General features: G+C 48.9%; 12 protein-coding genes, 1 long non-coding RNA gene and 2 other non-coding genes across 29 annotated transcripts; 5 read left to right on the forward strand and 10 right to left on the reverse strand.

The window, feature by feature from the left end:
• Positions 1–15,265: 15,265 nt before the first annotated feature.
• On the forward strand, positions 15,266–71,890 carry NIBAN2 (niban apoptosis regulator 2). 2 transcript variants are annotated; one of them, XM_060014119.1, is made up of 14 exons: positions 15,266–15,491; positions 46,432–46,562; positions 51,654–51,782; positions 53,480–53,585; positions 54,772–54,939; positions 59,432–59,547; positions 60,292–60,396; positions 60,487–60,649; positions 61,709–61,896; positions 62,495–62,650; positions 63,096–63,212; positions 63,334–63,441; positions 69,381–69,492; positions 69,947–71,890. In XM_060014119.1, exons 1-14 carry the CDS (start codon positions 15,437–15,439, stop codon positions 70,537–70,539), a joined length of 2,247 nt encoding a protein of 748 aa, XP_059870102.1. In that variant the 5' UTR covers positions 15,266–15,436; the 3' UTR covers positions 70,540–71,890. The 2 variants fall into 2 exon arrangements, with proteins under 2 accessions (XP_059870102.1, XP_059870103.1); XM_060014120.2 differs by lacking the exon at positions 15,266–15,491 and adding an exon at positions 35,375–35,403.
• A 1,709-nt stretch (positions 71,891–73,599) lies between these two features.
• Positions 73,600–117,489, reverse strand: LRSAM1 (leucine rich repeat and sterile alpha motif containing 1). 4 transcript variants are annotated; one of them, XM_060014121.1, is made up of 26 exons: positions 117,395–117,488; positions 116,860–117,091; positions 115,120–115,223; positions 114,764–114,820; positions 114,211–114,255; positions 112,719–112,796; positions 111,505–111,573; positions 109,645–109,729; positions 108,524–108,645; positions 107,512–107,602; positions 100,858–100,988; positions 96,634–96,663; positions 96,093–96,215; positions 95,590–95,729; positions 94,689–94,733; positions 92,784–92,854; positions 87,011–87,110; positions 85,551–85,638; positions 84,483–84,557; positions 82,862–82,942; positions 81,240–81,335; positions 79,218–79,316; positions 78,192–78,323; positions 77,040–77,121; positions 75,385–75,518; positions 73,600–74,316 (listed from the first exon to the last, which is right to left on the reverse strand). In XM_060014121.1, the coding sequence occupies exons 3-26, from the start codon at positions 115,189–115,191 to the stop codon at positions 74,191–74,193; spliced, it is 2,172 nt and encodes a 723-aa protein (XP_059870104.1). In that variant the 5' UTR covers positions 115,192–115,223; positions 116,860–117,091; positions 117,395–117,488; the 3' UTR covers positions 73,600–74,190. The 4 variants fall into 4 exon arrangements, with proteins under 4 accessions (XP_059870104.1, XP_059870105.1, XP_059870106.1 ...); XM_060014122.1 differs by having other exon boundaries at positions 116,860–117,069; positions 117,395–117,417; XM_060014123.1 differs by lacking the exon at positions 82,862–82,942 and having other exon boundaries at positions 117,395–117,489.
• Positions 117,490–117,513: 24 nt separating this feature from the next.
• On the forward strand, positions 117,514–121,713 carry RPL12 (ribosomal protein L12). Of its 2 annotated transcripts, XM_060014129.1 has the most exons (7): positions 117,514–117,672; positions 118,472–118,545; positions 119,574–119,672; positions 120,016–120,097; positions 120,700–120,786; positions 121,122–121,234; positions 121,404–121,713. In XM_060014129.1, the coding sequence occupies exons 1-7, from the start codon at positions 117,636–117,638 to the stop codon at positions 121,407–121,409; spliced, it is 498 nt and encodes a 165-aa protein (XP_059870112.1). In that variant the 5' UTR covers positions 117,514–117,635; the 3' UTR covers positions 121,410–121,713. The 2 variants fall into 2 exon arrangements, with proteins under 2 accessions (XP_059870112.1, XP_059870113.1); XM_060014130.1 differs by lacking the exons at positions 117,514–117,672; positions 118,472–118,545 and adding an exon at positions 117,703–117,931.
• LOC132427761 (small nucleolar RNA SNORA65) lies at positions 120,487–120,616 on the forward strand. Its single transcript, XR_009519969.1, has one exon. It is a non-coding gene; the product is annotated as a small nucleolar RNA SNORA65 (small nucleolar RNA).
• Positions 121,714–121,841: 128 nt separating the features above from the next.
• ZNF79 (zinc finger protein 79) lies at positions 121,842–135,825 on the reverse strand. The gene is made up of 5 exons (XM_060014125.1): positions 135,509–135,825; positions 131,674–131,762; positions 129,577–129,703; positions 128,938–129,033; positions 121,842–124,468 (listed from the first exon to the last, which is right to left on the reverse strand). The coding sequence occupies exons 1-5, from the start codon at positions 135,522–135,524 to the stop codon at positions 123,297–123,299; spliced, it is 1,500 nt and encodes a 499-aa protein (XP_059870108.1). The 5' UTR covers positions 135,525–135,825; the 3' UTR covers positions 121,842–123,296.
• Positions 135,826–138,171: 2,346 nt separating this feature from the next.
• Positions 138,172–147,309, reverse strand: SLC2A8 (solute carrier family 2 member 8). 3 transcript variants are annotated; one of them, XM_060014131.1, is made up of 10 exons: positions 147,176–147,309; positions 146,922–147,087; positions 146,466–146,672; positions 144,920–145,019; positions 143,295–143,494; positions 142,419–142,562; positions 142,211–142,319; positions 141,299–141,472; positions 140,780–140,925; positions 138,172–139,244 (listed from the first exon to the last, which is right to left on the reverse strand). In XM_060014131.1, the coding sequence occupies exons 1-10, from the start codon at positions 147,229–147,231 to the stop codon at positions 139,107–139,109; spliced, it is 1,440 nt and encodes a 479-aa protein (XP_059870114.1). In that variant the 5' UTR covers positions 147,232–147,309; the 3' UTR covers positions 138,172–139,106. The 3 variants fall into 3 exon arrangements, with proteins under 3 accessions (XP_059870114.1, XP_059870115.1, XP_059870116.1); XM_060014132.1 differs by having other exon boundaries at positions 146,922–147,084; positions 147,176–147,302; XM_060014133.1 differs by lacking the exon at positions 146,922–147,087 and having other exon boundaries at positions 147,176–147,229.
• Positions 147,310–150,382: 3,073 nt separating this feature from the next.
• GARNL3 (GTPase activating Rap/RanGAP domain like 3) lies at positions 150,383–302,875 on the reverse strand. The gene is made up of 30 exons (XM_060013298.1): positions 302,848–302,875; positions 278,373–278,543; positions 258,383–258,452; positions 232,075–232,149; positions 222,020–222,119; positions 220,050–220,168; positions 208,380–208,444; positions 205,686–205,749; positions 203,841–203,867; positions 197,887–197,962; positions 197,112–197,210; positions 195,951–196,054; positions 189,234–189,342; positions 187,419–187,464; positions 186,284–186,390; positions 185,115–185,230; positions 183,138–183,242; positions 181,391–181,465; positions 178,110–178,221; positions 173,092–173,190; positions 172,615–172,731; positions 171,882–172,057; positions 169,282–169,440; positions 163,874–163,940; positions 158,669–158,776; positions 157,152–157,270; positions 154,723–154,861; positions 153,750–153,971; positions 152,380–152,506; positions 150,383–150,849 (listed from the first exon to the last, which is right to left on the reverse strand). Exons 2-30 carry the CDS (start codon positions 278,513–278,515, stop codon positions 150,672–150,674), a joined length of 3,123 nt encoding a protein of 1,040 aa, XP_059869281.1. The 5' UTR covers positions 278,516–278,543; positions 302,848–302,875; the 3' UTR covers positions 150,383–150,671.
• On the forward strand, positions 238,056–238,162 carry LOC132427809 (U6 spliceosomal RNA). The gene has a single exon (XR_009520014.1). It is a non-coding gene; the product is annotated as a U6 spliceosomal RNA (small nuclear RNA).
• Positions 302,876–304,956: 2,081 nt separating the features above from the next.
• RALGPS1 (Ral GEF with PH domain and SH3 binding motif 1) lies at positions 304,957–634,687 on the reverse strand. 2 transcript variants are annotated; one of them, XM_060014138.1, is made up of 21 exons: positions 634,630–634,687; positions 552,374–552,495; positions 549,079–549,186; positions 534,471–534,521; positions 494,004–494,087; positions 480,574–480,663; positions 477,819–477,911; positions 454,130–454,256; positions 358,291–358,428; positions 355,813–355,906; positions 351,161–351,228; positions 333,293–333,419; positions 331,713–331,870; positions 329,438–329,489; positions 318,876–318,959; positions 317,384–317,489; positions 315,565–315,657; positions 315,285–315,390; positions 313,415–313,506; positions 312,803–312,868; positions 304,957–309,544 (listed from the first exon to the last, which is right to left on the reverse strand). In XM_060014138.1, exons 2-21 carry the CDS (start codon positions 552,428–552,430, stop codon positions 309,515–309,517), a joined length of 1,824 nt encoding a protein of 607 aa, XP_059870121.1. In that variant the 5' UTR covers positions 552,431–552,495; positions 634,630–634,687; the 3' UTR covers positions 304,957–309,514. The 2 variants fall into 2 exon arrangements, with proteins under 2 accessions (XP_059870121.1, XP_059870120.1); XM_060014137.1 differs by lacking the exon at positions 634,630–634,687 and adding an exon at positions 595,516–595,692.
• LOC132426509 (uncharacterized) lies at positions 398,435–399,442 on the reverse strand. The gene is made up of 3 exons (XR_009519715.1): positions 399,274–399,442; positions 398,760–398,842; positions 398,435–398,499 (listed from the first exon to the last, which is right to left on the reverse strand). It is a non-coding gene; the product is annotated as an uncharacterized lncRNA (long non-coding RNA).
• ANGPTL2 (angiopoietin like 2) lies at positions 402,013–435,859 on the forward strand. Of its 2 annotated transcripts, XM_060014135.1 has the most exons (6): positions 402,013–402,430; positions 415,291–416,156; positions 429,761–429,954; positions 431,539–431,809; positions 434,063–434,220; positions 435,337–435,859. In XM_060014135.1, exons 2-6 carry the CDS (start codon positions 415,340–415,342, stop codon positions 435,346–435,348), a joined length of 1,452 nt encoding a protein of 483 aa, XP_059870118.1. In that variant the 5' UTR covers positions 402,013–402,430; positions 415,291–415,339; the 3' UTR covers positions 435,349–435,859. The 2 variants fall into 2 exon arrangements, with proteins under 2 accessions (XP_059870118.1, XP_059870117.1); XM_060014134.1 differs by having other exon boundaries at positions 434,063–435,859.
• On the reverse strand, positions 609,930–635,227 carry ZBTB34 (zinc finger and BTB domain containing 34). Of its 3 annotated transcripts, none has more exons than XM_060014141.1 (2): positions 635,192–635,227; positions 609,930–616,417 (listed from the first exon to the last, which is right to left on the reverse strand). In XM_060014141.1, the coding sequence occupies exon 2, from the start codon at positions 616,405–616,407 to the stop codon at positions 614,893–614,895; it is 1,515 nt and encodes a 504-aa protein (XP_059870124.1). In that variant the 5' UTR covers positions 616,408–616,417; positions 635,192–635,227; the 3' UTR covers positions 609,930–614,892. The 3 variants fall into 3 exon arrangements, with proteins under 3 accessions (XP_059870124.1, XP_059870122.1, XP_059870123.1); XM_060014139.1 differs by lacking the exon at positions 635,192–635,227 and adding an exon at positions 634,630–634,689; XM_060014140.1 differs by lacking the exon at positions 635,192–635,227 and adding an exon at positions 616,528–616,985.
• Positions 635,228–653,539: 18,312 nt separating this feature from the next.
• On the reverse strand, positions 653,540–677,073 carry ZBTB43 (zinc finger and BTB domain containing 43). 2 transcript variants are annotated; one of them, XM_060014142.1, is made up of 3 exons: positions 676,969–677,056; positions 673,145–673,268; positions 653,540–658,987 (listed from the first exon to the last, which is right to left on the reverse strand). In XM_060014142.1, the coding sequence occupies exon 3, from the start codon at positions 658,962–658,964 to the stop codon at positions 657,561–657,563; it is 1,404 nt and encodes a 467-aa protein (XP_059870125.1). In that variant the 5' UTR covers positions 658,965–658,987; positions 673,145–673,268; positions 676,969–677,056; the 3' UTR covers positions 653,540–657,560. The 2 variants fall into 2 exon arrangements, with proteins under 2 accessions (XP_059870125.1, XP_059870126.1); XM_060014143.1 differs by lacking the exon at positions 673,145–673,268 and having other exon boundaries at positions 676,969–677,073.
• Positions 677,074–767,121: 90,048 nt separating this feature from the next.
• LMX1B (LIM homeobox transcription factor 1 beta) lies at positions 767,122–846,482 on the reverse strand. Of its 2 annotated transcripts, none has more exons than XM_060013301.1 (8): positions 846,344–846,482; positions 845,309–845,495; positions 772,695–772,927; positions 770,240–770,421; positions 769,971–770,048; positions 769,768–769,834; positions 767,620–767,763; positions 767,122–767,279 (listed from the first exon to the last, which is right to left on the reverse strand). In XM_060013301.1, the coding sequence occupies exons 1-8, from the start codon at positions 846,480–846,482 to the stop codon at positions 767,122–767,124; spliced, it is 1,188 nt and encodes a 395-aa protein (XP_059869284.1). The 2 variants fall into 2 exon arrangements, with proteins under 2 accessions (XP_059869284.1, XP_059869283.1); XM_060013300.1 differs by having other exon boundaries at positions 767,599–767,763.
• A 94,664-nt stretch (positions 846,483–941,146) lies between these two features.
• MVB12B (multivesicular body subunit 12B) lies at positions 941,147–1,117,332 on the reverse strand. 2 transcript variants are annotated; one of them, XM_069540748.1, is made up of 10 exons: positions 1,117,175–1,117,332; positions 1,103,913–1,104,035; positions 1,062,193–1,062,300; positions 1,057,290–1,057,386; positions 1,049,281–1,049,410; positions 1,046,438–1,046,560; positions 1,018,917–1,019,011; positions 967,407–967,462; positions 964,814–964,873; positions 941,147–941,626 (listed from the first exon to the last, which is right to left on the reverse strand). In XM_069540748.1, the coding sequence occupies exons 1-10, from the start codon at positions 1,117,253–1,117,255 to the stop codon at positions 941,540–941,542; spliced, it is 960 nt and encodes a 319-aa protein (XP_069396849.1). In that variant the 5' UTR covers positions 1,117,256–1,117,332; the 3' UTR covers positions 941,147–941,539. The 2 variants fall into 2 exon arrangements, with proteins under 2 accessions (XP_069396849.1, XP_059870127.1); XM_060014144.1 differs by lacking the exon at positions 1,117,175–1,117,332 and adding an exon at positions 1,104,360–1,104,520.
• Between the last annotated feature and the right edge of the window lie 36,101 nt (positions 1,117,333–1,153,433).

The raw sequence follows: 1,153,433 nt of genomic DNA on the forward strand, positions 1-1,153,433 counted from the left end.
TGAGGGATCCAGAGCAGGCAGCAAATCACCTGGAATCAAGGGACAGATATTTTAATCATTAATGCTTTCTATCAAAAGATTTGTGATCAAAATGGGAAACGATGGGGAAATTTTTCACATGTTGAGGTATAGGGAAGTCATTTTGGCTTATACATGGTTCACTCTGAACTTTGTGTGAACTAAAACAGCTTGACTCATGGCCTGTCAAATGCAAACAGCACATCTACTTCAACAATTAAGGCAAAGAATGTCCCTTTCAAAGATAAGGATAAATAACTCCCTTTCTATGGCATGCATGTTAACATTCCCTTGAAGATAAAGTTCCTTTCCCAGACATCCGGGTCCTACTGTCTCACTGTATACATACTAAATCTTTCTCTTTTGAAAACTTGAAGGAATGTCCTGTCAATTTGATGTATGTTCTTTTTTTCTGGTGAGGCAGGAGACTGTGCTGGAAACCATGCTTCGATGGAGCAGTCCTCAGAGCTACTGAGAGGCTCCTCCTGGGTTATTTGTCCTCAGCTTGGCTCAACTCAAACTCTTTTCTATATTATTGATTATTTCCATTGACAATTGCAAAAGACTCCAGGTCAGTAGAGGACAAACTAACATTAGTGCCTCCTAAGAAGATGCAATGGGAAATAGACAACATCAGCTATGTAGTGTTATAGCCCAAAATGTTCAACCTAAATCCAGTCATGAAGAAACAGACAGACAAATCGAGATGGTGGGACATTCTGCAAGAAAATTGATCTGGACTCTTAAAAAAAAATCAAAGTCATGAAACGGAAAAATAAAAGGCAAAACTGTTCTAGGGTAAAAGACAAAAGAGATATGACAACCAAATGCACTGGGGGGTCTTTGATTAGATCCTGGAGTTTAAAAAAAGCCAGTTAAAAGAACACTATTTGGACAGTTTCAGAAATCTGAATATAGGAAGTATACTAGATAATATTATTATATCTAGTTCCTGTTGGGTGGGAAAATGAAATTTTCTTGGTTAGGATAATGGAATTTTGTTTATGTAGGTAAATGTCCTAAATCTTAGGAGATACTTTTTTTTTTTTTTTTTTTTTTTTTTGCAGTATGCGGGCCTCTCACTGTTGTGGCCTCTCCCATTGCAGAGCACAGGCTCCGGACGCGCAGGCTCAGCGGCCATGGCTCACGGGCCCAGCCGCTCTGCGGCATGTGGGATCTTCCCGGACCGGGGCACGAACCCATGTCCCCTGCATCGGCAGGCGGACTCTCAACCACTGCACCACCAGGGAAGCCCTGTACTACTTTTATTCTTGCAAACTTTCTGTACGTTTGAAATTATTTCCAAATAAAAGGTTTCAAAAATTGTTCATAAACACGGTGGAATACTGCCCACCATAGAAAGGAAACTTGTAGATACACACAACACCTCGGAGTGTGTGCTGAGTGTGATAGGCGGGATGCAAGAGTGCACATTATATGACAATTCCATTTCTTTGCAGCTTAACAACAGGCCACAAGGATCTTTGGTGACAGAGATTAGAATAATGCTTACCTTTGGCGGAAGGGGGAACTAGGTGGGTTTCTTGGTCTGGAAATGTTCTGTATCTTGATCTGGGTGGGTGTCATGTGGGTGACTACATATATAAAAAGTAACAAGCTGTACATTTAAGATTGTGCAACTTACTGTATATAACTTCTACTTAAAGAAATATATAAATAGTAATAATAAAAGATCACTCTAGCTCCTGTGTAGAGACTACCATAGTGGTCCAGACAGCAGAGAAACTATTTGGGAGGCTGTGTCAAAGACGGGGGTGACGGGGAGGGAGGATCAGCCTGGGGGAGCCACAGGTGGATTGAAATGAGAGAAAGAGGGGTCTTGAGGGTGAGCTCTGGTGGACCGACTGGGCGGTGGCACCAGTGACAGACATGAGAGGTCTGGGAGAGGGGCGGGACCGCTGGAGCCCTGCCCAGTCTGCATTTCCTGGGGTCCTGCAGAAGTTGGATTTCCCTTCACAGTGGCATCCTGGTCACCACCAGGGGGCAATGGGTTCCTTTGTGACCGGCACGGCAGCCTGAATCCTGGAGAAGAACTGTCTGCCCCTGGGAGCAGCTGTGGAACATGGTGCCCGGATGGCCTCCAAGCCACCAGGACACTGTTCCCCTTGCAAAAGAATCTTGAAGGATGGGGAGGGAAGGAAATTAAATCCTAAAACCCTAGAATCTGAAAACTGTGACTCCAGCCCTTCCGTGGTCCTCATGTGTCAGTGGAGCCAGGCTCCTTAAGACAGTCACAAGGTCTTGCTGCCCGTGCTGCCCCTCCAACTCGCCTGCCTCGACTCAACCCCAGCCCCTCCTCGGGGAAGAGAGGGGCTTCCTGCAGTGCACCCTCTCCCACACATGCTGTTTCTGCACCCTCTCTCCTCTGGGCATCCTACACGTCCCTCAGGGATCATTTCTTCCAGGAGTCTTTTCTGACCCAAAATCTGGGTTTGGCTTGCCCCCTCTACTTCTCCCATCATACCCCTTTCTCCCTAGATTTTATTAGTCAATCTACCTGTCTGACTCCTCAGCTCATCTGTGGCTCGAAAGCAGGGCAGGGCCTGGAACGGGCTTCCAGAGTATACGTTGGATGAATGAAAGAATGTATGAGTGGGTGAATCTAAGGTGGTAAGACAATAGCATCTCCATTCATCCATCTGGTGTTTTAAATGTGAATTCAAGTATGGGCACTTCCACTTATGAGCTGTGTGACCTTGGCAACCATCTTAAACTCTCTGGGCTCTAGTCTCCTCACCCAGTTATCACAGTTATTGAACAGATTCAGTGATAGGATGTATGTCAGTCCCTTAGCTTAAAATCTGCACATAGTATACACTCAATAAAAACAAGACGATTTTTGTGTGTGGTTTAAAAATGTAAGTACACGCACCCGTGTGTATTTAATTATATCTTTTTGAGATAGGCTATATCATAAATTGTGAGCTAATGCCAGGAGTGAAAATGGGAGAACAAGGTAAAATTTTTTCATTTTGTACTTAATATGTTTCTGTAGTTGAATGTTACATTAAACATGTTACAAAATTTAAATGAAAAATAAAATCCAATAAACATATGAAAGAATACTCAACATCATTACTTATTAGTCATAAGGGAGATGCAAAACAAAACCACCATGAGCTAACCCTACTCACTACCAGAAAGGCTAAATTAAAAGGCTTGACCACACCAAATGTTGGCAAGAATGTGGAGCAACTGGAACTCTCATACATTGTTGGTAGCGGTGTAAATGGTACAGCCATTCTGAAAAAATGTTTGACAGTTTCTAGTAATAGGCATACTTACCCTATAAACCAGAAATTCGACTCCTGGCTATCCAGTCAGCAGGAGAAAAATATATGTCCACAAAAAGACTTGTATGCAAGTGTTCACAGCATTTTTATTTATAATAGCCGAAACCTGGAAGCAATCCAAATGTCCATCAACAGGAGGATGGGTAAACACTTTGTGGTGTATTCATACAGGGGAATACCACACAGCAATAAAGGAATGAACTACTGATAGAAATAACAATATGGATTAATCTCGGAAACATAATGTTGAACAAAAGAAGCCAGATGCAAAAGAAGATGTGTTGCATTGTTGTTTAATTCCGTTTACGTGAAGTTCTAGGATAAACAAAACTGACTTATGGTGATAGAAGTCAAAATAGTGGTTACCTTTGGAGGAATGTGGACTGGCACAAGAGAACATTCTGGGGTACCGGAAATATTTCGTACATTGATCTGGGTGACGGTTATACCCATGTATACGTGAATAAAAATTCTTCAAGCTGTGCACAGATGTTCACAGCAGCTTTAACTGGAAACAACTCAAATGGCCATCAATAGGTAAATGGATAAAAAACTATGGTACATCCACACAGTGCAATACAAGACAGCAATAAAAAGGAATGACTATTAATACACTCAACACCATGGATGAATCTCAAAATAATGAAGCTGAGTTTTTTAAAAAGTCAGACAGAAAAGAGTAAACTGTATGATTCCATTTATATATAAAATTCTAGAAAATGCAAACTAATCTATAGTGATGGAAATCATATCAGTGGTTGTCTGGATGCCTGGCAGGTGGGAGAGGGAGGGAGGAATTACAAAGGGACAGAAGGAAACTTTTGCGGTTGATGGGTATGTTTCTTATCTTTATTTTAGTGATGGTTATACAGACGTATGCAAACTCATTGGGAATTGTGCATCTGACATATGTAAATTAGGTTTCAAGAAATAAAAAAGAGCTGCTTCCCTGGTGGCACAGTGGTTGAGAGTCCGCCTGCTGATGCAGGGGACATGGGTTCGTGCCCAGTCTGGGAAGATCCCACATGCCGCGGAGTGGCTGGGCCCGTGAGCCATGGCCGCTGAGCCTGCGTGCCCGGGGCCTGTGCTCCGCAACGGGAGAGGCCACAACAGTGAGAGGCCCGCATACCGCAAAAAAAAAAAAAAAAAAAAGAAAAGAAACTGTACTTCTGACCCTCTTTCCCAGATTGGCACTTCCAGCCTCATCTGCGTCCCACGGGATCCTTCTTTCTCACCTGAAGAAACCCCCAGAGAATTTCAACAAATCAGCGCTCTGCAGCTCAGCTGGTGCCCTTGGGATGCATGGCTCTTTACAGCAAATCTGTTCCATCCCTCACAGCCCAGCTCAAACCTTACCTCCTCCACCAGGAAGCCCTCCTGCCTTGTGCCACAACCTCCCAGTTCAGGGCTTCCCAGACCTTTGGCTCAAAGCTCTATCACGTTACCTGCTACTGTCCACCTCGTAACAACAGAATTAGAATCCAGTGTAGACCACCTGTCTTCCACACGAGATGCTGACAGTCATCTAGAGCAGCTACCATTTGATGGGTATGCCAGGCCCTGGACCAAGCACTGTATGTACATTGTTGATCTCATTGCTTCCCTACAACAATCCCTACAATGATAGGGATTATTAGCTCCATTTCACAAAAACTGAGGCCCGGGATGGTGAGAGCCAGTTGGAGCCAGTCCTCATGGCCATCGGAAGGTTGAAGAATATCTAGACTCCACTCCTGCTCCCCTTGAGGGCAGCCACGGGCTTTCTTGGTGGGCAGAGAGGAAAGATTTGGCATCTTGGAAGTTCTTCAAAGTGACAGGAAGACAGCTGAGAGGGAGAAAGTCTCCCTGTACTTTATATTTATTTATTTACTTTTTTAAAGGAAGACTTTATTTAAGACTATTGCAATAGGAGTTATGACTATTGCAATAGGGGAGAGAGATTGGGCTCAATTCCTGCAGGTTACTTCATTTAAAAAAATTTTTTTTGCTGGGGGGGCTTCCCTGGTGGCGCAGTGGTTGAGAGTCCACCTGCCGATGCAGGGGACACGGGTTCGTGCCCCGGTCCGGGAGGATCCCGCATGCCGCGGAGCGGCTGGGCCCGTGAGCCATGGCCGCTGAGCCCGCACGTCCGGAGGCTGTGCTCCGCAATGGGAGAGGCCACAACAGTGAGAGGCCCGCGTACCGCAAAAAAAAAAAATTTTTTTAATAATTTTTAATTTTTCTTTATTTTTAATTTTCTTTCTTTCTTTATTTAATTTCCCTGCAGGTTACTTTAGGCCTTTTACCTTAAAGTTTTCCAGAGCAGGAAATCCTTGGAAAAAGTAGGCAGCATGGGTAGAGAGCAGGCACAGGAAGGCCTTTTCCAGGGGCTTTGTGTTCTTATTAAACTGCCTCACGTTTATAGTCATGGGCCTTTGGCAGAGGGCTGGAGCAGGAAGGCTCCTGATTAAGGGGCTCAGACACCTTGGTTCTGCCTGGCTTTGCCAGTGGCTAGTTGGGAAGCAGTGAAAATTTCTATGTGTCAGCTTACCCATCTGTCAAATGGACCCAGTTTTGTCCTACCAGTGGGGAGTAGGGCTTTGGGGTGAAGGAGACCTGAACTGGAAAGCTGGCTTCCCGACTTCTCACCCTTGTGACTGACCTCAACTCTTTGAGCCTGCGTTTCTTCATCTGCAAAATGGGGATAATATTAGTGCAGCCCTCGTGGGACTGTCAAGAAGATAACACATCCAAAGTCCTGGCCCCTTGCCTGGCACGTAGGGGTCACTTGGTGTCATGCCGATGTCATTACCATCATTATTACTAGGTATCAGTGCTAACGTCAGCTTCACTCCCTCGCCAGGGAAGGTTCGAGCCTAGTTAGTGAGATAATGTATCTTAAAACCACCTCGAAAACTGGTCGGTACTTCTGCAGTCAGCAGGATCCTCTCCACAACCATCTGGGCAGCAGAGGGGTCTCAGCCCCAGATTTGGGGGCAGGGGAGGATTTTGCTCCTGTGTAGGACTGGCCATCTCAGTGGAATGCTTGGCATCCCTGACCTTCAGGTATTAAATGTCAGTAGACCTCCTCCCACACCTCCACGGACACCAGACATAGTAATAATGAACAACACCCCCTTACACATATTTCCAAATGCCCCTGGGAGGAGGGGGCTGCCTCCTCGCCCAGAGCTCCCTGCACGAGTGCGCAGGTCAAAGCTTTTATAAAGGTGTCTGGTGGATGGGGTGATGCAGCCTGTATCCAGCCCATGCTGCACTTGCCAAGCCAGCTAGGGCCCTGGCACGAGACTGCCCTGGCCTGTTGTCACTGGACTTTGCTAATTCTCACAGAGGTGCCGAATGGGGTAGGATGGCGCAGTCCTGAAAGCTCCCTGCCCCTGGGTCCCTGACCAGTCCTTACTCATGCGTGCATTGGCAGGGCCCACACAAAAGCCCAGCTCTGGGCTCTCCCCATTAAAGCTGTCTCCCCCTCCTCCACCCACCCTCCTCTTGGGCCTCCTCTGTTCCTCCCTGTGCAATGGCTTCTGTCCTCCAGGCTGTGCCCCCCAGGCTGTGCCCCCCATGAGGACGTCTCAGTCAGCCCTGACATATTCAGGCACTCAGAACCCAGGATTATTCTCATTCTATCTAGAAGACCCAGAGGACAAAAATCAGCAAGACTTAAGGGAGAAGGGAAGGAGGGCCAGACTGGGGTGGAGGCGGCCCCACCCCGAGAAGCCCCGCCCAGCCTCACCACGAGCTTAATCCCTCAGAGGGCTGGGGAGGCACGGCCAACACTGCCATCCAGGCCAGGCTCTGAGTCACCAGTTGGTGAGAGGCAGCTTTGGCCCAGCAGGAAACCAAGCTTGACATGGAGGGGGTTGGGCGGAGGCTGGTGGAGCCTGAAACCCCTCCTGGCTGATCCTGGAGGAACTGGGGGTGACTGTCAATGATGGCTCAGCAGCCAACATCTCTCCAGGGCCTGCCAGGAAGTCAGGAGCTGGCCAGGCTCGGGGTCCCTGTGCTTGGAGGCTCTCACCCTGGAGGGTGGGGTGAGATGGGAGTGTAGATTTGTGCACAAGTCACCACGACACAAGGGGTTCCTGACAAGGGACACATGACAGGCACGTGGCGAGTGTCAGGGGGTTGCTGGCTGCTACAATCATTTCATCAGGGCAATTCGTCACCATGTGTCAAAAGCCTCAAAAGGAGGTTTATACCAGCCATTTCACTTCTAGAAATATATCCTCAAAAGGTGATTAAGAAAATGTGTCCAGGGCTTCCCTGGTGGCACAGTGGTTGAGAGTCCGCCTGCCAATGCAGGGGACGCGGGTTTGTGCCCTGGTCCGGGAAGATCCCACATGCCGTGGAGCGGCTGGGCCCGTGAGCCATGGCCGCTGAGCCTGCGCGTCCGGAGCCTGTGCTCCGCAAGGGGAGAGGCCACAGCAGTGAGAGGCCCGCGTGCCACAAAAAAAAAAAAAAAAAAAAAAAAAGAAAATGTGTCCAGTCATAGGTAAATAGTTTTTTGAGTCCTACAATGGAATATTAATTATACGGCCATTAAAATTAGTAGGATAAACAATTTATTCTTCAATTTATTTATTTATTCAATTCTTTTTAAATTAATTAATTTATTATTATTATTTTTTGGCTGCATTGGGTCTTCAGTGCTGTGCGCAGGCTTTCTCTAGTTGCAGCTAGCGAGGGCTACTCTTCGTTGCGGTGCGCAGGCTTCTCATTGCGGTGGCTTCTCTTGTTACAGAGCACGGGCTCTAGGCACGCGGGCTTCAATAGTTGTGGCACGTGGGCTCAGTAGTTGTGGCTCACGGGCTCTAGAGTGCAGGCTCAGTAGTTATGGCGCATGGGCTTAGTTGCTCCGCAGCATGTGGGATCTTCCCGGACCAGGGCTCGAACCCGTATCCCCTGCATTGGCAGGTGGATTCTTAACCACTGCGCCACCAGGGAAGTCCCTCACGTGACATTCTTAAGTGAAAAACAAGTGGGTGAGTAAATAGTGGGCATAGTGTCTGAGAACTAGATGAACACATAGGAATGGGTTTGGAGGGATGGTAGTGTTTAACACGGTGTGTGATCGTTCTGACACTGGCAGAGCCGTGTGTGGGCCCTATCTTTGCCTCTTACTTGTTGTGTGACCTTGGATAGCTCACTTCACCTCACTGAGACTGAATTCTCTTTCCTTTAAGATGAGCGTCCCCTCCAAGGGCCTCCTTCACAGAACTGTAGTGAAGGTTCAATGAGGCAGAGGGTATAAAGCCCAGAGCTGGGTGCCTGCAATGAATGGGAGCTTTTGTGGTCTTCATCATCTAGTTATTATTTCTCACTCCCTGCCTATTTGCTGGCACTTCAACACCCCCTTATCCGACTTTGGTGCTGTTGGGTCCAACTGGGAGTCATGACCGGTGGAGGTGGTAAGCACCCGTTTCTGGAGGAAGGCAAGCAGAGACTCTGTAGAAAGAACCAGGCTATCAAATGGGGAGTGAAGTGGGTGTGGCCACGGCAGGCATGCGCATAGGCAAGTCTATGAACAAGCCTGCTGAGTCCCAGGGACCAGGTGGGTGCCCACCGTCACATTCCCCTCCAGTGCCCACGACTCACCCAAGCTACCATTATGTCTGACACTAGGGATGTTGTGTTGAACGAGGACATTCCCTGTCCTCAAAGAGGAAGAGCTATTTAAATGAGTAATCACACACAAAATCATCATGAATGTGCTGACTGTGACTGTGACGGAGGGAATATGGGGCAGTGGGAGAGGTGGGGAGCTCAAGGGTCGTTTTAGCTGAGGTCTGAAGAATGAACGGTGCAGGGTGGGGCAAAACGGGGAAAGGGAATCAGTGTGTGTGGAAGCTGTGACGTAGGATAGACCATGGCTAGTTTGAGGATGTGAAAAGTCAGTACAGCAAGAGGAGGGCGGAGAGACAGAAGAGATGCTGGCAGGAGCCCTAAATGCCATGGTTAGGGTTTGACTTTATCTCCAGGACAGTGGGAGCCACAGGTTTTATTTTTGGCCGCGCGGCTTGCAGGAGCGGGATCTCAGTTCCCCGAACGGGGATCAAACCTGCGCCCCTTCCAGTGGAAGCGTGGAGTCTTAGCCACTGGACCGCCAGGGAAGTCCCAGACACAAAAGGTCTGAAGCAGGGGAATGGCATGGTCATCTTTGTGTTTTCGAATCCAGCTAGCTGCCCAGCAAGGAACAAATGGGAGGGTGGAGGCAAGGAGGCCGAAAGGGCTGGGCATTCAACCAGGTTGGTAGTCATGGGGGCCTGGACTTGGGTGTGGCGGAGGAGCTGACCACCAGAGGAGCAAGAAAGGACTTTAGCTGCCGGAGGCCAGGTGACAGATGGAACGGACTGCGAGCTGCATCTCCTTCCATCACCCAACAGTTAATAAAGAGGGGAGGTCTGGGCGGGGTGCCAGGGTCCCTTCCGAACAACGAACAACGGGCCATGCCAACTGGATAAACAGTGGTGGACACATGATATTCCTTAAAAACAAGATCCTGATTCACTCACACTCCCTGTTGTTTACCAGAGGTGTTTGTTTTTTTTTCTCCTGGGCTATTTCAGGTCCGACAGGTTTGTGGGGAGGGAAGAGTTGGGGCTCAGAGCCAGCTGGGAGGGAGAGGGACTAACAGGGCAAGGAAGGGACCTCCCCCTTCTTACAAGACCAGGAAGGAGCCTGGCCTGGGCCCAGCTATATGTTCTGGGGCAAATCCCTTCCCTTCTCCAGGCCTTTGTCCAAACTCTGGCTCTGATCTTCTGGACTCTCCCTTTCAAAGCAAAGTATTCTTATTCTTCACCTTTGGGTTCTTGTTTCTAAATGTGCTTTAGGATGGGATGGGGTGGGGCAGCCCTGCAGGGAGGCAGCTTGGCGGAAGCCACTTCCTGAAGGACTGATGAATCAGGGTCTGTAGGTGGCATCCTTGGCCTGGCGGGGGGTGGGGGTGGGGGTTGTGGGGGGTGGGGGCGGCGTGGGGGGGGGAGGCAGGCCCAGCATGTTGGCCGGGGTGGGGGTGGGGTGGGGGGGAACTTTCCCTCTCTGCTCCAGATCTGGACCATTCCTATCCTTTGTCCACATGCCTGTTATCTTCCACCAGGCTCTGGGGCCTGGGCCAAAGAAAGGGTGTGGGAGAGCCTGGTGGATAGAGATGGCACCCAGAGCCCTAGAAAAAGAGCAGAGACACCGCCCCCCCCCACAACCTGCCCCTGCCTTGCAGAGTTGAGAAATCCTTCCTATAGAAAGAGCTCTTAAAAGTTAATAAGAAAAAAGATAGACCTTCCAATAGAAAAGCAGAGGATATGAATAATAATAACCACCCACAAATAGCCAAAGAATGTATGAAAAGATCCTTTATTCAAAACTAAAAACTGAACACTGAAACAGCCTCAAGTGTAAGGGCGGGTGTTCCCAACCTTTTAGAGTTGAGAAACTCTCCTGATGTCTAACTTCCTGGGACCCTTTCCTCTTCCTCATATGGTGCTGATGACTATAATCATTTTTCTTTCCTTTAAAAAAGAAATAATTCTTCCCCCACCCAAAGATCATAACTGGCCTGGTCTGATTTATTACCTTATAGTGGAGAGTTGAGAACTTTTTTTTTTTTTTTTTGCGGTATGCGGGCCTCTCACTGTTGTGGCCTCTCCCGTTGCGGAGCACAGGCTCCGGACGCGCAGGCTCAGCGGCCATGGCTCACGGACCCAGCCGCTCTGCGGCATGTGGGATCTTCCCGGACCGGGGCACGAACCCATGTCCCCTGCATAGGCAGGTGGACTCTCAACCACTGCTCCACCAGGGAAGCCCCGAGTTGAGAACTGTTAAAGAATTTTACGATCTTCCCAGAATAAAGTTAAAAACCCCATGTTCTGGATGCTTGGGGAGACTCCCATCTCGTCCCACCCATCCACGGCAGAGGACCCTCTCTCTTCTTCCCTGCAGGAGTCTGGGAATAGCCCTCAGGCCCTGGGGCCCATAAGGACTCGTCACCCTTGCCTTTTCTCACACTGTCACCTTTACCTGGCATGACCTCTCCATGCCCACCTATCTATCTAGTGTTTAAATAAGGATTGCTAAGTGCATACAATGGAATACCATCTTTTAAAAATCCTCACAGTTGGCGATTCTTCCAACAAAGTAGTTGCGAGGACCCTGTGAGATGAGGTGGGGAACGTCTGGTGTGATACCTGGATGTGGTACCCACTCCATAAATGGTAGCTATACCTGGGTCTTCACGGAGCAGACTTCTTGCCAATCAGGTCTCAAAGTGTCACCTCCTCCGAGAGGCCCTCCCAGATCACCTTCCTAGGTGGCACCCCCCACACCTGTCACTCCATCCCCTGGTCCTATTATATCATCTTAATGCTTAGCACTCCCTGAAGCCATCTTATTTGTTTATTATCTTTCTCCCTCCAGCTCTGTGAGCACAGGGATCTTAACTATCTTGTTTACTGATGTACCCCCAACACCTACAATAGCGCCTGACGTAGCAGGTGCTCCGTATATTTGTTTTTCATTTTTATTTTTAAAATTTATTTAATTTTTTTGGCCCTGCTGTGCGGCTTGCGGGATCTCAGTTCCTCGACCAGGGCCACAGGCAGTGAAAGCCCGGAATCCTAACCACTAGGGCACCAGGGAACTCCGTTTTTCATTTTTATGTTTTTATTATTTTTAAAAAATTTTATTTATTTATGTTTTGGCTGCGTTGGGTCTTTGTTGCTGTGTGCGGGCTTTCTCTAGTTGCAGCGAGCGGGGGCTACTCTTCGGTGCGGTGCGCAGGCTTCTCCTGTTGTGGAGCACGGGCTCTAGGCGCGCGGGCTTCAGTAGTTGTGGTGCACGGGCTTAGTTGCTCTGTGGCATGTGGGACCTTCCTGGACCAGGGCTTGTACCCATGTCCCCTGCATTGGCAGGCGGACTCCCAACCACTGCATCACCAGGGAAGTCCCTGTTTTTCTTTCTTTTTTTTTTTAAAGAAGATGTTGGGGGTAGGAGTTTATTAATTAATTTATTTATTTTTGGCTGTGTTGGGTCTTCGTTTCTGTGCGAGGGCTTTCCCTAGTTGTGGCAAGCAGGGTCCACTCTTCATCGCCGTGCGCGGGCCTCTCACTATCGCGGCCTCGCGGCCTCTCTTGTGGAGCACAAGCTCCAGACGCGCAGGCTCAGTAATTGTGGCTCACGGGCCTAGTTGCTCCGCGGCATGTGGGATCTTCCCAGACCAGGGCTCGAACCCATGTCCCCTGCATTGGCAGGCAGATTCTCAACCACTGTGCCACCAGGGAAGCCCCCGTTTTTCATTTTTAAATCAACTTTATTGAAGTAGAATTTACATACAATCAAATGCACCCCCTTTAAGTTGTATAGTTTGATGAGTTTTGACAAATATGTACACCTGTGTAACCGTCAAGGCAAAGACCATTTCCATTCATTTCAAAATTTTGGCCCTGAGTTTTTTTGCGGTCAATTCCCCTCTACCCTGCTACATTTTTATGTGTGTGAATTGAACTAATCTTGAATTAGAGAGGACTGGCCCTAAGGTCTGGGGAGAGCTATTCACATGTTTACAATGCCTTTCCACTACTATGATCTTGTTTGTCTCACATGTGAGGCCATGGGTGCTCAGAAAGGCTAGGTGGTGACATGTGACAGAGGGTCTTCAAAGCCAAGAGGGAGAGCCCTCTGGGCTAGGGGCCTGGCACGCTGGGAAGTGTGTGGGTGCTCCAGGCTCACAGGCCTGTGTGCACCAGGGAGCCTGGCAAAAGGCTCGCTTGTGGCCCCACCTCTACCCCAAATGGCCCAGGCCTCCAGGCCAGCTGAGGCGATGCCCTGCGGTGTTCAGATGTCAGCTACCTCCATCTACCCACCTCCCAGAGCAGAGCAGGCCTTTCCAGTCCCTATAGTTTGGGCCATGGGAAAAAGGAAATAAGGTTAGCGGCACCACTGGTGGCTCAAAGAGAACCAGACGCTGGGTGTCAGCTGACTTGGCCTCTGGCTGGGTTCTGCCTCCACCTTGCTGTGTGACCTTGGCAAGTCACTTTCCCTCTCTGGGCCTCAGTTTCTGTCTGTAGAAGGAAACTAATAATCTCTGCCAGCTGGACTTCAACTCCACCTGATAGTTCTCTGCTGCGTGAACACATTCTGCTCTTCAAAGCCTGTGCCTCTGCCTGTGCTTTCCCCACTCCCTGGAATGCTGTTCCTCAGTATCTGCTGTCAAAATTCTGGTTTTTCCAACTTGTAGTTCTGGCACTACTCCTTCTGTGATTTTCCTCAAGACAGAATGTTCTGTTCCTTCCTCCAGTTTCTCTATGCTCTCGAGGGCAGGGACTGTAATGAATAGTAGAATGGTGGGTTCTGTCTACTGAGATGACCCATCGTGTGCCAGGTGCTGTGCTAATCACTCTGCTATCTCATTTAATCCTCACAACAAAGCATCATTATCCTCAGTTGACGGATGAGGAAACTGAGGTTCACAATAATGCCACTTGTCCTGGGTCCCAGAGCAGGTAGGACAACTTGCATCCTCTCTTTTCATCCCCAGCGTCTTGCAGAGGGCCTAGCGAGCAGGCATGTATCACTGAACACATGAACAGTGCCTAGATCAGCGGTCCCCAACATTTTTGGCACCGGGGACCGGTTTCATGGAAGACAATTTTTCCACGGACTTGGCAGGGTGGTGCGATGGTTCAGGTGGTAATGGCAGTGATGGTTCAGGAAGTAATGCGAGTGACGGGGAGCAGCAGATGAAGCTTCGTTCGCTCCCCCGCCCCTCACGTCCTGCTGTGTGGCCCGGTTCCTAACAGGCCACTGGCCTGGATCACATTAGTCAACTTCAAACTTACCTTCTGTGGCGTTGACAGGACTGAAGCACCCGTGCTCAGTAAAGTTAATTTTTATTACCATCATTTTCTGCCTATGTCACACTTACAATAAGAGCTGTCCAATTACAGGGTGGGGCACGCTGACAAGTTAAGTACTGAGTCACTGGAGTAAGCAAGCAGAAACTGGGTCACTCTTGCTATGCAGTACAGGAGGTCTGAGCATCAGCGGCCAAAGGATGACCTCTGCTACCCCAGTCCATGATTTGGGGATCCCAGGGGTTAACCTGTCTCCCCTACCGGCTTGGGGGATAGTGTGGGTAGAATTGAAACACATTCCCCTGCTACACGTGACCCAATCAATGCCCAGCCCCGCAGGCCCGGTACCCAAAGTCCATGCTGGTCCGTGGGTTTTGAATCTGAGTCTTTTACAAACTGTAAAGTACTTTTTTTTTTCTATTTCTGACTTGCCCTGTCTCACAAACCACTTCCCAACTGAAGTACCCATATGCCGAGCCTGAAGAATGTCCGCCTGGCACCGGGACCAGGGGTGCCTTTGGGCCGGAGCCTTGCCTGCCACCTCCCTTTTCCCTGCACTATTGTGCAAGACAGGAGGGCACACCTTCTGGGGCAGGTCGGATCAAGGCCAGGGAACTTCCTGAGGGCTGGCGGCGGCGGGCGGGGCTGGGGGCAGGGGAGCAGGGGCGGGAGGAGTGCGCCTAGGCGTCGCCTACCGGTCCCCTACGTCCTCCTCGGCGAGATTCTCTTCCCAAGCGGGTCGGGGAGGGGGTGACACTCAGGCTGGAGCCCCCCCAGACACTCCCGTTCTTTCCGATGCCCCCACCAGCCCCATCTCTTTCTTCGTTTTGATCACGGTCCGGTGCGCCTCCCTCTGCGTCTCTCCTCGCTCTCCCTTTCTCCGACCTTCTCTTTGTTTCCGTCTTGCGGGCGGTCCCGGCATCCCCGGCCCCCTGCCCCGCCCGCCAGCCAGCCCGCCAGCCCTCCAGCCCGCCAGCCTGCCAGCCACCGATGAGGGGGCGGGGCTCAGCTCCGGGGGCGTGGCCTGGCGGGGCGGGGCGGGCGCGGTAGGGCTGCTGGGCCACGGGCTGGGGCGCGAGGCGGAGGCGGTCCGCGGACTGACGCTGCTAGAGCCGAAGCGCGAGCCGGGCGAGGCCGCAGCCAGGGGCGGCAGGAGCGGCGGGAGCAGGGCTGGTCGGCTCCATGGCGCCAGTGGCGCCCGTCTGAGCAGCGCGGGCAGCGGCAGGCGGCGGCCGGATCGGGCCGCGGCTTTTACTCACCATGGGGGACGTGCTGTCCACGCACCTGGACGACGCCAGGCGCCAGCACATCGCAGGTGAGTCCCGCGCAGCGCGCGCAGGGGGTCCGGCGGGGAGCCCCCGGCCACGCCCCCATCCCGGCCAGCCTGCTGGGGTCTCGGGAGAGTCAGGCCCCGGGCAGGGCGGGAGTGGCTGGGGGACCAAGACTGTTGTCCAAGCTTGTTTCTTGTACGTCTGAGCGCCCCTTCCCGGCCCCTTCTGAGGCCGCCCTTCCCCCTCCCGGGGGGACTCGAACTCCCACCCACCCCTTGGAGCCGGGTCTCGTCGGATCCACCAACACACTACCGCAGTCGAACTATGGGAGGGGTCGCAGCCTCCCCTTAACCTTGGGTATCCCCGCCCGGAAGCGGTCCAGGCCCACTCGGCCAGCGTGTCCTGACCTTCCCTAGCTGTCCCAGTCCCCCACTCGCCCTGGCCCCAGCCCCAGTACACGTGGCCGAGGCTTCTAGGGGATTGGCCCATCAAGGCCTGAGACTGAGCCTGGGGAGTGGGCTTAGGATAAATGGGATACACAGGAGCGGTGGGTCAGAATCCCTGTCCTCGGACTCCGGCACAGCAGGGTGCTTCTGCTGCCAGCTTGTTTAGGGGGCTGGTCAGGGCCGGAGCCCAGCCTCCTCAGCCCCCTCCTTCAGCCGTCTCTGCACAGTGGCCACTTCTCAGAAGGGCAGCTGCGCCCTCCCCCCTCCCTGGGGAAGCCCAGGGACTGCAGCAGGGTCCTGGGTTCCTCCTCCCCAAAACTCAGAGAGTGGAGAGAGAGGGTGAGACCCTCTGGCTGCCTGGGAAACTCAGTTCTGCGTGAGGCTGCCTGGGTGGAACCCCAGCATCTGTTTCCCAGCCATGAGATCTTGGACAAGTCTCCTAATGTCCTGGCCCCTCACAGTTTTCTTCTCTTCGAAATGGGGTGAATGATTTCTTCCTTATTAATAGACTTAAGTGAGCTAATTCACATAGCTTGCTTAGCACAGCCTGGCATAGAGGAGACCCCAGTGCATGGGGTGCTGGTCCATGTAGGATGGAGGGGGAAGCCTATGGAAAGAGGAGGCCGTTCCTCTTGGTTGAATCTGCCTTTCTCTGTCTGGTGGACCCAGAGCACAGTGTCCGCCTACACTTATCATGATGTGTCCTGCAGTTCTCTAGAGTTTCAGAAGCTGAGTTCTGCCACTCAGACCCCTGGAGAACAGAAACCAGGGGTCCCTTAACGCCGGGTTCCCACCCCAGCTGGGCACAAAGGTTTGTCCTGTGACTGTGGTTCTGGGCTCACGACCTGAAATTCCCCTTTGTGCCAGGCCTGGGCCCGGGGCCAGTGGTGAGGGTGATGAAGAAATGAGTCAGACCCTCTCCAGCGTCAGACCAGCAGGGGGTTAAGTCCTGGAATACTTGCTTGTAGGACAGGCCTGGACTCTGGGAGGAGGAAGGCCTAGGCGGAGTCTTCCTGTCCCCTCCCTGTTGGTGGCAGCCTCCTGGGCCTCTGTAACAGTCCATCCATTCACGACCTCCTGTTGGGGCCCCTCACCCGGCCTGGTTGGGGTGTGCTGCGCCTTCTTTGGTGGGGTTTCTCCTCCCTCCACACCCAGCTCCGGCTCTCCCCCTCTTCCCACCTCCTGGGCTGAGAACTGCCACTTCACAGGAGAGGAGACTGAGGCCACAGAAGGTGAAGTGTCCTCTCCTGGACAGGGCTGGGTTTGTTTTGTGGATGCCAAGTTGGTGGAAGAGGGCTGTGCGCACTCAGAGCCTGCTGGCCTCTTTCTTCTCAACACTTCAGTGCTATTAATAACCCTCCTTAAATGCCTCAAATTCCTGGTCCAGACTCACCTGAGGGGGCTCCTGCAGTGCCGAGTGGGAGGGGAGGAAACCAGCGAGCCTCCAGCCCCTCCCGCGGGAGGGAGCTGCCTTGGATATCTCTGTTGTGGGGAATGGGGGCGTGCTTTGCCCCCTCAGCGATCCTCGCATTGTCCTCACCCCACCCACGGAGCAGCCAGCGCAGCGAGCACTTGCCCGCAGGACAATTAAAATTCCAGAGCCCTTCCGACCCCGGGACCCAGGGCCGCCCCACAGCGAAGTCAGCTGTGCTCTGAGCTCCGAGGCCTGTTCCTGGTTGGGTTCTGTGGCTTGGCCAGTGGCTTCCCGGGATTTGCACCCGCCTTGAGGAGGTGAGCAGGTGAGTGCCAGCCTGCAAGTCCTGGCAGGGGTCAGGCGCGCTCCTGCCACGGCGCTGCTTTGCCATCACGGCGTCTTTCATCCTGAGATTTCAAAGCTCCCGGCAAGCAGGGGCTTGTTCTCACACCAGCGGCCCCGTGGGGCTAGTGGCAGGATGATTCTCTTCCTTCTTTCATGAGGGAGTTTGTGTGGAGGAAGAACCCTGGCCTGGGAGCCAGGAGGCCTGCGTAACCTAAGGCAGCCGCTTACTTAACTCTCTTCAGTCTGTTTCTCACTGTGACTGAAAGGGTGTCTTCCCTGTGGGCCATAGTCCCTTCCAGCTCTGAGGGCCTAACCATCCCAAAGTTTCCCCACAAATCTCCTCAGATTTGAGCCCCTCAAGGTCCCAACACTGACTCCACAGCAAGTTAACTGGCATGACCTTGGGCCAGCATCTGAATCTCAAGTGTTCTTATCTGTAGAATGGGAATAATGAAACCTGGCCCAGTGCTTGGGGCATAGTAAGTACTTAGCAAACAACTGCCATTATTATTGAGATTGTTCTTTACTCTCTGTTCTTGAGAGTGGCCAGGTGTTTGGAGTTTGAAGCAAGCAACTGTAGCTGTGGTTTAGGTCCTGTTTCTCTGAGGTTTGTCCAGTCCCTGGGGTCAGGGTTGATGCTGGGATGCAAGAATCCACCTGGGTTTTTAGAAACCTTGATTACCTTCTGTGTTGGCATATGTGTGAGATGGCTGTGGGCTATCTGGAGTGGGTCCAGAGAGCAGTGAGGGGAGGACCCATATGACAAGGAAAGAACTAAGACGTGGAGAGGTGGGGGGTAGGGTTAGGCCAACTCACACCTTCTACCTGGCACAGAGGCCAGGACAAGAACAAGAGTGGAAGCGTCCACTGGCTTCTATCAGTGCTGTAAGAGGGGTTCTTTGCATATGGTCTGAGCCACGTAAACCAAGATGGAGCAGGTGAGGGAGTGAGCTCACTGTTGCTCGAGGTATGCAAGTAGGGGCTGGGTGCCGTGCCCTTAGCAGGAAACCTGGCCCTGCTTGGTGTGGGTCAGGGGGATGGGGGCTCTGCCTCAAGGACGGACTTGAAAGACTGAATCATTGCTCCAGAAATTCTGTTGATCAAGATGAAATTGTGGGGGCCAAGGAACCGCCCCCCCCCCGGCACACACACATACACACAGTGCCCTTAAGGTTTATTACCCGAGAGCGCTAGCACAGAAGTTTGCCAGGGCCTGTGCTCCTCCCTTCTGCCGGCCTCACCTTTCCCCTTGCTAATTCTTTTTTTAAATACCAGCTTTATTGAAATGCAATTCACCTGCCAGCCAATTCACCCACTTAAAGTGTTACCATTCAATGGTTTTTTTGTATATTCACACAGTTGTGCAACCTTCCCCACAATCGATTTTAGAACATTACGTCACCCATCAGAGAAACTCTCCACCCATTAGTAGTCACCCCCCGCTTCCCCCTCAGTCCTTCCCAACTCTAGGCAACACTGCTAATGTCGTCTGATTGCAAAAGTAACACACACGCAAGCAATGTGGGAGTGGAAAATGAAAAAAGCAGAGCTCTTCCATCTTCCCTCCCTTCAATCCCACTGCCCAGAAGAAATCCCTCAAGATTGGTGTGTCACTGTTTCCAAACGCCCATCTGTGTACATATACATTTAACTCTGTTTATAAAAAGAGGTGCAATTATATGTTTCTGTGGTTTGACTTGTTTCACTCAGTATATTGTAGATACCCTTCCATGTCAGAACACGTGAGTCTGCCTTCTTCTGTGGGTGTTTCTTTCTGTGCGTGGCAAGGTTTATTTACCCAGACCCCTGTTAACCGACGTTGGGTTGTTTCCAGTGTTTTGCTAGTAATCACGGTGCTGCCTGAACCTCCTTGCACATATCCTGCACCAGGTTCCGGTGTCAGAGCGGCCTCAAAATGGAACTCCTGGGTCACGTTTTGATGTGTTGACACAGAGCCTCTGAAAAGGCTGTAAACATTTGACACTCCCTCCTGACAGCATGTGGTACTTCAGTACCAAGTATTATCACCCCTTTTGACAATCAGATATGAAAAAGGGGGTATCTTTTTAATTTATTGAACAGAATAATTAATATCTTTCCTCCAAGTTGATTTTAAAAAACTGCCTTTCCTCATTCGGGCAGTGGTTGAAGGTCCCAGGAGTTTAGGGGTGGAGGGTCTGCCTTTGGCCACCCCCCCACCCAGGTGCGTGGCTTCCTGGATGCAGCCGTGGGCTTTTCAGGGAGCCCAGGCTGGCCGGAAGCAGTGCTCCACCACCACCCCCTTCGCTGCTGCCCTTAGCCAAGGTCTGGGTCAGCCCCTGGGGGTAAAGCGTCTGGGGATTCTGCCCTGCTCTTGTGTCGTCTTACATAACGTGCTTTTGTTGGCGTTGACCCTGCCCTCCCCCTCCATCCAGCCTCCACTTGTCTGTTCCTTTCCCACCGCTGGGGCCTGAGCGCCGGCCTCGCCTGCTCAGAGCTGCCTCCCATCTCACCCCTCCATCCTTCCCACACACGCTGCCAAAGAGACCTTTCTAAACCCAAACTGGGCCATGGGCCTCCCTTCCTGCCACCTGAGGAGCGAGGGTTAGGAGTCACTCACCACCATCCTGCAATAACTTTATTCTTTCGTGGTATTTCCCTTCTGTGTTTTACACGTCGCTGAGGCCATGACTCAGTTTGTGCCTCGCTCCTTGCACTAAACGATTCATAGTAAACACCGCTCCCAGGTCATCAGACCCTCCCTGGAAGCGTCCTCCAAAGCTACATCTGTTCCACCTGAGGCCGTCCATGCAGACATTTTTCTTAGCCTTTCCCCTAATGTAGGACGTTGCCATGCTCCACTGTGACCAAAGAGGTGGTTTTCAGGGGCAAACTGAGTCACTGTGTTTGTTTCCTTTCCCGCTCTCGTCAGCTTCCCTGCTGAAGACAGACTCATCCTCTTGCCCTACGCCCCCTCCCCACCCCCCAGCCTACTTCCACCAACCTGGGCATTTCAAGGAAGGCCCGTCCTGGGAGGCCCGGACACCTCTGAGCATCTTTCTTTGGGAGCCTGCTCAAAGGAGCTGCCGGTGAGCTGGGGACACGGACTGATGCCCGTGGCGTCTGGGTGTGACCACGTAGGTCCTGCCGCTTCCCCAGCCTGCAGCCTGCAGGGAGTCCACTGATTTGTCTCCTGCCTGAGGATGGTAGTTGATGGACTGCACTGCTCCCGGCTCTGAACCTGTAAGATTAGCCATCGCTTAACGGAGCACTTACTCTGTGCCAAGCCTTCCTTTGTTTCTCTGCATCTGCACCCTCCGCCTCCCTCCCCAGCATTTTACAGGCCAGTGGTTAGGGGTGCGGGGGCCGAGCAGGTTAGTGGCAGGGGCCGAGTGGGAAGAGCGGCATGTGTCAGAGACTGGGTTGCACACATCTGTCCTCCCGTCTTTACTCGGCTGGACTCAAGTCTGCCTTTGGCCAGTCCTGCCCTCCTGCCGGCGCCCCGTCCTCCTCCGCAGGCAGAGCTCGTGACTCACTCCAGCCCCGGTCTCCTCGTAGCATCCTCCTGCGGTCGGTCACAGAAATTCCTGAGCTGCTTTTCCTTCCCCTGCCCCACCCCCACCGACTTCCCTCCCTGAGGAAGAAGGGTTTTCTGTCGAAGGTGCTGGGCAGAGTTTGAAGGAAACATGAAGGCAGATGCCTAAGTTTAAAACCCTCGAGGGTGGAGCAGAGCCATGCCCCTCTTCTGATAGAATCTTAGGGCCTGAGTCATGGAACACTGCAATCTTCTGATCTCCCAGATTTTAAAACTGGAAGAACAGGAAGTGCCCATCTCTCCAGGGCAGCTGGTTCCACCCCTGGGAACCATCTCGGTTTGGAGATGTGCTACCTCTGGCCCACAGAGGTGAAGGGACCAGCCTGGTGACACAGTGGATGGTAAGTTAGAAGGAAGCAGGGAGTCCAGAGGTCTGGGCGAGGCTGTGCGCTCAGACTGCTTGGGTGTGAGTCCGAGCTTTGCCACTCGACGGTGTTTGAGGACAGGTTGGCCACCCTCTCTGAGCCTCAGTGTCTTCCTTCCGTTAAAGAGGATGAGAGTGCTGGCTTCTCAGGGCGTAGAATCAGGAGTGACAGCCCCTGCGCGGTGCAGCACGGGGCTGGTGAGTGGTGAGAGCACAGCGCGTGGTAGCTCCAGGACACCACCTGGAGGGAGATGGGCCAGGTCTGTCCTGTAGCCTCAGGCACCCAGACCCCTGCCATGTGTTCCAGGAAGTTGGCATGCCCCAGGTTGAGGAGCACCAGCCTGTGGCCCTGGACATCTGCAGCGGTCAGCAGGCACCTGGAGGGTGGTGAGACGGGCTGTGGTCACACAGGAGAGTCAGTCAACGGCATTACCTACTCTGTGTCCGATGTTGGGCAGGGCCCAGGAATGAAGGGGCAAAAGACAGATAGGAACACACCCCCCCTTGCCTGGCCACGTGTCCAGAATTATTTGCTTGATCTGGGTCTCGAGCCTGGTCCTGTTGACTTTTTGCTGTGTGACTCTGAACCAATGGCTATGCCTCTCCGTGCCTTTTCTTCCCATCTGTGACCCCCTAAGACCAGTATCTACTTATGGGAGTTCTCTGTCTCTGAAAACCTTTTCCTAGTGGTCTTAGGTACCTTCTAAAGGCAGGGCTGGGTGGGTTTGGATGTAAGAAGTTGAGGGAGAGGGTCGCCATCTGCATGCCTGTGAGAGCCCACAGGCATGTGATGAGCTCTTGCCCCAGACACACTTGGTCATCCTTTTATTCATTCAGTCAGTGGTTACTGAGCTCCTACTGTGTGCCAGGCACTGTGCTAGACACCAGGGACACACTGATACCCGAACTCTGACGCAGCCCCTGCCATGTGGCGCTGCCTGGCTGGCTGTCCCTCTTCAGGGTGAGGAGTGTTCTCGAGGCGGGGGGCGGGAGGGGGGATCTTCACCAGGAAAGTGTGAGAGGGGAACTGGCCCAGTGGCTGGGGGGGGGGGATGGGGTGAAGAGGAGAGAGCCACATAGGCTGGCCCTAGAGAAGAGGGGACTTTGTCCTGAGTGTCCTGGGGAGGCCTAGGAGGGTGGGTGAGAGGGGAGCCCCGTGGTGAGAGGGGCCCAAACCAGTGCGGATGGGGTACAGTCAGGGGACGTGTGTGTGTGTGTGTGTGTGTGTGTGTGTGTGTAGGGGTGATGGAGCAACCAGGCCTTGGTGATGGTGATGTGTGAGGTTGGGAAGATCTGGTGCCTGTTCTTGGCCCTGCAGGATTGATGGACCCCCCATAGGCTGTTTTATTGAGGTAGCCAGGGGTCCTAGCTCCCCCTGCTCCCATTCCTTTGATGACTCACTCCCTACCACAGCAGCTCTTGGTATGAGGACCTTTGCTTCCAGGGGCAGAGTGGAAAGAGGGCGGGCCTGGATTCTGGGGACCCGGCTTCGAGATCTTGTCTCAACTGCCCCTTCCCCTGGCCTCGGGTTCCTCATCTGTAAAGTGGGCCTAAGGTAGCCCAGATGCGCTCGGTTATTGTGAGGGATCAGCGAGATGATGTGGGAAGTGCTGGCTCCTGTGATGACCAGTCATTACTGTTGCACATCACCCTTGATAGGACACTGGCCGAGGGAGTCCTTCCTCTCAGGGGAACGAAAGTGCAGGGCATGGGCCAGGGTGCAGGGCCCACCTGCAGGGCCAGGGACTCCAGTGGGTAACCAGGCACCCAGGAGGGGCAGAGGAAAAATGAATTGTGGTTTGGAAACTGCGAACCCCACTTTCCCACCCACACATCTGTGGCCAAGCCAGCCGCAGCTGCTGTCCTTCCTCCCCACGCCCGACAGAGCTGTTTGTGTCCAGCCAAGTTTGTGAAGCCAGAATCTTCTAGAAGAGGAGTCCCTTGGGCAGGAAGCTACTCACCCTCTTGTGCTTTATTTACGTGCCTCTAATCCTTCCCACCTGCCGGGAGCCATTTATGGGTGCAGCCTGGGAGGCAAGAGTCTCAGGGCTGGTGCCAGGCGACCTCTGGCAAGCCCTTCTTCCTCTCTGGCCCTGTTTTGCCAATCTGTGCAATGGGGCACTAACACAATCTCTAGTACCCTCCTGGCTCTGACCTCTTGGGAGCCTGTAGGCTTTGGGCTGTGTTGAAAGCACAGAGCAGGTGCCCAGCAATTATTTGTTTATTTATTTTGTGGTACGCGGGCCTCTCACTGCTGTGGCCTCTCCCGTTGTGGAGCACAGGCTCCAGATGCGCAGGCTCAGCGGCCATGGGCCACGGGCCCAGCCGCTCCGCGGCATGTGGGATCTTCCCGGACCGGGGCACGAACCCGTGTCCCCTGCATCGGCAGGCGGACTCTCAATCACTGCACCACCAGGGAAGCCCCAGCAATTATTTATTGTGTGATGCCATCTTGTTGTGGAGGGAAAGAGCCCACTCTGAAAACTGTCTTGTGCTGGGCCTGAGCTGGGTGGTGGGGATGAAGCAGTGACGCGAGCCCTGATCTCACGGGACTCATGCCATCCAAGACGCTTCCATGAAGCTGAACGCAATGTGGTTTGTGTTACAAAGACAGTGGATCTTTATGTTTTCTGAAGTGCACATTGGTTTTAAATCTGGTCAGCCCAACTCAAGGGGCAGCATGTCTGGCCTTGACCAGGAGGCAACTGGCTTCTGCCTGCAAAGGCCCCGTGGCCTTGGGCAAGTTACTCTCCGCCTTCAGTAAAACGGGAAGGTGATCCCTGCCTCTGGGGCATGTGAAGATTCTGGGAGGCAGTTGCTCCTGGCACATGGAACCCGCTGGGTAAGTGGCAGTTCCATTTAGCTGAGTCCTTGGGGGAGCAGTGAGTCCTTGGGGGAGTCCTTGGGGGAGCAGTGTCATTTGCCCACCAGGGATTTTAGGAGCGATGGGACCTCCAGAGGGGAGTGGGCTGACAATTGCAGTTCTGTTTTTTTTTTTTTTTTTTGCAGTTCTGTTTTTGTTTTTTGTTTGTTTTTTTGGAAGTGTTCGCTGGAGAGGAGTGGGAAGGGGAGAAAAGAGAACAGGGCTGAAGCTTTGGGGAGTCTGGGCCCCGCTGGGCTGCGGTTAGCATGGAAGGTTTGCTCGCGGCCTGGCCTGCTCAGGCCGCAGATCCCCCTTGCCCTGAGTTTGGAGCTCGCTGATGGGCCATGGCTGCTTTCCTTTTCTGGCCCAGACCTCCCTGCTCGCCAGGAAGGACCCTTCGCAGTCATCTGACCAATCCCCTCCTCCATTTCATAAGTGAGTAAACTGAGGCCCAGAAAGAGGAAAGGACATTCCCAGGGTCTCAGAGGCTGCAGACCTGGGACGGGAACCCGGGGCCCTTTCCATTCCTGGACACCCCAGACAGCGAAGCCTGGTCAGGAAGGAGGGATGGGCCCGGGTGGGGCTGTGAAGGTTATAATTTTGAAAACTGAGTAAACAAACAAGCCCTCTTATGAGAGAAGCGGCCCTGTGCTGGCCTCACAGACAGGCCTGTGTCTGAGGAGACAGCCCAGTCCTGTCCACATGCAGACAGCTAGGTGTTGTGGAGGATTAAAAAAAAAGCGAAGCGACCTTCCCCTCCACCCCCACTGCCATATTTCAGGCTGCCAGGAAAAGGAGCGGGGAGAGGCCTGATCCCCCAGGACGACCACTGCTCAGCCCGGCCGAGGGCAGCCCTCCGGGCTCTGCTCAGCACAGTCACGGCTCACTGTGGGGCTTTGGGCAGGGGGCTTCCCCTCTCTGAACCTCAGTTCCCCCGTCTCGAAAATGGGGGCGATTCCATCTCTCAAGGAGGGTGGCCGGGGGGCACGGGGTGGGACACGATTTGGGCTGAGTGGCTGAGCACAACGAGCCCTTTCTCTCACGCTGACCTGAGTCTTTGTGGCCAGAGGTGAGGCCCCTTTCTCGGGGCAGAAGTGTTACTTTCTCAGGCCTGCCTGCTCCTGGGAGACAAACCTCCACTCCGAGTCGGGCTGTAGCAGGCCACCCAGCTCAGCTTTCCCGTTTTCCTGTTGAAATTGTGGCAGAATCTGAGAGGAGGTGCTTCTGGGGCCTGCCCTGCAGGCTGGGGGCCGGGCCGCAGTCAGGCCTGGAGCCCCCCAGGGTGGGGCTCAGCAGACTTCCTGTGTGATTAGGGGCAGAGCCCCGCGACTCCCCTCCCCTCTTCCCGAGTGCCCCTTGTGGCTTCAGAGAGTCCAGTGCCGTGGCGGGGAGCTCGGCCTAGCCTCCACGCTGGGCCTCATTTTCCACCGGGGTTCAATGAAAGATTTGGGCGAGAGCCTCTTGGGGGTCCTCTGGGCCAAGTTCTAGGCCCCGAGAGGCCTTGCAGGACCCACGGACTAAGCCTGCAGCCAGGAGTGCTGTTCCCTGGACCCACTCGTGGCAGGCTGGGTTGGGGCCTCCTCCAGGTGCCTCATGTGGCTGTGGTCCTAGGTTCTTGTCCGTGATATGAGCAGTACGAGGCAGACAGTGTGGCCTCGAGGGACAGAGCTGGCTCCACTGGCTACTAGCCAGGTGCCCCAGGACAGTTACTGTGGTTCTTGAGGCCTTGGTTTCACCAGCTGTAAAATGGGTATGATAACAATACTACTTCCCTCATTACATGGGATATGCTTTTAATGTAAAGGTTAAATCGCATTATGTGCGTTTATCAGTTACATTTATGCACATTTAACACAGTGCCGGGCATAGTAAATGCTCAATAATCAATAGCTATAATTAAAATTTGTTACTTTAAATTAATTCCTTAGCAGTGAATGAATGATTAAATGTCCTGCAAGGTTTCCATCTCGCAGCACAGGGACCTGAAGCTATTTGGATGCAGGGTCTGGTGGGTGCAGAGAGGGCGCTGGGGGGTATGGAGGGGTGGGGCAGACGTGGGCAGGGGCACGGCCCTGGCTGGTTCTGACTTCCCCTCTGCCCGTCTGGAAGGAGTGTTTGCCCCCCACCTTGGTCTGAGACCACAGGCCTGGCGTGCGTGCAGCCGCGCACACGCAGCTTCCTCTCTCCTGGCGTGTATTCCTCTCAGTCTGACTCACTGGCTTTGAGTCTTTTGTTCTTGTCCTTGAGCCCCAAGGGTGAGGCTGGGAGAGGCAGGGCCCAGGGACTTGATCTTGGGTGGGCTGACCCTCCCCCTGGCTCCCGACCTCTCTGGGCGCTGGGCCTCTGGGACTAAGCCCTGGTGTGACAGGCTGGGGATGGGACACCTGGGTCCTGGCACCTCGACTGACTCCCTGTGCATCCGGCGCAGGGGCACACCTTGACTGAGCGCCCACTGTGAGCGTGGCACCCAAACCAAGCTGGCCCAGGCCCTGCCCATGTAGAGCTCAAGGTTTGGCTGGAGGGATGCGCTGAACAAGTGGTTCCGGCCAACCATTAATTAACTAATTATCAGAGGGCACATCGTGATGAAATGACCTCGCTCCGAGAGAGCTCGCCCATGTGGGCCCTGCACCAGGCCCGGGAGGAGCTCGGCCGCCCGATCTCTCAGCGATGCCTGTTATTTGCCCTCCTGTCACATGAGGAAACGGGCTCCTGGTGGCCCAGGGACTCTCCCAGAGTCCTCCAAGTGGCCCAAGTCCCTTCCCCTCTTGGTGTCTCAGTTCCTGGTCAGGAAAACGGGTCCGTCCAGGAGGGGTGCTGTGACAGGCCAGGGTCCTGTTGCTGGGCCCTCCCAGGGCTTGGGATGTCATCTGGCTTTTAGGACAGTGACCACCAGCCTTGGGGACTGCATAGCCATTGAAAGTGAAGATGTGCTGTACGTCGGCAAGTATGTATGTCTGTGCAGGTGTAGAAAAAATATAGAAGGAAATGGATCAACATGTCAGTAGAGATTTTGCCGGGGGGTGGGTGGATGGATGGGACTCGGGGGGTTCACACCGGGAAGTGGGGGATTGCTTCTCCAGCGTGGAGTCTCTCTGCGCCAGGCAGTGCAGGTGGGCGTGGTGGGAACAGTGGGGCGAGAGGAGCGTGCTGTTCTCATCCAGCCGGGCGGGTCTGTGACCCACCAGTCCTCCAGCCCTTAGACACCCCACTCACTGCTCCGGCCAGGACGTGGCCCAGGCCCCCGTGTGATGCGCAGGCCCGCTGGGTGCTTAGAGCTGGACGTCGGCTGCTGAAGGCGTGTGAGGCGGAAGGCTGGGCTCGGGGCCCCCTTTCTGCAGTGCTCAGGGCTCCCCCTCTGCCTTGTGGCCTCAGCTCTCTGTGTCTCTGTTTCCCCACGTGTAAAGTGGGGACGGCGCAACTGCCTCGCAGTGTTGTGAGCTTCATGACGGAAGCCATGCCTGGCGCCTGGCACGAAGTGAACCCTCAGAGCTGAGAGTTTCTGCCCTTGGGGTCCGGCGCCCCCGCCAAGGTCAGGGCTTCCCTCCCAGAGGAGCCCTGGCAGGCTGGACTCGAGCGACAGGATGCTATTAAGTCAGGTCTTGGTAGTGAGCTCTGACCTCCCCCTCAGACCCACAATGGCTCCCACCTGCCAGCATCCAACAAAGGTCACCTCCTCAGGCCCTGGAGGCTGCACCTTTCAACTCTGAGCTTCCTCAGAGCCCCCCCTTTTATGGTTGTTGTCATTACACAAGCAATATCTAATACCAAAGAAAAACTAGAAAGTAAAGAGAAGTAACAGGAAGAAGATGAAAATCGGCAGCGGGCTGTGGGCATCTGCATCCTGGTCGTCCCCCTGAAGCATGTAGAATGGCTGCAGAATATTCCATCATGGCCGCAGTAGCCTGCCTTTTAACTTGCTCAGCCCAACGCCTATCGCTGGGCACTTGGGTTGTCTCTGTTTTTCGTTGTTGCAGGCAGTGCTCGGTTGGACAGCCTTAATCACTTCCATGGGATTAATCCATCGATCCCAGCATTGTTTGAGAGCCTGCTCAGTGCCAGGTTGTGTGTGGGGCTGGGGGTGCCGGATGGGGAGGCAACCATGGTCCTCATCCTCCCAAGGACCCCTTTCTGGGAGGAAGGACCCAGCATGGAACATCCGCCGAGGTGGGGAGCGAGGGCGTCTCTGGGAGCCAAGGGAGCGGCAGTGACCCAGACTTGGAGGGTCAGGGAAGGCTTGTTGGGGAAGGGGATGTCTAGGTGAGACCCAAGGCATGAAGAAAGAAGAGCCATAGGTAGAGGGGCAGCTCTGCAGAGCCCCAGAGCCGAGAGAGCGCAGGTATCTGGGGGAACCAGAATTGCCCAGAAATTGGTTTTGCCGTGGTACTTGCTGGCCATGGCCGCAGTGCCCCTCGTGTGCAACTACCCTTTGGTGGTTGTTTTTCAAAGTGCTGGTACATCTGTCCCCCACCCCGCCGTGGGGCTGGGATCTTCCTCTAATGGGGGACACAGAAGCAGGGTGACCTGCCGGCCCCAGGTGAGAGTCCCGCAGACACACCCGCCTCCGTCCCTTCACCTCACCCCAGGCTCAAGTGCAGGCCCGGCTCAGCTCCAGTTTCCCAGGCCCTTTGCAGGTGCTGTATCATTTGACAGAATCTGCCAGAAGAGGAAACTGAGGATCCGAGCTTAGGTGACAGCTCGGTTTGCCTGACGGGGTAGTGACCTTTTCTGCTGCTGAGGTGTGACCTTGGGCTGGCCTGGCCGGCTCCAGGTGTGAGGCCCCACCTGTATAGGAAGCGCTCTACTGGGATTGGAGAGCCCCTGGCAAACACTGCCTCAGGCTGGGAAGGGTCTGTCCCCAGGCCTGAGCTGGCTTTTCTGGAAAACCCCAGCCTTTTCCTGTGTCGTAAGATGCCTGGGAGACCGAGTCGAGGGCTCTGGTGTAATCTCACAGCCAGGGACAGGTTTTATGTTCTCGTGCTGTGCTTGGTGCTGGGGATAGGTCATGAGTGAGACAGACGGGGTCCCTGTCCTCGTGGGGGAAACAGACACCAGTTAATTGTGAAAGCAAAGTTATGCTGATGACTAACGGGGTTCTGCCCTGAATGGGGGTGTGTGGCTGTCAGGGACAGTCACAGTCTGAGGAAGGGCTTGAGGGTCCAGCCCAATGGAGTCCAGCCCCTTCACTGGACAGACGTGCTGGAGAGCCTGAGAGAGTGAGGAACTTGCCCAGGGTCACCCAGTCACGGTCAGGTGCCCGGACTCAGGCCCCAGGGCTTTTTTTTTTTTTAAATCTTTTGGCCGCACCACGTGGCATGTGGGATCTTAGTTCCCCAACCAGGGATTGAACCCATTCCCCCTGCGTTGGCAGCGCAGTGCCTTAACCACTGGACCGCCAGGGAAATCCCAGGCCCCAGCACTCTTAACCCTGCATCACCGCCTGGAAATCTGGGCTTGGAATCTGTTACCACTGCCAGGGGAGACGGTGAGCCCGTCCCCACTCGCCCTCAACTGACCCCCGGAGAAGCAGACACAGAACGTGGGCCTGTTGGCCGAGAGCAGAGTTTCCCATGATGCACAGGTGGGGGGCATGCAGGCACCTGGAACAAGGAATGTGAAGCTGGCAGGGCCTCCCAGGGGATTTGCCCTTGTACCCTCCCTTCTGGGCCTGCTGGAGCCCGAGGAGACACGCAGCTGGTGACCCCGGGGTGGGGCAGGGCCTGTGTCCTTTGCTGGCTCAGGAGGGCAGCCCGCTGGAGTCTTGTTATTTGGATAAACTTTCCATCTTCTATCTGCATGAAGCCTCTCCGTGCCGAGGGTCCCTGGCATTCCAGCCTGGGATTGGGTTTCCTTTTGGCCCAGCAGCAAGCACATGAGTGAATTTTCATCGTGGCTCATCTTCCTTCTCCCTCCCTTCCTGGGCTGGTCTCCTTCTGCTGCTCCCTCCCTGCCTTGAGCCCTCTCCCTGCTCCCACCCCACTTCCCTCTGGACCCAGGGAGCCAGGTGTGTGTGTGAGAGAGAGAGAGAGAGAGAGAGAGAGAGAAAGAGAAAGAGAGAGGGAGGGAGGGAGGGAGGGAGGGATAGAGCGATAGATAGGAAGATAGATAGATAGATGGGCAGGGGGATGGACGGGGGAGGCAGCAGCTTGGGAAGGAGGCTGACTTGGACTTAGTGAAAAGGATGGTGTCAGAGGACATTCGGCTAATGAAATGTGCGGGATTTGTGTGTCTGTGTTTAGCCTTTTTTCTTTTTTTTTTTATATTTATTTATTTTATTTTATTTATTTTTGGCTACGTTGGGTCTTTGTTGTGGAGCACAGGCTTTCTCTAGTTGGGTGAGCCCCCGCTGGGCTTCTCGTTGTGGTGGCTTCTCCCGCTATGGAGCACGGGCTCTAGGTGCTCCGGCTCAGTAGTTGTGGCGCACGGGCTTATTTGCTCCGCGGCATGTGGGATCTTCCCAGGCAAGGGCTCGAACCTATGTCCCCTGCATGGGCAGGCAGATTCCTAGCCGCTGCGCCACCAGGGGGGCCCCCAGCCTTTTTTCCATTAGGCTTTGGCCAGAGTAACTGGCACTAGTGATTGATTCTTATTAGAATGGCAGCTGACGTTATCGGGCGCTTACCGACAGTCAGGCAGAGCGCCAGACACTCCTCACACGTTCTCTTATTCGGTCCTCACAACAACTCTTTGAGGTGTATGCTATTTTTACCCCCATTTTATGTATAAAGAAATTGAGGCTTGGGAAGTTCATGGTCAGTAGCAGAGCTGGGTCTGTCTGTGTTTTATCTTTTTTTTTTTTTTTTTGGCCCAGCCTCGTGGCATGCGGGATCTTGGTTCCCCGACCAGGGATCAAACCTGTGCCCCCTGCAGTGGAAGTGTGGAGTCTCCCATCACTGGACCTCCAGGGAAGTCCCTGTCTGTTTGTGTTGTTACTGCTAACCTCTCTCCTGGGACAGAATCTTCTCCATAGCCTCCTTGCCAATTGGCCATCCAGCGTCTGCTTGTTTACCTCCAGTGACAGGGAGCTCCCTACTCTATAGGGGCCACCTGTCCCACCACTGGGCACCTGAGATGGAAAGCCCCTTCTGGAGTCCTGTCTGCCGTGGGTGGGTCACTCGAGAACAGGCTCCATTTCGGCCGGAGTCTGGCTATGGCTGGCTTTCCACGGCATCTCTTTTCCTGAGAATTATCCAACTCTTTTGTTTTGGGAGTTGAGCTAGCTCCTCCCTTTTTCCCCTTAACAGTTCTTACCTGGTACTCAGCCCTTTACAGCATCATTCGTCACATACTGAGCAAGCCTGAGCAAACTTGATGTTGAAACCATAGAGGTATTTTCATTAGCATTGATCTGGACGTCTTAGTCAATTCAATAAGACAAGAAAAAAAAGAGAGATATAAACACAAGATACCAGGAAAGCAAGACACTGTGGTCCCGCCCTGGTGGAGTTCAAAGCACTTTCCCATCTAGCCTCGCCCTTGGCCTTGTCCACCCTGTGAGGCTACCTGTGGGAAGTGCAGGTTCAGAGAGACAAGGAGTTTGCCCAGCTGCAGGGCCGTGGAGCGGAGGGAGCTGTGGTCCACCGAGGTCTGGTGGCTTATGGTTTGTTGGGTGTTTGCTTTCTGAATCTTCGTTGATGTTTCTCCGTCCACTTCTCCTTTCTGAATAGTTAACCTCTGAGGGACAAGGGCCCAGGAAGACCGGACCCCAAGCGTGTTGCCTTCCCGTCCTCTGCATGGCCTGCAGAGCGACCGGGTAGCTGCTGCTTTGATTCCGCTTTTCTGGTCCCCATTTCATGGCACGAAACACACCACAGAAAATTGCCAGTAGCACGGGTAGACACACTGTGGGACCCCTGAGCTTGTGAAAGACCCCACTGCCCACCTGGCAACTCATCCCCCGGCCACTGACACTCGGGCAGGTGGAACTGCTTTCAGTTACTCAGGCATCATCATTGATGATACAAGCCCCCATCTGCTTGGGCTCTGTGGCTTTACTCGTTTCATTGAATCCTTATGACACCCCGATGCGGTGGGGCGGGTACCACTGTTACTCCCATTTTTACGGCCCAGGAAACTGAAGTTCAGAGAGAATTAAGCCACATGTCCAGAGTCCTACGGTCAGTGAGCAGTGGGGTTAGTATTTGAACTGAGATCAAATTCTAGAACCTTGACACTACACTGTTCTGTGGAAGTGCCCTTCTCGACACAGGAAGGTACTCAGATGTTTGTGGAACAGATGAATATTTTCTCGCCTGTCTGAATCTGTGCATTTCCTGTGTCTTCTGCTTGGCATGCTCTCCCTGCCCAAACCTCCTCCTTCACCTTGCCAGCACCCCTTCATGTCTCGGGTGCCGCCTCCTTCTGGAAGCCTTCCCCGACGCTGCAGGCGGGGTTAGCTGCCCCTCCTCTGGGTTCTTCTGCTGCTCCCAGCCCCATTGTAGGTTTTGTTGACAGTCTGTCTCCCTCATTAGACAACAGGGAGTGGGTTTGTCTAACTCACTCCTGAATGCCCAGTGCCCCGTGGTTGATGAATGAATGAATGAATGAGGGCAACACGAAACCTTTCTCGGCCAGCACGGTGGAGCCCCGGAGACCCTCGCTTGTCCTTGGTGCTGCCCCCAGCTCCCATTTTGGTTGATCCTGAGCTGACTGACGTGGATTTCAGGCTGTCCCCAGCGCCCTACCTCTTGGTGGCTGGTGGGAGGGGCTGGGTGGTGATGCTGGCTGTCAGGCTGGTCGTGGAGGAGGGGCTCAGGCAGCGAGTAGTTCTGCCTGGGATCTCAGGGTCTACCTCTAGTCTGGGTGCTACGGGGAAAGTTGGTGGTGGGTTCTCAAACAGGGGTCCGGGCCTGTGGTGGGCACCCGCCAGCGTGAGGGTGCCGTGGCAGAGTGCCCTAGGCGCCCGGTCCAGCCTCAGCGCTCTGCACTGTGGGCGGAGAGCAGGCGTGTGTTGAGGGGCACCACGGCCTGGGGGCAGTTTTGACAGATGGCCAGGCCCCAGGCTAAGAGGACTGATCTCCAGTGGGCGTGGCAAGGAAGAAAAGAAGAGCACGCAGGTGAGGGTTGTTGCTGAGAAGTCAGTAGGCACGGGGGTTGGGTGTGAGCGGGATGGAGGTTGGTGTTTACAAAATCACCGTCACAGGTCAGCCGCCTCTGTGCCCGGCGTGAGGGAGAAGCTGGTTATCCCCAGTGCACGGAGGAGAATACGGAGTGAGGCACCGGACCACGGAGCTGGGGTTTGTCCTGTGTCTGTCTGGCTCCCAAGCCAGGGCTCTCTGGGGCAGGAGGACGGGCGAAGTGGAGCCGGTGAGCAGTCTAAGGAGGCTGGTCCTTCCTTTCCATCCTGCATGGCTCTGTTGGCCTGGGGTGTGGCCTTGGCCGTGGAAGGGCCTGGTGCAGGACGCCAGCCTCTGGAGACCAATGAGAGTGGAAGTGGCGCAGGGCAGGTGTGGGTGGGCCGGTCCCCCTGCAGGGGGGCCTTGGCACCCCTTCTCCACCTGCCCCAGCTTGGGTCTGTGTTCCCAGAGAGCAGGCACTCCTGGGTCTGGGCTCCCAGAACAAGCCACCAACTGTCGGGTGCCCACAGCCGACACTGGGCTCTGCCAGGCGGGGAGGGAGGGGCTGGAGGGGATGAGAGGGCCTTTGTTTCCTTCTGTTTGTGTCAAGATGGGAATCGACTTCCTCCCACTAAGGCGGCCTCCTCGAGGTGTAAGGGAAGGGCAGCCCCTGGCGGGTGCGGGTCTGCGGTCTGCCTTTGGAGGGTGGGGCATTTCCCTGGGCCTCCACTTTGCCCCCCCTTCCATCCCCCTCCTTCCTCTGAGCATGCTCTCCCACCAGACCTGGGTCGCTGAGCCGTGGTTAAATATTTGCTAACCGAGAAGAGCTTTAAAGGCAGCTTTGTAAGGGATCCTGGCCGGCCCCTCCTGGTCCCACTGCCTTGCCCCAAAGCTGCCTTCGTGCTGGGAGACCCGGCTAGCCTCTACCCTGCTCAGCCTCCCTCCCAGGCCTCCGGGGCCGCCATTTTGGCATCCGAAACTGGGTGACCTTCCACCGCGGGTGGTTTATTCAGCACTCGTTTGTCGAGCACCCGTCTGGGCCAGACGTGAGCCTGGCGCTGGGTCTCTGTGTCACCACCGCCCCCCTGCCCCCCACAGACGGTCACGGTGGTTGCAAAAACCACCAAGGCTGTGGTGGTGGAGACTTCGGGGCACTGGACCTGTCCTGGCGGGGGTGGTCCTGAGGAGGTGACGTCCAAGCCAGGGGGAGGAGATGGCCAGGCGGAGAGGGTGGGCTCAGGGAGAGGGTTCCAGGCCAGAAACCCCAAGACCAGAGGCAGTTTTTCTCACTGGGTGCTGAAGCCCCAGACTCCTCTCCCCAGGCTGCTCTCAGGAGGAGCTGGGCCACTGACAAGGCTGGGGGGCCCTGGCTGCCTCTTCCCCACTCCCCCAGCCTTGGTTTCCCCATCTGTCCAATGGAGAGCTTGGACTTGATCTCAGAGGGCCCTTCCCAGGTCCGGTGGCCTGTTTTCAGCGTATGTGCCTGGCCCGTTAATGAGGGAACGCGCTAGGGCAGGGGTTCCGCAGGTGCTGAAGGTTAAGATCACAGCCACGAACCTTCACAAGGCTCACGTGGCCCTTCGTTAGCAGCAAAACCAACATCTCCTGAGGGCGCTTTGACTGTTAACAACAGAAGCTAACATCTCCCGAGGACCCCTAGTCACTGAGTGAGGAGGGAGGGGGAAACTATCACCTTATGCCCGTTTTACAGACGAGGAAACTAAGGCCCAGAGAGGCCACTCTGAGCTCCGGGCTTGCTTCTTGCCTCGAGCTTGGCCCCAGAACACACCTGCCTCTGTGAGAAACCCACTCTCCTCTCCCAAGGCTGGTGCCGCGCTGAGCTCCTGGGATACAGACGTGACCGAGATGCCACCCTGACCTGGGGAGCTACCAGGCGAGTGGGGAAATGTTGCCAGAGAGTCAACAGGGACTCCTGACTTGCACAGTTCTAGGTACTGGGGTAGGGTGGTGAACAGAGGCTGGCTCGGCTTCACGTCCCGGTTTTGCTCTTGCCTGTGTGATGTTGGGGAAATCACGTTTCTGAGCCTCCGTTTCCTCATCTATAAATGGGTTTAACAATAAATCTGGGTGAGGGTTGAATGAAATAATGTTGACGATAATTGCTAACGTAGATGGGAGCTGCCTTTGTGGCTGGCATTGGGCTAAATGTTACATGCATTAGCTCATGCCCCACTTATTATTATAATTACGTGCAAATGGGAAACTGCAAAGCATTGTGATGGAGGAGATGATGTCTGAGTAGGGCCCTGAAGTGTGGCTAAGAGTCTGACCTGTGGAAAAGAGGGGGAAGGGAGCTTCAGGCAGAGGGCACAGCACAAGTGAAAGCGTGGAGGTGGGAAGGTGGGACATTGGGGAGGGAGGGAGGACTGCGATCCTGAAACTGATTTGGCGCCATGTGTGCGGGCGGCCGTGTGCCAGGCCCCGTGGCGGGTGCTGAGAATGCGGCGATGGAGGAGCCCTGGTCTCTGGGGTCCGGCGAGAGCCTTGACAGAGTGCTTCGCGTGAGTGTCTCCGGTACGTTTCCACCGCCGGAGAGCCTGGGTTCGAGTCCCAGCTTGGATTTGGGGTTCTCCACTTGACAGCTGGCTGGCCTTGGACAAGCCACTGGGCCTTGCAGCCTCTGTGTCCTCAGTGGGGGTAATACCTGTACCCACCTTCTAGGGCTGTTGCCGGGGCTCAGAGTGTGGCAGATCCCCCTGCGGGGTGCTGGGCGCCAGCAGCCGGCATTGTGCTTCACCAGCTGTGTGAGGCCGGGTGGGCTCCTCGGCTGCCCCGTGCTTCCGTGTCCCGCTCTGTCCTCGGGGGTGATGAGGACCCTCCTTCTCGGGGCTGTCTTGATGTCCCACGTGAAGCACGGAGCCGGCGCACTGTCAGGTGTCCATTGTTACCGGGCCTTGGCAGGCTGGGGGCGCTGGATTACGGAGTGAGGCTTTTCCTTCTTCATAACTGGCCCCAGGGAAGGGGTGGCCCAGCAGAGGGTCCCTGCGGGGCACCTGAGGCTGGCAGGGAGGAAGCCTCGAGGGTGGCAGCCACCTTCCCCAGGAGGAAGGACAGCACGGTGCACGTTCTCATGGCCCCGGGACCCAGCCGCGGCCCCGGGTCGGGCATCCCATTCTGTGCTGAGGAACCTCTGGGGCGGGTGTGGAGCTGCGCTGCTCACTGTGGGCGGTGGCTCCCCACCGGGGCGGGGCGGGGGCCCTGGCTCAGGACCTCTGCCTCTGGCCTCTCACTCGGGGCTTCCTTCCTGTTCCTCCTTTGTGCCAGGTCCTGTCCCAGATGTGGTGGCTACTGCCTGGGGGTATGAGACAGGGCACAGGCCTTACCCACTGTGCAATCGGGAGAGGGGGGAGGTCCCACCCACCCTGGGGACATCCCGGGGGAAGGGATGGTGCAGTGGAGAGTGAGAAGGGAGGGGTGTCCCTGACCCGGAGGGACCCCACGGGGAGGAAGGGCAGCCAGGGGTCTGCAGGCACGCCGAGGAGCTTGATCTTTGTCATAAAGGCAGTGGGAACTGTGGACATTTTTGAGCAGGGGAGATTCGGGGTGAGAGCTGTAACAAAAAGATCCCCGTGGTTCCTGTGTGTGGGAAGGATCAGAGGGAAACGGGAAGCTGAGGGGGTAGAAATTTGGAGGCCGTGGCAGGGGTACGATGGGAGGGGCCTGGTGTGGAGGTGGGCTGAGCTATACTGGCCTCTCGACCAGCCCGTGGGCAGCTGGGACGCCCACCTCACCCTGATGGCCTTGCGCTGGAGGCTGGGGTGGGAATCCTCTTGGCTCCAGAAGTCGGTTGACCCTGGATCAGTCCCTCGCCCTCGCTGGGTGCTGTCGCCCTTATGGACAAGGACTGGCCTGGCCGGGGGCACCCAGCTGTCCTATCCCCTCCTGGCTCTGGCTCTGGCTCTGCAGGCTTCCAGCTGCTGGTTCAGGCTCTTCTCACGGGTGGGCTGCCAGCCCTCCTCTCCTGCTGGCCGATGGAGCCTGTCGTCACCCGCCTTCCGCCAGCTTCGCCCCCTGATTACAGGAGCCCCGTCGGCCGCCCACAGGGCCAGCGCTGTGGGGCACCCCAGGGGCTGGCAGTCTGGAAGGTGGGGGTGAGATGCGTTTGCCCAAACTTTTGTTCCCTGTTAACACTCAGACTGTTCTGGGTCCATATAATTTATAAGCTGTGTGTCCTTGGAGGAAACACTTACACTCTCTGAATTTCAGTTTTCTACTATGTGAAGTGGGGACAGCACATAGAGCAACTCGTGTAATTGTAGCGCCATCCTGGGTCCAGAGGAGCTGCTGAGTGAGCGGCTGTTGCTGTTATGCGTTAGTAATAATAATAGGGGGTGTTGAGCAGAAAGGCCCCGGGCCGGGCACTGAGGGCTGGCATACCGACCCAGCTCTGTCAGGACATGCTGTGTGACCCTGGGAGAGTGTCTCCACTGCTCTGGACCTCAGGCTTCCCTGGCTGTGCCAGGCAGATGATGGAGATGGTGGTACTTCGGACAACTCTGTGACACAGGGAAGCTCAGTCCCTGCCCCCACTCTGCCTCTGCTGTCCCTTTGGCTCTGGGGTGGGTGGGGTTGGTATCCCCAGTTGCCTCCCCCACCTTCCCACCCCGGGCCTGATCCCCTGGGCTCTGGGAACCAGGCAGGCAGGTTGTGGCCCTGCCCCACCCTACAGGGTGCTGCCCTCCTGGTTTCAGTCGGCAAATATCTCAGCCCTGGTACAGGGCTGGGCTCTTGGGTGAGGTGTGTCCCTGGAGCCCACTGGAGGGACCGGCTGAGCCAGGGATGGGTCTGGCACAGTGCCCTCAGCTTGGGCCAATCCAGGGCTGGGACCGGCCTGAAGCCCCCATGCTTGGCACAGGGCGGATGTGGTCTTGGCTGGAGAGCGTCCTCTCCGTCGTGGTGTCTTGTCAATGTAGAGGGGGTCCCGGACCTGCGCTCATATCCTGCCTCCGCTGCTTCCCGGCTGAGGGACTTGGCCGTTCTCTGGGGCTCCGTCTCCTCACCTTAAACATTCCTGCAGTTCAGACACCACCTGCCCCAGGGCTGAGTTGAGGATTGGGGGGGATGATCGAGGTAAGAGGCTTTAGTGCAGGTATGGCGTGAGCTGGGCTTGGGAGGGCCACGAGAAGGCAAAGCATCTCCTTAGCTTGGCACTGGAGGCTCTTGGAAGGTACCTTTCTGGGCCCTCTCTCTGAGGACCTCTGTACTCCTTCCTCCCATCCTGAGCTCAGCAAGCCCCTTCTCTCTGAGTACAGTGGCCCCCAGAGTAACCAGGGAACTTCAGGCCACCTTGGGGCCTCCCCAGTTCTGGCCCAGCCCCCGCTCTCTGAGTGCAGGAAGTAGTGTGATCCTTAACTTGTCAGTTTGGAGGATCAGAGATTAACATTCCTCTGGCTGCCTTGCCTGCTGGTGGTGCTGGTCCTGGGGTTGGGCCGGGACAGGCCAGGGTTTGCTCCGCCTGTGTCAAGGGCCTCTCCCTGGGTTAGAGGAACCTTAGACAAGAGGCACCTTACAGGAGCCCCCACTAGCAGCGTGCCTCCTCCTTGCCAGGGTGAAGTGCATTATGCTCTTAGCCCATTGATCTTATAACCTGATCAGGCAGATACTGTTGTGCTGTTTTGCAGAGGGGGAAACAGAGGCTCAGAGAGGGGAAGTACCTTGGCCAAGGTCACACAGCTAGTTGGTAGCAGAGCTGGAACTTGAGCCCAGAGCCTGAATGCCCAGTGGAGACGGTGCCGTGTTTGCAAGTTGGGGTGATGCTGGGTCCTGCTGCACCGCCCGCCCCCAGTTCTTCTGTCCAGCCCGAGGCGGGCTGTGGTCAGCTTCCACTCAGAGCTGACTCACCAGCAGCTCAGAAATGGTGCTGAGGGCTTCCCTGGTGGCACAGTGGTTGAGAATCCGCCTGCCAATGCAGAGGACACGGGTTCAAGCCCTGGTCCAGGAAGATCCCACATGACGCGGAGCAACTAAGCCCATGCCTTACAACTGCTGAGCCCGCGTGCCGCAACTACTGAAGCCCGTGCGCCTAGAGCCCGTGCTCCACAACGAGAGAAACCACCGCAATGAGAAGCCTGCACACTGCAACGAAGGGTAGCGCCCGCTCGCCACAACTAGAGAAAGCCTGCGTGCAGCAACAAAGACCCAACATGGCCAAAAATAAATAAATAAAATAAATAAATTTATAAAAAAAGAAATGGTGCTGAGGCCAGCATCCCAGTCAGCTCCTGGGGTGAGCCCAGCACTGATTAGATAATCTTTGAGATTTTAGATCAGCTGAGCCAATAGGGACCCACCCACACATTTTGCAAGTAGAAGATTGAGGTCCACAGAAGATTGACAAATGAGGACCCAGTAGGAGTGAAGTTTCCCTGCCAGCTCCGACCAGGTAGGGGCTGGAGAGCCCAGACTTCAGTCTAGGCTCTTAGTCACCAGCTGTGTGACCTTGGGAAAGTCATTTTGCCTTTCTGAACCTCGGTTTCCTCATCTGTAGAATGGGGATTGTAACGCCTGTGTTGCCTGCCTCTAGGGAACAGGCAGAGATCCAGCAAGAAAGTGTAGGGCAGGGCCTTGGAAATTGTGTTGGGAATGAAGAGGCTTCAAGAGGTGGGGGAGTGCGTAGGCTGTGACGTGAGACTGGGTTTGAAACGCACCTGTTTCCCCTTTTATGCCAAGTGTCTTTTTTTTTTTTTTTTCCGGCTGTGCTGCACTTATGGGATTTTAGTTCCCCAACTAGGGATTGAAGCGGGGCTCTCAGCAGTGAGAGTGTGGAGTCCTAACCACTGGACCGCCAGGGAATTCCCTAGGCTAAGTGTCTTTCAGAAGGTCTCCAAGTCACCCTGAGCCTCAGTTTCCTTACCTACAAAGTGGGGGTGACAATCTATCAGCATTACCTGAGCTCTTGAACAGACACAAGTCCTCAGTGGAAAGAAAGGCACCCCAGTCAACTCTGGGAGTTAGTTCTGGGGGCAGAGTCAGGAAGACTGGCTGGTAAGGAGGCCCTTCTGGGTCACCCTCGATGGTCCCAAAGAGTACAGGCTTTGGAGACATGGTTCCGGTCATCTGGGGGGCAGAGCCATCCTAAGAACCAGAGATACAGATGTAAGATCCCTTATTAAACCAGCTCGCCAAAAGATGCCAAAAGAGCCCCTGGGGCGGCGGGCAGGGGGAGAGAGGTTGAGAGAGCCAGAGAGAGTGAGAGAGAATGAGTGTGTGTGTGTGTGTGTGTGTGTGTGTGTGTGTGTGTGTGTGTGTGTGTATTTCTCCCTGGCCTCCGTGTCCTGGGCGTGTGTGTGTGTGTGTGTCTGCGTGTATTTCTCCCTGGCCTCCGTGTCCTGGGCGTGTGTGTGTGTCTGCGTGTATGTCTCCCTGGCTTCCATGGCCTGGGCGTGTGTGTGTGTGTGTGTGTGTCTGCCTGCGTGTATGTCTCCCTGGCCTCCGTGTCCTGGGCGTGTGTGTGTGTGTGTGTCTGCCTGCGTGTATGTCTCCCTGGCCTCTGTGTCCTGGGCGTGTGTGTGTGTGTGTGTGTGTGTGTGTGTGTCTGTCTCTGCGTCTGCGTGTATGTCTCCCTGGCCTCCGTGTCCTGGGCGTGTGTGTGTGTGTGTGTGTCTGCGTGTATTTCTCCCTGGCCTCCATGGCCTGGGCGTGTGTGTGTGTGTGTGTCTGCGTGTATGTCTCCCTGGCCTCCGTGTCCTGGGCAGTGGCCTCTTCAAGTCTGAGTGGAGCCGCTGCCTTCGTGCTGTGGATGTGGCGTGGAGGTGGAGGCCTGGGTGGGCAGTGGCTCCCTGAGGTCGCAGAGCACAGTGGTGGCCACACCCACACTCCCAGAATTCACGTGCCGTCCTCTTGGTTTCCTAAGGGTATCAGGACCCCCGCAGGCAGTCCCATGACAGCCCCACGTAGGTGCTCAGGCGCTTTTGTTGACTGATGAGTGAGATGACCTTTCCTGAGCCATTAATCTTTCTGGACCTTGGCTTATACACCTGTAAATGGAGGGTTTATTTACCTGTGTTCACCTCGGGGCCATTTGAAGACTCTGCGTGTGTCTGTGTGTCGGGCCCTGCGTCTGAGTGGGATGAGCTTACGTCCTAATTCTGCAGGTTATGCTGGCAAAGGGGCACAAGAGGGCCCAGTGATTGGTTCTGGGCTCTCGCAGAGGCTGAAGATTATGCCAAGGGAGCCCACCAGGGTCAGGTGGGAACCTGGGTTCCTGCATGGTCCTTGCACCTGACCAGGTGTTCCCACCCCCTTACCCTTGCCTGTGCAGTTCCTTCCTCCTAGGGAGCGCTCCCTTTTTCAGGTCTTTGTTGAAGACCTGCCGATCTTTATCATCATTATTATTTTGCGATTCTCTTCCTGCTTCTTTTTTTAAAAAGTCTTTATTGGATTTTTTCAAACTATGAAAGTTATGCCTGTTAATAAAACTTTCAAACAGTCCTTACTGTTGTTACGAGCTGAGCACGATGGTTATGATTAGTAGTAACATTTATGGAGGTCCTGAACTGGACCCATCTGTTATGCCCATTTTACAGATCGGGAACTTGAGGTTCTGAGAGAGCTAGGCAGCTTGTGGGGCTGGGTCTTCAGAACTGGGATTCTGAACTCACAGGGCCTGGGGCTAGAGGGCATGCTCCATCAGTACCCCCCTACCTTCTTATCCTAGAGCATCTGGGTCTGAGTGCAGGAAAGGAGGGAGGATGTGTGAGAAAGTGTGGAGGGTGGGTGAGGCCGGCACTCGTCCTCAGGCTGCTCCAGCCCAGCCCCTCTCCGTAGCTCCCAGCAGCAACTGCATCGCTACAACTAGCCAGGGCCTCCCAGTTCCCAGGCCAGGGACCCCTGCAGTCGGCCCTGCCTCTGGAGAGGGGCCACAACCTACTTCTCTGCCCGCTGTGAGGAGGGATGCCCTGTGGGGCCCTGTGGACAGTGGTCAGAGCCGGGACCAGGAGGGGGTCAGCAGGCTGTGGCTAGAACCCTGACTGCCTCGGTCTGGCTCTGCGGCCTCAGGTGAGCCCCTCACCCTCTCTGGCTCACAGTCCCCTTTGGGCTGATGAGGCCCCGAATCCCTGGCATGTGGTGTCTCCCGAAGCTTGGGAAGAGGCAGGAAGAGCTGGTACAGGTAGGTGTGGAGGAGAGAGGGGCGCCTGAGTCCTCGGGGACCACCCGTGGACACCCAGGCAGGGACGCGTGGTGGGATTCGAGTCATTAAACCCCTCTGGCAGCTCCAGGGAGATCGCCGCTGCAGGGTGGCGAGGAGGGAGAGAGTGGGATGCTGAGCAGGCCTTGCAGGGAGGGGGCTGCCTGGGCCGTGGCCCCCGAGCTCAGCAGGCAGGAGGTGCCTCTCCAGGGCTGCAGTGCCGCCTGCAGCCTCCTCCGCAGCGTCCGGCCAGAGAGGCTGCTGGGGGACCCTTCGGGGCTCCTCCTCTGGGAGCCCTTTGTTCCTGGAGGGGACTGGACCCCCTCCCCTCCCTGCCTCTCTGAGGTCTCTCCAGCCCTGACACCTAGGCCCCCCTGCGCAGCCCCCCGAGTCCTCATCCTCTGCCTTCCTGTGGCACCTCCTCTGTACCAGCACGTGGCAGTTCCTCCCAAGTTGTCTTAGGACATCTCTCAAGAATGTGCTCCTGGCTGCCAAGAAGCCATCCCGCGGCCCTCTTCCGTCACGGTCTTCCCTTTCCAGCGCTCCCTCTGTTGCCAAACCCGAGCTGAGCTACCCAGTTCCCTGGCGCTGCCGGGACCCTCCTCCTGTGGCCCCTAACCTCTCACCCAGCGGGCGGGTGGCGGCGTCCGCAGCCCCTGGGGCGTGGCGTGGGGTGGGCACTCAGTCCTTAGGGACCAGCCTCCCTCCCTATCCCAATCCATTCGGCTCCCAGCTTGGAGAGCAGATTGGGGTACTGAGAGACCCCACACTGTCTGATCTGTTTGGTTCTGGAATCTCCGGTAGCAAAGAGTTTATCTGAAAGCAGGTCCAGGTCTAGACGGTTCTCGAGTTTGGGTAGCAAGGCATGCCTGTGGTGGCGCTTGGGTGAGATCAGGGCTGCTGCAGCCTGTTTGGGGGCGCAGCGCCCATGGGGCTGTCTTCTCATTTCCTACTCCTTTGAGCGAGGCAACCCATATTTCTGTCCCCTGTCCCCTCTCCCCTCTCCCCCCTCTGCCGGGTGACTTCTCCTCTCCCACTCCTCGTGCCCTCTACTCCTGGACCCTGGTCCCACAGCATCACTTGGATAAACTCTTCTGCGTCCCAACGTGAGAGGCCAAGAATGAATTTCCTTCTTGCCTCCTACTCTGCCCCTGTCAGCCTGGATGCATCAGGCCTGTCAGTCTCACCTTCGTTTTCTGTCTCCGTCTGGGTCACCTCGTTCTCTTTTTCACTTCCTCGGCCTCCCCTGGCTTCCTCTTCAACCCACAGTCCCACCCAACGTGGGCCTCGGTGTGCCCCTCGATGGGGCGATGCCTGGGCCTTCTGGCTGGGCCCTTCCCTGCCAGGACGTGATGCCTGGGCTTAGCTGACCCGGCAGCTGAGAACATGCTGGGAGTCAGACAGACCTGGGTTTGAGTCCCGACACAGGATGGCGGCTTCCTCCTGGGCCTGGCTTCCCACGCATCAGGGCACATTCTAGCCCTTCTGGAAATAATGCTGTGTCTGAGGCTGGGTGCATCAGGGCCGAGTCAGGCATCCTAGAGCTGTTGCTGAAGGACCCTTGAGATCCGAGGGCCAAGCCTACCCATGCTGCGTGCTGGGAGAGTGCCCATTGGCTGTCCGGCTGTTTGAGGCAGAGCTGGGGCAAAACCCTGGGCTGGAGGCTGAGAACCTGGCTCTCCAGTGCTGGGTCTGCAAGCCTCCTCATCCTTAACGTGGGAAAACAGTAACACTGACTCCCTAGGGTTTTTGTGAAGATTCTTTGAGATCCTGCGTGTGAAACTTGCCCACCCACTGGCTTGGGGTAGCACTCAATAAAAGGGAGCGATTATGATGACGATGACATGTTTTATCAGTACTGTTGTTGTCTACGGTCCTGTTTTCTCTGTTTGGCTCCAGTGCGTTACCTCGTCTTCCCCCACCCCCAGCCCGCCTCATCATTTTTCAAAACAATTCCCGTGGTGTTTGAGAGAGTTCTGGTTGTTTATAGTTTTTAAAAAATAGGCATTCAAAGCAAATTCCTCATTTGTTCTCCTCCCCCCCAGACAGAATCTGAACAGACACGAGCTCATTCCAGGAAAGGGGAGCACAGGCCTGTGGAGACGGACCCATGGGCTGAGCTGCCTCTGGAAGGAGTGGAGGGAGTGGGCCTGCCCGAGACCCTAGGTGTGGGATGTGGCACCTGCTCTCAGGCTTCCTCCCCAGCCACCACCTCCTGCCTGGGCCCCAGGACTGCATTCCAGTTATGCCACTCGCTAGCTGTGTGACCTTGTGCCAGTGACATAACCTCTCTGAGCCTCGGTGTCCTCTGTAACTGGGGATAACACCAGCCGTACCCCGTAGAGCTATTGAGAGGATTAAGTGAAATGCTGTCCTAGCTGGGTGCCCTCGGTATCCAGAGGCCAGCCATGGGAGGGACGGCGTCACTTCAGCCCCTTCTCCTCTGAGAAAGGAACAGGTCTTTGGAACCTGGAATCCAAGACTGTCCGAGGTGGTAGGGCCTGTCCATTATTGAGTCTGGTCCTCACGGTGTGCAGGGGGAAACTGAGGCCCAGAGAGGGGGAGCCGCACAGTGGGTCAGCACGAACCCCGGGGCAGGACTCGAGCTGCAGCTACTCAGGACCGGGAAGCCTTGCCCAAGGAGGAGGCGCCCTCGGCATGGGTTACTGCCCTCTCTGGACCTCAGTTTCTTCGTCTGTGAATGGGGACACCCAGGCAGCATGTGCTGGGCTTGCTCTGGTGCCCCAGTACTCTCCTTCTCCGTTCAGAAACTGCTTTAGCCGAAGAGAAAAGCAAAGAGCCAGTGAAAGCAAAGGGGTTGTTAACTTGGTAGATGAGTTGATTTTAGAATGTTTATTTTTTTATTGTGGAAAGAATCATGCTCATAAAATAGTTCAAATGCTATACAAGTGAATAAAGCAGAAACTGAAATTTGCTCTCTGCTTCTCATTCCCACACCCAGGTGCGCCACCCTTAACAGCCCGGAGTGCTGCCTTCCGGACCTCTTTCTGGAGGTCTCCAAGCATAAATAACTCATAGGCATATGCAGGAATAATTTTAAATGAGATGATATGCAGTGTGGGATTCCGTAGCACTGTTTCCTTTACGTGGCCGAGTACGGACACCTTCCCTTTGTTGGTACCTGTACCCAGGTCCCCTGAATCTTCTGACCGTCCTGGGTGAACTGCTAGGTATTGAATCATTCCCCACGTGCACAATTGGCTTGTTTGTGGTGATTTCTGGTGCGTAGATGCCTGCTGTCCTTGTGTGAATTCTGTGGGCTGGATTCCTACAGGAGCAAGTACAGCATCAAAGGGCACCCATGCACCCTTGGAACTGCATGCAGCTGTGGTCCCCCTCCAAAAAGGCCGTCCCAACTTCCTACTCCCCCGGTTCTGGTTAAGGTGCCTGTTCTCGTCCCGGCTGGTCCTGGCTGGTCTGACAGGGGAAAACGGAATCTTGGTTCCGCTTGCGTTTGTTCGCTGGCTGGTGAGGCCGAGCGTCTTTTCACGTGTCTGTTGGTTTCTCGTGTCTTTGGTGGTTTCTCTGTCAGGGTCATTGCCCTTTTCCCCGCCCAGAGGCGCACCCACGTGTGTGTGGGAAATGCACCACCCCTACCAGGAATGCAGTGCAGATGCAAACACGAGCACGGAGCTCGTGCGGACAATTTTATGAACTGGGATTTGGGGCAAGGCGGGTGCCCCTCCCTGGGGCAGGGTTGCTGCCCGGAAACAACTGCACCAACCTCATGGCCCCTTTGTCCCTCCCTTGCAGAGAAAACCGGGAAGATCCTGACGGAGTTCCTCCGCTTCTACGAGGACCAGTATGGTGTGGCTCTCTTCAACAGCATGCGACACGAGATCGAGGGCACCGGGGCGCCACAGGCCCAGCTGCTCTGGCGCAAGGTGAGAGGCGCTGGGCCAGGGGCAGGGCGGCCTCCATGGCCTCTGTTTCCCATTGTTGCTGGATGGTCTCTAAGGGCCGCACCCGGCTTCTGAATAGGCAGGTGACCTGGTGGTGGTGTCGAGGTCCTTTTAGCACCGTGGGCGACTCCCCCGGGCCAGCCCCTTCGTCAGCAGAGCTGGGGCTCTGAGTCATCTTGACAGGCCTGGTCCAAGCCCAGCTCCTTCTCTTACACTCTGTGTGCCCGCGAGCTATTACCTCACCTGTGGAGCCTCATGTGCTCATCTGTAAACCCGGACGAGCACACCTCCCGAACCTGGTGGCTGTGAGGCTTAGAGATTTGTCGGCTGGGCGCCTGGGGCTGGGCGGGTGCTGGCTGACACTGTCATCATCCCTGGCCTTGTCATTATCCCATTATCAGTGGTAGGATTATGTTTGCACAGTCAATATTTGTCCAGTGAGGACTGGAAGCTGCCTGGCTCCAGCCTGGGCGTCAGCATGGGCGGACGAGGTGGAGAGCCTCCTGGGGAGGGGGATCCTGTGGTCGGCCCTGGCACGGGGCCGGGGATGGGAATGGCGCCGAGGAAGTGAGGGGATAGCCGGGGCACTGGTGGGGCTCTGGGTTCCCGGCTGGAAGCCGCCAGGCCTGGGTCTGAGCACTTGGGGTGAGAGGCCAACCCTTGCTCCTCTGGGGGTGCTGCAGGGGCCCTGTGTCAGCCCAGGGAAGTCCTGTTTGAGGGCACTGCACGTCCCATTACTTGGGTCATTCCCTCTCAGTGACCTTCACCCTCTGCCCACTGGATGGCCGGGCAGGTGGCAGAGGGAGGGGTGATGAGAAGGAAGGGTGCCAGCCCCCCTCCTCTGCAGGTGTACCGGCCCTGGAGTGGCTGAGTGGCAGCCCAGAGGCTACTTATTCCTGGCTGGTGGCCCCTGGCAGAGCGCCCAGCGGCTTCTCTCTGGGGATCAGACTGGTCGACCAGCCAACCCCAGTGCCTGGGGCTCGGGGCATTCGTGGCTGACTTCCATGGTTGGCGGGCTGTGAAGTCGCCCTTGCTTGCCTCGCCACAGCTTCAGCCCCCAGTCCTGTCGCCTTCTTCGGGGCTGCCCGGGTCATCCTGCGCTCAGGCTTCGAGGGGCCGGGGGCAGTGCTGTAGCTGAGGGATGGAGGCTGGAACCCTGTGGTCTGGTGGGAAAGAACTCGGGGGGGCCTTGGGTTCAAATCCTTTTATTAACTGGTGGCCGGGGCCATTGATGTAAGCTTCAAGGCTGTTTCCTCATCTGCCAGATGGGTACCTCCTGCGTAGAGGAGGATGCGGATTCAGTGAGAGGAGAAATGGGGGTGGGAGTCCCCACTTGCTGGGTAACCTTGCTGAGCCTGTTCTTCTGTCTGTGAAATGGTGCCCAGAGGGAAGAGTCATGGGCCAGAGGAGAGCAGCTTTGTGGAGGGGGTGAGCATCGCATGGCGCTCTGAAGGCTAGGTGGGATTCGGATTATTGGGAAGGCGTCTCTGGAAGGGGGAACGGTGTGGGCAGGGGCGTGGGCATAGCGGGGTGCGCAGGGGGCGACAGGAGGGGGCAGAGCAGAAGGAAGAGCCCGCAAAGGCCCCGCACTGGGAGTTGTTTCATTCCACTCCCCGCCCTCCCCTAAAACCAAGTGCCTAAAGACATGCCTGTTTATCATGAGACCAAAGGGGTGGGGGCTGGCATCACTTGACCAGGCTTTGAGGATTTGTCACCTTTTGGTGTCATCTCAGCAGGAGGAATGGCTGGAGGCGTCAAGTCAGTGGAGTGGGAGAGCTGCCACTGAGACTAAAGGATTCCGCGGAGAGACAGGCCCCCTACTCGGGACACACACTGACTGTGACGGGTCAGGTGCTGCGGCCACACTGCCCTTGCTGCCCCCAGACACTCAGGGAGACAGTAAACAGCCCTTTACATGATAAAGTGGGCGCTGTGAAGGAGATGACAGGGTGGACTCAGACAGTGGGGCCTGACTTGTCTGGGTGGCCCAAGAGGGCTTCCTGGAAGAAGAGCCATCTCAGTGGAAGACCTGATGGGAGAAGGAATATCAGACCACGGGAATGGCAGGTGCAGAGGCCCGAAGCTGAGCCTTTAAATGGCTGGCCCAGGGTGGTGGAAGCAGGATTCAAGCCAGGTTCCAGATTCCTGACCAAAGTCTCTTTCTGTCTTGACCCCCAGCCTGCCTGGGGTGGAGGGGAGGTCAGGGCTGTGTGTCAGAGCCTCTCAGAGCATCACACCTCCCTTTGATTTGGGGCCCAGAAAAGACTGTCTGGTCTCCTGATGTGACGGCAACCTCCTGACCCTGTGGCAGCAGATGTGGCCTGGCCTGGGTATCTGGCAGGAGCACACCTGTGTAATAGGAAAGATGGCCTTGGACCCAGCCCAGGTGAGCTGCTTCCAGTGGGCAGAACTGGAATGGCTCTCCTATTTGGAAGGAAATGTCACAGGCAACCTGGGTCCCAATAACCTAAGACAGAAATGGGGTTCCCTGACGCGCTAAGCATTTATTCTGCATGAGAAATGCCTTTAACACCCACAAGGTTGAGTATTTGTGGTAAGAAAACAGGAGTAACATGTAAGCAGGAAGAGTAAGATGAAATCACCCACAATCCCTGAAAAGGAGGAATCTTTGGTCCCATTTTGTCATTCAGTAAAGTGAGGCTAAGTCATGATAACAATATAATACTAGAAATCATCATCATCATCACATAAATTGTTTTTGGTAGAAATAATAATACAGGGACACTTCCCTGGCGGTGCAGTTGTTAAGACCCTGTGCTCCCAATGCAGGGGACATGGGTTCGATCCCTGGCCAGGGAAGTAAGATCCCACATGCTGCAAGATGTGGCAAATAAATAAATCAATAAGAAAGTAAATAAATGATATTTCCTCTTAAAACAAAAAAGAAAGAATAATACAATAAATAACAATACAGTTAATAATAACACAAGTAATGGTAGTAATAAAAACAGCAGTCCTTTGTGTGGGCGCTGCTCATGCAGCCGGTACGACACTGCTCGGAGGGACTGAGATTTAGTCCCATCCCCATCCCAGATGTGGGCACTGAGGCTTGGACAGGTGGAGTCACCTGTCTGGGCTCCCGTGCTGTGGGCCGTGGAGCCGGGACTGGAACTCGGGCTGTCGGAGCCTGGGGACTGTGCTCTAGCCATTCACCATTTACCGCAGATGCCCATCGTGGCATCGGAGAGCTTTGCAGAGTCCAAAATATTTGGCCTGGGCTGTCGGGTTCCGTTTCCTGCAGACCTCCCTGTGGACACGTGACTCTGCCATTGGAAAGTCTTAAAAATAAAACCCAAACCCACACCACCTACCCATTACGGACTGTCCCAGGATCTAGGGGTGGACTTGGGGGCGCTGCTGAGCCCCACTCGCCCGGGCAGGCCCGCCTGGGTGGTGAGCTTATGCCCTCAGCCTCCCACTGCCCAAGCCTGGGCTCCGGCTCTAAGCAGAGAGGAGGACTGCAGACCAGGGGCCTGGGGGTGGGAGTGAGGGTCTGAGCAGGGTGTCGGGAGAGCTCTGTGTGCTCTTTCCTTTCTAGGAGAGATGGGGATTCAAGAGCTGGGTTGAAGTAGGCCCCAGTCTAAATATAGACCACTGAGCCCAGCTCTGTGACTTGGGCAAAGCCCACTCTGTGTGTGTGTGGGGGGAGGTGCGTGGTAGGGGGAACCGTTTTCTTTTCCTGTAAATATTTTTATCCCTGGGTAGGAAGCAGTCTTCGGGGGCCTATTGTTTGAGCACAATAGGCCCTCATTTTCCAAGAATGTTTTGGCATTTCCCCTTGAGGAGTTGCTGGGGAGAGGAGGCTGCATGTGAAGGGAGAGGGCTGGGGGGTGAGGATGCCTGGGGAGGGGCCGCTCACCTCTGACTCCAGCTGCGGGGCAGACCCAGAAGCAGAGCGAGGAAGCTAGGAAGGGTTAGGCACCGTTAGGACAATAGCAATACTTTCTCCCTTTATTACACACGATGCATGATTCCTTTTGCAGAAGGCACCGTATTTGTTGTAGAACAGCTAGAAGCTGCTGAGAAACAGGAACACTTAACTCCCTGAGCTCCTCCCATCCAGGAGGAGGGCTGCTCCCTTGTGGCCTGTCTCTCCTTTCCTGAAGCTTCCCCGTGCGGGTCTGCTCAGGAAGCACTCGCTCTGGGACGGCCACCCCTCCCCCTCCCCAAATAAGTCAGCCCGAGGAGCTGGAGAATGACACTGACAGTAACCCCAATAGTGGTCATGGTGGCTTCGCGTATCGTACTGCCTGCCAGGTGCCGACTGCCTGCGTGATCTTTGCACAGAATCCTCGAGATACCTTGGTGAAGTCGGTGCTGTCACTGTCCCATTTGACAGATGAGGAAACTGAGGCTCAGGGAAGTGATGTGACAGGGCTGAAGTCACACTGAGTCAGCGGTCGAGTCAAAGCTAGGGCTTTGCAGGAAGGTCTGGGCGTTTCTGCTGCCCACACTGGCCACTAGTCCGCCAGGATGCTGGTCAGACGGGAACCCTCCAGGCTGAGGTCCCCTCCTCTCCCACCCAGATTCATGGAGACTATCTTGTCAGCCGTCGGAACTGGGGAGGCTCTATGGAGCCACCGTGGTCAGGTTTTTGTTGCCCCAAGGGGAAACAGGCCCAGAACTGGAAAGAGATTGCCCAGGTGCTGGGGCCTTACCAGTGCTGGCCGGTGGGCACGTCCCCTCCGGCTGGAGTGACTGTCGCGCACCCACGCTGCAGTGGGGGTGGATGGGGAAGCAGCCTGCTTCGTGCTCTAGAGACCTGTCCCGAGGCAGCTGTGTCTGCCTAGGGCCAGGATGGGGTGGGATTCTGTCTGGGTCCGGTATTGTGGTGCCTGGCCTGGGTTCAAGTCCTGGCGTCACCTCTGATCCTCCTGGACCCCAGTGGGGTCCCCTTCACTGCCCTGAGCCTCACTTTTCTCATCTGCCAAATGTGTGACATGCGGCCCTGCCTCGGGGGCCTTGGTGAGGTCAGGATGGAGGACGTGCTCACCTTCTTGGAGGACCCCATTCCCAGGCTGGGTCTCACTCCCTGCCCTTTCCCTCCCATAGGTGCCCTTGGATGAGCGCATCATCTTCTCGGGGAACCTCTTCCAGTACCAGGAGGACAGCAAGAAGTGGAGGAACCGCTTCAGCCTCGTGCCGCACAACTATGGGCTGGTGCTCTACGAGAACAAAGTGGTGAGGCCCCCAGCGCATCCCAGCTTCTCCCAGGCCTGGCCAGGCCGCTTCTTCCCCTTCTCCGCAGCCTCCCCTGGCTTGCTGTCTTCTACACTAGTTGATGCTGCACGGCCCCCATTCCTAAGCCTGAGACTCCGTACCTCCACCCGCATCCCTCCCCTCCTCCCCGCACTGGCTGTTGCCAGGGCCACAGCAGAACCTCAGCAGCCTCCCCCCATCCCTTCCGGCCTCCCCATACCTTGCTGTGCTGCCTGCCCTCTCTAAGTGGCATTTCATCCATCCAGGCACCCAGCTCTCTGGGGTCCCCTTTCACTCTGCCTCTCCCCCCATTGGCCACGCGTTGCTGGCTCCTGCCCACCCCCGAGGCCCTCCGAATCTCTCCATTTCCAGCGCCCTCCTCGCCCTCAGCCACCTTCCCGCCTGGGCTTCCTGCTGCTCCCCAGCCCCTCCCTTCCTTGCTCTTCAACAGCGGCAGCTAACTGGCCGTTCCCTGCCTCAGAGGACCCCTGGGTGGTGGTCCTATCTGTTTCCTTCCTGATGCCCCCCTTGCAACTCTGTGCCCTGCAGTGGGGGGATGGGTGTCCTTCGATTGTTCCTTTGCTTTGGGCCCTTGGAAGCCCCACCTGGTTGAGCCACAGGCCCTTCTACCAGACATTTCTGCCGAACAGCCGAAGGACAGGCTTGAGCGCCCTCTGTTTTGAGGGATGCACCAGACTCACCAGGAGGACTTGTTAAAAAACAGGTTGCTGGGCCTACCCTGAATTCGGGTCTGGAGGGAGCCCAAGAATATGCATTTCTGACAAGTTCCCGGGTGACACTGATGCTGCTAATCAGGGACCACGCTTTGAAAATCATTGCCCTGGAGGTTCCAGCCACTCTTAAGGAATGTGTTGAGTGGTGACACCTAGTGGCGGAGTGCAGCATGGCACCCCTGCTGTATGAGCTCCTACATCAGGACTATTTTTTCTCCCCAGGGGTGTAAGAAAGCAGCGGCCAGTCCTCATTCTCCTCCCAAGGGGACTTAGGAAGGTAGTGGATAGTTCAGGGAAATGGTCCAAGACCCTGGGCTCTAGGGGCTGACAGACCAGGTTCGCGTGCAGGTCGGCTGCCTTACCAGCGGTGTGAACTTGGGGTTAATAATGGTACTCACCTCTGGCTTGTGAGAATTCTGTGAAATGAAGCATGCAGAGACCGGAGCACAGTGCCTGACATGTAATGAACACTCGGCTAGTGGTAGCTGCCGCCCGTAGAGACCGTAGGTGCAGTGGTGATAATAGCAGTCGCCTCAGCAGTGCTCCCTGACCCTCGCTGTGCCAGGCACAGTGCTATGCATTAAGTGGATTAGCTCACTGGGCCCTTGTGCAGCCCTGTGAGGTAGGAACTGTTATGACACTGGTTTTATAGATGAGGAAACTAGAGCAAAGGAGGTGCTTATCCTTGGCCTCACACAGACGGAACTCAGTGGAGTCAGGATTTGAGCCCAGACCCTGGGTCCGGGTCACTACACCATGTTGCCTCTAGTCATGGTGGTGGTCAAAGTCCTCTCTCCCCCTCCTCCCCTTCTTCCTTCTCCTCCTCCTCTTCCCTGACTGGGGCAGGCAACACTGAGTGGGGCCCTGGAGCCAGGGATGGAGACGGGGTTTGGGCTTGGCCATACACGTAACCCCCAGGGACCATCTCTCTCGCCCCCTCCTCAGGCTTATGAGCGGCAGGTCCCACCCCGAGCTGTCATCAACAGTGCGGGCTACAAAATTCTCACTTCCTTGGACCAGTACCTGGAGCTTGTTGGCAACTCCTTACCAGGTAAAGGACCACCCATCCCAGGCGAAGCACCCAGGGATTTGTCCAGGGGAGAGGGCGCCCCTGCTCCTGGAGCTCCAGGCTCCACGCCTGCAGGAAAACCAGCTGGGCCTAGAGCCAGCCGCAGGCGCCCGGCACAACCTGAGCCTCCAAAGGGAGGCCTGAGAGGGGTTCTCCTGTGGCCACATAGTGCGTTGGGGTTGCCCCACCCGAGCCCCTGCTTCCTGAGCCGGGCGGTCACAGCCGTGCAGGGGGACCTCTCTCCACCCCGCCTCTTCCCTGGGTCCCTGAGAGGCTTCCAGGAGAAGGTGATCCAGGTGCCCCAATTTGTAAACTGCTGAGTCAATACCGCATTTGTAAGGAGCTATCCTAGGCGACCCCACCCCATCAGAGACACCCAGAAAACTTGTGGGGTGACATCTGCCTCTCAGACGATCCCAGGGAGCCCAAGGGGTGAGGGAGGTGCTGGCCCTGTGGGGGCAGCTTTTACCCTTGTGTGGGACTTGGTGGCTGAGGGCTCAGCTGGAGTCTGGCTTTCCTGGATTCCAGCCCCTGCCCTGAGAGGGCTGACCTTGGGGTGTTATGTAGACCCCACGAGGTGCTGTGTGTGCTGAGCTGAGCGCAGGGACCCAGAGCCAGGGCCCAGAGAAGAACTGCCATTGTCCTGTTATTAACAGGAGTGGCAAGGTCACAGCCCAGGACCACTTATCTCGCTGGATCTCGAATATCCATGTGGACCAAACAGAGAGAGAAAAATCCCCTTTTATTTATTCTCTATCTCCCACATCCATACCTCCCTCCCCCCTTGGACATTTAAGCCACACTTTGGCCTCTGCTGCTGAAATTTGAAGGGAAACCCAAGAAGGTAATGCTTGGCCTTTGACCCTGAGGGCTCTGACCCTGTGTTATTTGTGCCTCCTGCACAGAGTTTAGAACCTGACCCCAGGGAGGTGCCTGCGTTACCAGCTCTGAGAAACGGTGCTGGGGGAGTCTGACATTCCTTTAGCCGGGCTGTGGAGCAAGAGAGAAGGACGTGGCCTCCCCACTGACGCTCTGGTCACCCCGGGACAGGCCAGCTCTCTCTGGACCTGAGCCTGCCCCTCATGGCAGGGCGAGGGGTCAGCTGCTGGCGTCCTCTGGCCGAGGGAAGCCACAGAGGGCAGCTGTTCAGAGGGCACTGTCTCCACAGGGACCACATCAAAATCGGGCACTGCCCCCGTCCTCAAGTGCCCCACGCAGTTCCCGCTCATCCTCTGGCATCCTTCTGCGCGTCACTACTACTTCTGCATGATGACGGAAGCTGAGCAGGACAAGTGGCAGGCTGTCCTGCAGGACTGCGTCCGCCACTGCAACAACGGTGAGCCGCCTTTAGGCACCAGGAGCTGGGAGCGGGGTTACGTGGATTATGTGCTGAGTGGCGACACCTAGTGGCTGAGTGCGGTGTGGCCACCCTGCTCTATGAGCTGTTCTGCGTTTCCTTCTGGGGCTGTTCGAAACCACTGTCATGCTGCCCTTCACCGTCTTCCTTGATGAAAACAGTTCTGTGATGCTCTTAAACAGAATTTGGGTTATTGTTCTCAGAGGGATGCAGTTGTTGAGCCCTTGGGTCACAAGATAAAAATCCTGATTCTGCCACTTTCCAGCAACAGGACCTTAGGAGACCAACTTACCTTCTGAAGCCTCTGTAAAATGGGGCTAATAATCTCTCCTGTGTCTCAGAGGGTTTGTGAACAGTGAGCATCCACTCAACGCTTGGTAAAGATTTTTTTATGCTACCGTTGCTTTCTTCTCAGGGACCTGGACCCGGGTCTGGGAAGTTCCCTTCCTCCCTCAGGGTCTCATTGTCCCCGTCTGCAAAGTTACAAGGTCTCCCCCAGGTCACTCATTCACTTAACAAACCTTTTAATGTCTCTGAGCCAGACCCAGGGCTGGGCACTGAGGATGGCCCCTGTCCCCGTGCTGCCGGCAGCCTGGTGGGGAGACAGATGTTAAACAGATGAGGACACCAGGCGGTGATGAGTCACAGCTGTGCCGGGTGCCGGGTGGGAGCCACCTGGGGAACCTGGAGTGTGTGTATGTACTGGGGGGTGCGGATCCTGTGTGTGGGGAGGGGTAGATCGGGGGGCTTCCTTGAGGAGGCCGGGGTTCAGCTGAGACCTGGAGGATGCATAGTTCTAGAGCAGAGGGAGGTGAGTTCCAGACGGAGGTCGCAGCAAGCATGAAGAGAGGCCCAGGGGTGTGGGCAGTTTAGAGGAGGATACACAAGACCCTGAAGTGGGGAGGGGGTGCCTGGAAATGGGCCTGGAGGGGGCGCTGGGGTCAGGTCTGGAGGGCCTTGTGGGGCTTTAAGGAGTTTGATCAAAAAGGCTTGTGACTGTCTCTCAGCCGGAGGGGTGGGGCATGAGGGGCTTCCTGCCCTTATGGGAGGAGCAACCCCATCCTGGACCCTGAAATTCCTTCCCGGTGACCTGGCCTCTGGGCAGCAGAGGGAGGCCGCTGCTCCCGCCCTGCCCTTGCCTCTGCCCTACTCTCCCCGCCTGGCATGCCTGGGGCGCAGCTCCACCCGCTGGATGGACAGTGGGCACCCACGCCTGGAGGCGGCTGTGCGGTGACTCGGCTCACCCCACCTGTCCCCTGTCCTCTCCGCTCTCCAGGGCTGCCTCTGCCCCGGCTGGAATCTGCCGGGCGGCAGGAACCAGGTCTTTAGTCAGGCCAGCCCCTGCCGCCGACAAAGAGCCTCCTGTTCCCAGGTCCCCGGGGGCTGAGGGGCCAGGACCGGCCGAGGCGATCTGGGCTCTGGCTGCCTGGCCTGGGGCACCGTCCCTCCTCCTCCCCCCTCCCTGGCCCAGCTCCTCCCTCTGAAGGTTTCCAAGGCTAATGGCAGACCTGGCCAGGTGACCCCAGGCCAGGCCGGGTGGGGACAGACCAGGTGTGGAAGAGCCGCCGTTTGGTTCCCCGTGCGCACAATGGCAGTTGTGATAAGCTTTGCTGGATCGTGGGGAGGAATACATGAGCTGGGTGGGGTAGAGCTCTTGGCCCCGTGCCTAGCACATAGCGAGCGCTCAGCCAGGAGGCTGAGGGGTATGGGTGTGGGTCCTGTGGGCAGGAGGGGAGGCCGGGGAGAGCTGCTGGGGTGGGGGGAGAGGCGTCCTGCGGCCGCAAGGTGTTGGGAGCTGACAGGGTGTTTTTAGAGGAGCCTTTCCTCCACCCTGAGGACTGTGGGAAAGTTCTCGGCTTCCTCGGGGGCTGGGCCTGGAATTTGCAGGGCCTGGAATTGCTCACTCCAGGGGCTGCCAGGAAGTGGGGGGTGGCTGGGTGGACACAGTTCGTCTGGCCCCCGCCCACATCCTGCATTCCCGGAGCAGCTGGGGCAGCAAGAGGCAGCGGGGCACGGAGCTGCCCCCTCGGGCTGGGCCTGGGGTGCAGAGGTCAAGGCCTCTTCCTGTCTGCCTGCTGCCCGGGCCTGAGGAATGTAGCTTCCTTTCTCAGCCTGACCCTGAGGACCCCACAGGCAGGAAGTCTCCAGGTCTCGCTAGAGTCGGCCAGTCTGGGTTCAGGCCCTGGGGCTGCCGTTCCCTAGCGGTGTGGCCTCGAGCCAGTGACTTTGCCTCCCTGAGCCCGTTTCCTCATGGGGAGAGTGGGGCTGAGAACAGCTGTCCCTCTGGGAGCTGTTTGGGGAGTTAGGTGAGGGAATGCGTGTGCGGTCTCAGCCTTAGTCTGCCGTAACACGGGACCAGAGACTGGGCGGCTTAAACGACAGAAATTTATTTTTGCACAATTCTGGAGGCTGGAAGCCCGAGATCCAGGTGTCAGCAGGTCTGTTTTCTTCCGAGGTGTCTCTCCCTGGCCAGCAGGAAGCTGCCGTCTCCCTGTGTCCTCACACAGTCCCCGCTCTGTGTGCGCAATTTGTCCAGATTTCTTCTTCTGAGGACACCAGCCATACATATGGGATCAAGGCCGAGCCTGAGCCCCTCGTTTTAACTTAATTTCCTCTCTAGTCCCTGTCTGCAGTCAGTCACATTCTGAGGGCGCTGGGGGTCAGGACTTCAACATAGGACTTTGAAGGGACACAGTTCAGCCCCTCACAGCCAGGCTCAGGGGAAGAGCTCGGGAGGGGTCACCCGCCCTTTTGATTCAGCCACTCGGCGAGCAGAGTAGGGACGTCCTGAGGGTCTGAGGCGGCATCGGCGGCCTCCTTCCTGCTGCCCAGCCCTCTGGCTCAGCGTCCTGCCACCTGGAGAGCGACCCTGCCGGGCACACCCGGCTTGCCGTCTGCAGACTGTAAATGCCCCAATGTGAGAAAGGCTGCATATAGCGCATGGCTGGATTGTTCTAGGCAAAACCTGGTCTCCGGGAGACGGTGCCCCTCCTTAAGCCTGAGGGGCTTCCTCCCCTGGCCCAGCTGGGCAGCACCCACCCCAGGGCTCTGCGCGGCACCCCAGCTGGGACACCCCTGCTCTGCCCCTGTCACTCCCTCCTCATCTCAGGTCCCTGAAATGCAGGGTGAGACGCCCCTCACGCCCCCATCCTGGTCCACGGAGCTGCCACTGCAGGGCTGGGGCTGGGCCTCAGTTTCCCCACCTCTGAGCTCTCTTCCAGCCCCACCAGGCAGGGTGATTCCTGGGTCAGCGGATGTGGAGGGGGAGGGGTTCTCCCCACGCCAGAGAGGGGCCTCTTTTCTGGGGGGGTGACTCAGCCCGCGGTCACTGCCGTGGAGGTCGGGGTTTCGGAGGCACTGGCTGCCAGTCCCCCTTCCCTTGGCTCTGGGGACGCAGTGGTCACAGGCTCGTGGCCAGGGTAGCCGCCAGCTGGCCGGCTGCGAGGTGTTTAACCACGTTCGTCCCGAAGTCAGATGTTGCGACTTCCTGCAGCCTGCCTCCCCAGCACCCAGTCTGAGGCCCATGCCTTGTTCACTGACCCCCTCGCCAGCACGGGGGAGGTGGGCAAACTCATCTGGGCCACCACCGCCACCATCATTGACAGGAGTGAGAAGTGGTATTTCCAGCCCCCTGGATGCACGGCGGTGAGCAAGGCGGGCCCAGGGCAGCAGGAGCCATTCGTGGCTGCAGTTACTAATAAAGTGCGACGTGGTGCCCGCTGGGCCCGCCCCCAGGCCCTGCCTCTGCAGTCCACACTGTGGTCGCGGCAGCCCCACAGTGGGTGTGTGAGGCCAGGCTGGTCATTGTTCCCACAATTCAGAAGGGAGAACTGAGGTCCCTTAGGGTTCAATGACCTGCAGCGAGGCTACGAGGCAAATTGGGCTCATCGCCTATTTTAATAAATCCAGTTTTATCGGCTCGTTTGTTCACACACCGCCTGCGGCTGCTTTCCTGCTACAACGGCAGGTTGAGTGGCTGGGACGGAGATCGTCTGGCCCACAAAGCTGAGACTGTTTACTGTCCTGCCCTTTGCGGGGGAGGTTGGCAGCCCCCTGGTGGAGGGAGGGTCTCTGCGCCTCTGGTATGCCGTCTGCCGTGCTGGGTGGCCTCTCCTTGGTGGTGGTGGTGGCTTCTGGTCCTGGCTCTGCTGCTCACTGGCCTTGGACCCTCGGCAGTGGCCTGACCTCGGAGCCTGTTTCTTCATCTGGAAAAGCAGAGGAAACGACAGTGCCCACAGCTCGGGCTGGTTGGGAGGATTGAAGGAGATGAGGATACAGAGCAGGGCTGTCTTACTGTCCACTGCTGCTGGTGGGTTCTCATCGTTACTGTCACTGCAACAACTACTGATGCTGTTACTACAAGAGCCGTGGGGGTCAGAGGTGGGGGGAGTTTGGGCAGTCAACCCATTGGTCTCGGTGGAGGGCACGGGCCATCCTACCGACCTCCTCTCTACATCCCTCTCCCGGGCAGGGATCCCCGAGGACTCCAAGGTGGAGGGCCCCGCGTTCACGGACGCCATCCGCATGTACCGCCAGTCCAAGGAGCTGTACGGCACCTGGGAGATGCTGTGTGGGAACGAGCTGCAGGTGAGGCCATGGAGGCTGGCGGGGAGGCTGCGCAAGTCAGCACGGGGCCCAGGCAAGGGCTCTGGAGCCTGGCTGCAGGTTCGGGCGGGTAGAGGCTGAGGTGATCCCGCAGCGGGGGCTGCTTGTTATTTTGTTCAGTCATTAACTGAGCACCGACCCTGGACTAGGTGCTGGGGGGCACTGTAAGAGGGACGCAGTCCTGGCCCTCAGGGAGCTGCCTAGAAGGAGAAACAGACGTGTGACAAGTAAACGCACACACTTGCATGTGCAGGCAAGGGGGGAAGGGTGTGGTATTCCAGACAGGGTGGCAGCATGTGCAATGGTCCTGAGGTGGGGCCCCTACAGGATCCTACAGGACACCCAAGCAGGTGAGCTGGGACCTGTGGGAATGATGCTTAGGAGGGAGGGCAATGGAGACGTGGAGCAAAGAGCAGCTGCTTTTTTTTTTTTGCGGTACGCAGGCCTCTCACTGTTGTGGCCTCTCCCGTGGCGGAGCACAGGCTCCGGACGCGCAGGCTCAGCGACCATGGCTCACGGGCCCAGCCGCTCCGCGGCACGCGGGATCTTCCCGGACCGGGGCACGAACCCGTGTCCCCTGCATCGGCAGGCAGACTCTCAAGCACTGCGCCACCAGGGAAGCCCAGAGCAGCTTTTTGAGGGGGGTTTGAGTGGCCGGGCTTGCCGGAATGTGGAGGGGCTGGGCATGCTCCGACCCCTGCCCCGGCCTGTGCCTCCCGGTCCTAGATCCTGAGCAACCTGGTGATGGAGGAGCTGGGCCCTGAGCTGAAGGCAGAGCTCGCCCCCCGGCTGAAGGGGAAACCGCAGGAGCGACAGCGGCAGTGGATCCAGGTGGGCAGGCCTGGGCTTGGGAGTAGGGGTGGGGGCCTGCAGCCGCCTGGCACCCTCGGCCTGGCGCTGACACCTCCGCCCTGCCCACAGATCTCAGACACCGTGTACCGCATGGTGTATGAACAGGCCAAGGCACGCTTGGAGGCCGTGCTGTCCAAGCTGCAGCTGGCCCGGCCGGCCATGGAGGCGGTCATCCGCACCGACATGGACCAGATCATCACCTCCAAGGAGCATCTGGCCAGCAAGATCCGAGGTAGGAGGGCCACCTGCTATGGCTGTCATCACCTGGTGGACGTGCTGGGACCACCCGCCTTCCGGGGTCAGGGGGTCCCTCCTGCCTGTTCAGGGATCCGTTTGCATTTCACAGGAAGGACTTGATTCATTGATTACTTTTAAAACACCAGAATCAAACCTGAGGCATTGTTCTTCCAGCCCCTGTGAGTTGTTTGTCAGCTGTTATTTCTATAGACTCAGATCTTGGTGACCTAAATGACGCTGAGGAGGTTCAAGCCTTCTCTTCGTCTTTGTCATCAGATCTACCATGTGTCATTTTAGCGACATCAGCTTGACTTCGGTGATTCACATTCAGCCAGCCTTTCTGGTCAGCTGATGCTCCTTTCTGTTCCGAGCCTGATGGGATCTCTTCACTCACTTGTCATCCGTCACACGCTGGCCACAGTTGTGACTGTTGTCAGTTGCCCGAGGTTATTCTCTAACCGCTGTGCTCACTGTGAGCTGGGGAGGACCCCGAGAGTTGACATTTATTGTGTGGAACAAATAACGTTAGCTGGGCAGGGGAGAAGGAGGGACGTCAAAACACCCCCTGGCTAAAAAATGCCTTGGTCAGAATGTCTTGGAGACGGTCCCTGCCCACAGGGAAGCAGCCTTTTCCATAGGTGGGCTGAGTCAGGCCACACCATTCCAGGGCAGAATCGGGGTTTGCAAAACTCAGAGGCTCATTGAAGCCACTGAAGTGTTTTCCATTTTTTTTTTAAACGAAGGAGCAAGACCCCCAAAGGTGAGTTCTCTTCCTCCAGCTAAACAGAAAAACTGCCAACCTAGAGACCTTCACACTAGCCGTTTTCTTAGCTTCTTGCCGTCACAGTGTCAGGAACATCAGGGTCCAGTCTCGGAACTCCCTGTTATTTGTGCTGCATTATCAGCCGTTCCTCAAGAATCCTTCAGTTTGCTAATGTTGTCACCAGTGGTTTTCTTTAAAGAATAATACGACCGCCTGCCTCTAGCCTGGGGGTCTGGGATGGTGGGAGTTGCTACCGGGGATGCCATCCGCTAACCAGCTCCCTCTGCGCAGCCTCCATCCTCCCCAAGGCGGAGGTGTGTGTCCGGAATCATGTCCAGCCCTATATCCCGTCCATCCTGGAGGCCCTGATGGTGCCCACCAGCCAGGGCTTCACCGAAGTGCGGGACGTCTTCTTCAAGGAGGTCACCGACATGAACCTGAACGTCATCAATGAGGGCGGCATCGACAAGCTGGGCGAGGTGAGCCAGGCATGGCCCCGGGTTTGGGTTTGGTCTGGCCCCCGTCAGGCCCTCACTGTGATCAGGGCTGGCCGCTCCCCTCCGGGGCATAACCTGTGAACGGAGGGTCTGCGTGCACCCCACAAATGCAGCCAGCCTCTCTCACTTCTGAGTGCTCTGGTTCTCGGGGTGAACGGTCTTCCACAGACCCCACATTGGGGTAGTCGGCTGCCTGGAACCCCACATAGTTGTCAGGTGTAGACAGAATTGGTCCTGTAATCTCAGCGTCTTCTACACCCCAAACTGAGGAGTCCATTGACAATAATAATCATAGAATTTGAGAGCCATAGAAGACCTTAGAGATCATGAAAAACCAGCTCGTGACTTGGAGGCTAAGAGAAGGTGAGCGATTTGCCCAAGGTCACCCAGCGCCCGGGCTGGCCTCTCCCCACACGCTGTGCTGCCGGACCCCACTCCTCCTGCCTTCAGATCCTCATGCTTCCTGTCCCGGGTCCTCCAGCGCTTGCCCTTGTGACCGCCACCCCCGGATGGCCTTCCCGGCTGCCTGGCTCCTCTGGCGGCCCCAGCTCAGGTCCCGCGTGTCTCTGCGTCCCTGCAGTACATGGAGAAGCTGTCCCAGCTGGCGTACCACCCCCTCAAGATGCAGAGCTGCTATGAGAAGATGGAGCCGCTGCGGCTCGATGGGCTGCAGCAGCGTTTTGACGTGTCCAGCACGTCTGTGTTCAAGCAGCGAGCCCAGATCCTCATGCGTGAGGTGAGCCCAGGGTGCTACCCCAGCTGCCCCCGCCGTCCCCAGGTCCCCGTCTCCTGGGGAAGAGGCTGCCTCTGTGGCCTTCCTTCCCAGCCCCCTCCTCGTCGTCCCCACGGGCCTCACTGCAGCCACACTCGGCCCCCGCGTGCTCTCCGCTACTCTGCTCTCTGGTCTGTTTGGACCCTGTCCCTCGCCCCCCCTGGCTAATTCAGACTCATCTTTTGGGTCTCAGAGACCCCTTCCTCCGGGGTCTTGCTCCCTAAGCCCCTTCCCACAGGGCCCAGGGCCTCTGTTTCCCTGAGGCAGGGAGTGGCCCCGGTGCCCGGCCCTGAGCCAGCACACCAGACAGTACAGGAGTGAGTGAGTGAACGGGCAGCTGAGCACACAGGCGCCCCCTCCTCCCGGCGGGCACCCCTTTCACGTGCCCCGTGGTGTGCCCCGCCGGCAGCAAATGGACAACGCCGTGTACACCTTCGAGACCCTCCTGCACCAGGAGCTGGGGAAGGGGCCCACCAAGGAGGAGCTATGCAAGTCCATCCAGCGCATCCTGGAGCGGGTGCTGAAGGTGAGCCGCCCGGCCAGGCCCCGCCCCTCCACCCAGGGGGGCGCTGGGGCTCGGCTCAGACCGGGACCGGTGGCGCTCCCTGACCCAGAGCCTCCTGTGCCCTGGCCGCTCTTCCTGGCAGAAATACGACTATGACAGCAGCACCGTGCGGAAGCGCTTTTTCCGGGAGGCTCTGCTGCAGATCACCATCCCGTTCCTGCTCAAGAAGCTGGCGCCCACCTGCAAGTCGGTGAGTGCGCTCCCCCTCCCCACTCCTCTCCCTCCCCTCCCCACCCCTCTTCTCCCCTCCCCTCACTCCACTCCTCTCCCCTCTCCTCCTCTCCTCACTCTCCCCACTCCCCACTCTCCCCTCTCCCCACTCTCCCCTCTCCTCACTCTCCCCACTCCCCACTCTCCCCTCTCCTCACTCTCCCCACTCTCCTCTCTCCTCACTCTCCCCACTCCCCCCTCTCCCCACTCCCCCCTCTCCTCACTCTCCCCACTCTCCCCTCTCCTCACTCTCCCCTCCTCACTCGCCCCTCTCCCCTCCTCACTCGCCCCTCTCCCCTCCTCACTCGCCCCTCTCCCCTCCTCACTCGCCCCTCTCCCCTCCTCACTCGCCCCTCTCCCCACTCGCCCCTCTCCTCCCTCTCCTCACTCGCCCCACTCGCCCCTCTCCTCCCTCTCCCCTCTCCCCCACTCTCCCCTCTCCCCCACTCTCCCCCCTCTCCCCTCTCCCCACTCTCCCCACTCTCCCCTCTCCTCCCTCTCCCCCCTCCCCACTCTCCCCTCTCCCCCCTCTCCCCACTCTCCCCACTCCTCACTCTCCCCACTCTCCCCTCTCCCCACTCGCCACTCTCCCCTCTCCTCCCTCTCCTCCCTCTCCCCACTCTCCCCTCTCCTCACTCTCCCCTCTCTCCCCTCTCCTCACTCTCCCCACTCCTCACTCTCCCCACTCCCCACTCTCTCCCCTCTCCCCCCTCCCCACTCTCCCCTCTCCTCACTCTCCCCTCTCCTCACTCTCCCCTCTCCTCACTCTCCCCACTCTCCCCACTCCCCCCTCTCCCCACTCCCCCCTCTCCTCACTCTCCCCTCTCTCCCCTCTCCTCACTCTCCCCACTCCCCACTCTCTCCCCTCTCCCCACTCTCCCCTCTCCTCACTCTCCCCACTCCCTCCACTCCCCCCTCTCCCCACTCCCCCCCTCTCCCCACTCTCCCCACTCTCCTCTCCTCACTCTCCCCACTCCCCCCTCTCCTCACTCTCCCCTCTCCTCACTCTCCCCTCTCCTCTCCCCTCTCCTCACTCTCCCCACTCTCCCCACTCCCCCCTCTCCTCACTCTCCCCTCTCTCCCCTCTCCTCACTCTCCCCACTCTCCCCTCTCCTCACTCTCCCCACTCTCCCCACTCCCCCCTCTCCCCACTCCCCCCTCTCCTCACTCTCCCCTCTCCTCACTCTCCCCACTCTCCCCTCTCCTCACTCTCCCCACTCTCCCCTCTCCTCACTCTCCCCTCTCCCCCCCTCCCCACTCCCCCCTCTCCCCACTCCCCCCCCTCCCCACTCCCCCCCCCTCCTCACTCTCCCCACTCCCCTCTCCCCTCTCTCCCCACTCGCCACTCTCCTCACTCCCCCCCTCCTCACTCTCCCCACTCTCCCCTCTCCCCACTCACCCCTCTCCTCACTCTCCCCACTCACCCCTCTCCTCACTCTCCCCTCTCCTCACTCTCCCCACTCTCTCCCCACTCCCCTTACTCTCCCCTCTCCTCACTCTCCCCACTCTCTCCCCTCTCTCCCCTCTCCCCACTCGCCACTCTCCTCACTTGCCCCTCTCCCCACTCTCCCCACTCCCCCCTCCTCACTCTCCCCCCACTCTCCCCACTCCTCACTCACCCCTCTCCTCACTCTCCCCACTCCCCACTGTCCTCACTCTCCCCACTCCCCCACTGTCCTCACTCTCCCCACTCCCCACTGTCCTCACTCTCCCCACTCTCTCCCCACTCTCTCCCCACTCCCCACTGTCCTCACTCTCCCCACTCTCCCCACTCCCCACTCTCTCCACTCCCCACTCTCTCCCCTCTCCCCACTCTCCCCTCTCCCCACTCTCCCCTCTCCCCTCTCTCCCCACTCTCCCCTCTCCCCTCTCTCCCCACTCTCCCCTCTCCCCTCTCCTCACTCTCCCCACTTTCCCCTCTCCCCTCTCCTCACTCTCACCCACTCTCCCCTCTCCCCACTCTCCCCACTCTCCCCACTCCCTCCACTCCCCCCTCTCCCCACTCCCCCCTCTCCTCACTCTCCCCTCTCCTCACTCTCCCCTCTCGCCACTCTCCTCACTCCCCCTCCTCACTCTCCCCTCTCCCCACTCACCCCTCTCCTCACTCTCCCCACTCTCTCCCCTCTCTCCCCTCTCCCCACTCGCCACTCTCCTCACTTGCCCCTCTCCCCACTCTCCCCTCCTCAACTCTCCCCACTCTCCCCACTCTCTCCCCCTCTCTCCCCTCTCCCCACTCGCCACTCTCCTCACTTGCCCCTCTCCCCACTCTCCCCTCCTCACTCTCCCCACTCTCCCCACTCCCCACTGTCCTCACTCTCCCCACTCTCCTCACTCTCCCCACTCTCTCCCCACTCCCCACACTCTCCCCACTCCCCACTGTCCTCACTCTCCCCCCTCTCTCCACTCCCCCCTCTCTCCCCTCTCTCCACTCCCCACTCTCCCCCCTCTCTCCCCTCTCTCCACTCTCCCCTCTCCCCACTCTCCCCTCTCCCCACTCTCCCCTCTCTCCCCTCTCCTCCCTCTCCTCACTCTCCCCTCTCTCCCCTCTCCTCACTCTCCCCACTCCTCACTCTCCCCACTCCTCACTCTCCCCACTCCCCACTCTCTCCCCTCTCCCCACTCTCCTCACTCCCCCCTCCTCACTCTCCCCACTCTCCCCTCTCCCCACTCACCCCTCTCCTCACTCTCCCCACTCACCCCTCTCCTCACTCTCCCCTCTCCTCACTCTCCCCACTCTCTCCCCACTCCCCTTACTCTCCCCTCTCCTCACTCTCCCCACTCTCTCCCCTCTCTCCCCTCTCCCCACTCGCCACTCTCCTCACTTGCCCCTCTCCCCACTCTCCCCACTCCCCCCTCCTCACTCTCCCCCCACTCTCCCCACTCCTCACTCACCCCTCTCCTCACTCTCCCCACTCCACTGTCCTCACTCTCCCCACTCCCCACTGTCCTCACTCTCCCCACTCTCTCCCCACTCCCCACTGTCCTCACTCTCCCCACTCTCTCCCCTCTCCCCTCTCTCCCCTCTCCCCACTCTCCCCTCTCTCCCCTCTCCCCACTCTCCCCTCTCTCCCCACTCTCCCCTCTCTCCCCACTCTCCCCTCTCCTCACTCTCCCCACTCTCCCCTCTCCCCACTCTCCCCTCTCCCCACTCTCCCCACTCCCTCCACTCCCCCCTCTCCCCACTCCCCCCTCTCCTCACTCTCCCCTCTCCTCACTCTCCCCTCTCCTCACTCTCCCCACTCGCCACTCTCCTCACTCCCCCCTCCTCACTCTCCCCACTCGCCACTCTCCTCACTTGCCCCTCTCCCCACTCTCCCCTCCTCACTCTCCCCACTCTCCCCCCCACTGTCCTCACTCTCCCCACTCCCCACTGTCCTCACTCTCCCCACTCTCTCCACTCCCCACTCTCTCCACTCCCCACTCTCCCCCCTCTCTCCACTCCCCACTCTCCCCCCTCTCTCCCCACTCTCCCCTCTCCCCACTCTCCCCTCTCTCCCCTCTCCTCCCTCTCCCCTCTCCCCCCCCTCCCCACTCCCCCCTCTCCTCCCTCTCCCCTCTCCCCCCACTCCCCCCTCTCCCCACTCCCCCCACTCCCCTCTCCCCCCCTCCCCACTCCCCCCTCTCCTCACTCTCCCCCTCTCCCCCCACTCCCCCCTCTCCCCTCTCCCCCCACTCCCCCCTCTCCCCACTCCCCCCTCTCCCCACTCCCCCCTCTCCTCACTCTCCCCACTCCCCCTCTCCCCACTCCCCCCTCTCCTCACTCTCCCCACTCTCCTCTCCTCACTCCCCCCTCTCCCCACTCTCCCCACTCCCCCCTCTCCTCACTCTCCCCTCTCCTCACTCTCCCCACTCCCCTCTCCCCTCTCTCCCCACTCGCCACTCTCCTCACTCCCCCCTCCTCACTCTCCCCACTCTCCCCACTCTCCCCTCCTCACTCTCCCCACTCTCCCCACTCCCCACTGTCCTCACTCTCCCCACTCTCCTCACTCTCCCCACTCTCCTCACTCTCTCCCCACTCCCCACACTCTCCCCACTCCCCACTGTCCTCACTCTCCCCCCTCTCTCCACTCCCCACTCTCCCCCCCTCTCCCCTCTCTCCACTCTCCCCACTCTCCCCTCTCTCCCCTCTCCTCCCTCTCCCCTCTCTCCCCTCTCTCCCCTCTCCCCACTCTCCCCTCTCTCCCCTCTCCCCACTCTCCCCTCTCTCCCCCCACTCCTCACTCTCCCCACTCCTCACTCTCCCCACTCCCCCCTCTCCCCCCCTCCCCACTCCCCCCTCTCCTCACTCTCCCCTCTCCTCACTCTCCCCACTCCCCCCTCTCCCCACTCTCCCCTCTCCCCCCTCTCCCCCCTCTCCCCTCTCCTCACTCTCCCCTCTCCTCACTCTCCCCACTCCCCTCTCCCCTCTCCCCACTCGCCACTCGCCACTCTCCTCACTCTCCCCTCTCCTCACTCTCCCCTCTCCTCACTCTCCCCACTCCCCTCTCCCCTCTCCCCACTCGCCACTCTCCTCACTCTCCCCACTCTCCCCTCTCCTCACTCTCCCCTCTCCTCACTCTCCCCTCTCCTCACTCTCCCCTCTCCTCACTCTCCCCACTCTCTCCCCACTCCCCTTACTCTCCCCTCTCCTCACTCTCCCCACTCTCTCCCCTCTCTCCCCTCGCCACTCTCCTCACTTGCCCCTCTCCCCACTCTCCCCACTCCCCCCTCTCCCCACTCTCCCCTCTCTCCCCCCACTCTCCCCTCTCCCCACTGTCCTCACTCTCCCCACTCCCCACTGTCCTCACTCTCCCCACTCTCTCCCCACTCTCTCCCCACTCCCCTCTCTCCCCTCTCCCCACTCTCCCCACTCCCCTCTCCCCACTCTCCCCTCTCCTCACTCTCCCCTCTCTCCCCTCTCCTCACTCTCCCCACTCTCCCCTCTCCTCACTCTCCCCTCTCCTCACTCTCCCCTCTCCTCACTCTCCCCTCTCCTCACTCTCCCCACTCTCCCCTCTCCCCACTCTCCCCTCTCCCCACTCTCCCCACTCTCCCCACTCTCCCCACTCTCCCCACTCTCCCCTCTCCCCACTCTCCCCTCTCCCCACTCTCCCCACTCCCCACTCTCCCCTCTCCCCACTCTCCCCACTCTCCCCACTCCCCACTCTCCCCACTCTCCCCTCTCCCCACTCCCCACTCTCCCCACTCTCCCCTCTCCCCACTCTCCCCACTCTCCCCACTCCCCACTCTCCCCACTCTCCCCTCTCCCCACTCCCCACTCTCCCCTCTCCCCACTCTCCCCACTCTCCCCTCTCCCCACTCTCCCCTCTCCTCACTCTCCCCTCTCCTCACTCTCCCCACTCTCCCCTCTCCTCACTCTCCCCACTCTCCCCTCTCCCCACTCTCCCCTCTCCTCACTCTCCCCACTCTCCCCACTCTCCCCACTCTCCCCACTCTCCCCACTCTCCCCTCTCCTCACTCTCCCCTCTCCTCACTCTCCCCTCTCCTCACTCTCCCCACTCTCCCCTCTCCTCACTCTCCCCACTCTCCCCTCTCCTCACTCTCCCCTCTCCTCACTCTCCCCACTCTCCCCTCTCCTCACTCTCCCCTCCTCCTCCCGTCTCCCCCCTCCCCTCCCCCCTCCCCCCTCCCCTCCCCCCTCTCTTCTCCCCTCCCCCCTCTCTTCTCCCCTCCCCCCTCTCTTCTCCCCTCCCCCCTCTCTTCTCCCCTCCCCCCTCTCTTCTCCCCTCCCCCCTCTCTTCTCCCCTCCCCCCCTCCCCCCTCTCTTCTCCCCTCCCCCCCCTCCTCTCCTCCCCCCCTCCCCCCTCCTCTCCTCTCTCCCCCCTTTTCCCCTCCCCTCCCCCGCTAGCCCCAGTCCTGGGCCTGACCAACAGCCCTGGCCTCCCCTCTCTCTGCCCCACCCCCACCCCCACCCGGCAGGAGCTGTCCCGGTTCCAGGAGCTGATATTCGAGGACTTTGCCAGGTTCATCCTGGTGGAGAACACGTATGAGGAGGTGGTGTTGCAGACGGTCATGAAGGACATCCTGCAGGGTGCGTGCCTCCCGGCCCCCGGGGGCTGACTGCAGAGCTGGGGGGTGGTGCTGCTGTTGGGACCCTTACTGCCTGGAGGGTGGTGGAGGTGGCCGCCCAGAGGTCTTCCTGGTGGGGTCAGCTAAGCTACAAAGAAAAGAGGACTTATGCCGTGGGCTGGGGTGGGCGCACTACCAGCGGTGTGGCCCCAGCAGGGTAGCATCGCATCCCTGTGCCTTAGTTTGTTTGTGGGTCCTTGACATTTTGGGAGCATCAGGTGAGTGACAGGGTGTAGGGTCACAGCCCCTGCTTCCCAGCATTGAGGCCTGAAATAAGCCTCGTCCCAGTCACAGCACCCACTTAGGCCGAGGGGGGCCTCTGGGGGCTGATGCAGGTCACAGCTGGGCAGTGTAGGGTGTGCTGGCGGCCGTCAGCCCCGTGGTCAATGTCCCGACACCGCCCTCCTGTCCTGTAGCTGTGAAGGAGGCCGCCGTGCAGAGGAAGCACAACCTGTACCGGGACAGCGTGGTCATGCACAACAGCGACCCCAACCTGCACCTGCTGGCCGAGGGCTTGCCCATCGACTGGGGCGAGGAGTACAGCGGCAGCAGTGACAGTGGTGGGGACCCCGGCAGCCCTGGCATCCCGGAAGCAGCCACCCTCTCGGAAAAGCGCCGGCGTGCCAAGCAGGTGGTGTCCGTGGTCCAGGACGAGGAGGTGGGGCTGCCCTTCGAGGCTGTCCCTGAGTCCCTACCACCTGCGTCCGCAGACAGCATCACCGAGCTCCGTGGTCTGCTGGCCCGGGATCTGCAGGCTGAGAGCCCCCCGCTGGCCGGCCCCCTGCTCAATGGGGCCCCCGCCCAGGAGAGCCCCCAGCCCGGGGCAGCCCCTGAGGCCGCCTCACCGCCTGCCTCACCCCTCCGGCAGCTCCCGCCTGGAAAGGCCTCGGACCTCGAGCCTCCCAAGCCCAGTGACCAGGAGACCGGGGAGCAGGTGTCCGGCCCTGGCGGCCGCCCCCCAATCCATACCACCACCGAGGACGGTGCAGGGGTGCAGACTGAGTTCTAGGCCAGTCGCCCCCGAGCTTCTGTTGGACATGGCGCACGGGCCACTCCCTGAGGCACTGGAAGGCTCGGCTCTGGTCGGGGAGCGCTGGATCTCTGCCTTCCAGGTGGGGATGGGGCCAGGCTGGTGTGGCACCTCTGGGGCGGAGACGGGCCCACCTGAGTCACTTTATTGGGTTTGGTCACACTTGGTCGGTCTGTTTTCTCTTATGTGGGATGATCTCGGCTTTCCTCCTCCTGCCGGGGGCAGAGCACAGCGGAGGGGGCTGGGAGCGCGCGGTGGCCCTGGGTCCCTGAGTCCTGCGTCCCTGCTCTGCCTCTGTGGCCCGTTTCCCTCGTGGGTCTTGCCGTCCTTGGGAAGAGGGCGGGAAGAGTAGCATCTGCTGTGACACAGAGCCCATGGATCCTCTGCTCGCACCAAGGGGCTCGCTGGAACCAGGAAGACGGAGCGCTGAGGCCGGTCTCGGCCCGCTCCTCCCTCCTCCCGGCTGGGCCCCAGAGGCCAGTTTTGGAGTGGATACTGGCCTTGCTGTCCTGCCCCGGGTGAGGGGATGTGCAAGGAGGGGCCTTCAGGCTGGGGGAGAGCTGCCTCGCGGAGGGGGATGGGGCCGTGGGCCTGAGGAGAGAACAAGAAAGGCCTGGAATGGGCTGGTCTGGGGAGAGGAGGGAGAGGGCGTGTCTGAGGGAAGGAGGGCGTGACCTCTGCAGAGGTACTGCTGGGAGGGTGGGCGCGGTGGCAGATGGAGGGCTGCTGGAAGCTGGGCTGTTGCCTCCCCCTCCACTTGCTGGGGTCCAGTCTCCGGAGTTCTTCTGTCCCCGTGCTGGGCTCGGGGGGTGGGGGGCGGTGGCATGTTGCTCAGTGGCAGGGCCGGGTGGGTGTGGACTCTGCAGGCCACTTCCAAGGTACGCGTTGTCCTCCCAGGGAGCTGCGGGGCTCGTGAGGGGCAGGAGGATGGGCCGAGGCACCCCAGGGCACCACTGAGCTCTTGCGTCAGGCTGGGGCTCGGCCCCTTGTGCTCTGAGTTTCTGGTCACCCCATCCTGAAAACTCCAGGACTCTTCAAATGTCCTGAGTCACGTGGGGGCCCAGCCATCCCCCTTCCTGGGGTGAGGTTCAAGCCGAGACCATCCCCAGGGGCTGGGGCCTCCTGGCCTTCCCACACCCCCTCCCCTGCTGCTTGGAGGGGAGGGGAGGGTGGGCAGGGCAGAAACCGAGTCCTTCAGGGTCGTCAACGCCATCCCAGCCCTGCCTCCTCCATCCCCTCATCTCCTTCCTGGACCGGGCCCTGGGACCCACAGGACGTGAAGCACTGGCTGGTGCTCAGGGACCCCCGCCCCCCCCAGTCCCCCAAGCCCTAAACTCAACGCCTCACTAACCTCTTTTACCAACACGTTCCGTCTGAAGATGCTCTCCTTTGGTGCCTTCTTTTGTGGTTTTCCAAATCATCCTCAAATCTTGTATTGGAAATATTATGCAAACTGTTTAAGCTTCTACTAATCAATAAATGCTTTATTTAAAGCCAGTGGCCCACGTGTGGTCCCAGCAGGGTGAGACCTTTGCTGGAGACGGACTAGGAGCACCTGTGTACCTCGACTTTCTGGGATGGCCGCTTGACCGAGTGCTTACAGGTGCATGGCCAGAGTTCTATTATCCCATTTTACAGAGGAGAAAACTGAGGCTTGGAGAGAAGGGACACAGCAGGTAGGTGACCCGCCTGCTGGCAGCTCAGACGGCTTCCTCAGCCAGATCCATGCAGGGTGCCCCTCTGGCCGTCTCGGGCAATGCTGAGGGCAGGAGCGTAGCTACTTTATGGCCACGTGGCCCTGGGTGCCCATGGCGGGTGGGCCCGAGGCTCACACTAGATCCAAACAGTGATGCCAGTGTGTAAGACTCCTGCTCACACAGCTAGTACTTACTGTGGGCCGTGCACGTTACTTGCAAGACTAGGAGCCTCACGGCAGCTCCAGGCGGCGGGCACCATTGTCACATTTCACCGATGTGTAAACTGAGGTCCAGGAAGGCGGGGAACCTGGGCTGAGGCTATGGGGCCCCCATCACCTTGGGGGACGGTGGCCAGTGGCTGAAGGCTTGTTAAGGGCTGAGGTGAGGAAGCAGGGGCTCAGCTGCAGTCTTGCTGTTGACCTTGGCAAGGCACTGAACTCAACCTCAGGCTCCTCGTCTATAAAAGGGGGGGCCTATTGAGGGTTCAAGGAGACCCGCCAAACACTGTGCTCTGCGAGGTGGCCCTGCCCACCTCAGGCCTCAGTCTCCCCTCTTAGCTTAGCAGAGCCCAGCAGGGTGTGTGGGGAGGGAAACCATCAGAGGTCCCCCGGGTACCTGGAAAGCAGGACTCACACCACATGGGCCTTTCATCCGTCCTGTTTCAGCCCGCAGGACTGTCACAACAAGGCAGGGAGAGTGAGGGCCTGTCCCCTGCATCCCGCCGGCTCTTACGCTGTGCCTGCGATGAGCAGTCAGGGCTCCCTGGTGGCCGCCGGCCTACGTCAGGGCTCCATCGTGTCCCTTGCTGACCAGATGGGGAACTAGGATGTGGAAGGTTGGCCAGAGTCAGAGTTAGCTGGAGGCAGAGTCCAGGCGCCCCGAGCAGACCTGCCTGTAGCCCAAAGGAAAAGCTGCCCCTGGCTCAGAACTGTCTGCCAGAAGGCGCACGACAGAGGCGCAGCTCTACGGCGAGTACCAGGAGCACGGCTCCCGCAACTGTGCGGTGAACAACCGCGCGGCTGCACGGGTTCAGGGCTCAAGATGCTTCTAGACTCCAGAGCCAGCGCCACCACGTTCCTGTCGCAGGGCCCGGGACATCCAGCCCCCTGGTCTGGGGTAACGATAACAGAGCACGTAGCACAGCCTACACGGCACCACGAGCTCTGCAGACTTTCTGAGCCCTTCTCTTAGAGCCCTGGTCTCTCCACCTGCAACAAGGGAGGTTTGGATAACTTCACCTTTGGGAACACCGCACCTCCCCCCTTCCCTTCTGACTCAGCTGTGACCCCCTCCCCCTCCCCGGGCTCCATCAGGACCCAGTGATGACTCTGGAGGAGGCGGCTGGAGATGGGTTTATTGACGTTACTGCTTTGGGTCTGCAAAGCTCAGTACCTGCCCTGGAGCTGCGCGGGGTGAGGAGGTGCAGAGCTGGAGAGAGGAGGGGCCCAGCGTGCGGGGAGAGCAGAGGGAGGCGAGGAGGGGCCGACGTCGCTGTGGCACCAGGCCCGCCCTGAACACACTCTGGCCAGTCAGTCCGAGGACACGGTGGCCTCTCCACCTCTCCCCTCGGCCAGGGCCCTCCTGCACCCCCACCACCCTGCCCAACGGGACAGCACTGCCCGGGCTCCCCTGAGGAGGCTCCTGGGTGGGGGGGCGTGACTGCCAGAGGCAGCTGAGACACTCAGGCCTGTGCTCAGATGGAGGCATGCTGGTACCCCACCCCCCAGACCCTGTCCTCGTGCGGCGAGGGGTCCTCTCTCCTCCACGGTATTCACGCTGGCTCTGTCCTTGGTCAGGAACACTCCTGTCTCCGCCTGGGCCAGGACAGAGGGGCCCGTACTAGTCCATGGAGAACAGAGCGGGAGCTGGAGCCCTGGGCCCGCAGGTAGCAGAGGTGGGGCTGGAGGTGTCAGGCCCGGGCGGCGGCCGGCGCTCAGCGGCTGTGGTAGATGCGGAGGCGCTGGGCGATGTCCTGGCGGCACAGCGGGCAAGTGCGCAGGGGCTGGCAGCACTGCTGGCAGCAGCAGACGTGGCCGCAGTTGAGGAAGATCATCTGGGCCTGAGGAGAGAGTGCGGGAGTGTCTGGGAACCAGCCCGGCCTGATTCCCCGGGGATGGGGCAAGTGAGGCCCCCGGCCCCCAAAGATCTGACAGCACGGTCGTCACGCTCCACCGCCCGTATGGTCTGTCTGCCCCTCTCTAACAGCCGCGCGGTTCACAGCCCCGCCCTATCACCAGCCCAGCTGCTGCATGTGCACGGTGTTCCCAATTTTTGGATTTTCTGTGCACTTTGCCGGCCCCCTCGGTCTCAAAACCACCCCAGCATTATGGATTAAAAGCCATGGAAGTGTGTCTATTCTTTGCTTTAGCATTTCCTCTTTTTAGTAAGTTATCCTAAGTAAAGAACCAAGGATGTGCTCCAAATTCTGTTCAAGGCTGTTCAGTATAGCACTGTTGGTAATAACAAGAGCTAGGAAGCCACCTCCAGGGCCCAGAGCAGGGGTTTGGTTAAATTTATAACCACCAAGGCCCCCTGTATCACCGCATTCCCTGAGCCCAGCAAAAACCACAGGGTAGGGCTTCCCTAGTGGCGCAGTGGTTGGGAGTCCGCCTGCCGATGCAGGGGACACGGGTTCGTGCCCCGGTCCGGGAGGATCCCACATGCCGCGGAGCGGCTGAGCCCGTGAGCCATGGCCGCTGGGCCTGCGTGTCTGGAGCCTGTGCTCCACAGCAGTGAGAGGCCCGCTACCGCAAAACAAACAAACAAACAAACCATAGGGTAATCAAACTGCTCACGTGGCAACCTTTCTAAGCAGGATCACACTCGGGGGAGGGGGAGTATTTTACGTGCTACATTGCTGAATTTTTATAATAGGCGTCAATTTTGTTAGTTTTAAAAACAGGTTTTAAAGTCTCTTCAGAGAAAATTGTGTTGTTGATATTTAATGACTTAATACATATACGAAGGGAAACTTCCTAAGTGGGAGAAAAAACTCTTGAAGAAAAAGGCCCAGAAAACATAGCATTACTCATGTTTGGGTAATGGGATCATGGGTCATTTTAATTTCCTGTTTTTTTGCCCGGGAGGCTCCGGACGGCAGGCACTGGGCCTGTTGCCCCAGACTTACCTCCCGTTCCAGGCACACAACACATTCCGAGGTCTGGGCCTCCAGCTCCGCGCAGGGGGCCGATGGTCTTACTGCCTCGGGAAGCTCCTCAGGGGCCGTGGGGAGGACCTCGCCCTGGGGTGGTTTCGGCAGCTCTGTGGGGACAGAGAGGCTGAGGCTGGGTCACGCCCACCTGACCCCGATCCCTGGGGCCTCCCCCGGCCCCGCCTGCCCCAAGTGGCAGGGAGCCGGAGCGGGATGGGATCCGACCAGGACCCTGCCTTCCTACACATGCTCTTATTTCTCTTTGCTGAGCCTCATTCCCCCACCTGTAAAACGGGACAGCTGGGGCACCGGTTAATTGGGGCCTCTTGCCCCTAACACACTCTGAATCCTTCACAGCCACCCTGCAAGTAGGGCTCATCACTGTCAGAGATGAGAAATCAGGAGGCTCAGAGGGGGAAGCCACTTGCCCGAGGCCACAGGGCCATCTGGTGGTAGAGCTGCCCCGCAGCAGCCCTGGCTAGGACCGGACCTCGCTCGCAGATTCTCCACCCAGGGGCCCAGGCGCAGGTGGCCCAGAGGGGCAGGGAGAGGAGTGAGCAGCTCTCAAGGCTGCTCCCCCTGTCTCCTGGCAGAGGCCCCAGCATGTCCCCTGCCTGGGTCCCAACCGCCGCGAAGGAGGACATCAGAATCGGTCTCTCTCATTATCACACCACGTGCACCAGCGACACCCTCAAGTCTCTCTCCATCCCTGATCCCCACCCCCTCAGTTCATGTTTTTCATTTATTCTACGGGTTAAATTACAAGTAGCATTTTTTATAATTGTAAAAAACCTGAAGTTTTCTTTTTAAAAAGCCTATCGCAACCACTCTAGACCCTCTAGGGGTACATGGTGTCCCCCCCAAACCATCACTGTAAGGGGCAATTCTATATTTAATGTAACACATATTGAGTCCTGGGGTCAGAAAGAGAACTGTTGGGAAAACTCCTGAGGCTCTCCTGCCCTCTGGAGCTCAGGAGCCTTCCAGCCCAGCCCCTCCCTGCAGGGCGGCCACAATCAGGAAGAAGCCCTAAGGGTTAGGGTTAGGGTTAACCTGTCTCTGCCTCAGTTTCCTCATCCCTCAGATGCGGGTAACAATGGTGCCCACCTCACGGGGCTGCAGCAAAGGTGACCTGACATGGTGGTCGTCAAATGCCTGATACCCATCCTGCTCGGCACACAGGAGACCTTCCCCTGGGTCAGCCACAGCACCTGCCCTCTCCCGGGCCTCCGGATGAGGGCAGGGCACCTCCTTCACAACCATCACAACCACCTTTCTACGTCCAAACCACAGGCCTGGCCTGGGGCGCAGTGCTGGGCATGGGGTGGGTGCTGGGTCTGGCTGATTTCTCCCTCTACTCCAGGGATCCTGAGTGTGTGGCTCCCGACGTCTAGTAGGGTGGGTTTAGGGAAGCCAGAAGGGGCCTGAAACTGCTATAGGAAAAGTTCTTTTTTTCCATTTTTGGAGCCTGCTTTTCCCATTTATAAATTGTTCCTTTAGGAGGGAAGCTTAAGGGCTGGCCAGGGTTAGAAGTGGCCCTATAGGACTTGTCCTGAACTGTAAACAGGGGACGCCCCCAACCGCAGCCCACACGTAAGGGCTCTGCTCAGGAGAGGGCTCCGCATCGGTACCTGGCCGGGCCCTGGTCGCGTCCAGCAGCTCCTGGGCTCTGCGCAGGATCTGGTGCCGCAGGCCGGCTTCCGAGACGCCCACCTGCTTGGACCAAGGAGGGCAGGTCATGGCCTGGGCTGGGCAAGGGACCTACGATGCAGCACGGTCAGAGCCACTACCTCCTCCCTGGCTTCCAGCACCCTCAGCTGGAAAGGTGGAGGCCTACGAGGGCCCGACAATCCCTACAGCAGAGGGAGACACTGAGGCCCAGAGGGAAACCAACACCCGTAACAGCTACAGTTTAGCAAGTGCGAAGCCCGCACAGGGGCTGTGCTGACAGCTTCAGCCCATGACCTCCCATCACCCCCGTGACGACCAGGAGTCAGGACCCTCTGTCACAGTTTGCACAGTCAGGTGGTTCACACCGAGGCTGAGCTGCTGAGAAGGGGCCGTGCCAGAATCACACAGTCCCTCAGCCTCCAGAGAGAGTGCTCCTGAGCGTGGGTGACACAGTCGTGTCGCCCTTCTGAGCCCCGGTGCCTGCGTCTGCCGAGGGCCGGGCAGTACAGCAGAGCGGTCAACAGCATGGACCCCGGCACCAGTCCTGGCTCTGCTGTGCGACCTCGGGCCAAATGCTACCTTGCTGTGTCTCAGCCTCCTTATCCGAAAGGTGATGACAGTGTCAGCACGTGCCCGCCCAGGTTGTTGGGAAGATTCAATGAATCCACATATAACACATGCTTAGAACAGCGCCCGGCACTGTCAGGTATTTGCCGGCATCGGTACTTGTCTCTCTTGAAGGGTAAATGAATTGGTGCAGCATGTACCAGGCTCGGGCAGCGCTGCTGCTGTGATAACTAAATCCATGGGGTGGGGAGGGGGCTGGTCCAGATGAGCTCCAAGGTCCTGGCTGTCCAGCCCTACGCGGTGAAGATCCAATCTGAACGGGTGGGGGGGGGACACGGGGGGCACCAATCTGGGGTCAGCAGCACCCATAAGCCCTGGCTTTTGCAGCCACATGACGGGGGGCAGGTGGGGCACACGTTCTGGCCCTCTGACAGCTGATGACACGGGCCTCACCAAGAACTGCATGAAGAGCAAGCGGCCTGGCTGGGTCGGGCCAGCGCCCTGCCCGCCGCCCTCGACCCCCCCGAGGCGCAGCTGCTGCCCACCTTGGCCAGGTCCCCAGGGCCCATCCGGCTCAGCATGTCCAGTGAGATGCGGTGGTGGGCGAAGATGGGAAGGTAGTGCTCGGCCGACAGCTCCACCAGGAGGGCCACCAGCTGGCGCTCCAGGCCTTCTTCCTACAGGAGAGACGCAAGGGAGAAGCCAAGCGCACCACGGATGGGGAAAAAAACCAAGAAGCCATTACTTACAACAGCAAACGAAGAGTTCAAATACATACAACATAATATGTAAAACGTATTCTTGGAACTTTTCCTACAAAAATGGATATGTAAGGGCATAGAGATAGACGCACGAGGAAGTTAGTTCACTGCCACTCTGTAAACTTGACAACGTAAGCAACTTAAGTACCCATCAAGAGGGGACTGTTTAAACAAGTGAGGGCTCATGCAGTCGTCTGGGAACAACAAGGAGATCTACGCACACGGGCCTGGACAACAGCCTGTCACTACTGTTGGGGGGAAAAAGGAAGTTGCCAGAATTGCCTTATAGAAGGACTCCTGTTTGTTTTTTTGGTCGTGCCACGTAGCTTGTGGGATCTTAGCTCCCCGACCAGGGATCGAACCTGTGCCTGCTGCAGTGGAAGCGCAGAGTCTTAACCACTGGACCACCAGGGAATTCCCAAGAAAGACTCCATTTTTATTAAAAAAAAAAAAAAAAGGGTGTGTGTGTGTGCATGTGTGTGAGGGGGAAAGGGAGGGGAGGGGGAGAGGGGGAGGGGGAGAGGGGGTGGGGGAGAGGGGGTGGGGGAGGTGGGGGAGACTGGGGACCACGTCTGTCCCATCCGCAGCCCCTGCGCTGGTGAGCGCACAGCGGGCTGTGGGTCTCTGCTCTGCCCAGAAGTGACTGAAAAGTCACCAGAACCAATGCTCCTCCCTGTCGTTTCTGTCCCTGCCCGGGGGACCTGGTGCACTTAGTCACAGAAATATGAATAGAATTAAACTGGACAGGTCAGGAAGCCGGGCACCGCTGAGGCCAGAGGCTCCTGCAGGGTGGGCGCCAGCAATCCTCACCTGCAGCTTCAAGGACAAGGGTTTCTGGTTCAAGAGCCGCTGATACTGAATCAGCCAGTAATTCTCCTGCTTAGTTTCACTTTTGGCTTCTAACTCCGTCTGCCAAGAAGGAAGCAGACACTGTTAGTTACAAGTCAGTGAATAGAAACAATGACAGTGACACCTGTGAACTCTGCTCCTCTGAGCACGTGGATAACTTGGTATTTTACAAAGAACGTGCCTACCCACTGTTGCCTCACCCTTTAAACTGCTGAGCCCGGAAAGGCAGGAAGCATCACTACCCCCACTTTACTGCTGAGAACGATCTCAGACACAGCATACCTGGTGGGGGGACTGGAACCTGGGCTGCTGACACCTGGTGCCCACCCCCCTTCCCCAGCCATCATGACTTGGAGGGGGACACCTTCTCATCTGCTTATGGGAAGAGCAAAGCACTAGGCAGCCGTCTCCTTCCCCCAAGAAGGCTTAGTGTGTCCTCTGGGTGCCAGGCAGGGAGAGAAATAAGATGCTAAGGACACCTTCGGCTTCTGGAGTGGGCTTCACCTGACGAAGCCGGAGAATTATAAACATGCCATTCAAGCCGATTCCTCCATCACTCACACATTCCTGAGCGTTGTTCTGGGTGCTGAGGACACAGCAGTGAACACACGATACTAACAGCAGCAGCAGCAACGTCAGGGCACTTCGTGCCAGACCGTGCTGTGCACTGGGAGATGCCCTTGTACTTAATTCTCACGATTCTGTGAAGTAGTTTCTACTTCACAGGTGAAGAAACGGAGTGATTAGTTCAGAGCGAATACCAGCCAGCCCAAGGTCAAAGAGCTGCCCGTGTCGTGGCCAGGATTCAGAGCCAGGTCTGTCTTGCTCGGAGCCTGTGCTCTCAACCACCAAGCCACCCACCCAGGACTGCAGCCGCGCTCGGGGTCGATGTGATGTGGGCGGCAGGATTACACTGCAGGCATCTCCCCAGCTCCCCCTAGTGGTCCCTCCTGTACCTTGCCGAGCTGGCTCCCCTTTTCCGGCCTGGCCCTCTCTGGGCTGCGGGCACACCTCTCTTTGGGAGCCCATGACCCTGATGGCCATGTCCTGATGAGGTGCACAGTGAGTCCCCAAGGCCCCTTGAGGGCGGGAGCACACGGCCACGGCATGGCTGCCCCTTATGCAGCACTCAGGGAGCAGGTCACACATGAATGCAATTTGGAGGTGATGGCCGTGAGGCACCGTGAGGAACAGGCAGCTTCTGACTGGCACAAACACACCATCTGGGCTCGTGCAGGGCTCGTGCAGGGCTCGGGCAGAAGCTGGTCTCGCTCCTTTCCATCCCCGGCACAGGGCCTGGCCCACAGTGGAGCTCAGAGGACGTCTGGGGCGGTAACAAGGCCACAGGAAAGACTGGGTCCTGACCACTCAGGTGCACTTGGGCTCTGGAGGAAGTGACCCTGACCTGCCCCCTAACGGGGGCTCTGCCACCCTGATGATGCGCCAGAGTCAAACCCATCTGGGTCGAGGGGGCAGCTGGGCAACTCCTGTCGAAGGCTTACTAAACGGTCTGCCCTGGACACACCAAGTACCCTCCTGCGCATCTGTCCTGAGCAAATACCCGTGGCTGTTCTCAGATACTGAGCTGCTGAGACAGCCTTGCTTATTAAGAGTAAAAAACGGGAAGTATGCTCGACAATAGGCCAAACAAGGGCCCATCTCAATGCAGCCACGGAAGGAACGCAGAGGACGCGAAAGACAGGAAAGAGCAGGTGCGATCGAGCTGGTTGGAAACGGGGGCGCAGTTCGGTGTTACAGGCACGTGCACACACCGCGATAAACATGCATCCCGATGTTTGGAAAACATACCTCAAAATATTAGCAACAGACAACTCTCAGGAGTGAGATTCTTTTCCTTTGTACTTTCCATTTTTTCTCTGATGAACAACTATTACTAGACTAATGAAAGTGTTCCTAAGAACGGCAAGAGCATTTAGGGGAAGCAAACCCATGAGCGACTCTGGACGCGGAAGCCAGACGCACCAGGATCTCCCGGAGCTCCTCCTCTCGCTGTGTCTTCTCTTTGAGCAGCTGCTGGAGCAGGGAGCTCAGGACCCAGCGCTGCTCCGAGATCATCTCCTGCAACACAAGACCACGCCCAGCGCTGGGAAACTCGCAGTACCGCGGCCCAAGAAGTCCCCGCAGCGCGGCAGCAGGATCCCCCTCACTCAGTTCTCAGCTGGCAGCCGGGGGCCACAGTGGGTCCGACTCCATTCAAGGCTCTGTCCCTGATCTCAGGCTGAGAGTTGGGGAACAGAGCAGAGGGGCCTCTCTGCCCCAGCATCCCCTCCCCACCTTCTCACCAGCCTGTACCTCCCTTCCCCAAGGGGTAAGGCCAGGCACGGGATCTAGTGACCGAACACAGTGCAGTGGTAAGAAACATCAAACAAAGGGAATGACAAGCAGCAGGTACCTGACTCCAGTCTCACTGACTACGGAGCACGTGGGCAGAAGCAAACAGCGGGAGGGAGGGTGGGTGAGGGACCCACGCCAGCCAGGAAGGCTCTACGCAGACGGAGTGATGTGCAAACCCGAGAAAGCCCCATTTGTGTCTGCGTTCCACTCTTCTCCTCCTCTTGGAAACCCCATGGAGACCCCGAAAACAGGAGCCCCACAGTTCTAATAGGCAGGATGCATGGGCACCCACCAAGCACGGTGGTTGCATCTTCTTTCAGAGCTCCACCAACCCCGCAAGGCTGAGGCCTTTCCATTTGCTAGCCCACTCCTCTCTGATGGCCCTGAGACACAGGCTGGGCCTGGAAGACTACTTCCTTTATGCAGGGGAGACATGGAGGCCCAGGGAGGGGAAGTAACCTGCCTAAAGTCATACGGTGACAGACCCGTGGGACTCCAGACCTCAGCGTTCTTCTCCTGCATTGAGAAGCCCATGAGACAAATGAAGACTGCTCCACTGAGGACAGACACAGGGACGGTGACAGACAGAAGGCTCTGCTCAAAAGCCTGGTACGGGGCACATGTCCTCACACATCATTGACCCGACCCTTCTGCGTACAGCTGGGGAGACTAAGGTACAGAGAAGGGAAAGGGCTGCCCCTCCCTCCCTCCCCAGCCAGGTCACACGGCAAGACTGTGCGAGGACAACCCGGGTCCCAGATTTGCAGCCCAGAACGCTGTCTGCTAGTCTCTGCAGCCTCCACATCTGTGTGAGCAGGACACCCAGGCTGGAGTTCACAGAGCCACAGCTGGACCCTCTCCTCAGACATCCTCGGAACACCAAGACAGCTCCTTCCCCAGAGGATGTCAGCCGTGAGAACCAGCGCCCCAGAAGCATGACTGAGAGAGACAGGGAGCTCAGGAGCAACCCAGCCCCAAAACAAAGAAAACACGGAGATGGAGATGCGCCTGGGTGAGCCTTGGCAATGAAAGCCTCCTTCCTCTGACCCTCCTGCCTGGCGACGGGCTGATCCCAGCCCTAACCTTCGCCTGCGCTGCGCTCGGGCCCCAGACCGGGCTCCCACGAGCCTCCTGGGGCCAGGGCCTCCTCCAGCATCACTGCCTTGTCTGCCGGAGAGCAGCTGAGAGGAGGTGGGTGCATTCGTTGGGGGTGGGGTGGGGGACAGGGCAGGCTAGGGAGCCCTACATACCTGTAGTGCCTCTGTGTCCAGGGATTTCCTCTTTAACTCCAGCTGTGTCAGCTGCAATAACTCAGTTTCTATTAACTTAATCTAAACAGAAGACGAGACAGGGGTGTTTTAATTCACATTAACCACGGTTTAATCCTGTGCCGCTGCTCTTGGATGGCCAAGTGGATCTAAGAATCCTTTCTTAGGGGCGCTCTGCAATGAAGGGGACCTGTGTACCTTGGGAACCTCATCAGCGGGGGTTTAAAAAGAGTTCGTTATTTCACGGCCCTGAATCCTCCGCGGCGTGGACCCTCTTGTCCTGGACAGTACTGCTGATCAGAAGCCGGGCACAGGGCCAGCCCAGAATGGGCGCTGATCAAGGTGTGGAATGAAGGGGCTTTCCTTCAAGGTGAGGACCAGAGTGAAGAACAGACACGGAATTCTCAATGAGCCTCTTCCCAGTCCAGTTCTCTTGCTTCCTCTAAACAGCTGTCAGAGGAGTGCAGAGGGCAATGGAGGGGACTGAGTAATAATAACAATAATAGTAGTAGCTGATATTTATTGAGATTCCACATGCTAGGACTGTGCTGTGCAATTTATTTGCATCATTTCATCAATACCTATTAGGAGGTATTATTGCCTCCATTTTACAGACAAGGAAACCGAGGCTCAGAGAGGTTAAGTAACTTGCCCAAGGACACACAGCGGGTGAGTGAGCGTGCCCTTTCCTTGGGATGTCCCTGCTTGTCTGAAGGGGAAGAGCTGGCCTGGTGGGTCAAAACCACCCATAATGAGAATGTCTGGGAGTCACCACATACCTTCAGGGTGTGACTGGGGGCTTTTAGCCCTCGGGGTCAGACCCCATGGGCAGTGACTTCTCTACCCTGTGCCTATGACCTTTGTCCCTATGTTCTTATGACCCCACCAACCCCTGGTCAGAGGAATGAGATTCATGTCTGGCAATGTGGGATTGAAATTAAAGGGGGAAATAAAAAGGTAAGTTGGTTTTGGCAAAAAAGAAAAAGAAAAAAACAACCATGCAAAATGTGAAATTCAAAGTGTGCTGAATACGAGGTGACATGCGTCCCGTAGCCTGAAAGCTCGCTCTGTCTGCCGCCACCCAGGCCTCGCGCTCTGGGAGCCCAGCGAGCCAGACACAGCCCTGCTGGAAGCGGGTGGCCAAGAGGCCCAGCGTGGCGTTCGCCCAAGGCTGCCCGCAGGTCAGCAGCGGAGCCCGGACAAGAGCACAGCCCCTCCCCTCCAGGCCCAGGCCACTCCTCAGCCGACACCAGGCCCTGCCTGCTCGCTCAGGCGGGGGTCAGCCTGTCCCAGCTCCTCAATCTGGGCCGACGGGGACACTGGGGTCTGAGCCGGTGGAGGAGCCCTGCCTGTGGCCGCCAAGCGGTCGAGGCCTCCTGTCCCTCAGCCCTGGGCATCACGAGCAGCAGCAGGCACAGGTCTCACCTGCTGGCATGCACAGTGCTGCCCAGGCACCTCCTGACACCCTGAGTAGGTTCCACGAGGCTCAGTGAGGGGAGGGAGGTGCCGGGGAGACCTCTTGTAGGGCTGGCCTGGAGCCCCCTCCTCACGCCTCTGAAAGCCCACAGGGTGGGTCTGGGGGGAGGCCGCAGCCTGCGCTCACCTGCTTCCGGATCTGCCGATGCATCAGGTCCTTCTTCACCTGGAGAGCCTCGAAGGCCGCCTTCTGCATGGCGCTCTGCAACAGAGAGCACGGCCACTCAGGGGGCCCGCAGGGAAAACAAAATCTGTGTCAGACACCTTAATGTGTGCCTTTTCTGTTTCTTAGACAACTTTTCAGGTTACCTGTTTAATTTTTTAAAATAATACTTATGAAACGCTTACTACGTGCTGGACACCGTGCTCAGGGCTCTTCCCACGCTGCACATGGAAGAGGCGACGACGAGAGTACCTTCACTGCCCCATTTCACAGATGAGGAAAGTGAGGTTCAGAGAAGTGAACCGGCTGGCACTAGCGTGCAAGTCTGTCCAGCTCTCAGCCTCACCTTAACCATGAGGCCTGACATGCCCTCTAAGAAACAGAGCAGTTTCCTCAGACAATCTCACAAATACTAAGTCAAAGCGTTTTGGAAGACGAGAGAGATAGGAGTTGGGGAGAAAGGAGAGAGGAAACGATGAATCAGGGAGTGGCAGGACAACATCACAGAGGAAGAAAGGAGGGAGGGGATGCGAGGGTCGGGAAATGAGACTCCAACAGGGCCTGTGGGGAAAGCTGGGACTGAACAATTTGGACACAGGAGGGAGGAAATCACAGGGGTCCTTCCTGGTCCCGTCCACTCAGGAGCACCTGCTATGCGCCCGCTAAGCCGGCGGGAGAGCAGATGGAGGTGCGGCGGGATTGGAAGGGAGGAGTCTGGGGGCTCACTCCATGGGGTGGGTACCACCGTCTTCTGCCCATCATGTCCTCATGATGGAGCCCACGCAGCATGGGGAGCGGCTGCCTGGGGAGGGCGCTTCTCTAGACTTCAGGGAGCGGAAACGACCACCCAGAGAGGCCTCTCCCTGCCCCTCATCCTCACGGTCAGTACGCTTCTCAGCTCCCTAAGCATCTTGGTTCTTACACACTGTCCAGGAGTCCAGGACAGCGCCTCCACGTGGAGTTCTGCCGCTCTGCTCCGGGCTCCCCGCGTCCCTCCTGCCCCCTTCCTGAGCCCCTGCCCCCAGGGCTCACCTCCTGCAGGATCTGGCAAATGGCTTTGTTCTGATCCATCTGTTGCCAGGACAGGATCTGCTGGAACCGCTCATCCATTTCAGCCATGCTGCCAGAAACACAGCAAATTCATGAACATTTCCTGAGCACCTGCTACGTGCCAGGCACCTTGGAGGAGACGGAGATAAACCATTTATTCATTCAACAATACTCATGGAGCGCCTGCTGGGGGCCACATCCTGGGCTTGGGGGGGGCGGGGTGGACATGGAGCTTTGTCTGAATCCCATGGCCCTGGATGGAGGGTGACGGAGTCTCTGTCTCCAGAGCTGGGGAGATGATCTCCCGGGCCCCGTCATCCACCCCTCCACTGGAATCCTTCCTACGATGCCCCCCCGTGAAGTGGCTGCCTGGCCTCTGCCCACCCACCTCCACCAACAGGGAGCTCATGACCTCCCAGGTGAGCCACTCAGGCTGAGAGAAAGCTGTCCTTCCCGGGCACTAACGTCTCACCCTCCACCCCAGTGTCTCTCACCCTGGCCGTGGACCTGCTCTCGTCGCCCTAGAGCAAGTCTAGTGACTTTGGCACAAAAATCCAAACTGCAAACCTAATATGTCCATACTTTGGTACAATCTTGGTTTTAAGGTTGTCTGTTTCATAATAGTAGCTGTTATTTATTGGACCCTTATGTGGCAGACAGTGTGATCATTAATGCCCATTAAATCCTCCAACAACTCTAGGAGTAGGTACTGTGATTTATCCCCTTTTTTCTGATAAGAAAATTGAGGCTCAGGGAGGGAAAATAACTTGCCTAAGACTTCACAGTTAGTTTTAAGAAGTGGGATGTGAATCCACGACTGTCTGGCCCTAGTGCCCACGCTCCTAAAAACAAGGTCACACCAGCAGGAAGGAGGGAGACCCCTGCATCTGCTGGGACACGGGGAGGCTGGCGTGCTCCAGGTGCCCGGGGGCGGGGAGGAGGTGGCACCTGCGCTGGAGCCACCCAGGTGGGAGGAGAAACACAAGGGCAGCCAGGGCTGTTGGTCTGTCCCTGTCTGGGCCTGCTAAGCATCGAAGGAGCTTTTCTCAACTGGCTCTGCCGGGCACTGCAGGTCCTTCAACAAAGCCACGGTGCTGGGGTGAACTTGGAAGGCCAGACCCAAAATGGCTGTCAGCATGAAGGCAGCCCCATCACCATCCCCCCTCCAGTGCACCCCACCCATGACCCCCGGAGATTTATAAGTACACCATAGTCAAGAGCACAGCCTGGGTCAAACCCGAGCTCTGTCATCGGCTAGTTGTGCTTCCTTAGGGTCCAGCTAGAAAAATCACTTAGACCAGCGGTAACTTGCTCCTGACATCATGGCCCAGGGTGGGGTGGCCCGAGGCAGGAGATTCCAGTGCCAGCTCTCACCCTACGGTCCTGGGCCCTGAGGCAGCTCCCCAGAGTCCCTCACTCGGGAAGCCTCTTCCTTACCTTACCTGGAACAGGCCTGCTGGACCAGGTTCTGCCTCTGAGACTCGTAGGCCATCTGGATGAGCCGGCTGTTACAGCTCTCGGTCAGCATCTGCTGCATGGCCGCTGCAGAAACATGGGGGTGGGGTGGGGACAGGGCTGAGCAGCCACTCCTGGGGAGCCTCATGGGCGTTACCTGGGCGTCCACCTGACAGTCCCCTCACAAAAAAGTCTCTCTTTTTTAAAATACAGAAGTAACTTCAGCTTGGAAGTCTGATTAGTTGTAAAACACTGAACAACATACACATAATCTTCTATAGTCTCGTCACCCAGAAGTATTATTACATTTTGATATATGTTCTTCTAGTTAATTTTTAATGCATATTGATGGATTTTTTAAAAGTTAACTGAAAGAATTAAAAGCAGGGACTTGAACAGATATTTGTGTACCCATGTTCGTAGCAACATTATCCACAATAGGCAAAAAAAGGTGGAAACAACCCAAGTGCCTATTGATGGACAAATGGGTAAACAGAAGTGGTCTTATCCATGCAACGGAATATTAATCAGTCTTAAAAAGGAAGGAAATTCTGACATAAGCTACAACGTGGATGAACCCTGAAGACATTACGCTGTGTGAAAGAAGCCAGGCACAAAAGGACAAATACTGTACGATTCCACTTAAACGAAGTACCTAGAGCAGTCAGGCTCATAGAGACAGAAAGCAGAATGCTGGTCCTACAGGGTCCGGGGGAGGGGGCCGTGGGGAGTCCCTGTTTAGCGGGTACAGAGTTTCACTTTGGGAAGATGAAAGAGTTCTGGAGGTGGATGGCGGTGACGGCTGCACAACAAGGTGATGTACTTAACGCCACAGAACTGTACACTTACAAGTGGTTAAAATGGTAAATTTTACGCTTTGTATATTTCACCATAATAAAAGAAAATTAAACTGTTATCACACTAAATATACCACTTTCTCACCTTTTATGAATGCATCCCTGTGTCAACATGCTGACGTGATGTTAATAGCTACAGAATACTACAGTGCCTGGATTACCAAAGTTTACGATGATCCTCCGTTTCAGAGCATTCGGAGTCTTTCTGCGATTATTAAATGATACTGCTATAAATATCCTTGCTCAGATATCTTCGTGCACATCTATTTGATTATTTCCTAGACTAATTCTTAGAAGTACACAGTTTTAAGGTCGTGGATGATGTATGCAAGTTACCCTTTCTGCCCTCCAGGAAGAGCCTGCTGATTCCTACTCCCTTTGGCAGCAGCACACAGGACAGCCTGCTACCATACGCCCTCTACAACTCTGGGTTACTACCCTTTCTTGCCTTTTTGTTATTTTTATTGAAATTTTTCAGTTATAAAAATAATACATGCTCAGTTTCTAAAATAGCTAATAGGGAAGTTTGAAAAGGTAGAAAGGAAAAGATCCCTAACACTGAGCCTATTTCCAATTAGTTAATTTGATAAACATCCTTCCAGAAATGCAAACACAATCTTTCTCTTTATAAATGGTGGATGATGGTGACCTTTAAAATAGGGACATTGGAGACCTTCAAGATGGTGGAGGAGTAAGACGTGGAGATCACCTTTCTCCCCACACATACGTCAGAAATACTTCTACACGTGGAACAAATCCTACAGAACACCTACTGAACGCTGGCAGAAGACCTCAGACTTCCCAAAAGGCAAGAAACTCCCCACATGCCTGGCCGTGTGGCCGACAGGGTCTTGGTGCTCCTGCTGGGTGTCAAGCCTGTGCCTCTGAGATGGGAGAGCCGAGTTCAGGACATTGGTCCACCAGAGACCTCCCAGCTCCACGTAATACCAAACGGCGAAAGCTCTCCCAGAGATCTCCATCTCAATGCTAAGAACCAGCTTCACTCAACACCAGCAAACGACAGTGCTGGACGCTCTATGCCAAACAACTAGCAAGACAGGAACACAACCCCACCCATTAGCAGAGAGGCTGTCTAAAATCATAAGGTCACACATACCCAAAACACACCACCGGATGCAGTCCTGCCCACCAGAAAGGCAAGATCCAGCCTCATCCACCAGAACACAGGCACTAGTCCCCTCTACCAGGAAGCCTATACACAACCCACGGAACCAACCTTAGCCACTGGGGGCAGACACCAAAAACAACGGGAACTAGGAACCTGCAGCCTGCGAAAAGGAGACCCCAAACACAGTAAGTTTAGCAAAATGAGAAGACAGAGAAGCACACAGTAGATGAAGGAGCAAGGTAAAAACCCACCAGACCAAACAAATGAAGAGGAAATAGGCAGTCTACCTGAAAAAGAATTCAGAGTAATGATAGTAAAGATGATCCAAAATCTTGGAAACAAAATGGAGAAAATACAAGAAATGTTTAACAAGGACCTAGAAGAACTAAAGAGCAAACAAACAATGATGAACAACACAATAAATGAAATTAAAAATTCTCTAGAAGGAATCAATAGCAGAATAACTGAGGCAGAAGAACGGATAAGTGACCTGAAAGATAAAATAGTGGAAATAACTACTGCAGAGCAGAATAAAGAAAAAAGAATGAAAAGAATTGAGGACAATCTTAGAGAACTCTGGGACAACATTAAACGCACCAACATTCGAATTATAGGGGTCCCAGAAGAAGAAGAGAAAAAGGGACTGAGAAAATATCCAAAGAGATTATAGTTGAAAACTTCCCTAATGTGGGGAAGGAAATAGTCAATCAAGTCCAGGAAGCACAGAGAGTCCCATACAGGATAAGTCCAAGGAGAAACACACCAAGACACATACTAATTAAACTATCAAAAATTAACTACAAAGAAAAAATATTAAAAGCAGCATTTAAGAATTGTAAAAAATACAAGCACATGGAGGCTAAACAATACACTACTTAATAACCAAGAGATCACTGAAGAAATCAAAAATTGCCTAGAAACAAACGACAATGAAAACACGATGACCCAAAACCTATGGGATGCAGCAAAAGCAGTTCTAAAAGGGAAGTTTATAGCAATACAATCCTACCTCAAGAAACAACACCTCAAACAAACAACCTAACCTTACACCTAAAGCAATTAGAGAAAGAAGAACAAAAAAACCCCAAGTTAGCAGGAGGAAAGAAAGCATAAAGATCAGATCAGAAATAAATGGAAAAGAAATGAAGGAAACGATAGCAAAGATCAATAAAACTAAAAGCTGGTTCTTTGAGAAGATAAACACAGTTGGTAAACCATTAGCCAGACTCATCAAGAAAAAAATGGAGAAGACTCAAATCAATAGAATTAGAAAAAAAAGAAGTAACAACTGACACTGAAGAAATACAAAGGATCATGAGAGATTACTACAAGCAACTATATGCCAATAAAATGGACAACCTGGAACAAATGGACAAATTCTTAGAAAAGCACAATCTTCTGAGACTGAACCAGGAAGAAACAGATAATACAAACAGACCAATCACAAGCACTGAAATTGAGACTGTGATTAAAAATCTTCCAACAAACAAAAGCCCAGGACCAGATGGCTTCACAGGCAAATTCTATCAAACATTTAGAGAAGAGCTAACACCTATCCTTCTCAAACTCTTCCAAAATATAGCAGAGGGAGGAACACTTCCAAACTCATTCTACAAGGCCACCATCACCCTGATACCAAAACCAGACAGATGTCACAAAGAAAGAAAACTACAGGCCAATATCACTGTTGAACATAGATGCAAAAATCCTCAACAAAATACTAGCAAACAGAATCCAACAGCACGTTAAAAGGATCATACACTATGATCAAGTGGGGTTTATCCCAGGAATGCAAGGATTCTTCAGTATATGCAAATCAATCAATGTGATAAACCATATTAACAAACTGAAGGAGAAAAACCATATGATCATCTCAATAGATGCAGAAAAAGCTTTCAACAAAATTCAACACCCATTTATGATAAAAACCCTCCAGAAAGTAGGCATAGAGGGAACTTACCTCAACATAATAAAGGCCATATATGACAAACCCACAGCCAACATCATTCTCAATGGTGAAAAACTGAAACCATTTCCACTAAGATCAGGAAAAAGACAAGGTTGTCCACTCTCACCACTATTATTCAACATAGTTTTGGAAGTTTTAGCCACAGCAGTCAGAGAAGAAAAATAAAAGGAATCCAAATTGGAAAAGAAGTAAAGCTGTCACTGTTTGCAGATGACATGATACTATACATAGAGAATCCCAAAGATGCTACAGGAAAACTACTAGAGCTAATCAATGAGGCTGGTGAGGTTGCAGGATACAAAATTAATGCACAGAAATCTCTGGCATTCCTATACACCAACAACAAAAAATCAGAAAGAGAAATTAAGGAAACACTCCCATTTACCATTGCAACAAAAAGAATAAAATACCTAGGAATAAACCTACCTAAGGAGAAAAAAGACCTGTATGCAGAAACTATAAGACACTGATGAAAGAAATTAAAGATGATACAAACAGATGGAGAGATATACCATGTTCTTGGATTGGAAGAATCAACATTGTGAAAATAACTAAACTTTTTGTTTTGCGGTATGCGGGCCTCTCACTGTTGTGGCCTCTCCCGTTGCGGAGCACAGGTTCCGGACGCGCAGGCTCAGCGGCCATGGCTCATGGGCCCAGCCGCTCCGCGGCATGTGGGATCTTCCCGGACTGGGGCACGAACCCGTGCCCACTGCATCGGCAGGCGGACTCTCAACCACTGCACCACCAGGGAAGCCCTGGAAGCTACTTTCTAACAATTTGCCATGTAACCCAGATTCCTATAACCTGGCCTGTAACTTTGTTTTAGCTCATGTGGGAGCTTTCTTTTCAAAGTATGTTTAAATCCTCCTGATTTTTTTCCACCCCTGCACTAATCCTTTAAGGGAGATCAGCTCGGTGCTTTGTGACCACCTAGAGGTGGTGGGATAGGGAGGGTGGGAGGGAGACGCAAGAGGGAGGAGATATGGGGATATATGTATAGCTGATTCACTTTGTTATAAAGCAGAAACTAACACCATTGTAAAGCAATTATACTCCAATAAAGATGTTAAAAAAATAATAAAATAGGGACATTAATGATATGATACCTCATCAGGAGGTAGTAGGATGAAATGGTGTATGGAAGGTGCTGGACCACTGCCTGGTACACAGTGAACCTCGGCTAAAGGTGCACACAATACCCCATTCTATCACTCAGGCTCTGAAGAATGGGGTGATCCAAAAAGAATCATTCCTTATTTTAAATAACAACGAGGAACTGCCTCCTTGCCTTCCCTGCCACGTGGCTTGATGTTCTCAGGATCAGATGGGGAGACCTCCCTCTTGTTTGTGCGGACAGTGTGGTGCCCCAGGACCACTCAGGGAGCGACAGGAAGGCGAGTTCCCAGGGGCTCGAGAGGCCACCGCAGCCCTTGAGGAGAGCAGCCCTAACAGCCAAGCTTTGTGAACAGCTCACTTTGCGCCAGCGTGATCTTATTGACCCTCATAATGACCCCACGAGGCAGATAATTACCTTTCTCCCCATTTTACAGACATGAAAACTGAGAGGGACCAGTAATGCCCCTTAGGTCATACGGCTTGTGCCTGAGCTGGGATTCTGAATCCAAGTTCAGCTGACCTCAGAGCCCATGCTCCATGACGGGACTTGACCACCCCTCTTGAGGGGTAACACTCAGCGCCCTCTATATGTGACCAAAAGGGGGATGGCTATCCCCTCCTGCCCCTCAGTTGGCCACGCTCTCCTCCCAGGACCCTGCCCTGCCCTACCCCACCCTGAGACTCACAGGCAATCTCACGGCGCCGCAGGTTCTCCGTCTCCTCCTGGGTTATAGACATCAACTGTTCCATTCTTATTCTAGAAAAAGATCGATCCATCAGCAAATGTATCAGTAACATTTCCAACAGGGAATCCCATCAGATGAACACCACCTCCTTCAAGAAGTCCTCCCAGATGTGAGAACTTAGGCATACTCTGAATGCCCACGGCATCATGTGCCTCCACTGGGGCCCTGTTAACTTTAAGAGTTTCTTGCATAAAAAGATAAACATTCCCTTAGAAAAATGGGCCAAGGATACAAACAGCCAATTCACTGATGCTTAAATAAAAGTGACCAAAGAACGTACGGAAAGATTCTTAACATCACTGATAATGAAAGAAGTAAAATCTTTTCACCTATCGGGTTGGCTGAGATTAAAAAAACCGATAACCACTGGTGATGGCAGTGAAGGTGGAGAAGTGGGTGCTTCATATACCGCCGAGAGGAGTGTAAACTGGTAAAATGTTCTTGGAAGGCAGTCTGGCAATGCTATCAAAGTGTTCTTCGAATATTTCCTTCAAAAACATTCACATAAGTGCGTAAGGGTATATCTAGAAGATGTTTATAGTAATATATATTGTTTGTAATTATGAAACGCCAGAAACCGCTTAAGTGTTCAGAGGGCTAATTACGTAAATTATGATATAATGATATAGTGGAACTCGCTACAGCTAGTACAAATAATGAGGTTTTGGGCATGGAAATACATCTGTGATATAAGTGAAAATTTAAAAAGTAATGGCATGTATGCATGTGCATGTTGCTTGTGTGTACACTTTTTGCCCCCCACACCACACTGGCACAGTAGCTGGGAGGGGGACAGCATCCTTTAATGTTTCTCGCAGGGTCTGACTTTATTGGAAGCAGCCATGTACCGTCTGAGCACTCCTGCCTCCTGCCCAGGCCCACAGGCTGCTCAGGGGAAGGCCGTATCTGGTACGCATCCCTGGACCCTAGGCATAGCCCAGGCCTAGCCCAGAGAGGGCACTCAGCCAGCGTGCTGAATAAGCGATGCCACCGGCCACAGCTCAGCTCGGCCTAGGCCAGCCTGGCTGCCACCGCTCCCGGCTGAAGTGGACAGGGTGGTGGGGTTACACTGCAACTCCATGGGAGTCCCCTGCAGGAGGCCTGCACAGGCAGCCAGGAGCCAGGAAGGCTGGGCCCACGGGGAGGGGAGGCTCCCGCAGAGCACAGCAGCCAGGTCCACACTGATAGTCTGGGGTCCCTGAGAACCAGGAGGGATTCATATTAATACCCAGGGAATGGGGGGTAGGGGCTGTCCCTCCATTTCTAATCACTAAGGTGGGCACCTCAGTGCAGTCGATTTGAAATATGCAGAAAACACAAAGGGGAAAAAACAAGGTCACCACCTCCAATTCCTGCCTCTCAAAAATGTTCAATATCCTTTTGCTTTCTGAGCACAGATACAGGCAGAGTGTCTTTAAGAAATGATATAGTGTAGACACCACTTTTCCACTTAGCAATATGGTGTATTTCCCTTAATAAGGAATGTTCTTCTATAAGATATTTAATGGCTACAGATTATTCCTCTGTACATAATTCACGTAACCAAGTTTTTCTTCCCAGAAATGTGGACTTTTTTCTATTTTTTTATTCTAAAAACATAGTAGGACATTATATATACATTCTTATTCACGTCTCTGAATTTTTCTCAGGAGTGTCTATGTATTTTAACAAACTTGAAGGCAGCGATTCTAATTCAATTCTTCCTGAGGAGGTGAATCTCCTCCTAGCTTTAGGAAAACTTTCTGGCATAATCCTTGAGAATCACAAGACCTTCTCTCCCCAGAACCATGCATCCCCAGGAAGGAAGGCAGCGCCCAAAAAACCCCACTAGAGCAGAACACTTACCTTTCATTTTCCAGCGACTTCAGAATCTCAGAACTTTTCTTTTGCCTGTGGAGGAAACCATGAAAAGCCTGTGGTCACCAGCGGGCCCATTTCCAAAAGAATGGCTCAGGGGGGCTTAGGCCCCGACCACTTAGGGCCTCTGTGTTCTCAGGCTAATTCCTCAACCACTCCAAACCCCAGCTCCTCATCTGTGAAATGGGAATAATAATTTTTTAAAACTTCATGGACTGTTGGTAACGAGTGAATGAGAAAATAAAAAGTGCCTGGCATGTAACAAGCCCTCAACAGATGGCAGCTTTCACGGGCGCCCTTGGTGGTGAGCGCACTGTGCACGGCAGGCTGGCCGGCTCCCTCCGGCTCTGCATAACTGCGGGCGAGGGAGGAGAAAGAGACTCAGAGGATAGTGGAAAGGGAGGCTGGAAGCAATGGGGGGTGGTGGTGGTGGAAGCCTGTTTCTGAAGTCTTTCCCCAAGAGACCCCCAACTAACCCTTCTCGGGCTCCGTGCAACCTCTATCTGACCTGCTCCCTGCAGCTCTTGCCTTGGGCAGGATCTGTGTTAAAGCCAATCTCCCTATAGGGCAAATGGCTGTCCTCAGTGTGACTGGTGACCTGGAACCCGAAATGTTGGCACAGGACGTGATTTTGACTTGTTAAACCTACCCATTTTACAGATAGGAAACTTGGGAGGCAAAGCTCCAATCAGTAGCAGCCCCAAAACAAGAGGCAAACCTGGTCATGCCCAGATCACCTTCTTTTTAAGCTGGTGTGAATTGCAGCACCGAGACCTTGGGCAGAATCAGAGACCGTGAGGGAGAAATGCACCTCTATCCTGAGCTCCTCAAAGGGTATCAGGTGGGGGAAGGTCTCTGGGCCTGGGGGCCGGGTGGATGGGAGCCAGACCTCTGATTCTCCTGCAGGAGCTTCTGGATCCGGTTGGAGATGTTCTGCTCTGTCTGCTTCAGCTGCTCCTGCAGCCGCTGCCGCTCTGCGTCCAGGTAGCGCTGGCGCTCGCTCAGGCCCTGCTCCAGCCGGGACTGCTCCTGCGGCAGGACAGGCAGAGGTCCCGAGTCAGTGGGGGGACCACCTACCCACCCCCAGACGCCACAGGGCAGCCAGGGGCCCTGGCCTGGGATGCGGAGACTAGGTTTCCTGTCTCTGTCCCGCCAGCCCTTTCCACATGACCTTGGACCAGATGTGTCTCTAGGCCTCAGGGTGTCCAGGCACCGGAGCAGGCTGGATGAGATAATCTGTATGGACAACCCCCCCACCACCCCATGTCCTGGAGGGGGAAGTGAGAGAGCTCACTCCCACTGCCTTCCCACATCAGAGGGACCTCAGCCTGAGTCAGGAGGCCCCTGGCAGAGGGAGCAGACAGGCCTGACTCCACTTAGCCGCTCACGAACCTCCTTGACCGTCTGAAGGATCTCATCCTTCTGGCTGTTGCTCTGCTGAAGGAGCTGGGCGTGCTCTCGCTGCCCGAGTTCCAGGCGCCGTTCGAACTCGAGTTTCTCCAGCATCTTTTGTTCCTGGAAGAACGTACATCCTGGTGAGTATTGGCACAGGCTCTGTGGGTGTTAGGACATGACAGCAGGGGGAATCCACCCCCCAACTCTGAACGGTACAGGCGACAGGTCTGAACACTGAGCCTCGCCCCCGCAGGGCCCGACTGTAATAAAATGGGCTCTTCACTGGCACGGGCTAGTGGTTTAGAGCCTGGGGTTGGGCTCAACCTCTCCAAGCCTCAGTCTTCTCATCTGTCAAGTGGAGACACCCTCCCAGCCACCGAGGCTGCGTGAGACTGTGGTGAGGCAACGTATGTAAGGGGTAACAGTTACTTTACTCTCTAATTTAGAGCCAGGAAGAACTTGTTTCCTCAAATCTTTTATAATAGTGGAGATGTTTAATGAGAAGAAAAGTGACAGAGGACAAAAGGCATTTTCTTACCTTCCTCTTCTCATAGTCTGAGAACCTATTCTGGGAGGAAAAAAAGAGTGGGGTCAAGAGAAGGTGGACAGCAGCGGTTCTCGCTGGACAGAGTCCCCGGGGCAGCCTGACACCACTCAGATTTGCAGGCACATCCAGACGACTGCATCAGAGGGCTGGGGTGGGTGGGATGAGGGGGAGGGTTGTTTGATAAAGGGTTCCAGATGGTTTTGGTGGACACGAGGGTTGAGAACCACTGGGCTTGGCCCACTGTAGGAAGGTGTTCAAGGCAGTTCTGTTGATGCAGCACTGAGAAGGCATAGTGCTCCGAAAAAAAGACCAAGAATGGGTATCTGATTCCCTTGTATGTCTGCACAACACACCTGCAAGTACCCAGCTCCAGCCACCAAAACACTTACAAATGCCCAGAGGCATGTGCTCAAGTTCCTGTGGAATTGTTCAAAGAGTGAAAGCACTGAAAATAACTCAAATGTCCATCAAAATGCGATTACTTCAATAAGTCGTGGTTCATCCACACAATGATTACACAACTGTCAAACGATGGGGCGAATGAGGGTGCAGCTAGAGCAGGATGTCTGCCATCTTTCACTGTGTGGGCAGCATGGTTCCACTCTTGTAAAAACACCACCGTCAAGACTCCAGTCTGAGCTTTGTGGTTGTTGAGACAAAAGCTACAAAGGAGGTTCATTAATCAGCTCGTGGCGACTCCTCCAGTGGGTGGGACTGCAGGGTAGGAGGGGCGACATTCACTTCATCTATTTCTGTATTGTTTAGATTTACAACAAGGAGTGTGAACTAGTTTTGTAATCAAACGTCAGCATGCGCACATTTTTTTTTTTTTTAAGAGGCCCTTCTATTTAGTCATCTGGCTCTGAGACCAGGATCAGCGTCTGTCTGAGCTGTAAAAGCAGCATCCTATAAAGAAATAAAAAATTTTCCTCCTATCTCAGCACAGGAAAAAGCTTAAGTTAATCTTTAATTATACAAATAACATCTGAATATATTCTCCTTGTAAAAAGCCCATGCATATAAAAGTACCCATTGGGACTTCCCGGTGGTGCAGTGGTTAAGAATCCGCCTGCCAAGGCAGGGGACACGGGTTCGAGGTCTGGTTCGGGAAGATCCCACAGGCCACGGAACAACTAAACCTGTGAGCCACAACTACTGAGCCTGCGCTCTACAGCCCGCAAGCCACAGCTACCGAAGCCCGCACACCTAGAGCCCGTGCTCCACAACAAGAGAAGCCCCTGCAATGAGAAGCCTGCACACTGCAACGAAGGGTAGCCCCCGCTCGTGTCAACTAGGGAAAGCCCGCGAACAGCAACGAAGACCCAACGCAGCCAAAATAAATAAATAAATTTATAAAAAATAAAAAAATAAGAAGTGCCCATTGACCACTCCTGGGCCTAATCCTGATTCCCGCCCAACCCCCGCTCCATGCTCCCCATCCCCCGCCCCCACGTAAACATTATCAGACCCAACCCCATGCAGCTACTTACGTACAACTTGTGTCTTTGGAAAAATACATATATTTGTATGTGTGTGCATATATATATAAACATTTTTTAATGAAGATATAATTTACATACTGTAAAATCCATCCTTTGGAAGAAATGTACAGTTCTATGAGTTTTGACAATTGCATACAGTATCGTAATCATCACTACCATCAAGATGTAGACCAGTCCCATAACCCCCTAAATTCCCTTGTGCCCCTGTCATCAAACCCTCCTCTTATTCCCAGTCACCGGCAATTACTGATCTGTTTTCTTATGTATTTGAACCTCCTTTTAAAACATAAAAATGGAAATATATTATTGAATATTTTCATTGTGTTCAAGTTGTCCTTTTCACTTGTCCACCTGTCCTGTGACACAAGTCTGAACAGATCCTTCTCACCGTATGAATAGGACATGTCAGTTCAGCCTCTTCCCACTGATGGACATCTCGGGGGCGGCCAATACTTCACCACCATAAGTAAGGCTGCAACAAACATCCCTCCGAGTGTCTCTTTGTGCAAGTGTTTCTCTGGGGTATATACTGAGAAATGGAACTTTGGATTGTGGGCTGTGCCCATCTGAAGTGTTGACATATTGTGTCAAGTTATCTTCAACAGTGGGGAGACTGATTTCCATTCCCAAGACCAATTTATGGGGTCACTGCTTCCCCACACTCTGGCTAACAGAAATTATCATAGCAAAATCTGTGCCAGTCTGAGGAGGAAAACGGCATTTCATTGTTTTAATTTACCTGTTCCTAACTACTAGTGAAGCTGGGCATTTTTTTCATACTTATTGATCATTTGTACTATTTTATTCTGTAAAGTACCTATTGATATATCTTCGGTCTATTTTTTCTCTTAGGATGGTTTTCTGTTTCATATTGATTCCAGAGTTCTTTGTATGTTCAGTCTGCTAATCCTTCATCAGAAATATACGTTGTAAATACTTTGAGAGCATAAATTGACACAATTTTCCTGGACAGTAATCTCCTCCCTCTCGAATTCTCACTGAGCTGTCAGAGGAAACGTAACCCTACGAAAGCCTTCACAGCAGTTCTGGAATACGGGGGAGGGTGGCATCAGGGAACCAGAGAATAATAAAAAAAAAAAAAAATCAGTGGAAGATATGAAGCCAAACTGGCTACAGCTGGTGCTCCCCTTCCCAGCCATCGGAGGCCCAGGTTTTTGGGCCTCCGGGAGTGGGGGGGAGCAGACAGGTGGGGGGCAGAGGCAGTTTCTGAGCTTCCTCCTCCATTCCTGACCTACGCTAGTTCAGCTAGTTCACCCCCAGGGACCCGGGAGGGCCACTGTCCCGAAGCTCCATCCAGCAGGGAGACACACAATAAACAAATCCTCTTCCATGTAATTCTCCTTGTAATTTAGAGCTGTGATTGTAAGGCAGCAGGGCCCTAGGCTACCTTCCCAGGACAGATTCTGCCCCCCCCACCCCACCCCCCATAATGTCCTCCACCTGTCACTTGTCTGTAGAGAAACTTTAGCCAAAGAAGAAACTTAACCAGAGAAATGAGAAATTACAGAAGCAAAGGAAAACAGTCAGCAAGGCAAAATAATAGTTTAGCCATTAAACAAAGTCAAGGACCTTTAGCTCCTCCTCAAGGGCGATAGATAACATTCTGAGCCTCCTCCTTTGAGCTGTTTTGCAGATACTGAAACCGCCACAGGTGGAAGAAATTAACTACATGATGACCAGACTGTAGCCATAACAAATTGCTCCATCTCACACAATTCCAAGAATCAATCCCAAGGAAATGGAAACAAACTGACCCTGGAGTTAAAGATTAACTGTACCTAAAACAATCTCTTTGATGTGGTTCAGGCCACCACCTAACCAACTTCAAGATGACTGTCAGGGGCTTCCCTGGTGGCACAGTGGTTGAGAGTCCGCCTGCCCATGCAGGGGATGCGGGTTCGTGCCCCGGTCTGGGAGGATCCCACATGCTGCGGAGCGGCTGGGCCCCAGAGCCACGGCCGCTGAGCCTGCACGTCTGGAGCCTGTGCTCCGCAATGGGAGAGGCCCACGTACCGCCAAAAAAAAAAAGAAAAGAAAGATGACCGTCAGAGCTGACAATGCTGTTCTGCACTTAGCCCCCTCCTTCTGCCTATACACCCCTGAAACTCCCCTTTAAAAGCTCTTGCCCCCTGACAGTGGAGAGTTGGTTCCTTGGGACATGAATCCACCTTCCTCCCAGGACTGCCACCTTCCCCAATACAGCTATCTTTCCTTTTACCCAACACCTGTCTCTCAGTATTGGATTCCTGAACAACGAGCAGCTGAACCTGAGTTCAGCAACACATGCCCCCAAGGAAATGCACGGGGCATTCTGAGAACATGCACAGAACTAAACTGGGCTGCTATGTCAGGGACGGCTTACTCAGAGGACGTGCTGTTTCAACTAGGAACTGAAGGAGGGGACTGAGTTATTGGGAGAAGGTGAGTGGGGAGAATTCCAGCAGAGGGGTTCCACGGCCCCGAGGAGTTCAGGGACAGAGAGGAGCACAGCAAGGCTGTTGCTGGTGAGCTAGTGGGGTGAGGCCACCTAGGAAGCCTTGCGAAAGCTTCTAAGCACACGGGTTTGAAGGGAGGTGAGTTCTAATTTGATAGAAGACTCTGGGGGCTGACGCTCTGAACATCTCCCCTGGGCCCAGAGGGCCTGCGTACTCCCTGCCCCAACGCCACACGCCAGCACTTAGGTGCGCCTTACCTGCCAGTCTATTTCCTCGCTAGAGAACCTGTCCGTGGGCCCACTGGGGCTGTCCCGGGAGTTCTCGGCTCCATCTTGCTCCAGGACTGGCAGCAGGTACTGAGAAGGGGGGTAGTATTCCAGCCCGGACGCTGCAAGAGACGGACACCAGCTGACCAGCAGGGAGGAGACAACCTCGGAACCCAGGACAGTCCGCTCCTGCCGCTCTCACCCACCACCCGACCCCTGCCAGCATCCTGTCCCACTCCTACCTCAGTCCACTGCGCCTCTCTGCTAGACGCTGAGCCCTCCAATGCTGCTCACAGGCCTGACGCTTGGGCCTTAAATGTGGCAAGAGCTCAATAAGCATCAGCTGAGTGAATAAATGCCGCCCCTCCCCCCACCTGCCTCGTTACCATCCAAGTGAGAATGAGGTGATGGAAAAAGCCTGAACTCAATAAAGAAGCCTGGGTCCAAGACCCAGCTTCACCCATAATTTCTTGTGTATGGGCAAGATGCTTGCCTTCTCTGGCCCTGTGTAGTGTCCTCCTGCGTCATCTGAAAGGATTCATAATCTCTGCCCTTTCTGCCTAAATCTTGCTGATTTGTAGGTGCTCTTTTCATACTGTAGTTAATAACCTTGGGTCTATAATATATGCTGCAACTATCTTCTTCCAGTTGGTAACTTGTCTTTTAACTTTGATGATAGTATCCTTTTGAGGTAAAGTTGTTTAGATTTTAATGTAGTCAAAGTCACCTTTTTTCCCCTACCAAAGGATATAAATAGGCAATTCACAAGAAATACAAAAAATGGGCAGTAGACATGTGAAAGAAAATTCAAATAATCAAGGAAATTACATTAAAATAATAATAGGCTCTCTTGTTTACCCATCAGATTAGAAGACTTAAAGATCTCACCAAGCATTAGCCAGGTTGTGGGGAAGAAGAGTCGTCTCAGATACTCCTCATGGAATGTAAACTGATGTAACCTCTTCAGAGGCAACATAGAGTTGTGATTGTAACGCAGCAGGGCCCTAGGGTACCTTCCCAGGTACCCTTGTCCCGCCTTCACCTACCAACCCTACTATTGCCTGCCAGGGAGGTGTGGGGTAAAACATTCATTCCAGGGGAAAACTCGAAATAACTTCCATACATAAGTGATGGGGCTCCGCCATGTGAAACACTCGACAGCAGTTTACAGCAAGGCAGATCCACACATTCTGGGATGGGAAAAGGCCCAAGACCTATTCTTGAGTGAAAAAAGCAGGGCATAGAATCACCTAGTATGACACCTTCTGTGGGGTTTTTTCTTTTATGTTTTTAAAAGAGTGAAACCAACAATTTTACGTGCATACGTACACCTGCTACACAGTTTAAATAAGTTGAAGGATTTTTTTTTTTTTCGGTTGCACTGCTTGGCTTGTGGGATCTTGGTTCCCCGAGCAGGGAATGAACCCAGGCCCCAGCAGTGAAAGCACCAAGTCCTAACCACTGGACCGCCAGGGAAGTCCCCGGGCTATTTTTTAAACTGTATAGTCGGTATACATATGTTCACTCCTTTATTCCTTACGTCTTTTGTACACCTACTATTGCATAACTTTAAAAGCTTTTAAAATAAATGGTTTGGTCTAGCTCGACCATTGGCCGGGGTACCCATTACAATCACCTGCTGCTCAAAGATTAATTGGGTAGATACGTGGCCTGATTAGCTGTAGTGGGATGCATGTGTAACTTCTCCTTCCTTTTTAACTGCAGTATAACATACACACAGAAAAGAACACAAAATCTTCATGAACAGCTTGATGAATGTTTAAAAGTGAACACACTCTCAGAAGCAGGAATCAGGGTTGGTTCAGAGCTCAGGTGCTGATAAAAGTGCATGTTCCTTTGTGTCTGGCTTCTCTCACTCCCCGTGTGTCCGTGAGCTCAGCCAGCTTGTTGAGCACAGCTGCAGCTTGTTCTTTCTGGTTGCTGTGTGGTGCTCATTTGTGAGTATAAAACAGCTTACCACTCTGCTACGTTACGAATAGTCCTGCTATGAGTGTTTCCATACCTAGCTTTGGGCATTTGTTCACACGCATTTCTCTCTTGGGCACCTACCGAGGTGTGGAGCCAATGGGTCATAGGGTATTTGAACGTTAAGCCTGAGTAGATACTGACAATAACTTTCTGAAGTCTTTTCGGGTTCATGCTCCCACCGGCAGAGCATGGAAGCTCCAGCTGCTCCGCATCTTCCCAATTCTTGGTATTGACAGATTAACTTTGGCCATGTTAGCGGGTGTTTTAGGGTTTAAGTATTTCTTTGCAGTCTTTTTAAAAAATATTTATTTATTTATTTTTGGCTGCATTGGGTCTTCGTTGCTGCATGTGGGCTTTCTCTCGTTGCAGTGAGTGGGGGCTACTCTTTGTTGTGGTGCGTGGGCTTCTTATTGCGGTGGCTTCTCTTGTTGTGCAACATGGGTTCTAGGCACAGGGGCTTTAGTAGCTGTGGCATCTGGGCTCTGTAGTTGTGGCTCACGGGCTCTAGAGCGCAGGCTCAGTAGTTGTGGTGCACGGGCTTCGTTGCTCCATGGCATGTGGGATCTTCCCAGACCAGGGCTCGAACCCATGTCCCCTGCCTCGGCAGATGGATTCTTAACCACTGTGCCACCAGCGAAGTCCTTCTTTGCAGTCTTAATTTGCATTTTTTAAAATAGATCTTTATTGGAGTATAATTGCTTCACAATACAGTGCTAGTTTCTGTTTTACAACAAAGTGAATCAGCCATATGCATACACATGTCCCCCTATCCCCTCCCTCTTGAGCCTCCTTCCCATCCTTCTGATCCCACCCCTCTAGGCCATCACAAAGCACCAAGCCGATCTCCCTGTGCTACGCTGCTGCTTCCCACCAGCCAACTATTTTACATTCGGTAGTGTATATATGTTGATGCTACTCTCACTTCGTCCCAGCTTCACCCTCCCAACCCATGTCATCAAGTCCATTCTCTATGGCTACCTCTTTATTCCTGCCCTGCAACAAATAGGTTCATCAGTACCATTTTTTTTTAGATTCCATATATATGCGTTAGCATACGGTATTTGTTTTTCTCTTTCTGACTTACTTCACGCTGTATGACAGACTCTACTCCATCCACCTCACTACAAATAACTCAATTTTGTTTCTTTTTATGGCTGAGAAATATTCCATTGTATATATGTGCCACATCTTCCTTATCCATTCATCTGTTGATGGACATTTAGGTTGGTTCCATGTCCTGGATATTGTAAACAGTGCTGCAATGAACATTGTGGTGCATGTCTTTTTTGTGTGTGTGTGGTATGCGGGCCTCTCACGGTTGTGGCCTCTCCCGTTATGGAGATGCGCAGGCTCAGCGGCCATGGCTCACAGGCCCAGCCACTCTGCGGCATGTGGGATCTTCCTGGACCGGGGCACGAACCCTTGTCTCCTGCATCGGCAGGCAGACTCTCAACCACTGCACCACCAGGGAAGCCTGCATGTCTCTTTTTGAATTATGGTTTTCTCAGGGTATATGCCCAGTAGTGGGATTGCTGGGTCGTATGGTAGTTCTACTTTTAGTTTTTTAAGGAAACTCCATACTGTTTTCCATAGTGGTTGTATCAGTTTACATTCCCACCAACAGTGTAGGAGGGTTCCCTTTTCACCACACCCTTTCCAGCATTTATTGATTCTAGCTTTTTTGATAATGGCCATTCTGACCGGCATGAGGTGATACCTCATTGCAGTTTTGACTTGCATTTCTCTAACAATTAGTGATGTTGAGCATCTTTTCATGTGCCTCTTGGCCATCTGTATGTCTTCCTTGGTGAAATGTCTATTTAGGTCTTCCACCCATTTTTTTTTTTTACATCTTTATTGGAGTATAATTGCTTTACAGTGGTGTGTTAGTTTCTGCTGTATAACAAAGTGAATCAGCTATACATATACATACATCCCCATATCCCCTCCCTCTTGTTCTGCCCATTTTTTAACTGGATTGTTTGCTTTCTTGATATTGAGCTTCACAAGCTGTTTGTATATTTTGGAGATTAATCCTTTGTCTGTTGTTTCATTGGCAAATATTTTCTCCCATTCTGAGGGTTGTCTTTTTGTCTTGTTTATGGTTTCCTTTGCTGTGCAAAAGCTTTTAAGTTTAATTAAGTCCAATTTGTTTGTTTTTGTTTTTATTTCTGTTACTCTAGGAGGTGGGTCAAAAAAGACCTTGCTGTGGTTTATGTAAAGAGTGTTTTTCCTATGTTTTCCTCTAAGAGTTTTATAGAGTCTGGTCTTATATTTAAGTCTTTAATCCATTTGGAGTTTATTTTCATGTACAGTGTTAGGTAGTGTTCTAATTTCATTCTTTTACATGTAAGCTGTCCAGTTCTCCCAGCACCACTTATTGAAGAGGCTGTCTTTTCTCCATTGTATGCTCTTGCCTCCTTTGTCATAAATTAGGTGCCCATATGTGTGTGGGTTTATCTCTGGGCATTCTATCCTGTACCATTGATCTATATTTCTGTTTTTGTGCCAGTACCATACTGTCTTGATTACTGTAGCTTTGTGGTATAGTCTGAAGTTGGGGGCCTGATTCCTCCAACTCCGTTTTTCTTTCTCAAGATTGCTTTGGCTATTCGGAGTCTTTTGTGTTTCCATACGAGTTGTAAGATTTTTTGTTCTAATTCTGTGAAGAATGCCATTGGTAGTTTGATAGGGATTTCACTGAATCTGTAGATTGCTTTGGGTAGTATAGTTATTTTCACAATGTTGATTCTTCCAATCCAAGAACATGGTATATTTCTCCATTTGTTCATGTCATCTTTGACTTCTTTCATCAGTGTTTTATAGTTTTCTGAGTACAAGTCTTTCGCCTCCTTAGGCAGGTTTATTCCTAGGTATTTTATTCTTTTTGTTGCAGTGGTAAATGGGAGTGTTTCCTTAATTTCTCTTTCTGATTTTTCGTTGTTGGTGTATAGGGATGCCAGAGATTTCTGTGCATTAATTTTGTATCCTGCAACCTCACCAAACTCATTGATTAGTTCTAGTAGTTTTCTGGTGGCATTTTTAGGATTCTCTATGTATAGTATCATGTCATCTGCAAACAGTGACAGTTTTACTTCTTCTTTTCCAATTTGGATTCCTTTTATTTCTTTTCCTTCTCTGACTGCTGTGGCTAGGACTTCCAAAACTATGTTGAATAAGAGTGGTGAGAGTGGACATCCTTGTCCTGTTCCTGATCTGAGTGGAAATGCTTTCAGTTTTTCACCATTGAGTATGATGCTTGTGGGTTTGTCATATATGGCCTTTATTATGTTGAGATAGGTTCCCTCTATGCCCATTTTCTGGAGAGTTTTTATCATAAATGGGTGTTGAATTTTGTCAAAAGCTTTTTCTGTATCTATTGAGATGATCATATGGTTTTTATTCCTTAATTTGTTAATGTGGTGTATCACATTGATTGATCTGAGTATACTGAAGAATCCTTGCATCCCTGGGTTAATTTGCATTTTTTAAATTGACTAAAACGATGTTGAGCACTTTTTTCAGATACTATTGGCCCTCTGGATATTCTCTTCTATAAAATTCCGATTCAAGTCTTTTGACAACAGCTTTTCCTTATTGATCTGTAGGAGTTCTTTTTATCTGCTAGGAGTAAGTCCTTTGTTGGATATGTATGCATTGCAGATATCAACTTCAACTTTATGGCTTGCCTTTTCTTTCCCCATATGGTGTTTTTTGAAGAGGAGAAGTTTTTGATTTAATGAAATCTAATCTATCAGTCTTTTATGGTTAGTGCTGCCTGTCTAAGGAAGAGGTTAGGTTAATGTTCTTTTTTTTCCCCACCTGAATATCCAATTGATTCAGAATTGTTTATTGAAAAGACCTTTGCTTTTCTTTGTCATTGCTTTGCAATGGCACCTCTGTCATAAATCAGATGACCATATGTATGCAAGTCTTGGCCATGTTCTAAAATTTCCACAGGTGGACAAGAGCCCCTAATTAAGAACATCCAGGCTGACAGGAGGTAACTGGGTGTACTGCTTTCCCCTCCTGGCACCCAGTCCAGGGGTGGCCCTGGGTTCTAGCCACTCCTCCAAGTCCAACCCATGGTGGCCTCTCTCCTGGACGACCCCAATGACTTCCTAACTGGTCCCCGTCCTTGCTTCCTCCAATCCCTCCTCTTTACTGCAGCTGGAGTGGTCTTTGTAAAAAGCAAATCTGATCAAATCCCTCTCCTGTTTGATACCGGCCGGGTACCCTCTCCAGCCTCATCTGTTCCTCTCGCCTCTACTTTTGCACCCAGCCACTTGGCCTTCTCTCCATCATGCTTCCCACTCCCCCGCCCCTCCAGGCCCTTCAACATGCACCTCCTTCTGCCAGGAACATCCTTCTCTCTTTTCTAATCATCCCTCAGGTTTCAGTCGAGCCACTTTCTTGCAAAGACCTTCCCCGAGGGCCCAGCCTAAACCAGATGCCCGATTCTACTCTCTTGTAGCCACAATCGGTAATCGTACTTCCTTGTGTGACGATCTGCTTTGCCTGTTTCTCCTGCCAGATCTGGAGAGCTCTGAGCAGGCAGGGACCGTGGCCTCCCCCAGCCACCTGGTTGGCGCAGAGCAGTCCCAGGGGTCACATCTGGTGCTCACTGAGTGAAGGAGGCAGGCTGCCTGGCTTTACCTTTGCAGAGGAACTGTTGAATGGCCTCGGTGCCGGCGCCGCACACCTCCTGTGGGGGGTAGACCATGGATGACGCGTCCAGGCTCAGAGTCTGCAGACACAAGGGGACCCCTCTTTATATGTCATTCACCTCACTGCTCAACGCGATCAAGATGTAAGGTCTTTAAAGAGGTAATCAAGTTTGAAACAAAGTCACCTGTCTGGGCCCTAATCCAGTATCAACTGGTGTCCTTAAAAGATGAAATTAGGACACAGACACATACTGAGGGAGGATGATGTGAGGACACAGGGAGAAGACAGCCGTCCACAAGCCAAGGAGAGAGGCCTCAGAAGAAACCAACCCTGCCGAGACCTTGATCTTGGACTTCCAACCTCCAGGAACGTGAGAGAAGAAGTCTATTGTTTAAGCTCCCCAGCCTGGGGTGCTTCGCTAGGGTAGCCCTGGGAGACTAACACAGTGTCCCCGGTGCTCACCTTCCCCTGCCCACTACCCCCTGCTCTGATGGATCTCAGTTTCTGCAGCTCCAAGCTGAGGCCACTCCCTCCCTGACGGCGCCCGGGCTCTTTATGCCCTGGACCCTCCAGGCACAGCAACTTCCAAACACATCAGCTTCCCCGCTCTTCCCTTAACGTGTCCTGGGCTTTCCCACCTCCTGCCTTTTCCCGAACTGTTTCCTCCACCTGGAATGCTCCCGTTACCTGTGTCTACTTCCCCAAAGCTTTTTCCTCTTTCAAGGTCTGGCTCAAATACCATGTCTTTCATAGAATGTTAATTAACCCCATCAGGACTTGGCATTATCTCTTCACTCCAGAAATCTGTTTTCCTGCCTCCATCATGGCAGCAAAAGTCACATAATTACAACGGTTCACACTTCAGGCTCTGTGAGGCCCTGAGGACGTTGAGACCTCTGTGATCCCAGCACCCTGTGTCCAGGGCAGGCCTCCAAGAATGTGGGAAGGCAGCGGTGGGAAGGCCAGGTAGGACCCCAGGTGAGAACATCTCCCCACCTACCTCCAGGGTTCGAACGTGCGCCAGCATCTGCGGCAACCTCTGAATCTCGCTTTCACTGATGTCGAGAGTACGCAGGCTCCGAAGCTCCCCCAAGGTGTCTGGAAGCTCCTTCAGCCTGTTGTCTGGAGGGATCCCAATGGCACAGCTCAGCACCCCAAAACCCCTTCACCATCTTCCTGCCTGAATCCCGCGAGGACCCAGGGAGGAGGGTGCCCCCCTCTGAGCCTGGGGCACGTGCCAGGGCCTGGAACCTGAGGCTCCATAAGGAAAAACATGGCAGTGGAGTTTCAGTGACCTGGGTTCAAGTTCCCATTCCACCACTTAATCAGCTGAGTGACTGTGGAAAACTGGTGACCTCCCTGGACCACAGTTTCCTCATCTGTAAAATGCGGATGATAATACTATTTGGCCTCATAGGAATATTGAGGGATTCAATGAGATTATGCATATGAGGTGCTCAGCACAGTGCCTATCACATAGTAAGTGATTAGTAAGTTGCGTACCGTTATTTTTATCATTATTTATATGTTACAAACAGGTAAACTGGGGCATTCTGTACAGAAAGTGCTTAAGGCCAAAAAGAAATGAAAGAGCTGGGGGCGGCACGCATTAGAATCTCGGCCGTGTCACTATCGCACTGGGTGGTCTGGAGCAAGACACTGCTCTCTGAGCCTCGTTTCCCTCATGTGTAAATTGGGGATAAGATCTCTGTCCTCTCCCTACCTCAGGGACTTGTCATGAGGCTCATGGCACCGCTGAATTTGGAGGTGGCGGGAAGCGCTTCAGTGGCGGGAAGCGCTATTCAGAACCACTCTCGCCCAGTCAGTCCACCACATTCTAAACACCAGTGACTGGGCCTTGGGGGGCCTAGCTGTCAACATCGTCTGCCCTCCTCCCTGTGAGGCCCTGGCTCGGAGGAGTCACAGGAACCCTCCAGATGCCCTGTCTCTGGTTACCATGAAGACAGATGGACTAAACAGGAAGTCAGACAGTTTAGAGTGACACCTGGGGGCTGGCTGCCCTCGTGCTCAATGGTTCTCAGGAGGAGCACCCTGTGGATGCCGGTTGGGTCAGCCCAGAGCTGACCAAGGGTCACACGGACAGGGCTTCCTGGCCCCTACCTTTCACGTTGAGGGTCTGGAGCTGGATCAGGTTCCCAATGGAACGCGGGAGATACGTCAGTTGGTTCCTTTCCACATTCAAGACCTAAGAAAGAGGGGAAAATGGCGTGAGAACGCGCACACACAGACAACAGTGTCTACCCTGCTTCAGGCCGGGCATCATCTGGGCACCACACACACCTCTTTATCTCCTGACAGCCCTGTGAGGAAGATAAAGATTGTTATGATCAAATTTGAGAGATGGGAAAACTGAGGCTCAGGGCGGTGAAGTCATGTGTCCAGGAGGGCAAAGCCAGACTTTGAACCTAGTTCTTGCTGAGGTTGTATCATTTATATTGACCACAAAATAGCCAACAATGGTCCCACAATCAGGGCGGGAGGAAGAAGGGGACGAGCAGATTCAGGGATCCAGGTGAGGCAGCGTGTGTTGAGGCCTAGTTATCCCAGTGTTAGCAGAAGGAAGCTGAGCTGCATAAAGGCAATGGGGTCTGGCCAAGGCTTCAAGGCCGGCAGCTGGTGGTGCCAGGATTGAAACCCGGGCTCGCTGGATCCCGAAGGGCACACTCCCTCCAGGATGTGGCATCATGAGATGAGCGAGGCTGACAGGATGACACACGAGGAAGCCATTAAAAATAGATACGATGGAAAGGGAAGCACGTTAAAAATAATGTGGCAGATGAATATTTGATGAACCAAAGGATGGTTACGAGTTATTATCAGGTATCCAAAGGTTACAAAACAGTGAATGCAGCAATTCTACAAAAATACATACGTAAACAATTCCCCAAAGATCCTGCACCCTGGTATTCATCGTGGCTCTCTCAGTGGGGCAGTTACTACTATTGAGCCACACGTTCTCCACGTGACCCTGGGCAAGTTACAGTCGTCCCTCTGGACCCGTTCTCTCTTCTGTAAAAGTGATAACAGCACCCACCTCGCAGGGTAGTTCATTCAAGTCATCTTGAGTTTCCTCCACGTGGGAGGCAGTGCGCTAGGTGAGGACGCTGCCCGCACAGAGACGACAGTTCGGGAGGGGAGCCAGCTGAGCATAACTAGTGATTACAGACTGCAATCAGTGCTCTCAGGGAAATACGCGGGTTGAGACAGGCGAACAAGATGGATCTACCTGGATGGGGGGGGTCGGGGAGGATTCGCAGGGACATTTGGGTTGAGACGGAGGAAGAGCTACTCGGGCAGGAGGAAGAGCCTTGTGGAAAGGCCCTGCCGGGGGTGGGGCGCAGAGGGCCGGAGGGTTTTAGGAGTTGAGTGCAGACAGTGGAGGGGAGAGAGAAGGAAAGGAGGCTGGGAAGACAGGAGGGCCCAGCGTACAGGGTCTGATGGGGCACAGTGAAGAGAAGGGATTTTAATCTGAGTGTGAAGGACGGCGCGGCTTCCTCTGTGAACCGGGGATGATGCTAACACCTGCCTCGCAGAGTGGCTGTGAGGAATCAATCAGCCAACAGCGCAAGCGCAACGCTTAGCTTGGTGCTGGCATGCAGGGAACGCTCCGTAAATGCAGGGGCTGCCGCTGACAAGGAGCAGAAGTGAGGCGGTGAGTCAGAGTGCTGAACTCATCATCTGGAAAAGGTAGACTCTCTGGGCGCTCTTTTTCTTTAAAGTTGCGGAAGCTCATGATGAAATCCCAAAAGCACATGCCAAAAACATGGTGGAGAGATGCCCACAGCCCAGACTGCTATGTTGACGCCATCACTGGGCATCTCAAGGGCAAAGGGGGAGGAGCCGGTGGCACCAAGTGCAGCCCTGGCTAGAAAGAGTGCGACCAGAACATTCCAGGTCTGTGTGGCTGCCATTTCTTACTTAGGTGGTCAGAGGTGGGTTTTCTGTTTCCTGAAGCCATACCTGGAGGGCTGTCAGCTGCCCTATATCATCAGGAAGGGCTGTCAGCTGATTATCATGAAGATCCAGAACCTGCGGAAGGGGAACAAGTTTAACACCTAGAAGTCACCAGCTGAGAAAGGCCCTCTGATTTCAGGCTCCGGAGAGACAAGGGTGAGGTTGGGCAGGGGTGCCCCACGCCTCTGGTGTTGAAAGCAGGAGCACCGACCCTTCCTCCCCAACTAAATGATCATTCCATCTCATTTCCTTTCTAAAAGTATCATACCACTTCATTCTCTTATTTATCAAATATTTATTTTTACTGTTGAGTGAAAAAAGCTAGCTATGAAAGAGTATGCATAGATATTCACGTTAAAAACGCCTCATGGTATAAATACATATTTGCATAGTAAAATACTACCAAATATGCAATAAAATATTGATAGTAGTTCCCTAGAGTGTGAAATTGTATGTTTTTCCTTATGCTTAACTGTATTCCCTAATGTTTTTAACAATGAAAATGAGCAAAAAATAGGATATATAGATATGTCTGTGCGTGCACATACGTACTATAAAATGCATATATATGAAATATATACATAAACATAAATGTTTTTTAATGTTTTTTCTGATTATAAAAATAATGCACGTTGGACCAGAAAAATGAAGAGAAGTAAAAACGACCCCTAATCCCTGCACACCATCAAGAGCCATAGAAACCACCTTGATGCCTGTGCCGCCAGTCTCTTCTCCCAGTGTGTATACCCACTGCCACAGCTTATGTTCCTGTGGAACCACCCTGGGGTCTCACCTCACATATACTGTGGCTATATCCCAGTCCTTGTCCTGCGGGAGCTGACGGTCAGGAGGGAGGTGCCCCAGCTCACCAAGCTTTCACGCACTGACCACACAACACCTGGTGTCTCTCCTATTCCTTCCTGTTTGGGCCCATTGGTCTCCCTGCTCTCTGCCAGCTCACTTGCTATGAGCTTATGGTTTGCCTTTCCACCTAGCTCCCTAAGGGCAGGGCCTGGGGCTGCTTCTCTTTGCAAGTGCACCCCACACAAAGCACAGACAAGGTGCCCGATAAACCATGCTGACTAAACCCCAGAGTCCCCGTGACACTAGGCATGTCTGGCATAAACTCTGACAGAGGACGCGTGAAGGGAGCGGGGATGCTGGCTACCACCTGGAACACCACGCAGAGTCCCTGACGCCTGGGAGAAGGGCCCCAGTACCTTGATGGTGGCGAGACTCAGGAGGCTGCAGGATTTAGGAAGCAGGGAAGTGAGGTGATTCGTGTGGACAATCAACACCTGTGTGGAAAAGATTTTTGACATGTTAGGCTGAAGAAGAGCAGCAGGGAGGGAGGCTGGAGGCGGGGCAGCCAGCTCAGCTCAGGCTGCCAGCGGCCCCGCCCTGCCTGGTTCTCTGCTCTTGCAGATGTCACAAGGGATGTCTCCAAAAGTGGAACCAGATGACCTTAAAATCTGGAGTTTCCAGGGTGAAAGGGACCTTAGAGGTCTAATTCTACCTTCCATCCCGGGAAGGGATCCCCGTGCAGCTGACCTGATCTTAACCTCCCTCAGCTTCAGTATCTTCTTGTGGAAAACAGAGAATCATAAATTCCTGTCTGAGGGCTGCCATTGATGATTAACAAGCTAACAGACAAAAACCACTTAGCCCAGGGCTGGCACGTGGTCCAATCCGAGTCATCTATTGCTGTTTTTGTTAGGCGGCAACCCCTGCGTGGACACTGCCGGTGTCGAGGAGCTCACTACTCTTGGTATGGAACACATTTGACCCACCTTCACTTAGATACTTCATTCAGAATACTCTTACCTACCTGCATTCAAGTCTGCAATGCCTTTCTGAAAAATCATTCATTCCACTCTTAATCTCCCCTGGGTGACCAGAATGAAATGAGTGTAGTTTTTATTATTATTATTTAAATACATAAATAAATTTATTTATTTATTTATTTTTGGTCACATTGGGTCTTCGTTGCTACACGTGGGCTTTCTCTAGTTGTGTCAAGCGGGGGCTACTCTTCGTTGAGGTGCGTAGGCTTCTCATTGCGGTGGCTTCTCTTGCTACAGAGCATGGGCTCTAGGCACGTGGGCTTCAGTAGTTGTGGCTCGCCGACTCAGTAGTTATGGCTCACGGGCTCTAGAGCGCAGGCGCAGTAGTTGTGGTGCACGGGCTTAGGTGCTCCGCAGCATGTAGGATCTTCCCCGACCAGGGCCCGAACCCATGTCCCCTGCATTGGCAGGTGGATTCTTAACCACTGCGCCACCAGGGAAGTCCCGTAGTTTTTATTATTAATAACAATGCGGTTACTCAGTGTCTACTATGTGGCAGGCATTATACTTAGGGCATTTATCTCTCTTTCTACCTGCCTACATACCTCACTTGTAATTCTAATAAAAGCTCTGCGAGAGTAGAACTACGAATGTCTTCATTTCAGATGTCTTCTCAGATGAAGAAACTGAGATGTAAGAGCCTAAGGAAGTTGCCCAATTCAGGAGGGGCAAAGCCAGGACTACAAAGCCAGGGCTGCCTGATGCCAAAGCCTGCTCTCCTGTGAACACACCTGCTGCAGACTGAAAGGGTGCGATTCAGAGAGAAGGGGGATATCTGTGCAAGGAAGACAACTCCTAGAATTCCCACCTGATTTCAAACAAGCAAACAAGCAATAAATAATTCTCTGAAAATGAAGATCTGTCTCACCTTCTTCTGCAGAACTTTGCATGTTGCAAAAGCCCCAAATGGAATCTAAGATAAGATAAAGAAGGATCAGTGCCTCCCCTCCTGCCAGTTTTTAACTTGTGTTCTGAGTGGCACACGCGTTGGGGAGAGATGGGGCAGGAGGTGAATAAGTCTAAGCCTGGGGAAAGCTGGGAGGAACGCTGCTCGGGTGGTCAGCCCTCCCTTGCAATCAGCTATCGGGTGACTACCTGCCCACCCACCCACCTCACCCCCAACAGGAACGCTATGAGAGGCAAAAGAAAGATCTCTGGTGCTTGGCAGAGAATCCCAGGCTCTCCCAGTGCCCTAGGAATCCACGAGTACATTTTCTAGACTCTGTGACTCTTAAAGACTATGCTGAAGCCAGAAGATCATCTCAATTCTCTCGGACAAGAACAAAACCTAAGGAAACACCTCTTGACAGCAGCTTCTGGCCTTTTAAAAGCCTCAGTCCACATCTAGCTTTCCTAGGGACACGTGATCTAAGAAAGAAGGGCAGACAAAAATTCACAGGCAAACCACCACCCCAGTTTACCTCTGAGAGCTCACATTTAGAGATGTCAAGAATGTCATCTGCCCCAGCTTCTTTTGCCTAGGGATAAAAACAGTTAAAAAAAGAGGGTCCATCCTTCCAGAGTGGACAAATCAGGCAAAGAGACATAGGATTAAGGGGCTTCAAGAGATCACAGACACCATCCGGTTCCACGAGTCCATTTTGAAGGTGGACCAATGATCTCTGCTTTAATGGGGCTTGAGGTCCAGCAGGGAAGAGCGTGAGCGAGTAATGAGAAGTGTGATCGGCTTATGGAGGGCAACTGCAGTGTGGAGCCCTGTTGCATGGGGCAGAGGTGGTGATGGGGATGGGCTCAGAGGAAATCCATTTTCCCTCACCAGACACATCTGGTACTCCAGCCGTTTCCGAGCCTCCTCACTGGGTTTCCGCTTCCGGAAGAAGAGTGGCATCCTTCCTTTTTCCTAGAGCGATCTTCACAACACTAGGGCACAGGAGAGAAGTTAGGGCCTGGGGACTCTGTCACAGGTCCCCAACACCCAGGACAGGTAGCACAGTAACACAGAGCATGTAGCTGATCTGCGGGACTGTAAGTTCCTTGTGGGCAGGGGCTGTGTCCATCTTGACCATCAGTCCATGCCTTGAGCCTGGCACAGTAGGTGCTCAACACTCTGTTCTTTGTTGGCTAAAAATAAGCAGCAGTATGTGGAAAGAGCGCAACAGCAAGCCAGATGACCTGGGTTTGAGCCCACATTTGCCCCTGACCCACTGTGAGACCCTGGCATACCCTTTCCCCATTCTGGGCCCCCATCTCTCCTCCACGTTAGACAAGGGGGTTGACTTGGAGAAGTTTCCTCAGGTCCTTCCCAAGGATGCTCCTTGAGGACTCTAACAGACTTGGCTGATGAATCCCTTGTAGGCCCTGAAAGACTATCAGAGTGGCATCAGCAAACCAAACACTGCATGGCTTTAGCCAGCCCTGACCTTGACCCTGGGGAACTCAACTACATCATGACCAAAGAGATTTTGGAGCTAAATAAAAGCTCAACAGCAATCCTCAGGCATCTTGCCACTCTCACAGTTATTATTCCATTTGATTCTCACCACAGCCCTCTTTCTAGTAACAAAACGGATGCTCATCAAGTTCAGCGATCGGGTCATACAGCCTGGATCGCAGCAAAACCAGCCTGGAACTCTGCTCTTTCAAGTCCCGATCCTGTGGTGTCTGCCCAACTCCGTGGTGCTTCAGTAACTTAGCACACATTAAGTATACCGTCCTGAACTCAGAAGCCAGGTGCTCACTGCCTGCCTGGTACCAGAAAATACCAGATTTGATATGGGACAGCGATGGGCCAGGAAGTAACCATACAGGGAAGCTTATGGTTAACAGCATGGGCTTTGGGATGAAATAGAATCTTTTTTCTTTTTTTGTTTTTTCTTTGTTTAACTGGTTTTGAATCCCAGATCTGTCACCCATCAACCGTGTCCCCTTGGTTCACCTCTCTGAGCCTCAGTCTCCTCATCTGTAAAGTGTGAGTAATGTTACCAACACCTGGTTCTATTTGGATCCAGTGATTTCCATATTTGCAAAGCCCATAGCACAGTACCTGGCACATGATGAGTGCCCAATAAATGTTAACCACGTAGCACCACACATCTAACAAACATTTATTCAGGGCCTACTACAGCTGAAGGATCTAGGGAGAAAGGGGCCAGGGAGAAGATGCAGTTGAAGAAGACACACACCCATTCCTCAAGGGGTGGCGTAGAGATCACAGGTCCCTGCCTATAGAGGTGAAGGCTGTCTGGGGAGCTGGCCAAGCCTGCAGAGCTGGCTCAGCCTCCTCTTGTCACCCCACCTGTCTGCAGGGATGGGGAACGATCTAAAAACAGCCCTCTCCATCTCTCCCTGATGACCAGCTCTTATCCGCCTGCTCCCCAATGACTAACTTTCCCTCACCTCCTCCCCAACGGCCACCTCTCCTCCATTCCTCCTAGAAGATCAGCTCTTCCCGACCTGCTCCCGGATGTCCACGCCTCATCCATCCCCTCCCCCGACGTCCAGCCCAGATAGGAAGAGCCACACCCTCCTCCCCTGGCTGGGGTGGGCAGTGCCCAACCTTGCTTTGCGGATACACAGGTCTCCGACGTTCGTTCCCTCTGGTGGACCTCAAGGCAGGCCGATCACTCGCAGGTCTTGGTCATGGACGCCGGGTGACAGACCACCCGGCACGGGCCCGGCGGAGCCACAGTCTGCTCTCCTCCAAACGCAGGAACTGGGGACCAAAACTCAGAATCTCCGAAAGTCATGCAGACCAGGATGACGAAGTCTGAGACCGAAGACCGCAGAATCTTAGAATTAAGAGTTGGACCGGATTTAGACTCTAATAAAATTGTTTTAATAGCTAAAATGCCCACATCACGAGGGAATTAGAAGGGGGTAGGGGATTGCCGTGGCCGTGGGGTCTCGGAACGCTGGTGCGGAACCGCAGGAGAGGGGCGGGGTTCTGGGATAGAGTGACAGGGACTATAGCGTGACCCTCAGGGAGAATGGGCAGCAACGGAGCCTGAGATCTCGGGAGCAGCGATCTGTTGTCTGCCTCCCCCGGGAGAACTGCCCCGAACCCCGCTTCAGAACCCCTAGCTGCAGCTCACCGCGGTGCCTCCTTCTCCAGCCTTCAGCCTTAGGTGCCTGCCCACAAGCAATATGGCACCAAGGGCGTCGCTGCAAGATGGGGCGGAGACGGCAGTTCTCGCGAGAGCCGCGCTTTCAGGACTTTAACCGGCGCAAGTGCCCCATCTTCCGGTCTTTCGGTTTTCGGCTCGGAGGAGGCTAAGGTGCAACTTTCTTCGGTCGTCCCGAATCCGGGTTCATCCGACACCAGCCGCCTCCACCATGCCGCCTAAGTTCGACCCCAACGAGATCAAAGTCGGTGCGTGCTTTAGATGTGGCCGGGGCTTCGGGATGGCGCATCCCTCCCCGCGTTCCGTCCGGCTTGCGGCCTCCGCCGCAATTGCCTTTCCCACGGCGGGTTTTAGAGCCGCTGCTCCCTAGAGGCTGGCCCTCTGGTGCTGCGTTCGGGGCGCTGTGTGGTCCTGGCCGACCCGCTTTCTGGGCCTCAGCTTCCCTACGTGTAGATGGGGGGGCAGGACCGGACGACCTGTGGAGGCTTTGCAGCCCCCACCCTTAGGGTAAGGTTTGTCTCCGGGCACGTCCCCCTAGGCTGCGTTGGTCGGCGTCCGGGGCTTCCTCCACGCCGGTGCGGTGTGGGCCTCTGCAGCGGTAGCCAAGCGGAAGGCCGCTGTCCCACGTGGCGCTTGGAGCGGTCCACGCCTTGCGGGGAGGGGTGTCCTGCCTCGCTCCCCCCGAGGTTCTTGGGGCTGTGTTTTTTTTTTCTTTTAATTTTTTTTTTTTTTTTTTGCCGTACGCGGGCCTCCCACCGTTGTGGCCTCTCTCGTTGCGGAGAACAGGCTCCAGACGCGCAGGCTCGGCAGCCATGACTCACGGGCCCAGCCGCTCTGCGGCATGTGGGATCTTCCCGGACCGGGGCACGAACCCATGTCCCTTGCATCGGCAGGCGGACTCTCAACCACTGCGCCACCAGGGAAGCCCTCTTGGGGCTGTTTTGAAAAGAGGCAGAAGGTGGTGTGGCCAGGCCCGGAAAGATGCGTTGGGAGGGCTGTGACTTGGGGGCTCCCCTTGCGGAGGCACTGATCCTTTATTTCTCCCAGTGTACCTGAGGTGCACCGGTGGGGAAGTCGGTGCCACGTCTGCCCTGGCCCCCAAGATCGGCCCCCTGGGTCTGGTAAGTCATTCTTGTGGAGGGGCGCTTTTTGTATGCGGAGAGCAGAGTTCGACTCTGGCTTGTGCAAACACGATTGTGTCTGAGGTGCCCCTGACAGTGAGCGATTGCCATCCCCAGCTAGGCCTGAACTGGCACTAGCCGTCACAGAAAGGTTGTAGGTAAAGATGGAACCTGGTACCTTGAACCTGTAACTTTCCAGTGCCTCTTAGCTGCTGCTCTTTGTGTCCCTGAGAGACGGGATAGAGGTTTTTGAAGTCAAGAGTGGCTTAGTGACACTGCATTGCCTACTTGGCCTGTTTCCTAGGGAGATGGGCATATGGCTGCTGGGAAGATAAAATGGGGTGTGACATGAAGATCTCGGTGAATGTTACAGTAGCTTGTATAAACAGCTCTGCTCTGAACCTACTGGTTAATATGATTAGCTTTACCTAGGATCAGACTTATTTACCTGCTTTTTCCTCCATTTTACACTCTTTACTGAACTTCCTTTTTCATGAATATAATCAGGCCTTTATTCCTTGAGCAGTGGTCTCCTGTCTGAAAAGCTCTCCCACCATGGTTTTGCTTAAGCAGTGTCATCATTACTCTTCCTTGTCCCTTAGCTCAGCCGGCACTCACTGGACATCTCTCCTGTTTAGGGAATTGTAAAGGGGCAAATGCCCAGACCTCATCCCCACAGACTGACTAGGGTTGGTCAGACACAAGGACCTGGTGTCTTTAAAGAGACCCCCCGGTGATTCAGATATAAGAGAGTTGAAAATTACCACATAGGTCCTTAGGAGAGGGTAGGTAGATAAGGGCCCTGGTCCCATTGTGGCCTTGAACCTCCAGTTTACAGCCCTGGACCAACTAAACCTGCAGCCTCAGTTTTCCAGTTTAGTATGGTGATAGCCGTGCCTCGATTGGGCAGGCAAAGTTAAACGTGTTTCAAACAGCTTGCTTGTGCTGCCAAGTGAGGAGGACCGGGCAGATTTCCAGACTGCTTCCATGTGGGGCCTGGTGTGATCATATACCTTTTATTTCTGCAGTCTCCAAAAAAAGTTGGTGATGACATCGCCAAGGCAACTGGTGATTGGAAGGGTCTGAGGATTACAGTGAAACTGACCATTCAGAACCGACAGGCCCAGGTACTTGGTTTGAGGGAGGGCAGAGGTAGGGATTGCTGGGAGGAAGGTTTTTTGCTCACATGGTCACCTGCCACCAGTGGTGAGGTAAGAGCAATTTTATCTGTGGGGAAGGCTTTTGAGAGCATGGGTCAGATATTAACTCTTCTCACTTTTGAGACAGTGGGTAAATCACTTATGTTTGCTGGGGTAGGACGTGTTTCAGGTTGGAAAATTAACCTGAATGTACAGTAAATGTGGCATCTGGCCCCATGGATTCTGAGAGCCAAGGTGCATGGTAGTATTAGTTGTTCTCATTGGAGGGTGGGGTAGGGTATATTATTCCCATTGAGAATCTCTTCTGCAGATTGAGGTGGTACCTTCTGCCTCTGCCCTGATCATCAAAGCCCTCAAGGAACCGCCAAGAGACCGAAAGAAGCAGAAAAACAGTGAGTGGCTTTTTCCCTGGTAGTATGTGAGTGGTATTGTGTGCCCAGTGTTTGATACACAGCTGCACGTGCTCCCTTTAATGAAACCTAGGGATGGCACAGGTATTTGTTAAGCTGTTACAGAGCTAGGCACTGCCAAGAAGTGCCATGTGGCTCTCCCCAATCCCTGGTGTGGAACAGATCCCACTCAATGCTTGCAGGAGGGACATGTTCAGGCAGGGTGAAGAAACTTACGATAACCAGTAATCAAGAAAGAGCAGCTTCTTAGCTGGATGACAGACCCTATGGACAGCTTTAATCAACCTCAGTCACTTCAGCATGTTTTTTCTCCTCTTCAAAACAGTCCCTTCCACTTAAGGTTAGCAAAGACTTGACTTTGTCCCTAGCCACCCGCCACTGCACCTGACCAGTTTTCTGTTGGCTGGTGCAATCCAGTGGTGAGCTGATACTAAACCCCAGCTTAGGAAACAGGGTTGTTCTTCATGTGGATGACTCTGTGCCGAAAGCATGGGAACAGGTTAGAAATGGATGAGGGAGGACTGACTAGTCTGCTCTGCTCTGGCCTGAGGTGGTAAAAAGCTTTTGCTGTTTATTTTCTGCAGTTAAGCACAGTGGAAACATCACTTTTGATGAGATTGTCAGCATTGCCCGGCAGATGCGGCATCGATCTTTAGCTAGAGAACTCTCTGGTAAGAACAAAACAGTATGGGGCCACCTTAATTGTCACGCAGAATGTATTCACTTAGTGGCATTTTCCCACTTAGAGGGGACTTTATTCTGTAAGACCTGAAATTGGGGTGTGGTGTCTTTCTGGGTTTGAAAGAATCTGGGTATCATACGACCTGTGGGCATTTTTGCATTCAGAGCTTTTAAATATATGGAGCTATGAATTTTGGATTAGGGGAGCAGTGATGATTATTCCTGTATTCCATAAAAGTTTTTCCTCTCCTTGCCTGTATTTCCCCACTGGTATCTGAGGATTGTGAGGGACGACAGGCCCTCTGATTCTACCTTTTAATTATAGGAACCATTAAAGAGATCCTGGGGACCGCCCAGTCTGTGGGCTGCAATGTTGATGGCCGCCACCCTCACGACATCATAGATGACATCAACAGTGGTGCAGTGGAATGTCCAGCTGTAAGTGACTTATGCATTGATTTGCTTAAAATTAGGGTGAAAACTGGAGGGGAAGCTAATGTATCCTTGGGGAAAAGGTGGAAAATTCTGTAAGTGCTCAATAGTGGGGTTGGGAGATAAGGTTTTTTTGTCCTATTACTGAGAGGGTTTTTTTTTTTCTTTTCCACAGAGTTAAGAACTGCAAAGAAAAATAATAAAGGGTTATTTGACAAGCAGTGGACTTTCTGATGTGGCCTCTTCCTTGGGGGAGCCTAGGCTTTGTGGTCAAATGGTGGTCATTGAGGCCAGGGTGACAGAATCTGGGGATGAAGCAGCAATCTGTGGACAACACATTTCTGTCCTGTATGGGACTAGCTCAGAAGATACCTAGAAAGGAAGTCTGCTTTTTGGAGACACATTCATGGAGCTCCTCAAGAAAAAGTTCTTGGTCAGAAAGAAAACTTGGGGAATTAAACATAATAAACACCCAGGGAAGCAGCTCTTCCTCCCAAACCAGTTTAATCATTTGGTGGGTTCTGGGCCCAGGGCCCATGATTCAAGGCTTTACTCTCCATTCCAGTGTACAGCTGTGGTTCAGAACCACTGATGGGACAACCAAAGAACCTGACCTTTATGAGTCCTCTTCTGTAGTTAATTAGCAGCTCCTAGACCTACCCTGGTTTGCTTTAAACCAGTCACAGACTATTTTCTAATGAACGCTTTCACCTTTCCTAAGCCTCTCCCTTGTCTTTTTCTTAGTTCTGTTCCTTTTGAGTTTCTAGAGCTCATCACTCACTTTCACCTTATTTGATATGCAATGAATGAACCTCAAACACCTGGACACTGAGACAAAGCTACCCGAGCAGCCTGAAGTACCACCTGGAAGGGGCTTCTGGGGACTAGCCTAAAGGGAGTTGGGAATGATGGCACCAAGAACTTCGTTTCCCTGCCATTAGTCACTTGGCTGTCCCATTTGGTCATGGTGGTTTAGGTGGTTTTTAATCACAGGTGCAAGCAGGGGTGGAAAACTGCTTTAGTGGAAAGGACTGCCTGAGATTGCTGGAGTGAGGAACATTCCAGGGCACGTGGCAAGTCATCAAGGAATCAAAGCTAGAGGCCTTGGGTGATGGCTGAGGGTATAACCAGCTTACCTTACAGTAGACCAGTAATGGGGAGTCTCAAATCAGGCTTACCTAACCAAAAACCAAGTAAGCTCACAGCAGTTTATAAGTGCTGAGATGAGATCTACACCAGTTGGGTGCAAGGGAGAAAGCAGGCCAACAGGCTAAAGAGCTTAATTTAAAAGATACTCAACTGTCAGGAAGAGGGGAAAGTAAAAATGACTCGCCTGCCTCTGAGCCAGGGAAAGCAAAGCACAATGTGCTGCCGTCACGTTGCCCCAGGTTTGTTAGCCTTCCCTCCCTTAGGAACTCCGTTTAAAGGTATGTGCCTTGCTGAGGGATTTCATTAGCTTCTTCCTGCACCCTCAACCTCACTGTCCTTCCTCGGTCTTTTCTTGACAGCAGTAACTAGAATAGAGCACTTGAGCAGCTCAGAAAGTGCAGGTTGTGTGCAGCTGTGTCTAGATTCAGCATCCCTCCCCCAGCCCCATTCTAGTAACAGCTGGCTCTAGAATCCCCTTCCTCACTTGAATTCACTCCCCCAAATCTTAAACCTCAGTGGCCCCACTATGGGGAATACTCGTTCCCGGCTAATGTTCTTGATTCTCCTGTTGCAACAGCCCTCATTCAAGCAGAGACTACTACGACCACACCACTGCCAAAATACCTGGCCTTATAAGTAGGAACGAAGTCTTTCACTCATTCTTTATACATCGTTTCTGGAGTGCTTTTACCACTGAATTAAAGGTAAATCTTTAAAGCAGTGTAATTGGGGTTGGGTTGTCTAAGAAGATGTTGAGAAAGAAGAGAGCACCTGAGACCTTCCAGAAGCAACATGTAAAATAGTGACTATTTATTAAAGGTGCTTTTGCATGTGGCTCTGAGCTAGACTTAAAGTCAGATGTCCCCAGATGCCTTCAAATTACCTGTCAGGTCCCCATCCACTTTGGTTATGTTCCCAGTTACTCTCCAGCATGGAGTCTCTGATGTCTAACGAAAGCTGAACTACACCTGAAGGCCTTCCCACACTCACTACATTCATAAGGTTTCACACCAGTGTGAATTTTCTGATGCTGACTAAGGGATGAGCTCTGGTTAAATGCCTTTCCACACTCATTGCACTCATAGGGTTTTTCTCCTGTGTGAATTATATGATGTCGAATAAGGGCTGAGCTCTCACTGAAGAATTTCCCACATTCATTACATTTATAAGGCTTCTCCCCAGTGTGGGTCTTTTGGTGGATTATAAGGTTTGTGCTTTGGCTGAAGGCCTTCCCGCACTCACTGCACTTGTAGGGTTTCTCTCCAGTGTGAGTCCTCTGGTGGTTTGTGAGGTTTGCACTCTGGCTGAAGGCCTTCCCACATGCATTACATTTGTAGGGTTTCTCCCCTGTATGGATTCTCTGGTGCTGAATAAATGCCGCACAGTAGCTGAAGGCTTTCCCACATTCGCTGCACTTGTAGGGCTTCTCCCCTGTATGAGTCCGCTGGTGGTTTGTAAGATTTGCACTGTGGCGGAAGGCCTTCCCACAGTCACTGCATTCATAAGGCTTCTCTCCAGTGTGAATTCTCTGATGCTGAACAAGGGCTGAACAGTCACTGAAGGCTTTCTCACACTCACTACATTTGTAAGGCTTTTCTCCGGTATGAGTTCGCTGGTGTTTTGTAAGGTTTGCATTCTGGCTGAAGGCTCTTCCACATTCACTGCATTTATAAGGTTTCTCTCCGGTGTGAATCCTCTGGTGCTGAGTAAGAGATGAGCTCTGGCTGAAGGCCTTCCTGCATTCATTGCACTCATATGGCTTCTCCCCAGTGTGGCTCTTCTGGTGCTGAGAAAGGGAAGAACAGTAACTGAAGGCTTTGCCACATTCATTACATATGTACGGCTTCGCTCTGTGAGGTTTAATTATATCTGAATTCTTCCTGAAGCTCTCTGTGTGTGTTTCACATTTATGGGGTCTCACTTCTGTAGGAACTCTCTGCTGTGGAGAAAGAACTGGTCTCAGATTGAAGCTCTTCCCCAGTTCACTGTTCCTGTGATCTGACTCCCCAGAGGGCATCTCTACACTTGGGTCTTGGAATGATTCTTCAGAAATGTCTTGTTCAGGTGGTGATTCAGATACAATCTTCCAATCTGAAGAATATTTACAAAAGCAATTTTAAAGATTCTTTTGGTGAAAGAAAGACAAAAGGCTGAAGGAGTCTGGCTGAGCTCTTATGTGGGACAGGTTCGATGCTTCCACCCCCTTCCACCCAGGATGTTTCTGTTATAACCACAATGATCAGAAAGCTTTTCAGAGACATGAGCACTCTTTGCTCCCTTTCCTAAACAGCAGAAGTTTATCCTGAACCTGCCTCAGGTGCACTCCTCTCCTTTCTTTCTGACACTCCTCTCCTGTGCTTTTGCCAAGTACTGGGTTGTCTTAAGCTGTCTTCTTAGTCACAATTCTTGGTGTGGTTTTGGGCAACCTGCTATTACCAGGTTTGAACAATTCACTTAAAAAAGCTGATGACTGATGCCAGCAGGATGAATGTTTTCACCTATCATATCAGCAAGATTTCAAAAAAAAAAAAGGTTAATTCTAGAGTGTTGTTAAGAGTGCAGCATTTGGGATATCTCACACACTGGTGCGGCTGCATAAATGGACAGGCTTTCTGGAGAGTAATCTGGCTGCATGTGTCAAGAGTCCTTAAAATGCTGACACAGAATTCCACTTCACCTGCATTAACATCAGTTGTCAACACTGCATCATTTGTCAAATGAAAAGCAAATACCTAAATGTTTAATAACGAGGAATGACTATAGTATAGCCAATCAAGGGACACTGTTCAGCAGTTATAAGTCATGTTTGAAATCTGTACATTATAATTCCTTTTGTAGAAAGGTATTTATTGAAAAAACACTGGCAAGTTATACAATGTGAAGATAAGCTGTGTTGTCTTTGGCTTGTGGGATTAGGCAGGGGTAGTTTTTATTTTCTTCAATGCTTATCTGTATTTTCTGATGTTCTCCAGTGACTATTATTTTTATAATAAAAGTTATAAAAACCTTGCTTTCAAGGACTAAGCAGTGATAAAAATAAACAACATGCTGTTAGGTGAAAGAAGAAATATGTAAAATTACATACTGTTAATTTTAGAAAATGCTGCTTTTTGTAATACGAAGATTGAAGGTAATACCTCTGTGTGGTGGGATGACAGGAGATCTTGATTTTCTTTTTTATTTTCTAAACTTCAAATGAACTTATTTTTATTAGAAAAAAAGTTATTTTAAAAAGAATAACATTGCTTTTATAATATGGATGGGGGTGGGTGATATTTTTAAAAAGAGTTACTGATTCTTAATCCCCTTTGGGACCTCATTCATTTTAAGAGAAAACCTTAAAGTGTGAATTAATGTATAATATTTGCAAAGTATTAAAACTAAGTGAACCCAATGGTCCCAGACATCTCTCTCTGTCTCCTTCATAGAGGCTTATAGCTAAGGGAGTGAAGTTTTAGAGAAGGCTATGGAGCTTCTTTTCACAAGGGTCAATTTTCCTGAAAAGATTCTTCCTGTTTCTACCTTATTTAGGAAAACAGCAGGTTAGTTTTAGGTATGCTTTATTTGAATTTCTATACAGAATCTTGACCCAGACTGCCTGGTTTCAAATCTGGGTTCAACCTCTTACTAGCTGTGTGACTCTGGGCAAATTACTATGCCTTGGATTTATTATTTGTGAATGTAGCTCTCTTCCAGAATTACTAAGAGGACTAAATGAGCTAAAACACAAAGGACCCAGAATGATACCTGAGGAATAGCAAGTGTTATATGAGTGCTTGTTATTATCTTGGACCTTTTCCTTGTAAATCATATTAAATGGTTTCCCATTAAGCAGGTTTCCCTCTAAGTTGCACATGCATTCAAAGCCCAGTCTACTAAGAGCACCGAAGTCCCTGTTTCGGGTTGAGGGTATCTCTATGTTACTTGGTATTTGGTCTTACAGCTCTCAAAAACTGACCATCTATCTGAGTAAAAGATGGAAAGGAGAAGAAAAGCGACAACAAAAGAAGCAGTGGGAGAAAAAAGCAATTAAGAAGACTATGCGGGGAATTCCCTGGTGGTCCAGTGGTTAGGACTCTACGCTTCCACTACAGGGGGCATGGGTGCTGGCTCCTGTATAAGACGGTCTAATTATGTTCGAAACTGAATATACCCAAAACAGAACCGCTGATTTTCCCTTTCAAGCCAGTGTCTTTGTCAGTCTTCCCATTTACCCAACTGCTCAGGCCAGGGTCATCCTTAATGTCTCTTTGCCTCACATCCAGTCCACTAGCAAGTCATGCTGGCTTTAACACCCAAGTATGTCCTGAATCCTCCTCCTCAGCCGCCACCATCCTCTCACTGGAATGTCCTAACTGATCTCCCTGCTTCTAGTCTTGAACACTGAAAGTCTAGTCTCCACACATGTTATCTTTTCAAACACAAATATTATCCCTTCCCTGCTCAAAACCCTCAATGGCTTCCTATCTTCCTATTTGAATAAAACCTGAACGCCTCCCATGGCCTCTAAGCCTTACATGATCTGACCCCTGCCCAGCACCTTCCCTCTTGTTTACTGAGTCCTAGGCTCTTCTCATCCTAACACAAGTCTAACTTATTCCCAACTCAAAGCCTCAACACGTGGTGTGGCCCAGAATGTTCCTCCTCCGGATACTTACACGGCTGGCTCATTCTTTTCCTTCAGATCTCAGCTCCAGTGTCACCTCCTCAAAGTGGTCTTCCCTGTCCATCCGATCTAGGAGAGCCCCCACCCCACCCATATTCCCCTTTCTTACAGTACTCATCACCATCCAATATTGTATCGGTTATTTTGTTTACTTGCTTTATCTACGTTCCTCACTAGGATGTAAGCAGGGCCTACATCTTGTTCTCTGTTGCACCTCCAGTAGCTAAAACAACGCCAGGCATGTACCACGCAGTGAGGCAAAGGCAGGTCGAAGACCTGGGTCTGTCACGGTGGGAGGGGTGGGATAGAATAGCTCTGAAACCAGCCCAGGAGGCACAGCGATGCCCAGGATGCTCGGTGGGTCTCAGAGCAGAGGTGCGACATCACAGGAGCAGTGTTTTAGTTACTCTAATAGCCAGATTTAAAACTTTCCTCCAGCTACTTCACTATTACAGAATTAATACCGCCCTACATTGTCAACAACTTTTTTTCAAATAAGTTTGTCAAAGAGTGAGACAGGTTTTATTATCTACATTTTTTCAGATATAGAAACAGACGACCACAATTTAGTGGTTTACTGTGAATCCATGTAGTTAATATGTAGCAAGCCAGGACCTGGATGCGTCTTTCATGGGTCCACATCCAAAGCTGCTTCCACCCTAATACTCTACGCTAAGACCTCAGGGCACAGATCCTTTGTGGTAACACCTTTTCCCAACTTCTGTTTCTAGTGACATGGTGATTTGAATCTTTTTCAGTAACCTTTATAGGATCCTGAACCCCCCTGAGACTGTGATGAAATCTTTTCCCAGAAAGATGCAGTTATTGCCACAGAACACTCTATTCAATTCCCAAGGTTCCACACAGGGTTCTCTCGATTCAGGTTAAAGGTCCTGCATAACAAGTATGCTGTGCTGGGAAGCAGGGGGTTTGGGAGAAGGAAGCAGCAGGCAGTGAGGCTCCTGGTAAAGGGAAGTATTTCAGCAAGTGTGAGTGGTGCCCAGAGTTACAAGGGCTGAGGTGACATGTGATAGGCTGCTTAGAAAGAGGATAAAATGTGAAGAGAGTTCAGATGAACCGTGCACAAAGTAAGCCAGAGGCTTTGTTTTCATTGTCCTACAGCAACCGTAAAAGATATAAAGCATTAGACCGCATTTTTAGAAAAATTTAAAATTTTGTCACTTTAAAGTTGTTAAGTTCATTGTACCTCTGATGCTTTAAGTTTCAAAATATCAGAAGTGGCTGGAACCACAGGCCCTGCCAGAGGTCAGACATTTGCAAGGGCTGAAATATGAAGGTGGGGGTGGAGTGAGCAGCCTTAGATGAGTAGCAAGAGATAAAGGCAGAAACTATGGTTTCTCTTGCTCGTTTTCCCTAAGTTTCTTAGTATCAGCCCTTCAGAAAATTCCAGCATGGCCATGAAAAGGGAGAGAAAGGGTGTGGGTGCAGAATCCAATAAAGGGTTAGTCAGAGAGGGGAGCAGCAGTAGGTGTCACAGCTGAAGCACGGCTAAAGGTGGGTGCTTGAGATCCTCAGTGAGGTGAACCCGAAGCAGGGAATGTGCTAGGCCAGCAAAGATGACTCTCATTTCCCAGAGGCCAGCAATACCACCAGTGCTCCCAAATGCCTCCCAGCCTGGGAGGCTGAGTAGACAGCGTGGAATAGAGGGCTTTGGAGTCTGACTGTTGTTGCTTCAAACCCCAGCCTCGCCGCTTTCTAGCTGTGAGGCTCTGAACCAGTGAGTTAGCCTTTCTCAGTTTTATTTTCCTCATCTATAAAACAGGGATAATAATAGCTACCTCACCAGTCGTTAAAATACTCAAATGCACTAACGCATGTTTCAAAGGGGCTTTTGCTCCCGAGACTCTGACTGGCTTAGTGCTTGCTCACTTACCTGAACAGGTACTCCTTAGGCCTTCTCTCTCTAGCATCCATGAACCTTCCCTTTGTTCCAACTGGGAGTTCATACCAGGCTGGGAGACTGAAAGTCCTATTTAAGGGGGAAAAAAGTGGGGTTTAGAGATCTGTACTAAGTATAAATAGCCTCCCAGAACTGAGGGGAGTGGAAATGGGTCATTCACTTCATTCATTCAACAAATATTTATTGAGCACTGACTTGGTACCAGGCACTAGGGGACACAGCAGTAAATAAGATAGATACGGTGCCAAGGTCTTAGTAGAGCATTTCTGAAAAGAGCTAAAGTAACAGCCTCAAGGAGGGGTCAAGCCAGGGAGCTAAGCAAGCCCATAAAGCCAGATACTTAAGAAGTTGGGAACTTAGTGACTATGGAGGAACTGGCCTGAAGGCTACCCCACCCTTCCTGGGAAATAAGAAAACGGGGAGGTGCAGCCTCGGGGGGAACAAAATGAAACTGCCTATTTCCCAAACCAGAATGCAGAGATCTTTCACTAGGGAATGAGGAGGAACAAACACTATCCCTCTGGTGCAGCAGAGCCACTCAGGATCACTCGACACTGGAAGTAAAACATTTTCAGAACTGAACAAATTCTGCATTTTAAATGGTTTCCTTACCCAGTAGGACCAGGTTTCTGGACTTTTCTGGCATCCCTTTCTTGAACCTGTCCCTCGGAGTAGGGGCCAACTGCCTCCATCCCTTCTGGGTAAAAGCTACAGTCACACTGTTGAAAGGTGTGGATCCCTGAAACAACAAGCATATTCCTTCTTGCCCAGTGGCCTTAGAATACGAGGGGGTGGGGAGGTTGGCAGCTTTGGGTGTGTTGGTTAGCGGGCCTACAAAGGGTCTTTGAAAAGACTCAGGGTAGTTCCAGAAAAGCATTTATTGATCACTTCTTATGTGCCTAACACTATATTGGATATTGATGCACAAAAATAAATAAAATACAGTCTCTCTTGTCTTCACATGTTTTATAACTCTAGTAGACTTTATACATAAATAGAAGAAACTATGTATATATATGAGCAGTAATTGGGCAGAACTAACAGGTGCTTGGGAATTAAAAGCGCCAATAGAGAAAAAACAAAATTAGAATGTGTGAGTTTATGCAACAAGGAATCAGCTGCAAATTAGCAAAGAAATGTGAATGATTAATGTTTTCAGAACATTTAATAAATATTCCTGCTTACTCAGACATCACACAGTACAGCAGGAGAGCCAGCACGTATGCAACCACCTGTAATAATGTGTCAAAGAGATGGACAGATTAGTTGCTAGGATAACAGAGGAGGAATCATAGATGGAGGGCAACCTGGCCTTCAAGGAGCAGGTTCCTCAGATGGAGAAAGAGAAGGATGTCCAAGGCAACGGAGGCATCAGGAACAAAGGCATGGAGGCAAGGGGGTCTTTTCCTATTTTCAGCTTAGGAAATGGTACCTCCAGTCACCTAGTTGGCCATGTCAGACAACTGGGTGCTATCTTCCCCTTTCTTGCAGCTCCCCACATGTCAACTGCATATTCATTCTTCCTCCTCAATATCATGAGAATTCATGCATTTCTCTCCATGCCCCTGCCACTGCCTTGCTTTAAGCCACCATCGTTTCCCAATTCATAACTAGTTTCCTGATTTCTAATTTTACCTGTCCTTCCAATACATCCTTCACACTAAGAAATGCACTAAACGGGACAAAGAGGGTCATTTTAAAAAACGATGGAATATTTAAAACATTTGGGTCATTTTATAATAATCAAGAGAGTAAAATCCATTATGAAGATGTAAGGGTCATGAACCAAATAACAAATATATAATTCATAAAGAAAAAACTGTAGGAAGTACAAGGAGAAATTTAAAATATAGCTACAAGAGATGTTAAACAACTTAGTTGTTAACAGAGTTAATACAAAATAAACCAAAAAATAAAGGTATGGAAGAAATGAGTAATTTAATAAGGTTGAGCCATAAATCCTACAGCTGCAATCACACTATACCTGGATGTTTTGTGTGGAGAAGAGACAAACTTTGCCTGCATGGAGCACAGCCCAGCTAAATGTGCAGACAAGAAACCAAAGTCACAATTTTGGCATCTCTAAAAAAATAAAGACCCACCACCAAAAATATTCAACATATATGAACAAAACAGGAAGAAAATGAATTAGGGGATTCAACTCAAGAGATTTTGAAAAGTGAATTTTAAAATAAATCTAAGGAAAGCAGAAGCAAAAAAACTAACACAGAAAATTTTGTTAATAAAGAGTAGAACTGATGAGGAAATCCAAGAGCAGGCATTCTAAAAATGAAAACAGACCAATTCCTAGCCTAGTCAAGAAAAAGAAAGGGAGAAGACAGTTCTTACTCTCACAGAAGGACTATGAAATGGAATTTATTAGAAATAATTCTGTAGAATACTCTTAATGAAATTGGGGAAATATTAATCAAATTCTACTAAGTGTAAATGAAAAGAAGGTTACAAATCAGGACAAACCCATTTGGGGAAAACAGAAAAAAAAGAATATGACTAAAAGGACACAAATCAAAATGTTAAGTGTTATTTCTTCGTAGGATTAAGTGTAATTTTGGGGGGGTATGTTGTCTACACTTTTCAGGTTTTCTACAAAGAACATGAATTCCTTTTGTAATTAAAAACCAAAAACACCCTTAATATTAAAAAAAAAAAAAAAAAGAGGCTGCCTTTCAGAGTAAATTTCCAACTTACTTGGGGCCCAGCTGTGAGGAGACCACCTGCCATTCCTTCCTCTTCTGTGCCTTCCTCTTGGGGAAGGGCAGGATCTGGAGAAGGTGGCTCTGGAGGAAGAGAAAGAAAGCAATGAGGCATAAAATTTACATCTCACCAAGCTAGAAAGTCTCAAATTTTCACTCTGAAGAGAGTGTTCAAATGATATTATAGGTCCCAGGGCTCACTGAGGCTGAATTTGCAGACCTGCAATGGGACAGAAATTTTCCAATTTCCCTTCCTACCTCAGAAGTTCCATCAATTGACTCAAACATAGGGAGGCATTAGAGTGTAACAGACTCTCAAGTATTCCAGATCTACCACTTACCAGCAGTGTACAAATCATGTAACCTAAGTCTCATTTTTCTCATCTGTAAAATGAGGATAATATCCCATGTAAAGTTGCTGTGAAGATTTAAATGCAGACAAAGCAGCTGACACAATGCTTAGCATGTAAATATACAGCTTACAACTATTACCAATTAAGTTCCTTGGAGAAAGTGGCTCTGCAAATTTAAGACATTTGCTTAAACAAAAAAAGAGGTAATGACCAAGTGGGATTCATCCCAGGAATGCAAGGTTGGTTCAACAAATGAAAATCAATCTGTATAACACACTATATTAATATAAAGGGGAAAAAAACCCATATGATCATCTCAGTGAACTCCAAGAAGGCCATTTTACAGAATCTGATACCTTTCATGATAAAACACATCCAATAAACTAGGAACAGAAGGGAACTTCCTCAACTTGATAAAGAGGCATTTACAAAAAACCCAGAGCTAAAGACTGATGCTTTTCCCCTAAGATCAAGAACAAGACAAGGATGTCTGCTTTTGCCACTTCTAACCAGTATTATACTGGAAGTTCTAGCCAGAGCAATTAGGCAAAAACAAGCAAACAAGCAAACCAAAGGCATACAGATTGGAAAGGAAGAATTTAAACTACCTGTATTTGTGAATGGCATGATTTTGTATACAGAAAATCCTAAGGAATCCACAGAAAACTATCACAGCTAAACAAGTTCAGCAAGGTTGCAGGATACAACATGAATATACAATAAAAAAACAACTCAATTAAAAATGGGCAAAGGATTGAATAAATAGTTCTCCAACTGTACCTCTATACACTAGTAATGAACAATCCAAAAATGAAATTTTAAATTCCATTTACAAGAGCATTAAAAGAACAAAACACCTAGGAATAAACTGAACAAAATAACTGCAAGAGTTTGATTACTGATGTTATAAGCAAAAAAGTATAAATAACATAGGTAGGATACTTATTTTGGTATGGATTAATTTACTTTACTGTCTTAGCCATATCTACCTCTAATCTCTTGCCACTAGTATTCTTCTTAAAGTTGTTTTTTCAAAATGTTATTATTTTTTAATTTTTAAAATTAAATTTCACACATCATCCTCAACACTGCATTTTATATGTAATAGATTTAAAATTTTTGACACCTCTAGTTGACCTTTCTCTGTAGACCATAAAGTCTTTAATTGAGAAAATCATTCCCTACAGACACTGAGGTATCTGTTAAGCTCAGAGCAATTTCTCATAAATGGATGTTATTCTCAATCCTAATTCTTTGTTTTTTTAATGTGTAAATATTTCAGAACAAATATTTTTATGGATACTGTTACTTTTGCTTCCATTTAGATACTTTTCTTTAATAAAAAATCATCAAATCTCAAAAAAAAAGAAAAAAAAGTGAAAGACATTACATTGAAAATTACCAAACATTGTTCAAGGAAATTACAGAAGATCTAAACTTTCTACAAAGCAACAGTAATTAAAATAGTGTGGAACTGATATAAGGATAGACATATAGATCAATGGAGAAGAACTGAGAGTCTAGAAATAAATCCATACATTTATAGACAACTGATTTTCAACAAGAGTGCCAAGAAATTAAATTTCTTTTCAAAAAAATAGAGATGGGACAACTGGATATCTACATGCAAAAGAATGAAGCTGGACTCCTACCTCACACCATATATAAAAACCCAAAATGGATCAAAGACCTAAATGTAAAAGCTAAAACTTCTAGAAGAAAATACAGATATAAATCTTTATGACCTCTGATTAGGCAATGGGTTTCTTAGACATGATACCAAAAGCACATGCAACAGAAGAAAAGCTAAACTGGATTTCATAAAAATTAAAAACTCTGTGCTTTAAAGGACACTGTCAAGAAAGTGAAAAGATCTGCAAATCATATATCTTCTAACGGTCTAGTATCCAAAATATAAAAAGAATTCTTTATATTAAAAACTCAACAAAGAAAGACAAATAACCCAACTTAAAAATGGGCAATGGATTTGAATAGGTATTTCTCTAAGTAAGATACAAACAGCTATTAAGTATATGAAAAGATGCTCAACATCATCAGTCATTGGAGAAATGCATATCAAACCATTATGAGATACCACTTCACACCAAGATGGCTAAAATTAAAAAGATGGAAAAAAAACAAGTGTTGATGAGTATGTAGAAAAACTGAAATCCTCATACATTACTACTGGGAATGTAAAATGGTGCAGCCACTGTGGAACACAAGTCTGGCAGTTCCTGAGAAAGTTAAACAGAGTTACCAAAGTTACCAGAGTTATACAATAATTCCTCCCCTAAGTATATATAAACCCTAGAAAAATGGAAACACATCCACACAAAAACTTGTGCATGCATGTTTATGGGATTATTCATAATAGCCCAAACTGGAAACCACCCAAATGTCCAACAACTGAGGAAGAGATAAATGTAACATGGTATAATCCATGTAATGGACTATTATTCAGCCATAAAACGTAGATTCCTTCATGTTACAACATGGATGAACCTTGAAACGTTATGCTAAGTGAAAGAAGCCAGACACAAATGCTGTATGATTCTATTTTCCTGAAATGTCCAGAATAGGCAAATTCATGAGGACAGAAAGTACTGAATAGATTAATGGTTGCCAGGAACTAGGAGGAAGGGAAAATGTGGAGTAATACCAGTTTCTTTCTGGGGTGATGAAAATGTTCTGGAATTAAATAATGGTGATGGACTTCCCCGGTGGTCTAGTGGTTAAGACCCGTGCAGGGGGCATGGGTTGGACCCCTGGTTGGGGAACTAAGATCCTGCATGCCGCAGCCAAAAAAAAAAAGGTGATGGTTGCATAACTTTGTGAATATACTAAAAGCTACTTAATTGTACACTTTAAAAGTGAATGCATGTAAATGATATCTCAGTTTAAAAAGGTGCTTTCAAAAGCGTCATTTTAGTTGATGCTTACAGTTCTTAGAGGTGAACGAGGTAGTTAACGTTATTTTACCTTTTCCTCCATGAAGAAACACAGGCTAAGAAAGCTGGCTGGTACCCCAGAGCTTAAACAGGAATCCTAGCCTTCTGATTCTAAATCTCCAGTATCCTCCACGATTTCACAATCCAACTGGGTTGAACCCATCCTCAATATGAGGTGAAGCCAACGGGCGCCCATTCCGAACATCCCTGATGCTTCAAGAGGGCTGGAAGATCAGAAGCAATAGAGGAGGCCCTGAGTTAGTCCCATTTTCTTTCCCAGGGCCCATTTCTCTCTACTTTCTAATGCCATGGGTCCATCAACAGATCGGAGTAAGGGACAGGACACTCAGAAATGATCCAGGGCTGAGCTCCTCAAACTTTTCTGACCCCGGAATTCTTTATTCCACAAAAAGGATCGTCCCCCAACCACTTGTGGAAAGGATGACCGCCGAATTCTGACCTGGGTCACACAGCACTGTTAGCGGACAAGCTAGAAGCCACAAACCGCTCCACCACTCCGTCTCACCTCCTTCCTCCAGCATTTGGGTCCCACCTCGCGCCACCGCCTCCCAGCAGTTTTCTGAGCGCCAGCCCCGCTCTGGGCTCTTCTCTCAGGCCTGTCCCCTTAAAGGCCGGGTCTGAGCCTGCGGTGCTGAGCCCGGTCCGGCCTGTCCAGCCGGGTCTTTCACTGTCTCCCCAGCCACAGCCAGGCCTCGGCTGGGGAGCCCGTGGCGCACCTGCCTCGGTCTCAGGCAGAACACCACGTGAAAAAGCCGCTGCCAGCTACGCGAGCAAGCTCCCGGCTCCCGCCACCAGCGTGAGCTCAGAAACTGCGGCCGCAGACCCGCCTCTCGCTCCAAAGGGGACGGCGCCTGAATAGCGCCACTTCCGGTCATGCGCACATGCCTCCCTGCCCCACCGGACTCCATTTCCCAGAAATCTCCGGGCTCGTTACTGGCCAAAGCCTTTTCTTGTCTCTCGGTGCCAGGTTGTGACCCGCACACCCTCGTGGACCGTATTTCCTAGCGAGGCTTCCGCCTGTTCTTGCTTCCAGAATCTATTTCCCATCACGCTTTGTTGCACATGCCTTTCAGGTCCACTGAATACAATGACTGGGGCCTTTTGGACAGGAAGAGACTTGGCCGCGAAGGCTCACGGGAGCAGTGCTTTTAGCGCAGGCGCAGATCTGCACTAGGGCTAGGCGCCTGGTTTCTGCTCAGGGATTTGACGTGCCCGGGGCCCGGCTCCACGAGGTCCTCTCCCTCGTCAGTCAGCTCAGGGCCCAACCCCAGCCACCTTCACGGTCCTCTTGCGCCCTTCTGATAGTTTGGGAGGGGTAAAGGAAGTGAGGGCCCCTCAGTGTGAACGGGGCAGCCGCAGGTTGGCCTGGAACGGTCAAAGTATAAAAGCTTATCAGCAGGAAGACGTCTTCAGTAATCTCAGGGGCAGAAGCACACTTTAACAGTGTTCAGTTAGAAGTGTTGGGAGGCGAGATTCCTGAATATTCTGTCCTTGGGGGCTTCCGTGCTGCCCCAGGGGATATTTCAGTGGGCTTCCTCAGAGCGTTGATGGAATTTCCGCACAAGCCTGTTGATCTTCACTAATCAAGCAATTTTCTGATGAGCAATTTACTTTCAGAGGCATTTTGACGTTAAGGAGATGAGAATGTGTTACCTGGGAAGCAGAAATGAGTTTGGGGGTCCTAAGCCTCTTTTCATTTTGTACTGTCTCTCTCCCTTTCAATCATAGCTGGTAGTGTTTTTCCCCGATATGATTCTACATTTGTGGGTCTTCTAAGAATCTCATTGGGATTCACTCCGTTAAGCAAGTCACACCCACAGATCTCTTTGAGATAAGCTCTTCTTTACCTTGGGCTTGTGTAATTTTTAGGCTTACAACTTTGGAGGTCAGAAGTCTGAAGTGGACCTCACTGGGCTAAAGTCAAGGTGTCTTCAGGGCTACTTTCCTTCTGGAGGCTCCAGGGGGAGAATCTCTTTCCTTGCTTTTTCTAGCTTCCAGAGGCTGCCTACATTCCTTGGCTAGTGGGCTGTTCCAGCTGGTGTGTTCTGCCTGTGCCACAGGCCCAGCAGGTGCTAAACCCATAATAGCCACTAGGAGGTAGGCAAGGGTTTTCTTGCCTTAGTCTTGCAAACCCACCTATGGCCACTGGGGGGTAGCAGAGTGGTTCACGCCACAGTTGATTCCGCCCGTGTCCACTGGGTGATGTTAGGGAATTTCTTGCCTCGTTCTCAGAAGCCAGGATTCTCCTGGAAGTTGTTCTGGGGGTGGGAGTGGGAAATGGGGTGGATGTCGGCTGGCAATGCACATTTCTATCCTAGGCTGGGTAAAGCGCAGCTTCTGCTGCACCTGTCTTCTGGAGATGTTTCATCCTGCCCCACTTCTTCATGGACCTGTGCCTGATGGTGCTGGACTGGGCTCCTGTGGTAGATACAGGGGTATCAGCTGGGGCTGGCTCTTAGTCCCTGAAGCACCTTGTGCTCTGATGGGAAGGCCTTAAAGGAGTGTACGGGGACCTCTGAAAAGTGTGTGTGTCCACAGTCCTTGGTACCTATAAGTAGGTGCTGGTAGCAATCACAGGTTGCTGAGGCGGTAGGGTAGGAGATAGAGAAACACTTGTAAAGATTTCAAATATCCCCTTATGAAGCACCCCTAGAGCCTCACATGCAGCCTCACAACTAGTCTTGCATGCAGCTCCCCGTCTCCACCACAGCCTCCCAACCTCACCTGCACAGCCTTACCACCACCAGCAGCTAAACTGATTGAGCACTTATTCAGTGCCATCCTCAGATCTAAGTGCTTTACATGATCATCTCCTTTCATCCTCATGACAACCCCACGAGGGAGATAACATCATTATGCCCATTTTACAGATGAATGAACTGAGGCTTAGGGAAGTTAAGCAACTTGTTCTGCTTTGTCCCCCACCGCTCTGCCCTGGACCACTCCACACTTCCATTCCCCTTGTCTCCGGTCTCATTCGGTCTCCTTACAAAGCTTAATACAAGATGTCAAGGTGGGCACATGCTGGGCTGCACAGCCTGAGAAGTGAATAAAAACAGGTTACAGAATGGGAAGTAGGGCGTCCCACTTCTGTGTAGTGATGCTGGGAAGCATGTATTTGGGGGAGAGATCTTTTAAGACAGAACGAAATTCTCTGGTAAGGTGCAGGTGTGAATATTTTATTATTTATCTAAATAAAGGAGTTAATATTTGTAAAGTACTTAGGATAGTGCCTAGCAGATGGTTAACTGCCATAAAAAATAATTATATTACATAAATCTGTGTTTTCCAGTTTTCCTGCAATAAACACGTATTACTTATACAGTAGACAATAAAAGTAATTTGTAAAAGACTTCTGGCTCCATTAAAGTTAATATGAAGAGAGGCTTCTTTTTTGCAGGAGGAACTCAAGATTTGATGACTAATGATTCAGGGGACTGAACCCAAGGAAAGAGTCAGAAATGACCTCCAAGTGCCAAAGGCAAGCCCAGCTGACCGTGAGAAAGCAGATCCACAGATGTTCTTGGCAAGACAGTCTGTGGGAGCCTAGCTTTATGGAAGGAACAGGAAAATGCCCTTCTGGACTGCAGCCCACACAAAGAGGTCATGACCTGATTTTCCGAGTCCAATATTTATTTGGCAAAGTTCCTTCCTGATAATGCAGCCACGTGAGAGGAGTAACCATGGCCATCACCCAGCCTCCAAAAGCATCTTCTCCAGAAAACGAGGAACCAAGAGTCCCCCTTCTCCGCGGTCACTTTTGTGTCGCGATGGAGATGGCACGTGGAGGACTGACCACAGCACAACAAAGCGTCTCCGAGATGTTCCCTCCACACGAGTCACAGGGCAGCAGTGGAAACTGGACCCAGGGGCTGGGAACCTTGTCCCCGTGCTTCACTGGGCTGTAGAGAGCTGGGCAGGAAGGTGGGGCCCCAGAGGACAAAGCTCCAAGGGGCTACAGTCCTGGCTCCTGACTCCCTGGGGGCAGGTGGGGCGTCCAGGCTCCAGCTGAGGCTCAGTTTGGAGTCACAGGCAGGCACCATCCCCTCCGAGGCCCAAAGCTGGTCCAGCTAGGAGGGGCAGCCACTCACGGGAAGGGGCTGTCATCGCCCCTCAAAATGGGCTGTGATTTGCTCCAAGGTCTTTCCTTTGGTTTCAGGGACACAGGCCAGAGTGAAAAGGACACTGAAGATGCAGAAGGCAGCGGCCAGCCAGAAGGCACCGTAGGGCCTGAGCACCTCCTGCAAAGAGAGTGGAGAGGCCATGCATGGACGCGGCAGGTCAGGAGCGCTCATGCCCCAGCCGACAAGCCTAGGCCCCAGTCGGGGCCCACCCCGCCCAGGCTCAGGGGAGTGGAGGGGGTTCTGTGGTCCACCATCCAGAAGCCTGAGCTGAGCACTGTCCAAGGTGTGGAAGTTGTGTGGCGGGGACACTGAGGCTCACTGTGACGAAGTGACTGCCCCCAGGTCAGAGACCTGCTATCCAGTGACAGCTGGGCTTCCTCCCCCAGTGCCTGACCTCAGGGCCCACAGACCTCCGCTCTACACTCAGCTTTGGCCCTGCCCTCTGTGGGCCCTGCCGCCGTAGGAGTCTCTTCTTGGTGCGGGAGGAAATGGGGGAGCTATCGGCAGGTGGCGATGGGGGCGTGTGCACACACGGGGACACTCAGGGCCCATGTGTGGAGCGGGGAGGGAGCGGTGACTTTCGGTCAGAGTCAGTCCACTCTCCCAGCCCAGCCCCAGTGACCTCCCAGGTGCCAGAACCAAAGGCCGCCCCCTTTCAGCGCCTCTTCCTCTGGGACATGGTGACCCCAGCCCCCGCTCCTTGAAGCCTTTCTCTTGGCCTCTCAGCACTGTACACCCCCAGGTCCTCTTAGGTCCTTTGGTGCCATGCCCCTCCTTTACTGTCTGTCCCCTCCAAGCTGCCGGCAAGTAATTTCCGCCCCCAGGCCTCTGCTCTGGTCTTCCTGACATGCTCCCCAGGGCAGCACAGGCTCTACAGAGTCCGGTCCAGCCCCAAACATCCACTCCTCTCATGACCTGCCTCCCCTCGCCCCAGCCCGGCCTCCTGGTGCTTCACCCTCCCACCACTGTCCACTTCATGCCAGTCCTTGTCATAAAGGGGACCCTGTCCATCCCATTCACTGCTGTTCTGGCACCCTGAACAGGACAGGACATGGTAGGTACCAGGAGACCTGGGGGGGGACGAATGACTGAACAAATGGCTTGACTGTCTGCGCCAGAGTGGTCCCCTCTATTGGATGGGAGGCCCTGAGGCAGGGACCATGTCTGTGTCAGTCCATCCGTGAGAAGGCGGCAAAATGTTGAACTGAACTGACGCTCCCATCAACCCTAAGAGGAAGGTACGCTACCCTTCTCCATTTCTAGTCCGGGAAGCTGGTTCAGAGAAAGGTGAACAGCACACCCAACGCCACCCAGCAGGGAGGCGGCCAAGATGGGAACGGAGCCCAGGCCTGTTGACTCCAGAGCCGGAGTTTCTCTCACAGCCCTGCTTCCCAGCCCGTGTCCCCAGAGTCCAGTGGAGGACGAGGTCAGCTCTGCTGTCCTTCCACCTGGACAGCCTGGGGGTTCCTGAGTGGCCACAGCCCGGCCCTTCTGCTCCCCCTCACCCCTGACCAAGATGGTGTCGCAAGATGCTGGGGCCTCAGCCTGCGTGCAGAGCCACGGACCCCAAGTCTCTCGCAACAAGAGCAATTCTGAAAAGCGCTTCTCTGCCGACTACTGCGTGAGGGGGAGGCCCCGGGGCCCGCACTCACCATGAGGCTGCTGAACTCTTTTGTCACGAGAAAGGCCATGAACCAGTTGGTGAGGACGCAGATGCCTGTGGCCACGCCCTTGACGTGCAGAGGGAAGATCTCAGACATGAGGAGCCAGGGGATGGGTCCCCAGCCCATAGCAAAGCCTGCGGGAGCAAGACAGGCGTCAGGGCCCACGGGGCTGGACCCTTGGCTCGCCGCAGACCACCTGGGCTGAAGCCTTGCGGGGCTGCCCAGCTGTGGCCTGAGGGGGCCTGGATCCCACCCTGGAGTCTTAGGCCACTGTCCTCACTTCTTATGCATCAGGCCTTTGCTACGGAACGGGACAAGGAGGGGCCTGCATGGAGGGCTGTCGTGGTAGTCGTGTGAGAGGAGCAGAGACGGGCTCAGCCTGGTGCCTGGTACACGGTCAGAGCTGCAGACGCAGAGGTGAGGGTGGGTAGGCCTGGCCTCGCTGGGAGCCACAGGAACCCGGGGGCGGCAGGGCGGCTCCCTCAGCCCCCCAGCCCCCCCACTCACCGGCGATGAAGAGGCACATGCTGCCCACCGCCAGCCAGGCCAGCCCCACACTGCCACTGGTGGGCTCCATGGAGACGGGCGCCAAGAGGTCCACGTGCGAGGAGTTGCTAGGGCCGCCCTGGGTCAGCTTGAAGTAGGCGCCAAAGGCGCTGGTGCTGAACACCATGACCACACCTGCAGGTGGAGCGCGGCAGTGGGTGGGACAGGGCAGGGGGAGGCGGCCCGCGGCCTGGGCGCGTGGCACTGGGGGGCGGGAGTCTCAGTGCACTGTGGGCCACAGCAACATGGCCCGGATGCCTCTGAGACGGGCAGTGAGCAGAGCCCTGCCTGGCTGCACTCACCCCAGCCCGGCCCTGCCAGCCCCGGCTTGGACCTTGCACCTCAGCAAACTCCAAGGAGCTCCTGGAAGCAGACCCTCCCTGGCCTGAGGAAGCAGGAGCGGCCACAGAGGCCAGACCTGCTTCCCCAGCAGCACCAAGTGCTCGGTAGGGCTCAGAACACGAGGAGCCTCACTCGGACCATCTCCTGAGCCTCACAATGGCCCACAGCTACCCCGTTCCACAGAGGGAAATACAGGCTCAGGTAAAGTCACTTGCCCAGAAAGACCACAAGCTTCTGAGCCGCTTCAGCCTGGCCCTCAGTTTCCTCATCGTACACTGGGCCCTGATGGCGCTTTCTTGTAGGTTCACTGTGAAGGTTAAGGTGTGATGCAGCGATGCGGCTAGCACGGGCCTGGTCTCAAACATGTGCTTAGTGAGAGCTCTCCTGAAGTCTGGCCTTTTCTCAGGGACACTCAGCCGTTGTCCTCCTCCCTCAACGTGGTGACCTCAGAAAAGACCCTCCAGCCTGTGGTGGGAGGCTGGCCTGGGCCACCCGCCTGCAGAGGGCTGAGCCATCACCCTTGGGCCTCACCTGACAAGGCCAGGAGCAGCCTGCGCCCGGCTCTGTCCATGACGAGGGCCGCTACGGCCGTGAACAGCACCTGGATGATCCCCACGATGACCGAGGCCAGGCTGCTGTCCTGAGGAGACGGGCCGAGGCGGGTCAGGCGAAGACCCCGGAACTAGGTCCCACCCATATGGCATCCAGGTGAGGCAGGCCGGGGCAGAGGCCTCTTTACCTTGAACTTGGCCTCCTCAAAGATGGTCTCTGCATAGAACATGACAGCGTTGATGCCCGACAGCTGCTGGAAGGCCATCAGTGAAATGCCGATGATGAAGGGCTTGTAGACGCCAGGACGCCGCAGCTGGGCCAAGTGGAAGCCCTGCTCAGACGGAGACCGGGCATCAGTGCTTCTCTCTACCCTGTCCCGAGGGCACCCCAGCTTTGAGCCCACCGTCCTGAGGCCTGGCGGAGTAAGGGAGCCTCTGCTCCTTGTCCCGGCCCCACGTGAAGCCTCTACTTCAGGTCCCTGCATCACTTTAGCCTCCGATTTGTAAGGTGACAAGATCCTCACCTCCCCACGTCCCTTCCTGATTTGTTGGGGGATCCACAAAGATGTTGTATGAGCAAAGAGCGCAGGGTTCCCGAATCCCACCAGCCTTGGGTCTGGGCCTGGGCCAAGCGCCTCCCCACGCCCCACTGATTCTCACCACCACTGCCAGACACGTGCTATGACTCCCACTTTACAGATGAAGAAACTAGGGCTAAAGATGGGAAGGTCACACAGCAGGTAAGGGGCAGAGACTCAGTCTTCTCCCCTGCCTGACAACTCCCTGTTTAAAAAACCTAAGTCCTCAAATCTGCACCTGCATTTTCCTCTGATGTGGCCCGGCCTTTCTCTTCCTGGGACAGGAAGGTCAAGGCTCAGGCTTTCCCAGGGATGTCCAAGGTTGGGGCCCAGCCAAGCAGCGGGGCTCGAGCAGGACAACACCCCTCATCCCACCCGCCACTGTGTGTGTACAGCCTTTGCAACAAACTGTGCTGACCTCCCCTGGCTGCAAAGGGGTGATACCTCATGGCCCCCTCCCCCCAGCTCTGGCTCCCAGCCCCTCACCTCGTGCTCAGCCCCGACAGGGGGCTCTTCCCAGCCCTGCTCGGAGCCCCACAGGAACTGCATGGCAGCCACGGCTTCCTGGCGCTTGTGCTGAGTCAGCAAGTAGCGGGGGGTCTCAGGCATGCAGCACATGAGCAGCAGCATGAAGGAGGGGGGCACACAGCCCAGCACAGCCAGCCAGCGCCACTTGAGGACCCAGCCTGGGTGGGGCGGGGTGGGTCAGACATCAGAGCTGGGGTGAGCCAGCCTGGACCTTCTCTGGGAGTGCCTGCCCCCTCGCCAACCCCAGGGACTCAGCTTAAGGGGTGGGGACCTCACTACCTTTGCATGGCTACCCTCAGGTTTGTTGTTGATATTGTCATTGTTATTGCTAAATGTTGCGGAAACGATGGGGGGTGTATCAGTGAAGATTGACGCAGCCATTAAACAAAGGCGCTCGCTATGTATTGACGTGGTATACGGCACCATTTGTCTAAAAGGCAGGAGCAGGAGAATAAATACGCATAGTCCTCCTACATGCAGACTCTCAGGAAGGCTGCCGAGAAGCAGGCAAGGCTGGCGCCTCCGCAGAGGAAGAGGGACAGAGCTGGGGGAGACTTTTCACTGAAAAGCAGTCAATCAAAACTCACAGAAATTGATCAATGAAAGTGCAGATTATGATGACCTGGAGGAAATTCTACGGGTGTGACCCACATGTCTGTCCCGAACGTCGGTGTCTGTGCAGGGGCTTTGGCATACTGCTGGCCCCGCAAGGCAGCTAGGCTGCTGGCAGGACTCTGAATGAGACTCAGGATGGTTAAGCGGGTAAAAATGAAAGACCACAGACCCGCATGTCAGCTACTCTGAAGAACCAGAGGGCACGTGCCCCAGGCCCTGCCACGGCCCGTCAGGCCCGAAACCCCCACCCCCCCAGCGGTTCTCAGGCCATTCCTTGACAATTCTCATTTGGGGCCTGCTGCCAGGCACTTTTCACAGTGTCACTTAATCCCTCAACAGCCTCGGACTAGGTAGGATTATCTCCACTTAAAGACAGGGAAATTGAGGCTCCCAGGGGTGGTATGACTAGGCCAAGGTCACACAGCTAGTAACTGGCAGATTCCCCTAACCTGGGACTGTCAGATATGAAGCCTGCCCTCCTTCTATCCCAGCTCAGTTCCAGTCTGCCTCTGGAAGCTTCCTCATGCTGGCCCCAGCTCTGACCCTCGGGTCCCCTGGAACCTGCCTCCTTCAGGCTGCAAATTCAGTACTGATTCTGAGGGAGACAGGCTTGGGTCCTCCGAGCTCTTAGGCTAAAGACTCTGGAGTGCCCCCTCCACCCCCAGGACCCTAGTTTGTCACCACACAGCGGGGTACTGACCTAACCAGTCAGCCCTCCCCCCACTCCTGGAATGGGCTTCTGCTCTGGGAAGATGAGGACATCACCTTCTCCAGCTCTCCCCAGAACTTTGTCCCAAGACCCACGTGACCCAGGGTCTCAGGGAGGTGGTCTGGGAACCTGGCATCTTGGGCAGTGGCTGTGTGACCTCAGGCAAATCCCTTGACCTTTCTGAACTTCAGTTTCTATATCTGTAAAATAGCCACGGAGCCATTAACAGTTATCAAGAGAGATGACACGAAAACTCTACCTGCCAGATAGGCTAGGAGGATGCCTATGACGACCATGAGCTGCACACAGGAGCCGAGCAGCCCCCGTACTTCGGGGTAGGCAATTTCGGAGATATATACCTGTTGGTAATTAAGATGGGATTTTACTTGGTGTCGAAGAGTTCTTAAAACTGAAAAGTCTCAACCATTCAGAGCTGAGGAGAGCCTTGGCTGGGGCAGCTGCAGGCCCAGTGGGCTCCTAACTGCAGGTCCTGGTCAGCAGAGCCCTCCGCATACCTCCCTGCCCCCACCAAGTGATCTGCAGCAGGTGTTTAAAGGGTATAGAAGTGGCTGCTATGTGTGTGGGGCGGGGGCGAGAAGGGCTTTTCAACCTTTCATTTATTGTATGTATACCCTTGAAAAAATGCAAATTCTGATGCAATAGGTGTGCGGTGGTCCAAGATTCTGCCTTTCTAACCAACTCCAGGTGACACCCAGGCTGCTGGTCCAAGGACCATACTTTGAGTGGTGCTCCTGGAGTGAAAGCAGGAACTCTTCACCTCAGTTGCTACCAGTGACTGCCACGGCATCCTCTGGGCTCGGGAGCCAGAAAGCCCTTGCCTATGCTTCTAGGTTATTCCATACCTTATGCCCATATCTAAGACAAGTGTGCTTTTGCCCAGTAAAAAAAACCTCCAAAATATAAAATCCAACCTAGCTGCTGCTGTTACCCAGCAAATGCAGCTGAAATGAGTGGTAGGTGCAAAGGGATCGATTCTGAGCTACTGCTCTCAGTCTTGACCAGGTTAGGGTGTGGGTGGTTGATCATCCAAACTCATGACCAGCGGCAGTTCACGGGTCACCCCACAACCCCAGCTGCCAGGGTCCAAAGTCCTTCCACAGGCCATGCGAGGGCCAGGGCTGTATGTGCAGGGTCTCACTGAAGCCTCGCAACCACAGCACAAGGTAATGCCATTATTCCCATTTTATAGGCGCAGAGAGGTGCTCTGCCCTGGTAAGTGGCAGAGCCGGGATTTCACCCAGATGTCCAGCTCCAAAGGCAGCCTGGGAAGTGCTGGGTCAGGAGGTGGTGAGAGAGAAGCAGGGGAAGTGGCTGGAGGACCCGTTCCTGAGCAATGAAGGGGAGGGCAGGTCCCAGCAGCCTTTGCCCCTGGGGACAAACCAGAACAGGATTTTCCTGCTTAACTGTAGTCACTGGTATGAATGACAAGGGTGGGGGGGATCTGAGCCATACTGTGAGGCTTCTGTTGACCATCTACAGATGCCATCTTATTTGTAGAGCAAAAGAGAGAGCCTGTTAAGTGGCACCATCCTGGGCTCCAGAAATAGCTTCACCACTGACTAGCTGTGCCTAAACAAAGGACTTCAGGTTTCTTAAGCTCACTTCATCTGTAACCAAGGACAATAACAGCGGCTATTTCCAAGGCCCGTTGGAGTGTAAGGAAGACGAAGCAGGGAAGGGGCATGGTGCCAGGCAGGCAGGAGGCCGCAGCCAGGGAGAAACAAGGCCCCCAGGTCTGCTCCTTCTCCCCGGTCCCAGGGCGCCAGGCTGGGGGACACACTCACCGGGGCCACTAGCGAGGCAATGCCGCAGGCCAGGCCGGTGAGGAGGCGGCCTCCGAGCAGCATCCACACGTTCTGAGCCGCTGTGATGACGGTGAAGCCGGCCACGAAGGGCACGGCGCAAAGCAGGAGGCTCAACTTGCGCCCAGCGCGGTCCACGAGCCAGCCGCCCAGCACGCCCCCCGCCGCGGCGCCCAGGGTCACGATGGCCTGGGGGCGGGGCGACCGCCGGCTGAGGAGGGGGCGCCGGTGGTGCCGCGGCCCAACCTCGCCCTCTACCCCACCCTCAACGGCCTTGGGGAAAAGGGATGGGCGACCCCTGGCAGGGGAGCCGGGACGTACTCGGCGGAGGGTCTCAGTGCCCGCCCGAAGCCAGGCAGGGGGAGGGTCCTAGCGCCCATCTTAAGGGTGGGCGAAGGAGGGTCCCAGGAGGGCTGGAGGGTGAGCCCAAGGCCTCACCCCGAACCAGGAGGCGGCGGCATCGTCGAGGCGCAGGGCCGGGGGCGCGGCGCGCCGCAGGCTCGGGATGGCCGGGGAGCTGTAGCCGAGCGCGAAGCCGAAGCTGAGTGGGCCCAGAGCAGCGGCGAAGGCGGCGAGGAAGACGCGGCGGCCGCGGGGAGCGCTGCTGGGACGGGGAGGTCGGTGAGCGGGGCCTGGCGCAGAGGGAGGGGCGAGGCAGCGCCCCCGGGGCTCGGGTTCCCCTGTCCGCTCACCTGCCGCCCGGCAGCCGCAGGAGCGGCTGGGTCTCCTCCTGGTCCCCAGGTGTCATGTCCGCCGCCAACGCTTGCCCGGTCCTCTCCGACGCCTGAACTGCTGCGGGTCCAGCGAGTGTGGCCTGCACCGGCCTGTCAGGCCAGAGCCAGCCAATGAACGGTGAGTGGTGGCTCTGGGGCGGGGTCGGAACGGCAGCTGGTATGGGAGCAACCAATGGAAACACAAGGCGGTGTTCGCCTCTGCGCTAGGGGCCGCCCTTGACGTCAAAACGGACCAATGGAAGCAAAGAGCCGGTAGGCGACGAGCGCTGGAACCACCCCTAGGACAGAGCTGTCCAGTGTATAGGTGGGGCGGAGTTTGTAGCTGGGCCGGAGCACACAGCCACCCAATAGGAGTGTGATGCGAGCTCGGAGGCGGGGTCATATAGATGCCTCACACCGAACCGGCCAATGAGGGTAGAGGGCGGGGATTGCACGTGTGCCTGGATCCGCCTCTCAATCTAGCTTCAACCAATGGGGCTAGGAGCTGGACGAAGGCGGAGCACGTGGGCCGCTCCCAGAACTTCCCGCCCCAACTCTGGGCAGCAGCAACTCCCCTCCGTGGTCTGGTCTGCGGTTCCTGTTCGGCGTTAACCGCTGCCCTGGTGCCTGGGCACTTCTGCCCACGTAGAGCCGCAGGGCGGAAAGTCTCCAAACAACAGTTCTGGCCCAGTCTCTCGGATGCCGAGCCTGGCGCTCCAGCTTCGTTGCCGGGGCAGAGGCGTGGCCCTTGGCGCCACAGCCCACCTCCGTGCTCGTCACGACTCGGGGTTGGGGTGGGGCGGGGGGAGGTCCAGGTTGCCGACGATGACCAGGACCTTCGGGTGCTGAGGTCCTGTGTTGGGCGGGGTCCCTCATGCCTCATAGCTATGACTGATCTGGGCTTAAATCAGTGAGCTCTACTCTTCTTGTTAAATTCCACTCACTTCATAGGTAACCCTGACTTTGGAATCTTCATCTTAATATCTCCCAATTTTGAGTCCCCTGCGGATGTTAATAGCCAGCCTCTCTATGTGCGTGCACCCAGGTCACTGCTGGAGGTGAGTACGATGAAGTCAGTGCGCTGTAGAATCTCGCCGTTTGTATGCCGCACTCTCTGGGTGCGGGCAACTGCGGTGGAGTGCTGTGTATTTCCGGCAAGAACCAGGGCTAAGAGAGTGATAGGCTTAGCTTCTAATCCCTCTCTGGCCCTCTGTTTCCTCATCTCTTAGTGGAGATGACAGTTAACTATCTTGCAGGAGGGTTTTGAGTAGGGGCAATATATAAAAAGACCAAGCACATGCCAGGTACTCAAATGCTAGCCTGTATGAATAGTGCAGTCACCTGATAGTACTGTCTTTCAAGACAGGCAACCGCCCCTCTGTGCTTCCTCAGCATCTGTGCTCCAGTCACAAATGTTTAGTACTTATCATTGCTTGTGATCACCTGTTTACTTCTCTCCCTCCCCCGATGGACATGATCTCCTGCTCCAGACAGTGGGTACTTGATGTTTGCAGAGAGGAGGGATGCCTCAGACTTCAAGGGCAAACGCTGCACTTAGACGGTTTACTTTGCAATTCAGCCTGAGGGCTATTGAGAGAGGCTTCTGTAAACAGGGTGATCCGCCAGCGCAGCTAAGGCCAGCCAGCCCTCTGAGCCACGGATCCCTGCAAACCTACTCCCGCCCTCTGGCTGGTCATCTCCCTCCCCGTGAGTGTGCAGTGTTCACTTCTCGGCCTTTGCAAGCAGACACTGCTGCCAGGTCAGCCTCCCGCGCCCCCTTTGTAAGCTAAGCACCATCAGTCTGTTTAGTAGGGCCCACCTCTTGCCGTTTCTACATCCACTCCTCAGATCTGTGACTCTTGTCAAATCGTGGGGTGCCACTTGCTGCCAATCTCTTTGAAAGAATGGGCTAAATAGCCCTTGGTTTTTCTATTCCAGGCTGAGAAGTAAGAAACTTCAGAAAAAGAAAAATGACAGGAAAGACACACATACAAGCTCATGAAGCTTACAGAGTGTTTTAACACGAAAAACACCAGCCAGATTCAACTGATACAAGGCTCTCAGCCTGGCTCTGTATGGTGGACAGGGAGAGAGAGAGAGCACAGCTCTGGGATCAGAGAACTCACAGGTTCAAATCACTGCCCCTTTCTGAGCCTCAGTTTCCTTACTTGAAAAGCAAGAATAATAAAATCTAATGCACAAAACTTTAGGTGAGGTTGAGATACAGTATGTAGTTGATCTTGTTGCCTTCTGCTGAAGGGGACCAGGCAGCCTTCAGCTCGGATGCTTCATGTTGGACCGTCTGTGCCACAGGCAGAGAGGGGAGCTCTCCCCACAGTGTGCAAGGCCCAGAAGGAGATAGGGTCCAGAACTTGTGTGAAATCTATCAGATCAAGGTCATGTCAAGTGCAGGCCTCTGCACCTAGTGAGAAGACCTGCAGAAGAGCTCCTCAGAGCCACTTTAACAGGCAAATGATCTCAGGTTTCTTTTGATGGGTAATATAGGCAAGACGAGACAATAAAATGGAATCCATCAGACTAAAGCCAAAAGTAAATTATCTTCTTCACACCGCTTAAAATTGTTACAATATCAGTGAAACTAGGTTTCCCTCCTTTGATTTCCCCTGGCTAGAGGCTGACATCTCACTGTTTCATTCCCACCTGGCCAAACTCACATCTTCTTCTCACTTTAAGGAGGGAGCAACGGAAGGCAGATACATGATAAGAGGAAGGATAATCATTTGGTTCATGTGAGAGAGCAAAGCAGACTGGCACAAGAGGAGGGAATTTGAGAATGATAATTTTGATGATGGAGAGTAACTGTTTCTTGGTTATATGATTTCACAATAACAATAACCCCCCCCCAAAAAATCTTAAGACGCTTTAACAGGCTCCTATACCTTACTATTTTTTGTGAGACACAAAGAGAAAGAAGCAGGAGTTTCGAAAATCTAAAAATTCAGCTTTTCTCAAAAGTCTGTAGGCAGAAACACAGCTGGTTCCAATCACAGTGAACTGAAACAGCAACAGGGGCCAAAGGTGCAGAAAGAAAACTTATTTATAATAAATTTTCAAAGCAATGGCTTTTCTTTATAAAAGAAACACAGTATGTGACAAAACAAAACTGTAATGAAAAAATAACTTTTCCATCTAAGTATATAAAATATAAGAGAAGGTTGCAGTAAATAAGAATGAACATTTTTGATTTATTCAAAGTTTCAATCTAAAACCTCAATGAAATCTACCACCTTTAATTACAAGGGTACTGATGGTTCCTGAACAGAAAGAAACAAAGGTTAAGATGGCACCGGACATTGGAGAGTGACCCAAACTGGCCGAGGGTGCAGAAGGTTTGGTCCAATAGACCACGGACAGGCTAAAAGCCACATTTTCTTGAGAACTGATGTCGGAACTGGTTAAAGAGTATAAACGTCCATAAGAAAATTAAAGATGGCAAACTCGACTGGGACTCTGTTTACTTCAAGTCAATAATGTCTTCGTCCGAGGAAGCTGTGAGCTGAAAGGGGCTGCTGCCCCAGACAGGGCTGCCTTCTCTCTCAGCCACAGGGTCCGGGTCGGAGCTTGTTGACTGGTAACGCCCCTCGGGATTGGCTTCGGAAGTGGAAGGACTTTCCAAGGAGCTCGACGTGATCCTAGGGGAGAAAGGTCACTGTGAACGGATCCTGGGGCACCGCTGAGCTGGCTGCTCTGTTTCCTGTTCCCCTAAACTCGGGAGCCCCCTGCCATTATGGGGGAGAGGTGGGGAAGTGCAGGAGTGACCCCCACCCCAGCAGAGCTGGTGTTCTGCAGGCAGACAGCCTGATCTCATGGGTGGTTATGGGTTTTAAAGGCCAGTGGTGACACACAGGTGTTTGTGTGGAAAATCAGGATAATGTCGGGATAATGTCACTCTGTCTAAAACCCTCCCCTGGCTCCCCACGGCCTGACCCCTCCAGCCTCCTCCCAGCCCACCCCCGCCCTCTCTATTTTCTCCTGCATTCAGGACACTCATTCTCTTGATACCTGCTTTTGACCTTGCATCCTTGTCTGTGCTCAAGCTGACCCACTCTCTTCTCTCTCTCTCTCTCTTTGGGGCCTTTACCCCTGCTATTCCTGCTGTCAGAGAGGCTGTTCCCCCAGCTCCTTCTCATTCAAAGCTCAGCTCAATGCCACTTCTTCCAAGAAGCCTTCCTTGACTCCCAGCCCCCACCTCAAGTAGACCTTCTATCTGCCCCACCCCCATCACTACCTTCTTATAGATTTCCTTGCAGTGCTTGTCACTAATGGAAATGATAGCATTTGCTTATTTGTTCACAGGTTTATTATCTGTTTCTCCACACTAGAATGTAAAGTCCACGAGGGCAGGGGCCTGGTCACACAGTAGGGGCTCAATGAAAGTGCATCGGATTAAAGCGTGAGTGAGTACTGCCCCTCTCTGGGCCAGGCTAATGCTTGCTTGATTTATGAGACCCGGCTCAGCCTTTCCTGATGTTTGGGACCCGCCACCCCCGGCCCAGGTGTGGTGTGATGGCATCCCTCATTCTTCTGCACCACCTGCCACCCTGGAATGCTGTAATTCCTAGAATGTCTTTGTTGGCCTTTCCCACCAGCCTGTGAACCCCTGAAGTTCAGCTCCATATCCCCAGCTCAGTGCCAGGTGCTCCAAGAATGTGTGTCGAATGACTCAATGGAGCCTGGACACGTGCCCCCTTGCCCTCCACACAGGAGCAGGCAAGATGTTATCAAGGGACACAGAGAACCTCAGGGGACAAATCAGTGGGATTCAACAAATATTCATGGACACGTGATACTGAACGGCCATCCAGAAAGGCTGTACCTGTTTCCACGCCCACCACAAGTACTGGAGAGCACCTGTCACTCCTACTGAGCATTCTTGTTTTAAAAAATCCCTGTCAATCTGGCGAGCAAAAAAAGTCTCAGTGTACTTTAATGTGCATTTGTTGGATTGCTAGTGAGGTCACCCGTTTGTCTGGGCCCCTCCCTGGCAGGCAGTGTTCTCTGGGGATCCTCAGGGAGGAGCTGGCTGCTAACCCTCTGCTGTGGCTGGCCGAAGGGGCCGGCACATGGCATCCTCAGTCAGCAGGAAGGGCCCTGTGGCTGTCCTGTGACTTCAGGGGCCGCCATCCTGAGAAGGGGCTGCTGGGGGCTGCGTCCCTCTTTACCTTTCGCTGCTAGTTGACCTCACTGTCCCTGGTTTAGGGCCTCCTTGGTTTTCTTCCACCCGCTTCCGGGCTTTTGACTTGGGCTTTGGTGCTCCTTCTGCCCTGGGTCCACCTTCATCGGAGAGGCCTGGATTGCAGGGGAGAATCACAGGTCAGAGGTCATTACCACAGGGCTGCCACAGAGACAGAAAATGCCCTTTTCCTCTTGGTTGGGTACTGGTACATTATTGGGATCGAGGCAGGAAGAATGATGATAAAGTCTATATTTTTAAATGGTTTTCTCGTTGTCTTGTTGGTAGAAGGTCTTTTTTCTTCTGATTAGAACGAATGTATGTATTGGGAAAAGAAGAGTCAGAGGAGTTTAATGAAGGAGAGAAAATCTACAGTCCTACCATTGGAAACTGTAATTCTCCAGCTCAGAGATGCAATTTCTGAAAAGCACAGTGGTTTATATAATAGTAGTTGGCAGATCAAGCTTTCTGAGGGTATAGTGGGTTAAAAATAGCAACGCATATGTTTAAAAAGTGCCGTGGAAGGCACCAGCGTCTAAAACCAGCTGCCTTTGCCAATGTCAAGGCCTGCCCTGTCAGGTGGTCCGAATCCCCTTCTCCAGTTGGTCAGGAGACATTACTGCAGGACAGGCATGTGCCAAGGCCAGCTGTCCTTGCAGTTTTATGCCGGGCAGACGCCAATTCAAGTTTTCAAACCAGTTCTTACTGGTTTGACATAACATTTCCATTTTTCCTCATTTTGTTTTCAAAATTCTGAACAAAAATCTTTATAACAGTCTAGCGTTTCCACAATCATCATGGTGCTTTATGCGTCTCTGGTCTGGTCTCCCACCTGTAAACTGAGAGAGGAGGGCACAGCAAAGATCTTACATCTCTACCATCCCCATAGAACTGGCCCACAGTCCAGGGGCTTTGAGAAGGATAACTGAACTGCACCACAGACGTGTAAGAAAACAAAGCATATGGGGAAAACACCAAGTAAATTAAAATTCTGGATACACGAATGTGAAACGTTATCTGAGGACTTCAGGATATAAACCCTTCTGGACACTTTCCTAGGAAATTAGACATAGGTAGATACTTATGTTTAAAAAAGTCATATCAGACTAGACCTGCTGTTTTACAAACTGCCCTTCCCCCCGAACATGGTTTGGGCACGTTCCACATCAATAAATACAGACTGACACATCACTGTCATTGGGTAAATGAGGTATCGAATTCCTCGGTGCAGGTGCACTATGATTTCTTTATAAATCCCTTATGAAAGTGCTCATTGTTTTTGAGGACAGTTAATATCCACAGATAAAACCAGCGGCTATCTTTACAAACAGTGCAAACACAAGAATCGAGAGCCATTACCCAGCAGCTCCCTGCGGGTCCTGCTTGCTATCTCTTTGATCTCCATGCGGGACAGGGACAAGGAGTGAGTGACAGGAATGGCCGCGATGCCGATGCCGATGCCGATGGAGGTGGGCGGGGTGATGACCTTGGAGACTAAGGGCGATTTCAGAGGCCGCTCGATGCTTCTGCCCACCAGGTTTCTGAGTGGAATCTTGTACAGATTTTTGGACTGAATCTCACCTGAAATAAGAGTTCGAAAAGAACATCAGAACTTTAAGAAGAGTTCATGTTATTCACAAGAGGATAATTCCTGGGTCCTCAACATAGATAGCATGAAGGAAGAGTTTATGTTGCAGGCTGACCTCCCAAGTCTCATTGGGGGCAATAAAGTGAGGGTGCCTGACGGCTCTGTTATCTAAGGGCATCGTGTTCATGGGTAAATGGGGAAAAATGCACCCACTCTTGGTTACAGGAGAAAGGAGTCGACAAGAAAAGCACAGCTGTCCTGCTCGGGAGCTTCAAGCTCTCGTGACAACGAGCCATAGTGACGACTTATGTGGTGAGAAGTTAGGAAAAGCACGAGGCAGTAACCACAACAAAGGCCTGCGGGCAGGGTTCAAGGGTGAAGCCAGGCAGAGTGAAAGCTGGGTGCTGAGTAATGTCTGTGTATGACTATGTCCTTTAAGCTATAAAAACCTACTATATTGTTAACATCCCTGAAGGAAAGATAACTTGCTGGGGCAAGTTGGAATCTCTCTAGCCCTCAGCTCCCTTCTCCCCATTGCAACAACTGTTTTCATAATGGGATTTTTGGTGGGGGGGGGGCATTATCACAAGGTTTCTTAAGAATGCAACCACACTGCAAGTTTTTTTATGGCTTCAAATAGTGAGTTCCTTCGGCAGTAGTCACATGTCAGTATTTGACAATGAACTAGAGAAATCAGAATGGATCAAAACTATCTATCATAAGACAGTAAAAATTGGACTTCACCTTCCCCCAGGGAAGAAGGAAACACTGGAGTATCTCTGCCCGGGGGTGTCTGAGGAGAATTGTGGGCACTGGCCCCCTTGGAGCTGCCTCCGGATGAGACCTCGTTCACAGATGCGGTTGCTGTGAAGTATATATCCGACTAGAGAGAAAGAGAAGGCGTTACTGAGCCACCTGCTGTTACAGGCCCTGCACCCACCGGCCCTTCTGTCATCACTGCAGGGTCCCCAACTGCCCCCCCCTCACTCGGGGACTGTGGTGCAGGAACGAGCCGGGGAAGCGGCTTCCAGCTCTGCACTCAGACGTTTCCTGAGCGCTCACCTCACCCACTTATCTGTTTGCTGATACACAATAGAAAAGAGTCAATTTCCCACACACCTGCTGCAAACACAGACACAACACACTCCCCCGACATGGATCTCGGGCACCTGGAGGTTAGAACTGGAGAGGGTCTGGGATTCAGTCAGACCATGTCACAGGTGGGGAGATGGGTTCTCATGATTCAGCAAATACTCAAGCACACCCTCGATGCACTGGTTTTGGGGTAACGGCGGTGGTATGTGGACTCAGGGACACTGAGTTTCAGGGATTTTGCAAGCCGGCTGCTAAACACAGCCATTATTAAACTTAAATTATATTAAAAAACAAAGGAACTGAATATCAAAATTCAGCCATTCCTAATTATTTTACTACCTTGAGTATTCTCCAAGCTCTTGAGGTAATTTACATGAACACTGTCTTGTGCGGGTGGGGCGATGCTGTGTAACAGCGGCTCCTAACGCTGTGTTCCATCGTGTCACATGGGAAGCTTGAGATCAGTCATGGTGGGACTGTTTACACCATGGAAATCGGCAAATGCTACAAATCAGAGCTTGATTTGTTGTTTTGTTGATTGTCTAGACTTACAGTGATGAAGAAAATGTTAATAATGAAGATTAAAATTAAAAGTGTGTTGAATCTAATGCTAAAATTGAGAGAAGTTTTGGTTTAATGATTTTTACAAGAGTGAAAAATAGTTTAATAGATCACATATCAGATTTTTTTAAAATAAAAAATTTACTTATTTATTTATTTTTGGCTATGTTGGGTCTTCGTTGCTGTGCGTGGGCTTTTCTCTAGTTGCAGTGAGCGGGGGCTACTCTTCGTTGCGGCGCACAGGCTTCTCATTGCAGTGGCTTCTCTTGTTGCGGAGCAGGGCTCTGGGTGCACGGGCTTCAGTAGTTGTGGCACGTGGGCTCAGTAGTTGTGGCTCGCGGGCTCTAGAGCGCAGGCTCAATAGTTGTGGCGCACAGGCTTAATTGCTCTGTGGCATGTGGGATCTTCCCGGGCCAGGGCTCGAACCCGTGTCCCCTGCATTGGCAGGCAGATTCTTAACCACTGCGCCACCAGGGAAGCCCCACACATCAGATTTAATGACAAGAAACTTGGAAAAAGAAGAACGGATGGAGATATAATTCCAACCATAAAATTGTGGTCGATCTGCAGCATTAGTTTGGCTACGGAGAAAGGAATTCAGCCAAAATTAACAAAAGCATTTTGTGAGAGCCAGTTGGCTAAATGGACTTTTAAGATAAAAGCATTGTATATTTTATTATTTGTAAATTGTAAGCTATTTACATTTTATAATCTGTAAAATTTGTAATCAACTGATGTCCATATATGTGTGTGTATACATACACACACCCATTTTCCAGAGGGCTGGTGGTAGTTACACACTTACCAGCACCCCACTGGCGCTACGTTAGTGAATAAGATGCTCAGTCTCTGCTCTCACAGAACTGTCAGTGCAGTGGGGAAAGTACGCAGTCACCCACCACCAAATGTGATGCAGGTCAGGATGGAAACGTGCTCCAGGCGTGCAGCAGGCACCAGCCTGGCCTGGCAAGCCAGGGAGAGGGTGTGGGGCTGACTGGGGGGAGGGGACTAGAACAAGACCTGCTGGATTACGCGCCAGGAGTAGAAGACAGCTTGGAAGATCGTCGTTCCTGCATCCTTCGGTTTTGGTCACATTCTGTTACCAGACGTGAATTAGTCTGTCAGCCATAGTTTGTGGGACACAAATTCAAACTGAGGACAGACAGTGGCAAAGGAAGAAAGGAACATTGCAAGCTCTTACTTTTCTAGACTTGGCCTCTTCTTCAGGGCAATAGTGACCCAGGCTTTGATGGGGGGGGTCTCTCTTTTCAGCTGGGCGTTCCCCAACTGCCACCAGCACCGACGAGTCTCTTAACACTAAGGAGGCCGTTTTGAAGCCCAAGGGAACTCGCACAGGAAAACCCAACCCATGAGCCTGTTTTCAGCTTTCTCATCTCAACACTCACGAGGTGTTGGCATGTCAGCCTCACCATGAACATGTCTGCGCCCGCCTGAAACCTCACGGTGCTGGGGTGCCCAGAGCCCCTCACACAGAAATAAAACCCAGTTCTACTCACCCTGGAGGCCACGAGCTGCAGCTGAGGCACGACGGCCGTGTGGACCAGGTTCCCGTTCACCACCAGGCGGATCTCCATGGAGTCGGTGGTGAAGGCCAGCAGGTAGGGGAATGCACAGACTGCAAGGCAATGTGGCGTCAGCTCCCAGCCTGTGCCTGTGGCTGTGGAGCTGCCAGGACCCTCTCACATCCCCCTTGCTTCTCCGGCAACTCCCATCTCTCCCCTTCCTCTGGCTGCTTCTCTTCTTCCTTCACGGGTGCATATCCCCCAATTCCAGGAAAGCCTGCCTTAGCTGCCAAGCTTCTGCCCAGTGACGTGTGCACTGTCCCAGCTTCTCCCTGTGCCCTTCTCCTGCTGCAGTCCTGTACCCGATCTTCCGGGGTCGCACCGCCCACCCAGGTCCTGGAGACCTTCCCCCTATGGTCCGGACTGCAGGTTGACATGGCCTTCGCACATGCCTTCCACCCGGGAACCTAGCCTTTACTCCTTCTTCATTCCCTGTCTCTGGGTCACCCTCCCCTATGCTCCTCCTGTCTGTGTGTCTGGGCAGGGACTGCCCCTCACAGTGTCCCTCGGGTTCAGTGGGTTTGCTGAGTTATTTGTGAAACGTTGGCCTCTCTTCTTGAGATCTTTTCAATGACTTCCAGGTGCCATAGCTGCCCCAGTGGCCCTGTGAGCCCACCTTTGTCTTTTTTACCGGCCACTTCGCACTCTCTCCTTCACGCTGGCCCGCTCCCTCTGCCCTCTCTCCTTGGCGACTCATCCGTTCTCTTGGCTTCACCTTGACTCTTCCTGCCACACCCACGCCTCTAGCCTTGATCTCTCAAGTGGGCCCCCGGTGCAGTGCCGTGGCTCAGACCTGAGAGCCGTTTCCAACCCTTCCCTCCCTTTTTTACCATAACTAATCTGCATCTGAGCCGACCCCATCCTCCGAGTGTCTGGATCCATTCCTCTGCTCTCCTCTCAAGACTCTATCATGTTTACCTATCAACAAAGCCTTCTACTCTGAGGAAAACAGTGCTAAGATTCTTGGCTCTGATCTGACGCTCCCCAGGCAGAGGCCCAGCTGTGGGTCTTGAATCACAGAAACGAAGCACCACCACTCACGTCCTGAGTTTTCAGTGGCAGGCAAGGTGCCTGAGTTTCTGTAATTCTAGACTTTCAAGCTTCAAAATGTATAAAAAGGACGCCAAGTGCACCGTGCTCCTCCCCCAAGTTTGTCAGAGTTTTAAGGCTGGAGATCTTGTTCAAGATCTACTGAAACTGATATATAATTGCTCTCAAATGCTCACATGCTCAGGCACTGAGAAGACCTGGGAGGAACAGTGGAAGACAATAGTCCCCAAAGGGGAACAAAATGAAAAACAATTAAAGAAGAAGAAGGCTTTGAGTACTCACTATACTCACATAATTCGTAGCAATTTAGCGGTAAGCCAGTGAGTTTGCCTACATAGGATGGAACAGTTCAGATATGTCTACTGAGCAGGAAAGAACATGATGATAAAGGGTTTCCTTACCAATCGCACAGGGAGCCTGGTTCCAACAGAACTGGAAATCTGATGCAGAGGGTTGAACCAAAAAAGAGCCACCATTAAACGGGCAAACCTTTTTATAGATGCAACTGTCTGCAACGAAACAAGAGCGACTCATTTTTGTTAGAGGCAACACTCAGGTAGCCATAATTAGATACATGAGAAACAGGCCACAAGAATAGCATCCTATCTGCTCGTTCTTTATGAAAGCCAGGACGAATATCGCCATGATGCCAGATTCTCAGGCGCAGGAGGCAGTCTGAGCCAGAGTAATGTTTCTGCTACAAGTCATCATAGCTGCCGTTTTTGGAGAATTTACTATCAGCCAGGCACCGAGCTTCAAAACATTCTTCCGTTTAATCTGTACAAACTTATGAAGTAGATGCTATTATTACACTCATTTTACAGATGAGAAAATTGAGGCAAAGAGCAGCGAAGTAGCTTGTCCACAGCCTCACAAGTGCTACTTGGGAGAGAACCAGGTTGGCTTGACTGCAGAGAAGAAGGGACACTTGAAGGCAGCCCCTGGATGGAGGAAGGCCTCCTGCAAGGGGATCACGCTCTGAGCCTCACTCAGCAGGACGTGTGTGATGGGAGCTGTACACCACTCCCCCAACATTTTATTATGAACATTTGAAGCCATGTGCCTGTATCACCTTGGTGAATCTGAGCCAGCATTAGATTAAGGCCAGGTTAATTCAGTTACCCAGTTCCTGGCTTGCTCCGAGCTCTAAACACAAGTCCAGGTGGTTCAGACCCTCTTCGAGTGAGAAAGGTCACATAGAAACAAAGGCCCCTTTTATTCCAGAAGCCCATCACGTTTTAGCCGTACAATCTTATTTTTAAAAACAGCCTTACTGAGATGTAATTTATATACCATAAAATTCATCCATTTTAAGCATTCAAGTCAATGAACTGTAGTATGTTTATAGAGGTGTACAACATCACAATCTGATTTTATAACATTTTCATCACCCTAATAAGAAACATCACACCCATGAAGCAGTCTCTTGCCATTCCTAGTGTGAGAATCGACAGCTGTGGCCCTTCTGTGAGAGGGCAGAGGTCATGGAGCCAGAGCTGCTGCCGCTGCCCACTGCGATGTGGGGCTAGGCTGGGGATGACCACCGCTGGCCCACCTGAAGCTTGTCTCCTTTGATGTGACCACTGTGCCTTGTCAAGCAGTTAACTTATACTGTCTCATCACTGTTCTTCTAACAGAGTGAGTTATCGGGACAGAAAAACTCACCAGAGTCAGTTCTGTTTTTGCTACAGTGGACTCACTAGGGGAGAAAAAGCATCCTCATTCTCAGCTAAAGACCTCGCTCCCTGAGAAAATGAGCGCTCAGGAAGGACACCCGGATCTCCCAGCAGCGGCTCCCCCAGCTGCTGTGTCCTGCCCACAACTCGGGATGCCGTGGGGTGCAGCTCAGCCCCTCTCCACTCTGGCCCGCGGCTTTTGCCCCCTCAGGGACTTCTCCCCTCTGTCCTGCACCGCAGTTTCCCCTTCTCCATCGGATCTTTCCCGACAGCCTTACACATGCTGTTTATTCCACCTTTAAGAAAACAAAATCCTTGGCCTCTCTTCCTCCTCTAGCTGTTACACTCTTCCTTATTCTTCTTCCCTTAAAGCAAAATTCTTTGGAAGACTTGTCTGGACTCCCTGGCTCTACTTCCTCTTTCCCAATCTCTCCTGACCTGTGCAGTCAGGCTTTTGTCCCCACTTCTTCCCCAGAGACACCTGCTCTTGTCAAGTTTCCTAGTGGCCTTGTAAAGCCAAGCGCCACCTCAGACCCGCTCTGCCAGAGGCAGACGGCACAGCGGGTCACCATCCCTTCAACACTGCCTCTCAGGGCCTCACCCCACTTTCTCCTGTCCTTCCAGCCACTCCTCAGTCTACTTTGCTGGTTCCTCGTGTCTCTCCCCGCTTCCCAGTGGGTGATCTCTTTAGTCTCAGGACCGTAAAGGTCACTTGCCTGCTAATGACCCCCAGGGAGCCCTCTCCGGAGCCCGCACTTGAACCAGGTGATCGCTCACTGTCTGCACTGGGATATCTCAGAGGTGCGGATGGGTCATAATCGGACTTTTGATCTTTCTCCCCAGACTTGCTCTTCTAAAAGCCTCCCTCATCTCCGTAAATGGCATTCTCTGTTCTCCCAGCTGCTCACGTCCCCAGACTGCAGTCCTCCTTTTCTCTTCCCCTCACAGCCACACTTTATTCACCGCACGTTATCTTGGTTCTCACGTGCAAAGCACATCTAGGACCTGACCACTGCTCAGCGCCTCCCCTGCGGCGGTCCTGGCCCAAGGCCCTGGCGTGCTCGTCAGATGAGCGCAGTCCCCGCCCTTCCCGCTTCCACACCACGGCGGGGGTGGAGCCGCTTTCCTCTTACAGACCCTGTCGCCCCTCTGCTCAAAAGCCTCCAGTTGCTCACCAGGGTGCAACGCAAAGACCTTTCACCTACCAGGCCCTGCTGGAGTCTGGTCCTCTTTGCCGATGTCATTTTTATCCACTCGCACCCTCGCTCACTCTGTTATGAGTCATCTTGAGGTCATCACGGGTCATCTTGGGGTCACCTTGACTGTACTGGAGTGTTCCTCCTCAAGGTCTTTACACCTGCCCTCGTCCCTGCCTGAAACACTCACCCTGATACCTTCATGTTCAACACTCAGTCCTGATACCTGGACTCCGTTTGGGTCTTCGGTCCTCGCCCCTCTCCCAGCGAGGCCTGCCTTCCTCACCCCCTGTAACTGGTGACCGGTGACCCGCACACCCCACTCCTGCCCAGTCCGGCCCCTCTTCCGGCCCCTCTTCCCCCTTCATTTCCCCTTAGCACCATTTAACAGACTGCATGTGTTTCTTATTTATCTTGTTAATTGTCTACCTGCTCTCTTTAAAATGTAAACTCCACCTGATGGCTGGATTTGTGCTTATATTCACTGCTGAAACCCCTAGATATCGGAAGCGCTGGGTAAAGATTTGCTGAATGAATGAACGACTCAGGAAGGACACAGCAGCCTTGTGTTTCTAAAGGCCCAGGTCCCTTACACACATCCCCTCTCCTCTCCCCTGTCCCACCTCTACTCCCACTAGGGGAGAGCAACCTGCTGGGGGCTTTGAGGGGCTGGGCTGGAGGAGACACTGGCCCCTGAGCACAGAGCCTCCTGGACAGGTCGGGTGGCTGTGTTGTGCCTGGGAGCCAGACCCGGCCTCCGCCTGCCTCAGAGGGGGTCACGCGGGCCTGGAGGAGGCGACCGGACTGCAGTCCATAGGCGTCCCCCGCCGGCCCCCCGTGCTTTCCAATGGATAAGCCCCAGGGAAGCAGAGGGCGCTCCCTTCCAATAACCAGTGCTGGTGGTCTCTGCACCCGAGGGGAGGGGCCTCCAAATTAGACTGAACTGATTCAGAAAAGGAAGCGAAGCTGATTCTCGAACCCCAGAGCTGTGCAGCCTGTTCACACCCATGAACTGGCGCCCATGCCTGCTGTTCCCTGAAGCGTGAGCTCACTGTGTCCCTGGCAGGGCCTTTCACTGTTGTGTCTCGAGAGCCCGACACGGGCCTGGCACAGAGAGGGCCGTCCCTTGTGGTTAAAAAGAGCCGCCTGAACGGGGGCTGGTGCGGGGGCAGGAGTCTAAGAAAGTCACTGCCTGGGAAGCAGTTCAGAATCTATGACTTCCCTCCTTTGACTTTCCCCATCCAGCTGGTGGGGAACAGTGTATAGGTTCTAATTTTAAAACAAATTTCTCTGAAGAAAAGTCCCTTTCTGCATGTAGAAAAGTTTTTAACTTATCTGAGATAAAAATTTCTCTATAGAAAACTCTGGAAGTTATATTTTAGAAAGGAGCAGACATATGATAAAAATCAGCTTCAAATTTGAGAAAGGTTTAGACAGATCTGTGGATAAAATATCCTAAAAGAGTGAGTTATTGGTGAAGATCTTTCCTTGTGACTACCTTCTCCTGATTCCCCATAAATCTCGAATTTTGAAAGAGGATGTTTATCAAACAAATTTCTCTACTGAAAATTACCATACTTACTAATCAAAGATTAATTAATCAAAATATCTGCCCCATGTGATATAACCAGCATCACCACTCTAAATCGATACAATTCTAGGCTGAAAAAAAAATTTTATTGTTTTAGTTAGACTGGGCAGGCTTATATTATCCGGAAAATATCTTACTACCTTTGCCTTAAAAAGATCCTTTTGGGCTTCCCTGGTGGTGCAGTGGTTGAGAATCTGCCTGCTAATGCAGGGGACACGGGTTCGAGCCCTGGTCTAGGAAGATCCCTACATGCCGCAGAGCAACTAGGCCCGTGAGCCACAACTACTCAGCCTGCGCGTCTGGAGACTGTATTCTGCGACAAGAGAGGTGTGATAGTGAGAGGCCCGCGCACCGCAATGAAGAGTGGCCCCCACTTGCCACAACTAGAGAAGGCCCTCGCACAGAAACAAAGACCCAACACAGCAAAAATAAATAAATTAATTAATAAACTCCTACCCTCCTACATCTAAAAAAAGGAAAAAAAAAGATCCTTTTTATTGTAGTATCACATTAGCTTTTGAAATGCTGAAAATCCTTGAAGACCCTATTTGATATCTTTGGTCTGCCTGAAACCCACCTGCCACCTGACCCAAACTAACCCAGCTGAGGCCGGGTACGCCAGGTTGAGGCTGATTTCATTAACACCCGAGAAATACCAAAAAGGGCAAGAGTAACTGTGGTTAAAATTTGGGGCACTGGAGTCAAGAGGGCCCCAAATGTGAACCTGGTCTCTGCCATTTGTAGCTACACAATCTTGAGAAAGTCCGTTCACCGCTCCAGGCCTCAGGAGACCTATCTCCCTCCAGATGACAGATAGCAACAGAAAAGGTCAATGGAACGGTGACTGAGGTGGGTGAAGCACAGCGCGTGGCACACAGTAAGGGCTGCCTAGATGGAAGCCACTGCTATCACTCCCACGTCCCGGAGACACCCCCAGGCGGCCCCTGCACCGTCTTACCAGGAGGTCTGGCGTATTGGGAGATCCAGGCAGGAAGGCAATTTTTAGATATGCCCTGGAGTGGAATTAAGGACCCAGGAACGATACATCAGGTAAATCTAAAGCTAAGTCCCTTTAAATTGTCCAGAAAAAAAAAAAAACAGTTGATTTTAGCAAATAGAAATCAAAACACATCCTTTACTTACAGTTGTAACACAGGAGCAGACCGGCTTCCCCGTCTTCGTACACATCAATAGCTGCAACGAAATTAACCTGCAATGAGAATGGGCAATGGTAGTGGGCAGGCTGGACACTGACACTATGAAAAGACTTTCTCAAGTTATGGCTTTCTGTAAACTCAGGCACTGGGGGGCGTTCCCACCTCACCAGCACCCACAATGCCACATGGGTGGCCACGACTGCGGTCCACGGGGACTTTCGCACCCTCTTTTCCCACGCTTTGAGAAGCTCTGTAGGCGGACATCTCCACTCTCTATTGACAGGCCTCTTATTTATACAGTGGGCTCAGTCCACAAAAGCTTTTCACATGGGTTATTTGTTTCACTCTCACATCAACCCCTAAAGTACGTGGCATTGCTCCCATTTTACAGAAGAGGAAAGTGAGGCTCAGAGAGGTGCAGTCGCTCTAGTGCCTCAGGTAGAAGGGTGCTCCAGCCAAGATCTGAACCGGGTCCCCGGTTCTTTTCCAAGCTTAACACCCCTGCACTTCGGCCACTTCCTCCTGCTTCAAACACAATCTCTGAATCTCAGGATCACAGTGTCTGCACTTCTCTTCTCTCTCCTTCACTTCCAGGGAGGCGGCATGACACGATGCAGAGAGTGTCGGAAGCCCTAGCTCTGTGGCCTGGGCGAGCTCTTCTTCTCCGGCCTCCGTTTCTGCTTTTGAGAAGACCGTTCTCAACCTGATAGCATCCTTGGCCCCTCTTGAGCTTCAAAACTCTGACCCTGTAAAAATCTCCTGCTTCTTTCATTGCCTCAGTTGTCTTCTCAGCCCTTGTAGTCTGTCCTCCTGCACCACCAGGGACACTGCCCTCTTGAGCACCATGAAGATTTCCTTCTCCCCAGCCTGGAGGTCTTTGGCCATGGCTCATCTCTCCATCCAGAGATCCGCAGCCTCTGACACGGGACGTCTCCTCCCTCCCGCCCTCTCTCCCACTTCAGATTATTCTTCCATTTCTTGGCTCTTCTCTCATTTAGAAAAATCCCCACATTTATAGCTTCAGATTTTACTCTGCTCAAAATCTCTAGATCTACAACCTCAGGCACACATTCTCCTCAGAGCTCCAGCCCATATTCCTAAGTCTTTTCTCTCAAACGCAACAGGTTCCATACCCAGGAACGCAGGAGGCAGCGTAGGGGAACAGATGGGAGCATGACGCTGGTCAGACAGCCCCGAGCTGCAATCCTGCCTGTACCACTCGCTGCCTCTGTGGCTTGTCGCAAGTGGCTTAACTTCTGGCCCCAGGTCTTCACCTGTGAACCGCTGTAACGGTAGTCCTGACTCTGCTGGATCATCATGAGAATTCCATGAAACAAGGCACACGTTTTTGCCAGGGCCTGATACACAATCAGCACTCCACGGAGGCTACTATCTTTATGTCGCACGTGACTAGCTGCCTTCTAAGCCTCCTCCTTGCTGTTAGCAGAGCTAGCCCCAAAGCCTGGGCGGCTCCCGTTCTCACCCAAGTCCAGCAGCATCCTCTTCTGTGTCTCACCCCCTGCTGCGCCCCAGGCTAGGCCTGACCTCTCCAGCAGGGGCGCGTGTCCTTGTCTCCCTCTGGCCCAGCTCTCTCCAGCCCCTTCCAGTCTCTGAGCTGCCCAGCACTGCACCGGGGCCCCTCCGCACCCCAGGCCCTCCTCCTCACTGCTCTCTCCCAAATGCAGCCTTCTCCTCTAAACGGTCTCACGACTGTGCTGAAGCCCCGCTGGCCACCCTCAGCCAGGGCCTCTGCCTTGTGTCTGGCAAGTCCCTGCAATGGAAACCCGGCCCATCTCCCACCCGGTATCACCCACCCTCAGCCAGGGCCTCTGCCTTGTGTCTGGCAAGTCCCTGCAATGGAAACCCGGCCCATCTCCCACCCGGTATCACCCACCCTCAGCCAGGGCCTCTGCCTTGTGTCTGGCAAGTCCCTGCAATGGAACCCCGGCCCATCTCCCACCTGGTATCACCTGGCATTGTACTAGATGCCATCAAGCACACAGACATGAAAGGGCGGGTCTCAGCCCTTAAGAAAAAGTCAGAAAAGCATACAGGCACGCAAAGCATGTTGTAATGGGGCCAAGGCCAGAACCAAGAGTTGTGGGGCTCCGTGGGGGTGGGAGATGGCGAGGCTCCGAGGTCAAGGTGCTGATTCTGGGATCAGAGCGACCTGGGGGAAAATCCCAAATACTTCCTCTGCTGCTGTAGGTCGCAGCCCTCGTTGTTAATTATCTGCATGACGTGCGCTGCTGCCCGGTGTCCCCTGCTTGTTGGTTCGTTTGCTGGCACTCTCCTCCCCACCGGATCTCAGCGCCAGGAAGCAGAGGCCTTGCCGACCCGCTCACGTGACACCCTCAGCACCTGGATCAGGGCCTGTCGAGTGGCCCGAGCAGAGTACATACTTCTCGAACGCACGACCGGGTCAATGAAATCCCAACTCTGCCACTTGAGGGGAGTGCGTACCTAGGTCAGTGGTTGAACCTCTCGGAAGCTCAGCGTCTTCATGTGTAAAATGGGAGATACTGGAACATCCACTCCTGTAGGGGCTGGGGATTCCGTGAGGTCATGCAGGGCCTGGTACTTGGTAAACGCTCTATAATGTCAGCTGGTGGCACTATTTAGCTATGGAACCAGCACCAGTGGGGTACGTCACGGGAGGGAACAGCCCTTGAGCCCCCTCGGCCCTGGAGGGAACCCTCCCATCCCCAGCACTTTGACTTAAGAGTCACTTCCTCCTCAGGTGTCCCCGTACTTGTCAGTTAGATGACACTTATCTCAGCTAGAGGCTTCGAGCCCTAGCGGGTGTGGCTGTCTGCTCTGCCAGGCTGTGCACTTCCTGAGGGGAGTGGCCAAGGGCTGCCAGCTTTGCAGCCTGGACCTGCTCTCCCCATCACGCTCTGTGACGAGGCTGTGGATGCCACAGGCTGGGTTTAAGGGCACGGCCTTGGGAGCAGGCAGCCTGGGTTCAAGTCCTGCCCCTGCTACTTACTAGCTGTGTGGTTTGGGGTTAATGTGGCTCCTCCTTTCGGAGCCTCAGTTTCCTTTTCTGCAGAAACGGGGAAGTGAACAGCACATTCCTGTCAAGGCTACGGGGCCAAAATTCAGGGACAGAGACCACAGCATGGACTCAACCACTCCTTCCTCAGGTCCCCCATTGCATTTCGTCAGACTTTATTAACACTTAGCAAGGTGAGGCCAGGTTCGCGTGTGCGTGTTCCATATGCATACAGATGTTGATACACGTGTCAGCTCCCAGGACAGGGGGCGGGGGTGGGCGCTGGCAGGAGTCATTCCTGCAGCAGTTTCTTGACCAGGCGAGGACCTGAGAATTAACTAGGGAGCTTTTAAAAGATACGTATTCTGGGTTCTCGCTCCTAGACATCTAGATATAGTAGGTCTAGGGTAGGACACAGGCACTGGCTTTTTATTTTTTCCTTGATTAAAAATAGTTCATTTGGGCTTCCCTGGTGGCGCAGTGGTTGCGCACTGTAGTAGGAGGGACTAAGCACACTGACCCACTCAGATCGAGGGGACATGCTTAACAACAAAAATATGTTTTTGAACGTTTTCTCTTAGAGAAAAGTTTTGTATCTTTGCTTTAAAAAGCATATCGAAGAAAGGACAGAAAAATTTAGGACTGTTTCTCACAGCTTTCAGAGAAACAAACACAGAAGTCATCAAAGAAAACTTTAACACATTTTTTCCTGGGCCTTCATGAATCTTAAGAGACTAGTTGCCAGGGAAGGATTGATTCAACAAAGACCTGCTAGACCTGCCTTTTTCTGTCTCTTTTGTCTGGTTGTACAGAGTTTTGAAAAGCAAGAAGGGGCAAGAACTTTCAAAGGCCAGATTGGACCCTTCCTCCTCAGAAGTCAGCAGCTGGAAGAGATTATAGGTTCCCGGCTGCTGGGATGGACGGGAGTTCTGGCTTTAAGTTAGGGAGAGTTTCAGGATGGATTCCTTCTCCTCGGTCTCTATTAGGATCACCTTGGGGAGACTCAAGACCAATTGATTCCCATAGCATACACCCAGGAATTCTCGTTTAACTGATCTGGGTGTATCAGAGCACTGATGTGTTTAAAGCTTTCCAGGCAATTATAGCCAGAGTTGAGAAGCAGCGTGTACCAGTGGTTCCCAAACTTTCCCACATCACCTGGGGATCATCTGAAAATTCTAAAGCCCACGCCACATCCAAGGCCGATGAAATCTCTGTGGGTGGGACACGGGCATCGGTAGCATTTGAAGCTCCCCGATGACTCCAACTGCAGACTAGTTTGGGTGCCACCAGTATATATACGTGAAAGGACAGACTAAGCTGTAACTGACAACAGCTGAAGATAAGGAGCCCTAACTATATCTAGATGCTTCTTTTTCTGACTTTTCTATTTTTTAAGATCTTCCTTTCATTAGATGTTAAGTCTTCTTCGTACAGTAATTAGCAATTTTAGTGCATATTTAGGTAGGGCTTGTCCAAATATAAATTGTATTTTTTAATTTCTGATAAAGTATAATTAAATCCCTCAGTCTCTTTGACAGATCTGAACAGGACTGGGGGAAGCCTGTGGGTTTGGAAACTCTCATCAGGCACAACGTTCTCCCTGGAGACAACGTCCTTGTTCTGCTGTGTCCTCGAACCTAAGCCAGAGCGCTGGCCCTGCACCATGCAGTCCTCAAGTGGCTCAAGTGTTATCAGGCCTTGAGCTGCTTCATGGAGATACGTGGGCTGAAGAGCTCTGTGACCTGCTTGTCTGTGTGGAGCAGCTCAGTGACAGGCACTCCCGGGTGCTGATGCTCGAAACCCATGAAGTCCTCTTTCGTGCTTCAGTGCAGTTTCGGGTGGGCCCTAGATTTTGTCCAAATCCAGGACATCGTTGTTCTCTGTGCAGCTCAGGCCAGGAGGTAAGGACCCCCAGTGCTGATCTGCTTTTTCTCTCTCTCCTAATGGTGTTTCATCCCTTCTTCTTTTCCTAACAGCCTCTAAGGGGATGGAGACGTGGGCTGTACCCTCCCCTGCCACCCAGGCCCCACGCTGTGGGTCTGCAGGTCCTCTGAGAGCGACCTTACTCTCCAAAGGCCCTTCCAGTACGAATTACCAAACAAATGTCCTCATTTACTCAGTTCTTTACATTTAGCTTTTTGACTCTTCATTCCTCTTTCATTGGGAAGGATGGAATGGCAGGGGGAGGCCTGGAGAAGCTGACAGGGCAATGGGCAGTTACATTATACTGAACCATTTGGACCTACAAAGATGGCAGCCTAAATAGTACATCGCATGATACTGATATGATAAATAATACACAGTTTTAAAGAAATCCTCATCACGGCATGACAAAGTTAGAAGACACAACTCCTAGCCTTCTAGGTTCCCACTTGCCCCCGTATCTGTCAACTGACCCTGTTGGCCTCCACATGGTGCAGCCTGAAGGCCTCCCCCGTGCTCTCGTTCACCACGTCGAATTGGTGCCGGTAAGCCACGCAGATGAGGTTGTCACTCTCTTCCGATGGCCCATCTACCAAGGTCATCACCGAGGGAGAGTCGGACAGACAGATCTCCTGTGTGGTGGACAAGGATGGAGGAGAAAGGGATGAGGACAGAGCAGCCACCTTCGTATCAACCCCCCACTGCCCGCCCCCGTGCAGAAGAGTCCCCCCGCCAGGCCCCTGCAGAGCGCTGTGCTTGCAGGGGAGGCAGAGGCGGGAAAGGACGGGAGGAATGGTGCCAGACTTCTCCTACAGCCTGTCCTCGAGGCTCAGCCCTCTGTCCACTGCAGAGGGGAGAGGCCAGGAAACAATTTTACAAAAGCAATTCAACAGTGTGGCCTGTGTCAGCCTTCAGACTGTCTGGTCCCGTCCTGTCATTTAATAATAATAATAATAACAGCTAATGTTAACAGCTCCAGGCACTGCTCTCACTGAATCCTCATAACAACCTAATGAAGTAGGTAAGGCTGTTATTCTGTGTTACAGGTGAGGAGACTGAGGCTCAAAGGTCACATGACTTGCCTACGGTCACATAGTTTATATGTGGCAGAGCCAAGATTTGAACTCAAGAAACCTGACTTCAGAGCTTATACTCCATATAAATGCACATGCTCGGCATAAATACTCATTGAGACGGCTAAGCGCTGTATGAGAAGACTAACACCTATTTAAAGCAAGACTGTAACTTGCTTTAGCTGTTTTGCTATTCTGTCCCCTGGAATTGCATATTAGCAGAAACTGAAACACATAATTCAGGCAGCTTTAAGTCTAGGCAAAAATGACTTCTCAGCTCACTTATGGGCCTACTCCGCCTTAGTGGCCAATGGTTGACATATTTGACACCTTAATATACCATGGTTTTTATTATTATTTTTTAACATGTTTTACTTATTTGGCTGCTCTGGGTCTTAGTTGTGGCACGCGGGATCTTCATTGCGGCATGCGGGATCTTTAGTTGTGGCATGTGGCATCTAGTTCCCTGACTGGGAATCGAACCCGGGCCCCCTCCATTGGGAGCACGGAGTCTTAACCGCTGGACCACCAGGGAAGTTCCTGTACCATAGCTTTTAAAAAAGCTAGAATGGTAAGATCGGGAAGGGCCTTGACGCTCCAGGAGGCTTCTCTCACAGGCTCCACGCTCAGCCCAGTAGCAAATCCTACTGACTCAGGCAAAGGGGCAGCTTTGTCCACCACACCTTTCCACCTGCCAAGGACCAAAGCTGACCTCGTCTCCTGCCAGGGCCCTGCATCAGCCTCTTAGCTGGACTCCTTATTCCACTCTTGGCCCCCTACTCTCTCCTCTGTCCAGTAGCCAGCATGGCCTTTTTAAAACCTGCCACTTCTCTGCTTCAGACCTTCACAGGGCTCCCCCTTTTGCTCGGTGTCAAAGCCAACGTCCTTGCAATGGCCTTCAGGGCCCAAGAGAACCTGGTCCCCATACACTGACCCCTGTCTGTCCCCTCGGCTGTAGCCGCCCAGCCTCTTGGCTGTGCCTTGAGCCGGGCCACTGGGCCCTCGCTGGCCGCTCCCCTTCTGCCCGGAGACCCTTTCCCCAGAGACCCTCATCACTCGGTCCCGTCTTTCATCTGGATCTCCCCTCAAAGGTAATCTTTTCTGAGAGGGTTTCTGAGATACCCTTTCTAAAAGAGATCCCCTACCTCCCCGATTCATGATGCTCTGTCTCCTTACCCTACTTTACTGTTATCCTCAGGACTCATAGACTTATTGGCCTCTTTCTGTTGTCCTGCAACTAGAAAGCAATCTTCACAAGAAAGACACTTTTTTCTTGTTGTTCATTACTGTATCCCCAGGGCCTAGAACAGCATCCTTTTTTTCCTCCTTCCAGTTTTATTGAGATATAATTGACATACAGCATTGTTTAAATTCAAGGTGTACAATAATGATTTGACTTTACAGACATCATAAAATGATCACCACAGTAGGTTAGTGAATATTCATCACCTCATATAAATACAAAATAAAAGAAAAAGAAAACAGAATTTTTTCCCTTGTGATGAGAACTCTTAACTTCCATATATAACATACAGCAGTGTTATTATATTTCTCGTGTTGTACATTACCCCCCTTGTACTTATTTGTCTTACAATGGGAAGTTTTTACCTTCTGACCACCTTCCTCCACTTCCTCCTCCCCCCACCCCCTGCCTCTGGTAACCATGAATCTGGTCTCTTTTTCCATGAGTTTGTTTTTGAAGTATAATTGACTTTAAAACTGTGTTAGTTTCTGGTGCCCAACATAATGATTCTAAATTTCTATACATTTCAAAATGATCTCCACTAGGGCAGCATCTCTGGGTGCTCACTGGTACGAATGAGCTGGATGGAGTCGGAAAAGCCCTGTTCACCTTAGTCTTCTGGGGAAGCCAGGGCAACAGGCGAGGGCTTCCCCAGTCAGTTCCTGAACGCCAGTGGATGGCAGACTCTGGGTGGAAGGAGGGAGTCTGCCTCGTGACACCTTGGCCAGGAGCCAAGCGATCTGATGAGAAAACCTACCCTGATGTACTGGAATTCTTCAACAGGTGACTCGGGCAGGGGAGATAACAGTGACGTGCCGGTCACCCCGCTTGGCTTGCTGTGTTTCCTCGTGACCAGAAGCAGTTTATTCCGAATGGCAACCACAATCCTCAGCTCTCTGCTATGGTGAGTGTTCATGGCATACAAGTGGCAGCCTGGGAAGAGAAATCAATGATGCTGAACACACTACCAGAGGTGGGAAGCCCCCAAGCTTTGACAATTTGGTAATACCTAAGAACCCCGGAAATTAAGCATAACCCAGTGAAATGACTAAGAAACGTTCCCGCCAGTAGGCAAAGTGGGGACTTGAAATAGAAATTAGGTTGAATTACAGGACAATTAAGGAAGTCATGTTCCCTCTCGATTAGAGTTTGTGGACTTAGCTTCACACCCATTACATGATATGAACTAAAGTGAAGGGTGGTCAGAGTTCCGGGAATCAAAGTCTAAAAGTCTCTTTTCACAGGTTTGCTCATAGAGCTTAACTCATTCCCAAACTTGTCAAACCAGACCTAGAATTTCCTTGAGTCCTCAACCTGCTTTTCTATCGCTCAAGCTGTCTTAGGGAAGCAGTGACGCTACCTTTGTGATGTTTCCAAGTGAAAACAAATAAAATCAAACTCCCACTCATTTTTCTTTTCAGTAAAATCTGGGCAGTCTGAGAAAAAGATTAATTGGATGGAAACCACCAAAATATGAAGAATCGAGTCACCTTTGGTTTTCTCCAGCTTGTTTTCTCTGCAGTCATATTTGCCCTTCACGGCCTGCTTGCCCTCAATGCCCCTCTGCACAGCGCTCAGCCTGAAGACAAAGAGGCGGGCGTCTTTCCCTGGTGGGATAAAGCAGACAGAGGAGATGGATGGAAAAGTAAGGCGACCTGGAAGAACTGAAAGGGTGGATTGTATAGGAAAACCACTGCTCGAGGAATCAGAATTTGAGGTGTTCCAGAATCCAGGAGCAACCCGGCATCGCCTTTATGTAATGATGCAATCAAGGATGCCCCCCCCTTCTCTCCCTCACCATCCGCTCCTCAGAGGACATATGGGCCCCCAAGGCCCCTGAGCCCTGGGCACCAGGAGAAGAAACAGCTGGCACCACTGATGCAGCCAGAGCCCCACGACCCTTGTGTCGGCTGCAGGCTACACTTTTCCCTTCCTCCCAGAAAACGTCACCTGGAGAGGAGTACCACCTTTGTCTGCTCTGAAAATCAGAAGGTCCAGAGTCTCCAGCACATGCATCTGCTTCACGGGCAGAGTTTTGTCAAACACTGGCACTGATGGAAGGTCATCTGGAAGAGGAAACCTGGTTACCCGATGCTGCAACCCAGCCCACACTTTCTAGAACCTACAAAACGTGCCTGTGGGTAGTTTTGGACCCCGGTTCTCCCTAGGTGAGGAAGGAGGACAGTTTCTAGAGCTTTCATAAGGGCTACCCAGAAAGTTCAAGCACTAGTCTCCTCTTAGCTCAGGGAGAAGGCCTGGAATTTCTTTCCCAAAGGCATTCACAACTCCATACAGGGCCCCTAAGCTGTATTCTTCTCCTCAATGTTCATCAAAGAAAAAGCAGCATCTCCCAATTCCAATTTTTGCTGGGATTGTTCCAAAGAACTGAATACCAAGTTTTAAAAAATGCTAATAAGCTTAGCCATTTCTCTTGAGCATTTTCTGACTTTTTGTCATGTTTGAAATCACAGCACATCTTAGGTTATCTTGCATATTTCTCAAGAAAGCAAAGTTAGAATTTCCTTTTGTATATAAAATAAAAACAAACTTCGTATTGCAACATGCCCTATGTCCGCGTCAATAGTAATTTACCTATAAATTTTCAGTATTTCTCCATATAGGAATATGAAATCTCCTTTTTAGACAAAAATAAAAGAAGAGAGAAATATCAATTACGTTTCCCAAATAACAGGAAAAAACGAATTTTAGTGGAAACGTTTGGGAAGACGTCAGGTAAACCGATGATTAAAGACACTGCAATTATACATAGGATTTGTTTTTACGCTTACTTACTGGGATCTTAAATTGCTAGCCATTACTTTGCTCCTGGGGGTCCCTTGGACAAAGAGGGCTAAAAGAATTAAGGCTGTTCCATAAGCAAAGGGTCTGTTCTGAGCTTGACACAGACTCAGGGCAAGGCAACGATGTCCCAGGATGGTGTAGATGTATTAGGCAGAACTGTCTAGCTGACTCTTTACCTGCACTTTGAAGACAGTTAGGTCTTCAAGTGTTCGGCTGTGGGTGTGGGTGTTTCCTTCATTGTAATTTAGGTGTGAGAGGCCCTGAGGATCTTGGCTGTCTGGGAGTTCGTCCCTCCCTGGATGGTGCCCAGGAGGGAGCAGAGCTTTTATCATCCCACTCCTGCAGGCCTGTGAGAGCACTGTCTTTGTCAGAGCACAGAGCCTGCTAGGCTCTTACTAGACGGAGGGCTTGGCTCTAGTTGCGCTTCATGATCGGGGCTAATGTAAGTTCTGTGACAGCCCATCAAACACTTTCCTGCTCCTCTAGCCCAGGCCTTCCCAAGAGGACTGATTCTCAGGCTCTTTGTGCGTCTGCGGGGGCAGACTCAGTATTTCTAACCATGAGATGATCATTCCAGTACCCATCTCTATGTTTGACTAAGTGACTATGCTTGTTTCATTTTGTGAATAACAGTTCACATACACTGAGGGCTTCCTACATGCCAGGCCTTAATGCTAAGTGTTTCAGGTGTCATTTAATGTAGATTTCCCAATGACCCTACTAGGTAGGAACTTCTAATACTCCCATTTAACAAATAAAGAACCTGAGGCTCAGAGGTGATAGAAAATTGTCTAAGCTCACGTCTTGAGCTTGCGGAACCCAAGTCTGTGCAAGGACAAAGTCTGGGCTCTTAGCCAGTGTTGTAGCCTAGAAACAGCACTGCATCCCTGTGGATTGATGGGGTGAGCACGGGAAAACTGTGCCGTAAGGAATTAATGTGACAGAAGCACTTCATTTTACAGTTAAAACAGAGGGATACCGTCTGGCTGCCTGACTATGTACAGAGTAAATTAGCATTTATTCTCCAGTCTTTCTCAGGTGGCTAAACAGGTTTATATACAGCACAGGAAGGAAGGGAAGGAAAGGATATGAGAAAGTGACGTGGATTCAATGACTATTTCATAACATGGTTTCCTTCTTGTAATCTCTTTACGAAGAAACTATCTTTTAGAGCTGGCTTTTCTATTACTGCAAAACCAAAACAAATGGTGATAGCATATTTAATCAGTATTTAGTCTCCCTTCAGAGTAGGTTTTGCTACACTTAGAATGCAAAGAATCTTGATGTTTAATAGTGACCTTGAAAGGAGCAGACTCTCAAGGGGGTAAGTCTAATGAAATTAAGCAGAGGCTAATGGGATAGAGTAGAACTTGGCTTGAAACGAAATGGAGAGATTCACTCACAGAGATAATTCATAATACAATTAAGTGTAGACAAGAAAAAGGTAAACAAAGAAATAACAGGAGAATTATGGCTTAAAAGCAGAACAAGGAATACAAAGAAAGCCTTAAGGGTTATTCTCTTTTTAGCAAAGGCAAACAGGGATGCATTACTGCATAACTAGGACATGAAAGTAATAATGTGAGTAATACCTCTAAGCTGGTGGTGGGTGTATATGGCTACCACCTGTGTTAAGACAACGTCCCTCAAGTTTGAAAGAAAAGAATTTCCTGGCGGTCACAATAATCCTTATATCTGACACTTCCATTACATTTTGGATACGTAAAGGTGAAAATTGCAGAAAGGGACTTGGTAATCTTGGTTTGGATTTTACATTTACATAGAAGCAACTCAAACAGAATTTTTTTTCTGTTTTTAGTCAAGCCTTACAAATAGTCATTATGAAACATACTTTCTCTTTCCTGAAAAGGCAAACAGGTAGAATTTGACATTCTTTTCATCACAAAAATTTTCATAATTATTTGCCCAGGAGTATAGTCTTGGAAACCTGCTTCAAGGTAAAGACAGTGACATTGGTAGAGTTTAATTTAATTTTAATAAAATGTAGTTGGTTTAGTGGAGAGAGCACTGGACAAGGAATCACCTCTGGGTTCTGGTTCCAGATGTGCCACTAACCAGCTGTATGGTCTTGGGCAAGTCACATCATTTCTTTAGGCCTCCGTTTCTTCATCTGTAAAACTAAGAGACTAGACTAAACCCCTAAGGTTTGTTTTTTTTAATAAATTCTTTTATCTGGTTGCACTTTGAGCAAAATCTATAGATTTTGTTACCTTCTGGCAAGTTCATAGGGATAGAGTAATGATGACAGCGACTGTTTGGTAAGTTACTGCTGTGTGCCAGACGCCGCTTCAAGCACTTCCAGGTAAGTAAGTAACTTCGTGTAACGTCCGCATCTCCTCCCTGGCGGTTAGGATCATCATCCTTATTTTGTTTAGTTCATCATTTCCCATCATTATAAACTATTTTTTAGCTACTTAAAAAATTACCCCCACTTTAGAGAAACCTGAAGCTCAGAGAGGTTTTCTTCAAGATCACAAAGATTTTCTAATTGTTTTATAAAAGTTTCTAAAATGAAATACTTAAATTCTGAATTTATGAATTTTAAGTTATCTGGCTTTTAGTAAATTAGTTATATACACAATTATATATGTGTATATATGTGAATTTAAAAAATTATGTTATGGATACAACATTTAAAGATATAGCAAAAATAACAGATAAGGTCAGAAATAAGTCCATTATAAAGTCTTGTCCACCTCTCATCGTCCTACAGGAGGCACCTAGCACGGGGCCGGAATACGTGCTGAGTCAGGGACTGAGGAGGGAGTAAAGGTTGAGGCCAAGGATGGGAAGATGCTGCAGTTTTAGGCCGTTACGTTACTCTCACAGGAGGTGGCCTTCAGGATGCTCATAAAGCATCACTATGGTAACCAGAGACCGGGCAGCCTGCTCCTGGGCACGGAGGATGTGCCCTTGGAAGATGCTGTCTCTACACCTACGGCTCCCTCTGAAGCCCCAGGACATGACTTGCTACTAGTGTTTAGCTCCTTTATCATTCATTAGGAGTCTGGAAGAATCCAAGGGGCCTCCTGCTGGAAAGGACCACACGGTCCTTGAGGCTAAATTAAATCCCCACTCGAAGTTGAATGCCCTCTACGGCATCCTGGCCAAGGTCATGTCTGATTGGTGACTGATCTGAGGTGACAGGGAGCTGACCGCCTCCCTGGGGGCAGGCTGACCCATCCGGCTGTGTAAAGTTTGGTTTTATATTGAGATGAGATCTGTCTTCCTGTCAAAATCTTTGTTTCTCTATCCACCAAATACAGGTTATCTAAGATTCTTATTGTTTGTTTTGGATACTGAGTACTTTTCGAATTAGAAATCTTAAAAGAAAAAAAAAAAGCACTTCAAGAGAGAGCATATCGGGCTTCCCTGGTGGCGCAGTGGTTGAGAGTCCGCCTGCCGATGCAGGGGACACGGGTTCGTGCCCCGGTCCGGGAGGATCCCACATGCCGCGGAGCGGCTGGGCCCGTGAGCCATGGCCGCTGAGCCTGCGCGTCCGGAGCCTGTGCTCCGCAACGGGAGAGGCCACAACAGTGAGAGGCCCGCTTACAGCAAAAAAAAAAAAAAAAAGAGAGAGAGCATATCCCTGAGACAGCGGCTCTAAATAACAACCTGCCCTTGTCAATTTTTTTTTTTTTTTTTTTTTTTGCAGTACATGGGCCTCTCACTGTTGTGGCCTGTCCCGTTGCGGAGCACAGGCTCCGGACGCGCAGGCTCAGCGGCCATGGCTCACGGGCCCAGCCGCTCCGCGGCATGTGGGATCCTCCCGGACCGGGGCACGAACCCGTGTTCCCTGCATTGGCAGGCGGACTCTCAACCACTGCGCCACCAGGGAAGCCCTGCCCTTGTCAATTTAAAGTAAAATTTTGGACTCATGATAAGTATTTGCCGCAAAGGAGATTTTCCTTGCAGGTTATTTGATATCCACAGACTAATCGGAAGGGATGAAACTGTCATGCATGCCCGCGCCCACCCCCCACCCCCCACGGCCCTGGCTTGCCTGTTGAAAACAAGGGAGTAATTTTTAAGGAAATAAAGCTCTGCTAAGGATACTGCTGAGGACCCATTTATCTAAAGGGAGCTGATCGGTGGTCACCCATCTTAGAAGCACTACAAGTTATACAAAGAGAGACATTTGAAGGAGCAGCTACTCACTAACCATCCACTAGCAAGACGCCAGCATCAGTGGAAACCAGCAAGGCCTGGCCCCAGGGATCTGCACACACGGCTTCGTGAGGGAAATTACTGCAGAAACACTGGGGCTCCCAAGGCTGCGAGGCAACCAAGCATCAGAAGGTAAGTGCACCAGAAAGAACACACAGGCCCATCAGGTGGAAACGCACAGCACACCACCACCCAAAACAGCAACACAGATGCCCTCAGACCCTGGGAGCTAGAAGGGCTCTGACTCAGTTACCTTCCTTAAGAAGAAAAGTCTCCTTCCAGAAACGCACGCAATAGGAAAAGGCTGGAGTCCCATGTTTCTGGCACCGTGACCAGAGTCTATATCGTAATGACACCCCACAGGGGCAATCGGAGGATTGGTAACGTTTTCTAAGCAAACGTTTCTCTTTATTGTAAGAGGAAGTCCCACCCAACTCTCTAAACAAAGTCAGATTCCTGTGTTGCTGATTCGGCAAAATTATTAAACCGTACACAATGCAAGAAGTTGACATCGTCTTAACATGAAAATGCTTACTGACCCACTTAAGGCTACAAATCTTCAAGACAAAAATAACACCTGTTTGTAGGAACATGGCGAGGGCTGTTGATGAAACCCACTCGTGTTCCCCCATGTGACACATTCATATCATGGAACTCGCATCCTTAGTTTCATTCCATGTCGGGCAGGAAGAGTCAGCACCCCCTCACTGCTGCCTCGGAGCTGCGGCCGATGCCTGGAGTCTGCAGGCGCTGTTCGTGGCTTCTGAGCCACACCAGAATCAGGGACATTCTCAACCAAACCATTAATTTCCCTCCAAAGCATGTGGCTTGCCCTCAAGGGACAAGGAAGTCTGTGGAGATTCTCAGGGACGAATTGAAGTCCCACGTCTTCACTTTTACCTGGGGCTGTACAAGAGCCCGTGTGCACGCGTAGGTGTGTTTGCATGGGCCGGGTAAGCACACGCTCGCACACTCAAAGTAGAAGCGATGGCTCCGAGGTCACCTGCAAGGGTGTCATTTGGGATGAGGGTAAACACTGTGTGCATTATTGCTGTCTTAGAGATGTATGCTTTCCCTTTATAAAACCCAACAGCCGCAAAATGAATATTCTAATTGCTAAGATGAGGCTCAGGCTGTGGTGAAAAGATCACACAAAGAATGTGAAGATATTTTATAAACTGAAAGAGGGCTGCACAAGTGGAGGGCTGCACAATTGGAATGGCAATTATAAACTGAAAGAGGGCTGCACAAGTGCAGGTCATTACTTGGAATGGCAATTCCCTAAGATTTCCGGAAATTCTGAGTTTGTGACTTAGAGCAGGAGGATATTCAAAAGCAAAGCCAATGTAAATGCCAACTGGGCGACAGACACAGACGCTAGAGCATTAGACACCAAGGTGGAAAGCCAACTCCAAATAACAGAATGTTCTCTGCGTGCAGGACACAAGATCAGAACACTTCTGCAGAACTGGGGTTTTTAACCCAGAAGATCTAGGGGCCCTGAAGGATCCAAGGGGGCTTAGGGAGGTCTGTGAAGCCCTGAAACTGTGTTCAACGTGCTGTATAGGTGCCATTCGTAATTTTAATGGGCTGGAGTGTGTGTGTTGGGGGCAGGGGGGTCCACTGGCTTCATGGGCCCTCCAAGTGGCTGGGGACTGCAAGAGTCTGAGGCCAGCACGTAGGAGGTGTCAGCGATGAGAACTCAGCCCCAGACCCACAGACGCTCTGGTCTGAGGCCTGATGGCATTTATCATGACAATGGACTCCCCGCTGCCACATGACGGGCCTGGTGCAGATTCTGAGGGCAATGGTGTGGTCTTTGGGCCTTCCTGCCCAAGCCCAGAACTCTTTCCTGGCTCCCTGCTAAGGACATTAACACAGCTCATGAAATGATGGATGCCTAGGAGGCTGGCAATGCCCATGCTCTGCAAGTGGAGCACTCTCGGGAGCAGCATGTGGGACTCTGGCCTCTGCAGAGCCAACTGCACCACAGTCCATGAGGGCCTGTCGAGTAGTGCTTCTTCAAGGATGGCCCGTGGCCCACGGGTAGGTCATGCACTGATCCAAAACATGGAAGCTCTTTCTTTGTCGTTTACCGGTGAACAAGTTACTTTCATTTTTATGTACACCTAAGAACTTCTTATTAAGAAGGTTACTAAGTCTTACTGGAATTTGTTATCTATAAAGGGCTTGACAACACGGCAAATTCTACTATTCATAGGAACAAGCAGATAGTGGGAATTTTTGCAACCTTTGGAACCTTTGGAAAAGATGCTTTGCCATCGGTCTTGTCTGAAATTGGCTGTGGTTTTCCCGCATCAGTTGTATTTTGAGCTCATCATTTTCTTGAAACCAGACTTTAAAGTTTGTAGGCTCTGCAATTCAGATACAGGTCGTCCATGCCTTTATTGCGAAAGTAGAGGTATTCGTAATTCTTTTGCTTTTACGATGGCCATTTCTCCAGTGATGCAATGTCTGTGGATTTGTTCCATTTAACTACCTTTTACCTATTCTGAACATAGACATATTTCAGCATGTAGGGCATGGGCTTTACAGTACAAAATCATGCGAACAGTAAGTTTGTACTGCGACTTGTTTTCATTGTTTTCTCTCGTATGCTTGACGACCACCTAGTTCTTTTTCCACAGAAAGTGGAAATGAGAAGTAGATATTCAGGCCACAGAATTATTGGTTTGGCTGAATGAACTGTAGAGGAAGCAGTGGTTGCTCAGCTGTGGTCCTCTGACCAACACCATCAGCATCAACTTGTTAGAAATGCACATTCTCAGGGCCCACTCAGACGGACGGAATCAGAAACTCTGGGGGTGATTCTAACACACACTAAGGCTTGAGAAATACTGTCCTAGAGCCTTGCCATTTAGTGTGTCCACGGTCAGCAGCACAGGCACCACTTGAGATCCTGTTAGAACTGTAGCATCTTGGCCCTGCCACGCAGAGCTGTTGATGAGAACGTGCACTTGGTCAGGAAGTCCAGGTGGTCTGTAGGCACACAGGGCTTGAGGAGCACTGCTGAGCCCAGTCTGCTTGCCCAGGTCCAGTCTAGCAGCCCTGCTCCTTCAAGCAAAGGCACAGGCACGATACGGAAACAGGGAGGCTCTCACTAGATGCTGCCCAGCTTTAACTGGGGCTTCCCCTGCGGGCTCTGCTGTAGACAAGCTGTTCCTCTCCTGCCCCACAAACCTTTCTAAGAATCTCAATAACTTCACTGAGGACAAAGGACATTCACAGCTGAACTCGAAAGCGTCATCGACTCACCTCTTTTTTACAGATCCCCGCTGCCACCAAGCTTGATGGGGCATCCCCTCTCACGATGGATTTCAGTTTTAGCGCCTGACAGAACAGAGATCTCTTTCAGTTTATCGGGCAGGAAAACAACAGCAGGATCAACAAGTATGATTTGAAAAAAATTTTTTTAATGAAACAGGAGTAATTTCAGGCTAAAGTTTCAGGTTCCCATGCTGCCCTATCATTGAAGATAAGGAACGGAGTCAGCTGGACCTGGTGAAGCCCTCATGGCTCCAAATGTTTTCTGTCATTTCAACTAATCAGTATATCAGTACAGTGATTTCCAAACCATCATCGGAAATGATGGTATTGGAAAAAATCCCCAGGCCCCTCCTCAAACTTGATGAATCAGAATCTCTGAAAGTAGAGTCAGGGTATCTTTTCTTTTGTTTTTTAAAATATTTATTTATTTGGCTGCACCGGGTCTTAGTTGTGGCATGTGGGATCTAGTTCCCTGACCAGGGATCGAACCCGAGCCCCCTGCATTGGGAGCATGGAGTCTTAACCACTGGACCACCAGGGAAGTCCCGAGTCAGGGTATCTTTAAACATGGACCAAAGTTGGAGGGCCCCAGTAACAGTGCACCTGCTTTGGGAAAAGGTTATCTTTGCCGTTAAGCTTTCCTGATCACCTTGCTATTGGCTTCGACTTTCGGGTCAGAACCTTGTCTGCAGCTGGCAGCTCTCCTCCTCCCTCTTGTGACATGGGACCAAGGCAGAAAGCTGTGTCACCTCCAGAACTGAGAAATACTAATGTCACGTAGGAGCAAGGCAAAGGGGGAATGGTTTCCTCCAAAATCTGGAATAAGGTGATGCCTGGGAGCCGCCTCACTGTGACGACTACTTCCGAGCGGTAGGGGGAGTCCAGGTCTCCTGCGAGGACACCCCCTATGTGCTGACTCCTGCCAGGGAGGAGTTCAAGGTGCTTTCCCTAAATTGGCTCCCCACACTTCAGAAAATTCCCGGGAGGCAGGCAAATGATACATGCTCCCTTATCAAGAGGGAGCCCAGCCTGGGCCCTGTGGCCTCTTGCTCCCAGCCAGTGTCACCCCGCTTCAGCAGAGGGCTTTCCTCTCACTCACGCCTGCAGAGAGCTACACCTACATGGTTATCAAAAATCTCCTTCGTCTAGGGACTTCCCTGGTGGTTAAGAATCTGCCAGCCAATGCAGGGGACACGGATTCGAGCCCTGGTCTGGGTAGATCCCACAGGCCGCGGAGCAACTAAGCCCGTGCGCCGCAACTACTGAGCCTGTGCTCTAGAGCCTGTGAGCCACAACTACTGAGCCTGCGCGCCTAGAGCCCATGCTCCGCAACAAAGAGTAGCCCCCGCTCGCCACAACTAGAGAAAGCCTGTGCGCAGCAACGAAGACCCAACACAGCCAAAAAAAAAAAAAAAAAAAAAAAATCTTCGTATAAACAACAAGGTCCTACTGTATAGCACAGGGAACTACATTCAATATCCTGTGATAAACCATAATGAAAAAGAATATGAAAAAGAATATACATGTATAACTGAATCACGTTGCTGTACAGCAGAAATGAACACATTGTAAATCAGTTATACTTCAATAAAATTAAAAAAAATTCTCACTCGTTCCACAATAATCCTAAGAGAAGTGACAGAGCTCTTCCAGGAGTATGCAAACATAACATTCTTTGCAGGCGGGCCATCTGGTTTGGATGTCAGAATAAAACAGGTGTCAGAATAAAACCCACCTGCCCTATTCTAACGAACTCTGCCTGGCGGGCCTCCTCTTTCTTCCGTGCTGACTTGGGCGACTCTGGTAAGACATCACTGAAAGATCGTCTATTAAGCATGTTCTGAAAAAGAAAGACAAGTTATGAATTCCAAAGATGGTTGTCAAATCTCATCCTTCGGCTTCTCTTAGTGCACAAACCTATTTGTCCAAATGGTCCTACTTCTGCCTTCTCTATTCGTTCTCTCAATAAGCATCTATGAGGCACCACTTAAGTGCCCGCCAGGTCTGTGCTAGACGCGAGGGATTAAGGAGCAATAGGGGGAGAGCCCGCCCCGTGGAGGCTGAGAGCACGGGCTCTGGAATCAAGCAAACCAGCATCCCCCCTCCTACTAGCTGCCTAACAGCGTGGTCGGCCACCACGCTGCACAGCCCCAAGGACGCCATTCTCAGAGAGGGGCACCCCTGGAACACGACGTACAAAATTCTGTGTGAACGGTGCTCCCTGGAGTTGTGCAGCTCTGTGGCCTTCTGGGTAACTTCGGGCGAGGGAGTTAATTTCTGAGTCTCAGTGTCTTTGTGTGGCTAATACCGGTCCCTGAGGTGTGTTACGAGGACTAAGTGAGGAAATGCATGGAAGGTGCTTGGGCACATACTCAGTACATGTTAGTTTTCTTCCAAACTGCCGAGAACTGGGTGCACGCGTGCAATTAGCAAGTATTAGCTGAGCATCTACTGCTCTGCCGGATTTGGGGGATGTGAGGCACATGGTCTGTGTCCTGGTGGAGCAGAGTCTACGGGGGAGACAGATTAAGTAGCTGGTTGCATGACTGGCACATGGGATAACGTCTGTGAAGGGGCGGTCCATAAAGCGTGTGGAGGCACTTAACAGGGGCACGTGGCTTCAGCTGGGGGCTGGGGAAGGCTGCTAAGGCAGTGATGTTTCCGGTGAGACCTGAAGGACATCACATATTCCTCTTGGTACCCTCTCTTCAGCGTTTCCTGACTTTAAGGAAAAAAGGGCATGGGCAGATTGCCAATTATGGCTGGCTCTTTAGGGCCCTGGGGGTGGTCTGGACCAATCCCTGTGAGTAGTTGGTGTATCGACCAGCCAGAAATCAAGGGCACCTGCAAGATGGTGGTGGTCACTGTGCTGAAGGGAAAGGACTGCACGAGCAGCAGCTCGTTTCGATGTTCGTCATCCCTCCGGGCGGCCACCTGAGACCGGACGCTGCATTTATGTTCACACATCAGTAGCAACTCCTTTTGCCGGAGTTTGTAGTTGTACCAATTCTAGGGAGGTCTCCCCCCTTGTTCTGCGCTTCCTTGTTAAATTCGGGAAATGCTTCTAAACAACGATGATTTCATTTTGCATTAACACTCGTTAACCACTCTGACATGTGGCGATCTCGCACTGAGTCTAGAGGCCTCCAAAAAGCATGGGTGCCCCTCGAGGCGCTGGGTTCCTCAGGGAGGTACTGGGTCCCATCAGTGTGGACACACCTTCAGCCTAGGAAGTATCTGGCACAAAGTGGATTTTCAGTGAATGTACATGCTTATTTCAGTGCCTGAATATGGGGCTCACCAGTAAACCTCCAGAAAACCTTATAGAGCCCCCAGCCTCTGCCCCAAATCCCCACTTTGCCTGTCTATCAGCTCCATGGCACGGGTAATGCCGAGCAGTACCCCCAAAGACAGATACCCCAAAAGTACTCTCAAATGCTCCAGGGACTGCTGACTGACATGCACGCCCTCAGCCTGCATCTCGACTTCCACAGGCCTTGGCTTTATGAAAATCACACTCCTGTATATGGACATTCAACATCCCTTCTTCCCGTGACAACCATGAGAGAACATGAGCCCCTGGAGGCCACAGTCCAGTGTCGACAGCAGGATCAGGCGACTCTATGCTTTTCTAACCAGGACTCATCGCTAGGACTTGTGTTCTCAACTCAGACCCCGTGAGAAGGAAAGAACACCACGGACCCAGGGTTACCTTATGCAAATCTGGCATCAAATCCTGGTATAAAGATCGAATCAACATATCCAGAGTTCGTCGACGTTTCTGGGCGAACGTTGGGGTTTCCAGAGTGGCTTTTTCACCATTAATTACTAAAATAAATCAAGTTATAAAGGGAGTTACAAATATTAACAGGCTATTGGAGAATGCCCTTCTCAAGGAAACTCCTCACAGTAAATGCCACCCACTTTCCTAATACTGGTATAACTCTTCTTTCATGGAAGAATGCTTAAAAACTCTATAATTTTCTCTGTACAAACCCATAGTCCATAGGTATGTCTCTCTTACCCTTCTTGTTGGATTACAAGCTTCCTGAGCAGAGGGTACATCTAGTTACTTGAAGACCTAGCACACACCCAACGTGCCCTCATCCACAATTCCACCCACCCGCCCACCCATCCACCCATCCATCCATCCGTCTATCCCACCCACCCATCCATCCAACCATCCCACTCATCCATCCATCCACCAACCCACCCATCCACCCACTCATCCAACACATGGGCAAAAACACCAGGATGCCATTCAATGGGATTAAATATATACTTGCTGCATTTTGTTAGAAAAAATAACAATTGCCTAAGCAGAGTACTGGGATTCTTAGCTCAATGAAAGTTTCTTCTGGAAGAAAAAGCCGGTGGTTTAGTGGACAACAGACACTGAGAGTCAATAAAGTGGAACAGCACAGAATAGAAAGTGTGCAGTACAGTTAGGAGCTTGAGGTCAAGATAGTTACAGGTTTGAATCCCAGCTATGCTGTTATTTGTGCATTTTTAAGCAAATTATTTAGATTCTTGGGGTCTCAATTTTCTAGCTTGTAAAATGGATATAACCATATTTCCTTATAGGGTTGTTGTAAGAATGTAAGTCACATAATACGTATAAAAGAACACAGAGCTAGGCATATCAAACTGAATAAATATTAGCTATTTGGTGGGTAGGATGGTAGGTATAGATGAGAACCCAGGAGAGACCTTTGCAACACTGTCAGAAAACTAAATACGCTTCTCGTGAAGAATTAACAGAACATGGAATGCAATCAATGCTTAAACAATGATGTCTTCTTTACAGCATCCTGGGTGAACTGGAAGAAATGTATTCTGATGTAGAACAAGTTGCAAAAACATTTCAAAATAGAAACTTACATTTCACTAGCAAAAAGTCCCTGAATTCCTGATGGTCTGTAAACACTGGTGGGGAGGGCAAGGGTGGGCCAAAGAGTGGTACGCTTTCCTCTGAAAATATTTTCAGCCTGTGTAGAGAACATTGCAGAATTACTCGGTTTTTCTTCAAAGATCACCGATATTTGGATCTTAAATTTGTTCAGTTGCCTATGTGATTTGTTAGGAATGCTCCTTCCATAGGAGGAGGGCCTTCTCTGGGCTGCCAGAGCCTTGGCCACCATGCAGCAATCCTATGTGCTTTAGGGCAAAGACCAAGTCTTACTGGATCCTTCGTGGTCCAACCCACCAAGCCGCAGGCAAGATCAGGCACCCCAGGAACAATAGCAAAGACCACCACTGAGCACCCACTGCACACCAGGCAGCATACTTGGTCTTTTAAGACATAGCATCAGCTAATTCTCACCAACCTGTCCAGGTAGAATCATTACCTTCACTCCACAGACGAGGCTTGAGGCTCCAAGAAGATAAACACCTTTTTTTTCAAAGCCTCAAAGTTAATAAGTGATAGAGCTGGGATTCTAACCCAGATCTATTTGGCTCAAAGTTCATGCTCTTTTCAGAACATCACGATACCTTTTAACAGATTAATTTTTGAGAACGGGATTAATTTTTGAGAAGGATAAACGGGCAAGAATGTAGCCTAGGAAGGAGGGTACTCTGGTCAAGATCAAATATATCACACTTGTGCCCTCTGTGGAGCACAGTAACATTCCTGACCCTGACCCTTGGGTCTACTGCATGGAGCAACACTATATGAAACAAGCTTTTCCTGAAGACACGGTGGCTTTCAAATCAATCAAAAAATATGTATATCAAGAGTCTTAGGACTTCCCTGGTGGCATAGTGGTTAAGACTCCGAGCTCCCGATGCAGGGGGCCTGGGTTCGATCCCTGATCAGCGAAGTAGATCTCACATGCATGCTGCAACTGAGAGTTCGCATGCCATGACTAAGGAGCCGGCAAGCCACAACTAAGGAGCCTGCTTGCTGCAACTAAGACCCGGCGTGACCAAAAAAAAAAAAGTCTTAAAATGAATGCCAAATTGACATGTAAACATGAGAATTAGAACAAGCAATCGAGATAAAGTTGTTACCAACCTGTAATTGTCCTTTTGCTGATCATACCTCACTAAGGCAAAAATATCTGTGGTGATGGTTAAGGAAATTAATCAACGACCCCAACTCACACAGTCAACGGCTTGTGCTTTGCAAACCCTGTGTGCAGAATCATCCTGGACCTGCACTCCTGGGGTCAGGGCTCCTGTCACCCATAGGCTGAGATGGAACCTTGACTTCTGTTAAAGACACAGCCCGGGAAGACACAGGTTCAACCTCTGCGTGCTCATCCTTTCGGAAAAGGGCTACTTCTCCAAATCCTTCAGAAAAGCAATATAAATAATGCTATTAAGCAACTAAAACAAAGCAAAAAGATCAGTTCCCTTGCCTGAAAGTATAAACAAGGTCCCAAAATGAAATGAGTCATATATTTCATCTCACACATTTTGAAAAGAAAAGAAATTTAAATGTTTCCACTGTACACCTTCCTTCTCTCTCCTTCTGGCTTCGGTAGACAAAACAAACCAAAACAAACCAGTGTAGCTGGCGGCAGCCTCTCAGTAGAATCTGCTTTGCTTGTGTCGGGCGAGTTGAGTCTGAAATAGTACCACCTCCACCAGCTTTTCTTTCCTTCTTCCATTCCTCCTCCTCCCCCACCATCTCCCAGCCCCGGCTTTCCTTAGCTAGGGCTAAAAACCATCCTCAGTCCCTCAGTTTCCACTCCTAGACTCAGTGGAAAGAATTTGCATTAATTATTGGCTTGTCCCTTTCCAGAAACAAATATGCCAAGCCTCAAATCTAAAACTCATAACAAAAGGAAATTCTAAAAATAATGATGATCTCTCTGTCATTCTGATCACTTCCCTCCCCCTCCTGGAGAAGTTTTCTTTCTGTTCTACAAGAAGAACCGCTGCAGGAAGAGGGAAATATTAGTCCTACATCAGTGAACAGAGCAAGATATCACTTATTATTAATGTGTACGTGCATATCTGCTTTCTTCCCTGCCCTCATGGCAATTTTGTGAGGCTACATTGAACAAGTCAAAGGATGCAGAGCAATCCACTTGCAGATGCAATGAGTCACCACGGTTCTATCTCCCAACACTTTCACTGGAGTTTCCAAGGAACATGAACAACTAGACAGAATTTATTCTGAAAAATGCCTATTAGTTGCCTTTTACTTATTATGTACAACCTGTAGGCACTACCACTGGGTCTCACTGTCATGGCCGGCAGCCCAGGACAACGGGGCCAAGGCTGGGGATGTGTTGGGCTGACCGTGCTCATGTGCCAGGCCTGTGTGACTGAGCTGAGCTTGGACATTACCGGGGACTTCAGCAGGGCTTTGGCAGCAATATGAGCTAAAGAGGGATGAGAGGAAGTAGAGGGAAAGCAAATAAAAATAGGATTAATTCTATCATATCTCAAATGTCAAGAGATGGTAATGTAGCAGTCATTCCTAGGGCTTAGAATCAACAAAGACACAGTATTTTGGCTTTTTATCTTAACTTGCAAGTTTTTATACCTAAAGCAAATTTCTCAGAGGATTCACTAACTATAATTCTTCTAATTCCTTTATTATCAATGGGTGGTAGGAAGTTTCCCTCATTTCATAGACTACCTGAGGAAAGGGAAGATAGTTCCAAAGTCAAGAATTCTCTGAGAATGCGTCCATCCAATACTGCAATGGATGGAGAGAGAAGAGGGAAAAATATAACACAGTGGGTCTAAGAATCTAGCAACGCAAAACAACCACAACATGCCAGTCAACCGTAACATTTGGTTTGAGGGTCATTTTAAGTCCAGTGAGGCTGACCAACAGCTTGCTAGTGGGAGGGTTCACACAGGCTCAGGATACGTGTAAAGTGGGAGCGGATCATGGAAGGCTTGAAGGCAGGAGAAGGCTCCTCCCCTTCCTGGAACACGATGGTGACGATGTCATTTCCAATGTGGCGCTTCCTTTCTACCTGGACGCAAACATACAACACGTCCCTTGAGAAGTTTGCTCACACACGATATATTCACAGAGTTAAAGCACTAACTCGGCACGACAAACCCCAACGCTCACAGAGCCCGGAGCTTCAGTATCTTTGTCTCCTTGCCTCCCAAATTTCACCAGCTCATCTCCTGGCTTCCCTAGCCATCTCCTCCCCTCCTCTCCCAATTCAGGCCTGCATTTCCTCTTGACTACCCTCCCTCAGGAGCCTCCTTAACAGCCTCCTCGCCTCCGTTCTCTCCCACTTTACTGCTCTGATTGGGTTCACCTTCACTCCTGCCTCATCTCCTTAGTCTGACATTCAAGGCCACCAGACCAGAGGCATTGCATCAGAATTCCCTAGGGACGGGGCTCAAACATGTATATTTAAAAATATAAATAAATGCCTTCGCTAGTTCTGAAGCATATACTTGGTGAGAACAATGGCCCTACCTAATCTGATCCCAGCTGACCTTTCCAAAATGATCTCCTAGACCTGTGGTCAGTGAATCTTTTCTGTACAGGCCCAGACAGTAAATATTTTTGGGTTTGTAGATCGTACTGTCTCTTTACAACCATGTAGCTGTGCTGTCGTGACAGAAAAGCAGCTATAGACAATATATAAATCAGCAGGCATGGCTGTGTTCCAGTAACACTTTATTTAACAAGCAGTACACTGCATCCGGCCCATGGGCCATAGTTTGCCAACCCCTGTCCAAGACCTTTGCCTAACCGGCCAAACAGAATGAGTCACTGTACTCCATGGATCCCTTGTGTGTCCCCTATTCTATACAGTAAGCTCCCGAGAACAGGATCCCTATCTGATTCATATTAGATATTATTCTCATTTTGCAAATAAGGAAACTAAGGTTTAGAGATGTTCTAACAATTTCAATTCAATTCAGTTCAAAAAGATTTTTGGCAATTGTTTCTTTGATATGACACAAAAAGCACAGCCAATGAAAGAAAAAAATACACAAATTCGACTACATCAAAATTTAAAACTTTTGTACACTAAAGGATGCTATCAACAAAGTGAAAAGGCAGCCCAAAGAATGGGAGAAATATTTGCAAATCATATATCCAATAACATATATAAAGAGCTCCTACAACTCAACAACAAAAATACAAATAATGTGATTAAAAAATAGGCACAGTACTTGAATACACAATTCTTTAAAGAAGATATACAGATGTATAATAAACATACAAAAAGATGCTCAATATATTAATTATTAGGGAAGTGCAAATCAAAAGCACAGTTAGATACCGCTTCACACCCATTAGGATAGCTATTTTAAAAAAAGAAAATAACAAGTGTTGTTACAAATGTGGAAAAATTGGAACTTATGCATTGCTGGTGGGAAAGTAAAATATAGCCACTGCTGTGGAAAATGTTATGGTGGTTCCTCAAAAAACTAAACATAGAATTACCATGTGATCCAGCAATTCTACTTCTGGGTATATACTCCAAAAATTGAAAGCAGGGACTCAAATAAATATTTGTACACCAATGTTCTTAGTGGAAGTATTCATAATAGCCAAAAGGTGGAAATAACCCGAACATCCACCAGTGGATGAATGGATAAAGAAAATGTGGTATAAACATACAATGGAATATTATTCAACCTTAAAAAGGAAGGAAATTCTGACACATGGTACAACATGGATGAGCCTTGAGGACACTGTGCTCAGTGAAATAAGCCAGACACAAAGGGAAATGTTGTTTGATTCCACTTATATGAGATTCCTAGAATGGTCAAATTCATAAAGACAGAGAGGAGGATGGTGGTTGCCAGGGGCTGGGGGAGGGAGAAATGTAGATTTATTGATTAATGGGTACAGAGTTTCAGTTTGGGAAGATGATAAAGTTCTGGAGATGGATGGTGGTGATGACTGCACAACACTGTACTTAATGTAATTAATGCCACTTTTAACACTTAAAAGTGGTTAAAATTGTAAATTTTATGTTAAAATAAAAATAAGTAATTTTTGATGTATCAACTGATGAGTGGATAAACAAAATGTGGTAGGTATCTAAAAAATGGGAAATTATTCAGCAATAAAAAGAGATGAGATACAGATACAGGCTACAGCATGGATGAAACTTGAAAACATGCTAAGTGCAAGAAGCTAGTTACAAAAGACCACATATTATGTGATTTCATTTATACGAAGTGTCCAGAATAAGCAAATCAAGAGAGAAAGCAGACTGATAGTTACCAGAGACTGGGCAGTGGTGGAGTGGGGAGTGATGGCTAAGAGAGGGGTTTCTCTTTGGGGTAAGAAAATATTCTAGAATTGACCCTGGTGATAGTTGAATAACCTTGTGAACATACTGAAGTGGGCAAATTGTATGGTATATGAATACTATCTCAATAAAGCTTATATATATATATATTTTATTATTTTTTTAAGATTAATTAATTAATTTTTATACAGCAGGTTCTCATTAGTTATCTATTTTATACATATTAGTGTATATATGTCAATCCCAATCTCGCAATTCATCCCACCACCGCCCCCCCGCCTTCCCCGCTTTCTCCCCATGGTGTCCGTACGTTTGTTTTCTACATCTGTGTCTCTATTTCTGCCTTGCAAACTGGTTCATCTGTACCATTTTTCTAGATTCCACATATATGCATTAATATACAATATTTGTTTTTCTCTTTCTGACTTACTTCCCTCTGTATGACAGTCTCTAGGTCCATCCACATCTCTACAAATGATCCAGTTTCATTCCTTTTTATGGCTGAGTAATATTCCATTGAATATACGTACCACATCTTCTTTATCCATTAGTTATAGTAAATATAACAAACAAGTGTACTAAATAATACACATAACGTTAGGCGGTAACACGTGCAATGGAGGAAAGAGAGCCACGCAGGGGCCTGGGGGCGCTGGGAGAGGGTGGGTTGCAGCTTTAAATTCAGCCAGGGGTTCAGTTTAACAGCTGACATTTGGGTAGATCTGGGGGCAGTGAGTGAGTCAGCCACAGTATACCTGGTAGGAGAGAGTTCTAGGCAGAAAGAAGGGCAACGCCAAGACCATGACATGGGACAGTATCTGGTGACCCTGGGGAACAGGAAAGGAAGCCAATATGACTGGGAGGGAGGAAATAAGAAGAGTAGTGGGCGATGGGACCAGAGAAGGAACAGAGGTCACGCAGAGCCTTGCAGGCCACTCTAAGGATATGGCTTTGACTCTGAGTGAAGCAGGAGCCACTGTTTAGGAAGAGACTGACGTGCATTTTAAAGGATCACTCTGGCTGGAGGACTGAGAAACAGTCTATCAGGCACCAGGGTAAAAGCAGGGAGGCCAGAGAGGAAGCTACTGCAATAATCCAACAAGAGGTGATGGGACTCAGAGCTGTGTGGTAACAGAATTGTGAGGAGAGGTTAGGTGTCAGCTGAAGGTCGAGCCAACAGGATTTCCTGACAGATTGAAAATGGGATGAGACAGAGAGGGGTCAAGAATGACTCCAGAGTCATTTTGCCCCAGAAACTGGAAGAACAGAATAGCCATCAACAGAGATAAGAAAGACTGCAGGAGGAACAGGTCTGGAGGAGAGTTGGAGTTCAGCTTTGGAAAGACTAGGTCTGAGATGTTGAGCCCAGGGGAGGTGTCGAGAACGCTGCATATCTGGTCTGGAGTTCCCGCGAGGGTTGGCTGGAGCTGTAAGTTTGAGTGTCAGTGGCATATAAAAGCTATTCAGAACCATAAGACTGGAGGAGATCATAAAGGGACGAATGAGTGTAGAAAGAGAAGGGAGCCGAGAACCGAGCCCTGGGGCTGGCGGCACACACGGGGTGTCCAAGATCATAGAGCTAGCTCGTGGCGGAGCTAGGGCTTGGCCCAGATCCGGCTGATCACAGAGCCTGTGCTTTCATCTGGTCCTAGGTGCTGCTGTCGGGGTCTGGAATGCTGGGAGACTGGATGTTAGGGGTGCAGACATCACGGGACGTTAGGGAGAAGATGAGTCTCAGAGAGCCAAATAACTACACCCCCTCCTCTGCCTGCATTGTGGTTTGGTCTGGTGATGGAGGAGAGAGATGAAGGAGTTAATTGTAATACCAGAACCTACAAAATCTTTGTGAAAGCTTGTTTCTTTACATCAGATTTGGGAATGTGGCTTGGACTGTTCCACTAGCATTCTAGATGCTAGGAGGTCAAAAAGCCACCAAGATTATATGAGCCACATTGGCCTCTGACTTTTTTTTTTTTTTTTTTTTTTTTTTTGCGGTATGCGGGCCTCTCACCGTTGTGGCCTGTCCCGTTGCGGAGCACAGGCTCCGGACGCGCAGGCTCAGTGGCCATGGCTCACGGGCCCAGCCGCTCCGCGGCATGTGGGATCTTCCCGGACCGGGGCACGAACCCGTGTCCCCTGCATCGGCAGGCGGACTCTCAACCACTGCGCCACCAGGGAAGCCCTGGCCTCTGACTTTTGACCATTACCCTAGGCCCCCAAGACACCATGACAGGTTCAGAAGGAGGCTTGCAGTTAGTGGTCCTTCTCTGCTCTCCCACAATCAGGCACCAATAAGGTTCACTGTCACTGTGCATTTCTTTGACTCTTCCCACCTGCTTTATCTTCCTGGTAATAGAGACAAGTTTTCTACTTGTGATTTTCTTCATATCTACTGATGCTGGGCAAGTGGAGGACACTAGCACTACCCATGGAGCTGGCCAGGATGTTGAGCACACCAGAGTCCATCTGGGAATATTTCAGTTCTCCTGGTAAATGCGTTACGTCTTAATATGCTAACAGCCCCCTCAAAAAGATAAGATTAACGACTTAGGACTTCCCTGGTGGTGCAATGCTTAAGAATCTGCCTGCCAGTGCAGGGGACACGGGTTTGAGCCCTGGCCTGGGAAGATCCCACATGCAGCAGAGCAACAAAGCCCATGCGCCACAACTACTGAGCCTGCGCTCTAGAGCCTGTGAGCCACAACTACCAAGCCAGCGTGCCACAACTACTGAAGGCTGCGCGCCTATAGCCTGTGCTCCGCAACAAGAGAAGCCACTGCAATGAGAAGCCCACATGCCGCAACGAAAAGTAGGCCCAGCTCGCCGCAACTAGAGAAAGCCCGTGCACAGCAACGAGGACCCAACACAGCCAAAAACAAATTAAATTAAAAGAAAAAAGATTAAAGACTTGGGTTGGGTGAAGGTTGAACTGTCACATTGCTTCCTCCTGTCTCTGGCTAATGCCCTTATCTGTCACAGGACGTGGGCAATGTTGGTGAATGTACAGGGCTGAAAATGTCGGACAGAGTTGGGGGAGGAGGAGGATTGTAAAATACTTCAGTGGAAGTTTTTCGCTATTATTGTTGAGATGTAAGAGGTCAACACAATTCATGACGATTGGGAAGGCCAGCTTGGTTTCTCTTCTCCATGTGATCCCAAGATCCTAAGAGCTTCAGCTCCTAAGAGGTAGAGACAGCCTGGTAGCACTAACATAGGTCACCTCAACCACACGAGGAAAGACGCCTTGCAGAAAGTAACTCTTAGCCACTTAAGCAGGTTTCCTGGGCTGAGGCACTTCCTGCTTCCGCCTGTCCTTTACAAGTTAGCCTTCTAAAATCAGAACAAGCTTAAAACCCCCAATGGGTCTCCACTGCCTGTAAGACAATTCACCAGCTCCTTATTCCAGGCCCCAAACCACCAGACAGAACGAGCTCTTCCTGACCTCCCCTCACCCCCCACTATGTCCCCAAAGCACCGCTATGTTTCAAGACAACACCGCCGTGTTTTAGCCCAATGATCTGCATTGTGTCTTTCCCCCTCACTGAAGTCTTACTGAAATATGGATTATAAGTGTTCAGAAAAAAGCCCCTTTAGCCCATCACATACCCTCTCTAGGTTCGTATTTTTCACAAATCTTTGCTGAATAACTGTCCATTCATGTTGGTGATATTTACTTATACAGATGCCTTCAGTGTGTAAAAAAAGGGACAAGAATCTAATAAAAAGGTAAATGGAACCCCCCAAATCCTTCAAAAACCAGCAGCATGTATCACTGTTATATCTAGATTTCATCGAACTGGCAAGTTTTCTCCTGGAAGTGGCTAATCTCTGGGGTGGGTGAGGAGTGTTCTCAGGTAGCTTTTTCCCCGACAGGGCACAGGCCATGTAGATGCTCAGTGTTAACCTCCTGCACTAACCTGAAAAAACACTTGCAACCATTCCTCAGGAAACATAGTGTTACATCTTGGAAAAATCTCATTCTGACAAGACACAAGGCACATGGACAGAAGTCACAGAGAAGAGGCCACATATATGCAAGATAGTCCCTCAGGAGTGTAGAAAACCACACTCACACAAAGGCGCACACGCACACACACACACACACACATCCACACAGACGTGTACATGCACCACTGCCTCTGATCCTTTATTTCCTGATCAGTGAGGGTAGTTCTTCCTACAGCTTGTTGAAAGTTCAAATAAACAGACTGTAACAACATCCCCAAAACTGGTGCCTGAAGTTCAGCTCATGTATTAACATCCGTAGTCTCTAATTCTATGAAGTCATAGCTATGCTTTCTCCACACTGAGGTCACTGACTATTGAATGGTTTGCGTGTTCACACGTACCTGCTGTTTGTTCTCTTTGGAATATGGCAACATGGTGGAAACATGAAACATGATCTCATGCCCTTGGTAGATGGTATAAACAGAATGCATCCCTGTGGTGTCATCTGTAAAATACAATATACATTAGTGAGCACAGAGAATTCTGAGGCCATAAGGAAACAGTCTTTACTTGCAGACTAGAGGAATACAGCACAGTTAGTACATCCCAAAGACCCTATGATTATCCACCTGAGTGGAAGCAACAGTATGGAACCCCCTCCAACTGATGCAAGGCTCCTGCCCACACGGGGGGGACCTCTTCACCCCCGTCTAAGCTCGCTTGCTGTCTGATTCATGCCTTGCCTTGGAGCAGAGGAGATCATGAGAAGTCTGGGCTCAAAAGGAGAGTATGTTACAATTCCTTGCCTTCTAGTACTGCTGGTGTTCAGGACAAAATGAACACAAGATGACATACACACAGCTATCATGTCCATAAAACAAAAGGAACTATATCCCTGGCAGCATTGTATAGTGATTCAAAGCATGTGCTTTGGAATTAGACTTGGGTTCGAGTTCTCATTAGCTATGTTCCTTTTGACACATTACCTTGCCTTCGCTGAGCCTCAGTTTCTTAATTTGAAAATGGGGATGAAAACAGTGTCTAACTGCTAGGGATGTCTATCAGATCACACTGGGAAAGGGCAGTGAGGATGATGGACTTGCAGGTACTCCAGGAGTCACCACAGGCACACAGAGCTTGTCAGGGGGGCAGGAGCAAGGAGGAGCTGAGGCCTGACAACTGGGACCGAATACTTCATCCCTGCATCTGCCAGTTAAGTTACTCACAGGGCAGCTCTCACAAATCGCCTAACCTTTCTGTATTCAGAATCGGTGACACGACTCCAACGTGGGCGAGATGGGGCCCCCAGAGGGTCAGGGTACCTGATTTGAAGCCTATCGAATTTAGGCTAAATGAGCCTCATGTCACCTGCCTGGCTTACATCAAGGACTGGCCGTGAAGAGCAAATAAAATGACAGAAGTAAAAGTACAGGAAAAAAACTAGAAATGCTGTACAGTTATGAGATAGCGTACCCCACCTTGGGTATAAATTCAAATTCAGATGAGGCTGACTAACAAATGTTATACAAATCACAGCAGAATGGATCAGGAGGCAACCTTACTTTTGGTGTCCAGACCTCCACGGTAGCCTGTCCAGCCCTTGAGAGTGATTGTGTCACCCAGGAGATTTAAAAATTTTTGAAAAGCGTCACTTCCGATTTCTGTAAGAAGAGGTCAAATGTGAAGAAAGTACAGTGTCCACAAGTCCCCGTTTTCTAACTATGCAGTGAAATCCCTTGAAAATTAACTAGGCTCCGCCGACATGTGCAGCAGGCAAACAGAATGAGAAGTCGTGCTTCCCTCTTCTCGGAGACTGTACAGGAGGGTCACAGTTCCCAGAATCCGAGGAAAGGAAAACTACAGAATTAGACTAACCAAGCTGAGCGCTGCCAGACTGGGGTCACAAGGGTCTAGTGTTGCAAAATGAAAACATCCTTACTGCTCCCATTGATAAGAAACAGGTCCTTAATATGAAAAGTGTGAAATAACAGGAAATAGGACCATTTTGTAATTCTCTCAAGCATAAAAATCCCAGAGAAAAGTCGCCTCTTTGCTCCTGAGATTATGTAGAATGAAATTCTTCAAATCCCCATGTAATTTTCTAGTTAGACTGTATCCCTGGTGCCAGTAATTCGGTGACCAATAAATATTTGCCAGATGAAGGAAACTGGGCAACTTCTTTCCTATAAAATTTACCCTGAAAATTCACCCTTCAACTTCATAAAACTACTGGCTGTTTCTTTGCATTAAAAACTCCAACGCAACAGGCAAGTTCAGCTGGGATCATCTAAATTGCAATGAGGCGGGGCCGGGTGTCAGAAGAAAGGAGACACTCACCATTGCTGAACATGTCATCATCTGTGAGCTGCCCATCTTTGGCAAAAAGAACCCCAAACTTGAAATTCACAGAGCCCTTACAATGAAACAACAAAAGGTGCTGAATTTAGTTTTCTCATCAAAGCATACACAGTTAAGAGACGTGCTAGTCGTTATTCAGGAATACTACAGTGACCTGAATGACTACTTGGTGGATTACTTCCTCCCCTCCACCTCAATTTTGACCAATATTAACAACAATCATTCCTTGATTTTTATAGCTTACAGAGGAAACTGTGCTTTTCTGTGAGTTCATTTGAAATGTCACTACTAATAGCGTCTGCAGGATGCCAGGTCCATTGTGCAGCAAAACAGTGCTCAAAATAAATAGCCCACAGGAACTCACAGGACTGGCACCATCCTCTGATCAGCCCAGCAGCAGCAGTCTGGAACCTGGAGAGCTCAGTGTAATTCAAAATTTAACACAACAATCTGAGGCTGATATCTCGAGGACTCCTTTAGAAATAGAAACGGAAACTGTAGGCAACGTATTCTAAAAGCTCAGTTGCCCCAATTCCTAAAGCTATTTAATCTCAAGAAGTCATAAAACAGATGTGGGGAGAAAAAGGCAATCAAGAAGTAGTTAGTACAAATGTTCAGTCTACTATCCTCAACTTTAAATGCTGGGTTAAAATCAGACTCTGTGGGAATGATAAATACCAAATGCAAGATAACAGCTTCCACAGGGAAGAGAGAGGAATGGGATCAGGGAGCTCAACTGTATTTTTAATATATATATTTTTTCTTAAATTGGGTAATAGGGTTATAGGTCTTCATTATATTGTTGTCTATACATTTTTGTGTTCCTGAAGTATTTCATAATTTTAAAAAATCTGAGGTTGGAAAAGAATCAACCCTTGCAAGGCTGTTTGATGGGGGAATTCTCAGGGGTCAGTTAAGGGGCAAAGAACAAAGGTGATTAAAACATTGCCAGTGGGTCAGAGTGGGGAATCAAGGCAGAATGCCTGAATTCAGGACAGCTGGATCTGGGAGAATTAAGACTGAAAATCCAAAGGTCTACGGCTATACTTCTAAACATTCTTCTGCCCCCGATACACCTGAGGGACAGATGCATACCCATCAGTAGTAGTAATTTTCTATCTGGTGGTTTCCTCTACGGAGTGAGGAAGAGGGAGGCGGCTCCCAGGCTGTTCCCTCCACCCGGGGCTCCTCCACAGCTCCTTCTACAGAAGCTCTTGCCCACCATGCGGGTCTCAACTCAAACGTCAATTTCCAGAGAGGCCTTCCCTGATCTCCCAACACACTCCCGCATTGTTATTCTCCGTCCCGGCAGCTTATTTATTTTCTTAATAGCACTATTCACACTCTGTAATTCTTTTTATTGAGCTTGCATATTTGTCCGTTTCTCCCACTAGAACTTAAGTCCTGTGAAGGAGGGAAGGTACACATCTTATTTTCCGTGGAATCTCCAGGACCCACCACTGTGCTGGGTATATTGGAGAGGGTTAATAAATATTCATGGCATAATTGTATGCGTAATAAATGAGAAAAGAAACACAAGTGGTCAGATACAACTTATTTTTCACAAGCTGCTTCCAAATGATCACCTCTTCATCACAAACACGTTTTTGGTAAATTTCTTGGGATTTTGTCAAGGATTTCTGTCCACTTCAGGGTTCTATGATTTTTGTAGCTCTTCTTTCTCTCCCTTGGGAATGTGACAGCAATCACATGTCTCTGAGACTCTGGCACCGCTTCCACTCTCAGTGGTCCCTTAACAAGCACCTACAGTAGTCTGGGGTCTGACAGATGACCCTCTTAGAATAACAGTGCAGAGACTAAAGCAGTGGTTCTCAAACTTGACCAGGCATCAGTATCACCTGGAAGGCTTGTTAAACTAAAGATTGCTGGCCCCATTCCCAGGGTCTCCAATTCCACAGGTCTGGGGTAGGGTCCAAGAATTTGTATTTCTGAAAAGTCCACAGGTGACATTTATGCTGCTGGCCCAGGGGCCCCACTTTGAGAACCACAGGACTAGAGGAACCAGCCAGCAGACAGTCAGGAGGCCCAGGATCAGGTCCAGCTGAGCTGACAGCTAGCAAGCCAAGGGCAGAAAGACTGGGTCAGTGACTGGAGCGATGAGCCATGAGCCATGAACTAACAGCCTGTTCGAACCAGAAGGGACCCTCTGGTCCACTGAATCCATAGCTTTCATTTTACAGAAAGGACAACTGAAGCCCAGGGAAGACGAGACTTGCTCAAGGCTGGTACTAAGTGGATGGCAGGACTGGGGCTGGAAGTCGGGTCTCCTGACTTTCAGTCCAGTGCTCTTTCCAACGCAGTGGCAGAGTCTTCTCAGGATGGTTTTGAGTTGAGTGAAGCTAAGAGTTACAAGCAGAAATGGGACCCTCTGCTGCCTGATCACTGGCTGAAGCTTTAAAAAGCTTTGTTGGGGCAGCTCTATGACTGGCATCAGTACCCTTGCTGAGGGTACTCACCCACTTCAGGGGGAGGCTCCAGAAAGACTGGTGTGGCAAGGCCTTGATAAGTACTTGAAATTCCTTACGGGGTCTCATTTTGGTAATTTTGTTTCCCAGGCTTCCCAAATGATGTCAATGAATAACAGAGTTTTCTCCTATCTCCAGAAATCAGGGCATCGCTGAACAGATGCATTATAAGTTTTGAGGAGATAGTTTTTAGGAGGGGCTATTTGAGGAGGGCATCATTTGATTTGGGGCTACCTGACCACCACGGGTCATATTTTAACGAAGTGTTGAGCCTAACGTCACCAGTGCTTCATGAGGCTGGCTGCCACTTGGGGGATGGGAGGGAGTGCTCAAAGTCCCGACCACACCTGGGCCCCTGGAGGGAGGTGACTGGTGGAGGGAATCTGTGGGAACTGGTTTTCTTGGAACTTCAGTCCTGCTCAGACACTCACCATAGAGATGAGGTCATATTTGTAATGCCTACTTGTATGGGACTTAAAATTTTTAAGTTCTAAATTTCCTGAGACAAAACTCAACATGATTATAACCAACATATAGTCACATTCTTGGGAATTAATAGTATGCGAGGAATTATATTTCTTCTGAAGAAAGTGAAGTATACGGGGGAGACTAACGTCCCATTGATTCCAGAAGACTCTTTTGGAATCAAGAAATGATGTCCTGATTCAAAACTGGACACCCCCGGTTCCTTGTTACTCTTATTTAGGCAATGTCTCCATATTTCTGTGATTCACATGTTCCTACACATCTGTCACCCTCTCCACGTGTGTTTACTTGGGATGCCATGTTCTCTCCTGGCAGGGGCAGGGGGCGCTCTCTACACAGTGGACAAATAAAACTTGGGTTTCAGGACACCAAACAACACTTTACCAAATAGCTAACCTTTCAGAAACATCACTAGTATTGTTTACTAATTTTTTCCCTGCCCATCTTTGCAGCTGATTATCGCTATAATTGGGTGGAATTGAGATAAAGTCAAGAAGCTGGCAGGATTAGAGAAGAGTGCATTGGCCACACAGCTCTCACAGAAGCTCTGAAGGATGCTGGCCACTGCTCACACCTCTTCAGGTACATTGTCATGAGTGCTCTTGTTGCTTCTAGCAAATATCCCCTTAGTAAGGAAATAAAATTGAGAAATAAAGAGATCAGCTACTCCTTTTTCAAAATTTGGGAGATCCAAAGAAAAGTGTGAGAGGATATACACCAAACAGCAAACAGTGGTTCTTCAAGGGAGGGTGGAAGTGGCGAAGTGGGGGAGCTTTCATGTTTTCCATTGATAAATTTCTGTACTGTTTGTCACAACGGGCAGGTGCATGCACTCTTGGGCGCTCAATAAATATTTGTGAATTAGCGAGTACAGTCATTTTGAGACATAAAAACTATATATAGTATAATCCTAATTTTATATAAAATATAACAAACATATATCAAAATGTGATACTATACGAATACTAGTTTCCTCTGTGATTGTAGGTGATATTTTCTTTATGCCTTTCGTGCATTTCCGTATTCTTCAAATGTTTGTCAGAAATGTGTATGACTTTTATTTTTTGCCTTTTACAAACTACACGTGGAGTTCATGGATTCTTTAGCAAAAAGCATGATTCATACATGGTGAATATGTAGATTAAAATGTAGATGTCTCCTTCTGCCCGCTCTCTGCCTCATCCCACCTTACACTTCCACAAACCTGCCCAAAGCAACTCCTGCCAACAGTCGGCAGTGAAACCTCTCAGCCTGCTTCCTTGCATTTACATCACCATGTTCAGGAATCAGCTGAGATGCCGTTACCTCAGAGAAACCCTCCCTGTTTGGTTAATGTATAAAACCTACCCCTGACCCCACATCACCTACCTTGTTTACTTTCCCCACAGCTATTGGGGCTGTCAACAGTACCGTGTTTATGTTTGCTTATTTACTTCCTTAGTTGGTCTTAGCCCACCAGATTGTAAACTCCATGAAGAAGGGACCTCGTCTTGTTCAGCAATCCCCAATGCCTCAAGTAGTACACGGTTCACCCACAGTCAGAGTTCAGTAAACATTTGTTGAATCAATGAATGAAGGAGAGGAATGAATGAATGAATACACATAGAAATCTGTGTTTATAAAAACAACTGGGATTATACTGTAAGTATTGCCCTGTGAATTACTTTTTTCTCAGTAAATACTATGTCGTGGAAATGTTTCCATGCCAGTAATGAGGTCTACCTCATTCTTTTTAATGGCATCATAGTATTTCATAGTTCATTCAATCAATACATAATTCACTTATTCAACCAACAAATATTTACTTTGTGTCCTCTATCTGCACAGTTCTAGGCTCTGAAGATACAGCAGTGAACAAAATTGAATAAGTCCCTGCTCTCATGGTGCTTACATTCTAATGGGGGCAACAGATAAAAACTGAATAAATGAAATCCATGTGTTAAGAAGATAAGCAAAGCAGTAAGAAGGGCAGTGGGTGAGAGGCAGGGTGTGCTATCTTAAACAGGTGACCAGGGAAGGCCTTGCTGAGCAGAGATACTAATCAAGTGAGGGTGTGACCCATGAGACACCTGGGAGGAGCATCCCTGCGGTGGGAAGAGCAGACTTCCTGAGGAGGTGGAAGAAGACGGAAGTCAGTGTGGTTAGTGCAGAGCAGAGGATGGAGAGGTGGCACCAGCCATACCACGCAGGCCCTCGTAGGGAGGACCTGGCCTGGCATGTTTGGATACTCTGTGAAAACTAGAAGAGAGGGCAAGAGAGGAAGCAGGGAAAAGAGCTGGAGAGCTGCAGAGTCCAGGCAGGAGACGGTGGGGCTGGTGTCGAGGGGCTCGAGCGGTGGTGGTGGAGGCATTGAGACGTGTCCATGGAATGTGCTGATGGATTAGATGGGGGGTGTGACAGAAGGAGAGGTGTCAAGGATGTTCCCGAGTTTGGCCTGAGCAACTGGACGAATGATACTGCCATTTACCGAGAGGCACAGTGTACACACACTCCACTCATTTACTCAACTGTCGATAGATAATATTTCGGATACTTCTCTATGTTAGTTATGGACTTGGAAGACCCAGCATATTTTTTTTTAAAGTGGGACAACAGGAAGTGGAAACATGCCAATAATATGGCATCTGTAAGTCGAGTGTGCTAATGAAGTACACTAGCTTTAACTGAATGAAAACAAAACCCTAATTCCTTACCCTGATCATGAGGTTAACATTCGAATATTTCCAAGCAGATTTAAGCAACTTGATTGTTTTTCTATCTTTATGGCTAGCTGCATAGAAAATTCTGAAATACACCCGAGAAAACATGTCAGTGGAGTCTTTCAGTGAAAAGAGATTCTCGCTGTGCAAATCCACAGAGAGGTGTGCCTGGGATAAAGGGCTGTGTTCCTGGTGAAGGGGAAGCTCATTTACAAATACGGAGGCGGAGCGGCACAACCAGGCATCTCGCGAGACTACTTACCTCTTGTTCTTCAAGAACCAGCAAGTCCTGTCAAATGAAGTTCGAAAAGTTATGTCCATGCTGAATGGTGGTCATTTTATGTTGACTTTCTGTGAAAGCCAAGCTTCAGTCTACTGACATTGACACCACTTTTCTCCCCTTCGAAGTGCTTAAAATATTCAAATTTAGCCCTACAGATTTTTATACAATACCTGGTCATTTAGGAAAGGCATATTATACCACAACTATCGGGAAACAAAGATGATGCACAGCAGTGGGAAGAAACACACAGATACCGAGGTTTCTCTAACCACTTAAAGCTAGCTTATCATATGCCGCTTCTGGGAAGATTTCGCCCGAGAAAAATGTTACACAGAAGGGCAGCAGAAACAGACAAATAATATTTTAAAACAGCATCAGCCACCTTCCCACTTTTGGTGGAAAGATGCCTTCTTTAGAGTGCAGGTGGTTTATTTTCTGTTTACCTTTTGGATCCAGTGTTTTGTAAGAGCTCTTTTCCCTACACCGGAAGCCTGTTGCTCAAGCCTTCCTAAGGGAGATCTACAGACACCTGATGACAGCAGGGGAACTCCTGCTGGTAAGTTGCACACACACACACAGACACACACACACACACACGGATGCTCACACCCACAGAGGATGGAGGGAAAGCTCATGAATGAAAGGGAGAGTGTGAAAGTGTCTTTTATTTGGTGAAAAACAGGCATAGAGTTATGATATAAATAGGCAGAAGGTTGCTGTATCTCGTTTTCTTGTCCTGTCTCATTTTGTGGGAGAGAGAAAGCAGATAAGGATGGCCAGGCAGGGGTGACCTCTCTGGGCAGAGGGATCTGCTCAGCAGCAAGACGCAGAAGGAAGCATCCAAAAGCCTCGTGGGTTTAGGCGCCAGTGTCTGGGGGTCCAGGCTCCAAGGAGGAAGGGATTGAGTATGATAACTGGTACAAATTAAGTAATAAGGGCACACTGGTACTGAATTTATAATTCTAATTTGTTTTTAAGGTGGCTATAAGGAACTACCATTAAGCACATTATGGCTTAAAGTTGCTTAAAGTTTAACCTAACACATCCATTTTTGCCTCAGTTCCTTCTGGGGTTGAGTCAGGGTACAAATACTATTTTAAAAATTAAATTAGAACAAAAGACATGGGAATTCACAATTCTATACATTTCTGGTAAGCTAAGTTGAGAGCCAGGAACTTATTATAAAAGCTAACTGTATCGTGAAGGTATGTACACAAAGATCGCTCACGCTTCCATCCATCCTTCTCATACTGCCTGAATTATTTCCCTGAAAAGCGGATTTAAGCATGATGCTCCTTTGCTTAAAGATTCTACTGGCTCCCCGCTGTCTCCTGGATAGAGTCCAACCTGCCTCTCCAGCCTCTTCCTGTGTCACCCCACCTGGCATGCCAACTCCTCGAAGCTCAGCTCTAACACACAACTGTCACACCATTAGTGATGGCTGTGTTTATGCGTTTCAAGGGGATGATTTCAAAGCGAAATTGATTGCAACTGCAAGACAAAAGTTTGGCTGACATTTTTCTGATGGACTGTTACCTAGTTTATGACTCTAAATTTTTTTTCTCCCAAGGCGGACTGCTTTCCCTTAACAGTAAGTCCTAGGACAGCTTTCGGGACATCTTCTATCCTCTGCATTTCTGAAAATGACAGACTCCCAGCCTCTATCTTAGACTGACTGCATCAGAATGTCGGGTGGGAGGTTCGCCATGATGAGAACCGCTGGTGATTCTGGTTGGGATCCTAGGCTAAGAATCACTGATGATTTGTCAGTTCTAACACTGTGATCAAATTTATACAATTATGAAGCACAAAATTCTCTGTTACCTTTTGTATCTCAGGATGAAAAATTTCCCTGGGGCCTTTCTCGAATTTGTCCAGATTCATGGCACTGAAATAGAATGGACAGAGTGAGCCGCAGTGTGGTGGAGACTTAATAATGTGGAGCCAGTCTCAGGTCTTCAGGAAAGCTAAGTATCATCTCCTAGAAAATCACAGCTGGATTCCCTGAAGGGCCACAGGAGGTGCAAACCAACAAGGAGTGATCAATGAAGGAACATATGCGAGTAGCCAACCGCAGTGACTGCACCCTGAGCACACTCACAGAGTAAGAGAGGGAGGGGGGAATTGAGAGCATCTGTTTCAGGCAACCTTGACTAATCGCCACGATGCTTACTTTTATTTACTAAAAAAGTGATTCACTGACATTTACACAGCAATTAATGATGAAATGTAACTAAGATGACCTGACGTGTCTTTCTTCCTTTGGCAATTCCTCTCCCATTTAGGGCAAAAGGCTGTCCTTAGCAGGATTGTTCTTTTATGTTTTGCTTTGGACAAGCAACGTGAATTTCCTTGAGCTAAGTTCCCCTAGAGGTAAAACAAGGAAATTGGACTAGACGTTGTCTAAGGCCTCTTTCAGCAAGAATCCTCATATTTGTAAATGAAAGGTAAAGATAATAGCTAATATTTACAGAGTATTTACTATATGCCAGGCATCCTGCTAAATGCTTTACATGGATTATCTCATTTAATCTCTATGAGGCAAGTACTATTTTATCCCCATTTTAAGGATGAGTAAATTGAGGCTCAGAAGTTAAAGAAATAGTCCAGGATAACAACGCTGTGAAGTAGTGGAGCCATGATGTGAACTCAGGCTTATCTGACTCCATAGTATTTATATTTTAATTTCCTTTTCAGTTTCCAAGTTCATGATTGTAACAAACAGACATAAAGTATCTTCTTCTGGGCTTCCCTGGTGGCGCAGTGGTTGAGAATCCACCTGCCGATGCAGGGGACACGGGTTCGTGCCCCAGTCTGGGAAGATCCCACATGCCGCGGAGCGGCTGGGCCCGTGAGCCATGGCCGCTGAGCCTACGCGTCCAGAGCCTGTGCTCCGCAACAGGAGAGGCCACAACAGCGAGAGGCCCGCATACCGCCAAAAAAAAAAAATATATATATATATATATATATGGGTTTTTTTTTTCTTCTATTGGCAGCAACTGTAGACGTTTTAATCTTCGCATCTTTAAAAATACTCTCTTGCTGCAGCTTCCTCTGGCTATAAGTGGAGGACTGAAAAGTGAAGGCCTACTCAGACAATTAAATGAAATTACAACTCAGTGAAATCCCTGGTCTTTAAATATACAGAAGAAAGGAGCTGGAGAAACTTCATTTTAGAAGAAGAAGAAGAAAAAAGGATTCACAGAAATTTAAGCCCATATAATTCAAACTATTGCTCTCAAAGCAAGTTAAGATTTAGAAGCAGCAAGATACTTCTGTGCTCAAGAAAAAGGTTAACCTCTGCACTGATGCCCTCTTAGCTCGGGCTTCAGACTGGCCAGGAGAAAGATCATGGGGCCTGGGGAGAAGGTCTGCAATCTGAAGACGAAGTCAAGCTTGAACGTGAGATATGAAATGTTTTACTTCTTAATCCTTGGACCCTTTCATCAGCCAATTGCAATCCCTAACTGACAGTCAAGTTTGTCACTCTAACAGACATTCTGGCAAGTACGAGTCGTGGGTGGGAACATCAAAAACACCACCTCCTGCCACCACCTAGTTGCAGATAAATAAAGACTAAATCACCAGGCCACCAGGATAAGGTCTCAGACTCACACAGGATGGCATTAGTGATTGACAGCCCAAGCCCTGGCATCACACGAACCCAGGTTTAATTCCCAGCTCTGTGGTTTACCAGCTGTGAGATCTTTGTCAAATCTCTTCAGCTCTCTGAGGCTCCGACTCCTCCTATGCGGAGTGGTGGTGGTAATAGATCTACTTTATGGAGCTGATTTAAAGATTCCCCAAGAGAATGCTTGTCACGCGTTTAGCACAGCACCTAACGAACAGAAGCTACTGTTACTATGATGTAACATCTTAGCTGGTGACAGAGCAACAGGCCGACCGACCTGCGTGGGGGCATTCCCGAGGGGAGGCTGCCACCCGACATGGGGGAGAGATGAGAGGGAGGTGGAAAGATGGGAGCACGAGAGGCAGCTGAGCACCAAGCAGCGAGCGGTTCGTTCCATTCATTTAACTTTCTGTTGGTTAAGAATAAGCACGTTCTTCTCAGAGAAGCATTTGCTGACATCTGAGTTCTATTTCAAACCAGAAAAATGAAAGGAAAAAAATTTCTTGATTTTCTTTACGAAACCAAAATATTTGCCTGCGTGCCGGAAAAAAGAAGCAGGTGACGCATGCAGAACACAAATGCTTGAGAGCAAAGCTCGGAACCAGCCGGACCTGGACTTGCGCCTCAGTCCTACTATACACAAGCAGTGTGATCTTGGCTTTGTCCTTCCGGGCCCCTATTTCCTCATCCATAAAATGGGGACAATAACACTATCTGTCCTATAGGGCTGCTGTGAAGATTCAGTGAGGTAATGCATGTCGAGAGCTTAGCAAAATGTTGAGTATAACGCCAAGGTCCAAGGAAATAGCAAGCTGACATCAGAATGATCACAGGAAAAAACTCATTTATGGGTGCCACGTGTTGGGTTTCTGCTCATTCGTACTCACCTTAAGATGGACTTCACAGAGAGCGTTTTTGTGGGGCTGTAGGGAAGGCATATTTTCTGGGTACCCTGGAAAGTCAAAACAGCAAACCAGTGAGAAGTCTGGCAATTTCCATCTCTGAGAGAGTCTTACCTGGTCATTTAAAAGAAACCCATATCCAGTCTTTCTCATTTTTCTTCATATATATAAATACATTTTATGTTAGAAAAACTCTTACTGAGGTTCGACAGCATCTTCCACCATTCCCCCCTACGTGGCATCTACGCTTTTCTTTTCTCTTTTTTTTTTTGCATTGGGTCTTCGTTGCTGTGCATGGGCTTTTCTCTAGTTGCGGTGAGCGGGGGCTACTCTTCGTTGCTGTGTGCAGACTTTTCATTGTGGTGGCTTCTCTTGTTATGGAGCACAGGTTCTAGGTGCGTGGGCTTCAGTAGTTGTGGCATGCAGGCTCAGTAGTTGTGGCACACGGGCTTAGTTACTCCTTGGCATGTGGGATCTTCCCGGACCAGGGATCGAACCCTTGTCCCCTGCATTGGCAGGCGGACTCTTAACCACTGTGCCACCAGAGAAGTCCCGGCATTTACGCTTTAAGCATTATTCTTCAGCGTCTGGACTGCTGGGTCCGCGCTGTCTCAGGTGCTGTGATGAGCAGATGAGCCGTCTGAACCAGAGGAGAAGGGGGTTTGGTCTCTGAGCCAAGAATTGGATCAGCCTCAAAGATCAGAAGAAGAAAACTGTCTCCACACATTCAACGGGACCCAAATGTGATTCCTCCAGGTCAAAGAGTTTTTAAACTAGAAATCACCCGATTCTTTCAGAGAAGTTTTCATAATGTGTACTTTTATATTTGTCTGTGTTTACTTATTTAAAGTCTGTCTCTTCCTCTCTGCATGAGTACCCATTGTGACCAACTCATAGGAAGTACTCAATCAATACTGGCTGAACGAAAGGGAATGAAGGAAGGATTGCCTGATGGCTCAGTCCCACGCCTGAGCACCCAGGAGAGACGAGGGCTAGTCTCTTTTACAATCTCCAAGAAAGAGACAATACAGATTTATAATTCACAAAGGATTTATACTACATACTTATTTAGCAAAAGAGATTATGATGCAGTCCACGTATAAAATTCCCTTTCTAACTATGACTAATAATAACATCGGCAGCACAAACAGCTAGAAAAGGGAAAGGACATTCCTTGTAGGAATCAGGCAAGTTTGTTCGTGTTTTCGGGACACATCTGCAAACTCATGTGTCTGAGCCCTGACCAATGGCACGGAGTGGAGTTCCCCAAACTTTTCAAGCCCGTGATCTCTTTTGGCAAACTAAACTTTCACACCCAGGGCCCTGGAGAACTGGGTATTCTCACCCCTGCTCCAGGCTGGGGATGAGTATGTCTTCCCAGTTATGTGTCAGAAGTTGCACTAGGTAGAGCCCTTCTTTTGGATTCTCTACTAGCCAAGGAAATTAGGTTGAGCTTTTTCTTTTTCTTTTTTTTTTGTAGTTTGCATTAAGTAGATTAAAAAAAATTTCTACATATAAATATTATGATAGGAATATGCATTTTCAAATTCCACATGACCCACCCACTGAAACCTGAGTTAGTCCTGTGGCCTTGCTTTTTCACCAGCCCCAGCTTACCTCATACTGTGGTCACCTGTGTGGGATGCCAACCCATCTAGAACAGGGTCTTGAAACTGACCTTCTTGCTTGTCTACCTTTTCTTCTCACCAAACACACCAAAGGCAGCTTTTAAGAGAAGACCGGGGCAGCTTTGGGGGGAATGTATGGAATGCGCGAGCGAGGATCAGCCCTGCCTGGGTGCTGGTATCATCGTCACAAGCTGCTGAAATGAATGTGAAACCCAGGGCTCTTGGGATTGTGGATCTGTATTTTTCACTATAAAGGGGTAAAGCTCTTCCTCCCCGTCATTTTTTTTTTTGTGGCTTTCCAGGGTTGCTGTTCTAGAAAAAACACCTTCCAGTTCTCTGTTTTCAGTGGAACCAAAAAACGCACAGGGAGAGTCAAGTACACGTGCATATCAAGCAACACTAGGTGAGCAGAGCAGGACACAGAAGTGCACGTCCACATTACCCCATTTAGCGCGCGCGCGCGCGCGCGCGCGCGCGTGTGTGTTTACAGACAGATGTCGAGAAGGACACTGCAGTGATTATCACTGGGTAGTTGGATTTTTTTTTTTTTTTTGATCCTCTTCTTTTTCACTTGCTGTATTGTCTGGATGGAATTTTTACAAGTGTGAGTCATTTTTCTCTTTGGGTTTAGAAGGAACACAGCCAGAGATGTGCAAGACAGTTTCTAGCAGGGTTTATACGTTTAGCTGTGTTTCTGTTTAATGAGAGAATGTGAGCTCACGGGCGGAGGGAGGGAGCGCTGAGTCACCTGCATTGTTGGATTCCCCACAGCCTCCAGCGCTGGCTTTGGGCCAACAGGGGCTCAATAACTGACCCTGACGCCGATGATCTGCTTTGATGTGTTCATCTCCTCACTGCCCTTCAGTGGGCAGCAAACACCTGCCCAGCCCTGCACATAATTTAGGGCCAAGAGAAGAGGCTCTGGATTTGGGCATTGGCACTTCTCAGAAGAAGGGGATTAATGCTCCTTCTGCCCACCTCATGCTGCCTCCACGGTGGTCCTGGGTCTCAATCCCACCTCCCTGACTTCTCTCACCATCCAAGAGTCATCCCCAGAAGGCTCCTGTTTCTCTTGTATTTCCTGTTCCTTCTGTCTGGAACGTCCCCCCACCCCTCCCCCTACTCTCTATGTGGCTGGTTCCCTTTCATCCTGTGGGTCTTTTTCAATGTCACCTCCTCAGGAAGCGTTCCCTGGACGATCTCACTTTGGCAGGCCTCCGTATCGTTAGTTCTCTGTCTTTGTTTCCTCCAGAGTGCTCATCACAATTTATAACGTAATACAGACAATATCTTTGGAAATTAAAATAAGTAAAACTTCCCCTTGCCTTTGCCTCACTCTTCCTGCCCCAGTACCTGGCAACTGTCCCAGGTGAGGAGGTGAAGTGACTGTTTTCTGAAGGAAGAAGATAGGACTGAGAAAATCTCTTCCAGAGGGAGGTAGCAGAAGTGCGACACGGACCCTTGCCTCGGTGGAAGGAAGGAAGAGGAAGACAGGGAAGCTAAGGGGTTAGGTGCTGGGGCCCTTGACGCCTCCGTTCCGAGGGCAGCCCTTGATAGGGGTAGGGGTGGGGAAGCACATCAAGGTAAGACCTGGAGGCACCTGGACTAGAGGCTCACTTCCCAGGCATGGCCTTCCAGAGGAGTCCTGAAGTCCAGGTAAAGCCTGTCTGAACACAGTGAGGGGCAGTAACTCAGTAGCTTCCAGCAAGGATGGCCAGCAAGATTAGAGACCCGAGCCTAAGGCGACGCTCCCACCTCCTCCCGTCTGACCCAAGGCTGAGAGAGTGCAGCACTTCCGAGAGGCTCGGTAACCGGCAGAGACCTGGGATCAGGTGAGAGCGTTCACATGTGCAGTGACTTCACTACACGGAGCAAACGGCTGGGACACGGACTTCAGGGACAGGTGCTCTTCAGTGACCCCCCCAAAAGCCGGAGGAGACCAGTTACACCTCAGTGGTTGCTTCTCCACAGCAGAAACCAGAAAGAACCCAGAGGGCCCCGTGTGGATCCCAGGTCCTCCTCTCCCACCACCATGAGGCCTCAGAGACCCTCTCTTCACATACCCAAACATTTACTTCAGGAGAAACAGGGCTAGGGAACTGAAATCGGAAAGGCTGATTATTTGTCCAAAAGAGACAGAGTCATCCGAAGAGAATATTTAAGCCAGAAGAGACTGGAATACTGTAATAGGCAAACATAAGAAAAATAAGTAAAAAAAAATGGAGGGGGCCAGAAAACAGCCTTCCTGGTGCAGAAGGTAAGAGGCTTTGGACGAAGGCACCAGCCCTTCTCAGTAGGTGACTAAGGAGAAGAGATGATCATGCACTTGGGGAAAACTGGCACCCGTTCTCCAGCGTTACCTTCTAAAACTGACGCTTAAACTTGCTTCAAGGACAGCCATGCTGATGGCAAGACTGACCCCAACTGCAGTGGCATGCGGAGAGGGGTAAGGCCAAAACTTGTCTGCAGGAAATAATTCACGAGTAAGACCTAACTATTTTAGATCAGATTTTTACCTTAAACCTGCTTAAAGAAAGAAAAATTTCTGAAACATAACATAGAAGTTTATATAAATAGAGGTAGCAGAGCACACTGGTTAAGTTGGACTTCAATTCATTAATTATTAATCATTTCATGAATTCATTCAACAGATATTTATCGAGCTCCTTCTATGTCCCAGGCACTGGGCTTGCTGGTGGGGATACTGAGGACAAAGCAGTTATGTCCCCTCCTTTCATGGAGCTCACAGGAAAGGGAGAGTGAAAGCATGGGTCAAAGAATTACATATAGAATTAGTTATGTACAGTGGTGACAGCTCAGCATGCAGTCCTGGGTTCTGCCTGGTCTGCCATCTCCCTCAGTCATGTCATTTAAGTTCCCTAAACTATAATAACACCTAAGCATTTGGAGGACTTACCTGGCATACAGTAAGTGCTCAATAAATGTTAGATTTTATTGTTATTACTAGCACTAGTTTTAATCATCACAAAAAGTTCCTAGCCACAGTTTATTCTGTAGTGGTTCCTGGAAATTCTTTCTGGGCTTTTTGAAGTTGCTACTTTATTGCTATATAGGTATGCATGCATGCAAATGTGTGTGTATGTATGTGTGTATAAAAAATTACTGTTCCTTATGGGGATATATGTATATGTATAGCTGATTCACTTTGTTATAAAGCAGAAACTAACATACCATTATAAAGTAATTATACTCCAATAAAGATGTTTAAAATTAAAAAAATTAAAAAAAATTTTTTTAAATTATTGTTCTTTTAAGTTTCTGCTAATTTCTTTTCCAAAAAGAGCTACATAGCAATTTTTTCCTTTTTTTTTTTTTACTGTACGCGAGCCTCTCACTGCTGTGGCCTCTCCTGTTGTGGAGCACAGTCTCCGGACGCGCAGGCTCAGCGGTCACGGCCCACGGGCCCTGCCGCTCCGCAGCACGTGGGATCTTCCCAGACCGGGACATGAACCCGCGTCCCCTGCGGGACATGAACCCGCGTCCCCTGCGGGACATGAACCCGCGTCCCCTGCGGGACATGAACCCGCGTCCCCTGCGGGACATGAACCCGCGTCCCCTGCGGGACATGAACCCGCGTCCCCTGCGGGTTCATGTCCCGGTCTGGGAAGATCCCACGTGCTGCGGAGCGGCAGGGCCCGTGGGCCGTGACCGCTGAGCCTGCGCGTCCGGAGACTGTGCTCCACAACAGGAGAGGCCACAGCAGTGAGAGGCCCACATGCCGCAAAAAAAAAAAACAGCATGCAGAGAGGGCAGACAGCAGAAGCAAGAAGAACTACAATCCTGCAGGCTGTGGAACAAAAACCACATTCACAGAAAGATAGACAAGATGAAAAGGCAGAGGGCTATGTACCAGATGAAGTAACAAGATAAAACCCCAGAAAAACAACTAAATGAAGTGGAGATAGGCAACCTTCCAGAAAAGGAATTCAGAATAATGATAGTGAAGATGATCCAGGACCTTGGAAAAAGAATGGAGGCAAAGGTCGAGAGATGCAAGAAATGTTTAACAAAGACCTAGCAGAAGTAAAGAACAAACAAACAGAGATGAACAATACAATAACTGAAATGAAAACTACACTAGAAAGAATCAGTAGCAGAATAACTGAGGCAGAAGAACGCATAAGTGACCTGGAAGACAGAATGGTGGAATTCACTGCTGCGGAACAGAATAAAGAAAAAGGAATGAAAAGAAACGAATACAGCCTAAGAGACCTCTGGGACAACATTAAACGGAACAACATTCACATTATAGGGGTCCCAGAAGGAGAAGAGAGAGAGAAAGGACCTGAGAAAATACTTGAAGAGATTATAGTCAAAAACTTCCCTAACATGGGAAAGGAAATAGCCACCCAAGTCCAGGAAGCGCAGCAAATCCCATACAGGATAAACCCAAGGAGAAACATGCCAAGACACAAAGTAATCAAACTGACAAAAATTAAAGACAAAGAAAAATTATTGAAAGCAGCAAGGGAAAAACGACAAATAACATACAAGGGAACTCCCATAAGGTTAACAGCCAATTTCTCAGCAGAAACTCTACAAGCCAGAAGGGAGTGGCATGATATACTTAAAGTGATGAAAGGGAAGAACCTACAACCAAGATTACTCTACCCGGCAAGGATCTCATTCAGATTCGATGGAGAAATCAAAAGCTTTACAGACAAGCAAAAGCTCAGAGAATTCAGCACCACCAAACCAGCTCTACAACAAATGCTAAAGGAACTTCTCTAAGTGGGAAACACAAGAGAAGAAAAGGACCTACAAAAACAAACCCAAAACAATTAAGAAAATGGTCACAGGAACATACATATCAATAACTACCTTAAACGTGAATGGATTAAATGCTCCAACCAAAAGACACAGGCTTGCTGAATGGATACAAAAACAAGACCCATATATATACTGTCTACAAGAGACCCACTTCAGACCTAGGGACATGTATGTAACTGAAAGGACTGAAAGTGAGGGGATGGAAAAAGATATCCCATGCAAATGGAAATCAAAAGAAAGCTGGAGTAGCCATACTCATATCAGATAAAATAGACTTTAAAATAAAGAATGTTACAAGAGACAAGGAAGACACTACATAATGATCAAGGGATCAATCCAAGAAGAAGATGTAACAATTATAAATATATATGCACCCAACATAGGAGCACCTCAATACATAAGGCAACTGCTAACAGCTATAAAAGAGGAAATTGACAGAAACACAATAATAGTGGGGGACTTTAACACCTCACTTACACCAATGGACAGATCATCCAAAATGAAATTAAATAGGGAAACAGAAGCTTTAAATGACACAACAGACCAGATAGATTTAATTGATATTTATAGGACATTCCATCCAAAAACAGCAGATTACACTTTCTTCTCAAGTGCACATGGAACATTCTCCAGGACAGATCACATCTTGGGTCACAAATCAAGCCTCAGTAAATTTAAGAAAATTGAAATTATATCAAGCATCTTTTCTGACCACAACGCTATAAGATTAGAAATGAATTACAGGGGAAAAAAACGTAAAAAACACAAACACATGGAAGCTAAACAATACGTTACTAAGTAACCAAGAGATCACTGAAGAAATCAAAGAGGAAATCAAAAAATACCTAGAGACAAATGACAATGAAAACACGATGATCCAAAACCTACGGGATGTAGCAAAAGCAGTTCTAAGAGGGAAGTTTATAGCTATACAAGCCTACCTCAAGAAACAAGAAAAATCTCAAATAAACAATCTAACCTTACACCTAAAGGAATTAGAGAAAGAAGAATAAACAAAACCCAAAGTTAGCAGAAGGAAAGAAATCAAAGAAACAGAGCAGAAATAAATGAAATAGAAACAAAGAAAACAAGGCAAAGATCAATAAAATTAAAAGCTGGTTCTTTGAGAAGATAAACAAAACTGATAAACCATTAGCCAGACTCATCAAGAAAAAGAGGGAGAGGACTCACTCAGATCAATAAAATTAGAAATGAAAAAGGGGAAGTTACAACAGACATCGCAGAAATACAAAGCATCCTAAGAGACTACTACAAGCAACTCTATGCCAATAAAATGGACAACCTGGAAGAAATGGACAAATTCTTAGAAAGGTATAACCTTCCAAGACTGAACCAGGAAGAAAAAGAAAATATGAACAGACCAATCACAAGTAATGAAATTGAAACTGTGATTAAAAATCTTCCAACAAACAAAAGTCCAGGACCAGGTGGCTTCACAGGTGAATTCTATCAAACATTTAGAGAAGAGCTAACACCCATCCTTCTCAAACTCGTCCAAAAAATTGTGGAGGAAAGAACACTACCAAACTCATTCTATGAGGCCACCATCACCCTGATACCAAAATCAGACAAAGATACTACAAAAAAACAAAATTACAGACCAATATTACTGATGAATATAGATGCAAAAATCCTCAACAAAACACTAGCAAACAGAATGCAACAACACATTAAAAGGATCATACACCATGATCAAGTGGGATTTATCCCAGGGATGCAAGGATTCTTCAATATATGCAAATCAATCAATGTGATGCACCATATTAACAAATTGAAGAATAAAAACCATACGATCAGTTAAATAGATGCAGAAAGAGCTTTTGACAAAATTCAACACCAATTTATGATAAAAACTCTCCAGAAAGTGGGCACAGAGGGAACCTACCTCAACATAATAAAGGCCATATACGACAAACCCACAGCAAACATCATTCTCAATGGTGAAAAACTTAAAGCATTTCCTCTAAGATCAGGAAAAAGACAAAGGTGTCCACTCTCACCACTATTATTCAACATAGTTTTGGAAGTCCTAGCCATGGCAATCAGAGAAGAAAAAGAAATAAAAGCAATACAAATTGAAATAGAAGAAGTAAAACTCACTGTTTGGAGATGACATGATTCTATACATAGAGAATACTAAAGATGCCACCAGAAAACTACTAGAGCTAATCAATGAATTTGGTAAAGTTGCAGGATACAGAATTAATGCACAGAAATCTCTTGCATTCCTATACACTAATGATGAAAAATCTGAAAGAGAAATTAAGGAAACACTCCCAGTTACCATTGCAATGAAAAGAATAGAATATCTAGGGATAAACCTACCTAGGGAGACAAAAGACCTGTATGCAGAAAACTATAAGACATGGGTGAAAGAAATTAAAGATGATACCAACAGATGGAGAGATATACCATGTTCTTGGATTGGAAGAATCAATATTGTGAAAATGACTATACTACCCAAAGCAATCTACAGATTCAGTGCAATCCCTATCAAATTACCAATGGCATTTTTTATGGAACTAGAACAGAAAATCTTAAAATTTGTATGGAGAAACAAAAGACCCCGAATAGCCAAAGCAGTCTTGAGGGAAAAAAACGGAGCTGGAGGAATCAGACTCCCTGTCTTCAGACTATATCACAAAGCTACAGTAATCAAGACAACATGGTACTGGCACAAAAAGAGAAACATAGATCAGTGGAACAAGATAGAAAGCCCAGAGATAAATCCACGCACCTATGGTCAACTAATCTACGACAAAGGAGGCAAGGATATACCATGGAGAAAAGACAGTCTCTTCAATAAGTGGTGCTGGGAAAACTGGACAGCTACATGTAAAAGAATGAAATTAGAACACTCCCTAACACCATACAAAAAAATAAACTCAAAATGGATTAGAGACCTAAACGTAAGACTGGACACTATAAAACTCTTAGAGGAAAACATAGGAAGAACACTCTTTGACATAAATCACAGCAAGATCTTTTTTGATCCACCTCCTAGAGTAATGGAAATAAAAACAAAAATAATGAAATGAAAATGAAAAATGGGACCTAATGAAACTTCAAAGCTTTTGCACAGCAAAGAAAACCATAAACAAGACGTAAAGACAACCCTCAGAATGGGAGAAAATATTTGCAAAGGAATCAACGGACAAAGGATTAATCTCTAAAATATATAAACAGCTCATGCAGCTCAATATTAAAAAAATAAACAACCCAATCCAAAAATGGGCAGAAGACCTAAACAGACATTTCTCCAAAGAAGACATACAGATGGCCAAGAAGCACATGAAAAGCTGCTCAACATCACTAATTATTAGAGAAATGCAAATCAAAACTACAACGAGGTATCACCTCACACCAGTTAGAATGGGCATCATCAGAAAATCTACAAACAACAAATGCTGGAGAGGGTGTGGAGAAAAGAGAACCCTCTTGCATTGTTGGTGGGAATGTAAATTGATACAGCCACTATGGAGAACAGTATGGAGGTTCCTTAAAAAACTAGAAATAGAATTACCATATGATCCAGCAATCTCACTACTGGGCATATACCCTGAGAAAACCATAATTCAAAAAGAGTCATGTACCACAATGTTCATTGCAGCACTGTTTACAATAGCCAGGTCACGGAAGCAACCTAAATGCCCATCGACAGATGAATGGATAAAGAAGATGTGGTACATATATACAATGGAATATTACTCAGCCATAAAAAGGAACGAAATTGGGTCATTTGTTTAGACGTGGATGGATCTAGAGACTGTCATACAGAGTGAAGTAAGTCAGAAAGAGAACAACAATTATCGTATATTAACGCATATAGGTGGAACCTAGAAAAATGGTACAGATGAACCGGTTTGCAGGGCAGAAATTGAGACACAGGTGTAGAGAACAAATGTATGGACACCAAGTGGGGAAAGTGGCGGGGGTGGTGGTGGTGGTGGTATGATGAATTGGGAGATTGGGATTGACATGTATACACTGATGTGTATAAAATTGATGACTAATAAGAACCTGCTGTATATATATATATATATATATATATATATATATATAGAATCAGCATGCAATTATTTAAATACTGGATTTCAACAAATGTACCCATCAGGTGGGACCACTAAATAATAGAACTAACATTTTCTAAGTGTGGTTTATTTTATCGCTTTTTAAATTATACACTGTACTCACCAATTCAAGAATAAGATGTTTTACCCTTTAGGCAGCTAACCAGTTTTAAGATTTGACGATTTGGGACACTGGGACACTGGGTAAATTTTCAAGCAAGATCTCACTTCAGGCAGTCTTGTTAGTGCTCATCACAGGGCACTAACAAGTGAGCCACAGCCCAGAACTTTCCCCATTTTACAAAGAAGAAAATGGAGGTTCAGACGGCATGAGCAAATTTCTCAAATTCACACAAAATGAGCTTGTTATTGAGGTGATTTGACCCTAGTTTGCTTAACTCCAAACCCTTTGCTCTTTCTAGTGTTGATATGGTCTCTAAAAAATTCTCTAAGAAGCAAAGCAAAAAAGAAACAAGAGAAGAAGATAATGAGAAAAGGTAAAAGATGAAAGACAGAGGTCGAATATAAGAATTAATAGAAAAAATTCAGAACAGGAAAAGAAGCAACACCAATGAACATAAAAAAACTTTCCTGAGCTAAAGAAAGACCTGCGTCCTGGAGTTGAAAGGGCTTGCTTTCAACCCGCTGTCCCCAGCTCAGTGTCCAGAGCCCACTGTGGGCAGGAGGTACTTGTTAGATCTAGGGTTGCTTTTCCACACCATGAAATTGATGAAAGGAGCTAAGCCTCAAAGAAATCCTAGAAGCACAGCTGATTCAGCAGTTGACCAACTGACTCATGGAAACAGGAGCCCCAGGGGCCGTGCCCATGTAACAGTATTATATTCCTCCACTAAATCTTGTTTCTTTTGGTTGAAGGTGTGCCAGCTCATCACTTTCAGTATCAGTAACAGCGATAATAACATAGTCGTGTATTCCGAGAGGGCAGAGATTGAGGGGAATGAACATGTCTACTTAGTGGCTTATACAGGAAAAATTGCTCTTAAACTCAGAGTGTGAAGGTCTCCCCTGTGAATAGGATAATCCTCAGTAGCCAAACTCAAAAACCCTTGTAGAAAAAGGCTGACAATGACACTGATTAAACTCTGGAGTGGTGCTGAAACTCCAGGTGCGGGTCTGATACTCACTGTTTTCCTCCAAAGGATTGCACGGTATTGAGGGACACGCTGATTGTTTTGGTCAGAGAGGGTCACCGACAGGAAGAAGGGGCTCTTCTCCGCATCATTTCCAATGTAGTTCTGATGGACTGGAAAAGAGGCAGGTTCAGAACAGTGAAGATGCAGCCGGCTCCTCCAGGCACTGGGAGCAGTGTGCACGGCAGGTGGCAGCCAGCCCTTCCCACAGGATCAGGGAACAGTAATCTCCAGCCCAGCTCAGGACAGAATCTGGTGACTCTATCCTAATCATGCTCTCCTGTTCCCCTTGCCAGGGATGGGCTCAGGAATGAACATGTGACCCAATTCTGGCAAATGAGACAGGAGGAAAAGTGTGTCAAGGGGTTTCTGGAAGGGCCTCCTCACTCCTGAAGATGGCCTTCTTTTCCCCTGGACACGGTGGTGTCTAGAAGTGATGCCTGGAATTGCTGCAACCATCTTGTGACCCTGAGGAAGGCCAGCATGGATGACATCACCAAGCCTCTGACTCCACCAACCCCAGAGCTTGCCCTACCTCTGGGTCTCTTGTTGTCTCCCTTATTGTTTAAGCCCGTTGAGGCAGCTGAAGGCATCCAAACTGACGGCACCACTTTTCTCTGAAGTCATAAGTACTCCAGGCACTATGCTTTCAAGCATTTGGGAAGATAGCAACTTTCCCCCAATTTTTTTTTTTTTTGTGGTACGCGGGCCTCTCACTGTTGTGGCCTCTCCCGTTGCGGAGCACAGGCTCTGGACGCGCAGGCTCAGCGGCCATGGCTCACGGGCCCAGCCGCTCCGCGGCATGTGGGATCTTCCCGGACCAGGGCACGAACCCGTGTTCCCTGCATCAGCAGGCAGACTCTCAACCACTGCGCCACCAGGGAAGCCCCCCAATTTCTTTCTTTATAAAGAGATATGTCTTGCCAAATAAGTGAACTTCTTGGAATAATACAGTATCCGATATTTAAAAAGACATCATTTGGGTCTGCTCACTCTCATTTTATAGCTCAAGTATCACATCTTCTACAAATAAATAAATGCATTAGCCTGATAAGCAATTTATCTAACCCATTTCTAATCCTGCCATAGTGATTATATTTCCATTCCCATTGCCTTCTGTCGCTAACCACGCTCCTGTTTCCCACCTTTCCATATATGTTCACACGAGCCCTTCACTTCAAATGTACATCACTATTCATGACAGAGCTCTTGGTATGTGCCAGGCGCCAGGCTTAATGTGCCTCACTGACACTTCTGTTCAAACCTCCTAGGTATGTACTAGTAATACCCCCACTTTACAGATAAGGAATTAAGACTCAGAGAAGTGGGAGGAACTAGTGTTAAGGTCCTATGTTGATAACGGCAGAACCAGGATTCAAACAGTCTATAGTCTCCACGAGGGCAGGGATCACAGCTGCCTTTGCAAGAGCACATTGCCTGGTACATGGTAGGTGATAAACAAATCCTGGTCACCAGAGCCTACAGCGTAATGCCTCTCTGTTCTGCATTGGCCCTGGAGCTCAGGGAATCGTTTCTCCCCCTCACTGCCTTGAACTAAGTGTTCAAGGCCCACTATAGACCGGGTACATGCCTTGTTAAGTCTAAAATTGTTTTGTGCCCTGCAAATTCTTCTCATCTTGCAAATCACTCATTCATACTATCTAATCCTCTTTCACTCCCCAGGGACAAAAACAACTAGCAAAAACTAACTAAATAAAAAATTTTAAGATAAAAATATAAAATAAAATATAAACAACAAATTTAAAACGGAGGAAAACCTACTAGGGCTGAATCTTCAAAGCTTACAAATCTACAAAGTTTACAACTGACCTTGAAATGAAATGCCCTGACCTCAGTGTCCCTAAACTGATAAGTTTCACACATATAGGGTACCAGAAATTATACCAACACTAATTTTCATTCTGAATATCCTTTCTTCCCAACCACTGTAATGACATAATTACCTTGTCCTAAAAAATACTTGAAATACCATCTGGTGTGGTATTCTGGGTTCTCTAAGTGCACGTCTGTCCTTCGCCAAGTGCCTGGCAGAGCAGTTGCATTCTGTAATGGAACAAAGTTATGCCATTAAGAGGCTTATTTAGAAAGTAAACAAGGTAGCAATGAACCGGATGCCAAAGAACCAGAAAAGTCACTGTTAAAAGTGTACAAACAGGGCTGTAACCACATGTTCTCATTAGAAAAGACACCTGTCTAAATCCACATCATAGAAACATGCTGAAGGTCCTTGGGGTGTAGGAAGAAGCACCAGGTGAACCAGTAAGTTAAGCGATTTCTAACTTGAGTGTAACTTGAGTTTAAAGTTTTTCTCCGTTCTGGGCTGAAGTTTCCACAACATTTGGGAGTTGGTGCCCGCAGAGGCACGCCCTTCTGTTTGTTACCCTGTAACAGGCACATTTCACCTGAAACACATCTCGGCAGCATCTTATTTGAATTCATATTCTTTGTAGAATTTTAAAAATTTACTGTAACTCAATTAATGTGGAAAACATGGATAAACATAACGAATAATCCGAATCCTCTATCCAAAGATATAATCATTATTAATGATTTGATATGGTTTCCTCAAATTTTCCCCCTACATGTACACATGTACTTTTCTTACCAAAATGGAATCTTACTGAATATACAGTTGGAAACTCCATTGACATCTACATTGTGCCCTGTGTGTAAGACAGACTGCTGGAACATTCTTTTCTCATTCTGACATGGCGCTAGTGATTTACTGGATGCCTGTGGTCAGTTTCTGTATCATGTTGAAGAAGTTCCCTTCAATTCCAAGTTTATAAAGCAGTTTTCTCAGAAATGAATATTGAATTTTACTGAAAGCTTTTTTTTTTTGGCAACTATTTAGCGAATAGGTTAAATGGTGAAAATCATAGTCATGTAATAAATTATACCATTGGCTCTTCTTACACTGAGTGGTTCTTAGATTTCTGGAAGACACCCTTATAGGTATTCTGTGGATATACTGTATTGCTGGCTTTAAAAAAATGACTTATGTATCATATTTGTTGGTGAGATGAATCTGTAGGTTTCTTTTCAGTATATATTTCTGTCATGCTTTCAGGGTTATATTACTTTATAAAGTGAATTAAGATGCTTTCTGTCTTTCTCATTGCTCTGGAAATAATGATGTTCACGGAAAGAGCTCTAAGTGCCAAGTATTAGGCCGCACACTCTACATGAATTATCTCTGTGGTATCTCCACCAACTCATGAGACAGAGTCGATTTTATCCCCTTACTTTCAGATGAGGAAATTGATGCTTAGATAATTTAAGTATGTTGCCTAAGGTTGCAGAAATATAAGCAGTGGAGCTAAAACAAATCAGTTCCAATGTCAGAGTGTTTTTTTTTCTTTTTTAAAATCTTAACCTTACATCATCTTCTGAGTCTTTTATTTAATGTTATGCCTTTTTAATCTATCAAGGGGTAAAAAGTAGGTTAAAATTCTTAGTATTATTGTGGCTTTATTGAATTTTCTTGACTTTAAAAAAATCAGCGAGATATATATATATATATATCCCTATGCACCCACACCCATTTATCTAAATTTTTATTTGGCAGTGATTTTAAACTTACATAAAAGTTGCAAGAATAAGAGGAGTGCAAAAAGCATCTGTATGCCCTTTACCAGATTCACCTACTGCTAACATTTTATCCCATTATTCACTTGTTCACTATTCTCTATCCCTCTACACACACACACACACACACACACACACACACTTTCTCCCGAATCATTTAAGACTACATTGCATAAATAATAGCCCTTTATTCCTAAATACTTCAATGTGTATTTCCCAAGAATAAGTATCTTCTTACATAACCACCATAAATCCTAACTATTTTAAGTATGGCCTACTTTATAGAGGATTTCAAAGATACAGAAACTTCCTATAGCATTTTAAGGTGACAGTTACACAGGAACACAGTATTTACTTGACATCAACAAGAATGTTAGGAGGAAATATTCTGATGAGCACATTTTCCAGACAATCAAAGTTTAACATTGCAAACACCCATACTAATTTTATCCCTTTTAGATAATCATTTGCTCAAAGGTATTATGCAGTAATGAACTCAAATTCTTCTATGCTGCAGATGTGCCTGAACATGCCCACAGGGTTGAATGAGTCTTGAGACTGAGAAATCCTGAATCATTTCTGCATCAAATTCCAAAGCCCACAAAAGCTCCTTGTCGCTTTCCTTGTTTTGTTTTGTTTAACCACATTTATACTTGTGGGATGTGAAGGATGAAGACTGTATATGGCCAGGATATTGTGAAGAGAATTTAATCAAAATCCATGTATAACACCCCCATTTTATCTGAATGTTCTCTAATATTTGACTTTAAGCAGGGAGTCCACACAACACAAGCACTCAGACTACAAACGAGATCCATAGTTTTATATAATGCTTGTGATTTTTCAGAGTCTCTTCCAGAGTGAGTTTAATTAACGAATGAATGCTTTTCAACTGACTTTCCTTCACTTTCTAGGTGAAATTGCTGAAAGAACACTGACAATAAAGAAGATGGATTCAAAAAAAAAAACTAAAAAATTTTGAATTGCAAATATAAATATAAGCTGGTTGAAAAAAGTTAAATCATACAAAAATTAAAATGCTTTTCCCCCCCCAACCCCCATGTCCTAATCTACTTCCTTGCCATATAATAACCATGTTACCAGATTGGTTTGGATAGTCCCAGGTCTTTTTATGCATTTACAAAAATGTGTCTATACATATGTATACACATTCACATACATATACATATATTTATGTATATATATGTATATATACATATGTATACATATATGTATATATGTGTATACATATGTATACATGTATATGTATATATGTATATATACACACATAATCTGTTTTCATAAATGGGATAGTTTTATAGGTATTACACTGAAACTTATTTTTTCACTAAAAAAAGAAATCTTAGAAATATTTCTATTAGTACTTACAGATCTACCTTGTTCCTTTTAACAACTACATAGTTTTTTAAAAAAATTAAACACTTCAGTTGAGTATAGATGTGTAAAATATGTAAACATAAAAGGGTAGAAAGTTAAGGTCCTCTAACTTCTTTCCTGACCTCCCATTTCCACTCCAGAAGCAATTACTATTAAATTCTTAGGTAACCTTTTGGAAATTTTCTTGAATATTGACAAGCAAGTTTATCTTTTTTGTTGTTTTTAAGGAAATGGGATGATATCATGCGAGTCATTCCGGAACTTGCTTTTATGTCTAGCACTGTATGGTAAACGTTTTTCTATGGTATTACATTTACCTGTACCTCATTCTTCCTAACAGCTACTAAGCATTCCAGTGTCTAAATCATAATTTTCAAAATCATTCCTCTACTGATGGAAACTGATGTTGTTTCCAAGTGTTTGTATTTTTTTATTTTAAAATAACGCTACAATACACATCCCAGCAGTAGAACTGCTGGCCAAATGGTATACACATTTTTAATGACTGCTAATTGCCTTCCCCAAACTCATTTACATGTCCCCCAACCGTGTGTAAGAGAATCCTCCCCATGCTAAGGAAGAGATCTATAAAAAGCTGAAAGATCGTCCCCTCTGCTCCGCCATATACTAATTATACATACAAGTAAGCTGTAAGGGAGGTTTCCAGGGATCTACCCGAGGGTCACAGTCATTTTAATTAATAATCTGAATGAGCACACAGATGGCAGGATAAGCACATCTGAAGGTAATATAAAGATTCTCACTGGGTTAGCTAATAGGACAGGTGACAGAATCAAGATGTCAAAAAACCTCTTGACAATTAGCAATTACAGGACACTCTAACGAGATTAAATTCAGTGTGGACACTGCAGAATCCTACATTTAGGTACAAATACAAATTGTACAAGTAAAGGGTGGAGAAGGCCAGGTGCTACAAAGTAGGAATTCTCTCTCTTTTTTACCCAGTAGGAGATCGAGGCTCCGTGACATTGAGTCATAAACTGGTAAGTGGTAGGGCTGAGGTCTGAACCCAGGTTTGCTTGACTCCAAAACTGTCTCCACTATACCATGATGTTGCCTCACAGCTGAATAACAGCATATGTGAAAAAGACTGGAGTCGGGGGTAGCACATCGTGTGTTCGTAATGAGTCCTCGGGCTTCATGAAAAGAGGAGCGTGTGCACAGCAAGGAAGGGGATGAGCCGGCCTCACTCTGTGGCCGTGAGGCGCACCTGGAGCCAGATGTTCACTTCCGAGCACTTCCACCTAAAAGGTCCATTAACCGCCTCACATGTGTCTAAGGAGCAGCAGGGAGTGTGATGATCAGTGGAACTGAGTCCATGTCTTAGGAGAAAAACAGCAGATGTCTTGGAATGCTTAAAGGCCTACCATGCTGAAGAAGGCTCAGCCTTACGCTATGGGCTCCAGAAACCATAAATAGAAACTCTGAGTGGAAAATATAGACAGATGAGTTCTGTTCAATAAAAAGAACTTTCTAGCAATGAGAGATGCCGAAAAATGGAAGTAACTTTAGGGCTGTGGTATAATGGGAAATTTATATTTCAGCTTTGTCTCTGGCTCCTGGCACAGAACTCCTAAAACCCCTGGCATTTCCTGAGACATAAGGGTGACAGGAGCATCTTTTGCTCCAATGAGGCAACTCTTGGTGGGCCCCTAGCTAGCTTCAGGATGGGGCCGGTAGCTAGAAAGACCAAGCTTGATTACAAGCTTGGCACTTTCAACCCCACCCTGCAACCTTACCCATGTGAGCTTCTGGGTTGGTGACTATATCAAGGTGCTGGGAGGGTGGTGCACCCAAAGAGGGCAGGGGAGCTCTGTGCCCCCATCCCCCATCCCTTGCCCTCTGCACCTCTTCCATTTGGCTGTTCCCAAGTTGTATCCTTTGTAATAAATGGGTATGGTAAGTAAAGTGCTTTCCAGAGTTCTGTGAGTCATTTCAGTGAATTACTGAACCCGAGGAGGGGGGTTATGGGAACCCCTAACTTTGTAGCCCAGTTAGACAGATGTGTGGGTACCCTGGGGACCTGACACTTGCCACCGGTGTCTGAAGTGAGGGTAGCGTGTGGAACTGAGCCTGAAACCAGTGGAGTCTGACGCTACCTCCAGGTGGTTACAGTCAGGATTGAACGGAATTGTAGGGGACTTAGTTGGTGATGGAATTGGTTGGTGTCCCGAGGAAAAAACCTATCAAGGGGGGAGCAAGTTTCCCTTCACTGGAAATATATTCAGGCAGGGACAGAGGAGCTAACTGTTGGCAAAGTTGTTGCAGGGGTTCATGCCTTGGGTGGAGGACGGGCCTAGATGAACTCTGCGGCAGGAAGGTGTGGTCCATGGATGGAGGATGGGCCTAGATGAACTCTACGGCAGGAAGGTGTGGTCCACAGATGGGTGCTGATCTGCCAACAGTCTGTGATGAAGTAGACAGCAGTGGAGAGCAAGTCTTAGGGGATTAGCTTCCCTAAACAGAACCCAGACCAATCCAGATGTTACTGATTTTGGTAGTGAGTTGTATGAGGGGGTGCTGCAAACTGGTCATACGTAGTAGGACCACAGAGAGTTCTGCAACAGATTGGAAATAAAAAAGCAAGCCCTTCACCACACACAGGCTGAGAAGCACTGCTCGGAGCCTGGGCCTCACCGTGACGTCCTTATGACACGCCCCCTGTGTGTTTTCTCCACAGGAGTTACCAAAATTTGCAATCATCCTATGTATCTGTGTTATTTATTGACCACTCTCCTGCCCGTCTGTGAGCCCACGGGGGCAGGGACCTTAGCAGTCAGCAGTCTTATTCATTCCCGCATCACCAGCGCTCAGCCTGTCTGGCACCGAGAAGTGATCCTGAGTGTGGGTTGAATGAATGACTTGATGTATTATAGGAACAGCACTCCTGATATAACTTATGTTTTTGGTAATGGTGAGCTAGGCTATTCGACCAAACCTCCCACTGAAGAAACTAAAAGCATTAGACAAATATTAAAGTCATCTCCTTAAAAGCACTGGAGAGCTTACAAGATAGTAAGGAATTACCAGTCAAAACAAAGGCAAGTGGGAATCCGGAGAGGTAAGTGGAGCATGGAAATTCTCTTTAGCTTGAAGATATCTATCGATCCTGGCAAAATTACTCTTGGGTTTTGGTGACCTCAAGAGGCAAGAGGGCAAAGAATCAAACCCCCAGGATCCAGTGAAGTAGGTAGGTCTATAGGAGACTCACCCCACATTAAGCTGGGACCCCAAAGGGTTACACATTCAAGAAAAGAGTGAACAGGAAGAAACCACCTCTACCCCAAAGGCTCCAAGGAAGCCTGCCACAGTGCTGAGTGGAGAAGTGGCTCTGAGGTGCTGTGACCACAAGCCAGCCTCATGTAAAGCTGCAGCTCCAGCCTGTATCTTGGCTTAAAGGGTTTAAAAAGCTTCAAGCTGGAACTTTAGTTTAAAGGTGTCTGGCAAAAGCAAATGCAAACCCTCTGATTCTGACACCAATTCTAATATGTGGTTTCCCCCCACACCACCAAGCAATTCTCTGACACCAGCTGGGTGTCCTGTTATTCAACTCAATCCTGACACTGGAGACAGTGTCGGATGCCACAGGTTAAGGGCTCAGTCCTACAAGACTGCTTCTGACGTCTGCAACTTCCGCGGCGAACTGCAATTCCTGGTGATTACCTGTGCTTCTGATCAACTGGCTATAGATTGAAGGTTCCCATGACCCTCTCCTTGGGTTTGATTAATTTGGTAGAGCATAGACCTCAGAGAAACACTTCACTACTTATATTACTAGTTTATTATAAAAGGATATAACTCAGGAACAGCCAGATGGAAGAGATGCATGGGGCAAGGTACGTGGACATGGGAGGGGGTGTGGAGCGCCCATGCTCTCCGAGCTGGCCGCTCTTCTGGAATCTCCAGGTGTTCACCCATCTGTAAGCTCTCTAAACGCTGCCCTCTCAAGTTCTTATGGAGGCTGCATCCCATAGGCACGACTGATTAAATCATTGGCCTTTGGGGATTGAACTCATTCTCCAGCCCCTCTCCCCTCCCAGGAGGCTGGGGCTGGACTGAAGCGCTAACCCTCTAATCACATGGTTGGTTCCTCTGGTGACCAGCCCCCATCCTTAGGAAACATAGGGGCTTTCCAGAAGTCACTCATTAACATAACAAAAGACACCATGATCACTCTCATTACTTAGAAAATTCCAAGGGTTTTAGGAGCTCTGTGCCAGGAAGAGGTACGAAGACCAAATATGTATTTCTTATTATAAATCACAGGATCACACTCTGTACCAAAAGGCAACGCATCCTAAGCCTTATGTTATTCCTAAAACAGTCATCTTCAAGAACAACAAACAGCACACAATCAGGCAGCCAAGCACACAGAGGAGCAGAGTACACCATGAGAATATGCAGGAGAAAAATCTAACAGACAGAGGGCCACAAAAACCCTCACATATTGGAATTATCAGTCACAGATAATAAAACCATTATACTGGCTATGTTTAAAGAAATAAAAGACAAATTTGACATTATCCGAAGGGAAGAGTAAACTCTAAAAAGTGACCAAGCAACCCTGGGTTAGGCAATGGTTTCTTAGATACGCTAGGAGAAGCACAAGCAACAGAAGACAAGATAGATGAACTAGATGTTAGCAAATTAAGAAACTTTTTTGCTTCAAGGGACACAATCAAGAAAGTGAGAACACAACCTAGGGAATGGGAGAAAATTTTGGCAAATTATGTATCTGATAAGGGTCTAGTATCCATACTGTATCAATGCAACGATAAAAGGAAAAATAACTCAGTAGTGAAACTGCTTTGCAATTTGTTCATGGGTTTGAAAAACTTCAAGCAGCGTGTTGAGCCGTCTAATGCACTAACTGCTTTAACAAACTCAGAGCAAGCCAGGTTTTTTTCCTCTGAGTCTCACGTTCCTCCACCGTCTTATACCAGGCTGGGCGCTGGCACTGGCCAGAGCTTTTAACTGAAGACCATGGATATAAAACCCAGCCAAGGTGTTCCAATGGAGCACTCATGCTCGGTGGCTTTGGTGGAAACAAAATTTAAAACAGTATTTGAGCCCACAGAAGCAATCTGAGACAGGACTGTGTTTTGAATGCAACAGACCACAAGGATTTGCTAAATCAGTAACTCCGCCAAATGGTTCTAAAGGCGTTAAGTGAACTGCCCATGGCCACACTGTTGGTGAGTTGTGGGGCCATGATTTGAACCCCAGCAGCCTGACTCTGGAGCCACTGTTGCCCATGATCCTCCACAGGTGATTTCTAGTCCCTGACCTTGTCCTCTGGCATGTGGCATGGCCAGGTGACAGGGCCAGGCAGGAGTGTTTGATAACCAAAGTGTGTGGTGATCCTAGGACTGCATGAAGGCTCCATTTATGTTTTTCTGGGGAGCTGTGGATTTCCTCTAGACACTGGTCTTGGCAGGGGCCAGAGTTGTGCTTATGTGGGGTGGGGAAAGCCAGTACAGTTTGTTCATTTCGGGCTGGGCTGAAGTTCTGTAAAATTTTGGTAGCAGAAAGATGTGTTGAGGTACAGCAACCTCTGGTATCTTCGGTACTTAGGTGCTCAAAGTAGATACTCGGCCTGGCGGCTGCTAGCTTTCTGAGCACTGGAGAATGAGGACTCGATGCTTCTGCTCCTGACTTAGCTCCTGGGACACCCTTGGCTGCCTGAGTCTGTGAGGATAAGCCTGTCTTGTCTCAGGAGCAGGACCATTTGGGGAGGGCTGTTTCCAAGCTTCAGAAGCCAATTTCCCTGGGAGTTCTTTCTTCTATGAAGGTCAGTTGACATCATTCTGGATAAGACGTATGTGGGCACCTATTCAGGGGTCCAGCCCAAGGTGAGACTCTGCCCCCTTTGCCTCACAGCAATGGTGAGGGTACTACGTCTGGGTGAAGGGCTTTGCTAAGTTAAGGCAAAGGTGAAGATGAGCAACAACTTCCTGAATGCTGTGGCTTTCAAGTTAAATCCATAGCCCATCACCAAGAACGTGATTAAGGAAGTGGTCAGGAGGGCAAGGCTGGCCATACAGCACCACTTATGGGAACAACAACAACCATGATTACTATTACAGCTCTCGCTCACTGAACTCTCACTATACACTGGGCAGAGCGCTAATAGCTTTAAAAGCTTAGCTCACTGAATCCTCTCGATAATCCCAAGACCGTTTCCTCCTTACAGACGAAGAACCTGGGCTTCAGAAAGGCTGATTACTTGCCGAGGGTCGCACAGCTAGGAGGTGGGGGAGCTGGAACTTGAACCCAGGCTTGCCTGATGCCACAGCTGGGTGTGCTGAAGCACTGCAGTGGGCTGCCTCTCAGAGAAGCAGCAAAGAAGAAAAAACTGGGGGGGCTTAGATAGCACTCAGCAGTTCTGGGGGTAGACTCCAAGGGCTGGAGCGGGCAGCGGAAGTTTTAACAAAGAAAGGCCAGCAAGGCGAGTCCCTGTGGCCTATGGCGAGGATGACCAGCAGAGCCCAGAAAGAGGGCTTGGGCCCAAGCAGTGGCAGACAGGAATGGCCTCCTTTCTTGGTGTCTTCTCTGAATAAAGACGACATTTTATAATCAAAGTAATTTTTTGCATCTCTCTCCTGGACCCTGACATTGCTCACATGGCAGTTCCAAGCCTACAAGCCTGGCAAAGGGTAAGAGCTAGGGTTCCAGGGGCCATTCACAAAGGGTGCTGTGGCTGTGAATCTGTCTTCGGTCCCGTTGCTGGCAGACCACCTTCACGTGTCTACCTGGCTTTATTACAGATCTTTCAAAGGGTGCGCGTCACTCTATCAACAGCACCTTCCATACAGAGAACGACGGCACTTTCCCTTCCTGCTCGCTTCAAGCAAAACTCTGAAGAGCCCTTCTGACCCCTTCCTGGGCTCCACTTAGGCAGGTCTTCTGTGGCAAAGAGGGGCACAAGCTGCTCACGGCTGTATCACAGGCACCGTGATTGTGGGCTTGGTGCTGATACAGACTTCCTTACCTCATCTGAAGAGCCGTTTTCCACTCTGAACCTTCCAGCCCTTTGGATGGCTCCATCGGCATCACTAGAGATAAGCTGGGGGACAAAAGAGCACTCAGTTAGGAAGCTGGGTCACCATTTGCAACGCCCCTTCCATCTGTCCGTATCTGCCTATGAGTAAGTCAAATCCAGTGAGAGCTGGAGGGCCCAGCCTAGAGCTCACAGTCTTGGAAGCTCTATCAGCCACGCCCTCGTACAGGTGGGCCCTACAGTCTTTAGGAAGCTGAAGGGTGAGGAACACCTAACCCATAAGAGTGGAAAACAAGAGCCTCAAATCTAAATGTGAACATATTCCAATAGTGAAGCATTGAGGTGATGCTCCCTACAAGCTTAACCCACGTCACACGCGGACAAGCGTAGCTCACAGATGGCAACACCGAAAGCCAAGTCTCAAGTTCAGCTGCCTTCACAGGAAAGCCTAAAACACAATTAATGGCTGGCAAAAACTCAAGCCTCTACTAACATCACAGAAAGCTCCTGTACTTCGTTCAGTTTCAAACAGTTTCCAAAAGGCCAATTAGTCCCTTCCAAGGCTGCCTGACTGCATTTTAGCTCCAGCAATGCAATGCTTGCAAATAGGCAGTCTCCATTCAAGGAGCTCGGTGCTAAAAAGAGATGAGTTAAAAAGAAATCAGTGCTGGTGCATCAGTCCTAAAATCACCGACTCAAGGTTTAACTTACTTTCTCCTAAATCTTCTAGATTTCTCAGTAGCAACTTAGGAAAATGACATGTCTTTTTTTAACCTTTTAAATCTGCCCACAAATTTGCAGCAAAGATCTGCCAACAATTTCCAGATCCCAGAAATCCCATTAGAACACACTTGCCCAGAGGGGCACTTCTCAAGTCTTACCCAGTAAAATGATACACAATTTCTTAAGAAAGATTATCTCGTATTTTTACTCGTATTTCAGAGATATGAAAGTGTGAAAATAAATGGAAAAATTTCAGGGAAAAACTCTACAACTTTTCCTAAGGAAAATTGTTTGAAAAAGATTGATAAACTTTTCCCATGATAAACACAAAAATAATTGTATCTAATATTTATCGAGAGCTGCTACATGCCATGTACTCCTCTGGCCTTAACATGTGTTATCTCATTTAATTCTCATAAAAACAACACAAAGTAGGTACTATCATTATTCTCATTTATGAGTGAGGAAACTGAGGCAGAGAAAGGTTAAAATAACTAGGTAAGGTTACATCTAAGTCAGTGGTGGGCCTGGGATGTGAACACAGGCAGTCAGATTCCGGAAGCCTGTTATCCTCATCTGACCACTACCCTACTTAACCCTCCTCCATGGAGTGTCCATGATAAGGTTCTAACTTATATGTATACCTAACCTATATCCTGCAAAATAATTTCTAAAAACAATTACGAAGAAGATTTTTATGTATATATTTAGCTTTTATATCATCAGATCATTACACTGTTGATAGACTGAAGATGGGCAATAGAGGCTACATAGCAAAGAATTTAATTTGCCCAAAGAGAGGTCTGACCTTTGCTCTCAGCTCCTGCTAGGTGATCTCTAAGCCCTGGGAATGTCCTGCATGAGTGTCTGTTTGCTTGGGGACTTTGAGCCACATGGCAGAGTATGGTGGGCGCTTTGGGTCACACGGTATCAGATCTACCTCTAGACACCAAGACTGAGAAGGGTTTCCCTGGTTGGCAGTACTCCGTGTGTACTGTCACACGTTGTTGCCAGGAGCCGCAATCAATTACTAATGTCTGCCATAGGCATAGAAAGAGAGAGGGTGACACACACATCCCTATATTAGAGGTTGGTAGATATAGTCCTCACTACAGCCAGTCTCATCCAGGACTCAAAGGCTTGGGAGAAGAGCTGACCATCATTCACTGATTCAGTCATTCATTCACATAACAAGTATAAATAGTGGTGGACTATATTCCAGACACTGCTAGGCACAGGCTATGATTCCCTTTTCCTTTGCTGAGATTAGAATAAGAAGTTTATCGCTTATCTTGATTGAAAGGATCAAGAAGAAGAAAGGAAGGACATGTTTAACGATTTGATGGTTAGAAAGAATTTAGCTCCCTCTGAACTATAATCACAAAATCCATGAAGACCCTGAACTCCTGCCTTAGTCTAACATGTTTAACTCTATCACCGTCACCATCGCCACCACCACCATCTCCATCAGGTCACTGTCATCTCTCCCCTGGGTGACTGCAACCATCTCCTAACTGGCCTGTGCATCCACCCACCATCGCTTCTCTCCAAACCACTCTTCACATCAAAGCGCACGGGATTTTGGCAACTGCGAATCTGATGGTCCCATGATCCCATCTCTATCCTGGCATCCCCCTCCTTCCCACCAGAGGACGTGCACGCACGGGACCCCCTCACCTGGAAGGTCTTCCTCTCCCCGCTTCCCCTCGTGAACTCCTTATCATTCAATTTCACCACAGCCGCCATTGCTCAGACACCTTCCTTGACCTCACTGCCTGGGAAAAGCTCCCACTGCAAGTCTCAGAGAGGGCCTCAGGGTCCTGATTGCCATTCCTTTGTGCCATCACCTGATTGATGCCCGTCTCTCCTCACGCACCCCCTCCACTCTCACTGAGAAGCTCCAGGAAGACGACGGTTTTCTCACCACTGCATCCCCAGAGCTATGCTCACTGCCTGACATAGTATTGATACTCACTAAATATTTATTACACAAGAAATCCATGAACAGATGAATGCCAAATCCCTGTGGAAATGACCAAAGGGATATAAGACTGGGGGAAAGATCTACTCTAGCCCCAGAAACCAAGAAGGTTCATTACTCACCCAAGAAATTTCAAAGAGATTCTACCAGGTCTATGACGAAAGAAAGACCAAGGTGAAGGACAGACCAAATCACTTGAATCACCACTTGCAAGGGAAAGGCAGCCTGAGTAGTAACTTAGTCTGAGCATGCTGAGCTCATGCTGGCAGGGCCTGTCTGAGGTGGGGGGCGGTATTCGGGCAGTAGGTGGGAAGGAGACCTACCAGTCACACTGGGGAAGTGACTCTCGCTGGCAAGTGGAATGGCAGCCCCAGAGCTCCCCTGCCCCGCACCCCCCCCAACCCCCAGCTGGCTCGAGCAGCTGGCTAAATAAACCAGAGGGTGCCGTGGAGGCTGGCGCTGATGAGGACTGGTACACCACCTGATGTGAAAGGGGACAGTGCTCCAGCGAATGAGGGGCTGAAAAAAATAACACTCCAGGAAAAAAATATCCTTTTAACACAGCAGAGAAGCTGTTTCTATCAGTAGTTTTCTTTCTATTATTCCTCATAAGCCTTTGATCTGGCTAATTAAAACTATTAAAAATATATAAACTCTTCCCTTTGTTGGAAGGAGATTTGACTCAGGAATGACACAATGTCTACTAGAACCCATCTAAATGTCCAGTACTGCACAACCAAGAAGCCCTCTCCTTTGACTCTTTCCACGTGGTACAGAGTTCTGGTTGCCGCCAAAATCCGTCCTCACCATCTTCCACGGTAATGGAATTGTAGCCGGACACATGGCTAGACCACAGTTCCCTCAAGGTGGCCATTTGACTTCATCTCCCCACTTGCAGATGGGTCAAAGTCCCAGTGGCATGTAGGGATCCCAGCCCTTTAGAGAGGGGAGGTGCCCCCGCACGTGCTCTTTCCCTCCACTGGTTAAACCTCAATGACCAGAGAGACCTCGAAGTCTATATTGAAGACAGTGGGTTCATCCCAAGCCTGAATGTGTGGGGCACAGCCACCCAACAACTTAAAATGCTTGGCTCAATGTGACAGAGAAATACACTCGTTTTTAACTGCATTTTGATGTTCTAAGCCAACTATATACCCTATAACATACCCTACAAGGAAGAACAAAGAAAAAATCATTAAACCTATGACAAGTCCATAATTTAAAATGTGGAAACTGACTTGAGGTATATGAGCAAATGTTCTAGGAAATATAATTTACTACAAAAAGCACAAGGAAATTTTAGGCCATCATTAATTGTAATAATTTGGGAGGATACTTGATCTATGAATATGGAACAATCTGTGATCAGCTTTCTGATGTAAAAGCATGGTTTCTGAATTCTGAAATGTAGACCACATTTCACAGTGATCATAGTGAATTCAAAATTAGCCAGTGAGAAGAAAATACCCCCAAGAGAGTAGATTAGAATATCAGTTTGAGATAAATAGAGGGAAATGATTATCAAAAACACAGAGAACATGCCTGAGAAAAATGCAAGGAATAATGGACTGGGGTGTTAAGATGGTCTTTGGGCAGAGAACCCAAGGCCAACCAAATCATTCCGTAGACCAACTACCCGCTGATAAGGTCCCCTACTAATGAGCTAGACCACAACTAGAGAATGCCTTTATTTACTGCAGACCAGCCCGAAAGGTTTAGAAACAAAGTAGAGAGCAAGGCAATCTGAGATCTCACCCCTCCAAAGCCAGCAGAGAGGAGGGAGTCAGGCAGTCTCCTCACACAGGAGTATACCTGGCCCTTTGTTATTCTTCAGGAGAAATGTCCAAAAAGGACATTCCCACATGTGCTCTGACCTTTGCAAGTGCTCTGCCTACCCAGGAGTTCAGTGATCAGTAAGATATTTTTTATCTGATCAGTCCAGATCTGTACTCCTAAAGGATGGAGTGAGGGAGAGGGGTAGAATGAGGAAGTGGATAATGGGGAGTCTGGAACACCTCCTAGAGGTCACTGGAGAGAACAGCCCAGATAATTACAATAAATATCAATGGGCTACACTCCTCTATTAAAGGAAGAAAGACTCAAGGATTGGAAATACAAATGAAATCTAACTAGCTGCAAGAGATAATAAAATAAAACAATACAATAAATACAATAAGATAATCCTGAAAAAGAAAGGCCAAGTAAAAAATATTCATGGTAAGTTGGGGAGAAAATGGTGAGGGAATAATAAAATCAGATGTAGAACTTAGGGAAAAAATATCATTAAAAAAGTTACAGGGGCTTCCCTGGTGGCGCAGTGGTTGAGAGTCCGCCTGCCGATGCAGGGGACACAGGTTCGTGCCCCGGTTCGGGAGGATCCCACATGCCGCGGAGCGGCTGGGGCCGTGAGCCATGGCCGCTGAGCCTGCGCGTCTGGAGCCTGTGCTCCGCAATGGGAGAGGCCACAGCAGTGAGGGGCCCGCGTACCGCAAAAAAAAAAAAAAAAAAAAAAGTTATGGTACATGGATAGATAGATCTACTCACTCCCAAAATATAATAATTATAGGCACTCATTATAAAACAAAACTCTTATAAATAGATGGAGTTTCTAAAATTATAATTATAATGGGGGATTTTAGTATATTTCTCTCTGATAGGTCAAGGCAAGAAATAGTAAGGAATTATAGAGGAATCAAATAATAAAATTAATAAGCATGATTTAATAGACATATACTGAATTTGTCAAGGTACAGAGAATACATACCTTTTAAGAAAATCTATTAAAGTTTAAAAAGCTGATCAAATATTGGATAAAAGCAAGCATGAATAAATTCTGCAAAACAGAAACTATACAGATGCTTTTTTTTAGTATAGTGCAACTGAATGAGAAATTAGTGTCAAAAGGACAAAAAAGTGGGAAATTTTAAAATATACATCTGCAAAAACTCTTGGGTCAAGTAGGAAAACTAAAATTGGACACTATCCAGACATCAACAAGAACAGTACCTATCAAAACAGATAATGCAATAGATGCTGTATTTACAGGAAAATTCATATCCTTAAATGATTTCGTCATTAAATAAGAAAGAATAAAAACAATGAACTAAAGCATTAACTGCTAGAAGGTACAAAAAGAACAATGAAATACACCCAAGGAAAGCAGGGGGGAGGAATCAATAAAAGATCAGAGCAGAAATTACAGATTTAGAAAGGCAGTAGAATTGACATCCAAGAGATGGCCAGCAAGTCTGATTCTAAAAAGCAAAGAGTGCTAGCTTTGGCAGCATGTATACTAAAATTAGAATGATTCAGAGAAGATTAGCGTGGCCCCTAAGCAAGGATGACATGCAAATTTGTGAAGCATTCCACATTTTTATAAATTGGGAGTTTGGGATTAACAGATACACACTACTACGTATAAAATAGGTAAACAACAAGGACTTACTGTATAGCACAGGGAACTATATTCAATATCTCGTAGTAACTTATAATGAAAAAGAATCTGAAAAATATATATATACCTGTATATACATAAATGTGTATATATACACATATATATAACTGAATCACTTTGCTGTACACCTGACACTAACACAATAACGTAAATCAACTATATTTCTATAAAATAAAGAAATAAATAAAAATCAAAGACAAACACAAATACACAAGAGTGATAATAAAGAAAATATAGTTGCTAAGAAGAAAAGAGATTTTTAAAAGTGTGAGAGAATACCATGTGAGACTATGCGACTATTACCAAAAACTTCAGTGAAACGGAAATTTTCTAGGAAAATATACATAATGAAGATTCTTTTAAGGAGAGGAAGAAACCTGAATACACCAATAACTGTAGAACTGGAGAGGTTGTCAGAACAACACCCCACAGAGACAGTCCTGGCTCAGAGGGTCTTCAAGGAGGGGAAGGGCCCCATTTCCACCTGCCAGCCACACCCTCACTCACCAGGAACACAGGGGAGAGTTTCCCTACAGAAGATACAAATAGCAGAATTCTTCTGAGTTTGTTTTGGTGCAGAAGTTCAGGGGAAGGGAATTAACATATATTTAACATCAGTAATGCTAAGAAAAAAGGACATGATTTTTACGTTATTTTATTTTGTCTAACGTTTCTAACCTGGTCATACACCAAAGGATCGGTACTGAGGAGGACTGCGCCCAAGAGAGAAAAGGGAAAAGCAAATCAAATCATCACTTGGTTAGGATCTGCCTGGTCCTGTGAGGAATTCCTTTAGAGTTCCTGCATTGGTCAATCCTGGAGCCACTAGCCCCATTTAAATCTAATTTTAAGTTAATTGAGATAAAATAAAAAACACTCAGTTCCTCTGTTGCGCTGTCTGTATTTTAAGTGTTCAGTAGCCACAGGTGATGGCTACACTGGACAGAGCAAATGACAAATTTCCACAGTCACGGAAAGTTCTATTGGACAGGACTGTCACATGCTGGACCTTGATGCAACTCTGTGTGACCAAGATCCATTAAGTTTCTCAGGCTGAAACACCTTCAGTTGGTTAAATACACTAAAAACGGTGGAAATTCATGTAATTTAATATCTGGAGCAGAGGCTTTCTAATTTCAGCCAAACTGTAACTGATTCATTTAACACTAAACAGTGTTCAATGTCTTAGATGTTTTATTTCTGGGAAAAAGTAATATCTAAGCAATAATATCCATCTGTATGATTTAACAAATTAATGTAAAAGAAAAAATTAAAAAAGGAAGAATAAAGTGTTATTCATTAACTACTGTAAATAAAAGTATTATTAGTTTAATATTAGAGGCAATTAGATGAGAATATTTCCTAAATTAATACAAATACATAAATTTTCAAAAACAAAAGCCTCTTTCCTCTCTACTGAATCGCTTTGTTTCTTTGGGCTGGTGTCTGTTTCCATACCTTAAGCAGCACTAGGATCCCTGCGATCTCTGCTTATCATGCACTGGGTACTTGGCATTCAGGTATATATAAGTCACAGAAACAGTATTTTAACTTAGGAAAAAAATCTTTTAAAATTTGTGTAAATTATATCTTTAAAAATAATATTTCAGATTTCCATCCCCTGCCCCTATCTCCTCTCTTTAAAATGAGTGGTTACAAGTGTGGGTTTTGGCACCCAACTGATCAGGTTCAAATCTCAGTTCCACACTTACTAGCTGTGTGACCTTGGGCAAATCACTTAATTTTTCCTCTCTAAATTTCATTTTCCCTATCTCTAAAATGAGGAAAATGATTGTAGCCACTTTTAGGCTTGTGGAGAGGATTCAGTAATATAAAACAAGGGCTTCCCTGGTGGCGCAGTGGTTGAGAGTCCGTCTGCCGATGCAGGGGACACGGGTTCGTGCCCCGGTCCGGGAAGATCCCACATGCCACGGAGCGGCTGGGCCCGTGAGCCATGGCCGCTGAGCCTGCGCGTCCGGAGCCTGTGCTCCACAACGGGAGAGGCCACAACAGTGAGAGGCCCACGTACCGCAAAAAAAAAAAAAAAGTGATAAAATAATATAAAACATGGAATGAGCCTAGAATAGTTTCTGGACATAGGAAGTGCTCAATCATGTTATAACAATATGTATTTTAATAATAATATGATAATGATTAATATAAAATGCCGTGACTATTGTTAGTATGATTAAACCATTTCAGTGCTGCATTTACGCTCTTGGAAGGTCTGTTTAAACATTTGTCACTCTTCCGATATTATTGAGAACTAATTTCTCAGGGTCTGTACTAACTGCTGGAATTAAAAAGACAAATGCAACATGATCCCTACCCTGGAGGAGCACAGATCCTACTGGGAGAGAGACACACACACATGTAAACAGATAAATCACACATAACCTGGTTAAATGCCACAGCACAGAAGTAAGGATGGGGCACTGGGGGCGGTCAGAGGCTGGAGGGACAACTCTGCCTTGGGGAGCAAAGGTTTTGTCGCTATAATGCAATTTATTCTGGAAGATGTACAGGACCTTTGAGAAATGATTTCCAACATAAGTAGACTTTTAAAACTACAAATACTGGTCAAGGAGACCATCTGCATACGCAAATCACAGACATGTAGACACCCTGACACACATCCATACCCCTGACTTAGAAAGTATGGCTCAGAAGAGAAGAAAGAAAGTTAAAATGTTTCCATCAAAAAAAGGTGGGGAGATACAGCCTGAACATGGGTGGAATAAGCCATCCCCTGACTGGCAAGTACTGCTCCCGGGCCCCTGGTTCACTTCTCCTGGTCAGTCTGGTTCACTTCCGCTGTCTGCAGCGAGAGGCAAGGGAGTGGAGACGGGGACCAGAGGAGATGTTTTCTTCCTCCCACTCTTCACCTCCATCCTCTTCTGCCTGTGCCATGGGGTGGAGAAAAGATTTGAGAGGTTGGGTAGCTGGAGTGCTGAGCGCCAGGGCACATGTCAGAGAACCTGAATTGGTTAGAAGATTCTCCAGCTAGGAAGATAATTGTTGGCTAAAGAACAACCAAGGCCTCGGATCTGGGCTCAGACTTATCATCCACATCTCTGGCCAACATCCTCAGCAAACTCAACGTCCATCACAATGATTTATCTGATGTCTTGAGCTCACGCCCTTCAGCTGTCTCAAATCTAATGACCTCACTTAACTCCATGGCTTTGTCATCCACTACTAAGACCCCAAACCTGCTCTCACCCGCACTGGTATAGATTTGTCATCACAGTACCTGACTTATAACCCACGCTGGCTCTTTCCGGTACACATTCTAGCTGGGAATCTGTGGTTAATCACACCAACCCTGCACTTACTAACACATAGACCTTCGTACTGCTGAGTTCTACTCAAGCCCACCAAGTCAAGTCCCAGTTTTCAATCACCTCCTACCAAGTAAACGCTCACGCTTCCCTTCTGTGTTCAAAGAGACATGTTTCCATATGACTAGGCCTACGCCAAGCTCATGCTTCTTGACCATGGCTAGATCTTCACTACCACTCCCCAGTTCTTTTATCCATTCCTTTTTCACTTCCCATTACATCTCCCATCTTGGCCCTGACTCGTCAATCACCAAATCGCCACTCCAGAAACACCTTTTCTTCCAAGCAATGACTTCTCCACCTATTCTACTGAGAAATCTGAGGCAAGTCAGGATGAGTACTGTCATCTAACCCTCCATCTCAAATGCTATCCATCTTGGTTTCTTCATTAAAATATCTGACTAGTCCCTGATACTCAAATTCCCAGTAAAATATTTGTGAAGATTCAGCACAAAAGATGACAATTCATGAGTCTGAAGACTGATTGTCCACCCAATGGCCAAAACATCAGGACATTTTCTACTTACTGTATGGCCAATGGAGAAAAGAAATGGGAAACATATTCGGTCACTGACTTTGTTGCCCAAAACAGAGCAAATCTGTGGTCATTACAGAAAGCTGGATGGCAGTTTATTTTCTTCTTCACCACCTCCTTTGGGCTAAGAAACACTGGGTCTATATGAAGAATAACAATAAAACATCGGGCATCATCCTTTTACTGCACAGGTACTGCATTTTAAGGTAGCCCCAGCCATTCCAGCACCTCTTCTTCTCTCCAAGAACACATTGGGCAAGATGTGGGGAGGGAGGGAGACAAAGTCCACGTTAGAAAATGCAGTCTTCATAAGCAACGTGCCATAGGTAGGGAGACAGACCGGAAGGGTCCTGGTAGCAGAGCACCCTGGGGAACATGGTTTTGTCAATATGCCAAGCTGCTGGGCGCACCAAAGTGTGGTTGGGATGGGGGGAGATATAACCTTCTTAATCTGAATCCTGTTCTTTAATCTACACAGATGGTATTTTCCCAAGCTTATGTAAAGAGCTAAGCAAACATTACTTTAATACTCCTCTTCCAACCAGACTGCTACCTGGAGCCCCCTAAGTCCTGGCTATATGTATAAATTCTAGAGCTACTCATTCAGAGCAGCAAAAAGCCAAGCACAGAGAACATCCTATCTCATTCCAGCAGAGCTTTACAAGATAAATGCCAGCTAGATTCTGGATATTGATCAGGGAGCTTTGCACAACCACTGGCCATCCAGATGTTTGGTTCAGAGAAGCTGCAGTACCCAAAAGGACAATGAGGGCTCAGGCCATTGTACATTCTGTCTGTTGAAAATACAAGGTCTGAATAGCTCTTTGTTTGTGTTTGAAGATTCTGTAAAAAGGAAAAAAAAATATCACCAACATGGGAGTTATGAAAAAAAAAAATGCTACATATGATCCTGAAAACTAAAAAAGGAAGCTCATCATTTTTTACTATGAAACCAAAATAAAAGTTTAGAAAAGCAGTTGTCCTCAATAAGACAGAAGACAATTTTTGCAACAAGCGTATAAAGCTTGTGGAAGCGGGCAAGATAAAAGAGGACAAAATATGCAAATGTAGGATTAAAATCCTCATTGGAGGAGGAAAGCAAAACATTTACTGTAGAAAACAGAGACAGTAGGATGTTTATCATTTGAGATGCCTTTCCAAAATGAAGAGGCACAAAACAAAATGAAAATAATGAGAAAGAAAAGACAGCTACAGAGGACAGAAAAAAGATCTTCCTTATCGTTTCAAGGGGAAAAAATGAGCAATAATCAAAGATCTATCTGAAGAAAATATTCACCCGTGACGTAAGACCTGGGTCCAAGATTTGCAAAGATGCAATATTTTGGGAAAACTTGGTGAGAAGAGAAAGACACAGAGAAACTATGGGAAACATTTTTAAAATAAAAGAATAAAGATGAAGGTTTGAGAAAGATCCAGGCAGGAAAGGTTTCCGAAAAAGAAAATAAACTAAACTGTCTCAGGTTTCTTTCTGAACACTAAAGGGCAGAAAGTAACTGTACTGGTTTGAATGGTGTTCCCCGCCCCCTACCGCCACTTTACATCCACCTGGAACCTCAGAATGCGCTCTTATTTGCAAAGAGGACCTTTGTAGATGTAATTAAATAAGTTAAGATGAGGTCACTGAATTAGGGTGGGACCTAAGTCCAATGGCTGGTGTCTTTATAAGAGAAAAGAGGGAGACACAGTTACAGAAATGCAGGTCAGGAGGCCATGTGAAGCAGAGATTGGAGTGATGCAGCTACAAGCCAAAGGATGTCAGGGATTGCTGGTAACCATGGAAGCTGGAAGAGGCAAGGGAGGATTTCTCCCTCGAACCTTCAGAGGGAGTGTGGCCCTGCCAACATCTTGACTTCAGACTTCTAGCCTCCAGAACTACGAGAGAATAAATTTCTGTTGTTTTAAGCCATTCAGTTTGTGGTAATTTGTTATGGCAGGCCTAGGAAAGCAATACAGTAACAGATCAAAATTTGTGATTTTTTTTTGAAAAATAAATTTATTTATTTTCGGCTGCGTTGGGTCTTCGTTGCTGCGCGCGGGCTTTCTCTAGTTGCGGCGAGTGGGGGCTACTCTTCGTCGTGGTGCGCAGGCTTCTCATTGCACTGGCTTCTCTTGTTGTGGAGCACGGGCTCTAGGCGCGTGGGCTTCAGTAGTTGTGTCACGCAGGCTCAGTAGATGTGGCTTTCAGGCTCTACAGCACAGGCTCAGTAATTGTGGGACGTGGGTTTAGTTGCTCCACAGCACGTGGGATCTTCCCGGACCAGGGATCAAACCTGTGTCCCCTGCACTGGCAGGCGGATTCGTAACCACTGTGCCACCAGGGAAGTCCCCAACATGTGAATTTTTAAGAGAGAAAGGTGATGACTCAGAAATTAAAAACCAACCAAGCTGCTCTTATGGAAGGCATAGCTCAAGACGTTCTCAGACACACAATGATTGAGAAAAGATAACCCTCACATACTGCCTAAAAAACTTACTTGGAATTGCAGGAGAAGGATGCCTGCAACCATGATATTTACTATGGTTCTGGAGTCCTAGCCAGTGTGTAGCCAATCAGACATACAGAAGAAATAAGAGATTTAGATGGAAGGAAGACAAAGTTGTTTGCGGAAGAGTATCTATGTCTTCAAAAAGAGACTACTTTGTTTTTAAGTAAAGAAGCACAAAAAATTTATAAAACTGTTCTGTATATAAATTTAATTACTAAAGGGACACACTAAATCTTAATAGTGATTATCCATAGGTGGTAGGATTACAGACTAATTTAATTTTCCAGTGCTTTTTCACTATATTTCAAATTTTCTATAATGAGTATGTATTCCTTTTAAAATCAGAAAAGTATGTTTAAAAGTATATCGGCATGCATGTGCACACACACAGAGACTGGAAAGTAATCTAAAAATTTAAGAAAAGAAAAAAATTGATCAGACACCAGATTTTTAGCAAAACTGATCTTTTAGCTAATACATAGACATTTGGCAGTGAGCTAGATGCCACTGGGGATACAACAAAGAAGAACCATGAGTTCTGCCCACTGAAAAGGTATAAGAAATGCACACAAATAATTTCAGTGTAAAATATGACAGGTGCCATAGAGAAATGCAAAGAATTGCAGGGTTCTAAAGAGTGAAAGATGATTTTCCCATAGGGGAATCGGGTAAGGCTACATGGAAAACAGCCCTGGTAGAGGCGTATTTCAACAAGGCACTTTAGAAGGACTGAGAGGCATAAAAAAGCCCCAGAGGCCTGGGTGACGGTGAGTAAAGGCCTATTTGGCTGGATCATGGGCCAGGGGCGTGAAGGCTCCAAAGATTGGTTGGAGGCATTTTTGGAAAGCTAAAAGCTCTATTCCATAAGCAAGGGAGAGATGTGAAGGTTTTGGCTTTTTGTTGTTGTTTTGTTGTTGTTGTTATTTGTTTGAAAGCATAAGTATGATGCTGACAGAGTGGGACATTTGGGCAAGTACTCTTTGTAGCATTAAGGAAATCATCCCCCAGAATCAGGTTAACTACAGCTGAGAATTCTGACAAACTGGATGTTCTTATCAAAACTTGTTGAATGGAATCTTTGAGAAGTCAGGGAGACCAAGAAAAACTGCCGGAAGCTCGGAGAAGGAGGAAATGACACAAATGTCACTCCAAAAAGGGAGTTCATAGAAGCAAACACGCCTGTCCTTTTCCTATTCCTATCTCCTTAAGAGATCAAATGAGAAACATATAAGGAATTAAAAGTCACTTTCACAATGGAAGCTTGTAAAAGAAATGCACACTATTTGGTTCACTCCAGACATGTCAAATCAGAGCCTGAATGTTAAACAAATTCCTCAAGTGATTTTTATGCGCCGTAAGGTATGAGGGGCATTGGAGCGCAGCCTATAACAATGGGGAGATCACAGAACTTTTAAATAACTACAACCTACTGTGCATAAGACAGGGGGACAAGCTCTGCAACTTACTAGTTGTGTGACTTTGGACAAGTTAATCTCTTTGAACTTCAGTTACCTCATCTATAAAATGAGGGTAACAAAAGTATCTATACCCCATCAGGTAGTTGTGAAATTTACATTAGTACATATACATAATACCTATTTCCATGCATACATATATATACGTATATATGTCTATCTATCTATCTATCTATCTGTCTATCATCTCCTCAAAAGACTGTCTGGCATTGTGAGTGCACATCCATGTGAATAAGAGCAACTTACCCATGAAATCTGTTGAGAACATATAACCAACAGGATTTGGTAAGAGACTGGATGTGGGCTATGGGTGAGCTCCTGGTTTCTGATATTAGCAACGGAAGGAAAGGTAGAGCCATTTACCCAGTGGGGTGGGTGGGCAAAGAGCAGCGACGGTGAGTTCTGTAGTGGGCGTTTTAAGGTTCAACTGCCCATGGCAATGTCCAGTGGACATTTGGGCAGGTGGTCCTATATGCTGTGGACAGAGACCTGGGAAGAATATACGGATCTGTGAGTCACCAGCCTAAAGACAGTACCTGAAGCCATGGGGATAGGAAAGATGACGAGGGAGAGCAGACAGAGTGAGAAGAGAACCCTGAGGAGCAACCAAATTCAAGGGCCAGGCAGACGAGAAGAGCTCCCTAAAAGAAGCTGAGACGGTGCCGTAGGGAGGTAGAAAGAGAAGTACGGGAGAGCAGAGGCGCAGAAGCCGAGGGAGGGGAAAGTTTTAACAGGGCGCATGTGCAGAGTGAGCTAAAGACTAAACGCGTCACCTGGATTTGGTAGCAGAAAGGTCTCTGGTGACTTTGGCAAGAGTAGGCTCAGTGGGAACAAGAAGGGGAAGCATCCAAAGGCGAATTTGCAAGGGAATTTGTGGAACTATCGCGGGGATCAAAAGGAAAATTTAGAGTGGCTGAAATGTACTCCCAATGTAATTAAAAAGTCTTCACATCTATTAAGCAAACACAGCCTGAGATTATATTTTAAAAGACTGCAACACAGCGATAACTGCGAAAGACCAATTAAAAAGCTGAGGCCAAAAAGCATACAATCCTTTTCTTACATATAAAGGAGCCCAAAGTAACTGCTTTAATTAAATATGTAAAATAGTTCAATATAAAAATAAGAATATTCGTTGTGGCATGAAACTGGGAGCCCTTTTTGGTAAGTCAGTCACAGCAGAGGCTACACTGGATTTGGGCGTGACTTTCCCTAACTTCACCCAGTGGGGGAAAAAAAGGGAGCAAATTTTAAAATCACAGATATTCTCCTCTCCTACAAAGAGGGTGAAGTTGCTCCAACCCACGGAATGGATGTGCACCCCAACAAAATAGGGACTTGCCCCGAGACAGGAGAAAGCCGAAGACAAGGGTCTCAGCTTAGGGGTGCTGAGACAGACCCGAAAGAAGCCTCAAATGCTCTGGGTCCCATACCCCCGGGGAAATTTGTCCCAAGTTGCCTACCGGGGGGCAGCTAATAAGTTAAAAGCATTAGACTTGGTTCTGAGGGTCTAACAAAGAGCTATGACTGTTCAGAGCCCACATGGTGAAAGGCTGGCAAAAAAGTAAGATTCATTTTCAAGGTAACAGCACTAAAAGAAGTAAAAGGGTGTTTTTCAAATTCTTGGGTCTGTGTTCATGGCTGTTAAGTACTACCTTTTTGATGGTAGGCCTGCCTGAATTCAGAAGTAAACACAGGTTCTTAAAAATACCTTTCAGAAAACTGAAAGTATTTTGTATTCATAAGAGCAGTATACAAAGGTATATAACATTATATATATATTTTTAAATAAATTTATTTATTTATTTATGGCTGCATAGGGTCTTTGTTGCTGCAAGCAGGCTTTCTCTAGTTGCGGAAAGCGGGGGCTACTCTTCATCGCGGTGCGCAGGCTTCTCGTTGTGGTGGCTTCTCTTGTTGCACAGCATGGGCTCTAGGCATGCGGGCTTTGGTAGTTGTGGCATGCAGCCTCAGTAGCTGTGGCGCACGGGCTTAGTTGCTCCGCGGCACATGGGATCTTCCCAGACGAGGGCTCGAACCCATGTCCCCAGCATTGGCAGGCAGATTCTTAACCACTGCGCCACTAGGGAAGTCCCAACACTATATATATATATATATATATATATATATATATTTGTTTGTTTTGTCGTACGCGGGCCTCTCACTGTTGTGGCCTCTCCCGTTGTGGAGCACAGGCTCCGGACGCGCAGGCTCAGCGGCCATGGCTCACGGGCCTAGCCGCTCCACAGCATGTGGGATCTTCCCGGACCGGGGCACGAACCCGTGTCCCTGCAGCGGCAGGTGGATTCTCAACCACTGCGCCACCAGGGAAGTCCCCAACATTATATATTTTTGATCAAGCTTAAAATTTATTTTTGCTACAACTGACGATACATACCGCTGAGCCTGGTCTGTCTTACTAAAAGTTGAGCTGGGCACGTGACAGGACCTGGTGTAGGGCAGAGGTCACTTTGGCACAAGCAAGTTGTGAGAGGCAACAGATATTATCAAGCAGACACTTAAAGAAAGACTGGGTGTTTGAGACACACTTGAGAATTTTACCTCCAGAGTATACAAGAGACCACAATCAAGATAGAAAACTAGGTTTGCTGTGAAGAATTAACCAATAAACAATATGTTAACAGTTTGTAGCTCTGGGTAAACAAAATATAAACTGTTGTACATTGATCAAAATTTGAAAGTTTTTTTTTTTCCGGTACGCGGGCCTCTCATTGTTGTGGCCTCTACCGTTGCGGAGCACAGGCTCCGGACGCGCAGGCTCAGCGGCCATGGCTCACGGGCCCAGCCGCTCCACGGCATGTGGGATCTTCCCGGACCGGGGCACAAACCCGTGTCCCCTGCATCGGCAGGTGGACTCCCAACCTCTGCGCCACCAGGGAAGCCCAAAATTTGAAAGTATTTTTATAGTCCAGCAGAGTGCTATATCCCACCAGGTGAAGACCACTGGAGTCACAAAACAAAGACCCCAGGGTTCCAGCAGCAGGTGTAGGAGCCAGAGGTCATGAGCTGAGCTGAGGGCGCCGCGGCAGCAGAGAGGGTCACCCGGAGGAGGACGTGGGGCCGCACAGGAATGGGAGACTTGTGCGGCCACGAGGAACCCAGCGTGAGCTACCCAGGCCCGCCGCTACCCAGGAGGAAGTGGAGCGTCTGCAGTCCTAGTTTTGAAACTAGAGAGCATGCTGGTGCCAAATATCATTGAAATGGCTGTTTCCAGAGTTGATTTTGCCTGGAAAAGTTGGAGGACTTGTCTGGTATTCTGATTACAGTGTGTGTTTAGCTAGCTGATTTGGAAGACTTTTGGACCCCAATTATCCAGACCATTAACACAGGGCTCAGTGCTCTAGGTGGTCACCAAACGGCTGGGCAGGTGATGCTAATTCTCCCCAGGTGTTGTTGATCCTAGGAAAATAGTTCATGAAAGCACTAAGCAAAAAGTAGGGTAGGGAGGAGACAAGGGTCAAAACCATTCTATAAACTAAGCTACCATCAATGGGGGACAGAGGATATGCTGTTAAGGGCTAGAAGCTGAACACAGATTTTTTTTTTAATTTATGCTCTACCTTATTTTTTAGAAGAGATTTAAAGCAGCTTACTGAAATGTATCTCACTCAAAGAAGAAAATTAGATACAGAACAAATTCAGAACAAGGGAAAATTAGATGTGGGCAAATAACCTGGAAACAAGAGAATAAGTTTAGGCTGCATGTTATAAAGTCCTTTAAGGCTGTTAGAAGCAAGCCATAAATAGGGTCCTGAGCTTCCTAGAGGCCAATGCAAAGAGGAAAAAACCCAGCCAGCCATTTAGAGGATTCCTACTGCCTATAAGGTTAACAACAAAGCTGCTTTTTGGTCCCGGGAAAACTTTTCTCACAGGCCCTCTTAAAGGAGACACTGTGGGACAGACAGTGAAAAATCCTTGAGAAAAATCCTCAAGACCTTCCTGCAAGAGACGCACCATCCAGATCCATATGGCTTTTTCCTGCTCTGTCCATCGGTGCAAGTTAAAGGCGTAACACCAAGGCACAGATCAAGAAAAGCAAGACTAAGAGGGGCCAAGAAGGGCAGGCCAAGTGTTTGCAGCTACCTTATGGTTGGGCCTAATCCAGAAATTACATTTAAACCATTTATGGCATGGACATCTCTTAGGTGATTCTTGATGAACATTCTTCTTAAAATCAAGCTTTTATTAAGATTTGGACCTAAGAGAGTTCGAAATTATGTATTTGAGCTAAAACCTCAAGCAGAGCTACTCCATGCTGTTGATTAAGGGCAGAGATGTTTGCTCTAACAATCAATCCAATTGCCTTAGGAAACAGCCTATACGTGGCAGAGCTATGACAGCACAGGCTCGTAGACTGAGAGATTTAGCACAGGGGCTCTTGGAGTCAGACAGACCTGGGCTTAAGTGTCACCTCTACACTCACTAGCCGTGGGATCTCTGAGATCGTCTGATAAACGGGAATCCATTCAATGTCCACAAATGTCTTCTGAGCATCCACAGGGTGTGGAGCAATCCAATAACACCTACTGCCTATAGTCGTTTGCGAGGATTAAATAGGTAAATGCGTCTAAAGTACTTAGCCCAGTCACTGGTACACAGTAAGCATTCAGTAAACAGCAAAACTAATGATAATAATAAAATAATAATCATAATAAAAGATTTCTGGTTCCATTCTCATGCATAAATAATTATCTGAGTGAGGTCTTAAAGTTCCACATTACCGAAAATGGTTGCAATAATTTTAGCCTGGAAACTGTTCCATGTCGGCATTACTGATCATCCACAAAGGCATCAAAAATATTAACAAGAGCACCAGAGTTTTCAACCACCTTAACTCACCGATTACTCCAGACGAATGTTATCCCTTGCAGTACCTACATGAGTCAACCAGCTATCAAAGCCTTCAATATAAGACAGTTAAATACCAGAGAACATCTGCCAAAATTATGATTCTAGTTGTAGAATGTAGAAGTCTTGATGTTTTGATGTTCCTAAGGGAAATATGCTGGTACCGTCACTCATCTCTCAATTTAGTGATACTACATAGAATATAATTCTCCCATAAAATGCCTCTGAAAACAAAAAGCCTACTCAACCCTGTAGAATATTAGGGATGCTGGGCAGGCAGCTAGCTAAATCACTCATTAGCCAAGAGTCGTGTTTCTGCACAATAGTCCCACGGGCGTAATTCAAGTTTGTGCCTGAGCAAAAATACAAATTACTACACATCAGACTTCAAAGATCTTCACATAGTCAAAACCTCCAATGTTAAGATCTGCAGATGCCAACCAAGTTCATGATAAACCTCTCTTTGGGCTGTGCTCAGTACAGCCAGACATCCTTTGAGGCCACCCTGAGTTCATAACAACAAACCCATGCTATCCTCACAGAGTCGCATTTATATGTGTCTCTCTGATATACCAGGGGAACATGCAGCTGATCCAAATGCAGGCTTGAGTCATTAGGGTACAAGTTTTAAAAGGAATGGACAATATAGCACCCTGTTTCATCCAGACCTTCCCCAGAAGTATCCAGATGTGGGGTTATATAAGGCTCAGCAGCTGGGCTGGGCAGTGGAGAGGTCCATATGGCGCCCATAGCAGTTTCTTACCCATTGAGTCAAAGGCCAAGGAAAGATCAGTAAAAACTACAAACAATCTTATCCTGACAGATTTCGATATAAAGTAAAGAAGAATGGTCGATGGGGAAATAGCTGTGCCTTGCTTAGAATGCTGCCACGACAGACCAGACTTTCAATTCATCAAGAAGAAAAAACGGCGTATGTTTCAGATGGAATGCACTGCAAGCTGATGAGTCTATACTGGGGAGGGGGGAATCAAAGAAGCTCGTTTTTCCTTCTTTATTTTTGACGGGTTAGGCTACTCTCTAATTCCAACCAAACTGAACCATTCATTCATTCAATTAATATTTACTAAGTTACTAATGCTAAGCATTGTGGTTGGTATGAGGGACACAGTGGTAAATGAAGAGCCATGATTCCTATTTTTAGAGAGTTTATAATCCATGTCATTGTTTATGGGATTAAAAAAAGTGTCAGGGATAATAGTCCACTGGCAGAGGATGACATTTTAGCCAGGTGCTTTTAGTTTGAGCTTTTAAATCATCTACTATAAGAGGAAATATTGCAGACACATTTGAGGCCTCCTTCCCAGCTCATGCTCTTTGAAACTGATTTTTCTCTATATCCTTTTCAGAGAGAATCTGCCCTATCCACAAACTTTCCTGAGGATGTGGGTCTAGGAGGCCACGTTTATACCACATGATCCCACTACCCTGAACCCAACTGTTTGAATCAGGGATAGATACCTGAATCCAAGAAATTAGGGTCCAAGAATGAACCCTTCACCCTATGACTATGAGGGGCGAAAGGGTTGCAAGACCAGGGGATTGGGGGACTAGAAATCAATTTAGTAATAAAAAACAGTGAATAAGAACTTTGTATGTGCCAGGGCCTTGCCAGGGCCTAGAAATCCAACAATGAACAAGGTAGACATGGTTCCCACCCTCACCTCTAGTGGATGAGAGAGTAGTTAGTAAACAAATAAATATCAATTGTGGGAATTCCCTGGTGGTCCAGTGGTTAAGACTCCGCTCTTCCAATGCAGGGGGCCCAAGTTCGATCCCTGGTCAGGGAACTAGATCCCACATGCAGCAACTAAAGATCCTGCATGCCGTAACTAAAAAAATCTCGCATGCTGCAACAAAGATTCCGCGTGGCACAACTGAGACCCGGTACAGCCAAATAAATATTAAAAAAAAATCAATTGTGATAAACACCATTGAGAAAATAAAGAGGATGCTGAGTTAGAGAACAGCTCAAAGAGAGAATAGTAAGTGCAAAGAACAGGGAGGAATTCAAATTGTTCTAGAGACCAAAATCAGGCCACTGAAGCACGGTGAGTAGCATGAGAGACGGTGGGAGAGGAAGGTAGAACAGGGATCACGCAGGATCTTGTAGGGCTTTGTAAAAGGTCTGGGCTTGCAGTGCAATGGGCCACAGAAGGGATTTAAGAAAGAAAAGACATTGTATTGTCAACATTTTAAAACATCACTCTGGCATAAGGACAGACATATAAATCAATGAAACAGAAGAGAAATCCTAGAAATTAACCCTTGTATACATAATCAATTGATTTTCGACAAGGATGCCAAGACCATTCACTGGGAAAAGGACAGTCCTTTCAACAAATAATGCTGGGAAAACTGAACATCCACATGCAAAAGAATGAAGTTGGACCCTTACCTTATAACATATACAAAAATTAACTCAAAGTGGATCAAAGACATAAATGTAAAAGCTACAACTATAAAACTCTTAGAAGAAAACATAGGGGGAAATCTTCATGACATCGGATTTGGCAATGATTTCTTGGATACAAACACCAAAAGCACAGGCCACAAGAGAAACAAATAGATAAACTGGACTTCATGAAAATTTAAAAACTTTCGTGCATCAAAGGGCATTGTCAACAGAATAAAAGTACAGCCCACATAATAGGTGAAAATATTTGCAAATCATATATATCTGATAAAGGATTAATATCCAGACTATATTAAGAACTCCTAAAACTCGACAACAACAAAACAAACAACCCAATTTAAAAATGGGCAAAGGACTTGAATACCATTTCTCCAAAGAAGATATACAAATGGCCAATAAGCACATGAAAAGATGTTCAACATTATTAATCATTAGTGAAAGGCAAATCAAAACAACAATGAGATACTACTTCATACCTGTTAGGATGGTTATTTAAAAAAAAGGAAAATAACAAGTGTTGGTGAGAACGTGGAGGAACTGAAGCCCAGGGGCACTGCTGTGGGAATGATGTAAAGTGGTGCAGCCACTCTGAGACTAGTTTGAGAGTGCCTCAAAAAGTGAAAAATAGAATCACCACAAGATCCAGCAATTCCACTCCTAGTTAACATACCCAAAAGAATTAAAAGCAGGGACTCAAGCACATACTTGTGTAACAATGTTCACAATAACATTATCCACAATAGCTAAAAAGTAGAAACAACCCAAGCATCCGTCAATAGGTGAATAAACAAAATGCGGTATATACACATGATGAAACATTATTCAGCCATAAAAAGGAATGAAATTCTGATACATGCTACAACATGGATGAACCTTGAAAATATTACACCAAGTGAAATAAATCATAAATCAAAAGGACAAAAATTGTATAATTCCACTTACATGTATATGCAGAATAGGCAAATTCACAGAGACAGAAGATAGAACAGAGGTTGCGAGGGGCTGGGAGCGGGGGGAATGGGGAGTCATTGTTTAATGGGTACGGTGTCTATCTGGGATGATGAAAAATGTTCTGAAAGTGGGTAGTGGTGATGGTTGCATAACCCTGTGGATGTACATAATGGCCCTGAATTGTACACTTAAAAATGGTAAATTTTATGTTGTGTATATTTTACCATGACAAAAAGAAGTATTAAAAAAAAACCCACCGCTGCTTGGAAAAAATGGACTGGAGAGAGGCAACTGTGCTTTCGGGGAAGCTGGTGTGCAGAGAGGAGATTGGTATCGGCACGCAGAGAAGAGTGAAGCTGAGAAATCACAGGGACTGGAGAGTAACGAGAATAGCTGCTTGATGGCTTCCCAGTCACATGGGGTCCAGCTGTGCTTCCTGCACTGCATTCTGGGGAGATTCACCCACACCCTTTCCATGCATTACTTTATACCTGAGCTGGACCCAGTGGATCTCCCTTCTTTGCGAGGAAACCATCCCTGATTAAGGCAGGGAACACAGCTGGGGGCAGCGAAGACACACATGGCCTGGAGACTCAAAGTTTGAGGCCGTTGGTTTCTAAAGCTAGGCTATCTCCAGCTCCAGGAGAGCAGAACAACTGGTTTTTTCCTTCTCCCGCAGTGCCCGGCACCGTGCCTGCCCCATGGCGGGAGACTTCAACACACAGCTGTTGAATCAGGGCTGAGAAACTCTCCTGTGAGTCAGTAGAGATCTGAGCTCCACAGTCTCTCACCACATGTATACCCAGTTGAAACCTAGGAACCAAGCCCCTGCATCTGCCCTCACTGCTGATTTGAATGGCCGATATCCTTCTTCACAAGGACTTCTACCCAATTTCCTGAAGGTCAGAAGAAGTTCATGCTAAAATTTCAATTTTACAGAATCCTAAGGACCTCTTTACAAAGTCTGAGTTCCAGGACACCCAAGATCGATTGGGTTCCCAACAATATTCATCAAACCAGGTGTAAGAAAAATTAAACTCGCCTTCTCGTGAACTTAGGACGCATAAAATGTTTTGTTTTTTTTTTTTGCGGTACGCGGGCCTCTCACCGCTGCAGCCTCTCCCGCTGCGGAGCACAGGCTCCGGACACGCAGGCTCAGCGGCCATGGCCCACGGGCCCAGCCGCTCCGCGGCATGCGGGATCCTCCCAGACCGGGGCACGAACCCACGTACCCCACAACGGCAGGCGGACCCTCCACCACTGCGCCACCAGGGAAGCCCCAATAAAATGGTTTTTAATTTAATAATACTCTGCCGTTCATAGGCGAGAGAAAATGTCTCCTCCCTAAAACACCGGAGTCAGAATTTCAAGAGATCCTCAGATGGCAAAACTGGAACTTGCTCATTGCATCTTTCCGAACCATTGCAGCCTCTAGCGCATGTCATTTCTAACGTGGGAAAACTAGAAACAACCTGATTCTACAAAAGGAAGGAAACTGTTCCACAGATAATTGTTTATCACCTTGTTGGGCTATCATGCACCGATTAAAATGGTAACTTCAAAGACTACATGACAAGAAGACAGTTACAAAATACAGTTAAATGAAAAAAGAGGAATGCGAAAGTAAATGTATAATTTGATTACAGCCATGTAGAAATGGCTTTGGAGCTATAAAAATTGGAAGGTACCAAAGGAGATGAAAATACTTGATTCAAGGTGGTGAAATTACACATGGAATTTTAAAATGTATTTAAAAGTTACTTTATAATATTTAAAAAGTTATAAACACATACACACACACACACACACACACACACACACACAAAATCATGGCTCTAGAGTAAAAACCTGAACAGATGGATTGAAGAACTTTTGCTCAATGAGCTGCCTCATCAGGCTGGGGATAACTGATGCCTAGTCTAGGATTCAGTAAGGCAGGGTTTCTTCAAGGGTGGTCCTGCCACCAGCGGCATCAACATCATCTGGGAGCTTGTTAGAAGTGCAAAATCTAGGTTAACCCCAACCTACTGAACTTGAAACTCTGGGGGTGGGATCCAGCAATTTGTTTTAATAAACTCTCCAGGTGATTCTGATGCCTGTTCAAGCTTGAAACTGCTGCTCTGAAGTACGTTCCCAGTCTGATATTCTGTGATTTCCACAAGTCTATAAAGGGTCCATTCTACACACCTACGTTGTCTCCCCCAGACACCACTCTCATTGTTTACAGAGCTCCATACTCATTAGATCACGTTCAAGTCTTTACCTAAGAGTCAAGGTCCTACTTTTGCTACCAAATTTCATCTTTGTTGCTATAGCTAGTTAACAGGGACTGTGCTTACGTGCATCATCTCATATAATCCTCCTGACAACCCTATAAGGTAGATAATATTAATAAACCCCATTTCATAGATGAGAAAACTGAGGCTCAAAGAAGTTCCAGATCATACAACTAGTAAATGATGAAACAAGAATGAATTCAGAGCACAAGCTCTTAGGCACCCCTGGGGTTCAGAGATGTTTACAAAGATAATAAGTGATGGAACTGGTATGTGAATGCAGGCCTGTTTGAGTCCAAAGCCTAGCTGTTGTGTAACCACTATGCTCTGCTGCCCTACACTCTCTGCTTGGGCAGGACCATTTGCTTGCTGCCCTTCGAATCATCACTGCCAAGAATCTTGCAGTGTGCAAATATCTACTGTCTGTCTTCCTTGCCACCAACCCACATCCCACAGCCCCCATAAGGCCTTCCAGGCTGCTTCCCCGAGATGCCTGGCTAGAATGGGTTGCTCCCTCCTTTTCCCAACCCCCACCAGGCCCTATCTGTGTGCTTCTCACAATATTTACCAATTCCCACTCTGAATTATAATTACACACATGCTCTTTCAGGAGAGGTGGTGGTCTGAGTTGGCATGGTGTCACCAGTGACTCACACAGAACAGGCATTGATTGAATCAACCAGTGCATCTTTCACGTGACTAAATTCATTCTTTAGATATATTATGTATATCTTATCTGCCCAGCTGGAGGACAGTAAGCACCCCAAGAACAAGGACCAAATCTTTTACTTAACGCATATTTTCAGGAATATACCTGGGGCAGGTACACAGTCAAACCTGTAATGTATGCTTGAATTCAAGTAGAATGCTACTGGTACATGATTCTGGCATAATTTTTTTTTACTTTTTAAACCCTGCAAGAATGCAGCTTATATTAATCGGGGATAACTGGGTACTATACAAATGGATCCCATCAACTCAGTTTTTGTAAATAGACAGAAATAATAAATTTAATGTTTTAATAACCAAGAGAATCTTATGAGCACATTTTCCTGAAAATTTGTTCAAATTTCCATGCAATTTGTTCTTTTCTTGTGGGAAAAGAACTCACAATTCTGTCTTTTAAAAAACTGAGGCTATGATATGCCTTCATTATGCCTCTTTTAAAATGAAAGCATACAATTAAAAAAATCATAACACAATCCCCAATCTCTCTCATTAAAGAAAATATGGATATTTTCATTCCAGATATCTATTACCTATCACAGTCATTTATCTAGCCCAACACATATACTTTTAACAGGAAAAAAAAGAGCTCATAAATATTCTAACTCCTATCACATACCCAGAGAGCAAAGGTACAGAAAAATCAGAATATGTATTACAATAATATTTAAACCTCAAAAACTAGATTTAGAAACTTTTAGGAACAAGATAACATAAAAACAAATGCTACCTTTCTTAATTCATAAATGATTTTATTTAATTATATAACACCATTAACAGAGAAAAATACCAAGCCACATGTTTTAACACACTGAAAGACACAGATTAAAAGTACGTAACAGTAAAAACACACAGATAAAGATGATCAAATTATTATAGCCCTTCAATAGTCATTCATTCCCATCCAGTCCTTATACTGTACTCACATGGTCTAACAGTAAATATACAACAAAAGATCTGAAGAGCTTGGCGATCCTCTCTAAATCAAAATCAATGTTCTACCACTGAACAGACAGTGTAAACTTACCAGCTCCACAGATCCATAATGTTTCCTACTGAAATCCCCACGTCTACAGCCTAGGTCTTCCGAGACAGAGCTGGAACAAAAATGCTTCATCAGTATTATACATAGCGATCTGGCCACAAACCTTCTGCAAAAATCCACTACCATTTGCAAAAAGGGCTGCTATGGAACAGGCTTGCCCAGCTCCTCACTGCAGGGGAGCCTCCTTGCAACAGACACAGTCCTCAGCAGCCATTGCAGAGCCGGGCGTGCATGGAGCCCTCAGTAAGAAGAAAAACACCCGAGTCATCCCTGGAAGTACAGGCAATGATTGAATTAAATATTTAGTCATTTGGAATCGATTGACATCTCCCAGGCTACTGGTGGTTTATAATTTCATTTTGTATAACCAACGAGGAGAGAAAACCTGCAGTAAACTTGAGGCAAGGGACAAAGCTTGCAATTATCTTTCATTTAAGAGAGGCTCTTTGTCCCAAATATTCAGCATAAAAATAACCAGCATTATGGGATGCTATACAGGAGACATAAACTTTAAATAGGAGGAAAAAAAAAAACTTCAAAATCCTGGTAGGCCCCACGCCCTCCCCTTTAATTTATGACAACATGACAATATGGAAACAGACTAGGACTAACAGAAAAATGTAAAATTCCAACTTCCAAGTATATTTAGTTTTTTTTACATGGCAGTAGCTAATACTTTCCTACCCCCTCCCCTCAAAAAAGGCTTAAGTCAGATAAGAAAAATCACATGCATTGTTGAGGAAGAGTAATTAAAACAAGGGCAAAACTGTTACTGCATTTGCATCTTGAATGCATAGTTACACACTCAAAAGACACATCTTATTGAATAGTTGGCATATATAGGACCTCAAGCAGTACTCATGAAACCACCGGAGATCCACAAATACAAACAGTTTTAATAAGTTGGTTCTAATATGTCATGCAAATACTCTAATAAAACAGAAAATAAAATTCCCCAGGAATTACGTGTTTAATATATCCCAAATATTTGGGATCTAACATGCAAAGAAAGGTGCATTTAGTACCTTTTCATCCTTCCTTAAAAGGTAGGCTACATTTTCTAAATTACAGCCCTGTTGGCACGTTCAGAAAGAGACTGACTCTGATGTTTCACGTCCACAGAACTGACTCTCTGCCAGGTCACTATTTGATAGGCTCCAAGAAGGACAGCAAGAGAGAAATGAGATTAGAGAGTCTAATGGTATTCCGCTTCCTCCATTTCACAGGGATGGCTGAGTTCATCGTATTGGAGAGATTTAACCTTTTGTAGTCCTCACTGCCTTAGCTGAAACCATGTGACAAATTAATGAATGCAGCTTGGAAGGGTGTCCTAGATATTTACCCAGGCTACCTTCCTGCTTCTAGTGACATGATTTTCTACCGAAAAATCTCTGAAAGAGATGTAAAAACTTCCCTCCGTGGCCTGCTCCAGTGTTAGCCATGTCCTCTATGCCCATTTTCTTAGCCCTTTTTGAAAACGCTCCTGGAGGATACTTCCATTGCCTTACATAACAGTTTCAAGATCCTTCCCCAGTGCCCCGAGTTACCGAGAGGGAGTGGGCTCCGGGGAGGGAAGTGTCCACGGGCTTGGACAGAGGTCGGGCACAGAGCCGATGCTCAATGGCTGTTGACTGAGCGCTGTCTGCCCAGACCTCAGCCCACCTCATCAGTTACGCCAGGCCCATGACGCAGTCACCAACCGCAGCAACAGTGGCTTCTAACCCAAATGGCCAACAACATGAAAAAAGCAAGGATGCCGGGCTCTGGGTCCCTCCCTGTGCCGTCCTCAGCACCACAGAGGGGGGTCCAAGACACAGTGCCAGCTCCCTAACTTTGCCAACAGCCAGAAACAAACACAAAAAAAGGTGACGACCCTACATCCTGGAGCAGCCACCTCCTTAGAAGCCTCATAGAGGGAAAACAATGTCCTAGGAAAACAACCAAGAGAGAGATAAACAGATCAGCCATCGGCTGCCCTTTTCCCCTCTAATCACATTTCATCCAATACACTGCAGAGACAGCGCTTGCTAATGGTGGCTGGCAGGCTGAACTACACAGGATGCATTTCTAGGGCGGCAGGAGGCACTCAAACCAGCCATGTTAAAAAACCCGCCCCACTCCCCTCCTCTGTCCCCAGGCTCTCTGGCCCCTTGGCACCCAGCAGCACAAGGGTCGTGTTTAGGGGGATCACCCCGAGCTCCAAGGGGAGTTTTGTTCTCCTCCAGGTCCCCAGAGTCTGGCCCACTGCTGGGCACAGGGTGGACATGCAGTAAAAGTTTGTTGCGTCTGTGAAGATATTTGCACATCTTTCAGATCTCACTAGCTGCTGCCTGATAACGTCCCTCGTGAGCACCTAGGCAGGCCACCTGTTGACCTTCTTCCTGATAAGCCCCCGGACGGTACTCCATCAGTCCAGACAGTCCTGGCCCAAGAGGCAGATATGCCTACGTGCACACCAAAACCTACTTCCTGTTCCTCTGGGGCTTGTCACTAGACTACATTTCCTAGCCCTTCTTGCAGTGACTGTGACCATATGGCTGATTTCTGGCCAAGAAAATACAGACCAAAGTGATGTGCCTGTGGGATGCCATGGGAAGTGCCTGCCCTCTTTCCCTGCGGCCAGCAGGGTGGAGAGGACCATGAGGACCCAGAGGAAGGCAGAGCTCCAAGAAGGAAAAACCCAAGTGGAAGGTCATACCTTTAAGAACATCTGTATTAGAATATGCTGTGAGCAAGAAATAAACATTTAGTTGTGTTAATCACGTAGAGTTTGGGTTTACCTGTGAAAGCCGCTGTGCTACCTGAACTAGCACAGAAGTCGGTATCTTGCAGTGGGGTGCTACTACCATGGCAACACCTAAAATACGTGGCACAGGCTTCACAGGCAGGCAGCAGCCAGGGAGGAAATGCATCTCAGAGGCTGGAGACACAGAGATCTAGGTTGTAGAGTAGCAACTGGTGATAAAACTTGCACCTACAGTAACTGAGGAGGTGGACCTGTGCCTTCCGAGCCTGCAGCTCCAAGGAACGTGGCTGGACAGGTCAGAGTGAACCCGTGGGCTGGCTCCTACTGGCTGACCTTAGCAAGGTTTTTTCAAGGAAGAGATGAGCCCGGGCTAGAACTGGATGGATTTCAAGCAAAGACAGAAGGGACTAGAGAGAGTCTCGAGACCAAGGGCCTCACAGGCTTGAGAAATCACTGTTTCTGGACCCCAAACAATAAGAATTCTGGCCAGTGAAATGTGGGTAGAAATGATGGGTACCTCTTCCAGACGACGCCCATACAAATTTCCCATGAATAATCCTTGCTTTCTTTCCTCATCGGCTGGCTGTGAGGACCAAGAGGGGTGAAGCCGCACCACGAAGGAGTCCTGGTCCCTAAATGACCACACAGAATATCCTAAGTAGGCACACCCTCACTGGACTGTGAGATGAGAGAGAAAGAACTTTGATTGCTTGAAGCCACTAAGATTCAAGGTTTATCTGTTACAACAGGTGATTTTAATTTCATGGGTACAGCTCTCTGTAGGTAACAGAAAGTAGTGTGAGAATAAGCCCCACACAAAAGGGGCTGTCAGAGGGCTGGTGGGCCAGGATGCCTATGGGGGTCAGCAAGCTCTGGCCTCTCACTGCCTGTTTTTGAATACTAAGTTTTATTGGGATACAGCCACGCGCTTTGGTGATAGGCTGTCTGTGGCTGCTTTTGGGTTTCAATGGCAGAGTCGAGGAGTTGCAACAGAGACCTGTAGGGCCTGCAAAGCCCAAACTATTTACTCTCTGGCCCTTTATAGAAAGACTGCCCAACCCCTGCCCTAGAGCCTCACCAATCCCTTTTGCTGGTTTCAGGCCTACCCATAAGCTGTGATTAGTATGCCAATGAAAATAGCAGTGTTTATTAGAGTCCATCAGAATCCCCGGGGGTGGGGGGGGGAGCTTTCTAAAAATGCAGATTCCCTGGCCCTATTCCCAGAGGTTGTGATTCAGCCTGACTGCGATTTTTTTTTTTTTTTACTCTAATGAGAAGTCAATTTTATTTTATTTTTTATTTTTTTAAACATCTTTATTGGGGTACAATTGCTTTACAATGGTGTGTTAGTTTCTGCTTTATAACAAAGTGAATCAGTTATACATATACATATGTTCCCATATCTCTTCCCTCTTGGTCTCCCTCCCTCCCACCCTCCCTATCCCACCCCTCCAGGCTGTCACAAAGCACCGAGCCAATATCCCTGTGCCATGCGGCTGCTTCCCACTAGCTATCTACCTTACTACGTTTGTTAGTGTGTATATATGTCCATGACTCTCTCTCGCCCTGTCACAGCTCACCCTTCCCCCTCCCCATAACCTCAAGTCCGTTCTCTAGGAGGTCTGCGTCTTTATTCCTGCCTTACCCCTAGGTTCTTCATGACATTTTTTTTTCCTTAAATTCCATATATATGTGTTAGCATACGGTATTTGTCTTTTTCTTTCTGACTTACTTCACTCTGTATGACAGACTCTAGGTCTATCCACCTCATTACAAATAGCTCAATTTCGTTTCTTTTTATGGCTGAGTAATATTCCATTGTATATATGTGCCACATCTTCTTTTTTTTTTTTTTCCTGACTGCGATTTTAATAAGCAGTGGTGGGAATTCTGATGCACGGGGTTCACAGACAATGTTTTGAAAAATACTGCTCTTCCAGATGACTCTGGAATCCCTGGGAAACCTGTTAGCCATTCTGCGGCACTTTTATAAGGAAGAACAAGGCCTTGATCAAGTTTTCCATGAATGGGAGGAGGTGTCATATAGTCCCTAAGGGCAAGTGCTTCAGTCACAGATGTGGGTTCTTAATCTCCCTGGGCATTAGTTCCCACATGTATAAAATGTGGTTGATAGTATCACCTACTTAATAGGGTTATAAAGAATAAACTAAAAAGAGCAGATAAAAATTTATTCTAAGCATAACGTCTATTACATGAAAACTACTCAATAAATGTTAGCTATTATTATCGCTCTTTTTATTAGTATGAATTCTTCTCTGGTTGTTAGAGAGAGCCCTGGGAAGGGGCGTGCAGCATACATGATTACCAACTTTTTAAAGAATTTTAAATAAGATGACTTTTTTTTAAAAAACATCTTTATTGGAGTATAATTGCTTTACAACGCAGACGTAGAGAATGGACTTGAGGACATGGGGAGGGGGAAGGGTAAGCTGGGACAAAGTGAGAGAGTGGCATGGACTCATATATACTACCAAATGTAAGATGCCTTTTTTCCCCCTGTGGTGGAAAGGGAGACCTGGAGCCAAGCAGCCTCCTAGGGTGGGGCTAAGGGCAGCATCACAGCTCAGCACGACATCCCCTCCCTAAAAGTGTTGGCAGTGTGACCTCACCTAGAAAATACTTGGGACCCAACAGCATGTCACCAGAACAAGGCAGGTGCAAAAAAGAATCAGAGGGTTCAAGTTCCTCACAGGGACTGTGGTCTAGGCTCTAAATAGAAACTCTTTCTGTTTTAGTAAATTAACGTGAGAGGATGCTGGATCACGAGCATGAACAGAGCTGAGGGCCATCATGTTAAATCTCTAAAGAAGGCCCGGATGAGAGCAAAGATTTCCAGCTCCACACAGAGGCTAGAAAAATTACCATTATGTAAGTCAGGGACCTGGAAAGCAGGACAACCCCCTACAAAGAGGCGAAGTTATGGAAACTGAAAAAGGGGAAAAAAAGGAAGCTGAAATTCAGCGATACACGTCCTTACTCAAGTGGCCCAGAGATTAGTGACTGACCCTAACAACTGGCCAGACTCCCCTATTCCAGGCCTCAGTCAACTCCAGCCCTGCTGGAAGAGTTAAAGCCAATGGAAGAACGGGACTCCTCCTGGATCAGCAGAGAGAATTTGTGAAAAGCAACAGGCTTACCGACAGCAGAGCTCAATGTCAGGAGCGCCGGGACAACACCTCCACCCCCTGGATAAGCAGTTTGTAATAGACAGATGGATGGGATCCCCCTATTTGAGGGACAGAGAAGCTGAAAAACGTGCCAGACTACAGATTTAGGCTTGGAAGTAGCCCCGGGCCTCCTAACAGCAGGTACGAGAATAGCTTATTGCACATAAGGGAGCAGTTGTCTCTCCTTCCGAAGATAAGTGACACAAAAAAGCAGAGCTGCAATTATACATTAACTTCTAATGACGAAATGGAAGAATCCTGTCCTCTTTTGAAGAGATTTCAGACACTAGGAAGTAGGAAGTAAGCAAGAGGATTTCTAGAGTGTAAGGGTCCCAGGAAATCCGAGCCCCTGGAGTCTGGCTCCAGACGGCATCTTGTTCCCCAACTGTGCTTATGGGGTCACAGTACCAGGTGCTCCTGTACCAGGATCTTAAGTTTACCATCCCTTAGCAAGTTCCACCAACCATAAGGTGGTCAGACATGCCTGGCTTTGAATGTCAGCTCCATGGCACTCTAGCTCTGTGGCCCCAGGCAAGTTACTTATCCTCTCTGAGCTTGTTTCCTCATCTGTAACATGGGCTTAAAATAACATCTGTCTCTGTGGGAGGATTAAAAGATATCATAGGTGCTTAGCACAACACCTGACACATAAATAAATGCTGGTTATTCTAACTGTCAGGGACCTTACCAACCTCGGTCATGACCATGTCCCACGTGTCTCAGAATGCCTGGCTCATAGCAGGCTGCTCCATGAATATTTGTTGAATTAACGAGTCATGAATTAATGATAACCTCTGCTGGCCTTTGCTCTACTTGAACGCAGGTGGGTTCCTGCCCCCTTTTCTCCTTTCCCTCCTCCACCCCCTATCTGCCGTTAGATATTCTGACATACCTTTGGGTATATTTGATGTTACCTCCCACCATTAGTCAGTCATCTTTCTCATTCTAATCCTCACTTCTCTAACATTCTAGAATGCATTCCTCCTACAGTATTTATGTATCTACTAAGTTTCTGGACAAAGACAGAACTTACCAGGTTCTCTGCTATTACTAAAGTCTTGTGGTAATTCACTGCAAGCCTCCTTTCAATAATGATCTGTACCAGTGCCCTTGGAATTCTATCTCTAAATAAAAAACAGCAACCATACCAAACTTTGGCGAAGACATGGAGCAACTGGACCACTTATAGACTGTGGGTGGGGGCTTCCCCGGTGGTGCAGTGGTTAAGAATCCGCCTGCCAATGCAGGGGACACAGGTTCGAGCCCTGGTCCGGGAAGATCCCACATGCCGCAGAGCAACTAAGCCCATGCGCCACAACTACTGAGCCTGTGCTCTAGAGTCCGCGAGCCACAACTACTGAGCCCACGCGCCACAACTACTGAAGCCCGCGTGCCCAGAGCCCGTGCTCTGCAACAAGAGAAGCCACTGCAATGAGAAGCCAGTGCACCACAACGAAGAGTAGCCCCCGCTCGCCACAACTAGAGAAAGCCTGCGCACAGCAACGAAGACCCAATACAGCCAAAAATAAAAATAAATAAAATAAATAAATTTATTTTAAATATATATATATATATATATATATATATAGACTGTGGGTGGGAATGTGCAAGGTAAGCCAAGCCTCTTTGGAAACCAGTTGGCAGTTTCTTATAAAATTAAATATGCAGTTACCATATGACCCAGCACTTGCACTCTTGGGCATTTATCCCAGAAAAATGAAAAAATATATTCACAAGTACCTATACACAAATGTTGGTATCAGCTTTATTCATAATAGCCCCAAGCTAGAAAAAGCCTAGAAATCTTTGGAAGGGTGAATGGATAAACGAACTGTGGTGCATGCCCACCACGGAATATCCCTCAGCCAGGAAAAGGAACACACTACTGACAGATACAACAACTTGGATGAAAGTCCAGGGAATTGTGTGGAGTGGAAAAGGCCAACCATAAAAGCTTACTTACTGTGTGATTCTATTATGCAACATTCTTGAAATGACAAAATTATAGAGCGAGGTAGGTGTGGTCATAAAAGGGCAGCATAAGGGACTCTGTGGTGATGGAGCCATGTCTGTGTCTTATCTGTGGTGGTGGAGAAATGAACCTACACATATGATAAGACTGCATGTGACACTGGGGAAATCTAAGGCCAATGGATTGTATCACTGACCATTTCCTGGCTGTGACTGATACTTTACTATAGTTATGCCAGATGTTACCATTGGGGGAAACTGGGTAAAGGGTACCTGGGATCTCTCTGTGTTACTTCTTCTAACTGCATATGAATCTATTATGCTCTCAAAATAAAAAGGTTAATTTAAAAAAGACCTGTATCTGAGTTGAAATTCATTCACTCATTCCATAAACAGTTCCTGAGCACCTGTGAGGTCCCAGGTGCTGGGCCAGGTGCTAAACCTGAGACGTGTGCTCTCTGCTGTCATAGCACTTATGGCGCAGTGGGAAAATATACAGGACATCGGACTTCACAGGAACAAAAACTTTGTGCAAGCACGTCACACCTGTGTATAGCAAATCTGGTAAACTGTACAACAGCCTCTTTTGTCTCCTTCTTGAGTAGCTGATGCCATCTTGGGATATGAGAGGCCTGTCACTCTGCTCAGTTCAAGACCCACCATCCAGAAACCTGGGAGCTGCTACCTAGAAAATGATTCCTACAAAGTGTAATGTCCGCACATCTGCTCCCTCCCACCCTAATCTTTAGCGACCTTGGCTTCTCCTTTCCTATAATGTCAAGACTGAAGGGATTTCTAGCTCAGAGTACATTTGGTTTGGGAAACACTGCTCCACAGGATACCTGCACATGCATGACCACGAAGTGTTAAACAGAAACGTATTTAAGGAAAAAGAATCAGCAGACAACATATGTTGCTGCGTACCTCCCTGGATCGCCTGTCGATTTAACTTCTTTGGAGAAATCTCTCCAAAGTGTGCCTTCCCAAGTTCTCAAAGCTTCTCTCCCGAGATTCCCAGACTGCCCCCAACTGTACCCAGACCCTGAAGGGAGGCATGCTGTCCAGAGTGGGCACTTCCGAACAGTCCTGTCGGCAGGGAGAATCCTAGGGAACACCAAGGTCATTCCGACCCTCGCTACTCAGAGTGGTCCTTTTCCCTCAGCTGATTAGAAATGCAGACCCTCAGGCCCCACCCCAGACCTAATGAGACAGAATCAGCATTTTAACAAGATCCCCTGAGGATTCAAATGCACACTGAACTTTGAGAAGCACTGACTCTGGTTCTCAAAACCTACCTATATGTAAGAATCACCTGGATTTCTTCTCTAATTTGTCTTATTTCTTCAAGATGCAGAAAAATAAAGAATAATATAATGAACATTATAGATACAGTTGAAACCCCTGTGTACCTCTCCTTGATCTCATTTTCATCTCTCTCTCCCTTGAAACAATCACTAAATAATTTGGTTCACACTCCCTGCTTATTTTTTATATTTGTACTACATAGTCGTAAACCATATGCAGTACTGTTTAGCATGATCTTAAATTTTACACAAATGTATACCATACCGTGACTATCTCCCTGCAACTAGCTTCTCTGAACAATTGGCGTTTGAGATTTGTACACATTGATACCTGTATCACTGACAGTGCTGTGTAGTCCCCTGCTATATCACTATCCCACTGCTTCTCCATTCCCCCATGGTTGGACATTTCCTCAGTGATCATCTCCCATATTTAGCCAGCTTAGTCCTTCATCTCACGGGTCCTCACTATTTGATACCCAGATCCCTACAATAGCCTGGTCAGTCTTCCTGCCACCTCAGCATAGGATCTTAGGGTAGAAGAGACTTCCAGAGATGTCCAGAGACTTCCAGGTCCAGAGACTTAAGGGTCATTTGGTGTCCAATCTGGTATCTGTGATAGTGTATTCTTTACCAGATACTTGAAATATAGCCAGCAAGTCTCTACTTACAAACTATTAGTGATAAAGAAACAGTATGCCGCAGAGCACTCCATTCTTCCTGTCAAACAGTTTTTTTCTACATTGAACTGAAATCCATCACACTTTAATTTCCACCAGCTGGTCCTACATCTTCACCCTTTCACTTCTTCTGAATTTCCTTACCATCACTTCCACACCCCCAGCCAGCTGTCCTGTCTGGCCCGCTCGCCCTGTCTCAGCACTGCAGCCACAGTGCCCTTCTTCATTTCCTTCAACTTGCTGAGCATCTTCTCGTCTTAGGACCTGGAATGAGCTCTCCAAACTCCTTCTTCTTCCTGACCCCACCTCCACCCCCAGATTAGAAATTACAAAGAGGGTATTGGATTAACATCTGCCTCCCCTACTAAAATATAAGCTTCACAGTGGCAGGTTCTCTGTTGGTTTTGTTCAATGCAAAATCCTTAGCTTGTAACATAATACCTGGTACAGAGTTAGCTATTAGTGGAGTTTTATTTAATAATGAGTGAATGAATGAATGAAAGCAAGCCAGCCAGCCAACTCTTTGGGGCCATATAAAACAAGATCACCTCTATAGGAAAGCCCTTCAAATGTCTGAGGAGAGCCACCATGTCCCCCAGGGTTTTTCTTCTTTACCAGGGGCCAGGAGTGACATAGGAGGGTGAGGCCAGCCATACTAGATAGGTACCTAGAGAAGGGGCAGGGCAAACACAGGGACCACTTCATAACTTTCTCTAGGATCAGGCCTGGAGAGACACCCCCAGGTACTCACAAGTCCACTGTCAGCTGCTGCTGGAAGTGAACTGCATTACACAGCATATTCATGAAATTTGTTTTTGAGTCAGACATGAAAATACTATAAATGTTGCATCAGGTTAATCTCAAAAAATTCACTTCAGAGGTTAATACAATGCCAGTAATATGAGCAAACAAAGAAAATGCCGTGGGGGCCATCACAATGAAACACATTGTGACATCATTCACCAGCCATTAGCTCATGATGAGGCTGGCATTCCCTATGTCTAGAGATTGGCACCTTTCAATAAATAGGCAATACAATTAAGTGCAATGGATCAACACTGTAACATTAAAAAGTGAAACATCTGCAAGTGTCAAACTCATCCAACTGTGAACTTAAGATTCTTGCATTTTATTGCCTGTAAATTATAGTACAATAAAAATTTACTTTAGAATGTCATACAGAAAAAAAAAAACTCTGATCCTAAACTTAAATAAACTAACATCTATATGCATAGAGAAATTACATGTACATAAGTGTTGCCTGATATTTACTCAACTCTGTCTAACCCACCACTAATTCACGGCCTGATTTTAGGCAAGAAACAGCCTTTCGTGGGCTCTCAGTTCTACAACTGTAAAATGGGGCTTGATTAATGAATTAATTCAACAAATACTGATAACCATGGGACAATCCTCATAGGGCTGTTGCATTTACTGAGAAAATACATATGAAGCACTTAGCAGGTGAATAGTCTGAGCACAGTTACTATTTGAAGAAACAGAGGTTATGCATCATTAGGAAGGTGTGTGCACGTGAAGAACAACACAAAGAAGAAAAAGTCTCTTTGTGGAAATCTAGAGATAAGCTAGATTCTCCTGTAATCTAAAATGCTCTCACTTTAGGAAGTAGCTGTTAGGGAGGAAAAACTTTCCCTTTACCCTCTTATGTTCTGTAACTGGTACCTGTGAATTAAGCTGACAAAAGACAGATTAACAGGAGAAAAGGCATACAAATTTTATTTCTAACTTTACATGCACAAGGCCTGCACAGAAAAGAAAACCCAAAGTAGCAGTTAGACTCAGAGGTTTATATACTATTTTAACAAAGGGCAATAAATTGTGGAGAGGTCACAAGACAAAAGAAAAGGGATTTGGGGCTTCTAGGAGTGGTAAATCACGGGAAGACAGATATATGGGGGAAAGCAATGGTAGATAGGGTTATTTAGTAAGGTTTGTTTATGTAGACTCATCTTGGTGTCTTCTCTGTCTCTGGTGATAAGGACTGTTCTCCTTCTCTTGGTAGAGAGAGGAGAGGGGGCACTTTTACAAAGAGAAATTTATGCCCTGCTTTTAGGCAGATCGGGGGAGGGCAGAGAGTTCTTCCTGTGTCTGCTTTTCCTCAATTGCCTTCAGCTCAAAATAATCCTTATGCCAAAGTGGCATATTTTGGGGTGGTATATTTTGATCCCCTTTATAGCCAATACCAGTATGTGAAAAATTCTTAGTCTTAAGCATAAAAGTATATAAATGCTGTGGAATTGACTGAATTTTGTCTTGAGGTAACCTAGGAGAGGGGGGAAGGCCCTGGCTGCTTTTTAAATGGCCTCTGTATTGTATTCTAATTTTCTGGACCAATTTATATCCACTTCATCCTTCTCTGTGTTGTTTTTTTCTCCAGGTACATTCAGACCACGTAATGGAAGAAAAGCAGCTTACTCTGTGCTTTTAAGGTCAAACTATATTTGTGAAAGATTTTCTAAAATGTTTATTTCACCAAGGTAGTCTGATCCTGAGACAGTCTATAAAAATGAGGCTTTGAGACCAAGGATGAGGGAGAGTGTTGACGGACGTGGAGAACATTCTTCAAAGAAAGCAAAAGACTAGATCAGCCAAACTCACAGAAGTATAGGAGGCAAAAGCATTTTAACTAAGAACACTTCTTACTATAGAAGATGACAGGAAAGCAACCAGCCTGCATTCAAAGCCAAATGCGATTTACAAAAATGAGTGTTGGCTTAGGTGAATTTAGGGCAGGGCAGCCTAAACTATTTCTTTTTGCCTCCTAAAAGCAATGATTAAAAAGAGTCATACTCTTGGGGCTTCCCTGGTGGCGCAGTGGTTGAGAGTCCGCTTGCCGATGCAGGGGACGCGGGTTTGTACCCCGCTCCGGGAAGATCCCACATGCCACGGAGCGGCTAGGCCCGTGAGCAATGGCCGCTGAGCCTGCGCGTCCGGAGCCTGTGCTCCGCAACGGGAGAGACCACAGCAGTGAGCGGTCCGCGTACCGCAAAAAAAAAAAAAAAAAAAAAGAGTCATACTCTCTAGTCACTATTTATAGTGTGTCCTTATGGTGTTCTGCACTGTACTTTGAGATGAGGTGAGCACCAAAAATGGGTTACTGGCCCTTGAGGACTATAAAATTTGTAACAATAGACAACGCGAATAGTCAAAGGAATAGAGTTCTTAGTAATGGCATAACCTCCTTGAGGAAGAATGATTGCTGTTAGTGATTATTCCTCCAGGGGATGTGGAGCTCAATGGTGCAGCTTCTGTTCCCAGAAAAAGACCAGGATGTCCTGGCAGAGTGATGCCATACCCCTCCCTGACTTAGACCACACCACACAGAGCAGCAACTCAGTGTTGAACCCTACGCCACCCTTGAGCAGTGAAGATCCACATTCCTCTCCCTTCCATTCAGGCCACTCACCTCCCTGGGGACCTCACTGCTCCGGCACCTTCAAATACTACCTCTATGCTAACAACTCCCCAGACCAAATCTCCAACTCAATCTTTCTCTCCAACTGCAAGTTCAGACTTACAGCTGTCGGACATGGTTCTGCGGACACCCCCGGGGGCCTCTTAAACATAACATGCCCTGAGTCACCCTCACTCCCACTCCTCACTCACATCTCAGTCAGCAGAGCTGCCATCTTCTTCCCAGTCACTTGAGGTGCAAGTTCAGAGTCATCGCCCAGGTATTCTCTCACATCCAACATCTTAATCAGTCTCCAGGCCCCGGTAGAGGCCCCACACAGTGTTGATTTTGATTGTTGTATGTTTGTATCTGTATTTCACTCTTTGAAGAGGTAAAACTCACTTGCTTCAAAACTCACAAGAGTCCAGAAGGCCATACAGGGGTAAGTCTGTCCTCTCCTCCCTCCTCGGCCCCTCATTTCCTCTCCTTACCAGCAACCTCTATTGTTTACTGTGTGTCTGCCAGAGATGCTATATGCATTTACAAAGAAAGAGAAATACATATTCCCTTTTGCCTTTGGTAAATGGTAGCATACTATACACAACTCCACTCCTTGTTTTTGTTGTTTTTCTATTTAATGTATCTTGGAGATCTTTCCAAATCAGTACCAAAAGATCCTCCATATTCTTTCCTATGGCTACCTACTATTCCACTGAGTAGATGTACTGTATTTTATTTAGCCAGTTTCAACCTTTCGCTACTACTAATAAACTGCAGTGCATAACCTTGTACACGCCATTGTGCACGTGAGGATATTTCGAGAATTCCACCATGTCTTTTAGTCCCTCGCCACTTCTCCCCTTTCCATTTTCACGTTCTCTGCTTTAGCTCAGACCTGCATCGTTGCAGGAGCCTCCCTAACAGGCATCTCTGCTCTATTATCTTTAACTTACCCAACAAGTATTTAGTGAGCACTTTCTATGTGCCACATACTCTGCTATGACACGGAAGAACAAGAGAATAAAAACAAACAGAACAAAACAAACCCCCTCCTAACCAGACCCACACAGATCCTAGCCTGTCTCACAATTATCTGAGCTTTTTAATAAATCAAGCTGCTCTCTTCTCTGTGTTCGGAATCGGTTGAGAATTAGAGACAGGAGTCAGGCAAATGGAAATCAAGACATCAGTTTCCTCACTGTCAGAGTTTCATTGGCAAATGTGGCTGAGCCCGACAGCCACATAGACTTCCTACTACTTCCCCCAAGTTTAGACCTGGAGCAGCCCACTTGCGGGAGAGCCTGGTCTGCAGAGAGGCAGCTACTCACCTGAATGGTTGCCGAGGAATCACTGTCTCATGACTGTCGAGCTCCAACAGGGGATATCGAGGCAGGTGGGCCTCCACACCTGTCTCTAGAAGACGCAGGTGTGTTTTTCCATGTGGAAACAGGAGAGGAGCTAACGCACAAGCTCGGTGGGCAACCAGATCGCAAAGGTAAGAGAGGAAAAGAGGAAGGGGCAAGTCAGCTGTCCAGCCTCTTTCCTCCATGGAACTGGAGGAGAAGTTTCTTCCTGGAAACAATAGAATTTCCCCAACAGTAAACCCAAAGGCTTTCTCTCCAGCTTTGTGTTTTAAAATCAAGTAGTCCTTTACTCAGGAGCAAACTAGGTCTTTTGAGGCTTTTGGAAACTATTTTAAAATGTCTAAATACGAAATTGCCTGATATTTGTATCACGCCTTGATGATAAACTCTTTCAAATACGTGGCAACTTTCTCCAAAAGATCAAAAAGCAAACCACTGCTAATTCAGCCGAGTGAGGGAAATTAAGTCTGAATTATACTTTTTAAGAAATCCAACTTATTGGTAGTATATTGTAATTAATCACAGGAAGGACTGATGGGAAAAAAGAATGGGCAGGTAATTCAGATGGAATTAAAAACTTTTCAAACTTTCTTCCTTCTGCTCCTGGCTGACATCCGTTTAAGGCAGAACACCCCTCAAATAACCATCTTTCCAATAGCTTTCCTTTGTCTTTTCCTAATGTACTGAACTAATGAGGAAACTTTGCCTCTTGTAGGGTCGGACATGGCCCTGAAAGGAGGTTATGAATGAGGAGATGTGAGGATGCAGAGAGACTCGCCATCTGCCTTCTGCCCTCCCTTCCCAAGTGAAACGGCGTTTTCAGAGGAGCCCCGTGGCTTCCGAATCATCAAATTCAATGGAAGATTTTAGTTTCGATCTTCAAACTTTCTGTTATATTTGACACCTTCAGCCAGATCCCTGGGTCCCACCACTAAGGGTTCTAATTAAATAGGTTCCATGATCTATATTTTTGAACAAACTTCCTAAGTTATTTTTGTGACCGGTCAGAGAGCACTGCCCTTCTTGAAACTCCTCCACTGGCTTCTCTGACCCCTTTGAATTCTGTTCTCCTACCTCCTGACCACCCCTGCTCTGTTTGCCAGGGCAAGCAGAATTACCCCTTCTGCCCCTGGTAACAGACACTCCCCCACAGAACCAGGAATGGACATGTGACCCAGGCTGGGCAACTATAGTCCTTCCCCAGGGTTCTTCTAACTGATGGGGAAGATTTTTCCTCTCAACTTGCAAGTCTGTGAGAACATACCCCATGCTGCCTGAGATCACACCCACAGCTGCATGGTGAAAACTCATGGATGGTAGGAGACAGTGAGGTCAACAGGCAGAGAGAAGCAGGGCTAAGGGGTGGAGGTTGAGGGCGTAAGAGAAGAATGGACTGACTGTTGGCAGTAGAGTCCCTGGATCCAGTCACTCCCTGAAGCGAGCGAGATGTGTCCCTTCCTGTAGTTTGGTTACATTAACCTATACATTCTCCTTTTTCGCCTAAACTATTTTGAGTGGGGTTGCTGTTACTTACAACTGAAGAGCCCTTCCCTAGTCCATCTCTTAATTGGCTTCCTGGCCTCCTCACTGTACATATCAGTGAAATTAACTCTTAAAGCTCAGAGCTCAAACCATCACTTGTCTGTCTCAAAAGCCACTCAGACTCCCAATGTCCTGGCATTAAGTACAACACCTTTCACGATATGTCCCCCAATTTGACCTTCCAAACTTCCTCCTACTTCACCATACAAGTGGCAAACCAGGATCCGGCCATCCAGAATACCGTCCTCCCCACCTCTGCCAATTAAAATCTACTCAAGAAAAAGAAAAGAAGGAAGGAACGTTCTTCCTCCTTTTTCAAGATCCACTTCACATTACTCTCTCTAAGAAGACTTTTCTAAGAACTTCCTTCCTCCAAAGATGTAACTGTACCCCTCTTCAGCCCCCACGGCAGTATCTAATGATCTCTGTCCTATTCCTCACCCCACCACCCACGCATTTACCAGGTCCACTCTAACCTTCCTCTTAAATATTTCTTAACTCAATCCCATTGCTCCTGCCACTCATCAGAACACTTACTATCTCCTTTCTGGCCACTCTGATAGGTCTCCCTGCCACCAGCCTTATCCTCCTGCAATCTAGCTGCCCACTGACACCAGTTATCTTTCCAGTATGCAAATCTGATCATGCTGTGCTCTGGCTGAGAGAGTTAAGACCAAACTTCCTAGCAGGCAGGTTAAGCCCTCCCACTCCCCAGTGACTTGGCTTCTGTCTGCCATCCCAGGCTCACCACTCCGCAAGAAGCTCCAGCTGGACCTGACTGTTTGTGGTTCCCCTCAAATCCAGAATGCTTTAACGCTGCTGGCCTTTGCACAGACAGTCTCCTCTGTCTGGGGAGGCCTCCTTCACCTCTGCCTGGTAAAGTTCCCACACTTCAAGGAGTCTCTCCACTGAGAAATCTCCTTGGATTGCCCTAGGTAACAGCACTTCCATAAGCCTCGCTTAATCTGGAAGGAGATGCTTCGTTTGCATACCAGTGCTTAGCACAGGGCCCAGGACAGCACACAGGTGCTCAGTAGGTTCTTTCATAGATACCAAAAACCTTTTCTGGTGAGAATAGGCCTTGTATGACCAAGGGACCTCGCACAAGGTCCAACTTTGTGCTTGGTCAACTTTATTGGTGTCCAGTCCGGTCCTGCTATAATCTTCACCCGACAATACCAAGTCACCCTGTGGACACTGACATCCCATAAACACTTTGCTCCTGATGGCACCGCTGAGCACACTGAGATTAGGAGATGCGCACTGGCGCTAGACTGATGTTAGGTTCAAATCCCTGCTCTGTCACTTACAAGCTGTGTGACCTGAACAAGTCTCTTAACTCTTCTGGACCTCAGCCTCGTCATCTGTAAGATGGAGCCTGCAGTAGTTATCTGTTTTTTTGTGAGGACTAAAAGAGAAAACGCATTTGGGATGTTTGCACAAGTGCCTGGTACACAGGTAATCAATTAAGTTTGCTGAATGAATGAGTTAATGAATGAGCAGCCCGCAGAATGGCAGCGGTTCTTAAAAGACGCATCTTTCTAGCCTGTTTTCCAGAAAACCCAACATCTGGTTCCCGGTGGAATCAGTTTCAAGTCCGGCCCCCGAGTCTGGGGTGAAGCCCTTGGCCGGACGCCGCCCGCCCCGTTCTCACGGCAGCTTCGCTAGCCCTGCGGCCGCCAATCACCAGGGCCTGGTCCCACTCCTAACCAGATTCACCAATAGGACCCGGAAGGCGCCACCTCGGGCTGCTTCCGCTACGTCTCATAGGCTTCCCGGCAGTCCTGCCCGCCCCTTTGACTACGTCCTCCGCGCGGCGCACTGTGGGGTTTGTAGTTTAGAAAGAAGCAGCGCTGAGAGTCCCGCCTGGAGCTTCAGAGGAAGGAAGAGTGGCCCTTCCCCCCACCCGTCCACCTACCTCCACTCCCCACCCCCCCACCCCACCCTCCACCCCCGCTCCACCTTTGGTAGATAAAGCGCAGGCTTCCCTGCCCTCCTTTCTAAAGAGCTGGAGTTGCTCACACGCGGGTTACCAGCGGCCCCCCAAAAACAGGAGCATTTTGCCCAGATAATTCAGCATTCACTGAAATTTTAGATTTCAGTTTCAGATCAAGGAGACATTCAATTCCCATATTCTCATAAGTGGACCTACCGCGCCACGGTGGGGGGTATGTTGGCAGCTCTGAAAAGGCAGCGGTGACTCCAGACTTCTCTAGCTTCCCAGAAGAACCCACTGCAGAACCAGCAGTCGTGAATTTATCCAGACCCTGTGAACCTTGTCTATTTCAAATTGTATTATCGTTTAAAATCAGGCAAGCTATCAATGGCTCCTCATTGCTCGAGATATAAAAATTCATACCCCTTAGCTAGGCGTATAAGGTACTTCATAACTATTTTGTATTTATTTTTGTGTGGTTACATTTTTAAAAACAGCATTCCTCATTTGCTGCACAAGAGAATCCCCTGGGGAGCGTTATAAAATATTGGTATTTGTGTCCCACCCTAGACCTGGGACTCTTGGGCGGATGGTGCAGGCTTTCATATGTGTTAAAGTTCCCGGGATGATTCTCCTGTGCTGCCAGGGTTGAGAATCACTGCTTTAATGCCTGTCAACACTGCTGGGACCCACTTTCACGGATCCGAGCCTTTGCTCTACACTTTCCTCTGTTTAAAGTGGCTTTCTTCCCCTTTCCGGCCTGGCGCGATGGTCATCCTGCCTGGCTAAGAGCAACTGCTCCCCGATTTCCTCCCGGCCCTCCCGCAGATCCCCTCCTCCTATAGCACATTATACATGCTTCTTTTCTAACAGCGCTGGAGTTATTTGGTTACTTGTCTGCCTCCCTGGAAAGGCTGTCCCTGAAGAGTCCTCTTTCATCCACTCCAGAGCCACTGAATCAGAATCTCTGGGGTTGGCCTTAGGTACAGTAAGCATCAATAATATTTGTTGCCTTGAACTGATGAAGCATCTCATTTGCTTTTAAGGCAATTAGACCATTGCACCTAGTTGCCTTTGATTTCCCTGGAAAGCTAAGCACCACTGTGTTGTAGTATCTTCTTCATTCATTACTTATTCATTCATCCAACAAATATTGTACACTATAACAAAGCCCTGGGGATTCAGGAGTAAACAGGAAAACATAGTTACCACCCTATGGGACCTGGAATCTATTAATATATTAGTTATAGCATAGTTATTATCATTTCTTCTGAATAATAATTGGAATTTTTTCCCCTTCTAGATACTATTTGATATTCACGGGTGAGGAGATGTCATATTCTCTTATATCCCCAGTATGTTGCTGGCACATTGAGGGCATTCTGTAAATGTTTACTGAATCAAGGTACCACATTTCATAGCACTTGTCACAATTTATATTTATTTGTATGATTCGTATTTATTTGTATGATTTGTATGATTATTTCGTACTTGTCACAATTCGTATTTATTTGTATGATTATTTGATTAACGGCTATCTGTTCCATGAGCTGTAAATCCCCTGAGGGCAGGAACTGAATCCCTTTTGCCTGCCATGCCTGAGACAAGGCCTGGCCAGAGCAGGTGCTCAATGAACATTGCTAAGTAAATAAATAAATACACATCAGGCACCATTAAGAACAGAAATGAAATCTCCCAACCAAATATCCATTCCTCTCTCTCATTATTCTTCCCCCCAAAGATAATTTTCTTCCTGAGCATTAAGGGATTTCTAGTTAGAGTGAGCGTGAGCCCCAACTGAGATGATGCTTCTCTTACTTACTTACAGGTTGACCTGGGCCTCTACTTCAGGGTCTTTTGTTGGCCACGTCTGCAGGGGCTGGATGCCAAAGGAGAGAGACGACTTGGCTTTCCATAGAAGGGTCTGTGCCATCTGACTCCCACTGGACCCTTTCATCAGCGGATCCATCAGTGGGCCTGGAGGCTGCAGTGCTGTACTGAAACAGAAAGAGTTGGGAAAGGCACTTAGAGAAGAACAAGGGCCCATCGCTGGCCCATTCTGGCCACTCCTCCACAGGGGCCAGCCCATCAGTAATGAGGAGGGGTAAAGCCAAGGCCCTCCCAAGACCCAGGTGCCCCACTAAGACAGCACCATGCCCTTCCTGCACACTGTGGCCTCGTGGCCCTGGAACCGTCCAAATCCTATCACATCCCTCAGCAATGAGTGGAGTCCTCCACACTCTCAAGTCAGCAGGGTCGAAGGTAAAAGGAGAAAAGTGAGCATGTGAACCATCACAAACTTATTTAGAAAAAGGCAACATTCACTGAGGAAGGGAAAGCTCTGTCTGGAGTACCTTCAGAGGATGGACCTCATGGCCATTGGCGTTTGGTCCAGGAGTGCCTGGTTTATCTCCCAATTTCCATTTAAAATAGCCAAGAAAAGCCATAAAAAGAGCCTACACTGGCAACAACACTGTAGACAAAAGGACTAAACCCACATTCAAGAGTAATAGCATAGAGGAAGTAAGCAGTAAATGCTTGCTGAATTAACAAATGGGAATAAATTGGGAAATGCACTGCTGAAACACGTCTGCTTCTTTCTCTGATGACACAGCGAGGAAGGAGGTAAGGTGATTCTGGGATGAAGGAGGGTGGCTTTGTTAGGGAAATGTAGGCATCCCTGCTTTTTCTGATTGGAATTACTTTCTGAGCCAATCAGGAGCATTCTTCCCCCACCTCTACCTCAGGTGACACACAAATTAGCAAAGAAAATCCAAATACTTGGAAGTGGGAAAATAAAAATAAAAAGCAATCTTAGATAACACTTATGTCAAAAGGGACTCTTTATAGTGTCTTCTTAATAAAACGCTGTGACGAGGCAAAAGACAAAAGACCTCGTGGTCTTATTAGTGAGGAAGAGGCATCTGCACAGGGAGCCACCATCCTGCTGCAGGGTTTGGATGCCAAGAGAAGTGACTCCATACAGCCTGGGTATTTGGAGCCAGATGGGCACTGCCCACTCCCAAGCTGCTACACTAGTACCAATTATAGGCTGCAGGCATGCCACAAAAGAAAAAAAGGCCACTCTTGCCAGGTCCCCCTGGTATTCCTCCTTTATAAGTGATGACCCATCCTCCCCCATCACCTTACCTGGGCCTGAGAAGCCACAGGCTGCATATCTGACCCAGACTGCTGGATAATCTTACTCTAAGCTGGCTTCAGGCCACTTATCTTGGCAGAAACTCTATAGACATGAAAGGCTCAAGCCTTCCACGTACGACAAATGGCAAGAAGGGAAGGTTCTGCTATGATGTCAGTTGTTCTTTACTCACTGGAACCTCAAGTCTTCTGCAACCCAGGGTCACTAGAGTTTATGGCTGCCTTAGCAATAAACAAACAAATAAATAACAAAGCAGGGCTTCTGGATGAGAGACATATTTTTTTCTTTGAACCCTCTAGATTTTTTTTAAATTACAAAAATAACACTTGTATGCAAAACATTTATTAAGAAAATGTTCCTTTCTTAATCATGCAAGTTAAAAAAAAAGAAAAGGAAAGAAACTGCTCCTGAAAGAAACCAATAAGCAGGACAGGGAGGTGAGGTTTCATTTTCAGGCAAAGTCCTGTGAAGGTTCAGCTTCAACTTGAGTGGAGCTGGGCTGTCCCACGCGGCAGCCATGCGCCACCTGTGACCACTGAGCAAGGAAATGGGTCAGGCAAAGCAAGACGTGCGTGTGTAAAACACACACCGGACTTGGAAGACTTAGTACAAATAACAAAGGATGCAGAACGTCTCAATAATTTTTATGTTGATTACATGTTGAAGATAAAGTGTATCAGAATTGATTTTAACGTGGCTACTAGAAAATGAAAATCACATACATAGCTTGCTTTACAATCTGCTCGGGGTTGATTACACCGCAGAGCTGTCCCACCTGCGAAGAGGAACCGAGAGCCCCGGGTCGGGGTGAGGGCTGTAAAGTCCCCGGGTACTTGGCACTCTCTGCACAGGTGGGCAAAGCAGCTTCGGTGAGCAAGGGCAGCCCACCTAGGAAGAGTCGCCACCCAGGTGTGGGTATTGGAGAAAAAGTGCACTGAAGAGAGGAGGGGAGAAGATTCCAGAAATGGTGAGGGGACCCGATGGCAGGCACGACATCCCCAACTCCACTCCCTTTCCTCTCCCAGTTAACGGTTTGGTATTATTCCCATCACTCCTCTCTCTACGTATTTGCAACCTTTATGTGACACACATACGGAGAATATATAATGCTCTGTGACCTGCAATTCTCCCTAAAGCACAGTCTTAGCCATCTTTGTAAATCAGTAAATAAGGTACATCTTAACATGGAACATTACAGAATGGGATAACCTCATATGCTGCTTACATTTTTTTAATCTTTAAATACTAAGATTATTTCATTGTTTTAGTGTTATTGTCTAGCCCTTTCATCTTTAAAATTTGTTTAGAAATACTTAAATGCTAGTTCCTTTAAACCTTTCCCACCATTTAATTTTGTCTTTTTGCCATATCTTTACCCTTAGAGTTTCTGAGTTCTTTTTTTATACTTTCATCTAATTCTTTAGCTTCATTTTCTAACTGTTCAGATGCTGTCTCATCACTGTTAATTTTAATCATTTTCCTCATTTCTGTTAAATTTTCTAGACTTAACTTTCTAATTTAAAAAATGTATGTTCCTCTTAATCTTCTGACATATTTTATCTTTCTTGTCTCACTATTTAAAATATTCAGCAGAGGAAGAACTTCTTGGAAAATGGCAGAGGAAGTGCTCATTTGCATAACTCCTTGGAACCCATGGAAATAAGAAAAAATAGCCCAATACATAGAAGAAAACTCACTGAAACAAGAGAATGACCAAACTCCATGCTATAATTCTGAAGATCTGCTGTATACAATTAATCGTGGACAGACTGAAAGCGAACATCAAGGTCTACCTAGCTTATATAACGTGAGGAAAATGGGCAAGAATGTCCTAAAGGCCGACAGTGCCCGATCTGGAGGGCTGAGGCCTGGAAGCATGGGCCGCACTGGGGCAGAAGCTGTTTGTTCTTTGTGTGTCACTGCCCCAACTTTTTAACAAGGGGTGGCCTAATCTGAGGAAAAGCTGAAGGAGAGAAGGAAAAGTATATCTTAAGAGCCATCTGAACCTCTTGAAAGATTATTAACCAATTACATTTGAACCCACTAAAAGAAGGTCCACGAATCATGGGAAATCGCACTGACCCAGACCCTCTTTGGAGCAGGCTGTCTGCCCTGAAGTGGCGGGGGGGGGGAGGGCTGAAAATTTAAGGAGAGTCCTGCCACGGGGTCACATACACCACAGGCACAGGGGACTCTGCAGACAGGAGGGCAGGCATGGGGGGAGCGTAAAACCAGATGGCACGTTCCCACTGTCTCTGTCCCACTTCCCAAGAAGCATCAAAGCCAGACCTCCAGCACCAGCTCTGAAAGAGAAGATTCACCATCGCTCAGAGAGGCAGGGAAAGGAGTCAAGGTGAATCTACCATATTATCAGTGGGTAAACACAGACCCAGACAGAGCTGCTTCCATCCCAGACGGACATGCAGGAAAAAATTAGCACAGGACCTATGAAAAGAGGTTTGCAAAAGGCAGATGACGAGTACAGACGAGAAGATTTTTAACAGGAATCAGATGAAACATATAACAGCTTTGTTTTCTCAAGAAAATGAGAGAGTAAGAACTCAAAACAAAAGATCAAATAATACATAGACTTCTCAAGGTTCTAGGATAAAAATCCCAGAGTGTGACCGGAAAAGGGTTGATTCACGTCGTGGAGGTGCTTTCTGGGAGGGGAGTGGGCCTGAAGGGGAGGAAATGAGGGCCTCTGTGAGTGAATCTCCCTGGCCTGGGGGCAGCCCTCAGAAGCACACAGCTTACAATTTTCTCCTCTGTGACTCCCAAGCCCTCAGGGCAACTTGAGTGTTCATATTGTGAGTCTAAACAGATGGGAGTAAAGAGAAATGTGGCCTCCTTCACAGTTAGTCCTCTGCTGATGGCCACGAGGACGCAGTCACTGAGAAGAACCGTCCAGAAGCCCGAGATGGGGACCAGCAGCTGTGGGGGCCATAGCCAGGCCTGCTGAGGCCCAGCGATGCAGCGAGAAACAGACCGCGGGGAAACACAACTGTGGCACAAGTGCTGTCTCTCTCATACACTGGTAGGTAGAGCCCTGAAGGCAGCAAATGTCATAGAAGGTAACAAGGTCTCAGTTCTGGCTCCTTCGATGTGGCTGATATCTCCCCTGGTGAGAGCTGCATGGATCACTGAGCTGCAACCATGATTCCATAAGGAACACGGGAAACTTCTGGGAGCCACACCCACTCCCTTGCGTTATTGATCTTGTATCCTCATTCGGATTGTAGGCTGAAAACAATCTTAAACGAAGCACAAGTCATCATTCTTGCTTATCTGCAACCAAAATCAGCAGCTGGGGCCTGAGCTGGCTCAGTAGCCAAGGGAGCAGTAACCCCTACAGAGCTGGGGTCAGCGGCAATACAAATCCCTTCTGTCCCCAGATCGAAACTGCCCCTCCCGCAGGCCGTCACTCCCCACCTTGCAACATTCTTCCTCCGTGGCACTCACGGCCACTGGAGCCTTCCCAGTTATGTGTTTGTTTACTGGTACACTGTCTGCCTCCCACCCTCCCTCCACTGGAATGTTAGGTCCATGAGAGCAGGGGCCCCATCTGCCTTGTTCACGGTCTACGTCCAGTGCCTAGCACAGAGAAGGGCTCAGTAAATATGTTTGTTTGTTTGTTTGTTTAAATAAATAAATTTATTTATTTTTGGCTGCGTTGGGTCTTTGTTGCTGCATGTGGGCTTTCTCTAGTTGCGGCGAGTGGGGTCTACTCTTCGTTGCGGTGCGCGGGTTTCTCATTGCGGTGGCTTCTCTTGTTGCAGTGCACGGGCTCTAGGCGTGCAGGCTTCAGTAGTTGTGGCATGCAGGCTCAGTACTTGTGGCTCGCGGGCTCTAGAGCGCAGGCGCAGTAGTTGTGGTGCACGGGCTTAGTTGCTCCACGGCACGTGGGATCTTCCCGGACCAGGGCTCGAACCCGTGTCCCCTGCATTGGCAGGCGGATTCTTAACCACTGCGCCACCAGGGAAGTCCAGTAAATATATTTTGAATGAATAATTGACTACGGGAATGCCGCAAAAATATGAGGAAAGTGTTCATATGGAATAGAGAGACTTTGTCGGGCTGTTCTGGCCCTGTTTGAACGAGGTCGCTGGTGGCCCCAGTCAGACCGCTATGGGACCTACTCTATTTCTTTATCAACCTCTGGCAGGCAGCTGCTCTGTGAGGACTGTGACAAGTGGAGCAAAGGCAATCCATCTGCCGAGCATCAGCCCAGGCCTGATATATGGCACTGATGCTAGGAAAGACTTCATGGCTGGCAGCTCTTCTAAAGACACTTGTCTCTCTGGTCATAAAATGCGAGACAGGCATTTATGTCCTAACTTTCATTTGTGTTAAAACTATGCAATCACCGACACTTAACTGTTGGAAAATCCACTTCACGCTGCCATCTGAGTCTTGATTTCCCATTTTTACCTCCTCGCCCACTAAAACGGCTCCGAGATAGGCGTGCCAGGTATGTAGCCGCACACCAGTGTGCGCTACCAACTTTGGATCAGTGTGTCTTATTTACGTTTGCTGTGATTGAAGAAAGATGCTGTCTGTGGCAGATACTTTGGAACAACTTGCAGAAGTTGGAAGGCTAAGACGTAATGTCCTAACCTGCTTGGCAGTTTAGAGTTCTGGACATGATTTAGAGTCCACATGCTAAATCAGATGCACTCATGAGAGACTGGTGGGGAACGGAGCCAGGCAGATGAAGAGAGAGGACAAAGGGCATCCGCTTGCTTTTACAGATCATGACAGAGTTGTTGTGGTCCTGGAGTCAGCAGCTTCTTGATTCTCTGGCTTTCTGAGGGAGCAGGGACAGCTTTGTTCAATGCTGCACGTGGGCTTCCTCTAGTTGTGGCGAGCGGGGGCTACTCTTCAATGCGGTGCATGGGCTTCTCATTGCGGTGGCTTCTCTTGTTGCGGAGCACGGGCTCTAGAGCGCAGGCTCAGTAGCTGTGGCGCATGGGCTTCATTGCTCCGTGGCATGTGAGATCTTCCTGGACCAGGGCTCGAACCTGTGTCCCCTGCATTGGCAGGCGGATTCTCGACCACAGCACCACCAGGGAAGCCCTGCAGCTGCTTCTTGATAGATCAGCTTCTTGTTATGCAGTGGCAGCCTCCCTGATCAGTGCAGAGCACAGTGGTTCTGGGGGCAGGAGTTGTGACTGGGAGCTCAGACTAGAATCTGCTCTCCAGCCCTGCCAACAATTCTGTAAGCACTTAATTTCCATATCACTATTATATCTCATTCTGTTTCTACCAGGTAAAGTGGATTCTGTCGTCTGCAACAGATTACTGACCAATAGGCCTTATATAGTGATGTCTGTCCAATTGGGTTTTGAGCTTAACAGTTCATGTGACCCCGTGCAGAGTGCAGAGTATGCACAATCTTTTTCTGGTGGGAGCAGTGGTATAACCTCCAGTGGGCAAGAAAAAGAGACTCTGTACTTTGATGGGAAGACATTTTGCCTTGTGAGTTTAAAAGACAGCTTGCTCAAAGCACTAGGCATTTCTGTTCCAATCAGTAAAGAGGTGCTGAAGGGCAACCAAAAGAACACACACTGGGGCTTCCCTGGTGGCGCAGTGGTTGAGAGTCCGCCTGCCGATGCAGGGGACACGGGTTTGTGCCCCGGTCTGGGAGGATCCCACATGCCGCGGAGCGGCTGGGCCCGTGAACCATGGCCGCTGAGCCTGCGCGCCCGGAGCCTGTGCTCCGCAACGGGAGAGGCCACAACAGTGAGAGGCCCGCGTACCGCAAAAAAAAAAAAAAGAACACACACTAATTGCGGACACTTCTAAGGTCACTGCTACGCTGGAGCAGTGGCTGTGAGATCACTACCTCCGACCTGCTTTTGTGTTGTCTTGAGCCTTTCCAGGTGTGTCACCTAAAACTGTTGTATCCAAAAGTGCACTGAAAACACAGAACAGTTGAGAAATACTAGTCTAAACTATAGATGGTTTAACCTCCAGTAATAAAAATTTTACTGCATCTTGGAGTAGCCATGTTAGCTTGGGGCACACTGACTGCTGGAATGTACTTTTCGCGTATTGAGTCCAGTCTGTTTTATTATCGCTCGTACCCACTGTGATTTTAGGTCTAGCCCTGGGCCATGCACAGAGTGGGCCTGATTCCATTTTCATACAACACCCTTTCAAATGTGGGAGGGCAGCTTTTATATCCTCTGTGAATTTTCTCTTTTTCAAGTAAAACACCCCCTCTCCCTACTGAAATCCTTTTTTTCTTTACTGGACCATTCCCATCAGACATAAATATGTTTATAAAACAAAAGCAGAACACTCCAAACCAGAACCAAATAAAACAGTTTTTCAACTCACATCCCTTCCACTCCTGCGAAAAGCTGACTAGTTTCACTGTTTCCAGTTCCTGTCCTTCCATTATCTCTCAAAGCCAGTCCAGTGCGACTTTCATCCTTACTGTTCCAAAGGACAGCTATTGTCAAAGGCCACCTATGACCCACATGATGCTAAACCAATGGTCAATTCTTAGCTCTCCACTGGGTGACCCAGCAGCAATATCTGACACAAAAAAATCATTCCCTCTTTCTGTTTTTTTTAAAAATGTTTATTTACACTAATTTCTCCCCCCCCCCCGCAATTAAATTACATCATGTATCCATGACACAATGGTTTCACATATAAGTTTCAAAGTCTAACTTTTACTTGGGATTTATATGAACAGTTAACCTAAGTCCATCAAATCATAGTCATCCTTCCCACTAATAGTTTATTTATTGATTCCCTTTTCCTAAAGTCTCCTGATATCCCATACATTTTTTCCCACAGTTTTTTTTACCTTTCCCTATTTCACTATGATTCATAGTCACATTAAAGAACAAAACAAAAACCTGGATGCATTCTTTCAAACATTTCCTACCTGAGGGTCCACATCTACACTGTCCAATAAGGCAGCCACAAACCACACGTGGCTCTTGAGCACTTAAATGTGGCTGCTCTTGGGCTTCCCTGGTGGCGCAGTAGTTCAGAGTCCGCCTGCCAATGCAGGGGACATGAGTTCGTGCCCCGGTCCGGGAAGATCCCACATGCCGCAGAGCGGCTAGGCCCGTGAGCCATGGCCGCTGAGCCTGCGCGTCCAGAGCCTGTGCTCTGCAACGGGAGAGGCCGCAACAGTGAGAGGCCAACGTACCACAAAAAAAAAAAAAAAATGTGGCTGCTCTGAAATACAAAGTATCATGAGAGATTACTACAAGCAACTCTATGGACAACCTGGAAGAAATGGACAAATTCTTAGAAAAGCACAACCTTCCAAGACTGAACCAGGAAGAAATAGAAAATATGAAGAGACCAATCACAGGCACTGAAATTGAAACTGTGATTAAAAATCTTCCAACAAACAAAAGTCCAGGGCCAGGTGGCTTCACAGGTGAATTCTATCAAACATTTAGAGAAGAGCTAACACCCATCCTTCTCAAACTCTTCCAAAATATAGCAGAGGGAGGAACACTCCCAAACTCATTCTACGAGGCCACCATCACCCTGATACCAAAACCAGACAAAGGTGTTACAGAAAAAGAAAACTACAGGCTAATATCTCTGATGAACATAGATGCAAAAATCCTAAACAAAATACTAGCAAACAGAATCCAACAGCACATTAAAAGGATCATACACCATGATTAAGTGGAGTTTATCCCAGGAATGCAAGGATTCTTTAATATATGCAAATCAATCAATGTGATACACCACATTAACAAATTAAGGAATAAAAACTATATGATCATTTCAATAGATGCAGAAAAAGCTTTTGACAAAATTCAACACCCATTTATGATAAAAACTCTCCAGAAAGTAGGCATAGAGGGAACTTACCTCAACATAATAAAGGCCATATATGACAAACACACAGCCAACATCGTTCTCAATGGTGAAAACTGAAACCATTTCCTCTAAGATCAGGAACAAGGTAAGGTTGCCCACACTCACCACTCTTATTCAATACAGTTTTGGAAGATTTAGCCATAGCAATCAGAGAAAAAAAAGAAATAAAAGCAATCCAAATCAGAAAAGACAAAGTAAAACAGTCACTGTTTGCAGATGACATGATACTATACATAGAGAATCCTAAAGATGCTACCAGAAAACTACTAGAGCTAATCAATGAATTTGGTAGAGTAGCAGGATACAAAATTAATGCACAGAAATCTCCTGCATTCCTATACACTAATGATGAAATATCTGAAAGAGAAATTAAGGAAACACTCCCATTTACCACTGCAACAAAAAGAATAAAATACCTAGGAATAAACCTACCTAAGGAGACAAAAGACCTGTATGCAGAAAACTATAAGACACTGATGAAAGAAATTAAAGATGATAAAAACGGGTGGAGAGATATACATTGTTCTCTTAGGAGAACAACATTGAGAGATAAACATTGTTCTCTTAGGAGAACAACATTGATTCTTAGGAAGAATCAACATTGTGAAAATGACTATACTACCCAAAGCAATCTACAGATTCAATGCAATCCCTATCAAACTACCAATGGCATTTTTCACAGAATTAGAACAAAAAATGACACAATTTGTATGGAAACACAAAAGACCCAGAATAGCCAAAACAATCTTGAGAAAGAAAAACAGAGCTGGAGGAATCAGGCTCCTGGACTGCAGACTATACTACAAAGCTACAGTAATCCAGACAGTATGGTACTGGCACAAAAACAGAAATATATATCAGTGGAACAGGATAGAAAGCCCAGAGATAAACCCACGCACATATGGTCACCTTATCCTTGATAAAGGCGGCAAGAATATACAATGGAGAAAAGACAGCCTCTTCAATAAGTGGTGCTGGGAAAAACTAGACAGCTACATGTAAAAGAATGAAATTAGAACACTCCCTAACGCTATACACAAAAATAAACTCAAAATGGATTAAAGACCTAAATGTAAGGCCAGACACTATAAAACTCTTAGAGGAAAACATAGGCAGAACACTCTATGACATAAATCACAGCAAGATCCTTTTTGAGCCACCTCCTAGAGAAATGGAAATAAAAACAAAAATAAACAAATGGGACCTAATGAAACTTAAAAGCTTTTGCACAGCAAAGGAAACCATAAACAAGATGAAAAGACAACCCTCAGAACGGGAGAAAATATTTGCAAATGAAGCAACTGACAAAGGATTAATCTCCAAATATACAGGCAGCTCTTGCAGCTCAATATCAAAAAAACAAACAACTGAATCCAAAAATGGGCTGAAGACCTAAATAGACATTTCTCCAAAGAAGATATACAGATTGCCAACAAACACATGAAAGGATGCTCAACATCACCAGTCATTAGAGAAATGCAAATCAAAACTAAAACGAGGTATCACCTCACACCAGTCAGAATGGCCATCATCAAAAAATCTACAAACAATAAATGCTGGAGAGGGTGTGGAGAAAAGGGAACCCTCTTGCACTGTTGGTGGGAATGTAAATTGATACAGCCACTATGGAGAACAGTATGGAGGTTCCTTAAATAACTAAAAATAGGACTACCATACGACACAGCAATCCCACTACTGGGCATATACCCTGAGAAAACCATAATTTAAAAAGAGTCATGTACCACAATGTTCACTGCAGCACTCTTTACAATAGCCAGGACACGGAAGCAACCTAAGTGTCCATCGACAGATGAATGGATAAAGAAGATGTGGCACATATATACAATGGAATATTACTCAGCCATAAAAAGAAACGAAATTGAGTTATTTGTAGTGAGGTGGATGGACCTAGAGTCTGTCATACAGAGTGAAGTAAGTCAGAAAGAGAAAAACAAATACCGTATGCTAACACATATATATGGAATCTACAAAAAAAAAAAATGGTTCTAATGAACCTAGGGGCAGGACAGGAATAAAGACACACACGTAGGGAATGGACTTGAGGACATGGAGAGGGGGAAGGTTAAGCTGGGACGAAGTGTGAAAGTAGCATTGACATATATACACTATCAAAAGTAAAATAGATAGCTAGTGGGAAGCAGCTGCATGGCACAGGGAGATCAGCTTGGTGCTTTGCGACCACCTAGAGGGGTGGGATAGGGAGGGTGGGAGGGAGACGCAAGAGAGGGGATATGGGGATATATGTATATGTACAGCTGATTCACTTTGTTATAGAGCAGAAAGTAACAGAACATTGTAACGCAATTATACTCCAATAAAAATGTTTACAAAAAAATGTGGCTGCCCTGAACCGAGATGCTGAAGTGTAAAATACATACCAGATTTCAAAGACAGTACTGAAAAGAAAATGAAATTATCTTAATTGTTTTTAATATTGATTACATGTTAAAATGATAATATTTTGGATATATTGAGTTAAACAAAATAAACTATTGAAATTCATTTCATTTTTTATTCACTTTTTAAAATATGGCCCCTAGAAAATCTTAAATTCCATATGTAATTCTACACACTTGCTATCACCAGAAGAAGCCACTTACTTCGTTTCACTAAACATCCATGAACATCCTAGATATCTTTCCAAGTCAGAATACAGATTGGTATCAGTCTTTTTAACAGATGATTAGCAGCGTATTGACACATTCCTGATGGACTTCTTTTTACACTTTTACAAGCAATCCTACAGTGAACAGCCTTCTGTATACAGCTTCTTGGGCAGCCACACCTCATTGCTAACTCATATTTGCCTCCTGTCCTCTAAAATCGTAGCTCTAGAGACAACCACATGTGTGGTTCAGACTTTCCAACACCTCTACACTTGCGTGCTGCTTTAAAATTTTTTTCCCCAGGAAAACCAGCAGTGAGTCTCACTGTACAGGCCAAATCTCCTGATTTTCCTACAGCATGGTTTGTCAGACTTCATCTCTGTTCAGATCTTCAGCTCTGGAAACCAGACAGCCAAATATAATTTCTCATATTAACCTTCTAAAGCAAAACTAATTTGACTATTGTCTTCCTCCAAGAAAGGAATCTGGTTTGTATTAACTCAAACTCTTAGTGAATAATAAAAGTTGTTTTTTTCCCTTCTCTTAGGAGAACAGACATAATATGAAAATTAATTTTCTCTGTTGGCCCTAAGAGCCCATTATGTCAGCCCGATACAAGACAGCTCCCAATAGCCTTTCTCAGGAAGACTGCTGTTTTTCCAAAAGAAAATTGACAGCTGCAGATCTATTTGTGATTAAATACTTAAGGGCCTGACACACAAAAAAAGAATAATGACATAATATAGAGGGACAAAGGCTGTGAAAACAGCTCACATTAAAATGCTTGTTTACAAGCATGGGGGAAAAAAAGCCTCCTGAAAAAAAAAGAAAAAGAAAAAAAAATCTAAGAATCTAAGAGTCAGGAGAAACATAAGGAAGAAGAAAAGAAGGCAACCAAATGCATAATGGATAACTGTTCTTTTCTGATTCTGTCTTGGCCTGGAAAGCCATCTTTAGGAACACGAAAGCATTTGTCTTGGCATCAAATTTGTTCTCACAAGGCGTGGGTTATATGCATTACTAATAAGGAAGCCGCTATGTAGGAAGCAATATCTGGGAAAGTGGAAAATATGTTTTCCATTTGTAATTCAAAATCTTGTCTATGTAGGGCTCTTCCTCCCTGTGGCTAAACATAGTAAGCATAATTTAACCACTCAACTAAGGTAGTCTTTTACAATGAGTACTAAAAAATGCAGAAATCCCATTCTGTGATTCTAGGGTGACATCTGGGTATCTATAATTTGGAAAGCTTCCCAAATTTAATGGCACTGTTTTTGGGCAGGGGGGCAATCCAGTATCCATTCCCCTTCTTCTGGTAATAGTAATATGATTTTTCCTTTGGGGAATCCCTTCCTTGTGGTCTCTATGAAGTGATCTAACCCCTCAGTTCTGGGTTGGGCACATGACCCAGGCCCAGCCAATTAGCATGTTTTACCCCCTTCTGGCCAAAATGACTGGTTCACAGATGAGCAGAGAACCCAAGAGATCCAACGAATGTCAAGCCTGGGACGTGCTCTAGAACCTTTGAGAAAGAGGTAATATCTTTCTGCTGGGATTATCCATTGATAGAAAGTAATCATGGACTCATTCATTTTCTTTGCCTCCAAGAGGAAAGACCTTGAGGACAAGGTCAACCCAGAAAATGAAGAAAGATTACTGATGACATTATTTGAGCACCTGGATCTAACCTCTCCTAAAGCTTGGTCTCCCCCAGCATTCTGCAGTTGCATGAACTGATGATTCTCCTCTGCTTGCCATTCATAGCCTTTGATAATCTTTAAAAAAATTTTAACAACTGGTAAGGCACTAATCAGAAAAGGTGCAATGTGTTACTCGTCCTGCTTGTAGCTGAAGGAGAACTGTTCAATGGTGATTACAACTGAGTAGCCAGGAGTAGGAATCACTTGACCACAATCCAAGCCACCACTTTTCACCTGGTATCAGAGCCACAGGCATTGCCTACTGCAAGTGGCTATGAAAGCAGAATTATGAATGATGGCTGGTAAGTATAATGAGGCGAGATTTGACTTCACTATTAGGGAAAGATAATAGAGTTGCCCAATAACAAAAAGGCTTGCAGTAGTGGGTTCCCTGACCTTAGATGTAATAAGCAGAAGTTGGATGACCAGCTGCAAGTGTTGTTGTAGAAAAGATTCCTGTATTATCCTAGAGGAGTGGTTTTCAAAATATGTCCCTGAGCCAGCAATACTGACATTACTTGCGAGCTTGTTAGAAATACAATTCATAGACCCACCCTGACCTAGGAAATCAGAATCTGGGGGTGGGGGGGGAGGGGCAGAAAACAGTCTTAAGAAGCCCTCTTGGTGATTCTCATATATGTCAGGTTTGAGAACCACTCTATTAGACTTGAGAGCACTGGTTCTCAAACAGTTTCCTAAGCCCCCAGCCCCAGAGATTCTGATTGAGTAAATTTAGGGTTGGGCTTGAAAATTTGCATTTCTAACAAGTTCCCAGGTAATGCTGACGCTGCTGATCCGGGGACCACACTTTAAGTACCACTGCCTGAGAGGTTGACCTAAGAGATGTCTGAAGTTCCATTCAATGTTGAGATTCTTTGATATTGAGGATTTACGCTGCAAATCCAGTCCTACTACGTAACCCCGTTAATGCTTTGATTCACATGTGGTCTGGCTCCACGAAGTGTTGCAGCCAAAATGACACCGCTCAGCAAGAGAGGAGTACTTTAAAATAACTCAGGTTCATCACAAAGTCACAAAAGATAACAGATATATTTCTTAAAATATATCTTAGAGCAACAAAAACAATAGGGAAACCTACTAGCCACACTCAGACAAAGTAGGTGTTTCTGCACCCCTACAGGTTTTTATTCAGGCAGTCCTAACCAGTGCCCTATGGACCTATTGTCCTTGGCCTCAATCCCTCTTTTGCTAAATCTACAGCTCAAAAAACTACAAGAAAGCAAGGCAGGACCTTGCTCTGAGGGCAGCGGAGGAGGACAAACGGAATGGGCAAAGCTAGAATTTTAATGAGGCATGGGAAGGGAAAAGTTGAGAACCTTCACGTAAACATTAATCATTTTTGTCCATAACAGTTATGATTTAGTAATGCTTTGTGCCAGACACTGTTTTTAGCACTTTGCACAAATCAGTTCACTTAAAGCTCACATCAATATTGTGAGAGCGGTGTGACTGTCATTTTACAAATGAGTTAACCAAGGCTCAGAGGGGTTAATCAACTTGTCCAAGGCCACACACACAGCAAGAGAAAAGTCAGAAACCTGAGCCCAGGTCTGTGTCGCTCCAAAGCCTTTGTTCTCGAACACAGCCTGATATGCCTTCCTACAAAATGAGGACAAACACATCTAGGTCAAGCGGCTTCACAGCATCAGCGTCTGGCCCTTCGGCCTCCAGGTTTCCCAGCTAGTCCTCCTCACTGCCACCTGCTCGGAGGCCTCTTGCCTGGGCCCCTCCTTGCTCCTTTGTGTTCATTATGTGTTGTGTCTGCCTGCCAGTTGTCGGAGCTGATACAGCACTGGTCCCCAACCCCCAGGCCGCAGACCGGTTTTGGTCCTTGGCCTGTTAGGAAGCAGGCCACACAGCGGGAGGCTAGCGGCAGGCGAGTGAGCAAGGCTTCATCTGCTGCTCCCTGTCACTTGTGTTACCACCTGAACTATCCGCCCCAACCCTAGTCCGTGGAAAAATTGTCTTCTACGAAGCAGGTCCCTGGTGTCAAAAAGGTTGGGGACCACTGTGATACAGGATAGTCAGCAAAGACAGTTGCCATCCTGAAATAATGCCTTTTTTGCCTTGATGTCACCAAGATGATTGAGTAAATATGGTTAAACCAGATTCTGAAAGGCCCTAAACACAAGGCAGTGGCATTTAAACTTGACACAATAGGAAATGAGAAGTAGTGGAGGACTTTTGGAGTAAGGGAGGCTAATCTGGCAACACGCCCACAAATTAGGCCAAGGCTCTCTCCCCTGGCTGTCCATCACAATCACCTGCATCCCACACCCCATTACCACCCTGGACTTCCTGGAACAATAGGCCTGGAGGAGGGACCCACACACTTGTATGGTTAAGATGTTTCACAGGTGACTGTTCTTCGTTGGCCCTAAAAGTCCACGATGTCAGCCCAAAACAAGACAGCTCTTAATATTTCTCACTTAAAAGTGAGATGATTTGGATTAATGGATTAAAGAGGTAATTTTTTTTAAAGCAACAGAAACATTAGGAGAAACTGTAGATGAACATTTATCTTTTTAAGTCAGGGAGGCCTTTTCTAACTAAGCAAAAACAGGAGGAATAAATTAGTAGATTTGACTAAACTTAAAAAAAATGATAATAAAGTCTATCAAAAAAACACCATAAAGAAAGTTAAAAGGCAAATAATGAAGTGCAAAAAATATTTGCTACAGAAGGTGGAGTCAAGATGGCAGTGTGGGAAGACATGGAGTTAGTGTCTCCCCACAACTAGGGCACCTGCCGGCCGCTGGTGGGAAACTATGACATCCAAGGAGATGGGAAGAACCCCAAAGTGAACTGGTAGGACACAGAGGGACAGAGGGGGGAGGAGAAGTGGAGGCCAGACAGGATCTGCACCCCTGAGGCTGGGGAGATCAGGAGAGGCAGGTGTGAGGGGCCCTCCCAGGCCGGAGGAGCAGGAGAGGAGAAGAGTGCATCTGCCCAGCCCACTTGAGCCCAAGGAGCCTGCTGGGCTGCCTGGTGAGGTCCCCTGCCCTCTGAGACCAGGGGTGGGGGGCACGACTGGGCCCCTTCTGTTTCTTGAGCCTAAGACCCACCCCTCACAGTCCCCAGGGCCTTTTCCAGCCCCATGGGTCCTAAGCATAGGCCCCGCCCACCACCCAAACCTTGCAAAAAAATATGCCACACATGAAGGAGCAAGGTAAAAACCTACAAACTAAATAGATAAAGAGGAAATAGGCAGTCTACCTGAAAAAGAATTCAGAGTAATCATAGTAAAGATGATCCAGAATCTCGGAAATAGAATGGAGGCACAGATTGAGAAAATACAAGAAATGTTTAAAAAGATCTGGAAGAACTAAAGAACAAACAAACAGAGATGAACAACACAATAACTGAAATGAAAAATACACTAGAAGGAATCAATAACAGAATAACTGAGGCAGAAGAACGAATAAGTGAGCTGGAAGACAAAATGGTGGGAATAACTGCCGAGGAGCAGAATAAAGAAAAAAGAATGAAAAGAATTGAAGACAAGCTCAGAGACCACTGGGACAACACTAAATGCACCAACATTCGAATTATAGGGGTCCCAGAAGAAGAAGAGAAAAAGGAAGGGACTGAGAAAATATTTGAAGAGATTATAGTCGAAAACTTCCCTAACATGGGAAAGAAAATAGTCACCCAAGTCCAGGAAGCACAGAGAGTCCCATACAGGGTAAACCCTAGGAAAAACACACCAAGACACATATTAATCAAACTAACAAAAATTAAATTCAAAGAAAACATATTAAAAGGAGCAAGGGAAAAACAAAAAATAACATACAAAGGAATCCCCATAAGGTTATCAGCTGATTTTTCAGCAGAAACTCTGCAGGCCAGAAGGGAGTGGCAGGATATACTTAAAGTGATGAAAGAGAAGAAACTACAACCAAGATTACTCTACCCAGCAAGGATCTCATTCAGATTCAATGCAGAAGTCAAAAGCTCTTCAGACAAGCAAAAGCTAAGAGAATTCAGCACCACAAAACCAGCTTTACAACAAATGCTAAAGGAACTTCTCTAGACGGGAAACACAAGAGAAGGAAAAGACCCACAAAAGCAAACCCAAAACAATTAAGAAAATGGTAATAGGAACATACATATCGATAATAACCTTGTAAATGGATTAAATGCCCCAACCAAAAGACACAGACTGGCTGAATGGATACAAAAACAAGACCCATATATATGCTATCTACAAGAGACCCACTTCAGACCTAGGGACACATACAGACTGAAAGTGAAGGGATAGAAAAAGATATTCCATGCAAATGGAAATCAAAAGAAAGCCAGAGTAGCAATACTTGTATCAGATAAATAGACTTAAAATAAAGACTGTTACAAGAGATAAGGAGGGACACTACATAATGATCAAGGGATTCATCCAAGAAGAAGAAATAACAATTAAATGCTTATGCACCCAACATAGAAGTACCTCAATACATAAGGCAAATGCTAATAACCATGAAAGGAGAAATCGACAGTAACACAATAATAGTAGGGGACTTTAACACCCCACTTACACCAATGGACAGATCATCCAAACAGAAAATAAATAAGGAAACACAAGCTTTAAATGACACAATAGACCAGATAGATCTAATTGATATTAATAGAACATTCCACCCGAAAGTGGCAGAATACATTTTCTTCTCAAGTGTGCATGGAGCATCCTCCAGGATAGATCACATCTTGGGTCACAAATCAAGCCTTGGAAAATTTAAGAAAGTTGAGGTCATATCAAGCATCTTTTCTGACCACAATGCTATGAGATTGGAAATCAGTTACAGGAAAAAAAAACTGTAAAAAACACAAACACATGGAGGTTAAACAGTGCACTACTAAATAACCAAGAGATCACTGAAGAAATCAAAGAAGAAATTAAAAAATACATAGAAACAAATGACAATGAAAACACAACGACCCAAAACCTATGGGATGCAGCAAAAGCAGTTCTAAGAGGGTAGTGTGTAGCAATACAATCTCACCTCAAGAAACAAGAAAAATCTCAAATAAACAAACTAAACCTACACATAAAACAACTAGAAAAGAACAACAAAGAAAACCCAAAGTCAGTAGAAGGAAAGAAATCATAAAGATCAGAGCTAAATAAAGGAAATAGAAATGAAGAAAACAATAGCAAAGATCAATAAAACTAAAAGCTGATTCTTTGAGAAGATAAACAAAATTGATAAACCCTTAGCCAGACTCATCAAGAAAAAAAGGTAGAGGACGCAAATCAATAAAAATAGAAATGAAAAAGGAGAAGTCACAACTGACACTGAAGAAATACAAAGGACTTTAAGAGACTACTACAAACAACTATATGCCAGTAAAATGGACAACCAGGAAGAAATGGACAAATTCTTGGAAAGGTACAATTTTCCAAGATTGAAACACCAAGAATTAGAAAATATAAACAGACCTATCACAAGTAATGAAATTGAAACTGTAATTAAAAGTCTTCCAGCAAACAAAAGTCCAGGACCAGACGGCTTCACAGGAGAATTCTATCAAACATTTAGAGAAGAGCTAACACCGATCCTTCTCAAAGTCTTCCAAAATACAGCAGAGGGAGGAACACTCCCGAACACATTCTACGAGGCCACCATCACTCTGATACCAAAACCAGACAAAGGTGTTACAGAAAAAGAGAACTACAGTACAATATCTCTGATGAACATAGATGCAAAAATCCTAAACAAAATACTAGCAAACAGAATCCAACAGCACATTAAAAGGATCATACACCATGATTTATCCCATGGATGCAAGGATTCTTCAATATATGCAAATCAATCAATGTGATACACCACATTAACAAATTAAGGAATAAAAACTATATGATCATCTCAATAGATGCAGAAAAAGCTTTTGACAAAATTCAACACCCATTTATGGTAAAAACTCTCCAGAAAATGGGCATAGAGGGACACTACCTCAACATAATAAAGGCCATATATGACAAACCCACAACAAGCATCATACTCAATGGTGAAAAACTGAAAGCATTTCCACTCAGATCAGGAAAAAGACAAGGATGTTCACTCTTGCCACTCTTATTCAACATAGTTTTGGAAGTCCTAGCCACAGCAATCAGAGAAGAAAAAGAAATAAAAGGAATACAAATTGGAAAAGAAGAAGTAAAGCTGTCACTGTTTACTGATGATATGACACTATACATAGAAAATCCTAAAGATGCCATCAGAAAACTACTAGAACTAATCAATGAATTTGGTAGGGTTGGAGGATAAAAAATTAATGCACAGAAACCTCTGGCATTCCTATAAACCAACAACAAAAAATCAGAAAGAAAAACTAAGGAAACACTCCTACTTACCATTGCAGCAAAAAGAATAAAATACCGAGGAATAAACCTGCCTAAGAAGGTGAAAGACTTGTACTCAGAAAACTATATGACGCTGATGAAAGAAATCAAAGATGACATAAACAGATGGAGAAATATACCATGTTCTTGGATTGGAAGAATCAATACTGTGAAAATGACTATACTACCCAAAGCAATCTACAGATTCAATGCAATCCCTATCAAACTATCTATGGCATTCTTCACAGAAGTAGAACAAAAAATTTTACAATTTATACGGAAACACAAAAGACCCCGAATAGCCAAATCAATCTTGAAAAAGAAAAACAGAGTTGGAGGAATCAGGCTCCCTGACTTCAAACTATACCACAAAGCTACAGTAATCAAGACAGTATGGTACTGTTACAAAAACAGAAATATAGATCAATGGTACAAGGTAGAATGCCCAGAGAAAAACCCACGCACATATGGGTACCTAATTTACGATAAAGGAGGCAAGAACATACAATGGAGAAAAGACAGCCTCTTCAGTAGGTGGTGCCAGGAAAACTGGACAGCTACATGTAAAAGAATGAAATTAGAACACTCCCTAACACCATACACAAAAATAAACTCCAAATGGATTAAAGACTTAAATATAAACCAGGCACTATAAAACTCTTAGAGGAAAACATAGGAAAACCACTCTTCGACATAAACCACAGCAAGATCTTTTTTGACCCACCTCCTAGAGTAACGGAAATAAAAATAAACAAATGGGACTTAATTAAATTTAAAAGCTTTTGCACAGCAAAGGAAACCATAAACAAGACAAAAAGACAACCCTCAAAATGGGAGAAAATATTTGCCAATGAAACAACAGACAAAGGATTAATCTCCAAATATACAAACAGCTCATGGAGCTCAATATCAGAAAAACAAACAATCCAGTTAAAAAATGGGTAGAAGAAAAAAAAATGGGTGGAAGACCTATATAGACATTTCACCAAGGAAGACATACAGATGGCCAAGAGGCACATGAAAAGATGCTCAACATCACTAATTATTAGAGAAATGCAAATCAAAACTACAGTGAGGTATCACCTCAGGCCAGTCAGAATGGCTATTATCAAAGAATCTAGAAACAATAAACGCTGGAAAGGGTGTGGTGAAAAGGGAACCCTCCTGCACTGTTGGTGGGAATGTAAATTGATACAACCACTATGGAAAACAGTATGGAGGTTCCTTAAAAAACTACAAACAGAACTACCATATGACTCAGCAGTTCCACTATTGGGCATATTCCCTGAGAAAACCATAATTCAAAAAGAGTCATGTACCACAATGTTCATTGCAGCACTATTTACAATAGCCAGGACATGGAAGCAACCTAAGTGTCCATCGACAGATGAATGGATAAAGAAGATGTGGCACATATATACAATGGAATATTACTCAGCCATAAAAAGAAATGAAATTGAGTTATTTGTAGTAAGGTGGATGGACCTAGAGTCTGACATACACGGTGAAGTAAGTTAGAAAGAGAAAAACAAATACCGTATGCTAACACATATATATGGAATCCAAAAAAATTAAAAATAAAAATGGTACTGAGAACCTAGTTGCAGGGCAGGAATAAAGAGGTAGACATAGAGAATGGACTTGATTACATGGGTTGGGAGGGTGAAGCTGGGGTGAAGTGAGAGTAGCATCGACATATATACACTACGGAACGTAAAATAGTTGGCTGGTGGGAAGCAGCAGCATAGCACAGGGAGATCGGCTGGGTGCTTTGCGATGACCTAGAGGGGTGGGATAGGAAGGATGGGAGGGAGGCTCAAGAGGGAGGGGATATGGGGACATGTGTATTCATATGGCTGATTCGCTTTGTTGTGCAATAGAAACTAACACAGTATTGTGAAGCAATTATACTCCAATAAAGATCTATTAAAAACAAATTAAAGTAGCTGGAAAAAAAAGTTGCTACATATTTGACAAAAAAATTAATTTCCTTAATAAATAAAAAGTGCTATTCAATAAGGAAAAGATAAATATTCCAAAGGAAAACTGGACAAAGTACATTACATATATTCATTTCAAGAAGAAATACAAATTATGAATAAATGTGAGAAAAAAGTTTCACCTCACTACAAAACATGGAAATTCAAATTAAAACAAGGTATCACTTTGGCAAATGTTTATAAATGATAATGCCTAGCAGTGAGGATGAGAAAAAACAGGCACGTTTATATGCTCTTGGGAGAACTATCAACTGGCACAACTTTCTGGTGGGCAATTTGGCCTTATGCTTCAAAAACCTTTAAAATGTTCATTTTCTGGGATCCAATAATCTCTATCACTTCTATGAATTTATCTTAAGGAGATGACTACCTCTTACAGACTCATACACAGACTAATGTACATGGATTCAATGTGTCTTTAGTACGAGTAAGAAACTGGTAATAAACTGCATGTACAATAATAAAGGATGGGTTAAATACATTGTCTTCCAACAAACTAATTATTTTTATAATCACAGAAATGGTAATCATTATTTCTATGGTTTATATAATAATATCATGGAGTGTTAAACAGAGGGAAACACCTTTGGAGGCTAAGAAGTCATTTAGTCTTTCAGGTGTAACATCATGAAGACAAAGGAGGAGGTGGTAAAAAGTGAGAGTTCAGAGGAAGAGGGAAATTTTCTAAACCAGTGCTGCACAATATTGGAAACATTAGTCATATGTGGCTATTTAAATTTAAGGTTAAATAAAATTTAAAATTCATTTCCTTAGTTGCATGAGCCATATTTCAAGAGCTCAATACCCACAGGCGGCCAGTGGTTACAGTATCAGACGGGATGGACTATAGAATGCCTCCGTTATCACAGAAAGTTCTATTGGACAGTGCTGCTCTAAACATTCTACCTCAGGCCTGGATCCAGCTTTTGACTCATCTCTTCAGCCTCATCTCTTGGTGCACCTTCCATCCTTCATGCTCCAGCAACAAGAGTGTAAGCATCAGAAGGGCGGAGACCATATTTGCCTGGTGCTCCCGGTCTAGTGGGGAAGAGGTGTTATCCGGGTAATTATACACAGTGGTGTGTGGACTAGCAGTCAATGTGTAGATTGTTGATACAGCACAGAGCTCAGGCCGGGGTTCAGGGAAGACTTCCCAGAGGAGGGGTCGGCGTTACCCAAAAAGTAAAGACAAGACTATTCTAAGTAGAGAAAAGAGCATGGTATGAGTGCAGGCACAGATGAGAGAGAGCACAGCATAAGGGAATAATTACCAGCTGGTCAGGCATTTATTTATTCAAGAGATAGTAAATACCTGTGATGGGCCAGGCCGGAGCCAGCCTCCGAGGACAGAGCAGTGAACAGCTATGGTCCCTGTCCTCAGGATGCTTATACTTTCATCAGGTACTTCTGAAGCACCAAGGGTGAGGTGAGGTGACAAGGGCCTGGCATCTCATAGTAAGGGTCCTGTTTTTTATCCTAGCCATTGAACCCTCTTTTCTGCCACAGGGAGGGCCAGAGTCCCACTTCCTATCTTTCTCCCCTTCCTCTGCCCCAGTCTCCATCGCGGCCCTGGGAGATGGAGAGCTCCTGGGAGGGGGGGGGGGAGGTAAGGCATGGGAGGGGCACAGTGGACAGTGCAGTAAGACTCTTCCAGCGGCCAATGAGAATGTGGATTTGAGACGTGGAAGAATAAAGATGGGAAGTGTAGGTGGGGGGCTGCTGGAGTATTCTAGAAGGGACCAGGGACTGAAAAATGGGAGGGCCCACTTCAGCGGCGTTGGAGCGGGAGAAGACACTCCAAGTTAAGGAAATGCCCTCTGAGGGAAGGAATCTCGCCGAGCAGAGGGAGCGCCACCGAGCGCGGCGGGGGAGGGCGTGTCTTCCGGGCAAGGTTCCAGGGAGAAGAAGGACCCGGACACATCAGGCGAGTTCCCCAAGCCAAGGAAGCGGGCGGGAGGGGCACGGGCACCCCTGGCAGAGGAACGGCATCGGCGGGTCAGAGGGGCAGGAGGGGCCGGGCATGTCGGGGGCCACCGGCCAGGATGGGCGGGGCCCTGAGGCAGCAGGTGTGCGTTACCTGGGGAGCCAGGCTAGGAAGGCTGGAGCTGGCCTGGGTCCTGGGGCAGCTCAGAGGGACTCCCCGGTGAGGGAGACCTACCTCCCTTGGACTTTAGGGGGGCTATTTCCCGACCTTGTCCTTGAGCATTTACAAGAGGCGGGCAGGGCAAATTCTCCACAGCCCGAAATCCGCCTAGAGCCACGGCTTTGCTCGGGGCCTGACAGGGGACCGACGCTTTGGGGGCGTCTCAACGACGCTTTGGACCCGTACAGTCGGGTCTGGATTCCCGACTCCCGTCAGGTGCTTCTCTGGGGCAACCCCCTCCCGCACCTGCCGCTCGGACAGCCCAGCCCCCTTCGACTCCCGGCCGCTGTGCTCAGGCTCCTCGCCAGATCTCTTCAGACCACCACCCCAGCCGAGACCCCTCCCCCCGCCGCGACCTCGCGGCCCTCGGTCCCCTCAGACGGCCACCCCCCACGTGGCCGGCTCCCCACTTCCGCCCCTCCCGGCCGCACCCCTCCCGGGCCGCTGTACCTGGGGCTCTCGAAGCTGCACCCCCTGCGCCGCAGCGCCGCCCTCTTCTGCCGCAGGAGCGCAGCGGCCGCCCCGCCGGGTTCTGGCTCCATCGCCCCGGGCGGGGGCCGCGGGCTCGGGCGCACTCGGGTGGGCTCGGGCCTCGGCGGGGCTCGGCGGGCCGCTCGGCTCGCGCGCCGCAGCCCACACCCCGCCCCGCGCGCCTCTGCCCGGCCTAGGCCCCGCCCTGGCTCCGCCCCGAACTTCGGTCCGGCCGCTTCGTGCCCCTCGGCGGGATCTAGGCCCCGCCCTGGACACGCCCTAAGGCTCAGTCCCGCCCACTCTGTGCTCCTCAGCCAGGTCCAGACCCCGCCCAACCCCGCCCCGAACTGCGGCCCAGCCCACTCCGCGCCTCTCAGCCAGGTCCAGACCCCACCCCAGCTCCGCCCCGCACTCCAGCCACGCCCCTCCCGCACAGACCTCGCGGGGTTCCCTGTGTGGGCTGTCAGCACCTCTGCTAGGCCCACAAGCCTAAAATGCCACCCGTCCTCAGCTCCGGACAGTCCACGGCCCTTCCCCTCACGCTCCGTGGCCCTCAGCACCGACCCAGGCCCCACCCACGTACCCTCCCACTACTGAGCGCTCGCGCGCGGCCTCCGCCCTCACCCCAAGGGTCGGCTCCTCAGAGAGTCGCCCCTCCACATCTCAGTACCTCTCGGCCCTTTCTAACGTAGCACCGTCCCCTCTTAGGGCCGCCTTTCCCCGTGCCCCAACCATAGACAAGGCCCTGCTTTTTCTCTCCAAAGCGCCCCCTCTCCCCGCCTCGACAGTGCCGGCCAAGCTCAAGCTCCCAGCCCTGCTCAACCCAGCCCGGACAGTCCCCGCCCACAGCACCGCCTCCGCATGTGGCCCCGCCCACTCACCTCACCTCCGCGGGTGCCCTGGTCCTGGCCTGCTGGCTACATTCTCGGGTGTGATGTCGGCCCTCGAGGCTAAATAGGAATTCTACCGTAGAGTCTGCGTTAGCTTGCCGATCTCTCCATCCATCAAAAGGAGGTACTGCTTTCTCCAAGTGCTGTTTGTGGTGCCTATCGCAGTGAGGCTGAGGGGCTGGAGCTTGGCAGGCTTGAGCTGTAGTCTTGACTTCATCACTTTCCTGCACCGTCAGATGCATCCATCTCACAGCCCTCGAACACTGCCCTGGGGCTGAGGGCAGCGACCCCATCCGGGTAAAGCTGTGGGTCACTGTACCGTCTAAGACGTGAGGAGCAGGTGAGCTAGGGCCCCTCAGCCAGCGGGGCTTGTCATAGCTAGGGAGGTGTGGCCATACTGGCCCGGAACCGGGGTGGTGGAGCAGAGGCTGCGGAGTGTGTGTGCAGGAGCCTGAGCTTGGAGAATCGGCCACTGCAGCTTTGGAAGGCACTAGCTGGGAAGCTGAGGCAGGCGGGGCCAGGGGTCCCCATGGTCATCTTGGATCATGTCACCCCCTGGTGCACACTCCCTCAATAACTTCAAGGTGCTTTCCCAGAAGGCCTGGACTCCTTCACTGCCGGACATTCCAGCAGAGAAGCCAGTCTGGAGAGAGAATGTAGGGGAGAGAAAAGATGTAGGGGGCTCCTTCCTGCCCCTTGCGACTTCACTTCCGTCCTCCCCTCAGGTTTCCATGGGACAATCCTTGTAAGACGGTGCCTCTTCTCTTAAGCAAGCCAGAGTGGGTTTCCGGGTTTTGCTTAGCATCATGAACTCCCCTCAACGCATCTTTTCAGACTGGGACCCCATTGCTCCCCCAAATCCTTTACTCAGTGAGACTGGGTTGCTTGTTTCCCCAAATTATCCTGCTCCTTCTCTTCTGTCTTCCTGCCTCTCCCACCCACCATGGGTTCAGCGATCTCTGCAATGACTCTCCAAACGCCTCTGCCCTCTAAACCTTCCCCCAATCCCCCAGGTGCCTCCCCGGAGTGCCCACAGCACTGACTCTGTCCCTCCCCGAGGGCACTGCTCCTGTATGTCATTTATGCTCTAGTAACCTCTTAGCTGAGCGCCCACACCTCCTTCATGTCTGTGTCTGGCATAGCAACTGTTGGCTAAATAAACGCACGTGACTTTAATAAATTGAGCAATATTCACTGGAAAACACATTTAATTTCAAAGTAAACAAAATGTTTACACTAAACTATTTAATTAGTGAAACAATTATCAGTGTAACAAGCTGAAAAATACAGCAACTTGATACAAGACTGAGGTAACAAAATACTTCACCAAAAATCTAAAGAATTCCACAGAGGGCTGATGTTCAGTGGTTACTGTGGATGAGACAGTTCACAAGAATTAGGGAGAGTCCTTACACATCTGCATGCAGGGGGTCTGCCGGGAAAAAAGACAGCCCAGGAGAGTGCAACAGATTGAACAGGAGACAAATTAAAATGTAAAAACTGATTTTCAACTTACTTTGAATAATACATAAGAAATTGAAAACTACTCTCTATGCAACATTTTGAATGCTAAGTGGAAAACCATGCATTTTGGCACAGAATTTATTGAAGATTATACCATACTAATAAATTAACCACTATTGTTTCATTATTGAATGGTCACAGTCATTCAGAAATGGAGAAAGAGATAGATGAGTGGTTATAGAACCGACAGATGATCCATCGCTGCTGCTGCGAGCAGGGGTTTCGGGGCTGCCCGTGGCGCACACACACTTGTGCAACACCAGCGGCGAGGTGGTCCATGGGGCGAGTTCTCGACACCCAAGGAGATGCAGCTCTCACTCATGCTGTACTTGTCTTTAACATTGAAATTAGAACCAAAAAACCTCTGAAGTAAATGCTGTGAGCATTCTGACCCTACCCTCTGGCTCCACCTCGGAGTCCTCACTGTGTTCAGCCGTAGCTCTGTGCCTGTCTGTTCTGTGCCAACCAGTCGCTAGGACAGCAACTGGACTATTCAGTCTGTTGAGCTCTTTGAAGCTTTTCTGGAGGAATCTGCACCTGGTTTCTACCCTGTGCTAGGAGGGAGGCAAGGTCTTGCTGGGAGAGAGGAAATGGCATGGTGAAGATTATTTGTTCGTTGAGGGGTCAGCTCCATGAGGGCAGGGCTTGGGTTTGTCTTGTTCTCAGACATTTCTATCCTGGGTGGAGCCTGGCACACAGGAAGCACTCACAAGAGATGAGAATCAATGGATGAATGGGTGGTTTCACACAGAGGATCTGTTATTTCAGAGGGACTCTTGTAGTTTTTTTTTTTTCTTTTTAAAACATGAAGTCACCCAACATGCAGAATAATGTGGGGCTGATTAAAGTGCTTCATGAAAGTCACAAAAAATAAGTTAGGTTGTGTTTTTAGCAATGTTCACCTGGTTCTAAGCAACAGTAACATGGATCCAGAGCTCTAGACTTCGCCTGTGGAACGGAAGCAGACCCTGCTTGCGAATGACTTCCTGTTTCCATGGACCATTTTTCCACCTGTACAGTGGCATCCTAAAAGATACAATTCTTGGGCTTGGGAGGTGGGAGGAAGACGATGAAAGAAATACTGGCCATATTGGTAAGAAGAAAAAACACTTTATAAACTCAGTTGGCAAGAGAGAGCGGGTTCTTTCATAAGCAGAACCCCTTCAAGTGTCTTCTCTTTAGGGTCCACAGGGGACAGGGTGATGAACGGGCAGGCTTCTTCAGGGAGGGAAGGGAGGCCACACTGTCCCACTGGGCAAGCTCAGAACAATATTTCTACCGCTTTCCACCAAATCTATCCTCCACGAAGTTTCAGTTGTCAGAATGCACTTAGCTGACCTTGAGTTACAAAATGTGTCGGACTGAGAGGGGTGAGAGTTACTCCCGGGGAGAGGGGAGTGAGCTGTGTGGGCGGCATACTGAGGATACCTGCTACCTACTCCAGTTTGTAGATAGCATTCTAAACCTTTCATCCTGGGCTGCCACGATCTCTCTGCTTAACAAAAAATGATACAACATATGCATGCAAGACACGTCACCTTCAATGTTTTCACAGACATTTGTGCACCATGGCTGGTCAAAGAGCAAGCCCCAGAAATGCTACCTTCCAGGGCCAGAATCTACCCGGGGACTTTCCCCTTTGGGATTTTGTGCCTGTCCCCCTCTGTCCCTGGCTTGCAGGCCTCCTCACCTGCAGCTTGAGGGACAAACCAACACTGGAAAACAATCAGCACTTAACTCACATGCTTGGCCCAGAGCCCCTGCTGGGAGAGAGCCAAGTGCCTTACAGCCTCATCTGCAGGACTCTTCTGGTAAGTTCAAGGTTCTTACCAGTTCTGTGAGAATCCAAGCTAGGAATGTTTCCGGGAGGGGACATGGGATCAATCTCAATTTTAGTGAGAAGACTAGACACTTCGAAAAGAATTGCAATTGTGCTATTTCAAAATTAGGCTCAGAGGAAAACATTTGTAAAGACAAGGAAAATCTGTAAAGGGCAGGAAAGTGCCTGATTTAGTGTGAGTCTGAAATTTTGAGGTTTTTGGATTGGCTTCTATAATTTCATGTCAGAAAAACCAGGAGAGTTTGAAGAGTAGAGAAATTCAAGGAAAGTAGTCTGGCAATTTTATTTAAACTTAAGACTTAAAAAAAAATTAACAGGTAGCATCAGATTCAATGTAAGTTAAAGCGTTAACACTGCATGGTTCTGGTGAGAGATGTTTGGAGTGTCTGCTGTATTCATTCAGCCTCCAGATGCTAATTTGAGCAGTTGTTGGTATGAATTAGGTGCGAGCATTCGACCCCAGCTGCGTGAGGGTGTGCAAAGCACCGATGACCAAGGTTTGCTGGTCTCAATTTCACCATCTGGAGTTTCTCCTGGCACGAAAGTATTCTAGATTTTGCTCTGAAGGAGGGTTAGTTACGGAGCATAGTAAGACTCAACCACAAAATAAGACCTGATGACAATTACTTTCCTCACCAATTCATCTGAATTTTCAGAAAAGTGGTCACCGTTTGATCAAAATACAGTGGTGGGTCCTTTGGTAGTTCTTAAGTCGACCTATTATTACTGTTTATTGGTTAAGATGTTGTTTTGAAGCATCTTGCCCAGAAACTCTTAAGAGTCGTTTGGTGTCTGATCAGTGTGAGCTCTGAAACCACAATAGCAACAAGGACCCAGAAATTCAGTCTCTTTCAGAAAATCATTAAGAGTTTCCTTCTCAGAATTAGGACACCCAGATTAAAAAAAGAGAGAGAGGGGGAAAGAGAGGGAGGGAGAGGGAAGGAGAGAGGGTGGGGAAGGGCTGAAGGGAGAAGCTATGGTGATAAAAGCTACCATAAATAAAGCTAATTTTTATTCATTACTTTAAATAAAAATGTATTTGTGCAAAATAAAAGTCACTTAAAAGTATGACAAGGAGTGACAGATGAAGGACATTGTTCACCTGAAGAGCTCTCAGCCGAAAGCAGAGCTCGGACCGTCCCCTCCCCAGGGCTTTGCTCTCGTCACCATGGTCGTCAACAATTGTGCCCTTGGACTTGGATGATGGAGAACTTGCTGGTGACTGTGTTTGGGGGCAAGAATGGGGGAGCTTAAGGCCTCAGTGTCACTCAGCTCCCCAGTGTAATCAAGAATCCCAGTGGCCCTGCCCTGGCAGTGGAGGCAAAGGGGTGAGAGGATGGGAGCAAAAGCCTTGCTCGGGGAGAGGTCGGTGCAAAGTAGCTTCTGAGCAGCCGGTCAGGTCATCGTGCGCGCAGGAGGCCTCGAGAAGCTGGCAGAAAGCGTCACGACTTCCCATGCTGACCCGGGGGCGGGGGGAGGGGTGAGAAGAGCAGGGCCTTCAGACCCTGCGGGAGTGGGGCTGGGAGGAAGCAAGCAGGCCAGTGCCGGCCCAGTCCACGGTCCCGAAGCTGGGTCTTGCCTCAGAAGAGCTGACGGCAACAAGGCCTGGGAGGGCCCCAGGGGCCCAGGGAGCAGGCCTTCCGGATGAATAGCACCCATAGGAACAGAAAACAAGACACGATTTAAGGCATTGTTTGTTTACAGTAAAAGAATGCGAGGGACCCTTAACACAGAAGGAATCCGGGCTCTCACTCTGACCTTCCTCGGTGGACCAGCCTATCGCTTAAGGTTAAAGCAGGGCCTCAAAGAGAATGAAGTGTGTGATGTCACGAGTCTTGTGCCAAAATGCATGTTTCTCGGAGAGTCCACGCTCGCTCGCTTGCACGCACACAGACACGGCACGCACACGCAGAGGACGCTTCGGGGTTGTACAAAATCTGAGGCAGCCCTGTGGGCAAGCGACCCGGCACACTGGAGCCAGTCCCCGCCTGTCCCTTCCCTCCAGCCCTCACGCGGGGGGACGCTGTCCACTCTTTTGTGCAGGAGAAAGCACTGGGGGCCCAACGTGGGACGGACGCTCTCTGGTCGCAGCAGCAGCTGGTGGACGGATGAGGGCCCAGGGAGGGAGGACGGGTTGTACAGTCTGGGGACCCATCGCGGCCCCGTGAGGCGGTGCTGCAGAATGGGGGTCATGGGGGTGGCTGGGCATCGGCAGGCGGACCCCCGCACCGGTGGAGCCCTCTGGACTGTGAGGCCTCGGCCGTGTCCCCTTGAGTCCAGCTCTGAGTCTCCCAGCACCCCACCAAAGGCCTGTGCCCCGGACACGCGCTTCGCCACCAGTCCCAGGCCGGCTCCCAGAGGCCTCTGAAGTCACGCTAAGTCCTGCAGAGACTTATTCAAATGACATAAGGTTTGCAGGTACCTAGAAGAGAAAGCTCAGCCTCTTGTCAAAGTTCTGACCTTTCAGGAGGGGACAGGGGGTGGTCCCTAAGGGAAGGGTTCAGGCCTCTCCCAGTCAGTCTGTGAATGAGTGGGTGGTGAGGGAAGGGGAGAGGGCACAGCAGTGGTACCAGCCACCACGTGTTATGGGGCTGCTGTGTGCCAGGCAAGGCTCTGAGTACCGCATCTGTATTGTGTCCTGAGTCCTCACAACAACCCCAGGAGGCAGGTACTGGAATTATCCCCATTAAAAAGATGAGGAAACTGAGGCTTAGAGAGGTGAAGTGACAGGGGGTGACTGACAGGGCTAAGACACCAGCGCCCACGCTCTCAACCTCTATCCTTGGGTTAAAGCATAAGTGATTTTGGGGAGGAGAACTGACCAATCCTGCAGGATAAGCACATGCCTCCGGAGAGGCGAGGGGGTGGTTAGCGGGTGGCAGGAGTTGGCAAGTGGAAGCACAAGGAGAAGGGGGAAATTTGGGGATATCGGGAACCCCAAGGCTCCCCATGCTGTGTCCCCAGGCCCAGATCCCAGCTACCTTTACTGGGGGGACCACCAGCCCCAAGGTCAGGGTGTTTCTCCTTCCCCTCAAAGCTGCGGACACGCCCCCAGCCCCAGGCCTCCTCCCCCAGCACTGCCGTGGGGTTCCAGGAAATTTGATGAGAAGCAATTTCATCAAAAACAAATCCATCTTGGTGGTAATTTGGTCAAAATGATGAATTGGAAACAATGCATCTCCTTGACTGGGAGACAGTTATAAGAACGGTCACAGCAGCACTGTTCAGAATAGCCAAAAGCAGGAAATCATTCTTGGGATCACGGACAGAAGAACTGATAAAAAAAATTACAAGTAAATGAATGACAACTATGCACACTGACATAGAGGAATCTTAGGAACATACTGTAGGAGAAAAGCAAGTCACAGAAGAAACTAGACAGTTATGGTTCTATTCTTTAAAAAAAAGTTTTAAAAAATGTACCCCAGACAATACATTAAGGAACCAAACACATGTGTTCACATTTTAAGGGAAACAAACAAATCAGGAGAGTGGTCATGGGGCACAGGTGAGCGGGAGGGAGACAGAATTAGGAAGGAGCCCTTGGGAGGGAGGTGTTCCGAGGACTGGGGAGGTCCTGCCTTTAGACTGGGTGGTGGGTGCACGAGTGTTTGCTTTATTGCTGTGGTTTACACCTTACACATATGCTATCGATAAAGTTGAAGTGTGTTCAGCGCTAGCACACACAATTTTAAGGAATGCAGTTCCACAAAAAAGAAAAGTCACCTTAGTCCCTGAGATTTTCTACCGGAGTAGATGCATTTCTGTAATGCCCTCATCGGAGCCCCGTGCCATCACATGCAGGTAGTGTGGCTTATTTCAATAGTCCTCTGCTGTGGAATATTTAGTTTTGCCAATTTTTCCTTATTACATAAAGCAGAGGGTGGGAACATTTGTTTGAAAGTAAATTAGAAATAAAAAGGGAAAAAAGTAGAAAATATAGAAGACCGTCTCCCTTAGGTCTAAAAACTGGACAAAAATACTTAAACGTTGCCAAAGCTTGTCATGGTATACCATGTTTGCCAGACGTGAAATTCAGTCCATTTGTCTTTCTGACCAAACACCTCCTCTACCAAGTGGGTTTGACCCAGTTCCCTGCTACCTGCTGCGCAGCTGCTGCTACCCTCAGGCTGCCTCCACCCCCAGAGAGCCAGAGGACACTTGCTCAGAGCAACCGTCCCTGCTCCCGGCTGCCCCCCCACCAGGGCCACGACTGTCACTGTGGAGCAGACACCAAGGCCCTGCCTCTCTCTGCCCCCACCACCTGTGTGGCCCACCTCAGTCCTTGTCACTCCTCCGGGTCACCTGTGTGTGGCAGGTGAGCTCCAGTGCAGTGTGCTCTCAGAGTGGCCCTCAGAGCTAAGGAGGGACCCCAGGCATGCACGGAGTGACCAGGGCGGAGGAGGTCAGGACGCTCTTCCTCTCTTAACGTGACCTGAGGCAGCACCTTGTTCATCGCCTCGAGGTAACCTTCAACCAAAGACCGTGGTCTCCCCATCGTGGAGATGGGCAGTTACATTTGCTCAAGCACAAAATACAGTCTAGAGACCGCAGAGCTGTAGTTTTCTTGCACGTCATTTTAGACATTTTATGGGCACCGACACGCATATAATAAATATGCACGTGTATTTTAATACAAATGGGATTGCCCTTACGCGTGTTTTTACACTTCACTTTTTCACGTATGTCTTGGAGCCCCTTTCAGGTGATCACACACAGATCGGGGGTACACAGTAGGGGTTTACTGAGGGTCGCCGAGTTTCCAGGTGCTTTTTTTCCTCTTTCTATTAAGGACAATGCTGCAGTGGACATTCTCACCCATACACCTGTGTGTGCATGTGTGCGCATACGCCCCAGACAAATTTCTAGCAAGTGAGCTGAGGGACTCGAATGCAATTTATTTTCAGTTTCCCTGTGGTGCCTCAAGTTTATCCCTTTATCAGTCTTGTCCTACTGTTTTAGTTTGTCGAGGACTTTCTGCTAATTTTGCCGTCTAGCTTCTTATCGTGTAGAATTTGATCAGCTTGTTACATGTGTCCTCATCGATGTTACAGATGAAAAATCCTGAATAGGCCCAAACTGAGCACAGAATCATGGGACACACCACTAGAGACCTCCCTCTGCCTTACGAGAGCTGCTTTGAGGGGCCAGGAAGTCTGTGACTGTGCTGTGACCAGCACCACTGCAGCCCCTGCCCTCCCGGCCTCACACGCCTGCTGTGAACTCGGCACTACCTTCCTCCTCCTCGAAGCTGCCACCGTCTATTCCAGCCACGGCGCTCTCTCTCCAGACGGAGGAGAGGGACCCGGCTCCCCAGCCCCTCTTCCAGCTCATCCCTGGGGAACAGGTCAGGGAAGCTCAGTGCTCCTGGCCCCAGCAGCCCACCTGCTGTCCGGGCTGGTATGAGGGCTGAGCAGCCACCCCTCTAGCAAGCCTGGACAGCAGAGGCTGTGCTTCCAGGCCTCTGGCTCGATGGCAGGAGGCTGAGCAAGCCAGGTCCCCGCCCCCCGCCTCCCCCCCAGGAAGCATGCGGCGGGAGATTTCCGGGCCGGCAAGTACAGACTCTGGTGTCAGGCAGACCGGGGTTAGATCTTACTCACCGTGGGGCCTTAAACAAGTGTCTGCCACTTTCTGAGCCTCAGTGTCCTCAGCATAAAACGGAGACAGTATGGGAACCTACCTCACAGGGATGTTGGGAGGATTCGGCCAATTCCTGCACGTAAAGCATTTCTCCTGAAGCCTGGTCCTGGGAGGGGCAGCAGTGGGGGGCGGGAGCAGAGCCTCAGGCAGGCATGGCGGACCAGAGGTCCTATTGGTTCAAGCATGCCAAGGGGCCGTACAGCCCCACTCACCAGCAGCACCATGGTTGCTTCTCAACAAATGAGCTATTATTATCGTTATTCCTAAGGGTTGTTGGGGGCAGGGAGGCCCTTTTGTCAGGTTGGAGTTTGCCCATGAATCAGCTTTCGGGGGGTGACCTCAGTAGACGCTGTGGCCTGACCCTTGGGGCACTATCCCACCTGTAACCTATCTCTGATGGATGTTTCTGTGGCGTTTCCTTTAGTAGGAAAGACACAGGGGCCAGATTCAAAGTTCTAGTCTGAAGCTGGGCTTAGTTCCAAGAGGGGCAGGGGGTGCCCTGTCTCATGGGAAAAGGCTGATCAAAAGAGGGCGCCTGGGAGCTTAGCTGATAGGCTCTGGGGGAAGGAGGGAGGTGTGTTTTCTAGCGACCCTTAGTCCCGAGGGTGGGAGAGGGTATTTTAGGTAACAAGCAGGACTTTGGTGACTTTACCTGAGGCCTGTTGCTTTTACATGCGTCATCCAAATGCTTGTGCCACAGTATTGCATGAAACCGGGAACCAGTCTGGAACTTGTAAACATTGCCTGATGGGTAGAAAACCACTGGTTAAGAGGAAGGTCACGTGGGAGGGTCTGCCTGTGACTGTGGCGTGAAGATAAACGTGGACCTGGGTAACTAAACAAGGGAAAGTCAGGAGCAGCCCAAGGCAAGCTCGGGGCACGTAGAGGAGGAGGCTCCCGTGCTCCCCGCCTGTCTCTTTGGACCAGGGTTCTTAACCATTTTTCCAGCCACGGTGCCTTTGGCTCTGGTGAAGCCTGTGGACCCTTCTCAGAATTATATTTCAAATGCATAAAATAAAATAGAAAGAAAATCAATAATACTGAAATACAGTTACCAAACTGCTAAAAAATAAATGAGTGATATCATTCTCGACGTGCTCATTTATTAATGCGCTAATGACAAGATCTGGGGGCAGGTCTGATACTGTACTGTAACTGCAAAGAGCTGAACAAAAATGCTATTCTAAGATATCTGCAATAATACGTGATGTGAAAATATCTGTGGTTTCTCTTGCAGATAAAATCACAGGTATTGTGAACATTCTAGTTAGTAGTTTAACACTTATAATTAAAGGAATTAGAGGTCATGGGAAACAGAGATGTGATCTTTTTGCCACCCAAGCTCACAGACCTTTTGCATTCTATCCATGGACCTTGGCCACCTGCTGTGTCATATTTCCCTCTGCTTGGGGACAGTGCTTTCCTCTGGGCTCAGCCCCGAGAATGGCCTGTGGACCCCATGACCATACAGTCTTTAAGTCAAGCTGGTATAGGTACAACCTTTACTTCCTAAAGAAACCGCCTCTAATCTGGTCCCAGAGCCTCGCGAAGAAACTCAAATGGTAACCAGCCTGAGGAAACACTATGACGTGTGCGTAGCCATACGTGGTTCAATCACTCAGAAGCAGAGCAGAGGACTTGGCTCTCTCCATTCCCTGGGCTCCTTGAGGCTCTCACTTCTTTAATTCCCAGCTAACAACATTCAAACCCTGACCCTCCACCAGCACCATCATCTGCATTACCTGGGAGTTTGTTAGAAATAGAGAATCTTGGTCTCTACCCCAGATCCACTGAATCCAAATCTGAATTTTTACAAGATCCCTGGGCAATCGTATGTACATGAACCCTGCATTAGAACATTCCTGTGAAGGTGTGAAGATGCTCAGGGTCTTTACAGCTCCAGTGAACTTGCCTAGCTAGGAGACCCAGGAAAGCCGGGCTTTTGTCACGTGACGTAGGCCGCCAAGGAGGTTAGCACGGCCTATTCCGAACCTCAGTGCAGAACCTCTCCTTCTTCTCAGCATGCTCATGGGGGAAGAATAAAACCAGGAGGAACTGGGAGGTGACTGGGCAAGTGAAAGTTGGAGCTTTTATAGAAGGCTTCTTCTCTGATTTGGCCTTGGATCAGGACACCGCCAGAGTCTCACGGCACAGGCAATGCCGGGGGGGCCTTGAAATCTCCCAACACCCAAGACTCCTCCAGCCGCATGGTCACTGCCTCATCCAGCGCTATGTTATTCATTCCAGGACCCTGAGGCTAGAGTTCCAGGGGTGATGGGCCCCAGCAGCCATAGGTGAAAAGGATTCCGGCTGCCATGTGCCATGCACACTGCTCAGTGGACACGCCCACCACGATCTAAGCAGCTTTTGTGGACCAACGAGGGACCCTGTGAACATCAGACCCTAAAGCAAAAGGAAAGCAGCAGCCTCAGAAGTCCCTACTGTTTCGAAACGCACATTTAGCAGCAGAAGAAAGAGGGCAGAGAGAAGCTGCAGGCTCCCAGCGCTGGCCTGCTGCCTACCTTTGTCGGGGTTATTCAGCTGGAAGATGTCCGGGTGCTCGGGGTCATCGGGCAGCTGCACCATCCAGCCCACGACGGAGACCTTTTTGCCAGGTGTGGATTTATACTGCAGAGGAGCAACAGCACGGCCGTGAGGCCCACACCCTCCGCTCCCCAAGGAAGGCCGACCTGGGCCAGGCAAGGTTCCTTCCACTCCCGCCGCCTTGCCCACCTCCACCCACCCCGCTGCACTTCGCACCAAACGAAGTGGCAGCACAGAGAGGCCTTTGGTGGAACGTACGTGTTTTCTGTCTGTGCCCCTCAAGGACTTGGCTCCGTAGTACAGGAGGGTGGATCCTGAGAGGATGACCCAGTACCTGGTCCACGAGGACAGCTGCAGAGGCAGAGTGACAATGTCACAAGTGGAGGGGCAGAGTCCCCCACTGCCTGGCTAGAGACCCAGCTACATGGGTGGAAAGGGGGGGCCCTTCCTCCCGAGCGGTGCCAGCGCAGGCCTCATCTCGTCCCTGCCCGCCAGCCCTCAGTGCCACTCCTCCCAGGGCCTAGAGGAGGGAGACTCCTCAGCAGCTCATCAGGCCTAAGCCCTCCCTCTCCTTTACCCCAAGAGCCTTTCCTTTTCCCACCTTGTTTAGGGCAGTGCCAAGGCATAACTTCTATGTATTCAGGTGACCTGAACCCAAGAATGTCCTGGGGAAAAAGAGTTTCAAAACACGGACAAGCTAAACCATAACCTAGAAGAACCGTAATGTCTGCAATGGGGGCTCTGGCTGCAAGCGGATGGCAGCACTTTTATGGCCAGAAGAGGGGACGCCTGGCAGGGCCAAGCTGCAGGTGTGGCTTTTGTTCCTCTAGGCATGAAGCAGACCGCTCGGCATCACGACCTACAAGGCTCCTCTTCACACTGGCGGGCGGCGGGGGGCGGGGCGCGGGGTTGGTGGGGGAACTGCGTCACCTCAGATGGTGAAAGCACTGGCTTTCAGACCTTTTTGATGACACCCACAGGTGTGTACAACACATGTGCATATGTATGTTGAACTGAAAGAAGCTTCATGAAACAATATTCACTTTTACTATGTGTAAGAAACTCCGACATTTTCCAGTCTATTCTATCCTACTCAGAAATATGGGTCATGACCCCCTGGATTAACTTCATCGCTCACCAGCGGGCCAACCAGCATCTGGACAATAGTGTCTCGCTCTGGCCTCAGAATGACTGGAGCCTCGACCCGGTACAGCAGGGCAGCAAGCAGGTCTGTACAGCAGACCAGGTATAGGGCCTCATGTCGCAGGACGCTTTGTGACACTCTGGGTCCAAGGGACGGAGTGTGGCCCAGGGCTGGGATGCAGACTCTTCTCCTCACCCAAGAACCACCAAGCACCCGAAGACAGGGGAGCCTCTAGAGCAGCACCTCGGCTAGGGGCCTGGCATCTTCACACGGGGCGCCGGCAGGAGGGGGCATCGCCAAGTGGCTTTGTGGGCAGTGGACGGGGCAAGCGGCAGCCAGGGCAGGAGAGGAAGGCCAGAGCAGACACGGGCAGACGCTGCCTGGAGCTGCGGCTCACAGGCGGGCTTGCAGGCAGCTTGCCGTGGATGCTCCGTAGAACAAACAAAGAGGTCTTGGCAAGCGGCTGAGGGGTCACGGAGCCAGGGACATCTGGGCTCAGCACGTGGTGACCCGGCGGCTGGTGGGGGAGCCTGAGAGGCCTCCTGATTCCTTGTCCCTGTCCTTTCCACCACGCGTTTCATGATGCTGCCGAAGGGGGAGGGGATCTGCATCGGGATACCACCCAGGCCGTGCTGCCCGTCTCAGGCACAGCACCCTCCCTGACTCCCAGGGTCTCCAGGCCTCCACCTGCCCTCAAGATAATCACACAGTCCCATTCCCCGCCTGCTCAATGTGTGCAGGGCCACACACGTGACAGTCCTGCCAAGTCCTCCAGGATGTAGGGACTATTTTATCCCAATTTACAGATGTGGAAACTGAGGCCCTGCCCACTCAGTGGCACAACTGGACTGGAGCCCCGGTTGGCCGGTCTCTGGAGCCCATGCCCTCCCTGCTGCCCATGCCGCCTCTAGACAGATGTGCCTCTGCACTCACCGCGGGCTTCCGTCCTTCCTTGAGCAGAGTTTTCCTTCTCAGAGGCCCCTCCATGGTGGGGACCGCTGCCGAGCTCCCCAGCGTACAGATGCACGGGCCGGTGGGGCTGCAGGGGAGACCACCAGTCAGACATCGCCTTGGAGGAGCTGAGGTCAGGCACCCTCTCACCCACTGGGGCCCACGGGTCCCCCACTGCCGGGTCCATAATGGCGCCACAGGACAAGGACTCAACAGTGCTGGGCAAGGCTAGGGAGGGGAGGGCCCCGAGGGCCTGGAAAACCTGAAGGACGGTGGCCTTGGGCTCACCCACAGCTGAGAACTTGCACCTCCCTCGTCCTTCTGAGTGCTGAGCGGCTCTAGGCTTGGTGCCCACGTTCCCCGTAATCCAGGCCCCCAGCAGCACCCGTGCCCTATCCTGGCTTCCTCTCCACCTGCGGAGCTTGGGGCCTGCGCAGCACCTCCTCCTTCCTGTGTTGGCAGGAGCAGCGAGGAAGTGGGAGTGGAGGGGATGGAGTAAAAAGGGGGGCAGCGGCCCCAAACCCCCATGCCCTGCGCCTTTGCGGCAGGGCTCCTTTCTCCCCCTCTGCCATGGGGATTCGGGCGCCACCTACAGGTGAAGAGTCCAAGTGCAGCACAGCCCAGGCCGCTCGCCTAAGCACCCGCTTCAGCTCCCTGGATAGGCACCTCCCGTAGACACCTCCCTCAACCCTGCATGAAAGCCGAGCAGCGCTCCCTCCGCATCCCAGTGGAAGGCATCGCCACCCACTGGCTGAAGGAGCCAGAAACCTGGGGGTTCTCTCCTCTCGTCAGTTCACCCCCGAAACCTCATCAATCCCAAGGACTCATTGATCCCATGCCCTAAATATGCCCATCTCAGCCACCCCACTCCCCCCAACTCAGGCCAGAACTTGGTCATCCTTTGAACGACTGCCCAATACTCTCGCCTGACCTCCCTGTGTCCACGCTTGCCTTCCTCCCACGCGCCCTGCACACCGTGGCCAGCATGGCCTGGCTCTGCCAATACCCTCCCCCCACCCCCAGGCAACCCCTCCAGTGCCTTTGAGACCACCATCCTCTCCCCCTGCTGGGCGTGGCTCTGGCCCACCTCTCTGGCCTCGCCTGCCACCCTCTCCCCCACTCATTTCTTACAACGAGGACTTTCCTTCACTCCCCAAATCACCCAGCTCTTCCTGCCTCACGGCCCCAGGGGCTGTCCCTTGGGCTGCAGGTACTCTTCTTCCCCCTACACCTCTCTTCACTTCACTTGGCTGACTCCTATCACTCTTCCAGTCTTTTCTCCAGGGAGGCCTCCTCTCTGGCCCATCGGCACCCGTGATTTTCTGTTCCGTTTCTGCTTTCCTGAAGCAGCAGCCCTACAGGCTGAGGCAGAGGCTGAGTCCGTCTCGTCGGCAGCATCAAGCACAGTGCTTGGCACCCAGCAAGCACCACAGAGCTACTTGTTGAATAAATGATCACATGAATAAATGAATACCTGTAGACGCAGCTCCGGGTTCTGGGAGAATTCCGAACTGGAACCCGCCAGTTGGGCCCCAGCGTGGCATAGAGACGTCCCCTGCTTCAGAGGAAAAGGGTTGAGTTTTAGCAACAGCCTGGAAAGACCACTCCTGAAGGAGGCGAGGGCATCGCAGACTATGTGGTCATTAGCTCAGGAAGCCTCAGCCCCAACTCTTCCCCCAGCCTCCTCAGTCACACTGCAAGCACATCTGGGGCACAGCTGGAGCTGCTAGGTTAGTGAACACAACACCCCTGGAGCCTCCAACAGGGCGAGTCCCCAAGTCTCCAGGTAAGTGTTTCCTTAACCTTTTAACTGAATGTTCACCTTGCTTCCAGTGTCAAGGGGATGACTAAAATCCAGGCACACCCCTTATCCCTGTGTAGCCCAAATATTCCATGGTCAATCCAATTAAAAGCGCACAGACACGGCATTGTGGGCTGTCTTGCGTGTTGGCCCAGGGTGGGGATGGGGTGGGGCAGTGTAGCATCATTATTCACCCGGGCACTACTGAATTCCTCCGTTTGCTACGTCTTCTCCATCGGACAGTCTCTTTGCTGGCCCCAGATGGTTCCCTGCAAACCTGCTCTGTGACCTGCTGCAGACTCCAAGAACTGGTGCTCCAGGACCTCTCCGTGGGCTGCCCATCAGGCCGCTCTCTCACCTGTAGTTCCCCAGCAGTGAGCCTTTCCAGGGGAAGACGTAGCTTCCAGGGCAGGTGGGGATCTTAACCTATGTGGGGGAAGGCTTCCGTCTTCCTCTCCTCTCTTTATCCTTTTCCTCTCTTGGCAGAATGACTTCCTGTGTCTACTTGATCCTCCACCTTCTCCCCACCCCTGCAGCATGGTCTGTCCCTGGGCTATAGCTTTCCATTGGCCAAACAATGATGCAACCCAATTTATAAAGCCAGACAAGGTCCAGACGTCCTTTTCAAGTGTTCCCTCTGTTGTCCACTGCCAGTCCCAGGTTGCCCCATGTTCCCCCGTGGCACTGGACACCTGGGGGGTGGTGTGGGGTCATCGTCATTCACGGCAGCAGGTGCATCGCGCCGTCACCGAGCTCAGGCTCCTCCGAGAGGGGGCTGCGCTGCTCTCTGCCCCTCCATCCTCCACTCAAGAAGGAACTGTTCTTGATGACCATCTTGGATTTGCTGTCCCGAAGCCCACGTTCAGGGCTGGTGGGAGTCTGATGGTCCTCCAGGTCGACTGCCCCGGGACCCTGTCCCTTTCGTCCATCAGCCACTCCTCTTTAGGTGACAAAGAGCTGCAGCATGTGCTTGGTCCCCCAAGTCCTCGAACGTAATGGGTCTCAGCCCATTCCCCACCCAACCCTCGTGACAGATGACGGTCACAGGCCCACCCCACCCGCACCACGGGCCGTGGCTCAGAGGTCCCGACACGCTCAACTCCCAGCCTACAGGCCACACTGACTCCTCCCTCTCTTCACGGCTGGGCATGACACCACGGCACGTCACATCCCCGTGCCTGAGCAGGCTGTGCAGAGCGCCAACAGCCTGCCTCCAGGGACGCTCCCCCCGCACCCCCGCCCAGCTGTAACCGGGATCGCTTATGAGTCAGGGCAGGGTCTGACAGTGAGCATCTCTGTGCCCGGAGGACGTCTCCTCATTTGATCTGGATTCCCGCTCTGAGCCGCCGTCTGTTTGGAGTTGGAGATGGAGCCTCCGGCCCCTTCTTCTCCACCTTTCTTCTCACGAGTCTTTGTTCCTGGTACCCCAGGACACTGTGTGATGACAGTGGACTGTTCCACAGACGGGGCGATGTGGTTGGTGCTGCTACCATCTCTCCATCATCCTCTCCGCTTCTTTGAGACACTCCGTGGCTGCACACTTAACAGACGTTTGGCAGGACTGACGTTTGTTGACAGAGAGCTTTAAGTCAGCGTCTTCCAACCAGTCTAGGCTTTTAAGCAGTCTTTCCTCACGCTCTTCCTGAAGGAGTGAGGTGCTCCCAAGGGCAGTGGACTGCTGGGGGGAGCGCAGGGACGCCGGGGGTCACAGGGCGGCTCACGGGACAGTCACTAATGACCGCTCCTATGTGGCAGGCCATTGACTATCTCACGGGAGCTTTGTTTCAGCACCATCATCCTCCCCAGAATGGGGAACTGAGGCTCAGGGATGTGAAGACACTTAACCGAGGCATGAGCCAAGTAAGTCAGGATTTGAAGCCACAGTTTTCAGGGTGGGAGAGAGGTTGAGTTGTCGCATGGGGAGGAGTCCGCCATGGGGACAGGGTCCTCGTTTGGAGCCAGCACCATGTGGGCGGCTTCCTGGCGTTCCGCTCTCAGAGGCACCCCTACTCACAGGTTCCCGCTGCAGCTCACACTGGGCGGGCTTTGTCAGTGTCTGTGAGGCTGGATGGCCACAGATTTGTAGATCCTGGATCTCCTGGGCTGGGGCCACCTCCCAGGTCCCTGGTCCCTTGACTCCCCCGATGGAGTCTTCTCCTGGTGGTTCTGGCTGCCTGACATTTAAGAGCAGCTGTCATTTATCGCCCGCCCGTCAGGAGGTGGCTAAGTGCTTCCACACACCGTTCCTCCCAGCTCTGTGAGGGGCGCTGTTCTCACCCTGTCTTAGACGAGGAAACTGGGGCTCAAGGAGGTGAAGCCACTTCACCAATGGGTGAAGCCACCCATTGGCCTGTCACTAGGGATGGAGACACAAGTGCTCACACAGGGAGGATGTCTTTTCCACATGAGCCAAGGGCCTGCATCAGTCAAGCTACTCCAGGTAGGGGAGGTCAGAGCCTGCTCCACCTGGAGCCTGGGGAGTAACGCTGGCTTTGAAGTGCAGTGTAATGGTGACTTTTCCCCAAGGCCAGCTTTTAGGAGACTATAGGCAGGGTGGTGGCCAACCTTCCCTCCCAAGGCAAGCACTGCAGGGCTGGAGGAGGGCTGTGACAGGCGGGGCGGCTCTGGCTGGGCCCAGGCGGGCTAGCATCAGCACAGAGGAGACAGGATCTTCAGCCACTGGAACCACTTCCAGTGCTTTGAGAAGATTTGTTATTTGAATGTTCACGGCCAGAAAACGCAAAATGAGTGGGCAGTGGTATCTGGTGAACTCCAGAAATAAAGGCATTTCTCCAACCGACGGGGGCTCCCAACTCCAGAACCACAGACACCTTTCCCAGCAACATACTGGGAACAAGTGGCTGAACAGAATGTATCCCAGGAGGGCCATTCTACTGCTCCCTCTCAGGGACAGATCTTCAGGAGGATCTGGGGGAAGAGGGCTGCAGCAGGCCACTCTCCTCATGGGGAGTCTGGTCTGGGGAAGCTGTGAGCTGGCAACCAAGTGGAACGCCTCAGGCCCAAAGCGAGTTCAAGAAGAAGAAGAAGAAGAAGATGATGATGATGATGGGGATGATAAAGATGACGATGACGGGGATAGGGTGGTGACGATGAGGAGGATCAGATGATGGGATGATGGTGATGGCGGGGAGGATGGGTACCAGGCAACGTGCTAAGCAGTACTCGTTCACTATCCTATTTAATCACACAATACTGTGGGGCAGGCACTGTTCTTATCCCCACGTTATAGACAAGGAGTCTGAGGCTTAGAGAGGTGGAGTAACTTGCCCAAGATCACAACACAGGGAAGAGGAAGATGGTTGGTGCCACTGAGGTGGAAGCAGCCAGGGTCCTGCTTAGGCCAACAGCATCATGAGAATTCAGACTGGCTGAGGCAGGTCTGAAAGGCGTCTTCTCCTCAGTAGTTTTCTAGGTACACATTAGGTGGTAGGTATCTTGGGGGTTAAATATCAGAAAGCCCTGAGTCTCTGTTGCTGGTCCAGGAGTGGGGAGCAAGAAGTCTTGGATAATAATTACACTGAGGCCTCAGTAATCTTGTCTTAGCAGAAGTACCAGTCCCCCCACCATTCTTCTATCTCAAGTGCACAGAGCCCCTGGTAGGAGTGTACCTGTGGAAGGGTTCAAGTGATGCTGTTCATCAACAGTGTCCACCTGTACCAGTAAACCCTTGCTGGGAAACCGTCCCATTGGACCAGGTCTTGGTCCTTGCCGCTACCTAATGACTTACCCTCATCTGCAGGCAGGAAGCTGCCACCCTAAGTTCTGCTGGGCCTGGGATGTCCCTTCCTGCAGTACTTGTTAAAGGACTTCTGCTGCCTGGGAATCACATTTTTCTCTGGGTAGCGTCCCTGATCCACTGAGTGGGTCCCTAGGAGCCATATCTGCGCTGCATGCTTAGCTGAGGGGACAGAACCACCCTTGATCCAAGCCAGGTCAATCAGGTTTTCTCTCTTGGCAGTTAAGAACCAGATTTGAGAGGCTGACAGTCAGGCTCTGTGGCTCGCTGAAGCTATAACATGTAAACTTGGGAGCTATGAGGCATCAAGCTTCCCCAGTGTGAGCTGAGAGGTCTAGAAATCTGGGCTGCAGAAGGAGAGGAGAGCATAGCAGGTATGCATAGAGAAGGGTCAACACCAGATGGAAGGAGGGTCCTGTTCACCTTCTAGGACCTGACTCTGAGAGGTTGTAGGTGCTGGACAGAGAGGTTGTGGGCAGAGATTTCTCAGCTACCTGTGAAGCCACAGCAGCTAGCAGACAGGGCCCAGCCCTTGTCTGTCAGGTCCAAGCACAGGATCAAGCAAAAGGCCAGGGACTGTTGCCCGCTCTTCTCTCCCAGAGGGGCCTGAGCTCCTGGGTGGAGCCTAACTCACCAGACGTCAGTGTCCGATGCTGACAACAGGCAAGAGATGTCATCTCTGGGGGACCAAAGTCAGAAGCTTGGCACATCACCCAGCTGGGCTGCCACCCAAGGCCGAGCAGCAGAACGGAGCAGCACGATGGACCCGGGGAACCAGACTGAGGGCTAGGAAGGGGAGGGCCACCAGCCTGGGGGGTTCCAGGGCCTCAGCCACAGGGGACAGGGGTGGGGCAGTGAGGCCCTCTGTGAGGGTCACCCTGAGAACAGCCACCCTCATGGCTGCACTTCAGTTGAATCGCCCCCAGAACTTCGTCTCCCTCTCCTAACATGCCGCAGAGTTTGGGGCCCAAGAGGCACCCTTGAACCCTGGCAATCCCAAGGCATCTACCAGAGTCCTCTGACCTTCTCCGGGAGGAAAAGGAGTGTTTTAAAGACTCTGACTTGTGGGTAGCAGGCCTGGGGCTCTGCTGCCATGACTCCACTTTCCTGGGGTCTTCCTAAGGATGCTAGAAGATTTCATAGGCTAAAGACAGCACAGTGCGGAAACCGTGTCACCCAACCTCCTCTACACCCCAGAGCACCTACAGGCCAACTGTCGACAGCACCCTCTTAAAGGGGCCTTCCCGGCAATTCAGAGTCACCCTGGAGGCCAGCAGGGCTGGCAGACACTTGCCTGCACTGTAGCCCATCCACCCCATGACGACTGAACTGCCAGGTGGGAAATTTTCTCTTCGTCCCAACCAGCCTTAGACTCCGGGATCTCTTGCTTGCTGGCGAGAAGTTCCTACTGAGCGAAATTCATACACATCCCAGAGTAAGTTCCCCGCCAGGAGCAACTGCACCTATGTGTCCAGTATTTCCTGTGAGCATCCTCCCTGTAGAGCTGGGGAACCTGAGGCTCGGAGAGCTTGAGAGACATGCCAAGGTCCTTGAGAGAGTAGGCGGCCCTGGCCTCAGCCCTGGCCACCCCTCCACCCCACAACGCTGCTGACAGTGTCCAGAGGTCACGACGACCTCTCTCTGCAGAGGCACATTCAGAACTTCAGAGACCAGGGCTCATCACGGAGCCCACCCCTCCTGCAGAGACTCAGGGACACGCAGCTTCCCTGGGCCACCTCTCCCCTCCTTGGACACGACTCAGGCCTCGCAGCCTCCTCAGGTCCCAGGACCCCCCTTGAGGGCCCACTGTGGTCCTCTTCACCCAATGTCCTCGGCTTTTGCTGAACCATTGCCTCTACCAGAAGCCACCCATGAACCCCCAGTCTGACTCGGGTCCCCCTGCTGGGCTTTCCCGTCTCGTCCTCTTCATGACCCCCTGTGCACCTGGCATCGTGGATTGAATCTCTGTCTCCCACCTGGTCCGTCCGTGAGCTGTGACCGGCCCCCTGATGCAGCTCGACCTCCCCAGGAAGGAGAGTGAACAGCTCTGCTCTGAGGAGGCTGGTGCATTTTCCTCTCCTGCTCCCTTACCCTCTCCCACCAGAGGGGCTTCCTCCAAAGACCCCTCTGCCTCCTAGTCTCTCCGCCACCCATAGTTTGGCCTGTCTGTCCCATGAGAAGGCCATTCTGCACAGCCTGGCAACGTCAGACTAGAGCAGAAGGATGGCTGAGTATTTCGGAATGAACTTTGTGACGTGCTTTCATATTTCACCCCTTAAAAAGTGACCAGGAAACATTTCTGATTACACCCTCTTTCAGAAAGTTAAATGTTGTCTTTTTCCTGGGTGAAAAAGAAACATTTACCCATTGTAGAAAATTTGGAGAATACAGAAAAAGAAAATAAAGAAAGTCTCTCAGTAACTCTACAAGCAGAGACAACCAAGAGGAATGATATTATGTACCTTCATACACACACACATATGTGTTCATCCCCATCATCCACTTCGCTCTCTGTAAAAACCTCATTTAAAATGTTTAACTCCTAGGCTGAGGTTCTTGTTCTCACTTCAGTGCCAGCGCAGGCGTAAAGAAGCAGCTGTTACCTCTTACCGACAGGCCCGACTAATGCTCCCCGCTCCCCGTGCCATTTCTGAGGAGGCTGAGGTTTGCTTGAGGCCAGCCTGGTGCAGCGTCCACAGTTCCCACATTCCACTTCATCCAGGATGCACTGAAAATGCCTTTCCGGGGCCACCTCCCTGCCTCCCTGGGAAAGCAGATGTGACACAGGGCTCTCCTGCCTTCGTCCCACTCCCAGGACCAGGTGAGAAAACACCAGGTCAGGGACGTGAGGGGTGTCCCACCCTTGCCCCCTCCCCAGAGACTCCAGCCTCTGGCTCCCCAGGGCCCTGACCTAGGACCACCACTCTGTCCTCATTCTGGGCTCTGAAGACAGGGAGGGTCGTTGGGGCCGCCTGGGGGCTGAGAAATGACCAGCACTGCCCAGGGTCTGGCCGCCTCAGGGCTCCCGTCTCTTCCCGTCCCTCCTCAGCCCACGGGCCCTGTGACCTGCTGAGGCTGAGCTGGATTAGGGACAGGAGGGTGAGAGCAGCGGCAGAAGGCCCAGCAGGAACAGTGGCTGGCTGCGGCCACTCCGCCAGGGCAGCCGGGCGGGTCCCGGGACGCTGGGGGCTCCAAAGCGGGTGCTCTTTAAGGCTGGCCACTTCAGGAACCACTGGGCACAGCCTGAGCTCCGGCTGCCACCCAAGGACGCCTGGGGGCCACAGGGCTGAAACGTCCAGGGGAGTGAATCAGGGAAGGCAAACTTGCAAGATGGGCCACACGATCCCACCCTTGGCCAGACAACGAGAACCGTCCTACCTGCCTGTTCACAGCAGCACAAAGGCTGACTACGATGTGCCCCGAGACCAACAGAGGGGTGTGTGCTGGCGGCTGGGTCACTGGCCTGGGCCTCCCGCCCTGCGTGCTGGTATCTGGCTCCATGTCTCTTCCTGGCCAAGGCCAAGCTTGTCACCAGGGCTGGGGGGCTGGTGGGCAAGTCAGTTGAAGGTTGTGGCTTGTAAGCTTCAGGGCTGTGGGGCAAGGTGCTGCCCCCCTCTCCCAGCCTGGCCTCTGGGGACTGGAACAGACAGGACCTCTTCCTCTGTGGGGACTGGCCCAGCCCTCGCCTGCACCCTTGTCTCTGGTTCTGACGCCACCGTCCACCCATGCACGTGTAAAGATGCAGGGAGAGCGGGTTCTTACAGCGTTTGCTGGGAACAGCGGGCAAGGGGTCTGGGAGGGGAGGTTCCTTGGGGGCAGCCGCTGGTCTCTGGGGCCAGGAAGAGTGAGGCCCGGCTCCCGGGGAAGAGGGAATCTGTTCCCCTTCAGTGAGCAGGGGCAACGTGGCATGGGGGAGGCCGGCGTGGACGGAGGTCCCGTGGGCCTGGGCTCTGGGCGGGCGGAGGTTAGGAATAAGGAGGCCCAGGCAGCAACAGGAACTGTGGTCACTGAACTGTGAGAGAAACGAGTAACATTTTACAAAGATGTTAAAGCGTGTGAGCTAAATCCCCTCCAAGTCTCCCGTGGGGTCTCCAGGAAAGTCTAGAACGCTCACATGCTTTTGAGGGAGTGGACTGTTTTGGGGGGACATGAGAAGAGGCCAGTGCAGGATGGAAATGGAGACTGGAGGCTGGGCCGCGGGAGCTGGAGGCCGAGGGGCAGCTGGCGTCTGGACCGTCAGGACCACCCTGGGTCTCGGAAGGTGCCAGAGGGGACATCCTAGCCCCGCCGGCATCCTCCAAAGCAGGTGGTCTCCTGTTCCCCTCCGCAAGAAGGGGCCGGACTGGGAGCTGGGTCCCGAGGAGGTGAGGGACAGGCCATTCTCCTGGAGGCGGGGCTGGACACCTGCACAGGCCAGCTGTCTGTGAGACCAGCGCTTGCCAGAAAGCCCACCCAGAGTCCTGTTAGAGACATTCAGATGGAGAGCGGGTCTAATGCTAGATCCTAAGTGAAAGAGACAGAAGAGACACGCTACAGCGTTTGGTGTTCCCCCTGAGTGGAGCACAGCACCGTCTCCCTGAGCGGGAGTTCTCTCACCACCTTCCTTCCTGGCAGCTCTGATCTCAGTCGCGCGTGGTTAGTAGGAACCGTATCTGCCACCTTCAGTGACTGGCAAGGTGTCTGGCAGGGAGCAACGCTTAATAAACAGCTTTGAATGAATGAACGAACGAGTGAACGAAGGAATGAACGAGTAAACACGAGGAATGGATGAGTGAACGAAGGAACGAACGAGTGATCACGAGGAATGGATGAGTGAACGAAGGAACGAACGAGCCATGAGCAGGTCCAGGTGTGGATAGTATCCAGGATCCACGTCCTCTCATTGGCCCGTGGTTGGGGAGGTGCTGGATTGCCCGTAAGCCCCCTTCCTCAGGGCTGCCCCAGGAGTCCCCTGACCGGTGCTGAGAAAAGTCAGACTTCTGCTCATCAGATCTGGAGTCTGCCCTATACCTGTTTGGCTCTCACCCCTCCCTGGGGCGGCCAGGGAGAGGGCAGTGGGGCCCGTTTGCCTGTGCTCCCCAAATCAGAGCAAACATCCCTCCAGGAGGCCTGCGGCGGGACAGAGGGAGGAGCTCCGAGGGCTCAGGGCATCGTCCCTCCCCCTCTTTAGCCCCCTACCTAGGGTTTCACGAGGACAGATGGACCGGCTGACTGACGTGGGGCCAGTCCCTGCAGTGTCGCAGCGGCTCTGGACGAGGCATGGTGGTGATGACGTGGGCCGCATGATCGGGGGAGGTGGACGTGGGTCAGCTCTGCCCACCAGGGGCGGGTGAGACAGGACCGCCACATCACCTCTCCACGCCTTGCTGTCCACAGGCACGAAATAGGGACATTTTACGAGTAACTACCACGTAGCCAGGTCTGAGGATTGGGAGAGACCAAGACAGTGCCTGGTACACAGGGAGTGCTCAGCAAAGATCACTTACCCCACATGACAGCACTCTGCCCTGCAGGGACGGCCGGATTCACCCCTCCTCTGGTCATTTATGATTGTGGAGGCTGAGGAGACAGGCGGCCTCAACACCAGAGGAGGAGTGTGTGTATATGTGAGGCATGTATGCCTGCACTGTGAATGTACACCCAAATCTGTGTGAGCGTACGTGAGTGTGCATGTGTATGTGTGTACATACACACGCACGCAGAGGGTGTAGCGTGTGTGCGTGTGTGCCCGTGTGAGTGTGTGTGTGCCTGTGCACACAGGCTAGTGGAAGGGCTACTCTGAGGGACGGTGCAGACCTGCCTCTGCATCACTGGGTCTCCCTGGCTCCCCTCAGAACTTAAGTCGCCATGATGCCCTTCACCTTCAGCGGCGCCTAGGCTGTGGGAGCTCCCCGTGCAGAGTCCCTGTCTTCCTAGAGCCCACCTGGTGCCTGGCGCAGAGGAAGCGGCAGCAAGTGGAGTAGGCGCAAGGGGTGAATCCCCGGGGCAGACGGCGGGCTGCAGGGAGCCCAACCCCGGGCCAGGGTCCCCTTCGTTCACCAGTGCCCAGCATGTCAGGTGTCGGCCCAAAGGCCCGAGGCCACGGGGGTGCAGCGCACTCAGACCCCACCAGGCGGAGCCACAAGCCCGTCTCCAGACGAGGCCCGTTCTCAGGCGTCTGGTTTCCAGAACCCTCATTTCAGACCAAATCTGCACCCAGGTCTCCTCGGGCGCTGGCCTCAGACTCCCGGGCCAGCTCTGGACCAGGTGATACGCGGGGCTGCCCGAGCAGGGGCTGGGACGCCCGTCCCATGCCCATCCTGCCCAGCGGCCTTCCTGCCTCGGCAGCCCCGCCCGTGGGCTGCGCACGCTGCCCTGCGGGAGCCACAGGGCAGCCTCACCAGGCTGGGCCGCCGGTGAGGTTGGGGGGGCTGGTCTCCAGCTCCCCGGGCCCTGAGCGACCCCCCTGGGAAGGAGGCCGAGCAGAGGCCACACTCACCTTGCCAGCCCTGAAGACATCTCTTCACTAAACTCTGAGCTCTCACTACTGCCTGCAAGAGGAACACAGATGGGTGAGTGCGGCGGCCTCGCAGAAGAGGGGCCACCCGGAGCGGCCCATTCTCCTGGGTCACCGGGCCCGGGCCCCGAGCTGCACAGACGTGCCGGAGGCACAGCTTCCTGACCCCGTGGCTGTCAGCGTGGCTCGGCTTCTGCTTTGCTGCTGCTATTTCTGACTCTCGGCCCATCCCGTCCCGCTGTTTCCTGCCCCTGAGGGTGGGTCCTCCACTCCCTTTCCTGCCCCTGAGGGCTGCAGCTGCCTGCCCACCAGTCCTCTGGGGTCTGGACCCTTAGGCCTCTGTCTTGGCCTGGCCTGGCTTCACCACCGCCTCCCTTCTGGCCCAAGTAAAACCAGTGTCAAACAGGCCTCACCTGGTGAAGACAGGGGCCAAACGAGCACACTTCTTCCTCCGAAGGTCAGGGCTCGACTAGACGCTGGTCAGGGAGCAGCTGCATAGCAGCAGACAGAGGCCCCGACGGAGCACCCTTCAGAGCCTGGGCAGTGCGCACACAGTGGGGCCCAGCCCTCCCCCAGGCCTGCCCTGTGGCCGACTTGGACTCTCCAAGGCCCGGCTTCAGCCACGAGGACAGCAGACAGATTTTCTCGGAGGGGCCTGGGTTCCACACTCTTTGCCTGGGCTGCCTGCTGACACCACAGCTGGGCAGTGGGAGGGGGAAAAGGAGATCTCAGGTCCCTTGGGAGTTACAGGACGGAGGGGACCAGTTCAGCTCCAGACAGGGCACGTGCACATACGGTAACGTGCTCCCAGCCTTTCAGCTCCAAACGGAAAAACATCTGAGTTTCCCGAGTAGAAGAGCCGAGAACCAAACTGCCTGGTGATCTCCCGCCTGGATACTGGACAGCATTGCGTCTGACTCAGTTTTCTGTCTCAGGAATAGAAAGGCCTGGGCTCAGGCACAGCTCAGAAAGTTTCCTGGATGTAAAACAGCCGCTCTGCTGCCCAGCTGAATGCTCTGGGGCCAGCATTTCCCAGACCGGTTCCTCAGAACCCCATCCCAGAGGACTCTCCAAGGAAGATGGTTCCTGCCCAGATAACGAGGGAACCTGCAGACTCCGCTGCCTTCTGGGAGACCCACAGAGCCCATAGGCACGTTAAAGTCTCTGGGAAGAGACCTGCCTACGTGGTTTATCCCAGCCTTTCCCCAACACACAGACCCTGAATTCTTTCTCCAAGGCACACCCATGAACCGCAGGCTACACTGTCCTAAGCTGGTATAAACCCCCGACCGGCTCCAAGTGGGATGACCTCCTTCCTGGACAGAAGGCAGACATGGACCTTGCTTGTCACAGATTTTCCAGGAGGTAGGAGACAGCTGCCCCCCGCAGTGGCACTGCCTCGGAGACGGGCCTCATTTCAGGAGGACGTGGGATGTGAGATTCCTGCCAGATTGTCCTGTCCGCACCACCCTCTTCCGTCCCATGCTCAGGGGCCCTCCACCCTACAGGCCTCCGACTAACCTGCTGCCAGCCCCAGGAGGGCTCCCTGTTAAGGGAAGTAGACAGACACACAGACTACAGAAGCATGGGCACACTGAAAGGACACAGCCAGCGGAGAGTGCGCTTGTCTGACAGCAGAAATGACCTAGGTGACCTGATCAGGTGACCTGGACACTGCAGCGGGACAGACCTGTGACCAGAGCTCAACGTCATCCTCAGCTCTGACCCCTCCCCTCCTGGCCCCAGCAGCTCAGTTTCTGTCCTTCCATGGACATAAGCACCATTTCTGGCTGAAGTTCAGACATATGCTTTCATCCCAGATCAATTTTTTACCCCCCCTCACTCTGGCTTCTCAGTGTGAAGACAGGGGCACAGTGAGCACCTGGTGGCCACCCCGCTGCGGTCCCTGGGCAGCACCTCCTCCTCTGCCCTACGTGCGGGGGCCATGGCTCCCCAGGGACGGAGCCCCACGGGGGCAGCGACCAGGCTTCGGCAGTTGCCGGCCAAGGATGGCGGGTCTCAGGTCCTTGTCCAGCCTGCCTGCCCCTCTCAGGGCCACCAGCAGGATGAGGACAAACCCAGGGCATTTTGTGAAGCCTCGGAGGCTGGGAAGCAAAGGTCTCCCTAGCTCTGGTGATGCCTGTGGGGAGCCTCCTCTGCAGGCGGTGAGGGGCCACCGGGCACTGCACGGTGACAGAGACAGACACACGCCGGGCTGTGGCCCACCCGCTGTGGTGTGCAGGCCGGAGACGCTTACCGAGGGCGAGTCCATTGGTGACGGCAGAGGAGGAGGCGAGGGCGAGGCCCCTGCGGGGGCTGCGCGACTCCAGGACGCTGTCGTCCAGCAGGTGCCTCGCTTTCTCCGATGGGAATGTCGCACTTTTACTCTCAACTACACTCAACTGACACATCATACTGGAAAATGTAAAGGAAGAAAGAGGCAAAGCTCCTTATCTAGGGAGTGACCGTGGTTACACCTGCCCTGGCGTCCTGAGCAGACGGCACAGCTGCAGGAGAAAGACCTCCACCCAGAACCGTGGTCTAAGTCCAGGCTCTGCCCTATCTCCCCAAGTGACCTTGGGCAAGTCACATCCTTCTTCTGAGCCTCAGTTTCTCCATCTGTCAAATGGGGCCTCACGATACTTGCCCTGCCTGTCTCCCAGGATGACTGTGAGGCTCAAGTGAGCGGATGGTGCTGGTGAGCCGTGGGGCCACACAAGCGAAGGGACAGTGTGACCCTGCGGTCAGCACGTCTGGTGCTGGAGTCACAAACCTGGTCCAAATCCTCACTCCAGCCTTACTCACCACTGCAAGGTACTTCACCTGTCGAACCTCACCAGCCTCGTTCTTACAATGTGTATCATATAGCGCCTAGCTTGGAGGCCTGCAGGGGCTCAGTGAGAGAATGCTGGACAGGCACGTAGCAGAGCGTCCAGCACAGAGCAAGCCCCAAACACTTGGAGAGCAACCCTTTCTCCTCTAGCCTGTGAGTGACTCCAGGGCTGGTCTGGGCTGGTTGGGGCTTGTGTCTTAATGGTGGAAGGAAGGAAGGAAGGAAGGAAGGAAGGAAGGAAGGAAGGAAGGAAGGGAGGGAGGGAGGGAGGGAGGAAGGAAGGGAGGGAGGGAGGGAGGGAGGGAGGGAGGGAGGAGGGAAGGGGGGAGGAGGGAAGGGGGGAGGGAAGGGAGGAGGGAAGGGGGGAGGGAAGGGAGGAGGGAAGGGGGAGGGAAGGGGGGAGAGAGGGAGGAAGGGACCCAACTGCTCAGGATTCTGTGCCTGACACCCTGGGGACATGGGCATGGCTGCCCCAGCCATGCTGAGGACCATGCATGTCCCCCAGCTGTCAGCCCCACACAGCTGGGTGAACCAGCGGCAGGCTCACTGCTCTGCAGGCTTTCTGCAACAATTCGCAAGCAGAGACTCTGAGCCCCAGTACCCAAGCACCATGAGGCACCTAGTGCTCCCTGGACGACAGTCATGGTGTCCACTGGACTCTGGGGTTTTCCACAAGGAGGCACTAACTGAGCTTGGGCAAACCTCCTGGAATCCCTCCACTGTTTCCCTGCCCTTCCCCACATACTTCCTCCCTTGGCTGCCGAGCCCGTGGAACCCTGTCACCAGTTCGCAGGCTGTGCTGCCGCGGATGCCCCCACTCTTCCTGAGCACGTGCCAGGCCTGAGGAGAGGGCACCAGCCCGGGACGCCGAGAGTGCCCATCAGTGACTCCCAGATGGGCGGGGGAGGGTCCGGTGGGCCGGCATTCCCAGCAGCCCTTCAGCCCACGCCCCACGCTCAGCCGTCTAGACCCGGGGAGCAGGGGGTGCTCGCTCAGTCACCCACTTGTTGCCCAGGCTGTGGCTCTTCCTGTGTCTCGGAACTGGGGGCGTGGGGAGGCTGCCAGTCACAGATGCGTCAGGACAGGTGGGCCGCCGGCTGAACCTCGCAGAACTGGAGCCGCCGGCGGGGGCTGTGAACAGAGCAGAGAGAGTGATGGTGGTGCTGCGGAGGCTCAGGGGAGGGGGGCCGGGTTTGGGGGAAGGCACCTGGCCCAGCTGTCATGGGGGGCAAGGTTCTCCCAAGTCCTGTGGGCTTCCACTCACAAGACCCTGACCCCTCCCTCCCTGCTTCCAGGCTGACAACCGACCGTCAGGAGGGCCAGTGTCCTGCTCTGCGTGGTGGCCCCCTGACTGGGCAGCCCTGCTGCTCATACGGGGGAGAGTGCCGTGGACAGACGTGGGGTTGGACGCAGGGATCAGCAGCCTGGCCTGTTTCCCTGCGGTGAGACTCTTCGGGTGGCAGAGCTGAGCCTTAACAGCGTGACTTCTGAGTCCAGGTCCAGGGCCCTTACCCTGTGCCCTTCCACGGCCACTTTCTGTTCTCAACCACACATCCGACAAAAAGGGATGTGTGGAGGGCTTATTGGGGAGCAGCGGATTTAATGAGAGGAAGCACAGCTAGGTAGGCAGGGGTTCAGACCCCTGGCCTCTCAGCTATTGCCTGGGTGACCTTGGACGGGTTACTTCCTCCCGGAGCCTCAGTTTCCTCATCTGAAAGGTGGGAATAATTCACTCACCTGGCAGGTGGTTGGGAGGGGTCATGTAGTAATGTGTGCAGAGTTAGCGTTCACTCTGGTTTTATTATGATAATATTACCTTGTCCTCCTCAGCCCCAGTCATGGGGCCAACAGGAGGTCATCAGAGCCAGGGGGTCGGGGCCACAAACCCCACTGAGCCGCACATGCAGAGACGGAGGCAGAATCCTTCATGCTGGCCATGTCCACAGCTATATTTTGTGGGGTGTGGTCTGGACCACTGTGGTACTCTTTAGTTTCTGTGGCTTGGGAAGGGAGGTGTATAAGGTGTTACGAAGACGGGTTCTTGGACTCTAATCAACAGAAACTGATAAGAGGTCAGACGAGGAATTCAGGCAAGGCTTTACTCGGACTCATGCTCACAGGGGAGGGAAAACAAGTAACAGGTTCCCTTGCTCACTCCCTGAAGGGGGGCGAGCTGGTTCCTTTCGTGGGGTCAGGTCAGGGGCGGATGGGTGGGTCAGGCTGGAGGGGTGGCTTAGGGGGTGTGCCCACCCCTTGGGGGTGCTGTGTGCAGGGATCACGTGTAGTACCCTGCTCAGAAGTGGCAGTTGGGTTTTGGCCTTTTGGTATCTTATTGTTCATAATTTGCCCCAGCTGCCCATGCCCGCAGTTATTTTTAGTCCCTTATAGTTTCTCTGTATCTGTTGCTGGAGGAGACGTTTGTCCAGGTGCAAGCCCTGCAGCAAAGGGCCCCAGGTCCCAGCCTGTCTCAAAGGGACGTGACCCCAGATGCCAACTTAGCCTTAGCTACCTGGGCCAGACACCGGAAGTGGGGGCCAGGGTTTCCACAAAGGGGCTGGGCCACTTCCTGTGGAGCACATCAAACACCCTGCAGACCAAGGGGCTGCTGCCTGGCCGTGCTGGGGAACGTCCTGGAGGGCCTATGAGGCCCGAGGCCATCCAGGACTCCAGATCCTCCACCACAAGATGCTGCAGATCCACAAGTGACCTAAGGGTTCCCATGTCCTCCAGCATGCTTGGTTCATTCTTATTTTAGTGTCCAAAACAATGACCCCTGTCCCCAGCCTGTCCACTGCAGAAAGTCTAGCTCCCCTCTGGCACTTCGGAGGGTTCACAAGGCAAGGAACTCATATCATCTTAAGCTCTGAATTCCTGCTCCCAGCTGCCATCCCACTCCCTGCACCCCCTCCACGCCGCACCCCCCACCCCCATCTTCTCCTTCACTTCCCCAAGTTCCCGCCGCCACACCCTTACTAGGTCTCCGCTGTTCCGTTCAACAGCTATTCCCCAGGAGTCTCCTCCCTCCTTCAGCCCCCTGCACAACTCTTAGACCCCCTCCCCTCCAAAGGATGCCACTCTCCTGCCATGAGAAAACTGTGCTTGTCAAGTTTGGTCTTCCTCGCGCCTGGCTCTGCAATTGCCAGGTGCACCTCCGTCCACGCCAGCCTGCCTGCCAGGCCTGGGGAGCCGGGACCACCTCCCAGCCCTACTGTTCCCTCTGAGAAGTCACCCCCCCCAACTTTCCCCTTCTCGCCACTCAGTGCCCTTCCCCAGCCTGTGCACACACTCGAGTCTCTCATTTGTGAAACGGTCTCGCGGCCCCGGCTCTCCTCCCGGCCCCGGCTCTCCTCCCGGCCAGCCACGCTTCCTCAGACAGAGGCCTGCTCCTCCTTACTCCGTTGTCACCCCCTCGCTCACTCCTCAAGTCGCTGAACCTGGTTTTCATTCCTGATGACATTCCCACTGACCTCCTTTTGGCCTAATCGTTGAACGCTCATCGGCCTCCTCACCAGCACCCTTGGTGTCTGACGCTCGCGATCGCTCGTCGCAAGGCTCTACTTCCTGGGCGTCTGTGACGTCACGTGCTCCTGCTTCTCCCTGTGCCTCTTCAATCGCCGTCAGTCTGCCTCCTCCACGGGCTCCTTATCCTCCAGCAGCTGGTGTTGTCTACCCAGGCCTCCCTCTTTGGCTCCTGGTTTTGATTTGATTTTAACTCAGCAGATCGGCTGATGACGCAAGTCTCTACCGCCTTCCTCTTTTCTGAGCCTGAGACCTACATATCCACCCGTTGGAATGACATCTCCATGTGAACTTTCCTAAGATACCACAAGTTCAGCCAGGGTTGAACCTGGACCCTCCTCCTGTATTTCCAGCCTTGGTTGGAGGCCCTGCTGGCCACTCAGTCACCTGGCCTGGAAGGAGGGGTCGTCTTGGCTTCTTCCAGACGGTGACTGGCTTTGCTCTTCTCACTTGCTGTACACGATCGCCAAGGCCCCTAGGTTTTGTACAACCCCTCCCTGCCCATCTCTCTTGTCACCGACTGGTCTGGGTCCCCACACTTTATCTTCTTCCTGCAACCAGTCTAATCTTCTCAGATCCAACCACCATACAGATTCATGAGTGTTTGATAAATGGAAAGCTGACCATGTCATTTCCTTGCTTGAAACTGCCAGGGGCATGGTGCTCTCCCTGCCATACCTGGTCATTTCAGCTGATCTTACAATCCTGATGGAAGAATAAAGGGACAAAGTAGCCAAGACAAATCCTAAGAAGAATAGTACAGGACTTGCCCTACCCGGTATCAGACCCGAACACAAAACAATAGTAATTCAAACAGTCTGGAGTTGGGGCTTGGGCAGAGAACTGTTCAGTGAATCAGAAGTGAAAACCTGGACTTGCTTCATGGTGGTGGCGGCATTACAATTCAGAGGGTAGGGAGGCTCTTTTCAGTACGTGGGGCTAGAACCACTGGGTTCCACGTGGAAAAAGATGAAATTAGAGTCCTCCTACCTTATATTATACAAGTGGATTAATGCCATAAATGTGAAAAGCAAAAATGCAAAACTACTGGGAAAAAAACAGACAATCCTTATGACCTTGGGGAAAGGAAAGAAACAAAAGGCATAAACCCTAAAGGAAAAGAAATGAATAAATTTGACTACATTTAAAATTAAACATTTCTGCACCCAAACAAACAAACAAATAAATAAAAGACAGCAAAAGCAATGTTAAAAGGCAAGTTGTAGTCTGGGAGAAGGTATCTGTCACCCACATCACCAGCAAAGGGTTCACGTTCAGATTTATAGAGAACTTCAAATACCAGTAAGAAAGAGACAAACCCACACCCCCAGAAAACTGGCAAAGGAGACAAACGGGGAAATTCACAAAAGAGGAAATGACCCCAATGACCAATAACTATAGGAAAAGATGCCTTAACCTCACTGGTAATAATGGGAATGCAAATTACAGTAAAAAACGAGGTACATTTTCACCTCATTAGATTGTAAAAAAATAATTAGCGTGACAATATCAAGTGTTGGCTAGGTGTGGAGAGACAGGAATGCTAGTTTGGGGCTCATTTGAGTGTCAAATACTTGGAAAGCAATTAGCAATGCTGAGTAAAGGTGAAGATGCCATGCCTTCATGGCATCACCATGACCCTGGGATTCCAATACTGGGTGTCTGCCCTCAGGAAACTCTTGCATACATGCACAAGGGGACACGTTTACAATGATGTTCAATGTGGAAACAGCCTGCATGCCCCTCGGTAGGGAAATGGATAAGTGAGCTGTGGTCTATTCATTCAACAAATTCTACAGAGCAGGAAAAAATGAAGAAACTGGATCCACAGGTATCAGTACGGATAAAATCACAGAAGCATATGTTAAGTTGGAAGAGCAAGTTGCAAAAGAATGTTTATGTGGATGGCATGATGCCCTTTATGTAATATTTTAAAAACATACCCGAAAATGGTATATATGTTTGTATATAGGTATACCTGTAGTAAAACACAAAAATTTACACAGGATAACACAAACTGTATCAGAACAGTAGACACCTCCATAGGGAAGAAAGGGAAAGGATGGGGTGAGAGGGACTTCTGCTCTATCTGTAATTAATTAGGAAAATATAAAGAAAGTACGGCAAAATGTTAACTTCTGTTAAACATGGGTGGGAGGTACAATGGGTATTCTCTATGTATAAATGTTTCGTCATTTAAAATGAGCATACTTGAAAAATGAGTGGACACCCCTTCTGTGCCAGGCACTGTGCTAAGGGGCTGTGTTGGACTCCAGATCTGTCCTTCTCCACCCTGTGCCATGAACTAGGGGCTGCACTACGGCGTCTACGTCAGTGGGCACCCTTCCGTCTGGCTCATGGTCAGCTCAGAATGATGGGGAGCCCGGGCCAGAGACAGGGGAAGGGAGGACAGCGAGGCTAGGGCACTGCTTCCTGCAGCTCTCTCCTGTGGTCACCCGAGAGGTGCGGTCTCCAGGCCCCCTCTGCTCTGGTTTTGGTAACCGCTGCTTCCCTGCACCCTTGCAGGCCTAGGGGCGGTTACAGTGCCCCACTGTTTCTAGCCGGGGGAGCTGGGCTGTGCCTTGGGCTTCCCGACACCCTCGTTCTGACACTCTCCTCTGATCACCCCATTTGAGCGTCATCTGTGTCTGCCACAGCCCTGCAGTGCCTTCACATTTAACCCACACAACACCCCCTGAGGTCCGTTATTAGCCTTGGTTCACAAATGGGGAAGCAGAAGCTCAGGAGGTTAAGCCTCGAGGACAGGGGGCTGGTTGTCGTGGAATCCGGTTCAAGTCTAGGCCTTGTGAAGGCACAGAGGGGGCACCTGGGACCACCTGCCCAGCACCTTTGCCAGAAATCGCCCCTCTCCCGATGGGGGTCACAGGGGAGCCAACCCCAGACCAGCGCCACTGTGGCCCTGCCCCTGACCTCGGCTTGGGGGAGACACCTTCCCCAGGATTTTCAGATTTGGGCCAGGAAAATGTCTGAGGACAATCTCTCTTCGGGATGGGAAATAAAACCTAGATACGGTCGATGGCCATGTTTCCCTGCCTGTGGAGCAGGCGAGTGGGTCTACGGAGAGAGGCTCATGGTTAAGGCAAAAAGCGAGGTGGAAGGGAGTCCCAGTGGCCCCTGGCCTTCCCTGGCCTGGCTGCTCAGCCTCCCAGCCAGAGTCTGCCTCTGTTGTCTGCAGCCCAAAGAACCTTCTCGAGGAGGCCCCACCACATCACGCCGCCTCTCGGCCAGGTGGCAGGAGAGGGTGCTGCCGAAGCAGCTCCAGGTCTTTGCTCAAAACCCATCAACCTCCTCTGTTAGCAGGAGTGTCCTTGCTCAAAACTTGCCAACACCCCCGACTCTAGCAGCAGTGAACATCAATCTTTAAGTTAAAGGGTCCAGAGATGATAAAGGAAGCTACACACACACACACACATACACACACACACACACACACACACACACACACACACACACAAAGAAAAAAACCACATGGAACCAGCTGGGACCAAGATGGCACGAAGCTGACTTCCAACAGACCCCGAGTCTCATTATATGTTGATCTGACTACATTAGCACATTAAATGATACATCTACTGGTGGCCGGGACTGGACATTAAGGACCAAAGAAGGATAAAAAGGGGGTGGCACCCTACTCCCTCGAAAAAGCCCCGTCCCTTCCCCGGCAGACGAATGCATCCGTCTCCCCATCGTTAGCCTCACTCCTCCTCCCTTTGTCTTTACTCTTTAAAATTAATTGATCTGTGAATTTAGTTCCTGCTTCTCCATTCTTTGGCCACTGAATAAAGCTTGTGCTGTGTTGATCTCAGCTTCTGTTTCGTCATTTGCCCATCGGGACCCAAATGGAAAAAATAACCCTCCTCTGCTGAGACAGAGAGCTCAGGCTAAGGCTCCAGCAGGGTCCACACGACATAATTCGGTAACAAGAGGGGGTGCTGCCTGAGGTACCACCAATTCCATCCTGCATATGGCATCTCAAGAACGGGGCTCTGACAGACCAACCCATAATAATGAAGTCAGAGAGTCGTGGCCTGGACTTCACCAACCCTGGGAGGGTCCATGGGAGCCGGCGAGGACTGTGGCTAAGCTTCGTGTACGTGTGCATTTTCCTGTGAGGGGTTCCACGCCGCCATCAGCTTCTTCGAGGTTGTCATTCTTAACCAGGGCATGTTTGTATCAGAAGCATCTGGAGGGTGTGTGAGAAATGGAGTTTCTTGGGCCCATTCCAGGAGGGTCTGATTCTGCTGGCCTAGGGGAGGTTTGGGGGCGCTGATCTCCAGGTGATTCTGACGGGCACCCAGTGAAGAACTTCTGCTCAAAGCGATGGAATGAAAACAAGTCCTGTCCCAGGTGAAACATCTCATGTAGCCGCTGCAGGGAGGAGAGGCAAGCACGGGAGCGTCCGGCTTTGTTTGTTTTGCACACATTGCTCAATAAATGTATCCACGCGGAGGGTGGAATGCGCCTTGTTTGTCAGCTGCATGTACGTGGGATTACAGTCTCATCGCCTGAGTCACTCTGGCTCCCACCCCAGGTTCAGAAATTATGATAAAGGTCAGATCGCCTGGCTCCTCCTCGTGGTTTGAACTGGTGGTGTCGTAGTATTAAGAATGGTGATAACTGAATGCTAAGGGCCGGGGCCCCGTGCTGTGGGCGGGTCCTCCGAGGAGGGCTGATTTGCAGGTAAGAGAGCCAGGGCTTCTATATCTACCATGCGCAGGACCTGGGCCCAGGGCTACACCACTGTGCTGGTCGTGGCGAGTGGGGCCCACGTGGCGGGGGAGGAGCTCTAGCAGTTCAAAGGTCAGGCATTAGTGGAAACCTGGGAAGGAGGAACACGGTGACACACTTGAGGTGATCTGATAAGCAGGAGGCACTTCCTGAAGGCAACATGTGATGGATAAGGTCCAACTGCTACTCCCGAGGAAGGGAAGGTGAAGGAGACTGACATCTATCATGCAGCAACTGTGTGCCAGGCTTGTGTAAACACTTCAGTGTCTGAATTCGATGACTCCTGTGCAGTTGATATTTTGGCTATCCTTGGCCTCGTGTCGGAGGCACACCAGGTCACGTGGCAGAGGCATGCTGGGTTTGCTCCTTTAACCGGCCGTGTGTGCAGCAAGAGCTCTTCTGGGAACTTCCTCAGCCTCTGCTCACTCCTGATCCACTCCCTTCCCCACCTGTCTCCGGTGGTTCCTGCATCCTGGCTCTGACCCCCAGTTCTGGCTCTCCCAAGCCTCCGGACTCACCCTTGGTTTCTCCCACTCAGTTCCTGACTCTCCCTCCAGGCCGAGGCCCAGATCCGCCCCCCTCTTCTCCCTGCTTTGGACAGGAGGCATGCCTGGCCTCAGATGCCCCTCCAGCCAGCTGAGGGAAGGGTTGGGGGGCGGGGGGTGGGGCGCAAGCAGAAGAGGCTGTGATCTCCCTAGGCCCAGGCTCCACGCTGAGGCTGCTCAGACTGCCCTGGGTCTCAGACACTCCCATCCCTGCATTGCGGACCAACAGCCCGGGTTTGACGCCGAAGCAGAAGAATTTCCATTCAGCTGGGACCTAGGGATGGAGGTGGCTTCTCTGACCGTTAAGTAACACTCTGCTACTGAAAGGCCTCACATTCCTGCCCCAAGGCCTGGGGGGGGCCACCACGTGACAGCACCAGGGACACGTGTCTTCTGGGACCGGTTCTGAGCGGGGGGCTGGCAAGTTTGTTTTTCCCTGTCCTTGGGGCGGGGGCAGTGATAATGAGCCTGGCCCTGGCCTGGCTTAGCAGAGTGTGGTCCCCACTGCCCAGCCCGATATGGCACGGACAGTTGGAAAAACTGACCACGCGGCTTGACTATCTCAGAAGATTGCTCTATTTTTCCTCTGCAAAATTTTTCCATGAATAATCTTTAAGTGGCTGTTTCTTTAGCAGTTTTATTGGAACATATGAGAACTGACAGTCACTGGGGAACGAGATATCATGAAAGAAATCTGGTTTTCATTACATTTCTCTCAAGAAACTGACATGCTGCCCAACAGACCACTCATTGACTGGAAGAGAAAAGAGCACAGGGCCCTCTAATAGTGGCTTTGGAGTGGACAGGATTAAGGATGATGAATGGCGACAGCAAAGAACGTGGAATCCAGAGGCAGACAGGCCTGGGCTCCCACTGGTATCTGCCACCTCCCGGCTGAGTGACCTTGGGCGAGTCACTCGTACCTCTGAGCCTGAATTCTGCATCTGCAAGATGGGGGCAGTGGTCTGGCCTGGCAGGTTGCCTGTGAGGAGGAAACGACACAGCAGCCTCCCGCCTTCCTCAACAACCCCCAGGCCAGGTGCGGTACGGCCACTCTGAATTAGAGCTGATGTTCTGCCTTCATGCAGTTACACTCAAGTGGGGGCAGAGACAAGCAACCAGATAACTACACCCAGGAAAGACACAAGCTTGGATAGGAAAAAAATAAATAAATACGGTGATAGCAAGAACTATTCAGTACATCAATTGAATAACTACCACGACCATAATGGTGGTGGTGGTGGTGACGGCTGACATTCATCGAGCACCTACAGGGTTCCAGATGCTGTGCTCAGTGTTCTGTACACAGGATCTGATGCAGGCTTCACAGTAACACTGCCTCGCACGCCCTGTGGGCATCTCAACGGTGTGGGACCTGCGGTCGGAAGGGTCGGGCGAGGGGCTGCTGAGCAGTGGAGCCATGATCAGGGCACCTGAGAACACAGGAAGGTCAGAGAGGACCCGGAGGGTCAGACCTCCAGATTGGCGCAGGAGTTCCAGCAGGGGCAGCCGTACAGGCAGAAGGAACCCACGACAACAGACACAGGACCTACTCGAGAAACTGCAGAGAGCCAGCCAGGCTGAAGAGCTGAGGGTGGCGAGAGAGAGAGAGAGAGAGAGAGAGAGAGAGAGAGAGGAGAGAGAGAGAGACAGAGAGAGAGTGTGTGTGTGTGTGTGTGTGTGTGTGTGTGTGTGTGTGTGTGTCAGCGGGGGGGCGGGGGCCTAGAGCTCAATGAGGGGAAGGCGTGGAGATTTCTAGGAGAGGGGGTGATATGCTCAGATCTGCACCCTAGAAATCTCACTCTGGTCCAGACCACAGGCTGGGAAGGAGAGATGGGAGCCACAGGTGTCTAGGAGGCGGACCAGCTGAGTGGCATGAGGGGGATTCGGGGGTAACCATCAGTGGAGGCTAGTGCTCCTCACCAAGGAGGGAGCAGGCTGGGGGGGCCGATGAGAAGCTCAGTTTGGGATTGATGTCTGCGGGCCACTGGGTAGATGGGTGAGGTGCTCGGGAGACACAGCAGCTGCGGACAGGTGTGCAGGACTTGTCAGCACAGGGGTGTGTGGAGCCCCGGGAGTGGGCAAGACATCCAGGCTGTAAGTTCAGTGGGAAGGGGGAAGGCCTGGGACAGAAGGCGGGAAACCAGTGTTTGTGGGAGGAGAAGAGAAAGGCTAAGAAGGAACATGTGTGAAACCAGGATCGACAGAACAGATATTTGAGAAAATGATCATTTTAAATTCACAAAGAAAGTGATCTCGTGCTTCGTCCATATTCTAAACGAAGACGGCTCAGAAGTGTTGCACGATTCTGACTGCAGCAGCCCCTGGTCTCAGCTGTCATGTCCTCCTCTCAGAGGTGGCCTTGGCCGGCCAGCCAGCACCAGGAGTCTGCCAGGAGCCAGGGGCCTCTTCTAACCATCAGCGTGGACCACAGCAGACAAGCCCAGAGCACCCCAGAAACGACCTCCTGTTCATCCTGTACGTTTCTCTTGGGAGGGAAAGAACTGCTGGTCTTCTCCCACCCTCAGGGGTGAAATTAGACACGGGCGAGGGCTTTCATTGAGATGCGGGGCCCAGCGCTTCACAGAATTCAGGTCCCTGAGTTCTCACAAAGAGGGCGGCAACCCCATCCTCCTGGGCACGTGTGGCCTGTGCCTGGCCTTCTCGGCGCCCATCCATCCATCCGTGTGTGATCTCCTGCTGACCGTCCATCCCCACCCCCGCCCGACACCAGCCCCGGGAGGAAGGGACCGTGTCCCCAGTGCCCAGTGCAGGCCTGGGCGAGCAGTCGGAGCGCCAGCCAAGTGTGCCGAATGGCCCAGCGCCGTGCCCACGGCTGCAGAGAAGCCGGCTCTGCGGAGGAGGACACGTGGCTGGGATAGGGAGCCTCGTTCCCACGGGTTCCAGCGGCATCAGAGCGGCCCTGTTCCGGGTCAGCACTGCCCGATCTAAGCACCCTGGCAGCCCTGCCGCTGCTCTCGGGGCTGTGCTCCAAGTCTCACACATTCGAAATTAATGGGAGGCAGCTGTGTCGGAGGGAAACGACTCAATCTGGAATCACAAGACTTGCATTCCAGTCCAGCCTCTGCCTGGGCTGAGCTGGGAGCCCGTGGTCCAGCCTGCTCAGGCTCCGAGCCTCCGCGTCGCCCCTGGAGACCAGGATGACAACTGGCGCGATCCGGAGCCACCGAGCACCGCCCTGAGCGTCTGGGGTGCAGCGACCACCTTCGCCCGATTCCAAGGGGCTCTGTGTCTTTTGGGTTCTTTCCTGCGTGGGCTGAGAGCCCTGTTCTCAGGCCGGGGCCCTCCCTGGGTCTGCCAGAGCCCTGCGGCCCTCCAGGGCCCGGGGGCCCCTCTGCACAGAAAGTCTGTTTGTGTTGAAAGCCTTCTCTGGCCAGGTTTCATGGTGGAGCCTGGGAGCCGGTGACTTTTACGTTCACACGCGTTCTTTGTTTCTCATACATGTAGCTCTTACAGGTCCTTACTGTGAGCCAGGCTCTATCTCACACTCACTCAGTTTGCCCCAGTTCATTTCCTTCTGAAAAATGGCATCTGATCACCCTTCAACTGCGGTGAGGCCCAGACGCTTTCTCCTCAGAGCCAGAGGCCCAGGTCCCCAGACCCCCGCAGGCAGCAGGTTTAAGTCTTGGCTCATCTGCTTGACCTTGACGCTAACAGGCTACTAAGATGGGAGACTCCAGGGACAAGTAGGTGTGAACTCCAGGGTGAACTGGCTCCCTGGCTCTTGAGCCCCTCACTAGGAGCCCCTACCCACTCTGAGAATATAAGAGGGTGTGGGGGGGGTCCTTGTCCCTCACTCGTGCAGTGCTCTCTCACTCTCCTCAACCACAGTGAGGGGTCTCCAGGCCACTTGAGGAGCTTGCTCTATGTCCCCCAGCAGCTGGGAAACCCAGGGCACTCCCAGTGCCTCACTCAGGCCTGGAGCCCACATGGCTGCAGCCAGAGGACAGTGGTGGCCACACTAGGGTTAGCTGTGCTCACAGGTCCATCACTACCAGGACAGGTACGGCCTCCCATGGACCAAGGTGGTCCCTGTGAGGAGAGCTGGCGTGGAGCTGAAGGCTTGAGGGGATACCAAGCAGCAAGAAGCTGGTGGCGGGCACAGACCGAGGGGCCATGCAGTGGCCCCTGGAATAAATCTTCATCTGCCTGGGCCAAGGGACCGCTGGAATCTCTACAAAACCCATGAGAGGAAGAAGCATCTGGAGTCGGCACTGTGCCCGCACCGTTCTTGGCACCCAGACCCTGCAGTCTGCAAGCCGAGGAAGGTGGAGACCCTGCAGTTAGCAAGCCGAGGAAGGTGGAGAAACGCCCAGGGAGGGAGAGCGGCCAACACCCCTGCTCTCTCATCACAGGTAGTCAGGCCCCAGCTGGGGCGAGGGAAGGAGAGTTAATGCCAAAGCAGGTTCGGAGTTCTACTCTTACATGGAACCAGCCTTCTAAGGACCACGTTGGGACAGCCTGCGACTCCCAAGTGTCTGTGGGAAAGTCACAGATGTGCCAAGGTTGTCACCAGAAGCAGGGTGCTTCCTGCCCTGCACAGATGATGGGGACAGAGCCCAGAGTGCTCTGGGGCCCTCAGGTGCATCCTGCTTCTTACACGTGTTGGGTACAGGTGACAACCAGTCCAGAACCCTGGGCTCAGCAACTGGCTCTGCCCCTTCCTCCAGGCATAAGATGGGGGGTGAGGGCATGCACCCCAGCACCTTCACCTATAGGATGGGGACGATATTGCACACACACGCCCCCCCACCTCACAGGGTAGGTGTGAGGCTCACCAAGCGGGCGCGTGGGATGGGCTTAGAACAGTGCCTGGCAGAGGGTATACCCTCAGTACGTGTTAGCTGCCGTTACTATGACGATTACTATTGTTATCTTTGCACCCCTGTTTCCCTACCATGAACCAAGTGGCGAGGTCTACCTGCCCTCTCCTCGGGCCTGGCAGGCCTTTGTAGACTGCCTTGACCTACAGGGTGTGGCAAAAGCAAGGCTATGTGACTTCCGAGGTGGGTCACACAGATGTCATGATGCTTTGGGGACATCCGCTTTCGGGGAGCAATGCCATGCAAGAGTTATGAGACCGCCACGCGGCAGGGGAGCCCAGGCCACACGGGAGGCCACATGTATGTTCGTGTTCTGCCCCAGATAACCAGCCAGCACCACGCACGTCCAGATGGTTCCAGCTCCCAGCACCAAGTCCCTCTCAGCCTTCAAGTCTTTCCAACTGAGACCCCAGATATCGTGGAGCAGAATTTGGACGGGCTGTTTCCTGTCCAGATTCCTGACCTGCAAATCTATGCATAGAATAAAATGGTTGCTTTGTGCCGTTAGGTCCTGGGCTGGCAGGTTACGCGGCCGTGGTACCTGGCGCGGCTGGTGAGTGGTGAGCTGGAGCTGAGGTGAGGGCACTCCAGCCCCCCGTCCAGTGCTCTGCTGGCTGTGTCACGCTGCCCCTCCATCCGGTCAGCATCAGAGCCGGCCTGCGAGGGCCAGGAGCTAACATTCCTTAGTGCTAAGCGCGTGCCAGGCCCTATCTAAGGGCTTTTCCGGCCCAGCCTCAGCCCTGTGAAGTAAGCCTACGTGAAGTATTTATTCCTATTCTCATTTCACCAGTAAGAAAACCGAGGCTCAGAGGGGCTACGCCAATTGCCCAAGGTCCCAGAGCTAGGAAGCGCGGGAGCCAGCCCTTGCGCTCAGGTCCGCCTGACTCCAAAGCAGGGCTGTTACCCGCTGAGCCATAGAACAAGGAAGATGGAAAGGTGTGTCGGAGAGCAGTCCTGAAGGAAACTTGCGGCCCAGGGTGAGATTTTCCATGGACTTGCTTTGCTGCCAAAGAATCTTCAGAGAAAACCTGTCAGTTGGTTCAGTCATGTGGAGGTGGGGCTCCCGAGATCTGGAAATGTCTTCACCGGGTCCAAGGCACACACAAACATCACTTGCCCTCTCTTGGGGTCAACGTTCTTTATGATTTTTGCTCTCCAGGAAAATATTAGTTCATTTATATAAACTAAACATTACATATGGGGGGGGGGAATAGAAGACGTGGCATTCCTGGCCTTTTTTCTCCCCAGACCAGAAACTGAGAAGGTTTCTCCACTTCCCTTCTCACAGTCTGTCCATCTGTCGGTACAGAGCTGCTGGCACAGCTGCTCCCCAGGGGTGGAGAGTGGGGCGCAGGGGCATCGCAGCGACGGAGTGCCCCCCGTCCCCTCACGCCTTCTGATGCCTGCCTCCCCCAATAAGGCGTGAATGGAGCCCAGGAGGGCAGGTCTTCGCCGGGTTCCACCGGGGCCTGGCTCACAGCCGGCCCTGGCATGTGAAGCCTCGGGTAAACAGATGCCTCTTGGGGCCTTTCCTCGGCAGGTGTGGGGTGCCTGCTGGCTGGAAAGAGCCCAGAGCTGTAGGCCCGGCCCGCATCCCAGGGAGCCGAGGGAGGCTGCGTTCCTCCCATTCCTGGGCCTGCAAGAGGCACATTCCTGTCCCCGGATCTGGTCGGGCTCCTGCCACGCAGCCCAGTCTAATTGCCAGACGCAGAAGGCCTCCCTGGAGCTGCCCTCTGGCCCCGCCCCCCACAGGACCCCGCGGGTCCCCTCTGTCGTCTGAGGGTGGGAAGCCGGGACCACTGAGTGCGTCTGAAGGCTTCCAGACGCGCCTGGGCCCTCTGGTGATCAGTGAAAACCTTAACATCCTGCTTCCAGGCTGGAGCCAGGGATTTGAAAAGTCAGTGCAGACGCTCCTGGGCGCCTGGGTCTGCCGGCCACACTGTGTGGAAACGCCGGCCTCAGTACTTTTCTGGGAGGAACGTGGAGTCAGCAGGCAGCCCGGGAACCAGGTGCCCACAGGGCCCCGCCAGGAGCCCAGAGACCAAGCGCCCCAGGTGCCGGGCTCTGGGAACCCCGGGCTGGTGGGGAAAGCAGACACAGAGGGACAAAGAAGCTGCAAGAGGGTATAACGCAAGGTGGGCAAACTCTGGAAAAGGCCAGGTAGTGAATGTTTTAGGCTTTGCAGGCCATGGGGTCTCTGTCCCCACCTCAGCTCTGCTGTCGCAGTGAGCAAGCCGCCAACGTGCCCACGGCTGCGTTACAAACCAGGGTGGGCTGCGTTAGGGCCATGGTGTGCTCCTTGCCCACGGTGTAACAGGGGGCCTGACCTGGGGGGCAGGGGTGGGGCTGGGTGGAGGAAAGGCTTCCCTGGGGCCATGACATTTTGCTAAGACCTGAGGAGTGATTCAGGTGACAGAGGCAGAATCATAAATATTGACAATAATATCATCATCCTAATAAAGTTACCCTTGATGAGTGTGTCCCATGAGTCAGGGACTTGCGAAGTGTTTTACACACACGTGACCTCAATACATTTGCACAGCTCACTGTGGGAGGTATGATTATGCCCGCTTTACAGATGGAGAAATTGAGGCTTGGCAGGTATGTGGGCTGCTCTGTCTGACCCTTCAGATGCATTCTTCGCCCTGCTTGATGCCTGTGGGAGGCTGACCCCCGAGAGGCATCTCTTGGCTCCCTCACCCAGGCCTCCAACTGGGTTTGGCCGATGGGAGGCTCTGGCAGCAGATGGGGTTGGAGGGCAGAGGAGAGAGAGGTCAGCCCATTTTTTTCTCCCCCCTCCTTCCTGCTTCACCCTCCGCTACCACAGCTCCTGCCAAGCTGACCGTCCTCTGTGACTCAGAGCTTGCCAGAGTGGGTAACGTTTTTCCCCACCAGGTCCTTCAGCCTAGAGGCGCTGGGGGCCTCGCTATCCTTTGTGTGCAGTATTTATTCCTACTGCCATTTCACCTTCATTAAGTTTCTTCCGGTGAGTCATCCGGGGGCAATTCTGTTTCCTGCCAGGATTTTCTGACTGATGCTTGAGGTTAGCTAACTTGCTGGCTTCTGGTTTCACATGGCTAATACACAACAGAGCAGGTGGAGGTGATGGGGGATGGGATGGAAGGAGAGTCCAGCTGAACCTTGAGGAGGCTGGACCGGCGGCTGGGTCCCAGCTCCAGTACTGGTTTCCATCATAGGCAGGGGTCAAAAGTGAAAGCAGCTCTTCCTTTCCGGCCCCGGGCTCAGTGAGGGGTCCAGTCCTGCAGACCCCCAACTAGCAGTGTTAGTTTTCTGCGTCTGGCTCCTGTCTCCAACCTGGGGCACTGGGAGATGAATCTTCCAGCATGTCTGGAGGGTAGAAAGTGTGGTGGTGGGCACTTGTGAGCACCTGGGGAAGGCCAGAGATGTATGTGGTCATCCTGACAAGGTATATTACCCAGACAGGGTGCAGAGGCCTCTTATTCAAACTAATTTGGAGGAGACTCCGAAGGGCAGAACACTTCGTATTGGAGTCCACTCTCCGGCTCCGGAATTCTGGCATTCTCTCCTGAAGAAATAGTCTTGAGTGGCTAGAGTTTCCTACTGTTCCCTCTGTGGCCCTAAATGATTGCTTTAGAATCCTACTGCTACTTCCTACATCCCTCTGATAAAATCCCTGCCTCCCGTCCACCCCCTACCCAAGGTCAGGTGTAGCTGAGCGTCCGGAAGGAACACGGCCGACTGAGCGGGGGAAGGTTCTAGAACAGGGGCAGAGCTGAGACGGCAGAGAAAGACCAGTGCCAGGAGCTTCCCTTCTGGTCACCTCTGCTGGTGGGTCATCTGCCACGTGTGGAAGGCAGTGGATGTGGGAGGAGACTGCAGAAGATATTTTCATATTAGGCTCATGGAACACTGTGAAAATCAAGCTCAGGCCAGCACTCCGACTGTCTCTTGAGGTGTGGACAGCAGCACTCCCAAGGCTGTGTGGATCAACCAGTGTCTCCCTCTGCTAAGTTACTGTGGGACACCCGACCACCACCCCAGGAGGGACTAGGGACAGGGTCCAACCTGCACAATGGAGCCAGGAGAGGCTGGGAAAGGTAAGGAGCCTAGAGAAAACCCTCAGGGCAGAGGCCTTGTTTGGGAGGGCTAGTGGCTAGTGGTTCTGCGGCCCTGGGCCAGCAGCACTGCTGCACTGGCCTGGCTCCAGAAAGGAGAAAGAGTGGCTTGAGACATCGACAGGCTGGGGGTGGCACGACACCAGGCGGCAGCCTGCGACAGCCACCCCCTCACCAAACACTCACTGCCTGTCAGACTCTACACTGCGTGCCTTCTGAATATCATTTCAATTTTGACGTTCCAGCGACGCTGGGATGGACGACTTATTATCCCCATCATATAGGTAAGGAAACTGAGGCCCAGAGGGCATGAAGTGGCTTGTCCAAGACTGCAGTGGCCTAGAACCCAGGTTGGTGTCACCCAAGCTCAAACCAGGAGGAGGAAGTACAGTCAGATCCCCGCCCCCAATCTGGTCCCTCCCCAGGCAGCAGCAGAGCTCAGTCCCAGTGACGAGAGTTGGCTGGAATACGGATAAAAGGAAACTCACAGACATGACTCTGAAGCAGCTAACACCGCGTGCACACGTGGGCAGAGGGCTTTAAAGTGTGACCCTGCCCAGGTGGCACAGCCCTGCAAAGTGAGAGCTAGTGTCACCTCTACCTTGTGGATGAGGCCAGTGAGCATCAGAGAGGTAAAGTGACAAAGCTGGAAACGGCATAGCTCGGATTTGACTTCAAAGCCTGGGCCCCTAATCTCTAGGGAACACTGTCAATATGTCAATAAAATTGATGCCCGAGGAAGGCGAGCCGTCTGTGTGTGGTGGGAAATACCCCAGGCATCCCGCACACCCTTCCGGGGCTTGTCAACCCGAGCCTGGCGGTGGGCCCAATGACAAGGGTCCAGGGGACCGGGAGAAGGTGCTGGGGTTTTCTCTGTCCTGTGCATGCTCCCGGCTTGGGGCTCTAACCTTGCCTGTCTTAGGTCTCAGGCTCTTCCAGGGAGCCCCAGCCCAGAGGGGCCCCATGTGATCCGAAGCCTGGGCAGGCTGTAAGCAGGGACGCTGAGTCTGCCAGCCTGCAAACCGGACTCTGGCCTTTGGCTCCACAGGAAAGACCAACCCTGGCAGCCACGTTAGGGTTACTGGAGAGTCTGCCCCCACTTGAGGTGGCTACGATACCTGCAAGATCTTCCTTGGAAGAGACTAGTCTCGGGGAGCTGCTTCCTGGCTCAATTCTGAGCGACAGTCTGAAAACAAAGATTTTCAAAAGATTAGATGGGCTCTGGTGTGTCAGGGGGTGGGGAGCAGAAGCTAACATGTGCACGCTTGGAACTGAGAAGGTGGACTGCTGCTAAGGGCTATTAAAGTCACAGAACCAGGAATACTCTGAGGTTGGCTCCAGCTCACAGCCATTTCCTTCCAATGTCCCCAGGGGATCTCCATGACCAAAAGATAATGGTTAAGGAAGACACAGTAAACAGTGTAATCATGGCCCATCATCTGCCGGGCACAGACGGCACAGTCTTCATTCTCAAGACAACGCTATAAACTAGGAACACCATCCCCGTCCTGTAGAGGAAGAAACTGAGGAGCATCGAAGTCAAGCAGCTTCCCCAGGATTCACAGGGCTAACAGGTGGCCGAGAGGGGACCTGGGCTGTCTGACCCCAAACCCCAAACCAGGGCGTTTAATCATTAGACTGCACTCTCTCTCAGACGCCCCCAGAGAGGCCTGACGCAATGGTTATTACTATTTTTTAAAAGCATCGATTAAGAACTTCTGGGTGAAAATGACAAGAGTGAAGCCGGCTGCCAGACTTCTCCCTCACCCAACAAAACGAACAAACAATTATAAAGGCTCAGGAGTGAAAGAACTCACCAGCTGCTGCTCAGCAAGGGAGGGGGTATAAACGGAAGCCATGAACTTCAGAAGCTCATAGCCAAGAAAAGAAAAAGTGGATCCTGGAGTCTAACCACGAGTCCTAACTCGGTGCGGCTCCTATCCTGCCCTCTGAGACTTCTTGGTGGGTCTGAGCGGGAGGCCTGCCCTTTCCCTCTTCTGACTGGCTGCAGATTCTGGAGAGAAACGGATGGGCCAGATGGATAGTGTAGGGAATACTCTGATGGAAGCGAAGCCTCCATGGCGGTGTGTGGGCGGGGGGATGATTCAAAACCTGAGGGTATCCTTTTCTGGAATGGGATACAGCCCGAAACTAGGTGGAGGAAACCCTGCTGTAGGCCTTTCAATAGAGCCGCTGTCTGTAATAAAACAGACCGCTTGCTCTCTGCCTCCATGGAGCCTGAGCCCTGCGTCCCCCCGCCGGCTGCACGAGAGGGCAGAGACTGAGAAGCCCTGGGCCTCACGGCCCAGCAGGAGGCAAACCAGCCCCTCTCACACCGGGGAGCAGGGTCAGACGTCGCCTCCCTTCATGAGAGCCGTGGAATATCCAGATGGAGCCTCTCACATGGAAGCAAGATGAAAAGAAACGGTGTGGCAAACGCTACAAGTGTCCTCTCAGGAAAAAGGGAAAGAGGAAAGAAGAGAGCATTGTCCAGATTCCCCAGCCTAGAAGGCAGCCCCGAGGCACACGAGGAAATCCCCCATGTCCTTGAGAACTCGGGCTGAATAAAACAAAACCCGAAAAATGAGATTAGAACACAAATGGGTAAGATGAAAGGGGAGATTGGAAACCTAGGGGAACAAACAAATCAAGGACTGAAACAAGACAGGACCGGAGGAATACCAGAGTAGAAACAGACCATCCCAGTGACTGTCGATGAAGAAGATGGAGATTATAGCCATAAGAAAGAAGCTGATGGATTTGGAAGGCAGAACATCCAACATATGGATTCCTGGAACGCTGGAAAGAGAAAAGCCAAGAAGTGGCACAGAAGTAGTCAAAGACAGAAACCAAAAGAATTCCTCTGTAATGAATAAAGAGCATCCCTGTTCCAGGGAAATCTGGTACAGAACCCTCCACTCCGAGGCATTCCTCTTGTGAAGCTTCTGAGCCTCAAGGAATTCTTCACCCACCAGGTAGACAAAACAAGTTGCTTATAAGAGGGAAAAAACAGACTGGCGTGAGCTTTGTCTACAACAGCATCCAGTGCCAGCAGGCAGTGGAGCAGCTCTGCGTGTCCTGGGGGAGGGAAGCAAAGGAGCCCAGCAAGTCAGATGCAAATGTTTTCATGAAAGAGATGAAAGTGTAGGACTTCCGAAAAACGTACTTCATGACGAAACCCGGCTTAATAAGGGATTGATTTAAAATAAAGACTCCAGGACTGGAGAAGTGACAGGTGGTAAGAATTGAAAATGTTTCGAAACACGAAACAGTAGGAATTATGATTCCTGAACATGAGGTGTATGTTATAAACTTGGATGACGTAGAAATAAGAAAACTCACAAGGATTTGGAAGATGGTGCAGTGGAGGTGAAGGGGGGGGAGCTTGCTAATGATCTCATCTTTCATGACCAGAGTCAACGGACTCTGCTCACCATGGAAATCTAGTTAAAACGGAGCTTAGGTACTCCAACCTCTTCATGTTTTTCCTGACCTCTTTTGTTAATCTTAGAAGGTCCTTTTAGGAAACAATATCTCTTGTGGTGGAGAAATATTTATTTGAAGAGCAGCAATTCCTTATGTTTTATTTCAGTTCCTTTTTCTGGTTAAATTAAAGTAAATACTTTTAATTAAAAATAGCAAGTGTGGTATAATCCAATTTTAATAAATTCTATTCTTGCATCCATCCACCTATCCATCCTTCTCCATATATATATATATATATATATATATGTATATATGTGTACTTTTATGCATAGAAAAATGTCCAAAATAATGTTCACTTGATGCCAACAGTCAGGCTTTCTAAGTGGTAGGAATTTGGGTAATTTTTCTTAAATAAAATAAAATAGACTAAAGGCTGAGGAAAACAAAGCACTGGTTGGGCTCCTTGGCCCAACGTCTCCAAAGCAGGTCGGGGCAACGTCATTAAGGTAAGAGCTAAGCCTGCGTCCTCTGGGGTGGGGACCAAGCCTCGGGGGGGTGAGTTGGGCCAGGGAGTGTGGGACGCTCAAGCAGAGTCACAAGCCCTGTGCGTCCCATGTCACTCAGAGCCAGGGTCTTCCTGGGAAGGGACTCCCTCAGTGGTCTGGGCACGGGGCAAGAACGCAGCCTTCCTCCCTGGGTTTGTCCACTTGGACCACAACAAAGGGCCTTTGTGCAATCCAAGCATTAGGTGCTGGGGGTGTTCAATGTCCTTCAGAACGGAAGGCGTTATTACTCACAACCTGCAGCTTGTCCAAGGATTATCTCATGGCCAGAAGTATTTATAGACCATTTTTCTCCTTAAAGGATATTAGTGTAAATGAAAAACTACTGTCTCCTTAACCGCATTATTGGCACATGAATGGAAAATATTACCCCCGATCCTAAGTGGGAATAATTTCCCACTCCGGGGTACTCTTTTCAGGAACAGCAAATGCTTTGTAAGTAAAAATGAGCAATTTGTGGCAAATGTAATTTTAATGGTAATCTCTGGCCTTTATTTATTGCTGTTATGATTATGTAACAGATCAAAATGTATTATATTCTATTGTAACAATATATTGTACAATAACAACTGAAGACATTATGTTTATGTTCCTAAAGATAGCCAATCATTAGAACCATGTGGGGAGCTTTGAAAAAATACGAATTTCCAGACCCTGCCCACCCCCCCCCCCCCACACACACACCTGGATGGCTAGAAGGCTTCCTAGGTGTCTCTGATCCACAGCCAGGGCTGAGATCCACTCCTGCAGAGGTGGCAGGTGAAAAACCTTGAACAGCCATTCCCAAGGTCTTGGTGAGTGAAAAGGGGTAACCTGGGGTGTCTCTAGTGGCCACAGCTCTCTACAGTTTCCAGTGACTTTAATGAAGACCAAATCATCAAGCTGATCAAATTTTTAGACACAAAACTGGAAGAGATTTAAAAATATATTGGATAGCAGGATTCAAAGGGATCAGGCATGGTTTACTGGAAGCAACCAGTAAGATGAGATTTAAAAGAATACATGTAAAGTTGACGTTTAGGGGGGAAAATGATCAGTTACAAGACGGCTGAGACTTGCCTCCATCATATATCAGGCCATATGAAAAGTCCCGAGGCTCTTAGCTGACCTCAAGCTCCAAGTGAGCCAAGAAGACATCCAGTCAATACGGCAGACAGACCCAACGTGAAAAATCTTCCTTCTGCCTCTAAATACATAGAAATGTTGGATAAATTCCCAGCTGCCACAAATGAAGAAAGAACTGAAAGCCAGAGCAGGTGAGTGGAAGATGAGGCCAAAGGGCCCACAGGGCTCTTCATGGGAACTGGGCCTATTCCACACGGGCTGCATGGGATGGAGACGGGGCCTCAGCCAGCGCCGGATGGCAAGAGTCCAGCAGCAAGCTGGGGCCCCAGGGAGCTGCCTCGTGCATGAAACAGGCTCTCGGAGAGCTCTGTTTGGCAGCCTGGAGATGTGGCTAGAAAGCTGTCCTTCCACTCAGCGCTGAGTGGGGGCAGGCACTCTTGACCTGGAGCACTAAGCCTGCACCACACCACACACAGCTGTGGAGCCCAAATTCATTCACGCTCCCCACTAGAGAAAGCCACGCTGAGAAGTTGACAGAACACCCTCCTCGGCCCGGTGGCGCCTGTGGGGCTGGGGCGGGTGGGAGGAGACACTCAGCAGCCCTGCTGTGGGCTCTGTGGGGTCAGAGGTCACCTTATGCACACGTGCTGCAGGGGAGGTGCCGGTGCAGCTGCAGTGACCTTCCGTTAGCCCTGCAGGGGGCCGGGGGCACTCACTTGTAGTTGTCGTCTTCCACAAACTTCTGGAGCTCTTCAATGTAGCGCACGGACTTCAGGTACTTCTGCACGTGGGGCAGGGTTGTGAGGTGGTCTGGAGGAGGAGGACAAAACCCAGGGGCTTCAGTCTCTCCCCATCCCCAGGCCCCCCATGAGAAGCTCCTTAGGGACTGAGACATATATTCAGTCTTTCAACAGTTGCTTATGATCCCTTAGGCTGGGCCTGTGCTGGGCCCAGAGGGGTCCCTCAGGAAGTGCCCCCCAGATGGCAGGGCCACAGACACCACACCCTGAGGTCACCACAGTTCCTTGGCTGGGGAAAGATGGGTCTTGGGGGAAAGATGGCCTCCAGCGAGGTGTGTGTGCCCTAAAACAGGTCTCCACTGGAGTAACTGGCCAAGCCTCCCATGCTTGCCCAACCCCGTGTGACAAGAATGCAAGAAGGAATGAACGCCATCCAGCCTGGTGTGCAGGCCCAACCCAGATCCTGGCACAGCCTGAGAGTCTGGCCCACGGGCTGGAGCTGCTGCACCCTAAGAGGAAAGGGAAGGACCTAGACGCTTGAGCGCCTGTTCTGTGCCAGGCTCTGCACCCAGTGATTTCTAGAAGCCATCTGCCTCAGCCTTTGCACCTGCCTCATTTCGGGGAGTAAGATGTCAACTGCACACAGGAGGAAGCCATGGCGACTTGCCATGTCACACTGCTGAGAAGTTCTGACCCCAGGTCACCTGCGGCCTCGGCCACACTGCCCTGTCTCTCTGTCCCACGGTGACTGACGTCAGGTGCCCCCCCCCCGACCGTCACAGTCACTGCACTCTTTCTGAGGGGTCCGTAAACCCTCCGTGATGCGCTCTGTCATTCTTTCCCCACAGGGTGGGACAGACCAGTTAAGGAGAGAGGTTGAGGCAGTGGAGGACGCTGTGGAGAGGAGTGGAGAAAGGGTGGGAAAGGGCCCTCGCTTTCCCGGGGCGGGGAGGGGGGGCGGGCGGGTGCATCCAGGTGCCGCAAGGAGCCCCGATGGCTCTGCCTCGTAACTGTGAGACTCTCGGCAGGTCATTCTCTTTCTCTAGGGCCTCGGTGTTCTCGTCTCTGAAATGGGGATAATGACCCCTGCTTCACGGAGCTGATGATGGGGAAGGGGCAGGGGAACCTAATGGTAGTAAGAGTGAGCATTTCCTGAGCTCTAATGAAATGCTGGGGTGGGCTAAGGGCTCTGCACAGTCATGTCCCCATCTTTACTATGAGAAAAGTTCAGACTTAGGCCAAAGTGACTTTTCAGGAGGCGGAGCCAAGACGTGAACCCACATCTGTCTGACCCCAAAGCTGTGTATGTAATTGCTCTGCTGGCCAGCAGGACCAGTGTCGAGGTCCTTGAGTGGAAAGGGCACTGGGAACACAGTCCCCTCCCTGTTCCTCTGGGCAGAAGAAGAGCTGGTCGGGAAGTGCGGGCGCTTGTAGGGGTGGCACTCATGAGCGGACCTTTGGCTTGTGTGGCCCCCCTGCAGTGGCCTTACCACATGGAGGCTGTTGGTTTCTCCCACCCTACGTACTGGAGGTGGTGTTGCTCTCTTCCTTGGCCCGCTTTGCTGCTTCCAGACTTTTACTCTCCCCCATCCTGTGAAAACCTGCTCCAAGGAGGCACACTCCTGCACCTCGGCCACCCTCCCCCTCTTCTCTGCTGACTTCTGCCGCCGGACGCCCTGGTCACTCAGGCCCATTCCTGGAGGGCCGGGGCACCTGGCTCCCAGTCAAGCCCCATCCCCCACCGTCCACATGGACGGCCCATCAGCATTGCCAGCAACACCTCCTCCAACCATCTCAGATGCCCACCATCACAGTCACCCTTTGTATCTGGTCACGTGTGGCAGAGCCTGGCCAGTTGTTGACCAAGTCATTTCCCTGTTCCCTCTAGGCCCGCAGCTACGTTGCATTCCTGGCCTCTCTCGGCAGAAGTGATGAGCACCACGTGCAAGTCTGGTCCATAAATCCCACTCTGGTATGATTCTCTCTCCTTCTGCATCTTCCAGCTGGATGTAGAGGTCAGTGGAGGACTCGGGGCCATGGGACACGGCAGAGCCACGAGATAGAGGAGCCCAAGTACCTGAATCTGCTTGGAGGAGAGCCACCCAGGAGGTGCCCACAAAGCTCTTCATGAATGAAGGACCTGGGCTCTGCCACTCATTGGACGTGTGACCTTAGACAAGTGACTACACTGTCTTCAGCCTCAGTGTCCTCATCTGAGATGTTACCAGAGATGGTAACGTCTGAGATGTTACCAGAGATGGTAACATCTAGTTTGCATAGTCTCTGAAGATCAAACATACTTATAAAAGATCCAGAACGTGTTTGATACTCAAGATATCAAAGTGAAAAGCTTTGTGGAGACTACCTGGTTTCTAGAGCTTTCTCACTGACAAGGTGCGGGACCCAAATTTCGGTGATGTAAGATTTCACAATTCCAACACCAGGGGTACTAACCGTAGCTGCAGGAAACTTGTAAATCCGCAATTATTCGGAGAATATTGTTCATCTGATTGGATCTTTGTTCGTTTTCCATGATGCTGCCTGAGGCAGGATATGCAGAATCAATGTAGATTAAATCCAGAAGATAGATGCCTAAAATTAAGGAAGATATTTAATGATGGTAGGTGTTCACCATAAATCAGAACAAAATGGCACAAAACAGAACTGCTGTGCTAGAAGGTATAGGGTGACATGGAAAAATGCGGTATGATTTGGGCTTCAATTCCAGTCCTGACTACTAACTCTTCACACAGACTGCTCAACTTTAAATCAAACATCTGAGCAACCACCAAAATGAATGCTGGCAAGATTTTAGCATTTCTAGTTCATACACTCTCCAGCAACAAGGGTTATTACCTGTAACCCAACTGGAAAATAACAGGACACGAAAGGGATGAATGAATGCTTGTGTTTCTTACCAACCACTGCAGTTTAATAGGTCTAAGTTGTCATATCCAGGAGGACACTGTCTGAATTCAGTTTTTCATTTATTCACTTAGCTGTGTGTCTACTTGTTTATCTATCTGTCCACAGATACACATACATACACCCCAAATCATAAATTAAAGAACAAAAGAAGAAATCGAAAAAGCAACTGTCCTTGGTACAAAGAACTAAGGCTAGACAGAGAATTCTCCTGAGGGTGCTTAATAAGAAAATAACGTGTGATATGAAAACACTGCTGTGATAGGCCAGCGCAGAGCCTCAGCATGGTCTCATGGCATCACCCCAGGGGGAATTCGGGACAAGCCACCTGGCCAGGGATGAGAAAACAGGACTGGCTGTGTGGTGTGGCCCAGCTGACTGGCTTGCTGCAGGGTCGGGTCGCACTTTAGTCTCTCTGGAGATGTGCATGGACAACGGGTGACATATCCTTCCGGCAACCCCCCATGAGTACTGCCACTACACCGTTAATATTGGTGGGGTTGAGCAGGAGTAGTGATGTAAAGTAGAATTTAAGGCAGAAAACATTGAACAAGGCAAAGAGGAGTGATTGATATTAATGAAAGGCACAGTGGACTGAGAAGATATAATGATTACTAACTTCTATGCATAAAGCAACATTGCACCAAAATATACAAAGCAAAAAAGTGCCAAAAATGAAAAGTGAATTCAAGAAAGCCACAAACATGGAGGGAGCCTTTGGTATGTCTCTTTGAGAATTTGTGTGTGTGTGTGTGTGTGTGTGTGTGTGTGCGTACACATATGTATATACATACAAAAATATACACATATATATATACATGCATCTACAGATATACATATGTATGTGTCCATATATAAATGTAGTATTTAAGTAACAAGATTAACAAGCTTGGTGTTATATAAATAAAAATATAATCCTTTTTAAATACTCATGGAATGCTTACAAACACTGATTATATGCTAGTCTATAAAAAAATGCTCAATAAGCTCCAAAAAGTAAATGTCATATTATCTGCTCTCTTTGACCTTACAGTACATCTAGGATTTAACAATATAGAAAAAATTCTAACCGTTTGTTAAACACACACACACACACACACACACACACACACACACACACACACACAAACACACACACACTCATAAGCAACTCTCAGGTCAAATAAAAAACAAAAAAATCTAAAATAAGAAATCTATTCAAAGATAATGACAATAAGAACACTACATATCAAAATTTATGGGATCAGACCAAAGTGGTAATCAGAGGAAAATTTATAGCCTTGAAAGTTTACTATTAAACTACTAAGAATGATAACAAATGTAATTAACCAGGTACTTAATATTAAAGCTGTAGGTTTTCTGCATGGCTGGACAAACACTGCACTGACTTACGCATTCATTATGTTATTTGTTCTTATAAAACCCATTTTACAGAGGAAGAAAAGGAAATGCACAGAGGATGTTTAACTCGTTCCAGGTCACATAGCCGGTAAATGATGGGGATGGGAGCTGAACCCAAGCCTGCCTCCGCAGAGTACATGCTTCCTGCCATCGCAGTGGACTGCTGGTGCTGGATACCATGAGTCATTCGTCCGCTTTTAAAATAGCCACACATTTTTACGGGAAACTGTTAATCACAGAAACATATGCTAGCACTTCTCATAGGAATCATTTCCACTTCCCTTCTTTTTAGTGGCACCATGTTTCCAAAATTTTAAAAATTAGAAGTCATTTCCCTTGTATAGAAGCTCCAAGTTTGGAACATTTAAGTCCACAGATTTATTACTTCTCGACCTTGTTTTTCCTCTCCCCTCTTAAAAATGTAACTCAGCTACCTCCCCAAGGATTCAGCAACGGCAATCCCGAAAATCCCATTAACGCTTCAACCACAACAAAAAGTACCCCCTAGTGCTGAGCATGAGGTGAGGGGATAAGGGACACGAGGCAGCTTTGTTCCAGAGGCCAACGTTGTGCAGACCCGAACGCAGCTGGCTCTGAGCAGCAGAGTGAACCTCAGCCCGGGAGCAGGGTCACCAAGGAGCAGGATATGGGAAAGGGAGAGAACTGACGCTTCCTGGGATTTGCTACAAGACGGGAACCTCCTCCTCTCCTCTCCTGTGGTCCTCCCATCGACCCCATGGGGAGGTTAAGGAGAAAACTAAAGTTCAGAGAGATTAAGAAATGAGCCTGAGGCCTCACAGCGAGTGTGTTGGATTTGAACCCAGGTCTGTCTGGCTCCAGTGCCTGTTCCGACCCACTCACCGGACATGAGAAACACACGAGGAATCAGCTGCCTTTTCTCAAATAACACCCCCGGCGTGGAAGGCTCACCCTCCTCTGCCCTGTGAGGACTGGGGCTGGCCCCTCTGCATCCTCTCAGGTCCTGGCTCTGCAAACAGAGGCCAGAAGAAGCTCGCCTTCGAAGGGGCCGAACACCATTTCCACCCCAGCTTCTGCCTGTCCCCTCAGGGCATGGGGAGCTCACTACTTCATAAGAGCAAACCCCACTGTAGAGTGTTCATCACCCTCCTCCACAAAACACCTATCTGTTCCCCTGACCTGAGAGTCCAGGCCAGGGCCACCACAGGTGAGGACGGAGGGGACCTCCCAAAGGAGGCCTCCTGGCCCTGGCGGCCGGGGCAGACCCCAAGCCTCAGCAACACCGGACAGAATTCCCCTATGAACAGCCTGTCACTCCCAAAGCAGCAAATCTGCAGGTAATACTGCACAAATCCAGAGAAATCTTCCCAGTATTGTCATTAGCCTGTAACTGGAAATATTTAAAGGCCTAAACCATGATGAAATCATTAGAATAGCCCCTCCCACTTGTACTTGGCCAGAGCAGCGCGAAGCCTGACACACAGCACTCACCACAGCCACCATTAGATACTGACTGGCCTCGTTCATGTGTCTACTGTCTGATTCCCCCATCAGACTTTATTAAAACCCCTCTGAGGAGGAAGCGTCCTGCTCCACAAGCTCAACCCCAGCGGCTGGAACAGAGCACACAGGAGCTGCTTGGTGAACATTAGTTGAAAGAAGGAAGGTATGAATGAAGGCATACTTTAGGCCACAAAATAACCTTACAAAGCACATCATTACCCTCATTTCAGAGCTGAAGAAAGAGACACGGGGAGTCAAGTGATGATTATAATAAGACTGAGCACTTACTGTGTTCCAGGTCCTAAACTAAGAGCTTTGCCCTGTTTGTTGATTTGCCATAACCATGCTGTTATCAGGGAGGTTTTATCTCTGCTTTACAGAGGAAGAAGCTGAAGCTGAGAGCGCTGCGTCGCTTGTCTGAGATCACACAGCTGGGAAGTGGCACAGGCAAGATTTGAACACAGGTCAGGCCAGGCTGCCATACTGTCACGTCCTTCTTTGACCCCAGCTAGATCCCCTGGAGCCTGGCAGCTGGTGAGGCAGGATGGGGCACAGCCGACCCCACAGGCATCCAGGCCATGGCTCTCCCTGCTTGACACCCCCTTGGGGTCAACATTCTCCAGGAGGGCTGACGACTACATGGTGGCTGCACCGTCCACCTCCTCCCCGTGGCCTCCCTGGCACCCATCGTGACACATCTGTCCCAGGTCCCATCGTCAGCGGGCCCACCATGGCCTGGGGGCCCTGCCAGCTCTGCCCCGTGACACACAGCTGTGGTGGAAGTGGGAGAGTGTGGGGCTTGGAGCCAGGAGACCTGGAACACTGGCTCTGCCGCCTACCAGCTGGGTGGCCTCAGGCAAGCCTTTTTGCCTCCTGGGACCTGTGTTTCCTTGACTGTGACTGGGGATAATGATGGTGATTGTGAAGTCTCCCGGCCCAGGGCCTGGACCACTGAGGTGCCTGTGAAGCTGAGCTGACCCCGAGCCTGGCTCCATGGCGAGGCCCCACTTGGAACTGGAGCGGGACGCCCGTGGGAGAGACGCACCCAGCCGGGTTTGCCGTAACTGTGGATGGCGCCCAGATGCTGACCACGTGTGGCCACCTACCTCAGACGACCAGCTCTGGGAACTTCCGTCTGGATTGAGACAGCACAGCTGGGATGTCTCAGCTCCCTTCCTTTTACACAGCGTTACTGTGGCAAAAGACACCGTGTTGTTGGCCTTGTCAAGACGGACAGTAACTGGACCAGCTACTGGCCCTGGCGGCCGTGAGGCTGAGCAGTGCCAGGGGCTGGAGCTGGACTGGGAGGTGCAGACGCATTGGAGGAAACAACCGTAATACTAACAGCCACTGTCTGCGACAGGAGAGGCTGGCCTTGCTTGTACCGCAGCATCCTCACCGCAACTGGCACAGCACAGTAGGTGTTCTCACTTCTTCATTTTACAGATTAGGGAATGGAAGCTTACAGAGCAGAAGTGACACATCTAAGACCGTACAACCTACAAGTGAGGGAATCAGGATTTGAATTCATGCCCGCCTGACCCCAAAAATTTGGGACAGAGAGCAGTGCTGAAAGCTGAGGGCTGGGAGTCCTGGCTGGCACAGGGACAAGGGTGCCAGAGTCAGAGCTGGGGCTGCGAGGACCCCTCCCGTGGCCTGCCACCCACGCGAGGACACGGCTGGCAGCCGGCATCCACTCTGTGGCTCGCCTGCCTGCAGACTCAACCTCCTGTGAGATGGACAGCTACCCAGAATATGTTCTGTTCCCTCCTGCCACACCCCACACAGGGCCTGGTGACACTGCTGTGGCTGCAGCAGGGGTGCCAACCAGCCTGCCACGGTGAGGCAGAGAGCCCCGGGGCCGGGGATGAGCAGCCCTCCGCTGGCTCTGCTGTGGATGCCTCCCCAGCTGGGTTGGTCCCAAGCCCAGGGGCATGTGGCCAAACCTTCTTCCTGACAGTGAATCCAGGCCCCCCGCCAGGGGTGTCCACAAGACACCCTGGCCCTGAGGAGGGAGTGTCAGGCTGACAAAGGAGGTGCTCTCCTGAACAGACCCTTCTCTTAAGCTGGGGGACACAGGCTCCGTGGTGCAGAGCCTGCTTGAAGCTGGGCGCTCCCAGTCTCCCAGAGCCAAAGCCTGCGGCTGGCACCTGGCTTCACCGCCAGCCCAGAAATTCACTGCTCTCTTGTTTCTCCCATCGCCACCCGTCTCACTTCCATCCCGAGTCTGGTTTTGGTTTTTCTCACACAGCTATCTATTTAATAAGGAAAATTCTGCTGTGTTGAGGGGAAAAAACCTTCCACAGCATAAAAATATGCCACATTTCCATCTTATGCTTTCCATTTTCTTTCTCTCTTTCTTTTAAAGTTTGAGATGAAAGACTTTTTTCCCATGTTCTCCTGCTCTGCTTTGAAAAGATCATTTTCAAACTTCAGAAATGAGGAGTGCTGGCACCCGGAACTATACTTGTGTGGTTTGATCACATAAACTCCTGATAAATTCCAAATGAAATAACAGAGCAGCAGCTCATTAAGGTTTTGTTTTTGGTTTTTTGTTTTTTTTTTTTTTTTATGAGCGCACAAAGCGATGCCATCGACTGCAGAAGGAGATCTCAGTGGGCGGCTCACGCTCCCTGTCTGATGCAGAAGACTGAGTGTTAATTAGTGCCCGTTAATTAGTATCAGTTGTGTAAAACACGGACTTCAGAACAAATCCTCATCTAAAGAATATTATTCCTCAAGTGAAATGTGTTGGAAGCTGGCTGACACTGAGACAAACATTTCCCAGGTCTGCAGAAAGGGGGCGGGGCCAGGCAGTCACACCTCAGGTGGTCAGAGGCCATGTTTCTTAGAGGAGCACATGGCCTCCTGTTTTTCTTGGTGTTGGGGCCGGTGAATCGCAAAGGTACGTGAACAAAGCCTTGCAGCCCACAGAGAATCTCCTCTGGCTCCCCAGGTCAAATGAGGACACAACCACAGATTCCCGCCCGCCGCCCCCCCCCCCCCCCCCCAGCCCTGGGGATTACCTGGTAATCTACAGGGGCAATGGGATGGCCTACTGTTTGCAAAGGTTCTCCTAAGAGCTGTGGGATGGTGTAGCATGTGCTGGTATTCTGACCAGCAGTAAGAAAGGGCATAAGGAGAGGGCATTAATCTGGTGATTATTATTCGGCTTGTTTTGTGCCAGACACTGTGCTAAGTAAATTACACGTACTATCTAATTTAATCCTTCAACAATTCTATTGGCAGTAGAGAAGAAACTGGTACTTTTTGTCTGCCTAACATCTATTCCCAATTCTTTTTTTTTTTTTTTAATTTATTCCCAATTCTTTTGGAAACAGCCTTCACTTTTCCTCTGGGGGAAACCATACCTCCCATACTTGTAACCCATGTGGTTTTGGTAGGTCTGAAGCAATTTCATTCCATCCCCTGCCCCAGGGGTAAAAACAAATTTTAAAAACGAACCATTTGGGAAAGGAAAAAAACACTCCCAAAAATTCAGAGATGAAAGAAGGAATTAAAATCACAAACTATCTACATATAGGATGCAATCAAAATCACATAACTCTGCTCAGAGAAAAATTCTAGGTCTCAAATGCTTATATTAATAATTAAGAAAGATAAAAAAGAAATGAACTTAGTGTTCATTATAGAGAACTAAAAAGAACAAAACAAAAGAAAGTAGGAGAAAGCATTAAAAATATAAAATCAGAAATATTTATCACTGCAGAGTGATAAATAAAACTGAAAGTTGGTTCTTTGAAAAAGTCAATAAAGTAGACAATCTTTGGTATGTATGATGGAGGAAAAAACAAAAGGTAAAAACACAGATGTGCATTGTTAGGGTTGAGACAAGGGATATGATTTCAAATATGGAGGAGAAGTTAAAATAGTGGTATGTGCAATTTTTATGCCAACATATTTGAAAATGTAGATGAAATGTGTGCTTACTAGGAAAATCTATCTTCCCAAAATTGTCTCAAGAAGGGGCAAAACCTTCAACTCACCAAATAAAGAGAAAATATTAACAATATTAAGAAAGATACCATGATTAAAAAGTACATTATCCAAATGGTTTTATGGACCCATCCATTAAACTGTAAAAGAAAAACCGAATATTACTTAAACTGTTCCAGAGCACAGGAAAAGTCGGAAATATGTGCAGTTCTTTTTATGACTCGAGCATAACCATTATATCAAAACCTGACAGACATGGCATAAAAAAGAGACCAATATCATTAATAAATAAAGATCCAAATAAAACGTTAGCAAATAAAACTCACCAGTGTTTTAAAATAATAAAAATAGCAAATCAAATTAGCAGTATCTTGAAGCAAACAGGTTTACTACAGGATTGCAATGGTATTTCAACAAATGATCTTGAGAGATGCTGAAAAGTCACTGATAACTTTAGTATCTATTCCTGATAAAGCACTAAGCTAGGAACAGACTTCCTTAATATGACAGAGGATGCGTGGTAGAAACACTAACACAATCTTCTTAACGTTGAATTCCTATTGAGAGGAACAAGTCAAGAATACTTGCCATTCTGCTATAATTTAACACTATTCTAGATGCACAAATCTATGAGCTAAGACAAAGAAATGTGGTATAAACATTAAAGACACATGTAACATTGTCATTATTTCCAGGATACATAATTAGTTACCATATTAATTATATAATTAAGTAATCTAGGATAATCAACTGGAAAACTATTACAACTAAATAATAGAGTTAAGTTCAAAGTAAATATACATAAATCACTAGCATTCCTTTTTTTATTAAAAAAATTTTTTTGACTTCTTTATTGAAGTATAATTGCTTTACAATGGTGTGTTAGTTTCTGCTGTATAACAAAGTGAATCAGCTATATGTATACATATATCCCCATATCCCCTCCCTCTTGCACCTCCCTCCTACCCTCCCTATCCCACCCCTCTAGGTGGTCACAAAGCACCGAGCTGATCTCCCTGTGCTATGCGGCTGCTTCCCACTCGCTATCTGTTTTACATTTGGTAGTGTATATATGTCAATGCTACTCTCCCACTTCATCCCAGCTTACCCTTCCCCCTCCCCATCTCCTCAAGTCCATTCTCTGTGTCTGCATCTTCATTTCTGTCCTGCTCCTAGGTTCGTCAGAACCTTTTTTTTTTTTTTGATTCCATATATATGTGTTAGCATACGGTATATGTTTTTCTTTTTCTGACTTACTTCACTCTGTATGACAGACTCTATGTCCATCTACCTCACTACAAATAACTCAATTTTGTTTCTTTCTATGGCTGAGTAATATTCCATTGTGTATATGTGCCACATCTTCTTTATCCATTCATCTGCTGGTGGACACTAGGTTGCTTCCATGTCCTGGCTATTGTAAATAGAGCTGCAGTGAACACTGTCGTACATGACTCTTTTTGAATTATGGTTTTCACAGGGTATATGCCCAGGAGTGGGATTGCTGGGTCGTATGGTAGTTCTATTTTTAGTTTTTTAAGGAACCTCCATACTGTTCTCCATAGTGGCTGTATCAATTTACATTCCCACCAACAGTGCAAGACAGTTCCCTTTTCTCCACACCCTCTCCAGCATTTATTGTTTGTAGATTTTTTGATGATGGCCATTCTGACTGGTGTGAGGTGATATCTCATTGTAGTTTTGATTTGCATTTCTCTAATGATTAGTGATGTTGAGCATCCTTTCATGTGTTTGTTGGTAACATGATGTTTGTTTTTTTTTTGACTTGAATTATATATATATATATATATATATATATATATATATATATATATACATATTTTGTTTTTAATACAGCAGGTTTTTTTTTTTTTTTTTTTTTGTGGTACGCAGGCCTCTCACTGTTGTGGCCTCTCCCGTTGCGGAGCACAGGCTCCGGACGCGCAGGCTCAGCGGCCATGGCTCACGGGCCCAGCCGCTCCGTGGCATGTGGGATCTTCCCGGACCGGGGCACGAACCCGTGTCCCCTGCATCGGCAGGCGGACTCTCAACCACTGCGCCACCAGGGAAGCCCTAGCAGGTTCTTATTAGTCATCAATTTTATACACATCAGTGTATACATGTCAATCCCAATCTCCCAATTCATCACACCCCCATCCCCACGCCCCCACTGCTTTCCCACCTTGGTGTCCATACGTTTGTTCTCTACATCTGTGTCTCAGTTTCTGCTCTGCAAACCGGTTCATCTGTACCATTTTTCTAGGTTCCACCTATATGTGTTAATATACAATATTTGTTTTTCCCTTTCTGACTTACTTCACTCTGTTTGACAGTCTCTAGATCCAACATGATGTGTTTTTAAGTGAACAAATCTGGTATGACTATACACACATATATACACACACACCCCTATACTGATACACACATACACACACCCTACATTGAAATACACACACAGAAACACCTATATTGAGATACACACACACACGCACCCCTATATTGATACACACACACACACACCCTCCCTATAGTGAGGTACATACACACCCCACATTGAGATACACACAGACACACACACACACCCCTATACTGAGATACACACACATACACACACAACCCCCATATTGAGATACACACCCCCCCCTATATTGAGCTACACACACACACACACACACACACACACACACACACACACACGAAAGAGAGAGAGAGAGAATATATTGCCCAATCTGTTAACAGCAACCATCTTCAGGGATAGTTTAGGGTTATTTTTTGTTTTATACAATTTTATATTTTTTCAGCCTTTAGCTATGAATATGTACTACTTTTAGAAATAGAAAAGAACAAGGTCTCTATCTCTCCTTCTTTCTTCAAAAAAGCAAACACTTTTTTGGCAGGGAGAAGGGACGTAATAGTTGACGCAAATGATTTTCCAACCATTCTCAGCTCCTGTTGAAAACCCGGTCTTTAGTTTTTGATGTAAAGGCCACAAACCTCTACCGACTACCTGTGATCTGTCTCCAGGCCATTGTTCACACTTCATTATCACCTTTGGTCTCCACCTCTAACCCATTTCGCCCTGTGATTTCTCAAACCCAATCAGATCGTACCCTTCCTCAATTAAAAATTACCCAACAACTCTCCCTCTGCAGGTGTTCACGGCTCCTGGGTTCCATCCCTCGCCGCCTGCTTCTCTGGGCTTTCCTCCCGCCCTCCTCTCATGTGATGCTCTAGCTGGGTGCGGGCCCCGTGTGTCTGGCTCCCTGGACCAGCCCTCTGCTTCGTGCCTCTGAGCTTGGCAGAGCTGTGTCCACCCCATGCCCACTCGGCCTCCTTTTCTGGCTGTTAGCGGGCTCCTCCTGGGCTCTCAGAGCACGCGCCCTCCCCTCGATTACAGTATTTATCACACACTCTTTGAGGGCCAGGTCTGCATCTTTTCCGCCTCTGCATTCTCAAGGGCCCAGCACAGGGTAGGGGACGACCAAACGGGACGCTGAGTCTTTATCTGCACATATATGACTCTTTATTCTGGCCACCGAAATCCCACTGCTCAGTGGATAAGAGTGGCCGTGGCTGCCAAGCACCCCACTCCACAGCCACCCTAACAGGGTCAGCCCTGTGTTCTGGTGTCTCCAAGCTAAATACCCATATTTCTCAGTGCTATGAAGGGCTTCCAGAGGAGCTAACGTCACCAAAAGGAAACGCAAGATGATTCCCCCAGTGAAAGCCTCGGAAACCTGCCTCATGTTGGGTAGAACCGAGGCTGCCCATGTGCCAAGGAAAACACTCTCCAGCTTGTCTTTCCAACCCTGGCTCAAGGATTCGCTACTGTGCACAGAAAGGCTCCCTGGACGTCCGAGGCCACCAGGATTCCAGCCAGAGAATGAGCTCACAGACGGCTGCTTCAATCACCAAAGTATTTTCCACTTCCCCAAATGCGCTCACGTATCTGCGACCACACTTCACCTAGTCTTTAAGTATAACAAAAAAATAATGGAGGCAAAGGCAAAACTGTCAGATGTATTCATTGCTCAATGGAAACTGTGTAACAAAACACGACATTCTAAACCTCAATCACCAATCCCTGCATTCTCTGGGAAACAAGCAACAGATTTGTGGAGGGTTAGCTAGATCTAAACTGATTTTCACTATCTGAAAGCAAATTCTTTTCTGATTTTGCTGAAATGAAATACTGAAAGACTCTCCCTGGGCCCCCTGGGAAGAAAGAAGGCATCCGACTACTAATTTATTTGTGGTTTTCAGGCTCAGGTGTTTTGATCTCTCCCTGCCTTTCTTGATGTAGATGAGAGGATGGGAGTCCCACAGGACTGTCCCGGGAAACCGCTTTCAGAGAACAGGGGCTCCTGTGGCCCTACCGTGGGGGCCATCTCTGTGGGCCCTGCCCTGCTGCAGGTCACACTGGAGACCCTCCCTGGCCCAGCCAGATCCAGCTGGCCCAGGGCCAGCCCAGCCTTTTCCAGCCCTAGGCCATAGTCTCGGTCTGTAGGGGGCGCTACTCCCACGAAGCCTGTGGGCCGATCTCACCAGGGCAGGAGAAGCACACGCCCCCACCAGCAGGGGACGCTGGAAGTAGTCATGCTGTTGCTAGTCTGGGATTGTCTGTTGGGTGGGATGGGAGGGTGGAGGGGAGCCGGGCTGTCACTGGCTGGAATCATGCGTCAGACTGGAAGGCCCACCCACACCTACTCTCTTTGTGTTACCTGCCCACCCCCCCACCCCTGCCCCGGCCCACTAGACTCAACGCCCTTGGGAAATGATTCAAAACACCTGACCCCCATGACTCTGGGCTCCTGGTCACCTCCTTGAGACCTAGACCTCTACTCTGGTTGGTTCTCCAGCACCAACTTTCCTCAGTCCTGGCTCCTCCCCTTCTTCACAGCACACTGCCCTTCCAGCAGGCTTTGGGGCCAACACTACCCTTACTAGGACATTCATTCCTGGCTATACCATCGGAGGGTGATTTGCAGGGAAGAGAGAGGCCGAAGTGGCAGGAGAGCATGTCTACTGACCAATCAGAAGTGGTGGGGAGCTAGATGGAAGGCGGCGGGTCCCTGTGGGGAGAGGAAGCTTCAAGGGCACAGGGTGATGTGCTCAGGGACCAGCCTACTAGGTGATGTGAAAGGGCATTAGTGCTACAAATATTTACTAAGTGCTTCCCACATTCTGGACACAGGGGTATAGACAGGCACGGTCCCTGACCTCATGAGGTGTACTAGCCGGCAGATGCATTCAACAGAGGCATTAGTTACACAAATAATTAAGGGCACAGAACTGCTAAAAAATAATACTCTAGTGCATACTTACTTTGGGGAATTATCCTCAGGTGCCCATGAGCGACCCCAGAGGAACCAGTGGTGTATGATACAGAGATGGGCAGGTCCCTGCCTCAGTCTCTCTACTCAATTCCAGAGATGCTAAGTAACCTGCCCAAGGTCACTCAGCACAGACATGGCAGAGGTAGGATTTGAGCCCAGGTCTTTGGCCTAGGGCCAACACTCTTATGGACTATGTTATGTGTGTTACTTATAGCTCAATACATGGAGGAGTGATACTGAAACTCGAGGCATCTGTGTTCAAATCCTGGCATTGTCACTTATTTGTTCAGTGTGATCCCGGGTGAGTTCTTCAACTGCTTTCTTCCTCTGGGAAATGGAGACAGTAGCTTCTCACAGGGCTGAGGTGAAGACTCAGGACCTAACGCACAGGAGAGGGGCTGGCGTAGTATCTAGATAAAGCAGGCACTCAATGAAGTGACTTGCAAAAAAAAAAAAACCAAAAACACCAACAACTTTAAGAGGTGATGGGGGTACATACCTGTTTCTGAAAACCTTCCAGAAGAGACCAGACAGCCCCTCATAGAGCCTCCCCTGACTTATCACTAAAACTTTTGTGAATAGAAAAAAAGAAGAAAACCACCCCATTAGCTAAGACTGATGGACGGCTTTATTGCTGGAACCTAGGAAGAAACTGAATAGACTACGGGCAGATGTAGAGGACAGAAGTTGAGCAAATGTAGACCTTGCCAATGTGTGCCTCCCAGGGCCTGTCCCCAGACTCAGAGAACCAGCGATATAAAAGCATGAAAACTCGGGTCAATGACCAGTACACTGCCCAGCAGGGGCTGACCTGAGGGGCTCTAGGACTTTCCCCTCCACCTTCTCACACCCATTTGCAGATGGCTACCCCCAGAAAAGAACTAAAGCATGTCCAAGAGGGAAAACCAAATGCCTACTGATAAGCCCCAAAGATGAATAGATTTCACCTTGGTCAAGGACGCATTCAGAAGAAAGAAAATCCAGTAAGGGGCACATGGAAAAATACTGCCAAATAACAGGGCCTGAACTGCATGCAGAAGGGGCTGAGAATGAGAGCATATGTCCTCGGTCTATTCCAGCATCCGGAAGAAGGTTTCAGGACACCTTTTCTCTTCAGCACAGCACAAGAAGACAAGGCTTCTGGGATAGGAGAGAACTGTCAGAGGTGAAACTGCAAGAGGATAAGCTAGAAAGAGAGATGCATGACATAAAAAAAGAAGAAAAAGAAACTAAAAATATGACAGAAGAATTTTAAAAACTAACATCGGAGGCAGCAAGGAGCAAAATGGGTATTTTGGACACTCACATCAGTGATATGGGGGAGCAATCTGGCGAGGTCAAATGCCGAGGAAAAGGGCAAGGGAAGAAAGAATATATGGGAGGTGGGGGCCTGAGAACAGAGAGCTGACCCAGGGAAGGGCATCTACCCAAGGAGCGTGTCCCAGGTCCCGGGAAAGAGATCCATCCCTAGACACACCCTGGATAAACGTTTGAATAAAAAAAAAAGTCTTTCAAAAAAGCAAAAGCAAAAAACCCAAAACCAAAAACCCACCCCAAAACAAAAATAAAACCCCCCAAAACAAAGAAAAACCCATGGAAGTGACCTTGACCCTCCAAGTGCGTTGTAGGGGCCCCTTTTGCTTGGGTCTAATTGAACCTGACCTTCCACCAGAATGACTGTGATGACATACGGTAACTGTCTGTGCAAGTGTTTCCCCGAGGGAGGAGGAGTCTCTCAAAGCAGGAGGTACTGATTATTCATGAAATGTTAGGACATCTGGTGATTTGTCAATTGCTTTCATTTTTTAAGAAGAAAAATATTTTCCCCTAGTGATTATGGTACTTAAGTATAAAGACCCAAAGAGAGGACATATGATTTTGGATGCCATAAAATTTGGTCAATGCACATTTTTTCCATAAGTTTATGGGAATGTTTCACCATCGCAGCCTAAGGGCAGCAGAAGACGTCGACTTCTGGATGCAGTATTAACAGATCACATGTGCTCTAAACCACACTCCCTCGTCAGCAGTCTGTAAAGCCCAGAAACCCCTCCTGCACATGCCGCAGGAGAAAGCAAGCACTCAGTGGCTTGTGTCACTGTGTCAGATGTGGAGGATGCAGGCGAACTCTGAGAATGATGGCTTTTCTGCGGGGCCGAGGGGAGAGGCCACTCAGTCATGGTTGCAACAGCACAGGGAGAGGCAACTCCGTCGTCAAGTCCAGAGTAGATGTGAGTAGAGTGCTTCCTGCCAAATCCAGGAGCACCCAGCACCCAGGAGCACCCAGCACCCAGGAAGCAGGAGCCTGCGCTTGCCTGGAGGTGGGCTGGGGGGCGCTGAGAGGGGGCTGGGGGTGGGGGGATGAGGTAGCCTGGGGACACCAGTAAGAAGATCTATTTGGAGGCTGAAAAAGCTCATCTCAGCTAAAGTCTGCCTCAGGGCAATGGTGAAGGAAGAATATTTTGCAAATGTCCTGTTTCCTGGGTGGCAGTGACCCCGGCTCTGGGCGAAGGTCTGCTCCTCTCCTTCCATCAGGGTTTCCTGACAGTAATCTGGCCTGGATCTTACTCTCAGCAAGACCCTCTGGTGCACAGGGACCCGGGGGTCGGGGAGCTCAAATAGGCTCCTGGGACAAGACAGCTGACTCAGAGTGTGGGGTGGGAGACATAAGCCTCGGGCAAGCGAATGCTGGGAGCGACCAGAGCGTGGTCACACCAAGCGTGGCCCTGGGCTAAGAGCTGCACCTGCATAATCTCATGGAGTCCTCATTTTACAGAAGAGGAAGTAAGCCTCTGAGAGGCTAAATTGTCCCAGATCACACAGCGAGTGCGTGGCAGGGCCAAGAACGCCCCCCAGGCCTCACTTTGGAGTCCGGCTCTGATACTCGCCCTTCCTCGCCCTGGCCTTGCAGGACAGCACGTGAATGCATGAAGCCTGCCAAGGTGGGGTGGGGACACCAGCATTTGTGGGGTGACCCTGAACCAGACTTTGTGCTCTGGGCCTTAGACCATCTCCTCAGTTCATCTACCAACTGGGCTCCCAGGAAAGCATCATTACCCCCATCATCCAGATGGGGAAACTGAGACTCAGAAAGGTAGGGTGACTTTCCAAAGGTCTCCTGGCCAGTAGTTGGAGAAGCCATGATTGGAATCTAGGTTTGGCTGGTCCCAACCTGTGCTCTGTTCAACAGGAGGACTGTAGGGACCCCCCGTTTTGTTTCATGCCACGAGCTGAGTCCTGTGGTCCCCACCCTCCGAGATCCTTACCCCAGGCCTGGAGGGCTGAGTCATAGGCCCTGTCCTCAGAGGGGGAGATGTCCTTCTGGGGAATGGAAACATCTCCAGGCCAGAACAGGACTTAGTTCTAAGTGGATTACCCAGAGCTCAGGCAGGGTGATTTGTGGCCCACCAACACACTCCAAATGGTGCCCGGGCCCAGGCTCCAGGGATTAAGTGGTCCTCTGGAGGCTAGCCTGGGAAGGCAGTCCCGGAGTGCCATATAGGGTGTGGGCTCTGGAACCAGGCAGCCTGGGGGGAGGGCCAACTCTGCTACTGACGCTCTCAGTGGCCTTAGAAAAGTTCCTCAGCTCCTCTGACCCCAAGTTTTGGCCTCTGTAGCAGGGGACAGGCGTTAGCGGTACCTCCCTCAAGCGGAGGTGGGATGAGTCAGGTGAGGTATGTATATCCCCCTGAAGAAGGTCACTGCCCAGTAAAGGCTGAGGTGATGTGATGACATCACTAGAAGTAACTGTCTGTGGCAGGCCCAGTCTACCGAGAAGGGAGGACCCAGTTTGCATCTTCCAAGCCCCACACTGCCTTCTCCCTCCTCCAGCCCCCCACGTCCTGTTACATCCACAGCAAGGGCTGAACAAGGATGGGACCACCTTGAGAACATCTCGTCCCTTGCTCCTGCCTCTCCTCTGGCTTCCATCACAGAGCTGTGAGGGACACTCTTGTCCGGGGAAAGGGAACCCTCTCTAGTCTTCAGGGCGGCACACGGAGCAGGGAGACCCAGGTCTGAACACCCATTCCACCGGGTGACCCTGGGTAAGCAGCCTGGTCACCTGGACCTGATCTCATTCGTTCCCACCTTATACATCCATCCACCCTGAGCATTACATGAGATAATGTAACCACAGCAGGGTGGTTCATTCTTCTGTTCATTTGTTCCATCATTCATTCAATCAGGCATGCATTCATTTTTCATTCACAAAACAGTTGCTGAGCACTGTTTCCACCAACTCTGCACTGGGCTCTGGGGGAAACCACAGTGAGAAAAACCAGACGTGCTCCCTGCCTGCCCTCCTGGGCCTGACGACCAAGCACTGAACAGATGCTTCTCTTCCACGGAGACCCCGGGTCCAGTGGGGAGCTGGCCACTACTTGGGTGGCAGAGAGAGCCCCAGGTTGGTGGCCCACGGTTGGGGAGTTCTTCTGCACTTGGCGGGTAGCGCCCTGGGAAGGCTGCTCACCTTCTGAGTAGCCGTAACTTCTGAGTATTGTACTGCCTCCCACAAAATGTGCTTTGTTTCTGACATGTGTGCTCAAACAGGTATAATTTTACATCACATACACTGTTCCCAGTTTGTACAAAATGACTCAGGATTTTGCAGCTACCGATGAGGAATTTAGGGCAGTGGCAGGTTATGGGCTTCATGGGCAGCAGTTCTATGGGACTTGGGCAAGTTATTTAGTTTACCTGAGTCTCAATTTCCATTTTTGCAAGAGGAGCATATTCCAACCTTGTTTCAAGAATCAGAGCTACTGTATGAAAGCATTTACTACATCACCTGGAATAATAATAATGATAATCACAACACTAATGACTGCTAACGTCTATTAGCATTTACTATGTGCCAAGCATTGTGTTGAGCGCTTTCAGGCATTCGTTTATTCTTTAATTCAACCAATAGTTATCGAGATGCTAGATTAGATACTAGGGATACTGCAAGGAACACAACCAATAGCATCTCCTCTGCTTCTGTGGAGTTGACCACCTAGAGGAGGATCAGATAGTAAACAAGTCACTGCACAAAATAAACTATTTAACTGAAACTGTAATGATAAGAACAACAAAGGAGAAGTACAGTCCTCAGAGTAAATGCCATTACACACGCTTTCTAGGTGAGGAAATTAGGGATCAGAGAGGTTAGGCAACTGGTCTGAGGTCGCATGCCTGGTGAGAGGCAGAGCCGGGCCCCAAATCTCATTAAACGGATTATGCCGAGAATAGCATCAGAGGTTCCAGATCATCTACAGAGAGCCCACCCCCTCCCAGGTTCCTCCTCTAGTCTAAGAGCCGCTGCTCAGAGCAAAGGTGGAACCAGAAGGCTGCCTGAGAGCAAAACGACTCAGCTGATCCTCCGTGCACCGTTGTGACCTGCAGCCCTTCCTAACCTGAAGCAGAAAGCTGGAGGGCTTGTCCCGGGGGTCACTCACCCCCGGGAAGGCATCGGGGGAGGACCTCTATAGTTGATAAATGAGTTTAGGAAAATAACTGCCCCGTGGTTGAAAACTAAGGGTAGTGGGTGTCACCAGTAGGCTGCTTCCAAGGAACCCCAGGTGAGAAGATGCAGGTCGCCACAGGGCCTGGTGGGTCGGCGTGCCCGCCTGGCTCGGCCGTTGGCCAGCTCTGTACAATGGGGAGAATAAATGTACCTCCTTGGAAGGCCACTGTGAGGCTGCAGTGAGATCAGACAAAGCGCTTTACTTGGCACCACACAGAGCGGCTGTCCTTGCGCAGACACTGAGGGTAAAGCTGGTCTTCCCCACCGCAAGCATATCTCAGTGATAAGAGAGACCTCCCTGGAGGGTGAGGACCTGTACACAGCTCTTGGCTCTTGGTTTGCTTTATTTACGGTAACATTCTTTTAACTTCACTTATTTACATGTCACCTTCATGATTTTTACCAACGTAGCATCTACAGTATAAATTTTTTTCTTTTTTTTTTTTTGCAGTACGCGGGCCTCTCACTGTTGTGGCCTCTCCCGTTGCAGAGCACAGGCTCCGGACGCGCAGGCTCAGTGGCCATGGCTCACGGGCCTAGCCTCTCCACAGCATGTGGGATCTTCCCAGACTGGGGCACGAACCCGTGTGCCCTGCATCGGCAGGCGGACTCTCAACCACTGCGCCACCAGGGAAGCCCCAGTATAAATTTTTTATTGTGATAAATAAACATAACACAAAATTTATTATTAGTGACATTTAGTACTGTCATGATGCTGTGCAACCACCACTGTTATCTTGTTCCAGAACATTTTCATCAATCACTCCAAAAGGAAATCCTGTACTGACTTACACTCCCCCCTCTTTTCAATCTAAGCAACCACTCATCTACTTTCGGTCTCTATGGATTTGCCCCTCTGGACATTTCATACACATGGAATCATACAAGATGGGGTCTTTTGTGCCTGGTTCTTTCCCTTAGCATAGCATTCTCAAGGGTCACCGTGTTGGAGCATCTATCAATATTTCATTCCTTTTTATGGCTGAATAATATTCCATTGTATGCATATGCCATATTTTGCTCATCTATTCATCTGTTGGTGGTCATCTAGGTTGTTTCCACCCTCTGGCTACTGTGATAGTGCTGCTATGAACGTTCACATATAAGTTTTTGTGTGAATGCCTGTCTTCAATTCTTTTGGGTATATACCCAGGAGTGGAATTGCTGGGTTACAATATATTTTTTAACCTAACAGTTTTTGAGTGAAATCACGAATTTATTGTGCTAATCGCATTAAGAGAGATACTTAGCTAGCAAAGAAAGAGAGGTAATCTACATGCCATCTAAAATCAGGAGGCCCAAAAGTAGTGCACGTCCACACTCTGGGGAGCTCAGAGCTCAGGTATCCCCTCACTTACCGTGCATGAGGCTGCCAGCAGTGGGTGCTCTGGGGTGGGGTCCCGGGACCTGAGGCTAGGTTAGGTGCAGTGGCTACCGGATGGGTCAAAGCACTGTTAGAGGGGGCTGGCCAGGGGTCAGAGCCAGAGAGGCAGCATTGGTCATCGGGCCTGAGGGGTAAGCCTCCAGCCCACGTAGTTGTGGGAACACGGGGCACCGAGGAGACAAGGAGGTGGCCTGGAGGGATGGGGTGGAGGGCCCAGGGCTTCGGCCTGCAACAAAGATGACTGCAGAGCCGAGGCCCCAGGAGGGGTCTGGGGCTAGTTGCAGGCTGTCCTGTCCTTCATTGCTCTTGAGGCCGACTCTCCAGGGGCCAGGAGGAGAGGGTGAGGCCACAGCACAGGGGCTGGCCTTCGAGCTTCCTTCACACAGGCTCCATCCGGGAGTCCAGCCCCTACTTGGAGACCTCTGCTTTGCTAATTACGGGACGCCTAGAAAGAAGGGGTTGTTTATGATGGGGACTCTTTCATCTCTGACTTAAATTATACATCATGCGCTAACGTTTTAACTCTGAAGTCTTCTGGAATTCAAATGAGACATAAACATACTCCCAGAAGCACAGAGTCTACATTCATTACTGGGACCCCCTTGACCAAATAAGAGGTGTCACCAAGTCTATTTATAGCTTAAACATCTTTCCACTGTCCTTCCCTTAAAATCTATTGAGGTAGTTCCCATAGAAACAAGGAAGAGTGTCCAGCCCCAAACGGTCATTCATTCATTCATCCATTCGGGCTTCATGTCTAGGGGTCGACAGCAATCAAGTCGTGGCAGGAGAATGTGGAGAAAAAGTATAGGGGCTCTGAGCAGAGAAACGGAGTGGACAGAGAAATTTTAATTAATAAATAAAAGCGGCCATTTAAAATCCATTACATCATTAAATTTAAAATAAGACCGATGCCGAAAGCTAGCAAGGCTGTGGTGAAATGGGAAAACCCATACATTGTTGGCAGCAGGGTAAGTTGGTACCACCTTTTGGGAAAGCATTAGGGATTCCAAAGCCAGAAAAATATTGATATCCTTTGACTAAGTAATGCCACTCTTAGGAACTTATTCTGAGGAAGTAATTTTAAAAGAAGGGAAAACATTGTACACACAAAGGTATTCACTGCAGGGACATCTACGGTGGTTAAAAGCAAAACAAAACAACAAAAATTGGAAACATTCTAATGTCAAACAATAGGGAAATAGCTAAGAAAATTAAAATGAACTACATGACAAAAATATGGAAACATAAGTGCTAGAACTGGTGGGGTTTGAAGTACTTAAGAAAATTTACAGCAGTCTTGCAAGGTTGTGCATTGCAAGTGCATTTTTTAAAAGAATGTATAATTCATCTTTAAGTAAGATAACACTTTATTCTAATCATTGATATTTACTGTCAGATTTAAGTTTCTCACCAAAGTAGCAATAAATATATATATTTGTTACACATATATGTAAATATAAATAGTCAACAAGCCCCCCACGTTGGGGTTTCCTCCCCAAATACCAGGAAACTTCGTGTCCCTCCTCCTCCCAGTTATTTAATTGGTTAACCATCGCGTGGGGCACACGAAATGCCCGTGAGCCCGCAGTGACTCCAGGGTCTTATTTACAGCCAGGGGCACAGAGCTTGGAGCCCTCCCTGCGGACGGAGCCACGCCGGCCTGCTGACCTCACTCGACCTGCCGGGACGGTTCCTGCTTCCCTCCAGCTGCAGCCGCCCCTCCCGTCGCCCCCGAGTCTCTGCCCCACTGGCCTTCACCCATGCAGTTGGGTGGGACCACTCCGCCTGGGATCCCAGGCCCTCGGTGGCCTGGTCCATCTCACAGGCACTCGCAGTGGAGGGTGGCACTCGCCCATGAACTTGCTGCACGGTCGTCAATCGGGCACTCTATCCCTACCCTGGGCGCCCGAGACAGAGGCTTCCCACACACCTGCACGTCAGGCCGGTCTGTAAGGACAGTGGCCTTGCTGGCCCCTGAGCCCCTCCTGGAGGCATCCCCTGCTCCTCAAGAGGTGACCAGGCCTCTGACACTCAGCCTTGGGCTTTTGCCACTGCTGGGCAGGAGAGCCGCAGCCTTGGCTAGCCCGAAACCTGGCCTGCCACCCTGATTTACTTCCCAGCAGTGGGGAGAAGGCAGGTGAAAAGGCATGAGGTCTATGTTCTCCCAGAATGTTCCAGACAGAGCAGCTAGCATTTTAGAGTGCTACTCCCATTTTCACCAACAGACCTATGTGAATGCTGCTCCCATTTTCACAAACAGCTGTGAAAAATGCCAAGTCCTGGAATGCGCTGTTGAATACTTACTACAAAATGACAAATTCCTACCAAAGACACATTTACATATGAGGTAAAAACATGCAACAAAATTTATGTTGTAATTTTCTACATTCAACACGTTTTAACTAAAGAATACATTCCAAAAAAAAAAAGAAAGAAAAGAAAACTTTAAAAACCCGTGTCAGCAAAAGGCTGACATTATTCTTACTTGGGAAGAAATATCCTTTATTCTGAGATTATGGCCTACTTGCATTGTTGGTATTAAAATGTTCTTCCTCGGGGAAACAATGATGATAGTTTATACTCTCTTTACTCGCCATTTAAAAATAAAGTTGGCAGCCTTGTGAGAGTCTCCAAACTTTCTTTTTGCCCATGAAATCCAAAGTCTGGGACCCACTAGCAGGAGATCACACATGTTTCTCTGGCAGCAGGCAGACTGTTGGCTGGCACGGAGGGCGCCAGAGCTGGAAAGCCCCAAGGGCGGCTTGTGAGTCAGGCAAATGAGACGGCCAGGCAGGGAGGCAGCTTTGTGTTGCTGCAGGCTGCAGGATCTCTAAAACTTAAAGAATACTTGAAGGTTGAATAAGTAGGAATTTCAGTTTGGGACAAAAACCTCAAGTTTGAGTTCTCCTCTTTCCTCTTTCTTCCAGTCAGAGTTTACGTCGTACTGTAGAGCGGAGCACCTGAACCCCGGTCTCACTCGGGGCCTCAGCCCCCGGCGCCCCTCCTTGGCCTGGCAGGTGCAGGCTGGCCAAGCCCCAGCTCTCACGCATCTCGGGAGCGGCTCCCAGCTGCTGCGCAGGCTGCCCAGTGCTGTTGGGGGGCAACCACCCAGCCCCGCGGAACGGCCATCCCTCCCGGTGCCCAACTTCCAACCTCAGAGCGGCCCCGCCTTGGTGCCTCTCTTATTCCCTTTGGTGGCTGGTTTTCCCCAAAGGCTGCCTATCCCCCACCCCCCAGCTGTCCCTCCCTGGGGGCACCCTGTCGTCTCCTAAGTGAACGACTGGGCTTCCTGCTCTGCCCTCATCTGCCTGTACCCATTCTCCACCCTCCCTCGCCTCCCTCCACCTCCGCCAGCATGGACTTCCAGGCTGACCCCATGCTCATTCTGGTATCTTTAATGTCTCCCTATCTACACTACCTTTTTTTTTTTTTTTAAGGTTTAAAAGAACATTTCTTTTCTGATTAAAGGGAATTTATGTTCATCCTAGAAAACAGAGAAAAGCATGAGGAGAAAAATAACTGCCTGTAATCCCACGGTTGTGAAATGAGCACTCGCGGGATCTAGGTGTGTCCCTCACATAAACATACTCCTCCGTACAAGCCGACCGCAGGCCACCGCGTGGTTCTGGTGGACAGTTCCGTTGGTGGAAGGCCCCAGAGGACTCATTCTTCAGTGGAAATGGAAAGGTCCCAACCCCGGAGGCACTGGCGCATTGTCTTATGTACTGGACACCCTAGACGCCTTCTGAGAAGGCCCCAGGAGGTGGACAGGGGCTGCCGCGGGCCCTGCTGCCAGCCCAGGGTATGTCCTGTCCAGGTCCGTCTTGACCGCACATAATCAGAGCTATCGCTTTACACAGGTGCCGGGCCAGCTCCAGGGTCTGGGTGCGGACAGGCGCACATCTGACCCCGTCAGTCAGGTCCTCCCCTGCTTCACCACCTTCTCTGGTGCCCCAAAGCCAACTCTCAAAGTGGGAGGAAAAGGAAGAGGATGGACCTCCTGGGGTGGAGAAGAGGGGCTGCAGTAACAAGAGAGCCCCAGCTCCCTCCCTCCTCCCTCCTACAGGCTTGTTGCCGTGACAATGGCCACAACAATCGTAATCATAATAGCATAAAAGCTGACCCGTGTTCAGAGGTCAGCCCATGCGGAGCATCAAGACCAGCAATCGACACGTGTCATCCATGTTCCCCAACGTGTGGACACACTCCACTGAGAGGATCATTGGTCCAGGGATGGACATTTGTATCTATTTTAACGTGCTTAGAAAAACGGCAGCAGAGCAAACCCTCAAAATCACAGATAAGAATAAAATAGATCTAAAGAGAAAAACTGAGCCAGAACATTAGTAGGATTAGTGAAGATGGTCATAAATGCCCAAAGTTTGGGGAAACATTGCATTGTCTTAGGATCCTCACAGCAGCTGTTCTATGGATGGCAAGGCGCAGGGAGGTTCCTGGCACCTGGGGAGTGACGACTGGGGTTAGGGCCTGAGCCCTGGAGACTGGGCCTCTATCGCCCTGGTCTCCGCTGAGGACACCTCTGCTTTTCCTCCCCTCCACCCTCGCTCTGCTGACCTACCGGCTACTCACACGTGGCCCAGTGGCCTCAGCCCTGCCAGGACCAGAACAGGACACAAAGAATTCAGATTAGGTTTGAGCTACAACTTACGGCCATGAAGGTGCTGCCTACCCACCAGTAACTGCGGCCCTAGTGCGCTACTAATAAACCAGTAAGTCCCACAGGCTGAGGACCCCGTGCATGTCTGGCACTGGGCTTCACCGAGGGGCTACCAGCATTATGCCCACTTTACAGTCGTGGACACTGAGACACGGAGGTGCCCGAGGTCACACAGCTAGGGAAGGACCCAGACTCTGTCCTTCAGTGGCCGACCTCCACAGGACACGCCGCTCTGTGGGCTGACAGCTGGCACGAAGGGTTCTATTTTCCAGGGCCTCCTGGACAACCTGAGGATCGTGGCAACTTGTGAGCTTGTCCAACACCTACTCCCCGGGGGGAGCCCGCGCCTGGGATGCTTCTGGCTTCTGCTTCTTGCACTGGCCTGGGATTGCTGGTGCCCGTCCACCCTCTCTCCTCGGGGCTCCCGGCTCCCGGGACGTGCTCCTTGCTCTCGCCGGCAGCTTGATGGCTGGTACTGCACCATGAGTACTGGACCAGCTGAGTCGGGCTCGGGTCCTGAGCTCCTGTTTCAGCTCTGGCCCTTACGAGCAACACAGCCGTGGACGAACTCCCATCCTTCCCTGCAACCCCATAACCTCATCTGTAAACGAGGCGGTTGGAACTTCTGGCTCTGACAGTCAAGAACGCTTTGATCCTAGAGACCAGTGTGCTATACACCGTGTCATGAAGTATAAGGCTGTGGACACGAGCACACACGTGCTGTCCCCAACGCCTGGACACGGCCCACGCACCCTGCAGCTTGAGGCTCAGGCCGCACTACCTGCAGAGCCCCCCTGCCCACCTCGGCCTCTCCTCTGTAACAATCCATCGCTTTGTAATTAACGGAGGCTGATTCCCATATAAGAGGCTTCCATTCCCCGAGGGCTGCTGCCAGCTCCACATCACACCTCCCTGAACCCTCAGGCAGCCCCATTTACAGAAGAGGGACCTGGGCTCAGAGAACTTGAACAACCTGTCTGAGATCACCTGGACATCGAGGGACAGAGCAGGGTCCAAAGTCTCGTCTGCCCGACCTGTTGATTACCTGACGCCTGCGCCCCCAGGCTCTGAGCACCGAGGCCAGGGGCCACTCTGCCCTACCCAGAGCTGCCTCCCCAGCACTACCGCAGTATCTCCTCCACCACAGGCTCTTAGTAAATAGCTCTTAAATCAAAGAAGCGGCGGGGGGCGGGAGGGAAGACGTGTAACTCAGAACCCTTTTAGTTGCAAGTGACAGAAACTCACCCGGAACAGCTGCAAAATGGGGAAGGACTTTAAGAGTCTCAGAACGGCTCACAGGACCCACGGCTGCACCTCAGAATCTGGGCAGCCCCAGGACAGCCCCAGGGAGGCTGGCGCGGGGGACTCCAGACGGTGCTTGCTGCGTGCACAACCTACTCTCCCCTTCTTGGGGCGCAGCTGCACGCCTCATTTACTCAGGCTCTCCATGTGGCAGAGGTCAGGCCACTGGCAGCTGTGGTGTCAGGATATGACAGCGCAGCAACCAAGGCAGAGAGATTCCCCCTCTCCCTGGCCTCAGAAAAACAAAACAAAACAAAACAGGCAACACTCTAACTGACCTAGTGTGAGCCCCACGACGGGCTGGGGGCTGATGTGCTGTGATGGGGCCAGATTCAGGTGTGGTCCTCTGCGGTCAGGTGGTGGGTGAGAAGGAGACCTGTGAAAGCCCCACACAGAGTGGCGGAGAGGGCGGAGCTCCGTAACGCTCAGGAGACTCTCCCCTCCCGCTTGCTTCTCTCTCCTCCCACTTCACTCCATCACCTCCGCTGCCATGGCTCCCCTGGCTGGCAGCCCCAGTGGGTCTCATCCATGGAAACGCCTCACTCTGGGCTGCCGCCAACCACACCTCTCCCACCCAGTGAGCTGAGGCTCCTTGGGCAGTCCTGGGCCTTCTGGGCATCTGTGGGAAGTTCAGGTGGCCAGACTGGTGACGCCCAACCTGGGGTCGTTGGATGACCGAGGTCATTACTAGTTTATTGCAGAACTGGAGTCCACTGGGGGCATAGACATGAAATGCTTTATTCTCTCCAACGCCACTCCCCAGCTGTGCTGTGTTGACTCCCCTTTCCAATTTTGGGCAGCTGGTCCCTCAGTGAAATCTGGGCCAGATTCTGTAACTTTGCAGTCACTTTCCATTATTAGCATAGTAGCATTTCAAGATTTAAGACTCGGTTCTGTTTATTTGAAGACTTGATTCAAACCCCATTCAAAGCTCATCTCTGTTCTCCCTCTCCCTGGGGGTTTGGAGGAGGTGGGGTGGAGGGCGCTCTGCCATTTTCTTTGTTTGAATCTCCTTCCCTAATGCCTTTCAGACTCCAGCAGACCTCACTGGGCCCACTCTCTCCGGGAGGCGGGGTGGGGAGTGAGATCCGCTCACACAGGGGTCACCTGTCACTGGTGGGAGAAGCTGGTCTGGTTCCCTCTGATGCAGGAGGTGATCTGGGTCTCCTAGGGATGTGTTCAGCTGTGTCCTGGCCCCTCCATGGCTGAAGGGCAGCCAGGCACCCTCTCCCTGCCATGAGGGGCACATGTCCTGACCCCTCCCTAGGCTGGGTGTCCCCCACGGCGTGGTGCGGTGGCCACCTGGGCAGCCACAGCTCCTGCCCCACTGCCAGTTTCTGCTCCCTTCACATGGAGACACAGTAACATCTGGGGTAGCTGCTGGCATCCTGTGAGGGCCACCGCGAACGGGAATGGGAGGTGAACCCACCTCTTCCCAGACACCCGCGTTCTTTAAGCCTGGTGATTCCACAGATGCCCGCCTTCAGAAATCCCTACACCAGAAATAGGCACCAGTTTCCATGTTCAGTAGGACCTGAACTTCAGGGGCTATGTGTCAATCACCCTCTCCCTCTTCTTCCCCAGAGAGGGAGGGAGCTGAAAAGGATGCAGCCCCTGCTCTCAGCTGCCCCGGGGTGCTCCCGCACTCCAGGGGGCCGAGGGTCCTGCAGTCCCTCATCACGTGCCCAGTCCCTCTCTTGTAGGAGGCACCCCAACCTTCCAAAGGACTCTCCCAGAGGCTCCCCACTTGGCTCTGGGGAGAAGCACCCGTCTCATCTCAAACTACCCTTGCTGTGAGTCCAGGACGCTCTCTCCTGCACGACGCCTCCCAGATTCACAGGGCTGGGTGTGGGGAAGGGGCTGAGACTGGAGGTGGGGCCGGAAACCATCACCTCAGTTCCGTTCGACAAACATTATGCAGTTACTCTCGGCTGGTCGGAAGCTCTGGTTAGCTACGAGCTTGTTAACGAGAAGGGGGCGAGGCATTTCTTTTCACCTAACACCAGCAGCATGTGTCACAGAGACAGCTCCTATTGCAACATTAAAGAAACAGAGCTCTGTATCAGTTCTGGGGACGAGACCTCGCTCCTGGTGACCCTGGGCAAGACCTCTGACTCTCTGAGGCTCGGTTTCCTCATCTACATGATGTAGATCAGGATAGAGCGTCACACTGTACCTGAACTTCACAGCACACATGGCAGCTATGATTATTTATAGGAGTTTCCAAAACCCAGAGTTAAGAAGAGACACGAAGGGGGTCCTGGGTGGAGAAGGGGTCACAGGCTTGGAGTCCTCGGGCTGCGCCAGTTCTGGCAGAGGAGCCTCGCCCAGCGCCGGGTACACGTGGGCCAGTAACACATATTTCCTTGAATGGGAGCTGTTCTCTTAATTGCAGAAGACTGTTCATCTGCTACTTATTAATGAGGTGTTCTGAACACAGATTTAAACTGAATTTGGTCCAGCAACCAAAAGAGACTGTGGGTCGTAAAAAAAAAGAAAAAAGGAGGGGAGACCCCTGTGTGTGTGTAGGGTCGGTGGCCCTCCCTTCCGGGAGGGGCGGGAGCCGGCAGCTGTCTCCCGGATCGCCTGCTGGAGCTGGATGGCAGCCGTGAATACTTTCTTTCTTAAGTGAAGCTCTTCTCTGTGTATGCTGAATTGTGGCATTCACGGGGGGAGTGAGGACAAGAGCATTTACCAAGCGGGTATCAGGCATCCGTGGGTGCAGGCCGGGGGGCAGGGGCCGGAGACCTGGCTGGGCCAAGGCTCTAGCCAGAAAGGAAGCTGAAACCCACTCCTCCGGCCATCCCTCCGACCCCCATGGTAGGTGCTGGGGTGGGGGTGAGGGAACCGGATGAGCACTGTGACCACAGACCTCGGCAGGGGAGAGACAAGGCCCAAAATAGGTTGAGCGTCTGGGGCGTCAGCTGGGATTCGCCCCTTCCAGCAAGTCAGGGCTCAAGCATTCTGTTTACCAAACGCTCTGCACACACAGAAACCAGGACGGTCTGGATTCCACGTTACAGGGGATGGCGGGGGGTGGGGGGAGGGCGCCCCGGGATGCATTTCGAGGTGTTGAAAGCTTCTCTCACAATGCCAGGGAGGAGGGCCAGGTCTGGGGGTGCCCATAACGAGCCTGGCAGAGGAAGAAAGGCGATGGCAGGCCTGCGGGCGGGCGGGGGCTCGTCCCTGCTGGGCGCACCCCACCCCAAGCAGCTCCAGCCTGGCAGGTAGTGGGAAGGGAGTGACGTCTGCAGACAAAGGCGGCTCTGCGGAGGGGAACGCCACCGAAGCATGCGCTGGAGCCCCTGAGAGTAATCGTAATCGGAACCAGCTGAGGACGGAGCTGCGCTTCCAAGGGCTGCCAGGAAGAGGGATTTCCAGCGGCAGAGGCCTGGGGATGTTTCTCTACCCAGGAGCGCTCCCCTGCCCCGCTGCTCTTCTCTCTCCTGGGCCGAGGGTGGGTGGGCATCGGGGAGCAGGGCAGCCCCTGCTGGGGTGCACTGTGCCTCCTCCCTTGTGTCCTCCTCATGCGGCTGGCTGCCCGCGCCACAGGCTCTGCAGATGTGGAAGTACCTTACGTGGATACGTCCTAACTGGTGACAAGAACTCTGCGAGCTTGGTGCCTCTGAACGCCCGCTTTGCAGATGACGACACTGAAGCACTGAGAGGTGACAGGAATTGCTCAAGGCCACGCAGCTAGTAAGTGGTGGGAAGCGTGATTTTAGAGCCCACACTCTATACGGTACACTGGCCTGCCTGGCAGGAAGATGACGATGATGATGATGAAAAAATAAAGCACTTGTTACATGGCAGGCGCTTTGCATACCTTATGTCATTTCATTCTCATGACAACCCTATGAAACATAGGTATTATTTTTATTATCCCCAATTTACAGACGGGGAAATGAAGGCACAAAAGATCAGTTAGTTGCCCAAGGCCATTCGGCCAGGAAGGGCAGGTCTTGGGCTCAAACCCAGGTCCCTCCGACTCCAGCACCCATGACTGTGCCACCAAGCCCTTCACTCATCCACCCAACAGCAATGACAACTGAGCACCCGATGCTGTGTGCCAGGCACTGTGCTGAGCACTGGGGACCCAGGGGTGACGAGGTGACCACTTCACCCGCACAGCCTGCTGCGGGAGGGGAGAACACCAATCATACCAGTAAATAAATAAACCTAAAATTCCAAGTGTGAAGGAAAGTGTATCTGGCCTGAGCGATGCTTCAGAAGGTTTTTTTTTGAGGGGGAAGCAGTGTTTGAAAATTTATAAAAGTAATTTCTGCAAGATGATTTATTATCTTTTTCATGTGCCTTTTATTTCCTATTCTGTGCCAGGAAAGCAGTTGGAAGTCAGGGACGTGTTAATAAAATTGGTCGAATGAAGCTTGTTTCACAGTCCAGACATCACCTGCTGCTTAAACACCACATTTTCCCAGGTCAGTGACACCTGGCCATTTTGGTGAAGGAGAGGCAAAGGGAGAGACTAAAAGCCTCAAGCCAGCTCCCAGGAAATGGCTGCGAAAAGCCAAACCACACTTTCCCGGAATGATGCATAACCGACACCTGCACGTGTAAAACTGCCGTCAGAAGTAGGGATGGTCACGGCTGGGCCACCCGGCCTCATGTTCTTGCAAACTCATCTATCTTGAGAAGTGGTTCCCACAGCGCCGTCCTCATGGGAACTTTTAGAAATGCAAATCCTCAAGCCCCACCCCAGGCCTACAGAATCAGAAACTCTGGGGTGGCAAACTGTGTGTTAACAAGTTCTCAGGTGATTCCAAAGTTGCTAAAGCTTGAGAACCTCTGATCTAGGATGGGCTGGAATGATGAGCATAAGGGACCCAGCGCTGACTGAGTGCCTACGATGTGTCAATCACACAACATCTCAACCTTCATAGTAATTCTGGGAACAAACAGCATTATCCTACAAGTGAAGAAATGAGGATCAGAGTTTCCCTAACTTGCCCATCCTCACGCTGCTGGGAAGCTGAGAGCTTAAAGCCTGTTGACGGCTGTGGGCTTTGGATGCAGACAGGCCCAGCCAGTCCAAATCCTGCCTTTGCCACTTACTGGCTGTGTGGCAGTGGGTCAACTCCCTAACCTCTCTGTGCCTGAGCTACCTCATCACTTAAAATGGAAGACAGTAAAGAGAACCTCTCCTGGAAGTTTCTGTTTTTGAGGATTCAGTGAAACAATCCACTTAAAAGGCCTCCCACCATGCCAGGCACACAGTAAGTGTGCAGAAGATGGCAGATATTTTGTAAGAGCACAGACCTTGTAAGTCCCGAAGGCTTCTGAGCCCCCAAAATTGATGTGATCAAGTGCAGGCATTGACTCTCATGTACTTCACTCACAGGAGAGCTCTTCAGACTAGTGTAGTGCCCAGCTACTCTTATTTAGAAATAACTCTACCAGATTTCTGGGACCTCAGCTGGCGAGAAGCAACAAATCAGGAGAGGGATGGGAGGCTGGGAAGGGAAGGTGACTGCTGCCTTGGAAAGAACAGCTAGAAAAGTAACAACAAGCACAGCTGCCTGGAGCTTACAGGCGGTAAAGTTAGTCTATTCAAGACGACTGAGTCACCAAGGAGAGTGTGATTAGCCAAGATTTTCAGCGGCTAGTGTGCTCTGTGTGTGTGTGTCTATGTGGGTCTGTGTGAAAAGCTTAATGAGAATGGACAAAAATTTTAAAGCATTGGATGTTTCAAGAGATAACCTTGTAGCTTCCCAGTCACCTTGATTATCGAAAACGGCTTGGTCCTTGGAGCCTGAAGAGCTGAGGCTTGCCCACGACAGAGGCCGGTCACCAGGGTCTGAGAGGCCAGGCTCCTAGTGCCAGACTGCCCAAGTTCAACACTAGCCCACCACGTACCCACTCTGACCCTGGGCAAGTCAAGTAACTTCTTAAGCCTCGGTTTCTGCCTCTGAAAATTGGGTAATAATAAAGGAACCTATCTCTTGGGGTTACTCTGAGGATCAGTAAGCACTCAGTAAATGTTACAAATCACATTTGGATGTGCACATGTGCACTTTCCACAAGCCTGCTTCCCGCCATGTTGGTTAAGCAGACTTCAAATACAGGCTGCAGACCAAGGCAGGGGCAGGGAGGCAACTCTATGACTAAAGGACTGTTGGTCGTGAGGCTCTGCGGGAGTGGTTCTGGGACCGAGAGACATGTAAACCAGAGAGGGAAAACTAAAGGAGGCCATCTGGAGAGATACAAAATGACCAGCGATCTCCCGAGGACCCAGTGTGTTGGAAACCCAGGATGATGGGGCTCCCAGTTACTAAAGGAAGAGAGCCAGCATTTACCAAACACCTACAGTGGAGCCTGCATTGCACTAGGGTATTTGCACTCACATTGATTCACTTATTCCTGCCAGCCATTCTGGGAAGGTGGTGTTACCATCCACAGTTGCTAAGTGAGGATACTAAGATGCAGAGAGGACTGGTAACTTTCAGAAGTCACATGGTTCATAAGAGGCAGAGGTAGAATGCAAGCCCAGGCCTGGCTGACCCCCGTCACGCCACCACAACAGCCACGGTCCAGCAGGGAGGAGGGGGCTGGCGATACACCTGTCCTCACTTTCTCGCCACGCTCTCATCACCTGCTGGCACCTGCCATTGGCCAGAAGGTGAGGGAGCCCGTGGAGGCAATCCATACAGGTCAGGCTCTGGGCATGGGGCAGCAACTGGAGAATATCTAGCACAGGGGAAGCCTGTCCCCTGCCCTCCAGGGTTTCAGCCTCAGAGCTGAGGTTTATCCAGTCCAGCACAGGGAGGGTGAGAGGAAGGGCAGTGGGGGTGGTCTGGAGGCTAGCGGGGCTGAAGCAAGCCTCCTGCACCAGCTGCCCCTACTCCCTGCAGGGCCTGTGTGGGTGCCCCTGAGATGCCACACTCCAGACCTACTAGTCAGAGAAGCCAGGGCAGGTCTGAGAGCCTTAAGCCCAGGAAGATGCAGAAACAACCCATTCTGATTTTCAAGGGCCACAGCTACAAGTTCTCACCTCTCCTTGACAGGGCCTCCTGCAAAGTTCCCCTTCCAGCTTTGGGGCAGCGGAGCCATGAATCTTTGCTGAAAACAATTTCCAGCAAGCCTCAGGAGACCCTGAGCTGTCCATGTCTCTCCAGATAGTAACCTTGTGAGCACCCACCTCAGGAGCTACCTCAAGGATGAAAACAAACTAGTCCACTCCAGCCTGAGGGGACACACAGGATCACATTAACAGCAATTCAAAAATGTTTTATAGACCCCACCAGCATACTTGCAGCACCTCAAGCTCATTCCCAAGTTTCCCCCAGTTATTTCTGGTAGTGTGTGGGGTGGGGTCTGCTCACTCCAGCTCCTTGCTGGTACCTGTTTCCCCACACTCCTAGAGGATGGTGCCCAGCACTACCCAACTGTCAGTGCTGGCTGTGGTCAGGGCTGCCATGTACAGCCGCACAGGGTGTGCACTGCCCAACTGGACAGGGCAGTCCCGACTGTGGGTCACTACCTTGTTCCCAGAACTCTACTTCTAGGGCTCCCAAGTGGCAAACCTTCAAGGTGCTTATCAGTGCAGCACGATGCTCACCATATCAGAGGCGCGCTGGGTTTCTGTCAGCTCTTCCTCCAAAACCTAGCCTGAGTCCAACCACTGGTCACTATCTCCTTGACACTGCCCTGGTGCCAGTCCCCTTGCTTCTCACCTGGACAGCCCCTCAAGTCTCCTAACGGTGTTCTCAGCTCCATGCTTATTCCGCCTGGACCACTCTCCACCCAGTACCAAGAGGGACAATGAGAAAACGCAAAGCAGTGCATATCATCTTCCTGCCTGCAACCCTCCAGGGGCCTCGACTGCTCTCTGAATCCAACCCTAAGGCCTCACCTGGCCTACAGGACCTGCCCGGCCTGCCTCTCTCGTTCTGCCTCCCTCCAGTCTCCTGCTTGGCCCCTCTGCTGGGCCACACTGATCTTTCAGGGCCAAGCTCATTCCCACCCCATTGCTTTTGCACGTGCTGTTCCTTTGCATGGCTGCCTCCTTCCAGTCTTTGGGCCTTGATTCACGTGACCCTCCCTCCTAGAAGCCTTCCCTGAGCACCCCGTTTAAAATAGCCTCCCTCCCACCCCCGCCCACCCCCATCTTTCCTATTCCATTAACTGGTTTCATCAGTCTGGAAATTATCGCATCTCTTCATTGTCTGCCTCCTTAAAGAGACATACACTCCAAAAGGCCAGGGGCTGTGTCTGTCTTGTTCACTGCTGCGTCCCCAGCTCCTGGCACAGCAAACATGTGTGAAATAACTGAGTGGATGTCTCCCACAGAAGAGGGGGCCTTTGCTCTGCCCCACGGCGCTTGCTGAGACTTGTGGCCCCGAGTCTCACGGCTCAGCACAGCGTGAGCCCTGGTCTCACCACGAGTGCAGTGAAATCAGCTCCTCCGGCCTCTGCTGAGAGCCCTCGCTGTCCAGAGCTCAAGCTCAAGCTGCTCTCTGGGAGCCAGGCCGGATTCAGGCTCCATCCTGGTGGCACCGGAGGTCCACGTGCCTGGGTCTGCGTCTTGGCTCCATCGCTTCAGCTGTAGGCCCTTGGGCAAGCTACTTCATCTCTCTAAACCTTATTTTCCTCAGCTCTAAAAGGAGGAAAGTGGTGCTTCTCACCACCTGGAGTTGTGAATATAAAGAAGATAATTCACATGGACCTTCCGCACAGCGCCTGCGCCCAGTAAACGCGCAACCAGTGTCGTCGCCATTACTAGTTCCCATGAAGTTGTCTCCCATGTGTTCTTCCGGGACCCGAGCGCAGCCATCCTCCCATATCTGCTCAAGCAAAGCAAATCCAGAACACCCCCACCCAGCCCCAGGCGCTGGCTCACCACTTTGGATGCCAGCTATAGATAACTTGTGAACAGCAGCTCCCTACGGGTTCACTGAGAAAGATGAAATGAGGGATTTAAAGAGAAATGACTAATATCCGTCATCCCCAGAGATGCACACAACATGGGCCTATCCTCAAGGAACTCACAGCGCAGGAGAGGAGAGCAGATCTGCAAGCGAACGCATCCACTGGGAGGGGGTGACGTCAGCGCCGAGTGGCGGTCCCGTGGACTCAGGTGGCCCCCTGCAAACACGCAGCCCGAACACTACGGAGAACCTCACGTCAAGTCAGATTTTATCTCCAAATGAACTTGTGCCAAACTTCTAAAAAAAGGCTTGCTGGGGTGTTTTGTTTGTTTGTTTGTTTGTTACTTTTTCAGCAATCTGGGGTTCTGAATTTGTGGAGGAGGGAGTGTGCTCTCGCAGTCAGGGCCGAGTCATCCAACAGGTGCAGCCAGGCCCAGGGCCGGGGGCTCACGATACTATCAGGGGCCCCCAGAATGTTCTAGCTTCTTTTAAAATGAGAGTAAAAAGTGCAATTTTAGGTCAGAAAATGCTTTAATATATAATGTTAGCGTATTTGTCCTTACACCAATGCAGTCATGGAAGATGGTTTTTAATATTTTTAGTGGGGGAAGGAGCTCACCAAGTGCCCAGAGTGGGAGGGAGTTGCGGGCCCTGCTTGAAGCGCTGCCCGCACAGAACCCGGGGGGACTGGCTGAGATAAGGCCAGGGAACGGACGCGCACAATGCCCGATACGGAGTGAACAATAAACGATGACAACAGTAACGACCATGATATTTTCACAGTCTCTTTTTTCTCACCTATAAAATGGAGTAACTGCTGCCCTCCCCACCCCCAGGCCTGCCGTGAGACTCAAGGGAGACAACAAACGCCAAAACACTTTGGGGACCAGCCCTGCCTGCAGAGGAGGGGGGCTAAGACCGGGGACACCGACATCATCCCCTTGGACCAGGAACGTGAGCGGACGCCCCTCTGCTGCCTCACCCACACCCGGCGGGACGGCCCCGAAAGGCCCATCACAGGTACTGCCTTCCTTCCTGCACCTGCCTGGCAGACGGAGCAGTGGAGAAGGGGGGAGCGCAAGGCTGGGGCAGGGGCACCCGGGAGCCAGATCAGTGGAGGAGGGAGTTACTCAGGACTCCCAGAGCCAGCTTGGGGCGGGCCTGGGGCAGCTCGTCAGGGGTTTAGACAGCCTCACCACGTCAGAGCGGCTGTCTTTCTCTCCTTGGTCTCCTCCCCGCTCTTCTCCTAGGTAGACTCGCGAATGGTGCCCCTTGATGCCCTCACCCCTGAGACCCTGAGTCAGAAACCCTGGATGAGCTTTCGAAGCCTAGTATTGCCCTGCAGTCATTCAACAGTCATTCACTAGCGTGTGCTTCTATGCACTAGGCCTCAAGCAAGATGCTCAGGCCAGAGCCCACAATGAGGCAGCCCCAGGCCCAGCCCTCGGAGCTCTATGATGACACCAGCCCATCTCCCCGCCAGCGCCAGCACCTCTGCTTCGTGATCCCACCCTGGTCTCGTGCCTGGGGAGCTCACTCCATCGATCTCTTGCCAGAAGCCCTCATTTATCCGCTCAGCCGCCTCGCTGGGCCCCAGGACAGATAAGCGAGGTCGGTAACAGCTTGGCTACCCCTCGGGACGAGAATTTCAGCAGGTATCTATCTGCAAGCAAATTGCGGTCCTTTCCCACTGACCGTAAAACTGCCTCCAGTCCCTCATCTCCTGTTTAGGACAAAGGTCCCGTCTGATACAGACAACAGTGTTCCAGAAGCAACCGTTTTTAAACATTTTATGCTGGATGGGGATGATTTTAAACAGCTTTGGAAATTTGGGTTGATATTCTTCACTAAATTTGGGAATGTGTTGGCGGGGGAGGTTGGGGGCCATTATTCCTTTAAATATTTCTTCTGCACAATTCTCTCTCCCTTCCCCTTCTGGAACTCCACTTACACAGTTGGCATTGCCCCACAGGTCACTGAAGCACCATTTATTTATCTTTATCTTTAAAAAAAAAAATCTCTGTGCTTGTTTGGATCGTTTCTATTACCTGGCTTCAAGTTTGCTGATCCTTTATTCTATAGGATTTAATCTGCTGTTAATTTTATCCAAATTATGTTTCATGTCAGGTGCTATACCCTTTTGGCTTTAGAATTGCCACTTAGTTTATTTTTATGTGACCCATTTCTCTTCTGAGATTCCCTATCCATGCGTTCATTCTGTACTTCATTTCGTGAAAACCCTGTACATATTCATAACATGTACACATTTTCAAGTCCTTCTTTACTGATTCCGACATCTGGGTCATCGGTGGGTCTAATTTTATTATTTCTCTTGATCGTGGGTCACGTTTTCTTGCTTCTTCACACGCCTATAATTTTTAAGTTGTGTGCTGGACATTTTGGATGCTACGTTGAAAAGACTCAGTATTTTATTGTCTTCCTCTCAAGAATGTTGTGTTTCGTTCTGGCAGGCAGTTAAATTACTGGCATATTCCCTTGACCTTGTGGAGGCTTGGTTTTTAGGTTTTGTTCAGGTAGGTTTATTTTGGTTTTGCCCTTAATCCTAGAGTATAACCCTTAATCCTGGGTTCACTTGTAAGGCATGGCCTTTCTGGGATTAAATTGAGAGCCTTAAGTGCTGGCTAAGCCCCATTAACTTGGCAGGACTTGAACTCCAAACTCCATCTTTCAGGCAGCTGCTGAACTTTCTGCCTCTCAGCTGCTGCTTTCTTTTGGGCTCCCAGGACTCTCTCTCTCTCTCTCTCCCTCTCTCTCTCTCTCTCTCTCTCTCTCTCTCTCTCTCTCTCCCCCCCTCCCCCCCCCACCCCCCGCCTCTCTCTCTCTCTCTCTCCATGTATACAATTTAGGGGTTAACTAAGGAATCAAGGGGAATTTGTGTAGTAGTTTTGGAGCTCCTCATTCTGTGGCTTTCTCCTTTCTAGCATTTCCCCCTTCAATTTCCATCCTCAAGGTCCAATCTCTTTCTCTTCTTCCCAGACAGTAATGCTGCTGCATTCTGTTTTGTCATTCTGTGTATCACCATGAGTAGGGAAATACCCTAGTGTGCTTCTTGTCTTTCAAGGACCATGTCTCCTCCAGCTTCTATTGCTTTGGATTGCTTTCAAGTGCTTTCAAGCAGCTGTCTTTTGTATATTATCCAGCTTTTATCATTGTTACTGACCAGTGGGTTAGTTCAATACAACCTACTCCTCCTTTTCAGGAACTGGACCTCCGCACATCCCAACGGAATTCGCCTTCTCACCCAAACCTCCTGCTTTTTACTGATGCCCTACCATAAACCTAGCCCGCTGGTTGGTGGTCCTTAATTCAGTTGTCTGCCCTCCCCGTTCTTGGTCATAGTCTGTTGGGAAATATCAGCCCCGATAATTCACAGTTTGGTTCAGCTCAGTGTACCCACCAGGGCACTAGAAGATGAAAGAGACGTGTGGCCTCACAAGCCTTGTTAGAGCACCTTATGTAGCTACCTGCGATGGGCTGGGTGTCAAGCTCGATATTTTATAGGTATCTTTTTTTTCTTCTCCCCCCAAAACCCTATGAGGGAAGTATTACTATTTTGTTCTACTAACAAGAAGAGTGAGGCTTGGCAAAGTGGGCTTCCTTGCACCAGGCCACACTGCTAGGCAGTAATGGGACTGTGATGAAGACTTACATCAAAGATAGCAGGAACACTGTGCTGTGTTGTCCTGAAAACAAATTACATTTCTTCGATTCTAACGTTTTAACACTTTTTTCTTGTTTTAGGATCTCTGAAATCCAGAGGCATCTTAAAGTTAGTAGCGTGTCAGGGTTTAATTGGCAGTACTTTGTCTCTTTTACTAGAACATGACTCATTTAATGGTTGACGACTTCTCAGATTCGAGGAAGTGTGGCAGTTTTTAGTGATCAAGGCTGCAGTGAGGCTGAGCCATGGGTGAGGGACAAAAAGGCAAGGCCCCTCCTCTCCTGGTCAGCTGGTCTTGGAAAGGCCTACGGGAGTGTCTGAGCATCAGGAAGGCTGTGGAACTGCCAGAAGCGTCCATCCCTCCAGATTTAATGAAGCAGCTGCCTCTGAGCTGAGAGTGAGCCAGCTGGTCCCCTCCTCTCCTGGAGGCCTTGTGGTCGGGTCCTGTGACTTGCTGCCTCATGTCTGGCAGGGGAGCCACATGTTTCCTGGTGAGAAGTTAGGAGACTTCTTTTACGGGAAGTATCTAAGGCAGTGCTAATAGTCATCCTATACTACCCAGTGTCGCAGAGGATGTCCCAGCACACGGAAAGCCCTACGAGGACGCTGTGTCTGTGAAGTGCTTGCCAGGCAAGTCTGTCCAAGTGTCAGCACAGGGTGCATGCTCAGTTACAAAGCGGTTTGGAGCGCCTGTTGTCAGCTTGTCCATCTCATTCCCGACTTCCCAACCCACCTGCCAGGGGACAGAGTCCGGGCAGTGCCTCTTCTCAAGCCTGGACATCACCTGCCAAACACATTCACTGCTCAGGCAACAGATACTTATTAAACCCCATCTGAGCACCACCTATGGGCTCCAGGCCAATTTGCCCGAAGCCAATTTGCTGAGACTTCAGTTGAGTGGTTTTCATTTTGTCTTCGTAACAGTATCTTAAGGAATGTTCATTTGGTTTGTCGCCTCTCTCTCACCCTGCAGCTCACGTGGGGGCTTGTCCCCAGGAGGGGAGACTGAAGAACAGAGACAGGAGAGATTTAATTTTCGTTTCCTGGTTTTCTTCGTAGGTTCGTAACAAACACTTCACAGGAAATTTCCAAAGCTGTTTAAAATCATCCCCATCCAGCATAAAATGTTTAAAAACGGTTGCTTCTGGAACACTGTTGTCTGTATCAGACGGGACCTTTGTCCTAAACAGGAGATGAGGGACTGGAGGCAGTTTTACGGTCAGTGGGAAAGGACCGCAATTTGCTTGCAGATAGATACCTGCTGAAATTCTCGTCCCGAGGGGTAGCCAAGCTGTTACCGACCTCGCTTATCTGTCCTGGGGCCCAGCGAGGCGGCTGAGCGGATAAATGAGGGCTTCTGGCGTCAGATCAATATCTGATCTAAGAAGCTCAGTGAATCCCATACAGAATAAATATGAAGAAAATCAAACCTAGTCACATCATCGTCAAATTACTGAAAATCAAAGATAGACAGAAATCTTAAAAGAAGTCAGAGGGGAAGAGACCCACCACGTACACAGGAACAACTGCAAGGAAGAGAGCTGACTGCTCATTAGAAATAGTGTAAGCCAGGAGACAATGGCAAGGCGTTTCAAAAGTGCCGAAAGGAAAAAATCAGCTCGGGAAATGTAAAGCCTGAAATGCTGGTAAGACTCTGAGGTTGCGAGATACAGCAAAAACCCCCTCCCAAGCACCCCTGTCTACGTAACACACATTATTCGTGCACTTCCCCCCGCCTCAGCCCCCACCCCTCATACACAGTTATCTCAGTAGAACATCCCAACATTCCCAACAGGAAAAAGAAAAACAAAAGAACTGTTAACTGTCAGGAAGGTGATAAATAGGAAAACACATGAAATTTATACAAACTGTGGGACATAATGAAGACTCTTTGTATTCTGCCACCATGTAAACATCACACATCTTTTTCATTCTGGTAAAAAACTATAAAAAGAAAAAGAAAGATTCCCTTTTCCTCAAATGCTTTAGTCACATGACACCGGTCCAACAGGCAGGTGGAAACGCAGGGATGGTGCTCACTGAGGTCAGGAGGATTCCAAGATCTGGGAGCCATCAAGGTGGAGGCTTGACGAGGATGTTCTGGGTACGAGTGGGGAGGAGCCTGGGGGCAGGGAGAAGCGGCGGCAACTTCCTGAGCAATGGCAAGGCATTGTGCTAAGCGCGTTAGGTATGTTATCTTAATCCTCACACTAACCCCTAGGAGTCAGTATTATCATTGCGTTTTTTAACAGGAGGAAACAAAGTTTGAGAGAGAATTGGAAAGTTGCCCAGGTTAGTGACAGAGCTGGGATTTGAGCACAGGTTCGTCAGCCTCTGAGCCACAGCTCTTTACCTTCCCCTGCCAGCCATCCGTTTACTCACTCTGCTGTGCTGGGCTGGACAAAAGGAGAGCTCCACACGGCCCACGCCACACATGCCCCCGTGCTCAGGGGACTCCCGGGCAACTGAAACGACCAGAGCCAACGTTACTGAGCACTTACCATATGTGTTACACTTAACGTGTCACATCTTATTTAATTTTCACAACAGCCCTGTGGGGTAAATCCTTACATCATCTTCATTTTCCACAGGAGGAAAGTGAGGCTCAGGGCTACTGGCGGTAGAACCAGAATTTGACTGCCCAGCTCAGGCTCCCCAGGGGTGTGCTTGATTGCCCAAGGCCACCAACAGGGCAGGGGGTGAGGAAAGATGGGCAGGGCACGGCCACCCTGCTGCTCCTTTCCCACTTGGTGGGATCCCAGGAACTTGGAATTGTGAAAGCAAATCTGTTTAGCAACCAAGGGACTTGGGCTGCACCTATTCCCAGAGCAGGGGGGATGTCCTGGGAATGCTTCCTGCCCCAGGGGGTCCCATCGCTTCCAACCACCTCTCTCACCAAGACAGCTGTAACCAACTCCCAGCAGCTCTGATGCCTCGGCCGCCGCACCTGTCAATCCAGTCAACGCCAGCGTGGCCCTCTTAGAAACAAAAGCAAGGCGGAAGGAACCCTGTCCTGCTCAGAACCTTGCAGTGCTTCCTGACTGCCCTCGGGATGAAGTCCCCCCTCTGACAAGGCCTCATCCTCTGCCACGCTCCCCTTCTCTCCTCCACACCGCACTCCTCTCAGCTCCTGGAAGAACTCACAGTTGCCCTTGCCTCAGCGTCCGCTCCTGTTACTACTGCAGCGTAACAAATTACCACCAAAACTTTGCGGCCTCAAATAACCATTTCCTTATCCTCATGGGTTCTGTGGGTCAGGAATTCAGACACGGAACACTAGGATGGCTTATCTCTGCTGCCTGATGGCTGGGGCCTCAGCAGGAAGACGCTATAGCTGGGGATGACTCAATGGCGAGGGGCCTCTTTCCTCCCACGTCTGGGGGTTGATGCCAGCTGCCAGCTGGGACCCATGGTACATGCAGTCTTCACACGTCAGCTTCCGGGTAGCTGGACTTCTTGGGGTCCAGCTTGGCTCATGGCGCCAACACAGAGTGTGCCAGTGAACAAGGCAGAAGCTGCACTGGCTTCTTTCACCCAGTCTTGGCAGTCGGGTAGTGTCACTCCCACTGCATTCTACTGGTTACAAGCAAGTCAGAAACCACCCACATTCAAGGGGAGGGGGCAGAGATCCTACCTCTCATTGGGAGGAGTGTCAAGGTCTCGCTGTGGCGGGGAGATATTGTTGGGGCCACTTCATGTGCTATTCTCTCCGCCCAGGCCACCCTCCCTCTAACCTCACCACCTGCTAACTCTGACCCATCCTCCAGGTTTCAGCTGAAGCACCACTTTGTCAGGGGCCTGCCCTGACTGCTTCATCAGACATCCTGCTTAGATACTCCCTGTGCCCGGCACTTCTCAGGTGCCCAAGTCTGTCTGTCTGTCTCCCCTCCGGCCTGCGAGCTCTGTGAGGACAGGGACTTTGCCTTCCTGGTGCTGGCTCAGAGCAGGTTCCCAAAAAATACATCCTGGAAAAGAGAGTCAGAGAGAGAGAGAGAAAGAAGGAGGGAGGGAGGGAAAGAAGGGAATATGCCTGCATCCAGGCTGTCTAGGGCGCAGCTCAGAAGAAGCTGGGCCCCTCTCATATGCTCCGGCTGATCTTGAGCCCCCAGCCTGCCATGGCCCCACCAGGATCCTCCAGGCCCTCTGGAAAATCCACAGGGCGGGCAACACCGTCACCTCCGGAGTCGACGTGGGGAAGGTTTCTGTGCCATCCTGCTGTCTGGCTAATGTGGTGGCCTGTAAGATGCTGGGGTCTTCTGGCAAAGAACACCTTTGCCAGAGGACAAGGTCTGAGCAGGATGGGAGAAGCTGAGGCAAGAAGGAAAGGTGCTCTCCTTCTGCAAAGACAGGGGTGGCTATCCTGGGGAGGGGAGGAGCACGGTGGACCCAGGAACATGATACACTGTGCCTAGCGGCGCAGAGAACCCCACTGAAGTTTCTCTCCCAATTTGTACCCAAACATCATCATCACCACCACCATCATCACTAAAAATGTTTTAAAAGGGAAAGGAGAGTTACCACCAACACTGCACAAGGCTGTTGTCCAGGCAGAGGACAAACCTGCCCTGGCTGCTCCTTCCCAGGACTCGCCTCCGCCCACTGAGCAGGCCCGTCCCCCCGGCCTGTGCCAATAAGCCTGTAGGGCCGCTCGCTGCGTGGGGTCCAGTGCTGTCTCTTCTCTTGCTCTGACTCCACAAACATTCATGAGCTCTGTCTCGGGGGCAGGCTCTGTGCTGAGGGTGCCGATGGACTCCCATCATGTGTTCCTCAAAGAGCCGGACGGGAGGTCCCAGCGGAAGTTCTGGGAGCGTGAGCCCTGACCTGCTGGACGCCAGAGTCCTGAGTTCAGTCCACTAAGGCCTCCTCGCCCTACGCCGAGGCCTTTCCTGCACGACCTCATAGAACCCTCGCCGCAGCCCTTGGAGGTAGATTACTTGTTTTAGCTCATCTACTGATGCATGAGAGGGATGCCCGGAGAGATGCAGTGACTCAATCAAGGCCCCTCAGGTGGGAAGTGATGGAGCATTTCCCCAGCGCTGCCCCCACCCCAGCCGGTGGTAATTCCGCTGTCCCAAGCCACTGCTTCTCCCTAACTTCACAGCCCAGATCCCACTGGCTGCTGTGCAGACAGCCTGGGGCTCCCTTCCCCAGGGTTTAGAGGTAAGAGTGAAGCCTCCAAGAAGGGCGGCTGATGGGGAGAGGCCGTCTGTGCGGGGCTGCCCTGCCTGCCCAACTGGGGCTCGGCAGGCCAGGCCTGGAAGAGGCAGCAATCCAGGGGAGGACCCGGCTCCCTGCAGCCCACACGCCAACCCGCTGCCCGCACAGCTGGGGCGGATCTAAACCCATTACCTGAGTCAGAGGGGAAGCTCTCTGCCTCGGCAGAGCGCACCCGGGGCTGCCCGGGCATTTGGGAGCCGTTGGGCCAGGGAGCAGAGCTGGCCCGGCTGCTCGTGCCAAGGAAGGAGGGGGCCCGACGAGGCCGCCAAAGCAGGCTGGGGCGGGAGGGGCCAGGCCAGCTGGGGCCGGAGCTAGTGTGACATCACCGGGCGGCCCGCCTCTGTCTGGGGCTGAGGGGAGGCCCTGAGCCTTTCTGGGGCCTGGGGGATCCTCTTGCACTGGTGGGTGGAGAGAAGTGCCTGCAGCCAACCAGGGTCAGGCTGTGCTCACAGTTTCCTCCGGCAGCATGTAAAGGCTCCACAAAGGAGTTGGGAGTTCAAATGAGGCTGCCGCAGACGGCCTGAGGATGGACCCCGCGCCCTGAGCAGTGCCGCCTGAGCTCCGGACCTGCAGAGCATGGCACTGGGGCAGCTGCCGGCCCCCGCGAGAGAAGGCAGGTCGTGAGCCACCCGGCGGGACCCCGGGCCAGCCCCCGCCCCATCCCTGGCTGGAGCCCCCGCTGTGGAGGCAGAGCGGAGCGAGCAGAGGCCAGTGAGGCAGGGCTGCTCTGCAGCCGGTCCAGCCTGCGACTCAGGGAGGCCATGGCCAGGCTGCCCCGCTGACGGCCGAGGTGAAGCATGTGAGAGCTGCCCCGGGAGCCAGGCAGGAGGGAAGAGGTAAGAGCCCGACTCTGTGGCACCGAGGTACGGGGGCAAGAGGCAGCAGCTGGCTCCGGGTCTCTGGGCTCAAGAACCCTGACCCCTCCAGCCGGGGAACGCGATGCTCGCAGCTGGGCCCTCCTGCTTTCGCTTGGAGCCAAACAAGGCATCTGCTGGGACAGGACCTGTGGACACCTGGGTAGAGGGTGGAGTTCTGGGGGCGTGAGGTCATGGCTGGGGTTTCGAGGGCTCCATCAGTAAGCCCCACTCTCCTTCAGACAAAGAGCCTTTGGGGTGAAGGCAGGCGGCTCCTGGGCAGGGCTCCGCAGCCGGGGTGTGTGCGCGAGCATGAGCTTGTGTGGACGGGTGCCCTTGAGGGGCCAGCGGGCCGATGGAGTCACGGACGCAGGGCTAGCCCGAGGACTCCGGAAGTTGTCTTTCAGTTTTGGGTTCCTATGCACCCTGGCTGGAGACTCTGCTGAGGCAAAAGCAAACGCTGTCCTGCGAGAGCCGGGAGCCCTCGTTCAGAAAGTTCCCTGGCACTGAGCAGCCTGTACTCATGCCCTCAGCCGGGGAGGAGAGGAGCAGAGGGGTCCAGAGCCGGGAGGGACACATCAGCCAGAGGTTCCTGCCGCTGTGACTCGGGGCACAGCGCTGCCCTGGTTTCCCGGCGGGTCCGAGGACGTCTGGTCCCTCCTCGCACAGGACGGGACGGGATGGGACGGGACGGAGCCCCAGGTCTCCAGCAGGCTGTACGTGGCCTGGCCAGGACACAGGGGAGGATGAGGCTTCCCCGGCACCCGGCAGGGGGACGGTACAGGCTCTGCATCTGAGTCCCTTGAAAGCACTCGTTAGATAACATTTCCAAACAGAAATTCTTCACTGATCCCTCCCTTCTCCTCCTGTGATATGTGTGTCACGGGTCAGCTATTGCCTCTGCTGTGGGATTACGAGAGCTCCCAGAGGGCAGTTCGGTTACTTAGAAAAGGATCCCCTTTCACCGGGGCTCTGAGGAAAGTTGAGAATGCCACTTCCGAAGCTGGCCAAATGCTCCCCACATGTATTTTTCCAAATTGAGACAGAGTGAGGTAGTACGCACAAGCTAGGCTCAAATCCTAGCTCTTCTACTTATGAGCTAAGTGACCCTTGCAGATCATTTAGCCTCTCTAAGCCTCAGTTTCCTTACCTGTAAAATGGGATAACAGTAATGCCCATCTCTTGGTAACAACTAACACTTACATTGCACTTACCAAGAGGGAGAGTCCTCACAACCACCCTACAACACAGGTACTGTTAGTCATCACCATTTCACATGTGAGGAAACTGAGGCACAGAGGTTAAGTGTTGTGCCCAAGGCCACATGGTTGGTAAATGCCAGCACCAGCACTTGAGCCCAGCACTCTGGACCACGCTCCATTGCTTTCTAGGAGGAGCGTGTGGGATCATGACCGGGAAGGCCTTAGCACGGTACCTGGTGTGTGGCAAAGCCTCAGAAAACAATAGTCACTGAGTATTATGAGCCATAACAACCAGAATTGCAGAGAGAGAAGAGCAGAGACCCAGATTCTCTACCCTGGATACATTCTGCTGGGGCTGTCAGGAAATCCCACCAGGCTGAGCCAGTGCTGTGACCACTACTGCCACCCACGCTGGGGATCCTCCCAGGAGCCCGAGGAGGGGCAACTGCAGCACATCCAGAGCCTAGAAGTCCACGCGAAGGAGGAGTGCAGATGCACCGACAAGAGGAGCTCGGGTGCGTCTGATACCAGCCTTACGGTAAAAACATCCTACCCCTCACACAGCACTACTCCCCTGCCTGCTGGTCCGCTCACCAGAACCAGCAGGGAGGAAAGCAAGCTACCACCGTGCTGCAGGAGGTCCACAAAGCGGGAGGACCAATGCCAGGCCTGTCCTGGGGTTGCAGAGGGTGAGGCAGGGACCCCTCCCCCAAACCCCACCCCCATCACCCAAGTCTGGCCACAAGATAAATGGCCAAGTCTGGTGGATTTCATACCAGCCAACACTGATGCATCTTAGCCCCAGACAGTAGCTTCTCTCCTGTGGCCCCAGAGGTCCCTGAACTCTTGGAAGCATTTGGAAAGGCTGACATTAAATATATGCTTCTCTAGCACCAGGCCTCTGGGGCTGCGGAAGCTGCAGGTTTCCTGACTCCACCCGGGAACCACGGCGGCTCACTGTGCTCTCTGGGCAGCCCGGGCCAAGTAGAGACTCTGACTGACCTCACAGGCCTGCCTAACACAAATTAGCTTAATTATTATTCAGTAAAGGCAGACAAAAATGTGTGAAGCACATGGCCCAGGAAGGGACTGCACGGTGTTCCTGCACTTTCATGGGCAGAGCAACTGAGCCATTTCTCCATCACACAGTGATTTATTAAGTACCACTGCGCTAAGTAAGCCACACGCAGTATCTCATTTCATCCTCGCTACAACCTTAGGAGGCAGGTTCCAGTTTTAGCGTCACATTTTACAGATGAGAAAACAAAGGCTCAGAGACGTTAAGCAACCTGCCCAAGGTCACACCGCTGGTGATTCTGTGGGATGTGAACGCTGGTCAGTATGGCTCCAAAGTCCACGCCTTTCCCTGCCTCACTCCAATGCCCTGTTCAAGGTGTCTCGCAGTCAAGTCTGTTTCAGTTGGTGTCCTAGAGACGCTGCACCATCCCATCTGAAAGCCACGTGCTTACCCGCTCATGTCATAGAAGCCTACCTCTGAGACAGTACAGGCCTCGTCGCCACCCCTCTTACAACCAAGGCTCAGCACAGCTACACAGCACGCCTGCGGTAGCGCAGTCAATGAGAGGTGGAACTGGATTCCAAGCCAGGCTGTCTTAGCTCAGAACCCTGCGCAGCTGGTGCTCTGTACGGCTGCCGCCCCCGGCAGCTCCATGGAACTCTGCACCAGCTCAGTGGGGCAGAGCCTCGGGCCAGCAGTCATCTATGTGCCTGAGATACCACTGGTGTGTTTCCCACGTTCCTAACTTGGAGACTCCAAGGGCTGCAGAACCTGAGCTCAGGTCTTCAAGGCCTACACCGGCCACACTTGAGCAATTCTGGAGAAGAGATCCGGGAGCCTCAACTGGCAGCTACAGCAGAACAAACAGAACAGGCAGCAGCCCCGCCCAAGGCAAGTACATTCAGCTTCTGGCCTCTCTCTGAGTCACAGCCCACTTTGTCCAAACTGGTCTCAATTGACAGCAGTCAGATAGCGGAGGCGTTCTGCTTCACGACGCCCACAGCCCAGTGGGAAGAGGGAGAAGGTGAATCTAATAATCACACAAACGCACAACGGTGGGAGACCTGTAAGGAGGAGGCGTGTGGCGCTAAGAGGGAACCGTGAGATGCGTGGCGCTGTCCCCATTTTACAGAAGAGGGAACTGAGGGTCAGCGGGTGCAGCACCTCTGCCAAGGTCCCTCCACTAGCGGGCCAAAAAGCAAGGATCCAAGTCCAGATCTGGGCCCATTCCACCCCAGCCCACTGCCATCCCGGACAAACACACTGCGGGAATCTCAAGAATGAATCAATCCATTGAATAGCATTTCTTTTCTGCGAATTTATATGAAACACCCCAAATAGAAGGGTTATTCAGCCACTAGCAGCTAGGAGTTTGTGGTGATAGATGGGTCACATCAGAACCACATTCTGAGGGTAGTTTCTATGACAAAACCACATTCCGACACAACGACCATAAGCCGTATGACTGACTTAATAACAGCCTTGGGAGGGGAGTTAAAATGTTACAGTGTCCCGTTCCACGTACACATCAGTTTTAAGACACATTCTGATCACAGACATGTTAACGTGCTGGGTGGGGGGAGCCAGGCCTCTCACAATCAAGCTATTGTGTTAGGTGGATTCTCTGGTGAAACCAGCCTGTCTTAGGGCCAGCAGCCCCAGAGCCTCAGCCTCCCGCTGCTGCCTAGTCCTCCAGAAAGGCATGCCCAAGACCACCTCAGAAAAGCCCAGAATGAACTCTGAGGACCCACCCAGCTCCAGGAACGACCAAAGTCCTGCCCAAGATGGACCCACCCCAGCCCCCATGAGGGAAAGGTGGGATCTCTCAGTCACTGCTGGACCTCCAATACCCACTAAGGACAGGGAGAGAAAGGATCTGAATGAATGAACGAAGGAGGGAAGGAAGGAGGGAGGGAGGGAGCCTCAGACCCAGACACTGTGGCCCCCGGAGGGCAGGCACCTACCTTGCTCCTGCTCTATCTCCAGCCCCCAGCACAGTGGCTGGCACAGAGGAAATGCTCAGGAAATATGTTCAATGAATGAAGTCCTTGAATTCCTATTTAGTAACCCAGGTGCCATCCTGGCTATTGGGTATTCAGAGGGGGAACCGCCCTGACCCTGCTTTTAAGAAGCTTGCAGTCTGGGGTAGAGAACCAGACATGCTGTATCTTGGGGGCTGTGATGGAAGCAGCCCCAGCTGCTTCTGGGAGCTGGAGGAGGGAGAAGGGAGGGGGCCCTCCCTGTGAACAGCCAGCTTCACTGAGAAGGTCAACTTAGCAAGGAAGGCAAGCGTGCCTCAGGCAGGACACAGGGAAGGTGACGAGGCAAAAAGAACAGCACGTGCAGATGCAGGGAGGCATGACAACACAGGCTCTATCTTTCAGCAGGACACTGACAAGACCAGATGTGTGTTTTAGAGAGATAGGCCTGGAGCTGCAAGCAGTGCAGAGTGCAGAGGAGAGAGCGGCTGAGGGCAGGGAGGCCAGGAAGGACTGTGTGGGTAAGAAGGCTGGCTATGGAATCCACAAACCTGGTTCCAAGCCTAGCTCCACCACTTGGTAGCTCTGAGGCCTGGGCAAGACTTCATCCTTACCTCTGTTTCTTCATCTGTGAAATGGGGATAATCATAGCCCCTGCCTTACAGAATTGCTGGGATCAGTGAGGTAGGCACAAAATGGTTGTCCCAGTGCTCAGGGGATAGGCCCTGCCAACAGGCCGAGGTGGCCACGGTGCCAACCACTCAGCCTGGCTCAGAAGAGCAGCTCCAGGCAAGGTCCGGATTTCCCAGGAAGCTGCCCTGGGACAGTGCTGTCCACCCAGTCCCTAGCTGTTCTCTCCCGTCTGAGGCTCCCCCAGTTCCAGGGCTCCAGAGCACAGGAGGCACTGCCGGAAATGCAGCAGCCAACGCAGGAGCCGGGCTCTGAAATGGCTTCTGCAGACTCTCCTGCCTCTGCTCTGTTGGCTGAGGCTCCTGGCACAGAGGGCTCAGTGCACAGGCTTTGGGACCACCTCAAAATGGTTCCCAAATAATGTACCGCGGAAAAGGAACAGCAGCACCCTCGTCCCCCTGGCAAAGGCAACGAGCTCCCGCCGCCTAACCACATCCCCTCTTGCCCCATGAGCTCATAGTATGACCACAACCCACCTCCTCCATGAACTCAGCCCTGCCCTGGAGCCAGCAACACACCAGTGGCAGGAGCATCAGGCAGATTTGACCCTCCACTGCCACTCTTCCAGGCAAATCCGTCTGATCCTACCTACCTGCTGCTCTGGTTCACGCCTGTGTTCCCAGAACCCACGACAGGGCTGGACCCAGGATGCAGCAATACACAATGGCGGGCTGGCTGGGAAGGCTAAGTGGATGGAAGGCTGGCTGGCTGGACAAACGGCTCATTCGAAGGTCTTATTAGAGTTGAACAGGCAGGGTCTGGGAATCAGCTCCAGACTCCCTGGGTACCCACACTGACTTTCGGTGGGGATGATTCACAGAATCCTAGGCTGGGAAGGGATGGCAGTTGGAGATGTGGCTATTCCCTCCCTGGCCTCCAGGCTGGCGGTGAATCACCAGGACAAGTGATGCACAGTTCCTTCTCCCGGGTTTCTAAGGTGAGGACACCACTGCTCACCCTAGATGCCCATTTTGGGGTCTCACCACCTGGATAATCAAGAACTGTTTCTAGCATCCAACAAGACTCACCCTTGTGCTGACCCGAAAGCTATTTCTACTTTGTCAGTCAAGAGTGACTAAGAAGTAACCTGCATCTTGGCCATTGAGCAAACAGACAGGCACCTTTTACTCATACTGGTTGGAGAGATTCTCTTGATGGAGGTGAGGACATGGACCTTGCAGTCGACAGCTGAATCCCAGTCCCGACATTTACTCCAAGGGACCTTAGGCAAGTGACCTAACCTTTCTGGACCTGGGTTTCCTCTACTGCAAATACAGATAATAATACCTTTCTCCTAGGTAAGGAGACCAAATAGTTTGTTACTCAATCAGGACACTTTTGAGAATAAAACAGGGTGCTGTCAATAATTAATAAGATAATAGGTCTTAACTGGGGCCAACCAGCATGCATGGTCCCCTATTCATAGGGTTGTAAGCACCAATGAGATAGAGCATGGCTGAGCACATAGTAAGTTCACAACAAACAAATGGTAGCTGTTATTATCTATCCTATTGGTCATGTGGTCAGCTGGGCCCTCTAGGGCCATTTCTTCTGGAATTTTCCTTTATCTGGATCCCTCCCTCAGCCTGGATTACCAGTTGGTTTGGTTCTACCTAACTGCACATCATACATCTCAACCAGCTTTAGCAGGAAAAACTGTCAACTTCAAAGTTTTGATTTTTTCTTTCTGTCCCAATGTTGGTTTAACATCACGATTCATGCTCGGTTCCATCAAACTCACTCAAGTGCAGCTCAAGTTCCTAGCTTCCTGTCAGGGGCCCGTCGGGCACACTGGGGCCAGGTGGCAGTTCCAGATTCCCTTGCTGCCTTGAAAGGGGCCCAGGCCTCCTGCAGTGCCTCTGGCCTGGACTCATACCTGGCTTTCATCTGTGATCACAGAATGATGGGGCAGGGCTGGCTGGGGAGGGAGGGATGGGTTCTGTGAGCCCCCAGATAGGACTACAACGTGGACTAATCATGAAACACCATCCTGGGAGCTGGATTTAATTCAGGGCCAGCAGTCCCGGGGGTCGCAAGAGCTCTCCTGTTCTCCCCCTGCTTTGGAGTGGGGGCAGTTGTCAGAGAACAATCTCCTTTGAGTTTTCCTGTCACTTCCATACATGCAGCATGGTATATATCTTGGGGTTCTGTTACCAACTGCTACTTAGTTAAGCTGGTAACTTTGGGCAAAATGACTCATGGACTTTGAATCTCAATAGTTTGCTCACCTGCCATGGGGACAACTGTCAGCTCTGCCGTTAGCCTTAAAAGCGTCTTTGTGGGAATTAGAATATTGCTGTGATTTAAATATACAAAACTACAAAGACTGTGAATGTGACTTGTGCTCCCTAGGGTTGCATAGTGCACAACCTGGGCCACCACGCACGGCAACCCTGAAATAACGGCTTCCCTCCCAGGGCTGTTGGGAGGATGAAATGAGATAATGTTTATAAAGTGCTTGAATCATGGTGATAATTGGTTGTAGTACTATTTTTTTCAGTATTTGAAATTTTCTTATTCCTACCCTTTGGGGTGAGAACTCACAAGATGACCCCGGGAAAGCAGCTTCTGCCACAGGGCAGGACACACAGCTCTGTCTTATGAAAACGATTCTTCCCACAAAGTGGCCCCTCACCTGGGCTGCGGGGCTGCAGTGCTGAGAGGGACATGGACAGGCGATGTGGGGTCCCACCACAGCAGGCCAAACAGGGACACCTAGAGCTGCCCACCGGAGGCTGGGTGGGACCCAGACCCTGAGGAGGTGGCCTCCCAGTGTGCAGAGCCCGTCATGTGGCTCAGTCGCACCAGCCCCACTTGTGGGGAGGGAAACCCGTGCATAATGGAAACTCCTCACAATACAATGTGGAAAAGCAATTTCAAGAATCATTTTTATTTTCACTTTGAAGCCAAGGAAAACAGTTGGATTTGCTTTTCTTTGTTGGTCATAGGAAGAAACTGAGGAGCACCTCTTTGATTGGAGTTGAGTTCTTCTCCAGGCCTAAGATGGCTGGAATGCTGGGGAGTTATTTCTCTTGGGATGCAATTAGTTGAATAAATATCAAGAGAGCAAAAGTAAACAAACTCATTACTGTCCATTAAGAACTGCCAAACTTGCAAAAAACTGAGGAGGGGGTTGACCTTTAAGGAAAATAAATTACGCCAAGGCCAAAGGCAGCACAAAGAGCACAGCCCTTGGTGTCAGGCTGACCCCAGCTCTAGGCTGAGTCAGCTCTGGCTCTTGTCTGCCATGTGCTCCTGGGCAAGTTACTTAGCCTGTCTGGGTTTTGGTGCCCCCATTTATAAACTGGGGGGAATACCAACCTTGCTGGATTCCCTGGGACAGTGTACGTCAGGCACCTAGCACAGTGCCCTGTTCCTTCCCTTCCTTCTTGTAACCCGATTGGCTCCAAGTCACTCCCGCCAAGCCCAGACCCCACAGAAATGTGACAGTAAGACCCAAAATCATGCGGCTTCATGACTGGTCCCACCAGCAGCAATGCAACCTTGAGCACGTTACCTGACACCCTCTTGAGCTTCAGTTTCCTCACCCTCAAAATGGGCATAATACTACTAACCGGCTCTGAAGGTCGTGGTGATTACATAGATAATGTGTATGTATAGGGCCTTGTGAACCTAAAAAGCTGTACGAGTGTTAACCGTCAAGTTTCGTTCTCTTTTTAATTGAACAGCTACAAGAAATGCTCTTTAAAGATTGCACAGTTTCTGACTGCGTTTGCACGTCTGGTGCCTCCCCGCTCTGTGCCCAGCGCTGTGTGAGACGCTAGGGACCCCATGACAGCCAGGACCAGTCCAACCAGCGGACTCCTTCAGGGTGGGAGGTGAGGCTAGACAGAACTCCTGGGCAGGCCCAGCTCTGTGACATGGAACAAGGCCCTCGGCTGTCAAATGGGAGAGTTAGTCCTGGTATCTCCTCGGGGGGGATGGTAGGATCAAGGAGATGGTACACGTGCTGGACACACTGCCGGAATGTGGTCAGCACTCCTCGCCGCCAGTCGGCTTTGCTGGTGCTCTCATGCTGCTATCATGCCATCCCCACCTCTGGTTTCGGAAGCACTTCCACAGTCCTTAGCTACTGTGCAAGGTGGGTTGGATCACCCCACTTCACAGAAGAGGCTCAACCTTCAGGATCTCAAGCCCAAGGGCACAGAACTTTGCCTGGGAAGCTGTGAGAGCCCACACTTGGGAAGGGACAGAACTCAGTGGTAAACAGTGCCACCATGCCAGGTCTCGAGGCCTGAAGCCAAGTTGCCTTCCTGGTCCTGTGGCAGTAACTTGGCCAAGGTGGAGCCCTCGCCGGCATCCGCAATCAGCATCACAGCAGCATGGAGAGGCAGGTGAGCGGCCTGTGGGAAGGCAGTGCCGGCAGGCCCGCCCAGCCCAGGAGGGCAGCTCCTTCCCATTGGTGTGGGTTGGGTGTGGCCGCCGGCACAGGAGCAGCTAAAAGTGCGCTGGAAACTAGGCAAACGCTCACAAACTCAGTGAGGTTTACACTAACGTCACTGCAGCCCTAACCTCATAGTCCGACCCACACCAGAGGCTCCAAACACCTTTCTCTGCCTGGCCTGAAAGGCCTGAGCTGGCCTTCGGAACCAAGCTGGGGCTTCCTCATTCAAGCAGCTCAGCGTGGCCCTGGAGAGCACGGGGTCTGTTCTGTAACTTCCTGCTGTCCAGGCTGCCGACCAGAGAAGCCCCCAGAGGGGTCTGGGGAAGACAAAACCTTCAGGTTCTGTGGTATGGTTGTTATTTTAGGGTAAATTAATGTGAAAACAGAAAGTCATGATGCTAATACTTTATTACTAGAAACCAGATTAAGAACATTTCTGTGTAGTCATTAAGAGTTTGAAGGTTTGAGTACATCAGGCCAGGGCTGAGTCCTGGTTCTGCCACCTTCTAGCTGTGTGATTTTAGGCAAGTCACTTAGCCTCACTGAGTCTCAGTTTCCTCATCTGCAAAATGGAGGGACCTCCCTGGCGGTCCAGTGGTTAAGACTCTGTGCTTCCACTGCACAGGGTGTGGGTTCGATCCCTGGTCGGGGAACTAACATCCCGCATGCTGCGCATGGTGGCCAAACAAACATACAAACAAAAACCAAATAACAACAACAAAAAACTAAAACGGAAATAACAACAGTATCTACCAAGAAGCCATTGTGAGAATTCAATAAAGTAGAAAACCCTTGCAAAATGTTGAGTGCAGGGTCAGGTACACAGTGGGCACTCACTAAGTGGATGTTAGGGATGGTAGTAATAAATGTAATACACGCCCACGCCCTCAGGCAGTCACTTGCCTGGGGCTCCCCGGCCCCGCCTGCTACACCCCTTTTCGTAGCACTCCCCACTTCACGGCAACTGTTGGTGGCTGTGTCTTTTCATTCAGTCCACAAATATTCACTGAGCTCCTACATATTCCAGGCCCTGTGCTAGGCACTATGGGTGAGGAGTGACCAAAACAGACAAGCCCCCTGCCCTCATGGAGCTTCCTCTCTCGGGGGTTGGAAGGGAGACACTACATACCTGATGGTGACAAGGACTCTGGAGGGGGAAGGTGGCGAGGTCACAATTTTAAATAAGCAGGAAGGCCTCACTGGGAAGGTGATATTTCAGCAAAGACCTGAAAGCGGTGGGGGGGGGTGGTGGGGGGGGTGCAACACGGAAGGGGCCGAGAGTGTTCTAGGCCAGGTCAAGTGCAAAGGCCCCGCGCCATCGGTGCGCTTAAGGAACGCCCAGGAAGCCAGCATGGCTGGAGCAAGTGCGAGATGAGGTCAGGGAGGGAGTGGGGCCAGAGCGGGGGGCCTTAGAGACCCATAGCTTCTTCTCCAAGACGAGGAGCCACCAGAGGATTCTGAGTAGAAGAGTGACCTGATTTGACTTTTTTACAAGGTTCACTCTGGCTGCTGGGCTGAGGAGACGCTGTAATGGGCAAGTGCAGGAGCAGGGAGACCAGTCAGGTCCAGGCGAGAGGTGAAGGTGGGCTGTACCCGGGGAGGTGGGGAGAAGCAGTAGGATCCTGGGAACAGTCCCAGGATATTGCTATTATAATTTGGTGGTGAATTAGATGTGGGGTATGACGGGAAGAAAGGAGTCAAGGATGACTTCAAGTTTGTTGGCCTGAGCAATCAGAAGAACAGAGTTGCCACTTGCTAACGCAGGAAAAACTGGGATGAACAGGCTGGGATGGAGATGTGCGTAACCCCAGGAGTTCATTTCCAGATGAGTTACGGTTGAGATGCGCGGTAGCAGTGGCAGCAGCAGTAGTTGAGCAGAAATGTCGAAGAGGCAGTTGGATATATGAGTCTGGACTCAGGGTGAGGCCCAGGCTAGAATGGATGAGATCACCAAGGTACAGAAGACGTCTGAGGACTGAGCTCTGCCCAACCCCTCCCCGCCCAGGACAGGGTTGGGGATGAACCAGCAAAGGAGACTGAGGAGTAGCCAGTGAGACAGGAAGAAAGGGTGGTGTTTGGGGAAGGAAGTCCAAGGAGGGAGTGATCTGCCATGTCCCCCGGGTGCTGAGAGGCAACGTATCAGTGAGGACCAGGAACTGGCCACTTGGTCTGGCAAGTGAGGCCCCTGACGATCCTGTCTAGGACACTTGGAATGGAGGGGACGGGGCCACGCCTGATGGGAACGGGCTCAAGAGAGAACAGGAGGAAACAGACTTTCTGGAAACAGTGGGTGTGGGCAACTCTTCAGAGGGTTTTGCTAAAAAGGGGAGCACAGCAATGGAACGGTAGCTGGACAAGGGATGTGAGGTCAAGAGAGGATTTTCTTTAAGTTGAAAGAAATAACAGCATGGCTGTAGAAAAAATGTGATCATGCCGGAGAGCTGGGGGAGAGCTGCTGGAGCCACGTCCTTGAGTAGGTGAGAGGAGCGATCTATGCACGCATGTCCCCTCCCTCTTGGCCTGGCTCACTCCTACTCAACACTCCAGGGTCAGCATAAAGGTCACTTTCTCAGAGAAGCTTTCCTGACCCCTCTGGTTAGGTCAGTTCCCCGTTCTACCCTTCCACTGCATACACTACTTCTGCCTCACGGCACTTAGGGGCTGTGTGACGATGGGTAAGCCCCGTGCGGGCAGGGGCTGGCTCTGTCCTGTTTGCAGCTGCACCTCCAGCAGCCAGCACACCGTCTGGCACACCACAGATGTTCGATGGATATCTGGGGAAGGAACAAGTGGTCAGAATAGGACTGAAACAAATCTGGAGACACATGTCTGTTTTCTGCTCCCACCTGGCTTAACCGTGTTGCAGTGATGGGGACCGTGCAGTTACTGGCTGCTGGAAATATCTGGATTTAGAAGAGTTGTTTGCTCCTGTTTGGGCTCTGTAGCTTGGCTAACACACAGGCCAAAGCCACATGGCTACACACATCCTTCCATTGACACTGTTCATTACAAACTGAACACATCCATACTATGTCTAGCAAATCATTCATTTAACAAATATTGCAGAAAGCTTGCTTAGTGCAGCATCCTGGGGATACAGGATGGAAACAGACACAGCACCGGCCTTTATGGACCGCAGATCCATGAAGAGATCTCACAGAATTCAGATTCATCTCAACTGTGATGGGTGTTACAAAGGGCACGTCCAGGGGGAAGCTAAATGGTCTGAGGAGTGTGAGGCAGAGGAGGAGGGAGATGGGACAACCCTTCCTCTTCCTCCCCTCCCAGCTTCAAGCTGCCCTCGTGTGGTTCTCAGGCTCCAGGAGCGGCGGGGCCTCGGCCTGCTGCCTTCAGATGCCCAGTCCCCTCCTGTTTCCTTCCTACCTCTGCCGGGCCTGCCTGTCTCCTTCTGTGGCTCCCGGAAGGGCTGCCTCCTGAAGCTGTGTTTTTGGAAACATCTGCCCGATAAGAAGGCTGAGCTCCCTTATGGCACAGGCCGCTGGCAGTGACAGGACCCTCACTGAGTCTCCCCTTCTGTTTACTTCCAGGGTTTCATAGTCTCTGCTCTCAAAGAAGAACCCCCACTTTGCAAGGACCATGAGGCCGCTGTGCGTGACGTGCTGGTGGCTGGGACTGCTGGCCGCCCTGGGAGCAGCTGTGGGCCAGAAGGAGGGCTTTGAGGGCACAGAGGAGGGCTCGCCCAGCGAGTTCATCTACCTGAACAGGTACAAGCGGGCCGGCGAGTCCTCGGACAAGTGCACCTACACCTTCATCGTTCCCCAGCAGCGGGTCACAGGCGCCATCTGCGTCAACTCCAAGGAGCCCGAGGTGCTCCTGGAGAACCGGGTGCACAAGCAGGAGCTGGAGCTGCTCAACAACGAGCTGCTCAAGCAGAAGCGGCAGATCGAGACGCTGCAGCAGCTCGTGGAGGTGGACGGCGGCATCGTGAGCGAGGTGAAGCTGCTGCGCAAGGAAAGCCGCAACATGAACTCGCGGGTCACGCAGCTCTACATGCAGCTCCTGCACGAGATCATCCGCAAGCGGGACAATGCGCTCGAGCTCTCCCAGCTGGAGAACAGGATCCTCAACCAGACGGCTGACATGCTGCAGCTGGCCAGCAAGTACAAGGACCTGGAGCACAAGTACCAGCACCTGGCCACGCTGGCCCACAACCAGTCAGAGATCATCGCGCAGCTGGAGGAGCACTGCCAGCGGGTGCCCGCCGCCCGGCCCGTGCCCCAGCCGCCCCCCGCCGCCCCGCCCCGCGCCTACCAGCCGCCCCCCTACAACCGCATCATCAACCAGATCTCCACCAACGAGATCCAGAGCGACCAGAACCTGAAGGTGCTGCCGCCCCCTCTGCCCACCATGCCCACCCTCACCAGCCTCCCATCCTCCACAGACAAGCCGTCGGGTAAGTCCTTCCGGGAACCTGCAACATCTGGGCCTCAGGGCCGGGCACCAGGCTTCCCTTGGCTGTGACCACAAGTGGGGGAAGAGCCACGGCAAGTTGAAGCCGGGCCAAAGGCCTGCACAATCAATCCCCCAGCGGTCCCTTGGGCCAAGCCGCAGGAGCCGGTGGGGTGAGAGGGGGACATTCCTCAGGTGGATGCTCCAAGGTAGAACCAGGAGACAGGGGAATCTCAGAAGACAAGTGTTTTCTGGCTTCTGATAGGAAAAAACCCAGGCCTGAGTCTTCTGGGCTCTGCAAGAGGTGCTCTGTGTTGGCAGGTAGGATGTCTCTCCTGCAAGCTCTCGTACTGTGCCTGGCACAGAACTGGCATTTAGTAAATGCTCACGGAAGAAACAACAGACCAGAGGAAAAGAAAGTGTTATCACAGCAGAAGTATGATGAACACACTGTAGGGAGGGGCTGCGGGGGAGGAAGGAGTACTTTCTAAAGCCCACACATTTCCTAGAGTCGGATGCATCTAGAATTTTCAGTGATGATTCCATACACTCTTAAATACATGTTTCATCTTAAATAAATATGGTAATTCTCAAAATATCATCATGCGGGAGGAATGGGGCTGCTGGTAGGTTTTGAAGCTTGACCCAGATACTGGCGCCGGGCGCTTTCATGTGTATTATTACATCATTAACCCCTGCAGCTCCTTATGGAAGGTTAACTGAGAGGATGAGTGACTTGCTCACAGGCTTAGGATCCTCAGGCTGAGTCTGAGTTCAGGCCTTTTCACTTTAAAGCTGGGGCTGACTCCTCTGTGCCCGAGGACTCTGGGAATCCTCACTCCGGGGGGAGCATGAGCCCAGCCCCCTGAAGCTCAGTCTCTCATTCAACCAGGACCTTGTGTGCCTTACAAATGGGCTGTCATATGAGGACTACGTTCGTCTTTGCAAAAAAGTAACCATGTATCTGCTTCAAGTCAGAGATATTTTTACTGAAAATATCCTGTTTTACATTTATTTCACACTTCTGAAAATAACCACCAGTACTGGGAAGAGCAGTTTCTTGCTAATTCCAGAGAAGGCTGAACCTGAGTGCACGAGGGTGGCCCACGCAAAAGACAAGGGTGGCGCTGTCTGCAGGTCTGTGGGGGTAGCCAGGTGCAGGGCAGAGCATCTTTCGTCGCAGCCAAGCCCTCTACTGGGTGTGCAGGTTGAGGACTTGTGCTCTGGAGCAGGCTGACCTGGGTTCAAATTCTGATTCCCCCACTGATTAGCTCTGGGACATTAGGCAAGTCACTTTGCCCCTCAGAGCCCCTCAGAGCCTCAGTTTCCCCACCTATTAATAGAGGATGGATTAAAATAGTGCCTACCTGAGGATTAAATGAAATACTGCACAACATGTGGTTAGCACAGTTCTGGGCCCATGGTAAGTTTCAATACATGGTAGCTATGAGTTTCCTTTGGTCTTGGTCTCTTCATCTTGAAACAGGAGATTGAAATGTAAAAAACAGACCAGTTTTAGCTCTAGCTTTCTACAGCTGATGACTGGTTCATCTGCACACATGTCTATTTTAAACAGGGAGTTCCAAAAGAGAGGGCAGAGCGTGCTAATACATCCTGATAGAACACCCAGAGGGTAAAACGTGCCCGTGGCACCGAATGCTCAGCTGAATGATATAATTCTGACATGAGGCAGGCTGACCTCAACAGTTAGGCAATAGATCTCCTCTTGCTTAAGCATCTCTGGTTTCTGACTCAACAATTCCAGGACATTCCTGAGCTTGAACTAAGCTGGTGGATACATAGTGTAGGAATAAAGACCTAAGTTTGCACCCAAGCTCTACCTCTTATTAGCTGTTCGCTCATAAGAAAGTTATTTAGCTCTTCTGAGCCTTAATTTTCTCCTCTATAAAATGGGGAGAAGAGTCATACCATCACAGGGTTGCCGTGGAAACTCAAAGCAATCAGGCATGTGATATACATCATGTGGGGCAGCCAACAATAGCTGAGCCCCTACGCTTTGCCAATCACAGTGCTGGACTTGGGGGCTTGTGAAAATGACAGTCCTAACCTCCAGGAACTTAGTCTGGGGGAGACGGCAGATTCATGAATGCATTGGGACCTATCCAGTGCCCACCAGTTCTAGACCCTAAAATCAGCACATCAGGTCTGACAAAGGATTTCTCTGAGAGAGAGCACCTGTCAAAGCCAAAATTTCCAGAATGGTGTGAGAACTTATGGGACCAACATAACAAAGTACCTGAAATCAGGAATGCAGTGAAAATCATGGGCTGTGCAGTCACTATGGTAACACCACGGGGTGCTAAGTGCCCGCCTACAGGCACTACATCTATTAAGGTGGCATGACTGAGTCTGCCTGCAGTAGAAGGGACAAGTTGGACGGAGGTGGGGACGTAAGAGTGAAGGATCTGTAAGAGTTTACCGGGTGGACTTGGGAGTTGGGCAATTGAGTTACTAGTGGGTCCCCAGTGGAGATGAGTCCGTGCAAAGACCCAGGGGCGTGGCCCTAATCCTGGCACCTCAAGTAGTTTGGCTCTCCTGCTTCTTCACGTGCATAATTCAGCCTGGAATGTGTGCATTCCAAGGCTCCTGCGTGCACCCAACCCCTTTCCCTCCCACTTAAGGAAGCACACCTGCATGGAGGGAATGGCGGTGGTTTTATTACAGAGGTAATCTGAATCCACTATAATTTACCTTTTTTTTTTTTTAAGCAAAGCCTTCCCAAATGTTGGTACTGATTGTCAGTAACTGATTCCTTGTGACTCATCTGACCACTGCACTCCCCACGTGAGGCATTCCCTGCCGAGACTGAGCACCTGGCTACAGAAGCTGAAGGGGCGGGCAGAGCCTGGAGAGAGGCTGGGAGGCCCTGCCCTTTCCTGGTGTTGGACCAGGACATGAGGAAAAGGCAGATGGTCACTCTCAGCCAATCGGCAGAGAGCTCTTATCAGGCCTGTTCTGAGAACTTAGGGGGCAGGTTCTGGTCTTGGAAGACAAAACCTTCCTCTGTGCTCTGGCCCAACAGATTCTTTGCTCTGGGGACATCACTCAGCCAGAGACACTTCTGCAATTAAACACCTCTGCACTCAAGCCTTGGCAGCTCCTAAATCTTTCATTCCGCAACCTCAGAGCCACCTACTCTTCTCCTCATTGTCCGGGCTGCTCAGCCCGCAGCACGCCCTTCCCCAGGGGACTGAGGGATCCATGCCCCTTATCTGAAGCTGCGCTCACCAGCTTGTTCCCAGCCAGACAGTAACAGGCTGGCCCCAGGCCAGGCCCAGGCCTCTGAGAGCCTGAGTGACGGAGGCCCAGGCAGCTCCCGGCTTCCCTGGCGTCTCGCTTGGGTTTTGTCCCATCTCTCTCAGCTCTGGCCAGACCTAAGGGCATTTCCATTAGGGTGATGCTTGTGATAAGGCCTGGGCCAAATGGCCCCGCCTGTGGCCCTCTCCCCTGGGGGGTCCCGTGGCTGCCGCCCTCCCTCCTCCTGTCCATTCTTCCTCACGCTTACACGTCCCCAACCTCCTCCTCCACCTGGGTGCCCTGTGCATGCACGTCAGTCAGGTCTGCTAAAGAGGAAGGCTGCAGGGGTCACTTTCTAGGAGTCCAAGGAGAGGACAGCATGGAGCCTCGGCTAGAGCCCGCTCTCAAGGTGGCTCTGGGAGGCCCAGGACACTACTCCTCAGCGCAGCCCAGGCACCGCCGTGCACATGCCAGCCCTCCTGCCACGGCGCCATCCTAGGGACTGACCAGAGAAGAAAAGGCAGTGTGACCACCAGCTGCCACAGTGAGGCCTTGTCTGAAATGAATCTTTAGAAACCAAAAGGAGTAGACATTTCTAGCTGTTTTCTCTCCTGAGAAAAACATAATCAGCTCAGTTTGTTTTCTCAGTGGATAAAGAGGGGACCATAAAATCATAAAATATTAGAGCTTGTTAGAGGCCTCTCGGATCCCCTGGCATAGCCTTCTTGTCCCAGGGTCTGTCAGTGACAGAGCCAACACTGGTCCCTGGACTTGTAACTTCCAGGATATTAAGGTTCAGAGAGGTTAAGTAACTTAGCCAAGATTACACAGCAAGTAAGTGGCTCAGCCAAGGCTCAAACCCAAGGGTGTCTTAGCCACCGGGATACTACACATTCCCATGGAAAGGCTAGGGGGCAACTGGTGTAAAAATCACTCTATAAATGCTTGACTTGACCCCAGGTGCCAGCCGCCTGGGACCTGACTCTCCATCACTATTTCATGTACCAGGTTCCAGGCAGCTCCTTGTAAAAGAGCTGGTAGATTTGTTAGGTTTGTTATTAGAACTCTTAAGGTTCTGATAACAAAGACATCATTACTGTGAAAATAAGATAAAGAAAATAGAATTAAGTTAGCCTCATACTACGGAGTTTCTAAAACAACAGAGCTCTCTCACAGAAAACGTAACATGCACCTGACTTCCAGTAAATGGACCCAACTGAAGCTCCCGATAAATCTGATATTTCATTTGTATCATATCTGGACAAATTGTCTGGAATTACTTCTACTCAGCATTTTTTTTTTTTCCGGTACGCGGGCTTCTCCTATTGCGGAGCACAGGCTCCGGACGCGCAGGCTCAGTAGCCATGGCTCACGGGCCCAGCCGCTCCGTGGCATGTGGGACCTTCCCAGACCGGGGCACAGACCCGTGTCCCCTGCATCGGCAGGTGGACTCTCAGCCACGGAGCCACCAGGGAAGCCCAACTCAGCATTTTAATGTATAGCTAAGTCTGAAGTCCTGATTTCTTTAAATATGTTAACCCTAAATATATAAAAATCAGTAGCTATGATCTGCTCTTGGGGCCACATTAGGTGTCAACCACGCTGCTTCACAGATAACACACAGAAACCACCCATCCCTCACAACAGACGGTCCATGGCCAGGGAGGCACAGGCAACTTTAAGAAGATTGTTTTCCTAGATGGATTTCTCCCCTTATATTTTATTTCCCATTATGAGGTAGGGAATATGTACATTAGACTGTGGTCTAAAATAGAGAACGAGATAGATCACGCGTGGCTTCCATTCCTTCTGGAGGTCAAGCGATGGTCTGTCCAGGTGAGCCCTGCTGGTCCCACATGCGCCTGAGGCCCGGCGGAGGGTTGGAGAAGGGCATTGTGAGGACGGTGAGGGTGACTACAGCCACCAAGCACTCGGCCTTTACGGTCACAGGGCTTGTGGGGAAAACTCAATCTGGCTCTCTTGCCTCCAGAGCCTGTGCTGTTTTCACATGCTATGCTGTCATGTTTCTAGAATGTTATTGTTGAACAAAATAAGACTTCCAAATTCATTACAAACTACATAATCAAGTGATATTTCAAGAACATTCTTTGCTAGCTTCTTCATAAACAAAAGCCCCTTGAGCTTGAGTGGGGTCATCTTCCTCCTAGCTTTGCTTTCTTTTCTCTTCTCTCCTCCTGGGGTACTTTGGAGTGCAGTAGCTCTCCCTCTATTACTCAGGCACTTTGCAGGGAGGACACTCGGCTAAATGCTCAGGCTATTTACAGCCCCGGGAGATAAACCACCAGCTTGTTATTGTTACAAGTGGTGAGCTGGCATCCTGCGGCCTGGAAATCCCAACAATTTGGCAAAATGAACGTAATCTAGAAAATCCTGGAGCTCAGGCCTCTGTGGCCAGCTCACTAGTCACACGAATGGACTGCTGTGGTGAACTGATGCCGTGAACTGTATCATAACCCTGAGATACTCCCCCAGAAAAAATGATAAAGAAAGCAGCATTAAGTGAGCATCATACTACAGTGTCTAAGACAAGGCTGCCAGGTTTGTCGAGCACAGTGCGTCACGTACTATTGTAAAAGTAACACAGCCCACTTCTCAGTGATCTCAGTCAGCAGCAAGGAGGGAGGGAGGCCAGAGACTGCCCCGGGAACACTGAGACAGCCCCTTCCACCTCTGCAGCACTTCAGCTGCCCCTGAGATGACTCTGGACGAAGAGCGTGTTGGATCCTGGCCCTGCATCTCGAGCTGAGCCAGTGGAGCTGTAGGGCCTGGAGTGCTTTTATGTCATTTCTTCAAATGAATAAATGATTTTCCCTTCATGGATTTTTTAAATAATTTAAGTTAAAATTACTATACATACAGAGAGAATTTTCACTAGGAAAGTTTTAAGCTTAAGTGACAAATATAACAGTTTTTTAAAAATTTCCAAATGTTGAAATTTCCAAATGTTGAGATATCTTAGGTGGTGTGTTAGAGTGCCATCGAAAAGAACAGAAAATCCAACCATCTGGGCCTCCACCCCGGGCATAACGTGCAGGCTTTCTGCTACAGGCTGTCCAGGCTTCCCCGGGTAACAGGTTTCCTTTCGCAAGGTTTGGTCTGGATGCTAATTATCCTTTGTTGTGGGGATCCCTGTTTCCAGATGGATTTATTATTATTGATTCTCAAACTGGAAAGAACAGAATGAAGATGACAAAGGGAACGCAGCTCACGGTGGTGGGAAGACGGGAGACGGAGGAAGGCACGGGAGGCGCCAGGTGACTCTCGGCACTAGACTGGGAGGGTCAACCCATGGTCACTGCCCCGAGAAGGCTTCTGCCCCGGAGAAGCCCACAGCCTGGTGGGGAGACAGACCCCCACAATCCCAATACATGCGACAGCCACAGCACAGTACAGTGGAAAGAACCAGGGTGTGGGAGGCAGAGCCAGTTCTAACCCCACGTCCTCTGCTTCCCAGTCGTGTGACCACTCTGCCCAGGGGCTTGTGAGGCTGAAATAAAATTGTGTAAAGCACCTGGCACGTGAAAGGCTCTGGATCCGAGGCAGTCATCACTCTTACTATATTCCAGTGAAGATAGATATGTAAGGCACTATGGGAACCCTGAGAAGGATTGAGTAGCTCTTCTGGGGTTGAGGCAGGCTTCCTGGAGGAGGGGACCGGGAGGGCTGAGGGCAGGCAGATGTGCTCTCACAACCACTGCCACTATCATCAAGAAATCATGAAGATCAGGCCTGGTGCTGGGCAAACGTCCTGTGTTCAGAAAGAGAAAAAGGATGACATACTAGAAATTGCATACCAGTTGGCATGTGGTCAAACCCCAGTGAAATTATAGAAAAGATTATGAAGAGGGATGTGTGAGCATTTGGAAAAGTTAGAGGTGATCAATGAAAGCCAACACAGGTTCTCTCAGAACGAGCCCATAAGCTGATTCCCTTTCTTGGGAAGGGTGAACGGGTTGGCCAACCATAGGAATGACCCCCCCGTCCGCGATCTGCAGGGCACAGTCATGGGTCTGATGAGCTCCTCCACGATGTGCCCGCAGAACAGCTCCACTCAGTCCCATCACTGCGACCGGGGAGCCCAGGGCTTCACCCCACCAGTCCAGGGAGCCCTAGGGAACTGCTCACCTCTGCACCCAGGGAGCCCCCCCAGAGCCCCTCCCAGTCTGACCTCTTTTCTTTTTAAAATCGCTTTAAAGTCTCTGTCTGTCCCCCTGCCCAAGGGTACTGGTGGAAACCTAGGAGTGGGCACAGTGCTTTTGAAAGTGTTCTCTGGGAAGCAATACTGTAATATCTGTTTATCCTGAGGTCAAACAGGCAGAAACAGGACCCCTTCAAGCTCTTCATGGGCCCAAGGGGCTCTTACTTGGGGATGCCTCAGGATGTACCAAGTGCGTTGAAATACACCCACCTCGCACATCTAACATAACTTTTACTGTAAAATTTTTGAAAGGATTTTTATAAGTTTGTGTTTGAAATTACTTGGCTAAGTGCAGCACAATTAATTTACGGTCAGCTCTGGCTTCTCGGCAAACATCAGGCATGTTCAGGAATTCTTGTGAAGTGAGAAAAGTGTAACCTACAAATTGTTTTCAAAAGTCATAACATTTTTTAAGAAGGCTAAATTGAACAATTAATGAATTCGACAAAATGTTACACTTTGTAGAAATTTAATTATATACTTACAAATTTTGACTTTGCAGTTTTCTTTTCATATTTTTTAGCTAACAAATTTTTTTAGGCCTCAAATACTTTTCATAAACTCCTGAAAAGCTTGTCAGCCCCAGGCAGTGTGCTCGGTGTCCGAGGACTTAAAGGGCCTGAACAGCAGGCATGAGCGTCTGGACTCTCCCCAGAAGGACCAGAAACGATACTTAGAACGTCACCGCTGGGGCGCTGCAGGAACTTGACTGAGATGGCTTTGGGAATGTACCGTCTGTTCCTGTGTTAGGTTATTGTTTTGTGCTCTGGTTCACTGAAAAGTGGTGAGTGACATAGAATATATATGTTCACAACCAAAATATGATTTCCCCAGCTGTCTGGATACATGAGACTCGAGCAGCACACGTGATTGCTCCTTGCCCCCTGCACTGGGTTTCGGCTGTCCTGCCTCACCCGGGACGCCTGGCAGGTCCTCATGCTGGCCGGGGTGGGACTCACGCCTAAGCAGGACTCACACCTAAGCAGTTGACATGTGCCCTGGTGCTCAGATTATTCATTTGGGTCAGAAAATCCAATTTCAACCCAACTAGTCATTTCTCCTGTTAGAAAACTGGTTCAGGGAGTGGCCAAAAGACTTGTTAGAGGCAGACCATCCATGAGAATAATAGGAAGCAGCACACGGCTCTCATATAAGAGCAGTGCTTCCTGGTGACATCACAGAAGCCTCTCTGCAGTGCCCACATATGGACTAAAACACCCCAGCACCTCTCCCGCAGGCCACAGGGTCCTCTGTGTGGCCTCAGGTGGTCAAGTCTGGAGACGTGGGCTTAGGGGGTAGAGAGGCCTGTCAGGCTGCTGGCCGGCTGTGTGGCCTAGCCCAGCTGACGGCCGGGAAGGACTCTGCCCCTCTCCTCATGGCTCAGGCACAGCAGGGAGAAGAGGCATCACTCTGGCCCACACAGGCCCGATGTCTACCCACTTCTCAGCTCCTGGCCGCGGCCAATAGGCCTGGTCAGATATTCATGGGGCCGCACTTCCCTAATGGAGGGGTGACTGCACTGAAAATTGATGCAGTTGGTGAGCCCGTTTCTCCACTGGGGCTTGGGTGGGCATCAGGCTGAAGGTGGTCTGCCTCAGACCCACAGGGAGGACACCGGAACTAGGAAGTTACTCGTAGGTCTGGGCTGGCTGCGGGCTCCAACTCGGCTTTACCAGCAGGCCCTACGCTGAGGGTATTGAGCCCCAGAGCAGCCAGCAGTAAGTGGCTTCTGGCTTCCCAGGAGGTGAGGGACCCTGTGTGCCAGATTCCTCTGTCAGGAAACCCAGTGAGGAGGAAGGGAGCAGGGATGGGACTTAGGCCCCCAAACCCGATCGCCTCCAACGCTCACCAGACATTGGGGTCTGGGGGCCCAAGATCTGTAAACACTGTGTTCCCACTGCCAACGTCCCTTCTCCCCAAGGCCTCCTGACTGCAGGGCCTGTGTGCCTTCCACACCCTGTGCTGCTCCTCTAGGGAACCACACAGACTCGGCCCGGCCATGGCAGCCGCGCTTTCCTTCACGTGGAACGTTCTGGCTGCAGCTCCGCCGACAGTGTAAATATACTCTTCGCAGAGATGAGGTCGGGGCGCTCCCTGCACTCAGAGCCTTGTGCCGCTGAGTTAGTGCTGGCCTGGTGCTCCGGGCAGGGCTACCCTTTCAGAAGGAGCGCCAAGTGAAACACTGCCGGGTACTCCGCGCTGCTCCACTGAAGATGCAGCTTCACTGACCAAAAAAAAGGTTTCCATTCTTCATTCCCATTAGTCTTTGTGGCCCTCTCTACTGAAGTTCTGACTTTCACAATATGCCTTTATGGAAAACATCCATCAGTAAATAATCTTATACTTAGTCTTGGAAATCCGAAAGCAAATACAGTCGCTTGGGGCTTTGGGGCTAGGGGATGGCGGGGAGTGGACAGCTTCAAAACTACCAGCTTTCATCTATCAAAGCAAAGAAAAAAAGAACCCTCTCTGGCACCTGCCGTGGTCGGCCTCGTGAGGGGTGCTGTGTTCGGGAGACCCTCAGAACAGGTAGGGTTCTTTCCGTCTGTTTACAGAAGAGATGGAGGCTTAGTAAGGGCCTGCCCAAAGTCACTGTGAGGAGATGCGGCCACCAAGCTTTGAGCTAAGGGCTCCTGACTCCAAGTTTGGGGTCCTGTCCCCAGCACACAAACGCTTCTTGCACAGATTCCTGAGTCAGTGTCTGACACCTCGGCTGACCCCGCAACAATGACACTGTGTATACGTAACAGGTGTAGATTTCTCATCCGAGGAGGATGTTCTGACTCGGCTGTTTTAATGGAGCCGCGTGATAATCTTACTGCTGCCGTTTTCTGCTGCTTTATCATTTTACTGCTGCCAACTTTTCAACACCAAGTATTTTTCTGACTAATTTTCATCCATCATTTAATTTTCTGACCTTTGCCACTAGTGCCTTTAATAAGAAAAGGGAACACGTTTGAATGCTGGAGATCTTCTAGAGCTCTGCAGGGGCATCTGAGAGATAACTGTCTGGAAACATCCTTGATGGAAAGTCCTCAGTGTCATGTGAAGTGAAGGATGTAGATGTATGGAGATTATTTTTTAGTAACAGCAGAAAATACTAAACATGTCTACACTATTTTGCACTTACTCCATGATTCTAGAAAGCATGTCATACCTAAAAAGCCTTCAAGGAAAGAACTGCTAGATTTGCCTTTTAAAAAAAGGAAAGGAAAGATTCTCCATCGTAAGAAACACTAAAATAGTTGTAAAATAGTCGAAATCGTTGTAAAATGCGCAAAGGACACCAAAAGGTAAGCATAGAAGAAAAACAAATCAAAAATTTAAAAAGGCATAACACCTTGACAGAGAAGAAGTATACGTTCTTATTTTTCTTAACCTGGCTGACCGGCAATGATTAAGACTAGTTGTAGGGACACAGAGAGAAGACAGCCTGGACCCCTACCCTGGAGTCCACTCCGGTTGAGGAAAAGGATGAGGGCTTTCGAGCGTGGGCTCTGGACGACCACTGGGTTCAGATACCATACCTGCCCCTACCGGGAGGGAGTGTCACCCAACGTCCCCACGCTCCAGTTTCCTCATCTGTAGAGTGGGGAGACTACTAGCTACCTGGCTGGTGTGTCAGGAAGATCTCGGGTATAAATGCATGGATGGGGCACGTAGTAAACGCCCAACACGTGTTGGCTAGTAGAAGTATTTTATTGTTACTACCGTTCCAGTCAAGCCTCTCTCAGAGGCAGGGTTTCATAATCGGGGGTTTGGAAGTCCATTTACCTTCTGATTATAAGCAAAATTGTGTGTCTGTGCATCTTTCTAGTTAGAGGGTCTGGAGCTTCTTCCCCCAAACTCTTAAAGGGATTGGTTGGCTCCAAAACATTTAAAAATACTTGCCTTTTAAAAACAGCCCTTTGTAGAAATGTCAAAGGTAAAGCTGGAACCACTCAGGGAACCCACACAGGTAGCGTAGGATGGGAGCCGCGAAGCTGACCGGCTACCCTCCTGGCGTCCTCGAAGCTTCTCCCCATGTGGCGCCGCCTTCAAAGCCGGCCTTTCAGCCTGAGAATCCATGGAGCCCCATGGCGGCTCTGCAGGAAGAGGCCTGGCTGCTCGTTTTCAGTTGGGTGTTATTCTGCAGGCTTCTGCCGGACCTTCTGTCACCAGTTTCCGCATCGAATGGCCTCTCCTGTGCTTCTGACTTGGTATCGAGCTGGGAGGCCTCCCACGCCCGCTCTGTGCTCTGCTCCAGCTGCCGGAGACAGACTCCCATTCTCTGCTTTGGTCCCCGGGGCCACGGGCTGAACACAACCAAAATCTTTCTCTCCTTCATGAATGTTCGTTCTGGAGGTCTGGCCTCCCCTTCCCAGGACGGAAGAGGCACAAGGCAAAGAAGGAAGCAGCTGCTTGTGCCACATCTGCTACCAGGCGGGTGCTTGGGGCCCTGGCAATCCCTTGGGGGAAGGAGGGCTGGCCAGCAGGTAAATGGCTGGAGGATGAAGTCTGGACCCAGTCCCAGATAGCTGTCAGCGGTGGGCACCCACGCCCACCTTTCTTCTCGGTGCTGTTGAGCGCTGGGGACAGAGGGGTGAGCAAGACAGCCCCCGCCCTGCCGTCAGGTTCCAGGTGGGGATGCTCACGCCCATCTGTGAGGCCTCAGGAAAAGCCCGCTTGAGGTGTCCAACAAAGACCAAACCCAAACTTGTCCTGTTTAACCATCAGGTGTGGACTAATCCAGCCCAAACACAGCTAGGGAGGAATGTGAGAAGTCTGACCTACACAGGAAAAGCTAAATGCACCCGTCCCTGATGCCTGCCCTTTCCGCCCTCCCCCACGCACAGGAAGGACAGGATTCTACAGGAACTCAGGCTGAGAGAAAGCTGGTGAAGTCAGCTCCCCACTCGCTGGACATGGGAGCAGCCCCCGCCCGCCCTAGGCTTCCACTGCCCGGCACAGGACTTGCTGGGGCTGGAACTCAATAAACAGTTGTTGAATAAACATACACATTAATAGAATAAGATGGAATTTTCTTAGGACGTTTGGTCTTAACCATTCTCAGTTTAGGATTGTTTTGAAGAGAAGCTATGTGTGGTGATTTTATTTATTGTAAAATACACAGTTCAATGGCTAGGTCTTGGAAAACTTCGGAAGTTTTCTCAGATCAATAAGGAAGAAGCCAGCTTATTTGGCCCTTGGTGACTCAGGTTTGTACCCTCTTGCTGATGTGACCAATGTCCAAACACAGGAAACCACCAGGGGAAGTGGGGGAGGGGTGTTGAGAGACCTACGGTAGCGACACCCATCCCTTCTGACTGGGCTGCCCAAGCTCGGGGAAGTCACAGATCACAGAACCCCTCTCGTCTCAGTTGCAAAAGAGAGCCATGGATTGGAAGGTGCCCTAGACACCATCCTTTGAGCACATGGACCTCAAAACATGGGCTCTGAGCACCTGGCCCTCGGTGAGCCTCCTTTGGAAAATACAGATCGAGCTGAACAGAAACTTGGTCCCCCCTAAAGGTGTTTGGAGGCCAGCATCTGAATCCCAGAAATATCCCGAAACCTCTGGCTACAGATTCTGGGCATTGTTTGGGCCCCTGTGACCCCCATGGAAGTTCACTTACTAAAAACTGCAACGACTGTCACCAAGCACCGTCGCGGGCGTGGAGTCAGCCGTGCTGGGAGGGGCAGCGAGCCCGGCTCACTGACCGGGCAGAGCCCGCTCGGTGCTGACGGACGCTGCTGTCTCTCAGCAGGCTCACATCTCTTTTTGCCAGTATAACCAACCTAAAAGAAAAAATCACTCCAGGAACTGCACACAAATGATCCAAGCAATCCTTACAGCCTCAACGAGGTAAACATGATCTCCCTTCTACAAACCGGGGAAACCGAGGGCTTGGAGAGGTAAGGAAGCTCGGCCAAATCACACCACAGGGGAGTCAGGGGTGAAAGTGCGCCCAGGCCCCTAGCCCTGGGCTACCCAAATCAGGCCCCTCACCCTGCAGGTCTGTGGCTTCCAGCTGGAGTCCTGCCCGAGGCCGTGCCGCGCGGGTCGCAGCCAGGGGTGAGGGGAGGGGAGGACGTGGCTCGGCGGCCAGGCAGCAGGGAGGTCTGTGACGGCCGCACACTTGTGTCCCCAGGCCCGTGGAGAGACTGCCTGCAGGCCCTGGAGGATGGTCATGACACCAGCTCCATCTACCTGGTGAAGCCAGAAAACACCAACCGCCTCATGCAGGTGTGGTGCGACCAGAGGCATGACCCCGGGGGCTGGACCGTCATCCAGAGGCGCCTGGACGGCTCGGTCAACTTCTTCCGAAACTGGGAGACGTACAAGGTGAGGACTGCCCACCTGAGGGCCAGGGCCCTCGGAAGGAGGTGCCTGCTGCCTGTCAGGGCCTGTGTGGCCCAAGGGAGGAGGACACTGACAGGGCCATTTCTGCAAACCCCAGGGTGGGGGGGACCAGCCGCTCCTTCGCTGCCCCACTAGCAACTGTGGCAAGACAGAGACAGGGGTTCAGACCACAAAAGCCCCACGAATGGGGTGGGACTTTCGAAATGCTGGGGTGCAGTAGCCCCTCACCCCAGCCAGGTGTGGGGAGCACCTTGGTCCCAGCTGGGGCTCTCAAGGGGAAGACCTGTCCTCAAAGCCCAGAAGGGGCAAGTCCTAAGGCTCCCAAGCCCCGGGAAAATCTCCCACATAGCCCGTTTTGGGGAACTGTGGGAATACTTGGGTCCTAATTCCAGGGCTCATCCTCTGGGCTCCCAATTCCTGGGAAGTTGAATGCTCTTCCTTGTAGAAGGAAAGGCTGCAAGGGCTCCACCCAACACCCATCTCGCTCTTCTGAACAAAGAAGTGGTACCGAGGACGCGAGGGCAGCTGAGTTCACTGACACCTGCCACACGCCAGGCGCAGCGCTGGGTGCTTCCGTTCATTACCTCCTTTGCTCTCACATCGACCCCAGGAGGAAGACAATGGTCTGGACCCAGTTTGCAGATGAAAAGGTGGCACAGTCAGGAAGGGGGAGAGCAGTGAATACAGCCTAGGCCTCTGACACCTGCAGAGCCGACAAACTCCCTGGACCACGACACCCACACGTGGCTTTGCCATGCCCCGGTCCTGTCCTGCTTGCCCTCCAACCCACCTCACCCTCACGCACTCTGGGACCCTGGGCCTCCCCAGGCCTCAGTCCACCCACTCTAGGGAGGATACTGATAGTACCTAGTTCACAGAGTTGGCATGAGGGTTAATAAAATGACCTACGGAAAGTTCTGCCGACAGTGCCAATATACCGTAAGTACTAACTAAATACTAGCTATTATTATCATTAATGAATCCACCTATTTTTCAAGACTTCAAGTGGCCACCACTCGGCTGATGACACCCAAAAATACTTGGAAAAACTATAACAAATCCCCTGGATTCTAGACCTCGGAGGGTGCTCAGGTGGATGTGGCATGCCTTTGTCACAGCTCACACCTGTGCATTAGTTTACATGGGACCCTCACACACAGCCCCTTCCCAGAGAAGGGAACAGAAGCTCAGAGAAGGTAAGGGAATTGTCCAAGGAACTCATGTTGCATGCCTACTGTGTGCTAGGCTCTTAATTTACCATATTACGTGTGTCCTTATAGCAACCCTGCAGGGAAGGTAACATAGCGTCTCCCACGTTCACACGATGACTAGCATGAAACAGGCACTCTCTAAATAGTCTTGAGTGTTGCATGACTGAGGCTCAGACAGGCAAAGTGACTCATCAAGTGACAGCCAGGTTGGGGGAGTGGGGGATTAAATGCAGGCCTGCCTTCTGCTCTGCCTGTTTCCAGGCCTCTCTGTCTGGCGCTGAGCAGCTGACAGCCGGGCCCTGCTGGCTGAGCGCACTACATATTCCTCAGTAATGCTTGCCCACGTTTTCCCCAGCAAGGGTTTGGGAACATCGACGGCGAGTACTGGCTGGGCCTGGAGAACATTTACTGGCTGACGAACCAAGGCAACTATAAATTGCTGGTGACCATGGAAGACTGGTCTGGCCGCAAGGTCTTTGCAGAATATGCCAGCTTCCGCCTGGAGCCTGAGAGCGAGTATTATAAGCTGCGGTTGGGGCGCTACCATGGCAACGCCGGTGACTCCTTTACCTGGCACAATGGCAAGCAGTTCACCACCCTGGACAGAGACCATGATGTCTACACAGGTAGGACCGGGGGAGTCACACCCAGGTGCAGGGCAGGGGAAAGAGGTCAGTCAAAGCCGAGACTCTGACTCCCAGGCCTAAGAACAGGAAGATCCCAGGGCCCAGCTGCCCAACCCTGCTCCCATCCCCTGAAGGCCCGCTCCTTTGCCCTCTGCCCACAGATCCCCTTCGCTAGGCTGGGTCAGCATGGCATTTACAAAAAGGGGAAGGTAAAGAGGTGCACAAATTACATATCTGAGGGCCACTCTGGGCCAAGCTGGACATTGTACTGGGCTGTGCACTGCATCACTCCCTGCCTGAGGCACTGGGTGTCACGGCGACATGTCCCCATGTTACACCCTGGCTAACAATGCTGCCCCACCTCCTACATGCCTGTGCCCTCTCTGGGCCCGTCTCCACATCTGGAAATAAGGACATACCTACGTAGTGGGGTGGTGAGAAGGTGAGAATGTGCCTGAAGTGCTTTGTCTGGGACTTGGCGGAGTCAGGCTCTGAGTGGGTGCAGTCTCTACTGTGTACTGACAATGCAGTGCTATGGGAAGCTATGAGAGGAAACCAGGTAGGAGAGATGAAACGACCTGTCCAAGATTACATGCCTCAAGTCCAGGTCTTTATTAAACAAAAAAACAAGGGAAAAAACAAAAAACTGTAAGAAACACACACAGTCCAACCCTGAGTCCAGACATCAACCCCCCACATTCATCTCAAGGCTCCACACCTCAGTTCCTTGAGATGAGGGCCCCTGGGCCCTCGCTGGCTGGTCCCTGGGGAGCCAAGCCCGCCTCCAGGCCAAGGCTGTTCTCATGGGCAAACCCAGCCCCCTCCTGCCCCAGCTCCCTGATAGGTCCCACTCTAAAGGCCACAGCCTCCCCTTTGAGGACTGTCCCAGGAACCACCTGCACTTCCTTGGCAAGCCCGGCTGCCTACATCCTGAGAATGGATCCCCACTCCAGGTCACCGACACCTCTACCTAGGGTCAGCAGTGCAGAACTGACCCAGCTGCAAGGGCCCCGAGGAGGCAGTGTGTCATCTGAGGCCGGGGCTGCTGAGGCTTCCAGAAGAGCAGGGCAGGAAGAGGACCCTCATCAGAACTGTCAGACTCTGGGGACAGAGAGGCTGGTTACAGCATTTCTTGAGGGCCGTTATGGGGAGCAGGGAGCAGACTGTTCTGCGACCCCAACTGTCAGGCCTGTCCAGCAGCAGGGTCAGTGGACGTGAGGCAGTGAGCTCCCTGTCCCTGGAGGCATGAGAGGCGAGCTCAGGAGGGGCGTCCACTGGCTGATGGGTGGCTGGCTGTGGCGCGCCGAGGGTTCTGCCCTCCAAATCCGATGCTGCCACTTGGACCTCGTGGCCTCGGGTCATGGCCCAGAGGGGCCAGAAAAAAACTTTGGGAAAACGTGGGCTGCTGGGGCTCTGGGGGGTGCCTGGGGCTGAGTCTCCTCTTGGCTTTCTGCCTTAGCCGGCCTGCTCCCTCCTCACCTCGCCCCAAGGCCTCTCCCGGAGCAGAGCTGCCCGCCCCATCGGGCCCCCAAACCCACAAACTTGACCAGGCAGCCCTTCCCCTGAGTGGGGTCTCTCCTGGGGCCTGACAATGTCTTACCCCTCCCTCCTGGTAAGGGCGATGCCCCTGCACGCCTGCTTGTACCTTGCCCACACTTTTACTGTTGTTCCGACTGTTGTTCCGAACTGCTTGTCCTTGGCAGCAAAATCCAGCATGATATGATAGTGCCAGAAACTTTATGAAAATATCTTGCTTTTGTGGAAAAAAAAATTGTTTTTGGCTGGAATACAGACTTGGGAGGAATAGAGGAACATTTCATCTTAAACACTTCCTTTGTCATTCTATAAAGACTCTTGATCTAATAGTTTCAGCTCTTAAAAAACATTCCTAAGAAAAACTGGCCCTCTACCCGCCCACCTCAGGTCATTTCTGTTTTCCTCCCTGGTGCTTGCTCTGCAGCGAGCCCTGGGCTAATCCGTGGCCTCCTTCGGTTCCCACACGGGTCCCGTACTGTGCAGGGGCAGCACGTTCATCCTTATTTTACCGTGAGAATTCAGTGGCTCAACAAGGGTAAGTTGCCTGCCCAAGATCACAGAGCTCGTTAGTCAGCAGGCAGGTCTGAGGCCCCGTCCCCTCCCAGGCACCCTTGGTCCAAATGCCTCCACAGGGGGTCCCTCAGAAGCCCGCCGAGCAGACGGTGGACACGGGTAGAACCTCCTCCCTGAGACCTTCTCGCTCTTTCTCTCCTGTAGGCAACTGTGCCCACTACCAGAAGGGCGGCTGGTGGTATAATGCCTGTGCCCACTCCAACCTCAACGGGGTCTGGTACCGCGGGGGCCACTACCGGAGCCGCTACCAGGATGGAGTCTACTGGGCTGAGTTCCGAGGAGGCTCCTACTCACTCAAGAAGGTGGTGATGATGATCCGGCCGAACCCCAACACCTTCCACTAGGCTGGCCCCCCTCCTGACCCCTCGTGGCTGCCAGGAGCCTGCCCGGCTGTGCTGGCCCAGCCCAGAGAGCGCCTCCTTCCAGTTCACCTCAGGACTGGGAGGACTGCGATGCTGGACTATGATTTCCCAAGTCACTGCGGCAGATAATACAACTGAATCCAAGCGGTATTCTCTGTTGCTACTACTCTTCTCCACATCGGACAGCCCCTCGTGTTTCCAGACAGGACAGGACGGCAGACAAGTCTTTCCTTAAATAAATTAAGCCCCAGCAATAAAAACACAACTGCAAAACACCTTCATAATATACACGTGTGTGAGCCGACCTTGTGCACTTATGTGTATACCATGTATATATGCATTTAGATATATACACGTGGCGTATATCTAGATACATATATAGGTTTGCCTTATATACCTAAATACATGTATATTCAATTCTCAGATGCTGAGGCTGTTAACAACAGCTCTGCTCTTAGGAGAAGAGCAGTTCATTCATGTTGTATTACTTGAGTCTAAGGGCAGATCACAGACTGTGTAGCTCTCATTCAAAGAACAATCCTTGGCATCCACAGGCCTGGATTCTTCCAGGACTGTCTACAGTACTATTCTCTCACATAGGGGTTCTCAACCTCCTTGCTTAAGATCCCCCTTGGCACCTAACCCAATTTCAAAACCCCCATCCCTCTTTATTTCTGTACTTCTCCTCATTCTCAGGACTTTTCACCGCCCACCCATCCACCCACCTATCCATGTATTCAATGCCATTCAATTAAGTGCCTTCCATGCTCCAGTCCCCGGCCACTTGTGTTCCAGGCACCTTTTCTGCTCTTCTCTATTCCTTGCCTACTTACTCCTCACCTTTTCTGTACCCCTGTGCTTTCTTTCCAGGCTACATTCCTTAGCCTCTGAGTAGGAAAGCATGGACTCCACGTGGTCAGGAAAGGGAAAGTCAGGCCCAAAAGCTAACTCTTGGCCACAAGGATAATGGTATTTGTAGTCTCGTATTTTCCAGTCACAGTTTAGCCTCCCTGTCATTTTAACCTTCACAGAAATAATAACCTACCTTGCCAGCAGATATTCGATTGAAGAGAAGTCATCATCCAATCGTTGGGGGCCCCAAATGGCTACATACCAAAGGTCCCATGCTCTCAGGCCAACTAGTGTCCACATCTCGTCTCCAAACTACACTTCCCCGGAGATCAAGCACCACAAAAATGAGAACTGGCCACTCGTCGTGAGTTACTGAATAACCAGGGGCCACGGAGCCCTGGGTCAGCGCATCACAGTGCGGCGGCTTTCTTAGTCCTGTTAGCCACGGAGCATCAGGCTCGGTACTACCAGGACTCTTGCCAAGCAGGGAGCAAGGGATGAACAAGAAGATGAGACCCTCCTAGAGGGCACGTGGGTCGGGGTGGGAGAGATGTTGGAACGTTCGGTACTGTCCACATCTGGCTGTGTGCCTATTACCTCAGCAGTCTCACAAAGTGTTCCATGTAGCATGTTTTGTGTATATAAAAGGGACATTTTTTTTTTTTAATATATTCTCAGATTATCCTTGTAATGACACATCTGCAATAAAAGCCATCAGTGCTATTTGGATGTATCTACACTGTGCGTTATTGTTTTAGAATGCCTTCCTGCGACCTCCGATACCAGAGCCTCTTTGAGTAAAACCAGGAAGAGATTCATCCATGGAAATCAATTAAATCACACTTTCCCTATCCCTGGTTTCCAACTCTGCCCTGTGGAGTCCCACGACAGTACCTCAGGCCAAGATGGCTTCCTGGAGCCCCACCTCCTTACATCTAGCTGCGTCCTGGATGTCTCTGCCAGACACAAGCAGTGCAGTCAACACCTGAAACACCTTTCCCCAGGTCTGGTCTCATTTCACCATCTACTCAATTGCTCGGGTGAGAAGCCAGAACTCCTCCCTCCCCCTGGCCAAGGTCGACCCACCCCTCCGTGCAAGGCCTCTTCTCTGCCTTGGTGTAGGCCCTCCTGCCCTCTCCCCTCGACCACAGCAACAGGCTCCCCACCAGACCAAGGAGGCCTGTGCCTCCACCTCCCTCGTCCCAATCCGACTTCCACACTAGCTGCCAGAACCACCTTCCTATAAAACAAATCTGTCGGTAGGGAAGGTGCCTCTGGGCCTGATGAGAAGCCCCAAAACCATAAAGGAAAAGACGAAGGGATAGAACTAAAGAAAGTCCTGACTTTTTTGCCCTCTGAAAAACAAAACAAAATAAAACATGACTGAGATTGAAAGGCGAATATTAAACAAGAGAAAAGTATACGATTAATATTCATGCTACACCAAGAACTCTTTCAAATTAAGAAGAAAGATACAAACACTGTGATAGAAAACTTGGTAAAGAGCACAAACACATTAGAAGACTCACAAACGGCCAGTAAACAAGAAAAGAGGCCAACCTCAGTAATCAGCAGAGTTGTACATTAAATCAAGCATAAACCATCACATGGTGCCTAGCAGACTGGCAAAAACGAAAAAATGTCAATCTCCACATTGACAAGGGAATGGAGAAATATGTACTCTATGCACTCTGGGTGGAAGTAAACACTGATTCAATCATTTTGAAGAGCAGTCTGGCAAGAGCAGTTTGGTATATATCAAAATTTAAAACGTACTTAAACCTTTGGACTCACCAATCTCTCTTCTTAATGACAAAGTAATGCTGCCCTATGAGAGCCTTTTCTAGCAAAGTTGTACTGTGGAGAGACTGATGTCTACTGAAGCCTACTATGTGTTTGGAATTGGACTTGTGTCTCCTTACGTGACCTCACGGCAGCCTGTGTAGGAGGGACTGTTCCCCTCACTTCACAGAAGGGGAGAAAGTGAGGCTCACAGCCAGACTGCTGGTAAAATGCCCCAGCAGGAGTTAGTCCAGAAGGTTCTAGATGTCAAGCACTAAGAGTTCTCAACTCCCTTCTCCCAACTGCCTAGTCAGTGTTGGGGGTCACAGTGGAATCTGGACACTACTAGGTGTCCTCAACCTCGGCCCAGACCACACCTACCCCCTCCCATACCTGGAGTCGGGTGTGTGGGATGCAAGGATTGACGGCAAAGGAAGATAGGGCCCAACCTTACCAGTCACTGGTCTTATGTCCAAACCCCAAAGCAGAGAGCTCTGGAAAGCCACACTAGACAAGGGGGAGCAACCCTTTACTAAACTAGCTGGGAACCAAACAAAAGCAGGGCCTGACGCCACTGGTTCTCCAACGCCACACACCCTGATACCCAAACCTGGGTCTTGGTCAAATCATACCCCAGCTATATGGAAGGAGAGGGAGGCATAAGCCCATCAGAGATGTGGAACCCACTCTCCCTGAAGTAAAATGGAGGAAGGGGAGCAAGTTTACCAAACCAACAGCATCAAAGAAGAGAACAGGGAGACGAGAGGGCTGTGCTCAGGCGCCACGCCTGGTGCCCAGGGAGTCGCCCCCCTGCCGGCAAACAGCACTCGGCACAACCAACACACATCAACAGTCCTCCTCGCCCATCCCGCCTGGGGACTTCTAAGGCCTACAGTCATAGGGGTCCTACTGTTACTAAGGTCTCCATGGTGAGTGCCTCTGCAGACCCAGAAGGAAGTCAGTGACACCTTGATCAGTGGAGGGCACCCACCTGCTGGGCTCGTGTGCAGAACACGGCAGGAAGACAGAGATGTTCCCCAAGCAAGTGACACTGAACAGGGCCCCCTCCCCCCGAATCTTGCCAATTTGATCCAGATTGAAAGAGAAACCTTTGAACTACTGCAAACACTGGGGATGGGAATCCATGATGTTCATACTCCGCAGATGCTCTTTGGGAGCTCAAGGGGTCCCCCCGATCTCCCAAGAGCACCTCATCTGCTTTATACAGTCTGGTAAAAACTCTCAGTTATAGTAAAGGAAAGCTAGAGAACTGGATTAAACAAAAAAAGGAACATTTTAAGTGTAACAAAATCTTAAACAGGCACTCTTTCAGCCTCGGTTTTTTCTGAGTCTCGAAAGGCTAAGGACAAAATCATAACTGATAAGAGCTCCCACGTTATGGACCAAAAGATACAAGACCCTCCTTGCAAGAGGGAGGCCCCAAACTGGCTCTGCAGCATTAGCTGGTTGCCCACCTGCAGCCTGTGTAAGAGGCACAGAAAAAGTATCCCGGGGTGGGGGGATGACTCGTCCCCATGATATGCTCCCCCCTGCTACCACAGGGAGGGTAGGTGTTCCCCCTCCTTCAATCAGTGAGAGGAGCTTCCAGGGACCATTCCAAGAGTCTAGCACTACCATCTGACTCACACCTCAAGTCTGCAGGCCAGACGTGGAGAGCAGTAAGAAGCGGGTACTGCGCTGGGAGCAAAGGGCAAGCCCACCGATGGGGGCGGGGAGGCAAGGACACAGTTCCTAGGAACCAGAGGGCAGCCTGGATGGTGAGGAGGGGTGGTGCATGAGACCCAGGAGCCAAGGAGGGGCCATAAGTGGTCGGCTAGAGGAGAAGCACTGCCCCATGGAGGGAGCTGAGTCAGAGGTGCCCCGAAGGGAAATTCTGAAGAAGCAGCAACAAAGAGGGAGAAAAGACAGGAAGAGGGAAAAGACAGAGCGTGGGTACTCTGGGCAGCTGGCATACACAAGGGTGCCAGCTCTGGGTTCCGACTGAACAGGCCATATCAGAGGGGCCCTTGCCTCTCCCTTGTCTGTCTCGTCTGTTCCAACTCCAAGGGCCACAAAGCTCAGTGGACCAGGAGGGAGGCAATAGAACCGCGGGGTCTGGTGGAGGCACCCGAGCATGTGCCCTCCCCCACCCCAGGCCTCCAGCAGGACCGGCTGTAGGAGTCCAGACTTCGGACTCCTACACTGGATGGTCTGGAGTGACGTGACTATCAACAGCAGAGAGACTTCGGGGCCGCTAAGTTCTCAGCATCGACTGGGAAAAGAACGAAGCCACAGAGTAGGTTGGAAAGGACACTGCGGAAAAATAAAGTTGGTTTCTTCTCACACCTGACTGGGTCCAGCTCATTTAATAAGCTGGTTACATAAGGACATGAGGTATCTCCCAGAGTCCATGAGCAGGGACACAGCTGGGCCTCACAAGGACCAGGAACCAGAAACTGCCTGGAAAGCCTTCAAGAGGCCAGGAATCCACCCTCTCAGCCTCTCTCTGTCCTTTCCCTTTCCCTGCCTGCAGGGTCTCTCTCTGTTTCTTGTGCATGGATCCGCTTTTCCCAGCATGGAATTTCTAAGCTCACATGTCCTCCTGGTCTGAGTGCCAGCAAAGACCTGAAGACTCTCTCCTCGCAGCCAACTCCCAGCCAGAGGACCCACTGGCCCGCTCGGGTTGGGTGTCCTCACTCTTATCGACTGGGCTCCGAGCAGAGCTGGTGGAAGGAACGCGGCTGGTGGAGCTCAAGGCTGTGGAAGGCATGGGGGAAGTTCCCACGGTCCCAGCTGAGCAGGGGTCAAGGCTGGCTCTATATCCAGAAAGGTGTCCGGACTATACTCCAGCTGTTGTTGGTCCCCATCCTCTCTGGAGACCATATTTTGCCAACTAGGTGGATTCTGTCCCATTACTCGTTAGATCACGTCCTATTCCCCAGCCCCTCCCCTGCTGACTCCTGCCCTCCCAGGCTCAGCTGTGTCACTAAACACGACTGACACACGGCTGTGCCCAGAGGGGCTCTTACTGCCCTTCCTGGATACGCCGGGTTTCTCAATAGTTTTCGTAGATATAGGAGGCAACAAGTTCCCCACTGCTGGGCTCTTCCAGGCAGTATTTGCTCTGGATAACACTCATACCACCCACAATCTATAGGCGCTGTCCATGTGCCAGGCACCATGTGTCTCTTTAAACTCTCACAACCACCCTGTGAGGTGGGTTCTACAATTACCCAACCTTCGACGTCACAGAAATTGAGGCTCAGAGTTGTACGTGACTTGCCCAAGAACATGCAGCCTGAGATGCTCAGGATGTGAGCTCGAGTCTGACTCCTGAGCTCCTGCCTCTGCAGGATTAGATCACTGTCCCCAATGATGAAATGAAATGACCAAGGCTCCTCTCTCACCCCATCATCACTTCCTGGTACGTCTGAGAATCATGCAGCATGGAGCCTGCTGCCCACAGAAGTGGGTGTGTGAGCTGGCCAGCCAGCCTACCTGTGCAGAAGCAGCTGGATGGACAGTAGGTCCCCAGGTGTCAGGAAGTCAGTTCAGGGCTGTTTGCCCAATTTATCTCAGAGCTGAGGGCACAGAATAATAGGGGGCAGTGATGGAGAATATCTCTCAGCTTCTTGGGGCTCACAATCCTTTGCCAGGGCTAAAGTGGCTGGGCCCTGCCTCTCTCCCTTCCTCTTGGAGGACAATCTACAGACCAAGCGCCGCCCTTTGGCACTAGGAGTGTCCTGCTTGTGGCTGGTCTGGCTCTCACCTCATGTACCAATTCTATCTTGTCCAAGCCTTGGTCTGCACTATCTGGTAACTGGGTCCCTGTTGTGTTGGCTTATCTCCCATTTCCATGCCTTCAGGACAGGGGTTTGCTTGGCTAGTCTCTCTCAGATCCTGCAGTCAGGCCTGAACCAGCTCTAGCCTGGGACTCCACCCCTTGTGGACACATGCCTTGGTACCTACAATCACTGGGACACTCCTGACCTGGGGTATCCCGGGTCAGCTCACCCAAACATGGGAACTCAGACACAGATAATCCCTCCCAGCCGTGCAGCCTTCCCAAAGCCCTTCCACACGCAGCACCTCCCCACTGCTCGCCGACGGTCATGATACATCCATCTCCATGGGCGGGTCAGGGGTGCTTCCTTCCCGCTGCTGCAGTACATGTACCCTCCTAAAGTTGAGGGACATCTCACATTAGGAGGACAGCTCCCTGGGCAAGGGTGGACAGGCCACATTCGCCCTGACCCTTAGCAGAGCTGGGAGTGGCCCAGAACCCACAAGGGTAGCTAACAGAGCAAATGGGATTAGAATTGCCTTCCGGAGCAGTGCGATGACAGAGGCCAACGCCCTAGTCATCTGGAAGAGGGGAAAGAATTAGAGGAAGCACACAGCCTCCCTGGAGCCCAGAAAGCTGACCGAGCCCGAGGTGAGTGTGCCGGGCATCGGCTCCTCTCCACGGGAACCCGACAGCCAGGGCAGTGCAGGGCTGTGCTGGGGACGCGGGGAGAGGAATTAAGGACAGACATTCAGGATGCAGACACAGGAAGCAGGGGCAGCTGAGCAGCTGGGTGGGAGGTCTGAAGGCCTGGCTGCCTAGCCCAGGCCCAGGGAGCACGGGCTTGAAGTAGGAAGCAGCTTCTTTGTCAAGAGCACAAAGCACTAGTGGGTAGCGAAATGTGTACTAAAACCAGAGGCCATCATTTCATTATAAGAAACTGGTTGGTAATGGCTAGCACTGGTGAGAGCAGAGAAGACAGGCAGGCTGGCATGCGTGGGTGGGAGGGGAACTGGAACCCAGGAAGTGGGTTCCCCAGCAGCAGTGACCAAAAAGAAAGTCGCACGTCACCTCTGCCCAGCAATTCCACTTCCAGCTCTTGGTGTTTCAGAAATACTCTGGCAGGTGAGTAAAGATACAAGTAAAAAGGTGTTCTCCGCTGCACCACCCGTCCAAGGGAAAAAGTAGAAACAACCTAAGCATTTATCAATTGGGGCTAAACAAATCAACGTACATCCAGGCCCCGTCCAACAAGGCGCCACGTGGCCACGGGTGCCACGGAGCCACTTGGAAGAATGAAGGAGTTCTGTACCTGCTGCCACTGAACAGTACCCACCACACTTCGAGTGGAACAAAAAGTAAGGTGCAAAACAAACTGTCTACCCAAAGGTTCCCATTTTGGTTAAAAAGCACGAGACTCTTCGCACACCCCCATGTGCACTGATACTTCTCCGTGTGGATTCAAGTGCCTGGAAGGACACACCCAACCTGCCAACACTGGCTGCCTCTGAGAAGTAGGAGGGGAGGAAGGGGATTTTCACTTTCTACTTTATAGACTTTCTAGTGTGAGTTTTACAACAAACAATGTGTTACTTTTGTCATTTTAAGAGTTTTTAAAAGATGAATGGGAGTTGAATGGCACTGCTGGGCACAGCCTTTCTGGCCGCAGGAAGCAGAGATCTTGCCCGCCCCCGCTTGAACAGGCACTCCTGGGCCCCTAAAGCCCTGGACGACTTACACTCTAGGCCTTTCTGAGGGTAACTTCCTGGGACCTTTCAGGCTCTAATCAGCTTGTCCCCAGGCACCTTCCTTCCTCACAGAGCTGCCAGAATTCATCTCCTCTCCACGGGGCAACCGCCCCCTCTGCCCTAGAAGATTTCCTTCCCTCAAAATTAGCTTCTAATTTTGGGACCCAGCACTTCCTGCTGCCCCAGAGATCAATCTGACAGTCTTTTTTTTTTAATTAAGGAGGTTTTTTTAATGATAAATATTTTACAGAAAATAATTACTCCCTACAGGGTATTATCTGGAGTTCATTACACGGAATAATTTATTTGTTCTTTACAGCAACCCCATGAGGCAGATCCTGTGATTATTCCCATTTTAAAGATAATGAAGTAACATTTCCAAGAGGACTCAGCTCATTAGCAGTGGAGTCAGGACCTGAAAGAACGCAGTTTGCCTCCAGGGCTCTTGCTCTCAACTACTCTGACATATTGTCTCTGAGAAGTAAACAGAAAATAACACACATCTGAGGAATCTTGTCATCAACGGCTTGTCCTGGATGTATGGGTTCATAGAGTCCTCTCCGTAAACAGTCAAGGGCAGGTAGGAAGTAATTCCTCCCTTTTGGCCCCTAGATTAGTCCCTTGTTCTAGACATCAGCTCAGCACCCATTGCCAGGGGTACATACCTCCATCTCTGCCAGTAGAAGCCCAGGCCCTAGAGACTGAAGACCAGAGAGGGAGAGAAAGGGAGTCCTTTCCTCCCTACAGTCTGCTCTCTAGAGTCTGGAGTTTAGCCTGAGGCATCTGCTCTGTCTGGAGACGGTCAACAGCACTTATGTCCTTTTTCTATGTTGGCCCTACCTCCACAAGGGAGCAGGTCACAGCTCTGGATTTCCATCAGTAAAGCAAACCCAAAATCGATACAGGAATTGGACACTTGTCCATTGCGTAAGTTGCTATGTGGGGCGGTTGGGAATCTCCTGATTTGTCTAGGTAGAACTCACCTCTGTCTGCCTGTTTGTCTGTCTGTCTCTCTCTAGGCCCAACTGTAACCTGCTCCTGATTCCATCATGGTGCCCGCTGTAGTCACCTGCAGCAAGTCTGTAGGCACCTTGGGGACAGTGATTTGCCCTCTGCTTCTTTGGCACCTCTCATTTTCCCATGGTGGGTTCATATAAAATATGTGTGCAATGGATGAATGAGTGAATGAGTAAACTTAATGTATTTCAATACTATTTTTAACATCCACAATCTGACAGTCTTTTGTGTGTGGAGTTTTACAGCTGATTTTGTTCCAATACAGATGGGGCAACAAAGTAACAATTGTGGGGTAGTGATAAAGTTGGTGCAATGCACTAGTTATCCATTACTGTGTGACAACCTACCTCCAAATTTAGCACCTCACAACAATAAACATTTGCCGTCTTGCAGTTCCGTGGGTCAGAAGTTTGGGTGTGTTTTAGCTGGGCATCTCTGGCCTAAGGTGTCTCATGAGATGACAGTCATGGAGGGGCTGCGGCCTCCTTTGAAGGCTCCACTCAGGCACAATCTGCTTCCAAGTTCACCCACGTGGCTATCGGCAGGCCTCACACCCTCACCACACAGGCCTCGCCAGAGGACAGCCAAACACATGGCTGCTGGGTTCCCCCAGGATGCGTGAGCCAAGAAAGAGTAAGACGACAGCAACACCCAACAGAGAAGCAGTCTTTTTATAATCGAATCCCGGAGTGACATCCCATTATTTCTGTCATATAGGATTTGTTAGAAGCAAGTCAGTATGTTCTGCCCATGTTCCAGGGGAAGGGACTACACAAGGGATCGTTGGGGGCCAGCTTAGAAGCTATCTACCACGTGAAATCTTCCAGATTCTCAGGGCCATCGTCCTAACTCTTTCCAAAAGAGACGTCCCAATGGCCCCGCGTTATTCCTGCAGCTGGAGAAACTCTAGCCTTTCCTCTATCCCTAATCCTTCTCTTCTTTAGGGCTGGCGGGCCCTGGGAAGGCCCTCCTTCTCCCACCTTGAGCCCCTGTACCACACAGGAGGGCCCTGGAGACATTCCTCTCTTCAGCCCACTGTCTGGTTTCCCCAGAGGGTAAAGGTCTGTTAGCAGGAACATATGGCATAATCTGAGGTTAGTGGTGGGGCTCTGGGGTCGCAGCACTACGATGTGGCAGTAGTAAGTGGTGAAACTTTTAACAAGTCTTATTACGCTTCTGCAACTGTGACATAAGTTAAAAATAGTGCCTTCCTCAGAGGAAGGAGTGTTGGGAGGATTAAATGAGATCATGAGTGTAAAGCGCTCGGTGCGGGGCCTGTTGTGTGGTGGAAGAAGTAAACGTGAGTGCTGGTCATTTTTATTATTGTCAGCTTCTAATTAGAAGTCCAAAGACTAAGGGTCAGAGAGGAGCAGTTGTCTGATGACTCCACAGATTCCTGCTATGGAAACACACCTGCACTTGCACAAAATGGGCTCGTGCTCTCATCTCCTTTCCGGGGTTCAGACAAAACTGCTCGACCCAGAGAAAGGCTGACTGCAGGTCCTCCCTGTGCCCCAGAAGGGACGAATGTGACCAGCTGCTCAGATCTGGGCAGCAAAGCCTGAAGGAAAGAAACCTCTCCCCCAGCGTGTTTTCCTCCCATGCTGCTTCTCTCCATGGAGACAGATGTTAAATGGAGGATGCATAAGTTAAGGCAGGGTGGAACCCCAGCCATGAGCATGAGGTCTTGAGTTAAACTTGGTGTCTGCCTGGCGTACAATGTTGGTAAGTCATAAGTGAAACAGTAGGGTTTTTTCATTCGCAAAATGGGGATTTTAATAACATCCACTGGCTTTTTGTGAAAATTGAGCAAGACTGTGAAGTCCCAGAGAAATGTGGATTTTAAGGTAACAAATCCTGAGATTGCAAAAGTAAAGGCAAAATTCTCTCTGGAAGGGAGAGATTTAAAACCATATGCAGCTGATGACTCAAAAAAATAATGGAAAAGGTTTCCTTCATTTGGGATGTGTTGTGTCTTTGTGATTATTCTGTTGATCGAGAAGCATGTTTGAGATGCATCAGAAGGTAGCTTTTCCCTGCTTGCTGGGCCCCAGAGGGGGCTGGATCCTTCCTCTATCTGGAGAAGGAGAAACTTGATCAAAGGCTCTCCTGGGCTTGTTGCGCCCTGTAGCACGTGGCCATCGGGCAAAGAGGAGAAAGGCACGGCTCTGGGCTCCAGAAGTAGGCATTCCAGAACGCAGGCTTAAGCTTTTCTTTGTGGCACTGACATCCCCTTAGCCATCCCCGAGCTGTGCTTCCCTGGCTAAGGAAGGAGGAGCCTGGGGCTTCCCTGGTGGCGCAGTGGTTAAGAATCCACCTGCCAGTGCAGGAGACACGGGTTCGAGCCCTGGTCCGGGAAGACCCCACATGCCGCAGAGCAATTAAGCCCGTGCACCGCAACTACTGAGCCTGCACTCTAGAGCCTGCGAGCCACAAGTACTAAAGCCGGCGTGCCACAACTACTGAAGCCCACGCATCTAGAGCCTGTGGTCCGCAACAAGAGAAGTCACCACAACGAGAAGCCTGCGCAATGCAACGAAGATTAGCCCCCACTAGCCGCAATTAGAGAAAGCCCACATGCAGCAAAGAAGACCCAACACAGCCAAAAATAAAATAAATAAATTTATTTTTTAAAAAAGGGGGGGACTTCCCTGGTGGCGCAGTGGTTAAGAATCCGCCTGCCGATGCAGGGGACATGGGTTTGAGCCCTGATCCGGGAAGATCTCACATGCCGCAGAGCAACTAAGCCCGTGCGCCACAACTCCTGAGCCTGTGCTCTAGAGCCCACGAGACACAGCTACTGAGCCTGCGCTCTAGAGCCCGCGAGCCACAACTACTGAGCCCGCGTGCCATGACTACTGAAGCCCACACGCCTAGAGCCCATGCTCCACAACAAGAGAAGCCACTGACCGCAATAAGAAGCCCGCGCGCTGCAACGAAGAGTAGCCCCCGCTTGCTGCAACTAGAGAAAGCCCGTGTGCAGCAACGAAGACCCAACGCAGCCATAAATAAATAAATTTATTAGAAAAAAAAGGAGGAGCCTGGCTGTACACAGGTCCATCTGGAGAGACTGGGTAGGAACGCAGGAGATGACTGGAGGGAGGGATCAGGGTTTGTGGCCAGGCAGCTGGCTGAGGCACCAGAAACGACCAAGATGGATCTGTGGAACAAATGAGTATTCCTTGGGGATTCTTGGGAACACATGGGGTGGGGAACTGAAGGGAAAAAAGGCTGAATTTCCTGCATGCGGAATGGAATTTTTTCAGTTGGGAGTTAAAGGAAAGAATTAGCCTTAATGCTGGCAAACTTGGGGACAGGTGGATAACACTGTGGTAACCCTAACTTGGGAGCCATCGGACTTTGGTCCTGGGGTGGTACAGGCCCCCACCAAAGGGGCAACAGCCACTCTGATTCGGTTCTGGGAAGCAGAAGATCTGCCGGCATCCATCAGTTCAAGCCCCCTGCCTTCTGGAGGGAGATCAAGAGAGCACGTGCCCGTGCCCTTTCATCTCTGCTCAAATGCGCACATCCTTCATTCTCAAAGCCCAGGCACAGGGAGATGCATGCGTCTCCAATCCGGTATGAGGGACATGCTCACTGATAACTGTTTTAGGTCTCTCCAAGGCTTTGCTCTAAAATGAACTGTTTTCAAAAGGGCTTCCCCTTCCCCTCCCCCACCCCCACCCCCACCCCAGCAGTTTCTGAAATACGGTGATGCACCACAGGCTTCTGCATGGTCCCCTGCCTGGTTTTCCCTCCTCCAGCCTGACCTCCCCCAAGCCGGACACCTGCTGTCGGCCAGGAGACCCGTGTTCAAGGCAAACCCAAGCCAACCACGCCCTTGCTCAAAACCCTCCTGGTCCCCTACTGCTCATGGAGGCCAGAGCCTGAGCCCCCCACTCCCAGTGTGCAGGCCCTAAGCAACCTCACCCCTCTCTCCCACTCCAGCTGCTTCTCACGACACCCTCCTCCTGATTCTCTACTCTCCAGGCAGTTTTCCCAGCAAACATGTTTTTCCCCACTTCAGGGCTCTTGCACAAGCCGCTGTCTTTGTCTGGGATGCTCACATGCCACCTCTTCATCCAGCTTATTCATCTTTTAGGGCTTCCCTCCAGAAAACCCTTGCTGGTCCCCCAGCCTGGGATGGGTCCCCCTTTATTCACTCCTTTGCCTTTCCCTCCACAGTGCTCAGCTCACTTTGGTTTCTAGTTCACTGCCAGTGATCAGATCTGGGCCGTGAGCGCCACCAGAGCAGAACTGAAGTCTGATGCCCAGGTGAGAACACACCCACCTTGCAGAGGGCCTGGCGTGTGAGGCCCTCAGGCTCAGAGTGTGAGCCCCTCACCCCCAGCTGTTCTGGGGGCTTTGGGGCATCAACGTAAATGCTTCTTTTTGACCAATGACCACTTCTTTTTGAAAGTCCTTTTACATATCCCACAGTTTAAGTCTGTTAATTTTATACTCAGAATTTGGAAACAACTTGCCTTTATTTTAAACTTCAGAGTCCATATTTGAACATAAAACCTTGCTTTTTAAAAATGGGAGGGTTTGGCTGTTTGAAGGAATAGCTTAGCTTCTAGAAATTTACTTCACATATTAGAAGTCTGGGTAAATTTACCAGGAATCTAAATGTTCTCTAACTATTCAGAACTGTCAGAATGCCTAGTTTTTGTTCCTTGAGAGATCACAATTTTCCACACTGCCTATAGTTACTTTTAGAATCAGGCTCTAAACCTTTTAAAATCTATTACATTTGTAATAGCTATTTCCTGGAGGGAACTATAGGTTCTGAAAACCAAACACCCTCTAAATCAATAAAGCTACTTGGAAGTAAATGGTGTAGCCACGCTTCACAGCTCATTGCCTGCTTTTGTTATCACTTTGACCTGAACTGGGTATTTACAAGGAGTAGCTATCAGACAAAATTAAGCTGCAAATAACTGACCTGACTATTTCCCACAACTATTTTTGCACTTTGAAGTAAATGGGAATAAACTTTTTGAGACAAAGAGAGTCTTATTTTTGAAATGTAGTAAGTTTTTCCCTCAGTGTTTTTTAAATTATGCTTCACAAGAAACAGTGCACCAAAGTGCAGCCAACTGGCTCTAAAATTTGCATTGGAAGGAGATGGAATACACACCCACATGGTTAATAACGTGCCAGTACTACATGAGGGTATCTTTACATGGAGTAAGAGACACATGTGTGAATAGTCCCAGGAAACCAGTTAGTGTAGAACCTTCCACAGAGGTTTAAAAGAATCGTTACAAAAGTAAAACCTATACTTGCTATTAGAGGCAAATAACCACTGAAGCAGCGTTCAAAGTCTCAAGCAGGAACTAAACGCATGAAGCAGCTGGAAATATCGAGGACTGACCTCAAGTCCCTCCCAGAGAATAACTCCCTCTCCCCCAAGGAAAACACCTACAGTGAGGACGTTGCCAGGGGAAAAAGAAATGGTTTCAGACATTTTTTCCTATATTGTACCTTCCAGGAATTATGTAACTCTTCCTCTTTTGATAAACAAATCCATCCCCAGGACAAGTTGGGTTTTCAAGAGGAATCCAGCACTAAAGCCACAACCTGGATTTGGGCAGGGTATGTCCATGGCAATCAGAGGTGCAGGGAGGCCTTAGCTGCCCTCAGGACGGATGGCCCCGCTGAGCCTCAGAATGGGGTCTTTCTTCATTCTTTTTAATGAAACCGTGCCCCCCACCCCCCGCCGCCATGGTAAACCCTCACACACCGTCCTGAGGACAGAAAGCACATTGGAGTCGCCTCCTGTTCTTTCAGTCTGACTTGTACACTGCAGGAGTCATTCTGATGCAAGGATGAGAAATGCAGTCCGATTGGCTCAAGTGGGGAGGGAAATCCTCGTAGCAGGGAAGGAATAGGAGCAGGCGGTGGAGCTAGGCTCACTCAGGGACAAGGAGGGTCTTACAGGAGAACAGAGGCCCGTACGGAGTCTCTTGGGAAGTACCTGCCAGGAAGAGGCAGCTGAGATGAGGTGATCAGGGACAAGGAGGGGGCATCTGTTCAAAAACTCAGTGGCAAGGGGCCCTGGCACGGACTACATGTCCGCTGCAAGTGTGGACCTATCCTGCGGCCTGATGAGAGCCATCATGGTCACGCACGAGGGGCATCTGGCCAGAGGCCTGAATAGGGGACTCATCTGAAAGGGAGGGGTCTGGGAGCATACGCTGAGTCTGATGAGAAGGGACACAGGTCAGCAAGGGGAGATGGTATTCACTGAGTCAGCCCTTGGCTGAGGCCCACCGACCAATCTCTTAGAAGCCCAAGACAGCACTGGTTTGTGGTCCAAGAATAGAGTGTCACAAGAAAGAGCCAAGACAATTCATCCCACTTCACATAGCACCCGATGGAGGCCATTCACAAGTCATAAATGGCAGAGGACATACAGGTGGCAACTGAAAGGGAGGAGTAGGAAAATAATGACCTGAACAGTGGAGGTAGGCTGTCAGGAGAGGGCAGTGTTAAGAGCTTAGGGCTTAGGGCTTCCCTGGTGGCGCAGTGGTTGAGAATCTGCCTGTCGATGCAGGGGACATGGGTTCGAGCCCTGGTCTGGGAGGATCCCACATGCCGCAGAGCAACTAGGCCTGTGAGCCACAACTACTGAGCCTGCACGTCTGGAGCCTGTGCTCCACAACAAGAGAGGCCGCGATAGTGAGAGGCCCGCACACCGCGATGAAGAGTGGCCCCCGCTTGCCACAACTAGAGAAAGCCCTCACACAGAAACGAAGACCCAACACAGCCAAAAATAAAAAAAATTAATTAATAAAAAAAGAACTTAGGGCTTATAGCCACACCACTGGGCCAAGGCCTGGCTCTGCCACTCTCCAGTTATGTGACCCGGGGCAACCTCTCAGCACCTGCTTATTCACTGGGCCATTTTGTGAGCATTCATTGAGATGGTGCATTAAAATACCTAGTAAGGTACTGGGCACAGAGAAAGGAGACAATCAACAGCAGCTCTTGTGATCATTTTACGAGAGAGAAGAGGCCATCCTTAACGATCCCGGAGCACCTCTGCTAGTTGAACCAGTGGGCTGCACCCTAATGCCATCATCCCATCCTCCAATGGATTAGCCCCAGGCAAGGTGGGAATGGGCTTGGGAGCTGCGCACACCAACATGCCCTCCACCTGCAGATCTGAGAGGAAAGGCACTGTAGTTTACAGCAAGCAGTAAGATGAGAACAAGGAAAGGATAAGGAAGCGTGAAAAAAGAATGATAATTCAATAACATGGCTTAAGTCTAAACAAATGGGAAGGACTTTTACTCCCCTAATAAAGGCAAGATCTCTCATATTGGGCCCAACTAAATACGGTTTTTAAGGATCACACTTAAGACAAAACAACTTAAAATATTAAAATGCAAAATATAGTCAAAGATTTATAAAATGAATGCAAAGGAAAAATAAATCAGATTTCAAAGAATTAACACTAACGAAATAAAAGCAAATAATAAATGGAATCAAGATCATTTTGTATGGGACACACTTCATAATGAATCTGCAACTGTTATAAACTTCTATATAGTCATTCGTTGGTATCCATGTGGGATTGGCCCCAGGACCCCTGCAGATACCAAAATCCAGGGATGCTCAAGTCCCTTATGTGAAATGGCATAGTATTTGCATATAACCTACACACACCCTCCCCTACACTTTAAATCATCTCTGGGTTACTTGTAACACCTAATATGATTAAAAGCTATATAAATAGTTGCCAGCACCTGGCAAGTTCAAGCTTTACTTTTTGGAACTTTGTGGATTTTTTTTCCAGAATATTTTCAGTCGAGAGTTGGCTGAATCCATGAATGCAGAACCTAGGGATATGGAGGGCCAACTGTATACTAAATAATGTAAGGCAGAAACTGTTAGAAATGCAAGGGGACTCTAAGACATATTTCTGTCCTTGATAGACCAGGTTGTCAAAAATGAAAAATGTGAATGTTGTAATGATAAGAGTAACTTGAGAGATTACATCTTTTCCAGCGCCCATGAAATATTTATACCAACTGATGTTATATTAAACCACAAGACAAATATCAAACATTTTAAAAAACCTAGAAAGCATATGTGTCATATGTTCTAAAACAATGTTAAAAAAAATTAGAGAGAAGACCATTTTTAAAAACCAAAGCCCTTCATAGCTGTGTTATGCATAATAGTGAAATAGTGAGCCAAAATAGTGTTATCCAAAAAGTGAAACAACTCACATATCCGTCAAATGATGATAGATAAATAAAATGTGGTACATCCATTCAATGGAATATTATTTGGCAATAAGGAGGAATGAAATACTGATCATGCTCTAACAGGAATGAACCTTGAAAACATGATGCTCAGGGAAAGAAGCCAGTCATAAAAGACCACATTGTACAATTCAATTCATATGAAATGTCCCAAATAAGCAAATCTATGAAGACAGAAAGTAGATTAGCAGTTCATCTAGGGCTGAGGGTGAGGGGGTGGAAGGCAGGTGGCTAGAAGGAAAAGGAGTGACTATGAATGGGTATGGGGTTTCTCGTTGGGGTGATTAAAAAGTTCTAAAATTGACTGCACTTATGGTCGTACAACTTTGTGAATATACTAAAAACCATCGATTGTACATTTTAAATGGATGCTACATGAATTATAACTCAATAAAGCCATTTGAAAAAACCAAAAATAAAAACTCAAGCCCTTGAAAATTAAAAAAAACCACTACCTTAAATACACTTGGATAAAAGAAAAATTGAAACTATAATTACAGAACATTTAAAGATATCACTGAGTACACTATGCATTAAAACATGTAGGATACAACAAAAGCAGCAATTAGATGGAAATATATACCCTTAACTGTTTTCCAAATGAAAGTAGAAAGAATAATATATATACAAATAAGCCAATAATTTGTTTACAATAACAAAACAACTTAAGGAAAGCAGAAGAAATGAATTATAAAAGACAAACGCGTAAATTCCATATTTCGTCAAATTTAGGATGTCATCTATTATAAATTTAGGATGCACCATAATTTTATGTAACACTAAGAAAAACTGCTGCCAATTAAACAATGTCACAATGCTTTGTTAGCATCAATTGAAAGATGCATCCCAATTTGAGAGATTTAAAAATGTGGAGGAAAAAAGCACATCCTAGACTAATGGAATATAGTAGATTAGAAAGCAGGAAGACAATGTGACTGATAAACAAATACGAAGTCTAATTCTTTGGAAAGACCAACAGACGTATCTCTGGCAAAGCAAATTAAAAACAGAAAGAGAAAACAAAAATGAAAACAATTAGGAATGCAAAGCAAATATAACCATACATACACAGGAGGTTAACATTTATAGTGATTATATAAAAACCTATGTTCAAAAAAATTAAGTGAGGAAAAACTTTATGCTAATAATTTCAAAAACTTGGGTCAAATGGACAATTTTATACTAACATTAAGTTTTCCAAATTAGATTTAAAAGAATTAGAAAATTAAATACACAATGCTCATAGAGGACAGTTAAGTTGTCAAAAATGTATCTCAAAAAACTTACACTAGATTTCTGAAAATACTAGGAGTCACTTCCATGAAACCTTTATTTCCCTTGTTCTTAATACTATTTTATATCATAAAGAGATAGAAAATTTTCATAAAATTACCGTAACTGTGAAAAACCAAACCACAAGAAATACTTTTCACCCGTCAAACCGGCAAAAGAAAAAAAAAAAGAAAGGAAAAGAAAAAAAAAAAAGCACATGAAAATACACAGCATTTGTGCACATGAGGAAAATAGGCAATTTCTTCCCCTTCTAATGAAAATATAAGTTGTTACAACCTCTCCGGAGAGTGTTTTGAAGTATACATGAAAAGGCACACAATTTTGCAAAGTTTTGACCCAGTAATCACACTTCCAGGAATTTATTACAAGGTAAGATTCCTAACTATATAGGTGATTTTTGCAACAGGGATGCCCACTGCAAAATTTTAATAGCAAAAATGTATAGACAAATGTCAATATTAGAGAGATCCCAGTTGCACAAATCCATGTGATGGGACTGAGTCATAGTATAGAAATGCAGGTAATAACATTAAATGTTCACGACAGAGTAAACATACAGATTCTATATGCATCCAAAAGAATGAAAAGATATGAAGCAAAACAGGGATTATCTCTAGGTGGGAAAGCAAATGCTACTAATTTTCTTCTCTTCCAAGTTCCTTGCAATGAACATGTATTATTTTCGAATCAGTAAAATCAATAATCATTATAATAATTCTGTTGGAACAAATCTTATATATTAATAATGTCCAGAGAATCAGAAGAGAGGGGTTTGGGCCTGAGTTCCCCCAGTTCAAGAAGATGTGGATAAACCAGTAAGAGTCCTGTGACCCTTCTGAGCTGCAGGCTGGGGAGGCTTGGGATTCACAGATCATTTGTATTAGCAGCAGAATATCCCTTGTTTCAAGACCCTCATCAGGAAATTCCCATCTTTAGGAAGTATCAATAGCCTGTTCTAACCCAAGGAGCCAACCAATCACCTCTTTATCCATGGCCCATGCTGCTTCATGGAAATTTCTCAACTAGAAATTGTAAAAACATCTTATCTGGCAGTGAGCAGGTTTCTTAAAAAATAATAATCCAATTCAGACTCCTACCTAGATAGGGAATACTGGGAACCATCTTCAGGCTTCGGATATATTCCCGAGTCCGCTTGTAATTATCTTCTTTAGACATCAGGTAGTCCAATTTCTCAAAGGTGGTCTTGTCTTTTCGATTCAACAGCTGGAGTGAGAAAAAAACAGAGTATGAGAGAGAAGAGAAATAAACTGGAAGAAGCAAAAGAGAAAGGATAACTGCAGATGAAAACTAAAAGGAAATGTCCCAAGAGGCACGTCTATGATGTGCAGAATCCTGGGCACAACTAAGGATTTTAAGGTGCTGTTTCATGTAGAGATGGAGTGTTTCATAGCCTCGACTTTGTCATTTTTCATAGTCTCACACTTGGAAGATACCTCCAAAGTTACCTAGTCCCTTGTTCTAGATGATGCCAGAATCCCCTGCATAGCACCCACCTTCACGGCGCATAGACCCTACAACAGCAAGGAGCTCAGAGAGTAAAGCAAATTGCTCAAGGTCACCTAGAGCTATTTCACAGTCACATCAGGTCTCTCTCCCTGTGTCCACAGAGAGCTTCTTGCTCTCTCCTCAACATCTCTGCCATTGCTAAAGGCCCTGGAAGATCTCATACGCTTCACCTGCGTATGCTGCACACATAGCCAGGCCATCTCTCCAATCTGGTCTATCTCCTCCAGATTCCCTGTGGTCTATGACTGTGTCATATTTACACTGGGTACGGTGTTCTACTCAAAATAAGCCAAACTTCTTTTCCATATGCAGTCATCTAAGGGGTGATTTAGTTATGCAAATACAGGACGAGCAGGCACCCACAGCCCAGAGATTAGAGAAGTAAGAGCCCTCATGACTGAGATCTCTGGAATGTAAAGCTGGTCACCAGGGAAGGGATGGCTCAGTGTTCATAAGGAGGCTTCTTGGAAGAAAGAAATAGAAACTGAATCCTGGTTCTCCAGACTTGACGCTAAGGACTCATGCTGTGGTCATCCTGCAGGTCCCAAGTCAAGGCCCAGTGCCAGGAAATGGCAATAAGTCTCCTTGAATAAAATGGCTTTAAGAAAAGGAGTCTAGGCTGAGAGCAAGCTTGAAAAAGAGAATGTGGGGAAGGATCAGCCAGAGAGGGCTGGCTTTGGCACAGCATGTGACTGATGCTGGGCACCCCCAAGTTTAGCTTCCAGGGCCAGTGCCTCTGGGATCTGAGATCCATGGCGGAGCCCAGGAGAATAAATGGAGGTGTGGACCCTAGGCCAGGAGCATCCTTGGTCAAGTGTGGTGTTGAGACCCCATGGTCTGTGCAAGGACCGGGACCAGCAGCCCTGTCACATCAGTCAGACTGAGATAGGCCAGTGGTCAATAGCTCCATCACACAGCAGAGAGAAGTAGAACAGTGACTGTCCAGCACCAGGGGAAGCTGGCCTTTTGTACTGAAATAGCCCCTTTGGGTTCCTGGGACCCAGGTCTGCAAATTCCAAACTAAGGCCATGCCTGGTGCACCAGCGAACTCAGGCTGCGTCGGCCAATTCCTTGATCCTCAGCCTCTGGAGTCACAGGGGGTGCAGCCTCTGGAGTGCACAGAGGGTGCAGCCCAGCTGAGCAGTGACAGCTTGAGGACTTCAGAGAGGAGAGGCAAAAGAAAAACCCGAAAGGAAGGTCCCAGTGATGGAGAAGTTGGAGAGTAAATAGCAAGCTGTTTTTTTTTTTTTTTTCCATTGAGAAATTCAGGACACATCAGGGTGGGGATGCTACACAGATGCTAGGGATGACGGCTGCCTAACTGGCTTGCTAATTTAAGGCTGTTATTCATCACATTAACAAATGGACAGGAAATCACTCCATCTCCCATTTGTTGTTTGTAAAGTACCGTAACATACAACTCATCTGGTCTTTACAAAGCCCAGGGACGAAAATGGAGCCAGGGTTACTGCCACTATTTCAGGTTCATAATCACAAGGATTAAGTGACTTGTCAGAGTATCTTTGGGGAACTTGATTCAATAGAGGAGAAAAATGTATATTATAGCAACATGGTAAGTAAGTAAATAGAGACCGAGAACCCAGACAAACAACAAGTAAATTATGGGCGAGGGAAGCGTCAAGGAAAGCTATATAGAGAGAGGCATTTGAAATTTAAGGATAAGGAATTCACTAAATGAACTACCTATACCCAGATGAGAACCAGATACTCTAGTTGTGAATTGCCCCATTGTAAAGTTGAGCAGGCCCCTCACCCCCTTGGCTGGCAGGTCATCTCTTTATTAATGAAACCTAGAACCCCACCGAATCCTTTGGCAGCCACCATGTTCATCCAGCAGTCAGACAAATCCCTATGTTATCCTCACACACACTGCAGCTGAGCCATCCTGGGGCCCAATGCTCCCTCCACTGGGTCTCTGGATCCAGCTGAGGGATTGCCCTTGTCCCCTGGCATGTTTGGCCTATCTGCCTAGCCTGTCAAGTGCCTCTATGCATGGCACCACAGAGCTGATCAGCAGGACATCTGTGTCCCGACATAGACATGACCAGGCCAACATGATTCGAGCCCTGGAGGATGTCCCTAAAAACCACCCTGAAGATTGACCTCAAACCAACAACTGGGGTTCTTTAGTGGAGTGGGACAACCAAAGGCAGCCACATTTGCATGCTTCCTAAATTTAAAACCAGGCTCCTCCAGGCCACACCTCTTTCTGTTAACCTTTTCTCTACACACATACTTCCTACCCACCCTCCATCCCTACCCACACACACTCACACACACATTCAGAAGGGCTGGGACTGGTTAACTACACTCATCGGCTCCATTATGTGCCCACAAGCGAGATCCAGGATGGCATCAGATTCCTCAGTAGGAATGCACAGCATGCTAGAAAACATGAAAAAAAGCTCAGAACATCTATCTCCCATGCAAGCATTTGAATACTACTTGAGAACTTCCCCCAGCAAAATGAAAAGAATAAACCAAGTCCAGGAAGATATGGGATATAGGAAACAGTGGACCCAGTCCAGCAGTAGTAAAGGGAGATGACAGATAAACAGCAAGACTCAAGAATGACTGGTCTACATCTATCAAGCCCAGAAGAGATGTCTCCAGAGAAAGAGAAGTCTTGATAGAAAACCTGACAGAACAGCACATTTGTGGAGGGGGGGGGGGGTGGATATATTTATTATGTATAATAAAAATAAAATTAAATGAAATAAAGATTTTATATACAATACATAAAAATCTGGTAAGATATTATATATGTTTATGTGTGTATTTACATATACATATAAAATATATGGTAGATAAATGGTAGCTAGAGTAAGAATTTTTCCTTAAAAGAGATTTAGAGGAACTTCCCCGGTGGCGCAGTGGTTAAGAATACGCCTGCCAATGCAAGGGACACTGGTTCAAACCCTGGTCCGGGAAGATCCCACATGCCGCGGAGCAACTAAGCCCGTGCGCCACAACTACTGAGCCTGTGCTCTAGAGCCCGCGAGCCACAACTACTGAAGCCTATGTGCCTAGAGCCCGTGCTCTGCAACAAGACCAGCCACTGCAGTGAGAAGCCTGCGCACTGCAACAAAGAGTAGACCCCACTCTCCGCAACTAGAGAAAGCCCACGCGCAGCAACGAAGACCGAATGCAGCCAAAAATAAGTAAATTAATGGAAAAAAAAGAGAGAGAGAGAGATTTAGAAATGCCGGGGAAACAAAAGAGTATTCCAGAAAAGACATGTTATTCGTAGTTAACCACTTGACTATACAGAGAAACATAGTTGCACATTCCTAATAATTAAAACATGAATACTCATTTAATAAAAGAGATTTAAACATAGTAACATGAGCGTTTTTGAAGAAGGAGGAAAGGTGGTTCAGGAAAACTAAACCAACATCCATCATACGAAGAAGTCACCACATATTGTCTAAAGTGAGTGGATCAAGAAATTGTAGCAAAAACTCATTGATGGAAACATGGCAGAAATTACCAGAAGAAACCACTAAATAACTCTGAGTGTCTGCCTCTGGGGGAATGAATGGGGTATGGAGAGACAGAGCAATGAGTGTTAGTTGTTTCACTAAGACTTTCAGTACTTAGTGATTTTTAAAATTCATGTGCATGTATTATGCTGGAAAAATTCTTTTAAGTTTCATTTTTTAAATATAGGATTTGTTTATTCAAAATATAACAGCATTTACTTGTACATGTTTTTGTTTGTTTGTTTGTTTGTTTGTGGTACGCGGGCCTCTCACTGTTGTGGCCTCTCCCGTTGTGGAGCACAGGCTCCAGACGCGCAGGCTCAGCGGCCATGGCTCACGGGCCCAGCCGCTCCGCAGCATGCGGGATCCTCCCGGACCGGGGCACGAACCCGTGTCCCCTGCATTGGCAGGCAGACTCTCAACCACTGTGCCACCAGGGAAGCCCAACTTTTACATGTTTTAAACTTTTATTACAAGTAGAGCCATAAACTGGAAACCTCATGTGAATTGAGGGTCCTTTAGATTTTAGAGTTTACAGGAAGCCTCAGGAAGAAACCATCAGAACTACATGGAAGAAACCATCAGAACTACATGCAAGAAAACAAATTATCTGCCTACCTAAGTCAAACAGATACTAAAAGCATTCATGTTCAGGAAAAGAGGTAAGGAAATAAAATTAAGGAAAAGTTCACTAAATACAACAGGCAACTTCACTTCTAGTAAAGTTTAGAAGTATTGGGCCACCCTGAGATTTCCCTTCCATAATATTTATCACGATTGTGATCATCTGTACGATTATATCTGTGGTTCCCTCAGCAAATGAAGACTCCCATGAAGGTGGTGACCATGCTGGTTGTATTCACTCCACTATTCCCTGCAACTGGTATGGTTCCTGACACAGAGAAAACACTGCCTAAAGATCTGTTGAACAAAAGAATGAGAAAACTAACAATGACAATTTAAAAATTCAACTCCTTGGAAATTTTTGAACACTCCAATAATTCTTGGGTAAAATAAGAAATAAAAGCCAAGGTAATGGACTATTTACAAACCATAAACATATAGAACGTATAGATCACTATACGTTAAACTATGTGATGAGGCCAAAACTGTACTGAGAGGAAAAATGCATGGTTTTTAACTCTTATATAATTAAACAATATGAATATAGATGAACTTAACATTCAACTCAAGAAACTAGGAAAACTGGGCGGAGTGCGGGAGCAGGAGTAGGAGAAATAGATTAATAGATAAAATTAGGAATTATGTTTTTTAAAATATATATATATATAACTAAACACCTAACCTATAGACATGATAACTAAACCCAAGAACTAAATTTTATAAAAATCACAATAAAACAGGTAAAATCTCTATTAAGTAAGGCAAAATGCAAAAATATACATTAGGATTGAGAAAGGGGCAAAACCACATATGCAAAGTGAACTAAAATTACAAGGTAAAAATAAAATCCCTGAATATTGATTTTAAATAATTTTCATGGTGGCAAGTATCAGCTGCAAGGGATAAATGGAACCCATAAACCACAGGGTCAAATGTCACGAAGATCACAAATCTTGGTCAAACACCTGAAGAAGCAGGTTGCTTTTGGAAATTTCCCTTATCATGCTCTGAGAGCCTATATGTGGCACTCATACTTGACTAATGATGAAAAATTCCCTTCTTCTGGTAAATAGTTCAAAACAGGAAGCTGTCTCCATAGAAGAAAAAAATAAGGCCCTCCAAATCTACTTTATGAGGACGTTGGTATCTTGTTCCCTTGCCTTGAGAGAATAACATTTCTTGATACATGGAAATGTTTTTCAACAAAATAACATTTCTTGATACGTGGAAACGCTTTTCAATGAAGAACCTGTTGCTTCAAATACGTTAAAACTGGCTCAAAATTCTATTTTAATTCCAGTGTCTACTGTTGGTATGGAAAGAATTTTTAGTGCTGCGGATAATCTATGGACCAATGGATTCAACAGACTGAGTATGGAATGAAACTAGGGTGCTTTAAAAAAAGTAATTTTTACCTCTTTAGATACAAACTATTGGTTTCTGAAAAATAAACTACAAAGTCATATATCTAATGTAAAATATTAGATGCAATGGAGACTGTTACAAGTAACATAAGAGAAAACTATGACTTTGAAATTTAGTAAGTGTCCTGGCTAGCTGTCCATATCTGTCTTTGACTAAGGCTATTTTAAACTCTGTACAGATAGATGTTAACCTGTAGAAAACGTAGTAATGCAAATAATTCCAGTCCATATAAAGGCATATGATGTCTCATGGAATCCCACTGATCATCACCCTGGGAAAACTGACTAATTTTCTATCCATTTTAAAGATTATTCCCTGGTGGCGCAGTGGTTGAGAGTCCGCCTGCCGATGCAGGGGACACGGGTTTGTGCCCCGGTCCGGGAGGATCCCACATGCCGCGGAGCGGCTGGGCCCGTGAGCCATGGTCGCTGAGCCTGCGTGTCCGGAGCCTGTGCTCCGCAACGGGAGAGGCCACAACAGTGAGAGGCTCGCGTACCGCAAAAAAAAAAAAAAAAAAAAAAAAGATTATGTCAGCCTTCTTTACCTGACCATAAAAGTGTAGTAATCTCAGTTCTCTTGGAATACAGTTGTAATATCTTACTGGTTCTCATACTAATTAATGAGTTAAATAAAATATTTGACAAGTATTCATTTATACTTGTATGAGTCATGATTTTATCTTTTAAAAAATTATTAACAGTTTATATGCACATACACATATACACATACATACATTCACATGCATACATACATACACAATGCATAATCTTGTAGGACAATTTTAATCATGTATTTCCAATAATTTTGCTAATTAAAAAAAAAAATCTGCTCATGGCAACCCCAGGAGACATTCCCACAAAGCCCCAAGAGCAGGGCCAGGAGGATGTGATTGGTCCTTGAACAGAAGTTTGCCAAGGGCCCATCCTGGGTCCAGAGTTGGTCTGTGTGGGTGAGGAGCCAGGTACCCAATGTACACCCCAATGTGTTCAACCTGGTTGAGCCATGGGAAAGGCTGGCTAAGGCAAGGAAGGGTCAGAAACACTATGAGAGTGCTCTGGAAGGAGAGAACAAACTCCATTATGGGAAGGAGGAACCAGGAAGAGGTGGTCATAGAAACGAGTCTTGAAGGCTTTCAACCAGCAGAAATGGGGCTGGAGAGGCTCCAGAAGCAAAAGAATGCACGAGCAGTGGCCTGGAGGTAGGAACACACAGGGATGCTTAAGGGAGCAGCAGTTTGGCAGAAATGCAGGCAAGTGTTGCCTTGTACAAGGCTGGAAGGTGAGAGAGAGATAGAAACTTCCCATTTGGCAGTTGTTTTTTTTTTAATAGATGTTTATTGGAGTATAATTGCTTCACAATACGGTGCTAGTTTCTGTTGCACAACAAAACAAATCAGCCATATGCATACACATGTCCCCATATCCCCTCCCTCTTGAGCCTCCCTCCCACCCTCCCTATCCCACCCCTCTAGGTCATCGCAAAGCACCCAGCTGATCTCCCTGTGCTATGCTGCTGCTTCCCACCAGCCAACTATTATACATTGGGGTGATGCTACTCTCACTTCGCCCCAGCTTCTGCCCCCCACCCCATGTCCTCAAGTCCATTTTCTATGTCTACCTCTTTATTCCTGCCCTGCAACTAGGTTCATCAGTATCTTTTTTTTTTTTTTTTAGATTCCATATATATGCGTTCGCATACAGTATTTGTTTTTCTCTTTCTGACTTAACTTCACTCTGTATGACAGACTCTAGGTCCATCCACCTCACTACAGATAACTCAATTTTGTTTCTTTTTATGGCTGAGTAATATTCCATTGTATATATGTGCCACATCTTCTTTATCCATTCATCTGTCAATGGACACTTAGGTTGCTTCCATGTCCTGGCTATTGTAAACAGTGCTGCAATGAACACTGGGGTGCATGTGTCTTTTTGATTTATGGTTTTCTCAGGGTATATGCCCAGTAGTGGGATTGCTGGGTCATACGGTAGTTCTATTTTTAGATTTTTAAGGAGACTCCATACTGTTTTCCATAGTGGTTGTATCAATTTACATTCCCACCAACAGTGCAGGAGGGTTCCCTTTCACCACACCCTTTCCAGCATTTATTGTTTCTAGATTTTTTGATAATGGCCATTCTAACTGGCGTGAGGTGATACCTCATTGTAGTTTTGACTTGCATTTCTCTAACAATTAGTGATGTTGAGCATCTTTTCATGTGCCTCTTGGCCATCTGTATGTCTTCCTTGGTGAAATGTCTATTTAGGTCTTCTGCCCATTTTTTAACTGGATTGTTTGGTTTTTTTGATATTGAGCTCCATGAGCTGTTTGTATATTTTGGAGATTAATCCTTTGTCTGTTGTTTCATTGGCAAATATTTTCTCCCATTCTGAGGGCTGTCTTTTTGTCTTGTTTATGGTTTCCTTTGCTGTGAAAAAACTTTTAAGTTTTATTAAGTCCCATTTGTTTATTTTTGTTTTTATTTCCGTTACTCTAGGAGGTGGATCAAAAAAGATCTTGCTGTGGTTTATGTCAAAGAGTGTTTTCCCTATGTTTTCCTCCAAGAGTTTTATAGTGCCTGGTGTTACATTTAAGTCTTTAATCCATTTGGAGTTTATTTTTGTGTATGGTGTTAGGGAGTGTTCTAATTTCATTCTTTTACACGTAGCTGTCCAGTTTCCCCAGCACCACTTATTGAAGAGGCTATCTTTTCTCCATTGTATGTCTTTGCCTCCTCTGTCGTAAATTAGGTGCCCATATGTGTGTGGGTTTATCTCTGGGCATTCTACCTTGTACCATTGATCTATATTTCTGTTTTTGTTCCAGTACCATACTGTCTTGATTACTGTAGCTTTGTGGTACAGTTTGAAGTCAGGGAGCCTGATTCCTCCAGGTCTGTTTTTCTTTCTCAGGATTGCTTTGGCTATTCGGGGTCTTTTGTGTTTCCATATAAATTGTAAAATTTTTTGTTCTAATTCTGTGAAGAATGCCATTGGTACTTTGATAGGGATTGCACTGAATCTGTAGATTGCTTTGGGTAGTATAGTCATTTTCACAATATTGATTCTTCCAATCCAAGAACATGGTATATTTCTCCATCTGTTTATGTCATCTTTGATTTCTTTCATCAGTGTCTTATAGTTTTCTGAGTACAAGTCTTTCACCTCCTTAGGCAGGTTTATTCCTAGGTATTTTATTCTTTTTGTTGCAGTGGTAAATGGGAGTGTTTCCTTAATTTCTCTTTCTGATTTTTTGCTGTTGGTGTATAGGGATGCCAGAGATTTCTGTGCATTAATTTTGTATCCTGCAACCTTACCAAATTCATTGATTAGTTCTAGCAGTTTTCTGGTGGCATCTTTAGGATTTTCTATGTATAGTATCATGTCAACAGCAACAAGTTTTACTTTTTCTTTTTCAATTTGTATTCCTTTTATTTCTTTTTTTTTCTCTGATTGCTGTGGCTAGGACTTCCAAAACTATGTTGAATAAGGGTGGCGAGAGTGGACATCCTTGTCTTTTTCCTGATCTTAGTGGAAATGCTTTCAGTTTTTCACCATTGAGTACAATGATTGCTGTGGGTCTGTCATATATGGCATTTGTTATGTTGAGGTAGGTTCCCTCTATGACCATTTTCTGGAGAGTTTTTATCATAAACGGGTTTTGAATTTTGTCAAAAGCTTTTTCTGCATCTATTGAGATGATCACATGGTATTTATTCCTTAATTTATTAATGTGGTATATCACATTGATTGATTTGCATATATTGAAGAATCCTTGCATCCCTGGGATAAATCCCACTTAATCATGGTGTATGATCCTTTTAATGTGCTGTTGGATCCTGTTTGCTAGTATGTTGTTCAGGATTTTTGCATCTATGTTTTTCAGGGATATTGGTCTATAATTTTCTTTTCTTGTGATATCTTTTTCTGGTTTGGGTATCAGGGCGATGATGGCTTTGTAGAATGAATTTGGGAGTGTTTCTCCCTTGCAATTTTTTGGAAGAATTTGAGAAGGATGGGTGCTAGCTCTTCTCTAAATGTTTGATAGAATTCGCCTGTGAAGCCATCTGGTCCTGGACTTTCGTTTGCTGGAAGATTTTTAATTATGGTTTCAATTTCATTACTTGTGACAGGTCTGTTTATATTTTCTAATTCTTCCCGGTTCAGTCTTGGAAAATTGTACCTTTCCAAGAATTTGTCCATTTCTTTGTGGTTGTCCATGCTATTGGCATATAGTTGTTTGTAGTAGTCTCTTATAATCCTTTGTATTTCCGCAGTGTCAGTTGTGATTTCTCCTTTTTCATTCCTAATTTTATTGATCTGCGTCTTCTCTCTTTTTTTCTTGATGAGTCTGGCTAAGGATTTATCAATTTTGTTTATCTTCTCAAAGAACCAGCTTTTAGTTTTATTGATCTTTGCTATTGTTTTCTTCGTTTCTATTTCATTTATTTCTGCTCTGATCTTTATGATTTCTTTCCTTCTACTGACTTTGGGTTTTCTTTGTTCTTCTTTCTCTAGTTGTTTTAAGTGTAGATTTAGATTGTTTATTTGAGATTTTTCTTGTTTCTTGAGGTGAGACTGTATTGCTATAAACTTCCCTCTTAGAACTGCTCTTGCTGCATCCCACAGGTTTTAGGTCATCGTGTTTTCATTGTCATTTGTTTCTATGTATTTTTAAATTTCTTCTTTGATTTCTTCAGTGATCTCTTGGTTATTTAGTAGTGCACTGTTTAGCCTCCATGTGTTTGTGTTTTTTATGGTTTTTTTCCTGTAATTGATTTCCAGTCTCACAGCGTTGTGGTCAGAAACGATGCTTGATATAATTTCAATTTTCTTAAATTTTCCGATGCGTGATTTGTGACCCAAGATGTGATCCTGGAGAATGTTCCATTTGCCCTTGAGAAGAAAGTGTATTCTGCCACTTTCGGGTGGAATGTTCTATAAATATCAATTAGATCTGTCTGGTCTATTGTGTCATTTAAAGCTTGTGTTTCCTTATTTATTTTCTGTTTGGATGATCTGTCCATTGGTGTAAGTGGGGTGTTAAAGTCCCCTACTATTATTGTGTTACTGTTGATTTCTCCTTTCATGGTTGTTAGCATTTGCCTTATGTATTGATTCCTATGCTGGGTGCATAAACATTTATAATTGTTATATCTTCTTCTTGGATTGATCCTTTGATCATTATGTAGTGTCCCTCCTTATCTCCTGTAACAGTCTTTATTTTAAAGTCTATTTTATCTGATAAAAGTATTGCTACTCTGGCTTTCTTTTGATTTCCATTTGCATGGAATATCTTTTTCTATCCCTTCACTTTCAGTCTGTATGTGTCCCTAGGTCTGAAGTGGGTCTCTTGTAGACAGCATATATATGGGTCTTTTTTTTTTTTGTATCCATTCAGCCAGTCTGTGTCTTTTGGTTGGGGCATTTAATCCATTTACATTCAAGGTTATTATCGATATGTATGTTCCTATTACCATTTTCTTAATTGTTTTGGGTTTGTTTTTGTGGGTCTTTTCCTTCTCTTGTGTTTCCCACTTAGAGAAGTTCCTTTAGCATTTGTTGTAAACCTGGTTTGGTGGTGCTGAATTCTCTTAGCTTTTGTTTGTCTGAAAAGCTTTTGACTTCTCTATCAAATCTGAATGAGATCCTTGCTGGGTAGAGTAATCTTGGTTGTAGGTTCTTCTCTTTCATCACTTTAAGTATATCCTGCCACTCCCTTCTGGCCTGCAGAGTTTTCCCTGAAAAACCAGCTGATAACCTTATGGGGATTCCTTTGTATGTTATTTTTTGTTTTTCCCTTGCTCCTTTTAATATTTTTTCTTTGAATTTAATTTTTGTTAGTTTGATTAATATGTGTCTTGGTGTGTTTTTCCTAGGGTTTACCCTGTATGGGACTCTCTGTGCTTCCTGGACTTGGGTGACTGTTTCCTTTCCCACGTTAGGGAAGTTTTCGACTATAATCTCTTCAAATATTTTCTCAGACCCTTTCTTTTTTCTCTTCTTTTTCTGGTACTCCTATAATTTGAATGTTGGTGCATTTAGTGTTGTCCCAGTGGTCTCTGAGATTGTCTTCAATTCTTTTCATTCTTTTTTCTTTATTCTGCTCCTCGGCAGTTATTCCCACCATTTTGTCTTCCAGCTCACTTATTCATTCTTCTGCCTCAGTTATTCTGTTATTGATTCCTTCTAGTGTATTTTTCATTTCAGTTATTGTGTTGTTCATCTCTGTTTGTTTGTTCTTTAGTTCTTCTCGATCTCTGTTAAACATTTCTTGTATTTTCTCAATCTGTGCCTCCATTCTATTTCCGAGATTCTGGATCATTTTTACTATCATTACTCTGAATTCTTTTTCAGGTAGATTGCCTATCTCCTCTTCATTTATTTGGTCTTGTAGGTTTTTACCTTGCTCCTTCATCTGTGACATGTTTGTTTGCCATCTCTCTCTTTTTTTTTTTTAATGAGTGGGATTGTGTTCTTGTCTTACTGGTTGTTAGGCCTGAGGCTTCTAACACTGGGGTTTGTAGGCTATTGGATAGAGCTGGGTCTTGGTGCTGAGATGACGAACTCTGTGAGACCTCACTCCTATGAATATTCCCTGGGGTTTGAGGTTCTCTATTAGTCCAGTGGTTTGGACTCAGAGCTCCCACCGCAGGAGTTTTGGCCCAGCCCCAGGTTTGTGAATCAAGATCCCACAAGCCACCTGGGGTGGCAAAAATCACAGCAGTAACAAAGTAAAAAATAAAATTAGACTAGGAAACTAACATATATGTTAGGAAAAATAGAAAAATTAAAATATAGATGAATCAACAACCAGAAGGTACATCAGTACCACAATAGTAAAAAAGAGGAGGAGAGAAAAGAGAAAGAAAAAAAGGGGGGAGGCCTTGACTGTGGAGGGCGGGGCTTAAGCAAGGGTGAGGTTTGTGTGGTGGGCAGGGGCAATGCTCAGGACCCACAGGGCTGGAAAAGGCCCTGGGGGCTGTGGGGGTGGAGCTTAGGCTCAAGGAACAGAAGGAGCCCAGGCGTGCCCCCCACCCCTGGTCTCAGAGGGCAAGGGACCTCACCTGGGAGCCCAGCAGGCTTCCTGAGCTCGAGTGTGTGGGGCAAACGCCCTCCACTCCTCTCCCAGAGGGCCCCTCCTGCCTGCCTCTCCTGATCTCCCCAGCCTCAGGGGCGCCGATCCTATCTGGCCTCCACTTCTCCTGCCCCCTCAGTCCCCCTACATCCTACCAGTTCACTTTGGGCTTCCTCCCATCTCCTTGGGCGTCAGAGTCCCCCACCAGCGGCCGGCAGGTGCCCTAGTTGTGGGGAGATGCTAACTCCGTGTCTTCCCACATGGCCACCTTGGCCTGGCAAAGTATGTTTTTGACTTGGCCATTCTGGATACTGTGGACATGTGATGACCAATTTGACTGCTTATTCTACTTTTCCGAATATTTCAACTCAACTTGCCAACAGGGTGCCAATCACAAGCAGCTAAGCATGAACAGTGAATACAAATCAAAGGGGAAAGAATGAGTTGATTGTGGCTGTGTTTGAACAGGAAATTCCTCTGGCCAGCTCTTGCATCTCTGCCGCACGTGACTTGGGGTTCTGGGTGGCTATGTTGCTGGTGGCAGCAGATGCTCCACTGGCCACAGCTGAAAGGTTTATGGTTTGTTTTCTAGTGTCAGGAAGTAGGTGTGAAGTAGGTATGAAACCTTTTGATATTTGCTGCCATTGCCCAAATGCCTCTACTATGTCCTTTGTACTCTGCAAGAATCTCCCTACCCGAGGGATTTCATCAAGTGCCACATTCCCAAATGCAAGTTTTCCTCAAAAACACCCATCGAGACAAACCAAAAACCGTCTCTCTCATCCAAGCTCGGTATCTTCCCTAACTCTAAGGGATCGCTGAAATCCAGGGTTAAAAATTCAAATGACAGTTTAAAATAGACTGACAAAATATTCATTATTATAAAACTAGAGGCAGCGTAATGAATGCTAAAATGATGGATTAAAAAGAGCAGCAGCAAAATGGTTATATCATGCATCAAAAAGAATAAAATACCTGGGACTAATTCTACCTAAGGAGGAAAAAAACCTGTACTCTGAAAACTGTAAGACACTGATGAAAGAAACTGAAGACAATACAAACAGATGGAAAGATATACCGCATTCTTGGATTGAAAGAATCAGTATTGTTAAAATGACCATACAACCCAAGGCAATCTACAGATTCAATGCAATCCCTATCAAATTGCCAATGGCATTTTTCACAGAATTAGAGCAAAAAAGTTTTTTAATTTGTATGGAAACACAAAAGACCCCAAATAGGCAAAACAATCTTGAGAAAGAAGAACAAAGCTGGAGGAATCACACTCCCTGACTGCAGACTATACTACAAAGCTACAGTAATCAAAAGAGTATGGTACTGTCACAAAACAGACATATAGAACAGGCTAGAAAGCCCAGAAATAAACCCACACATTTATGGGCAATTAATTAATCTATGACAAAGGAGGCAAGAATATACAATATAGAAAAGATAGTCTCTTCAATAAGTGGTACTGGGGGCTTCCCTGGTGGCGCACTGGTTGAGAGTCCGCCTGCCGATGCAGGGGACACGGGTTCGTGCCCCGGTCCGGGAAGATCCCACATGCCGTGGAGCAGCTGGGCCCGTGAGCCATGGCCACTGGGCCTGTGCATCCAGAGCCTGTGCTCCGCAACGGGAGAGGCCACAACAGTGAGAGGCCCGCGTACCGCCAAAAAAAAAAAAAATAAGTGGTACTGGGAAAACTGGACAGCTACATGTAAAAGAATGAAATTAGAACATTCTCTAACGCCATATACAAAAATAAACTCAAAATGGATTAAAGACCTAAATATAAGACCAGATACTATAAAACTCCTAGAGGAAAACAGAGACAGAACACTCTTTGACATAAATCACCACAATATTTTTTTAGCTCCATCTCCTAGAGTAATGGAAATAAAAACAAAAATAAACAAATGGGACCAAATTAAACTTATAGCTTTTGCACAGCAAAGGAAACCATAAACAAAATAAAACTGACTGACAAGGGATTAATTTCCAAAATATACAAACAGCTCATACAGTTTAATATCAAAAACACAAACAACCCAATCAAAAAATAGGCAGAAGACCTAAATAGACATTTCTCCAAAGAAGACATACAGATGGCCAACGGGCACATGAAAAGATGCTCAATATCGCTAATTATTAGAGAAATGAAAACCAAAACTACAATGAGGTATCACCTCACACCAGTCAGAATGGCCATCATTAAAAAGTCTACAGGGCTTCCCTGGTGGCACAGTGGTTGAGAGTCCGCCTGCTGATGCAGGGGACACGGGTTAGTGTCCCGGTCTGGGAAGATCCCACATGCCGCAGAGCAGCTAGGCCTGTGAGCCATGGCCGCTGAGCCTGCGTGTCCAGAGCCTGTGCTCCACAACGGGAGAGGCCACAACAGTGAGAGGACCACGTACCACAAAAAAAAAAAAAAAAAAAAAAAAGTCTACAAATAATAAATGCTGGAGAGGGTGTGGAAAAAAAGCAAAACCTCCTACACTGTTGGTGGGAATGTAAACTGGTGCAGCCACTTTGGAGAACAGTATGGAGCCTCTTTAAAAAACTAAAAATAGAGTTGCCATATGATCCAGCAATCCTACTCCTGGGCATATACCCAGACAAAACTCTAATTTGAAAAGATACATGCACCCACTCTGTTCATAGAAGCACTACTTACAATTGCCAAGACAGGGAAGCATCCTAAGTGTCCATCGACAGATGAATGGACAAAGAAGATGTGGTACATATATACAATGGAATACTACTCAGCCATAAAAAGAATGAAATAATGCCAGTTGCAGCAACATGGATGGACCTAGAGATTATCACACTAAGTAAGCCAGAAAGAGAAAGACAAATATATGATACCACTTATATGTGGAATCTAAAAAAATGATACAAATGAACTTATTTACAAAACAGAAACAGATTCACGGACATGGAAAACATACTCATGGTTACCAAAGGGGATAGGGTGGTGGGGTGGTGGCGGGGAGAAAAAAAGAAAAAGAAAAAAGTCTCATAGTGCAATTTCATGTTAACTTGTTCACTAATTATACAATAAAATTGCTGGAAGGACTTCCCTGGTGGCGCACTGGTTAAGAATCCGCCTGCCAATGCAGGGGACACAGGTTTGGGCCCTGGCCTGGGAAGATCCCACACGCCGCGGAGCAACTAAGCCCGTGTGCCACAACTACTGAGCCTGTGTGTCACAGCTACTGAAGCCCGTGCTCCACAACAAAAGAAGCCACCACAGTGAGAAGCCCGCACACCGCAACAAAGAGTAGACCCCATTTGCTACAACTAGAGAAAGCCTGCGCACAGCAACGAAGACCCAATGCAGCCAAAAATTAATTAATTAATTTTTAAAAAATAAATAAAATTGCTGGAGTAATTTTTTTTTAAAGAAAAAAAAAAACAGTTACATCAGAGAGTCCTGTTCTGGAGGAGTGGTGAGTACAGACACACCCCCAGCCCAGCAAAGGGTGGGGGAGCGCTAAAAATTGTCCTTAATCAGGGAAGTGAAAACACCAGAGCTATGTCGTAGGGTGATCACTCCATGGGTGGTGTGAGGAAGACAGTAAGACCAGAAGCAAGGAAACCAGCTAGAAGATGATGATGTTACCAGGTCATAAATCAGAGGGCCTGGCTTACAGTGATGGCAGCCTCTGCCAGCCCATTTGAAAATAGTCAAGAAAAGTTGAAAATAATAATAATAATAACAACAACAACAGCGGCAGCAGCAGCAGCAGTCAATACTTATCTAACCCTTACTATGTGCCAGGCATGGTTCTAAACATTTTTTCATATATTTACTCATTTAATCCTTACCATAAGAGGCAGGTCCAAGGCTGAGCCTGGGAGTCCACACTCTTAATCTGCAAGGGACACTGCCCCTCATTTCTTGGCCTGTGGTCCCCATACCAATTCAGGTCGCGTGTACTGAGACCCAACAGCTACCTGAGGTACAGGCTGGGGCGACAGTTTCTCACAGGAACTTTTTCCCTTGGGGCTTCCCCAGGCTGAGCAGAGATTTTCTGACGAGGGACACTTGCTGGCTCTCTGATTCCTGAGAGTAGCTGAATTCCAGCCCCCCAAGTGCAGACATTGGAACCCCAGCCCCCCGCCAGCTGCACAGGTCTCCACACAGCGCCTTCTCTGAACTCTGCTCGCCGTGCTGACTCTGAGAGCATTCTTTATTTCTAGCACATGGTGACTTCCCTTTCTTGGCTTCTGGTTCGCTTTGCTTCTTGATTTTTAATTTGGTTTATCTGTGTTTGTGTGTTTGAAGCAGGCAGTTGGGAGGGAGGGGCTTTCCCCCTCATCACCCTGTCTACCATATTGCCTCAAAGTCCAAAAAGTCTGCTCAGAGAGTCTCCTGGCACTCACGATCACTTCCTGGAAGCAAACTTTGATTTCTGACACGCCAAGGGTGAGCTGTCAAAGGAACACAGGAGCAGAGGGCTCCGCGGAGCAGGCATAGGAACGTGGGCCTGGGGCTCCAGAGACAGCTGGGGCGAGAGCAAGGAGGCAGCCACCACCGGGGCACAGAGGACATGGATGAAGCTCTCCAAGCTGGGGAGAGCCCCACGGGACAGGAATCGGATTGGGGAAGGTGAGAGCTGGGTCAGAGCCTTGCAGCACACTTACAGCCAGTGGGTAAGAGGGACAAAAGCAGTCAGGGAGGAGCCAGCTGTCAGAACAGCGGGAAGGCAATAAGCCAAGCAAAGAGAGAGTTTTCAAGAAGGGGGTGACAAAAGTTGTGGCAAAGTCAAGGAAGAGGAGGGTGCAAATATCCACAGAACTCATAATTCTGAGAAACAGTGCAGGCAGGGCTGCCAAGGAATGACTGGGGGATGAGTAATCAGAGGCTGCAAATGTCAGTTTCCTCTGCCTTCCCTCCCCCACCTCACCTCCCACCTGAGACAGGCAGCCCATGCCCGTCACCACTTTCTCAACAACATTAGAGGGGCCACTGGGGCCCACATCAGACACAGGGAAGGAGAGGCACTTCCCGCATGAAAGACTAAAATCCAAAATACGTGACGCCACACATCTGCCTTCCTGGGATATTTGCTCAACGACCCTGTGCCCCCAGATGCCTGAAGTGAGAGCCCTGCTCCCAGGAGGGTTCCCCTTCCAGGCCGCCACCCTGCACACCAGGCCGCCTGACCCACCGGCTGTGACTTCCTCCCTACCAAGCTCTTCAGTTTTCACTTTGCTGCTGCAGATGAGTCAAACTCTCTGGATGAATTCAGTAGGAAAGAGCAAATCATGATAGGAACGTGCACAGAGCAAGCAGAGTGTGTGTGTGTGTGTGTGTGTGTGTGTGTGTGTGAGTGTGTGTGTGTGTGTGTGCGCGTGTGTGTATGTGTGTACACATGATGTATAGCATACAACTGTAATTAATGAGTGAATCGCCCATAGTCAGGCATTCCATACCCCCCAGGTCACTCCTCTATAAGTCAGGCTCCTCTTGGGACCACCCTGATCAGAGAAAAGTTTTCACCCTCTTGCCAGCTGCTCAGGCCCCAAACCTAGGGATCGTCCTCCAGTCTCTTCCTTTCTTCATCTCCGACATCCTATCCAGCATAAATCCTGCCACCACTGTCTTCAGAATGCCTCCCCTTTCAGCCTCCTTCTCTCCATGTCCACTGCCACCTCCCCGATGCTAGCCAGCATCACCTCACTCCTGGATTCTGCCCTAACCCTCTAACCTGGCCTCATTTCCACTCCGGCCCCCCTGCAATCCCAATCTGCTATTCACATAGTAGCAACACTAATTAAGAAAACAAAAGCAACTCTAAAGCAGATCATGTCTGTCTCCTGTTTAAAACCCTTCACTGCCCTCAGAATAGAACCTAACTCCTCTCTGGGCTGAGCCCTTCCCAGACGGCCCCGCCACCCGTCCACAGCACCCTCACAATCTCCCCCAGGCCTGCTGCGCTCCAGCCACACTGGCCTTGGAGTTTCTTCCACCGTGGCCTCTGCACTGGCTGTGCCCTCATCTTGGCCTGGCCGGCTCCCTCTTGTCACTCAGGTCTCAGACAGGCCTTCCCTGAACACCCAGTCAGTCCCTATCGCATCCTCCTCTTTTGGTCTCCGGCATCACTTTTATTCCTATCTGACAGCCCTTGGTTCGTGACTTCATGCATTCAACAAACATTTATTGACCACTTCTTGCACCATCCAGACTAGGCACATGTTTATTCTCCCACAAAAACGTGTCTGTCTCCCCTGGATAACATAAAAGCCCATGAAGACAAGGGCCTTGACCATAGCCTCGGGGTCTGGCATGGAGCAGGCGAGGAGGTGTTCAATAAATATTTGATTTGCAGAATGAATAAGAGCCACACAGTATCTGTGCTCAGGAAATCAGAATTGGCCAATAGGACTTCTTGCCTAGGTCTCATGGCTTTGAGGCAGCCAATATTCCAAAGCGGGCCCAGTGTTGGGATAAATCAGACCCTATCTGCATTTTTCCAGGCCAGCAGAAGGGGACTCCCTCCCTGTTTGTGCATCTAGCCAGCATTTATTATGGGCCTACTATGTGCGAGCCTATGTGCGAGGTCAGCCTCTGCCCTGTCCCAGCTCACCCAGCTGCTGGTACTCAGCAGCCAGCCATGGACAGGCCGACAGGCTGCCCTGCCTACCAGCTAATGACCAGCTGGCCCTCACTGAAGGCCATCCATAGTGAAACCACGCAGCAGGTCTCTTCCCACACCTGTGACCCCCTTCCATCCAGGTTTCCCAGATATCCAGGGTTTCAATGCAACCCCAGTGACTGCAATCAGGGAGCTGGTCATACACTGTCCCCAGGGGCCTGTGTGCCAGCCTCACTTCTCCAGCCCCACTTCCCAAGCAGTGTGTGTGCCTGCTTTTCCCTGCCCTGTGCCCAGCCTGATTCCAACATCAGGTTCCATCATAGACAAGTCATCAAGCAAATGGCCAAGAACATGGACTACGTGTCCATCAAGGCAAAGCTACATCACATCGGCTCTGGCACTCATCAGCTCCATGATCTGAGACAGGTCACTACAACTCCTGGAACCTCAGTTTCCTTCTCTGCAAAACGAAGACTATTAAAGTTCTGACCTTTGGGGCTGCTACGGCTGGTGGACCTGCTCCTCCCTGCTCTGCAGGGTCATGAGATTTCACCAGTCCCAGATCAAGGGACAAGTCGGGGGAGGGGAAGCAGCAAGTTTTTGGCAGCGTTTCAGTGGCTAATCTCATTACTGGGAAAAGAAGTAGCAAAAGGCCACAATTCGGCACAACAAACATATACAATTCAAACGACCAGTGTAAACTCAGTCGTTTGGGATATGGAGAAAAAATCAGACTGCACCAAGAAGGAAGGTGATCAAAGAGGGAGGCAGACCTGTAAACAAAACTGCAGAGTAGATGCCCTCTGTGCTCTGTCACAACAGGTGTAGAGAGAGTGTCAGGAATATAGTGGCATCGTCGATTCTGCTGGGCTGGGGGGATTTGGATGAAGGAGAAAGATGGCGAGTTTGGCCCCCACCATTTCCCAACTGCTCTGCACCAATCACTGTCCTTGGACTAACAGGACAGGTGGGCGAAAGGGGAGAGTCTGGTCTGAAACAGGCTGAATGGTGGGTTTACCCAGAACAAACAGCTCCCCACACATGACCTCGGAGATGTCATGCTGAATCCACACGGTGTGTATCACCTCCTCTCTCCCTGACACAGCCTTTGGCAGTTGCCATTCTTATCTCCCAGGATGCTGCATCTCCCCATCTTTTGCCTTGCTAAGTGGCCCTCTGTAACCAAGGAAATAGTCCTGGCTCTCAGCCCTTAGGAGGCAATGGGAGATTTCTCACAAAAAGAACAGTTGTTGTTTCCCTGGGTCCCCCGTCCTTTGGTGACGTGTAACCGCAGCTTCCTGTCCTCTCCCTGGCTCCCACCAGCTAGATGCCAAGGTCAGCGGCCAATCCCAGGGGACCAGCGGAGCAGCGGAAGCCATGGACTAACCAAGTAGTAAGTGGCCAAAAGGCAGCCTTCAAGGCCTGGCTGCAGCTCTCTGGCTCTCTGGCTGTGTGTCCCCTCCCTGGGGCCCTCCTCTGACTTCCCTTCCCCAGATCAAGGGACAAGCAGGGAGAGGGAAAACAGTTCTTTTCTGGCAACATTTCTGTGGCTAAGCTCACTACCAGAAATTAATGGCAAAAGAAGGGTGCGCTTCAGAGGCCAGCAGCCAGGCCAGCAGCAGCCACAGCCAGAACAGAGGCTCAACGGCCTGGGCAGCACCCAGAGTCTGCTGATGTCACCCTTAAAGTTCCTGTTAGAGCACTGTGTATAGAGGAGACAAAACAATAAACGGGCCCGCTCTCTTGTTTTGACTGACAAGGCATCACTGGAACTGTCCTTGTTGAGCTCCATGGGGTGTGGTGGGTAAGCGCAGGGACTCCGGAGCCAGACTGCTCCGGTTTGATTCCCGCTCTGCCTCTTAGCTGGGGAACCCTGCATAAGTCATCCCACCTCTCTGTGCCTCCTCTTGACGGTGGGTAGCTGTCAAGAGGAAATGAGGGGACTTCCCGGGTGGCGCAGTGGTTCAGACTTTGCGCTCCCAATGCAGGGGGCTCAGATGTGATCCCTGCTTAGGGAACTAGATCCCACAGGCATGCTGCAACTAAGAGTTCATGTGCCACAACTAAGGAGCTGGCGAGCTGCAACTAAGGAGCCCGCCCCCGCGACTAAGACCTGGCACAACCAAATAAATAAGTAAATAAATAAATAAATTTATTTTTTTTAAAAAAAGAGGAAATGAGTTAATACAGGGAAAGCTTTTACAGCAGCGCCTGGCAAATCTGTAAGGAAGAACAGCTGACCCACGTAGCCTGGAAGGGAGTTAGGTGAGGAAGCTCATGCTTTCAAACGGGTCCTGGGTGGATATTTCATTCCAGGCTCTCTGAGGAGCTGTGGGAGATTTATCTTCATTGCAGCAAAGACCCACCAATGGCAGTGATGATCCGGCCACCCTGGCACAGGACTCTGCCGAGCCACAAGGAGCAGTCCTGGATGTTGTTCTGGCCCAATGCTGCCCCACCATCCTGGGCAAGGCACAGCATCCTGAGGAGAACGCTGGCCAAAGCTCCACGGATGGGCCCTGCCCATCCCTGAGTGGGTGGCATCTCTGTGCAGGCCCCTCATGCTGACTCCCTGCTGCCCTCACTGACTGTGCCACTTATGGGGTCACCGAGAGTCCCTGTGTTACTGACAGTAAGGTCTGTGTACCGTGAGATTCATCATTCCTTCTTCTGGGCCCACACAGAGCTCCCAGCAGTCCAAGAAACAATAGCAGCACCTAAATGATGGAAAATTCATTTGAAAAAGAATCTCCAAGCAACTTTTGAAAAAAGCGTCATGGCTCAGATGGACTCAGGGAATCACAGGGCTGGCAGCAACCACAGAGACCAGTGGCTTCCAAACTTGCTTTGACCTCCAAAGCCACTGCTCAACTGAAGTTCACCCAGAAGCTCAGGACATAAAACTGATGCAAACAGAGCTGCTCTGGCAGAAACCGTGCTCTGGAGGTCTGCTTGGTGCCCTCCGTCCTCTCCCCCAGCCCCTGCTGGCCCCAAGTCAGTTCCAAAGAACCCCTGGGCTCCACAAAGCACTAACGGAGAACCACAGATCCAGGCCAACCTCCCTAAGTAGATAAGAGGAGACGAGTCCCACAGAATCACTCTGCACAGACGGTGCCTGAATGCAGACCCAGTCTTTTGACTCCAGGCTAAAACCTCTCACTCCACTTTGCTATGGCTTGATCTATGGAAAATTGCAATTTAAAGAAACAAGGCTCACTTCTGACAACCTACAACATAATCCCTAAGTATTTTAAAGGCCCCTGAACTAGCCAAGTCTGAAACAGAGCCCAGCCCCGCAGACTGGCAGAAAGAAGTTCGGAAGTGAGTTAGTTGCAGAAGCACAGCTGACAACTCCATACAGTTTCCTTCAGTTCTGTGGGACATAAACAGGTCTTGAAAGGCTTGGGCTGTGTGGCTGTGAGAGACCCCAGACCAGGCGGGCCAGGAGGTGAATGCTAATGAGTGATGGAAATAGCAATGACTTCCCCCGTCAGGCGCGGTGCCAAGCTAAGGAGGATAAAGAGGTCTGAGATATTTTTAAAGTATTTTTACAGCAGAAAACTTTCCTACAGACTCAATTATATAACTGTCAGACTCCACCTCTGGGCTGAAATTATCCATGGCCTTCAGGAAAAAAACATTATTTTTCCCTACATGAGGGTCACAGGTTCCTCCAAAGAAACTCTTAGCTGCACAGCCAGCAGCCCAGCGCAACTGCAAGGCTTCCCAGGGGCAGTTTGAAGCGGAGGGCAGAAGTCATGCCACTGACCCCGCCATCATACATGATGTTGTCAGGTCCAGAAGGGTCCCCGGCCACGCTGGCTTCCTCACAGTTTCCCTGTCCCAAAACGAGGCTGAGGTCACTGAAGGAGAGAGAGTGGCCAGGGGACACTTCATTAACCCACAGTCATCCTCCGTCGTTGGCAAAGGGCAGACTGAGAAAGGCTTCTGGGGCTTAAGGCATGGAGAACTTCACCAAAGAAAGGACGGCCCAAACCAAAGGAACAGACTTAGGAAGATTAACTTACAGCCCAGGTTTTTGTCAGCCTGAAGATGGGTGCACTTTGTAATGCTGACACCACAGACATGAGAGAATGAAGGTTGTTGAGTTCTAGAAGTTTCTGAAAAGAAAAAAAGATATGGAATAGATTATTTTGCTGCTATAAACAACAGAACAAAAACATGTTCAAGTATTACCAAATACTGTCATATTTATGAAATTCAATTACACTTAAAAATATCTCATGTAGAAAATACAGTTCTAGAAAGTTCACAGAAACCATATGCTCTTTTTCTTTCAGATTGTCAAAAGGTGAGTCTGCATCTAAAACATTTGCAAAATTCCATAAGCTGACCAGTCTGGCTGCTGGACAGAAACATGGCTCGGGATGAGGTTTGATAATGTCCTTTCTGTTCTTTTTTTAGATGAATCTGAACTGTCCCAGCAGGCCTTTGTAAACTGAAACCTCCGCTGTGCCAACAACATCAACATGGGTCTACTGAGATTACCTTCACACCCGGAAGCGGGAGGCTGGGGAAAGATGTTATCAATCTGCACGATCTCCTCAGCTGGGAGCACGGAGCTCCAGCTTCCCAGCCACTTGACCATGCTTCTCTGAACCAGGCCCCGAATTAGTGAGAACATTTGGATTTAATTCCATCTCAGACAAGTTCCTTACCACAGAGGGCAACAGAAGGAGACACAGGTGAGGGTGAGCGCAGAAAAATGTAATTGCTCTGCTCTTGGTTTTATGCTGAGGGAAACCTGCCAACAGGACCCGGGTCCCACTTCTCACTCCCAGGAGTCGGTGAAACTTGTGTAGCCGGCAGGCTCCACAGAACCAAGAGGCCTGGTTCTAACCCGGGTTCCCACTACTGGTGTGTTCTGTGGCAAGTTACCTAAGCCTTCTGAGCCTCGACATCTTCATATTTAAAATGAGGAAGGTAATCACAGCACCTCTGCTGCGTGGGATGGTGCACATAAACTGCTAGACCAGTGCCTGGCACCCAGGAGAGCGGGCAGTGTGGCGTGGGCTGCTTGTTCTTTGTCAGGAAGACTTGTCCCCAACCCCACCCCACCTGCATGTTCCCACGGCAGCCTGTGCATTTCCTCAGCCCACTGGACTGTATTTGCTTGCACTTGCCCCTCTCTCACCCTGGACTGTGTGTGCCCTGAGAGCCGGGATGAAGCAGTATCTACCATCATATCCCTAGGACCTAGTACAGCACAGAGCAGGGCTTAGTAAAATGAACAAATCCACGAAAAGCCCTTATGCCTAGTCCTCACGGCTCTGTTCCTACCTGGAGATTTCTCCCTTACCACACAAGTTAATACTGCATTTCATACATCTTGTAATATTCCCTAATCGTTTGCTGTGTGTAATAATAGATTCTGAGTGAGCTGAATTTCATCCTTTGTATCTGAATGGCTATGCCTGTCACAGAATTTCTTTTAGAGGTGAAGGTTCTCTGGGAGATTATCTAATCCACCCCTTTCCCATTTTATAGATGGGAAACCAAGGCCCAGAGAAAGGAGGAGGCTCGAACAAGAACATACCCAGGGCACAGCGCCAGCGTGATGATCCACCATCGGAAGATGGCAGAGCTTAAGGAGGAATCGTTTTGGATCCCTTGGGTAGGGACTGGAAACTTCCAAACTGAAAGCACCAGATGGGCTGGAACTTCATCCCACTTTCTCTTGTGGCCCAGCACGAACTCACCGAGAGCAACAAGTATCATTACGCCCAGCAACAGTTCCAGGCACTTCAGAATGCACAGGACGTAAAAGTGCCCATGCCCCTAACATACTTAGAGCTGGATGAACACAACCTTGCTGTGAGGGGCAGCAGAGCTGCTCTCCTGAAGGCAGAGAGACACGCTCCGACTGACCATGGGGCCTGGGCGTGGACACCCACCTCTCTAAGCCTCCCCTTCCTCCTCCGGAAATGGGATAATAATAATGTCATCTTCAAATGAAATCATTTCTGTAAAGCAGCAGCTATGGCACCTGGCCAGAGAGGGGCCGCAGTGAAGGTGAGCTGGCCTAGGACCTCGGTGGGAAGACAACGTGCACACACAAAGCGGGCAGTAAACAGACAGGACGGTGCTCCGCTGAGTCAGGCGAGCCCCGTGGTGGGGAGCAGTGGGCTGGGAGGGGCTGGCAGGACTGTGTAAGAGATGAGAGTGGTCCAGGAAGGCCCGTGGGATCACAGCCTGGGCTGGCAGAGATGAGGGAAGAGGAGGGGCAAGTGGGGTAAAGACGTGAGCCTGGTGCCCAATAACCGGCAAGGACCAACCCTACCAGGGCAGACCCAGGGGGTGGGGTCGGGGCAGCAGGGCCCGGGCCTCAAGTGCAAGATGGGGTGGGGTGAGCTCTGCTGACCGCGAATAAACTGTGCAGGATGTGATGGTGTCACAACCTCCGATGCTGACTAAAAGCCATCAACCCGCGGCACTGGCTAAATCTGAATAGGAGGATGAATGGATTCCAGAGGTAGCCACTGGGGCCTCGTGGAGAGTCTGTGAAAGGCCAGCTACAAAGAATGGTTGGCTGCCAAAACCACAGGGCGGAGGGCACCTGCCTGTGCATGCACAGGGGCTGGGAGGCCCAGCAAGCAGCCAGGCTGGTCCCACAGCTGTCTCTGCCTGGGGAAGCTGGGCCAGAGCCCCGTGTCTGAACCCTGCCCGGCTCATCCGGAGCAAATCGTCACCCAAAGTACCAAGGAAACACCTTTTTGCGACAAAAAAGAAAGGAAGGGGAAAAGTAATAATAAAACAGCTTACCTTGGCTATTTTCACAAAATGGCTCAGGATTTCTGCCCTTATTTTTAAAGTCTGTGCTGTTAGAATTTCTCGTACAACCCAAAAACTGACCTGTAGAGTCAAACACAGACACACACACAGACACACACACAGACACACACACACACACACACACACACACACACCAGAAAAGTTGTTAAATGCCGGACCAACCAAGTTACCCCGCCCACCACTTCTATGGGATTTCTAAGAGGTTGGGAGACTGACAGAGCAAACCCTAGGGTTGCAGGAGGTTGAGGGTTCCTTTATGACACCTAACCCTACAAGTGGGTCCCATGCCGTCAGCACCAGCTCTCCAATATGCATAGTGGTGCTGTGAGAAATAAGTACTCCCATCATTAGCCAGGGGACTTAGTGGGCCTCCATCGACATATGGGTCTCCCTAAAGGTGCTTCAGGAAATTTTGAGATGTATCAGACAGGATTTCTGCTCAGAAGGATCCCAGTTATGGGGAGATGGATGGATGGATGGATGGACGGATGGACAAATGGCCAGACAAAGGGATATGCATGCTGGCAGTACCACCTATGAGATCAACATCTCCAGCCAGACCCAAGACAAGAAGGACTCACCTATATTTGCACAATTACAACAAATTTCATTTTCTAGGAGAGGTTTGCCCAATAATTTAAGTGGTACAAAAACATCTCTTAAAGTTCTGTAAAGCAATGCAGGTAAAAGGGCATGTTTTTCTGGAGACAGCATATGCCAAAAGGATATACTGGTACTTTTCGTTCAGAATATCACTCACACTTGACCATCCTCGAGCCCCTGAGTCCTTTGGTGGGAACAAGAAAGTCATCCATCAGTGTCTAGTTGACTCACACGATGCCTCAATGAAACAAGAGGAGCTTCATGCTGAGAAACACTGGGCAGTGGTTTGCTTTCCTGTTTATGTTTCATGACTATAACAACAGCTCTATGTGAAACACGGATGCCCAAGAGTGCAATGACAGCACCGCAAAGAAAGGAGGAGAGATGGGCAGAGAATGGGGGAGACGTGGAATGAAAAGGAAGGCTAAGCATCTAAAACCTCTAAATTTTACAAAGACTAAAAGAGTTAAGGATAGTCCAGAGTTATCAAAGCATGTTTACTGCTGCAACCAAATGTCTTCCCTTTACTGAAATACTGTCACTTTTCAATGAGAAAACAAGAAAAAATTAAATCACCAAGAATCAAAATTTGGCTTCTTATATTAAGCAGGAATATTATAGAAAAGTTTTCTCTGTGTAATTATCTGTGGTTGCCTCCAGGACGTGCCTGGGTTTCCATAGAATCATTTTTTCCAAGGAATTGCCTAAAATTAAGTTCAGACTCAAATGTTACTAGCCAGTTATGGAAGAAAGATTTTCCATATAGCAAGATTTTTTCTAGGTGATATGCCCATAAACCTTATATTTTAATACATGCACACTTTTATGCCACATAAATCTCAAGTGTGATAGTTTATATGTATAATTTAATAGATTCTTATGTGTCAAAAAAAATCACACCTATTTAAAGCATAATTACGGAACGTGGCAGAGTTGACTCAGGTGGTGTTCAGAGGCAACTCTGGATCAGTTCACTTCAGCAGACTTTCACGAAGCCCTTACTGTGTGCTCCAGGCACTGCGAGTCCAGACCTGTCAGTCCAGAAATCACTGTATTAAAAGGCAGCTGGTGATCATGGCCATCAAACAAGTTCAAACCAAGTGAACTGGAGTATGGGGGAGATAATGAGAAAAGAAGGCTTCCTAGAGGAGGTGGGCCTTGAAAGATGGGTAGACCCTCAACAGGTGAGGAGACCAGGGAGAGCTGAGCGGGTGGACAGGACTGGTGTTGCAGGTGCCCCGTGGGGTTGGGGCGGGAGGGAGGCTGAACTTAGAAGGGAAGGGGGTCTGGAGAAACAAGGGGACACTATGCTGCACAAGGAGAGTTCCAGAGGCTTCTGAGCACAGGAGTGACAGGCTAGACCCTTCTGCAGGAGCAGGGACACCCATCAAGAAGCTGAGGCGATGGTCTAAGTGAGAGACGGGAGGCCTGAGCGAGGGCAGTGTTGAAGGAGATGGAGGAAAGGGGCAGAGGAGAGAGACATTACAAAGGGAGAATCAGCATGGTTTTAAACTGTTTTAATTGTTTTTTAACTACAAAATTTAAGAGAAGCTTAATGTAGAAAACAAAGGGACAGAGATAAGCACAAGAGACAGAAGTCATTTGCAAGCTCGTTCTCACATACAGACCCCTGATAAACACTGTGGTATGTGTCCTTCTTGGAACATATGTTTGTCATGTCTCAGAACATATGTCTGTCTAGTCATAGAACATGTTTCTCTTTTTCAATTAAATTGGTATATATTAATCATACTATCACAAGAATTTTTATAAATATGTAAGAATATCAACATATTTTTAGCAGCTGCCAAGCATTTCATCTCAGGGATGTCTCCTCATCAAGGAACCTCCTACTGTTGGGTAGCTTATTTCGAATTACTTTGTTGTGATAGACAATGCTGTGGTGAACATATTTATACATATATCTTTATACATTTTTAATTAAGGTCTGAGGATAAATTCCTGTAAGGTAGAGTGAATAAAAGTATGTGTACCTTTTTTCAAAAGTATATATTTAAAAACTTGGCTTCCAAAAGTTTTATTTGTTGATCCATAAAAATTGGAGCAGGCTAATACCAGTTACTACAGCTCTTTTTTTCTTTACTAACTTAGTGGACAAACTAATGTCTCACTGTTTCTATTTTACATTTCTTTCATGACTCCTCAGTTAACATATTTTTGCACGTTTTTTAAGTTTTTTGTTGCAAATATTTATAGGCCATTTGTATTATTTGCCTGTGAAGTACGTGTTCAGGTCCTTCATCCACCTTTCTATTGGGACACCTGTCCTCTGACTCTTGATTACTAAAAGGGGTTTATATTAAAGAGAATACATTACCCCTTTGTGAGTCATACAGTGTGCCAAGAGTGTGGAGAAACTGATACTCATACACTGTTTGCAGGGGTATAAATTCACAGGACCATTTTGAAGAACCACTTGAATATATCTTTCAAGCTGTTAAAAGTTATATTCTCCCTGGAATATTTATCTTACAAAAATACAGAAATGTAGAGGATATACATACAAGGGTTCACTGAAGCGCTGTTTATAAAGCAAAAGAATATGCCCATCAATAGGGAACTGGTTGCATAAATAATACTATCACCTCAAACTTTGGAAGGAAGTCGCTATGGAAGGAAGGAGGCAGTTGTGCTCCACCTTCTTGAGGGCAAAATATCTACATAGATTATTTGGAATTCTTCTGCATAGGAGGTTTGTCTAGTCTCCCCCATTTATTTATTCCATCATTTGTTTACATCAGAATGGACTCATGGATACTTTGGGGTTTTGATCCAATACTATGTTATTTATTTCCTTACTCAAATTGTTCCAGCTTTGGCCACTGAGAGCTGGCTTCGACATGCCCCCAGCATTGTTTGGTTGGTTTGTATGAGCACCTCCTTACTTTCTGGAACTACAAGATGCTACCGCCTCATCCTGTACATTTCTTGTCCCACTCCGAAACCAGCCATTTCTCCAAGGAGCCTTGGTTCCTTTTTTTAAAAATATTTTATTTATTTATTTACTTATTTATTTTGGCTGCGCCAGCTGGGTCTTAGTTGCAGCATGCGGGATCTTCGTTGCAGCATGCGGACTTCTTAGCTGTGGCATGCATGTGGGATCTAGTTCCCCGACCAGGCATCCAACCAGGGATCGAACCCGGGCCCCTGCATTGGGACACAGAGTCTTACCCACTGGACCAGCAGGGAAGTGCCCCCTGGTTCCTTTTATTAGATAATGGTATTAGAAACCAAGATCTGGGAGCTACGTGTGCTCGTGCTACTTAGGTATCACTGTTTCTAGGTCCTCTCAGATGCAGAGCAAGGAAGTGTGTGTGTGTGTGTGTGTGTGTGTGTGTGTGTGTACCCTAACTCTTGTATATATACATACCTATAAATATTTCTATATGTAACCATCTGTATCTATATTAAGCTAAATATGACTTCCTACTAATGTCTCCACCTCCAATCCATTACCATATGGATCACTCTAGCCTCCTCTTGCTTGTCTACAACTTTCTACTCCAACAGGTGAGAGAAACCTGGGTCCCACCATCTGCCACCCATTTCCTTAATTGTTCAATTCCAGTGTTCATGCATAATGGCTCCAGAATTGTTACCCATCCGCCCTTGGGAAACAACTTGATCAGAGTACAGTGCTTACATACAGTTCCTTTTGTCTTTAGTCTTTCAGGCTCCTTCATTTCCAAAGTTACTTAGGCCAGCACCTTTTCCCCTCACCCTTCTCAGGGAGGTTGTTTCATACATTTACAATCCAGTTAGGTTCACTTGTTATGTTCTACATTCCATCCTAGGACCCCTTAATCTCCACAATGATTAAAATTTGCATAGTTAGCACTAAGAGGTTTACTCTTAGTGCTGTAAAGTTCTAAGGGTTTTCACAAATGCACGGTGGCATGTATCCAACATTATAGTATCATACGGAATAGTTTCACCACCCTGAAAAATCCCCTGTTCTTCACCTACTCAAAGCTCTCCCCTTCTCACACCTCTGGCAGCCACTCATTTGTTTACCATCTCTATAATTTTAGCTTTCCAGAATTTCTTTCAGCATTTTCCAGAACGTCAAAAAAAAAATGGGGGAGGTAATCACACTTATGTTGCCTTTGCAGACTGGTTTCTTTCACTTAGCAATATGTATTTAAGATTCATCCATGTCTTTATATGGCTTGATGGCTTATTCTTTTTTTTTTTTCCAATGAAGACTATTCCATTGTATGAATTTACCAGTTTGCCTATCCTTTCACCTATTGAAGGACATCCTAGTTACTTTCAGTATTTGACTATTATAAGTAAAGCTGCTATAAATATTTGTGTGCTATTTGTGTATCTGTGTGTGTGTGTGAATATGTGTATGTGTGTAGATGTAAGATTTCAAATAAACTGGATAAATATTGAGGAGTTCAATTGCTGGATCGCACCATTTTTCATTCCCACCAGCAACAAAGGAGAGTTTGTGTTGCTCCAATTACTTGCCAACAATTGGTATTGTCAGGTTTCGTGAGGTTTTTTGTTTGTTTGTTTTGGGTTGTTTTTTTGTTTGTTTTTTAGCCATTCTAATAGGTGCATAGTGTTTGCATTTCCCTGATGGCAGATAATGCTGAGCATCTTTTCACGTTTATTTGCCCTTGGTTACATCTTTTTGGTAAAGTACTTACTCAGATATTTGGCCTGTTTTTTTTTTTTTTTTTTGGCTGTGTTGGGTCTTTGTTGCTGTGCGCGGGCTTTCTCTAGTTGCGGCAAGCGGGGCTACTCTTCATTGCAGTGCATGGGCTTCTCATTGGGGTGGCTTCCCTTGTTGCAGAGCACAGGCTCTAGGTGCGCGGGCTTCAGTAGTTGCAGCGTGTCGGCTCAGTAGTTGCAGCGTTCGGGCTCAGTAGTTGTGGCTCGTAGACTCTAGAGCACAGGCTCAGTAGTTGTGGTGCATGGGCTTAGTTGCTCCGTAGCATGTGGGATCTTCCTGGACCAGGGATCGAACCCATGTCCCCTGCATTGGCAGGTGGATTCTTAACCACTGCACCACTAGGGAAGTCCCTGGCCTGTTTTTTAATTGGGTTGTTTTCTTTTTTCAAGATTTTTTTTTTTTTTGGATGTGGACCATTTTTAAGGTCTTTATTGAATTTGTTACAATATTGCTTCTGTTTTATGTTTTGTTTTTTCTGGCCACAAGGCATGTGGGATCTTAGCTCCCAGACCAAGGATCAAATCTGTACCCCTTGCATTGGAAGGCAAAGTCATAACCACTGGACCGCCAGGGAAGTCCCTAACTGGGTTGTTTTCTTATTGTTAAGTATTAAGAATATACTTTGGATTCAAGTCTTTTATCAGATATGTGTTTTGCAAATATTTTTCCCAGTCTGTGCTTTGTCTTTTAATTCTCTTAAAAATGTCTTTTGCAGAATAGAAGATTTTAATTTTAATGAAGTCCAACTTACCAATTTTTTCTTTCATGGATTGTGCTTTGGTGTTATATCTAGTAACTCATCACCAAAGGTCATGTAGGGTTTTCTTCTGCGTTTTCTTTTAAAAGTTTTATAGTTTTGTCTTTTACATTTAGGTCTGTGATCAATTTTGAGTTAATTTTTATGAAAGGCCTAAACTCTTGTGCCTAGGTTCATTTTTTCACGTACACAAAAACAGTTCCAATTGTTCCAGCACCATTTGTTGAAGAAATTACTCTTTCTCCACTGAATGCCCTCATGCATTTGTCAAAGGTCAGTTGACTATATTTGTCTGGGTCTATTTCTGGGCTCTCTGTTCTGTTTCATAATCCTGGGCGTCTATTCTTTTGCCAATACCAAGCTGTCTTGATTATTATAGCTTTACAATCAGTCTTGAAATCAGGTAGAGTGAGTCCTCCAACTTCATTCTTTTTCAGTATTGTGCTGGTTATCCTACATCTTTAGCCTTTTCCATATAAACTTTAGAATCAGTTTGCTGATATTTATAAAACAGCTTGCTGGGATTTCAATTAGGATTGAATTGAATCTATAGAACAAGCTGGGAAGAACTGACATCTTAATAATGAGTCTTCTAATACATGAAGATGGAATACCTCTCTATTTCAATCTACTTTGATTTCTTTCATCAGTGTTTTATAGTTTTCCACATACAGAACCTGTACATACTTTGTTAGATTTATACCTAAGTATTTCTCGAGTATGTGTGTGCTACTGTAAATGGTGTTTTTTTAAAAAATTTCAAGTTCCAATTCTTCATTGCTGGTATATAGGGAAGCTTTCATATATTGATCTTGTGCCCTGCAACCTTGCTATACTCCCTTATTAGTGTCAGGAGCTTTAAAAATAGATTTCTTTGAGATTTTCTGTATAGACCATCATGTCATCTGTGAATAAAGACAATTTTATTTCTTCCTGAAGCAACACAAACTTTCACTCTTTGCTGGTGGGAATGCAAAATGGTACAGACGTGATCCAGCAACTGTACTCCTAGATATTTACCCAGTTTATTTGAAGTCTTATGTCCACACCAAAAAAAATCCAGCATGCATATGTTTATAGCAGTTTTACTCATAATCATCAAAAACTGTAAGTCCTTCAGAAGGTGAATGGATAGACTAGTAAATCCATACAATGAGCAGTACTCATAAAAAAGCCATCAAGCCATATGAAGACATGGATGAATCTTAAATGCATATGGCTAAGTGAAAAGACAGTCAGAAAAGGCTACATATATATGAGTCCCTTTTTTTTTTTTTTTTTTTTTTACATTCTGGAAAGGTAAAACTTTAGAGATAGCAAGCAGATCAGAATCTGGACCACTGCCTTCCTCTCCATAGCAAACCCTGCCTTATTCCTTGGGTAACATCAACATCACTGTGAACGACCATGGTCATTTCAGCAACTGTTACACACCTATCACTCCAGTCACCTCCTTCTCCAAATTACCCAGGACTGCGCTGCATCAGAAACCTGAAGTTCCAGTCTCGGGCCACAACCTTTAACCTTCTAATCCTCACCTGCTCCTTGACCCCCACCCCACTGCTATGCCCATCCTTCCCTCTCACCACGCCTTGGAGTCCTTGGTGGCCCTTTTCCTCTTGAGCAGATGGATCCCCTATCATTTGTCACTTCAGCCCCTTCTTAGCCAGTACTTTTAGGTCCCTTGCCCCATGGTCCTTCAAAAAATCTGCTTTGCTCATCATGGATGGATCCAACCACTTGCCTTCCTGTGCCCCTCTCTTTAGGCTGCAAAGTGCAACTAGAGAGAACCAGCGACCCTCATGCCCTGGGGCTACTTTAAAAGCCACAACCTCTATTTCCAGCGGCTCTGCCCACAAGTCTTCCTATATTTCCATAGTCAACCTTCTCTTTCCCCTGGAGTGGTTTTTTCAAGCTCCCCCCAAACCCCTCAAGCTTTCCTCCTGCTTCCCCGCCTTCACCTCCTATTTCACCGAGGAAAGAGGAGCCGTGAACCTTCTTGCACCACACCTGCAAGCAGACCTGTGTCTGTATCTTTCCTTTCTGCAGACTCGCCTTTTACGATGAAGAGGTCCCAGGCCTCGGCCTCTCCCACCTTCGCTGGGACTTCACTTCATTATGTATTCCCTCTCTCTCCTCATCTTTAATTTTTCCCGGTGTACTGGCTCTTTCCATTCAAAATATGTACACCCCCAAGGCTCTTTCTGCTGAAAAGAAAAGAGGAATATTAACACCTCCCTGAACGTCTTCAACCCCTCCAGCTACCCCCTTCTTCTCATCTTTCTCCTTAGAGCCACTGTTCAAGCATCGCCTACACCTGCTCTCTCCATTTCCTCACATCTGCCGCTCAAGCTGCTACAGCCCAGCTTCCATTTCACACCCCCGCAGAACAGCTCCTGCTGAGCCTAGCACCGCCGTGCTGCTAAACATAAAAGACTCTTTTTTTAGTCCTTTTAAATGACCCATTCTGTAGCATCCCGTTATCCTTGAGACACTGATTTCCAAGACACCAGCCTTTCTGGGTGTTCTTCTCGTGCCCAGGCTGCTCTTTCTCAGCTCCTTCTCCTCTGCCCTTCCCATAAGCCCTAAGGCTCTCACGTGGGCCTCTGTTGCTCCCTGGGCAATCTCATCTACTCCTGCGGCTTCGAATGCAGGTGACTGCAATATCTGCATCTTCAAGCTGGATCTATCCCCTGACTCCCAGACGCAAATACCCAATTACCTGCTGCATGGTTGAGCTCACACGCCCAGACCTCTCTCCTCTCCGTCATCTCCCCTCTCACAACTGCTCCTCCTCCTCTGCACTCAACACCTCAAAGAGTGCCGCTGCCAAGGACCAAAGCGGGGCCTCCTTTGCGCCTCCCTGTCATCTCCCTCCAAATCCAATCAATCACCCAGTGCTATCATTCGGTCTCTTAATATTCTCTTGAGCCCGGCCACTCTACATCTCTGTCGTTCACCTAGATTAATGGGACAGACTCCAATCCAGTCTCCTGGCCTCCCTTCCTACTGCCCACACCTCTCCTCTGGTTTTCCCACCCTAGCACTGATTCCCCTGGATTGTAATCCCCTCCATCACGTCTGTCTCCCCCACCAGACTATGAGCTAATGATGGCAAGGGCTACATCCAGTTTACTGCTGACCCCCTGAACCTAGCACAGAGCCCGGTACCATGTGCAGTCAATGTCTATTAAATAAATAAATGAATATAACCAGAAGTAATGAGCCTCAAATGAAGGAGGGTTTATACAATGAGGAAAGAACAATTGTTTGGAGGTAGTATTTGGAAGGGAAAATGCTAACACTGCCTCCCAGCCCTGTGATAAATGAAGTCTGGAAGAACAGGGGATTCTACTGGAGTCATGTTCAGAAAAATGCGGGGGGCCCTAAGTAAGGGAACTCACCAGCTATGTGGCTTTGAGCAAGTTACTTCACTTTCCAGAACCTCAGCTTCCTCATCCATAAAATGGGTTTAAAATATCGGCCTCAGTGGGTTTTGTGAAAACAGAATTAGATGATGCAGGTTAAATGCTTAGCACAGTATCTAACTCAGTAAGTTGAGCCTAAGTGCTCAATAACTGTTTTTTAAATAGTCTCGATTAAAGCCAAGAGGAATCAGGAACATTCGGTGACTAGGCTAATGACGCATGCATGGGGTATCAGCAGATTGATCAGGGGAGAAAGCTGAGAGCTGGATGGAAGAGTGCAAGAGGGAAGAGGGTCTGTGGGCGGTTCTGGCCATCCCTCAGCCTCTTCCTGTCCGAGCACCAACTTTCCCTGAGGAACTGCCAGTCCTCCCATCTCAGTCCCTGCGGCCTTGGCCCCCTACCCTACCTCCATGGGAAGGCCTGTTTCTGAGACCTGGCCAGCCAGAGCCTCCTGTTTCCTGGTCAGGGTGATGAGATCACGAAGCGCAGGATGGGGCTCAAGCCAGGGCCATCAACCCCAGAGTCTCTGTTCCAGGACATCAAATGGAGCTACTGAAGAAGAGGAAGGTCTTTTCTGCAGGGGTTGCCCTCACAATGAGCTGTTGGCAGCCATCTTGGAACCACAGAGGAGGGGGCCGCCTGAGGGGAGCCAGCACAGAGAAACCACCTCCCTGAACGTCTCCAGGGACCTCCACGTGGAGAGAGCAGCGCCATCCAAGCAAAACATGAAGTCTAGTCTCTCCCTGGACATTGTTACATAAGCCAGTAAGGCGAGTTTGAGCTGGGGTTTCAGTCATTAAGAACTACGTACGTGTATGTGTGTGTGTGTGTGTGTGTGTGTGTGTGTATATATATATATATATATATATATATATATATATATATATATATATATATGAGTCCATGAGAAACGTTAAAGCAGTCCTCCAGGGCAAAGTGTTGGGAACCTTTGCCCGGTCCAATCTCTGCTAATACATAAGGGTCCTGAGACCTAGACATGGACTTGCCTAAGGCCTCAGAACAGGTTAGCAGCAGAGCCTGGACTGGAACCAAGTCATCCGAATTCCCTCTCTGTCTCTTCCTAATTCTTCATCTTCAGGACACAATCTCAACCCCACCGCCAGCACTTAGGCCCAAGGCTAACCTTCCTTTCAGCTTGTAGCTCCCACTACAATACCACCCTTTTTAAGGCTAATATTACTTCTTTACTATATGTCAAGTGCTGAGCTAAACCCTTTACATCCATGATTCTCATTTAATCTTCAAAAATCACTTGAAACGATTCTTCCTATTTTATAAATGAGGAAGGTCAGAGGCTGAAAGACAACCCAAGATCATACAGGCAACAAGTTGTAGAGCTAAGGTGCAAACTCAGGTCTGTTTGATTCCATGCGACCACAGCTCCTCAGCCTGCTGTCCACAGACCTCTAAAGTGTTCATGTACAGACTTTGGGGGGCAGTGGGCAGGGGAGGCAGCAAACCCACTCAGATTAAATGGAAATGTATATATCTATGTATTTATCTGAGGGCAGGTTCATATGTGATATTGTCAGATTCCCAAAAGAACCCGTGATCGGAAAAAGACTGAGAACTTCTGGCTTTATGGTGAACTCCCTGGGGCCAAGACACAAGCCTGGCCCATAACAGACCCTTAGGGAACCTGGCCAAGCTCTTCCATCTCAGCCACTCTATAAACAAATCCGAAGGGACTCAGGTCCCATGGAGAAGCAGGCACGTCCTCAGAGGCCGACCAGAACACTTGGCTGCTGGATTTTTGGTTTGGCCACAGGGAGCCTCAGATTCCCTCGCAACCTCCTTCCAATCAACTAATCTTCCCTTTCTTCCCGAAAAAATGTTTGGATGCCTACTACATACAGACACGGCGCTAAGAGCTCTACCTATATCATTTCATTTCATTTTCGTAACAACTGTGCACAGTGAGTACTATTATCATTCTCATTCACAGATAAAGGAAACAGGCTCAGAAAGGTAAGGGACCTGCTCGCCTTTATCTGGAGTCTGATGAGCAGCTTTGCTGTCACACGTGAAAGTCTGCCAGGAAGAGACGCCAATCAGTTCATCTCACGGAAAGCAGCCCCAGCGGCTGATGGACTGGCCACTGGCCAGTTTTCAAACCAGAGCTACCAGGGCTGTGTCCAGGAACTGCTCTCTAAGTGGCTCACAGGCCAGCAGGGAGACCATTTCTCAGAGCATTCTGTGAGAATGCAGCTTTACTTCTGGCTCATTTCACCCACTTGGTCTGAGCTGGACACAATACAATTGTTCACAGAACAAGCTGCACTGCCCTTTGCCAAGCTGACCTGGCCTCCACGTGCAAAGCAGATTACATCAGAGCCGCCAGTGGCCCTCCTCCGGGAGCTCTGTAGCTGATCAGAGGTGGGACTGAGCTGGCTCCCAGCCAAATAGTTTTGCTAAGGAAACTATGAATCCCCTGATACTGTGTACACATCTGGTTTTTTTAAAAGACTAAGCTCAGTTGAAAAGGAAAAGATTTTGAAAATAAAGAAGAAAAAAAAGAAGGCTTCAGTATTTCTCTTTTCAAAACAAAGGGTGTACAGTCCCTACCACAGATGTGGCTAGGCCTTCCTTAGTTCCTGTTGTATCTCAGAAAACAACAATAATGTGAACTCTGGCCTTGATCATCAGAACACAAGCTGGCGCCTCTCTGAGTCTCTCACTATGCTTGGAGCGGTAACCAGCCAGGGCTGGAGAAGCCTGGAGAGAGCTGAGTAACGGCAATGCGCAGGACCCGGCATTTCCCAGCGGGATGGCCCAGCTGGAGGGAAGGCCCAAAGGGAACCCAGGCCCAACACCCAGAGCCCCAGTCACGTACACTGTGCAACCTCGAGGCCACTGTCCTCATCTGAAACCAGAAAAGCAAGAAGAAAGAGGAAAAGCTGTCAACAGCCCCATTTGGAGCTTTGGTTTGTTCAAAGGGGTCTTGCAGGGTACTTTCTACTGAAGATCATGTTCTGGCAGGTCTGTGTGAGCAGTCAGAAGCCTACCCCACTTACTTGGTCCAAGTCCCTGATATCATTCCTTTAGGTGGGGATGCAGCGCTTCCTACCTGGAGCAAAGGTTCTGATTGGACCAAGTCGGTTTGTAGTAGCATGCATGCGGCCAGTGACCAGGCCATCAGAAATTCAAATAAATTCAATTCAAAAAGTGTTTCCTGAGTACCTCATTCATTCATTCTACATATATTTACTGAAGGTCTGTTATATGCCTGACATAGGGCAAGGTGGTGGGGGACACAGTGATGAACAAGATAGACATGGTTCCTGCCCTCGTGAAGCCCACAGATGGCCAAGGAAGATGGAGACTAAAGAGTTACACAGAATGAGGACAGATGGGGAAAGGACCACATGGAGAAGTACAGGTGCACTGAGGAGACATATGACAGGGAGACCTTATACAGGCTGAGATTCATGGGAGGCTCCTAGAGAGAGTGACATTCCCACTGAGATCTGGTTGGGAGCTGAACATGGAGGACAGCACGAATGGGGCCCTGATGAGACCAAGATGTGATGCAGCAGGAAAGAGGCGGGAGGCCAGGATGGCCGAAGCCCACAGAGTGGGGGGACAGACAAGAGATGAGGCTGGAGAGGTGGACAGAAGCCAGACCCACCACGCAGGACCTTGTAGGGCACATTAAGGTGCCCGAACCCTAGCTTAAGTGGAATTGGAAGCCACCGAAATGATTTAAACACAGAAAAGAGGTGTTCAATTCCCCCCGCTGTGTGAAAAAGCACAGATGAAGTGGGGGCTTAGGAAGAGGAGTTTGGACCTGGGGCCAGGTGCCTGAGACTGAAGCCTGGAGGGGCTCCCAGCCCATGGGGGACAACAGAGCGCTATCTGCACAGGCACATGCAAGCGGCATTCTTACCTGGTTAAACCTCCGGGTAAAGGCCACGACGTTGGGAGCGAGACTATGTTTCTCCTTCTTACTCCATCCACAGCTGGCTAGTTCCTGGGAAGCACAAAGTCAATTTCAACAGTGATTCCAATAGGGATGCAAATACAGCAGGGCATCTAACTGGAATGTGGACACAGAGATGGGGAAGGACTGAAGCACTGGCCATCTATGTCCTCCCAGGGTGGGAGAGATTCTCCTCCTCCTCTGGAGAAGAGGGCTGGGTCTCTAGGTGGAGGTGTATCCTGGGACCCCCAGAGGTGAGGGTGAGAAGCAGGACACTTTTCTCCATAACCCCGGCCACATCTCCCAGGACTTCTATGCCAAATTATTCTCAACCCCGCCACTGCCACTCTGCCAGCTCCCCGGGACCAGAAGCCCTTTCTTAATGCAAATTGTCTGCGAGAGGGTATAATGTTATATTGAGCAGGATCATACCCCAGGGCTACCTTAAAATTAAAATCTGGCTGAAGATGCTCAGATTTCATTGACCAAGTGACATCCTCCATTCCTGGAACCAGGGGACGTCCTGGGCCAAGCGATCAGAGAAGCTTCTGGAATGACCTCAGATTCTTTCCTGAAGTTGCCCCCCCCCACCACCGCCATCTCTCATATAAACAAAAGGGGGCAGAAAGACAGGTTGCCTTAATATCTTCTTCAGGAGCGTAGTCTCTTCTTTTCTAGCAGATTTAGCATTATAATTTGAAGAGTCAAATGACCTAAATGTTACCTAACAGTGAGGCTGGTTCCTCTCCAAGGGAGGAAATGGGAGCAATCTAATGAGATTACCTGGGGGAAGTAGATAAAAGGATGAAGGAAAAGCCATTAACTAAATGCCCAGCTTTGCCAGCTTGTGCCTTGGTGACCCCTGGCAGAGAGAATGCAGGGAAGGAAAGTTCTCTACCCCTCAGTTACAAGGCTTCCTTCTAACTCATATCCAGCCTCTGTATTATTAATGACATTATTTTTTGCCCCACACCTGGAACTTTTATAAGGGCTTTAGTGAGGGTCGGCTGCCTACCAGCCGGAACAGACACAGATCAGGGGTCTACCAGGAAGTCAGGGGGTGCTGTGGGAATGGCCAAAGACAAACTGAGCAGTTAGGCCTGAAGTGCCGTGCCCTTCAAATGCATCTCAGGACCCAACTGAAGTCACCGGCACGCGCCTGTGGGAAGCCGGCTGCAGGCAATGGGCAGCTCCGGATTCAAGGTGAATGACATGGACTTGAGAACGCTTGGGAACCAGCCAGGAGCTAAGAAACACAGCTCCTCTTCCTGGAGGCCTCACTTCTATAAATGGCACTATTGTCCTCCCAGTCACCCATATGAAAAAATACAGCAGACATCCTTGACCCTGCCAAGTCCTTCTCACCCTCACAATTTAGACCCCAAGTCATGGTAATGACAATGATATTAACTAATGCTACCATTTACCAAGAATCCCCCATTGTGTCGGTACCGGACAGGGAGCCTCACTTGTTATCTCATGTAATTCTCACCACATCCGTTTTAATACAGAAGAGGGCTGAGTCCTATAGTCATCACCTTGAATGAACGCTCTGGCTCCACTTCTTTTCACAAGTAGACGTGAATCTCTTTGAGCTGTAGAGTTTGCCTGTTTACCATGATTCTCCTCGATGTGTGTATCCGAGTTTCTTTTCTAGCGTATATTTGACCTACAAAGTCAGTTCCATTGACTCCTACTCCACCCCACCTTTAGAACATATGCAGTCGGCAAATGTATATTACTGCCCTTTCGAAAGGTAACTGTGAGGACAAGAGCCTCTCTCCCCTACGGATTCCAAAGCCAGCCCTGGAAATGTATGTGTTATAATCGGATATAAAAGAGAATTTCTAAAACTGATGTTCAAGGACTGGAGAATTTCTAAAATTGATGTTCAAGAACATCAATTTCTAAAACTGATGTTCAAAAACTGATGTTCTTGAACTGATGTTCAAGAGAATTTCTAAAACTGATGTTCAAGGACCACCTTTAGAACATATGCAGTCGGCAAATGTATATTACTGCCCTTTCGAAAGGTAACTGTGAGGACAAGAGCCTCTCTCCCCTACGGATTCCAAAGCCAGCCCTGGAAATGTATGTGTTATAATCGGATATAAAAGAGAATTTCTAAAACTGATGTTCAAGGACTGGGACATGGTTGTTGCCCAGTTTCTGGCTGGTAGTTGCTCCCTTTGTTTTTCCCTGAATTCTTTAATAAACAGCAGAAGTTATACACACATCCGTAAGTGTGGGGGGCAGGGACGGTACACGTGTGTAAGGGTTCATTTAATTCAGAGTTTGGGTCTATTTCCACACTGTAAGTAACTTAGGAAGGCATCCTCAAAGGGAGCAGTGTGGACCTTACAGACCGAGCCAGGTCAGAGCCCACCCTCCACACACTAGCTGCGTGATGTGTGTCTTCTCAGAACCTCAATTTTCTCACCTTAAATGGGTCTGATAATATATTTACCCGTGAAGCTCATTAGAACAGGTAAGATTAAAGCTCACACAGAGGACCTGGCATGTAACAATCACTTGATAAATGTTATTACCCACCCTCCTCTTTCCAGGGTCACGCTGCTGTCAGACACGGCCTTAAATCCAAACACTCCCTTCTTTCTTCCACACACACTCTTGTCGCTGTCTTGAATTATTAACAAAATCGATTATTATTTCTCTTTCATTCTGCTGATGTCATTCAGGCAAGAACCAAAGCAGGTACTTAATACATCTGCCCCAAATTTGTTTGATTTGAATATTTCTAAGACCCTGATTTAAAAACTGCATGTACAGTTCTTGGCGTTTGACAATTCCCTAAGGACCCTTTTGCACTGGAATACATGTCACATTTAAAATTAAAACTTTGGGACTTCCTTGGTGGTCCAGTAGTTAAGACTTCGCCTTCCAACACAGGGGGTGAGGGTCCCACCAATACAGCTAAGATCTCATGTGCCTCACGGCCAAAAGACCAAAACAGAAGCAACATTATAACAAATTCTATAAAGACTTTCCAAAAAATGGTCCACATCAAAAAAAAAAATCTTTAAAATGAAAACTTCAACAGAGTAAAACACTATGTTTGAGAGGTTCCTTGATAAAATGGAAAGGGTCCTTTCCTTGCTCTGAATCCCAACCCTGTCACTCATTTCCTGGGTGACCGCTCTCTTGGCATCAGTTGCATCGCTGATGAAAACAGGGATGCTGAGACTAACTCCACAGAATTGTGGCGGAGACCAAGAGAGATAAAGCCTGACAAAGGAGGTGACATGCAGGGTACAGGCCTGGCTCACAGCAGATTCATTTGTTGAATGGACAGGGCATGAACATTCCTCAGTGTTGAAATCTCCCAAATCCAGTGCAGAAAGATTTATCAAGATGTCAAAAGAAATAAGGCCATTCTAACTGCACTAAAACACGTCCCAAGCCCAGCCTCCTTGGCAGTATTCCTCTTCTGTGTTTGGCCTTATAGGAATATGAGATGCCATCTGTGTGAAGTGGGTTTGGAAAACGTGAAGTAATAGAACAACACTCCTCCAGCCACTATTACCTAAAAAAGGTCCATGTTACAGAACAGATTTGAGTGTAATTAAGTTAAAATTGACCAGAGGAGACGGGGCTGGTTCTATAAGGGAGACAAGGGGCTGCGCTGAGGCTGGTAAGGCCTTGGTAGCCCTGCGTGCTGTAGAGCCAGCCCTGTGGCTGCCCTGGGGTGCGCTGGGGCCCTGATCTCGCCCAGGCTGTCCTTGGCTCTGAGCTGTCTGCTGAGGTCCACTGGATGTGAAAGGGCAGTAAGAGCCTGTACAGTCCTTGCCAGCTTCTTCTGGGACCTTTTCTCCATCATGTGGCTGTTCCCTGGGTTCATCGGGGAGAAACTTTCTGCCACTAAATAAACAAATTTACCTGCCTTCTCTCCCTTCCTCAGGCTTTAGTGGAAGAGAGGTCCTGTCCGCTCAGGACCCGCTCTCCTCCTGGCTCCCTCCCCCTCCCTGCTCAGAGGCCTTGCTCTGATGCCCTCTCTGGTCCCTGTATCTTCAACCTCTTCCTCTCCACTTTCTTTCCTGCTAGGATTTTTTTTTTTTTTTTTTTGTGGTACGCGGGCCTCTCACTGTTGTGGCCTCTCCTGTTGCACAAGCCAGGCTCCGGACACGCAGGCTCAGCGGCCATGGCTCACGGGCCAAGCCGCTCCGCGGCATGTGGGATCTTCCCAGACCCGAGCACAAACCCGTGTCCCCTGCATCGGCAGGCAGACTCTCAACCACTGCGCCACCAGGGAAGCCCCCTTGCTAGGATTTTAATGTGCAAAAGCCTCTCCCATTAATAATAATAATGGTGGTGACAACAATAACCACGATAGTAATAACAAAAGCCATCTTTTCTAGACCTCCCTGACGCCTGAAAGGGTTGTCGGTTCTCCCTGTTTCAACCCGCTTCCCTGGCCACCTCCTTCTCTGGTGAGGCAAACTCTCTGCATATTTTCTGTTCTCTGTCCTTGCCCCTCAGCTCTGTGTTCTCTTGGTTGTCTTGACGCCTCTCGGGCCCCCCATTCGCAGTGTATTTTCCAGTTGCTTTGTTCTTTTCTGACACATGTCCCCCAAGCCCCACCAAGGTCGTCTTCCATATTCTCTACATCTGCATCCCTTCCTGGAAGATCACACACACCACCACGGCTTCCACCACATGCCCATGTCCAGCCCAAGTTTCTCTCCTGACTCTAGACCAGGATATTCAGCCACCTCCTGGCCACACCTCCCTTGCCCTCCCACAGGCACCTCAAAATCAGCACGCCCAGAGCCAAAAGGGTGCCTGACCAGCTGCCTTAAGTAAAAACACCTAACGACATGAGATTCATTTAGACATTCAATCTGACAAAGGAGGGTGCTTATTACAAAGACTGTCCATGGAAAAAATCCCTAACCAAGATAAAAACAACTCTGTCTTAATACCCCCATCTGCAAGCATTCCTAGGTGACAGCAAAAGTCAACACTGGTTTTGGCTCACCCTCGAAGCTTCTCTGGCCACCAGCTTTGTGGTTAGGGTTTTGGGAGTCAGATGCCCTGAGGTGGCCTGAGAAAGGCCTGACCCTGACTGTGCCTGGGGTCAATGAGGTAAGGCCCTGGAAGAGGAGACCTGGGGAGTGGGACAAGTCCTCCCTGAAGACCCCCACAGGATCTAAGCCACTGAGCCATAGGCAGCCACATGTGGCCCTTCCACGCATGTGTTTAATTCTAATTGGAATCTGCTCCAAATCACATTCCTAAAACATGCCCACATGGAAGATGCACCACGTCAAGGAAAGGTCACTAAATCTGACCTCAGGGACCACACCACATTACATCTTGCTCAATGGCAACCTTTTTTCCTTCCTTCTACCTCCAAGTTTCTCCCCATCCCTCCCATCCTACCCTCTGGAACAATCTTCAGAAGAACTGGTGGGACAGTCACACACTAGTCAAAGGAGTTTTAAAAGCACCCCAGGGAGTGGGTGACCCACTGAGGCAGTGGGGGGAGACAGTGCCAGTTTGGGGGTTGGCAGTGGGGTCTGACTAAGGAGTAAGGCATTTCAGAGCTCTCATACCTCACAGCTGGGAATGCAAAATGGTAGCGCCATTTGGGAGAGCAGTTTCACAGTTTCTTTTAATGTTAAGCATACACTTCACGAAATGACCCAGCAATCTCACTAAAGCAAACATTTCATTTGTACACACAAAAAACTGTGTGCATGTTTATGGCAGTTCTCAATATGGAAATTCTCAATTTCCCCAAACTGGAAACCCAGGTTTCCATCAATTGGTGAAGGGACAAACTGTGATCCATCCATATAATCAAACACTACTTGGCAATAAAAAGGAATGAACTACTGACACAGGCATCAGCAAAGATAAATGTCAAAAGCTTTATGCTAAGTAAAAGGAACCAGACACAAAAATATTATAGGATTCCATTTTTATGACATTTGGAGATAGGTAAAAACTATAGGGACAGAAACCAGATCACTGGCTGCCAGGGGCACAGGGAAGTTCTAAGATGCTAGGCAAGTTCTCGCCCTGGATCGTGGTGGTTCCGTGAGAGAACAGTAGTCTTGCCTACCTTATCCACGGTTTCGCTTTCTGCAGTTTTAGTTACCTGCAGTCAACTGAGGTCCGAACATATTAAATGGAAAATTCCAGAAATAAACAATTCATACATTTTTAAATCATGCACCGTTCTAAAGCATGATGAGATCTCATGCCCTACAGCTCTGTCCAGCTCAGAACGTGAACCATCCCTTTGTCCAGCACATCCTGCCTGTCAGTCAACAAGTGGCCAGCTGTTATTAGATTGATTGTCGTGGTGTCACAGTGCTTGTGTTCAAGCAACCCTTATACTTAATAATGGTCCCAAAGCACAAAAGGAGTGATGCTAGCAATTAGGATATGCCAAGGGACTTCCCTGGTGGTGCAGTGGTTGACAGTCCGCCTGCCAATGCAGGGGACACAGGTTCGAGCCCTGGTCGGGGAAGATCCCACGTACCGTGGAGCAACTAAGCCCGTGAGCCACAGCTACTGAGCCTGCACTCTAGAGCCCGCAAGCCACAACTACTGAGCCCATGTGCCACAACTACTGAAGCATGCACACCTAGAGCCCGTGCTCCGCAATAGGAGAAGCCACTACAGTGAGAAGCCCACACTCCGCAGAGAAGAGCAGCCTCCGCTGGACGCAACTGAGAAAATCCCGCACGCAGCAACGAAGATCCAATGCAGCCGAAAATAAATAAATAATTTTTTTAAAGCGTGAATTTTATTGCATAAAATTAAACTTCAGTAAGTGTGACTAAAAAAAAAAAAAAAAAAGGAAAGAAAACAGTCCGAGCATCGAGGACTGTGAAGGGAAGCGCAGCAATAACAGCCATACAAAAGAACTAAAGAACAACTAGTTCACGTGGGACTAAGACAAAGAGGCCTGAAGGAGGGTCTCTGGGAAAAAAATAATGCAATTAAAAATGATAGGAATAAAAACATAACAGCAAACTTGAAAAAATTTGAGGACATGATGAGGGCAAATGATGATAGAAAAAAAGCAATTATAATCTCCAGGAATAACAAAATACAAGAAATTCCTGTTTGTATATTTTTTTTTGTTTATTTGTTTGGTTGGGTTTTTTTTGCGGTACGCGGGCCTCTCACTGTTGTGGCCTCTCCCATTGCGGAGCACAGGCTCCGGACGCGCAGGCTCAGCGGCCATGGCTCACGGGCCCAGCCGCTCCGCGGCATGTGGGATCTTCCCAGACCAGGGCATGAACCCGTGTCCCCTGCATCGGCAGGCGGACTCTCAACCGCTGCGCCACCAGGGAAGCCCTAAATATATATTTTAATAGCTGTATACATTTAAATATTTTATTTTTTCCCCAATGTTAGGCAGTTGATGGATTAAAAGAAAAGGGAATCTGTGGGCCCTTGATGTGAGGCATATTCTCTCTTGAATGGCCCAGGGTCCTTAGAGAATGAAATACAACCCTGGCACACTACCTAGCTTGACACTGAATGACACTTACACATTTACATAGCCATAAAAATGAATGCTGTTTGTTGGTTTGCAACTTTTAGAGTCAACCTAAGGAAAACTGATGGACTTGGTGTAACTGCAAAATGTCAGAATGTTAATTAACTTGACAGTGTAAAAGTACAGCTGACAGAAGGTGGCAAGTGGAGAAGGGGAGGAAAAGCATGGGAAGTGAGCAGTCAAGAGACACTATATAAAGCTGATGAAATCGAGGTCTCAGCGCACCAAATAAAGTTCCAAAAATAACCAGTAGAAGAAAAATCCTCTGGGGAGGGGACTGGAGTAAGGGATCAAAGCCTTTCTTCATGAGCTCTTCTGTACTATTTGAATATCATGAAAAGATTACTTTGAAATAAATTTTAATAGGTGATATGTTATAATATTACACATTGTAAAGCTTCTAAAATTAAATTTTAACAGTTGAGTAAACACTCAAATATACAAAATTTTTATAAACTCATAACCTGCTTATAACCTGTCAGGGTCAACATCTATAACGCAAATGTGTCAACATAAATAGCAGATAGTTTTCAGGTGGCCACTAGGCACTTCTGTACCTTCTGATGGAGTAAGCATGTGAAATCATGACCATCTGAACCTTCAGGAAACAGGCCTGTCCCACAGGAAACGTCAGGGCTTTTACCCAAGTGAATCACAGAGAAGGGAGCAGCTAACCGGGGAGGCTGCCTTAGACCCTCACTGGGACAAAATTGGCTGTGATGAAAAATGGAAGGAAAAGAAAAGGGAAGGAGGAAAGGTAAAAGGAGGCAAGGATGGAAGAAAGAAAGGAAGGGAGAGGAAGAACGGAGGGATCAGGGAAGAGGGGAAAGAAGACCGGAGGGCGGGGGGCCCAGCTGAGCACCAGCCCCCATGCTGGAGGGGCTCCAGGACAGTCAGACGAGACCTCGAGGAGCTCAGTGTCTGGCCGGTGGGGGAGACAGACATGAACACAAATCACTGTAACTCAAGACAACAAAAAGCAACTACACTTTCCTGCTTTATTTCTGAAGGTTGAAGACCTAAAAAGACATTTCCTAGATCCAAGCTTTCTGAGTGACTGTCAGTGGGCTGAGGCATCTTTAGCTCTTTCCTGGGAGAAGAAGGAGAAAGAGGGGAAAGGGTGAGAAGAAAGGATGAAGAAGGAAGAGGAAGAGAAAAGGAAGAGACAACAGTAATTGACAATTTATAAAACATATCTACATTCGACACCAGAGTTAAAGTATGTTTTATGAAATATAGCAATGGACCAAACAAACATGCTCTTGCTTTCTATGTTCTACAGGAGGGGAGAGAGATGAGAAATTTGTGATTAGTCAAATGATGATAAATCCTTTAAAAAAAATGTTAACCAGGATGAAGGAATGCAATATTGGAGCGGATGCCTCAGGATGCCTGGCTGATAAACCGACTGGAGTGGAGACCACGAACGAGGTTGGCAGCAGGCTCTGCAAGGATCCAGGGAGAGGGTTCCAGGCCGAAGGAAGTGCGAGTGTGAAGACCCTGGAAGCTCTGACAGCACAAGGTGGGCAATGAGGCTGGAGCTGCTTGAGCCTGGGGCGGGTGGGAGGAGACGGGGTAGGAAGGAAGGGGGTGGAGGCCTCGAGGGCAGGTAAGGACTAGAGTTTATTCTGAGTGGGATTGGAAGGCTACAGAGGGACTGAGCAGAAGCAGTTCCAAAAGCCTCATGCTGTGCGCTGGGTAGGTTTTATCAGACCCAACCCACCCCGTGCTCTTGTGCTGTGCTACATACAATCTAACCTGTACTATAACCTCATACACGGGCAACATAATTTTCTCACGTGAGAGCAATTCACTTTAGTAATTTGAAAGAAACACCTGCTAGGGGCTGTGTGTGGAGAAGGGAGGAGCCCGGCCCCGAGGGAAATGAACACGAGGGCCTCCATAAGGGCTCAGAAGCCCTGGTGAGACAAACCACAGAGGGGGAAAGAATCGCTGGGGACAAATGGGTGCCTTCTGTGGGGTCGGGGTGCATGGGGGTCCCTGACCTAGTAGGAGGAGCTCTGCTTTCTCAGCTTCCAGTCTGTTCATTTCTGTACAGCAGCTGGTTTACAGTCACTATTGTTTCATCAAGTCCTCAAACTACCGTCTGTTTAGCAAACATGCAGATTTAGGGTCATGAAGATGATGCAAACTTCCCCAAACATTCCTTTTCCAGCCCTAGTGTTGTGCAGCTCTGCACAATTAGAACCAGCTGTCCAGGCAGGGCAGCGGCCAAATGCAACCCTGTGAACAACCTCCAGTCCACGTGACAGCGGCCCTGTGAGCAAAACAGAGAGCGGCCCGCAGTGCAGCCCACCCGGATTCCCGGGCTCGTCACGAGGCCCACAGGGCCTCACGTTCATTTCCCACTCTCACCCCGGGGACTGTGCTCAATCCCCTTTCTCTGTATTCTTGGGATTTTTTTTTCTCAAATAACATCATTCAGATGTTCTCTTTTTAAAAAGAATACATTTTTTTGTTTGTTTGTTTGATCAGAGACCTAGCACATGCTCAGTACAGAAAACCTAGACAATACAGAAAGCCCACAGAAGAGAATTTAAATCACCCACTAGCCTAACACCCAGAGAAACCATAATTTACAATCCGGTCAATAATAATGACAATAACAACAACAGCAAACTTTACTGAGCACTTACTAAGTGTCAAACACAATGTCAATCATCTTATGTACATTCATCCTTTGCTCACTGAATTCTCACAGCAACCCTATCAGATAGATACTGTAATTGCCCCCTTTTACAGATGAAGAAATGCAAGCTTAGAGAAGTTAAGCAATTTGCTCAAACCCACATATGTGGTCAACCTGAGAGCCAAGATTCCAACCTGGGTCTGTAGGTCTCAGGAGCCTGGCCCCTTGGCCTCAGAGCAGGTCCATCTCCAGAACGGAGGCCCTTCCCCACTCCCAGGCACAGAGGTACGCAGAGGTACACACGCATACGCACACACACTCTCTCTCTCAATGGAACTCACACTGTAGCTGTGGCTTTGTCCTTACTACCTCGTCATTACAGACATTTTCTCACGTCTGCCCCACCCTCCTTTCACACTCCATACACACTTGACATCTCCTAGAAACAATCCATCATATTCGTCTCCTTTTGTTTTTCCTCTGAGTTCTAGGAGAAAATTTTAGTCTGCCTTTTAATTCTCCTTTTGTTTTCTACAATATCTGGTTTACTGCTCACTGTTTCCACTGCAATTTAAATTTGGTAATCACGTTTTTTCAGCACAATTCAACCCTTCTTAATCTGGATCTTCGCAAACTGCATTCGTCTGTAACACTGCCGGGAACACAAAATGAAATTTCTGGAAGTAATGGGGAGAGGCAGGTTCTGACCTAGTCCTCGCACTGCCTACGATTTTTTGTCTAAACATAACTTTTCTGTGTCTGGTGAGTATGCTAAACACCAAATCGGAAACTTGAAAAGTTAACTCAAAATTTCCAGGGCCACGTGATTTTACCAGTGAGTCCTGTCAGACCTCATAATTAAGTGTTTAAGTAACACCTAATTCTTATGCTAAATAATTTATTCCAGAGCACAGAAAGCAATGGAGAGAAGCCCCAAACCCTAACACCTAACAAATACAGAACAAGTGGGAAAAAGAATCATCATACATGGCCCAGCAGGTTTGTCTAAAAAAATGTAAGAATAGGGCTTCCCTGGTGGCGCAGTGGTTGAGAGTCCGCCTGCCGATGCAGGGGACACGGGTTCGTGCCCCGGTCCGGGAAGATCCCACATGCCGCGGAGCGGCTGGGCCCGTGAGCCATGGCCGCTGGGCCTGCGCGCCCGGAGCCTGTGCTCCGCAATGGGAGAGGCCACAACAGTGAGAGGCCCGCGTACCGCAAAAAAAAAAAAAAAAAAAAGTAAGAATAAGCTAATATTATGAAAACTATTAACATAATAACAGTACATCAATAAATCAAAGAAGAGGAAAGTGTTATGTTCCTCTCAGATACTGAAAAAAGTAATTAGCAAAATGCAACATTTGTTTGGGATTTTAAAAAGAACTTCTTAGAAGCTTAGTAATATCTCCAACCAACAGCCATCATTATATAACAAGAGAAACACTAAAGGAATCTGAATTAAAGTTAGAAACAAGAGGTGGTGCATCCTTTCTCAACAAGGTTCCTTATCTGAACCATAGAACACAGAAAGTGACTTGAGAGTGACTGTCTTAATTCTCCTAAGACTGGGACGTTTGTACACACAATGGACCTTCAGGCATTAGGCTTAATCCTCTCATGGATCCCTGGTTGAGAAAGGCCTATAACCCAGTGCTGGGCAATAGAAATATAATGCAAGCCATATATTTTAAATTTTCTAGTATCCGCATTAAAAAAAGAAAAAAACAGGTGAAATTATTTTTAATAATTTATTTTATTCAATATACCCAAATATTATATTTTCAACCTGCAATCAATACAAAATATACAAAATTATCGATGAGACAACTTACATTCTTTTTGTACTATGTCTGAAATCTGGTCTGTTTTTCACACTTACAGAACACCTCAGTTTGGACCAGTCACATTTCAAGTGTCCAGTAGCTAGATGAGGCCGCCATCTTGGACAACACAGCTCTAACCAATGGACAATGACACTGAAATACAAAATACAATTACTGAAAAGGAGAGGTCAGGCAGGTGAACCAAAGATAGGTCGAGAGGCCCCATCAGCAGGGCCAGGGAGAGGTGGGGAGCCAAGGCAGCCAGCTGAGAACCAAAAAGGAAGGTTAGCCCAGGACAAGCAAGAAGACAGAACAGGTAAAGAACCTACTCATGACTGACCTTAAGTAATGGGTTCTGTATGTCCCTGTTACTGAAGGTCTGACCCCACCTCCACTCCCCTGCTCTCCCAAAGGGAGGTAGAGCTTGTCTCTAATGGATGAGGTAGATCCAGCTGCAGCTATATAGGAACTCAGGTTACAGACAGAATGAAATACGTTCAAAAAAGATGGAGAGGGACTTCCCTGGTAGCACAGTGGTTAAGAATCCTCCTGCCAATGCAGGGAGACAGGTTCGAGCCCCAGTCCAGCAAGATCCCACATGCCGCAGAGCAACTAAGCCCGTGTGCCACAACTATTGAGCCTGTGCTCCAGAGCCCACAAGCCACAACTACTGAGCCCGCGCGCCTAGAGCCTGTGCTCCGCAACAAGAGAAGCCACCGCAAAGAGAAGCCCGCGCACTGCAATGAAGAGTAGGCCCCGCTCGCCACAGCTAGAGAAAGCCTGCGTGCAGTAACAAAGACCCAACGCAGCCAAAAATACATAAATAAAATGAATAAATTTAACAACAACAACAAAAAGATAAAGACATGTGCAGCCCACTTTGGCAATTTCATGTTTTCACAGGGTCTTCCTAAGTAAGGAGTCCTGGGTTCTACTCTCAGCTGTGCCCTGAACCCCCTCTGAGAGTTTGGGTCAGTCCTTCCCACTAGGGGGGCTCATGTCCTGTCTGTAAAATACAGTGGCCCTCGATGGTCCTTAAGATCCTCCCAGTTCTCCCATTCTATGAGCCTGCGGGAAGCAGAGGTCACAAGTGTAGCTTTATAGAAAAACGCTATTAAGTAAGCCCTATCCCTGGAGACTCCATGACTGAGCAGTTTTCTTTGCAAGTGTTTTGAGGGGGTGTAGAGAGGCTGAATCTCAGAGACACAGTCAAGAAGGAGGAGGGGGCTTCAGGGCACTGCGCCGGTCCTCAGGGATGGGGTAGACACGACAGTCCGGGGAGGCAGGAGACGGGAACCAGCTGGGGGGAGGCAGGCTGGGGGCAGACAGAGAGAACACAGCCCAGGTTACAGAAAGAGGGAAGGGAATGAAAGTGGAGGCGAGGGGAGGGAAGGGGAGAAGAAAGGAGGGGAGGGAAGGAAGAAGGAAAGAAAAGGGGAAAAAAAAGAGAGAAGAAAGGCGTTCGGGGTTAAATCCAGGTGGGATCAGGTAGGGGAGAGGCGCACCCAGGTGGAGCAGGACCAGGAGGGAGGGTGTGGAGGCCCCACGGGGGCAGCTTGCCGTCCAGGGCAGGAGAGAGAGCAGCGGCAGTACCCGGAGAGTGTCCCACAGGCTTTCCACGTCCCCAACAGAAGCATCCTCTGAAGGTCTGCATGTCAGGAGCAGACACAACTGTCTGGTCAGATGCCAAAGAGGCAGCACTGGCCACCTGACACCAGGGACACATCCAGGCAGGCCGAGACCCAAACTGTGTGGCCCCCAATCTCACCAGACAGGAAGAGAACACGGTGGGAGCACACTGAGATAACCGACCACCAGCCCCATGGCTCCTCCTCACTCTGTGAGGAGGGTACTTCTAGACAAGATCAGTCCTGTTCCCAGGCTGAGAATAATAATAATGATGATAATAAAACAATAACAACAGCAGCTCAGCTTGCTTACTGTATGCCAGCACTAGGCTAAATACTTTTCTTACATTAACGTCCCTTAATCTTTTAACAACGGCATTCACCAGGAAGCGCTATTATTGCCCCCCCGTTTACACACAAGTAAAACTGAGATCCAGAGAGGATAATTCACTTGCCCAAGGTCACACAGCAAATAAGTGACAAAACTGGGATTCAAACCCAGGTGTGTATGACTCTAAAACCTAAGCTCTTAACCACTGTGCTTTCAGCCTGGTCAAGCATTACTCCCATGATTTTTCACCAACATTTTGAATAACACTGATGGAGTATCTGCAAAGTGGATAGCACGATAGGGGTTACAAAGTGAACAAAATGTCAGGGAAGGAAGAGAAGCACAAGGTATTGCATGTTTCCTACACTTTAGGTCCTGTGCAATGTGCTTACATCTAGTTTATTTTGCTTAAGCTTCAAAGCCAGACCATGAAGTCGATTTTACTATTCCATTTTACAGATGGAAAAACTGAGACTCACAGAGATGAAGTCATTTATACAAGTTCATCTAGGCAGTAAATGGCAGAAACCAGAGCCTGAGCTTTTAATACAAAAAGGTCCCAGGGGGACACTGAGGTATGAGATAAGGTAACCAGACAGGGGGCCTGGGAGTGGACAGATTTCACTCAGAAAAGGCTGAACTGGGGTTGGGGTGGGGGGTGTCGGTAGGGGTGCGTTGTAGAAAACAATGAGCCTGGAGGCTGCACGGGGGCTCAAGTCTGCCCCGCCCTAAGGACATCCTCCCCCACCCCCACCGTACCGCAGCTCCCAGGCCTGACTTCATCTGGATCGAGGCAGAGTTGCAAGAGGGGCCACAGGGTAAGTCTTCATTCATCAAAATAGTTGTTTCATTCTACATGTCACACTGAGTCTTCTCCCCAACCCCTGGTAATTTTCTTTTTGATAACAAGCAACGTGAAGCCCCTGGACAGAGCAGGATTTCTGGAAACAAAGTGAAACCTCTGATAAACTCCAGCAATGGCTCCGCAGCAGGACCTATCACAGGGGTGACTCGGGTTTGACACTGGAACTGTCTGGTGGCAACCAGGGAAGGCCAGTGCACAAGCAGCCAGGAGGAACGGCTCTTTCAGAAAAGCTGTTTCCTCTCCTGAGAAGCTAAAACAAAAACCACCTTTCAAATGTTTGATCTATACAGGGATACTTGTTGAAATTAAAAGTGTGAGGAAGCCTTTCAGCCACCAGAGCCAACAGCCTCTGAGGTGTGACACCACCTTTTGTAGGAGAGGGAGTGAGGCCATGGCTCCGATCACCACCTCAGGCCCGGCCGCCCCTCAACTCTGTCTCCAGCCCCATCTAATCAGTAACGCCAGCTAGTCTCCCCGAGCACCTCCCCGTGCCAGGCTCTGTGCAAGGCTTGGGGGATCGAGCAGTGAGCGTGGCACTTGCCTTCCAGTGGAGAAGACAGGCGTTAATTAAGAACGTGTTGCTAAGTGCCTAAGGACAACTTCCAAGGAGTAATGGAGGGCTGGCACAGCTGAGGAGCAGGGGACTGGGAGCGAGCCAGGTCACGGGGACAGGAGCGGCACGGAGGACAGGCACGGCAGGCAGAGAACAGCCGGCGCGCAGGCCTGGGGGTAGATCCGAGGGCCTGTGAGGAAGCCAGAGCAGGGGGAGCAGAGAGTGGGTGGGGAGGGCTGGACAGGAAGGAATAAACCAGGTCTCACGTGGCCTCCAGGCTCGGGACAGATCCTATGGGCACCAGGGAAACCAGTGGAAATCTTGAAGAAGCTCAGTGACGTGGACAGAGATTTAAGAAGTACAGGGTGGGCGACAGAGCAGGACGGGGCAGAAGTGAGTATGGAGATGAGCATGTAAGATGAGGAGGCGTCCAGAGGGCAGCCTGACCTTGGAGGTGATCCTGGGGACAGAGAGAGGGGGAAGGAGGGGAGATGGGGCAGGGACTGACTAGGGGCAGAGAACATGGGAGAGAGGAGTCGCCGATGAAAGACACCATGTTCCTGGCCTGACCGGGCGGACAGGGGTGCCATCCCAGGGGTGGGGACCACAGCAGGATTCTGGGGAAAGAATCATGGTTTTGGTCTGGGGCATGCTGTGGCCGTAGGGCCTGTGCGAACTTTGGCTGCTGCTTGTTCTGCTTCTTGAAGGAAGCACAGCTCTGCCTATAGAACCAAGTCCCAAGAGCCCCGGGCATGGCATTCAAGTCCTCCACAATGCGACTACCCTATTCTCTGATCTAATTTTGTACAGCACCCTTCCCCTCTCCTTTGCTCTGAGCAAACTAATCTGTTCACTGGTCCCTGTACATGGCCACGTCCTTCCCAACTGCCTTACCAGGTTCAAGCTGTTCCCTCAACCTGGAATGCCCTTTCTTCTGATCTTGTGGCCAAATCACGCGGATCTCTCCAGGCCATGAACAAACAGGACCCCCTCCAGGACGCTCTGTCCACTACCCCGGCTACGAGTATAGGCCCCACCCCCGGACAGTGCTCAGTCTGTCCCCTTCAGTGTGGCCCTTGCCATTATTTACATATATTTCTTACTTTCCCCATTAGACCAGGGATTCTGCATTCGCCCTCGAGTCCCCTGAAAACCAGGCAGGGAGCCTTACACGTGATACATTCAGGTCAATATGTGCCGAATGACTGAACGGTAAGCATGGAACCCGCCATCCCCAGCAGGCCCAGGAATGCCTAGCCAAGCCACAAGAAAACTGCTTAGAAGAACGGCTCCTCTAACTACATTCAAATCCACAGCTCCGGGCTTCTCTGGTGGCGCAGTGGTTGAGAGTCCGCCTGCCGATGCAGGGGACACGGGTTCGTGCCCCGGTCTGGGAGGATCCCACATGCCGCGGAGCGGCTGGGCCCGTGAGCCATGGCCGCTGAGCCTGCGCGTCCGGAGCCTGTGCTCCGCAACGGGAGAGGCCACAACAGTGAGAGGCCCGCGTACCGCAAAAAAAAAAAAAATTCCACAGCTCCACTCGGAGACCACACACTGGCCCCCTTGCACATCAGCCTTCCTCCAGATGCCACTCAGACTCCAAGGGCTGACTATACCTTGACTTCAGCAAATACGCAGCCAAGACGGCTCAGCGCTGCTCTGACCGCCTCCACACCAGAGGGCAGAGGCTCAGAGCCTCCCACAGCCTCACAGTCACCTCAAGGGGTCATCTGGGGTCTGAAATGGACCCTGGGGGTATAGGCAGGTAGGCAGGGGCTGGCCACAACCTGAGCCCTGAGTGCCCCAGGTCCAAGAGGAGGGAAAAGTGGCCGAGGAGTGGGGCTGTGCTCTGTGGAATGGGACAGGGCTGGGGAGAGACGTGCAAATTCTGCCGCGCACAGAGGTGTCTGGGCATAACATTTTGAGAGGCTTGCCCTCTCCAAAAAGTTTATCCACAATGCAGAAGAGGAAAAAGGGAAAAAAAACAAGAGATCACAACTTATTTTATGAGTAGTTTTCATCCAAGAATCTCATATTTTCCACTGAAGGAAAAGCCAATCTACATCTAAAGAGTCAAATTTTCAAGACCTACGCTCAAGAGAAGGGAACAATCTCCAGCCATAAATTAAAAGTTTGCTTTAAACTTTCATTTCCCAAGAGAGTCAGAACTTCAGAGCCCTCCACGCCCTGCAGTTGGGCCCTGACTGTCCACCCGTCTAGTCAGAAGGCAAACAACCCAGGCCATTTGTAATGACAAGCAAACACTAATGAATTTCGGAGCATGTCTGGTGCCTGCATTTATAGATCATAAAATCATCTGGCTTCTTCTCACCCATGCTGACATGCCAATGAGGCAACCCCAAATATTTATAGGCAGGAAGGGGTTGCCAAGACCACTCTGTGAGAGGGGGGCCAGGGGTAGAGGGGACTGTCTGTAATCTCCCCATTACATATAAACCCATTTTTATGCTCTGACATTCAGCCTCAATCTTGGCATGCAAAATCCTATTAAACAGTATTTATTTTTTTTTAAACATCAACCTAACTGTCTCAATTGCATACAGGTACAAACCTAGTCAGAAGTTACCAAAGTGGCTTTTTAAATATCAGCCAGTTATAAGAAAAAGATTTAAAATGCAGTTAGATTTTTCCAGTTAGATATATAATTTGTCTAATACACACGGACTGAATTCTAAGTGTCTGGAGGAAAAGTACTTCTGTAAAAAATAGGCTGTCGGTCCAGGGACACCACACATGTCCCCAGCTCCCAGGGCAGACCCCTCATTGCCCAGCCAAGGCAGAGCCCCTGTCTTGGCCACACTGCCATGACCACCCAGGGAGAAGGGATGGTGGTGGCTCTGGGACTCCTTCCACCCCAGAGGACTCCTTCCACGACCCAGATGGCCCAGACTGGCCCCTGGCTGTCTGGGTCCTCCAGAGGCTGACTTTCATCCCCCAAAGAGGCACACACACAAACCACAGGAAGAGTTACTAACATGCAGAATGAGCTCCTGCATAAGGAGATCTTTCTTAACCCCAAATAGCTACACAGCGTTCCCTTCTTAATGGCCAAGTGTCCCACATCTGACCTAAGCCGTGTGCAAATAAAGGCTGTCTGAACATGGACCATTTGGGGGCATCAATGTGCAGAAGCCATAGCTCATTTAACCGGCTCCTCCCAGGCACGAGCCCCTCACCCCACTCTCAGGCTCCATTCAGAAGCCCACACAGTACAAACACGAAGGGTGCTGACTGGAGCAGATAGGGTCTCAGAGCCAGAAGGTCCCCAAGAGGCAGATGATGTATTGGGACAAGGGGACATTGAAGGACACTGGTTCCCCATTACTCGCACACTGGGGTGTCTGCCCAGCTCTTGACCATTCCTACTTCTCTGGGAACTGCACCTTGCCCTTGACCCCATCACAGGGGTAGTCACCTTGGATGACAATGAACTCGACCCCCACCGCGCCATCAGTAATTCCTTGTGTATGAATTTGGACTATAGGTGCAGGGAGAGAGAACGGAGTCAGCCTCCAGGGCTTAGGGCAGTCATCTTGTGCCTCCCTTGCCTACCAGGGAGTCAGAGGGAGCCGGCAGAAGCCCCGAGAAAGGGAGCTGAGGAAGGATGGAGGACAGAGAGGAAAGACTAGTCTGGCCAGGTTTCTGAGCCCAGATTCCAGCCTCTCTCCACTTCTGGGTTCCATGAGACACCCCGAGGCTTACAGCAAATTCCCCTTTTTATTGGCAAATTCCCCTTTGTCAAGCTGGCTTGAGCTGTTTTCTGTTACTTGAAACTAAAAACATCACCTGGTCTCCCACTGTTCTGTTCTCACAGCCCAGCAGCCTGGGTGGCCTCAATGAAGGAAAGGGTGAGGAAGGGGAGGAACAGCCTGACGCAGGGCAAGGCTTAGAAAGCCCCTTTCTCAGGGAAACCAATCAAACAGGAATCCAGGGACCTCCTTGGAAGAGTCAGGAGCCAGGAACCAGAGATCCGGGACCTGGTTTCCAGTTTCCAACTCCGAGGGAGTTTGGACTCTGTTGACATTCCCAATGTGCAGCTTTGCTTCCCTGCTTCCCTGCTTCCCTGCAGAGGGGTTATGTAGCTAAAGGTCAATGAAGTCAGGGCTGTGAGCTAATCCTTCAAAAGTGGGAAGGGTGGAGATTAGGAGAGCATCTCATCGCACAGGCATCCTGGGGACATATGCCCCAGAGTATGGAGTTTTTCAGGAAGGGAAAGCTAGCCTGGGCTCAGAGGTTCAGGGACGCAGAGAAGCAAATCGAATTTCCCAAGGCTGCACAGCAGCAAGTGCGAGGCCAGTTCAACCTAGGTGGGCCACTGAACCCATGGTCTCAGCTCCACCCCTTCAGTAGATTTCACCTGCCAACTCTTCTTTCCTGGGGCCTAGAGCAAAGCAGCATTTGTGACCATCAATAAAAATAATAGTGACCTCTTCTCCCCATCCCCCCCAAAGGGACTATTTACAGTCACGGTCCTCAACGAAGGGTGGTCCTGTTAGATGGAGGTGCTCTGTCCGGCTGAGTACCTTAAAGGATCTAAGGCCGCACGCTGGGCTGCAGAAGCTGGGGATTGGATCTGTTCTGTACAGAGAAGGGAGATGGATGGTCTTGAGAGGGGAACAAAGAGCTGGGAAGAGGCTGGGATCAGCTAAAGGACCCACAGTGAGGGTGCAGCCGTTGGTATTTTAGAAACAGTGATGCCTACAGCGCCTGTTAAAGCTGTTAATGTGAGTCCCAAGGTTCCCTTTCCAAGAAGTCTCCATGGCTCCCTCGCACTTTAAGTGGCAGATTCTTTGGGAGGAAGCCGCAGAGTTGTTGCTCCATCACTGTGGTTTGGTGCAGAAATGATGTACGTGCTAGGAATAAGCCTCCAGGGACCTGCACGGATCTGGAGAAAGATCTGGCCTTCCTAAATCCACAGAATTGGCATTCAAGACTCAAGACCAGTTTGCATCCATCTCAGAGAGACATCTGGGTTGTAACAACAACAATTTAAGGAAGAAGAAAAAGAGGAAGACGAGGAACAGCAGCAGCAGCCACCTACTGGGCACTAATGTTCCAGCCAGAGGGCTAAGTAAGGACTTAATGCATCATCACACAAACCCTCCCAACAGCACTACGAAGTAGCTACTACTGTCGTCACTGCTTTATAGATGAAATAACAAAGATTTAAAGATGTTAAGGAACCTGCCCAAATTCACACAGCTAGTTTGTGATGGAGTGAGATCTCCACTCAGTTCTGTCTGAACCATAACTCACACTACTTTTTTTTTTTTTTTTTTTGGCAGTACGCGGGCCTCTCACTGTTGTGGCCTCTCCCGCTGCAGAGCAACGGGCTCCGGACGCACAGGCTCAGCGGCCATGGCTCACGGGCGCAGCCGCTTCGCGGCATGTGGGATCTTCCCGGACCGGGGCACGAACCCGTGTCCCCTGCATCGGCAGGCGGACTCTCAACAACTGCGCCACCAGGGAAGCCCAATAACTCACACTATTAGCCAGTATGCCACACAATATCCCCAAAGATAAGGTGCTAGAGCCCTGACTCTTCCGCTTCCTTTCTGTAAGGTTCTAGGCAACCAGGGATCCTATCCAAGATGCACTCCATCCTGGCTGCTCTGGTTATCACTAGGGCCACCTCTCTCAAGGCTGCTCGTTCAGGTGTTTTGTTTTCCCAGGTCCCACTAAGTGTCCCAACTTTCAGGGACACTTTGACCCCTAAGAAGTCTCCAGTGGCAAGTCAGCTGTCAGGATCTCTTCACAAGCCTAGGGGTCCTCCTCTAGAAAGGGCCAGGATCAGCAGCTCCCAAGAACCTAGAATCTGCTGGAGGGCATGCAGATAGGTCTACAGAATAGACCGATTTAAACCTTCTGAGAGGGACTTCCCTGGCAGCGCAGTGGTTAAGAATCCGCCTGCCAACGCAGGGGACATGGGGTCGATCCCTGGTCCGGAAAGATCCCACATCCTGCAGAGCAACTAAGCCCGTGCACCACAACTACTGAGCCTGTGCTCTAGAGCCTGCGAGCCACAACTACTGGGCCCGCGAGCCACAACTACTGAAGCCCATGTGCCCTAAAGCCCGCACACTGCGACCACTGAGCCCACAGACTGCAACTACTGAAGCCCACGCGCCTAGAGCCCGTGCTCTGCAACAAGAGAAGCCACCGCAAGGAGAAGCCCACGCACAGCAGCAAAGAGTAGCCCCTGCTTGCCAGAACCAGAGAAAGCCCGCGCACAGCAACAAAGACCCAACTCAGCCAAAAATAAATAAATAAATAAACCTTCTGAGGAAGAAGTGAAGTGATCTAATTGCCTTGTCATGCTCCTGGCGCCAGGCACCTCCTGTGGGTGTCTCACAGGCACCTCAAATTCAACACCCACAAAATCAAATTCCCCAAGTGCCCACCCCACCCCCCAACATCTGCTTGTCCTCCATCAGCCACCGAGGTGCCCAGAATCTGCACGTGACCCGGCCACACGGGAGATTTCTTTCAGCGCCCTGTCCTCCCTGTCTGGGTCTCTCACCTCAGGCCTCGGCCCAAGCTGCCCCCTCTGCCAGGAATATTCCTCCTCCTCCCCTGCACCTGACCACCTCCACCTCGCGCCTCAGGTGCAGGTTTACACACCATTTGTTCAGACGAGCTTTCCTGATCCCCTACACGACCCCAGGCCAAGCTGGATGCTCCTTCAAGGGCTCCTATGGCACAAGTAACGCTCCAGACAGGAGCCCTGACTGTTCTTTATCGAGGCACTTGTTGAATTGCCCATCTTCCCTCCCTAGACCATTAGCAACTCGCAGGAATAGCACCTAAGAGCCTAACTTGTTCACCTTTGCGTGTCCGGCTCCTAAGGAGGAACCTGGCTAGAGCGGGTGCCAACTAACTAATTGCTGCTGAGTGAGCGGAATCCTGTATCAGCCCACAGGAAGTAAAGTGATTTGAAAAAATGAGTGTTCCAGATGGTGGCGGCTCAACCCTTTAACCACAGCAAGTTTTCAGTCAGTGAGTCAATGACAATTTACTAAACAGATACTACGTGCCCAGCACCAAGCATTTGAGAGACAAAGACACACGAGGCTTGGGTTTCAGGGCCCTCTGGAATCTAATGAAAGCTATGGGCTCCCTCCTCAGTGAAATGTGAGTCACAAAATTATGTGAAAGTTTTTACACTATTTATTTTTTCATTCATTTTAATTAAAAATCTTTTCAGAAATTATTTCTCTTATTTTTTTCAAGCAAAAAAAAATTAACATCAACTTCCTAAAAAGAATTAAAAGAAATCCAAACTGTGCTAAGACTGTCCCGTGGATCCTGCGGCAGTCCGGCTCGAGAGAGGCAGTTACCAGGGGTCAGTGTGTGGCTCCTCGAGCCAGACCACCTGAGTTCGAATTTGACTCTACCACTGACCAGCCTATAACAATGGGCAGATCCATTAGCCTCTCTGGCCTCTCATTTGAAAATGAAGATCATAAAAGTGCCTACCTTATATATGATCGTTGTGAATATTCAGTAGTCCGATTCATGTAAAATTATTAGAATAGTGACTGACACACAGCAAGCACCCAATAAACACAGCTATAGATATTATGACTGAACACAAAGTTGGAATTGTGAAACACTCGACATCCAACATACACAACGCTCCTTGACACGTGACACCCTGAGGCTCAGTCGACTTGACGTTTTTGTTTACCAACAGACGTTGAACCCTGGCTCCCAGAGGAAGGCAGTGGCACCAGATCATCACTCCCAAAGCCCACTGATGAGAGTCAGCCAGCATCGGATATCTAGGACCAGCGCTGTTCTCCAAGAGCTGGCCAACTGAATCAATGCTGCATCACCTTCTTTTCTCTCAACCCACTGAGGAAAGCAATGTCAAGGTCTCCTTCACTGAAGAGTTGCCCCCAAGGAAGGACTGTGAATCCAGACTCCCTCTGTGTGTTTTCCTTCCAAAGAGAAGTACAGTGCTCTAGGTATCTCCAGATTTCTGCTGCTGAGGACTTAGCATGACTCTGCCACTCCCGGGCTGCACAAACATTTCTCCCAGCAGTAGAAAGCTCACAGACTTGTCCAGCACAGTCTCCTCTTCTAGAGGAAAGCGTGGCCAAAACGGCCTGTTTTTTCAGAAACATCTATAATGGTGAAATGAAAGGTTTACCTCATTCACGTGGCCAAAAATATCTAGTAAGCCAAGTCATGAATAAATCCCTCTTTCTCTGTTTTGTGTGTTTTCCTTTACTTTCAAAGAAAAAAAAAGTAGAACTTCAGTCTGAAGTTTGGTCAGGTACTTCAAGACTCGTCCTTCGGAGAGCCAGCGAACTCCTGGGTAGTTGAAGCCGCTCTATGTTCTGCTCCATTTCATAGCAAGACCTCCTGGGAAGGCAGTAACCCCAGGCCCCAGCTCTTATGAGACTGTAGGCTTTCAAAGCAGGCTTTCAGGACCACTGCAGCCTTTGACATCTACACACGCTGGCACAGAAAGGCCCAGCCACAGGGGCAGGTGGGCCTTCTTGCTTCATCAACGCTACAAAACCAGATGTGCTGCCAGACGAAGCAGATGCTTCATCCGTGCACAGACAGCCTTGACATTCCTTTCAGTCAAAATGTAGTTTGGCAAGGAAACTGCCTGCCATTCGTGAAGACTTGGAAGTTTCTCAAAGAGGTTTGCAATATAAGAATTCTTCCTGGATGCTGACCACACGCAGGTAACCGGCAGCAACAGGAGCTGGCTGCTCTGAGACTATCATTAGCAGATTGTGCGATGAATTTCAAAAGAATCGGCACAACTACTGATTCTTTCCATGACCTATTTCAAAATACCAGAAGATGGGTCAGCTATTCTAGAAATGATATTATTTGACACAAGAACTGCTTTAATCGCCTTCCTCAGCTCCGAGCCACAGCTCAGCTCAGCCACGTCCAGGTTACGTGGCTTCACCAAGCTCCCTCCTGACTTCTCTTGCTTGGCAAAGCAATAAGCAATTCTGAAGGGTATTCCAAAACAAGGCTTTTGTGTTGCGGTGAATCCGAGCTTTGGAAAATGTTCAGCCTTTCCAAGTCCAGGCTTCTTCTTCCCAATAAGGTCTCCCCTCCCCTAGGAATCTTTGGGAGGTGGGTGCTCCTTCCCCTTTGCAGGTGTCATGTGATCACTGACAAGAGTCCTATCACTGCAGCCTCCATGTCTGGTTATGAAAGGAAGACCAAAGACTATGTAAGCTTCATTGCACTCTTTTTGTTTGACATTTTTTGACTTAAGCTAGGATCACTGCAAATACAAACAGAAGTACATAATCATAAAGGTAAGGTACACTTTCATAAATTCCTTTCAAAGGGAAAATATTAGATAACACAATGACAATGATAACTGTCATTACCCAGATGTATGCAACTCATGCCAACATACACACTTTTGGAGTAGAATGATACCTTAATATGATTTGAGAAAAATAACTTTTTTCTGCAGAAGATAGTTTTCAAAATAAAGAGGCTTTTGATTCTGTTTATGACAAAGTAACTAGTATCAGATTAACCATAAAAACTGGATAAAGTAACAACAACAAAAACCTGGCTATTTAAAGATCTTAGAGAGCAAAAGCAGCCAGGAAGGCCCAAGGCCCCAGAAAGAAGGATAATGCACTGAGGGGAGCTCTCTGTTCACTGTTGTTGTTCCATCCTCTGACAATATCAAGTGTCAGCAAAGGTGCGGAACAGCTGAACTCTCCCACACTGGTGATGGGAATGTGCAACACTTTTGAAAACTGTTTGACAGTAACTAGTAAGTGAACATACACATTTCTTATGACCAAGTAATTCCATTCCTGGAAATTATACTCAAGAGTGATGGTGTTTATGTCCAAAAACAGACATGTTCAAGGATGTTTGTGGCAGCGTTATTTACAATAGCCCCAACCTGGAAACAACAAAAATATCCATCAACATTGGAAACGATAAATAAAATAAGGTCTACTCATACAATGGATGGAATACTATACAGAAATGAAAAAGGATAAAGTCCTGCTACACACACAAACACGGTAAGTCTCACGCGTATAATGTTAAGTAACAATACAAAGTATATATTGATACAATATGATTCCACTTATATAAAATTCAAAAATAGACAAACTACTAGTAGTGATAGAAGTTAGAATAAATCACACTTGGGGGTAGTTAATGGCTTGGAGGGGCATGAGGTAGGCTTCTGGGGTATTGGTATGTTTTGTATCTTGATCCAGTGGCAGCTACATAGTTTGTTACTTTGTAAAAATGCATTGAGCTGTACCTTCAGACTTGTGCACTTTACTATATGTACTTTTTTTTAATTATTATTATTTTTTTTACATCTTTACTGGAGTATAATTGCTTTATAATGGTGTGTTAGTTTCTGCTTTATAACAAAGTGAATCAGCTATACATATACATATATCCCCATATCTCCTCCCTCTTGCATCTCCCTCCCACCCTCCCTATCCCACCCCTCTAGGTGGTCACAAAGCACCGAGCTGATCTCCCTGTGCTATGCAGCTGCTTCCCACTAGCTATCTGTTTTACATTTGGTAGCATATATAAGTCCATGCCACCCTCCCACTTCGTCCCAGCTTACACTTCCCCCTCCCTGTGTCCTCAAGTCCATTCTCTATGTCTGCGTCTTTATTCCTGTCCTGCCCCTAGGTTCTTCATAACCTTTTTTTTTTTTTTTACATTCCAGATATATGTGTTAGCATACGGTATTTTTCTCTTTCTGACTTACTTCACTCTGTATGACAGACTGTAGGTCCATCCACCTCACTACAAATATACGTACTTTTAAAAATCTCTTTAAAAGATAAGGGACTTTAACAGATAATTATTTAATGCAAATACAAGAACAATGTCTTGAGAAGATTATTACATATGTAGAAGTAAAATGTATGACAATACTACAAAGAATGGGAGAGAGGTAAATAGAAGTACACTCTTCTAAAGTTCTTATATTAAATATGAAATGGTATATTATCACTTGAAAGTAAACTGTTATATGTTAAAGATGTATATTATAAACTCTAAACCAACCACTAAAAGAAATTATACCTAGTTAGCCAATAAAAGAGATTAAATGGAATCATGAAATATGCTCAATTACTTAAAAAGAAGTCAGAAGAAGAGGAAAGAGGGAACAAGAATAGAGTTAAATCCAACCAAATCAGTAATCACATTTAATATAAATAGTCTAAGTATCCTGATTAAAAGGCAGAGGTGGTCAGATTGGGAAAAAAAGCAGGACTCAACTATATGCTTCCTACAACAAACCCACTTTAAATATAAAGTTACAAATAGGTTGAAAGTAACAGGATGAAAAATATATATCATGCTCTCTTAGTCTGTTCAGGCTGCTATAACAAAAATACCATAAATAGAGTGGCTTATAAACAACAGAAACTTATTTCTCACAGTTCTGGAGACTGGGAAGTCCAGGATATGCTGGTAGACTCAGTGTCTGGTAAGGGCCCACTTCTTGGTTCATCTTTTCACTGTGTCCTCACATGGTAGAAGGGATGAGCTAGCTCTCTGGGGTCTCTTTTTAACGGCACTAATCCCAATAATGAGGGATCCACCCAAAGGCCCCATGTTCTAATCCCATCACTGTGGGTGTCTGGATTTCAACATATGAGTTTGGGAGGTACATTCAGACCATGGCACATGCTAACACTGATCAAAAGAAAGACGGCTATACTATCAAACAAAGTAGATTTCAGGGCAAAGAATAGTTCCAGGGATAAGGTGGGTCATTTCATAATGATGAAGGGTAAATTCAATAGGAAGACCTAATTGTAAATGTTTATGCAGCTAATACTAGAATTTAAAAATGCATAAAGCAAAAACTGATAGAATTTAAAGAGAAATCAACAAATCTACAATTATAATGGCAGGTTTCAATACTCTTCTCTCAATAATCAATAGAACAAATAAGTAGCAAATCAGTTAGGTTAGGATATAGATGACTTCAATAATACTATTAACCCACTTGACCTCAATTATATTCATAGAGTGCTCTATGCAAAAACTGCAGAATACACATTTTTTTCAAATTCACTCAGAACTTTATCAAGATTGACCATAGTTATGCCATACATAAAATCTCAATAAATTTAAAATAATTTCAAACCATACAAAGTATGTTCTCTAAACACAATGGAATTAGAAATCAATAGCATAAAATACCTAGAAAATCCCCAAATACTTAGAAACTAAGTAACACATTTTTAATAATTCACAGATCAAAAAGAAATCAAAAGGAAAATTAGAAAACATTTTGAACTGAATGAAGGTAGAAGTCCAAAATACCAAAATGTGTGGGATAAAGCTAAAGCAATGCTTAAAAAGAAATTTATAGCACCAGATGCCTACATTAGAAATGAAGAAAGGTCTCAAATCATTGACCTCAGCTTCCACTTTAAGAAGCTAGAAGAGTGAATTAAACCCAAAGTAAGCAGAAGAAAGGAAATGTTTTTTTAAAAAAATATGAACAGAAATCAATGAATTACCAAACATAAAAGCAATAGAAAAAACTAATGGAAGCAAATGCTCTTTTTCTGAGATCAATAAAATGGATAACCTTAGCCAGACTGATCAGAAAAAAGGAGACACAAATTATCAATACCAGGAATGAGGAAGTGGAAATGATTACAGATCCTATAGATATTAAAAGGGTAAGGGAATATTATGAACAACTTCATGGGAATAAATTTAACAACTTAGACAAAATAGACAAACTCATTGAAAAACACAACCAAAGCTCACTAAAAAAAAGAAATATACTACATGAATACTCTACATCTATTAGAGAAATTGAATTCATAGTTAAAAACCGTTCCACAATAATCTAGCAATTGCACTCCATGGTATTTACCCAAAGGGGATGAAAACTTATACCTACACATAAAAAAACTGCATTTGGATGTTTATAGCAGCTTTATTCATAATTGCCAAAACTTGGAAGCAACCAAGATGTCTCTCAGTAAGACAGGTGAATGGATAAACTGTGGTACATCCAGACGATCGAATATTATTCAGTGCTAAAATGAAATGTTAATCAAGCCATGAAAAGACATGGAAGAGGCTTAAATGCATATTACTAAGTGAAAGAAGGCCATAAAACTGTACGATTCCAACTCTATGACGGGCTGGAAAAGGCAAAGCTATGGAGACACTGAAAAGGTCAGTGGTTGCCAAGGGGGAGAGAGAGGGATGAATAGAGAAAGGATTTTTAGGGCAGGGAAACTATTCTGTATGATACTATAATGGTGGATACATGTCATTATGCATTTGTCAAAACCCATAAAATGTACAAGGGTTCACCAAGAGTGAACCCTAATGTAAACTATGGATGTTGGGTAATAATGATGTGTCAAGTAGGTTCATCGATGAAATGAATGTACCACTCTGATGGGGATGTTGATAGTGGAAAAAACGGTCGGGGGTCGGGGTGGGGACAAGGGGTATATGGGAACACTCTCTAATTTCTGCTCAGTTTTGCTGTGAGCTAAAACTGCTCTTAAAAGTAGTCTATTTAAAAGGAAAAAACAAAAACCTTTCCACAAAGAAAATTCCAGGTCCAGGTGGCTCTACGAATGAAATCTACCAAATATTTACAAAAGAAACCATACCAATTCTACCAATAAACTTTTCTGGAAAACTGAAAAGGAAAGAATGCTTCCTAACTTGTTTTATGAGGTCAGTATTACACCAGAAATATATTAAAACCAGATATTTAAAAAACTGATATTCAAACCAGAAAAAGACATTTCAAGGAAAGAAAAATACAGACCAGTATTCCTCATCATGAACACAGATGCAAAAATTCTTAGCAAAATTTTAGCAAATCAAATCCAACAATATACAAAAACGATTCTACATCATGACCAAGTGGGGTTTATCACAGGAATGCATTCAAAAAATCCATCATGTAATTCTCCTTAGCAACAGACTGAAAAAAAAAAACCCAACATATGATTATCTCAATAGATGTAGGAAAAACATTTGATAAAACCCAATATCCATTCCAGACAAAAATTCTCAGCAAATTGGGATTAGGAGGGAACACCCTCAATCTGATAAAAGCCACGTATAAAAAACCTAGAGCTTACAGCTAATATCATACTTAAAAACGAAAGGCCACTTTTCCTCTAAGACTAGAAACAAGCCAAAGATATCTGCTCTCATCGCTTCTGCTCAACATGGTACTAGAGATTATAGCCAGTTAATAAGACAAGGAAAAGAAATAAAAGCATCTAGTTTAGAAAGAAAGAAACTAAACTGTTGTTATTCACAGAGCTATCATCATCTTGTAGAAAATCCTATAGAATCTACAAAAAAAAGCTCCTAGAATAAGTGAGTTTAGCAAAGTTGTAGGATACAGGTCAATTTACAAAACTCAGTCATATTTCTATAAACTAGTAATGAACAATTGGAATTTAAATAAAATAACATTTACAGCAGCATGGAAAATGAAATACTTAGGAATAAATCTGACAAAAGATGTGTAAGACCTATACACTGAAAAGTATATAGCATTACTAAAATAACTTAAAGAAGACCTAAATACATGGATGTGCATACTATGTTCATGGTTCCAGGGACGCAGTATTGTAAAGACGCCAATTTTCCCCAGATTGATCTATGGAGTCAACCCAATCACAATCATAGCCTAGCAAGTTTTGTAAAACCTAACAAGCTGATTTGAAAATTCCTATGGAAATGCAAAGGACTAGAATAGCCAAAACCATTTTGAAATAGAAGAACACATTTTAAGGACTTATATTACCTGATTTTAAGAAGACAGCGGTGGGAGTGGAGAGGAGGGAGGGGCTGCAAGGAGCACAAAGAAACTTTCTGGGTGATGGGTATGTTTATTATCTTGATTTGATGATGGTTTCACATGTATATACATACATCCAAACTCATCAAATTATTGGCTTTATTTACGCATGATTTATTATATGTCAATTATGCCTCAATAAAGCTGAAAAAATCTCACTCCATCCTCATGTCCAACTTTTTGAGGTAGTCATATCATCAGCTCCATTTTGCAGACATGTGACTTGAGCCTTGGAGTGATTAAGTGACTTAAGCATGGTCCCAGAGATACAAACCTAGTCCTTCTCACTCCAGAGCCCAGAAAGAAATGCTCTTCTACCTGCCTCTCATTCATCCAACAACTCCTGACAAGTATTGACCCCATAATGTGCCACTGTGGTTGGAGTTAGGGAACAGCAGTGACAAAAGGTCCTTCCTCAGAGATTTCGACACACTGCTGAGCCCAGGGCCCTTCTAAGCTTGACTTATTAGCCTGTTGTTGCTTTTCTCCTTATTACATCACTGACCTCTCTCAAAAGAGGAGAAATATCTTGTTGAGTTTCTGCTGTGCACCAGGCTGCCTGCCCACGTGATCTCCTTGAAGCATCACAGCACTGTGAGACGGGTATCATTTCCATTTTACAATTAAGGAAACGAGGCCCAGGGAGGTAAATGAACCTGCCATGATCACACAGCTGGAGAGCAGCGGAGCCAGGCTTCAAATGCAGATCTTCCTGCCTCCGAAGCATGAGCCTCCCATCCCACCAAACTGCCTGCAATCAGGCAGTTGCTCCTGCAGCAAGAGTCTAAGTGAACCCTGTTTTTCTCGCAGACAGAATCGCAACCAGGAGGCAAGTCCCCATGGACGAAAACAGCTGTTCGCCAAATGTTCTGTTTTGTGTTATTAATTCATTTAAAGGGAAATTTGGTTTCTAACCAGCACTAATGTCATACCCACACTCAAGAAGGGGAAAAAAATGAGTCTGGAAATTGCAGTGTTGGTTTCATTGGATCAAATGTGCTGCTGGCCTATGTCTGCAGTCAGACCCGACTCCTGCCCCAGACGGTTCTCCCCACCCTTCAGGCAGGTCTTTCTCTGGGGCCCAGAGAGGGACTCCAACCTCTGTCTCCATCATGAAGGGAGCTGGGGGAAAGCCCGTTCCCACTTTGTTTTCATTGTGACAAGAAATCCTTACAAAGGATAGAGTGATTACTAGGAAATGAGAAGCAAATAACAAATGCAAACTCAGAGCAGTAACAGATGAGAAAGACAGCTGCTCAGGCTTCTGTTGCTAACTAACATCAACACTGAAACGCTGGAGCCATCCTCCCCAGGTCTCGGCCCAACTGGAGGGCAGCTGGCTCACCCGCTACTACCTGATTCCGTTTTTTTAACGGAGAGGCAGGGTAGCGTAGACGTCAAGAGTATTCAGTGGGACCTTACTATTATTATTATTACTACTACATCCTACATATATTCAACAAATAACATCAGGCACTGTGCTAGGTCACAGGATATGGGGTACTGGCATGATCCCTGCATCCACGGAGTTTATAATCTAGGAGGGAGACAGACTTGAAACACTAATCGTTCAGACTTTCCAAAGTCGTGACATTTCAGCACAGTGGTGAAGAGCACTGTACATGAGCAGTGGTAGATGGTGAGGTGAGAGGGAACCGAGGGGAACCTGCAGCACCCTGAGATCTAAGCTGCTCACTCCATCTCCTGACAGAGGAGGAGGAATCGCCTGTGATGGGGAAGAGGTGGGCATTCCAGGTGGAGAGCACAGCACGGGGGAAGGCAGGGAGACCAGGGAGGCTGCGGGGCAGCATGGAGCGGTGGGCTGCGGCCGGAGGTCTACTGCTGGCCCATCATGCAGAGCCTGGCCAGCTGGGTAAAAGAGGCAGGTCGGCATCCTAGGAGCACTGAACCTCAGAAGGTTCTAGGCAGGACAGGGACACAGTCGGATTTTGGCTTTAGAAAGATGTCTCCGAATACAGAGAGGAGGTTGAGGGGCCGGGATTGAACGTGGGGAAATGTGATCGGAGGAGAGATGGCAGTGGCTTAGGCTAGGCTGGGTCAGTGGAGGGAAATGGTCTGAGAAAATGGCCCAGCATGTGACCTGAAAGAGGGGTTTTAATGATGTCAGCGAAACCGATCTCCTCTTTACAAAAAACTGCCTTGCTGGCAACGTTCTTCCCTTCTCCCAGGGCCAAACGCTGTGATTCCAAGGAGCAGCAAAGACACACAGGGTTTGTCCGACATCCAACACTGACCTCTGCTTTCTGGAATGCCCGCTTCTTCAGAGCAAGCAAATGGCATCCAGACAAAAGGCCAGAGGGTCAGGTTCCTGAACCCACAGGCAGTGTTTTCCTGAACTGCAACGTGTCATGTGGCCCAGAGGAAACCGTGTACTTCAGTGGGGAGTCTTCCATTCCTCGGCAGACCAGCAGATGCGGGTCCAGCCAGGCCCCAAGGACTCAAGCCCTGATTTGGGGAAGGGTGAAAACAAATCTCTCTAGAGTGAGTGCCCCCCAGGGACAAGCGTTCTATCTGGATACCGCCTCCATTTTCCCAAAACATTTCTTAATGAGCTCCCACCGCCTCCTTCTCACCGGATCTGCCCTTTATTTATTTATTTATTTTTGAGGTAACTTTTTTTTTTAACACCTTTATTAGAGTATAATTGTTTTACAATGGAGTGTTAGTTTCTGCTTTATAACAAAGTGAGTCAGCTATACATATATATATCCCCTTTAAATCCCAGGCTCCCTCCAGGGCTGCAGGGAGGAGGGGAGTGAGGATCCAGGATGCATGCCCAACTGGAACACCCCTTGCCTGCCTTCCACTGACACTCAGCACCTGGCCTGTGCCTCAAACCCAAGTGTCAGGTGCTGGTGACACTCTGGTTCCTTCCTTCATGAAGCTCCAGTCTAGGCCTGCAGCCTTCTTCTGAACCATTTCTGGGCCCTTCCATCTCCCCTCCACATTGCCATCGGTTCCTGAACCCAGGATGCTCTCGCCTTCAGCTCTGGCTCACAGTTTCCTCCTCCCACCTCTCCCGCCATCGGGGAGGTCTGTACACTGGGTGGTGTCCTCTCAATTCTGGGTCACAATGCACCTCAACCTCCCCCTGGAAAGACTTTCATCCCCCTCCACCTCAGCTACCCACAAGCACAGCCATCACCCCTTCAAGCACAGTGGCCAGAGCGACCCCACCTCTGACCCTGAACTCTGAAATCCTTCTCCTTCCAGGACCTCCTGGCCTCCCTCCCCTGGACAAAACGCTGCCCACCACCCTGCTCGACTTCAGGACACTGGGCTCCCTGGGCCTCCTCCTGCCTCCAGGGCCACTTCCTCTGCCTCCTTCTCTGCCCTCTGCTCTTCCCTCTGCTCCCCACACGCAGAGTGCACCCCTCTGTCTGCTGTGTCTTCTTGCCTCGGCCCTAACAGCAGCCCCCTATTCAGTCTAGGGCCAGGCCCCTCCCCACCATCACTACCACCCTTGCCTCCCCCCACGGCTGCACACTCCCCAAACCGGTCTCCCTGACTGCAGTGGGCTCTGTCTCTGCAGTTAGAATGAACATCCTAAAATACAAATCTGTCCATGTCACTCCCCTTTTGAAACCCCTCCGTGAACCCCCAAGGTTAACAAGCTAAAGCTCTGCCTCCTGACCTCTCTACCCGCCACTCTCTCCTTGAGGCCCTGCCAGCCCCAAATACCTCTTGTCCACTGTCCGTTTACATGTCCGCCCCTCACTCTCACTGGATGGTGCCCATGACCCTCTGCCTCTGTCTCTCCAACATGTGGCACAGCAGACAGATGAAGAAGTGAATGATGAGTGAAGGTCCGCCTGACTACTGAGAAATCTGGCAGCGGGGATGGAGCAATGTCGGCAGGAACAGCAAGACTGGAAAACACAGGCACATGGAGACACCTTCTACCTCACTGAGTTTGGTACCCACCGCAGTTTGTTTCCATCACACTCGGGCCTGCTGGACACCCATCCACATGCCTCTGAGACCCTGCACACCCCCAGCTGCCAGTCAGCAAGAGAAGGACACACTGACCTCTGGTGAGCACGCCCACATCCCCGGAAGCCATGCCCTTGAGGAACACAGAACCGAGAGAACAATGGACTCACCGGTTTTTCTCCCCAGAAGCCAGGCACTAAAAGTAGTGTGAAACTTTGGTAAATATACTATCTGCCTTTTAAGTGAGTTATTCACTCTGCCTGAAATGCCCTTCCCACTCCCATCCCATTCCTTGAATCAGCCCTCAGATACGATCCCTTTCAGCCTTCAAGGTTCAGTGCCAGTGTCCTGACTTTAAGGCAGAGAGAGTCTTCCCACGCAGTCTTCGCATGGCCCCCAGGTCACCATGGTGTGAGTCTCCATCTAGACTGCAGCCTCCCTGCCATCCACGGAACTAGGGTGTGAACTTGGGTCTGAAGGACTCCAAGTACAGTGCTCTTAACCACTCTGATACTCAGAGCATCACCTCCTCTGGGCCACTGGCTCCCACCCAGGCATCACTGAATGTTCTTTGGAGCATGATCTCATGTCCAAAATGCACAGAACCCTTGGGCTTCCCTGGTGGCGCAGTGGTTGAGAGTCCGCCTGCCGATGCAGGGGACATGGGTTCGTGCCCCGGTCTGGGAAGATCCCACATGCCACGGAGCAGCTGGGCCCGTGAGCCATGGCCGCTGGGCCTGCGCGTCCGGAGCCTGTGCTCCGCAGCGGGAGAGGCCACAACAGTGAGAAGCCCGCGTACCGCACAAAAAAACAAAAACAAAATGCACAGAACCCAGACTTCCCTCATGGCACTGTGGTTAAGAATCCGCCTGCCAATGCAGAGGACATGGATTTGATCCCTGGTCCGGGAAGATCCCACATGCCGTGGAGCAACTAAGCCCGTGCACCACAACTACTGAGCCTGCACTCTAGAACCCGCGAGCCACAACTATTGAGCCCAAACACCGCAACTACTGAGCCCACATGCCACAACAACTGACGCCCACACACCTAGAGCCCGTGCTCCACAACAAGAAAAGCAACTGCAATGAGAAGCCCACGCACCACAATGAAGAGTAGCCCCCGCTCGCCATAATTAGAGAAAGTCTGCATGCAGCAATGAAGACCCAATGCAGCCAAATAAATAATTAATTCATTCATTTTTAAAAAATGCAGCAGGGCTGGTTCCATCCCTGGTCAGGGCACTAGATCCCACACGCATGCCGCAATTGAGAGTGTGCGTGCCACAAATTCGGAGCCTGCCTGCTGCAAGTAAGACCGGTGCACCAAATACATAAATAAAAGTAAACATTTAAAAAATGCACAGAACCTGTTCAAAATATGCACCGGTGAGAAATTACAGCCACAGGTTACTGGGAACTTAGCATACGCAGGCATTGCCCTGAGTTCTTACACGCCCATTGTAAGGTGAAAACTATGGTTCCCCCATTTTACACTTGAGAAAATTGAAGCATAAGGAGAATGAGTAACTTGTCCACAGTCCAAGCTAGGAAGGGTGAAGCTGGGACTGCACCCTGCCTTGCCAGACTGAGCCCGTGCTCTCCAGCACACCGGGCAGCACCAGTGGGCCTAGCAGCTGGGCTTGGATAGAAAGTGGGCTGAGTCAAGCACAGAGCGTGCACATTTTCAGCACATTCTAAGAACAGCAGTTCCCCCTTGATGCTCCATGTTAAAACTAATGACAAAAACAATTCCAACGTCCAAACTGGTCTCTGAGAAACTGCTGGGCCTTCAATTCCACAGGCTGGGAGGTGGGCATGATGACAGACAGATTTGGTAGGTAAGGCTGGGGGGAAAATTGCCACCCTGAAAATGTACCCTCTCCCAAGGCTGCTGCCACCAGGACCCCTCAGAAAGTCCTCCTTCACAATGCAGCCCCCACCCCGAGCCATGGCAGCCAGGAACCCACCCAGCCCTGCAACCCAATCCACCACGGTGGGGATAGGGTTCTAGGCCACAGCTAGTAAGTTAAACACAGCTGTGAGCTATTATGCTACAAAGTTGTATCTGCCTTAACTCGCCAGTTTTTGATAAAATTGGTCACTTGTTGGAGTCACTGGGGAACCGGGCAGTTATGGTTCCATATTTGCTAACTTCCATTTTCCTTGCTCTCTGCCAATCCTCAACTCACCATCTGCCTGGCTTCCTCTAAGTCCTGGGCCGATGCTCTTGCAGTCCCCCTTGCAGAAATGAGCAGAAGCCACAGTTCTACCCTCAGTTATCAACAGCAGTTGGAAATCTGAATCTTCAAAGACTGAGCTCACCAGAAAAAACCCTTGCTTTCGGGGAAGTGGTTACACCGCAAAACAGGCAACCGGGTAATCACGTCCCCTTACTTGGTACGCCCTCCTTGGCAATGTGCCTAAACTTGGTCAGATAATGTTCTGCTACAGTGCTTCTCCTCTCATTCAGTCATTCAGTCACTCTTCACTCATTCAACACATATTAACTGAGTATCTACTGTGTTCCAGGCACTGGGATTACAACAGGGTCTCTCAGGATGCAGCCCTTCAGAACCAAGTGAGCATAAACTCCTTCTCTGCCCTGGTGCTTCCAAAGACCTTTAGGAGAAGCCAAGGAGGGAGGCCCACCTGCATGTGTAAGTGGTAGGAGGGAGAGAAGAAAAGAAACTAAAGACAAACAGAACTGCAAAGAAATGCTCAAATTTAACTAGTAGTCTGCTGGTTAATAGTAATACTGATGTTATTTTAAAACTATTATACATATATATCATGGGGTAATACAAAAAAGTCATTATTTATTGTTGTTAGAAACCAGAATTGTCAGTGTAAAAGAAAACATATAAAAACCAAGGGAATTAAGTTACCAATCCTGGAATGTTAGATTTGAATCCTGGAATGTAAGATGGAAAGACGAACATTGTATTGGTCGTGTTTCCACATGATAAAGTGGTATAACGAACAATCCTGAAATCTCAGAGGCTCACAATGACAACATTTATTTCATGCTCATCGGTCAGGCGAGTGACTGCAGTTCAGCTAATCTTTGCTGGGTTGGCTGGGCTGTGCCAGGTTAGGCTGGAATTCAGGCTTTGGGTCGGGGTCAGGTCATCTTTAATGTTATTTGGGGACTTGGGCTAAATGCACAATAGCTATGGGTCCCTCACAGAGAGCGGAGGTTCCGAGATGGCTGGTGAAGCTTCCTGCCTCTTACTGGCTCAGCTCACCACTTGCATCCCATCACTTGTGCCCAAGTCACGGGCCAGGCACAAAGTCCATGGGGTGACGAAATATACACCACCCACAGGGGAGTCATGACAAGGATGAGGAGGGAAGGAAGGATTGTGGAGAAATAATACTACCTACCCAATCATGAACTCATGACTTTTCCTTTTAAAAAATAAATATTTCCTAGCCCCGTCCACCAAAAAGGCCTAAAAGCAGTGGCAATCCAGTAGCAATGAACATCTTCTCACCCAGACTGCAGGTTTCTAAATACTACCCTCCACTAAAAGGAACCAGGACTCCTGAGGGAATGCCTGATTCCAGGTCTTCAGCAGGAAATTAGCATACCTTGTTGTATCAAAGAGCAAGGAAGCTATCAAAAAATAATGGGATCATGTTAAAAGGATACAGGAGATGACATGAAAGGGCTCCCATTGGTTAGAGGCAGGGTAATTTATGCATCAAAAAGAATAGTGACTACAACTGACTGAAATGGATTCCCAGCCCCACTCTAACCCTATGGAATCAGAATCTCCAAGGATAAAGCCTAGGCATCTGGATTTTTTTTTTTTAACGGAACTCCTCAAGTGATTCTGATGCACAGTCAGGGCTGAAAGGCGCAGGTTTCCTGATCTTCTGGGAGTCCAGACCACTCACAATGCCCATCTTGCTCTCACGTGCTGGCCTCTGCTTCCTGGAAAGTCTCGTCTACATCAAACGCACAAGTGTCCCTTATACATGTGCTTCCGACGCTGGGGTGGTCCAGCCATAACGTGGCAGACATCATCAAGGGGAAAAGTTGCAGTTTTCAGTCTGCTAACAGCAATAACAAGAGCAGGAAAGCTGGGACAGCTCCCAGGGTGCTCCTTTTAACCACAATTTTGACAATGACAAAGAGTAATAAACTCTTCCGTCTTTAGCTAACATATCATAGATCTAAGACATAAAAGTTTAGGGTCTCTCCAGATACCTCGAAGCAGTTCATTCTTAATCCTCACTCTGCAGCAGAATCACCTGGTAAGCTTCTATACAAAACACAGCTGACTGTGTTCTAGACTCTAACCCAGAGACTCAGATTCCACGGTCTAGGGTGGAGTCCAGGCACCCCGTGTCTCCAAGGCTGCCCAGGTGATTCTGACGTGCAGCCACGATTGAGAACCACAGCTCCAAGCTGGTCTTGAAAGCAAAACATCTCCACCTTAATGTCTTGTGACAACTTGAAACGAGATATGCCCTGAAAGAGGCACCTTCCGAACTGCAGTGCCCTGGGAAAAGTCTCGGTCTGCCCCTCCTTGTGCCTCTGAAGAATTCCCCATCCCTTCCCTCCTGCAGTCAGCCCAAACAGCCACCCCAGCCTCCCTGGCCTCACAGCAGGCTGGGCTGTCCTCCTTGATGCTCAGGACAAAGAATAAAGATCCAAGCGTCTAAACTGCTCCAGATCAAAGCTAAGCAGAGCCGGGTTCAGCTGAGAACTAAGGCAGCCATCGCACAACTACTTCCCCAAGAGGCTCCAACATGTAGTGTGTTGGGCTGTCTTCTGTTTTTGTTTTTGTTTTTAATTAGAAAGAATGTGTAATCCCACATTAGAAGAAAATAGAAAAAGACTGAAGTCAGCCAGTTCAAAAAAGCAAACATAGTTCTGCCCCCAAAACCTAATGAATACAACACACACACACAAACACACACACACACACACACACCGAAATACAAATCACTGCCACGTCTTCACACAAATGCTGAGTGCAGCTAGCAATACTAGTTTCCCCCTAATGTGTGGTGGGTTGGATGCCAGCTCTAGGAAGGCCTGGATCCTTTGTCTGGCTTTGTATTAAAATATGCTGTTCTTCTCAAAGTCTGTAAGAAGAAGGGCATCATGTTAAGAGTGGTGTTCTGGAATTCACACCATAGTTTTGACATATCCACCACCCACACCCCTCTTCTCTGAAATCTGCACCCCACTCACAAGGTTGGGTCCTCTCAGCTGTTCTCGCTCATCTTGGCCACCTACTCCTGACCTGAGTCTCTGAACCAGCACCGGACACGGGTCTCAGTGGGGCTGGACTAAGATTTGCTGGTTCAGGTGTGGAAGGTGGCTTCCACAGCATCACGTAAATATGGGCCCTTCGGGGAGGCCAGGTTGGACCACAGGGGCAGACAGGACAGCGGGCAGGAGAGAGAGGAGAGGGGAAAGCAGAGGAGAGGGAAAAGCAGAGGAGAGGCAGGGAGCAGGGAGAGGGCTTGTGTCCTGCTCGGCTCTTCAGGCTGCCTGAACTCCATGCCACAGGTTCTGAAAGTGCCCCCTTTATGCTTGTAACAAATTCTTCTTCTGCCTATTCAGCTACTCGAAATGGATTTCTATTACTTGATAAGAAAACCAGAATCCTGTCTAAAATAACTGTAAAGCCTCGTTATCAACTGCTAAACATTTCCAGGGATTTTTTTTCGAAGACTAAAATCAACTTTTTTTCTCTTTATTGAATATGCTGTTTCTAAAAATATATGTATGCTTTTAACATGAATTTGTATGTGTTTTGTTGCGGCAACTGGCTTCAAAATCAGAAACAAGGCAACCACCAGCATTTGGTATCAACAGAAAGAAGGCTCTCTAGGAGATGTTCTCTCCCATCTCTGTCTCAACAGTGAGCATCTCCAGAAGAGGTGGCCTGGGCAAAGGAATCAGTGTGGCCAGGCCTGACTCAGGTGTGAAGGCGGTAGGCACCGACTGCCCACAGCCCTGCCAGAGGGGGCCAAATGCAGTGATATCCTCTGGAGAACCTAAACACCTGACTCAAAGAGTGAGCACCTCTGAGAATGGAAAGCTCCTGGATGCTCTCTTTAATGGGGGCTTAAATCAATAACGTGAGTTTATAGAGACTTCAAGAGAGAAACCGGGAAACTGAGTCAGTCTAACATGGCCGACTAAATCCTCCCCTCCCAGCCCCAGCATTAGTAGCAGAGTGTTGAGAACAAGGTACAGACCTCTGGCTGGATGGCTTTAAACACGGGTATGTCCATTAATGTGATCTGGCTCTGCAACAAAAGAGAATCGGGGTTAGAAAATACTGGAAACCAAAAACAGCTGTCATGTGACTTTGAAACTATACAGAGTAATAAAGTAATAAAGTTGTAATAAAGTACGACACTCAGAAGTCATACTTTCCCCCTTGAAATAAAAATCAAGATAGAGTAAAAAATTGGGTAAATTTTGAAAATGCCTCGCCCATCCCTTCCCTCTTCATAAATCTTGATCTACCCTTCCTCCTCGAACATGAGATGAACTTCCAATTTAAGAATTGAGGGACTTCCCTGGTGGTCCAGTGGGTAAGACTCCACATTCCCAATGCAGGGGGCCCGGGTTCACTCCCTGGTCGGGGAACTAGATCCCGCATGCATGCCGCAGCTAAGAAGTCCGCATGCCACAACTAAAAGATCTCGCGTGCCGCAACTAAGTAAGACACAGCGCAGCCAAAATAAATTAATTAATTAATTTTAAAAAAAGAATTGATAATAGTAGTTTGGAGGGTGGGAGTGAAAGTAAGGGGAACATTTTAAGTTTGGATATTTTCGTTCTATTTGACTTTTTGTTTCAAGTATGAATTACTTTTACAATTTTTAAAAGTTGCAGACACCATATTATAAGTTAGCATGCTAAACAGAGACACTATCTATTACTGTAAATTTTTTTTTTTAAATTGTGGCTTATAGAAAGTGTACATTTCTTCTGAAGCCTAAGCCTCCTCTAAATTATATGGTAAAGTGCTATTCAAGATGCATCCACAGACCAGTGTTGGACCATGAACTGTTTATTCCACCAGCCCACAATGAGATAATTACGGAATTTGAGAGCAAGCATTTGGAAACTTTTATAGCAATCCCCATGACATTTTTATTGTATTTTTTAAAAGTATCAGTCATTAACTGATGGGAAAGGAAAAAACTGGTCCTTTATCACAGCTAGCTTGAGAAGCACTAGTTCTGTCAATAGGGAAAACACACATCCAGTTAAAAATCTGTTCCCATTGCTAGAAGCTCATCAGGTGACAGTAAGAGAAAGCGTCATTGCTGACAGCTTTGCAGGCCAAGGCATGGACTGGGCTGACTTCACATGACCTATACCTATCTTCATATGTCACATGGGATGCCAGGAACCAGTTAACAGATGCTTCTGTGACAGGCCAAGGAAAGGAGAGATGAGAGCTTCTGGATGCCCACTAATGAGAGAAGACACCTGTCCATTGTATACAGGGCATCTGGGAGGACATGATGCACTGAACAGACATGGGCTCTGGAATCCACAGGGCTTGGGCATAACTTAATAGCAATATTCTCTTTGACACATGACTTTAACCTCTCCCAGTTTCAGCTGCCACATGTAGAATATGGTGACAATAATCCCTATCTAATAGGATCGTTGTGAGAATTCAAGGCAAGAGGTACAGAATGTCTGGCACCTAATAGATGCCCTCTCTGTATATGTATATGTGTACATATATGTGTGTGTACACATACAGGTGCCAGGCATTCTGTACCTCTTGTCTTGCATTTTCACAAAGATCATATACATGTTTACATAATTTTTTTGGCAAAAGAGGAGTCACATAGATGGGCTTGTGTATTGGCATATGAACTTATGGTTCCTGCCCAATACATGAGCTAGGAAATAAGGGCCCATTAATTTGTTTGAACATCCGTGCTTCAAAGTTGCTCTAAAAAATACTTAAAGGAGGGCTTCCCTGGTGGTGCAGTGGTTGGGAGTCCGCCTGCCGATGCAGGGGACACGGGTTCATGCCCTGGTCCGGGAAGATCCCACATGCCACGGAGCGGCTGGGCCCACTAAGCCTGCGCGTCTGGAGCCTGTGCTCCGCAATGGGAGAGGCCACAACAGCGAGAGGCCCACGTACCACAAAAAAAAAAAAAAAAAAAACCACTTAAAGGAGGCTGTTACATCAAGTCAGCAAATACTGTCATGAGAAAAAATCTCGTGTCAAGAATACATTGGAGAAAAATGGCAACACACATGGCATGTCAGCTGTAACCACAATCCAGGGCTTAGGTGCAGAATTGTGGTCACCTCTTGGCACAATTTAAAGGTGGTCCAAGATCACTGGATTTCTGGGAAACACAGGATGCAGGCCAAAGCATACCATCTCCAGGGCTGAGGAGGAGACGGAAATAAGGAGGCGGCTTCACCCCTCCAAGGGGCTGGTGCTCATCATGGGCACTGAGGTGAAATGCCTCCACTAACGGAAGCTCAGCAGAGACGTGGATGGCACCAGGGAGTCTGAGCTCTTCCACCTCTGGGTCCACCCACCTGTGGCAAGCAGGCCCTGGACGTCAGCACAACATGAGTGGTTACTATGTACTGAAGCCCGCGGGCTTGTGTGTCTGGCCCAGAGCTACAGGGCCCTAAGCTCCGTCCCAGGCAGTGCAAATAGACTGGCATTTCTCCTGCCAGACCCATGGAGATTGTTAGCGAAGTGCTCCTCACACGTGGATTAATTCTGCCATCCTGGGGAACAGAAAGGCCTTGTGAAAACAGGAGATTTCAGCTGAGAGCTCACAGGGCCTTGGAAATCTCTCCCGCAGTTCAAGTTAACTCCCAATCCAGAAGAACCGGCAGGATGCTTGTAATGTCCCTTAGGAAAAGAACCAAAAGTCTGCTAATATGAAAATGAGAAAACTTCCTTTCCATCCTGCCATCAGTTCTAGGGTTTGCTACTGAATTTCCAAATGATGTATTAAAATAGTGACTTTATTTATTTATTTATTTATTTTTGCGGTACACGGGCTTCTTACTGTTGTGGCCTCTCCCGTTGCGGAGCACAGGCTCAGAAGCCATGGCTCACGGGCCCAGCCGCTCCGCGGCATGTAGGATCCTCCCGGACCGGGGCACAAACACGTGTCCCCTGCATTGGCAGGCGGACTCTCAACCACTGTGCCACCAGGGAAGCCCTAAAATAGTGACTTTACACTTCATAGTTTTTTGGATGGTCCGAGTTTCAAATATTCTGATTCCCACTCAGACCATAAATCAGAAAATGTGTTCAGGTATTTTATTCAAGACAAACCACAACAGAGGACACGAGACTGAAAATAGAATGGTTGGTCCCAAACACACAATCAGAGGGTTTTCAGAAGAATCTCTCCTATTTCTATCTTCTCGATTCTGGCCAAAAAAGATGCAGTGTCCAGAGTAAGAATACATAGATAGATAATCATCAGATTATAAATTTCATGTCATTTTACTACAAAGCCAAACACACGTAGAAAAGGTTGCTGATGAGCAATCCTTCTCCAGAAGTTGGAGGCAGGCAGTTTTACCAAAAAGGAGGATGTGGGTAGGAGTGGGAACCGAAGGGCGAGGTCAGGTCCTGCCCCTTTCACAGCTGGCTCCCAGGCTCCTAGGGGTGTGGCACAGCCTCAACAGAAACACAAGACAATGAGGCCCTCGTGGTTCCTGCCGTGGTGAGGGCACGTGCCTGTGATGAGGACACTCAGGAACAAGTCTCTTATGGCTTCTCCTTATTTTCGAAAATAAAGCCTTAATACGGGCTATCCAATTAAGCTAGTCACCTGGCAATGCCTTCCTTCACCTTAACCCCTTCTCCCACCTCCTCCCTCCTAGCCCAGGGCCCCCTACAAATCCATGATTTTTAAGGAAATGGCCAATCTCCACATATTACAGAACATTTCTGTAGAGATGAAGCTTTCAGAATGGAGGGACCTAGTGGATCACGTCACAATACAGCCCTACAGAAAAAGAGGAGGTGGCTTTATGTCGATAAATGACAGCAAATTAGCCAAAAAGAAAACAAACTGGTTTTTGCATATGTTGAATGTAGTGTTTTTCCCCCTAACAGTGGCTGACTAAATCCCCTCTTCCCAGCCACAACCTTATAGTATAAGGCTCTCCCCGAGTCCAAATATACAAAGAAAGCTGTTGGCAAATCAGTGGTATGTCTTATAATAGAAGATATCTTTCAATTTGCATTTAGATCAATCCAAATGAGCCCCAGGAGGGCTCACGGAACAAAAAGTAATCAGCTCCAAAGATACATTCCTGCTTCTACTCCCAGAGCTGCTGTGTCTGACAGTTTTAGAATCATAGTCAAGGAAAACAAATTAAAGAGGAAGACACCATTTGTGGTCCATCAGTGCCATCACAACTAATGGGACTATGAGTTGCTCAGTTCTTTTTGGAAAGTAATCTGGCAGTAACCCATAAAAAAAAAGTTCTTAACATTTTATTTTTTAATGTCAAACTTATAAAAAATTTGCGAGAATAATATGATAAACTCTATAACCTTTCACCTAGCTTCATTATTAACATTTGGCCTCATTTCCTTTATTTTTATGTATATAATTATATACATATATATCTATAAAATTATACACACACACACACACACACATTTTTTCTGAACCATTTGAGAGTAAAATAGAGATATTATGACTCTTCACCTCTTAATCCTTCAGCATTTTATTTCCCAAGAACAAGATGATCCTCTTACATAACGATAAAATTATTATACTTAGGAAATTTATCATTGGTACAACCGTATTATCTAATATACAGTCCACATTCAAAATTTGCTAATTATCCCAATACTGTCTTTTACAGCGAGTTTTTCTTCATCCAGGATCAGGCACTATGTTTAGATATTATCTCCTAAAAATTGAAATGAGCATACTATTGACACAGCAATACCAATTCGTACAGAAAGAAAAGCACAGGTATATAAGAAGATTAGAGAGAGAGAGATCTACATTTAGATACAGAGATGCATATAGATGTTTACTGAACAATTATTTGTAGTAGAAAAAATCTGGAAGTAATCTAGAAGGCCATCAAAAAAGGAACTTGTTGAAAAAAAGTATGGTACATGCAGACTCTGGAATATTATGCAGCTATTAAAAATAGAGAATTAAATCTATACATATTGATCTAGAAGAATGTCCATGATCTGCTGATGACAAAGACAAGTTCCTGCTTTGCTTTGTGCTCTGCTTCCAGCCACTGGGGAGAAGGACTGAGGTCTAGCTGCAGAGCACCCCACTAAAACTATAAGGACCTTTGAAATTATCTTAACCCTTTTGACCATAAAATGACACACATTAACAGGAAACCACATTAAACAAATGCATGGTTTGATGACTTAATTATAAGACGAACACCTTATAACCGTCATCCAGGTCAAGAAACAGCCACCCCAATCGATGGCAGAATGGACCCCAGAAATGTGGTATATACACACAATGGAGTATTATTTGACCTTAAAAAGAAAGGAAATTCTGACACATGCAACAACATAGATGAACCTCAAGGACATTATGCCAAGTGAAATAAGCCAGTTACAAAAAGACAAACAAACACTGTATGGTTCCACTTATATGAGATACCTGGAGTAGTCAGATTCATAGAGACAGAAAGTAAATGGTGTGGGCTGGGGGGAATGGAGAGTTGTTTAATGGGCACAGAGTTTCGGGTCTGCAAGATGAAAACAGCTCTGAAGACTGGTTGCACAGTAGTGTGAGTGTACTTAACACAACTGAACTGTACATTTTAAATGGTTAAGATGGTAATTTTTGTGTTACATATAGTTCACCACAATTAAGAAAAAAAAAAGAGTTCCTCCATGTGCCTTGTCCCAATCACAAGTCCCTCCCTCCTGTCAAAAGTAACCACTATCTTGACTTTCGTCAAGTTTCTCTATAATTTTATCACCCAAGTAGTTTACCAAGACTATATCTTGGTATTGACCATTCTGGGTTGCCCTGGCATGACCAAGAACTTGCATTGAGTGCCAAGATTTATTTATTGGATCAATGGAATGTCACATACAAGGGGGAAATCTAGTTCAGAGTTCGGTCATCCTCCTTGTCATTGGAATGCTAGAATTCCTCAACTGAGTTATGAACTTGGTGGGGGGGGTTCCAGCCAAGATGGAGTAACAGTATATTCTTTCAATATGTAGGTTTGAATCTTTTTTTATTTTGTGAACATCTTCTTAAATTATAGTTTAAGTATTTGTTCAGTTTCCTTGCCTTTTATTCTCCTCTTTCAGGGATTTACATTATTTGTATGTTGGATCGTCTTTGCTTATCATTAATATTTGTCACTTTTTTTAATGAATTTCTTTCTTTCTTTTTTTTTTTTTTTTTTCTGCGGTACATGGGCCTCTCACTGTTGTGGCCCCTCCCGTTGCAAAGCACAGGCTCCGGACGCGCAGGCTCAGCAGCCATGGCTCACGGGCCTAGCCGCTCCGCGGCATGTGGGATCTTCCCAGACCGGGGCACGAACCTGTGTCCCCTGCATCGGCAGGCGGTCTCTCAACCACTGTGCCACCAGAGAAGCCCCCAATTTATTTCTTTTTTTATGGCTGCATTGGGTCTTCGTTGTTGCATGCAGGCTTTCTCTAGTTGTAGCAAGCGGGGGTTACTCTTCGTTGTGGTGCATGGGCTTCTCACTGCAGCGTCTTCTCTTTGTTGCAAGGCACAGGCTCTAGGCGCACAGGCTTCAGTAGTTGTGGCATGTGGGCTCAGTTGTTGTGGCTCGTGGGCTCTAGAGCCGGGCTCTAGATTGCAGGCTCAGTAGTTGTGGCGCACGGGGTTAGCTGCTCCACGGCATGTGGGAATCTTTCCGGATCAGGGCTCGAACCCGTGTCCCCTTCATTGACAGGTGGATTCTTAACCACTGCACCACCAGGGAAGTCCTAGCACTTTTTTCAAAGTCTTATTATCTCTTTCTTCATTTATTTTGATCTTAAAATTTTTCCTCCCTTAAGGCATTTTCTGTTATGTTTATCTATTCTTGTGTTCCTTCTACTTCAACATTCATTTCCAAAATAACTTTTATTTTCAATGCTTTCCTAACTCTGCCACCTCATTTCTGAGATCTTTCTATTTCAGACTTATGTTGTTCATGTCTTACAGTGTGATCTTAATATTTTCTCTTAGCTTATTTTGAAATAGAAAGGTTATAGTTTTTATCTGTTTTTTTTTTTTTTTTATCTGTTTTAAGGCATGTCTTTCTGGCATGCTTTCGTTATCTACAGCATTCTGTCCTTACTCTTTTTTTCTTATAATAACTTTGAAAGACTTGATATCAATAATTTTCTGTTGCTTATTTTTATGTAAAATTAGCTTTCCTAATTTTCTAGAGGGGAACATGGCTCAGGGTAGCTTTCTAACTTCACACAGCTCTTCTTTTGGTTACTTTCATGTAGTGTGCAACACCATGCAGTTGCTTTTTGAGATTCCACACACACACACACACACACACGCACACACACACACACACACATTTACTTAGACCTCCTTTTTCCTTAACTTTCCCTATCCTGATCATTTTCAGTCCACTCCCATACTGAATTTCTCTCTGATATGGAGCCTTCTTCTGGAAGTGAGCCCTGGTTGGTTGGTCTCAAGAGCTCATAGGGCTAGTCCACAGATCTCTTCCACCCATCCATTATCTGAGTGGTCAAAATTCCTGTCAATTTCAGTTGCTATTCTCACATTAATCTGCCGAACTTTCCAGTGAATTCCTGATGGAAATTCTGCGGTTCTCCTCTTCTCTGGTCTGTCAAATGCCCCAATACTTACTTCTGCTTTCTCTTATACTGAAGCTGATACTCTGCAGGTCTTTTTGATACTGGTGGAGTATCCACAGCCATTTGTATTTTGGGTTTGATAGGGATAACTTGACACCTAATTTTATTGTAAATATTTCTCATGGGTTTCAGGGTTTGCTATCTAGTTGTTCTGGATGTTTTTACATGGGGATTCAGGGAGAATAAAGAACTATGCTGCCGCCACCGCCATCTTCCCAGAATCACTCAAATGATTTTTTTATTGGACTCTTGTGTCTGGCTTTTTCCTTTCTTTCATATTATTAGACAGGAAACTAAAATACCAGGTGGTCTGGTTCAGTTCCAACACCTGGCAGCTCCAATACTTCCCCAAAGACCAAAGACCCCAGGGGACCTGGCTTCACATCTAAGCTGAAGACACGCTGGCTCTGGCAGGAGCAGCCAAGTGTTAGTGCTGCACCCTCAGAGCCTTCACTGCCCTTCCCTAGAGTCTTCCCAGACTGGGCTGGGCTGAGCAACACTCTAGGGCTGAGACTAGAAAACCAGGCCCAAAATCTCACCAAGGGGTCTGGCTGGACAATGATGTTCTAGGCGCAGCCTAACTCTCTGCCTTTCCACGTGGGGAACAACTATAAAGGGATTTTTAAACCTCATTATTGCTTCATTCCTTTCACAAAGCTAAAAAACACAGCTCAAAAATACAACAAGCAGGGCTTCCCTGGTGGCTCAGTGGTTAAGAACCTGCCTGCCAACGCAGTGGACACTGGTTCGAGCCCTGGTCCGGGAAGATCCTACATGCCACAGAGCAACGAAGCCCGTGCACCACAACTACTGAGCCTGCGTGCTGCAACTACTGAAGCCTGCACGCCTAGAGCCCATGCTCCACAACAAATAGAAGCTACTGCAATGAGAAGCCCGCGCACCGCAACAAAGAGTAGCTCCCGCTCGCTGCAACTAGAGAAAACCCGCGCACAGCAACGCAGACCCAACGCAGCCTAAATAAATAAATAAATACTACAAGCAGACAAAGCAAATAGAATATAGAAGCTAAGCCAGCAAGGTCCATGATGTCTTCTACAGGAGAGAGATGCACTATAGTTTTGTGCCTGAGAGGACAGACTAGCACTACGCTGTCTAATACAGTGGTCACTAGCCTCACGCGGCTACTGAGGATCTGAAATGTCGCCAGCGCTCTTAAGTTTAGAAGACTACATTGAGTTTTGAAGATTTAGTGTGAAAAAAGAATGCAAAGTATCTCAACAATTTCATGTTGTTTACAGGTTGAAATGATAATATTTTAGATACAGCAAGTTAAATAAAAAATATTTTTAAAGTAATTTCACCTTTTTTAATGTGGCTACTAAAATTTTTTTTTTTAAACATCTTTATTGGAGCATAATTGCTTTACAATGGTATGTTAGTTTCAGCTTCACAACAAAATGAATCAGTTATATATATATACATATGTTCCCATATCTCTTCCCGCTTGCGTCACCCTCCCTCCCACCCTCCCTATCCCACCCCTCCAGGCGGTCACACAGCACCGAGCTGATCTCCCTGTGCTATGCGGCTGCTTCCCACTAGCTATCTACCTTACGTTTGGTAGTGTATACATGTCCATGCCTCTTTATTGCTTTGTCACCGTTTACCCTTCCCCCTCCCCATAGCCTCAAGTCCATTCTCTAGTAAGTCTGTGTCTTTATTCCTGTTTCACCCCTAGGTTTTTCATGACATTTTTTTTTTCTTAAATTCCATATATATGTGTTAGCATACGGTATTTGTCTCTCTCCTTCTGACTTACTTCACTCTGTATGACAGACTCTAGGTCTATCCACCTCATTACAAATAGCTCAATTTCGTCTCTTTTTATGGCTGAGTAATATTCCATTGTATATATGTGCCACATCTTCTTTATCCATTCATCCGATGATGGACACTTAGGTTGTTTCCATCTCTGGGCTATTGTAAATAGAGCTGCAATGAACATTTTGGTACATGTCTCTTTTTGAATTATGGTTTTCTCAGGGTATATGCCCAGTAGTGGGATTGCTGGGTCATATGGTAGTTCTATTTGTAGCTTTTTAAGGAACCTCCATGCTGTTCTCCACAGTGGCTGTATCAATTTACATTCCCACCAACAGTGTAAGAGGGTTCCCTTTTCTCCACACCCTCTCCAGCATTTATTGTTTCTAGATTTTTTGATGATGGCCATTCTGACTGGTGTGAGATGATATCTCATTGTAGTTTTGATTTGCATTTCTCTAATGATTAGTGATGTTGAGCATTCTTTCATGTGTTTGTTGGCACTCTGTATATCCTCTTTGGAGAAATGTCTATTTAGGTCTTCTGCCCATTTTTGGATTGGGTTGTTTGTTCTTTTGTTATTAAGCTGCATGAGCTGCTTATAAATTTTGGAGATTAATCCTTTGTCAGTTGCTTCATTTGCAAATATTTTCTCCCATTCTGAGGGTTGTCTTTTGGTCTTCTTTATGGTTTCCTTTGCTGCGCAAAAGCTTTTAAGTTTCATTAGGTCCCATTTGTTTACTTTTGTTTTTATTTCCATTTCTCTAGGAGGTGGGTCAAAAAGGATCTTGCTGTGATTTATGTCATAGAGTGTTCTGCCTATGTTTTCCTCTAAGAGTTTGATAGTTTCTGGCCTTACATTTAGATCTTTAATCCATTTTGAGCTTATTTTTGTGTATGGTGTTAGGGAGTGATCTAATCTCATACTTTTACATGTAGCTGTCCAGTTTTCCCAGCACCACTTATTGAATAGGCTGTCCTTTCTCCACTGTACATTTCTGCCTCCTTTGTCAAAGATAAGGTGACCATATGTGCGTGGGTTTATCTCTGGGCTTTCTATCCTGTTCCATTGATCTATATTTCTGTTTTTGTGCCAGTACCATACTGTCTTGATTACTGTAGCTTTGTAGTATAGTCTGAAGTCAGGAAGCCTGATTCCTCCAGCTCCATCTTTCGTTCTCAAGATTGCTTTGGCTATTCGGGGTCTTTTGTGTTTCCATACAAATTGTGAGATTTTTTGTTCTAGTTCTGTGAAAAATGCCAGTGGTAGTTTCATAGGGATTGCATTGAATCTGTAGATTGCTTTGGGTAGTACAGTCATTTTCACAATGTTGATTCTTCCAATCCAAGAACATGGTATATCTCTCCATCTATTTGTATCATTTTTAATTTCTTTCATCAGTGTCTTATAATTTTCTGCATACAGGTCTTTTGTCTCCTTAGGTAGGTTTATTCCTAGGTATTTTATTCTTTTTGTTGCAATGGTAAATGGGAGTGTTTTCTTGATTTCACTTTCAGATTTTTCACCCTTAGTGTATAGGAATGCCAGAGATTCCTGTGCATTAATTTTGTATCCTGCTACTTTACCAAATTCATTGATTAGCTCTAGTAGTTTTCTGGTAGCATCTTTAGGGTTCTGTATGTATAGTATCATGTCATCTGCAAACAGTGACAGCTTTACTTCTTCTTTTCCGATTTGGATTCCTTTTATTTCCTTTTCTTCTCTAATTGCTGTGGCTAAAACTTCCAAAACTATGTTGAATAAGAGTGGTGAGAGTGGGCAACCTTGTCTTGTTCCTGATCTTAGTGGAAATGCTTTCAGTTTCTCACCATTGAGGACGATGTTGGCTGTGGGTTTGTCATATATGGCCTTTATTATGTTGAGGAAAGTTCCCTCTATGCCTACTTTCTGCAGGGTTTTTATCATAAATGGGTGTTGAATTTTGTCAAAAGCTTTCTCTGCATCTATTGAGATGATCATATGGTTTTTCTCCTTCAATTTGTTAATATGGTGTATCACGTTGATTGATTTGCGTATATTGAAGAATCCTTGCATTCCTGGAATAAACCCCACTTGATCATGGTGTATGATCCGTTTAATGTGCTGTTGGATTCTGTTTGCTAGTATTTTGTTGAGAATCTTTGCATCTATGTTCATCAGTGATATTGGCCTGTAGTTTTCTTTCTTTGTGACATCCTTGTCTGGTTTTGGTATCAGGGTGATGGTGGCCTCGTAGAATGAGTTGGGGAGTGTTCCTCCCTCTGCTATATTTTGGAAGAGTCTGAGAAGGATAGGTGATAGCTCTTCTCTAAATGTTTGATAGAATTCGCCTGTGAAGCCATCTGGTCCTGGGCTTTTGTTCGTTGGAAGATTTTTAATTTTTAATTGCATATGTGGCTCAGATTGTATTTCTACTCGTCTAGAATGTCAGAAGCCCTGGTTTTAAAGCCCAGACAGATAATGCCACTTACTATCTGTGTGAAGAGGTGATTTTCCTCTCTATACTGGTGACAGTATACTGGGAATAATAAATATGCCTAATTTGTAAGGCTGTGGTGAAAAGTACATTAGATTAATGCATGTAAAACATTTAGCACAAGACCTAGACAAAGTAGGTGTTCAAAAGTGGGAGCTGCCGGGCTTCCCTGGTGGCGCAGTGGTTGAGAGTCTGCCTGCCGATGCAGGGGACGCGGGTTCGTGCCCCGATCTGGGAGGATCCCACGTGCCGCGGAGCGGCTAGGCCCGTGAGCCATGGCCGCTGGGCCTGCGCGTCCGGAGCCTGTGCTCCGCAGCGGGAGAGGCCATAGCAGTGAGAGGCCCGCGTACCACAAAAAAAAAAAAAAAAAAAAAGTGGGAGCTGCCCTTGTTATCACCATCCAGCATTAGGGGAATAATCAGGAGATGAAGGTTTCAGACCTGGCTCTGCCCACATCTGGCTATATGATCCAGGTTAAAAAAAAAACAATCTCTTAGATCCTTAGTTTCTTTCTTAGAAAATCGGGAGCTAATAATCTGCCTCATCAGGTTGTTCTGAGGACTGAATTCTTCTAGTCAACGTGTACTATGAGGGAGGCACTATTCTGGGCAATGGGGAAAGAGCCGTGAAAGAGATAAAGTTCCTGTCCTTCAGGAGTTTGCATTCTAGTGGAGGAGCCAGACCATACAAAACACTATTACAGAATGTAATGTAGGGCAGTCATTAGAGATATGAAGAAAACAGAGCAGGGTCAGGGAAGCGTGTGATGTACAGATGCTACTTTAGCCCGTGAAATTCCTGTCTAGGGCTGACATCTGAACAGAGACTGGGAGACATGTGGGAAAGAGCCATTAGGACAGAAGGAAGAAGAAGCACAGGACCCTGAGGCAGGGGGGTGCCAGGTGAGTCTGGGGAAGAAAGAGGCAGCTGGCGTGTAGCTGGGGAGCAAGGAGATGGGGCAGGAGAGGAGGCTTGGCCAGACCACGGGGCCCTGGAGGCTCACGAGGAATTCCGGATCTCATTCTAGTATAAGGGAGCCCCTAAAGAGTCTTACACTGGTTTTAAAAGGATCCCTCAGACACACTGAGGGAGGTGACATATGTGCCAGGCTCAGCATGGCCTGGCACAAAGTAAGCGTGGGAGCAAGCGATGGCAGAGCAAAGAGATGGGGCCCACTTAGCTCCACAGACCCCTGGAGGGCACCAAACCTGTTACAGCAAGGGGACTGGGAAAAAGTGGGCATGGCCGGAAATAATTCCGTGGTTCTGCAGAGAAATGCAGCCCTGGGCAGCGCTTGCAATCAGGCCACCCCAGAGCTGACGTCCTCCCTCCACCCTCAAAGTGTACAAGGAAGAAACCAGGTCATGGCAAAACGAGGAGCCAAGCCTGCTCCTCCACAACAAAGAAGCACAGGGTCCGACCAGCAGCAACACACTGGCTGAAGGAAAAACAATTCTTTTTAATTTATAATTACAGAATTTGTTCAAATAATATTGTCTATCATTGTAGAAAACAGTCATTGTAAAAATATAGAGAGTAAAAATAAACAAAAAGAAGAAAAATTAAATTCCAATTATTTAGAATCCTACAACCAGAAACTACAGTAAATAATATGTTTGGCTATATAGGTATCCACGTATTTAAGAATATGTAAACATCGGATCTAGACCTCTTCTTATGCAAATATAAATATGTAGGTGTTGTGCATGCTTTTTAAAAATGGCACTATTCTCTGTAAGTTGTGATGTAACCCAGCGGTCCCCAACCTTTTTGGCACCAGAGACCGGTTTCGTGGAAGACAATTTTTCCACCAGGTGGGGAGGAGCGGACGGTTCAGGCGGCAATGCGAGCGATGGGCAGCGGCAGATGAAGCTTCGCTCGCTCGCCCGCCGCTCACCTCCTGCTGTGCGGCCCGCTTCCTAACAGGCCGCGGACCAGTACCGGTCCTCAGCCCAGGGGTTGGGGACCCCTGCTGTAACCTGTTCCTTTCACTTACTATTCATATATATTGGGTACGCCTTCCAAGGTAGTTAAATTCCTAGATAGACAGCTTCCTGTTTTTTTAATCCTTCCAAGTTATTTATTATTTTGCTTTCATATAATTATATTATACATTCCTTCCTTAATTCTTTTTTTAATTTTGATCTTTATAACAATGCAACAAGTACTAAAATTAATTTTGTAATGCATCTGTAACCAGATAGGTACAAAGGTTTTTCTGCTCCAACAATTTTTCCAAACCAGGTACTACAATACACCTACTGAAAATATTTGTGGGTTTCTTTATTTTTAAAAACTTTTTATTGAAATATAGTTTATTCACAATGTTGTGTTAGTTTTAGGTGTACAGCAAAGTGGTTCAGCTATATATATATATATATATATGTATATATTCTTTTTTTTACATTCTCTCCCATTATAGGTATAGGTACATAAGATATTGAGTATAGTTCCCTGTGCTACACAGTAGGTCCTTCTTTGTTGTCTGTTTTATATAGAGTAGTGTGTATATTTTAATCCAAACTCCTAATTTACCCCTCCCTGCAGACATCACCCTTTTTTAATGCCACATGGTATTTCCTAAAGAATACTTTATTCGGCAATCCCCTATTGTTGGATATACGGCTTATTTCCAATCTGAGCAAACAACCCTGAGCAGTGACCCCCTCGAGCTCCCCGTTATGGTGTCCAGCCACCCACATCAGTCCTGTTACTTACAGCAAACTCCTCGGGAGTCACTTTCAGGACATCGAAGACAACGGCATCGTAGCTCTTGCTGGCATAGTCGCAGCCCTGGCCCTCCAGAGAGTCTGAGCTGCTGCTGCCCTGCAGAGGACAGGGAGAGATGGGGCCGCCTGAGCAGTCTGGCTGACTCCACAATCACTGACTCCCAAACCTCAGAACTGAGGATGCAAGAGGGGCAGAACCGTACAATGATAAAAGCTTCTGTTGTTTAGTGCTTTACCCTATTCCAGGCACTGTGTTAAGCACTTCATATGCATAATCTAATTTAACTCTCATAACAACTCTCTGAGTACACACTATTATTATTCCCATCCTACAGATAAGGAAGTAGAGGCAGTGCTACTTCCCCAATGTATCTCACCTAGGAAACTGAAGAGCCAGAACGTGAGCCCAGTTGTATATCTCTCTTACCCCTCAATCATACATGCCCTCGCTCACTACACCCCAACTGCTTCCAGCTGCCTCTGTGGCGGGGGGGGGGGGGGGCGGCGGTGAAAAGATACAGCCCACTCTTCACATCTTAGGAGGCCTGAGGAGATCACCTGTTTTGTTATGTTTTTCAAACATTACCTGGTTTCACCTTTTTCTTTTGTTTCTACTTAAATTCATTGCAGGAAATTATTATACAAAATGTTAAACTGACTCTCAAGGCTTATTTCATGTAGGGGCCACTTGGAATTCAAAGCCTGTTAGCTGATGAGGTGAGAGGTAACCGGCCAGTTTTGGAGACAGCGTGAAAGTTATATTTAGTAGAGCCCCTTGTTAAGAAGAACACCGGGAGTCCTGCATGTAAAGGAAAGGTCTCCCGTAAAAGAGCACGTCAAACTCCCCAGATGTGGCCAGTTACATGAAACCCAACACTGTAGGCATCCCAGAATGCTGAACATACCTTCTCTTCAATTTTACTTAATTCCATCAAATTCTACTTTGGGGAACCAATAGAGCTTACCACCCCAAAACTGTGCCCTGTTCATAAACGGTTTTATTCGTCTCAACCTGTGAAGAGGGATTTTGTGGTTTCCATTAACCTCAACATCTTGGACCGGGATTTAGAGAATATGCTTTTATTAATTCCCCTTTATTTCACTCTTTCCAAAATGGCTATATCTGGAAAAACTTTGCAATCTTACTGGAAACTAGAGTGTTTTTAGGCCAGGGAGGGAAACCAATAGTCAACAACTGAAAACGTGAGGTTAAAAGGAGGAGCAGAAACTTAAACCTGTAGATTTCAATAGGCCTCTGTCATTTAAAGGCTACCAAAAACTCTAAGATGATCTTAAGAAGCTCTGAGCTCTGAAGTCAGACAGGCCTGCTTAGAATGCCAGCTCCACCCGAGCTGCTGTCTGACCTCTGCACTTCGCAGAGCCTCAGCTACCATCTGTAAAATGGCACCATTAGAACCCGCTCCCCAGGGCTGTGGCACAGGTCATACAAAATGAAGCTTACAAAGCAACTGGCAGGATCCCCTCCCTGGGCGATGCTGATTCAAGGGGCCTGGGTGGGCTCAGGCATGGCTATTTTGAAAGTTCCACGGGCGATGGGACATTCTCCTCTGAGGAGAATCTGTGTTAAACTTTTGAAAAGTAATAAAGATTAATCCTGAATACTTCTGGAACTGGCCATCGATTCCACCCCTCGGTCTTACAGACCCTGAGCAATGGCTACCAATAAATCATTCTGCACTTCCATGTTCCCCTTCCACGGAGCAGCCTGAAGCAGGTGACGGGGCTGACCTTCTTCCGGGGAGTGTAATGTCATCATGGTCAGGACCAGTGGCTCCAGAGTCACAGAGGCCTGGCTGTGAATCCCCACCCACCGCTGACCAGCTGTGTGATTTGAAGCCAGTTCATTCACTGCTCCCTGCCTCAGTTTCCTCGCCTATAAACTGGGGGTGAAACAACAGCACATGCCTGATGGGGTTATTGTGAGGATTAAGTGAGATCATGCCTGTGGAATGTACAAAAGAAGTGCCCGGTATATAGTTAAGCACTAAATCATGGGTGTCTATCTGTATAAACGTGTCACTCAGTCACCAAAATGTATTGAGCACTTCAATTAGACATGCATTCATTTGTTCATTCATTCAACAAATATTTATTGAGCTCCCACCACGTTCTGGATACACATATACATGTATACTTGTATATATACACATATATGTAGATACATATAGTATATATGTGTGTTTGCACACATATGTGTATGTATACATATATACACAGACGGAGGCTAAAAAAGAAAGAAGTTTTACTCTAGACGGAGTGTAAACTGTAAATGGAAAGAGAAGTCTGATTCCTCCAGTTACCAGACAGAGTCCATTCCTGGAATTTCAGGTTTTATAACTTTCCTGTAACACCCCATTGCACCTGCCCCAAACATACACACTCATACAAGCGGCCTTATTTAATCAAAAGTTGCCCCAAATACATTCAGTGGTAGCGGTGGAGGTGGTGGTGGTGATGACGACACAGTAACTTTATTTAAATGTATACTGGCGCCACCTGGGAATTTTAACGGGTACCCACAAGTCTGCTTTCAGAACCAGAGATCAAGCTAAGGAATTTTTTTAAAGGGTTATAAGAAATGGATTGGTTCCTATGAATTCTAGCTGATTGCACAGGATCATTTCAAAAGCCCAGCTCGACCATGAGGGCCTTGTGAGTTCAGAACACGGAGCACCCCCTTGTCCGTTTATCACAGGAGCCCAGCGTTATGCATCTGACATGGTGGTCTCCCCAGGCCTCAGATGACACCCCCTCCCCCGCCTGCCTCTGTTCTATTACAGAACTTGGAAAGCAAACTCCCAAACCCCCAGGGCAGGGGCCCAAGCCCAGGCCACTCTCGACCACCAGCCCTTACAGCCATTTCCTCCTGAGCAAGGTAAATAGGAACACGGGGCCAGCTGGAAGCACTTCTGTCTGACTTCATTCCAGAATGTGTGACCTATTTATAATCAGCCACGGCTTTGCTTGGGAAAGGTCTGATCCCTTCTTGCCACCAAAATGGAATGTGGCACTTGCTACAACTGGACTAGGCAGGTATTTGTTTTTCTTTGAAGAGAACGACTTCAGAAAACACACTGATCCTCAGGACTGACTGCCTCCCAAATCTCACGCCTGGCATGGCTGGTCGGGAGGGCTAAGAATGGTGGCATTCATGGAGGCCTGCAGCCTCCGGGCCAAGACTCAGGGGGCCTGGGTCAGCTGCAAGGAGCCCTGGCCCACCCACCCCACCCACGGCCCCGGCCCTGGTCCTGCAGCCCCAGTACCTGTGGAGTGGCAGAGGTGACCAGCACGCTAGCCATCAGACCATTCCTCTTGTACATAGTCTCCAGGCCACAGGGAGCTTCAGGGCAGCCTCTGTCGGTGACATAACCTGTCTGAAGAAGTCCTGCAAGGCAAAGGGGCTCATAAAAACCAGCCTTCAAACCCAAGCTAATCCCACCCTGGGAGAGAGTTGTGCTGGACTTGAGCTGGTGACCCCAGAGGAGACCTTCAAAGAAAGGTTACACAAGCTGGTGGCCTTCAGGTTAAATATGGCCCACAGATGTAGTCAGCTAGGCTTGTACAGGTTTTAGTATGTTTTAAATTAATCACCAACATTTAAAAATTGGAAGGTTTCACACAGAATTCTGGATTTGTGACTTTTCTGGCAGCACTGGGCCCCATTCCTGCATGACAGCCGTCAGCTGGGCTGGGCAGCGCTGCCCCTTGTACTGGTGCACTTACTGGAGCAAGTGCCTTTCAGACCCCGTCTGGCCTGTACAGCCACTTGGGGACCTGCCTGGCTCCTGCAGACACTAGAGTTTGTGACCTTTGTTTTAAAAAGAAGGCAGGTGAAGAAGACAAACTGAATCTACCGTGTTTCCCTGTGCACCAGACCATTCCATCAATAATAATAATATGGGTACTAGCTAAGACTCGGAGAGTTCTCGCCACGTGCCATGCACCTTACTTACAGTAACTCCTCTAATGCTCACAACAGTCCTTGGTAGGTCCTGTTATTACCCCCATATTCCAGGTGGGGAATTTGAGGCACAGAGAGGTTAAGTAACTCGTGCTTTGGTTTCTTTGCTCATGCCGTCCCACCAAACCATCATTATTCAGGACCTGGCTCAAATGTCAAATGTCATCTCCCCTGGTTATCGCACCTGGACCACTCAAACAAGAACCAGCGCTCTCATACCAATGTGTACATGCCCCTAGTAGGGCGTTTATCACATCACTGAACATCAGAGCACTGTAGCCACCACCAGCTTTTTCCCAGGAAAGCAATCAGGATGTAATGGGGGAAGGAAAGGAGAAGGCAAAGGGACCAGCTGGAAGCCAACTGCAATTATCAGGAAAGAGACGAGGGTCCTCTGAGCTAGAGTGGCAACAGTGACACCAAAGAGAAGGACACAGACTGAGAGACGGTAAGGACAGAAATGCAACAGAAACTGATGTGGGGGAGGGAGAAGCAGCTGAGGATGCGTGGCTTCTGGCTCGAGGTGCCAGAGGCACAGCAACTCTGGAGAGCAGTTTGGCAGTTTCTTAAAAAGTTAAACATCAACTTACCAAATGACCCCACAATTCTACACCTAGGTAACTATCTTTAAAATAAATGAAAACATATGTCCACACAAAAACATGCACATGAATTTATTCATCTTAGCCAAAAGCTGGAAACTAAGTGCCCACCAACTGGGGAATGGATAGACAATGGGATATACCCATACAATGGAATACTACTCAGCAATAAAAAGAAATGGAACACTGATACCAAGTATAACATGAATAAACCTCAGAAACATCATGCTAAGTGAAAGAGGTCACACAAAGGATTGTACAATATGAGGCCATTCTTATGAAATGTCCAAAAGGCCAAATTCATAGAGAGGGGGAGCACATCAATGAGAGGCTGGGGTGGAGGCAGGACTAACTGCAAATGAGCACAGAGGATTTTTCTGGGGTGATGGAAATGTGCTAAAACTGGATGTGGTGATGGTTACACAGTCCCAGAAATCCACAAAGCCATAGGACCATACACTTGGAATGAGTGCATTTTACAGTAGGTAAATTAACCGCAGCAAATGCAGCAGCCACCAGCTGTCTCATGATGGTGACCTGAACTTACACATTTAACTCCCCCCTTCCACATCCCTTTGAAATAATCAAAGAAATATTAAAACACTAAAAACCAACTGTATTAGCACACGATGACAGACAATGGTTAGTAATAAGCAAAAACACTTTCAGGATTTCCAGGGGCAGAAGAGATGGGCCTCACCAGTCCTTCCCATCAGGAAACTTACACAAGCCTCTTAGATAGCCTCATCCACCAGAGGACAGACAGCAGAAGCAAGAAGAACTACAATCCTGCAGCCTGTGCAACAAAAACCACATTCACAGGAAGATAGACAAGATGAAAAGGCAGAGGACTATGTACCAGATGAAGGAACAAGATAAAACCCCAGAAAAACAACTAAATGAAGTGGAGATAGGCAACCTTCCAGAAAAAGAATTCAGAACAATGATAGTGAAGATGATCCAGAACCTCGGAAAAAGGATGGAGGCAAAGATCGAGAAGATGCAAGAAATGTTTAACAAAGATGTAGAAGAATTAAAGAACAAACAAACAGAGAGGAACGATACAATAACTGAAGTGAAAACTAAACTAGAAGGAATCAATAGCAGAAGAATGGAGGCAGAAGAACGGATAAGTGACCTGGAAGACAGAATGGTGGAATTCACTGCTGCGGAACAGAATAAAGAAAAAAGAACGAAAAGAAATGAAGACAGCCTAAGAGACCTCTGGGACAACATTAAACACAACAGCATTCACATTACAGGGGTCCCAGAAGGAGAAAAGAGAGAGAAAAGACCCGAGAAAATATTTGAAGAGATTATAGTTGAAAAATTCCCTAACATGGGAAAGGAAATAGCCACCCAAGTCCAGGAAGCGCAGCAAGTCCCATACAGGATAAACCCAAGGAGAAACACGCCGAGACACATAGTAATCAAATTGGCAAAAATTAAAGACAAAGAAAAATTATTGAAAGCAGCAAGGGAAAAACAACAAATAAAAGGGAACTCCCATAAGGTTAACAGCTGATTTCTCAGCAGAAACTCTACAAGCCAGAAGGGAGTGGCATGATATACTTAAAGTGATGAAAGGGAAGAACCTACAACCAAGATTACTCTACCCAACAAGGATCTCATTCAGATTCGACGGAGAAATCAAAAGCTTTACAGACAAGCAAAAGCTCAGAGAATTCAGCACCGCCAAACCAACTCTACAACAAATGCTAAAGAAACTTCTCGAAGTGGGAAACACAAGAGAAGAAAAGGACCTACAAGAACAAACCCAAAACAATTAAGAAAATGGTCACAGGAACATACATATCGATGATTACCTTAAATGTGAATGGATTAAATGCTCCAACCAAAAGACACAGGCTTGCTGAATGGATACAAAAGCAAGACCCATATATATGCTGTCTACAAGAGGCCCACTTCAGACCTAGGGACACATACAGACTGAAAGTGAGGGGATGGAAAAAGATATTCCATGCAAATGGAAATCAAAAGAAAGCCGGAGTAGCAATACTTGTATCAGATAAAATAGACTTTAAAATAAAGAATGTTATAAGAGACAAGGAAGGACACTACACAGTGATCAAGGGATCAATCCAAGAAGAAGATATAACAATTATAAATATATATGCACCCAACATAGGAGCACCTCAATACATAAGGCAACTGCTAACAGCTATAAAAGAGGAAATCGACAGTAACACAATAATAGTGGGGGACTTTAACACCTCACTTACACCAATGGACAGATCACCCAAAATGAAAATACATAAGGAAACATAAGATTTAAATGACACAATAGACCAGATAGATTTAATTGATATTTATAGGACAGTCCGTCCAAAAACAGCAGATTACACTTTCTCCTCAAGTGCGCACAGAACATTCTCCAGGATAGATCACATCTTGGGTCACAAATCAAGCCTCAGTAAATTTAAGAAAATTGAAATCATATCAAGCATCTTTTCTGACCACAACACTATGAGATTAGAAATGAATTACAAGGGGAAAAAACGTAAAAAACACAAACACATGGAGGCTAAACAATACGTTACTAAAGAACCAAGAGATCACTGAAGAAATCAAAGAGAAAATCAAAAAATACCTAGAGACAAATGACAATGAAAACACGACGATCCAAAACCTATGGGATGCAGCAAAAGCAGTTCTAAGAGGGAAATTTATAGCTATACAAGCCTACCTCAAGAAACAAGAAAAATCTCAAATAAACAATCTAGCCTTACACCTAAAGGAACTAGAGAAAGAAGAACAAACAAAACACAAAGTTAGCAGAAGGAAAGAAATCATAAGGATCAGAGCAGAAATAAATGAAATAGAAACAAAGAAAACAATAGCAAAGATCAATAAAACTAAAAGCTGGTTCTTTGAGAAGATAAACAAAATTGATAAACCATTAGCCAGACTCATCAAGAAAAAGAGGGAGAGGACTCAAATCAATAAAATTAGAAATGAAAAGGGAGAAGTTGCAGCAGACACCGCAGAAATACAAAGCATCCTAAGAGACTACTACAAGCAACTCTATGCCAATAAAATGGACAACCTGGAAGAAATGGACAAATTCTTAGAAAGGTATAACCTTCCAAGACTGAACCAGGAAGAAACAGAAAATATGAACAGACCAATCACAAGTAATGAAATTGTAACTGTGATTAAAAATCTTCCAACAAACAAAAGCCCAGGACCAGATGGCTTCACAGGTGAATTCTATCAAATATTTAGAGAAGAGCTAACACCCATCCTTCTCAAACTCTTCCCAAAAATTGCAGAGGAAGGAACACTCCCAAACTCATTCTATGAGGCCACAATCACCCTGACACCAAAACCAGACAAAGATACTACAAAAAAAGAAAGTTACAGACCAATATCACTGAGGAATATAGATGCAAAGATCCTCAGCAAAACACTAGCAAACAGAATCCAACAACACATTAAAAGAAAAAAAAAAGAGAGATGGGCCTGAGGGGAGAGGAACCAGCCTCTGAAATAGAAGCAACACCTCCTAGGAATCAAGTGGATGGGACCCTCCAACAGAAACCTCCAAGTAAGCCCAGAGACTTCCAAGTGGGGAATCTAGAAACGGAAGAGTCCAAAGGCAGCTGAGGGAATCAGGATGCCAGGGCTGTCTCAGACCAGACAAACCAGCTCTCATGGACTGGGGTTGGGGCCGACTCAGCCAGGCTGTGTTGATGGATGGAAGCTGCTCATCCATCTGAACAAAGTGACTCGATCCTAGCCTGACGGAGTCACCATGGGGAGACAGAGTGGCACACAGCCAGCCAACCCTCTTGGGGTGCGTCCAACTTGCTCCAGTTCCAGGCTGAGGTGGGCTTTGCTGCTTTCAGGGAGCGCCCAGCACTCTGCAGGGCTCCCCAAGGGGAGCCCAGACGTGGAGCCCAGTCTGCTCGGCCGGGCTCAAACCAGAGGCCGTGGCTCTCCCCACCGGCCTGGTAACCAGTCACGCAGCCCTTCAGCCTAGGGGCCATGAGTCTCAGACCCTTTTCCATGACCGTCATTTGCTCACTCCCTACTTCCCGTCTGCAGGACGTCGCCAACTTGGCCCATCTCTCCAGCGACCTCTGGTGGTGCACTCGGGGCCCCCACCCCACGCGCACACGGCGTGAACAGGGAATGCTGATGCTGAGTGAGGCACTGGGCTAAGCACAACATTTTTAGCTCACTTGATCTTCACAACAACCCTGTGAGGCAGAAGCTATTCTCATTCCTGGGAAACTGAGGCCCAGAGAGGTGATGTAACTTACTGCTAGTTAGGTGGCAGAACTGGGGAGTCCAAACCCTGGTCAGCAGACACCAGGGCCTGGGCCTCCTCTGAGGGCCCAGGTGAGGACTGAACGAGAAAATACATGCAAAGTGCTAGGGTCAGGTCAAACACCAAGCAAGCACTCTGTTAAGGCTATTAATTGCTATTAGTGTTAATTCTAATCCTGCAGTTTCATACATTTATACTTATTCTTTTTTCCTAAAACAAACAATTAACTTAAAACATTAAAGAAAGGACAGCATGGTGCTTTGTGAAACCACAGGCCTCCCCTACTGGGAAGGAGATTTCCAGCTGCGGGCTCCAGGCCCCCAGAGGAGCACAGGCTGAGTCCAGGGGTCCGAGCATAGGGCTCCTCCTCCATGAGGCCTGACCTGCCCCCTACGCCCCCGCACCCGGCCCACTCTGGCCCAGCCCACCTAGAGACAAAGTGACAGCCCACCCATGCTACCCATTGTGCTTCCTACTGGCGGCCTGAGCTGGAAAGACAGACAGACCACTTGTTTCCAATGTGACTCCTGCATATCTCGTCACTGACAAAACAGCCTAATTTATGGGCAGTGACTCTCAGACAAGAGATAGTTCACATGCTAAGAAATAAGAGGACCAAGCAGAATGGAACATCCTTTCCAGGGCCCAGAGGAACCCTCACCCATCCACCTGCCATCCCTGAGGCCCGGGCGAGCCCCAACTCCTCGCCAGGGACCAGACTCCCATCAAGGGGGTCAGTCCAGCCCAGGCCCCTCCCTGAGAACCCCTCCTCCACCCCACGGGAAGGCCCCTGAATATGTGGACCGTGCCTCCCAGGCCGGACTGATTGGACCAGAATGCCCACCTGCATCTCCGGAACTCAGGACCCTACGGTGCCAGTCTCTGCTAGTCAGCTGAACTGAGCACTATGCTCTCCGGAGGGGAGGGTGGCCAGATCCTGCCCAGTGCAAGGAGAGTCCCTCTGAGTGGGGAGGCAGCAGATGTGCAGAGAGAAGCTGAAGAGGGAGCCTGTGTCTGAAAGAAAAGGTTCCAATCCCCCGGGGCTCTGTAATAAATGCCTCTTTTTCAGTGTCAATCGTTGGAGTAAATCTCCAAAAGACCTTGACCAAGGCTATTTCCTAAATACCAAGTTCATGCCAAGCCACCATAACCCGACCCTAAAAACACAGGGGGTTCATCCTCACGGGGGAAGACGTGCACCATCCTTTCATCTGTCCATCCAAGCATTCATTGAGCTCCTACTTTGTGCAGACTTTGTTCTAGCCAGGAGTTCCTACCATTTTTGTACCTTGGACCCTTTTGGCCATCTGGTGAAGCCCATGGGCCCCTTCTCACAGAAATGTTTTTTTGGTTTATTTTTTGGGGGGTTTTTTTGGGGTTTTTTTGTTTTTTGCGGTACGCGGGCCTCTCACCGTTGTGGCCTCTCCCGTTGTGGAGCATAGGCTCCGGACGTGCAGGCTCAACGGCCATGGCTCACGGGCCCAGCCGCTCCGCGGCATGTGGGATCCTCCCGGACCGGGGCACAAACCCGTGTCCCCTGCATCAGCAGCCAGACTCTCAACCACTGTGCCACCAGGGAAGCCCATCACAGAAATGTTTTTAAATGAATAAAATAAAATTATACAGGAAACCAATTACACAGGACTACTCAGGAAGCCAACTGTACTAAAATTCAGTTATAAAATTATTTTCTAAGTAATTTATAATATACCGCCTGCCGATGCAAGGGACACAGGTTCGTGCCCTGGTCTGCGAAGATCCCACATGCCGCGGAGCGGCTGGGCCCGTGAGCCATGGCCGCTGAGCCTGCGCGTCCGGAGCCTGTGCTCCGCAACGGGAGAGGCCACAACAGTGAAAGGCCCGCGTACCGCAAAGTAATTTATAATATAGTAATATATGTATTTCTTCAGGTAAGGGAATATATAATTGCATTAAATAGCAAGATCTATTGGTGGGTCTAATAACTACCATAATTTCAAAGTAGTCAAGAACATAAATTTTCTGAGATGCATGCCCACAATTATTATGTGATATGGAGGTAGCTGTGACTTTTATTGGTGACAAAGTTCCAGGTACTGTAAATATTACTATAATTTATTGTCTACATTAGCAACTGAGGAAGATGCCAAATTTCAGTTATAAGTTAGTGAAAATAAAGATTTCATTTTTTTCCCATCCAAATGCAGGGAAGGCTGGTCAAGGACCCTGTTCCAGGCACAGGGGACACAAAGCAAACAGACCCTGCCCCTAGAGAACTCACATTCCAGCGCAGGAGTCAGAAACCACATGTGAACTCAGATCATGAGGGTCTTCAGGAAATAAAATAGGGTGGAAGACAGTATTTGCCAGGGTGGTCAAGGAAGGACTTTGAAGATGCAGTATTGAGCTAAAGCCCTAGGAAGAAGTCAACCATAAAAACCAGTCAGAGTGTCCTTTACAGAGGCCACAGCGAGTGCAAAGGGCCTGAGATGCCCAGGAGCTCAGCAGGTGTGTGATGGAGAGAAACGGCCACAGCTGGAGCCCAGTCAGTGGGAGGCAGTGGACAGACAGGCTGGGGCCAGAGCATAAAGGGTCTTGCAGGCCATGGTGGGGAGTTTGGGTTTTACCTGGAATGCCTGGGAATGGGTTCTGAGCAGGGGAGTGACATGATCTGATCTCACTGTTTCTGAAGATCACAGTGGCTATTGTGCAGAGAACTCCATGGGAGGCCAAAGATGGGAGCAGCAAAGCCAGCTGGGTGTAAGAGATGCTGACAGCTCGGACTGCTGGCCATGGGGAAAAGAGATGGATTTGGGAGGGGTTCTGGAGGTGAAACAGACAAGACTTGCTGATGGACTGCATGTGACAGGAGAGGAAAAGAGAGGAACTGAGGATAAATGACTCCTACCTTTAGGGCCATTACGAATGGGTAACTGCTCAGCAGTTCATTCATTCATTGGCTCAACACCCATCCACTGAGACCTGGAGGACCAGTTCTGAGGACCAGAGTCAAAGATGACACAGCCCTGCCCTCCAGGGTCCAGCAGTGTAGCAGGGGGGAGAAAATCCCATAGGTAGATACTCACAGGATACGTGGTGTAACAGATCACAGGTTCACCTTGGGCGTCAAAGAAGACATCACTAAGAGCTGTGGATCTGGTCTTAAAAGGGCAAATGTGAGTGTTTCTAGGCAAGCGGTGGGTGGGCCACAGGCACTCTGAGCATGAGCAGAAGCCCAGAGGTGTGAACGCACACCCCAGATGCCCGTGTGCCAGGAGAACAGGGAACAGGTTCCCCTCCTCACCTGACCCCAGTCCCTGCCCATCCTAGACTAACAGGGGTGCTAATAAGCAGGCAGGGCTCCCCACGGAGCCAGCTTTAACAGATGGCCCCGACACTACAGCCACAGGAATGGCATCTTGCCTCCTGGTCACTCCCTCAATCCTTCAGTAAACTTGGTGACCCTTTTCCCAAGCCCTGCTCTGTGCAGAGGACTCAGGCCAGCCCTCGAGGAGCTCACACACAGTCTGATTACTGCTGTCATCACAACAATCTATTAGATACTTACTCTGTTTAAGGTTCTGGTTAAGGATTTATATGCATCAAAAAAAAAAACTTCCCTGGGGGCTCAGTGGTTAAGAGTGTGCCTGCCAATGCACGGGACACAGATTTGATCCCAGGTCTGGCAAGATCCCACATGCCGTGGAGCAACTAAGCCCGTGCGCCACAACTACTGAGCCTGAGCTCTAGAGCCCACGAGCCACAACTACTGAGCCCGCATGCCACAACTACTGAAGCCCGCGTGCCTAGAGCCCGTGCTCCACAACAAGAGAAGCCACCGCAATGAGAAGCCCACGCACCACAACAAAGAGTAGCCCCCACTCGCCACAACTAGAGAAAGCCCGCGTGCAACAACGAAGACCCAACGCAGCCGAAAATTAATAAATTTATTTTTTTAAATTATTTTAAAAAACCATTTTACAGATGAGAAAGCTGAGGCTCAGAGAGAGAAACTACACTGTAACTCGGGGATCCGTTTTTCACACACCTGCCTGCCCGTACCCCCTGCTGGACAGGGAGGCAGTCTGGCACCAAGGAAAGGGTACCAGCTTGTTAAGTTCGGCCAAAAACCCTGTCTTCCCACCCTCCCTCACCTCTTACACACACACACACGCACACACTCTCATACTAATGCCTCCTGCAGGAGGAAAAGATTCTCATGACGTAACTTTGCAAGAACGTGGAGCTGTATCAGAACCACAGCACCACCCCATGTCTCTGGTTTCTGTGTGACAGACTCCAGTCTCGTGTGTGGGCTCCTGAAGAGGGGAAGGAAAGTCCCATATGTGATGTTGGTTTCCTTCCAGACTTTGAGAATTCTCCTTCAATGTTGCAGGTTCAGGAAACCAAGGAAATAGCAGGAGACAGTCTGGTGCAGACCACTGTGGAGAAGGCAGAAAAACCACTTTTTCCTAAGCTTGTGGAGGTTGTTTCAAAGAAAATACACACATCCAGGAATGTTCAAGTACAAGAGAGTGATGTCTTCCAAATGTTTCAGACCAGCACAGAGACGGCCCCGAGCCCGTGTCCGAGCCCGCCTCCTCGCATGGCCATGCTGCTCTCCACAGGCTCGGGCACAGCTGCTCCACCTTCTGCATCTGAACAGAAGATGAAGAGACAGAACCAAAGAGGGTTTCTACCCACAACCAGTTGTTCACTCCACGTCAGGAACAATAAGTGTATGTGTTCTCTCTCCCTCTCTCTCTGGATGGCCACAGTGTGCCCGTTTTGTATTACCAAAAGGCCTCCCCCAGGGTCACAGTCACCCTGAAGCTGGACCACCTGCCAGGCGCCCAGGAAAGGTCCCCTCGTGCGGGCTGGCAGCGGCGCTCTCACTATACCCCCTCCCGACCCTCTCCAAACTGGCCAAGCCTCCTCCTGGCAAGCAGCAGCGCCTGGCGGCTTTCAAAGCGAGGCCCCGGCCACGTGAGCACATGAGACTTGAGATGCCATCCCCTGGCGCCGTGTTCGCCATGCCCTCCCCCGCCCCTTTCAAGCCACCCACCAGATGCTCGACATCCAACATCTCCCCTCCTCACTGAGGGCCAGATAATGAGCTGAGCGGGCTAGACGGCTGAGGAGGCACCACTGTGTCCAAATGCCCCCCTGGCTGAGCCCCCCCGGGGGAGAGAAAGCAGCAGTGTTCGGGGAAGAGGGCTGGCTGTGGAGTCTGAGGGTCTGCAGATAGACAAAAATGAGAGAAAACTTGTGAAACTGAGCAAACCTGGAGAAAAGGACAAGGAAGGGCGTCTTCCTGGGGAAGTGAAGCACCTACGTGCATGGAGCTGACGTAGGGCCAGCACAGACAAGCAGCCACCCGCGAATTCACGTGACAGCGCTGACCGGGTGCCCCCCATGCCCCCACACACTGTGCGCTGAGGCCGGGGAGGCAGAAACCAGCGGCCCATCCGTCCTCAGAAAGTCCAGCCTAGCGATGCCTACTCAGGCCTGCTCTTCTCAAGTAGGAGGGCTTCCAGAATCCTTTACATAAGAGTAATACCTTTAAAAAGGTATAGGGCTTCCCTGGTGGCGCAGTGGTTGAGAGTCCACCTGCCGATGCAGGGGACACGGGTTCGTGCCCCGGTCCGGGAGGATCCCACGTGCTGCGGAGCAGCTTGGTCCGTGAGCCATGGCCGCTGAGCCTGCGCGTCCGGAGCCTGTCCTCCACAACGGGAGAGGCCACACAGTGAGAGCCCCACGTACCGCAAAAAAAAAAAAAAAGGTATAAAATAAACAAGGGAAGTCCCCACAATCCCTTGTCCCTGTCCCCAAGGTTACACGTTCACACAGGGTAGGGCAGCATCCGTGCACACAGCCACACACAAATAGACATACAGACAGGCACAAGTGTGTGCGTGTATACACGCAGGCACAGCCTGTGGTTCAACACCTCCCACCCCCCAGAGGTTGACAAGCTACAACCACAGGCCTGGCAGGAGCTAAGAATAGGACAGTTACAGCAGAGCAAGTTCTCAGGTAGGAGAAGGAGCTGGGTACCTCTGCGGCTTAGAAAACAGATAAACCAGGATTTGAATTCTCACCCATCACTGACCTTGTGCCCTGGGCAAGTTGCTTGACCTGGCCAAGCCTCACTTTCCTCATCTGTAAAATGGGGAACACTGCAGTAGCAACCTCAAAGATGGCTGAAGGGGTTCACAGGATGGTGCACATTAAAAGCGGCCGGCATGGTACATCATTAATGACAGCTATTATTTGTGTTGACACCCGTCACCACCACTTTCACCCTCCCTGAGGCAGGGGTAAGCAAGGGTAATGCTCTCTTAGCATGAGACCGCAAGAAATCACCTCTAAGATAAGGTAATAGGAGGAACGTGACTGAAAAATATGTATTTTTCATAAAACTATGAAAGGGTTCCCAAAAGAAAACGAATCCTCTGGTTGGCAGGATAGTTTCATTTTAGACCCTCTTTGAAAAGGCCGGCTGGAGCTTCCCCACCCCTGCCCCATGCACATGTAATTATCCTTGAAATCAAACGTTCCTCCCTTCCAAGACAAGCCTGCAGAAAACAGGGGGAAGAGAGAAACCCTCACCTGCACCCACTAGCTGGTGAGCAAGACCTGAGTTTTCCACAGGGAGTGGAGGCAGGTTTTAGGAAAATGGGAAACCTAGGGATACGTGTCGGGGAGGACTCAAAGAGAGCTTCGGGAAATCGGGGTAAAAGAGAGAGTGAGAAAATGAGGGTGGCCTGCCTGGGACGTCCCAGACACCCAAGACAGCCTGGGAGCATCCTGATTGGCACGCTTCCATTCTGGAAGCCTGGCAGTGACACTTCCCTTTCTGCACATTAGGGATCGTGAAAGCCAGACCAGGGACCCAGCGCCCCACTCCCTCTCCCCGACTCCGCACAGCCCTCCTCAGCCACCCACTTAATCTTAATTACCGTCCAGGGGACATTTGCTCTGGGGAAAGGCAGGCAGTGTCACCTGCAACTGGAAGAGCGGGGGTGCCTGTGTCCTCATGGGCAGCCACCGGCAGGGATAAGCCCTCTCTGGGGGACACACCACGTCTCACCACCTCCAAACTGACCCGAGCCTCTGCACAGCAGGACGGCCTCCTAAACAGTGTCCCTGCCACACCCCTGCCTCCTCATGGTTTATTCTCAACACAAACAGAGTGATCCTTTGAAAACATAAACCAAAAACTTGCAGGACGTACAGAAAGAGTGGATTTTCCTGTATGCAGAGCATACATACCCAGCTGGAGGAAAACAGGCTGCATCCCAGATCTTCCTCCAGAAGGAAGCTGGAGAAATACCCTGATGGATAACAGAAGACGACTCTGCCTGAGTAGTGACCTTATTATACAGAAGCCGGCAGCGGGAAGAGGAGAAAGTATTCAGCCAGTGGCCTGAGACACCGCAGAACCCTTCAGGGTGGAGCTGGGGACAGCCCTGGGATCTGGCAGCAAGCGTGCCGTGGGCACCTAGGACAGCACCTGGGGACCCGGCAAAGTCTCTCAGATGAGACGCTTTGACTCTACACGTAGGTGAAGCAGAAGCACAAAAGCCAGGCCATGAATTTCATCCAGCAAGGACCTGGTGTGATCCTCTGGGCAGACTGGGGAGTGTCACAGCCTGGAGGACACTGATGAGACTCAACAACTAGATGCAGGGAGGGATCCTGGGCTGAACCCTGGAGCAGGGGAACTGGTGACATCTGGAAAAGGCTGCTAGCTTAGTTCATAGTGTCACACCTAAACTAACTCACCCAGGTTAATTTGATAACCATACTGTGGTTACGTGAGTCAACAGGGAAGCTGGGTGAATGGTATGTGTAAATGCTATGCGCGGTTTGGCAAATTTCTGTGAGTCTAAAGTTATTTCAAAATAAAAAGTTAAATTTAAAAAGGGATCCTACACCCTCACAACCCCTCAATACACACACACAAGCTCCACCGCCAGGCCTGATGCCTGGGACTCACCATTTCCCGCACAAACCCCGATTCGAGGGTTGTGCTCTGGGGTGTTGAGGTTCGGGCATTTTACGCCTATTACATGTGGGCCAAACACACACCGTCTACAGTAGACAGAGGATCGGACGGAAGGCAGTTTCCTATAAGGAGCAGAGGGTCCCTCCCTCCCTCCTAGTCCCTGCCAAGGGCAGAGGAAGTACTGGTGTGACTGGTGGCGGCCCAGGTCATTGTCTGGACCACATCCGTCAGGAGCATCACCAGGTGTCACAGGTGACACGCCTGTTCAGGGCCCCCTCTTCTCCCCACTGCTGCTCTGAGACCCACAGGGTGGACAAGACCCCTGCTTGGGCTCAGCCGGCTCTGACTCCCACCTGCACCCGAGTGTGCGCCTGGCATGCACGGCCCTGGGCACTGTCGCTGCCAGAGGAAGGCAAGGACCCAAAATAGGGAGCAAGCGCGGGGGCGGGGGCGGCCCCAGTGGGCTAGGAGGCCATCACTTGCTTCAACCAGTGTTGACCAGAGAGCCCTGGAGTGGGTGACAGGCACGGGCCAGCTCATAACGAGGGTCCTTTATCCTCCTCTGCTGCTGCCCCTCCTGTGACCAGGAGCTACAGAAACCTCGAGGTGAAGAGGAGGTTGGACAGGACACCCACACTCTTGGGCCTTCCTGACACATACCACTGAGTCCTGACCCACCGTGTACAGCCTGGCCCTTCCCACCAAATTAGGAAGGACGCTGTCTCTAGAGAGTAAGGCAGGGTGGGCAAGGCCGGGCTGCAGAAGGGGAGCAGAAGCAGCGGCAGCAGCAGGACAAAGCCGACGAGGAGCAGAGGGCGTGCCCCGCGGGGTGAGCCGGGTGAGCGTGGGTTTAAGGGAAACACCCACCGAGTTGTAGGCTGTGTCCCAGTGCCATCCCACATTCCGTGGCGAATACGGCAGCGCGAGGGGTGGGAGGGTGCCAAAGGCCGCATAGAACACAACATCTTCACATCAAACTATATGAATAGATTTTGGTTTCAAGACAATGAACTAGGTCGACACATGTGCTTTCCCCTCTTCTAATCGTGTTGAAATGAAAAATAAGAAGACTGAGAACTCTGTTGCAATGTTGAAGTACAGGCAATGATGACAACAACAAACCAAAAATTAAGAATTCCTAGAAGATGTGAAGCAGATGGAATCGGATAGAGAAGAAAGCTCTGAGTGTTAGACATCTGGCCATAAAGTCAACTGTTTCCTCTATCCAAACAACAGCCAGCTAGAAAACGTAAGGGCCTACTAAGTAAAGAAAAAAATGCACAGAAGTAAACTGTAAAAGAAATGTACAAAAATCATTTGAAGCAAATTATTAAACTTTACTTATAGACAAAAAAAGAAGACAAATCAAAGGAGAGACATTTCACTCCTTCTGAACACGGAGATGATATTGTAAAGACATCAGTTCTCCCCAAATGATCTATAAATAAGATGCAAATTCACTCTAAATCCTAAGAGGATTCATTTCGGAATTCAACAGGTTGATTTAAAACTTTGTCTGGAAGAGTAATTAAAAATAGCTAAGAAGTTTTCAAAAAAGAAGTGTAATGAGACGGCACCTGTCCTTTCAGGAAGCCGCAGTTGATGATAAATGGTCAGCAGGACAGAACACAGTCCAGAAAAATAGGATCAAGTATAGCTGAGAATTAATATCTGATCAAGATGGCATTTCAAAAGGTGGGAAGAATGGATTATTCAACAAATGTTGATGAAACAATTTTCTATTCACTTGAGGGGGGGATTTATTTTAAATTTTACCCAGTATCATTTGTAAGAATAAATCTTTGATAAAGATTTAACCAAACCAAAAAACTGCCATAAAAATACCAAAGGAGGGACTTGCCTGGTGGACCAGTGGTTAAGAATCCACCTTCCAACGCAGGGGACGTGGGTTTGATCCCTGGTCAGGGTACTAAGATCCCACATGCCGCAGGGCAACTAAGCCTGCACACCGCAACTAGAAAGCCCACGTGCCTCAGCGAAGAGCCCATGCACTACAACGAAAGATCCCACATGCCCCAACGAAGATCCCACGTGCCACAACTAAGACCCGACGCAGCCAAATAAATAAATTTTTTTTAAAAAATAAATAAAGCTCTAAGAAAAAAAACAAACAAAGGAAACACAAGTCATTATTCTTTTTTATTGTTCCAGGGTGAAGTCCTCTCTAGGGTGATACAAAAGCTAGAAAACAAAGGAAACTATTGGCAGATTTAACTATGTGAAAAATTAAAACTTCTGTATAGGAAAAGACATCATGAAAGAAGTGAAAGTCAGTCAGTAAACAGGACAGGGTTCTGAAATGCCACATGAGATGATGAAGTTCTCTTAATACAGAAAGAAGGCCCCCAGGAGTTCTGGCTCACTCTCTGCAGAGTGGCCTTGGGCAGGTAGATCAGTATTTACAGACAGAGAAAGATGTCCACAGATTCAGGACATATTCACTCTTATTCATTTGTTCATTCATTCAACAAAAAGTTACCAGAAGTCTAGTATGTGTCAGGTACTATTCTAGGTGCTGGGCATAAAGCAGTGACGAAAAAGCCAGAAATCCCCCAGTACATTCTAGTGGGGGAAACAGACAATAAATAAAGCATTCGGTAAAATATATGGTCTATAAGCTGGTGATAAAAGAGAAAAAAGTAAAGCAGAGAAAGGGTATAGGCAGAGTGGGGAGGGGGAGGGGTTACAATTTTAAATGGGGGCAGTGGTCTGAGAAGTGCTCACTGAGAAAACGACATCTGGACATGTTTTGAAATATTTGTGTATACATGTGAACACTCACAAAAGTCTAGAAGGATATGTACTCAAGTCTTAATGTCAATGCTTCTTACAGGTGCCATTGTACAGCACTTTTACATTCTACTTTTTGTACACTTCAGTATTGTTTGATTTCTTCTAAAATAACTATGGAACACTTATTGTGAGCAACACAGCATTTGGAGGGAAAACTGAAAGTGAATTTCCAGAGACAAGCACTTGAGGGATGCTCCCACCGGCAGGGATCAGACGTAGGAGGTTGGAGTCGGATGTCTGGTGCTCTGGCGCCACCTGGTGGCCATCTCCTAAATGATCAATCTCATTTCCAATCCCCTCAAGGTAGCAATAAAAAAGCGGCAAGACACACAACAACTGTATAAAAACCTATCTGCCCTGTGGACAGGGACTAGAGAGGAAATGCGCAACATAAACAGTTTGATTTGTTGGGGTAGCATGGTCATGGTGGGATTTATTTAGCTTGGATCTCCAATCACAGTTCTATGATGACATTTCATTCCTTTGTGTTAACTGCAATGGAGCAGTTCTACGGGGCAGCTGAAGGTACTCACAGAAATGGAGTGAGAGGCGGGGTGGGCAACACAGAGCCATAACCCAGGCCATCTGCACGTGTGTCCCCAAGAAGTTTGGGGGTTCAGAGTGACAGGACCTCAGGTCACACAGTGGTTGGAGGTGGAGGGGTCTTCCCCAATGGGAGTGCCTGGAGGACGAGGTCCCAGGAGTCTGGCTGGGAGGGGCAGCCATATCCGGGCCCTCAAACGATTAACCACTAACTGAGCACGTGCGCAGACCACCAAACTGGAGCCTCCTCGCCAAAGTCCAGAGGAAACAGACATCCCACGGGTGATGAGGAAGTGACGTTGATCTCAGCGAGGACTCTGCCTGGAATAGTCTTCCCCTCTCCCCCATCCTTTGGCCCCTCTTCTGTGTGCCCTCACTCAGCCCACTGTAGCACCTGTCACTCTGACAAGAAAGTGCTCTTGCCGGGCATCTCCCTGCTAGACCATGAGCTCTGGAAGGCGAGAGTCACACCTACTCATTCACCCTCGGAGAGCTCCGGGTTTGAGTCCTATGTGACAGCAGGCAAGTGCCCCTCTAAGCTTGAGTTTCTGCGTGGAGATACAGGACTGTCCTCCCCTCGTGTGGTTATGGCAAGGACAACTAATAGCACCAGCTGGCACTCAGGAGTGGTGATGGGCACCAGGCAGCTGTCTAAGCGTTTTATTTGCATTAAGTTCCTGAACTGAGGCCACCTCTGTGGAGTGTTGATCACAGCGCCTGGCATGGGGTAAGTGCTCAAATATTATTTTATTCCCAGTTCCCAACACAGTACCCAGCACTCTGCTGTGTTCTCAGTAAAAATGAATGAACCACTCCCCCAGCCTATTACAGGAAGGGTTAAGTTCAGGGCACGACGGCGATGCTTAAGCGGCCCATCAGCACCCCCAGCCACATGGACTGAGCAAACGGACTTCAAGGAGAGCACCCCTGCAGGACTGGGGAAGGGGGTATGCAGGGAGAAGTGATGCAAACTCCTGGGGTGGGGGCAGGGGAAGCAGCAACGCTCTGGACTCAGGTTCAGCTCAGGTAGAAGCTGCCACCCAGGAGGGGCCTCAGTGAAAAGTGGGTGGGACTTGCCTTGCCTTAACATAAATCCCTCCAGCCCTGATCCCAGGTGGTCAAGGCCGTGGTCCTCGCAGTAGAGGGTCGGTAGGCAAGGTCACTGAGGGAAGCTGGTGTAAGGCAAGGAAGGGGGCTGAGAGGTACCCAACCCACTGAGAGTCACAGGCACTACCCTGGGGAGGGGGCGGTGCATCCCTCTGCAGGCCCCTCCCCAACCCAGCCGCTTGGAAGTGGCTTCCAGCCAAGGAAGGAGAGACTTGCAGACTACAACAGGTGCCAGAAGGGCACTAGAGCAGCTGGTGGCCACGCCCACTGTACTGTCCCCCGCAGTCAGGTGTGCTCAGGGGCTGGTTCTCTCCCTGGAACCATCCTCGTCCCTTCTCTCCTCCCCGCTCCTTCCTGCCCTTTTCCAGCCTCATTGTCAATGTCACTTCCTCTGGGACCTCTTCTGTGATGCCTGACTATGTTGTGTCCTTCTCCTACTGGCTTTTAGAGCACTCTCCTTAGCACTCGTCCTATTTGTCTTGAGTTATATTCGTCCTCCCTGGACGGTCACAGCTGTGGCCACGCTCGGCTGCCTCCCCAAGATTTCCAGCGAGAGGGTCACGCAGGCAGCATCAGGAGCGGCCCACGGCTTCTGCGGCTCACAAACCCTTTTCTGAGCAACCCCACTCCACATGCTTCCCATCTCTGACTCTGAGGTTACGATGGGGCAGAGCCTTTCTCCCGATCAGGGAGGGCCACTGCTGATGCCTATTTATGTGCGGTTCAAGAATGAGATGTCAATGCTAATACAACTGACAGCCTAAACCTTCATCTTTTTTTTTTTTTCGGCCGTGCCACGCAGCATGCAGGACCTTAGTTCCCCGACCAGGGATCAAACCTGGGCCCCCGGCAGAGGAAGCATGGAGTCTTAACCACTGGACTGCCAGGGAATTCCCAAAACATCGTCTTATAGAAAAGAAAACTCAAGTCTCCTTGCTTACAGACGTTTATAAAGGCAATCTCAAAAGAAACAAATGACAAAAAGGAAGGTGTAGCAATTTATCTGGGTTGTTTCTTGATATTTCATCATTCTAAATTATACTTTATCGGACTTCCTATTTAAACTACAAAAGCAACATATCTTTATTGCTATAAGCCAAACCTAAGAGGGGTGTACAAATAAAAAGCCATGAAACCACCCTCCCCCAATGCCGACCCCCTTCCACCCACCTAAGGCAATCACAGTGGGCAGCCAGGAGTACACTCCTCCAAGCCTTTGTGCCAAGCAACATAAATACCTGTAAACAAGTGGGACTAGACCAGAACCCAAGGTCGTACCCTCAAACGCCTGGGGGGTCCAGCAGATCATGTCATGGCGAAGCTACAGGTGTAACAGAATAAGGACAGATGGGACCTGTGGCCAACTACGCCACTTAAAGCTTTCCATTTTGAACATTTGGAAAGCACTGAACTGGCCATACAAGGTATCTGAGAGAGAGACTGGACAGTGCTCCTTGGGTAGAGTAGCAGAGTTAGTAAGAGCTCAGATTATGGAGACCTGGTAACATCCTGGGCCCAGTGTCTATTGGCTAGGTCACCGTTAAGAAAGTCACTTAGTCTCTGTGCTTCAAATTCCTCCTCTGAAAAGAGGCAATCCAACAGTCCCTTCTTTGTAAGTTCACTGTGAGAAGCGAACTTACAAAGTGAACTAATGTAAAGCACTTAGCACTCGCCTGGCACACACTATTACTGGCCACCAGTCTGCAACCACTGCTGGAGACATTATTCTGCAATTTGTTTTTTAAACCTAACAATGTGTCATGGGCTTCCCTCATGTCAAGGTAGAGAGAGCTGGATCCTTTTTAATAACTGCCTAATACATGGCTGATGGGGGCTCCCATTCCTTCCACTTTTTTGCCACTACAAACAGTGGCGCAGAAAACAGCTTTGTACTGCTTTTTGCATTGGTGCTTTATTTCTGCATGAATTGCTGCTGGGTTGACAGATATGGATATTTAATACTCATTAAATATTTTCAATTATATTCCCCCAAAGTTAGAACAATTCATACTCCCAACAGCAATGTAAGGGAGCACTCATTTCCCCCAATCACTTGCTAACATTGGATTTTATCAATCTTTGTAACATTTTGCCACTTAAAAAGGTAAAAAAGAAAACTATTGTTTTTATTTGCATTCTGCTAGTGATGATCTTTTGAGGCAGAGATTTCCAACTTCTTTCTTTCTCCTTTTCTTCTTCAGCAAGAAAACTAGTTTTAGCTAAGCACACTCCATGCTCCCTTGCTGCTCAGTGTGGCTAAGCTCCACTCGGTGAGATGTAAATGTTAGTGCTGTGTGAGACTTCTGAGAAATATCTGAAAGGGAAAGTGTACACCCTTCTTCTCCCCTTTCTCCATCTGGCTTCTGGAATGCAGATGTGACGACTGGAGCTCAAGCAGCCATCTTGAGTCAGGCGGCAATCTGCTATGGCTGGAAGAGCAGCGAGATATAGAACCTGGCGGCTCTGTGATGACTTAGATTCCACCACACCAACCTCTTTACTTTTTCATGAAATGATATAAACCCTTATATGTTTAAGCCATTGTTATTCTGGGGTTATCCACTACATGCAACAAAATCTATTCCTAACGAATACACCTTCTGATTCCCAAAAGTCAAAATTGAACCTTTATTTCTCTTTTTTGTAATACACATAAATAACAATGCCTTTATGTTTTATTTGCCCTATGTTTATTTAAGTCTCTTAAAAGTGGAACACTCATTTTCCCACTCTCCCATTCTTTCTCCTAAAGCCTTGGGTTTTACAGAGACGGTTTAGAATTTTTATTTTCAGCCTGTTATGTTTTCCCATACAGTTCTCCTCTATTTTAAAAGTTCTTAATAACACACAATAAAAATTCTAACTCACAGTAGCTATATCCAATGAGATTAATCTCTGTGCACTAAAGGGTGCACCACAGCTCACTGCTTCCTGCACTCTCCATGTCCCCCACCCCAGAATCTCTGCTCTAACTGTCCTTTGGTCAGAGAACTTCAATGGGCGTTTTCCTCAGGCACACCTACCAGATGACGTATGCTTTATGTCCTCACGCATGTGCAATGTCTTTCTTTCACAATGACCAGGAGTGACATCTCGGCTGGTTCAGCGAGGGTTGTGGCCCCCTCTCTCCAACAGTCTGGAGACCCCGGACCACCGTCTTCCGGCCTCCAGGGCTGCATATGGAAGGGCCAATGAGAGCCTAATTCTCTCTCCTTTGAAAACAGCTTTTTCTTTCTTCCTACAAAACTTTAAGATTTTTCCCTTTCTTCTTGGAGTTTAGGAATTTTACTAGAAAGTAGGTCTAAGTGTTGGGCTTTGCGTGGGATGAATGGATCCATTTAATCTGAAGAATCAAATCTGTCTTCAATTCAGTGACATTTTCTTTTATTGTTTTCCTATTACTCCTCCATCTATTCCTTTTTCTCCTTCTGGAACTCCCATGACTCCATGGCAGGTCCCCTGGATAAGGTCTCCAAGGCCTTCCCTCATGGACAGTGTCTCACATTTTAATTCATTATTTCCATTTCTTTTTATTATTGTTCTGGGTTGTGAGGCATTTCTTCTACTTGACCTTCCAAACCACCAATTTCAGTTCTTAAATTGATTTTTAAATTCAAAAGCCATGTGTTTTAGTTCCAGCAAGCCTCTGGTACCCTTTAAATGCGTCCCCCTAGGAGCTCTCTCCTTGTAAAGTTCTTACACATCCTCTCCTTCCATCCTGCCTCAAAGGAACCACTGCTCCAAGTGTGAAGCCTGGCTTCCCTCTTTCTCCAGCTAAGATCCCAAAAAGCCGTCATGTGTCTTTGCCTGCTGAAGGGTGCAGGTTCACACAGCCCCTGTTCATGGCAGACCACTCGAGCTTCTGTGGCAGTGACAAGCCTGAGGCCCTGTACGACCTGACAGCCTCTGTTCAAGGGGACCCAAGTGAAATGAGGTGGCAAACTGTGATCTTCCTGCTGAGAAGTGGGGAGGAGACCCTCTGCTCTTTGGTCCCCTAGTGATGATGGGGGAGAGGCAGTCCTCTCCCAGCTTCATGGACAGGGAGCAATTCTGCCCAGATCCCCTGGGATTGGCAAGATCGGGCAGTCCCTCAGAGGGTATAGGAAGCAAGTGGGCAGCTGCAGCCCCTCTCATGGAATCCAGTTCTAAGCAGCCTCAAAAGCACAGACAGAGGAGAGGAACTGCATTTCTAGAACTAGATTGACCTAGAGTCAAATATCAACTCTGACACTTATTTGCTGTGTGATCACAGGGAAATTACTTATCTCTGAGTCTCAGTTTTCTCATATGCTCTTACCTTTAAACCAAGAGTTATTTCCAGCATCCTCCTAAGGGGAACCAATCCCTCTGATATGTAAGTTTCAGGGAACTTGCTTCTTCTAAGCACTATATGAATTACTTGTATTGTAGTTAATCATGCAATATCAAGGAAGGAAGACTGGGGCCCTGGCAGGAAAGCATCAGAAACTTTACCTTCTGCCTCTTTGTGAAAATAGGTTGACAGAAGTGTAAGGCTACTAGAAGAATCTGAAAAATATTGTAATATTTCAGCTTTTAGCATTTTTGTGACTGCTCCTACCTGAATAAAATCTCCTAGGATTCTTCTAGGCAAATACTCGCTGCCTCTTCCCCTATTATCTTACGGTGTCTCAAGACTTGAGGACCATGGCTGCAAAGGGGATGGATGCTGGGAGCCAGGAGAGAGTCCATGTTGGTCCCAGTTTAGTAAAATTTATGGAGCACCTACTACGTATAAGGCATTGAGCAAGGCACTGCACAGAATACAATAATGAGGAAGACACAACCCCTGCCTTAAGAGGGCTTGAAGTCTAGTCAAGGAGCTAAGGCAGGAAGTACAGGGGACATCAAAAAAGCACAATGCAATGCGGATCGTGGCCAGGGCCATGAGAGGGGGTTGAAACAAGTGTCAGGACAGTTTAAAAGGAGGAGAGCTCCAGTGAGTTGGGGAGTGCAGAAAAGCATTCTTGGAAGAGGTGCCGGATGGGGTGGGCAGAATCTCAGGGAACAAGAATTGGGGGTGTGGGGGGGGAGGGGAGAGGGAGGCAGGGGGTTGACAAGTAGATTATAGAGTCTCTTGAAGACGATGATCAAGTCTTATTCCTTGAATCTTATAAGATTCCTTGTATCTTCATATTCCTTCACCCATCCTCCCAGGGCCAAGCGTAACTCACACAATGAGCCGGTCCTCTCTGATGAAGGGTCTGAAGCAAGGACAGCCAAAAGTGAGGAGGGGAGCTGAACTGAGAGAGGGGAGGGGCTTGTGGGGAGGTATAAGGACCTGACTGAGCTTGAGAGAAAGGAGGTTGCCCAAGTCACCCCAACTGCTAGGAGGCCGATACAGAATGTTTGTCTTCTGAGCAACAGGAGCAAAAGGATGACAGCAAAACAGGGTGGCAACAAGTGGTCTTGCACGAGGAGGAGGCAGAGAAAGAAAGGAAAAAACCCTTGATACAAGAACCAGTGGTGAAAACCCCAGAGCTTAATTCATCTGGCGAGAAGAAGCCCCTAAAACACCCTGTGCGTGTGGCTCACTGAGGATGCCTGATGTCCCGAAAGCCCCTGTGCCCTCCTCGACCCTGCAGACTTGCTGACAGCAGGTTCCTCTGACTGCAACAGGACCCGGCTCACCCGTACCAGCTGCACCTCTGGGTGCCACAGCCTGGCTCTCTGCTCAAGAGGGCACAGGTCACTAGGGTCAGTGAACCCACTTACCAGGAACACATGTTGGGCTTCATAATCCCAGGCCAGTAGGATAAACCATCCCAGCACGTTTCTTTCCAAACAGTAGCCGCTGTAAAAAGTAGGGGGGATAATTCCATTTACACGATGTTCCAGACGGTAAGACTTGTTTCTCAAGGCTCAGCAAGGTCAAACCAACTATAGTGCTAGAAGATCTGATTTGAATCTGTTCTTTGAAATGTCAAAAACCTTCCCCATAGATCAATATGTGATATCATTAGCCTATCAGGTAGCAGAGCCTGTCCTAAAATCACCGGAATTAACTTCAACTTCTTCGGTCACTATTCTCCTTTCCCACCATGCTCTGGATACATGCTGTGGTAAGCATGGGAGGGTCCGCCTGGGGACCCCTGCCTCAGAGTGCATGCCAGGGAGGCAATGCCCAGCCCGCCCAGCACGGGGGCAGCCTCTCAGCCGCCCACTGGCACAGACAAGCATCCTGCACCCGGCGCCTGCAGAGGGCCCAGGGGCTGGTTTGTTTTCCTTCCTCCAAAGCGCCCCCTCCCTCCGCCCCCCACCGCCAGGTGGGCGGCTTCATGACCTCCTTCACTGCGGAAAGTTGCCTTCGGCTCCTTCGGGTCCTTCCTTTAACCTAAATGTTTCCGCGTCTTCTCCTGACCCCCCACTCCCACCTCTGAGGAAGAGGCGCCCACCAGAGACCCAGGGCCGGCACCCCCCTCGCACCTCAGTCTCCTCCACTCTCTCGGCCTGAGAACGTCCGCAGTTCTCCCAGTCTTCCAAAGAGCTTCGGCCCTTGAACTCCAGGCTGCTTCCTCCCCACCACCCACGGCAACACCCCTCCCGACTTCGGGTCAGCAGGACCGCCTAACGGCTGAGGCTCAGGCTAGTGGCCGAGCTCTCGGTAGCCTCCAACACGGCTCACCAGTCCCTCTTTCTGGAAACTCATCAGCAGCCTCAAACAATGACCTCGTGCTTCTCCTCCTCCTGTCTCCTCAAGCCTCTCTGGCCACCTCTGCTGGCTCCTTTCTTCTGCTCACCCGCTCCCAGAGCTGCCTCGCAGCCCCTCCCCACAGGAACCCAAGGCGCTAAAAGGCCAGGCCCTGCCTCCCTCTCCACCCTCCCCTGGCACACACTTCGCACTCCAGCAGCAAGAAACCAACCCAAACACAGGCCGCCGACTGAACCGACTGAGCCCTCACTCGCCACCTGCTTCCCGCAGCCAGGCCCGGCTCGGGCTGCCCCCTTTTGTTGCGACCTTGAGTCACAGCTCATCAAACTTTCAGATCCTTCACTCCCAACAGCTGAAAAAACATTAAGCAAGCACCTCTAACATACATATGTTTATTCGTAAATTAAATATATGTTCTAAAGTACCGACACGTTCTATACGTTACAAAACAAATGCAAACAATTGAAGAGATAAAGATGAAATATGTTATTTTATTCTATAATACAAAAAACTTTCCTTCTCATTATTAATAATAATTTCAGTGAAAGCAATGTGACTGCTATGCTTCCTTTGACAGAGTTTTAAATAAACTTTACATGGAAGTACAGCATAAGTGCAGAAGAATGCATACAATAATACAGTACCAGCGCACAGGTCAAAGGATTCCCGCAAAGTGAACATACCCGTGTAACAGCACCCAGATGGAGGGACATCATGAGCCCCCCACCACCCACCGCACCTCCTTCGATCTTTACCTGCCTCCCAAGGGTGGTCACCACTCTGCTTTCTAACAGCAGAGATTACTTCTGTCCGTTTAAACTTTATACGACTGGAGCCATACAGTACACAACCTTTTGTGCCTGAATGAACATTATGTCTGTGAAATTCATCCCGATTTTTCATTTTTCATGGTTGTTCACGAACTCATACTGATCAGTTTCCCACTGTGGGAGTTGACCCTGCATCTGTCCACTCTGCTGCTGATGGACACTGGCATTGTTTCCAGTCTGGGCTATCACAGGTGGTGCTGCTATAACACTCTTGAGCGATGCCATTTGGTAACACATTTGCATGCCTTCCTGTTGGGTTGATGCCCAAGAGCAGAACTGCTGGGTCCTAAGGTGAGTACGTGTTCAGTTTGGGTAGATGATGCCAAACAGTTTTCCCAAGTGGCTGAACCAATTCACACTCCTCCCAGCAGGGTATGAGCATTCTGGCTGCTCGGCACCTTGGCCAGCACTTGATACAGTATATATATATATTTTTCATTTTAGCCATGCTGGTCAGTAAGATATCACAAAGTAAGTATTACGATCACTTTTAAAGGAGATTGAAATCAGTGCTTCTTTCAAGCTCACAAAACTAAGGTGAATCAGAGCAGGAACCCAGGTCTTCTGACTCCGAATAGCATACTGTGTCTACTTGCAATGAAATACTATTTCCAACATAAACACCCCAACAAGAGGCTAACGCACTGATAAAAAGAACGTGCTTATGGACTATGCCAATCCCAACACCTGACTCATGACAGGAAAGAAAGAATAAAAGGGTGTATCAACCCAACTTTGAAACAGACATATATATAAAAAGTCTGGAGATCTTTCCATCCCTCACATTTGTACAGTTCTTTAGAGTACAGACTGTGTTCATATGCATGATCTCTGGTTTCAGCAGGAATTTTATTCCTGCTTTTTCTGTTAATTAAGGTTTAATGTTATATCTTCTTTTAATAATCAATTCATTTGTATTCTATTTTATAATCATAATCACAATTATTTAGAAATAACTTTATATTTGAATGGTTCCACTCTGACTGCCAATCCTTTCCTACTCTGACTTGTCCATTCATGGGCTTTCATTTTGACTCATCTCTCCGTTACTGGAGCATGGCTTCCAGTGATTTTTCCCCCCCAGGAATGGTGCGTGGGTGTGGCAAAAGCTACACTCAAGATGTGTCCTTGTAAGACTGAAATGAATTTCTGTTGCCATCAAATGTGAAATAAAACTTGGCTGAGTATGAAATTCTTGGGTCACAACCCTTCCCTCAAAACTTGATGAGGACTGCTCCACTGCCTCTGGCACCTGTGCTGCAGACAAGCCTGAGCCTAGCTTAGTTTTTTTTTCTTGGATTTAAAGGTTCCTTCTACCAGAATGCTAATGGTATCCTCTCACTATCCTTGAAATTAAAACAAAAAACAAAAAAACTTCACCTGGATATGTGAAGTGTTAGATAATTTTGTTACTTTTGCCTGGTTCATGATGAGCCCTTATAATTTACGGATTCAGGTCCTTCTTCGGTTCGGGAAAATTGAGGATTTGCTCTGGTCTCCAGTCTGGTCCATCATCCACGTCTGCGGTCTCCTCTGTTGCTTTCCTGTCCCTTGTGAAATTGGCAGTTTGTCCTCCTCCTGACCCCTTGAATTTCTGCAGTGCCACTAATTTCAGTGCTGGCATGTGTGATTTATTGCCCCACGTTCTTTAAGTCCACAAGCTCCTGCTTCACCTCAGTCTGTTGACTCATCATTTCGTCTTTCATAGCACCTATAACTTCTCTTAGAGGACAAAGAAGATGATGTTTGAAATGTACTTCAGTTTACTGAGTAAAAGTTTGGAAACTTCTTTCCCAAAGCCTGATCTTCTCTATTTTTTGCACCCTTGTTTATTTCCCTTTATACTGCTGGATCTTTTCAGTGGGTCCTCTCTAGTTTAATTTGTCTATTCGTTCATTCTTGAATGAGGACAGATGAGACCTGGCCTGACATTTATCCAAAAATAGTGCAGATGGGCTCCCCTTGGTCCCCTCTCCATTCACCCTGGTGGATTCAAAGCTAAGGTCCAACACCATCTCCATCACTCATCAACGGTGACCACTCTTTAGTTAACGTCTTCACTTCTTTTGCCTATTTCCTCCTGTATAAAACTAGAAAGTCGAGCTAATCTTCAAATGTCTTTTAGCTCCACATTTTTGTAATACTTTTATACATCACCTAGGTTTAAAATTTCATTAGTTTGGAACCAATTGTCAAGGATTTTGCTAAATATACGTATAAACAAAAAAGACCCTATTTCTTAAGAAAGACTCGCTGTACTCAATTTTTAATTAAGAAAACCACAAATATTAAGCTCAAGAAACAGACTTCATTTGATTATACATAAGAAAAAAGAGAATTATAAATAATTTACAAGAGCTAGCAGAGTACATGCCCCAGGGATGTGCTGGGTATGAAATGTGTACAAGAGGCAAAAGCTAAACACAAGGAACTGAGAGTAGCCTTTCTCTCCCATTCCGCCTCCCCACTGCACCTTCAGTCTTGTCTAAACACGGCACACCAGGTGGAAAGACTGCCAGCTGCCTGAGCCATGGCTGGGCCTGCCTTTCCGCAGCCCACAGCCATTCTACAGGGTAGCGTTGACTGAGAGCTTCCCATTGCACACGCGTCTCCATGCATCGTCCCATTTGATCCTGACAACACCTGTTGGGAGACTCAGTCCTCCGCGGTCTCTGGCACTCCAACCTGTCTTGTGGGAACTGCCAAGAATGCAAGGTCCTGATCACCCTTTACCTAGGCCATTTCACAGGGTTGTGTTGCAGAGAGCAACCTTGAGAGATGCGACAATGTCTCCCTCAGGGACAAAGGGCGGCCTTGCTCACTGCCTGCCATAAAGCAGCAGGTTCCCCAGGCTTGTGTCTCTCAGGTGTGACACAAGGCAAAGCATCCATCTGGACCCACAGTGTCACCTCCATGGGACTTGGGGGAAGGGGAACTGACACACACTGATGCTTATGCTGGTAATAACGTCCTTTGTCTGACTCAGGAGTTATACATACCAAAAGATACCAAGTAGACAAGAAAGTTCTCCCTCCTAATTCCCCCTACTACCTGATTCAGTAACCTGTCTCTCCTAGATCTTACTGCAGAATTCAATATACATCTTCCCACCTTTAACTCCATTTTTTTGTCCTTTACCTCAAACTCACCTAGAATCCACTGCAGTAGTGGTTAAGCTTATCAATTCTTTTCAGCATTGAAATCCAAATGCCCCAACATAACAATTATTCCTTCCCGTGCTTCTGTGTAACTCCTGATATCTCATGAATTTAGCTCCTGGGTAAGTTACCAATGAACTGACTTCTTTTCCATTCATCTGTTTTCCTGCTTTTACCCAGGCGCCATGTGGGATTAATAAATTATTGCCTTATAGTAAGTTTTGGAGGCTCAACCATTTATAGGCTCCACATCTGTTAAATTGGGCCAGTAATGGTGAGGCTGGTCCCCAATATCCATCCTCCTCTTCTTCTTCAGTAACAGAACTTCTGGTTTTTAGATGGACATATGGTTTCCCTGAATACAGGTTACATTTCCCAGCTTCCCTTACTGCCATGTGTGGCCATAAGACCAAGAGAAGGCCGATGGGATGCAAGAAGTGTCATGTGCAATTGCTGTAAAGTGGCCCTCAAAGTCTGCAACGTAGATGCAAAAGCCAGAGTTCCAGCAGCCATTTCAGGCCATAAAGTGACCTTGGTCTTAGAAGCCATCCCCAAGATCACCTCACGATGGAACAAGACAGAAGGAACCTGGGTCTCTGACCATGTAGGCTCAATACTCTGAGCTGATTACCCTCCTGACTTCTCACACATAAGACAGAAACTTCAATCTTATTTATGTCTTCATTATTTTGAGTTCTCTGTCATTCATACCCTAACCTACAGAAATGGCTCCCTCATAAAGAGAATGCTAGAAGGTTACATGAGAGTATGTATCACAACAGATATCCATTTTTATATTCCCCCAACAAAGGGGCAAGTGCTGTTCTTACACAGAGCAGGCAACTCAAACATTCGCTGAAACAAACAGAATCTGGAAGAATGAGGCCATTTCACTGCCTTAAAATTTTTTTTACCAATTTATTTTTCCAGATGAAGATCGCTATTTTATCAAGTTTTATAAAATGTATCATTGGAATTGCATTAAATCTTTACCAATATTTGGAGATATAGTATTGTCACTATTACTATGTTTAGACTTCCCTGGAAAGAGCCAGAAATTGATTGATTGACTCATTGATTTTCATCCTATCTATTCAAAACATTTAATATGAGGCTACTCTGTAATAAGCCTATTCATAAAAATGAGACTTTGTGGAGTTGGCGAACAGACCTTAGGTAAATAAGCTCTCGTGCCCCAGTGCCCACCAAACACTGAGGGAGGTGAAAGAGGTGGTGACAATCTCTACCATCACTAAAGACTAAGGCTAATGTGCTACTTTGTCCTCATCACCTCCAGCTGTTGATCCAGAATCTTCTTGCCTCGCTTCTTCACAGCCAATAACACTCCCCTGACCAAGGTTCCTGGGCCTGGGGCTTTTTCATCTTCCATCATGTAAACTTTCCTGTGATGCTCCACTGTCATCCTTATCCTCTCAGTGCTCCTGCCCATAGGTGAGGGTCACAGAGCTGACCCTGTTATTGCTGAAGTTCTTTATTTCACACGCTTGCTATATGGGTGGGGTTTAGTCCAGTGGAGATATCTGCAGAGGTCCTCAGCTGATGATGGTACCATCATCATCACTATTACTACTGTCATTTACTGAAGCAATACTCTGTGACAGATACTTTGGTAAGCACCTTACCCATAGGAATATACCACTTGGTCCTTACAATAATTCTCTAAGATGGGTATTGTTATCACTGGGTATTGTTTCAAGTGAGAAAACTGAGGCCCAAAGAAGTTAGATAACTTATCCAAGGACACACAGTCGATAAGAGTATCCTCCCTGGCTATGGCAGCAAGCCCTTGGGCAAAGGCGGGATTTGAACCCAGCTCAGTCTGACCCCCTATTCTCAACCATTTCTTTATGTTCCATCCCACAGAGCTGAACATGTTATGTTCTGTAAGGTACATGCCCTCCCATCTGTCCATCTATTCCCTTCTCTTCGACTAAGCATTGGGGTTTCTCAACTAAACAAACATTAATCCCTTTTCTTCTTCCTTTCCTGAGAAACAAACGGCTTTATACCAGGATGGTTGGCCCTGGTATTAAGGACAGCTACTTCCCTCCAGGTATGCCTGATCCTGTCTCACTACTCTTCAGCTGTGGCTTTCAGCACCAGGGTCAGTGGTAAGCGGGTCTCTGCCTCCGTCCTACACTCCTAGGTCTTTGGGTTCAGGGTGATACTTACAATAGACATGTTGGATCATAGATCAGTCTCCCACTGGCTCTCTCAGATTAAAGGCTCTTCCCCAGGTTCTGTCAGCTGATCTGAGGCATTCTGTCCTACCAGGGGGATGGAACTCCACTTTGGCAACTTGGGACCCTCCCTCCACCAGCCGTCTGAGTCGATCTCAGGTACTCTTATAACTCTAAGACCTTACTTGTAAGTTCTGGAAATTCTACAGCAGGCTCTTCCCTGTTATCCAAGCTCAGGACACATGGAGGACCAAGGATGCACTCCCAAGTCACAGGGCTCCCACACCACATTGGTCCAGGCCCAGTGGTTTCTCACCTTCAGAACTTCCTCCCACATGTCTGGTAGCTGCCTTTCCTGGGATCTAGACACATCCCCTTCCCACTGAGGTTGCAGACCCACCCTGAACCCCAGAATGCCAGATGGGGCCCCAACTTTCCTGCTTCAGGAGCCAGAGATTTCAGTCCGAAGGGCCAGCAAAAGAAGGCAGGGGTGGATTTCTCAAGAAGGTTCTGAGAGAGGCTGAAGGGTTTAATGGATGCAGAGCCTCCTCTGCAGAGTCTTTCACACACGGAAGCAAAGGTCATTAAAACGACCTCTCTCATGTGGGAATGGCTCCGCTGTTAGGGAAAATAAGGGGATCAGGGGTGACACCAGAGCACTCAGCTTCCAGGGGACAGGGACAGAGGCCTGCGGGAAGAGAGCTAGAGGGGATCCCACCCCACCAATTCCCATAGCATCACCTTCTTAGGTCGCTCCTTCCTCACTGACCACCCCTCTGCTCCTTCCCCAACTCTCCCACTGTGCCCCGCCCCACATGCTGGCTCCCCCAGCAGTCCAGCCAGGACCCTCTGCTCCCTACACATACCCTTACTGAGTAACTCCCACCTCCCCAAGGGCCAAGGCTCTCTCTCCAGACCAGTGGGGCATCAGAACCACCTGTGAAAACCCTTCGACACACAGATGACCAGCCTCTCTCCCACAAACACCACGGAGGATTCTGCTCTGGCTCAGACCTCTCTCTGAGCTCCAGGCTAGCAGGCCAGCTGCCGGGTGCTGTCCCACAGGTGTCCCAAACTCAAAATGGCCAAAACCAAACTCACAACTTCCCCTCCCAACTCAACACTCCTCTCACGTTCCTTATCCTGTGACTGTCCAGCACTTCACATCACTAAGTGAGAAACCCTGGCACTGCCCACCCTCCCTCCCATCCGCTAAATCTCCAAGGAGAGAGGCCTCTACCTTGGTTTCTCTCAAACCCACCTTCTCCTCTCCATCCCTATGGCTCCCTCACCCATCTCCCAAATGCCAGTCTCCTCCCATACCACCCATCCTCCACACCAGGAGTATAACTGAAGGGGTCTCTCTCCTCCTATAACTCTGGAACAAATCTCCACCGGCCACAGAATAACATCCGAACTCCTAAGCACTGCTAGCGAGTCCCTCTGAGGACTGACCCCAAACCACCTTTCTGACCTGTTTCCTGCAACTCCACACAGCTCACCACACCTTAGCCACAGCATGGTCTCTCCTGCTTCTGGACCCCTGTTATCTGTTTCCTCTGCCTGTGTTCCCCTGCACCTGGGACACAGAACTTCTATTTTTGAGATCCTGTGAGTCTGACTTGGTGCCATGAGCTTCCATTTCCACTACTTACCAGCCCCAACACAGCACCATCGTCATTTATTTACTCCCATCTGTCGGCTGGTGGGCTCCTGAGGGCAAGGACTGCAGTGTCAGGCCCAGTTACATGCTCAGTAAGTGTTTACTTCATGAGTGAAACCACTAATGAGATCAAGGTGTTCTTCCACCCCCTCAAGAAGCAAAGGAAGCAACCAATCTTTAAAGCAATAAAAATAAGGCCAACTGCTATCTGGGAAACCATGGCAGGTAATGTTTCAGTAACAGATGCTTTTGGTGATAGATGGGAGTTCTGAAAAAGAAGAGTCAGCAACGACAGACTCTGTCAGGCGTCTCCAGCACAGGTCAAGAAAGCAATGCCCTGACCACTGGGCCGTGAGCACTGCAGAGTCCCCTCACGCTCAGGGCTCTGACCACCCCGGCTGTGTGACTTCGTGAATTCATCACACCCTTGCCCCAACTGGGATCACGACACATGCAGTCGCCACCTCTTCACCTTGCTAGCTCCAACTCCTCTTTCCTCTGGGAAGCTGTCTCTGACCTCCCAACTGCTTTATGGCCTCTGAGCACCTTGTACTCTTCTTTTACAGCCATTGTCAGTGCTGTAATTAATCTTTCGTACACTTATTTGTTACGGTTTTTGTACTTATTTTTATACTTACTTAACTTCACTACTAGACTGTGAGCCAAAAGACAGCAAGGACCAGACTTGTCTTTTTCCTCTACTGCAGCCCCACACTCGGCACAGTGCTAGCACTCAGCAGGCCCTGAACAAGGACTGGATGGATGCGAGGGTGGGTGGGTAGATGCATGGATGGACGGCAGATGGACAGATGGACTGGCAGGCAGGCAGGTCTGGAAGACAGGGAAGAACAAGGAATAAGGCTGCCTTTCGTGACTGGTACAATAGTTTAATAACATCGAGCTCTCTTTACTCTGATGCAACCCTCGGAAAGCAACCTCAGATCTTAAAACTGGGGCTTTCAGGGCTTCCCTGGTGGCGCAGTGGTTGAGAGTCCGCCTGCCGATGTAGGGGACACGGGTTTGTGCCTCGGTCCGGAAAGATCCCACATGCTGCGGAGCGGCTGGGCCCGGAGCCATGGCCGCTGAGCCTGCGCGTCCGGAGCCTGTGCTCCGCAACGGAGAGGCCACAACAGTGAGAGGCCTGTGTACCGCCAAAAAAAAAAAAAAAAAAAAAAAAACTGGGGCTTTCCCACTAACGAAGGATGCACACACACTGGGGATATTCCTATTTACTTGGAAAGCAGGTGTCAGAGCAAAGTGACACACTTGGCATTCTGGCTTCATACCCAGTGATCCTCCTATAATACCAGGCTGCTCTCTCTGTTCCACAAGTATACTGGCTATATTGATAAAAATAGGTTCCAATAATCTCTCAGCCCCCTAACATCATGATGAAGCCCCCTAAGATCAACACGCATATTGCTAGCAGACCACAAGAGGCACTGCCTTTTCTCAGCCAGCCACCATCACCAAATACTGGTGCTGGGCACCAAGTCAGGTGTTAGCTCCTCTTCCCCACAGTCACACTATAGATTCAACAGGGGACGCTGAAGCTGAGGTTTTCATCAGAGAGAAATGCTTCTTCATGGACATGGTCTATGAGCAACGTTACATGACCTGCAGGCAGCTACTGAGAAACTGCAACATACAAATGGATGGGTTTTACAGGTGGAGAATCAGTACGCCTGAGTATGAAACCCTGGCAAAGTCCCCATCCTCATGTGGAGAGTAGGAAGAGTGGACTCAACGATCTCTAACCTTCAGATCAGACTGACACTACAACTGATGAGCACAACGGCCACAGCAATGCTCACTGCAAAAGAGCCCCGTGGCAGGTATACCCAGAGACAAATTAGAGAAATAGGCTAACTGAAGCAACGAGCACCTTTTGAAAACAACAAAGTAACGCTACATATCAATCAGCAAGTAACTTCTAATCCTATCAAAAAGCTTCCCAGAAAGAACAAATTCTAATCTTAGTTATCAACTAATCAGCACATACATCAATCCCGTACCTTCGCTATTTATAAGAAAGATCAGGGTTTCCTGGTCCCTAGAATGAAAGCAGACCTTAAACCCATCACCCCAAACTGAACTCAACTCCTCAAATTCAATTATCAGTAACATTAAAACAACTAAAGCCAAGACAAACTATTACAAGTACCGTTTGTCCATGAATCCCTGTTTCCCTATCTCACCTGTGATTCTTCCAATGTGTGTCAGAAACCACACCTCAAGGCAGCCCGGGCTGTGAGAAAAGACACCTGAGGAGCCCTCTGCGTCTCCCATAGCTCCATCTTGGGCAATTCCTCCACCCTCTCTGAGCTTCCATTTTCTCCTCTGCACACCAAAGCCCGCCCCACCTACCCTGCAGAATCATTATGAGGCTAAAGACACAGGCGTCAGAGACTTTGTAAAGTGTTGAAATATTTTATAATGAAGGGACCTCAGATCCAACAACCTTCTCATTTTATAGATTCAAATCAGTCACTGGGCACTCACCCTTTATTTCATTTGTCCATTTAACAAGCATTTATATACTACTTGCTACGTGCCAGATGCTACGGCAGGCACTGAGGACAGGACTGTGAGCAAAGCCACAGTCCATGGTGGGACGGGACTGCACACCCTGCACTGGGGAGCTGGACGTAAGACAACAGTTACACCAGTTACACCGAAGAGCATGTCGTGACACCCGCGGGCCATGGAAACGATTTGGGTTTTTTCTAAGAGAAACCAGAAGCTACTGAAGGGATTTAAGCAGAGGGAACAACACACTCAGATCGTTCTGGCTGCCGAGTACTAGCCCTGGGCTAGGCCCTGAATACGGTGGGAAGAAGAAATGCAGACTTTGGCTCTGCAAAGTCTGGTGGGGGAGTCACAGGAAGCTGAGGCTGCTACACGCCAGAGCAGGGCGTTGTGGGAGCCCCGTGGGAACACTCCTAAATGCCAGCGGCCTGAAAGTGCTAGAGATATGGTACCTAGAGAGAAAAAACAAAAAAAAACACAGCTACAGGGAGGGCACAAAATAAGAAATATCTTAAAATAGTGAAAGTCACTAATTCCACATAACAGACTTTATTGCCACAAAAAGAGACACAGCAAATTCTCCTGAATTTATTAACTTGTTTTCCATAAATATTTAATTACTCAGAAATGTATCAAAAACACAGATTCCCCCTGACCTACTTATCAAGCTTATACAAGAATGGGTGAGAATTACTGTATCCAATAAATACGAATTTAATTACATTACTCTTTCTTTTGTCTCTAATAAGATGATTTCAAAGAAACCATTGACTGTTGAGGCCAAACATTTACACTTTCTTCTGATTACTCAAGTTAACTGTCTTAATCTTAAAATAAAATCTGATAATAAAAATATTTAAATCCTAAAGAGGGAAAGTATAATGTTGCATAAGTTTATATTAAAGTCCCATTATTTGGACTTGAGGATATGGGGAGGGGGAAGGGTAAGCTGTGACAAAGCGAGAGAGAGGCATGGACATATATACACTACCAGGTAGTGTATATAGTGTAGGTAGATAGCTAGTGGGAAGCAGCCGCATAGCACATATATACATATATACATACACTACCAGGTAGTGTATATAGTGTATATAGTGTAGGTAGATAGCTAGTGGGAAGCAGCCGCATAGCACAGGAGATCAGCTCGGTGCTTTGTGACCGCCTGGAGGGGTGGGATAGGGAGGGTGGGAGGGAGGGAGATGCAAGACGGAAGAGATATGGGAACATATGTATATGTATAACTGATTCACTTTGTTATAAAGCAGAAACTACCATACCATTGTAAAGCAATCATACTCCAATAAAGATGTAAAAAAAAATAAATACAAAGAAATAAAAAATAAAGTCCCATTATTTACATGGAATCACAGAACAGTGAAACAGAAAGTACTTGGGAAACCAGCCTTCAGTTCCTGGACAGGTCTGAGACAAGGCCCACGCTTGGGGTGACTCCACCCTCCCCCTCACCAGCACCTACTGCTTTTGTGGGCGTCAAGGCTTGCGTGCACAGTCTCAGTGCAGGCTGAGTACTGCCTGCCACCCTGGGTGCTCCCACCAGCCCTCACCACCAAGTACCTCTGAGCTTTAACACATCCCTTGTGCAATAACTCACATAACTTCCATAGGCAATAAGTTAACATCCCCTGCAAAAAAACAAGCATGCTGACAGCCCTCTAACAATGGGTTAAGAGAAGATTATTCTAGCTCACGCCGACTGGACGCTCATGAAGTGCAAGCACTATGCTAAGCCCTGTTCCTCGTCATCTCCTTGAAGTCCTGTAAGAACCAGATGGAGGTAAGTACCATCACACTTCCTGTATTGATGAGGAAAAGAGGAATGGTCACCTGCCCAAAGTCAAAGGGCTTGTGAGTAGGGTCAGGACACAAACCCACATAGGCCTGACTCCAGAGCCTGCTGTAAGTGCTGCCCTGTCCACCTCTTTGACGCTCAGGAGATAAATCTCCTTCGAAGAACACAAGGGATTTGAAAGCTCTGCAGAAAAACCAGGGAAGAATGTGCCTCTCCACGTCTTCATGGTCTCTGCTCTCCTCAGTAAGTGCAGGCGAGACAAGCCTGACTCATGCCTCCCTTTGGGGAAAAGCCATGGAACTGATCAGTGCAGGGGGTCAAAGAGAAGATGCTCGCGATGGTGCTGGGCTGGAACCACCTGTGAGAAGAGCTCATGCAAAAACGGGGGAGGAAACACCTGTGGGCCTGTAAGGAAAGTCCCAAGGACTCCTTGAGCACTCTGTGACTTCAGAGCTGGTTTCTCAGATACCTTGGCCATCACCTTCACCACCAACTGGCACCGTCTACACTAGAACCTGGAGAAAACAGCCAAACAGGTGCTTCCTGGTGCTGCCCCAGCACCAAGGATAAATAAAAAGACAGTGAGCACTCTGTAAGCACCAGCTTCCCGTCAGGCACCACGCTAAGCAGCCCACAGCATTATTCCACTGAATCTTCAATGACAGCCCCCAGTAAGGTAACCCTGCCATCCCCATTTTACAAATCAGTTAACTGAGACTAAGAGTGGGGAAGACACTGGCCCAAGGTCACAGAGGTTGTGTGGAGGAGCCAGAATTGGAACCCAGATCTGGCTGCAGAGTGTGAATCTGCTTGGCCACTTCACTCGGGGTCCTCTGTCACCGCCAATCCCCTCCTGGTCACATTCTGTTTGCACGTGACTCCTCCACCAACCATCCGCTCCCCAAGGGCAGGATGGAGATCCTTCATCTCCATATGCCCAGCACTCAGCAGAGGGCTTGGCCCAAAGCAGGAGCGCAGCAAGGCTGGTGGACGGATGCCCACAGGAAGGAAGTGGCCCCAGGACGCCCCTCACAGAAGCCAACCCAACCAACTCTCCCCATCCCTGATCAGAATCTACAGACCATCTACTCAGCTCCCTGAGGCCTGCTCCTCCGCAAGTCCACCTCAAGGGAAGGGTCAGCAGCCACACTTCTGGGGAAGGGGGAGGTGGGCTTCAGCAAGTATGAGCAGTTCATTTTCAGATTTGTCCTTCTTTCTGTTTCCCCATCTTGTCCTGGAGCAAATAATTCTTCCCTCTCCCACCCCTAAGACTTTGTAGGACAAGTATCACCACTCAGAGCCAAAGCCTACCACTAGTATATGGCACATGTGTGTCTCAGTCAGCACTCAAATACTTGGGGAATGAAGCAATAGAGTCCAGAGTCTGGGATTCACCAGAGACCTATCAATAAGAGTCTGCCAACATTCGGTAGCATGACCTGTCTGAGCAGAGGTCCATCACAATGTCCACCAAGAGCCTACCCTGGAGACTCAGAAGCAAAGAAAGCAGGAAACTTTCCCTGTGCAGGGACGAGACAGGTATAGAATAATGCATGCAATAGTGAGGCACATGAACCGATCAAGGTACACACACAATGAAAGCCAAGGGAGCACAGACAGGAGTGGTCACTTGGAGAGGAACTGAGTAGATTTCACAGAGAAGGGAAAAGTTGAACTGAGAAGCCATTCCCAAACCACCAAGGGAAAGTCATTGTTTCCTGCCTCCCTGAGCCCCATACTGCTCACCTCCCCACCGCTGAGCCCTGTTCTGTCATCAGTGACTTGTGTGCCTGTCTCTCTGCACAGTATGTGAGCACCTTGAGGGCAAGGACTTTGGGCATTCTCCATGGCTCACCCTCAGCTGTCCAGTAAATATCTGCTAACAAAGAATAAGAGTCTAGTTTAGATTATTAATAACACAGCAGCTACCCCTTCTTGAGCATCTACTATGATCTATTACTGCAAGTACTTTGCATACATGATCTCATTTCTTCTACACAAAAACCCCAAAAGGCAGATTCTATCATCACCATCCATTTTACAGATAAGGAAACTGAACCGCAGAAAGATTAGGTAAATTGCCCCAAGTCATACAGCCAGTAAGTGACAGAGCCGGACTTTGAATCATGGGCTGAATGAAAAATCAGTTTTCAATTACTAGTGAACAAATCCCTTTTCCTTTCTCTTTCTGTGTCTGCCTTGCATCCAGATACATGGATTGCCCTTTAGTTTATTGTTCACTGGAACCAAAGCCATTTCTTTTCTAGAGAAAAACAATGGCTATCTCTTGTTAGTCTTCTAAACAATGACTGCTAACCATTACTGAGTAAACATCATGGTGGGGTGGGGGAGCATGGAGACACAAAATTGTGCTTAAGATATCAGTCAAAAACATCTATTAAGGAGGAATTGTATGTACCAACTGGAACATTTTCCAATGTTGGAACAATTTCCAAATAGATCAAGTAAATAAATAAAGGAGCAAGAGTACGTATAGGATGCTATTCTTTGTATAAGAGAAAAAATATATAACAAAACAAGAAAATGGTAACAGTGGTTGCCACTAGGGAGAGGACTGGGAACTGGCAGCTTGAGGCAAGAAAGACACTTTACAATTTGTCCCCCTTGAACTACTTGTCTTTTTTAAAAAAAATCCATGTGTGATTTTTTTAATTCTTAAAAAAAATAAGACAAAAACACCATTTAAAGAAACTCCTTATTGCCAGGCCTTTTCCAAATGCTCACATACATATGACTGCAACCATGAAAAAAACTTGTATGTTTATGAAAAACTGGGTGAACTTAATGTGTGGTGAAATAGGACTGTAAAACAACTTTTGTCTTTCATGTTGAGGTTCGCTAATTTCACTATAAAGTTGTTGCAACATTTTTTTCTGCAATAAATAAAATGCACTTTGAAGGTGCAGATATGGCATACATATAAGCAGCAGAGATAATCTGCCACACCTTCTTCTGAAAGTCCTTCATCTGTCCCTTCGACAAGTATTTAATGAGCACCTACTATGTGCCAGGCAAAGTGCTCAACAGGTTTTTTGGGGTTTTTTTTAAGATGTTGGGGGTAGGAGTTTTTATGAATTAATGTATTTATTTTTGCTGTGTTGGGTCTTCGTTTCTGTGCGAGGGCTTTCTCTAGTTGTGGCACGCGGGGGCCACTCTTCACCGCGGTGCGCGGGCCTCTCACTATCACGGGCCTCTCTTGTTATGGAGCACAGGCTCCAGACGCGCAGGCTCAGTAGTTGTGGCTCATGGGCCTAGTTGCTCCGCGGCATGTGGGATCCTCCCAGACCAGGGCTCGAACCCGTGTTCCCTGCATTAGCAGGCAGATTCTCAACCACTGCGCCACCAGGGAAGCCCTCAACAGGTATTTTTAAAAGAAGAGCTAAACAACAGGTCACTAGCTTCCTCCCTCCTGCCTGTCGGGAAAACATGCCAATCAGAAGGCCAGAGCTAGGATCACTCTTGATGTTCACGTATTCTAACACCATCCTCACTCAGCTAAGAAAACTGAGGCCTGGACAGGGGAAGGGCTCTGATCAAGGTTACATAAGAAGCGAAGGCCTCAAAATTACTTGTCCTGGGCTTCCCTGGTGGCTCAGTGGTTGACAGTCCGCCTGCCGATGCGGGGGACACGGGTTCGTGCCCCGGTCCGGGAAGATCCCACATGCCGCGGAGCGGCTGGGCCCGTGAGCCATGGCCGCTGGGCCTGCGCGTCCGGAGCCTGTGCTCCGCAACGGGAGAGGCCACAGCGGTGAGAGGCCCGCGTACCTCAAAAAAAAAAAAAAAAAAAAAATTACTTGTCCTGCTCTCCTCACATGCGACATGCTGTTTTGTTGTGTTGAAAGATGGGCAGTCAGGGAGGGGCAGAAACATACCCTAACACTGACAGCCTAATATATCAGGTGCTTTCACAGATCTTGTCAAATTTATTCTTCATAACAACCTCTCAAGGTGGACATGATTATCCTTGTTTTACAAATAAGGAGATGAAAGCTCTGAGAAGCTAAGAAACTGGTGTATAAGGCTTCAAACACGTATCTCTCTGACTTCCAAGCCAGAGCTCTGACCCTCCATGCTGAAAAGGAAAATCAGGTAGACTGGAGCCATATCACAGAGAGCCCTGGAGGCAAGATTTTCCATTAACGAAGTTTCTCTCTCAACCCTGGATGCTGTCACTCCAACACCACCAATCTCAAAGCCAGTCCCCTCATTACCCAACACATGTTGTAGCTCTTGTTGCCACCAAGTTTGGGCTTTCCTTTTAACCCACAGAGCATGATGGTTATCCAGAGCGCAGCAATCTCTGAGAGACATTTACATCGTTTCTGCTGGGACAGAATGGGATAATTCACACGTGCTGCTTTTAGAGCCTTTGGGTGCCTGCCGCACAAGCACGGACCCCAGTAAGGACCCATCCCTTAGATGCCATCCCCATGATGCCACTGGGTCACCGCCACACCAGGTGGTAGTGAGAGAGGCCAGCACCATGGAAGTTGGTCCCCCAAAGTCCCACAGCATCTGAAGTGAAGAAAAATGCAGGCCAGTACAGGAGAAGCCTCCTCCTGCCTTCTCTTCTGTCCCTGCAACACAGGCAGCAGGAATTGGTCACACTGCTAGTGAGCAGAGGCACTGCACAATGAAAGGTCACACGTATGGGTATGGGACACCCTTCCAAACAGGAGGGAGCCCCATCACCTCGCTTTCTTCTCTCTGCCCGGTAGAAACCTAACAAAGTTCTGGCATTCCCCTATTGTGGGTGTCTTCCTTCAGGCATGTGGTAAAGTCAGTGTCATACTTGGGTGGGGAGGGGAAATTCCATAAGGCTCGAGTCTAAGCCTTATGCTCCAGTTCAGAGTCCTCACTGGGGTTGGGGTCTAAAGGTCAGCAAACAATGAAACGTTCCTGTGCTTCCATCTGCCATTCTCCCCGCCACAGCTCCCTCAGAGGCCTCACAGGGAGCAGCAGTCACCATCTCACCACAAACCTCATCCCAACCTCAAGCAGGAAAATGGTCTACCGATTAGAAATCCCCTCCTCTTTCGACCCTCAGTCTCCAAACACAATCTGCCCATCGGCACAGAGGCAGCAGACTCACAACTTTACCCGACGATGTACCCAGTAGGCACTGTTCCATCCCATCCTCGCAAGGCCCCTGAGAGGCACACAAGGCAGGAACCAGGATGCTCACTTCGCAGAGGAAGAAACAAAGCTCAGAGAGGTGAAAGACTCTCCAGGTAACACAGAGGTAAAAGCTTCTGAACCCTCACTCCTGTTCTGCCCCCTCACCAGGCTGCCATTTCAGTCTTTTGGAGACGACCACTGTTAAGATTTGCAGCAACATCTGGTACCAGGAGCCAGCAAGCCAGAACCTTTCAAGCTTCACACTAACTACTCTGCCAGCACACACATTTCTCAACAGCTGATGGGATGAAAGCCAACAGCCCCACCAATCTAGGAGACAGGAAAAGCCCCCGAGACTGAAAAACGGGGCGCCCCACTTAAGGGCACGGCGTGGCATGGGGGAAGCCGCCGGCCTAGTAACCAGGGCAGCTAAGACCCAAGTCCGACCCAGGAGACGCACAGGCAGGCCTAGCCGCCCCTTCCGGCCCAGCCGCAACCTCGAAGCCTCCAGAATCCTCAGAAAGCCCAAAGCTCCTGCTTCCACTCAAACTCCCTGGATAGTGGGGAGGGCGGCTTTCCCTTTTCCCGCGACCACTCACCCTTTGCCCGCTTCTTACCCCGCTTCCGGACCTGCAACCACTCGGGGCCCCGCCCCCCACCGCTGCAGGTCTCCCTAGCCCCGCCCCTTGCACCTGTGGTTTCCTCAGGTCCGGTCTCTCCACCCGCTTTGGTCTCACCTCGCTGCCCCCTCCCCCGGTAAACCTGTGGTCCCACCCGGCCCCGCCCCCCGCACCTGCAGCCCCCCCGGCCCCTCCCAACTGCCTCCTCCAGCCCCGCCCCCCGCACCGGCGGCCTTTCCCCACCTCCACCCCCACACTCGCTGTACTCCATACCAAAACCCCCATTCCCACCACACACTTAAAGCCCCCGGCCCGGTCCCCGTGCCCGAGACCGCCGGACACAATCCCTACACCCCCCCCTGCCCCGAGGCCCCTACCCGGCCCAGCGGCCCCTCGGGGTCCCGCCCCACACACCTGCAGCTCCCTCCGGCCCGGCCCTCAGGGCCCCGCCCCGCCCCGCCAGCCGCTCCTCACCGCCCGCTCTCGCCGCCGCCGCCGCAGTCCCGGCCGGTCACCTTGACGCGGGCCGCAATGGCTGCCGTCGCCTCCTCATGGCCCTGGGAGCGGCCCAGGCGGCAGCGGCGCCTTCGCTCGGAGGCCAGGGCCGGGCCAAGCCGGGCCAGGGCCGGGCGCAGCTGGAGCGCGGGCCGACGAGGGAGCGGAGCCGGCGCCCAGCCGCAGTAGGAACCGTCCTCTCCTGGGTCTGAGCGGCGGGCCGCTCAGCCAATCGGCGCGCGGCGCCAGACCAGTCTCCCCAACCAGCTCGTCGCAGAGGCGGAGACACGCAAATCGACCGGCTGGGCGCGCCAGTGCGCAGCCGCTGCAGCCCAGATCCTCCCTGGCCTCGCTCGGCCTGCGCTGCAGCCCTCAGATGTCGTCTCCGCCTTCGAGGATGCTCAACTGCCCGCACACCCTTCTCAGCGCCCCGCCACGCCCATCCCCTTCCTAGAAATAGCAGCGCATCTTATTCCCCATACATCCTTCCAGTTCTCATACAATTTACCCTTGAAACCTCTACCTAGGAGTTATTGTTTTCAACAAAAAATTGTTTTGTGAGAAACATCACCTTAATGCCCATTCTTTACAACTCGGAGGTAGGCACAGAACACAGAACGTCAGAACCAGAAGAAACCTTCGAGAGCCTCGGGTCCGTTTATTTTACAGCTGGGCAAAATTAAGCCCCTCGAGGTGAAGGGACTTGCCCAAGACCACACAAGTGCAAAGCTGAGAAATGAGGTTGTCTGTTGTCTGTCTGCTCTCAGATTCTTTACTCTGCCACGCACGATGAGGTGAGCAGAAGGGTTAAGTCATTTGATCAAAGTCGCAGAGGTAAGTTGTAAAGACAGTTGAAGCCAGTTCTGTGAAGCCCTGTAAGTCGGAACCACAGAAAATCTCTGCTCGGCCTCCCACAGAAAGGAGGCCCTATGTCCTGCGTTACTCTGAATGATTCTTGGACACACAGACAAGTAGAACGTCATTTTGACAATTTTCAAATTCATTTTGCAGTAACATCAGCGTATGGAAAGATTTGGTTACTGTCCTCCCAAAGCTTATGGAAGAAAAAGAGAGAAACGAAAAGAAATAGTGGAAATTAAACCATTTCTAAGTCTTCAGGAATCTCTGAGGGAAATTTCTGCCATGTTGCATTAAGAAAGAATAATCATCAAAGGAGATACTTAGCTATTTTACTTAAAGAGAACAAGAGACAATGTAATGCAATGGTTCATTCTGCTCAGAGCCTCTGGATTCAAAAATGCACAGGGTGGGTGTTGAGTGCAAACTCTGGGGACTTTTGACTGCCTGAATCCAAACTCTGCTTCTGCCACCAGCAAGCTGTGTGTAAGTAAGCAAGTTATTTAACATCTCTGTGCCTCAGTTTCTTTATTGAAAAATAAATATGCTGAAAATAGCACCCTCTTCAGAAAGGCTGCTGGGAGCTTTCAATGAGGTGACACATGGAAGAAGGCCTAGTACCTAACAGGAGCTCAATAAACATTAGCTATTGTTATTTCTACATGTGTGACTTAGGGCAAGCATGGAAGTTCAGCACAGTGCATGTAATATATGCTTGCTAAATGACATCTCTTATTTTTAATATGCTCATGCATAGCTTCTAAGTTTTCTTCAATGAACATAGATTCTTTTGTAATATATCAAAAAGTTATTGTAAACCCAATTTTAAAATGAGAAAAGGATCTGAATAGTTATCCAAAGAAGATCTACAAATGCCAATAAGCACATGGAAAGATGCTCAATGTCATTAGCCATCAAATGCAAATCAAAACCACAATAAGATACCTATTCACACCCATTAGGATGGCCATAGCAAATAAGATGGACAATAACAAGGGTTGGTGAGGAGATGGAGAAATTGGAACCCTCAAACACTGCTAGTGGGAGTGTAAAATGGTGCCACCACTTTGGAAAATAGTACCTTAAAAGTTAAACATAAGGGGCTTCCCTGGTGGCGCAGTGGTTGAGAGTCCGCCTGCCGATGCAGGGGACGCAGGTTCGTGCCCCGGTCTGGGAAGATCCCACATGCCGCGGAGCGGCTGGGCCCGTGAGCCCTGGCCACTGAGCCTGCGCGTCCGGAGCCTGTGCTCCGCAACGGGAGAGGCCACAACGGTGAGAGGCCCGCATGCCGCAAAAAAAAAAAAAAAAAAAAAAAAAAAAAGTTAAACATAGGGTTACCATGTGATCCAAGAATTCCTAGGTATATGCTCAAGAGAAATGAAGACATATGTCCATATAAAAAACTGGTACACAAATGTTCACAATATCCAAAAAGTGGAAATAACCCAGTGTCCATCAGCTGATAAATGGATAAATAAAATGTGGTATATCTATACAATGGAATATAAAAAGAAATGAAGTACTAATGCATGCAATAACATGGATGAACCTTGCAAACATGCTAAGTGAAAAAGCCAGATCACATATGATTCCATTTATATAAAATGTCCAGAATAGGAAAATCTATATATAGAGAGAGTAGATTAGTGGTTGTCTAGGGCTGGGAAGATGCAAGAATTGGGAGTAATGGCTAAGGCATGTGGACTTTCTTTTTGAGATAATGAAAATATTCTAAAATTGGTGATTGCACAACTCTGTGAATACACTGAAAGCCATTGCATTGCACACTTTTAATGGGTGAATTATATAGTGTATGAATTTATCTCAATAAAGCTGTTTTTAAAAGTTATCAGAAAGTCTGATCAGTCATGTCACTCCTATGCTCAAACATCGTGTAACAGGATGTGGAGAGGATCTTAGCTGCATCTGCTTGGGTTTAGATCACCCACAGTGAAAATATGATGTGCTGGTGGAATGGGCCAACTCTAAACGAGGGGAAGGAACTTTTGAGCCAGGGGAGGAAAGGAGGGCTGGAAAAGTCACCAAGGCTAGGCCAGCTGCCTCCGCATAGGCTTGTATTTCATGGAGAGCCAAGCTTTGGGACAGTTCAAGGAGATGTTTTCATTAGAGATGTTGATCAACAAGGAAGCTGTGGTAAACAGACTCTAAGGTGGCCCCCATAATCCTCACCTCCCAATGTCTATGGGCTTGTGTGATCCCCTTCCCTGAGTGTGAACAGGACCTGACTTGCTTCTAACCAGCAGAATAAGGCAAAGATTTTAGGTTGTATGTGATTACGTTACATAAGTTGTAAACCATCTAGCTAGGAGACTCTCTCTTGCTGGCTTTGAGGATATAAACAGCCATGTTGTGAGCTGCCCTGTGGAGAAGATCAGCCAGCAAGGATCTGAGAGTGACCTGCAGCCAATAGCCAGCAAGAAACTGGGGCCCTCAGTCCAGCAGCCTGCAAGGAACAGAATGGTGCCAATAATCATGTGCGCTCAGAAGCAGATCCTTACCCTGTCAAGCCTCAGATGAGACTGCAGCGCCTGCCAACATGTTGATTATATCCTTGTGAGACCCTGAAGCAGAGGACCCAGCTAAGCTGTGCCAGACTCCTGACGCACAGAAACGTTGACTGACTAAGCCACTGCCCAGCAAGCAAAGAGGATGCCCTCCTGGTGGAACACAGGAAGTCCCTGGAACAAGGTGGTGGCTCAACTGCTAATGATTTCACTGGCGGTGACCTGGGTGGTGATATTTATCCCCGTGGAGGAGGATACTGTGGTTGGTGCTATGAGGCCAGTGTTTGAAAAACATGGGGAGGATAATGCCTACAGAGACAGAGGAAGTTAGATGGCTGGTTAAAGCTATGTTTTATTACAGAAGGATGATGAGAGACCAAGAGCTGTTCAGGAGCGGTTAATGGCTAAGTGTGAGAGCCAGAGAGCTCTGGAGGTAGCTTACAAAGAGGCTCTCATCACCTATGCAGTGGAAGGACAGACACATTGAGTGGCAGGCTGAAAACCTGACTATTAGAGTCTAGAGCTCCAGAGATATTTGCTCAGCCAAGACAAGTCTGTTTGGTGAAGGTCAGAGCCCTGGTGGGGAAAACCTAGGACTCTAAATAATGGAATGGAGACATCTGGATGGATGTTCCTGGGGATGTTGACTCTGCAGCATAAACCCCAAGCTCCTCCGGGCTTGCACACTTTACTTTATTAAGAACCGGAGCTACCACTGTGCTGGCAGGTGCTACAGAAGCCCTTCCCCACAGACAACAGGTGTCCCTACCAGCAGTGCTGCCCCTACCTCCTCTCCAGGTGGCCGGGCTGGTAACTAGGGTTAAATCTCAGCATAACCTGGCTGTTTATGCCCAGGGCCTGATAAGGAAAAAAATAGGCTATATACCTGAAGAATGGAAGAATTAGCCAGCATGTACTGGCAGAAGCCAGGGGAGTACCCCTGGGGTTGAATTTTGAGGGTGCTTGATCAAGGAAGCTGGAATGTAAGACTAGATAAGCAAGAATTCATTGACTTGGGGATACTTTCTCAGGACATGGGATCTAACACCCTAGCAAGGACTCCAGCTACTGGAGTGGCTCTTAGAAGCCTGGAAAGAAGCAATGGCCAATTCTCAGTGAAGTGGAAATACCTAATTGCCCTGGAAGATGGTAGACAAAGTGGCCATGCTGAAATGGTCATACAATCAATCTTCATTATTCATGTTTCCATATTTGTGAATTAGCCTAGTGCTAAAACTTATTTGCAATCCAAAAATCCACATTCCCAGCACTGTCAAGGTCATTCACAGACAGGCAAAAATTTGAGTCACCGAATGTGTGTCCGGGCAGAGGTCAAATGAGGTGACACTCTTGTTTAGCTCTCACACTGTAAACAACTGTCTTTTTCATGATCTATTTAGTGCCACGTTTTTCACATTTTTGTACTTTTTCTTGGTGATTTTGCTGTTTAAAATGGCCCCCAGGCATACTGCCGAAGTGCTGTCCAGGGTTCTAAGCACATCTCAGTAAGATGTGCCTTACTGAGAAAGTGCATGTGTTAGATGAACTTGGTTCAGGCATGAGTTACAGAGCTGCTGGTCGTGAGTTCCGTGTGAAAAGATCACCAGTATGTATCACGTAAGGTGTCTTTAAACAGAAACACACATAAAACAAGGGTATGTATTGATTGGTTGGCAAAAATGTTGTGACCAGTGACTCAAAAGAACCTAACCCTGTATTTCCCCTAGGAGCAATGGTTCAGTATTCACTAACTTCGTGTTCTCAGTGACTTTATAGGGCATAATTCCTGAGAATAATGAGTCAACTCTACCTCTCATCGGTAGAGTCTAACTAGTAACCCTTCTGGCAAGGAATGCTGGGAAATGTAGTTCTCCTAAGCATCCAGACCTTGAGATACATGGGAGGGTATAGAAGAAACAGGGAATGGTTCTAAGTTGCTACAGACAAGCCAGTACAAATATGTTAAACCATTAAACATTCAAGAAATGTTAATGGTTGCCCCAAGGTTTACAATATATATCTTTAGTTAATCAGATCCTATCTTCAAATAATATCATTTCTCATGGAGTGTAAGGACCTTATTACCCTGAGGAAACATGTAATGATGGGAGGAAGTAGCACCTGTTCCCAGGGCTGAAGGGACAAAGGAAAGTAAGAGTTCTGATCACCAATTCCACTGTGTGGGAGGGGGCATGGTTTTCCCCACACCAACTGGCAATTCTCCAACACCATCTGGGTGTCCTACAGTTCAACTCAATTCTGATTCTGTCTATCCAGAGACAGCATCAAATTCCACAGGTTAAGGGCTCAGTCCCACAGGAATGTCTCTGACTTCAGCCACCAATCGAAAGTCCAGGTTGTTACCTGCTTCTGACCACTGGCTATAAATCAGAGTTTCCCACAACCCCCTCCCTGGGCTTGATTAATTTGCTAGAGTGGCTCACAAGAACTCAGGAAACTGGGTTACTCAAGAGATTACCAGCTTATTTTGAAAGATATTAAAGGAGAGGGATCAATATACAGCTGAAGAGATTCAGAGGGCAAGGTTCTGAGCAATGGAATTTCTGTCCTCATGGAGTTTCAGGCCTGGCACGGTGGCACATGGAAACTTTCTAGTTTACCAACCTGGAAGCTCCTTGAACCCCATCCTTTTGGGTTTTTATGGAGTCTTCATTACATCAGCACCATGGATTAGATCATTGGCCATTGGTGATTGATTCAGCCTCCAGCCCTTCTTTCTTCCCCAGAGGTCTTGCGGGTGGCACTAAAAGTTCCAACCCTCTATTCATTGGTTCCCCTGGCAATCAGCTCCCCCCATGTTTGGGGGATTCCCAAAAGTCACCTCATTAACACACCAGTTGAAAGGGGCTCATTGTGATAACATGATACCCATTTCATCGTTATGGCTCTGAAGCATTTTTTTCCCCCAGGAACTGGGGACGCGATACCACATATTTTAACAAAAGATGCTGCTCTTGCTCTAATTGCTTAGGAAATTCTAGGGTTTGGGGAGCTGTGAGCCAGGAACCATGAATGAAGACCAAATATATATAAAAAATATATATTTGGTCATCTGAATGACCAAATATATATTTCTTATAAATCACCTAACACAGAATGATTCTAGGTTATCAGAACCTAAAAGTTCAGGAAAAAAAAAGCCCAGTGAAGCTGATCCACAGAATCATGAGGAACTGAACTGGTTATTGTTCTAAAGCACTAAGTTTTGGGATGGTTTGTTAGGTTGCAATAGATAACTGATACAAATATCTTCACACTCTGTGAACATTCTGAGAGGTCAATCTGCATATCTCTTCTCAAAGCCCTCTTGTGACCGTCTTCCAGTCCTTTTCTTTCCAAATCCCTGACCATCTACCCAGACAATTAGCCATTGCCCTGCCCATGAATCTATATATACCTGCACCTCTGGTCATCTTTCAGTCAACAAAAATGGACAACCAAATGCATTGCCCACTGGGAGGATTTCTCTTTACACCATCTCTTGCATGGGGCTGAGATTTTTTCAGCAGTCATTTCTAGTAGGTGCTAGCACAGGTGGAGGTTGAGGCTCTAAGTTTAGACTGAGGTAGAGGAGGCCATACAGCAGGAGTAGGTGTTACGGGTATAGAGTCACATATGCATACAAGGTATGAATAGTACCTCCTGGACATTCTCGAATCCGATCTCGTATACCATTTCTACTTGATGATTGCTGCTGCCCAAACTTTTGGCTCAGTGGGTCAGATAATGTCCAGTTCTTCAAGGGCAGCTCGGTCACATGGTGACTCAGTGCTCCAGTATTAGGAAATGGAGATATAAAAAAAATGTTTAATGCAGATAATAAAAAATAGTACCCACCTTACAGAGTTGTTCTGAGGACTCAAGGAAATAATGCATGAATAGTGCTTGATATATTGTCTGGCACCTAATGTTCAACAAATGTTTAGTAAGTGTTTAATGAATGGCAGCCGTCATTGATTGGTACATCCATAGTAGTATAGTAGGAGCTTCCCATGTAGGTCTGATGAAAATTAATGTGCCAAACATGTCACATTTTGGCATACCATTTATGTCTCATTGAAATATAATATAGTAGCACCCTAGTTCTAGACATCAGTCTTTACACTTAGTGACTGTAAGTCAGTGGTAGATTCAGACCCATTTTCCCTGTGTTCCAAAGTCAGATTTCTAGGTGGATCAGTCTGAGGGCTGGCCCCAGACCCTGGTGAAGTCCCCAAGGCCATCTACCCTGGGAGCCAATTGGCTGACTTTCCCTTGGTACAAACCTCAACCTCTTCAGCAATCTTCTCTATGAAAAAGCCTTTTCAACTTTGGCGTTTCTGTAACAGACACTCCAGAAATATTCATTGAATTGAGTTCTACTGCCTCCCCATGGCCATGGGGTAAAATCCAAATTTCTTAGCTTGAAATAAAATATACCTGAACATCTGGCTCCCTATCCACCCTCATCTCCTAATTGCTAGCATTCATAAAGCATTTACAATGTTTCAACTCATTAAATACATGATCTCATTCAATAAACATAGATATCTATAGCTATTCAATATAGAGGCCATTATGTATGTTATTATGTAATGTAATATCATATGTCATATATACATGTGTATATTTTAAGTAGTCTCACACAACATATGTTCTTTTGTAAGTTGCTTTCCTACACTCAACAATATGTCATGGATATTTCTCCATGCCTTAAAGGTTTTATGCATTTATATCATCATTTTAGATGATTCCCTACAATAGCATTGTAGGAATGTATCAGATTTACTGATGGACATTATAAGGGCTTACAACTTTCCGATATTATAATCAACACCGGGATGAATAAATTTGTATATCTTCTGTTATTTGTTAGACTACCTTGTTAGGTTAAATTCTTAAAAATAGTACCACTGGGCTTCCCTGGTGGCGCAGTGGTTGTGAGTCTGCCTGCCGATACAGGGGACACGGGTTCGTGCCCCTGTCCGGGAAGATCCCACATGCCGCGGAGCGGCTGGGCCCGTGAGCCATGGCCGCTGAGCCTGTGCGTCCGGAGCCTGTGCTCCGCAACGGCAGAGGCCGCAGCAGTGAGAGGCCCGCGTACCGCAAAAAAAAAAAAAAAAGTAGTACCACTGTGTCGAAGGGAATATGCATTTAACTTTTTGAAGCATGGTACCAATCTACCTTCCAGAGATGTTATACCGACTTATAAACCCAACATCAGGTGTGAGTGTCCAATTTTCCCTCACCCTCATCAATGCTGGGTATTGCCAACTGAATAAATAGAAAAACGGTCTCTTGTTATTGCTTTGATTGCTTTCTGCAGAGATAAAGTATCTTTACCATGTACTTATTAGCCTTGAGTATTTCTTCTGGGAATTGCTTCTTTAGGTCCTTTCCCTTTTTAGAATTGGACCATTCATCTTTTCCTTATTAATTTTAAAAAGCTCTTGCACTGGGACTTCCCTGGTGGCACAGTGGTTAAGAATCCACCTGCAAATGCAGGGGACATGGGTTCGAGCTCTGGTCCAGGAAGATCCCACATACCGCAGAGCAACTAAGCCCTTGTACCACAACTACTGAGCCCGCGAGCCACACTACTGAAGCCCACGCGCCTAGAGCCCACGCTCCACAACAAGAGAAGTCGCCGCAGTGAGAAGCCAGCACACCACAACAAAGAGTAGCCCCTGCTCGTTGCAACTAGAGAAAGGCTGCGTGCAGCGGCGAAGACCCAACACAGCCAAAAATAAATAAAAATAAATAAATTTATAAAGAAAAAAAGCTCTTGTACTATATGTTGCAAAGTGTTGTTTTTGTTTTGTTGTTTTGCTTTTACTGAACATATTTTACATTGTATATAGTCAAACCTATTTTTTCCCTTAGGATTTTTTCTATTTGGTCTTATCCTTAAGAAGATCTTCCCCGCTGCAAAAGCAAATAATCCATCACCATTTTTTCCTAATTAGTTTTTTTCATGGTTTCATTCTTCTACAATTAACTATTTAATTCACCTGAATTTTGCTTCATGGTCTTTTTTAAAAAAATATTTATGTGTTTATTTATTTATTTGGCTGTGCCAGGTCTTAGTTGCGGTACACGGGATCTTTGTTGCTACATGCAGGATTCTTTAGTTGTGGCATACGGGATCTTTTAGTTGTAGCACGTGGGATCTAGTTCCCTGACCAGGGATCAAACTCCGGCCCCCTGCATTGGGAGCGTGGAGTCTTAGCCACTGGACCACCAGGAAGTCCCTGCTTCATGGTCTTGCCCCCTCTTCACTTAGCTGGGCCTCCTCCCTCCAGCAGGATATAGGTTCTCAAGGGAACTCAAAACTGGACACAGGCCTTAAAGCTGAGGTCTCTATTTACAGGATGTGTCCACTGGCTCCAGCCAATGAATGCAGTTTATATCCAATGCAGAACCAGCAGCATTTCAATGGTTTTTCACAGTGCACCAGGGCTGGCAAAGGCTCTTGACAATGTAATCCTTTTCAGAGACAGTAGGAAGGCGTGGTGTCCTGGAATCAAGGTCAGGCCACCTGAGTTCTGCCAGCCAGAGCCTGAGAGAGTGGTCATCTTAGTGCCCAGGACAAAGGTAGAGGATACCCTGTCCTGGGACCTCTGGCCTCCTAGAGTTCTCAGGGTTACCAGACCCTGTCGCTGGCTCTCTCGGGGGGATCAATGAGGCCCCAGCTATCCACACAGAGCCCCCAGGAAGGATGCCATTAAATTCTTTCCATCTGGGCTTAGACCATTATATCCAGATAGCAACTGACACTTTATAAAGGGAAACATTTCCACAAGGAAAACTGTAAGCAGAGAGGCGCTGGGCTTACCTTCAGAGTGGAAGCCTCCAGTCCTTACAGGGACTACAGCTGGTCATCCTCTGACCGCAGTTGGACGTGGGGCCTTTCAACAGAGCATGGTGACAGGAGGTCCCTGGAGCCCCATTCTGGGGAAAGAGGGACCATGCAGTGGAGGGAAAGAAGGGAACTAGCAGTTTAGTTACTGAACACCAATAACATTCCCATTTCGCCACCAGCCTGGCCAGGGTCCAGCAGGGAGGAAGGAGTGCATGAGGTCCCAGTGAGGGGATGCAGTTGTGCTGAAAGGGCAGAAAGGAAGTGGAATGAAGCCAGCAGTCGGCCCCTGCTTTCCCTCCCAAGGATGAGACGCCCAAGACAGGAATCCCTTTGCCCGGCTGAATTAGCACCAGCACCTGTGAGGTTCAGAAAGCCTCAGCTCCCACCCCCGGAGACTCAGTGATCACAGTGAGAGGATAACCCTCAAAGGGAATGGTGTGAGGCCTCCGAGGAAATTCAGATGCAAAAGTCCAGCCTCAGAGCCCAGATCTCCAAAATGAAAGGTGGCTTTTGATTCTCACATTAATATTTGGAGAAGTAAATGGAGAGAGTGAAGGAGCTGAGGGGTAAAACAAAAATACAACAAAAAACCCCTGAAAATCGCTCCAGGGACCCAGATGTGTGATGAATGGAACGTCTGGCAGAGATAGGCTAGTTAAAATAACAGTCACACAAAAGCAATTCTTTTGCCAAAGACGTGTTCTTCCAAGTTATAGATTCCTCAGTTCCAACAAAATTCTGTCAGAAACATGTCTCCTGATAATATCTGTTACAGCCCTGAAGTGGAGGGAAGTGGGCAGACAGAAAGAGGAAGGATGTTCCCATGGCCTAGGCTCTAGAGAAAATAGCTTAGAGTCAGCCACATTCAGCCTAAAGAAGCCCAAAGAGACGGCTGGAGGGAGCCGGGAATGCTGTGGTCCTTGGGGTAGAACAGAGAGCCGAGGGGCCAACTCCGAGAGGCACTTTTGGAGCTCAGGATAAGGAAGGACTTTCTATCATGGAAAGCGGTCAAAGCAGAGTCCCCTCGGAGGCAGCCAGTTCCCACAAGCAAGTAGAAACTGGAGATTAGTTACAAGGACTAGGCTAGGGAGTCCTAGTACTGGGAGGCGGGGAGTAGATGGCCTGGGAGGGCCCGTCCCACTCTTAGGAGAGTGCAAGTGTCTTGAGCACCCTGGGGAAGGGGGCAGAATTCAAAATGACTTATCCTCTGATTTGCCCTTTTTTTTTTTGGCCGTGCCACGTGGCATGCGAGATCTTAGTTCCCTGACCAGGGATCAAACCCGTGCCCCGTGCAGTGGAAGCGTGGAGTCCTAACCACTGGACAGCCAGGGAATTTCCCCTGATTTGCACAGTTTAAAGAAAATACACACACACACACACACACACACACACACACACACACACGCACGGCACCTGAGGGAGCTGCAAGCAAACTTGCATTATCCATTCTAGCTCAGAGGCCCGGGCTATGCACAGCCACTAGTGGGGTCCAGGGGAGCCCAGGGAAGGACAACAGGGCAAATCTTGCATCAGGACACAAAGAAGAGGGCCCAAGGGCTGATCAGAGTGCCAAGGCTGAGGCCAAAAGGGGTGAAGACATGCTTTGAGTGCAGGGACCTCGCTGCCTCCACAGCAAAGCGAGATGGGCTTGTCTACGTAGCCTAAGGGGGTAGCAGCGACATCTAGCTAGCTGCCCTGAAGGGTCATGTCCATAGCCCCTAGAAGCCCAGCCAGACTGTCCTAAAGGCCAAGCTCCTTTAGGGAAGAGGCAGGAACAAGAGAAGCCCTAGTAAGCAACCTCTTTGACAGATGATGGGCGGGGCACCTGTTTGCTGCCTGAGTTGGAAACAGACACAGCTCTGTCCCTGCAGACTCAGGCAGGTTACCCTGCGGGTGACTGCATTATAATCCACCGTTAATTTAAACATATACCTCCTCCCACTGCCACTTTAGAATAATAGCACATTCTTGACCAATGAAAGCTAGAGCAGCAAGCTTTATTGTCCATCTTCCGTCAAGCACAGCAATCACCCAGTGAGGGCTCCACCGCACTACCCCAAGTTGATAACGTTCCGCAACATCAGTTTCCTTTGAGGTGGCCTCTTTCTGCCATTTACTTTGCGTTCTGAAGTTTGGAGTCCCACTTGCTGACAAAAGTTATGCAAGCTAGGCCTGCCTTGCAGAACAAAAGGAAAACATCACAGAGATATTTAATTATGAGTCACTGAGGCTTGAGGGGTTTTCAAGGAAATGGTCCGGGGATTGGTTGGTGGTTGCTAACACTGAAAGGACATCACGGACATCCCTGCAGCCAGGTGGGGATAATTATGAACTATGATGGGAAGAAAGCAATGCGAGCACAGATCATGACTTAGGACAAATGAAGAGCCAGCTACTGCCAATGGCCTTTGCCAGCAAAGCAGCTCAATGCAGTCTACACCACATCTGCTCCAATTCAGTTTATCTGCTTCAGGTGCTGTTCTCATTGCCAGGACCGCATCCCCTTGGGATCGTTCCTCTAACCCTGCCTGAGAGGCTCGCCCCTGATTCTTGATGTTGGGTGACTTTTCCAGCCTCAGGGAAAAAGCAAACCTACAGAAGCCACTGCCTCACAACTTACCTGAGCCATGAGTGCAGCTCCAACGTTTTACAGACAAACTGGGGCTGAAGAGGGTATCAGGCAAAGGTATGGCTAGAAGCCAGACCTCCAGATTCACGCAAGTCGATGCACTTTCTCCATCATGCTCTTAGTACCTGCAGAGTCCCGCAGGCTGCCAGCTAGCAATGAAGCCAGTTCCTACGTGGACCTCTTACACCACGCACCATCGCACTGCCTGCTCGACCGTAAAGGTGAGAACCTGTTCTACAGCAAGGAGCAAGTCAGCTCTATCAGCACAGGAGCTAAATTTAATCCTGGCCCGCCTCCCAGCCACACTGCCCTGCTTGACCCTCCCAGAATATCTGCTTTTGCTCATTCATTCAATCCTGCCTGTGCGCCTGCTGCGATGCCAGGCGCTGTGGGCTAAGGATATACAGGTGAGGGAGACAGTCCAGGATCCCTGCTGTTATGGAGCTTGCAGGCTAGAGGGAGAAACATTAATTGAATAATCTAATCAATACACAGCTACCAATTTTTCAGAGCAATGAATTACGCTGTAGGGCTGGAGGAACACAGCTCAACAAAGGGCTCTGTTAAAGGGGCCTGACCTAGAAGGGCTGCTGCAGGGCTCCCTGCCGGAGGGAGGCCTGAGCTATTAATAAAATCTGGGGAGGAGGAGTTAACTGGCTTCTCGGGAGAAGACGTCATACCGAACAGAAGTTCGTGGGCCAAACAAACCAAAAGGTCGAAGTTTGGAGCAGAGAAACGTTTATTTTAGCGCCAAGCAAGGAGGACGGTGGCAGAACTGGGGGTGAAGGCTGCAGGGTGTGTGACTTTCTTCTGACTGGTTGGTGATAACAGGGTAGTGCTCCAGGACTCTGGTGCTCCGCCTGAATAACTCCACCTGGGGGGGCCTTAGTTCCCGCAGAACTCAAAGGTATATTGTTATGTATATATCCCTTGAGGAGGGACCAGGCGCTGCCCGTAGCTGACTACAGTTTCTTGACTGCTCCTCCTGTTTCTGCAATCCTTCCCTTTTCTGATTAGCAACTGTTTGAATCTGCGCTTTGGTACTCAGGGAAGGTTTAGGAGGCTGAAACCTTCCTCCTGAAAACAATATATGGGGGACATGGAAAGGCTTCCGTACCCGGGAGGGCGCCACAGGGTCTTGCTCAGTTTCAGAGAGCTGGAGGCAGGAGACAGGGCGTGTGCACCTCCAAGCTCTGTGGTGGGAGTGAACAAGGCACATTCGATGGAGCCAGAGGGTACTTCGGCAGGAAAATGCGGAAAGGGTTCACCAGCGATCCTGGCTGCAGACTTCGGCCCCCTGACAATCCAGTCTCTACCCCACATGGTAAAGGTCAGAGACAGATCTGCTGCTTTCTCGTCTTTGCAGCAGCACGGTGGCACAAGAGCTTCTTAGGAAATCCTAACCTTTCAAAAACAGTGGTTAACAGAAACTATGACACCGGAGGATGTTTGTTAGAGCCTGTGAAACTCAGGGGGCCAGAAGAGGTAAATCCGGAGGAAGACCACAGCACATCTGCTCTAGCAGCATTTTTATTTACAAACAGCAATTTCCATTGACTTTATACCATAAAAAAGCCATTTACAAGCAAGAAACAAGAATTCAGAACAAAATTAAGCAGCACTGAAGTATTCATGTCACAAATCTAAAACAAAATGAATACAAGAGTAAAATATCATTTGAATAAATAGTCTTAAATTCATGCTATAAAATAATCCTTAATGGCAAGTTACTAGTTGATACAGCATCCGCTTAGCTAGCTTCATTTACTTCATATGGTGATGAAGTGTGGAGTTGTGAGGTTACCAGTTTATATTGCAAGATAATGACACTGTGTTAAGTCATTCAAATTGCTCAACCATTTATAACGGAAAAAAATGTTAGCCCTACTAATAAAAGTGGTGAGAGAGATGGTTTTCACATTAGGAAAATGGTCATTCTCGAAGAAACCAGGTAAGTTTACCTCTTACTATACTCAGGGCAGCAACCAAAGGCTTGGGCAGCAAGTCCAAAGGTTGAATTCACAGCATACTTGTCACTGAGGGGCAGCAAGAGGTCTGTTTACTGAATCTGCTGCAAGGCTAACTCCAGGACTTGATAGAGAACTACACCAGCCCTGTCTGTGCCAGACCCAAGGGGAACCAGAGAGAAAAGGTTCTCTTGTGGGCCGAGAAGTCAAGCACTGGGCAGAAACAGTGGAAACACTCTGGCACTTACTGAAGAGACGTATGTGACGAGTGACAACCATTACAAATTTCGAACAATGTGAATGACTCTTCTGAACTTTCAGTTCAGTTGCACTGAGTAATATGAAACCTATGATTTATGAACTAGATAGTTTCATATAAAGAATTTACATAATTCCCCAATACTTTCATATATAAAATTTAATAAATAACCCTGACCAGTCTAGAAGCACCATTCAAGGGGCATGTGCCCTTGGAAAATAGTTTAGGTGTTGCATATTTGAGTCCCTTTCAGTGGAGGCTTCACAGGAAACCATTACAGAATTTAACAATAACGACGACGACGACAAAAAAAATCACAGTCACTAATGGAAAACATTGTTAAAATAAAATACATTGATTTCTTTAAAGTAAAGCTCATTCACATAGATGATGCCCTCCCAGCCCTTGTTTTGTGTTCCTGCAAATTCTTCCTAGAGTCTAGGCTGTAAAAACAAAAGTAAAAACAAAACCACACACAAAAATATGCAGGCCTATGGTCTGGGCTAGGGGAAAAACAAAGACTTGTTATAACTGCTATCATTAGAAAAGACATCTACTCATGCTCTGGAAGATTTAGAAGTTATCAATTTAGTTCTACAGTATATTCTGCTTAACAGTGAACCGACAGTATCCTTTCTGCTGTTAAAAAAAAAAAAAGAAAGAAAGAACAAACAAAAAACAAAACTGCCAAGGCAGAGCCAATTGGGAGGCTTTCCACTGACCCCAAAATTAACTTGACTTCATATACTGTATTTACAAATATAATTTCTAAATGTATTTACAGCTTTAGTAGAAATTAGAGGGTAGAGAACTGATTAGAATGAAAATAACTGTTTAAAACCACACACATTAGTAAAAGTATAAAATTCTTTGTTTTCACAGTTTGTAATAACAGGTTAAACACCTATAGAAAAGGACGCTGTCACTGTCTTCACATTGTCTACGTATTTGAGAAGGTAGCTCAAGAAGAGACTCAATTATGAACAAACCTATATGAATTCAGGATATATTTTACTGTAAAAGATTTCTTCACATATCACTTTTATCTTAATTGATTTTTGCATTTGTTATAAATGAAACATCTAACCTAAAACTGTACAGAAATAGGGACTTTGCTTTCCAAAAAGAGTCGCTCTAAGGAGTTACACAGCGGACTTCGTCTGCAGAGACGTGAAGTGAACTTCGGGGAGAGAATGTTTCTGTTCTGTGGTCACGTTAATCCTCCTGGCACATCCTCATGTGACAAGGCACAATTAATTGCTGCTGCCCGATGTGAACGGAGTTAATCTTTCACTCGCCCTGCACACTGAGAAGCACGGCAGGCAGTGCGCGCGCTCAGAGAGGCCACGCAGCTCTGTGCTGGCCCGCGTGCGGCCTCCCTCGAAGCCCTGTGGGACCTTACAGTACTGGGTTATGGCTTGAGAATTCATTCTTAACACTGCTAGCAGTGGAAAGGGTAAAGTGTTAGCAACATGAATGGGAGCAAGTGGAACTTGCAAAATGTGGAATCATGATTATTAGAGAGAAACGCAATCAATTTTCTGCCCCTTAACAGTCCCATTACAACGTCTGAACCTGAACTGTACAATCAAAGCAATGTATATTTTTGTCAAAGACAATTTTGGATAAGTCACTCTTTGGTAAACTCAAACCAGTTAAACAAATTTACAAATACAAAGAATTCCATGTAAATAAGGTTAAGACGGACACGGTGACAAGAACCAGGACATTCAAGGCGCTTGCCCCAAGTGCCGCCCCTCCTCACTTGTCTCGTTTATCACAGGATGCTCTGGAGACCTCTCAGAAGGCCCCAAGCCTGAGTGAAAAGGAGGCTCCTTCCCTGAGCCTGACCTCTCATGTCCTCGATTTGGGCGCTTCTTGTCACAAACTTAATTTGTATCACAACACAAATTTTTTGCATTTAATTCTTTGACGGAAAAAAAAAAAATCAAACTTATTCATGTAAGGAAAAAAAATCACAAACATTTACCTGAAACCCCAGAACATATTTAAGTGGGTAAACACTTGGGGTCCAGCCTCCCCTTGAGGCACACGGCTTTGACAGGAGTTGAGCAAGTGCTTCAGGGAGAGAACAGACCCCTGACTTAGGCAGTCTGACAGGAAAAGGCATACTATATACCCGGTTAGCAGAAGTCGCTCCTTGGAGCGGCAGGACTCGCGTGTGTCTGTACGTAGTAACACTGATGTGGAGAGCAGCGGCTCACGCGTGAACAGATCCCCTGTGCTGAAGAGATGCTACTGCACAGCTACCACCCCCGGGGGCGATCACACACAAGGGCCTGAATGATTTTTTCCCCAAAAAAAACCAAAAAAAAAAAAAAAAAAATCCCCAAACACCCCCCACCCCAACTCCATTCTTGGTATTTTAAGAGCCAAAAAAGCACGGAAAACCAGCAAACATCTACTTTTGTATTCCTTTAACTCCTAGCCTCTGAGGTTGGTCCGAATTTCGCTTTTGTTTTTCTCTTAGGTGGTCTGTGCTCTTCTCCCGTGGAGACACACTAGTTGTGAGTTTCAGGGCCAAGGTTCTCAAGCAGAGAGCCTGGAGTGCTGACATCTTACCGACAGCCTGCAGCACAAACTCACCACCAAACTGCTTACAACATTACTCTCTGCCGGAGTACACAGTACCAGGGCAATCTCATAAAGCCCGTTTTGTATACTAGGAGCACACGGGTGAACAAAATATAAAACTGAAGACACTTCCTCAAGTACTAATAAAACATTATCCAAATAGGACTCGGGTATGTTTTTATACAGTAATGTGTTTGCCAGCACATGCTTTTGAGGTCTTTTTTCAAGCTATAAACTCAAGAGAGGAAAAAAATTATAATTCACTTTTACCATTAGATTTCACATTTTCTACAACTATACTGACCTAAAAGATACATAACATAAAAATAGCACCACGTGACCAAAAAAATGGTGACACACAGAGATTTGGTGACACACAGAGTATCTTAGAGGGCTTTTTAACTGTTGGTTTCTTCAAGCAGGAAACACTGAGAGAGCGGGGGAGCCACGGAGGCTCTCATCAGCTCACACAATACTAAGATAGATATATTGCTTGCAATTCCCATAGAGTATATCTTTACAAAAAGTACAAATTCCAAGTTCTGCAGTTTCCCTGGGAACTGCATGTAGAAAAAGTTGCTGTGCACCTGAACTGGCTGTTTGAAAAGAGAAAGAAGAAAAAAAACCACAACACTGCTTGGAGAATTTTGTAGACAGAACTACAAATCCCTTTCCTTTAGTGCGAGTACTAACTCACGGTAGAGAGTGATTCGATTTAGTTACCTGGTATGTTTCTACAGTACGGAATGAAGGTAGATTCATAGGCCAGTAAAAACATTGAAAACCACTGCTCCTTTGGGGTTGACTAATATAACACTACTGTATGTAAAAAGGTCAGCACCACGGGTCATCCAGCTTACCTACTGGACAACTAACAAAAATTCCAAATGGTTTCCAACTAGAGTTGAATACATTTTATGGCATTTGGTTTATGTATTTGTTATGAAGCAGAGCTATGAACACTGTGATTTGCTTTGCTTGCTTTTGGACACAATGATTAATATATTTGAAAACCTATTAACATTCTTTTATAAGGGAAATAAAGGGGCAAAACCCTAACATATTAGGTAGGGGCGAGACAGAGTCAAAAGCCCTGTTCACATTGTATTAAATTATATATTCCTCTTACATTCACCTCAACCAGAATAAAATCAAATTTGAGAATGTATATATACTATATATATAATAATTGCTTTATTATATATATATATATAAAAATTGTCTAACTACCCCCTAAAAGTAATTTTAAATTAGAAAAGGTTACCCATTTGTATCAGCTGACGGCATCCCAGTCTCCCTCCATGGAAATGCACTGGTGCCAGTGCACACAATGGGGGAGTATGCCTCTTGGCAGAGAATGTAGGGTCAACCAGTTGGCATAGCTAAATCACTGGCAGGTTTTGGATGAAGAGTTCAGCCAAAGAGGAATACTGTCAGCCTGTGTTTTCCCTGGATACGCTGCCCTTCATGCTTTGAGCTCCTTGAGGGAGGGAGGGCGGGGGAAAGGATAAACACAATGAAGTGTTCCTTCCAGAAACCTTAGAAAAACTGCCAAGAGACCAAGAGATTTCCAGATGGTTGGGAAAACCAAAGGTTACAACAAAGCAAATCACAAACAGGCGTTGATTAATGTGCTTTGTGGGGTGCACTTCTTTACCATCTTAATCAGGAGCATCAGACACCGTGTGAATTTCCATCCGGGAATCTAGGGCCATCTCTGAGGCCGACGCATCATTTTCTAGTTTCTGTTCCACATACACATCTGTTCTCTCAGGGGACTCGATGCGACTCCTGACTTCAGCTATGCCAGGGTGGTTTTTCCGCAGGTGCTGGTTGAGGGTACCTTGGAATGGAAAGCACTTCCCGCAGATCTCACAGCGGAATGGTTTATCGTCGGTATGGCCCCGGATGTGGTACTCCAGCTGGTCCTTCCGCGTGTACTTCTTCCCGCAGAACTTGCACACAAAGGGGGTGATTCCCATATGGAGTCGCATGTGCCTGTCAAGGCTTCCCTTCTGGTTGAAGGACTTTCCACAGTAAATACAGATCAACCTCTCATTGTACGGGTACCAGTGACCTCTTGCACTCCTCTCCCGGGGGCTGCTCTCAAACCCGGGGTTATTCATCATAGCTTCACTGTCGGAACCCTGCACCAAGCCCTGCAGATCACTGTGCAGATGGACAGACAGAGCCCGCTTCTGGCGGGCACGACCTCCTCGGAAACAGCTCAGCATGGATCTGGATGGGCTGGAATTGCTCAAACTTCCAAAAGCTTCAGCTACGCCGGCTGGCTGTGAAGCTGCCTGGGAGTAAGAGTAGGCGTGCTGGAGCACAGAACCATAGGAGCCCACATTCACGGCCACAACTTGTTCCCCATCAACCATCTCGGTGTGGTAGCCATCGTCTCCCAGGGAGGAGCTGTCGGAACAGCTGGGACGGTCAGACTTTTCCATCTTCACTTTCACTTCAGTGATCTGGCTCTCCCTCCCCAGCAGGTCCCCTTGCTCATGGTCCCCCTCGATCTGAATCTCGTACTCAGAGACGCTCCCACTGCTCCCTCGGTCCGAGTGCCCTTCCTCCTGTACACGGCTGCGCAAGGCTTTGCTGGGTGTCGTCTCCATCCGAAGATCACTGCTTGTGGTAGGCTGCCGTACCTGAGAGCAGTATGGAGGGGAGATCTCCACCGGGTTGGCAAAGTAGCTGCTGTCTTTAACTCCATTACGACTCTCTGGAGTCTCTTCCGCACCGACGGTCACAGAGTCCACATCTCCAACACTGATTTTTGAATGGATGCTCTCTAGGATCTGCGTGCACTTGTCAATGACACACTGCATCTGAAGAAAGCTAGCTGCAGTCAGAAAACTGACAACATCCTTCAGCTGCAAGGACATTCTTCCAGTGTAACAAAATGAAAGCAACTGTTCAAACACATTGGGATTTTTAATCACTGATATTGACAAGCCACTCATGGTACTTAATGCTGAATGGTCCCGGAAGTAGGGGGAGCTGGCCGCAAGGACTGCTTTGTGGGCTCGGAACGGCTGACCCTGAATGTGGACGATGATGTCACATAGTTTCCCTTGCAGGCGGAGCTCGTTTAGCTGGCTCAGAACGGTGCTGCTGTACTCGGGCACATCAAACTGAATAAAACTGCTGCTGTCCATTTCTACTGACATGAAGCGTAATCTGAGGAAAGAGAGAGTTTCATAATTCGCCAGTGACTCCTCACTAAGTACAAGTGGCATAAACACAGCCTTGCAAAAATACCACCACCCCCTCCATTGTAGCTACTATACCTCCTAGGGTCCGCCTGAGCATTTCTTTTCTCCTCTTACTTATTTTCAGTCTTTCATGCCTTGGTTAATTCACCTAAAGATAAATAACCTAATGATCCATTAGCCAAGTCTCCTAATTACCTGACATACATCTTGATCAAAGTAAAACATGTAACATACAGTAGAGCCATTTTAGCTCTAGCTGAGAACTTGGTATCCTTTTAAGAAATATATTTTTCTGTTTCACCTACCTTTGAGGATTTGAAGTACTCTGTAAAACAGAAGTAAATTCATTTAAAAAAATGCTCTGCCTTATTTGTATATTTCCAATTGGTATTTTGCAAGTATACAGCACACTGGATACTGAGTGGAGCTTAAACCTTTTTAGAGTTTGAGTTGTTGTCTTGATGTGCATTTTTTCCCCTTCAGCTCTACACACATTTACATCCTTTTGGGTTGGTAATTCATAGCGCAATGCTCGGCCGCCTTCAGTGAAGAGTTTTTAGACAGGAGGATCAAGAAGAGTGACGGACACGTCAGGAGTGCATCGTCCTCGGCTAGTGCTCACACTGCTGGCGTGCTCAGGACAGGCTGGCTGCCCTCTGCCTAGAGCCCACAGCCCTGATCACTCAAAACTACAGAACGGTGTAGAGCCCAGGCTGCATTCTCTGACCAAAACAACAAAATTAGATCTCACATTTATATTTTTGTTTTTAAAACCCAACCAATAGGGCTTCCCTGGTGGCGCAGTGGTTGAGAGTCCACCTGCCGATGCAGGGGACACGGGTTCGTGCCGCGGTCCGGGAAGATCCCACATGCCTCAGAGCGGCTGGGCCCGTGAGCCATGGCCGCTGAGCCTGTGCATCTGGAGCCTGTGCTCCGCAGCGGGAGAGGCCACAACGGTGAGAGGCCTGTGTACCGCAAAAAAAAACCAAAACAAACAAACAAACAAAAAAACCCAATCAAGAGAAATTTAAACACCTCCTGAATAAGCACTGAATCAAAAAGAAAATCAATAAGGAATAGAGCTATTTAGAAAATAAGAAAACTCACATCAAATCTGCAGTACGGGTTTAGGAATGAAGTTTACTTATATCTTCAACTTACCTAACAATGCATCCAAAAAGAGATGGACAGATATGTGATAAAGCAAACAAAATAAAATGTTAACAAGTGTAGAGTCTAGATTGAGTATACAGGTGTTTATTGTAAAATTCAACTTTTGGGTATGTTTGAAATTTTTCACAATGAAATGCTGGGGTTCTGAACTAACAAATTTTAACAATGTCAGTGCCTTAAAAATTTTTATCATTAAACAATAAAGAATAAAAATAAATGAAATCACTTATGAGGTCAGAAAAGGAACAAACTAAACCCAAAGAAAACAAAAATGTAATTAATACAGAACAGTATTTAATCACAAAGTTTTAAAATTTAAGACAAGACAATGTGCAACGAAATCTAAAACTTTTGCAGAAAAAGATCAATCAGTGTGATGATAAATCACATCAGAATTTTTCTTAACCACCTCAGAATTTATTAAAACATTTTAGTTAGAGAGGAACCCTGTGCCATTATTTATCCTAGATTTATGATTGAAATCAATTTGAAATCCAAGTGGAATGGACATATTTTTAGGATAACATAAATTGGCAGAATTAAAAAGAAACAGAAGTGCCAAAGCACAAATGATCCTCAGGCCATTCACACTGTTCTAGATGCATGCTAAAATATTTAAAGCATCTCAGTTCGTATGGCATAAGTCTGACATTAGAATATGGCAAACAGCATAAAGACCGTCAACTTTACCTACGTAGAGACTTCACTAAACAGACTTACTTTAATATCCTAAAGGAAATACTAGCAAATATAACCTATTAAAAGAATAATATATTATGATCAAATGTAAGAATGGCTATATGTTAGGACATACACAAATGTAATCTGCAACCTCAATAAGTCAAAGGAGAAAAACCATATGGCCAAATCAATTCTATGCCAAAAATGCATTTTAAAAAGTTACTTTCAAAGTAAGGATAAAAATACTTAATAAGCTAAGAATAGAACAATATTTTCCTAATATAATAGCATCTACTGCAAACTAATGGCAACATCACCCTTAAAAAGGAAATATACCTACATTCCCCAAAATGTATTTAGTAGAACACAAGCCCCGAGCTCAATATCCCTACCTCCTAGGAATTAAAAAACATATTAGCATACTAACCCATCTGCAAAGTCCTACAGGCTAGAATTCTATTTAACTCAGCAGTTTGCAAACTCATTTAACCATGAAACTCTTCTCTCAAGGTACACATATTAATATTCCAAAGAATTAGTGTTCCCTGGCACACTCTATGGTAAACACTTTTGTAAAGGAATTCCTGCTAGTGCCTGGAAGGCTACAAGGTTGTCTGCCCATCACTTCTTTTACTTAACGTTGTTCTTGAAATTCCAGCCAAAGAAAAAAGGCAAGAGAAAATTAAGGCATATAGCCTTTAGAAAAGAGGTGGTGAAATTATCATCCAAGGGAGATATGACTATTTATACAGAAAACACAAAAGAATTGCTTGAAAAAAATCTGTTAGAATCAGGATGTAATAAGTGAAGGATTTAAAAAATTATTATTCATAAAAAACCGGTTAGGTAAGCTAATGACAAGTTACAGCCAACAATATTAACATAAACTATAAAATACCTGGGGGATAAACAAAAAATTGGATCTACAAGAAGAAAACTATAACACTTTAATAAGGACAAAAACATGCATAAACAGAGACACATATCCTGCTTCTGGTAGGAAAATTTGACACTATCAAGATGGACATGTTCCCCGCAAGTTAGTTTATAAATATAATGCAGCCCAATGGAGTATTTTCTTCGAAACTTGACAAAATGATTTTAAAATTCATCTAGAACACTGCCGTCCAATAGAAATACAACACAAGCCATGTGTGTAATGTTTTCTAGCAGTTATATTGTTTAAAAGGAAAAATATAAAATTTAACTCAATATATCTAAAACATTATCATTTCAACATTAGAAAGTTATTAATGAGATATTTTATATTCTTTTTTTTCATACTAAGTCACCAGTATTTTCACAACACTCTTGGAATTTCATGCCTGTCATATCAGGTCTTTAAAATGTGATGTGTATTTTGCATTTACAGCACGTCTCAATCTGGAATAACTACATTTCAAGTGCTCAGTAGCCCCGTGTGAGCAATGGCCACCATACTGGACATTAGATCTAGAAGAAGAAATACTGAAAAAATTTTAGAAAAAGAAAAATACAGCCAAACATATAGATGTCAAAATGTATGAGTAGGCTATAATTCATTCATTTCGTAAATATATACTGAGAGTCTTCCGTATGCCTGGCACTACAGCTCCAAGTAAGCTACAATTCTCTTGTTGTAAATTGTGATAAGAGCTATGAGATCTTTCATAACGGAGGAGTGGTCAGAGAAGGCCATTTGAACAAATGATATCTCAACTGAGACCTAAAGGATGATAAAGGTTAGCCAAATATTGGGGGGTAGGGGGGGTGCTGCAGGGAAAGTTCCAATTTTCCAGACAGAAGGAATCACATGCACAAAGAGATGAGAGCCCAAGTCAGGAAGGAAGGAAATATTGGAGCACTGTGGCACAGCTGGGACAAGGAGCAAGGGCAGAGGCCACAGGAGGCTGTCAAGTAGATAGAAATCAGACCAGGATGGGCCTTTGGGGGCCATTTTCAATCAGTGAAAAAGGAAGATTTCTGGAAATAGATGCTGCTTGGATAATATGAATAAATAATAATAAAGTTAGATCCCTTCTTCACAACATACCCAAAAATAACTTCAAGAGAAGACATTTCTGAGCACACAAAGGCAGACACCAGAAGAAGAAAGGGAGATTTAACTATTTAAGTAAAACTTTTATACCTCTAAAAAATATCTTTTACCAAAAAACAAAAAGAGACAAATTATGAAAAATATAACATCTATGGCAGGGAAGTATAAAACTCTTACAAATCAATAAAAGCCAAATGTAACAACTGAAAAGTGAACAAAGAATATGAACAGATGCTAAAAAAAAAAAAATTTAAATTGCCTTTAAACATAGGGATAAAATGCTTAACGACTTCATCAATAAACCAAAATATAAAAATTAACACAAGACACAATTGTTCTTTCTCAAATCGCCCAGGCTTAAAAACGCAACCCAGCTGGCAGTGTTATAGGAAGAGGGGTGCTCTCACATACTTCTGGTAGGCAAATACAACAAAAGCCTTAAAATGGGAATTTCTCTCAACTCAGCACTCTGTGTTGTAAAAACAAAATCATGAATATAGGCACAAAAATTTATCCATAACTACATTCAATTACAAAGCAAACAATGGAAACAACCTGAATGTCCAACAATAAGGGAATTATTAAAGTATGATACAGCTATATACTGAATACAGTATCATCACTAAAATGACGTTAAAGAATTCAAAGTTAGTTCCACAAAATGTAAGTTAGTTCCCATGAGAGCAGGAATTTTTATCTGTTATATTAACTATGTGCCAGATAACTGCCTGGCACATGGTGGACACTCAATAAATATTTGATGAATAAATATTTAAGAACACAGCAAGAAATCAGATCAACTGCAAATGAACAAGAGGGATCTTTATGGGTGATGGAAATGGTCTAAAACTGAATTACGGTGATAGTTTGACAACTTTTTTTTTTTTTTTTTTTGCGGTACGCAGGACTCTCACTGTTGTGGCCTCTCTCGTTGCGGAGCACAGGCTCCAGACGCGCAGGCTCAGCGGCCATGGCTCACGGGCCCAGCCGCTCTGCGGCATGTGGGATCTTCCCAGACCGGGGCACGAACCCGCGTCCCCTGCATCGGCAGGTGGACTCTCAACCACTGCGCCACCAGGGAAGCCCTTGACAACTTTTTAAGTTTACTAAAAGTCACTGCATTTTATACTTAAGATGGGTCAATTTTATATGTAAGTTATATACCTCAACAAAGCTGTTAAAAAATCAGGTAATCACAGAATATACAGAATGATATTTCTAAAAGTATATATGTATTTACAAATATGAAATATACATAGAGATAATATTAAAGAATTATACAAAATATTTACATTAATGTGAGAGTAAAGATGTTTTATCTTTCTTCTTTGTATTTTTCAAATTTCTATAGTGAACATGTATTACTTGGAATGACAAAAATATATGTATTTTTAAATCCCTACTAGATGATAATTTGACATAGACACTGCTGGTGAGTATAAAATGGTACAAATACTTTGGAGGGCATTTCAGTAGTATCCAGAAAAATTACAAACGATCCCCCATGACTGAGCAATTTCAACTCTAGGAATTTATTACAGGACAGCTCATAACAAAAGATTGGAAACAAACTAAATTCTCATCAAGAGGAGCCTGGCTAATAAATTATGGTATGTCCATACTAAAGACTATTATACCACCAGAAAAAATGAATAAGGAAGCTCTTTTCATACTGGTATGAAACAATCACCATGATATATTGCTAAATGAAAAAGCTGAGATGCAGAGCAGTATATATGCTATTTGTATAAAGCACTATGAAAACATATACACCTCACTGTGTCAATATATTCATATATAAATATTAGCAAAATATTTCTGGAATGATGCACAAAAACAAATAGCCTCTTGGGACAGGGATGAGGTAGTTGGAAGGCCCATTAGCTTTCAGTGAATCATTTTGAACTCTTAAAATTTCTAAACTATGTGAATGTATTACTTATTAAAAATAAGTAACATTAAAAAAATTTAAGGCACCTCATCTAGTTTTTAAGAGATAAGAAAAGATCCTAATATAACCATCAGAAGCATTAATTTGGAGTCAGATATGGATTCAAATGATACCTGCTTTCCATTTGTAAAACCTTGGGCAAGGTACTTCATAACCTTTCCAAGTCTCAGTTTTTTGTTTTTTTGTTTTTTTTTTTTTGCGGTACGCGGGCCTCTCACTGTTGTGGCCTCTCCCATTGCGGAGCACAGGCTCTGGACACGCAGGCTCAGCAGCCATGGCTCACGGGCCCAGTCGCTCCGCGGCACGTGGGATCCTCCCAGACCGGGGCACGAACCCGTGTCCCCTGCATTGGCAGGCGGACTCTCAACCACTGCGCCACCAGGAAAGCCCAGTTTTTTTGTTTTTAATGGTAGTATCAATAGCAATAGTCTTTGCCTTATGGGTTGTTATAAGGAATTCATGTAGGAAGCACTTAGCACAATGGTTGCTTGGCACGTGGCAATCAAGGTTAGCTATTAGAGACTTTTTTTAGGTGGACAGGATGGTGTAACAAACAGAACTGGCTTTGAAGTTAGACTTGGATATGAATCCTGGTTGTGCCACTTTCTAATAAAAATAGTAACAATGAACATTTAAATAGTTACGTGACCTTAGACAAGTCCATCAACCTTGATCTCTGTATCTAGAACATGACTAGAACAGCCCAACATGACTGTTGGAGTAGTTGAATGAGGGAAATTCATGCAATGAATGTGTATAATAGCTTACATATAATGAGTACCTATCTTGTGCTAAACACCTTACACAGATTAATTAATTTGATTCTCTTATCAACTCTGTTAGGGGAATACTATGATTGCTGCCATCTTATAGATGAAGACTCTGAAGAAAAGAAGTTAAGACACTTGCCAAAGGTCCCGCAGTTAACAGATGAACTTAGTCTGGCTCCAGGGGTCATGCTCATAACTGCACCAGACTGCCGTCTAGAAGCACAGAAACTGCCTGGCACCTGCCAAGTGGTCAAATGTTACCTATTCATTACAGCATTTTCGGGACACAAGGATGTGTAAATAGTGACTTTTGGAATTAAAGGGCAAAAGAAAGGTGGATTCAGCTTTTTAAAGGTACAGAGTCCTGGGCAAAAACCAGTAGAAAAAGGAAAACAAAAAAGCATTTCTGAAATAGTCTGTAAAACTGAAAATAGCTCCACAATGAGGTGTCTTCCTCCTTTGTGTGGCTTTTTATCTTCTTCTCAGAAAAAAGTACAGAACTACACTGGAAAGAAAATCACTGAAGAGAAAAATGAAAGACCATGATTAACACCTAAGGAGGAATTCCATTTTTCTGCAAAATGAGAAAGGAAGTGCTCCATTCTCCTCTCCTTGACACTGACGCGTCCTCTCGGCAGTGACAATGAGATTCAGAGACTCCTGCCTAAAGCTGCTAACAAGCAACACTCTCGAATAAGAGGCTTCTCAGAGACTGACACACAGGGAATTTACAGGTAACTGAAGTCCTAGTCACAGAAAAGGAGTAAAAGGCATAATTAATCACAATTCCACACCCAGACCTGACATCAGGTCCAGCGGTCCTGAAGCAAAGGAAGCCAGAACCTCTCACAGACACATCAGTTCCAACAGAACCCTCCACTCCTCTGCAATTTTCCAGCATGGGCTAATCACTGGTTCCTCGAGGGTCTTGATTTCTCCCTTGAATGGAATGTCAGTGGGCCTACACCAAAGTTAGATCAATGTTTAATTTTATCTTTAAAATAAAATATATGCATATGGTCAAACTTCAAACTATCGTACAGAAAAATATAAAATGGATAGCAAAATTCTTCTCCAGTGCCTCTCAATCACTGGAAAGAGTTTTTGGGTGTTCTTTCAGAGAAAATTATAAACATATATCAGCATAAACTGTTCTGTACTCTGCTTTTTAAAAATGTATTTAAAGGGTAAGCTGGGATGAAGTGAGAGAATGGCATGGACTTATATATACTACCAAATGTAAAATAGATAGCTAGTGGGAAGCAGCTGCATAGCACAGGGAGATCAGCTCAGTGCTTTGCGACCACCTAGAGGGGTGGGATAGGGAGGGTGGGAGGGAGACGCAAGAGGGAGGGGATGTGGGGATATATGTTTATGTATAGCTGATTCACTTTGTTATAAAGCAGAAACTAACACACCATTGTAAAGCAATTACACTCCAATACAGATGTTAAAAAAAAAAAAGTATTTAATATACCTTAAAATCTTTCCACAGCAGCACAAGCTCATCTACTTCATTCTCTTTTCTGATTTCATAGTATTCCATGAAATTCATATAAATGAATTTCATATGTGCCACCATGTCTTCAATACTTAATCAGTCCCCAGGTGATACCAAAAGCAGGAAACCATTTAAATAGTCATAGTAGTTCCTCCTAGCAGAGGGGCTACTGCGTTAGTTTTTCACATCCATCGATAATGCCAACTTACCTCCCAAAAGGTGGCAGCAACTGTCCCTTCACCAACAGCACGTGAAGTGCCTGTACCCCCGTAACTGCTAATAATGAATATTGAACTTTTTCACCTTTGCCACACTGACAGGTTAAAAGTGGTATCTCACTGTTTTGCTGTGATTTAATTATAAATGGGGTTGATCATCTTTTCTCATCTTCAATGGTAATTTGTCTAAGTTTGTCTTCGAACTGCCTACCCATATCCTTTGCCCATATCTGACTCTCTATTGAACTGTCAGAGTTCTTTGCAAATTAAGAAAACGAGCCTTTTGTCCAATGTGCTGCAAGTATTAGATTTAACTGCAATCACTAAATGACATACTGACTGGGAATTTATTTTTCTACATTTATAGGGTATGTTCAATTTCAATCTCTTACGTGCACAAAACCAAAGGGAACTCAAAGATAAATAAGAGTCCCAGTCTTGCAGTTTGATACAGGCTTACTGCAGATTCCTCCCAACTCAGAGAGAGATGGGAATGGAGTTCATTTTTGATAATGCAGAGAAGTGATTTATATTAGTTTTTCATTTAGACTAAGTTTGCAGCTGCTTCAGAAAACAATAATGAATTTGATTATTCCACTCACTAAAGACATCAGAATCAGTATTCTTTAATTCAGCAGATTAATCACAGGTCTTTCTGTCCCACTATATCAATAGTAAACAAAAAAAATCCCCAAACTAGACATTTACATTGCTATATTTTAATTAAAAACAAGTATATATAAACTGGATATTTTTCTTCAATACCATTAATACTTATTTTAACAATACTCATTCTGGTTTTGTTTGTTAAAACTATACTTTGGATAACAATGTGAAATACTTCTTTTTAAAACATATACAAAGAGGATATTAGTTGAAATGGTCTCTGGGAAGTTCAAAATTGTCAGCTCCCCGATTTCTTCATAACGCTCTTCTGCTCATTCAACCAATGGACACACAAACTTTCTGCTCTCCAATTTCTTTAACTGGAGAATGCTTTCACCCCTCGGGAAGCAGCTCTCACCTCACACACAGCCTCTGCCACAGTCAGCTGATGAGACTGCCACCATCGGTCTCAACAGTGGGTTCTGGGAAGGACCACCTCGGACGTGGGCAGTCCTGACATTCGTCCAGCCACCTCCACACCAGCCTCAGCAACTGCCCAAGGGGATCACTGTCACCTTCCACCACACTCCTTAGCCTTCCCCCCTTACTTGGAAAAGCCCATCATCATCATCATCATCATCATCATCAATTACAATATTTACTGAATGCTCGACACATGCTAGGCATGTCGTAAAGGCCTTATATGTATTATTCATACATATGTATGAGTTCTCTTGACCTTCCACCAGAAGGCAGGTACGATTACCCTCCCTTGAGAGGTGAGGAAACTGAGGCTCCAAGAGGCTAACTTAACTTCTTCAGGGCTGTTGCAAAGTCTGGCCATCTAGACCCCTACACAATAACCCCTTATCCTTGTTTAATTTGCCCAAGGGGAGTAGCTGGACCAGTAAGGGAGGCAGGAGAGTTGAGGGAAAGGCAGGAGGAAACGAAAGCTTGCCCTAGGTTACCTCCCTGCCCTAGGGTGGTGGCCAGGGAAAGGGACAGTGACAGGTGACAACCTCCTACCACTGCCCAGGGCTCTTACTCCTTCCTCTGTAGGGAGGAAGGAGATGAAGAAAGGCAAAAGGGAGCATTTTAGTAACATCCATCGAACTTACAAGCGCACATGCCCTGTGCATGAGTAATCTCAGCTCTAGGGATTTACCATAGAACCCTCTTTCAAGATCAAAATCTCCCTTTTTTCTAGATCTAAGTCACCGGTAGAAGGAAGGGTTATGATCAGAAAAAAGTCCCAGGTGGCCCTCCAGCTGCAGTATATTATGCCTTCCATATTCACAGCTTTTACTCCCGCTTCCCCGTCAGAGCCCTGCATCCTGGCTGATTTTACCTGCTTTAAATAAACAGCTATCTTCATACGCTAAAGCCTCTATTCATTAGAAACCACCGACCTAGGGCTCAAGTAAGTGGTCCTTTTGGTGTTCGAGGGTGAAAGTCACAGAGAGCAGATGCTGCCAAGACACAGGTTCAGCCCAAGTTCAAGAGAATTCAAAGCAGCACTGAGACTGGCATTTAAAAAGCAACAGCAGACTGTGAGGGGCTATCCAGGACTGACCAAGTAGCGAGGAAGCCAGGTCTGAAAGCACTGAGGACAGCAGCAAGGCCAGCACAGGCCAGAGCAAGACAGAACCGTGAGGAGTGAAGAGCGACCAGGTTCGGGAAGAGCACAGCCACATGCTGGGGAGTTCAGGCAGACTGGGCAACCAGAGAAGGGAGGCCACTCACACAGCGAGGCAGTGTGGGCACGAGCCACAGGGGAAAGGTGCTGTCCCCTAAATACCATACAAGCCAGCCTGGGATACTCGACCCACAGACTTGAAGTGCGAAGTGAAGGAGAAGGGTCCTGGAAATAAACATGCATGCATGCTCTGAAAAGAAAACTAAGATCTGATACAAGACCATATGACAACAAGGCTTAGCAAGTAAAGCTGCTTGAAATCTTTGCAAGCTTCCACCCAAAAAAAGCTACAGAACATATGACCACACCCAGGCATCAGGACAAGACGCTGTTCTGAAACGCTACAAACAAGGGAATGATACCCCCTAATCCAGATTCCAAAGCTCACCAAGAATAAATACATTTGACCTGAAGGAGCTTTAAAAAAGTCACACTTCATAAAGACAGGGAAACCAGCTGACCATAATCTAAGAGACAAGGCTGATCCTGGGAAGGGTGGCCAGACGCCAGTTCATCGCCACTCTGTTCCTCCTCTCACCTGGCTCCTCCCACTGAGTTTGAGCAAATGAGGCAAAAAGGTAGTGAGTGCTCTTCTATATGACCACTATAGGTTCACATAAAATAAAATGCCCGATTAATGGAAATTACAGCTCCCTAAGTTTTCAAAGGTGCTGCATATTTAACAATTTCTTATAAAGCACCAGGGAATGTAAGGAGGGTCCTATTATTTTCCACTTAATGTCATTATAGTCTTCTGACACTATTTTTAAAAGACTTAACTATCACCAAAAAATAACTAAAAGAAAGCATGGGTGAATTTATTTATAGTAATGTCATAGAGGTCTCTGCAAGCATGACATTAAGTCCCAGAAGCCACAAAGGACAAATACATTTGACAACATAGAAATATATAATATAAAAAATCCACCCTCCAAGCAGAAAGATAAACGACATATTGAGGGAAAGTACGTGCACATTTGACAAAGGGCTATATTATAACTCAAACAGATTTGGACTGACACACAAAATCCTATGGAAGAAGGTGCAAAAGATATTAACAGTTCAAAGAAAAAGTGATCAAAAACATATGAAAAGATGTTTAGCTTTATTCACGATCAAGTCATGTGAATTACAAAAAGAAAAAATGAGATACCATTCGTAACCCATCAGACCTGCACACATTTTAAAAGTGTGCAGGTGTAATCCTGAGGGATAATCTGGTAATATCAATTAAGATGTAAAAAGCATTCATCGTTTGGCCCACAATTAACTATTAAGAATTAAGCTTACAAATACACAGTACTTACAATAGCTTATCAGGATATGTATGTCCACTGAGCACTTTTATTTGCTATAGCAAAAAAAAAAAGAGGGAAACGAGCTCAAAATCCAGAGAAGACTTGTTCAAAAAAACAAAACAAAACAAAACAAAAAAACCAATCAACAATGAAACACTACCCAGCCATTAAGAAGAATAAATAGACCTGTATCCTTCGACATGGAAAAGAGCTCTAATATTTAGCCAAAATCAGCAAGCCATAGAAAAATCTGTATGTATATATGTGATTCACTTTATGTACTTTTCTTAAAAGAACAAGTATATACTGCTGTATCCATTCTGGAAGGAATCCCATGAAACCATTAATGTTGGTGACTTTCGGGAATGAGGACTACAGACTGGGGAAAGGGAAGGGAAACAGACTTTTATACTTTTTGAATTTTTTTATCATATAGCTGTATTATTCTCACTAAAAGTTCTTTTAAGACATGGTATAGGGTTTTTCCTAAAAATATATAATTTTTAAAACCAAGGAATCTAGGGAAAGATAGGCTGCAAATGGGTAATTATTGTATCAAGCAGACAATTATAGAGGCAGAAACAAAGAACTATGAGAGCAATGACAAGACTGATTACTTTTGACCAAAGAGAATTTTTTTTAATCAAAGAGAATAAATAAAATCTTCATGGTGGAAGTAATATTTGAACAGGACTTTGCATTTCAAATGGAACAGAAAGAACACTTCAGGCAGAGGAATGGCAGAAGCAAAGAACACTGGAGTGAAAATGTATGGTGTCTGGGGTAGTGGCCAGGGCCCAGGTACAAGGAGCGATGAGGGAAAGAGGAATGCCACAGTGGGAACGTGGACGGCCTTGAATACGAGACTGGAAATCTCAAACTGGATTCCGGTGGCAGCCAATTTGAACACGAGTCCAAAGAAGGACTCAACAGGGCTTGGAGACGGAGGGATGCTATCCACTCTGGAAGTTAGTTCCACCTCAGACAAGCTGAGTTTAGGCTGCCCACTGGGCCTCTGAACAGAGTTGTCCAATAGGCACAATTTGGGAGTAATCAAAAATTGTACTAGCCAAGGATGAATGTGGTAACATGCGGTTACTAAAAGGGAAAACAGAAAACACAGTTGAGAACAGAAGGAACAGTTATTTGCTCCTACTGTAACATGCTCACGAAAGAGGAAACATGCACACCTAGCCCTCTCCTTAAGGCACCGTTTCACTGACTAATAAAATTCTGCATCGTGCCTTTTGTTAAGCTGTAAGGAAACCAAACAGTGAAAACCAGAACCTAGACTAGTGCCATCTTCCCACACTGCAAATCCATTCTAAAGAGAACCTAAAGATGAGAAAAGACACTTAAATGTCATCTGGGCAAAACACCCACATGGGCCTTGAAATCCCCTCTACAAAATCCTTGGTCTTAAACCCTGGAACTGTTTCCCAGTAATGACAACCAGAGCAAAAGTAAAAGTGTAAAACCTAAGCAAATGTGATGTGCTGATTCTTGAGCCTCCCGTGCTGCTGAGCTCACACCCTCAGTGGTGAGCTCTCTGAGGGCAGGGACTGTGTGCCCAGAGCCTAGCAGTGTGTCTGGCAGAGAGAGGCTCTCAGCAACCTAAACCAAGCTTGTGGCTCAAAATCCATGACTGCCACCATGGCGGCACCCTCAGCTTTCAACTTTTCCTGCTGAACACCCGAGAGACGTAGGATCTTCTCACCAGCAGGAAAAATCTAGCAAGGTGGTTCACTCCCATCTAACCCATAAACACTCTAATTTGCTCCACTTCATTTAAAAATACCCTGCGACACTTCCAAGAAAGGAAAGCAAGGTTACAAATTTGGAAGTTGTTTAAGGCACCAGGAAGTACCCATTATTCTCCATCAAGATGCTCATGATTCCAAACCCAGATCTGCACCTGCTGGCTTCAGTCACTTGCTGATACTGGAGACACAACTCAAGCTAGACTTTCTCTATCAGGCACTGAAGACCTGAAGATCCCTTATCATTCCCAAACAAAAAGTCATTAACAAGACCGCTGAATGGAAGCACTGGGGACAACAGGCATGGTGACAGCAGTCACAAGGATACAAAAATAACTTTCTTAGGTATTTCTGCCTGGGTCTAGAGAAAAACTAAAATTGAGCTGTCATGAAATACAATCTAATCCTTCAGAAAGCAGCAGCCGAATAACACCAGGCCTGCATGAAACATTCTGGTGCCGCTGAAACCCAATGCAAGAAAAAAATAAATAAAATGGCATTCCGTGATGGATATTCATGAAGTACTCATCCTAATTTAAAAGAAAACAAGTCTAGAGTTCTTACTGCATTAATTCATGTGAGCCTGAAAGAACATTTTTATCCAAACTGTTAGATTTCCTACCAAGGCGTTAACATTCTCCAAGTCTGCTCAGATACAATAATTCTGAGAGTGCGGTTTCGTTTGACAGTGGAGACTGTCTTTCAGTCAGTGCAAAACATCAGAAGCTTCTTCTGAGCTTTCCTAGCAGAGCAGGAATGGACTCTTTAACCTGACTGGCAGTAACAGTTACTGAGCTCCAACTGCGTTCTGTACACTAAGTAAGCTCTCTACCTGCTCACTGAATCTTCATGACAACACTATGAGATAGACACGGCAGCTATCCCCATTCTACAGATGAGAAAACACTCAGAGAGACTAAGAACCTTTCCCAAACTCATTAATGACTGGCTGAGCCAGGATTTGAACCTGGATTTGACAGTCTTCAGAGCCAGAATTCTTATCTCCCGTAAGAATAAGATTTTAATCCAGGCACAGTGGTGAGAAGTAGGGGTTTTATTGGTGCTAGTGTCTTACTGATCACCTTTGAGTGGAAAAAAAATTTCTCATTTAAGGGTGTATCATTACACCAACACAGTGATAATTAAGGGGTTACAATTCCTTGTACTTTGCAGCCATTTCTCTGCATAATGTCCATTCTTCTTACTTCTGTCTATGAAGTGGGCAATTAGATGCTTAAAATCCTATCATGAAATAGAAAGATTTGTTTCAGTTAAAGGAATGAATAAGCTTTCTTAAGGCAAAGAACTCAAAAAAGTCAAGGAGTAGCATCTTATCTGCTTACTGCTGGCATTTCAGGGGACACCAGACCTGGGAAATATATTAAGTCCCACCTCGAAAGATAAAAGGATTCGAAAAGCTCACCTTGAATTGCTTTCTTCCATGAAGTTTTCCATGCCATCAATACAACCAGAAAATAACCATTAGAAATTAAACTGCCTTCAGTTGATGACCTTCACTAAGCTAAATTCAGCAGTTTGTCAGCTACAAAACATTAAACGGACACAATTAAGAAGTTTGAAAACCATTAAGCAGAATTTAAACTAGAGAAAGATGAAAATTAATGGGAATAAAACATAATGACACATTATAGATTTGTGATACTGACATTTTTGACAAGTGCTTCAGCTGGAAGGTAAAAGTAGGATCCACAGACATGTAGAAATACACAGCTCAGTAAATACACCGAGGTTCGGCAGCCTATCATTTCTCCACCTTGATAAATTTACACCTAATAATGATGATGATGATGATGAAAATGTAAATATTAAGCAGTTACTAGGTGCTATAAACTTTGCTACCTCCTTCATATACTTTTTTTCACTTTAAAACTCACAAAACCCTAGGAAATGGATTTTATTATCCCCATACTACAAATGAGAAAACAGAGGATCAGAGACATTATATAAATTGTCCAAGTTCACATGGCTAGTAAGTAGCCTTGCTGGGATTCAAACCCAGACTGGTCTGATTCCAAAGCTGATGTACTTTCCCCACAGCCTCCAACTGAAGAATTACATGATGTTTTCCTTTCCCATAATCAAGAGTAAACATTTTAATGTTTCAAAGATTCATTTTATGTTATCTGCACTCGAAGAATGAAAGCTGAAAACATCCACCTTGAATGGCAGCATTAGACGTAAATGATATATGACAGAGAAAACTGATAACTAATAAAAGCTTCTCCTTTAAAAAGGGGCGGTTCAAAAAAATTTAAGTCATTTACCAACAAAAATTAGGAAGTATTTGCATACCTATTACAAAAGCCCAGCTACAGTATTAGATATTACAAGGGCTGCAAGAGAAGTATTAAGACAAAATGCCCTCAAAAAAAACACCCACTTCAGCTGGGACAAGAGCAAGTTCAGTAACCGAGGAACAAGTGCTGAATCCTGTGCTTTAGATTCTGAGTGCCACAAAGGCATGGGGGTAGGGCAGTCAGGGAACACCCTCTGGAGGAAGTATATCTTCAGCAGGGGCTTGAAGGAAGTGAAATGGAGAATTTACACAGAGGAGAAGAAAAAGGAGGCCAGGACTTCAGAAGGGGGAACAAGAGGCGCAACGCCCTCGAAGCAGTCACAAACTCACTTCTGCAGGAGACAGTCGGGGAGGAGAAGCAGCAAATAAGGTCCAAGAAGGTGAGGAGAGCCTTGAAAAGACACGGCGGGCACTGACTGGATGCAGTGTGGCAGGCAGAGGATGTACTCAGCTTTGAATAGTGGTATAAATACCTGTGGCCTTTTAGCTGATCTCCTGGCCCCCAGCCTCTCCCCTCCCCTCCTGTAAATGATCATGAGCCACCCCTAGTCTCTTGCCTCTCACCACTGCCTTTAGAATAGTTTCAACTTTGGCCTAGTGTTCAAGTTCTTTCAGAAACTAGCCCAGCCAATCTTTCCTTATTCCCTTCCTTTAAGCACCCTTCTCTACAAGGAAACTGGTCTATTCACTAACTCCACGGGATCACTGGGTCTGATTCTTCTTTTCCTATCAGAGTCCTACTCATCCTTTAACAGCCAGCTCAAACCCCACCCCCTCACTAAAGCCTTTCCTGACCACTTGGCCTATAGTAACCTCCATCTCTCCTTCCTCTTAATTCTACAGCACACAGGCTTGTCTCATCAATTACCTTTCCACAGGTAAAGTCTCAGCACCCAGTGTAAAGCTGCTTGGAGGCTGGAAGTGTGCCTCCTACGACTTTACCCCACCACATGGAACAGCATCTTGACATTTAATAAGCAAGCAAACACTCAACTCTTTTTTTGACTTCCTATATTAAGTTTAGCATTAGCATAAAGGAAGGATGGGAGAGGTGGGGGGACTTCTGAAGTCAGAGACTAGCTAAGAAGCTGCTGCGATAATCCAGATGTGAGGTAAAGAGGGCCTGACTAGGGAACAAAGAGAAAATGGGCAGATATAAACAACAAAAAAAAATTTTGCACGCAAAAACTCAGCAGGATGTGATTGACTACTACTAGGAACAAAAGCAAGGAATGAATTAGGATAAGGTTAGGTTTAGAAACGCTTCTTGGATTCATTTTAAACCCTGTCTGAAAACAAGTGTATTAAGCGGCTAAAAAGTCCACATTTGCAAAAAGTCTTCGGTGAAGCTGCCCAGTATCTTGAACCAGGGACAGCCATTCCAATTTCAGACATACACAGAATGGTAGAGCTGGAAGGGTCTTTAGAGAGCTTATCTAAAACCCTCACTGATCAGGTGGGGAAACTGAGACCCAGCATGGAAAAGGCTTGCTGAAAGCCTCAAGACTGAGACTCCCAGACTATTCATGCCCCAAGGCACAGCCGCCTAGCCTAGAAGGACACTGTTTACACACCCAGGCCAGCCCAGCCCTCCGTAATGGCAGGACCGTCTGAGGGCGAGAGTGACCATGGAGACGTCCAGGGCCAAGCAGGACGCGCCGCCGCCTGTTTACCTGGAGAAAAGCCGTGGCGTGGGGCAAGAGCTCGGTTGCAGCCACCAGCAGGGCCGACCCCGCGGCCCGGCCCGGCTCTCCCGGGGACTTAACCATCCGGCCTCCCCGTACAAAGGGGGAGCGCCCCCGGGGCCGAGGGGCCCGGAAGCAGGGGATCCCGAGACGCCCGGGCGGAGGCTGGGGAGCCCGGGGCAGCTGGCCGAGCGCTGCCCTCAGACCCGCCAGCAGCGCCCGGACTCCGGGGCCAAGCAGGGTTGGCCCCTTGGGGGCGCGCGCCGGACCAGAGCAGGTGCCCAGAGCGTCCGGACCCCGCCCGGCCTCGGCTCCAACCCGCACCACCCGCCCACCCGCCGGCCCGCGGGGCTGACCAGGCGCGGAGGCTCCCGCCCCGCCGCGCCCAGAGGGAACCGGACAGCGGCCAGGGGCTGCCACCGACTCCGCTGGCTCCGCCCGCGCCTCGCCCGCCGCCCACCGCCCCCCGCCGGCGCGCCTCACCTGCGGAGAGCGCCGCGCTCACATCGCCCGCCCGCGGCGCCCCCTCCGCCGCCGCCGGCGCCAGGCCCGTCCCCGCCGCTCCGGCTGCCGCCCCAGCCCGCGCCCCCCGCCCCCGGAAGCGCTTCTCGGCCCCGCCCCCTCAGCGCCGGCACTTCCGGGCAGGCGCGGACCGGGGTGTTGGCGACGCGGGACTGGCCTCTCTCCGGGACTCCGAGTCCGGGATCCCGCTCGGGCTGTGTCCGGGAGTCTCGCCGCGGACGAATGGGCGAGCGGCAGCCTTGGTCCCGACTCCGGGAGGGAGCGGCGGCAGCTCCGCGCATCACGGCCTCCCGCCCGCCTTCTCCTCGGCTCCCCCTGCTGGCGGGAGGAGGGCTGCTCCGCGGGGCGCGCCCGGGGCTCCCGGAGCGGAATGGGTGAGAGGCCAGGACTTTCGACTTGCCATCACCCGGGGCCTGCACCCACCGTGCGCCCAGCCTTCCGCTTCCGAGACCCTCGCCCTCACAGCCCTTCGGATGCTTGCCCCTCACCCAGGCTGCACAGCAGTTACCTGTGCGGTGGTTACCTTGCCAGACAGGGTCACCTAACTTAGGACCTTGGGCAGATTCCCTCTCCCTCAAAGCCGAGATAAAAATAACGAACTTGGGGATGTGAAACTCCTGTCACAGACCAAGTCTCGAAAAAAATGTGCATGTCCAGATCCTTGGAGGCACCCAATCTTGACACTCGGGTGGGAGTGGGAGCCTCGCTCAGCATTTTCCTCTCTGTTTCAGGCGAATTTAACACCCTTTGAAGACCTTCCCTTTACATTTTGGTGGACTCCTGCGAAGTTGTGGCAGAAGTTTATTTTCCTTTTTCTGACTTTGTAATAAAAATAAACTAGGAGTCAAAGATATCAGCTCCTCTTCAAGTTAGAAAGCTGAGACTTCACCTCATCCTCCGCAAGCGGGAACGCTCTCCAGGCTCCGTCCAGTACTCACCTTACAATAACAAGGGCCACCTTTTGTTGGACACTGGGCAGGGCGCTGTGTAGACACTTTATAGACATGACCTCCTTTAATATACAACCCCAGGACTGTTAATATCCCCATTTTATCAAGGAGTGAACTGAGGTTCAGAGACGTTAAGTGTCATCTAAAGTCACACAGCTAAATGGCAGACTTGGGGTGAGCTCCCTTGTCTGTCTGACTCTAGACAGGAACTTTCTGTGGCAATGGAATGTTGCGAACAGAACTTTAGGTAACCTAACTGCAGGCACCTGGGCAGAGAGTCTCACTCTATAATTACTATTCTTCTTGAGCTATTTCCTTGAGATCTGACCCCAAGAGTGAAGTCTGTGAACCCAAAGGCATAGGAAGACATCGTCTTGTCAGGCCAGGTTTCCTCAGGACCACTGGGCTGATTCACACCCCACATGAGTGAGTTCCTGTTTCCCCACAGACCAGCTGTGGGCTTCATCATTTTAACTGATTTTTGCTAAATTTGTTGGTAAGAATTGGGATCTTCTTGGCTGTAATAATCATATTTGCGTGTCATTAAGGATTATAAAGACTGAAATGTTCCTTAGTATTTAAACTTAGTGCCACGTGTCTCAAAGTTATTAGCCATCTGTCCATTGGACACTGGGTATTTCCCTCATAGCTTTATATTTATTCCCCCACCTCACTGGGTCACTCAACTCATATATTTTTCCAGTGCCCCGCTTTTGTTGTTGTCATTTAGCTGATTATGTGTCATAATCTCTACTAACTTATTTTAGTTAGAAAATTGTCACTTCACAATTAGGGTGCATGTGTTTGTGTTTTCCCATGATGTTTGTGGCATTTTTAAATGATTTAACTTTGCCTATTTGAAATCAAAAAGAGTCTAGATGGGCTTCCCTGGTGGCACAGTGGTTGAGAGTCCTCCTGCCGATACAGGGGACATGGGTTCGTGCCCCGGTCTGGGAAGATCCCACATGCCGCGGAGCGGCTGCGCCCGTGAGCCATGGCCGCTGAGCCTGCGGGTCGGAGCCTGTGCTCCGCAACGGGAGAGGCCACAACAGTGAGAGGCCGGCGTACTGCAAAAAACAAACAAACAAAAAAGAGTCTAGAGGGTGATGTATGGGCCTCATTCCACAGTTACCCAGTTTCCCTAGCGGTATTTATGAAATGATAAAAGTCATATTTCATCCAGTCAAGGAGGGGTTTTGCCATAATGGAGGTATGCAACATTGGCGGCTGGTGTTAAGCCAATATCTGTGTTCTGCCTTCTCTTCTTCCAAGGTACATGGCTAAACACATCTTCCAGCCTCCCCTCCACGTCATGTGTTAACTGAGATAGTGTAGAAGTGCTTGTAAAAGTTAATTCCTTTCCCCTCCTTTCCTCTTCTTCCCTTTCTTGGACAGATAGGGCCCAAATCTCCACTTCTCATCTATTCCAGATTCCTGAGCACTTAGAGAGTCAAGATAGCCAGGTTATCTGATCCCAGCCTCTCCTTCTTCTGGCTTCCACAAGGGGACCCTTTCTGCCAAAGCTCAGGTCCACTTTGAAATCCCCAGAGTCTGGCAAAGCTTATTGTCTGTTGGCATCTGTCAGAGTCTTGACACACGTAAGTCACGAATATCCTTTAAACAAAAAAATTATGTGAATTATCTGGGATTTTCTCACTCTTGCTCCCCTCACCAGGACCCACTGGTGTGCCCCTTCCACATGTCTCACTACCTGAGTAGTGTGGGGCCAGCAGGGGGAGTCAGCCTCTCCAAACAGTCCCACGCTGTCCAATGACTTCTATTATAGAACATCCTAGTGGGTCAGGTTTCCACCTGGCCAGCTCTGCAGAGTAGAGTAGGTGTTCCACCCAGTCCGGGAAGAGCAGTCTTCCTGGGAGACTCCTCTGGTCCTCACTGCCTGTGTGATGGGAGCCTTTCTTCTTCATCTGTTAAAGGGCAATTAGGCTGAGGGGTGCGATGTGTGGCCTCCCCTCCCACAGCCAAGGGTGGGCAGTAGAGTGCTATGGCTAAGCAGTGAGGCGGATCCGGGTCCCCGTCCCCACTCAGCCACACAAGGTGGACTGCCGTAACTCAGCCCCACAAGGTGGACTGCCGTAACTCAGCCCCACAAGGTGGACTGCCGTAACTCAGCCCCACAAGGTGGACTGCCGTAACTCAGCCCCACAAGGTGGACTGCCGTAACTCAGCCTCACAAGGGCTCCGTGATCTGAAGTGGGGCCAGGCACTCGCCCTGCTGAGCTTTGGCCTCGTCATCTGTATAGAGGGTGATGACACCGACCTCAGTGGTAAATATGACCATCATAGAGCACGGCACACACAATAATTATTCTTGGTTAGCAAGAAAGCAAGGGAGGAAAGATGGCTTCAAGAGCCTCCACCCATTTTCGAGAAGCCTTTTCTCACTTCCTGGAGAGAGAGCTTGCTCTCTCCCGTCCTCCTGTCTCACCTGCCCAGCCTCTGGGTGGGCCTGGCTTGCCTCTGATCTGAGCCCTGCTGGCACCCACTGGGCTCAGGTGTTGCCTCTGGAGTCCTTCCTCACTGTCACTTTCTTCCTGATCTGCTCTCTCCTGGTTTCCTGCTGATTCTCCACCACCACCCCTGTAATAGACTGCTGGCACTCTCTCCTTCTCCTGTGTAGTAGCCACAATGGCAATTAATTAATGACCTGTACAATTACGAGTTTAATATCTGTGTCCCCTACCACTAGCCTGTAAACTCCATGAGGATGAGACCTTGTTTGACTTCTTTCTTGCTGTTTCTCCAGTGTTTGGTACTCAATAAATATTTGTTGAATTAATAGATAAGGAACGGCTAACCAGTTTTTGCTTCTACGTCTGTGTTCCTTGAGGGTAGGGGCTGTTTAATTTCCTCTGCACCCTGCAGAGAACCTGGTACTAAATGAGCAGCAGTGAATATTTGCCGAGGGAAACAAAGCAGGAGTAAATGAGTGGATGAACTGAGAGACTGAACCCACACCTCTCTTCCCCTTTTCCCTGCATCACGGCTTATGACCGAGTCCCCCCATCTGTGTAAATTGTCTCTTGGTCCTGAACAGCCTCTGTCTTGCAGCTTCCTTTGACTCACAAGGATGATGGGCAAGAAGAGAAAGATCTTCCACATTTGTAGGGTGTTCTCATTTGAAAAATAAGGTTTTCAGGAAATCCACCCCAGTCCCTGCAGAGAACACATCTACCTCATCAAAAAGGGTGGCTACCCTCCAGGAGAGGGTACACAGATACATAACACTTTTTGGCCCAGTGCATTTACCTCCTAATTTCCATCAAAGCCATTAATCGCAAAGTTTCATACTTAACGCTCATACAAACCGTGGTAGGCAGTATTGTCTTCTGGTCAAGAGAATAGTGGAGACTTCAGAGTTGCTTTGGGTGAATCACTTAATCTTTTTTACCCTTTCTTACCCATCTGACAATGGGGCCTAACATTCCCGAATTTCCTCTTTTAATAAACATTCTTGTTCACATTTAAACATTCCTGGAAAGACATTTTACAATCAATGAGTATATTTAATCTGGTTGTGTTTTTTGCCCCAAACTCAGTCAATAAATCCAGAGTGTAGCTCAGAATCAATGGCATTCTTGAAAGCTATGTCTTGAGGTGGACTGCTGTAACTCACATCACATTTTCTCACAGGCAGATGTCTGACTAAAGTCAGTAAAGTGAAGACATCTGCAAAGATGCAGCCTGGTTTCAAAAGGTGACTGAGCTCTAAGTGTTCTAAACCAGGCACAAACCTGCCAGGCATGCCTTGGATTTCAACGAAGTGAGCAAGCTGCACGTGAAGAGCATTCTTGCTGCCACATGTGTTTAATGTAAAGCCAACATCCTGTCCATCAAACACGAGACCAGAAGGATTGCTCGCCTTCCCTCAGAAGTCAGAGGGTTTTGCAGGATGACTTTGATGACCAAGACTCTTTAAAAAAGATGCCCGGGGAGATGGAAACTTTTCCCCTCAGTAAAATTCCCCACAACAAATAGTTCCACTGACCTTAGACATGACTTCAGCACTTTCTTGAGTTGAAAGCTGTTGAAAAATAAAAGTCACGACATCGATTGTTTGATGGCTTCACTAAAGATTTCGAATATGAGGATCTGGAGAGGGGGTGTCTCTTTAATCCCTCTTTTTTTTTCCTTCTTACAACAGAATCAGAATGGAGGGGAGCCCTTTGGGAACTGAGTCCCTGGGGCTTCAGGATGGTTCCAGGCACTGTGGAGGAGGGAGGAGAGTCCATCTTTCGTTCTTTTAATCAACGTTAATGAGGTAAATTGAGTTTTGGTCAGTGTATACATCTGCCACCGTGACCTTTGCTTTTTTGACTTGCTGAGCACGAACAAGGTGCTCAGCATCTGGTTTTTGATCCTGCCTCCTAGAGTCCCCGTGCATCCTCTCCCTGCCTGTTCACACTGCAGGAATCAGTGACTGCAGGATGGAGCCCTGATAGGAGGAGGTGACATCACCACACTCAGGGCAGATCAGCTGGGCAGTGGAGGCACACAATGCCTGGGAAACCCTGTCGCGACATGACTGTTGCATATTTATTCATTCAACAAATATTTTTTGAGTGCTAATTAAGTGCCAAACATTGCTCTAGGTGCTGGGGATATAGCAGTGGACAGGAAAAAAAAAATCCCTACCCTTCAGGAGTGTACATGCTATCAGGGAAAGAGAGGTATAAACTAACAAGATATATAGTATGTTAGATGGTGAGAAGGGCTATGGAAAAAATAAACAGGGAAGGGGAAAAGAGAGAAGACAGTACATTACCTGATGACAAAGTTTTACACCAGTTTGAAATTCTTACCTGACTTCTGTATCAAACCAGAGGATGCTCACAGCTGCTGGGTGAGCAGGGGCTCATGGCACCTTTACCTGCCTTCCTGACCTTAATCTTCTTCCGGCTGCTGACACTGAGCTGGGGTTTGCCTGTGTACCTGCCCTGTTCTGATCAATCCTCTTCTGCTGGGCTCCCCGAGGATCTGCTCCTCGGCAGCTCCTGTGTCTCCTCTGTCTCCTGGTCTCATCCCTGTGGTCCTGTCCACTATCCCTGGCCCAGAATGGGGCTGGCTTTGTTTTCAGATTCAGTGCGTCCACTGTTACTAGACAGTTAACTTTTTTCGCCACCTTTCTAAGATTGGGCAACACGGTAAAGACCATGAGACCCTGGGCAAGTGAATCAGACTCTCTGAACCTCGGTTTCTCATCTGTAAGGTGGACGTGGTTGTAGTGCACCTGTCCCAGATGGTTGTTATGGGAATGCCACGAGATAATTGAAATAAAGTGGTTTTCAAAGGCTTGTACTTAGTGGATGCTGAATCAGTAGTAGCTGTTCACGTAGGAGGGACTGAGCTAATGGCAGCAATGCAGGGGAGGGTGCAGCATGGGAGTGCACCCTGGCTTTGTCTCCCGTACCCCCTCCCCAACCCCTCTGGATCTCCCCTGTCCTCCCCCAACCACTGTCATTCTCGGCTCCCCTTTCATCATGGAGCTTAGCTCCGTGGAATCTTCGCCTCTGGCCTCTTAATGAGAAAAACTCTTCAGCAGATCTGCTCCCTCCCTCCCTCCCACTCTCATCGCCTGAAGAACAGTCTCTGTTCAAAGGGGACGATGCCTTCCTTGTCAGTCAAGACTCAAGCAGTTTGGGGAATCTTAGCCCCTTCTTTACTTCAAATGCACTCACGGCCAAACTAGTCAGTGGGTTACATTTGTCCAGGGTACTCCTCTGCAGAGAGGATCTCATCTCTGCATGATGAGAATCAAAGCCCCTTTGTTATCTCCCAGCATGGAAGCCTGGCCTAGCTGACAATTTACACTGTAACAATTCTTATTTTTTAACCCACTCCCCTTACTCACAAGACATACAGAAAAGTAACCTCTACCCATTCTTCTCTTCCTTTAAACTTCTTCTTGTTTCTTTTTCCTTGAGTTCCCTGAATTTTGATCAAGTTGGACATGCTCATCTTTTTGGAGTCTTAGGCAGAACTTTGGGGCCTGAAGTCTTGTTAGGAGTGGCTCAACTTCCGGTCAAGCAATAAAATTAAGAACACAGTTTCTTTGGTCAAAAGTCCCTGAACAAAGGTAAGATGCTTAACCTCTCTGAACTTGTTTCCCCATCTGTGAAATGGAGATAAGTGTTCTGATCCCAAAGGGTTGTTAGGAGTAGTACAATGAGATAATGATTGTAAAGCACTTTGCAAAGTGTCTTATGTGTGATAAACAAGCAAAAGCCAGAAGCTCCTATGTCCATCCACAGTGGGGTTTGTTAGGATAAGTCTTATTTTCCTGCTAAGCCTTCTCTATCATGTCCAACTACCTGGGACCTATCACGCTGAGCCCTAGGCATCTGCTGATTCGTCTGTCAGGCTTAAGCAGCTTAACGACAGGGACCTTGTCTGGCTCTCACACAATTCTTAGAAGTTACCAGCATTTCCTGTTGTCAGGGGCTTCCTGTGACTTGAGAGCAGGGGCTGTGTCTTGTTCCCCACTGTGGTCCCTGTGCCTAGCACCAAGCTCAATAAATGTCTTAAAACCAAGAACTAAGGAAGGATAAAAAGATGGCAGGCTCTAGCTGGCTCCCACTAGGATGAGATGGCTCAGAAGTAGGAATATAGATTCACAGAGCCCTCCTGAGTGGGCAGCATCCAGCTGCCATCCCCTACAATGCCAGCCCACCTGGTCCTCACTTCAATCTCCTCTCAAAATTGCTGTTCACCCTGCCTTTCCACAGAGCTGAAAAACAGGCAGCATTTACCTCTAAGAAGTGAGCAACAAAAAGCCCCAGGTGCCAATGGAAGCGTGTAACTGATGAAGTTCCTTCTCCCAGTGGGAGAGGTCACCTAAAACAACCTCTTTTCCATTAACACATCAGCAATCTTGTACCAAAAATGTATCCCAGAAACCCACCCATTAGACAGCCATTCCTTTCAATGAAATGTGTGGAGCTCTTCTTTAAGTTTCGCTGATAATTTGAGCCTCTGGATCCCTCTCCCAGTTAAACATCCTCAGCAGAAAGACCCTCTGGAATTCTAAAGCACACTCCAAAGACAGCCTGACCGTAGCCCTCTATCGAGAGACCCAGAAAGTCAGAATTGGAGGAAAAAATTTAAGCATGGCCCTTTCTTGTTCAAATTCAAGCCATAATGTTGGCCCAGGAGTCTCTCCAAATACCCATCATTTCCCTTGCTTGTGTCACATTCTTGCAGATGGGAATGCTGTTTCTAGTAGGATGAGGATTATGTATGACAATCTAGTCCACAGCTGAAATGGTCTGCTATACAGTACGGTACTCTGATGGAGTTTGAGTTGCAATTTTGGGGACCATCCCATTTACAGAACAAAGGAATTAAAAATGAATATGGGGAACTACAATCACACCCAACAATGTGGATAAAGCTCCGAAACACAACATTGAGCCAAAGAAGCTAGTCACAGAGTATGTGTGCTCTACGATCCCATTCATATAAAGTTCAAAGACAGGCAAAACTAATCTACAGTGCTTAGAGTCAGGAAACGGAGAGAGGAATGAGGGGAGTTTTGAGCCCCATGTTTTTTGATGACATGGGTACATTCATTCTGTGAAAATCCATTGAGTTGTACATTTATGATTTGTGCATTTTTATGCTTGATCATATTTCAGTTACCAAAAAAAAGTGCATGTGGCCAGCAGGAAATCCTGAGGTCCAGGACTGAATCACACAATGATAATGCAAAGCTTTGGGGTAAATATAAGTTTAAACCAACTCAGAGAGCGATGAAAAGACTAGCACACCCTGCCCAGGTTTCTTGTGTCCGTAGGGGTCATTAAACTCTACCAAGAGAAAACTCCCCTTTCCTAGTGAACAGGGGAGGACCTCTCACCCAGGCTTTTTTCCTTGATCACTGTCTGCACAAGTTCTTTATCATCATGACCTCTGATGGAGGCCAGGGGTCAGTAGCTGCTAGAAAGTGTAGCTGTTGTCTGGAAAAGATCTTTAAGATGTAACACTTTCCCCTGGAGCGGATAAGGGTCATATGTGGGAAGGGGCTCCCAACCACAGACTCTGAGGCTGCCCTTCCATCTTGCAGAATCCCCGCCCCTCAGGTGCCACTCTAATCACAGGACACACTGCCTGTGTGTAGTGTTATTCACATTATAACTGTGTTATTATAATAACACAGTTATAATATAATATAATATAATAATGTGAATAACTGTGTTATTCACATTCTGTAGAATAACAAGTTGACGTTCATCCTGCCCTAGGCAGGGTGATTCTTTGGGGTCTGGATTTCTAAAAGGAGCAGTTTGTGACTCTGGTAAGATCACTCACAGAACAAGGAAGAGACTGTGCTTAAAGTCAGACAAGCTAGTCATTTTCCTAAGTTCAAAAAGAAAATACAGCTGAATTATCATCAGCCTCCATTTGCGAAGAGGGGAGAGAGGCCCCCGAGGAGCAGCGGCTCTGCTGCGGCTGTGACTGTTGTTCACGGGCTGCTGGAGGTACAGCAGGGTCCTCTCAGTGAGTCAGCACATATCAGCCTCCAGGAAGGGAGCAACTTGAATGTGACAAAGCCAGCCTTCAATACCCAGAAATTTCGGAGGCGGTTCCTGGCTTGGGGGTTGGGGGGCTGATTGCAAAAAATCTGCATTTGCAGGGCGACCATTTAGAAGAGGAAACACCACCAATAACGGTATAGTGTCATGCATTTTCAGCTCTCTTCAGAACGAGAATTTGATATTTCTTTATCTCAGTGAGTATTTTGGTCTCTCCAGTTTCTCATCTTGCTACTGCCACCCAAGCCTTGCTAAAGACTGTAGGAGGCTGCTCTGACTTCAACTGAACAAACTGGTTGGCTGCCAGGCCCTCTGCTGTAACACAGACGTGTAGTGAACAGACATAAGCAGGTCTCTACACCCTTCTGGTCCTCACAGAGCTTAGCAATGTGCATACAAATGATGCCTGCAGGGGTGACACGTCCTAAATTTTTCAGGGGCTCTAAAGAAAGAACAGATGATACCGAGATGGGAAAAAGTGAAAGCTTCTTTGAGGAGGTGGCGTTAGAAATGGCCTTTATTTGGGACAGGACTAATGGCCAGGATTCTGGCAGGAGGAGAGCACATAATGAGCATGCTTGGCAGAGGGAATCTCAGTAACGCTCGTGGTTAGAGGGAAGCTGAGAGCAATTTCAAGGGAATATGGGATTTAGCTGGAAAGTAGAATAGGTAGGGTGGAGAAATAGTGAAAACAAACCAGAAAGGAAGTCTGGAAGTCTAATCCTATGGTCTGGAGAGTTTGGGCCGACTTTGGTAGGAATTGGGGAGCCTCTGGAGGTTTCAGAGCAGCTTGGTGACATGGAAGAGTGAGGTTGACAGGTGTGTGTAGGAAGTGGAGTGAGGAGATCAGGCTGGCGCAATCATCTAGGTGAGATAAAGACGACAGCGGTGGTGACAGCCACCTTCCAGGTCTTCAAAGAATTGACCTTTTTTTTTTTGGCTGCTCCGCACTGCTTGCGGAATCTTAGTTCCCCGACCAGGGATTGAGCCCGGGGCCATGGCAGTGAAAGCGCCAAGTCCCAACCACTGGACCGCCAGGGAAGTCCCTTAAAAAAATTGAACTTAATTGAATGTGTGTGTGGATGGAGTTCTTGAAATTCCTTGCCAACCACCCTTCCCCTCGTGACCTTCATGTAAAGAAGAGGGTGAGTATTGCCCATTTTTCTTTTCTCTTTTTTTGTTTTGGCTGTGCTGGTCTTCTTTGCTGCGTGCAGGCTTTCCCTAGTTGCCGCGAGTGGGGGCTACTCTTCGTTGCAGTGCGCGGGCTTCTCATCGCGGTGGCTTCTCTTGTTGCGGAGTACGGGCCCTAGGTGCGCAGGCTTCAGTAGTTGTGGTGCACAGGCTTAGTTGCTCCGCGGTATGTGGGATCTTCCTGGACCAGGGCTCGAACCCATGTCCCCTGCATCGGCAGGCGGATTCTTAACCACTGCGCCACCAGGGAAGTCCCTGCTCTGTCCATTCTTGAGGACACTGGTGAGCAATTCTTGAATTACATGAAAGAAATTGCTAATTGGAATTTCACTGGCATGCATGGCAGGAGGGTACATGATCAGTGTGCCAGAGGCAAAAATCCCATGGAGAAAAGCAAGTTTAAAAGGAGCCTCTGCAATTATTGTTCTCAGATGGCCCTACCTAGGTTAACAACAGCCCCCCATTAGGCTACTAGGAGTCCAGCTTGCCCCATTTCAACACTGACTTTGAACTTGACCTACCTGGGCTCACATTGGCTCCTCCCACCAGGCACCTGTTCCACACCCAGGAGACCACGTTGGCAAGCCTGTTATTTGTCACTCAGCCCATGTAGGGAATGCAGCACAAACATGTCGTATCATTCCATTTGGTTAATTTTCCTGACAGCTCTGATCATCGCCCTTTGGAGTTGAAATCAAATCCCTACTCCTCAGCCTGGGATCTGCGGTCCTTCATGACCTCAAGCACCAACATGTTGTAATTGCCGCGAGCTTGGGCTCCAGAGTCAGATGACCTAGTTTGGAATTCTGGCTCTGCCACTTACTTACTTAACCTCTCTGAGCCTTGGTTTTCCCTTACCTTTCAAGCGGGATTGCAATAAAGACCTAAAGAGATATTGCACGTAAAGAATGTAGCACAGAGTCTGGCATACAATGAATGCTTGGTAGTTGACATCCATTACCACAGTAACACATTGGCCCCCAAACCTACCTTTCCTACTGTATTTCCACAGCTCCTCTCACGCTTCCCCACCTCCATGGCTTTCTTCATATTTTCCCTCTGGGTAGGTTGTTCTCTTCTTCACTCCAATCCACAGTTCCGCAAGTCAGAATTCTACCCATCCTTTCAGGCCCTGCTCAGATGCTCATGGCACTAGGAAGGCTTCTTGCATTTCTCTAGTTATCCTGTTCCTGTGTTGAAGTTTGTGGTAATTCTCGTTAGTGTTAGAGAGCTACCAGTCTTATCTGCCTCTAGAATGTGAACTCCAGGAGAGCTGAGAATTTTATCTATTTTATTTATTGCTATATCCCCAGCATCTAGAACAGCACATAGTGTTAGGCCTTTTGAAAGCATAACTCTACCTACTAGATAGTGTGCTCTCTGAGAGCCTGTTAATGATTTATTCTATAGCATCCATATTGTCGTTGTGAATTCCATGTGCTGAACTATGGCAGACAAATTAGGAGAAAAGGGTTCTGTTCAAAAGGGGAGAGTGGGGACTTCCCTGGTGGCGCAGTGGTTAAGAATCTGCCTGCCACTGCTGAGGACACGGGTTTGAGCCCTGGTCCGGGAAGATTCCACATGTCACGGAGAAACTAAGCCTGTGCGCCACAACTACCGAGCCTGCGCTCTAGAGCCCGCGAGCCACAACTACTGAGCTTGTGTGCCACAACTACTGAAGCCCACGCGCCTAGAGCCCGTGCTCCACAACAAGAGAAGCCACTGCAATGAGAAGCCCACGCATCGCAACAAAGAGTAGTCCCCGCTCACCGCAACTAAAGTCTGAGCGCAGCAACGAAGACCCAACACAGCCAAAAATAAAGAAATTAATTAATTAATTAAAAATTTAGGAAGAAAAAAGGGGGAGAGTGAGAAAATCCTGGAAGGCAGAATTAGGAATTACTGATAGGGATTCACCCTTTCACCCTCAGGATGACAGTGATGAGTTAAAACCCAGAAAAGCAGGTGATATTGAGGGTAGTTATTACAGGAAATGGTTGTAACTGGGGTCTGGTCCTACAGATGAATTAAGCTCAGTGGCTTTCACCACATCCACAGCTAGCTTTGTTTGAGAAGTATTCTCTTAAAGTTGATGGTTAAATCTTATTTACAGGCCTGGATTCATAAGATTTAGCCAATTATATGACACAAAGAGCAAAGGACCTAACCTGAAATGTCCATTTCTTTGTCTCCTGGAGTGCTTTTCACAACCTCTGAAGACAGGGAATCACCATCTGGAGGCCCAGCCCAGGGCCAAAGCTGGTGGTCGATAAACATTTGGTAAATAAATAAGCAAATGAATGAATCAAAGAATAGACCCTGGAAGAATATAAAGCTACTTTTGAGATATCCCAAATGTTTGCATTAATACTTTTCAACTATATACTTTTTGAAGAATAAATATAAATGCATCTAAGTATTACTGAATTCCCAATAGTGATTTGCGATTTTGAATTTTTCTTGATCAACAATTATCATGGTGGGAGGGGGCTCAGAAAATTTTTCTAATATTAAAAAATGATGCTGGGAATTCCCTGGCGGTCCAGTGGTTAGGACTCCGCGCTTCCACTGCTGGGGACACAGGTTTGATCCCTGGTTGGGGAACTAAGATCCTGCATGCCATGCAGCACAGCTAAATAAATAAATAAAATGTTAAAAAAAAAAAAAAAAGATCCTTCTACTTGAAAGGACTGGGAACATTTATTTGCTCCGAGATGCTTCTGTATCGGTTTCTAGCAGAACTGCTTAACACCTTCTAGACAGAGCTGCTGTGAGAGTCACAAGGTCACTGCTGCCCTACTTTCAGATGGTCAGAAAGGTCTCATGCCATGCTCTCTCAGAGCCGATTCACACAAAACGAGTGGTTTATTTCTTATAACCCGCCCAATTGTCTAGCCTGATCCTGTGTTTCCAAACTATAACATTCTAATGCTACTTAAAGCTCAGATCGCCACAATCACAATCTGAATGTTGTCCAAAAGCAATTTTTGGTCCTTAATCAATTGCCACAAATTTTAGTATTAGATGAAGCACCAAATAACATGTAACCATCTGTTTTAGACTGTGCCAAAATCTCACTGAAAATATGCCCTCTTCTAGAACAAGCTGCTCAGCAGAAATTAACGACAAAAAAAAATTCATCACTTTTCTTCACTACAGGGCTGGTATATTTAATAAGGAGTATGGCAATTCAGTTTATTCTGCTTCCAAAGCAAGTAGTCAACTGTTTACTGACATTCTGGTGTGAGCCAGACACTGACTTTTCTCTACCAGAAATCATTTTTTGATAGATCCCATTGCCTTCTTCTGCCTGACTTAAAGTGTCCAGTATTATAGCTCAGTACCTGCTCAGATACAAAATCTTTCATTTGGGTTAGGAAAGAGGATGTATACTTATCTTAGAATTCTTAGCTAACAGGCAATTTCAGCAACATTTAGATGACATTTAGTGGGAAGACGGCCTTCATAAGATTGTTGGGTGCCCATACTTCCTAAGAAAGATCTCTGACAAAGCAAAAAGTCCATGGCTGTAACTGGTGGATAAAGATTCAACGGTGAATCTGCATATATTATTATTTTTAAAATTCAGCAGTATTTACTGACTGTTAATCAGGACTGTGCCAGGAATGGCCACTCAGAGACAATTAAGACATAGTTCCTGTTTCTGAGGAGCTCACTGTCTAGCAGGGGACATGGGTTTATGTGAAGAATGGATGGTATATATAAAATTACAATACAGTGACAAACGCTACAGCAGAATTAAGTCCAAAATGAAAATGGAATCACTAAGAGTGGTGTGAATAGTTTTCAGGCGTGCTCAGGGAAGGCGTCACAGGGATTATTTTTGCAGAGCCTGGAACAATACAAAGTTTTCCGGGAGAATAAAGGTTAGGGGAATGTGGATGGAAAAGAGAAGGATGAGTATTCAAGGCAGGGAAAATCATTCATGCAAGGACAAAGAAAAGCCCAAGGAGAGCAGCCAGGGCCCAAGTGGAGATCAGCAGATAAGACTGGACAAGTAGGCTAATGTGAGATCAGGGCCTTAGATGGCAAGCTAAGGAGTTAAGATCCTGTCAGGTGGATCATGGGAGGTGACAGGATTAGATCTGCTTGAGAAGGAGGGCTTGGAGCAGTCAGGTGGTAGGAGACCATGTTAGGCGCGGGGGCTGTTGTGAGGGCGTACCTGTCCCAGAGGCTGATGGGGACAGAGTGGGCCTGCTTGGGGCCCACCAACCCAGAGATAAGCAGGTGCTGCTGGTGCCAAGACCCGGTCTCCTGGAGATAAACACTAGAGCAGTGGTCAAGGGGCCCAGATAAGCCCTTGGCCTTTGGAACCCCTCTCTAGGTTACTTACATTCAAAATTTAACACCCAGGGCACCAGCAGGCAGAATAGGGTTTACTCTGGACATTCTGAACCCAACAGAGCACGTGTAGCTTAGTGGCCCAGGACTCGGGCTGCCTGGGTTTGAATCCTGGCTGTTGTCAGTGTCCTCCTGCTGGACAGCGATGGCATTAGCACCTGCCTCACAAGGTGGGTGTGAAGGTGAAGGGTCAGCCCATGAAAAGTGCTTACAACAGTGCGGAACTCAGTAGGCCCACATAAATGTAAACTCTGTTAAGGAGCAAGCATGCAAAAAAAAAAAAAAAAAGAAAAAAAAGGGCTTCCCTGGTGGCGCAGTGGTTGAGAGTCCGCCTGCCGATGCAGGGGACACGGGTTCGTGCCCCAGTCCGGGAAGATCCCACATGCCGCGGAGCGGCTGGGCCCGTGAGCCATGGCCGCTGAGCCTGCGCGCCCGGAGCCTGTGCTCCGCAATGGGACAGGCCACAACAGTGAGAGGCCTGCGTACCGCAAAAAGAAAAAAAAAAAGGAGCAAGCAGTTGGTTGATTGTACTAGGTGAAATTAAAGCTGCTCTGGTGGGAAGGTGGAGGGGGGTCATGCTCCTTTCCCCTCCCCTTTTCTTGGCATAGGCCTTGAGGGGAATTTTCTACCAGTTTGAAAATCACTGGACTCTCCATTCCTGGGGTTAATTTCTTCACATTATTTCCTGAACCCTAGGAGTTCAAGCAGGGTGAGCTACTGATGCCAGGCCTGGAGTAGTCTCTGGATGGAGTCTCTATTTCTCCAAAGACAGCAAAGTGCACGAACCTAAGGGACATCCAGTGAGTCACCCACCACCTAAGTGTACCAGGATAATCTGGCCTAGGTCCTTGCTGCCCGACGTTAGAAGCCATGCTCAGTGCCCCGCAGGTGGAGAGGCACAACTGTGCATATCTCAGACACAGACATCCCTCCTGGCCCAGGAGGTAAGGCCTTAGAGAGGGTTTTTTCTGAGGAGGAAAGAAAAAGCATCTCCCCAGCAGAATAGGAAGCTGTCATCCTTTCCTGCTACATAAGGTGGCCTGGGAGAAACAGACTGTTATGAGGAATAAATGAGTTAATGCAAGTTAAATACTTAGCATATGTTAAGCATGCAATGGACCTTCACTTAGGGCTGTTATTTATAGTCTGCAACCTCAATTCTTCTTACACCTATTGAAGTAGGTACAGTGTTCAGTGGGTTGAGTGGGTGTTCAGAGCCCAATAAATACATAGAACTGCATTAAAAAAAAAAAACTCTCCAAGAAAAATTCTCTGTATCTTCATATTGTGAGCAGACAAAAGATATTTCACACATCATGACACACTATATAAATGAGGTAAAAAAGTAATCCTTTCTAGTCTGGTTCAAGGTCACTGCTATCATTTTAAAGCCTTCAATTTCTATTCAGCCAGATCCTGCAGGAATTCTAGGAGCGTTTACAGATTGGCATCCATTCACCATGAGTGGAGTGCTGTGCAGCTGAGGAGCTTTTCAAAGAACCCTAACAAGTGAGATTTTATCCCAGCATGGATGACCCCAAATTAACAAGACAGGGGCAGTTCTAGAGGCAGCCTTTAGCCTCTATCAATAAAGGTTAGCTATTATATTAGACAGACTATTATACTCTGGGGAGTAACAAGTATCTCATTAAGTTATAAAAACATTTAATGGCTTTAGTACTGTTTTATTTTGGAATATGAGGAAGAAAAAAATAGAACGCACAATTTCTACGGTCTAAAACCCACTATTTTTATAACGTTCATTTACCTACAATACTGCTTATGAACTATCTTGGTTTTATAGCGCCCACATACTCCCTTGAAGGACAGCTGTGACTCTCCTGTAATGGCATCAAGTTACTTGCAGTGGGACAAGAAAGTGATGGAAGATTATAAAATCAGATGGTTGTTTTGATTCGAACTAGTAAAACCAGTTCAGAAAAAGACTATAAGACTTCTCTCTCCACCTTCACTCCCCTCTGATTTCTCATTATGGGAAAAAAATGCCATTTGTTCCTATCTTCATTCACCATACTCTAAACACAGGACACTGAGCAAGTTTTCTTAAAAAGAACACAAGATAGAGATGGAAGGGTACAGAGTTCTTATCTTTCATGTTCTGCACTGAGAAAGAATAAGTTCAACAAGCTTACCTCATTTCCTGTTGCTGACCTGCTAACTGGTCCATTGACTGTGGGCAAATTCTGGAGCTGTACACCCTCCAAGGTGCCCAGGCGCGGAGACTGTTCTCAAGAAATGCTTCGGTGGTTTGGTGGGAAGCAGTCCCTGATCTAACTATGAGGAAATCTAAATAAACTGCACAGGTGTTACATGCTCCATCTGGATAACACCCCTCACATTCCACCCCACTTCTGTTCCCAAATACAAATGAGCCACTTCATCTTTTTCCTTTCTCTCAATAAGAAACGGTGCTTCTCATCTTCACACACAGAGGTCTCTGCCCCTGCAGGAGCTGTATGGGAAAACATGCTTCCTAGGTGGGCTGGACTGCAGGTAACCAGAGGCCTCAGCAGGGTACCCAGGAAGGGTAAAAGTAGGGGTTGGAGGGGTCACCATGCTGCAGCGCCTGAACTGCTTGCCCTTGCTCAGGGTGGACCAGCCCCACCTCAAAAAAAGGGCAGAAATGGTTCTTTTGGACTTCTTCCCATACAGAGAATGGCTAAGCTAGCTGAGGCAATCTGTAGCTGGCTTCAAAATCAGCAGTGGGGAGGGGAAAAAAAACCCTCACAACAAACAGTGGTAACAGAAGGTTTGTGTGGGAAGATGGTTAAGTTTGGTCTAAAACAAGCAGTGTCTCTGGTAATGAGCTGTTGTTAGGAAATACGTGGGGCCCACAGTGCCTGCGGCACTTTTAAAGAGCACTATTGCTGCCTCTTGAGGGTTTTCTTGGCGGGCGGGGGGGAGAGGGAGGGGAGTAGGGGAGGGGAAAGTGAGGTGAAGCAGAGACCCAACTAAAGAGCATGGAGGCATTGCGGAGCAGTGGAAAAACCACCTCCGTGTGTTGTAGCCAGAAATACTGCTTTTGAATCTCAGCTCCACCCCACAGTCGCAGAACCACGTTTGGTAACAGACCTACCTCCTCTGAATCACAGCAGGCTCACATGTGAAACGAGTATACCCAAGGCATCATCTGGGGTTCTGGCAGGAAAACAGATCCATACTCAGCTGGGGGGACTGAGGAGAGTTTCGTAAGGGACTATTTACAAAGGGTACGGGCAGGGGGTTAAGGAACTCCTATGAGGACACTTAAGCCCCCGAGGGCCGGCAAAACAGGGAGTCAGACCAACCCTCAGCTTGAAAGGACAAGAGAAGGGTGTTGCTACCCAGCCCTGAAGCTGCCTGACAGGAGCTGGGGCCTAGGCAGAGGAGCCCATCTGCTGTCCACCCACACCTGGCAGAAAGGAGCCGGGAGAGTGAATGCCCTGCCTTTTTGCTCCTCCCATCCGCCTAGCTCCTCCCAGCGTGTCTCTGGTAGATCCTAACCAGAAGCCAGAAGGACGGGTCCATAGGGGCAAGTCTCCAAAGCGAAGCACAAGGTGGGGAGGGAATCTGGAGGAGCAAACAGAGAATAACCAGCACACCTAAATCCCTGATGGGGCTGGTGGGGGTTTAATGAGTTAATCGTCATAAATGCCTGACACAGCAAATGATCACTCGCTACCCATTTGATCGGGCTGTCTATTTGGCATTTACTTGTCAAAAGGCCACGATATAACTTTTATTCTCAGGTGGCAAAAGCCAGAATGAAAACAAAGATATGTGGTCATATATCCACAGTGAAAAACAAAACTTTTACAAAGTTGACAGATAACATTTATTAAAACATGTCATACAAAAGGCCGTGGTCTCTTCTATAAGAAGAAAATATTAAACAGTAACATTCAATTAAGTAAAACCATGCTGTACACTGAAGACAGCAATATATAAAGACAAAACTATTCAACTTTTGCAACACAGGCATAACATTTCACAAAATATCAATAAGATATGCACCTAATGATAATCTATTTATCATCAAATGGTTTTGGGTCTAAGAGTCACCTGACTTGCATAAATAAAGTAATTTTCTAGAAGAAACATTGGGAACCTCATAAAAGGAAAGAAGGCAGCAGCAACTGACATTATGACACAGGCTTCAAGCAAAACTAAAAAAAAAAAAAAAGTCACATTTGCAAAATGTGTTCCAGCATCTTCCCATAGGGCACTATCAGTAGAGATTTGAAATAAGAAACATGTACCTTTAAACACATAAGTAGCAAAGAAAAAACCCAAACAAACACACACCCTGGTTTCACTGAATAAAGTTAGTCACCCATGAAAGCAACCTAAATCACAAAATTAGTGTGGCACAGACGGCTGAGGGTGAGGCCGCGGATATATGTTGCTTGGTTTTCAGTATTCCTAATTATCGGAGACCTTATAAAAGCAAACACCTGGCTTTGGTGGGATGGCAATCTCTCCACCCTCCCCCAGGGGGCTGCAGCAAATCCTCTTCCTCAGGGAAAGCACAGTGTTGTTGCTTCTGCTCTGCCCCAACTTCACTTCTACAGCAGCTTGAGGAGGTGTGTGCCTCCGTGGGAAGACCACTGAGACTAAGCAGCTTTCCCAAACAGCTAGAAGTCAGCTTAGGGTCAATTTAGTTCAGCAAATGCCCACTAGAACGGAGGAGACCCTTTTGGGCAGACTCTTTGAAAGTAGTGGCCAAAAGAAGAGACTGGAGGAATGTGAGATCTAGAAATCAGAATCAACAGGCTGGGGTCCGAGAGTGCCAGAGGACAACCCTCCACAGTAGAGGAAAGGCTATCGTAGTCCTTCCTCAGTTAGACGGTGATAACTACTTTACCAAGTGGATTATTGCAATGTGTGTATCTAAAATTAAAGGCATAGCATAAGTACTAATATTAAATACCACTGGTGGTGCCTTGAAGCCCTGTCCCACTGGGAATGGAGAAAAACCACAGTTAAGACTCAAAGTAGGGGACAAATACCTTGGTTGTAGGCCATTGACAAGATCCCTGAAAGACTGTTTGGAAATGTTAACCCCCTGCTATCCAAACTCAATGGGAAGGATAAAGATTTTCTAAAGCTGTACTGAGGGTAAGGAGAGAGACTATCTATCCAACTCAGGGTGGGCAGGAAAAAAAAAAAAGGTAGTAATACAGTATGATCTCCTAATCCTAAAAGCAAAGTTTATAAACATTCACTTTTAACATCCAAACTAAGGCAATGCCCTTCCCCCCGCCTCTCTGAACATGGCCAGCACTTCAGATGCCCAGCCACCTCACAGGCTCTGGCTGACCTGATTAGCAACTCTAATTTTTACAAAAACCCCACTATCATAAAAAGCTTAAAACTGCAGATGTGAGGAACTTACATTTTATATTCTACATTTAGTAGCTGATGTACATATAAGGAGTTCAATAAAAGATATCCCTCTCTTCATAACACATTAAATAAGTCCCAGCACAACTGACTGCTTCCAAAACTACCACCGAAGAGCTGCCCAGTAGTCCTGGCTGAACAAGAGCTCTTCCTCACCATTACTCATGACGGGGTGCTGTGCTGATCTCAACATAATTGAAGGACCATGATTTTTCCAGAATATTTTTATTTTACCTCTCAGACTCTTCTTCCCAAGTGTCCCAACATTCATTTGAATAGAATCTTTAACAGAAACCAGCACATCAAACCTTCCTAAGAGGCAGAAAATGGTTTGCTGATAACCGTGGGAGAGGGTGATCAGCTTTTGGCAGAACAAAATGACTTCACTGCCTTAGTACTGAAATTAGTAGGAGTAATACAACAATTTCTCCTCACATATAAAGGCTAGGATCCTACCTAAAACCCACTGCTTCTAACGTGAGAAAAAGAGAAGGAGCAACTGAGCTTGATTGTAAGTCACTTCTATATTCTCTGTTAGGTACACAGAGATGACTGTTAACTGAAGTTTCAACACTAAGAGAAGAAGATATTAACATGGCAAACAACCAAGAGGTAATATCTAGTTTCTAGGTTAGAAAATCAATATATATATATATTTATAATAAAGTTTTAAATACAAAGTGCTTTTTATATATCGAGAATGATACAGTGTTAATGAATACATCCCTGTTTTGTAACCTCGATTACAAGAGTTAACTGGTAAGTAAGTCTTCCTTTCCCCTTTCCAAACAACGTTTAACAAGTAAATGCCTTGATGGTAGGAGCTTGAGGATCGGAGGCCATTGCCAGCAGAGTCTCTCACTTTAGAGCAAAGCCAAACTTTTAGAACAAAACTTCACCCCAAATCCAAGAAAAGTTATTTTTATTTTAAGGAAAAAAGTTTCCACTAAGAAATAATAAGCCGGTAAGTTTACGGAAAAGTTAACATAACAGTAGCACCCTGTCCCTACCCTGGTGACAACTTCAGGTATGTTACACAGCTTAAAACATCCTGAACATGCTTCTTTTTTAACCTAAAACCTCTGAGTGATCCTCAGAAAAGGTCTCAGAATAGCTGCTTTTCTTGTTTTTTTTGGTAGATATAGCTATGTGGACTTGTAAACTTACGCAGCTTTATCTATAATATGAGAGCATGAATCTGTGGACTACTTCCTAAAATTAGGACTCTTTCTTTCTGCCTTTTAAAACACATTCCAGCACTCCTAAAGAGCCAGGAGGATTAGCTCAGTGTACCCCTCTACGAGTATCTCCCCCACCAGTGTATTTTCAAGACTCCTCTTTTCTTGGGTAATTGTACCCCACAACTTGCCCCACCCAAGTATAACCTGACACTCAAAATTCTGCTACTCGGCTACTCTCAGTTGGAGTGTCACTGTAGCACTCTATTAGCTCCTGAAGTTCACAGGTAACTCTCAGCCGTGACTTCTGGCTCCTTCCCAGTAACTGTGGTCATTGACTGACCTCTTCAGGAAGCACCGTAATCTAAGACAGAGTGAATCAGCTGGAGCAGCCAATGGTACCGTGGTCGGAGAGTCAAAGCAGGCTAGATGTCTACTAGCCACAGAGCAGATCCCACTCTGTGGATGCTACAATTAAACAGGATTTGGGACAGCAAACCAGTTAGAAATACCTATGTCTGGCACCCTAGAGAATTACAATTACAAACAGTTGTTTAAACTAAATGTTAGTACTAAAATATAAAACTCTGACTTATCAAGAGTCTGAAACACATTGTGACAGTGGCATCTTACAGAATTTGAAGCTTGTACCATAAGTTATTTGTTTCTTACTTAGAATGTCACCCTCTTAGTATCTCCATAGTTTTGGTTAAAATACCCTTTAGAAAGAATAAACCCAGGTAAGAGAGCTCTGTTAATCAACTTAGTATCCTAGGAATCACATTATCTGTAGCTATTACATAAGTAGCATTTCATTCAGTGAAGCAGCTACCAAAACAAACCCACATTACCTAAGTATCTATAGTAAGAGCAAAATAAAATTCCAATATGACCTTGTAATAATGAGTGATCAAAAACTGCTGCCACCTGAAATAGAACTGGTGGGTTGGAGTCCAATTCAAAGTGCAGGTGTCTCTATCACCAAGTCCACCTGCCTCATTCACAATGGGCCTGAAGGTTTACCTTGCCAGGTGTGAGGTGGGCTAACTTATCCCCATGACCCACTCCAGGCCTGGAACATACAAATTTGAAGAATTAAGATTTTTTAATTGGCCTACTTAGAGCTGGTCTTTCAGAAATATCTTCCTTTTTTTTAAGCTTCTCTCATAATAGCAAGTAGCACGCATCATCTGTGCCCAGATTTGCATAATTACCATAGTGTATTTTTGTGCCTGTCACTCAAGGGCCAGACCCTGTTTTCAGTTAGCCTCAGTCGTATTCTGCTCAGCCTTTGCAGCTTCGTAGGACTTGGTACAAGAAGTCACATGCCTGTGGAAACTGTCCCTCCACATAAATCTCTTTGCACAGATATTACACTCATATGGCTTTATGCCTGTGTGAATTTTCATGTGGCCCACGAGATGATGCTTCATTTTGAATTTCTTACCACAGACACCACAGCCATAAGGCCGAAGACCAAGGTGCATGCTCATGTGTCGATCTCTCTGACTCTTGTGAGTGAAACTTTTCCCACACTGACAAGGATACAGCTTGTCGGTGGCTGAGAATCCTAGGTGGGAAGCTTCTTCTTTAATCCCTGTTACCATTTCAATATTCTCACTGTAGCCTGTTGCTAGGGCAGCCTCCTGTCTGTGCCCAATGAGATTCCCATCCGACCTCTCTCCAGAAAACTCTTCCATGGAAGAGCCATAGAAATCCACCTGCTCGTCATAATTGCTTTCATCAGCCTGTTCATCAAACTCCGCTTCCACTTTCTTTTCCCCGATGTGAAAGTCTTCCTCTACTCCCGAGGGCTGGACCGAGTGCTCTGTCTGCATGGTGTTGATGGACTCTGTGACCTGGTGCTCATCGTAGGATGCATGCACATCCATGCCCTCGCACGCTTGCTCAAAGCGCTCAGGCTTCACATGGATCCAGCGTTTGTGAGCCATTATGCTGGGCTTGCTGTACATGGGCCGGGTGTAGTGGAATTCGGCACTGTCGCTGGCCCCCTCCTCCCCATCCTGGCTCGCCATCTCAGTGCTTAGCCGGTCATGCTCTGTAGACGAGTTGCTAGGAAGGTATTCATGCTCGGTGAGCTGAGATGACAGCTCGTCTTTGGTGCTCTCCTCTTCATTCTCTCCATCCCTCAGTTCCTGGGCTTTGGGGAAATCCGTATGGCCCCCAGAGCCCAGCTCAAAGCTCTCTACCAGGCCATTGTAACTACTGCTGCTGGGAGACTGGTGGTCACTGCCATGATTTAGCTTCTGACAAAGGACTGTAGGGTTTCCTTCTAAAACCTCAGTGCATTTGTCTACCACATGCCACATCTGGAGGAAGCTTGCAGCTGTTAAGTAACTAACAATTTCTGGAGCAGGCATTACTAGACGTCCCGTGTAACTTGATAGGAGAATGTTCTCAAACACTCTGGGGTTCATCACATCAGGCAAAACAATCCTCCTGCTGTTTTTGAGGAGTACCTGGTCACAAAAGTAGGGTGAACTGGCAGCAAGAACGGCTTTGTGTGCTCGGAAAATGTGGCCTTGGACAACAATGGAGACATCACATAACTGTCCTTGCTGGCGCTGCTGGTTCAGTTTCTGCAGAATGGTGCTGGAAAAATCAGGAAATTCTACTCGAAAAGAGTTTGTTCCAGGCTCCATTTCATCACAAATCTTGTTTGGTGCTACAAGAGAAAGAAAAATTAGTACTAATTCCAGCCCAAAGAGAAACTTATTGATCACTAAGAAAACTAAGACAAGTTCCACAGTTCCATAAAGTCCCCTGGCCTGTGGGCATGGTGGGTGGAGCATTCATTCCCCAGAGCAAGGCTTGCAGGTGCGAGTGTGCCAAAAGCAGGAACGAGCCACCATTCTTTATGGTATTAACTCTTGATACCGCCTGTGTCTATGAGTGGGAAAATAGAATCCAGAGATATTTGTAAGCTATATAAATCTCAAGTAAAACAAAGTAAATATTTCTAGTCAAAACAAACACAATACCTGTTCCAAACGACAGAATTTTTAAGAGGCCTCAGGTTCAACCCATATTTGACAAGTTGGGGTGAGGAAGGAATTGTGGAAAAAAGGAAAAGCACATGTGAAGGCTCTCAGGCAGAAATGATCATGGTAACTGCAAGGAACTGAAAGGAAACCACCAGGCTAGAACCCACTAAGGCGTCAGGGGGCTGAACAGGTGGGGCCAGAACAGTCAGGCCTTTGGTCCTTCAGCACCACAGGGGTGAACTCGCCTAGGTCCCAAACAATATGGGTTTCTCTAGTTGCTGTCAGCATTTAAGCCCTTTAAGAGCTTCTCATAATGTGAAGCAGAACGAAATGGCAAGGCAAGGTATTCTATCGGCTGATCTCCAAATTGTTTAAAAAGTTATAGAACAAAGAGGATAGTAAACACTGTCCCTGTTACTGAATGAACTTAATCTGAAAATAAAGTTATAACAAAGAATAAGGGATTGCCTGTGGCGTTACTGTAAATATATTTTGTGGGATGAGTCAAGCATTAGAGACAATTCCTAACAAGAGTGATCAACGAGATGAACTCTGCAGCATGCTCAGGCCCCATAATTCCATAGTAAATTAAAACAAACCAGAAAACTCAAAAGATTTATTGGTGCTATTTGTCACCTAGGTCTAATACCATATCTAAACATTGCTAAATACCAGATTTTCTAAGTATGAGATAAAAGAAGCAGATAACCCAACAAAGGTTGAAAGTTATCTTTCAGAGATAGGGAGAGATGCCAAGAGAAGAAACTAATGTTTCCTGAGTAATTACTATATATTGGGTCGGCCGAAGTTTGTTTGGGTTTCTCTGTAACATGGAAATTTTTGGCCAACCCAATACCAGGAACTGTACATCTTTTTTCACCTAATCTTTGTAACGATCCTGCAAACGTAGAGGACTGACATTCTTAAGTTCACTATTTCAAGTAACTTTCCTAAGGCTAAAATAAAAGCTAGTTTTTATTACGCTGGAATTTGAAATCTAGGTCTCTATGACTCCAAAGCCTATGCTATTTTTCCTATCACATCACTGCCTCTTCTAAGAAGATGCTAAAATACCAGATAAGTCATTAATAATTTTAAGAGGTAAGGCAGTGTTTTTAGAATGAAGTATTAATTTATGGTTTATAGCTCTTAAAACATTTCATAATAATTTAAAACAAACAAAAAAATAAGACCAGGAAATAAATTATTTAGGTATTTGTAATTTCAAAAGGAAAAGTTAACTACATAAATGTATAGAGACTAGAGGTATGTAAATTCTGAGAACTACATCTGGATTCTCTTATCTCATCAGTAAAGAATTTTGATCTTAGCTATTTGAAAAAAGGGGGGAATAAAACACACGCATAAAAAATTTACAAAAAAGATGTTAAAAAAAATCTCTCCATCATTTATTCCTAGTCCCCCACCTCCCCTGGAAGGAAATCACCATTAAAAAACTTCTGTATATTCTAGAAACTTCTCTGCACATATATCAGAATAAATCATATACATCCTTTAAAAATTCCTACCCAGGGCTTCCCCGGTGGCGCAGTGGTTGAGAATCCGCCTGCCGATGCAGGGGACACGGGTTCGTGCCCTAGTCCAGGAAGATCCCACATGCCGCGGAGCGGCTGCGCCCGTGAGCCATGGCCGCTGAGCCTGTGCGTCCGGAGCCTGTGCTCCGCAACGGGAGAGGCCACAGCAGTGAGAGGCCCGCGTACCACAAAAAAAAAAAAAAAGAGTTTACTTTGGTATAAGGAGAAGGTTAGGATCCAGTTTTTCCTTTCCCCTCCAAAATGGCAAGCCTGTTTTTCCTACACTATTTACTGAATAACTCATCTTTTCCTCAAGATTTCAAATATCTGTTGTGGAATTTTATGTGACTGAGATAAGGCTTTTAAAAACAGTTCTATAAAAATAAACGCCATAAGCGATGTTAGAGAAAATGGTGGAGTAGGAAGCTTTAGGTGTCAATCCCTCCACTAAAACAACTAGTAAACTGTTAAAATGATCAGAATAAACCATTTCTGAACTCTGGAATCTGATCAGACACTTACAGCAACCAATGCAATGCTTGATGAAAGAAGAAGCTGCTAAACCTCGTTAAGAGAGCAGCATGCTGCAAACCAGCAATAATCCCCATTCCTCAGCTCTGCCACAATTTGTAGGACAGTGGCCCAATTTCCAAGAGTGCTTGGCTGATGCCAGGGTGGCAAGAACAACACTGTCCAAAAATTTGGGGTTTTGCATCTTGGCCAACCCACACAAGCTTTTTCTTGGCCCCCTCAGGCTGCAGTGGTTTTCCCAGTAGCATCCATCAGAAGATTTTAAAATACAAACACCATTCCCCATTCTTTGGGCCCAAATATTTAAGGAAATCTCTGTCAGGACACAGCCTATCACATAGATAAAGCAACAGAGACTTCCGTGACTACATGCAACAAGGAATACAGACTTTGCAAAACAGTTTAGAAAAAAATCACCATATAGACAACTGCAGCCATCAACAAGAAACAAAATAAATCCCCCAGGAGGGGAAGAATCTGATTCCAAGAGCTACCACATTAGAATACTAAAAATATCCAGTTCTGAACCAAAAATTACTAAGTATACAAAGAAAAAGGAAAATACGGTACATTCACAGGAAAAAAAGAATTAGAAACTATCCTTGAAGAATTCCAGACATTATTAAGTGCTAGTCAAAGCTGTTAAAGTCAACTGTCGTGGATATGCTCAAATTGTTAAAGAAAACTATGGACAAGGAACTAAAGAAAATCAGGAGAACAATGGCAATAAAGAGACAGAAATTATAAAATGTAACCAAATAGAAATTCTGGAGCTGAAAAGTGTAACAGCTGTATTATGGGCTGAGTTGTACCCTTCCAAAATTGCTATGTTAAAGCCCTAATCCCCAGTACTCCAGAATGTGACTATATTTGGATTTAGGGCCTTTAAAAAGGTAATTAAATTAAAATGAGGTTGTTAGGTTGGGACCTAATCCAAGCTGACTGGTATTCTTATAAGAAATGAAATTTGGACAGAGAGACATCAGGCATGCGTGCAATGTGAAGACAGTGAAAAGTTGGCACCTGTAAGCCAAAGAGAAAGGCCTCAGGAGGAACCAAATCTGCCAACATTTTGATCTCAGACTTCTAGCCTCTAAAATTCTGAAAAAATAAATTTTTGTTGCTTAGGTCACCTAGCCTGTGGTATTTTATTATGGCAGACCAAGGAAACAAATACAAGTTGAAATTAAAAATTCATAATAAGGAGTCCAATGGCAGATTTAAGCAGGCAAAAGGAAAAAAATTCATCAAACTCAAATGTAAAGCAATTGAAATATCCAGTCTGAGGAGTATTAGGAATGAAGAAAAAGAAACACAATCTGAAGTACCTATGGAAAACCAAATACACCAACATGCAAATCAGAGTCTCAGGAGAAAAAAGAATAGAAAAGATATTAAATGACATAATGATTGAAAACATCCTGAATTTGATGAAAGACATAAACCTCACACATCCAAGAAGCTTAACTCCAAGGAGATAAAATTAAAGAGATCCACATGAGATACACTGTAAGTCAAATAGTGGAAAGCCAAAGACAATGGAGAATCTTGAAAGCAGCAAGAAAGAAGCCACTCATCACACAAAAGGGATCCTCAGTAAGACCAACAGCTAACTGCTCATCAGAAACCACGGCACTCAGAAGGCAGTGCACGACATATTTAGACATATTTAAAGTGCAAGGATAAGGATCTGTCAACCAGGAATTCTACACCCGCAAAACTATCCTTTCAAAATGAAGGAGAAATTAAGACATTCCCAGATAAACAAAAGCTAAGGGTGTTTGTTACTAATAGGTTTCCTCTACAAGAAATGATAAAGGTGTCCTTCAGGCTGAGATAAAAGAACACTAGAGGGCTGCCCTGGTGGCGCAGTGGTTGAGAGTCCGCCTGCCGATGCAGGGGACACGGGTTCGTGCCCCGGTCCGGGAAGATCCCACATGCCGTGGAGTGGCTGGGCCCATGAGCCATGGCCGCTGAGCCTGCGCATCCGGAGCCTGTGCTCCACAACGGGAGAGGCCACAACAGTGAGAGGCCCGTGTACCGCAAAAACAAACAAACAAAATAAAACTAGATAGTAATTCAAAGCCATAGGAAGGAATAAAGACTACTGGTAAAGGTAACAACATAGGTAAATGTAAGAGCTGATATTATACCTTTGGTTTACAACTCCTCTTTTTTTCCTGAATGATTTAAAAGGCAAATGAATAAAACAATAATTATAAATCTATGTTATTAGGCACACAATGTATTAAGATGTAATCAGTGACAATAACAATAATGAAGAGGGAGGGATGGAGATGTAGAGGAGCACAGTGTTCATATGCTATTGAAACTAGCTAAGTTTAAGATGTTAATTGTAAACCTCAATGTAACTACTAGGAAAATAACTAAAAAAATACAGGAAAAGGAAAGAAGGGAATCAAAACTGTATACAAAACAAAACAAAAATCTCAATTAAAAAGCAGTAAGGGAGGAGTTGAGGAACAAAAAACATGTAAGATACACAGAAGATAGCTAGAAATAAATGGTAGAAATAAATCCTCCTTCATCAGTAAATTACTTCAAATGTAAATGGATTAGCTCTCCAATTAAAAGGCAAGAGACTGGCAGAATGGATTAAAAAAACATGGTTTATCTGTATGTTGTCTATAAGAGACTCACTTTAGATACAAAGGCACAAAGATGTTGAAAGTAAAATAATGGAAAAGGTATGTCGTGCAAAGAGAAACAGAAAGAGCGGTGTGGTGACTATATTATTATCAGACAAAATAAATTTTAAGTCAAAAAGGATCACTCTATCAAGAATACATGACAATTAAAAACATATATGTACCTAGGGCTTCCCTGGTGGCAGTGTATAAGAATCTGCCTGCCAATGCAGGGGACACAGGTTCAATCCCTGTTCCGGGAAGATCCCACTGAGCAACTAAGCTGGTGCGTCACAACTACTGAGCCTGCGCTCTAGAGCCTGGGAGCCACAACTGCTGAAGCCCGCGTGCCTAGAGCCCATGCTCCACAACAAGAGAAACCACCGCAATGAGAAGCCCACGCACCGCAATGAACAGTAGCCCCCACTCGCTACAACTAGAGAAAGCCCACGCGCAGCAACAAGGACCCAACACAGCCATAAATAAATAAATAAATAAATAAATAAATAAAAATTTAAAACAAAACATATATGCACCTAACAAAAGAAATATATATTAACAGAGTTGAAGAGAGAAACATACACATCTATAAAACAGGTGGAGACTTCATTACCTCACTTTCAATAATGGATAGAAAAACAGGACAGAAGATCTATAAGGAAATAGAGGACTTTAACAATATTATAAATCAATTATACTGAAAAGACACATAGAGAGCACAAACAGAAAGGAATGAGTTCTGATATATGCTGCAACATGGATGAACACTGAAAACGTTACACTAAAACAACATGCTAAACATTTATGTAAGCCAGACAAAAAGTACAAATGTATAATTCTACTTACGTGAAATATCTAGAATAGGCAAATTCAGAGAAAGTAGATTAGAGGTTACCAGGGGCTCAGGTGAGTGAGAAATGGGGAGTTATTGCTTAATGGATAGAGTTTCTATTTAGGGTGATGAAAATATTTTGGAACTAGAAAGTGGTGCTGATTGCACAACACTGGGGTATAATTAATGTCACTAAACTGTACACCTGAAAATGGTTAAAGTGGCAAATTGAATGATATTTATTATTATTATTATTTTAGATGTTGGGGGTAGGAGTTTATTAATTAATTTATTTTATTTTTGCTGTGTTGGGTCTTCGTTTCTGTGCGAGGGCCTTCTCTAGTTGTGGCAAGTGGGGGCCACTCTTCATTGCGGTGCGCTGGCCTCTCACCATCGCGGCCTCTCTTGTTGTGGAGCACAGGCTCCAGACGCGCAGGCTCAGTAGTTGTGGCTCACGAGCCTAGTTGCTCCACAGTATGTGGGATCCTCCCAGGCCAGGGCTCAAACCCGTGTCCCCTGCATTGGCAGGCAGATTCTCAACCACTGCGCCACCAGGGAAGCCCCCTGAATGATATTTATTTTTTACCACACATGAAAAACAAAAAATTGGAAAAAAAGTCATGTAACTTTATTTTTAACTGTGTCAAGGTGGTTAACAGTCTTTGTAATTTAGCAAGTATCTGACCTCTACCCTTAAATTTGAGTGAATGTGGCATTTCTACATATTCCCCCTCTCCTATAGGTTTTCCTGCTATATAAGCAATATTTACAAACTCACAGGCAGTTGTGACCTATATTAATAGTACAGTTGCCGTTTCAATTGTTAAAGAGTTTCATAAAAGTAATTAACTCACTAAAAAAATTTTTTTAAAAACCCCACAACATAAAACACTATATGCAAAGTACCGTGGGAGATTTCTAAGATAATGAAGGAATGTCACTGTCCAGAGCTTATAATCTGGTAGGGAGATAAAAAACACGCATACAACCCTGTTATTCAATGCAAAGCCTGATAAAAGTACCACAAAAGAATTACAAATCCAAGAGGAATTCAGAGGCGGGAACCTGGTATACTCTAAAGTTATACATCCTGTCACTATAAATTTTGGTGTCACCAGGTTAAGAGGAAGACTTGAGAGCAGCATATAATTCTTCCCATCTACTATATCCTAACCAAAAAATCTAAGAAATACAGAAAAGCTAGCCTGAAAAGTTGGGATCAGAGTTATCTATATGCAACAAATTTTAATTAAGGATATCGTGGAGATGGGGCCAGGATAAAGGGAGACACTGACCTGGCAATTCCACCTGGTTTAGCAACCAGGCAATTCTGGTAGCAGTAATCCTGACAGAGGACCAACAGATACCTGTTCATCTGGAAGGCCTGCAGCTAAAAAGCCAAGGCAGACCACAGGAAAGGTCTTGCATATTGGCAACATTCAGAGATGTCTGCATTGGGATACCAAGGGTTGCACACTGCCTCAGCAGAACATTTTTAAAGACTTGACGTGAGAGGGTAGCTCCAGGAAGGAGGCAAAAACATAGCCCATCCTTTGCCAGCCAAGGGCCAAAGAGACAAAAATAGGCCCCTGGTAAAACAATTTCACCAACACAGAAGGAAGTGCTCAAACTCTCTTAACAGTGCCTCAGACCTAGCCTCCAGCCCCAGCCATTCTACTCAAGCTAACCCTGGTGTCCATATAGTCAGCCCATCCTCCAGCAAAAGAGCTAAGAGTTGATTATAACAGCATTCAGGTATACAGTGAAGGACCCCAAAATAATCTTCCCAAAAAGGGGGAAATTTTCAGACCTGAGCAAAATGTTTCCCAACATAGTTTTATTCTGTAAATAAATGGGGTCTGTAAATAGATTCTACAATAACCAAGAAAATAGTAAAGTGTAAACAAAGAGTACAGTTTAGATAGCATTTTTAAACTGATTTCCACAAACATGAAAACGCAGTCCCCATGAATGAAGTTTAAGGAAGATAAGACAATACAGTAAAATGATATGAAAAAAAGAGCCAACTGAATTAAAGACAAGATGTAAGGAAACTAAAATAGAGCAAAAATTTAAACAGGCAATAAGGAGCAGAATTGCAACTATAGAAAATGGAATCAATGATGGGGAAGGCACTTTGAGGAACTTTTATGCAGGAGGATGATAAAAATGTGAAAACAGCAAGGGAGAAGATAACAGAACAGGAGAACAGAGAATAGAGATCCAACATATGGCTAATTAGCACCCTTGAAAGAAATAACAAAACGAATGGAGTAGAAGGAATAATCAAATAAAATATTTAATAGAAGAAAACTTGCCTGAGTGTAAAGCCTTGAGTATTCAGAAGAGTCGTGCCTCAGCAGTGGGGACAAATTAGCCCTAGACAAAATGCGGTTCTGGTCCCATTAAACAAAGCTTAAAAACAAGCCTCACACATGCCGCGGAGCAACTAAGCCCATGTGCCACAACTACTGAGCCTGCGTGCCACAACTACTGAAGTCCATGTGCCTAGAGCCTGTGCTGCACAACAAGAGAAGCCACCACAATGAGAAGCCCGCACACTGCAACGAAGAGTAGCCCCGGCTCTCCACAACTAGAGAAAGCCCGTGCGCAGCAAGGAAGACCCAACGCAACTAAAAATAAATTTTAAAAAAAGCCTCAAAAGGATTAAAATATTTCCAAATAACTTAATTGTGTTCCAGAACAAAGCTTAAGGATATTTACATAATACAAAAAATCCAGAACCCAACAAGGTAAAATTCATGTCTGGCATTCAATAAAAAAAAAAAATCACCTGGGATGCAAAGAAGCAAGAAAATATAACCCATATTAAGGAGAGAGAAAAAAGAAAAAACTGATCAACAGAAACAGAACCAGAAATGACAAACTTATACAAATGGTAGAAAATTCTACATCCCATGTGTTCAAGAAAATAGAGGAAAATTAAGCATAGTAGGTAGACAGGAAAACAAAAAAACCCAAATTGAACTTCTACAAACACTGGATGAGAATAACAAAAGAATTAACATGAAGAAAAGATTAGTGAACTTGAAAACACAGCAACACAAACAACCTAAAATAGAAAAAAGCTGAAAAAAAAAAAAACAGGAAGGGGGGAAAGAGTATCAGTGAGTTGTGGGACAACTTCAAGGCACAAAATTGGAGTCTCGGAAGGAGTGGGAGGGTATAAAGCCCAAAATTTATTTAAATAACAGCCAAAATCTTCCTAAAGTTGATAAAAACTATAAAGCCACAGATCCAAGAAGCTTGACAAACCCCAAGCACAAGAAGTATGAAGAAAACTATATACCAAGGCATATCATAATCAAATCACTGAAAACTAGTAACGAAGAGAAAATCTTAAAAGCAGCCAGAGAAAAAGGATTCATTGTGTACAGAGGACCAAAGGTAAGAAAGGTTGCAAGCTTCTTGTCAGAAACAATGCCAGCCAGAAGAAAGGAGACAATGCAAGAACAGTAGACATCTTTAAAGTGCTGAAAGAAAAAACTGTCAACCTAGAATTCTATACCCAATCAAAATATCTTTCAAAATGAAGGTGAAGTACTTTTTTAGATGTAGGAAAGTGAATAGAATCCATCACAAAAAAAGGTCAAAAGTAAAAAGAACAGGTATATGAAAACAAAAAAATTTCAGACAACAATATTAATATCAAAGTAAATTCAATGTAAAAAGCATCAAATGAGGGGCTTCCCTGGTGGTGCAGTGGTTAGGAATCCACCTGCCAGTGCAGGGGACACAGGTTTGAGCCCTGGTCCGGGAAGATCCCACATGCCACGGGGCAACTAAGACCGTGCGCCACAACTATTGAGCCTGCGCTCTAGAGCCCGTGAACCACAGCTACTGAAGCCCATGCACGTAGACCCCGTGCTCAGCAACAAAGAGAAGCCACCGCAATGAGAAGCCCACGCAGTGCAACGAGGAGTGGCCCCTGCTCACCGCCAACTAGAAAGAGCCCACGCACAGCAACGAAGAACCAACACAGCCAAAAATAAATAAATAAATAAATCTTTTAAAAAAAAGCATCAAATGAGGTGAAAGTTTATTGATAATTGATGAATTCTATAATTCACATGAGGGTTAACTTGCGAACTTCTATGTGTAAATGTAGTACAGTTTTCAAAAAAAAACCCACAACAGTGACAGAAACATAATTATAGTAAGAAATATAAATGTCCCTCTTTTAATCTTTAATAAATCAATAAGGCAAAAGATAATTTGGATCTAGAGGTTTAGACTGGTTATCATTAATAATGCTAATTTAACTGAAACATACAACCTCTGTATCCTACAAATAATACATCTTCTTTTTCAGTTTCCATAGGACATTTACATAAATGATCATAAGTGGCCACAGAGAGCATCAATAAATCCCCCAAAGCAGAAATGCATACATGAGCTCATTTGATTACAAGTGATCACACAATAATAAATCTAGAAATGTCAAATTCACAAAATTAGGAATAAGAAATGAAATATAATCACATGATAGAAACTTTAAAATAGAAAACAATTTTCCCCTAATAAATTTTAAAGTCTCACTGATAAAAACTTTATAGAAAAATATAGAAATCTAACAGATTAGTAACTATGGAGAAATGATAAAACATAATCAAATGACTGCCCAAAGCACAACGGGAAAATTCTTTGAAACTAATTCCTATGCTATATAAACTGTTTCAGAGGGGGAAGAAGGGAGAAAGGGAACAAAGATAGGAGAAAACTTGCTAATTATTTTTTATAAAACCGTGCTATCAAAACTGGACAACAAAGAAAAAACTGTAAACCTATCTCACTTATTAACACAGAAAGAAACATTATAAACCACATGGCATTCTGGTTTATTTTAATCTCTTGCAGGTTGAGTGTATTATGAGTGTGACACACTGAAAAAATTGAGTTACTGGTACCATCACACTGAGGGCAAGATCCTATTTTATGATAAAATTACCACCAGAAGGTCCTCTCAAAAGCTCTTTTCCATTCAAGACCACTGCTAGTGGCATGTACATCATTACCTGTGCTTCCTTCTACAAGTGACAGGGAGTGGTGAGAGATAAATCTGGAAGGAATGACTGGTACTATCCTGCTGAAGGCTGAGTTTGAGCTTTAAATGTGGGCACTGGAGGCAGCACTGAAAACTTCTGTGTGACATGCTGTGAAATATGTTCAGAAAGGATAATCTGTTGATGGTCTTAAAGCAGGAGCAAGTCTGAAACAAAGGTCAATTCTAAGATTTCAGTAAATATGCTCTAGGTTTGAGGCAATGAAAGTAACAGTGGGTATGGAAAACAGAATTGATGGGACTAACTGACTGGGTAGGCAGAAAGATGCAAGAGTAGCCCAAGGTACACATAATACTATCAAGAAAATGAAAAGACTACCGAATGTAAAATAATTAGCTAGTGGGAAGCAGCAGCATAGCAAAGGGAGATCAGCTCGGTGCTCTGCAATGACCTAGAGGGGTGGGATAGGGAGGATGGGAGGGAGGCTCAAGAGGGAGGGGACAATGGGTATATATGCATGCATATGGCTGATTCACTTTGGTGTACAACAGAAACTAACACAGTACTGTGAAGAAATTATACTCCAATAAAGATCTATTAAAAAAGAAAATGAAAAGATAACCTACAACATGGGAGAAAATATATTCAAATCGTATAATTGATAAGTAACTTGTATCCAGAATACATAAAGAACTCTTAAAATTCAATAATAAAAAGACTACCCAATTGAAAAATGGGTAAAGGATTTGAATAGACATTTCCCCAAAGAAGATATACAAAAGAGCATACAAAAGACGTTCAATATCATTATTCATTAGGGAAATGCAAATCGAAACTACAATGAGACATCACTTTTCACCCACTTGGATGGCTATGATAAATAAGACAGACACTAACAAGTGTTGGAGAGGATATGGAAGGATTAGAACCCTTATACATTACTGGTGGGAATGTAAAATGGGGCAGCCACTTTGGAAAACAGTTTGGCAGCTCCTCAAAAAGTTAAACAGAGTTATCACGTAACTCAACAATTCTACTCTTAGGTATATACCCAAGAGAAATGAAAACATATAATGTCCACAGAAAACTTATCCATGAATGTCTATAACAGCATTATACATAATGGCCAAAAAGTGGAACCAACTCAAATGTCCTCAACTGATGACTGGATAAACAGAATGTGGTATACCTATAAAATGGAATATTATTCCATTTTATTACATACTATATGTATTATGCCATTCTTTCGGCAATAAAAAAGAATGAAGTATTGATAGATACGACAACATGGCTGAGCCTTGAAACACTGTGCCAAATGAAAGAAGTTAGACACAAAAGGCTAAATCTTGTGTGATTTCATTTATATGAAATGTCCAGAATAGGGAAATCCAGAGATAAAAAGTAAATCAGCGGCTGCAAGGAACTACAGGGCAAGGAGTGACTGCAAATTGGTTTTTTTTTTAAAGGGGAGACAAAAATTCTAAAATTAACTTGTGGTGATGGGTATACAACCCATTAAATATACTAAAAAAACCTCTGAAAAAACCTATGAATTATGTCTCATTAAAGCAGTTTTAAAAAACAGAGGGATGCAAGGTAAAGTAGTTACCAATCCCAACTGGGTAACTAGGAAAATGTCATAATTAGTAGGAGAGGTAACAGCACCTAACATGTATTTAACGCATGTATTGTAAAAGACTGTGCAAAGCACTTTTCGTATTCTCATTTAATCCTCATAACAACCCACTCGATAGATATTTTTTATTCCTATTATATAGAATAAGAAATAGACAAAGAGGCTAAACTACTTGCCTAAGGTCATATAACCAGTAAGCAGTGAACCTGGAATTTAAATTCAAAACACTTGCTCAGGCCCAATACAGTCTGAGAGATGAGACAGTATGGAAGGTAAAGATGAGTATTTTCACAAATAAATACCTGAAACAATCTACAATGTACAACACATTCATAAACTCCAGGGCAAATTATTCACCGTCTTCAGACTTAATGAAGTACTAGCAATTTTATATGTCACCTTGCAAAGTTAAAAAAAAAAAATCCAATAGTAACAGTTCTAAAACAAACATACCAATCCCAGCTAACTCCTTCCATTGTTCACTGAGATTATCTGGCTTTTTTTTAAGGCAGAGGACAAAGGGTAAATATTAAAGAATCACTGAACGAGGGCTTCCCTGGTGGTGCAGTGGCTAAGAATCTACCTGCCAATGCAGGGGACACGGGTTTGAGCCCTGGTCTGGGAAGATTCCACATGCCGCGGAGCAACTAAGCCGGTGCACCACAACTACTGAGCCTGCATGCCACAACTACTGAAGCCCACGTGCCTAGACCCTGCGCTCAGCAACAAGAGAAGCCACTGCAATGAGAAGCCCGCACACTGCAATGAAGAGTAGCCCCGCTCGCCGCAACTAGAGAAAAGCCCGTGCGCAGAAACAAAGAACCAACGCAGCCAAAATAAAATAAATTAATAATAATAATAAAAAGAATCACTGAACTAGATGACCTCCAAGATCCCTTCCAACTCTGACAAGTTTAAAAGCAGCCTGTATTTATTATTCAGCTGAGGAATTGTATGTCAAGTTTTATACACTATTTAAATACCAATGACATATCCTAAAAACACAGAGGACAACAATATAATAGGGAAGCCAACCCATGAGTGACTTTTCTTGAAGCCCTCCAGAGATTTCTTAATCACGGCACATGGTAATTTGCATGCTTACTGTAGAGAGCACATTTTAACACAGTAAATATTACTTTAGTAAATCTCTAGACTGGTACAAATGTACAATAATACCAACACCCCATGCGTACAAAAATACTTAAGTCAAATGCTTTACAGTTCACAAAGCAGACTATGTAAACTTGGGTCTGGCAATACCCCTGTATCATCACACTCATGAGTTAAACTAAAGCTCAAGAAGGTTAAAAGATCTGTCCAAGGCCACATATCTCAGAAGTGGTTATGTCAGGATTTAAACAGAAGCGTAATTCCAAATCTAATATTTTTCTAAGTTAAAAAAAAAATGTCACTTAGCAGAAAATTTCTTGGAATTTAAATGCTCTAACAGTACAAAGTATGGCAGTGATTGGCCTTAAAATGTGCAATATATACTCCTCAGAAGAGAAGTAAAAGAACCTTTCCGGTCTAGGGCAATTAAATACAACTACATTATTATTTTTTACTGAAAAAGAAACCATTTTAGTAAATAATTTAAAACACTGCATTTTTAGCAAGTTTATAGCTTACCTAATGCAAAGTTGTATTCCTGGGATAAAGTTCCTTATGCCATGACCATCAAAAAGCAGTATGAATGAACGAGGAAGAGGAACCCATTTCTTAGTTTTGTTTCAAATTAAAATCACATTGATTTCTGAAAAGAAAAATCACGTTGAAAATGTAAGAGATGCTGATGCTATTCACTGTGTACCAGTGCCTTGCTAATAAATACTATACTTGTGGGTGAGTAGCAGAAAGAAAATTAATCACGATTGATATTTTTTGGTTATATTAGCTTTGTTTCTGCACCTTCTTAGCTTCTGCCTTTGTATTTTTTAAATAAACTTTTAATTACGGGATAATTTTAGTTTTACATAAAAGTTGCAAAAAATGTCGAGTTCCCATATGACTGTCAGCCAGTTTTCCTTTAATGTTAACATCTTGTATTACCATGGTACATCTGTCAAAAATAGGAAACCAACACTGGTCGATACCTATGTAATTTTGCAGAATTAAACTATCCTTTGCAAAAGTGTTTTTGGCCTCCAGACCATTATCAATCAATACCCCTATATTTTCTAATTGGAACACTGTAGCCAAAGAACTTAGTAAAACCTATTTTAGGGTTTTAAAAAAACAAGCTACCTACTTTGTGAAGTTTGATTCATGCCACAGCTGAATGTTTACTTAAGAACATCAGGGCAAATAGGTCCATTGTGGTAAATTCTTTGAGATTCAAAAGAGAAGTTATTGTTCTAACCACTAACTCCCCACTTATCAGTCATCCTGCCATTACCTTACAATAAAGCCAAGGAAATGTTTTTAACTGCACCCTCATATTCATTAGAATTCCGGATAAGAAGCTCAATCAAGAAAGCAGAAGGAAGAAACAGCACTTGCCGGTATGTATGTTCTACATACGAACAAAATAAAAGTTTTTTCCTCAGTATGTTACAAATAAGACAAAAGTCTCTTTCTATTCTAATTGCAAACATAAATAAGGTAAAAAGGAAAAGTTCATGAAAATAATATAGCACTATATTCAACTGATTATAAGAGGCACATTTTTTTCACATTTTTAAATTTCTGAAATCAAGATGTGATGTCCAGGTGGAAGTTATAACAGTTGTCTCTGCCTAAGACAATGATAGAGCATTCCTGAGAGCCTCATCAACGTTTCTGATGGCACAAAAGATGACACTGTGGAAAAGCACGGATGCAACTCTGAATTGAAAAGTATTCAAGAGTAGGAAGGTTAAGAAGGTTAATGAACACTTTAACCAATTTATTTCACTTTTCTTCTTTTTACACATACACTAGAGTATCATTTTTAAATGTCTAGGGACTTCCCTGGTGGTGCAGTGATTTGGACTCTGCGCTCCCAATGCAGGGGGCCTGGGTTCAATCCTTGGTGGGGGAACTAGATCCCACGTGCATGCCGTGGCTGAGAGTTCGCATGCTGCAACTAAGGAGCCCATCCACCCCAACTAAGACCCGGCACAACCAAAAAAAATAAAGTCTAAATAAGTTTAAAAATGTAAAGAAGCGGGCTTCCGTGGTGGCGCAGTGGTTAAGAGTCCGCCTGCCGATGCAGGGTACGCGGGTTCGTGCCCCGGTCCGGGAGGATCCCACATGCTGCGGAGCGGTTGGGCCCGTGAGCCATGACCGCTGAGCCTGCGCGTCCGGAGCCTGTGCTCCGCAGCAGGAGAGGCCACAACAGTGAGAGGCCCGCGTACCGCCAAAAAAAAAAAAAAAAAAAAAAAAATGTAAAGAAGCATATGTAATAGCTTAATTGGCAGTGTTTTCTCTTCCTTTGGTGGTACATAAAATAATCGATGGTATCTAGGATTCAATATGGTAGTAATTCAGCTGCTACACCTTATAAGAAACCTTGATAAACTAGCTTACAAACAAACCGATAACTTAGATGAGAGAACATAAAACAAAGGCCTCCCCATCAGAAAACACACAAGAAAATAACACAATTTTTCATTATTATAATAAAAAGACTATTTTTCCAACCCTAAGAGTTTTCTTCATGTGAAAAGTTAAAATCTTCCTCAAATTTTCTGCTTGTGTAGCAGATTCCTGCACTGAATCCAATGAATATGGAGGGACAGCCAAGGTGGGAACCTGCTACAAGTAGAAATTTTTAACTAAATTCTTTCAACCAAACTCCTTTTCTAAGGACCTTGGCTGTGGAGAGCAGGCATCAAGAAACGTTAAGTTCAACTAAATGTTCCTAAAAGCTACAGAATGAATTTTTAAAGTCACATTTTTCATAGCGCTTGTTAGTTCCAGGAATCTACACTTAGCAATTTTTTTTGGTAAAAATATACCTAACATGAAATTTACCATTTTAACCATTTAAAGTGTACAATTAGTGGCATTAAGTATATTTATGTTGTTGTGGAACCATCACCATTATCCATTTGCAGAACTTTTTCATATCCCAAACTAAAACTCTGTATCCATTAAACTCTCCACTCCCTCCTCCCACTCAGCCCTTGGTAAACTATACTCCACTTTCTGTCTCCATGAATTTGCCTATTTTAGATACCTCATATAAGTGGACTCATACAATATTTGTTCTTTTGTGTCTGGCTTATTTCTCCGGTGAATACTTTTGTAAAGCAAAGAATGAAGAACCCCAAATTATTATGTTTCTCATAATTTAACTGTACACAGTGACACAATCTCTGAACTAAGCATACAGCTCTCCCAGAAATTCTGCTACTGTTCCATGAGCCCCAAGGGGCAGAGGATCTCAGACCCTTCCTTAGCCTGGAGACAGGCCTGGTTAAGCAGCTGTAACTCAGAAAGCAGGCTCTTTAGAACCCTGGAGGCCATGTGGATGGAGCAAGGGAAGTAGGGAGCTGGGCAGGCCTGAAAAACCACGGTAAGAAAAAGCAAGGATTCATCCAGTTACTTTGGCCCTGAGATGGCCTTCTCTCTGTCCTCCAGGAGCTCCTGCACCCTGACACTTAGGTTGGGCGACACCTGTCAGAGTTGAGGTCAGACGGCAGTCTAGTCGCTGACATTGTCACCCGTGCAGGAAGCTTCACAGGCTCATGAGTCACCTTCCATGGCTCAGAGGTCAGGGCAGGCTCGCCCAGAAAAACCCAGTTAGGAGAGGCAAAAACAAGACAGAAGGACACACGATTGGCAGAGAGAGAGAGAAACACAGGTGGGCAAAGAGCTGGACCGACAAGCGGGCCATGAATGAAAGTTAAGGACTAAAAGGGAAACACAGGGTCAGGAGACACAGAAGCAAGATGGAAACAGAAATAAAGACAGGGTCCAGATACTCCGAGATGGGTTCGAGAGAGCCAAAGTGGAGAGAAATACAAAGTTGACAGGAGCCGAGTTGAGAGGCAAAAAGGGCAGGTGACCACAGGTGACACAGACAACAAAAAAGGTGAAACACAGAGGTAAACAGAGGCAGGTATCAGCGAAGTCCCGGTGTAGTCTTTCTCCCGGCCTTGACTCGATTCCGAGGCCGCCAAGCCGCGCCTACCCGGCGCCCCCGAAAGGCCGGCGGGCGGACTGACGGGGGGGCAGGATCTCTAAGCGCTCTGGCCCGCTGAGGTCCGCCGCCGCGGGGTGACCTTGGGCGAAATGCTGCCTCAGGGGCCTTCGGGTCGCTGTACGCGCGCCGGGCTGGCCGGAGACAGTAGGTGTTGGACCCGGGGTGCCGGGACTCCAACGGCCCGCGCGCGGCTTCAGCATCCCGGTCGGCGTTATGGGCCTGGCGGTGCCAGAGGTGCGCGCGCCGCGACCTGCAGAGAAGCCCTTATACCTCTCCGGTTTCCCTTCCTGCCCCCTTAGTACCCGTTGTCCAGACTCCGACATACCTGCCAAGTCCTCGACGCTCACATAGCCCACCGGTGGGATAGTTTCCGCCGCCGCCGGCGCCAGGCCCGTTCAAGCCGTCGCCGCCGCAACCGCCTCAGCCTGCGCCTCCCGCCCCCGGAAACGCTTCCCGGTCCAGCCCCCACCAAAACTGCCAGTGCTTCCGGGGGTGCGTCAGAGAGAAAGCGATGTGCGCATACGGGACTCGCGTTTGGGGCGGGGCGTCAGGAGCGTGCTCAGAGAGAGCCGGCGGCTGCGCAGTATAACCTGGAGCAGGTCAATCTGCATTAGGGACTCTAGGGCCACCGCTGAGAATTGAGCGGATACCGAGTCCTAAACCCTTTGACCTATCTCAGTTTGTCTAGCAGAGATTGTGTCAAATCCTTTTGTGCCTCCACAGAGCCTTTGGCTCGTAGTGGATGCTCAGTAAGTGTTCAATGAAAGGACCAGTGCCCTCTGTGTGGCAAGCACTATGCCGGGAACCCCTAGGAGAAGCTCCACCCCAACTGGAGGGAATGACATAATTGGTCCAGACTCTTCGTGGTAAACTCATTTTCATTAGCCAGTAGTTGGACTAGGCATAGGCGTGTGACCAACTTCTAGCCCATGTTACGTATTATAGAAGTCATTGAGTGGGGCTTCTGGAAAAGTTCTTGTTTGCTTATTTTGTTTTTGTTTTTACGGAGTCCACTAGGATTTCTAGTTGAGTGTGCTCCTTAAGTGCTTTGCCATGGCCTGCAAAGCAGAAAGATTGAGAGAGCCTAGGTCTCAAATGACGTTAAGCTACAGTCTCAGCTTTGGACTGCTTACTCCTGGATGTTTGTTGCATGAGCCTAATAAACTTACTTGGACTTTATTTCTAGCAATATTATAGACTACATATCTCCAAATATAACGGCAACAAAATACATAAAATTGCTAGGAGAAGTATTGAAAATACACTTTTTAAATGTATAGATAACCTTGCGAGAAAGTCAGGAAAATCATCTGAGGCCAGAAAGGGAGCAGAAACATAAGCCTAGGAAGTTAGAATTAATGTTCAGAAGTTATGCACAGGTACAGTCTGTATCTTTTCTGATTGGCTTGGTGCATATGCCATACTGACAAATATTTTGAAAATCATCTCTGGAGGAAGGTTAACAATAATGCTACTACCAGCTATGGGGGCATCTACGTGGGTCCAGGCAGGATGACGGCCAAACTGGAACATCAGGTTGGGAACCCAAGAAGGAATATATCTTTGGGGAAGGATAGACTAGAGAAAAAACAAAATACTGCCCTGCAGAGGCAGGCAGCAAGGAAAGTTGACTCTGCTTGGTTCTGGGTGGAAGGGTAAAACATTTTCCTAGTGGATGCATGGCCAAAATCTGGCCATCACATGGCCACACTATTTGCATGGTCCAAAAGCCCACAAGCCGAACATTTCAATTTAAAATAGATCTGGGTAGATAGTACCTATGGTACTTGGCCAAAGCAAAGTCCTCTTGAGAAGAACTCACTGTCAACCCAGGTCTCAAAGAATTCCCACGGATAGGCTTCCAAATGAATATGAACCCACAATCAAAAAACAGAAACCCATGAACTGAGAAGACAAGTGGCAGAGTCAGATACATTTTAAGTGTATAGCTCATTGGAAAGGTTAAATAACAGATACAGCTGAAGAGAAATTAGTGATCTAAAAAATAGATTTGAAGAAAATTACCCAAAAGCATCCCAGAGACAAGGAAATGAAAAAAAGTGACGTCTATCACATGCTTATCAGTTATGTTAGAAGATAATAAAGTGAATATGAGCCAGGCAATTGTCAAATAATGATGGCTGAGAATTTTCCAGATTCGATGAAAGATAAGCATCCTCAGGAAACACAGTGAATACCAAGCAGGATAGGGGGTAAAAAAAACCTAGATTCAGTCTGGTGAAACTGCAGAACACCAAAGCATGAGATGATTTTAAAAGCAGACAGGGAAGTTCCCTGGTGGCGCAGTGGTTAAGAATCTGCCTGCCAATGCAGGGAACATCGGTTCAAGCCCTGGTCCAGGAAGATCCCACATGCTGCAGAGCAACTAAGCCCGTGCGCCGCAACTAGTGAGCCTGCATGCCACAACTACTGAAGCCCATGTGCCTAGAGCCTGTGCTTCACAACAAGAGAAGCCACCCCAATGAGAAGCCTGTGCACCGCAACGAAGAGTAGCCCCTGATCTCTGCAACTAGAGAAAACAGCAAGAAAGACCCAAAGCAGCCAAAACTAAATTAAAAAAAAATTTAAAAGCAGACAGAAGTCAGATAAACCACCATGGAATAACAGTGATACTAACTCCTGACTGTACAATAACGGGAACAATGATAACAATAATAGCATGAAATAATATCATTAATGATATAATAGCCTTACTGTGATGAGAGAAAATAATCTTATACCTAGAACTGCATACTTAGCAAACAATCTTTCAAAAATGAAAACATAGTACTTTTTGGATCAACAAAAACTAAGAGTTACTACCAACAGAACTTAACTGAAGGATCTAGAACAGGGGTCCCCAACCCCCGGGCCATGGACTGGTACCAGTCCACAGCCTGTTAGGAACTGGACCACATAGCAGGAGGTGAGCGGCGTGCGAGGGAGCGAAGCTTCACCTGTATTTACAGCCACTCCCCATCGCTCACACTACCGCCTGAGCTCTGCCTGCTGTCAGCATTATGGTGAGTTGTATAATTATTCCATTATATATTACAACGTAATAATCATAGAAATAAAGTGCACAATAAATGTAATGTGCTTGAATCATCCTGAAACCACTCCTCCCACCCCCTACCCCTGGTCCGTGGAAAAATTGTCTTCCGCAAAACCGGTCCCTGGTGCCAGAAATTTGGGAACTGCTAATATAGAAGATATATTTCAGGAAGAAGTAAAATGATCCCAGGAGGAAGATCTGAGGACTAATAAGGATTAGTGAGCAAATGAAATGGCAAACATGGTTAAAGATAAACAAACATCAGAGACAAAAAACAAGAACAATTATAATTTGTGTGATTAAAAACGGCAAAACCAAAATAATGGAACGATAGTAATAAAGTATAAGAGGATTACTGAAGTTAAAATATTATGAAGTGTGTGTTAGTTAACTGTTGCATAACAAACAGCCACAAAACCTAGAGGGATGCAGCTGTATTTGTTTATTGCTCACATGTCTAGTGTCTGCTGGGGGTTGGTTAGAAAGCTTTGCTGAGCTTGCCTGGGCTTGCCTATATGTCTGGGGTCAGCTGATCTAGTATGGTTTTGACTGGGAGCCTTGACTCTTCTCCATGAGTCTCTTACCCACCAGCCAGGATGTTGGGATAAATTCTCATGGCAATGGCAGGGACACAAAACAGAGCAATGGAAATGTACAACCACATTTTTCAAGACTTTTTTTAAGCATCTCGTTGGCCAGAGCAGGTCACATGACTGAGTCCAAGGCTGTAGTAGGAAGGAGCTGTGAAGGATTATGGCAAAGGGTTTGCATACAGAGAAAGTGAGGAATTGGAGCCATTAGTTCAATCACTCTAATTGACTGGTTCCACTGTCCATAAAAATACTGATTAACATTAGACTTCTAATTAAATATGAATGTTAAAATTTCAAGGCTTACTATTGAAAGACTAAAAATAGTTATAGACCAAACCAGAGGAAGAAAAGTAATATTGTTAAAAAGAAGGAAAGGAAAAAAGGGGAAGGAAATAAAGGCAGAAACAAAAGAACATAAAAAGTGGAAAAATATAAAGCATGAAATAAAGTGGAAAAATAAATTTAAATATTTCAGTAATCACAGTAAGTATATTTTAAAAAACCTAAACCTTCTAGTTAAAAGAAAAATTATAGCACCAGCTTTAAAAAAATTTTTAGCTGTACACTCTTTATTTTTAAAATTAATTAATTGATTTTATTTTATTTTTTGCCGTGCAGCTTGCGGGATCTTAGTCTCCCGAGCAGGAATTGAACCCAGGCCCACGGCAGTTAAAGGGCTGAGTCCTAACCACTTGACTGCCAGGGAGTTTCCTAGCTGTACACTGTTTAAAACACAAAGAAAATTTGAAGTAAAAGAATGGTAAAAGAGATTCCATGCTGGGTCTGTTAGCTGTATTAACACTGGATGACATAGACTTTAAGGCAAAAAGCACTGCTAAAAATAGTGTGGTGAATTTTATTATTGTGCTCAGTAATTTGTTACTCCTCCCTGTAAGAGGCCTCTACTTCCCACCCCATGGACTTCAGGCTTGGTCACTGAAACGTGAATGAAATTATGTGTGCCCTCCTGAGCAGAGCTTTAAGAACCACTGTTCTTTCCCTCTGCCGGAAGCAGATCATGTCCCAGATGGGACCGCTCCTTCTGCTTGAGTCCTTGAATGAAAATAAGATAGAATGAAGAGTGGGTAGTTCCACAAATGACCCACAAAGGATGTATAACAACTCTGCTTCTTATAAGCCACTGAGATTTTGAAGCTAGGTGTGGTCATGTGGCTTCTTTGACTAATGTAATATGAAATGTGTCACTTCCAAGTGGGTACTTTTTGAGCGAGTGCATGATTCATGCTATCATGTTGCTACTGCAGCATAAGTTAACAAAAGATGACTAATACAAATAGGCTAGTTTTTAATGAGAAAGTTTCAACTCAGCAGGAGTACATAATAAGTCTATATTGTATCCACGTAATATTATAATAGCCTCAAACTATGGTATAGAGTAAAAATTGATAGAATTATTAAGAGAAATCGACAAATTCACCATCAGAGTGGAGACTGTGGAATTCATGAGTGCGGTCCACCAAATATTTCCTGTCTTTCTCCTGGATACGTGGTAGGCCTGCCCTTGAACACAGATGTGGCCTTGTGGCTTTCTTTGACCAATGTAAAAGGAATTGAAATGATACGTGTCACTTTCAGGTGAAAGCTTTAAGAGCCAATGTGTAATTTCCCTCTCTCTACTTTCTCTCTGCCATGGAGACCAGCAATGTTCCAGAAAGTGGCTCCCCATCAAAATGAGTCCTAGAGTGAAGATTGCATGTAGCAGAGCCCTAAGCTGACCAGAGATAAAAATATAGGGTAATAAATACATATGCTTTTGATGCTATAAGCTTCTTAGAGTTTGAAGTTAGTGTTTGTTATTTTAGCATAACATAGTTTAAAATGACTAGTGCAATTTTTTTTCCATTTTTAAATTAAGGTACAATTTACATACAGTAGAATTCACCCTTTTTGGTGTATAGTTCTATGATTTTTGACAAACACATGCAGTCATGTAACTATAACCACAATCAAGACGTAGGACGGTTCCATTAGCTCCAGAAACTCCCCAGTGTCCCTTCGTAGCCAACCCCTTACCCCTGGCAACCACCAATCTGTTTTCTGTCCCTGTAGTTTTGCCTTTTCCAGAAAGAATCGTACGTAATACAGTATGTAGCATTTTGAGTCTGGCTTCCTTTCCTTAGCATAATGCATTTGAGAGTAATGCATGTTGCTGTGGTATTAGTAGTTTATTCCTTTTTATTGCTGCGTGATATTCCATTATATGGATATACCGCAGTTTGTTTATCCATTTTCCAATCGAAGAACATTTGAATTATTTCCAGTTTTTGGTAATCATGCATAAAGCCACTATAAGTATTCATGTACAGGTTTTAAGTTTTCATCTCATTTGTATGAATACGTATGAGTGGGATTACTGGGTTGTATCCTAAATATATGTTTAACTTTTAAAGAAACTGTCAAACTGTTTTCCACAGTGATTCATTTTACACTGTTCAGTATATCATTTTACAGTCCCACAAGCAATGTAGGAGAATTCCATTGCTCCACATCCTTCCTTTTATACTTGGTATTAACAGTTTTTAAAAGTCATTTTAACAGACATGTAGTGATATCTCATGTGGTTTTATTTTACATTCTCCTAATGAGTAACAATGTTGAGCATCTTTTCATGTGCATGTTTGCCATATTCATCTCTTCTGTGGTGCAGAGTTTGTTCAAATCTTTTGCCCCTTTTAAAAAAATCCCCATCCTGGGATTAGTGTGTTCCTTGATTAGGCTCCTGGCTCCTCTCTAGAAGTGGCTCTCAGTCTGTTCTCTACAGTTCTTGATTCTGCTCTCTGGGAAATTCTTCCTTTTCCAACAGCTCCCTGGGTTAATTTGAAGAGCATCTTGCAGAGAGTATTGAGGAATATACGCTTTTTGGTGGCCGATCAGCTTTCTCTTTCCCATAGATAGTCAGGAAAATCTCTGCCTAGAATGATGACACTTTTGCCAATACATAGCTCTCAAAAACATTTTGGATTTTCAATTTGTGTGTTTCTAGTCAATTCCATGTGACAAATGCTTACTCACAATGCTTTCTGACATGTGCCTCTTTCTATAGACTCAATTAACTTCTGGTACTTTGGGACATCATGATTTTGTGGCGTTGCACCCTTACTCTTTCTAGGAACATTTTTGTCAGGTGAAATGATCCATGTTCTTGATTTGATTATTGCCCACAAACTGTATATTGATTTAAGATTCTTAATTTTTTTAATCTTTTATTGGCTGGAGAGGTTGGAGATAGAGTTTTATTTTTCAACTTAGCAAGCTCTGGACTCTGTATTCCCCCTAACTCTTGCTTCCAAAACTGGCCAGTTCTTTTCTGAGCACATCTCTTTCCTGTAGTAGTAACATTTCAACTTTATCCAGCAGCAAGAAAGTCATATTTTTGACATTTTTTCTTTAGATGTCTTCCCCCAACTCTAAAAGTTCATTAGACACATTTTCTGCTATTTATATCTTCATACACAACTCTTTTGTTAAATGTTTCTCACTACTTAACACAGGCTGCCTTTTCTTGTCTCCTACAACAGTTTCTCCCCTGTTTCCCAGCCTCCTGTAAATGTTTCCTTGCTGCTTATTCAGTGACTTGTATTGCAACCTCCCACTTTCAGCACCGATTACTGTATTGGTCTGCTATTACTGCAAAACGACTCACCCCAAAACTCAGTAGCTTAAAACAACTATGATTTCTTAAAGTGATTTTTAAAAAATATTTTATTTTATTTTATATATTATTTGTTTACTTTGGCTGCACCGGGTCTTCGTTGCAGCATGCGGGATCTTTTTTTTCAGTTGCGGCATGCCGACTTCTTAGTTGCGACATGTGGTATCTAGTTCCCCGACCAGGGATCGAACCTGGGCCCCCTGCAGTGGGAGTGCAGAGTCTTACCTACAGACCACCAGGGAAGTCCTGAAACAACAATGATTTATCTTCACTCGTGTCTGCAGGTCAGCTAAGCTGCACTCAGCTGGGCAGCTCTGCTTCAAGCTGTGGGTCCAGCTGGGTCTGGCTCCTCATGACAGGTTGGGCTCAGGTCTGCCCATGTGTTTTCATTTTGGGGCCCAGCTGAAGTGACGGTAGCTACCCAGGGGAAGCTCTTCTCATGGAATACAGAGATGTAAGAGATGAAGCCTCACTGTGCAAGCATATTTCATGCTTTTGCTTCTGTTATTTCTGTTAACATCACACTGGCCATACAAGTCACATGGCTGAGCCCACAGTCAAGGGGTAGGAAGGTGTACTCCAGTTCTAGTGAGGGAGACATGCAAAGTCACATGGAAAAAGGACACAGGGAGGGGTGAAGAATTAAGACTGATAACTCAATATATCATCGTTACTCTGATACTGGAATGAGAAGAGCTCAGAGGGGCCTATCCAGGAAAGAGGGGGTAAAGAGGAAGGATGAAAGGGATAGAGAGGTCTGCAAGTTGATGAGAGTCCAGGGAGCTTTATGATGTGGCCAGTGAAAAAATCTCTGGTGCAGGAAGCATGAAAGTTCATTTAAGATAAAGGATATTTAATATGTGAATTTAAGTTTTTTGCTTGGATGCTTGTGATGTTAACCCCACCCCCTGTCATCCTAGACTTTCAATAATGGCTGTTAGACCCACGAAAGCCCTGCAGGAGTGGTGTGTGTGTGTGTGTGTGTGTGTGTGTGTGTACATCAAAGGAAGGGTCAAGTTCCTTTGGAGACAACGACAGAAATAGAACAAATTCAGCATAGGCTGGCATTTAGATCCAGGGGTAACTAGGAAAGGTACACCCTGGGTACTTTCAGGCATCTTGGAAACACACTGAGATCTCCACAGGAGAAGAGGTGGTGGTTTTAGCTGATCATATTTGTCTTTTAAAGGCCTAGGAGTCTAGCTGAAATCTGGGTTATAACTGGGAGGATCAATATCTAGTCCAAGGGAAGTGGAATAGCACCTGCAATAGCCTTCACACTCACTCTTCAGGCATTTCCTCTGTAGGAGGCGCTGTGCTAAGCACGTCACATTTATTATCCTATTAAATATTTACAATTCCATGCGGTAGGTGATGCTCTTATCTCATTCTACACATGAGGAATCTGGAGCTCTGGCAGAAGCACAAGCCTTTTATCATCTGGGAGAGGGAGCCCCCCAAAGTTCTGCCCCTAGGTACTGAGGGCAGGGTCTGGAGGTGGGGCATGTGGAGCTGAGAGGGGACCCCGGCACTGGTCAGTGGGGGGCGTACTGCCCTTTGACTACTTCTCGTAAGGCTCAAGGTCGGACCACTGATGCTTTAGTAGCCTGATAAACAGACTGGCCCCAGCTCTCCCCCTGCTCCCTCTAATATCTTTTTTTTTTTTTTCTGCGGTACGCAGGCCTCTCACTGTTGTGACCTCTCCCGTTGTGGAGCACAGGCTCCGGATGCACAGGCTCAGCGGCCATGGCTCACGGGCCCAGCCGCTCTGCGGTATGTGGGATCTTCCCGGACCGGGGCACGAACCCGTGTCCCCTGCATTGGCAGGCGCACTCTCAACCACTGCGCCACCAGGGAAGCCCTCCCTCTAATATCTTTTCATTATGCTCTTAACAGTCACCGTGACTGCAAGTGTCCACTAAAAACTTTGAAATAGTATCCTCTTTTGGAGAATGTGTTCCCCCAGCTAGGCTGCTGGGCTCAGAGAAGTGAAGGAACTTGCCCAGGGTTACACAACTGGTATGAGGCAGAGTGGATATGGGAACTTGGCCAGATGGACCTCCCCTTCCAAGTTCATGAGCTCTGTATTAGTCAGCTGGGGCTGCCATAACAAACTACCACAGACTGGTGGCTGAAACAACAGAGATTTATCTTCTCACAGTTCTGAAGGCTGGAAGTCCAAGATCATGGTGTCAGCGGGTTTAGTTTCGCCTGATGCCTCTCTCTTTGGCTTTGCTAATGGCCACCTTCTGGCTATGTCCTCATAGGCAAGTGCTCCTGGTGTGTCTGTATATCCTAACGTCCTCTTCTTATAAGGACATTATATGAAGAGCCTACTCTAAGGGCCTCATTTTAGCTTAATCACCTCTTTAAAGCCCTATCTCCAAATACAGTCATATTCTGAGTCCTGGGGGCTAGGGCTTCAACATATGAATTTTGGGTGGACACAATTCAGTCCATCTAACCACTGCCTCAAGGTAATGCTACCTAACCCTGCCTCCAAGACCCACAGACCTGTAGAATGTGGCCCACTCTCCACCGTGGTACAGATCTGGCCACTGAGACATGAAGAGGAAAAGGGACTAGCCAGGTTCACACCGACAGGCAGGAGCAGAGCTGAGATGCGACCCAGATATCTGAGTCTCCCAAAGGTGCCCAGCACCCATGCCCCCATTTCCCACCAACAGGAAGCTGACTTTCCTTGGGGACTTCACCACCTGCCCCATTCTCACCCGATGGTTTGAGGGGATTCAGCTCCAGAGATGCACCTTGATTACCTTAAGTCAATCAGCTTATCCTATTTTCCTGCCATCATGGTGTGTGCAGGGGCAAGCCTGTGACCTTATCTGGACACCCCTGTACTTGTGGGGGAGTTCCCAGAAGAGACTCTCTTCTGTGGGGTGGTATGGGAGGAGGAGAGGTCGAGAACTATTGTAGCCATTTTATTGCTATGAAAGGAGGGCCTGTAGTCGCAGGGGCCCCTGTGAGGGGGCTGAAAATGAACTTGACAGCAAGAAAGACATACAAGAGAGCCAGAGACAAATCAGTTTCTTAGTGAGAGCCTGTTTTTAGCCTCACGGGATCAGGCTCCTGTGAACTCATACGTTCTCTTTATTCTTTGTCAGCTTGAGGCTTTGCTTTTATTTTGTTTTGCTTTTTTACAATCAAGATAGTCTTAATTGACACACAGACTGGGAGGGAATCAAGATAGTCTTAACTGACACACAGACTGGAAGGGAGCTGCTGGGGGCAGCGGCTGGAGGTGCCATTTATCTCTTCTTTCCTCCAGGGTTCTGTGTGCACATGTATCAGCAGGAGTTCAAAGTCACAAGGAACAGAAATGGAGTCTGGCTGATTTCAGCAGAAAAGGAATTCACCAAAAGGGTATGGGCGGCTCACACAGTCCCTGGGAGGGCTGGAAAATCAGGCTCGGTGACTACGCAGCTGTGCCCACAATCAGATCACAGAACTGGAATGGCTAGGATGCTGCTGCCACCCCCCAAGGCCACCACCATGGCCACTGCTGACTGACACCCCAGTCTGTGCTGTTGCTGCCCTTGCTGCCTTGGAAGCCGATCTTGCTACAATGGCTGCCGCTGCCTCACCTGAGCCACTAGTGACCGATTCAGAGTCCTCTGGCTGTCTGAGCCTGGTCCTGTGGCTGCTTCCTATCTGCAAGGGAGGCCGGGAAAGTGACTACCTGGCCTTTGGGGCTTCTTGAGTGGGAAATGGGATCTTTTTTCCTCCAAGCCTCATAAAGTGGGGAATTCTTCGAACAGAAAGGATGGGGGTCCATGCTGGGCAGTCAAAAAATAGGCCAAATGTTCAATATGGGGCATAAGGAACTGAGATCAAATGGGAACAATAGCTCTAGCTACATTAGTGGCAAATCTGAGTTGGAGAAGGCAGCTCCATCCTGGGGTCAAAATGGGGCTTCTGACTCCTCCCTCCCTCAACTGACTAATTGTCTCTCCCAGCTGTGGGGGAGTGTTTAGACCAGGCAGCCCTTTCCCAAGGGCAGGGATGTTCCGCCTTGCTGAGATACCACATGGCAACAGGAGCAGAAACAAGGATGAGCTGTTCTTGAGGGCAGGGCCAGGGGGAGGGCTGTGTCTGAACTTGACCTGGACCCTGCCTCACCACACAGATGAGGGAGTGGAGAGGAGAATGGGAAGGGTCTTGTTTCTAATGCTGTTACCTCCTTGGGGAATGGATGGGAATCTCCTTCCCCTAATGGAAATAAAGCCAAAAGAAATTGTGGTGGGGTGGGAGGGGGCAGGGACAGGGATAACTTTCCCAGGGTCAGTGATGCAAAGTTGGGTACCTATGGGGACCAGGAGGATGACGCAGACAACAGAAGCGGGCTAGGCATTCACATATTAAATGTATAAGAATACATATTCTTAACTTCCACACAGATGTATACACCCTCTTATTTTTCCTTAAATATTTGGTCTCCTCTGTGTATGTTTTGTTTTGCTGCTTTTGATGGACACATGGCATGCTGGCTCTCTTCCATTTGGTCCTTCCTGCAGATCCTCTCTTTGCCTCCCATGCTCCCCAACTCTGTGTCCAGGAGGCTGAGCTATATGGGAGGTCTGGGAGGACTCCTTTGTCTTCTGGCTTCCAGATGGTGTGGCCCATGGGGAGCACCAGAGGAGAATGGAGGCAGGGAGGACAGACACTGGAGGAGTCTTTTCCAGGCTCTGTCTATGTGGAGTAACCCTGGGCTGACTGCAGCCCGTGATCCAGCCTCAGCTCCATCAGCAGCGCTTTCTCTCCAGGCCCCCTCCCCACATCCCTTCAGACTTGGGTTGTAACACTCCCCAGTGTTCGTAGCACTGGGTGCTGTAGCACTCTCTGTTGCTTTTCCTAAACTCTGTCCATACCTTTGTAAATAATCCCATTACTAAACTCTCCTCAACTACCCAGCTTTGAGTGTGTCATCTGTTTCCAGCTGGTACACAAAAAGATGCACATGGAATCAGGGAATGTTTCTCTACCAAAAAAAAAAAAGAAAAAGAAAGAAAGAAAGAAAGCAACAGCTCACCTGCAACAGTAAACAGGATTTGAGTAAGTCTCAAACTCCTGACTGTGAGGGAGACAGTAGGGAATGGTAGGCATTGTGACAAACTGGAAAGCACGTGACCTCTCAAAATTCCAGTCTTTTATTTCTGTGACAACGACAGTTCCATGTGGTCAATTCTTCCCATTTTTCTTTTCTTTTTTTTTAAATAAATTTATTTATTTTTGGCTGTACTGGGTCTTCGTTGCTGTGCACGGGCTTTCTCTTCTTGTGGCGAGCGGCGGCTACTCTTTGTTGCGGTACGCAGGCTTCTCATTGCGGTGGCTTTTGTTGCAGAGCACAGGGTCTAGGTGAGCAGGTTTCAGTAGTTGTGGCTCACGGGCTCTAGAGCGCAGGCTCTGTAGTTGTGGCGCATGGGCTTAGTCTCTCCATGGCATGTGGGATCTTCCTGGACCGGGGCTTGAACCTGTGTCCCCTGCATTGGCAGGTGGATTCTTAACCACTGTGCCACCTTTTCCATTTTTCAAAAGTAGCAAAGCATCTGGATTTTAAGTGAGATCTCTTGACTTTTAAATGTTGGCTTGAATATTTAGAAATCATGATGTGAGGCAGGTAGACAATCAATAGGCTGAACTTGGCCCTAAGAAGCACCAATTTTCAGTCTGTACTCTCAGCACACAGCATCCTGCCAAGTCCCAAGCCCTACTTGATAAGAAGAGACGATGGGGAGAAGCGCTACCTGCAGGCCATCAGGAGACCCTCAGGGCCCAGGGGGTGTGCAGGAAGCCTGGCCATGCCCCGTCCACCAAAAAGGCTTAGCAGAGGAGCCCAAAAGCTTCTAAGTTCTGGAGCTTACAGCCTTGCAGTGCCTGCCTGGTCCATCATGTCTAATACGGTGTCAGCAGAAAATAGATTAAATCCACTAGGCTGTAATTTGCAAATGAAATATTTTGTGGCCGTAACTAAACAGAGCATTGTGTTTTAATCGGGTTTTTAAAATGTTGTTTTAAAAATCATTTTATTGTGCAGAAGCTGGTATCCTACAAGCTGTAATTCCTTAACTAACAGTATGCTAATGCACTACCCTCTAGTCTAGATGTCCTTACCAGCCGGGGTGTTTGTCTTGATGCTCTTAAACCTATATGTTTTCAGAGTAGAAATGTTACACTACCTTCCAGCCACTCAAATGGGGAACCCCGGCAGCAGCTTCTCTACAGGGACTGCCTTTCACCCTGGCTTTGAGAGAGAAACAAAATGATTCATCTTTCCTTCATTTTATCTATCCTCTATCTATCAATCTATTTATTCAACAAACTGTTGTATATTGCTATGTTAGTGCTTTGCAAACATTAGTCCCACAAATTCTCCTACCAACTCCCTGCAGGAGGTGCCATTCTTATCTCTATTTTTACAGATAAGCAAATCGAGGCACAGACAGGTGAAGTAACTTGTGGGAGGTCACACAGCTGGTAAGTGATGGAGATGGAGCCTGGCTCCCGAGTCCATACTCTGAACTACCCAGCTGTGTCACTTCTTTCTGCCTCTGGACCAGCTCCTGAAGCCCTCAGCTTATTCATCTTTCTGCTCTCCCCTGCTCCCCATCTCTCATCCCTTAGATATTCATTTACTCTTTTGTTTTATGGACACTGAGTGCCTGCTGTGTGTCAGGTCCTGTGCTAAATGTTGGGGACCCCACACTGAGTTGTCCCAATATAGCCCCTGCCAAGTGGGGTTCACAGTGTAGAAAGGGACACAGCCCAGCAGCCAAGTAGCCCTTGAGATAAAGGAAGTGCATACAGCCCTGAGACAGCCTATGAACACCGCTGTTAGAATTAGAAAAAGATGCTCCTTGCTCCAGTCGCTTTACCGCCATCTGTGGGAAAACAGTTATATGAAGATGAGCATCTATGGGAATTCCCTGCAGTCCAGTGGTTAGGACTCCACACTTCCACTGCAGGGGGCACAGGTTTGATCCCTGGTCTGGGAACTAAAAGATTGCAAGCTGCGTAGTGTGGCCAAAAAAAAAAAAAAGATGCGCATCTATAATAACTGTTAATTCGAACTTGCCCTCCAAGCTGTGCACCACCTTCACAACTGTATGTGATGGGCCACATAAAGTGAGCCATGGTGGCCAGAGGTTAGGGGGAGTGCCCGCCCAAATCTGGAGAAACTGCCAGAGCGACTTCCTGCTTGAGGTTGAGATTCAAAGGTTGAGTAGGAATGAGTGGGTGAGGAGTGGGGACTGTGCTCTAGGCGGAGGGAGGGGCATGTGAGAAGAGCCATGGATGGCTTTGTGCTGTGCCAACGTAGCTAGGCTGGAACTACATTTCCCAGAATGCCCTTCCCCATGTGCCCTGGGATGGGGTTGGCTCCATGGGAGCTTTAGGTGAGGTTAGGAAGGCAGAGATGAAGCAGCAGCCTTGGCTAGTCAGGAGCTGTTGCAGCTCACACATGTAGACGCAGGGGCAACAGACTTAGAAAAACTGCTTGCCCAGCTCCTACGGTCAAGGTCAAATCTCTATGTTAAATCCCTTAAAATAAAATTGCTCCTAGAATCTCTGCTTCTCTGAGCAAAGTAATTAAAATAAAATTGCTCCTAGAATCTTTGCTTCTCTGAGCAAAGTGATTAATGCTTCTCTGAGCAAGAAATAGGGCTGGAAGGGTAGGCAGGGGTTAGTTAGATGGTGAAAAGTCCTGGGGTCATCGATGTGTTTGCTTTTTCAAAAGTTGAGATAGGGAATTCCCTGGCAGTCCAGTGATTAGGACTCGGTGCTTTCACTGCTGTGGCCCCAGGTTCAATCCCTGGTGGGGGAACCAAGATCCCCACAAGCCACACGGTACAGCCAAAAAAAAAAAGTTGAGATATAATTCACCTACCATAAACTTTATCCTTTTAAAGTATACAGTCTCGTTATTTTTAACATTTTCATGAGGTTGTGCAACCATCACTGCTATATAATTCCAGAACATTTTCATCACCGCCAAAAGAAACTCTGTACCGTTAGCAATCATTCTCCATTCTTTCCTCCCTTGAGCCCCTGGAAACCACTAACCTATTTTCTGTCTCTTTGGATTTGCCTGTTCTGGACATTTCATACACATGAAGGTGTTTTGTGTCTGTCTTCTTTCACTTAGCATAATGTTTCCAGGGTTCATCCATGTTGTCACATGTACTGGTGTTTCTTTTTTATTGCTGAGTAATATTCCATTGTATGGAATATTACATTTTGTGTATCCATTCATCTCTTGATGGACATTTTGTTACCTTTTGGCTATTATGAATAATGCTGCCATGAACATTTGTGTACAAGTTTTTGTGTGGGCAACATATGTTTTCAGATCTCTTGGGTATATACCTAGAAGTGAAATTACTAGGTTGTGTGGTAGCTCTGTGTTTAGCTTTTTGAGGAACTGCCAACCTTTTCTGCAGTGGCTGCACCATTTCACGTTCCTACCAGCAATGTATAAGAGATCTAATTCCTCTACAACCTCGCCAACATTTGTGCTTTTTATTATAGCCGGACTTGTGGGCGTAAAATGTCTCATTGTGTTTTTGGTTTGCATTCCCCTAGTGATGAATGATATTGAGCATCTTTTCATAGCCTTTTTGGCCATTTGTAGACTTCTTTGGAGAAGTGTCTGTTCAGATCCTTGGCTATTATGAAATTGGTTTATTCGCCTTTTTATTGTTGAGTTGTAATAATTCTTTATATTCTGAATACTAGACACGTAATAAATATGTGATTTGCAAATATTTTCACTTTCTTGATAGTGTCCTTTGAAGCACAGAGGTTTTAATTTCGACAAAGTGCAATTTATCTATTTTTCCTTTGGTTTCTCATGCTTTGGTGTCATATCTAAGAACCCATTGCCTAATTCAAGTTCATGAAGATTTACACCTATGTGTGTTCTAAGAGTGTTAGGTCTCTTCCATTTAGGTCTTAGATCAACTCTGAGTTAATTTTTGTATATGGTGTGAGATATTCTTTTGCATGTGGATATCCAGTTATCCCAGCACCATTTGTTGAAAAAATTAAACTTTCCCCCATTGAAATGTCTTGGCACCCTGTTGAGAATTAGTTGACCATAAATATATAAGTTTACTTCTGGGCTCTCAATTCTATGCCATTGAACTGTATGTCTATCTGTGTACCAGTAACTGAAGGATTTTAGACAAAGGAGTGACACACCTATTTTGTATTTTAAGACTGAGGGGGGAGAGACCTATGAGGTCTCCACCTACTGCAATTGTCCACATGAGAGATGTTTAAGGGATGGCTGTGGAGATTTAGAGGAAGGGGCAGATTCAAGGGCTATTTAGGAGGAAGAATGAACAGTGAGCTCTGGAATTGCCCTACTTGGGTTCAAATCCCAGCCTTGCTGCACATGCATCATGTATCCTTGGACAAACAGCTTGATTCCCCAGCCTCAGTTTCCTCAGCTGTAAAATGGGGATAATAACACAGGCTTCAGAGCAATGTTTCAGGGACTCAACAAGCGAGCCTGTAAAGCCCTCAGTACAGTGCCCAGCGCCTAAAATGTGCTCAGTAAACATCAGGAGGGGAGGAGAGGGGGGTTGGGGCAGAGGAGCCACCAAGGTTCCCCAAAGTCCTCCAGTTCCTGGTTCCAGATCCTTCTGAGGCCTGCACACCATGCGTATGGCTGTAAATGGTGGAATTAGAGGTCCCGTTTCATTTTTTCCCCTATGGAGACCCAATTGCCTCAAAATCACTTATTGAAAACTTGCTCCTTTTCCCACTGCTCTGCAGGGCCACCTTGTCATTTATCACATGCCTGTGTGTGTGTGTGTGTGTGTGTGTGTGTGTGTGTGGATCTGTTACTGGGCCCTCCTTCTGCTGTCTTTGTCCTTGGGCTGAAACCATGCCGTCCTAATTAATTAATAAAATAATTAAATAAAATTAATAATGATTAAATGATAAAATTAATAATATAATAATAAATAATAATAATTAATAAAAGCTTTGTCATAAGTCCTGACAGCTGATGCCTGCTGTTCTTGAGTGTCTTAGCTATTCTTGGTCTTGGTTTTCAGAAAATGCAGGTCAAATCTTGTCACTCACAGCCTTGACTCCTTCAATGGCTCCTTAAAAGGAACTGAGGCCGGGGATTGAGCCGGGTGTCAGGAAGCACGGGAACAGGGCCCGAGTTGCTGCTGGAACCCGGCGGTGTTCTTTCTCCACACCCAAGCAGCTCCACTCTCTCCAGCTTCCCCTCTTTCTCCTGTCTTTATTATAGAGATCAACTTCCCCCTCTGGCTACTTTCTGTGAGATTTGCCGATTACCCAGAACCTCCACAAGAAAAGGGCAGCCAGGAGCTGACCCAGCAAGCAAGACTCCTCCCCCTTTCAGAGGGGGGGTGTGTGGGAGGGATTATCTTCACAAACATCAATCATTTTATCCTGGGACACTGTTCATTACTTAGAATAAATAAAGCCATGCTTCATTGGCTCCAATCCTGCCCTCCCCCCCGTATCCATACCCTTTGCCATTTAACTTGTAGTCCTTCGCACTAAAGGGAGAGATTACTCTCCATCCTTGCCTGGTCTTGGCCACGTGATACGAGGGTGGAAGACGCCTCTTGTGTTTCCCCTTACCCTCTTGTGCTCGGCAGCCATAGCCTGCTGGTCCAAGGAGGATGAGAGAGGGCTTCCCTGGTGGCGCAGTAGTTGCGAGTCCGCCTGCCAATGTAGGGGACGCGGGTTCGTGCCCCGGTCCGGGAAGATCCCACATGCCGCGGAGCGGCTGGGCCCGTGAGCCATGGCCGCTGAGCCTGCGCGTCCGGAGCCTGTGCTCCGCAACGGGAGAGGCCACAACAGAGGCCCGCGTACCGCAAAAAAAACCCCAAAAAACAAAAAACAAGGAGGATGAGAGGCATGTGGAGGGACCACAGAGGCCCCTTCAGCCTCAAGCAGAGCAGCCCAGGGGAGCCCAGCCTCACTCAGCCAGACCCAGCCGACCTGTGGGTGTGTGAGTGATAACGAACAACTGTTGTTTAAAGCCACAAGATTTTAGGGTGGTCTGTTAAGGAGCAGTGACAAACTGGTACAGGATAAAATGGAAAATGTGCAATGGACTGGATGTGGGAGGATATCACCACGGGGGTTGCTGGCCCAGTCTGCATCGTGGGAATGTGCCTCACCAACCTGGGGCCACAGGTGAATTTAATGTTCAGGGCTCTGTGATACCTTGATCCCCAAACAGCCATTCATACAAAATTATTTCCTTCTGTCAACAGTCAGAACCAAAAAACTGCACCGTGAGTGCAGGTGGGTGGGGGCATGCAAACACAGTATTGATTCAAATATAAGATAAGGTTATGGTCATTGAAAAAGCTTTAAAGTATTAATAGCTAATGATTGTTCTGTGGTTATGAGATGTCAAATCATGGGCTAAACATCCCAGCCCTGAATCCTGTGCCCAACACAACACCTGCCATGGGTACCCATGACAACTCGAATTCAACATGGCCAAAATCTTCCTCCATTGCATAGATTTGGAGAGGGTGGGATTGACACCACTCCGGGCTGTAGGAACAGGCTCTGGTGGATTTCAACCCTATCTGCACATTAGAATCACCTGGGGGAGCTCTCCAAATGCCCTGGCCTAGGCTTCAGCCCAAGAGACTCGAATGTGCAAACGGGATGGAGGACCTGGTCTAATCCACTCAAGGAAGTCATCTCTCCTTGGCCAGAGCAATTAATTCAAGTAGCCAGGTCTGAAGTAATAAAGCCATGACATTCCCCAGGCCACAGCCACTGGTACAGAATTGGGCACAAAGCCCACTTTAGACCAATGCAACATGAGGGTAAGTTTACTGACACCTTAGGGAAAGACTATTCCTATTCTCCCAAGGGAGTCACAGCTGGCCCTTTCTCTTCTTCTGGGCTGGGTAGGTACAAATGTGAAGACTGGAGCTTCTGCAGCCATTCTGTCACCACAGGGGGAGCAGCCTCAGGGAGACACTGACACTGTGGAAGGCAAAACCAAAAGAAAAAAAGGAATAGGGTACCTGATGACATCATTGGCTTCTGAACAAAACAAACCCTGAAGCTCCCCTTATCTCTGGACTTTGCAGCAATTTAAGCCAATTTTTTAAAATTAATTAATTTATTTATTTTTGGCTGTGTTGGGTCTTTGTTGCTGCGTGCGGGCTTTCTCTAGTTGAGGCGAGCGGGGGCTACTCTTTTGTTGCGGTGCGCGGGCTTCTCACTGCGGTGGCTTCTCTTGCTGTGGAGCACAGGCTCTAGGCGCGTGGGCTTCAGTGGTTGTGGCACACGGGCTCAGTAGTTGTGGCTCACGGGCTCTAGAGTGCAGGCTCAGTGGTTGTGGCGCACGGGCTTAGTTGCTCCGCGGCATGTGGGATCTTCCCGGACCAGGGCTCGAACCCCGTGTCCCCTGCATTGTCAGGCAGATTCTTAACCACTACGCCACCAGGGAAGTCCCTAAGCCAATTTAAATTGGGTTTTCTGTGATCTGTAATGTAAAGAAAATCACAGCTGATTTATCTCCCCACACATCAACCTGTGCCTCATCTCAATGAATGCTACTTCCTTAGGTCCAGTTTTGTAGAAACATGTAGGTCGGTGAATACTTCTCTTTCCTTCACAACTCTCTATCTGATATGTTCCCGAGGCCTCTGGACTTATCCATTTACTTCCACCGCGGTCTCCTCTGCCCTAGTTTGGGACACACCTCCTCCCATCCCCCACCTGACTGCTACAATGGCCTCCCAATTGGTCTCCCTGCTTCCAGCCTGCCCCCTGCATGCTTCACAGTACAGCCTGGGGGATATCGTAAAAACACAACTCTGCTCACCTCCCCCCTCTCCTGTCATCTCTCAATGGTGTCCCAGGTTCTGAGGCAGAAGATCCAAGCCCGTTCGCCCCCAGCCTTCTGCCGTAGCCTACTCTCAGGCTCTCCTCATTCTCACTCCTCTCCAGTGATGCCAGCTTTCTTTCCATTTTTAATTTCTGGAAGGTGCCAAGCATCTTCCTGCCTTACAACTTTCACCTGCTCTACCCTCTGCCTGGATTGCTCCTGCCTGCCGCCTCCCCTTTCTCCAGAGCTCCTCCTATACATTTTTCAGGTCTCAGGGCAGACGTCACTTTCTCAGGAAACCTTCTCTGATGCTTTATATCTGCATCTGGTGCCAGATATTCATTTTGGTGTCTACTATTTGGCAGGCCCTGTGCTGTGATGAACAAAATTGACATGCTCCCAGCCTGCTCAGAATTTACTCCAGTTGGGGGAACAATTTTTAAAAGTTAGTGAGCAAAGGACTTCCCTGGTGGCACAGTGGTTAAGAATACACCTGCCAATGCCGGGGACTCTGGTTCAATCCCTGGTCTGGGAAGATCCCACATGACATGCCGCAGAGCAGCTAAGCCCATGCACTACAACTACTGAGCCTGCGTGCTGCAACTACTGAAGCCTGTGCACCTAGAGCCCGTGCTCCGCAACAATAGAAGCTACAGCAATGAGAAGCCCGCGCACCGCAATGAAGAGTAGCCCCCGCTCCACACCTAGAGAAAGCCCACGCACAGCAGTGAAGATCCAACGCAGCCAAAAAATTTAAAAAAAAAAAGTTTATGAGCAAATAAAAACAATTGTTGCAAGCGCCAAGAAGTTCTAGGAAGAAAACAAATGAAAGACTGGGTTAGAAAATGGCAGGGCAGGTGTTCTTTAGAGAGGGTGGTCAAGAAAAGCCTGAGGCATTCTGTGACACGGAGAACTTTTAATTAGGAGAGAAGAGGTAAAGGAAACAGTATTCTGGGTAGAGTGAACAGCCTCTGCAAAAGAGCTGAGCTCAGGAAGAACTCGGCATGTTTGGGGAAGCCCACATGGCTGCAGCATGGAGGGTGGAGAGAGGGGCATGAGATGAGGCTGGTGAGAACCCCAGAGCCAGACCCCACAGGGCTCTTCTGAGTCTGGCAAGAAGCTTAGATTTTATTTTAAAGGCAATGGGAGCCATCAGAGATTTTGAGCAAGGGTTGGATGTGATCTGATTCGTGTCCTAAGATCCCATTGGCTATTTGTGAAGAATAGATGGTAGAGGGCGAGGCTGGAGGTGACAAGATCCTCTTGGGAAGATCCTGGTGGAAAGCTTTTGTCCAGGGAAGAGGTGAGAATGGCTTGGACTGAGAAGGTAACAATGACGATGGGGGCAACGAAGAAAACTCGTGGTATGTTTTGGAGGTGAAAATGGTAGGCCTTGCAGAAAGATTGACGATGGGGGTGAGGGCAGGGAAGTCATCTGGCTTTGCGGTCTTTTTGCAGCCTGAATGTTTTCATCTGTCAAATGGGCCTGCAGCATGAGAAAGGCACCCACAATGAGATACCTACCATAAATCGTGGAGGCCCGGGCTCACTGCGTGTTAATTATCACACACATCCTGGTTATCATGCTGGGTTGGGTCCCCAGAGATCCAAGTCTGAGTCTTCTTTATCTCTTGACCCCCGAGAATGACAGAGTGGAAATTTCACCAACCTAAATTGTGTTTTTAAAGTGTTCCCGGAAGCATCAGTCCTGATTTTCCTTGATCCCCTGTTCTCACCCCAGCCTAGAGCTCAAATGTGGTCTCCAGCTGGTCTCTGGGGAAGCTGCAGTTCAGCACATGGTCAGCAGATGGCGCTGGAGGCTAAGGGAAGGCTCCCCCCTCCCTCCTGTCCTCCTTCCAGACCTGCCTTGGAACTCCTTCTCTGTCCCCATTTCCAGAGCCAGCTCCAGCTCCCAGGCTGCCATTGCAGCAGAGGTGAGGGGCCCGAGGCCAGGCCCTCTGCAGGCTCCCGGGAGCGCAGACGCATTTTGGAGAAGTAGAAAGCCTGAGACACTGCTGGGAGCCCTGAATGGGCTCTACACTCTGGGAGACCTCCCGACCTCCACTCCCTGCCCTCCCAGGAAATAACTTTATAAATAGGGCAGTGTGGGTCCCGGATGAGAGCGAGGTTTTCCTCAGAAGAGCCACTTCATCTGTGAACAAGGGAGCTATGAAACCTCTTAGAACAGCCCCATGACCTTCCTGTCCATCCTGTGTAAAATATGAAATAAGAGTTTTAATTACCAAGCTTGGAAGCCAGCCGACACATTTAATATTTAATGTCTCCAATGCTTGTGCCCCAGGCATGCCGGCACTGACAGAATCAGGGTTTCCCTTGGGTTGGCTCTGAATGTGCTTGGAGATGGGCCAGGCTGCTGCCCTCCCCCACACCTGGGGGCCTCCTGCAGCCTGGCGGGGGCCCAGGCTTGCCCTGGGCCACCCACTGCCTGAGGGACTCCTGCCAAGACGGCCCAGGAGGCCTGTTCCCCACTGAATCCAGGACCTGGAGTTCTGTCTAGCACTGGACTTAGCCCAAGGTCCTGCCAGAGGACGGGAATCAGTGAAGTTTCCTGAGAAGATGGAAACGAACAGAGACAGACAGACCTGAGTCTGAATTCTGCTCTCCTGCAAGTGGCTCAGCCTCTCTGGGAGTCGCTTTTATAGTTTGCAAAGTGGAGAATGTATTTGCTGTGTTACGGATTGTTACAAATATGGATGGCCATTTTCGAGGCTTAGGATGTGCCTGGAGCCCAGCTCAGCACTTCACAGGTACTATGCCTTTGTCATCTGCAGTGGCCCTGTGAGGTGGCTGCGTTGGGACTGGAACCCAGGACATTCTGATTCCACAGCCTGTGACTCTGAAATCTTCTAGGCAAATGTACTGCAGAGATCTGGAGAAATGTGGGCTTGAAGGGCTCACCGCCACCTGGTTCCAGACCCTAGCTTATCCAAGCTGCATGGCCCCTCATGCTTCAGAGACGACCAAGAAAATTGCTAATGGGGGCTCAGGACAGCAGCCCTAACAAAATCACCCACACCGCTATTGTTTGCCCCGAATTTCTACTTCCTAGAGAGAGGTGGTGGGCACACAAGCTGCATTTGACGGGTTGATTTGGGACTCTCGGTATGGATAGAGTTTTCAGGGCCACCGTGGGGCCGGCCGCACACAAGGTTGGTACATCTTTAGGCTCCTGCACCATCCCTTGTCCAGCTGGCTGAGACCAAGTTGGTTGTTTGTGAGTGGATGATAGCAAGTGATAGGGTATGGGGACATCCAGTAGTTGGAGCCACTTGTCTTAAAAGGTAACAGAATACATGGCATCATCGATTCCTTCTGCAGCACCTCCAGAAGGGACAGCCGGGTAGACGAGGAGAGGAAGGTGACACTGAGCTCCACTTGATAGCCATTGGATGGGCATGTGCTGGGGGGGACACAGGAACCCTTGTCCTGGCAGGCGTGTGAGCTGTGGGGCTGGTGTGGAGGGCATATACCCCACACTCCAGCAATTCCACCTCTGGGCACATCCTCCAGCGCACCTCTCACACAGGTAGACAAAGAGACTTGCCCAGGGATATTGCTCAGAGCATCTACTGGTAATAGCCAAGGGCTGGAAACAGCCGTAATGCCTACTCCTAAGGGAGCAGATAAATCACAGGGTGCATATGCAAATGATGAACACCACGCAGGGTTCAATGGACTGAATGAGAATGATGTGTATTAACATGGGCAGATCGTAAAAAGGGAATGCCGAACAAGGTGCCTGGCAGGTACTACTTATATATGCTGCAGTATATATTCTCATGGTTGCACGCACTCACACATTGACAATATAAGAATGTTTGCCTGTAGGGAAAGGGGCAAGGGAAGGGAGGAGTTCGAGAAGGAGGATGGAAGAGATAAAAGCAAAGCAAACAAAAACACAAGAGGACCTGTGAGTGGCTGACGATGACTGAGCCGAGCTGACAACTGTGAGCAATTGAATCCTGTACCTCTGAGGTCCAAAGCGAAAAAGCAAAGAATCAAAGAAAAAGGGGCCAAGGGCTTCTATAAGTTTTTTGGTTTTGTTTTTGTTTTTTTTATAAAACCCAGAGGTTGTTGGTTGTTTGGGGATTTTCCAAACCAGGCTAACAAGCATGTCATCCAACCTTATAATGGAAATGGTCACTGCACTCTTGCTGGACACCAGGCCCATTCTCTGTGTGTTATGCGATTATCTCGCTTTATCCTCAGAGCCTCCCCTTGAGGTATTGTCGTGCCCATTTTACAACAGGGCTCAGAGAGGGGAAGTGAGTTGCTCCAAACCATCTGCCCCTGCCATCCCACCTCCCAGCCAAAAGGATTGTAATCCAGGCTCCCTGTGGGGTTCGGTAAATACTCCAGGGTGACCTGAAGGTGGCGCTGTTACAGTTGATCCAGGACAGGTGAGCCGCTTGAGCCTGCGAGGTGGGGGTGGGAGAACATTCAGAGGATGATAGAGGGCCATCCTAGGTTTGTGGGGAGGTCCTGCTCACCAGCTCCGGAGGCAGTACAGATCAGGGAAGAAGGCAGGGCGTTGACGGCCAGAGGGTAGAGTGTCATCCTGGACTGGAAACCTGCCTTCCATCCTTCACTCCCTCCCATTAGGAGGAGCCAGACTGCACATCGTCCAGGAGACTGTTTTGCAAAGATCCAGGCTCCATGGAGAGGGTTTAGGGTCAGGATTCCAGGACTGTGCAGATAAACCTTGCTCAGCCTGTTAAAGGCAGAGTCCCCCTGCTCACAGATCCATTGACTCCTGCCTCCACTGGGGGGAGGATATACACAAGGGCACTAAGTCCCTGCATTTCCAGGGGGCACTTGAGTACAGGATGTGCACACAGCCATGGTACAGGAGAGGGGAAAAGACGTGCTGTGTGCTTGAGGTAGGATCCTGCCAGCCAGGGGAGTCTGAGCTTGTATGGAACTGTCCACCGCAGCAGCAGCTGAAATCAGAAGTGAGCCGAGAGCACGAGATGCAGGATCCTGGGGGCTCCCCAAAATGTGCCCTCCACGCTGCCTCCGCTTCAGGATCAGGAACTGCGGTTGCAGCTCTTCCCTTCTGGAACCAGAGCCTCTCTTCTGAGCTTCAGCTCTGCAAACACAATTGACCCTCTAACCTCTGACCTTCTGGATGCCCCACACGTACCTCAAACTCAAAGAAGCCAAAACGGAACGCATCACCTTTATGCCGGCCTGTTTTTCCTCCTAATTGTCCATCCCAGCATCCACCCAGGGGCCCAAATGGACAATCTAAGACTCATCCTTGACTTCTCTGTGGCTACCACCCTCCACGTCTCATCGGTCACTAAATCTTGTGGATTCCATCACCTGCCCCCTCCCTCCCTCCCTCCCACCCTTCCTTTTTTTCCTGTCAAATTAACACAGATTAAAAAGAACAAGACTGAAGACTACCTGTGTCCATGAGAGAACGCTCTCACACTTTGGTGACAAGAAAGCACATTGATAACCTTTTGGAAGGCAATGTAGCAGAATACATCAATAGTCATAAATGTTCTTATCCTTTAATCTAATTATTCTTCTTCTAAGCATATATCCTGAGAAAATAATCCTATACTCAGAAAAAGCTTTCTGCGCAGATATTCCTGACGGTGTTGTTTATATTAGCAAAAAACAAAGCAACCAACAACAGTGACCAAAAAAAAACCAAACTAGATACAACATAAATGTTAATGCTAGGTTAACAGTTAATTTCACTATTGTGCCTCTTCTTCTGGCTGGGCACCCTTCAGTGTTCCAAGAGTCTGCCCTGCACCATCTTTTCTTCTCATGCTACATGCTCTCTGATGAGGTCATCCACTCCCATGACCTGGGCTACCATCTACATTGACCATTCCCAAATCTTTACTCCTAGCCTAGATAGTTCTCTTGAACTTCTCACCTGTATAGCCAGCAGCCAACAAGACACTGCACTTGAACAACCGAAAGACAGTTCAAACTCAAGAGTCCATAAATGAACTTCATGCCACCTTCAGCTCCCTGCAACCCCGTGTCCAATCTCAATGGATGGTACCAACATCTCCCTGGATGTCCAGGCTAGAAATATGGACGTCCACCCTTCTTCCCCTTTTCTACAACCAACTCATCACCAAGTTCTGTTGATTCTACTTTCTAAATTATTCTCCATCCGCATTGCCACTAGCCGAGCTCAGACTACTTTCATTTCTTACCATGACTACGACAGCCTCTTATCTGCTCTCCCCGCTTCCATCTTCTTCCTTCTAATCCCTCTCCCTCTCTGGAGCCAGAGTAGACTTTCAAAAGCACAAATCTGATTATGTCCTGAGTATATGGATGCTAGAGCCTCGCTTCTGAAGACGCTAGCATGGTGCTTGCTGTTACTGGTGGGGTTTTCAAGAGAGGAAGGGAGGTGTTTCCACGTCTGGGTGGATAGTCACTCCCAACTCTGCTTGAAACCCAGCAACGCCTCCCAATGAGATGAGCTGGCTTTCTCGCGAGGTGCCACCATGTGGCAACGTCTACACGCATCCTGTCCTGAATCCACAGACATTTTTTGTGCACCTACTATGTGCTGGGCCATGCATGCTCAGTGGGGATGATATCACCTCCCATGGGTGAAAATTCATTCTTGGAGAGTGAAAAAATATTTAGTTATTTCAGTGCCTTGTGTTTCTCCAAAGCTCGTCTCTACTCAACAATATCTTATTCCTTAGTATTTAATTTCTCTCATCAGGGAGAATTTAAATTAAATTAAAATTTTCTCCTTAGAGGAGCAATAATGAAAAAAAATGTTGAGAAACACCGGGGTGGGCTGTGGTGACACGGTAGTTACTGAGGCAGACATGGTCCCTCACTGTGCAGAGCCTTTCATTCTGGCAGAGAAGACACACATTAAATCATTATACAGCGACTAAGTGAAAAGAGTCAGACTTAAAGGGCTGCATATATTACAGGTTCCATATATGTGACATTCTGTGGAAGGCACAGCTATAGTTGCAGAAAGCAGGTCCGTGATTCCAGGGGCTTGGGTTGGGGAGGGGATTGACTCTAGGGGGCATGAGAGAACTTTCTGGGGCGGTAGATATGTTCTATATCCTGATTGAGGTGGTGGTCCCACAACTGTATGTGTTTATTAAAACTCATAGATCTGTACCCTGGAAAAGGGTGAATGTTACTATATACAAATTACATCTCAGTAAAGCTGCCTTAAAACTTTGTACAATAAATGACGTGTTGAGTATTGTGGTGAGTGCTACATGGAATTGGCAGCAGTGAAAGCAAGCATTAGGCAATGGACCTGGTCCCATGGTGGGACGCTTCCCTGGTGAAGTCGTGTTGAGCTGAGCTCTGCAGAGTGAGTAAACGTTAACCTGGAGAAGGCTGGGTGGTAAGAGTTGCTCCCACTGCACAACCCTAGGGGGCGTCACTACCATGGAGATCATTGTATTCCTGGGTTGTGTAATGCAGTGGCCCAGGCAGAGCAGCCTGGGGAAGAGGGAACAACGTGTGCACAGATGCGGAGGCAGGACAGCACATGATGTACTCAAAGGGCGGAGGGAGGCCGGTGGGCCAGGAGTTCAGAAGATAAGGAAAGACATAGCTGGTGATGGGCTGGTGGGTGGGCAGCAGCCAGACCGTGCAGAGCCTTGTGGGTCTCATGGGAGATGTTGGAAGGGAAGTGGCTTGATTAGCTTTGCACTTGCTAAAGGTGGCTATTGCAGTGTGGAGAATAGTGCCTGCAAAGAGGCTATTGAAATCCAGGTGACAGGTGACAATTCCTTAGGTGATGGCAATAGAGATGGACAGAAGTGGACAGATTCTAGGAATATGGAGGAGATAAAATCAACTGGACTTCGTGGTCAGTTGGACACGTGGGATGGGAGAGAGCAAAGGGGTCAGAGGACTTCTGGCTTCTGACCTGCCTGACTGGGAATATGATGGTATCTTTCTGAACTAGCGGACACTTGGAGAAGGACCAGGTTAGTGGGGGAAGATCCTGTGTCCAGTTATTTTGAGTAGAGTTGGAAGTATCCATGACGATCACAAGTGATGTAAAGGTGGAGACAGCTTTTGGGGTATCCAGGCACTGACATGCTTCTCAGAAAACTGTTCCCTCTCCATCCAAGGGTAAGCTCCTTCACCCCAGCCATATCTAGTGGGATCAGGGGCCAACACCTGGTCGGCAGAGCACCAAATCAGCAGCTTCAGATCTGAAATGAAGGAGAGGAGATGGAGGCAGGACTGCACCAGCTTCACAGGGAAGACCGCACGTTCTGTTGCTGACACTCCTGGCACAGTCCTGGTTCCTACTCTGCCTGAGGTCTGGTTGTTTACCTTTTACTTCAATTCCGTAAAATAATCTAATTTTGCAACTCCTAAAACCTTGACAAAACTACCACAGATACACAGATACTTTATTTCTGTGCCTTTTTTCCCCAGCTCTGTTGGTCTATTTGCCCAATTTTCCATCAGTATTTCCATTAGCTTAGTTTCATGGTATTGGAACTAACTTTGTAAGGCAAGCCACCCACCCCCATGGCTAGTCTTTTAGTTCCCAAATTTCTTGACCATTCTGTGCAATAGATGAACTATAGAGTCAGTTTCTCAAGATAAAAATTTCCTGTGGAGATTTTATTGAAATCATATCAAATTTATAGATTACTTGAGGGAAGACTGACAATTTTGCAATACAGTTTAAGAATACAGTTTAAGGGGCTACTCTTTGTTGCAGTGCGCGGGCTTCTTATTGTGGTGGCTTCTCTTGTTGCAGAGCATGGGCTCTAGGTGCGTGGGCTTCAGTAGTTACAGTGCGTGGGCTCAGTAGTTGTGGTGCACAGGCTCTAGAGCGCAAGCTCAGCAGATGTGGCACACGGGCTTAGTTGCTCTGTAGCACGTGGGATCTTCCCGGACCAAGGCTTGAACCTGTGTCCCCTGCATTGGCAGGCGGATTCTTAACTGCTGTGCCACCAGGGAAGTCCCCAAGGCAGACACTCTTGAAATGTTGCTACCTTGGGTAGGAAGGCTTTAATGCAGTTGCCAAAACTGACATCTGAAGAACGCTCCTCTGTAGGACGCTAATCGTTTTATGGAGAAATAGTTTTATTTTATTGTTTAACCTACGCTGGGTTAAACAAAGACAAACGTGTTTCTTTACTTCAGCAATAATCAGAAAATTTGATGCTAATATGCCTTGTCGATGTTCAAGATTAAGTAACATATGTTCAACTGATTGACCACTGACCTTCTTTTTTCACACCTTACTGTGTAACATCTCCTGGAACAGGGTTCTAACAGGTAGTGTTGGAGCTGCTGCTCTAAGGTTTCACCAGTGAGCATGACATTTGCTGTGATTTTTGGAAAAAAACAATTGTTGGGTGAGTGAACAAATAGTTTTTATCCTGGTAAGATTATTTTCTTCAATTTCTGGTTTACTAAGGGTTTTATTAGAAAATAGAAATGGAAGTTGAATTTGATCAAGTGATGTTAGATATCTATGAAGATGGTCACATGCTCTCCTGCTTTTGAATTTGTCTAGTGAAATCCCACCACAATGCATTAAATGTGGTTCAAGATATTGCATGGGGTAAACTGCAGCACTGCACGATTGTGGAATAAACAGGATGAAAGAGAGCGGCCAGCAGGCCAGGTGCTCTCGGGGCTGGGCTGTATGCCCCTGTTTTAGCTTCAGTTTGCTGCCTCCTGGTGGTTGTTTGCTGCTATGGCTTAAATATCCATGGGGACCATTCTGAGTTCTGTGGCTGGCTAGGACTTTTAGGATGGGAGCAGCAATTCTAGGAATTTCTCTGGGTTTGATATTAATTTTGTCAAACCAATCTAGGAAGATTGGGCTGGAAGAATACTGGGAACACAGGGACACACTCCCTGCCTCCCTGCTCCTTGAGTTTCCTGCCATGCCCTTCCTTGCCTCTCTCTCCATTCCTTCCACTCAGAAATTGACATTTAGTTGACCCCTGTTTGAGAACTTGAGCTGAGTGGAGAGCTTAAGCCAACTGCCAATTGCATCACCGAGGGTTTTTAAAAAAATCATTTAAAAATGAATACTACTATCTAGCCATTGTTGAGTGCTTATTATGTACCAAATGCTTGGCTAAATTCAAATAATTATTTTAATTTAATCTTCCCATCCCTGTGAAGTAAATATTATTATTATTATTCACTTTAATTAATTAATTTTATTTTATTTTATCTTTGGCTGTGTTGGGTCTTTGTTGCTGCGCGTGGGCTTTCTCTAGTTGGGGCGATCGGGGGCTACTCTTCCTTGTGGCGCGTGGGCTTCTCCTTGCGGTGGCTTCTCTTGTTGTGGAGCACGGGCTCTGGGCGCACGAGCTTCAGTAGTTGCAGTACGCGGCTCAGTAGCTGTGGCTCATGGCTCTAGAGTGCAGGCTCAGTAGTTGTAGCGCTCGGGCTTAGTTGCTCCGTGGCATGTGGGATCTTCCCGGACCAGGGCTCGAACTCGTGTCCCCTGCATTGGCAGGTGGATTCTTAACCGCTCTGCCACCAGGGAAGCCCGTGAAGTAAATATTATTTACATTTTACAAACTGGAAAACAACCAGAGAGGTTACATCACTTACCCAGCTCATCCAGCCAGTTCCTGGAAAGTGATAAAGCTAGATTCAAAATCTGACAGTTTGCCTCCCAAACCCACACTCTTGCGTTAAACCAACCTGCTTTCCAAGAATAAACCTGGTAATGAAATATTGCTCTTTACTTCATGCTATTTGCTGATATATTATTTAGAATTTTTGTAACTAGGTGAGATTTTTCATAAAGTTTGTGTGCGTGTGTGTGTGTGTGTGTGTGTGTGTGTGTGCTTTATTTGCTCTTGGTATCAAGATTATGCAAGACTCATAAAATGGACTGGAATATTTCCATATATTTTCGTGCATTTCAGTGATTTGGAAATTTTTTTTTTTACGAATTTAGGCAGTATCTATTCCTAAAATGTTTGCTAATTCATCTGTAAAATCACTTGCTCCTAAGGCCTTTGACAATTGCCTTAAAGTCATTTGCTACAGTTTTAGTCTTTTCTGTTTTCTCCCTACTGAGTCAATTTGAGCCATTTACAACTTCCTGAAATAATTGTCATATTTACCTAGAAAAGTTCAGATTTATTAGCATAAAGTGATACATAGTATTAGCTTATAATTTTAAAAATCTCTGTATTTCTCTCATCTTAGTCTTGATGTATTTTTGTGTTTTATTTCTTTTGTTTTCTTCATCAGAATTGCCAGAAACTTAATAGTAATAGTAGCAGTAGAGAAAAATAATAGCAAACATTTATATAGTGTTTACTCTGTGCTGAGCACCACTGCAAGCTGTATTGACTCTTTAATCTTCATAACAACCTTATGAGTTAAGGACTATTATTATCTCATTTTACAGATGAGAAATTGAATTGCAAAGTTAGTAACTGATTTGCCTAAGGACATATAGCTAACAAGTGGTGAGGCTGGGATTTAAACCTAGGCAGTTGCTGCTTTTATATTTACTTATTCTTTCCTCTTATTTTATTTTATTTTTCTTCTAAATCTTTGAGTTGAATGCTTGGTTCATTTATTTGTAATCTTTGATGCTTGTTAATAAAAGTATTTAAGGTCATAAAGTGAGTATGACTTAATATCCCATGGGCTCTGAGACTATTTTTTCAAAGAACCAGCTTTTGATTTCATGGATTATTATTCTCCTGTCCTCAGTTCATTGATTTATGCTCTTATGTTTACTTATTTTTTTTATTATTTTTTTTTGTGTGTGGTACACGGGCCTCTCCTACTGCGGAGCACAGGCTCCGGATACGCAGGCTCTGCAGCCATGGCTCACGGGCCTAGCTGCTCCGCGGCATGTGGGATCTTCCCAGACCGGGGCACGAACCCGTGTGCCCTGCATCGGCAGGCGGACTCTCAACCACTGCGCCACCAGGGAAGCCCTCTTATATTTATTATTTCTCCCCTTCTGTTCGTTTTAGGCTTAATTTGGTATTTTCTGGTTTCTCAAGATGGAAGCTTATATATTTCATTTCATGCCTTTCTTTTTCTAATATAAGCATTTAATGTTATGAATTTCCCTCTAGGCAATGTTTTAGCTGAATCCTACAAATTTTTTTTATCATGGTAAACACATAACATGAAATCTATCCTATTAACAATTTTAAAAAATCTATTTATTTATTTGGTCGCACTGGGTCTTAGTTGCGGCAGCTGGACTCCTTAGTTGCGGCTCACCAGCTCCTCAGTTGTGATGCGTGGGCTCCTTAGTTGCGGCATGCGAACTCTTAGTTGTGGCATGCATGTGGGATCTAGTTCCCTGACCAGGGATCAAACCCGGGCCCCCTGCATTGGGAGTGCAGAGTCTTAACCACTGGACCACCAGGGAAGTCCCAAGTTCAAAATATTTAATAAATTTCCTTTCAAAGATACTTCCTCTTTCAGCCACAGGTTATTTAGAACTGTGTTATTTAATTTTAAACTATTTGGGCATTTTAAAGAATTTTTTTCTGCTATTGTTTTTAGTTTAATTATGTTATGGTCAGAGAATATATGATCTCTATGTTTAAAAATTGCTAAGGTTTATTTTATGACCCCAAATGTTTTATCTTGGTGAATGTTCCGTGTGCAATTAAAAAAATGTGTATTTTGCTCTTTTTGCATACAGTGCTCTGTAAATGTCAGGCCACAATGATTGATAGTGATCGATCTTCTATATCCTTGCTAATTTTTTGTTTATTTTTTTGTCATTTACTGAGAGAGGAGTGTTAAACTCACAATTATAACAGTGGATTTCTCATTTCAGGCATCTTGAAGCTCTGTTGCTATGTACATTCACATTTAGGATTTTTATACCCTCTTGGTGAATTAACCCTTTTATTATTATGTAATATCCCTCTTTATTCTGTAATATTTCTTGTTCTAAAGTCTACTTTTTCTGATATTAATATAGCCACTCCAACTGTTTTTTTTTGTTTGTTTGTTTGTTTGTTTTTTTTGCGATACGTGGGCCTCTCACTGTTGTGGCCTCTCCCGTTGCAGAGCACAGGCTCCAGACGCGCAGGCTCAGCGTCCATGGCTCACGGGCCCAGCTGCTCCGCGGCATGTGGGATCTTCCCAGACCGGGGCACGAACCCGCGTCCCCTGCATCGGCAGGCGGACTCTCAACCACTGCGCCACCAGGGAAGCCCCCAACTGTCTTTTGATCAGTGTTTCCATAGCATAACCTTTTCTATCCTTTTACTTTTAATCTACTTATGTAATCAGAGTGAATTTCTTGTAGACAGCGTGTAGCTGTGCCTTGTATGTGTGTGTGTATTCAATCCAATGTCGTCTTTCTTTTTTTTAATGTCTTGGAACTTGACTTTAATTCAAACTTCAATCCAGTTTTGAGCTTTGACTTTTCTTTTTTCTTTTTCTTTTGGCTGCATGGCTTGCAGGATCCTAGTTCCCCGACCAAGGATCGAACTCCTGGGCCCCCGGCAGTGAGAGCACTGAGTCCTAACCACTGGACTGCCAGGGGATTTCTTAACAATGTTGTCTTTTAACCGACGTGTTTATACCTGTCTTCTAGCCACTAAAATGGAGTTTCTCTTAAGATTTTAGCCACCTGTGCTGTCACACTGCTCCGTATGACCTGGGCCACCTTCAGAGCAATGCAGAGAGAGAAAAGAGAGAAAAAATAATGAGAATTTTCCCAGACTCCTTAAGCCATAAGAGCTCCCTCCTCTGGTTCATCTGGCAAGAAAGGTGGATTTTCTCTTGGGATTTTAGGTGGCAATGCCACTACCTCTGCCACCATAGTGCAACTTTGTGATTGGTTCATCCTTGGGACAGGTTGAAAGAGAGAAAACAGAAAAAAAGATACCCCACACTCTAACTCACAGAGGCCTCTTTTTTCCAATTCCTTTGTCCAGGAAAATGGGTTTCTCTTGAGTTTTTGCTGCCTGCACCGTCTGCACAGTTTCATATTGGGGCTACCCTCAGGTGAAAGCTGGATGGCAAAAGAAGACGAGAACCCTGGAAATCTACTCTGTAGGAGTCTTCCTTCGAGTTTCGGTTCCCTTTGCCAATCCATTTGCTATTTTCAGAGTCCTCAGGCTGTTAACTTTTGTATTTTGTCCAGACCTTTTAGCTGAAAGCAGTGAGAGAGATGGGCTATGGTGGCTTACTTTATCTTGGCCAGCACCAGAAGTCCAGCGTAGATTTTGCAAATTGAGTTGGTGGGTGACATAGTCAAACATGTTTAAATTATTAGTTGATACTTCCAAATTGTTCTTTACAATGGCTATATCCATTTACATTCATCCAGCACTATACAAACTCCTTTCCTATCCTCTTACCAACAACTGATTGTCCAATTTAAAAAAATTTTTCCCATTTTCTTGGGTGAAAAAAAACAGTATCTTGTTGACTTGATTTCAAATTCCATGTTTGCTAGTGAAGTTTGAGCATCTTTTTATCTCTTTTGGGCCATTTATATATCCTCATTTGTAGATTGTCCCTTCCTGTCTCTTGCCCATTTTTCTACTTGGTCATTTGTCTTTTTATTATTGATTTGTAGAAATTGTAGTTTCTACTGTTTGGGATTTATTGAGGTTTACTTTGAGACTCATTACTTAATCAATTTGTCTTTATGTTCTGTGAGCATTTGGGAAAAAAAGGTATTCCCTGTTCAAATTCTCTCTAGCTTTATTAAAAACAATCTGGTTAATTTTGTTATTTAGATTGTCTATATGATTTTTAAAATATTTGATCTGTTAAGTTCTGAGACAGACGTTTTAAAAATCTCCTGATCTGGTTGTGGTTTTTTAAGAGTCTCCTCATATTTCGGCTTTTGCTTTGTATATTCTTTTCAGTGTATTTGTTCATACATTGGATTCAGATTCATAATCAACCAATCACTCAGTGATTAAGAGCAGGAAGTCTGGTGTTAGGTTACCTACGTTCAAATCTTAATTTTTTCTCTTACAAAATACGTAGGTGTGGCTGATGTACTTAATTTTTCTGAGTCTAAGGTTTCTTGTCTGTGAAATGAGGCAAAGAATAGCATTTACCTCCCAGAATTGTTGTGAAATTAAATAGAATTATCCATGTGAGTGTTTAGTAAATAGCTATTATTACATTTTCTTGATGATCGCACATTTCATCGGTTTAAAGTATCCCTTGGTTCCATTTAATGCTTTCCCCCCTTGAATTATGCCTTTAAAAATAGGAACATTACCACCCTCTCTTTATTCTATTTGAATTTTCCTGAAATATATTTATCTATTTTAAATCTTTCATAATTGTTTAACTTTAGATGGATTTCTTGTAAAGCAAATTGGCCAAAGAGAAGGCCAAAGATGGCCACCATAAGTTCTTTCCTTGCCTATAAGCACATGTCACTCCACTCACCAGAAGGTGGGATCTATTTCCACTCTTGTTGAATCAGGATGGCTTGCATTTTGCCTTCACCAGTACAAAGCAGAGGAAGTGACATTGTGTCAGTTCCAGACCTAGACTGTAAGAGGCCAGGTAATTTCCATTTGTGTTTGGGGAAGCCAGCTGCCACATTTTAAAGAAGTTCAGGCAATAATATTAAATGATAAGGCACACTTGGTGACAGAGAAAAGCACTGAGCACCACCCATGTGAGTGAAGTCTTCTTGGACTGACCAGTCCAGCCCAGGCACCTGCAGAACAGTGCTGAGTGACCCCAGCCCATGCTCCATGGAGCAGAAGACCCCAGCCAAGCCCTGTTCCCATCCCTGACCACAGAACTGTGAGAAATAACAATTAATTGTTGCTTTAAGCCACTACATTTGGGGGTGGCTTGTCACTCAGCAGGAGATAACTGAACCAAAAATAGAGTTCGATTTTTCCTTTTCACTCAATTTAAGAATCTTTGTCTTTTCATAGGAGAATTGAATAACTGAAAATAATTGGTCTTTTTTGTGTGTGTGTGGCCCTGTGGCATCTGAGTTCCCTAACCAGGGATCCAACCTTGGCCCCTGAAGATTTGAAAGTGCCAAATCCTAACCATTGGACCGACAGAGAATTCCCTAATTGATCTTGTTTTTGACATCTTGTGTTTTCTGTTTCTTTCACTTTTGTGTGAATGAATCGAAGAGAACAACAGCAAATATTTCACTGAGATGGAATATTTTGCAGTGTCTGCCCCGCCCACAGCAATCCCCCCATCTGAGTTGGTCCTTCCCTCTGCCTAACAGGAGAGGCCCCCAGAAGCCGTGCTCACTAAGGCCGGGTTACCTGGCAATGGTAACCTGGTCCAGGCCGTGGCTAAAACCTTGTCAGTGGACGTGAGGAGGGTGGGGAAGCACCAGGTGCAAGATAAGCCTCAGGAAGTCTCATGGATGTAGCACATGAACTTTCCCTACGAGAAGGGCCCCATACAGTCAGCTCTGGCTTGGTTAGTGTCTCTTGGACGGCACGGACTGGGGGTCCTGCACCCTCACCCTGCAGTCTCAGCTGCCTGACTCGGTGTTCTTTCTCTTTTAGGTCAGGCATGATTACTGTAACCCCAAGAAGGTATAAGATTAAGTAAGGAAATCATGAAGAACTGGATAAAAGTCCACATTATCAACTTTCTAGAAACTTCTACTAAAGGCTAAATACAAGGGCAACAGGGAGGTGAGTGATCACCATGATCAAATTAGGCAGTTTTGAAGATGTTTGAAGCATTTAAAAAAGATGAAATATTAGAGGTTGATTTCATCTAGATGTTTTGGAGGATTTGAGAAAATTTATAATCCATGTTTAAATGCATATAATTAATGAATATATATATATAGTAAGTGAATATAATCAATGATTAAGAGAATTTGATTACATTTAAAGGTTTGGATGGAATAGTTTCATACGGATATTCAATGTTTGGGGAACTTTTGGTTACAAAATTAGTGCGTTTAATACATTGATCACTAAATGTGTAAAGAGCAAAAGGGCGTTTCTGGGCTGCTTGCTCTGCACCAGGCACTGTTCTAAGTGTCTTAAATGTATTAATTCATTCAGTCCTCATAGAAAATGTAAGAAGTAGGAGCTACTATTATCCCCAAGTAATGGATGATAAAACTGAGGCACAGAGAGGTTGAGAAATCTGACCAAGGGCCCGTGGCTATGCAAGTAACAGAAGCAGATATAAACCAGGCAGTCAGGAGATTACCAGATAGGAAAGACCCCACAATATCAACACCTCCCCTTTCTCCTAAGGTGGTTGGAAGTGGGCTTCTGTTATTTACCAACGGGTCTTACCTGAGACCACTGAAGTGGGTGCTGCATGCAGCTTTACCAGAAAGCAGCCCTCAGAACACTCACATCCTGTGCCGTCTCCAGAGGGCTTGGTAGTGGCTTCCAGCCTCTGGTACCTAGAGGTCAGAGATGATGTCCAAAATACTTCACAAGCAGTTGGGCAGGTACAGCCAGGATGCTGCAGTGGTGTCTCAGCCTTGTCTGGCTGTGTCCTTTGAGCTCTTGTCCCCTGGGGCTGCCCCCTCCTCCCACTTGGCTTTTCTGTAGTTCTTTGCTCTGATCATCCGCTCTGCATTGTTCAGAAACCTGGTTTCTAATGTGCAAGTTTCTATGACCAAAATGTGGCAGCTACTACTTTACTGTTACTCCTCTCTCTTTCTCACTGAAAATCATTTCAATTACAGAAGAAATACATGCTTGGTGCAACAAAATCAAATAACAGAAGTGGGGAAAAAAAAAAAAGCAAGATCCCAACCTCACGCCAAGGTAACCACCGTCAGTGGTTAGTAGGTCCTTTAAGAATTTTGTCTACACACATAACACTTGCTTTATTTTCCAAAACTGGGATCATACTAATTTTCTAGTTGTACAAATTCTCTATTAACTCAGTGATATACTGTGGGCATTTTCCCAAATGAACATCCCTCTCAACCTCACTCTTTTAAAGGCTACATGGTATTCCATCTATGTTTAAAATAGCACTGTCCAGGACTTCCCTTGGTGGCACAGTGGTTAAGAATCTGCCTGTCAATGCAAGGGACACAGGTTCAAGCCTTGGGAGCAACAAACTCTTATCTCTGTATCAGTTTCTTGTCCTTCAAAACCTCTCCCCTCCTCACACAACTGTAGGGTAAGGGCAGCTGTGATTGACAGGCAAAGGTAATTTCCAGGCATTCAGAGAGCCCAGAGCCCTGTGTACACCTTCCCCATCTTTTCACACTTTCCGATGAGTTCCTTGGGACTTCATCTTGGAAGAGAGGCCAGAGATAGAGATACTTCTATTGCTATGTGGACTCACATTTCCATGAGGAGCATCCCTGGCCTCTCTCTGTACCCCTTGATGATTCTGCCCCAAGTGGGGAGGTGAGACTTGATCCAAGCATCTGGGGGCAGGAACTGAGGGGGCCCCACCCAGCCCTTTCTGGGCTCTCTTGACACCATGGGCCTGCAGGGAGAGTGCATGCTGGTTGCCCACGACAGGGGTGATATAGGCTTCCCCAGAAGGCTCTGCCCCTGCAGGGGGCAGCCTGCAAGTAGAAGGGGCAATTGAGTTCAGGAGCACAGGGGGGCCCTCTGGGTAACTCATCAGCCCTGCCCTCCAATCCAACATGATGAGTAATGCAGTTGATATTTGATGGGTCCGTCTCTGTGCCTTATTTCTCATTGGTTCCAAGCTTGGCAGGAAAGAGAGGGGTTTTATTTGTTGTTTCCATCTCAAGTATCAACATATGTATTCAAAATAACTGTGCTTTTAAATGAAGATACAAAACAAGTTTTTTTTGTTTTTGCGGTACGTGGGCCTCTCACTGTTGTGGCCTCCCCCGTTGCGGAGCACAGGTTCCAGAAGCGCAGGCTCTCCGGACGCACAGGCTCAACGGCCATGGCTCGTGGCCCCGGCCGCTCCGCGGCTTGTGGGATCTTCCCGGATCGGGGCACGAACCTGTGTCCCCCGCATCGGCAGGCGGACTCTCAACCAGTGCGCCAACAGGGAAGCCCACAAAACAAGTTTTGATAGAAAGGAAGGACCAGGCAACTGGGTCATTGTAGGTGGTGGTGGAGGGGTGTCGGGACAGGGGTTGGAGTGTGTGTCTCGGTTGTGCCTTTGCGTCCCCGATATTGGGGTGACTGTGAGTGTGTCTACATCTTTGTGTCCCTCTTAGGGACCAAGGACAGTGAATCCTGCGCCCCACCCCCTTCCAGCTCTTGCTTCCCTCTTACGGGGGTCTCCTGTGGGCCTGGGAGGGTTTTAAGCCCGGGTGCGGTCTCTTCCCCACAGAAGCCCAGGACCCCAGTGACACTCTGACCCCACAGAGAGGGTTTTGCTTCTCCAAAGCACCTGCTGGTCAGACCCCACCTGGGACTGCATGTGGTGGGTGAGAGCAGCACCCCACAAGCTGCACACCAGCCCCTGCTGCTTCCTGGCATCCCTGATCTCTGTTCAATGTGTGATTTTTTACGATCGATCTTATATCCGGCACAATCAGATTTATGGCTCCTGCATCTTATGAAATTACACAGATGTTGCTGCTCTGCTTCTCTCCAGGACAGTAAAAGGCAATAACATTCTTGCAGATTTCGACAGCAGGCAATTCAATAAAGGGCCATGTATATTTTATAAGTACAATAAAGACAAGGCTCTCTGCCCGCTCTGCGGCCCGCCAGGGCCCGGCCCTGCACTGGGCGGCCGCCCGTGCCCTCTTCCTGTCTGTTTGTCGATCAGGCCTTTCCCACTGTCACACAGGGGAACGGGGAGATTTATCCCCTTTCTGATCCATTATTTAAGTTTGGCTCCAGGGACCCTGCAATGGGGGCTGTTTAAAATTTAAAGGTGTTTGTGGAACTTAATACTTTCCTTCTCCTGATTTGTACTATAAAATTTTATCTGTATTTTTGTTGCCCCATAAAATGTTTCTATCTTATCAGGATGGCTTGTCCTTTTATGGGCAAAACCATAAATATCTGATGAGGTGCGGGTTGGCTGAAGGTCTCACAGAGGAGTCCTGGGAGGAGGCAGGAGGAGAGCATCCTGCCCTGCTCTGCCGTGGACACCCTGCGTGGCTGGAGGGGACAGGGTACCATACCTCTGAGACTCAGTTTCTTCACCTGTAAAGTAAGGAGAAACATAGCACCCAGGGCTATTGTGATTCAGGGAGATGTGGCACCAGTAGTGTTTCCTTGGTACCTGGCACAGCATGTGCAAAGGCCCAGAGGTGGGAATAGTAGAGGAAAGGTCTCCATCTCCAATGCAGGACTGCAAAGTGCCAGGCCGGGCTGGGAGCAAAGGTCTGTGCCAGCTTGGCAGTCACTCAGCCTTGGTGTCCTCATTTATAAGATGGAGACGTGAGGTTCCCATCGCATGAGGTGTTGTGTGGATTAATGAGTAATGCCTGCACAATGACTAGCTCAATGCCCCACACACAGTAACCGCTTCACATTTGTCAGGTGTTGCTGTTGCTGTCATTGTTACAAGGCAGGGCTGGGACTGGGGCAAGGCAGGTGAGGTGCCCAGGGAGCACCTCCTCTAGGAGGTGCACAGGTGCAGGTAGGCACCTGAGAGTGAAGCCGCCTTACATTTTGCACCTTACGTTCCTCCCTTGCCTCACCCTGGCCCTGCTACCTGGGTGATTTTCATTTTGGCTGGTGGGCAGTCATGGCTGATCAGAAGCAGGCCCCCCAGATTAGGGGGGTGGGAGCAGTGTTCCTCTTCAATAGAACTAACACCTCCAAGAGGTCTAGGCGTTCCTGGAAAAAGATTGGACGAATTTTGGTGTTCCCAGGGCCAAGCCAGGCCCATCCCTTTTGTGTGACACTCACTGATACCTGCTTTGTGCCAGGTGCTTGCTGGGCATGGCAGCATCAAAGAGAGGCAAGTATAAGCTCCGCCCTCAAGGGATGCCTGGTCTAGTATGGGGGGGGACTGGCACATACTGGCATGGGGGGTTCAGGGGCACAAAAGGAGAGGGGCTTCTACCTCTGTAGAGTGGTGGTGAGAGAAGTCAGGAAAGGCTTTTTCATGGAGGATCCTAGTTCCCTGACCAGGTATCGAACCTGTGCCCCCTGCAGTGGAAGCTCAGAGTCTTCACCACTGGACCGCCAGGGAAGTCCCAGGAAAGGCTTTTTGAAGGGTTCTCTTGAGCTGGAGCAAGAAGGACAGGTAGGAGTTTGCCAGAGCAGAAAGGACACTCCTCGCAGGGAGGAGCATGAACCAAGGTGTGGAGTGTGAAATGCACCAACTGGCAGGTGCCAAGACTGAGGTCAGCATCTAGTGAGGAACCTGCATCTCCTGAAACTTCTGGAGGTTAAGGTAGAGGCGCAGGTCCTCAGAGAACGGAAGTGTAGACAGGAGTCAGTCAGCGCCTCCCAGAGCCTGAGTCCACCGTGTCCTGGGGCCACTGGTGGGACGAGGGTCCCTTCAGGTGGGGCAGGTCTCACCACAGAGCCCAGAGCCCAGATCCCAGAGGTGTGAGGCTGGGCAGCCTCACTGCTGCCGGATGGCCTCACTCTTGGCTGGGGCCCCAACAGTCTGACTGGAAGGGTTCCACTGTTTAACGTAGTGGTTCTCAAATTTGGCTTCGTACCAGATTGATACAGACGTTTATCCAGTCCCTGTGGCTCCAAGAACTGGAGGGAGGGAAGCAGGATTGGTCAGAGGGTGAAGCTGAGCTGCGATCTAGTTACAACAGAGACCTCAGCTGATCTCAGCAGGAGCTCTGGAGCTGGGATGATGGCCATTCGGAGTGGCTCCAGGTTGAGGCAAGGAGGCATGTCTTTTACCTCAGCAGCAGGCGGTCATTGGCTGTGGTCCATCCCGTGGGAAGGAGGCAGTCCCATTGGCCAGTGCTGTCAACAGGCAACCCTCCTGGAAGCTGAGTGAGTGAGGGTCTTGGCCCCGAGCCTCCAGGACACAGCCTCACCTGTCAGTGGGGATGGCTGGGTGCCCATCACAATAAAACACAGACCAGCCACCTCATTCTCTACTATCAATAAAACCAGAAAATAACAAGTGTTGGTGAGGATTTGAAGAAGTTGTGGTAAAATAAACATAACATAAACGTTATCATCGTAACCATTTGCAAGTGCACAGTTCAGTGGCATGGAGTACATTCATAGTGCAAAAGGGTTGTAGTTGGTAGGAATGTAAAATGGTGCAGCCGCTATGGAAAACAGCCTGGCGGTTCCTCAAAAGGGTAAAAATAGAACTAATCGTATGATCCAGCCATTCTACTTCTGGGTATATACCCAAATGAATTGAAAATAGGGACTCAAAGAGATATCTGTACACTCATGTTCATAGCAGCATTATTCACAACAGCCAAAATGTATAAACAACCCAAGTGTCCATTGATGGACAGACAAAATGGGGAATATATATATATTAATTTTATATATATATATATATATATATATATATATATATATATATAAAATAACCTTTAAAAAGAAGGAAATTCTTCCACATGCTACAACGTGGATGAACCTTGAGGACATTAGGCTAAGTCACAAATGAACAAACACTGTATGATTCTGCTTATATGAGGTACCTAGAGTGGTCAAATTCATAGAGACAGAAAGGAGAATGGTGGTTGCCAGGGGCTGGGGAGAGAGAGCGAGGAGAATTGTGGTTTGATGGGTATAGAGTTTCAGTTTTGCAAGATGAAAAGAGTTCCGTAGACGGATGGTGGTGATGGTAACCCAACAATGTGAGTGTATTTAATGCCATCGAACTGTACACTTAAAAACGGTTAAGAGGGTAAATTTCATGTTATGTGTATTTTACCACAATTAAAAATAAATTGATTAAGCAACCTAAGTGCCCATCAATAGGTGAGTGGATAAAGAAGTTGTGGTATACATATGCAATGGAATATTACTCAGCCATAAAAAAGAGTGAAATCTTGCCATTCGTGACAACATGGATGGACCTAGAGGGTGTTATGCTAAGTGAAATAAGTTAGACAAAGAAAGACAAATATTGCATGATTTCACTTATACGTGGAATCTAAAAAAACAAAACAAATGAACAAACATAACCAAACAGAAGTGGAGTCATAGATACAGAGAATAAACAGGTTGTTGCCAGAAGGGAGGGAGTCGGTGGAGGAGAGAAATAGGTGAGGGAGACTAAGATGTACAAACTTTCAGTTACAAAATAAATGAGTCATGGGTACGAAATGTACAGTATGGGGAATATAGTCAATAATGATATAATATCTTAGTATGGTGACAGATAGTAACTAGACTTATCATGGTGGTCATTTTGAAGTGTATAGAAATTTAAAAAAATTTTTTTATTGGAGTATAGTTACTTTACAATGTTGTATTAGTTCTGCTGTACAGCAAAGTGAATCAGCTATGAGTATACATATATCCCCTCCTTTTTGGATTTCCTTCCCATTTAGGTCACCACAGAGCATTTGAGTAGAGTTCCCTGTACTATGCTTGCTATACAGTAGGTTCTCATGAGTTATCTATTTTATACACAGTAGTGTATATATGTCAGTCCCAATCTCCCAATTCATCCCATCCCCCTGAAGTGTACAGAAATAGCAAATCATTATGTTGTGGACCAGTATTGCAGGTCCATTATACTTCAAAAACAAAGAATCAAACAAACAAACAAGCAAACAGAAAAACAGATCAGATTTGTGGTTACCAGAGGCGAGGGGTGGGGGCAGGGAGAATTGGAGGAAGGCAGTTAAAAGGTACGAACTTCTGGGCTTCCCTGGTGGCGCAGTGGTTGAGAGTCCGCCTGCCGATGCAAGGGACACGGGTTCGTACCCCGGTCCAGAAAGATCCCACATGCCACGGAGCTGCTAGGCCCGTGAGCCTGCGCGTCCAGAGCCTGTGCTCCGCAACGGGAGAGGCCGCAACAGTGAGAGGCCCGCGTACTGCAAAAAAAAAAGGTACTTCCAGTTACCAGATAAATAAGTACTAGGAATGTAATGTACAATATGAGAAATATAATTAACACTGCCCTATGTTATACAAGAAAGTTGTTAAGAGTAAATCTGAGAGTTCTCACCACCAGGAAAAAAATTGTTTTTCTGCTTCTTTGATTTTGCACCTGTATGAGACGATGACTGTTCACTAGACTTATTGTGGTGATCATTTATGATGCATGTAAGTCAAATTATGATGCTGTATACCTTAAACTTATACAGTGCTGTGCATTAATTACATCTCAATAAAATTGGAAGAAAAATTAATTAATTAAAAAAGAATTCAGACCTGGAGGTTGCAGGAGAAGGAGTGTCTTGGGCATGTCCTCTTCTGGGCAATCCCCCTTCCCAAGGATGTGGTCTCCACGAGAGCAGCTATTTTGTGCAAGGTCATCCTGACCCCTTGAGCTCAGACAATGGCCAAGGGCTGGGCTGTTGTGTCCCTTGGGTGCTCAGGGAACCAGGCACTGAGAGTTAGGAATGCAAATGGTTTGTTTGAGAGTCAGGCTGTGAAGGGGGAAAGGAGGAGAGGCCTTTCTACCACAGCCTTGTGGAGCCACAGTCATTGGCTGGGGCCACCCCAAGAAGAATATGACCTTGGCTCAAAAGCTGAGGCAGACTTAGAGGATTAGCAGCAGGAGGCTGACAGCTAACTACCTTCCTTGCAGGGGCAGCAAGTTCTCCCTTGAAGGGGAGTCTGAGCAGTGCATCTCCACGTCTACACAGCTGTTCACCCAAGCGTAACAGGCAGGCAAAGTCTCTTCTGGGACTTATGATCTTGGACCTACAGACGGTAGAGTGAGGCTCTCTGGACAGCCAGAGCTGTGACATAGCCAACTCTGGAGCCCTTGGTGGCAGGTGGACTGTCCTGTAGACATATGGCTGAGGGGCAGGGGAGCCAGGTTGTCGTGAGAGAGGAGGGTGAGGCAGGCGAGCAGAGAGAAGAAATGATGAGTTGGGGGGAGGAGCCCACAGCACTCAGTTTGCTGGTGCCAGTTGTTCAGGCTCAGGTGTACTCTGCCCTTTTCAGCTTGGTGGTTTACCATGTTCTTCTCCAAGATTCCGCCAATAAATCCCCCCTTTTGTTTAACCTAGTAGTTTTACAAAACCACTAGACCCCAGAGTTTTCATCAATACAGGGAGGATTTGCTGGGGCTGGAGGAAGAGAAGGACAAAGCACAACAGAAATAAGAGGATAGAGAGGAGGCATTGGAAGAGCTCTGCTGAGGGCCGCCCTGCTCTTCCATGGGTCGTCTCTTGGGATTCATCGTGACCTTATCCAGAGTGTGGCTGGTCCTTCCTGGATTCTGGGGACCGATTAGTGGAGGTGCCGCTGGGACCACAACAGAGACTCCCAAAGTCTCCCCACCTCAAGCCTTGGTGGAGGGGGGGGGGGGTCACACTTTTTTTTTTTTTTTTTTGCGGTACGCGGGCCTCTCACTGTTGCGCCCTCTCCCGTTGCGGAGCACAGGCTCCAGACGCACAGGCTCAGCGGCCATGGCTCACGGGCCCAGCCGCTCCGCAGCATGTGGGATCCTCCCGGACTGGGGCACGAACCTGTATCCCCTGCATCGGCAGGTGGACTCTCAACCACTGCGCCACCAGGGAAGCCCAAGGAGGTGGGGGGGTCACACTTTTGCTGAATGCTCTTTACCAGTATGCCAAGAAATCTGTTTTTCTGGCAGAGACTAAGCGAGCACTGAAATCTCACCATCTATCATCAAACCCTGGAAATGGTCGGAAAAGATTTATAAAATAAGTTAAGGGACTTCCCTGGTGGCGCAGTGGTTAAGAATCCGCCTGTCAATGCAGGGAACACGGGTTCGAGCCCTGGTCCGGGAAGATCCCACATGCTGCAGAGCAACTAAGCCCGTGTGCCACAACTCCTGAGCCTGCGCTCTAGAGCCCACAAGCCACAACTACTGAGCCCACATGCCACAACTACTGAAGCCCGTGCGCCTAGAGCCCATGCTCTGCAACAAGGGAAGCCACCGCAATGAGAAGCCTGTGCACTGCAATGAAGAGTAGCCCCCGCTCGCTGCAACTAGAGAAAGCCCGTGCGCAGCAATGAAGACCCAACGCAGCCAGAAACAAATAAATATTTTAAAAAATAAAATAAGTTAATTTAAATGGAAGTGTATTCGAAAGCAAGGAAGAGAATGTCCTAAGCAACAGAAACAAACAGGAATCCTTAAAGGAAGGAAGCACATGAAAGCCACACAGGAAGAAGGAGCCGGTTATGGTCACATTACGTGTTGGGGGAGCTCCTCAAAGGTGAGCATCAACAAGAGTCACCCAGCACCCGAGGATGCTGGCACTACAGAAGAGCAACAGCCAGCTCAATAGGTGAGGAATGTCACCTAGGAAGCAGATGAGTGAGCAAATGGAAAAGGACTTTGAATTAAGGACATTAGTAGGATCATCAGAGATAAAGGAGAAAATTCCATTCTACAATAATAGGAAGAAGACAAAATAGGCATTTGTGAAAAGGAATCGTTTAGTTTGTAAATAAGAACTAGATGACTGTTGATTTTTTTTTTTTTTTTTTTTGGCGGTACACGGGCCTCTCACTGTTGTGGCCTCTCCTGCCGTGGAGCACAGGCCCCGGATGCGCAGGCTCAGCGGCCATGGCTCACGGGCCCAGCCGCTCCGCGGCACGTGGGATCCTCCCAGACCGGGGCACGAACCTGTGTCCCCTGCATCGGCAGGCGGACTCTCAACCACTGCGCCACCAGGGAAGCCCATGACTGTTGATTTTTAAGTTTGCTGAAGCTTTAAATGAATGAGCGGAAATAAAATTTCAGAACACAGCACAGAGAGAAAAAGAGAAGGAAAATATGAAAGAAAAGTTAAGTGACATGGAGACTAGATTCAAAAGTACAAACATCTGTCTACTAGAGTTATAGAAATTGTAAAAGTGATACTCCTGCCCCAAAAGATAAATTACCTACAAAGAAATGAGACTCAAATGGACATCAGACTTCTCATCAGCCCCACTGGATGCAAGAAAAAAGGGTAGGAATGGCTTTAATATACTGATCAGAAATAACTTTGAACCTAGAATTCTATACCATCATTCAAATTTCAGGATGAAAATATAAATACATAACAGGTACAAGGAAACAGAAAGGATGCTACTCACAGGACCTCCTAGAACTAACAAAAGACAAATTCCAGCAAGAAGAAAAGTGAAGCCAGAAGGAAGTTGTGGGCTATACGAAGGAATGGTGAGGCAACATAACACATGTTGTTAATTTTTAACAAGTTATAGTAAAACATTATATTAAATAACAAGCTGGAGGGACTTCCCTGGCTGTCCAGTGGTTGGGACTCCGTGCTTCCAATGAGGGGGGCGCAGGTTCCACCCCTGGATGGTGAACTAAGATCCCGCATGCTGTGCGGCACAGTCAAATAAATAAATAAATAAATAAAAATAAATAACAAGCCGGAAACACAATTCAAATCTAAAAGTGTGTGTGTGTGTGTGTGTGTGTGTGTGTGTGTAGAGGAAAATCAGGAAAATGTCAAATTTTTTGCATTTTTTTTCCCTTTAGGTGAATCACATAGACTCTGATTAACTTTAGACATTTAATGAAAACACGTTTAATCAACAAGTTAAGGGCAAAATAGTTTTTCTTAAGAATAACCATGAAAAGAACAAATATAGAATGTATGACAAACTTGTAGAAAAAAATTTTTGATCAACAACAGAAGAAAAAAGTGTGTATGAATAATGAAGAAGGCATGTTTATCAGTTATCTTTTGCTGAGTAACAAAACTATCCCAAAATTTAGCGGCTTAAAACAACAACAAAACAGGACATTACTCTTGAGGACATTATGCTAAATGAAATAAGCCAGACACAAAAAGACAAATACTGTCTGATTTCACTTATATGAGACACATCGAGAGGTCAAATTCGTAAACTCAGAAAGTAGAATGGTGGTTGCCAGGGGCTAGGGCAGGGGGGATGGGGAGTTGTTGCTTAACGGGTTTTGCAAGATGAAAAATTTCTAGAGATCTGATATACAGCAAGGTGCATACAGTTAACAGTATTGAACTGCACACTTCAAAAGCGTTAAGATGCTAAAACAAAAACCAAAACTAAACATCAGTTTCTTTGGCTTCTGGTTCTGTTGCTCAGTGGCTTGGGCTGGGCTCAGTGAGGCAGATCTGCTGACCTGGGCTGGGCCCACTCATGCATCTGCAATCAGCTGCCTTGTTGGCTGACACTGGCTGGCATAATATGGCTCAGGTGGAACAGTTTCTCGGCTGCTGATGTAGGCCCTCATCCTCCAGCTGGCTAGCCCTGGCTTGTTCTTAGGGCAACTTCAGGAGTTCCCAGAGTGAGTGTCAGGCTCAGAACAATAAAAGTGCTACTCCACTGTGTTCCATTGGTCAAGTAAGTCACAAGATTTCTGCCATCTTATCTTCTGTTCTCCATTTGCCATGCTGTAGTAGCCTGTAAAAATGGGCACAAATGATTTACCTCCCTATTCTTATCCTTATTTTACAGATAGGAAACTGAGGCTCAGAGAGTTTCAGTGATTTGCTCAAGGTCCCACAGCCAGTGGTGAAGAGAGTAAGGCCATGGGACTGGAACATAGTCTGTTTCCAAAGCTCCTGGAAAGCAAGATGTGGAAAGTCCACACTCCCCATCCTCTGGCCTCTTGAGGTTAAATAGTGCTCCCTTAATTCTTCCTGGCCCCCACGTGGAGTGGGAACACAAAATTCCAGGAGAACTTGACCTTTGTAGGCAGCTGCCTTTTCTTAATGGCCACTTAGTTTCCAAATGGATTCTCTTCAGGAAAATCCCAACTCTGAGTTAGATGAACCAACTCAGCAAGAAGCTTTTGATTCATACCAAGAATGTGTGGAGTTTTGAGAGGTACAGGACTAGGCGACAGGAGGAGGAAGTCCTGAGAGCCAGGAAAAAAAAGGGAAGAGAGAGAATTAGGAGGGGAAACGAAGATGTGGAAGGAAGGGGATTGAGAAAGAGAAAGAAAGGAAGGAAGGAGGGAAGGAAGATAGAAGTTTAGAAAGAAGAAGAAAAAGAAGCATTTAATTGGAGAGAGAAATTGAGGAAGGAATAAAGTATGAGATGTAAAGACAGAAAACAGAAAAAAATGTCAGAAAGGGAAAGGCAATGAGAAACAAAGGCACAGAACTCAGAAACAGCAACAGAGAGAGATGATATAAGAGCACAGAGTGAACAAAAGAGAAAAACAGCAAGAGAAAGAGGGAGGTGGGTGGGAGGGAGGGAGGGAGAGAGAGAGGGAGAAATTGGGAAGAAAGACAGGAGAAGAAGGAGAAAGTAAAAATGAGAAAGGGCCCAACCGATGGAGACAGAAACTGACAAAAAGGATAGGAGGGGACCAGAGACAGAGGCAGGAGGGAAGACAGAAGAAGAGAGGCAGAGGCAAACTTTGCATATTGAGGATGATTTGCTGTCTGCTGGGAGGCTGCCACCAGCGGGTGGCAGACTCCCGCTCCAGTGGGAACTATCCTCCCCCTCCCCCCCATGCCACTGCAGGCAGAACGCTCCCCCCCTAACCTCCACCCCCGGTACCAACTAGAAATCAAAGGCGGAGGTATTTGGTGCAAGTATTCCTCATTCAGAACAAAACCATTAATGTATTCTAAAAAGCTTTTTAGCTGTGGCCTGCTCTGCATGTTATTAATTTCTTTATTACAGATCTTGTTATTTTCAGAGTTCCCCAGGGACCCATTAACAACGGATTTTTATGGGAAAGAAGTCGGTTAAAGTGGTGGGAATAACTGCTCCTCAGCTCTGAGTCAGTAATCGGAGTTGCACCGAGGATAATGTAGACTGTTTTAATTTCCAAAATAGCAACAGTTCAGACATTTAATTGCAGATTTATGCCCTTTTTTCATGCTGCCGAGTGTAAAATATGTGACCAGTAATATATAACGGCTAACCACTGAGCCATAGACTGACCAGGCTGCCACATCTCTCCTGAAAAGGGGAACAGAGAGGAAGGAAGGAAGAAAGGAAGGAAGGAAAGATGGAAAAGGGGAAGGAAAGGAGGGAGAGAGGGGAAAAAAAGAAGACCCTGGGTACGTTTCGCTGAGCTCAAACCACTGTACTGGTTCAGTCCTCCTCACCTCGCCCTCTTTCACATTCTCCAGCTCTGTATGGTAAATTTGAACACTTCATTTTTCCCTCCCCTTTTTCCTGTTGCCTCAACGACCCCCACAAACATGCTGTGAGCACTGGCTCAGGAGACCACAGGGGACCAAGAGCTCCAGGGTGATAAATTCGGGCCTCCATCACAAGTTCCGCCTCCTTCCCATTCTTCCCTGACCAATGGAATGGACGTAATGAATGCACCAATGAAAACGCACGCAACATTCAATTGCACCAATGAAATCCCCTGGCGCCATTTCTCGCGTGTGCCTCCACCCCCTCCGCAGATAAAGGCACTTGTCCCGGGTTCTTACTCGAGCTCTGCTACCTCGGCGCTCCGCCAGCGTGACCGGTCTACCCGTGCAGTGACTTTGTCTCTCGAGGACCTCTGGATATAAGAAACTTTGTTTTCCTGAGCCGTCCCCGTGTCCACTCTTGTGGCCGCGCCTAACCATCGCCTAAAAGAACCCAGAACAATTTCCTAGCGTGGCAGCCATCTCGGAAATCTTTTCCGAGGGAACGCGCGAGCCCCTCCCGTGACGATGGGCGTGTGGTGCCGAGGGGTCTCAGCACGCCGCTGGGAACCGTTGGGTCTGTGGAGTTGGAATGCTGCTTGTCCCGGTCAACAGAGGTCACCTCAGCCCAGCAGGCCGTCTTTTTTGGAGCTGCCCATGACCTGCAGGGCACTCCTGCTGCCGAGCGGGGACGGTCATTGGAGTCCGACGCCTTGTCCCCACCCCGCCCCCTCCCGCACCCTCGTGCCGGGAAGGCACCCAGGGCCTCTGCGGGAGGCAGCTTCCCAGGTGTCTCTCCTCAGCCGACTAACAGGCCCAGCCGGGGATGGCAAAGCCAAGGCGTTCCGTGAGCTGTGGCTTCAGGAAAACAGGTAACTCTGTGTGGAAGGGGGGTGGACCTTGGCATCGCGGCGTGGCCTCCAGAAGTCCCCGCTCGTGGCCCAGTCTGTTTCTCCAAGGCCTGGAGCCGGGGCCCATCCCAGGGTGGCCTGAACGCCCTCAGGCCCCGGGCCCTCCTGGCCTGCCGGATAGGCCTGCCCTCGCCCGCCGGACCGTCCTCCTGGGGCTGCGGGTGCCCTCAGTGCGCCGGTGATGAGGAGGTTTGAAGGGGGCTTACTGTCAGGCCCCATCTGGGCCTGCTGTTCTGATGGGACTAGCGGCCTGACAAGCCTTTTGTTCGAAATCCACAGGTAAAAGTAATTCTTTGCTTGTGAGGTAGAATTGATTGTAAGATACTTTGTTAATGTGAGAATAGATTTTGGGGCACAGGACAGAATGCAGGTATCTCTGGTGGTAGCTCTATTCCAGGAAGAGGCCCTCTATCTAAATTCTTTTATGCAGTTAGTGGGGAGGTCAAAGTTTCTTCCTGAGTCTTTTGGGCCTTGATTGTTTTCAGCTGGAAGTAATTTGCATCCCAAAGAGACGTTTTGGGGTGACAGATTTTGTTCCCCTGCAACCTCACTGTAGTAGTTCCCCTGAATAAAGTCTACCTTACCGTCAAAACAAACAGACAGGCAAAAGCTACTTGTCCCTTGGGCATCACCAGCCTCCATTTCTTTTCCAGTCCCTTCTTCCTGGGGGTGCCAGGCCCCAACCACTTAAAACCTTCTAATCTGTAAGCACCAGGAGAGCTGATAAGGCACTAGTTCCCAAGCCTAATACAGTGTCTGGCACATGGTGAAAATTGCTTGGGTGGATGACAAGGGTTTTCATTTTTCTCTTTGGTTCCTGCCATCTTGGCACCCAAGGATGGAGTGTAAGCTCCTTCCATGGACACAGCTGTACCCTCTCTGTGAGCAGGTTACCTGCGACTCCCCAGTGTTCTCGATTTTACACGGTACCAGTTGAAGCAGTTTGTGCCTGGGCTATGCATGAGCTCCCTTCTCTGAGGACTGCCTCTTGACGCCCAGCGGAGGGCCCCCAGCCATGCTTTCCTGTGTGACTTGTGCCCCTAGGCATAGCCATTGGACCAGGTATGGACACATGACCCAAGCTGAGCCAGTCAGAGTCTCTTTTCATGCCATTTGGAGGTTTGACAGCAAATCAGTCTCCATCGATGGCTGAAATGATAACTTGTATATTTGTGAACCGTAGAGCCATTATATTCCCTGTGTTAGAAAATTCTATTGTTAACTTGGTTAAGCTATGAGCACCTCTCCTAGAATCTCCTTCCAGGGTAGAGTTGACTAAAAGAATTGGGAAGTGGAGGTGCAGTAGCTGCCATTATTGTCTGATGGTCTTTGTGGCTAAAAATGGTGACAGACAGATGCTGAGGTATCCAGTGGGTCCCAGTCTGTCCTCCTTCTTCTTTGCTCCACAACCTGTGTTTGTTCCCGTTCACCAAGAGCAATTCCAGGTTCACCATGAGATGCTTAGCAATGGACTCATAGGGGAGGTAGCCACCCAGAGGCAACAGTATCCCATAGACCTCCCTACAAGCCCCACTTGGGAATCCCACTTCAGTGGCTCCATATGCTTGGCCTCCAAGATTCCACCTGAGCCAAAGCTTCAGGCATATTGTTCAGTGACTTTGCCTCTGACCCTCTAATTCCCTCTCTGGACCTGTACTTCCCTAGCTCCGTCCACAGTTGTGTCAGGCCTAATCCCTATAATAAATCCATATCCTGTAACACTCACAGTGGCTTTGCTTCCCTGACTGAACCCTGACTGATGCAGTTATTAGTAGTGGTGATGCTTCCAGGGGAGCAGAACTGTAAGGATGGGAATCTGACATTGGTTCTCTGAGTAGATTTAGAGGCATTAAGGACACTGTTTTCAGGAGTAAAGGGGATACCGGTGGTCCATAGCATGTGCTGGTGAGGCCGTTATTAAATTATCACCTTTAGACCCCTGGAGTTAAGGCCTATAGAAAGTGAGACTGACCAAATAGCTACTTCCAAGGAACATTTCAGTGGCAATAAAGGGTATTAGGACTGTGAGGTGGATTGGTTGCTTCTTAGTGCACTGGAAAATTTGGATAAAAAAGGTGATGAGCTTAGGGCTTTAAATTCCCAAATCAAGATTTGGGTCAAGATCCAGAAAGCATTTATGTCTGCCCTGAAAGAAAGCCTTATCTCCTGGAGCTGCAGGTTGAGATTTCTGAAAGCCAAACCCAAAGTCTATTCGTGTGGATGGCTGAAGGACAGTGCCAACCGAATTCACACCTTGGAAGGTCTCTTATTAAAGTTAGAGGGCTTTGACTGAGAAGGAGTGGGACCCTAAAAACTGGGATGGAAACACACCTGAGCAGACTCTGATGAAGATGAGTATCATGAACTCCCAAATCTTACCAATCTTTTTGCCAGTAGAATCATCCCATCCTCCCCTTCTGAGGAGGTTACTCTCTTGGTACCTGGAGAAACTCTAGTGGCCTCTTGAGGTGATGTTCTTGTTGGGGAAAGGTGATCTTCCTCAAGACCTGCCCCCCACCTCTCACTGCTGCTAGATCTTTTACTAGACTCAAAACATGGCAAGCTTCAGGGGGTCAGGTACAAAGTGTGATCATGAAGAGGCATCATTACACCAAAGAATTGCAAGATGTCTCCAACTTGTATCAATGTAGGATGGACCCAAAGGGTGTTGGCTCATGGTGGAAGGAATATAATGTTGGAGCTGGCTGAATTGATTGATATGAATGTACTAAGGGATTCTAGATTAGTTATGGTAATTTGAGTGGCTTTGTATTGGTCAGGGTTCCCCAGAGAAACAGAACCTTTAGGATATAGATAGATTTAGATAAGAGGAAATCTAGTATAGGAATTGGCTCATCCAGCTATGGAGACACAGAGTCCCGCAGTCTGCTGTGTGCAGGCTGGAGAACCAGGAAAACCAGTGGTATAATTCAGTTCGACTCTGAAGGCCTGGGAATCTGGGGGGCCTGATGATGTCAGTCCCCATCTGAGTCCAATAGCCCAAGAACCATGAGTGCTGAGGTCCAATGGATGTCTCAGCTCAAGCAGAGTGAATTGACCCTTCCTCTGCCTTTTTGTTTTGTTTGGGCCCTAAATAGATCAGATGGTGTCTGCCCACATTGGGGAGGGATACCTGCTTTACTTAGTTCACCAATTCAAATGTTAATCTCTTCCAAAAATTCCCTCACAGACACACCCAGAAATAATAAATGACCAGCTGTCTGGACATCCCTTAGCCCAGTCAAGCTGACGCATAAAATTAGCCGTCAGAGGCTGGGGTGGCTAATAGTTTGCTCAGTTGGTTGGTTGAAACCTGGACCCAAATATGAACTCCCCTGAGCCTAAATGAATAAGGCTGAGATTTCAGAACTTCCCAGATATACTATAGAGGGAGGCATCCAAAAGCTTAGGAAAAGCAGAATGCTAGGATGGATTTATTATATAAGACCTGCTCACCTACCCCCTCACTGTGTCTCCTAGGAGGGTCCAGAGGACTGCTCACCAAGGCTTTGAGAAATACATTGGTGAGGGGAGTTCCCAGCATTCTGAAGAGCTCTGTAATGTTGATTCTCTGGAGGACAGGAATTACAGTGGGAAATGACGCCATGAAACTGAGCTCCTTGAATTCAGTGGGGACGATGGGATCCCAGGGAGGCACTTAACTGACAGAGACAAGGTGGCTGTGACTACCATAATTCAGAATAGTCTGACCTGAAGAATGTTTTAGCTGTGGCTGTTTGACTGTGGTGTCCCTAGGATTGAAATAGATGGGCAGCCTACTAAAGTCTTACTTGATTTGTCTAAACCAGAAGCTCTAGATCTGGTGAACAGAAGTCTGGCCTGAATCAACACAATAGAGAGCTGCATTCTCCAAACCTGTTCCTAGATTTGAGCCATTTCATACACCCCAAACCCTTTGAATAATGGGGAGACACTTAAGGAAGGAATGCTACACTGACAAAAATGTATACTGTAGCTCTTTTTTATTTTTATTATTATTTTTATTGAAGTATAGTTGATTTACAATGTTGTGTTAGTTTCTGGTGTACAGCAAAGTGATTCAGTGATTATACAGATATAATCTCCCGAACTCCCAATTTATCCCTCACCCCGCCATAACTCTTCTTTAACGTACTGGAACTCTACCTCCTAGCATTCCCTAAAGGGACCAGCAGCCATTTACGAGGGTGACTGTGCATGGGGGAATGGGAAATAGCCAGACTTTTGGGGATCACTGTATGCTAAGGAACCCAAAATGACATTGTGGCCTACCAGCTGTAAAGGGGATTATGGTAATTGGGTGATTAATGGAGTTTTGGCTTGAGTCAGTTTCCATGTGGACTCAGTGGTCTCCAAAACAATGCTGTGGTTATCCACATCATCGTATCACATCACTTCATCATCCAGTGGAAGTAGTTTATGCTAGATTGGGCTTGATGGGTCTAGAAGGCACAAGTAAGTTGGATGAGTATGTAGCTCTTCTGCTGTTTTGCTTTCTCCCTTTTGGTCTATACCTACATCCTTATGAGAAGTTTCCCAATGACCAGTTAACAGAGGAAGAAAATATTGAGGATTTGAAAATGATTACGCATGACATGCAGGAACCACCTAAAAGTGGACCAGTGTGGCACTAAGGCCCTACTGTGGGGTGGTTCTGAAGAGCAGTGGTGAGACAGAAACCTTCCAGTGGGCAGTTGAACAGTACACTTCATTGTTCATCTTGCCTGGAAGGAGAAATGGCAAGAGGCACAGGTTTACAGTGATTAATAAAAGTTAATTGCAGGAAGTGGCAAACGGTTTGGCTAGATGGTCAGGGACTTGGAAATAACAGAATTGGAAAATTGGTGACAAAGAGATCTTGGAAAGAGCTATGTGAATAAACTTCTCCAAACTGTCACACTGTGTGAAGATATCTGTGTCCCATGTAAGTGCTTATTAAAGAGCAACCTTAGTAGAGAAGGACCTTTATACTCAGATGGACAAGATGACCCATTCTCTGGATTCCAGTTAGCCTCTTTCCCCAGCCACTTTTGTCCTTGCTCAATGGACTCGTGAACAGAGTAGCAGTGCAGCAGGAATGGAGGTTATGCATGGGCTCAGTAACATAGACTTCCACTGAACAAAACTGACTTGGCTACAGTTGCCACTAAGTGCCCAGTCTGCCAACAGCAGAGACCAACACTTAGCCCTTATATGACAGCATTCCTCAGGGGAGCAGCCAGCCATGTGGTGATAGGGTGGTTACGGTAGACCACTTCCAACATGGAAGGGGCAGCACTTTGTCCTCACTAGAGTAGACACTGGTTGTGGATTGGCCTTCCCTGCTCACAATGCTTCTTTCACAACCACCATTACTGCCTTATCTGCCGTCATGGTATACCACACAACACTGCTTCTGACCAGAGAAGCACTGGTAAGGTAAATAAAGTAAGGTGGCAATAGGCTAATGACTCATGGTATCCGTTGGTCTTATCATGTTCCCCATTACCCTCTAGCAGCTGGCTTGATAAAACAATGAAATGGCCTTTTGAAGACTCAATTACGACACCAGATGAGTGGTAATACCTGTGGGCCCAAGGCAGACTCTTCCAGGTTGTGGTATATGCTCTGAATCATTGTGACCAATATGTGGTATCATTTATTCCATGAACAGGATTCAAGGTCCTGGAATAAAAGCGTGGACATGGGATTGGTTCCTCTCACTGTTATCCCAATGGTCCAATAACCATTAAGATGGTCATGTGTGGGCTTCCCTGGTGGCACAGTGGTTGAGAGTCTGCCTGCCGATGCAGGGGACACGGGTTCGTGCCCCGGTCCGGGAAGATTCCCACATGCCGCGGAGCACCTGGGCCCGTGAGCCATGGCCGCTGAACCTGCGCGTCTGGAGCCTGTGCTCCGCAACGGGAGAGGGCGCAACAGTGAGAGGCCGGTGTACTGCAAAAAAAAAAAGAAGATGGTCATGTGGCTTTTGTCCTTTATTCTATTAATATGGTTTATTACATTGTTTGGTTTTCTTATGTTGAACCAACCTTGCACTCCCACAATAACTCCCACTTGGTCATGGTGTATAATCCTTTTTAAGTTGATATTTGCTGGTATTTTTACATGTATATTCATAAGGGATATTGGCCTATAGATTTTTGTGTCGGTTTTGGTATCAAGATAATACAGGCTTTATAGAATGCGTGGGAAGTGTTTCCTCCTCTTTTATGTTTTGGATGAATTTGTGAAGGATTTGTGTTAATTATTCTTTAAACACTTGGTAGAATTCACCAGTGAGGCCATCTGGTCCTAGGTTTTTCTTTGCAGAAAGTTTTTGATTACTAATTTAGCCTCTTTACTTGTTACAAGGTCTATTCAGATATTCAGCTTTTTAAAAAGAGCCAATTTCAGTAGTTTGTGTCTTTTTAGGAGTTTGTCCATTTCATGTAGATTAATTTGTTCATAGTATTCCCTTATAATCCTTTTTATTTCTATAAGGTCAGTGGTACTCTCTCCTCTTTAATTTCCGATTTTAGTAATTTGAGTTTTCTCTGGGAATGGGACTTTGAAGGGGCACCAACCCATTCTGCCCCTTCCAATAGCTGCCAGCCTGCTGGTTTTTACTGTAATTGCAGTGAAAGGGCAACTGCAGAGCCAGGGAGGGGGAGATGAGAATAGTGAAAGTTAAAATGCCATAAAGGTTGCTGTTATTACTGATACTCAGCTATTGGTCTTTTAAAAAAAATAATAAATGCTCCCCAGATTGCTACAAGCCTTTGGTTAATTTCCAGAGTTCTGAAAAAGTTGTTCCTGACAATTTTTGCTGGTGTTTTCACTACTTTTATGGAGAAGGAAATTTTCAGAGGTCCTTACATTGTCATTTTTGCTGATGTCACCCCTCTTTTTTCTTAGAGGTACATAAAGTAATAGTGTTTCTTACAATTGATGACATCTTAGATTTGATAAAATATTGTTAATTCTTAGCTAACTATGTAATGGGAGAGTTAAAAGTAAGGTGACACTAAATGCTAGGCAATAAAAATAAATAGATTATGGGCTGATATATTAATTAAATATCTTAGTCCTTATATAATTATGGAAAATGATAGAGATCTTGATTATTAATTACTGACTTTGTCACATCAATTATTTATGTTAAGATGTAAGGGTAATTATTCAGATAAGGTAAACAGAATATGTAACTTATAACCAATAAAAGGGAAAAGGAAAATTATTAATTTAGTGGAAAGTAGGAAAGAAGGAAGGGACAAAGGAAAACAGTGAAGAGACACAGAGACACAAAATAGATGTTATAAATAATCTCAAAATAATAATCACAATAAATGTAAATAAATTCACCCATTGAAAGATGGAATTTTTCAGATTGGTTTAAAAATTCAGCTATATATCTTATTTATAAGAGTTACACCTAAAGGAATGAAATGGGTTGTAGTAAATGTATAGAAAGACATATACAGTAATAAGTAGATACTAACCAAAAGAAAGCTGGTATACCAATGTTAGTACTAAACAAAATAAACTTTAAAGAGCAATATTAAGAAAAGTGGGTGATAATTAATGATGAAAAGAACAATTTCCCAGGAAAATATAACACTGAACTTTATGTAGCCTAGAAGGCATTAAGCAAAAATAGACAAATCCCCAGTAATACTAGGAGATTTAACACATTTCAGATGGAATAAAAAGAGAGAAAACTAGTAAGGATAAAGAAGATATAGAAGACTAGATAACAGAATTAACAAACAATATAAAGAATTAACAAACAATAAACATGTAGAATTCTCAGTGTAGCAAATGGAGAATATACATTCTCTTCATGCATATGTGGAATGTTTATAAATATCAACCATTCTATCACATAAAAGAAGACTCAAGGGCTTCCCTGGTGGTGCAGTGGTTGAGAGTCCGCCTGCCAATGCAGGGGACACGGGTTCGTGCCCCAGTCCGGGAGGATCCCACATGCCGCGGAGCGGCTGGGCCCGTGAGCCATGGCCACTGAGCCTGCGCGTCCAGAGCCTCTGCTCCGCAGCAGGAGAGGCCACAACGGTGAGAGGCCCACGTGCCGCAAAAAAAAAAAAAAAAAAAAAAAGAAGACAAAAAATAACAAAGAAGCACTGTCTAAAAGACCTCATGAAGTTAGAATTTAATAATAAAAGGCTAGCCAGAGTGGGAAAGCATCCCTAAATAACTAATGGATTAAAGAAGAGATTATAACATGAATTACAAATATTTAAAACTGAATAATTAAAACTCTACATGTCAAAAGTTGTGGGTTGCTGCCAAAGTGGAACTTTAAAAATTATAGCCTTAAAATAACTTTATTAGAAAAACCAAAATGACTAAAAACAATTGAACCACATTTTCAATTTAAGAATAGAAAAGTGAAATAGAAGATAAAAGAAGCAACAGAAATTAACAACAAAATCAAAAGTTAATTCTTTGAAAAGACTAATAAAATAGACAACTTCTGGCAAGGTTGATGAAGGGAAAAAAGAATTATTTTAAAGGGACATAAGTACACACACTGTAGAGAAGAAAAGGGTCACAAGGGAATACTTTCAATGCCTCTATGCTAGTGCATTTAGAAACTTGTATGACATAGATACATTGTTTAGAAATCTAAAAAATGATCAGCTTCAGAAAAAAGTAGAAAACTCAAATAGACCTATAACCATTTAAGAATCTGACCTACAATGAAAACATCAGAATTTGGATATTTTTCAGGTGAATTTTACCAAAATTTCAATGAATAGGTAACTGCTATCTTACTTAAGCTGTTGCATGAATAGAAAGAGAAACAAATCCTCACCTCCATCTCTTTTCTTGTGACTGAGATAACCATGATACCAGAATTGGAAAAAACAGTGTGAGAAAGAAAAATGATAGACCAATCTCATTTTGGAACACGGATACAAAATTCCTTTTAAAATGGCAAAATGCATCTTAAATTTCATACTAAAAATACACCAAGACTAAGTTGAATTTATCTCAGGAAAACAAGGATGGCTTAATATTAGTAAATCTATTGGTGCAATTCACCACGTTAATAGATTAAAAAATAAGATCATTTTAAATCTCAATAGATGAGAAATAAAAATAAAATATTTAAACTCTTAGAAAACTATGAATATAAAAAAAACTTTTAAACCTGATATAGTGAACTTACCAGAAATCTACAAAGATTATAAGTGGTGAAATATTAGAAGCTATCCCTTTGATTTTATACTGAAAAGAAATATGTGCAACACCAAAGACATGATGGAAATAATTGATAAGCTGGACTTCATTAAACTGAAAACTTTTGCTCTGCAAAGAAAATATCAAGAGAATTAGAAGACAAGCCACAGACTGGGAGAAAATATTTGCAAAAGATACAGCTGATAAAGGACTATTATCCAAAAATATACAAAGATCTCTTAAAACTCAAAAATAAGAAAACAACTTGATTTTAAAAATGGGCAGAAAAAAACAAAAACAAAAAGGGCTTCCCTGGTGGCGCAGTGGTTGAGAGTCCACCTGCCGATGCAGGGGACGCGGGTTTGTGCCCCGGTCCGGGAAGATCCCACATGCTGCGGAGTGGCTGGGCCCGTGAGCCACGGCCACTGAGCCTGTGCGTCCGGAGCCTGTGCTCCGCAACGGGAGAGGCCACAACAGTAAGAGGCCCGCATACCGCAAAAAAATAAAATAAAATAAAAATGGGCAAAAGACCTTAATACAGACCTCCCCAAAGAAGATATACACATGGCCAGTCAGTATATGAAAAGATGTTCCACATCATATGTCACTGGGAAAATACAAATTTAAAAAATGAGATACTACTAGACACCTGTTAGAGTGGCCCAAATCCAGAACAGTGATAACATCAAATGCTGATGAGGATGTGGAGCAACAGGAACTTTTATTCATTGCTGGTGGGCATGCAAAATGGTACAGCTACTTTGGACGACAGTTTGGTGGTTTCTTACAAAACTAAATGTGGTCTTGCCATACGACCCCGTAGTCACATTCCTTGGTATTTAGTCAAAGGAGTTGAAAACTTATGTCCACACAAAAACCTGCACACAGATGTTTATAGCAGCTTTATTCATAATTTCCAAGATGTGGAAGCAACCATGATGTCTTTCAGTAGGTGAATAGATAAATAAATTGTGGTATTTATGGAATAGAATATTATTAAGTATTAAAAAGAAATGAGCTATCAAACTATAAAAAGACACAATGCATATTGCTAGGTAAAAGAATCCAGTTTTAAAAGACTATGTACTGTATGATTCTAACTATATGACATTCTGGGAAAAAGCAAAACTGTGGAGACAATAAAAAGATCAGTGGTTGTCAGGGGTAAAGAGAGGGAGAGATTTTTTTCTTAAGGCATTGAAAATACTCTGCATGATATTATATTTATGGACATAGGTCATTATACATTTGTCCAAATCCATAGAATGTACAACAAGAGTGAACCCTAAGGTGAACTATAGACTTTGGGTGATTTTGACATGTCAGTGTAGGCTTATCCTTGTTAAAAAAACACGTGTCATTCTGGTGACTGATGTTGATAATGGGGGGGCTATCCATGTGTAGGGGCAAGGAGTATATGGGAAATCTCTGTACTTTCTTCCCAATTTTGTTGTAAACCTAAAACTGCTCCAAAAAAATAAAATCTCTTAAAAAACAAAAGAAATACGAGGCATTGGGAAAAAAGGAAGAACTTTGACACTTTTGTAAGAAAAATCTATTGAGCTACGTACTGGGGATACAGAAGTAAGCAAAACAGTTTCTATTCTTACAGAGTTTACATCCCAGTGGAGGAGGCAGACAAAAACAAACCAATTTATAGTATGTCAATTCTAAAAAGAAAAAAGGGGGGAGAAAGAAAGAGCACTGTGTGTGTGCATGTGTGCACACAGTGGTCAGGGAAGGCCTGACTGATTAGATATTTGAGCAAAGACCTGAGGCTGTGAAGGAGTAAACCAGGTGGGATAAGGGAGTTCCAGGCAGAGGGAATAGAAAATGGCAAGTGGAGGCAACTTTTATATGTTGTATATCCAAAGTATGCACATTATCAGAACTAGTAAGAGAATTTAACAAGGTTGCCAGATACAAGATAAATATTCAAAAACCACTCGGGTTCCTATATAGCAGCACCCAATTTGGACATAGAATGTGAAAAGGAAAAAGATTTCATTCACAATGGCAACAAAATCAACATAACTATGACTAAAAGTAACAGAAGATACATGAGACCTATGTATAAAATAAATTATATATCTTTATTGATCTGATAAAATCTAAATAATATCTAAATATATGGATTATGTTTATGAATGGAAAAACTCAATATTGTAAAGATGGTAAGCCTCCACAAATTAATGTAGAAATTAATTGGAATTCCACACAACATTGTGAATCAACTATACTTTAATAAAAAAGAAAGAAAGAAATGAAATGGAATTCCAACCAAAGACACAGCAAGGTTTTTAAAAGGAACTTGGTAAACTGATCTTTTTGGATAAGGGCCCAAAATAGCTAAGACAGTTTTGAGGAGGAAGAACAAGGATACAGGGAGGTACTTAGCCATACAGTATTAGGATGGCACTAGCTGCTGAAACAAACCTCAACATGTTTAAGGCTCAAATGTGATAAAACTTTATTTCTAGCTTGTTTAAAATCCAGATCTGATGTTCCTGATCAGTGGGCAGCTCTCCTTCAAGCAGCAATTCATAGACCCAGGCTTCTTCCATTTTAGGCTCCCATTTTTCAAGGTCATCATGCATATTTGCATCAAACTGGCAGAAGGGGAAAGAGAAGGATCATGCATGGGAGGTTTTATAAGCAATGCCTAGAAATAGTGTACATTGTTTCCATTCACATCATTGGTCAGAATTCACCCACCTACTTGCAAGGGGGGCTTGCAAGGGGGTGCTGTGAGATGGAGCCCAGCGGTCATCCTAAGAACAAGAAAAAAGAGGTGTAGCAAAGAGTGAACCAGTCTTTGTCACATCTGCCATGTATCCAGATTTCTTATAATCCCACTATTGGGCATATATACCCTAAGAAAACCATAATTCAAAAAGAGTCATGTACCAAAATGTTCATTGCAGCTCTATTTACAATAGCCAGGAGATGGAAGCAACCTAAGTGTCCATCATCGGATGAATGGATAAAGAAGATGTGGCACATATATACAATGGAATATTACTCAGCCATAAAAAGAAACGAAATTGAGGTATTTGTAGTGAGGTGGATGGACCTAGAGTCTGTCATACAGAGTGAAGTAAGTCAGAAAGAGAAAGACAAATACCGTATGCTAACACATATATATGGAATCTAAGAAAAAAAAAAAAAAAAGGTCACGAAGAACCTGGAGGTAAGATGGGAATAAAGACACAGACCTACTAGAGAGTGGACTTGAGGATATGGGGAGGGGGAAGGGTAAGCTGTGACAACGTGAGAGAGTGGCATGGACATATATACACTACCAAACATAAAATAAATAGCTAGTGGGAAGCAGCTGCATAGCACAGGGAGATCAGCTCAGTGCTTTGTGACCACCTAGAGGGGTTGGATAGGGAGGGTGGGAGGGAGGGAGATGCAAGAGGGAAGAGATATGGGAACATAATGTATATATATAACTGATTCACTTTGTTATAAAGCAGAAACTAACACACCATTGTAAAGCAATTATACTCCAATAAAGATGTTAAAAAAAAAGATTTCTTATATATAAATATAATCATCAAAACTGTAGTGGCACAGGGATAAATGACTAGATCAACAGAACAGAAAGCAGAACCCAGAAACTGACTTACTCATGTATAGGAAGTTTGTATATGACAGTGCTCACTTCACAAATCAGTGGGGAAATGGGAAACCATGTAACACAGGGTGCTTGAACAACTGGCCATCTATATAGAAGACAATAGAAAATAATATATAAATAATAATAAATATATGGAAGGCCATATATTAAAATCTAGGTGACTTGAAGGCTAAATGTAAAAAAGTAGGGACTTTCCTGGTGGTGCAGTGGTTAAAAATCCACCTGCCAATGTAGGGGACATGGGTTCGATCCCTGGTCCGGGAAGATCCCACATGCCGCGGAGCAACTAAGCCCATGTGCCACAACTACTGAGCCTGTGCTCTAGAGCCCATGAGCCACAACTACTGAGCCTGCGTGCCACAACTACTGAAGCCTGTGTGCCTAGAGCCTGTGCTCTGCAACAAGAGAAGCCACCACAATGAGAAGCCCGCCCACCGCAACGAAGAGTAGCCTCCACTTGCTGCAACAAGAGAAAGCCTGCGTGCAGCAACAAAGACCCAACGCAGCCAAAAAATAAAAATAAAAAGGCAGGCTAAAAATAACTGGAAGAAAGTCTTAGAGAATATCTTGTGGTGTTGTTTAGGAAAAGATTTCTTAAACGTAGGGGAGAGAGCAAATGATGGGGGGTGGGGGGAACAAGAACCAACCATGAAGGAAAAGAGTGATAAATTTGTCCTTTCTGCTCCATTTTGCCTATTCCTGTGCCAAAACCACCATATACAAAGGCATCCTAAGTTTAAGATATTTAAAAACCACAAAGTGAATGAACATATTTTCAAAATAAAAAAACTGTAAAGGACTAATATTCAGATTATATAACTTCTTCAATTCAATAAGATAGAAACAACCAGCAGAAAAGTGGACAAAATACATCAACAGCTAATATACAAAGGAGAAAATGGAATTTCCCATAAAAAGAAAAGATGCTCAACTTCACTAATAATTGGGGAAAGACACAAAAATGATCAGCAATAAGACACCGTATCATATCCATCAAATGGGCAAACATTTAAAAGCCTGGCAGTACCAAGTATGTATTAATAAAGATGTGGGGAAATGACTCTTGCAAACTACTGGTGGGAGGGCAAATTAGTAAATTAGTGCAACAACTTTGGAGAGAAATTTGGAAACACAGCTTGACAATGTACACACCCCAGGACCCAGCAATCCCACTCCCTGCTATATTAATCAGAGATATTTTGCTCTTACACACAAAGAGACATGCACAAGGATGCTCATCGCAGGATCATTTGCAATTGCATAAGAAATAAGAAAGTAATCTGTACATCTAACAATAGTGGAGGAAATTTAAAAATTATGGTGTTTTCATACAATGGGTTACTCTTCCTCAGGTAAAATGAATGGACCAGGGCTACATGTATCAACATAAACAAAAGTTATAAAACAATGTTGAATGAAAGCAAGTTGAAAATGATTCCATTTATGTAAATATGTACATAATGGTATGTGAAACTTATTTAAATATAAAAAACATATAAAATAATACTATATTTTAATAGACACCTCTATAGTAAAAGTATAAAAATGAGAATAGCAGATACACACCAATTTAGAATAGTAGTTACCTATGGGTAAGTAGCAGTGAAGAAAGTAATGAAAATGGATCAGGAGAAGGGCAGAATCAGACATAATACTATGGCAAAATGATTGCTAAATATGGGTGATGAGCAGAAGGTTTTTATTATATTACTCTATTCTTTCATATATATGAAATATTTTATATTTTAAAATTTAATAAAATAACTTTTAAAAGTCCCAGGGAAGGAGTCTAATTGACCTATCCTGGGTCAGCTGCCCATTTTTGGACCAATCAACTGAGTCATGGAAGAACATGGCTGCTCTTGCTCTAGCCATGTATTGGAAGGAGGCTGGGGATGGAGATAGTGTCCTTGAGAAGGGAGGGCATCTGCACAGAACCAAAGATACCGACTGAGTGCTGGTCCCAGGGGCATAAGAAGCCAGGATATATGGGAAATTAACCAGGATACACATTAGAATCCCCTAGGAGCTTCTTTCAGGACTCAAACCCAGACCTGCTGAGTCAGAATTTTCAGGCATTCACATTTCAAAAAAGCCTTCCTGTTGGTTCTGATGGGAAACCCTAGTTAAAGAAAATCACTTAAGGCCTTGGGTTCAAACCACCAAGTTGAAGCCCCTGGCCTAGGCGAACGGGCCTTTATGCACTAGATAAAATAGTGCATAATAGTGACTCTCTTCCCTCCGAGAGTCAGCCTGTGGACAAAGGAGAGGACGCACACAGGTGGACTGGTTTCTAGGAAAGCCCCACTCCCAGGCTTCATCCTTCAGTAAGTAATACCCTTGGCCTGAACCACCCGCCTTGGTTCCTCTGGGGTTTGGCTCTAAGAGGTAGGTTAGTGAGGAGAGGGACTTGAGCTTCCCTTAGAGACCAAAAGTTTTAATGTTGGTGATTTTCCAAGCCCCTTTGCATGGTTTAAAATGACAGTAGTAAAAACATTGACTTGCTAATTGCCGGACACTGTGCAGAAATGATTCATCCAAAGTCCCTAAGCTAGGGGCTGGCAAAGTCAGGACTCAAACCCAGGTCTGTCAGACTCCCAGATCTGTGCCCCGGGGAATCTTGGGTCACTGAAGATTCTTCATAGTGTGGCAGCAACTGGCCTTCTCTCCTTACTGCCTGCTCTTGACACCCCAGAGTACACTCATCTCCCAGCACACCAAGCACGAACTGGTGGTCAGGTGATGATGCTGTCAATGGCTTCACACCCTTCTTATTGTTGCCCTCTTTGCATGGTGTCCCCTGAGTATCCTTTCTACCAAACCATCTATGTGGCAAGTCCTCATGGGTCTTCAAGGCTTTGCAAAATGTATTGGGTTGGCCAAAAGGTTCATTTGCTTTTTTTCTGTAAGATGGCTCTAGTAGCACTTAGTTGTCTTTAACTTCGTTCAAAACAATTTTTTTAGATTGTATGTGACAGCTGTCGTATCAGCATGCTTTTAAAAAAAAAAAGACATCAAAATTGGTGAATTTTTGTGTAGCCATTTTAATATTGAAGATGGAAGAAAAAAAGCAACATTTTCAGCATATTATACTTTATTATTTCAAGAAAGGTAAAAACTCAAATGCACAGAAAGATTTGTGCAGTGTATGGAGAAGGTGCTGTGACTGATTGAACGTGTTACAAGTGGTTTGTGAAGTTTTGTGCTGGAGTTTTCTCGTTGGACGATGCTCCACGGTCGGGTAGACCAGTTGAAGTTGGTAGCAATCAAACTGAAACAATAATTGAGAACAATGAACGTTATACCACGCGGGAGGTAGCCTACATACTCAAGATATCCAAATCAAGCATTGAAAATCATTTGCACCAACTTGGTTATGTGAATCACTTTGATGTTTGGGTTCCACATAAGTTAAGTGAAAAAAACCTCTTGACCATATTTCCGCATGTGATTCTCTACTGAAATGTAATGAAAACATTCCGTTTTTAAAACAAATTGTGACGGGCGATGAAAAGTGGATACTGTACAACAGTGTGGAATGGAGGAGATTGTGGAGCAAGCGAAATGAACCACCACCAACCACACCAAAGGCCGGTCTTCATCCAAAGAAGGTGATGTTGTGTAAACGGTGGGATTGGAAAACCAAACAATTAATTCCAACAAGTACTGCTCCCAGTTAGACCAACTGAAAGCAGCACTCGATGAAAAGGGTCCAGGATTAGTCAATAGAAGATGCATAATCTTCCCTCAGGATAACACAAGACCGCATGTTTCTTTGATGACCAGGCAAAAACTGTTACAGCTTGGCTGGGAACTTCTGATTCATCCACCGTATTCACCAGACATTGCACCTTCGGATTTCCATTTACTTCAGTCTTTACAAAATTCTCTTAATGGAAAAAATTTCAATTCCCTGGAAGACTGTAAAAGGCACCTGGAATTGTTCTTTGCTGAAAAAGGTAAAAAGTTTTGGGAAGATGGAGTTATGAAGTTGCCTGAAAAATGGCAGAAGGTAGTGGAACAAAAGGGTGAATATGTTGTTCAATAAAGTTCTTGGTGAAAATGAAAAATGTCTTTTATTTTTACTTAACAAACCAAAGGTACTTTTTGGCCCACCCAATACAATACTGTTGGTTGCTTACCTCTCATCTTCCCCATTCCACTGTGCAGTCCCAAAGGGGGGCACCGATTCACTCATCTCTGTATCCGGAGTTGATAAGCAGAATGTGAGGGGATGAGTGAATACACAAATGAGTGAATGAATCAATGGTAATGGCAATGGCAAGCAAATGGTAGCAATGCAGAGGAGGGGAGTGCGGGGTCTGCAGCCATAGTAACAATGATGTTGCTGTGTGATAGTGCTAGGAAGATGGTAACCATGGCAACACTGATGGTGAGGCCTCTTTAGACAGTACAAGTGCTGCCCGCTGTCCATGCCAAACCTGACCCACTCAGTGGCCAAACAAGATGATGAGTACAAGTAGCAACTGTTGTCCTGCTCCCTGCTCTAAGACCCCCGCCCAGGGCTGAGTTTCACAGTGGTCACACCCTCTTCTTGAGTGACCCATGAGACTCTAGGAACACTGTGTTGGGGGCAAGGAGGTTCAGCTTGCCTGGGTGTGGGTATATGTGCACAGGCAAGAAGCAGTAGGATGGGCAAATGTATAAGGTGTGATTTGTTCTAAGGACAATCTTCGTGTGTGCACTCGTGCCTGCTGCGAGTGTATTGGGAAGAGGGACAGTTCCATATATGTGTGTGGGGCACGGCCAGATGTGTAGAGGGCTAAGTGTGTGGGAAGGGGGAGTCAGCCTGCCGCGTGTGTGACTGCAGTGTGGTGTTTCTGGGAGGGCGCCGTTGTGGGGGGGGGGGGCGCCGTGTGCGCGCACACGCGCGCTAGCTTGAGCTTCATCGTGGGGGGCGGGGTTCCGGGGCTGCGGGCCGGAGACCCTCGGCCCCACAGCGTACAGGGTGGGGGGGCTTGGGGGGGTGCTCTGCCCATCCATCGCCCCGAGCTCAGCGAGCGAGGCGGATATCACAGTGTCACAGGGGCTCGGCTCGCAGATCTTATCCTCTTCATTTCCGCCTGAGCCAAGCCGGCCCGCACTAGCTCCCTGAAGGCTCCATCCATCATCATGGAGGGAAAGATGAGGGCTGGACGGGGGTGGGGGTGGACTCTCAGATGGCGAGGAGAGGGAGGGGGTGGCGGGAACCAGGAGCACCATCGGACACCCGAGAAAGGCATCGGGACAAGTTGGCGGGGGTGGGCATTTTGGGATCTGCTCTTCCCCGTGGGGGAGGAGATGCTCTCTTGGCCCTGGCCGGGATGAGGGACAGCGGCCGGACTCAGCCCTAGCCTGGAACACCACGCAGGTTGCTGGGGTCCGGATCCCTGGTGCCTGGCCTCGCTCTCCCAAGCTGGGGGTCAGTGTGGGGAGGGAGCGTGTCTCCATTCCAGCCCTAGGGAGAGGGGTGTATTAAGCGAGGGTCCGCACCTGGACCCTCCGAGGTGGCTCCGGGCTCGGGGCGGCGTAGGCGGGGGCGGGCGCCCCGAAGGGAGGCCTTATTTCATTTCTCCGCACTGCTGAGGTTTCTGCGAAGTGTCTCTCTCACCTCTTTAAATTTTATGGCGCTTGGCTTGTGGCCGCAGGCCCCGCCTCGGGCAGGAAGTGGGTGCTGAGTCTGGGAGCCTCCCAGGCCAGGGGGTGACTCCACCAGGCAGGGCGTGGGTCAGGCCCGGGGTGCCCGGACTCTGCGGGGCGGCCAGCCTGCGACCCCTCTCTGGTTACCCCGGGCCTTCCTGGAGGGGGTCTGGATTGTCTGGGCCCAGGGGTAGGGTTTGCCTCGTAGCTTCTCAGGCCTGGCCCCGCCCCCTTTCCCAGGCTCCTTCATAGGCCACACCTCCGTCCTCCAGCTCCCAGTGTGTTGGGGTGTGCGGGGTCGAGGAGGGATCCTGGAAGAGGGAATAAGAGGACCGGAAGTGGATATCAGCCTTGGGGCCCCGATCTAGGTCAGGTACACCAGTGCAGTCTGCAGATGAGGCAGGTAAGCTCTGGTCCCTGATGGACGGGCCTGGCACCTGCTGGGAGATCAGGTTGGGGGCTGGAAATGAAGGGAGGGGGCATGGGAAGGCAGCTGGGCCCCAACACTTCCCTCAGGAGCCTGCTATGACTCCTTACCAGGATCAATTAGTGGGGGCAGGAGTGTGGTCTTGCACTGGAGAGGATGAAGGAGAACAGGAGATGAATGTGGACAGGAGTGGCGCTTGAGGGAGGAAAGAAGTGTGAGCAGAAGGGCATGGACTGTCGGAGGATCCCGTTAACTGGGGGAGGCACTGCCCAGAGACACCCAGCCAGTTAGAGTAAGGATTTGAACACAGTTATGTCTGACTCCAGAGCCCCCTTTTTTTTTAAATTAATTAATTAATTAATTAAATTTTTGGCTGCATTGGGTCTTTGTTCCTGCGTGCAGGCTTTCTTTAGTTGCGGCGAGTGGGGGCTACTCTTCGTTGCAGTGCGTGGGCTTTTCATTGTGGTAGCTTCTCTTGCTGCAGAGCACGGGCTCTAGGTGGGCAGGCTTCAGTAGTTGTGCCACGTGGGCTAAGTAGCTGTGGCTCACGGGCTCTAGAGTGCAGGCTCAGTAGTTGTGGCACACGGGCTTAGTTGCTCCGTGGCATGTGGGATCTTCCCAGACCAGGGCTTGAACCTGTGTCCCCTGCCTTAGCAGGCGGATTCTTAACCACTGTGCCACCAGGGAAGCCCCAGAGCCCCTTTTTAAGATTTGTAATCATCACCTTGATTTCTCTACAGTTTACTTCTTATTGATACAACCTCAGACTATCCAATCAAGCAGCCACAGACATAACTTTGTGACAAGCACATAACCAGAAGGAAACAAAAAGCATAAAACAGAAATTTGGCTCCACTGGCCTGGGAGATGTGGAGCCAGTGGCCCAGCAGGGAGAGACACTAGCTTCCCAGATTGCCCCTGGCTCTGGGACACCAGGGCTGGTTCAGTTCAGAGCAGGGCGTGGGAGTTGGGGGCAGAACTGCAGCTGAAACTGCCCGCCTGGTAGTTGAAGCCTGCTGAAAAAGGCTTTGAAACATTCTTTTTCTGCGTTGACCTGGAGAGGACATGTCCTGGATAGCACACTCCAGGGAGCTCAACCACCAGCATCTGTATGAGGAAAATTGGTCACCTCCGCATGACCCGGCAAGGGTCTGTTGTGGCTGCCCCTCCCCTACTCCCACACCTGCTCCTGGCTAACGCTCCTGTCTTTTCACACTCCTCACAGCCAATCTCTCACCGAGTCCTATGGATTTGCCCTTCTAAACATCTCTCAAGTCTGTCCCCTTCTCTCTTATCCCTGCCACCTCAGTCATCGTACTCCTTACTGTGGTCCCTCCTTGTGTTATTGCAACGAGCTCCTATCCGTCCTCGATACTATGATGACAATAGGGTCCTGTCATACCCTTTTAAAACCCTTTAAGGGCTGCCGGTTGCTCCCAGGATAAAGCCAAAGTTCACAGCGTTGAGTTCAAGCTTGCCTTTCCTGCTTCCCTCACTTCGTTTTACGAAAATAACCTTACCCCTTCATGCTTCTGAGCCTATTGCATGTGGCGCCCTCTGCCTGGAATGCCCTTCCCTCCCTTCTGTACTGGGCTAGATTTTTGTCACCCCAGGCCCAGCTCAAGTACCTCTGCTCTGGGAAGACTTCCTGGAGGGAATCCGTCTTCTGTGCTCTCATGGCCTCTGTGCTCCCTTGCCCCCTGGTTATAATTGGCTGTTAGGATCTGTCTAGGTCTTGCACTAGACTAATTGCTCACAGAGGGCAGGGCCCTTATTTCACATAGGAGCCTGAGAACCTGGCAGGAGGAGTCAAGAGGGGATTGCTATTGAATGATAAAGGGGAACCGGTATTGTTTGGGACCTAGCACCAGGCTGCCCCCAGCCTGTTTCTGGACTTCCTTGGACATGGGACCCTGGGTCCATGATACTTGGGGTGTGGGTGAGGAGGAAGAGGCTGGTGAGTGGCATTGTGAGCTTGTTTGAACATTATCCCTTCACATGAATTCTCTTTCCTCTGAATCCCTCTCACACTGCCCCCAACGCTGCAGAAGACCTACCTGTAATGAGGACTGAAGATTCAGGAATGTTCCAGTCACTGCCTGTGGCTTTTGCGTCTTATTGAATAGGGTGACTGGTTGTCATGGAAACCCGAGTGCAGGAAGCTCCTTCTGGCTCCCTTCCCAGGGTGGAACTGCGGGCTGAGTGCCCTCTACGGCCTCTGGCTGAGCTGCTGCCAAGCTGGCAGCTGGTGCTGGATGGCTGGGGCCTACCCACTCGGCCAGACTGGGTCTCATCATTCCTTCCTCAGTAGAAGTTTGTGGGTTCATCCCAGAGTGTTGACCCGAGCCTGCACCACACACTTCAAGGCCGTAACCCTATAAACATGTTTCTTCTCCTTTGGGGACCAGCAAACCTCTGGATAAACTCAGGTTCAGGTTCTGGAGTCAGACAGCATGGGTTCTAGTCTTGACTCTGCCACTGCTTGTGTTGCTGTGTAGTCTTGAGCAAGACATTTAATTTTCTAAGTCTCAGTTCCCTCATCTGTAAAATGGGGATAATAATAGCATCATGAGATTTCCACTTTTGGTAAGATGGTGAACTAGTGCTCTAAAAGGCCCTCCCACTAAAATACAACTAGATTCTGCATGAATTACAAAAACAAAACAAAATAAAACAAACCATTATTTTTAATGCATTGCTGGGTTTGTTAGAAAGTAAGAGAAATCTCTAAGGACTAAATATCCTCTGCCAAGAAAAACTCAACAAGACAGTGAGTAACTAAAACTAAAGCATGGAGTCATCACTAACAGGTAAACAGGAAAGTCAGGCTAAGTGTTGAAATAAGCACTGTGATAGGCAAATTAAGTCTAGGGCAGAGGCGAGGTGAGAGAACTTAACTTGAGACTCCTGAATTGTGCCCAGGTCTCTTGAAGGTGGCTAAAGTAGTCCCAGATTAATAGCAGCCCCGACTAAATGCAAATGCCATCAGTATGAATGTACCTCCAATTTAGGCCCTCAGGATTCCCACAGGTTAAATTAAAAATATGAGCTCACAATCAGTGATCACCAAACTACAAGGAAACAAGCCACTATGAGTGAGAGTCAGCAATTCAATAAACAATACGCTGAGACAATATGTCCTTCCTAAATACTTTGGCTATTGGAATTACCAAATACAGAATATAAAACAATCATGTATAAAATGTTCAAAGAAATACAAGATGGAATCACATCGCAAAAAAAATGTGGAATAAAAACCTGTCTACAATGGCCAGAAGATTTGAAAATAAACCAAATAGCACTTGTATAAATGAAAATTATAATCAGTGATATAAAAATCTCATGAGCTGGACTAAATAGATTAGATGCAGCTGAAGAGAAAATTATGAACTGGAAAGTAGATCTGAAGAAATTACCCAGAATATAGCACAGAAAAAAAATAGAGATGTAAAATATAAAAGGAGGTTAAGAGAAATGGAGACAAGAATAAGAAGGTCTGCTATGCAGCTGAAACCCACAAGGAAAGAGCAGAGAAAGCTAAGGTGAGATTATATTTGAAGAGATAATGGCTGAGAACTTTTCAGAACTTGTAAGAGAAGTGAATTCACTCCTAGACACATTGTAGTAAACTTGCAAAAGACCAAAAATAAAGATAAGAACTTAGAAGCAACTGGAGAATAGAAACAAGCTGGTTATAAAAGAATGGCATTTAGACTAACAGTAAAATTATCGATAGCCACAATAGAAATCCATAAGAAACGGGGAACTATTTTCAAAGAGCCAAGACAAAATAATTATTGACCTAGGTTTGCATACTCAGTAAAGCTATCTTTTGAGAATGAGAACAAAATAAAGTCATCTTCACATGAACAAAACCTGAGGGATTTTACCACTGACAGACTTTCATTAAAGGAAAGTAAAAATGATCCCAAAAGGAAAGTCTGATATACAAGAACAAATGATGAGTAAAGAAGTGGTAAACAAGTAAGTAAATTTAAACAAAAAGTGTCTGTATAAAATAGTGTTAAGGGCTTCCCTGGTGGCGCAGTGGTTGAGAGTCTGCCTGCCGATGCAGGGGACACGGGTTCGTGCCCCGGTCTGGGAAGATCCCACATGCCGCGGAGCAGCTGGGCCCGTGAGCCATGCCCGCTGAGCCTGCGTGTGCGGAGCCTGTGCTCCGCAACGGGAGGGGCCACAGCAGTGAGAGGCCCGCGTACCACAAAAAAAAAAAAAAAAAAAAAAAAATAGTGTTAATAGCAATAATAATGTCTACTTTGTGGGCAAAAAAGAAATAAAAAGGTAGAACCCAAATACTGGATGTCAGTCACATACAAGTTGGGAGAGGTGATTGGAATTAATGTGGTTTAAAGTCCTTGAATTATCTGGGGATGGCAGGGGGACTAAATAATTATTAACCCTAGACTGTTTTTAAAGTTTGAAAAATAAAAATTTAAGGGTAATTTCTAAAAAATAATAGAAAAGGAGTATGTAACTACCAAATCTGTAGAGGAAAAGAAATGGAGTAAAAGGGGAAAACCTCTCAACTTTTAAAAAAGTGAGAAAGGGGAAACAAGAACCATGGAAAAGATGGGTGGATCAAAAAGAAAGTACAAAATTAGATGGCAGATACAAATCCAGATTTATCACTAACTGTAAAAGCTGTAAATGTGCTAAACTCTTTAGTAAAGAAACAGACATAATATTTGAAATATTAAATATTTTTAAAATCCAGCTGTATGTTGTGTACAAAAGTCACTCCTAAAACATAAGGACACCAAAAGGCTGAAAATAAAGGCATTCAAAATGATACATGAGGGGACTTCCCTAGTAGCCCACTGGTTAAGAATCCACCTTCCAATGCAGGGGACACGGGTTCAATCCCTGGTGGGGGAACTAAGATCCCACATGCCATGGGGCAACTAAGCCTGAACCCTCTAGAGCCCGCACGCCACAACTAGAGAGCCCACATGCCACAGCTACTGAGCCTTCGTGCTCTGGAGCCCGCACGCTGCAACTATTGAGCCCGCGTGCTCTATAGCCCACATGCCTCAACAAAAGATCCTCCATGCTGCAACGAAGATCCCATGTGCTGCAAATAAGACCTGACACAGCCAAATAAATAAATATTAAAACAAACAAAACCCAAAATGATTCAAGAGAAAAAAATATCAACCAAAGGAAAGCTGGAGTGGCTTTATTACTATCAAAAAAGTAGTCAATAGGGCTTCCCTGGTGGCGCAGTGGTTGAGAGTCCGCCTGCCTATGGGGGGACAAGGGTTCGTGCCCTGGTCCGGGAAGATCCCACATGCCGTGGAGCGGCTAGGCCCGTGAGCCATGGCTGCTGAGCCTGTGCTCCGCAACGGGAGAAGCCACAACAGTGAGAGGCCCGTGTACCGCCAAAAAAAAAAAAAAAATAGTCATTAAGTTAAATGTTATAAAAGATAAAGAGAGTTCCTAATAATGATAAAAGTTTTAATGAAACTGGAAGATAAAACAATTCAATTCATAAAATAGCCTCAAAACATACAAAGAAAGAATGGACAACTACAGAGAAAAATTGGTAAATCCATGATTATTATGGAAGATTTCAACATATCTCTTGTAGTTATTGCTATGTCAAACAAAGAAAAAATTAAGGTATAGAAGATTTTAACTACACAATTAACAAACTTGAACAAATGGATGTAGATAAAATCCTGAATCCAACAATTAGAGAATACAAATGTTTTCATCCACACAAGGGAAATGTATAAAAAGTGACCACATACTAGAACATAATACAATTCTTAGTAAATTATAATATCCGGTATACAGATCATGTTTCTGTAACCTGCAATGCAACTAGGTTAAAAATCAATGATAAAACAATGAGTAAAAATTTTTCCATGTGTTTGTGAGTTAGAAAAAAATCACACTGGAAAATTTTAAAGCCCTTATGAGTGAAAATGTTGCATATCAAAACTTTTGTAATGCAGTGTAAGTGGTAGTTTTGGGGAAATTTAGAGCCTTAAATGCTTATATTTTTAAAAAAGAAAGCTGACAAAAGAAAGCTGATAATTAGCTAAGCATCCAGCTTACAAAAATAGGAAAAGAATAAAAGCTGAATGAAAGAAAAGGAAAGAATATCATAAATTAATAAAATAGAAAAATAAAGATACAGTAGAGGGAATCAACAAGGCCAAAATTAATTCTTTGAAAGACTAATAAAGTAGATAAACATCTGGCAAAGTTTAAAAAGAATTTTTTAAAGGCATAAATCAATAATATTAAGGATGAGGAAGGAAATATTGCTACAGCTAGAGCAGAGATCAAAAAGATAAAAAGAATATTTTATATAACTTTGTATTAAATAAATTTTAAAACAGGCAAAATGCACAGATTCTTTGGAACACATGACTTCTCAAAACTGGCTTAAGAAAAAAAAAATCCTGAATAGTCCCATAACCACTAAACATAATTAAATAGGTTGCTAATCCCACATAGAAAACATCAAGCCCAGATGATTTCAAACATTCTAAGAACAGATATTACAATTTTATACAAACTCTTCCAGAGAATAGAAAAAAGGGAACACTATCAGCTCACTTTGAGAAATCAGTATAACTATTATACAAATCAGGACAACCTCATTCATGTGCCTAAATGCAAAAATCAAGAAAGAGTAGAAGACTGAATCCAACAAGATATTTAAAAATCATGACCAAACCAGGTTTATACCATGGACCTAATGAGGTTTAACATTAACATATATTATATATTAATATAATAATATTATTACTATATTATATATTATATTGTGTATAGTAGATATTATGTTACATATTAGCATGTATTACATGTTCTATAACATTATTAATATATATTAAATTGTAAATATGTGCAGTGACATTAACAGGTTAAAGGAGAAGATCTATGTAGAAGAAGCATTTAATCAAAATCAACATTCTTTCATGATTAAAATTCTTACCTTCCTAGGAAAATAAGGGAATTTTCTTAACTTACAAAATTTAGCAAAATCGTACTTATTAATAAAAAGTAAAAAGGATTATCCTTAACAAAACACGATAAGGATCTTAATATCCTCCTAATCAACATTTTATTGGAAGTCCTAGCCAATGTGTTTAATATTTTTAAAAGAACAAGGAGAAGAAAAGGAAGGAAAGAAGAATAATGATTAGAAAGAAACAAAACTATCATTTCCAGGTGAGATGATTATCTACATTAAAAAATCCAAAATAATATACCAAGAGATTATTAGGATTAATGAGTTTATGAAGGTGGCAGGATATAAGATAATATTCAAAACTAAATTGCTCGTCTCTATACTTATAAAACAATTCAGAAAAAGACAACATTTAGAATAGCAACAGAAAGTAAGGAATCTAAAAATAAATCTAATAAAAGATGTGCAAGACCTGTTGCAGAAAATGTTACAACCTTATTGAAAGACGTCAGAGAAGACCTAATAAACAGGGAGATTTATCCTGTTCAGTTCTCCACATATTGATCTATAGAGTAATTGTCATTCCAATCAAAACCCCAATAGGATTTTTAAAAGTACTTTACAAGCTGATTCTAAGTGGAAGAACAAAAGCCCAAGACTAGCCGTACCCTCCTGAAGAAGAAATGGTGGTTAAACATGCCTAAATGCAATCAAGACTTAATATCAAGTGTTAGTAGTTAAGAGCACGTGGTATTGGCATGGGATTAGACCAATAGACCAGTGCAACAGTAATAAAAGTTCACATGTGTAGAAAGCTGACATACGATAGAATTGGCTTTTCAGATGACTGGGAAAGTATTAACTATTTGATGTAAGGTGCCTGGATACTAGATTATTCATATGGAAAAATATGAAGTTGGATCCTTATCTCGCCTGTACTCCAAACTAAATTCTTTTTTTTTTTTTTTTTGCGGTACGCGGGCCTCTCACTGTTGTGGCCTCTCCGGTTGCGGAGCACAGGCTCAGCGGCCATGGCTCACGGGCCCAGCCGCTCCGCGGCATGTGGGATCTTCCCGGACCGGGGCACAAACCCGTGTCCCCTGCATTGGCAGGCGGACTCTCAACCACTGCGCCACCAGGGAAGCCCTCCAAACTAAATTCTTAATGGGTTAAAATTTTAAATGTGAAAGTCAAAACTTTAAAATTTTAAGAAAAAATGTAAGAGAATATTTCTGATTCAGGTAGTGAAGGATTTTGTAAATAAGACACACAAAAAAAGCACAAACCATAAATGTATGATGAATCAGGCTACATTAAAATGAGGAACTTCTATTCCACAAGCTGGAAAAAATTATTTGTAGCACATAAAACTAGTGAAGGATTTGTATCTAGAATATATATATTTTTTAAAAACCCTAGAAATAAATAAGAAAAAGACAAACAACCCAAAAGAAAATTGAGTGAAAGACGTAAATAGGCATTTCACAAAAGGGAAAACACAGATGGAGAATAAACATATGAAAATATGCTCAACCTCACTAATCCTTTGGGGCAGATCCAAATCGATAAGTACTGTCACGCATGGGGAGCGACAGGAACTCTTCTTAACTGCTGGTGAGAGTGTAAATAGTGAAATCACCATGGAAGATACAGACTTTGTCTGACACAGCTGACCCTGTGCATATCCTGGCAACCCAGCAACTCCCCACCAGGTTATATTCTGTAAAGACTCTGGTATGTGTGCGTTAGAAGTCATGTAGATGGACATTCATTGCAGCAGTGTTTGTTTTAATGAAAAATTGGAAAAACCCAAATATCTGCAATAGGAAAATTAAAAAATAAATGGAATATTAGATAGCAACGAATAATGGTCACAAGCGAGAATGTGGGTGAATGTTGGCTACAATATTGAGTGAAAAATGGAACTAGTAGAAGACTATGCATAGTATATTACTAGCATAACGTTCAAAAACATGGAAAACTGAACAATAATTTTATGGGATCAGGAATTCGTTTTTATTTTTAAAGCAAGGCAATGATAAACACAAAATACAAGAGAGTGGTTATCTTCAGGATGAGGTAGGAGAGGGATGGGCTGGAATACTCAGGAAGACTCAGTGGTCTTGGTAGTGTCCTAGTTTCTGTCTTTCGTAATGCTCTAGTTGGGTTCACAGGTGTTTATCTTATGCTTCACAACTTATATCAGTTATAAGTTTTGTGTATGTATCAGGTATAACAAAAAGAAAAATGAACTCCAGTTACACACTTTAAAAAAAATAAGATATAACCAAAAAAGAACAAAGAAAGATTATAAAATAAAGGGCTGGACAGAGACAAAGATAGTAGGTTAAGGTACACACAAAAAAAACAATGTAGGAGTACCAACCTTATTATCAAAGTAGAATTCAGTACCAAAAGCATTGAACAGGACAGAGGTAGAATTAGCTAATGAAGAAAGATACATTCCCTGAGAAAGATAAAATAATCATAAACCTTGTACCAAACAACACAGCAGCCAACTAATATAAAGCAAAACTCCAGGGAAAAAAAATCTCAGTAGTTGTCTTAATATTCTTCCTGTTTGGTGTTAGTAGAGTCCTCCATGCAATGGTGCTGCTAGCCAGGCCCCCCCTTGAGCAGTGCCGTGGCTTCAGGAGTCACCTCTGAGACAGGTGCCCACCTTTCCCAGTGATTTGGAAAGGCCTCAGGGAGTGTGGCCAGGCTCCCAGGGGTCCCAGTCCAGACTTCCAGCCCAGCTCCTGCACTTGCTTCTATATCTGGCCTCCCCATGGATGATGCCTACTTCTTCCTGCTTCTTCTCCTGACCTGCCTGATGTTCATCAACTTTCTCGGCTCCTAAGCTACAAGATTTCTTCCCCGGACTATCCTGGTGTGGGGGGCTTTTAATCTGTGAAAATGGACCCACGCTTCTCTCTTCCCTTCCCCATCTTCCCATCTGTGCCAGCTGGCTATGTGAACTTAGCAAGTGGCTGACCACCCTGAGTTCCGCCGTTCCCTTTGCACAAGGCAATGATGCAAGAGGCACAGACCATGCCTGTGATAGACGGGGCTAGCCATGAGAGGGAGGGTGGCTTTCTGGCTGTCAGTCTCCCTTTCTCCCTGCTTCTCTTGTCCTGGCCTGTATGAGCCAACCTGCTGGCCAGCACCTGGGAGGCAGCTTAAGACGGGCCACACCTCTCGGCCTTGCTGTTGAATCCTCACTCCTGTTGCCCTGGGATGCGGCCTCCTTCTCTGTCTCTCAGGCCATTCCAAGGCACTCCTTGGCTTGGAGCCTGGTCCGGTGAAGCCCACTCCACCCCTCAGAAATGCAGAGTTGCAAAATATTTGGGGCTTTTCCTGTCTGTCCTGGCCTTCCTTCTAGGCAGAGTTGCTTGTTTACAGTGGTAAGTTGCTCTCAGGATCTGCCACTCACTAGCTCTGTGACCTGGAACAAGCTCCTTCACCTCTCAGAGCCTCAGCGTCTTCATCTGTAGAATGGGGGTGACAATACTTTGAGTGGAAATGAAATGAGATCATATCTGAAGGCACTAGCCTATGCTAAGTACCCAGTACTCAGTAGCTATCGTTATTGTCCTGGTCATCATCACTATTATCATTATTGTTCGTTGTTGGCAGAGTATTTTATAAGCAACAAGACACCTTGTAGTAAGCTGCTTTCTTCCAGAGTTTTGCTTTGCAGAGCATGACTCTAGGTTTCTGCTCTTGTCACAGTCGCTGTGTTTGTGGTCATTTTTGTGGTGGGTATAACTTGATTGTTTGCTTATTAGTAACTCAGCACCAGTAATTCACTTTTTCAATTGACCTCTGTTGCTTATGAAGTACCCCACTGCCTGGCCCTGCGGCACAGCTTCCCAGTTCCAGCTGTGGGTGAACTGGAGGGGGTTCCCCTCTGTGTGTGTGGCACCAGAGGGGGCCAGGCATGTGCTCATGGCCAAGAGCTCAGATAGCATAACGACCAGCATCCCTGTAACTTGTGCCATGAGACTCAGGACTGGCTGACTGTCTGTGCCTCGATGCCTCCTCTGGTGTGGCCCCTGAGGTCATGGGAGGCCCAGGTGTCTGTCAGCCTCCGAGCATGGGGAAAGGTAGCCTGGTGTCACAGGAAACCCAGCTCCTGGAAGCTTCCCTGGCCTAAAGGGGAAGGGGGAGCCTTGCCATTGTCAGTGCTAAGGGCCACCCCCCATCCACCGCCTTCAAGGCCCTTGGGCTCCTCTTGGTTCAGTGTTCTGGGCTGAGTGAGCTTCCTGGGTAGGCAGAGTGAGGAGCGCCCATGAATAATCTTAGCTGCACTGTTTGAGCACCTGAGGTTGGCTGAACCCTGTGCCTGGTTCACTTGCTCATGTGACCCTCATGATGGCTCTATGCTTGTCCCTCTGTTTACAAAGAAACCAAGGCTTGGAGTCGTTAAGTGACTTGCCCAAGGTCACATGGCCGGCATTTGGCAGAGCTGGGACTGGAACTTGACATCATCGCACTTACCCCCGTTCTCTGAAGCTTGGTGGGATGGGATACCCTCAGAGCCCCAGGCCCCCACCAGATCAGTTGCCCCCTATTGGTAGGCCCCAGGGATTGAAATGATCAGAATGAAATACTGACCCTTGAATCTGGGGCTCCCAACTGTGACCTGCATCCCCTGTTCTAGAAGCATCCACAAGGACCAGCACACACTGAGGGTGGAGCCGGATCTTGCACTGGTGAGGGAGCCCCCCTTTATGTGCCTGGGGAACGAGGCTTCTCTGGGTACTGAAGGAGGGGTGGAGGAGAAGGGGCCAGGCGGGACTGTGGGGGATGCCGTGCAGTCTTCTATTCATCCCCTGCGCTCCTCCGTCTGGGCTCAGGGAGGGTTGATTCCCCAGGAGCTAGGGCACTGAGGATACGAAGACTCCCTGAGCCTCAGTTTCCTTATCAGTAAAAATGGAGGTAGTGCCAGTAACTGCCTCATAGGTGAGTGTGAGGAATCAGTGAGAAGGACAGACAAGGCTGGAAGTCGCTGAAGCAAGGGCTCAAGGAAAGGCTGCTATTTCCCTCCTCCCACCTCCCCTTGTTTTCCTCCCCCTTTGTCTCTGTCACTGCCCCAGCTCTGGTTCAAATCGCAACTTTGCCATTTCCTAGCTGTGTGGCCTCGGGAAGGTTCCTTAACATCTCTGAGCCTATTTTTCTGTTCTGTCAGATGGGAATGCCGAGGAATGCATGGTATCATCCTTGTAAAGCGCTCACGCAGGGCCTGGTGCTCAGAAGCCTCCCAGAAGGAGAGTTTCTTCCCTCCTTCCTTCTCTGGCCATGATCTGAAGCCTGCCCCATCTCTGCATTGTTTCTTGAGCCTAACTGATGCTTCAGCTGTCACCTGCCTGACTCCCGGTGGCCACCTCGTGGCCTGATGGGTGACTGCAGGTTCAGAAGCAAAATTCAAACTAGCTTCTGGTCTGTGTTGGGGATTTAATAGCAAAGCGCCCCAAGGGAGGTAAGGAGTGAAAGTGGGGTGCTGCACACAGAAAGGCGCCTGGATGTTCCGTGCAGACAGGAGATGCTCCAGGGGCCGGCCCCCTGCCACTGGGCCCGTTCTTGCTTGATTCTGTGCTGAGAACTTCCTGCACTTCACTTTGTTGCAGATTTGGCTCCGATTTGAATCAGAGTTTTTCAAATGAAGAAACGGGCTTCTGGGACCATGGTGGGGCACATCAAGGGCTCCAAGGAATTGAAAATGTACGTTTTTGGTACATTTTTGTAGCCTAGGGAGCGGATACAGAGGGTTTTGGTTTTTATTATTCCTCTTTAGGCCACAAATAGGTACCTTACATATACTCCTCTCTATTATTCAAAATCTCACAGTGTGCTCACTTCATTCTCAGCTAAATCAGAGTATGGGATGTGTCAGTTGTCCTGTCACTGCCAAGGGCCTGACTGACCCCTGGATGCCCAGTGTGGGCATCTCACCTCCTGCTGTCTCTGGCCTTTGGATCCTGAATTTAACCTGGGTGTGCCCCGCCTCCCTGGTCCTCTGAGGCTCCAACCTCTGAGCACTTGTTCTGGCTGTTCCCTCCTCCAGGAGGCTTCCCCTGATTTCCCAGGCACAGCTGACGAAGCCCCTCCCCCAGCTTTGAGTCCTTTGTGCTTGTCTCGCAGCTCCTTCTTAGCTCTTGACAGGTGGGCAGGGTCCTGGGAGGGTCTGCCATGCAAGGGATGAAGACCAAAAGGGATGAGCAATCCGGGGGCCGTCTCCATTCTCCAGTCAAGCCCCAGGGGTTGCCCTGCAGTCAAAGCCATAATAGAGACCCCTGTCCATCCGTCAGTGCCCGGGGTCAAGGTCTGCCTGGCGTGGGGTCTGGGACACTCAGAGGCCAAAAGGGGGCATCTGAGGCAGAGCAGCGCTGGCCAGCAGGACAGGAGGAACAGCAGAGAGCAGAGTCTTCACTGTCAAGTGGACATTAAATTGTTTTCGCCCCATGGGACTTCGAGGAGAAAGTGGAACGAGATATGCAAGGCTTAGCACAGCGTGGGGTGCACGGTGAGCATCCCTGAAGGCTGCTCCCAGAGGCAATGGGTGGAACCCCTCAGCTACCTAATTCTCTGCCTCAGTGCCCATCGAACCTTCCAGCAGGTCAGCCATGGGCGAGCAGGCCAACTGCATTGCCTGAGCCCAGGGGGTGCCCCTCTCATCACGGTGGGGGACTGCAGGGCTGTATGCAGCCACCCTCCTTCAGACCATCCTCCTAATGCCTGTTGGACTGCCCATCCAACCGCACATCTGTCAGGTGGATTCGCATTCCACGTAGCTGCTGCAGAGACCTCACCTTCTCCAATCCAGCCTCACAGCCCGCAGTTTTCTCAGGGAAGGCAGCAGTGGTGAACTCCAGAGGCAGGACCGGGCCGGGCCTCAGACCCTCGAAGACAAGTTTCGTAGGGTGGGCTCAGAGTCGCGTTCCTCTCCTGGGACCACCCCTCTTCTCAACTCCCACAGAACCGTGGTCTAGACCCTCTCCAACCCCAGGTTCCTGGGAGGAATCACCCTGGAGCAAGATACTTCTCTTCAAGCCTCAGTTTTCTTATCTTTGCAATGGGATAATAGCTGTTCTTAGTTGTTGTGAGGGTCAGTGAGCTAGAGTCTGTGACTGGCTGTGGCAGGGACTTGGCTACTATTGGTCCTCTGGAAAGAGGGGCCTGGAGGGAGACCTTTTCCCACACCCTCTCTTGTCTCCATACTTGGCCTACATTTCCTCCCCCTCCCCTGACTTCACTTTCTGGGCTGTGGGGAGAAGACAGGCAGGAGAGAGGGGAGCAATGGATTAGAACAGCCCCTCCCCTCCACCCCCCCAAACATTTTGTAGTGACAGAATTTTGTCGGCAAGAGAGCTGGCAGCCCACTGCTGGGAATGGGGTGGGGGGTTTGAGCTGGGAGTCTCCTCTCTCAGAAGCCTAGGCCTGGGGCTTGGTTGAAGGACCCAGTTTAGTCCTGCCTCTGTGCTCTGCAGTCTAGGCCAAGTGACTTAATTTCTCTGAGCCTCAGTGAGGCCACTCTGAAGGTAGGAGAGAGTTTCCTTGCTCCCTGGGTCCCTGGGCCTGACCTTGAAGGACCAGGTTGCAGGGCCAGAGAGTGTGGGCTTAGGGAGGCATCCGAGGTGGTGTTGAGGCCATGGGTTTACAGCTAAACCTGGTTTTGAGCCCTGGTTCTTCTGCCTCTTGTTGGCTTTGTCATATTGAACTGGTCATTTCCTCCTTCTGAGCCTTGGGTTTCGCTTCTGAAACATGGGACCTTGACATCTGCCTCTCGGGGGTGTGTGGGGTGCAAAGAAAGCGATGAATGGAAGGGCCTCACCCAGAAGCCCCTGGGGCTGGGAGTCACCCGAGGCTGCAGGAGAGAGTGGGGCAGAGCTGCCCCCAGGGGCGCTGGTGCCCCTGATGCACAACCAGGCAGATATGTGCAATGATACACCCAGGTGTGGTTGTGCAAACGTCTTCACTGACACATGGACACAAGTCTGAGACACCCAACTCCATACATAGATCTAGACAGCCAGCTGCACACCATAAACCAATACGTGCAGACTCCCAGCTTCCTACACAATCTACCCAGGCAGACTGACCCACAGAGCTATTTCCATAGACACATGGGCACGCACGCACACACACTGATACTACCCAAGGTACTCTGAGGAAACTTGAGACCTCAAGGAACATACTTTGAGAACCACATTCCTTGAGTCTCTGCCATCTCCACCCCCCCGGCCCCACCCCCACCCCCATCTCCCCTGGATCCCAGGGCCATGTCCAGCCCGGAGTCCTCAGGATTTGGCCTCAGCTTCATTCTCCCTGTCACATTCCCCTGGGTGAGCTCGCCCACCTTGTGCCTCAGTGACCATCCACCTGGTTGTTGAACACCTGGATACTCAGATCTGGTCCTTCTGAGGCTCAGCCCTGTCCAGGACACCTCTTGGGTGCCCCAGAGACCCTCAGCTCCACGTGCCTCAGATCAGAGTGCTCCAGCGACCCCATCACAGTGATCCAGGTGCCCTGACTCCCCTCTCGCCAGTATCTCCGGGATCTGCCCCCTTCTTTCTTCCCAATTTTACTACCCTGGTCAAAGCCATAGTCATCTGTCACCTAGGTGACCGAGTTGACCCCAGTCTCCAGTCCATCTGACCTAATTGGATCTATTCTCCACTCAGCATCAGGACCCTGGATGGTCTGGCCTTGCCTCCAGCCTCACTGCTTCTCCCCCAGCCCCAAACTTAGCTATTCTTGCAGTTCAAGAGACTCACAAGATTTTGCCAGCCCCTGAGTTTTTGCACAAGCATGGAGCGCTCGCAGACACTCCTCCCCATTCAGTGCCCCCATGCGGGCTAACTTCCCATCTCAGCTTAATATGTAGCTGCTTCCAGGAAGCCTTCCATGATGCTCCGCCCCTCCAGATGAGGTTGGGTACCCCTATAACAAGGCTGCACTGTACCTCAACTGAGTTCACATCACACTGTCTACCTCCCTGAGGCAGGGACCAAGCCCCAGTTCTCAGCCTAGTGGCTGGCACTTAAGGGGCCCTTCATATTGGTTGGGTGAATGAATGATTGTGTTGGGGAAAGGGGTGGAATGGGATGGGAGGGATGCATTTGTTTCAAGGATGGAGATGGGTCGGGGTTGGGATAGGACAAGGTTGGGGAGATGACAATTATGGGATGGGACAAGGGAATGTGTTCGGCTAGACCAGGGACCCCAGGCTCTCCCTTCCTGACCTGCTGTCCCTGGTGCCCATTGAGAAATCTGCTGACATCTCATGCAGGACTGGCTCAGGCCCCGCACAGCCTCCCCCCAAGGAGAGGCACCACAGGCGTGTACAGGTTGGTTTATTTACAAATATACTGATGTCTCATCTTTTTTTTGTTTCCATTTTCTGCTTTTGTGGGAAGAGGCAGAAGGTGAGAGTGGAGGGCAGGGTGGGGTGGTGATGTAAACGCTAATAAATAATTTAACAATGACAAGTTATTAAATAAAATGTGTCTGGGGATGGCGGGTGGACAGTGAGAGTCTGTACAAGGAGAACAGCAGTGGCTGGTGGCCCGGTCCCCACACCTGGCTGGGCTGAGCTCTCCTGAGACCCTGGAGGGGGCGGGGGCACAGCAGAGACGCCCATTGGAAATGGCACCGTCCAAGGGCCAAACGTTGGAGGGTCCCTCCTGCTCCCCTGGCCCCCAGGCGGCATGTCTACGAGTGTGGGTCCGTGAGCCTTCATGTGTGTCTGGGTGTGAGTGTGTCTGTGTGCGTGCCTGTGAGCGTGGACCCCCTTCCGCGTGGGGCAGAGTGAGCCCAGAGCTGCAGGTTCTCCCACATGGGAGATGAGATTCTCACCCCAGGTGGTGCCCAGAGCTCAGGCTGGGCCCAGGCAGGGGTCAGCCACTTCTCCTTCCCCCAAGCCTCACTGCTAGGGCCCTACTCATCTGGACGTGGTGGACCCCCTTACCTCATCCTCTCCAGGAAGCCTCCCAAGATGCCCAGCCCACTGGCACTGGCCTCTTCTCTATGGGCTCTGCTGAGCCCACAGTCTGACTCTTAGAACCACAGCGTCCCTCTGTGTGGCCTCCCTGGAAGGCTCCACGGGGTAGGTGGTAACACTCGCTGTGTTACCTGGGGCATATTCCTTCCTCTCTCTGAACCTCAACTTCCCCAAAGGGAAGCAGGACTCGCCTTTTCTCCAGCACTCACCCTGCCCACCTCTTACTTTCTCCCTCTTCCTCCAGAGACCAGACTGCTACCTCCCCCTTCCCTTGGGCTTCCCACCCAGGCACCATGTGATGGTGATCCCATATCACGGCAGGGGCGGGAGTGGTCCTGGCTACGCACGCCCTCCACCTCAGGTCAAGGCTGCACTTGCTATGCGAAGTGGAAAGAGCAAAGAGCCTGGCCATCTCAGCTAGCCCCAGACCCCAGCAAGCCTGCTCGGTTCTGTGTGCTTCTGCTGGGTGACCTTCTCTGAGCCTCAGGTTCCTCATCTGAGAAATGGGTCCCCAGCAATGTCCAGACAGGCTTGGGGCGGAATGTGTATGCCTCTCCTCCTAGGAGAGAGCCCCTCAAGGCGGGGGGGCCTACATCTTGTGCATCTGTGTCCCCACACCTAGTCCAGAGCTGGGCAGAGTGGGCATCAGAGCCTGGGGGCAGCGAGCTGCAGTACAGCGAAGGTGCTACCTAGACTAGCTGATGGGGCATCTTTGGCACGAGGGGCTGAGGTCCCTCTTGCTTGGACAATCTGTGGGCCATCAGCATGGGTGTCCTGTACCAGTTCCTGGCAGGGAGCAGTGTAACGGCAGAGGCAGAGCCCAGGCTGGATTTGGGGTTTATGAGGCCCCAGAATGGCAATTTTACCAAGACAAGTCATGCTCCGGCCTGGAGGTCGTTCACCAGACACAGAGGATGAGAAGCTGGCGTGGTGTCCCTATTCTCTGCTCCAGCTCTGTCCCTGACTAGTTGAGAGAGGCCTTGTCCCTGCCCCTCTCCTGGCCCACATTTTCCAGCTGCAGAATAAGGGGTGGACTAGTTGACCCATTCCTGAGGTTCCTTCCAACTTAAAGAGTCTGGGAGAGAAGGGCCAGGCCTACTGGTGGGGGAGAACATCTACCCCTGGACCTGCCCCAGTGCCCCTGGCATGATTTGACTGTGTGGGCATAAGAGGAGAAAGGGGACCATCTCTCAAGAAACCAGAGTGGCTGCCTAAGGGACAAGTGGTGACCCAGGACCAAGAGATGGCACAGAACCTAGGTGGGCTGAGACTGCACAAGGACTCAGGACATCAGCTAAGACCGTGTGGAAGTTCTGTGTAGAACAAGAAGAGCCCAGAAGGGCCAGGCTGGCTGCTGGGGCCTGAGGGCTGACTCTGAGCCGCGTCTCAGCTCTGCCATGGTGAAGAGTGTGGCAAGACGTGTGTGCAGAAGCCCAGGAGGGGCGGGGAGGTTGGCCTGGGATGCTCTGGAGGGACTGAGGTCTCCCCAGAGGACAGAGAAGCAAAACCACAGAGGATGTTGGTGAACTTTGAGGATCCCAGGAAGGGCCAGACAGAGGGGCCCTTCTCCAGACGGGTGGAGAGACACCCGTCATCCCATCAGCTCAAAGGCTGGACCAGGCAAGCTTCTGCAGCCTAGGGCTCAGTGTTAGAATGGAAAGCAGAGCCATGAGCACTGGCTGAGGACACAGTGGCCTCCAGGGGCCAGCAAGGGGTCCCTGAGAACAGGGCCCATCAGCCTGGCCTCATTTCCTCTTTTGACAGGGTTAGTAGTTGGGTAGATTGGGGGCAGAGGTTGATACAGTGTATCTGGCTCCTAGCAGGGCGTTTGACAAAATGGTCCACATGCCTTAGGTGAGACACACAGGGCCGACTCCTTATATCGGCAGACGTGCTGAGGAGGGAGAACAAACCAGTGGTCCCAGAGTTGGGGTGCAGAGAAACTCCACAGGCTGGAATGAATCAAATAAGAGGAAACGTAACAAGAAAAAAGTCAAGGTCCTTCACGGGCTCTCCAGGGACCGATAAGTGCCCCGTCCACACACACAGAGAAGAGAGTTGTGGCTTAGCTGTCACACATGTGGCAGGGTCAGGGGCTCTGGTTACAAAAGGGCAGGGTGAGTTTCCAAGGTTATGTGCCCTAAACCATTCACTGGGTCTCAGGCCACATTAACAGAGGCAGGGTGCCTAAAGTGGGGGAGGTGATTGACCTGCTCACTTTGGCTGGCTGATGACAGTGGGAAGACTGGGTTATATCTGTTCCATACCTTTAGAGGGAAAGCTGGAGCCAGGCTGAGTGGTACAGTTTAAAAGGAAGAGCTGGAGAAGCTGGAAAAGCCTGGCTTTGAGAAGCGAGGACTCAGGGCTGAATAGAGCAGAGGTGGAATCAGCAGAAAAGGCAGCTGACTTGGGGCCTGATGAAGTCACTGAAGGTTGCGAGGAGAGGCAGAAGTGGCTTGGGCAGGAACCAAACATCCTATGGAGTGCCAAGTGGGTGACTTTAGAGATGCTTTTCCGCCTGGAGGTTCTGCCATTTGGTCTGATTCTACCTGGTTCTGCGGCCTCTGCCTCTGCCCAGGCAGCCCCCATCTGGACAGAAGCTAAGACACATCTGTGTCCACGTGCTTCAAGCTCACCTTACCCTCCTCACTTCCTCCCTCCCCTCCTATTGCTATCAGAGGGGCTCCCTGCCCCTGTCTGGCCGCTTCCTGCTTCCTGACAGGGCAGGGCAGGGCTGACCCGCAGAGGCCTGTCTGTCTCTTTCAGCACGTCTATGTATCTGTGTGCGTTTCCGCATGGGTGTGCCTTTAAGTGTGTGTGTTTGCATGTATGTCTCCATCCCTTTGAGTCAGCCTGGGCTCAACCTACCCGTCCCTGGTCCCGCCAGGATTGCCCCTCAGGGCAGAGCTGTGGTGGGCTTGGCCCACCTGCCAGGCTCTTCCCTACTCCTTCTCCAGGCTCCAGCTGGAAGGGGTGATCCTAGGCTGGCGGGCCTGACCTCAGAGGCGGGGGAGGTGGGCACAGTGCAGGGCACAGGTACACACACATCTCACACCCACCATCGTCTGGGGGCATGCACGGGGGCCCTGCCTCGACCTAGGCCCATGCCATGGAGGTGGCCTGGACAGAGAGAGGACATTTAAAAAAATAGAGAGAATTTAAGCTTCCCATAAAAGAGATGGGGAGGGGGAAGGAGGTGATGGAGGCCGAGGTGGGGCTGGGAGATGAGTGGCTGTCCGAGAGCTCTGGGTCCCTGGGGGTGACAGTCTCTGTGGGCAGGACACAGCCCCTGCCCAGGCTGTGCCCGTCTGCCTGTCTGGCTGTGCCCAGTGGGCACTTTAGCCAGGCCCAGTTGGCCGAGGGGAGGGCACCGTATGGCTGTCTGTAGAGTCTGTGCGGGTGGCAGGGCAGCCTCTGCGGCCTGCAGTCCCACCCCAGGGCCCTTGCCCAAGCGTCCGTGCGGCCCAGCTGGCTCTCAGGAGGCGAAGTAGGAACTCTGCATGGAGTAGAGCCTGTCGATGGGGTTCCCCACGCGGGCCTGCAGGGAGCCCACATCCGAGGAGCCGAGGAAGCAGTCGCTGAGGCTGGTTAAGGAGGTATCACTGTCGATGTCGTGGAAGATGGAGTCGTTCCCTGGGGGGCAGAGGCGGTGTCAGCACCGGGGTACAGGCTGGGGCTCCTGGGGGCCCTGTTGGCCCTACAGGCAGTGTGGCTGGAGGTGAGGGAGGGACAGGATGACCTGCCGACGGTGCCCGACCAGAGGGGTTGGGGGCTGTGGGTGAGGTCTCCAGGGCGCCCCCTTCTGGTCAGGAGGAGGCAGGTGGGCTGTGTCGGAAGGGGCTGCCGGGGCGGGGGGGCCCTGGGGCGGGAGGTGGCTTTTTCAGCCCCAGGCCTGCCAGGTCAGGCAGGGGGCAGGGGCCGTGCTGGGGCAGCAGGGGGTCGGGCAGCTTACCATAGGGGTTCATGTGGTCACCTGGCATTTGGGGCGGCGTGAGGCCCTGCTGGAAGGGGTCGCTGCTGCCGTAGGGGCTCTGCTCCATGGCCACGATCTGCTGCTGCGGTGGGGCCAGCGGCGTGTAGGAGGCCATCATGCCCTCCATACGACTCGACAGGACCTCTGGGGACAGAGCACGCCCTCACTGACTGGCCCTGCCTGCCCTGTCCTGGAGACCTCAAAGATGTACCCCAGGAGTCCCATGACCTCCCTTACGACCCCCGAGTCCAGGCTGCCCACTGCAGTCTCTCTGGCCTCCTCCTTCCCAGCCCTGCCCCTGCTGAGGTTGCCTGTGGCCTTCTAGGGTCACTGAGCCTACATATCTGACCCCCCAGCCCACCAACCTTCCCCAGACACACAGTCCAGCGTCTCTTCCAGAAAGAGCCCTCCCTCCCCACCTCCTCCCTTCCTCCTACAGCCCTGCCCTCCAGGAGCTCCCAGCCTGGGGAAGACAGAGGCTTCCAGTGAGCAGCCAGTACTGATTCGACAACATATGGGTGCAGTGAGTGCCCTGCATCTGGGAGCATCAAGGTGGAGCCCGCACCCCGGCCAACAAGGCTCAGGGAAGGAAGGCTTCCTGGAGGAAGGGGCCCACCACCTCCATGCGACTTAAACAACCAGCAGAGGTTCAACCAGCCGAGCAGGGGGCAGGCATGCCAGGCTGAAGGGCAGCAAAGGCAGAGAAGAGAGAAACTGCCCTGTGGGAGCAAGGAGCCCAGTCCATGGGGATGGAGCGTGAGGACAAGAGAAGGTTGTGCCTGAGGAGAGAGATGGCTCCTTGGCGACCCGAGCTGAGTGGGGGCTCGCCTGAGGCTGTAGGAAGCCAGTGGAGGGTCTTAGCTGTGGAGCGACTGTGGAGAAAGGCTGGGAGGGTGGAGGCCAGAGGAGGAGACCATTGGGAGGAGTTGGGGTCCGTATTAATGCAGATGTGGGAAAGACTAAGAGGGGCATGAGGGACATGGGACAAGAAACCACTGCCTGATTTGGTGACTGAGCAGATGCAGTACGTGTAGGACAGGACGGGGGAGGTGACTCCTGGGTTCCTGGTGTGGGTACTGGGTGGGTGGTAGTGCCATTTGCTGAGACGGGGTAGGGGAGCTGTAGGGGGTGTTTTGTGCATGTGGCAGCAGGGGCAGCGGTATGAAGTGCAGTATGGGCTGTGATGAGCTCGAGGGGACCGTGGAACATTCCTGGGGAGGCTGCATCCAGGGGGCAGCTGGGAACACCGGAGAGTGAGACACAGCTTGGGAGCAGGCTGGCAGACCTGAAGCCGTGGCTGCAGCCCCAGAAGGCTGCGCCGTCTCGGGAGAGGGGGGCAGAGAAAGAAGACAGGAAGAGCTGGGCTCTGAGGCCACGGCCTTGAAGCCCAAGGTCCAGCCTGGGACACTGGTCTGGCCCCAGAGTTCTGAGTAGAGGGGCTGCCCATCAATCCCTTGGCAGCCGCCTCAGAGACCCCGGCTCACCTGGGAGCAGGCAGCTGAGGCCCCTTCCCCAGTTTGGTGGACTCAGGGAGCTCCCAGTGCCCTCCCTTCAAGACCTAGAAGGCTCCATGTCCCCATGGGGCCGGGGAGGCCAGCCCCAGCCCAAGTTGTGGAAACAGCATCTGGGCAAAGCCCAGTCCACGCTGGACTCCTCAACACCTTCAGACTTTCTCTGGAGACTTCTGCTGAATTCTACTGCGGGCAGTAGGGTGTATGGTCATGTTAAGCACAGGCTTAGGAGCCCTACACTCCGGGCTGGAGCCTGGCTGTGCCCCTTACTAGCTGAGTGATCCCAACAAGTCCCTCAGTCTCCCTGAGCCTCAGTCTCCTCATCTGTGAGATGGGATGTAACGATGCCCTTCCTCTCAGGGATCTGTGAGAATTAAGTGAGACGGAGCGTGTGGAACGGTGAGAACAGTGCCTGGCACACCGCGTCGCTGTTTTGAATATGGAAATTCTGCCACCCCTCTGGGCCACCCACCCTGCCATCTCCCCTCCTGTGTCCCACGGCCCCCACTGCCTGTCTCCTTTACTGATCTCAGCAGGTTCCAAGGCAGCAGCTCCCTGAGCGCTGATCACCTTGGCGGGAGGTTTCTTGGGAGTCTAGTTACAGAGACTGAGCCCCACCCCGGGCCGCCCTGCTCACCTTGGCCCAGCCGCTGGGAGTTCTGCTGCTCCTGTTGCTGCTGGTGCCGCCGTGCCAGCTTCTTCATCTGCAGGAGACACAGTGTGTGCCAGTCTCCGCCTCCAGCCCCCCTTCATTCCCACCTCATCAGGCCCCTGGTCTTCTGCCTGCACCCCCTCCCCACCCCACCCCTGTCCAGCGGGGTGGCAGGTGCCTGTACTCACCTTTGCTCTTTGGTTCTGAAACCAGACCTGGACCACACGCACGCTGAGGCCCGTCTCTGCCGCCAGCGTCTCTCGGACCTGCCCATAGAGAAGGAGACGGGTCAGGCCTGGGGGTAGGCGGGGGGCAGCAGCTGGGAGGCAGCAGGTTTGGGGGGATGGGCGGGGAGGGGGAGGGACGCCCAGCCCCCAGCAGGAGCAGAAGGGGTGGTGTCTGGAAAGGCAGCGCGTTCGGGGCCGTCAGCCTCCACCCCACCCCAGGTGCCCCTCACCTTCCGGCAGGGCTTGGAGGAGACCTCGAAGGAGGCCTTGAAGGCTCTTCGCTGCTGCGTCGTGAGGATGGTCCGGGGTCGTTTGGGCCTCCGCGGGTCCTTCCCGTCGTCCCCACTGCCCTTACTCTGGCTGCCCTGTCCCTTGGCCGGCTTCATGTCCCCATCTTCGTCCTCGCTCTTCACTGTGGGGGACACACCCCAGCCTGTCAGCCTTGTATCCTCAGGCAACTTGCTACCTGATGGGATCCCATCACCTCCTGCTAACACCTGCCACGACTCCCCAGTGCCCTCGGGGTAAAGACCACCCCCTTCCCCTGACCCATAGACCCTGCCTATCTAGTCTCTCATCTCCCATCCAGGCCCTGTGTGTCCCCTTCCTCAGCACACACTCCTCACTTTCTTAGCTTGGATCCCCAGGGAGACCTGAACCAAGGCCCCCAGACCTGCTCTGCTGACAACACACAGGCAGACACACACAGGAAGGCACCCTGGTGAGCAGGCAGAGACACACAGGCACGCGTGCATTGCACACTCAGATGTGTACACGTTCAGAATGGTAGAGATACAGGCCCACGTAGGGACAGGTATGGGCACTGCAGAAGCACGCAGGTGTACACATGTGGCTGGACACACTGAAGGGAGCATAGGATGCTCACTTGTGGCCGATCTGCTGTCCTCATCAGGCCCATGGCCCACCTGAGGAGAGATGCTGGCATCTGTGTTCATTCTGGCCCTGGGCTTCCCCTGACCCATCTTGCCTGGGACCCATCTTGTCCTGCTGGCCTCCGGTGCCTGGCAGACCCCAGCCCAGCATGTCAGCCTTTGGGAAAACCAGTTCCCACGGCACTAGCCCAGCACTAGCTGGGCCTCACGGCCCAGAGAGGAGGCTACCAGGAGCCTGCTTCCTTGGAGCTTCCAGGGACTAAGAATTGATGGGCAAAGACACACACTCCAGACGTTCTCACACAGGAGTACTTGTGACCATGACATGTGCACACGTACACACACACACGTAGAGGTGCATGCTCACAGGCAGGGGCATACAGACATGTACACATCTGAACAGACACACACGTGCATGCAGAAGCGTGTGTATTCACCCGGAGGCACACCCACACCCACTTCCATGCCCGAGTTGTGGGTCTCAGAGATGCCAGCCCCACACAGATAGCAGAGCATCCCTCCCACCCCCCATGCCTCCTGCTGACCCCGAGTCTGAACTGGTCTCCTTTCTCCTAGACCATCTTCCTCTGAGCATGACCCCTGTGGAGGGGACCTCCCTCCAAGAACCCCTCCCTAGGCCTGGCGTGAACGTGCCAATGGCACCTGGCTGGCCTCTGCTCTCCCACAGGAGCCCAGGCAGCCTGGCCGCCGTGGTGCCCTGCCCAGGGATGGACAGAGGTACAGGTGGTGGGAGCTCACACCTCCTCCAAAGACTCTGGCAGGGACAGCGCTCCTTCGTGTGGGCAGGTCCTGTGACCATGGGCTCCAGGTTCCCCACAAGGCCCGGCAGATCAGGGCGCCTCCTCCCCACGCCCCCTGCTCCAGTCCATCTTCGCCACCCCCAGGAATGACAAGGTGCCAGCCTGCTCCCTGACTTTTCCGTCCTTAAGACTTGTTCCCAGCTGGCCCTGCCCTTCCTGCCAGGAGGGCTCCAAACTGGTAAAGTCTTTTGGGGGCTGGAGCAGGGTAGAGAGGAGGCTTCACCCCGGGAAATGGAGTCTCTCCCTCCACCACCGAGGGCCCCAGTCTCCCCATGCAGCGGGGAAAAAAGGGAATAGCTTGGGGCTGCTGCTCCCCACTGCTGAAGGCTCTGGGGGGCGATGCAGAAAGGCTGCATCAGATCAGACACCTGCAGCCTGCAGGCCCGGTGCTGGGAGAGACCCCTGGGATGCTGTGCTGTCGGGGTGGGGGGGCCACAGCAAGGATAAGAGCAGGGGGAGGGTGGTGGGCCAGAGAGCAGGCGGTGTGGCAGCATGTGTGTGCAAGCTACAGTACATGTAAGCATGTGGATGAACGTGTGCAGCCACACGCATAGGTGTTCACTGCGTGAGTGTGCTGGGGTGTGCGTGCACATGTTGTTTACATGGGTGTGGGCTTCTGCATGCTTGGGCATGTAAGCACATGTCTACACATGGACATGTGTCTGTGTATTTACACTCCTGGGCATGGGTATCCACACATGCATTTTATGTGCTTGTGTGTGTGCATCTGTGATCACATGCACCTACACCTGTGTGTGTGAGTGTCCAAGTACATTCGTGCACCTGTGAGGCTGTGCACACGTGTCTGTGTGCACCCCACATGTGCACGTGTGTACTGAACCCATCAGTGCGCGTGCGTATCGGATGTGGGTGCAGTGTCTGTGTATAGTGCAGGTCCTGGGGTCACGAGTGGGCTTCTCCTGCAGGGGCGGCTCTCCCCACCGCCTGCCCCAGCTCCAGGCGCAGCTCACCGGAGTCGGACTCGTCGGGGCTCACGGAGCTGAGCAGGTCCTTCTCCTTCTCGTAGTCACCTTTGCACAGTAGCTGGCCCTCCTTGAGCACAAACTCGTCGCCCTTGCGTAGCTGCCGCTCACACACGCAGCAGCAGAAGCAGCCCAGGTGGTACACGCACTCCAGCGCCCGCATCACAAACTCAGTGGGGGCGATCTTCTCCATGCAGCCGCTGCACTTGGCCGCGAAGAGCCTGCAGGTGCAGAGTGGGCGCATTGGCTGGGCTCAGTGGTCCCTCCCAGAGGCACTGCCCACAAAGCACCTCTTCCTCCCGCCACGCTGACCCTCTAGCCCAAGTGGGAGAGGCCCTCCCTGAGCACAGAGCCAGACAGTGGGAGCCCTACCCCCTTGGCTCACAGGGCCCTGGCGGCCTCACGGTGGGCACTGCACTGGGCAACCTGCCCGGAGGTGCCTTCTCCTGGGAGCATCAGCTCAGGGTCATTCCCGCTTAGAGACACAGTGGCCACTAGAGGGCAGAGTGCAGGTTCAGCCTCCGCCTTCCCTGGGAGCCAGGTGGGCCCCTGCCCTGAGGGGAAGGCCAGGCAGCCCACAGGTCCCATCTACCCTTACTCTAGCACCGGCTCTCCTCCTCTCTGCCCCTGCCTCTCTCCCCCACATCCAAGCAATCCCCAGCCTTACCCAGCCCATCACCCAGCCTGGGTCCCTCCTCTCCTGCCTGAGGGCTGCCCCAGTGCCCTCCCTGGGTTCCTGGCCTCTCCAACCCTTCAACTCACCCTCCAGGATGACAGCCAGAGGGATCTGTCTAAAACACACATCTGATCGTGCTGCTTCCCTGCTCCAGACTCTTCCATGGCTCCCTAGTGCCCTCCGGAGAACCTTCAAGTTCCTGAGTCTGGCACTCAGGCCCTTCACAGTCCTGCCTCTTCTCTGACCCCTCTGCTCCCCGAGGCTTCGGCCCCATGGAACAGCCTGCAGTCTCTCCAGAGCACCATCACCTTGGCTCTTCAACATGTTCTGGGCTTTGCCTTGGCTACCACCTGCTTATCCCTCATCTTAGGTTAGGAATCTACACCGTGAACAGATATTCACGGAGCACGTATGGTGTACCAGCCGCTCTTCTAAGCGCTCTGCATGCAGAAATGCGTTTCATCCTTGCAACAACACTATGAGGCAGGAAATATTAATCCCATTTTAGAGATAAGGAAACTGAGGTGCTGGGAGGCAGAGTCACGTGCTCAGGGTCACGTGGGAGTAAATGATGGAGCCGTCTCTGTTCCCGGGCCTGATCCAGTCCCTCCGTGACAGGGAGGATCCATCTTCCATCTCCGGAGACAAAGCTGGGGGTGGGGGCAGGGGTCTTCGTGACTCCGGCGAGTGTGCAGAAAGAGTCTGAGCAGCAGGGCCCCGCCTCTGCCTGCACCTACTGACCGCTCCTCCCGGCCCCCGATCCCTGTCACGTGCCCTGCTCTGTGGGAACAACACTTTGATGGAAAAATTTATGAAGAATCAAATTATTGCTGCTGGGAGGGAATTAAAACCATTTTTCATTCCCCACGTCCCCGGGCCACGTCTGCGGGCGCCACCTGGGGAGCACTGTGCACATCCCATCCCTCTTTATGGCCCGCCATCACAGGCACAGATTACAGCTGCAATTCTCTACTAATCGGTTCTGGAACAGAAATGGCCATAAATGCGAGGCTCTCGGCCTGCCTCCCTTCCCGAGGCTGCCATCAGCACCGCCCACGGCAAGCTGGTGGGACGCAGTGGGCAGGGCCATTCCGAGCTCTGCCTGCTGCCCTGGCACTGGCCAGGGCACTCAAATTGGGGACACCCCAGCAACCCCTGCCACCCACCTCTAGTCTAGCCAGCAGACTCCTACTCATCCTGCAATGCCCAACTCCAATGCCACCTCCTCTGGGAAGCCTTCTTTGATGCCCCAGTCTGGGGGAGGTGGCATCCTCTATGCTTATCTCAGGCCTCAGTTCCCTCTACTATAAAATGGGGATGTCAACAGGACCTCCCTCAAAGGGCTGTTGTCAGGATTCAATGATACTGAGCATTTAATTCAATGAATGAGTACCACATCAGAGTGATGGCACATGGCCCTGTCAGCTCCCAGTTCTACAGAGGTCCACCTGATCCTCAAGGAGGCCTCAGTGTTTGAAAAGGCCATGAGTGAAGGCTTGAGGGGGTGCAGAGGCTCAGGCAGACAGGACCCCACTGGCCCACACAGTGCATGCCTTCACAACGGTATATGAGATGGATGCAGCTCCAATTTGGCCCTTTGGCTGGAGACCTTTGTTCAGGGTGCAACCCACTCAGCTGTCCATGTACCCTAAGCAGAGGCCCTTAGGAATCTGGCTGGCCCTCCAACTCTGCCGAGGGGCTAGGGAAGGAGCCAGGTTTGCAGAACCTGCTGCTCTGACATGGAGGACACTTCTGTCTTGCCCCTCTCACTGCCTCCTTGTCCCTCTCCCCACACTCTACCTCCTGACCTGGCAGCCCCACTAAGGGCTGCAGCCTGGCCTCTGTGGCCCACGGGTGGACAGGCAATGGCTGCATCTCTGTGTCACCATGTCAGGGCCAGGGCCCCAGGCTGGGTTGGCACACCTTGGGCGGTTCCCAGAGAGGAGGCCCTCTTAGTCAGTGGGAGGGGGCAGCGGGGGGGGGGAGGGGAGGGGTGTGTGACCCGCATTTGCAGGCGCTGCCACCATGCAGGCTTCAGTTCAGAACAGCCCCGCTAATGCCTTGGCAGCAGGGGGTCGATTGCTACTTTCTCCAAACTCATCAACACAATCTATTATTAATACTTCTCCAAAGCCTCGGTGCCGCCATCACAGAGGCAGCGCCAGCCACTCGGGGCATCATCTGTTATCTAGATTGCAAAAACTCGGGAAATAAAACAAACTGCACACTTTATAAACAGAATGTGCCATTCGTTTGGTCTCCAAGCATCTCTCCACCCAATAAAACATCGGGGGGGGGGGACACATGAAATACTCGCTCCCAATTATGGGGCTGCCTTTGTCTACCGTGCCAGGGTGAGAACTACCAACTGCATGCGTGGGAGGGGCTGGGGTGCCAGCGGGGTGCCCTCCTCTGCGAGACCCCCACTCTCTCCTTCGATCCCTCCCACCATGAAGGATCGGTGGAACCAGCCATTGAGAAGCAGCCCCAGCTACAGGCGGGTGGCACTGGAATCAGATGGACTCGGGTTCAATGCCTGTTTCCACCACTTGCTCTTTTGTGACTGAGCAAGTAATTTCCTCTCTCTAAGCTCACTTATCTGTATAATGGGCTCAGCAACACTGCCTGTTTCTCAGTGTGAAAATGCAGTGAGTTGTCAGGATAAAGCTGTGAGCACAGAGGGAGTGACTGGGGGCTGGGGCGGGCCTCTCCGTGAATGCTGCCCAGAAGCTGCAAATACTGACCAGAGATGCAGAGTTGCTCAGGCTGAAAAGCTCCGGGCCACCCCGCCTCCCTTCCCCTCCTGCCCCAGAGATGCTCCAGAGCCTGATGTGAAAGGCCCGGAAAGCATCGAGGGCACTGGATTTGCAGCCCTGGTCCTGCTCTCCATCCTGACCGGCTCTGTGACCCTGGGCAAGTCTGAACCTCACTTTCCTCACCTGTAAGATAGGGACAACAGTCCCCACTCCCCAGCTGGCCTGGGGATTCCAGATGGGTGTGTTGCTGCTTCCCACCCTTGGGCTGGGAGGCCAGGATGGGGCAGGCCCCGGGGTCAGGGGACGATAGGGTGCTGTGGGGCAGCTCCGAAGCTCTGGCCGGGGGTGGGGGGAGCTCCCTGTGGCTTTCCCTCTAGCTGCCCTGCCCTCTCGGTGCCAATCCCCCTGCCCTGGCTCCTCCCCCAATCCAGAAGCTCCAAATCTAGACGGCAGCTTCGTGACCACAACACAGACACACAGGCTTGCTGGCAATCCACACAACCCCCTCCCCATTTTGCATGTAAACCGCCGACCCTTTTCTCCTCAGGCTGTGACTACAAGCTAGAACGCCATTCCCCCTCTCCCACCCTCTGCCTGGCGAATATCTGTTTATGAAGGATTTGGCTTGGGCATCCCTTCCTCCAGGAAGCCCCCTTCTCCTCTCCAGTCTCAGATACTTCTCCTGACGACTGCACTTTACGTATTTCCAGGTGCACCTTCCCCGTGGTCACCTCTGTGTCTTCAGTGCTGAGCCTAAGTCCCTGTACACGCTAAGGTGAGCAGTGAATGTTTGCTGAATGAATGCTGAACCGTCCAATATAGCCCTGTTCAGCCCGTGAGGCAGGGCAAGTCAGTCCCCACCCCCAAGCTGGTCTGTGGGAAGCTGGTCTGTGGGAGCCTCACCCACCTGCCCTGGGGAGACAGGACCACCTGGGAGGGGAGCTGTGTGGGGGGCAGGAGGCTAAAGCAGGCAGCCTGGGGTTCCCTTCTGGCTTCATAACTTTTCCCTGTGTGACTTTGTTCAAGATAGTGAGCCTCAATTTCTTCATCTGTAAAATGAGAATGATGGTACCTACCTATGGGGTTGTTGGGAGAGCTGAATGCATGTGAAGCCCTCGGCCCTGTGCTGGCGTGAAGAAGGCATCCCACAAGAGCAGGCTTCTGCCTTTCTCTTGTTCCACGTGAGTCCAACATGCTTTCATTGATTATCCTCGCTGGGGTCTCCCAGGGGTCCCTGGGAGCAGCCTTCCTGATGCAGGTCCCAACCATTCCCCCTTCTCATGACCACCCTGGTTCTCGATCCATCCTTCTAGCTTCTGTCTGGCCTGGGCTGGACAGAGCACTCCTGGCTCAATTCTCTGTCTGTCTCATTAATATCATTGAGCTCAGTTAACATCTAACTGCATCACCCCATTAAGTCCTCACAGAACCCTAAAAGGAAGATGTTTCCATCTCCGTTTCACAGATGAGCACAGGAAGATGCAGAGGGCAGGTTCAAGGTCACATGGCAGCATCACCATATACTCCCTCCCTGCTCTGTGCATCCAAATGTTTCTTTGTTCATCAATTACCCTGGCCCTTTGCTCTGAGTATCATGCCCACGTCTGTCTGCCCTCAAGGCTCTGAACACCCCGAGTTCTTATTACTTGGCATAAGCCCAGCACCCAGTTTCTTAAACCAAACTGAACATCTCCCCCTCCCCCAGGATCATCTGTGATTGCAGCTTAAGAAATTACCTTTTTCGGGATGTCCTCTTAAAGAGTCCCAGGCTACGACAACATGTCTCCATCTCCTTTGAGTTTTTATTGGCTTATTTATTTAATGCTCAATTTATTAAACTCATAAAGCTAATAAACAAAACTCAGAAAGCCAATTTTTTGGGGAGCATTTGAACGTGGATTACAAAATGATTAATTAATTTCTCTTAAACCACTGACACCTGCAGTGATACATGCAGTACAGCTGATTCTCTTACCTCTGATAAAACTGGTTTCCTAATGTCCCGGGGCCCCTCCAGCCTCTCCTCACGGGTTTTCATCCCCAGATCTTGGAGTCCACACAGCACTCATTAGGCTTGGAATCCTGGCTCTGTCACTTCCTTGCACTGGAAGCTTACACAAGTCCCTTCTCCTCTCTGAGCCTCAGTGACCCCATCTGTCCAGTGGGGAGGATGGCCTGGGCACATCCCCCCAGGCTCAACACGTGGTGATCATGATCACTGTCATCATCTCTCCAAGACTGTCCAAGCACCAGTTCACTATCCTTGCTGAGTAGAAGCTCCTCGGCCTCCTCCTCCTCACTGTACTGCCATTCCCAGACCCCCATCACTGCACTTTACAGTTTATGTAGCCTCTTGCTGGGTTCTCAGTCCAAGAGCTCCCAACAGTTTTAGGATAAGCCCAAAGATCTAATCATGGCATTCAAAGCCCCACTCTACCCCTGTCACACCTGGCCTCAGATGCTCTGCTACAGCTGCCACACTTCTCATTGTTCCCTTAACACAGCAAGTCCCTTCCTGCCTCCTTAGCACCTAAAATTCCAACTGACTCTAGGACCAATCTTCTCAACCCCTTCCCTTTACTTCTCCTTGAACTCCTCTTCATCCTTCAAGACCCAATTCAATTGTCACCTCCTCTGTGAAGCCTTCCCTGATACCCACAGATCCAGATACTTGTGTGTCTCAAGCCCCCACTGACTTAGAAATAAGGAACTGGGTCTAATTCAATCCCCTACCCTTTGCTCCGGCATTGAGTTGGTGGTTAGTGACTATTTGTTGAGTGAATGAATAACCTTGGGAGAAATGAAATGGGCAGCCAGGTAGGACAATAGAATATTGGCTCCTCTGCTTCTGGGGGGGTCTTAGAATACTACCAGCTAACAAGATAAGTGAACTTGCCCTCCCGTGCCCCCTCCACAGCTAAACAACCCGGAATCAGTGTCCCAATTTTTTGTCAACGAAGTTCTATACATCACTCCTGTTGGGCTGGGAGTCCTGCAGTAACACCCCCAACATCCGCACTGCACTGGCATCCATAGCTCACAGGGAAAGCCCTGGGAGTGCCAAGTTGGTATAAAATGACTTCCCTGACCTTTAAGTGACTGGGCCAGGCCTGGACACCTGACTCAAGGTGGGCCAACTAGACCCTCTGTCCTGTGTCTCCTCCTTCTCCTGCTCATTCAAGGGCCCTTTTAACAGCCCCCCACCCCCATCCTCGTCCTCAGAGGTGTGACTTTCCACATCTCCAACACCAGCTATGTGGCCTTGGGTCAGCCTCAGTTTCCTCTTCTGTAAAATGGGGGTGTTAATCCTTCCCTCACCTGGTGATGTGAGAAGGCCTAGTCCAGAGGGCATCTCGGCAGGTGTGTGGTCCCTCTCGCCCCCCAGTCTAAGTGTCACGTGGTGCCCAGTGCAGGCTCTGGAACCTTCTCTTCTGCACCTCCAATTTCAAGTCTGAAGCCCCCATCACATCGTTGGGTCTGAGTTCTCCCTGAGGTATGAGCTTCTGTGAGACCCTCCCCCAGGGCCACACTGGGGACCAGGGAGATTCTGGACCTGGTTTCCCTTAGGGCCTCTCCAGGCCCAAGTCCCACAGTTCCTGGAAGCACTCCCTCCATGGGGACCACGAGGCTTGGCACCTGGAACTGAAGGCCCTCTGTCCCCACTGTCCACACCTTCACGGATTCACCCAGCAAACACCCAAGGAGTCTGACTCTGTGCCAGGCTCGTGCAAGATGTTTGGGGAACAGTCAGATCATATCTCGTCCCATGGGAGCTGGCATAACGTGACATGTGCTTTGACGGGGTACACTCAGCAGGCTGCGGTGGGCATAGAAAGGCATGATAGTCAATCTGGAGGAGAGCTGGGGACTTCCTGGGAAAGGTGACATGACACAGAGTTAAAAGAACTTGGTCCTGGAGGCAGAAAGAATGGTCTGAAGAGTCAGTCCCAGCTCTGTCACCTACCAGCTGCCTGACCTTGGGGCCAGCCACCTCTACTCTCTGAACCCGTTTTCCAGTCTGAAAACTCGGACCACAATCCCCACCTAACGTGATCATGGTCCCGTGTTTGCCCTCTCTGTGCCACACCTCCACAGGCTGGCGTGGGATCCCGGGATGGAGTGGCCGCAGAGCACTAGGACAGGCCCCCATATAGGAAGTGCCCAGGAGGTGGCTCGTATTAGTATGGCTCCTGGGACTGTGGCGTCTATGATGATGCTGGTTGAGAGATGAGCTGGAGTTCACAGGAGCCGAGGGGACAGGACTCCAGACACTCTTGGGGGTCCAGCTGCTGCTGCTGGAGGCTGCCTGTCACTTGCAGGAGCTGATGCGGTGAGAGCAGGCAGAGGGAGCTGCCTGGCCGCCTCCCTCCCCGACTCGTTGACATCTCCCCCACGTGCCTGCCGCGTCCTTATCATTCCGCGCGTAGCTGGTTTTTATTTTGAGACAAAAAGGGGCCTGTTGATGGGGATCCAACTCAAACCAGCTGCAAACATCTGCTTTGATGCGGCGGCGGCGGCGGGCCAGGCGGGCGGCGGCGGGAGCCGCAGGCGGGGGCCCCGGTGCGCGCGCGTCAATCACGCGGCTGGAATGCTTGGCGTGGCCGGTCGCTGGGACCGGCGGCCGCCGGCGCGCGGGCCTCTCCGCAACCTAGCCGCGCCGGGGCCGGCCTGCCGTGAGGGCTGCCCTGGCGCTTCCCGCGGGCGCACAGACCCAGCTGTGCGGGGCTGCTGGCTCCAAGGCCCTTTGATCCCGGCCTGGGGCGCTGTCGGGGAGCCCGCAGCCGGGGCTCGAGGTCACGGGTCAGGGGCAGGGAGGGACAGGCCCAGCTGGGAGCCCGGGGTACCATCCAGGGGCCAGCCTGGCCAGGCAGGCACACATTCGGTGATTCCACACATATTTATTTGGCACCTACTACGTACCAGGCACTGTCTGGAGGCTGGGGATAGAGCAATGAGTCAAATGGACAGTCTCTCCCAACCCCGCCCCCCCAGCTTCCAATCTAAAGGGTGAGGGACAGGCAACAGATAGATAGATCTCTAGCAGAGTGTAACAATTGGTAAAAATGATGAATAATAAAGAGGCAAAGAAGAGCGACGGGGCGGGGCAGGGTGTGTGTGTGTGTGTGTGTGTGTGTGTGTGTGGCCAGGAGATTTAGAAAGAACAGGCAGAGGCCTTAGTGAGATATCTGGGGAAAAGGGGTTCCCAGCAGAGCGAATAGCAAGTGCAAAGGTCCTGAGGCCTGAGTGTATCTGGGGTGTTGGAGGAAAGACAAGGAGACCCATGTGGCTGGGGCAGGTGAGCAACAGGGGAAGGGGCTAGGAGGTGCAGGTAGAAGCTGGGGGGGGGGCAGGTCACGTGGGGTTTTGGAGGGAGGGTTTTGAGCAGAGGCGGGGTGTGATCTGATTTGCATTTTAATCAGGTTCCTCAGGCAGCTGTGTGGGGGCCCAGAGATGCTTTGGGAGTTTATCTCAATAATCCAGGCAAAAGATAATGTCAGCTTAGACCAGGGAAGGTGCTGAGAAGTCACCCTACCTGGGATGCATTCTGAAGGCAGATAGGGACACGAGAGGATGTGAGAGAAAGGATAGAGGCACAGGTGAGTCCAAGATTTGGGGGCCTGAACAACTGGAAGGATGGAGTTGCCACTAAATGAAATGGAGACCGAGGTGAGGTGGGGGAGGGGAGAGTCAGGAGTGCAGTTCAGGACATGTTACATCTGAGCTGAATTCTAACAGCCATGTGGATGTGTCCAGAGGGCAGTTGCACGTATGAGTCTGGTGTTCAGAGAGAGGCCCTGGGCTGGAGACACTGGGAGCTGCCAGGATGGAGACACACACGCTCACACACATACACACTCCTACAGAGTGAGTTATACGTGGCGTGGCACCTGATAACTAGTCTCTCACCTTTGGGGCTCTGACCCCTGGGGGTTTAGGGGCAAGGCCCAGACTCTGCCTCAGGAGTTGCTTTTCCATTTGGGGATATTGGGGCTTCTCCAGGGACCAGACCTCTCTTGGTGACATCAGGGAGAGACAATCAATGGTGCAGGGCTGGTGGAAGGTGGAGCATCACGCCCCTCTGATCATCCCCCACCTGCCTCTTCCTGCCCTCCAGCCAGGGCCTACAGCAGCAGAGGTCTATGTGCTCCAGGCCAGGCCCCAAGCTAAGGGCTTTACCTGTATCATTTCATTAACCCTCGGGTTGATGCTCTTCCCTCTTTTTTCTGCCCTTCCCTGGTGAATTCCATTCATTTGATAATTAATTTATTCACCCATCCATCAACATTCACTGAGCACCTACTATGAGCCAGGCCCTATGCCTTCTCTTCCCACCTGCTCATCAAACCCCTCTGAGCTGATCCTAGGTTCCCTTCCCCCATTCTCACTGAGTCACCAGCTCCAGGTTGCCAAATCCAGCAGCCATTATTATTATTAATTTTCTATGTTTGATTTTATTTTATTTAATTAATTAATTTATTTTTTTGCGGTACGCGGGCCTCTCACTGTTGTGGCCTCTCCTATTGCGGAGCACAGGCTCCGGACGCGCAGGCTCAGCGGCCATGGCTCACGGGCCCAGCCGCTCCGCGGGGGGTGGGATCTTCCCGGACCGGGGCACGAACCCCTGTCCCCTGCGTTGGCAGGTGGACTCTCAACCACTGCACCACCAGGGAAGCCCTATTTTATTGTTTTTTTGAAACATCAATTTTTATTATTTTTTAACATCTTTATTGGAGTATAATTGCTTTACAATGGTGTGTTAGTTTCTGCTTTATAACAAAGTGAATCAGCTATACATATACATATATCCCCATATCTCCTCCCTCTTGCATCTCCCTATCCCACCCCTCTAGGTGGTCACAAAGCACCGAGCTGATCTCCCTGTGCTATGGGGCTGCTTCCCACTAGCTATCTATTTTACACTTGGTAGTATTTATAAGTCCATGCCACTCTCTCACTTCATCCCAGCTTACCCTTCCCCCTCCCCATGTCCTCAAGTCCATTCTCTATGTCTGCGTTTTTATTCCTGTCCCAGCAGCCATTATTATTGTTATTATTACTTACTAAGATTTATTAAGTGTTTCCTACATACCAGGCCCTGTGCCTTATTTGCACACATACTCCTCCCCCATAAGACCCCTTAGAGACGGGCTCTGGCACTCTTTTCATAAGAGGGGAAAGTGGTGCTTGGAGAGGTTAACACAACCGCTCAGAACTGTGAGAACTGGGATCGAAGCTGGGACGGGCTTCAGAGCACACCCCCCCCAGCCTCGCCTCCTGGCTTCCTGGACTTCCCTGTGCTTGAAGCCCTCTCTTGCCTCAGCCTCATCCTCCCTGCCCGCCCCTTGGAATGACTCTGCACTTGCTCGGTTCATTAGCTTAGCGCTGTGGGCCCATGACCTGGGCTGGGCCTGGGGGTGCTGAAGGTACAGATATGAGGGGCTGAAAACACAGGTGCAAGATAAGAAACCCCACACACCACAAGATGTAGAGGCCTTTGGATTTCTCTCCAGGGTCCTGAGTGGCCAGAATAGGCCAGGCCCAAGGCTGTGACCTAGGAAGGGCTGAGCGATCCAGGACAGGGCCTGAGGAAGTGTAAGGTCAGTGGGGTGGGGGAGAAGGACTGACTTCCTGGAGGAGGGGGCTATAAAGAGTGTAAATAATTGAAAGGGGCAAGTGCTGGCTGGGATTCGAACAGGAGTATGTCCAGTCCCAGTGTCTGGGCTCTGGGTAGGCAGGGACAGAGGAGCAGAGAGGCCGTTCTGGGAGGGAGGGGTTGGATAAAAGCAAAGCCATGAAGAAAATGGAGGCCATTTTCAGGGTTAGGGAGACAGTGGTTCAGAAAGGTTGGAGCTTAGGTGAGAAAGGAGAAGGGTCAAGCCAGAGGCCTTGAATGTTGGGCTAAAGAAGATAGACAGGTCAGGTTTCTTTTGTTTCCATCTACTCATCCACACACACACCCATGCACGCAAGTCTCCATCCACGCACCTGCTGGGCTATCCACCCATCTCCCACCCGTCCACCCTTCTCAGTCATCCATCCATCCATCCAACGTATACTCAGGCACTCGCTCTGTGCCAAATCCTGTGCCACGATTCCTCCTCTTAAAAGCAGAAACTGCCTTTTAAGGCTTACTGGAAGGCTTGTTGATTCTGTAGGCATTCACCTAACACCCACCATGACCAAGTGCTGTGCTAGGTGATGAGGAATCAATGGGGAACAAGATATTCCAGGGGAAAGAGGTCTCAGAAGGAGACATCCAGGGCACCACAGAGCCTAACAGCTGACCTCACTGATGTTTTGGCCGCATCATTCTGACCCCAAGGATTCTGGACTCCCTATACATAGACCACAGCATTTTAATTAGGGTTATAACAACACTGATAAACTCCCTTTGAGCAAGTGTTTTCTGGAACAAACTCCATTAAGGCAATTTAATTTTTTGACCAATTTTCTTTCTAGTGCAGTTAAATAATTTACAAGTTTTTCCATTTCCATTTTACTAAAATTATTTTCATTGAGATGAACTATTTCCCATGAAAAATTTTTGATAAAGATTTGCTTCACTGTCAGGTTTGTGCCTGTATTGTATCTTACTGATTATCGGGATTTGACTCTTCGGTTAATTTGTAGCCAGTGACACATTTTACCATGAGCAGTTTCACTGCTGTCAGTTGCATTTTGTACTGCTTCATTTACCAAGTCAAATTTACCCCCAGGCTCAGGTGGTTTTTAGTGTTAGCAACAAAATCACCAAAGTTGATGACCACAAATTTCACCAGGAAGCCAATGAAGAACATGCTCAGGGTCAAAACTACGGGTCAAGACAGCCTTGTGGTATCTTATGTTGGGTGTGGAATGTCCAGCTTCAGCTGGGACCCCGTGGACTGAGTGTGCTCTTTCTTACTCAGTGATCTCTCCCCTGACACCTCCCTCTCCCACTTATAACCCCCAGGTTCTGGTGGCTGCTTCTCTACACTCTGGTCACGAGCCTGAGTTTGTCAAAACAGCCCTTAAAGCTGGCACCCAGCAGCCCACTGCTCAGCACAGACCTCCATGGGCCAGAAGAGCCGTCTGCTCCCTGATTCCCTACCGTATACTCCTCTTAAAGCAGCCAGAGATAACACTGTTAGCCCAGTCACTGAGGGCTTCACTGCCCAGTCTCACAAGATCTGGACCACCACCACCCCCCGCCCCGCCTCCCAGATGAACAGACACACACACCTGCACTCTTGCTGTCCAGTTTCTGAACTGCACACTGGCATACGTTCCCACTGTCACACTCACAGGAACCACACCAGCCCTGTGCTCATAGCTTCACAGGCAGGGGCTTCACCAGTGCCTCATGACCCCCCTCGGAGGCAGGAGTCCCTTTCTTACCAAGGTCACTCAGCTGGTTTAGTAGAGGGAGGGCCCCATCCCAGGCCAGCCTGGCTAGTAAAACCACCTCTCTCCTGCCTTCCTGGAGATTAGGAAGCTGCCTGGGGACTGGGGAGCAAATGTCCCAGACCAGTGGCCTGTGCCCGGCTGACACTGCAGGGACACAGCCATAGTGCATGGGCAGAACACGTCCCCCAGCTGAGGGGCCTGAGACACGATAACCCGAGAAGTGGGTGCAGGAGCAGAGTGGACTCCAGGCCCGGGGGGAGGCCGGGGGGAAATGCTGGAGGAGGAAGCCCTCAGAGGAGTGGGTGACATTTATTCCCTCCCCGCGGCCCGGGCCCTTGCCAGGGAGTAAAAAGAGGCTCTGGGAGACCGCCTCCTCGGGGCTCCGCGCCCGGGCGCTGCAGGAGGGTCCGGGCCTGGGCCCCGCCGCGCACCGCGCTCCCGGCCCGCCGCCAGGCCGCCCGTTTAGTGGGTAACTGATCGCCCCGCGCCCCGCCCCAGCAGCCCGCAGCCCGCCCGAGCCGCTTAATCACCGCCCGCCCGGCCGCATTAGCATAGTAATGGCCTTTAAATTGAGCCTCTTTGTTTTTTAATTAAGCTCCCAGCAGGTACAGAGAAGAGCGATTATTGAGGAAGCTGCCAGCGCTAATCGCCCGCAGTCATTTGACAATTAAAAAGCGCCCGGCTTTAACCCTTTCCCTGCGCCCACAGCAGTTCCCTCGGCATTTATCCAGCGCCGACTGTGTGCGCGCCTTCCCCGTGGCCCCGCCCCTAGAACTCGGAGGGACCCCTGCCAAGCCTCGATTTTGCTAAGGAGCAAACTGAGGCGCAGAGAGGGCGGGTAATTTCGCCAAGACACACAGCTCAGCTTGAGCGTGGAGAGCGGGGCTGGCAGACCGGGTGCGAGAGAGAGAAATCCAGCTGCCTGGGTTTTGCGCCTGGCACTGCCCTCTGCTTTGTGCCCGGGCGCCTTGTGAGTCAGGTGGGCAAAATCCTCCTGCTTTAAGGCCCAGGTGGGCACCTACCAACCTCCATGGCAACAGCCCCCTCTCCTTGGAATTCTCAGGACATCCTCTCCCGTTGCTAATTAGTTCACCCATTCCCCAAATACCGATGTGGTGTTTACTGTGTGCAAGGTGCAGTGCTGGGCACTGGGGACAGCTGTGGACAAGGCAGAAGTGGGCTCTGCCCACATGGCCCTACAAGCCGAGAAGGGAGACAAGCGAATAGGAAGACATCGCAATGGTTCATTAGCCAGCCCAAGCTGGGGGGCGCATCAGAGAAGGCCACTCTCCTGAAGACAGAGGTTTGAGAGAGAGAGGAAGGAGAATCAGCCAGGTGAGGATGGGAAGCGATGGGCAGTCCAGGCAGCAGAGGAAACAGTGCGTGCAAAGGCCCAGAGACGGGACCAGCATTAACCAGAAATAAAAGCTGCGGAGATGCGTGTGTGGCAGGGGACAAGAGGCAGAGTAGCAGGAGCTCCAGAGGAGCTGGAGTGCGCAGGGTCTCGCAGACCATCTACTTTTTAAACTGGGGGTGTTTTTAAAATAATTGGACGTATTTTTGAATAGGCACCATGCACTGCATGGTCTAATATTCAAATGTAAAGAAGGCTGTTCACTGCTCTCTCCTCTACCCCGTCCCTAGTCCCTAGCCATTCAGATCCCCTCCCCAGAGACCAGCCAAGTCTTCCATTCAAGCCACCTTCCTGAGATAGCCCATACACAAGCCCGAGTAGGTCCATTATTCCCCTCCCTCGACTTTTTTTTTTTTTAAATGAGGACTGGTTGGGGGGTTTGTCCGGTTTTTCTTTTTCTTTTTTTTACGCAAACACTACCTTACACACTGTTCTCCTTGTGTCCCGCCCACCCCTCCCCCGCCCTCCTGCTTGACTGCTGCAGAGGACTCCACGTCTTGGCCTGGAGCACCTCCTTATACAGCTGCTCGATACTCTGTTGTATGAGCAAACCCTAATTTATTTAACCCGTGCCCCGTTGATGGCCTTGCGGGCCATTTAAAGGATTTTTGTCTTAATCTCAAGAGCCCTGGGAAGCCATTGAAACGTTTTAAGTGGGGAGTGGCTGGAGCGATTTACATTTTTAGAAGATAATTTTGGCTGCTGAGTAGGGACCCAGGGTAGGGGGGAGTGCAGAGTGGGAGCAGGGAGACCAGCTAAGAGGATCACTGTCGGTGCCCTGCCAGTGAGAGGTGCAGGGAGTTCCACCCAGGGGTGCAGGAGTGCGAGAAGGGGTTAGGTTACCGAGAGCGATGTAGGGCGTGAAATGGACTGGGCTCTGGGCTGGGTGGGAGGAGCCCTGGGGTGGCTCCCTCGACCTGACCCTGTCCGATGCCTGGTGAATGGAAGAGCCAAGACCGGGATGGGGACAGGTAGTGGTGGACGGGGACGGCGTGGAGACCCCAGGTCCGAAGTTACCCTGGTCTGACTGCACTGACATCCAGCGCAGCGTCTGATTCATCATTGGGTCTGGGATCTCCCCACTCCGGATCTGAGCCCGGCTCCCCGACAACCAGCCTCAAGCCCCATCTCTGCCTGCTCTCTCTTTAGGGGGCCTGCTGCTGGTGGCCCTGAACGCCTCCTTCATCCACGCCACGCTGAGGCTGTGTTTCTGGAGACAGGGCAGCCCCGAGGAAGCCTGGCAGCTGGCTTTTTAATAAAGGTAGAGGAGGCTCCTTAGAGCATGGATGTGGGCGTGAGAAGGGCTCTGGACAGATTCTGCCCCTGGTCACCACTGGGGAGGGGCACATCTCCTCTGTCCTTCGCTCCCTGGTGGGAGTGGGGCGTAGACTCTCCACGCCCCGGAGCCCCCTAACCTTGTCCCTGACTCAGAGCAAGAGGTGTCCTCCCAGAGAGGAGCTGTGCTAGGGGCAGCCAGGACCACCCTCTGCCCCCTTGAACCCCATGGAAGGAGGCAGGGAGCACTGCAGGCAGCGAGGGGTTAACAGTAGGCCCACCCCCATCTATCAGCCAGCATCTCCCAAACAGACGGACAGACAAGGCAGCTGTCCAAACAGGCCTGTGTACCTGGCCACAGCCGCAGAGAGGACAGGGCAGTGGCTGTTTACTCTGCTTCCCTCCCCCATCACAGTCTCACACACACACACACACACACACACACACACACACACACACACACGCACGCACGCACGCAGCCTTGCAGGGCATTTGCAATCTCCTCCTGGGGATGCGCCCCCCACCCCTGCTCCTCCCACCACCCCGGAGAAGATTCCTAAATGTTCAACTCTGAGAAAAGGATGTCCTTGCTCAGGGCTGGGGGGGCGGGCGGGGGAGCTCCAGGAGTTGGTGACTGAAATGGCTGATTGGCCCAGATGGGCCACAGTCACCCGAGGCCCTGCAGAGCTCACTCCCAGGTGCCCACTCTCCGTCCAGGGGACTCCCGGCAATGCTCCCCGATGCCCACTTTCTGCCAAGAGCAGAAGCTGAGTGTCTCAGAGTCTGGAGACCCGGTGAAGCTGGTGTGTCTGGGGAATCACCTTCTCAGACCACCTCCTGGGAATATGTCTGCCCAGGGCTCCCAAGGGGGACTCTCCAGGCTTCCTGGGCCCCATGCCAGGCCTGCCCTCTGCCCTGTCCCTCACAGCTCCCAGGCAGGTCCAGTTCAGCGTCCCAACCATAATGCCTCAGATGGCTCAAGGGAAGCTGACCTCACTGACTGGCCTCCAGACTGGTGTCTCCATATCCCTGAGGCCACCAACAGCTGCCCTGCACCGTCTCCCTCGCCACCTGCACCCACATTTGACTCACCATCAGGTTCCTATTTGGCTCTCGATCTGACCCTCCTGTCTGGTGGTGAGCTGTTTAGGGGAGCTGGGTGTGTTAGGTGCCCACAGCGCCTGGCCACCAGCATGCCGCACCCTCCCCCTTCCTCTGCTGGTGGTCCCACTCACTCTCCCAGGTCCCCTCAAATGCCTTTCAAACCCTTGGGAGGTGCCCCCACAGGGTCAGGCTCTCCCCCTGCCCCAGCACCAAAAGCACGGTGTACTGAGCACCTGCTTCGTGCCTGGCCCTGGGCTGAGCTCATGCATTCTCTCTCATTTCCTCCCAACCCTGTAAGGCAGGGGAAACGACCACCCATTTCACAGATGAGTAAACTGAGGCTCAGAGAGGCAATGTGCCTTGTGCCAAGCCTCGCAGCTACAAAGTTTCAGAGCCCCAAATAAGAGAGAAGGTTGGTGTGTGATTTGGCAAAGGACAAAAAGAGCTGCTTGCTTGGGATGTGAGCAGGGTTCCTGGCACTGTGCCTGGCACAGGCTGGCAGTGGGAAGTGCACAACTCTGACCAAGTCCCTGTTGCAAGGTGCCCCATGGGTCTGTGGACCTCATCACATCAGGGCATCGCTGGACTCACAGCTGGCATTGCTGGCGTGGAGGGGTGCGTGATAAAAACAACGCTCCCGCTTACCCAGCGCTCTCTGTGTCCTGGTTTATGGAGGCCACCGAGGCTCAGAGAGGGAAGCCCTTGTCTGGGCTCATCTTGCCGAACACGGTGCAGCCAGGATTCTGTCTCAGGCTGTGTACACCCCTCCCCACCCCCGGAGGCCAGGCCCTGGATCCCTCCTCGGCACCCCACCCAGTGTGACATCTTTACGGCACATGCTGGGCCTGCGAAGGCCTGGATGGGGTGAGGGGGAGGTAGGACACCTCTCAAGTAACGGATTGTAAATTCCTAGGCCCGGGCTTTCCATCCCTAACAACCTCCTCCCCGGGCTCACAGCGCCTGTCCCTTCGCAGCCAATTTAAATGAGGGGTCCCAGACCCTGGGCGTAAAGCATTCCAGACTCGGGAGAGGGGGCAACTATTGTTTCTCTAAGAAAAAATAAAATAAAATAAAATCAACTGGGTCTCTGCAGCTTCTAATCACTCTCACATGTGCTGCATGGCTCCTGCCGAGGACAGCCCTCTACAGTGTGTCAGTCCCTCGGGGGCACAAACCCTGCTTCTCCCCAGAGCATGTGAGGAAGGCCCCAGATCCCCATTATACAGTGAAAGAAACTGAGGCTGGGGGAGGGAAGAGAGAGCCACCGTGCCCTGATCACCCACTCACAAAGCGGACAAGGGGACACCTTGCTTGAGGTCACCAGCCAGCACAAAGACGAGCCAGGACCTCCTCAGGCCGACAGGCCCCATGGGATTTGAATCCCCACCCTTCGGACTCCAGAGCTGGAGGCCTTTGCCCTGTTCAGCGTGGTCTCCCCACACGAGGAGCGTCGTTGCCCCCTCGGAAGGGGCCTGGTCCTACAGCCCTACCCTGGGCAGGTCCCCACACAGCCTGCAGCTGGGGCCTAAGAGCATCGAGGCTGGTTTTTAATAAGGAAGATGAATTTTCTTGGAAGCCCAGGCTCTGGAGGAGGGGGCAGCAGAGGCTGCAACCGAGGCTCTCTCTGCCCTTCTGGTGGGAGAGCAGCGGCGGCCTGGCTGCTGGGGGCTTGGGCTGTGGGGGACCGCCGCCCCGGGCCTGGAGGGAGCTGGCTCTGCGCGGTCTGAGCTCTCTCCCCGCGTAAGCCCACAGGATATTACACTGCCTTTGTGTGCCGGGTGACCCAGCTGCTGGTTATTGAAAAATTCCACCGCTCGGCACAGGGCAGGCCCGCTGACCCCTCATCCCGGGACTCGCCTATCTTTCAAAAGATACGGGATTAGAGCACCAGACCCGACCTGGAGCAAAGCCCCGTCTGGGGTGTCTGTGTTTTCGTGGCCTCTCGGGATACTGGCTGGAGTGGGCTCTTGGCGCAGGATTTAATTAGTTGGAATCAGCCTGTGATTACTGCGGCGACTATTTACCCAGCCACTCTGCAGTCTGAGCCCCGCTCGGAACAAAGATGGGCCCCTCGGCCCCACTGGCCGGCCCAGGGGCCCCAGCTGAGCCCAGGCCCAGCTGCGGGGAGGGGAGGGCCGTGGGCCTGGCCACCAGGCCTTCCGCTGGCACACCTCGTTTAGCTGGTATTTGTGGGTTTTCTCAATGCAAAACATCTTAAGTGAAGCTTTTAAAAAATTAAAGCATCTCAAGAAATTTATGGTCGATTTCCGAGCCTGGTCCCCCTACCCCCGCCCCGCTCACAGCTCGGCAGCAGTGGTGGAGCAGAGCTGGGTTTACTGGGATGGGATTGAATCCTGCCCATTCGCAGGGCCTGGACGTGTGCCCGGGATGTCCAGCTCTGCGAGTGTTGGGGAGGTGCCCTCGCCCTGAGCTTCCGTCGCCCCCAACTCCGCCACCTGGATGCCCCCTGGCTGTGTGTCTGTCTGTCCTGCAGTCCCCACCAGGCAACCACTGTGCTAGCAGCGAGCTTGGTCAGGGAGAAGAGGTCTACGTGTACACACGTCTGGTGTGAGCCCGCCTTCCACCACGGAACACAGGACTCCACACGTACACACGCCTCCCTGTACGCACTCGTGCGTGCATGCCTGGGTTGCATGCACCAGTAGTCTACAGCCCCCCAAATCCACCTACCCAAGCCTGCCAATACGGATGTGTGTGTTGGCACTGCATAGGCACACATCCATACACACTCACGTACGGCCACACACCCACCTGAACATCTGTATGTGCCCCACCCTGCTGTTCATGCCTGCATAAGACACACGAGCGCCGGCGCCACCGTGCACACACATACTGTCCGCACATATTCACATACACACTAAGACGTGCCTCCTTTTATGACTGCACGTGTGCATAACTACATCTATAGGCTGATCTCTGAACATGTTCACACGTTCTACCGCTGTGCATGACCGTGGATGCACGTACATTCCTACTGGCGGAGACACTGTGTAGGCGTGTCTAGCCATGGGAGGCCATTGGGGCTGTTTCAGGGGTCTGCCCTTAGAGGGGTGTCACCCACGTTTGCTCCAGTGACTGCTCTGGGGGACACAGTTCTGCTGGCCTCCGTGTGCCAGGTTTCTGGAGGAGCTGCCATGTTGGGGTCCCTGTCAGTCAGGCAGCTCCTGCCTGCAGCTGTCATCAATCTCGGGCCCGGGAGCCCTGCCCTCAGCTCCTCTGCAGGCATCCTCCCTCTCACCTGCCTCCCTCACCTCTGCCAGGGTCACTGTGGCTCCTGTCCTGCCTCGTGGTCCTGGGGGTTTTCGGGGGGCGGGCATCCTGGGGGCAGGGAAGTGGGCTATCCAGTTTCCAAGAGACTTTGGGCTCCCTTTCTGCCCTGCCCTAGATACAACTGACCCCCTAGCCCCAGTGCCACATGGCCTCATAAGTACACACACACACACACAGGGACACTCGTAACACATGTACACCTATGGACACACATGTGGACACAGAGTCACACACACCTAAGGTGACTAGGATGCCATCTACTTACCCAGGGAAACCTGAGGGCACATACAAAGGTACACACAGGCACCTGCAGATACACGGTGTGTACAAACACACACAGAGCACACAAAAACCCAAGCGCACACTAGCACACAAGAACTTAAGAGATGCTGGACAAACAAGGACACAAATCGACACACGAAAACAAAGACACATAGGCCCACACAGGTGGCAAGGGACACACCTAGACATACAGGTATACACGCACACATGCGCGCGCGCGCACACACACACACACACACACACAAACTACAGGCCCAAGTGAAGCTCTTTTTCAGAAGAAAACGTCTAGGAAGGTCTGGCTCTCCTAAAAGTAGCCGCAGGGTTAATGCTGGGTGGGGCAGGAGGCCAGGCTGAGAGGGAAGAGGCCAGCCCGCAGCCGAGGCTGCTGGGTGGCTCGTTCAGGGCCCCCAGCTCACTGACCGCCTCTCCTCCCCAGCTGCAGTCTTCCCCGGGCCTCGCACCCTGGATGGCCGTCCACCCCGGTTTCTGCCCTATTGGCCCAGCTCCAGCTCCCCTTGGCCTCAGCCCATGTCAGACACATGAGCTCCCAGCCCTCAGCTGGACCCTGCTCCGCTTCCCTGCTGCTCCTTGCACACACTGTCACCTCTCCACCTTCACTCCTGCCTGCTGGCTCCCTGGAAGGCCCGCCCATCTTCTCTGCTGTGCGAGCCTCACTCTTCCTCCCCAGCCCTCCCCGCAGGCTGCAGGGCCAGGGCCGCCCAGTGCCCAAGGTGGCCAGAGAGCCCCTTGGCTGGACTGGACCCCAGGACTGTCACCGTCTCTGGGTCCATTTCTAAATGGCAAATAAATCTGACTGCATCTCGGGTTTTTTACCCAACAAAGCCTCCATGGTGGTTTAAGAGAGGAGGAAAAATGCAAACACTTACTCCACTCTGTGGGTAAAGGGAACCAGTTCCCCTGGGGCTCCTGGCTCTGTTTGAGTATCACTCCTTGATGAGCGCCACCCCAGGAGGGCCTGGGTGAGAGTAGGGGGCACAGAGCGGGGAGAGCGGGGGGCTTCTTTGGAGTCTGTAGGATGTGGATTCATCTTAGCTCTGTGACCCTGGGCTCATGACTTCCCCTCCAGAGGCTCAGTTTCCTCCTCTGTAAAACGGGAGGTTATCACCTGCCTTCGCAGGGTTCTGGTGAAGAAACAAGGAGAGGGTGAGTGCTGAGAGCCCAGGACGGTGCTCAGGAAGTGACTCCCACACCCCCTCCAAGGCCTGAGCACCTCAATACTGAGGTCCCTGTGGACCCCTGGCCTCACTAAGAGTCCCTGTCCCCGAGCCGCAAACTCCCTCAGCATCTCTTCCTCCCCCTCCCCCTCCTAACCTGCCAGGACACTCAGCTCCCGGCCCCCTCCTCAACCTGCCCACCTCTCCCCATCCCTGGCCAGCCAGGCTCTGAGGAGACTGTCCACACCCACTGCTACCTTAGCCTCACCTGCATCCCTCCCCACGCAACCTGGTTTCAGCTTTCTCCACTTGCCCCAAACTACCATTCAGCTGAAAACACACAACACCTTCCAGACCTAAGGGCCTTATTCATTCATTCATTCACTCATTCACTCCTTTAACCACCCAGTGTTTAGTGAGCAGCTTCTATGTGCCAGGACTACGCAAGGGGCTTGACAGCCTCCTCTGCCATTTACACATTTCACCATCCCTTTCTTCTGGTAACTACGAAGGCACATGGTCTTGGTTTCCCCCCACATATTTGCAGGTTCCTGGTTCGCCACCTGCTCTTAAATGCTAGGACCCCCAGGGCTCTGTCCCTTTATGACTTTGATTGTCGCTTTGATGCCAAATGCCCTCAAGCCACCACCTCCAGTTCTGCAGCACTGATCTCTCCTTCAGGGACCCCCTTCCTCCCCTGGGCTCCAGATCCCTTCGCCCACCTGCTTCCTGGACTGCTGAGAGTAGATGCCCCCAGGGCAGCACCACCCAATGTGTTTACACCCCAGTTCCCGTCATGCGGCACATGTGCACAAAGATATATGTACCAGGATGTTTGCTGATGTATTGTGTGTGTGACAGTGAAGCACTGGCTACAGCCCAAAGGGCTGTCAGTGGGGGAAATGGGTTAATAAATCAAAGCTCACCCATTCCTTGGACTGTTATGTCGTGGTTACAAGGACAGAGGTAAATGCACATGCACTGCAATGGGCAGATGTCCTCAGCACGTTGCTAAGTGGAGGAGGCAAGTGCAGAGCCGCGTAGCGCCGAGAAAATACGGATTCCTAAAGAGGAAAGCCAACTGCATGTGCACGGGACATGCTTGCAGAACATGCTCGCACACATGTAGGAAAGGTCTGGAATGTTCCCCATCAGTCGCTGACGGCCTCTGAGAAGGGAGTGGGGGAAGGGATGAGGACTGTCCCATTTTGCTTGACTTACCTCTGCTTGGTCTGGATTTATTAAACAAGCAACAAAGACTTTTATAATATAAAAAAGAAAAGAACGTGCCGCAAGCCAATTCGTTCTCCTCCCTAAGCTCGGTTCATCTGCCCAGCTCTTCTGGAGGTGACACTCACACCCCAGGCTGAGGTCCAGGACCCCAGGACCCCGCGACCTTGGTCTACTCCGCTTCCTATTCTGCCCACGTGGCACCTCTGTGGACCCCTGTCCCTGTACACCCACCCTGCCAGCCCTTGCACTGGCCTCCTGGACCTCTCTGCCTCCTCCTGGCTCTTTGGGAATGAAAGTCAAATGGTGTCACGCTGCTCAGACGTCTTCAGAGTCCCTCCCCTGGGCAGCCCGCAGTCCTCCTTGGCCAGCCCGAGCTCTCCATCCACACTTTGAATCCATGAAGCACCCAGAGCAGTGCCAGCGCAGAGGCAAGGCCAGACACCTGAGCTGTGGCCCTCCTGATCGTGGCCGCTTCAACAACTTCTCTTGCCCACTTCCCTCTTCCTTTTGCTGTTTCTTTGCCCTCAGTTTTCTGCCCTCTCTCTCCCTCACTGCCTCTCCTTCCTCTTTCTAGGAGTGGATCTGAGGCTCCAGCCGCACAAAGGCAAGCTCTCCCTGATCTGGCTCCACTCACGTGATCGGCCTCACTCTCGAGGCTACTGCGCACTCTGAGATTCTTCCTGGTCCACCTCTCTGCCTTTGCTTCCCCCATCCCTCCTCCTGCCCTGCTCAGGGCCCCCTCCAGGGCTGTTGGTTGAATGCTTTCTGTCCTTCAGGGCTATTCAATGGGCGCTTCCTCCAGGGAGCCCGCCGGCACCCCTGGCATCCTCCTTCGGGCTACCATAACACCCTGGGACCCTGCAAGGTGGGGAGCCGAGCAGCCAGACCTGGGTTCAGATCTGACTTCTCAAACCTCAGTTTTCCCATCTGTAAAATAGGGCAAATACAGCAGCTACCCTCACGGGTTGTCAGGGGGATTCCTGAGCTCCGGGGCACAGCACCTCAGCCCAGGGCCGGCTCAGGCGCCCCACACAGGGCAGCTCCATTGGAGATGCTTCCTCCTCCCATCTCTGTTTCACAGGCACAACACTGCAGCCTCTCAACGCACGGCTCCTTCTGGGTTTTGGTCAGCGTTTGCATTAACCCTGGAGACAATGGTGCAGCCCTCAGGGAGGGCCCACGCCCCGCCTCGTTGGGTGTGTGAAGGTCTCCGTGCAGGGGACACAGCTGAGATGCCCCAGGCTGGCATGAGCTGGCCTCGCTGAGGAGGCGGGCTGCTGGGGGCAGGTGGGGGGCAGCTGGTGCCTGATCTGTTCAAAGGGCAGCGATTCTCCACGCCTGTGAGGGGCGGGGGTGGGGGGTGGGTGTCAGGCAGGCCTTCTCCTCCTGAACACACACCACCTGGGGAGGGAGTGGTCCAGATCAGAGACTTGGCAACCCCGCCCTTGCAGCCCAATACGGGGAGCACCGGAGGGGCCTCTGTTTCTCTGGGAAAGAGAGGCCGCCCCCCTTCTCCAGACGGCCCTCCTGGAGCAGCCCCACTGCCGCTGCCGGAGGCTGCACCGCCCTGAGCTGGGCGAGCCTTTTTTGCCAACACTCAGTAAATACTCAGTACTGCACTAAGGCAATAAATAGTCATTTTAAGGAAACCGAGACTCAATTTAGCCACCAGAGTCAGGAGCAGCGGTTAGCAGGGCTGCGGAATGTCACCGCGCAGCTGGCAGCTACCCCGCCAACCGCGTGGCCCCAGCTCCAGGGGGACCCGAACAATGGGCCGTGCCAGGCTGCACCGCCCCTCCCCCCAAATCAGGTTACCCTGCCAGGGGGTGGGGTGTGGGGGGTGTGGCGTCGAGGAGGGGGACTGGGTTCAGGCAGCAGCTCCCTGAGCTGGAGGAAGCCAGAGAGGCAGGAGGGCCTGGCGGGAATACCCCACCCCCAGCTGGGGATGATGATAATAACACAGGAGCAACACTGAAAGCATCGCCACTGAGTGGGCCCTTGCTCAGTGCCAAGCACCCTGCTAAGCACTGTACATGCATCATTTTATTGAATGCTTCATCCCCTCTAATAAGGTAGAGACTTTTCTCCCCATTTCACAGGTAGAGGAATCGAGGCTCAGCAAGGTGAAGTACTTTGGTCAAGGACAGGAAAGGTTCTGCACAACTTGTGCATTTATCAAGCACCTAGTGTGGGCCAGGTCACACGTTCTGTCTCAGGACACATCCCCATTCTACAGGCAAGGGAAGTGAGGCTCCAAGAGGGGAAGGGGCTGGGAGGTGACGCGGCCCGGCTCCCCGTCGACGGCCCCTTGGCCTGGTCCAGAGGAGGAGCGTGCTGCCCCCCATCTGGGCCTGTCCATCTGATCAGGTTGGGGAGTGCGCTGGGCTGAGGGGGGGATTTGGGGGGCCGGGGCCTGTGACACGGTTTCCAGAGTTATGCGTACAAAACAAACAAGGCTCCTCTGTGAAGCACTAGGGGATTTGTGTTCATTGCCATGGAAACCACACAGAGCGTGCGGGGGAGGGGAGCCTGGCGGGTGCTCTAAGACCCCCACAGCCTCAGACCTGGGGCCAGCTGTGGGTGGCCCAGAGGCCGCTCGTGGCACATGAGAGGTGGCTGCACAGGTGTCTCTTCCTCCTGGTGTCTCCCGGGACTGGGGTGGGAGGCAAGACCCTGGTACAAGGTTCAGGCCAGGTTCTGTGGGAGCTGCTGGTACAGGAGGGCAGAGGAGCCCCATCAGTCAGGACGTGCCAAAAATACCAGGAGAGAGAAGAGCAGCAACTCCTACCCATCCAGCTAAAAACAGTCCCATGCTGGGAGGCAGAGAGGCCGGGAGGGGAATTCCCCACAGATGGCCTGGCCCACTGCCCCTGAGCTGTGGGTGGCCTGGTCTGGGATGAGCCCATTTCATGGGCAGGGCAACCGAGGCCAAGGCCAGGGCCAGGGCCCTAGCACGCTGTCTCAGGAAAGGCTCTCTCAACAGTGACCGTCGGCTCTGCGCCAGGCAATGCCTGGCAGGTGATGTGCAGGTCTGGTTTCATCCAAAACAAATCGGGATGATGACGATAATAATAGCTACAGTCATTACCATTTATCGCACATTCATTCCCTGCCAGGCATCGTTTGTTTCATCTCATTTTAGAAATGAGGAAAGGATTATCATTATCCCCACTTTATAGATGAGGCAGCTGAGGCTCACAAAGATACCTTGCAAAAGGCACACAGCAGCTGGGATTTGAACCCAAGTCTCTCTGACTTCAGAGTTGTTAAACCTTAGGTTGTTCCCTTGAGGTCACCGAGGCTCAGAGAGGGGCAATCACCTGCCCCAGGTCACACGGCCACAGAGCCAGGATTGGAGCCCGGGGTTTTCTGCCTCCCAGGTCCAGGTCCCTCTCCAGGTCCCACGCGGGTCACCACAGCTGACGCCGTCCTCCTTGCCAGCAGCGTGTGGACTGTGCCTGTTTGTTCTTCCCGCTTGGCAGCCCTGCCCCCACCCGAGCCTCCTCCGTCTGTCTCTCTGAGCTGAGGACACCAGCCTCCCTGCCTGTCCCCTGTGGCACAGCCCCACCCAGAGGAAGGCCAGGCCAGGGCCTGGGGCTGCTCTGTCTAGACACTTCTCGAAACTCGGGGCCTAGCCTGGCTGGGCCCAGCAACAATGGGCCCTCTGTGCCCAGCTCAGGGCCTGCTCCAACAGGCTGCCCACCGGCTCCCAGCCCAGCCCCACACACTTCCGCAGTACCTCCCCAGGCCCCTGTGCTCACCCCAGGCGCAGGCATCCTTCCCCCTGAGGGCAGGGCGTGGGAGTCGCATGCAGCTAGATCAGGGAACTGGTTCTGCAGAATTCCCAGGGCTGTGCTCCCAGGCTGGGAGCCAGGAGGTTTCCAGGGACAGCAACCAGGCCAGCCGCCATGCACAGGCTGGGACATTTCGGTCCCTGTCACGACCCTCAAGCCAAGAGGCTCCTGGCCCCACTTTACAGCTAGGGAGAGTGAGGCTGAAGGGAATTTCCCTGGCAAGGGTCACTGGGAACTATAAATAAATGAACGTTTCCTGGGCAGGTATAGCCATAACTATTATTATTAGGCTCCCATGCACTGAGCAATCACTCATGCCAGGCCCCTGCTAAGCACTGCACGTGGGCCATGTCTCTCAGTCAACACAGTCTCAGAGCACAAGGTACCATATTAACCCCATTTGTACAGACAAGGAAAACCCAAGCTGGGAGAAGTAAAGTGACTCTCGTAAGGCCATGCAGCTGGCAAGTGAGAGACGGGCCGTGGTACCCAGGTCTGTCTGACTGCAGCCTTCTTTAACCTGCAAGGTGCTGGGGGTAGGAGCCTGAGGGGGGAGGGGGCCCTACTGGCCCGCGGGTACCCTCTGTGTCCAGTGGGCCTAGCACTGGGAGAGGCCTGTCTCTAGCCGTTCTGCCTCCACAATCCCCGCATTGTTGATTCATTAGGTAATTTCCCTGGAAGCACCAGCTGTTCGGAGGGTGGGAAGATGAGTGATTGATGCGGCTGGGGGCTGCGAGGGCCACCGGGCCGGGGGCGCTGCAGGCCTGCCTGGGGAGGGCAAAGGTCGTGCCTGGCCAGGTGTCCTCCTCCCGGCTGTGATGGCCACACCTTGCAGGGACCCCTCTGAGGATAGTGAGGGGCAGGCCAGCCCCTCCCACCGGGGCCTGGCATCTCCAGGTGCCTGCTCAGGGCTGGGCCACAGCCACACCACAGGCTGGGGGGCGGGGAGGGGCAGGCAAGGACCCCACAGGGCCCCACAGAGCCCCAGGCTCCGGTGGCCCAGCTGAGCTGGGGCGGCTGGGGCGGAGGGAGGGCCTCCCTCTGCTACGGCTCCTCTGAGGGCTGTGTCTCCATGGCCTGCGGGCTGGCCCATTAAACCTGCTCCGCTGCCCAATAAACAGACAGCAACCATGTGCTGCGGCTCAGCTTCAGTGCCCCCCACGCGCCAGCCCTCCGCCCACCACCCGGAGCAGCTGCCCTGGACATGTCTGCCTGCCTCGTCCTGGGCTGCCCTGTTCGGAACCCGCCCTGGCCCTGCCAGCGCTCCTGGCAAGAAGCCAATGGAACTGCAGACGTGGCCCTAAATTGGGGCGTCCACACTGGCCTCAGAGGTCACCCTGCGTGGGGTGTCTATGCTGGCTGCAGAGGCCACTCAGGGTTAGTGTATCTACATTGGCCTCAGAGGTTGTCCTGCGTGGAGAAGTTTTTCTACTCTTCTTCCCTGGGCTACCTCGTTCCCATCTTAGATCTTAGATCTTGCTGCTTCAGGGACCCCTTCTGTAGGGTCCCTTAACTGGTTAAGCTCTCCTGCTCTGACTCTGCAGCAGCTGCCTGTGTCGTCCCCCATCACGACACCCACCAAAGGCCCCGACGCTGCCTGTTTCATCCCAACCCAAGAACCACAGCAGGCACGGACCGCAGCTGGCCTGGCTACAGCCGCAGCCCCGGCCCACACACGAGATGCTCAGGGAAGACTAGTGTTAGACTGAAAGAAGGACAGGATAGGCAGATAAATCCATTAAGCAAAGATTGCCCGAATGTTCACACGAGGCTGGAAATCACTCTGACCTCTTGTATTTCAAGCCCTGCTATGGTGCTGTGTTCTAGGCTTTGGTACAAGCCCTTTACAAATAATATTAACCCAGTTAATATTGTTACTACCCTATTTACAGATGAGAAAATTGAGGCACAGAGAGGTTAAGTAACTTGCCCAAAGTCTCACAGTGGTCAAGCTGGGGTTTGACCCGGGCCACCTGGCTCCAGAGTCCATGCTAATCACTTTATTATTAAACTGGCCTCAGAAATCCCTTCTTGGGTGGCTCCAAGAGGGTCTACACTGACCACAGAAGACTCATATTGCCTTGGCCACACCAGGACAACCTCTAAGGTTAGTGGAGACGCTCACAAACAGGACAGCCTCTGAAGCTAGTGTAGACCACCCCACATAAGACAACCTCTGAGGCCAGTGTAGACATCCACCCCCAGGACCGTCTCTGACGTCAGGCCAGTGTCTGCAGCCAGATGACTGAGCAGGACCCCTGCCCTGACCTGAACGTGTAGGAAGCTGGATGGGCCAGGGCCGGCCCCGCTCGGGCGGGGAGGACGGCTGGGCGCCTGCAGGCCTAGCCAGTCCCTGGCCCAGCTGGGGCGCAGGAGGGCCTCCTGGGGGCGGCGTGAAATTGCCATTCGTTACTGAGGGGCTGCTGCTGGAGGGAGCCTTCCGGGCCCAGCTGGGAGGGGTCAGTGGGCGCCCCTGGACATGTTCCGCCCAGGCCCGGGACCCTCCTCACCACCTGCCGCCAGAGCACTGGTGGCCAGCACAGGAGCCAGACAGGCCTGGGGCATGAGTCGCCTGAACCTGTCACGCTCTGCAGGGGTAGGGGGTCCATTCAGGCCTGTGACAGGGCCCTTCTGGGGCCAGACAAAAGGCACCAATGAGCTCCCAGCAACAGAGAGTAAGGAGTGTGTGTGTGTGTGTGTGTGTGTGTGTGTGTATCTGTGGGAGCGTGTCTGTGGGTGTATGAGGAAGGGGGGCCCTGGCAAACCCACCCTAACACCCCAGCTCCAGCCCCAGGAAAGCACAGCCCCTCAGCCCCCTGAAAGGCCCAGCCCAGCCCCAGGTCCAGCTGGCCCTGTCCCATAGCGGGGCCTCTGGGTGTCTCCGGCTGCCAGTACAGACTTCCCACCCCTGCCAGGAAGTCCTCGAGCCCCACCCCACAAACGAGGCCTGAGAGAGGCAGGGGGTTCTCTTGACTGGGATGCCCGGCCTTTACTGCTGCCATTAATGCAAATGACTTTCCAAGGTTTTGGCTTGATAATTTGATTATTTGTTCGGCATTTATCTTAAGCAAAGTGGATGACAAATAACTGCAAACTAATGTGATAAAAACCATTTATAAAGCTGCCTTGTTCGGGGGCCTTCCCCTAACTATTTATGACAAGGTAATAATGCTGCCGCGTGCGTCCGCCTGACTTTAAATTGGTTACTTAGAGGCATGATGGATGAGGGGCGAGGCCACCTTCTTCTGAGGAGAGCTCCTGATTTCTGATCTCGTTTTTGAGGATAATGAATTATATCTAATTAGTCCTTCCCAAATCTAATCAGGAGGTGGGAATTTGGACCAGAGGGAGGGGGCTGGCAGGCAGCAGGGAGGGCAGAGGGTCAGCAGGCAGGGTGCCCCGAGGCCAGCCCCTCTTCTGAGAGGATTTCTCCCATCCCACTGCTACTTCCCCCAAGCGAAGCCCCACGACCCCGTGGTCATCCCTTCACTAACTGTTAGCCCACGCCGGACCCTGATACTAAATGAAAGTGACACCCCTTCTTCCGGCCAGACCAGGTGAACAAAGTACAAGATAGATTTCAGTCTCCTACTCACCCCCTTGGCTGGGTGCCCTTGTGCAGTGAACAACCTATACAACAGTTCATCAACAGCCCTGGGTGCTCTCACAAAACTGGGAGCTCCCTTGCTTATCTTTGTATGTTCCATGCCTGATACGGCGGCTGGCACACAGCATGTCCTCACTAACTGCTTGCTGAATGACGAATGCATCAAGATCCTCCCACTTCCAAAATTCTGGCTCAGGAGCTGCAGGGTATCCATGCCCCTGTGCAAGTGGCAAGGGCTCCACAATGAGGACGCCCCGCCGCCCTCCCTCAGGAGACTTCTGGGATCCAAAGCCCATGGGTCTCTCCCTCTCGCACGGCCCCCACCCCTGCCCGCTGCAGGCAGGCAGCCCCTGGAAACGAGTCACTGTTCGGTGGCAGACTTACACATACAAGCAGAGTTCTGTCTGCAGAGAACTAAAAGTGTGGTCAGATTCCCAAGCACATTTTGCCTCTTTTGTGCATTTTGGGTGTCATACAAAAATACCTGCCCAGGCTTTAAAAATGCTCTCCAGTGTTTTGTTTTGTTTTGTGGTACGCGGGCCTCTCACTGTTGTGGCCTCTCCCGTTGCGGAGCACAGGCTCCGGACGCGCAGGCTCAGCGGCCATGGCTCACGGGCCCAGCCGCTCCGCGGCACGCGGGATCTTCCCAGACCGGGGCACGAACCCGTGTCCCCTGCATTGGCAGGCGGACTCTCAACCACTGCGCCACCAGGGAAGCCCCTCTCCAGTGTTTTTAACGTACTACCATGTTCGTGTTCTTTAACATCATTATTTTCCTTCACAACCAGTCTTTTGTCCACTTTGTCAAGCTGGTGATGTCTACCTTTGTGAGAAGACTGTTTCTTCTTACTAGTGGTAGCGCTTTTATTTTGACCATTTCCCACTTGTTTTACTTTTTTAAAAGCTCAGAACGAAATGTAATAAAGTAGTCCCCCCCGCAAAATGCATACACATTGCTTAAAACGTGGCCATGGGGCCAGGTGAGTGGCTGGGAGGTGGCCAGTGCCACCTCACAAGAATGAGATTCCTTCTTTCATCGGGTGACGGGCAAGAGCTGGATCCAGGATGGAGGGCGGTTTGGGGTATCTGTGCACAGCATCTCCCAATGTGGCCACACCAAAGTGTAAGGTCAGAAGGTCTGGTGTCTCTCCAACTCAAGTGGTTCTCCACCAGGGGCGATCTGCTGCCCCCCCAGGGGACATCGGCGATGCCGGGAGGCATTTTTGATTGCCACGGCTGGGGGTGTGGTGCTAGTGGCATCTTGTGGGTAGCGGCTGGGATGCTGCTGAACTTCCGACAATGCACAGGACAGCTCCCCGCAACAAAGAGCAATACAGCCCAGGTTGAGATACGCTGCGTCTAACCGTGGTTTCGACCCTCACCAGAGAGCTCAGCACTAACGAGCTGAGGGCAGGGAGACCTCCACCCTCCTCTTAGGCTCCTAAGCCCCACCTGCCCCCAGGGCCCTCGAGTTCCCTGAGGCATCACATCCCTTCCTTCCCCAGCGTATAACCCTCAGAAAGGCCTTCAAGCGGCTTCCTCGCCCTTCATCTTGTCTGTCTGAAACTATGAGCTGGGGGGAGACGGTCTCCGCTGGAGATCTTGTTCAATATTTCACTTCATCAAAGGTTTAATGGGAGCCTCTGATGGGCAGGCACAAGGCAAGGGCTGGGGATTTGACACCTGCCCATTTTCCATTCTTCATATAAGACACCTGCAAAAAATGAATTTGGTAACAGGAAAAGAAAATCTCTCCCAATGAACTCATCAGCCTTCAGTGGTCAGACCAGGGGGATTCTCTGCTCCATCCTGTATCCCCTTCTGTCTTGGCTGCTGGGATGCTCAGAGCTCAGTGGAATCCTCGTCTTGGGAGAGTATCCGCTTGGGTGCTTGATTTGCTTCCCCTGCGCTCTCCAGGGAGTTGAGCCACTGCTTTTGTTTCAAGAATCTGGGAAGCTGGCTCACAGCCTTTGAGGAAGTAGCAGGTGAGCATCATAAATGGAGAAGCACAGCCCCGTCCCTGAGCAGAGGAGCCAGTCACTTTGTAGATCGCTCACCCCTCGGTGTCACATTCAATGACCAAGCAGCAGCACAGACCTTGCAGCTACGCTAAAAACCAGGGATTGCACACTTTGAAATGGTGAATTTTATGTGATGCGAATTATATCTAAAGCAAAACAAAACTGCAGCAATATATTCCCATTTCCCACCGAGGCTTAGAGAAGTGACGTGATTTGCCCAAGGTTGATTCAGTCATTCAACAAATATTTTTTGAGCAGCTACTGCTCTGGGTACTAGGGATACACACATCGGTAAACAAAATAGCAAAACCCCTCCCTCCATGCTGCCTCCGCTGTGGAGAGCTTCTCAGCTAGTAGGGAGCAAAGCCAGGATTCCCATCTGGTACACCCGTCATCCTGGAGCACCCCCCTTCCGACCTGCCTGTCCACCCTCCTGGGACAGAATTCCCCTGCACTGGGCAGGTGACCCCCAACTTCTGGCGCCCTGGGCAGCCCCCTCAGCCCCACCCATCACTGCCCCCGTCTTGCTTGTCCCTGTCAAGAGAACCAGCTGGGTGTCTGGGGCAGTGAGGACACTTAGACCTTCCCGTCAGTGGAGGCCACCGCAGGAGGGCTGAAGGGCAGGGTGGCAGGATCCTCAGGGCTGAGCTGGGGACAATCTCCTGGCTTCGGTCCCAGGCCAGGGCACCTTTGGGGGCCTCCAAGAAGTTAACTATCCCACGACAAAAAGCACAGCTTTATCCCATTCATGCCCACTGCTTCCCTGGCTCCTCCTGGGCACTGCACACAGAAGGTATTATCGTAACCCACCATTTCACAGGAAGGGACACCATTTCACAGGGTGAAGGGACTTGTCCAGGGTCACACAGCAGGCAAAAACAGACCCAGGACTGTGTGTCGCAACTGCCCCTACCCCCTACTCTTCCCACTGGCCCACCCTGTTCCCTGTGGCATGCTCCCCGCCTGGCACGCAGAAGGCACTCAGTAATTATTCCTTTATTTCCTTCTCCAGAGCCAGCCGCTCAGGGCTTGGCACTCAGGTCACAGGAGAGAAGACAGAGGTCACAGGGGGAAGGCCCTATTCTGCAATGGTTTGGCAACAGCGAGTCTCTCCCTCCACTGGCTCCGACCCCTGGCTGTCTGTCCCCACCTGGGCACCTACCATCCACCCACTCGTCCACTGATCATTCATGCAAACTTGATTCGGGTGCCTGCTCCCAGCCGTGCAGACACCAGGCTCCCGGCGCTGAACCAGACACAGTCTCTGCCTTCAAGTTATTTGCCGTCTCTGGGGAAGACCAGTGAGTAAACAGATCACGACAATACGTGGGATGGGGGCCAGGGTGGGGGAAGCACAGAGGGCTGCGGGAGCCCAGCCAAGGGGCAGCAAAGCCAGGCAGAGTGCTGGGGAAGGCCCCCAGGATGTGGCACTCCAGCTGAAACCTGCAGGAGGGCAGAGTCACCCAAGAGAAGGAGGCAGCCGTGCGCGCTGGGCCCCAGCAGAGGGGATGGCTTGGGAGGGTGGCATCCCGGGGGGCCCTGTAAGCAGCTCAGAATGACTGGAATACAGAGTGAAAGAGAGTGGGGGCTGGAGGCAGGCAGGGCAGAGCCAGCCACGTGCTCCATCCTAACAGTGGAGCTGCGGGACCTCTGAGGTGTGCGGTGATGGGCTGGTGCTGTGTTTGAGAAGGAGGGCCTGGTTACAGCTACCGCTGTTGGGGGGGGGCAGGGCCCAGACTGGAGGGGGAGAGCCCAGGCCCAACGGAGAGATGAGCCAGTGAAGGGAGAGTGAAGAGGAGGGGAGCGTTCCAGACAGGACTGGCGTTAGGCGATGCCCAGGCCTTGACGATTGGATGCACAGGATGAGCAGAGACGAGGGGCACCAAGACAATACGCTGCTTTGCAGCTTGGGAGCCTGGCAGATAGAAGTGCCATTTTCTAAAAGTAAACAGAACGATACAGCCCAGTGAGTAGGGAGATGGGTGTGGCTATAGAAGGACAACAGGAGGGATCCTTGTGATAGAACCGGTCTGTACCGCATCTGAGGTGGGTACAGGAATCTACGCAAGTGGTAAAATTGCGAAGAACACACTCAAATGCACATAACATGGGAAATCTGAATTGAATTGATGTCAGTATCCTAGTTGTGATATTGCACTTTAGTTGCGTAAGATGTTACCATTGGAGAAACTGAGTAAAGGGTACAGGGGATATCTCTGTATTATTTCCTACAACTGCATGCGATTCTACAATTATCTCAAAATAAAAAATTAATTAAAAAACATCTACCTGAAAAAAACACCAGGGAAGCAGGGGTTTGGGACGGCGGATGGGTCTCAAGCTAAGTCAACTCCTAGCACAAAAAACCCCAGCCCCACGGCACCCTCGGGCCCACTGCTCTGTTCCAGCCTTTGGGCACCCTGGACCTGTAGCTGGTTTCCCTCTGCGTCTTCCCTGGCCCTGGGCTGGACCAGTTCCCCCCACCTGATTTGGCCTCACCCTCGGGTTCTTTCTTCTCCGTAAACATCCCCAGGGTCTTACCTCAGCATCATGCCCCTCCCCACTCATCCTGTCCCTGCTGGACCACGAGTGCCCTGTGATGCCACTTACCTACCCATCCCCTGCTTCCCACAGGAAGGTGCAGACTGGCTAGGACCAGCATCACCAGGGAAGCTCGATCCCAGGCACAGATGTGAGGCCCTTCCTTCGGTCCTCTGCGCAGAGCATGTCTGCTCCGTGCCCATCCACGTGCACAAAGTCACGCACAGGTGGAGATGCAAGGAACCGGCACGGCCACGTGCACACATGGAGACAGACACAGAGGGCACGCAGACCTGCGCACGCAGAGACCGGGAATGTGCGTAAAGATGTGTGCGCGCTCACGGATCATGGGGACACGTGCACCCTGGAGCCCCAGACCCGCCCAGGCTGCCTCCCCCACGCCCACCTGCAGGAAGGTTTCCCTGCCAGGTGCAGCTCTCACGCCCCAAACAAATCCCAGCTGATAAGGACACTGCCTTTGAACCGGAGCCCTCCCCTCGGCTTCGATCAGATAAGCACACGGGGAAGAAAGAGAAAATCCCCTCTCTTTCTCCTCCTCAGGTTCCTGCTGCGCTGCTGCTCCGCGCAGAGGGGCTGCCTGCGGGCCCTGCCCACCCCCCTCAATCATGCCGGGGATCACAGGCCCGGTGACAGGCCGCTCCTCCGGTTTGGGTTTCAATCCGGGGGAGCTGCAGCCTCAGGCAGCCTGGCTGGGGCCCCTACACCTGCGTCTGACGGGCCGCTGGGGGCCTCTGTAGGGATCCCGCCGCAAGGGTCCTGGCTCATGGGGAGCCCCAGGCCTCAGGCACCCTGGCTTGTGGTTTTTGTTTTTCGTCTCAAGAACCCTGGTTTATAGGATTCCCCTATTTTGTGGGGTCCCCTTGGTTTCCCAAATTAGATCGTGGGCTCCCTCTAAGACCCTGGCTTGTAGGTCCCCACCGCGCCCCCAAGGGCGCTGGTCTGCAGGATCTGCGGGTGCACACCTTGGCTTGTTAAGCCCTCAGCTCAGGGCCTGGCTTTGGGGACCCTCGTTTCAGAGACCCTGGGGACATGGTCCTGTTCTCTGAGGCTCTAATCTCTGAGCGCTCCATCTTTCAGAATCTGGGTCTTCAGGATCCCGTTCCCCCTCCCTGCAGAGCCAGGCACTGAGACCCAGGAGGCCTCGGGAGAGGAAACTGGGACCTGGGGGAGAGGGGTCAGGCGGGCAGGTTAAAGGGGCAGCGTTCCCACGGCCCTGCCTGGGGCTGAGACATAATTAGAGGTCTCAGGTGTGTGTGTTGTGAGGAGGGGCTGGGCTTGAAAGGCCTTCATGTTGTTTATCTTTCACAAAGACCCCCACCAGGGGGCCACTGTCCCCCTTGAGACGACTCTGCATCTCAGCTCTGGCCGCCCCCAGTTCCCTGCATTCCTCCCCCTCGCCTTGCACCTGCCAGCTGCCAGGAGGACAGCGGCCCTTCAGGGTTCCAGGGACCTGCATGGGGTCCGGTGGCCGACAGGCCAGGCTGCCCTGGAGCTCAGGGTGGGTCGGAACTCTCTCCCGATCCTCCCAGCCCTCCTTCCAGGTGCCTCCCCCAGCTCAGCTGACTCGACAGAAAACCCCATGATTTATTTATGCCCAGGAGGTGCCTCTGCCCAGGATGCAGTTGGAGGAGGAGCCATTCAGGCCCAGGAAGGAGAGGGAGACGGGGCGGGGGGGACGGGGGAGATGGGGGGAGACGGGGGGGGGGGGGACAGGGGGGACGGGGGAGAGGGAAAAGGAAAGTGGGGGGGAGGAGAGGGAGAGAGAGAGACACACACACACACACACACACACACACACACACACACACACACGGAGTGAGAGGGGAGTAGGCCTGTCTCCACCCTGGAGCCCCTTCCAGGCCCCTGACTCCATGCCCCCCATATCCGACTGCATCCTTCCCCATCACTGCCTCATCTGGGTCTTAGCAGACCCAATTACTTATAATAAACAATTCCGTTTATCTTTATCAGAATCATTATCTAAATTGGCTACATGACACATACTGTTCTCTAAGTGCACCCGGGGGAGGAGGGGCCATAAAAGCTGGGTTCTGCACTCCGTAATTATCCCTCTATGGGCCATAAACCATTACACTGGTGTTTAAAATAGGTATGGCGAGCAGTTTCCCAGCCCGCCGAGGGCCGCCCAGGGCACCCACGAAAAGGATGCGCTGGAAGTTTTGCTGTGGCTACAACTTCGAGCTGCGCGGCAGCTCCTAACAGGGCTCCCGCAAGGCCGGCCACGCTGTCCTGGGGACCCAAGGGTGTGAGGGGCCAGGCCCAAGCGCTGGGCAGCGAGCAGCCAGCCAGGAGGCTGTGCGGCAGGGCCGTCTCGGGGCTCCCCCGCTGCCCTCCTGGCATAATGAATGTACTCCCTCCAGGACCGCTGGCCCTCTCTCCCCCGCCACTGCTGACTTGGGTTTTCCTCACTGTTTGCAGAAGCGCCTCTACCGCCCGTGGGGCTGGTCTCCCCCTCACTGCCCCCAGGGAGGCCCACGTCAGCATCTCGCTCGTGATTAAAACAAAACACTGGGCGGCCCCCTCGGAGCCCGCCTGCCTTTCAGCTGACCGGTCAGAGCAGCGGCTCTGGCCTTGTCTTCCCAGAGGCCTCTGCTCCCTCTGGCCTCTAGGAGGGATGACCAGGGTCTGCGCCCCACACACGGTCCAGACCCCTGGCAGACAGGTTCTGTGCTTGACCTGCCAGGACAAGCTGCCCTGACACTTAGGCCGGGCACAAAGCCCATTATCTGAGGCCTCTGATGCCTGGCCCTCCTGGAGGCTCAGAGGTGGTCAGACAACAGCTCCCGGTCTGTGGACCAACAGGGACAAAATGATGCTGTAAGGGCTTCCCTGGTGGCGCAGTGGTTGAGAATCTGCCTGCCAATGCAGGGGACACGGGTTCAAGCCCTGGTCCGGGAAGATCCCACATGCCGCGGAGCAACTGGGCCCGTGCGCCACAACTACTGAGCCTGCACGTCTGGAGCCTGTGCTCCGCAACGAGAGGCCGCGACAGTGAGAAGCCCGCGCACCGCGATGAAGAGTGGCCCCCGCTCGCCACAACTAGAGAAAGCCCTCGCACAGAAATGAAGACCCAACACAGCCAATAAATAAATAAATAAATAAATAATTCTTAAGAAAAAAAGAAATGATGCTGTAAGAGAGGGGCTCCTGGTGGGCCTCTGCCTGGGCACGCGGGGAGAGGATGGACAGGGGTTCACCAGGCTGAGAAGAGGAAGAAAGAATAGTCTCGTGAGCAGGCACAGCTGGTGCAATTCTTTAGAGGCAAGAATGAGACTGATGTTTGAGAACAGTTAAAAAAAAAAAAAAGTTGTACCTGGAACGGTGGTTCTCAAAGTGAGGTTCCCTAGAACAGTGGCCTCAGCCTGGAGGCCCGGAATCTTACTAGAAATGCAAATTTGCAGGTTCCACCCCAGAGGTATTGAATCAGAAACCCTGGGGAAGTGTTTAGTTTAACAAACTAGTTTGTTGGTAGTTTGTACCAATTGTAGTTTGTGGTTATTTTAACAAGCCCTGGGGTGGGGGGGGTTCTGACGCCTGCTCAGGTGTGAGACCCCTGGCGCTAGACCATACACAGGAGGGGAGTTGGGAGGATGCAGGCAGATACAGCAGGTGAAGGCCTCTAGGAGGTTCCCAGAAGGTCTTGAATCCCTGGAAGGGTACTGGAGAGCGTGGAAGGTTTTTAAGCAAGGGAGTGATAAAGCCAGATCAACATTTTAAAAAGTGCACTGACTTCGGGGTGGGGGCGGCAGCAGGCAGGCAGGCAGGGAGGCCAGGAAGAGGCTGAGGCAATGGTTCCAGGGAAGAAGGATGGGAAGGCCTGGGTTGGGGATGGCCAAGGGGACAGAGAGAAGGGAAGAGGTTTGAGTGACAGTCAACGGGTCAAACAGCCAGGATGTAGGAGGTGAGGGAGAAGGAGGCATCAAATCTGACCTAAGTACCCGGAGGATGACAGGTGCCTCTCACCAGGATGGGAAAGAGGGTTTGATGGGTGGCGGTGGGCACCACGACTTCAAGATCCGTGGTGTCTCAGGGACCTGCACAGCCCTCACGTGAGGAAGTCAAGAAGTCTGATGCCCCATCCAGGTGGAGCTCTGGGTCGGGAAGTTGCTGATGTGCAGAAAGGGTTGGAAGTCATGGCCTCGCTCCACCTAATAACTTTTGGTCCTTATGGTCACAGCCTCCCCAGTCCTGGTGACCTCATGGTCCTGGGAAGCCCCATTGCTCACTCCCAAGGCCTCCACTGGCAGCTCAGCATCTCTCCACCTGAGTCCATCATCATCTTCAGCAGGCGAGTCATCCACCTATGCATCTGTCCACCTATCTGGCCACCTGCCTCGCTGAGCCACCACTCTGCCCATTTCTGGGCTCCTGGCTTCATGTGCATTATTTTTCCCCCACTCCTTAAGCGAGGGATGATGAACACCATTTTGCAGATGAGAAAACTCAGACTGAGAGAGGTCAAGTCACCTGCCCAAGGTAACACAGCAAACAAATGAGAGGAGTTGAGATCTGAACCCAAGTCCTGCCCCCATCACCCCATCAAGATGGCACCCGTGTTCTTCCCCAGCAGCAGAGCTGCAGCCCTGGCTGGTTCTCCCAGGGGAGGAAGGAGCTAGTGCCCACGGCAGTGGGCAGACCCGAGGGGCTGGGACCCGCCTTCGAGGGAGGCCCAGGAGTCTCGAGGCCTCCTTAATGCGCCCATAACTCATTCCCTGGGTTCACTAATGTTCCCGGCTCTTAGTGCTGAGCACAGCTAAGCAAACTACAAAATATTCCTCTGACTCAACAATCAATTTCCATATTGTTATAAATGGAGTCCATGCCTACCGCCACGGTTCATTTTTCTTCAAGGGCCTTTCTTTCCCCCCTTCCTTCTCTTTACCCAGTACAGTGAGGAAGTCATTACCGAGTGTTACGAGTTTCACAACGTGCTGAAAAAATAAAAATGCATACCACATCGCGTCAGGGCCACATGCTGGAAAGCTGCCTTTCCCATCACCCAAGGAGCTGCCAGGGCCAGGAGAGCAGGAGAGGGAGGACAGAGATGACAGCTCCCTGGAGACAGCAGGATGGAGGGTTGGGGGCAGGTATCGGATCTCTGGGGAGAGAAGTCTGTGTCCCCATGAGCTCACGCAGTCCTTTCCCAGGACTGCCCTGGGGGGGCTGCTCCGAAGGACGCAGGGTAGGCTCGTGAGGCTGGGCCTGGGGCTGTGTGAGACCACTGGGCTTCCCCAGGAGGCTGGCATCCTCATGCACGGGCAGGGCTTCAGAGTCCTGAGCCGGCGCCCCAAGCCCTGAGCCTCCTCTTGGTGTGGCTTCCTGCGGGGATCAGTCAGGTCACGGATCCCCCCAACCAAGGCACGCAACACTTCAACCCCCTGGAGCCACTGACCAGTCCCCGGACCAGGCAGAAGCCACTCCGTATCTGTGGGTGTTTGCCTTTCCCCGCAGGTCCATCTGGTGGTCCCCTGCTCTCCCAATCCACGGCCACATCCACTTGTGCATCTGTGCAAAGCTGCTGCGCAAGGATGTTCACCACGGCAGTGTTGGTAATAGTGAAAATCCGATGCAAACCCCTTGTTTATCGTTAGGGGCTGGTTAAAGGAACTCCAGGCCAGAGCACAGTGAAGATGGGGCACCAACAGGAAAGGAACTGCCCAGTAAGCGAAGAATGCAAGTTGCCAAGGAGTATGTGCAGCACAATTCCATTCTATCCCAAAGTAATGCGCGTAGAACTGAACATAACTGTGTAGAACGTGTCGGGAGGAATCTGTCCCACCTCTGAGGGAGTTTATCCCCAAGGGGAGGGGGCAGGAGGTGGGGAGAGAGCTTTTCCTTCTTTGTTTAGACATTCTATATTTGAATTTTTCCTAGCATGTATTGCTTTGGTAATGATAATAACATTAAAAGGATATTTGTTCAAAAGAGTAATAAGCCCATTAGGTTCCTCTTACCTAAGACCTTCCCTGACCCACCAAAGCGGAATGTGTTTGTCCTTCCTTTTAGCAAACCCCAAACCTTGACTCAGGTGCAATCGGGGCACATATCACAGTCTGTCTGTGTCCCCCCCTTTAAACTGTGACTTTGTTCAATTCACCTCAGCAACTGCATAGCCAGCATGAGGTGTGAGCGTGCCCCCCCTGCCCCCCACCAGGGGTAGGGACCTTGCCTGCAGTGTCCCAGCACTAGGGCGGGGTCTGGCGCAGGGGAGGAGCTCAAGAAGTATGTGTGGACTAGACCAGAAGTTTGATTGTGGGATCACTGGCTCTAAGAGCCGGAATCTGCTCATCCCCCAGAAATGGACCCCAGCAGCCAAGGGGCTTGTCTTAACAGATGTCCACGCTGGCCCTGGACTCATGGGACTGGGGTCTGCTGCACCTACTCACCAGTTTCCCCCACTGGGCTGTGAGTCCATGAGGGTAGGCTACGTGTGTAGGTTTCACTGCCGTGTCTTCATTTGTCTAACATGGGGTCTGGTATGGAGTGAACTCTCAGTAAATATTAGATGGATGGATGGGTGGGTGGATTCATGGAGGGATGGAAGGATGTGTGGACAGAGGACAGATAGGCAGACAGATGGGTAGATAGATAGGTGGGTGTGTGGACGGATGAACAGATGGATGGGTGAATAAATGAATGGGCGGACAGATGGATGGATGGCTAGATGGACAGGTGGGTGGATGGATGGAAAGGGTGGGGTGGATGGATAAATGAGATAAGAGGGGTCAGCATGCCTTCCTGCTTTCCTAGGCACTCAGACATGCCTCTTGCCATCCACATTCTACTCTGGGGCGTCACCCCATATCACAGGGGAGAAAATTGAGGGTCTCTTCCTCTTTTCAATAGGAAGAATAGAGTTTAGCCCAACGTTTTGCCCCACTCACACTGCCAAGAAGCCAGGAATCTCTGGCCTCAAATGAGAAGAAATGAGCCAAGATTCTAACACTCTCCCCCTGGGTCAATAATCCACTCAGGAAATCCTTACCGAACGCGTACCAGGCTCCAGGGACTGTACTAAGTGTGAACAGGCCAGGGCAGGCCCTGCCCTCACGGCGCTCCCACCCCAGAGCTACAGTGTTTCCCTAAAGCCCCTCTCGCACTGGCACACCCTCCCTGAAGCAGTTGGGGTGCTCCCTTGCTCAAAACCCCTCTGGACTCTACAGTCAACTCCAACTCTTAACCATGGAACCGAGAATTCTGAGGACAAGCCCACTTCCCCTCTAGCTCCCCTTGGAGCCATTCTCCACCAGCATCATGCCCTGTCCCCCCTTCCTGTGGCTCAAGGGCCCTGGGGAGCCGATCGTCCACCCTTCAGCCTCGTGAGCACCATCTCTGAGTTAAAGGGTCTACGCAATTGCCTTCTCCGGGGATCTCCCGGGCCGCCCTGTACGCTTGTGCAGGTTGTTCACTGAACAGGATGCTCCTCAGAGCGGGGAGTGGGTTGAAATTCAGTCTGTGCTCTGCTTGCCAAGCGTGTACCATGTGGGGAGGGCTGGGTTAGACGCGGTTCTGCTCCCTGCTGGGCCACAGGGCATCCCTCAAGCACAGCAGGGATCACCCTGGGTTTGGTACCACCAGTGTCCATATCTGTCTCCCCTATCAGACTGGGGGCTCCCCGAGGACAGGGTCCCGGTCTGAGCCCTCCCTGTGTCCCTCCACAAGGCCAGCTGGGCCCAGAGGAGGTGCCGATGAGGGGTCTGCCTAGGGCCAGGTGCCGAGTTCCGGAGCGAGGTGACCGCTGGGTGGGGGGCTGTGCCTATTTGAGAGGTGGGCTCCCCGGACTGAGGAAGGCTCTTCAATGGGACCTCCGGGGGGTGGGGGTGACCCAGCCACGTGAACACAAATTGGGAGCGAGCCGGAAGAATGCAGCGAGGGCAATGCCTGCTGCCGCTGGGGCCAGGTGGGCTGGGAGGGCAGGAGAAGCCCCCGGGACCCCATCCCTGACAGCCCTCGTCAGGGATTCTGAGGAACTCAACGTAACTGCCGAAAGGGCCTGTCTTGCCCCAGAGAATCCCAAGTGAAACCTGCCCATCTCCACCTGACTCAGGAAGGTTCACCAGGAACTGCCCTCAGCACAGACATGAAGCCCGGCTGAGTCTCCCGGCACAGGCACCCTGCATGGTGCGTAGTGGTCAAACGAAGCTCAGGAAAGGAAGCTGAGGCTCAGGGAGGGGCAGGCGCTCGCCCCAGGGTCCACAGCCGGGAAGTGGCAGGGAAGGATTCTCACTCAGTTCAGCTGGAGGGCAAAGCCACTCCCCCTCCCGCCCTGTCACAGCGAGGGCCCTACCCTGCCCATGTCACAACACAGTTCCAGAGATGCAGGTGGCAGAAACAGGAAGCTTCCAAAGTAAGGAATAACTGATCCCCAGAGATGGCTGTCCTGAGGGGGCAGGGGTGTCCCCATCCCAGGGAAGGGGACAGCCCAACAAGGCCCAAGCAAGTTATTTAGGGGAGGGGACTAGGCAGGGTGGGGGGAGTTAACATCTCTCCCTCCCTTTCTGTGCCTGACCCCACCATCCTCTGTCCGCCAGTGAGCTTAAATGCTGACTTGGGAGGAGCCTTCCAGTCGATCAATAGCTCACCCAACAAACAGGTTTTTCAAAACCCGCAGCTTATAGATTTCTCTCCCCATCTCATTCTTTAAACCTGACAGCTGCTGAGTTGATGGGGGACGCCCTCCAGCCGGGAAACCAATTCTGCAGATGCCCTGCTGGCGGGGTACAGGACACCGAAGGCCTGGGGAGGCCCATGCGGGCCCAAAAGCCGGCGGCCCGGTTACCTGGCAGGGTGAGATTGTCCCCACCTGGCCTCCAGATGGCCCCTTATCGGCCCAGCCTCCTCTGCCCTCAGCTGCTGGGGCAGAGGAACTGGCCTGACCTGGTGAGAACGTGGGTAGTGCGTCCGGTGGTTACATCTCCAGCTTGGGAGTCAACCAGACCTGCTTTCGGGCCCCAGTTCTGCTCCTTCCTGGCTGTGAGACCTTGGCAAGTCACTTGACCTTTAGGCAAGTGGGCATAAAAGTGGTACCCATCTCATCGGGCTATCGTGACAATACCATGAGAAAACACAGTGCCTGGCAGGCAGTAAGTGTTACACAGTATTGTTTTTAGCTAATCCCAGGAGCCCTTTGCCTACCAACAAGCACTAGAGAAAGATACGGGAGCCCAGTGACACACCTTGAGATGCCTTGGCCCTGACCTGTGGAAAAGTGCTTCACGGATAGGTGACATAGATCCCAGGCTGCCTGGGAGGGTCCTGCTGTATATCTGTGGCCTCAGCATAATTTTTTTTTTTTTTTTTTTTTTGCGGTACGCGGGCCTCTCACTGTTGTGGCCTCTCCCGTTGCGGAGCACAGGCTCCGGACGCGCAGGCCCAGCGGCCATGGCTCACGGGCCCAGCCGCTCTGCGGCGTGCGGGATCTTCCCGGACCGGGGCACGAACCTGTGTCCCCTGCATCGGTAGGCGGACTCTCAACCACTGCGCCACCAGGGAAGCCCCCAGCATAATTATCAGTAACATCCCCTTTCACTCTGAAAATGTCCTGGTTCGGACAATGAATGGCTTGGTCACCTAAGTTCTGATTTGCTTCACTGTGTCAGGGCCAAACAAGATGTCACTAAATCTTGTCAACAATCCAGGAGTAGGAGTTGTGCTCCCCAGTGACAGAGGAGGCGACTGAGGCTCAGAAAGGGTGTGTGGTTTGCTCAAGGGCACACAGCTGGGAAGCGACTGCGCTGTGGTCTGTGTGACTCCACTGAACTGCACTGCCTGCATCCATCCGTTCCCCTGGGATCTACTGACATGCAGTTGAAGGCTCAAGGATCAAAAGTTGGTGCTCCTGGGGGCAGACAGAGGTCTTGGGACCCCGGTTCCTCCTGCACCCGCCTCCACACAGCCCCTCAGCCCTCCCCAGGCGGGTTACAGACAGCAGATCCAGCTACCTGGACAGCTCCCCCCAGCCATGCACACAAGTCAGCCTGACCCAGGATAACAAGCTGTGAAGATCTTATCGGGCCCCTGATGGCGGACGCTGATGCTAGCAGGTTACCCCCCCACCACTGCCCACCGTGGCCGCGGCCTCCTCCCAGGCTGGGGAATCCTGTTTTCTTTCCTAAGTGGGACATCAGATTACTCAGGTCTGATTTCACTGCTGATTGGGTCTGGGAAGGGAGGAGTCCACTTAACACCCAGACAGCTCTCAGGACAGGGTGAGGCCGAAGCGGGCTGCTTATCCATCACCTGCTGACAGTGCCCCTGTCCACACTCGGGGCCAACAGAGTTTCAATCCATTTTCCCTTCCACCCCAGGGTGGGAGTTGCTGGGTGAGCAGGAAGCCAGTTGGTTTTAAACCTCCAGCCTGGGCAGGGGAGTTATCTGAGATGCCCCACAGAAGTGTTCCTTCCCCCTGTTTCCTTCTTTTATTCATTCATTCAACAGACCCTCCCCAGTGTCTGTGCTATAATGGGAGACTCTCCCTCCAGGTTATGCCAGGGCAGCAGGGCACAATGGCAAAGCATGACCCGAGCTGGGTCACACAGGCTGAGCGGAGTTCGCCTGGTGAGAGAAGGGGAAAGCTATTTGGTGCAGAGGACAGTGTGGACAGGGGCACAGAGGCATGAAAGAGAGTTGAGTGTCCAGGGAAAGTGAGACTTGGGAGGTGAGAACTGGACATCTGGGGTGGGGCTGAGGGGCTGGCGATGGGACCTGAGGGGTATGTGGCAAGAAAACTATGAAAACCTTGGTATCTGGCATCCAGACCTTAATCTCTCCTGAAGGTGCCAGGAGATCTTAGAACGGCTGGAAGGAGAGGTCGAGAGTATGGGCTCTGGGCCTTCACTTGTCCATTCATGCATTTGTTCAACAATCTTTCTGGGATCTGAGGGGTGCCAGGCCCCGTTACAGCAGCAGACAGACTATGAGCAGGACAGACCCAGCCCTTGCCCTGTCAGGCCTCTGAGGCTGGCTGGGGACACATACATGAACACAATTCGGTGGCATGAGACACAAAAGAAAGCTGTGGAATAATATAATTGTTCTAATTGGAAGGGATGTTGAGGGAAAGCTTTGAGTCGTACTAGGCCCCTAGCCGGAATGTGTCCTCTCTGATCCTCAGTTTCCTCATCCGTAAAATGGGGATAACCATGGTCCCTGCTTCATGGAGTTGTGGGGGAATGCGTGGGAAGTGCTGGCCCAGGGCCTGGCCTGGAGTAGGGGCTCGTGAGCGTGAGCTCTTACTGTAACTGCTCACATTTAAGCGGCCAAGAAGCTGGCGGGGCTGGCATTGTGGACAGCAGCCATGCAGAAGATGGACTGGACACGGCAGAAACCTGGGAGAGGTGGCAGGGTTAGAATCCCCCAGGAGGATGGGAAGGACAGCCATTCCTTTCCAAAAGGTACAGAATTCTCCCCAAGACAACCCACCCACGGTGTCTGAGCCAGCAGCCCTGTGGATTATGGGGGTAGCCTGGGCCAGGGACAGAAACCAGGGTCAGCTGTGCTGAGGAGGAGGGCCCCAGCTAGGGGGGGACAGCTCTCCCGGCGCAGACATGCCCAGCCTGGCCCTGGGAAGAACGTACTATCAGGCTCGTGGTCAAGACCGGCGCTTCTGAAGCGACACGCACCTGGGTTCCTGTTCTGGCCCTGCCATCACTGTGGCCTCAGGCAGGTGTTGTGAAACTCTCAGAGCCTCAGTCTATGCCTCTGTGAAACGGGGATAACACGATGGTACCTGCGCTTCCTGCGGATGCGATGAGATGATGCATGCAAAGTGCTCAGCGTGCTGTTCGGCACACAGTGGGTGTCCAGTAAAGCGCAGCCGGGTTAGTTCTGCATCTCCACACAACCGGACTCCAGGTCCCCTTGTGCTCCAGGAAAGGGCACCTTCCAAACCAGAACTTGGGGTCTGCAGGCTGCAGGGAGCCTGGACAGACCCTCTGGAAGCCCTGAGGATGAGATCCCTCCTTGCTCTCTGGGCCAGGCTGCCTGGCCTGCCCCGTGGCGCCTGGGAACCCAGGACACAGGAACTCAGTCTACCCGCCTTGGACCATTCTCCCTGCTCACTTCCAGGCACGCCACTTGCAAGAGCTTCCTGAGCTCTTCTGGACTCCTTTTCCCCAGAAGATGTTTTTAGAAAATCTAGGGCATTTGCTGGTAGACCAGCCCAAGCCGTCCTGCTACAGGCGGGCAGCTCCCAGCAGTAGGCTCTCCCAGTGTCCTCCATGGCTGTACCCCACTAACCAAGGGCAGAAGGCCCCTCCTGCCCAGAGCTCAGCCTGTGGACTCACTGTCAGGAAAGAAAGTGGCTCAGCTCAGGGGGACTGCCCCAAGGAGGTGAGGGTCCTCCACCTTGCTCCGTGGACCTCAGCTTCCTCTCTGCTCTAGTCCAGCCTTGAAAAGAACCAGCACGGCCTCCAGGAACCCAGGTCTGGGCTATGGGGCAGCCAGGGCCTGCCCTGGCCATGCGCCCATGCCTAGCCTTCCCAAGGAGGCCAGGAAGGAGAGGTGCATGCAGGGGCCGAAGTGGGGACTGCCCTGACCTGAGACTTGGAACTTGACACATTTGGTGAATGTGGCTGAGGCCCCACAAGAACGTGTCACACAGATGACAGGCAGGTCACAAAATCACCCCTGGTCTCAAAGTCCCAGGACTGGTACAGCCCCTGCCCTCAGATACAGGCCACAAAAACTGGTGGCAGTGGTAGGGCTGGCCTCCCTGACCCTGCAGCTGCTCAAAACTGGACAGGGCAGTGACCTAAAGCCACTCAGAGAGGTCTTATGACAAGGCCTACAGGCCACGGGGCTCAGGGCAGCGGGAGCAAAGGACTGCGTGCTGGGCCCTCTGCCTGAGCCCCGGGCACCACCAAGAGCTCCCCTACATCTGAGCCCCAGCTCCCCACACCAGCATCAGAGGTCACCACCCCGAGGCGGGCAGGCACCTGGGCTCCACGGCTCAAAGGGACATCTCGCTTCAACGGACACATCCCTAAACATATACAGGGTGTGTTCTGTTCTCTTCTTTCTATACATTGGACTCTAAAATCTGGGCCATCCCACCACCCGCATTAACTGCGTTAAGAGGAATTATAAAAAGAAATCAAATTTCCCATAGCATTTGAACGCCATTAAAATGCCAAACAATAAACTACCAGGCTGCAAATTAGATCAGTGGAAATATCAAACACATTGAGGTATAAAATCCGTAATTGCATTTAGTGGCAGCCATCCCTGGAGAGGCCCTGCTAAAGATCATCACAGCCCGCATATGAGAAGCTATTGACAGAAGAATAAAAATCGACAGGCCAACCGAATAAACCGCACAGGCGTCATTAAATATTCAGCAACAGAAATTTGACTATCCTGGACCTCTCCCCTTGGTCCCATCCGGAGCCCTTCCCTGCCCAGCTGGGGGCTCAGCCCCTGGCCCGCCCCAGATACCAGAGGAGGGGGTCAAGTGAGGTGGTCGGAAGCGGGCTGAGGCTATAGCAAAAATGGGGGGGGGGGCTCCACCAGGATTATTATTGTTGGGCGGGTGTTATTAGCTTTCACCCTGGAGTAGGTGTCCCCTCCCCCCCCAAGTCTTTAATTAGGTCATTACAGGGGTAATTTCCAGGGAGGTTTTAACTCCTTAGGAGCTGAAGAGCCTCCAGCCTGAGCCACATGCCCGGCAGGGTTTAGGGCTTGGCCCTCCGGGTGGGTAAGAGTGGGGGATGGTCCCTGAATCCGGGGCAAGGCTTTGCTGGGGGCCCTCGGAGGATCGGGTTCACCTGCCCTCCCTCCCCCGCAACAGAGGAGCCTCCCTTGCCCAAACCTGGTGGGCCGGCCCCGGATTCAGGGGAACCCTCATTGGGTAAAGCGGGACCCCAGCCCCGCTGGGCTCCAGCCCACGGGGACCCCGCCCTCCGCAGGGTGGCTCCTGGCTCTGGCCCCCACTCCGCCCAGCCGGCCCTTTGCTCTCCCCTAGCGCCCCTCCTGGTTCTCTCCTCTCCACTCCTCTTTTCCAACCATCTCTCCCTTCCCCTCCTCTCCTCCCGGCCTCTCCTAGTCCCTTCCTCTCCTCATTCCTTTCCTCTCCAATGATCCTCCCAACTCTCTTTCCCCTCCCCTCCCCTCTCTCCTCCCCGGATCTCTCCCCTCCCCTCGCACCTAGGGGCCCCCTGCCATGTATAATGCATGCAGTGGAAGCACCCAATAGGATTAGGCACCTCCGCCCGTCTTTGCGGAGAGAAAGTTTATGTAAATGACTGATGACAGCGCTATTGTGTGAGGAATATCAATGGAGTAATTACAGTTACATCGGGCGCCCGCGCCGCCGGCCCGTGTTAATTTTTCACCGGCTCCCCCGGGAGAGATCGGAGCGCGCTCCGAAGAGCACAGCTAATAATGGGAGCTCGGAGCCGCCGCTGCGCCACGCGCCCTGAGGTCTTTCTGAGCAGACTGCTAAGCACTGGCTGTCTCCCCGGAGAGCCGAGAACAGAGATAAAATGATTAAAAACTGCCAAGCGGGCCTGGCAATCACTCGCTCCGCTGTCAGCCCCAGACAAGACAAATCTCTGCGATTTTTCTCTTCCCTCCTCTCCCTTTGTGAGCCCCTGAGCTGGGACGTGGGGGGCCGGGTGGGGTCAGGGTCACCTCCCTGGGGTGGCCAGGCTGCCGGTGGGGCAGTGGCAGCGGTGGGAGGGCCCTGGCCTCCGGGCCGGGGGTGGGTACTGGGAGCCCTGGAGGCTCAGCCACTCGCCCCACGGGCCCAGCGGCTAGCTCCGCTCGCTCCTCCCGGGGAAACTCGGTCACACCTGTTGGGGGCCACAGGCTGGGGCACACCTGTGAGGACACACACCAGTTGGGGCACATCCACTGGAGTGCACCTGCCGTGACCCACCTTCCAGGGACACCAGCAGGGGCTCACCTGGGCTGGGGGCTCCTGGGGCTTCCAGGCACCTGCCCCCTGCCCCGGCCCTCTGCCGTTTGACCCCTTTCCCTGTGTTTCCAGGCCCTGAGGCCCCAGCCTGGGCACCCTGATGAGGCTCCTTGACCATAGACCCAAAGTAGACCCCCGGGCAGAGCCATGGAACAGGAGGGGGGAGTGTCTGTCTCCGCCCAGGGTCTGGGTCTGACCTCCGGGGAGGGTGTCCCGGTATCCACACCTTTGGCCCGGGAGCTAAGCCTGGGCCCAGCACCTGAGAAGAAAGAGGAGGGAGAGAGGAAGAGGAGGAAGGGGCCTGAGAGGAGCTGCCGACTATTCCCAGCTGGGAAGGGAGTGAGGAGGGCGCCGCCGGCCCGCTGCCGGCAGCCCCAGAGCACCATCCGTCATCACACCCCACCCTCCACCCTCCTGACCCTGACAGAAGTGAGAGGAAATTCTTGCCAAAACCTGGGCTGGGCTCTTAGAGCTGTGGCCATGGACGTCACACACCAGGAGGGGCCATCTGCCGCTCCACCCATCACACCCAACCCCTGTGTCCAAACACACACAGACACACACACACACGCAGTGCCCTCACTGACATGTGTGTACGCCCTCCCTGTGTCCTGCCATATCAGCCCGCTGTGGCCAACACCCACACCTACACACGGCATCCCCCCGTGAGACACGTGCACACACCACCCGCCATGGAATTACCCATGTCCACACACACACACGGAGACACACTCGTGGCAGCATGCCCTCCCACGCTGACACACACAGACACAGGCAGACAGGTACAAACATGCGTGTGCACCCTGAGACCTGAGCTCAGTGACACGGGGACGGGTAGGCACACTGTCACGGGCACACAGGACGACGTGCAGGCATACAGCACGCCCAGACGCACATGCAAGGACACACACACACACACACACACACACACACACAGGCGGTGTCCCTTCCCACTGCCGGCACGCCGTATGCACTGGCATTCAGATGTAAGAGAATAAGCCAGGGTCCCCGAGGAGGCTCAGAGCTTGCCTCTCCAGATGCTGCCTGTGCCAGTGCGCTGCGCCCACCGCCCGCCACCCGCCTGCCATCAGCTCAGCCGCAGGGAGCCAGGCAGGTACTGTGGCGATCAAACTGCTCGGGACAATTTACAGCAGCGATAACCCCTTGATAGATGACATGGCACTAAAGCTAAGCGGAGGCGGAGCTGACAGCCTCTGGCCAGGGATGGGGTGTCAAGACCAGGTGGTATCTACCCGGGCTGGGCCGGTCCCACCAACTGGCCCAAGGCTGTCTGGGGCTCTCTCAGACAGCACAGTTGGACAGAGAGCTGCCACCTCACAAGCTGTCACGTGTGCACATACACAAATAGCCTTGAAAGCACACAGGGACGCACCACCATCACTGACGGACTCGTACACACAGACGTGGATGCCTGGTGCCTACTGACACGTGTCACCACACATTCACCGAGTCCCCCTCATGGAGCTCAGGTCTCTTGACACCCATGCAGATGCCCGTGGCCATCTGTGCTTACAGCCATCTGCATTCAGGTGTGCACACCTGAACACGGCCTTACAGGGCCCCCTCCCTATGTCCACAGCTTCCTCTCGGGCCTCACCCTTCTCCCCCTGCAAATCACGCAGCCATCAGAGTAAATTTCCTCATTCAAATCTGACCATGACACTGCCCTCCTAGAATCCTCGCATGGCTTCCAGCGGCCCCCCAGTAAAGGCCAGACTCCTAGCACGGCCTTTAATAGCCTTTGTGACCTGACCTCTCCCTGTGCCCCCAGCACGGCCCACCTCCAGGCCCTGGCACATGCTGTACTCCCTGCCCAAAGCTGCTCCCCTCCCCCTTTACCTGGATAATCCCTCTGCTCTCAGTGCAGACAGCTCTTCCTCCGGGAAGCCCTCCTCCACACCCCCTAGTCTGGGAGAGAAGCCCTGTCTCCAGGGTCTACCACGTCCCACTCTTCCTCCATCAGAGCCTTTCCAAGTTCCTCGTGCCCCGCACCCATTCCTGGGCCGAGGGAGTGAAATGCCTTCCACTGTCCACCACCGAAGGGCTGGCAGCCCACAGGGCAGGTGCTGGCTCAGACTGCCTGGGTTCAAATCAGGCCTTGGGCTCTCCTCCCCTCCTTTCGGGGGAAGGCAGCAACCCACCACACCAAGAGGTACAGCCCCCAGGCCTGAGTCCAAACCACCCACTTCCCAGCTGGGTGACCTCAGGGCAGCCACTTAAAACTCTCTGAGCTCCAGTTTCCTCAGCTGTAACTTCAGAGACTTTTATTATCATTATAATTGTTATTACTGTTATTATTATCACTTTAAAAATAGCAGTTACCATTTCTTCATTTGCTGAAAATCCTGATCTGGGTTTTTGGATTGCCCAATTTATAGGTAAAGAAACGGCAGTTAAACGGCAGAAAGGAATGCGACCAAGATCAGGACCACCAGGCTCTGAAACACACACTTATTCCTTTGAACCTCCAAGGTTGGTTTTGTTTTTGTTTTTTTTGCGGTACACGGGCCTCTCCCTGTTGTGGCCTCTCCCGTTGCGGAGCACAGGCTCCGGACGCGCAGGCTCAGCGGCCATGGCTCACGGGCCCAGCCGCTCCGCGGCATGTGGGATCTTCCCGGACCGGGGCACGAACCCGTGTCCCCTGCATCGGCAGGCGGACTCTCAACCACTGCGCCACCAGGGAAGCCCCCTCCGAGGTTTTGATGGGGTCATGTCATCAGCAGTGTGTACAGAATTATTAGTATGGTCGGGGCTTGCCAGCCTCTCTGCCCAAGCAGCCCCCTCAGCCCGGAGCGCCCTCGCCCCAGCATCTCCTCTGATTGCAAGTGGGTTTTCAAAAACTTCTTGTGTCCACCTCCGCCTGTCCCTGCTCCCAATCTCCCCAGTCCCAAGAGTCCACACACCCTCGTCTGTGTGTGAGCCCCAGGAGGTCGTGCCTGTTCCGCATGTGACATGACAGGCGTGGGCAATGAGCGCGCGGATGACAAGCAGTTGACTAAAAGGGGAGTGGAGGGGATGGGGGAGGGCCAGAGGCTGGAGTCAGACCCAGTTGTGATGCAGCCGTGTGGTCTTGGGCAAGTTGCCCACCACTTCTGGGCCTCAGTCTCTTCACCTGTAAAATGGGAATGATAATCACACCTACCTCTCAGGTGTGTCACTGGGCTTCCTAGGGTACATGTGATAAGCTTAGCCAGAGGCTTGCATGTAGCAGGTGCTAGACCTTGAACCAAATCAGCCAAACTGCACTCACTAATCTGAGGGGGGGACAGCCAGGGACAGGGCAGGAAGGGGAGGGGAGGGAGGGGATTCTGTGCTTCACCTTCCACGCCTCCAGGCCTTGGCCCTCACTATTCACTGAGCCTGGAAAGCCTCCCTCCCGCCTCTCCCAGCTCTGTCCACATGTCCCCTGCTTAGTAAAGGCTTTCCCACCTCTCCAGGTAGCATTACTCCAGGTGCCCCATCCCTAAGGACCCTCCCCTCACCACAGCCCTCCACTCACAGGATTATCCTCAGCATCCCTGTCTTTCCCTGGCTCTGTCCCCTGTGAGGCTGGAGCTCCAGCAAGGTCTGGACCAGTTGAGTCACCTCTGTTCCCTGTGCAGGGGTGGGGGTGGGAGCAGAGATGGGGGCTGGCCCTGAGGAGGTGGGAGGGAGGGGAGAAAAGGAGCTCAGTCAGTCTCTGGAGGGCTCAGAGGGGGTAGACTGGCCTTCCTGTGGTTTGTTTTGTTAGAATTCTTATTAATAAAATGACCACAACAACAGCTGTAAGGAAACATTTTTCTTTGCTCTATTTTTTTTTTGAGTGATGAGCTTTGTGCTAAGCACTTCACGTCCTCTTATGGTTAATCTTTCCAACGACCTGGAGAGGAGGGAAAGTTGCACCCATTTTACAGGTAAGGAAACTGAGGTTCAGAAAGGTCAAAGGACTCATCCAAGACAGCACTGTCACGGCATTAGGGAGGGCCTGGAGCTTGGCCCTCTGGAGCGCTAATTAAAGGGGCTGTTGTAGTAGGTGGACAACTGAAAAATGTCCTGGGAACAGTCCCTGAGCACCTACTATGTGCCAGGCCTGCTCCTGGCATCTGTACTTGTCTTCCCTTGGTTGGACCCCACTCCACTCAGTTCCCCAGGGCCTGCCTGGCTGGGTCTCCTCCATGCTGTCTGCCCCCTGGGTCATGAACTCCCCAAGGACAAGGCTTGCGTCTGTCTTGCTCCCCAGGCCTTCCCGGTGCCCACGCGGGCCTGGCATGGAAGGGGCTCCACTTTTGATTCTGGAATGCCATCTGTGGAGACTGGACCATCCAGGCCTCTTGACAGAGTCTGGTCACCACTGGGCAAGGAGGCTTTCCTGGTCTTGTGGTCCACCGCAGAGCTTTCTGGATGCCCCCTCACAGCCCACCTGCCAGAGTCAGCTGCTCCTCCCCTGAGTTCCCCTGCACTCCCCGACCCCAGGTACACCGGGCTGTGATGGTCCGGCTCACCTTGGGTTCACGGTGCCAGCCCAGCCCTGCCTGGAGCAGAGGTCCCTCCGGTTGGATGGAGGGGTGGGCTGGGCTTCCTTCTACCCTCCTTCTCTTCCCCAAACACTCACGGAGCATTTGCTTTCCTGGGATATCACAAACAGGAGCCACAGGGGGATCGGGCATCTCAGAGGCCAAACATGGAGAGACTGAGCTAAGCTGTGTGGCTTTGGACAGCTGGCTTCCCCTTTCTGTGCCTCAGTTTCCACATCTCTGAAATGGGAATAATAACAGACCCTGCCTCATAGACCTGTATGGGTTTAATGAAATCATTCAAGTCCTTAACTCAGTGCCTATGCAGTGTAAAGAAATAAAACCTAAAGCCCTTCACCTCTATCATGCTGTTACGATTGTGTGCAAAGAGGACCACACTGGGAGCAGACCGCCCTCTAGGAAGAGGGGGAGGGGAAGGGCTCTGCCTACTTCCTGTCTCCTAGAGGGCACAACCCACAGCCTGGGGTTTCAGGGGGAGGGGTTTCTGGCCCGGCCAGAGTTCCTAGGATGGTCAGGTGTCCTCCCAATCCTCCTCCAGATCCACACTGGCTGCCATCCCACCACCATTTAGAGTCGCCCACTGATGCCACTCCACACCAGGCAGCAGGCCGGGCCGCAGGGAGGCTGCACGCATCGAGATGACAGACAACCACAGCTCATTCACTCACTTGGAGACAGACACGGAGCACCTCTCCAGTACCAGGCCCTGTGCCAGGCTTGGGGGTACCTGGGGCAGAGGTTCTCAGACCCCAGTGTGCACAGGCAACCCCAGGGACCAGCTGGGAATGCAGATACACAGGCTCCACCCTGAGAGCTGGAGTAGGAATCCGCATGTTTAACAAGCACTGCAAGACAGACCCGAGCTCCCCTCCAAGGGCAGTGGGGTGGGATGGACAGAGCCAGGGAGACTCTGTGACACTGGTGACTCCTGTGCCAGGCCTTCAGAGGACTTCTCCAGAAGAAGATAGGACGACAGAGGCCAGGGACACATCCTGCAACAACCAGTACAGCTTGAGTAAGACCTAGATGTGGACAAGTGTCTGAGATGTGTGGGAACAGCAGGTGAGCTGGTGGCTGAGGTCAGAGAATGAGAGAAGAGGCAGGGCCTGACTGAGGAAGGCTTTGAAGGCCAAGTTGAGAGCCAGCAGGAAGAAGCCATCTGAGAACAAGCCTCGGGCCAACGGTAGAGAGGGAGGTCTCCTTAATTCCCGTAGGCCTGGTTCTAGCTTGAGCCCTCCCAGGCCTCAATTCCAAGAGCCCAGAGCCTGAGACTTGCGGACTGGGACTAGCTACATAATTTGCAGAGCTCAGCGCAAAACGAAAACGCAGGGCACCTGTTCAAAACATATTAAGAATTTCACGAGGGCGACAGCAGAGCATTAAACCGAGTGCAAAGCCCTCCTAAGTGGAGGGCCCGGTTAACTTGCCCACGAAGCTGGACCTGGCCAGGACCCAGCCAAGTGGCTCACCCTTGCTGTGTCCAGCCCAGAGTGCTCAGAACCTGGGGGTTCCAGTCACCCCAGCTCCAAGCCCCAGGCCCCTCTGACTCTCCCTTTGCCCACCCCCCCTCGGCCCTCAGAGCTGCCTCCTCAAGTTGGCTTGAACCTGTCCCCTCTCTAGTCCCCTCCACTGCCCTCGCCTCCCAGGTGGCAGCAGCCTCCCCCTGCCTGTCCCCAGTCTCCAATCCTGTGCACACGCTGCCGGTGTCATCTCCATAAAGTGCCTCTCCAGTCCTGTCACTCCCCTGTCCAATAACCTTCAATGGCTCCCTCCTGCCCACAGGATAAAATCCAAACCCCGTTGCATAGCTACTGGCCCCCGCCCCACTCTGCAGCCCCAAGTCCCAGCAGCCCCCAGGCAGTCCCTCCAGTCAGACTCACTGTCTCAGCCCACTTTTCTCGGCCCACCAATTTAACCCCTAATATTCCTGCTACCAGTGCCCCTACCTGGAATGCCCTCTCCAAATCCTCCTTGGCGCCAGCCTCTCACCTCACAGGCACCTGCCCAGGGTAACGCCGTACACAGACCCTTGCTGTCTTGCGTGATTAACCAGACCCCTGCTCATGGCCCTTCTCGATAACAAAAACAGCTCACATCTACCAGGACGGCTCTTCGCATGCATCATCTCATTTAATACAACAACCGTAGAAGCTAGGGTTTTGGTTATCCCTGATTTAGCAACAAGAGAAGCTGAGGAACTCAGCTAGAGTTCACAGCTAAAAGAAGGGTCACACAGCTAGAAAAAGGCTGAGCCTGGAATCCAGCCAAGCCAGTCGAGCCACGAGCTAGTCCCCTATACTTTCTTCCAGTACTAACTGAGCACCTACTACATGCCATGCCCTGTTCTAGCCGAGGCATGGTGCACACAATGAACTCTGGGGCAAAGAGACTGCCTGATACGTATATCCATAGCCAGATGCCTGTTTAGACCCAACACAAAGGACTACGGGAGCATCAGTAACAATATCAGCAAGAGCCACACACATAACCTGAGGACGTTTCACCTGCTTTTGCCTTTAAAATCTCATCATCACCCTAAGGCAGGTGCTTGGTCCTCAACAGACTTTGAGGGAACTGAGGCACAGACAGGGAAAGCACCTAACCCAGCGTCACACAGCCAGTAAGTGGCAGAGCCTAGATCGAACTCTGAACCCTGAAGCTCCAAAGCACTGGCATCTTTCCTCTGTCTACTTGGTTAAGAGTCTGGTTAAGTTCTCGGCCTCCCAAGGAATCAGTTCTGGGGTCACAAAATCAGAGAAGAGGCCAACATTTCCAGGCACAGGGACTGTGCTGACATGATTTCTACTTAACTCTGCCCCCACCCCCAGGACACCCATTGAGCCCAGGAGCTCTCTGAGGGCAGGGTAGGTCTGCCCCATCCTGGCCCAGCTTAGCCAGGACCTGGCTGAGCAACTAAAAGGCCCCTAGCTGGGTTCCTGGTAACCAGCTGCCCAGGTGCACCCGTCTCTTACCTAATACCCCTCCTGACTTCCTGCCACTGAGGAGTCACCAAGCAGGGCACGTGGTTGATTCCGTGACACTCCCTGTGCCCCAGGGCAAGATGTTTCCTTTTATAAGTTATTATTATTATTACTATCATTACGGTTATTTTCATTTAAATCTTTGATGTCGGGGAGGCGTTTCTCTGCAGAAACAGAGCATGTCTGTGGGAGCGTGGCACCTCGATGACTGGCTTGAACTCTTGCCACGTGGGACGGCTGGACCAGTGGGCGGCCTGCTCCATCCTCCTCCAGGGGTCTGTGCTGCTCACTTATCAGGCTGACATCCCACAGGGAGGCTGCCGCCCTGCCCGCCCCTCCGGCTCCAGGCCTGCCGACTGGAACCAGACCTGGAGGGGTGGGCGGGCAGGGACAAGTGGGAGGGGGCCGGGCCCTCACCGCAGGCCCCTTTGCAGTTCAAAGTGACAGGCTCAGGCGGCTGTCCCCTTCAAAGGGCAGACAGAGCCTGCCCAGAGCTGCTGTACCGGCAGCCCAAGCCCAGGAGGCAGGACAGGAGTAAAGGCAGCCCTGGGAGAGCTGGCAGGGATCCCATCCATGGGCTGGGCCTGCTCCCCTGTCCCCTTGCCTAGAGCAGGAGGGCACACCCTGGCCGGCTGTATCTTGCAGTGTGACACTGGGAAGCACCTTCCCTCTGGGAACCGCCCTGCTGTCACTGGGTGTTTGCAAAGCACTCAGAAGGCACTCGGGGACGGTCATGCGTGATGCTGACAGTGCTGACGGTGAAGATGGTGAGTCAGTCTCTCTGAGAAACACCGCCTCAAAGCCGGAACACCGGAGTGTGATTCTCCTCAGCTGCTCGCTAGCTGTGTGACCCAGGGCAGGTCACTTAAGTTCTCTGTGCCCTGGTTTCCCCATCGGCAAGGGGAGGCTAGGATGGGATGATGCCATGCCCGCTCAGCATGAGGCAGGTCACAGACAGGCTTCTCCCATCATGGCCAAAATATGCCCCACCTACTGCCAGGACAGCTGTTCAGCCCAAGTGAGACCCATCAAGAAGGTCGGTCCCAAAGCTCCCCCGAGCCCGGGTCCCTCAAGGCTGAGGAACAGTCAAGTCTTGGCACCTATAGATGCTGGCTACATGCTGGTGCAGCTCCCCACTGGCTATGTGACCCTGGGTACGTGGTTTCACCTCTCTGAGCCCCAGTTCTGTCACCTGGAAATCTGGGTAAACAACAGACCTTTTAAGAATTCTCACTAAGGTCTGGGGTGCCGAGGGCTTAGCCCTGAGCCTAGACGTAACATGTGCCCAGGATAGACGGTAGCTCTTATGGCTACCTGAAGCTGCGTGACCTTGGGGAAAACTGTTGCACCTCTCAGGTCAAGACTGCGAAATGGGAAATGATGATAAGAATACCTGCCACGGGGCAGTGAGAAGATTCAATGAGCTGATCCCCCTGAAACCTTTACCACAGGCAGCATGCTATGAACACTGGCCTTTAATTATGAAGCATCCATTCAACAAACAACATTTAGCCTGGGGCCAGGCCACCACCAGGGCACAGAATGCAGCAAGGGGCCACAACCTGCCTCCCAAAGGGCTGCTGAACGTTTTCTCCTGACAGAATGCCTGGGCTCCAATCCCAGTTCCACTTGCTAGCTGTGTGACCTTGGGCAAGTTACTCAACCCCTCAGTGCCTCTTGCCTTATCTGAAAATGAAAATAATAACAGTACCCCTGTCATATCTCTGGAAAGAACGTGAGGGGCTTAGAACAGCGCCTGAGGAACCACAACCCCTCAACAAGCATCAGCTGTGATTATTACTGTTGCTGCCGCTATTGTGTGCTGTCTGGGCTGGGCCTGCCCGTCAGCAAGCCCCCTGCAGCCAGGCCCCCTTCTGCAGCTCACAAACTTGGGAAGTGTTAGCTCCTGAGAGGAGCTCCGAGTACCCTGCAGAACAGATGCTTCTGTGGGCTTCCTCCCTGGTCTGTTTCCCCAGCAGCTGGAACACTTAGGAAAAAAAGCTCCCAGCCTGCTGGGCTTGTCAAAGCAGGGCCAGATTTACTAGAACCAGGCTTGGACGGTAATTTTGCGGTCATAACAACTATTTTCTTTACATGCTGCTATAGAAAGGGGAACCCCCGGCTTTAAAAAAAAAAAAAAACCTAATTGAAGACACCATCGAGCGTAAATATGCTGGAGTTTTTAATAAAAACATGATGGAAGAAAACATTCAAAGCTCAATAATCAGAAGCAATTTGCGTTGTGAGGGGAGATGTGTCATTCCCCCCCCCCCCCCCTTGGCTGTGCTCAGCGCGGGACTGGCTCTGGGGCTGGCAACTTTAGACCTATGGCAAAAATAATGAACAGCAGTGAGGCTCGGAGATAGCCTGAAAAATATCCTGGAAAAGAAAAACATATGCCAAAGAGTGTGGTGCAAAAGTCATATTTCATGCCTGACTTTAGAGAATGTTAATAAGGATTAGAACCATACTCCAACAGAACAACTATCAGTCAAGACGGGTAATTAATTCTGCTTCAGATCTCTGCTTGGGAAAATGAAAGCGGTAAGTGTTACTTCACAGCATAGAGATCCCACCGCACTAGAACAACTCAAAGAACTTCCAGAGCTGTGTCCTGATCCCAGCTGAAAGGAACCTGCCTGTCGCTGGCAGTCTCTCCTGATCCGTTGCGGTGTAGATTTGGGGATCTTTTCCGAATTGTAACAATATCAAACTCTTTTTTAATTTCAGGATTGGTTAATAAATATGATTAAGATAACACGTCCCAAACCACATGTCCTCTGTTCGGCCTCCAACATGTGGAGGACAGATGTGTCTTCCGTGCACAGATGACCCAGTCGGCTGCTCCCCCAAGGCAGGGACCCTGGGAGACGGAGCCCTGAGAGGTCCTGGCAGCCCAGTGGCCCTCTGTGGCCCTGACCAGGCTGCTGGCCTCCCTGTGACCTGCTGTAGGGAAGAAGGGCCAAGCCCAGGGGGTCTGGGAGCCTGACACTAAGAGGATGGAGAGGTGGTGGGACGTGGCGCTGTGCTCACCTGGCTCTTGTCCCTCAGTGTCCCAATTGAGAAGATAAAATTCCCAAACCCACATGCTATACAGAAAGCTCGCAGAATCATTTCATCATGGAGGCCTGTTACCCCCTCTCAAGAACCAGAATCATAGGACCTTCCCCCCTCGGTGACCTCAGCCCAGGGGGACAGACTAGGTCACTGATAAAGTCAGAGTTTGGAAGAGGGTTCTAGAAAGAATTGTGGAGTTGCCACATAGACTCCTAACCTGGCAGAGGGCAGACTGAGGTTCCTGCTTCTGTTCCGCTACAACTAAGATTTGGGGCAAGTCCTGGCTACACCTGGGCCCCACTTTTCCCATTTCTACAAGGATCTTGAAGAGGCCTTCAGCTGGGACATTCTAAACCAGCCCAAGGTCCTGGTGGTGGGTGTGGCCCTGGTCCTCCGAGGTCCCTGGAGGACAAGGAGAAGCCAGGTCCTGGAGACCAGGGTAGGGAAGCCAGGGCCATGCTGCTATCCACAGCAGGACTCCAGCTCTGGGGGTGGGAGGCAGCAGGCTCAGAGCCAAGGCTGGTGTGGGTAAGCACCTCTCCCACCCCAACCAAACAGGGCCCTGCCCCCAGAGCAAGGCTCTGGGCCAAGGTAGGAGTGAGCCTCTGTCTTAGCTTTCCCTTGGAGCTAGGAGGGAGGAAGGAGTTAGCCCAGGCCAGGCAGAAGGGCTAAGGGTGCAGAGAGAGGAAGGGCATTCTACATTAGTGGTAGAATGAATGAATGAGTGAATGAATGTCAGAGAGAGAAGAAGGCTTCCCAAACCCATCACAGCAGGCAGGCAGAAGACAGGGCACCTCCTGGAGAGGAAAAAGGCTACTAAATGGTCCCTTGGGGAGGGGCACTATGACCTGGATGAGCCCCAGCTGCTGCAGGGCAGGGGTGAGGTAAATTCTGGCCTCTTGGAAGAGGCGGGAGGGTCTCCTTTCAAGATCACTCCCTTCTCCGAGGCTACTCAGGAGGTCAGGCTCCACCTGAGCTGGATGGGGTCAGGACTGCCTGGTGGAAGAACTGTGTCCCTGGCCGCCTGGCCTTCTTTCAGCTGGGGCCCACTGGCCATCGACTGCTGCGTGTCTGGCCCCCTATTACCGCTCAGGCCCTGGCCTCCCTGTAAGACCCCAGGCCTCTCCCCTGCCGAGGAGCCCAGGCTAGCGGGCAGACGCTGCGAGCCCAAGGCTGGCCCGGCCCGGCTGATATGAACCATCTGCGTTGTCTTAGGCCGCCCCTCTGCCCACTGTCCCTCTGAACTCGGCCGGTTCCCGCGGGCCTTTTGATGCCTCGCAGGGTCACAGACCCCCGCACACAAATCACCGCCGCGGGGCTGGGGGTGGGGCGGAGGCGCTGAAACCTAATCCGCAAAGTTTGCTCTGCTGCCGCCGGCTCGCTCCTTCCCTCCTTCACTCGACCACCAACCCCCCTTTCCAAACAAGGCTTATTTTTCTTGCCAAAAAAACAAAGTTGGTATCAAGTGTTTCGAGGGAGAAAGTCTCTCCCCCGCCTGCCCCCGGCCTGGAAGGAAGGGCCAGAGATGCTGGCTGAGCCCAGGACTGCGGAGGGGGCTCCGGGAGAGCACGGGCGGGAGGTGAGCTCCGGATCCCCAGGTCCGTTGGTCCCCTTCCCAGCTCCGGCGGGTCCCCATGCCCTGCTTAAGAGCCTCAGACCCGACTGTTTTTGACCCTGCCCTGTCCCCCTGGTTGTCCCCTGCCCAGATGGGGCTCCCTCCTTGGGGCTCTCTGTCCCAGAGTGGCCAGAGAGGGAAGCATCACTTCCTGCCCCTTCTCCCTTCCCATAAAATAGCCCTTGCCTGTCGCTTTTACGAGGTGACACCCTGCTTTCAGCCCGATCCTCCCCACGCCCGGAGCCTGGGCTCGAGAGGGAGGAGACTGCGTGCAGTCAGGCATCTCTGGAGCGCTCCCAGGGCGCACTGGGGTCCCCGGGAGGCTGCCCCGGAGCATAGCCTAAGAGCTTTAAAAGGAGGCCAAGGAGTCGGGTGTATTAGAGACAAATTCCTACGAAGTCCCCCCTCCAACTCCGTGGACTCCGGGGCTTTGGGTCTGAGATCCTAGAAGCCGGGCGGGAGGTCGCCGGCCTGGTCCTCTGGAGGGGGTAGCGGAGCCCTGGGGGTGCGCGGGTTTCATTTGCTGGGTGTTGGTGTTGCTTTTGGTTTTTTCAGCCTGTGCAGCGACCCGGAGTCGTGCGCGGCGGCTTCTCGACACCCGCGTCTTCCCACGGTGCCCGGAGGCGAGTGCCAGCGACAAAGGTGCGCGCCCGCGGCGCCCGCTGTGGGGCTGGAGTTCTAGTTGTCGGAGCTGGCAGCCAGGGCTCGGGCAGGGAGGCGACCTTGAGGGCCTGGTTGGTAGACCTGCCTGGATCTGGGCGGCCCGAGCGCCGCAGTAAAGATCCGCACACTGTGGGACAGGGGTGGCGGCGGCGGCGGCGGTGGCGAGAATAGAGGCGCCACTGGCCCAGCAGAGAAGCAGGTTTCTGCAGGGGTTGAACAAAGGAATTCGCCCTCGAAGAAAGGGGCCCAGCGAGCGGCCGGGAATGGTCAACTCGCAGGAGTACCAGCATGGCGACAGCAATCCCAGGGATCCAACGAAATCCGCCCCGCCGAGGACCCCAGGCTGGCATCTCCATTCGACCTCTCCCTGCTTCTCAATCCTGCTTTAATGGGGATGGTGGGTGTGCACTACCCAGTGCCACTTCTCCTGGGAAAAGGGGTCAGATGGGGCCTGTGCTCTCCATCAGTGGAGGCAAAAAACCCCACCAACCTGTATCCTCTGTATCCTGAGTCCTCTGCCCCATTTTCCAGAAGCTGACAACTGAGGCTCCTCCAAAGCGATCCCTTCCCCCACCTTTGGTGCAACGCCTGGCGGCCCGGGAAACCCAAGCGCGATGGGAAATGAAAGGCACGGGGCGGGGGGGGGGGGGGGGGGCCAGGGTTAGAGCCCCCCTCCTCCCTGAGCCCTCGGAAGGGGTGGAGGGGACACGGTTGTAAGGTGCTCGGCTTCTTTTCTCTGCTTGACATGAATAAGGGGATTAGGACGGCAAGTTTCCGTCGTTCACTCCGTCGGACAAAGGGCCCCGCGGTTTGAGCGGCGCAGCCTCTGATTAAACGACAGAGCCCTGTCACTCAGCACCATCCTAGGTACTTGTGTTCGTGACATAATCTTATTAGAAGATAAAACCGGCGAAATCCTTTTCATAATGAAAAGTTACATTTAATGGCTGGACTCGCCCCCCACTCCCTCCCCGGACCCTGCTCGCCTCCCCCCCGTTGCTGTTGGATATGGCTCGCCTGTAATTGGCATTTAAAGCACCAAGTCCGGGAGAAAAACGGGGTTTAGGGTTTTTGTAATCCCCCTAAACTGTCTTTGTTCGAAATCTCCACAGATACAAGTCTGTTAAGAGTAAATATTTGTGGATTGATACAACCCCATTTCCCCCCTGCAAACCGAATCTGAAAAAAAATCCGCCCTCCCGCCGTGGTGCGGCGGGGGCGCCGGAGGGAGGGGGCTGGGTCGGCCCCAGTGTCCGCGCCGGGAACTCGGCTCTCCGGGTGCCTCGCCGCCTCCAGGAGTTGAGGGACTTTGCACATTTCTCAGGCGGGAAAAAGGTCTTAGACTCTTTTTTTCAATTTTCTATTCCCTCGATAAACAAACCTCCCGATCTCGCCGCTTTGGGGCCTGCCCGAGGGGGTCGATCGGAGGGCTTGGGGAGGGGCGAGGGCTTTGCTCAATTCCGAATGAAAATGCGAACTCTCTCCGCCAGCCTTGCTCCCTTCCAGAGCGTTTAAGTGGCTCGGAGGGAACTCCTGGGCCGCGGGAGGCCCCGCCCTGCAGAGCTCCCCGAGTCCAGCCCAGGAGAACACCCGCAGCCGCCAAGGGCCCCCGCAACGCCAAAGAGCCCCGAAGGCTGCCTCGGGGGTCCCGGGCTCCCGGCTCCAGCCCAGCCCGTCCCGGGATCGGATTCCTTCATAAATCAGCGGCTGGGTGAAAGGGCTGCGCTTTAGAAAGGGCAGGACCGTGTGCGCGTATTAGAGCCCCCGGTTCCCAAATCCGGGCTAAACCCCTGGTGACACCGAAATTCATCAACCGCCGCTGGCGCCCGCGGCTCGACCAAGGAGCCCGGGAGCCAAGGAGCCTGTGCACGGCGCTGCCCCACTCGGGGGTGAAGGAGAACGAAGAGCAGGAACCCTCCGAGAGGTGGGCCTGGAGGAGAACGCGGGTGGAGACCGCCGAGAGCCCTCCCGCCCGCGCGCCGGAGGGGGGGGCGCTGAAGGAAGCTCCCTACCCGGAGAAAGGCAGTTATTCTAAACTTTTTCCTTCTCTGGCAAGGACTGGCCTTACTGGGGGCGTTCCGGCGGGAAAAGGGCAGTGATCCCCCCACCCCCTGCACACACACACCCACCCTTCCACGCTGGGTGCTCTAGGGAGAATCACTACGACTGTCCAAAGTGGGAATCTGGGGCTTCCGGAAGTAAGGGGGTGGCTCCCATCCGCTTTGGCAGTTAGACCTGCTGCGGGTGGGGGGAGAATCTGCTACAGGAGTAACTTCGGATCTGAGGGAAGTGACTTAACTCCCTCAGCCTGGGTTTGCTCACCTACACATGGAGCTAGAGCAAAAAAGGTCAGTGCACATCCAGGCACTGGAGAAACACCCATTCCTTTCCTTCTAGGTGCACTGCTGTGGCTTGCCCCTCTGGGCTTAGTGAGGCTCTGCTCTGCCCGTTCACATCTACACCGGCCACGCTCAAGAATCTGTTGGGGAAAATTGGGGACTTACGTGTTTCAGGAGTGACGGGGGCCCATCCACAGGCTGCTGGCTGCCCGCCTCCAAGGACCAGTTTCTGACAGCCAGACCTGCCCCATTCCTTTTGCAAGGAAAAAATTCAAAAACACCAGCCTAGACCCGGGTGAGGAGCAAGAGGGTGGGCAAGGCTGCTCCAGGAGGCCTGTTGAGGAGGCTCCACTCTCTGGGCCTCCCACTCAGGGCAGACAATGCATTCCTGCCGGGCAGGGAGCCTCCGGCTTACTTCCCAGGCAGGCAGGAAGGAAACATACATTGACTGAATGCCGAACGAAGCCTGGCATCTTTGGGTTTCACTTTGCTCTGAACAGCCCTGTGAGATTGGGATTATCACCCCTGTTACACAGAGACAGAAACTGAAGCTTGGGAAGAGGCACCAGCTTCCCTAAATGCCCTTGGCCTGTGTCACTGGGAGCCAGAGACATTTTCAATCCAGATCTGTAATTGCAATCTTGCTGTTTCCTTTGAGAAAATGTGCTCCGCTCAGAGGGCCCTCCTTTTAGAGGAGGTGGTCCCAGAGCACCGTGGTCCTCTCCATCTCCACAGGCTCGGGCAACTCCAGGCCTGGGCGGGTGCCCACACCCAGCCAGCCCAGCAACTATGGCAATTCAGGAGTCACGTGACGACAGTCACTGAGTCTTGGAGGATAGCAGGAGGCGGGAGGGGGGAACAGCAGTCACACCCGGCTCCTCCCCTCTCACCATCGTCGCTGCTGCAGCACCGGCAGAGGCACCTGGGGGTGCGGAGGCACCTCTGGCAGCACGGTGTTCCAGCACGCTCACTCATCTTCCTGCACCTAGCCAGCTGCTCGGTGGTCTCCTGACTCCTGTCAGCCCTGGTGGGCACCTCTGATGCTCTGGGCAGCCTACAGGACCCTCCCCGCTGGCAACCAGCTCACAGTTCCCGAGGAAACCTCTTACAGCACGGCCGGCTAGGAAGCAGCAAACATCTTTGTTTCTTCTGGAACCAGATTCCAGGAACCGGGTTTTCCCCCCCCACTTCACCAAGTGCCAGGCCAGCCAGGTGCTCCGCCGTCAGCCGGCGCACTTGGTCCAGGTCTGGGCCTGGCTCCCAATTGGGACAAAGCCCCCTCCCCCCAGACCCCTATACTCCCCCACCTCCCTTCAGCGCTCCGGGGTCCACCAGGCAGGTCCAGCAGCTGCCCGTCAAGAAGCTGAACAGAAATGGATACAGGGACTTCCCTGGTGGCACAGTGGTTAAGACTCCATGCTCCCAATGCAGGGGGCCTGGGTTCGATCCCTGGCCGGGGAACTAGATACCACATGCATGCCACAACTAAGACCCGGTGCAACCAAATAAATAAATAAATATTAAAACAACAAAAAAGAAATGGATACAATATTGCCCCAGAAATAACAAAGGAAGGGCCCACGCAGGAATTTATTTGTACTGATCAGGCCGGGGAAAGGTAAAGGGCAGCGAGGAAGTGCTGTCAGCCAGGCCTGAAACTCAAGAAAGTTGCCATTCGGAGCACAGTGGCCCCTTATACCCCTCCACTGCCAACACTGCAGTAGTTAAAGCAAACACTGGCCCTTCACGGCCCTGTCAGTTACACCTTCCCCCCGAAAATTACACAAACTTTGAAAGATTTTTCTGAGAGAAGATGGATGCTTCAGGCGACTTGAGGTCAAGGCTAGGCTGTTTAAAGTATATTATTAACAAATAAACATTTACTGCACACACAAAAAAAAAAGAGAAAAAAAAAAAGGAGAAAAACTCTATAGGCCACCGGGGAACCAAATCATGTTGCTTTTGGCTTCAAATGACAGGAGACATTTATGACATGAATGGAGAACACCAGCCGGTTGATGAAATGGCAAACGTCTGCCACTTCGCTTCCTCTGCCTTCGTGAATCAACTTTTTCAAATATGGTTTTCAGCCTTGCCTTCCCCTCAATACCACCGCCTCCCCACTTCTGACTGCAGTGGCAATAAATGTATATAATTTTGGTTTTGCTCTCTGCTGCCATCAGCACAGAATCTGGGGGTTGGAGAGGGCTGGGTCAGCCAGAGAGCCAAGGGCCTTGGGTCCTCCTGCACCCTCAACTGAATGACAGCTCACAGGAGCTCCCTGGATGAGTGGACCACCCCTCTCTTCTTCCCTCCCCTGAAGCTGGGGCCTGACTGTGGCGTCCAACAAATTGGAAGTTATAACTCACGTCATTGAGAGTATCCTCCGTCTCTCCGCCTAACTAATGCCAAAGTAGGACTGGGTGGTTGTGAGTGTGTGTGTTTTCCCTTTTCTGTTTTAAAAACCTCACAGCTGCAGGGTAGAGGAAGTTCCTTGGGGAAGCACTGCCAGCTTTCATGGACCAAAAATACCTCCTTGGGCTGGAGGAGCCTCCTGACTGCCCAGGCTGGTGTCTCTCACCTGAAAAACATACAAATCCTTGGATCTCTCCCTCACACACCCCCTCTTCTGACTCTCCCCTGCAGCCTCGGAGATGTCGGTTGAGCTTTATTTTCTGTCATTTGAGTCACAAAAACAAATGAGCATGAACAGTTTTCCAAATATTAAATTATACTATTGTGTGCTTTTCCAAGTTATATGCAGACCAGGTAGATTCCAATTGTTCCCCAGTGGAAGGATCTTTGCTTTAGTCCAACCTCCAACCCCCAAGGAGAAACAGGTCAGCACACCAGGCCCACCCTGCTGCCTGCCCTTCCTGCAAATGCACAGTGGGCATTTGTTTTCACTCATGTAATCAGAAGCTTTTCTGCCCCTCTCGAAGTGCAGGAGAGGATACTGGATCCCATGAAGTGTGAAACATTTACTGAAACCTCCCCACCCCCACCCAGGTACCTCGTGTAATCCTCACAACCACCCTGAGAAATATCATCACTCCCACTTTGCTGATGGAGAACATGGGGCTCAGAGATGGGCAGCCACTTGACTAAGATCACACAGCTACTGAGTGCTGGGCTGTGAACCCAGGTCTGTCTCACACTGTCCCACTCAGGAAAAGGGAATGGTTTTCCCAGGGTATCCCTCATCTTCCCTGCACAGAGGCTTATGACAAGCCTAGCATGCCAGCTGCCCCTCTCTTTGGCAGGGAACCCATGGGCAGTTTGGTGTGTGGCCTTGGAGACAAGGCATTCCTTGCCACGCTGATGGTGATAAAGTAACAACAATAATTTCCAGAGTATTAACAACATGCCAGGCAAGATGCCAGGTCCTTTGGGGCATGTTATCTCCAATCCTTATAAGAATACTTTCCCCCGGGTGGCTATGTCCCCCATTTTACAGAAGAGGCTCAGGTAGGTGTCAAGGCTCTGTGGTCCTAAGCCTGGCTCCAATGGGCAGACAGGAGGGAGCTGAGGGTCACCAATCACATACCCCAGAGGAGATCCTCACAGCCTGCTTCCCCCACTCGAGAAAAACCCAGCAAACAAATTAGGCTATACCAGCCCAGAGCCTAGGGAATACAGGGTGAGCCGGGAGTCAGCTGTGAATAATGTCTCTGTTCAGCAGCGGAGAACTGCAACCCCAGGAAGGCCTTTGGTTACCTTTCCGCCTACAGCCAAGGTGCTAGAGTTAAATGCAGAGGTGCCCTCCCAGGAGCCAGAGGGTCCCCAGACTTGGGCTGGCAGAGTGAGCCTTTCAGCCCTTAGATCTCCAGGAAGAGCACTACGGAGGCCTTTTAATAAGGGAAAGCGCTGGCTCTTCCTTCCAAGAACATCCACTTCCAGGACAGGCCCTCTGGCCCAGACTGTGGGCAGGGGTGTCTGCAGCTCCGAATTGGTCTGATGGGGGCCATGCCAGCTGGGGTACCCACTGGTGGAGGGGATGCTGCTGGTAACTGGCACCCTACCGCAGGGCCTAAGGGAGGTCTCCCAAACTGGAAGAAGCAGCAGGCAGAAAAGGCTGGGGCCTGACTTTGCTCTACCCGTGCGCCACACCCGCCGCTCTGAGGAGAGGTGAGCCTCCCAGGAAGGCCTTTCCCGGTGTAAACACTTCCCAGGAAAGGAATGTGCTGGGAAGAGCTGGTTGGGCCACTGGAGCCGCAGCCAGCTGGGGTAAATTTAAAAGAAGAAAAAAAAAAATCACCCCAGGACTCAGACGGCTTTTTGTGAAACTCAATCAAAGCTTCGCTGCCCCACTCCTGCTGCAGTGGGCGCATCCTACCTGGGCAGGCGAGGCCCAGGGGACCGGCGCGGGCTCGGCGGCAGAGAGGCGAGGCCGCCCGGGAAGGCCCGGTGGCAGAAGCGCACCGCCAGCCCGGGACGCCGAGGTAGGCGCAGGGCGCACGCAGGCTCCGGCTCGCACACCGACGAGGCTCGGGTCGTCAGACCTGGGAGCTGTCTTACAAGCGATTAGGCTCCATTTTGTGACAGATTTTTGGACTCTCCACCGACCCTCCCCCCTTCCGGAGCCTCCTCCCGGAATTCGCCACCTCCTCGGGATAGAAAGATAGAAACCCTTTCCAGACAAGCGACAGACGGCAGGAAAAGAGAGTTACATAATTCTATTTGGCCAAGCGGCAAAGAAAAAAAATTGAGGAGAGGGATTTATGTTGTCATTTTTTAAAAATGCGTTCTCCGGTGAAGGAAGGAGAGAGGTGTTCGTGATTTTGCGTTTGGAGGCCGCGTTTCCTCCCGGTTTCTAACCGGGTTTTCTGTCCGAGAAGGAGCTCGGGCTGCCGAGGGGCCAGAGGCTCGGGCATAGGAGAACTATCCGATGATTTTTTTTTTCCCCCCTGAAGGAGCCCCCGAAAAACACGTACTGAGAAAAAGGAGACTTCGAGTTACGCGTGAAAATGCACAAATGCCGTGGTGGCCTGCGCTCCACTTTGCAGGTCCAGGACGTGCGGGTGGATTTTATCAAACGCTATTAAATGCACCCAAACGTCAATTAATCACCCCGTGGTGCATAAAATAACGCTGTGCCTCTGGGTCTGTGTCCCGGATCTCTAAAACAAATCGAAAGGAGGAAGAGGCGCTTAATAAAAATAGCAATCTCCTTCCAAGGACCGAGCCCGGCAACTCCTATCGAGACGAAGAAACATTTTTCAAAAGTTATGGCGGGGGTGTGTGTTAATTTCCCAATACCGCTGACGCACAGACTCCACAAAATTGAGAAGGCACGTTCCTGCGCCCACTTGCCTGGATTCTCGTCTGAAAAGCATTTACGCACAGATGCAATAAATATGCATCTGCGATCCTCAAAGAAAAAAATAAATCGTGAAATACATTTTTACTGTGCAAAGAACATCGCTTCCCAGTGAGCCCCCGCCTGCGTCTCTGCGCTGGCTCTCCCAGAGAAAAGCTGATGCGAGATCCGACTGGGTATTTGTCCCCAGAATTGTCTTGATAACAACAATCCCCCTTCAGCCCTCAACTGGCCAGCCTAGTGCAGATACCTAATTGGCATTATTGGAAGAAAGGGGGGGGCGCGAAAGAGGAAGGCACCGTGAGAGGCATGAATAATGCCCGCCTGCTGCCCTCGGGACCTAGACTCGAGCTGGAGATTCGCCCTGAACCAAAATTCACCCGCCAGCACACCCCTAACTGCACTGAGGGAGAAAGCTCTTAGGCGCCCTCTTTTCTTTTTTAAACAAACATATTTTCGGCAAAGCAATCGCTGTTTAATGTTTAATTGTTTTGTAAAATGAGGGAGTTGGCCATTCAGCTTTAAGGGATCATCTAGCTCAACATTTGTGACTTTACAATTCTGTGCTCTGAAGAACCAGGGGGCATCCTCTCCTTGTTTTAAGGAAAAGCTCTGTAAATGACTGAGGGGTGGGGAGGAGAGAGTGAGCAGATATGTACAAGAGGCTGGAAAGAGTCTTTACAAAATGTAAAAAAAAATTTTTTTCAAAAATTTGCACAAATGACTCGGAGGCCCATTTCCAGTTTTCTGGGTCTCCAGCCCGCACGTGTTAAGTGATCCAGGCTGAGCTGTGCGGGGAGTGGCACTGCCACAACCGCGCTCGGGGTCAGGCAAACAGAGCAAGGCGAGGGGTGCAGGACAGCAGGATGTGTGTGGACTTAAGGCCGGTGAGCCCTGCTGAGGGGCCAGCCCCAAGCCTCCAATCACATCTACCCCAAACTACTTTCATCACTTTACGCTGCTGTACGCCTGCCTGTGGCAGAGCTGACCGGTGGCCTCACTTTCTCCTGGAAGTAGAATCATATCAGTCCGGGGCACAGCACAAACACGATCAGTGGCAGTGTGCCTAACCTGGGGTGGTCCAGAAGGGGAGGTCTCTGGGACCACAGAAGAGCTGACTCTGAACAGGGTCCCAGTTCCTGCTCTCACTGCCCCCCAGCTGGCAGGAAGTACAAGGCAGAAAAAGCAGCTCCTGCTGAGCCCCCAGAGCAGGGGAGCACCGTCAGAATAGGTGCTAGCGTAGGGCGCACACGGAGACTTCTGAAGTAGAACCCGACGCCCTCTCAAGGGCTCTGGCCTGCAGTCCCACCTATTTCCAGGTCTCGGCCAAGCTGCTCCACTTCCCATCAGGGCCTGGATTTAGGGACAGTCCCTGGGCAGAGCAGGTAGGCTGCACTTAACTACCAAGCACTGGCAGCCCAGCCTTTTCCCAGAGGCTTGGGCACACACAGCCCCCCTCTGAGGCCCAAACCACTCGAGCAGCCTACCCACCCTACAGCCCCATCTGAAACGGTTTTCTGGGCTTCGCTAGAAAGTTCTCACAGGCACCCGCTTGTCTCCAAATTGCTGCCCTGGGCATCCCCACACCCCTCTTCCTCGTGTTGCTCCTCTCTGCCTCCCTCTTAATCACACTGTCAGGCACAAAACTCAGAGGGTCAAAAGAAAAAGGAAAAAAAACCAAAACCTGGATCTACTCTTATCTGCCAGGAGCCCCCTGCCAGACAAACCCACAGTCTCAGCTAAACGCAAAAGTCAGTAGGTAGGGCTCAGCCCAGTTTCTGGCCTCAACGCTGAGGCTTGGGCTCCGCCAGGGCGGAGCAAGCCATCCTGCCCCAACACATACACATGGCAAGAAAGAAGGGCTGCTGGGGAAGGTTGACTTGGCCAGTTCCTCACCCCATGGGGAACCCAGGTTGTGGTTTCCCACCTCTTAAGGTCCTCTTCCTAGACAGCTTCTCCAGCCAACAATTATACGAGCAAAATTCCCGCATGGAACGGTTTGGGGAGAATGCACACCCTTTTCTCTCCATCAGGGGCTGAAAGTGCAGCAGGAAGCCTGGCAGGAAGGGGGCATCCCTGGCTGCTTGGGCACTTCAGCACCCTGCCATTCCACCTCCTTGCTTCAAGAATCCCAAACCAACACAAACCCTGCCTTTGGGCTGGGGAAGCACACCGCCAGTGCCCGGCTCCCTAAAGCACTGCTTTCGTTTGAAAAATCAATTCTCGGTCCCCAATGCAGGCCTCAGTGAAGCCAGCCCCTGTCCCACGACTGCAGCATCGTACCCCCTCGTCGGCCCAGGGCCTTGTCCCGCACCCCGACTGAGCGGCCCAGCGCAGGTTTCCCGGACAAAGGATGGCAACGGGGGCTGCCGGAGGGTCCTGGCTACCCCACCAGTGCTGGACGCGCTGGGACGGCTCTGCCCTGCCGGGAGACGCGCAACCCGCGGAGTTCTCGGAGCTGACGGGCCCAGCGGCGCGCAGGGCCGGCGGCAGGGCGGACGCGGGCCCGACATGGCAGGGGGGCGGCCGGGCTGGAGTGCCGTGCGGCTGCGGGAAAGGAGAAGGACGAGAGGCGCTTACTGTTGGTAGTCTTGTTTGCAGTACAGTTTCCGATCCCGGAAGTAGCAGCTGGTGGTGAGGGCTTGCTGACACGCCGCGCACTGCAAACACTCCTCGTGCCAGGACGACTCGTTGACTCGCATCAGGAAGCGGTCGGAGATGGGCCGCTGGCAGCCCTCGCAGACGGCGGGATGCGGGCAGTCGGAGCCTGCAGCGCACAGGGCGAGAGACGGACCGTCAGCGCCGACCAGCCCGGCCCAGCGTCCCGATCGCGCGGTGCCCGCAGCTCCGGCCCCAAAGGCGAGGGCAGCCCGGTACCGCCGTCCGCCGCCTGCGCTTCCCCGGCCGCCGCGCCAGGGGCCGGGCAGCCTCAGCTAGTTCGTCCCAGTCAGCGGACTCCGCCGCGGAGAGGCCGCGGGCCTGGAGCCTCGGCTCGGCGCTGCGCGCTCCCCTTCTCCGGAGATCGAGCGCTTGGTGATAATATATATGAGAACGAGCACGGCGCGGGGCAGCCGGCTGGGACCGAGACAGGAGAGGTGAGGCTTAGGCGCCCGCTGGCTGACACGCCCCGCGGTGGCGTTCGTTGTCTTCTCTCTCTCATCTCCCCAAAATCTGTGGTTTAGCTGACCCAGGGAACATTTCCCTCTTAGAGACTCCCTCTTCCCAGGAGACCTGGCACCACTCTCAAGCTTGCCAAGGTGACTGACTACTTGAGTCCTCCATCACCCCTGCCACCCGCCTCCTACCTCTCGCCCGGAGTGGCAGCTCTGGAACTGAGGCCCGGTGAGGATGGGGGGTGGCGGCTGGAGCTGTCCTGTCCTCGCTCCTCCTAGGTGGTGTCCCTGCATACCTCTGTCCCCTCAGGATGCCTGTCTAGGCGTGCCTGCCTGTTGCCCCTCTGGTGATCACTCCAGGAGTTTTCTCTCTGTGTCCCCCACGCCCCCATGTTCTGCAAACCACTGTCTTTATCCGTTGGACTGGAACCCTGTGTCCACCTCGGAACGAGACCCCTGTCCCCTGCCCGTGACCACTCGGGCGTTCCGACCCCGCACTCACCCAGCAGCACCCCTAGAGTGGCGGGCCCGGGGCGCAGGGCGTGCTCCTCCATCTTGATGCCGTCCAACATCTTAGCGCAGTCCGTCTGCCCGCGGGGGAAGCACCTCTCCAGCGATTCGGGACCTGTTGCTATATCCATGGGACGCGGGGCGCGCTGCGAGCCCCGCCGGCCAGGGTGCTCACCCGCCCGCCCGCCCGCCTGCCGGCTCGCCGCCGCCGCGGCGGCCCGGGAGCCGGGGAGGCGCGGCCCCCGCGGGTTGGGGGCTGCGGCTGGGGCCGCCGGCTGCCCCGGCGAGCGCGGAGCGGCGACGCGCTGGCCCCGGGCCCCGGCGTCGTGCGGGAGGGCCGGGGCGGCTGCAGTCCGCGCCGCGCTCTCCCGAGCACTCGTAGCCACGCGCGCCGGCTCCTCTGTCACCTGCTTGTCAGCCCCGGAGCCGGGCTGCAGCGGCGGCGGCAGCAGACGGAGCCGCGGGGAGGAGACGGCGGCGGCGGCGGCGGCGGCGGCGGCGGCGGGCGGGGGAGGGGGTGGGGGGGGTGCAGGGGCGGCTCCGCGGGCTGCGGGGGGGCGCGGGCGGCGCTGCGGGGTCCCGGGCGGGGCGCAGCGGGCCGCGGAATTCCAGGCGCGTTCCCCGAACTACTCTAGTGCCATAGTGCGCCCGAGGAGCCGCTCGGTTTAGAGCTGGAGCTGGCGGCGGAGGGATACTCCAGCCGGGAGCCGCCTCACCCCTCCTCAAACTTCCTGACATTTGAACTCATTGGTGCGCCTCGTATCCCTGCGCCGGGATGAGCCGGAGGCTCCACGTCAAATAGTGCCGTCGCTGCCCCCCCGTTCCCCGCGGGAGGGCTCCCCGCGCCCCCGGCTTGCGCCCCGCGCCGTGCCCGGCCCCGAGTGCGGACCTGGGCGCCCCGGCCAGGCCGAGCGCCCCGCTGGCCCCTCGCAGAAGTTTGGGTCGCCTTCGAAACAAATCCTTCTGCCCCACCCCCTTGAAAAACTGATTTGGGAGTTGGGGAATGAAGGCTTTCTTTTTTTCTTTCTCGCCTTCTTTATTATTAATATTTTGTAAAGCTTCAGCGCTAAGAGGAGTGGCCCTGAGCGAGGCCAGACTGCACGGACGGCAGGGAGCGCAGCGGCTCCACCAGGGGACGGCGCCGGCCGGGAGTGGCCGCCCGGGGACCCCGACTGTTGGCCGAGGTAGGTCGCACCAGGCTGAGTTGGCGTCCCCCGGGTGGCGGCGCCTTCCCGGAGCCGGTTTCGTCCGTGGAGAGGGCTGGCTGCCTGGACTGAGGGACGGGGACTGGCAGGAGGGGAGGGCTGCTGGCTCAGGATTTGCCAAAGTCCTGGCTCGGGGAGAGGGGGATTTGGCTCCAGATTTGGGGTGTGGGTCCGGGAAAGCGTCAGGCGTGGCAGAGATTGGGTGGAGAGGTGAGCGAAGATCCCGGAAGAGCCCCGGGATCAAGGATGGGAACACTGGGAAGGCAAGAAAGGTGAGGCCCGGTTTCAGGCGACCTAGAGTTTAGAGAATGATTAGGTGTGAGAAAGGGATCGCGGGTACGGGTGGGGCAATGGACGAGAACCTGGCCTCACAGGATTGGGAGTGAGGGCCATGGGTAGAGAGTGGTGGCTCGAGGGTCGCGGACTGAAGACCCTGGAAGATGTGCGTTGGGCTGCTCGAAGGAAACCGGATTGATCGCTGGGATAGGCGACCTTTGGTGGCGGAGGGACCCTGCCGGGGTCGGTAGGCCGTGCCCGGCAGGGACAGGGCCCTGGCCAGCCTGGGCAGCGTGGGCCTCGGCACTGGGGAACGAAAGGCCGGAGAGACCGAGCGGCCGAGTCCAGCGCTGGGTGCGCAGGCCGCTGCGTCGGCTGCAGTGCACCGCGCCCAGGCCGGCTGTGTCTTCGGCCTCCGGGGTCCGCATGGAGTCGCGGCTCGCCCGGGAGCAGGGCGGCCGATGCAGCCCCGAGGCAGGAGCAGATTGACCCTGCGAGCCGCTGCGGGGCAGCCCGAGCCCCTCCCGGAGCGGAGCATTGGCGCGGAGCGGGGCGGGGGCGGAGGGCAAGGGAGGCGGGTCCCCTGACCCCGCTGGAGGCAAGAGGGCAGATCGGATTTGGAGCCTGCGGGAGGCTTGGTCAGAAGTGGCCCCCTGTGCCGCGGGGCCCCGCGGAGGGGCCCGGCTTTGTGGAGGATTAGAAGCTCCCGCCCCAGCCCAGTACCTGCGTGTGTGTCGGTGGGTGTCTGTGTGTGTCTGTGCACATGGATGCTCCCGCCTCTGAGGCTCTTACATGTCTATGCACCCGTGTCTCTGTGCACACACACAATTTTTCCGCGTCCCTGCGACAGTCTGGGCTCCGAGTGGCTCCGAGTGTGTGAATCTGTGTCCCCTGCATCCGTGTGTGTGTTTGGATGTGAATCTGCTGGGCCTTACATACCTCCATCTCTTCCGTGTTTTTGTAGGTCTTTGTGTGTGTCCCTGTGTCTGTCACTCTATGCGGGTGCCACGGTCTTTGTATGTCTTTCATCCTCCGTATTGTGTCTGGGATCCTTTTCTGTTTATGTGTCTGCGTGTCACCTTTGTGTGTCTTTGTGTACCTCCGAGTTTCCGAATGATTCTGTGTGCTCGTGTGTCCCACAGTTTTTTTCGTGTGTGTGTCTTTGTGTCTCCGTGTATTTCTTGATTTCTTGGCGTTTTTGTATCCAGGACGGTGGTAAGTAGATGTGGAGTTTCTCTCACACGCCCTTGGTCCCCGGTCCTTGCGCAGCCTGGAAACCCCAGGCCTTGAGCTCCCGAGGCTGGGCCTGGGCCGCCCGCTCCGGGCATCTGGGACGGGGGCGCGACAGCTGCCGGGAGAAGCCAGGCGGACGAGGCTCGGGCGCTCAGAGTCGGGCGGCGCAGAGCCCGGCGCAGGGCTGGCGGACCGATCGGGGGCATTCTGCCCTCTGCTGGCAGCGCTACGTTCTTGCACCCGCTGTCGGGCGACTGCCTGCAGGCGAGAGGGTCCATGTTCCAGGCCCAGATCGATCCTCTCTTCTCCTTCAGAGCGCACTTAGGAATCCTCTTCCATCGATTAGGAATCCTATTCCATCACAGGCCCTGCAGACCCACCCCAGACTCCAAATTCCCGGTACAGCGTTGCATCCCCCTGCCCCTGTTTTCCAATCCCCACCTTCCGTGTGCCGGGCCTCTTCTCCACACTTCTCTTCTCCCCTTTGGCGGAATGGGGGCCTCTGTGGCCCGGCCTCTGAGGCTTCTCTTGACTCCCTGGCTGGCGTTCAGAGTCGTCGAGACTGCCCAGGGTCGCATTCCCAGGCCGCCCAAAGGCCGGGTCTCCAGGCAGAAGGACGTGCAGGCGGCCCCCTCGGATGCCACGGCTCATCTGACCTGGGGCGCACAGAATCTTGGCATGTCACCCCGTGCCCCTGCCGGCGTCACAGCCCACACCACCAGGGCCTACATCAGGAGGGCCAAGGCAGGTGCTCAGAGCTGCCCGCAGCTGCCGAGGTGCGGGTGTGGACCCAGGCAGCTGGCTGCTCTCTCTGGTCTGGAAGTGGGGCTGCTCAGGCCACGAACCTGGGGTCCCGTCTCCTCGTCCTCCCCGCTCACTGTGCATTAATCCCCCCACCCACCCCGACTTTGGATCAACCCATAGGTCCTGTTCCTTGCCCTCTGTCCCGGCTCCCCGGTCCCTCATTCCCCCAGCTGAGTCGGCGGCGTCCCGGCTCCTTCGCACACGCGTTCAGACGCCCCAGGTCTCTTTCAAGCACAATCGTGGCTCCTGCGCCTCCCGCTTCCCCTGATGAAAACGTGGCAGACTGAATGGTAGAAACAGGGCCTAGGCCCGAAGTCGGGTACTGCCCATAGGCGGCGAGTGGCATCTTGCTGCGCCTGACGGGAGCCGGTGCGATCCAGGACCTGCCGATTCCCCAGGGCAACCCCGGGCGCTCCGGCCGATACGGGATTCTCTCTGGCTCGGACTAAAGCGTCAGAAACAGCTTCAGATTTTCTCCACCTAAGGAAAGACCGAGTCGGCTGTTTGGAATCACTTGGGAAGAAGCAAGATCTGAGATGGAGGCTCTAGGGCGGGAGTCAGCTCCCCCAATTCTGCAGACACCCCATCTCCACTGAGCCCTTCCCTGTGCCTCCCTGCTCCTTTCCGTAGGGCTTTGCACTCCCGAAGCCTGCCTTCGCTACCAGCGGCTCACAGGCACGGCCCTAGGACCCCCCTCTCCCCCCAGCGGAGGCCTGTCCGTCCTCCCTCGAGCGGTGCTTCTGACCAGAGCCAGCCGCGGGGTCCCCTCTCAGTTTACAACCCCAGCTGGAAGTGAGAATCCTGGGCAGGGGTGGAGTACAGGGAGCTGCCCAGCCGAGTGCTGTGCAGCGTGAAGGCGCGGGCGCTGAGCTGCAGGGATCCGCGATTCCACCCTGCCAGCAGGGAGAGTTGGGGCTGCCAGAGCACCCGGACCCGTCCCGCGCTGCCCGCCCACCACTGGCCCTGGGGCTCCTCAGATCCGCGGGAGGGAGTCAGGTTGGACCAGAGCCGCCCCCAGCCAAGGGCCGGGCTGGGGGCTGCTATTCCCAGGTCGTAGCCGGGCTCCGGAGACCTGCGTGCTCAGGGAGTGGAGCCGGTCGGCACTGGAAGAGGGCGGGTGTCCCGGCCTTTGGAGCCAGTGGTGACCACCCTTGGCTCCTTGGATCGCATCTGTACTTGACCCCAGGACACATGGGTCAAAGGCTCAGTCCCCTTCTCAGCTAGCAGAGAGATGGATGTGTGTGATAAGTAATCCGGTCACCTTCCCACAGCCCAGGGAAAGGTGTCTGTGGAGAGCTCAGAGATCCTGAGCCCTGTGGAGGTCCACAGAGAGGAATGACTGGGGAGGTCCAAGCTGGGGTCCCTCTGACTCAGGACTGGAAGCATGTTCTCACTCTCCCATCTGGAGTTTTCTAGGCTGAGGTGGCAGGGAACGAGATTTTAGTCGGACCTTGCTGATGAGGCCCAGTGTGTGTGGCTCTGAGGCTGTGTGCTGATGTGTGTCTGTATGCAACGTCGGGACCGCCCAGCTCCAGCAATAGTCCTTCTGCCCTCTCTGCAGCCTAGCCCCACCCTCAACCAGCTGGTGGGGTCTCTGGCCACAGACTCATGACTTCTCAGCACAAGGTCTGGGTCATTAGTCATGGGATTTCTCCCTGGTGGGTCAGGAGATCAGGCTCCCTCAGATCCGAAGGCTGCTTTGAGCCCTCGGGGCTAGCGTGGCTAGCCACCCTGGCCAGGTGGCTCAAGGCTAAGGTCTTTCACTGGCCGGGCAGTGGTTAGAAGTGAGGTCAAGAGCAGGTGTCAGGGAGTCACCAGATCTGGCTCAGGACCTCTGGAAAGTCCTGCCCTCTCTCTCTACCGCAGCTTTCTTGTCTGTAAAGTGGGCATAATAATAGCATGTATTCCCACAGGGTTGTTGAATGCAATTCAAGTGCTCACCACAGTGCCTGGCACTTAGCAAGTCTCTACTCAAATATTGGCTGAAAGAGAGTCCCCAGGACTTAGGGAAATCACAGCTGCCTCCTCCCCCTCCAACCAGGGCCGGAGGGGAACCAGACACACCCTGAGCTCAGCAATCTCTCTTCCTTTAGGGCAGGTGAAACTCAGGTCCAGGCAGCTGTGGGCTGGGCACAGGAGACCCCCCAGGCAGTGCCTAGACAGCCAGCACAGACAGTCTCAGCCTTCACTACTTGCTTGGGCTGTGGAGCGCAGGCTGGGGTTTTTTGGAAGGCAACAAGATTAAGGGCTTCAGCCAGTGCATCAAAACTGTGTATGTGGGACTCTCAAGGTGCCATTTATATTTATTTCTTAAAAGGCACTTTCCTCAAGAATCTTTGCATTTCTTGCCAAATGGATGGGTTGGGTTATTTCAGCAGCCCATCTAGAACCAGGGGCTTTCCCGACAGAGGACCTGAACCAGAACAAAGAAAAGGCCAAGGACCATATCTGGAGCCATAAAACCCCCATTAGGACACTAAGAACAACTCGCAGAAAGACATTTTATATGAATTGGACACAAATTCACAAAAGCAAGAAAGTTCATTGGTCTCCACCCTGAGGGTCCATGGCTGGGGAAGGGGACTGGGTGTGATATGGGGGTGAGCGCCCATCCAATTTGATCTTTATCTTAAATCCACTTCAAAAGCTGGGGATCAGCAGAGTTGGAGGTTTGCCTCTTCCTGTAATTATTTGGTGTCTAGTAAAGTTTTTATGAGTGTCTGTGCAAATAGATGTATTTGATGTGCATTTGTTTGGGCTCGTGCTGCTTTATATAGGAGGCGTGTGCGTCTTCCGTTGGTCCTCAGAAAAGAATGAGAGTGAAAATAAAAATAAAATCTAGATATCCGGCCCAGGGAGAGGGGCGGAGCCGAGGCAGTCCCACTACAGACCGACACCCCTCTGACAAGGGCTCGTGGGCACCGGGATGCCGCCAAATGAGTTTGCAGCCTTTGGGTTTCCTGTGTAGAGTTGCTCGGGGCTGGGAGGTGGGCTTGGTGAAACACAGATTCTAGGAAGGCTTTTTTTGGAAACAGAACTCTGCCTGTCTTTTGATTACTGTCCTCTGGGTATCCTTGGTGAAGAAAAATGAATAATAGACAAGGGTGAGTTTTGGGGTTGTCACGTTATCATTTAAGTGGCAGGGTAAACCTACTTCTCTGGAATGTGAGCTCAGCAGAATCTGGTGGCGCGGCAGGTTGAACGGAGATATGGCTCCCCGGCCCTCTCCGGACAAGGTGGCCGGGGTGGGACAGGATAGGTGTTCCTCCTGTGTGGCTCGGGAAAGCAAGGGTGCTCCCTAAGGGCCAGGAGCCAATCCAGGGTGTCAGGGGCTAGGAGCATCCATGCCCGTCTCACGTGTCCACCTGGCACCCAGGATGCAGCCTGCAGGTGCATTCAGTTTAGCCCATGCTGGGTTGTCTCTCCTCCCAGCACTGCAGTCCTGATTTATTTGTTCTAAAATTATTTTAGTATTTTACTGAAGTATGATATACATATAGAGAAGTGCACAGTGCATAAATTTACAAAGGGGACACGGTGATGTCTCCGACACCCCAATCAAGAGAGAGAATGTTCTGGCTCCCCAGAATCTCTTCTCATCCCCCCCACCTCCAGGCACTACCCATCCCTTCTTCCAAGGAAACCACTATCTGGTTTCTAACACCATACATGAGTTTCATCTGTTTTTGAATTTTATATAAGCAGAATCGTAGAGTATATGTGTCTTACCAGACTTTAATCATGAGATTTTGCATGAAAATATGGATTTTTCTCCTGAAACATCAGAGGTCTGATTATCTTGGACCCTTATTCCAGCAGGGTGTTGATAATCTGGGGCTGAATTGTGCCCTTCCTCCCTCCCCCCAGTTAACCCCCACTCCCACCCTGCTCCAGGCAGGACACCTGCCCTCTTCAGTGTCTGGCTTGGTGACTCCTGCTGTAAACCTATGGCTTCTCCCGTGATCTTCAACCCCTCCTCAAAAGGAATTAACTGTGTGTACACTGGGGAAGTACATCCAGAATCTTCTCTTATCTCAGTCCCTTCATCTACATCCAGTACCCTCTGAGGTAGAAATCATGAGACCTTTTAACAGGTGAGGAAATCAGCACCTCAGAGAGGTGAAATCACTTGCCCGGGGTCACACAGCATTGTAAGTGTCAGATCCTGGATTCAAACCTGGATTGGCCAGACCCCAAACCTCAGGCTCTTGTCACCTCCCCACATGGCTCCCCTGGGCATCCAGGCCCAGGCGTGAACAATCCCCTTCTGCCTCCTTCTAGCGGGGAGGAAGCTGGACTTTTTCCAAAGGAAACGCTGGGAAACACAAAACCCAAAACAGAAAACAGGGCAGGGATGGTTCCCAGGCCCCGGCAGCCTAACCTCGGATGATGCAAGTCTAGTCTGGGACGGGCTGGTCTGGACTGGTGCAGCCTCCCCAGATGCAGCAAGGGAGGGTTGCATCGTGCCAGTCACTGAATATCCACCATGTGCCAGGCACTTCCTGTATGTCATCTCGAAATGTTCACAAGGTGCCTATGAGGTAGGTATTATTATTTAGCCCCACTGTACAGATGAGAAAACTGAGGTTCAAAGAGGTCAATGTCTCGCCTTGGACCACAAGTGTATGAGTGGTATGTCTTTGTTCTGTACCACATTGGCTCAGTCTTCTTATTGGAGCCCCCTCCACTCTCCTGTTATGATGGGGGTGCAGCCAGGTGCTTCCTCTTGGGCGCTCAAAGATTCTGGAGTCTGGCTGGCATGGCTTGGGGCTTAGTTTCAGGAGCCACGTGATAGTTCATAGGGCCTCAGTTTCATTGGGAAAGTGGGGATAATATTACTACTTTTCATGACTATTTGGAGGTTCAACGAGGTCTGTGGGCTTTTGAATCTGGAAGAATTAGCAGTGGTCTGTTAGAGGGGGCAGGAGGGTCACTGGATATGCAAAGGTCCTGAGGCAGGAGAGAACTTGATCCATTGGAAACCTGTGTGGCTGGGTCAGAGGAAGGATGTGGCTGCAGGTGTGGGCAGGAGCCTGACCTCAGGACGTTATAGGTCACAACGAGGAGTGTGGACTTGAACCTGAGGGCAGTAGGGAGCCATGGGAGGGTTTAAACAGCATCGTGCCACGGTCATGTTTGTTTTTTAGGAAGATCTCTCTGGCTGCGATGAGGGGTGAGACCACAGGCAGGAGGCCAAGTGATAAGGCCTTTGGGTTTCAATATCCCTTTTGTATGGAATGAGGTTGGGCGGTCCGCAGAGCAGACCTTATCCTCTAATTTCCCATAGAGGTTGTGTTTCCAGATTCAGGGTTTCATGTTACACAGAGTTATTCTTTCTGGAATGTGTCCCCCAAGCAACCCCGCTGGACCCTCTGTGGAAGGAGGGGCTCTTCTGAATGCAAGATGCGCGTTTATGCAAAAAAGTAGAGCATCGCAGTCCCGGGGCTTGGCAGTGTCTGTCCCTGAAACAGTCCAGCAACCAACAGATGGAAGAGCGTTTAGGAGTTGGGACAGGCTGCAAGCATCAATAATAACAATAATAGTAATGATGACAACGATTAACCTTTATTGATGACTTACCATACCAGGCCTTTGTGAAGTCTCTAACATCTGGGATCTCATGGAATCCTAAAATAAGCCTGTGAGTTAGCTGGCACTGATACCCATTGTACAGATGAGGAAAGCGAGGCCCAAAGTGGGGAAGTGCCTTGCTCATGGTTACTGCGGGGCAGAACCAGGCTGCCACCTGTGGGTGCTGGGCCACTTCAGGAGGGAGGCGAGCTGACGTGTTGTTGAACTTTCTGGGATCCAGACAGCCCTGCAACTGTTCCCAGTGCACAGAAAAGCCAGAAAATTCCAAACCCAGCATCCTGGCCTCCATCTACACTTCAGCCCACACAATCTGCCCTACAAAGTTATTCTCCCTGGAAGAACTTGGTAATTCAGGCTTTTCCAAACCCAGGAGAAGCTTCCAAGTCTAGAATCCTCCCAATGGCCTCTAAGGCCTCTTGGCCCTTGTCCACCTCCCTGGCCTCATCCCTACCTCCTTCCCCTCCAGGCTGCACTACATGCCAAGTGTACTGGCCTTGTTTCAGCTTCTCAAGCAGCTCCTACTCTCTCCTGCCTGCAGGCTCTGAACAGGCTGTTCCCTTTGCCTGGCAGGCTTTCTCCACTCTATTCCTAGCTTACTCCTGTTCATCCTTTCTGTCTCAGTGTAAATGTCACCACCTCCCAGGAGGCTTCCTTCACTCCCTATACTAGCTTAGGTCTGTCTACCTCTTATATGTTTTCAGCAACGTGTGTTTCTCCATCATGGTGACATGGGTTATCTGTCTTCCCCACCCTTCTCCCGTCCCCGTGTGGTCTCAGGAAGGAGTGATAGGGAGCACATCCTCAGTGTCAAGGCAGTGAAGGGGATCTGTAAGACGGGGAGGGGACAAGTGCCCTTGAAATATAACACGGTCCACATTGCGCTTGCTCGGTGGTTGGAGCTATGCATCTCCTCTGTAGACCAGCTGAGGACTCAAGGCAAGAAATGACTTCTCACAGCATAAGATGACTCTGATTTCTTGTACTGAATGAGCATCCCATTTCGTCCCCCCTTCGCTGCCTTCCCTTCTCCGGGGGAGCGCTAAGAACGGGGAAGAAGAAAGCTTGGACTCACAGCCCATGCTGGAGAAGATGCAAATGGAGACTTGGGCCTGCTAGATTCTAGGGGAGGGTAGAATGATCTGGGGAAACTGAGGCAGCAGGGTCTTGGGGATGGGGGAGGAGCTAAGGGGCCTGGGGGAGGGAGATGGCAGAGGGTGAGGAAAGGAGAGGCTGTTCTCTGTTTCTGGAGATTCTTTTTTTTTTTAATTTTTAAAGATTGAGGTATAGTTGATATACCTGGGGATTCTTGATGGCAACCATAGAGGCAACTCCTGGGGGCGCTGTGGTGTCTCACGCAGTGCAAGAGGACAAGAAGAGGTAGCGGGGAGCCTGGTCTCCATCATAAGCACCCAGTGCATGGTGGTGACCGTCAGGGCTCCAACCGTAAGGCCTCAAGCCCTTGTCTGCCACCCCTGAGCGGAGGCCAGATTCCCATGGAAGGAGGTCATTGTGTGGGCAATTGGAAGGTGACAGCCCTGAGGGGACCCCGCAAAAGGAAACCTGTGTTTTCAGGGTGTTAGGGCATGAGAGCAATTTTAAAGATCTGTTTTCAACCATTTCTTTGAGAAGCTCATTTCTTTTTAATAAAAGAACGTTAAGAAGTATAACACAAACAAGAGCCTTTTATTTATTTTTATTTTTTTTAACATCTTTATTGGAGTCTCATTGCTTTACAGCGTTGTGTTAGTTTCTGCTGTAAAACAAGGTGAATCAGCTGTGTGTGTACATATATCCCCATATCCCCTCCCTCTTGCACCTCCCTCACACCCAAACAAGAGCCTTTTAGACAATAAATGTTTTCTGCATTTAGGAAGCGCACCTTTGAGGGGACGGAAGTCTTCATGGGAGTCTTAGGGCCCTGAGCTCTGAGTTCTAGGTTGTGTGGGAGCCCAGAACAGTCCAGGCTGCCCAAGGAGCGCGCCGGGCTGGGGCACCGTGGTGATGGGAGATGATTCCATTATGCCCTGAACATGTGAGGAGGGATGGAGAACACCCTGCATTTGCCTAACAAGAAGATATTCCCGGGCTTCCCTAATGGCGCAGTGGTTGAGAGTCCGCCTGCCGATTCAGGGGACACGGGTTCGTGCCCCGGTCCGGGAAGATCCCACATGCCGCGGAGCGGCTGGGCCCGTGGGCCATGGCCGCTGAGCCTGCGCGTCCAGAGCCTGTGCTCCGCAAGGGGAGAGGCCACAGCAGTGAGAGGCCCGCGTACTGAAAAAAAACAAAAACAAAAACAAACAAACAAACAAAAAGAAGATATTCCCAAATGTTTTTGGCCAACTTGAGTATAGAAACTCAAGACAAAGAAACTGTCCAATGCCTACTTAAAATATTAATTTGAGTTGGATATTACCGGAAAAATTATAATAACAATTTTTATTATTATAATTTTGGATGTTTATAACAGTAACCTGACAAATGGGTTAAAAGGAGATAGTAAATATAAATATTGTTTTTTTCTTGCAGTTTCTGAAACAGTTTAGTTTCAGACTCTTCACTTGCATTTCTTCCTTTTTTTATTATTGTTTTTAATTGTGATGAAATCCACGTAACATAAAATTTACCATCTTAACTATTTTTTAAGTGTACAGTGGCATTAAGTATATTCACACTGGTTGTACAGCCGTCACCCATTTCCAGAACTCCTCTCATCTTGCAAAAGCCAGGACATGGAAGCAACATAAATGTCCATAGACAGATGAATGGATAAAGAAGATGTGGTACATATATACAGTGGAGTATTACTCAGCCATAACAAGGAACGAAATTGAGTCATTTGTAGAGACGTGGATGGACCTAGCATCTGTCATACAGAGTGAAGTAAGTCAGAAAGAGAAAAACAAATATATATTAACGTGTATATGTGGAATCTAGAAAAATGGTACTGATGAACCTATTTGCAGGACAGGAATAGAGACGTAGACATAGAGAACGGACGTGTGGACATGGGTGGGGGAAGGGGGGGTGAGATGTACCGGGAGATTGGGACTGACATATATACACTACCATGTGTAAAACAGATAGCCGGTGGGAACCTGCTGTGTAGTGCAGAGAGCTCAGCTCGGTGCACCGTGGTGACCTAGGGGGGTGGGATGCGGGGGTGGGAGGGAGGTTCAAGAGGGAGGGGATGTATGTGTACGTATAGCTGATTCACTTTGTCGTACAACAGAAACTAACACAACATTGTAAAGCAACTATACTCCAATTAAAAAAAAAACCTGAAACTCTGTCCCCAGTAAACAATAACTTCCTATTCTCTCCTTCTCTGACCCCCTGGCAACCACCATTCAACTTTCTGTCTCTATGAATTTGACTGCTCTAGGTATCTTACTTAGGTGTAATCATACGTATTTGTCCATCTGTGACGGCTTATTTCACTTAACATAATGTCCTTGAGGTTCATCTGTGTTACAGCATGTGTCAGAAGTTCCTTCTTTTTTAAGACTGAATGGTATTCCATTGTACATATATACCACATTTTTTTAATCCATTTATCTGTCAGTGGACACTTGAGTTGCTTCCACCCCTTGACTATGGTGAATAACGCGGCTATGAACATGAGTAGACAAATATCTCTTCAAATCCCTGCTTTCAGTTCTTTTGGGTGTATACCCAGAATTCGATTTGCTGGATCGAATGGTGATTCTATTTTAATTGTTTTGAGGAAGCGCCTTACTGTTTTCCACGGTGGCTGCACCATTTTACACTTCCACCAACAGTGCACAAGGGTTCCAATTTCTCCACCTCCTCTGTGTTTTGATAGTAGTATCCTAATGGGTGTGATGTGGTGTCATCGTAGTTTTCATTTACACGTCCCCAATGAATAGTGATGCTAAGCATTTTTTTTTAATATTTATTTATTTATATTATTTTTGGCTGCATCGGGTCTTAGTTGCGGCACATGGGCTTTTTGTTGCAGTGCGTGGGCTTCTCTCTGATTGTGGCGTGTGGACTCAGTAGTTGCGGCCCACAGGCTTAGTTGCCCCGTGACATGTGGGATCTTAGTTCCCCGACCAGGGATCGAACCGATGTCCCCTGCATTGGAAGGCTGGTTCTTAACCACTGGACCACCAGGGAAGTCCCAGATGCTGAGCATTTTTTCATGTGCTTATTGGACATTTGTATACCTTCTTTGGAGAAATGTCTACCAAGTCTTCCCCTCATGTTTGATGGGGTTTTGGGTTGTTTTGGTTTTTTAAAAATTTTTGTGTATTTATTTTTGGCTGCATTGGGTCTTCGTTGCTGCATGCAGGGTTTCTGTAGTTGCGGCGAGCAGGGGCTACACTTTGTTGCGGTGCGCGGGCTTCTCATTGTGGTGGCTTCTCCTGTTGCGGAGCATGGGCTCTAGGTGCGCGGGCTTCAGTAATTGTGGCTCATGGCTCTAGAGCACAGGCTCAGTAGTTGTGGCGCACGGACTTAGTTGCTCCGCAGCATGTGGGATCTTCCCAGACCTGGGATTAAACCCATGTCCCCTGCATTGGCAGGTGGATTCTTAACCACTGTGCCACCAGGGAAGACCCGGGGTTTTTGGTTGTTGTTGAGTTATAGGAGTTCTTTATGTATTCTGGATATTAACCTCTTGTCAAATATATAATTTGCAAATATTTCTCCCATACAGTGGGTTGTATTTTCACTCTGTTGATCATGTCCTTTAAATGCACAGAAATGTTCAATTTTGAGGTCCAATTTATCTATTTTTGCTTTCGTTGCCTGTGCTTCCCCTGCATTTGTGAAGCTGTGTCCTTTGTCATTACGGAGCCACTTTTCAAAACGTTCAGCATCGCTTTCCAGAGGACCTCTCTCCACTTCTCTCTAAACTGTTTGACACACAGATTCATGCTTAGTATGGTAATTATCCCAGCCACAAATACCACTTTGCCACACATTATGACAGTGGGCTATACTTATTCTCCTTGTAGGTACACATTCATAATCTGCAGAGCTTCTATATTGCATCATAAAGTGAGTTGTAAAAGGCTTGTTTGCAGCAGTGTGCAACCCCTGTGTGTGCCAGGCCACACTCCCAGGAGAAATTCTAAAGCTACACGAAATTACTTGATCTCTTTTAGCCCATTTGTCAGCTTACTGCGATTAACATCCAAAATGAGCACCCAGTGAGGTCATTTCAGGCTAATGCATCTTCCCCAAACAGTGTTCTGTTGGTCACATGAAATGATTGAGAGAATGTCCCATAATACAACATGCTTTGGAAAGAGGCAAATATAAGGAATAATTTTGGGGGGAAAAGCTCTACTTCCTATTCTAGCTGTAGAATAATTAATATAAAATAATAACAATAATAATAGCAGCAGAAATAATCACCATTTGTCGGGAGCCACTCCAGCCTGGCCATGAGCTCACTGCTTCACACACATTCTCACTGAATGCACACACCAGCTGTACGAGGAAGGCGCTCGTATTGTTCCCCATCTACGGGTGGGGAAATTGAGGCTCAGGCAGTGGAAGACACATGCTGGGAGAGCTGGGATTTGAACCTGTGTCTTTCAGAGCCCAGGCTCTTAATCACTACACGTTTCTGCTTTTATCTACCTGGTTTATGCCAGGCTGTGAGCGCCCGGCACTGGTGTGACCCAGAGAGGAGCCTGCCCAAGTGGTAGTGGGGGTTAAAATCCTCCTACTTTGCTGAAGCAAAGTTGGCTGCAGGGCTGGGGGCCCCACCCAGCTTGGTTCCTTCTGCCTGGTGGTTGGTAGTGCTTCGCACAGTGCAGGCTGATACTGGGAGGGGGCATCACAGGCGGCCCCTCCTGACCTCTGCTCAGGCAGGTTAGAAGCAGCTCACCAGCAGGCACTTGGAAGGAAAAGGGGAAGAAAGTTACCAGTCAGGTCAATTTTTTTTTTTTTTTGCGGTACGCGGGCCTCTCACTCTTGTGGCCTTTCCCGTTGCAGAGCACAGGCTCCGGACGCACAGGCTCAGCGGCCATGGCTCATGGGCCCAGCCGCTCCGCGGCATGGGGGATCTTCCCGGACCGGGGCACGAACCCGCGTCCCCTGCATCGGCAGGCGGACTCTCAACCACTGCGCCACCAGGGAAGCCCTATTTTTTTAAAAAAATTATTTAATTAATTTATTTTTGGCTGCTTTGGGTCTTCTTTGCTGCGTCGGGCTTTCTCTAGCTGCAGCGAGCAGGGGCTACTCTTCGTTGTGGTACGCGGGCTTCTCATTGCGGTGGCTTCTCTTGTTGCGGAGCATGGGCTCTAGGCGCCTGGCCTCAGTAATTGTGGCTCACGGACTTAGTTGCTCCGCGGCATGTGGGATCTTCCCAGACCAGGGCTCGAACCCGTGTTCCCTGCATTGGCAGGCGGATTCTTAACCACTGCGCCACCAGGGAAGCCCAGTCAGGTCAATTTTACACAAAGAAGTGACAACGTAAAAACATCAGAGGCACAAGAGACCCTGGGTTGCCTCTGGCTTTGTTAAAAGGAGCTTATATTTTTATTTTTGGTAAGCTTTATTTTTTTTATTATGGAAAATTTCAAACGTATGTAAAAGTAGAGAGAATAATATATCTATCACCCAGCTTTAACAATTATAACTCATGCACAATCTTGTTTCATCTACATTCCACCCCAGTTCCTCTATCCCAATGGATTATTTTGAAGCAAATCCCAGACACTCTTAACATCTCAACCGTAGCTATTTGGCTGTATCTTTCTAAAAATTAAGAAAATCTTTTTTAAAAAAGAAAGCTGGGCTTCCCTGGTGGCGCAGTAGTTGAGAATCTGCCTGCCAATGCAGGGGACACGGGTTCAAGTCCTGGTCTGGGAAGATCCCACAGATCTCCCCGGATGCCGCGGAGCAACTAGGCCCGTGAGCCACAACTACTGAGCCTGCGCGTCTGGAGCCTATGCTCCGCAACAAGAGAGGTCGCGACAGTGAGAGGCCTGCGCACCACAATGAAGAGGGGCCCCCGCTTGCCACAACTAGAGAAAGCCCTCGCACAGAAACGAAGACCCAGCACAGCCAAAAATAAATAAATAAATATATTAAAAAAGAAAAAGGCTATAGCCATAATACCATTATCACAGCCGGAGAAATTATCATCACACATATCTAGTCATTGTTTACATTTCTTTGATGGTCTCATAAATGTTTTTTGTACCTTGTAAAAAAGTCCATATATGTCCCTTTTAATCTATAATCCCCACCCCACCTCTCTGCCCTTGTCATTTATTTGTTGAAGGAACCTGGTTGTTTGTCCTGTAGAGTTTTCCTCAATCTGGACTGTATTCCTGTGAGTTCCTTTAACATGTTCCTCTGTCCTCTGTATTTCCTGTAATTAGATTTAAGGCTTGATGAGGTTCAGGTTCGATTTTTGGCCATAATACTTCACGGGAGGTATCCTGTCCTTCCATCAGGAGGCCCATAATGTCTTGTGATCTCTCTTTTTGTGAGGTTAGCAGTCATTGATGTCCACTGCCCAAGTTCATTCTTTCATTGGGGATTGCAAAGTGATGATATTCTAATTCTGTCTTCCTTCTTCATTTATTAGCTGGAATACTTGTAAAAGCGAAACTTCTCTTCTTCAACTTTTTAGTTACCCCAAGGTACAGTACAATATCCTTCATACATACAATACAGATAGTACAAAGACTTGATTCTTTAATAGTTCTCACATACTGAGTTTGTTTCCTGACATCCTTGGAGTTATTTTTTATTGAGTTATTATTATTAATTTTTTAGTATCATTATGAACATAGGGATTTAATGTTATTTGGTGTGTTTCAATCCCCTGCAATTATTATCCTTATTGATACTCAAATGATCCCACAAGACCAGAGTGAAGCTCTTTGGATTGGCTCCTGCAGCCTTTTGACCTCAGTAGGCTTTGATAACTTCCTTGCTTTCTGGAATAGCAAGATGCCCAGGTTTGTCTTGGACATTTTCTGCCCCAGACCTGGAATCAGCCATTTCTTCCCGGATCCCTGGTTTCTTGGAGTGGGTAGTGGTATTTAGAGACCACAGTTAAGGTTTAAGGGATGCTTATTGCCATTGGGTTGGTCATTGTTTCTGGGCATTTTCAGTGGACAGAGCTAGGAAATACATTTGTTTTTTTAAAGATTGAATATATCGTGAGTCATAACTACCCAAACTTGGAAGCAACAAAGATGTCCTTTAGAAGGTGAATGGATAAACAAACTAGTATATCCACACAATGGAACGCTATTCAGTGGTAAAAAGAAATGAGGCACCAAGCAATGAAAAGACATAAAGGAGCCTTAAATGTATATTGCTAGGTGAGAGAAGTCAATCTGAAAAGGATACATATTGTATGATTCCAACTATACGATATTCTGAAAAAGGCAAGACTCTGGAGACAGATCCGTGGTTGCCAGGAGTTGGGGGGTGGGTGGGAGGGCTGAATAGGCAGAACACAGGGGATTTTTAGGGCACGGAAACTATTCTGTATGATACTACAATGGTGGATACGTGTCATTGTATGCTTGTCACAACCCTTAAAATGTGCAGCACCTAGACTGAATCCTAATATCAACTATGGACCTTGGGTCATAATTATATATCAGTATTAGCTCATCAGTTGTAACAAGTGTACTCCACTAATGCAAGATGTTAAATAATGGGGGAAATTGGGGGAGGTGGAGGTGAAGGGGTATATGGGAACCCTTGGTACTTTCTATTCAATTTTTCTGTAACCCTAAAACTGCTAAAAAAATAGTCTGTTAATTTATTTTCAAAATATGAGTTCAATTGACATTTCTAATTGAAATTCAGGGCTATAGTGTTTTTACTTAGTCTCATCCGTCTTACATCTGCATATCCTTTCTCACATGCTGTGTGTCCTTTCTTCCCAGTTCCCAGTGAAAGATACACTCATTTGCTAAGTCCTACTCTACACAATACTCTCAGATGAGAATACCAATACCACCAAAAGTGCAATTATTGATTTTTTTCTTTTGCAGTTTATTTATTTTTACTTTGCCTTTAGGGAATACCTTATTAGGGATGGACAGTCAAGACTGCTCTGTTTTAGTCGCTTGGAGGAAATCCTCTCCATGTATCTATCACCAACTTGCCATAAGTCAGCTTTTTGTTTGTTTGTTTTCCTTTTGTTATTTGGAATTTCTTTTCCAAACATTTAACATGTTTAAAATATGGTTATGGAGAATATTTGCCTGGTTTCCAACTCAGGTCCACAATCATGGAATATTACAAGTAGTCTAGCTTCTGTCTCCGCCCCTCTACCCTGTTCCCTTCCTCTCCTGTTAGATAACTTTTGCTGCTTCAAATTTTTCATTTAGCCTTTCATTTTATTTATTTCTTAATGTATATTTATTTATTTTATTTTATTTTTGGCTGCGTCGGGTCTTAGTTGCGGCACGCAGGATCTTCATTGCGGCATGCGGGCTTCTCTCTAGTTGAGGCGCACAGGCTCAGTAGTGGTGCCGCATGGGCTCAGTAGTTGTGTCATGCGGGCTTAGTTGCCCTGCGGCACGTGGGATCTTAGTCTCCTGACCAGGGATCGAACCCACATCCCCTGCATTGGAAGGCGGATTCTTAACCACTGGACCATCAGGGAAGTCCCTATCCTTTCATTAGATAATTCTTAGATAAATAAGAATATAGTCTACACACTCTTCTCCAAATTTTAAACCAAATTTCTTTCTAGTCAACCTCCAAATACTGGCAGAGGAAGGCCTGACCCCAGACTTTGTACACCGTCAGAATCCACCCAATTTGAAATACATTATTTCTGTTCTTTGTTGAGGGCCTACTGCTATTTCCAGGTTTGTATAAAAAGATTTCTGTGTGTTAGTTGAGCCTTCAGACAATCCCATGAGGTAGGTATTATTCCCCTATTTTGCAGAAGTGGGAACTGGAACTTAAGGAACTGGGATTTGAACTCCTTTCTCCCTTATTTCACCCATTTGTTCATAAGTATTTCCAAAGTTCCTAACTCTGTTTCAGACCCCATCCCAGGTACTGGGATACAGAGATGAACCAGGCAGGGTCCTGTCCTCATGGGGCTCACATCTAGGGGATCATTCATGTCTGAGCATCTGTTCATCTGTTGGTCCTCCACTGCACAGGGAATGCCTCAAGGGAATCTGTCTGATCCACTCGAAGTGAGAGCCCCGCACAGCAGAAACCAGTGGATGTTTGTTGAAAGAATAAATAAATAAATGAAGAAAGAAAGTTGAAAGAAGAACAAAGCTTGTGGTTGTAATGGAAGTCTTATGCCTCTTATACTCAGAAACCTTTGTTAAAAATTTAATAACTTTTAAGTTATGGATATAATGCACCTCATTATAGAAAATTTGGAAACTATAGAAAAGCGCAAATGAGAAAATAAAAATAATCCATAATACTAGCCTCCAAAGTTAGTCTTTTTCTGTATTCCTTTGGGCTTTTTTATGTATGAATATCTTTTTTTAAGATGCAACATTTGGATCTTGCTATATATCTATATATAGATAGATATATCTATATCTATAGATAGATAGATAGATAGATCTATAGATAGATAGATAGATCTATATCTATAGATAGATAGAAAGAGATATCTGTAGTTTGCATTTAAAAACCTCACTAACGATGTATAATGAACATTTTCCTATTCGAAAATCTTTTCAAACCTAAGTGTCTCCTTAGAGGTTGGATTTATTTTCACCAGTGACTACATCCTTTACCATATAAAATAATTATAAGCTCAAGACTGAGGTTAAGTCATAATGGGAAGCATATTTAGCAGGTTTCTAGGCAGCGCACTGGGCCCCAGCCATGACCATACAATCTTTCCCCAGCAAACGCCCAGGGAAATGCCTTGAGAATGTTGGCTGGAGGCGTCAGCCTTACTTGGCTCCTTTAATACTCGGAGTTATATTATCAGCATATTCACTTTCTACAGTTCTGATCTCTGCAGGTACCACTAAAATTCTCTCTTGGCTGCAGAGGAACTGTATACAGGCATCAGAGTGTGATTAAAGACTGTCTCTGGAGTCAGACTCACCCTAAGCCCGGCTCCACATGAGACGGCTGTGTGATCTCGGCAAGGACATTCACCTCTCTTGGCTTCAGTTCCCTCATCTGTAACACAGAGCAGCACGTGCTCACACCTCCACAGGCGGTCACGGGGACTCAACAGCACAATGCCTGGCACATGATAGGTCACCAATAAACATCAGATATTATAACTTGTGTTTGGAGCGTTTTTTCTTCTATCCAAGTGGCATTTGCCATTCTCTGGTGTGAGGGTTGCTCTTGACAACTCGTCTTGATAGAAAGATATGAAGCAACTGGATGACCAACCATCTTAGAAGGAAGCATTGGACACAAGGGTCTCAGGTGTGCCCTGACCCCACCCTGACCTTAAGCGGTCAGGCATCCTAAACACATTGACAGGGGATTATGACTTTATTTTGTTTCTAAACTCATCAAAATACTACACAAGTAATCATGGAAGCCAATATCACACAGTAACGAAGTTTCCGGTCTTTGGAGCTAGACAATGAAGGTTCAAATCTCTGCCTCCTTACTTACTATCTGTATCATTTTGAACAAACTATTTCCCATCTCTGAGCTGCAGCTTCCTCTTAGTAAGTTGGAGATAACTGCAGTGGACAGCTTTTCCCCCTCCCATCCAGCATCCATTACCCTGCTTTTGCTGTTGCTTTGGGAGAACCAATTCTCTCCTACCCTGAACTATGATTTCACTCCCTGGCTCTGTGACTGGGGCATGTGACCTGGGCTTACGCCAATCAGTGCACCCATCACCTGACCACAGAGATTGGTTGGTGGGTGGTCATGTGACCCACGCCAGTCCGATGGAGTAGCCCTTAGGGCCTTTGAGAACCACTTCTTCTCCATAGCCTTGCAGTTGTGAGGGTGCGACTGGCTCCTGCTTCAAAGCCATCTTGCTCCCAAATGGGAACATGCTCCAGGGGAATAGAGTCAAGAGAAACCAGTTGTGGACAAATTTTGAGCCCCTGCTTGAAGCCCAATCATGATTTTCCATTGACACAAGTGAATTAATCCTCTTTCTTTGCTTAAACCAGTTTGAATTGGGTATTCAAACTGGGTATTCTGTCACTTTCAACGGAAAGAATCCTGTCTCCCAGAATTGTTATAAGGATTAGATAAGGAAACGTATAGAAAGCGCTCAGTGCAGTACTTGGAACAAAGTATGTGCTTAATAAATGGTAGCTATTTATATTGTTGTCATTATAACTTTGTAGAAAAGCAAGAAAATCAGATAAAACAAAAAATATCAGGGAAAACAGTGCACATTATTCCTAATTTCACCTCTTAGGGATAATCAGGTAACTATTTTGAAATATTCTTCTTCCAGACATTTTCATATATATATATTCATAAAAACCAAAATGGGATTATGCTCTAATACTGTATTATAACCTATTTCACTCAGAAATCAAACACAGCACAAAGGTATATCTGCACAGCACAGTTGTTCGTAACAGCGGCATAGCATTCTATGTTTTTGTTGAATACAGATTGTCTCCAAGTTATTTTTGTATTAATGATGTTGTGACGGCATTTTCTATCATCTGTCAATCGGTTGATCTGTATCTTGATGCATTTCATAATTTTCTAATGATCAGTGTCTAAGACGAGGATTGCAGAGTCAAAGAGTTTCACAGATTTAAAAACCTACCTTGTAATTTTTATTGGAATGTTTAGTTTTTGAATAAAACACGTCTTGGTCTCTTCAGGATGCTATAACGGAATCCCAGAGTCCGAGTTGCTTATAAACAACAGAAATTTATTTCTTACAGTTCTGGAGGCTGAGAAGTCCAAGATGAGCGGATTCGGTGCCTGGTGAGGACCCTCTTCCTGATTCATAGACACCTGTGCCCTCACGTGGTGGAAGGGGTGAGAGAGCTCTCTGGGGTCTCTCTTCTATAGACGCTAATCCCATTCGTGAGGATGGAGCCCTCATGACCTAATCACCTCCCAAAGGCCCCACCTCCAAATACCATCACATTGGGGATTAGGCTTCAACCTTGAATGTGGGTGGGGATACAAACATTTAGCCTGTAGCAATATTATCAAACATTTAACTGTCTTTTCCAGATGGCAGGGATCCCAGTTCTGTGGGCTCCACATCTTCTCTGCATCAGACACTTTTACAGGTCTGATGTCATGAGTTCTCAAGACTCCCCTGGAGGGGAGGGACGGTGATCTCCATAACTCTGATCGCAGCAGCCCCTTCACTCAGGAGACCTCGCACATTGAAGGGCCCCATTCTTCTTGGTGTTTCAGGGAGACCCCAAGGGGTGTAGAACGTGCACCCACAGGTAAGTCCTGGTTGTCATTTTACTTTGAAAGGAAAATATAGAATTGATTTATTTGCAGACAACATGATCATCCATGTAGAAAAATCCAATGTAATCTACAAAAAAGCTGCTAAAACTAATTATTGAGATATAATTCACGCAAGTCCTTGTTGTCATTTGACAATTCCTTCACCCTCCCTCACCTCCTATGCCATTGCCCTGTGAACAAACTTCACCACTGTGGTCACTGGCCACACAGAGACACTCCTCCCCGCGGACTTCCTGTGCGCTGATGACCTTGGAAGGGAAGGGGAGGTCATTCCTCTGGGTTTTGTTCGGTTAGGGGGATCCGCAGCAGCGCTGCTTGGGCACACGAAGGGGCAGAGTTTAGTGAAGTGAGGCTTCCTTCCGCACAGTTCTTTTTCTCCCCAGGGAGCAGTCAGGAGAGTCAGGAGAGCTGTGTCCACGTGAGTGCTGAGCCGCACTGCCACCCACAGCGGTCACATCCTGCCGGCGCCCCGCTCTGCTCCTCAGGCCCTGGGCTCAGTCTGGCTCTTTTCCTCTCCCAGGGGCCCACTGCTCCTCCTGGGTACTCTGCTCCCATGTTCCCCCAGGCTGTCACATGTCACACGTCCGAACCCACAGTGGGTGAGCTTCACATCTATCCCAGGATGCTGCTGGGTCCTCAGTGGGCGCAGTAGCTGTCGAGCAGAAGCGTGTTGCTGGACTTCGACGTGGCTGCCCCTCCACCCCGGTCGGAGGGTCCGTTCCCGTGGTGCAGATGCAGAGATGGTGGTTCACAGAGAGGACCGTACCTGCCCAAGTTCTCCCCTCAAGTTATGACAGAGCCCGAATTTGTGCCATTTCTCTCTGATGCCAAGTTCTGTGCTAGTTCTGCTGTGTCCTCCAGGACCGGCCGTTTCCCGCCAGCTTCTGAAACCCACGAGGGGAGAGGCTCTGAGCCGGGAGGAGGGTAGGTGGAGGGATGTGAGGAGCGTGGATGGTACGGCGCTCTGCGCAAGGGTAACTGGGCAGCTTCTCCCATCCACATCCCTGGACTCTAGTCCCACGCGCTCGGTCCCCAGGGCCACCCGTGGAAACCTTCTCTTCCTCAAATCCTACTACCAGACCCAGCTTTCTGCCCCTGGGGCTCCTGGGTTCAGGGGCCCTTCACCTGCCTGAGCCCTGGGTGGTGTTGGGATGGGGTTGGGCGGGAGGGAGGCTGGGTGTTGACAGGCAGCTGGGCTCACCGGCTGTGGGCCTGGCCCCTCCCCCCACCCTTCCTCCCCTTCCCAGCTGGCTCCGAAAGGGAAGCGGGGTGGGGGCAACTTCACAGGGAAACTTTTGTTCTTGCCCAGAACAGACACAGGCTGGGGACCGAGCTTCCCCTTGGCTGCCACGGAGACCGGGGCCACTTGAGTTCATGTTTATTTTCACAGTGTGGATTCCATGGAGATAATCGGCCCTGACGGGGCAGCCCTGGAAGAGGGCTCGGGACTCTGCGGAGTGCCTACTATGTGCTAGGCCCGAGGTAGGCGGGAGCCAATGAGATCCCAACCCCCAGAGATCAGATGCTGACTGATCACACTCGACGGAGGAGGAGGCCGCCAAGGTGCAGAGAGGGGAAGCCACTTGCCCAAGGTCACACAGCAGGTTAGCAGAGTGCTGGAAGGGGAGGCCACACGCTCCCCTGGGCTCTTTCTACTTTTATGCCTGAGTTACTGGCAAAGCAACTCAGCCACCCTGGGGCTTCACGGAAGAGGCACTGCCCAGGGTTCCCCACAGGCCGGGGTCCGTGAAGCAGGATGGGTAAGAGTGTGGACCTCTCTTCCAAGGGGCTCCAGTCCAAGCCGAGGCCTCGGGCAAGCAGTGTTCTCTGAGCCCTAGTCTCCTCCTCTGTGCAACGGGACTGATGACAGCGTCTGTCTCGTCAGAGCCGTGCAGCTTGATGAGGGGGGAGAACTCAGTAATAACCATTGTTATTATACTAGTATCACTGCTAGTCTTCCATCCCACCCAGTACCACACCCTCGGGCTCACCGCGGGCCCAGGAGTGTCCTACAAGATGTGTCAGTGCTGTTCCCGAGTGGCAGCTTCTCCTGCCGAGGCCGTGAGGGGCGTGAGGGGGGGCTGGCCTGTGTGTGAATCCCGACCGCTTGTCATCCCTGGGAGCAGACCAGGGATTTCACAAGGAATCACCCCCAGCCCCTCCCCGGTCGGGCCAGCAGCCCTCGCCCTGCCGCATCCTCCTCAGGGCACCGCTGGACCACCCATCCCCTGGCCCAGGCCCTCCCCCAAATCCACCCTCGCCGTTATTTAATTTTTTTTTTCTGTATTTACTTTTCCCACCACTTCATTTCATTCCTGAAATACACCTCAAAGCCCCAGATAGACCCAACTCACCAGGCCAGTCGTGAGTCCGCCAGTAAGACCGGCATCGGACGCGTGAGGACCCGAGGAAACAGCCGAATCAAAAACCAAACATGGAACCAATAAAATCTTTAACCTGACACTACAAACTTCCCACAGACTTCAGAGAAATACCTCGAGAAGTGCACGACCTTTTAGTTTCTCCCCAAGGCTACCACCTCCTCCAGCGGGGTCTTTCTAAAATACAGATTTGACCTTGTCACTTCCCGGCTTCAGAACCCTTCGATGGCTCCTCATTATTTATTATTCTTATTCGCTTGCATTTATCGAGGTCCTCTGCTCGCTGGGTCCTGTGCTGGATGCCTTTCATGCATTTGTTCCCATGGGGCAGGGACTGTTGCTATCCTGGTCTCAGGGAAGAGGGAGCAGCGGTGCGGGGGGACCGCAGGGTCACGAAGCTGCTGAGTGGCGGAGCTGGGATGCAAACTCGGGTCAGCCTGCGTCCAGAGCCGGGGCCTCTCCAGCTCTCTGCGGCCCTGCTGGAGGCCTCAGCCCGCCCTTGACGAGCTCCCCGGCCTGGGGTCCGGCCGCTTTTCCCTCCGCCCCCTCTGGGTTGACCTTCCTACTCGTCACTTCTGTCACTCAGTCTCAGTGTGGGAACCACGCTCCCAGCACGGGCTCCGGACCTCAACCTTGGTCTCCGCAGGGACCTCCTCGTCTCCAGTCACCGATCAGCTCCTGTGGCTTGAACTCCTGACTCACCAGCGGCTCTTCAACTGCCCCATTTTGAGATAACAGCCCTTCCTTGACCTTGAGGCTCCTGCTAGCTACCACCTTCTATCTCTTTTTCCATCTCCTGCCAAGCTCTTAAAAGCCCAGTGTGTGCCCCCCCATATGCCCGCCTCGTCACCCCCACCCACCCCTCAGCTCTTTGCACTCTCCTCCCAAGTCTCCCCTGAAATGGCCCCGGGTGAGGCCACCTCTGACCCCTGGGTCATCTCGTCCACTTGTCCAGCTTCTGGGCTTCATCTTACCTCCTGCTTACCCCCTGTCTCCTCTGGTTCACCACCTTCTGGCTGCTTCTACTCCAGCTACTTCTTGACAACTCTTCCTTTGCCCCCTGTCCTGAATGTTGGTGCACATGGACCACGCTCCCTGGGGGAACTCAGCCACCACGACCACAGGGGTGATGTCCAAACCTGCACCCCAGCTCTGGCTTCCCTCTTGACCCACAGAGCCAACCGCCTCCTGGTGTCCTGGTGTCTTCGCTGGGACACCCTTCTGGCCCCACAGACTCAGCACATCCGCATCGGAGCACCTAATGAGACTTCCTCTTGGGCTGCCCATCTCGGGGACATCACCATCAGCCTCCAACCAGGCGTGAAGTCGGAGCATCCTGTAGACGCCTCCCTCTTCTCCTGTGTTCTTCACTCCTGCTGCGAGCGGGGCACCGGGTCCTATCACTTCTACCTTCTGTACGTCCTCTGTTCCCCCTCCTCCGCGTCCCCCGGCCCACCGCCCTCGTTCAGGCCACCATATTCTCTTGCCTTCTTGCTGGTCTCCCATCTCCAGCCCTGCTCCTCTAAACTCTTCTCCCTACTGTACAGAGAGCCACCTCTCTCAAAGGCAAATTTGATTCGGTTATGTCCCTTCAGTGGCTCCCCGTTGTTCTTGCAATGAAGCCCACCTCAGTAAAACCCACCATGGCCCCTGCCAGCCTCTCTGTCCTACTTTCTTGTTGGGGCATCTTGGGTCAGCCCACTACCCTCTCTTGCCAGTCTCCCAGGCTCAGTATCAGCACGAACTGCGTGCAGATCCCCGTCACTCGGGGCTTTGCTGCCTCCACGCTTTTATATGCGCCGTTCCTTCTGCGTTGAACACCCTTCCCCTCTGGTCCTCCAGGCAAACTACTGTTCCTTTTCAAGTCTTGACTCGGATGCCACCTGCCTTTGACTCCCCTGGAGGTCTCAGGTGCCCCTTCTCCTGTGGTCCTAGTGGAGCTTACACAGGCACCGTGGAAGTGAGTATTTGTCATATTGTAAGAGTCTTGTTACCTCTGTCCGGCTCCCTCACCCCCACCCCCACTGGATGGGGAGTTTCTTGAGGGTTCGGCTCGGGAAGACTTTAACTCTGGGCCTCTAGTGCTCAGCCCAGCGTCCAGCATGGAGAGGGAGCTCAACGAGTATTTGTTGGATTGCCTCCAATTCAGAAATGGAAAGAAAAGAAGAGAAAAGAAAAAAGGAAAGAAAAGAAAAAGAAAAAGTGGACCGGAAGTTTGGAAGATCACCTGGGTGGGGCTTGGAGGACCAATAGCCAAAGGTTAGTGAATTGGGGTTTCAAGCCCGAGCCAAACCTGGGGGGGGTCTCTTGGGCTGTGTAATCCAACACCCCCCCCCCAACACACATCTCAGGGTGTGGCGAGTCCTGCAAACTCTGGGGCTACAACTGGGCTTCCAGCTTCCTGGATGAGACCTGCCCGGGCTCTTGCAGCCAAACACATGTGGCTTTAAACTTCAGTCCATCTTCCCAGCTGTGTGACCTTGGGCAAGTCCCTTCACTTCCTCCAAACCTGTCCCCGCTCTTGCAGCTCGATGGTAATCTCCACAGGGCTGCATGGATTCAATGAGGTGATCTCAGTAGGGTAGCTAGGCTAGTGCCGGCACCTAGTGGGTGCTCAGGAAATGTTTTTTCACGTGATCATGCAGCCTTGGGGGCCTCCCTGGTGACGCCGCCACCCCCTACCCCCTGGGGAGACCTGGCCTGACAGAGGGTAACGATCAGTAATGTGCCAGGCACCGTGCTTGGTGCCCTACTGCATTATCCCATACCATCCTCTCCATTTACCAATGAGGAACCTCAGGTTCAGAGAGGTCAGGCTACTTGCCCAAGGTCACACAGCCAGTGAGTGACACCGGGATTTGAAATCAGGATGACTTCTTAAAGGCTGGTCTGGTCTGTGTGTCCCTCCAGGCCAGGCTCGCCCAGACGGCTCCTGGTCCTGGACAGGCCCAGGTTCCCTTGAAGCTCTCCCAGCCAGGCAGGCTCTTCCCATTCCCCCCGCCTCCCCTCTGCCCACCGCTAGATCTGTTTAAACTAGCTGAGCAGGGTGAGGTGGGGAGGCCGCGGAGAAGGTACAGAGATGTTTGTTTTCCTTGGGGGTTTATATCAACATTGGTCTTGACATTTCGCCTGTTATTATGTGTGGTTCTTTAGAGGGTGAAATAATATTTTCTTTTGCTTGAGAAAAGGACAAAGTTCAGACAGAGCTCTTGGCCCCAAATGGATTTTCCTCCTTCTCTGCTTTCCATGTGCCATAGCTACTCCGAGTTCCTTGGAGCCATCGCTGCGGGCAGACATCCTCTCTGGCCGCAGGTATCGTCAGCAAGCTGTGCGTGCGCCCGGGTGCCGCAGACTCGCTGTGTGCTGTAAATACCGTCCGTTTGCCGGGGATGCAGTGTGTGGGCTGCACCTGGTGTTGCCCCCATGTGCACACGTGTGTGCCACGGGCTCTGTCTGCATCCTCCAAATTTGTTCTTTCCTTAGACACACGTGGCTGGTACACACACCATGCTGTGTGCCGTCACCACCTTGGACATACCCCAGGGTTGGTGCACACAGGTGGCACTGATGGTGTACACTGCGGACTGTTGGTGACTCCCAGACATGACTGGGTGTCTGGAGATACAGACGTTCTCCTCGATGTGAGGAGAAAACCCCCGAGCTCCAGACTCAGCCTGGGCGCTGAGTTGTATGTGGGTCCCCTCAGCGGGTGGAGGCCGCTGTGTGCTCTGGGTCTGTTCCCTTCAGGTAATGACGAGCCCAGCCACCGGATGGCCATAGCCCCAGATTAGCTTGTAGCTGTATCACTCTGATCTCAGCCTCTGTCTCCACGTGGCCTTCTCCCCGTGGGGGTCTCCTCGGTGTGTGTCTGAATGTCCCCCTCCTTTCTCTTATAAAGACACTAGTCATTGGATTTTGGTCCCACCCTAATTCAGTGTGACCTCATCCTAGCTTAACTAATTACATCTGCAAAGACCTTATTTCCAGATAAATTCACAGGCTGAGATTCCAGTTGGACATGAATTGGTGGGGGGGAGCTATTCAACCTAGCACAGCCCCCATTCCTTGAGCTCTTTTTGAGAAGAACTGAGTTAAACCCTATTATACATTATCTCATTTAATCCTCCTGCAACCTACAGAGATGGGTGTGGTCTTCCCCATTTTATAGTCGGGGCGGCTGAGGCTCAGAAGGGGAACTTCACTTGCGCAAGGACACACAGCCAGAGGGGGTCCAGGCTTCGGCCCCAGGTCTGCTGGGGTCACGCTGCCCTGTGCAGCAGGGACAGTTCCATACACACCCTGCATCCTCAACTCAGGGTTTCTCAACCAAGCTCTACGGACATTTGGGCCTGATTAATTCTTCATGTGAAGGGCTGTCCTTGCTCTGGAGGATTAAACATACTGACTTCTACCCACTAGATGCCAGTAGCACCCTCCTTCCAGCTATGACCACCCAAAATGCCCCTGACATTGCCAAACGTGCCCCGGGAGGGTGGCTAACTTTGCCCTTGGTAGAGAACCCCTGCTCTAGACCCTGCATCCTCTGGTGAGGATGTGGTCTGTGTGAGTGGACCGGGGCTTGCCTCTTAGGTCTGACAATGAGGTTCAGGGTCCTAGGTGGGAAGAATAATGAAGACAGTGCCTATGTCCGGGGCTCCTGCATGCGGTATCTTGCTTCGTCTCCACCCCAACCCCTGAGGAAGCCCCCCCTGGGAGGCTGGTGAAATCAGGGACGCTCAGTACTTTTAGTACCTTTGCCATTTTGCAAAAGGAAGTCCATGTCGTCAGCTCTCCCAGGCTGCTCTCTGGGGCGTTGGTGATACTTCCTAATATCCCAGTTGATTTAGAAGCTCAAGGCCATCAAGGCTCCAGGAGAGGATTATCTGTCCCCGAAACTGTTCCAAGCGCTCTCTGACTGGTGGATTTCAATACTTGCTTCTCTGTTGACTTTTAGCACCTTCAAGGGCAAGGTCCTCTCTGGGTGGATCCAGAAGGTAACATCCTATTTTTCAGAAAAGCAGCATCTTCTCTCCCCAGGATGAAGCCCTATCAGCTTACTAGGTATTCTGTTCTAACGGTGCCTGACCCAGCTGATGCATGCGGAGTCCTGGCTTTTCAGTCTAATGTGCTCAGAGAGGAGCAGTCAGACTTGGTCGGGGTCATTCCTTTCAACCAAGTACCAAGTGTGCACCAGGCCCAGTTTCAGGTGTTGGAGGTGGAACCCCATGGAGCCTGCAGTCTAGCTGGGCAGAGAGGAAAACACAAGTCAAACAAGCAAACACAGTCGTCAGGAGCATAAAAGATGCTGAGATGGGGGAACCAGGGACTGGGAATGGGCCGCCAGGGAGGGACTCTGTCTCAGTCTGGGCCCCCCAGAAAGCAGGGCCTGAGACAAGGCATCAGTGCAAGTACTTTGTGAGGAGCGTGATCCCAGGGAGGATTGAGGGACGCAGAACGAACCGGGGAGGAGGGAGAGTCAGTGTGAGGGCCTGTCATCAAGCTGGCCTCTGCTATCTAGGGACAGTGTCTGCTCAAATCCATGGGACAAGTGGCGAGATGGGGGAAGGGTTTGTCCACCACACCAGTCCCCCGTTGCTCAAAGGTTTACCCCATTTTCTGGTCACTGGTTCGCCCCATTGGGCATTATCTCTTCCTGAACGGTTGGGTTGCAAATGTGTGGGCTCCAAGTGGGTTTCCACCATGCAATGTGCAGGGAGAAACCCCAAGGCAGGAGGTGAGCTGAGGGTCGCCCAGCCTGAGTGAGGCATTGCCCTACTGCCCCTACGCATCCACAGTGTTCAACGGTGTCCAGACAGCATCTCCGAGGAGGTGACATTTGGACTGGGGCCTGAGATGAGAATGAACCAGCCTTGTGCCTGACCCTCTGAGCCACCTGTGAGGAAACCTTCCAGAAAGAACATGTGCTTGTGGCTTTTATGGGTTGTGTCTTGACCTTTGGGGAGACCTTGGGCCAAGCCTCGTAAGCCTAGCTGGTTTTCTAATGCCTGCGCAGAACCAACTCTGGGTCCGGCAGAGTTGGCACCTGTAGGGAGTGCCCCCTGGGAAGTTAGAAGAGATGTCCGGTGACATAAACCAGGGGTTGGAACCTTCGTGTTTGATGATAATTGTTGATACTTTGGTGGCTCTGGAGCTGTTTTGCAGGGCTGTCCGGTCGAATGCATAAAATATATGCAATTAAAGATTTCTAGGAGTCGTATTAAAATAGAAACAGGTGAAATTAATTTCAATAAAAGATTATTTAATCCAATATATCCAAAATGTTATTATTTCAACATAGAGTCGATATAAAAATAAATGAGATAGTTTATATTATTTCATTCGTATATGTGTTCACAATCTGGTGTGTATTTTATACCAGCTGCAGGTGTCATTGGTACTGGCTGGACCTCAAGTGCTCAGTGGCTACACGGGGCTACGGGCTAGAGTTGCACAGCTCTAGAGGTTAGAAGTAGAGTTTTTTGTGTGTATTCAGATGATGTGTTTCCATTATCACAAACCGGAAGACTTTTAGTGGACAACTGGCCCCTCGGCAATCACTGGCCCAGGAGTCAACAGCCGAGGTTAAGGTTGGGATAAAGATTAAACAAGATAATTCATGTAAAGTGCTTAGCGGAAGGACTGGCGAGGAATATGTACCTGATAAACTGTAACCGAGATAAAGTTATTTACAGAAGTGGATTTGGGTTTGCTCTAATGCACAGAAAGAGGAGGATTAAAACCTCCCAGTTCAATGTCACTGAGCAGAGATTTTTATCCCAGAGATATTTCAGACTGGGCTGCCCAGGGTCGTCCACTGGGAAATAGAGGGTGGATTCAAACTTGGGCCTGTCTGACTCCAGGTTGCGGACATCGCGCCGTGTGCCCTGATGTCAGAGGCTGCAGGCAGACCACCGTCACTGGCCTGATGGGTCCCAGGACTCTCAAAGGAGCACTGAGAACCCACCTCCTTGGTTCTTCCCTATCCCCATGCCTACCTGCTGGCTCTGCCCACCTGGCCCAGCCTCTGCTTTGCACCACTCACTCCTGCCCCTCTGGGTGGTCAGATCCCAAGCCCTGCAGTGCCAGGAGCTGCTCTCCCTGTGCCTGTGCTGGGGCGGGGGGAGGGGGTGACAGCCCCTCTGCCCTGATGCACCGCCCGAGCTGCCCAAGCTGCCCGCACTCACTGGCATTTCTGCAACCACTGTAAAGTGTCACTCACCGCACAGCCCCATCCTCCGCTGCACCCACATGCTGCCCTCAGTGCATGAAGTTAAAGGTCAACCTCCTCCCCACCCAGCCGGGTCCTTCCACGACCTTCCCCATCTCTGCACGGGGAATTCCTTCCTGCCTCTGACTCCGGCCAGAAACCTGACTCTTCTCTCTCACCGCCTCCCAGTCCACTCCATCGGGACACCTCCTCAGCTCTCCCTTCCACCCTGGGTTCCAACACCGCCTCATGCCCCTGGGCGGGTGCCCTGGGGATGCCCCTAAGTCTTACCCTCTAGTTGGGTCCTTCATACGCCATCATTCCCAGTACAGCCATGGAGATGGCAGGGGATCATATGCCAATTCAGCGAGGTCCTACTGTGTGCCAGGCCCTCACTGGCCCCTAACATTGACCCTGGGATGCAGGTCCCACCATCGACCCATCCACACCTGGGCCCCTGAGAGCTGAACAGCTTGCCGATGGCTCCCAGCAAGTGCCAAGTGGAGCTGGGTGTCGACCCGGCTGCCTGGTGCCAACACCTGTAGTGCAGAAAGGTTACAGGAGTGGGGGGGGGCGCTTTGGGCTGATGTCTGCAGTTCGGGGGCTACCGCAGGATCTGCATGCCTCTGTGTCCCTGGAGCCACCTGCGGGCCACCTAGGATGCCGTGTAAACAGGAGGCTGGGTCGGGTGGCAGTACGTTCAGTTCGTCCAGGTTGTAGATGCTTCCAGGGACTCAGCTTTGCAGGGGCTTCTCCCGTGCCCTACCAGCCCCTCCCTTGGGGTCTCATCTGCTTCTGAAACCTGGGGCTGCAGGAGCTCAGGGGAGTCCCACACTGTGGGCAGCCCTGTGTGCTTGGGGTCTGGATTTCCCCTCCCACCACAGAGGGACATTGACCCCTTGGAGTGTGGGTGCTGTCACCAGGCAAGGGCATGGCCAGAGCTGTGGGGACACAGACAGGGACAGCAGGGATCACACAGTGGCCAGGGATGCAGGGGACAGTTGGCACTAGGCTCACCCCTGAATGGTGGGAGTGAGTCTCACCTAGACAGAGTCAGGGACACAGTGGACTGTGGTGGAGACACGGCGGTGTGGACAGGGCTCTGGGGGAGGCTGGCCCAGAGCTGTCCCTAGCCCTCCCCTCCCCTCCCCGCCTCAGGTCCCTCAGCCCTCCCCACGCACCCCACCCCTGCCCTTCCCGGTCCAGCCGCTGCCACTGTCTGACGCGTCTTTGAAATCTTATCTCCATCTTGTTCTCCGTTTCCTCCCTGTCCAGGCCTCATCTGTCTCCTGCCTCCCATCCACCCCTCACCTGCTTCCCATCTGTGGCCCCTCCCCCTCCCAGCCCGAGGGCCTCAGCCTCTGTCCTGTCCTGTCCTGTCAGCCCATCCCTGCCCCTCCAGGGGCAGATTTCAGCGCTGTGGGTTAGCACCCTGCCCACTGCTTCCTGTGTGCCCTGAGCTCCATACCCCAAGCTCATTCGCTGGTCGTCCTTCCTTCTGCTGGGGATGCAGCTGCAGTCCCCAGGCCGGCCGTGATCCAGCCCTCGAGCCCCTGAGGCTCCCCAGTCAACCCCTCCAGCTCCTGGAGCCCCTTGCTCCTCTGAGCTTTGCCTGGGTCGCATGAGTCAGAGCGGCCTGGGCTTCTGCTTCACTTCAGTCTCTGACCTCCTCAAGGGTGGGGACAACTCCACCCTGCATCCTTTACAGATGAGGCTTGGTGAGCAGGTGTGCTGTCTCCGGTTCTCCACAAGTCTAGCTCTGTTCCATCCTTCAGGACTCAGCCCTAATGTCACCTCTTCAGCCAGCTGCCCTGACAACTCAATCTAACGTGGCTCCCTCCCCCACCCCAGCCCACCCAACCTCCGTCCCTGCACCCTGATTTCATTTCCTTTGGGAGTTCAGCTTCTACTTTACAGAGGAAACAGATAGGAACCAAGGGCATCTAACAGTGGGCCCATCTGAGTGCCCAGAGTGCCCCGGGGGCCCCAGCAGAGCCCTCCAGCTTCCTTCTCCCAACCAAAGCCAGGCTTCCCTGGCTCTGTCCCTGTCGCAGGGGTCCCAGCTACCTCTGGGAGTCTCCATCCTGTGGAATCAAACTTAGAGTGTAGACCCAGCCTGCCTGGTTTCAAATCCCAGCCCCACGACCTAGCAGCTGAAGATCCTTAGCTCTGGGCTGCATTTCTGCACCTGTAAGCGGCTGAGGAGGGTGAGGTGCCCATGTCAGAACTGTTGGACATAAGGATTAGGCCCCTTGCAGGTGTCATGGGCCCACAGGCAGCAAAAATACAGGAGTGAATTGTGTACTTGAACGTGAAGAGCCCCTTCACTGGTGATCAATGATAATCACAATTATCAATCATTTCGCTGTCACGATCCCGGTCTTTCCCGAGTGCTCTGCAAACCCAATCTCTCTGAGTCCTCTCAACACACTTGGAGGTGTGGACTCTTACTCCCAGCTTCCAGACGAACCAACCAGGAGGAAAAGGGCAGAGACCCCCAGGTCACCCCTGAGTATGCAGGAGGTGGGAAATGCAGGCCAACAGTGGGAACTTGGGGGCTGTCAGATACTGGGTCTGACCTGGCTCTGCCCCTGGTGACCTGGGGCAAGACATGCTCCCTCTCAGCCTTTGCTTGTCCGTCTGTAAAATGGGGACAATAACACATTGAGAATTCAGTGACTTCTATGGGCTTACTCAGTGATCACTTAGTGAATGGCGTCTGACAATAGAACTCAGCTGGGGTTTGCCCCAGACCTGTTGACCCTGACCCTGAGCCTTCCCAATCCAAGGCCTGGCCTTCCGGGAACGAATGCGGCCCCTTCCTGCTCTGCCAGGGACCCCCCAGGCATCTGAAACTACCTGTGCACGACCACACTTCTGGGAGGCGAGTCTACAGTCCCATTTGGAAGCAATTGGGGCCCGAGTCTCTTGGGCCTGGAGTCCATGTTTAACTTATTTGAGGCATTTGTGGCTTCAAAGGCGAAACCTAAACGTGGAAGGGAGGGTAACGGGTGTTTTGCTGTTCATTCAGATTGTGCTTCTCTGAAGTGTATCGCTGGCTGACATCTCAACTGCTGCATGGCACAGGCCTGTCTGGGTGGGCTGTGAGCTCCCAGGCACGAGCCTGCCACTGCCCTGGACATTCCATGGCTCCCACTGTCCACAGGGACCAGCCAGGTGCCTCAGCCAGATGACAGCTGTGGAGCCCAGAGACCCAGGCCCCTTCCTGGTTGTGGGACCCGGGGCTACTGCATAGCCACTCTGAGCCTCAGTTTCCTCCCCTGGAAAATGGAGAAAATGTTACCTACCTTGCAGGTTTGCTCAGAACTGAGTGATTTCCTGGGATGTGGGACTTTAAGTGATCAAGCCTGGAAAGTTCCAGGCAAACCAGAACCAGTTGGTCACTTACAGGGTTGTTTGTATGTGGATGAAAAGGGAAAACGCATGAAAAGTGCTGAGCATGGTGCTTGGAGAAAAGCAGCGACGGCAGTGGCCCGTGTGCATTGCACTTCACAGTTTACACAGCCCTTTCTTTCTATTTCACAAGTCTCCCAGTGACCCTGCTTATTCTCCTGACTTTAAAGGTGAGAAAACTGAGGCTGAGAAAACTGGCAGCGTATCTAGGGTCAGATGGGGTAGAGACGGGACCTGCTTAGGGTGAATGACCCCAGGGTCTGCCAGCCATAGCCACAGCCACGAGGGAAGCCCTTTCCTCTACTCTCACTATCTTTCCTCAGGGAGGTGAGGATTGGAAGGATGGATAGAGTTGACTCAGAGTGGGAGGGAGCTGTGATTCTGGAAAAGAGTTAGACTCTCAGCTCTCCTGCTGACAGGCGCTGGTCCACAAACTCTCACTCATTCAAGCCCCCTCTGCTGCCACCGAACTCTGTGCCTTTGGGCAAGCTACTTTATCTCCTGAGCCTCAATTTCCTCAGCTGTAAATAGGGAGTAATCACAGTACCTACTGAGCAGGATTTTTCTAAGGACTCAATGCAGTGATTTATAAAAGAGCTCTGGAAAGTGCCTAGCAAACATTAGCTAACAATAAGATTATAATGATTCAAAATAATACAATTCACAAAATGTTTTCCCCTCCAGGAGCCCATTGAGTCCTCACAACAGCACAGTTTTGAGGAGTAGCTGTGATTTTCCCCATTTTCCAGATGGGGAAACTGAGGCCTGGGTCAGGGGCAGAAGTTGCCCAAAGCTACACAGGAAGTGGGGGAGCAGGGCTGGGAAGCCAGGCTGACTGGACCAGACAAGCAGCAGAGCCCATCCCGTCTCTATGCCTGACAGCTTTTCAGCCCGTGGCCCTTCTGACCCTGCCTCCGAATGGACTTTTGTTCTCCTGTCTCCAGGAGAGTCCACCAGCTCCATTACCCGCCCTCTGCATTTTTCCCCCCTTTTTGTTGTACTTCTCACTAGTGGAAGTCAACTTATTGTTTTTCTTGTTGTTATCCATTTCTCCCACAAGAATGTCAGTTCCAAGAGGGCAGGGTCTTTGTCTTTTATGTTCACTGCAAAATCCCAGTGCCTGGCACAAAGCAGGCCTTCAGTAAACAGCTATCGAATGATTCGGTAATCTTCTAATTATTAGAAAAACAAACGAAGCTTGGAGTTCCGCACCGCCACCTGTGATGCAGTGCCCTATTCAAGCCAGCAGATGGCAGCAGAGAACAAGTTACCTGATGGGTGGAGCCCAGGTGAAGCGCACAGGTTTGACCTTAGAGCAGAGCCTGTGTGTGTGTGTGTGTGTGTGTGTGTGTGTGTGTGTGTGTGTGTGTGTGTGTGTGTGTGTGTGTGTGTGTGTGTGTGTGTGTGTGTGTGTGTGTGTGTGTGTGTGTGTGTGTTGTATGTGCCTTCTAGATCCCAACTGGACAGAAGGAAGCTTTTTCCAATAACATATAATAACAGCTATCACTGATTAACTACAAAAGCAGTTCGTGCCCAGTGCCACCTGTGCAAGATCTCGTTGAATTCTCATTATAGCCCTATTTTTAACCTCATTCTTAGACAAAGAAACTGAGGTGCAATAATATGCCCCAGGTCACAGCCAGGGGTGTCCAGGACCAGGAGACTAGGAGCCTTTCCTCAACCGCTGTCATATAAGACCTCTGAGCTTCAGCTGCCCCTCAGCAGACTCAGTGGGCCACCCCACCAGGAGGAAATGGGTTCCCCGTCACTGGAGGTGTGCAAGTTGTGCTGGATAAGCACCCAACAGAGAGGGTTTGGGGCACCAGATGCCCAAAGCCACTCCTGGCCAGGAAGGACCTGCTGTATAATTTTCAGGGCCTGGTGCAAAATGAAAATGTAGAGCCTTCTGCTCAAAAAGTAAGAATTTCACGATAGTGAGAGCAGAGCATCAAGCCAAGCGTGGGGCCCTTCTAAGTATGAGGTTCTGTGTCACTGCGCAAGTTGCATGCCCAGGGAGCCAGGGGTCTGGGTAAGGCCTATGAGGGACATGCCTCAGGAGCCCCTGGGATGTCACCAGCCCAGCTCTGCAGGAGTCCAGGGAAAAGTCCTCCTTAGCATGTTTCTTCTCATAAGGCGGGGACCCCACATCCCTGCACCTTTTATCTTCCTTCCCTGGCAGTGATTTATCTCCATGTGAAGGGCTGGGGCCTCAGAGGCACAAGTCCTGTTTGATGGTCCATGAATCTTTCCTGTCTGGATCCTCTGGCCACTCTCTGCGCTGCTGGGTGGACCCACTACTTCCTTTCTGCCAAGTGTGGATTAGGAAGCCATAAAACAAGGAACCCAAACTCCTGGCCAGGAGAGCACACACATGGGTTTCAGATGCGCTGGCCAGGTGGAAGGAGATGGATGGGGGCTGTGGGACTTGAGTCCCAGAGGGGGACCGCTTCCCTTGGAGGCCGCCATCTCCAGTCCCCTTTCCCACGGGGAGGGGACTTCCTGGCCAAGCCTGGGGCCAGAGCTGGTCAGGGCCACTCCCAGAAAAGACCCTGGCTGAAGGCACAGCTAGAGGTGGTCCTGGTGGGGCAGGGAGTAAGGGAGCCCAGGCTGAGCTGAGCATGAGGGCCCCGGTAGGAAGACCTGAGCACCACTCGGGTAGGAAGAGCTGAGCACCACTATGTGCTGGGCACTTAATACATGTTGTTCTCACGTCTCGCGAGGTTGCTCCCCTCAGAATACTGTGGATGAGGAGCCCGAGGCTCGAGGTGAGGCCACTTGCTAAGGTCACACAGCCAGGAAGTGATGGGGTTAGGATTTGAACCCTGGTAAATAGATAACAAAGTTCTATCCCAAAGAGAAATTCTAAAACCATAATATTTGCAAAGCATATTATTTATGACTTATTTCTTGAATGTTATCTGTTTAAAAAAATTAGGTTGGAAAGGCATGTGGAACAAAATTGAAAAGTTGTATAAGATAACTTTGAGGGTTAAGGCTTCATCTCCCCTCCCCATTGTCCATAACATCCCCCCTCCCCCCCACCCCCGCTTTCAATTCTTTTGAGTATTTACCCAGAAGTGGAATTGCTGGATCATACAGCAATTCTATTTTTAATTTTTTGAGGAACTGCCATAATGTTTTCCACAGTGGCTCTACCATTTTACATTCCCACCACAGTATATAAGGGTCCCAATTTCTCCACATCCTCGCCAACACTTGTTATTTATTTATTTTCATAATAGCCATCTTAATGGTATGAAGAGGTATCTCGTAGTTTTGATTTGCACTTCCCTAATGATCAATGACGTTGAGCATCTTTTCATGTGCTTATTGGCCATTTGTATATTTTCTCTGGAGAAATTTCTATTTAAGTCTTTTGCCCATTTTTGAATTGGCTTCTTTGTTTGTTGTTGTTGTTGACTTTTAGGAGTTCTCTATATTATCCTGGATATTAATCCTTTATCAGATATTTGATTACAAATATTTCCTCCCATGCTGTGGGTTGCCTTTTTACTCTCTTGATGGTGTCTTTTTTTTTTTTTTTTGTGGTATGTGGGCCTCTCACTGTTGTGGCCTCTCCCATTGTGGAGCACAGGCTCCAGATGCACAGGCTCAGTGGCCATGGCTCACGGGCCCAGCCGCTCCGCGGCATGTGGGATCCTCCTGGACTGGGGCACGAACCTGCATCCCCTGCATCGGCAGGTGGACTCTCAACCACTGCGCCACCAGGGAAGCCCGATGGTGTCTTTTGATGCACAAAAAAAATTAATTTTGATGGAGTTCAATTTGTCTATTCTTTTTCTTTTGTTATCTGTGCGTTTGATGTCATAGCCAAAAGATCATTGCCAAATCCAATGTTGTGAAGCTTTTGTCCTACGTTTTCTTCTAAGAGTTTTATAGTTTTTGATTTTATGTTTAGGTCATGGATCTATTATGAGTTAATTTTTATATATGGTGTTAGGTAAGTGTCTAACTTCATTCTTTTGTATGTAGGTATCCAATTTTTCCAGAACCATTTGTTGAAAGGACTGTCTCTTCTCCACTGACTACTCTTGACATTCTTGTCAAAAATCATTTGACCATACATGTGAGGATTTATTTCTGGACTTTATATTCTATTGAACTTGTCTGCATTTATGCCAGTACCACACTGTTCTCATGCACGTAACTTTGTAGTAAGTTTTGAAATCAGGAAGTGTGACTCCAACTTTGTTCTTCTTTGTCAGAATTGTTTTGGTTATTTGGGGTCCCTTGAGGTTCCATGTGAATTTTAGGATGAGGTTTTTTTTAACTTTTGAAAAAAAAAATCATTGAGATTTTGGTAGAGATTGCGTTAAGCATATAGATTGTCTTAGGTAGTATTGATATCTTAGAAATATTAATTCTTCCAATCCATGAACATGGGATGTCTTTCCATTTATTTGTCTTCTTTAATTTCTTTTCAGAAATGCATTGCAGTTTTTATTGTGCAAGTCTTTCACCTCCTTGGTTAGGTTAATGCCTAAGTATTTTATTCTTTTTATTTTTTGGCTGCACCACGCAGCTTGTGGGATTTTAGTTTCCCTACCAGGGACTGAACCTGGGTCACTAAAGTGAAAGCACCGAGTCCTAACCACTGGACCGCCAGGGAATTCCCAGTATTTTATTCTTTTTGATGCTGTTGTACATGAAACTGTTTTCTTAATTTTCTTTTCAGGTTGTTCATTGTTAGTGTACAAAAATGCAACTGATTTTTGTGTGTTTACTTTGTATCCTGCTACTTTGCTGAATTTATTAGTTCTATGAATGATTTTTGTGGAATTTTAGGGTTTTCTACATATAAGATTATATTGTCTGTGAGCAGATACAATTTTTCTTCTTTATTTTCAGTGGGATGCCTTCTATTTCTTTTTCTTCCCTAATTGCTCTGGTTAGCACTTCCAGTAATATGTTGAACAGAAGTGGCAAAAGCAAGCTTCCTTGCCTTCTTCCTGATCTTAGAGGGAAAGCTTTCAATCTTTCACCACTGAGTATGATGTTTGCTGTGGGTTTTTCATATATGGCTTTTATTATGTTGAAGTAGTTACCATCTATTCCTAGTTTCTTGGGTGTTTTTTTTTTAAATCATAAAGGAATATTGAATTTTGTCAAATGCTTTTCCTGCATCAACTGAGAGGACTGTGTTTTTTGTTTTGTTTTGTTTCATTTTTGATCATGTGTTTTTTTTTCCTTCATTCTGTTAATGTGATATATTACATTGATCAGTTCTCATATGTTGAACTATCCTTGCATTCCAGGAATAAATCCCACTTGTTCATGGAGTATAATCCTTCAAATATGTGGTGCAGCACATTTTGCACCCGAGGTTCAATATCACAGATGTGTTGCCTGTTTAATATTGATCTCCTCCCATTATGTTGAGCTCACCAAAGGCAGGGACCAGGTTGGTCTGTTTCCCCAGCACCATGCACAAGGCTTGGCACAGAGTAAGAGCTCACTAAATACTCAGTGAATGCATGAGCAAACAGGAAAATGACAGAAAGAAATTACCCTAAAGAGATAACAGTATTGGATTACAGGTGATTTCAGTTTTCTTTTTATACTCTTCTTTTGTACATGTTTATCCTGATTTTATCAAAAATCAAATATACATTATTTTAATGATAGAATGAGAGACTACTCTGGGTACCCAGAGGGGACAGGATTGAAAGGCATGAAATCAGAGCAGGAACCCTGATAAGGAGGCCGCTGGAATGTCCACGTGTGGGGTGATGTTGGGGGGGTATACAATGGGTGATGGGGGCCAAAGCCTCAGTTTCCTCATCTGGATAATCAGGCTAATAGTCACCCCTGTACTTAAAATACAAAGTTCAGGTAAAAACAAACATCAGGGGCTTCCCGGGTGGCGCAGTTGTTGAGAGTCCACCTGCCGATGCAGGGGACACGGGTTCGTGCCCCGGTCCGGGAAGATCCCACGTGCTGCGGAGCAGCTGGGCCCGTGAGCCATGGCCGCTGAGCCTGAGCGTCCGGAGCCTGTGCTCCGCAACGGGAGAGGCCACAACAGTGAGAGGCCCGCGTACCACACACAAAAAAACAAACAAACACAAAAAACCACATCATTTACTGAGACTCATTCCATGCCCTTCACTGTCCTATCTAAAGCCCCCATTCCCACTTGAAGATCATTATCTTCACTTTCTAGGTGGGAAAACTGGGGCAGGGATCCATCCAAATTCTAGCTCAGTCATAATGACCCAGTTTTCTGAGCCTCAGTTTTCCTGTCTGTGTAAGGGGAACAACAATAGCCTCTACTTGTTGCGGTGCTGTGTGTGGTCAGTAGGATTGTGGTCTTAAAGCTTATAGCTTACCTTCCAGGATGGGCCAGCTTATGTGAGCTGCCCATCACCACCATGACCAATGAGGTGAAGTTACCCTCCTAGGGTCACACAGCAAACCAGTGGCCCAGCCGGGATTCAGCCCAGGTTTCTCTGACCCTAGAGCCCAACTCCTTCCAGTTTCTGGTGTGAGGGGCTCCTGTGCTTGGTAAGAGCTCTGGATGGCAGGTGCCCGTCTGGAATGTAGTAGAGCTGAGTGTGAGGGGGCCTGTCCTGGTGGTACAGCGTGGACAGGAGAGGGGTCAGGGAATCTGGCCCCATGAGGGATTTCTCAGGGCCACACATCCAGTGCAGCAAGAGGTTTCCCAGCAGCCGATGCACCATTAATGGGCCTCCTTTCATCACAATACCCCGTGATAACAGACAGATTTAATTAAAAAGAACACACATCCTCCTCTGCAGGGCGGCTGCAGCCAGGGTGTAGGGCCTGAAATTAAAATTTAGCTCTATAAACTCAGCACACAGGCGAGGGTGCCCAGAGCTCCCGGGTTTTCTAAAAGCAACACCCCCGTCCCTGCATGTCCATGTTATTTATCGTGTTAATTTTGTCCTCTGGCCACAGTGTGAACCAACTCTGAGCCCCGAGCCCCGACCCTGACTTGCCTCTAGCTCCCAGGCTGTGCCAGGCACGCGCGTGCCTCCTTTGTGGAGGAGCAAGACCGAGAATGCCAGCTTGAAATGCGGAAGACCGGGCAGGACTCTCCCTGGCTTTGTGCTATCGGGCAAGTGACCCACTCCACCCAGATCGTCTGTTTCTGCATCAAGAAGCTGAAGCTGTCCCCTGAGGCTGGGCGAGGCCTGGATGAGACAATGAGGAAGGCCGCTGGGCACACAGTGACCGCTCAGCAAAGGTTGGCTGTCAACACTGTCGATGTTGTGACCACTAGTGGTGGGAGCTTCTGCACGGAGCCCAGGAGGCCTTCGCGACAGGGAGGCTGAGATGGCTGGGGAGGCCCAAGCTGGACATTCAGGGTCCCAGATGCAGCAATTAAGAGTGGAGACTTGGGAGTCAGACGGGTCCAGGTTCAAATTCTTGTTCTGCCACTTCCTAGTTGTGTGGACCTGGGTGAGTGACTCTCCCCTGGGGCTCTGTTTTCTCATCTGTAAAATGGGAATGATAATAGAGCCTTCCTTTTAGGGCTGCAGACTGAGGAATCCACAGTCAGGTACTACACCTGGCACCGGGGAAAAGGCGTGGGCTTGGGTGCTCTGGCCCACGAGGACGGCTTTTAAAGCTGAGGGGAGGGGTTGCCCAGGCCCGGTTTTCTGGTCCGGCTCAGGGCGGTCTCCCCGGAGGCCCTCAGGCCAGCGGCACCCAGCAAGTTTACACCCCAGGTGCCCGCAGCTGTCAGGCTGGGGACAAGGGCGCCCGCTTTGTGACCAGATAGGTAGCCTGATAGCAGGGCCTGTGAGACAAAGCTATCGGAGTCGTCGACAGGATACCAAATGGGCTTCTCCGAGCAGGCGGGCGCAGAATTGCATTCAGCTCGGATTTAATTAAAAAGACTCGAATCTTTCTGATAATCCTCCCAGCAACGGCTGGAGCAGGGCCTGAAGCAGGTTTCCAGGCAACGGCGCATCCTGCAGATAAGGAACTTTGCAGGGAAGACGCCGTGAGCCCCTCGGCTGGCCCGACACCGCTGCTATCACCCTGCCCATCGCCCAGCCAGAGAGGCTGGGGCAGCCAAGTATCAGTGCTTGTGGAATGGGCAGGTCTCCAGCTCTGCTTGGAGGCTGAATCTGGAGGGGAAGGATGAGGCCGGGTGCTGCATCCTCAGCAGCACCTCCCCTCCCACCTCCCAGCCTTTGCCTGTGCTGGTCCCTCTGCCCTGCCTCCTGTTCGTGGATTCTGACTTGTCCTTCGAGTCCCAGCCCACAGTGTCCCTCCCTGTCCTCCTCTGATTACATATGAATCCCCGGCACCCGGTCCAGAGCCTGCCAGAGGACAGGGGCTCAGAGGATATCTGATATATGAATGGATGAATGAATGCATGTGTGAAGCAGACAAGCAGCCCTGAGTTTGGAACAGGGGCTCCTATACCAGTGTTACTTCTTACCAGTCTAGAAACCAGGCAGGCAAACGGTTCATCTTCTCTGCTTCCTCACCCGCACAGAAGGGGTACCCATCACTCTGCCTGGGAAAGGGGTGTGATCCCTGCCACCCCCCAGTAGGGGCCCGAGGGGCACCCACCATGTATCCAGCACTGCACAGCCCCGGCTTCGGCTCCCCCAGGCTAGACTCAGGGCTCAGCTGAATCTTCTTCTCCCAGACCCTGCCTCACCCTGGAACCCATTACAAAATATTTTAAATTTAATTATTTAAAATAGGTAACAATTCACATGGTTCAAAGTTATATACAGACAGAACAGTGAAGTTCCCGCAGGGAACCACCGCTGTTAGCTTCTCAGGTATTCTTCCCGAGTTTCTTTATGCACATATATGTTTAGATATGAGTATAAGGTGCAAACAAAACAAAGCAAAAACACTGCGCACCAAGATCTCCACGTTGCTCTTTTCACTTACTACCTCCTGAAGGTCTTTCCATGCTGCTATGAAGGACACTGCGCACCAAGATCTCCACATTGCTCTTTTCACTTACTACCTCCTGAAGGTCTTTCCATGCTGCTATGAAGGGTCCTCTCGTTTTTCCAGCTGCCTAGTGTCCCGCTGCGCAGATGCCTGGGTTTATTGAACCAGCCCTATGACGGCCGTTTTGATTACAGCCTGTGTTTTGTTATTATTGACAAAGCTGCATGGAAGAACCTTGTACATATATCGTTGGGTTGTTTGTCTGCAGAACAGTTCCCAGAATAGAACTTGCTGGGTTGAACGGTGGAATCTATCTTAACACCACAACCTCATTCATCCATCCGTCCATCCATCAATGGTTTCCTACTATTCAACATCATAGCGAGCCTACTATGTGCCAGACACTAAGCAGGGCACAGGGGGCCTAGTGGTGAAGGAACCAGGCCTGATCCTTGTGCTCTTAGAGTGTAAACTTCTGCTCCACGGACACGGCGCCTTCCCCCCACCCTGCCCAGTGCTGCTGGAGGGCTCCCCTCACTCAAGAACCTGCTCTGGCTCCCTGTGGCTCTGGCTCCCCGGCTCACATTCCAACTCCCAGCCTGAAGTGTGAGGTTCCCTGTCCTTTCTCATCTAGCCTGATGCGTCCTTACTTTTAGCCCAAAGTCTTCACTGTCATGGGCTTCTTTACTGCCCCTTGGGACCTCCATCTCCGGGCAACCCCAGAGGGTAAGCTACATGCTGGGTGGGCACCCTCACTGCTGGAGCACCTTCAGCGTGCTTGCCTGCTGTGCTGTGCTTGGAATACTGGCTCTGGGGTCACACTGCTTGGCTTCAAATCCCATCCCCATAGCCCTTGAGACCGATGGACCTGGGCAAGCCAGCAAACCTCTCTGGCCTTGGTGTCCTCATCTGAAAAATGGGGACAATAGCCTGACTACTTCCAGGCTTGTGGTGAGATGGAGATAAGCCCAGGCCCCTACAGCAGGCAGGACCGAAGCAAGCTGGTGTCACGTGCTTGCTTAATCCCCACCAATAGCTTCCCAGGGAGGGTATTAGCCCCACTTTACAGATGAGAAAACAGAGGCCTAGAGAGCAGAGTTGGGATTGGAATCAGCACTGTTTGGCCCTGTGATCCTTATCCTCAACCACCAACTTCTGCGGCCTCATGGGGGTCCCTGCAGCACAGTGACACCCACTCTGCCGACCACGGTGGACTTTCCTGCCTGGCCCTGCCTTCTAGACCCTTGGAGTCCCTTCCCCCGAGCTGGGCTCTGGCTTCTCTCACTTGTTCACTCAACTCCCTCATTCAGCTGTGCCAGGCACCGTTCTAGGTGCCCAGGATTCAGCAAGGAACAAAAGGGATGTTCGCCGTGAAGGTCAGGAAGTTGGGGGGTGGGGGGACAAGCGTGCAGAGCGGGAGGGAAGCCCAGAGGAGGCAGGGTCTCCAAGGAAGGCTGGATGGGGAAGCTGACATGGGTGGAGACGTGCCTGGAATCAGGAGGCCGGGAGGGCAGGGCTTTGTTATGGGGGGAGTGCAGCTGGGGTGCCCAGGACCCTACTGGAAAGCTTGCCTGTGCAGCGGGGGGAGCAGTGAGAGGGTGTGACTGATGGGGAAGGGAGTCAAAGGACTTTTGTCTTAAAAAGTGGAGAGACCTGGGCCTCCCTGGTGGCGCAGTGGTTGAGAGTCCGCCTGCCGATGCAGGGGACGCGGGTTCGTGCCCCAGTCCGGGAGGATCCCACATGCCGCGGAGCGGCTGGGCCTGTGAGCCATGGCCGCTGAGCCTGCGCGTCCGGAGCCTGTGCTCCGCAACAGGAGAGGCCACAACAGTGAGAGGCCCGCATACCGAAAAGAAAAAGATGGACAAAAAGTGGAGAGACCTGAGAGGTTATAGGCCAAGGGTGCATGCAGAGAGAGAAGGGGCCTCTGATGAAGGGGTTCACTGCAGGCCAGGTGGGCCCCAGAGTGGGGCCACTTCCATGTGGGCCCTGAGATGCAAGGGGACTTCCCACTGCAAGGCCCCCATTGCCTTGGGAAGGGGAGCTTGTTGGGCTGGGGTGATGAGAGGGGCTGGGGCGGAGGGGCCTGAGGGAGGACCAGAGGGCCTGGTGAGGTCTCCTCATCGATGCGTGGTGGACACGGGCAAAGCACAGAGGACAGGCAGCAGGATCCCCCTCTCAGGGACAGAGACGGGGAGCTGAAGCTCCTGGGGGGTCAGAGCAGGCCCCAGCCTGACTCCGGACGGCCCCCTCGTCTGTTCGTGTCTCTGACTCCCCACCAGGTTCCGAGCCTCATTCCTTCCTCATCCCCAGGGCCCAGGGCCCAGAGCTGCTCCACTACAGACCATCGCTTCCCTTCCATCCCATGGCCTCCCTGGGCAAGGCCTTCTCCAGGGCAGGAGCCAGCAAAGAGGATCCCCGGTGGGCTTCAGAGACTTCAAACCTTTCCTTCTTCTCAATTATTAGTTATTATTCTTTCAAAGTGATGGAGGAGGAAAGGAAGGGCGGCGCGGGGCGGGGGAGGGGAGCGCTCACTCAGGGCCAGCTCCGGGCTGAGCTATGTGTGCGTGCTCTGCTTTAATCCGCATAACAGCCAGTGACACAGACACGGGCTTCCTGCCCATTTAACAGAGGGAGAGACTGAGGCTAGAGAGGGTGGGGGTTTGCCTGAGGCTGCACAGCTAAGTAGCCAGGCAGCTGATGGCAGAGGTGGGATATGACATCCAGAGGCCAGGCTTTGGACAGGGCTCACTTCAACTGGGACAGAGTCAATATCGTCCCCCTCCTGTGAGATCCCAAATCCTCTTGGGGCCCGGGGGGATGCAATTCAAGGCAAGCAGAGCGCCATACGACTTTGGAGCTGTAAACTGAGGCCAGATCATGAGAGCCCTTGAACGCAGGGGTGCCAGCAGGGCAGCGTCGTCGAGCCGTGATCTGTGGGCTGCCCCACGCCCTGGTGCCAGCTGGGCTCTGGAGGCTCCGGACCCGAGTGACCTCGGGCACCTCTGGTGAGCGGGCTGGTCTGGGCTGGGACTGTGGGATGACTGTTTTTAATAAGCTTCCAGGTGAAACTGATGCTTATTTGGGATGGAAATCAGGATGGTGGGGAAGGGATGCTGGGGAGGGGTCTTCAGTAGGTGTGTGCCCGAGGCAGACTGTGCCAGGATGTCTGGCCCCTCCCATCTGTCTTCCATGATGTCACCAGACCTCAACCACTTGGCCCATTGACCAGCCGTCAGTCACCCGTTTTGTAGAGAAATGATTGGCTTTTATTTATTTTTAATCAAAAAGGTAATGAAAGTAATAAACACAATATTTATTAAAGAAACTTTAAGGAAAAATGACAAATAGAAGAAAATAAAAATCTTTCATAATCTCATCACCGAGGGACTAGCACCATGTAAGGTATTAACATATATCTTCCAGGAACGTGTATTTTGATTTATCCAACAAATGTTTATTAAGCCCCAATTTTGTGCCAAGCAATGAGATGAAACAATGACCAAGCCAGATACGAGCAAAACACACACATACACACGCACGTGCACGCACACACGTATTTCTTTTTTTTTAAAAGATGGTACCATGTTATTTGTGCTAGTTTTTGACAGCTCTGCTGTCAAAACTTGCTAATTTTTGACAGCTCTCCCACGTGAAAATGCACACACATATTTAGTATAACTTTGTTTTATTTTTTTTAAATAAAAAAATCACAAGATAAAAAATTTAAAAGTACAAATAGCTATATCCCCCTTACCATCCACTGTTAACAGTTTTTGGGGGGCATTTTTTCAGAATTTTTATGCACATAGAAATAAATATATGTTTTTTTCCCATAACTGTAAACATGCTAAAAATACTGTTTGACATTTGCTTACTTACTTATTTACCCATAGTCTTGGAGATGGTTCCACATCTACACACAAAGATCTCCCTCATTCTTTTTAATGCTGCTTACGATCGATGTGCAACAATTTATCTGTCTCCTAGACTCTTAGCTGTATCTAGTTTTCACATAACTTACGGTGCCTCCTTGAATGCTCGTGTATGGAAGTTATCTCACTATCTTCCTGACAAAGTCCTAGAAGCAGAAATGCTGGATAAAACGTTATGTATATTTTAAAGGCTGTCAATATATGCTGCCTCTTTCAGAAGGCTGACCAATCGACTCTCTCTGCAGCCTCACCAGCACTGGGTATTATCATTCTTTTGAATCTTGACCAATCTGATAAGCCAGACATGCTATCTTGATGTTGTATTAATTTGCCTGTTTTTGAGTATTGGTGGCATTGAGTACCTTTTCTTACACATATGGACCACTTTCATTTCTTCTTTTGTGAATTGTCTCTGACATATTTTTAGATTTGTGAGAGATACTTGTATGTATATGTACTTTATATGTAAATATGTTCACTTCTTTCTGTCATATCTAGCAAATATCCCTCTTCCCTCCAATTTACAGTGTGTCGTTTATATTTTGCTCATTTGGAATACTTTGCTATACCAAATATTTTGCAATTTTATGTACTTAAATAGAGCAAAGAAATTTTTTTTTGTCTTTGGAGTCAGATTAGAAAGATCTTTACCACACTCAACATTATAAAAATACTCACCGATATTTTCTTCTGGTAATTAAAAAATGAATTCCTTTCTAAATCTATCTGGAATTTATTTTCACTTAAGGTAAAGCTCTAACTTTATTTTTTCCTCAATGGTTCATTAGACATTAGGTCTCCATGTCATTTCTTAAAAATCCCATTATTTCCTTATTGATTTGAATTGTCTTTTGCTGTAATTAATTCTTATTGTCTTTGGATCTATCTCACTGACATGCTTGTCTCTTCTTCTGCCAGTCTCTCCCTGATTTAATTACTGTAGTTTTATAATATGCTTCGTAATCTTACAAGCAAACCCTCCTCATTAATCTTTCTTTTCAGAACTTTCTTGGTGATTCTAATATGTTTGTATATCCAGATGAACTTTAGAATCATTTAATTTGAAAAATAAAATTCCATTGACTTTTGTCTGTATTTGTGTTAAATTTGTAGATTACTTCGGAGAAGATAGGCATTTTATAGATTTTTATAACACTCTATCTTCCTATCCCATAAAATGTCTTGTCTCCCTGTTATTTAAAAGTTCTTCTGTGTCTCTCAATGAAGTTTAAAATTTTTATTTGTATAGGTCCTATACATTTTTGGTTATGCTTATTTCTAGGCGTTTGGTACTTTTTCATGGTTTTTATAAATGGGATTTTTTTCCATTATATATTCTAACTGCTTGCTAATGAAATATAGAAAAGTCTTTTCTTTCTAATTATCTAACTACTAGCTATTTTACCAAGCTCTCTTTTTAGTTCTAATAATTTTTTATTTGAGTGTCTTGGATTTTATAGGCAAACAGCACCTTCATTTGAAAATGGTGGGAAAACAAATGGTGATGCTTTCTTTTCCAATACTTACACTTCCTCTTAGCTCCCTGGCATGTCATGATTTTTTGGAGTGGATGGGCTACAGTCTGTGGTCTGGGAATCACCAGTAACCTCAGATGTGGCTTAGTCCGCCGAGCACCACTTTCAATACCTGGAGGGGACCATGAAGAGAAGGGTGTGTAAGTGTGTATCTGTGTCACTAAGACAAAAGGAGGAGGACCCCTGGACAACGTTGTAGCTTAGCCGCCATCACAGGCACCCTTGTCAGCAACCTGGGCTGGCTCATCTGTCTGCTGCTGGCGTTTCACTCCTATGTACAAAGTCTGCATAATACTTAAATGTGCATATGGACTGGGCTACTTAAGTAGTCTTTCCTGGTGTTGGCCATGTATTCTTGGACCTTCATTCCTGGAATAGATGCTATTTAATTACAGTGTATTAGACTTTTAATGTTCTACCAGATTCCCTTTGATAGTGTTTGATTTCCCACTTTCCCATCAATATTTCAGACGAGATTGGTCTACGGGGCTTATGGCACTGTCTTAGCTGGGTTATGGCATTCGATTTTTGACCGCTTCAGAGCATTATAAGTGAAACTTTACATCTTTTCCTATTATAAGAAAAGCTTTTCATCTTTTCCCATTCTTGGGAAAGCATGAATTGCATGTGAATTATATATTTTTTGTGAGAGCTCATAAAACCATCTGGGCCTGGTGCCACTTTAGTGTCATCTTTCTAAAACTGAAATCTGCCTATGCCATGTGCTTTCAATAATTTTTCATTGATCACAGGATAAAGCGCAAATCCTTTAACCTGACATTCAAGGTAGAGTATGATTGAACTCTGCACCAACTCTCACCACTCTCCCTCCCTCTCATATTCTGGCCACATCTAACTTCTGGAAGTTCCCCAGACCCTAGAGTAGGAGATTCAAGAGGATAGGAACAGGCTTGTTTTGTTCAGTGCAGAATCTCTGGCACCCTGTAGAAGCTTCCCTTTGGTAGGTATTCCTTGAACTCCTGTTGAATGGCATTCACTGTGTTAATATTGTTGTATCTTTTAGTTCACATCAATACATGTTCACTGAGCATCTCCTTTGTGCCTGGTCACATGCTGGCCCTGGGGGGAAAGAATCCCAGCCCCTGTATTCAAGGTGCTATTTGGCTATGGGGGAAACAGGTGAGTAAACACACATTATACACAGTGAGGTAATTGCAGCTGGGGGGATATGAGTGGCATTATGGGAGCATGGGGAAGGGCCATCCGACCCAACCCAGGAAGAGAGATCCAAGAGGCTTCCTGGAGGAGGTGGCCCTGGAATTACTCTTACATGATGAGAAGTGGGGACAGGTCATTCCATGCTAAGGGGATATAGCGAGCCAAGATCCAGAAGGAAGAACAAGCACAACTCTGTTATCTCTTCTCAGGATGACTGTAGTAGCCTCCTAACATGTCATGTCACTCTTCTGCTGAAAATCCACGAGTGGCTTTTTAAGACTTTTTCCAAAGTCCTTTGTGTGAGCAAGGCCTGATGTGATCTGGCCCCTGTGTTTCTCTGAATTTACCTGATCACTCTGTTCCAACCACTGCTGCTCCTTGGAGAGCCCAAACAGTACCAGCTCAGGCCCTCTGCACTGCCTGTTCCCTCTGCCTAGAGACTCACACCTTCACTCTTCCTGGGTCTCTGCCCAAATGTCACCAACTGGTGACGCTGTCCTCGACCCCTGTATAAAACAGCCGCCCTCTCAGTTATTCTCTGTCCTGACACTGCTTTATTTTCTTCCAAGCTAGTAAAGCCACCTGATATTATACACACACACACATATACATGTATACATACACACTATATGTATGTGTAGATCATAATATATGATATGCTATATACTTAGGATTTTTAACTTTTTTTTCGCCTGTTAGAATGGGAGTTTCGGGAGAACAGGGAGCTTGTCTTGTTCGCTCTTGTGGCCCCAGTACTCAGAACACCATCTAGAAGAATGTGCCAATCAATACAAGCAGTTTGGCATTGCTGGTAGCAGAACATACCTGAGGGGTGAAGAGGGAGGTGCGGCTGGGACCCAGTAGAGAGCAGCGGCAGGCTGGGGAGGGGGGCAAGCCTTGGGTGATGGCAAGGAGCTTGGACCTTCTTCTGAGTGAATCAGGAGCCAGGCAAGGGTAATGAATGGTTGGATTTATGCTTGGGGATGGTCACGCTGCCCGTTGGGAGGGGCGTGGTGTGGAAGGAATGAGACTGGCAAGTTACCCCTGTGCAGGTAAGGAGTAGGGGTGAAGGGTTGGTTCAGGGGGAGGGAGGCAGGGAGAAGGCGAGATTGATGATGCCTTGCCCCTCACTGAGCTGGGGAGTCCCAGAGGGGAGATTCTGTTCTGGGGGTGTCAAGTCCAAGGCGCTCTTGGGCAACCTAGTGGAGGTGCCTGGGAAGCTGGGGCCAGGTGGGTCTAGAGCTCAGGAGAGAGGCCTGGGCTGAATAGAGGTTTTGGGCTTGGAACACGGGGAGCATGACATCATTGTTGCCATCATCCCCATTCAATCTTCGTCTAAGCGAACTTTAATTGAGCACTTAGTATGTACCAGGCACTGTGCTCAGAGTGATTTCTTTATTGACTCTTCTCTATAATCCAGTGGTGTGCTGGTACAGGTCTCCCAACCAGCTCTCTGGAGAAAAACTGTACAAACCCTGATTTGTAGAGTTCGCCAATTTCCATGATGTAAATACTTCAACCATGGTTGATTTCAAGCGACTGACGCGATGTTATGGGAGGTGGAATTTGAAGAGATGGGCAGTGGCGCAGCATCACGTGGAATTTCCACCACAGATACAATAGACTCAGACAACCTCCAGGGCATCGATGACAGTAAAATGAAGTAATTTTATAGGAATTGACAGGTTTGGAGTATTTATTACCTTTAATTTTAATATTGCTTATTTAATTGTAAGTTTACCTAATTTAATTTTTAACAATGGCTGTTTCTAATGACCACCTTACAATATTAATTCCTGAAAATTTAACAAGCAGCTCTTGTGAGCCGGTCTGAATCAGTTCCAGCACACGGCTGCTACAATCCCATGACGTCGTTGCTGTGGTCGGGGAGGTGAAGTGAGGTCACCCAGCTGGTGAATGGGAGATTTGGGTATTCTTGAGCAAGTCACTTCCTGTCCTCGAGCCTCAGTTTCCTCATCTGTAAAATGGGGACAATAAAACATATCTCCTGGGGTGCTGTGGAGAGTTCATGAGTTAATGCTTGTAAAGTACCTGACATACAGCAAATGGTCGACAAGTGGGAACCACTAGTGTGTTATAGTTATTTCAGTAATAATAATGAACATATATCCTCTCCTCGAGGTATTCACGTTCTAGTAGGGGGAGTTGGTCAGTGACAAGACATATACACATTCATAGGATTCTGATCCAGGCAGAAAAGGAAGACTTCCTGGAAGAGGTTGCATTTGAACTAGGTCTGGCAGAATTGAGAGAATGGGGGTCCATGAGGAATAGGGGGAGGCATTCCTGGCTGCTGGTCCATACAAGCAGAGGAGGGATGAGAGATGAGACTGAAGGCGACTAGAAGGATGTCGAATGCCAAGACAGAGTCTGGACTTTTCTCTGAGGGCCCTGGGGAGCCGCAACAAGCTGCTCAGCAGGGCCTGGTGGCATCAGGTCGGCCTCTTGGAACATCGGTGTGACTGCTGTGGGGAGAAGGGCCAGGAGGGGGCAGGAGTGGAGGCAACATCGGCCCCGATGAAGAGACGTGGAGATGGAAGCCCACCCATCTGGGCGGGGCTGGGGTGGCCTCCAGAAACACAGGCTCCCTTGACCCCTTTCTCCCCTGCAGCTACAGTGAGGGGGCGAGCAGTAGGGTTCCCCTCCTCAACCGCTATCATCCCCACCCCTGCTCAGGCCCAGGTCCAGCTCCAGCCCCAGCAGCTAATCCTGGTGACACTGGGTCCCGAGGCCGGGGCGGGGCAGCCAGGCAGCTGGCCTCAATTAGCTGGGGAGCCGGGTCTGGACAGTGTCATTAGGAGAAAACCAGAGCCCCGCCATAAACTCTAATGAATGCATTAATGGAAGGCTTGTGCGCCTCAAAGGGGAAAAAAAAAGTGGGTCTAAATAAAGTTATTAACACAGCCCACCTGTGTTCGGCTCTCGGCCTATATTGTTCAAATAGCCTATTAACTCCTGAAGCATCCAGTCTTGAAAGTGAGCCCTGCCTCTCTGAAGCAGACGTTTAACTGCGTTCATATAATTCAATTAGGTTCCTCAGTCGTGGTCCAAAGGCATTCTCTGGGCTTTCATCTCAGTAATGGCCTGCAGGCTGGAGTGGGGAACAGGGGGTTAAAAAGAGGGGCTTGGAACCTGCTTTCTGGCCTGACTCACTGCATCACCTGGAGGGCCTCCAAATGAGTTTCCTGGGGCAGAAAGCATTCCCCATGTGCCCGGGCTCTCCGATGGCCTTCTCTGCCTGGAATTCCCACCTACATCCTTCTTGTGCATCTCTGTCCAACATCCAGGCCCTGCAGCCCCCATTCTGCCCCACCGCCCTTGCCCAGCAGTCCAAGGACCCTGACTCCACCCAGCTGACCCTATTAATAAAGAGTTAAGAAAATTCATTAGGAAGTGGGTCTTTTATAGATTCTGTTAAAGCCTTCTTCCTACTTCTGTCACTGAAAAAGGATAAAAATCCTTTTATCACTCTACAACTTGTTAATGTTCCGCCCCGGGAGCACTTCATCTGTAATAAACATCTTCACAAAATATGCATCCCCAGGGAGGAGCCGCTAATTTCCTCAAGGCCTCACACATGTGAGGGGTTTTTATTGGCTGCAGGTGCTTCACGAGGTTGCGTGGGCTTCTAATAAATGTCCACTAAACCGCAGGTAGCCTGGGAGTGAGATGGGCCTGTGCACCTGTCCACAGAGGGCCTCCACACGCAGCTCCTCCACCTTCCCCTGGTCCGCCCTGGCAGCGGCAGCTCCCGAGACCGACCTGCCCCTCGGACGCCTGCAGGTAAGTTCTCAGGGCCCCTAGATTCCATCCGAGCCACTCACAGAGCCCTGGTGGGGGGGGCCCGGGGCCTCGCTGCTGCCGCTTGATATCAGGAGGATTCCTCCCTGGAACCCACACACCTTGGCAGGCATGGCAAACACACAAAGACGTTGAAGGCGTGTTCGCTGGTTGATTTCTGGGTTTCCTTTCCTTGTTTGCTGTGAGGGAGTCACCCACATTAGGATCTACTGTGGAAATGTGATTAGCAATGAATTTGACTTCCCATTTTCTTAGTAACTGAGGCAGAGAGAAAAGAGAGCTTGCCTCTCTTAAGTGCGATTCATAGGAAATGTGTTTTGCATATCTTCAGGGCGGTTTTTGGGATGTTAAAAATAATTGCTAGAAAAATAGGGGGTAGCTCAGTCACTAGAAAAGAAAAAGCTTACTTAAGGAGTAGTTTTCATCTGCATTCCATGAATTAATTAGAAGTTTGCATTTAATAAATACCTCTCTAGTCTCCGGGGTTCTTTCCATGTCATGATCGCCAAATTAATCACGAGCTGTGTGCTGGGTTATGGACAGATATGATGCCTTGTGGCTGAGGGAGTGGGGATGCGGCCAGTGGCTGTTTCTTAACCTCGATGTGAGCTGGAGAGTCAGCCCTAGGCTCCTGGGGGTTCACGGAGGCCCAGGGGAGAGAGATGGGGGCCCGACATGGATCTGCAGGCTCTTCCAGGACGAGGTGCCTCTGAGGACCAGAGGTCGGGATGCTGAGCTCATCCCTAAATCAAAGGGTGTATGTTGCTTCTGGACACTTAATAACTGGCATTTCTGGGGCACTTCCATGGTGGCGGTAGGGACATGACCTGAGGTCTGTCCATATGGCTTGGTGCACGCATGCCCCCACCCAGGGAAGCCACCCACGCTAGGGAAAGCGGCTGCCGGATTCAGCAGAGACAACACACTGGGGCCACAGAGGCTTCTGGAAAGAGGAGATAATCCAGATCTTTCTGAAAGCCCTGAGGAGGAACACTTAACTCAGCTGCGTTCACAGGCCCCTCCTTCCCAGCCAGGGGGCTGTGCAGAATCTCACAGTCTCCGGATCCAGGGCCGGGAGGGAGGTAGAGCAGGGCCTGGACAGCTGAGCCTTGGGATGTGCACATTCCTTGTCTGGGAAGATAACGATAACATCCCGTCACTGGACGCAGCACCCGTGATAATACAGGTCCTGAGGTCTTGCTGTGGGTCAGGGCTGAGCACCCGGAGGAGAGGGGCTTACCTCTGGAATCTTAACTACCCCTTTGTGTGCCAGGAAACTCAGGTTTAAGAAGTGAGGTTACTGACTCAAAGTCACCCAGTGGAGAAAGAGAGTTTGGGAACAGAAGCAGAGGACCCTACCCGTATCACCTGCAGGCATCCTCCCATCAGACCTTCAGGGGAGGGCACAGGCTGCCCAGCTTGCAGACCACAAGCTGAGGCTCACCTAACAGTGGGGAAACCAACCTGGCAGGGCCCTGACCTCTGCCTCCGTCCCCCGGACACGGCTGACCCCCCCACTTCTCTGTGCTGGGAGGAGAGAGGGTCATTCACCCCCTGCCCCGACTCCCACTAGTCTGCCTGGCCCGGGCCAGCAGAAGCCATAGGAGGTCCAGGGAGCCTGGAGCAGCTTCAGAGGCGGCGATGGACATGATGAAAGGCCTGGAGCACGGGACCCAGCCAAAAGTTTAGAGGAAGCAGGGTCACTGCGCCTGGGGAGCGGAAGGCCCAGGGGGCCGGGGCCCCGGCTAATGGAGAGCACCAGATGCTGACCAGCTGTTCTCTGTCTCCCTGGAGGCCTGGCAGAACCAGAAAAGCTTCTACAGCAGGAGAGAATTAGGGGGGATAGCAGAAAGAACTGGCTGAGGGAGTGGTCGGGCTTTGAGGAGCTGTAAGAAACAGGATGGTAGCTCCGAACTAGGGCCTGGGGGCCAGAGAGAGAGAACTCAGAAAGTTAGCCCTGATACACTGACCCCCCCTCCTCTACAACATGATTTGAATGAATCCACCACCCTCTCCCACCCAGCTCTGCCTCGTGGGCCAGAAGCCCTACTCCTCTAGTAGCAGGGCCAGCGGTCTGGGGCCTCAAGCCTTGGACAGGAGCCTCTGAGGCTAAACAGTCAGGGTTCCGGGGAGACCCACGTCTCGGAGGCCTGGGCCCCCACAGGCTGGGGACAGCTGGTCCCAGGAGGCGAGACCTTTAGCGGCCAAAGCCCTCCAACATGAAGCCCCCAATCCCTTGGCTCATCAAAATAAACTGTAAAGTACTAAACTGTAAAGTAAGGGTGAGGAAGGCCTGCAAAGTCCCAGTTCTACCCACAGTGAACACTTTGGTGCTTTAAAAATCCAACTAAAATATCTAGGTGTCTGTGTTCAGCCGGTGCTCTAAGCACAGGCTCTGTCTGCTCACAGGGTGACCCAGCCTGGTACTTCCTCCCTCGCATCAGGGCCGGGGCCAGAGCCACTGACTTGGGGGCTTGGGAAGGGAGGAGCGGGAGAGACTCCGGAAAGCCACGCTCAGGGCTGGTGCAGAGCTGCAGACCTCACCCCAATCGCCAACTCATGATAGGAAAACCGGGGTACAGAGAGAGAGAATGGAACAGGTCTGTGGAGTCATGGCCAGACGATGGTGGCCAAGCATTGTTCCAGCCCCAGCGGAAGCACTGTTTTCTTGATGATTTGATTCTGTTTCTGGGTGGAAAACTAGGATGTCCCTGCTCAGCTTCCTTGACCCCTTGTGGAACCCAGGGCTAGGGTTGTTCAATCAAATATAGGGCACTCCATCCAACTGGAATTTCAGATAACGAGGAATAATGTTCTAGTATGAGTGTGTCCAATGCAATATTTGGGACAGACTTACACTAAAAAAAAATTATTTCTCGTTTACCTGAAATTCCTATTGAATGGTGCATCCTGTATTTTTATTTGCTAAATCTGACAACTCTACCCAGGGCCCCTTCCCCAGTTGGGACTGCTGTGCCCTCCCGGGAAGAACCTTCCAGGCGTTTCTCTGGCAGCGGGAACCCAGGCTGGATGCACTGCTCTCACAATTCGGAGATGCCAGGGGCCGTAATCGCTCCTTTACTGTTGCAAAGAACAGAAAATGCAATTTCTTGCTATATTTTTCTTTCGGTATATATTTTTGGAGGCGGCTTGGAGGGCTCCCTCACTATGGGAGTTATTTATCAGGGAAATGAGGCGTTTTTGAGTTTGTCGTTTGTGGAGGATACGGCAGTGCCAGGCAAGCTGCTTCTGTGATCTCCTGTTTCTCTGGAAGATTATGGAAAACAGCCGACGGTGTAAGGCAAACTTTTCCCTCTGATGCTTCTGGAAGCTCATCTCCTTGATTTAAAACTTGCTAGGACACAGGTGGATTTTTTTAAGACATAAAATGGAAGGAAGGAAAAAGACAAAATACCAGCAAATGTTCTCCGGCCAGCTCTTGGAATATGATTCTTGGGATCAATGGTATTTCATTTTTCAAATTGTTGAGGTCTTTTTCAAAAAATTATTTCCAAAAGGACCATTGCCTTTGCATATAAAGAGACTTAGAAAGGTCTTTCTTTTTCTTTCCCACTCCCTCTCTTTCTTAAGCTAACAGAAAGATGTTAAAGACATTATCTGAACTAAGCAATCAGGAAAAAATATTTGCAGAGTCAAGAAAGATCAACAGAACACGGAAAAAAAAGGAAACAGATAAAAAGCAAGTAAAACACACAGAAAAAAGTCTTTATGTTAGATTTTCGTTAAAAGTTTTTGACGTCTGACTTTATACCTTGGCTTGCGAACCTGATCACATTTAGTTTCAAGATGCCATAACTCAAACATCAAATCCTGATGGCTTTTTCTCACTTTTTCCAAATATTTGATGCATTTTTCTTTTTTTTTTCTTAACATCTTCCCGGACCAGGAGAAATATTCCAATATGGGAAAATAATGTATTCAGTGTATTTCTTTTCTAGAATGGTATCCGAAGGCAGTCAGGGTCTGCTCTAAAGATGGCAAAATTTTGCAAAGACAATATCCTAGCCCTAATTCACACCAGAATGAGAGCAGGGGGGTTTACCTACACTCCCTTTGCCGAGTCTGAACCATGGGAGAGTTCTGCTTCACTGAGCAAAGAGCCTGGCTGAAACCCAAGGGACCCAAACCTCAGCCTGCACCCCCTTTCCAGCTCCCATCTATCCTCTTCCCTTTGGGATCATAGATCTCAGATCGGAATCTTGGCCCGGAGCCTGGAGCCGGAAAGTGCGGCTTGATGTCAATTACGGCCCAATTCCAGAGGTGCCGTCGAAGAGTTAACTAGGATGTCCCAGCGCGCGAATGTGGGATAATTGGGAAACAAATTCTACAAACATCTTGAAAGGGGCAAAAGACCTTTGATCTTTCTATAGAGAGGCAGACATTACCAACGTTACTGCCTTTTGGGGCCTGCACACATCTCATACCAGGTTAGAGGATGCCATCTTTCTGAGAAATCAGCCGACACCTAATTCCATCATACCTTAATTATCCTAACTGGTTTCGTATGTCCAAAGGCATTTTCCCCAAAGATTAGAGGAGAGAGTAGGACTGACAAAATAATTAAATATGCAATTTGCCAAGCGTGGGCAATATGGCTTTGAAATCACCTTTTCAGGAAGTTTTACTGCTCGTTCATGGACATGTATATTGCAGCCTTCAGACTTTTATTTAAGCTCTTTTGATTGCCTTAATGGATTAATACCTGGGTGCTATCAGCGAGGGCCTGAGACCCAAGGCTGTTTCTAATTTCGCAAATATTGCGTCTGCTTCCTCTAGTGTTATGACAAAAGCAAGCCTCTAGAATTTGCCTTCTCGCTTAAAGCAACATGCTGATCCCCTCAAATAATTGCCTGATGTCAGAATCGGCATCTCCCAAGTGGCGTTGTGGGTTACAGGAAAGTCCCGCGGTGCCAGGGGCCTGGGCGGCCGGCGGCAGGCTTGGCAGGACTGGGGAGGCCCGTGTCGCGCTCGGGGCCTGGGTCTATTCGGGGTGGCATTCCAAAAACGAGTCCGTGTCTCCTGACGGCAGGATGCCTCTCGGGTACAGAGGAATGTGTTGCTGTCCCTGCTTAGGACTCCTGCCAGTGCGTAAGGAACATTCCATGGGAAGGGGCGGGAGAGGTGCTCGTGGGGATCTGGAGAAGAATCTCCGCTCAGGCTCAGACTGCTGCGTGGAGGGAGGCATCCGGAAACCGGAGCTGGGGGTTTGCTCTGGGGGAATAGTTTGCATTCTGTCCCGGAGGCCGGGAGAGCTGGAGTCCAGGAGGAGGAATCCACGGAAGTGGTCGCACCGTTCCCATCTTTTGGCTGAGCTGGGTGTCTGGGGGCAGCGTCTCGAGGCCAGTTCCAAGGACATGAAAGCAGGGTCTCTGGGGGTGGGGGGAGTTCTTTTCTGGTATGGAACATGGGTGGGTACCCGGTGGGCAGAGGATGGATCGGTAACAGCATGCAGAATCGCTTGGTGCTGGGAGTAGTGAGAGGGTAGGTGGAAAGGAGAGAGAGAAACAATCAAAAAGACAGCACACACACGCACGTGTGCACACACACACACACACACACACACACACAGATTGCCTTTGAAGGTGGGGGTGGGGGGGCGGGGAGGAGACAAGGCCTAATTGTCCTAGGGATGTGCGCTGCAGCCGGGCTTTTTCATCGTCCCCAGAGCTCCCTAATGAGGCTGTGGCCTCTCCTGGTGGGAACACTGCTCCCTGGACTCAGCTTTGATAAAGCGGATGGACCGTCTGGGTCGAGTTACCAGGTTTTCCTCTTTTCCTTTTGAACCCTGCGGTGGTTTTGCTCTTTCATGACAGAGGGGGCCGAAGTCCCTGGCCTCTGTCCTCAGGGGACACAGGCCATTCCACCTCCTGGGAAGGGCAGGGAGGTGGCAGGCCCTGGAGTGGGGATGCTGGCCCAGGCCACGGGCTGGGGGAGAGGAGGGGGCTTTGCTGGGCTTGATATTCAGAACTGCTTGCCAGCCACACCGGGTCTACTGGCTGCCAGCAAAAAAAATCACCTAAAATGCTTCTTAGCAGCCACGGGGGATGCTGGCATGGTGAGCGAACACGGGTTAATAACAGCAGCGGCAGCAGAGATAATGCTGTCTGCTTACCGAGAGCTCACTCTGCTGGGCACCGAGCCAAGTGTTTGACAAGGATGATACTGTGCCCCTTTTACAGAGGGGCAAATGGAGGCTCCGAGCTCAGTGGCCTACTGGTCAGAGGCAGGATAGGACTGGATCTGTCACCCCACGGCCCAGCTCTTAACCACTGGCCTTCCTGAAGGGGTGGGAGCCTCAGCTGGCCCTTGAGCCCCTTCAACACACCAGTTTTCTAGGTGCACAGACCCTCCCTCATTTCTTCTTACCCGTGACTGGGCTTTCAGTAAGACCACAGTCATAACGTTAGCAAGACCCCAGCTTTGAGGTCCTGCTTCCCCCAGGTGTCCAGAGGTTGCCCCGGGCAGTGGCTCTGGAAGGGGCGAGTCTTGAACCAGGCACCCTGAAGCAGGAGGAGAGAAGAGGACCCCCAGCCAGTGGGACTTGGCTTTGATCTCTGATTAGAAGAAAACGCCCTCTCAGGTGGTTCCTCCATATCAGGGAGGAAAGCCCCCTTTCTGGACGGCAGATGGTGAGCGGCTGGAGAGAGACTGTCCCCTCCCAGGGCCTTCACACAAGACAGGTCCTGCTTTCAAAGGCTCACCTGCACTTCCGGGTCAGACTTGTCCCTGGCCTGGTGGCCTGCTGTCCCACCCCCACCTTCCGGCCCCCCTGCCCTTATCCCAGCCGCCTGCCCTTGAGGCTTTCCCATCAGGGCTCCTCGGGCCCGCTGCCTGCGCGTCCTCAGCCGCTGCTGCCCGGAAGACGGGCGGCAGCTGTGCCCAATGGCCCTATCGCCGCGGCCAGTCACTCTTGATCTCTGTGGTCCGCTGGGCGGTGAGCAAGGACCTTAACTTTTGTCTAACTTGTGAAAAGAGAACCTCGTAAGCCTTGACTCATTCCGTCAGGCACCCACTATGTGCCAGGCCCTGGGCTGGCACCGGGGGCACAGTGGCCAGTGAGGTGGATGCGGTTTCTGTGTTCAAGGAGGGGTGGTGGTTTCTGATTCTGATCAGCAGTGGGTTCTGGGCCACACGCTCCACGGTGGATCGGGACGCCCCAGAGTGCAGCCACGCCCCGAGCGAGAGCTGGGGACAGAGCCTTACAAGGTGGGGTGGCAGCCCTCCCGTGGTCCCTGTGGGTCCCTAGGGATGGTGTGTGTCAGGGCAGCGGTGCTCCTGCTGCTTCGCGCTCCCACCTGGACCCGCAGCTTGTGGGCGGAGCCACGTGACGCCTCCATTAGGAGCTGGAGAGTTGAGAATTCCTGCTGGAGCCCCTGGCAGAGTGTTCTTTCCACGTCCCATCATTGACACGCCCTCTTGGACCTCTGGGTCACATTTGTGGTAAGAGGGTGCAGAGGGAAACAGTGATAAAGGGAGGAGAATGATGAGAGCAGAGGACTTTCCCCCAACATTTTAAAAAACTTGTTGAAGTATATTTATTATACAATGTGTTAATTTCTGGTATATAGCAAAGTGATTCAGTTATACATATATATACATTTTTTTCATATTCTTTTCCATTATGGTTTATCACAGTATATTGAATGTAGTTCCCTGTGCTATACAGTAGGACCTTGGTTTTTATCCATTCTATATATAAGTTTGCATCTGCTAATCCCAAACTCCCAATCCATCCCTCCCCATTGGTAACCACAGTCCATTCTCTATGTCTGAGTCTGTTTCTTAGCTAAGTTCATTTGTGTCATATTTTAGATTCCACATATAAGTGATATCATATGGTGTTTGTCTTTCTGACATACTTAGTATTAGAATCTCTAGGTCCATCCATGTTGCTGCAAATGGTATTCATTCTTTTTCATGGCTGAGTAGTATTCCATTGTGTGTGTGTGTGTGTGTGTGTATATATATATATATATATACCACATCTTTATCCATTTGTCCATCAATGGACATTTAGGTTGTTTCCATGTCTTGGCTATTGTACATAGTGCTACAATGAACACTGAGGTGCGTGTATCTTTTTGAATTAGAGTTCTGTCTGGATATACGCCCAGGAGTGGGATCGCCGGATCATATGGCAACTCTAATTTTAATTTTTTGAGGAACCCCGATGCTATTTTCAATAGTGACTGCACTAATTTACATTCCCGTCAACAGTGTAGGAGGATTCCCTTTTCTCCATACCCTCTCCAGCACTCGTTATCTGCAGATTTTGAAATGATGGCTATTCTGACGGGTGTGCGGTGGTACCTCATTGTCATTTTGATTTGCATTTTTCTAATCATTAGTGATGTTGAGCATCTTTTCATGTGCCTGTTGGCCATCTGTATGTCTTCTTTAGAGAAATATCTGTTTAGGTCTTCTGCCCATTTTTCAATTGGGTTGTTTGGTTTTTTTGTTACAAATATATTCAAATACCTAGAACTTTTTATTACAAATACATAGAAAAATCGTGAGACCAGTCCAAGGAATGCCCACATACCCACCTCCTAGATTCAATACAAGCGAACTTTTTACTGTACTTGCTTTATCTATGTATACACATATCTGTATCTGTGTATTTTTTGTTATAAGTTTGAAAGTAAATTCCGTATGCCATCCCTAAATACTTCAGTGTGCATTTTCTAAGAATAAGGACGTTCTCCTCGGTAACTGTAACACCATTACCACGTGAAGTAAATTAACAGTAATTTGAGAGGGAGGGATTTTGATAATTAGTTAAAAATCAAGTGCTGGTACCTCAGAAAAACAAAAGGCCTGGCAGAGTGTTATTTTAAAAGCTTCCTTTGGTTTCAATCTCTATCCAGGGCAGCTGGAGGAGGAGGGGATGGCACTCTGGTGACAAAGCCCATGAGTTCCATGAGAGCAGAGCGTGGGCACGCAGTGGGTGCTTTCGAGGTGTTTGTTGATTGGATGCATCCCCGGCAACAGCGCATCCCTGAATCCCCCCTTGTCCTCCAGAGTACAGAGGGGTCTGTCCTTCCGGCTCCTTCCTTGCCCAGAGGAGGGACGCATGTGGGGAGAGTGGGGGCTTTCCTGGGAGACAGACTGGAGCTGTTTGAACCTCTGAGACCTGGGCTGACTGGGGTACCCCCAAATCTCCAGTTCCCTCGGGACCATCGAAACATCTGGGGTGAGGGTGCGATGTGGCGCCTCCCCATGCGCTGTGAGGCCCTTTCCCCTCCCTGAGGGGAAGCATCTTGTACCTGTGTGTGTGACGTTGGGAGAGTTTGGGTGGAATGTGATGGAATAGTATTCGGCCTTAAAGAGGAAGGAAATCCCGACACAGGCTATAGCATGGAGGAACCTGGAGGTTGTTAGCTCAGTGCAGTAAGCCAGTCGCCAAAGGACAATAACTATGTGATGTCACTTATGTGAGGTACTTAGAGCAGCCAGATTCACAGAGACGAAGAGTAGAGTGGTGGCTGCAGGGGCTGGTGGGAGGGGGAGATGGGGCACTGTGGTTTAATGGGGACAGAACTTCAGTTTTGCGAGATGCAAAGGGTTCTGGGGATGGATGCGGGTGACGGTTGTACAACCACGTGAGTGTACTTAATGCTATTGAGCGGCACACTTAAAATGGTTAGGGTTACGGTTAGAGAAATATTATGTATTTTACCACAATAAAATGGTGGGGTTTCGGTGTCTGCGATTGGCTGGTTTGTTAAGGTTCTGTTTCGGAACGATGGTGCCCCCCTCTCCTCCCATGCTAGCGGAGCCCACAGCGTGGTCAGTCAGGCAGAATCCCAGAGAGCTGAAGATGCTTGGGAGCGTCAGACCCGAGACCCGTTTCTGGAAACGTTTCTGTTTGAAGTGAGTCTCGCCAGCCAGGAATGAAACAGAGGCATTTTGTCAAAGGAAAGAACTTGATGAAAAATTGTTTTATGAAACCCGAATTTTGGCATGTTTTCACATTTTAGTTTGTCAGAAGGCAGCGTAATAAATGTTAAGCGTGTTGTTTATTAGTATGTGCGGTTGGCTTCTCTTATGATGACAATTTTATTTTCAAGTTTGTCACTGAGTCCCTGCTGGACGGGGTGGGGAGTCTAGAAAAGAAGGGCGGGAGGCACGGTTTCCAGTTTATCCAAGTAGAGAGCAGTTTTTATTAAAACAACAGAAAAGGAAGAGGCAGCCCAGGCCCAAAGCCCCCTCCCACGCACGGGTCAGGGGGCCAGCGCGGCCTGCGGGCGCCTTGTCCTGGGGCCCGGCCTTGACCTTCCGATGTCTGTCTGGCTGCGGTGGGAGCCCTGCACTGCCCGGGCCGCCTTGTGGGCCTCTTGGCTGGGCCGTGCCCGCAGCCTTTGTTCCCCAGGCCGGCACTGGGTAGCCAGTTTGTGGTTGTAAATGGAGGCCGTGCAGGGTGTGGACAGCCCCTGGCAAACCCTCCGTGAGAGCCGGCCGAGGGAGAGAGGGACGGAGCGTGTGTTTCCTTTCCTGTCACCTCCTCTCCACCCACAGTGGATGGAGGGGTAGAGGTTCCAACCCCTCGTGAGCTGAGGGCAGTGGGACCCAGGGGGAGGACACTGGGAGCGGTCACGCAGCTGGCCCTGCCACTGAGACTGGGGGCGGGGGGTGCTTCCCTCCAAAAGCCTCCGTTTCCTCAACTGTAAAATGGGGTCTCCACGCTTACCCTGGGGCTGCTGTGAGCTCCTGTTTCCTGGGTGCTCTCCCTGGGCTGCTGTGAGCTCCTGTTTCCTGGGTGCTCTCCCTGGGGCTGCTGTGAGCTCCTGTTTCCTGGGCGCTCTCCCTGGGCTGCTGTGAACTCCTGTTTCCTGGGTGCTCTCCCTGGGCTGGTGCTTTGGAGGCCGTATTCCACCCAACCCCAGGGCGGCCCTGTGTCCAGTCTGATCCCCCCTTTCAGAGGAGGAATTGGGGATCAGAGAGAGGGAGCCCTGTTACCCAAGCCGCCCAGCAGTGAGAGTGTGGCTGGCTAGGGTCCTGAGTCTGCTTGGAGCCCAGGCCGGAAGTAGGGGCACAGCCCTGCCCCGCCGGCTCCGAGTGGGCATCCTCGAGGTGACTCGGCAGCTGCCCTCAGGCTGGGGAGGAAGTACAGCTTCCGAGGACACAGAGAGCCCTGCTCTGAGAAGAACTGGGGGTCCTGGCCAAACGTGGTGACTTTCAGCCCCGAGGGTCTCTCCCTCCTGGAGTTAGGGGCCTGGGGCCCCTGCATCTATGCTCTTGGCCCAGGTCTGGTCAGCTGGTGAAGGGGCTCCTGAGCCCCACCCGGTGGACGTACCAAGTGATGAATCCCCACCTCTATTCGGGCGGTGGGCTCCTCTTTGGGGCTTTCTGGGCTGGGGGCAGGAAGAGAGGCACGGGGCCTGCCGGCATCCAGAGGGTTTTCTGCGTAGTTCCTGATGGGGCACGGAGAGGCTGTGGCCCTCTCTGGTGTCACAGAGCGTTCTGGCAGAGGGCCACCTGCCAGTCCCTTCCTGAGGCCACTGGTGCGGGCACTGAGGCTGGTGCTGGGGTTGGGTGGGACTAGGGGAAGGGTCTCCCACCTTGGGCTGCTGCCTCCTCTGCTTCCTTTGGCATGTGGGGTGGGGACTTGAAGGAAGGTAATGGGTCCCCAACACCCCTTGTTCGTCACATTGTGTTTTAGCCCCAGGTCTGGCCAGTGGCTTTGAAATAGATGTTGGTCAAGACAAAACAAGGGGAGCTCGTTTGGGATCCTTTCCCTAGATTTGGACCCTCCAGGGCCCACGGTCATCACCCCTGCTGTAGGAAAGGCGTTTAAGAAAGTCAAGGTGGGGGACTGGAGAGCACTGTCCGGGCCTCTGGCTGTTGGCAGCTCCTGCCCCATCTGACCTGAAGCTTCCCTGGCAGGGGCTCCAGCGTGGCAGTCGGATCCTCCATAAAAGAATAAGGATCACATTCTTCACGTTTTAAGTTGTACAAAAGCTGTATGCATAATTAATGTGCAATAAACGTGAGCAGCTGGAAATTAACTAAATAAAAAAAAGGAATATACTTAATTGTAAAACTTTAATTTTGCTTTTATTCTTTTCCTTTCTCTCTCTCTCCCCATTCCCCCGCCCTTTTACAACTTGTTATATTCTCAGAGCCCTTCAGATCTTGCCGGAGATCATATTCTGAAAGACTCACCTCCTGACCTCTTGCCGGGGAGCCGAGGACAAGATTAGTTTTAAGCCTCGGCCCAGTCAGCTACTTTCAGCAGAGGGTCCGAGAGTGTCCACGAGCGGGGCGTTATTGTGTCGCAGAAAGGAATGTTGTAATCACCCCCCAAGACCTTCCTTGGGGGACCGCTATACCCTGGTTTCAAGGGCTTTGGTAGATGCAGCTTTGAGAGTCGCTGTTTGAAACTCAGAGCCCATCATGGTATTTAAAATTCAAAAACGTGAATTCAGTGGTTAAGAAGCCAAAGGACTAAATACATTTACATAAATTCAAACAAAGTATTTTAAGCAATACCATCCAAGGCCCCCTTTCTTCTTCTCCTTCTAATTTTTTAAAGGACAAGACCTTTTCTAGGTGATAAAATTGGGTGGCAAAATTTCCCAGTGGAAAAATGTATTGACCCATTCTTACTTATTGTCACATCTTTTCATAAAACCTGGGAATTCAGCTAAAAACAACAATCCATCCACTTGAAAGAAAAAAAAATATTTTTAAAGAATAAAACACTCTATTAACAGATACTTTAAAACATGATTTATTGCACACACATAACAACAGTAACTTAAAATATCAAATCCTTGGAATAAATCACTGCCGATCCCATCTCTCTTAAACGCCAGCTGTCTTCCTGTTTCTGCTGTCTTTCTCAGCCCTGGTCTGTATCAGCAGATAATTTTAAAAGAGGCAGAAGAATCAGACGAAACTCAGAGGCATCTAGCTTATTTGGGCAAGAATTGTGTTTTTAGAACATCCTTGTTTGTCCTGGACAGTTCACAGCTGGCCCTTCTCAAGTCTTTTCAAATAGCAACCGACTCAGAGTGTCTCTTTGACTTGCTCTGTTACCAGATGAATTTATAATAAGAAAAAGACTGTCAATAGTCAGTCACGTTCGTTGCCACCTCTGCCAGGTACCGGTCCTTTTTAAGGCAAACCGCCGTCATCCTAGAGATGCCCAGGCATTGGGGACCACAGGTGAGCTGTAAATAACCAGGTCCGTGGCTGTAGATCACCTCTGGCCGGCCAGCCATGCAGCCTCCACGGCAGCCCAGCTGGCAAATGCAGCCGCCTTTGTGAACAGGTGGTCCACAAGGGCGGCGGCTGGTTTCTGCAGCAGCCTTGAAGGACCAGCCTGGTTCCAGTCCAAGACAACCCACCCAGCGCTCCGCCAGGCCCCAGCCGCAGGCCTTCGCATTAAACAGGTTCTGACACTAAAAATCAAGGTCTGTCGGCTGTTGTCATAGGAATATGCAGTATCCTCTGGAGGTCTCCTTATTGAAAAACCACATCTTGCTGCTGCCTGGGCTGGGTTTCTATTCCATTTGTATTGATCATGGGGAAATGTCTCATTCCCTGGCTGACAAATACAGCCAGCAGGAAGGGAGTTTGTGTTTGGTGGAAAACATTTGTTTCCACAGTGATCTGGGGGGCCCCAGAGCTGCGGTTATGTTCATGAGATGGGGGGACATCTCTAGTTAGGCTGTGGGATTACAAATGTGGGGATGACATGGGCTTCGGAAATTAGCCAATGTGGCCACTTTGCAGATAGTGGCACTTCTAGGAGTGTGTCCTATAGATGGTACCTGTCAGTGTGTGAAAGGTCAACCAGCACAGCGCTGTTTATAGGTACCAAGGGTTCATATGGTTCTCATATGGTTCAGTCTACTAGATCTACTGAATAGAATGGCGTGCAGTCGTTTTTATAAAATTTGTTACTAAAGTATAGTTGATTTACAATGTTGTGTTTCAGGTGTACAGCAAAGTGATTCTGTTATACATACATGTGCGTACGTATGTATGTGTGTGTCTATATACACATATATTCTTTTTCAGATTCTTTTCCATTATAGGCTATTACAAGGTATTTTATAACTTTTTTAAAATTTTTATTTATTTATTTTTATTTTTGGCTGTGTTGGGTCTTCGTTTCTGTGCGTGGGCTTTCTCTAGTTGCGGCAAGCGGGGGCCACGCTTCATCGCGGTGCGCGGGCCTCTCACTGTCGCGACCTCTCTTGTTGCGGAGCACAAGCTCCAGACGCGCAGGCTCAGTAGTTGTGGCTCACGGGCCCAGTTGCTCCGCAGCATGTGGGATCCTCCCAGACCAGGGCTCGAACCCGTGTCCCCTGCATTGGCAGGCGGACTCTCAACCACCGTGCCACCAGGGAAGCCCTATTACAAGATATTGAATATAGTTTCCTGTGCTATGGCATTGCCGTCTTAAAAGGCATGAGATGGAGAACTCTCCAAGATGTATTAGGAAATGAAAAAAGCAAGCTGCAGAATTATGTACCTGCTATGCTCTGTATGTGGTTTTTAATTTTTATTTATTAAAAAAAATTTTTTTTTTTTTTTTTTGGCCGTGCGGCATGTGGGATCTTAGTTCCCTGACCAGGGATCGAACCCACACCCCCTGCAGTGGAAGCGTGGATTCTTAACCACTGGACCGCGGGGGGAAGTCCCCATATGTGTTTTTTAAGAAGGAAATATACACATGTTTGTTGGAATAAGCCTCAACTCTGGAAGGAGACATTAGAAACTGTCCAAAGAGACTGCTTTGGAGAAGGGACTGAGGAAGGGTGAGAGCAAGGCTGACTTTCCCCTTTACAGCCTCTCTACCTTCTGAATTTTATACTGTGTGTATGTAGGGCAGATATAAAATAATTAAAATTTAAAACAAAGATCAAGATGTCAGGAAAGCCGTCATTATATTAGGGGTTAGGAGCTCAGACTCTGTGGTCTGAGAATTCTGGGCTTCAAGCCACTTCGTCTCATGGAGCCTCAGTTTCCTCATCTGTCAAGTGGGGATAGTAATGGTGTTTACTTCACAGAGTGGAAGTGAAGATTTCCTTGAGACATGAATGGGAAAGGCTCAGCCCAGCGGCACAGAGAATTCAGTAAATGTTACATGTTATTATAGACGACATATAAATCATAACACACACTCATAAATCCTTACAGTGACTTTCTTGGCATTTTTGTTTTCTTGAAAGAGAATTTTAAAATATCTGCCTGTGTTTAGAGCCAGGAGCTGAGACTCCTGAGTGTTACGTGGAACTCTGTTTAGGGGACCGTTTCGCTGATGCAGTGACGGCCCACGCTGAATCTGCAGGGTGGGTCTGGTGCTTTTTTTCTGAACCCGTAAATGGTCTTCCGCATCTCTGTGTACACAGGCAGGTGAACTAATAGAATTAGGCTTATTGGTTTAATTCCTCTGGGCCCCCTCTGCGAGGGGAGAGCAGCTGGATGAATATTTTAATTAAGCTCTGACACCCAGAAGTCAAAGTCCCCGAGCGGTCCCAGTGGGCAAGGTCTCAGCAGTTTGGGGTTTAATCAAGTTCGGTTTCAGAGTTCAAATTTCTTCCTGGACAGAAATGTGTCATTAGGTGTCCAAGATTTCGACTGGAAAAAAAAAAATACAACTTGACTGTATTTTCTCTAGAGAATGACACTGTGATTCGATTAGCTCCTTTTCCTTGACATTTTGCCCACTTTATTAACTTCTGCTTTGCTTCTAAGCAGGCAACTACTGTTTTACTTCCCTGAAGAAGCTCATAATATTATAATTCAAGTGTCAGGACAGATTAGGTTAAACGAACTGTGTAATTCCCCAAGGAAAACAAACTTCAAAACGGACGCGGTTCGAGTTGTAACATGTCATGGCTTGCATTAGCGTTGAACGGGGTGATTCTATCACCTGACGTGCTAAAGTTGGCTCAAATGTTCCCCACTCTGCAAGGTGAGAAATTACTTAGCTAACAAAACATTTCGTTTTCCTCTCTTTGCATTCTTTCTTTATGAGATCCTGAATGTGACATTTTCACCAAAAAATCTCTGTGCTTATTTGTGAAAAAATGTATATTAAAACCAAAACCCATCAAATGGAAAGAAATCACAGATGGTTTTATTCACAAGCAGTAGAATTAATGGCCTCTCTTCTCTTTATAAATATTAGAAGCAGATGAGTTCATTACGATTTCACCCTAATAAAGAAAACCTGCTTGATTTTGACAAGACATTGACTTATCTAAAACATCTCCTAAATAACAAAGCTACTTCCCGCCCGTAAAACACCAGCTCGCAAACACCAGCTTTACCTGGACTGCTTCTAAATTAATGAAAAACACTCGAATCCGAAGAGCGCAGAAGAAGGGGCGGAGGGGGTGGAGATGGAATTCAAGGGATTTTTGAAAATGTGACTGATTTTGCAAAGAGCGAGTTTTGAAATGTTTACTCTGTGGTGGTTTGAAATTTTTACATCTTTCAACAAAGCGCGCGCGGAGAAGTGAAACCATCTGAAAGGGCTTTTGAAAAGAGCGACTCAGCACAAGTTGGCGGAGGCTGTGGTTCCTTTATCTCGGGCGATCTGTGCCCATCGTGCAGGAGGGAGCCCCAGCCCTTTCCCCCCTCCGCTCCGCGCCTCCGAGCTCCCAGCTCCGCGGCGGCCTCCGCCCGGCTTCAAAGCGCTGCTGGCGGAGCGTCCCGGGAGGGAATCGGAATCGGACACCTCGCTCCGGGGACGCCGGGCCGGCCGGCGCGGTCCTCTCCCCCAGCTCGGCTGCCTGATGTGGTCATCTTGTTAGTCATGGCAAGCCCGGGGTCTCTCTGTTTGTGCCGCTTTCAGCACTTATTAAGCGAGAAGTGGGAGGCTTTACACGAAACTGCAAAAGATGTTTTTTCTCCCCAGGGCCACGGCAGTCGGGGCCACGGCTTATCCATCATCGCAAAGATCTCTCCGAGGCACGGAACGAGTCAGCTCTGCCCAGAGGGGGAGAAAAATGAGCGGCACATGGGGCCCTCTGTCCCAGGACCTTCTTGGCTCGGCTCCCGGGGAAGAGGGTGGGCTCCTTGGTCTGGAAACTGCCGGGGGAAGGCCTTTGGAGAGGCAAAGGCACACAGCTTCAGGAAAGTGGCACATCTCTGTGGCTCTGGTGCCCAATTCTACAGTTTGGGGCTTTCCACTCGGATGCCCCCACTCTCCCCAGCCCCGAGACCAACAGGGGGCTCTCACCACGGAGATCCAGACACCTGTACACAAGTGGCAGTGCTGGGGGAGGGGTGCTGTTGAAGGTGGAAATAGTTTCTAAGCAGCTCCTGGAAAGTGAACAAATTCTGGTACCTGCACACCGTCTCAGGAACCTGCGTCTTTCTTGTCGCTCTGTGCTCCCTTCCTCCAAGGGAGGGGCTGTGAACTCCCCGACAGGCCCAGGTGGAATTCTGAGTTCTGAGATCATCAGAGTCCCTCCTTTGAGCCTCAGTTCCATGAGTATCAAACTGCTGGGGAGATTTTGGGGGAAGCAACAAGTTTGAGCCAAGAACCCATGATTGAACTTCTCCGCCAATAAAGCCCTCCCAGCTGAGCCCCAAGGGTCTGTACTTGGTTCAGCAAGCAGGGGCGGCAGGAGGCAGTGGGGGATTTGCAAACTTCAAACAGGACCTGGGGTGGGGTGGGGAGACTGTGCTGAGGAAGGAGGCCACCGACAGAGGGCTCAGGGTTAATTAAAGAGACTGCACCGTGGCACCTATCAACTCAACCTTCTCCGTATTTTCTCGGCATTAAAGCACCAGCGACTCAAGTTCTACGCAGGGTTGCCTCCCTCACCTAGGGTGAGCCTGGAAGGGCGGGAGAGTCGAGCCACACTTAGGATGGACATTTGCAGCCTCCTGGAGGACCCCAGCCAAGGCTACTTTGCCTTCCCACCGAACGCTACTTTGGACATCGAGGGTCTACTGTCTTCTAGGCACTGGGCTGGCCATATCACCTGGGAGATAGGGCCCATCAGCTCTCCCATTTTACAGATGAGGAAAGTAAGGCTCAGAGAGGCAAAGGCTAAAGGGCTCACCAGCTCAAGGGTATTTGGCTGCTTTGTGGGAGAGACGGGGTTGGAGCCTGGAGCCTCAGGCTTATGCCACTGGCTTGGGCCGGGGCCAGAGACCAGCAAAGGACAGGTTATCACTGCTTACAGCCCGCCCTCACCTCGGCCCTGCCCCCTCGCACTGTCCTTGACATTCAATCAGGTGCCTGTGATGTCTGGCCCAGCAGTTGGGGCTGGGCCTCCCCAGCTTCCCCACGACAAATGGTTCTCATTTGAAAGGGAGGTTATAAAAACACATGCCCAAAGACACTGTCAGGGAACCGAGGATTAATCTCATTTCAGTCAAAGACCATTCCAAATATTTTGGGGGTGGGGGAATGGGGGTGGGTAACAGCCGTTGACTGGGAAGGAAGTCAGGGTTCGAGGGTGCCCCTCAGGTCGGGGCCGGTTTGGAGGCACGGATGTGGACTGGTGAGGTCAGGGGTCATTGCATACCTGGTGAGGCTAAGTCTGACCGGAGGCATTGCTTTGCTGCACAAAGTCCACGAGGCCGGCTTTACCAGAGGGCCGGGGCCGGGGCTCCATCGTGAACACTCACACTGGGTTTGCTATCTTGGTTATGTTTCAGGGTGGTTTAAGTTGCCAAAAGGAAGGGAAGGATTAGACGCCCAGGACATTTGCATTTTCTGGATGGTGTCAAAGCTGCATGTTTTTGCCTGGTGACTCAACCAGAGGGGGCCCTGAAGACCAGTCAGGAGGAGGGGGGCACTGCCTCCCAGCCCCCTGCCCAGACGCTTGTGGGCTGCACAGCGAACCCCCCACCAATCCGAGCCAGGGAAGTGAGGGAGCATCAGCTTGGCTCTAAGCCGGCGGCTCCCAAACTGGGTGGCTTGATCCCTAAAAGACGACCTGTGGTTCTGGGGCACAGGCGTGAGCTGTGGACTCGGGGCCTCTGCAGAGCTTTCCGAACCCCAATGGCTCCACTGACTGAGCGGTCAGGGGGTGCCAGGTGGCTGCTGCTGCAATCTCGTCTGTTCAATGACCCTGGGAGGTAAGGACATTTATTATCCCCATTTTGTGGCTGGGGAAACTGAGGCTCAGAAAGATGCAAGTGGCTTGCCTAAGGCCTGGAAGCTGGACCACAGTGAGACATCTCCTTTAACTTTCTCAGCAACTTTTCAAAGTAGGGACTGTTGACTTCCCCAATTTATGGATGTGGAAGTTGAGGCTGGGAGTCGAGGCGCCGTGATGTGGCTCGTTCAAGCCACTGGGGAGGGAGGGCGGAGCTGGGGACTTTGGGTCCCTCCAGCTGATCCGGATCCGGAGCTCTGGCCCCGGCCGGTACCCCCTCGGGGCGGTCCAGAGCCCACATGGGCCGCTCCCCGCAAGCCGGCGGGCGCAGCAGGGGTGGGACCTCCAAGCGGCGCGGAGGGGGCTCGCGCTGCGGGCTGGCCTCCTTCCAAACAAATGTCCGCAGGGTGGAGTCGATGGATTCATTTTCCAACTGTCGGAGGTATTCGCCGAGCTCCCGCACGCGGAGGAGTCCCCGCAGAGCCCAGCGAGGGCCGGCGCCGGGCCGGGCCGGGCGCAGCAGAGCGCCCCCGCGTGGCCGGATTCGGGCGCGCGAACTCGCGGCCCGGGCAGTGGGCTGAGAGGGGCCTCGCGCTTTACAGGGACCCAGGAACCTTGAAAGGGAGCTGCTAGGATGGTCCCCATTTTACAGAGGGGAAAACAAGCAGGAGAAAAGTGCAAGAGACCTCCCAGGTTCCTCCAACCGGGAAATGGGATTCAAAGTGGGGGGCAGCCTCCCTCCAAAGTGCCTCCTCCCTGGAAGCAGCAAGAGGCTGTCCCGGCCCCTGCAGAGGCCTGCCCTAGGGAGCCCCTCCAGTCAGTGTGTGTGGGGGGGTGCCGGGGGCCCATAGCGGTTTAGTACCCCAGCAGGAAGCGCCGATGGGTGCGGTAGCGCTGGAAGCAAATTCCAAACACGAAGCTCTTGGATTTTCTGGCAAAATCCAGCCAGGGAACACTGATGTGCTAGTGTGCACCAGGCCAGGGCCTCCCACACTGGGTGGACAGGTCTGAGGGGGGGTGGGCGTGGGGGCTCCTTAGACCCTCTGTCCCCCTTCCTGCCCACGGTGAAGGGGTCTTCTGGGGCCTCCCTGTGGCCCAGTGCTCTCTGCTGGGTGCCGGCCAGCACTGTGCCACACCCTGCGCCAAGCATGCTGCGGGTCTGATCTCAATTCCTCCTCTGGAAAGCTCTGGGTGGCTGCTGGCTCTTATCCCAGAGCCCCAGGGTTGCATTCAGGGGAGTTGGCAGAGCTGGGCTTGTCGGGCCTCATGAGTCATCCCGATACCAGACAGGACGCCTCTTCTCTGGTGCACGGAATCCTGGCTGCCTTCAGGCACAGCTCGGGAGCTGGGCATGCTCGGGTTGGACGTCCTGAGCTCCCTGTGGTTGACCCATGCTTCTGAGCACTCTCTGCAGCCTGGTTTCTACATGCGCTGAAGTGGAGAGTCCCCGCCTGCAGGAGTGTGGTGATAACACACGCAAAGCAGAACCTCTGTTGCTCTACGTAAATGTGTGCCGGGGCTGTGTGACCAAATGCAACCCGCCCCCCCCATCATTTGTTTGCCCCTCACTTGGAACATCCTTCATCCCAGTCCATCCACCTTAGAGGTCAGCGCTCACCTTGTCTCCTCTAGGAACCCTTTCTCTCCCATCTTCCAGGGCTCCTCTCCAAGGGACGGTACTGGTGGGTTATGAAAGCCATTTTTAAAGGGTTCGAGAGGATGGGCAAAGATTCTTAAACAAGGCCCAGAAAGGAAAAGATTGATAATTGGACTCTATTAATAACTAAATATTTTAAATTTTTTCATCGAGGTAATTGACATATAACATTAGTTTCAGGTGTACAATATAACAATTCAATATTTGTATATACTGCAAAATGGCTACAACAAGTCTAGTTAACATCAGTCATCATACAGAGTTAAAATTTTTTCTTTCTCATAATGAGAACTTTTACGATCTACTCTCTTAGCAACTTTCAGGTATGCAATACAGTATTAATAACTGTAGTCACCATGTTGTACATGACATCCCCAGGACTTGATAACTGGAAGTTTGTATCTTTTGACCCCCTTCACCCGTTTTGCCCACCCCCATCCCCGCCTCTGGCAACTACCAGTCTGTCCTCTATACTATGAGCTAGGTTTGTGGTGGTGTTTTTTAATTTATAAATAATACATTGCAAAGTGCTTACGAATCAGAAATCGTATCTGAAAGGTTAGCTTTGTGTCCCCATTTTAAATCCACCATTTATCAGCTTATGTCCTCAGGCAATCATTTAACCTGTTGAGGATTCGGTTTCTTCATCTGTAAAATGATGGTGCTAACGGCTGCCCTATCTATCTTTTTTAAAAAAATGGAGGTATAGTTGATTTACAATATTATATTATTTTTAGGTGTATGACATAGTGATTCAATGTGTTTATAGATTTTACTCAATTTAAAATTATTACAAAATAATGGCTGTATTTCCCTGTACTATATATCCCTGTTGCTTATTTTATAAAGTAGTTTGTGTCTCTTAATCCTATAACCCTATCTCGCCCCTCCCCACTTCCTTCTCCCCATGGGGAATCACTGGTTTGTTCTCTATATCTGTGAATCTGTTTCTGTTATATACATTCCTTTGCTTTATTTTTTAGATTCCACATATAAGTGATAACAGAGTATTTGTCTTTCTGGTCTGACTTATTTCACTAAGCATGATACTCTTTAGGTCCATCCACATTGTAGCAAATGGCAGAATTTCATTATTTTTTATGGCCAAGTAATATTCCATTATATATGTGTATATATACACATATATATGTATGTACACACACATATATGTATACACACACAGACACACACACACACACACACACACACACACACACACATCCTCTTTATCCATCCGTTGATGGGCACTTAGGTTGCTTCCATATCTTGGCTATTGTAAATAATGCTGCTGTGAACATTGGGATGCAAGTATCTTTTTGAATTATTTTTTTCATTTTCTTCAGATATATACCCAGCAGTGGAATAGCTGGATCATATGGTAGTTCCATTTTTAGTTTTCTGAGGAAACTTCATACTGTTTTCCATAGTGGCTGCACCAATTTGCAATCCCACCAACAGTGGGATTTCTCCACATCCTTGCTGACATTTGTTATTTGTAGACTTTTTGATGATAGTCATTTTGACAGGTGTGAGGTGACATCTTATTGTGGTTTTGATTTGCATTCCTCTGATGATTAGTGATGATGAGCATCTTTTCATGTGTCTGTTGGCCACATGTATGTCTTCTTTGGAAAAAATGTCTTTTCAGGTCTTCTGCCCATGTTTTGATTGGGTTGTTTATTTTTTTGATATTAAGTTGTATGAGCTGTTCATATATGTTGGATATTAATCCTTTATCAGTCATATCATTTGCAAATATTTTCTCCTGTTCTGTAGGTTGCCTTTTCATTTTGTTGATGGTTTTCTTTGCTGTGCAAAAGCTTTTAAGTTTAATTATGTCCCATCTGTTTATTTTTTCTTTTCTTTTTTTTTTTTTTTGCCTTAAGAAACAGATCCAAAAAAATATTGCTATGATTTATGTCAGAGAGTGTTCTGCCTATGTCCTCCTCTAGGAGTTTAATGGTTTCAGGGCTTATATTTAGGTCTTTTTTGAGTTTAGTTTTGTATATGGTATGAGGAAATATTCTAATTTCATTCTTTTTACATGTAGCTGCCCAGTTTTCTCAGCACCACTTATTGAAGAGACTGTCTTTTTTTCATTGCATATTCTTGTCTCCTTTGTTGTAGATTAATTGACTGTAAGTGTGTGGGTTTATTTCTGGGCTCTCTGTTCTGTTCCATGGATCTATGTGTCTGTTTTTGTGCCAGTACCATGCTGTTTTGATTACTATAAATTTTTAGGATAGTCTGAAGTCAGGGAGTGTGATACCTCTAGCTATGTTCTTTTTTCTCAAGATTGCCTTGGCAATTTGAGGTCTTTTATGGTTCCATATAAATTTTAGGATTATTTTTTCTAGTTCTGTGAAAAATGCCATGGGTGTTTTGATAGAGATTGCATTAAATTTATAGATTGCTTTGGGTAGTATGGGCATTTTAACCATATTAATTCTTCCAATCCAAGAACATGGGATATCTTTCCATTTCTTTGCATTATTTTCAAATTCCTTCATCAATATTTTAGTTTTCAGAGTATAGGTCTTTCACCTACTTGGTTAAGTTTATTCCTAGGTATTTTATTCTTTTTGATACGATTGTAAATGAGATTGCTTCTTTAATTTCTCTTTCTGATAGTTCATTAATAGTGTATAGAAAAGCAACAGATTTCTGTGTTTTTTATCCTGCAACTTTACTGAATTCATTTATTCTAATAGTTTTTTTTTTTTTGGTGGAAACTTTAGGGTTTTGTATATATAGTATCATGTCATCTGTAAATAGTGACATTTTTACTTCTTCCTTTTCAGTTTGGATGCCTTTTTATTTCTTTTTCTTGTCTGATTGCTGTGGCTAGGATTTCCAATTCTATGTTAAATAGAAGTGGCAAGAGTGGGCATACTTTTCTTGTTCCTGATTTTAGATTTTCATTGTTGAGTATGATGTTACCTGTGGGTTTGTCATAAATGGCCTTTATTATGTTGAGATATGTTCCCTCTATACCAACTTTGATGAGAGTTTTATCATGAATGGATGTTGAATTTTGTCAAATGCTTTCTCTGCATCTATTGAGAATCATGTGATTTTTATCATTCCTTTTGTTAATATGGTGTATCACATTGATTTGCAAATATTAAACCATCCTTGCATCCCTTGAATAAACCCCACTTGATCATGGTGTATGGTTTATATATTGTTGAATTAAATTTGCTGTTTTTTTGAGGATTTTTGCATCTATATTCATCAGAGATATTGGCCTGTAAATTTTTTTTTTTTTGGTAGTGTCTTTGTCTGTCTTTGGTATTAGGGTAATGGTGGCCTTATAGAATGAATTTGGGAGTGTTCCATCCTCTTCAATTTTTGGGAATAGTTTGAGAAGGATAGGTATTAGCTTTTCATTATGTGTTTGGTAGAATTCCCCTGAGAAGCCATCTGGTCTTGGACTTTTGTTTGCTGGGAGTTTTTTGTTTTTAAATTTATTTATTTAATTTTTTTTTTTTTTGCCTGCATTGTGTATTCACTTGCACATGGGTTTTCTCTAGTTGCTGAGAGCAGGGGGGGCTACTCTTTTTTGTGATGCACGGGCTTCTCATTGCGGTGGCTTCTCTTGTTGCAGAGCAGAGGCTCTAGGCATGCAGGCTTCAGTAGTTGTGGCACATGGGCTTCAGTAGTTGGGGCTCGCGGTCTCTAGAGCACAGGCTCAGTAGTTGTGGTGCACAGGCTTAGTTACTCTGCGGCATTTGGGATCTTCCTGGACCAGGGATCGAACCCATGTTCCCTGCATTGGCAGGTGGATTCTTTTTTAATTTATTTGTTTTTATTTTATTTTATTTTTTTTGCGGTACGCGGGCCTCTCACTGTTGTGGCCTCTCCCTTTGCGGAGCACAGGCTCCAGACGCGCAGGCTCAGCGGCCATGGCTCACAGGCCCAGTTGCTCCGCGGCATGTGGGATCTTCCCAGACCGGGGCACGAACCCGTGTTGCCTGCATTGGCAGGCGGACTCTCAGCCACTGCGCCACCAGGGAAGCCCGGCAGGTGGATTCTTAACCACTGTGCCACCAGGGAAGCCCTGCTGGGAGTCTTGTTTGTTTGTTTTTTACAAATTCAGTTTCACTACTAGTGACTGGACTGTTCAGATTGTTTATTTCTTCCTGATACAGTCTTGGAAAGTTGTGTCTTTCTAGAAATTTGTCCATTTCTTCTAGGTTGTCCAATTTGTTGACATATAATTTTCATAGTATTCTCATTATATTTTGTATCTCTGTGGTATTGGTTGTTATTTCTCCTCTTTCACTTCTTATTTTGTTTATTTGGGTCCTCTCTCTTTCCTTCTTGATGAACCTGGCTAAAGGTTTATCAATTTTGTTTATCTTTTCAAAGAACTAGCTCTTGGTTTCATTGATCTTTTCCTTTTGTCTTTTTTGGGTCTCTATTATTTATTTTTCTCTCTCATCTTTATAATTTCCTTCCTTCTGCTGATTTTGGGCTTTGTTTGTTCTTTTCCTAATTCCTTTAGATGGAAGATTAGATTGTTTATTTGAGATCTTTCTTATTTCTTGAGTTAGGCCTGTATGACTATAAACTTCCCTCTTAGAACTGCTTTTGTTGCATCCCATAGATTTTGGAAAGTTGTGTTTCCATTTTCATTTGTCTTGAGGTATTTTTTGAGTTCCTCTTTGATTTCTTCATTGACCCATTGTTTTTTTTAATAGCATGTTGTTTAGTCTCCACATATTTGTGCTTTTCCCATTTTTCTTCCTGTAACTGATTTCAAGTTTCATGTCATTGTGGTCAGAAAAAAAATGCTTGATATAATTTCTGTCTTCAAATTTGTTGAGACTTGTTTTGTGGCCTTGCATGGGATTTATCTTGGAGAATGTTCCATGTGCACTTGAAAAGAATGTGTATGCTGCTGTTTTGGGGTGGAATGTCCTGTAGATATCTATTAAATCCAACTGGTCTATGTGTCATTTAAGACCACTGTTGCCTTATTGATTTTCTGTTGGGATGATCTGTCCGTTGATGCAAGTGGGGTGTTAAAGCACCTGCTATTATTACATTGTAATTTTCTCCCTTTATGTCTATTAATGTTTGCTTTATATATTTATGTGCTCCTGTATTGGATGCATATATGTTAACAAGTATACTATCCTCTTGTATTGATCCTTTTAGCATTATATAATGCCTTTCTTTGTCTTTTGATTTGGACTTTATTTTTTCTGGTATGAGTATTGGTACCCCAGCTTTCTTGTTGTTTCTGTTTACATGAAATATCTTTTACCACCCCCGCACTCTCAGTCTCTGTGTGTCTTTAGTTCTAAGGTGAGTCTCTTGTACGAAGCATATAGATGGGTCTTGCTTTTTTCTATTCAATCAGCCACCTTATGTCTTTTGATTGGAGCATTTAGTCCACTGACATTTAAAGTAATTATTTTTAGGTGTATACTTACTTACATTTTATTACTTGTTTTCTGGTTGTTTTTGTAGGTCTTCCCTGTTCTCTTCTTCTTCTTTTATTTCTTCCCATGTAGTTTAATGATTTTCTTTAGTGGTATGCTTGTGTTAATTTCTCTCTTGTTTTTGTGTATTTAATATAGGTTTTTGATTTTTGGTTACCATGGGGTTCACACATGTTGACCTAAAACTATATCTGTTTTATTTTTTATTTTTATTGGAGTATAGTTGATTTACAATGTGTTAGTTTCAGGTGTCCAGAAAAGTGAATCAGATATAGATAGATATATATATATACACATATATATATATATGTGTATATATATATATAAAATCTCCATTCTTTTCAAGATTCTTTTCCCATATAGTTCATTACAAAATATTGAATAGAGTTCCCTGTGCTATACAGTAGATCCTTGTTAGTTATCTATTTTTTTTAAAGATATATATATATATATATATATATATTTTAAATGAATTTATTTATTTTTGGCTGTGTTGGGTCTTCGTTTCTGTGCGAGGGCTTTCTCTAGTTACGGTGAGCGGGGGCCACTCTTCATCGCGGTGTGCGGGCCTCTCACTGTCACGGCATTCTCTTGTTGCGGAGCACAGGCTCCAGACGCGCAGGCTCAGTAGCTGTGGTGGGCGGGCTTAGTTGCTCTGCGGTATGTGGGATCTTCCCAGACCGGAGCTCGAACCCGTGTCCCCTGCATTGGCAGGCGGATTCTCAACCACTGCGCCACCAGGGAAGCCCTAGTTATCTATTTTATATATAGTAGTGCATATGTGTTAATCCCAATATCCTAATTTAGATATCTATTTGTTTTAACTAGGTAGTCCTTTAAGTGCAAACACATTCTAAAAGACCTACATTTTTTACTCCCTTCCCCCTCACTTTGCATTTTTGATGTCATATTTTACATCTTCATGTTTATCTGTTTACTGATTATTTTAGTTATAGTTGATTTTTACAATTTTGTCTTTTAATCTTCATACTAGCTTATTTAAGTGGTTGATCTTCAGCCTTTATGTTTGCTTTTATTAATGGGATTTTTCCTTTTCTATAGATACTTCTTGTTATAGCCTTTTCTTCTTCCCTTAGAAAAGTCCTTTTAGCATTTCTTTTTGGGTCAGTTTAGTATTGATGAACTCTTAGTTTTTGTTTATCTGAGAAGTTCTTTACCTCTCCTTCAATTCTAAGTGATAATCTTGCTTGGTAGAGTATCCTAGGTTGCAGGTTTTGCCCTTTCAGCACTTTAAATATATCATGCCATTCCCTTCTGGCCTGCAAAGTTTCTGCAGAGAAATCAGCTGATAGCTTTATGGAGGTTCCCTTGTAACGGACTCTTTGTTTTTCTCTTGCTGCCTTTAGAATCCTCTCTTTATCTTTTGTTATTTTAATTATGCCCTGGTGTGGGTCTGTTTGGGTTCATCTTGTTTGGGACCATATGTGCTACCTGTACCTGGATATCTGTTTCCTTCTTCAGGCTTGGGAAGTTTTCAGCCATAATTTCATTAAATACATTTTTGACTCTCGCCCCCGCTTTGCTCTCTTCTCCTTGTGGGACCCCTATAATGTGAATGTTGGTACACTTGATCTTATTCCAAAGATTCCTTAAACTGTTTTCATTTTTTAAAATTTGTTTTTCTTTTTGCTGTCTGATTGGGTAATTTCCATTATTCTATTTTCTAGATCACTTATGCTTTCTTCTGTATCACCTAGTCTGCTGTTCATTCCTTCCAGAGTGTTTTTCATTTCAGTTATTGTATTCTTCAGTTCTGACTGGTTCCTTTTTATATTTTCTAGTTCCTTGTTAAACTTCTCACTGTGTTCATCTATTCTTTTCCCCAACTCAGTTAGCAATCTTATTCTACCGCTTTGAATTCTTTATCTAGTAAATTGTTTATTTCTATTTCATTTGTTGTTTTTTCAGGGGCTTTCTCTTGCTCTTTCAATTGAAACAAATTCCTCTGTCTTTTCATTTGCCTATCTTTCTCTGTCTCTATGGAATTAGGTCAAACAGTTACTTATGGTGGTCTTGAAGGGGTGTCCTTATGTGGTAGTTTCCCTATACCGTCTGCATGTGCCCAGTGGCTTTGGTGGGAGAGCTGGATTTGACATGAACGTAAGTCACGTCTTTCCTCAAGGTGTTCTGGCAGCTATCTCCTTGGTAGGAGCTGGGGCTGGAGAAGGAGGGGCTAGGGCTGGAGCCCTCTACTCAGTGGATGTCACCACCCTGTTGGGGGTGGGGTCAGGTCCCAAGTTGCTGGAGCAGAAGCCCTGAGGGTTGGCTCTGACCTGGCTCAGTTCCCTTTAAGTGCGTGTTCTTCCCCCTCCCAGGCCCAGCACCCTCAGTCCCAGAGGGGAGCAGTGCTGGAGTAAGGGGGGCCAGTGTGGGCATTTGGTGAGGGTCAGGGCAGGGGGTGTGGTGGTCTGGCTGCCGTCAGAGATCTGGAGTGCCTCTGATGGCCTCCCTGTGCAATCGTCAGTAATGGCTGCCCCCTCCCCACTAAGTCATCACTTAGCATTCGAGCTGACACGGCGTCTCATGGCCCGAGCTTTTTCCTTGGTTGTGGCAGCCCTTGCCCCCGTGTGGAGCTGCAACGTGAGGCAAAGGGTGCTGGAGCACCTTTTGCTTGGCTCAGGCGCGGGTGCGCACTGGGGTGGCAGGGGGAAGCAATCCAGCCAGCTGGCTGTTTCCATCTGCCCTACTCTGGGGGCAAGCGAGCATTTGTGCACTCCTCATGAGCAGAGTCCAGGCTTCCCACAGCTCTCCTGTTAGTCCCACTGGCCCTCCAACCAGCCAAGGGGCTCATCTTCCCTTTATTGGACCCCAGGGCTGGAATGCCCACTATGTGGCTCACCCCCGGGGAGGGTCTCCACCCATCTAATCTCCCTTTTCCTCTGAGTCCCTTCCTGGGGACACAGGTCCTGACCTTATTACTTCTTTTCCCCTCCTGCCTGATTCTGCTTGTATCTTACAGCTTTGTTAGTACGGGAGCCTTTCTGCTAGTCTCCAGTTAGTTTTCAGTAAGAATTGTTCCACATGTAGATGGATTTTTTTTTAACATCTTTATTGGAGTATAACTGCTTTACAGTGTTGTGTTCGTTTCTGCTGTGTAACAAAGTGAATCAGCTATATGCCTACGTATATCCCCATATTCCCTCCCTCTTGCGTCTCCCTCCCACCCTCCCTATCCCACCCCTCTAGGTGGTCGCAAAGCACCGAGCTGATCTCCCTGTGCCACATAGCTGCTTCCCCCTAGCTATCTGTTTTACATTTGGTAGTGTATATATGTCCATGCCACTCTCTCACTTCGTCCCAGCTTACCCTTCCCCCTCCCCATGTCCTCAAGTCCATTCTCTACGTCTGTATCTTTATTCCTGTCCTGCCCCAGGTTCATCAGAACCGTTTTGTTTTTTTAGATTCCATATATATGTTAGCATATGGTATTTTTCTCTTTCTGACTTACTTGACTCTGTATGACAGACTCTAGGTCCTGTAGATGTATTTTTGATGTGTACGTGGCAGGAAGTGAGTTCTGGGTCCTTCTACTTCGCCATCTTGATTCAGGTCCTTATTGTTATGTTTTAGATTCCACATGTAAGTGAGATCATACAGTATTTGTTTTTCTTTGTCTGACATTTCATTGAGCACATTGCCCTCAAGGTCCATCCATGTGGTTGCAAACAGCAAGATTTCATTCTTTTTTATGGCTAAGTAGTATTCCATTGTATAAATACACCACATTTTCTTTATCCATTCGTCCACTGACGCACACTTACGTTGTTTCCATATCTTGGCTATTGTAAATAATGCTGCAATGAACACAGGGGTGCATAGATCTTTTTGAATTAATGCTTTTGTTTTCTTCAGGTAATACCCGGAAGTGGAATTGCTAGATCATATGGTAGCTCTATTTTCAATTTTTTTTTTTTTTTTTTGGTGGTACGCGGGCCTCTCACCGCTGTGGCCTCTCCCGTGGCGGAGCACAGGCTCCGTACGCGCAGGCTCAGCGGCCATGGCTCACTGGCCCAGCCGCTCCGCGGCATGTGGGATCCTCCCGGGCCGGGGCACGAACCCACGTCCCCTGCATCGGCAGGCGGACTCTCAACCACTGCGCCACCAGGGAAGCCCTATTTTCAATTTTTTGAGGAACCTCCATGTTGTTTTCCATAGTGGCTTCACCAAGTGACATTTGTACCAAAGGGCGCAAGGGTTTACTTTTCTCCACATCCTTGCCAACACTTATGTGTTATTTCTGTCTTTTTGATAACAGCCATCCTAACAAGTGTGAGGTGATTACTCACTGTGGTTTGGATCTGCATTTCCCTGATGATTAGTGATGTTGAATATCTTTTCAAGTACCTGTTGGCCATCTGTATACCTTCTTTGGAAAAATGTCTGTTCAGATCTTCTATTTTTTAATTGGATAGTTTGGTTTTCTGCTAATGAGTTGTATGAGTTCTTTATATATTTTGGCTATTAATCCCTTGTCAGACATATGATTTGTAAATATTTTCTCCTATTCAGTAGGTTGCCTTTCATTTTGTTGATGGTTTCCTTTGCTGTGCAGAAGCTTTTTTGTAGTCACACTTATTTTTGGTTTTGCTACCTTTCTTTTGATCTCAAATCCAAAAAATCAGCACCAAGTCCTATGTCAAGGAGCTTACGGCTTATGTTTTCTTCTAGTAGTCTTATGGTTTAAGATCTTACATTTAAGCCTTTAGTGCATTTTATTTTTGTGTATGGTGTAAGATAGTGGTCTAGTTTCATTCTTTTCTAGTGGCTGTCCAGTTTTCCCAACACCATTTATGGAAGAGACTGTCCTTTACCCATTATAAATTCTTGGCTCTTTTGTTGCAAATTAATCAACCATATATGTGTGGGTTTAGTTCTGGGCTCTCTATTTTGTTCCATTGTCTATATGTCTGTTTTTATGCCAATATCATACTGTTTTGGATATGAAAGCTTTGTAATAAAGTTTGACACCAGGGGGCATGATGCCTACAGTTTTGTTCTTTTTTCTCAAGATTGCTTTGGCTATTTTTTTTGTGTGTGGTTCCACACAAATTTTAGGTTTGTTCTCTTTCTATGAAAATGACCTTGGAATTTTGATAGGGGTTGCACTGAATCCTTAGATTGCTTTGGATAGTATGAGCATTTTTTTTTTTTTTTTTTTTTTGCAGTACGTGGGCCTCTCACTGTTGCGGCCCCTCCCGTTGCGGAGCACAGGCTCCGGACGCGCAGGCTCAGCGGCCATGGCTCACGGGCCCAGCCGCTCCGCAGCATGTGGGATCCTCCCGGACTGGGGCACGAACCCGTGTCCCCTGCATCGGCAGGCGGACTCCCAACCACTGCGCCACCAGGGAAGCCCTAGTATGAGCATTTTAACAATATTAATTCTTCCAATCCATGAGCATGGGATATCTTTCCATTTATCTGTGTCTTCTTTGATTTCTTTCATCAGTATCTTATAGTTTTCAACATACAGTCCTTTCACCTCCTTGCTTAAAATTTATTGCTAGGTATTTTATTCTCTTTGATGCAATTATAAACTGTATTGTTTTCTTAATTTCCCTTTTTGATAGTTCATCACTAGTGTATTGAAATGCAACTGATTTTTGTATATTGATTTTTGTATACTACAACTTTAATAAATTCATTTATTAGTTCTAACAGTTTTTGCTGGAGTTTTTAGGGTTTTCTATATATAATATCATGTCATCTGAAAATAGTGACAGTTTTCCTTCTTCCTTTCCAATTTTGGATGCCTTTTTTTATTCTTGCCTAATTGCTCTGGCTAGGACTTCTAATGCTATGTTGAATAAAAGTGGTGAGAGTGGGCATCCTTGTCCCTGATTTGAGAGGAACAGCTTTCAGCTTTTCATTGTTGAGTATATGATGTTAGCTGTGGGTTTGTCATATGTAGTCTTTATTATGTTGAGGAATATCCCCTCTAAACCCCTTTGCTGCGATTTTTAAAAAATCATAAATGGATGGTGAATTTTGTCAAATGCTTTTTCTGCATGTATTGAGAGGATCATAAGATTTTTTATCCATGTTGTTAATGTGGTGTATCACATTGATTGATTTGTGAATGTTGAACCATTCTTGTTTCCCTGGAATAAATCCCACTCGATCATGGGGTATGATCCATTTAAGGTATTGTTGAATTTGGTTTGCTAATATTTTGTTGAGTATGTTTGCATCTATGTTCATCAGGTTTTTGGCCTGTAATTTTGTTTTCTTGTGGTGTCTTTGTCTGGTTTTGGTATCAGGGTAATGCTGGCCTTGTATATTTTCTTGTATTTTATCAACTTGGCTACAGTTTCTGTATTAAAATCTTCAAGTGCAGCTGCTGATTTATTTGTTTCTCTTCCTCTTTGGTCAGTATTTCAGAACTTTTAGGCTCTTACTTGAAACAACTTGCTCCTGCCTGTTTCAGTGTCCTCCCATATCTCTTAAGGGCTACCTTTTTTTTTTTTTTTTTTTGCGGTACGCGGGCCTCTCACTGTTGTGGCCTCTCCTGTTGCGGAGCACAGGCTCCGGACGTGCAGGCTCAGCGGCCATGGCTCACGGGCCCAGCCGCTCCACGCGCGGCATGTGGGATCTTCCCAGACCAGGGCACGAACCCATGTCCCCTGCATCGGCAGGCGGACTCTCAACCACTGCGCCACCAGGGAAGCCCAAGGGCTACTTTTTGTTTATATTAAACTCATGTTCTGTCTGGCCTATTAGTGCTTCTTCTGGTATTGGTGGGTTAGATTCTTGTCTTCCTTTTGGTGGACCAGCTCTTCTGGCGTCTGTTTTTCCCATGTGAACTCACTGTTCCCTAGACCTCTCAGCTCCATTGGCTGGAAATGGAGCTGAGCAGAGTGGCAAGGAAGCTGGTTCTTAACCTCAACTGCACACTAACATCACTGGGAAGCTTGACAAACAACTGGCTCCTGGGTCCCTCCTCCAGAGATTCTGCTTTCTGTGATCTGGGCACAGGAAGTTTTAAAAACTCTCCAGGTGATTCTAACGTGCAGTCAATGTTGCAAACCCTTGCGCTCCCTCCAGAGAAGGACAAGGAGGGTTATAGAGGAATTGATGCACCTTGGATGTTCCAATCCGTGCCAACTTCTACCCGTGTGTCCTCCCCAATCAGGAAATTCAGACCTTCAGGAAAGTGTCCAAGACCTCTGCCCCAGAACCACCTTTCCTGAGACCTGTGTCTCTGGTTGCACTTACTTGGCCCAAGATGTGGGGAGAAGGGAGGGGTCCAGCCCAGCTGTTGTTTTGGTGGTGAAAGGATGAAAATGGTGAAGGGATGGTGAAAGGATGAAAATGACCCATGCAGAGCAATGTGTGCGTGTGGGGGGCGGGGGGGGCAGATGAATGAGCAAAGCCAGAACGCCGCTCGCCTACGCAATCTCTCACCTGTAGCATTGGCTGTCTTTCCCTCATGGCCTGTTGCTGTTCACCGAGCCCCTTCTAGCTTTAGTGTTGGGTCCTGTGGTCCACCAATCTTCCTGTCGCTTTCTCCGGCATCTCCCTGAGTTGGGCTCAAGGGAGAGAACCAGCAGCCCGTGGCAGTCCACCTTCCTGCCCCCACCCCACCGCCATCGTGGATCGTGTTGGGCGCCGCGGCTTCAAAAAGGAGCCAGATAAGGGCCCAGCTCTCACTCTTATCTCTGGTGTCTTTGAAGCCAGCGTAGACATGTCCATGGAGGCCCAGTGCTTGTCATCATGATCCCTGGGGTGGTCCCAAGCCTCACAGCAAGTGCCACTGGGGCCCATTCTTCTTAGGCTCCTCAGCAATTGAGTCCAGCCCACTCACTTCAAGAAACTCATTCAAAGAGCATTTGCTCATGCCTGCTATTTCTCTAGGCTTGTACTGGGGGCTCAGTTTGAGTGTATGTGTGGCTGGGGAGGACTGTGTAATAAATGAGACACATACCCCTTCTTCCAGGAGCAGATAACATAATGAGAGGATCAAATGGCTCCAGTACCGCCAATGGGTCAATAGGTTTAAAATGCAAGGTGTACAGTGGCTTGAAGGGGTCGAGAAGGACATCCCAGAGGAGACACATGAGCAAGTCTTGAAGGATGAACAGGAGTTTACCAGGCAGAAAAAACGAGGGAAAAGTATTCTAGGCAGAGGGAATAGCATATGCAAAGGCAAGGAAGCAGAGCTTAGGGTTTGAGGAAGCACTAATAATTCAGCAGGGAGATTTAGTGGCAGGTGAGGCTGGGATGGGAGGTGGGGGTCAGACCTAGGACAGTGGTGGACGGAAACCTGGGGGGCTCAGATTTCATTCTTAGGGTGAGGGGTGAAGCACTGTCAGTGGAGCAGTCCTATTGGATCCTGGCCATGAGGAAGACGGATGAGAGGGGAGGACATGGGCGGCAGGGGAATGGTTAAGGGGCTGATGCTGTCATCCAGGGAACAGTGTCGAGGCCAGAACTTAAAAAGAAGTAGCAAGAAAAATAGTGGCTGAGTTTGAAAGCAAGTTTAGATGAGAGAACTGTCCAGCTGGAAACAGGGTGATCATAGATGGCTCCAGGTGGGGGTGTGGGTGACTCTCGTGAGAGATGGTGGAGCTGCTCCAGGGATGGGGAAGTTAGGAGAAGGGGAACGATGTGGGGCCTGGGGGAAGATGGTACATTCAGCTCGGGATGTGCTGAGGTCAAGGCGGAACATCCAAGTGGAGACCTCCAGGTGGCTGCTGGGACTATGGGGCTGGACCTCCAGGAGACTGGCCGCGACAGAGCTAAGGGTCGTTAAAGACACAGCTGCTCCCAGCTGCCAGGAGGATGCAGAGGGGGAGAAAGGTGAGGGTGGGGCTCAGGGAGCCTCTAGAGTTTTAGGGATGAGCCAGTTATGGTGGGAAATAGCAGGCAGAATTAGGGGGAGTAGGCATGGCTGGGGTGTGTGTGGTGGGGGTGGAGTGGGATGGGCTAGACCGTCGGCTTCGCAAGGACAGGGACGTCAGTGGTGTCAGTGCCCGGCTCGGGGCCTGAATGTGGAAGGTCCTCATACAACACGGCTTGGACGGTTGGGTGAATGTACGAATGGTGCTCCACCCACCTCACCGTCCTCCCCCCTCGTCACAGAGTGGTGGAGGGCCCCTCCATCTCTCCAGGGAGGTGTCTCACCCCTCTGCCTACAGCCTCGCCCCACTGTGTAGCAGATGCCTCTAGAGGGCCTAAACCTACACCTGCTCCAGATGCCTTGTGATCACACACTCCCCCTCCCACCAGGGCCAGAGCTGCTAGGGGCAGAAGGGGGTCACCTGACCCAGGCAGCCAATCAGAGTCTGTCCTGGGACTCTTGCCTCTGGGTCTTGTGAACTGAGAATGTGTGAACTTGGGTGGCCACGTGAGCATGTATGTGCCATATGCTGGTGCACAGAGCACGGGAGAGGGAGGGCCAGGGTGTGAGAGGACGAGAAGCAAGAAGACGCCCAGACAGAGACAGACGAGGCAGTGTGGGTGAGACAGAGGAGAAACAGGTGTTCCTGCTCTGGCCCCTTTGAGGCTAGGCTGTGTCCTGCTTTGCGGTCCGAGTGTCCTTTGGGTCTGGCCGCTAAGCCCACCCTGGACCAGGCTGTAGAGTGTGGACTTCAATTTCTTGCTGCCCAAAGGCCCATGTGTGAGGTGCTTCCCCCCGGCGACCCCGAGCAGTGCAGATTCTGTGTCTTGGATGTCAAAGGCTACTACGTGTACTTCCTTGGTGACCCGGCACTAGGAGGGACTCTTCAAACTCCATGTTGAGTGTTCTTCGTGGGTTTCTCGTGGAATTCTCTGGGCTGTTCTCCCTCTCCCACTGTGGGAAAAAGACCTGAGGGATGCCAGAGGTGGGGGCCTGGGCTGGAGGTGCCAGTACCCTTTTGGGGACTTTCATGGTCCCAGTGAGATGAGAGCTAAGGGTCACGCGATTCTCGCCTTAGTCTGGCATGAACAGGGTGTCCAGCCCCAAACTGCGAAGCCACTTATGAAAAAGGTAAAGAGCTATGGTGGTGAAACCTCACCAGTCATGTGCTCACAAGGAGCCTGTGTGCGTCCAGGGCTGGCAGCCCCTCCCTGGCATTTGGGGTGGCATATTGCCAGCAGGTGAGCAGTGGAGACAGGACAAAACCACTGGCGCTGGACGTGGTTGCATGTCCCCCCACTCCCGGCAGCCAGACGGCCCCGGCTCGGCACAGACAAGGCTCGGGGCGAGCCAGAGATAGAAGCGCCCCTTTGCGTTCCTTGCTGGCGACCCATTAAAATGCACGCGTTTCGCATGCTTTTATGGAAACTGGTGTTTTCTCCCTCCAGAAGCATTCCAGAGGGCTGTCGCCAGGGAGTGGCAGGGCTCTCTTCGCTCCTCTGGGATCCTTCTGGCTTGTCACCAGGTCATCTAAGCTAAACGGGGGCAAAGAAACCCACCAGCTCTTTCTAGAAGGCTGGAAGGCCAGGGTGCTGGCCAACCCAGCCAGCAGCTGGGCTGAGCTGGAGAGAGTGGAGCCCAGAGCATCCCTGAGGGAAGCCGATCTCGGTGCCTCAGAGACAGCAGCAGGCTGGGGAAAGGTTAAAACAAACGTTTATTTAACAAATTATATTAAGACGACAATCACGCAGTGAAACTTCCCTTTGCCAAGTACTGGAGTCACCTCAAATAAATACACGCGGTACGACGTTGTTCCTAAGCTAGTGACACAGCCACCGGCCTGAGGCCTGTCTCCCGGTGGTGACAGGCCCCCACCGGCACGGTCGCAACAGGTGAAGAAAACTGGCCACCCGGGGCGTGGTGAGCGTGGGCACCCGGCCCCTCCAGGCCCTGGGGAGGTGAGCTCGGCTTTCGTGCGCCCGGCAGGCACGGGGCTGCCGTCAAGGCCTCTCTGTGCCTCACCCTTGGGCGCACCAGCTCTCAGGGGAGCTGCGGGCTGGGACCCCTGTAAACCGTGACGGGCAGCCCGCAGCCCCGGGACTGCACCCAGCTCTCGCCCCGTGCTGGGCGAGACACTGTCACACCAGCAGGGCCAGTGACAGCTGGGAACCCATTACTGGACTGGAGGCAGGTGCTCGTGATGGGACAGCTGGCACCGGGGGCTCTGGGGCCAGATCCCGCCTCTGCCACTCACCAGCTTTGTGCCTGTGGACATGTCTCAGCTTCTTCATCTGGAACCGGGAGCAAACATCTGGAACCGGAGTATTTGTTTTTTTTGGGGGGGAGGGGTGGTGACAGGAGAAAATGTGCTTCAAGTGCAGCCTAGCGCCTGGCAAGGAGCAGGTGCTTTGTACGTGTTGGTCCTCCTCGCCCCCCGCCGCCTTCTGAAGGACACGGGGGCAGGTGGTGGCCATCAGAGCCTCCCAGCAGGGTGGCCCTCTGGGGAGCTAGGGCGGGGGCCTAACCCGCTATTTCTCCCCGCCACCAGGGTGCTCATCCCTCCAAGTGGAGGCTGTGGCTGGTACCAGTTCCCGGACTTGGTGGAAAAAGCCTTGTTATAAATTTGCAAGTGAACTTGGAGACAACTGCTTGCTCCTTATCACCGCTGTGCTGTTTCCAAGGCCTTTGGAGAGAGACTTGGAACGTTCAGGGGGAAGAGAAGGCAGCAGGGGGTGCTGTGCTCTGGTCAGTCCTTCCGGGAAGGACGGAGGCTGCTGCCTTCACGTCTCCGAGAGAACCCCTGCCTTCCCTCCCCACGTGAACAGAGGGTTTGTGAAGAACAGCACCGTCCCAGAAAGACAGAGAGGTGGCTCGGTCCCGAGGTGAGCGAGCTCCACTTCCACACGGGGCAGGCGGGGCACGTGGGCACCCACCTCAGAAGGAAGGGTGCAGAGTTTGGAGCAGCCTAAAATCCACCACGGACGCGACTTCTTAACACTGTCACTGCTTCATTGTCTTAAGCTGCCGTCATGGCGACGTTCACAGTCGCTGTTAGACCCAGACCGAGTCTGGAACGTTGTGGAGGCCTCTCCAGCTCGCCTGGGTCCACAGAGGTTTGCCCTCTTCCCGGCGGCCCTGCAGCCCTGCCTTGCCTGCCTGTCCCAGAACTGCAGGGTGGCCCTGGGCTGGCGGGGGGCTGGCGGGGGCTGGCGGCTCCTCTCCCCAGACACACCCTCACTGCTCTCTTGCTCCCTGACAAGGGGTCCCACGTGGCTGTCTCTGAACCTCCTAGGGCCCATCGGAGCCGCCGAAGTGCTTGGTTCTCAGTCAAGGGAGAACGGCCGTGGGGTGTTACCTGTTGGAGATGATCCCACAGCTGGGGTGTGAGGAGAGATGCAAGGACAGAGCCCACGAGCCAACACAGCCGGACAGAGGTGAGCGGAGACGTCACCCCTCTGCCGGTTTTGGACCAGCCCCACCCGTCCAAACGGCAGCAGCAGACACAGGGTCTCCGGGCCCCACGGGGCTCCCCCAATTCCCCAGAAACAGCCCGCTCATTTCAGTGGGTACATTTGAGACCGGTTCATCGGCTCTGTCCTGGGTAAGCACCGATCCCAAAGGGTCCTCATGGGGACTTTCCATCCCGCGCCTCCCGGGCCCTGGCGGGTTCTACCAGCTAACTGCCTTTTCCTGCCACGTGGCCACGTGGGAAGGCCAGCCCCACGGGGTATGTCCTCAGGTCTCGGGGGCAGTGGGGAGAAATTTCTGATTTCTCTAGCGCCCAGAAATCAGGAGGTATCGAAATGAAGCCCAAGGGGCAGCCGTGGGGGAAGAGTGGAGGGGGAGGGGAGTGGTGGGGCTGATGCGGGTCTGTGAGGGATGTTCTGCCCCGGCCTCACTTCTCAGCCAGAGGCGGCAGCTCCTAACTGCCGGCCAGGTCCTGCTGCGCCCCAGCCAGCCCTGTGCCACCCTAGGAACTGCAGGGAGGAGGGGCTGTCCCTGGCTGGGCAGTGGTTCTCCTAGGCTGCCTTCCTATGCCAGCGACCAGACACATATCGAACCTCACGTCCAAAGCGCCAACCATCTGGTGACCCCCAAGATGTGAGATACCAAGTCCTGGGGAGTTAGGACAAATTCCAACGGCCAGACAAGGCAGCCACAGGGTGAGGACCGAGCCTCCAGGGAGGACAGCGGCCCCGTTCCCATGGCACCCATGGGACTGGCACCCAGTCCCAGCCGGCACTGTGGGGAATGCCAGCATGGCCGCTGGCCACTCGTGGCAGAGATGTCAGTTCTGGCCCCAGTTTGGTGACCTGGGTCAGACGGGCTTTTCAAAACAACTGTTCCTGTTAGCAGAGGCCACTAAGACACAGCCTGGCTCTGAGAAGCTGGGTGACCGCGTGTCCACGTCCCTGGGCATGGGCTCACAGAGCCTCTTTACCCACGGCCTGGTCACGGTCAGAGCACCGGGCCGGGCAGTTGGAGCTGTCGTTGGCACGTGGGCACTGCAGAGATGAGCCCTTTGTGGGGATGAGGGTGTGAGGTGAGTGAGCCCAGCGTCCTGGCAGCAAAGCTCACGTCCAGGCAAGCACCTGGCCACACGGCCGTCTCGCCGGGAAGGCAAGTCCTCTCTGGGCCGGTGGCTGGGGGATGGCTGTCCCCCGACCTCAGGGCATCCAGTGTGTGAATTGAGGGGCGAGTCTGAGGTTGTCCACTTGGGGACCCGCTGGCCGCCTCCTCCCACGTTTCCTTAGGGTCCCTGGGAAATTCTCGGGCACTTGATGCCGTTGGCATGAGCGATGTGTTCCGTGGGTCTGGGGCGATCCGTCAGCCCTGGAGGGCCCTGTGCGAAGCCGCCAGCCCCTCAGGGTCTTCTGGGAGGAAGCAATGGCTTAGTGGTGGTGACGGTCCGGAGAGCAGGGAGCCGGTGGCGTCACTGGGCGGCCAGAACAACTGTCCAGGGCCCTCGGGGTGACTCCCGTGGTGGGTAGGGTTGTTCGCAGGACAACTGGTCATCACACAGACATGGTAGGAGCCACTGGTCACTACAGCACACACAGATTAGTCGAGATTATGAACAGCATCCCCAGGGAAGTGGGGTGTCACGTCAGGCAAGCTGATGACCGAGGAGGTAACGGCTCAGCTGCCCAGAGTCTCCCAGAAGCGCCAAGCGGGGCAGTGTGGATGGGCGGCGGGAGGGACCGGGCGAGGGGGGCGCTCAGTAGTCTGGGCAATGCATCTTCTCCCCGCAGGTGGCCCCTCAGGACTGGGGGATCTGCTGGCACCGGGTGGGGCTGGGTGGGAGCCGGGCGGCGGCGCTCTGCTCCGTGCGGAAGCTGTACTCGTACTGCAGGGGGAGAGGGTAGAGCAGCACAGTCAGGGCTAGAGGACACCAGAGAAGGACCCCCCCCCCCCCCACGGCCTCGGACAGGCAGGCGCAGGCCCTGAGGACACGGTAAGGGCGGCCCTCTGCACGTGCACATGTACTGCAGGCGTGAGCTGTGCACGTGCACGGCGGGCGGGGGGTAGACGCCTTTGGTGCTGCAGGTGGCTGGCTAGTTAGTGACAGTTGGTGCCTTCTGGGCCCTGCCCGCCCCCTGAAAGGTGAGCTCTCGGCCCCAGCAGCGCCCAAGGCCGCGGTGCCTGCAGCGGACGCGCGCAGCTGCCCACGTGCGCCCTGCTGCCCCCCGGCGGATGGTCCCCACGCTCCTGCTGCTGGAGGATTCCCACGGACGGGAAGGGACAGAGCTGGGGCTCCATCCCAGACCTGACCTGGGCTAGCCGCAGCCACCAGGCTTGGGGGACCCCTGGACTTGCTGCTCTGCTCACTGCTTCCTGACCTGAAGACAAACACCGGCTGACATGGGACGCAGGGAAGGGGCACCACCCCACACCCTGAAGCGCACTCCGCACTGAGCTCCCAGCACTTGCTCGCACGTGATGGACCTGGGGCTCCGTGAGCCTGGGCCAGGGCGGGCGCCGGCGGAGTGTACCTCTGCCAGGCCCGCCCTGCTGCCCGCCCGAACCTGAGCTCAACCCTCCCGCCTGAGACCCAAGCCTGCCTACCTGACCCCGGCTCACTGAAATGACAGAAGGTAGCTTCCGAGTCTGGCGGAAATTTACAGAAGGGGTGGGGACACCTGTGGTTCACCTCGAAGGCCAGGCAGGATTTCAACATCCAAACGTTGGGCAGGGCATGCCAGGAAGAAGAGGGGGCACAGGTGAGGAGTGCCCGCTGGGCAGAAGGGCCAGGCCCGAGGCTGCGGGGCTGGGGAGCAGGGCCATGGGAATGGCCTGGACACCACGCAGGGCAGCCACATGGGTCCACGGGTCTTAGAAATGAGTTGCTTAGGTTAGGTCAGTGGTTGTTAAACATTTAAAATAATATTTTAAAACTTTTTAGCAGTAGAATTGCCATAAAACGGGCTTCCCTACGTAACGCAGTTGAGCTGCCTGGTTGAACTCAGCCACTACTTGAAGTTGTCGCCTCGGAGACCCCGGGGGGGGGCTGCCAGGAAGGTGACGTGCAACCATCCCAGCACGAGGGTGACCGCTGGGTGCCCACCCAGCAGGGTGCAGACCCCAGCCGCAGCTGTGGGCTCCAAATGCCCTCCCGACCCCCAAAGTGAGCTGCCTGCCGCAAGGAGGCATTTCTGAGGGCCATGCAGAGCAAGGAGCACAGCTACGGGCTGAGGGGCTTTAGGGATCGTTCTAGAAACGAGGGGAAGCAGAAGCTTCCGGACGGTTTTACTCTTCCCAAGGGGAAATGGTGGGGAGGCCGAGGCAGCCAGCAGACTACCACTGCAGCACTGCGTCCTCAGCCACCCTGCCCGTGGTCCCGGAGGCCGACCCAGGACCGACACAGATCCAGGCTGGCGCTGGGTGCGGGGGCGAGGCCTGGGCTGGCCCCGGCTGTCCCGTGTGAGCAGCAGAGGCGAGCAGCCCTGAGCAGCCACAGGGACCAGGTGACACTGGTGATAGGACTGTGGTCCCTACAAACAGAAGGGGCGGGGAGGGAAGGACTTGACGTGGCAGGGTGACCTCAGGCAGGTCTTTCCTCCTCTGAACCTCAGTGAACTCATCTCTAAAGAGGGGTCACATCAAGAAATAAATGTTGGCGATGATGTGGAGCAAAGGGAACCCTCGTACACTGTTGGTGGGAATGTAAATTGGTACAGTCGCTAAGGAGAACAGCATGGAGGTTCCTTAAAAAACTAAAATAGCACTGTCACATGACTCACTTCTGGGAATTCGCCTCAAGAAAAGGAAAACACTAATTCAAAAAGTTCTACGTATCCCCGTGTTCACAGCAGCATCATTTACAATAGTCAAGATATGGACCAACATAAGTGTCCATCAATGGATGATGAATGGATAAAGAAAATGTGGTACATATACAGTAGAATATTCCTCAGCGATAAAAAAGAAAGAATGAACTCTTCAATAAAACTGAAAGCTGGTTCTTTGAAAAAAGAAGCAAAATTGATAAACCTTTAGCCAGACTCATCAAGCAAAAAAGGGAGAGGGCCCAAATCAATAAAATCAGAAATGAAAAAAGAGAAGTTACAACTGACACAGAAATACAAAGGACCATAAGAGACTACTGCAAGCAACTATATGCCAATAAAATGGACAATCTGGAAAAAATGGACAAATTCTTAGAAAGGTACAATTTCTCAAGACTGATCCAGGAAGAAACAGAAAATATGAACAGACCAATTTACAAGTACTGAAATTTAATCTGTGATTAAAAAACTCCCAACAAACAAAAGTTCAGGACCAGATGGCTTCACAGGCGAATTCTATCAAACATTTAGAGAAGAGTTGACACCTGTCCTTCTCAAACTAAACTATTCCAAAAATATTGCAGAGCAAGGAAGACTTCCGAACTCATTCTATGATGCCACCATCATCCTGATATCAAAACCAGACAAAGAAAGATACCACAAAAAAAGAAAATTACAATATCACTGATGAACACAGACGCAAAAATCCTCAACAAAATACCAGCAAATTGAATCCAACAATACGTTGACTCACGTTGGATCATACACCATGATCAAGTGGGATTTATCCCAGGGATGCAAGGAGTTTTTCAACATCTGTAAGTCAATCAATGTGATACACCACATTAACAAATTGAAGGATAAAAACCATATGATTATCTCAATAGATGCAGGAAAAACTTTTGATAAAATTCAACATCGGTTTATGATAAAAATTCTCCAGGAAGTGGGCATAGAGATAACCTATCTCAACATAATAAAGGCCCTATACGACAAACCCACAGCTAACATCATACTCAATGGTGAAGAGCTGGAAGTGTTTCCTCTAAGATCAGGAACAAGACAAGGATGTCCGCCCTCATCACTTTTACTCAAGGATGTCACAGAGAAAGAAAACTACAGGCCAATATTGCTGATGAACATAGATGCAAAAATCCTCAACAAAATACTAGCAAACAGAATTCAACAGCACATTAAAAGGATCATACACCATGATCAAGTGGGGTTTATTCCAGGAATGCAAGGATTCTTCAATATACGCAAATCAATCAATGTGATACACCATATTAACAAACTGAAGGAGAAAAACCATATGATCATCTCGACAGGTGCAGAGAAAGCTTTTGACAAAATTCAACACCCATTTATGATAAAAACCCTGCAGAAAGTAGGCATAGAAGGAACTTCCCTCAACATAATAAAGGCCATATATGACAAACCCACAGCCAACATCGTCCTCAATGGTGAAAAACTGAAAGCATTTCCACTAAGATCAGGAACAAGACAAGGTTGCCCACTCTCACCATTCTTATTCAATAGTTTTGGAAGTTCTAGCCACAGCAATCAGAGAAGAAAAAGAAATAAAAGGAATCCAAATCGGAAAAGAAGAAGTAAAGCTGTCACTGTTTGCAGATGACATGATACTATACATAGAGAATCCTAAAGATGCTACCAGAAAAGTACTAGAGCTAATCAATGAATTTGGTAAAGTAGCAGGATACAAAATTAATGCACAGAAATCTCTGGCATTCTTATACACTAATGATGAAAAATCAAATCTGAAAGTGAAGTTAAGAAAATACTCCCATTTACCATTGAAACAAAAAGAATAAAATATTTAGGAATAAACCTACCTAAGGAGACAAAAGACCTGCATGCAGAAAATTATAAGACACTGATGAAAGAAATTAAAGATGATACAAACAGATGGAGAGATATACCATGTTCTTGGATTGGAAGAATCAACACTGTGAAAATGACTCTACTACCCAAAGCAATCTACAGATTCAATGCAATCCCTATCAAACTACCACTGGCATTTTTCACAGAACTAGAACAAAAAAATTCACAATTTGTATGGAAACACAAAAGATCCCAAATAGCCAAAGCAATCTTTTTTCTTTTGCGGTACACGGGCCTCTCACTGTTGTGGCCTCTCCCGTTGCGGAGCACAGGCTCCGGACGCACAGGCTCAGCAGCCATGGCTCACGGGCCTAGCCGCTCCGTGGCATGTGGGATCTTCCCTGACTGGGGCACAAACCTGTGTCCCCTGCATCGGCAGGCAGACCCCCAACCACTGTGCCACCAGGGAAGCCCCAAAGCAATCTTGAGAACGAAAAATGGAGCTGGAGGAATCAGGCTCCCTGACTTCAGACTATACTACAAAGCTACAGTAATCAAGAGAGTATGGTACTGGCACAAAAACAGAAATATAGATCAATGGAACAGGATAGAAAGCCCAGAGATAAACCCACGTACATATGGTCACCTTATCTTTGATAAAGGAGGCAAGAACATACAGTGGAGAAAAGACAGCCTCTTCAGTAAGTGGTGCTGGGAAAACTGGACAGGTACATGTAAAAGTATGAAACACTCCCTAACACCATACATAAAAATAAACTCAAAATGGATTAAAGACCTAAATTTAAGGCCAAACACTATCAAAATCTTAAGAGGAAAACGTAGGCAGAACACTCTATGACATAAATCACAGCAAGATCCTTTTTGACCCACCTCCTAGAGAAATGGAAATAAAAACAAAAATAAACAAATGGGACCTAATGAAACTTCAAAGCTTTTGCACAGCAAAGGAAACCATAAATAAAACCAAAAGACAACCCTCAGAATGGGAGAAAATATTTGCAAATGAAGCAACTGACAAAGGATTAATCTCCAAAATTTACAAGCTGCTCATGCAGCTCAATATCAAAAAAACAAACAACGCAATTCAAAAATGGGCAGAAGACCTAAATAGACATTTCTCCAAAGAAGATATACACATTACCAACAAACACATGAAAGGATGCTCAACATCATTAATCATTAGAGAAATGCAAATCAAAATTACAATGAGATATCATCTCACACCGGTCAGAATGGCCATTATCAAAAAAATCTAGAAACAATAAATGCTGGAGAGGGTGTGGAGAAAAGGGAACCCTCTTGCACTGCTGGTGGGAATGTAAATTGATACAGCCACTATGGAAAACATTCTGGAGGTTCCTTAAAAAACTACAAATAGAACTACCATACAACCCAGCAATCCCACTACTGGGCATATACCTTGAGAAAACCATAATTCAAAAAAGAGTCATGTACCAAAATGTTAATTGCAGCTCTATTTACAATAGCCAGGACATGGAAGCAACCTAAGTGTCCATCATCGGATGAATGGATAAAGAAGATGTGGCACATATATACAATGGAATATTACTTAGCCAAAAAAAGAAATGAAATTGAGTTATTTGTAGTGAAGTGGATGGGCCTAGAGTCTGTCATACAGAGTGAAGTAAGTCAGAAAGACAAAAACAAATACTGTATGCTAACACATATATATGGAATCTAAGGAAAAAAAAAAGGTCATGAAGAACCTAGGGGTAAGACGGGAATAAAGACACAGACCTACTAGAGAATGGACTTGAGGATATGGGGAGGGGGAAGGGTAAGCTGTGACAAAGAGAGTGGCAGGGACATATATGCACTACCAAACGTAAAATAGATAGCTAGTGGGAAGCAGCCGCATGGCACAGGGAGATCAGCTCGGTGCTTTGTGACCACCTAGAGGGGTGGGAGGGAGGGAGACTCAAGAGGGAAGAGATATGGGAACATATGTATATGTATAACTGATTCACTTTGTTATAAAGCAGAAACTAACACACCACTGTAAAGCAATTATACTCCAATAAAGATGTTAAAAAAAATTATCTAAGGAGGCAAAAGATCTGTACTCCAAAAACTATAAGACGCTGATGAAAGAAATTGAAGATGACACAAACAGATGGAAAGATACACTGTGTTCTTGGATTGGAAGAATCAATATTGTCAAAATAACTATACTATCCTAGGCAATCTACAGATTCAATGTAATCCCTATCAAATTACCAACGGCATTTTCACAGAACTAGAACAAGAAAAATCCTTAAAATTTGTATGCAAACACAAAAGACTCTGCATAGCCAAAGCAATCTTGAGAAAGGAAAGTGAAGCTGGAGGAATCAAGCTCCCTGACTTCAGATTATACTACAAAGTTACAGTAATTAAAACAGTATGGTACTGGCACAGAAAAGAATATATAGATCAATGGAACATGATAGAAAGCCCAGAAATAAACCCATGCAATTATGGTCAATCAATCTACAACAAAGGAGGCAAGAACATACAATAGAGAAAAGACAGTCTCTTCAATAAGTGGTGCTGGGAAAACTGGACAGTTACATGTAAAAGAATGAAATTAGAACATTCTCTAACATCATACACAAAAATAAACTCAAAGTGGATTAAAGACCTAACTGTAAAACCGGATACTGTAAAACTCTTATAGGAAAACATAGGCAGAACACTCTTTGACATAAATCGTAGCAATATCTTTTTGGATCTATCTCCTAGAGTAATGGAAATAAAAACAAAAATAAATAACTGGGACCTCATTAAACTTAAAAGCTTTTGCACAGCAAAGGAAACCATAAACAACCTATAGAATGGGAGAAAACACTTGCAAATGATGTGACTGACAAGGGATTAATCTCCAAAATATGCAAACAGCTCATACAGCTCAATATCAAAAAAGCCCAAACAACTCAATCAAAAAATGGGCAGAAGATCTAAATAGACATTTCTCCAAAGAAGACATAACAGATGGCCAAAAGGCACATGAAAAGATGCTCAACATTGCTAACATAGAAATGCGGATCTAAACTACAATGAGGTATCACCTCACACTGGTCAGAATGGCCATCATGAAAAAGTCTATGAATAATAAATGCTGGAGAGGGTGTGGAGAAAAAGGAACCCTCCTACAGTGTTGGTGGGAATGTAAACTGGTATAACCAGAGAACAGTACTGGAGAACAGTACGGAGCTTCCTTAAAAAACTAAGAATAGAGCTACCATATGATCCTGCAATCCCACTCCTGGGCATGTATCTGGAGAAAACCATAATTCGAAAAGATACATGCACCCCAATGTGCACTGTAGCACTGTAGCACTGTTTACAATAGCAAAGACATGGAAACAACTTAAACATCTATCAACAGACAAATGAATAAAGAAAATGTGGTATACACACACACACACACAGTAGAATACTACTCAGCCATAAAAAGGAGTGAAATAATGCCATTTGCAGCAACATGGATGGAGCTAGAGATTATCATACTAAGTAAATCCGACAGAGAAAGACAAATATCATATGATATCGCTTACATGTGGAATCTAAAAAAAAGATACAAATGAACTTATATACAAAACAGAAATAGACCCACAGACATATAGAAAACAGATTTATGGTTACTAAAGGAAAAGCAGGGTGGAGGGATAAACTAGGAGTTTGGGATTAACATATACACACTGCTATATATAATATAGATAATCGACAGGGACCTACTGTATAGCACAGCGAAATATACTCAATATTTTGTAATAACCTATAAAGGAAAAGAATCTGAAAAAGAATATACGTATGTACGTGTATATATACACACATACGTAACTGAGTCACTGTGCTGCACACCTGAAACACAACACTGTAAATCAACTATACTTCAATAAAAAACTTTTTTAAATAAAAAATAAAATAATGAAATCTTGCCTTTGTGACAACACGGATGGACCTTGAGGGCATTATGCTAAATGAAATAAGTCAGACAGAGAAAGACAAACACCATCTGATCTCACTTATATGCGGACTCTAACACACAGCAACAACAGCAACCACAAAACCAAGCTCACCGTGCAGAGAGCAGATGGGTGGTTGCCACAAGCAGCGGTGGGGTGGGGTGCGCGAAACGGGTGAAGGGAGTCAAAAGGCACTAACTTCTAGTCACGAAATAATTACGCCATGCGGGGGGGATGTACAGCCTGGTGACTACAGTTATTAATACTGTACTGCATCTTTGACAGTTGCTAAATCTTAAAAGTTCTCGTCAGAAGTCAAAAAATTGTTACTGTGTTTGATGAGGGATATTAACCACTTATTATGATGATCGCTTTGCAATATACACAAATACTGAAACATGTTGTACACCCGCAACTAATACAATGTTTGTTACATGTCAATTACACCTCGATTAAAAAGGTGGCTTGATGATCTCTACTCCCGGGGCCTACTGTGAAGGCAGGACGAGGTGCGGCAGGTTAAGGGCCCGCCTGCCCCAGCAGCAGGCAAGCACTCGCTGCACATCTGCTGGCTACGTGGGGGAGCCCATCAAAGTAGCCCCACTTTCCTGCTAATGACCATGGTCTGGGGACTCCAGCTCCCAGGAGGCTGGAGGAGTAGTGCAGCCCTGGACCAGGCCTTCAGGCAAAGTTTGGGACAATACCGCCACCTGGTGGCTGCTCAGGCGCATCACGCTCCATCAGCACCCATCACATTCCCTGCCCCCGTGCTGGGCGCTGGGGCCAGGTGAGAGCCTACAAGAGTGGCAGGGGATGGACATGGGCACACCGGAGCCTTTAACCCAAATGGGCAACACAGGACGAAAGCAGCTTGGGGGAGAGAGCATAAGAGCATTTCTGCCAATGGCCGAGGGTGGTCCCTGAGCAGCACCCAGGGGGTGCCACAAGCCCGGCTGGAGACATATGGAACCAGGAATAAAGGGATGGGAAGTGGAAGCACTTGGGGGGCAGGGTATCTGGAGTTACAGGCGTGGAGCTGTTTCGAGAAAAGCACCCAGGGTCGGAAGACAAGAAGATGGGCCTGTCACTTGGGGCCAAGAAGGCAGGAGGAAACCAGCCCTGACGATGGACCCAGGGGCCAGGGAGGAGGGCAGCAGTGCCTGAGCTGCACAGGCCGGGGGCACGGTAGTTAAAAACACATGGTGATCTTAGCAGGGGCAGTTCTGGGTGGGCAAAAGTTCAAGAGAGCAGTGCTGACGTGGACAGGCGAGTGTGGTCTCTCCTCAGGCGTGGGGAGAGGGTGGCACCCAGCTCTGAAGAGGCTGTTAACAGCAGGCTGATCCGCCTTTAACACACGCAGGTCCTGACTCAGTAGGTCTGGGGTGGGGCCTGAGATTCTGCATCGTCAACCAGCTCCCAGGTGACCTGATGCTGTGGGTCAGTTCTGTAGCCCAATCAGTGAGATGTAGGAGCGGATGTGGATGGGAGTGAGCAGAGAGGAGACCAGAGGCATCAGGGCTGAGGGGCTGCTGAAGAGGGGCTGGGGGAGAGGGTGGGGAGGGCCTCACTTTGGCTGCTTTGAGGCCTTGCCTGGGAGACGCCCACCTGGGGCCGCCCGCAGCAGAGGTGAGGGAGCGAGCCCAGCGCCAGGCGCCCTGCAGGGGCACCGTCACGTGCTGGGGAGACAGCTGTGGGCTGTGCCACCTCTGCTCTTCCAGAGTGTCCGGCTCCCAGGGTGGCGGGGACGCCCAGGGCAGCGAGGCCGCCTTGGTTAGTTGGGGGCTGGTCACAGAGAGCGCGTGGAGGGAGACGGAAGCCCGCGCTCCCAGACGTCCAGAGCCGGCCCGGAAGCGGGCTGCAGACCCGGACGCTGCCCTGCCGGTGTGGGCCTCGCAAGTGCGCTCCCGATGGCAGGGTGGGGGGCGGTACGAGGGGCGCAGGTGGACAGGCCAGGGTGGAAGGGCCCTGGTGGGGGGTCGGAGGCCAGTCTTTGTGGCCAGGGGTAGGGACACGGTCACTGCGGGAGGGGGGTATAGAAGGGTCTTCAAGGACAAACTGCTAAACTCCTGTTTCTCTCACCCTCGGGGGCGGGGGGAGAATCAGGAGTACACACGCCGCCTCCTCCTGACTCACGGCCCAAGTTCGCCGCCGCCCCAGGAGGGGGCCAGGGACCCGCCGCACAGATTGCTGTCCGCCCACCCCTGCCCTTGAGATTCTTCCCTTTGTAGGTTATCTTGGCTGGAGAAAAGCACCTCTTGTTTTCTCTAACTCCCCAAATGAAATTTCAACATATGTCCCCCGTCATAATCCCCCTTAGGCCGTGGATAACCCTTCCCACAGACGCTGTCCTCTGCCTGGGATTGCTGGCCCCAAAGTGTTTGCCCAAGAGACTAGGGCCGCTTCTGGAAGCCCTTTCACTCCCTTGGGCAAACACTGAGTACCTTTGAAGGTGGATTTGGGCCCGGATCTGTTGACTCAGGACATTAGCCTCCTGCATGAGGAAAACCTGCACTCGCGTACAAACAGCAAATCCTTTTTGAATTAAAAAAATTTTCAATTAAAAAGCATTTTGGTTCGTAGAGCTGAGCCCAGCCGAGCAGCGCCCGGCCCTGGCCACAGTGCCCTCTGGTGGGCATGGGCCATTATCACAGCAGCAGGAAGTCCAGGAAAGAGACGTCGCTGTCAGGGGCTCTGTGGGGCTTCCCTGGGCCGGGGATGGTGGGCCCCTGGCAGAAGACCCTGCTGCCAACTTATCAGACCTCTCGAGACACAGCACGCGATTCCCAGATTCCAAGAGCCTTTTGTCACGGTGAGGCCAGCATCCTGGCGGTGGGAGATGCTGACCTTGGTTTCCAGCTGCACTGGGGAGGCCAAGTCACTCTAGCCCCAGCCTCATGGCAGAAGGAGGCTGATCAAACCCCCCACCCACTCTTGAGAGTGAAAAAGCAGTCCTCCATGTGCATCAGAATCAAGGGTCTGAACCAAAGCCAGTGCTGCCTGGACCCTGCCTGGGGTCAGGGTGGGGTTGAGGGCAGGGCAGGCATCGGCATTTCTTAAAAGCATCCAAGGGGCTTTAATGGTTAAGCAGGTAGAGAACCACGACCTGAAACCTTTTGCTAAATAAAATAGAGGGAAAAGAAGTAAAGGCAAGCACACACCCTCCCACCCTTCCCTCCCTGGGTCTTGTTAACTATCAAATCAACGAGAGGGCTCCAGACAAGGACCAGCAGTAAGGGATTGTTTTTAGAACCTGAATTTTGAGATGTGGAAGCTGAGGCTCAGGGAAAGATCAAACTTCCCAAGGTCCCCGAGGGCTGGATGAGGCCAGGGGCGGGGACAGGCACACTGCTGGTGGGGCAACCAGCCTCAGGACCGGTGTCTACACGCACCTCTCAATACGGGTGGAATTCCGAAATGGGGGACAGGTGGGGTCACAGAAGGGCCTGGAAGGATGTGGCAAGAGTGGGTCTGAAGGAGCCCAGGCTGGGCCTCAGGGCCCTGGCCAGGTGACGACAGGTAGGGGGAAGTAAAGGAACAAGACACCAGCCAACTTGAAGTCTGGCTCAGGGCTGGAGTGACAGTCACGGCGGGTCCCCAGGGCAGATGGGCGGTGGGTGAGGTTCTGAGCAGTGGCCCCGGCCGTCCCCACAGCCTGCCTTTCCCAAGCCTGTCCTGGCCCCATGGGCCAGGCCATGACACCTGCTGTGTCACCCTGGGTTCAGCCCCTCTGGGAATTTCAGCTCCGGGAAGCTTCCTCTCCTCACACGAGGACTCTGTGTCCCCCCATCTGTTTCTGGAAGCCTCGCTGCTGGATCTCGGGTACCCCTGGAGAGGAAAGGGCCAGGTGCCATTGTGAGGAGTGGGCCCTAAGGGGCCTCACGTGCCACGGCGCAGGCCTCCTCCGTGTGCTGGGAGGGCTGACAAGCCTGTAGGAGGGCTCTGTCCCGAGAAGGGCTGTCACGTGCAGACTGGGGCCTGGGGGATGAAGGGAAGCCAGGACTGCCCCCCAGACCTTGCGGGGGGGGGGTCCTGAAATACCCCCAAGCTGGGGAGATGCCTTGTTCATCCCCTCACTTGCTGAGAGCCCACAGCTGGGCCTGGAGGTCAGGGCTCCTGGACTACAGCCCATGAGCCCTGTGGTCACTAATAAGGGAACAGGAGGGGTAGGAGCTGCCGTGTCCCAAGCCAGGGTCGGGGACAGAATCCTCACGCCCAGTGAAGCTGGTACTGCTGTCCTTCCCACGTGAGCACAGCGGGGCTCAGAGAGGGGAGAAGCCTGACCGAGGCCACCGGGGTCGGGAAGCAGGAGGGTCCCACAACAAGCCCACAGCGGGGTCGGTGCGACCCTCGCGGGAAGCCTCTTCTGTGTTTCCCTTCTGGCTTTCCTGCTGGGCTGCTCAGCTCTGACCCGAGAGCAGCAACCCCAGAGTCAGAGACCCTGAGCCCCACCCAGCCCCCCTGCTCAGCCTCACCCTAAATGAGGGGCTGAACAAGGACCCCTCGCGACCCACCTGCTGCAGGAGCAGGCACCACGTCTGTATGGGCACGGGGCACAGCTGCCGGATGAATGCATGGACCACGTGCCGATTCAGGCCGTACCTCTTTTGACTCCGGGGCACCCAGGTCATTCTCATCAACGCTCATCAGCACCCCGTCCCCCTTTCCTGCTCTAAGCCGGGGACTCCCGGGGGGGGGGATGGTGACACCCACCAGCACCCTACACAGCCTGCTGCCCTGGGCTCAGTGCCGCGAGAGCCCCCCCACTCTCAGGGCACCCTCAGCTCAGGAGCACCTCCACCTAGGAACCGACAGAGCATCAAAGAGCGGTGAAGTGACTCCTACGTCCCCACCTGGGCGGAGCCCCAGCCCCTGCTCTGGGAGTGAGGCGTCAAAGGTTTCTGCACAGACCTTTCCCCACACATGGCTTCTCAGATCTCCCCTCCCTCTTCCTGTCAAACACCATACCTCTGTGCCTTTTCGAATGCTACTCCCTCTGGGACGTTCGTCCTCCTCCAGGGAGGATTAATCACTAGCTTCCAGGGCCCCACATCACTTTCCATCTCCTCCTTAAGTGCAGGGTCAGGATGGGGCCTCAGACATTTCTGTAGCTTCAGAGGCTGGTAGAGGCTGTGGCCCAGAATAGATGAATGAATGAATGAATGAATGAATGAATGAATGATGGATGGATGGATGGTACAGGCTGTGGGGAGGGGGGAGGTGAATGGGTGGATGAATGAGTGGATGGAGACACAGGTGGGTGGATGGACGGGTGGATGGATAGGTGAGTGAAGGGACAGATCAGGCTCTGGGGACAGCTCAATGCAAAGGAGAGAAGACAGCTAGCCTAGGGACTCAGTTCTCAGGTAGGGGGCAGGTCATTCTGGTCTTCAGTCTTTGGAAGCAGCAGTGCGGGCTGTGGGTCCTCTGAATTCCCACAGCCTCTGAGCGTGATGGTGTGATGGCCCCTAATCTGTGGTGTTTAACTCATGGAGGCAAAGTGCCGACCCCAGGGCTTGTCCCCATCACGCCTGTGAATCGTGAAATTATGAGTCGACATGTGATCTGTGTTTGTATCTCCATGCACAGACATGGGCAAGCTGGAGGTTCACACACTAGTGGCCTGTGTGGTGTTTAAAATAGTTATAAACATTGAAAGTTGAAGAGACTTTGCATAAAATGCCAGCATTTTCCAGATTTTATAAAACAAATAGGGGGCTATGGCGATTTTGGACCTTCATTCTTGCACCCCAACCCTCAGCCTCACACAGGTGAATGAAGGCTGCTTCCTTTAGAGAGAGGCGTGCTTTCCAGTTTGCCGCAGTCCCCACCATTCCCTACGAACTGCCCAACCAGAGTGTCAACTGCCATTTTATCCCTGTGAGTGCATTTTGTGTGGGCACATGGGGACAAAGTAAGCAAGAAAGTGAAATATTTCTGCACCCATGACTCTTAAAAGTAGAAAGATGAAAGACAGAGAAGGCCATGCATTTTAAGGAAAATGGGGGAAAGCACATTCTGTGGTGGCACTAGGACTGCTGCGTGATTAATAACAAGCTGACTTCTCCTGGCCCCTCCCAGGCTGCAAGGCTGGGGGCCCAGGGGGTACCTGCGGGTCCAGTCATTGGTGTCGGCAGGGGGCTCTGGGCAGGGCTGGGGGCTGACGGACGCCTTTGTGGCTGAATAAACGCCGGTTCTGTTGGCAAAGAGCCATGGGGGCTCACCCCTCAGTGAGTCAGCGTGTCAGAATTCAGCTGAATGTCACCTAAAAATGGATATTTGTATTTTCCCCCTCCTAGGTTATTTGTGGAAAATATTTAAAACAATGCCGCTTTCTGGCACTGATTTCTGAGTGGAAAAGGAGAAGCCATGGATGACTCTGGGAACGTGCCCTACCCATTCTTTATCTTTATGGTAATTTTTTTACCTACATGCTGGGCAACCTTCTAAGAGTTCAACTGGCGGGGGGGGGGGGGGGGGCGGTATTACTTTCAAACTTGGGGGATGAGAGTTGCCAAAAGGACAGAAAATGACAGAAAAATCCTTTTATGATAGACGTCAAAAGACGGAATATTCATCTTGACCTCAGTTCTGCATGACCCAGGTATACAACTCATGACAGTATCCAGGGCAGGTAATTCTGTCCACCAAACATCGCTCCCTCATTTATATGATGAACGCCCTGGGCCGCTGCAGGAAGCGACCTGGTGACCTGGGTGGCGGCTGCTGCTTGGCGACACCACTGCCGACAGAACCAAAGAGGGTGGGGGGGGAGGGGGAACGCAGACTCTCAGAATTAGGAACTCTATTACTATAATCTACCGTATTAATATTCCTGCAGAGAAAAAATATGATCATCTCAATGGATGATTAGAAGACATTTATCAAAAGCTACCATCTAGGGCTTCCCTGGTGGCGCAGTGGTTGAGAATCAATGCAGGGGACACGGGTTCGAGCCCTGGTCTGGGAGGATCCCACATGCCGCGGAGCAACTAGGCCCATGAGCCACACCTACTGAGCCTGCGCGTCTGGACCTTGTGCTCCGCAACAAGAGAGGCCATGACAGTGAGAGGCCCGCGTACCGTGATGAAGAGTGGTCCCCGCTCGCCGCAACTAGAGAAAGCCCTCACACAGAAACGAAGACCCAACACAGCCAAAAATAAATAAAGAAAGAAAAGGTATTATGAAAATAATTAAAAAAAAAAGCTACCATCTAATCCTGATAAAAACATTTAGGAAAACAGAAATAGATGGCTAATTCTTTAACATGATAATAAAAAAAAAGATATGTCTATATGCAGCAAGCCAAAATGCAGCATTATGGGTTAGTATAGAACTAGAAACTTCCGTCCAGACAAGGCGGCCCAGTGACCTCACCGAGCTGGCCGCGGTGCCAGGTGAGGCACAGGAAGAGGGACAGGAGGAGGCAGTGTTGGTATTTGCAGACGACATAAACTCCGGCCTGCGAAACTGAAGAAAAGCAACTGAAAAACCGTCAGAAACAATAGAAGTCAGTGGGAGAGCCAGCCCACAAAATGATGCAAAAGTCAACAGCTCTTTGATACATAAATGACAGAAAATATAATGGAAGAAAAGATCCTGTTCATGAGAGCCACGAAAACATCAAACACCTAGGAATAACCTACAAAGAAGGGTGCAGGCTCTCCACAAAGAACGCCCTTCCACTCTGCTGAGCGACAGAAACAAAGACCCGGGTGCAGGCTTTTCACCAATCGTTCCTCTATTAATCTATATGCTCAGTGCAGTCACAATAAACATCTAGAATGGAGAGTTTCTCCCCCTGAAAAGATTCTCAAGTTCAGCTGGAAGAATAATCATGTGAATATAATTAGAAAAATTGAGGTGGGGCAGACAGGAGAACTAACCTTATATTAAAGTTGATTATAAAGCTATCAGATTCAAAGCAGTGTGGCAATCATAAAAAGAACAGAGATGAACAGAGTCAAGAAAAATGTCCATTGATCCACTTACAGATGGAACTGTCCGGTAAGAGTAATACTGAAAACTCACTGAAGAAAGTAAACACTGTTGTGAAAACTGGCTAACACTTTAGGATAAGATAAAGCTGGATCTAGATCTTACTTTCTAATAAACTTCAGATGGATTCAGTAGTTGAAAAGTATTTAATATTTTATATATGTTAAATACTTGTGTTTTATATATATTAAAACACAAAGGGTATGAAAAAATATGGGCGAATATTTTTATAATCTTCTAAGTAGGACATGAAATCAAAAATAAAACCTCAAAACAAAGACAAAATTGCCCATGAAAAAATTAAAAACCATTGTATAGCAGAACACATCTTTAACAAGGTGAAAAGCCACTGGTTGAATGTGTGTGTGTGTTTGAACACAGGACAGAAAGGAGGTTGTTGCAAAGAACATAAAGAACTCAAAAATGAACGAAAGAAGCTAAATAAGCCAATAGAAAAAACTGGGCAAAGGGCACAAACAGAAGAGATTCACAAAAGAAATACAAACGGCCAATAAACATATGAAAAGATGTTCACCTTTAAATACCAGTGATGCTTAGCTATAGTGAGGACGTGGGAAACAGGTACCCGCTCACACACCACAGATGGGGGAGGGGAAGTTTAAATGGGCACACTCTTTTTGGAAGGCAAAATGGTAATACCATGCATTCTTCTAAGAAACACCCAGGGAGCAAAGACACACGTACAAGGAAATATATTGCACCGGTGTAATAGCAAATAATTGGAAACAACTCAAAAGTAAATCAATAGTGGATTGCTTAAATAAATTATGACAGTCATAAAAGGGAACCATATGTAGTCATTAAAAAGAATGAGGTAGGTTTGTGTGAAATGACATGGAAGGTTGTGCAAGATACACCGGTCTGTGCGAAAGCAAGATACAGAATATTATGTCCAGTGTTGAACTCCTGTGATCTTTGTTTGACACGTGTGTGTGTATGTGTGTCTCTCCCAGGAGTGGACCACGGGGGACTCTCACCTTTGAAATGTTTCTGTAATGTGTGCATTTTAATAAACACGCACAACCTTGGCACTTGGAAAGAAAACACTAAATATTAAAAAATCGATTCTGAACAGCAGGGTAGCTGCTTAAGATGACAAACTGCCCATGATGTCTGCCACAATTTATGGGGAGAGAACTGATCTCGTCTGTGGCATCAAACAGTGGTTCCCAAGCTGTGGTCAGACTCCTGAAGAGTCCAAGAAGTGGAGGTCCCCAGGCTACTTCCCACATTTCAAAAGAAGCCTAACACTTCTTTTATGCGTTTGGAATGGCTGTCCATTAAACTAATTCATTAGGTGCCTTTGTTTTTGGCTGAAATTATCTCAACTCAGTGTGACAGCTCTGTAAAAATTTGGTGGCAGCTCTATGTCTTTGAACAATATAAAAAAGGGGAGCGGAACAATATATAAGAAGGGTTAACTTCTATTTAATTAACTTTTATTTAATAAATGAAGTAGGCAAATTTCTTTCCCAAAACATATCAGCTTCCTGACTGAAAAAGAAAGAAGAAAAGATTCTGGGTGTTGAAAAATACTAAGTCTCACAGGTAGAAAACACCTTATTTCCTGCTGCAGTTTAAGACCTGACCACTAGATGGTGCAAAGAGATCACACATTTTGCAACATCTCCCTCTACAAAATTCTTAACGTTAATAAGTACAATGAAAGCTTTCCAAAAGTAGAAAGAATGAACAATTGTGCTGGGATATGAACATTTTGCTTTTATAAAATTGGACTCTGCCATTTCATTACTGATACAAAAATCTTCTGCCTCATTTTCTTCCTGCATATGCAGATCCCAAATCCAGTCTAATCTCATATATTGCAAGGGCTTGCAGAAGTCCATGCAAAGTGGATGTACAGAAGTTGGATTCAAAAATTCTTTTTACTTCGCGATACCAAATGTGTTTCCATTAATTTCACCTCAATGCCGTGACGTAAATGCTAGTGGAATCTGCCCCAAGCTAAATAAGCAATAAGCCCTATTTTTCAATACACAAACACATAAAGATGTCAGCTCAAACTGTTTACTAATTAACACTTAAAAAGACACAAATTAGATATGCGTGGCTAAGAGCAATTATAATCAAGACGAATTTCTCCAGTCATTTGGGAACTGAAAAAAATGCCTAATTGCTGGAACCAATGTTTTAAAAACTGAAATCACGCCAGTTAGCAAATATGTTCATTTAAAGAACATTCCACGTGACTACACTCTTGAGGATTGACTACAAACATAAGAACAAGGAAAATATTTAGGTATAAAATTAAAATTTTAAGCTCCTTTAGATTTATAATTTCTTCATTAAATATGTCTGCAAACAGCAGCCCATAAAAACCTGTAGCAATTAAGTGGTTAAATGAACTGCCTCCCTTGTCAGTTTTAAAGGAGTGATTAATATCAGATCCTCCCTTTACTAATTAGACTCTCCCTTGTCTTTCAGCCTTAAAGCCTAGTGAAAATGGAGGCTGTTTGCTCCACCAGGAAGTGTGGTGGGCTAATGGCGCTCCCTTGCCACGGTTTTGAGTGTGGTGCCCACCGAAGGGAGGGTGAGCACTGTGGTTTTCCATGGAGGGTCGGCAGCAGGTGGGGAAAGGGCTTTGTGTGCGGGTCTGGAAGGCACTCTGGATGCCGCTTCAATCACAGAATTGTCGGCTCCTATTTTTAGAGGCTTGCAGTGTTATGCACAAGGCATGGAATCTACAGTCCAGGCCACCTCTCCTGGCCACCACTCGTGAGACAAGGGACAGGGCAGTCTGTGCGGGAGGCGAGGCTGGGGATGGACGGGCCACGGGGGACGGTGGGGTAGTGGGCGGGGAGGGAGGATACACAGGCTGCAGGAAAGGTAACCGAGACACAGGAATTATTTTAGAAGCTGCTGCCCAAACTGAGAAGCTGGGGAGCTCTCACCCTGGCTGCGATGGGGCGTCCATCAGATGGAGAAACAGGGTGACTGCTTACAAGGGAAATAAAGAGCGGCTGAGACAGAGAAAATTTATATGCCCATCTTCTCACTCCCGGAGAAGATGCTTCATCACGGGGTCGGCTGCGAAATTACACTTTTCCCGACTCTTGAACAGAGAGAACCTTTTGTTTGGGCAACAGGGAGGACAATAAGGGCTTCACTGGGACACAGCCCTCCGGGGTCACGGCCACCCTCCTGCAGAGCCAGACGGCTGCTCCCCAGGGCAAGGGGGCCAGGTCAGGGCCAGAAAGCACTCCCCCCCCACCGCCGCCTTTGCTGCCGACAGCTGCCACTGGCTGCTCCCTGGTCGCCTCCCAGGGCAGAGGGGAGGTAAGCAAACACACACTCTCCTGCCTCGGGGTAATGTACACGGCAAAGCCCCTACTCTGAGCCTCGGAAGGTCACAGACGGCAGGAGATGTGGCTGCTAAAGGGCGGGGTCGGGCCGCAAGGAGGCTGGGCTCAGCGCTGGGGACCAGGAGAGGGACAGCTTCACAGCGGGAATTGGTTTACAACCTTGGCTTTTCCGCTTCAACAGCCCATGCCACCTGAGCGTGTCTGAAGAATTTTTTCCCCCATATCTGCCGGATGGCATGGGCACTGATTTTTATCATGACCTTCCTTGGGGGCCTTTCATGAAACGTAACCAGGTGCTGCGTACACCACGACTGCCGGGGCCTCCCGTCAGTGCCACAGCAGCAGCCTTGGGACCAGCACTCCGGCCAGGGTGGGCTCCCTGGGCCTGCACGCCAACCTGAGGAGGGGGAGGCCAGGGGACTTGCCCCAGGGTCCAGCCTAGGTGGCAGATTTGGCATGCTACCCTGGGGGGCTCGACTCGAAAACCGTGTCCCTCCACTATGCTGTGTTGCCTCCATTGTCTACACTGTCCACAAACGTCCCTGCAGACACCCGGTATCTACACACCCAAGCGGCGGGCGGCTCCGGCCCACACGGCCAGCGAGCCTCGTCCCACCTTCCTGCTGGAGAGCTGAGTGGCACGCTCTTGCTTAAGCTCGTCAGATTCTCGTGTTGGCGGGCTGGAGGCACACTGTCACCCACTGCGGGGAGGCGACACCTCATCTCTTTGCATCTGTTACTCAGTTCACGGCGGGTCCGCGCTCTGGTGATGAGGGCCGCTGGGGACAGCACTCCTGGGCTGGCTGTCGGTGATCCCTCGGGTCCCTAATCGCCAAGCTCAAGGCTGATGGGGTGATGGGGCTTGTTCAGGGGGTGACCTGTCCCCGAGGCTAAATGGTGGTGACAGGGCGCACGCAGGCTGAAATTCAGAAGCATCCCCCAGGCAGGGCAGGGGGAGTAACGTTCAAGTTGGCAGGAGAGCGGGCCCGCGCCAGTCCTGGACGGGAGGCAGCATGATGCCTTTGGGGCGAGCACTCCTACTTCCTCTATAGCTGCGGTCACCCAAGCCCAGGTTTCTGCTGTGAGCTGGGGTGACACCACGTCTCCCAGGGGGCACGGACGGATAAGGGAGGGGAGCGCCTGCCCCAGACAAAGCAGCCCCCACTGACGCTGGGCTCTCCCTGCTGCTTGGGAATCCCAGGCGAGATCCAAGGGGGTGTCTGGGATGGGCAACGGGACAGCGCAGGTCACGGTCAGCCCTGAAGTCTCCCGCCTTCTTGGGGGAGGGCGCTTGGCTTGATAGTGTAAATGTGGGGAAAGCAAACCCCCAGTGGAGCACCCCTGCCCCAAGACCCCTCCCCAGGCACACCCCCCCGCCCCCACCAGGGCAGCCAGACTGGGAATGGAAAGGGGCAAAATCATCCTGACTAGGGGGACCCCCAGCTACTCAGGGCCAACCCACAGAGCCCGAGTGTGAGGCCAGGGGGCTGTGGGCAAAGCTTCTGCTCGGCCTCCAACCCTCGGAGCTATGCTGAGTTCAGCGGCTAAAAGGGGAAAGTTCCAGTTTATTTACAGAGAAAATCCTCTGACCTTGTTGCAGAAGGAGGAGCCCGTTCACCAAAGTGTGTAGATGTCAATATACTAATCACCATTAAATGCACGTGCATGGCTGGTGGAAATAACTTTTGAATCCTCAGAGTAAATAAAAATCCCCACAGCACCCTCGACTTCAGTGGTATCTGTGATAGTTTTACGCCCTATTTAGTGTTTCTAACCTCTCCCCGTTTCCCTATATTTTCTTTAACTCTAATTTCTTTCAACAGAGAACACAGACGTGTGTTTTTAACTCATCACTGAAAACAAGGAAGCAAGCCCAAGCTTGGTCAACGGGGCTGTCTCTCCTCCGCCACCAGCAAGAGGGCAGCTGGCCGGGCTGCAACAGGACAGACTTACACCGACTCTCCCCGCTTCCTGTGGACCGGGGGAACAGTAGTAACAATGACCATGACCATGACAGCAGCCGCTGATAACTAACCGGGCAGTAGCCACAGCAGGTGCTGTTCTAAGCCACTTCCGTGACTGTCCTGGTCAAACCCATAAATGCTACAGGGCACTTTTATTACTATCCTGATCTGACAGAAAAGGAAACTGAGGCTCAGAAAGGTTAAGTGGAGGAACTGAGGAGTCTGCCCCACCAGGCTCTGTTCAGAGCACCTGACATCAAGACGACGCATTCAAACCAAACACAGTTTTAGCCCTTTAGTGGGGAAGAGAATTAGAGAACTTACGATGGTTTCCACCACACGTACTGGCTCTACACTGGGCTCTCTCCTATTTCACTCCGTCCTGGTAACCTGAAGGCCCGGCCGGGGTCAGAACCCAGGTCGACGGGCCTCCCAGGTACCACTGTCCCCATCAGCCCCAACAGTAGGACAGGGAGCAACAGACTTAACGTCATAACGGAGCGGATTTGGAGTATGACACGCTAGGCCTCAATCTTGTCTTGGGTATTATTATTATTTCACCTCTCAGTCTCAATTTCTGCCCATGAAATGGGGAGGAACAATGCCACCTGGTCAACTTGGGGTGAGAATCGGTGATGACGGAGGTAAAGCCCAGGCCCAGAGCGGAGCATGTAGCAGGTGCTTCAGTGAACGGGGCTCTGGTTACAGCCCAGGAGGATGGGCGGGGAGAGAAGGGGCGACATTCACAGCTGCCCAGTCTCTGGCACTCACCACCTACCCTACCTACCCAGGGTGATGAGCAACTGCTGTCCGCAGTGCTTCACACATCTATCCATTTAGTGTTCGTGAGACAGGTTCTACTGTTATCCTCGCTTTAAGCAGAGAGGGGGCGTGACCACCCGACCCCCACGCGCGCCCCTTAAGGTCTGTGTGACCTTGTCCGTCCTGACAGGTCACAGGCCACGCATGGCCCTGCTTCACTGCCTGCAGCCAGAGCAGGTCCCGGCAAAGGCATTCCACATAGGCTCGCTGGTGCCACCCTGTGCGGGACGGGACCCCAAGCAAAGGCAGTCTGTAAGCGGACGGCCGCCTCAATTTTGAGCAAGGTTGACCTGGGGCTCCATGCACATGTATATTTCTGGTGTGGTAGCCAGACATTCTTTTTCCTAAGTTTACCCCCACCCCCCAAAATCTATAGATGACAATCACGTTGGTTTTTATGATTTACTGAAAATCAAAGACAAAAGGGGACTTTTTTGTCTTGTTTTTGCTATGACAGGTTTAGAAATTTGTTGTACTACATTGATTCCATTTTCCTGGATTTCAGCCATCTTTCAATAATGCAACCTGCTTCTGCAAGCTGGGTACACAACAGAAAACCCAGAGGAACTGAGAATATTGAAATGGTTCTACCATTTCCATCTTTGAGACAAATGTGCCTCTCAGAGGAGAGCTGGCTGCAAGCATGTGACCGCTTAACAACCGTCTACATGTGAAAGACGACACGCACGCTAACGCTGTCTTATGGAAGTGGGGAGACCACCGGCAGATCTGACCTCTAGCTTGATTCCATTATCTCAACTCTCTTTCTTCGGAGTTGTCACATGTGCTCCAATCCTGGGTTTCTTTCTTTTTTATTAGGAAAACATCCAAACTCTTTCGAAACAGGCTGCCAAGTGGGGTCTGGCTATCAAGCACAACGGACTGTACCGTCATCCTTCCTCTAAATCACCAAGAGCCTCTGACATTTCCCCAAACTCCTACTGGTGGCAAATGATAAAACAGAAGGAGGAAAAGCCAACTCTGCACACACACCCCAACCTCTACCTTCGTTACGCCATGACATTCTAAACAAAATGAAGCAGAACTGATTGTTCCGTGCATCATGTAAAACCTTCTGTCTTATTACTTTAAGTAATATACACATTAAAAGTGAGTTTCTTTTTCTCAGAAATAAACTTGAATGAAATGAAAGTATTTTTCTCAGAGGGTCACCCCACACCTAGGTCCCTCCTGTTTCTGGAACACAAACCCTAATGGGGATGGGAGACCCTGGGTCGAGTGAGTGATGACCCAGGCCCCCCCACCTGTCCCACTCTGGGAAGCTTGCTTACCTCTTTTTCAATTTCTGCCAGAGATTTGATGGTGATTCCCAAGAGATCAAAGGGCTGCATCTGAAAATACAGATCAAGTCATCCTTTTAAACGGCTGGAAAAATGCTTCTTCACGTTTGCTCTTATTCACAATTGTGACACTTCAAACCCCCTTGTGATCTGGCGTTTTCTCCACTCCTTTTCCATGGAAACCATCAATGTGACTATAGTGACCAGTAGCAGGAGCAGACGCAGAAAACCTGGCCGTCACCGGGGTCCCTTCTGGTGGGGACCCCGGCCTAGGCACCTGTCTACAGCAGCCGGGGGGCGGGTCACGGCTCTCCTGAAAGACCATGACTGTCACCAATAACTTCTGCCTCTTGTCTCTCCCTGCCCACAGGAAAAGCCGGTGTGCTCTTTCTGCAGCCGTGGGGATGGAGGCGCCCACGGCTTCCCCACGCTGCCCTGACATCCGCGTCTGTGTGCTGGAACGGGTCTAAGGAACTCCACGAGGCAGGCAGCCAATCTTCTGCCTGGGACTCCTTGGCATCAGAGAAGGAGCTGGAGGGAATTCCCGGTCTTTGAAAATGCAAGGTAAATGAAGTAACTGCCCATCAACTGTCGTTTAAGAAGTCAGTGGTGGTGGAAAATGGTAACACTGCATTTTAATGGGTATTTCTGTAACTTCATAGAGATGGGGACCTTTCTTGAAAAACGCTGGCTTTTCCAGACAGCATGAAAAATCAAATGCACATGGTAACAAGAGTCAGCTGGAGGCCCAGAGAAGCCTGGGCTGAAATAATGCACGGTGAGGGGTGGAGGGAACCTGGTCTCTGAGGTCCCTGGTCCGAGTCCCCTCGGGGATCATCAGTGGTCTGTATTCCCGAGGGGCACCAGCCCAGCCTTCTGCAGCCCAGGCCAGCAGCTGGCAGCCGGGGATGAACAGGTGAAACCTGAGAAACTCTGACAAAACCCCGGGGCCTTCACGGTTCTGAACTGCAGCCCAGAGGCGGGGGATTTCCTGGGAGGGGTGGTAGAAAGAGGCCGGCTCTGAGCCCAAGGACCTGGATTCTAACTGGGCTCAGTGCCCCTTCGTGATGCAGCAGCGGCAGGTTAATCACTCGAGCATTTCCTCTCCAGTTACAAAGCATTGCGGGAGGCCCTGCCGGCTGGGCTGCTGAGATTAAACACAGAAGCGCAGGGAAGCGCTTGCACTGGGCTTGGCCCGAATCCGCCTGCCTGAGCACTTGCTGAGTCGGCAGAGCCCGATCTTGGGACAGGGCCACCGAATTAGGCGCTCAGCTCCTGGGGCTGCTCTGCCAGTAGCCACAAAACAGTTTGGCTTTCTCCTGCTGCCAGCCCGAGTGGTGCGAGAGCGGGGCTGCCTGCCTGAGCGGCCCGGGATCCAGCAGAGGTCCAGCTGCTGTATCATTAGGCTCTAACTGCCCCACTAAACTTTCCTGATTGGAGCCGGTGTGCAGGACAGAACAGCCTCTCCAAGGGAGTGGGCGGGAGAGGCGCCAGCGTCTCCATGGCAACGCGGCCAAGTGGAGTCAGCTGAAGTTACTCATGCTCCGTAGGTCAAGTCACGAGCGTTTTTCAAGATTAAGCTGCTTACCAGAAGGGTTCAGAGAAGGCCTATTATATTTCATGAAAATGGAAACTCCAGTGCAGGTCAAATCGCGAGCTGGGTGGTTTTAAGCTGGGTCCAAGAAAAACACTGAAGGATTCTTTAGCTGGTGCCCAAACTAGGGCCTTCATGTTTATCAGCTACTCAAAGCAAACTTCTGCAGAAAGGATTTTAAAAAGCCCAGAAAGCAGTCTACTGAGCCAGCATGGACCAGGCCTGCACAGCTGAGGGAGGGCCACTGCCACACTGGGGGGAAGGCACCACCGGAGAGAGGGCACAGGGGTGCCAGGCGGGGCCCGCAAAGCTGTGCGTGCTGGGTGCCTCTCACGATCTGGGTTCTGGCCCTCAGACCCAGCTAGCTCACTCAATCCCTCTGTCACTAAAGATGGCTCAAGGGCCCAGCCTGGCCTCAGTTGCCTCAAGTGTATCATGGGGTCCGTGCTAGCCTGCAGTGGGCGGGAGACCCACAGCTGCAGGGCACCCTGCACTAGCAGGCCCAGCCCTGCCACTCCGATGCCTGCGATTTAGAGCAGAGAACGTGGTCATCACGGAATGCGGCAATGACAATGGGGAAGTGAGGCAGCTTTCTTTCTGCTAGACATTGACTTTGTTAAATAAAAAATAACAGAAATTAGTAAGGTGAGCTTGGAAAGCAAGAACACTTACAGCCGGTGCAGTTCAGCACGATTTACCATCACATTTGAATCAAAAAGCCTTCGCTGCATCTGCGTCTGAGTGTGTCTGCTAGTCTGCCTCCCTCCCTCCCCACCCTCATCCCTTTTTTCACTTCTCAAGCACCCACTACAGGCAGCATTAGCTGAAGGGGCCCAGGGAGGAACACGACCCACTTCCGGCTCTCAGGCAGCCCTGCTGTAGGCTGCAGGGCTGAGCTTCCAGGGGTGGGGAGAACATGAGGACAGCAGTGATTCGGGCAGGGGAAGGGGAGTGGGGCAGAAGGGGAGGGCGATCGTGCTTAAAACTTACACTTTCTGGAACACAAGAAAACTTCTCTGAAATCATAAATGGCACACCATCCATTGCTGCAAAAGAAGAAAAAAAGAGAGGAAATGGCATTGCAGACACCACTAATGTTCAGCACCTTGAGGTACTGACACAGACAGTACAGGCCGGTCAGGGCTGGAGCCGGCCGACACGTGCACAAGTGAGTGGGGCCGAGGGCAATGGGTGCCCAGGTACCATTCCTGCTCCTGGGAAGGACACACACCTGGTGAGCGAGGCAGACGCACTGCCGAAGTGCAGACGAGCTGTGAGAGCAGGGAAGGGTCCAGAGCCCACCCGGGGTCCAGCCTGTAAGCGGTGGGAGCCACCGAAGGGCTGGTGGCAGGACAGAGGCGCACGAGGGCTGAGGGGAGAAGGCCGGGCTGGGCGAGGAGGTGGGCAGTAAGCGTGCTCTTGAGATGTCCTTCCAGCTGAGCCTGATCACAGCCAGGCTGTCAGGCTCCCGGGAAAGGTCCAGGTTGGAGGAAGGAGTGGTTCTGGAGTCAGACAGCTGGGTTTGGACCCTGGCCACGGCTTTGGGTGTTGGGGGTCCGCCTGCCGATGCAGGGGACGCGGGTTCGTGCCCCGGTCCGGGAAGATCCCACATGCCGCGGAGCGGCTGGGCCCGTGAGCCATGGCCGCTGAGCCTGCGCATCCGGAGCCTGTGCTCCGCGACGGGAGGGGCCACAGCAGTGGGAGGCCCGCGTACCGCAAAAAAAACAAAAAAAACGGCGCAGCCTGCGGAGGAGTAGGTGTGAGAGGGCTGTGTGTGAGACTCCGCCCCCGGCGCCCAGGTGCTCGGCAGGCGGGGCTGCGCGGCCACCATCGCCGGCTCCTGGTCCGCTTTCCTGGGCTGAATCGCGGCTCCCCCGTCTCCTCAGTGTTAACAGGACACAGAAGGGGCGGGAATGGGTCCTCAGCAAAGGAAAACGGGGCGGGGGTGTGTGTTCAGCGGTTCCTTTCCCACAGCCCCGCGCCCACCCAGTCCCCAGGTCATCGCTGTCAAATCACGGCCGGGAGCTGCCTCCCCGAGCGCGCCCTCTCCCGGGAGGGGCGGAATAATGACGTCAGTGTGGAAACCTCGGCACACGGAGGAGCAGGTCGCACTGGACCGAGTGTGACACCGGTACCCCGCAGCGCGAAGTCCAGGCAGCCGCGGGCCGTGGGGCGGGCGGAGGCTTCTCCTGGGGCCCGGCTTCGCCCTCAGGTCTGAGCAGAGGCCAAACCCGGCCTCCCTGGTCCCAGCCACTGGCGTGGCGTGGAGCGTCACTCCGAGGGCAGTGGCTTTCTGGTAAATTGTGGTCACAGGAAGAAACGGAGTGATGAGTTCCCTGGGAGGCGATCATCTCTGCCTCCCCCGACATCTAAGATGGGGCCCTCTCTGGTACACAAGTGGTAGACAATTTTTTTTCAGTCCTAAGAAATAAGAGTCACAGAAGCAGAAAGAAGAAAAGGAAATAAGAGGAAGAAAAGAAATCTGGGACAAAGCCTCTCTGATCAGTAAGATAAGCCACATGTCTCATTTTAAGCTACATTCACAATTTCTGGGAAGATAAACATGGAACCTTCTCTGGTAAGTTTGAGGAAAAGGCAATAGCACAGCTGGCCGCAGCTGCTGCACTGGAAACCTCCTCCTTTCCTGGGAAGCCTGCTTGGCCACGGGGCTCCGACAGAGACGTCTGTGGTCAGAGACCTCGCATCACGGAGGCCCTGCGACCTGCCCTCACTGCCTGGAAGAGGCCCAGCTAAGCACTGGGGACAGTGTGACAGCTCCCCAGAAAGGCAGGGGAAAGCCCACAGTGACCTTAACACAGTACAGCACACACGCAAATACACTAATGAAGTCTGAGCACCTTTGCTCACTTACAGCTGCGAAAACCCATCCCTGAACAGATGATCCCTGAAAGGCCACGACGCCTTCTAGAAAGAACAGGACCAGGCCCACCCAGGACCCAAGGAGAGGCCAAGCTCCCTTTCCAGAAGTTGCCACCGTGCACTCAACGTGGCTGGGAGTCAAGGCTCACTCCATGCGGCACTCTGACCCCAGCCCCCTATCAAAGGCCACAGAGGCAGGAGAGCACGCAGCACCGACAGCATTTTGGATCACTCACAGGTTGGGGGTCAGAGCCCACACAGGCGCCAAGCAGTGACTCCAGTCTTTGGCCCTTCCATGAGGTATACATGAAATTTCTGAGAGCAAACCTGCTTCTTCCACACCAGGGCCTTTCACGGTTTTGACAACATTACCAGTCCCTCCCCAAGTGTCTAGCTGGCCCTTCTACCAGCTCCTTCCCATCAGACCGACGGGCCAGGAGGTGGGCTTGTGTGCAAACAGCCCCATCAGACCCATCATGGTCTTTTCGAAGCCACTCTTTCCTTGGCCATCCCCCTCACCGTCAAGGCACCGCCCCCATCCTGGCCACCCCAAGTCAGACGCTAGAAGCCACAGCCTACTTTACCTCTTCTTCAGATTCTCAAAGCCCCCTGTTGTCACCTGCCCTGGCCCTGTCACTCTCTGCTCTCTGCACACGTGTCTGCACACACACACCGCTTTCCCAGCTTCTCTCTGCCCAGGAGACAGACGGCAGGGCCCAGGGCAGAGCTCCCTTCCTGCGCTCGGGAAGCAATCCGACCCAGCGCTGGAGAGCGGTTTCCAGCGAGCGCATCTTTGGCCATGTCGCTACGCGGAGAACCCCGCTCGTTCATTCACTAGGCTTTCTGCCTTTGGTGTTTAAAGACCTCCTTAGTGTCTGGGGGTTTCTGGTAAGATATGGTGAAGATCTCCGTTCTCCCTGGTGACAGCTGTTTCCATCCAAACGTCAACACATGTTCAGACAACTGGTGTTCTGACAAGGTGGGAAGTAAGTGACCTGCAAAGGCCCGACTACCCCGGGAAATGAGAGACCTGGGGAGCACTGGGCGAAACTGAGGAAGGCTAGTGACCCCTGCCCAGCATGAGGCTGGCAGTCAAGCCTGCACACAAAGGGAAGAGACGGGAGGATTTCCAAGGCGGGGTGCTTACGGCCCCTCCACACAGGATGCCCCTCCCCTTCACCCTACGTCCACCCACCGCCATCCCTCTGGGATCCGCTCAGAGGGGCCCCCTGGGTGCCTAGCCAGGGCCGCATCTCCTCTCCCGGCTGAGGGTCCTGGCCATCCGCGTGTGAGTCACCTCTGCATTCCTGTCCCAGCACAGGGGGTTCCTGGGGTGCTCAGCACCCCCCATAATGGGGCTCCAGCCTGGGGACATTTGGAGAGAACAAAGGGAAGACGCCTTCCCGAGCCTGTCTGCGAAGCAAGAGGCAGCAGGGAGGGTGGCCCTCCGGACTGTGGGGCTGATGCCCTCCTGACAGGGTTTAGCAGCAGAGGAGACGGTGTGGAGATCCACTCGGACCTAATCCGACCTCAAGGGGAGCTGGGAAGGGAGAGAGATGTGAACTTGGGGATAAGTTACCACTTTATCTTAGAGCTCAGGACAGAAAGACGGGCACAGCCGGATGCTCCCTGTATTCTAGACAGCAGGCTTTAACAATCTTGGAAGAAAAGAGAGTCCATAGGCTCCCAGGGGCTGAAGCTCCTGAATGGGAGCCGGCTCAAGAGCAACAGTCGCCATGGTGACACGCCCCGCGTCCCTGGGAAGGGGAGCCAGAGTCCCCAGGAGCCAATGAGAGTCTGCGAAACAGATGATATGCCAACCAAGTTCCACTTATTTAAAAAATCTAATATGGCCAAGATTATGGTAGGCTGAGAAGAACACGGATTTCAGCAAAGCACTTGACAAGTTTCCCATGTTACCCATATGGACAAGATGGAGAAATACAGCTGGACAATGTTAAGGGCAGGAGAATCCATAACTGGCTGGACTAGACGTTCAAGAAGCTGATTAATAAATGGATGTTGACCTCAAGTGACCTCTCTGGAGGGTGCCCAGGGCACTATCAATTACTCTAATGAAGACACGCATAGTGGGCTTATCCACTATGTGGCTGATGAGGACAGTCTACAAACTGGATAACAGAAGACCAATAAAGATCTCAAAAAGCTGGAGTCACGGGCTCAATTTAACAGATGGAATTTACTAAAGGTCAGTGCTAAGTCCTGTACTTTAAGTCCAAAACACCAACTGCGTTAGATGGAATGAAAGAGATGTTCATGCTGGAATAACAGCAGAAGACATGAAAAAAGACTGGTCTGTAGTTGAACAAGTCAACAGCGTGACTTGACTGTTTAGAAAGGGGGAGGGATGGCACTGTAAGGGACAGTGCAGCAGTCCTGGTGCCAGGCTGAGGGAGCTGCCACCTTGGTCTGCTCTGGGCTCAAGGGAGGGTTCAGTGCTGGGATCGCACTCTCAGAGGGTCGTCCTGGGCAGCCTGCCAGATGGTGAGGGACCTGAAGCCAGCCCACAGGAGGGAAGGGGAGGAAGCCATCAGACCTGCTGCTCCAGGAAGGCCTGATCCCATCCACTTTTGTTCATCGTTGCACCCCACCTGGCACCCGAGAGCCCAGCGCCGTGCCCGGCACACGGGAAGTGCAGCAAGATGGGGTTTGGTCCAGATACGAGAGGCCTTGAAGGTGAATGTGGTCAAATGTCTGCACATGTTCTCAGAGCTGTCACAGGAAGAGGGGCTAGAGAGACGGGGCACGATTCAGAGGGGGGGACCCTGCCCTCCTCGGGGAAAGGCAGAAGGCAGGACCAGCAGAACCGGCTGACAAAGGTCCAGGTGGCCGGCCGCTGGGAGGGATTTTCTGTGTTGGTAGAAAGCTGATCTGTGGGACTGCTAAATCCCCTTCTAATCCCACGACATCCATTTGTCTTCTCCTTATCTGGGCCGCCTTTCCATATCTTAAGGTATCTAGAGGTTTGCCAAACATAATTCTTAAAATCAATGGCACACATTTTTCATGCCTTCCAAAAGAAGTTCACAGATCGTCTCCACCCGGGCTCCTTGTGGGGAGCCATGTTTACTTCCTTCCTTCCTTGTTTCCCGAGCTGAGGTCAGCGTTTCGTCCTCACCGTGATCCTCCTTCTAGCCTTCAGCCTGCTGCAGAGTCCTACTCGGACTGACGTGCAGTGGAGGGGCTGGAGGGAGAGCCGTGACGAGGGGGCAGCTCTCATGGAGCCACTGCTCAGGGGGTACATGTGCGCCCCCCAACCGGCCCTCCCAGTCAGCCTGGGGTTCTACAGGGTTCTCACATGGACACGGCCTGACCGATCCACGGTCACAACCCAGAAGCAGGACACAGGAGTCTGTCCTTTCCTCACTGGCGCCAAAGGCGGCATTCCCGGGACCCAGAGCAGTCCGCTCTCCAGGCTCCTCGGCTCCATTAAACCTTGGCTGGAACAGAACTTCTCCCCTAGCCCAGCTCTAGGCTAGAAAGAGAGAAAAGGAAAGGAAACCACATTTACTGACCACATACTAGAGAGCGAATGGGCATCAAATAACGTAACCCTCAAAATGATCACGTGCAGGTTACATTTAAGGAAACTGAGGCTGCAGGAGTTACATAGCTTGATGGGGCCAGGATTCAAGTCCAGAGCTGTGGGTGTGGCGCTGCCATGGGTGGCAGGCAGGAGGGGTCTGAACTCCAGGGGGCAGCACGTGTGGCGAGAGGCAGTCTCACCTCTCTGAGCCTTGGCCGCCCTGCCTGCAAAGCAGGGACAACACAGCCAGCTGTCCTAGGAGGTACTGTGAGGGCTGGAAGGGGCCCACAGCCAACGTGGGCTTCTGCTACAGTCCACAGCCCCGTGCCGGGCAGGCTCCCTTTCGGGACCAGGACGGTGTTTTCTTCACCGTCTTCCTTTCTCTTCCTTTTTCTATTTTATTTTTTGGTGGCAGTTTTAACAAAACGCTGATCCTCTGCACGGAGCGAGCGGCGCAGAGCAGATGAAAGCGAGGATGTGCCGTGGGCTCCGTGGCGCAATTAGCATTCTCCTAAACAAACGAGCTTCAGCAGAGCTGTAATTAAGCAGGCCTGTAATTAAGTATATGCCCTTTATCATAACGATCATGCTGGAAAATGGCATGATGTATGGAGCTCTGTTATTAATGCTGTAATCCCAAACCGAAGTGCGAGTACATAGAAATCAGCGTGTCAGGCCTGTCACCGGCGTGTTTGTAAAATACATTAAAGAGAAAAGCCGGGAAACAATGAGCTCATTCAACTGTTCTTTTCACAATCAGGCTCTACAAGTCAAGAGGATTGTGAATGCTTACAGAATCTGCAACGTTTCAACAAATAAAGCTCTAATCTGCTACTGTATTAATACCACCCCCTATTCTAAAGAAGGAAAGGAGGAAGGGGGTGATTTTTTTTTTTTTTCCCCCAACTGACCGGGATACCTGCCTTTGCTTTCCTAGGGGAAGAAGTCCAATTTGCGTGCCGTATCTGTTTGGACATAAAATTGGATTTCGGCTTTTGCGCAGACGGCTCTGCCATGAACCTCTAGGAGCTCTGCCTGGCAAGGGGACAGGGTCACAGCTCCTGCGTACGGGAGCTACTGTGTAACTGTACTTGCCGGGGCAATCCCTCAGAGCCCTCCCTTGATTCTCCCCTCCAAATGCACGCCCGTGGACTTCTGAGGGCTCAGCACAAACCCACCGCTGACCAGCTCCCAAAGGCACCGGGCCGGGAGCAGCACATCTCCTTGGTCAGGCCTGCCGATTCCTTCCTCAACGAGGAAATGCTCCGATCGACACATGCATTAATTTCAACGCACTTGATAAAGAGATGCGTAAAGTCATGCGGTAAAAAATGTAAACTTTTTAAAAAGACTCCATTACTAGCATCTCAATTGTTGTCTGCTTACAGTTGCCAAGTGGTGTTAAGTGAGCTTGGTCACGGTTCCTCAGAAGTTCTTGCAGAGATGAGGGTGAACAACGTGGCCTGCTGGCAGGCAGTCATTTTCAGAATAAAATTGAATGCAGTTGGAATGGTAGGAGACCTTTAATTCTGTGGGCCTGCTTGGGGCTCAGAGCTGTACATAATCAGTAACCTGGCCCTTGCTTCTCCCCTTTCCTGCGGCCTTTCAAAGGTTCTTTACAATTTGTGATGGGAAAAGTGCCAGCAACTCTAGATCTCAAGGCCATTTCTCAAAACTCATTTGTAAACCAAAAACACCAAGCCCGGTTCGGCTTTCCTGGTGATTTCACTTTGGGGATATTCCTTGGAAGACATCTGTAGACGCCCCAGAGCCGTCTGCTAGGTGACATTCCAATTGAGTTGACACAAGGCCAACAACTTCCTTCTAGGTCCCCAAAGTGATTTGTTTTGCCACGTGATTCATAAGCCAAAAGGAGTGATTCATCAGCCACGGCGAGAGCCTCCCGAGTCCCACGCGTGAGGTGGCTCCGAGGAAGGCAAGAGGGGCCTCACGCGCGTGAGCACCCTGGGGCCTGGGCAAGTCACTCAGCCTCCGCGTCTGCCTGTCCTCGGTGAAGGCGGACAGCCGCTCCGCGGCATGGCCGACGGGAGGAAACCAGAAGGGGCCAGGGGCACACCAAGCAGCCCACTGCTTCTTCCGAGGAGCGAATTCAGGTCAGGCCCTCTGCCCCATCTCTGACTTAGGACAAGCGTTCAATCTCTCTGTGCCTGATTCTTTGACCGCAGAAGGAAGGAAATCATACCTGGATTGCTGTGAAGTTTAAATGAGATAAAAGCGTAAGGCTCAGCAGGTCATGGAAGCAACCTAAATGCCCATCGACAGACGATTGGATAAAGAAGATGTGGTGCCCATATACAAAGGAATATTGCTCAGCCATAAAAAGGAACGAAACTGGGACATTGTTGAGACGTGGATGGACCTAGAGACTGTTATACAGAGTGAAGTAAGTCAGAAAGAGAAAAACAAATATCGTGTATTAATGCATATATGTGGAATCTAGAAAAATGGTACAGATGAACCGGTTTGCAAGGCAGAAATAGAGACACAGATGTAGAGAACAAACGCATGGACACCAAGGGGGGAAAGTGGGGGTGGGATGAACTGCGAGATTGGGATTGACATATATACACTAATATGCATAAAATAGATAAGTAATAAGAACCTGCTGTATAAAAAATAAATAAAATTTTTTAAAAAAGCATAAGGCTCAGGTACAAACTAACTGCTCAGTAACTGTCATCATCACGGCACTAGAGGAAAAGCCCTTTCTCTTCTCCCTGCTTTTACATACAAACACAAGCGCATCCACATTAAATTACGTAACCCGCGGCTGTAACTCCTGATCCAAAGGCTCTTGGAGGTGTGGAAGCGAAGCCTACCCAGGAGGGCTTCCCTTGGTGTCCGGACCATGGCTCTCCTGGCATCTGCCTTCCCTTGAGCTGTCACAGGTCGAGCTCAACGGCAGAAGCAGGGCCCAAGCTGGGCCCAGGTGCTAAATGTCCCCTGGAAAAGAGCCCCCAAAGCAAAGAGAAGAAAACTGCCCCTGGGCATCAGGAGGCTAGTTCACCAGGTTAGTCAGAAACACCGTAATCTTCAAATAAAGGCGCCTTCACACCATAAACGAATATTCTCTGAGGTTCTATTTCGCATGGGTAATTAGGAAGCCCTCCCCCGCATTTCTCTGGCCACCGCCCCCCCCCCCAGGCCTCCAAAACACCGAGCACCTGACAGTAACTGTCACTTTAGCCCTGCAGCCTGCTTCACCCTTCCACGTCCCCACATCCTGGGAGGAAGCTGAGGGCCCTCCAGCCCTCCTACACCCCTCCTTCTGGAGTAACCACCCAGGGGGCCCCATGGGCTTTGCAGCAGGACGCCTCGTGGGTCTCTGCTGGGAGGCGGGAGCCCACAGAGGCTGGGCCACGTGCCCCACAGGGACTCTAGATATATGAAGGAGCACATCCTCGATCTGCTACAGAAATGCATTTTAAAACTTTATGAGTACTTAATGGCTTGGGGCAGAGACCAACTGCATTTTGCTCAAAGTAAAGATAAAATCCAATTAAGTGAGACTTTTCCTTGCTGGCTGTTGAGCGGCTCCTGGGTAAGTCACCGTCACTATGTGTTCACACCTGCTTCCCCAGTGCACACGCACAGAAACTCCTCGGTGAGCTCGAGACCAACAAAAAGGGCTTTGGGTGTGCAGAATAAAAAGCTGAACCGAGGGGCCAACACAGGGGTATTGCCGCCAGGCACATTCCTGGGGAGGCAGGCATGGTCTAAACGCACTGTCCTCCAGCGACTGAGGCAAAGCCTTGATGGGGACGGGACAGGCCTGGGCAGGGCTCGGGCCCCAGCGCAGGAAGATGCGCTTTCATTTCTAGAGCTCTTTTCACCTTCTCAAAACCAACTAATATACATTTTTAAGTTTTATTTTTTTTAACCCCTCAAAAAATGAATACATTCTCTAAAGAAGCAATTCCCATAGTCCAGCTACGTTAAGCACCCCTTGACACCAGAGCCACATCTCAGGGGTCTCCTCGGGGGAAGAGCCGGGGTAGTGGTCTGTGCACAGTCCTTGGGGTCCCCCCCCAGCTCATTTCCTATGGGCTTATGTATATGTTTGCATGTACAGAAGAAATGCAGGATTTCTGGGTGTATGTGTTTGTGTTTTTAATAACAATAGCATCACAGCATAACTGTTCTGCAACTTGCTTTTTTCACCTGTCAGAGGGTTTCCGTGTCGGGGTAGCTACAGATCTATCTCAGTCTTTGTTACACCTGCACAGAAGTAAGGGTGGGGTGACAACCGAGCGCCAGCTCATAAGGAGCCTTGATTGCCATTTAAAGTGGCCTGAATGTCCCCGTGAGGCCCCTGGGGAGCCGCTGCAGGGTTTTTGAGCTGGAGAGTGACACACTGTATTTATATTTGAGGGATGTCTCCTAGTCCAGGCACATGAGAGGGAGTTAGGCTGGAGGCAGGACCACCAGGAGGAGGTTCTGACAGTAAATCAAGGGGGGCTGGTGGCCTGGACCAGGCCTGTGACAGTAGGAACGGAGGAGAGGGGACACATGGAGGAATGTTTAGATGGCAGAATCCAGGGATCCCACAACTGGCTGTGGAGGGGTAAGGGAGGAGCAGAGGAGTCAGGGGTGTCTGAGGTTCTGCCTCGAACAGCTGGGAGAAAGGGGTGCCAGGCACGGATGTGGGGGCCAGTGGGGTGGAGTCGGAAGCATGGGGATGAGCCGGTGGGTTCCATTTTGGATGTGTCAGGTTTGAGGGGCTTTTGAGACATCCAAGGGAAGACCCTGGCCGACACTGGTGGGAACACCACGACCAAGAATGCAAGACTGGTTGGTGAGGACTGCCTGGATGCAAGTACAAAAGTGAGCCCTGACGGAGCGACTGGGAGTTACCAGCATGGTGATAACCAAGGACACGAGAGGAGGGAAGATGTTCTGGAAGAAAACACGTGAGGATAGAGGCAGGCCCAGGACGAACACTGAGGGATGCTGACAGTTAACACTCAGGTTGAGGAAGAGAAGTTGGCAAAACAATGCGAAGAAGATTAGAAGGTACTCGGTGATGATGGATCAAAAAATTGGAGGTGTTAGTATAAACTTGGTTTTAATAAGCAGATATATGTCTGTGAGTCTGTTTCTGTTTTGTAGATAGGTTCATTTGTGCCATATTTTAGATTCCACATATAAGTGAAGTTATATGGTCTTTCTCTTTCTCTTCCTTACTTCACTTAGTATGATAACCTCTAGGTCCATCCATGTTGCTGCAAATGGCATTATCTCATTCTTTTTTATGGCTGAGTAGTATTCCGTTGTAGAAAGAACAGATTTGTGGTTGCCAAGGGGGAGGGGAGGAGGGAGAGGGATGGACTGGGAGTTTGGGGTTAGTAGATGCAAACTATTACATTTGGAATGGATAAACAAGGTCCTACTGTATAGCACAAGGAACTGTATCCGATCTCCCTGTATAAACCATAATGGAAAAGAATATTAAGAAAAAAGAATGTATACATATATATATATATATATATATATATATGTATGTATAATTGAGTCACTTTGCTCTACAGCGGAAATTAGCACAACATTGAAGATCAACTATACTTCAAAAAAGGAAAAGTAGGTATACGTGAAAATACATGTAGATACGTATATGTAAATACACATGTACATTTACATGCACGTGTATGTGCTCCAACACACACACACGTAATATATTTCTATTTGCTGAGGCCCTAGAAGCAATGGCACCTCGAGAGTGATGAGCATACCCAGTGCCCAGCTTTTGGTTTCCAGGATTCTCCTCTCAAAGAAATAGGGCTCTTTGCAGAAATGGCTGATTCAGCACTGAGCAGGGAAGGAACACACCTGGGACATCTTGTTGCACCAGAAAGTAAAGACGTTCTCTAAGAATCGGGGAAATGCATCAGAGGGACACAGGAGCCAGGGCTCCCAAGGGCTAAATATGGAAAAAATTTGAGCATCAAAATAAATACTGATAAGAATGAATAAGAATCCACTAGTCCACATCAATACACACAAACTGGGGATAAGGGAAAGCTCTTCCTTATAATAAAATGCCAAGTAAGAAATACTGAGGGATGGAGTTATAAAATGAATGGATGCTAAAACTAGTAGGTGAAAATCTGATGAGGAATGAGCTATTTACATAGTCCTGAAGTATTTCCCACAAATTACATATTAATTACAAAAGGAAAAACAGAAATTTCACAGTGAAGAAACCGGGCACACAGCACTTCAACCACATGATCCCAGTTAATTTTACCAATGCTGGGTCATGCCAACATCATGGACCTCCTGATATGATGCACTGAGAATAAATACCTGTTGAATAAATAACAGTGATGAGAACTGTTCTGGGAGTCAGGGGGCCCACGTGTAGGCCAGTCAGGTCTCAGTGTCCTCATCTGGGAGTGGATGGCTTGGGCCACATCAGCCACTTGGCTAGGGCTCATCTGGCAACTTTAAAAAATTATTACTGCTGCCTGTTGTTCCTCCCCCAGAGGTTCTGATTTACTTGGTCTGAGGGTGGACTCTGGGCTCCCAGGTGAGCGTATGTGCAGCGAGGTCTGGGCAGCCCTGGGCCATCAGATGATCTCAAAAATCCCTCCCAAGCAGCCGCACAGCACAGGGAGATCAGCTCGGTGCTTTGTGACCAGCTAGAGAGGTGGGATAGGGAGGGTGGGGGGGAGGGAGACGCAAGAGGGAAGAGATATGGGGACATATGTATAACTGATTCACTTTGTTATAAAGCAGAAACTAACACACCATTGTAAAGCAATTATACTCCAATAAAGATGTTTAAAAAAAAAATCCCTCCCAACCCTGACATTCTCGGTCTCACAAACCGTAACAATCACCGTCAGTATTAAATAAGCGTTGGTGATTTGAGACCCGGATGTAAACCTCGGAAGATACAACGCACAAAATCCACCAAGGCTGGCCCATCCCAGGCAACGTGATTTCTCCAGCCCTCCTCTAGGTTCTACTCAAACAGCCTTCTCCAAAGCAACAATCAGGAAGAGTTATAGCAGGTTCTGAGCCAGATGCCTCCCCTCCCCTCCCCTCCCCTCCCCTCCCCACCCCTGGAGTCAAAGGGCAAGGAGAGAAGGTGTCCCAGGGCGTCCGGGTGTCTACAGCCAGCGCTGACCCACGCTCCAGAGAGCACTGTCCAGGGAACAGCGTCGGGGCACTTACACACGTGCCCTCTTGAACCTCCCAGCAGCCCCGTGGGTGTCGCCATCCCCACTCTGCCAAAGGGACCCGAAGCCCAGGAGATGGGCCGTGGTCAGGGCCGCAAAGCTGGTACAGAAAGGGAGCTCTTCCAATCCACTGCCTTCCCACCACTTGAGGAAGAGGTGGGAACACCTCCCTACGTGGCATGAAGGAGTCATCCAAGGATGGAAGCAGAAAGGTATAATCGAGAAGGGCGAACATGTGAACGGAAGGTACGCAGAGCTGGAAGGTGTTAAGAAGCCAGCATGCGCGGGGTCTTCATGGTGTCTTCTGGGCTCTCGCCTCAGTGGCCCAGACAGACATACCTGCCCCAGGGATCTTTGGAGTTGACTTTCAATGCAGGTCTCCTTAGGCTATTCCCTTACTTAAAATCTTCAACTGTTTCCTCAGGTTTAAGGGGTGATGTCCAAATGCCTCAGCCCAGGCCCTCACAGGCTGACCCCAACCTAGCTTTGTGGTCTAGCTGCCCTCCCACCCTGGCTCCCCCCACCTTGGGATCTAGCTACGCCAACCTCCTCACCATTTCCTGACCAAGCCATGCATTCTGTACGCGATATGCCCTTCTCCTTGCTGTGTGCTCGGCCTGGAGAGCCCACTCCTGCCTGTGAACCCCCCAAACCAGCTGAAAGTTACCCATGTGGGTCACCTTCCGAGCTGTCACTCACTGGAGTCAGTGGCCTTGCTCCCACTGCCTCTCTGCTGCAATCATCCATCCCAATGCCTTTCCCCAGATGACAAGCTCCAGGCTAGCCCAGGGCCTGCAAGGATGAGGCGATGGACAGATAAATGATGCAAGGCCACCTTTCCGAAAAAAGCTGTTTCGAGATGGGAATTCTCTAGGACTCTGTGAAACAGAGACGTTCTAACTCCTTTTCTTCCGATTCCTTGATCAATGAATAAGCTTTTGATTACTTGTCTGTTTGCCCAAGTACTTTAACAATAGGATAGTAGGCCTGAGCATCACACAAACTGGAAAGGTATAACCTCGTTATAACTCGTAAGATTTGAAAAAAAAGACTGTCCACAGGTTAAAGGAAAATGGTACAAAATGTGACACTCTGGTACCACAGCACAGAGATCTTCTGATCGTGATTAGTGGGGTCACATTCCCCAGGGCCTGGATGCCCCTGAGTGAATGGGAGAACTTAGGATGAGTGCCCCGGAGCCAAGGCCCTGAGCCCTGGGGTCGGGGGTGGGCCCTGGAGGGGCAGCCACCACGGGAGGCCCCAGGCTTCATCCTCCCCAAGATGCCCAGTGATTCCAAAAGCCCCGCCACAGTGACAGACAGACATGGACCAAATGAAGAGCGACCTGCTACGGGAAGTCTCACAACAGTCGAAATCCGACCTATGTTTACGTAAGACTGCACTGCCTGTGTGCCTTCCGACCAGGTTGTAACTTTATAATAAAACTTAATTTGAAAAGAAAAAAACCCCCATTTCTACACCTTGTATTTTTCTCAAACACTGAACTTCCCAATTCAAAACCAAAGGTCTGGGCTTCCTCCCCTTCATGTAGCTAGACTTGCAGCATCTGTGAGGAGGGTGGTGCCCACAGAGGGTGCGCGATGACAGGAGACGACAGAATTACCACCTGTAGTTGGGACAGGGCACAGGCGGGCACACTGACCGACACAGAGGTGCCTTTCCAATCAGAACGTTCAAGGGACTTTTCCCTGGGAAACAGCTTCTCGGGAAAACAGTACATCACATTTCCAAAATTCAGCTCCAGTGGACAAGCTCCCTGAACCACGGTAATGTGAGGAAAACGAGCAACCACAGACAGAACTGACGCCTCGGCTGACACCCGATCTGATGTGGAATACTGGGGCGTGGGCTCCCTTCTATCTGCTTGCTGCGTCTCCGAAGTACAATGCCACAAATTACCCAGATTTCAGATTTAATATTAACCTTTAAAGGGCATGTCACAGAAATGTAGTCTCTAAATATTGGTTGTGAGCTCACTTTGTAAGTCTATCACGGAAAATAGGTGTGAGGCTGCCACCCATCTCTGACTACATCTGTCATGGGCATCTCCCGCCACCTGACAGTAATTCCAACTGAACCCAGCAGTCCCACAGACGAACAATTCAGCCATCCTCGCTAACCACAGTCTGAGCTCAACCTTAAGATTTAATAATAGAGCCTGCTAATACTGCTCTCATTTCTAGAGCTGATGAACTTTCAGAGGCAACATGAGTTGAAATAATGAGTGCGGAGATGACAAAGAATTTTAATCCAAGGTTCTTTGAAATATCCAGTATAATAAGCACTTGTTCCTTTCTACAATGGGCATATAAAAGAGAAATCTAAATAATAATTGCTGTAATCATCTTGAAAAATATGCAGAGATTAATGGTGATTATGAAAATCTGTATAATTGTTCTCTGAAATCATCACTGATGAAGTGGTATCTTGAAATGGCCATAGCCGGAGAACTTTTAACACCGAACTCCATGTGGGCATGGAAACGTGACACTTCAGCTTTCTCCTCGTAAAATTATTACCCTGTGTTTACGAAATTGTTTTTCATCATTTCCAATACGCTGGCCTGCATTTTAACTCTTCATACCAGCGCCCTGAAAAGGTTCTAAGACGCCCTTAATGGGATGCATATGTCATTGTGGTTCAAAGCCCCAAGTTCAACTTGTTATTTATTCAAATAATTAATTACTCTTGTATCCATCGAGCAGTTTGTCATGACACATTAATGACTTGATAGACTTCTATGAACTGGTGAACACAGAACAGCAGAGCGTTTTTATCGTCATTTAATTTTAAAACGATCCTGTGTGAAATTATCTAGTCGTGAGTGATGGGAGCATAAAGAACAGACTCAGCAAAGCCCCTTTTGGATCATTGCTTTATTAATGGTAACGTCAGGGAAATGAAAAATGCTAACATTGTCATATTCCGCTGCCGGGGGGAGATGAATGGCTGGGGGAGAGGGTGAGGGTGCTGAGCGCTCAGGCCAAGTGCACAGGCCCCTCCTGGCGCCAGGCGGGGCGGGGCTCACGCCTTGCACACCCAGAACTCTAGCTCGAGACACCACTTCCACGCCCAGGCTCCCTTTTGAGTTTATGGCTCTCGACGTCTATTACTTTTGTGTGTGTGGTCTTTTTTTTTAACTTGAATTTTCCGCTAGTGATATAAAGCAGCCTCACGAAAACATTTCGCTTTATTGCTTTGAACATTAAACGTTATTAATCCAATAGAAAAACGTTAAAGATATTGCTGTCACCTTTAAATGTGAAATGATATTAGGCGCTAAAAAAATGCTGGGTTAGGAGAAAAGATGTTCCCTTAGTTTCTTTGGAGCTTTGAGATAACTGTGCTGCGTTGATGATAAGATAATATTTCTACAGGGCTCACAGCACAACATCTGCTTAAAAGAGATTTCTTTTTTTTTTTATATACAGTGAAAATTGTTTCTCAATTGTTTTAATTACAAACTTGGGAATCTATGCAAACTACTCCCCAGCAGTGTGATTCAAAGACAATAGACCGCAATCCCTGAAGAGCCGCAGCGCAGCCGGCGGGCGGGCGGGCATCACGGGGGCTCTGCCTGCACGTGGCCGAGCCCGCGAGGGGACCGTGGCAGAGGCAGCAGGCATTGTTCTGCCCTCTCGGAAAGAGAAGCAAGCAACGGTGGATCTCTTTTTCCTCGCGAGCTTCCTGTTTTGTCTTCCCAATGCCGGTGAGCGGTGAGCGGCTCTACCACCCACCCAGGGGCCTGGAGCCACAGGGACCTGCCCCCTCCCTCACATCTGTCATCAGTTTCTTTAAATCCCAAAGAGGGCGGTCAGCGGTGGCAGCTCACACTGAGTTGAACGGCTCTGTGCAAGCCCCGGTCTAGGTGCTTTCTGTGTACTGAGTTCTCATGACAATCCCATGAGCTTATATATTATTATTATTTAGATCATCATCCTCCTCCCCATTTTACAAGAAACATTCAGGCGAAGGGCAGGTAAGCAACCTGCCTGAGAGCACACGGCCAGCAAGATGCAGAGGAGGAACTGAACCCGGAAGCCTGACTCCTTCCCGCGCCGCCACGGTGCCTCTTAATTCTACCCAGGGATCTCTCTGGAACCTGGCCCCCCTGCCCACCTCTGCTGCCCAGGACCCAGGGGGATGCCCACCCTTCTGACATTAGCGGCTTCGCTACCCCTGGCTCCCTGTAATCTCCTCTCTTACAGAAGCGGATGTGGGAAGAAATGGGGTCCAGGCAGTCGCTTCCACAGTACATGGGAAGTGCAGTAAAAGTGGAGCACGGCGGGGCGGCTGAAAACGCAGCTGATGTGAGTTGAAACAGGGGTGTTAGAATTCTGAGGATAAACAAGTCAAGGGACGTGGGAAGGCCCAAGCCAGCAGTTCGGTGGCCTATTTTGCGGAATGCCCCCCCTTTTCAGGTGGAGACACGTGGGTCAGAGTCTCATGATTTTCACAGGGACATTTCACGCCAGGCGGCCACAAAGCCAGAGCTCAAGCCCAGGTTGCCTGAGGCCCCAGGGCACCTCCGCCCAGGTCCCGCCTTGTTAGGCAGTGAGTGCCGGCCCCACCCGGCGGTTTTGCTCTGTCAGGAGGTCTGAGCAGAGCCGCAGCAAGCAACCGTGGCTCGGTGGAGTTCTGCCAGGTTTAGAGGTTGTGAGGTGTATCACAGGTTCATCTGGGGGACCGCCGGGGGGCCCTCAAAGAGACAGAGCCGCTGAGATGGAGCTGCATGAGATCACAGATGCCACAGGCAGGGGAAAAAACAGTGGTTTCAAGAGGAGCCCCTATTAGATGGAAAGTCTATTTCCCTAATAGATGGAAAGTCCAGGCAGGTGGTCTCGATCGTAGGGTCACTGCTTCTCATGCAGGGCACCTTCACTCAGGAAGCCGACCACAGGGGCCCTCTCTTTGGAGAGCAATCGCACCCTTCGAGATGACAAGTAGCACCGCCACGGGAGACATGCTGGTCCAGACGGGGGAGGCAGGGAGGGTGGGCACCGGTGAGCCCGGCCTTTGTTAGTGCTTTAAAGACGGTGCCTTCAGAGCTGGCCCCATACTCCAGAGGAGGCAACCTCGCTCTCCAAACCACAGGTTCTCGGACTTCCAGGTGTGTCAGAATGGCCGGGGATGCTCGTTAAAAATGTGAATCCCTAGCCCCAAACCTCCAGAGATGGGCTCAGGCACTTAGGGACAATGGCGCTAGGAGAAACTCCGCTCTGTGCTTAGAGCCAGAGAGCACTTCGCTGAGGGTCTCATGGACCAAACGGCTACAAAGGTCTCATGCGTGCAGCTCCGTGAAGCTTTTCTGCGCAAGCAGGGCTCTCTGTTACCTGTAAGGACTAACCACGGCAGGGAAGGTGACACCGTAGCACCGGTCACGGCTGTCATTTGGTGAAAGCCTTGGACTTAGTGCCAGGTGCTCTGCTCCACCCTTTCCCTGTCACAACCCTGCCAGACAGACGGGATCACCCTGTCCTATGTCTGCGAGAGGCAAGGGAGCCACGCTTCCAGTCGAAAGGGAAGCCAGCACTGTAACCCACGTCGTCTAGCTCAGAAAGCCGGGCTCTTGACACTCCTACAGCATCTGGTGTCAAGAAACACCAGTGCCAAAGGACAACCAGGGACTCTGCTCACTAATGGATTATTCACTATGCTGTAACCTAACCCTGGATTTCTCTTCGGTCCAGACCCTTCGTGGACTGAGCCTCTGAAACTCATAAGGGAAAAGGAACCCAGAAAGGTCCTTGTTTTCCTGGCTCTGTATCTGTAGTGAGGTTTCTGAGTACTCAGGTTTCTATGGCTTTTACCTTCACTAGTAGGTAAAAAAGATTCACTTAGCTTGTGACTGTCTTTCTGGAATCCAGACAGAAGGCTTCTCTCTCTCTCTCTCTCTCTCTCCCCCTAACTCAAACTGAACTCTTCACATTTTGAAGCTGAGGGACACATTTCTCACTTGTACTGGATTCTCGAGTTTCCTTCTTAAACCTTTCTGTGCTTCTCTGAGTGATGACTTCCAGCCACTTGAAATCTGCCCTGGATTTTTTTTTTTTTTTTTTTTTTGCGGTACACAGGCCTCTCACTGTTGTGGCCTCTCCCGTTGCGGAGCACAGGCTCTGGACACGCAGGCTCAGCCGCTCTGCGGCATGTGGGATCCTCCCAGACCGGGGCATGAACCCGTGTCCCCTGCATCGGCAGGCGGACTCTCAACCACTGCGCCACCAGGGAAGCCCCTGCCCTGGATTTTTTAAAGGGACCCTTTGGTCAGAACAAAGTGTGAAAGTCCACATTTCAATGGGAACAAACAGCTCAAAAAGACACACCTAAGTGACTTCTCCACCAGGAGGCTTTCAGGGCTGCTGCAGTAACTTGGGAGGAAAAGCTGCATGCCAGGAGCCGGGAACCATCGAGAAAGGCAGGTCAGTAGGAAACCAGGGGCCTGTTCTTAAAAATACTTTCCTTAAAGCCCCAGGGGAAGGGGAATATTACGTAAATTAAAAAAGAAAAAAAATGACCAGACCCCTCGGGGGAACACAAACCCTGCAGGTGGGCACAGCTCTAGGCCCGTGGGGAGGGAGGGCTCGGCCAGGCCGAGGAGCACTGACACCACAGTCCTGAGCAGCCCCGGTGGACGCCTCGCAACTGTCCTCTGGGCCGCACGCCCATGATTTTATGGAGTGAGAGGTGACACTTCCCCATTTCTGGGGTTGTCTGCAGTGTGATCGGAAGTAGAGAAGGCAGAAAGGGGAGCTGTCCTTGCCCCTGAAACAGCCTCCCCCTCGGTACTCAGTATTCGTGGTGGCTGCCATTGGCGGAAACCCTGCGGGCCGTGACGTGAAGTAATCTGTCATTTTGCTAAAAGCACAACTGGAATTTCATGAGTGGGGCGTCTGGCCAGCAAGTAAGCCCGTCAGACACTCAGCACCTGAATTTCGGCCCAACTGGGATACTTCCCACTTTCCTCCTGCAAAAGCAGCAACTATCTATCTATGTATCTATCTATCTATCTATATTTATTTATTTTTGGCTGCATTGGGTCTTCGTTGCTGCGCGCGGGCTTTCTCTAGTTGCGGCTAGCGGGGGCTACTCTTGGTTGCAGTGTGTGGGCTTCTCACTGTGGTGGCTTCTCTTGTTGCAGAGCACGGGCCCTAGGCGCGCAGGTGCGCGGGCTTCAGTAGTTGTGCCACGTGGGCTCAGTAGTTGTGGCTCGCGGGCTCTAGAGCACAGGCTCAGTAGTTGTGGCACACGGGCTTAGTTGCTCCGCAGCATGTGGGATCTTCCCGGACCAGGGTTCAAACCCATGTCCCCTGCATTGGCAGGCGGATTCTTAACCACTGTGCCACCAGGGAAGTCCCCAAAGCAGTAACTTTCTTGAATTTTCTTCATTAAAAAAAAGTGAGCCCCACAAAGCGCCCCCTGCTGGTGCTGGTGCTGGAAGCGGGAGGGGGAGGGGGAGTCAAAGGTCTAAGAAAGTGAAGGGGCATCTCGGAGGGTGAGGAGAGGGGTCTGGGTTTAATCACAGAGTGGGCTGGGAGGTGGGGCCAGGGCACAGCTGGACTCCGGCGCAGCCAGGCGCTGACCACGTGAGGACTGCTCACCAAGGGAAAGAGGAAGGCGCCTGGGTGAGACTGAAGAGCTGCGTGACCTGTGGTGTGAGGATATTCACAGAAAGCACAGATTCTCAAAGGTGGTTCAGGAGCTTTAAAGCAGGGACCCGGGAACACTTCCAAGACTAAAGGCAGCTTGAGAATTTTTGGAGGCCTTTTTGTCTCTTGCGTATTTTACAAAGGGAAGTCGGAGCGGGAACTGTGGGCAGAGGAGGCTGCTGGTGATGGCATCACCACCTGGCTTCAGGGCTGAGGAGAAACACGTGGTGCAGGTGAAACTGGCCTCTGTTAGAAGCAATCACCGTCCCAGACCCAATATCCCGGAACAAAGGAAGCTTCTGGGTTCTATGTGGCCTAAGAACAACTGCTCCTTGGGCTCCACAGCTGTCTTTATTTTTATTTATTTATTGTTTTTTTTGGCCGCGCTGTGTAGCTTGCAGTATCTTAGTTCCCCGACCAGGGATTGAACCCAGGCCCTGGCAGTGAAACCGCCAAGTCCTAACCACTGGACCGCCAGGGAACTCCCTCGGCAGCTGGCTTTAGAGTCACGCCATCATTTGGAACATCCTGAGCTGGGGCGCGGGAAGGGGCAAAATGGGAACCTGGGCCAACTACGCTGACAGCCTGATTAGCAAAAGCCTGGGTCTTGGCCCAATTCCTTTTTACATAAACAAAACCCACAGTTAAAATTATTATTAATGGTGATGTAATATATGGAGGAATTTACTTAAATGACAAAATTTATTTTAAAAACTTTATAAATGATGTCAGTTTTTATTCAGAGAATCGTTAGTTCTAAAGGTTCACCAACACACGTCACTTTTACGTTACTAGATTTTGTGGGAGAAATTATGTGCTGAAGAGCTGTTTTTAAATTTGGGCATTTGGGAATGTCTTGGGGAATTGTCCCATCAAAACATTTATGGTCTAATTACTGTATTCAGACGAGATGTTCAAGACGACCTGTCGAAGTTCACTATTCTAGAATCACCCATGACCACAAAAACACAACACGGAGCACTAGAAGCACAAAAATCCACCCTCACCCCAATTATTTAGTTGGGTCTTTGTGGGGCTAAAGCATGCAGGGGTTAAAATCAACCATGCCCACACCCCCGGCCACCGCAAACTTGCCCCTACGCTTAGATGGGAAGTCCCTTTGGCCATGACCAGGGCCATCACCCCTTTTGCCCAGCACTGGACACTGGCTGTCTCAGTTACCGAGACTGGGGTTCATGGGAGGACCGAGAGCTGTGAACAGTGCCCAAATACAAAACATTTCTTCCAGTAATTAAAAAAAAAAAATCAATTTTGCCCCATGGGGCTCTAGCTGAACAGAAATCAGCCTGTGGGACGCTGGGAAGAGGCTGGGGCGACGCGCTACGTGGTGGTGAGGTAGCTGGTATAACATTTAAGGGAACGAAGTGGGGCAGTCTCAGAACCTTTGTAGTTAAGAGAACCGAGGGGCAGACAAACACATTTTAACAGCCAAGCTCCTCCTTTCACATATGTGTAAAACCTCTGGAATTTCATAGGAAAAAACTATTTCAAAAGCAATCTTTGAAGTCTGAAAATAAAAGCAGAGAGGCAACATCTCGGTATAGAAGGATGGTTTCAAACTACTGAAGGCACCAAGGGAAGGCGCTAATGGGCAGGGAGTCGCACCAGGTCAGAGCTACACGCTTGCATGTGTATCTCTGGATGCCTGGCCTTGGCTGTACTGACTGCATCTCCTCCTGGCGCAGCTTTTCCGTGATGGGACAAGAGACATTCGTCTTCTCTATCTCGCTTTGCCCTCTCGGGGCCTGGATGGTGCCTGGGTTGGTAACGCTGATGATCCAAAGAGAAGGCTGGGCCAGGTGTGCACGTATGTGTGTACCTGCGTGTGTGTGCATATGCGCACACGTGTGTGGATGAGAAAGTGGCGCAGCGAGAAGAAAGAGACCACTCGAGCCCCACATGTGTGACTACCGACCTCTTCCACGAAGCCCCGGGCACACACAGGGCCCGTGATGTTGGCAACCCAGTTCCTTCACAGTCCGCAGGGACAGACAGAAAACAGTCACGGAAATTTCCAACAGTAGCGTTGACAATAAAACTCCAAACTTGAGAACGTGGCAGGGGCAAATGGGGATGGCCCTCGGGGTGTCTCTGCTGCCCTGGCCAGGTCCCTGGCCGCCCCCACTCATCCCCCCCCCCGCCGCTGCCAGCACCATTCACGCACCAGGAAGTTCCCACCCTGTGGGCAGGGATGCCGAGGACCAGCTGACCTGGGGAGGGCTCGCAGGGAGGCGGCGCCTTCACGGGGTTTTGTGTCCATGACACTGGCACAGGCAAAAACAGATGCTCAGTGAAAGCCTGCTGCATGGAGGAGATCGGGATTCCATCCTTACGCATCTCACAGCTGACCGGGCACTTCAGCACATCTTCCTTGTGGTCTGTCCCACAATCCCCATTTGACAGAAGATGAGCTGAAGCTGGAAGGTGAGTGACTTGTCCTAGGAGCAGAGCTGTGACGCGAGTCCAGGGCTTTTAAAATGAAGCCACGCTGTCCTGCAGCCAACCCCCCGCCCCCCCGCCCAATGCTAGCAGGTCACTCGTCCCAGAGAAAGAGCTGCACCGCGGCCTGCAGAGAGGCCTGGAGTGCTACGTGCTTCACGGTGCTTTTATTTTGGCCTCAGTCGGCATCTACCCTTGAACTTCTCTTCCTTCCTCCCTCCTATGATATTTCAATTACTATTTCAATTATTATTGCAAGCACTTCGGCCAAAAAGCTCACACCAACCCCAAATCACTGCACCCCAAACACACAGGTCTGAGAGAGCCCACGCGTGGCGGAAGAGGGTTCTGACAGCTCTGCCCTTCTCTGGCTGAAACCCTTTTCGCCTATTCACCAGCACAGAGGCTGACAGCTCCCCTGTTATTTCCAGCAATATTTGGAATAGAACCAATTTCCAGGACAGCCAAACCACCTGGAGGCCCCATGAAATCTGTTACTGCGGTTGTCCCCAAATCACCACACAGACTGCGCTCCGTGGGGGACACGTCTCCCCAGCCCCAGGCCCACGTGCACAGCAGAGCTGTGCCGCCTCCTGAGGGAGAGCCCCTGGCCGGGGCAGGGCCGCCTTCTCTGCCTTTTACGGCCCAGAATCAAGCAGTGACTGGTGGGGAGCAGAGCTTCAGGGTTTAATAAACGACTGGCTGAAAGGCCTACACTCAACACCAGCAACAACGCAAATTCTACTCGAGAGCCCCGGTCGTGTGCAGGTGTGCACCTGCGTGTATGCACGCGGCCACACGAGCACACAGTTTCATGGGCACACACGACATGAAGACCCTCCCGGGCACTCTGTAACCTCTCTCCTTCCTTCATCTTCCAGAGGAAAACGAGGCACCTCATTTCGAACGTCTGCACAAGGCTTTGACGAGCTGCCCTGCTCCCCTGTGCACAGGGGCTGAGGGAACGGGATTTCTTGTACAAACCGTCACACGAGCGGTAGGCGGGTCCGAGGAGTGAAGCAGCGTGACTCTCATCACCGCCAAGCCCGGGACATTCCAGGTGGCTCCAGTTAGCCAACCGGCCTGGCATTTACACAGAGTGAGCTCAGCAAACAGCTCGGGACGATCACACGGTTCACCTAAGTTGCTTTTCACTGCTTACCTGTGACCAGAGGCTGTGCGAACGGCGTATCTTTAAAGTTAAATCAGAAAGACAGATACATCAGGTATCTGTGCGTAAGTCAGGTGCATCCTGGGCGCCCAGCCAGGCCCTGAGCGTTTTCTCTTCCCGCCTCTGGAAGGCAGGGGCGAGGGCAGTCCCACCTCGACCTCCCGGGCCTGCTTCTCTGAGAGCCCTGCTGTGGCCTGGCGCCCGGGCCCCTCCTCAGGGCACCGAAGGACCTACAGGTGCAGCCAGCCCTCAGGGTCATCCCCTCGGCAGGGGCCCACCGTGCGGCCCCGATGGCTCTTCCTCGCTGCCGCCCCCAGCCCACGCTCTGCTCCCACTGTGGGCCAGGCCATTCACCTCGTTGAATCCTCACTGTATTCTCTGAGGACGCTTTTCGTGCCTCCCCTTCTGTTTCTACAGCTGAGGAAACTGAGGCCCAGATGGTGAGGGGCCTGCCTCCTGATCACAGTCTGGGGTGAAAGGCAGAGCTGGGGGAGACTCGACCCCCTGGGCCCCTTGCACCTCCTCTGACCCCTACCCTTCCAGTGATGCGAAGATGTCACCAGCGAGGAGCTAGGCCACAACCTGGGGTGGAACAGAGGCCTGACGGTCCAGACGCCCCTACCGTAGTGTCTCGCATTTCAGGCTGCAGAGAGTGGCTGGTCTGCACCCACAGGCCCGCAAGACGCCCCTGGGATCCTGCAGCTGCCCTAGTGACCTCAGTCCCGGGTGCCAGCCCCGAGTAAGGGGCAACTGCCCTTTCAGCCTCCACCACACACTGGACACTGGAGTGTGGCGACTGAGTAGCTGCTGGACCAGCCTGCCTGAGCTGTGTGACTATGGGTAAGTTAACTAAGCTCTCTGTGCTTTCATTTCTGCATCTGTAAGCTGGGATTAATGATACCTACACCCCTTAGGGCTGTTAGGAGTAGAGAAATGGTTTGGGTAAAGCACTCAGAATAGGGGCCGACACTTCATAAATGCTAGGTAAGTATCTGTTCTTGTTATTATTATTCACTTCCCAAACATGAAAGAAAATGACCAACGTCTATTCTGGAAACGCTCCGTCGCTGTGCCCTCCCCCCAACCTACAAAAACCAGTTTCCTGTAAATAATCCTCACACAGGGAGGGCACAGGACAGGGAGGGGGGCGTCCCTGATCCACGAGGCTGCTGTGACATGACAAATAAGCCGCAGGCTGACAATGTCTCCAAGACATATTGGAGTTTACTTTGTCGTTTGGGCTTGCCATCTGTGCCACACCGCCGGGGGCCGGCTTCCCAGGCTGCTCTGGGAGCACGTGGGAGAGTCCACCAGTCCCTGGACAGATCTGCAAGCTCAGCAGGCCATCAGTTAGGCAGCCTAATGAGAGGAAATGGAATTTCCCCACCACCTCCCTGGGAGCCAGGCCTTCCTTCCCAGGGAGGGCCTGGGGTCCTGGCTCTACACAAGGCAGGTAACCTGCAGCGCTCATCACCTAGTGGGCCTGCCTGCCTGGGCCGCTCTGCTGCCACTGTGCCGTGGCGCAGGTTGTCAGCCGGAGGGGAGACCGAAAGGCGGTATGAACTTGACCGCAGAGCCCTCGCAGTCAAAGCTATAAACACCAGGAGGCTGGGGGTACAAAGACTGACAAGGCCGAGCACTTTCCTCATGGAGTATCCAGTCCAGGAAACGAGAAGGAAACCTGAAACCAAGAGGAGATGGAGAAAGGCTGCGACGGAATTCTGCAGAAGGCACCACGAACGCACCCTGGGGCACCGTCGTGATTTACTGTCTGACCCTGGGAAACCCACTAACCTCTCTGAACCTCTGTGCCTCATTTATAAAATGGGAATAACAGTTAAATAAATTCCTGTAGCAAAGCAATTTCACTCAATGAATAGTATTATTCCTGAAACCAAACAGAAGCGTGTCACTTGCTCCTCCGTGGGACGGCTGGTCCAAGGAGAGGCGGAGCCAGTCCTTCGCAGTGTGGGTGACGATGCAGCCGTCATCCCAGCCCAGGCACAGCTGCCCACAGGGCTCAGGGCTTACTGGGCCCAGGCCAGGCCTTCCAGGTTCAGAAAATTCTGGGGTCTGAGGGCAGGAAAGGTAGGAAGTGTCTAAATCTGCCCCAGTTATAGGCTGTCTTCACTCTTAACCATGAAGGATGAGCCTCTGCCTTCCCGTGGAAATGAGCCTTGGCGAGGAGGCGCTGGGACACATCCACTCTCATCCGAAACCACGCTAACGACAGGAAGCCAGGGAGGCTGTGCCTGTCTGTCAGACACCCAGCCTGAGAGAGAGCACCCGCGGCTCTCTGGGGCCGTGCCCACCTGCCAGGCTCACTCTGGACGTGGCGCTGTGCGCCTGTGGCCGCCGAGCCTTCTTCAAGGACATATCCACAAGCTGACGAACACGTCTGATTCCCAGCGTCTGATTCGAACGTTTCTGGTGGTGGGTCACAGCAGTGGGGTGGGCGGTACACGCTGAGCACCTGCCCACCGTCCCCAGGGTCTGCCAGGCACTGTGTGTGTCACCTACCACACCTGGCCCCCAGCCTGGGCTCTCAGGAGCTTCTCAGTGACTGCTTGCTGAATGAGTGGACGGCTCCGTGAATTCTCACGGCCCGAGTGTGACACGGGTGCAGGGAGCCCTGCGAGCCTGAATGAGAGCAGCCGCAGTTACTGGACGGCGGGGGTCTCCAAAGCCCCCGTGCTCTGCCCTACCCAGCCCCCGCCCCGCGCCTGGTATTCCTGTGTGTGTCCCTGGAGTATCGCCAGGGAATGTGCAAGGCTTCAATAGCACTTCCGATGATCAAAGTTTTAGAGTAAGGGTCTTAAAGTAATTTTTGAAAGATGAAATAGCTGGTGTTTCATGTTGCTCTCTAAGAACAGAATAGCCAGTAGCAGCAATGAGCCCCTTTAGTAACAAGGTAACTATGTGGCAGAGAAAGACTGAGCAGGGCTAGACTTGGTACCATGTGCCAGGGATGGGAGACTCTGAGAGCAGAGTTCCTGTCCACAAGGAGTGGACAAAGCCGATGCAGGGAAGCTGACGTTCACGTGAAGGACACTTGAGAGACCGTGCTCACGCCTGGGTACAAAGGTGGGCTGGATGCACTTGTAGGAGGAACCAGGGGGCAACAGGAGTCACCAGGGATAAATGGCTTCTGGGAAGAGCTGGGGCTAGGGCACAGGGCAGGGGCTGGGGAGGACGTGGAGGGGACAGGAAGGCTCTCTGGGACAGGAGGAAGCCCAAAGCAAGGCCCCTGTGGGCAGCGCCCTGCGGACCCTTACCGCCGGAGCAGAGGGAAGAGTGACCAGGCCCACAGCCTCAGGGCCCGTGCTAAGAACTTGAGAGCCAACGTGGGACAAGAACATTATAGAACTTAAGGCCCCAAACACAAACTGGAACAAAAAGGGGGCATTTTATTTTCATGAAAGGTAAAATGCACAGTCATAAACCTTCACGGCCTGAATAACACCACTTTGAAACAAACAACACCGATGATCGAAATGATAATGACACAAGAAGAAATTAAAAAAACAATAAACGCTACCACCTTTGGTCAAACATGATGGATGGATTGATACATGCGTATGGATATAGATCCATTCTTCCTATTTGATTAAAGAACGGTAGTGTGTACGTCAAACACTGTGCCTCACAGAAAGGAGACATAGTTTCAAGTGACGATGGAACATTTACTAAAACTGTTCATGTACTAGATGACAAAGAAAGACCCAATAAATGTGAAAAAATAAAAAAATTATAGAGGTCATATTCTCTGACCACCACGCAATAAAATTAGAAATTAACTAAACAAAATCCCAATCACTCAGAAAAAAGAGTTTCCTATTATTTAAGTCAAAGAGGCAGTCAAAACTAAAATTATGTATTTATAAATGGGAGTACTATATATCAGACTACCATCAAAGCAATACACAAGAATATTTATATAGCTTTAAATACTTTTTACAAAAAATCAAAAAGAACTGAAAACAAATGAGGTGACCTTTCAACCCAAGAAGCTATATAAAAAACCCAGAATAGGCCATAAGAAAGCAGAAAAAAGGAACTAATAAAAATAAAACTAAATGATGAAATGTAAAGCAAAATCCTAATGCCTTTATAAGCAAATAAAAAACTGGTTACTTGAAAAGATAAATAAAACAAATCTTTAGCAAGGATGACTAAGAAAAGGGAAGAAAAAAAGCCCATTTGTGATATATATGACCACAGGTATGCTACTTTTAAAATCAAAATAAACTCTTAGGTGCAATTTTGTACCACTAAACTTTAACATTTAGGTGAAAGGGCTGATTTTTCTTTCAAAGAAAATGTAAATGACAAAACTGACCAAAAAAAGCAGAAAGCCTGAAAAAAAATCACTGTGAAAGAAATTGAAATTGTTGTCCTTCCTCCCAAAGTACTCCTGGCTCCCCCAAATGCTTCCAACTCCATTTAGTTTTTACAGGGTATTGTTTTTTCATTTTCTTTTTCCCCCCAAGAACAGAAATTAAAATATTTTAAAAATATTCTTTTATTTGAAAGAAAAAACTGATTCTTAGATCACTCAAAAATATCTTAATAAGCATAAACCCAACCTCACATATAAAATACCAAAATCCTAACTTAAATAACAGCAGCTCAAATCTAGTGCCATAAAGAATAATGCACCATAGTAAAATAAGATTTATTTCAGAAATATAGCAATAATTTTCTAAATGCTACATCATCAAAATAAAAGGATTCATATCAATAAATTAAATGAGTATGAATACAATAATACATGGATAGATTCTGAAGTTATTTTTATATGAACTTGAAATTAGCATCTGAATTAAAAAAACAAAAACAAAAACTGGGACTTCCCTGGCATTCCAGGAGTTAAGACTCCGCACTTCCAATGCAGGGGGTGCAGGTTCAATCCTTGGTCAGGGAACTAAGATCCCACATGCCGCCGTGCGGTGAGGCCAACAAAAAAAAAAACCCCAAACAAAAAACAAACGAAAAGTTAAAAAAAGAAAACCTCCCAGGAAAATAGAAATAGAAGAATCATTCCTTTAGTATGATCAACCTCTCTTTCTTAAATTACTAGCCTACCTTAAACCTGACTGCAGGACACTAGAAACATCTTCACTGAGGTCGGGAACCAGATAAGAATGCAAGCTATTGCTACTATCATTTGCTGCTTTGGATATTCTGGCCAATGATATAAAGCAAGAAAAAGAAATGAGGTATAAATATTATTGAAGAGACAAAATCATATTTGCAGATGACATTGTTGTCTACAGAGAAAACCCAAGTAATCAGTTGGAAGCTACTGGAAATAACAAGCAAACAGAGAGGTGGCCAGTTACAAAATGAATATTCAAAAACCAACAGTAGCTTTTAAAATATATATAAGCAATCCCCAGTTAAAACATAATGGACAAAGCAACACCAACAACAAATTTAAAACCTAGGAATTAGATAATCAGGAAGAAAACTGTAATACTTTACTGCATGATATAAAAGAACATTTGAATGGATGGAGTGTCGTATTACGTTTCTAGAAGGAAAGATCAAGTATTTTAAAGATGATCATTCTCCCCAAATTAAGTTATAACTTCAATATTTTCTCAGTCAAAATCTTGAAAGTATTCTCCTTGGAACTTAAAGTGATTCCAAATGTCAACTGGGTAAAAGGTTGAGATAGAATTACCAGGAACATTTTGAAAATCAACTACAAAGAATAATAAGACAGGATATCAAAACATACACATGTATAATACTTAGAGGTGTGATTCTCTCATTAGAATATGCATTCAAGCCAACGGAACAGGACATAAGCCACAAAATATATCACAGTAGACAACGAAGGTTAATGTAAGATTGTTTTCAAGTAAGTTGGTAAAACAAGATTATTTAATAAGTAGCACCAGGACAATGATAAGTAATTTGGGAGAACATAGTTAGATCCTTATCTCATGTCGTGTATCAAGTTATAGAAGAAATTCAGATTTAAATGTTAAAGAAAAGGAAGGTACCAGAATACACATGAGATAGAGAAGGTCTTTCTAAGATGTGATGGCAAAGGCACAACAAATAAAGGAAAAGCAAAATTAAAGGTCAAACCACAAACTGGAAAAAGGCAGTAGTAACATGAGAGCACGTCCTTAAAGACGCTGTCCTTAGGGAGCTGCTGCAACTCAATCAGCAAAAGCCAGACTTCAACAGAAGAGAGGGAGGGTGGGTACAGGAAAGAACTGGAGGGATCTGGGTGGCCAAGCCACACGGGGAACAGCCCGCTCACTATCTCACCTTCCAAATTGATAAGGAGTTGGGAAAACAACAGCCAGCTGGTAAAGGCTTCAGGGAAAGCAAGGGTTAGGTGGAAGTGTAAATGGATTCAACCATTTTGGTGGGCAATCTGTCATTACGCATCAAAATGTTTAAAAACGCACACTTAACCTAAGGAACAAAGACTCATCTAAAGGAATGCTCACCAAAGTATAACTTTGAGAAGTGAGGACAACAGAAGTATCCAGTCACAGAGGACTGGTTAGAAAAAGTGCACTGGATCCATGAGGAAGACTGTGCAAACGTTCAATTCGCCCTGAGGAAGGCTCTGGAAATGATGAGTAAAAAGGAGCGGGTCTCCAGATGGAGCGGACATTCTAAGGAATAAAAAGGAGCTGCTGAGACATTCAACAACGAATCTCGAAAACATCACACCGAGTGACAACAGAACTACACACTGTATGATTCCATTTATGGTACATGAAACACATGAATGACTGCCAGAGACTTGGGGGGAGGTGCAGGAAATGACTGGAAACAGGAAAAAGAGAACTTTGGGGGGTAATTGAAAAATTCTATATCTTACTTCTGGTGGTAGTTACATGACATTTATCATGTGGTCTGACATTTGTCAAAACTCATTAACTGTACACATTATAGTTTTAATAAATACGCAATAAACTTAAGGGTGAATTTTATTGTATGTAAATTATACCTCAATAAATCTAACATAAAACCCCATAATGGATGGTTAGGTAGAAATATACTTTTATATATAAATATATATGATATATACCCTAAAGTAACTGTTTCTCTGGATAACGGGACCAGGAGTGATACTTATCTTCTGCCCTATGCTTTATATATTTTCCAACTTTTCTACTTTTATCAATCAGAAAAGTTTGTGTCTATCTTGATAAAAAATATCAATGAACTGTTCCGTCTAGCAACAAACTTTTTCTTAGGTTCTTATGGGAACCGCTGAGTCCCACCAGCCCTGAGGCAGAACTTTCTGGAGCACCTCTGTTCCAGTCCCTGCAGGTACCTGGCTCTCAACAGGTGCTCAGAAGGGGGGTGGGAGGGCCGAGCAGCAAGAAGGACCACCTGGCTCAAGAGCTTCATTTTGCAGCTGGGAAAACTGAATCCCAGGCAAAGGAAGCGACTTTCTCGAGTTTGGAAGTGGTCAAAAATGAGCCTTAAATCCCAGAGGGCAGTGCTATTTCCGCCACACTGGAACACCTGTGAAAATCCCTGAGCGAATCCCTAACCGTCCCAGGAGACTTCAAGCTCCTGATGAGCTGACGATCGGCAGCAGACACTCTAGGCCAACGTTTCCCACACTTCAGGAAACAGTATCTCATGTCCCAGATTCACTTATTTTTATTCCAGTATTATTGCTGACTTTATATTTTTCTTTACACCTGAAAACTCACTTAAAATTTTTTTAAATTAAAAAAATCCCATTTTATTTTTATCCTTTTAAATTTAATTTTTCTGAACTACTTTTTAAAACTCAAAGTTACCATTCCTGGGTGTGTGTTCCCACTCCCCTGTGAGAGGTGGGAGGCCAGGGCCTCCTGGGGAGGAGAATGCACCCCGCACACTGACCTGGCCGGCCTGGACGCCTTGCCACGTCTGACCAGAGGCTTTCAGAGCCACTGGGTGTTTCTTCCAGGTCTCCTGCTCTTCCCCTCTACTCTGAGAACAGCGCGTTGCAGATGGGAGCTGCTCCTGCATCCTGGGTCCCAGAAAGAGATGACAGATGGAGCATTAACCTGCGGTCACCAACTCGGAACTTGAGTGACACACAAAATGGTGGTATGGTAAGCCACCAAGGTTTGGGGGGTTGTTTGCTGACTGCAACAGTACCCAGCAAAGACTGATTAATACACCTGCTTTAATCTTATTCTCAACAATACTATCTGTTGATATGCTATTATGGTTGATATAAGATAATTTTAAAGGCCATCCGCATCTCACACTCCCTCACGGGCACGCGCCCCGTCTTCTGGGAAACACTGCTACGGCCTGAGGAGGGAGTAGATGGGTACCAGAGGAGATGCAGATAAAGAAGCAGCTCCGAAGGGAGGAGATCCTAGGACTACACAGATAAGATTCAGAAAGCTCTGAATGTTCCCCTGCCAACTGTAAGCTGCACTGTCAACTTCATCATTCACTGCGCTCATGTGTGTGTGTAACTGTTTTAAGAGTACACATCAACTGTAAGACAGAGCCAATATTCAGAAATGTTAAGGTATATAGGGAGAGTACATCTAAGATTCAAGGGATATTGGGAAGCATGGGGAAACCAGAGTCAAGGAGATGACTACATGGCCAGCTATTTCCCTAAGCAGAGAAGTGTCCTGGTTTAACCTTCCCACTCCTGATTCTTCTTAAAACAAAAACCACTCTGACCAGCTAAATATGAAAGGTGCTTACCTACTCTATGACAATAATTTAGATTCTCTGCATAATGGATACCATTTAGCTATCTAGAACTTTCACTCAGCTCTGTCACGTTCTAATAATTAATGGTCCAATTGCTTGGCTCAGGTAAATTACATTTGCATATGCAAATGACGTCTAAATACTCTGTACTATTAATGTTATCACTAATTACATAATAACAGTTACCAATTTCCACACGGATCAAACTTACAGTTTTGTAGCTGTTAGGGAAATTGTGCTTTGTAATTAAGATAATCCTCATTTCCAGATGCTAATTAACTAAATAATAATTAGTCTCATTCACTAACGCAAATTAAGGATTTTCATCTTTATTGATAAAGGAGTGGCTTCTTATCAGTTAAGGAAAGATAGCCCTAGAAACCTTGCAGAGAAATACTTTTCCCCTCTAAAGGTTAAAAGGTAAATCCATTTTTATCAGTCTCATTTGAGAATGCAAATTAGGTCTGATTAATCAAGTCAAAGATAAATGTGCTCGTCTGATTTCAGGACAGAATGTATAGCTTACCCAGTTCATTTCTTTTCCCCTTATAAATACCCAGATAAACAGAGTCACAAGCAGAAGTCCTCCTAGCAGAAGTAATTCATCTATGGTCAGAGGAGAGCCGGGCGACACGTGTCCCTCCACTACGCTACCTTGTGTTCCCCCTTCAAGGATCAGGGCAGCGTCTCGAAGGACCTGTGTGCTCATGGACCAGCCACAGTGGGAACGGGCGAGAAGAGAGTTTTGGGAGTAAAAACAGAGGAAAATGGGAAAGCCACATTTGCTTGGATTATTAAGTTTTCTGTGCTCCAAACAGAATACAAACTGGCACCTCCCATCGTGACTAATGAGGGCTGCCTCCGCGAGAACAGAAGGGCTGACAGCCAGCGAGGCCTAGTTGGCAGGTCCCAGCCCAGGCCTCGCCGCATTCATCATCCGCTAAACCAATCCACCAATTCTGCACCACCATTTGTCATTAATTATGCTAATCAGCACACCATTACTCTCTGATGACACTGTAGCTGTTATTAGCTAGTTATGGCTTTTCAGAAGCACAACTTATTGTGCACGCAGGGGCCGTGCATGCATTAGCCTACAGGGAAGAAATGTCCAATTATGAAAAGAAGAAATTTGCTATTATCTTTTTATAACAAACCAATTTAGTAATTAGAAAAGTCTCTGAACTCATAGGTTCTTTTTTTTTCTTCCCCTAAAATAATTGTAAACCACCCCCCCCCCCCCAAAAAAGTGCTTTTCAACATTTCTCTGAAAGAAAAAGAAATACCAACAGAGATTTTTTTGTGACACGTCTGGAAGTGGGGCCTGGGGAATGACTGTGCACAAGCGCGGGGCACACAGAGACTCTGGTGGGCTGGGTTTTTCTTTCCAATTTTGAATTCGCAGGACCACTTTATTATGTATATTTCAGTCACTAGGAATGCCTACGAAAGCACACCCACGCGACCTTTTACAGTTCACTTACGGCAGATCGAAGCTGTTCACGTAACGCTGCCAGGCTGTGCACACCTCACCTGGCAGATGCTTCCAGGAGAAGCACAGCGACAGCCCCCTTTAACCCTCCCGTGCCCCAACGATACCGCCAAGGGTGTCGACGCCACTCAGATGACCTTGGAGACAGACGATTTGGCCAAATCAGCACATGTCCTGTGCCCGGTGTGGGGCTGTGCTCAGGGCTGGCAGAAGGAGGGAGTCGTCTGGGTCAGCAGTCAGACCAAGTCAGGGGAGACTGTTTTCCAAAACTTAAGGCTCCACAGAGGGTCTGCCCTGACTCTGCGTGTCAGCAGGGCTGACCTGGGGGCTCTTGTGCAAACCAGGTTCTAAGCCCAAATTGTTGTGTTCAGGCTGGAGTCGTTACCATTAGTTTTAGAAGCTTAGTCTGTATTAAGAGCTCATTAATATCATCAGAGTAAATGGGCCTATTAAAACATCTTTAAGCAATATCTGAACATAAATCTCCCTAAACTATATTTAATGACTGTACTTAAGATACATTATATGCAAGTCTTAATGAGACATTAGATAGCATTTTGAAGATTAAAATTAGAGAACCCATATAAAGTCTGTCCACTTAATGTAGCCTTAAGCTATACTGATGAAAGCATTACTACGAAATTATTGCTGCGTTAGAACAAATATTTTTAATCATGTCTGATTTATGCATTCTCTTTCTCATATAATTTTCATTTTCACAAAATACATTTTGAGTTTACAAAAGAGGGCATGCGAAAGGTTTGAAGCGTTTGAAGTACTCTGGAGGTACAGCAAATACAGAATTTAGTTAGTACTGCTTATTGAAAGCGCTCTGGGCTCCAAATCACATTTCTTTATGCTTGGTTTAATTAGTCATTCCAGTACTACAGGCAGCCAAATATATTTACCTTACCATTTAACTTCTTTCACAACTAGACTAGATACAAAGTAGACCTTAACCGAAAATATTTTGAAGACCAGAATACAGTACAATCTACACAACACTGGCAGTGGTAACATCTGGGCAGCTAACTGAATCTGTTTTCCTGGGCCCTCTGCAGAGCCCACGCTCCCAGACAGCACCCCTGCCCTGCACCGTGTGCTCCCACCCTCAGCAGACAGCTGGACAGACGTCCTCTGACCTCTGAGGTCTGCAACCTTCTGTTTGTCTGTTTCCCTTGAGCCTGTCATGGAGGCATCAGTGAAGTCCTGCTTCTACTCCGGGGCCCTCGCTGTGAAGAGCAATCAGTGTTGCTAGTAGAAGGATATTTTTTTAAAAAGTTTGATTCCCCCAGGGCTAAGGGGATTGAACCTTTTAAACAGATCCAAATCCACCTCAAGTCTGTTCAAACAAGGAAGCATTCTCGGGGCCTGCGGGAGGACGGCGGTGGGTGTGAGGTGCTGATGCCCAGAACTGAACTAACTGCCCAGAGCAAGCAGTCGGGCCACAGAAAGATCTGCGAGTCTCTCTGTATGAGGGATTCTACTCCATCTGAAATAGAAATGTATATCCCGAGTCTATAAAAATCCTGATAAGACTTATTACCCAGCGGCCTCTTGAAAACAAGTCAAACTTCAGATTATATCCATTAGAAATGCTTTTCTTCTTTATGTACTGTATTTAAAATACTATGCACCCAAACAGGATTCTTCATGCAACAGAAAAATCTATCCGCTTCCCCCTGCTCTTGGGAGTTCTCCCAAAGGAAAGAAACTGCATCTACCCCTGTATCAAGATAAGAGCCTTACAATCTCATTTTGGGGTGCATCTGTTGAGTCCATCATATCCCACTACCAGCTGAACTGTAGAGAGAATGTTATCTGAAAACCTGGACAGGGATAAGCCTAGATTAATGTCACCCGGTAGCACGCAGAGCCTGGACTTGGATCTGACACCAGCGCCAAGATGCTTTGCAAAAATTAACGCTGTAGAAAACGTTAAGAGACGAATTATCATTGGAGCTTTTTAGACTTTTTTTTGGATACTTTATACCAAAGTATAACCACCTTTTATATATGCTATTCAATTATGAAAGACTTCTGGGATTATGTAAATCAAGACAAGTCAACTGGTGACACCTCTCTTAATAGAATGAGATTATCTCGGCTTTTTTTTTCTCCTTCACAGAAGAAGAAAGTAGCACAATTTAAACGCTCTGGTCATTAAAAGAAGACCCCTCCTCCAGCATGTAAAATCTGTAGCAACAAGCCTATTTCCATTTGCTTCTCCCAGATATTCTCTCCCCAGAAGGAACTACGACATAGTACAATTTTGCATTTTTAACTGTATGAATTAGGCATTCTTCATAAATAACAGCTATGTGCTATACACAGGAGCTCCTTTTTATTAGGGACACAGTAATGAACAATGAGCAATGTGTTCTATTATTCTTTGTCAAATCACAAAATGCTACATTAGAATAACTGTGCTGGTCAATGTAATATAGTAGATTAAATTCAACTTCTGTGGAAAAACCACTGTAAAACAGCATGATAAGAAGGCTATAAAAAATTTAATTTTACTCCAAACTCCATCACAAAAAAAATGGTGTGAAAAGTAATTTTGCATAATCAGTACACGCCATCTGGAACAATTAACCAAGTTCTATAGAACTATGAGGATCAGTCATATCTGCTTATTAAAGATCAGAAATTATACAAGTAATAAATCCTTGAAAAAACTAAGCGTACTCCCGCCTGTCAACGCTATTTTAACTTCAAATACTGAAGAACGCCTGATAAGGCTGAAAAGAAGAGATTAATATATGCAAATTACATCCAGCATTTAAAATCCCCACAACTGTCTCCGGTTTTCTGTCCCTTATTGCTGGCTTTATGTTTTATTCATACACCAACTCACCTGTCACTTCATAAGCTATAATATTATGGGGGTATTATTAAACAGCATAAAGCCGTGCTTTAATTGGAAAGCTTCATTGCATTTTCCAATTATTTGGAGTAAATTAAAAGCAGATGCACATAGTTTAATAAGGAGTCTAATATCAGTTCCGGGAAATCAAAATTCATTGTCATTACTAGGTCGTGATAGTTTTGCAAACTGTACTCAATTTCAGAGGTTTTCAAAAGAAAATCTGTCTATGCAATCTGTTAATTGTCATTCGGTTAATAACTGTTTAAATATCCCAACTACACAGCAGCTTCCTATTAAAAAATATTAAACTATGGGGTTTATGCAAGGAAACAAATCGTGCGAGCCACTCCCGGGCTGGGCTGGGCTTCTCAGACTTGCCAGTTCCCCATAAAACAACGGAGGCCCGGAGACACCCACCCACACAGCAGCTTCCCGGGACGGGAGGACAAAGGACAGTGGTTCTGTACTCTGAGCACCAGGGATTGCAGCACGATCAGACAGCTCTCGGTGGGGAAGGGCAGAAGCTGTATTATAAATTGTGCTTCCAGAGGTCCACGCTACTCAGCAAAAAATTAGCTTCCGAAGTTTTAATTGGTCCACCTAAAATAAATCCTTTTAATGAGTGAATTAACGGATTCAGGATGCAAACATGGGCAAATCAAAGAAGGCAAACGTCGTGAGCAATTTGTTTTTAAAAAACTGACCCCTGAAGGGCCGTCCCTCACTGGTTCATGACCCGGGAGTGGAGTGTCCCCAAGGCCCTGCAGGGGCTGCCACGGTGCCTACAAGTGGAATGAACCGCCAGACAAAGGACTATATTCCAAGCGGTTACGGATGTAAAGAATGAAATCTTAAAGGTTACTCTTCCTGAAGAATCCTGCTCACAGCTGCAGTAACATTAGAACTCCGCAGCTACAAGTTGCACACACACAAATATGTGTAGTTAAAGCATTTACAAATGAAAAGTCACAGGAATACTCAAACCAGTACACGCAACCCTTTCATTTTTATACCAAGTGACAGACTTTTTCAAATCCTAGGTGTGTAAATTATAATAGGACAAGCAGTAATTGACTTTTAAACTCCACCCACTGCGAGGGCTACAATTAATCTGTTTTTAGCATAAAAACTGCTGCTCTGCAAAGTTCATAACTTGTAGGCTCTTTTCCCCAATCCAATTAAAACCTAAGAGTCTTTCTAAAAGGTAACAGCACAGAATTTATGCTTCACCTCCCGGTTCAAAGGGCATAGAGGCTAACACCCCAATCATTCAAGGGCAAGCCCCCCCCAGACCAGAGAGGACACCAAATGCTTGAACGTGAGAGAGCCTTTTGGCAAAACAACCAGAAACTATGCTCAAAGATGAAGATAAAAGCAATTCTTGTGCAGTGATCCAAAAAATAGCATCTCTCTTTTTTTCCCAAAATTACCTGTTTTAATAAAGTAGACACACTGTGCCAACTGAACCATTTAATTATCTGCAAAAATGATGAATCAAAACAATAGTTTGCAAAAATAAATGACTAACCTCTGATTAAAATGTCTGTCCTCATTAAATCCAAATAAAAGATACAATATCTTTTAAAAAAAATGTAGTCTGAAGAAAGGAGCAGTCCCTTAGCATCGATAGATACCCTGGCTTCCTCCCCTAAGATGGGGACATCTAAGAAAGTTGTTTAAACTGTTCTCCCAAACCCCAAGAAAGATCGTCTTCAGTGCATGGTGTGTCCTGTGGCTGCCGAGCCAGCCCTCGGCACAAGCCCTGGAGCCGGCACCCGGCCTGGCAGCAGCTCTGGAGCGCAGGGAAGCCTTCATGATGTGCTCGGTGGGTGGCGTGACTCTCATGGACCCTGAAAGCAAGTCCTGGCTCACAGTTACGTAAGGACTCTGGCTCAAGGGTCCTGGGATGACAGGGGCAGGAAAGAAAGAGCCACAAACCAAAAGGCAAAGAAGAAAGAAGTCAAAGTGTTTAGAGGGCTGAGCACGGATATGCTCCTTTCTCAGTCGGAGCTGATTCGATGAGAAGGGAAGGGGAAAACTGGAGGCTCATTTAAATGTTGAGATGTTCTCTTTTAAATTGTTTTACCCAGTAACAAACTTACATCTCATGCAATTACCCATTTCTGAGCTAGGATGGGGGGTTGGTCTTATATGACACCAAGAAGCCCCCTGAACTGGGCAGGGTCCCTCCAGGTGTGAGCTGTGAGTTCTCCTCTGGCCCTGCCTAGTGGACCAGCTGCCCCTCCTGATGGTATTTTAGGCGGGGTGGAGGTGGGGGTCTTACTGCAGGTGACTAAGCCCAGCGCTCCCTGGAACGACAGTGTCTGCGACAGCCATTCAGCTGCCATCTCTGCGGGGCCCGCTCAGCACAAGGCACTTCACATCCATTATCCCTAATCCTCAAGATTCAGAAGAGGAGACGAATGAAATGTTACGCAAATTGTCCAAAGTCACGCAGCTGGGAAGGGCGGATACAAAGGGTGGATTTCAAGAAGCAATCCGACGACAAATATCACCGAGCGCCTCCCGCGGGCTGGGCCCTGCTTGGACGCACACCAGTGAACGAGGCGCGTGGTCCTAACCTCCTGGGACGGACCCTGGACTCCAGCAGAGAACTGAGCACTGAACAAGACGTTGTAACCAAAGACAGGTCGCCCTCATTAGAACCGGGAAACCAGTCAGACGGCCAAAGCTTACAAGCAGCAAGAATAGCCAAGAGGCTTATGGCCAAAGAAGCTGCCCACGCTGGGCCTATACAAGGGCCAACCACCTTTGGCAGAAGAAGGGTGAGGGGGGCCTGTGTAATTCGTGAGCCAAAGGACTCTCTGACAGGAGTGACACTGACATTTTGTTAGCACAGGGCATACGTAAGGTAAACACAGGAGGCAATGGAACAGAAAGATGGGTGCGTTTATGGCCTCCAGATAGGAGGCGATTAAGTGCTTCTAAGCGTGTCACCAGGAGCGATGCTTGGGGCCAACGAGGCACGCTTTCCTCTCTCCTTCAACATTATGGACGTTGCCTCGCCAGTGGATCATGAGATCGTTCACACTGTAGAACAAGCCAGGCGCAAGAAACTGCTCTAAACAAAGGATCTCAAGCTTGGAGGACAGTTCTGCCTCACTCACCGTCTGAGACGATCAAAACACAAATCTGAGGAGTAAGGAGCCTCGTTCTCCGGGGTGTGTGATAAATACATCCTGTCCAAACCCTAGGCTGGAGCAGTGAAGACTGTGTTTTTAAACATAAAAGGTTAAGACCACCACCGCCCATTTATAAAAAGAGGGAAGAAGGCATTGGGTATTCAGGACACAAACACCAACTGCACAAAAACGGATGGATTCAGGCATTCTGTCCAGAGGGAAGGTGGCTTCACTGCTACAAAACAGACCAGAATGTCTTTTGTCCTAACGTTAGCAGTTAAATGCATTCGTCCTGACATCCTGTGTGACGGACAGAGAGGATAACTCGTGATCTCATCACCGAATTCCGTACAGCCATCCAACCTCTCCCTGAGTTCTGCCGAGGCCCACACCTTTACTCACTAAGTTTAAAGACGCTCACCTGGAAGCTGATCCCCTGTGACTACCGTCATAAGTCAGCCAGGCTGGAGCCTGGGAGCTGGCCAGGCGGGAGAGCAGGAGAACCTAGGCAGTGGGGCCAGCAGGACGGGAGCTGCGACCAGGAGCTCAGGAGAGGGTCGCACAGGGTCTGGAATGGCTCAGTGACCTCAGCAGAGGCTGGCACCTTAGGAGGCCCAATCTAGAGAACGAAGCTTCAAAGCGGATGGCACTGAGGTGACTGTCAGTTCAAATAAGAGGCCTATTGTGGGCAGGGTCCGGGAAGTTGGGACAGGGGAAGAAGACGCCTACACTTCAGTCCCAAGGTGTGAAATGGTCTGTTTGCGCTGCCCACTGCCACCACAGGGCTGATGGAAGGCCACAGCAAGGGGACATCCAGGTGCCCAGAGCTCCGCACCCCACCCCACCCCCCGACAAAGGTCTCCGTCTCTGACACAAGACCAGCAGTAGCCTTGCCTACCGATGGAGAGGAGGTTCCTTGAAGCATCTGGAGTATTCCCTTTCCTGGTTGGAAAAGAATCTGAGAAGGGGCGGGAGGGAGGTGCTGTGGAATAATTACAATCATAATCAACACATCTATAGCACCTTCCACGTACCAGGCACGGTTCTAATCTTCACTACAAACCACTGCCATTCCCATTTAACAGACAAGGAAACTGAGGCCCAGAAAGGTGAAGCCGCTTGCCTAAGGTCACTCAGCTTCAAGTGGGGGGCTGTGTGCTCACCTCTTCACCGTTCTGCCCAGCAACGGCCAATAGGAGCCACACCGCTCTTGGCAGTGCCCTGCGGACTGGGGGGTCATCGCCAGTCAAGGATCAAAGGCCTCACTCTGATGCGGTCCCAGAGATGAGGGGCCGGGGATCATCTGAGGTTGAAACAACACTGAGACCTAATAAACCGTGAGCCACTCTGGGTGTGGGGGTCCTTCCAACTTCAGTTGACAAAGGCAGGGAAATAGTCCACAGCCAGAAGGAGCGTCCTCCAGGCGGGGGCTGGGAGCTTAGGGTCTGGGTGGGCTTGAATCTCAGCCCTCCCGCTCACTGGCAGTGTAACTGGGGGCAAATCACTCTCTCAAACCTCAGTCTCTCCACCTGTAAAATAAAGATACTTATTTTATGAGGCTCGAAACGAGGCTTGAACGTAGGAACTCAGCAACGCTGGCAGCTGTGCTGTATCTGTAAAATAGGGACAGTAGTAGTAACAGGACAAATCCTAAAGGTTTTCTTGGCAAGGATTTGTTGGGATTAAATAACAAAATGCATGGGAAGGGCTTACTCCAGAGTCTTGTACACAGTAAGTGCTAGAAGAAGGCTAGGTATTATTAAAATAAATGAATGCAATCCATTTTAATAAAAGCAAAAACAACTTCAGCTCCCTAAATGTGTTTAAAGAATTTCCCTTAATTATATCATTTCCCCCTCTCAGCTGACAGTCTATTATTGCGACACAGGGAGAGACAGAGATAGGAAAAGGAACAAAGGGCTAATCCGATATAAGCTGCTCCTAGGCAGGAGTGTTCGGTAAACCTGACGACTTCATTCGCCCCAGAGAAAACCTCTGAAGAAGTGCTAAGAGCAGATGAAGAGCTGGGATTAAGCGTCTTCCCTTTGTTTTCAGCATTTCTCTGGCTAGGCCTTCAGAAAGGACCACAATCACGCTGCCTGCCAGGAAGGGAATTACGATGGGGAAATGGAGGCATATTTCTGCTTAAAAACTAGACAAAGAAGGTAAGCATGCAGGGAGAAAGGTGTCAGAAAGTTGGTTTTTCTCTAACTGTCCGTGTCTGGGAAGTTTATAGTCAAGACAGCGTTTGGATGGAATTTCTCTGAAGTCTGGAGTCAGTAAGTACACATTTGCTAGTAACACCTCAGGTATCCCAACCCGAAAAACACACAGGCTCCTTCCCACACAACCCCAGCCCTGGGAGGTGGGTGTTACCACCGCTACCTTAGATACTAGACAGTGGTCGACACAGAGGAAACTTCCAAAAAGTATTAGCTGAACTACAGTTACATTTGAATCACTGATGTTGTTATTGCAATTACTGATGTCGAGAGACGTGGGCATTTAGATCCAGAAACGCGTGGTGCCGAGCCTGGCATCACCGGGCTAGCCAGCAGGAGAGGCTGGGCCTGCACCCGGCTCTTCCCACTGCCTCTCCGCTGCCTCACTCGAGGATTTAAGAGGGGGACGTGGCCCATTAAACCAACGCCGCCTACACTCCGCCGTGCCTAAAAACCGAAGCGAGACTGAAGGCACAGCAGGGCGTGGCCACCTTTTAAGAGCACTGAAGTATCTGTCACCTAATAATATTTTTATTTTTCACGATGACGAAACTGGAAGAAGTCGTAACTTTCTCCTGCCGGTGGAGCACAGGAAAAGCAGAAATGAAAGCCCGGAGCGGAAGGCAGCCAGCCCAGCAGCACTTTTCCTCCAAAGACACCAAAGGCACGTTGGAAGATTTTACGGAAGTCGCCAGCTCACTCTGCCAAGGGCGTCTTTCCTTCCTGCCCTCAAGCCAGCATCCTGTCACCTTCCCGAGAAGGGTTCATGGGCTGCCTGCCACGGAGAGCTGCCAACGTCTAAGTGACGATGCGTGACAGTGGGCCTCGGTTTCCAGGGGGTGCCGAGCCGAGCCCTGCCAGAGCCTTTGCTGCAAGTTTCTCTGGCCTGAGGAAGATGTTTTCGCTGAGCACTCAGAGCGCTCTGACTGCTGAGAAGTAAAATCTCACAGATAAAATCATACAAGGGAGCGCGGGGCCAAGATGAGCCAGTGTGTCCTGAGCGGCAATCCTCATCCAACCTTTGGGCTCCAACTCTGATCACAGCCCTGCAGGGGAGGCGAGTATGGAGGGAAGCGACATTCCCGCACTGCCTCCTGATTTATAACACACTCTTCTATATCCTGGATCCTCTCAGCAATCCTGGGAAGCTAGTGGGCGGTTACTGTATTATTTTCCAGGGGTGAATAACTAGCATTGAGTGACCTGCCCAGGGTAACATAACGCAGGGCCCTTGCACAGCTCCAGCCAGGAGCCATTCACATGCGTCGTGCAGTGCGGCCATTCACAGTGGCTCTGTGTGATGGCCCCACGTGCTTCTGACCCCAAACGCCCCGTCAGTCACATGCTGAACCTTCTTCCCCACGCTTCCCTCGAAGAGGGAACACGGGGCCTGGCACACGGCAGCGCTGTCTGCTGAATGAACAGGGAAGTAAACAGTCGTTCTGGTCTCTTTGCCTTTAATCACAACCGCATGGATTCAAAAAGGATTGAAGACAGCCTCCATCGTCTCTTCTAAACATAGCCTCTGCTGCCTCAGAGTGCTCCCAGGTGAGATCGCTCTAACACAAAGCAGTGTGGGAGGAGACCAGCAGCCCCAACTGGAAGGGACGCAGACAAGCTTCATGAAGAGGTAGTGTAGGAGCAGGGCTTCAAGGATGGGTCAGCAGAGAAAAGGAGAAGAGACGATGGGGCCACCTGGGCCATGGGACTGGCAGGGGCAGATGCACAGAAAGACACAAAGATGAGGACACGGGGAGCGACCTTGGCTGCTGGGCACAGAGGAAGGGACGCCGGACAGGTGGAGACTGGCCACTGACAGCCCCAACGCCAGGCAGGTGAGGTATGAAAGAACGCAAGGTCTGATCTGAGAGGCTGTGCTTTGGGGACATGAGTCTGCCACCTGGGCAACTGGACTGAGGACTGATAAGCCAGGTCCAGGAAGTGCGAGGCACCAACACCTGGTACCTGCCGGGCCCGAGCCCAGCCAGCCCCGTAAGCGGGGACACAGGAGAACACCAGAGGACCATGCCTGATGCTCAGGTCCAGAAGATGCGCCGGGGGAACTGGACATGGCTCTGGACCTCATCTGTCGTAAGGTGACCCAGAGCCCAGCCAAGGGGTTTCAGGGTCTCTCTCCGCAAAATCCTAGCAGAGGCACTTGCAGAGCGGAGCACCTCGAGTTCCCAAGTGCCCTGCGTGTCTGCCCGCACAGACCGTTTATTAACGCCAGTGACCACGGTGGCTGTATGAAAGCACGTCCAATTAGCCAGGCCTCCATGAATATTTGCACTCTTGAATCTTTCGCATTTCGAAAGGGTTAAAGCTTATTATTAGCATATAATTTACAGTCCTTTCTCCCAGGAAAGGAATAATGCACAGTAAATGCCACATTCATTTTAATAATACATGTTACAGTCTGTGCCCAACATCTGCACAAAGGTAAAGGAGACAGATTTTTTTGACGTGTCCCACTCTGCCATCTAAACACAGGCTTTTTGTTTCTTAAGTGGCGGAAGGTTTAATCAAGAAAGCAGGCAATTCATCAATCGAAACAAGGCAGCGTGTGAGCGCCTGACAGCACACACATGGTTGTGTACAGAGCAAACCTGGCCACCTGTCACCCGCACCTTTACGTCAGGAGGTACAGATACACTATGCAATAAAGTGCCCACCACTCCCATTCATTTCTGCTTTTTCTTATTCTATTTTCCTTTGTTGTCAGGGCAGGAATAGATGGATAGACAAGGGACGCAATGGCTGTTAGAGGGGATGATAAAAATTTATATGTCTTTAAAATGACTTATTTCCTCCTTGATTTGAGCACCGTTATTATAAATATTTTTTCACTTCATTGAGGAATTTTCCCCATATGCTATAATCTGGGGCTGCATCAAACTGACGTTCCTCCCGCGGATCCCTGCCACCCTCCCACGTGCTCACCCCCCACCTCTCCAACCAGTCCTAGGTGAGTCTGAAAATCCTCATCGGAGGATAAAGGAAAGGAGGGGTCTGAAGTTCAAGGCCACAAAAGCCGCGTGAACATGTCCATTAATGACAGAGGCCACAGGGGTACCTGGGAATGCAGAGGGCGATTCACGTTACTCCGGGGCTCCCACTAGAAGCCGGCGGCCCTTCCCCTCCTATGAGGTTGTCAACCCAATCGCAGGCTGACACTCACCCACATGCATGGGAAAAGGAGAAACACACACACACACACACACACACACACTCCCCACGCAAACTCTGCAGCATAAACGTGACATGTGGAGCAGCTGTCTGTTAGAACACCTTACACAGAAAGGAACAGCATCTCTCACACACCCTATTGTTTTAGTCCTTTGGTCTCTTCATTTTCTGACCCGGCAGTGCTTTATGACCATTACAGTATTAAGTTTATTTCCGATATTCCAGGTGAGATTTTTTTTTTCCTAATTAAAAGACAGAAATAAGGTAATCACCAGAAATGAAAGGAAATATGTTTGCAGCTGTTTGGTATATGCTGCAGATGAGTTTTTAAATGATCACACTGTGAAATGTACAGATTTTCTTTCATAATAAGAGGAAGGGCTGATGGCAGAAATTTTATCCAGTTGGACGAAATACATAAATCATGAATTTCATAATACTGATAATTAAATGTCCATCTTCCAATTTAAATGAGGACTAGATTAAAACTGCATGGAGAAGGCTGATATTCAGAAATCATTAATTATTTTTAATTGCTTTGCGCTTTCCCGGTCTGATGTCAGAGTTACACGGCTCGTACGGGGTTCTGTGTTTCAGATAAAATTCTCCTTCTCTCTGCACGAGTGTCGTGGCTGAACTGCTGGCCGATGGACTCCAGCTTGTCCACTCTCACACGCTTCCTGATGTCAAACATCTTGAAAAGGGACTGGTTTTTAAGAGGCAACAGCTGTGCAGGGCAATAAGCTGGCTTTTCCAGCAATCAAAAAACAAAAGCAGAAACAAAAACAGAAACAAAAAAAACCTGAAGAAAACAGAAAAACTAAAGGCAAGGTGACCACAGCCCCTGTCTGCCGGGTCGGTTCCAGGTTCCGGCTTTGTCCTGATGCAACTCTGTGCCCCTTTCACTCTCAAAAGTGACGAAGTGGAAAATAAGTCACGTGGTCAGCCTGGTGCTGACGGACAGATGAAGATGTCAGGCGCTAAAAGGTGCTTCCCTGCACCACGAGGCCTCAGCGCATTTCTGCACGTGGCTCACCCTGAAACTGTGGGCTGAGCTGGAGATGTTTGGTTTTATTACATGCTGGTTTTAATATGCCTCTGCTTTACTGTACTAATTTATAGGACTGTGTCAGTTTTTTTCAAAACGGAGAAAAACAAGTTCTTTGGTAAAAATTCTTTACATGGCGCTATAAATCAGTTTATAACCACCACAAAAACAAGACTCTTACAGCGTAGTGTCCCATACCTACTGTCACCTGTTCCTTAAGTAAAACCTGCCACGTGGCTGACAAGACATTCCTAGGTTGGAAAAAACAATCCTGGTGCCTCTGGGCTGAGCTGCTTGTTACAGGGACCCTCGGCACAGGTGGCCCTCAGGTTGGACAGGACGTTGGGGATCTCCTCTTTCCTGACGTCCCCCGAGGTCCCCAGCCTCTAAGGCACATGACACCCAGCACAAGAGCATTTCTTAAGAAACATTTCACTCTACTTCCAAACATTTTAGGGGTTCAAACATGAGTGGATCTGCCTCACATGGGCATACAGTCTGTCCTTATCAAACTCATGGAAAGGCGGCTGTTCCCAGCACCTTACAGGGCCCTCTGTACGAAGAAAAATTCATAAAAGGAATAGTTAGGCTCTCCTCGAACAACCAGCTTATTTTTAGGTTGTCCGTAAGGGAACTGTCGACTCAGAACCAAATCCAGAATCTCTGCTTCATGCAAAGCCTCACCCACAGCTGCACCCTACTTTGCTATCCTGTATTTTAGTTCACTCTTACGTTTCTCCTTCCGTTTTCACTTTGTTACATGCATTTTTGCAGCTACCTTAAATCTTTCTGGAATAGGTGGAAGAGAAATGAGCAAACGGTCAGACACCTAAACATCTAAAAAAATTATAAGGAAACAAAAAGGGAGGATATCATCATCTGGGACTAAAGTAGAAGATGTTCAGGAGAGAGAAGATATTCTTTAAAAGAAAACTAACAGCCACTAAAAGTTCTGACAAGGAAACTTAGGAACTGGGGCTTTGGGACAGAATCTAGAGAAATCAACATGGCCCTGCAGCAAGTCCTCCCAGGAGAAGATCTTAAGGGCATGTAACTGAGGGAGACACACCGATAAGAACATCGCCAGGAAAGAATGAGCCCATGAGCTGCCACTTATCACAAGTAAGGACAATTTAAACAGTGGTTTGCCAACCCTACTATATGCAGGTTACAGAGTGAGACAAACCAGGTGCCCACCATTTTATTTCATCTACTCTTTCAAAGAAAACCATCCTCAAACCCTAAGGAGTGAATAACATGGTGATGGGGAATTTGAGGGGCAAGAAAGGTGAGCAGCCTGGTGCTTTCAAGCTCAGTCGGTGTCTGGGGGGCCACTGGGCACAAAAGATAAGTCAGTGGTCTCTAAGGAACATCAGTGGACAGGAGGTTCCAGGGGACTGAACAACAGAAAAAAATCATGTCCTCAAAAAGGGATAATAAGATAGTTATTGATCTGTGGCCTGGAAGTGATATCCACTAGAATTTGAAAGCGTATGATGAGTCAGAAGACTTGCGAGCACTCAGAAAAGACGGCGATCACTGGAATCTGCAAGGCTTCCCAAGAGCGTGACAAGTTAACATCGGTCCTATGTTGTTTCTTCTTACGAGCACAATATGTGCGATCACAGAAAAAGGAGACACCGCAAAGAAACAGAAAGGAGAGCAGGAAAATCCAGTGAAAACCACTATAAACACCTTGGCATGTACCTTCCCAGACCTTTAGATATACTTCTTAAAACGAGATCACACTGCACGTCCTGGCTGTCACTTAACAGCATTCATGCACATCTTTTTATCTAAATCAGAACTGTTTCTGATGCTTGAAAAGTTAAGGCCACTGTATGGATGTTTCATAATTTAACCACTTGCCTTTATTTTAGACATTTATGATATCCACCCCCCCACCCCTTTTTTGGGTATTATATTTAAAAAGCAGCAGTGCTCGCCCTTGTGGATAAATCTTTTTTGCACATCTGTATTTTCCAGAAGAAATTCCTGGAAGAGGAAGTGTGAGGATCAAAGGTGTGCTTCATGGCCATTCTGATGAGGGTACAAGATGGCAGAGAAGGGAATACGCTTCTCAGGATTTCAGCACGATGTTCCTCACCCCAATCCTGTGGGCAAGAGAGAACTACCCACTGGCTGGACAGTGCAGAACAGTCGGCATGCAATGCTGACGGGACGCGTGGTACCCCAGATGGCTGGAGGGATATGAACATACAGTAAGACAGCCCCGCTGAACACGGGAGCACCGCGCAGAGATGGGCTGGGCTGCTCAGAGATGGTGGCCCAGACACTGTAGGGTTGGAGCAGCAAATCAGGACGATCACCTGCCCCAGAGGTCATAGAGGGTACTCCCAGGCAAGGCAGACACTAGGCTAAATGCTTTCCTTCCTCCCCACTTCCTTCCACAACCATTTCACGAGCACCTCTGTGTGCTGGGGACAGAGCTACATGCTGTGTCCACCGGTCTCTCAGCAGCTCTGAGCAGTGTCTCTCCCTCTGCAGGCAGGACAGGGATGAACTGTCTCAGTGAAAGGTACAGAAGGAATATAAGCCCTTGGGAAAACAGGTATGCCCTTGGGAAAACACTTAAAAGTATATATTACTTTAATAACCATACGTACAAATTAAATGTGGGCTGCTCTTCAAACTTCTAATAACATTGTTTGGAAACCTACGTATCTTAGGAAGGGACCGCAAGCAAGGGGCGCAGTGATCAGATGGTTTCAGGAACGAACCAGAGCCGGCCAGGAGTTCGCACCAAAGGCTCAGTGCCTGACGCCCGCTGCGAACGTGTGCCAGAGCTGCTTCGGGAGGAGAACAGTTTGGGGATTCGTTCCACTACCAGCAGAGCGCCAGACATCATGGCTTTGGGCACTGTGCACGGGCTGGGGGCTGGGGCACATGCTGCCTTGACTGTTTTTGGAGTGAACCACTGAAGCCTTAACTTCGCAATACCAAACTGAGACATGCCACTCAGTGCCAGATACTGTTGGAACGGGGGGGGGGGGGGGGGGGGGCGGGGGGCGTGGTCTCTGCTCCCTTTTAGCCAGAATGGCTCGCAGGCGGGCTGCCGCTGGGCAGGCCTCCCAGCTGCATGCACCACGACTGCGCAGTGTTGAGTCTGCCGGCCTTACGGAGCCCGCGGGTCCCGCAGGGCACGCCTGGCGGCATCACAACAAAGCAGTCCTGGACCCTGGCGGGGCACTCTGGTGCTGCCACCACCGAGGAGGCCCGAGCTGCCTGCTGCCCTGGGCCACAGCCTCGACTACCTCTGTTTGGAAGATAAAATCCAATTGACTGCCACTTACGCAAACGTAACAGGAAGTTTCTGAATGGCTTCCCCTGCGTCTTGAGACTGTTACCTCGGCATTGCTAAACTAACAGCTGAAATGAACCCAGACAACACCTCATCAAAGCCGCGGGGCGAGGAAGCAGTGGCTCAGAGGCCGACAGGAACATTCCTGCCAAACCAGAGGAGATTTCACTCTGTGGGCCCTTCTCTGCAGAAACGTCAACAGCTGGGAAAGCCATCAGAGAATCCAGGTACGGTGGGGGCAGCCGAACCCCGTGGCTGGAAAAAGATTTGCGAGCTGGAGGGGAGAAAAGTCATCTGCTGTGACTGAGCTCTCCTCATGTGCATTGGGAACGGGGCCGCCCTGCTGGATTTCACAGACCTATTTTGCACCACTCTGCCACCAGGCATCTGGGGAAATATTCAGCTTTTCTACAAAATAGGTCATCTTTCCACACTTGTTATGCTCCTTGTCGACTCTGCTGAAATAGCCAGCGCACAAAAGAAATTCTCCCTGGAGATGCTTCTCTTCGACAACACGTTCCCGCTGCCCTGGGGAGCTTGGCTCCTGGAGAAAAGCCAGGATGAGGGCTTTGAGAACATCCCCGTCCTTGTCCTTCCCCTTCCCCTTCCCCTTCCCCAGCAGGAGCGCCACCCAGAAACGGAACGACTGGCCTTTGCTTATACTTCCAAACCTATTAGGGCGTGATCATAACAAGAAAAACTAATACTGACACGAATTATACCATTGTTCTATTTCATCTGTTTAGTAACCTGAAGTTGCAATTTTTAGAAAAAAGATTACCTTTCAAATAACCGATTCATTATGGTACATGAATGAATGCCATGTTCCCGTGTTCAAAACATCACTCACCATTAAGGGTATGTGCTGGTAAGTGGTACCGATTTGCCATTTCCCCCTTATATACAAATGCCCCCCAACTGGAGGCCCCGTATAATCAGAGTCAAGTTTGTGGGTCTCCTCAGCTCTTAGCAAGTCACCTGCCCTGCCAGGCACCTAATGAATCTCAATTCTGTAATAAGGCTTGTAAGTTTTTTGAAAAAGGAAACCAGGACTGACCAAGTTCCTGCCAAGGTAACACTATCCATTTCAGGGCCGAGTTCAGAAATCACAGACTCATACGATGGGGCCGGGGGTGGGGGAGACGCCAGCGCAGCCGCTGGTCACAGACCTGGCTTTGAGAAATGAGCGATGAGGACAGACGTGGATACGGAGGGCAGGCGGCACCAGGCCTCAGGTCTGCGGGGTCCCCAGTCCCCGCGGGGAACCTGCCCTGGAGCTGGTAGGTGAACGATGTGGTGACTATTCTCTGGAAACCTCCCTTCAAGCTTGTGAAATCCACGCATTGTTTTTCATCATTAGTTTCAAAACATGCTGAGGATCTGGCCCTTCACTAAGCGCTACGGCGACACAGAGGAAAGGGAAGGCCTGGTCCCTGCAGGGAACAGGCCCCCTGCAGGGGTAAAAAGAGAGGTAAGACACACAGATGCCGTTAGCAGCCAGGAAGCACATAGAGGGAGGCGGTGCCTGGGACACAGACGCGCTAAATCGCTGGCCCTTCGCAGCGGCCGCACGTACCTGATATGGCATACAGATTGGAGTGCTGGTACCCATAGTCAGCCCGAGTGCTGTTCCTGCCTCGGAAGGTAGCAGGGAGCGTGAGAGAGATGTGCCTGAGAAAGACAGAGGAGAAAAAGGAGGTTACAGGGTGCACGGAGCAGTCCCCAAGGCTCAGAAAGCACAGGTGCCACCAACAGCCCACAGAGCCCGGGAAGCGGGCAGTCCTGGGACCTCCGCCTTCTCAAGCAGGACTTGAGCTGCCCCACCAGCTCGAGCCCCCCTAGGAACTCAGAAGTTTCCAGACATCAGTGGCCACTTTTTTCCATATAGCGAAGGACATTCAAGAGGAAGAAAGGGTTTCCCAAGCCTTAAGTGACGTGGCAGGTGCCCCGAGGAAGTGGGTGATTTAATCTTGATCTCTACCCACTGGGCAAAGTGCACCAGTGGGACCAGGATGCTCAGCTCTGAGTGCAGGACTTGGTTTGCCCTGTTGTCTTGGTCCCATTCCCCATCCAGTGGCTTCCACTCCTGTCCTGCGGGGCTGTGGAGGGTCACAGCCCAGGAAGCACTTTGTGAACGAAGGCGTTAGGTGTTATTACCACGTGTGTCCAGGAAACGAACGCCCACTGAGAACCACAATGGCACGTTCCCCTGAACTGCTGTGTCCGCACGTCCCCCTCAGGTGGGAGCACACAGTAGGTGCTCAGAAAGTACCTTCCATCGACCCAGCTCGTCTTTTATGGCGCAGGCGTTGGCCATTAAGGCCCACGCTGCCCACACATAAGCAGGTATCGATCAAAACACATAATCCACTTGTCGCGGTCATCAGCTGCCTTTAGTGAATGCCGAGAAGAAAGGTTACAACGATAGGAAAACCATTTAAAACCCAACAGGTCTGGGGGACAAAAGCAACACAACTGCCTCTTCGTGGTGTGACTGGGGGTTGGTTTGAAGTAGCTCAGTAGCCTGAGCTCTGGTCACACACAGTCATTTCTAAAACGGAAGAGGGGTGGGTAATGATCACATAAAGAAAGCTCACGTTCTACATGCTGCCCTTGCCACACAACAAACGCATGACCTCCCAGAATGACTCTGGGCGGGGCCTGTTCCCACAGGCCCCCGGAGGAGCTAACATCTGTGCCACCGGCCGGCTGGCTGGACCAGGGAGTGGGGCCTTGCTGAGCGTGAGTCCTGTGTCCACGGCTCAATCCTGATGAACTGAGGATGCAGAGGTGAGCTACCCCCTGCAAGGAGCTCTCAGGCTGGGGGGACAACGGAGCAGGAACAAGCCACTGTGCGACAGGACACGTGCTCGGAGGAGAATAAAAACCACGTGCTGAGTGAGCACGAAAGCAGGCGGGTGGGGCTTCCGGGGACACTGCCTCAGAGGAGGTTGCCGGTCTTACAGGAGGAGACAGGAGCAACGGCAGTCAGGGAGAGCTGACTCTGCTGCAGGGTAAGGCTGCCTGCGGGAGACAAAGCCGGGGCCAGACCGAGAGGACACCAAACGCCGCACCAAGGGCTCATCCGCTTGGACGAAGGTTCTCACGCTCCGTTCTGCGCGTCACAGCACAGATGCAGGCACTACTGCTAACCATACAGACTCACAGTCCCAGCTCCGGGGAGTCTGGTTCAGTGGGCCTTGGGTGCAGCCCAGAAATCTCTCTGACAAGCCCCAGCAGTGCCTCTGAAGACAGGCCGCGTTCGGGAACCCTGGGAGGGAGAGGAGCAGCTGCAGAGGGATTTGACGCAGTTGATCGATGCCTCTGACCACAGCACTTAGTCAATGAAGCTGAGCAAACAGAAGAATGAGTTACTGACTGTGGTTGTGGGTGAGCAGAGCTAAGATGGTGACAGGCGACCCTGCAGAGCGGGCTCGCCCTGAGCTGGGCCCCGGCGTCTACAGATTCCAGGGTTCTCTCGTGGCCCCGCACATCACCCCCGCAAGGCAGGTACAGGGCCCGGTGCAAAACCACTGGGGGACCTGTCAAATGTCATTAAGAATTTCAAGATGGCGACAGCGGAGGCGGAGCGTTAAACCAAGCGCGGGGCCCCTCCTGAGCGCGGGGCCCTGTGCGATGCACTGGCCGCACACCCGAGAAGCTGGCCGGGGGCAGGTGTCGGCACTACACCCACTGTACACCGAGGGCTTTTCCAGGAGCCGGGAAAGAACCCACACCCCGAGACTGCTGTGCCCCGAGAGCCCTAAGAAGGTGCATCCCACCTAAGGACACGGAACATCTGCACGGTGCGGCAGCCGCTCCAGGAAGCTCGCAGAGGAGGTGGCGTGTTGGCTGAAGCTCGGACGACAGGTGCACCTGGGTGACTGCACAGAGGGCCTCCTCCTTGGATGAGAAGACAGGGTCAGCCCAGCCATTCAGCTGTCAGAGATGGTTGAGCAAGCCGTGGCCCACATCAACCCAGATGGGTGGGGGAGGGGGGACTCGGGGCGGCAGGACAGGCAGGGTCCCTGCTTTTGCAGAGTTCACCCTGCAGCGGGGGACACAAACACGTCCATGAAGTTACAGGAGCAGCGGCTGACACAGGGCAAGCAGGAAGACTGTCTGCACTCCCCCGAGGAAGTGCTGTTCCGGTGGGGAACTGGCGGTGGGCAGGGTTGGCGGGGTGAGGCAGGGAGCGTCTCTGAGGCATCTCCTAAGCAGCAGGAGGTCTGGCTGAGGGGGGACCTGGAAGGAGGCCGGGGTGGTCAGGGCCTGAGGCTAGGGAGAGGGTAGGGGACCAGGCTGAAGAGAGCTTCGGGGGCCACGGCACCCAGGACCCCACACAAGCTCTGACTTTATCCTGAAGGGGTTTTAAGCAGAGAAGTGACGAGATGCAATTTACAATTTTAAAAGATGACCTGCTTGAAGGAAAGTGAGGGAAAAAACCGAGATGCCACCGTAGATGGGAACAGAGCAGCCAATCACAAGGAGGACTGTCATGGAACTGCAAGCAATTATGCAGCACCTACTACATGCAGACTCAACAATTCCCGTCAATATCACCTGCTGTGACCCTCTAAGTGAACGGTTTTGGGGTAATTCTACGGCCCATGGAACTTAAGTGTATGCTAGAGAATCAAGCTGCCCGGTTCCTCAGCTGCCCTGTCCACAGGGACTTCCTGGCCGAAGCTGCCTGCCTCTCTGGGGCAGCAGGTTTTGCCTGGCTGACCCCACTCTGCAACTCCTCCTTCCCTGGCCTAGTTCCTTCTGTCTCGCAGCAGCCCCTCCTGGCTCCTCCCCAACCTTGTGAGGGCTGCTGTTGGCAAGGGTTCTGGTTTAGCGTGTGCTCTCACTCCACACACTTTCCCTGGGCAACCTAACCCACATGTGTACCCTGGTTTTAGCCATCCTCACACACCAGCCCGCCTCTCCAGACTCTTGTCACTGCTTACCCCTCCCTCTACCAGGAAGAGTGAAGGTCCTGTACGTCTCTGAATCTGCCACGTTTTTCCCCTGCCTCAGCCTGATTCTTCAGCCACCCCACTCCCTCCTCCTAGAATCCCCATTTCCTCCCTTACCGCCTCTTCAAACTCCCCTTCGTCCTTCAAGACTCCACCTAAGCATCCTCATTTGGTAAAGCCCTTGCTGGGCTTGTCCCAGGCTAGATGGGTGTCTGTGCATCCTCTCTCACTCCAGTTATCCCAAGACACCTTCTCAAGAGCAGGACCAGATCAGATCAAGTTGGTACCCCATTTTCTAGGACAATTTCTTCCCCAGAGCAGACAATCATTGAACAAATGGCCGTTGAACAAATCGAGTGTTGAACCTACGGCATTAAAACCCCTGGATCTTTTTGGACATGAACTGCTGCTGCCTCTACTATTGCATTTTCGCCTGTGTGTTTGCTGAGTTAGACTCAGGGGGTCTCTGGGAGACCCATGACACCACACATCCCACTCCCCTCTGCTACGGAGGAAAACAGGTATGACGTAAGAAGTCAGTGGTGGCAGCAGCCAGGAATTTACAAGGGAAAAAACCGAAAAAGTTTCTGATCACATATGATAGACAATGTGGGGCTGATGCGGTAAATGGGAAATTAAAAGAGATTTCAAGTTGCAGGCCTGACTCTTTTACAGACCAATTGCTCAACAGGAATCACTCAAATTGAAATCAGGTTACCAAAAACTCCAGCTCTGGTGGCTGACGGTCAGGGGGACGGGGCAGCATTAAGACCAGACAGTGGGACGGCCCCCGGCCAGAGAGGGCCATAGGGAGAGGGGTCCCTGCACCACAAATAGCTGCTGCTTTTGCACTTTCACTTCTATTGTTCCTGGACATAGGGAGGAAGGGATGTGGGGACAGGAGAACGAAAAGGCACACCGAGGCCTCCCGTTAATGCGAGTGGACAGTTTGGGCCGAGGAGACAGATCACCTGTAGTTAAATCAAACAAAAAAGTCCCCTGCTGAAGGAGAAGTGGCCCAGGGGCGCTCAACCTCCTATCAGCCTGAAAGTGAGGACGGACAGGAACGTCCGTGCAGTCAGCCGAGCCTCAGAGCGAAATGAGATTCTAATTCCTCAGCATCTGGTGGGGACCCACCTGCCAGGTGCTGGGCTGGGTTCCTTCACGTATGTCACCTTGCCTAATCCTCTCAGCAACCTTTTTAGGCAGGAACAATCACTTTCAGTTAACAGAACAGGAAACTGAGGCCCTCCGAGACGAAGTTGACAGAAGCGAGCTAGAATTCATGAGCAGGTCGGTCCACGTGTCCTCTGGAGGTTACCATCCTCATCTAAAAGTTGCCCTGATGGATCATCTTTACCATCAGGTACGCAGAGTGAGATCACTCAACCAGGAATCTGGGGTGCACCCTGAGATGCCCGGGACTCAACCTGTCTGCCACTTACTAGCTCAGTGACCCTCACAGGTCACAGTCCCTCTAGTATGGGAAAAGGGAAAAGCTACAGGCAGATTTGGACACCCAATGGAGGCAGTGCTGGTGTAGTGGTGAAGAGTACCGAGCCCAGAGTCCCAGTGCCACCAGCAGGGGCTGGGTGCCCTTCAGCAAGGGGGTGTTGCCTCCCAGTGCACAGACGCAGGCCGAGCCGACAGCACAGCACCAGGACGTGCCAAGCACGTGGCAGTACGATTTCTGTTCTGCTTCTTCCCCTTCCTGCCCCCCCCCCGCCCCGGCACTGTTTTAAGCCCCGCTCGTGAGAGCCTCAGTACAGGACCACTATGAAACGCCTGTACCTTCCCTCTGCATTAGAATGAAACCTGAGCTGCCCCACAGCTGGAGGTCCTGCCAGTTCTGGCCCATCCCTCCTCTCTGACCTGGGCTTGTCTGTGGTCCCTGCACTCACACCCTCCAACCTCACCAGCTGCTTTTGGTCCCCTCCTCCCCTCACTCGCATTCCCTCTTTGGGGCCTCTGCACTTGCGGTTCCTGCTTCCCTCAGGCACCCCTGGGGAAGCACCCCGCCTCTCTCTGGTGGCGCTCCCCCTCGACACTCACTTCCCTTTCTGCTGAGCCCTTCCCGCTTAACAGGACTGTCGATTTCTTTATATGTGTCACTAGGACACGATCTCCGTGACACTTTCTCTTTCCACCGTATCCTTAGTGCCTACAACAGTGCCCTGCACACAGTGGGCACTTAAAAATTATTAGGGAGAACCCTAGAAGATTACCTAATGCTGTTGAATGAACCAATGAATCCAATTCTGACCTGTAATTAGAGATCATTTGGGGAAACTTACAGGAATTACCTTCGTCATGGCATTGCTTATAAAGCCAAAAAATGGAATCAAATTCAGTATCAAATAATAGGGGACTGCTTAAATAATTACAGTACAGCCATCTGATAAAATATTTTACAGTCATTTAAAATATTTTACAGACTACTTAATAGCCTGAGCCCATGCCCATTACCATAGCGCCTACTGAGAAAAAACATAAAACCCTTATTTTTACACTTGGAATTATAATCAGTTAACCCAACACTCTTTGGCTTACTGCCCATAACCTGATGATCTAATAAGATTAAAGGGATGCCCCACTCATGGCACTGGGTGTTGCTGGAAGAGGAAAGAAAGAAGAAGCCGGGCACTTCAGTAGAACGTGGGCGCTACACACTCAGCTTTTCTGAAGCACCTAAGCCAGGGGAGTGACAAGAACGAGTATCAGACAAAGCTGAGACGGCATCAAACAAAGCTGAGACCAAGTCCATGACCATGATGCTGGCTGGGACCCCCCCAGACGGCAATTTCAGTGGAGTCATTTCAATGGGCCCCGAAGTCGTTGATCACGCTGTGATCCCTCTAGCTCACTCTGTTGATCTAGAAGAGTGTATTTTAGATTTTAAGAGAGTTCATAAAGATCACCAGCAGGCCAGGAGAAGTAAACCCAAGAACTCAGGAAACTGGCTCTACCTGGGGTGGCACCTAGAGATGAAGACCCTCTGGTACCATCCCCAGTAGGTCTTGGACCACCGGAACAGGGGACTGACCGTTAGAGGCCAGCAATTTCTGCCACTTGACTCAAATGATGGATCATGATTCCAAAATCTGTTTGGCAACCAGAGAATTCCAACTAGGACAGCCCCTGAATCCTAGGGGAGTTTTACCAAGCTTTCCTCCCTGTCCCCCACCCCCAGAATGGCCCAGAGAAGACAGGGCACACCCTGCAAGCCATCATGTCTCTCTGCACGGGCCCTGGCTGTTCCGTAATAAATAGGTCAGCATTGCACGTGCTGCCAACCACAGCTCCGGCTAAATAGAGGCTGAGGGAAATTCCGTTTTTCTCCCCCAAGTCAGTCTTTGGCGCCTTATTCAATTAACATGGCCACTAAGCCGCAGACAGCTCCATATAAGAGCCCTTCAGTTACAGAATACATTTTATTATGTGACAACAGTTGCCAGCACGATTTATTTCCTTTGATGGGATTCTGCTTTTTCCTTGTTAATTTAAATCTGTATTTTCTAGTGCTGATTCCAGGTCTGTGTGAATTTTTAAAATGTTACCATTAATCTTCCGAACCCAGTGGCCACATGTAATGGAGATGGCTCTGCCCGGGCAGCCGCGATGCCGGCTCTCCTCTCAAACTGTTGGAGGGCAGCGCTGAGGGGCCCGTGGCTGGTACGGCGGCGGTGGACTCATGGTTAGAGACAGATGTCACTTCTATCTTCCACCCCCTGCGCGTGCGCGCGCACACACACGCACACACACACATTTGCAACCAACAGATTTTGTGGTGTTAAATCACGATTCCCATTCTGTTTTCTGGCTATATCAAAACCACCTTCTGCGTGCAGCAGCAGTTTTCCATGTGTGCTCCAGGGACCTCCAGGGGTTCCTCAGACTCTCTCAGGGAGTCCACGAGGTCACCACTACTTTCATAATAACACTAAGACATCACTTGCCTTTTTCTCTCTCATCCTCTCACGAGCAGACAGAAAAAACTTCCAGAAGCTTATGAGGATGTCATCACTCTGACGTCTGCTTAGGTAGTCTCGTGTTTTACGTTTTTCTCAGTTTTAAGTTTTAATAAGGGAAATATAGATAAACATAACCCACATCAACAAAAGCTCTTTTGAATCCTCATTTTTTTTTTTTTCTCCAGCAGGATGGAATCCTCAAGTTTTAAGACTATTAAAGTCCTAGACCCAAAAGTTTGAAAGCCACTCTTCTAGGACAGTGTGTTAAATGTAACTCTGTGGAGGCAGGTGTGTGGCTGTGTGACCTCTGGGTCAGGATGCTCCTTAGACACAAGGGCCCTCTGAGTCAGAATGACAGACTACTCTAGGTATCTAAACAGTATATCACCCAAATAATGAGAAATAACATTTGTTTACTCACTTTCACTGGTATAAAGAAGCATTAGTTGAAAATATTTAAAAGACTGAAAAAAATTCAAACTAGGAGGATGAAATGATACATGTCCTAAAAAGACATCAGGACCATATGACTTGTAGGGCCAGACGTGGCTCTAGCCAGACTCCAGTCACCAAGCGTCTACAAAAACTAATGAGAACAGAGAAAGGTAATGATGGTTCAGAAGATTACCACCAAACAATGAGCGCCCAAGGGAGAGGAGGGGAGGGGAAGGAGCAACTCATACATCCTGCCCTTTGGCCAACATCCAGTCTAGAAATATATATCCTCACGAGGGCCTGTAAAAAATGTCACACAACAAGATAAAAAGAACATTACCTCTGGGAAAAAGATGTACTGTAGGATGCAGAAAAAGCTATCTGCATTAGGAATAATGCGGAAATAAAATCCCCCAAACTAAATCAGCAGTATCGTGGATAAGCCCCCCACTAGTTTCCAGAATGCAGAGAAGGAAAGAACACAGAGGTGACAACGTTGAGGAAAAATATGATAAATATGGAGAACAAAGACCCATCTAAATATTCTAGGTGTTAGAGAGAAATCAGAACAATTAAAAGAGAAGTAACAATAAAAAACAGTTTAAAGCTTGCCTGATTAAATCTAAACAACAAACAAAATATAGAAGCCAATAGGGCTTCCAACATTCCAAGCAAAATCAATAGAGACTCACAGCAAAATAAATCCTGATTTCAAGACTACCTAACTTCAAGACTTAGTGTAAAGCTACAGTCATCAAGACAGTGTGGTACTGGCATAAACAGACATATAGATCAATAGAACAGACAGAGAGTCCAAAAACAGACTCACACATGTATGATCAATTGATTTTCAACAAAGGTGCCAAGACAATTAAACTGGTAAGCAGTAATCATTTCAACAAATGGTGTTAGAACAACTGGATAGCCACACACACAAAAGAGAACCTTGATGCTTACCTCACACCACATACATATATAAAATAACCCAAGAGATTCACAGAACTATTCTAGAAAAGAGGAAAAGGAAAGGGTAAATTGTTAAGTCCAGGCCCTGGGGTTTGATACTTTTTATTTAAACACATCTTGATTGACCAGGCATAGCATGGCCTCTTCTCAGAGAAAAGACAGGAGAAAATCTTTGTGACCTTAGGTGTGTCAAAGACTTCTTAAATAGGACACAAAAAACCAAAACTCTTCCAGACAAAAAAAAAATTGATATATTGGACTTCACCAACATTTAAAACTCTTGTTATTCAGAAGATGCTGTTACAAAAATGGAAAGGCAAACCACAGACCCGCAGAAAATATCTGCGAACACATACCTTACTTATAACTAGGATATACCCAGAACTTACAACCTAATAGAAGACTAACAAGCCAATTTAAAAAAGACCATATGGGGCTTCCCTGGTGGCGCAGTGGTTGAGAGTCCACCTGCCGATGCAGGGGACACGGGTTCGTGCCCCGGTCCAGGAGGATCCCACATGCCGCGCAGCAGCTGGGCCTGTGAGCCACGGCCGCTGAGCCTGCGCGTCCAGAGCCTGTGCTCCGCAACGGGAGAGGCCACAAGAGTGAGAGGCCCGCGCACCACAAAAATAAATAAATAAATAAAATTAAAAAGACCATATGATTTGAACAGACACTTCACTAAAGAAAATATACAAATGGTAAATCAGCACATGAAAAAAATGTTCATCATCACTAGTCATTAGGGAAATGCAGATTAAAACCACCATGAGATATGACTAAGTGCTCCTACATTACTGAGGAGCAATTAGAACTCTTATGCACTGTTCGTAGGAATTTAAACTGGTACAACCACTTCAGAAAACAGTCTGTAGTTTCTTAAAAAGTTCAACGTACCCTACGGTACAAGACAGCCATTACACTTGTAGATTTTTACCCAAGAGAAACAAAAGCATATAACGTGTATACAAATGTACCGAGCAGCTTTATACGTAAAAAGTAAAAAACTAAACACAAGCCAAATGTCCAGTATCAAGTGACTGGATAAACATATTGTGGTCTAGCCATACAATGGATACTACTCAGCAATCAGAAAGGAACCAGTGATACATGCAAAATGGATAATGTCAAGATAAAGATGCTAAGTAAAACAAGAAAGATAAAAAAGAGTACCTATGGTATGATTCCGTTTGCATAAGATTCTAGAAAATGCAAACTAACCTGTAGGGTTAGAAAGCAGATCTGTGATTGCCTGAGGAGAGAGGATGTATCACAGAGGAGCACAGAGAAGCTTCTGGGGGGTGTGTGTGTGGATATATTCATGATCTTGATTTTGGTGATGGTGTCACGGGTGTATACCTACCTATGTCAAAGCTCATCAAATTATACTTTAAATATGTGCATTTATTGCACATCGAGTATACTTTGGTAAAGCTGAAAAGACTTTCCTGATCTTAAAAAAAAAAAGAGACCTAATAAAGAAGCCAACGGGGTTCACAGTATTCCAGAAAAGGCAATGAATCCCACGATGAATCCTGGCAAGTACTAAGGGCGACTTCAGACCTTTCTTCTGTCATGCTACATGCTGAAGGCTGGGGAGCCACAGAGTTAGGAAGGGAAAGAAAGCTGAATGGACGAAGAATTTCTGAATCCCTAGGTGTCTTTCACATGTGAAGGCAACAACAAAAAAGATCCCGTCCCTTTCCCTGAAAGAAATACATTAAAACATGCTCCAGGTGATTCAAAATTAAGACCTAAGAATAGGGAAGTAATGAGACAAGAGGACTGGCGTCTATTCTTTCCCTCTGGAAACCTAGCCTGAGGAAGCAATCTGAAACATGAGAAATGACTTATTTAAGATAAAAACAGTAAAATAATGTTCGCTGACATTTTCGCAGGACTTGCCCTTCTCATGCATCATGTAATCCCACCCGGATCCTATAACGAGGCACTGAGATCATCTCTATTGGACAGAAGGTCTCAGAAAGGTTCAGCAGCTTGCCTGAGGGGGCAGAGCTTGGATCTGAACCCTGATGAGGCAAATTACAAAATTCAGCTCTGAGTCATGACTCTCTCCTCAAACACGGGAAATAACATTATAAGATGTCTGATTCAGAATATTTTACAGACATGAAATGATGTTTACAGGTTTTCTCGGTGGAATTGGGGGAGGGTGCTTATGACATGATGCTGAATGAGGAACTCGGGCGTAGACTGTGTTGAAGACAGTGATCTTGGCTGCAGGAAGAGGCAGAAACCCGATCCTTGGCATGGCGTTTGTAAGAGCAAGGAGTCGGGCAAGTGTTCAGGCCACGCTAGCAGGACAGACCAAGGAAAAGGAACGAGCGAGACATTTTTATATCAACACGGTCAGATCTCGAAGACGTGGCTGTACGGTCAAAACAAAAGGGAATAAAACAAAAACCAAGTTGCAGAACGACATATATGTAAGCCACCACACAAACAATATATTCCTATGCGTACGCATACACATACGTCCCAGGACAAAAAGGACCTGGTAGCTTAGAGCAGTGATGGCCCTGGGCTACTGGCAGGACTGGGATGCAGGACGGTGTCTGTGGTGTGGACAATACAAGTCTCTGAGGTCAGGGTGTGGATTGTTTTCCCCCTGCTTTTTATATATTTTTATATGTTAATTTTTTCAACGAGAAATTATTTTTCTTTTTATCAGAAAAAAAAGATGGCAAACATTAGGAGAAGAATTCTAGAAGAGCAAAGGTATAAAAACGTCCTGCACGGCACTTGGTGCTTCAGGAACATCTTGTTTTCCAGCTAATGTGGCTGCTGGTGGACAAGGACCAGAGGTAATGTGCAAAAGAAAGTGACGGAATGCGGGGAGGGATGGAGGAGGAACAGGCAAAAGCCACAATAACTGAGTGAAGGTGGGCGGGGGGGGGGGAAGAGCACAGCAAATGGCTAAATGAAACTCTACTTCATTCCTGCAAACCACCACTGGGAAGAAGTCATCTGTGACACACAGCTTCTGTGCCAGGTGTAAGGACATGCTTAATGAATGCCATTTAATGAAGAAAAAGGCTCTTATAAAACACCTGGCACAAGCAGGGTGAGGGAGTCACAGGAAGGGAGACCTTCGCCGCACCTGCTGGCATTTTAATAAGCACCTTCTAGAGCGTCCGCTCTCCAAGGCTGGTCAACGGTGTCAGAACCAGGTCCCTGACCACTGCCCGCACTCGCTGACAGTTTGGGGAAGCTTATTTCTTAAGGACCATATGCTCAGGTATTGGAGAACTCTGGAAGGTAATTAAAATGGATCACTTTCAGCTGGAAGGGCCTGACCGGCACTCACATCCTCCTCTAAGACTTCACAGCCAGGATTCCTGCGCCGGGTCCCCTGTGCTTCCAAACCGAGATTTTGAGTTACCATTCAGATCTGTGCAGACCCGGAGAGGTGAGAAAACACTGTGTTTCCTCGTAACCTGGTTCTACTGAAACAGAGAGCCCGTTAGTGCAATGACCCTGGGCCCTAAAATGTTTTTAGGTGTGGAGATTTTTTTTCTCACTGATTTTGGAGCCAACCTCAGAAGGTGCAAAGTTTACTACCCTTTCTGGTGATCTGATGAGACATTTAGCTTTGTTCTGTTTTGTAAATGACACCAGCAAAGTCAAGTGAGGTTTTATTAAACCTAAAATGGACCTATTTCCTCTGCAATGATAATTCACTATCTTAAACCTTCCATGCCCAGACCTGAAACTTAATTCCAAATATACCCAATCAACTGAAGCCATCCAAGGGGAGACAGACTGTGGGATCCGGAGGCACACAAGGGTACTAGAATCAAGACGCTGTGACCAACTCAGTCCACCAGTCTTTAACTGAGCTCCTACTGTATGCCAAGCACTGTGTTTGGATCGTTTTTTAAAAATGATAAGTGCGTCTTACTAAATGAAAGAAGCCAATTTGAAAAGACTACATACTGTATGATTCCAACTCTTACGACATTCTGGAAAAGGCAAAACTATGGAGACAGTAAAAAGATCAGTAGTTGCCAGAGGGGCCTCAGGGAGAGATGAACAGGCAGAGCACAGAGAATTTTTAGGACAGTGAAAAGACTGTTCATGATATTATAATGATGGACATACGTCATTATACGTTTGTCCAAATCCACAGAATGTACAACACCAAGAGTGAACCCTAAGGTAAACTGTGGAATTGGGGTGATTATAACGTGTCAATGTAGGTTCATCTTAAAAAAAAAAGAACGAACCATTCTGTTGAGTGAGTGACATTGATCATGGAGGAAGTAAGGCGTGGGTGAGGGAAGGGGGTATATGTGAAATCTCTGTACCTTTCTATTTTGTTGTAAACCTAAAACGTCTTTAAAAAAATAAAGTCTTTTTAAAAATAATTTTTAAAAAAACACCCCAAACCCAAATAAAGACTCATATCTTTCCCCTTCAGTTGTATCTATAAGTAAATTGAAACACATACAAAAATCCCCTCTATCATAGAGTAAAAAGCTCTAAATATCATAAGCTATACAAAGAGAAGACTCTAAGGTTATATGCTTCAATTAAGGCAATGGCATAAAACAAAACAAACATCTATTGAGGGCCTACCACACACCAGTGCCTCCACTACAGCCTGTGAAGTACCCAGGGACATGGGAGCTGCAGTGCCACCTGCCAAGAGGGAAGAACGTGGTGGGGGAGGAAAGGCCGGGGCAACGAAACTGCAATTCAAGAGTCAAGACAACGACCTAAGAAATGTCACAAAGTAAGGGAGGGGCAACAGAGGCTTCGGCAGTCAGAGACCTGGGAGGTCATTGCGGATTCACGGTTGGGAGTGGCTTTCTGGAGGCCCTGGGCGGGGGCACTGAATGTTTTGTTCCTGTTATCACCTGTGTTTATGACAGTCACCACTTACTGAGCACATTCTTCATGCTTCTCACTCATCTCTAATCTTCACAACCCAGTGGGTTCTACAGGTTGGAAGAAAGAAGGTTCAGAGAGGTTAAGGAACTTGTCCAAGGTCACACAGCCAAAGGAACTGGCTGAGCTAGGATTTGAGTTTATGCTTTTTCCACAAAGCCATGTTGCTTCACCAAGACAACACAAGCACAAAAGTATAAATGCAGACTTGTTCATTTTCCATTCAGGCAACCCATTTGCCATGATCAATATAACTTCAACCTACCAACTCGACGATATGAGTCTTCCTCATGGGCAACACAGACACACACAGAGACACAAGCACACTCCAACCAAATCACTCTGCATTGGACAAGGGAAAAAAAGCTGCCACTGGAAGACTAAGGAAATCACAATTCCAAACTCCCCAAGTTCCTAAACGCATAACTTTAAAGTATGTTATGACAACATACTCGACAGCATATGGCAAATCAATTACTAGTTTAAATCTTAAAACAAAAACATGGCAAGTGTGGTGCAGAAATAATCAAGAACAACGGTTCAGTTTAGATTACAGTGGGCCACTAGAGTTTTGAATACAATTAATCATCATTCCAGGCAATGGGAAGCCATATTGACACTTATTCCTAATTTGAATATTTAATTAGGGTGAAGTTCTTCATCAAATTACCGCAGAACTGGGAGAAAGCCTGGAAGACTTACACAATTGCTATCTTAACCCCTTCCCAGCTGCTCACCTGTGAGCGCAGCTCTGGCGGGGAGAAGGCCTGTGCCCAGCCTGACGCCGTGGGAACTCAGGGGGGATGCTGGCGATCGAGGCTGAGAGCGGCCAGATGGTGACAACAGAAAGGTCCAAGGGAACGAACTGCTCGTGCCCAGAGTGAACTCTGAAACGAACTCTGGACCAAGACAGAAAGTCACATGCGTGAGTGTCCACTGTGCCCGGCGTGGCACTTCCATGTGTTTCCCTATTTGGTTCTCACAGCAACCCTGCAAAGAAGGTATTCTTATCTTCATTTTATAGACAAGGAAACTGAGGCTCAGAGGACTGATATAACTAACTCAAGGTATCACTGCTTGTGAGTGGTATCAAGAAGGCCAAGCTACTCATCTCACACACACACACACACACACACCCCTACCTTGTACTCCCCAAAAGAGACAAAGAGAACACCTGACAGTCAATAAAAATGTGTTTAAAGCTGTATTTTGGATATTCTGCATCGTGCAAATAAATTGGAGGGGGAGGGCAACCAAACCCAGGCCTCCTCAAGCAGCATTCCAAAATTCATCTCTTAGATTCAAAATGCACCACTGAGCTCCCCAAGCTGGGACATCACAATGACGCTGTGTCCAGCTGCTCCGGAGACGGGTGAGGGCATGGGCAGCAAAGCTCAAGGAAACAGCCTTGGACTGCAAACGTGACACCTGGTGCTGCCGCCCCGACCCTGCACAAGGGAGCCTCGCCGAGGCAGTCACTGCACACCACCACTGGTGGCCAGGGCGGGGTGGCAGGGTGGCCGTGGTCAGTAACAGGACAAGAAAATGTGAATTTGTTTCTTTTTTTCTTTCAAAATGGCAACAGTAGCATTTATCACTACCTATCAGTTTGGACAAGAGATTACATTTCCTTAAGGTCCTCTTTCTCACTGTATGAAAAGACTTTTATTGACATTTCACGGGTGCCATGTGATTCTGAGTGACCAAAAGTAACACATTTTCCCATGCAATCTCCCCCAAGACCCCCAGGATGGGGCCAAAGGCTGACTGTGCACACTGCGCTTGGCCATGGTGGGTTCAGAGACCTTTCTGCTTCCAGATTCCACCGAGGTGCTGAGAATGTGGGGCGTCCTGATGGTTTCTGACTAGCAGTTTTCTTTTAGAAGCTCACGATGGGTTCAATTACCCTCCTGTGGACGTGGCCAGAGCTCCATATGCAGCGGCCACTTTCGGCAGGAAGCGGATTACGGGATGGAAGGGAAGAGCCGGCCGCGCAGCCCTGTGCTCGGCCCTCTTCCCGGCGGGCGGGCTGCAGGAGACCCAGGATCCAGCAGCCCTGCTCCAAGCCCGCTCCTTGCGGGAGCAAGTGGCGTCGGGAACTTTGAAACTTTCCTTTGTATATTACATTAATCCATACAAGAAAATCTCTTTTAATGAGGAGTGATGTAGTTACAAACTCTCCAGAGCCATAATTAGAGCAAACTAATTGAAGTTGTGTTTTGACACACTTTCCAAATTCACGGGTGCCGGATGACATATTCACAACACTACTGCCGCAAAACCATGGCGACGGCAAAATCATTAGGCTAATAACACTTATTTGCATTCTTCTCACGCCGGCAGCTCTCCCTTAAATACTGTTTCTACTACTGCTCCTTTACTGTAAGTTTCCACTGGAAGATATTAACAGTAATTATAAGTCCTTTAGTGGAATTTTAACGTTAAAGAATCGCAACCTGCATTAACATACATAGAATGCCAATTCTGTTCCGTAACCACCGTTGGAAGGTTGGGGGTTATCTTCCTCCACCCCTCACCCCACAACCTGATGGCGACACAGTTTCACAGCTTCACTTGGGACGACCACTCCTAGCCCACCTCCGGTGGGATCTGAAGTCCGGGTTCCTGACCTATTCTGTTTCGAATGTTTGACGAGGAAAATTTTTTTTTTTTTTAAAGTACGTTAAAATGAAATAGTTAAGGAGAAATTTTTTCCGAGCAGTTAAAAAAAAAATCAACAATTTACAACACGGTCTTTGGTAATAATACTAATGAATTCCAGGAGGACGTGGTTTAACCACTCTGTCACCACCCTTTCAGTGATGAAAGACAGACTTGGAATAACCAGACGTCAGAAAGGCCAGCGCGGGTGGGGCAGGTCTGATCTGTCAATAGGGAGGGCCTGTTTGCCACCAACAAGGCCAGTTTTGGGGATGCTTAACTCACACACAGAGAGGAAGACTCGACAGTTCTGAATAATGGTTATTAATGACTCCCTCCTCTAAAGTGACAAATTACTTCTGAAATTTAGAACCGGAGAGGTATGAAGAGTGAAGGGAACATGACAGGAAATGCCAGCAGAACGGAGGTCCTGCTCACTACTCCACGGCGGGGAAGGGCTGGGCCCTGGAAGACAAGTCAGCTCAAGGGCCCACCTCTCTGGGCATCTGGTGGCTCTGCCAGGGCCGTGAGCACAGCTATCCCCGCCTGCACCTCGTGTCAGTGACCAGCGTCTCACCTCCCAGGTGCACCGTGACGGGGAGGTGAGACCTGGTTCCAGCCCTGCTCTCCCAACGTGCCAGCCTCAACCGGTCGCTGCCAACAGCCCCTCACTGGATACTCAGGGTTGGTCTAGACAGTCACTCAGATTCTGGGCTTCCATAAATAACTTGGGATCAAGAAAAACCACCACCATGTCATTTACCTTTCAAAATTCAAGAGAAAATGGGGGCATAGGATGACACTGTCTTAACTAAAAATGGGCACTTGTGTACAATTTCAAACTACAGTATTCAAATATGTATTTCAGGATAGATGTCTAATCTCAACCAGGGAAGATTTAATTGAGTGAAGAAAATGCTTTCTTAGAAAAATGTCAAAGGCTATACTCCTTTAACGCTTGGCAGTTTTCAGTTTCTTGAACTACCATTCTCGGACCACTCTGCTATTTTTCAAGTCGCTGATTACTCATAAAACAAAAAAGGAAAAAAAAAAAGGGAAACTAATTTTCATAGCTGCAGCAACATTCCAAATCATGGTACTTATTCACTACATATAAGTTTTATTACACTTGAACCCTGAAATGCCAAAACACCTACCTCCATTATAAAAGAAATGAAGAAAAAAGCCAAGCCTGGCTGAGGGCACTGCACTTCCATTGCAGATGAGCTAGTCTCATCTTATAAACTGAAATATTTAAAGAGTCTCTAAACCTCACTGACCCTGCTTTTGAAAACAAGGGACATACGGGCACCACTAGCTTTTCATCTTCTTCCAGCCTAACTAAAATACCCGCCTCTCCAAAATTCAAGAGTAGCGAGGCTGCCAAACTCAGACTCATGAAAGGCCCCGTGCGTCTTCCCCTTCTTGCCCAGTCAATCTCCAAAGCTGTGGAAAACAATTTGTTTAGCAAAATGAAGCAACGACTAATTAGGAGGTGGAATGTGGGTCCTGGTCTGGAAGCCTTTACGGCTGGGTTTGGTCCCCGGGGGAGGCCGTGCCACTGGCTGCAGGGGACACTGAGGTGGAGGGTCCTCAATTCAGGAAGCCCTGAGGCTCCTTGAAGGCAGGGAGGACAGGATGGTGGGGCCTGGGTTCCAATCCTGGCCCTTGGGTAAGTCACCGTCTCTCCAAGCTTCGGGTTTCTCATTTCTTAAAATGAGGACACAATTATTCACCTCACTGCACGGTTGTAAAGACTAAAACGATATACATGAAGTGTTTACACAATGCCTGGCACAAGACGCTCAAAAAACTGTAGCTGAAATAATAATGATAATGGTGATAATTGTATGTATTCTGATAATTATTAGTATTATTATTCAACTGGAAACAAAACATCTGCTGCTCAAGAAGGAAGTTCAAGTTGAATGCTACCCTACCCACAGGCAAACGTGCCACCTAAATAAATCCAAAAGGCCTTTGAAAAGTTACTGCAAGCAAAGGATTCTATCAAACATCCAAATTAATAACGGAAACCCTGCCTTGAGACAGAACAGCACGGGCGGGGGGCGGGGGGAGCGCTGTGCGCTCAGAGGTGGTAACATACCAGGCAATCTCACTTGACACTCATTTTTACTTTGTTCGGAGGCTAGATTTACACTGAGAGACCCAGGTGAAATATTCCACAGAGCCACCTGCAAACAGACTATCAGCTTCCACTCTGATAAAAGATGAAATATCCTCCTCTAAATGGTCTGCTTCACAAAGCCGACCCTGAAGTGAACGGATAAATCTGCTCTGACACATGGAAAACTATTTCCATAATCCTGAAAAAGGCCTTTCTCCAACCCCCCGAGCTCAAACCCACCGTGCAAAGAGCCCTCGCACATTTGAGAACCAGGCATAGGAGGGAATCATTTCACATGTATAAACCCGCTCTCTGGGACAACAACAAGCCCACATAACCATCATAACCACCAAGAAAAACGAGGCACTCACAAAGTCACAAAAATTACAAAGATAACACACTTACAAGCAGCAAATACCTTGTCGAAAATCTGATGCGCGAGACTGAAAGCAGGGAAGGCCAGCTCAGAGGTGGGAGCCGTACTGACTACTACCTAATTGCTCATTAAATAGAATCTCTGACTTCCCAATAAGCCCTATTAAAAATTAGTATCAAAAATAATACCATTCCGCCTAAACTCATCATTCATATCTAACAATACCAAACTGCATTCTAATGAAATTTCACCTTCAAAATAACTCTGACACCAAAACTAAGTCTGATACTGTTACAAAAGCAGTGCGGGCTTTGTGGCCCACGCATTTGAAAGATATTCCAATAACCTCGCTCTGCAGGTCTCTCTCACACCACTCTCATGATCCCCAGAATAAATCAGACTGCTCGCAACCCTGCGTAATCGCGGGCTTGGAAGCCGGCCGAGGGGACCCTCTGGTGTATGGCCCTCACAGGTTCTCCTCAGGCAGCTCCCACCCACATGGCAGGCTCTGGGAAGTCCTTCTCTCCAGCGCCGGTCAGGAGCCTGGAGAAGCTGCACGTGAAGACGGATGGGACACCTGGGGCTGCAACCAACCACTGCTCCGCTCCCCAGCGAAATGCTTCACACCAGTGAGCCTGTGACCACGAGCATCAGGGCACAGGGACAGTCTGCAAGCCAGGGGCAGCTCATCGGCTTGGGTTCAAATCCCAGCTCTGACACTTAGTAGCTGTGTGACCTTGGGAAAGGAATTTAACCTCCTTGATTTCAGTTTCCTCACCTTGAAAAGGAGGAAAAAATAGTACCCGACTCACAGATCTGTGATGAGGATTAAATGAGCTTTTCTTTGTAAAGTACTTGAATAGTGCCTGACACCCGGTAAATAAGTCTCCGTTGGCTGGCTGGTTGCATGGATGGATAGATGGAAGGAGAGATGTATCAATATACGATACCTGGTCCTATGTGTCCAAATCAGCTCACTTTATACATTCAATTCATACTTTGAGTGCCGCCACGTGCCAGGCACCTGAAGTTCAAAGGTCCCTACCGTTCTGGAGCCACACGTTTGTCACTGAATACTTACTGCATCAAAGGAGATGACGCAGCTCAAAGTACTCGGTACCTTTTGATACACAGTGATGCAACGTTATCATCGTTATTTTTGTGACTAGCCTTTTCTGAGGCTTTAAAGGAGATAAAGGAAACATGAGAACCCCTGTCATCAGTAAGCCAGAAATCTATTCATAAGACCAAGCATAAATAAACTCGGCAATGACAGGGAAACGTGAAATGCCAGACTGCACGGTGCAGGCAACTGGAGGAGAGGAAGGTGGAAAATGATGTGGCCAGGCTTTCCAGAAGAGGTGAGGGCGAGGCGAGGGCTGGAGGGTGGACAGGACCCGTCCTCTGCACTCTGGAGCCCAGTCTGTGTCTTTCAGGAGGGCAGGGGCTCACAGCAATGGCCCGAGCAGAGATGGCCAGGGTGCCAAGGAGACTGGCCTGATTCGAGCGAGATGATGTGGGAGGCGTGTCAGGCAACAGGAAGCCAGCGAAGGCTCCGGACAGGTAACAGAGCACGTGCACGCCTGAGAACCCCAACAGGACGGCAGGCAACCCAGGACTTTAAAGTTCCAGACAAAGAATGTAAGCATGGGCTATTTACATGAAATAATACCAAGCCCCAGGAGCCTCTAATCTAAGTTTGATTTCGTGTTCTGGTCCCGCCCCTCCAGCAGGTTCTTCTTTGGGACACCCCTGGTGCTGCTGCTTCCAGCTGGAGCGGGGGGAGGGTACCACGAGCAGAGAGACGATTCCCGCGCCCATGCTCCCTGTGCTGGAAGAGCAAAGCTGTCTTACCACCTCCACCTTCAAAGGAGGGTCATAGCAGGAAGGATACGAACACGTGTGTCCTATCTTCAGAGTTAAACAAAAATGTGTGTGGTGTTCGCATGAACAGAAAGTAAGTCTACTTCTCCTAACTTGTGCCTGGCCACGGCCTGCAGAGGGGCAAGGTCCTGCAGGCCCTCCCTGGGCACACGTACCCCCAGACCGTCTCTTGCGACTGTGGAGCTCAAAATCCATGTCATAAGTTGTTTACTACGGGGGAAAAAAAGAATCAGTGGAATCAGCCCTTGGGCTTGCCTTCTAATCTTACCTTGACGGGGGGCACATATAACCCTTCTCATAAGTGATGAACCCTTATTAAACAACAGTTTTCCACTCTAAAATGAACTCCCTCCAATCCTCTGGGCCGAGCCTTCTCCTACTAAAACCTATCAAAGAGGAGAAACTGCTGGGCCTCCTCATAGGCAAATGCCCCCGCTCCAAGCCAGCTGCCGCTCGGGAAGGGGCAGACACCTCGGCAGGAAAGGGAGAACAGCCTCCCTGATCTGTGCAACTTCAGGCCTCCTGTTCAAGTCCTGCCACAACAGGGCAGGTGACAGATGTCCTCTGTGGTTCAAAGAGCATCTTATGACTGAACACTGACAGGAAGCAGCCCAAGCACTTTAGGCCGTCAGCTCAGACGACAGGACTGCAGCCGGTGGGCAAAGGCTCCGTCCCCGCTGCCGGCTTCTTCCATGGGTGGATCAAGTGGCCCAGTGGATCCCACACCCGTGGGAAGGTGGGGTCGGGGGGCCAGGACAGAGCACGGCAGCCCGCAGGCTCCCGAAAACGGATGTGACAGGGATGAGCCCGGACGTGCACGGCCTGAATGCTAGATCACCGCGGAGGAATGTTTCCTCTCCTTTAGGAAGAGCTATTAACCTTTCAGATGACAGCCCTGGGATGGGAGTGACGAGACGATTTCTGAGGTCAGCAAGGATCTCTGTTCTCAAAACCTGACATCGACGTGCAAAAGTTGTGACTGAATCCTGGTGTCCCTGAGTGGAAGACTAAATGCATGTGACAGATCTTCTGCCATCAAAATGCCCCATTTCCCAGAGTATCTGTCACAGATTGATAACATCCACGCAAAAAGTTAAGTACAATTATGACTGTCACTAAGAAACATCCTTCGGAACCTGTGACTGACAACCTGCTGGAAGCTGACAAATCACTGGAAGATTCCCGAACAACTCGAGCAGCGCCGCGCGCCTTATAAGGGAAGCTCAGCCCCAGCGGACACGGGGAGGGGCTCCCGGGAGGCTGCGCCCTGTGTCTCTGGGAGGGAAGATGACATTTTCTCCTGGGGGGACAGTGTCGGTGAAGGGTCACTGCAGGAGCCCATGGCCTGAGATCTGGGGGGCAGAGTTCAGGGGGCCGCTTCTCCCCCAGGACCCCAGGCCAGCAGGAAGGGCAGAGTGGCGCCGCCGGAGCCACGGGGCCCCGCCCAGCCCTTGTCCACAGAGCCGTGAAGTGCCTGGACATCCCAGCACTCCGGGGTGCAGACTACTGGCTTCAGCTGGACTCCGAGAGCGAGCTCCTGCCTGCCCACGCTGGGACGGAGCCACGGGCCGCAGCGCGTGGGCCTCTGTGTCTCCATCTCGGGAGGGCGCCACGGTGCCACCCTGCAGGCCCTGAGCTCCATCCTGACACCGGCTCCAGTGCGCGGGAGGAGGCCCGGCTGCAGGTCGGAGGATGAGGAAGCGCCGACAGTGGCGCGAGCAGACCTGGGTGACAGGTGCCCATTGGAGCTCCCCGAGTCACCCGGGGCAAGATGTCTGCGGCCCTAACGTGCAAGTCTGCTGAATCTGTATTTCTGAGGGTGGGGCTAGGGAATATGATGCATTTCAAGAATCATTGAAGGTCTGAAAACCCAAACGCTGTTTGAATACTGCCAGCAATTGGGTGCACATGACCTCGCAAGCCGGCTTCTTCAATGCCACGGGGTTTTTTTACCCTTGGGAAGTTCCCTTTATTAATTTTTTAAAATGTTAAGCCCAAACCTACCTCCTTATAACTTCATCCCACCTGATCTAATTTTGCCTTCAGGGGCTCCCAATGCCCCAGCCCCACCTGGAAGCACTTCTACTTTCCCTTCTACACGGTGACCATTTAGACATTTGAAGCCAGCTGCCTCGCCTTGACTCAGATCAAAACTCAGCGATTCCTCACACTCAAGCTCAATGCTCGAGTCGGGTAACTTTGACAAGGTGGTGCATGGCAGTGGACGCGACCCTCCTGATGTCTTGACAGGCGCAGGACACCGGGTCAGGGGGCGTGCCCCACTGTGCACGCCAGGCTGCGCTCGAGGTACCCAAGCTCGTGCCCAGCCTGGCTCCTTCACGTGGACCGCTGCTAAGCCACATCTCCTCAATTTGGTGCCCGAGCAGTTGACTTTTTGAACCTTGGGGGCCCTGTCCATTTTCGCCCATCACCTTTCATCCCCTGGTAGCGGCAGGGTGCTCTGGCTGCAGAGGAGATGCGGAGCATTGATTCTGTCACTCAGCACATCAGCTCTCCCTAATGACTCTGTGTCATCTGCACATTTGATATGCATGCCTCTGATGTCTTTATCAAGCCACGGGTTCTGCTGTTCAGCAAGCCGGGGGGCAGCAGCCCACCGGGGCCCCTCGTGGGAAGGCACAGAACTGTTCACTCAGCCACACTCTGGGGCTACTGGTACTCCATCAGCTGCGAGTCCACCTGCCTCCCCGAGCTTTTCCAGACCTCAGTTCCAGCAAAAGCTGAACCTTCTCTTCCCTGCAGAATCATATGTGAGAGCCGGTGTGTGGGACAGGAGTGGGGGCTGCTCTGGCTGAAGGGGGAAGGTGCTTCCTCTGTCTGCACGTGCCCCAAGGCAGCAGCAAAGAACCAATCGGAAAAGCCCAAATCCAGGGACCCCGATGTTTGCTCACACACACCAGGCCGACTTGCAAAGCTGAGGCCAGCCCGGGAGAGAGGTGGGGACGTGGGATCACGCCCGAGCCCAAGGCCAGGCCCACCCTGCTGATCAGTGTGTGTGAAGCAGACGGCAGAGGACGGGGCAGCGCTGGGGCCCAGGGAGAAGATGAAGGCTCCAGGCCCCCGGAAGAAGTGGCATATGCCCTTCTTCACGTGGGAAAACTGTCAAGAAATGAGTGCAGAGACGTGTGTGTGTGTGTGTGTGTGTGTGTGTGTGTGTGTGTGTGTGATGAAGACTCGCTGGGTGAGGAAGAGGAACTCTGCCAACACGTCTTATCCTGCCTTTGGCCGTGACCTTTGACCACTGTGCCCCATTCACCGGATACAGCCAAGGGGACTGCCCATCCTCAAAGGACAACGCCACATCTGGCCCCATGACTAGCATTCTCTGCAGTAACGGAGGAAACAGCAGGAGGTGCTCGTTCTGAAGGGCAGTACCAGCCTCTGGAAAGGGAAGGCGGCTCTGCCAGGACCACGAGGGCCTCAGCTGATGACCCATCAACAGAAACTCCACCAGCTGCCCCTTTTGTCTGACATAAGCTAGGGACGACAGCTCTCCAAAAAGTGACAGGAAGTTCTTTGATATACGAGTGACAACGGAAGAAATGTAGGCAGCGAACACGTTTTTAGCTTTTCAGACAGAAGCTCCGGCTCAAGAAGGCAACAAGGTCGGCTACTGGCCCTCCCTGACTCCCTTCCTTCCCCTGGGGACTGGCTGGGAAAATGGCCCGCTGCCCGCGGGGGAACCGGCCTGCCTGTCCTCCAGGCTCCTCCAAATCTGGTCAGTAGAGGGCGCTGCATCACCACACTCTCCCTCCAGCCTGGGCTTTGCAACTTGATCCCTGTGTCCACACAAAGACCACAGCTGAGGTATTTCTTACGCTTGTGGTTTAATAGTACAGGAGAAAGAAGCAGCAAAAACAAACTTGCTATTTTATGATATGATATCACCTATGTAAAAAGTACACAGAAAAATGACTTGAAGGAAATATAGCCAAAGGTTATGAGCCTTTGCTTACTGGAGATGGAATTCGTTTTTTTCATTATTTTCTATACTCTGTCAGTTTTCTACAAGCTTGTATTCCTCTCATAATCAGAAAAACCTGAGGAGTCTTCAGGGACTCAGGAGCTGTCTGCGGGTAGGAGTGGAGAGGCTGCAGCCCAGGGTCTGAGGCTGTTGGAGAAGCATTTGTTGCAAAACTGAATATATGCCTGCACCTGGGCTGAGCTCTGGGAAATAAAAGGCACTAGACACAGTCCCTGCCTTTAAGGAGTTTACAACATGAGTGAAGGTATAACGGCTGAGAAGCGCTCTGAGGGGAGAGCCTGGCACAGGCACAGGGCACTCAGGGAAGGCCTCCTGGGAGAGGCGGCATTTGCGCTGACATCTGAGGTGGGGGATGGGAGACACACCTGATGCACAGGTGTCCACATGAGCAAAGGCACAGAAGCACCAAACAGGAAGGGGAAAAGAGGCTATTGGTTCAAAGTTTGAGGCGTGGGGACAAGAGAGAGAAGACTAATCCTGGGATCCAGGCCTGGAGGCCTCCATCCTACAGGCCCACTGCAGACCCCCAGCGGAGACAAAAGCCTCATCCACAGCTCACCACCAGAGAGAAAGCTGTTAGCTTCCTCTGCTGGACAGATTGCAGGGATCTGACGCCTCACGGAATAACACACTCCTCATTTCATAAATCTTCAGTGGAAAATTTGAAAAATCAGCATTTCTTTTTTTTTTTTTGCGGTACGCGGGCCTCTTACTGCTGTGGCCTCTCCCGTTGCGGAGCACAGGCTCCGGACGCACAGGCTCAGCGGTCATGGCTCACGGGCCCAGCCGCCCCGCGGCATGTGGGATCCTCCCGGACCGGGGCACGAACCGTGCCCCCTGCATCGGCAGGCGGACTCTCAACCACTGCGCCACCAGGGAAGCCCAGCATTTCATTTCTTATCAAAGATGCACAATAGGAGAACAATACGAAAACTGAAGAACATAAAAAAACCCTGATGAATTAGGGGGCTCATGTAGGTGCACAGGCCATCTGTAAATTACTGCATAGTGAGAGAGGAGAGTTTGGGACAGACAAGTGGTTTTTACTGAGAAGCATTAATGTAACATTCAATTATCCTACTGCATACTGGCTGACTTAACTCAGTCAAATTAGAATACATTTTATATTGACTATTTTGACATTTGCTTTATTTGGCAAGTAAAACAAAACTGATCCAATTTCCTTGAAGCCATTGTAAACCATAAACTGTACAACAAGAGGTTATAAAATACATAAGCCTCACAAGGCTTGTTCCCACGCACTATCTCCAGTTCTGTGTGGCTCTCTGTGGCCTGTGTTCTCGGGTCCCCTGGCTTCAGTTCCTAGAGCCCGTGCGCCCACGCTGACCGGCTAGCTTCTGGGGAGATCGCTCTTCCTGCCTTAAGTGGAGAATCAGAGCTCTTCCTTTATCTCACAGCAAGTTAAAACCTGCCCTGAGGTGGTGCCTATTTCTAGGCCCTTCCAGACCATATAATGTCAACAGGAAGCAGCTGGAACCTCTCCAAGGCGACGGGCCTGAGCTGACCCTGAGCACACGTGACGGGAACCGCAGCCTCGACGGTGCCCTGGGCAGTGAGAAAGGAACTCCAAAGTGCTACTGAGCTGTGCGAGCCTTATACTCCTAAACCAAAGACGCGCAACTCTGGGAAGCTCATCAGCTAGTCATATCCCTTCACACCAAAGTGAAACTGAAAACTGTCAATACTCCTCAAGTTTCAGCCCATGGCGGGGTAGATACGATTAAGTACCGCTCTTGGTTTGTGAAACTGTCGAGAGTGAAAAAGGCCAGACTGTCTTCTGGAGGACACCCTGAAGGACAGGCCCCGAGCTGCCGGCTCACGACTGTGCGTTCGTCCGAGGCAGCGGGAAGCCCAGCAGAGGAACAGGGCACAGGAGACTGCCTGTAGCACCCTCTCCCCTGACTCCCGGGGGCAGGGTGTGGACCGTGGGGCGTGGGGAGGGGGAGGCACCCAGTAATGGTTTTGTCCTGTTCCTGGCCGATTTTGCGCACCTCGAACTGCCCACGCGGAAGCTCTGAGATCCGTCCTCATTTACGTCACGTCCAGCTCCAAATGGCACTACCTCACAACTTCGTACTGGTTTTATTTACTTTTGTAATTCCTTTCTCAAGCTTAGTCTATCACCGCTGTTTGTTCCCTGTCCTCAAATAATTTACTGCTAATGATGCAGAGGTTTTTGATGGGACAGAAGGTGTTGAGACCACTACTGCCTCTGCTCCAACGGAAATCAGGTGCAGAGACCAGTCTGCTCACCCAAGTTTCTTTGTGGAAACAACTATTAAAACTAACAGCCCCTGAAAAACTTTTCACTATTCTCTCCTACCCAAAGTACCTATCTCTTAGTTTGTAGCTCTTTGGGAACAGGAACAATATGGAAATGAACAAAATTACCTACCAACCCTCCTGGAGTTGAAAGAGTTGCTGGCCAAGGCAGAGAAGAAATTCCACCTTTTACGGCCAGCACTCCCAGCAGCGTGGCTACAGGTCATGTGTCTGTGTGCGACTATGAGCTCTTTAGAATAACAAGCCCATTTTAAGTTGCATATTCTGCTATTTTAGAAGCCTGCAGAATAGGTGCAAGACAGAATGGCTTTTACGTTCATGTAACGCAAAGATTTCTAACTGGCTTTGTGAAATCGCCTCTAAAGGTATATCGCTTCTGCGATGTTTCCGCAGATACCAAGTGGAGGGGTTCTAAGATGTTACACAGTGGGACCCAAGACCACATGACTCTGCGACACGCATAACAGAACAAGATGCCACTGACAGGGCCTCACCTGGGAAGGTTGGGGGCTGGGGTGGAAGCAGCTGATGACTGGGAAGGCGTCGTGGGTTGAGATGAGTCATGATTTCTTGGTACTCTGCCCATTCGATACCAGATCCCCATGCTGTTCAACTCCCTTTAGGAGAAAAGAGAAGTCTTCATGGCACCGTTTAACATAAAATTACCTGAGCTACAAAGCAAACCAACTCATTTAGGAGAATCACAGCCTCAGACGCCAGGGAACCGATTCTCGCCCATGAAGGTGGGTTACATCACCTCCCTTTGTGCTCTGGGCATCACAGTTCAAAGCCTAATGTGATGGCAACTGTCCCAACTCAGCAGGCCCGTCTGACGTGGCCATCTTCTTCCCCCACCCCTGGGCCTGCCTTCCTACTATATGCTATCAACATTTTCCTTGGTTCTCGGTCTGCAAAATTCTTCGTATTCCGCCATTTCATTGTGGGTATTTGTGCGATCGTCTGCTTCAAGTTCTTTGTGTGGTTGGGGCGAGACAGACAGGGCACTGGGCTGACCCGTGTGCCTGGTGTTCAGCTATGGGGAGAACTAGCCCCACCCAGCTCCATGCCGTGCCGCCCCCCTCCCCCTGCCCCCCACCTCCAGGGTGAAGCTCCTCACTGCCTGGTGTCACCTGGTGTCAGCCTCATTCTCAGGCTCAGTCTGGGAGACAACTTCACAGAGCCCGAGGCATGTGTCCCATGAACCACCACAACCAAGGGTGGTGACAACAGGGCCCGATGGATGCCACGTCAGGGTTCCTGTTACTTGATCTGCACACACCCCCCGCAGCCCGGCCCCATGCCCCACGGTCACAAGTGTTTATGAGACAGGCATACTCGCAGGGACTGTAACAGGATTATTTTAGACACATCAACGTCCAACTGCTCAGCTGCCGCACAGAACTGCACGTTGGGATGTAGAGGAAGATCATCCCTCCAAAAACCGAGAACAGGTTTGTTCAGAGCATTCTTCTGGTGGCCCCTCGGTACACGCGGAGCTGTCCTGAACCACAGCCGCGTCGTATCAGATGGTTGATTCCACTCAGCTGCACTGATTTTCCCACCTCTCGGTATCAGGCCACAGTCAGGCCTGGGAGGAGCTGTTCCCAGTCTGACAATCCCGGACCTTTGCAAAGTAACCTGTGGAGCTGTGCCCATTCTTAAGAAAAAGCGACAGAGCTCTGAACACTGAATTCTCTGTCCTTAAAAATAACACTGGAATTGTCTTCCTCTGAAAAAGAATTTTTGCCTCAAGATGAAACAAAAATATGCTTTATTTAGCAATCTTTTCAAAATGATATAAAAAAAGGGATTCTAGTTTTGATTACCAAGACATATATGGTAAGAACCTATTCTTTAGAATTGTTTAAATTGGTTAAAAATCGAATCTTTTAAAGTAGCATAGTGTGTAATTTTAAAGAACTGAATACACACAGCAACTGAATATACATAATACATGTAGTAATTATTAAACCGTTGGTTTCTACTATTTGGATGTAAATGGCTGTTTCTAAGATACCTGAAGTATGGTTATTTTCTTACCTATTTTCTACTTCCATAATCCTGTTTCCATAATGACTTTAAACCATGTTGCAAAACAGGATTTTTGAGTGTGTAGAAAGGGTATGATCATAGAGTCCTTTTTTAAAAAAATTATTAATTTATGGCTGCGTTGGGTCTTCGTTGCTGCGCGCAGGCTTTCTCTAGTTGCGGCGAGCAGGGGCTACTCTTTGTTGCTGTGCGCGGGCTTCTCACTGCAGTGGCTTCTCTTGTTGCAGAGCACGGGCTCTAGGCACGCAGGCTTCAGCCGTTGTGGCTCGGAGGCTCTAGAGTGCAGGCTCAGTAGTTGTGGCGCACAGGCTTAGTTGCTCCACGGCATGTGGGATCTTCCTGGACCAGGGCTTGAACCCGTGTCCCCCGCATCGGCAGGCAGATTCTTAACCACTGCGCCACCAGGGAAGCCTGAGTCCTTCTTAAGGACCACAAGATCTTGAGACAGAGAATCAGATTCCATAGCTGAAGAGTCCACACAAGCTATCGTGCACCAAGATGAAAATAACCTCTATTTCTGTGACACCTGCTCCCCACGTGCTTCAAGCAAACACCGCAGCTCTATCTCTCTCTCTCTATCACCCAGTCCGTGAGCAGCCTTCAAGTAAAGACCATGGCTTTTCAAGTAAAGAGGAGGGTCTGGGCTCAAATGAGCAAGATCCAGGAGGCTGACCTCAAAAGCCAAGTAGGAAAACGCATCCATGATGTAGGGACCCACAGGGATAAGCAAGAAGATTGCAAAGCCGGCCAGGGAGAGGCACGTGGCCAAGAGGCCGAAAACCCTCAACCACACTATTAATTTGAGAGACCCGAATTTCAGCTGACTGAGTACAATGGGTGAACACCTATTATCTTTTGGACGTCCAGCATCCCTTCATCCCTCTTCTGATCTTTACCTTCCCTCCGTATTCGGGGAGCAGCCACCCCTCATTCCCAGTGCCTGAGTTCCAATGGAGCTGACCCCACTTTCAGCTCAGACTTGGTCAATCAGAGATTGACATTTTCCTGGTAGCAGCGACAGGCTCAGGGTGCACGTGACCCCAGTGAGATCCATCAAGACCGAGGCGAATGAATTCTAGAACTTCTGAATACTGGTCAGGAGCATGGTGTCCTGAACCAGCGGCCTCCCAGGTAGGAAGGGCAGCAAGGAGAGCTCAGGCCAGGGGCTGATGAGAGGCAGACGGCTGAGCCCACGGGTCACACAGAAGGTCTCAGGACCCGGTCCCCAGGGGTGATGTGAGCACCCTCAGCGGACAGCAGAGATGAGACTGGGGCTGTTGAGACTTACCCAATGAACGTGTACTGAGGAGGGGCCTGCTTGGTCCGGCCCATGATCCGAATGTCACAAATGGCAGCTTCGGTTGAGTCCCGTGGGATGAATTTAATGCACAGCCTCTTCTTCCTAAAAGCCACTTCCTCTGAAGGAAAGGACAAGAAAAGGGATGAGTCTTCCAGAGGTGCCCACGTCTCCGTTTTCAACACCATGTCTCCTGTCACGTTACCTTCCCGGCGGTGGAAGTGACCAGCCATCCAAGTCGCCCGAAAGAAGGGCTGGACGCAGGGCTGCAGTGGACAGGCCCAGTCACCCTGCTCTGCATTCGGGGCCTGACCCCCGACAACCCCTGCCAAGAAGGGGCCCAAGGGGCACACACACCTCTGCAAGGAGCATCCTGGAATAAACCCACGACTACAACCTGCTCGCTGCTCCAGCCATCAGATACAAACACACGGACACCCTGAGTATCAACACATTTCACTACATGGTCTTTTTTCTTTTTCACTTTTTAAAATATTTATTTATTTATTTATATTTAAAATTTTTACTTCTTGGCCACGCCACACGGCATGTGGGATCTTAGTTCCCCGAACCAGGGATCTAACCCGCGCCCCCTGCAGTTGGAAGCGCAGAGTCTCAACCGCTGGACCACCAGGGAAGTCCTTTTTCACTTTTTATTACAGAAATTTTCAAACATTCCCCCAAACAGAGAGAACAGTACGATGAATCCACATGTTCCCATCATCCGGTTTTAACACTGTCAGCAACGGGCGACCTGGTTTCTCCTTCCCCCACCCCCTCCAGCTTTGCTGGAGACTTAGAATGACTCCCCAACACCATGTCACGTCACCCACCAAAATCTCAGTAGGTATCCATGGCAGGCTTTTTTTTTTTAATTATTATTATTTTTTACCATGACTGGTATCATTCCTAACAAAACGAACAATGATTCCTTAATATCACCCAAGAGTCTATGCTCAAGTTTCCTCCGTTATCTCAAAAGTGTCATTTAACTGTTGGTTTGTCTGGACCGAGACCCAAACACCGTCTGTGCACTGCATTTCGTTGTTAGGCCTCTTCTGTTCTGTGGCAACCTCTCCACCTTCCCTTTATCTTCAGGGCACTGATAGGATGGAGAACTCAGGTCACCCCCTGTACTTCCTGTAAACCGGCAGAGTGAAAGGCTCGATTCGATTCCGATCAGGCAGGAGCACTTCACAGGTGACGCAACGTACATCCGACGGTGTCACACGTGCGGCCTGGGGCTCAGCTGGGCCACCCTCGGTAGATCCCACGGCTGTTGGTACCTCAGTTATAAAGTCCCCAACAACCATGCTCATGAGGTTTTCTCATCCCCTGATGACTGTTGCCTAGATTCATAATCTCATTAAAGTCGTCAACACAGTGATTTTCTGTCATTCCTTCTGCATTTATTAGCTGGAATTTTTCTATATAAAAAACATCTTATTTTTCAACTACCTGGTCTCCCTGAAACATGCTTTGTTACAGGAAAGGAGAGATAAATATGTGATTCTTTTATTTATCAAGTCTTAGAGTGATGAGCTGGTACCCTAGCAACTGCCGAAGGTGAACCACCACCCACGTGTGTTTTGTTTGTTCATTTGTGGTTTTTAAACATGACTTTCAATCAACTGCAGCCATTCAGTACATGAGTCGGATAGATCTGGGGTGAAATTCCAACTCCACCATTATCCAGAACCATAATCTTAGGCAAGTGACTTAATTTTTCGGTAAAAGGGAGTTAATGAAACCTGAGGCCATAGGGACACTGGGTGGATGAAATGTGATGACGCATATGCTTCCCTTAGCCCCGTGCCTGGCACACAGTAAGTGCTCAGTAAAGAACAGCCATGGGGCTTCCCTGGTGGCGCAGTGGTTGAGAGTCTGCCTGCTAATGCATGGGACAGGGGTTCGAGCCCTGGTCTGCGAGGATCCCACATGCCGCGGAGCAACTAGGCCAGTGAGCCACACTACTGAGCCTGCGCGTCTGGAGCCTGTGCTCCGCAACGGGAGAGGCCACAACAGTGAGAGGCCCGCGCACCGCGATGAAGAGTGGCCCCCACTTGCCACAACTAGAGAAAGCCCTCGCACAGAAATGAAGACCCAACACAGCAAAAATAAATAAATTAATTAATAAACTCCTACCCCCAACATCTTCTTAAAAAAAAAAAAAAGAACAGCCATGGATGTTCTTACCGTTATTTTTTTATTTTTATTTTTTGCGGCATGTGGGCCTCTCACTGTTGTGGCCTCTCCCGCTGCACAGCACAGGCTCTGGACGCGCAGGCTCAGCGGCCATGGCTCACGGGCCCAGCCGCTCCACGGCATGTGGGATCTTCCCGGACCGGGGCACGAACCCGCGTCCCCTGACTCTCAACCACTGCGCCACCAGGGAAGCCCCTCACCGTATCATTGTAAGTAAGCCTCTGGCATACAATTTGTGTCAGTGTTTGGCATTGATTTTCAAGACCTTTCAGTTCCATGGCAGGAAATAAGCACATTTAAATCAGGGAGCAGGATAAAGAGGGGAGTGCAGTCCTGCTGCTGGTCTTGATTTTTACCAAAGGGGAGATTAGAATTAGGTGCTGACATTTTGGGGGAACCAGATGGAAACTCAGAAACTTTGTGGGTTCTTTTCCTAGTGAGGAAACTGAGGGCTAGACCAGATCTACCAGCTATGAGTAATAATACTGGATACTGAATCCAGACCCCAAATATCGTATCCAAGAAGGCCGGGGTGGTAACTGGGGGTAAACTGTCCACAGCAACCCTGCAGCTTCAAAAACTATGAGCTCATAAGATCAGGCCTTTGAAAGTGTGGAGGAGGAGAGACCTTTCCTCAAAGTAAACTACGATGCAGGTCTTTTATGCACTTGCTCTGCCAGCTGCTCTTTGCTCCATTCTTCCATCTACAGCAAACTCGGGGTAAGAGATGGAGCCACTAATTACACATGCTTACACGGGCCTGACTTTAAGCAAACATACAGAGTCCACAGAAATGTGTTCAGTCACGCTAATGAACACAGAGAAAGGACACAGCACTTTACTAAAACAAACAGTCTTCCAGTTTTTTAAGTGCTATAGAGATTGCAACAAACCGTATTTTAAATTAATTACAGGAGTCTCATCTTTCTGGCTGATTTTATAAAATCAGGACCCTAAACGCTCTCAAACATCACAGAGCTGACCACAGGTTTATCTGGTCAGCTTGAGCTCACCTGTCCCTGGGTAAAGGCTCCAGGAATGACCGCATGACCTTAAATGAATAGGCGACCCTAAACTCACCCTTCCTTGTGTGATAAGACACTTGTTGGAGGTGCCAGGACCCGACCTCAGAATGTCCATGGGGCAGCAACCAGTGCACCCCCAGTCATGGTGGGGGGACTTCCCAGAATCACTGGGGCCCCACGGAAGCTAGATCAGGACTCAGACCTGGGCCTCCTCGCTCAACTGGTTCAACAAATTGAGAGGAAAATGCAGAATGGGAACTCCCTTGGTTCTATAGTATATCAATATACAGACATTTTAAGCCACTTAGTTGTCAAAAACGAACGACAATGCAAATTTTAAAACTAAGAAAAACACAGGGGAAAAGTAGGAAATTAATACAAAAAGTCTACAAGGCAATTTTAGCTCTTAAAGAGACCATTCATATAAGAACAAGCAAAAGCAGCAGGCAAACACGTGAAAATATTCAGTTTTGCTAATAAATAATAAGTGAAAATTAAACAAAATTAGAGAGTAAAACTAAATAAAAAATGTAAAACCTATGCTGGCAGGCCGGTGGAAAACAGGTACAAGCCGCGATCATTAGTGGCCACGTGAACTGGTTTTCCTGGAAGTTAATTTGGCCTCAGAGGATAATAAAGCTTATCTTTATTGAGCCCATCCTCTGATCAAGGCACTGTGTATGGCAGGTACCTCAGGTGATTCAAAGATGAATTAAACACGGATCTTGCCCTCGAAGAGAGTAAGTAGCAAAGACATGAAGAAAACAGGTAAATATCCCCCCCATTTGAGGAAACTGAGGCCCGGGAGGCTGAAGTCATTTGCCCAGGGTCCCTCATGTGTAAGTGGCAGAGGCAGACTCAATATTAGGCGAGTCTGACTCCAGAGCCCAAGTTCTTCCCATGATGCCTGGTGCAGTCTGTCCTAACAGAGGTAAAGATGGGAACTCGGGAGCAGAATCGACCACTCCCTTTGGCTTCCCACCACTGTTACTGGCATTTGCTTACTCTCCTCCCTCCCTTCAACACAGGTGTGCTGTGCCAGGCAGGTGAAAAGCAGTAAAGAAGGCAGATGGGGACCCTGACCTCCAAGTGATTATAGCCACCCGCTAGACTGAGCTCCTTGTGGGTTCTTTTCCTAGGCTCATCTTTATATCCCAAAGCCTGCAGTGCCTACAGTGGACACACATCCATTGTGGCTGACTGCGGAGAGGACAGAGAGCTTGCTTCAGACTCACATCTAGGGATCAGAGGCTGTTTCACGCGGTCTTGAGCTCAGCCTTGAAAGACATGGGGTGTGGATATTCAGAGTGAGGGGAGGGGCCTTCAGGCCAGGAAAACAACAATGCAAATACGTGGAGTCCGAAAAGAAAGGAGCATGAAGACGGCACAGTAAGTGGCTCGGTCTGGGTAAAGCATGGCGTGCTTGAAGGTAAGAAGTACGTTGCAGAGCAGGGGTCCCGAACTCCCAGGCCACGGACCGGTACCGGTCCTCAGCCTGTTAGGAACTGGGCCGCACAGCAGGAGGCGAGCGAAGCTTCATCTGCCGCTGCCCGTCGCTGGCAGTGCCGCCTGAACCATCCTCCCCTCCCCCCGACAAAAACTGTCCTCCACGAAACCGGTCCCTGGTGCCAAAAAGCTTGGGGACCTCTGCTGTAGAGGAAGGTCGGGAGCAGGCCGTTGAGGACACATGACCCAGCAGCCTCAAGTCCTTGGAAACGCATCACAAGGAAATCATTCAAAATCTATGCATGTTCAAACTGATCTACAGATTCAACACCATTCCTATCAAAATCCCAGCTGGCTTCTCTGCAGAAAATGACTGATGTTAGAAGTCACATGGAAATTTGAGGGACCCAGAATAGCCAAAATCATCCTGACAAAGAAGAACCAAGTTGGAGGACTCACACCACTTGGTTTCAACACCTGCTACAAAGCTCCAGTAACCAAGGCTGTGTGGTTCTGGCATAAGGAAAGACATATATAGATCAATGGAAGAGAACTCAGAGACCAGAAACAAACCTTCATGCTTACAGTCGATTGGTATTCAACAAGGATGCTGAGACAATTCAACGGGGGAAAGAACAGTCTTTTCAACAAATGGTGCTGGAACGACTGGATACTCACATGCAAAAGAATACATCTGTTTAAATCAACTATACTTCAATAAAAAATTTTAAAAAAAAAGAACAAATCTGAACCCCTATCTTGCACCATTCACAAACTTTAACTCAAAATGCATCAAAGACATAAATGAAAGAGCTGAAACTATAAAACTCTTAGAAGAAAACACAGGCATAAATCTTGGTGACCTTGGATTTGGCAATGGTTTCTTGGGTATGATTCCAACAGCATGAGCAACAAAGGAAAAAAACCCAGATAAATGGAACTCCACCAAAATAAAAAACTTTTGTGTTTCAAAGGACAGCATCAAGAAAATGGAATAACTGTACATCAACTATACCTCAATTTAAAAAAAGAAAAAAAAGTGAAATGAAAACCCATAAAATGGGAGAAAATTTCTGCAAATCATATAACTGATAAAGGACATATCAAGAATATACTAAAACATTTTTACAACTCAATCGTAAAAAGAAAACCCAATTTTAGATGGGCAAAGAATTAGAATAGCCATTTCTCCAGAGAAAATTACAAATGGCTAATAAGCATATAAAAAAATGTTCAACATCATTAGCCATAAGGGAAACACAAATCAAAACCACAATGAGAGACCACTGCATACCAGCTAAGATGGTGAGAATTAAAAAGAATGACAATAACAAGTGTTGAAGATGTGGAGAAACTGGAACCCTCAAACACTGCTGGCTGGAATGTAAAAGGGTATAGCTCCCTTGAGAAACAGTTTGGCAGTGTCTCAATAAGTTAAGTATGGAGTTACCATATGACCTAGCAATTCCACACTTAGGTATATACCCAAGAGCAATGAAAACATATGGCCACACAAAAGTTTGTGCATCCGTGTTCAAAGCAGCATTATTCATAATAACCCTAAGTGAAACAACCCAAATATCCATCAATTGAATGGATAAGCAAAATGGTACATCCATATAACAGAATATTACTTGGCAATAAAAAAAGGAACGAAGTGCTGACATGCTACAACATGAACCTACCTTGACAACATTCTGTTATGTGAAAGAAGCCAGACACAAAAGACTACAGATTATACAACTTCATTTATATGAAATGTTCAGAATAGGCAAATCTATATGGAAAGTAGATTAGTGGTTGCCTAGGGCTGGCAGGGGGCTAGGGAGGAGAGGACTAGGGAGAAATGGAGAGTGACTGCTAATGGGTACGGTTTCTTTTGGGGTGATGAAACGTTCTAAAATTGATTGTGGTAAGGGTTGCACAGCTCTGCGAATATACTAAAAACCACTGGATTGTAACTTTAAATGGGTAAATTGTATGGTATGTGAATTATACCTCAAGAAAGCTGTTATCCCCAAACTCCAATACATAAATATATAAAATCTATTGGTAAAAGGTGCTTAAACACATGCTTTTACAGAGTGGCACTACGGTTAAAAGTGTGGGGAGTCACACTTGTGTGTGTAATCTAGTCATTCCCCCACTTCTAGATGTGTAACCTTGGATAAGCTCTTTAATCCCTAAGTAGTTACTGTGCCTCATTTTTCTCATATGTGAAATGGGTATAATAATACCCATCTCCAAATAGGGGTCTTACTGAAGATTAAATGAGATCAGGTATGTAGAGCATTTAGCATAAAGACGTACTAAATACCAACTATCACAATTATTAGCTAATACACGTCAGTAACAAACAAAAGCAGCCCAATGTCCAAAAGTGAGGAGACTATTAAGAAAAGTAGGCTACACAATGGAATTCACTTGTTCCATTAAAATAACAGCTATGTGGGGATCTGTGTAAATATGGAAAGTCTGGTCTATAAGAAATGCTTGCAAGAAAACAGCAAACAAATAAAAAAAAAGTAGGTCCAAAATGGGGCTAACTACGGAAAAATAAAGTATGTGGGACAAAAAGTGAAATGCAGAGTTTCATAAATGGATCATGTGTCATAAAGAAAGGATTCTCTGTATTTGTTTTTTATTTACTGCATCACTGTCGTGGATATCCTAACATTGGTCACAAGTAATTTAAAGTAAAACAAGTTATAGCACATCAAAATGAGGAGGCTCAACTACCCAGGTTTCCAGCTCTATTTAATAACTGGCGAGCACGACAAGAACCTCGAAGTGCCCCAGGATCCTGAAGAAGCTTCCGACGTGTCAGCCACTCACTTCCGCTCTGTGTTGCTCAGGGATCAGAGTCTTCCCTCAATTTCGAATCCTGAGGACTCTAAGTTGCAGTCTTTCTGGTTCTGACTTTTCTTTGTGCTCCAAGAGCCAAAAATGGGGCTATTACTGCCCTTGTGTTCCCTGCGTGCTTTTGGTTTTTTCCTTTTGCTTCTGGGTCTCATGCCAAGCTTGGCTTCAGCAGCACCGGAGAACGGGCTAAGGACAAACTATAAGCGGTTTCACTGTCCCCTTCCTGAGTGAGCCGATTCAGCAGGGAGCACCGTCCTGCTCATTTACATGCCGCTAGCCAGAACGCTGAAAACTCCTTGGAGAACCAAGTCAGGCATATGTCAAAAGCAGCAGGGTTTATTTGGGGCACGCAGTAAGGCCTCCTAAAATGTTTCCGAAGAAAAATGCACATAAGAATGTCTAAAAATATACCTGAAGGAAGAAAATTCTCATCGTGACGAGAAGTAGTAAGGGGTGACTCACGTGTGTCTACCGTCTCCTGAATTGGGATGAAGCCGACAGGCAGAGTGTCCTTGATGTCGATGAGCTTCATGTCCACTAACACGTTCCCTAAATGGCTCTTGGGAAGAAAGAAGAGAGAGAGAGATGATTAATCTGAACACGCCTGCAGTGGGTTTGCCATCTTGGCTTCAAAATGCATATCTAACACAAGACTCGCGCCACTTCACGACAGCAGGTTAATTACAGTAGGTGTCATTTAATGCTCCCCAGCAGTTACACAGGGACTCTGGTGGCCCCCGGGGAGGAGTTTCATCTGCAGAACCTCAAAGCCACTCACTCCGATGTGGCCTTGGTTAGCAAGATGAGCCCTGAGCATCAGCTCTTGGGGTAGCAGGTTTAGAAAGAGCACATTCCTGGGGCGGTCGCTGCACAGGGAGAGCTGCATCTCAGCCTAACAGAGAACCCGTCACACTCCTAAGTGATCGCCAGTCTGCATGTTGACACACATTTCGGTGGCTAGACACATTCTGTAAAACCCCACGAATCATAAACTAAGACACAGTGAAAAGCCCTGCTGCCTAATATTACGCATCTTCTAAAATGACATGCACAAGGGCCTATTATAGCTTCTACTTAGTGGTAGTGCACGGGGTCCACAGTGCGCAGTTTCTGTAACCAGTGCAAAAATATCTTCGAAGACAGCATGCCATCCTGTAATTGCAAGAGAGAATTCCCTGCAAACGCACTGGCACTCACAGCCCACATCTCAAGTTGGAAACAAGCTCTAAAGCGATCTACCCTACAACTTAGATATGTGGGTCCACCTCGGAGATTTCATTAAATTCTTCAGTTAAAAAAAGAATGATGCCTTCTGATCCCAATCTCTCCTGTCAGGATACTAGCAATGCACTTGGAATGCTCACCTTCCAGAAGCACCTCATCCCCACAAGTCCCCATGAGCACACTCTCAGTTTACCTGTTCTGCGCTCCCGGACGAGCCCACCACCTTGCCCCGCACAGCAACTCCTCAGGCGTCCTGCTCAGAGAAGGGCGTGCCCCTCAGTCTCCGTGCCGCACCCCATCCTGCGCAGTGCCAACACCATCCCTGAAAGCCAATCAGGGAACTCCTATCATCTGAACTCTACGCTATGTCCTCTCTCGGCACTCGCAATTTTCCTTCATATCAATTTATAATGACATATTTGTGAGGTTTTTATTTAGTATCTGCTTCCCCACTAGAGTTTGAGAGCCATCAGGACCAAAACTATCTCTGCTACTACTATATATCCAAGCCTAGCATAGATCTGGGCACACAGTAGGTGCTCAATAATTATCTGCTGAATAAATTAATGTTTTTTGGTACATTTTTAACTGGGCGGGCCACTCAGAACCAGAAATCAAATTGGATTTGCTTGGATGATGAATCTAAACAATATCAATAGATATATTAAAAGTATATTTAATAAATGTATTATAAACCAAAAGTACACAAATGAAATAAATTCTTGAAATTTAGCCATGAAGGTCAAAATGTCAAGTGTAAACTATGACCAGTGTTTTTTCGGCACTGTGGTCACAAAACCGTTTCTCTAGAAATACGGTATTTGCCGAGGATTTAATATTATTACATTTCAGGTAGCTGGGTCTCAGGAAGACAATGCACAGATCAGCGCAGCAAGTGGAAAGCGGAACCCTCACTGCTGCGGAATAAATCTCTGACTGTGGAGGAAGGGTCTGAACCATTAACCCAACGCGCAAGCATCAGCTGCCTTCAGAATCACCTGATCTAATCTATCATAATTTTTTTTCATGGCAGTTGCTTTTCCATGTCATCACTGTTTTCTGCATTGAGAAATTAACAACCGGGTATGTTTTCCTGCCCCATAGATGGACGGGTGTTCATCAATATCCTTCTCAAACGTCTTCTACTTGACAAGTTGGGTTTTACATAAGTCAACTGCAAACCACTTAGCGACCTCACACTCCACACTCTACAAATGTCCCTGATCATAAAACCAGAACATCGGTGGTGCAGCCATGAAAAAAAGCATGAAAAAACCCCTCCTGTGCATATGGAACGGGAGCCTGCACTGTCAGAGCTTCCCGCAGCCCAAGTGTGGTCCCTCCGTGCAGGGGCTGCCACTGCACCGGGTTTAATACAGAAAGTCTGCCACACCATTAATTTTGCTTGTTCCTCTCCCCTCCCCCATCCCGTGCTCTCTTTCATTTCCTCCTCATAAATATGAAGAACGTATTCCCAATCCTTGTTGAGCAAATGATTCATGCCAAAAGCCCCATATGCACTGACTCAGGGTATTTATATTGTCTCTGGTAGCCAGTATTTGCTAGTATACTGTAATTATTTTTGACAACCTTGCATTTAAGGTAGCCACAGATAACCAACTTAATATTCAAATGTTCATAAATTCTTCTGTTTAATATCCTCCTTACCTAATCTATGTACATTATTATTACAGGTAATGCAGAAAGTACAGGGCATGAAAAGTGCAATTAATCTCAATCCTTCCCCAGGAAGCAATGTCACTCCAAAGCCAGGTTTCTGTATTAATAGCATTATTGGGGGAAAGGAATTTAGGTTCCAAAGGAGTCTCCACAAACTCCTACACAGCGAGTCTCAAGTCACCTAATTAAGAATCTGTCCAGTCTTGAGATTCCACATCCCTCCTTTGCAGTTGTAAAAAATTGTCATGCAAAGTCTTGGCTCTGACAGCAGGGCCGGGACAGACCGGCTGTAACATTAAAATATGCCTTATTCCTGCTCTAATCCTGGGCTGGCAAGTGGGCCCCTGCCACCCCTTCAGCTGTATCCCTCTGGATCTCACTATAGGACCCATTCTTTCTTTTTCTGAAAATAAAATGCACCTAATTTCCTTACTGCCTCAAAAGAGGGGCAGAGGATTCTCCCACTGCCCTTGTCCTCATCTTGCATCCCCTCATCACACCCACCTCCCCACGTCTGCCCAGCCCTCATGGAGCAAGACACGCATAGTAGGCACTCAAGGAACATCTCCTGAACGTTCGACAAATGTTGACTAAATCGGTGTATTTTCTATCATCCACTTACCCGTGACGCCTAAAATTAACAAGCCCCAGGGACTTCTCTCTATCATTTTGAGACCTGTCATTGTCCCCACTCCAAGGGATCAGGGGCTCTTCTGGCCTAGAGTACCGACACCCCACGGACTTCAAGGAAATGCAACAAAAACAAATCAAAAATGACCAACGAGATCGTAGCTGTCCTTTGTGGCCACGGTCTCCTCTTCAGTAGGAGAGGCTGAGGCTAACTGGAGACCAGGAGTGAACACATGAAACCACCAGGCAGAGTGAGGGTGTGAACAAGATGCTCAACCCTCAGGAGTTGGTCCTCACAGCCCTGAGCGGCAGTGAACACACGGACCTTCTGCAGAAAGGGTAGCCAGTGGGCAGAAAAGAGGTGACAAAAGCTAAGAATACGACTAGTTTCAAAAAAGGTTTAGGTAAGCTCCAGGGACAAAGGGGACAAGAGTGACCTGTACGTGGATGTGGACGCAGGAGGGAAGGATGGGGCCAAGGGGGCACTACCCCTAAGATCACGAGTCCCACGTCTGGAAGGGCAACCCGGCCTTCAGACCTGTTCCTGGGGTCTCCTCAGCTGCACCGTGACATGAGGGACCTGCTCAGACCCACCGCAGGCTCACCTGCCAGGACTTTCCCCTACTCCACCAGAAACTCTGTTCTTCACAGCAAGCATGTATTACTCTCATCATTAGTGGGAAAAAATTAAAGCAATGAGTTCTCCCTGAGTCTGTTAGGAATCATTTTCCTAACAGAGACTTACCAACAAACAACAGGAATGGCTGGTGGAAGAGAGTGCGGGCCAGAGAACTGTGTGACTGTCCACAGCCAGCAAATGCTGCAGGGACGCACGAGGACCGTGATAGGACCACGGGGCTGTGGGGTTTGTGATGGAGAGAAAGACCGTTGCCTTTCCCCTTCCATGCTTCTGAATGGGGATGTTTGAACCTGATTTTTTCTTTATAAATCATGAACATGTATTACTGTTATAATAAAATTTATAAAAATATTTCCCACCCAATTTTTTTTTTTTTTTAGCATTCAGGCCCAAAATAAAATGTCACCTTAAAAATGAAAATCTGACTGCTCCCTATTTGGAGTTAGGGAAGACAGGTGGCCTTGGACAAGCATGAAAACTCCCTGATGTCAGAAAGGAGCTGGTACTTCGAGAGCCTGTCTGAGGACAGAAGTGGCGTATGTGCAGAGCACCCAGGACAGGTCTCACATGGGGTGGACACTCACGAGAGCCACTTCTCTTCTTTCTAAGCCACCCATTAGAATACTTTGCTGGAAGAGCTTTAGTAGATGTCTTTAAAATTTCCTGATTTATGGGCTTAAGTATTAAACATCACAGTAAAAGAAATCTGCCTGGGTGGTGGATACCCACCTGCAGAAACAATGAAATGTCATATGTCAGAGAGACTCCGGGAGAAAGTTAACAAGGCCATGTCTGGGGGAGGGGTGACTGCGTGGCATCCTTCTAGCTATGCTCCCATCTGGTGGTCAGCTTTAAATCCAGCTCCCCTGGAAGACACTTACCTCCGTACTACCCTGTGATTTGTTACTTGGAGGAAAGGCAGGCAGGCAGACAAGAGCTGTGAGAGAAATCTCCTAGTCTCCTTCGGAGAACACGTTTTAATGGAATTCACTGTACACTTGGGTATGTGGTTAATAATACTGTTAATAAATGAAACACAGCACAGGCTGCTGATTCTACCCCCATTCACTAAAACCACAGATAAATTAACATAGTGATGAAAATAAACCACAAGCAAAAAACGAGGAGATTTCAAACAGGAATGTAAATGACTTGTGCTCACTTAGCAAACAGAAAACCACTAAGACTTACATTTTCTTTGGAAAATGATCTTGTGAAACACAGGTATCTGGTAACCTTGGATTTAAATAAGCCGTCTTTCCAGAGGTCAGCATCCACACCATCTGCTGTCTGTGCAACCTACACCAAAGAGATGGAGAAAAGGACAGCAGGTGAGGCAGGATGCAGCCAGGGCGTGTGTGAGCAGCTTCTTCGTACCTGCACCAATTAACTCCAGCCTGGACTTGTGCGGCATCTCATTAGTCCATTTCATGAGGCCCTGGGAAGAGATTTTCCAAGAGGGGTAAAGGGAGAGTGTGAAAAATAACAACTTCTAAAAATACTGTCCCTGGGGAAGCCATTGATTAAAGACACCCTGACAAAAGTGGTTCTAATGAGAAAAGAGCAAATTTTGTTGTCATGGACCAAGAAGGGATTGGAGAAGTCAGCAAATTAAGTTGCTCATTACCACTTACTCGGGGGATAGTACAGGGTGCAGAAAAAAGTCCAATGGGGCGTGAAATGCCACCTGAAAGGGGCACCGCCCGCCGTGAGCCTGGCACGGCCTCCTGCTCCGTCCAGGACCCGGGCCGGCCAGGGGCTGCCGTCACTGGGACTCTGCTGGGCGCTGGGGCGGGGGCGGGGAGCTGGGAGATGCACTGTTTCTTCTCGGCACAAGCTCTGCGAGTGGTAGTCAAGGTCGGAAACTGTAGCATGATAGGAAAATTAAAAAAGACTCAGCTGCTTGTTTATAGGCTAAAGAGCCATCTTCTCGTATTCAGCTGCAGAAATTTTCCTCTAGGCAGCATTCAAGGATGAAGCCGGCCTTGATTTGAGTCTTACAGGACCTGTGCATGGGACTGTGGGGCTGGGGCTAGTGGGAAGGGTTCACAAGGACACGGGAGAGGAGATGGAGGCCGGCCAGGATGCACTCTCCCCATTCTCTCCAAGATACTCATTAACGGACCATCAGGGCCTGGGCTGCTTCCTCCCTCAGCGGCCTAACAGGTCAGAGTATTAATCAACCTCCCACACCCCGGCTGGACCCCAATGGGGGACCCCCCGGAAGACTGGGAGCAGTGCCCCTTTGGGGATGAGCTCTGCAGCCACCACCCCTGCCCCTGCCAGGGCACTCTGGGCATCTCCCTGCTCGTCCTTCTGAGGCTTAGACTTTGGGAAGCCGTCCTTGATCTGACAAGCTCCAGGCCGTTCTCACAAACTGCTGAAAGCACCTCCCTTCTTCACACAAAATGCCCCTGAGGCAGCCCCATCCCGTGTCCACACTGCACAGGAGGCCCACGACCTCGGACTGTCACATGCGCAGGGCAGGGGGGTGGGGGTGGCTCCACTGGGATGGTCCCCAGAGCCCCGACGGCCACGCTCTCTGAGGGGCCTCTGGAAAGCCCAAAGGTCAACTGGCAAAAGAAAAATGCCTTCTTTCAAACCCAAGGATCGTAAGTTAGCAAGTGCAACAAAGGGAAAAGAAAGGTTCTTATTCTAAATACGCAGATATGTTTGACCTGAAATCTGAAGGAGGAGTAGTATGGGGACAATCTCAGGGAACGTCTGCTCCAAGTATGTCACCCTCACAGAAAGAAACACGACGGAACAAGATCAGGCCCTGTCCGCATCTCCCCCCGAAACGGTCATACATGAAGTTTCTCGGAAAACATGAAATTGGAAGCAGCGGCCCCAGCTTCCCACTCCCAAGGATCCCTTTTGCTTTGTTTTCTCCCATGGGTTCCATGTTTGAAAGATTTTTGTTTCCCAAACTGTACTTTTATTGTATTTCCTCAGTTCTAAGATGTAGTCGTTTGGGAATCACCCGTGGATTTAAAGAACACTCCTTCAGGAAAAAAGAAATATCGTATCAAAATGCACAAACCTATTTTAAGATGCATCCTAATTTCAGAACCATTAAAATGTGAAAAGATGCTCTAGGAACAAAGAAATAAGGGAACCTATGTGGTTTCTCTATAATAAATGCATTATTTTTGATAAATTTTTAAAAATAGAGAGACTGCAGAACACTCAAAGGCTGTGGGACCACAGGCTGGGACTCAGAAGGAAGAGAGCTGTGTCCAACCTCCCGCGGAAAAGGCAGGCGGTTCAGAAGGGCTTTCCAGGCTACTGGAAATTCCACTGAGGGGTGTTATGCACCCTAAGTCAAGGCTATTGTTTCCAGGGTTTGAAAATGATGATTCCCTCCTCTCACCCACTGCTAGAATTTTCCCTTTTCTGAATGAGAAGACACCTTGGTAGGATAAAGAGGCTGGCGCAGGAGTGCCAAGGGAGAAAGCAGGCAGTGGACCTGCTCCCTCCTCAGAGGCCCCCTTCTCTCCTTCTCATCGTGGCAGTTACAGTCCTCCAATCCGCTCCTGAGAAACATTCAACACAGGCATCCAAAGTCCCAGCTTTGCCCTGAGGCCACGACTCCTTTGCAGTGAAGTGAAAATGTGCATCGCCCTCCAACCCCAGCCAAGGGGAGGTGTGGAGGGAGGTGAGGGTGAGAGGGAGGAAGAGGGAGAGAAAGAGAGGGGGCGGGGGAGTGTGAGAGTGTGTGTGTGTGTGTGTGTGTGTGCGCGCGCACGCGCACGTGTATCTGGGCAGAGCGCAGCTGCCCACAGCCTGGGGCCCGCAGGCCGGCTCCACACTGGCGGCCGGCTCCACTGCTAAGCAGGGAGTGGGAAGGCCCGGGCCTGGCTCCCAGCCGGACTAGGGAAGTGGCCCTGGTGTAACAACCTGGGCCTTCGCAGCCCTGCCCTCCATGGAGCGATAAGAAGTACCCAAAGCTTCTTTACAACCCAGGCACGTAAAGGTGCTGTCTAACCTAAACTCTTCCCATCCCAAGTTAGATGAGCTACAAGGTAAATGTGGCAGGTGGCTACATGGGCGCGCCTGCCGAAGTTCACGTCTAAACTCTGCCCTTGTGAGCTCAGTCCTGAGTCCCAGGATGGGAGGCTGCAGGGGGAGGAGGAAGAAGTGCTCTAGGCACAGCAGACCCCAACCTGACACCCCAATGCTTAAGCAAGCCCCCTACCCCGAGGGCGCTGCGGGGACAGAGGGGATAATGCATGAGACGTGCCTCAGTGCCCACTCAGGACCCCCACAAAGCCCGTGCCAACAGGTCTACGCTAAACATGAGGACGTCTGCTCTGAGAGCAAAACAGATATTTAAAGTGATACCACGCCACGTCAGGATTCGAAAAGCCCTGCACTGTCACCTCGGGCTCCGCTCCAATCTCCGGTCCTCTGGGATTCCTTCCCCATCTCTGGGACCGGACCTGGTCTTCAGACGCATATCAGGTACCTGCCTGATTAACGTTTACCTGCCCCTACTGCCCCGCCACTGGACTAAAGCTTCACCAGGACGAGGACGATGCCTGATGGCCGTTTATGCCCTGCACTAAGCATACTGCCTGATACATATGGGCTCCACCAAAACTTGCTGACGGAATGAATGAAAGAATCAGCCGGTCAATCTGGAGCAAAGCGTGAAACACCAAGGACCCTGCGGCTCCTGGAGTGACGCAATGAGAATTCGAAACAATGAAATTCCCAGGACTTAATCCCTTGAACTGAGTGTATGTATCCGCTTCAAAATCACCACTCTGCGGCCACATCCCCATTTCAACAATAAGGCCACTTATTCTCTTGGTTCTTATTTGTACCCTGCCCTGTTCCCCAAATGACTAGAATATGTCCAATGCTGTTGCTGGCTGCAGCGCCCCCAGAGTGTCTGTCACAGGGCTTCACACACACACACACACACACACACACACACACACACTCTTCTCTCACACACTCACGCTCACATACACTCTCCCACTCACACTCTCATACCCTCCCCCTCTCTTTCTCGCATCTTCTCCGGTACAGGAGCTGCCTCTGCGGAGGAGTAGGTGGTCAGTGACAGAACGGACACGTGGGTTTATCTCTCTTCTCTGCCAATATTCTTCTAAGATGACAATCAAAGTGGAGGAAGTACTGGGGCCACTAAAATAAAGTGCAAGAGAGGAGTACAACACGAGAGAGATGCCATCGGGTGTGTGGAGGTGTGGGAAGTGGACGGTCTGGGGTGTAGCAGAGTGGAGGCGGTGACGGAGGCCCCAGGGCCCCGAGCCACCAGATACTCCTAGGATGAGGGTGGAGGGCCTGGAGGTGGGTGGGTGCGAGTTTAGGGCTGAGGCAGGAAGACGGAAACAGGCCTATACACAAAGCCATTAGACTCCCAGATCCCTACCCCTGTTTCAGAAGTATTTTCTGCAGAAACGGGACCAGTAGGGCTCAGGGCTCCATAACACCAGACTGATGGGGAAGGAGGTGAAGGAGGAAGTAAGACTCCAGAGTGAAAGGAGGGGGTAACTATGCACAGTGACTGGTGACTGAATGGTGGCCCCCGCCAGGCTCACCCTCCTTCCTGCTTCTGGTACCTCGGCAGCCAGGTGTACCCTCTAAATGCTGGAAATTAAAGGATGCATCTCTGGAGAAACTAAAGAGTTCCAGAGAGAGGACCAGCACCTACAGGCTCTGTGGCCTCTGTTATCGAGGCCAGCTCCTTGCTGCATCACCCACTGTGCAGCCCGCAGGTCATCAGGCCTTACCCCACCGCGGGGCTCCGACCCCAGGAGCTAAGGCCTCACTCCTACCTGACAACAAAGGGTCACCAGGCATCGGGGGGAGTCTCAAATATGAAAGACAGGGCTCAAATTATTAGGAAAAGGGGAACTTGAAAATAGTACAGATAATATGAGGAAACAGTGAAGGCTAAGGAACAACCAACCAACTCTATAATCAATATCTTCAGAGGGATGAGTGACTACATTGCAACCACCGAACAAGAACAGAATAATGTGAAAAGCATTTTAAAAGGAACAATTGAAGACAATGTAAAGAGCTTAGACATAAAAAACTTACGGCTAAAATAACAAATTCAAAAAATATATTGGAAGAGAAAGTTGAGGAAATCTTCCAGAAAGTAAAATACAAAGATGAAGAGGTTAACTAGAGGGGAAAAAAACTAAGAAAACTGAAGAATCAATACAACATCCAATTAATGAAATTTCCAGAAAGAGAAATAAAAAAAGGAACAAAAGGTGAGCCTCCACCTTAAAGTGGTCCTGAGAGTTCTAGCACAGTGAATAAAAAAGCCCCACCCCAAAGCAAAGCAATGGAGAATCCCATCACATTTGGGATGAAGAAACCACCTTTGAAACTTCCAGAGCGAAAGAACAGGCCACGTGCAGAGGAACGGAATCTGAATGCATCAGACTTCTCACCAGCAACACTGGAAACTAAGAGAACGACCTCTTCAAAATTCCGAGGAATTCTGGAATTCTCCACCTAAACCAACATCAAGTAAGCATGAAGGTAGGATAAAGACCTTTGCAGACGTGCAACAATTTACTAAATTCATCCCCTGCCCACCCTTGAACCTACAGGAGGATGCATCAGCACGGCTGGGGATTGAATCATTAAAGAGGAAACCCTGAGCTCCAGGAACAGATCCCACACAGGACAGCCAGGGGACGGCAGTGGCACGTCCGCCGGGCAGGGCCTGGACAGGAGGGAAAGCAGAGAAGGTCGTGGAACAACCTTCCACGTACCGTATGGGAGTACAGTATGGGACTGTACTCCAGCACTGGGAAGAGATACAGACGGGCACGTGACGGACGTATTGGAGCATTTACAAATAAAACCAGAGGCGTAAAGCTGTTTGAAAACAGCTAGTAACTAGCTTGAAACTAGCTTGTTTCTAACAGCTAGTAACTAGCTTGAAAATTTTAAAGAAAAATGTTAAATTCTTGTATAAAAATCAGTAGGCACCTAGACAATAAAGCAAATGAAAGAAACAAGTCAAGAACTAATTCCAAGAAAAGGAAAGGCTTATAAGAAAGAAACTCCAGTCTGGTGCATTACTTGATTCAGTGGTACCCAATGTTTACATGTGTAAACACTGCCCACTGATTTACCAAAAATTGTGATACTGCCTGATAGGGGGAGATTATGAGAAAACTAAACGTGAGGATAAGTAGATCAAGAGATAAGCAGTATAGGATAAGTAGATCAAGAGATAAGCAGTATAAGAGTCCGCCTGCCGATGCAGGGGACACGGGTTCGTGCCCCGGTCCGGGAAGATCCCACGTGCCGCGGAGCGGCTGGGCCCGTGAGCCATGGCCACTAAGCCTGCGCGTCCGGAGCCTGTGCTCCGCAGTGGGAGAGGCTACAACAGTGAGAGGCCCGCGTACCGCAAAAAAAAAAAAAAAAAAAAAAGAAATAAGCAGTATAAACACACATTATTTAGAAACATGGAGATGAAGTACCAGAAGTGAAAAAATCTAAGAGAGTTGAAAGTAACTGCCTCTGGGGAGTGAAAAATGGAGAGCGGGCAGGGACATGGCTGGGGGCAGCTATATTTTCTTATAAGCCTTTTAGTACTCTGATTTTTTAACCTGTACGTGTATCACTTTGTTAAAAAAAAAAACAAATTTTAATTTTAAAAAATCAGAGAGCTGGGAAAATGTCCCATGGAAGACAGTATGGGGGTATCATTCCTTTTAGAGGAACCATTACTATCAGGACCATCAGGGATGTTCCTACAGGCACATGACCCCGGTTCTAGGCATCTCTGTAGTGTGTCCCAATGCATGACAATGTTCAAAGCCGAATGCGCCTTCTCCACTTCCGGTGTCCACCAGAGCTAACACGAGAATGAGGAGGGCCTGCAGCCCCGAGGCCGGTGTCTGCGAGTGGCAGCCCCCAGTCCTGCAGAACCAACGCCGGGACGTGGACAAGCTGCCTGCCCAGGGCGGGCTCAGCCTCTGCCTCACGCAGCCCAGGCCGCTGAATTCCTTCCTTCTCGGGCTCAAGCTCAGAGGTCAAATTCTGCACCGACATGCAGCAGTCCCAGAGGGACACGTGTGTTCAGGAAGCCCTGACGGCCCGCGGGGAGCGGGGCTGGCTACCTGCAGCTGGCTTATGGGGCAAGCCCGTGTGAAGGAATCCTGAGGTTAACTGTAGGAAACCCTCCCGGTCTGAGGACACGTGGTGGGGCAGGAATTCCTGCCGAGTACTTACTGTTTGCCAGGCTCCGGTGGAAGCAGGTTATGTGCAGTTTCTCAGTGAATCCTCCCAACCACCCAATGGAATGGGTACTATTTACTACCCAGTTTACAGGTGACAAGATGAGGCTTGGAGAACCTCTGTAAACTCAAAGTCATTCACTGGTCAGAGCAGAGGTGGGTCTCCCTGCACCTTGCCTCTCCCCCCTCAGCACCCAGCAAGCAGAGCCCCCACCACGGCCCACGGAAGGATAGTCAACCTCCCAGATCAAAACCAGGACACCCGTGGGCCCTGCCTTTGGGTCAGTTGAGAAGCCACATGCAGGCCTCCCTGGACCCAAACACAAAGAACCACCCAGGGCCACTTTAAAGAAGCACCAGCAATGCCACAGTGAAAGGCAGCTGGGGGCACATGGCACAGGTTCAGACTGAATGCTGCAGGGAAGAGAGGGCTTGAGAACACTTCTGGAAGCATGTGGGTCTGGAGAGCTTCGCTCTGATGACAGAAGAAGAGAAGAAAACAAACTAATTGTAACGCTGAAATGACTGACTTATTTTGTGAGACTTAAATTTAAGCTAATAGCCCTAATGGTTTTAAAAGGTCCTGTACATTCAGGCAAGGCCTAGTGTTCTAATTACACTCTTTAACTTGCAGGACATGGGAATACCTGAGCTCACGCACACCGGGGGAGGCGGAGGAAAAGGTACTAGAGGATGCTGTCCCACAAGGACCAAGGAGTGCCCAAGCAGGCAGACCTGGGAAGAAAACACACTTGGGTTCATTTGCTCAGGACCTCGATGGAGAGGTGCATGGACTTATGGGAGATGCGGCACCATCATCATCGATGACCCTACTCTGCAGTCTATTCCACTGCATTCTCCATGCTGCAAGGATCATAACACCACCTAACATTTACTGTGTGTAAATTTACTGTGTTCTATGTGCCAGGACCTGCCCTAAGTATTTTATTCTCAAATTGTTAGTGTAAGTCACTCATTTAACACAACAACCCTATGAGTTACCGTAAGTAATAATCAGTTACTGCCTGATTTTATAGATGAGGAAATTGAGGAACAAAAGGATCTTGGCTAAACAAATTATGGTATGTCTATGTAATGGAACACATATTCAGTTCTAGAAAGGATGAAGTATGTCTATATATAGAATTATGTCCGTAATTTATTAAGTGTGTGTGGGGGGAATCTTTTTACCAAAAAGCGTATGAGAAAATCCATATAAGGGGGAAATGGGCACACCAATTGCTCCTGAAATGAGTACTAAGTGGTACAGCCTTAAATTACATTAATTTGGTGCTGCATATCAAAAGCCTTAAAGATATATATGCTCTGTACCAAGGAATTCCACTTCTGGGCAGAGAGTCTGAGGAGATAATCAGTTCTGTGCACAAGAGTGGATCATCATTTGCTCCTTCATACTGAGCTTCTGGGCGCCAGACACCGAAGAGGTGCAGAGGACAGAGGGTTGGACAAGACAGACTCGGTCCCTGACCCCATAGGGGTCATATTCTAGACGGGGGAAGATGCACAATAAACAGGCGAACAAATAAACAAATATAAAAGGTAATTTTAGGAGGTAATAAGCATCTTATATAAAAGAGGGTAATGGGGACAGTGCCTGTGGGGAGGGAGAGGTTACTCAGGTGGGGGACCGGGGGGGGCCTCTCTGAGGAGGTGACAGGAAGATGCTGGCATGAGATCTGGAGACAGAGCTGTGCGGGCGGCTGGCGGGGTGGTGTGAGGACGGCAGGGGGAGCAAGGCTGATGCGCGACAGGGGCAGAGAGAGGGGCTCGGGACTGGAGCCTGGTAGGGGGGAGGGGTGCTGTCTAGACAGCGTAACGGCAAAAGTGGGGAGGAAGTGACACATTTCTGATGATTACAGGGCACCCTTACAACAGAAGACTCAGCAGCCTTTCAAACAACTTTGAGGACAGGTATCTACTAACATGGGAAGTTCAGGGGAAAGAATAAGTTACAAAATGGTTTCTACAGTACAATCCCAGAATCTAATTTAAAAAAACGGTACAGATGAATTTATTTACAAAACAGAAACAGACTCACAGATCTCAAAACCAAATTTACCAAAGGGGAAATGTGGGAGGAAGTGATAAACTAGGAGATTGGGATTAACACATACAAACTTACTGTATATCAACACATAACTAACAAGGACCTACTGTAGCACAGGGAACTCTATTCAATATTCTGTAATAAGCTATATGGGAAAAGGATCTGGAAATGAATGGATATATATATATATATATATATATATATATATATATATATATATGGCCATCCAATTTACTTTGCTGTACACCTGAAACTAACACAACACTGTAAATCAACTATACTTGAATAAAATTTTTTTTTAAAAAGTACAATCTCATATTTTGTTTTTTAAAAGTTATCTATACAGAAAAGGATCTAGACAAATACAAAGCAAAATATTAACTACTGTTTGGTTCTGCACAGTCGAGATTATGGGTATTCTTTAATGTTATTTTTTTAAATTTATTTTTATTGAGGTATAACTGACATACAATATTACATTAGTTTCAGTTGTAAAACATAATGATTCAGTATTCTATACGCTATGAAATGATCACCACGGTAAGTCTAGTTAACATCCGTTACCATACGTACTTACAGAATTTGTGTGTGTGCTATGAGGCCTTTAGAGACCTACTCTCGCTGAGCAGCTTTCAAATATGTGATACAGTATCGTTAACTACAGTCACCATGCTGTTCATTACATCCCATGACTTATTTATTTTGTAACTGGAAGTTTGTACCTTTTCACTCTATATAGCTAAGAAAAACAAAAATTAAAAAAAAAATTTATATTAAAAAAAAGAAAAACAACAATTTAAAAGACTTCATTTGATGGGATGAGAACTAAAGATACGCTAGATTTAAACCTGAGAAACACTTTGTAAATCAGCTCCCCAACTAAGCCCCCTGGAGAGGGTCTGTGCAGTAAATCCTTAAAACTGTCAGAGGTCCTTCAATGTCAGTATCAAGTACTCTTGCCCAAAGAGTAGCTCTTGAAAGACAGCTAACCACCGGTTTTTGTCAATCTGTTCACACCCTGGTGTTTTAAGAGAGCCCACCCACAATTCAAAGATGTGCTTGCCAGACAGAAAGCAATCAAAGGGGCCAGGACATTCCGCAGACATTCCAAAGGAAACATCTGGCAGACACTAGAAACAAGAGCGGCGTTCAAAGGGCTCCTGACGTGTTAGATCATCCTCTGCTGAAACACACACACTTGGCCCAGGTCAGACAGTGGCCAACCGTGGAGCCCCTTAAACCCTTATTCAGACCAGTGTGGGCACAACAGCCTTCTGGATCCCTAACAGGAGGTGTGCCCAAATGCTTTCTAAAAAACGATAAAGTGAAAAGAGCCTTTTCACTTATCTGCTGATGAGCCCAGGAATGCTTGCTTTTCGGTTCTGATTTATTTGCGTCATTTTACTGTTTTGAATCCTGATGGGAGACTCAAGTCTGCCAGGGGTCTTCAGCTGAAGTGTCTGATATTTCTTAGCAAGAGAAATGAACGCGCGGCTCTGTCCTGAGCCTGCCACCGCTCCCTCAGCCTCCGGGCTGTTCTCTGCACTCAGGTCCCAGAGCACGGGCCGAGCTCTCCCTCTTTGAGCTCATCTTTCCTAATCTGCCCGGCGACCTCCTGCCTCCCCGGCTTTGCCCCCGGGGGCTCCCTCTCATCACTCAGGGGGTGGCTGACAGAGTCCCACCCTGCCAGGCCTCCCCGCCCACACTAGCCAGGAGCGAACTCTCTTCTTCCAGGATCTTCCCTTCTGACGGCTGCGTGCATCAAACCTTCTCTAATATGGAGAAAACCATGAGATGGAGGAAAGAACTTGGATTTTTGGAGTCAAAAGGTGGAAACACCCCAAATGTCCATCAACTGATGAACAGAGAAACAAAATGTGATCTATCCATGCAATGGAATACTATTTGGCCATAAAAAGGGAATGAAGTACCAACACATGCTACAACATGGATGAACCTTGACAACGTTATGCTGAGTGAAACAAGACAATCACAAAGGGCCAGATCCTGCACAATTATATGAAATGTCCAGAAGAGGTAAATCCACAGAGACAGAAAGTAGATTGGTGGTTGCCAGGGGCTGGAGGCAGGGGGAGATGGGGAGTGACTGCTAACGAGTATAAGGTTTCTTTTTGTGGTGATGAAAATATTCTGAAACTAGACAGTGGTGAAGATTACACAACTCTGACTATAGGAAAAGCCACTGAATTATACACTTTAAAGGACGAACTTTATGGTATGTGAATTATATTTCAATAAAGCTGTGTTTTTTAAAAAAACTCTTAGCATAAGATCTGGCACGTGATAGACACTCCAAAAATGTTAGCTCTTTATTATTACTTCTGCTCCTTACATTTTTCAGAGTACATAGCCCAGGGCCTTGCTGGTAGGACACAATCAGATATCTGCCAGATGGCTGAATGAACAAGTAAAAGAATGTACAGTGTGAAAGATGTACACGGAGTGAAGGGGGGCACATCAGGGGCTGCATGGAACGGCCCTCTCTTTATTCCACCCTCCTTGCAGCTGCCGTGGTAACTGCAGGCACAGAAGGGACCAGTTCCTGGTGCTGGGCGGGGCGCAAGAAAGCAAAGGGTCCTGGAGACACCCCTGGAAATCAGGAGCCCTGCTTCTGTATCTGCTGACGGGGAAGGGAAGACACAGGAAAATCAGTTCCTGGGGACTGTGAGGCCCATGAGACAGGAAATGGGAAGGAAATAGGGGCAGGGCACTTGGCTGCATCAAGGGGGAATCTCCTCTGCATTCCTGGTGGTCAGGAGAGAGCACCTGGGTCACAAATGCTCCTGCCTCTGCCACCTGCAGCTAGCCACGCCAGGACACAGCCCTGGACCTCCACAGACCCCACGGAGAGCAGCATCAGTGGCCTAGAGGTTCCCTCGTGGCTGGCTGGCACCCAGGTGGAGGGTGGGTTCCTCTCAGCCACGAGCACTCAATCTGTGACAGAGCTGCGGATGACACACCAGTGGCCGAGGCATGAACTACTCAATCAATAGCACACAGATACCTCGTAATCACTGTGGACCAAAAAATTAAACTAGAGCTCTGCCTCACATAAAAACAAATTCTAGGTGGATTAAAGATTAAATGTGAAAAGCAAAACTTTAAAACTTTTCAAAGAAGATGTAAACTATCTTTATGATTTTAATAGAGGGAATTATTGAAGAAATAAACACACGTGTATAAGAAAATCCATAAAAGAGAAGACTGATGAATCTTACTATCCTAAAATTAAAAAACTTTGATACTACAAAGGTCACTCAAATAGTGAAGAGACAAGCCTCACACTGAGAGAAATGCATAACTGACAATGGATTAATATCCAAAATAAATAAAGAACCCCTGCAAATCAAGGAGAAAAAGAAATAAGTGAAAAGAAAAATTATATAGAATATGTAGAAGCCGTATGAGAAAATGTTCACCCACTCTAGGAAAATACAAATTAAAAATGACAATTTTCTACCATTCACGGTAAATCATTGACTAAACCAAAACTATCTGACCAAAATGAGTGGGGCACAAGCTGGCACAGCCACTTTGGAGAACACATTTACTATGTTCAGTAAGGGGAAAATGACCCAGCAATTCTGCTCCTAAATTGTTCCCTAGAAAAGAAATTCTTAGCATAACGATATGAGGATATTATTTGCAATACCGTTCATAGTAGTGAATTATTGGCGACAACCCAAATCTTCATCAACAGAAGGGTCCATAAATACATCACAGTATATTCATGCAACAGAATTCCACACAGCCTTGAAGACACATGAACGGGAGCCACACATATCCCCAAGGATAAATCTCAAAAACAATGCTAAGCAAAAAACCAAGTTGAAAATATGTACAGTATGATATGGATTCCATATGATAGCATCTATATAAAAGCAGAAAAGAACATATAGGAATGATAAATACCGAACTCAGTGGTTACTCTGGCGCATGGAAGGACACGTGGGCCTGGAGGGTGCACAGGCACCAGTAACGTTTTGTTTCTTTTATTAAAAAAAAACCTCACATAAACCTGGTGAAACGTTAAGCCTTGCGAAAGATGCATGGCGGTTATGTGGGTCTTTGTTACGTTATTGTCTATACTTTTGTATATATATGAAATGTTCTGTATCACGATTTTTTAATTAAAAAAAAATCAGACGATAGAGACCTTAAAAATAAAGGAGTGAGGCATGCAAACACTCGCAAATGTGCACAAGAAGGAACGTTTCCAGAGGAGACACAGGAAGGACACTCGCTTAAATGTGAGTTTCAGGTAAGCAATGAATCATTTATTTTCAAATTTTAAAAAATTTCAAATTTTTTCAGACTTAACTGGGTACGCTGTACTCTTATTCATATTTGCTAAGCCTGGCGACCCAAACGAGGAGGCCTGTACTAAGGCTTTGTTTAGTGAAAAACCAGAATGAAACTAAAAGTTGAGCAGGGGGAGGATGCCTGCACAGAGCGCTCAGCCTACACGGACACCACACACGAGGAGTGGGAACGTGTGTGACCTACAATGCTGATCTAGGAAGAGCTAAATGACACGTGCGTCCTTCGGTAAAGATGTAGCGAGAGCTCACTGCATGATCTAATTCATACCGAGAAGACAAGTTATGAAGCTGTAGTCCTGAAAGTTATTGACATGTGCAAATGCAGGGGAGAAGGAAGAAAAGCCAATGGATGACAGCAGCTAATAGAAATCAGAGCTGTGGTCGAAAGATGCTTGAGCTTTGGCTGTGTTGTTTGATATTTCTAAAATAAGAAGTTTTTGTATTCCTTATTTTATTAAAAATAAATACAGGGGCTTCCCTGGTGGCGCAGTGGTTGAGAGTCCGCCTGCCAATGCAGGGGATGCAGGTTCATGCCCCGGTCCGGGAAGATCCCAAATGCCGCGCAGCGGCTGGGCCCGTGAGCCATGGCTGCTAAGCCTGGGCGTCCGGAGCCTGTGCTCTGCAAACAGGAGAGGCCACAGCAGTGAGAGGCCCACATACCGCAAAATAAATAAATAAATAAATAAATAAATACAATTTCTTGCAAAAGGAAAAAACAAGCCTAGCGGGATATTTCCAAACTGTTAATAATATGTGTAGGATTACAGGGAAGAAAAGGTAATATTTTTGCTCTTTATTTCTGTAATTCTATATGATTTGGATTTTCTGAAATGAGCTTTTATAATTTTTAAAATGTCATGAAGATACTGTTAATTTACAAAAAAAAGGCAGGGTTCACTGATTCTCTCTCTATCACGGAATCCGGAGAGTAAGAATTTCGTTATGGAGGATGAGTCTGCCAAGCAGAGGAAGGAAAAGAGAACAAAAGAGAAGCTGCTGCTGAAGCCTAGCTCAGCCCCTGAAGACCACCCTCTCTGTCCCGGCTAACCATGGCACAGTGTTCCAAAGTCCCTTTCTGGCTATGAGCTAACAACCTAGGCCTCACACGGCCCAATACCTACTCTCCTGGGCCAGGGAGGCAGAACACAGCAGCTTAAAACATGGGCTTTGGTACAGGACAGATGTGAATTCAAATCCTGGCTTTGCCACTTAGTAGCTGTGTGACCTTGGCTGAGCTCCTCAACCTCTCTGAGCCTCAGCTTCTGCCTCTGTAAATGGAGACAATAGGTTCTATCTCACGCAGTTGTAGTAATAATTAAAAGAGGCAATTCTGAGCCTTGCCGAGCACCTAGCATACAGAAAACACTTCCTCAGTGGTAAATATTGCTGCTCACATTGTGTCAGAAGCACTGTGTCCCTCCCGTGCCGCAGTGGGGTGTGCTGGCTGACCTGGCTTTAAATAGAGACTTCAACCTATGGGTACAGTCATCACTAGGCTGCAATTCATCCCATCAGGCCACAAGTCTTTACTTTTCTTTCAGCAAATATTTACTAAGCACTTATGATACGCAAGGCATGGCACCATGCGCTTCAGCATATACAAGTATGAGTAAGACGCGGAACCTCCCTCAGAGGAAAGCCAGAAGATGTGATGAATCAGCAAGAGGGCACAACACTCAGAGGCAGGAGACCCACCTGTTGTGTGATCTTGAGCCCTTGAGCTCTCTGAGGTTGTTTTCTTATTTGTAAAATAAGATTATAATAGTATCTTCATGTGGTCACTCTGCGAAGTAGATACTATCTATGGAAGCAACTAGCACAGGGACAGACACAGCACGGATATTCAGGGTGTGGGGGGTGGGGGTGGGGCGAGAGAAGAATCAAAGGCAGCTTTAGGTGGGGGCCTCATAAAGCATCAACAGGCAGGAATGAAGCAGAGGAAGAGGGGAAGGCACGGCCCCAAAGAAGACAGGACCAGAAATGACAGGGGCCTGGGTCCTAAGAGGCCCCACTTGCGAGGAGCTGGGATGGAGGGACTCTGAGAGGAGACACACGGCAGGGTGCAGGAGCAGGGCAGGCCCAGGACTCAGGGCTCGCCCCTGGGCAAGAGGGAGAGTGTCTGGAGAGCTCAGAGCGGGAGGAGAAATTCTAAGAGTGATGCTTAAAGGAGAAAATCCAGAGCTGAGAAGGGAGGGACCAGAGTCCTCTGGAAGAGACTATCCAGGACACGAATGGTGAGGTCCTGCCCCCGGGTGGTAGAGACAGAAAAGGATGATGCAAAAGCTGAAGGGGCGGGGGGGGGGGGGGGGGGGGGGGGGGTGGAGAATCCAAGAAACTGCCAGATGCGGTGTGGGAGGGGCAGGGGGCTGGGTGGAAGAGGCCCGGGAGGAGTCTGGCCTCCAAGTGGGAGGGAGTTCAGAGCACGGGCAGTTGTGGGTTGGGGACCTGGGTGGGGAGTTGGGGAGGACACACAAGACAGCTCAGTATGGGAATATTCAGGCTGAGTGTCGGCCAGCCACGACCTGTGGGCTTGTCTTCCAGGCAGGTGGAAACGTGGGCCTGGCTGAGGAGCGAGGCTAGCAGGGGTGGGTGAGGAGTGGGGAGTGGCTGGCCCCAGGCTGGAGGAGAGCATACAGTGAAGGAGACTGGGTCAGAGCCTGGGGGCGGGGGGGGGGGGGGGGGTGGTGGCAGAGATACCAGGCAAACGGGAAATCGGGGAAGAACAAAGGAGGAGAGAGGTGGAATCTCATTTAAGGGATAAGAGTGCTTCAGGAAAGAAGGGCTGGAGAAGAATATTTGATGACTCAAGAAAACACTACGATAGTATAATAGTAACATACAATGCAATAATAAGCATGTTATTACATAGAATATATGACAGAATCCCACTACTGCTAAAACACACACACGGAGGGAAAAAAACTAAAGGGTGTATGTCAAAATGTTAACAGCATTTTTCCTCTGAGTGATAGGATTATGAGCCACTTTTTTTCTTCCTTGTACTTTTCTATATCTTCCAAATTGTCTACGATGAGTGTGCGTTAGTTCTATATTCAGAAAACGAACACATTAAGGAAGGAAGAAACTGGTCAACAGCACCCAAAGCTGAGATGAGATCAAGAAGAATAAAAATGAGGAAAAAGCTATTGAGCGGGACACTTAGGGAGCACGGGGTGAGCTGCGTCCGATTTCAGGAACAGAGCGGACAGAAGCGTGTTTGTGAGGAGAGGGAAGGGGGAGAGAAGAGGGAAAGAAGGAGAGAGATTTTCACGAGAGGGGTTTACAACCAAGAACCAAGGCAGGAAGACATGGAAGTGAGAACTCCCCTCTCATGGGGGGATCAATCTTGGGAAGGAAGAGGGGCTCCATGTCTTTGCTCATTTTACCCCTCCTGTCTGGGTCTGTGAGTTGCCTGTGGGCAGGGACTGCACCTGACAATCCCAATTGCCCAGTGCAGGACCTGCACGTGGTGAGGGCTTGATAAATGACTGCTAATACCTGAGTCCTTCCCCTCTTCAGCTGCTCCGTCTCTGAAGTTTAAGGAATCCTCCTCCGCACCTAGGAGCGTGCGCTTCTATGAAGGAGCCTGCAGGCTGACTTAGGGAGACTACAGAAATGCTCATTAACAAGCAAGGGCACAGGGCTGACAGATTCTGGAGACCCCAAGACACCTAAGTGTCTTCTTCAGAACAAGAAGGAAGCCTTTCCATCAAGCCAAATCAATTAACTTCAAGGTAAGACCAAATTATAAGATATAATTCCTGAATGCAGTTCAACGAGGCTAAGAAAAACAAAACGGGTCTAATATAAGAGGGCAATATCTTTGATAAACGGCACTATTTTTGCCTCAGCTAGGGTACTAGCAGGATCTGGCTAAGAAAACAGTGAAAACTAGTGATCCTGGGATCAGCAGAAACCCCAGCGACCGTGCATGGCGTCCGGGGCTTGAGGAAGGATGCTGGCTGCACCCTGGCCCAGGCTCCCCCTGCCCTGGGTCGCTGCCAGACCAGGCTCCGCACAGACCACCGGAGCGGGCCGTGGAGGTGCTGTGGGAACCAACCAGCCCGCAAAGGCCTGGCTGTGGGCTTCTGACCGGTTTTAACAAAGGCGCCCTGGAAGAGACCCAACAAGGCTAGGAGCACAGGAGGAGTGAAAGTGATAGGATTTAAGAGAAGACAAGTTGAACTCGTGCGGCTCATGAGTCACACTCAATGACAGGAGGCGGGAAAGCAAAGGAGATGAACTGGCACTCGTGACTAAGTCACCCTTCTTATTTACTCTATTACTCAGCCCTCAAACCACACTGCCAGCTGTAATTGCATTTCAATTCATGTTTAACACAAACATAACTTAGCTGGATGCTGGCATCCCATATCCCAGACACAGAAAGGCAAAACAGAAAGGAGTCAGCTACTTCAATAAACGCTCGTTGCATGCCTGGTGGAGCGTGGACGCAGCCAAGCACGGTGCTGGAGGGAGAGCCTATGAAAGACACCACTGCACGGCCTCCAGGGCCTTGGCTGCAGGGAAAGGGGCACGCTAACCGGCCTCTGTAACTAGAGTGGTAAGAGCTGCAATGGAGGAAAGTAAAGGCACTATCGTAACACAGAGCTCGAACGTAATTCCACAGGGAGAGGAACGGAGTGCGTGCACAAAGGCGCAGAGGCAAGAATGGCAACCGCACATCTGGAGAACTATACAGAGTTCCCACGGGCAGGAGGAGGGCTAGAAATGCAGGGAAGGGGCACTTCAGAAAGGTCTTAGATTCCAGTGAGGTCCACCCATTTGATAAACACCTACTGAGTGCTAGCTGCTAAGCATTCAGTAGTGAGTAAAACAATGAACTTGCTTTTGAATCTAAAATCAGAGGCCGGAGGAGGACAATTCTAAGCAGGTGAGTAATCTGATCTTTTAGAAAGTTTCCACTGGAGAGAATGTAGGAAAGACAGGTCAGAATGGAGTTAGGGAGAGGCACTGGGAGACTATTCAACAGGCCTTACAAAAACAGTGGAGAATATAGAGTTGTTGGACATTTGCTTAGTCAACAGGTCAACCCCTTCTTAAACCCTTCCCCTCTCATCTGCCCCCTCCACAAACATCATGCAATTTGCAATCACATAATTTCCTATCACATAAAACTCATAATAAACTTGTCAGCCTAAAACATGATCCAAAGGGTCATGGAACAGCCAACAAACAGGGTGGGGAAGTAGAAACAACAGAAGAATTCAATGAGGTTGTTGGACATAAGATAAATTTTTAAAAGATTAGTTTTCCTCTATACAAACTGAGAAGCTTCCCAACTTTTTTCAAAGTTTTAAGATAGATTGCAGAATGTGGGAATTACCTGTTCTTGACAATTTTATAGACTGCTGCCTTAAAAAGAGTTGGGCCAACTCAAAGAGTTGAGTGCTTTTGTTGGTAATAAATCTCTAATGACTTTTCCAATTTCTTCCTTTGATATGGGTTTGTTATGAAATTTCTTCTTAAATAGCAGTAGAAATGATCTAACTCATCAAGATTTTCAATTTTAGTTGCACAGGCTGAACATAAGAGCTAGACATCATATTCTTCTATAATTTTCAAATGTCCTTATACTCTTACTTTCCTCTTTGCAGTCTAAATTCTGCTTATATTTATTTTCTTTCCTTTTACTATATTTACCAAAAGTTTATCTATTATGCTTTTTACAAAGAATCAATTCTCAATTAACAACTTTCCCCTCTTTTCTCTTACATCATGATTATATCTATGTTATTTCCTTCCATGTGTTCATCTAAGAAACCTGAGCTGTGGGACAATATCAAGTAGTCTATATACATGTAATTAGAGTCCCAGAGAAAAGAAAGATGAAGAACTATTTTAATAATGACCAGAAATTTTCCAACTGCAAGAACAGCAAAATATACATTCCTTTCAGGAGAAAAGAAACATTTACGGATCGTAGCCTAGGCTTGGGGTCAATGTAGGCCAATCCATCCTGTAGCCTGTCTGTGTACAGCCTGTGAGTTACAAATGGTTTTTCTATTTGTTAAGGGTTAAAAAAAAATCAATATGCAATCGAGACCATATGTGGCCCACAAAGCTTAAAATGTTTACTATCTGAACCTTTACAGGAAAAGTTTGCTGACTCATGCTAGGCCATAAAACTGAGTTATTCTCTGATGACACAGAATTAAATAAGATGTCAATAACAAAGATATATCTACAAAATCCTCAAACATATGGAAGCAAGATAACACACACCTCAACAACCCATGGGTCAAAGAAGAAATCAAAAGGGAAATCAGTATTGTGAATGGAATTAAAATTAAACACAACGTATCAAAATTTGAGGGATGCAGCTAATGCAGAGTTAGAGGGAAATTCACAGCATTACATTGCTTTTGTTGGAAATGAAGAAAGCTCTCCAATCAATGACCCAAACCTCTACTTTTAAAAAACAAGGGGGTGGGGCTTCCCTGGTGGCGCAGTGGTTAAGAATCTGCCTGTCAATGCAAGGGACACAGGTTCGAGCCCTGGTCTGGGAAGACCCCACATGCCGCAGAGCAACTAAGCCCACGTGCCACAACTACTGAGCCTGCGTGCCACAACTACTGAAGCCCATGAGCCTGGCGCCCGTGCTCCGCAACAAGAGAAGCCACCGTAATGAGAAGCCAACACACCACAACGAAGAGTAGCCCCTGTTCGCCACGACTAGAGAAAGCCCATGAACAGCCATGAAGACCCAACAGAGCCAAAAATAAAAACAAATAAATAAATTTATAAAAAAAATCCAAGGGGCTTCCCTGGCGGTCCACTGGTTAAGACTCCAGCTTCCACTGCAGGGGTCGTGGGTTCAATCCCTGGTCAGGGAACTAAGATCCCACAAACCGCACGGCACAGCCAAAAAAAAACCAAAACATGTCCACAGTTTGGGGACTTCCCTGGTGGCACCGTGGTTAAAAATCCGCCTGCCAATGCAGGGGACACGGGTTTGAGCCCTGGTCCAGGAAGATCCCACGTGCCGTGGAGCAACTAAGTCCGTGTGCCACAAATACTGAGCCTGTGCTATAGAGCCCGTGTGCCACAACTACTGAAGCCCACGCGCCTAGAACCAGTGCTCCGCGACAAGAGAAGCCACCACAATGAGAAGCCCACGCATCGCAACAAAGAAGAGTAGCCCCCGCTCACCGCAACTAAAGAAAACCTGTGTACAGCAACAAAGACCCAACACAGCCAAAAAAAAAAAAAATTTATTTAAAAAAAATAAAAAACAAAAATATTGAATCCAAAGTAGAAGCAATAAAAATAATAAAATAGAAAACAAAAATAATACAGAAAAATCAATTAAACCAAAAAAGCTAGTTTCTTGAGAAGATTAATAAAACCCAGGCAGCCCAAGGAAGAAAAAAAGAGAGCTGATACCAATTATCATTATTGGGAATGAAGAAGAAGATATTCTACAGATCCTAGAGAGATTTAAAAAGATAAGGAGATATTACGAACAACTTTATGCCCAGGCATTGGAAAACTTAAATGGAAAAATTCCTTGACAGACACAGATTACCAAAGCTCATTTAAGAGTAGGTAACTTGGGGCTTCCCTGGTGGCGCAGTGGTTGAGAGTCCGCCTGCCAATGCAGGGGACACGGGTTCGTGCCCCGGTCCGGGAAGATCCCACATGCCGCGGAGCGGCTGGGCCCGTGAGCCATGGCCGCTGAGCCTGCGCGTCCGGAGCCTGTGCTCCGCGACGGGAGAGGTCACAGCAGTAAGAGGCCCACGTACCACAAAAAAAAAAAAAAAAAAAAAAAGAGTTTACCTAAAATTCTAAAAAATGCAACCTAGTCTACAGTGACAGAAAGTAGACCAGTGGTGTCTTAGGAATGGTCTGTGGCAAATGGCGGACACGCTCGTCACCTTGACCGTGATGATGGTTTCACAGATGTATACATACCTACGTCAAAATTGATCAAACTGAACACTTAAGATGTATGCAGTATACTGCAGATCAATTTTATCTCAATAAAGCTGTATTTAAAAAGAACCCATTTACATTGGAAACAAAGCACATACAGAAATGAAATGACATACGAGGAACACTATAAAACTTTACTGAAGGACATAAAGCAAGACCTAAATAAATAGAAATGCAAACCATGTTCCTAGATGGGAAAATTCAATATTGTAAATATATGGATTCCCCTCAAATCAACTTAACTCAGTGCATTGTACTGTGAGTCAAAACATAATATTTTGTGGAATTTGACAAGTTGATTCTCAAGTTCTTTCAGATAGCAGGTTGTAATAACCAAAAATTTTGAAAAATGAAAACAGAAAGGAAGGAAATCACTCTATCAGATATCACACATGCTATGAAAACCTTGCAAGCTTATGCTGGGTGAAAGAAGCCAAACAAAAAAGGTCATACATTGTATGATTCCATTTATACAGAATATCCAGGACAGGTAAATCCAGAGAGACAGAACCCAGATGGTGGTTGTCAGGGACTGGGAGTGGGGAGGCCAGTGACTTCGTAAGGGGTACATGGTTTTCTTTTGGGGTGACAAAATGTTCTGGGACTGTAATTGCACTAAATGCCTCTGAGCTGTTCACTTTAAAATGGTTAATTTCACCTCAATTTTTAGAAAATCAAGGAATTGCTAACTTCAAAAAAATCCACATGCTATAAAATTTCAATAACTAAAACAGTGTGTTATTGTAGAAGAAGCGGTTAAATAAATTAATGAAATGGAAGAGAGCCTAGAAATAGTCTGGAAAATTCCCCTCTTTGGGGCTCAAGTAAATGTCATCCTGCAACAAGACTGATCACCAAACTGCTTCCTAAACGAGTTGATGGCTGCAGGCCTCCAGTTATAAGCAAGATGCTGCAACACTGTCATAATGCAGGAGTTTGGATTTAAGCACAAAAGCCAGGGTTGAATGTTAAGGGCATGATTTGCTGTTTGTCAGTGGTATAATCTGAGCAAACTGGGGTGCTACCCCTGGCCCTGGGCCTTCTGCAGTGTAGCTGTTGTTATACCTACTGAAAAGGCACATGGGACTCACATCCCAGCCCTACAGGCAAGGCCTACCCAGCATTCCTTGTGGATCCCCCAGATCAGCTATCTCCCCCTCAACCCTGGTGGTCTGGCTGAGGGTCGGCAGAGGTCAGGAGGAGACCATAATGCAGCTTATTTTTGTTTGCCTCATGTACTGTGTTGTCTACATAAGGGCCCTACCCCTAAGGGAAAAGAAGCTGCTGAGTTCCACCTCTGGGTCAGGAAATGAGCTTTTAGCCAGACTAAAGCACAGCCCTGTGCAGTATATGCAGCGATCGAGCCTACGACAACCGCAGCACATCACAGAGGTAGAGGGTGGTGCTCAGAACACAGCTACACATCTGGAAAAAATAAGTCAGACCCCACCTCATACTACACTCCAAAATAAAAATCTGGGTATTTAAAAAGCCAAATCAACAAAACAAGATGAAGTATTGGCTAAAAATAAAGCCTAATATTTCTATAATCCTGGGATAGGCAGGCTTTTTCTGTCTTTATTTTTTTTAATTTTTATTTTGAAATAATTTAAGATTTAGAGTTGTTACAAAAATAATATAAAGAATTCCTGTATACCCGTTGCCCAGATTCCCTAAAATGTTAACATTTTACCGTATTTGCTTCTTCTCTCTCTCACACATATATATGTAACATTTATAATCATATCAAGAGGCACATGATATTGATTTGTCTCCTTACTGGTAATGTTAACTTGGACCATTTGCTTAAGGTGGTACCTGCTTGGTTTCCCCACTTTTATTCTTTTGTAATTAGTATTTTGTGAGATACTTTGAGACTATGTAAATATACTGTTTCTCCTAAAACTTCTACCTACTAATTTTAGCATCTAGACAGATCTTTTAAACCATTAAGTCCAAAAAGAAAAAATTTGACAGATGTGACTACATAAAGTGAAAAACTTTGATTAGATGAACAAACCAAGTTTGATACTATGAACAAAGTTGAAAGACAATGACGGTCTGAGAAAAATATACATAACAAATATAATAGGCAAAGAATTAATAAACAGAAGAGATGAAGGAATCCTACCAATCAATAAGAAAAAGCCAACCACATGAGTCAACTGTAAAGACAGGAAATTAATTAAAAAACACAAATCGCCAATAAACATGAAAAAATGCTCAACCTCATTACTAGTAACAGAACTGCAAATTTACACCACAAGCTCCTAGTTTGGAAAAATAAAAATAAGAAGACTGATAATAAAGAATTTATTGGGCTTCCCTGGTGGCGCAGTGGTTGAGAGTCCGCCTGCTGATGCGGGGGACACGGGTTCGTGCCCCGGTCCGGGAAGATCCCACATGCCGCGGAGCGGCTGGGCCCGTGAGCCACGGCCGCTGAGCCTGCGTGTCCGGAGCCTGTGCTCAATGATGGTAAGGATGAGGGTAAATAGAAAATTTTGTATACCATTTACTGGGAGTATATATAAACTGGTAAAGCATTTCTGAAAAGCTACTGGTAGTAACTACTAAAATTTTAAATGTACGTATCTTTTGATCCATCAGCACACACCCAGAGAGATGTATGTACAGGGATACTGATCACAGCACTGCTTTGCAAAGGCAAAAATAAGAAGTTTTCATTAGCAGAGCAGTGGTTAACAAGTTACTTACTACACAGTGGAAAACACCCATTAGAAAGAATGAGGTTGATATACTTGTCCAGACATAACATGGACAGATTTCCTATATATATTGTTAAGGAAAAGAGGAAAGTCAAAGAATATTATATATAGCATTTGTACAAATAATAACAATAACATACTAACAGCTACATACCTCAAGCTAATGCCAGTCACTGTTTTAGGCACTTTATGAACATTATTAGCTCATTTAATCCTCACCACAATTCTCTGAGGAAAGTTCTGTTATTAATCCCCACTTCAGAGATGAGAACTCAGGCACTAAGAGGTAGAGTACCCTGACAAAGGTCACACAGCAGTAAGTGGCGGAGCCAAGATCTGAACCCAGGTTGGAGGGTTAAAGAGTCTATACTTTTGACCACAACTATACAGCCTCTCTCTCTATATTAGACATTTGCAAATTCAAAGAAAAAGGATTGGAAGGATATAGACCAAACCGTTAGCAATGGTTTCTTGTTATTAAGACAAAACAATACTTTACAAATAGCTAGTTAATCAATGGAACTGGCTGCTAGATCCCCTGGATGTCTGCCTATTCAAGAACCAAAGCAGATACTTCCTCCTAGCCTCACGTCCCTTTTCTGGAGACATCTCACGGACGCTCCCTTTAAGCGATCTTGATTTTTCAATAATATAGCTCACCACCCACAGTTCTCAACTTCGGTCACATCTCCCCTTCCCGATACACATCAGCCTCACACAAACAGCCTCTTAATACTGTAAACGTGGACCACAAAAACTGAGAAAGGTGGCCCTGCGCACTTCAAGCCTCACAGGCCTTAAGGAACAACTAGCTTGTATTTTACAAGCGCGCAATACCGTATTTCCTGCCTATATACGTAATAAGGCTGGAACATAAATGTTTTGGAAAGATTTCTGACAGGTTTAGAAACAAACAGATTCTCTAGTTAACCCTGGATTAACAATAAAATTAAAGCGAGCCAGGACTTCCGCTTCCAGGAATATGGAGTAGATATACGTTTCCCCATTCCTCCTAAGTACAACTGAAAACACTGGACATTATATGAAACAAACATAAGTGGACTCTGAAAGGTGAAAGAAGGAGGTAAGCAGCTAGGGACCTTGGGACCCAAGGAACAACATAGTGGTGAGTTCCTGGGTTTCTTTCTGCCTGACATATCCCTGACTTGGAGCTAGAGAAGCCAGCAACCCAGAAACAGCAACAGACAGACCAAAACAAGCCCCCCCAAAAGCCTGCTTTCTCTAGCCAAAGGAAAATCCTAGCAAGACAGAAACTTTTAGACAGTAACAAATATACTCCAGCCAAACACCACATAAAATACGGTGCCCACCCCCTGACCCATGCCAGGAAAACCAGGGTAGGGAGCCCAGACTTCCACCCTCTCTGGGCTGTAACAAGACATCCCAACACCTCAAGATGGTGCCAGGGAAGGCCAAGTAGGGAGCCAGGACTTTCATCCCAGCCAGGGAGTAATGAGGCACCCCTCCCTGTGGTGGGGTGATGTTGAAGAGGCCTGGTGGGGAGTCAGGACTTTCACCATAATATCTACCAAGGCCACCTCCCCAACCCTGTGATGCCCGTGGAGGCCACAAGGGGAGCTGTAATGAGGCACTCCTACCAGGAAGGTTTAAGTGAGACCTAGTAGGGAGTTAGAGCTCCCACCTCCATCCAGCAGTAACAAGGAGCCCCACCTCCTTAGGTGTCACCAAGTGGGGAAACTGGACTACTACTCCTAGCTGGCAGGAATCGGAGCAGTATCAAAAGAAGCTAGCTAAAATAGAAAGTTTAAATAAAATCCAGACTCATGTAGCATAATACCCCCAATTTCCAGTTTTCAATCAAAACTCACTCATCAAAGAAAATCACCAAGAAGCAGAAAGATCTCAAACTGAATAAAAATAAAAAATCAATATGCCAAAGCCAGGATGACAGAGATGTCAGAATTATCTGAAAAAATTTTAAAGCAGCCATCATGAAAATGCTTCATGATCAATTACAAACATGCAAATGAAAAAACAAAGTCTCAGCAAAGAAATAGAAAGGCTCGCAAATAAACAGAAAATAAAAGAACCAAAGAGAAATTTTAGAACTGAAAAATACAACAACTGAAATCAACCAAATGGATGGGCTCAACAGCAGAATGGAAGACAGGGAAGAAAGAATCAGTGAACTGGGAGACAGAATAGAAATTACCCAGTATGAACAACAGAGAGAAAATAGACTGAACAAAAAATGAACAGAGCCTCAGGGACCTGTGGGACTGTAACAAAAGATCTAACATTCCTGTCATCAGAGTTCCAGGAGAGGAGGAAGAGGGTAAGGCTGAAAAAGTATTTGAAATAATGGCTAAAAATTTCCTAAATTTAGCAACAGGCATAAATCCACAAAGTCAAGAAGGTAAGCAAACTGCAGACAGAATAAATCCAATTAAATCCACACCAAGACACATCATTGTCAAACTTCTGAAAAACTAGGACAAAGAAAAAATTTTAAAGATTTGAGAAAGAAATGACACTTTCCTTATAAGGGAAGAACAACTAGAATGGCTGCAGATTTCTCATTAGAAATCATAGTGGCCGGAAGGAAATGGCACACCATTTTTCAAGTGCTAAAAGAACTGTCAACCCAGAATCCTATGTCCAGTGAACTGTCCTTCAGGAATGAACAAGAAATAAAGACATTCTCAGATAAAGAAAAACTAAGAGAATGTGTCACCAGCAGACATACTCTAAAATAAAGGCTGAAAGGGAGTTCTCTAAACAGAAAAGAAATGATAAAAGAAGGAACTCTGAAACACTGGGAAGGAAGAAACAAACGGCAAGCAAAAATATAAGTAAATAAAATAGACTTTCCTCTCCTCTTGAATTTTTTAAATTATGTTTGATGGTACAAGCAAAAATTACAACACTTTCTGATATGGCTCTGTATATATGTAGAGGAAATATTTAAGACAATTATATTTATAAATGAGGGAGGGTAAAAGGATATAAAAGAGAGTAAGGGTTCTACACTTCACTTGAACTAGTAAAATGATGTTACCAGGAGACTGTTATAAGACACACACACACACAGAGACACACACACACACAGACACACACAATGTAATACCTAGAGCAACCTCTAAAAAAGCCATACAGAGAAATACACTCAAAAACACTTAGATAAGCTAAAAATGGAATTCTAACAAATGTTCAGGTAACTCACAGGAAGGCAGGAGAAAAAAACCCTAGAAAATAAAAAATAAAATGGCAGCTTTAAGCCCTAACATATCAATAATTACATTAAATACAAATGGTCTAAATATACCAACTAAAAGACAGAGATTGGCAGAGTAGATTTAAAAACATGATCTAACTATGTGCTGTCTACAAGAAACTTATTTCAAATATAATTCTATAGGCAGGTTGAAAGTAAAAGTATGGAAAAAGATATTTCACGAAAACATTAATTAAAAGGAAGCAGGAGTAGCTATATTGATATGAGACAAAATAGACTTCAGAGCTAAGAAGATTACCAGACAGAAAGGCACATTATATAATGATAAAATGGTCAATATACCAAAAAGACATAGCAACCCTACATGTGTATGCACCAAACAACAGTGCTGAAAAATATATGTGAAGCAAGAACTGTTAGAACTGAAAGGAAAAAGGACAATTCCAAAATCACAGTTGAGACTTCCCTTTCTCAAAAATTAACAGAATAAGTTAACAGAAAATCTGCAAGGATACAGAGGAACACAACAACACTACCAACCAAAAGGGTCTAATTGATATTTAAAGAAAATTCCACTCAGTAATAGCAGAATACACAGTATTTTCAAGTAACCATGAATACATGCCAAAAGAGACCATTTCATGGGCTATGAAACAAACCTCAACAAATTTAAAAGAACTGAAATCATATAGAGTGTGTACTCCAATCACAATGGAATCAAACTAGAAATCAATAACAGAAAGATCACAGTGAAATCTCTAAATGTCTGGAAACTAAACAACACAATTCTAAATAATCCATGGGTCAAAGAAATCTAAAGAGAAATTTAAAAATACACTGGACAGAACGAAAACAAAAAGAAAAATAAAACACATGAAAATCTGTGGGACATAGCTAAAGCAGTGCTGAGAGGGAAATTTATAGCACTAAATGCATATATTAGAAATGAGGAAGACTCTCAAATCAGTAATCTAAGCTCCTACCTCAAGAATCTAGAAGAAGAAAAATAAACTCAAAGCAGGCAGAAAAAAGAAATAATAAAGATAAAAATAGAAATCAATGAAATTGAAAACACAATAATACAGAAAAATCAATGAAACAAAGTTTCTTAAAATGTTAATAAAATTGACAAACTTTTAGGAAGACTGATAAAGAAAAAAGAGAGAAGACACAAATTACCAATATCAGAAACAGAGTATTATTATAGACTTTACAGACATCACAAGGATAATAAAGGAATGCTACGAACAATTCTACACACATAAATTTGACAACTTAGTTGAAATGGATCAATTCCTTGAAAACCACAAACTATCAAAACTTACCCAACATGAAACAGATTATTTGAATAGCCCTATAACTACTAAGAAAATTGAATTCATCACTTTAAAACTTTCAAAAAATAAATCTCCAGGTCCAGACGATCTCACTAGAGAATTCTACCTAACGTTTATATCCTAGCTAACATTTTATTAACACCAACTCTACACAGTCTCTTCCAGAAAATGGAAGAGGGAACACTTTCCAATTCATTTTATGAATCTAATATTACCAAACCAGATTAAAATTGTACAAAAAAAGGAAAACTACAGATCAATATCCCTCATGAATACAGACTCAAAAATTCTTAAAAATATATTAGCAAAGAAAATTCAGCAATATATGAAAAATAATTATACACCATGACCAAGTAGGACTTATTCAAGGGATGCAAGGCTGGTTCATTACTCAAAAATCAATGTAATTCACCATGTTAACAGGCTAAAGAAAAAAAAAATCACATGATATATCAATCAATGCAGAAAAGGCATTTGATAAAATTCAATACCCATTCATAATAAAAATTCTTAGAAAAACAAAAACAAAGGAACTTTCTCAACTTGATAAAGAGCATCTATAAAGAAACATACAGCTAATGTTACACTGAATGGTGAAAGACTGAATGCTTTCCATCTATGATCAGGAATAAGGCAAGGATGTCTACTCTCACCACTCTTACACAACACAGTGCTAGAAGTGCTAGCCATTACAATAAGGCAAGAAAGGGAAATAAAAGGCATACAGGCCTGAAAGGAAGAAAGTATGACATGACAGTCTACATAGAAAATCCCAAGGAATATATACCAATAAGTGAGTTCAGCAAGGTCTCAAAATTCAGCAAAGATAAACATACAGAAGTGAGATCAGCAAAGATACACATACAAAAATCAGTCTTATTTCTATATATAATAGCAATAGACACACAGACATCAAAAGTAAAAATACAGGGCTTCCCTGGTGGCACAGTGGTTAAGAATCCGCCTGCTAATGCAGGGGACATGGGTTTGAGCCCTGGTCCGGGAAGGTCCCACACGCCGCGGAGCAACTAAGCCCGTGCACCACAACTACTGAGCCTGCGCTCTAGAGCCCGGGAGCCACAACTACTGAGCCTGTGTGACACAACTACTGAAGCCCACGTGCCTAGAGCCTGTGCTCCGCAACAAGAGAAGCCACCGCAATGAGAAGCCTGCCCATCACAAGAGTAGCCCCCGCTCACCACAACTAGAGAAAGCTCGCGAGCAACAACAAAGAGCCAACGCAGCCAAAAGAATAAATTAATTAAATAAATTTTTTTTAAAAATTAAAAATACAATTCCATTTACAATTGCTCAAAATAAAAAATAAAGCATTCAGGCTTAAAGCAACCAAAACACGCATAAAGCTTGTCTGCTGAAACATACAAAATGCTGCTGAAAGTAATCAAAGAAGTACTAAATAAATGGAGAGACAGACTATGCTCATGAATCGGAAGACACAATGTAATAAACATGGGAATTCTCCTCAAATTGATGTACAATTTTAACATTGTGATAATATGATTTACAATAAGGAATACATATTTGGTCTTTACCCACAGTTCCTGGCTCACAGCTCCCAAAACCCTTGGAATCTCCTGAATGATAAGAGCAATGGGAGCATCTTTTGTCATATTTGTCCTTAGTTCCTGAAATCACTTCAGAGCCATAAAAGTGAAATGGGTGTCTTGTTATTCATAACAAGCCCCTTTCCACCACAACTGGGTTTATGTTAATGAGGTGACTTCTGGAAAGCACATAAGGATGGAGACTGGTTGCCAGGAGAACCAACCGTGAATAAAGGGTTGGAACTTTTAGTCCTATCCCTTAATTTCCAGGGAGGGGAGAGGGGCTGGAGATTGACTCAATTTCCCATGGCCAATAATTTAATCAATCATACCCATGTAATGAAGCATCCATAAAAACCCCAAAGGATGAAGTTTGGAGAGCTTCCAGGTTGATGAACACATGAGATCTGGGGAGAGTGGCATGCTGGGAGAGACAGCAAGGAAGCTCCTCACCCTTTCCATACACCTTGCTCTATAAATCTCTTCCATCTGGCTGTTCCCGAGTTATATCCTCTCATAATAAACCAAAGACCTAGTAAGTAAAATGTTCTCTGAGTTCTGTGAGCCACTCTAGCAAATTAACTGAACCTAAGGAGGGGGTCATTGGAACCCCCGAACTACAGCCAGTTGGTCAGACACACAGGTGACAACCTGGGCTGGTGATCAGTGTCTGAAGTTGGGAGGGGGCAGTCTTGTGGGACTGAGCCCTTAACCTATGGACTCTGACGCTATCTCCAGGTAGACAGTGTCATAACTGTTGAACTGTAGGACACCTACAGCTGGTGTCTGAGAACTGCTTGTTGTTGGTATAGGGAACCACCCCCACGCTGGTCCACAGTCCATTTATTTATTTATTTATTTATGGCTGCATTGGGTTTTCGTTGCTGTGTGCAGGCTTTCTCTAGTTGTGGCAAGCAGGGGCTACTCTTTGTTGCGGTGTGTGGGCTTCTCATCGCGGTGGCTTCTCTTGTTGTGGAGCACGGGCTCTAGGTGCGCGGGCTTTCAGTAGTTGTGGCATGTGGGCTCAGCAGTAGTGTCTCTTAGGCTCTAGAGTGCAGGCTCAGTAGCTGTAGCACACGGGCTTAGTTGCGCCACGGCATGTGGGATCTTCCCGGACCAGGGCTCAAACCCATGTCCCCTGCATTGGCAGGCGGATTCTTAACCACTGCGCCACCAGGGAAGTCCCACAGTCCCTTTTAAACATTACTTCCCATCTAAATTCCAATAAGATTATTCTAAAATTTACATGGAAAGACAAAGGAACTTGAATAGCTAAAACAATTTCTTAAATGAAGAATAAAGTCGGAGGAATCATTTAATCCAATTTCAAAACTTATTGTAAAGCTACAACAATCAGTACTGTGTGGTATTGGCAGAGGGCTAGACACACAGAATAAAACTGAATAGGGAGTCACACATATAGGCCCTACTGATTTTTTACAAAGGTTACAACTTTCAACAAATGGTACTGGAGCAGCTGTTCATGCATAAGGGGAAAAAAATAACTCTGACCTAAATCCATACCTTGTACAAAAATTAAGTCAAGATGTATCACAGAGTTAAATGTGAAATGTAAAACTATAAAACTTGTAGGAAAAAAATAAGAGAAAATCTCCAGGATCTAGGGCTAGGCTAAGAGTTTTGGGGCTAGGCTAAGAGTTCTTGGACTTGACGCCAAAAACATGATTGATAAATAGAAAAACTGACAAATTGGACTTCATCAAAATTTAAAACTTCTGCTGTGTAAAGATCCTGCTAAGGTAAAAAGACAAGTACAGACTAGAAGAAAATGTTTCCAAACCACTTAACTAACAAGACTCACATCTATAATATACAAAGAACTCTTAAAACTCAACAATCCAGTTAGAAAATGAGCAAGACATGAAGCAACATTTCACCGAAGAAATAAAGATGGCAAATAAGCACATGAAAAGATGTTCAACATCATAAGCCACTAAAGGAATATAATTAAAGCCAAACGAGTTATTACTAAAACCCTATCAGCATGGCTAAAACAAGAAAGTGTTGACAATAACAGATGCTGGAAAAGATGCGGAGTAACTGGTGGAAATGTAAAATGTTACCAGCCACACAGGCTAGTAGTTTGGCATTTTCTTAAAAAACTAAATATGCAACTACCATATGACGGGCAACTGCACTCCTAGGCATTTATCCTGGAGGAATGAAAACTTATGTCAACACAAAACCTGTAAACGAGTATTTATAGCAGCTTTAATCATGATAGCTTCAAACTGGAAACAACCAAGATGTCCTTCAATGGGTAAATGGTTAAACAAATTGCGGTGCAGTAGTATCAATTAATACTATTCAGCAATAAAAAGGAACAAACTATTGATACATGCAATAGATTCTCTAGATGAATCTCCAGAGAATTATGCTGAGTTTTTGAAAATGAAAAAAACAATTCCAAAAGATTACATGCTATATGATTCCATCCATATAACACTCCTGAAAAGACAAAATTATATAAATGGAGAACAAATTAGCGGTTGTCAGTGGTTAAGGAGAAGGTTAGTTAATTCCTAGAGACAGAACACAATTTGCACACTTCTGATATGCAAACCAACCAATCCTGAGGCCATATGCCCACCTGCCCCCTTTCTCAGGCTCCTTCAGTCTGAAATACTATCCTCCTGCCCTAAATCATCCCAAGGCCAGGTATCTGACAACTAGAGGCCACCCTTGTAGCCCAGAGCACGCTGAAATTATTAGGACGATCCTAAATCTGCTTACCCTTCCTTGCTTTGTCTTTCCCACAGAAACCACAATAAAGGCTCTTGCCCACACTTTCCCCTTGCTCCCTCCGCCTGCTGACCAACGCTGGTGCGTCCCCATGTGGCCCTGCATAGCGTGGAAGCCCACTTCTCTTGGACTGTGAAAACAAACTCTCTTTTCAATGGCAGTTTTCTCCTGATCTGTAGGCCTCACCACACCCGAACAAAAATAAAATCCCAGGTACATTTTAAAAGTGAAATGTTCTATATCTTGACTGTATCCATGTCAATATCCTGGTTGTGATGCTGTACTAGAGTTTTTAAGATATTACCATTGGGGGGAAACAGGTACAAACAAGATCTCCCTGTATTATGTCTTACAACTGCATGTGAATCTATGATTATCTGAAAATTAAAAAGTTTAACTGAAAAAAATGGAAGGTTAAAGCAAGTCCCTCCTCTTCCCCATTAATCCACTACTTGAGGTTTTTTGTCAGGAGCCTTTCTCATAGTGAATGGGCGGTTGCAGCGAACAGGAGGGAGTGCCAGAATACTACAGTGCTCCCCAAGTCCTCTCCCCTTTGCAAATGAACCAACCATGGAACAAGTCATTAGGGAGAGTAAAGTCTTTGGGTCAGAATCAAAATTCATAGTTGGTGGGGCAGAGACACTTAGAAGGAGGCAATTTAAAGCCATGATCTCAGAGTCATCCTGACAGCAGCAATGTTTGCCTCATGCACCCCTCCGGGAAGCCAAGCGTGTGCACGTGTAAGTGGTCCATGTGTGTCCTGCCCAGTGTGGCTCCACTGCCCGAGGCCAGGGCTCTGCAGGGCACAGGGAAAGGTGCAGGGACAATGCTGTTACCGACGCTTGCTAATCCAGGCCACAGGAAACAAAGGCCCAAGGGCTGGTCATAAAACCATTTTCCGTATTTTCAGTAAATCTCAGTTGCATGTATTTTCTCACAAAACAAAAGAGAGGAACACGTGGTGCCTTTTAACAAAATTAGCTCTGGTTCTGAAAATAAACCAGTGGGTGAGTTGGGACTCGGTCTGCAGTCATTTCCGCCCTTGGGAGCAGGCCCTGGACAGCGAAGCCACGTGGGGAGGGAGCCAGGGGCAGCGGGAAGAGGCTGCCACACCTGCTCCTGCATCTGCTTCATGGAACCAGAGCTTCAGGAGGGGCGGCTCTCCCGTCCTCCAGCCACAGGATCAGGGTGGTCTCCCTGCCCGGCTCGGGCCTCCCACACAACTTCAGCTTTCTGGAGACTCATGTGACAGCTGTGATCAGACCGGACAGATGGTTATGTCCTACAACTCCCGCTTGATATCTACCATATATTTTTAATAAGATATCACTCCCATCTTCACATACTTTTCATTGATTTTTTTTTAATTTCTTTAGTTCTATACAAAAATACCAACTTGCTTGAATCAGCTTCAGCATTTAGTGGATTATTTTTTTCTTTCTCCACTTTGGTAGGCAGGACCTCATTTGCGGGTTTAGAATTTTAAACTTATCCTTCTCTATGCCCCTAGACACAGCCCACAGGCCCAGAGGGGAGCTGATCACTCCTAGCGCCCCCAAAGACCCTCTCATTTGGCAGTTCAAGCATGTGAAACTTGCAATTACTTAGGAAATCCCAAATATATAAACTACACAGGACCAGCAGTTTTTTTTGTTGTTTTTGGTTGTTTTTGTTTTTGCGGTAAGCAGGCCTCTCACCGTTGTGGCCTCTCCCGTTGCGGAGCACAGGCTCCGGACGCGCAGGCTCAGCGGCCATGGCTCACGGGCCCAGCCGCTCCGCAGCACGTGGGATCTTCCCGGACCGGGGCACGAACCCGCGTCCCCTGCATCGGCAGGCGGACTCCCAACCACTGAGCCACCAGGGAAGCCCAGGGCCAGCAGTTTTTAAGAAATGTTTTGCTGTCTAATTAGTTTCAGAAATAAACAGGAGTGTTGAGAGAAACGAGGTGGGGGGAGAAGAAGCACAGAAGAAATGGGAAGTGGAGACTTAGGGGATGCCTGGTCCGTGCGTGGCCCTCGGAGGCCCACTTGCTGGTCAGAGGCCACGACCAAGGCTGGCTTTCCAGCACGCAGCGCCGGCAAGGAACAGGAGCAACACAAACACAACTTCCTGGGCTTTTCTCTGACCAGGCTCTGGACACCAAGTCCTCTACCCCCTCTGGGGCCTTGCTTCATCAGACAGCCCCTCTCTCTCCTGTATCGTCAACCCTCCTCACTGCTGGTTCCTCCCCATCAGCAACTAAACATACTCAACACCTGCCTACCTTTAACAAAGGAAAAAAGACTCCTGATCCCGTATCATCCTCCAGCTGCCACCCTCCCTCAAGGCCATCTGCACTCCCACCTCCCACTTCAGGTGGACCTTTCAAATCCACTCCAATCTTGCTTCTGAGCCTACCACCAAGTTCACAAGCACCTTCTTGTTACTGAACCCAAGAGTAAGCTTTCAGCCTCATTTTATTTACCCCTTAGTGAACTGACTATTACTGACCACCTCTTCTTCTAGGGATACTCATTTTCCTCCAGTTTCTTACTAATTTTCCATCTACCTTCTGGATGCTCAGCCCCAGCCCTCTTTTGAGTGTCTCCTTCCCAACCATCCCTCATCATTGATGCTCCAGGGGACTCTGGCGAGGAGTCTGATACGACAGGACCATCTCCATGACACCACGGTCTCTGCCATGTGATGGTAACACTCAGGCATCTCCCCAGACCTGCAGACACAGGGCCGCTCAATGTCCCCACCCAGACGTCACACAAGCACCTCAAACTCAGTGTGTCCAAAACCGAACCAACGGTCCTCCTCCACCCTCAACCCACCTAGCTGTCTATGTTCCTATCTCAACAGAAAGCATCAACATCCACCCAGCTGCCCGGTAAGACACCCTCGAGTCACTCTGGTCCTTCCCTTTCCTCACCTCTGCACCCGTCTCCCAACATTCAACCCATTTCTTTCCTGTGAAAGAATACGTATTCGGGTCCCCATGCCCCATGTTTCCATGTCCCTCAGATCGATCCACTGTTAATGGGTTAGGCTTCCACTCTCTCACTCGGCACCAATACAGAGCCTCCAAACTCAGCCCTTTGCCTCAGTACCTACGCCCTCCAATGATTTCCCTTCCTGTACACACCAAGGAAACTTTTAAAAACACAAACCTAAGAACCTTTTTCTTAAAGTCCTTTCATGACTCCTACCACCCTCAGCATGGCCAATGCCTTCGTGTAGCTTACAACATTCTGGGGTGATCCAGCCTCATCTACCCACCCTTCCTCATCTCTCGCCTTTCACCTGATGGAACCCCTCCCAGGGTACTGGAATTCCCAGGGCCTTGCACAATAGTAGGTGGTCAACAAAAATCTGTGAAGCCACTGTGTGAAGCAATAAATGAACGCATAACATCAGAAAAAGCTTCCCCAAGGAGTTTTCAAAGTGGGTTCTGAAAGATTAGGAAAATTATATCCAAAAAGCGGGGGAGGACAGGAATTTTGAAAATATGGGAAAAGTGGGTTCAAGGGTTTGATGGTACAAAGTTGCTCCTTATTCTGAATATGAGAAAGTAAGAGGTTCAATGAGGCTGGAGGAGAAGTGAGTAGAAGAAAGTGAGACAGGAAGACACACTGAGAGCACGTGCGCCGAGTTCAAGGACTTGGATATCTGTCCTTTCTCTGTTTACCCAAGAGGAGGAAGCTCTTGGGGAGAAGATCCATGGCTACCACGGAAACAACATACCATCCAGGCCCTCACCCCTAGAGGTCTGCCTGGCCCAGAGGAGGGCCAGTGACAGGAAGCTGGGTGCTGAGCCTGGGGTGGGGGAGGGGGGCAACTTGGTCAATTCATCCTTCAGCCCCGAAACTTCACTTTACTGAACACCTGCTTGAGTGAGAATAGAAACTGACAAAACGTCACAACACTTCTAGAAGGCACTGGCACTTAGCAAGTTTAAAATGTGAACACTCTGACCCTGTAATTCCAACCTATGAAATTATTCTATGGCACTAACAGGGTGACCACACCAAAATACACACACAAGGATGTTGTTTATCACGTTAAAAACAAAAGATGGAAACAAACTCATGTCCTTCAATATGGGATTATTAGCCAAATTTTGGTACAGCCAGACAATAAAATATGCATTGTTAAGAGGATGTGATCTCTCTCTATAGACTGATATAGAGCTATGCCCACAATATATTTTTTTAAGTTATGACAGTATAAATAGTACCATCCCATTTGTATTTTTAAAATATGTTTTTTTAAAAAAAACTCACAAACGTAAGTCCCGGATTGTGACAACACGACATCCCCTGAGACTTTCTAAACTTTAAATCAGGAGAGGCCAAAGAATAACAGGAAAAGCTAGCACAGCACTTCCTGAGATAGACTTGTGGTGACCACGCGTACAGATTATTTAAGAATGACTTAACTTAGAGCAGGAGTTCTCAAAGTGTGGCCTCTGAGCCAGCAGCATCAACATCACCTGGCAACTGGTTACAAGGCAAACTCTCAGCCCCACCCCAGACCTACTGCAGCAGGAATCTGGGGCGTGGGGTCCCCCAGAGGAATGAGGCCCACGAAAGCTTGAGAATCCCCAACCTGGACATCTGGAAACAGTCCGTGAACTAGGGGATAATCTGTCACTTCAGAGTCACTGTGCCAAGACTCCTGTGTGTCAGGTGGGGTTTCTCAGGAAGGGAATGAAGGAGGTCTTAGATTGCAGCGAAGAAAAAGAAAAAAAAAAGCCTCCTAGGCTCCCTGAGGCCAAGACTCAATTTGGTGGGGCCCCTACACATGGCACTTGTAAACGCTGTTAGGTAGAATTAAGGTAGCCAACAGCAAGGCAGAGGCCGGGCAGGGAGGGGTCGGAGGACGGACCTGGGTCTCAGCAGCAATATTCTCTGAGCCTCACTCTCTTGTTCCCATCATCCTCAGAGCTCCAGAAAAGTCTCATGAAAAGTAATTCTGGTCTCAGCTACTCTGTGGGAAACCATGGAAGGTCACAGAACAAGGGAGTGGAAGGAAAAGCAGTGTCCATCCCCACTCAGGCCAGAAAGAGGGGAGCAGCCTTGCCAGGTTAGCAGGGGGAGATGCACCCAGACAAGGGCGACCTCACAGATGTCACCAACAAAAATGGTGCAGCGTGTGGTGGCAGGGGAGAAGGCCAGAGCCGAAGGACCCCAAGCGCACTTGAGCCGGTGCGCTGGGAAATGCTCAGGAAAAGTTGGAGGAGAGACACTGGGCAGGCCTCAAGGCATGGAAAAAAGGGAGCAACTTCTAGAAGTTAAGCTGGAGAGGGTCGTGTTGTCACAATCCGGGACTTAGCAAGAAAAATGGGGAGATCTGGAAAGCTAGATCTGAAAGATGGAACAGTCTCTTAGGACTTCCCTTCAAAGCACTTATCACAATTTTATCTTACATTTACTTGTATGATCACTTAATTGTCTTTCTCCCTATCTAGACTTTAAGCTTCATGAAGGCAGGATGTGTTTTCATTCACCACTATACCCCCAGCTCCTAGACAGAGAGCACATAGTAGGTACCCAAAAATATAGGTTGGACAAATAAACAACTTAAAATTAAAACACTCTGGAGTGTTTGATTATTCTTTCTCTGTATTGTTGACTTTTTGTTTTTGCCAAAAAAGTACATCACCATATGAAATTATGTCACCAAGAAGTATATTATCAAAGGAAGCTATTTCCTTTTTGGAAAGAAAGAGTCATCTCACAAATACCGTGTTGTGGCTTTAGTCTGTGAGTTGTAAACACTCACTGAGAAAGGCAAGAGAATGCAGGTAAAAAGTATGATGTATTTCACTGGAAGTACACAGAAATACACCCAACAGTGGTCAGCGGTGATGTCCAGCTTGATGCCCTTAGACACTGCAACATCCCAGAGGGACCTGGCAATCAAAGGTTAATTTTGTGCAGAGGAGTTTTAGCACGAAGTGCTTCCGTGGCATCACGATTCATTGAAAACTGCCCATCACATATGATAAAACAGCACGTGCTACCACGCATCTACAACACAGAGTCATCCTACCAGGGACCGTGGACACATGAGACCCACCCGCCCTCTGAGGGCAGGGAACCCCAGTCACTCCCAGGTCTGAGAGCGTGGCTGAGGGGCAGAAAGTGCAGGCTGTTTCAGAGGGGACTGCAGAAATAGGGACAACAAATTGAGAAGTTTAGCAGATAATCCCCAGCCCCCAGCCGAGGACGCTTCCCCTGACCTGCAGAGAAGTTACAAAATTAAATTTTTATAAACAAACACTTGGCATCTTTTACTTCAAGCAGCAACAGGGCCTCTGCTCATTTTAAAGTGGTTGTAGCATCGAGGGTCAGCAGCCCATCTAGCGCCTAGCTCTTGGGGCTGCGTGTCACGGTACTTAACGCGCCCTGTGCACAGGGAGGGATTAATCCTCCAGCAGATGCGACAGAGAGAGGCCTGGCCACAGTCCGCAGCAGAGCTTCCTCAGCCACCGCACTTCTGTCTCAGTATCTCTGCAGCCCGGCCACCACCCAACGCCTCGCACTTCGGTTTGGATGTTGACCTCACACGAAACTCCTCCGGATAAAAGGAATGGAGAGTGCCTCCCTGCCTGCCCACCCCGTGCCTTCCCTCATTCCCCTCGAACTCAGGGTCAGACCTCTGAGGAAGCAGATGCTTATCTGGGAAGAGTCCAGCGGTCAGTCCAAAGAGAGGACTCCCGCCTCCCTCCCTGAAAGGGCTTTCGGAGGGAGCTCGGACGCTCTGCCTCGGCGTGCAGGGGCTGGGTAATTGCCGGGCTGACCCTCTGGAGCCGCCTGCCCTGCTCACCTTTCATGATAATGCCTGGTACAGCCTCATCATGAAATGTGCTTATTAATCTTACTCATTTGACACTGCGCTCTTCTGCCCTGAGCTAGATGTTAGGAGAAAATGATAGGGATAGATTCTGCTCCTGTCAGACTTACCAAGACTTTCAGAAAACCAGACTATCAAAGGCCATCTGTCGCCCACTAGCCAAGCATTCACGGTGACCCCGAAGGTACAAGCAGAATGTTAAAGACACAGATCCGCAAGAGGGAACAGCGAGAAGACCTGGGCCACACCCCAGGCACCCCCTCGCCCCCAGAGAGCCGCCGCGGAGCCAGTCCTCCCAGAGATGGCATGTACCAAGCCCCCGACCTGATTCACGCCTCACTGCTTCATATCTAATTCATCAAAAGACACTTGGGCTTCTCAAATCAGGAACATTTTTATTAGCTTCCCCAGGAGTTTTATGGCACAAAGCCATACCTAATGATTCTATTTTATGGCAAGTTATACATTCAAACAGTGCTCTGAAGTCAGGCAGCAGGTAAGACTCAAATCTTTGTCAAAAAAGATTCCCCCGTTCTTTCACTTTTAAAATGTTTATAAGCTTTCAAACAGTTGGGAAAGTGATGTGGAGCATTTTAACAGGCTTCCCCTTCTCACACGGGGCCCGGCATGGGCTGACGCAAAACGCACCGCACTGTTCGCAACGGGAGCTGACTTCGCCTGCCCACCTCCTCCGCCTGGGGACATCTGGCAAGGTCTGGACACAGTTTTGGTTGTCACAACTCGGGGGTCTGTGCTGTTGGCATCTAGTAGGAAGAGGCCAGGGATGCTGCCCGACTACACACTATTTTCTGATCATCTGGCCCAAAATGTCAGTAGTGCCGAGGTTGAGAAACCCTGCCTTTGGGCTTCTTCTGGACTAGGCATGGCATCCCTCCCACCCCTGGGACATCAGACACTGATCTAATCACTGTGCCAGGTTTTCAGTGCTGGCTAATGAGACTTGTATTCTTTTATGTATTCTTGGTGCACATTTTCAATGAGCAAGAATAAAACGTCATCATAAACAAAATGAGGAAAGTGAAAATAAGACCACCTCAGAAGCTCAGAACACATGACAACAGTCACTGTTAACTAAACCCTCCCAATAGTTCCTCTGCACTTTTTAAGCTTCACCCAAAACGGAATTTACCTACTGAAAAAACAAAATAACCAATTCCAGCCATCAGTACTACTGAACACCACCACAGATGCCTGCTGAAAAGCAAAGCAAGTTCTCTGCTATACTGCGGTGATGTGGTCAGTGAGAGCCCTGGACTTGGGAGGGGGTCTGGTCCTGATTCACCACTCCCAAGGGCTGGGGCTCCGTCACTTCCCTTCTCAGAGCTTGAGTTCTCCTGATCAGCACAGTGGAGAGAAAGCAACTTCCCCTCCCAGCCTCCAGGGAATCATGAGAGCCAAATGAGTTCATGGGTAGGAAACTGCTTTGTAAACCGTAAGGGGCTATATAAACAAACGTCAATACATTTATGACATTTATACATGTAGGACAATCTGTGACAGCAAACCAAGGGTCTTTCAGACTCGTGGATCCTTTTCATGAAATGTCACAGCTAGAAATGACTTTGGAAATCAACTAATCCAACCCTGTAATTTTACGGAATGTGAAGATGACCATCACAGAGGTCAAGTGACCCAGCTAAGGCCATGAAACGGCCCAGACGGGCTCAGGTCATCTACTCCCAAAGCAGGACGCTCCCCACGCCTTCCCATTGGTGACGTCTTCCCTCCCTGTTTTAAGTTCCTAGAGAGAAGAAGCACATCTTACACACAGGGTTCAGAGGGCCTTGAACACAGGAGATAACTATTTGCCGAATCAGCGAATCTTGACTTACTACGTCGTAGCCTGTCGGGGCTCGGTTCCGAGAAGCCACCACCCCCACTCCCGTGATGGGATCCATTGACGTCTCTGGCAAGGCTTCTGAAAGGTCTTTGACTTCAGGCATGGCGGATTGCTCCTGGTTCCAAAAAGGAAAAAGAAAGCGTACAATTCAAACGGAGCATTTAAAGTGAACGATGTCAAGTCTCGCACAGACAGAACCAGCGTCTTGGGGCAAATATCCTGAACTAAGCTCCACGTACCTGGACTGGCTAAGGGAGCCCTGGACCCTTTCCTCCGATCAAGAATTCAAGTCCTCTCCAGCCCCTGCTCTTCTCAAGTGAGCTTTGAACACTCTGCTGCCCAGCTGCCTGACTTCTGAACAGATACCACCAGCTTCTCTGAGGATGAATCAGACACGGCTAAATCTAACAGTACCTTCCGTCTCTCTCCCTCACAATACCTCCCTGCAGAAGTGCAGCCTTCCAAATCCACAGCGTCTACCACATCCAAGGGAGGACTGTTCGGGCGGCAGAGCTCTGCAAACACACAGAAGAAAGTGCTCTGGGCATGGAGGCCAAGGCATGGCAGTGGAGTCCAGGCTCTGTGACTTACTAGCTGGTGACCGGGCAAGCAAGAGGTCAGGACACTGACAGTCGCAGAGCTGCTGTGAGAACTAAAGGAGTCACGTAAATCAAGGGCCTGGAGAGGTTCCCTGGCACATAGTAGGCGCTCAACAAAAAGCAGATGAGACTGGAGGGTTCGGGATACAAAGGTCCAGTGTAACTGGCCAGAAACATGGTTGGTGCTGCTCCCAAGAGGACCGGCGGGTCCCTTTGTTGTGTTTAATCCAGCAGGTCATGTGGGCACTTACTCAAAGCTAAACACTAACAATGACCATAATTCTTGTTGGGCACTTTGGGAGAAAGGGAGGGAAATGCAATTATTATTCTGCTGCTGATTGCCTCTTGATGTGACCAGAGGAGACAAGCAGAATATAGAGAGAGCACCGGGTCTGGGCAGCTCGAGTGGCAGCGCACCAGAAAGCAAATGAAAAACCTAACACCTTATGTGAATGGCTTTTAGTGCTTTTAAAAGGACAAGCTGCGAAAAAGAGCAAGTTAAATTCTACCTCCTTCTGCAGCAATTGAACTCCACTGGCTGTGGGTCTGCCAGATCTCTCAAGGCTGGGTACTGCTTCTAAAGTAAACCAAACGCCCTGCCTAACCAGGCAGGCAGGAGGAATATTCTTAGTTCTCAGCCTAGAACCAGAAAAGGCAGAGGCTATTAAAACTGACTACAGCCTCCTGAATAGAAACAACCAGAATGCTGTATGCAAGTTACCGTGTAATCAGCGTCCCCTGGAACCCACGAAAGGCTCCAGAAACAGACTTGTCAGTGCAACGGAGCCAAGTCTCGGGTTAAGGCTAGGAAGTGCCTGGCAGCAGCCACAGTCTCAGCTTCTGTTTATGACAAAAGCCAAACTAAGTTCTGCTTTACTTAATTCTACTGAAAATAAACTTCTAGAAGCACAGGGCAGGGGGGACAGGACACCAAACCACATCACTGCATCGTTTTCTGTTTTCAAATTTCACTTACCAGGCAGCTTTACCTGCATGAAGAACAGGGTTTAATGCTTCCTGCACACAGTAGGCACTAAATAAATATTTACTGACAGAATCTGCATACATGCCCCCAATAAAGGTTTAGAATTAAATATCTGCACCAGCCCAATCCAAACACTGATCGAAAAGTACTTCACTTGGAAAACCCCATATTCCTGGTAACATGGAAATAACGTTGCTGCAGTTTGCAAAATATTGGTACCTGCTGTTGGTTACCAAAATGCTTGCAATTAACAACTCATTAATAGAATGTACAGTTCTGCCAGTGCTAAAATATCGTGCTGTGAATTTAATAAAGAACATCAGAGGTGAGTGTTGTTGTTTTTTAAGATAGTAGGGCTTCCACTATCTGAGAGAGAGAGGGGGGAAGTGAGCATGCGAATAAATAAGAAACATTTTATTAGCTGAGAGATGCCCGTCCTCGGGTCACCACATCCTCAGCCACGTACTGATGACAATGGCCCTCCTCTGCTCTGCAGCGTGAGCAAGGGCAGGGGGCTGACGCCGCTGCTCCCACAATGCACCGGGCAGCCCAGCACCGGGCCCCAAGATGGCTGCGGGCGGCCTCCCCGAGCAGACAAAGAAGCCGGCGGCCGGGCCCGCGTGCCTGGTCATGGCCCGGCCTGCAGGCTGGGAGGATGCGGCAGACAGGGCATTAGCACCGAGCATCTCGGATGCACGCCTCCCTCTTTCCTCCCCCCCCCGCCCCCCCGCAGTGACTGTGCCCTGGGGATCCAGCAGCCTTTGTGAGATACAGACAAATGACTCCTCGCCACGCGGAGCTCCGCAGTGGAGGAAGCACCACCACCAGCAAAGGAAGCTTTTAATGAGAAACGCCCAAGATATCCACGGCAGAGGCAATCACTCAAAGCAGCCTGCCCTGAATTACATATTTTCTGACTGCAAATTACTCTTAACAGCGTTTCTACCGTCACTTCAATTGACCTTCCTAACAAAAGGCCATTTATTAACTAGCTCTCAGTGCTCCCCGGGCTGTGCGCAGCCTCCAGCCACAAGGGATGGCACCACTGTGTCCGCGGCTGCCCGGGTCATAGGCCAGGCCTCTGCGAGGGGGAGAAGAGGCCATTAATGCCGGGCTGCAGAGCAGACCTGCCGCGGGGAGGGGTGGGGGCGGCAGGGTGTTTAAGGCCAACATTAACCTGTCTTGCAAGATGCGATGCTGGGCTACAGCAGAAAACACGAAGGCCTACTTGCAACAGCTGGTGTCATCCTCAGCACTGCCCACCCAGCACCCACCTCTATCTCCAAATCCCAGCTGCACACAGAACACACTACACACCTCCCCACATCCGAACAGCACCCTGCAATTACCAAAAAGCTTTCTCGGGCTCCTTCTCAATCGATGCTCACACCAAACCTAGAAGGTGGCTGGGGCGTATTATCCCTATTTTAGAGGAGGAAAATGGAAGCCTGGAGTTCTCAGACACCAAGAGCTGGCAGAGGGCAGAGCCCAACGGGACCTCTGGCCCTCCTTCCCCAGTCTGGTCTGCTTTCCATACACTGTGTATAGACAGACGGACTTACCATCCGATATCCCATCAAGAAAGCACTTTGAACACCAATTATATTTTAAAATGCCAACGCTCTTCTTTCTCTAGCTGTAGCCCAGTAACTGAAGCAAGGGGGAGAAAAGTACAGAAAGATAGAAGTAACATGGGATTAATTTTCCCCACACCTCAGTTTCAAGATTCAACACTTCCCTCATAAATAATTTACAACAATAAAAATGAGCTAAGGCCATGTTTGTGTACGACTGAGGTAAATTTAGACCTAATGAGGGAGATCTGAGCCCTGCACAGGAGCGAACAGGTTGATGTATAGCACGGTGCGAGTGCGATCCACGGCACACGGGGGCTCCATTACCAACTGGAAGTCACAGGGCCAACCGGGGTGGAGGTACAATTGGGGAAACTTCTACCGTCCCAGCTGTGGCTGCAAGGAGGGCTTCCACAGAAAAAGCCAAAAGTTGATGCAGTATTTTAGAGGCCAGGATAACAGATGCTGAGATTTCTGAGAACTACAGGATTGAGCCAACCTAAAGCTAAGTCGGTTCTCAGTAAACGCCAGGTAAGGAATGAAGACGGTGGCAGCACCTGGGAGTCACATCTGCCCTCGGGCACGGAAAGGGTACATTGGCGACACTGACCTTGACCTAGTCCTCCTAGCTTGACCTCGCAGGTCATTTGGTCCCTATCCCAACCTCTACCCCGAGTGTGCAGCCAGCCTCACTCAGATCACTGCCAAGGCTGGGGGCTACAGAGCCTCGCTCTGGACAGGCATGCCCGTGTCTGCCCCGAGAGGATTTCTCTGCAAGGTGGGGAGAGAGACAGAGAATGAGTGTATGAGAGAGTGTGTGTGTGTGTGTGTGTGTGTGTGTGTGTTGTACATACTGGGACTAGAGAGGCTGGATGGGGTCAGTTAGGGTGAGGTGTGATTTCCAGGCCAGCAGGATTTTTTCCATGCTGTGTTCAATGAGTTCTATCCAATAACACTGGGTAAGAGAACAGCTTCCTACGTGAGCCTGCAATGCTGCAAACAGTGCCTGGGGGAGGCCCCAGCTCCCAGCACTGCAGCACCTCACCAGTGCTGTCATCCCAGGTTCACAGAGAAATGAACTTTAACTATAAAGCCCCTTCATACAGACAGCACACGGCTCCCTTGTAGCTGATCAAAGAATTACTACAACAGTGTACTTAATCCCTATAAGTCAGCAGTGCTGGGCTTAACTGATGCTGAACATTGTTTCAGAATCAAAGGCGTGCCTCCCGGCCCCAGTCTGGGAGAAAACTAAGCTACTGTATCACAGTTGAAAACTCAGGGGAACTTTGATATCATCTCTGTTTAATTTCCCCGGCCCTGTGAGCCTGGGGTTTATCTCGTTTTATCAGCTCCTGTACTGAAATCAAAACCCAACTAGCAGAGCTCAGACCTCTCTCCACGGAGGCCCTTCCAGCAGCAGGGTGGGGTGCAGGCCGAGGAGTTTAAAGCACTTTGCGCCCGGGGGCGGGGGGAGGCAACAACTGCCGGGGGGCAGGGGGTGCTGCCTTCAAAGGAGGCGCAGCAGGGACCCTGGGTGAGGAGGGAAGGCCGACTCAGAAGCGGAGCCCTCGCTGCCCACCAGAGCTGAAGGTGGGACTCGCACACAACTTCTGAGGAGAGTAATTTCAAAGTACTGCGGGGGGAGCAGGTTAAATCGGGCTACTGCAGTTGAAATGACAAAACCAGTGAGTTAATTAAGTCCCTACAGAAGGATGAACTTGTGATCAGATTGTTTGAAATCCAAAGTCAAGGGCACAAAAGACAAACTGTCTGCCCACATCTAGCAGCTTGTGGGGCTGAGGAAAAGCAGTGGATAAATAGTTCACTCCCCGTGGGAAACGGCCGAAGAGCAGGGCCTCCACTGGGAACGGCCGTCCCCCAGGAAAAGCTCCGGCTCTGGCCATCGTGGGGCAGCTCTCTGCCTGTTTCCCAGCAGCAGCAGTGGTACCAGTGGGCTGCGGGGAACCCGTGCCCTCCTCTGTTGCTCCATGATTCCTGGCACCTTCCTGCTAACAAATCTTATGCAGGGGACAGAGGACAGGGGAGGCCAGGCTTCACCAGTGCACCCACAACACACACACATACACAAACTGGGCCACCTCAGGCAGCCCTGGTGCAGAGCCCTACCTCCTAAGGAGACTGCAGGCTGAGGCCAGAGTCCCTGCGGCAAACAGGCACATGGCCAGCCGGCTCTGGGGGCTGCCCATGGGGGACCCAGGCTAAGAGGCGTCCACTACGGAACCTCAGGATAGCATCCTGGCGCCACCTGTACTTGGGCCTGGATCACTTATCTAGTGACCAGTCAGAAACCAAATCGTTCTGACAAATGCTGTTGAGTACGACCTGGTGGCAACAGGCCACAGGCTGCTGGGAAGGCTGCTAAGATACTGGGGAACTAAAGCAAATATTTTCCTAAGCTCCCCTAGATCACAAAGAACTTTCCAGCTAGGGAACTAACAATGGCAAGCACTTCCTTTTTCTCCAGTGAAGGTCTGTTACTTCTAATAGGAGAATCTGGTGTACAAATGCATCCATTCCATCAGACCTATGTTTAGACTGATATTAACCATTGGATTACCAAACCCATTTTCCATAAACCATGTGAGGCGGGCCTGCGGTTTGGGCTGCTGCAGCCCGTACAGCGCAGTGCTAGACCCTGGAGTTCTCTCTCCCCAGATAAATCAGGATCAAGTTCTACAGCACTGCCGTGGCCAAAGGCCTGCCCCTACGGGCCCGAATGTGAAAAACCAGGGAGCCTGGTGCGGGCTCCAGGAGGAGGGGGCGTTCTCCAGTACACTGTGAGCCCCACCGCAACCTGCAACTCGCTCACAATCACTGCAAATGAAGGTCGTCCCCACCCACTCCCATCAGGTCTAGCGTCATACTGTCGCCTGGAGAGAAGGAAGAAGGACACTGACAGAAGGCAGATGCCCTACAAATGAACCCACCCCAGGAGGTCCCAAGAGCAACATTCTCTTGATATTCGGTGACATAAAATGGTCACAGCCTTGGCTTGATGGCCACAGTGTCCAGAGCAAAAATGTCACCTCAACGCTGGGCAAATGGGCTCCCAGGCCAGAATCATGAGAACACCTGGCTTCAGGTCAGCAGACACCTCCCATCACGACCACCCACTCTGTGACTTGCACATGGGTCTTCAGAGCTTCTCTGGTCATATAATCATTCTGTGTGCTGATGACTTCCAAATTACCTCCACGGCCCGGACTTTTCTCCTGAGACTCAGACGAGTGTGTCTAGTACCCTGCTGGCTATTGTCACCCAAGTGTCCCATTAATACCTCAAACCTGGCTGACCTTGCCATCCTCCCACCTGAAGCATCTCCCACGTTCCTGGTACCTAACAGGACCTGGTGCGTAACAGTCAGCCCACAAATGTTTAGAGAGAGCCCTTGTGCTGAGCGTGAAACAATGGTGAAGATGGAAACCCCAACATTCTGGATGAGGAGTTCTCAAACTCTAGCATGCATGAGTCATCTGAAGAATTCCCTAAAACAGAGTCTTAAACCCACTCCCAGAGATACTGATTCAACAGGTCTAGGGTGGGGCCTGAGAAGCTGCATTTCTCTTTTATAAATTTATTTTATTTAATTCATGTTTATTTTTGGCTGTGTTGGGTCTTCGTTGCTGTGCACGGGCTTTCTATAGTTGCAGTGAGCGGGGGATACTCTTTGTTGCGGTGCGCGGTCTTTTCATTGTGGTGGCTTCTCTTGTTCTGGACCACAGGCTCTAGGCGCGTGGGCTTCAGTAGTTGTGGCACACAGGCTTAGTTGCTCCACGGCATGTAGGATCTTCCTGGACCAGGGATCGAACCCGTGTCCCCTGCATTGGCAGGGAGATTCTTAGCCACTGCACCACCAGGGAAGTCCCAGAAGCTACATTTCTAACAAGATCCAGGTGATGCTGAAACAGCAGGTCCATAGTCCAAACTGACTACAAGGCAGTAGGTACTCATTAGATGTTTGATGAAGGAAGGAAGGGAGGGAGGGAGGAAGGAACCTGAAGGTCATCATCCATGGGGAACAGCCTCAGAGTAAGTCCCCCAGTCTTTCCCTCCCCAACACAGGTTGCCCAAGAGCACCCAGTTCCTCCCCTATGGCACCCATCCCACCATTCAAAATCTGGGTCACATCTCCCATTCACCCCAAACCTTCCCCACTGCCCAGCCAGACAGGTGCTGTCACTAAGAATCCTGATGTTGTCCAAGGACATGGCCTTAGCACATACATGTGCACACATGCACGCACGCACATACACACTTACACACAGTCTTGCCTCTCAGAAGGCTATAATATTTTCCCTAGCAGAACATCAGTTATGCAAAGGTATATGTCCACCACAGTGCCTAGCCCACAATGAGAACTCAATAAATGGATTACGGATAGATAGATGGTTGGATGGATGGACGGACGGGAGGATGGATGAATGAAGTTCCTGTCCTCCTCTCAAAATCGCCAGTGTTTCATCGGATTAAGGGGGGCATATAAAGCACCAGAGGCAATGGTGAGAGTGCCACGCTGGGGTCACTGATGCTCCACGCAGGACAAACACCACGATCCCAGGGCTGGGCCATCTGCCGAGGAAGGGAGGTGGGACTGTGGCACTCCAGGGGGTTCCAGAAGTGGGTGTGACTCAGCTGGAGCAGGCTGGATGAGGGCCTGGCAGGAGGCTGCACGAAGACTCCCCTAAGGAGTTTGTAAAAACTACAGCTGCCTGTTCCAACCCCCAGGTTCTGATCTAATTGATCTGGGCTGGGTCAGAGACTGGAGAACGCAGAGCCCAGGTGCAGTGCCACTGTGCTGGGTGACACAGCGACGAATAAGTCATGGGTACCGCCTGCAGGGCTCATGGGCTGGAGGAAATGTCCCGAAAGAAAGGGACCACAAATGAGGCGATGCTCCCTTTTGCTGGGCAGTCAGGGAGCTGGCCTTCCTGAAAGATGGAGGGTGCAGAGTACTGCAAGGAGTGCAGGCAAAAGACACGGCACCAACGGTGGCGTGAACAGTCCCAGACTGTCTGGGGAACTGTAAGTAGCAGATGGGCTCTGAAACAAGCTTATGAAACGCTTAAACAAACAAATAAACAAAACTGTTAAATACCTGTCTGCACTTCTCTGCTATTTCTAAGGTCTAAGTAATGATGTGGCTCCACAGGAAGGAGCGCCCCAGTGGTCAGAAGGAAGAGATTCCCAAGTCTTGCGTTCCTATTTCCTCTCCTGTAAATGAATGCTTCTCAAGCCAAGGCCACTTCCTGCAGACCCTATAGGGCCTCTTCATGCTATTAGCTCAGGGAAGGATTGGGAGGTAAAGCAGAGGAATGGAAAGGGTGCAGACTTGGGACTCAGAGGGACCAGGGCTTGAGTCACAGCTGTGACACAGCTGTGTGACCCCAAGCAATTCAACTGAATTGGGCTAAGTTTCCACGCCCCTCAAATTGGAATAATGGATGATAATATTTTCTTTACAAGGTTTTAATGTACATAAAGAACTTGCAGAACTTACATCAAAAGATACAATCAACAGAGTGAAAAGACATCCAAAAGAATGGGAGAAAATATTTGCAAATCATATACCTGGTAAGAGGTTAAAATCCAAATCTATTAAGAACTCCTACAACTTAGCAATAACAAAAAGCAAATAACTCAATGAAAAAATGGGGAAAGGACTTGAAAAAGGACATTTCTCCAAAGCTGATATACAAGTGGCCAACAAGCATCTGAAAAGATGTTCAACATCATTCCTCATTAGGGAAATGCAAACCAAAACCACAGTGAGATATCATCTCATACCCATTAGGACGGCTGCTACCAAAACCCAGAAAATTAGTGTTGGTGAGGATGTGGAAAAATCGGAAACCTGGTGCACTGTTGGCGGTAATGGAAATGCAGCAGCTACGGAAAACGCTGTGGTGATTCCTCAAGATATGAAAAATAGAATTACTATATGACCTGGCAATTCCACTTCTGGATATATACCCAAAAGAACTGAATACAGGGTCTCAAAGAGATATTTGTACATACATGCTCACAGCAGCATTATTTGAGATAGCCAAAAGGTGGAAGCAACCCAAGTGTCCACAGACAGGTAAATGCATAAGCAAAATGTGGTCTATACATACAAGGTAGTATTATTCAGTCTTAAAAAAGGAAGGAAATTCTGACACTTGTTGCAGTGTGGGTGAACCTTGAAGACATTATGCTAAGTGACATAAGGCAGTCACAGAGAGACAAATACTCACAAATATGATTCCATTTATATGAGGTACTTGGAGTAGTCAAATTCCTAGAAAGTAGAATGGTGGTTGCCAGAGGCTGGGGAGAGGGAAACAGGAGTTTTATGAGTACAGTTGACCTTTGAACAATGAAGGGGTTAGGAGTGCCAAACCCTCCAGCAGTCGAAAATCCGAATATACCTTAGAGTTGGCCCTCCAAATTCGGAGCTCCTCTGTATCTGTGGTTCTGCATCTGGGGACTCAACCGACCGCGGACGGTGTAGTACTGCAGTAGTTACTATGGAAACAATTCCACGTATAAGTGGACCTGCGCAGTTCATACCCATGTTGTTCAAGAGTCAACTGTATAGGGTTTTAGTTTTGCAAGATGAAAACGTTCTGGAGATTCGCTACACAACAGAATAATGCCACTGATGTATACATTTAAAAACAATTAGGATGGTAAATTTTATTTTGTGTGTTTCACAATATTTTTAAAGCATCTATAATTGGGGTTCTCAAATTTCAGTAAGCATCAGTACAACCCAAGATTCTTGTTAAACATGCAGATTCTGGGGCCCCTTCCCCAGATATTCTGATTCAAGATCTGGGTTTGAGGCCCTGGGTTCTGCATTTTAATAAACATTCTAAGGGTTCTTTCTTAGTTCATTAAGAATTCATCTATTTCTCTCTCCTAAAGGATATTTTTTTGAACATTTTGCTGTGCTGATCAGTATCTGTTTGAAAAAAAAAAAGTGTGTGTGTGTGTGTGTGTGTGTGTGTAGAACAATCCCGTGTTGATCCTAGCCACAGGCCCAGCAAGACGGCCCTCCAGTCTTCAGGGGAGTATGAGATGCTGCAAAGCTCTAGTATGTGACCCCTGGGCTCTAGGCCCATGGGCCTCTCACATTTCAGCCTAGACAAGCTCTGCATCCCGCCAGAAGTGTGTCAAGTAAACCAACGCTTGCCCACAGGATGTCCCCAACAAGAAGGCAACGTCAAGCACACCCTGCCTCCCATGCAGCTGGAGAGAAGAGATGTGAGGTAGGCAACCCCGCTGCAAACAGTGCCGACAATTCAGGGAAACCACAATTCCCAAGGGCGGCCCAGCGAGCACAAAGCCAAGGAGAGCCAGTGGGGCCAGTGCAACGCTGGTCAGGGAGGGCCTCAGAGAGAGCGAGAACAGCCTGGGGAGAGGCAGCTCATTCAAAGAACCCAGGCCTCCCCTCCCACAAGCCAACGCGCAACCGAGACCGCTCACTCAACCACAGCCAACTAAATACAGTGTTCTCAGCCCACCACATCCAACCATGTAGTCATTTGTTATTTTCACCATCATAATAGCACCTCTGACATTTCCCACTCTTGACTCCAACACCATCATGACTTTCCAGTGTGGCAAGGATGTCGCTCTTTGAGCACGAAGCATGGAGCAGTTCCAACCTGCTAAGGCAGCGGGGCCGGGGACACTTGGATTCTGATGCTTCCACAAGCAAATCTGCTGTGAAACTGATAGAGATGAACCTTCAGCGCCCACTCCCCACTTCCAAGGCCCTGAGAGGGGATCACAATGTGTTCACACGGTTGTATGGTTTTGTAAAGCACCAAGATATCCTTGTACACAAACAAGACATTCTTGCATTGTTTTTCTTATAGTCCTCCCCCACCACAACAAACTGTCAAAACAGCAGACCCACAAAACCGGGGTCTGACGTTAGATCCCACTTACATTTAGTGAGGACCCACCAACGCCCTCCACAGTGTCACACACATTCATACACATTAGCCCATTCAGCCTTACGGGGTAGCTTTTATTCTTAGGCCCCTTTAACAAATGAGGAAATGGGGATTCAGAAAGGTCCCATGAGGTTCCATGACTTGCCTAGGGTCTCCTGGGTTCCAGGAGGTAAACTGACATTCTAAGCCCAGTGTTCTTTCTACTCTACCATCCCTTCCTAGTGGCCCTAAACAATAACCACAAACAGAAAGGCACTCTAAAAAAACCTGAAGCTACTCTTCTGATTAACTAGTTAATAAACCCTTAATAATAACCACTAATTTTTAATTTTTTTAATTTTATTTTTTTAACCACGCCATGCAGCACACAGGATCTTAGTTCCCCAACCAGGGATCAAACCTGTGTCCCCTGCAGTGGAATCGCAGAGTCTTAACCAGTGGACCGCCAGGGAAGTCCCAATAACCACTAATTTCTATTAACTACTTGCCCTGTGGCATGAATGGAGCTGAGCACTTCTAATATTTCATTTACTTCTTACTATAATTCTATGAGATAGATATTGTCATTAGCCTCACTCTACAGATGAGGAAACTGAGGCTCAGAAAAGTTCACTAATTTCCCTAAGAACACACAGTAAGTAGAAAAGCCAAGGCTTAAGCTGAGGCCTAATTATAAGTCCTTGCATTTAATCATGGTGCACTGTTCCAGCTAAAAGTGGGGAAAAGCCCACCAGCGGGAAGGAGGCAGGGCAGGGAAATGCCTTCAGCATAAGTCAGGAGTGCGGCCTAAATGCTAAAAGGAAGGAATAAAAAATGTGGATTAAAGAAGATGATCCTAAGCTCAAATGAACCAGTAATTGCTGTGTCAACTGCTGCACATGGGTCTTGGTGCCCAGGTCCCAGAAGAGGCCCCATTTAAATATTCTATGCATGGCACAATATCTTGAAATACCTGGTTCAATTTTCCACAAGCAAGAAAGGTGTCACCTGTCTCCTGTACTAATCTTCTGAGTACACTGAGTTTTTGAGTTAGTCTAGGCTTCCACACAGCTTATCTCCTAACTTTTTTCTAAGGCTTTTCTGGTGCAGCTGATAAGATTTTCTTGCCCTGTTAAAATGAGATGAGATCCAGCCAGCTGTCGAGAAATGTACAATGAGATTATACTGAGAAGGAATCACGGAGACAAAGGCCCCTAAAGAGACTCTGGCCTGCTGTCTGCTTTGTGGCAGAAAACTGAGCGGGGGGCTGGTTCGTGGGTGGGGGCGGGGAGCAGAGAAGGAGCAACAGCCATTTGCCTTTGGCCCTCCTGTGGCCTTCCCCTGTGCCTTGCTGAAGAGGCTGCAGAGGGGCAGGGAATACAAGAGTCATTTTTAATGGCCGGAAAGGCTGATGATTCAGGAAGAGTTGTGTGTTGGTAACAAAGAGGACGAAGATGCTCAAGGGTCTGCCTTCTTCACCCGGCCCCCGCCCCTGAGCCTCACTTGCGCTGGAGTCCCCGTGGGGTGACCATCGACAGGCGCACCATCCTTCGAGCCTGGGTACTCTGGGTCTTGGGTGCCCCAGCCGGCACCTCACCTTGCACACAGGTGCCCTGGAGTTTGGGTGTCCTCTCTGCTCTGCCCAGGTCACAGATGAGGCCGCACCCTAGATCATGCCCGAGGCTCAGGTGCAGTCAGCTCGGCACCCACGTGACTACAGAGAGTGGCCCCCGGGCCCGGCCAGTGAAACCACTGTCCGGGTCTGTGCAGGTGGCCGCCGTGCCCCGGCACAGGTGGGCCGCTTCACCTCTCACTTGGGCGGACGTGGCTCTCGGGAGCCCTCACCAGCCCCGGCCCAGGTTACGCTGCTCGCACCCTGGTCCCCGAGCTCCCTCCGGCTCCGCCAAGCCGCAAGGCCAAGCCGGGAACGGGAAGCCGCGGCGCGCGCAGGGCCGAGCAGAGGCCGCCGGGCCTGTCCCCGCGGCCGGCCGGGCACACAGCCCGCAGGCCTCGGTGCGGCCCGGCTCCGCCCGTCCACCCGCCCCTCGGCCCGGGGCCTGCGCCGGCCCGCCCGCCCGCCCGCCCGCGGGGGCAGCAAGGGCGGCTTGGCCGAGCCTCCGCGGCGCCCTGCCCGCCCTGCCTCACTTAACTGTTTCCCGCTGGGGCGGCGGTGGCGGCGGCTGCGGCGGCGGCGGGTCCCGGCTCCGTCTCACGCAGAAGCAGCTTCTCATCGCCCGGGCGGCGCGGAAGGGGCCGGGCCCGGGGCCCAGGCGGCGGGGCCGGCGCCGCAGGTCGAGCGCGAGCCTCACCGGGGAGCGGCAGCGGCAGGGGCGGGGCGCGGCCTGGCGGCGGCGGCGGCAGCAACAACAGCGGCGGCTCCTTCCGCGGGCCGCGGCGGCGGGCCGGGGCCTCCCGGCTCTGGCGCTGGCTCCGTGGGAGGCGCCGGGCGCCCGAGGCTGGCTCGGGCGGGAGGAGGGAGCGGGAGCCCTCGCGTCCGGAGCCCGCGCCGCCGCCTGGCCGGCACCCCGCCTCCCCGCGGCCCGGCCCGTTAGCCCCGGGCAGGGCCCCGGCGCCGCCGACCTGGCCTCCCCGAGTACGCAGGCGGCCCCCGCCCCAGCCCAGACCCACGGGAGCCCCGGGCCTGTCGGAGCCTGGGCCCCCAATTGCCCCCCTCCCCCAAGTTGGCCTCTTCCAGGGACCCGCAGCCTCCTCAGCTCTCCTAGGCCTCATTGTACCCTAGACTAACCCTTCAGCACAGCCTTAGATCCCTAGAAGCCCCCAGGCCACACACACACCACCCGCCCCCCGTCACTTGTAGGGACACCCAGCCCTACTGAACCCCAAGCCAATCCTTCAGTTCATTACAGTTCAGGAGACCCACTGGTCCAGCTGACCCCACATAAGCTTTGCTTGGCCCTAGTCCCCACTGCTAATACCAGGACTCTCAAACTGACCCGGATCTCCTAGCAATTCTCTGCCTTCCCCTTATGCTGGGCAAATGATCTACCCACAGAGGTCTATAGCAAGAACTATTGAGGGCTGGCCTCCAGGAAGCATGTAGAAGAAGTTTAAGCACACCTATTGCCCTACAGTACTTTAGAAAAGGTACAAGCCAGAGGATAAAATGGAACTGGATGAGGAAGGGGGTCCAGAGCTTGGCCCTCAGCGAGAGTGGCTACTATGAAAGGTGGGAGTCAACTCTGCACCCTTAACCAAAAATGCTGTACAAGCCCCAGCAAGGCACCCCGGAGCAGTAGCCAGCATGCTATTTGTTAGAGCTGAGGACCCTGCAGGACTGATCAGCCTCACTTTGCTAATGCCTCAAGTGTAATTTTCACACATTCTAGGCTTTTCTAAAATAGCTGTTTGATCCTAAAGAAAAGGGTGCCAGGAAGAATTGGCTGGTGGGAAAAAATGTCCTGTGGGGAAGCCTTGTTAGTGTGTGCATTCCTGAGCAACTGTATCACTCAGCAATGCCACTACTTCAGATGGCTTTACAGGCAAGTTCTATCAAACCATTAAGGGACAGATAATCCTTATGTTATTTAAACTGTTACACAGAAAAAAAAAGTTTTCCATTTCACTTCCGGAGTTTAGCATAACTCTGATAACAAAACTGACAGAGATAACACCAAAATGGAGAATTACAGATCAGTTATAGAACACTAGTCTCCAGAGAACTCAATGTGTTTTTTGAAAAAGAGGTTCTGCAGTCAAATAACTTGAGAAAGTGCTAGTGCTGGATGCCATTTCTAGTCTATATCTTTTGGAGAATCACAATAAGTATTATTAAGGTCTCTGTGAAGTCCAAGAGTAAAGAAACCTGATTAACCTGGCATTTCCCAAACTCATATGAGCCAGGACCACCTGTTCAAAGTTCACCAATTAATCTCTAACATGTGAATCATTACTCTTATAGACCAATCTGCTTAACTATAGAGTAGTTGCAAAATTTTACCAATTTGAATCCAACTTGCTGTAAAACAAGTCAAAATCCACCATAATCAAGCAAGATTTATTCCAAAAGTACAAGGATGATTCAACATTAGGGAGTATGTAAATTCATTTCATTGTTAAAGAAAAGTAAATCACAGGATATTATCAACAGGAGAAATACTTCTAAAATATTTGATAAATTCAACACCAATACCTTACAATTTTCTTAAAAAACTCTTAATGAACTAGGAAGAAAACTTAAGTTTCTTAACATGACAAAGTTTATTTATCAGAAGCCATCCACAAACATATTTAATGGTAAGACACTAAGGGTATTCTCATTTAAGTCAGAAACAAAACAAGAATGCCCATTAAAATTGGTACAAACTAAAGCCAATGCAATAACATAAGAAAAATAAATAAGAAATACAAATAATGGAAAGGAAGAGACAAAATTGTCATTTGTTCATGATGTAAATGCATGCCTAAAAATAAAAATTTAAGGAAATCAACTAAAAAGCTTAGAGACTTTGGTAAAGTGGCTAGTTATAAGATAAAAATGAAAATCAATGGCTTTCCTAAATGTTAAGGGAAAAGACTTCTTTTCCATATAGAGGGACTTCCATTAGAAAAAGACTCGTGACCTTTCTCTACCCTAGAGGACAATGAATGGTTTATCTCACTAGTGAGCGTGGGAGAAGGAACTAGACAAGAACAGATGCTCTGAGTTCTCTTTTTTGGCTTTCGCTTACTGCAGAGAGCAAATATTTTCATGTGCTCTCCACCAGGTGGTAACTGGACCTGTTTCCGGGGTAAAGATACTATTGTCCAGCACTACCTGCTTTTATGGAGGTAAATCTATCCAGTTCAGGGAGAAATACAGCAAGCCTACTTGCTTACAGATTAAAAGCTACATTTTTCCAGTCAACTTTATGAGTAATGTAGTATTTTTATCTCCTATGTCTCTTTTCTGTACCCATGCCTCAGTTTCTTCCACATTCAGAAGAGGAAGAGAAGTATTACTTAGAAGATTCCCTAATTACAACACTAAATATCTGTGATTTCCATTTAGAAAGTATGACTTTTTAAAAAGATTATATTCCATTAGCAATGAATACTATAAAATACCTAGGCATAAACTTAACAAGAAATGTCAAGGCCCATAGGAAAAAAACTATAAAACCTTACTGAAGGACATAAAAAATAAGTCCTTAGTAAAGGAAAAACATAACAAATCCCTGGGCAGGAAGTCTCAATATTACAAAGATGTCATATCTCCCCAACTCAACTTATAAATTTAGTGGAATCCAAATCAAAGAGCCAATATAATTTGGCGGTGGAGTGCAATGGAACATGACAAAATTATTTTGAAACTTATCCCAATAAATAAATACGGGAAAATATCCAAGAAAATTTTTAAACTGAATAATAATATTAAATTATTATTATTATAAGAACATTATTAACAATAATGAATATACAATATAAAGTAACTTTTATATTATAGTGTAATATCTATTAGAGCAGTAATAATATTGTTCTAACATATTAATATATAATGTAAAACTTCAGTAAATAAAATTGTGGGCCACTAGTATAAGTTCCCTGTTTATAAATGCTTTGCTTCTATCCACTGACCTATTTGAATATTTCTAATATCCCACTCCAAACCATATTATCTTGCTTAGACCACTTCAATAAATTCCTTACTGATCTGGCTTTGCCTCCATCCAAACAATGGAAGATAGCAACAAGAATGGTCACTAAATAATAATAATAATAAAATGTAGCAAGTCACTCCCTTGCTTAAAGCTCTCCAGTGACTGTCCATAGAATAAATAAAATTCAAACGCTCCAACATGACCTACAAGATCTTGTCTTGTCTAGACCTTGCCTGCCCCTCCATCCACTTCTCAGCTGTTTCAGCCACACACTTGTTTCCTTTTAGATCCTTCAACATCAAAGCTCTTTCTTCCTTGGGGGATTTCACCCAGAGCACTCCTCTTCTCCATCTTTACAGGACCTGGGCTCTTCTCATCCTTAAACTCTGACCTTAAGTGTCACCTCCTTGGAGGCCTTCACTGGTCATCTATTTAAGTATGTCCCCAGTGTTTACATACCATATCAGTTCATTTCCTGCTCATCACTCATCACAATTTGTAACTATGTACTATTTGTTTACCTGTTCAACTGTCAGTCTCCCCACGAGACTAAAAGCTCCACCAAGGTATCTGTTCATCGAGCATAACTGTGCCACACATACTAGGCCCTCAAGAAACATTTGTTTAATAGATAGATGTGTCAACATTTAATATGTGCATATCCTTCGTCCATGTCTAATAATTATCCAAAGTAAACAATCGGGTAAGTGCACACAGATGTATGTTCAAGGATAATTATTTCAGCATTGCTTATAATGAGAAAATACTGAATACATCCTAAATGTCTAGCAATACAAGATTAACTTGTTAAAAAAAAAAAGTTGTACTGACACAGAAATACACCATGGTATTTTGTTAAGTAAAAAAAGCAGTTTATAGAACAGAATGCATTTATTCTATGAGCCCATTAATTTTATATGTATTTGTGATTATTTATATGTATTAACATATGCATACGATACTTGGAAAAATGTATACCAAACATTAACAGTGGCTGTATTTGGGGAAAGGGTAGAGACTTTTAGTGTATCTACAGACCTCATTGTCTTATGACGGGGTTACACCCTGATAATTCCGTCATAAGTTGAAAATATCATTAAGTCAAAAATGCATTTAATACACCACCGAACATCAAAGCTTAGCCCAGCCTACCTTAAAGGGCTCAGAACATTTCCATTAGCCTACAATTGGGCAAAATCATCTAGCACAAAGCCCATTTTATAATAAAGCATTGAATAGCTCATGTAATTTATTGAATGCTGTACTGAAAGTGAAAAACAGAATGGTTCTCTGGTTACAGTACGGTTGTAAGTATATTGGTAGTTTACCCTTGTAATCCTGTGGCTGACTAGGAGTGGCAGCTCCCTGCAACTGCCCAGCATCACAAGGGAGTATCCTACCACACATCACTAGCCCCAGAAAAGAGCAAAATTCAAAATTCGAAGTAAGGTTTCTACTGAATGCGCATCGCTTTTGCATCATTGTAAAGTCAAAAATCGTTAAGTGGAACCATCATAAGTCAGGGACCGTCTGTATATCTATATTATAGCATATTTAGGAATATGGATGCAAATAACAGAACACCCAACCAACAGTAGCTTGAACAATAGGCATGTATTTGGCCAGGAGTCATCTACTTCCAGTCTTCTTGTTACAGGAAAATGAAGACGTTAAGAATACATGTCCTTGCATCCTTTGTTGACCTCCTCAGGTGGTTGTCTCTTACACTCATGTTTGTTGCCTCACGGGCACAGGATGGCTCCTCCTGCTTCAGGTGTCATGGCCTCTTCTTTCATGGCAGGATGGGGGATGGGGTGGGGAGCAAAATCTTTCCCAGAAACTGACCCCATGGCCAGAAATGGGTCACCTGGCCACTCCTAACTGTAAAGGAGGCTAGGAAATTGGCTTTGTCAGTCATGGCCTGAGGCTGCCCATATCGCCAGGGCAATAAAAATCACTGTTCCCTTGGAAAACAGTATGGAGGTTCCTCAGAAAATGGAAAATAGAATTATAAGCAATCCTACTTCTGGATATATATCCAAAAGATATGAAAACAGGGTCTCAAAGAGGTATCTGCACTCTTATGTTCATTGCAGCATTGTTCACCAGAGCCAAGACATGGGAAAAACCTAAGTGTCTGTGATGGACGAATGGATAAAGGAAGTGTGAGACAGATATAGTTATAGATATGTAAAATGGAACATTATTCAGCCATAAAAAAAAAGGAAATGCTACCACTTGTGACAACATGGATGAACCTTGAGGACATCACACTCAGTGAAGTAAGTCAGAGAGAGAAAGACAAATACTGTCTGAGCTCACCTATAGGTGGAATCTAAAAAGACTGAACTCAGGGGACTTCCCTCGTGGTCCAGCAGTAAGGACTCCACGTTCCCAATGCAGGGGGCCCAGGTTCGATCTCCAGTCACGGAACTAGATCCCGCATGCTGCAACTAAGACCCGGCGCAGCCAAATACATAAATATATATTAAAAAATTTAAAAAAGACCGAACTCATAGACACAGAGAGTGAATTGGTGGTTGCCAGGGGCAGGGTGGGAGGATGGGTGAAGGGGGTCAAAGGGTTCAAACTTCCAGTTATGAGACCAATAAGTTCTAGGGATCTAATATACAGCATGGTGACTACAGTTCACCATACTGTATTATACACTAAGAGAGCAGACCTTACAAGTTCTCATCACAAACACACAAAATAACTGTGTAAGGTGATGGACGTGCTACTATGGTAATCGTGGTAATCACTGCACAATATATACATCTATTAGATCATCATGTTTTACACCTTAAACACACACAGTGTTATGTGTCAATTATATCTCAATAAAGCTGTGAAAAAAATAAAATAAAAATAATCACTGTTTCCTTATTAGGGAGGAAGGCCATTAAGATTTTTTTAAATTTTAATAATGAACGTATATAACCTTTATAGTCAGGGGAAAAAAAAGGTCAGTGTATTTCAGACACAATGAGATCCCAAAGGGTGGTCAATACCACAAAGAGGACTTGTTCTGAGAGAGGTGGGCAGAGTACGGGGAACAGCATGGAGCTCTCTGCTCGCCAGTCCAAGCCCACGCAGGTCAGGAAGCAAGTCCAGCAGCATCCTGAACCTGAGATCGCCACTGATCACGTCTATCCTTTTTGGCTCTCCTTAAGGGCGCTCTCAATAAATACATCATTGCCCCTAAGGCTGTTCTCTGGTATTGATCTGTAGTAACTAGATAGCAACAGACTGACTGCCTTGAGAGAGGGAGGGTAAACTCTCATCAGTTACCAGTCTTGCTGTCTAAACAGAACTTTACCCTGATCTGCACAGCTTTTAATCTGATCTGTGCTCTCAGACTGAACCCAGTTGCTTGTGGGAGCAGAAGGCAGGCAGGTGGGACGAACACATTTGTGGGACAGGTGTATAAATGTGGCTGGCGCTCTTTCACAAGAGTTTGACTGGAAGGATGTGAAAAATAAACATGGCATAACCACAAATGGTGGTGTTGAAACTAAGAAACCATAACCACGTGCAGAACTGCTTTTATTACACAGAGGCACCACGTCATGACAGATCCAAAGTGTGATTCCTTCAATACCCTCCCTAATCGAGAGGAGCCTGACCCGGGGAGCCGGCACAGAGAAGGCAATCGAGAAGAGCCGCTTCCTCTTCTTTCGATTGTAACCTTCATGAGGGCAGGCACCAGAGGAGTCTTGTCTCTCTTTTCACCACTCCAGGGCACAGTAGATACTCAACAAATATTTTTTGAATGAATAATGGCAGCTCTCAGTAGCAGTTAGAAATCATGCTGATTTCCACTCACAGGGCATTTCCTCTGTGCCAGACACTGGGCTAGATCCTTCTGCAGAAATTATTTCACTCAATACTGACATTGACCCTGTGAAGCAGAAACTGGGACTCCCATGTTACAGCTATGGAATTGGGGCTTCCTAAGTCACACTTCAATAAGTGGGGGTCGGAGGCATCAAATTCCAAATCAAATGCTTATAACTTCACTGTACAAAACTCTGGAACAGGATTCCCAGAGTCCTGGAGAACATTCTGATGGACGGAGCCCTGCTACTCTATGGGTAACAGTTGTACCTTCAATCCCTCACTGGGAGTCCTGGCCAGCCTTTTGGATTTAGAGAGATGAACAGAGTCAGTTTTGCTCCCAAGATGCTCACAGTCTGGAGAGGATTCAGTTACTGTTGGTCAACAGCCATTTGATCATCAGTAACAGAAATGCACTCAAGTTAGCTTGGGCAAAAAAAGAGAAGCTATGGAACAAATGGGGATTTTCATGGGAGCCATCACAAGGCAGGAAAATTCCAGGGCTTTTCCAGAGTCACGTGTGTCCTCCTATTACTCCTTCTCCCTTGGTTGTGCCGGGTCTTAGTTGCGGCAGGTGGGCTCCTTGGTTGCAGCTTGAAGGCTCCTTAGCTGTGGCTCGTTGGCTCCTTTAGTTGGGGCACGTGTGCTCCTTAGTTGTGACCGGTGAGCTCCTTAGTTGCGGCTCAAGGGCTCCTTAGTTGTGGCATGCGAACTCTTAGTTGCAGCATGCATGTGGGATCTAGTTCCCTGACCAAGGATCGAACACATGTCCCCTGCATTGGGAGGCAGATTCTTAACCACTGTGCCACCAGGGAAGTCCCTGATGCTGTTCTTCATTCTTTCTAACAGGCTACCTTTCCCTTCTCCCTGTTCACAATCTACTGGGGCTGCTGTGATAGTACTGTTAGCCTGTCTATATCACATCAGTTCCAGAGAACTGCAGACACAGACAGGCATCTCTAAGCCCCAATTCCAGTCTTAGTGGGGGGAATCTGAAAGGTCTAGTAATGGTCAGGTCTACTCTGGACCCAATAACCTGGGGGTCAGGCACCGTTGCTCACAAATATTTTCTCCCAATCTACAGCTTCTCTTCTTATTCCCTTGATGCTATGGATTTTTAATAGTGAAATTTGAAAACTCAAAGCCAAGAAGTTAATCCTTTGTTTTTGCTGTTTGTTGATTTTACTTTGTACTATTACTTCCCTGAGGTACTAAGCCTCAGAGAAGAGGCTTTTGAGAGGGAAGAGCCTCAGGTTGAGATGCTAGAAGGAACTGCCAAGGAGAAAATGCACTGGGTAATATTTCAAAGTATTTACCAATGACACAGGTATTACAATATGGTGTGAAGTAATTTGCCCCAGGGTTTCAATACGTATAGTCAGAGTGCTGTTGTAATAGTGAGAATAGAAATATTCATTCTTCCAGAAAGAAGCTACAGAGAAAAAGGCCGGATACCCTGGTCTTTGAAGAATAAGAAGCAGTCAGCGACAGGTGAAGGAGGGAAGCTGTGGACACACGCAGAGTGCAGAGGAAGGGTGAGGGGCTGCTGGAGCTGCTGTGAAGGGCACACGGCTGGAGGGGAGACAGTGAGGTTAAGTGATGGCCAAGGCCAGCTAGAAGGCTCTGATGTCCCTGGCTGAAGGCCTTTGGGAGCCACATTCCACATAATCTCATCCCCCAAATGACCTTAAATACCAGCCTTATGCTGATGACTCTGAAATTTATGTTCCTAGCCTCGTCCTCTTCCTTGAACTCCAAACACACATATCCAACAGCCTACCCGACTTGCCCATTTAAATGTCTAGCCAGCACCTCAGATGCATCACACGTAGAACTCAGTTCCTGGTGGTCTCTTCCAAACCCGCCCCTCCCTCAGTCTTCCCCATCTCAACTGCTGGAAACTCCATCTTTCCAGGTGCTCAGACAGAAACCCAGGAGCCATCTTTGCCCCCTCTTTCTCTCTTCTACTTCGCATCTATTGTGTGAGCCTCAAGGCTCGGGGAACTAAAGGAGGTGCCTCTCCTGAATGCCAAGTTTATTTTTATAAGTGTGGGTTGGAGGCATAAAACTCCAAATCAAATGCTTTTTCGCTGAACAAAACTCTGGAACAGGATTCCCTGAGTCCTGGAGAACATTCTGACGGACAGAGGCCTGCTACTCTGTGGATAACGGTTGCTCCTTCAATCCCTCACTGGGAGTCCTGGAACAAATGGGGATTCTCACGGGAGCCATCACAAGGCAGGAAAATTCCAGGGGTTTCCAGAGTCACGTGTGTCTTCCTATTACTCCTTCTCCCTGTGTCTGCCTCTGTGGTTTTTTTTTTTTTCGTGGAAGAAGACAGAGCATGTTCCATCTGAAGGGTGCATACAAGTTGGCCAGGCAGAAAATGGTGGGGTCGCAGCCCAGGAAGGTCAACCAGGCACAAAGGACAGAGGGCACAGGAATAGGAGAAGGAGGGAGGTCGGTCAGACTACAAGCAGCCAGAGGAGGGAAGCCTGGAGAAGCACGTAGAGTCCTGCCAGCTCCTGCAGGGCCTGACAAGGCTTCTCTGGGTCCCCCAGCTCACCCTGCAGGCTTTCTGTGGCCTGTCGCCAATCACCAAGGCATGTGCTTGCCTGTTCTGTATTCACCCAGACTCCCGCCCTTCGCCTACGTGGCCGCCCTCGGCTCTTGGCAACCTGGTTCCCAAACCTCTGTGTTTGGCTCTGGACCTTGGCCTCTGTTGTTCACCCAGCCTCCAAATACCAGTTCATGGGCCAGTGCCTGTCAATGGGACAGGAACTGAGAAAAGTAAGGACAATGTGGCATTATATAAGCAGAATTTCATCTCCTCTTGTTTGTCACCATATCACAGGAACATGGCTGGACATAACGAATGTGAGTACAATGTCTGGAAGGCTCTGGCTTAAAAGTTAAGCTACGCAGTGAGCACAAAATGCACACTGGGAGCCCTAAGGGGAAAGATGCCTCTAACAGGCAAACAGTGATTACAATTAGAGGCCTGTCACGTGACCCATCAAGGGGCACACGATGTGAGGATTGAGGTATCACAGTAAAAGAAGACCTACAGTGACTTCAATTGTGACTCCCAAACTGAAAAGTTTTGAGGATGATCCTTTGAATGAAAAGTGGTAAACTGCCTCAAGCAGCTCCTCACACAGGCAACTCCGAATAGCTCACTTATTTAATGATGATAAAATATTCTCATGGGCAATTCAGGAAGCACTAACGTACAGTGTCTGTGCGTATTCGGCTAGTGTGTCTATGCCTGTGCGTGACGCGTGTGCACGTATGATCTGTGTAAAGTTGTCAACTGTCTTTTCTAGGAATGTTCTATACTGTGCTATTATTTCCTTCCAACTTATAAATATTAAGATGCCCTTTTGAAAGTGAAATGATGGTGACAGTATGTACTTATGAGGCAAAATAACTCTTTGTTGGTTTCCAAATTAGTTTTGGAATTCACCAATCCAGGATCCCAAGGTCTGGGAATCAGGGCCTCCCTAATTAAACGCTTGGAGTTTGTTTTCGTTTTTTATTGGAGTATAGTTGATTTACAATGTTGTGTTAGTTTCAGGTGTACAGCAAAGTGATTTAGTTTTTATATATATATATATATATATATATATATTTTTCAGATTCTTTTCCATTATAGGTTACTACAAGATATTGAATATAGTTCCCTGTGCTATACAGTAGGTCCTTGTTTTTACCTATTTTTTATACAGTACTGTGTATCTGTTAACCCTAAACTTCTAATGTATCCCTCCCCCCCGACCTTTCCCCTCTGGTAACCATAAGTTTGTTTTCTATGTCTGTGAGTCTGTTTCTGTTATGTAAATAAGTGCATTTGTATTATTTTTTTAGGTTCCATGTATAAGTGATAACATATATTTGTCTTTCTCTTTTCTGACTTGCTTCACTTATAATCTCTAGGTCCATCCATGTTGCTGCAAATGGCATTATTTCATTCTTCTTTATGGCTGAGTAATATTCTATTGTATACACATACCACATCTTCTTTATCCATTCATCTGTCATTGGACACTTAGGTTGTTTCTACATCTTGGCTAGTGTAACAGTGCTGCTGTGAACACTAGGGTGATGTATAATATCTTTTCGAATTATAGTTTCCTCCAGATATAGGCCCAGGACTGGGATTACTGGATCATATGGTAGCTCTATTTTTAGTTTTTTAAGGAACCTCCATACTGTTCTCCATAGCGGCTGCACCAATTTACATTCCTACGAGCAGTGTAGGAGGGTTCCTTTTTCTCCACACCCTCTCCAGCATTTGTTATTTGTAGGCATTCTGATGATGTCCATTCTGACTGGTGTGAGATAAACATTTGGTTTTGAAGTCTTGACTCCAGCTTTGACCTGAGCATCCCTTCAGGACACAGCTTTCAGTGGATTTTGTTCCAGGAGGTAAAATTTGCCCAGCATTTAAGGCCACAAGTGACAAATTTAAAGGGAAAGAAGTTAGGCTACAATTTCAGAACCTAACCATAGCTCAGCTTCCCACTACTCATGATTCACTTTTTTTTTTTTTTTTTACAGTAACCAGAGTGCCAATTTGCAATATAAATCAGATTCTATTACTACCTGTGGTAGAGCCTGTTGGGAGCTCTCATATATCTGTGTACTCTTTCACGTTTCCCAGCCTCCCTGGTGGTTAGCTTGGCCATGCAACTAGTTCTGGCCAATGGGAGGATGTGAGCAAAGTGATTTGTACTATTTCCAGGTTAAGGTAGATAAGTAGCTGGTGAGCCTTCCCCACCCTCTCTTCTCCTTCTACCTGTCCCTAGGTAGATGACATCACAATGACCTTGAAGGTACAAGATGATGGAGCCACAAGATGGAGGCAGCCTGAGCTTCTGAGTTGCCAAATAGAGGAAATCCTGCAGACACACTGCAGGCTGTGATGTAAGAGGAAAATAAACTTCCATTGTTGGGGAAGCCACTGAGATTTGGGGGCTTATTTGTTACTGCAGCATAGCCTGTCCTACTCTTATTGACACACCGCCTTGCTAAAATACCTACCAGTACCTTCTTGGAAAAAATCTGCAATCTTTGCCTTGGCCTACAAAGCACTACACGCTGTGCCCCGTACCCCACTTGACATTCCTCTCCTGCTCCTATGTTCACTATGCTCTAACCATGCCAGCCTTCGAGTGATGCCCAAACACCCCAAGCTCACTCCCACCGTAGGGCAGTTCCACTGGCAATTCTTTCTGCCTGGAATATTCTGCTGCCAGCTCTTACTCCCTGCTGTCCATCATCTCAGGGAGGGGCTCCCTGGGGAGGGGGGGCCAGTGGGAACTTTGGGCCCTGTGAACACAATGGGCTGGAACTGAGCCATGTCCATAAAGCCAGGAGCCACAAGCAAGTATTTGCTAAGAGAAAGAGGCACCAGGACAACTCTGCCCAGGGCTCTCTGCCACCATATTCCTGATGAGCAGCCAGAGGCCCCGAGGCCTTTAGCGGAGCTGGATCACCCAACTGACATGACTAAGTCAGGCCTGGAGCTGGGGTTCAACCTGGCCACCAGATTCCCCTCCTGCGTACTGTCCCATCAGGCACTGTCAATTTATTTAAACATTCAACTTAAATAAACCATTTCAAGTTGTCCTAGTTAGTATCTACTCTAAAAGTCTGTTAGAACTGACAAAAGATAAAGAAGAAAAAAGAAACCTTGGGAAGTAAACAAAGCACTTATAAATCCAGGAAAGATCAAAGATGAAATTGCAATGGCCGTTAGAATACCTTGAGTTGGAGAACACTCCTTATCAAAACTCATAGATTAGAGCCAAAGCCAAGGTTAGAAGGGAAATTTTACCCTCAAAGAAATCTGTGGTGGAAGAATCAGGCAACAAATAAAGCTACATAACATTACTAGGTAAGACAACAGTATAAACAAGGGAATTGGAAAGGAAGAAAGGAGCTAGTTGCAAAGACATTTCCAGATTATGATGTGGGTCCAAGAAGATGTCGTCATGGAAATAAGAAAGTGCCACACTGGGGCTTCCCTGGTGGCGCAGTGGGTAAGACGCCGCACTCCCAATGCAGGGGGCCCAGGTTCGAGCCCTGTCGGGGAACTAGATCCCACATGCATGCCGCATGCTGCAACTAAGACCTGGCACAGCCTAAGTAAATAAATATTAAAAATAATAATAATAAACAAGGACAGAAACTCTACCTATTAAAACTTACAGGTGCACCCCTACGTTCATAGCAGCACTATTTACAATAGCCAAGACACGGAAACAAACTAAATGTCCATTGCCAGATGAATGGATAAAGAAGATGTGGTACATGTATATATACACACAGACACACACAATGGAATATTACTCAGCCATTAAAAAGAATGAAATAATTTGCAGCCATTTGCAGCAACATGGATGGACTTAGAGATTATCATACTAAGCAAAGAAGTCAAAAAGAGAAAGACAAATACCATATGATATCACTTATATGTGGAATCTAAAATATGACACAAATGAACATAGCTATGAAACAGAAACAGTCATAGATATAGAGAACAGACTGTGGTTGCCCGGGGGTAGGGGGGAGGATGGATTGGGAGTTTGGGATTAGCAGATACAAACTAGTATAAATAGGATGGATAAACAACAAGGTCCTACTGTATAGCACAGGGAACTATATGTAATATCCTGTAATAAACCATGATAGAAAAGAATATGAAAAAGAACACACATATCTATAACTGAGTCACTTTGCTGTATAGAAGAAATTAACACAACACTGTAAATCAAACTATACTTCAATAAAACTTTTTAAAAAACTTATAGGGGAAAATTTCCACCCACTGGTCTATGAAAGAGACAAAAAGCCTTACCATCCACCTGTGTCAGGAGTGGAAAAGGAAATGGGATTCCAGGGCCACAACATGCTCCCAGCCTGGAGCTGTGGAGACTCATCCTGCAAAATTAATAAGCAACCTCATCTAGGACCAGAGGAAAAAACCTTGCAATCCCCAGTGGAGGCAAGCTTCAACCTGCTCTGTATCTACAACCCAAGGCACACGAGACCCCCAAGGGAAACAAGCATAGTGTGTGAGATCACAGACAACAATTATAGAGCATACAAGGAAACAAGCCACCAAGAGGAAGACCCAGTGGATCTATCCAGGGGGGACATTTGTACCTTAAGACCTGGAGATGAGAAAGCAACCTGAGGGCCCTGTGCATTAAGCCTGCTCAGTGAAATAAAGCGAGGCATGAAAGCATAAGGCCAAACAGGAGAGTAAGGAAAACGGAGAGGCTAGTTTGTGGTAGAGCTGGTATTCAAGCCCAGATCCACAGCTGAGTGGAACCAAGGCCGGCACTTAGTGTCTGTGTGTTGGGGAAGGGTGGGGAACAAAAGAATCTCTGTCCTGACCATCTCTTTCCTGTTTGTTTCCTAAGAAAAAGTGTGCTCCCTCAGTTAGAAGACACCTGTGTCCACTATCCCTTGACCGCTACTGATTTTTCAAAAGGAACAGATCGAAGTGTTTAACCTCATTTATTACAGGAACAATGGGTGTGGTGGAGAAAATAAGGGTTGGCTACTGCCCTTCAGGGTATTAACTAGTGCCTGGACATAGATTCCTTATCAATTCTTTCTTCCCTTCCTCCCTTCCTTCTTCCTTCCTCCATCCCTTCTTCCCTCCCTCCCTTCTTTCTTTCCTTCTCTCTCTCAAGCATGTATTCATTCATTCGTTCATTGTTTCTTAACCAAACACCATCCAGGAATCCTGAGAGCTATCAGACAGTCCTCAGTTCAAACCCTGGCTGCTAAAGCCTTGACCAAGGCGGTGCATCTCACTGGGTCTCAGTTTCCTCAACTCTTAGATGGAGATAATACCCCCTTGCAGGCCAGTAGGGAGGAGGAGAGAACACAGCACTGATTAGGGGCTCTGGACGTGAGGGTCCCACCCGCCCCCACTGCCCCACTGCCCCACTGCTCTAGGGCTCAGGGTGCAGACCTGTTTCACCTGGAAAGAAGGGGGTGGAGAGTGAGACCAAGTTCACCGTTGCCCGCGGGCCCCACGCCCCCTCCCCTCCCCCTGCCGTGTGCAGGCTGGCGCTGAGACAAAGCAGCCTCCACCATGACTCCGCCTCCCAGACACACCGCTTCCTCCTTTCCCCGCCCCCGCCGGATGAGTCCGCTCAGTCCCATTGTTTCCTTCTGTATCTGGTTTCGTGACAGTTTTAAAGACACCAGCATGCCAAAGAATTCACACCGGAGCCAGCCCGGCCTCAACTGCCGTCCTCTCACCGTCATCGCCAACATATGTTTAACCCGCTGTTCTCCCGCTGTTGTAAACACGCTGTCTTCTTTCAAATCTCAATATGCTCCTTCCCCTCTCCTTTCAAATCCTGCCTGCCAGCCACATGCCTGGTCAGATTTCAGAATCACAGACACACACAGGATAGGACTCACATGCACAGAGACCCAGAGGTGAGCAGATCCCATTCCCCAGGCCCCCCACCTCCCAGATTTACAACATCCTGGATTACAGTCCGACTGAGGGACACACGACACAAGCAGGTTAACACAGAACAGAGTCCACCAATTCGGGCACACCGAGAGACCCAGGAGCCTGGCCTCACAGACTCACAGTCTCTGAAGGTCAGACACTCAGACGGACACAGACACTGACAGAGAACCACAGGTGTGCAGTCATGCGACCAGAGGGACCCACAGAACAGCCATGCATTCACAGACATTATTCCCTGCTAATTGTGTTCCCCCGCAAATTCACATGTTGAAGTCCTAATTCCCAGTACCTCAGAACAGGACTGTATTTGGAGACTGGGCTTGAAGGGGATAATTAAGGTCAAATGAAGTCACTGGGTGAGCCCTAATCCAATATTGACTGGTGTCCTTATAAGAAGAGAAAATTTGAACACAGATGCACACAGAGGGAAGACCGCGTGAAGACACAGGGAGAAGACAGCCGTCTGCAAGCCAAGGGGAGAGGGCTCAGAAGGAACGGATCCTGCCAACACCTTGATCTCAGACATTCAGCCTCCAGACTATGAGAAAATAAATTTCTGCCATTTAAGCTACCCAGCCTGTAGTATTTCATTATGGCAGCCTTAGAAACAGACATGGAGACCACGTGACCGCCAACGTCCCCCAAACATCACCCCAGGCCCACTGCTGCCTTCACAGCCTTGCACAGAATCCCCAGTGAGCACATCACACATGCATAGACCAGAAGCCCACTCCCTGCGGGTGAGCCCCCTTCCTCCCAGCCCCTTCCTAAACACAGGAACTGAGTTTGGTCCCATCTTTCAGCATCACCAAGACGCAAGAGGAGAGGGCACCCAGGGACTTCCCTCGTGGGCCATGTGGATGATAGCTCACACACACTGAGTCCCAACTGTAGGTTCCAAGGGCTGTCCCAAACACTTTGCAGGTATTAACTGGCCTAACCGTCTCAACAATTCTTGGAGGTGAGCAGTGTTATCAAAATCCCCGCTCAAGAGATAGCAAAACTGGGGCTCAGAGACATCAGGTAACTTGCCTGAGATCACACAGCCAGCAAAAGCAGCAGAGCTAGGGCTTGAATCGGAGCAGACCGGCTCAAGCCTAGCTCTGAACCACACGGCAATCTGCCACCACAATCAGAGACAGGCCCAAATTACAGAAGAACTCGACTGCCTGCTCAAGAAGCACGTGAGCCCAAATGCTCTCCCCCCAGAGCACAGACTTTCCCTGGGTCTTGAGGCCCTAAGCAAAACCCTGAGCTTAGGTCTGGCAAAATAATTTGCAGGGCCCACTGCAAAATGAAAACATGGGCCCCTTGTTCAAAAAGCAGGGGAAAAGTGCAATAAAAAAAATTAAAATACAAAGCTTTTTCCTTTCTTCAGTGGTATATCTCTTGACTTTTAATATTTTTATTTGCTAGTTAATGCCACACTAGGTGAAGAAATAATATAATTTAAAATTATTAGCATGAATTGTATTCTATATTTTGTAATGCCAGTTTTAAGTGCATATATAAGAGCATTTAACTCATATGCAGAATCACCAAAATTACATACATATTTGGTAGCTCACAGAGACCGATATATTTCTTCTTATCAGAATAATAGGAACACTGCACAAAACAAACTCAACTGTTTTTATTTCTTATTTACTTCTTGATGTGCACATTCTCTTAGCATTGTCTACCCTGAGCTTACTGAGGAGTAAGGAAGTATCAAGAAGAAAAGGAACTACGGTTGCTCTATCTTTCCTTTCCTTCGTGTCACCGTTTACAACCTAAGTGCTTGGCTAATACCGGAAAGGAGCAAAGGATGTGATAGGGTTGTGCTTGGTAGTTCATATTTCTTAGAATACAATTGCCTTCTTTCTACGTTCCAAGCAAATTCTTATTTGAAGGGAACGTGTGACCCTTGGGGCTGTGGGCACCTTCTAGTTGCTTGAAGTCTCACTGGGCTCCCACACATGGTGGGTCCATCGGTATTCTGTGCCTGTGAGGCACTGCAAACACTATACATCAACAGGGAGGCAAGGAACAGTGGACGTAAATATTGTGCGTGTCTCCTCTGCTCACGTGTGCCTCATCATCCCACTGGACTAAAAATAGGATGGGCATTTGGACATGGGGGTGGGGAGGGATTTCTTCTGCTCTCCAGGGCCAAGACACTGAGGTGAGGGCAGAGGGTGGGTCTGATCTCAGCTGGCCTTGGCCTGCAGTGGCTTGAAGCAGGATTTTGTCTCCCCAGCTAGAGACTGAAGTCAGGCCGAGGCAGTGAGCGCGCCGAATCCTAGCCACTAGACCAGTGGCCAGTGACAAGGCCCTGGCCCGTTGGCTTTGTGGAAATGAATTCCCACAAAGAGATGGAAAGTAATGAAACGAAGTGTTTATTAGGAGGAAAAAGGGTACCTGTGAATAGACTCACACGGGTGGACTCAGAGAGAGAGTCACGCCCTCCTGGTAATTTGAATCACTTACATGGGGCATTTCTTCCAGGTTTCCTCTGGCCAATCATCTTGTTTGCCTGCTTCTGAGTCCATATTTAGTTCATCTCAGGGTCCTCCCATGTGTGCGCTTGCATCTCTTAGCCAAGATGGATTCTAGCAAACAGGCCTGTGGGTAGGTTGACATCACGTACTATGGAGTGACGCCCCTCCCTTCTGACCTCCTAGGAGCCTTTCTGCACATGTGTAGTTGGGAAGGTCTCCTTGACTTCGAGAATGAGGAATATGTGGTCTCTTTATCTTCTATCTGGGCAGGGCTCAGCTCCTCTCTGCTCCTGTCCCCCTACAAGGGACAAACTCTAGCTGCTCAGCCTGGGGTCCGTCTATCTCCTGCCTCAGGTCTAGGCTCAGAGGATGGTGAAAGTCGGAAACCCCTCCTAAGCTGACAGTGTGAGGTGCAGGGAGGTGGGGGAGGTGCTGCCAGAAGGTGGGCCAGGGCGTGTCCCAAAACATCTATATAAATAGGAGCCGCTGTGAAGCGGAGACTGCTCTGTGACCACCAAGCCAGTTCCTCTTCCCAAGCACACAGCTAGACAAGAGTTCCCAGCCTCCCTGGCAGTTAGGTGGGACCATATGACTAAGTTCTGCCTAACAGCAATGTGAGGTATGGTCACTTCCAAGCTTGGCCTCTACAAGTCTCTCAAGCAATCCTCCCTGCTGCCTCTGGTATCCTACTCACCAGCCAATCGCAGAGGAAGACAAGTCACCACAAGATGATACAACTGGAACATGAACAGGGCCTGGGCCTCTGAGTGACTGTGTGGAACAGAGCTTCCCCTCCCCCACCACGCACGTTGAATTGTGACATGAGTGAGAAGTTAATTTTTGTTGTGTTAAGGCACTGAGATGGTGGTGTTGGTGTTAGTTACAGCAGTGACCTTCTCCCGACTGAGCCACAGTTCCTGCTTCTGCTCCACCCCTTGCGCCTAAAGAACAATTGCCCATCAGTGGTGGTGATGCCAGTGGGGAGGGGGTTCACAAGCCAGACACCCTGCTTTTCTCTTTATAAATAATTCCTTTTCAATCACACAAGCAGTCCATAAGTACCTTCTTCTTTTTCTTGTCTGTAAAAAATACAGAAATATTGACAATACAGTACAAGTCCCCTTTGTTTTTTTGTTTGTTTTTCTGTTTTTGTTAATGCTTACTTTGTACATTGTATTTCAGAACTCAAAAATGAGTCTTTTTTTTTTTAAGATTTATTTCTTATTTATTTATTTATTTATTTATTTTGTCTGCATTGGGTCTTAGTTGCAGCATGCAGGCTCCAGGGCACATGGGCTCTGTAGTTGTGGCACGTGGGCTCTCTAGTTGAGGCACGGTGAACTCAGTAGTTGTGGCAGATGAGCTCGATAGTTGTGGCGCACAGGCTTAGTTGCCCCGCGGCATGTGGGATCTTAGTTCCCTGACCAGGGACGTTGCAGTAACAACTCCGAAATGCCAGGGTCTTATAATGGCCAAAGTCTATTTCCCACTCACGCTACCTGCATGAGGTACATTGGCTGTGGCTTAGAAGCATATTTTCTTTCTTCCAGGACCCAGGCTTCTGGAGCCTCTTCTATCTGGAACACTGCTGGCTGTGGTTGTCATTTCAGCAAGAAAGAGTGTGGCAAAGCACAAACGAGCTGGTAGAGTTTCTGCCTAGAGTGACGTGTCACTTTCACTCACATTTCATTAGCTGAAGTAAGCTGCATGGCCAAGACTGACTTCAAGGGGCTGGGACATCGGTAACCAACACAATAATCTACCCTAGCCTGCCCTTCTGGTCATCATATAGTCAATCTCCCCACCCCCACCCTACTTGTAGAACCTGCTCACCTGTAGGGAAGCAAGCCAAAGTTCCATCCAGACACTGGCTCAAGCTCAAAGTCCAAGATTGCTGTGTGATGCCTGGAATTCTCTTCATCAGGGAGAAGAGAGAACTGACTTGCTTTGGTTCAGAGATCTATGAACCAAAACGACCAGCTACCTGCCACCCACAGGCCCAATATGTTGTAGTGAAATGAGACGGGGAGTCACAGAGAAACACTTCCACTCTGAAGAGACAAGAAGGGGAGCACATGGCAGTCACAGCTCTGTAGATTCTGAAATCAGTCGGCACACATTTCCAGTGGTCTATTCCCTGGGCCTCGGGAATGTTCCTTGATTACGCCCCAATTCCATCTCCTGGGAGGAATGCCCTGGTCCAGTATTCCCTGTGGCTCTTGGTTCTTGGGGAATCCTTTCTTTTCCGAAGTTGAACCATACGGAAATCCACTTTAATGGATCAAAATGTCCATAAAACACTGAACTGAATATTGACAATTTCATACGGCTCAACCTTTCCCCTTCCACATACGATGAGAGCATTAGAGAACATGCCCAGTTCGGGGATTGAGCAGATTTCTCCACCTTTTTTCTTTCCACGAAAGACTGGAGCCCAAAAGGTGGTTGCCTTTTTTTAAATATAAATTTATTTATTTATTCATTTTTGGCTGTGTTGGGTCTTCGTTGCTGCGTGCGGGCTCTCTCTGGTTGCGGCGAGCGGGGGCTACTCTTCGTTGCGGTGCACGGGCTTCTCATTGCAGTGGCTTCTCTCATTGTGGAGCATGGGCTCTAGGTGGGTGGGCTTCAGTAGTTACAGCATGCGGTAGTTGTGGCACAGGGCTTAGTTGCTCCACGGCATGTGGGATCTTCCCGGACCAGGGATCGAACCCATGTGACCAGGGATCAAACCCGTGTCTCCTGCATTAGCAAGCGGATTCTTAACCACTGCACCACCAGGGGAGTCTCTTTTTCAAAAATCTCTTTTACACCAGGCTGGTGTTCTTAATGAGGAGCGTATCAGTGAAGAGTAACACTATCTACTTCATTATTTCATTGAATCCATACCACAAGTTTCTGAGATAAATGCTTTTATGATCTCTATTTTACAGACACAGAAACTGAAGCTCAGAGAGGTTAAGTACTCTGTCCAAGGTCACACAGCTAATATGTCTTTCAGTGAGAAGTCAAATTTAATTGCACTGCTACAATGCCTCTTCAAACAGAAAAGAAGAAAAAAACAAACAACTTCTATCATAAGGCTACAGATGGCTGGGAGCTGAGGCATCCGAGGCATCTTTCCAATTCCTTGTGCTTAGTTATAATTTTCACTTTGCTGTGCAATGATATTTTCATCATGGAACTCTCAGCATCATGGAACTCATCATGGAACTCAAAGCTGAGAGTTCCTATTCTTCCATGTCTCTTCAATCAAACACCCACGAGAGGAAATCTGTTTGGCCCAGCCATAGGTCTTAGGTCACTGGCCAGCCTATGACTGGCTCTTATTGGGTCAGACACTCTCCCCTGGTCAAGTAGCTCAGGCTAAGGTTATGAGATACAAAACATGGCTTCTGAGGCACAAGACATCAAGGGGAATGGCTTTTATCCTTCAAAAATACCTTCACACATGCTGCTCCTTTTGCCTGGAATTACCAAGTTCTGGCTATATCCAGCAGTAATGTACCTTAAGGAACTCTCATTACATGAGCTGTGCTATAAATAGTTAAGCTTCACAACAAACACACGATGCAGTCACTACTGAAACCAAGCAGGGCTCTGTGGGGCGCCTGAGCATGGAAGCCTTTCTGTCCCACGTTTCTTGACTCCGACCTCTGTGACCTTCCCTGAGTTCCGAAGGGCAGATTCGAACAGCTGCTTATCCAGGAAGGGAAGCAATAGGATGCAAAGACAAGGGAGGGGCTGCCAAGAAACAATAGTGTAGTCTTGGGGCAGGGTCCTGGTTCCCCTCAAGGGATACACATCACTTTAAGCCCTTTATAGAATTAAAACCCAGCAAATGGAAGATGTCAGCATTCTTCATAGGAGAATACCATCTGAGGCCAGACTAAAGGAATAGGACAAGCTCGTTAAAATTACCTGAGATGAGATTAAAGGAATGCAGGCCCTGCACACACCCTAATCTTATAAGCAACCCCACCCTTGAACCATTGCCGTGAAACTCCTCACGGAACTCTCCTGGGTTAGGACACATAGTTTTCCAGGGCAGGAGCCTGCTGTGTCCCCCTTTGCCTGGCAAAGCAATAAAGCTATTCTTTTCTACTTCACCCAAACCTCTGTCTGTGAGATTTGATGAGGCACCAGTGCAGAGATGCCAAGCTTTCCGCATCACTATCATTAGCCCCATTTTAAAGACCGGGAAGCTGAGGCTCAACGAGACTAAGAAACTAGCCCTCTGACTCACATCTTAAGCTTCACAGTTGGGACTTCTGAATGAAAGCACTTTACTATACCAGGAGGTCCCACTGCACCTCTTCCAGGAAGCCTTCCCTGATTTCCCCTTTGTCAAAGTGGCTTCTCTTTACTGAACCCTCACAAACCTTTCACCTGCTCTTAGGATCTGAGCACATTTTGCCTTGTGCTACGTCTGAGGGTCGTGTGTGATTCATCTCTGCCTCTTCATTTGTTCATTTATTCTTTCATTCATTCATTCAACATTTATTAAGTGCCAGGCCCTGTGCAAGGCACTAGGGATACATTCAAATACAGTCCCTGCTTTCAAAGAGTTTATTGTCCAGTGGGGAAGATAGACATTAAACAGATAATGACACCAATAATTAGTTAATTACAATTGTTATAAATGTTATGAAGAAGTCCAAGGGGGATGTGAGCATTTATAACACGGGACCTGATTCTAGAAAGCAGGGGCGATGCCTCTGAGAAAGGAATATTTCAGCTGAGTTCTGAAAGAGTAGGTAGGAACTGGCCAGGGCAAGAAAAGTTTGGGGGAGGGGGTGGGGAGGGAGCTTTCAAGGCAGAGAAAAGAGCTGGAGCCAGGCCCTGAGGCTAAAAGAACTTGGTGAGCTGAGCCTGGGCACAGTGGGTCAGGAGGACAGGGCAGAAGGAGGCCGGCATTCCTCTGGCACTGCTGTTCGGATGAGTCTCCCTGCATGCATGCTGCCAGCCCAGCCAGAGGCTCCTGGCCTGGGCGGCAGGGGCTTGAGCGAGAGTTTGCAGGCATTTGGTCTCTGGCAAGCCGGCGGCCAGGAACGATGCTATTCTCTGGCCATATCCCACGCTCCTGGGTCAGGAGGAAGGAGGTAGCAGAGAATGCGCACAGCACACTTTTTATATATGTGGGGCCATAATATTTAAGTGTCTTGGCTGTAAGCCTGCGACTAGGTCCCCCGACAGCCAAGCCTTGCCCCGCACGCTCTAACAGCTGTCTGTAAAACCCGTTTATGGAGCCGCCGTAAATTTCCCAGCTGCTGCAAACACAGGGCTGGGACACAGAGTCGGTGGGAGGGAGGCGCGGGAGAGCCGGGCTCCAGCGTCTCTGCTGGTTTGTCCTCTGGGCCCCGGCTTGGCCCCTGCCCACCGGGGGCTGCCTTACCCTAAATTCTTTCATTGAAGCTGATCTTAACGTCGACCCCGTGGGGCCTGGCTTGGGCAATCCAGCTCAGCACAGACGCAGGCACTTTCAAGATTGCAGCAAAAGGTACAGTAAATCAGAATTAAGTGTCATGATGGTGATTTGAACTGACACTGTTTTCACCTTGTCCATTTACTGGGAAATATATAACAGGGATAGATTGAGCCTGTCATATTGTACCTGAAAAATACAGCTGTTAGGCTAGGAAAGGCAGCTGGCACCGAGGCAGGGTCCCAGCAGACGGGGGGTGCATGGTGGGGTGGGGCTGGGTGTCAGCATCCCGTTGGGGTGAAAGCTTGTCCTGGAAACACTGAGAGCCTAACTGCTTTTCCAAGGGCCCATTTAAGGCAGAATCAGCCTAACCAGCCTTCTAGATGGTCACGTCCCAACAGCCTCAGGGAGCCTGTGGCCAGCTCCATTGCCCCGAGGGCCCCAAAGGCCCAGACTACAGTGCATTTAAAAGAAAACTTTCTGTTGAAGCATAACATAGATACAGAAAAGTACACAAATCGTATTGCTTGATTTATCTTCCCCAACTGAATACACCTGTGTACCCAACGCCCAGATCAAGAAACAGAAGCCCCCAGATGGCCCCCTGTGCCCTCCCTCTACCCTCTGCCCCCCATCTCCCACAAGGGGGACCACTATTCTGATGTCTCAAGCTGTGGGTTGATTTTGTACATAGCATTTTAATGAGGTCATCTTGAAATTCCCACCGATTTTTGGCCCCCGAAGAAAACAGGGACCTCTCAGCTTTAAAATAATTTGTTAGGAACATGAGCAACAGATGCCCCCATCTCTCCTCCTGGAATCTCACGTGGGGTCTTGACCCCGTTCCAGAGGCAGGGTGGGTGGGAAGGATGGGGGCAGTATCTGGGATGGGTGTGAAATGGTGGGGGTGGAGCAGGAGTCAGAGATGGGGGAACCCAATGGGGCAGGGGCAGGGGAGCAGGGAGTGGAGAGTCAGGACAGGGCAAGGGTCAAGGGTGAATTGAGGGTCAGGCTCAGGGCAGGTTCTGGCAACAGGGTGAAGCCTTGAGCAGGAGGGGCTCAGGGAGGGAGGGGGTGAGAGGCTCTGAGGGTCCCAAACTTTGCAATTCGAGAAGCTGAACCCCATGCCACAGGGCTGAAGCACTAACAACATGCAGACGGAGGACAAGCTCTTTGCAGCCCGACTGAGGCTGCCACCCTCCCAGCCCCTGGCAGTGCCAGGCCTGGGGTGGCTCAGGCTCCCTGCCTCTCCAGGTGGAGCCCTCTCCACCCCTCCCCACTGTGACACAGCAGAAAGCAGGTTGGTAGCCACAGCGCCACCAGCAGGTGGCCGCAGGTACTTGTCTTACGGCTCTGGATCGGCTCAGATCTGGCTTCCACTCTCGACCTCCGCTTTCCCGCTGGGCTTGGAATTCCTCCCTGAACCCACCCAAACCCACCCTGCTTGGCTGGGGCTTGAAACCCCTGCATAAACCATGCCGGCTCCCATCCCCCAAAGTCACAACAGCTCCCCAAGCTTCTGGCTGCTGGCTGGGGACCTCCCAAGAACTGACCCCTTTGGTGCTGCTGTGTATCTGACTCTAAGTATCTCCTGCTGCTGAAGGACACCCTTAGGAGGAGATACCCCTCTCAGGTGTGAAGAGCTGGCCTTCTCGACCTCCACCTTTAAGCAAGCCGAACACCACCCAGCCAGGGACCACACCGTTCAGAGCATGATGGCTGCTGCCTTCACAGGGGACACCCCTGCTTCCTTCCGGTCATCCACGTCCTGACCCCACCTTCTGCTATCAGCCCCTTAGTGCCTGCTACCCGGGAGGACCATTCTTTGCCCTGGCTTCGCCTTCAATGCTTTGACCTCCAGCCCTGGATTCTTTCCACCTTTGGCACCTCAAGGAGGACTTATCCTCGGGAGGTGGACTGGCTTCTCCTTGTCAGAGGGCAAGACAAGACACTGCCCCTTCTCTTAGTAAGACCTTCTGAGCACCCCGTCCCAGCCACATTCTCAGCCAAGCACCACAGTCACCTTGTCTGATGTTGGTTCTCACGGGACGGCAAGCTCCACGGGGGCAGGGAGGGGGCCTGTCCTGTGTGTTCCCATCACCCACTCAATGCCTGACATGAAGACGTCATTTCACAAATACCAGTTGAACAGCTGGATGATGAATGGCTAAACGCACAGGCTTCAAGGTAGGGAAATCTAAGGTTTAACCCTGACACCACTACTTAAGAGTATCACTTAACTGCCCTAGGCCTCACTTTTCTCATCTGTAAAATGGGATAATACCACCTTCTCCATGAGGCTCTGGGAGGACTGAACGCAGTAACGTGCACCAATGTGTGGCTCCATGCCTGGTACACGGTAAGCACTCTATAAATGGTTATCATTTCTATTTTTCTTACTACAGCAACAAGCACTGGTATTTCTGCTCCTAGTATCACTTGGTTCCAACAGTGGGGGGGATGCTCCTTTCCGGTCCTAGGTTACCTTAAGGAGGCATTTGCTCATGGTCTTGGGCTACAGGCTTATACCCTCCTTTGGGCTCCTTCGACCTTCAAAGTCAAGGAGAAATGTAGGCAGACTCTGCCACTTCCCTTTGATTCTCAAGGGCCCTGACTCCTGTGAAGGGCTGGAGAAGGCCTGTCCCTCTGTTCACAAGGCGCCCCCTGCACATCTGCTGAGCACCGATCTTGCCTCCCCATCTCTGATGGGCAGTCCAGGGCCAGCCCCAGGGGAGCAGCAGGGTGAGGGGAACCAGGGCCCGCTGGCCAGCCAAGAGAGGCCACGGTTCTGCTGACGAAGGGTCTTTAACAACCTCCCTCTGCAGCCACAGGCCGCATCACAGGCCCCAGGACGGGAGCCCATTCATCTGGGGCACGGAATGCGAGGGGGCTGGGATTTCTCATTCTAGGGCCACACGGAGTTCGTATCAGGAAATATTAGTCTGATGAGTTCCCTGCGAGTGGAGGGACTGTCAGGTATTAATCACAGGCCAAGGGGGAGGCAGCGCTGGGCCCTTGGTCGAATCCTCCAGGGTCTCATCCTTTCCGGGAACTTCAGAACCTCGCCAGGCCTGAAGACAAGCATGGAAATTACCCTTGAAGTACCGCAGGCTGTTCTCTATCACTCTGCAGACTTTCTGCCGGGGGCTAGAGCCCTTTGTGAGGACTTAGAGGAGGGTGGCTTCATTCCCTGAGTCTCAGTTTTCTAGTCTGTAAAATGGGGTGGGAGGTACCTGCCTCACTGGGTGATCATAAAGCCAAAAGGAGACTATGCATGTCAGCTGCCCAACTCGGTGTCCAACATACAAGTGGCGCTCCATAAATGCTGACCCCGGCTTCTGCCCCTTCCCTTTCCTCTTCCTCCACTGGGCTGGACACCTCTGGATGGCAGGACCTGGTTTATTTCTCATCTCCATGAAGATGAGATGGATAAGTGCATGATGACGATGGATATGATGGATAAGTGCATGGATATGGTGATGGATAAGTGCATGAATGCGTGAATGAATGGAAGAAACCCAGCCTTTTGTTTGAACAGTGGTTGCAAGCAGTTGTTCTTCTGGCAAAAAGCAGGGGGCTGGTGCAGTCCCTGACACGCTGTAAAATGTCCTCCTCCCCTTTTCCTGTCCTGGGCCACCCCTGCCCTTCCATAATGAAATGACAGCCATGCGCTGTATGAGATGGCAAGGGATGCTGCGGCAAATCAGATCGCATCAGTTCTGCTATAGGCCCATCTGTGGCTCCCTAGTACTTTGGGTTCAAACCCCCAATCCTTGTCTTGGGGCTGCAGGGTTTGGGCACCTCCTGCCCCTTGGCCTCCCGTCCCACCGCGCACTTCCTCACTCTCTCCCTCCCGCTAGCCTGGGTTTCTCTCAAGCCTTGGGCACATCTCTCCTACCTCAGCCCCCCACTGCGCTGGTCCTTGTTCACAGCTATGTCACGGAGTCCCTGAACATCCTCTCCAGCTTCTAGGCTTTTGAACATATTGTCGGGAACCCTTGGGGAGTTGCCCTCTGCTTCCTGAGCCCAGCAGAGGGTGTCACCCAAAGGTCCCATATGAAGAGGAGCCGCAGAAGTTTCGCCAGGGTCTCCCACCCAGGTGTCTGGGGTAACAGAGATGTGCAGCCCCCTGAAGACTTCCTGAGCTCAGACTGGAGTCCTGGGCAGCCTGGGCTGCACCAGCTCCTGAGCCCTGGAGAGGGTATGCTACCCAGGTCCGGCATCGAGGGCACCTCAGGAGCTCCTGGCACCAGCAGAGCCTACCTGGGGGGGGGGGGGCAGGTGCCATCTCAGCCCCTCCCCTGGTACCCGTAGCCCTCTCCACACCCCCAGCCCTGCCTGCTCCAGCTGCATGTGGGCAGAAAGTATTCCAGTTTGCCTGGAACTGCTAAGAACTGCTACCCTCTGCACCCCACCACAGGGTCACCCCCCGCCCAGCCACGTTAAGTGGACACCTCAGAGGCCTGAAGCCTTTCCCTGCTGCCATGGTCTCCTGTGTGTGTGGCTACGAGAGGCCCCCGCCTCTGGCATTCGGGTCCTGCCCAGGGAAGCAGGCCACCACAGAGGCGAGTATGGTTGGAGCAGGGGGCGCCGAGCCAGGCGTGTTTTACAGCTCTGCCCAGACAGCTAACGGCCTCGGAGACACTGCCGCTGCAAATGGCGACCTCGGAGCAGCCACAAATCAGGGGGCGCCTGCCCAGCAGCCCCCGGCCCCTCCCAGATTGTCTGTCCTGGGAAGGGAGTGTCGCCAGGAGGTTTGGGACGCTCCCGGCCAAGGGCTGTAGAGTAGCCCAGCAACACCCACCCAAGCTGGGCTTAGCAAGATGTGAAAGGCCAGGTCGGGCTAAGGCGAGTGCGTGCGTGCACGCTTACGTACGGGAGTGTGTGTGGGTGCGCCTAGATGTCTGCATCTCTGTGCGTGCCTGTGATGGTGTGAGCATGTGTGTGCCTATGTAGGTCAATGTTTGAATGTACACGGACCAGTGGATAAATGTCTAAAGATAAGTGTGGGTTATTGCGTGAGTGTATCTGTCTTTGAACGTTCTGCGTGTGTGTTTTCGTGTCTGTAGGAACTGTACAGCTGTCTGTCTGTTCGTGGATGTTTCTGTGTGACTCTGTTTCTCTACACGTACCTCAGGAAGCATTTGTGTGAGCGTGCATTTGTGTGTACAAGCAGATCTCTGGATATGTACCTGTATTGAGTGACTACATCGTTTTGTTCAGGAAGTGCTTATTGTGCACCTACGATGTGCTAAGTTTTGTTCTCGGTACTAAGGATACAATGCGGAATAGACAAAGTCTCTGCTTTGGGAGCATGTTTCATTCCAGCTGGGGAGACAGACAACAAATAAGCAACAAGAAGGAAATTAAGCTGCGTCAAGGATAGAGTTTGGGTGGAAATGGAGAAGCTATTTACGTAAGAGAGGGCAGACAGGACTTTTAGATGGAGGCGGCATTGAGCAAAAGTGCGAGTGATGAGAAAAAGAAAACGTCATGAAAATCTGTTCAGACAGAGGGAACAGCCTGTGTTAAGGACCCAGGGCTGGAGTAGAGTGAGTGGGCAACGCGTGGAAGTGAGGAAAGCAGGCAGGTAGGGTCAGACCTAGAAGGCCTTAGAGACCTCAGTGTGGAATTTAGATTTTATTTCAGGAGTCAAGGAGAGCTTCAGGCAAGGGAATGGCAAGTTTTGATTTAAGTCTTGAGACACTCGCTTTGGCAGCTCCGTGAGAATGAACTCTGCAGGGAGGGGAGAAGCCGGGACCAATAAGGAGTGTAGGCGAGCCACCTTAGTGGTGAGAATCAGCTCGACAGCAGTGGAGGGAGTGACCAGTGACTGGATACAGAACCTATCTTTCCCACAACTTTTACTTTGAAAAAGTTCAACCCCACCAAAAAGTTGAAAGAAAGGTATAGTTTTAATATAAGCTAGCTTCACCGATGGTTAAATTTTTGCAACTTCTGTTTTCTTCCCTTCTTCCCTGCGTTTGAGAATTAGCTGCAGACATCACAACATTTCACCCTGAGAGACTTCAGAATATCTTCTAAGAGCAAGGACATTCTCCTACATAACTACAATACCATGATCACACCTCAGAGTTTAACACTGATCATATCTAAGATAAGGTCTATATTTAAATTTCTCCAATTATGCCTATTCTCTTGTGCCAGAAAACAAGAGTATCTTGAAAGAGTGGGGGGGACATGTCAAAAGGATACGGGAGACGGGCTGATGGAGATGGCCCAATTTTGAACAATTTGAGCATAAAAAAGAATGACAATAATGATTATAGCACATCAACCTGAACAATAATCCATGCATTTATACTAGTACTCAACAATGTAGAACAAAAATAGAGGAAATAATAAAATTAGAAAAATCACTGTTTTGCAATCACCGATATAATAATTGATTCAAACAAGATTCACTAATGGATGCTAAAACCACTGGAGAAGATCTTGGGGACACAGAACGTTCACATAATTTCAGAGTATCATCCAATGGATTAATTTTATATGTCAAGTAGGAAAAGTTTCCTTTACAAAGGCAGACGCCAGCAGACCCCGTTAACCAAGGGGTCAAACTTAGCACTGAGGATAGCAGGATGTAGGACATATTTTGAACATAGACCTGACAGGGGCTGCCCTTGGAGTGAATGTGGGATCAAAGAGAGAAGAATCAAGACTAACTTCCAGGGCTTCCCTGGTGGCGCAGTGGTTGAAAGTCCGCCTGCCGATGCAGGGGACACGGGTTCGTGCCCCGGTCAGGGAAGATCCCACATGCCGCGGAGCGGCTGGGCCCGTGAGCCATGGCCGCTGAGCCTGCGCGTCCGGAGCCTGTGCTCCGCAACGGGAGAGGCCACAACAGTGAGAGGTCCGCGTACCGCAAAAAAAAAAAAAAAAGACTAACTTCCAGATCTGGGCCTTGATCAACGTGTTAAATGGTGTTAGCATTTACTGAGATGGAAAAGACTGGTGCAAGAGCCCGTTGGAAGGGAGGGAACAAAGCCATCCACGCTGGATCGCTCCAGCTTGAAATCCCCATACAGGTGGAACTGTTGAATAGGTATCCTGATCTATGAACTTGTAGCTCATGACCATGATTAGAGATGGAGATGGAAATTCAAAGTCATCAGTGTACAGGTAAGCCATGGGCTGGATAACATCACCTAGGGAAGAAATCAGTTTCTGTAGTTTAAAAATCTTTGATTTGTGATCAAAATAGCTTTAATTTTTCTATTGTGTGATTGAAAGGTTTTTTAAAATATAAGTGTATGAAGAACAAATTCATAATCCCTGAAACCTCATCATTCACATTTTGATGGTTGTGCCTCGAACACCTTTCTGCTACTCTGCTTTTGTAGGTATGTTTATACATAAATGTATCATACATATTTTTTTAAGACCTTTTTTTTTAAATTTTATTTTATTTATTTATTTTTGGCTGCGATGGGTCTTTGTTGCTGCGCACGGGCTTTCTCTAGTTGCAGTGCGTGGGCCTCTCACTGCAGCTGCCTCTCCTGTTGTGGAGCACGGGCTCCAGGCACGCTGGCTTCAGCTGCTGTGGCTCGCGGGCTCCAGAGCGCAGGCCCAGCAGTTGCGGTGCACGGGCCTGGCCTCTCTGCGGCATGTGGGATCCTCCCGGACCATGGCTCGAACCCACGTCCCCTTCATTGGCAGGCGGACTCTCAACTGCTGCGCCACCAGGGAAGCCCGATCATCTTTCTTTTAAATAGACTCTAGGTTTCCTGTCACAGATAAAAATGCACTCTTCACCCCTACTGGCCTACAGTACCTGAATTATACATATATTCATCTAAAATTCCTCTTAAGGCTTTTATATTTTATTTTTTCATTTAAGTCTTATTAATGCATTGGATTTTAATTTATTATATGGTGTGAGGTGAGGATCCAACTTCATTTTCTTACAAATGGATAGGTGCTTTTTCCCAGCATTATTTACCAATTAAACTTATTTTTTCTTACTGAGAGTGAAACATTTATTAGGTATTAAATTCTTATATACACTGGGATATAGTTCTGGACTCTTTATTCTATTCTAAAGTTTTCTGTCAATCCAATAATCCTATGCCATTACCATACTGTCAGATTCTAGTAGCTTTACTGTATAGCTTAATATCTACAAGGCAATGTAAATCCTTTCCTTGTCTTTTCCAGCATCTATAAGCTGTCTGCACTCCTTGCCTCGGGGCCCACTTCCATCTTCAAAATCAATTATCACCTCACCTTGCCCTCTCCTTCTGTTGTCAATCTCCTTCTCTGACTCTCCTGCCTCCCTCTTTCCCTTGTAACTATTGCGGTTACATTGGGCCCACCCAGCTCACCTCAAGATCCTTAGCCTGATCACACCTGCAATGGCCCTTTGCCATGTGAGGTAATATACCCACAGGTTTTGGATGTGGACATCTTTGGGGGACCATTTTTCTACCCACCACAGATGCCAGTTCCTGGCTGTGTGCTCAGGATGGGGCCGACTTTTGACATTATGACATGGTCATGTTTCAGAGCCCAGTCCCAGTACCTTCAGACTCACTAGCTCAGTTCTAGTTTCTGGACCAAGGAGATGCCTCTTCCCCAGGTGACGGCACCAGTCCAGGAATAGAACACTCCCTTAGGACAGCTCAATGACCCGAGTGGCAAAGGGCAGACCTGTGCACACACAGACACATGCACACACATAGAGGGTGGGGTTAACCTAAGGGAATGGTTCAGGATTGACCCTGGGTGTTGTTAAAAGCCTGCAAGTGAACCTAAGTGCCCATCAACAGATGAATGGATAAAAAAATACGTGCAATGGGCTTCCCTGGTGGCGCAGTGATTGAGAGTCCGCCTGCCGATGCAGGGGACACGGGTTTGTGCCCTGGTCCGGGAAGACCCCACATGCCGCAGAGCGGCTAGGCCCGTGAGCCATGGCTGCTGAGCCTGCGCGTCCGGAGCCTGTGCTCCGCAACAGGAGATGCCACAACAGTGAGAGGCCTGCGTACTGCAAAAAAAAAAAAGTGGTATATATATATATATATATATATATATATATATATATATATACACACACACACACACACACACACACACACACACACACACACACACACAGTGGAATACTACTAAGCCATAAAAGAGAATGAAATTCTGCCATTTGCAGCAACATGGATGGACCTAGAAAATATTATGCTTAGTGAAATAAATCAGAGAAAGACAAATACTATATGATATCACTTATATGTGCAATCTAAAAAATAATACAAATGAATGTATATGTAAAATAAAAACAGACTCAGAGATATAGAATACAAACTTGTGGTTACCAAAGGGGAGGGGGAAGGGAGGAGAGACTAATTAGGGGTATTGGGTTAACAGATACAAACTACTATGTATAAAATTGGTAAGCAACAAGGATATAACAGGAAATTATAACTGTTATCTCGTGATAACATATAATGTAGTATAATCTGCAAAAATACTGAAACACTATGCTGTACACCTGAAACTGATATAATATTGTAAATTAACTATACTTCAATTAAAAAAAGAATTTAAGAAGAATGTTAAAAATCCCATTGCTAATTTTTTTATACTGAGTACATGTTGAAATGATACTATTTTGGTTACACTGGATTAAATAAAGTACATTATTTAAAAAAAAAAAAAGCCTGCAAGTGCATCTGCATGTGCAAGCATGTATGAATGTGTGGGCGCACACAGCGTGTACATGCAGTTGTGAGTGTGTGCTCACATCCACATATGAGTGTATGGTTGTCAGTGAGAGCATAAGCATCTGTGTACGTGAATGAATGTCATGGTCAGTGTGCGTGTCTGCACGTGAGTTCAAGCTTTTTAAAGAATGAACTGAAGGCAGCCAGTTTACCATTCTAGGTGATGAACGTAATTCATCCCAGGGGAGAAGGCTCTTTCTTTTGAAAAGTATATTGTTGGCCCCCTTGGGTGTTGTAAGTGGCTTCGCAAAAGGCCTGGAAGGCAAGGGATGCAACAAAGAGGCAGCTGGATTCCTCAACAGAATTTCTGGGGGCAGCCTGGGAGGTAGCAGGTGAGAGGCACAGATACAAGATGAAAGGAGGCGGGGGAAAGGCTGTGAGCAGGAAGAGGACCCCAACAGGGAACAAGGCAGGGATTCCACGGAAGGTCAAGGCCAGTGCAGGATTTTCTATGGTGAGGTATAGCTGCTAGTTTTCTAGGAACGGTGATGTCTGATCCTGAGTTTTAATTTGCTTCCTGCTGTGTGCTATAATTGTCCCCAACTGCCCCAAACCTTCAGTAAGTCTGCTGACACAATAACCTTTGTTGATACTGTTTGGGGGAGAATAACGGGATAGAAGTGGGTGTGAACGGCCAAAGCTGCAGGTCAAAGCCACAGTTAGGGGCTGGGAATAGTGGCGAAGGTGGCTACAGTGCATATGGACCCTGGAGAGTCCGCCTGGACACCCATGGAGGGATCTTCCACAGCATGCCGGATGGAAGCTTCAACTATCTGATTTTAATGTGAAGTAAGGGGTAATTTTTGAACCTCTGGGTTATTATGAGACTGTAAGGACACTATGCCTGTGTGGATATATTTATATCTGTGTCATCTGGGTTGAATGTATCTAACGGGAGACTTCATGTCAACCTTACACCATCAATTACTTCTCTCCAGTTTACTCAATCTTTCCAGTGCAACTGGATCTTATTGTCTCCCTAGGAGATCTCATCTGCATTAACAGCTTCAGTCACTACCTATCTCTGGGTATTTGATCTGAGCTCAGAGATGTATTTACAACTGTCTACCTAACATCTCTTCGATGTCCCCAAAGCACCTCGGATTCAACATGTGTCCAACTGAACTCACTACACTCTCCTAATGACCTGGTTCTTGGCCAGGATTCTCAGCAGATGGTTCCACTGTCCACTCAAATATAGACACATGCAACTAGATGTCATCCCTGGATCCCTGTCCTTCTCAATATCCCTTTATCCAACCCACTGCAAGTCCTGTCGATGCGACCTAATTGCGTTTTGGGGTTTTTGTTTTTTGAATTTTATTTCTTTATACAGCAGGTCCTTAGTAGTCATCAATTTTATACACATCAGTGTATACATGTCAATCCCAATTGCCCAATTCAGCACACCCCCACTGCTTTCCCCCCTTGGTGTCCATACATTTGTTCTCTACATCTGTGTCTCAATTTCTGCCCTGCAAACCAGTTCATCTGTACCATTTTTCTAGGTTCCACATATATGCGTTAATATACGATACTTGTTTTTCTCTTTCTGACTTACTTCACTCTGTATGACAGTCTCTAGATCCATCCACGTCTCTACAAATGACCCAATTTTGTTCCTTTTTATGGCTAAGTAATATTCCATTCTATATATGTACCACAGCTTCTTTATCCATTCATCTGTCAATGGGCATTTAGGTTGCTTCCATGACCTGGCTATTGTAAATAGTGCTGCAATGAACATTGCGGGGTGCATGTGTCTTTTTGAATTATGGTTTTCTCTGGGTATATGCCCACGAGTGGGATTGCTGGATCATATGGTAATTCTATTTTTAGTTTTCTAAGGAACCTCCATACTGTTCTCCATAGTGACTATATCAATTTACATTCCCACCAACAGTGCAAGAGGGCTCCCTTTTCTCCACCCCCTCTCCAGCATTTGTTGTTTGCAGATTTTCTGATGATGCCCATTCTAACTGGTGTGAGGTGATACCTCATTGTAGTTCTGATTTGCATTTCTCTAATAATTAGTAATGTTGAGCATCTTTGCATGTGCTTCTTGGCCATCTGTATGTCTTCTTTGGAGAAATGTCTATTTAGGTCTTCTGCCCATTTTTGGATTGGGTTGTTTGTTTTTTTTAATATTGAGCCGCATGAGCTGTTTATATATTTTGGAGCTAATCGCGTTTTTTTATCCATCATCTTCTCCCCATCCCCACTGCCACCAATCTAGTCTAATAAACCTTTGTTTCTACCTGCACTGCTGCACTATTCTCCTAACTGGTCTCCCTGCGTCTGCTCTTGACCTCCTCCAATCAGATTTCCACACTGCAGCCAGAGTGAAAAAGCAATTTAAAAAATGATATCCAAGTATTGTATGCCATGGTTAAAAACAATGTATCACCACCCCCTATGTACCCCAATTCCCTAGCCCTCATCCTGGAGGAAACTTCCAGCTCCTTTAACTACTATTTACAGTAGCCCTGATGCCTTCCAATAATATGCTTCCGTTTCTGTTTCTTATGTATCTTAGACATTATTCATTGAATTCCTGCTGTGATAGGTAAAGGTTTAGCTCACAGAAAACACTGAAATGCTCTTCACTGCAGAGTCAAGTAGTGTATTATTCTTATATGCATTTTCTTTTTTGAATACTGTTCCCCCACCAGAATTTCCACCTGCCCTTCCCACTAGTGCTGTCTGCCATGACCATATTTTCATTGTTTCCAGCCTCCCCATCCAGTTGTGTTTTGCTACATTCTCCCTCTCCAGGAGACTCCATCTCCAACATGGACTGTCCCTCCTTAGAGCTGCTGCATTGCTTCTCTTCTGG

The sequence above is a fragment of the Delphinus delphis genome, chromosome 6 (assembly GCF_949987515.2).
Source record: "Delphinus delphis chromosome 6, mDelDel1.2, whole genome shotgun sequence".
Lineage (NCBI taxonomy): Eukaryota > Metazoa > Chordata > Mammalia > Artiodactyla > Delphinidae > Delphinus > Delphinus delphis.

Bases quoted from the DNA above. Each gene is read 5' to 3' on its own strand.
- NIBAN2 (XM_060014119.1), top strand. From the start codon at position 15,437: ATGGGGGACGTGCTGTCCACGCACCTGGACGACGCCAGGCGCCAGCAC. The intron at 60,650-61,708 runs GTAGGAGGGCCA...CCCTCTGCGCAG, and splicing joins TCTGGCCAGCAAGATCCGAG to CCTCCATCCTCCCCAAGGCG. The intron at 63,442-69,380 runs GTGAGTGCGCTC...CCCACCCGGCAG, and splicing joins TGGCGCCCACCTGCAAGTCG to GAGCTGTCCCGGTTCCAGGA.
- LRSAM1 (XM_060014121.1), bottom strand. From the start codon at position 115,191: ATGCCACTCTTCTTCCGGAAGCGGAAACCCAGTGAGGAGGCTCGGAAA. The intron at 96,664-100,857 runs GTAAGGCGCACC...TTTTCCTCCCAG, and splicing joins GCGAGGAAATAGACTGGCAG to AATAGGTTCTCAGACTATGA. The intron at 82,943-84,482 runs GTGAGCGCAGGC...TCTTCTGTTTAG, and splicing joins ATCGGCAGATCCGGAAGCAG to ATTAAGTTAATAGAAACTGA.
- RPL12 (XM_060014129.1), top strand. From the start codon at position 117,636: ATGCCGCCTAAGTTCGACCCCAACGAGATCAAAGTCG. The intron at 119,673-120,015 runs GTACTTGGTTTG...TCTCTTCTGCAG, and splicing joins TTCAGAACCGACAGGCCCAG to ATTGAGGTGGTACCTTCTGC. The intron at 120,787-121,121 runs GTAAGAACAAAA...TTTTAATTATAG, and splicing joins TTTAGCTAGAGAACTCTCTG to GAACCATTAAAGAGATCCTG.
- ZNF79 (XM_060014125.1), bottom strand. The intron at 129,034-129,576 runs GTAAGGAAACCA...CCCCTTAAATAG, and splicing joins CAGAAACCTGGTCCTACTGG to GACTTTCAGTCTCCCAGCCT. The intron at 124,469-128,937 runs GTAAGTGAGCAA...AATATTCTTCAG, and splicing joins CCTAAGGAGTACCTGTTCAG to ATTGGAAGATTGTATCTGAA.
- SLC2A8 (XM_060014131.1), bottom strand. From the start codon at position 147,231: ATGACACCTGGGGACCAGGAGGAGACCCAGCCGCTCCTGCGGCTGCCG. The intron at 147,088-147,175 runs GTGAGCGGACAG...TCCCCGTCCCAG, and splicing joins CTGCGGCTGCCGGGCGGCAG to CAGCGCTCCCCGCGGCCGCC. The intron at 142,563-143,294 runs GTGAGGGGCTGG...CCGTCTGAGCAG, and splicing joins CTGTCGGGGCTGAGCACGAG to GGCTTCCACTTGGCCCAGCT.
- GARNL3 (XM_060013298.1), bottom strand. From the start codon at position 278,515: ATGGATCCGCTGATGAAAGGGTCCAGTGGGAGTCAGATGGCACAGACC. The intron at 178,222-181,390 runs GTGAGTCGATGA...GTTGCCTCGCAG, and splicing joins CGGGGATCTGTAAAAAAGAG to CCTTGGGAGCCCCAGTGTTT. The intron at 172,058-172,614 runs GTGACTCGATTC...TTCTCTTCCCAG, and splicing joins CAAGCTGGAGAAAACCAAAG to GCTGCCACTTGTATGCCATG.
- ANGPTL2 (XM_060014134.1), top strand. From the start codon at position 415,340: ATGAGGCCGCTGTGCGTGACGTGCTGGTGGCTGGGACTGCTGGCCGCC. The intron at 416,157-429,760 runs GTAAGTCCTTCC...TTGTGTCCCCAG, and splicing joins CTCCACAGACAAGCCGTCGG to GCCCGTGGAGAGACTGCCTG. The intron at 431,810-434,062 runs GTAGGACCGGGG...TCTCTCCTGTAG, and splicing joins AGACCATGATGTCTACACAG to GCAACTGTGCCCACTACCAG.
- RALGPS1 (XM_060014138.1), bottom strand. From the start codon at position 552,430: ATGTACAAGAGGAATGGTCTGATGGCTAGCGTGCTGGTCACCTCTGCC. The intron at 549,187-552,373 runs GTACTGGGGCTG...TGTCCTCTGCAG, and splicing joins TCACCTCTGCCACTCCACAG to GGCAGCAGCAGCTCAGACTC. The intron at 333,420-351,160 runs GTATCGTAGCCA...CTCTGTTCACAG, and splicing joins TTCCAAGGAAGATCTTGCAG to CCCCCGCCGGCGGCTCCAGT.
- ZBTB34 (XM_060014141.1), bottom strand. From the start codon at position 616,407: ATGTCAGTAGAAATGGACAGCAGCAGTTTTATTCAGTTTGATGTGCCC.
- ZBTB43 (XM_060014143.1), bottom strand. From the start codon at position 658,964: ATGGAGCCTGGAACAAACTCTTTTCGAGTAGAATTTCCTGATTTTTCC.
- LMX1B (XM_060013300.1), bottom strand. From the start codon at position 846,482: ATGGATATAGCAACAGGTCCCGAATCGCTGGAGAGGTGCTTCCCCCGC. The intron at 772,928-845,308 runs GTAAGCGCCTCT...CTGCACCTGCAG, and splicing joins TGCAAACAAGACTACCAACA to GCTCTTCGCGGCCAAGTGCA. The intron at 767,764-769,767 runs GTGAGCAGGGCG...CTCTGTCCCCAG, and splicing joins CTCCCAGCGGCTGGGCCAAG to AGGTCCTGTCGAGTCGTATG.
- MVB12B (XM_060014144.1), bottom strand. From the start codon at position 1,104,482: ATGCCTTGGCCTCCATGCCCAGAGCACTTTCTTCTGTGTGTTTGCAGA. The intron at 964,874-967,406 runs GTAAGTTTTAAG...CTGTATTTTCAG, and splicing joins TTTCTTGTGTTCCAGAAAGT to ATGCAGCCCTTTGATCTCTT. The intron at 941,627-964,813 runs GTAAGCAAGCTT...CTCCCCCTGCAG, and splicing joins TGGCAGAAATTGAAAAAGAG to TACGAGTACAGCTTCCGCAC.